General features: G+C 43.4%; 7 protein-coding genes across 40 annotated transcripts; 4 read left to right on the top strand and 3 right to left on the bottom strand.

Moving 5' to 3' along the window:
* The first annotated feature begins 26,963 nt into the window (after nt 1-26,963).
* pde5ab (phosphodiesterase 5A, cGMP-specific, b) lies at nt 26,964-156,512 on the top strand. Of its 3 annotated transcripts, none has more exons than XM_051929776.1 (21): nt 26,964-27,080; nt 89,188-89,776; nt 99,726-99,815; nt 100,584-100,655; nt 106,729-106,818; nt 109,509-109,646; nt 112,027-112,094; nt 114,824-114,932; nt 118,212-118,296; nt 129,463-129,638; nt 136,482-136,541; nt 138,813-138,959; nt 139,683-139,808; nt 140,313-140,407; nt 142,202-142,289; nt 144,417-144,517; nt 149,194-149,271; nt 149,355-149,418; nt 154,345-154,419; nt 154,503-154,586; nt 156,039-156,512. In XM_051929776.1, exons 1-21 carry the CDS (start codon nt 27,076-27,078, stop codon nt 156,159-156,161), a joined length of 2,463 nt encoding a protein of 820 aa, XP_051785736.1. In that variant the 5' UTR covers nt 26,964-27,075; the 3' UTR covers nt 156,162-156,512. The 3 variants fall into 3 exon arrangements, with proteins under 3 accessions (XP_051785736.1, XP_051785735.1, XP_028660904.1); XM_051929775.1 differs by lacking the exon at nt 26,964-27,080 and adding an exon at nt 64,255-64,674 and having other exon boundaries at nt 136,482-136,532; XM_028805071.2 differs by lacking the exon at nt 26,964-27,080 and adding an exon at nt 64,255-64,674.
* Nucleotides 156,513-160,288: 3,776 nt separating this feature from the next.
* mad2l1 (MAD2 mitotic arrest deficient-like 1 (yeast)) lies at nt 160,289-168,791 on the bottom strand. Its single transcript, XM_028805070.2, has 5 exons — nt 168,622-168,791; nt 166,379-166,525; nt 165,864-165,984; nt 161,764-161,867; nt 160,289-160,660 (listed from the first exon to the last, which is right to left on the bottom strand). The coding sequence occupies exons 1-5, from the start codon at nt 168,689-168,691 to the stop codon at nt 160,488-160,490; spliced, it is 615 nt and encodes a 204-aa protein (XP_028660903.1). The 5' UTR covers nt 168,692-168,791; the 3' UTR covers nt 160,289-160,487.
* A 61,949-nt stretch (nt 168,792-230,740) lies between these two features.
* Nucleotides 230,741-257,284, top strand: arsj (arylsulfatase family, member J). Its single transcript, XM_028805074.2, has 2 exons — nt 230,741-231,566; nt 255,499-257,284. The coding sequence occupies exons 1-2, from the start codon at nt 231,220-231,222 to the stop codon at nt 256,892-256,894; spliced, it is 1,743 nt and encodes a 580-aa protein (XP_028660907.1). The 5' UTR covers nt 230,741-231,219; the 3' UTR covers nt 256,895-257,284.
* Nucleotides 257,285-285,571: 28,287 nt separating this feature from the next.
* Nucleotides 285,572-437,140, top strand: camk2d1 (calcium/calmodulin-dependent protein kinase (CaM kinase) II delta 1). Of its 12 annotated transcripts, none has more exons than XM_028805077.2 (21): nt 285,572-285,909; nt 290,105-290,199; nt 381,044-381,103; nt 387,011-387,065; nt 388,801-388,866; nt 393,113-393,185; nt 404,579-404,681; nt 407,023-407,106; nt 409,467-409,561; nt 409,728-409,850; nt 410,007-410,090; nt 411,096-411,138; nt 416,862-416,902; nt 420,286-420,345; nt 422,775-422,819; nt 424,920-424,943; nt 428,640-428,688; nt 434,259-434,334; nt 435,435-435,529; nt 435,868-436,101; nt 436,186-437,140. In XM_028805077.2, exons 1-20 carry the CDS (start codon nt 285,845-285,847, stop codon nt 436,098-436,100), a joined length of 1,569 nt encoding a protein of 522 aa, XP_028660910.2. In that variant the 5' UTR covers nt 285,572-285,844; the 3' UTR covers nt 436,101; nt 436,186-437,140. The 12 variants fall into 12 exon arrangements, with proteins under 12 accessions (XP_028660910.2, XP_028660909.2, XP_028660921.2 ...); XM_028805076.2 differs by lacking the exon at nt 393,113-393,185 and adding an exon at nt 392,329-392,401; XM_028805079.2 differs by having other exon boundaries at nt 285,573-285,909; nt 416,865-416,902.
* Nucleotides 437,141-440,670: 3,530 nt separating this feature from the next.
* On the bottom strand, nt 440,671-953,333 carry ank2b (ankyrin 2b, neuronal). 21 transcript variants are annotated; one of them, XM_051929733.1, is made up of 53 exons: nt 754,115-754,369; nt 707,164-707,265; nt 659,603-659,701; nt 657,137-657,235; nt 639,072-639,170; nt 634,136-634,321; nt 629,666-629,689; nt 625,842-625,940; nt 617,724-617,822; nt 614,554-614,652; nt 611,226-611,423; nt 610,143-610,241; nt 608,710-608,808; nt 606,226-606,324; nt 603,717-603,918; nt 602,965-603,059; nt 599,588-599,611; nt 599,221-599,319; nt 591,300-591,497; nt 590,584-590,682; nt 587,360-587,458; nt 583,919-584,017; nt 576,646-576,744; nt 570,990-571,062; nt 569,595-569,651; nt 557,380-557,521; nt 553,576-553,587; nt 544,788-544,866; nt 543,109-543,212; nt 534,693-534,728; nt 525,749-525,973; nt 521,430-521,528; nt 519,015-519,169; nt 512,949-513,160; nt 512,460-512,664; nt 505,710-505,806; nt 504,203-504,431; nt 501,455-501,580; nt 500,248-500,370; nt 499,987-500,019; nt 498,370-498,391; nt 488,159-493,399; nt 487,129-487,203; nt 479,110-479,241; nt 474,005-474,151; nt 469,203-469,482; nt 461,697-461,799; nt 456,010-456,102; nt 455,356-455,439; nt 452,780-452,944; nt 452,405-452,590; nt 449,669-449,760; nt 440,671-442,429 (listed from the first exon to the last, which is right to left on the bottom strand). In XM_051929733.1, exons 1-53 carry the CDS (start codon nt 754,247-754,249, stop codon nt 442,246-442,248), a joined length of 11,361 nt encoding a protein of 3,786 aa, XP_051785693.1. In that variant the 5' UTR covers nt 754,250-754,369; the 3' UTR covers nt 440,671-442,245. The 21 variants fall into 21 exon arrangements, with proteins under 21 accessions (XP_051785693.1, XP_051785697.1, XP_051785701.1 ...); XM_051929737.1 differs by lacking the exons at nt 553,576-553,587; nt 754,115-754,369 and adding an exon at nt 952,473-953,333 and having other exon boundaries at nt 544,788-544,881; XM_051929741.1 differs by lacking the exons at nt 553,576-553,587; nt 754,115-754,369 and adding an exon at nt 866,351-866,396 and having other exon boundaries at nt 544,788-544,881.
* Nucleotides 953,334-982,524: 29,191 nt separating this feature from the next.
* LOC114654502 (La ribonucleoprotein 7, transcriptional regulator) lies at nt 982,525-1,050,113 on the bottom strand. Its single transcript, XM_051929847.1, is given in 14 exon segments — nt 982,525-982,950; nt 988,403-988,434; nt 988,437-988,494; nt 990,027-990,191; nt 993,958-994,073; nt 997,669-997,805; nt 1,024,054-1,024,192; nt 1,026,113-1,026,496; nt 1,028,372-1,028,477; nt 1,032,130-1,032,294; nt 1,035,283-1,035,366; nt 1,038,915-1,039,015; nt 1,043,963-1,044,176; nt 1,049,864-1,050,113. Coding segments are annotated over 13 exon segments (1,773 nt in total). The 5' UTR covers nt 1,044,171-1,044,176; nt 1,049,864-1,050,113; the 3' UTR covers nt 982,525-982,872.
* Nucleotides 1,050,114-1,050,190: 77 nt separating this feature from the next.
* Nucleotides 1,050,191-1,118,095, top strand: LOC114654503 (protein ZGRF1-like). Its single transcript, XM_028805090.2, has 29 exons — nt 1,050,191-1,050,305; nt 1,054,090-1,054,158; nt 1,054,878-1,054,958; nt 1,056,359-1,056,418; nt 1,058,216-1,058,395; nt 1,063,261-1,065,181; nt 1,065,781-1,065,842; nt 1,067,516-1,067,582; nt 1,067,670-1,067,758; nt 1,069,037-1,069,100; nt 1,072,107-1,072,765; nt 1,078,512-1,078,650; nt 1,080,606-1,080,790; nt 1,089,303-1,089,502; nt 1,090,076-1,090,209; nt 1,093,524-1,093,670; nt 1,095,555-1,095,669; nt 1,097,299-1,097,558; nt 1,101,055-1,101,214; nt 1,102,702-1,102,779; nt 1,102,884-1,103,025; nt 1,103,962-1,104,089; nt 1,104,447-1,104,570; nt 1,104,991-1,105,167; nt 1,106,861-1,106,995; nt 1,107,684-1,107,948; nt 1,111,153-1,111,304; nt 1,114,747-1,114,805; nt 1,117,806-1,118,095. The coding sequence occupies exons 2-29, from the start codon at nt 1,054,138-1,054,140 to the stop codon at nt 1,117,933-1,117,935; spliced, it is 5,934 nt and encodes a 1,977-aa protein (XP_028660923.2). The 5' UTR covers nt 1,050,191-1,050,305; nt 1,054,090-1,054,137; the 3' UTR covers nt 1,117,936-1,118,095.
* The last annotated feature ends 3,758 nt before the right edge of the window (nt 1,118,096-1,121,853 follow it).

The following is a 1,121,853-nucleotide window of genomic DNA, read 5'->3' as shown; positions in this document are numbered from 1 at the left end:
GCTCCAACACATGGTGACAGGTAGACCAATCCGAACGGAGGCAGGCACATGAGTGAGGAGGGATTTTTTATATATAGAGAGAGATTTTTATTTGACTGCTAATTAAGTAAAATGAATTGAGGGGTCTGAGTTTTCAAGAACAAGTCAATTAAAATTAATTCAAAAGAAGTTAATTAGCTGCAAAAACAGGTCACTAATGAATTAAAAGGTTAGAATGAAAACCTGCAGCCACGGTGGTCCTCCAGGACCGGAGTTTGAGACCACTGAACTACTCGGTGGCGACTGCTGCTGTCCGTTAAGTTGTTCTCTCATGAAAAGTGGGCAGACATACAGACAGACAGACAGACTTTGGATGTTATATATATAGACATATGTATTGTAAATGTAACAAATTTAATTGAGTATGCCAGCACGCAAGGTTGAAAAGATTTAGTGTGCAGTCCTGTCCTTTGGTTTACCAAGCGCCCTCTAATGGTTCCAATTCATTTTGTACCCAGTTCAACTCCCTGTGTTCAAAGTGTAACAATCTGAACAAGTCCTGTACCCAAATAAACTTTTATGGTTCTGCCTTAATATAAGAAAGTAATTAAAAGTTTTGAGAAGACAGAAGCCTTTTCAAATAAATATGGAATGTTTTCTCTCCATGCAATTCAGGTGTGATGCTGTCAGAAGACCGCAAGACTCCTACATTCAGACTGAGAATGTCTATAAATGTACTGAGGTACCCCCACAGTGCTGGTGCAGCTCCTCAGCAGAGATGGTGAGTCCCAGTGACATGGTTACTCGGCCATAAACCAGTTCCGAGGAGTGAGGTATTGGGTCAAGGACTGTTGTGACTTACTGTAAATTGATGTGGGTGGCGGAATCCAAATGGATGGTTGGGGAAGCTTCTCCAATCCCATTCATAGACCATAAATGCACTCCCAGCTCTTTCTGGAAGAATTTGTGGGCAGTGGCACAGTCATTAGTGTTGCTTTGTCTTAGATTAGAACACTGGAACAATCTGGACGAGAGCAGGCCATTCAGCCCAACAAAGCTCGCCAGTCCCATCTGCTTAATTCTTCTAAGAAACATCAAGTCTTGTTTTGAAAGTCTCTAAAGTCTTACTGTCTGCCACACTACTTGGTCATTTATTCCAAGTGTCTATGGCTCTAAACTTCCTAATGTTTATGCAAAATTTACCCTTCACAAATTTCTAACTGTGTCCCCGTGTTCTTGAGGAACTCTTTTTAAAATAACAGTCTCGATTTACTGCACTAATTCCCTTCATAATTTTAAACACTTCTTTCACGTCTCCTCTTAATCTCCATGTTCTTAAATACAAAAGGCTCAGCTCTTTTAATCTTTCCTCAGCACTCATCCCCTGTCGCCCTGGAATCAGCCTAGTTGTTCTTCTCTGGATCTTTTCTAGTGTTGCTATGTCTTTATGGAGACCAAAACTACACACAGGACTCCAGATGAGGCCTCACCAGTGTGTTATAAAGTTTCAGCAGAACCTCCTGTGACTTGTACTGCACACATCAAGGCGCTATATAACCTGACATTCTGTTAGCCTTCTTAATGGCTTCTCAACACTGCTGGGAAATCGATAGTTTAGAGTCCACTATGACTTCCAAATCCTTCTCATAAGGTGGACTCTCAATTTTCTGACCGGCCATTGTGTATTCAAACCTCACATTTTTACTTCCTATGTGTAATTTTTTACATTTATTGACATTAAATTTCTTCTACCACAAATCTGTCGAAGCCTGTCTTCTGTCCAAGTTCTTCTGTAATGATTTAATGGATTCCAGATTATCTGACAGTCTTCCTATCTTAATATCATCTGCAAACGTACCCAGCCTGTTACTTGTATTCATATCCAAATCATTTATAAATAATAAAAATAGCAGCGACCCCAGCACTGAACCCTGCTGGTCACCACTCTTAACATCGGCCAGTTCTGATGAGGTTCCTCACGCCATCACCCTCTACTTCCTGTGTCTGAGCCAATTCTGCACCCGTCTACACACCACACCCTGAACTCCCACTTCCCTTAGTTTGATGCCCAACCTTTCATGTGGCACCTTATCAGATGCTTTCTGAAAGTCAAGATAAATAATATCATGAGCTCCACTTTGATCGTATCCTTTTGTTGCCTACTCATAGAATTCCAGCCTGTTAGTAAAACACGACCTCCCTCTTCTGACTCCACACTGACTGTTTAGTAAAACTCCTGTCCTTGCCATGTGCTGCTCAATCTCATTCTTAATAATTCTTTCTATTAATTTTCCTGTGATGCATGTTAAACTTACTGGCCTATAGTTGCTTGGATCTGCCCAGTCACCCTTTTTATATAACGCGATAATATTTGCCATTTTCTATTCTGTTTGGAATTTTCCCAGTGCACAGTGACGTCCTAAAAATATGCGTCAAATGTTTATATCTGTACTCGATAACCTCCTTAAAAACTCAAGGGTAAATATTATCTGGTCCTGGTGATTTGTTTGATTTCAGCCTATTTAATCTGAGCAGTACGTCTCCCTCTACAATTTCTATATCACTCAGTACCTCCTTAGTAGTCCCTGTTACTGCTGGGAGGTTATCTACTTCCTCACATGTGAAGAGCCCAGAAAAATGCGCATTTAGAGCATCCACTGTTTCACTATCTGTATCTTTTAATTCCCCTTTACTATTCCTGATGTACTTCACCTCCTCCTTGACTGTTCTTTTACTACTAAAATACTTTTGTCTTTCACCTTATTTGCTATATTTATCTCTTACTGCCTTTTAGCCTCCCTAATATCCTTCTTAATGGTTGCCCTAATGTTCTCTTATCCACCTACAGTTCACTTTGGAGTTATTAGTCTCATACGTCTTATTTGTCTGTTTTTTCCTTTGCAGCTTCCTTTTTAACTCTTTATTGACACACTATGGAGCTTTGTTTAAATTTCAGAAGAGAAGGCCTTTATTGTCATTGTAAAAAAAATTAAAATGAAATTCCTATTAATTCCAAATGTAGGCATGTACCTTTCCTGCATTACATGTAAACCATTTTTAAACCTGTTCCGCTGTTTCACGACTGTCTCCGCACTTAACAAACGTATCCCAGTCCTTCCTCTTTAGACTTTGCTGCATCTGCTCAAAATTTTCCCTGTCGAAGTTAAACTTAACAGTTTTAGTCTTTGTATCCGCACTCTTTGGAAACACTGAGAATTGTATTACATTATGGTCACGTGACCCTAGTGGTTCAATCACATCTACACCTTCAGTTCTATCCTGATTATTACATACTGTAAGTACTAAATCTAGACAGACTTCACTCCGCGTTGGTGCTTTAACATACTGTGTTAAAAAACAGTCAATGATTACTTCTAAAAACTTCTGCTCTTGTGCCCCACCATTTGCAAGGTCAATATTCAGGTAGTTAAAGCCCCCCATGTCTATAATACCCCCCTGTAAACTTGCCTTTTTAATATTACTAAACAGATTTGCATTGAAATTACTGTCTGCATTGGGTGGTCTGTAACACTCTCCTAAAATAAGACCTCTTTCCGTAATGCTTTTCAGGCAAAGCCAGATGTCCTCACTAAGATGGGTCTCATTGTCTAACTGAAGATGACTTGTGTTTAAATTCTGTTTGATGTAAACAGCAACCCCACCTCCTTTTCTGTTCTGTCTGTCCTTCCTAAAAATGTATATCCCTCCATGTTAAACTCATCTCCATCTTTTTGCCAGGTTTCCATTATTGATATAACATCACTAGCCATGTGCGCCCAACTACGTTGCACGTGTTAAAGTTGTCTGTGAAGGGCTCCCTGTTTAAACGCGGCTGCCAGTCGTGAACTGGGCCCTTCGTCGCACAGCATTATGATTTTTTATAAGGGAAACAAAACAAAACCCTTGGACATTGATTTCGATAGGAACGGCCTACTCGGAATCACTGTCCGAATAATAATTATGTGGTGGTGGAGGAGCATTTCTGCTTCTCTCTGTTCACAGTCCGTCTCGTTTTCACGACGCTGTCGTTTCCTCTCACGATCTCTTCTCAACCTTTCTCCAGTCTCGCAGGTTGCTTTGTGGCAATCCAAAGAGTAAGGAAGAACCAATGCTTCTTTCATGAACTCCAAACGCCGACTGATGGAAAATCACCAACTTATATACTCTGACTGCCGACTCCAAGAAGCGGGTGAACATTTGATTTGGACGAAGTGCTGCCAACGACGGTCGATAGAAACAGAAAAAGCCACAGTCTCGACAACTGCCAGATCTAAACACAAAGCACGGTGTCGACGCCAGATCTAAACACAAACAGTGGTATCGACAGTGTTTGTAAAGAAAAGTAACAACCAAAGCAGTGTCAGGAGAACATGAATTCGTGGACAAACAAAGATCAAGATCCAAATGAATATTATATATAAAGATTAGTTAATTTAAAGCACAACAATTTGTTTAGTTTGAATGTCTGTGTTTTGAGGTGTGACTGGAGTACTACAGTCTTCAGTACTATAAGCCTGGAGGAGATTCTTAATGCAATGCCTATGTTTTAGCTGTCTCTCTACTGCCATCTAGTGCTTCTTCTTCTAATTCATTTGCGGACAAACAAAGATCAAGATCCAAATGAAGATTATATATAGAGATAATTATGCTGCTCTACATACAATCCCAACTTACTTTTTTTATTTTTGATACTTCTAGCATTAAGACAAATTATTTTTAACGTGTACTCATTTTACTTTTACATTTAAACTTTAGATTAGAATTTACATTACTATGCATTTTTATTTCTACACCGTTGTTTGTTCTTCCATACAGTTCTTAACTAGACCTGTCCTAAACACTCTGCCCCCCATTCCCTAGTTTGAACAATCCTCGACCAACCTACTCATATGCCTCCCCAACACACTGCGGTTCAGATGCAAATGTCTCTATCTGTTCCATAAGTAGTCTCACTGCCCCATAAACCTATACCCCTCTACCCTGCACCAAGATTTGAACCACGCATTAATCCTTCTAATCTCCTCAATTTTAATTGGACTGGCGTGTGGCACAGGCAGAACTTCAGAGAAGACCACCTTGTCAGTTCTGCTCCTCAGTCTGGCACTTAACGCTTTAAATTTGGATCTCCGAACTGACAGACTATCCTCATGTATGTCATTTGTTCCAACATGGACAATGACAACTGGATCCAACCCTGCTCTGGCCAAGAGCCTCTACACCCTTCCATGGAGGTCTCCCACCTGTGCACCCAGAAGGCAACACACCATACGAGATTCTCTTTCTCTTTAGTAAACCTGCACTGCAGCCCCCCTAAGGATTGAGTCCCCAACTATCACTACCTCTCTCTTTCTGGGAACTGGTTTTGAGGTGGCCCGCCGAGTCTCCTCATCCCTGCCTACCACCTCAGAATCATCAGAGACACCATCCAGCTCTGCAAGGACCTGAAATGGTTTGACAGTTTCAATTCTGGAGTTGATGCCATTGGACAGTGTGTACCCTTGACGCACCTATCTCTACCTGCCCTCACATTCTTAGGTGTGCACACTATCTCTCTAATTTCTCTAATCTGGAGACTCTGGTTCAATTCCCAGTCTGTCTGAAGTAGCCATGCTTTTTCTGTGTTTACAAAAACTTTCTCCAGATTTGCCACCACATTCTAAACACATGTAGGTTGGCATGATTGGTACGTCTAAATTGACCTGGTTTGAGAGACTTTCGTGAATATTCATGCCATCCAGGACTAGTTCTTGCCTTGTGCCCCATGGTTCTAGGATAGGCTTCATCTCCCTGTAGGCCTGCACTGGACGATGTGTGGCCAGGAAACGGACTGTTAGGTGAGATGAGAGAATGAATGTGTGGTGTAGTATGCGCCCCCTAGTGGTCACAATATTTGCACATTATTTCAGATTTTAAATTCCACTATCCACAGCACTTGTCCAAGATGGACAACAGAATAATTTAAAAATATTTGCTATCTCTTGCCCTACGTGTATCCTCCATGCCTCTTCCTCTGTATTTTTGTGCGTCTGAAACTCTCTTCAGTGGTATTCCCTCTCTCGAGCCCATTCTTGTAAAGCTCGCTTCGTAGACTGTCATTATTTTCATGGTGCCTTTCTCACCTCTTGTCTGGTTTTATACTTTCTGTGTTTGAAGGCGACTCTCTTAGCGTGCACCGTTACTCCTCCTCGTGCATCTCACACTTGCACTTCCTCTTTCATTGCGTCGCCAAAGTCAAACTGACCAATCAGATTGCTCAGAGGGACTGGACACCCAAACCTTATTGTTGTATTATATAGTAGATTGGTTTATTTAAGTGGTGGCACAATTGTAACAATCGCCCAATATTTGAAGGATATAATTGCATTTATATATTCGGTCCTCTGCCCCTCTTCTCCCCTATACACGCCCCCCCCCCCCCCCCCTAAAATACTTGAAAGAAATCAGATGGAAGTTGGACTGGTTAAGTAGATTGTAATCCAATGTTGATACATTTACATGCCCGGTGACTGAGTGCTCATTTAGTGATCCCTTTTTCCCCAGATACCCAGCCTCACTACCCCCAGCGGCCAAATCTTAATCCCCAGTTTGAAACACACCATAAAGAAAAAAGATCTCAAAAAGAGAAAGATTAAACATAGTCCATCAAAAATGGCGAAGAATCCTGTAGTACAGTTCTTGCTGTATAGTCATGATGGATGGGAAAAAAAAAACAGTCCTCGGGCGAAAACGGCTTCCCGGCTGGCTATCCTGAAGAACTTAGACATGAGTCCGACTCACGTCTCTGGGTGAAGTCTGATCATGAAATATTCTTTAAGCGTAGATAGCTGCGCTCCTTGCCTTCTGCTTTCACCCCCTCCTTGATCCACCATTCCCCCTTAAAAAGAAAAGTTTCCCGCCGAAATATCCTTTCCCTGCTTAGATGTCATAGCAACATGACACCAGCAACTGGCAGCTGGAATCCTTACCGGGCAGGGTCCTCCCAGAACTTGGTTGTCCTCAATCGTGCCTGAAGAGATCTTTCTTAGACACCCTCCCGGCCATATAATAATACAGTGACGGCCAGTCCAGAAAGCCAACCCGCTTGTCGTGATATGTAGCCTTGCTACACAATGAGTCCTTCTGATTCCAGTTCTCTTTAGCCTGTCCTGGCTTTTCTATCCAAACTTGCATGTTCTCCTCATGTCCTCATGGGTTTTCTACGGATACTCGACGTTTTCTCTCCTATTCCAGTGTGATAGTCAGTGACCCTAAGTTTAACTGCAGTATACTCTCCAGGTTTGGTTCCTCTATTTGCACCCAATCCTGTTGGAATGGCCTGCGGCTCTCCTGTCTGCTGTAATTCTTTATAGAAAACCAAAAAATGGACGGGTGGATGTTTTATCAAAAGCGACTTATCCCTGTTACTAAGGTGACGTCTCCTTTAATCATTCTGAGGGTGAAGACCCAAAAGTCCAAAATGAGACCGTAGAATTGCATTTGTCAGAGACGTCCGCCATACTTCAGAATTTAATATAAATCATTTTATTATATTTGCTGAAAAACACAATCAGGTTACCCAAGCAAGAGATTAAAAGAATCGTCAAAGGCACTTCATCAAAAAAAAATTCAGTCTCGGCGGGGAGGGGATAAGGTGTCTCTTTAAACTTGTCTGTTTTCTGAGGCAGCTGTCACCTTTGAAGTGGAAATGTTAATACAGGATTTACATTTTAGGTGATGAATAACGAAGAAAAGCATATTTAGCTTCCCTACCTGTCAGTTCTCGCTAATTAAGTGTAAAGCCGGCTTAGCATAAACTGAATCACAGGGAATCGCATTCTTTTAAATGGAATGAGGATGGAGATTTTTCCTTAAAAGATCAAAACCTGAGCTTTTAGTTCAGTGTGCCGGATGAAAGACGTGATAGAAAATGAAGCCGACAACCGGCTGACCTGCCACTGGCGGTCCTTTCTAAGCCAATTATAAAATCCATTCATGCAGTCACTCTTGAAAACTCATTTGGGGTATATTTGATTTAAATAGCTGAACGAAATAAACATATAACAAACTGGCAGGAGGAGGCCATTGGGCTGTTAAAGGTTCACCCCAGAGTGACTACCACTGCACCACCACAAGATGTACAAGACCAAATGTAAAAGCCATTCACGTAGTTCACTCTTGAAAACTCATTTTTTGGCATATTTGATTTGTGGGCACTTACAGGTGCTGGTCATAAAATTAGAATATCAGGACAAAGTTGATTTATTTCAGTAATTCCATTCAAAAAGTGAAACTTGTATATTAGATTCATTCATTACACACAGACTGATGTATTTCAAATGTTTATTTCTTTTAATGTTGATGATTATAACTGACAACTAATGAAAGTCCCAAATTCAGTATCTCGGAAAATTAGAATATCAATTAAGACCAATGCAAAAAAAGGATTTTTAGAAATGTTGGCCAACTGAAAGGTATGAACATGAGAAGTATGAGCAGGTACAGCACTCAATATTTAGTTGGGGCTCCTTTGGCCTGGATTACTGCAGCAATGCGGCGTGGCATGGAGTCGATCAGTCTGTGGCACTGCTCAGGTGGTATGAGAGCCCATGTTGCTCTGATAGTGGCCTTCAGCTCTTCTGAATTGTTGGGTCTGGCGTATTGCATCTTCCTCTTCACAATACCCCATAGATTTTCTATGGGGTTAAGGTCAGGCGAGTTTGCTGGCTAATCAAGAACAGGGATACCATGGTCCTTAAACCAGGTACTGGTAGCTTTGACACTGTGTGCAGGTGCCAGGTCCTGTTGGAAAATGAAATCTGTATCTCCATAAAGTTCGTCAGCAACAGGAAGCATGAAGTGCTCTAAAACTTCCTGGTAGACGGCTGCGTTGACCTTGGACCTCAGAAAACACAATGGACCAACACCAGCAGATGACATGGCACCCGAAACCATCACTGACTGTGGAAACTTTACACTGGACCTCACACAACGTGGATTCTGTGCCTCTCCTCTCTTCCTCCAGACTCTGGGACCTTGATTTCCAAAGGAAATGCAAAATTTACTTTCATCAGAGAACATAACTTTGGACCACTCAGCAGCAGTCCAGTCCTTTTTGTCTTTATCCCAGGCGAGACGCTTCTGACGCTGTCTCTTGTTACAGAGTGGCTTGACACAAGGAATGCGACAGCTGAAACCCATGTCTTGCATACATCTGTGTGTGGTGGTTCTTGAAGCACTGACTCCAGCTGCAGTCCACTCTTTGTGAATCTCCCCCACATTTTTGAATGGGTTTTGTTTCACAATCCTCTCCAGGGTGCAGTTGTCCCTATTGCTTGTCCACTTTTTTCTAGCACATCTTGTCCTTCCCTTCGCCTCTCTATTAATGTGCTTGGACACAGAGCTCTGTGAACAGCCAGCCTCTTTAGCAATGACCTTTTGTGTCTTGCCCTCCTTGTGCGAGGTGTCAATGGTCGTCTTTTGGACAACTGTCAAGTCAGCAGGTCTTCCCCATGATTGTGTAGCCTACAGAACTCGACTGAGAGACCACTTAAAGGCTTTTGCAGGTGTTTGGAGTTAATTAGCTGATTAGAGTGTGGCACCAGGTGTCTTCAATATTGAACCTTTTCACAATATTCTAATTTTCCGAGATACTGAATTTGGGACTTTCGTTAGTTGTCAGTTATAATCATCAACATTAAAAGAAATAAACATTTGAAATACATCAGTCTGTGTGTAATGAATGAATCTAATATACAAGTTTCACTTTTTGAATGGAATTACTGAAATAAATCAACTTTGTCATGATATTCTAATTTTATGACCAGCACCTGTACATTGAGTAAAAGAACCTAACACATTGGCTAGAGGAGGACATTGGACCAATAAACCTTCACCCCATACTGACTATGCAAATGTCCGTCTATCCATCCATTTTCTAAGCCCACTTTATCCTGAGCAGAGTGACGGGGAAGCTGGAGCTGTACCATAGGGTGCAAGGCAGGAACAACATCTTAACATGACATCAGTCCATCATAGGGTGAACACACACACATACATACAAACACATTACCTCCTAGCGATAACACGGAGTACTAAGGAGGTACTGAGGGATATAGAAATTGTAGAGGGAGACATACTTCTCATTTTAAATAGGCTGAAATCAAACAAATCACCAGGACCAGATAATATTGACCCTTGAGTTCTTAAGGAGGTTATAGAGTTCAGATATAAACACTTGATGCATATTTTTAGGATGTCACTGTGCATTGGGGAAATTCCAAAGGACTGGAAGATGGCAAATATTATCGCATTATATAAAACAGATGACAGGGCAAGTCCACGCATCTACAGGCCAGTAAGTTTAACGTGCATCACAGGAAAATTAATGGAAGGAATTATTAAGGAGAAGATTGAGCAACACCTGGCAAGGACAGGAGTTTTACTGAACAGTCAACGTGGGGTCAGAAGAAGTAGGTCGTGTTTTACTAACAGGCTGGAATTCTATGAGGAAGCAACAAAAGGATATGATGGAGCAGATGATATGATTTATCTGGACTTTCAGAAAGCACTTGATGAGGTGCCACTTGAGAGGGTGGGCATCAATCTAACAGAAGTGGGAGTTCAGGGTGTGGTGTGTAGGTGGGTGCAGAAATTGCTCAGCAACAGGAAGCCGAGGGTGAAGGTGCAAGGAATCTCATCAGAATTGGCTGTTAAGAGTGGTGACCAGCATGGGTCAGTGCTGGGGCTGCTGCTATTTTTAATATCTATAAATGATTTAGACAGGAATAAACGTAACAAACTGGTTAAGTTTTCTGATGATATCAAGATAGGTGGATTATCAGATAATCTGGAATCCATTATATCATCACAGAAGGACTTGGATAGCATACAGGTTTGTGGCAGATTTGTGGACAATGAAATTTAATGTCAGTAAATGTAAAGAATTACACATGAGAAGTAAAAATGTGAGGTCTGAATACACAATCGAGAGCCCACCTTATGAGAAGGATTTAGGAGTCGTAGAGGACTCTAAGCTATCGACAGTGTTCAGTGTTCTAAGCTTCCCGACAGTGTTCAGAATCCATGAAGAAGGCTAACAGAATGTCAGGTTATATAGCGCCTTGATGTATGGAGTACAAGTCACAGGAGGGTCTGCTGAACCTTTATAACACACTGGTGAGGCCTCATCTGGAATACTGTATGCAGTTTGGGTCTCCAGGCTACAAAATAGACACAACAGCACTAGAAAAGGTCCAGAGAAAAGCGACTCGGCTGATTCAGAGCTACAGGGGATGAGTTATGAGGAAAGAATTAAAGAGCTGAGCCTTTACAGTTTAAGCAAAAGAAGATTAAGAGGTGACCTGACTGAAGTGAAGGGAATTAGTCCAGTGGATCGAGACTGTTATTTTAAAATGAGTTCATCAAGAACACAGGGACACAGTTGGAAACTTGTGAAGGGTGAATTTTGCAGAAACGTTAGGAAATTTTTATTTACACAAAGAACGATAGACACCTGGAATAAGCGACCAAGTATTGTGGTAGACAGTAAGACATTGGGGACTTTAAAAACTCGACTTGATGTGTATAAGTGGATAGGACCGGTGAGCTTTGTTTGGCTGAATGGCCTGTTCTTGTCTGGATTGTTCTAATGTTCTAATATGGGCCAAAGTAGCATCACCAGTCCACCTAACCCACATGTCAATGAACTGTGAGATTAAACTGGAGAACAGCCAGACATGAGGAGAACGTGCAAACTCCACACAGAGAACAACCGTGATGTGAGCCCTCGTCTCCTTATCGCGAGGCTGTTGCGCTAACACTGAACTACCCTGGCACTCATAACCAAATGTACAGGACCAAATGTAAAAGTTGTTCATGAGATTCACTCTTGAAAACTCGTTTTTCGTTCATTGGATTTGTGATCATTTACATAACAGGCTCTTGAGCGCTATTGGGCCTAAAAAGGCGCACCCTATACTGACCAGTCTTATCCAAAAAGTACAAGCCAATTTATAAAAAAAATGTCATGTAGTCTTTTTACTGTGCCATTAATTTTGGGGGCTTTTACCCAGTGCCATGTGTTGGATAGTAGCCTGGCAGGGAGCCCCCTGTTTATCTATACTGTTAGGAATGCCATCGTTGGGGAATAATCAAAAGTTTCCCCTGAAACATCAGCCTCAGGCGGTAGGGAGTACTGGAAACACAAGAAAGATTGCAGGACTAAATCCACCACCCAGTCCTCATAATTGGGAGCAGCAGGAATCGTCACCCTGTGCAATTAAGACCCCTGTTGTGTTGCACAGGCCTCTTCTTGTGAATGGGACAGTATGCTTGTAGAGATACCTGTGGCCACCAGAGGGAACTCTGAGATGACAACTCAAGGAGTTGAGGTGGCCAAGTGCAGCCCTATCTGTTTAGCTGTTTGTGATATTTGGGAGGGCCTTTCATATCTGTCTCTTAAATAGCTTTTTATCATATTGGTTTTCATTTCCATTTTATAGTGCCTTTCATACAGTTAGGTCCATAAATATTTGGACAGAGACAACTTTTTTCTAATTTTGGTTCTGTACATTACCACAATGAATTTGAAATGAAACAACTCTGATGCAGTTGAAGTGCAGACTTTCAGCTTTAATTCAGTGGGGTGAACAAAACGATTGCATAAAAATGTGAGGCAACTAAAGCATTTTGTGAACACAATCCCTTCATTTCAGGGGCTCAAAAGTAATTGGACAAATTTAAATAACTGGAAATCAAATGTTCATTTCTAATCCTTGGATGAAAACCCTTTGCTGGCAATGACAGCCTGAAGTCTTGAACTCCTGGACATCACCAGATGTTGGGTTTCCTCCTTTTTAATGCTCTGCCAGGCCTTTACTGCAGTGGCTTTCAGTTGCTGTTTGTTTGTGGGCCTTTCTGTGTGAAGTTTAGTCTTCAACAAGTGAAATGCCTGCTGAACTGGGTTAAGATCAGGTGACTGACTTGGCCATTCAAGAATTGTCCACTTCTTTGCTTTAATAAACTCCTGGGTTGCTTTGGCTGAATGTTTTTGGTCATTGTCCATCTGTATCATGAATCAATGTGACTGCTGTATTTAATTGGATTTGAGCAGACAGTATGTCTCTGAACACCTCAGAATTCATTCGGCTGCTTCTGTTCTGTGTCACATCATCAATAAACACGAGTGTCCCAGTGCTACTGGCAGCCATCACACTGCCTCCCTCCACAGTGTTTTACAGATGATGTGCTATGCTTTGGATAATGAGCTGTTCCACGCCTTCTCCATACTTTTTTCTTGCCACCATTCTGGTAGAGGTTGATCTTGGTTTCATCTGTCCAAAGAATGTTTTTCCAGAACTGTGTTGGCTTTTTTAGATGTTCTTTAGCAAAGTCCAATCTAGCCTTTCTATTTTTGACGCTTATGAGTGGCTTGCACCTTGCAGTGCACCCTCTGGATTTACTTTCATGCAGTCTTCTCTTTATGGTAGACTTGGATATCGATACGCCCGCCTACCCCCTGGAGAGTGTTGTTCACTTGGTTGGCTGTTGTGAAGGGGTTTCTCTTCACCATGGAAATGATTCTGCGATCATCCACCACTGTTGTCTTCCATGGACGTCCAGGTCTTTTTGCGTTGCTGAGTTCACCAGTGCTTGCTTTCTTTCTCAGGATGGACCAAACTGTAGATTTTGCCACTTGTAATATTGTAGCAATTTCTCAGATGGGTTTTTTCTGTTTTCGCAACTTAAGGATGGCTTCTTTCACCTGCATGGAGAGTTCCTTTGACTGCATGTTGTCTGTTCACAGCAAAATCTTCCACATGCAAGCACCACACCTCAAATCAACTCCAGGCCTTTTATTTGCTTAATTGATAATGACATCACGACGGACTTGACCACATCTGCCCATGAAATAGCCTTTGAGTCAATTGTCCAATTACTTTTGAGCCCCTGAAATGAAGGGATTGTGTTCAAAAAATGCTTTAGTTGCCTCACATTTTTATACAATCGTTTTGTTCACCCCACTGAATTAAAGCTGAAAGTCTGCACGTCAACTGCATCGGAGTTGTTTCATTTCAAATTCATTGTGGTAATGTACAGAACCAAAATTAGAAAAAAGTTGTCTCTGTCCAGATATTTATGGACCTAACTGTAGATGTCTGTCTACCTGTCCTACAGTGCATTTCATTTATGTTATGATTAGCAGTCTTTTTTTCCTGGGCGGGTTTTCAACAATTATGTGTCTCATTAGTGGGTTCTGAACATTACATTGTTTTCTTCATTTTATGGTAAAAATATCTGCCTAACAACACCAGTTGATGAACAGATGAGGCTGCACAACAACCACCTCCTGACTGCACATCTAAACGAATAACTAAAGAAACTTAACACGACTCTCTAATTGGAAATGCAAACATGCCATGATAAAATAGCCACAGCATTTTAGCGCGTAGAGTGTAGACCACAATGCTTATCTAGAATCTGTTTGCTGTGTCACGCATGTGTGCCCTGGGGACTGCTTAAACACAGGAGCACAGGATGGCGCTGTGTTTTAACACCTTATGTGTTGCTCCCTCAGCAGACCAGAAGACTGATGGCTTTCCCACTCTTAACATCATTTCTGGTTCCTGTCCATCTGGAGTCGCCTCATCCTGGCGGAAGTTCTTGTCACCGGAGGTCCTGCCATCTTGAATCAGTCACTTTTAAGACTGACTCCTGCAAAGACATTTCTGTTTTTGGGAGTTTTTCCTTGTCTTCTTAGAGAGTCAAGGGGCTGGGGGGCTGTCAAGAGGCAGGGCCTGTTAAAGCCCATTGCGGCACTTCTTTGTGTGATTTTGGGCTATACAAAAATAAATTGTATTAATTTTTAACGTGTTTATAGCCCGCGTTTTATTTTCAGTTATATGGAGTTTGCCTACGGGTGCCCCACCTCGTTACGATTGTCTGCCGTTTCTCTTACAGCTGTTACGACATATGGTGATGCGATAATCAAAATGACAGAAAGATATGGTACCAGACAGAAGTGTGTCTCAAAATACCAAGTAGCTCTCTCGTCTGTCGCAGCACTCATTAAAATCTTTAGGCTTCCGTTACCTTGTGCTGCTGAGCGGTTGAATGGATGACAGCAATTTTAGCTTTTAATTTTCTCTCAGCGTCAAGTCTTTTGTTCAGTTTCTTTAGCTCTCTACCTGAATCTCCAATGGCAGTTTAAATTAGGGGCGGGTGTTTTAGGACGAGGCCTTGTGGGCGGTGCCTCTGCAGTGTAGGATTTTGGCGCTATCCACTACACACTTTTTAACAGGTTGTCCCCAGACGTGTCTTCTCATTCAACAATCACGTCTGTCCCTGTGAGACTCTGAGAGTCTCTAGGACTCTAGGAGACCCAAAGTATGTAATTCCCAAAGAGTCCCAGTGCCCGGGATTGGTTCCTGCCTTGCGCCCTGTGTTGGCTGGGATTGGCTCCAGCAGACCCTCATGACCCTGTGTTCGGATTCAGCGGGTTGGAAAATGGATGGATGGATGGAATTTTTATGCGTACAAAAAGACTCTTAGTGTGAAACCAATGAACCAATGGCTGGAGCTCGCACTCTGGCTCTGCACTCTGGCCATCAGGTAAATAAGAAGGGAGGAGGAGCCAGCCATGGTGATGTCAGAGTGACCCCGCCTCCTGGTGGTCCCTACCACAAAATGCATTGAATGGAGATACATTTAATGACACAGTACAGAATAAACCAAAAATAATAAAAATCATCAAAATAACAATATATGTCAAAAATAATAATAAAAAGACAGCACAAATAACAATAAAATCCATAAACACATGTTAATTCATGACACAAGCCCAGTGTCCAGGAAGTGTGGGCACCCTTATGCAACTCAAAGCAGTACTATCTGAAGCTGACAAATTATAATTATTATTGAGGTTTCTAATTTACCATTCCTTGTTAATTTACAATTTCAAACTGGACAGATCTAATAGACGTGACTGATTTTTGAGGAAATAATATTAAATTAATTGTCCAAAAATAACCACAGCTGATCTTGTGCTTGCTTGATTCATGTTTAATACGTTTGTGATGTCCAGCAATGGAATCTTATTGATTTACTGGATGCTTACTCCTTCAACATGATAGTAATTTGTATTTATTTTTGATAACTGCACATTAAGACTCGTATTCATTTGCTCTTTTGTCTGTTCATTTTGTTTTCAGGGATTTTTCTTTGTTGGAATATGCAACCTGTGGATGGTTCAACGGCAGTGGCCTTAAGATGTGAAGAAGAGGTAACTATCAAGGGTGCAGGACGTTAATTTGGACAAGTGCTAGATAACACGTGGGTGTTGTGTGAGTCTATTAAGGAAGATGTAAGCTCCATTAATCTGTCATTAGTCCAGCATCCTGGGTTTGAGCCCCTTGCCCGGTCAGTGTCTGTGTGGAGTTTGCACGTTCTTTCTGTGTCCTACCTTAGCTGTTTTTTGTGGGTGCTCCAGTTTGCCTCAGAGTTTCTTAATTGGGTGCAGTTGTGTGTGTGAGTTGCCCTGCAATGGACTAGCTTCCTGTTAATAATTAGTTTTTGCCGCCAGGATAGGCTTAATTGAATTAAGCAGATTTAAATATGTTGTAAGACCTTAATATTAACGGATCTTCTGGGGTGCTGAAGCCAAGATGCACAGCCAATATGTTACAAACTAGGACAGTTTGCTTATTTTATTTTATTTTATTTTTTTTCCTTTATGTACATTTTTCTGTTGCCCCATTTTGTCACGTTACGGCCTAGGGTGACCCTTACTCCTCTTTATACTCATTATTATTTAGAAATAATGGTCCAAACAAATAATATTAATAACAATTCTTTACATTTATATGGTTGTTTTCTCACTACTCAAAGCACTTGACATAGAAAGTGGGGAACCACGTCAACCACCACCGAAGTGTAGCACCCACCTGGATGATGTGACGGCAGCCATTTTGCTCCAGTACGCTCGCCACATCTTAGCTGTTAGGTGATAAAGGGGTGAAAGAAAATAGAAATAGACAGTCTGGGACAAGGGATGATTAGGGGGCCAGAATGAGTAGGCTGTGGTGGGCAATTCAGCCTGGACATCGGGGTAACGCCCTACTCTTTACAAACGATACTCGGGGGCCTTTAATGACGACAGAGAGTCAGGATCAGGGCCATCTTAACGTCATTTCCTTTTATATTTCTTTATGTCTGTACTCCTTTATTACTAAAAAGACAAAGCGGCATTACATTCGGGAAGGCCAAGAGAAGAGCAACCATTCTGATTCCTAGACTGAGAGATCAAGCAGAGACTGAAGGAGCTGAACATTCTCACTTTAAGCAAACGGAGGTCTAAGGGGGACGTGACTGAAGTGTTTAAAATTATGAAAGGAATTAGTAAATTGGACCCCTGCTGTTTCTTTAAAATAAATTCTTCAACTGGGACACGGGGACACGGTTGGAGACTTGTTGGGGACAGATGTTGCACAAATGTTACAAAGTTTTTGTTCATGCAAAGAACCACAGTCGCTCAAAGTGACCGAGTGAAATGGTCGACAGTAGAACTTTAGGGGCCTACAAATCTCAACTTTATATTACTTTGGACAGCTCTGTAAATAGAATGGTTAAGGTTGTTGGTCTTTTTGGCCTGCCCTTGTCACAATTGTTCTAATGTTTCTTTGGTTTCCTTCTTCTCGTTTCTTTAAGGCTTATACACTTTGAGGCCTGACTGACCAATCTGTTCATACATCAAGTGTTACATTGGAGAAGTCGGAACACGGAAGCCTGAATCAAAGCCTGCACTTCTGCCATCTGTCACTCTGCAAACACGAAGTGCACTTTCTGTCGTTACGATGGCCATCTGGACAGCCACAAGGGATGTGAGAGGGCCAGCCAGAGTAAGTAAAGCAACTCAAGACACTTTCATCCAGAATAGCACTGCACTGTGCACTATAAAATAGCTCAGAAGCGCATATAATGCTCATTGGAAGGCACACTGGCACAGTGTTTGGCACTGTTGACTCACAGGTACGACATTCTAAGTTTGAATTCTTGTCCCGGTTCCTGTCTGTGCGGGATTCTGTGTGTTTTTAACTTTATAATCACACTAATTTGCCAGTATGCTTGATGAATTCAGAGAGCTGCATCTTTTTCATCCCTTGGTTGAAATTCCAGAGATTGGCATAATTTACACGCACATAATCCAGGGTTTTTTATCCTGACTTGTGGCTAATGGTGCTTGGTTAAATTCTGGTCCCCCAAAACCCTGAAATGATTTAGCCAGGTTAGCTGTTGGATGGGATAGAATCGAATGTATACCAATGCACACTGAAGCTGCTCATGGTGTTTCCTTTATTTGGTCTTCTCCTTATTTCAATGGAGTACTTCTTCTTCTTCATCTTATTGGATTAAATCAGAGACTTTCATATAAACATATCTCAAAGTTACGCATCCTAGGTTAATGGGTGACTCTAAACTAAACTGTGCAATTCTTGGTGTGAATGTGTGAGTTGACCTACTGATGGACTGCCATGCCATCCAGGATTGGTTCCTACCTTTGAAGATGCCTCCCACCACCCTGCCTGTTATAAAATGTTGTACTAAACATCCTTAGAGATGTGTGAGTCCGGTGACTGTAAACTGATCCAAATGTATGTGTGTGTGTGTGTGTGAGTGTGTGAGTGAGTGGACCCTCTGATGAACTGGCATCCTGCCCAGGGTTGGTTCCTGCCTTGCACAAAATTCACCCCTGAACTGGAGCAAGCAGGTTTGAGAATGTTACACAGTAAAATTACTGAAAAATAATCTGCCAGTCTTGATTTAACCATAAGGACGATGCATATAACAGAAACTGTCCTTATTAAACAGAAATAATGAAATAAATGGATTAAGGAAAAAAATGGAATGTCTCAAATTGACATTAAACAGATTTCATTTTTGTATTTTTTCTACAGTCATCTTATCATTTTCAAGGTGTAAGAACCTTTAGGATACTGTTTGGTTGTGGCTTGATCTTCATTTTTTAATCTATCTATCTATCATCTAATCCTGCCAACTACGCTATCTATCTATCTATCTATATCTATCTATCTATCTATCTATATCTATCTATCTATCTATCTATCTATCTATCTATCTATCTATCTATCTATCTATCTATCTATCTATCTATCTATCTATCTATCTATCTATCTATCTATCTATCTATCTATCTATCTAGGAATCCTGACTTGGTTGCTGCCTGGGTAAAATTTGCCCCTTGCCCACATAAATTTTTCTCTCAAAATTCTGCTTTTGTGTCACATCCTAAGGACATACACATCAACTGGTGATTTTAAATTGTCCTGTTACAAGTGAGCAAGCGTGCCTGTTTGTGTGTAACCAGGCCAGAGGATGGCCTCTATCCTTTCTCTAGCCTCCTGTGGAATACGTGGGCTCAAAATCTAAATGAATATGTGGGTTAAGTCTCGTAATTTAGCACTGTAATCGCATTAGGTCTGTAAGGCACCTTGTTACAGTATGGTTAAACTATTAATGATGCATAAAATAAAGGTGAATCTTTTTATTAGTGCATGGAGGAAAGCTTCCCTTGCTTGACAATAAACAGACGTGACATTTAGCTACAAGCTGTTGGACAGCACAGTGATGCGACGTTTAATACTGTTGTTTCACAGCTCCAGGGCCGCATTACAAACAATGGAATGGACAGAGCACTCTGGGCACTGACTATTATATAGTGCCTATTGGTATATGAATATATATATATATATATATATATATATATACACATGAGGGCAATCCCAAAAGTAAGGTCTCCTATTTTTTTAGAAATACAAACAACCGTTTATTTTGTATAATGTTTACATCATTTTAAAGGTTAAACACTTATTTGTTTTTCTACATAATCGCCATTTCGGTCGATGCATTTTTGTAGACGCTGTGGTAGTTTTACAATGCCCATGTCATACCAGCTCACCGCCATGTCCTTCAGGAAGCGTTGAACCTCATCTTTCACCTCTTTGTCGGAGCAGAATCGCCTTCCGGACAAATGCTCTTTCAACTTAGGGAACAGGTGGTAGTCACTGGGTGCCAAGTCCAGACTATAGGGTGGGTGAGTGATGAAGTTCCAACCGCCGATCTTTACACATGTTTTCCTCAACCTTCGCGACTGTCTCGTTGGAAATTGACGGTCTCCTGCGCGAACTTTGCACTTGGCGGTAGAGTTCAACGGTAGCTCCATTTTCAAGGGCTGCCAAGCCAAGATTGAGCATCCCAGCGAAGCCGCACATGCTTGCTTGGGAGTGGAGGAAGCACCAATCACAACAGTGTGGCCAACAGCCATACGAATAGTTTCTCTATGTCCCCACCGCACCCGTATATATATATATATATATATATATATATATATATATATATATATATATATATATATATATATATATATATAATATATATATTGTGGTGGATTGCCGGCTTTCTACTCCGGCCCTCACCCCCAGGCCGCCAGGAGAAGCTCTCCCGACAGCATGAACGTGCCCCGAATTCCAGCAGGGCATCATGGACTCTGTAGTTTATATGCACAGCCCTGCTGGATACCATGGGGGCCTCCAGGAGTCGCTGTAGGGAGGTTGTCAGACTCTTATGTGCGCTATAACCCGGAGGTGCGTCATGATCACATGACAGGAAGAAACGACGTGCCTCCGGGGTAAAGAAGAGTTTTTATATGACCCGGAAGTGTTCCTAGTCACGTGGACAGAGAGGGCGAAACACTTCCGGATCAGGACTATAAAAGGACTATGGGAAATCCCAGATGACGAGCTGAGCTGGGTGGAAGGAGGGCAACGCGTCTGGGAGTGGAGGATTGTGTATTATTATTGTTATTGTTATTATTACTGAGTATTGTGGAGAGGAGGGTGCTTTGTGCACAATTATTATTATTATTTCTAATAATAAACCATTATTGGACTTTTACCTGGTGTCTGACGTGTAGTCTGAGGGTTCAAGGGGTCACGGAGGACCTTAATCTGTCACAATATATATATATATATATATATATACAGTTAAATACGTTTAACGCTTAAGACGAAATATCGATTAACACAAAATAATACAACGGTACCGACAAACTACTATGTATTTTCATGCATTTTTTTCTCTTAACACGAAACGAAAATCGCTTAACACGAAAAGATTTCCCTTCTGGGAATGAACAAAATACGGAAAACACCAGCCGCGCAGGCGAGATTTAAGAGGGGTGTGAAATGAAAGAGAGGTGGTTTCACATGTTTCGTAGAAAGGAGGCTAACTTGGCTTTGAAATACCCTCGGAATAGCCTGTGACACGAGCCAATTTTGTTTATCTAAGCTACTTTCACCCTCCACCCCTACAAACGCCACACAAAAACATCTCATCTCTCATCAGTTAGCTTTGGAATTCGGTGACGAGTACATCGCAGTGTGAGTAAAAATCAGTGAGTTTGGTTCGCGTTTTTTTTTCTATTTTAGAAGAATTTTTTTACGAGCACAATGGCAAAGAGCTCAGGGGGAAAGCAAACTGCTATTTCGCTTAAAATGAAGATGGAGCTTCTTAAGGCTGTTGATCAAAAACAGAAGATGAAAACGGAAATCTGTAAAGATTTTGATATTGCTAACTCTACATTATCAACAATACAGTAATTAAAAAAAGAGAGCAAATTACGGAAATGTTTGAACGGAGTAAGTTTGAGCCAGAGCGAAAATGGATGAGAACGGCCAAGCACGAGGATTTACAGACGGCTTTACTTGTTTGGTTCAAACAAGCGAGATCTCAGAATGCTCCCATTTTTATTAAATACATGCATATATACATATCTATGTAAATAAAATGTACTCTAATAAACTTAATTTTGTTGAATATACTGTATGTTTTTTTTGTAATATCCTTTAACACGAAATTCTTTTAACATGAAGTGCTGGGGGAAAGAGGAACAGGCAGACACGAAATGCTTCCGGGGAGACAGCTGGCACTTCGCCACACTGGGGCATGTTGGTGGGAGATTGCTGGGAACACACCTGGAGCACATCCGGGTGCTTATTTAAAGGGGCCGCCTTGAGTTGGACTTGAGTCGGGTGGAAGACGGACAAGGTCTCTGGAAGAGAGAAGGAGGCGGTCTGAAGAAGAGAGAGAGAGAAGGCCTATTGGCCTGGACTGTGGGGTACTGGGGGTCTGTGAGTGATATTTTGTATTATGGAGCACCAAAATAAAGGTGTGTGGGCTAATACTAACATGTCTGCCTGTCTGTGTCCGGGTCAAGTTCCACAATATATATATATATATATATATAATATATATAGGCGGCACGGTGGTGCAGTGGGTAGCGCTGCTGCCTCGCAGTTGGGAGACCTGGGGACCTGGGTTTGCTTCCCGGGTCCTCCCTGCGTGGAGTTTGCATGTTCACCCCGTGTCTGCGTGGGTTTCCTCCCACAGTCCAATGACATGCAGGTTAGGTGGATTGGTGATCCTAAATTGTCCCTAGTGTGTGCTTGGTGTGTGGGTGTGTTTGTGTGTGTCCTGCGGTGGGTTGGCACCCTGCCCGGGATTGGTTCCTGCCTTGTGCCTTGTGTTGGCTAGGATTGGCTCCAGCAGACCCCCGTGACCCTGTGTTCGGATTCAGCGGGTTGGAAAATGGATGTGTATATATATGTATATATATATATATATATATATATATATATATATATATATATATAAACTTTTCAAAAAAATTAAAGGAACACTTTGAAAACACATCAGATGTCAATGGTATAAAAACTCTTGCTGGCTATCACTACTGCTATGGACTGATATGGTGATGTGTTAGGAACGAAAGGATGGCAGCCACATCATTTGATGGAAATGAAAATGATTAACCTACAGAGGGCTGAATTCAAAGACATCCTGAAAATCAAAGGGAAAATATGATGCTGCAGGCAGGCAGGCTCATCCGTTTTGCTGATATTTTATTGCAGCAACTCCAAATCGGACTCAGTAGTTTGTATGCAGCCTGATCCAACCAACACACCCCCCACCCCCACAAACCAAGCTTGACAAGTCCTAATGCGACAACGGATGGTGTCCTAGGGATCTCCTCCCAGATCTGGACCAGGGCATCACTGAGCTCCTGGACAGGCTGAGGCGTCAGATGGACAGACATGTAATGTCCCACCAGATGTGTTCTATTGGAATGAGATCAGGCGAGTGAGTGTGGGGGGGCAGTCAATGGGATCAATTCCTTCATCCTCTCACCACATGAGGCTGGGCATTGTCGTGCACCAGGAGGAACCAGCATAGGGTCTAACAATGGGTCCAAGGATTTCATCCCAATACCTAAAGGCAGTCAAGGTGCCCTTGTCTAAGCTGTAGAGGTCTGTGCCTCTCTCCCTCCATGGATATGCCTCCCCAGACTGACTGTCACTAACCCACCACCAAACCGGGTCAGGCTGAGCGATGTTACAGGCAGCATAATGTTCTCCACAGCTTCTCCAGAACCTTTCACATCTGTCACATGTGCTCAGGATGAACCTGCTGTCATCTGTGAAAAGCACTGGGCGCCCACCAGTGGTGGACCTGCTAATTCTGGTATTCTATGGCAAATGCCATTCGAGCTCCACGGTGCCCACTTGAGGACATTGTCAGGCCCTCAGGCTCAACCTCATGAAGTCTGTTTCTGATTGTTTGGTCAGAGACATTCACACCAGTGGCCTGCCTGCCTGCTGGGGGTTATTTTGTAGGCTCTGCCAGTGCTCATCCTGTTCCTTTTTGCCCAAAGGAGCAGATACTGGTGGGTCCTGCTGATGGGCTAAGGACCTTCTACGAGGGGCCCTGTCCAGCTCTTCTAGAGGAACTGCCTGTATGTCTCCTGGAATCTCCTCCATGTCCTTGAGACTGTGCTGGGAGACACAGCAAACCTACTGGCGATGGCATTGGTATTGATGTGCCCGCCATCCTGGAGAAGTTGGACTTTTGCAGACCATTCTAGGGAAATCCCACCCGGCTCTGGGGCGGCCACTGACGTTACTTCTGGTTCCGGTTTTGATGACTTCACTTCCACTACTGGCCTTTAAAGCTGCCATCTTGCTTCCTGGAGATCAGTTCTGTTTTGGACTTTGGTTGAATGAGCATGTCTCTGTTTTTTGATCAACTTAGCAGCTGTAAACGATTAAATGGGTGGCTGCCCCAAACCTTCTCAATGTCTTTTGGTCGTTTTTTTGACAATATATATATATATATATATATATATATATATACAGTAATCCCTCCTCCATCGCGGGGGTTGCGTTCCAGAGCCACCCGCGAAATAAGAAAATCTGCAAAGTAGAAAACATATGTTTATATGGTTATTTTTATATATTTTAAGCCCTTATAAACTCTCCCACACTATTATAAACAGTAAGATTCGTTGAAATTATGTATGTAAACACAGTTTACATACAGTAAAACCTAAATATTATTTTAAAGATATCGAGCGTCTCCAATATCAATAAGTTACAGCCATTACAACAGACAGGCCACCAGCAATAAATACGTACAATACAAGAAAAATTGCATACAGTAAAATGTGTGTACAGTGACACTAAACTATGTACATGTAATAAGTACTGTACGTAGATAATTAATTATGGATACTCACCAACAATGACACGACGACTTGTCCGATAACGATGAGTTTAATTTTACTGCACAACAAAGGATAGCGTTACAGCTCTTCTAAAGCAGCCTCTTCAGGCGACTGTGTAGCACCGCCGTGGTTCTTCTTCCAGCAGTCTTCAATCCAAATCCCTAAAGCAGATTCCATCCAGACTACTGCCTTATCACGTCCACTTGCAACTCGTTTTGCGCCCTGATTAAAGGACACTGTGGCCGTAGATCTTATATGCTTTTCCTCCTTTTTAAATAAAAAGAATCGTGGACTCATTGATGCTGTAATGGTGTCCTGCAGCGGTGTAGCTGTTCCCTTCCTTCAACATATCCAAAACTTTTACCTTTTCTGCAATCCTGAAGCATTAGCAGTAACGTGCATTAATTCTGAATGAGTGAGATTAGACTTCCTGGTTACTGCAGCTCTCCATTGCTGAGCCAATCAGCAGCACACAGGAACTTAACCGCATGCTTTGATTGGGTAGCTTCTCAGCCATCCGCCAATAGCGTCCCTTGTTTGAATTCAAATGCGTCCCTTGTTTGAATTCAAATGGGCAAATCAACTGAGGAAGCACATGTACTGTAGACCGCAGACATCCGCGAAGCAGTGAAAAATCCGCGATATATATTCACATATGCTTACATTTAAAATCCGCGATGGAGTGAAGCCGCGAAAGACAAAGCGCGATATAGCGAGGGATCACTGTATATGCTATATTTCCCTTTCCATATATTTATCATTTGTGCTTTTTCTGTGCTTTGGTATTAATTAAACTTTGACCCTCTTGTTCTGGTTTTTTGAACACTTTTCCTGATAGCTGTGTGTTCACTGGATTGCCTTTGTGTTTTTTGGGCAATTCCTTTGTTTCTTGGGCTCCACAGAGCTTCATTGTATTGAAGAGCATTTTATGAAGAAAGGTTTTTTTTATTTTATGACGATTCTTTAAGGCCTGTTTATTATCTATCAGGGTTTTTTTAAAGGTTTTTCACCTCCCTCAGTGGACATTATTGAAAGTGCTTTTGAAACTTTTGGGCCTTACGTGCTTTGAACTCCTAAGTTTACAACATAAACAAATCCCAATACTTTAACCAGGAAACAAAATCCTTAAGGCAGAGCGAGAAAATTAAAAGAAAAAAAAAAGAAAAAACAAAAAAACCATAAATCCAAAGAATGGCAATAATTGCCAAACCACCAAGTGCATTCAAGTGAAGTGAATGGCAAGGGACTGCATTTCCCATGAGCCTTTGTGTGGCTGGGAGGAGTCTCTCAACTGTGATGGACAGGTAGCCTCTCCTCTTGGAGGAGCCACCCACAAAATACATGGACCAGCAGAGAATAAATCTAAGAACATACAATCTAAATACTAACCAAAACTGTCATAATGTACATAATTAGACAAATAGTAAACATAAATCATATCATTAACAGAAATGATTATAACCAAAGTACATAAAGAAGGATTTTAAACGTAAGCCATGATAGTGTTCCTATTGTCAGAACCTATTGCTGTTTCACCTGTAGGACTATGTGATTTCCAGTGGCACCCCCTGTTGGTTCTCATTTTATTTCCAGAACCTGACCTGCTGTTTTGTCACCATTGGGTAGGACTTTGCAGTTCCTTTTCCTAATATTGCTGCCTGTTGGTTGTCATTCATTTGTAAGAATCTTGTATTTTGGCATCCTAAGGACTTCCTTATTGGCCAGTGGTGGCCTCTGGTGATTGACATTTCATTGTCTGAACCTTGTGTTTTGTCATCCTAAGGACATTGTGAATCCCAGTGACACCCCCTACTGGTTGTCTCTCTTATTGTCAGAGCATTTTATTTTGTCTCCTCTAGGACTTTGTGAGACCAGGAGGCGCCCCCTGTTGGTTGTCAGGTGGGCTGTTAGTTACTTTCCAGTCACAAACAGGTATCAAATCTTACAGCCAGCAGCACCCAGCCTTGAGCACATCTGATCACCTTCTCCCACAAGTCTCATGTCCTGACCATTTTCCGGTGCCTTACGTATTCTCTGTTAGCATTCACCTCAGATTAGTGTGGAACTGAAAGACAGTGCACAGCTGGACGGGCACAAGTAAATCCTGATTTTCTTCTTATTTGTTATGTTCCTTGAGTTCTGCTGATGCATCAGTGCGCCGCTCCCCTGGGACTTGCACTTTATTTCCAGGTCTCGCCTCACAGGAATATCTGGCACAGCTGTTGGAAAAAGCCAGGACCCATATGAACAGTCAAATAGACGCAGCAACAGGGGAATTTCACTGAGCTCCTAATTAACAACAAGGGCTTGTGTGTGTGTGTGTGTGTGTGTGTGTGTGCTAGTGTGCATTTTTTTTTCCAACCCCTTCAGCTCCCAAAAAGGATTTAAAGATCCATCTTCAAGTCAGGCTTCATGTTTCACGATCAGGAATCATTCTTTAAAGCCCATTTTTGTGTCAGTGAGGAAAGCCACTCGGTCATAGGAGGATGGGGTAAGTCCGCCATTTCCGTCTGAGTCGTCCTTCTCTAGTCCAACGTGTTGTTCCCAGAGGTGACCGTCACTTCACTAGGCTGATTCTCTGGGCACTTGGCCTTCACGTCTTATGTTTGTGTGAAGAGAATTAAATCTGTTTGTGATCTTTCTCAGTTTCCGTCGATTTGGTCTCCCAAGTGAAAACTCTGCCAAGGTGTTGTTCAGAGTTCTGCTTTTCAACTTTTAAACATCATTTGAAGTGACAGATTGATATGTAAAGGAATGACTACCAAAAAACAAAGTGCTGCTGGCATTACGTAATCAGCATTTCAAACATCACTTCAGCCTCCACACACATCAAGGGAAAAAACAAGCAAATACTACGCAGAATCTGAGATGCTGGGGCGTCGTAGTGGATGTCCTGGCGCCCACTCGCTTGCCGATACATGGGACGCTGCAGCCTCTGTTCAGACAGACTTCAAAATTTAAAAAAATAAATGAAGCGTCATTAAAATGAATTAATGATTATTTTGAATCGCATAGGAGTAGCACAACAAACTTTATTTTGTATAGCGCCTTTCATACCCAGCTGTGTGACACGGAACAGGTGCGGTACACTTGCCATCATATTTTTACTGTTGGAACTCTGGAGGAATGTTCATTAATTTACTGAAGTCTGTGTGGGGAATCAGAAGCACAAGTGCCTGCAGCCTTTTAGATAGTTGGCATATAGCAGCTGGCAATTCACAATGCAAATGCTGAAGTTATTAATGTGGTTAATGCTGTAGCAGGTGAAATGACAAGTTAGGGTCACACAGAGAGTGGTGACGTGTAGCATGGTGGTCAGCCGTGTAAAGAAGAACTTCTGTGTACTCGATACACGCGATGTGACAATGCTACAAGTACTAGTGCGATCTACTTGTGTTATATAGCGCCTTTCCTGTCTGTCTGTCTATCTATCTGTCTATTAATTATAAAGTGTCTTTCATCTATCTATCTATCTATCTATCTATCTATCTATCTATCTATCTATCTATCTATCTATTATAAAGTGTCTTTCATCTATCTATCTATCTATCTATCTATCTATCTATCTATCTATCTATCTATCTATCTATCTATCTATCTATCTATCTATCTATCTATCTATCTATCTATTATAAAGTGTCTTTCATCTATCTATCTATCTATCTATCTATCTATCTATCTATCTATCTATCTATCTATTTATCATATAGTGTCTTTTATCTATCTATCTATCTATCTATCTATCTATCTATCTATCTATCTATCTATCTATCTATCTATCTATCTATTATAAAGTGTCTTTCATCTATCTATCTATCTATCTATCTATCTATCTATCTATCTATCTATCTATCTATCTATCTATCTATCTATCTATCTATCTATCATATAGTGTCTTCTATCTATCTATCTATCTATCTATCTATCTATCTATCTATCTATCTATCTATCTATCTATCTATCTATCTATCTATCTATCTATCTATCTATCTATCTATCTATCTATCTATCTGAATGGCGTTGTGTCGCTTGCTGGTCAGACTTGCTACATAAGCACTTCACTCTGCTTTTCCCACAGCACTGTATTATTACCGCGTCTTCTTTGACAACATTGATGGTTCCACTGGTGTTGCTCCCATTCAGCTGTACTCTTAACAGTGAAGGCACGTTGTGGTGTCTGAACTTGTGAGCCTCTCAGACACTGGCACTCATCCAGCTGGCTCCATGAGCTGTGGCTCTCACTCTATTTTATCACTTTGTATTGTTGGTCTTCCTCTTTTCACTCCCCTGTTCAAATACAATTGCTTCTCAATGACAATAAGTGACGTTTAATTCAAATTTAGCAGCTGCCATTAAGTCTCCTTCCTGTTTGAGGACACCTGTGGTGAGCAGTGACCCATCAGTACAGGTACCTGTGTTTGTGTCCAGCTCCGTTCTTCCTTATTTTTAATCTGCTCCAGCACTCACTCACTCACTCACATGCCATGTTCTTTGACGAGCAGAATGACATCTTTGGTCCATTTTACATTTTTGTATTTGGCTGTCTCCTTTATCCAAGGCATCTTACAACATTTAAGATACAATTAGGAACCCAGGACCTTAGGGCCTGATGCCCAAAGCCTTAACCACTATGTCACAGTCAAGCCTGGATTAAGACCACCCCACCCCCATAGACCCCTGGGTGACTTTCTCTTTACTTGTGAGTGCCATAGTAGATGGGCAGGCATCCTGACTAGAATAGGGGGCAATTGCTTTCCCAACCAGGGAAAATAGAAAATAGAAAATGGAAGGACAAGTATTCCGACCATGTTGGTTGTCAGTACCTTTCCCAGTTTGGAGACCCTAGTGAAGTGATAGATGATGTCTGCTTCCTGGGCTCATATATTCCCCCGATACTTGGTGTGGCAGCATCCCCCTGGCGGAGCTCCCTTTTGTACACCTGTAGGACATGATGGGAGTTGTAGTCCAGATGGTCATGCCTGTTGAGGTACTGGGGTGCCACCAGGGGGACCTTGAGGGGACCATAGTCCCTATTTTGGGGGGTTTCCAGTTGTCCCTGAAGTACTTTCAGCGTGCAGTGTTGTGGCACCAGAAGTGCTCCCAGGTCATGCATAGATGATACTGTATGGATGACTGACCTAAAAGCCTGTCAAGGTATTATTATTAAATAAATTAACTTTGTTTTAATGTGGAACTCTGTGTCTGGTATTTGGGAACACACTGGCGCCCCCTAGAGTCCACACCATGTAGTGCATGATCACCTGGTTGTTTAATTCTGTGCTGTGCTTGCCCACTGTTGCGTTTGGCATGCTGAGACTTAATCGTTTCATCAAGTTGCAGGTCCCCCTCTGTCATTTCAGCACATGGAGACTTTGGACAGTTGAAAAGACCCCGTGCCATCACGGGCCTCCAGGCGCACATCCATAAGGGGCTACACTGCCCACCATGTTGAGGCCTGTCGAGTAGAAACACACAGAATCAAAATGATAAAAAGGCAAAATGTTTGTTTGAATTCCCCATTTCTGGATGGTTTTCTCCCTTCATTGTACCTAAATGCCAACACTGAAAGGGTAAAGGGAAGCCATGACTTTGGTGTCACATTCACTTTGTAAAAGACGCCGTTTAACGAGCAGAGGAGTGGAAATGGCAGTGGAGTTATGGCTGCTGTGTAGCATTCAGCGTTGTTTGCGTGAAGACGGCACCTTGGCTTCCCAGGACCTGAGTCCAAGACCTTCACAGAGTCAGACCATCGGCTGCTTCTCTCTGTGAGACAGTCAGTGGGCACAGATGGGATTGGTACTTCCTCCTCTGTCTGCCCTTTTAAGTATTTTTCTGTCTAAAATTAGATTTTTTAGGTTTTAGTGTTGGTTGTATATGTGCCATGTGTTTTATTAGTACACGTGACACATGGAGTGGACGTGTTGAGAATGCCAGGCTTGAGGGAATGACAGTCTCAACAAAATAAATGTCGGGGGTGCCAACCCGGCCATCTCCGCTTACGTGAATATATATATAAGGTGACTTACCAATTCTAAATTGGCCCGGTGTGGGTGGGTGAGTCAGTTGTACTCCTAGTCTGGACTGGCATCACATCCAGTGTTGGTTGCCTATTTGTGCCCAATGCTGCAGGGATAGGCCCAAGCTCCTTGAACAGGATAAGCAAGTTGGAAGATGGCTGGATGACTGCTTTTGTAATCGGTTATAGAGGAGCTCCGTCTGTTTAGTTGTGAAGTGACGCCTCCTTCTGGACGGTCGTGCTTTTATGGGACCGGGACCGGCAAGGGTGGACTCCGCAATTTTCTCAGCACTGTGGAGGAAAAGGAAGACAACACAGTTAGCGAGAGCGCCCCCACTCGGTCTGGGGTGGAACAACATACCCTGGAGGAACTCTGCAGGGTGTGACAGTGAACATGCCACGAGTGACGACATAGGGATGTGGACTGAAGTTCCACTCTGTTGAATTAATTTTAATTAGGTGAGGCTTCTGCACTTTGAGTTAAGGGTAAGAACAATAATGCATGATTTATTGTGGACTGGGCCAGCTAGTCTATAATAAAAATATCAATAAAGCCCCTAAAGGCATATGCACTGTGTGGTGAAGTTCTTACTTGCATATCCAGCACACATGCAGCAGGTCACAAGATATGGCGATTGGCTCACTGCAAGGGGGTGACTACTCCCCCGCAACCGACTGGCCGCCCAGCTTTGGTACCCCACGCCACTTGCACCCGTTGCACCACACAATCCAGAATTGGAATAAATGGCTTCAGACACACACTACGGAGTGAGTGAGTGTGACAGTGTCAGGTGCCCGTCTGTCTGTTAGAGTCAAATGTTCATTTATCTATCAGAGCTTTCATTAATTTTGGTTTTGGAATAAGACAACAAACGATTTCCTGGCATTCAGTAAGCCATATAATCACATTGGCACTGTACAATTTCATTAATAGCTGCACGGTTCACCTTGATAAGACCACAATAAACTGCCCGTCTTCTATTTTTATCCAGCCTATTTATTACATTTCTAATAATCTTAGAAGGACAATTCATTATTTTGCTGGTGGAAGTAATTAAGACAGCTCGAGACACAGGGAGGCACATTTCATCTCCCAAAGACTAGAACCACAGAACAATAAATGGATTATGAGATTAAAGTCGCCTAATCCTATTTACCAATGTAAAATAACACCTGCCATAATACACAAATAAAACCGCCGTCACAATGCGCCATTGGTAGAGCTGATCCTGTCGGGTCTCCCTTCTTGAACATCAAAGGTGCTGCGTGAAGAGAAGCATTCACCTTCCACTGATCAGCGGTCTGCGGTGGGTTGGCACCCTGCCCAGGATTGGTTCCTGCCTTGTGCCCTGTGTTGGCTGGGACTGGCTCCAGCAGACCCCCGTGACCCTGTGTTCGGATTCACCGGGTTGGAAAATGGATGGATTGATGATCAGCGGTGGACATCATAAACCAAGAAGCATACAAAATAAATAAATCAAACAGACCTCCAGTGAAATTTTGTCTGCCGCCATAACTCCAAATACAGTAAATGCTTGGTTCCCTTCTACAGTTCATTTGTTTGTCTTTCTGTCAACCCACACATCCATCCCTTTTCTGAGCTAGTGCAGGTTTGCGACATGCTGGAATATTATAATATTGTATTGTAATAATTATTATTATTCCAGGGAATGCACATGTTGCTTGTATATCCATCTGTGTATCAATCTTTCCATATTTTAAGCCCATCTATTCCAGTGCAGGGTGATAGCAGGCTGGCACCAATCCTGATGTCACTGGGTAGGCTTTACTCATAATTAACACCATCTTTTAAAAACAAACAATGAATAGGACATGGAAAAGGTGTAATGTGCGTATTATCGTATCTTATCTTATCTTCTTCTTCTATAATACACTACCATGGCTGTCCGTTTGTCTGTCCAGGATTTTAAATCACCTGTAGCTCACAAACCGTTTGACCCATTGACCCAAAATTTGGTACACATATACTACGTGACCTATACTGTCCGCTTCCGGGGATGTTTGTTATTACTCTTTTTATTTTATTTTATTGTTGAATCAACTTTTGCCAGTGGTCAGCAGGGCGGTCGTGTGGCACATGCATATGGGCGCCGTTCTCATTCCTACCACCTATGCCATCACTTCCTCTACCTCTTCATATCTTAACTCATTCATGAGGTAGATTGAAGACTTAAGTGCCAGCTTAAGTGAAAAATTAAGAAAAAACGTACTAAGTAATTGCAACACAAACACTGACTTCATCAGTTTTAACGCGAAAAGATGCCAACAGAAGAAGAGAAGAAGCGGGCCGCTAGAGTGGAGTGTAATAAGAAAAGAATCTCCATGACTGGAAAGATTTGGGGACCGTCCCCGTATAATGTCCGTTGGACCAAAACAAAGATGCTAGATCAAAAATTTGCTGGTCAATTACATTTACGGAAAATATCAGACAGGTGTCAAGATGCCATTTTTATAGATAACAAATATGGCAGGCACAAGTGAGTTGGCAGGAGATGACGACAAAGCAGAGAGACAGACATGACGTCATCAACAGGAACCGGAAGTGATGTGGAGGAAGTAGCGTCGATTTCTGGAGACAGGAAGTATCGTCATTGAAGTGGGCCAGAAGTGATGTCAGCAGTGGAAACCAGAGGTGACATTTGGCGGCCATCTTGGGAACCCGGAAGCACAGTAGTTGCGTTATTTTAATTCTTTCGTTCTGATGAAAAAACAGAGAGGTGTTAGTACCATAAATCAACCCCTCATCTCGCGATATTTCACTCTCCTCTGGGCTCGTTGACTGCCTCCTAAACACGTGTGAAAACGAGCTGCTCACGAAGCAACAAGCGCATCATCCTCTGAGCAAACGAACAGAGAAAGAGGAGGAAAACTAGAAGTCAAGTGTATTCACCACATGTTATCGTGCAGTCTGTCATTACTGGTCTTCAACAATATCCATCCATTATCCAACCCGCTATATCCTAACCACAGGGTCATGGGGGTCTGCTGGAGCCAATCCCAGCCAATTCAAGGCAGTAAACAAACTCTGGGCAGGGCGCACACACACACACACACATACACACACACCAAGCACACACGGGACAATTTAGAATCACCAATGCACCTAACCTACATGTCTTTGGACTGTGGGACAAAACCGGAGCACCCGGAGGAAACCCACGCAGACACGGGCAGAACATGCCAACTCCACGCAGGCAGGACCCGGGAAGCAAACCCTGGTCTCCCAACTGCAAGGCAGCAGCGCTACCCCTGCGCCACTGTGCTGCCCTCTTTAACAATATTTCAATGAAAAATGCCTCTAGTCAAAGCTATTGCCAAATTTCTCCCAGAGGACAAATGAAGTTCTATCAATCTATGACTAATCACATAATTCAAATGTAAGTAGTGCATGTTGTGTAATTTATTCACATACCAATTTGAAAACAAAGGAAAATTGCATTTGCAAACATAACGAGAAAACCTAAAAAATCAAATTCTAACCCAATCCCCGTAAGCCAAAGAGAAAATCAAAGGCACTTTGTGTAGTCACAGGCCATTGGGCTGCTCTTCAAAGTCCATTTACCTGAAAAACTCCTTTGCTTGGAAGGTCACGTCATGTCATTTACTAACCCACTCAATTCAGACCAGGGGCTGCCTGGTGGGTGCTGCAGCCCATTCCAACTAGCATAGGGTAGCAAGGCAGGAACAAATCCTGAATATGGCGCCAATCCATTGCTGGGCAAAGACACACACACACACGGGCCAATTAATCGTCACCCGTTCACCTCATGTCTGGGATGGTGGGAGGAAACGAAAGCACTACGAGGAAACTCAAGCAGAGAACATGCAAACTACATGCAGGGAGAACCTGAGACACCTCATGTGGAAGGTGCCACATAATATAAACTGCTCAAAAAAATGAAAGGAACACTTTGAAAACACATCAGATCTCAATGGGAAAAAAACTCCTGCTGGCTCTCACTACTGCTATGGACTGAGATGGTGATGTGAGAGGAACGAAAGGATGGAAATGAAAATGATCAACCAACAGAGAGAGGGACACCCCGTAAAATCAAAGGGAAAAAATGATGCAGCAGACAGGCAGGCGAGTCCATTTGGCCGAAATTTTACTGCTGCAACTCCAAATCGTACTCAGTAGTTTGTATGACCACCCCATACCTGACAACGTCCTAATGAGACGACGGATGGTGTCCTGGGGGATCTCCTCCCAGATCTGGACCAGGGCATCACTGAGCACCTGGACAGGCTTAGGCGTTGGATGGACTGAAACATAATGTCCCACCTAGAGGTGTTCTGTTGGATTGATGTCAGGCGAGTGAACGTTGGGGCCAGTCAATGGTATCAGTTCCTTCTTCCTCTCGTCACATGAGGCCGGGCATTGTCGTGCACCAGGAGGAACCAGCATAGAGTCTGACAATGGGGCCAAGGATTTCATCCCAATACCTAATGGCAGTCCTGCGGTGCCGTTGTCTAGCCTGTAGAGGTCTGTGTGTCCATCCATGGATATGCCTCCCCAGACTGACCATCACTGACCCACCACCAACCCAGTCATGCTGAACGATGTTACAGGCAGCATAACGTTCTCCACAGCTTCTCCAGACTCTTTCACGTCTGTAACACATTCTCAGGGTGAACCTGCTCTCATCTGTGAAAAGCACGGGGTGCCAATTCTGGTATTCTATGGCAAATGCCAATCGAGCTCCACAGTGCCCACTAGAGGACATCGGGCCCTCAGGCCACCCTCATGAAGTCTGTTTCTGATTGTTTGGTCAGAGACATTCACACCAGTGGCCTGCCTGCCTGCTGGGGGTTATTTTGTAGGCTCTGCCAGTGCTCATCCTGTTCCTCTTTGCCTAAAGGAGCAGATACCGGTGGGTCCTGCTGGTGGGTTAAGGACCTTCTACTAGGGGCCCTATCCAGCTCTCTGCCTGTCTGTCTCCTGGAATCTCCTCCATGCCCTTGAGATTGTTCTGGGAGACACAGCAAACCTTCTGCCAATGCCACATATTGTTGTGCCTGCCATCCTGAAGAAGTTGGACTACCTGTGCCAGCTCTGGAGGGTCCAGGTATGGCCTCATGCTACCTACCAGTGTTGACACTGACCGTAGCCAAATGCAAAATGAGTGACAAAACAGATGAGGAGAGGAAAATGTCAATGGCCTCCCTCCTCCTCTTAAACTATTTATTCCTGTTTTGGGGGTCGTCTCATTGTTGCCCGTCTAGTGCACAAAGCAGCTGAAACTGATGAAGAAGCCCCTCTGCTACTTCACTGACCAGATCAATAGCCCACAAGTGTCACTGACTTGATGCTATTCTCTCATTAAAATATGTTCCTTTAATTACCGTATATACTCGCAGATAATTTCTCCCGTGGATAAGTCGGGGTTTGATTTTATCATATCATTTCTGGTATTTTATAATGTTGGTCCTATGAGTCGAATGCGGAAAACGCTGTTGGTCCAAGAGATTACGATATGCTAACGCCCACCTGAGAGAGTAACCATGGGGCACAGGGCCTTTCTTTTCTACGTATTGTGCCTTCGTTACCACACGGTAATACCTGCACTATTCCGGAGTGACGTTTGCACTGATTTGTGTTTTTCGTATCTCACACCCTCATACCCCTTTATCGTAAGAGCATCCCTTATCTACGATGGAGCGTTCGATCAGAAGAAAACATGAAGTTAGTTTTAAATTAAAAATCGTTGAAGTCGGTAACTGCGCTGCTGCAACAAAATTCGATGTGTCTGAGAAATTGATGCGAGACTGCAGGAGGAAAGAAGATGTAAAAATAAAAATTAAGTGTTGCATTTTTGAATGGCTGTATAAGTCGGGGTCTGATTTTATGATCGATTTTTTGGGTTTTAAGACCCGACTTATACATGAGTATATACGGTATTTTGAGCAGTATATTTATGTTATAATAATTTGTAGGTTTTACTTTTATAGCCAATCCAACCATTTTCTAAACACTATGGCACCAAGAGGGTCAATGTGTACCACCCAGATGTGCCACTTACCTTCATGTCACCACCATTAGCCTGCACCCACCCATGAGCTGGCTGCCATATCCTGGCACTCGTATCTGTACAGGACTGAGCAGGCCTGATGATTGTCTTTGCCCAACCACACCTTCCGGTTTTTGCCTATGTGAGTGGAAGCCAGTTGACATGTCAGCAGACATCTCTCCTTCAGCAGTGCTTTGGAAGTTGCAGGTTCAAGTCCCACTATTGACACTGTGCTAGTCACTTCACCTGCCTGTGCTCCAGTTCAAGAACTGGAACCAAGTGTATCTCAAATGTCGTAATTCGCCTTGGGTAAAGGTGTCAGACAAATAATAAAATACAGTGTATGTTGGTGACATGGAGGAATGAAACATACACTCTACTGTGTGGCGGTTTTACTGACTGTCACCAGGCTGTTACTGTCCTTTCCATGATAGGACCGGATGTCCTGTTGATAAATTCTGCTGTTCCTTTTGCACTCATGCCAGTCTTGCCCTTCTCCCACCTGCAACTGATTGGTAAGGACCTACTGTCTGTAAATGGCATTTTCTAAACTTACGACGGTGTCATTGATAGAACAGTCAACTGTGGGCATACAGGGTGCACCTGCAGTGGGCTTGGGACCTCCTTGACTGGTATATTACACAATATTATAAGCGAGCAGAGATGAAAAACTGGCGATTTGACCAGTGGGAAGAAGTAGACTTGAGCCATGAGGCCAGAGTCAGACCGGCCTGCTGCCAGCTTGTTTTGCGGGCACTGTAATTATCTCCTTCTTCTGTATTATTACAAACTGAGCTCTTGTGGTGTTTCAGTGTTTCTCCTGTCATCAATCACACATCATCATTTATGCTGTTGAACTCGGAGTGAACTTCTCCAGATATTTCATATTCTGTTCACAGCTGTGACTGAAGGAAGTGTCAACATGAAAATGCGCCAATTTGACTTAAGGCTGACAAAAAATTTGCCAGTGCGTTTAAAATGATAATAAATAACATTGTGTCGTTTTTCTCAAGTGCCATGGCAGTGGCACAAGGAGGACCTGCCTGGCTGCTTAGGGGGTACAACTTCTGTTTAAGTAGTCAGAAAGTTCTCATTTTCCGCACACTAGGCAAAAGTAATCAACTAGCCATCTTCCAACTTGCTTATCCTATTCAAGGAGCTCGTACCTGTCCCTGTAGCATTGGGTACAAGGTGGCAACCAACAGTGGATGTGGTGCCAGTCCAGACTAAGAGTACACCATACACACTCACCCACACCGAGCTAATTTACAATGGCTAATTCACCTAAAATGACATTTTTGAGAATGTGGAAGAAAATGTGGAGCAGTGAAACAGCAGCACTAACCCTACGCCATTGTGCTGCCCAACAACTTGTAGCTAAATGTCACGTCTGTTTGTTGTCAATCAAGGGAAGCTTCCTTTCTTGAATTAATAAAAAGATTCACTGTTATTTTATAAAATATTAATAGCATGAACATAATGCAACAAGGTGCTTTACAGAGCTAGTGAGATTTCTGTGGACATGGGACAAATTTCACACAGACGGCAACCAAGTTGGGATTCTTCGATAGACAGATAGACACACTGTGGTCTGAACACACACCAGAATGACTGACAAGGAAGAAAATGTAAAAAGAAAGTAAAGTTCTGACTTGGCTGTCATTGTCACAGTGAGGAATTACGCAGACGTTTTGCTGTTGGCATAAAGAATCCCCTTCTTGACACACTTCTGCTGAATAATTCATTGGTTAAGAGTCCTCAATGTTGGTGCAGCATTGTTCATAATGGCACTCAGTTTTCTTGTCATTCTCTCCTTTGCTATGACCTCCAGGGGGTCCAGAGTGTGTCTCAGAACTGAGTCTGCTCTTCTAATTAGTCTGTTGATTCAGTGGTCCTCTCTTGAAGTGATGTTGACAACCTAACACACCACATGGGCCATCACACAGTTGTTGAAGATGTGAAGGATGTCACCTCTCACAAAAAATAGGAGTACAGCCTCCTAAGACAAAAAAAGAGTCTGCTCTCCCTTTTCTTCTACAGTTCCTCTGCGTTACAAGACCAGTCCAGCTGGCCAATGACATGGACCTCCAAGCACTTGTAGTAATGTACCAGCTCTGCATCTACTACCTGAATTGGGACTGGATATAGACTCCTGACAACTGACTCCCCCTCCTATCAATACACCCCATAAGTGCAGAATCATCTGAGAATTTCTGCAAGTGCAGAGGTGTATGGAGTGAAGAGATGAGCAGACAGGCCTGTCCATGTGGTGCTCCAGTGCTGCTCACACAGTCTTTGAGACTCCTTCACCAAAGACTCTGGAGAGGTGAGGCAGCGACATTATTGGCCTCATTTTTATGTATTATATTATATTATATTATATTATATTATATTATATTATCCATCCATCCATTTTCCAACCCGCTGAATCCGAACACAGGGTCACGGGGGTCTGCTGGAGCCAATCCCAGCCAACACAGGGCACAAGGCAGGAGCCAATCCCAGGCAGGGTGCCAACCCACCGCAGGACACACACAAACACACCCACACACCAAGCACACACTAGGGCCAATTTAGAATCGCCAATCCACCTAACCAGCATGTCTTTGGACTGTGGGAGGAAACCGGAGCGCCCGGAGGAAACCCACACAGACACCGGGTGAACATACAAACTCCACATAGGGAGGACCCGGGAAGCGAACCCAGGTCCCCAGATCTCCCAACTGCGAGGCAGCAGTGCTACCCACTGCGCCACCGTGCTGCCCTATATTATCCATCCATCCATCCATTGTCCAACCCGCTGAATCCAAACAGGGTCACGGGGGTCTGCTGGAGCCAATCCCAGCCAACACAGGGCACAAGGCAGGGAACCAATCCCGGGCAGGGTGCCAACCCACCGCAGGACACAGACAAACACACCCACACACCAAGCACACACTAGGGCCAATGTAGAATCGCCAATCCACCTAACCTGCATGTCTTTGGATTGTGGGAGGAAACCGGAGCGCCCGGAGGAAACACGGGGAGAACATGCAAACTCCACGCAGGGAGGACCCGGGAATCGAACCCAGGTCTCCTAACTGCGAGGCAGCAGCGCTACCCACTGCGCCACCGTGCCGCCCGCCCTATATTATATTATATTATATTATATTATATTATATTATATTATATTATATTATATTATATTATACACTACCGTGGCTGTCCATTTGTCTGTCCAGGATTTTAAATCACCTGTAGCTCACAAACCGTTTGACCCATTGACCTGAAATTTGGGACACATACTGTATACTACGTGACCTCTACTGTCCATTTCCGGATCATGATTGTTATTACTCTTTTTACTTTATTTTATTGTTGAATCAACTCTCGGCAGTGGTCAGCAGGGTGGCCGTGAGGAGCATGCGTATGGGCGCCTTTCTTATCCCTACCACCTTCGCCGTCACTTCACCTATCTCTTCATATCTTAAATCATTCTTGAGGCAGATTGAAGACTTAAGTGCCAGCTTAAGTGAAAAATTAAGGAAACGTACTAAGTAATTGCAACACAAACACCGACTTAATCGGTTTTAACGTGAAAGATGCTGATGGAAGAAGAGAAGAAGTGGGCCGCTAAGGTGGAGAAAAGAAAAGCTGCTTAGGAAGAAGCAAGCGCATCACCCTCTGAGCAAACAAATGATAAACGTACAGAGAAAGAAAGAGGAAGAAAACTAGAAATGGTCAAGTCAAGTGTATTTGTGCAGTGCACCGTTACTTGTTATATATTATATTATATTATACTAGCTGTCCCCCACAGCTCTGCCCATGTAGTAGTGAAAGAGGACAAACTTTAAAAATCAATAAACAAACAAGTATCGCTGGCTTAATGGAGCCAAGGTACACTCCAAAACGCAGAGGTTGACCTACTCAAACGGAGGCTGGCGCATGAGTGAGGAGGACTCCGTCCCGCTCCCATCTCCTGACGTCATGCTTCCCCCGCCCTCCTCCCCTCGATCCACTGTGTCTCTCTCTCTCGGATTCACGCAAATAAATCAGTACCGCAAGCAAACTATGATACTCAGCGCGATGAGAGAAGTCGCAAAATCAACCAGAATGTTTAAGCAAATTCTTGAAAAAAACCTGATCTAAATCTGTGAAGTAGTTCTCTTGTGAAAAACAGACAGACAGACGTTGGATTTTATATACGTTATATTATCTATCCATCCATTTTCCAACCCGCTGAATCCGAACACAGGGTCACAAGGGGGTCTGCTGGAGCCAATCCCTGTCAACACAGGGCGCAAGGCAGGAACCAATCCTGGGCAGGGTGCCAACCCACCGCAAGACAATATTATATTATATTATATTATATTATATTATATTATATACATTTTGCTATGCAAACATTCCATTTTTATCTTTTTGTTTTTCGGCAGCTCATATGTAATGCTCGCTCTTCAATACTTGACCACATTTATTTGCGGAAAGCAAAAGAAAAAAATGTTTGCTTTAGTCTTCCTTTTTTGGTCACAGCGGCTTCAAATAATTCTATATTCATCTCTTTTTTCTTCCAAAATTGTCTCCTCATGGATTTTCCAAAAGCCGAGCAAAATAAATGAGTGAGAGACGCCTTCTTTATTTTCTTAAGCACACAAATAGAATAGGACCGGGCCGCCAAGAATCAGCAGAAGGCTTGTACAAGAAGGGCATTTGTTTAAAGCTGACCAGAAGACTCCGAGTGCTCTGATATGGGATGAAGTGTTTGTTTATTAGATTTGGATGGAAAAACGGATTAAACTAATTCCAAGTGGGAAAGCAGTCAAAGAAACTCGGCGGCCGCGTCGGTGAGAGCTGCTGGTCAGAAGCGCAGGACCGGCTGTGCAGAATGGAGAAGTGCATTGCTGCTCATGTGTGTCGTCCTCTTATTTGCTTTCACCAGATAAGGATCACATGTCTAATAACGCATATATTTCTTATCAATTGTCACGCACGCACACACGGGACGTGGTCTTCATTTCTGAAAAATAAAAACAGATGTGTGAGCTGAACGCCTCTAGAGAAGTGCAGTGTGAATGAGGGCTTGAAGGTCTTATCTGTCAGGTAGATGAAGCTGACATCATAAAGACACTTGTGAGGTATCAAGCCATCATGTACTGCCAGTGTCAAAGTCAAAGTGAACTTTATTGTCATCTCAACCATATACAAGTATACAGATAGACGAAATTGCGAAGCTCAGGGTCCACAGTGTAACAACATGACGTGCAAATAATAAATTAAAAATAGAATTAAAAATTTTAATTTAAACTTAAAACACAAACAAGATAAGATATTGTGCAAGGACAAGACAAAGAAGTAGCAGCAATATTGATGTGTAAGATATGTAATATAATAAATAAATAATAAATAATATACATACAGTTAGGTCCATAAATATTTGGACAGAGACAACTCTTTTCTAATTTTAGTTCTGTACATTACCACAATGAATTTTAAATGAAACAACTCAGATGCAATTGAAGTGCAGACTTTCAGCTTTAATTCAGTGGGGTGAACAAAACGATTGCTTAAAAATGTGAGGCAACTAAAGCATTTTGTGAACACAATCCCTTCATTTCAGGGGCTCAAAAGTAATTGGACAATTGACTCAAAGGCTATTTCATGGGCAGGTGTGGTCAAGTCCGTCGTTATGTCCTTATCAATTAAGCAGATAAAAGGCCTGGAGTTGATTTGAGGTATGGTGCTTGCATGTGGAAGATTTTGCTGTGAACAGACAACATGCGGTCAAAGGAGCTCTCCATGCAGGTGAAAGAAGCCATCCTTAAGCTGCGAAAACAGAAAAAACCCATCTGAGAAATTGCTCCAATATTACGAGTGGCAAAATCTACAGTTTGGTCCATCCTGAGAAAGAAAGCAAGCACTGGTGAACTCAGCAACGCAAAAAGACCTGGACGTCCACGGAAGACAACAGTGGTGGATGATCACAGAATCATTTCCATGGTGAAGAGAAACCCCTTCACAACAGCCAACCAAGTGAACAACACTCTCCAGGGGGTAGGCGGGCGTATCGATATCCAAGTCTACCATAAAGAGAAGACTGCATGTAAGTAAATACAGAGGGTGTACTGCAAGGTGCAAGCCACTCATAAGCCTCAAGAATAGAAAGGCTAGACTGGACTTTGCTAAAGAACATCTAAAAAAGCCAGCACAGTTCTGGAAAAACATTCTTTGGACAGATGAAACCAAGATCAACCTCTACCAGAATGATGGCAAGAAAAAAGTATGGAGAAGGCGTGGAACAGCTCATTATCCAAAGCATAGCACATCACCTGTAAAACACGGTGGAGAGAGGCAGTGTGATGGCTTGGGCGTGCATGGCTGCCAGTGGCACTGGGACACTCGTGTTTATTGATGATGTGACACAGGACAGAAGCAGCCGAATGAATTCTGAGGTGTTCAGAGAAATACTGTCTGCTCAAATCCAGCTAAATACAGCAGTTAAATTGATTCATGATACAGATGGACAATGACCAAAAACATACATCCAAAGCAAACCAGGAGTTTATTAAAGCAAAGAAGTGGACAATTCTTGACTGGCCAAGTCAGTCACCTGATCTTAACCCAACTGAGCAGGCATTTCACTTGTTGAAGACTAAACTTCAGACAGAAAGGCCCACAAACAAACAGCAACTGAAAGCCACTGCAGTAAAGGCCTGGCAGAGCATTAAAAAGGAGGAAACCCAACATCTGGTGATGTCCAGGAGTTCAAGACTTCAGGCTGTCATTGCCAGCAAAGGGTTTTCAACCAAGCATTAGAAATGAACATTTTATTTCCAGTTATTTAATTTGTCCATTTACTTTTGAGCCCAAATATTTATGGACCTAACTGTAGATAATACACAAATGATCAGTGTATGATGATAGTTGTTTAAGATGTGTAAACAATAAAAGGTCAGAATGTTTCACAGCAGAAGGATATCAAGAGTGTCAAATCCTTAAAGGTCAGTATGAGATTTTCAGTTCTTTTCTACATGCACACTCGTCTTCACAGGACAGTGGCTCGCATGTATAAAAGTTCTGTTTTCAGAGGTGGTTGAGGCCGTGTTGAAGATCCCAGGGGGCAGCCTGGTGTTAAAGAGTCCTAACAGCTTGGGGGTAAAAACTCTCCTGCAGCCTGGCAGATCTGTCTTTGATCCTGCAGTATCTTCTCTTGGATGCCAGAAGTGTGAAATGTCCATGTGAGGGGTGTAAGGGGGTCCTGCCCAATGCTGCAGGCCTGGACACTGCGTTTGTAAAATATGTCCTGTAGTGAAGGGAGAGGCACCCCAATAATGTTCTCTGCTGTCTTCACTATCCTTTGCGGTTGGATTTGTTGCAGTTGCCATACCAGACAGTGATACAGCTGGTCAGAACACTCTCAATGGTGCCTCTGTAGAACATGGTGAGGATGGAAGGGGGAAGACTTGCTCACTTCAGCCACCCCAGGAAGTGTAGTCTCTGCTGGGCTTTCGTGATTAGTGATGAGTTGTTATATGAAAACGTAAGTTCCTCAGTTATATGCACACTAAGGAACTTGGTGCTCCTAACAGTCTCCACATCTAAATGCTGAGTGGGATGTGATTTTCTGAAGTCCACGATTATCTCTTTTATCTTGTTGACATTGAGAGAAAGATTGTTGTCTTCACACCATGCAGCCGTTCCTCCTCATCTCTTTATGCTGTTTCATCATCCCTGCTTATCAGTCCCAGCACCGTCATATCATCCACAAACTTGATGACGTGCAGTCGTGAGTCAGCAGGATGAACAGCAGTGGACTAAGCACACAGCCCTGTGGCGCTCCAGTGCTCAATGTGATGTTGCTGGAAGTGTTGCAGCCCATCTGAACTGACTGGGGCCTCTCTGTCAAGAAGTCCAGGATCCAAATGCAGAGGGTGGTGTTCAGGCCCAACCTGCTCAGTTTTACAACCAGCTTTGAAGGGATGATTGTGTTGAAGGCAGAGCTAAAGTCTATGAATAGCATCCTGACATATGTGTCTTTTTTATCCAGATGTGTCAGGGAGAGGTGAAGGGCAGAGCATATGGCATCCTCAGTTGACCTGTTTGAGCGGTACGCAAACTGAAGATGGTCAAGGGAGTCAGGGAGATTAGTCTTTCTGTGTGACATGACTAACTTTTCGAAGCACTTCATTATGATTGGCGTGAGTGCAACTGGTCGGTAGTCAGTCAACCATGCCACTGATGACTTCTTCGGCACTGGTATGATGGTGGTCGACTTGAAGCATGCTGGGACTGACGACTGGCTCAGAGATGTGTTTAAGATGTCTGTGAGGACACCAGCCAGTTGATTGGCACATTCTTTGAGCACACGACCAGGTATGTTGTCAGGTCCTGCAGTCTTGTGTGGATTGACTCTGGATAGAGTCCTCTTCACGTCAGTTATGGAGAGACAGAGTACCTGGTCAGTGGAGGGAGGTGTTGCTTTTCTCGCAGGCTCTTTGTTCTGCGCCTCAAACCGTGCGAAGAAGTTGTTCAGCTCATCCGGAAGGAAGGCATCACCATAAAACAGTGAAGTGTTTTATACACAGTATTTAGTAAAAATGCTGTACCCTAATTTTATAAACAGTGTATCTCTGTTATGGACCGGCGCCCCATCCAGGGTTGGTTCCTGCTGTTCACCCAATTTTGATGCAACAGGCTTGGTCTCTCATGACCCTGAATTGGCCTAAGGTTGGTTTGAGGATTTCATGTTTAATATACACGCTGGGTGATGTGCAAATCATGGAGTACACATTGACATGGTGACCTTTGTGACACACCTGTCTGTAGATTTAATTGCCATGTCGACTTACAGCACCTTCAGAAAGTCCTGAGACCCCTTCATTTTTTTTACACATGTACTTATGTTGCAGCCTTTATGCTTAAATCGTTTCAATTCATTTTTTCACTCAATTTCCAAGTGAAAACAGAATTTTAGGAATTCTTTGCAAATTTTTAAAAATTAAGAAAAAAATGAAATATCCCACAGACCCTTTACTCAGTACTCAATTGAAGCCCCTTTGTCAGCCTGGAGTCTTCTTGGGTCTGACGTGACAAGCTTCACACACCTGGATACGGGAACTTTCTGTTGTTCTTCTGTGCAGGTCCTCTCAAGCTCTGTCAGGTTAGATGGAGAAAATCGGTGGACAGCTGCCCTGAGGTCTTCCCAGAGATGTTCAGTTGGGTTCAAGTCCGGGGTCTGGCTGCACCACTCATGGACATTCGTAGAGAGTTGTTCCTGTGCCACATCTGTGTTGTCTTTTCTTTGTCCTGTTGGCCCAGTCTGAGGTCCAGTGTGCTCAGGGCAGGTTTTCATTAAGTTTATCTCCGCACTTTGCTCCGTTCAGCTTTCGCTCAACCCTGCCAAGTTTCCCAGTCCCTGATGCTGCTGCCACCATACTTCACTGTTGAAATGGCATTGTGGTGGTGATGAGCAGTGCTTGGTTTCCTCAAGACATCTTGATTAAAACTGAGGCCAGACAGATCAATCTTGAATCCATCAGACCAGATGAATTTGTTTGTCACAGTCTGAGAGTCCTTGAGGTGCCCTTTTTGCAAACTCCAAGTGAGCTTTCATGTTGTTGTCTGGCCATTCTGCCATAAATCCCAGATTAGTGGAGTTGCTGCAATGCTGGATGTCCTTCTGGAAGTTTCTCCCATCGCCACACAGGTTCGCTGGACAGGGTCTTGGTCACCTCTCTTACTAAGGCTGTGCTCTCCCCAACTACTACTGAGTTTGGCCAGTTCTAGAAAGAGTCCTGGTTGTTCCAAACTCCTCCCATGTAAGAATTATGGAGGTCACTGTGTGCTTGAAGATCACCAGTGCTGCAGACATTTTGTTGTAGCCTTCCCCAGAGCTGAGCCTCCACATAATGCTGTCTGAGCTCTGCCTGCGATTCCTTGGACTGCATGGCTTGGATTTTGCTCAACTGCGGGACCTTCTTCAGACAATTGTGTGCCTTTCCTAATCAGTCCGAACTGTTGACCTGTCCACATCAATGATAAGTGAGCCTCGTGTCAATGGGATGTGTCAGTTATTTATTTTTAACACATTTGTCAAACTTCCTAAAATCCTGATTTTTCTAAGTCATTGACTGTTGCTTGAATAGGGAAACAATAAATTGAAATGATATTAGCACAAGGTTGACATGCAGAACATATGAAAGGCACTGAATACTTTAGCAGAAGATGTGAAAGACGCTATATGCTGTGTATTTAGTACATGCTGTTGTGCTGCAGCGTATAATGTCAAATTTAAGGACGCACCATTTGATGCCACTTTATTGCAGCCGTGGCTCTTGCTGTTCTTAATGAGGCCGACATCACCTGCTCTCTCTCTCTGTGTGTGTTTACAAGCGCTTCAGTAACCCCATTATTCATCAGTGTGGCCAATAGGGGGCGCCAAATGCCAGACAGAACTGCCGACAGACAGTCCTGGGTTCAGATGTTCTTCAGTTTTTTTAAAGCAAATACCTCTCCACAGGTCTCACTTATCAATCACAGAACAACACCATATAATCCTTATCTTTTCCTTCCGTCACTCGTTCTTTCACTCCTCCAAGCAGGCACAGACACTGTCCTTCACCCACCCAAATGAATGGAGGTGACCCCTTTTACGCCTGACCCAGCAGTACTTCCGGTGTCAGGGCATTACAGAGATGAAGCACCTTCAGGTTTGGTGGGAGCCTTGCAAAGCAGGAACAGCCCTACCTTGCAGCTCCCTCTGGTGGCACCCAGAGAACCCAGCATGGCTACTCCATGGGGCAGGCTGGGAGAGGCAGTCCCATGAATGGGCATACTGGCATGTCAGGGGAGCATGTGCTCTTGGGAGGCTGTCTCCCTTTGCCCATCCACTGTCTCGACTTCCATGCCAAGTAAGGGGATGGGGTTCATAATAACTGGGACACCAGCCTGTCCCCCGCTGTCCATCACAACACACTCTTATTCCTGTTACAGAAATCAGGTTATTGGCCTCTGACAAGCCTGATCATCTCAGTTAATTTCCTCTGCGAATAACCCAATAATGTGGCCATGTAAACCCTTAACCGGGTTGCTATTAAGAATTTTGTAGTCTGCGCATGTCTGTTGTATTCTGTCAGCCTGCACATGTGTTAGCTGTGAACACACTTTCAGCTGCCATGGGTAGAAGTCTCAAAAAAAGGATAGTAAAGATTGCATTAGCGCAAACAAATGGAAATTATTACTCGGTGAAATAACGGAACAGCGAAAGGAGATCGAATATATTCCCGAGGCAAATGTTTGGGCAATCATATTATTCCTTCTCCTGGCTGAAATGATCTGTTTCAGTATTTCAGAAATCACTAAATTTGTGCTGATGAGCTTGTAGCAGTGCTACCGCGGGAAGAAATCCATTTCCCAGCAGCCCCAAAGTAGATTACCGTCATTGGATGACTGAAGTGGGAGCAGGAGCTGCTGGGGGACCAGAACGGCCAGCGGGAAAGTTGAAAAAAGGAGCCCAGTGGAGCAATGGAGGGCTGTGTCATTGTGTAACCCGTCCAACGTGTCTACTGAAAAGTCAATTGTTGCCCTGTGGATTGTTTCCCATTAGGAGGAATGGACTGTCTCGCGGTGTCGTGCAAGTTCGCACCTCACAAGAACTCGCTCAAAGTTCAGTTCACACCGATTCAAATGAATACATTCACCTTCATAGTTCACCATTTCAATTTTGAACTCGTTCATGTTCGGTTCATTTTGTATTTTTTAAGGAGTGAGAATAAATAACCCATGAATTTACTTCTGTCAATTTTGCATGCCTTATATTAGACTATTACAGTGTTCTTGAGTAAAAACAATAATTATGAAGACTTTTTTTATTTAAATATGCTTTACTGAGTTATACCCTGCAACAAACATGTATAACCATATATGCTAATATCCTCCCAGTCAAAAAAGGAATTAAATAAATGCAAGTATCCATATAAATTACTGATCTATTTCCAACCGTGTGACACAAATGGCGACCGTGGAACCATCATGTAGGTGAACTAACTTATTACACTGCTGGTCAAAATTTGCGTCACATATTGCATGTCCAACGGGGAAAATATAAAGTGGCCTCACGAAGTCCAGCATTTTCCTAAAAGCGGAGCTTCACCGCGTGCTCATGTCAGGGGTGCAGCTTAAGCACAAGCAGGCAGACACAGACACGGCCTATTTGATTTGACGTTATTTTTTCCGAATACAAATAAATGGCAAAAAATTTGTACGAAATAAATCTCTCTATTATAAAAAAAAATCTTGGAAGGATACGAGACGTGATTTTCTCAGAGAGACACTTTCAAGTCCCGCGAGACAAGACTTTGTGTCAACAGATTTAACCACACCGGGGCTGGAAATAAAAGACAAAGAGTAGATGACAAAGCAGAATGTCGTAAAGAATTCAAAAACGTTGGCGCGATACACATGCAGAGCAGGTTAGAGAAAATGGAAGTACAAAAATTCAAAAGTCTCAAAAAAAGGATAGTAAAGATTGCATTAGCGCAAACAAATGGAAATTATTACTCGGTGAAATAACGGAACAGCGAAAAGAGATCGAATATATTGTTCAGATTTAAACTTTAAGTCAGAGACTTGTAGATCGTCTAATTCGTGTTGCCATCAGGGAAAAGTAGTGTTTCTTCCCAATGAAGAGGCGTATCTGTGAGAATTAAAAGATTTGTTGTTTGGTAAAAGCGAAATCCCGCGAGAGAAAATTTCATGCCCCACGAGACAAGAACTTATACAAAGTTATTTTGAAAAGTTCTGCCCACATAACCAATCACACGATTCAATCATCTCTCATTTGTGTGAATGCTATTGTCAGACACAATTTGTGTAGAGAGAAAGAAACGATATTCACTCACAGCCAGTTATACGTTGCACTGTCGTGATGTAGTTCCAAACACGGAATCAAAATTCAATGCGATACTGATGAAAGTGTAAAAGCGAAAGAGATTGAATATATGGATATAGGTGATATGACAGAAGTATGTAGATATTGTTTGACTTCAAACTTTAAGTTGGAGACTTATAGATCGTCTAATTCGTGTTGCCATCAAGGAAAAGTAGCGTTTCTTCCCAATGAAGAGGCGAATCCGTGAGAATTAAAAGTTTTGTTTGGTGAAAGTGAAATCCACATACGCGAGCGGTAGAGCTGCAAAGTTGCTGGCGCGTAGCGCAGGCGGGGGGATTAGCGAGTGAAGCAAGCAGGGGGCGAAGCCCCCTATTATTTATAAAAATCCACTATTGTGCTTATCTGAATACCGTATTTGGATTCGGCTCCACCCCTACAAAAGGCAAAACGTTCAATTGGAACCTAAACCAGATTCAGAATGCCACCTAAAACTGAACTCGCTCACGTTCACGTTCTTCACTTGCAAATACGTTACGTTAAGTTCACCGTTCTTGGCAAAATGAGCTTGTTTAGTGAACGTGCTGTTTTGAAGTAACAAACTAGAACATGCACAACACTGCTGTCTCGTGCCTGCCTGTCGTGTGTATAATGGTGGATTAGTCGTCATGTGTCTTCAGAAGGAGCACTCCTGCAAGTCTCACCCCTCGCCGCTCAGGACTACCGGTCGGACTGTTTCATTAATTTATTACGGAAGATGTTCCCGGGATTGTCATCTTCACACCAAACCATTTCGTCCGCTTTTGCTGCATTGGACTGTAGAAGGACGTTGTTGTGAGTGTTTATTGTCGTGGCCCATCGTTGTATTAAAATTGTATTGCCGTATGGGAAAGGGGAGGTTTGTCTGATTGTTGTTTGTTTGTATTGGATTTGCCATTCAATATATTAGTTACCGGCAGCACGGTGGCACAGTGGGTAGCGCTGCTGCCTCGCAGTTGGGAGATCTGGGGACCCGGGTTCACTTCCCGGGTCCTCCCTGCGTGGAGTTTGCATGTTCTCCCCGTGTCTGCGTGGGTTTCCTCCGGGCGCTCCGGTTTCCTCCCACAGTCCAAAGACATGCAGGTCAGGTGGATTGGCGATTCTCAATTGGCCCTAGTGTGTGCTTGGTGTTTGTGTGTGTCCTGCGGTGGGTTGGCACCCTGCCCGGGATTGGTTCCCTGCCTTGTGCCCTGTGTTGGCTGGGATTGGCTCCAGCAGACCCCCGTGACCCTGTGTTCGGATTCAGCGGGTTGGAAAATGGATGGATGGATGGATATATTAGTTACCGTATATACTCGGGTTTAAGTTCTCTGGCGTATAAGTCGGGACTTGATTTTATCGTATAATTTTCAGTATTTTATAATGTTGGTCATATAAGTTGAATGCGGAAAACTCGCGCTATTGGTCCAAGAGATTATAATATGCTAACGGCCACCTGAGAGAGGAACCACGGGGCGCACTGCCTTTTTTTACTTTCTATGTATTGCGCCTACGTGACCACACGGTAATACCCGAACTATTCTGAAGCGACGTTTTCACTGATTTGTGTGTTTTTTGTATCTCACACCCTCATACACCTTTTTCGTAAGAGCATCCTTTATCTACGATAGAGCGTTCGATCAGAAGGAAATATGAAGCTGGTTTTAAATTAAAAGTTGTCGAAGTGGCAAAAGAAATTAGTAACTGCGCTGCTGCAACAAAACGTGTCTGAGAAACTGATGTGAGATTGGAGGAGGCACGAAAATGTAAAAAAAAAATTTAAGTGTCGGATTTTTGAACGGGCGTATAAGTAGAGGTCTGATTTTAGGATCGATTTTTCGGTATTCAAAACCTGACTTATATGTGAATAGATACGGTACTCATTTGTTGGTTTTGTATCTGTGCCTGTGAGTGTGTGCGGGTCCGGCCAATGCAGGGTGCGTTCCTGGAATCCCCACCGAAAAAATTAATTAATCTCCGTCCTATCGACGGTGTGAATCTTAGCGGCATCGGACCACTACAAGCTGAATGTCCCGTGTTAAACTCGGCATCACAGATTTGAGAGCGGTAGGGTAACCCGTTAAAAGTGACGTGCATTGCGTCAAGTAATGAATGAGTAACCCAATGCATTGCTTACTGCATTATTATCATTATTCAAGAAGCACACGAACTGGTAGGCCGCTCCTTTATAGGGCTCAGTCACACAGCCGAGCGGAAAAGAGGAAATCCTGAAAATAAAGCGTCAAGGTAACTAAACAGGAACATGAAAGTGATCCCAGACATCCTGCTGTTTTTTACAACCATGGTGACAGATTATAACATTTAACTCTTTTATTTGTGCAATTTAATAATGTCGGAGTGATTACTTGCCTGCATAAACGCAGATTATTAAGAAACCAGGATTCACCTTAACCCGATTGTGTACGTGTGTTCATGTAGACGCGTTGTCTGTTAGCTTATAAAGCAGGGCCTTTTCCTGTCCGGCTCTTTCCCTTTTACTTCTGTCCACCATCAAAAGTGAATTCTCAGGCCACACTGGGAATTGTTTTATTTTTTAATTTCAGTAGCCTGGGATCTTTCTTTCTTTTTCCAGGGAAGCTTCATCCTGGTAGGAGGCCGCAGACCCAGGCTGGAGTGCAGGGTCCTCCTGCTGAGCTCACCAACCCAATTCTTTATGTTTCTCAAACACTGGAAATGAATGCATTTTAGGGTATGAACCAAGTCAAACCGAAGGTTAATAGGTCTGCGCATTCACAGGGACGTCTTCAACTCAGCTTCTGGGAAGAAGAATCTTTATGAAAAAAAAAGTTTACTTTCTTCTGTTTTGTTTATTTTAACTGAGCTTGCGATCCATTAAAGCTCAGCACTTCAAAACACCCATTGGTGAGACCCAGCAGTCCTCCAGTGACGTCAGGGTTACTGCAGCACACTGCATGGGACAGTCGGAAAGTTCAGAGAAATCACTCGTATGTATTCCACAATTGAATGGAGACGTCCGTGAAATAAAATAATAATATAGAGAATTTAGCATGAATTGGCCTTTCCTTCTTTGTGGAATGTAGGGTGTCCTGAATTATTCACAGTTTTGGATTTATTGTGAGAAAAAAAAACATACTGGATTGTCCCAGAAAGTGTTCTGAGCCTCACAGCTGGACAGACGAGGCGGACATCGCGGTCAAGTGAAACACGAGGGAATGTGTGGAATGTAAGAATGGAGGAGGGAGGAAGAGAGATGATGTCAAAGGCAGATACTGAGTGAGTGAAAGGCACTATATTAGATGCATATGAAAGGCACACTATGTATTTTATATATATATCTATATATATCTACTCTATATATATAAATCCTAAGCCTAAAAGTACAATGATTTTATGTGATGTTTTTTGTCATGCTTTAAATTGGGCTTATTGTAAAACCTACATACTGTATATATGTTTGGTATCATTCTTTTCAGAATTTATCAAACATTAATGTGATGTTGTTATATTTTCAGATTCTAATTCCATTTGTAAGTTATAAACTAAAAAATATCAAGAACTAACATCCAGCGAGACGAGACTTTGTGCCAAGAGATTTAACCACACCCAGGGCCGGAAATAAAAGACAAAGAGTAGGACAGCTGCTGTACAGGCTTTTAAATGTTCAAAGCGCTGCATGAGATGAAGATGACACGGCATGGCAGCAGCAGCCAACAGCTCATCGAGCAAAGAGGAGGTAAAAAAACAAAACTGTATTTGTATCCCATTGTATCACCGTTTAAGAGTGGGTTTCGGAGGAGCGACCGCATCTCCTTGGGGTGCTTTCAGCCCCCCACTTCACAACATGAGTGTCAGAGACGCGAAGTGAGTGGTGCATAGCACAGGTCAGGGGGTTTTGGTGAGCAGGGGGCAAACCCCCTAGTGTGTATATATAAATATATACTGTATATATATAGGGCCTGCGGTTGGTTGGCACCCTACCCGGGATTGGTTCCTGCCTTGTGCCCTGTGTTGGCTGGCATTGGCTCCAGCAGACCCCCGTGACCCTGTGTTCGGATTCAGTAGGTTGGAAAATGTATGGATATATATAGGGCAGCACGGTGGCGCAGTGGGTAGCTCTGCTGCCTCGCAGTTAGGAGACCCGGGTTCACTTCCTGGGTCCGCCCTGCATGGAGTTTGCATGTTCTCCCCATGTCTGCGTGGGTTTCCTCCGGGTGCTCCGGTTTCCTCCCACAGTCTAAAGACATGCAGTTTAGGTGCATTGGCGATCCTAAATTGTCCCTAGTGTGTGCTTGGTGTGTGTGTGTGTGTGTGTGTGTGTGCGCGCGCCCTGCCCAGGGTTTGTTTCCTGCCTTGTGCCCTGTGTTAGCTGGGATTGGCTCCAGCAGACCCCCATGATAGATAGATAGATAGATAGATAGATAGATAGATAGATAGATAGATAGATAGATAGATAGATAGATAGATAGATAGATATGAAAAGCACTATATAATAGATAGATAGATAGATAAGAAAGGCACTATATAACATAGATAGATAGATAGATAGATAGATAGATAGATAGATAGATAGATAGATAGATAGATAGATAGATAGATAGATAGATAGATAGATATGAAAAGCACTATATAATAGATAGATAGATAGATAAGAAAGGCACTATATAACATAGATAGATAGATAGATAGATAGATAGATAGATAGATAGATAGATAGATAGATAGATAGATAGATAGATAGATAGATAGATAGATAGATTATTATGTGCAAGTATGAACTTCACTTACTCCATTCATGGGACAATAGCACAAGTAGATTGACAGACAGATCAATATGAAAAGTGTTTTAGATATGTTTATATTAGAAACATAGGAAATTCAGTAAATGCTGTCTATTAGATAGATACTTAGAGGACAGCACAATATCAGACACATAGTCAGACCTCCAGGGTCATTTCTGGCCACATCTCCTGGTGTCAGGTAGCACCATGATGTTCCCGGTGGCACCGGCCTTCAACACCCTCTGGGGCCCTTTGGTGCCACTGCACCCCCAGAGTTTCTTATATCCTTCGTGGACCTCCTGCCAGTCTTTAAAAAGCCCACTCTTATAAATGAGCTTACTGGCCCAGCATTCCCTGCTAGTGGCTGCACGCTGCCACCTGTTTCCAGCCAGGTAGTCCTCACAGCTCCTTTATTTCTGCATGAAGCACATCATTTTTACAAACGTAAGAAACATTGGCATCAGCACAGATGGTCCGTGGTGTGGGAGGGCCACCAATGTTTTTATTTTTTTCTGTTTTTAGTTTCTTCAGATTGCTGTGATTTCTTTATCATGACTTAATAATAAGACCCACAGCTGTGTGAGAACAAAGCTTGTGTATGAATGTGCCTGTGCGCTGGTATGTCTGACATTACAACGATTTTGGCAGAAGTTGTAAGTACAGTTGGCACACGTCCAGTACAGATGGTCAAGCTGAAGTGACTGAAAGAAAATCCGCCAACACTGAACTCCTGTAATAGTGAGGGGGGGTGGAGGGGGGGTGTCACAGTGCTTAGAATTCATGAATTCATGGGGTTGAGTTTGCCATCTGGTGGAGTCTGCATGTTCTCCTTTTGTCTGTGTGGCTGCTTTCTCCTACACTTCCAGTCCCCCCCCCCCCACTCATAAATGTCATCAAACCCATCTGAGTCTTAAGGTGACAGGGATATCTAAATTGGCTCAGGGTGGGTGTTCTGTTTCAGCCTTAGTCAAACCCCCACCCCACCCCCAGCTTGGGGTTCACATCTCTGCTTTTTTAATTTGTTTATGTTAACATTGTTGTTCATCTTTATGCTAAAGTTTATTTTTCTACTTATCGTGTGTTTTACGGGTGACCCCCCCCCCCCCACCAAAAGCTGCAGCTACCTATACATGACAGTCAAGGGACTGCCCCTCAGTGTTATAAAGGATGATGAAGACCCTCAGTCCACAGCGGTTCACTGAATGTGCTCCTTGTGAACGTTTTGGATTTTGACCTTTTTCACTTTACTTTGGACCATTCTTTGGATCTGTGTATTGGGACATTGAATGTTTTATTCGGCTCATTTTGCCTTTTGTGCTCCTCTGAGCCTCACTGTTTTCAGAGCATTTTTTGGAAAGCAAATCTTTTTATTGATAAAGATTCTCTGTTCACCTTTTTTCATTTCTAGCTGCGTTTTGACAGTTCCCAGTGTGGGTATTTTGAGTCAATTCTGAAATTGAATTGTGCTGAGGAACCCCAAGTTCACAAGAGCCAGGTTTGGATCCCACCATTTGCCCAGTTTAGATAGGACTGACTCTAAAATGATTTCCAAACCTGATATATTGCACTGGGTGATGTAGCCTATCTAGGCAGCACTGGGTAGAGGAATCAACATTGGAGGGGGTGCTGGACCCTCACAGGGTACACCAGTTATCCACCAAACCTGCATGTGTTTACATGTGTATAGGTCTATAAGCCACTAGCTGTGGTACCTGTCTAAGCAATCATCATAGACCTCAGCATATTCAGCACTAATGTTTGCAGTATACCATCTGTTGGAATGTGTTTTGCAATGTACAGTGGGTATAGAAAAGAATCCCCCCCCTCGAAATATTCCCATTTTTTTTTGCTTTACAGCCTTAAATGTAAGCACACAAACTAATATTTTTTCTCAATGCAGTCTCTAACATCCAAGTGAAAGATGTCACAGCTATAGTTCATCCATCCATCCATCCATTTTCCAACCCGCTGAATCCGAACACAGGGTCACGGGGTTCTGCTGGAGCCAATCCCAGCCAACACAGGGCACAAGGCAGGAACCAATCCCGGGCAGGGTGCCAACCCACCACAGGACACACAAACACACCCACACACCAAGCACACACTAGGGCCAATTTAGAATCGCCAATCCACCTAAATTGCATGTCTTTTTATAATAAATAATAATAATTCATTACATTTATATAGCGCTTTTCTCAGTACTCAAAGTGCTATCCACACAGGGAGGAACCGGGAAGCGAACCCACAATCTTCCACAGTCTCCTTACTGCAAAGCAGCAGCACTACCCTGCGCACTGCGCTTTTTACTGTGGGAGGAAACCGGAGCGCCCGGAGGAAACACACGCAGACACGGGGAGAACAGCTACAGTTCAGCAGAATTTTAAAAAATCAACAACAAGAAATACTGAGATTAGTAAAGGACTCCCCTCCCAGACTCAATCAGGTGTAAGTGCCCACCATTTCCATTGCAGACCATGGTTACTGGCTGTGATCAATTGTAATGAGTGTGATTAGTGAAGCTGTTCCTGGTCCATTCATTCCCTTCCTTGGCAGTGCCACTGACAGCACACAACTGACTATGGGTGGCAAGCCACTTTGAAAAGATCTCAGGGATAGAGTTGTGGACGGACATAAGGCAGGAGATGGAGACCAAAAAAATCTCAAAGGCTTTATCAACCCCAAGGAGCTCAGTAAAGTCCATCATAAAGAAGTGTTTAGTACGACTAGGACCCTCCAAACTGGATGGAAGAGCAAGGAGCAAACTGGTAAGAGAGGCTACCGAGAGCCCAATGGACACTTTAAAGGAGTTACAGGATTTGATGGCAAAAAGTGGTCATTAATTGTGTGCATGTGACAACAATTTCACAAGCGCTCCACAATTGTGGCTTGTTCGGAAGGATCGCACTTCTCAAGAAAGGCCACATAAAGGCCTTGAAGATTCTGATGCCAAGCGGAAAAAGGTCTTATGGTCTGATGAGACCAAAATCAAACTATTTGGCCTCAATACCAAACGGTACACCAATGCAGCTCACCATCTACAACACACCATACCTACAGTAAAGCATGGAGGTGGCAGCATCCTGTTGTGGGAGGGGGTTCTCTGTGGAAAGATTTGAAGATAGCAGACCACCAACGCTCACCATCCAATGTGACCGAACTTGAACAGTTCTGTAAAGAGGAGTGGGGGGCAAATATTACTAAATATAGGTGTGCAAAGCTGATAGAGAAGATTCCCAACAGACTCAAGGCTGTCATTAAAGCAAAAGGTGGGTCAACAAAATGACATTAACATGGGGGGGGGGGGGGTCCTTTATTAATCTCAGTAGGTCTTGTTTTGAACTGTAGCTGTGATATCTTTCACTTGGATGTTAGAGGTTGCATTGAGTAAGTAAAGCTGGGAAGAAATATTAGTTTTTTTTCTTTTCATTTTAGATAGATAGATAGATAGATAGATAGATAGATAGATAGATAGATAGATAGATAGATAGATAGATAGATAGATAGATAGAGTGGAAGGCACTATATGATAGATAGATAGATAGATAGATAGATAGATAGATAGATAGATAGATAGATAGATAGATAGATAGATAGATAGATAGATAGATAGATAGATACTTTATTAATCCCAAGGGGAAATTCACATTCTGTAAAGGCTGTAAAGCAAAAAAAAAATGGGAATATTTCAAAGAGGGGGATTCTTTTCTATACCCACTGTATGTAGTATAGTAGTAGTAGTAGTGTAGTGGTACTATTTGTATCTGTTTGTTTTATGTGCATTGATCATGGGAAAGGCACTATATACAGTATCTCACAAAAGTGAGTACACCCCTCACATTTTTGTAAATATTTTATTCTATCTTTTCATGGGACAACACTGAAGATGACACTTCGCTACAATGTCAAGTAGTCCGTGTACAGCTTGTGTAAATTTGCTGTCCCCTCAAAATAACTCCACACACAGCCATTAATGTCTAAACCGCTGGCAACAAAAGTGAGTACACCCCTAAGTGACAAATGTCCAAATTGTGCCCAATTAGCCCTTCTCCCTGACCGGTGTCATGTGACTCGTTCGTGTTACAAGGTCTCAGGTGTGTTAAATTTGGTGTTCTCGCTCTCACACTCTCTCATACCGGTCACTGGAAGTTCAACATGGCACCTCATGGCAAAGAACTCTCTGAGGATCTGAAAACAAGAATTGTTGCTCTACATAAAGATGGCCTCGGCTATAAGAAGATTGCCAACACCCTGAAAATGAGCTGCAGCACGGCAGCTGAGACCATACAGCGGTTTAACAGGACAGGTGCCACTCAGGACATGCCTCGCCATGTCGACCACAGAAGTTGAGTACACATGCTTAGCGTCCTATCCAGAGGTGGTCTTTTGAAAATAGACGTATGAGTGCTGCCAGCATTGCTGCAGAGGTCAGCCTGTCAGTGCTCAGACCATACGCCCGCCGCACACTGCATCAAATTGGTCTGCATGGCTGTCGTCCCAGAAGGAAGCCTCTTCTAAAGATGATGCACAAGAAAGCCCGCAAACAGTTTGCTGAAGACAAGCAGACTAAGGACATGGATTACTGGAACCATGTGCTGTGGTCTTTTGAGACCAAGATCAACTTATTTGGTTCAGATGGTGTCAAGCGTGTGTGGTGGCAACCAGGTGAGGAGTACAAAGACAAGTGTGTCTTGCCTACAGTCAAGCATGGTGGTGGGAGTGTCATGGTTTGGGGCTGCATGAGTGCACTGGGGAGCTACAGTTCATTGAGGGCACCATGAATGCCAACATGTACTGTGACATACTGAAGCAGAGCATGATGCCGTCCCTTCCAAAACTGAACATGATAACGAGCCCAAACACACCTCTAAGACCACCACTGCCTTGCTAAAGAAACTGAGGGTAAAGGTGCTGGACTGGCCAAGCTTGTCTCCAGACCTAAACCCTATTGAGCATCTGTGGGGCATCCTCAAACGGAAAGTCTCTAACATCCACCAGCTCCGTCATGGAGGAGTGGAAGAAGATTTCAGTGGCAACCTGTGAAGCTCGTGTGAACTCCATGCCCAAGAAAGTTAAGGCAGTGCTGGAAAATAATGGTGGCCACCCAAAATATCGACACTTTGGGCACAATTTGGACATTTGTCACTTAGGGGTGTACTCACTTTTGTTGCCAGCGGTTTAGACATTAATGGCTGTGTGTTGAGTTATTTTGAGGGGACAGCAAATTTACATCATTATACAAGCTGTACACGGACTACTTTACATTGGATCAAAGTGTCATATCTTCAATGTTGTCCCATGAAAAGATATAATAAAATATTTACAAAAATGGGAGGGGTGTACTCACTTTGTGAGATACTGTAAATGTATTATTATTATTGTTTCAACAGATGCATAAGTACATCGCAACATTTGTACTAATATAATGCATTTCATTTTTCATTCCAACAGATGGAACATCATAAATATTTCTAGTAAACAAATTCATTACATTTTTCATTCCAACAGATGGTGCATCACAAACATTTGTAGTAATGCAATGCAATTATTCGTTCCAACAGATGGTGTGTCACAAACATTTGTAGTAATAAAGTTCATTACATTTCTCATTCCAGATGGTGCATCACAAGGCACATCACAAACATTTGTAGCAATACTATGAATTGCGTTTTTCATTCCAACAGATGGCACATCACAAATATTTGTAGTAATAAAATGCATTGCATGTTTCATTCTAACAGATGTCATGTCATTCTCTGACCTGCTTAATCCAGATCAGGGTCATGGGGGTGCTGGAGCCTATCTCAGCTAGCTTAGGGCACAAGGCAGGAATAAATCCTGCACAGGGATTCCAACAGATGGTGCATCACAAACATCTGTAGTAGTAAAATGCATTGCATCATTCCAACAGATGACGCACACACCACAATAATTTTAGTAATAAAATGTATTTCATTTGTCCTTCCAACAGATGCTTTTATAAATCCCATATCAAATGGCATACAGCAGGAACAAGTACAGCAACTTGCAGTAATGTTTGCCCCCTCAGCTGGGTGACCCCCACTTCCTTTCATATGGTGATAAGTGCAGGTTACGTGAAAACAGACAGGTCAGAGCATACATTTTTATTTAAGGAAGTGCTGGATGGAGTGACGTGTGAGCGGAGGGCTTAACGTGAGCCGTAGCCCCCATTGACTTGAACAGTTTAGGAAGGCTTTGAGCAGGTGGGTCCAAACCAGGCAGGTGTGCCTCTGTGATCAAAACAACAACACAAGAGAAAAATAGTCAAAGAAAGCGTCTGTCATGGATTAAAGAGAATAATCTTCTTATAAAGGCCTGGAGAAATTAATTCTCGGGTCGAATTAAAGCACACACCATCGACACGGCGCTTTAATCTCGGCGTATCTTCCGATGGGCCACATTTTTGAACTGCAGCATTAACCATTTCAGTTCTGCTGAGAGCATCTTTAAAGACACAAGCACAAAAATCCGGTAGGAAACTGTGAGAAGCAGTGAGATAGATAGATAGATAGATAGATAGATAGATAGATAGATAGATAGATAGATAGATAGATAGATAGATAGATAGATGAGAGGTTCTATAAGATTGATATGAAAGGAGCTATATAATAGATGAAAGGCACGATAGCTACACAGAGCTTTACTGATCGCTGAGGGAACATTTCCACGTTTGCATATTCTTGCTGAATAAATCCTTATTAGTGGTGGGGACTGAGCTGTCAACATTATCCACTAGGGCCGACACTGCACTCCGCCCGTCCCCGATCTGATGAGGAGTTATGACAGTTAATACTTTATCGCAGATGACTCTGTCTATATGTAACTGCCGTCCTCGTGGCTGTGACAGTGTAAACCGCTTATTGATCGTATTACTGTAAATGCACATACAAGTAAGAACAAAGAACATGAAAAGTTTAAGAAACGAGAGGAGACCATTCAGTCCGTTGAGGTCACTTGGTTGGTCTTTTGTCTCCGATTCCATGTGTTTAAAGACAGGTTGCCTGAATTCAATGGTGAATGCACTTCTCCCTTTCCTCCACTAGATGTCCTCATTCACAAGATTCAAGTTTACGCACATGATTGACTTCTGTGGCTGAACTTTCTCGACACCTTTAAGAATTGCGCAGAGCGCGATGAGGTCCCCACATCGTCTTCTCTTGCAGAGATTGAAGCAGTTTAATTGCTATGGCCTGTCACAGTCTTTTAGTATCGGCGAAACACAAGATGTATTCCTTTCTTTATTGTGTATAAGCACAAAAAAAGCCACGTATCCATCTTGGATGACAATACTCTTAAAAAAGGAGTCTGAGAAGGCAGTATTAAAGTTCCTGATCTCCTCCGTGCAGTACACTTCATGTTTGTTCTGCCAGTTTTCTGAGTGACGAGTGAAATAAACGCACGTGATGTTCGGTGCAGCGCTCCGCTGAATTGGTGGTACAACATGGATGCTTTGTCGAGCCCGCTTAATCCAATGTCAGTGGGCGATTGGTGGGAAACGAGGGTCAATGCAAACTCCACACAGAAAACGACAGCACTAACCACTGTGTCATCGGGCCTCCCTGCACCACACTTCTCAATGCAAAATAATCTGTGGGGTCTTTGTGTGTTTGTCTCCTTATTGTTTAGTCCTGTCCTAGAATGACTCTCACTACAAGGTCTGCATATCTGCGAAAATACAGTATGCGGTTTGTTGATGGGTTTCTTTTAGTAATTTATATTTTGGACATTTTTCTTGCATATTTTTTCTTACTCTAATACAGGACCTTTCATTTCATGTGCTAATCTTTTATTTGATATCTATTATGTAGCTTCTTTCATATCCGTCTCTCTTATAGATAACAATGACATGTACTGTGTTTAAGAGGTGGATATGAAAGGAGCTATATCATACATAAGAAAGACACTATATAGGATATATGAAGAGTTCTATGATAGATATCTATGCAAGTTACTATACAAGATAGTTAGATATTAAAGGAGCTAGATAATAGAGGTGCAAGGCACTAGATAAGATATATAAAAGGAACTGCATAATAGATGTGAAAGTCATTATGCAGAATAGATCAAATGAGCTTTAAGACTGATAAGGTAGCTAAGAAATTAACTATATAAGATATATTTAATGAGCTATATTATAGATGTACAGGACACTGCATAAGATACATGTTAAATGTGATATATAATAAATATGAAAGGCATTATATAAGATAAATATGAAATGTACTCTGAGATGGATAGCTGTGCAAGGCACTATATAACATGGATAGGTGTAAAAGGAGCTAAATAATAAAGGTGAAATGAAATTTAACTCTGTGGTGGGCTGGGGATTTGCTCCTGTGTTGGCTGGGATTGTCTCCAGCAGACCCCCGTGACCCTGTGTTAGGATATAGCGGGTTGGATAATGGATGGATGGATGAAATGGACTTTACAAAATATATAAAATGAGCTGTATAATAGTTGTGATAGGAAGTATTAAATATAAATAATAGGAGCTGTGTAACAGGTGTGAGTGGTAATCTGAAAGATAGATATGAATTGAGCTGTAAGATAGATATGAAAGGCACCATATGAAATAAATAAATATGAAAGTTGCTATATGAGATGGATATGAAAGGAGCTGTATTATAAATAAAAGGTGACACGTAATGCATACAAATGTGAATAATGTGAAAGTCACTATATAATAGACATAGTGGCTAGAAAACGCTCGTTATGTTAGATTGGTGCTTCTCCTATATTCCTAAAATAGTTGGATTGAAAGGCTATATATAAAACTGACCAGACGTGAAAGGCACGATATAATAGATACAGCAGACAAAAACCGATAGCCCTAATAAGTAGATGATCATGACCTTAGGAATGTGGCATGAGTGATTACATTAGAGAGGAGATAAGGGAGATGACCCTAGAAATTAGATGATGGCAATAACCTAGGGAATGAGATGACCACAAAGATCTCAGGAATGTGATATTGCAGTAGACCCCTATGAATGACGCATCAGTGGTGACAACAGGAATGAGAGGATGGTGATGACCCTAGAAATAAGACTTCTGTAATGACCTCAATGCATAAGATGTCAGTGATGAACCTTAAAATGAGATACCAGCGATGACCCTGAGAATAAAATGCTGGTGTTGAACTTTATGAATGAGACATAAGACAATGGTGATGACCTCAAAAAATGAGATATTAGCTAAGATCCTAGGAGTGAGACACCAGTAAGGACCCTAGGAATGATAGCATGGTGTATGACTTTATGGCGTACGTCTTGGAAAGATGTCTAAGTATCCCCAGTTTGGCATCTCTGCCAAGATATGGTCCAGTCGACCTGCTGTCCAGAATGGCACCTAAGGCACTACATTCTGTGCACTAACGCCAAGCTCATTGGATCTCTTTAAAGTCTTGCCCCAAAAGTACTTCCAGGGTCCCTTCCGGTCCATTCTAAAATTCACCCAGGGTCAGATCTGACTCTATAAAACTGATGAGATGGTCCTCTTGGAGCTCAAAAGATAGATAGATAGATAGATAGATAGATAGATAGATAGATAGATAGATAGATAGATAGATAGATAGATAGATAGATAGATAGATGAGATGCACTATAAGATATGCATGTAAGGAGCTATATTAGATACATATAACTGTATTCATCCTTGAAGCGATATTTACTAATCTAATGTATGATTTTCCTTTCTGTTCAGTTTGAATTAACTTGATCATTATATGTGATTTTATCCTTTTTGTGCAGTTCTGAATATTTGTGAAGCGTTTTGAGAACGAGAACGGCTTTATATACATAACATGCATTATTATTATTATTATTATTATTATTATTATTATTTATTCGTTTTTCTCAGAAAAGCTCGATCCTTCTCCTAAGCGCTCTGCTCCACCGCACACGTCACAACGGCACAAGTGCGCCCCCTGCCGCTGTAGCGTGCACATGCTGCATTAGAGGCGGCGCAGCTGTCGCTCCAGAAGGTTGCCGTGCCACTGCAGCCCTGACTGGACCCGCCAGAGGGGTAGGTGGCTTGTCCCCTTTATGAACGGGGCCACGCGTGTTCGTCGTCAACCGCAGCTGCACCATGGTCAGCCCAGTGACCGCACGCGGCGGCTGCAGCCTTCGTCGCTTTGTTTCGTTTCCCTAAACGAACTTTTCCCATCCCTGACGCGCCTTCCGAGGACTTTCGTGTTGTCTACAGGGAGGAGGAGGAGGAGGAGGAGGAGGAGGAGGACGTCGCCCTTACAAATTATAAGACGCCGAGTCGCATCGGTGCAGCACCATGGAGAAACTGAACGGATTTGAGGTTGAGCGGATGGAGGCTTGGCTGGACGACCACGGAGACTTCGCTCATTCTTACTTTGTGAGGAAAGCCACGAGGTAAGTGTCGCGGCTTGTGGGCACTTCAGAGGGGTGTGAGGTGAAGAGGCGCACCTGCACCTGAGCGCTTCAGGTCAGCCTAGGCGGACTGCCCCTTGTAGGCAGACGTAACAGTGCGATGTCTCCGAGCCCACAGGTCGAGTGAGCGAGACGCACTTTGGACTGTTGGTGTCCAGTGCCGCCGCTCCTCGCGTGCGTCAGGAAGCCGCCGTCGCGTGACAGCTGTGTTGTTCAATTTCAAGTGATATTTCTGTAGTGCCCAACACCTTTGTTTTAGATTCGAGTGTCCACCAAGGTCTCTATGTCCAGATGCGTGTAGGGGTCGGTTTAATTGTCCCAGAAATACCCCAGAAATAGCAGGCGCGCTTTGATGGACCAAAATCGGGAGCCTCAAACAAGCGTTAGTCCACCTCAAACCTTATTTGTTGCGTGAATGTCAGCGCTCAGCTTTACTGTATGAAGATTTTGGGGAATGTGAAATGATGGCTTGTCGTAATTTCAAGCTGTTAATGTCACCGCAGGCATAATCGGGCGCGAAGTGGGATTCCAGTGTGGAGGGTCCAGGAATGGCAAGAAAACGAAGTCGATTTAAGGCGGGCGAATTAGGAGAGCAAACTCACTCGTGTCGTTTGTGTTGTTTTCCAGTCTCATTGTCTTTATTCAGGTATTCCGAAGAGACGACCATGTCAGGTAAACCCAAACTGCCAACCTTCATCCTGGTGGACCCCCGGGTGCAGCGACCTGTAACTGGAAATTACTATTAGACGGCTTACAGCATTTCAGATACAGTTGTTTCCATTTCTTTTGTTTTCTCAATTAGAGCACAAGCAGGTGAAAGTGACTTGCTCGGGGTCACCCAGTGGCTAGTAGTGGGGTTTGAACCCGCAACCTCAGGGTTTTTCAAGGCTGTAGATGAAGTCGTGCGACATACAGGAGACTGTTAAAAAAGAAGAAAAAAAAGAAAGAAAAAAGGCGTCACTTAATGATGTGGCATTTGACATTCAGCGCCCGAGCAGGACATTAATATTTGATTGAACATGGCAGAGCCGGCGAGGCCACCTGTTAGCACTTCGATTGATTTGCGCGAGAGGCCGAGAGAGCCATCGGGCGATGAGCCGTCCGGCGGCCTGCTGCGGTGGACTCCGGCTGTGTCCGTGCCTACCAGCCCAATTAACCATCTGTCGGAATAACAGCGACCGCTGCTTTAAGCGTCGACAGCAGCCATTAGTGTGGGATTAACCGCATGCAGTCAGTGTGTGTGTGTGTGTGTGTGTGTGCGCGCAGCAGCATCCAACATACGTGTTGCTGTCCACACTCACGAGCCAACATCTGTGTCTAAACTGCTGGGACCATAGAGGTGGCCAGGGCAATTTTTATATCCATACGGCTATACAGTATAACCATCTAGCTGGCTAATATACCATATAGTGCCTTTCACATTTGTATGCCTGTTATTTACTGCCCTTCACATTGATCGACCTATAATATAGAGTCCTTCAAGTCTATCCGTCTGCCTATCCCATAACTTAATAAAGCGCCTTTCACATCTGTCTGTTGTATAGTGCTATGTATCATAAAGGGCTATTCAAATCTATCTATTGAATCTATGAATAGTGCCTTTGCGATCTTTCTATCTGTATATCTATTATATATTACCTTACCTATCCATTTACTGTATTTAATTTATAGAGCCTTTCATATTTTTTATATATTTGATTTGTACCTATTACAGTACTCAGTATGGGTCTTTGTATATAGTGCTTTTATATCTATCTTACATAAATAGGAAAGGTACTATTTATCTGTTTAATGTCTTTTTATTTGTGTAAATGTGACAATAATTACCTTATAAACCTACTGTAGCTACTATCTTATATAGTGCCTTTCATATCTATCTATCTATCTATCTATCTATCTATCTATCTATCTATCTATCTATCTATCTATCTATCTATATGTTGCTTCTTACACATGACCTATGTGGATAGCGCTTTGAGTACTGAGAAAAGCGCTATATAAATGTAATGAATTATTATTATTATTATAACTACTATACTGTGCCTTTCATATCTCTGTATCTATTTGCCGACTATACATCCCTCCGTCTTTTCATTTTCTTAAACCCGCTTATCTTGAGCTGGGCAGCAGGGAAGCTGGAGCCTATCTCAGCAAACACAGGATAAAAGGCAGTAACAACTACCTATCCATCTGTCTATCAATTATATAGTATTTTCAGATTTATCGATCAAGTATATAGTGCCTTTCACATCTATCTATCTATCTATCTATCTATCTATCTATCTATCTATCTATCTATCTATCTATCTATCTATCTATCTGTCTGTCTGTCTGTCTGTCTGTCTGTCTGTCTCTCTCTCGCTCTCTCTCTCATATAGTGCCTTTCACATCCCTCTGTTGTTCCTGTCTGTCTGTCTGTCTATTTTATATAGTGCCTTTCACACCAATCTGTTTTTCTTTTACGTGGTGCCTTTCATTTCTCCTTTGTTGTGCTCTCCTTGCACTTCTCGTCACACACCTTTCCTGTGCTCTTTCTTTGGCAGTTCTCACACTGATGGTCCCCCAAGCCCGCAGTGTCCCAGATATTTAATTTGAGGTTTGGCAAGCCACTCTCGGTACCCCAGCTCACTTTCCTGCACAGAAGGCTGTCACTGGAAGTTGCCACGGTTGGAGTGCCATGGGCTCTGACGGGTTGTTTTTTTTCTCGTTGTCGTGTCCTCTTGTTGTCTGACACTCACATGGCTGTCACAAGGCCAGACTGATCATTTATATGTCACGATGACCCACACACTGTTTGCTGCTCTCCTGTGCCGTGTCTTCTGGCTGTCTGGTCAAAGGCACCTTTCCTTGAGTTGCCCGCTCTTTGAGTGAAGCATTTCAGTCCTCACGTGACACGCGCCGTTAAACAAATGAGAGCTGTGAGTCTGGACCGTCTGGACGGTGTCTCATATGTTGTCGTGACCAGTGGGGCCCATTAACCTCCTAAAAAACTTCCTATAAAAATGAAATATTTTTTCAGTTTCTGATTACCGGAGGAAATTGAATGTCACAGCCTGGTGTTTTCGCTCAATGACTCACTTTTGCCTCTTTTTCTAAACTCCCTTTTAAAGTGTTTGACGCTCTGTTCTGTCCACGTGTTTTTATGAAGTTTATGAATTACAACTTCAAGAAAAGTGAAGTGAAACTCCGGCTTAAATTATAAAAGACAGCATCTGAGGCCCAGAGGCACATGTACTGTGCACTGTATAAATGCTCCACTTCCACAGGTTCAAATCCCAGCCTGGCCACTCCCTGGGTGCACTTTGCATGTTCTCTCCATGTCTGTCAGGGGTTTCCTCCATCCTCTCCAGCTTCCTTACACATCCCAAAAACAAGCAGTCTCAGTTAACTGGGGACACTAAAACCACCGGCGTCCTGCCCAGGGCTTCACCAGTCCTGCACCCACCAAGTGATGGCCTCTTGACCCTCAACCAGCTTGAAAATGGACATACGCAGAATGAGAGTCCATAAGGAGCTTCAGACCATTCAGACCAGAGTGGAGTCAACCCACTTGGGTGGAGCAACTCAGGTGACACGATGGAGAAGAAATTGAGAAAAAGCAAAAATAAAAAACAAAATGAACAAGAAGAGGAGGAGACCAGCAAGTGGTGTCATACAAGAGCAGAAAAACGCATGTTTCTGGAAAGTTCTTAGAGCCAAAAGTTATTAGAGTGCCTGGACCTTCATGACAGAGTGAGGCAAAGCAGACGTTACTGAGCCGCCGTGAGCAGAAGAAAAAGAAACGAAGGAGCAGCAGCAGGACAGGAGACGAGCTGCTTGGCCTTTAGGTCTCCGCTCTGTGGATACTGACGTCACTTTCTGGCTGTTGATCAATTAATTGCAAAGCTCCTTTAGTATCTGCTTATTGTATATAGTGCCTTTCAAATCAAACTGTTTCATTTCTGTCCATTATTTAGATATTTAATGTATATTATATTATGCCCTTCATCTATCTATCTATCTATCTATCTATCTATCTATCTATCTATCTATCTATCTATCTATCTATCTATCTATCTATCTATCTATCTTATAGTGCCTTTCAGATCTATTTCCAAGAGGTAGTGCCTTTTACATCTATTTGTCTCCTTGTCTGTTTATTTGTCTATTAGTTAGTACCCTTTCACATCTTTCCATATGTTATATAATGCCTTTCATTTATATGTGTCAGTTTGTCTATTATATAATACCAGTAACGGTGCACTGCTATAACGATAACATGCAGTGAATACACTTGATCATTCTTAGTTTTCAACCTCTTTCTTTCTCTGTACGTTTATCATTCGTTTGCTCAGAGGTTGATGTGATTGCTTATTCCTGAGCAGCTCTTCCTTTCTTCACCCTAGTGGCCCACTTCTTCTCATCTTCCGTCGGCAGCTTTTCGCGTTTAAACTGATTAAGTCAGTGTTTGTGTTGCAATTACTTAGTACGTTTTCTTTAATTTTTCACTTAAGCTGGCACTTAAGTGTTCAATCTGCCTCAAGAATGATTAAAGATATGAAGATGTAGGGGAAGTGATGGTGAAGATCTATTTATTATATAGTGTCTTTCATTTATTTCTATCTATCTATCTATCTATCTATCTATCTATCTATCTATCTATCTATTAGTGTCTCATTTATTTCTATCTATCTATCTATCTATCTATCTATCTATCTATCTATCTATCTATCTATCTATCTATCTATCTATCTATCTATCTATCTATCTATCTGTAATTTGGACCCAAAAGAGAAAAGCGGCCTCTTCCTGTTTTGTATATAGCGCCTTTCCAAGTGAGTGGCACCCAAGCCACTTTCCAAGTCCCGTGTATCTGTTTTTTTCATTTTTCCCAGTAGTGGATGCTGGTTGCTCGTTGTTGAGTAGGAAGTCTATAGTCAGAGGTGAGCTGACGTTGTTGATTCTCTATGGTGTCTTTTTGCAGTTTTCTGGCCTAGCGAGGCATTCAGGTGGGCTCTGTTGGCCAGGAATGTTTCTTTGACAAGCAAACAGCAAGTCTTCATTCATGCCAGTCAGGTCAATTCATTTCAGGACCCCTGTAGCTGACAGGCTGTGTGCAAGTCCACCTGTGACTCTCATTTAAAGTGTCTTGTTACCTTAACCTGCCCCAACCTGCACAGACAAGGATCAAGTCGGGGGGTTTGAACCCTGGATTCTGGATGTGTGACGTTGTAATGATAACCATTTGAGAAAGGCAAATTTATTAGAAGGCTCAGTTGAGTGCCAGGAAAGGTGGCACAGTGGTAGCACTACTACCTTACAACAAGGAGACCAGAGTTCACCTCCCTTCATGGTCTTTGCATGTTCTCCCTGTATCTGTGTGAATTCCTCTCACAGTCCAGACATGCAAGTTGGGTGGGGTGGTGATGCTAAATTGGCACCACTCTGCGATGGACTGGTGCCCTGTGCTGGTGCTTTCTGGGATTGGCTGCAGCTGCCCCATAGCCCTGTTCAGGATAAGCAAGTTTGGAAAATGAGTGAGTGAAAGCGCAGACACTGGCACACCTTCATGTGACCAGCAGTGGCCCGCCGGTGCAGTGCAGGATGGATCTGTGGCCACCGAAGTTGGTCAGGTGCTGCTCTTCTACTTTTAAGTCATCCAGTTTTTGTCATCACGCGCCCGCTGTACCCTCACAGACAGGAGCGGACCACAGCGTGGTCGTCGGCTGCTGCAGGGTCTGGCATGTGGTGGATTCACAGATTCCCTTCTGTTAGCCTGACAGAGTCTGGCCATTCATGTCTGTCCCCCTCTGTCATTAACAGACCTGCACTTCACTTGATGGTTCTCGTCTGTGGCACCATTCTATACACCATAGTGCATGAAAACCCCAGGAGGGCAGCCGAATGTATGTGTGTGTGTGTGTGTGTGTGTCCTTTAATAGCTTATGCTCCAGTGTCACTTCGAGGTCTGTGCCATTATTAAGATCTGTTAGGAACACAACTTGCCTTCCCGGTCATTAAAAGCACACTGGATGTTGACAAACAGGTGCATGTGGCAGGCCATCGACAGAGAGTGTCAGCTTAGCGCAGACGGTCTTTTATCAAAGAGAAATGTGTTGAGAAAGGAAAGACGGAAAGAGGACGGATTACAGCAAGCCAGCAGCTAGCCAGGTGATATCAGCTCGGTGGTCATTATTAGGGTAGAACTCGTTAATTAGTCTGCATCATTATAGTCCATCAAATATGGACCCAGATTACGATCAACTATTATCACATATAATATAGGAAAGGCACTACATGGAACATTACTGACGCTATAACGGGTGGAATGGCACCCCAACTGGAATGAGGAGTGATTCGTAATGTTTGGGCACGACGGAGGGTTCTCAATTGTCATCCCAGACAGGGTACAAGTTTAATAGATGGCCTGGTAGGGGGGGACAGGGGACTGTCTGTCAGGACACCTGTAGGGTCACACGGCATTCATAGTCCAGGAGGACAGCCCTGTCAGGGTCCTTTGGTTTGGGTGACACGAGAGAGCGCTGCTGGGAGAAGACCTCCCTGTTTTGTGGTGTTTCTGTATGACCCTGAATACAGTCCAGTGATGTGGCACCAGAAGTTCTGCATAAAAGAAGAGGCGGTCAGAATCAGGAAGAGGACAAACAGCACGTGGGAGGACAGGACTCTGTTTGTGTTGTGTTGTCTGGAATGAGTGCTGGCCCCTACGGGCCACAGTAGATAGGAAAGGCACTATATAATAGATCTATCTATCTATCTATCTATCTATCTATCTATCTATCTATCTATCTATCTATCTATCTATCTATCTATCTATCTAGGTAGATAGATAGAAATGAGATAGATAGATAGAAATGAAAGGCATTATATAATAGATAGATAGATATGAAAGGCACTATATAATAGATAGATAGATAGATAGATAGATAGATAGATAGATAGATAGATAGATAGATAGATAGATAGATAGATAGATAGATAGATAGATAGATAGATAGATAGATAGGAAATTCACTATATGATAGATAGATAGATAGTGTGAGGGATGGCCGGCCATTGCTAGATGGAACCCTCCCTGTAGCATGGAAGTGCCCCGAAGACCAGCAGGGAATTATGGACAATGAAGTTTTTATTCCCAACCCTGCTGGACACCGTGGGGCCCACCAGAGGATGCTGCAGGGAGGCTCAAGAACTCTTACGTGCCCTATAACCCGGAAGTGCGTCATGATCACATGACAGGAAGAAACGATGTGCTTTCGGGTTGAGGAAAAGGACTTTTACCCTGACCCGGAAGTCATAAGGACTTGTGGGATTGTTGGACAGGAACACCTCCGGGTCAGGGAATATAAAAGGATGATGGGAAATCCCAGACTTTGAGCTGAGCTGGGTGGAAGGGTGGCAACACGTCTGGGAGTGGAGGATTGTTTATTATTGATTGATTATTATTGGTGATTTATTGGAGTAGTGGTGCTTTGTGCACTTATTATTATAATAAATATTATTATTTGGACTTTTATCTGGTGTCTGACGTCTGGTCTGAGGGTTCAAGGGGTCACGGAGACCTTAAACAGTCACAACAGATAGATAGATAGATAGTTACTGTAGATAGATAGATGTGAAAGGCACTATATAACAGATAAATAACAGATAGATTGATAGATAGGCATGAAAGGCACTATATAATAGATAGATAGATAGATAGATAGATAGATAGATAGATAGATAGATAGATAGATAGATAGATAGATAGATAGATATGAAAGGAGCTATAGATAAATAGATACCTTTCTGTGACAATATAAATACACCCCATGGAAACTGCTGATTTTTTCAACATATTTGAACAGGCAAACCTACAGGTAAAGGTGGTCTACTTGAACAAATGACCCATGAGATCGACTTGGTGTATTTATTCTTATAATCTAAATGAACAAAAATGCAGATTTGTCATATGGAAAAAGTGAGTGCACCCCTCCATTGATCACAACTTCAGATTCATCTGATTCGTCTCAGGTGTTCCAGGTGAGGTTTCCGTGATTAGAACCTTGTTAGGGAGTCTGTAGGCAGACCTGACTGTCGTATTTAAACCTTAAAAATATCAAGGGTCCGGTGTTTCTTTGCTGTTGATGTGTGTTGTGTCATCATGGCAAGATCAGAAGAGCTCTCTGAGTCTCTCTCTCTCTAGTTTCTGAGGCCCCGCCCCTTTTCTGATTCTCTACCCCTTGTGACCCCTCCCTCTTTCTTTCTCTGTCTGAGGTTCCACCCCTTCTGACCCCCCCTCTCCATTTCCGTGTGGCCCCACCAGAATTTGTAGTGAAGTGGAGACACAAACACGGCAAAAAGGGTCTTGAAGCCTCCAAAATGACCATAAAGCAGGCCAGCACATCAGAGGCTGACATCAGACCAGCTCGCCCCTGACAACTACCTGCCAACCTCCAGCCTAGCAGGCCCTGAAATGAGAAGCTGCCTTAGAAAGTTCCAAAAGACCATATGAGCTTCAAAGTATACAAAAATGCCTTACAAGGGAGAGAAAATCGTGAAAACTCAGGCTTGTAATGAAAATCCCAAAGTGCAATTTTTGTTTATTTACACAAAACAGAAGTAAACACAAAAATACTTAAAATAGCAGGAAGGATGGGCCTTAAGAGCCCTAATTTGAAAACCACAAGCAGAATCCAAACATGAAAGCAGATAATATCAAAGAAAACAAAACGCCTTTATTATCTCCCAATGATCCACAAAAGTGTTTTGTTAAAAAACGGGAACTAACTGTTAGATTTCCTAATGACAACACAAAGTGCAGGACTCTGGGCTAGCCACCCACTGCGCCTCCTCACCCAGCTTGAAATGACTCTGGTAAAGATAAAAGACAGCCGTAATCATTAAGGTTCTGAAAGTTTAAACGCCGGCAATTAAAGGCTTTAGACTCATTAGTAGTAAATGAATCGACACGGCGAGATGGAGACGAGCCACATGAATTATTGATCATCCCTGGAGGGTCCCAGTAGAATGCTGAAGCAGCTTCGTTTATTGCATCCTCATATTCTGTAACTGCGTCTCCTTTTGTGTCCTCTGTGTGAGGTGATGGCTGGGCTTTTAATTATTTTGTTTTTATGTGCGTAATTGCCAGATCATTTGTGACGGGTCTGCATTTACCAAGGGATTCATTCATGCTGTGTATAAAAGTGTTAAGTCATTCATTTATTATATGTAAAAATTACACTTTTACTCTTTAGGAAATGACACAATCAAGGGAAGACTGCAGTGGACAGGCAGCCCACACAGAGTCGAGTCATTCTTAGTGCAGACTCCAGTCCACCTGTAGTGGATAAAGGGATTTTCTGGAAATTTCCCAGCATTTGAACCCGCTTCTGTGTGGCGGCCGCCTGATCTTCCATTGCCAAGTGGACTGGTGACGCCACGCTGCTCCGGGGTCATGGACTGTGGCGAGGTGCTGGCAGGAGGGTATTGGACTGGCAGGTTGTTCAGGGTGGGTCAGCTCAGAGAGGAATAAGAGAAGGTGGGTAAGTAAATCCAAATAACAGGGTGGGATTTCATTGTGAGATACGTTAGAAATGAATGAAAGGGACAATATGATAAAGGTTAGGTTAGGTTAGGTTTCTTTATTTAGTCATGTTTACACAGGAAAACATGAAATTTGCCTTCTCAGTAAAATAATAATAATAAAATGAGTGAGACAGTCAGATGTGAAAGACAATGTAAAACAGATAAATACTATGAAGACACTACAGTATATAAATGACAGACGGGATAGATAGATAGATAGATAGATAGATAGATAGATAGATAGATAGATAGATAGATAGATAGATAGATAGATGTGAAAGGCACTATATAATAGATAGATAGATAGATGTGAAAGGCACTATATAATAGATAGATGGATAAATAGATAGATAGATAGATAGATAGATAGATAGATAGATAGATAGATAGATAGATAGATAGATGTGAAAGGCACTATATAATAGATAGATAGATAGATGTGAAAGGCACTATATAATAGATAGATGGATAAATAGATAGATAGATAGATAGATAGATAGATAGATAGATAGATAGATAGATAGATAGATAGATAGATAGATAGATAGATGTGAAAGGCACTATATAATAGATAGATAGATAGATAGATGTGAAAGGCACTATATAATAGATAGATAGATAGATAGATAGATGTGAAAGGCACTATATGATAGATAGATAGATAGATAGATAGATAGATAGATGTGAAAGGCACTATATAATAGATAGATAGATAGATAGATAGATAGATAGATAGATAGATAGATAGATAGATAGATAGATAGATAGATAGATAGATAGATAGATAGATAGATAGGGAGAAATTTGGCTTTTCACAGAAGCTCGGTAATTTTTCTTATTCTTTTGGCTGCTCCCATTAGTGGTTGCAACTATATAACAGGTAGATGGATGTGAAGACACAGCAGCAGCGCCCCCTATCACACTCAGTGGTCGACACTCCTGACACAGTGGTGTTTTTTAAATGTCGTTTTTCTGTTCACGTCTGACGCTCGTCTCCTTTGCTGTCCTCGTCTTTTCTTTTTATTTTCCTCAGTATTTGATTAATGACGGCGGCTCGCTGGTTTTCCGGCTCTGCCATTTGAAGTGCAGGTGGCGTCTCTGGCAGAAAGAATGCTGATGTACGCTGGAGTGCACTTCACGGTGTGCTTCACGTGTTTTAATTTCCGAAAGCACCCGAGTTTGTTTTTAACGCACATCCTCTCAGAATTCTTGACGACAAAACATTACTTGCAAAATTCTATTGATCTTTTCAGCGTGTATAGAAAGTGAAGTCTGCAAACATGAAGAGCGTGTCATTAAAACGGGATCAGAAGCCGAAGTCACGGGCTCTCAGCTGGTGTGCGTGTGTGCGTTTGTGTCTCCTCTTTTTAGCTCTTATGGATTTGCTGGGATTTTGTCACATTTTCTGTTTTTTCAGCGTTTTTAAGATTTTTAGCGTCACGGTTTGGACACCATTTTGTCCTTTGTCCCCTCCCTAATCTCCACAGCCCTTTAGACAAAATGCAATGTGAGAGAAAGGAGAACTGAGGGGACACAGCATACATACAGCTTGTAAATCTGGACCTTCTTTATTCAAGCGACAAAGTTATCCAGCACTTCTGTCAGCCATGTGAAAAAGTCATTGCCCCCATAATTGACACCCCTTTAACACTTTGTAAAATCTCATCTCCGTCTTTCTCATTGCCCACTCGACTTGGCAGAACTGCGTTCAGTCGGACACCTCAGTAGGTTTGTGAGTGGCCGCTGCTCAACTTTGGGTCCTCTTTCTGGTTGAGGTTCAAGTCAGGACTTTGATAGACCACTCTAAAACTTTGAGCCGTTCACTTGTAGACATCCTTTTGTGTTTTGTCTCCTTGTCCTGCCGCGTAATCCAAAGACGCTACAGCTTCAGGTCATGGAGTGATAGATAGATAGATAGATAGATAGATAGATAGATAGATAGATAGATAGATAGATAGATAGATAGATATGAAAGGCACTATATAATAGATAGACATGAAAGGCACTATATAATAGATAGATAGATAGATAGATAGATAGATAGATAGATAGATAGATAGATAGATAGATAGATAGATATGAAAGGCACTATATAATAGATAGACATGAAAGGCACTATATAATAGATAGATAGATAGATAGATAGATAGATAGATAGATAGATAGATAGATAGATAGACATGAAAGGCACTATATAATAGATAGATAGATAGATAGATAGATAGATAGATAGATAGATAGATAGATAGATAGATAGACATGAAAGGCACTATATAATAGATAGATAGATAGATAGATAGATAGATAGATAGATAGATAGACATGAAAGGCACTATATAATAGATAGATAGATAGATAGACAGACATGAAAGGCACTATATAATAGATAGATAGATAGATAGATAGATAGATAGATAGATAGATAGATAGATAGATAGATAGATAGATAGATATGAAAGGCAGTATATAATAGATAGATAGATAGATAGATAGATAGATAGATAGATAGATAGATAGATAGATAGATAGATAGATAGATAGATAGATAGACATGAAAGGCACTATATAATAGATAGATAGACATGAAAGGCACTATATAATAGATAGATAGATAGATAGATAGACAGACATGAAAGGCACTATATAATAGATAGATAGATAGACATGAAAGGCACTATATAATAGATAGATAGATAGATAGATAGATAGATAGATAGATAGATAGATAGATAGATAGATAGATAGACATGAAAGGCACTATATAATAGATAGATAGATAGATAGATAGATAGATAGATAGATAGATAGATAGATAGATAGATAGATAGATAGATAGACATGAAAGGCACTATATAATAGATAGATAGATAGACAGACATGAAAGGCACTATATAATAGATAGATAGATAGATAGATAGATAGATAGATAGATAGATAGATAGACATGAAAGGCACTATATAATAGATAGATAGATAGACAGACATGAAAGGCACTATATAATAGATAGATAGATAGATAGATAGATAGATAGATAGATATGAAAGGCAGTATATAATAGATAGATAGATAGATAGATAGATAGATAGACATGAAAGGCACTATATAATAGATAGATAGACATGAAAGGCACTATATAATAGATAGATAGATAGATAGATAGACAGACATGAAAGGCACTATATAATAGATAGATAGATAGACATGAAAGGCACTATATAATAGATAGATAGATAGATAGATAGATAGATAGATAGATAGATAGATAGATAGATAGATAGATAGACATGAAAGGCACTATATAATAGATAGATAGATAGATAGATAGATAGATAGATAGATAGATAGATAGATAGATAGATAGATAGATAGATAGATAGATAGAAATTTCTTTTAATCAGCCCAGAAGTACTTGAGGGCTCCTGTTCACGTGACTTGGTAGTACTTCTGGGCTATGGATGAGGCATGGCTCCTCCGGTCCTCTCACAGCTCCTCCTGGCGGCACCCACGGTACCCAACAGGGCTGAGCAACCAAACTCCAAGTCCCAAGATGCCCTGTGGGAATTCCAGGGCACCGTTACACTCCAGGGAAGCTGCCATCTAGTGTTTTGGGGGAGGCAGTGTCCTGGAAAATCTGTGTTCCCCCATCCTTCCATCTCAGGGACGTCCCGGCGGGGTTGAGCTGCCGGCTGTCTCTTACAACACACTGTATTACAGGTATTGCAAAGAAACTTCTACCTCATATTAACTTACAGGGTTGACGGCTATACCGTAATCTATAGCTATAAAAGAAAATCATATTCTATTGAAATTAAGCAAACACTGATATGAGTTGAATTGAAAGCATTCACTATCTAAGGTTGGCTCTTACAGTGAGGCTGGGCAGGCATGCAGTTGTCTGGATGTTCATCTGGGATCCTCTGCCATGTCATGAGTGAGTTGTCGCTGTCCCCCTGGGGTCATTTGAGAAGGGTGGCCTTACCTGAGAAGTGTTCCCCGCTATTCGAAATGTTCTCCATTTGGAGTCCCAGAGCCTTAGAAATGGAAGTGGCAAGTTTCCATTATTTTTTTGTGCATCTCTTCCAGCTTTTCCTTTGATTGAGGCCTGGTGTTCTGGTAGTTTTTTTTTGTAGAGGTCGGTGTTACCATCTCATCTCTTCAGCTCAAATCAGTTCTCCTGGTGAGGCCAAGCAGGTGGGTCAAGTCTTCCCCATCCACAGCTGTAGATTCCAGCTCTTCCAGTAGAATTCTCAGGCGTTTTCAAGTCATCCGAGAACTATAATTCCTCTAGTGTGTCCTTGATCAGCCTCAGGGTCTCCACCCAGTGGGACATTCCCAGAGCAGCTCCAGAGGAGAGCCATCATGGGGTATCCTTGCCTAAACCACCTCAAGTACGTCCCCTTGATCTGGTGGTGTAGCAACTCTACACTGAGGCTTCTGTTGGCGCCGTAATCCTGCACATTGTTCTCGTGATTTCATATTTTTGGTGATTACCCATTCTTGTGGTGACATGTCCACTCTTGTGGAGCGCTTTGGATTCTACCAGGGTTGTATGTCAGTGGAATCTAATGGTCAGTGAACTTTGGTCATCTGTCTGAGTGAAGAACTAAGGGGGCAATTACTATTTCACACATGCTTTACTGGTGTTGAATAATTTTTCTCTGTGAGAACCCTAACTACAAAGAGGACTATTTCATTTATGTTAGGTAGAATGCCCAGAGGGGACTGGGTGGTCTCGTGACCTCAGAACCCCTACAGATTTTATTTTTTTCTCTAGCCGTCTGGAGTTTTTTTTTGTTCTTTCTGTCCACCCTGGCCATCGGACCTTAACTCCTTTCTGTGTTAACTAATGTTGTCTTCTTTTAATTTTGTATTTTGTCTTTTATTTTTCTTTTCTTCATTATGTAAAGCACTTTGAGCTACTTTTTGTATGAAAATGTGCTATAGAAATAAATATTGTTGTTGTTGTTTATGACTGACATACAGTGGATTGATTGATTGATTTATTAAGACCCCTTCACTTTCTGCGCACTTTATTATGTTATAAGTTTCATTTTTATTTTGGACAAATGTGCCAGTTTAGCCCATCAGTCTATACTCAATAATCCATCATGACAAAGTAAACATGTTTTCAGAAAGTTTGCAAGTATTCAAACGCCTTTGGCAGCAATTCCAGCTTCAAGTCATCTTGGTAAGTCTCTACAAGCTTTGCACACCTGGACTTGGGCAGTCGCTCCCATTCATACTGGTAGATCCTCTTAGTCTCCCATTCGACTGCTTGGTAAACTGCCTTCCTCAGGTCTCTCCACACATCTGAGCGTTGGCTTGGCCATTCAAGAACACTCAGAGACTTGTCCCAAAGCTGCTCCAACGTTGTCTTAGTTGTAAGTGTTAGGTCATTGTTATGCTGAAAGGTAAACCGTCACCCCAGCCTGAAGTGACGTGCACTCCAGAGCAGGTGTTCTTCAAGGACCTCTCTCTGTTTGGCAGCATTCTGACCCTGGTCTCCCTCTCCCCACAGTTGTGACACTGATACCACCAGGCTTCACTATAGGGATGGCGTCAGGCAGGTGGTGAGCAGTGCCTGGTCTTCATCAGTCATAGTGCTCTGAGTTTTGCCCAACTTTTTGTCTCATCATTTGTCCTCATGCTGTTAGAGTCCAAGAATGGCTTCTGTCTGTGCATTCTGTCTTATGATGGAGTGCTGATAAGATGGACCACCATCTCAGCAGTGGACTTGGAGTGACCATTGGGTTTTTGGTCACCTCCTTGACCAAGACCCTTCTTGTTGGGTTACTCATTTTGGCTGATGGGAAAGTCCTGGTAGAGTCCTATCTATCTATCTATCTATCTATCTATCTATCTATCTATCTATCTATCTATCTATCTATCTATCTATCTATCTATCTATCTATCTATCTATCTATCTATTATATAGTGCCTTTCATATCTATCTATCTATCTATCTATCTATCTATCTATCTATCTATCTATCTATCTATCTATCTATCTATCTATCTATCTATCTATCTATCTATCTATCTATCTATCTATTTTACAATTCTTCAGGCCACTGTGATCATGGAGTCACTCGAAGCTTCATAAATGGTTTTATCAGCTTTTTCTGATGTTTGCCTCATCACAATTTGATGGCAGACACCTACAGAGAGTCCTTTGCATATCATGGCTTGGCCTTTGTTCTGACATGCATTTAAATTTACATTATATTTACATATTTGGCTGACTCCTTTACCCAAGGCGACTGATGACATTTATGATACAATCGGTTTGAAGTCCAATGCCTTAATCAGTACACCACACTATGTGCAGTGTAAATTGTGGGACCTTCTGTACAAAGGTACATGTGTGCCTGTCTAAACTGTGTCCAGTGATTTCAGAGGTGGACTCCAGTCAAGTTCTGGACATATCTGAAGGAGAAATAAAGCAAACAGGAGGCATCTGAGCAAAATTATGGAGGGCCACCACAAATGGACTTTCACAAATACCTCAAGGGATGAAAGTCCTCAGTGTTGGATTTTTAATAAATTTACAGACCTTTTAAAAACACTTTTTGTCATGATGGGGTACTGAGTGGAGATTGTTGGGCAAAGTGGCAAATATATCCATTTAAAATGAAATCAACAACACAATAAAGTGGGCAGAACTTGAAAGGGTCTGAATGCACTCTGAGGCAACTGTATATTAAGGAGAAATTCTGAAATGGGCTTCTGTGTCTCCTGTGGCTCACTTGAACTGTCATGACATTCTCTCTGAAGATCTGAAGCCATTTATTGTGACAAAGATCTAAAAATAGAGGACCTCAGGAGGGGTCCTCCTCCTCCCGACTCTGACTCTCTGAGTGGTGGTGGCTGGCCTTTTTTATACCCCACCCAGAAGCATTCCAGGTGCTTCATCACCTGGTCCTAATTGCATTTCCGGGTGGGGCTGATGATTTGACCAGCCGGGCTGCAGACTCCATGCAGCTCCCCCTGGCGGCCATCCGAGCCCCCAACCAGGCTGTGGAGGACTCCATCTCCCATGGAGCCATGCGCCAGGTTGGGGAATCATCGTCTGCCAGGGAGGCTGCCACCAAGCATCCTGGGGGAGGTATTGAGCATTCCATGCTGTCCTTCACAGTCTTACATATCTATCTATCTATCTATCTATCTATCTATCTATCTATCTATCTATCTATCTATCTATCTATCTATCTATCTATCATATAGTGTGTTACATATCTATCTATCTATCTATCTATCTATCTATCTATCTATCTATCTATCTATCTATCTATCTATCTATCTATCTATCTATCTATCTATCTATCTATCTATCTTATAGTGCCTTTCATATCTATCTATCTATCTATCTATCTATCTATCTATCTATCTATCTATCTATCTATCTATATAGTGCCTTTCACATCTGTCTATCTGTCTTTCTGCTTCACATACTCAACGTGGATTTTAGAAACGGTCAGGCACTCAATTGTTGTTTGACCGCACCTTTGAATGCCCAAGACGCCTGCCCACTTTAATTGTGGTATAATTGCCAGATGTGCCAGTGTCCCTCCCTGAATTTTCCTCCACTTCACTCTTATACTTCCCAAGATTACTAGGCCAGTGTATTTGAAGTGAATTTGTAAGATCTGTTTTTTGGCCCCAGTGCGATGTGCTTCAGTCCGTGGTGTTCTGTAGTCCTTCACAGCCTCAGGGGGTAGATTGATAACAAAGGTTTCATATAATAGATACACAGTTGTGAAAGGCACTATATAATTGGCAAAGAGATTCATATATTTCTATAAAAGGCACTTTTTTTATAGACAGGGATGGAAGTGTACTACATAATAGTTACATTTGACCTTAGGGTGGTTCTCAGCTTCCTTAGAGATGAATGGGGGGGTCCCGCAGAGGGGGTGGAGTCCCCTCGAAGACAGAACAATGCACCTTAGTCCTCCCTTAACTTGGCCTGTGGCTTGAAGGGGTCCCTTGAAGGCAGCATGACAAATGTGTTAAAGGGTGCAACATAATAGTTTAAGAGGGGCTACCACCCCTTCTTAAGGTCGTCCTCCACACCTTAGAAATGGATACAGGGGTCCCCTGAAGACAGAGTAAAGTGTGTTAGTCGTCTGCTACTTGGGAGAAGTCCATCTTGGAGACAGAGTGATGCACCTTAGTCCTTCCTTACCATGGCTTGGGCAGTGGTGTTGGTTGGGGCGGGGGGGTGACAAGGGTGTTAAAGGGTACAACATAATAGTTAGAGAGGGACTATCTGTTGACATTAAGGTTGTCCCCTGCTACTGTATGGATGGATGGGGCACCTTTGAAGACAGAATGACATACTTTAGCTCTCCAGTACCTAGGAGTGTTGGAGTCTCACCTGAAGGTAAAGCAATGCACCTCAGTCCTTCCTTACCTTGGCTTGGGTGGGAAGGGGGACCCTTGAAGACAGTGTGACAAAGGTATTAAAGGGTACAACATTAGACCTTCCTTTCCATGGGCTGAGGGGAGTGAAGTCCCTTGAAGACAGAGTGATGAAGGTGTTGAAGTGTACTGTATAATAGAGGGGCTAGTATTCATCCTTAAGGTTGTCCCCCTCTACCTTAGGGACAGATGGGGGGGCCTTAAAGACAGAGCGTCATACTTCAGTCCTTTACTACCCAGGTGTTTGGAGACCCCCTTGAAGATAAAGCAATGCACTTTAGACCTTCCTCACCTTATCACAGGGAAGGGTGGGGGGTCACGTAAAGACAGAACGATGTACTTTAGTCCACCACTATACTCTCCCCCTTGTCGACAGGGTGATGCACCTTAGTCCTCCCTTACCTTACATTAGGATTTGGGGGGTGGGGGTCCCTTGATCACAGACTCTGGTGGTCACATGAGAATGAGCGAAGCACTTTAAGGGTCCCACTTTCCCCAAGGGGCCCCTTACTGTGTGCCCCTGGCCAGTATGAGTGAATCTGGGTAGGTGTGTGTTGGTGTCCTCCACCATGCAATGGTGTCCTATCCAGGGCCGTCCAGTGTTTCTATGGTAGGCCCAGGTTCCCCCTGTGGCCCTTAAGTAGCAAACTGAATTAGGAAGCGGAGGGATGAGGAGAGAAAGTGGATGGATGATAAGTTGGACACTTGGATAACTTTAAGAAACGAAGATCAAAATCTGATGTGATTTGCTTCTGCAGGTCACTTTGATCAACTGTTAGGCCTTAGATGAAGATCCTAAACTGAGACCACCTTAAAAGTCTCTTCTTCACTTCGCTGTTTAAAACTGTCAACATGCCGGCCCCTGGTGCTGGAATACGGCAGCACTTCCGCTCTTCCCTTCTCAGTTATTTGAGCTCCGTTTTCCTGCTTTCAGCAGACAGTCATGTCGTGCTGTGCTGACTTTTGCACTTTTGGCTTTGTTGCTCTGTTAAGGTCAGCACACTTCAGGCTGCCTTCGTCTGCTCGCCTCCAGCGATTGTCTTACGACATTTTTCAGATTATCTGATTTAATTGCCCTGCGTTCATCTCCTGTTACTTCAGACACGCATTCCGTGTCCCCTGGTGTCAAATTTGATTACAGAAGCTTACTGAACATTGAGGAGGGATTACTGGATTAGGATCAAATCGTATTAGCATTGAGAATTTATCTTTACAACCGTTAAGTGTGAATGAAATTCTAAAGAAAAGACAACATTTTATTGTCACTGTACTGCTTCATTTTTGTCATTGCTTCAGATTAATTGGTCTGGGAGGTAATAGAAAATGGACAGGTATATCTGAACATTTGAGGTGCATCCACCTTAATAAAATGCCTGGTTGCTGTGTCTCTGTCATTCCAACAGATGGTGCATCACAAACATTAACACTGTTTTTACAAATCCCATACCAAATGGCATATACCAGAGACATGCATTTCGTTTGTCATTCCAACAGATGGTGTGTCACAAATATAAACACTTCTTTTATTAATATCATACCAAATGGCATTTAACAGAAACATATGCATTTGATTTGTCATTCCAACAGATGGAGCATCACAAGCATTTGTAGTAATAAAATCATTTGCATTTGTCATTCCAACAGATGATACATCACAAATATAAACACTTCTTTTATTAATACCATACCAAATGGCATTTAACAGAAATATATGCATTTAATTTGTCATTCCAACGGATGGGGCATCACGAACATTTGTAGTAATAAAATCATTTGCATTTGTCATTCCAATAGATGGTACATCACAAATATAAACATATCTTTTATTAATACCATATCAAATGGCATTTAACAGAAACATATGCATTTCATTTGTCATTTCAACAGATGGGACATCACAAACATTAACACTGCTTTTACAAATCCCATACCAAACAACATATACCAGAGACATATCCATCCATCTATTTTCCAACCCACTGAATCCGAACACAGGGTCACGGGGGTCTGCTGGAGCCAATCCCAGCCAACACAGGGCACAAGGCAGGAACCAATCCTGGGCATGGTGCCAACCCACCGCAGACCAGAGACATATGCATTTCATTTTTCAATCCAACAGATGGTGCATCACAAATATAAACACTTCTTTTATGAATACCATACTAAATTACATTTAACAGAAGCATATACTTTACATTTGTCATTCTAACAGATGGTGCAACACAAATATAAACACTGCTTTTATGAATCCCGTACCAAATGGCATATAACAGAGACATATGCATCATATTTGTCATTTCAACAGGTAGTGCACTGCAAATGTTAATGCTAAAGTCGACATTGAAAGATGAGGGTGAGAAGATGCCAGACTGTTAGCATGTGACGAGACCTGCCCCAGTATTCCAGCACAGTAGGGAGTAACATTAACAGAACTGTGAAAAAGTTATGCCCCATTCCTGATTTTCTCTATTTTTACTTATTCCTAACACCTAATTGCTTTTGACCTCCAAACAAATTTAGTAGAGTGCACAAGACAACCAGAGTAAACACAATACGCATTTTTTAAATGATCATTTAATTCATTGAAGAAAAAAAAAACACCAATACCTCTGTTGCCCATGTGAAAAAGTAATTGCCCCTTCTGCTATTCTGCTACATTTATTTTAAGATCAGAAACAATCAAGTGTTATAAATACAACTAGAGGAAATCATGAAGGGGGCCAATACTTTTTCACATCACTGTAGCTGGTATGGTGACAAATAAGTGAGGAGTATTGTAACAGACAGAAGAACTTACCAGCTGCGTGGGGCCAGTGCTGGATGACGGGGCAGCACTTACACCTGCTGTATACTTGACACATCTGCCGGGTAAAAGTGACGTCAAATGAAGAGGACCCCAGACCACCCAGCAAGCTAGGTTTCCGCACTTCATTTTTGTCGATGACACAGCGATGAGGCTGGTGGTTGATGTGACATGTTAAAAAGCAGTTGATGGGGTGAGAAGAATATCCCACCTGTTGTAATTGAGTTGGGCGGGTCACCCACTTAGCCAGACCCAACTCATCTTCTGGCTGCTTCGAGCTCCATCAGCCTCAAGTGCAGCCATCTCTCGCTGAACAATCTGGTAAGGAACTCGGTTGTTACGTGTTCGGGATGGATGTCCAAGTATTACCATTTAGTTTCAGCTCAGATCAGTTCTCCTGGTGAGGCCAAGCAGGTGAGCGGAGTCTTCCTCGCTCTCGGCTGTAGATTCCAGTTCTTCCTTGCTTGAACTATAATCCCTCCAGTGTGTCCTTGGTCTGCCGCGGGGTCTCCACCCAGTGGGACATACCCAGAGCAGTCTCCAGAGAAGAGCCATTGCGACAGGCATCCTTGGTGGTTAGCCCAGCAATCCTGCACATTGTTCTAATGATTTCATTCTTTTTGTGATTACCCCCAAAATGCTCAAGGATGTCAAACGTCAGGACTGGCGGTCAGGAGAGTACACAGTGACTGACCCCGACTCGCTCAGATTATGTGGTGTGACAGAGCTTACATCTACCACAGAAGGCAAAAAGACCCCTCTGCAAAGTGCAATTTCATGGAACGTATTCAATTCCGATTCAGGGTCTGCACAGCTGGGTACAAATCTAATCCGAATTCCAATTCAAGATCCGGGAATTGAGTCAGGGTTTGCCACGCATTCTCAGTTCCATTCTGTCCCCCGGGCAAAGCAGTGCACTACCCAACCACTCAGCAAGTCACAATAACACTACACAACCCCCCAAGCAACTGCCCAGCGTGCCCATGCGTTTAGATGGTCCTGGGGGGGTCTTCATCTTTCATGGACTTAACTGGATTGTCTGCCTCTCAGTCACAAGGCAAAGAGGAAAAAAAAAAAGACCGTCGGAAAGTTCCGGAAGACATTCCTGCTGCCAGTCACACTTGGCATACTGTGGCATTTCAACTTCATAAATGGACTGGAGAGGAACAGCACATTCCACAGTGCCACGTGGTGCTCGTTTTCTCCTTCCTCATCACCCACTGTTTATTCATTTTGACTCTGGACTGTCATGTGAATCACAAAATCCCCTTTTTTGGGAAAAAAAAAATGAAAAAGTAGGCATTTATTAGGAATGAAAAGCAGGAGAGAAATTGCAGTACAAGAGCACATGCAGGAGTTCAGTGAATTGGCAGAGCCCACCGACAGCTTGGCTCCTTTTCTTGCAATTTTTTTTACTTTGGCCTCGACTGCAGTTCTACAGCAGGGAGCCCAGCGGGTACCACAGATGGCATCACTTGTCGTGCCCTCCTGACCTCCCATGTCACACTGCTGGTGGACTTTGCCTGGCAAGCTACAGCAGTTGTACACTGTAGTGTAGAAAGATGAGATGAGATAAACTTGATTAGTGCCAGGGGGACACTTAGAAGCAAATAGCAACAGAAAAATATATATATATATATCTGGGCGGCACAGTGGTGCAGTGGGTAGCGCTGCTGCCTCACAGTTGGGAGATCTGGGGACCTGGGTTCACTTCCCGGGTCCTCCCTGCATGGAGTTTGCATGTTCTCCCCGTGTCTGCGTGGGTTTCCTCCCAGAGTCCAATGACATGCAGGTTAGGTGGATTGGTGATTCTAAATTGGCCCTAGTGTGTGCTTAGTATTTGTGTGTGTCCTGTGGTGGGTTGGCACCCTGCCCGGGATTTGTTCCTGCCTTGTGCCCTGTGTTGGCTGGGATTGTCTCCAGCAGACCCCCGTGACCCTGTGTTCGGATTCAGTGGGTTGGAAAATGGATGCATGGATATATATATATATATATATATATATATATATATATATAATCAAATTGTGGACTACCAGGGGGCACACCGCCACACAAACCCAACACAGACAGAAGTGGGACACACGTTTTTATTTTTATTTTGTTCCTCATGGGAAACGCCTTCCCCCGTTTCCCACAAGCACAGCACAACACAACGCTCTTCTTCCTCTTCTCTCATTCCTCCTCCACTCCTCCGGACAAGCTTCATTGACTCCCACCCGACTCTGGCTCCCGGAGTAGTGGCTGCTGGCTCCTTTTATAAGGCCCCCCAGAAGTGCTCCAAGTGCTTGTTGTTCCACTCCCGGGTGTGGCAGAAGAGCTGCTCATAAGGTCTCCACAGCCACTGCAGCACCCCCTGGTTGTGCACCTTGTTTTCTGATAATGATTCAGTTCTAGAATCAAGTGAGTGAAAATCGTGTGCCTCGTTCCTGGGTATTGTGGACGAAAAAGGCACACTGAAAAGCAGGCAGATAATATTTCTCAATTCTCGTTTTTATTCATTCGGAGTCACAGTAAGTAGAGATTCAAAAGAGCATAACTTATTGCCGCAAAGCTCAATTGAACCCTGATCAAAAGCCAGGAGGGGTTTTTTATACTTCAGCATCTCATGATTAATAAGACAGAAAGAACATCCTTATCAAAACAGTAAAGTTAAACAATATGTCTGTTGAGCTAAGCATTATCTGTGTTCTCAAAGCTAAGCACAGGAGAGATGCCTTTGCATAAACTACATGTACTTTTCTGCAGCCTTGTGACCTTGTCCCTGAAACATTCACTCTGAGAAAGGGAAAACAAGAAACAGCTTAGATTGTATTCATGTGGACACTATTTCTCCTGAACCTTGGAATAACATATTTTTGTTAGTTCATAAGCCAAAGCGTCTCTCACTGGCAAGTTAGAAAAATAGTTATTATTGAACGAGAATTGTGTGACTCATTCTCGGGTAATGACTGATTTCATGAATCAAATGAACTCAAATGGCAGGTTTTGTTCTTGGGTAATGAGTTGTTCACGATTCAAATGACCAAGGGTCCTAATTCTGCCCCTTCTTCCAGCTTCCACCATATTACCTTCAAAGACTGACTCTTCACTTTCTTGACTATATGCCACCCCATGACAGACGCCATTGTGACGAGATAGTCCATGTTATTCACATTGCCTGTCAGTGGTCTGAATGTTGTGTCTGATTGGTGTACATTATTAGGTATATAATAACATATCAGTTGTTAAATTATATATTTTTAATGTAATCAGAAGAGACCCCCAAAGAGCACCATACCCCATCCTAACAAATTATACCAATCAAATGAATCTGAAGAGCTGAGTCACTTGAATGGTTAGTTTAAAAGAATCAAATCAATAAAGTGAATCAAAAGGCCCGTCACTAGATGACGTGTCCCAGCACACAGCTGTATATTTATCGATGCGCTGACTTGACTTTTGGGACCGCCCCCCCCCAGGCAATCAGCCATCGTATCATGGCCTATGAGAAAACAAAATGGCGGCACAGCTAATCCAAAACGAATGATAATTCATTTCTATTATTCAAAACCAGCGTAATCAATCCTCGTATTCATAACCTTAGAAAACTGACCTGGAAGTCAATAAGAAGAAGTCCTCAAATGACCAAAGTCCTGAAAATGATAACATTTGCAAACACCAAGCGTCAAAGTCCTCACTTTTCCTTTTTGTTTTTTTTTTTTTTGCAGAGAGATGATTAACGCCTGGTTTGCTGAAAGAGTCCATTCCATCGCCGGATCCAAGGAAGGCATAAAAATCCAAGCTGAGCTCAGCCCCGTACATCAAACCTCCCGGTCAGAAAGCACGTCCCCCGGAACCCCCACCAGAAAAATCTCCGCCTCGGAATTCGATAGACCCCTGCGGCCCATTATCGTCAAAGACTCCGAGGGCACCTTGACCTTTGTTAGTGACTCTGAAAAAGTGCCGATGCCCCTAAAAGCACAGAGGATCGGAACGGGGGACAGCCAAGTGACCAACCAGTGCACAAGGCTCTTGGATCTGGTGAAGGATATTTCGACCCACCTGGACGTCGCGGCGCTCTGCCACAAAATCTTCCTCCACATTAATGAGCTCATCGACGCCGACCGCTACTCCCTCTTCCTGGTCTGTGAGGACAGCTCCAACGAGAAGTACCTGGTCAGCCGGCTCTTTGACCTCGTCGAAGGCTCCACGATAGAAGAAGCGTCAAACAACTGCATCCGTCTGGAGTGGAACAAGGGCATCGTGGGCCATGTCGCGGCCACCGGGCAACCGCTAAATATCAGAAATGCTTATGAGGTACTCTGGTGGTGTTATTTCTGGGGTTAAGGTGATGTGGTGGGTCCAAACCCCAGGCCGGTCATTGTGAATTGTCAGGTTTTTCTTGCAACCCTAACCCTAATCCCAAAATGTGTCCTTCCCCTTTCCCCTATCCTAACCCTAAACGTTAGTGTTTTAGGCCCTGATGTTAATTCTTACTCGGGCCCCTAATATTAATGACACCCTTTTAATATACTGTAGCTCCCTTCCCTTCTTGGTGGAGTGGTGGCTCTGAGGCTAGGGATCTGCACTGGCAATCGGAAGGTTGCCGCTTCGAATCCCGTAAATGCCAAAAGTGACTCTGCTCCATTGGGCCCTTGAGCGAGGACCCTTAACCTACAATTGCTCCGTCCTGGGTGTGACGTTAATCTGCATCCAGCCCTGCATGTAGGCCCTCCAACCTGCAGGGAAAAACCTGGGGTTTGGTGGCAGAATTGGCACTCCAGCCACCATTAAAAACCTCCCACTGTTCTACTCCATCTGAACGAATGTGGTGCTGAGTGGCTGCACTCGGGTCCTAATCTGGGACCCTGAGTTGGTTTGTCATGTGGTGGGTGCTGCAATGCATTGTATTAGCGCCTGCTCCTAACCTCTAACCTTCCCTTCTCGCTTATGGTTTACAAAGCCTTAAATCATCTCTGCTCCATCTTATATTTCGGAATGTCTGTCACCTTACACTCCAAATCGTAACCTTAGATCTTCAAATGAGTGTCTGCTTAGAATTCCAAGAGCTAAACTTGCAAGAAGTGGTGAGGCGGCCTTCTGCTACTGTGCACCTCAAATCTGGAATAGCTATCCTAACCCTAAAAGTTTGTTTTTTTGTCCGTGATATTAATTCTTACTCGGGTCCCTAATATTAATGACACCCTTTTAATATACTGTAGCTCCCTTCCCTTCTCCCTATCCTAACCCTAAAGTTAGTATTTTTTAGTCCCTGATGTTAATAGTTGACTTTGGTCCCTAAGGTTAATGACACTTTTCCCTAATCATAATTGTTTTGTAACCCTTATGTTCCTTTACTGTCGTGACCTTTGCCCTTTCCCTGATCTTAAAGGGCCGTTTGTTTCTTTTTAGCCCTAATATGTAAATGAGTATGTTAGGGCCCAGGTCTTAATAAAATTGCTTTGGGTCTTAAGTTTTATCCCCTATTAGGATATCCAAAATATCTATCCATCATCCAACCCGTTAAATCCTAACTACAGGGTCACGGGAGTCCACTGGAGCCAATCCCAGCAAACACAGGGCGCAAGGCAGGAAACAAAACCCGGGGAGGGCGCCAGCCCACCAGAGGGTGCACACACACACACCAAGCACACACCAGGGACAAATTCACCAATCCACCTAACCTGCATGTCTTTGGACTGTGGGAGGAAACCCACGCAGACACGGGGAGAACATGCAAACTCCACGCAGGGAGGACCCGGAAAGCGAACTCAGACGGGTCTCTTAACTGCAAGGCAGCAGCGCTACCCACTATGCCATCGTGCCGCCCGATATCCAAAATAGAATAATTTTAATACTATTTATAAATAAGGTTTTATTTACTTACACTATTAAAGTGGGTGGCATGGTGGCTCAGTGGTAGCGCTGCTGCCTCGCAGTTAGGAGTCCTGGGTTCTCTTCCCGTGTCCTCCCTGCATGGAGTTTGCATGTTCTCCCCGTGTCTGCGTGGCTTTCCTCCCACAGTCCAAAGACATGCAGGTTAGGTGCATTGGTGATTCTAAATTGTCCCTAGTGTGTGTGTGCTTGGTGTGTGTGTGCCCTGCGGTGGGCTGGCACCCTGCCCGGAGTTTATTTCCTGCCTTGTGCCCTGGCTGAGATTGGCTCCAGCAGATATAGCGGGTTGGATAATGACTGACTGACTCATAATTTACTAATAAATGAAGCCGCTTAAACACCCGATGGATGGACCCCTCCCAACACAGGCCCAGTTTATGGCGCCCAATTAACCCAACAAGTGCAAATCTGGGAAGCAGCAGGAAACCCAGAGCACTCTGGGAAAAGGTGAACAGGCCAGCTTGACAGACCGCATTTGAACCCAGAGCTCTGGAGGTGCGAGGCAGCAGGCCTGAGCAGCACCCCACCATTCTGAAACAGAATTCTTTTACATTTGACCATAAAAAGCTGCACATTCAGATCCAAAGGAAGGAGGCTTTTGGACGTTCACCAAGTGTGCTCTTAACAACGAGGCAATGATGGATGTGCAGAAGGAGAAAGCATAACAACCGACGGAAACATTAGCCGTTAGCTCGCATGTGCCGTTAGCCAGAGGGATTTATTTCATCCCATCCTCGCAAATCCCACACTGACACGTCTTCCGACACTCAAGTGCAGGCGCCATGAGTTTTAAACAGACTTCTTAAAAAAGAAAAATGTCAGAAATCCACAAACGTAGAAAGTTTACACAATCCACCTGCTTGTCCATGTGTTTTCAGAAACTGCTTTTTACATATGGCCATATAGAAGTCCAAGCCTGGTCAGGCAACATTTGGTACAACATTTATTTATATAGCACATGTTCATACAAAAAAGGCAGGTGCCAGGGTTGGCAGGGTTGGCAGTACAGCTTAAAGACAACTCAAAGATCAGACAGTGGCACAAAAAAAAGCTAGCCTAATACCCGACGTGGACAATGTGACACACCGGAAAGCAGGGGGCGACATCAAGAGCGATGGACTGGGTACACACCACTGAAGACCAGGAGGGGGACCCCCTTGTAGATTAGAAAAGTGATAGAATGGGGTGAATACCAAACATTGGGGGGGGGGGGGGGTTTAGAAGGATAACAAAACATATAATGGTGCAAAGGGGCAGATGGATGAAAACTGTGCCAATAAGGTGGCAGAGTGGGTTTGAAAAATCATCCAAAATTCTTCATAATTTTTAGAAAACTAGGCAACCTGGCAACACTGGCAATAACCAACCCAGGCAGGGATGCCAGTTGATATTGGTTTATAGGGTCATTATGGACTTGTGTGCAGAGCCCAGTGAAGCTGCGCGTGCTAATTACCTGTGGCGGACCCCTTCACTTTCTGCTCACTTTATTGTGTTTTACATTTAATTTTAGACGGACACATTTGCCATTTTTGCCCATAGATCTACACTCAATAACCCTTAATGACAGAATGACACCACATTTTCAGAAGTCAGGTTGGGGAGCCTGCACTGGCACAGCGGGTTGCCACACCCACCACACGACAAAACGACTCCGGATCCTGGTTGGCAGCCCACCCACCCAGGCAGACCCTCCAGAAATGACCCTCTATCTGCCACACCCAGGCGTTACGTGGGCATCCTCTTGGCCTGGTCCAAGCCACTTGGGTTTGCAAATTTATTAAAAGTGAAATAACTTTATTTTTATTCATTTATTCATTTTTCTATTTACTTATTTTTACTAGTTTAAAGTTTTACTCTGATTGATTTGTTTCAACCCCAGTTCTGTTAAGCTTGACTTGCTTGTATGGAATGTTATTTGATTTTAATAAAATGTAAAAAAAAAAAAAATCAAATAACTATACAAGTATTGAGACTCTTAACTCTTTGAGGGCTGAATATCCATCCATCCATTATCCAACCCGCTGTATCCTAACTACAGGGTCACGGGGGTCTGCTGGAGTTTCGTTGCAGCTTACAGCTGATTACCGACCTCTACTCCTAAATTTGGACAAAAAGTTGACGTCAGCCCTGAAAGAGTTAATTCACTATTTTCTAGAAACCTCCTTTGGCAGCGACTCCATCTTTGAGTCTTCTTGGTTAAGTCTCTACAAGCTTTGCACCCCTGCATTTGGGCAGTTCACCCCGTTCTTCTTGGCAGATCCTCTCCAGCTGTGTTAGATGGGATGTCTGTAAACGGCCATCTTCAGGTTTCTCCACAGATGTTTTAAGTCTTGGCTTTGGTTGAGCCTCTAATGGGGGGGTGGGGGGGGGGGGCTCAGAGACTTCTCTCAAAGCCACTCCAGCACCATCTTGGCTGTGTTGTTCAGGTTATGGTTGTGCTGAAAGGTGAACCCATGATACACCCACTTGATAGCCTTCATTACTCCACCAACAACCGTAATCTCAGCCCCAGGCTAAGGTAGTTCTTGTTCTGCCTCCATGGGACAGAGAGATTTCAGAATGAAGGGATCAGGAGAGTGAAGCAGGGTCAGTGAGAAGCCAACGTCGTAACCAGAAATCAAACCGCACAATCGTCACATTTAGAATGATAAGCAAAATCTGACAGAAAGTTTGGTGACCAAAACGAATTTCAAAAGACAAGAAAATACACTGAGCGGCATAGTTACCCAAGTCTTGAAAGTCTGCGCCGACTATGCCACGCGCCCCCGAGGGTTTGTGGATAAACTACGTTAGAAACGGCTGACACGACTTCAGCAAAATAGGAGTCAGTCATTATCCAACCCGATATATCCCAACACAGGGTCACGGGGTCTGCTGGAGCCAATCCCAGGCAACACAGGGCGCAAGGCAGGAACAAATCCCCGGGCAGGGCGCCAGCCCACCGAAGGCAAAATAGGAGCACCGATAAGGAAAAAAAATGGCGTCACAGAAGGAGCAGGAGGAGATTGGGAGCACCCACCACATGACAGACCACCCAGACTGATACCTTGGCGCCCATTACGTCACAGGAGGGCATAAAAAATTTGCAACTGACCGCCAGACCGATACGAGTTGGAATTTCAGGTAAAAGTTGGTACAAAAGGAATGCGTCATTTTCTAGGAATTTTTTTTTTTTGCAGCAGGGGTCCGCTGTTGTATTGGGACCCCACTTCTGCTAAATTCACCTCTGTGGCAGCCCCCATTGTAAAGGGTGTAAAAAAGACACAAATAGTCGATAAAGGTTTGGGGTTTTCCGGCCCCGTATACTGTGGGAAAAGTGCAATTTGATAATACTTTTTTGTACAATTGTCATAACACCGTTCGCCATCATGGCGGACGGGGGGAACATTTATGAGGGAGGGACCGGAAATGGATGAAGCGCTGCTGGGAAGGAACCGAGATGGATGATGGGACTGCTGACATCATTGGGTTGCGACAGAGGGAAGGCGGAAGTGGCGTGTTGAGATTCCATGTTCAGACGTTCATGGCGGTGTTGTGTCTTTCTTTCTGTTGGAAATAAAGAGAGAAAGGTTAGTACTCCGCCATTCCCGTCTGGTATATGTCTTCGCGCAACAGTTTAGGTCGTTCCGCGGCTCCCTAATCGCGCGTGCGTGACATGACCCCCCCCCTCAGCCCAGACCCACCGGGTCGGGCGGACCGAACCGAGAGGTCGTGAACCCGGGAGAGGGCATCAGCATTGGCCTGAAGGGGACCCCGGCGATAAGTAACGGTAAACTTGTATGGCTGCAGGTCCAAAAACCACCTGGTGACACGAGGGTTCGACTCCTTGTGCAGGGCCATCCACTGCAGGGCGGCATGGTCCGTTACCAGAGTGAACTCACGACCCAGCAGGTAGTACCGCAGATGAGTCACCGCCCACTTAATGGCCAAGGCTTCCCTCTCAACCGCCGCGTACCGGGTCTCTCGGTCCAACAGTTTCCGGCTCAGGTAAAACACGGGGTGTTCGGCACCGTCGACACTCTGGCTCAACACTGCACCCAGGCCTGTGTCCGAAGCGTCGGTCTGGAGAAGAAAAAGTAAAGAGAAATCAGGGGTGTGTAATATAGGTGCCGACGTCAGGGCCGTTTTCAAGTCACTGAATGCCAGTTCCGCTTTCTGGTTCCATACCACATAGACAGGAGTCCCTTTCTTTGTCAGGTCAGTCAAGGGTGCTGCCTTTTCAGAGAAACGGGGAACAAACCGGCGGTAATACCCCGCCAACCCTAAGAAAGCCTGCACCTGTTTCTTGGTCATCGGACGGGGCCATTCTAAGATGTCTTTTATTTTGGAGCATTGGGGTTTCACCTGTCCCCGCCCAACTAGGTAGCCTAAATATTTGGCCTCCCTTAAGCCAAAGTAACACTTACGGGGGTTAATGCGGAGGCCGGCTTTCGCTAGTGTGGCAAGAACAGCATACACCTGCAGTATATGTTCCTCCCAGGTGCCGGAATAAATGACTACGTCATCCAAGTAGGCGGCACAATAGGATTGATGGGGTCGTAGCACTCTGTCCACCAGACGCTGGAACGTAGCAGGTGCCCCGTGCAACCCGAATGGGAGGACCTTATACTGCCAATGTCCACTAGGGGTACTGAATGCTGTTTTCTCTCTGGCGGATGCCGTTAGGGGAATTTGCCAGTACCCTTTTGTCATGTCTAAGGTAGTCAAGTATTGTGCCCTCCCTAGGCGCTCCAAGAGATCGTCCACTCGGGGCATAGGGTAGGCATCGAACTTAGAGACTTGGTTCAGACGCCTGAAGTCGTTGCAGAACCTCCAGGACCCGTCTGGCTTAGATACGAGGACGATAGGACTGGACCAGGGACTATAGCTTTCCTCAATAATATTCATGTCCAGCATCCTTTGGATTTCCAATCCCACTTCCGTCCTCTTTGCTTCCGGGAGGCGATAGGGTCTCTCCCTGACTATCACCCCCGGGTCTGTAACAATATCGTGCTCAATCAAGGAAGTACGGCCAGGTACCTCGCTAACCACTTCGGGGACGGCATGGATAGCATGTTCCAGCTCCAGCCGTTGTGATGGGGTTAAGTCTGGTCCGAGGTTAAGTGTGAGTTTACGTGCGCAAAGGGAGAGGGCGGTACCGGAGGGTGGAGCCTCGTCCCTATCTCTCCACGGCTTTAACAAGTTCACGTGGTACACTCTCTCGGCAGGTCTACGATTCGGTTGTTTCACCAAATAATCCACCAGCCCTTTCCGCTCCTTTACCTCATAGGGACCCTGCCAATGGGCCAGCAATTTAGAATGGGATGTGGGTACGAGCACCATTACGCGGTCTCCGGGGTGAAATTCCCGGAGGACAGCATTTTTATTATAGGACCGGGCTTGCGTTGCTTGAGCACGGGTCATGTGATCTTTTAGGATGGGTCAGATTTTGTTCATTCTATCGCGCATTTGCGCGATGTACTCCAAAACATTACAGCCAGGCAGAGCCTCCTCCTCCCAGCCTTCTTTTAATATATCTAAAAGCCCCCGGGGCTGACGTCCATATAAGAGTTCAAAGGGGGAGAAACCCGTGGAGGCCTGTGGGACTTCCCGGTAAGCAAAGAGCACGAAGGGCAAAAGCTCGTCCCAGTTCCGACCGTCCGCGCTGACTACCTTACGTAACATCTGTTTAAGTGTCTGATTAAACCGCTCCACTAAGCCATCGGTTTGCGGGTGATAAACCGACGTCCTCAGATGTTTGATTTTCAGTAACTTAGCAACCTCCCTGAACGTATCCGAAGTAAAGGGAGTACCTTGGTCCGTGAGGACTTCTTTAGGTATTCCCACTCGGGCAAAGAGCCTGACTAATTCCCGTGCGATATTCTTGGAAGTAGCGGACCGTAAGGGTACCGCTGCTGGGTATCGAGTTGCGTAATCTACCATGACCAATATGTATTTTTGGCCACGGGTCGAAGGTTCCAGGGGACCTACAAGATCAATACCGATCCTCTCGAAGGGAACATCAATAAGGGGAATAGGAACTAAAGGAGCGCGGTCCCTCCTAGGAATCTGACGGATCTGACACTCCGGGCAGGACTGACAGAAACGTCGGACCTCCTCATTTATTCCTGGCCAATAAAACCGCTGTTTAATTCTCTCCAGCGTTTTTTCGGTTCCCAAATGGGCGCCCAGGAGGTGGGAGTGTGCCAGTTCGCAAACCTCCCGCCGGAAGGTTCGCGGCACTAACAATAACTTCCGCGCTCCCCCTTCGTGACTCGCAACTCGATACAACAGATCATGTTCTAATACAAAGTAGGGCTCCGGTGGTAAGGAACCATCAGACAAATGGTCATTTATTGAAACAATTGCATTCCGGGCGTTTTTTAGGGAATCATCATTCCATTGCTCCCTTTTAAATGACGCGGGGGTAGACCGGAACTGATTGATCATAGAGTCTATTGGGTCCGCATATACGGGAGCTCTGCAGACTCTTTGGCTCGTGCCCTCGCCCGGATCATCTTCCGGGTCGGGGTCCGACGCTAGAGACTCTTCCCCCCGGTCACTGTTATTTACGGCGGTCGCCCGTGTGCACGGCCTGGGAGCCGCGGGGGTGGTGCTTCGCGTACCCATAACAAGACCCAACTTAGCCCTAGGAGTGGTTAATTGTTTCCCGCTGTTGCTATTGGACCAGTCGTGTCCCAAAATGACAGGAAAAGGTGGCTCGGGTAACACTGCGACCGTTAATCGAGACAAGCCACCATTCCATGACAGAAAACACTTTGCGGACTTATAAGACTTGGTCTCCCCATGTACACAAGTTACACTAACGTACTGGTATCGCCATTGTTGCGGTAAAACATAACGGCGAGCAACAATGGTAATGTTACTGCCGGAATCAAACAATGCAAGCACAGAATGACCATTTACTAAAACCACTCCCGTATTTGGAATAGCCAGAGGGTTTGACAGAGCACAGTACCTTTCGGTGGTGGCCCAAGTGCAGTCCATTGGCTCCTGGAGTGGCTGATACAACGGGCAGGCAGACAACAGGTGACCGAGGTCCCCGCACTTGAAACAGCGCGGTGGCCCGGGTCTGTCCTTGGCTTTCAGCGGTGCTTCCGCCACGCGACGTGTGGGCTCGGAGTGACTGGACCGTCCCTGTCGGGCGCCACGAGCCGGCTTTTCCGATCCCCCGGCTCGGTGAACCGCAAGTTGACGCTCCAGGACCTCCAAGAGTCCTTTCATGTCTTTATAAGGATGTCTACGGACCTGCTGGGCGAGATATCCTGGCATAGCGTTTACTAAGCCCTCACAAGCCACCTGCTCTACGACTTTACGCGCCTGGGGACCTTCTGGTCTTAACCAACGCCCCATCTTGCTCCAGAACTCGAAAGCCTGGGCTCGGGCAGGGTGGTCGGGGTTGAACTGCCAGGTTCGCCACTCACTCGCCTGCTGGTCCGTAGTGATGCCGTAGCGACTAAGGATCTCTGGTTTTAGGAGGTCGTAATCTGCGGCCTCCTCCTCGGGGAGATCATAATAGGCCCGCTGCGCAGCACCCTTCAGGTATGGAGCCAAAATGGACGCCCACTCCGCCCGCGGCCACTGGTTGCGAGAGGCGGTCCTCTCAAATATGCCGAGGTACGACTCTATATCGTCGGCATCTGACAACGGTACCATCGGAGGAGGCGGAGGTCTGGAGGGCTCCGGTCTTACCGCTTCTGCCGTTGTCAGCCTTGCCTTAGTTGCTTCAAGCTCCCTCGTTGTTTCTGCGTGTGCGATCCGAAGATTCTGAATTTGGGCAGCCATCCCAGTCAACACTTCGTTCAGGTCCTGTCCTTCTGTCATGTTCGGACAACCTTTCTCTCCTGCCGACTACGCCACTGTAAAAAAGACACAAATAGTCGATAAAGGTTTGGGGTTTTCCGGCCCCGTATACTGTGGGAAAAGTGCAATTTGATAATACTTTTTTGTACAATTGTCATAACACCGTTCGCCATCATGGCGGACGGGGGGAACATTTATGAGGGAGGGACCGGAAATGGATGAAGCGCTGCTGGGAAAGAACCGAGATGGATGATGGGACTGCTGACGTCATTGGGCTGCGACAGAGGGAAGGCGGAAGTGGCGTGTTGAGATTCCATGTTCAGACGTTCATGGCGGTGTTGTGTCTTTCTTTCTGTTTGGAAATAAATAGAGAAAGGTTAGTACTCCGCCATTCCCGTCTGGTATATGTCTTCGCGCAACAGTTTAGGTTGTTCCGCGGCTCCCTAATCGCGCGTGCGTGACAAGGGCTAGTGGTGTGTTGTAAGTCCTTATTAAGCCCAAGCAAAGCATTTTGCGATGCACCTCAGCACCCCCATTTCTCAAGTGTTACCCCCTTCTTTCTTTTCAGGACCCCAGGTTCAATGCAGGCGTTGATCAGATCACCGGCTACAAGACACAGACCATCCTCTGCATGCCCATTAAGAACCACAAAGATGAGGTAAGCTGGGGGACTCTTGACCGTTGTCTCTTTTTTCTTGCTCACATGACTGTGATGCCCCTCACCTGGCATTATGAGATGGACTCCCAACCACTCGGTCCAGTTCATTGTCTTTCCGTTGTGCAGTTTAGAGACAACAATGGGAAAGAAATCCAAAATCAGCAGGGGATCAGGGGAAAAACGGAAGAAGTACCTTGAAGATCTCAACTTCAACAGTAATTCACATCAATCAGTTAGTGAGAATGCAGACGTACAGCTGGAACCTGGCATTCTAGAGGCCGAGATGGTTTGGGCAGTGACCCAGCCGCCAACATGGAAAGCACCCTGGCACCGATGGAATTCCAACCTGAGTTACTGGCTTCAATGCCAACTAAAGTTTAGACATGTCTCCACCAAGAAATACGGAGGACCAGAGCCTGGTTTGAACACGCTGGAGAGGTGCCATCAAAAATGACCGTGGCATGAGTGTGCAGTAGCTGAGGGATGCTGCTCAAGACAGGAAGTCATGGAGGAAGCTGCCCAGAGAGTCGCCGAAAACTGGAAACGACCAAATGGAGAAAACTCACATCAAGTGTGCGGCTTGGCTCTCCTGCCACTGTGGGTCAGTTCAGCGCCACCAGTGCCTGCGTCTGCCATGACGTGCCACCTGGCTTTGCTTTTGCCATCCACTCTTTGGTCATTTTATATTCTTTGTTAATTATTTTGCCTCAGATGTTTTACACTTTCATTTTCTTCATTATCTACTGTTTTCTTTTTCTTTCATTTCAGGTGGTGGGTGTTGCTCAGGCCATCAACAAAAAAGGTGGACACACTGGCACTTTCACTGAACAGGATGAAAAGGTGGGCATCCCGACAAGAGGGCACACTGGCATATTTCTGTGCTTATGTCACATGCAATTATACGCTTTATTTAAACTCTGCTATCCTTGTATTATTTCACTTGTGTCCGTCCGTGCTCGATAGAAACAACGGCTGCCACAACTGCTGTATCCCTCCACAACAACAGCGAGGAATCCGCATTCCTGGCAGAGGTTTGCTCTTAGGCTTATCTTCAGTTCTTCAATGTCACCAATTATCGACTTGTGGTGTTTGACTGTTTATTCGGTGCACACTTTGTTACTCGCCGAAACTGCATTATGACACCACCATTTTTCTTTCACTCCAAGGTAAGCCTCTCGATAAAATGAAAAGGCACATACAGCGTAGCACAGAAGCAGAAACATCGACAATACGCCAGACCCGCCAGCACAGGCGAGATGCCTTAGAACAACAAAGACAACGGGTGACAAACCACATTAGCCATTAGCCGAAGATCAGCAGGCAGCCAGCCTCGTACCCAGACAATGAACGAAAAACGAATCACACGCACGACCCTGCTGAAGAGCAGCGGCAAACTGCCAGACAACGAGAAACAACTACAGGGATTCCATAATAGTGACGACTCAAACCAAGTCGTTCCCTTTATATTGCGGCATAGGCGATTCCCCGTTCGTTTAGCATATTGTGCGACTATCGCCAAGTCACAACGACAAACGTATTAAAACATCGGAGTTTATTTGCCAGGCCCTGTTTTTACTACACTACATTTTCCAGAGAGTTACATTGAAACCCGGGTTACATGTACAGGTACTTGCGGGTTACACACAGGGGAATATTATCGCTGACAATAACGTGTAGCAGTTGGGGGCGCTAGAGCTCCCTTGAACCCTCAGGTACCATTCCAAACACTGGGTAAAATTAGAATTATTATTTATTTTATAATAACTATGTGCACAAAGCACCCTCCACTCCACACTACACATACAAGTACACTATAATCACTAATCAATAACAATCCTCCACTCCCAGACACTTTGCCACCATACCTCCCAGCTCAGCTCAGCGTCTGGGCTTTCCCACAGTCCTTTTATATTCCCTGACCCGGAAGTGTTTCCCATCCTACAGTCCATGTGATTTCTTATCACTTCCGGGTCAGATAAAAAGTCCTTCTCCTCAACCCGGAAACACGTTGTTCCTTCTGGTCATATGATCATGACGTGCTTCCGGGTTATAGGGCACGTACAAGTCCTTGAGCCTCCCTGCAGCGTCCTCTGGTGGGCCCCACGGTGTCCAGCAGGGTTGGGAATAAAAACTCCATTGTCCATAATTCCCTGCTGGTCTTTGGGGCACTTCCATGCTACAGGGAGGGCTCCATCTAGCGGCCTGGGGGTATTGGCCGGGATGAACAGCCGACCATCTCCCACAAACGTTTATGCAACAAATTGCGTTTTCTGTCAAATCGTATAGACGTCGGTATCCAACATTACGTGACGGCCACACTTCACACATACTGACTTGCAGGTGCCCTGCGTTTCCCTTCTTTATGATCCAATATGTTCTGTTAACCTGTTCATGTGGCACTTTGTATTGCTGTAAGTGCTGTAAGTGACTGTAATTCTAATAGTCCCAAGTCGCTACTTATTAAAATAATCTCCTTTCTTACTGTAACGTGTCATGTTCTTCTCTCCCTCATCATCATTTCATTAACGCTTTTATTCTTGCAAAATTTTCGCCAGCACGATTTGCTAGTATTTGTTGAAGGTGGCTCAGTGGTCACAGCGACAGAGTCCTGGGTTCAAAGTCACACTTGGCATTCGGTTTACATGCCCACCCTGTGGTCGAGTGGGTTTTACTCCTAATTTTTAAAGTTATGTTTTTAGCAGGGTGTGAGTAAGCGTACCCTGTGATGGTCGGTCACTCTGTCGGCGTCCCGTCGAATGATCCCTACGCCTTCCTCACGTTTTGCCAATCTCTGCGTCTGCAAGCGCAGTGTATGTCCACACTTACTGTTCTGTGGCTTTTTATTTTTCAGTTTTTCTTTTGTTTTTTTTTGTTTTTTTGATAGTGGAATTTGAGGAACTCATTTTACATTTTCCCTTTGCACCTTTCTATCATAAGACCCTGGGGGTCACTGTTGCCCCTTTAACCCCAACAGATAAACGCTCAGGACACAAAATAAAAGCACTAAGAAGATATTTAATTATTTTCTTCTCAATAATTGTACCCTCAAAGCGCCACATCCACAATAACACGGGCAAGTCACCACAATACTCTCAATTCTCCCCTCCACACCTCCCGACCCCGGCTCGGCTCCTTTAAATAGTCCTTGACCCGGAAGTGCTTTTGTTCTTCCTCCCACATATCTTGCCAGCACTTCCGGGTCAGCTGGAGAATTCAAGTTCTTTAATCAGCACGAGCCCCCTGGTCCTTCCACAGCTCCCCCTGGCAGCACCCAACAGGAACTGAACTCCAAGTCCCAGGATGCCCTGCTGGAGTCCGGGGCACCGCTACACTCCAGGGGAGCTGCCACCTAGTGTTTTGGGGGAGGCAGTGTCGACAACTAACTGCCTTTCCCCATCCTTCCATTTTAGGGGCATCCCAGACGGGTTGAACTGCCAGCTGTCTCTCACACTATGTATTTTATCTTTGTAAAATCTCCATGGGGGACCCACCCCCCAACTGTATTCACCCCATTCTATCACTCTCAAATTTACAAGGATGCCCCCCCCCCCCCCACCCACCAGTCTTCAGTGGTATGTACCTAATCCAAAGCGGTATCCATGCATGTTAAACATTTTGATCGATCAGACATGTAGCATTTTGAGGTCACGTTTTTCATGACAATATAATATAATGCAATCTAACCTGGCATATGACATGACGTGACATCATTAAATAATTACATGATATGACGTAACATAGCGTTATGTGGCATAACATCCATCCAGCCATTATCCAACCTGCTATATTCTAACTACAGGGTCTGCTGGAGCCAATCCCAGCCAACACAGGGCGCAAGGCAGGAAACAAACCCCAGGCAGGGCGCCAGCCCACTGCAGGGCACACACACACACACACCAAGCACACACACCTAACCTGCATGTCTTTGGACTGTGGGAGGAAACCCACGCAGACACGGGGAGAACATGCAAACTCCACACAGGGAGGACCCGGGAAGCAAACCTGGGACTCCTAACTGCTAGGTGGCAGTGCTACCCACTGCGCCACCGTGCCGCCCGTGGCATAACATGGTATAGTATAATATGACACGATACAACAAGACATGACATACATTACTTAATGATATGACATAGCATGACAACTTAATATAACGTAAAATAACATAACATCACCTACCACCACCTTCTCAAATCAATTTGATCCAATTCAGGAATTAGAAGAAGACCTTGCCAGACAGTAAGCAGAGGGTCTTTATTCTAACCTGTTTAAACACAAGCGAGGAATTAAACATTTTAACCCGTGTGCTCGGTGTCACCCCTCCAAGGCTGGTACTCTCCACAGATTCAGCCGCCGTAAACTGAATAAGATGACAAATTTGGGACAATCTGGATTTGATTCGTTGTGAACGATGAATCCCTGGACTCGGCTTATTTTCCGACCCCAGTGGCCCGCTCCATGTTTGTGTTTGTGGATGAGGTGCTTATGTCTTATTTGCCTGTTAATGGGAGCACAGCAGCGCCTTCACTTGCTTGAAGCTGCACCATCTGGAGTGCCAGTGTGCCATGTGCTTGTGAAGAGAACAGCTTGGCTCTGATGGTAGCCTTTGGACAGAATGTTCCGGGATCTGGAGGCCCACACATCGCACTCTACAAGGCCAAGCCTGCCGCGGTCGGTTGGCATATTACAGGAAATCCTACAGTCGAAATTTAAACTCCAGGTAGGGTGACCTGGGAGGTTGATGGTGACAAGTTCAAGCTCAAATGTGATGTCATAAGTGCAGAGCGGCACCGCGGGGTGGCCCTGGCACTGCAATACTCCTTCATACGCTCCTTCATGTTGCACTAAGTGACTTGAAATCCTGTGGCCTCACAGCAGGCAGTGGACACAAGACCCTCACAGTTGATGGTCCATTAGCTTTCTACATAAAAATATCTGCAGCTGGAGATCCACAAAGGGAAAAAAGAATGAATCACGTATCATAAAGTAGTTTTTATTCCTGAGCTTTCAACCCCTGTGTTGCTATATATTGCCTTTGATTCTTGTAAGTCTAAGCATTATCCTCTGATGAAGACCCCTAGTAGGGGTTGAAAGCTCAAGAATAAAAACTACTTTATGATATGTGATTCATTCTTTTCTCCCTTTGTGGATCTCCAGCTGCAAATATGCAAACCGTATCACAGACATTCTCTTCCATTCATAAAAATATCTTTATTTATAGAAAATATACACACTAATACTGTGTAGTCACTTTGAGACCCTGTGATTGACGCGCACTCCTTCCATAGCTGCTGGCACAAGCTTCTCCAAGCAGTCCATGATAGACAGATTAGGGTTTGACCCACACTGTCCTGTTCAGGGTGACAGTGCAAGGTACAGTAGAGTGACGTCCGTTCTGCCTGCTGGGACAGCGTGAGGCTTTGTGACCCTGATCTGTATTAGATGGGTGTGACGCTAGAAAGACATGGACTCCCCTTCATTCAGTTATGCTGTGCTTTACATTTGTCATTAATTTAGACCACAATTCTGAGATCACATTAAAGAGTCTTTTTTGGTCAATGAGAAAAGCAAATGAAATCCACTGGGGATCAGTACTGAATGACAAGAACATGGGAGGACTTTTGATAGGCACTGTGTCTATGTACAGCGGGGAAAATAAGTGTTGAACACGTTAACATTTTGCTCAGTAAATGGATTTCTCATGGGGCTATTGATATGAAATTTTCACCAGAAGTCAGCAACAACCCAAGTAATCCACACATACAAAGAAATCAAAGCAAATAAGTCCATAAAATAAGTTATGTGTAATAAAGTGGAATGACACAGGGAATAAGTTTAGAGCACATGAAGAAAAGGAGGTGCAAAAAGGCCTGAAAAGCCACGAAACCAACTGACGTCTGTCAATCCTGATAGCCCCATTCTTTTGACTCCATCCATCCATCCATTATCCAGCCCGTTATATCCCAACTACAGGGTCACAGGTGTCTGTTGGAGCCTATCCCAGCCAACACAGGGCACAAGGCAGGAAACAAACCCTGGGCAGGGCACCAGCCCACCACAGGGCACACACACAAAGCACAATTTAGAATCGCCAATACACCTAACCTACATGTCTTTGGACTGTGGGAGGAAACCGGAGCACCCGGATGAAACCCACGCAGACAACATGCAAACTCTACGCAGGGAGGACCCGGGAAGCGAACCCAGGTCTCCTTACTGCGAGGCAGGAACGCTACCACTGCACCACCATGCCGCCCTCTTCTTTTGACCCCTCTGTCAGAAATCTTGTGAGGAGCCCCTGGTCTTTGGCCAGTTTGTGGTGAAATGATCTTCTTTCCACTTCCGGGTTATGGTGCCCAGTGGAACATTCAGAAGTACGTCTGTCACCAATGCCATCGATGGTAAGGTTGCGAAGGTCTTGAGAGAGCTCTTTGCTTTAACCCATCATGAGATGTTTCTTGTGTGACACTTTGGGAATGATAGGCCATCACTCAGGACTAAAGAAACGGATATTCATTTGCATTGACGGGGGGCTATCAGGATTGACAGACGTCAGTTGGTTTTGTGGCTTTCCAGGCCTTTTTGCACCTCCTTTTCTTATCGTGCTCTATACTTATTCCCTGCGTCATTCCACTTTATCACACATAACTTCATTTACGGGCGTATTTGTTTTGATTTCTTTGTATGTGTGGATGACTTGGGTTGTTACCGACATCTGGTCAATAGCCCCGTTAGAAATATATCTACTGAGAAACACGTTGACGCGTTCAGTACTTATTTTCCCTGCTGTATGTACGTATGTTTGTTCTTTGGGATTGTAATTTTTTTCTACAATTTACAGTAAATTGGTTAAATAAATGTTGTTATTGTGACTTTATCTCCTCCATTTTAACATTTTCTACTTTTCTGCCTGCAGGACTTTGCTGCCTATTTGGCCTTCTGTGGAATTGTCATTCATAACGCCCAGCTCTATGAGACGTCGCGGCTTGAAAACAGACGCAGCCAGGTAGGTCGTCATATCTGCTGAACGGCAAACCGTGGCTGAGGGGGGCCGCCACAGCCAATGAGAAGCATAGGAGGTGATGAGGATGGTGAGTTTTGAGGTGGCTTCTCCTACAGGAGACTTCTGGTAAAACTGGAGGTGCTGGGCACTAATTGCATCTTGAGCTCTGTGTTCCTCCATTTTTTGGTCTTGACGTTCCTCACCTTGTCTTTGATGATCCACCGCCCTACACGAGTCCTCTCCCATTACTTTGAGACACTTCTGTGGCCTAATGCTGCATTCTGTTTACCTCTGAAGTCGGATGCCGGAGCTGGGAATGACGTCACACTTGAGTTGACACAACAACGTGAAAAGGTTGGGGGCAGCACCCTGGTGACCCTGTTAGCACAAAACCAAAAGTAACACAAAATAAGTTGTGGAAACGTCTTCTCAGACTTGAGTTTGGAATCAAACTAAGTCCTGGATGGTCAAACTGCTGGTCATATGGTTTTCAGGCGGGAAGGGAAGGATCCATGCAGGTGGACAACAGAAGTGACGTCACAGGTGAGGAGGAGGAGGGGGGAGAGAGGAGACATTGTGGCACCACCTGGGGGCGTACCAGCCACCCAACTTGACACAGACAGACACAGAAGCACAACTCCAAAGCACACAGGGCTTTTAAATTTCTTTTCCCTTGTGGGAAACGCTTTCCCCATTCCCCACAAATATAACACAGTGCAAAGCATACATACTACAAAACACAATACTCTTCTTCTTCTCCCCCTCTTTTCTTTTTCTCCTCCCGACCCTGGCTCCCCTTATATAAGGAACCCGGACATACTCCAGGTGCTCAGTGATGGACTTCCGGCAGCACTTCGAGGTGTGGCGTCCGCTGCAGTGCCCCCTAGTGGTGCCCACGGACCCCAACAGGGCTGTGTCAAACTCCAACTCCAGAGTTCGGGGGGAGGTAATGTTCTGGCCACATCTCCTTCTCTGCTCCATCTGGCGTGGAGGTGTCCTGGCCATCCACAGCAACATTAACAAACACCACCAATGCCTGCTTCTCCGGGTCACAACCATCACCAGAGCCCTGAAGCTGTCTCCCAGACTCACACGTGTGACACCACATTCCAGTAAAACATTTGGGAAACCAATATGGACTCATCCAGGAAAAGCTTTGTTGTGCTTGCACTATCAGAATAAATAGCAGTTGACCACAACACATTATGCGATGTTCAGCATGTCCAAACACCGTAACAACATGGAGAGAAGTTGGACAGGACTGTGTGTGTATGACTGACCTAATAAGCAGCATAACACTATAGCTGTCACTGAAATTTATGGTGCATGTCGCCATTTTGGATTGATGACATAATTTGAAGTTTCCGAGTTGGAAATCCAACTTAAGCGGGCACTCCACTTGAAAGTTTTGACTAGCAGCTCAGAAATTCCGACTTCCCTCTTCAAATGGAGTGCGGCATTATATACAGTTAGACTCCGCCTCTAATTTGGCTCTTCCCTATGGATAGGGACTGTGGCTGACCTGGAAAAAAAGAACTGGTGGTGCCCCCTGTTGTTTTGGATTCATTGTTCTCCTCCTACATAAGGCCAGTATAAGACCCTCCCGCCCCCACAGACCCCTGGGTGATTTGGCTTCTTAACAGGGCATGCAGACACCGAGTCGTCACTTTTGATTTTGGCGTGAGACTCGATCGCTTCATTGTCCCATCCCTCCCTCCCCTGCCCCCTTGATCATTTTGACTAGTGGATACTCAATCGTTTTATTGAGCGATTCCCCCTTCGATTGTTAAAGTGCACGTATACTTGATCATTTCATTGGTAGGGGGGTTCCCCTTACTCATTTCATGGAACACTTTAGGCCCCCAGAATGCCTTGATGGTGGATCCAGCTCTGCTCCTACACATATAATGTTCTTGATTCAATGCTGATACTACAGTTTCTTTTGGGACACAGGAATGGGGGGGTCTTTCCCCATTGGAAGTGCAAAAGCTCTGGTAAAGGACAGATTATCTTTGTAAATATGGGTTGCTATTGGGGCGAAGTGCCTTTACGGCCCACTACAAGCACCGGACAGAGGTAAGGAGTCTATTGGGGAACCAGATTTTTGTTCTCTGTTACATAAACTGAAGTTCTGAATTGTTATCCACTCTTGTTTACGACGGCACTGGGATGTGGTGACGTGTTGCAAAACAAGGGTGGTCCCCAAAGCAGCCCCTGTGGCCTAACACTGCTGCCCCCCTAGTTCTGCGTATTCACAGCTGGCCTGTACATCTACTTGTGGTTCTCCTGTCCACCACCTTGGCCTATGCCCAGTAGCTCAGGCCTGTCTTGAGACTCAACTAAGTGGCTCCCGTGTTTTGTCGACAGGCCTCCCTGGGTAATATTTAGTATTGTAACATTATGGAGCCACTATGCCAACAGAGGAGTCCTTTCACTTCATTTATCGCTTGTTAATTGAGGTCGTAACTAAGCAGCCCCCATATCTCATCCAGACCCTTCTTAAAGGTTCTCAAGGTTTCTACTCCAACTCCATGTCCCAGTCGTATGTTCCGGATTCCCACAATTCTTTACGTAAAGAAGCGTTTCCTGGCCTGAAATGCACTCCCCCTTCATTTCCACTGCTGTCGTCCCTCTGCCGTTACAAGCCGACGGCCTTGTTGACTTTCATCTTCCCGCTGTGCTCTTTAATTTAGGTGCTCTTGGATCTCGCCAGCCTGATTTTCGAAGAGCAGCAGTCCCTGGAGGTGATCCTCAAAAAGATAGCAGCGACCATCCTGTCCTTCATGCAGGCCCAGAGCTGCACCATGTTCATTGTGGATGGAGACACAACAGTAAGGCTTGAAACATTTCTGTTTGTTGTCATTGATTCTTTTTGTCCATCACAGCTTAATCATTGTCATAAACACGACAAAAAAAAAAAAGGTTTGGGGCAGCCACCCGTATATTGTTAGGGGCAGTCTTGTACAGAACTGACTTGCTGGCACAAAGATGGCGGCTTTAAGGGCGAGCGGAGGAAGTGGCATCATCAGTAGGGCCGGAAGTGGCGTCATTGGACCTGGGACTGGGAGTGATGTCATCGGGACTAGGCGGGATTTCCTGTAACTAGTCTGCAGAGAAATGAGAGAAGGAAGTCGGTGCACTCCGCCTCCCCCTGGTCTGGTGTGGAACTACTCTCATTCAGGCCCTTTAGCTGCCTCCCATGCACACGTGTGTGAAATCGTACACAACATTTATAACAGGATCCGGACCCTGATGACTCCCCCTCAACTTCACACCCCATCCCAAGTCACGGAACAAACGAAAGAGGCTAAGAATTGAGAAAGAGCAGGAGAGCACTGAACTAATAGGGACAAGTAAAAGGGACCAAAAGGGACGGTGTGAGTGAGGAGCAGACATGCAGGGTTTAAAGGACCGGACTCTGGTGGAGCGGCCCTCTGCAGTGTGCGTGGATGCTGTGGTAATTTGAGATGCGGAGAGCTCCATATGTAACATGCTGAGAAATGAAGATACCCACACCATTATTATTAGTGACACTAATGGGGGATCACTAAACGTGAAGCAAGGAGGAGGCGACTGCAAAGGAAAACGCATCATATCTGTTTATATAGCGCCTTCCATTGCCTTTCATTATCAGTCTCTTCTAAGGGGAAATTTACTTCTAGTCAAGTAATTAAGGCCACAGCCCTGACTGAGTCGGAGCATTTGGATTTTATTATGTACCACGTTTACATCAGACACCAAAGCTCATATGTATTTAGAGAAACACCTCGACAGCACCCTACAGCAGAGTCAGGCGGTCTTCAGGGCCCTTCACTTTGTGTTGTAAATTCGATTTTAAATGAATCAGTTTGCCAGTTTTGCCCATCAGTCTACACTCGATAACCCACGGCGTTTTCAAAAAGGTTTCCAAATTTATTAAAAACTCAAATCTCTCATTTCCAGAAATAGTCGGTCAATCCATTAGGCAACATAGGTGGTCAACTAGGGCGCCATTTATGAAAGTAAAGGGGTGCGTACTCCGGACACTGAGGGGGACCAGTGGCCCATAGAAGTGCGATACGAAGGTGTGTGGTTTGTACACAAAGGCACACACACTCAGGACATCGAGGGGAAGGGCGTTAAACACTGATGATAGCCGCTGGGTGTTGTCTATGAATGTAAAAATGCGCCTGCTCCATTCACCAAAGGCCACGCGCTCCTTAAAGTCCACGGTAAATACACAATATGGCGCTGTCTGTGCTGCTGAAGGGGTGCATGCTCTGGACACTGGGCCCCCAAAAAAAGTCATCGAAGTCTAATAACACCAACAACCAGCTATGGACAACGAGGGCCGACATCCGTCAACCCCACCTAGGGCTCCAAATTGGCGAGAAGTATGCAGACCCTTTGCTGTGGTCCTCCAAACTGTGCTCAGGTGCCTCCTGGTTGCTTTAATTCTTCTCAAGATGGGTCCAGAACTTGAGTAGAATCCATCTGACATTAAAGAGTCTTTTTCTTTTGATCAGTTTCCAAAAAAAAACTAATTAGATCCCCTGCAATTCAATGTTGTATAACAAAGAAAATGTAAAAATTCCAAGGGGGTGAATGCTTATGATCGGCACATTTTTACATTTTTGAACCCAGAGCTGAACTTTAGGAATGCCAGTAACCTTGCAACCCAAGTGAACCGAATGACAGGCGTCAGTGGTGCTAATCGAATCACAAAGGTTTCTCTAATAACCAGTTAGCTTTTATAAATGAACAATTAAGGATAAGCTAAGGGAGTTGACCATTAGGAGACTGAAGGAACTCCTGCTACAGCCAGATGTGAATACTAAACTAAAAATCATTTGTTTCAAGCAGTAGTAGCCATTATAGACATCGGTAAGGCATTGCCTGTATTTTTAAATCAATTTAAAGTACCTTGATAATAAAATGTGTCAAAAAACATGAACATTTCGGAGTGAATCCACACTTGTGTACATTAGTGTATGTATTGTATGTTTGTTTTTAACGCCTGTTTTCTCTGGGTGGAGTCCTAGGAGGTGGGGCCACAGTGACATCAGCGCTGAGGGACCGCCCTCCCTCCCTCCGCCTTTACAGTTCACATTGAGGAGGACGGACCTCAGAGGTTCATTGATTGTTGTGGAGTATGAAGATGAGGCTAAAATGTCTTTTTCATTCTTCTAATAAATCACACAATGAAAATTTTGTTTATTTTTATTTTTTTAGAATTCGTTTTCCAGTGTGTTCCATATGGAGCATGAAGAGTTAATTGAGTCATCAGATTTCCCAAAGAGGTATCATTCTAAAAATCTGTTGGAAATAAATTATGAAAAGGGCTGATAATACATGAAATATAAATGTGTATAAAATTGTTCAAGTGTTTTTATGTAATGGCATAATGAATGAATGGCAGAAATGAAAAGTACAGTATATAAAATTTCCTTTTTTACATATATATATATTTTCAAATATATCATGTAGTGAAAAGTCAAGCAAAATGGCACCTTTTATTGGCTAACTAAAAAGATTACAATATGCAATCAATTCCATCTTGCCTGAAGAAGGGGCCTCAGTTGCCTCGAAAGCTTGCATATTGTAATCTTTTTAGTTAGCCAATAAAAGGTTTTCATTTTGCTTGACTTTTCACTACATTCATAATGGCTAACATGGTACAACACCCTAGAACTACAAATATGTCATAAAATATAGTTTAAATTTACAATATTACTTCTCAAATGAATGTATATTTTACAGTATGCGTCACTGTGAAAAATACAGTTCAATGACTGACAGCTATATACATTCACTGTCAAAGTTTATCCATCTTAATAAAAGGATAATGTGTCTGTCTATGTCCATCCTGTTGCTATGTCTCTGTCATTCCAACAGATGGCACATCACAAGCATTAGTAGTGATAAAATGCATTTCATTTGTCATTCCAACAGATGGCACATCACAAACATTAACACTGCTTTTACCAGTCTTACTCCAAATGGTATATAACAGAGACATAAAAAATGCTTTTGTCATTCCAACAGATGATACATCACAAAATATTATCACTGCATTTACTAATTCCATACCAAACAAATATAGCAGAGAAATATGCATTGCATTTCTCATTCCAACAGATGGCACATTACAAATGTTAACACTGCTTTTACAAATCCCATTCCAAATGACATATAACAGAGACATATCAATTGCATTGGTCATTCCAACAGATGGTGCATCACAAACATTAGCACTGTTTTTACGAATCCCATAGCAGATGGTATATAAAAGAGATATATACATTGCATTTAACATTCCAACAGATGGCGCATCACAAACATTAGCACTGTTTTTACGAATCCCATAGCAGATGGTATATAAAAGAGATGTATACATTGCATTTAACATTCCAACAGATGGCGTATCACAAACAACAACGCTGCTTTTACGACTCCTATGCAAAATGGCATAACAGAGACATATGCGTTGTATGGTGCACTGCAAACATTAATGCTGAGGTCTACGTTGATGACTTAGATTTCATTCTGCCTTAGACAGGTAGCACAGCTAGTTCATGCAGGACAAGAAGGTCCAAAATCCTGCTATACAAGAATTTAATTTGATTCCAAAGATTAAGTCAGAAATTCAACAATATACCGTAGCGCCACTGCAGTGCTCACCAGCAGCAACTCAATGAATTCTCGCTCTTTACATGGCTCTTTTATGTTGCTCATTGTCCACTTGGTGTTGCCGCACTTGTTGGAGCTCATGTGACTTTGGCAGGCATTTTTAGATTTTCTCTCCTTCGGTTGGCACTGAAGTTGCTCATTTGCATGATAAAATGCCAGTTTGTACTGTTGGTGGCTCAGTGCGTCACATAGTCCTCCCTTTGAAGTCGCTGTCCCCAGCTCCTTGCAACAGTGCACAAACTCTTTGAAATAGCGGGGTGGTCTTTGTTTCCACACCAGTTGTACAGCTGGTGGCAAAGACACATCAGCTTTTTGTGGGAGAGCAGGGATGTTGAGTGCTGCACAATCATGTGGAGTAGCAGAGGTGTTAAATGCAGTATGCTGTGTGGTGATCTGTTGATTATATGTGAGCAGGTGACCCTTCTTGTGTGGAGCTGCAGATCCATTGGTCTCTTGTCTGTCTTCCTTCACTGAATGGACGCTGCAGCTGCTGTGCCAGAACACTGCATCTCAGCTTTGACACTTTATCTCCACAGCTGCTCTGCAATGCCACCGCAATCTGCTTCGTCCTTTGCCTACACCGCCTTGTCGCTGGCGCTGCCACACACTGCTCACCTGGGGTCTGTGGCATCTCAATCTGGTGCACTTTGTCTCAGCTGCATGAGCTTGAAGCTGCACCTGTGCCAATGGACTTTAATAGACGGAGCGTGTGATGATGACGCATATTTTGTTTTGCTTTATGATTTTGTACCAGGAAGGTTTACTTCTGTAAATTTATTGGGAATGTTTTAACTGTCATTTTGTTATTGTTGGTTTTATTCTTTAATTATTTTAGACACAGTAGTTATCTTATTTTTTGGGCTTCTGTTTAACACTTTGCAATGTATTTATTAACGTGTATATTTACTGTTTGTTTTATACGCCATTTTGTGATGTTGGGAACATCTTAGCTATTAGCTAAACAAGTGAGCTTGATAAGGTGGCACAGTGGTAGAGCTGGTAAGGAGACCAGGGTTGGTCCTCCCTGCGTGGAGTTGGCATGTTCTCCCCGTGTCTGTGTGGGTCTCCTCCCACAATCCAAAGACATGCAAGTTGGGTGAATTGGCAATGCTAAACTGTGTGTGTGCACTCCTGTGCCAGCTCTGTTAGGCTCAGCCTGGCCTGGATTGAGCAGGTTAGAAAATGACATGACGAGCTTGACAGGCCGAGTGGTCCCCTCTCATTTGTCAGACTTCTTGGGGTCTTGTGTTCTCACGCCTGTTCTCCTAGCTAACCGTAGAAGTAGTTGGGTAAAGACTTGAATAATGAACTTGGATTGTCTATGTGTTGTCTCACCCAGGGAGTGCGACGCAAACAAAATCAACTACATGTTTGCTCAGTACGTGAGAAACACCATGGAGACCCTCAACATCGCTGACATCACTAAAGACAAGAGATTTCCCTGGACCGTAAGTAGAAATATTTTACACAGTAAAATAAATTACAATTTTTCAAAAATGTCACCTGTCATACTAAATGTAGCTGCGGGTGAGTAAGGCAGGATCAAGCACGAGTAAAACCTGCACCGAAGAAATCGCTTAGTCCAGAAGTTTGTTTTAAAAGATTTAGTGAAAGTTCAAAGCAAACAGTCCACCCAAGAATAAAAATAAAGATTGTTACACACGTAGAATAAAAGGTGGAAAAAATGTCTCTTCTCTAAACTTAACTTTTCTTGTTAAACCTCAGTTGTTTCTTTATTTAAAGATGCTTCACTTCATCTTCAGTGCACTCTAACGTATGGCGCCACACGTTCAATAGAGCGCGTTAACTTTCATACTATTGAGCACATAAGGCCGGGTTTAAAACCTTACACTCACCAAGGCAGGTCACTAACTGACACCAATCTATAATCAGACGGGCAAGTAGTTAGAACACACCAATTCAGTTCAGCTTGTGGGGGTTATAAGAGCCTCCCATAGACTATGCACTAATATACTGTAGATTGTAGGCAGGTATTTAATACGACTTCAATAACTAGCAAATGGTACTCACACTAAACTCATTTTGCACGTTTTTGGATGTGTGGCCTTTTTTGGGGGGCAGGTAGACGTGTGCTGGTTTCCTGTGTCCCTTATGTCTGATCTTTTATTTGCGATCTGCACAGTGGATTCAGTGCGTATTCAGACCTCTTCACCTTCTGCACACTTTACTGTGTCGTAAATATACAGTCATATGAAAAAGTTTGGGAGCCCCTCTTAATTCTTTGGATTTTTGTTTCTCATTGGCTGAGCTTTCAAAGTAGCAACTTCCTTTTAATATGTGACATGCCTTATGGACACAGTAGGATTAGCAGTGACGTTAAGTTTACTAGATTAACAGAAAATAGATAGATAGGTAGATAGATAGAGTGAAAGGCACTATATAATAGATAGATAGATAGATAGATAGATAGATAGATAGATAGATAGATAGATAGATAGATAGAGTGAAAGGCACTATATAATAGATAGATAGATAGATAGATAGATAGATAGATAGATAGATAGATAGATAGATAGATAGATAGATAGATAGATAGATAGATAGAGTGAAAGGCACTATATGATAGATAGATAGATAGATAGATAGATAGATAGATAGATAGATAGAGTGAAAGGCACTATATAATAGATAGATAGATAGATAGATAGATAGATAGATAGATAGATAGATAGATAGATAGATAGATAGATAGATAGATACTTTATTAATCCTATCTATCTATCTATCTATCTATCTATCTATCTATCTATCTATCTATCTATCTATCTATCTATCTATCTATCTATCTATCTATTATATAGTGCCTTTCACTCTATCTATCTATCTATCTATCTATCTATCTATCTATCTATCTATCTATCTATCTATCTATCTATCTATCTATCTAAGGGGAAATTCACATAATCCAGCAGCAGCATACTGATAAAAAACAATATTAAATTAAATGATAAAAATGCAGGTATAACAGACAGTAACTTTGTATAATGTTAATATTTATGCAATATGCATCATAACAAAATTAGACAGGTGCATAAATGTGGCCCCCCAACAGAGATATGACATCAATACTTAGCTGAGCCTCCTTTTGCAAATCTAACAGCCTCTAGACGCTGTCCTCCTTTAGCCATTGATGAGTGTCTGATTCTGGATGGAGGTACTGGGCCACCTTTCCTCTCCTCACATGAACTTCGTCCTGCTCCCGTTCCCGACTCTAGCTCTCTGATTGGAGTGAGGTGGCCCCTTTTATTTCCACCCGGATGTGCTCCAGGTGCCTGATGACGCTTTTCCGGCAGCACTTCCTGGTGTGGCGGAAGTGCTGCCCTTGCATCCAGAAGCACTCCGGGCGTTCCTGGAAGGTCCTTCCCAGGTGTGGTAGAAGTGTCGATCTCCCGGGCTCCACGACGCTCGAGGTGCACCCTGGCGGTGGCCACGGGCCCCAGTGGGTTTGAGCCTCCTTGCTCCTTCCCCGTGGTCCCGTCAATATCCAGGGCGGTTGCCCCCTCGTGGCCCGGGGGACGTATAAACCACCGCCTGGTCCTTCCAGGCATCCCAGCTGGGTCTGGCCCCCAGCTTCCCATGACAACAGATAGACGAAATTGCGAAGCTCAGGGCCCACAGTGTAACAACATGAAGTGCAAATAAAAAATTAAACATTAAAATTAGGATTAAAATTAAAATTTAAAATTTAAATTTAAAAATTAAAACACAAACGAGACAAGACATTGTGCAAAGACAAGACAAAGATGTAGCAGCAGCAGCGATATTGACTTGTAGAAAGCAGTATGAATATTGATGCAATGTATGGTATTATGCAATCTAGATACATAAATATAGTCAATAAATATGTAATATAATAAATAAATATAGATAACACAGCACAGTGTGAGGTAGTAATAATTCTGTACATTTATATAGCTCTTCTCTCACTACTCGAAGTGCTCTCCACACAGGGAGGACCTGGGAAGCGAACCCACAATCTCCTTACTGCAAAGCAGCAGCACTACCACTGTAATGCCACCTGTGAGGATAACGTTCAGAAATGGCAGGGTGACTCGGTGTATGATAGATAATCGTTGTTTAAGACGTGTAAACAATGACAGGTCAGAATGTTTCACAGTAGAAGGATATCAAAGAATGTCAAAGTGCAAAATCCTTAAAGGTCAGTATGAGATTTTCATTTCTTTTTCTCCCTGCACACTCGTCTTTACTGGACAGTGGCCTGCATGTATAAAAGTTCTGTTTTTAGAGGTGGTTGAGGCCGTGTGGAAGATCCCAGGGGGCAGCATGGTGTTAAGGAGTCTGACATTAAAGTATTAGAGCGTTCTCGACGAGGACAGGCCATTCAGCCCAACAAACCTCACCAGTCGTATCCACTTCATTCTTCAAAATAACATCAAGTCGAGTTTTGAACATCACTAAAGTTTTGTTATCCACCACACCACTTACTCCATGTGTCTCAGGTTTTCTGGGTGAAGAAGAACTTCCTCATGTTTGTGTGAAATTTCCCCTTCACAAGTTTCCAGCTGTGTCCCCGTGTTCTTGATGAACTCATTTTAAAGTCACCATCTCGATCCACTGCACTGATTCCCTTCATCATTTTGAACACTTCAGTCAGGTCTCCTCGTAATCTCCTTTTGCTTATTTAGATGATGAAGTCTTAGTTGATACTCCATCTTATTTTTTTTCTTTTCTCTCCCTCATAATAGAATGAAAATGTGGACAATTCAAATAAGCAAATGAAGAGTTTGCTCTGCACCCCAATTAAGAATGGAAAGAAGGACAAAGTGATCGGTATGGACCTTTTCTTATCTTCTTCACTGACATTTCTATGATGAGGAATTGTACATGGAGTTCATATTGTTTTTGTAATTGCATGTGGATATTATTACTGGCATTGCAGTGTGCCAACCTTAACCTGGAACAAAGAGTGTCAGGGAGTCAAATTTTTTTCAAAAATCAGATTAATTAAATTAAAAGCCTACAAAGGATGGCAGACCAATGGGCATAAGACAAAGCATCAGGTTAGACAGATTACTGAGGAAAATGCTGGCTGCCACCTGAGAGCTGCCAGTTGGAACATTAGAACACTCTGGGCGAGAACAGGCCATTCAGCCCACCAAAGCTCACCAGTGCTATCCACTTATTTCTTCCAAAAAAACATGAAGTGAAGTTTTGAAAGTCCCTAAAGTCTTACTGTCTACCACCCTACTTGGTAACTTATTCCAAGTGTCTATCGTTCTTTGTGTAAAGAAAAACTTCCTAATGTTTGTGCGAAATTTACCCTTCACAAGTTTCCAACTGTGTCCCCTCATTGTAAAGTCACCATCTGGATCCACTGGACTAATTCCCTTCATGATTTTAAACACTTCAGTCATGTCACCTCTTAATCTTCTTTTGTTTAAACTATAAAGGCTCAGCTCTTTTAGTCTTTCCTCATAACTTATCCCTTATATCCCTGGACTCAGCCCAGTTGCTCTTCTCTGGACCTTTTCTAGTGCTGTAATGTCCATTTTGTAGCCTGGAGACCAAAACTGCCCACATCAAGGCGCTATATAACCTGACATTCTGTTTGCCTTCTTAATGGCTTCTGTCTGGAAGTTGATAGCTTAGACTCCACTACGACTCCTAAATCTTCTCATAAGGTGGACTCTCGATTTTCCGACTGCCCATTGTGTATTCAAACCTCACATTTTTACTTCTTATGTGTAATATTTTACATTTACTGACATTAAGCTGTTAAAACTTTCAACTCCCTCAATCTTTCCTCATAACTTGTTCCCTGTAGCCCTGCAATCAGCCTAGTCGCTCTTCTCTGGACCTTTCTCTAGTGCTGCTATGTCCTTTTTGTAGCCTGGTGACCCAAACTGCCCACAATACTCCAGATGAGGCCTTACCAGTGTGTAATAAAGCTTGAGCAGAACCTCCTGTGACTTGTACTCCACACATCAAGGTGCTATATAACCTAATATCCTATTAGCATTTTTGATCACTTCTGTCCTCTGGTTACATATAGACAGTGACCAGTCCAGTATGACTCCCAGGTCCTCCTCAATGGAGACCAAAACTGCACAAAGTACTCCAGCTGAGGCCTCACCAGTGTGTTATAAAGCTAAGCAGAACCTCCTGTGACTTGTACTCAACACTTCAAGGCGCTATATAACCTGACATTCTGTTTGCCTTCTTAATGGCTTCTGAACACTGTGGCAGTTGATAGTCCACTATGATTCCTAAATCCTTCTCATAAGGTGGACTCTCGATTTTCTGACTGCCCATTGTGTATTCAAACCTCACATTTTTACTTCTTATATGTAATATTTTACATTTACTGACATTAAGCTGTTAAAACTTTCAAGTCCCTCAATCTTTCCTCATAACTCATCCCCTGTAGCCCTGGAATCAGCCTAGTTGCTCTTCTCTGGACCTTTTTCTTGTGCTGTTATTTCCATTTTGTAGCCTGGAGATCAAAACTGCACCCAGGACTCCAGATGAGGCCTCACCAGTGTGTTCTAAAGCTTCAACAGAACCTCCTTGGACTTGAACTCCACATGTCAGGGTGCTATATAACCTGACATGTTTCCTCTTAATCTTCTTTTCCATAAACTGCCAAGGCTCAGCTCTTTCAATCATTCGTCCTAATTCATCCTCCTTACCCCTGGAATCAGTCTAGTCGCTCTTCTCTGGACCTTTTCTTGTGCTGCTATGTCCTTTTTGTAGCCTGGAGACCCAAACTGCACCCAGGACTCCAGATGAGGCCTCACCAGTGTGTCATAAAGTTTGAGCAGAACCTCCGGTGACTTGTACTCCACATGTCAAGGCGCTATATAACCTATCATACTGTCAGCTTTCTTAATGTCTTCTGAACACTGCCTGGCAGTTGATCGTTTAGAGTCCACTACAACTCCTAAATCCTTCTCATAAGGTGGACTCTTGAGAACTGCCAGTGATTTTTACATATTAAATCATAATATCCTCTGTCTGGCTTTAACATTTTTTTTGACTTTGTTTGATGTGATGGATTCATTTTGCACAATAATGACTTCATTTCAGCCCTCAGACCACATCTTGTCTGTCTGTGTATACACCAACTAGGCAAAAACAACCAAAAATGTTCACAACATTAGTTAGTCCAACTTAAAGTGCAGGCCATGTGGTGTTTCAAACATTTCATCATGGAGGGGGGCATTGTAATAGGGGGAGACGCCATAAACTACACATTAGGCTGTGTTCTTATTGCTGTAGTTTCAGGTCCATAGATATGTTTATGTCTACATGCAGGTCTGTTTGGTTTTTTTTTGTTGATTTTATGATTTTATTGTTTCTATGGTGTCCTTGGGTGTTTAGAAAGGCACCTTGAAATAAAATGTATCATTAAAATCAATTAATTATTATTATTATTTTGTAATGGCCGAGTTGTTCTTATTGAAATTTAGCATGCAGAATGAAGCTGAACCAACTTAAAAGTCATGCTGCATGGTGTTTCAAAAATTTCATAGGGAAAGATGGCAGAAAAATATGTCACTCCAAAACGACTACATTGAAATATTGCGACATATTATTGTTGATTCAACGCAAAATCTCGACTTTAAAGCCTTTCGATTGTTCAAATCGAGAAAAAAGGCCGTGATGCTTTGGAGGTGGGGGACGCATAACCAAATCCACATCCTCACGCTAACACAGTTCACCCGATGGTAATACATTTGCCAACTTGTTTAGGTCTGGTCCAAAGTTGTGTACCATTTATGTCGGAGCTGGGAGTGACGTCACACCCGAGTTGACCGTGTTGCAGTAAAACATTTGGAGAACTAATATGGACGTGTCCATGAAAACGTTGTTGTCTAGTTTTGTGGTATTTTGCAGATCCAAACACCGTAGCAACATATCTACAGATAGACGTTGGACAGTACTGTGTGTGCGATTGAATATGATTTACTAGGGTGTTGTACCGTGTTAGCCATTATGAATGTAGTGAGAAGTCAAGCAGAGTGAGTTCTTTTATTGGCTAACTAAAAAGATTACAATACAATATGCAGGCTTTCAAGGCAACTCAGGCCCCTTGTTCAGGCGAGATGGAATACAGAAACTGGAGTCCCCTGTGCTTATATACACACCAGGACAAGTAACAACATTGGAAAACCTTTAAGTGAGACATCTTAAATGTAAAAAATTAATAGACCTCCTCAGGCTAAGAAGAGAGAACAACAATGTATGGTCAAGATCTTTGGATAAGATAACAACAACAACAACAACAACATTTATTTATATAGCACATTTTCATACAAAAAGTAGCTCAAAGTGATTTACATAATGAAGAAAAAAAGAATAAAAGACAAAAAAGAAATTAAAATAAGACAACCTTAGTTAACATAATAAGGAGTAAGGTCCGATGGCCAGGGTGGACAGAAAAAACAAAAAAAAAAACTCCAGAAAGCTGGAGAAAAAAATAAAATCTGTAGGGGTTCCAGGCCACGAGACCGCCCAGTCCCCTTTGGGCATTCTACCTAACATAAATGAAATAGTCCTCTTTGTAGTTAGGGTTCTCATGGAGTCACTTGATGCTGATGGTTATACAGACTTCTGGCTTTTAATCCATCCATCATTGTTGGAACATCATGGTGCTTTGGGTAGATGGTGGTGGCACAAGCCACCACCAATAGGACACCGGAAAAGAAAACAGAAGAGAGAGTAGGGGTTAGTACAAATTTTGAATGAATAGTTATTATAATGAATTGGATATACAGAGTGTCAGGATTAAATTACAGTGAAGTTATGAGAAGGCCATGTTAAAGTAATGTGTTTTCAGCAGTTTTTTAAAGTGCTCCACTGTATTAGCCTGGCGAATTCCTACTGGCAGGCTATTCCAGATTTTAGGTGCATAACAGCAGAAGGCCGCCTCACCACTTCTTTTAAGTTTTGCTCTTGGAATTCTAAGGAGACACTCAGTTGAGGATCTGAGGTTGCGATTTGGAATATAAGGTGTCAGACATTCCGATATATAAGACGGGGCGAGATTATTTAAAGCTTTATAAACCATAAGCAGAATTTTAAAGTCAATTCTGAATGACACAGGTAACCAGTGTAGTGACATCAAAACTGGAGAAATGTGTTCGGATTTTCTTTTCCTGGTAAGGATTCTAGCAGCTGCATTCTGCACTAGTTGCAAACGATTGATGTCTTTTTTGGGTAGTCCTGAGAGGAGTGCGTTACAGTAATCTAGCCGACTAAAGACAAACGCATGAACTAATTTCTCTGCATCTTTCGATGATATAAGAGGTCTAACTTTTGCTATGTTCCTTAGGTGAAAAAATGCTGTCCTAGTGATTTTATTAATATGCGATTTAAAATTCAGATTACAATCAACGGTTACCCCTAAGCTTTTTACCTCCGATTTGACTTTTAATCCTAATGCATCCAGTTTATTTCTAATAGCCTCATTGTATCCATTATTGCCAATCACTAAGATTTCGGTTTTTTCTTTATTTAATTTGAGAAAGTTACTATTCATCCATTCTGAGATACAGGTTAGACATTGTGTTAGCGAATCAAGAGATTTGGGGTCATCAGGTGCTATTGATAAATACAGCTGTGTGTCATCAGCATAGCTGTGGTAGCTCACGTTATGTCCCGAGATAATCTGACCTAATGGAAGCATGTAGATTGAGAAGAGCAGCGGACCCAGGATAGAGCCTTGTGGAACATCATATAGAATATCATGTGTCTTTGAGTTATAATTACCACAACTAACAAAGAATTTTCTCCCTGCCAGGTAGGATTCAAACCAGTTTAAGACACTGCCAGAGAGGCCCACCCATTGACTAAGGCGATTCTTAAGAATATTATGATCAATAGTGTCAAATGCGGCACTCAAATCTAAGAGGATGAGAACAGATAAATGGCCTCTGTCTGCATTTACCCGCAAGTCATTTACTACTTTAACGAGTGCAGTTTCTGTGCTGTGATTTGTTCTAAAACCTGACTGAAATTTATCAAGAATAGCAGGTTTATTGAGGTGCTCATTTAACTGCATAATGACTGCCTTCTCTAGAATTTTACTTAAGAAAGGCAGGTTAGAGATGGGTCTATAATTTTCAAGAGCAGAGGGGTCGAGATTATTTTTCTTAAGTAGGGGTTTAACTACCGCAGTCTTAAGACAGTCTGGGAAGACCCCCGTATCTAATGACGAGTTTACTATGTCAAGAACATTATCACTAAGCACACCCGATACTTCTTTGAAAAAATTTGTTGGTATTGGGTCAAGGGCACAGGTGGATGGTTTCATTTGAGAAATTATTTTATGTAAATCAGGTAAATCTATCCTAGTGAAAGACTCTAATTTATTTATTATGGAGTACTGGGGTTTCGGGGGATCCTTAGTGTTGGGGAGATATACTATGTTATTTCTAATATCATTAATTTTTTGATTGAAAAATACAGCGATAGCCTCACAGGTTTTACTGGAAGTACTTAGAAGGCATTCCTTTGAGTTACCTGGTTTAACAGATGATCAATTGTCGAAAATAAGACTCTGGGATTACTAGCATTGTTATTTATAATCTTAGAGAAATAGCAGCGCCTCTCAAGACGGACTGTGTTATTGTATTCTGTTATTTTAACTTTTAATATCTCATAGTCAATAGTTAGTTTAGTCTTCCTCCATTTACGCTCAGCTCTACGGCATGTTCTCTTTAAATCAGACACTCTTTGGGTCTTCCAAGGTATAACAATGCTAGAAGATTTTTTAACTGTCTTTTCAGGTGCAACTATGTCAACAGCAGCCCTCACTTTAGTATTAAATCTTTCCACCTTACTATTTACATTCTCCTCGCTATTATAGTTGGCACTATAAACGGACTGATTGGTTAGAATGTTTGTAAGTTTTAAAGCTGCTGATGAGTCAAAGAAGCGTTTTTTAACAATATGCTTCTCATGAGTGTTTTCTATCATTATTTCTATATTAAAAAGTAGAAGAAAATGGTCTGAAAGACCCGTATCAATGACCTGCTTTATATCAACTTTTAGTCCTTTAGTAATTACTAAGTCTAACGTATGACCTGCTTTATGTGTAGGCTGATTAACGAGCTGTCTCAAATCAAAAGAGTCCAGGAGGTTCATAAATTCTTTTACTTTTTGGTCACATTGATTATCTACATGAAAATTAAAGTCGCCGACTATTAAGAGTGCGTCATAGTTCGTAATTAACATTGACATCAAGTCAGAGAATTCCTCAAAGAAAGACGCGTTGAATTTAGGAGGTCTATACACGGATAATACTAAAACGTGAGAATCTCCCTGAATAACAATGGCGAGATACTCAAAAGACTTGAACTTACCAAAACTGATATTTTTACATTTTAACCTGCTAGAGTAAACTAGGGGGCTCCGCCCCCTGCTCGCTTCGCTCGCCAACCCCTGGTGTTGGGAAATGACAAAGAGCGTGATGTATGAATGAGATATAGAATAGTGTGAAGGTGTAGATGATGCAAATAGAAAGCAAACAATAAAGTGTGTGGCACAGTGTAAAGGTTTATTGGAAAATTTCTTTGTACACGCCGTTTAAGTGTAAAAGGTAATTCCAGCTCAGAACTTGTAAGGTCAATGAAGATGGTTATTGTTGTGATCAGAGTCAAGTTTGTCAGAGCTTAGAAAGAGTTGTGTCTTTCCAGGAAGTAATGGAATGACTTGGGTATTTATGTTTTACACATTAATATTTTTTGGACATAATATAGTGCGTTGTGTTAAAAGGGGCATTTGGTCTAATGAGATTGCTGTTCCAAATCTGTCTGTAACTAAGTCGTCGCAGATAAAGGCTTGAGGAATTGTAATAATATGTGGGTGAAGTCCATCTGTATTGGTGAGTGTACCATCTCTCAGTTGTAATAAGCAATTGTTATCATCTGGTTCTGGACATCGCATCTTTTTTACTAACTGTATCTTTTGAAAGCAATGCCAATTGTCTGCGTATTTTAAGGTGCACTGAACAATAGCTGAGTGCATGGCATCTGGAAGAATAGCTAATCACTGTCTAAAATCTCCTCCTCATAAAAGTACCTTTCCTCCAAATCGAATATTATTATTCATAAACGTTTGTAGAAGTTTATGAATGGTGTTGAGTAAGTGACTTCATGCCATTGTACATTCATCAATAAACAACATTTTTTCAAGACGGATGTCACGTGCAGTGCCACCGTTAATGTTCATAGTGGATACCGATTTGTAGGATCTAATGCAGTTGATAAAGATTTCACTTTCAGGTACATCGCTAGTTAGAAGGTTCTGTAGATATTCAGTATATGAATGTAAAGAAGGCAGTCTAATTTGACCCTTTTGACAACAACGTGTAAATGTATTACTTGTATTGCCAGTTGTTTCTTCAGGGAAGTGAACTGAATGACAATGATTGCAAATGACATTCATTAATCCGAATGAATTTTCCTGGTGTATGTTTTGCTTGTGCCGTTTGAGAGGCGCGTTGTTGCATGTGTAGTATTTGGGACGTGTTGTTTTGGAGCTGTAATCGATTTGCCTGTGCTGTGTGAGAAGCCCGTTGTAGCCTTCGCTGCCGTTAACATGTTTTGCTTGTGGTGTTTGAGTGCCGCGTTGTCGCATGTCCATTATTTGTGACGCGCTATTTTTGATTTTTAATTGATTCGACTCCGCTTTGCGCAAAGTCCGTTTCACTCTATGTCGTGCATTGTTTGTATCGTGCCTTGTCCGTTTTTGTATGTCGGTCAGTTGAGCTTTCTGCTTTTGGAGTCCTTGCTTGCTTGTTTTCTGGCCGGTCATATGCGCGTTGCTTTGCTCCCTTTTTTGTATGTCTGAGACGCGAGCTCTTTCTTTTGAAATCGTGCTTGTTTCGATGCAGCAGTTTGAGACGCGCGCTGTATGCGTCTACGTTTAATGTGTCTGTTCATTTGGGCACGTCTCTGTAACGGGGTTACTTGAGCTTTGCATTTTTTGATCCGAGACATTTTTTCTCACGTATTTTCCGAAGCGCGTTGTATGCGCCGCCGTGTATTGTTTTTGTTTCATTCGTGTTCGTGTGTTTGGTCCCGTTATCCGATCCGAATCGTTTTGTACCCGTGACCGTGTATGCATGACTTGTTTGTTCCTCAGCGTGCGAAATATGTATTAAGTATTAAGGAAGATCGCACTCACTGTTAATATGGAGCCTTTTCTCCAGTTGAACGGTTAATAGTGCTTTATTTTAATGAGATCCACCTATGCTGCCTAGTGTGAAGGTTTTGAGATGACGTATGTTTAATATGGACGTTTCCTTTAAATATGTGGCTTTGGGTGTCACTTCTTATTGATTTGGGGTGGGGGGGGGGATTGTTGTTGCGCGAGCGTCTTCTTTCTTTTTGTGTTCCTGTGTCTTGTTTGAATCCCCCTCTTTGTGTGTGTCCTGTCCCTTGCTTGTAGGGTCTGTGGGGCGGTTTTGTGTTCTTTTTTTTGTCTTCCATGGGCTTGTTGAATCCCCCTCTTGGTGTGTGTCCCGTCCCGTGCCTGTAGGGTGTGGGGGGGTGTGGTCGTGCCTTGCTGTTGTGCGCTCGTCTGTTCTTTTTTTTTGGTGTGTTTAGTTTCGTGTGCAATGTGTTTCGTGCTTTGCCTGCGTTTGACTACGTTTTTATGTGCCTTTTCCTTTTTTCGGTGCTTGTTGCGACTCATTTCTGTGACTCCTTTTTGTATGTGCTCACTCCTTTTTTCTGTGGTCTTGTCCGCCTCTCGCGGCCCCTCATCCGCCTTTGTCGCCCTCTTTTGTCCGCCTTTCTCCGACTCTCGCGGACTGTTTTTGCGCCTGCGCCTCTCGCGGCCCCTCATCCGCCTCTCTCGCCCTCTTTTGTCCGCCTTTCTCGGCTCCTCAGCCGACTCTCGCGGACTCTTTTTGCGCCTGTGCAGTACGTCTTTTTGCAGCTACGGCCCATTGCCGGATGTGCCTGCGTCCATCATCCAGTTTAGCATTCTCGGTTAGTAATATGGATGTTTGCTAGCCCTCCACCTCTCTTTCCTTGGCGATCAGCACGAGTAAAACTGTAATCCGGAGGCGCAGATTCGATTAAAACAGCTGCGCCATCTGAGCTAAGCCACGTTTCACTTAGTGCAATAAAATCTATTTTTTTTTCACTAATAATGTCGTTGATAAAAAACGTCTTGTTAGTTAAAGCTCTAATATTTAATAGTGCCATATTCAATGTTTCAGAGGAGCAGAGATGAATACTATGTGCGTTATTGATATAGGGAACAGGAATTAAGTTATTTTTATTAGCGCCGCTCTGCGTGTATTTTTTATTTAATCTATGATCTGTTTTTACAGTTTTAATACATTGTTCATCTAAAGTAGTAACTTTAATTAAATTATTGGCGTTTATGCCGTATTGCCTAGATTTTCTATGTGCATTAAGATTGGTTATTACAGTATTTATGTTGCGCACTTTTATGGAAGATTTTTTTAAACAATTATCATGACCAAACACAGGAGTGGCATTTCGGAAGGGGTTAAAAGCAGAGATAGATAGTCAAGATAAACGAATTACCTTCGATATGTTTTCGGAGAGGACCCGGGCGCCGAAGCTGTTCGGATGCAGGCCATCTCGCTTGAAGAAACGCGGTCTTTCCCAAAAGAGATCCCAGTTGTTAATGAACCCGATGTCTTGATTCTTGCAGAAGCCCTGCAGCCAGTTGTTTAAACCAAGCAGACGACTGTAATACTCATTTGATCGTCTGACGAGAGGGAGTGGACCCGAGATGAATATCTTTGCCGATAACTGTCCAACAAAGTCTTTTGGAGTTTCTGATGATACGATTTACTGTGATATAATGGGGCACAAATAGACAGAAGCGCTAATAAACACTTTAATACGGCAGCTTTCATTAAAGTTCGTGGTGTAAGGTCGCCATTTTGGATTGACGTCATGATCTGAAGTCGGACAAACTCGGACGTGACAGACCAGCCCTGAGTTTCTGAGTTGGAAATCTGACTTAAGGTGATGTTTCAGTTGAAAATTCCGACCCAAGAACTCCCAAAATTCCAACTTCCCGCTTCAGATGGAACACAGCACTACTTAGAGCTATGGTGACATTCCACTTCAGTGATTCAGTGTGGTGTGATGGGGGACCAACACAAAAATTGCACATTTACTCAAAAACAGCAAACTTTTGTGTTTACATGATTGTTCATGCCGTTTAAACTATTGTGTTCGTGAAGTTTTCACTGAGGAGTAATAATGGGTGAGCCAGCACCAATAAAATGACGTATTGCTCCATTACTACAACACAGCTGAGCAGACATTCAAAAAGTGTTGCCTGTTTTTTATAGCTAACCCAACATAACATAAAGAGTTCATGGAGTTTCAAACGTTTCATCTTGCATAGAAGGAACAACACAAAAAACGGTGGTTTTATCCAGCTTTCATGAACGATTCAGTTATTCAACAAGCCGTCCTGTTTATTAATGAGGGATTAAACATCTCTTCAGGGAATACAAAGAAGTAAAGTTCATGGTGCCAGTCCAGCCAGTGCTTGTGGCGATGACATGCTGTCCTTTTAAATGTTCATCCACCCCTCATACTTTGTGGGTGGCCACCCTGACATCACTGCTGCCGCCTCCCTGTGTCTTTGTATTCAGGTCAGAGATGAGGACCCAGCAGCGGATCATTGAGTTTGGAAGGAGCTCTTAGTTGGAATTATTGTTTTTGTTGGACTTTGATTTCGTTTTGTGGATTGCAGTATTGTTTGCTCTCGGATTTCCTTTTAGGAAGATGCTTTTGCCATATTTGCGTCTTTTTTTCTTATTTTTCAATTCTCGCTAACAAATCTTCTTTGGGCCAGTTTCTGTTCTTTGCCCCTTTTCACTCTCCCACTCTGTGCGTTTCCATCCTTTCCCTCATTTCCCGATCCTTGTCACTTCTGCAGAGTTTATTCTTTTAACATTTTATTCAAATCAGGATTTCTTTCTGTGTTCAGGTGCCTGTCAACTAGTGAACAAAATGGATGAAATCACCAGAAAGGTCAAAGCCTTCAACAGGAATGATGAGCAGTTCATGGAAGCCTTTGCCATCTTCTGCGGGCTGGGAATCCAAAACACGCAGATGTATGAAGCTGTGGAGAGAGCCATGGCCAAACAGGTGGTCACGCTTGAGGTGAGTGGGGGCCGCCGAGACGCCTCCCCAAAGGGGGGCCATTGGCCTTATATGGTGCCATACTGGTAATTAGGACATCCTCAGGGGGTCTTCTTTATTGAACTTGACACGTCTTCAGGTCCCTCAGGTTTGTCACAGCCAATTATCTGAATATAAAGAGTGATGTCTCAGCATCATTCCCTGCTAAGTGCCTAACAACTCTTCTTCCATGAAAACCTCTCTGGGCTCAGACACGCACTCCTCTAATAGGTTTCTTAAGGTCCGTCTCAAACGAATGAACAGGACCCAGCACAGAGGGGCGGATGGAAATCTCTGACGTCTGCTGGACGTGCAAACGCTCAGGTTTCAACGAGTGGAAGGAAGTGCACTTTCTAGTCGAGAGCTTCCAGTTTTGAACTGGCACGCTCTGCTGGTCGTCTCCCTGCCGGTGGTCAGCAGTGTTTCCTCCTGGGTTTTTTTCTTTAATTGAGATCCAATTTTCCATTACAGATCAACCAAAGGAAGCAAACTGTAAAAGTGCAGGTGTCAAAAAGGTAAGGTGAAGAGATAAAAAGGGAACAAAACTTGATGAATATAAACTAGAGACCCCTCAGGGTGGGGGGGTATAAGTCAGGGTATTATCGTAGTGTTTCCCTCTGCTTACCCTTTACCTGTTTTCTCAAGGGTAAGTGTACTCGTCAAGTTCGTTATCGGGTTGGTCTGCTGTTGCACTTTTAAGATTAACACACACACACACACAGAGACTCTCACCACAACAGTGTCCTGTGAATGACACAGGCAGCCGACTAACCTTTAGCACTTTAAACCGCACAAGTGCTTTAGGAATAACACAGCCTGTCACTCTCTCAGCACTTCAAGAGACTTACTTATTATCGGCACAAACAACATCCATCCATCCATTTTCCAACCCGCTGAATCCGAACACAGGGTCACGGGGGTCTGCTGGAGTCAATCCCAGCCAACACAGGACACAAGGCAGGAAACAATCCTGGCAGGGTGCCAACCCACCGCAGGACACACACAAACACACCAAGCACACATTAGGGCCAATTTAGAATCGCCAATCCACCTAACCTGCATGTCTTTGGACTGTGGGAGGAAACCCACGCAGACACGGGGAGAACATGCAAACTCCACGAAGGGAGGACCCGGGAAGCGAACCCAGGTCCCCAGATCTCCCAACTGCGAGGCAGCAGCGCTACCCACTGCGCCACCGTGCCGCCCCACAAACAACATACAATGTTTTAATGATATGTCACACCTAAATATTACTTTTGGTCTCCAAGAATACATTTAAACATACAAAAGCTCAGCATTCTTGACTATCGGCCATTTATCAGCCAAGAGTGCCTTACTTGATGTTCTGTTTCCTACTATTGGGTGGAGCTCACAGCCTCAGCCTTAATAAACCTCGCAGCACAGAGCGTATGGCAAACCTCCGGCTGCACCAGGTGCTCAAAGAAATCTACCTTATTACTTCAATCACTCTATAGACATTAAGACAAAGCATAGAAAGTTAAAAGCAGCATGGTATTTATTACAGGAATAATAATAATACCACTGAACCAAAGAATAATAGAAAATAAAGACTGATAGAAAAGTCTGGATATATATAGTCTTTAGAAAAAGCTTACAAAAAAGTACAGATGACAAGGATGAATGTCCCAGTGTGGCGCTTGATTTAGCAATTGATGTTCATGAAAATGCTGTTAACTGACGATCGGATGAAAACTGGCCATACGTGTCTTTGTTTTCTTTTCTGACGTGGCTCTTCCGTTGTCGCTGTTTCTGTTCTGACATTGCTTTCAAATGAGGCATATTTATTATAAAATTTTATGCCGTGGTTTCAAAATGATTGTTGCATGCACCTGATTGGCTGGCTGTCAATATGATGGATGAATTTTGCTCAGATTCCCAGATAATAAAGTTTTTTGATGTTGCCTAAAACTTTGGCATGTCCTCCTTTCCCAGGATGTAAACCAAATTGTTGTCCCAGATGTCCATCCATAAAGTAGTCAATAGCCTGAGGTATCGGCTCAGTTTTCCTTCCCCAGGCTGTAAAACCAATTTAGCACTAGATAGATAGATAGATAGATAGATAGATAGATAGATAGATAGATAGATAGATAGATAGATAGAGGGATTGCCGGCCATATATTCCGGCCAACACCTCCAGGCCGCCAGGTGGAGCTCTCCCAACAGCATGGAGGTTCCCCGAATTCCAGCAGGGCCTTATGGACCTCGTAGTTTGTATGCGCAGCCCTGCTGGATACCATGGGGGCCACCGGGAGCCGCTGTGGGGAGGCTCTCAGACTGCTATGTGCCCTATAACCTGGACGTACGTCCTGGCCACATGACCAGAAGGAATGACGTGCTTCCGGGTTGAAGAAAGGAGTTTTTTACCTGACCCACATGGACTGAGGGCTCAGAAGCACTTCCGGGTCGAGGACTATAAAGGACCATGGGAAATCCCAGACAGTGAGCTGAGCTGGGTGGAAGGGTGGCAACACGTCTGGGAGAGGAGGATTTGTGATTATTGATTTATTATTGTCTATTTATGAGTATAGTGGAGTGGAGAGTGCTTGGTGCACATAATTATTATAAAATAAAGTCATATTGGACTTTTATCTGGTGTCTGGCGTCTCGAACAAGGGTTCAAGGGAGTGATAGCGCCCTCTACCTGTTACAATAGATAGATAGATAGATAGATAGATAGATAGATAGATACTTTATTAATCCCAAGGGGAAACTGTTATAAAAGTGAGGTGTAAGGGAAGAGGAGATGCCTTTTTATTATAATGCCTATACAAGTGTCCTGCATCTGAAATTAATCTTGTTGGGATGGATCAAAATATAATAATAAAAATATAGAGAAACATTTGTAGATTTTATACACAATAACAGTAAGATAATATGACAGAAGGCTCACCCTGATAGAGAGATTAGGGGGCTCAGACAAACCACTTCAACTCCCATCACACCTTACAACTTACCAGTGCCGGTTGAAACCCATTAGGCACCCAGGGGGCTGGTAGATGGCACCCCTCAGTGCCTATAGTGGGCAGTCTGTACTATTAAACATGAATGACCATTGGGGGGTCCCTCTTGGTGTTTGAAGTGCAAGCCCCTTCAGCAACATAAACACCTGCCCCTATGTGTACCTCCTGATGAATTTATGGAACACCCACCCCTTCAGCAACATCAACAGCGTGCAAACAGTACTACTGGGGGGTTTCCCCTCAGCGTCTGGAGCATGCACCCCATCAGTTACATTAATGATGCTCCTCTGACCGCTGTGTACATTCTGTGCACTTTACAAAGTGTGCACCCTTTCATTTATTTTTTTGGTTTGGGCACCTCTTGATCTTGGCAGTTGCGATGCACTTGGTCACAATGTTCTGCGACTCTCCCCAACAAAATCAAACAGTTCAGGATGGGCTATGAAGCCAATGCACACAATTTAGCCACAAGGAAAGAAGGGAAACACATCTGTTGGAACAGAGCTGCCGTCCAATGTCTTCGTTTTTCGTGTCACCGCTTCTGCCCGCCTCCTTCTTTATATCCCTCACATCTCCCATCCCGTGACCTAATTAATGTTGCATAGCAACAAGCTCTGATAGGAGTGGTAAGGGGCACTTTGAAGATCAAAGGTGTGGCCAGGGGCGGAGCTACAGCCAAGTCCTTTCAGCGAGATTTAAAAACTGTATGGTGGTCCTTGAAAGCGGGTCAGACTCTGACTTGTGTGATCTCATCTTTATTCTATGGGTTGCATTTCCTAATTTCTCCATGTCTTTATTTCTTATCTGTATTTCACACTATAAAGGCCATGTCACATTCCACGACTTTCCCAGTAATATTCAGTCGCGGACTTCATTTCCATATTCTTAGCGAGTCTGGAGCGATCGCGGCGCAACCCCGTGACTGGCATGCATTCATGTCATGTGATGTACCCCGTCAGCCCCTCAAGTTCTGATTTCGTCTTAAGTCGCAGTGGCAGACTTCGTGTGTGCGAGAGCTGGAAACCAATGGGCTCCCACCAGGAAGTGTAATGCGTAGACTGCAGTTACGAGGAATAAGGAGAGCAGACGTTTTGCACCTCAGAGACAGAAGAGAGGCTCGCCTATTGGATGTCTTGTGCTTTACGTCCCACGACAGAATAGAAGAATGGAAACAAAAGGGGGGCCGAGACTGCAGCTGAACTTTCTGCACCTGTAAAGCGTCCAATACAACGCCAGCTCTGTCAGGCAGCAGGCTTATTATTATTATTACCGTATATACTCGCATTTAAGTTCTCTCGCGGATAAGTCGGCACTTGATGTTACCATTTAATTTCCAGTTTTTTATAATGTCGGTTGTATAAGTCGAATGCGGAAAGCTCACACTATTGGTCCAAGAGATTACGATATACTAATCCCCACCTGAGAGAGTAACCACGGAGCACACAGCCTTTTTCTTTTCTATGTATTGTGCCTACGTGACCACACGGTAAGACCCAAACTATTCTGAAGTGACGTTTGCACTGATTTGTGTTTTTTTGTATCTCACACCCTTATACACCTTTATCGTAACAGCATCCCTTACCTACGATGGAGCATTCAATCAGAAGAAAATATGAAGCTGGTTTTAAATTAAAAGTCATCGAAGTGACGAAAGAAATTGGTAACTGCGCTGCTGCAACAAAATTTGATTTGACTGAGAAACTGATGAGCGAGATTGGAAGAGGCAAGAAGATGTAAAAAAAAATTTTTAAGTGTCGCATTTCTGAACGGGTGTATAAGTCGGGGGTCTGATTTTAGGGTCGATTTTTTTGGGTTTCATGACCAGACTCGTACTCGAGTAGATACGGTAATTTGAATTTGTCAGTCAGGTAGGGGTGTCCTTTCATCGGATTGGCTGGCCCAGTGCTGACTCAGCTGTGGAATGCCCAATAGGAGAGGCAGCTTGATGGCCGAGGTCTCCGGGACTCTGAACAAATCCAAATCGTATTATGGGATACAGTAACAGCGCACTGCTATAACGATAACTTACAGTGAACACACTTGACTTGACCATTCCTAGTTTCCCTGCTCTTTCTCTGTACGTTTATCATTCGTTTGCTCAGATGTTGATACGCTTGCTGCTTCCTGAGCAGCTCTTCTTTTCTCCATCCTAGCAGCCCACTTCTTTTCTTCTTCCATCGGCATCTTTTCGCGTTTAAACTGAATAAGTCCGTGTTTGTGTTGCAATTACTTAGTATGTTTTCCTTAACTTCTCACTTAAGCTGGCACTTCAATCATTCAATCTGCCTCAAGAATTATTTAAGATATGAAGAGGTAGGGGAAGTGACGGTGAAGGTGGTAGGGATGAGAACGGCACCCTTACACGAGCCACATAAAAAGAGGAATAATTCCAAAACTCTTTACTTTTAATATAAAGCTGTAGTGCAGATGTTCAGCGTAGTATATGTGTACCAAATTTCAGGCTACAGGTTATGTGGTTTTTGACCCTGACCTTCCTGCATTGACCTTTGACCTTGGAGGTCACTCACCACCCCAAAAACGAACAGTAGAGGTCATGTAGTTTATGTGTATCAAATTTCAGGTCAATATGTCAAACGGTTTGTGAGCTACTGGTGATTTAAAATCCTGGACAGACAAGACAGACAGCCACGGTAGCGTATTATAGAAGAAGATCATCTCCTATTGTAATATTTCTATTGTACTATTGTATTGTATTCAGGATTACTTGTGTTCTGTTCTGTGTGTTGTGTTGTATTGTCAGTTAGTCATTGTCCAACCCGCTATATCCTAACACAGGGTCATGGGGGTCTGCTGGAGCCAATCCCAGCTGGCACAGGGCGCAAGGCAGGAAGAAATCCTGGGCAGGGCGCCAACCCACCACAGGGCGCACACACACACACAAACACAAAGCACAATTTCGGATTGCCCATGCACCTAACCTGCATGGCTTTGGACTGTGATAGGAAACCCACGCAGACACGGGGAGAACATGCAAACGCCACGGAGGGAGGACCCCCGGGAAGCGAACCCAGACGGGTCTCCTTACTGTGAGGCAGCAGCGCTACCACTGCGCCACCGTGCTGCCCTTGTGTAGTATTGACCCCCTTTGTGGCCAGTGGCGTGGCAAGGGGAAACATCTCTCCCGGGCGCAGCATCCAGGGGGTGCCATTTTCAAATTTTCTTTCTCTTCCACATTGCATTTTGGCAAACAGGAGGGGGCGCGAAATCTTCAGTTGTCCCCAGGCACTGAAAACCGTAGCTACGCCTCTGCTCCCAGCCTACCTGGAAAGGGGTCTCTCTTTGAACTGCCTTTCCTGAGGTTTCTTCCATTTTTTTTCCCTACAAGAGTTTTTGTCTTGTCTTTTTAGAGAGTCAAGGTTGTTGGGTTTCTGTCAAAAGCCCGTTGTGGCACTTCTTGTGTGATTTTGGTCTGTATAGAAATAAATTGTATTGTAAATTGTATGCCCTGCTCCCAACCTCCTCTTCCTCCTTCTCCTCCTCCTCCTCTGACATTCTCAAATGACAAGATTGGCGTTTGCAGTTGTCAAGTCTGACACCCCAACTGCCCAGACGTACCACCAGTTTAATTGTCCCCCCCCCATGCTGGGCTTGTTCCTGCCTCACACCTGACGCTGCTGGATTAGGCTTCAGCTGCCCCCCTCCCTCCATGATCCACTATCAGAGTTAACAATAGAAACTCCAAATGGAACTTGAGGTACATGGCAGCGCAGTGAGGGTTGTAGCTTCCTTATGGTAAACTGGTAATTGCTGAGGTTATGAAGGCTGGAAACAAATGGGTTTAATCAGCCTCGGTGTCTCAAGGGGCTTGTGTGCTTTCTTTCAGGTCCTCTCGTATCACGCCTCTGCTGCCGAGGAGGAGACTAAGGAGCTGCAGGTAACCGTGGTAAATTCTCTTTTATTTACTTCTTCTAATTCTAGTCTCATTGTAGGTGCTTCTTAAGTGTGTGCCTTGGCACATCTCTACTCCAGCAGTCAAGCAGTAATGGAGAACAGAGAAAATTAAACAGTCGGGCTTGTTGGGCTCTGAGGGGGTCAAAGCTGGTGGTCCTCCTTTCATGGAGCTTCTCTGCCTCCCATATAACCCCCCTGTGCTACATGTGCATGTTCTCCTGATCAGTCAGCCATTTATCGTATATAGTGCCAATCTGCGGACCCCCCTTCGCTTTTGTCACATTTTCTAATGTCGCAGCCTTCTGCTGAGTTTTTTTCACTCAGCACTCCATACAAAGCAGAAAGCGGATTTTAGGAATTTTTGCAAATTTTTCTAAGTAAATAGCCCGTTGACACAATCACACGGAGCGTTTACACGGCTCTTTGGCAGCCATCTCATCCTGGAGTCTTCTTAGGTCTGACTTGACAAGCTTTGCACTCCTGGATTTGGGGATTTTTCTGCCATTTTTCACTGCCGATCCCCTCAAGCTCTGTCAGGTGGGATGGAGACCACCGGTGGATGGTGTGATCCTCTTGCTCTCCATCTTAGATTTTTTTTTTCATTTATCTTAAGCCTTAATGACACAGTGGATCTCTGCCATCAGGATGTAAGCAGCTCTGTACCCTCAGGGCGCCACTCCATAGCTCCCAGGGGGCACTCCGGCTTTGAACACGGCTAATTATTTCCTGCATGACTCCGTCCCGTTGACTCAGTTGGCAGCGGGGTATTTGGTTTTTTTTAATTCTCTGTGCTACTCAGAGATCTCAGCTGGATTAAACCTTAAAGAGCTTGTCTTAGGACCCGATGCTGCACTTTTAGGTGGTCTTCAGATATGTCCAGCCACAGCTTCGATAGGACATTGTGGGGTCCAAGTGGGTGGGCTCAGCTGTCTTGCGTTGCCTGCCTGCCCCCCTCTGAATTCAGGATGCCGGCCCGCCACATCCAGCCTGTAAGTCCCGTCACCTGATGAATGTGTCTGTATTGCAGATGGCTATAATTGGGTCAGGAGGAGCAGAATGGAGAAGCCCCCCTTGGGATGGCGCCATGCATTAACGTGGCAGATGGCAGCTACTCTCCTCCGCCGTACAACAATGGCTCTTCTTAAGTTACTCCAGCACTTGTTTTCCCCATTGCTGAGGGTCTGTCTAAAATACTAGGAGTCCCGTAAGAGACCCTTGGATCAAAGCAGGGGGGCCTGACAGATGCACTAATGATTGGACTTGTGGTGCCAGGTCAGAACTGTCAGACAACTCCTGCAGTCCTTGAAGAGAAAAACAATGAGAAGCGTAAGAGGATGGAGCCGACTCTGCGAGAGGTGGGCAATGTGACTGGAGACCCCTGAATATGACAGTTCACCTACCTGAGCACCAAATGGATAAGATGGGCGGAGAGGATCCAGAGGCTCTTCTGGAACATTAAGCAGGTGTCAGTTGTAAGAATTGACCAACTCTGAGAAGACAAGAAAGGTTGTGGTACCACCCTGGTAGCCCTGCTTAATAACAACTGAATATCTGCCACAAATGGCTCAAATAAAAAAGCACACATACAGTAAATCCATTCATCTTTCTGGCAGTGGTTAGCAGCTGGAGATCTGTCTTCTGGAATAGTCAGTTGGGCATTTGATGCCATCTTCTGGTAATGAGCCAACTTTATATTCCATGAACAGGAAGGGGCGGGGTTTTTTGGGTGGGGCAGAGTCAGTTGGCCCTCTTGGGTGTGTTTTCTTGGCTGCAGTAGAGGAAGGAGATGATAAGGTTTGTGTTAGCGCCCCCTCTTGGACTGGGGTGGTATGCGCCAGATGGTTTCCAAACGTGCATGCGAGACGCAGTCCACTCTCTCCCCCACTGAGGTAATGCAGAGTCACCCATCCGCCTACCACATGCAATTATGGGACGAGGAAAAGGAAACAGAAGTACACGGACATGAGGAGGTCATGGAGAGATGAGGCAGAAAGTGACCGGGGAAGGATTTGAACCTGGTGGAGATATACTGGCACAGAAATGTGAGGCATGTGTGTGTGTGTGTGTGTGTGTGTGTGTTATTATATTCTGTTCATCACTCCCCCGTGGTCATCCCTGCATCCACATTTGGTCAGAGGTGTAACTGGTTGACCCTCACTGCTTATATAAAGTATAGACGCCAGATAGGTCACCCCTTTGTCCCATCTGCAGCTTTCTCTTTTTATCTCCATTGTTTTCCAGTCCCCATTCTGTTTCTCCACAGGCCGCCACGGTGCCCTCAGCACAGTCGATTAAACTTGTGGAATTCAGCTTCAGCGACTTTGAACTCTCAGACACTGAAACGGCCTTGGCCACCATTCGGATGTTCACTGACCTCGGCCTCGTGCAGAACTTCCAGATGAAGTATGAGGTACGGAGAAGGAGTTTATAGAGCCACAAGGAAAAGTTGTCGTGAAAATCCGTTAATCGGTTGTTTTGATAGATGAAAGGCACCATAAACAATAAAAACAGGCTGACAGATGGTAAGAAACACACTACTGTATATAAAAGAGACAGATGTGAAAGGCGGCACTCTAGAAAAGATCAATAGCTGGATAAAGAGAAAGACACTGTACAAGATAGATAAGAACAGCACTATATAAATAAGGAGAGATCAACAGCTAGAAAGATATGTAAGGCACTATATAATAGAATGATAGATGTGAATGGCATTATATAATAGATAAAGTAGATAGATATGAAAGGCACTATGTAACTGATAGATAGATAGATAGATAGATAGATAGATAGATAGATAGATAGATAGATAGATAGATAGATAGATAGATAGATAGATAGATAAGAAAGGCACTATATAACTGAAAGATAGATAGATAGTATTTGGTGTAGTAGGCAGGATTAGATAGATAGTGAAAGGCACTATATGATAGATAGATAGATAGATAGAATGAAAGGCACTATTAATAGATAGATAGATCGGACAGGCACTATATATAAATTTTAGATTAAAAGGCACTATATAATTAGGTAGAAAGATAAAGATGAATATAGCGCCTTTGCCCCGTACTTTTCAACAAGATTCATTTTTTTTAATCCATCCCCTGACTTTGATTTTTATTTTCTTCTTTGGCAGAGTCTGTGTCACTGGATATTAAGCGTAAAAAAGAATTACAGGAAAACGGTGGCCTACCATAACTGGAGACACGCGTTCAACACGGCACAGTGCATGTTTGCTGTGCTCAAGTCAGGAAAAATGCAGGTAGGCTGGTAGGTGGGTAGGTGAGTTGGCGGGTCTGCTGCCCGTTTTTCTTTAGTCTGGTGGGCGGCTGGCTCTGCCCCCTTTGACTACTCATGCGGGTTCCATTTTGTGAATTATTGTTTCTTACAGAGTTGGGGTGGGTACTGTGTGCTGGTTTTAATTTGGTAATTTCACAACCTCTGTTATCTTTAGATGGCACTGTGCTGCCACGGTTAGTCGTGCTGCCTTAGGGGGGGTCTTAGACTTGCTGGCTGTTGCCCATGTGGCGTTTGCTTGTTCTGTTGTGGGTTTTAAATATGTATGCTAGTCTAATTGTCATCTAAATCGAACCTGTGGGGTTTTAGCTCTGAGTGGATGTTATTGTGGAGTCCCACCCGTGACATCCAGTACTGCCAGCATGTGCCCCAGCGTGGCTTTGGTGACTTTAAAAACATTACGTTCTGTTTCAGAGCACAGCAGTGTCGACTGTTAACCGCCTTGTGACGCACGTTCTTTTCTTGACAGAGCAAACTGAGTGAATTGGAGGTTTTAGCTTTGATGATTTCCACTTTATGTCATGACTTGGACCACCGAGGAGTCAACAATTCATACATAAAAAGGTAAAAGAGAATACGTCTTCCTACTGAGGTCACCATGTGGCTCATTGCTGACTAAAAAACTGGGACCTGAATGACAATGTGTGGAGTCACGTATGACAGTTTGATATGCTGTATGGTAAACGTTTGTCTGTTTGGTAGTAGAGCAGCCTGAATTGTGTTCTTAATGACTCAGAAAGTGTTCAGTACAGTGGATTCAGAACGTCTTCAGATGCCTTCACTTTCTGCACACTTTGTTTTGCAGATTTCATTGGAATCAAATTGACATTTTGCCCATCAATCTGTAGTTAATATCCCATAATGACAAAGTGAACACACATTTTCAGAAAGGCTCGTAAATTTATCAAAAGTCAAAAATGGACATTTCTCCTTCATAAACCTATTCAGACCCTTCATTCAGATGTTTGCAGAAGCCCCTTTGGCAGCAATTCCACCTTCCAGCCTTCTTGGCTAAGTCTCTACAAGCTTTGCACACCTGGATTTGGGCAGATGACCCCATTCTACCCAGCAGATCCTCTCAGGCTCCATGAGATTGGATGGGACGTGTCTGTAAACTGCCATCTTCAGGTGTCTACACACGTGTTCTATGGGGTTGACGTCTGGGCTTTGACTGGGCTATTCAAGGACATTGTCCTGAAGCCACTCCAGCGTTGTCTTTACTGCATCTGTCACCGAACCACCAGCCCATTCTGAGATGGCAGATTCTATTCAAGGGCTTCTTCATATTTAGCATTCATCCTTCCATTAATTCGGACCAGTCTCCCAGCACCCATAGAAGGATGGCTGCCACCATCTTGTTTCACCATCAGGGTGGCATTAGGCAGCTGATGAGTATGGCCTGGTCCTCTCCATACACAGTGCCTGGAGTTGAGAACAAAGAATTCAGTTTTTGACAAATCAGCCCAGAGATTCTTTCTCCTCATTCTCACAGGGTTCATACAGGCTGTCATATTCATTTTACTCAGGAGTGGGCTTCTATCTGGCCATCCCACCATAAACGCCTGATTGATGGAGTGCTGCAGAGAAGGTTGTCCAACGGAGGACATCAGAAGCTCCGTCAGACTGAAGACCATTAGGTTTACCCTGAGCCTCACCTTCACCTTCCTGTCCGGTTACTCAGTTTGTCTGGACGGCCAATTGTAGGGAGAGGCCTGGTGGGATAAAATATGTCACGTCACGTCAATCCTTAACCTGCTTAATTCAGACCAATAATTAATATGATCTAAGAAAATGATATTTACATTTCAAATTTAGGTTTAATGTCCTTGTGCATCTGTGTGCGTGTGTCTGTGATTGTGCGTGTGAGAGTGTGTGTTTGTGTGTGTGTAAGTGTGCGTGTGGGTGTGTCTGTGTGTGTGTCTTTGTGAGTGTATGTGTGTGTGATTGTGTCTGTGTGTGTGTGTGTGTGTGTGTGTGAGTGTGTCTGTGTGTGAGAGTGTGTGTGTGTGTGTGCGTGCGTGTGTGTGTGTGTGTGCGTGCGTGTGTGTGTGTCTGTTTATGTGTGTGCGTGTGGGTGTGTGTGTGTCTGTGTGTGTGCGTGCGTGTGTGTGTGTGTGTGTTCACCCAGTGGTGGGCTGGCACCCTGTTCAGGTTTTGTTCCTGCCTTGTTCCCAGTGCTTGCTGGGTTAGGCTCCAGCTTCCCCACTGCCCTGCTCTGGGTAAGTGGGTTTGGAAGATGGATGGATGGATGTTCTCTTTGATTGAACAAATATACATTTTTTGAAGACTTTGAAGTGTTTTTTAAATCAGACTGACGGGTTTATTTTTTTCGTCTTCATTATTCCTTTACCTCCTCAGGAGTGAGCACCCCCTTGCCCAACTCTACGGCCATTCCACCATGGAGCATCACCACTTCGACCAGTGCCTTATGATACTCAACAGCCCAGTAAGTGCTGTGTGTCACCGTGTCCTCGTGTATGTCAACTGCATAGCCTGCATGATTAAAAGGTGGACATCAATTCAGCTGCCATTCCTGGCCTGGTTGTTGTTGATGTGGAGTCTGAATGTTCTCCCTGTGTGGTTGAGGGCCTTTCTCTGGGTACTTCAGTTCCCCTCCCACATCACCAGCTTACATAAAATGGAATTCTAAATTGGTCTTATGAGTGAGTGTGACAGACTGGCACCAATGCCAGGCCTGGCTAATGACACCCCCCCCCAAATATTTTTGCCAGGTTGTTGATCACTGAATTGGATTACGCAGGTTTGAGAAGGTGCAGGTGGTTAGTGCTGTTGTCTCTCAGCTCCAGACGTCTGGGATATTCAAGTCAAGTTTATTGTCACACGTAGGCAAGGCAGCCGTCCATCTGTCTTACTGACCCACTCATCCAGGGTAGCGTTGTGGGGCAGCCGGCATCTATGCCATCAATCACCTGGCACAAGGCAGTAATAACTTCTGGACAGGGTGGTGGTCTATCACAGGGTGAACACACACACACGCTCATTAGTGCCAGTTTAGCATCACCAGTCCACCTAACCTACGTGTCTCTGTGCAGTGGGAGGAAACCGGGACATCCAGAGGAAACTCGTGTGGTCACAGAAAAACTAGCAAACTCCACACAAGGGGGCATGGGGGACACAGATCCTGGTCTCCTTGTCACACAGCTTTAGCAGCGTTACTACTATTTCAACGTGCCACCCCACATGTGCTCAGTACAATGACACTCTTCCTTGCATGTCTTCTCAGAAGAGCTGACCATATTAGAAAATTAACAAAAAGACCCACACACAGTAAAGGATAAATAGCATCTGTGGTCGAGGGAAGAATTGAAAAATGTTGGGGTGCCAGCCTGGTCACCCCATTTAATATGATCTCGAAAACACAAAAGAAAACAGTTGAAAACAATACAGAAGGGTTGCCTCAAAACAAACATGGCTTGCTATGTGAGTGGGTCTGGTCTGGCGTGGCATGGCATGGCGTGGCGGACCTCTGGTCCAAGTGAGATGCCTCCTTCCGGTGACAGTTGGCTTTTATAGGCCTCTGGCCAGGAGAGGCGGAGTCAGTTGCCCTCATGGGGTGTGTTCTCGGTGCTATGGGTGAGAAAAGAGATGCCGCTGTTAGTGACAGTGCCCCCTTGTGTCCCAGAGTGGGAGTACATATCTTTGACAAGCCTGGAAGGTGATCCCCCGACGCACATGCGTGACACGTGTGACATAAATAACTGCAGGTTCACAAAAGAGAAAATATTGGGGAGCCAACCTGGTCATCCCAGTGTAATAAATGCGAGTCCAACAAAAAGTTTGCTTGAGGGCGCTAAATAAACGAGAGTGGCATCCTGTGGACCCTCATAAAGTCACAATAGACTGGAGGTCCGTCCTGCGGTGTGTTCTCACAATGAGAGGCGCCTCCTTCTGGGAACCGTGAGGTGTGTAAGCAGGGGAAACTGGAAGGGGCGGAGTCAGTTTGGGCGTCTCAGAACGTGGGGGGGCGAAGCAGAGGATAAGGTTAGTGCCAGCGCCCCCTCTCAGTCCAGGGTGGAAGTGCATACCTTAGAAGAGGCCGGAGGATGATCCACAATACTGCATTTCTACGTGTCAGGGTTTGAGAATGTCATTTGATGTTCCCCTTAACACCCGAATGTTTAGTTAATCGTTGATACTAAACTGGAACAGAACTCGTGTGGGACCCTGAGGTAGACTGGCAGCCCATCCATGGTCAACTCCTGCCTTGTGTCCAGTGCTGCTGCCACCTGAAACCCTGAATTAAGTGCAGTGGGCATGAAAATGTTGTTTATTAAAGCAGTGGGCTTCTACTGCACATCACCAGAAGCTTCTAGAAAGATTGTGACAAACGCCAGTCCACCTGTTCCTTTTCTTAAGTCGGTGCATCTCTTACAGGCTCGTTAAAAAGCCGGGCACAAATCTCTCCTGTCTCCCTATAGTGCCCCCCTACTGTAGGATGATAACGTGACAAGTTTTGATGAGCTGACATAATTAACACTCACCATTGTCTGTCATTGTTTTTCATTTTTTATTGTAAACGCTGACCGAGTCCTCATTTCCTTTTTTTTTCCAGGGAAACCAAATTCTGAGTGGCCTTTCCCTGGAGGAGTACCGGACCTCCCTGAAGATGATTGAGAGGGCCATCCTGTCCACCGACCTGGCGGTCTACATGAGGTGAGCGGCCCCTGAGGTTACACTTCAGGGGACTCGTAATGCCTGACACACACACACGTGTTTCATTTGTTTGAGTTGTCACTTTTTAAAGAAGAACTTTGGTGTTTTTCAAGTCAAAGTTATTTCTTCGCCATCAGATCATACAGTCGATGCCATTCACCGGGTGGAACTTCATTCAGACGCGGACTCATTTGTTGGTGCCCCCTCACAAAAAAGCAGAACCCACAATGGTCTCTGAAATAACTTGAGATTGGCAAAAGTCATTGACCTCTCACCCCATCATTGAGGATTTCACAAAAATCAAAACTTTGCTTTCGAGTTTTGATTCAACAGAATATTTCAAATCATAACACAAATGATGGGACCCTTCACCTCCTATTTGGTGGCCCAACCTTTAGAGTTCACAGTCCCGGCACACAAGCCATTCCTGCAGCTCCCTGTCCGCGGGTTGTTCGGCCCCCTCGTCCTGAGCAGACTGCGCCAGCTGGGTCAGGTGTGAAGGGGGGTCTCCTCCAGACTGTATGTTTCCATTGATGTTCCATAGGAGTCAAGTCAGTCCACTTCACTACAGTCTAATGTTTTGTTCTTCGCTACTCTTGGTGGGCTTTTGGCTCCTTATCCTGTTGGGGGGTCCACAACCTGCCACTGACAGAGCTTTCTAGCACTCCACGATGTCTTGATAGTCTTTGAGATTTCGTCGTTTCCCTGCACAGACTCGAGGCACCCTGTGGTGCCAGACGCAGCCAAGCAGCCCCCCAGTCATAAGCGAGCCCCCTCTATGTCTGCTGTTCTTTTCTTTAAAAGCTTCATTTATTTATCATCTCTGGACATCGAGCTGGTGTGACTTGTCACGTACCTCCAGTTTGGTCTCATCTGCCCGAAGGACAGAAGCATTGTGGCCTCTCACTGTCTGGCTTTTGGGTGATTTATTTCCTTTCCTGGGTCATGTGATCACTTCAGGGTGAAACTCCAACACGCGCCGTTCACTTCAGCGCTGCCGTTTGGGGTGGGTTTTACTCCATTGGTTTTTGTAAAATAACAACTCATAATGTAAAAGGCGAATAGTTGGTGCCATTTCTGGGCAAAAAAAATAATCCTGTGATTTGAACGCAGGGATAGGCGGCCAGGGGAGGCAGAGCTGTCATCATGAAAAATAAAAACATAAAATAAAGGTGTCCACTGCTCTGGACTATAAACTTGTTTTCTGTATGAGTCCAATAATTGTGATCATTTTTATTGTCAAAATCGTGGAATTGACGCATTTCCTGTTCAAATACAGAGGAGAAACATGAAGTGCGGCACCGACGAGTCTCACCTCATCTCGGACTGCGCCCTCCTGACACACTGACGGGGTTGATGCCTGTGATTGGAGCGTGCCTGTTGCTGTCTCTCTGTGCCAATATAAGATTTGCAGACACGTTTATTACACACCGTGACTTTCCACAGTCTGGCTAATATCTTTAATGAATGTGTGTGACATATTTAGTTTTACTGATCCGACATTAAACTGCAGTGAGAAGGCACAAGGCCTGAAGGGGGCGCATGTGAGCCCAACAGGTGCTGTTCTTCTACGCAGAGGCGCCGATAAGTTAGTGAGATCAGAAAGTCAAGTGCGCTGCGGCGGGCCGCTTATTTTTATTTGTTGTTCCAACTGACTGCCAAAATGGAAGATTAAGAGTTTTAAAAACTAAAGGAAAACAAGGAGGACTTTTACAAGAAAGTGACGGAGATTTTCGTCGAGAAGGACAGGTGCATGGACTTCATTTACAAATAAAGGTAAAGACCATAAACGGTTTTCAATTTAAAAAAAAAAAATGGGATCAGACTAAGAAAAAAAAAACAACCCAATATTTAAAAACTAAATTTTGACCTTAAATAAAATATTCTTTTGTTTTTCTCTCTCTCTCTTTTGTTGAACAGTCTGTATTAAAACTGACTAAAGCGTAAGAATTAAAAGCTTTTCAAAGCAAGTAAATATTTCATCCATCCATCCATCCATGTTCCAACCTGCTGAATCCAAACACAGGGTCACGGGGGTCTGCTGGAGCCAATCCCAGCCAACACAGGGCACAAGGCAGGAACCAATCCCGGGCAGGGTGCCAACCCACCGCAGGACACACACAAACACACCAAGCACACACTAGGGCCAATTTAGGATCGCCAGTCCACCTAACCTGCATGTCTTTGGACTGTGGGAGGAAACCCACACAGACACGGGGAGAACATGCAAACTCCACGCAGGGAGGACCTGGGAAGCGAACCTCAGGTCTCCCAACTGTGAGGCAGCAGCGCTACCCACTGCGCCACCGTGCCACCCGTAAATATTTCAATTAAGGTCAAAATTGAAATCCTTTTTCTTTGTACACCACCCTATACTTTCATTTGTATTGAATGAGTGTGAATTGTGGAATCGCAACGGCGAACTTAGAACACGTGGAGGGTGAGGAGCGAATGCGCTCTCTCCTCTCTCTCTCTCTGTCACTGATATAAACGTAACGTTCTTTATCAGCCAAATATGCGCCTTACCGATCGATGTGTGCGTAAAGAATGAGAGGAGATATGAAACATAACCAGTAGTCAATGTGCAGGCTGCCAACTGAACTGTGAATCAGCGACTCTTTGGGGTTCATAGATTTGTAAATCTCACTCTGAAGGAGTCACCAGCCATAAGCCTCACCGCACGTCGCTCTTCTCAGGGCACATCTGTCTGCCACTCCAAGCCATAGCAGAACTTAACCACCGGAGCTTGGAACATCAGGGACTGGGTGAAGGGGGGATGTCAACGCTTGACCCCCAACTCCCGGCGTGAGCGCAAAGCTCAACGTTACCTCAAGAAAACAAAACCAAGAATCTCTGATCAGATCTCTTACTTCCTCTTCACGTTCATCTCAGGCCCGTTTTGTTAAATCGAAGCCTCTGCTCCCTCGCAGTTGACGTATTCAGTAAGTTTCAAGACTTTTGTTTTTACGCTGGGACCCCCGGTACCCTTAACCTCCATTATAAACGTAAGTACAGGTTATGTGTTTTGTGGAATTTCTTTTAAAAAATGCTTCACTTTAGAATGTGCTTTGAGTGGCAGATTTGTATTTCTAGTGGCGTCTTTAGTGACCCCCTGGGTACGGCCATCAGCAGGGTGTCTGTCTGTGGAGAGAGTGGCGACCGCGTCATTGAGAGGCTTGCTGACATTGGCAGTGACAGTCATGTCCTATAAAGTCAGTAGACGGATTGGGAGGGCATGAGGGGGTCTTGAGGTCACCAGAAAGGGGTGTGTGGTGCCACCTAATATCTCTGTAAAAGGACAAAGGTTCAAGTCTTTAGAGTCCTGGTGCCCCCTGTTTGTGAGACATGGACACCATCCAGTGACCTGAGATGAAGACTGGACTCCCTTCATGTGTGTCTCTTCAGAGAATCCTTGGGTCCTGCTGGTGTGACTTTGTGTTGCTCATGGAGTCCCAAGTGAGGCACATGACCTGCACTGTGAGGGAGCGTCAGTTACGACACTACAGCCATGTGGGGCCAACACCCGAGGGTGACCCTCATTGGTGAGTGGCAGGACCAGGCCAAGGGGACACCCATGTATCACCTGGCTGGTCATTTCTGGAGGTGGAGACTGGACTGCGTGTCTGCCTGGGGGGCTGCCAACCAGGATCCTTTGCTGTTTCGCCATGTGGTGGGTGATGGCGGCGATGCGCTCCCCAGCCTGACCTGCCCCCTTATCCGTGGATTATATGTTCTAAGACCTACCACGAATACCCAGAACTGCAGATAATTGCGATCCCTGTATATGAGTTGCTTTTCGTTTACATGATAAAGTTTAATTGATAAATTACACACAATAAGATGTTACTAACATTAAATAATAATCAAACACATAGTACGTTATTATACAGGAACGCGTCAGACTCGGCGGTTCACCCCCTCAGTTTTCGCCACACGTTGCTCACGGAATGCACTGACGCCAACCCGCCGCCGTGTGCCCAAAGTGGTGAAGCAATTGAAAATTAACAATCGCTTATTTCTAGAATGTCAGTCAGTCATTATCTAACCCGCTATATCCGAACACAGGGTCACGGGGGCCCACTGGAGCCAATCCCAGCCAACACAGGGCACAAGGCAGGAACAAACTCCAGGCAGGGTGCCAGCCCACCACAGGACACACACACCAAACACAATTTAGGATCACCAATGCACCTCACCTGCATGTCTTTGGACTGTGGGAGGAAACCCACGCAGACACGGGAAGAACATGCAAACTCCAACACAGGGAGGACCTGGGAACCGAACCCAGACAGGCCTCCTAACTGTGAGGCAGCAGCGCTACCCACTGCGCCACCGTGCCACCACTGCATTTAATGCTGCACTCCACTTGAAGAGGGAAGTCAGAATTTCTGAGCGCTACCACTGCGCCACTGTGCCGCCCTTTCTAGAATGTTCCATTTATTATTTTTGCACCACAATAACTGAAACCACGGAAACCAAACTCATGTTTACGGGGGGGTTCTACCACATTATAATTTGGAGGAAATAAGTTCAACTTGAAAAATACCAAACTTATCGTTTAAATAGCGACAACGCACGGGCAGGAGTCAGGTGCCAAAGTGACAACATGTGACATCAGACTTGAACAGGCACCCTCAAAATTCATCAACTGTTTTATTTTTTAACGGAATTTGTAGGCGCCGCAGCGAGTTCTTTGATCTTGTGAAGAAGAATCAGTTCACCTGGGAGGACGACGGTCACAGACACCTGCTAAGGTAAACGCCGCCTCCTGTCTGTCACTTCGTGTCTGCACAGTCTGCTGATGTTTGCTGCTTCATTCATGTGCTTGACCTTTCAGGGCGATGATGATGACCGCCTGTGACATCTCGGCCATCACCAAGCCCTGGCCCGTCCAGCGGAGGGTGAGTACCGGCAGGGTGGCCGTGCGGCGAGCCATTTCCAGCTTGACCTTGGTATGCGTGTTTCGTATCCTTTATCCAACTAAATCGGTGAAGATTTGTAGCGATTGTAACCACTACGTTTATAGTGATAAATTAACGATGGATTGTACGTCAAGCCCAAACTGTCTTCAGACCCCTTCCCACAGCGCCAAAAAATTACATCAACTAATCAAAGTGTATTTTACACAAATGACCCAGAGAAAAAGTGTGGAGGAAAAAAGGTAATTCATGATTGATATGCAATCCCTGGATATGAGCCGATTCCAAAACCCGCCCACCCTCTCCCGACAGAGACAGAGTACAAATACCATAAAATCTTCTTCTTCTTTCGACTGCTCCCGTTAGTGGTTGCCACAGCAGGTCATCTTCTTCCAGCTCTTTCTGTCCTCGTCATCTTGTTCTGTCACCCCCGTCACCTTCATGTCCTCTCTCAGCACATCCATAACCCTTCCTCTTCTCCTCTTGCCTGGCAGCTCTATCCTTAGTACCCTTCTCCCAGTATACCCCTCATCAATCCTCTGCACATGTCCAAACCAACGCCATCTCACCTCTTAGACTTTGTCAATAAGACGTCCCACCTGAGCTGACCCTCTAATGTCCTCATTTCTAATCCTGTCCATCCTCGTCACACCCAATGCAAATCTTAGCATCTTTAACTCTGCCACCTCCAGCTCTGTCTCCTGTGCCACTGTCTCCAACCCGTGTATATATATATATATATATATATATATATATATAAATATATAAAAACTGTGGCAGGCGGCTGGTGTCCATGCCCAGCCGGGACGCCCCTACACACTATATTCAGCCCTGGACAGTGCAATACCTCCTCCTGGATGCTAGATGGCCGCGTCCCTGGGGTAGAGCGGTGCCTCGGTTTCCCACAGGGCTCCCTGGGAATTGGATTTGAGTGCAGCCCTGTTGGGTCCCGCAGGCACCGCCAGGGGGTGCTGTGTTTGGGACTTCTGAGCCCGTGTGGGCAGCAGATACATCACACCTGGAAGTGCAGCCGGAACTCGGTGATCAAACAACTGGAGCACTTCTGGGTGGGCTATAAAAGGAGCCAGCGGGCCAGAGTCGGGTGGAGGAGGACAAGGTTGTTGGGGGAGAGTGGTGGTGCCAAAGAAGAGTAAGTGCGGTGGATTAGTGGTGTGCCTTATTTGGGACTGTGTTGTGTCTGTGGGCACGAGGAAGGCGTAGCCCACAGACGAAGAAAATAAAAAGTATTTCTTTTATTTTACACGTGCCTCCCGTGTCCAGTCTGTGTTGGGACGGGCGCTATATAGCGTCTTCTTACAAAACAAATACCATAAAATCACGTACCCAAAAATATCCCACAACGTCCACTCACTTTAGTCTCTTTATACGATAATCGTATCTCCCGATACTTCAATTCTTCAGACGTGCCAATCCCAGAATAAAAGATTATTTATTGCTCACTCTGATCCCAATCCCATCCAGTGTCTTAGTCCACTTCCCTCAGTCTATGGGGATTCTTCGAGGTGGCCACCCCCAAACTCTCCTGGCCTTAGATGGGTCACGTCTTTCATAAAGCTCGGACTGTCTTTCCTCTCTCTTCCTGTCTTTTCGCGCTCCTTTTCAATAGGAGGTCCGTTTCCATGGCAATCACAATGACAGCCCCACACCTCACCAAGGTCCCTCCCTATTTACGTAATCCAAGCCACCAAACTCCTGCTATGGTTGTGCTCAGACGCAGTCACATAGAGAGACAAACCTGAACATACAGTGCATCCGGGAAGTATTCACAGCGCATCACTTTCTCCACATTTTATGTTACAGCCTTATTCCAAAATGGATTCAATTCATTTTCTTCCTCAGAATTCTACACACAACACCCCATAATGACAACGTGAAAAAAGTTTACTTGAGGTTTTTGCAAATTTATTAAAAATAAAAAAACTGAGAAATCCCATGTCCATAAGTATTCACAGCCGTTGCTCAATACTTTGTCGATGCCCCTTTGGCAGCAATTCCAGCCTCAAGTCTTTTTGAATATGATGCCACAAGCTTGGCACACCTATCCTTGGCCAGTTTGGCCCATTCCTCTTTGCAGCACCTCTCAAGCTCCATCAGGTTGGATGGGAAGCGTCGGTGCACAGCCATTTTAAGATCTCTCCAGAGATGTTCAATCAGATTCAAGTCTGGGCTCTGGCTGAGCCACTCAAGGACATTCACAGAGTTGTCCTGAAGCCACTCCTTTGATATCTTGGCTGTGTGCTTAGGGTCGTTGTCCTGCTGAAAGATGAACCGTCGCCCCAGTCTGAGGTCAAGAGCGCTCTGGAGCAGGTTTTCATCCAGAATGTCTCTGTACATTGCTGCAGTCATCTTTCTCTTTATCCTGACTAGTCTCCCAGTCCCACAGCATGATGCCACCACCATGCTTCACTGTAGGGATGGTATTGGCCTGGTGATGAGCGGTACCTGGTTTCCTCCTAACGTGACACCTGGCATTCACACCAAAGACTTCAATCTTTGTCTCATCAGACCAGAGAATTTTCTTTCTCATGGTCTGAGAGTCCTTCAGGTGCCTTTTGGCAAACTCCAGGCGGGCTGCCATGTGCCTTTTACTAAGGAGTGGCTTCCGTCTGGCCACTCTACCATACAGGCCTGATTGGTGGATTGCTCCAGATATGGTTGTCCTTCTGGAAGGTTCTCCTCTCTCCACAGAGGACCTCTGGAGCTCTGACAGAGTGACCATCGGGTTCTTGGTCACCTCCCTGACTAAGGCCCTACTCCCCCGATCGCTCAGTTTAGATGGCCGGCCAGCTCTAGGAAGAGTCCTGGTGGTTTCGAACTTCTTCCACTTATGGATGATGGAGGCCACTGTGCTCATTGGGACCTTCAAAGCAGCAGAAATTTTTCTGTAACCTTCCCCAGATTTGTGCCTCGAGACAATCCTGTCTGGGAGGTCTACAGACAATTCCTTTGACTTCATGCTTTGTTTGTGCTCTGACATGAACTGTCAACTGTGGGACCTTCTATAGACAGGTGTGTGCCTTTCCAAATCAGGTCCAGTCAACTGAATTGACCACAGGTGGACTCCAATGAAGCTGCAGAAACATCTCAAGGATGATCAGGGGAAACAGGAGGCACCTGAGCTCAATTTTGAGCTTCATGGCAAAGGCTGTGAATACTTATGGACATGGGATTTCTCAATTTTTTTATTTTTAATAAATTTGCAAAAACCCCAAGTAAACTTTTTTCATGTTGTCATTATGGGGTGTTGTGTGTAGAATTCTTAGGGAAAAAATGAATTTAATCCATTTTGGAATAAGGCTGTAAAGTAACAAAATGTGGAAAAAGTGATGAAGCGCTGGGAATACTTTCCGGATGCACTGTACTGTATATCTGTACTGTATGTATGTTCAGTGTTACAGAGCTGTCACCCACAGTGTAGCGTTTATGTAAAAGTAGCTCCGCCCACACAGTGAAACAGGACAAACATTAAAAATCAATTCAAAAATAAACAACAAAATGTAATCATTTGTATGGAGAAGAATTTATCTTGATAGCTTTCATATCTGAGGGCTGCTTGATATTCAATATTTTTGGTTTTGCGATCAGGGGCAACAATGCAGCTGTGATCTCTTTGCCAAAAATATAAAAAGTTGTCAGGGTATCTCTGGCCAAGTGGAAGGAAGGTACATTTTGACATCAAATGCTGACACTGTATCTGATCGTGTTCGTGGGGAGAACAGCATGTGGCACGTACCCTCTAAAACACATGAAGCTCTGATCTCTCTCTCAAACACGTCAAACGTTACTCCTTAACAATCTCTAGATGATAATGTCTGCTGAACAAATGGGTATCGCTAGCTCAGAGAAGGCGAGATGCGCTCCAACACGTGGCGTGAGGTACAGCGACTTGAACAGAGGCTGGCACGAGAGTGAGGAGGGCCCTGCCCACTTTCTCCCTCCCCTTGGCCCGCTGCATGTCTCTCAGATTCACGTGAATAAATCGGTGCCACAACCAAACTCTGATTCTTAGTGCAGTGAGAGAAGTCGCAAAATCGACCGGAATGTTCAAGCAAATTCTGTTGGGATGACAAATGCAATGCATTTTATTACTAAAAATATTTGTGATGCGCCACCTGTTGGAATGACAAATGCAGAACCATTTGGTATGGGGTTCATAAAGGCAGTGTTAATGTCTGTGATGTGTCATTCGTTAGTAGTTTTACGTTAAGATAATGTTCCTATCAAAAGTCTTCAGTCCTCTTGGATGTTTTCCCATTTTCTTGTCATACAACATTGAATCCCAGTGGATTTAAGCTCTTTAATGTCTTAAGTGAAAACAGATCTCTGCAACGCGGTCCAAATGAATTACAAATATAAAACGGCAAATAATGGACCCCTTTGTAATATGACACCCATATGTTGCCACATTTAGATTTAAAGGGCCCATCCTTAGTTCAGTGGAGGTCATCTGTTTGGCGTTTCAGCTGATTGCATCAGGAAGGCCCACCTTTTGGTGAAGTCAGTATGGTGGTCAGACCAACACAATGAAGACAAAAGACCCCCCGGAGAAACTCCATGAAAAGCACATGTCACCAGAATATCTCCAAGTCCCGAAGCAGAAGGAGAGGCACACAGTGCTGACTTTCTGACGGCCCCCCAATGACTCCGCGCTCTCTGCTTGCGTCAAACCCACCAGGCCAGTTAGTGACGTCTGAGGACCCTCGGCTGGAGGTTTCTTTTTGATGTTCTGAAATCAGACGCCGCTTTTTACTTTGTGTTTTTATTTTTTTTTTTTTTGTGCCAGTGCCTTGTGAGTCTCCGAGTCCTTCTCTGTCACTCAATGGCACTCGTGTCTTCCTCATAAATGGCTGCTTCTCAGTTACTTCTTTATTTCCCCTTCTTCTGCAGATAGCCGAGCTCGTTGCTACAGAATTCTTTGAACAAGGAGACAAGGAGAGAAAGGAGCTGAACATCGAGCCCATTGTAAGTGTGAAGGCGCTATAAAACCTGCTCTGCCAGCTGTGTCACCCGCCGACGTGTCACTTCTGCTGTGTCATTCCTTCTAGGACCTGATGAACAGAGAGAAGCGAGATCAAATTCCCAGCATGCAAGTGGGCTTCATCGACACCATCTGCGTTGAGCTGTATGAGGTATGTCCTTATGAGACCCCCATTCCTGTTTTAGACCACAATTCTGACCCCCTTTGCTGTTTCGCCAGATCTTTGTCTAGTCGAGTCCCCACCCACTCTCGCTCTGTCCTCAAGACCACCGGGTCTTCTCCATCAGTCAGTCCCGACTCTCGATTTCTGATGGACCCTCATCTCTGTGCTCTCTGTGTGCTCACTCGGACCCCAGTCGTTGATCCTCCCAGAAGACTAAAGCAATTTTTCCAAAAATATTTTCCAGGAAAAATCCTTTCTTAAAGACTAAAGCAATCCTCTCAGAAAACATCATTCCAAGAGAAAATCCTTCGAGAAGTAACCCAGAAAAGTCAAGCAATTCTTCCAGAAATTATAACTCAAGGAAAATCTCCTTCCTGAAAACTGAAGTGATCCTTCCAGAATAGCAAAGCGATCCTTTTGAAAAATATTTCTGGAAAAGGACTCTTCCAGAAAATATCATTCTACAAAAAGATCCTTCTAGAAGTTAAAGCAAACCTCCAGGAAGGTATCCTTCCAGGAAAAGAACCTTCCAGAAAACTAAAGCAATCTTCCCAAAAAATACCAAAGAGATCGTGTTTGAAAATATCAATGACAAGGACAAGATCCTTCCAGAAGATATCATTTCAACAGAAGATCCTCCCAAACATGAAAATTATCCTTCTGGAAAATATCATTCCAGAAAAAAAAGACCAAATCATTTTTTCCAAAAACAAACATATTCCAGTAGAGATCCTTCCAGAAGACCTCTCAAGAGAATACAATTCCAAGAAAAGATCCTTCTAGAAGTTAAAGGAATCCTCCTGGAAAATATAATGAAGAGAAAAGATCCATATGGTAAAGGTTTTGGAAAAAGACTCTCTTAGAATATTAAAGCAATCCTCTCAGAAAATATATAATTCCAAGACAAGATCTTTCTGGAAGTTAAAGCAAACTCCCTGGAAGATGCCTTTCCAGGAAAAAGAACCTTCCAGAATACCAAAGAGTTCTTTTCTGAAAAGATCCTTCCAAAAACTTCTGGGAAAATTTCTTTCCCAAAACTTAAAGGTTCCTTCTGGAAAACGTCCCTCCCTTCCTAAACGGGACCATTCAGGTGTTGCAAGTCCTCACTCTGTTGGTGTGAGTATTCGTCGTGTGCGTCCGGCAGCTTCTCGTGCCCCGAGTTGTTCTGGAGGTCCACCCCCTTAGGGTTTCGGATTGGTGCCAAGCACTATGTGACAGTTCCTGTGCCCAAACTCCTGGGTGCTCCAGTTTTCCTACAAGATGTCAGCAAAATGAGCCCCACAAGGGTGTGAACACTGAGCTGCCGTCCCATCCAGGGTGGGTTTCCTGCCAGCCCTTTGCCCTCAGGGCTGAAATGGTGGGCTGTAACCCCACCTGAGGTTGGATTTAGCAGATTTGAGCTCCGTGTTGACGGCTCTGACTTCTCTGTCTCCACCACAGACCCTGGCCCACCTGTCGGAGGGCTGCTCGCCGCTGCTCGAAGGCTGCAGGAAGAACCGACAGAGCTGGAAATTACTGGCGGACCAAGGAGAAGCAGCGACGCTCGTTAACGGGAACTCATAAGGCGGCGAGGCGTCCATCGACCAAACGAAGGCCAGGCGACTGTCTGTCCGAGTCTGGATGCTCCTCCGTGTCACGTCTAATAGCTGCGTCTGAACAGCTGCTTTAGGTTACTGTCAGCGTTGGGCATTCAAGAGGGGTTTATTTTTTATATGTTTTTATTTTTTTACAGAATACGTGTAATATGTAGAAAGCCAAATATCAGCAATTACAGAAATTAGTCTAAAGATGTCACTGTGTTTTTAGGGGTGGGAAAGCGATGTCACGTTCCTGTCACAAAGTAGCCCTGAGCTAACGCAAATGTAAGGTCCTTTGTCTTTACTAATAATGTATAAAGTTGAACGAGGTGGCACATTCATGACGTGTAGGCTGCTTTATCGTCGCCGTTTACAGACATCTGGACCTCCAGAGACCTCCTGGGTGAATTGGTGGGCGAGTGCCTGTCGAGGTGGGCCCTGCGCTGGACTGGCATCTCCCCGATTCATGAGCTGGAATTGGACAATGTGGATTTGAGGGCGGTGTTATGTCACCTGTGTGTGTGTGTGTGCGTACGCGGAGCGGTGACAGTGCCTGTGGCCCCACTCTCTCAGGCAGAGGGTCCAATACTTGTAGCACTTGCAAGGACAGCCGGCCACAAACATATGAAGCCCCTCAGAAAGAACCTTCTTGAAGCTCCTGGAATTCAAAGCAATAGAATGCCTTTTCTATTTATCTAGCGCCTTCCATTCTCCCTATTGCTGGGACATACAGGTAAGACTCTCTCTGTCCTTTGCACACATGCCAGTACTATACTGTGGTGTCTATAATATAGTGCCTTTCATAACAATCCATTTTGTCATTGCTCTATAACCGCTCTGCTCATATCTATTAGTTTATAGTGCCTTTCACTCTGTCACTTGTCCAAAGGACAGGAAAAGTCTTAAATCTTATACTATTTATTATATAGTTCCTTTCATATCTAATAGTCTTTCATAACTATTGAATTGCTGCTGTATACTATAGTGCCTTTCAATCTGAAGACTGTTTCCTCTGCATAAATGACAAAATTAAACTACAGCATCTGTCACAGAGTGCCTTTCATAACAGTATATCTGATTGCTGTTCTATATAGTGCCTTTCCTACCTAGCAATTATGTAGAGCCTTTAACTTTTCAGACTTGTCCTGTTGTCTGTACATATGCCAATATTATACTATCTTTCATAGAGTGCCTCTCATGTCTGTCTATATATTATATAGTGTGTCAAACACTTGGGGACACTGTTGCCCCGTAAAACCCAACAGATAGACGTAGACACAGTAAAAGCAATAAGGTGATCTTTTTAATTCTTTTTCCTTGGCTATGCCTCCAAAGCACCCCAGCCACAATAAACAGGCACCACAATTCTCTCTTGCTGGGTCTCCTTTATGTAGTCCTTGTCCCTGCAGTGCTCCTGCTCTTCCTCCCACGTGACTTGCCAGCACTTCCCGGTGAGACGGACTCTAATCAGCCCAGTAGTGCTGTCGGATTTCCATCCTCATGACTTCCAAGCACTTCTGGACTCCCCAAGTCCTTTCACAGCTCCCCCTGGCGGCACCCATCAGTACTGAGAAACCGGACTCCAAGTCCCAGGATGTCATGTGGGAATCCAGGGCACCGCTACACTCCAGGGGAGCTGCCACCTAGCGTTCTGGGGTGGGGGGGGGGGGGGGGGGGGTGGTTGGTTGGCAGTGTCCTGAAAAAGTTGCCTTTTCCCATCTTTTCATTTCAGGGAATCCCAGCCATCTGCCACAAGTGCCTTTTACCTCTATTATATAGTGCCTTTCCTATTTCAGTCTGAAGACATTCTGTCCTCTGCACACATGCCCATGTTATACTCTGTGTGATGCAGTGCATTTCCTATCTCATATAGCGCCTTTCATAGCAATCCATCTGATTTTTGCTCCATAACTTTCCTATCTGTTACAGTATTTGGTGTCTTTCACTCTTAAGACTTTTCCTCTCCTCTGCACACAGCCCCGTTCATATCTAATATAGCGCCTTTCATTGCTGTCTAATTGTTGCTCTACATCCTGCCTCTCCTATTATGTGGTGCCTTTAACTTTTAAGACTTTACCTGTCATCTGCACACTTCACATTATTATACTATTTAATATACAGTAGTGCCGTTCATAACCAACTGATTATCGCTACACTGGCGGTGCCCGTGGTCCTTATTGAGCGCCTTTGTTAGCATTTAGCAGTACATCACACTGAATAAGAAATGGAAATCAGTGGGCGGTGTAGCAGTTAACTCAGAGGTTTCCTTCAACTTTCTTTGAGCCCAAACCTTTTTTTTGTCCTTCCCTGGGCCTGCCAGCCCTACCTGGCCATCTGTTACCTTTTTAAATAACGCCCTCCCTGTCTTGGATTGACGTCATGACCTGAAGTCAGACAAACTTGGACTTGACAGACCAGCCCAAATCTAACTTAAGTGGGCATTCCAGTTGAAAATTCCGACTTCCCACTGCAAATGGAACGCAGCTTTGGAGCAGTGGAGAATGTTACAGAAGGTTCATTTAGTCCAGGAAATAGAAAAATTTGACAACAGTGCCATCTGCTGGTCTTCATGATATGTATCACAATACATGAAGTGGTCCCTTGGTTTAACCGTTCTTATTCTTCTTTCATGTGTGGTCTACAGGGGGTGCAGCAGCTCCCCAAAACCGACCCAGACAGACACCAGGCACAAGTTCAGCAAAGCACAAAGGTTTTATTCAGTGGGAAACACTTCTCAAATCATTTCCCACAGCACTTTTCTTCCTTTCTCTCCTTCCACATCTGGCAAGCTTTGCCTTCTTGCTCCTGACTCCTAACGAGACAGCCATGTAAGCACACTTCAGATTTAGCCTTGAGTGAGTGGCACATCAATGACACAACACTAAAACAAGAGGCCCACGTCACCGCCCTACAGGACCCCCTTCAGATAGGACATCCAGGCTGAAAAGTTCCTGGGGTGCAGCACTGGGTGCCTAAGTCTCCAAAGGGTAGAAATGCCACTCACTTCTGGTTTTAAGAACCATCCTCATGTATGGTTCCCATATAAGAATTTAGGATTAGTTCAGAGCGGACACCAAAGATGACGTGGTGGTCTCATCACTTCACACAGCAAATTATTTTTGATTTTTTTTTTTTTTTGAAAACTCCCACCCGCTGAATCCCATCTTTAAAACAACGTCAGCATCAATGATACAATTTAAGTAAAATGGTGCAGTTTCAATGTTTTCTACAGACCCCCACCCCGAGAAGCCACAACCTAGCAGATTTACATTATTAGCAGCAAGGAGGCAGCTTTCATACTTGGGAAAAGTAAATTACAAGGCTCACCATTTTAGACTTGACTCAGAATTTCAAATTAGGGACCCAAAGAAACAATCTGTTCACGTCAAGGGGGCAAAAACTGAAATCATCATATTGTGGCCCCTCATCCCCCAGGAGTGACTTCCAAATCTCGAGAAATATTTCACCCAAACTAGGGGACAGTTGGGGTCTCTTACAAGTCACACTATCTGCCCCCTGCCAAAGACCACCCTGAAAAGCAGGTCACAGCGGTTCTTGTAAATGCATAGGACTTCGTTTTGGGCCTGCGCCCCGACGGTACACGCAGACCTCGCACATCACTTCTGTTCAGATTTTTATGATTTCTTCAGGGTGAAGTAAACTCACGGGGGGTCACCATGAATGAAAAGAGAAAGCTGAACAGCCCTCAGTGCTAAGGTTAAGGGGGGGGGGGGGGGGGGGACAAAAGTTTCCACCTCCACAAATGGACTTTAAAAGGAAAAACAAACATTTTTGTGCTTAGATTAATATTATAGCTGTAAACATCAACAGCGATTACGGAGACTATAAATTACACCACTTTGAGAATGAGCTTCACAGATGGCACACGCAGCTTAAGCATCACTTTGGAAAGGCAGACCCTCAGAACACAAGCACAACAACAAAAAGATGGCTGCGTAATCCATGAACTCCTCCTACTTTATAATAATTATGTAAAGATTTCATTAACGTAGAAATATGACTCACAGGTTCAGAAATGAACTAGAAACAAAAGAAAAAAATAAATCCATAACACTTGCAGTTGGACGCTCTCAGAAGCAATTGCAACCCAAAACCTTTGCATGTTTGGTTTTTATATTGATAAAAGTCAAGTATTCCATATCATAAAAAGACAAAAACACAAAACAAGCTTTTCATACGATAGTGGCTCAAATAAAGACTTAAACAACAATCGGAGAACTCAGAGAAACAACAAACAGAGAAGGAGGAGTCGGTGAAATATGTACAGAGTCGGGATGGGGAGAACGATAAACTAAATAGTATCGATTTTTTTATAAGCCACCATGCTATTCACTTTGTGGATGGTTGTAGTGAAGGAACGAAGGCGGACTTCTTCGGAATTGTTGACCATCTGAGGGCCTGATTCTTCCCATTTTTCTGGTACCTCCAAATCTTTGTCTGTGTAAATCAGCAAATCGAATGCACCTACATAAAGGGGGAGGAAAAAAATTTAAAAAATAAATAAAAGACTGACGGATATGAAAACATTTGCCAAAAAGATGACAAAATATTCTGACATCTACTATACGTGTGTGTGTGTGTGTGTAGCTACACAGTGCACATAGACAAATTCCTGGCTATTTGCCAATAACCCCAAGGAATAATATATTAAAAAATTGTAAAAACCACTCTTGTATTAAGTTAAAAAGTGTACTAAAAAGTAATAAATAAGTCTCTCATACATCACTCGTAAAAAAAGGTGGCCGCTTTTCAATCAACATTCAAAAAACACTTCTTAAAATCTTACCAAAAGTGCCCAGATTTTATTTTACGATTGAAGTATGAAAGACTTTACTTTAGTAAACTTAACTTAATAAGCACGTGGTTTTTAAAACAGTTTTGTTCCCCCCCCCCACCTTTTTAGTCTGTTTTAGTATAATTTTGGAATCAATATTTTAACACTTCCTTTAATATTTCTATCCATTATTAGCGCCATCTATTGGTGAAATCTTGATCTATTCATATTAAAATTTCATTTCTTAATTAACATGGATTAATTGATCAGTGAAACTGATTGATTCATGTATTGTCATCAGAGGTGAGTAAGTGTGCAAAATTTCAAGTCATTTGGACAATAGGAAGTGGGTTAAATATCAATTACAAGATTTACACCAGACAACAAACAGGTGAAGTTAAAAGCAGCGTGGTAATAATAAAAAGAATGGCTCACACTGAAGGATCAGCCTTATGGCCGTACACATTAATCACTGGAGGTATTTCCATTTAGAAGGATTAACGAGAGTAAATACGGCGACAATTTAAGGGCATTTTATGTGCACACACATTTGAGGATCCTCAGCCACACCTGTGCATGTTTTAGTTTCCAGCAGGTGATTTGCATGAGCCATTTTACAAAGATTTACAAATCAGTTCTATCGGATACTCTGTGTGTGTGTGTTGGGGGGGGGGGGGGGGGGGGGTTCAGGGAGCACATCAGAATTAAAAATCTGAGAAGTTAGGATGATGTTAATACATATAGATCACCATTTCTTTATATTTCATGACATGCAGCGAGTCAAATTACTTACATGCCGTTTCAAGAAGGGGTAAAAATGTCACGCTGGCAGTGATCTGACGGATAACTGAACGGATTTCATCCTGAATTACTTTGATAGACTTCTCTCTTGGAGTACTGTGGCAGGGAAAAAAAAAATCCAATGAATTACAAAATATTGAAGAAGAAAAAAAGATGAATTTTCAAAACACAAAGACATTCACTCAAGGAAAAGATACAGGATTAGATTTATGATTTAGGTCAAAGTGCCACTAGAGAAACAGGACAGATGGAGAAGTGAAGCCGAGCCTGGGTGTGGAGACCGTGGAAAGCCAAAACAAAATATTTGTGCCTGCCTGGTTTCCATACTTACTCACAGAAGAGCAGAATGAAAATACCATTAATGACAAAGAAAATTATATTCCCCATATAACTGCTTATCTCAATAAAAATCTACCAAACTTAAGTTTGTAATTTCTACATTGACTCCTATACACAAACTGAGAAATAATGAGTTGCTTAATTAGGCTAAGAGTCCAATGAAAAACGTGAGTTGAAACAAAAACCATCAGCCACAGTGAGGGTCCCCAGGACAGAGTTTGGGAAGCACTGCCATACCCTATTCAAATTAAATCCAACATCCCCACCCCTACCGATGCAAAGAGTAAGAATTCAGAATATTGAACATGACGTAACAACTCAGTTATACTGAGGCACTCTAAAGCTGGCGTCACATTACACAACTTCCACTTGAAGGGGGCGTCAGACTTGACGCCTGCAGTTGATGATCTTGTCATCCAAGGATGTCAGATTACAAGACTAGAAATCGCAAAGACAGACAAGTAGATGTCCCCGTGGTGACTTTACTGTTTCACTTCTCTCATATATCCCTCACTCACCTCTTTCTCAGACCGCTTCCTGACAGAGCCAATGCTGCACAAATGCTTAGTGGGTTCAGCCTCAGTGTTGACTCATTTTTCTTTACACTATCATAGTACATACAGTAAAACATCACACAGAGAAGCCCCCTCTTCCTGCTTGCTCATTCCTTACTCCTCGTAGTGACATTATGCCACTTTTATTTCTGACTGTGCACCCGCTGGTTCCCACTCTCACACACGAACACTGAGCCCCTATGACGGTGCGACTTCGTCACCTTTTTTATTTCAAGGCAAAATCGGACATTCAGTTGTCAAAGAACAATTGTTTTACTTGTACTAATTTTGGCATTGTGTTATTCCGAGTGCACTATGCAAACCCACAACATTTTACCGATCTGTTTTTGCACTTCACTTCCATAATCGGTTTTTCTGTCATTTTTAATGGTTGACTATCTTCATTCAGAAAACTTACAAAACCCAGACCCCTTCACAAAAAACACATCGGCACTTTAATCTACAAGTGTACTGCGAGAAGTTTTTCTAACTGCTCCTCAGGTGGCCTAAAAGTATTTTGCATCCGATTCAGTCCCATTCACTCCAAACCGCCCATGACTGTTGTTTAATGCTATGATCTCATTAAAGCAAATTAAAAATAACTGCCATGATTCTGATTCTCCTTTAACAACAATGCTTTAAATCCCAAACTTTAAAAAGAACCTCCTCACACAATAGTGTGTCCCACAATTAGTCTATGTCTTACGTGACTGCTGGATTGACACACAAGGTCTAAAACAACAATGTGTAATTAAAAATATTCAGGTCATCTGTATTCAAATTTTTTTTTTTGCATCACTAAAGGAGAGAAGAGTACACGGATTGTGTAGACCCAGACTACATACCGCAACAAGCCACACAGGAGCCACTTCTCTGGGCAAGTCCAAGGTGTTGAATGGCTTTTTTCTCCCTTGAATGCCGCAAATTAAATGGCACCCAGTCTATGCCCAGTGGGCAACTCAAAATGCCTGCCTTCAACCTGCCTGCCTCTTGCCTTCCATATTACTACACTCGCTAGTCTCATGCTGTCGCCGTCTTACTAACTCTGCTTGTGCCCATTTGGCAGCAAGAAACATCACAGGACCCCAGCTGAAAATAACAGCGTACTGAAGCACAGTACCAGAATGTGTGGCTCATGAGGATTTCAGCTCATTCTTGTGGTTGCTTTTATGGCTTGCTATCGTGAGAACTCTCACTCCCGGCCATAAGTACTTGACTGCAGATATGGCTCTTAGATTTAAATAACAGTTGCACAAGTAATACTAGATTTTTTTTGGTGTTTGTGTTTGTTCTGTGGCTGTCAGTGCTGCTATTACCATAATATAAATATGTTAAAAGTCTGCACAAACCTATATGTAACATCCAGAATCTTTTAACGTAATACACCCTTTAATTTGAATATTCAAACCTTATTTTTGGCTAATCTGACAGCCCTAGTCACTGGGGTTATCAAACTACACAACTGGGAATAATGGGAGTGTGCCGTGACTGTCCGGCTTCACTAAGATTATGTAAATAAAGCCTGTGATTGAAAAATTGCTGGAAGTGTCATGTAATGTGACAGGAACTTTAAGTTTAGTGGAAATTCAAAACTCTTACAGTACAATATTAACAAATGTCTGTCAAATTTTTCAGAAGCTTTGAAGAGGCCCTCAGAAAGTAAAATTTGAAATAAATCTCAAGTAAATATGCCACCCTCTTCTCCACTGCATGACCATTAAATAAGATAAGGAAGAATGCTAGCCATGCAGTGCAAGATGACACAGTAGATCAGTTCATTAAGCAGATAACTTGCATCAGGTGACACTCCAAAGAAGATGCCAGACAGTAAATGATTATTGAATGAAAATCTAATACAATTAAGGAAAATTATTATTTCAATAGGTTTTGGGCAAGGCATTTCCAAAACATGTGGCCTAATGATGTAATGAGGTACACGATGACAGTCTTGAAGGAGACCATTATGCACAAAGAAATATTTTTTTTGGTAGCCAAGTTCCATTTATTATTTAAAATTCTACTGGAAAGATGGCAAACTTTTAGGGACATCATCTATATCAATTATGTTACATGGCTATAGGAGACACTGCAGGAAGGAGAGGAAAGTCTACCAGGATTCAGAAAAAGTCTCCAGCATTCATGTAGTAAAAGAAATGTGTTAAGATTATTTTAGAGATGTAGTTGTTCAAAGGATGTAAACATATTGACTATACTAAAACCTTCAAAGACCCCAATGCCAAGCACCTCTAACAGGTTTAAAAAATAATAATAATAATTCTTTGCATTTATATAGCGCTTTTCTCACTACTCAAAGCGCTCAGCAATTGCAGGTTAAGGGCCTTGCTTAAGGGCCCAACAGAGCAGAGTCTCTTTTGGCATTTACGAGATTCGATGCATAGCTTAAAGATGGAGAACAGGAGCGTAGAGGTGCATTTTAAGATTTAAATCTCTACTAAAACCCAACTTACAGGGAAAACTTGTGGGTTGGTGGCAGGATTGGCACTCCAGCCACCATTAAGAAAAAAGAAAACTGCTCCTGTGTGGTGCGGAGGTGTCACCTGCTGCACTGGGATGCCAATCCAGGTGGCTCAATATGTGATGGGTGCAGCAACGCACCATCAGCACATGCTCCTATTAAAATGCCTCCTGCACCGAGGTCACGTAGTGAGTGGGTGATGAACCATCAGACTACCAACTGCTTAGTTGACAATAATTAGTGGTGACTAGAATGCAAAGCGTAGCACAATTAGGACATGGTTTCCTCTGCATAGATGAAGCTGTGACCGTTTAATTTCTTCTCCATTCCTTGCTTATTATTCACTACTAAGCAGTGAAGTTCTAAGTTCTCAAAAGTACCAAAATATTTGTGTTGCTGCTAATCAAACACTAACGGTGTATACAGAAGGGAGCTACTGGAAGCGTACATAAAGTCCACAATAATGCATAATGTTCTATAGAGAGGGAGGCAGACCTCGATAACCATCTGGACAAAGATTTCACTCTGCAACAAAAGTGCTCAAAAAGCAGCAAATTTTGCAGTCTGAATTCAAATGATGCTTAAAAGACTTTTGAACTTTCAAACTAGAAAACAGAATTCAGTTCATCAGGGCGAGATGTTGTAATGAATCATTAAACTCTCCAAAATCCCATTTCAAGTTTGAAAAACCAATTTATTTTTAAAATTAATCCAAACACTCACCTATTTTCTGATGCAGTTTTGTCACATTCAATATCAAACTGCCATCGCTCCAAAACCTCGTTGGTTTCCAAACTGGTAATAACTACAACCAGTTTCTGTACTGTACACTGGAACAACCATTCTAAAACAGAAAGCAACATTATGAAGAGCAAACCGCTTCTCTGTACTTTTACCATATATACAGAAACATGTCCGACAGGCATGGTTGGAAAATAAATTAAAATAACATTTGATAGTAAATGAGGTTTTAGTTTATTTAAATATAGCTTGTAGAACTCAAAAGTGGACAAGCAGGAACACCTACACTCAAACTATGTTTAATATTAATAGCCAGTGTCACACTTGCAATGGTAAATATTGCCAAAAGAAAAGCATGCATGCATAGATAGAGATAGATAGATAGATAGATAGATAGATAGATACTTTATTAATCCCAAGGGGAAATTCACATGCTGAAAAGGCTGCCACTCTCGGCAGCGCCCGAGTCATCCAGCAGCAGAAAGCAGTACTATTACCTTTGAGCTGAAGTACAACGTTGTTCAGGTAACTTTTCAATTTGGGGTCTGTAGTCACAAATATGCTCAGATTGTACTGAGTAACACGGGTGAAGGTTTCAGGTGGGTAAATCCCTCGCTGATACAAAATGCTATTGATACCAAAGGCTGCAAAAGTTAAAAGCTTAATTAGTAGAAAATACACACACCCACCGGTGTATTGTTGCACTCTCCAATGTTTAAAATGAAGGTAAAAATTGTACATATTACAATTAGCTTCTCAAAAAACCTTTACCTGAAATCATGCATATTCCTCATCTGGACACATTTAAAAAAGATTTGAACTAAAATAAAAAGAATCTGAGCACAGGGTGGAATTCAGATAATGTGCTATCCAAGTGAGCTTGATGGACTGAATGATCTCCTTCTGGTCACTGAGCTGCCAGTGCTCAAAAGTCATAGCATTTCATGCTGGGATCTTCAGGCCAGAAGACCAGCCAGTTTAAAAACTACTAAAGCCTGACAAAGCAATGGAGCCTATTAGAAACATCTGCATTACAATGTGGACCTCTGTGATATTACCGGATTGTTGAGAAACTGAAAACCATAGAAAAATCAGTGATAATATCTGTTTTATTTTCAAGACACACACAACAAGATTTACAGATTACCTGCTGTTGTCTGTCCAGTAAGAAATGCACAATCACACTTGCTTAAATCCAATATTTGCTAATTATTAAATTTGCTAATATCAGATGGAATACGGTTTTTAAATGAAGCTCTTGCTGTAAATTTCTCAAATAGACATAACTAACAAGAAAAAGGAAGAATTATTTTAAGTAAAAATAAAGGGGAACACAGTATCTTTTTGAAAGGTGCAGTCTTTAATCATCACCATTAGCATTTTGAAATATCCACATTACCAGATAAAGCTTTTTGTCCCAAGATGGAAATTTAGCTTTTTACAGAAGCTAAATAAGTAAATATGATGACAAACAACAAACCCACTCTCAAATACACAGCATTGGGATTAACGAAAGATAAAGCAGTCACAGTGAGGTATTATGCAGGCATATTGCCATAGGAATAAAGGAGAGATGGCGTTTATTTGTATCAGAGGGGAAATGTAAACTTTACAGATACTGAAGAGAGAGGAAAAATATTCGATATACACCTGGATTGAAAAGTTTACATTTAATACAGCCACATGTACTAAATATGATGGCCCTGTGAACTTTCATACAAATTAATTTCACTCACCAGCTTGGGAACTCTGAGTAAGCATGGAAGTTGTGGCCTTTTCATGGACCGAAGTGCAAACTCATCACTGGCCACCTGAACTCGTGGCTTAAAACTGGACGGGTGGATCTCCACTTCATTTATTAGCAAACGTTTATGGCGTATATGACATCAAAGCTTTTAAGCCTGTCCAATTTTAAAAATTTTGCCAGTGCGGCACAGGCATGGAAAATGTAAAAGTACGTCAAATTATCTCTGGGGAAAAAAACCACAATCACCAAGATGTCTTTAATTTTAAACTTGTTGAAACAGTTTTGCGGGTTAAGTGTATTTAAGAACAAGAAGGATTTATACACCGGAGGGCAGAAGACAGGGAGGATACACAGTAAAAGCAAATAAAGCGACTTTAAAATGATAACGGACTGCATACTCTTTAACTAAAATGCAACACGGCGTTTAAGTCTCTACTGGTTGTTTTTACTTATGGTAAGTAAATTAATTGTACCACAAAGTTAAAAACATTTCCACATTAATAATTCACGTAATTACGTTGTATTTACAACTAACTTAAACTTGTAAAACTCGGGGCATCATGCAGCCAGCCTAATAATAATCAGTCAAGTTGCTCATTGTACAGATCCATAGATGCCACGACAAGGCTGAAGGATTCAAAAAGCTGAAGAGCGCCACATCCGCTGTGGGCGGGGCTTGTTCGCATGCATACCAGTGGAGTCGGGCCGGCTGGGCTTCAGGCTGCGCCGTTGTTCTAAACGGGAGCAGAGGCCCAAACGTTTTTAGCCACACGGCGAATCGGCAACGCAACATAGTTTTGAAATTTCCAACAAAAATGTCAACATTTCAGAACTTTTTTTCCGAAACACTTTGCGCTAGTTTACTACAATAACCGGAAAGATAAGTTTTTTTTTCTTTCAAACATGCTTCACACGGTATTCGTTTCGGCGGCGTTTCAGATAACCAAGTTTCCCTCTACACGCCCAAAGTAAAGGAAAATTATGATAACTTACAGAAAAACTCCGCCACGAGCTCGGCGCTTCCTTTCAGGGTAATCCCTGAGAGAGTACCTTGTTTAGCCATAACAAATGGCGTGCGGCCGCTTTACCCGCCAGTCCGTTTGAAATCTGCAGGCGAAGTCGCGGATGTAGTCGCTCAGCAGGCACTGCGCATGTGCGCTGGATGTTGTCTCGCACGAACTTAATCCTCGCGACTGAGGGGCGGGGTTAGCCATTTTCATGGCGGAAGTACATTCTCAGAACTTGTCTTGTTAAAGCGCTCTGTTATTCTGCCATAGCCTCGCCACGGATTTCATGATTTAGGCTGAATTAAACTAGCCGCATATAAAGGCGTGATCACAAAAAAATAGAAAGATTACTGGCTGAAGAGTGGTTTGATACATCATAAACTGCATTAAATATTTATATTTCAAGTCAGAGTCCTGAAGGAACGGCGTCCATACGGTTTAAGTTATTTTTCGCCTGTAAAGAATACGATGAAATTCAAATGAATGGAATGGCCAAACACCTATTGACCTCCATAAATTAAATACGGTATAAGGTAAGGATGGATGGAATATAAAATAGCGGTGCTGCAGAGAGGGTGTCTACCTGAACGTGTCTCAAAGCGAGTTGTGCACAGATTGGTGATAATTATTGATAACTGAAGCACAAAGTAGAGTATATAGGGAGGAATTCAAAGAAGACCTTCTTTCCATTATTTCTGTGCCATTTAATCCACCTTAATAAAAGGATACGTGTCAGTGTGTCCTTCTGATTTCTGCATCTCTGTCATTCCAACAGATGGTGCATCCCGAACATCAATACTGCTTTTATGAATCTTATACCAATGGCCATATAACAAAGATGTATGTGTTGCATGGCATACTGCAAATGGTTAACACTGAAGTCTAAGGTGGTTACTTTGATTTCAACCCATCTTAAATGGGTAGCACCGGTAGTTGTTTCATACAGTATACTCACAACCCAGCAGTAAAGCTAGAAGTCGGCTAATGTCTTGCGCTTCCAGTCTATCATTCAATCAGCCAGATTGGGTACACGTCACTCCTCACTTCAGATCACTACACTGGCTTTCTCTTATGCTCAAATCCTTGTCTGCTTGTCTACAAGTTGGATTTTGTGGACACAACAAGCTGGACCTGTGTTCAAATGTAAACTTGTGGAACATCTGGACAGGTCTCGCCATCCTGCTACCACCTACAACCCTTCATTATCGTCTTCATTATCCAAGCTAGAACTTCTTATGTCAGTTTGGGGTGTTGTTGTTTGTTTCTTATTAAAGGGAGACACACAGATATACACCAATCAGCCACAACATTAATACCACCCGACTAATATGTGTAGGCCCCCCTTGTGCCACCAAAACAGCTCTGACCTGTCAAGGCCTGGACTTCACAAGACCTCTGAAGGTATCCTGTGATATGTGGCACCAAGACGTAACCAGCGGATCCTGTAAGTCCTGTGCTGAGGCCTCCATGGACCAGATTTGATTTTCCGGAACATCCCAGAGATGCTCCATCAGATTGTGATCTGGGAAATTTGGAGGCCAAGTTCACAACTTCATCACTTTCTCATGTTCTTCAAACCATTCCTGAAGAATATCTGCAGTGTGGCAAGGGTGCATTATCCTTCTGAAAGAGGGTTGGATGTGCTCTGCAACAATCTTTAGATTGGATTAGATTCAGTTACATTGCATTAGATAGGACTTTGTTAATACTAATCGGAAATTCAAAATACAGTAGATATTCAATTAAAAAATGTTGGTAGGTGGTACATACCAAAGTAATATTCACATGAATGCCAGGACCAAAGGTTTCCCAGCAGGACATTGCCCAGAGCAACAGACTGTTTCTGCCAGCTTGCCTTCTTCCCATAGTGCATCCTGCCACCTTCTCTGCGCCAAGTAAATGACACACACACACCAGCCAACTGCATGATCTAAAAGAAAACGTGATGGATCACACCAGGCCACCTTCTTTCATTGCTCCATGATCCAGTTCTGACACACATGTGCCCATTGTAGGAGCTTCAGCAGTGGACAGGAGTCAGCATGGGCACTTGTACCAGTCTGAGGCTGCACATCGAGCTGTGATGCACTGTGTGGTCTGACTTGGCCATTGTTACGTTTTTCTGCTATTTGTGCTTCAGTCGCTCATCTGTGGAAATGCACCAGACAGGGCGAACCTTCACTCCTCACCAGTTCCAATGAGTCTTGGGTGGCCACAATCTCATCAGTTAGTTACCAGCTGTCCTGCCCTGGACCACGTTTGGTGGGTACTGACCACTGCATAGCAGGAACACCACACAAGACCTGCCATTTTGGAGAAGCTCTAACCCAGTCAAGTAGCCATCTATCTATCTATCTATCTATCTATCTATCTATCTATCTATCTATCTATCTATCTATCTATCTATCTATCTATCTATTATATAGTGCCTTTCACATCTATCTATCTATCTATCTATCTATCTATCTATCTATCTATCTATCTATATATATATTATATAGTGCCTTTTACATCTATCTATCTATCTATCTATCTATTATATAGTGCCTTTTACATCTATCCATCTATCTATCTATTATATAGTGCCTTTTACATCTATCTATCTATTATATAGTGCATTTTACATCTATCTATCTATCTATTATATAGTGCCTTTTACATCTATCTATCTATCTATCTATCTATCTATCTATCTATCTAGGCCTGAATTATTCACTTTTTAGAATATTTTTGAAAAATTTAAATATTTGGGAACAGAGTTAATTACCATAGAAAGTATATTAGGACAGTGTTGGCAATAAAATCTATCTAAATATACTGATTTGGATTTTTAAAAGTGTTGGACTTTTGGATACTAGTATGATGATACTGATGATGATAGTGATTCTTCTTATTCTTTTTCTATTATTATTAGTAGTAGTAGTACAGTATTATCAAGACATTGCAGTTCCGCTTTGCTGCACGAGTCTCCGCTGTAGCCTCCCGGTCAGTAGGTGGCGCTAGTGCACGTTTACCTTTACGTTGTTATGCCGACCACCACGAGATGGAGACCCGGACTGGCGTATCGGTTAACTTTGACAAAGATTATATAAAAAGACGAGGTGAGTGCCAAATACATACAAACCAATGAATGTGTACAGCCTTTAAAAAACGGTATTGCTGAACTTTCTGGAGTTTTCACATTTAGTAGATGGATTGGCCGCCGTGCCTTGCATCACACTCAGCCCTTTTTATTTTCCTTCCTTAATGTAAACATTCGTTTTTTTACCAAAAAATGAAATCCACATCAAAGATGCTACACTTTTTTAAATGTTTGCCAATGTGTCATTATTTCTTACGTGCTAGTAACATAATTTTAATTCAGATTAAGTTGTAGACGTCCGCGGACGTGCTAAGCGCTCATCTGCGTCACAGCAGCTCCCGCCTAAACTGAGCTCATTTCCAGACTGCAATACTGAGTTCAGCCAATGGCCAGCAGAGGTCGCCAGAACACTGGCATATTAAAACTCCGAAGGGGCCGGGACAGCCTTGAATTGCGTGAGCCTCTTGATTTCCATTTCCAGCTACAGCTGTTGTTTGTAATGTGGCGGTGTTGTCCCATGTTGTGTATGTTACTGTTGTTATATGCATGGCTGTAATAGCAAGGCAACTTTTTAATAACTCTCATCTCTGTCATTGTTAGTCAGTAATTCTAAACAGCACACTATTTGCTGCCCATGTTACACACCACTATATGGGGGGGGGGGGGGGTTGCAGGAGATGGAGGAATAGAATTTATTGAATAGCAAAATTACGCCACATATGGCAACATTCGCGCCCCCTTTTTTGTTACTTCAGGGGGGCGCGCCCCACAGATTGAGAACCGCTGGTATAAATAAACAGTGTGCTGGGTGCCAAGCCTGTCTGTGCCAGGGTGAGGGCAGCTGTACCCATTCACTCCCGTGAATTCCCCTTTTTTGACTTACCTCTCATGTGGTACTTTTTCCAAAGCTTTTCGAAGTTCCAGGTAAGTAACATCAGTAATATTATGAGCATTCAAAATATACAAATAGGCAGAAGTGAAAGGCCTCATGAAACCAGTCAGACAAAGCGGCCCACAGCCTCTCCCCAATTTTCGTTTCGTTTTCCTATCGCTGTGTGTTGTCGGTGTCATGTGACAGCTGGCCGGGTGTCGGCTACTGAGCCAGGTTAACAAGTCCGTCTCGTGTCCCGAGAGCCAATCAAAACGCCGGAGAGACTGACACCGCAGGCTCACTTATTCCATAGCCGCTAACTAACAAGTCCGTTTCCTTTTCACTCACCCAACACGTGTGCCGCTGGACGTCTGCGTCATGGGAAGGATTTCACCAGTGAGCCTGGCAAAGCAGCACAAAGCAGTTAGGGTGTAAAAGGGGCAGAAAAGAGAAGATGACGAGAGCGGCGGTCGCCAAGTGTGACTTCACTCGAGCGGCGAGGCCCGAACTCCCCGCAGTGCTGCGTCGGCCGTTCAACAGCAGAGGCCTTTACGGTTGGTGTGGAAATGCTGAGGGGTCTCCTACCGGCAGCACTTGGCACCAGACAGGAGGCAACCCGAGACAACCCTTAACACAAATGGGCCCACTCATCCAGGGGGCTTTTTAACTCGGCACATGCATCTTGGCAAGGTGGGAGCGATGGATTCGGAAAGTGCCTCAGACACACATAGTCGTAGCAGATGGTCGGAATACTTGTGTCAGTCTGATAGTTCGCTTTTTATTTGAAATCCATTTGTTTTCAATTTGTCATTCTGGGGCGCTGAGTGTAACTTGATGAGCGAAAAAATGAATTGATTTTAGCACACGACTCTGGTCAGGCTGGGGGGTCTGCACTGGTAGAGCACAGTGCCACACCCCCCACACCACACCGTGAAACAGCTCGGGATCCTGCTTGGCAGACACAGTCCAGTCTCTCCCCCCATTATCTACTACGTGGGCGCCCCCTTGGCCTGGTCCTCTACAATGAGCCGGATCACCCTCGGGTAATCGCACCACATGGCCGTAGTGCCGTAAATGCAGGTCATGTGCCCCGTGAGCAACACAAAGTCACACCAGTGGTACCCAAGGACCCTCTGAAGGAGTCCAGTCTTCATCTCAGGTCACTGGATAGCATCCATGTGTCACAAACAGGGAGCACCGGGACTCTAAAGACTTGGACCTCCGTCCTTTTGCAGAGATATCAGGACCACCACACACCCCTTTCCAGTGACCTCATGAACCCCCCCCCAATGCACAAGGCTGCAACACAACAAATGTGTGAAGTGAAGGGGTCTGAAGACTTGCTGAAGGCAGTGTTGAGGTTCAGGAAACCAGTCTGAGATGATCTGAGCTTCGTGACGCGGCGGGTTATGGTGCTGGAGGTGGACATCAGGAGATGGCGGTCATAAAGGGACGGACGTGATCAGCAACAAGTCTCAGGTGGGCTGTGGCATTTAAATGATGCTCAAGTTGGTACTAAGCAGCCCAAAGTGTGTCTAGAAAAGATCACAGACACCATCACACCACCAGCATCAGCAGCCTGAACCGTCGACACGAGGCAGGATGGACCCCCTGCTGTCCTGTTGTTGACCCCACCATCCAAATGTCATAGCAGAAATCGAGACTTGTCAGACCAGGCAATGTTTCTCCAATCTTCTATTGTCCAGTTTTGGTGATCCCACGTGAATTGTACCCTCAGTTGCTTGTTCTTAGCTGACAGGAGTGTCACCCGGGGTGGTCTCCTGCCCACCTGGTTCAAGTTTTGACATGTTGTGTGTTCAGAGCTGCTCTTCTGCACACCTCGCTTATTTGAGTTCCTGTTGCCTTTCTATCAGCTCACACCAGTCTGGCCATTCTGACCTCTGGCATCTACCAGACATTGGACTGACCCTCACTGATATTTTTCCCTTTTTTCGGACCACTCTCTGTAAACCCTAGAGATGGCTGTGCGTGAAAATCCCAGCAGATCAGCAGTTTGTGAAATACTCCAAGTGCCCCGTCTGACACCAACAGCCATGTCACGTTCAGAGTCACTTCAGTCCCCTTCCTTCAACGTTCTGATGATCGCTTTGAACTTCAGCAGGTGGTCTTCACAACGTCTACAGGCTGAAATGCGTCGAGTTGCTGCCCTGTGATTGGCTGATTAGGCGAGCAGTTGAGCAGGTGTACCTAATAAAGAGTGTATATGTACAGTATGTACAGTATATGTTCAGGTGCATTTAATACGTCCTTCAAAAGTTTCACTTTAGAAAAATGGATGGATGAACAAAGTTCTTACTCAAGTCATTTTCCTGCTACAAAATACTCTCTGGATCGCATTAGCACGAGCGCTGCTAACTTTGTTACAAAACCGTACTGTGCCGGCTTTGTGTTTCCACAATAATGAACATCTGGGATCATAAACAATACAATCCCATGAGTGCGGAGAAGCAGAGTATCTGATTCAAATTAGACGCCCTGCATCTGATTAGCACGCTGGGGCAAATGGCGAGGTGCCTCGTGGCTTGGCCCGCTCCTTCAGCCTCACCACCTGGAGGTTTTCTAAGGCACTGGGGTGAGATTTGCATTTTTTTGGGTCGAGTATCACAAGGTGGCACAGTGCCGCAGTGCTTAGCACAGATGTCACCCAGAGCCAGTGTCCAGTGTTCATATCCTAAATATGCTGGTAGTCTGTGTGGACTTTTCATGTTCTATGTGTGCATGCAAGTGTGTGTGTGTGTCTGCCTTTGCATTTTCCAGTTTTCTTCCCACAGATCCAGATGTGTACATGCAGGCCAATTAGCAACTTTAGAATGTGGGAGCGTGAGTGAGTGAGTGTGGACATGAGGGGCCCTACGATGAACTGTCACCGCCGTTCAGGTCCGAGTCCTGCATTATGCCCAGAGCTGATAGACAGACAGAGAGAGAGAGAGAGAAAGAGAGAGAGAGTGTAAAACAAGAAGCAGACACAGAAAGAGGTCTGGGGAACATCCATGACGCTGTATAATGGTAATAAATCAAAAAGGAAAGAACTCTTTTTACAAAGATATGAAGATGGAGGGTCTGATATTGAACTGACTCAAAGATGGCTGAACTGATGGTCACAGGGACTCCAGCCAGGAAATGACGGGTCCAGGAGAGCAGACGGAGGTGGCCTGGCCACCAGTCCTCTGTTCTACTGAGTGAGGAAGGGAGAAGGGGTTAGCACAAAGCGCCTGCCCCTGGTTGGGGGGGCTAACTACCACCCCAAGATCCCTTAAGCTATCTCCCATGTGCATGCATGTCGCAATATATATACAGTACTTAATTTGTCCCCAAGGGGAAATTAAAACTTTACAGAAGCTCAAGAAAAAACAGACCTATAATAAAGCCACCATAATAAAAGGATGAGTGTCTGTGTGTCCATCCAGATACTTTGTATTTGTCCTTCCAACAGATGACCCATCACAAACATTTTTAGAAATGCACTGCATTTGTCACTCCAGTAGAGGGCACGTCAAAATCACTAAAACTGCTTTTACAAATCCCATGCCAAATGGCATATAACAGAGACATATGCATTGCATTTGTCATTCTAAAAGATGGCACATCAAAAACATTGGTAGAAATGCATTTTGTTACTACATTCCAATAAATGGTGCACTGCAAATGCTAACACTGAGGTATAGATAGACAGATAGATAGATATGAAAGGCACTATATGATAGATAGATAGATAGATAGATAGATAGATAGATAGATAGATAGATAGATAGATAGATAGATAGATATGAAAGGCACTATATGATAGATAGATAAATATGAAAGGCACTATATGATAGATAGATAGATAGATAGATAGATAGATAGATAGATAGATAGATAGATAGATAGATAGATAGATAGATAGATAGATATGAAAGGCACTATATGATATAGATAGATAAATATGAAAGGCACTATATGATAGATAGATAGATATGAAAGGCACTATATGATATAGATAGATAAATATGACAGGCACTATATGATAGATAGATAGATAGATAGATAGATAGATAGATAGATAGATAGATAGATAGATAGATAGATAGATTGTCACACACGTGCACATGGGAGGCAGCTAAAGGGCTTGAGTAAGGACAGTTCTGAATCAGACCGGGATGTGACAGAGTGCACTGACGTTTTCTCCCTTTCCTGCAGACCATTCATGGGAGATTCCTCCTGGCCCTCTTGACGTCATTTCCGGGTCAGAGCCTATGGAAGAAGACCTTACCGGCTCCGGCCCCTGTGATGTCACGTCTGGGCTCGAGCCTATGGTTGAAGACCCTTATAAGCCCGACCCCTTTGACTTCACTTCCTGTCTTCCCCTTTAAAAGCCTCCACCTTCTCCCTATTCCCTCAGTTCTGTTTCGGACTCAGTTTTGTGCACATCAGTGCTATCATTTAAACAACGATTTGCAGCCAGGAAACCAAATATACGGGTGGCTGCCCCAAACCTATGGCTATGGCTATGGCTCTTTGTGGCTTTTGTGACAAGATATAGATATATACCTATACATATTGTAAAGAAACACAAACACAGCATAAAGGTTTGGGGTTTCCGGCCCCGTATACTGTACACAGGGCCGGATTTATATGAAAAGAGGCCCTAGGCTATTCCACTTATGAGGCCCTTTCACCTTCCATTTTTAAGTTTGTAAATTACATGAGAGATAATAAAATATGTAATACGCGTTGATCTTAACCAATACATTTTTATGTTTGGTTATTAGTCATATGCGTAGAATTTCTCCTTATTTTCAGTTCAGTGTTTTAGTGTTCACTGTTTTTAGAATAGTGTAATTTTAATTTTGCTAACAATTTGAATGTAGGCCCCTCTTGACCTTGAGGCCCTAGGCTGAAGCCTAGTTAGCCTATAGGAAAATCTGGCCCTGACTGTACAGTTTGTCAAAAACAGTCCAAAGAATTTCTACAAATATCATCAGACAACCAAGATGGCGTGGTGGGGAACATTTATAGTGAGGGACCGGAATTGACAGAGGAATGCTGGGAATGAACCGAAATGGAAGCTGGGAGTCATGACATCATCAGAGGGAAGGGAAAGAATGCGGAAGTGGCAATGCGTGGTCAGATACTCGGAGCAGATTCATGACGACGGTGATTCCTTCTTTCTGCAGGGACAATGAGAGAGAGGTTAGTAACCGGCCATTCCTTTTTGGCATGAGGTTTCACGCTACGTTTTGGGTCCTTCCGCGGCTCCCTATGGTTGCATGCGTGACAATATATATATATATATATATATGGAGATAGGGTGTCATATCGAGGGGGGTGAATACTTGTACAGTGTGGAACAGAGCAATTTGCAGAGTCCCAAAAATAATTGGGGTGCCCTTTTACTTGTGAGGCAACACAAAAAGGCACAGAAGAACACAAACCAGTGGGTCTTCTATCAGCTCTCTCCCGGCTTTCTCCGGTCGAAGGTTCAGGTGACAAGTGAGACACCTCCTCATGGAAGAGAGGGTGGAGCTTTTGGGCGCGATGGAGGCGTGGTCAGCCGGCCTCCTGGGGTGTCTGCTCTGAACTGCCGAGGAAAGAGGCGAGATAGTTAGTGACAGCGCCCCCTCTGGCCTCTTGCTGGTACTGCGGGCCTCAGAGCTGCCAAGGTGATCCTCAGAGGTCCGTGTGTGGATGACAACAGTCAGCGATTTGATGCTTTAGATTTGTAATTAATTTAGGCCACTTTGCAGAGATCTCTTGTCTTTTTCAGTTGATCCGTCTCAAGAGACATCAAATTAAATCCACTGTGACTGAATATCTTATATATAAATGTCTTCACGTGGAAGTGTGTGTGTGTCTGTCTGTCTGGCCCAGAAGTGAGAGGTGGAGTTGGGGTAAGGGCTTTGCCTCCAAGGAAACAGAAAACTCGCTTAGCCGCTAATAACACAAGCGAGGCGAGCACATCGGTAAAATGAAACCTCCTTGGAGTGAGACGCCCAGAGGAGTTCCTCTCAGTTACCTGACATCTCTACATTTCAGTTTATTTTTCTGACGATTTCAATAGTTTCTAGGACACCTGGCTTTTTACAGCACGGGCTTACACAGCTCGTTGTATAATAATAAAATGTAAAAAAGGGGATGAGTACTCTTACAGACTGGCATTGTATTTTGCCCCCTAATGCACGCTGGTGGACGCCGGTTACTTTCCATTGCCTTGAACTACTTGAGCGCATTCAGCCAAAGGCCTCAAAAGGCACAACACCCAAACATCAGAAACCCTCGAGCTGTGACTTCATCTTCCTTGACAGTTGTGGCACAGGTGCTGTTTCATGTAATTCATAGTTACGGCCCCCTTGAGACAGTGGCAGAGCGGACCCTATAGAGATGTTGGAAGGCCTTCACGTCCTCGTTTATGGCCGGACTCGCTCTTTCCACGTCTGAACGCTTCACCATATGTGAGTCAGTCTGCTAAACTCTTAAAAGCTTTGAAAATCGATGAGAAGAAAATTGTAAAACCCTTGGCTCACGGGGGGCTCGTTTAAAGAGAGCAGGCTTTACACGTGTGCAGGGTGAGGCCCCCGGTCAGAAACTCGGACCATCTCAGACCGGCACCTGAGCTTCGTCTCATCCTTTGATGTAGAAAATCTCTTTATTTTTTTTCCTAGGAGTGTTTTTATGTGGACAGTGTCACCAACTCGACCAAGAGCCATAGCAAGGTTTGGGGCAGCCACCCGTATGTTATGTCCTGGCTGCAAAATTGAAACAAGTGATAACACTGATGAGTCCAAAACAGAACTGAGGGGATAGGGGAAAGGCCAGCATAGGAAGTGATGTCAAAGGGGCCGGGACCAGAAGGGTCTTCACCCATAGGCTCAGGCCTGGAAATGACATCAGAGGGGCCGGCATTGGAAACAGTGATGTCAACAGGGTCAGGCGGAATTTCCCATGAACAGTCTGCAGAAAGCGAGAAAAAGAGTCAGTGCATTGTGTCCCATTCCAGTCAGAATTGCCCTCATTCCAGCCCTTTAGCTGCCTCCCATGCGCACGTGTGTGTGACACCAGATATTTGGTACGTCTGAGCCTCATGCTGTGTTTCCATTACTTGATCTGAATTAAAACAAAAACTGACTGTGTGTCTACGCTGTTGTCAGTTTCTGGTTGAGATCACCAACCGCTGGCTTGTGGTTGAGCACCAGTCTGTTGAGCGCTTTAGCAAATCTGCCGAGATCGGTACAACCTCACGTCTCGGTTTTTTATCTAATTGTGAATCCTCTTCAGATGACATTTCAAATGAATGACGACGTCACATTCTGTCCTGTGCATTCAGACAGGGAGACTCGGATCTTCTTCTCTTCACTCTGCACACCTCTGACTATAAATACAACAGCAGCTCAGGTCGCTTGCAGAAGTTCGCAGATGAGATACAACAACAACAACATTTATTTCTGTAGCACATTTTCATATATATTGTGTGTGTGGGGGTGTCCCTGTGAAGACATCACATTTCTGGTTTCCGGCACCCAGGAAGGCATCACTTCCCGGTCTCGGCCTTTAAAGCCGCCATCTTTACTCACTCAGATCAGTTCTGTTTTGGACTTGAACCTGAACACAGCTCCGCAAATAACCCCCATGTTGGAGCTGAGACACAATATATTTGGCTGCCCCAAACCTTTTTGATGTCTTGCATCAATCCTTGTCACAATAAATATATATGGGGGGGGGGGGGGGGGGGGGGGGGGGGGGGGGGGGGGTGCCCTTGGGATGGAAGGACTGGAGGCGAGAGGGTGCACATGGCTTGATGGCAGCCTCACTACTGGGCTGCAGCAGTGCCTCAGATTCTTGCAGTGCATCATGGGATATGGAGTTCTTTGGCGCAGCCCACCCTGTTGGTCTCCATGGGTGCTGCCAGGGGATACTGCAGGGACTACTTAATGGGGCTCCAGCCTCGCCCGGAAGTACTTCCAAGTGGGAGATAAAAGGAGCTGCCAGTCTCACAGGGACGGGCCAGAGTAGAGAGGAAGGTGGACGGTGTGTGTGAGGAGGAGTGGAGGAAGTGGAGGAAGAAGAGAGTTGTGCTGTGCAGTGCTTTATTGTACTTGTGGCTGTGGTGGTGGGAAACGCTTGTGAGGACAGCTTTCCCACGATTAACGACTCTTTGCCTTTTGTACTTTTGTGTCTGTGCCTGATTGTGTTGGGTGTCTGGGGAGTTAGAGCGCCCCCCGGTGTCCACAATATATACTGTAACCACTTCCTGGGCCGACAAGTGGAAGAACATTTAAAGGTACAACACACAAATAACAAATGACAATGAGCCTTAGCAGGGGTCCTGCCATTACCAGTGAGCCTTCTTCGATTGTCGTTGCCGTCCTTAGTGTGGCCCCTCGTCACAGAACTGACCGACTCGTTCAGTTCACAGCGCCCGGCGCCAAGCGCAGCACCATTGTGGGTTTCCTCGTGTTTAGATAGGTGGGTCTGCTCATTCCATTTTGCTTTGTAATGTGAACAGCTGTCCTTAGCACTATTTGTTGAATTTGGCCATCTCGGCGTATTGTGAACAAGTAACAATGAGACTCTTCTAATGTCTCGGCCAGGATTAGTTTGAAGAACGGCCCCCCAGGGCCACAGCATCTACAGGTTCTCATCCTCAGCCAAACTCTCGTGGAAGGAGACCTCCAGTGACATCCCTGCTGGGTGTTTTTATAGCCTCGCGTTCTCAGATTTTAGTATTTATTGTAAATTCAGTGCTACAAGTGAATAAAATAACTCAAATAAGAAAAGATCTGTAGAGTCGTGGGGCGGCCCGGTGGCGCAGGGGTGGCGCTGCTGCCTCGCAGTAAGGAGGCCAAGGATTTGCATCCCGGGACCTCCCTGTGTGTCGTTGGCATGTTCTCCCCGTGTCTGTGTGGGTTTCCTTCCACAGTCCAACGACATGGAGGTCAGGTGAGGCTTGGCGATGCTACACTAGCCCTGATGTGTGTGTGTGTGTGTGTGTGTGTTTGCCCTGGCGCCCTGCCCTGTTCACGTCTTGTTCCACCCCATGGACCCTGATGACTTTTTCAACATACAGACAGGGCCTACAGATGGAGGGTGTCACAGCTGTCATGTGCCTCTCTGTTTGTGACGTTGGGTTTCTTTCAAGAGTCGATTCATAATCTGAATGAGAAGTGCAAACCCGTGGACGACTTTGGAGGGAGGACTGAGCTGTGGAAGAAAAAAGAAAAGAAAAGCGAGGACCGCGCTAGAGAGAAAGTGAAGAAGAGGCCAGCATTCAAGGAAAGTACGCCACCTACAGGAAGCCATTAGATGAACCCCGGCTCATTCTTACTGAAGGGAAAAGTGGAAACGATTGGATTGAGGATGCCTTGTCTGTCCATGGTGGACCTGTGAGAAGTGATGACCTCACTTCCGGTTTTTTTTCTGGTGCTGCTGATGACATCACTTCCTTTTTTTTTTTTTGGAGCCTCTGATGATGTCACTGCTGTTTCCAGGCCTGCGGATGACGTCACTTCCGGCGCCTCTGATGACATCACTTCCTGTCCCCGCAAATAAAGCCGCCATCTTTGACAGCCTGCCTCAGTTCTGTTTTGGACTCAGACCTGTAAACATCTCCTAAGTGTTACCCCCTTGCAGCCGGGGAGTAATATATGGGTGGCTGCCCCAAACCTTGATGTCTTTGTGACTACTGGTAATAGAACAATTCAGAACTGTTTGTGATCTCTTGTCCTGCGTGTCCCTTCACGTGTCTGAACGTCTCTTCACTGGCGCTCCACCTCTCGAGCCTGCTTCTCAGACTGTCCTTATTTTCGAGGCGCCTTTCTTGCCTCCTGTCCGGTTTTATAATTTGCCATCTTTGAACAACAACAACATTTCTTTCTGTTGCACATTTTCATACAGATGGTGCTGCTCAAAGTGCTTTACAAGATGAAGAAAGAAAAGTTGATAAAAACCGTAACGTTAGACAATGCTAAATAAGAAAGAATAAAGTAAAGTCCGATGGCCGGGAGGACAGAAAAAACAAACAAAACCTGCAGGGGCTCCGAGGCCACGAGACCACCCAGCCCAGGCCCCACTGGGCATTCTACCTAACATACAGAAAATGATCTTAATCAGTCCTCGTGGTCTTCAGGCTTCACGTGAAAGAATTTGATGATGACGAGGGTCACATGGTCATCTGGGGTTCTGCCGTCAGTCCATCAAGTGAAGGCAGGCGACTCAATCAGTGTGCACCTTTACTGCTCTTCATGTGTCTCACACTCGTACTTCCACTTTCACCGCATCACCAGAGCCAAACTAACTAATCACACCAAAGCCAGACTGACCAATCACAGCAAAGCCAGACTGACCAATCACAAAAATGCCAAACTAACCAATCACAGCAAAGCCAGACTGACCAATCACAGCAAAGCCAGACTGACCAATCACAAAAATGCCAAACTAACCAATCACAGCAAAGCTAGACTGACCAATCACAAAAATGCCAAACTGACCAATCACACCAAAGCCAGACTGACCAATCACAGCAAAGCTAGACTGACCAATCACAAAAATGCCACACTGACCAATCAAACCAAAGCCAGACTGACCAATCACACCAAAGCCAGACTGACCAATCACAAAAATGTCAAACTGACCAATCACAGTAAAGCCGGACTGACCAATCATAGCAAAGCTAGACTGACCAATCACAAAAATGCCAAACTGACCAATCACACCAAAGCCAGACTGACCAATCATAGCACAGCCAGATTGACCAATCACAAAAATGTCAAACTGACCAATCACACCAAAGCCAGACTGACCAATCATAGCACAGCCAGATTGACCAATCACAAAAATGTCAAACTGACCAATCACAAAAATGCCAAATTGACCAATCATAGCAAAGCCAGACTGACCAATCACAAAAATGCTAAACTGACCAATCACAGCAAAGCCAGACTGACCAATCATAGCAAAGCCAGATTGACCAATCACAAAAATGCCACACTGACCAATCACACCAAAGCCAGACTGACCAATCATAGCAAAGCCAGATTGACCAATCACAAAAATGCCACACTGACCAATCAAACCAAAGCCAGACTGACCAATCACACCAAAGCCAGACTGACCAATCACAAAAATGTCAAACTGACCAATCACAGTAAAGCCGGACTGACCAATCATAGCAAAGCTAGACTGACCAATCACAAAAATGCCACACTGACCAATCACACCAAAGCCAGACTGACCAATCATAGCACAGCCAGATTGACCAATCACAAAAATGTCAAACTGACCAATCACAAAAATGCCAAATTGACCAATCATAGCAAAGCCAGACTGACCAATCACAAAAATGCTAAACTGACAAATCACAGCAAAGCCAGACTGACCAATCGCAGCAAAGCCAGCCTGGCCAATCAGATTGCTCAGAGGGACTGGACACACGGGCCTTAGTGTTTTATTGTACAGTATTTAGATGTACGTTTTTTGCTGTATTTATTAACAATTTTCTTTCCATGAGTACATTTGCGTCTGTTGCTGTGTTCTGCACTTGTTGTGTTTTTAGTGTTAAAGTCGTGTTGGCCACTCGAGTCATTTGTTCATTTTGTTTCCCTATTTTGTTGCCACTCTAGGCATCAGTAGTGCATTTTATAATTGTGCCATCTCGGAGTGGGAAAAGGTGCAAAACAAGGTGATCTACACAAGTGAAATGTGCCTCCTCAATCATTTATTCAACAAAACTATCAGTGGATGTAATGGTCTGCTGGGGAAATGTAAGCCCACCTTGGCCTCCTAAGCTGGTGTTGCCCCCTTTAGCAGAAATGACTTCTTGCAGGCGTTTTGTAGATCTGCCCGCAAGTCCCAGACATCGACTCCAGGCCCCCTGTACAGAATTCCTTCAGTTCTAAGGTGTTTGTGGTTTTTCTTGCATGTGCTGCCAGTTTATTCAACATGTCAATGAGATGTGAATCAGGGCTCTGACTCGGTCAGACCGTAACCCTCCATTGGAATGACAAACTCTGAGCAAACATTTATTACTGCTAATGCTTGTGACATGCCATCTGTTGGAATGGAACATGCAATGCATATGTCTGTGTTATATGCCATTTGGTATGGGATTCATCAAAGCAATGCAAATGCTTGTGAAGCGCCTTCTGTTGGAATGACAAATGCAGTGCATTATATCTCTACACGCATTACAAAGTGCATTCCAATAGATGGTGCACTGCAGGCATTAACTCTGAGGTCCACATCAATTATGGAGATTTTAACCCGTCTTAAATGGGTGGGTGGGCTAGTAAATAAATAAAGGAATAAATTCAACAAGAACACAGGGAACAATGGGAGACTGGTTTATGGCAGACTTCACACAAATGTAAGAAAGGTTTTGTTTACACAAAAGACAATAGACGCATGGTAAATAGTAAATGGCCAACTAATGTTTGTTGTTGTCCACTGGGGCTTGAGGGACCTTTAAATATCGGATTTTGGAGAATTTCAGGGAATGGGATTGGCAGGCTCTTGGGGTCGAATGGCCTGCTTTTCTCCAAACTGTTCAAATGTTCCCTTTGAGTAAAGCAAGAAGAAAAAAATTCAATTTCAGGCTCATTGTCCTCAGTGTCTATGCAGCTGCACCCAGGAATCGACAGATGTTTTGGTGGTCCGCCATGCCCTGCAGTCACTTCAGTTGTTCTGTCTTGAACTGATCCAGGTGCAATGGCGATACGGCTAATTGAACAAATTTGAACGAAGTCCAAGCCTTTCTACTTCATTGCGCTCATCAGAATTCCTGCTCAGCGCTTTGAAATCGTCTCGTCGATGCCTTCTGACTCACCTGTGCGAGAAAAACCACACCTGTGATACGCAGCTTGATGTGTCTGGATGACTTCTTAGGAAACGTGCAGCTTTTTGCCCCCCCCCCCACCCATTTTTGCCTCTCTTCAACCTAAAATCCCTCTTTTTTTTTTTTAGTGCACCCTTACGATGAAGAGTAGACCAATAGGGGTCTTCATCAAAAGTGATCAGGACGACTTGAACTTGTGTCTGCCACATGAAGCACCCCTTAATGGAATACGAGGGTGGGGGACACAAAAATTAAAATCATTGACTTCGGCCTGTGGAGTGTCGTCTTATGCTGTTTCGAGGTTGCTCGATGTTTTCTGACCATTCGGTACGTCTCTGTGGTTGAATTGCCTTCCCCAGGATTTTTTCTATTGGTTTCTTTTTTTTTCTTGTCTTTTTAGGGAGTCCAGGCTGGGGGGGGGGGGGGGGTGACTGTTAAAGCCCATTGCAGCACTCCTTGTGTGACTTTGGACTTTACAAAAAGTAAAACGCAGTTGCTGCTGCGGTGAGTGAAACCTTAAGAAGTGTAAGCTGGATGCTTACGGCACCTCATAGACGAGACGTTTTCTTTTTTGCGTGTTTTATCATCCTTTTTGTTTTCTTGTATGAATTGTGTGCTTTGAATTTCACTAAAATCTTTCAAATGAAGACTGTGGAGTATTTAAGTTTATTTCTTTTACTTTCTTGTATATGAAGTATAGGGAAAGTATTGCAATCATACAAAGATTTGATGTCGAGATTTTGATGAATCTCCATGTTTTAAACCTGCAAGTCCGAAAATACCATTTTTGGAATTATGTGTGTTGTAACAAAGGTGCTATATAAGAGCCTGACCCGGCACAGAAGAACACAGACACACGTAATAAATCAATGGACTTTTATTTTTCTTCAGCCGTGGGGCACGCCTTCCCCGTGTCCCACAGGCTCAACACACCCCCAAAACACTCACAAGAAATCCACAACACTCTTCTCTTCCTTTACCACCAACACTCCTCCTCCTCCCGACTCTCGCTCTCGAGTGGTGGTGGCTGGCGCTTTTTATAACCCACCCAGAAGTGTTCCAGGTGCTTGACCACCTAGTCCTATTGTACTTCCGGGTGGGGCTGTAGAATCGTCCAGCCGGGCTGTTGGAAGGAAACAGCCCCCCCCCCCCCGAGCCCCAACCAAGCTGTGGAGGACTCCATCTCCCATGGAGCCCTGCGGGAGGTTGGGGAATCAGCGTCGGCCAGGGAGGCTGCCACCAAGTGCCCCGGGGGAGGTATTGAGCTGTCCATGGCTGCACCCCCAGAACATACACAGCAGGGGCGTCCCGGCCGGGCATGGAACCCGGCCGTCCATCACAGTGTGCAAACATGATAACCTGAGTACACTTTCACTGAGGTCAACCAAATTTTGCATACAAGTATTAGGTAAAAATCGTACATTTCTATCAACTTTTGGGCTAGTTCCACTACCTGGAAGAGGCACTTTACCTTTAATTCATTCAGGCAGAGTGGTGGCTCTGAGGATAGGGATCTGCACTGACAATCGGAAGGTTGTCGGTTCGAATTCCATAAATGCCAATAGGGACTCTGCTCTGTTGGGCCCTTGAGCAAGGAAGGCCCTTAACTTGCAATTGCTGAGCGCTTTGAGTAGTGAGAAAAGCGCTATATAAATGCAAAGAATTATTTTAAAAAAATGATATAGTGCCTTTCATATCTATCTATCTATCTATCTATCTATCTATCTATCTATCTATCTATCTATCTATCTAACAAAACAGATATGCTAATGTTTGTGAAGCACCATCTGTTGGAATGAAAAATGCAATGCATTTAATTACTTAAAATACTGTGATGCACCATCTGTTGGAATTAAAAATGTATCTATCATATAGTGCCTTTCATATCTATCTATCTATCTATCTATCTATCTATCTATCTATCTATCTATCTATCTATCTATCTATCTGATATAGTGCCTTTCATATCTATCTATCTATCTATCTATCTATCTATCTATCTATCTATTATATAGTGCCTTTCATATCTATCTATCTATCTATCTATCTGATATAGTGCCTTTCATATCTATCTATCTATCTATCTATAATATAGTGCCTTTCATATCTATCTATCTATCTATCTATCTATCTATCTATCTATCTATCTATCTATCTATCTATCTATCTATCTGATATAGTGCCTTTCATATCTATCTATCTATCTATCTATCTATCTATCTATCTATCTATCTATCTATCTATCTATCTATCTATCTATCTGATATAGTGCCTTTCATATCTATCTATCTATCTATCTATCTATCTATCTATCTATCTATCTATCTATCTATCTATCTGATATAGTGCCTTTCATATCTATCTATCTATCTGATATAGTGCCTTTCATATCTATCTATCTATCTATCTATCTATCTATCTATCTATCTGATATAGTGCCTTTCATATCTATCTATCTATCTATCTATCTATCTATCTATCTATCTATCTATCTATAATACAGTGCCTTTCATATCTATCTATCTATCTATCTATCTATCTATCTATCTATCTATCTATCTATCTATCTATCTATCTATCTGATATAGTGCCTTTCATATCTATCTATCTATCTATCTATCTATCTATCTATCTATCTATCTATCTATCTATCTATCTATCTATCTGATATAGTGCCTTTCATATCTATCTATCTATCTATCTATCTATCTATCTATCTATCTATCTATCTATCTATCTGATATAGTGCCTTTCATATCTATCTATCTATCTATCTATCTATCTATCTATCTATCTATCTATCTATCTATCTATCTATCTATCTATCTGATATAGTGCCTTTCATATCTATCTATCTATCTATCTATCTATCTATCTATCTATCTATCTATCTATCTATCTATCTATCTGATATAGTGCCTTTCATATCTATCTATCTATCTATCTATCTATCTATCTATCTATCTATCTATCATTTAGTGCCTTTCATGTCTATCTATCTATCTATCTATCTATCTATCTATCTATCTATCTATCTATCTATCTATCTATCTATCTATCTTATATAGTGCCTTTCATATCTATCTATCTATCTATCTATCTATCTATCTATCTATCTATCTATCTATCTATCTATCTATCTATCATTTAGTGCCTTTCATGTCTATCTATCTATCTATCTATCTATCTATCTATCTATCTATCTATCTATCTATCTATCTATCTATCTATTATATAGTGCCTTTCATATCTATCTATCTATCTATCTATCTATCTATCTATCTATCTATCTATCTATCTATCTATCTATCTATCTGATATAGTGCCTTTCATATCTATCTATCTATCTATCTATCTATCTATCTATCTATCTATCTATCTATCTATCTATCTGATATAGTGCCTTTCATATCTATCTATCTATCTATCTATCTATCTATCTATCTATCTATCTATCTATCTATCTATCTATCTATCTATCTATCTATCTGATATAGTGCCTTTCATATCTATCTATCTATCTATCTATCTATCTATCTATCTATCTATCTATCTATCTATCTATCTATCTATCTATCTATCTATCTGATATAGTGCCTTTCATATCTATCTATCTATCTATCTATCTATCTATCTATCTATCTATCTATCTATCTATCTATCTATCTGTCTATCTATCTATCTGAGGGTTAGGGATCTCACTGGCAATCGGAAGGTTGCTGGTTCGAATCCCATAAATGGACCAATAGAGACTCTGCTCTGTTGGGCCCTTGAACAAGGCCCTTAACCTCCAATTGCTGAGTGCTTTGAGTTGTGAGAAAAGCGCTATATAAATGCAAAGAATTATTATTATTATTTAGCTGCAGAGTCTGATTTGTTCAACTTTAGTTTTATAATAATTGTTCAATATTCCCCACGGCCCTGCCTGTGCATTAGTGTAACAGGACAGTGAGGAGGCCCCGCCCAGCTCTCTACTCCTGAGGCACCACCCCCTCCCCTTGGCCCCGCCCCTGCCCTCTCAGATTAGCGTGTATGTATCGCTCCTGACAGCGAACTCTGATGCTTAGTGTGATGAGAGAAGTTGTAAAATCAACTGAAACGTTCAAGCAAATTCTAAAAAAAAGTCCCATCTAAATCCGTGAAGTAGTTCTCTTGTGAAAAGCAGACAAACGTACAGACAGATGTTGGATTTTATATTTAACTAGCCCTGCCCGGCTCCCCACTCCTGACGTCACCCTTCCCGCTCCCCACGGCCCCGTAGCCTCTGTCTCAGATTAGTGCAGCGGTTCTCAAACTGTGGGGCGCGAATGTTGCCATATGTGGCGTAATTTTGGTATTCGTAGGAAAATTTTAAACTTGTAGTGGTGTATCGGCAGCAAAAAATATAGGAATAAATTTTATTAGGGTTTCAAAAAAATGTTAAGGGGGAGCGATTAAAACTGCTATGAAAACTCGGGTTGCAAATACTTAAAAGTTGAGAAACGCTGGGTTAGCGCGAATATATCGCTCCTCACAGCGAACTATGAGAGAAGTCGCAAAATCAACCGGAACGTTCAAGCAACTTCTAGAAAAAAGCCTGATCTAAATCCGTGAAGTACAGTGGACCCTTGACTTACGAACTCAATTCGTTCGCGAGGGCTGGTTGTAACTCCAGTTGGTTGTAAGTCAGGACTATTTTTCCCATAACAAAAAATGGAAATACCAATAATGCGTTCTGAACCTCCCACAGCAACACTTACTTAACCTTTTCATAATAAAAAAGGGTTGTATAATGTGCCTGTGGTGGGTTGGCACCCTACCCGGGATTGGTTCCTGCCTTGTGCCCTGTGTTGGCTGGCATTGGCTCCAGCAGACCCCCGTGACCCTGTGTTCGGATTCAGCGGGTTGGAAAATGGATGGAAGTTTTAGAAAACCGTGGCAAACGCAGCCACAATTGCAATGGAGGCTATTTAGACTGTAAACAATTAAACCGAAGCACGTGTTTTACTATTTTGAATATCTGGTTTATTATATGCAGTTCTTCCACCTCTAATCTAAACAAATCTACACCTCCCGAAGCCGCAAAAAAGCAATAGACATTTCACAGGACTCATCACATCCTGGTCATTGCCTCTTCCAGCTTTTGCCATCGGGCAAGAGATACAGAGCTATGAAAACAGGACAAACCGCCTTAAAAACAGCTTTTATCTGAAAGCAATCATGGCCTTGAACTCAAAATAAAACTGCTCCATATTATTCTACCAATGTGCAATATAGACCTTAAGTCAACAAGTGCAATTTGTATATTTATTACTATTCGGTTTGTTATTATATTCTGTCTTTTTGTCATTTTAACTCTTATTCCTCACACTGAGTCGATTGCACCTTCAATTTCGTTGTTCCTTTGTAAAAGTGACAATGACAATAAAGATCTATCTATCTAGAAGTAAGTCATCCCGCTTCATTGGAACATCTCACATACCTCTGACTTTTTTACTTTTTTTAAATTTTTTTTTTGCAATTGTGGAAGCTGGCCCGGGCACAGACAGGTGGACCCCAAAGGTGCAACGACCAACACACGTTTATTAATAATTTACTATTTAGAAGTGGACACAACCCAGTACTCCGTACTAATCACCCACAAGTCCAGGCCTCTCGTTCCAATGCCTCTCTCTCTCTTCCTGACCGCCTTCACTCCTCTCCTCTGAGCTCCGTCCTCTTCCACCCGACTCCAGCCATCGAATGGAGGGAGGCGGCCCTCTTTTATCTTCACCCAGATGTGCTCCAGGTGCCTCCCAATGAGCTCCTGCTGGCACTCCCCGGTGTGGCACGGAAATGTCTGGTCTTCTTCTCCCCCAGCACTTTTCCGGGTGTGGTGGAAGTGCTGAGGACCAGAACTCTATAGGCATGTGGGCGCCCCCTGGTGGTGACCACAGGCCCCTATAGGGTTGTGCCTTCATGCTCATTTCTCGTGGTCCCCATAGCCACCAGGGCGGTCACCCCCTCGTGGTCCAGATGAGGCATAATCCCTCCTCCGGTCCTTCCGGGCGTCCCAGCTGGGTACCACCCCCAGCCTATCACCACACAATCAAAGATTTATTACAAATATAGATAGATAGATAGATAGATAGATAGATAGATAGATAGATAGATAGATAGATAGATAGATAGATAGATAGATAGATAGATAGGAAAGGCACTATATGATAGATAGATAGATAGATAGATAGATAGATAGATAGATAGATAGATAGATAGATAGATAGATAGATAGATAGATAGATAGATAGATAGATAGATAGATAGATAGATAGATATGAATGGCACTAAATGATAGATAGATAGATAGATAGATAGATAGATAGATAGATAGATAGATAGATAGATAGATAGATAGATAGATAGATATGAAAGGCACTAAATGATAGATAGATAGATAGATAGATAGATAGATAGATAGATAGATAGATAGATAGATAGATAGATAGATAGATAGATAGATATGAAAGGCACTATATGATAGATAGATAGATAGATAGATAGATAGATAGATAGATAGATAGATAGATAGATAGATAGATAGATAGATAGATAGATAGATAGATATGAAAGGCACTAAATGATAGATAGATAGATAGATAGATAGATAGATAGATAGATAGATAGATAGATAGATAGATAGATAGATAGATAGATAGATAGATAGATAGATAGATATGAAAGGCACTATATGATAGATAGATAGATAGATAGATAGATAGATAGATAGATAGATAGATAGATAGATAGATAGATAGATAGATAGATAGATAGATAGATAGATAGATAGATAGATATGAAAGGCACTAAATGATAGATAGATAGATAGATAGATAGATAGATAGATAGATAGATAGATAGATAGATAGATAGATAGATAGATAGATAGATAGATAGATACTTTATTACTTTATTATCTTTTATTAAAATTATTCATTTTATCCAAATGAAGTCATTATGTCAGAAGAAGCAGCAGTCTGTCTGTGCCACCATAAGGGGGTCTTTTTCATTCACTTCATGCTTTGTGGTACAGTACTGTGGCTCTATGTCTTAAGTAACTTTTCTCAGGGGGGACTCCCATTAAAGGCCTGCTTGTTCCATACCGTGTCCTCCCCTCCCTACTCCCCCCGCTGACCCCCCCCACCCCCCCGTTTCGTTATGAGCATGTGACTTGGTGACGATTTCACTTGTGTCGGGCGGGGTGACGCTCTCCCCTCTTACAGATTCATTGTGCTGTTAATCGCGAGATGATTTTTATGATGACAATTGATGTTAAGGGAGGAATTTGCAGCTTTTCATGCCAACTACAGGGTGGGGCATAAAGATCTCCCACATTTTGAAGGGGTATAAAAAAATGAACAAAGCTATCTTAAAAACAAAAATTGTATATAGTACATTAAAACACAGTTTAAAGATCAAATCAGACACATGGTGGCTGTTGTCGGCAATACATTTCTGAAGACGTTCTCCGTCACTCTCCGGACCACCTCAGGCGGAATGGCGTCGATTTCCTGTCTGATCCTTTCCTTCAGATCCTCAAGAGATCGAGAACAATGTTTGAAAACCTTTTTCTTTAGATATCCCCAAAGGAAAAAGTCACATGGGCTTAAATCTGGTGACGGTGTCGGCCACCCCACATGTCCCCTTGAAGAGAACATGTCCCTCGGAACACCTTGGCGATTGCTGAATGGAGGCTCTTACTGCTTCCACATTTTCCGGCCGTGGCACCCGGCTGGGGTTCATGCCCGGCCGGGATGCCCAGGAGGACCGGAGGAGGGCTTGTGCCTCCTCCAGAACACGAGGGGGTGTCCTCCCTGGTTGCTGTGGGAGCCACAGGTACAGAGCTTGGAAGCTCTACCCTGTAGGGCCCGTGGTCACTGCCAGGGGGCGCCCCAATGCCTTGGGAGCCCTGGACCTCAGCACTTTCGCCACACCTGGAAGTGCTGGGGGGAAGAGGATTGGGGACACCCAGAGGACTTCCGGATGCACCGCCAGAGCTTCCGCCACACAGGGATGTGGCTACAGAAGCTCCTCAGGATGCACCTGGAGTCCACCCGGGACGTATAAGAAGGGCCGCCTCCCTCCAGTCAGTGACAAGAGTCAGGAGGAGAAAGATAGAGGAGAGAAGATAGAGGAGAAACCAACATGTCTACCTGTCTGTGTCCAGGCTGTTCCCCACACGGCCCTCAGTCTGCCAGCTGATTTTCTTTTCAGTGTGCACCCAGTTGCCCGAAGGTTAGAAATCCGTAGCAAAATCGTTTTCCGTTCTGCTACAGAAGCATTTCGACCAAGCGTGGCGTGTGTACGGAACACTCTCCGCGTCGCTATCACAGAATGGTTGTTCTCATAATTCACTTGAACAACAAAGCCCTGATGGGTACTGAAAACAGTAGAGCCTAACCTACCGAATGAGACCCCCACCTCTCTACCCACACTACATTTCCCCCTCGAAATGTGGGAGATCTTTATTATGTCCCACCCTGTACAATTCACCTTCATGTGTCAGGTGAGAATTAAAACCTGGTTTTAACTCAAATGGTATCGAGTGAAATGAGAATTAGGCATCATTGTCGTCATGTCTGTTTTCCATGCTCGGGCGCGTTTAGCGGTCACACTGTTCCCAAATGCTACTGAACTGTGATCGGGCCAGGGCACGGTACCACAAGACTTTGCGGGGTTACATATGGACAAATGTGCTCGGGCACGGAATGAATTGCCAGCTTGAGTACACCGTCAGAGTTAAGAGAATCAGCAAATTCAGCCTCTCACAGACAGTTAAACTGGTGTGGCCACTAGGGGGCTTTAGTGAGCCCCGGACCCCACTAGAGTTGACATAAACTTGTTTCGTTTATTTTTGTGACAAGCTTCCGTCAAAGGCTGCCATTGGCGCGTCTTTCCTTGTGTGCCCCCGTGTCCGTGAACGTCATTCCCAGGGGTAGGTTGAACAGGGCTGTGGGCAGCACGTCACCCCGTCGTAGGCCACTGGAGATCCATGCGCTTCCTAATCCATCCATCCATTTCCTTTGCCTCCTCATTAACCTAAAAGTCTAAACCGGTGGCACCAGATACAAGGCTGGAGGTGGCACCACTTCATCAGATGGCATATAAAAAGAGAAGCCAGCCGCTCACCCACATGCCAAGCAGGAGTCTGGATTCATTTAGGGCTTCCAAACAACCTGACAGCAAGACACTGAAGTGCAGGAGAGGAAACCACAACATGCAAACTCTCCATAAGTGCAAAAATCTTGGGAATACTGGGAGAGAATCCAAGCCTGCCACAGGAGGCACCCAGACGCTAGTTAGGCTGAGCCCATCGCGCCCGTCTCTAGTGAGGCACCAGCTGTCGCAGTTCACATCTTCACGGCTTAATCACGTGTGAGGCCGGCTTTACCACCCATCAGCGTGCATGGGAACCCATTTCACGGCATCTGCCAGCCATCAACACTGAGAAAGCCCACCCATTAAAATGTGAATGATGGGTGAAAGCAGTGCCACGGCCAGCGAATTGAAGCACGTTAAGCCCGTTAAAAATTTATAGAATTAAAACAAGCTGGGTGGAAAGAAACTGACTAGGATAGAGAAAAAGGAATTTTATACAGTAATGGGAAAAATATGTACAACTTGTGGAAAAACAAGAAGCAGACTCTGCAGATTGGGCACTTAACGAGAGCACTGAACCGTTTCGCTTTCTCAGAACTTCGTTTAGTGAAGGAACCAAAAGAGAGAAAATCACACAAAACAACTTAAGGTTCTCAAACCTGCTTAACCCTATCACGTGTCGTGGAGCGCCAGAGCCCATCCTGCCCACAGTGGGCACAAAGCAAGACACACACCTGGATGGGGTGGCCAGACCACCACAGGGCCAGATTCTTTGCTAACACACTTTAGTTACAGACGCTTTGCATTTACTTCAGAGTGACAGAGATGTCTGGTTACAATATCTACCATAATAAAACGATCAGTGTCTGTGTGTCTGTCTGGTTGTCATGGTGGTCTCTGTCACTCCAACAGATGGCGATTCACAAACAGGGGTAGTAACAACATGCATTGCATTTGTCGTTCCAACAGATGGCGCATCACAGACTTTTGTAGTAATAAAATGCATTGCATTTTTCATTCCAACAAGTGGCGTATCACAAACCTTAACACTGCTTCTATAAGTCCCATACCAAGTGGCATCAATATCATCCACTAGCAGCTCCTTGGCATCGTACATCACCGAAGGCCTAGCCCAGCTGTTTTACAGCAGATGTTAAGATTAGGGGTTTGTGTGGTTAGCATGTAGTATAAATGGTAAAGAACAGGGGTAAGTTAAAGTTAAGGGTCATGGTTATCAAGGTTAGAGGTTAGTGTGGTTAGCAGTACTGTAGGTGTCTGGTGACGTCACTTCTGTCCTAGATCTGTTAGTCCAGAACTGCTGGTGTAAACTTGCAATAATTTATGGTGGTGCGGCTCTGTAGATGGATATATCTCAATGGCATACCAACAGAGACAAATGCATTACATTTGTTGTTCCAACAGACGGTGCATCAGAAATAGTAAGAAAATGCATTTGCATATTTCATTCCAACTGATGGTGCATCACAGACATTAACACTGCTTTTACGAATCCCATACCAAGTGGCACATAACAGAGAGATATGCATTGCATTTGTCATTTCAACAGATGGTGCATCACAATCATTTATAGTAATGAATTGCATTTGTCACTAAATATCATCCACTTGCAGAGCCACAGCACAATACATCATTGCAGGACTTGGCCAACAGTTTGAGACCAGCAGTCTTACGTTGTAGAACAGACCTTAAGATTAGGGGTTATTGTGGTTTAGTGTGTACTGTAGATGTCTGGTGACGTCACTTCTGTCCTGAAGATGCTGGTCTAGAACTGCTGGTGTAGACCTGTGTTAATGTATGGTGATGCGGCTCTGTAGATGGATACATCTCAATGGCATATAACGGAGACAGATGCATTGCATTTGTCATTCCAACAGATGGCACATTCACAAACATTTGTAGTATATGTTTGGAATGTCAGATGCAATGAGTTTGATTATTACACATTCATTACAAAATGCATTCCAATAGATGGTGTCCGGCAAACATTAACACCACGGTCTGTGTTGATTGCTTAGATTTCAGCCCATTTAAGATGGGTGGCACAGCTGGTAATTTAGATGGAGGTAAGGATGTTTTACTTGCTATTCATGGCAATGGGCAGTGGTGACATATTGCATGCTGATTATCACATGCAAATAAAGGTTTCTCTGTACAGTATATGTGAAAATAATGACCCTATAAACATTTTATTTAATATTGTTTCTTTATTAGTATGCTGCTGCTGGAGTATGTGAATTTCCCCTTGGGATTAATAAAGTATCTATCTATCTATCTATCTATCTATCTATCTATCTATCTATCTATCTATCTATCTATCTATCTATCTATCTATCTATCTATTATATAGTGCCTTTCACATCTATCTATCTATCTATCTATCTATCTATCTATCTATCTATCTATCTATCTATCTATCTATTATATAGTGCCTTTCACATCTATCTATCTATCTATCTATCTATCTATCTATCTATCTATCTATCTATCTATCTATCTATTATATAGTGCCTTTCACATCTATCTATCTATCTATCTATCTATCTATCTATCTATCTATCTATCTATCTATCTATCTATCTATCTATCTATCTATTATATAGTGCCTTTCACATCTATCTATCTATCTATCTATCTATCTATCTATCTATCTATCTATCTATCTATCTATCTATCTATCTATCTATTATATAGTGCCTTTCACATCTATCTATCTATCTATCTATCTATCTATCTATCTATCTATCTATCTATCTATCTATTATATAGTGCCTTTCACATCTATCTATCTATCTATCTATCTATCTATCTATCTATCTATCTATCTATCTATTATATAGTGCCTTTCACATCTATCTATCTATCTATCTATCTATCTATCTATCTATCTATCTATCTATCTATCTATCTATCTATCTATCTATCTATCTATCTATCATGGTTGCTCCCCCAGAACATATGCAGCAGGCCCGTCTCGGCCGCCCACCATAACGTATATCACAGCCATCAGGATATTCTGATTTGGTGATCTCAGGTTAGCGTGACGGTGATTGTGCAGGTCGTATGTCCAAAATAACTCGTCATAATTTAAGTCACATTTACTTTATTCTCCACGTTCCCTTTGTTTTCTTCACTGTGTCCGTATTTGTTTTTTTTCTTCTCCATGGCCCCAATACACTTCTGTAGGTTTAAGTAGTTTAATGGTGTTGGTTTTATTTTGTTTTTTTGGGTTTTGCCCTTTGGAGCCACAGTTGGGGGGTGTCACACACGTGCACATGGGACACAGCTCGTTTAACGCCAGGCCAGGGGGGGTGGCGGAGTGTACTGATTGTCTCCTTGCAGTCCCAGGATATCCCGCCTGTTGCCGGCCCCGATGATGACGTCACTTCCGGGCACGAGGATGCCACTCCCAGTTCCTGCACTGATGACATCATTTCCCCTTTAAAGCTGCCCTCTTGCCTCAGTACTGGCAGTTCTGTTTTTGGCACATCGTGCTACCATTAAAAGTGACTTTTGCAGCCGAGAAAATCTTATACGGGTGTCTGCCCCAACTCTTTATGATGTCTCTGACTCATTCTTGTGATTGCTGTCAGAAATAAATCCATCTTGCCACCTTCAAAGCACACATGTAGTCACAAAAATTAATTGTTTCTTTGTGCCTTGTGCATTCGGTGACGCATTTTTGACAGTTTGTTCACACTTGAGCATTGTACTTGTAATTTTCAGAAGCACAAGCGTGACTGACACATGTGAAATGTAAATTTGACTGAATTTACATGGAACGACTCCATAAGGTCATACCTGTGATGGGCTGGTGCCCGTTTCTTGCCCACAGTGTGCCACGGAGGGAGAGACAATCAGCGAGATGACCTGCAGAGCCGGTTTTTCTTTATTAAAATGGCCTGATCTCACAAACTGTGTGTGTAGCTAAAGTGACGTGGATGTACCGGGTTACAATATCGGTGCAATCTCAAGATGTCGAGTAATGTCCGATAACGTTCTTGCCTTGAGAAATGGACGAATGCCCTTCAGCCCCTTTGGGAACTGCAAGAACAAAAAGGTTTTCTTATTAAAAAAGACGCTTCACTTTAGAGCACATTTTAACAGGGCAGATGTACGAATACCAAGATTGTGAAGAAATGACCTCAACTTCAAAAACAAGCAAAGTGGTCTTTTCAGGGTGGAAGCTCCTGCAGCTCAAGTGAGCCGTGTTGGGGGGTTTAAGTCAATTTAAGGTGACAGAATGAGAAATCGTTTAAAGCCACGACCCAACCTTGCCCAGTGTCAGTGTCCTTGAGACCCAATCGATGATGAATGTCAGATCATTGGGGTGGGGGTCTTGGAGAATCACCACCAACAGTCCCGGGGGTCCACTAGGACGATCACACAGCAATGTCGATTAAACTGCCCGTGATGACCCATCAGCAGATGCTGAACAAACTGTTGTCACAGACCCCGGCCGGGACGCCACTTCACTGTATGGCCCAGGGGATCAAGCCTGGCCGGGACAGTAACTCCTCCAGAACGCTAGATGGCAGCCCCCTTGGGTTGCAGTAGTGCCTAGGACTCCTGCAGGGCTTCATGGGAGTTGGAGTTCAGTGCAGCCCTGTTGGGATCCGTGGGCACCACCAGGGGGTGCTGTAGCTGCTGCTGGAGGTACAGCCAGAAGTGCTGCCAGAATTAGGTCTTCAAGCACCTGCAGCACTTCTGGGGGGCTTATACAAGGAGCCAGCAGCCCCTACTCCGGGAGCCAAAGTACAAAGCTTGCCAGGGAGGAGTGGAGGAGAAAGAAAAGCAAAAGAGAAAGTCAAGTATTGGGATTGTATTTGTGTTCGGGACTGTGGGAAACGGGGAAGACAAAAAGAAAATAAAAAGGTCTTTGCTTCATCAGTGTGCCCCTAGCGTCTGTCTGTGTCAGGTTAAGCGCCAGAATAGCGTCATTGTCACACCGTATATGTGACTCCTCGCCATATAATGCAAGGACAGGTGGGTGACGACTCTGCACAACCCAAATGAAGACAACCAACCCAAAATAGTCTGAAGAAACTGCGATGAAAAGCGGTCTGCTGCTTCTTTTGTTATTAAGGTGGCACATGAAAAAGACGCCCAATTTAGTTTTTGTGACCTCTCTGGAGGCCCCTCATCGGCCCATCACTTGTCTTCAACGCACCTTTAATAGGCTTTGGCACGTTACACTCACCCCGTTTCCCAAAATAAACTCGAGCTAAGTGGCAAGAGCGGAAGGCATTAAGGCTCGTGCTCACCGAGATGATGGATGTTTAAGTTTGTCAATTAAACAAACTCTGTTGGCCCAGTGAAACGCTGCCAATCCAGCCCTCGCTCCGTCAGTGAAAAAATAAACGAGCAGAAAAGCCAAACTGATAGCCGAAGTCACTGAGAGGCACTACAGGGGGAGTAGAGGCGTTCTGTGTAACCCCAATACAGACAGAAACTCAAAGAAACATGGCAGCCCCCAGAATAAGCAGCTTGGGAAAATGGAGTGGGAAGAAATGTGGGATGGCAGAAGATGGGCACAGGTGGCATGTTTCAGCCAGGGTGCTTCCTCTGACTGGGGTCCAAATGCTTGTTTAAGGTCTGTGTCGTTCAATTTTGACTCTTCTGCTTATGTTAATGTTGTCGTTCACTTTGTGTCTGTGTATCTGTGTACAGACGTGGACAAATGTGTCGGTCCCCTCACAGCTCAATGACAAAGTCCTGTAAAAGTGACAAAATGTAGTAATAAAATGCATTGCATTTATCATTCCAAGAGATAACATCACAAACATTTGTAGTAGTAAAATGTAAGGTATTTATCATTCCAACAGGTGGCACATCACAAACATTTGTAGTAATAAAATGTAATGTATATATCATTTCAACAGGTGGTGCATCACAAACATTTGTAGAAATAAAATGTAAGGCATTTATCATTCCAACAGGTGGCGCATCACAAACATTTGTAGTAATAAAATGTAATGCATTTATCATTCCAACAGGTGGTGCATCACAAACATTTGTAGTAATAAAATGTAATGCATTTATCATTCCAACAGGTGGCACATCACAAACATTTGTAGTAATAAAATGTAATGTATATATCATTTCAACAGGTGGCACATCACCAACATTTGTAGTAATAAAATGCATTGCATTTGTCATTCCAAGAAATAACATCACAAACATTTGTAGTAATAAAATGTAAGGCATTTATCATTCCAACAGGTGGCGCATCACAAACCAAACGTTTGTAGTAATAAAATGTAATGCATTTATCATTCCAACAGGTGGTGCATCACAAACGTTTGTAGTAATAAAATGTAAGGCATTTATCATTCCAACAGGTGGCGCATCACAAACATTTGTAGTAATAAAATGTAAGGCATTTATCATTCCAACAGGTGGTGCATCACAAACATTTGTAGTAATAAAATGTAAGGCATTTATTATTCCAACAGGTGGCACATCACAAACATTTGTAGTAATAAAATAATGCATTTATCATTCCAACAGGTGGCGCATCACAAACATTTGTAGTAATAAAATAATGCATTTATCATTCCAACAGGTGGTGCATCACAAACATTTGTAGTAATAAAATAATGCATTTATCATTCCAACAGGTGGTGCATCACAAACATTTGTAGTAATAAAATGTAAGGCATTTATCATTCCAACAGGTGGCGCATCACAAACATTTGTAGTAATAAAATGTAAGGCATTTATCATTCCAACAGGTGGTGCATCACAAACATTTGTAGTAATAAAATGTAAGGCATTTATTATTCCAACAGGTGGCACATCACAAACATTTGTAGTAATAAAATAATGCATTTATCATTCCAACGGGTGGCGCATCACAAACATTTGTAGTAATAAAATAATGCATTTATCATTCCAACAGGTGGTGCATCACAAACATTTGTAGTAATAAAATAATGCATTTATCATTCCAACAGGTGGTGCATCACAAACATTTGTAGTAATAAAATAATGCATTTGTCATTCCAACAGGTGGTGCATCACAAACATTTGTAGTAATAAAATGCATTGCATTTGTCATTCCAAGAGATAACATCACAAACATTTGTAGTAATAAAATGTAATGCATTTATCATTCCAACAGGTGGCGCATCACAAACATTTGTAGTAATAAAATGCATCGCATTTGTCATTCCAAGAGATGATGCATCACAAACTGCCAATATTTGTGATGGGCCACCTGTTGGAATGACAAATGCGATGCATTTTATTATTACATGCGTTACAAAATATATTTCAGTAGATGGTGCACTGCACATGTTAACTCTGAGGTCTACTGTTGGTTGATTACTTTGATTCTGACCCAGCATAGGCAGGTAGCCCAGCCAGTAATTCCGTGAGACGCCCTGACATTAAAAACCTCATAAACAATTAAACAGACATCTGAAAAAAATGTATTCTCCTCTAATTAGTAAAATAAGTAATTCTATGAATGGGAAATTTCAGTTTTTGATTTGAACACTGGTGCAAACCTTTCTGACATGTTGTCACTTTGCCATTATGGGTTGTTAACTGTGGATTGATGGGACTTTCTCATTCCGCCGTATTTCATTTATTTTTCGCGTTTGACGTCTCCTGACGTTCGGCTGGCTCGACTTCGCCAGTACGCTGCAGGACTTTAAGTGAGGGGGCTTCTTGTTCATTTATTCTCTGAAGCTGAAGTCCTTACACAAAGTCGTTGACTGATATCCAAACGTCTCGGTTTTATTTTATAGCTGATTCTTTTATTTTTATTTTTATAGTTGCAGAGGGTCCCAGATTCTCGCCCCTCCAAGCCCATCAATGGAGGTCTTTCAGCTCCTTCTGTGTAGATTAAGCGTTTGCCTGTTTGGCGAGAACAGAAGCCATTCATTTCATGCACACGTTCTTAGGTGGGAGCTCGGATGAAGTGCACAGCAGGGGTGGGGTTCATGAATTTTCGTCAAGTGAAGTCCCAATGCGTCCCTCTCAGCGAAACGAGGAAGGCCACAGCGGTGCGAGGCGACGCCGGGGCTGCAGGACCTCTGCTGACCGCTAACAATGTGAGTATTTAAAGTGGGCCGCTGTTCATTCTCCCCTCGGGGCTCGGGGTCATCTTGCAACACACCGGCCAGTGTCTGGCAGCTCGGCGGCATAACAGCCCCACTGTTAGTTTGGCACCCGGCCGCTTTTTTCCCAGGTGAACGAAGAGTTAAGAGCCTGCATGTCGGCCTCTCCGTATGGTGGAGGACAAGGGGAGACATGTGGCTTTAATTCTGGGGAACTCGGACACCCCGAGGGGTGGGGGGGGAGAAGGCCCTCATCTGATTCCTCCATCGGGCCATCGCTGGTGTGAGCCAGCGGGCACAAAGCGCACAACGAGCACAGGAAGTGGCCGCTGTCACCCCTCGAGGAGGTCACGCCAAGTGAAGCGTTTCGAAACGCCGGCGCCTCCAAGTGGATCCAGCTGGGGGTCTGCGAAACGTGAGAACCTGAAATTAAGAACATGCTAAAGATGAGGGAGACGAGGGACAACAAGTCGAAGAGGGGCTTGTTATAAAAACTAAAAAAATAAACACGTCATGGAACATTGTCAGGGTCCGGGGGAGGGGTGGGGGGGCTGCAGCCTCTCTCAGCAGCTTCGGGGGCAAGGCAGGAGCCTACATTACGAAGGCTGCTTTAGGATACTCTGGGGCTTTTATGTTCATCAACAAGAATATTTATTTCTGTCACACGATTTCATACAAATGAAGGAACTCCAAGTGCTTTACAAGAAAGAGCTAAGGAACAAAGAATAAAGTAAAGTCCGCTGGCCAGGAGGGCAGAAAAAACAAAAACAAAATCTGCAGGGGGTCCGAGGCCACAAGACCACCCAGCCCCCCCCCCCCCCCCCCCCCCCCCCCCCCCCCCCCCCAACATTAACGATCTCAATCAGTCCTTCACGTGGAAGAATTAGAAGATGATGATGATCTGCGGTGGGTTGGCACCCTGCCCGAGATTGGTTCCTACCTTGTGCCCTGTGCTGGCTGGGATTGGCCTCAGCAGACCCCCGTGACCCTGTGTTCGGATTCAGCGGGTTGGAAAATGGATGGATGGATGATGATGATGATGGTCAGGTGGGCATCAATGGAGGGACTGCATGGCACCCTGATGAGGTGGTGGGGGGCGCAGATCACAGTCACAGACAACTGGATAAAGAACAGCAGAGAAAGTGGGGCTTAATGTGGAGTGCGGAGACAGAAACGGTAAATAAACGCAGAACACCAGGGTTACGCTAACATGAAGCTACGAGAGCGTCACGTTACAACGACGGCTTGTTAGCGCTTTTTTAAAGAGCTCCACCGAATTCACCTGGCGAATTTCTATCTGTAAACTCGTATTGAAGTGCTGCAGACCAAAGGCTCCAGAGCTGTCCAGGCCCACAGCACTGATGCAAACCAGGGGGGGCTGTCCTCTAGTGTCCTGGGGGAGGTACTGCTTTTGACATGTCAGATCAGCGTCCCCCCTGGCTGTCTTACACAATATACGGGGGGGGGGGGTCCTCGGGTTACAACATCTCGACATACGACGTTTTCAGTTTACAACGCTCTCTCCCTTAAAAAGTTGAGACGTGAGAAGGAATAAAGGTAAGGATTTGTTGTTACACTTGTTTTTTCTGTTATGTTTCTATATATTTCTGTAATATTTCTGTAATATTTCAATATTTCTGTACAGTATATTTAGGTCCTTTTCCTTTTTCTGTGGCTTAGTTGTGTTTTTATGTTCTAGATTATGATTTTGCAAATGTGTTAAGATAGGTAAGTGACTTAGGCGAGGGTGTGTTTTGACTTAACACCAAAATTCGGGTTCCATCACTGCTGTAGGAACAGAACTGTGTCGTAACCCGAGGACCCCCAGTACAGAATATCAGGGTCACATTAAAATGAAGCTATGATACAATGATGTGTTGTTATCAGTTTTTTTTAAAATGCTCCACTGTATCCACCTGACGAATTTCTATCAGTAAACTCGTATTCCAGATCTGAGGCGCCTAACAGCAGAAGACCCCCCGCCTCACCACTTCTTTTCAGTTTCGCTCTTGGGATTCCAAGCAGACCCTCATTTGAAGACCTAAGGGTCCGATTTGGAGTGTAAGGCGAGAAGCATTCTGGGATATGGGATGGAGCAGATGATTGAAGGCTTTGTGAACCATCAGCCGTATTTTAAAGTCCGTTCTAAAGGACACCGGTAACCAGTGTAGTGATGCCAGGACTGGCGTGATGTGCTCGGATTTTCTTTTCCTAGTTCAGATTCTGGCAGCTCCGTTCTGCACTCGTTGTAATCGATTGGTGTCTTTTTTTTTTTTTTAGGTGGTCCTGAGAGGAGTGCGTTACAGTAATCTAGCCGACTGAAAACAAAAAAGCGTGAACTCATTTTTTTAGCATCTTGTAAAGTTATAAGGGGTCTAACTTTTGTTATATTTCTCAAGGGAAAAAAATGCTGTCCTAGTGATCTGATTAATAATGTGATTTAAAATTCAATAATGACCCCTAAATTCTTTACCTCCATCTTGACGTTTAATCCTAATCCTAACCCTCATTTTATCCATTTTTGCCGATCACTAAGATTTCCAGTTTCTCCTTATGACTACTCAGCCGTCCATTCAGAAACACAAGTAAGACACTGGGGGTCACTGAGCCAGGAGAGTCGGGGTCTTCAGGCCCAGTTGATAAGTAACAGAGCTGTGGTGGCGCACGTTATGCCTTCAGACCTCATGGAGGAGCATGAAGACCCCGGAGAGACCCTTGTGTACCACCATATCGAATATCAGGTGTCTTTGAAGTTTAACTACCACAACTAACAAAGCATTTTCTACCTGTCAAGTGAAGACCCTGCCGGAGAAGCCCATCCACTGACTTGCATTACTGACGGGCGCCTTGTCTTGGCTATGGCCTTCTGATGTTTGTCACATGGAAAGGGGAATCGTCACCCCAGTCTGATGGTTGGGGCACGTTGTTTGGACCTGTGACGGTGAGGGTCCTGCTCCACACTCCCTCTTCTCTTTTGGGGAGACTCTCAACCCCAACACCATCAGTAAGGTAACTGAATGAGCTGACAGGTGAGGAGCGAGGGGAAGGTGTGAAGTGTGCAAGTGCTTTTATTAAAACTAAACCGTGTCCAAAGTGCAGTGTTTCAAAGATTAATAAATAAATAAATAATCCATAACAACGATGTAAATCCAAACGTTTAAAAACGAGAATGAAAAACAAACCAGCAGCAGTCATTGGGCCGCTCCTCCCGGGTCTGGCGGAGGAGACTTCAGCAGCCGCGGTCCTCTCCCTTCTCGCGCATGCAGTCGCCCCTATGATTCCAGGAGAGGACCCACCCCCCCCCCACCCCCCACTTGATCGCACCCACTCCGTCACGGGACCCCTGACTGTGCTGACCTCTCTCTTTCTCTTCAGCTCGTTCTCTCGTTCTCTCTCTTTCTCTCACTCTGCCTGCCCCTTGTTCCCTTTCATTTCTTCCCTTCCATTCCTGTGCCAGCCCGTCCTTATACGACTCTGTGGGCGCAGCGTCTCAATCGCACACCGCAGGAAGACGATGAAGCAAGTGGCGAAAGATGGCACCCTCACGTGCAGGCGCGACTCGCCCCCATGACCTCACCAACTCCCCGCAGCCCCCACGGAGGCTGACACGGCCAAACGGATTATTTATTCAAAACCCGGCCATTCCTTCTGAGCCGCGGACCCGCTATACAATATCATTTATTTTTGTAGAGCCCGAAAATCGCACAAGAAGTGCCGCAGTGGGTTTTAACAGGCCTTGCCTTTTGATAGCCCCCCAGCCTTGACTCTCTAAGAAGACGAGGAAAAAACTCCTCAGGGAAAAAAATGGAATACACCATGGGAGAGGCGGTTCAAAGAGAGAGACCCCCATTCCAGGTAGGTTGGGTGACCAGTGGGTGTCAAAAAGAAGGGGGTCAATACAACACAAGACAATACACAGAACAGAACACAAGTAACCCTGAGAACAATACAATAGTACAATAGAAATATTACAAGTATGGAGCGGAATTTAACAGCAGATGATATCCATACTCACTTCCCGGGTCCTCCCTGCGTGGAGTTTGCATGTTCTCCCCGTGTCTGTGTGGGTTTCCTCTCACAGTCCAAAGACATGCAGGTTAGGTGGATTGGTGATCCTAAATTGTCCATTGCTGTGTGCTTGGTGTGTGGGTGTGTGTGCCCTGTGGTGGGTTGGCACCCTGCCTTGCACCCTGTGTTGGCTGGGATTGGCTCCAGCAGACCCCCGTGACCCTGTGTTAGGATATAGCGGCTTGGAGAATGGATGGATAGATGGATGGATGATGTCCCATAATATGATTTGGATTTGTTTAGAGTCCTGGAGACCTCAGCCATCAATCTGCCTCCCCCTATTGGCCATCCCACAGCTGAGTCAGTGCTGGGCCAGCCAATCCCATGATAGGACCCCTCTACCTGAAGATTCCTACAATCCTCCATCAGACTTTACCTTAAGCAGGCATACAACTTGGCAGGTGGGCATTGGCACTAAGTGGCACATTTGAGTACCGAGAAGAGAAACAGAATAGGTGAGGGGTAAGTAACATTTTTTCTTAATTATCATGTTACTTCTGTTTTAGTGCCAATGACTAACAGCGGAGATGCAGTCTGCACAGTTAATCAGCAGCTCTAGTCAGGGTGTGCTAAACTGAAGTCGTGAGTCTTCAGTCTGAGAGTGAAGGGGCATCTGTCACAGCTAAACCCCTGGACCACTCTGCATTCTGCTGCATTCATCCTTCCCTCAGCTGTGACCTGTCTCCCTGTCCCAGCGCCCCCCCATAACCTGATGCTGCCACCGCCAGACTCCACCATTTAATTAGACAGGTGATGAGCAGCGACTGCTCTTCACCAGACGTGTTGCTTGACGTTCTTCCTGCTGAGTTCAATTTCTTCTCATCATAGCAAAGAATCTTCTCCCTCAGGTCCTTTAAATAAGCCTTTAAGTCAAGACCCCCCACCAGAAACATCTGATCGATGGAGTGCAGCTGAGATGGTTGTCCTTCCAACAGCTTCTCCCATCTCAGCAGAAGCTCTGCTCGAGTGACCATTGGGTTGCAGTCATCTTCTTGCCCAGTTACTCATTTTGGCATTACAGCCAACTGTATGGAAGACTCCTGCTGGTTTCAAACTTCTTCTACTTCACAATTGTGGAGGCCACTGAGCTCCTGGGACCACTCAGAGCTTTAGAGATGGCTTTACACCCCCTTGCCCTGATCACCGCCTCACCGCAGTTCTTTTGAGGAGGCTGACATTCACTTCCTTGGACTTCATGGTTTGGTTGTTGCCCTGACGTGTGGTGTGAATACTCAGGTCCACATCTGGTCAATTCAGTTCAGCACAGGGGGACTCCACTAAAGTTCTAGAAACATCTTAAGGAGAATAAAGCAAACAGGGTGCAACTAAATACAATGTAAAGGGGTCCGAATACCTTTACAAACGAGAGAGTTGAAATTTTGATGTATAATAAATCTGCATACGGTTCTGAAAACACGTCATCATTTTGTCACGATGGGTTATTGAATGTACTGTACAATGAAATCTGTGACACAATACAGTCGGCAGAAAGTGAAGGGTCTGAATTTCTGAATTGACTGTTTCAGCACCACTGTGAATGGAGATGTTCACTAAAACAGTCTGTAAGGCCACAAGGAGATGTTTGGGCAGCCAGTGATGGAGCTTAAAGGATGGGGACATAAACAAAAGAGAAGACAGAAGAACAATCAGAGCTGAAAGGGTTAAATAGTGTCACAGTGATGACATCACAGGACGAGCCTTCCAGGACACGCCCCTGACAACCAACTGTGACGGCACCCATAACAAAATAAAGTGACACTGTAATAAATAATAATAATTCATTACATTTATATGTACTCAAAGTAGTAAAGGTCACACTAAAATAAGACAAAAGGGCGCAATCCAAGGGGGAAATTAGGACTTTTACAGAAGCTCATTACATAAATAAATAAATACAAGATAGATAGATAGATAGATAGATAGATAGATAGATAGATAGATAGATAGATAGATAGATAGATAGATAGATAGATATGAAAGGCACTATATAATAGATAGATAGATAGATAGATAGATAGATAGATAGATAGATAGATAGATAGATAGATAGATAGATAGATATGAAAGGCACTATATAATAGATAGATAGATAGATAGATAGATAGATAGATAGATAGATAGATAGATAGATAGATAGATAGATATGAAAGGCACTATATAATAGATAGATAGATAGATAGATAGATAGATAGATAGATAGATAGATAGATAGATAGATAGATAGATAGATATGAAAGGCACTATATAATAGATAGATAGATAGATAGATAGATAGATAGATAGATAGATAGATAGATAGATAGATAGATATGAAAGGCACTATATAATAGATAGATAGATAGATAGATAGATAGATAGATAGATAGATAGATAGATAGATAGATAGATAGATAGATAGATATGAAAGGCACTATATAATAGATAGATAGATAGATAGATAGATAGATAGATAGATAGATAGATAGATAGATAGATAGATAGATATGAAAGGCACTATATAATAGATAGATAGATAGATAGATAGATAGATAGATAGATAGATAGATAGATAGATATGAAAGGCACTATATAATAGATAGATAGATAGATAAATAGATATGAAAGGCACTATATAATAGATAGATAGATAGATAGATAGATAGATAGATAGATAGATAGATAGATAGATAGATAGATAGATAGATAGATAGATGAAAGGCACTATATAATAGATAGATAGATATTTATATCTCTGACGCCACTTCCGGTGTCCTGCCTCTTCCTGCCGGAAGGACATATAACCGGAAGTTCGGCCATTTTCAGTTGTCACACACATGCGCATGGGAGACACCTAAAGGGCTCAAAAGAAGGTAATTCCACGCCAGGCCAGGGGGTGGCAGAGTGTAATAACCCTTTCCCTTATATTAGTCACGACCACTAAGGCCACGCCCCCAGGCAACCAGGAGTTGCATCCTGACAACAGGACTCACAAAATGGCTGCGTCTTAAAGACACCAGAAGGGTGTTGATGGCGGCGCCAAATTGTTTTCAGCACGTTATACACATTTTAAGAAGTAACACATCTCTATACAGGTATATATATAAAATCATCTCTCTGTCCGTATGTCCGCTTTTCACAAGAGAACTACTTCACGGATTTAGATTGGGTTTTTCTCTAGAATTTGCTTGAACATTCCGGTTGATTTTGCGAGTTCTCTCATTGCTCTACGTATTATAGTTCGGTTGTGGCACTGATTTATTTGCGCAAATCTGAGAGACATGCAGTGTGCCATGGGGGCGGGGCCTCAGGAATCGGGAGCTGGGCGGGGCCGTCCTCACTCACCATCAGCCTCTGTTTGAGTCGCTCTACCTCGCACCACGTGTTGGAGCGCACCTCGCCTCCACTTAGCTAGCGATACCCGTGTGCTCAGCAGACATGATCATCTAGAGATTGTTGAGGAGTAACGTTTGACGTTTTTGAGATCAGAGCTCCGTGTGTTTTTTAGGGGCCCCGCTCATTAGCAGCAAATCAATGAGCACAGAAAGTGAAATCGCTGCCATGGCTCAGCCAGGGTTCTTCCCCCAGTTGAGGTTCCAGTGCTCGTTTTGTGCCATTTTTTGATGTATTTGTATGTGTTGCTGTTTCTTCTGTTAATGATTTGCCCCCCCTGACCCGACACAGACAGGCAGGCAGGACACAAGTTTGACCACACAGCCTGCGTTTGACTCTTCTGCTGCTCCCCACTTCACAGCACAGTACATTAAACACCCACAAATATGGGGCGGCCCCTTCCCTTCCAGTCCTCCTCACAGGCTTCGCTCTTCCTCTTCCTCCGGACTCGGGGGGGGGGGGGGGGCCCTGAATGGAGTGAGGCGTCTCCTTTTTAGCTGGGAGTGTAACAGGTGGCTCATTAATCACCCCCAGATGTAGGGCCCTGCAGCTCCCCACGGAACCCAATGGGGGCGATGCCAAACTCCAACTCCCAGTGTGCCCTGCAGGAGTCCGTGGTGCCACCGCCGCCCAGGAGGTCTGCCCTCTAGCACCCCGATGCTCTCTCTCCCCAGGCCCTTCCATCCAGCTGGCGTCCCTCCCGTCACACAGCCGTCTTTATGTTTTATGTACAGTTAATCCTCGACGTTCACAGGGGTGGCAGCACAAAAGTCGAGAACACGTTGAATTTGAGTGTCATTACGTCGTCTCTTTTCATTTTTGGTTCGTTTGTATTGATGAAGTTTGTGTTCATTTGCCACTACTTGTGTTTAAGTTTCAGTGTCTCCTCCGCCGTATTCCATGTGCCAGGCAGCCAATCATCGCCATGGAACTGCCAACCTCTGGCCTATAAATAGCAGGGTCTCCCGCAGCTCCTGGCGGTTCGTTTTGAATGTGCTGTGGAGTTTTTGGCGAGTTCGTGTGTTTTGTTCTCTGGTTGTGTCTTTTTGATATCTCTGGATTTGTGACTCTGGATTTATTTATTTATTTATTTTAGACTTTGCCTTGGGATTTCTGCATTGGGATTGTGTTTACCCTCGCCTCTGTTTTTAGGCCACTCCATTTTGTCTTTGAGCTCTTTGGAACTCCGCAGTACCACATGGCATCTTTTGTGAAGACTCAAACCTTTTCTGTTTCTCTGAAGTTTCTGTGTTTGCCCGCCGGGGTTTTGCAGTATGTCCCCCTCTAGTGGGCATTACTGGAAGTGCTTTTTGGGACTTAGGCGCCTTGTAAATCCAGTCCAGGGAAGCCTTGCTGAATTGTAACACAAGCCTTAAGAGTCGGGTGACCAGTATTGTGGATGCCCGGGGCCCTTGCCCAGTCGGGACACCTCTGCCATGGAAGAACCAGGGAAGCAAGTGTGGACAGAGCACTACCTCCCCCAGAACACTAGATGGCAGCCGTACCTTGGATTCCAGCAGGGCTTCATGGGAGATGGAATCTGATACAGCCCTGTTGGGATCCGGGTGTGCCGCCAGGGGGCACTGCAGCTGTTCCTGAGCCCGCGTGGGCAATCCTTCTGCCAGGTGCCTTATATAAGGGGTCAGCAGACAGTACTCGGAGACCAAGCTTACCAAGGTGGAGTGGAGGAGTAAAAGAGAAAGAGGGACTGCGTTGTGCCTGTGGGGGGAACGGGGAAGGCGTTGCCCGCAGGCGAAGAAAAAAATAAAATTTGTGCGTTTTTTAAGTGTGCCTCCTGCGTCCATCTGCATCGTGTTGGGTGGCTGGCACACCACCTAGTGGTTCTGTCACACCAGATACCTCAGCTTGACGTTTTTAATGCCTCGTGTCCCAGCTTGTCACAGACTGAGGTGCCCAAAAACCCGAAGTGGGACGATCAGATTACAATATGAAGAAGATTGAGGGGGCCTGAGCTGTGTGGAGGTCTTCATGAGGTGTGAAGTCCATGGGGGGTCCTGGATTTCCCCTTCTTTGGCACTGGAAACTCTTCTGAGAAAGGGAGAGGGAGGACAGGCACGAAAAGAGCGACAATAAGAAAGCTGAAAAACAGTCGTCGTCACCTTTCACTTTGTCATCAAGTCACATGCAATTCACGTAAAGACGAGGCCGCGTGTGTCACACCATAGTCTTCCTCACAGAGTCGTGTAGACATGTTAGACCAGATAAAGCCCCCAGTCAGACAGTGGGCCGGAGCGCAGTCATGTTGTAGTCCTGTAACGTTACGTTACTCACAGACTTCAGGGACATGTGCCAACTGAGCAGTGCCCGCTGTGCCATCCCCCTCCTTCAAATGCAGGGTCAGGTCTGCGATTTTACTAAGTTGCTGTCTTGGAAATTCTTATCAGTCGTCCCCTCGTCCCCCCATATTGGAAGACCTTCACACTTTTAATTATTTTCTAGTCAATTAGCCAGCTGGATTCCTGTCCAAGAGGCCCACTCACTGCGAGGCTTTACAATGCTGCCCTTCTTGGATTTTCCTCCAGTCTGAAACTTAAAACTCCAGAGACAATAAAAGGCCATTGTCTGCCGTGAGCACTTCCACCGGCCGGAGACACCTAAGCAGGTAGGCAGACGAGACCTTCACAAGGCCCGCTCTCATCCGTGTTCTCTTTATTTTTACCAGTCGGCTCCACATCTTCTCGGGCGCTTCAGGATTTGCCCATGTAGCACCTTTGGCAAGACGGATTTTTTCTTTTTCCCTAAAATTTGTGCAATTAAATGCGACTTAAATACCAAAAGCAACAAGTCATTATAACCGTGAAGTGGAGTCGAGTCTAATTACCGCACGTCGTAATGCGGCTCCGAGGTCCCTAGGGCTGCGTTGGCCGTTGACCAACTTCAGAAGAATGCAATGGGAAGGTGAATGAATGGTGGGGGGGGGGGCACTAGGGTAGCACAGAGGCCGTTTTTAGGAACTCAGTTTGGGGTGGTGATACATTTTTTATTGCTACGGTGCCCAGGCGATGTCCACCCTGTCTGAGGAGCTGGCCAGGCACCCTTAAATGGGCCGAATCGCAGGGGAGACCCTCAAAATGGGATATTGGCCCAAACAGTGTGAGTCCCCTTAGCAAATGACCACAATTTAGAAATAGTGACCGTCCACTGGGCTGGGTGAGGCGACTTGGTGATCGATTCCGGGGTTATGGGACCCGCAGGCCCTTAGATGGAGAAGACCCTCAAAATGGGAAACTGGCCCCAAGTATGGGTCCCCAAACACCTTAGCATATTCAGACAGTGGAGAAATAGTAACTGGGCCGCTGTGTCGGGTGAGGCGATCAACTCAGGGGAGACCCGCAGGTCCGTAGACCCTCAAATTGGGAAAGTGGCCCTAAAGTATGGGTCCCCAAAAACCTTAGCTAATGACCTCCATTAAGAAACAGTAACCGTCCCGTGGGCCGCTGTGTCGCATGAGGTGGCGCTTTAGTTTGGGGGCATTTTCATGTAAGCTGTGTTTGTGAAAGAACAATACCAGAGCATTAGGTGTGAAAGTTCAGAATGTTACCCACATTAAGAGCTTTATTTATATAGTGCCTTGCAGTTTGCGTCATTATTCCATACGCCGGCCCTGACCGTCATCCTTTGGCTGCATATAAAGGGCAGGTGAAGAATCTTTATAAAGTAAAAGAGATTTATTCTGTCACTAGCTCTGAAACGAAGAGAACAAAAGGCATAAAGGAGGTGCCTGAAGAGCAAACAGTGGCCCAAGTCATAAATCCAAAGAGAAAGAGAGCATTAAAAAAAAAAACAACCAAAAGCAAAAAAAGGGTCAAAATCCAGAAAATCACAAATAACAATCAGAAGTCACCAACACCGCAAATCACAACTCGACTGATGTGAGCAGTCGGCCTCTCCAGGCTTTATAGGGCTGGGGGCGGGTCAAAGAGGAAGACGGACAGGTGGCCCCGCCTCCTGGGGATCCACCCACAAAGCACCAGGCACCGGACGAAACAGAATTACATCAGAATGAAACGTTAAACGCAAACCATAAAGAGATGAAATCATCATATAAAAACAGTTTAAATTCGAAAATGGAAAAGACAGAAAATACGAGACATTAGCTGGTCAGCGTATAACACTTGTGATCTCAGATGGCAAAGGGAATACGCAGCTCAGGAGTGGCTGATGTGTAGAAGAATCAGACCAAGAACTGGCAGGTTAAAAACTACTGAATACAGTAAGGCAAAAGTTCTGAGTAAACGTCGTCAAATTAAAAATCGGACCAAACTCTGGCAAGTTAAGAATTGTATGGGATACAGTCCGGCTAAAACTCTGACTAACTGCCCTTTCCAGTTCCCTACACAGTCCATGTGGTCTGGTTGACTGGCGAGTCTCCCACTGGCTTGGCATGCATGCGCCCTCCGACGGGTCCAAGTCTCAGTCCGTACAATGGTGTCTGCCAGTATCCCTGCCAGCTTCTTGAAAGGGCACCCGATGGTTTTAATTGTGAACACACGCAGATTAAGTAAAGCCAATCAGCATACAAGGAAATGGAATCACATGGAAATTAAATATTTACAGGCGTCGGCCAAATGTCAGCGTAAATAAATAAACAGAGGACTTCAGGAGGTCATGAAATGGGGGGGCTTCACAAAGGGCTGGGAGGTCCTCAAATGTGAGCTAAGGAGCAACTAACCTGTCTGGGAGAGACGGATCCTAAGCTCCGCCAGCTCGCCTGTTGGCAGTCCCACAAGAGGGAGGATAACCGTCAACCCCTGGCTTGTGAATCAAAAGGGCAACAGATATCATTACAGACATAGCAAATAAGGATAAAATGCTGAATATTGTTAAAAAAGAGAAAATGTTATTTTCCTAACGAGGCAATCCTCATCAAACAAGGCCCACTAGAGCAGGGGTGTCAAACTCCGGTCCTGGAGGGCCACAATGGCGGCAGGTTTTCATTCTAACCACCTTCTTCATTAGTGACCTGTTTTTGCTGCCTTACTTTTAATGAACTCCACTCAGACCCCTCAGTTCTTCCTATTTCCTTAATTAGCAGCCAAACAATAATGAGACACAAAACGAGCAAACAGGTGACCAGCTAACCACATTATCTGAACATAAAGAAAGGTGAGGGTCTCTGTAAAGTTGATCTCTCAGGTCAATAATCGGAAACAGAAAATCATCAATTTGGAAAATGTCTGCTGTAGCAGAAAGAGAGCAGCAGCAAGCTGAGGAGGAATTAAGGAACGGGTTTAATTAACAGCAAGAATTGGCTTCTCATTAAGGAACTGGTTGGAGTGAAATTGGTTGGAGTTTGAAGCCCCAGTTTAGCTGCTCATCTGTCGGCTCGTTTCACATCTCATTTGTGTTTGGCTGCCATTTAATGAAGAAAAGAATCAATTGAGAGGACTGAAGCCTTAAAAACAGGGCTATTAAAATGAAGGGAATAGGAGTTCATTAGCAGTGAAAACTGGTCACTGATTAGGAAAAGGGTGAGAATGAAAACCTGCAGCCACTGCGGCCCACCAGGACTGGAGTTTGACACTTGTGCACTAGAGGGTCCAGAAAAATCATCAAATAGAACAAGCCAAATATATCAGAAATTATGAATCCAAACAGAAATAGCAGTACTCACATAACACCATCATAAATGAATGATCTCAACTCCTGAGCCTTCTCCGTCGACTTCAAGAGCCAAAGGGAGAAGTCTGTCCTGGTGACATCCAGGTGGCCCCGCCTCCTGGGACTCGACCCACCAACATCAAGGAACATGAGTAAACTTAAAGAGACCGCACATAATCAGCCGTCCGTTAATACTTAACAGGTGTCACCACTCGCCGAGATGGCACACCCTATTCCTGGAGTTGGCACCTTCTCCTTGTATTATCTGCATTTCCTCTGCCCTTTCCAGTTCCCTGCACAGTCCATGCGGTCTGGGTGACTGGCGGGTCTCCCACTGGCTTGGCATGCATGTGCCCTCCGTCGGGTCCAAGTCTCAGTCCGTACAGTGGTTTCCGCCAGAGTCCCTGCCAACTTCTTCAAAGGGCACCCGATGGTTTAATTGTGAACACATGCAGATTAAGTAAAGCCAATCTGCATACAAGGAAATGGAATCACATGGAAATGAAATGTTTACTGGTGTCGGCCAGATGTCAGCGTAAATAAATAAACAGAGGACTTCAGGAGGCCGTGGAAGGGCTTGGTGACACAATCCGAGGAAAAGCCTACGAGGAGCCCATTTACTGGGAAAAATGACAAAACCACTTCAGAAATTCACCTCGATTGTCTGTCATAGTTGAAAAGGCATCCTTCACATCTTCAACAACTCTGTGACGGCCAGTGCGGTGTGCTGGGCGGATGACATCACGTCAAGTGAGGACCACCGAATCAACAGACTGATTAAAGGGGCAGACTCCAGTACAGGTGGACCCCCCCTAGAGGTAGTAGAGGAGGAGAAAATGAAGACAAAGCTGAGTGCCATTATGAACAACGCTGCACTCGGGACATCGGGACTGTCACCGTCACCGGGCTGTCTGGTCACCTTAGTAAATGATGCTGATGGTGAATCAGTGTGATCTGCACATAATGGGGGCGTCAGGCTGGTTTAGTAAAACGGAGCTAAGGTTTGTTTGTGCCTCTGGGTAGGACGCCACCCGCTACTCCGTTCATATCTACTGTACATAACACCTTGTTGTGCTTCCTTGTATTTTATACTTTTACGGTTTGGAAGGTCATTTAACTTACACATCGAGAGCAGTGAGTGTTTGCACTCAAGTCTCGGTAATACGAGGGTGTTGGGTCGTGTTCACCATCATGGGTTTAGAGAGAAGTCAAGCAGAGTCGCCCCTTTTATTGGCTAACTAAAAAGATGGCTGAGGAAGGGGCCTGAGTTGCCTCGACAACTGGCATCTCGTGAAGATTTCATGATAAAGAAACAACTTCCTGATGCGGAGATTTCCGCACACCCGGCTGAACTTGCCGACTGGAGGATTTGCATCCCATTGACAGCAACTTCCTACCTGCAAAGACTCAAAGTTCTGGGATCTCATTAACTTGTACTGGGGATCTGTTTGCTGTCAGTAGTGGTTATCATATCTGTTGTGGCGAGCGGCTGGGGGTGGTACCCAGCCGGGATGCCCAGAAGGACCAGAGGAGGGATTACGCCTCCTCCAGACCACAAGGGGGCGACCACACCCCAACCCCCCCCCCCCGGTGGCTATGGGGACCATGGGAAAAAAGCATGGCAGCTGAACCCTATAGGGGCCTGTGGTGTGCTGTGCTGGGGGGACGAAGACCAGGGACACCCGGAGTGCTTCCGGGTGCACGGCCGACACTTATGCCACATCAGGGAGTGCTGGCAGAAGTTCATTGGGAGGCACCTGGAGCACGTCGGATAGGTTTATAAGGGGCCGCCTCCCTCCATTCGATGTCAGGTGGAAGAGGACGGAGCTCAGAGGAGAGGAGTGGAGGCGGTCAGGAAGAGAGAGAGAGAGAAAGGCATTGTGAGAGGCCTGGACTGTGGGTGATTAGTATGGGAGTACTGGGTTGTGTGGCACTGTACTTTATTTAATTATGAATAAACGTGTGTTGGTGGTTGAACCTCCAGGCCAGCTTCCACACTGTTCAAAACATCCAAGCGGTTGTAACCGTTGTCAGGGTGGCAATGAAACCGAGACCTAAATCAGAGTTGAGGTGGCACCGCACGTTTCCCTTTTTTAAGTCACATGAGTCTGCGAATCCACCATTTTTAATGGGAAATTTTAAAACTGTGTGCAGCATTGAACTGTCTTGACAAATTTTCTTGAAGGATAAATGTGTCACGTCTCACCGGGGGCCGAGTTGTTTCATGCGGACAGATGGACGAACCAATAGACACAGTGAGACACGGGCTATCGCAATAGTGACGGATTTTTCGATCTTATTTCAGGCACCCAGTATGCTATTTAGTTGTGTCACTTGCCCAATACGCCCGTATCTGGCACTACTGCCCTGAAGATGGCTTATGCCAGTTTACTCTCCATAAATCGACCACTATAAGTTAATGTATTGTGGACCACCAGGGGGCGCACAGACAGGCAGAGACACAACACACGTTTATTCAGAGTTGGGGAAGCGCAGTATAAAGCACCACAAGCACATCATAGACAACACAAGGACAACTCCTCCATTTCCTTTTTCTCTCTTTCTCTTTCCTGCCTCCACTCCTCCCTCAGGCTTCCTCCTCACTCTGCCTCTCCCAGTAGTGGCCATTGGCTCCCTTTATAGGACTTCCAGGTGTGCTGCTAAATAGGCCTCAGCAAAGGTCCAGGCGCCCCCTGGTGTCGGCCTGTGGCATCAGCCGGGTTCAGCTTGCACACACCAAACCCGTAGCCCCGCTGCAAGCCAGAGGGTCTGCCTTCTAGAGTTCCGGGTGTGCAGAATAAGCTCTCTCCCCTGGTCCCTGGTTCCACGATTGAGGACCCTGGTGGTCCGCCACAGCATATATAGCAGTCAACATACAGGGTGAGCCAAAATGAAGTAGCCCGTTGCGTCAGATAGAGGCAGCCGAGTGGCTCGGGGTGACCGGGGGTCCTTTGATAGGCGACCCCTTGTAGTTTTCAGTCGGCGGGCCACATGCCTTGGTCTGGTGCACACCGTTGCTTTCACTTTCACAAAAACGACGAATCCGTCATCAGTACGCAACGCACTTCAGCATTCCTCCTGACGGCGACGTCCCAAATCGGAAGACAATTCTACATTAAGACAGACGGGTCCAACATTGAACAGGGAATGACTGTATGAACGCCTGAATGTGGACCCCCCCCCTTGGTCTTTTCAAGGTGTGGACCCCCCCTTAGTCTTTTCAAGGTGTGGACCCCCACCTTGGTCTTCTCAGTACATGGACCCCCCCTTGGTCTTTTCAAGGTGTGGACCCCCACCTTGGTCTTCTCAGTACATGGACCCCCCCTTGGACTTTTCAAGGTGTGGACCCCCACCTTGGTCTTCTCAGTACATGGACCCCCCCCTTGGTCTTTTCAGCGCATGGACCCCCCCTTAGTCTTTTCAAGGTGTGGACCCCCACCTTGGTCTTCTCAGTACATGGACCCCCCTTGGACTTTTCAAGGTGTGGACCCCCACCTTGGTCTTCTCAGTACATGGACCCCCCCCTTGGTCTTTTCAGCGCATGGACCCCCCCTTAGTCTTTTCAAGGTGTGGGCCCCCACCTTGGTCTTCTCAGTACATGGACCCCCCCTTGGACTTTTCAAGGTGTGGACCCCCACCTTGGTCTTCTCAGTACATGGACCCCCCCCTTGGTCTTTTCAGCGCATGGACCCCCCCTTAGTCTTTTCAAGGTGTGGACCCCCACCTTGGTCTTCTTAGCGCATGGACCCCCCCTTAGTCTTTTCAAGGTGTGGACCCCCACCTTGGTCTTCTCAGTACATGGACCCCCCCCTTGGACTTTTCAAGGTGTGGACCCCCACCTTGGTCTTCTCAGTACATGGACCCCCCCCCTTGGTCTTTTCAGCGCATGGACCCCCCCTTAGTCTTTTCAAGGTGTGGACCCCCACCTTGGTCTTCTCAGTACATGGACCCCCCCTTGGACTTTTCAAGGTGTGGACCCCCACCTTGGTCTTCTCAGTACATGGACCCCCCCCTTGGTCTTTTCAGCGCATGGACCCCCCCTTAGTCTTTTCAAGGTGTGGACCCCCACCTTGGTCTTCTCAGTACATGGCCCCCCCCCTTGGTCTTTTCAGCGCATGGACCCCCCCTTAGTCTTTTCAAGGTGTGGACCCCCACCTTGGTCTTCTCAGTACATGGACTCCCCCTTGGACTTTTCAAGGTGTGGACCCCCACCTTGGTCTTCTCAGTACATGGACCCCCCCCCTTGGTCTTTTCAGCGCATGGACCCCCCCTTAGTCTTTTCAAGGTGTGGACCCCCACCTTGGTCTTCTCAGTACATGGACCCCCCCTTGGACTTTTCAAGGTGTGGACCCCCACCTTGGTCTTCTCAGTACATGGACCCCCCCTTGGTCTTTTCAGCGCATGGACCCCCCCTTAGTCTTTTCAAGGTGTGGACCCCCCCCTTGGTCTTTTCAGCGCGTGGTCCCCCCCCTTAGTCTTTTCAAGGTGTGGACCCCCACCTTGGTCTTCTCAGTACATGGACCCCCCCCCCTTGGTCTTTTCAGCGCATGGACCCCCCCCTTAGTCTTTTCAAGGTGTGGACCCCCACCTTGGTCTTCTCAGTACATGGACCCCCCCTTGGACTTTTCAAGGCATGGACCCCCCCCTTGGTCTTTTCAAGGTGTAGACCCCCCCCTTGGTCTTCTCAGTACATGGACCCCCCCCTTGGTCTTCTCAGTACATGGACCCCCCCCTTAGTCTTTTCAAGATATGGACCCCCCCTTGGTCTTTTCAGCATGTGGACCCCCACCTTGGTCTTTTCAAGGTGTGGACCCCCCCCTTAGTCTTCTCAGTACATGGACCCTCCCTCGGACTGTTCAAGGCGTGGCCCCCCCTTGGTGTTTTCAGCACATGGACCAGACCCCCATTTGTTTCATGATATCGCCGGATTGCTAAAAAGGGCCACTGCTGGTAGACCTGCCCCTGAGCTCAAGAGCACAACAGAAGACCCTTGAATGTCCTCAAAGGCCCCACTGCATTCCTTCACACAGCAGCTGTCTGCTCTCAATGTTTTCAGCAGCGGACGACGTCGAGTGGGCCGAGACCCCATTTATGATCCTGAACCATCGTTTGATTTTCTTGTAACATTTTCTTCAGTTGACTCATCATCTGGCACTCATCATAACAGAGGGGTCACACATTCCAGGTGATTAGGTCCGAGTCCTCCCTGCCCTCCGAGTGTCTCCCTTCTAAAAGGTTTATGGTTTGAAGTGAAAGATGACACCTGGGGGTCTTTAGTCCTCGGGCTCCTCTTCTGTGTGGTGGTGTGGTGATTAGCAGAGGGAGTCCATCTCTTTGTTCAGAGCTCACGTTCTCCCAGCTCTGTAATTTGCTTTGACTTTAAAAGGTAAAATTGTTAGGCTGACTGGTGACTCAAACGCGCAAGTCAGGGTCTTGTGAAAGACGAGGAAGTGACTGGACAGATGGCTCCTGGGCGAGAGGCCTTCAGTCGGGTGCCTTGTGAACTCCAGCTGGGACGTGTTTGGTTAGGCTGACCTCCTAATTTAAGAGCATGTGACCCACTCAGAGTCACGGGGGGCACTGGGCACAGCCACACATGGGCACGCCAGTCCATCACAAGGCCCTTTCATTTACACACCCACAAGGGGGCACCGTAGAGTTACTGCTTAACCCTAACCTGCATGTTTGGGAAATGGAACAAAAAAGACTGGGCATGAGATCTGAACCCGGGCAGTGGGTCTGTGAGACAGCAGCCACTGTTATTCGGTGTGTTCTTTGGTTAAATATCAGACAGTTTATTGATTTCAAGTATGAAATGGACCAGAGTGTGAAAAGGAAACAGGATGTTTTAGCCAGGTTTGCTGCCCTGAATCAACTTTCATTCTTGTTTGTTTTATATCCTGGTTTTTACTTTTTATCTGCCTAGTTGTGCTACCCATCTAAGATGGGCTGAAATCTAAGTTATCAACATACTCGCATACCTCTGCATATTCAGCTTCAACATTTTGCATTGCATCATCTATTAGAATGTATTTTGTAATGCATGTAGTAATAAAGCACATTGCATTTGTCATTCCAACAGATGGCGCATTAAAAACTTTTGTAGTAATAAAGCACATTGCATTTGTCATTCCGACAGATGGTGCATTATAAACACTGGCAGTGCTTTTACAAATCCCATACCAAATGCCATATGACAGAGACATATGTGTTGCATCTGTTATTCCAACAGATGGTGCATCACAAACATTAGCATTGGTTTTACGAATCCTATACCAAATGTCGTATAACAGAGACATATGCATTGCACCTGTCATTCCAACAGATGGCACATCACAAACATTTGTAGTAATAAAATGCATTGCATCTGTCATTCCAATGGATGTGTAATTGCGGCCCACAATACCCATGAGGTCCTCCACGTAATGACCCGACATCACAAAACCCCCACAATGTCAACACTATAGTTAAGATTAGGGCTGTGTGAGGGTTATCTGAATTAAAGGGCATTTCATGACTGACTTGGACATTATGTGACCTTCATATTCCAGGCTGCAGTTAGACCCACCTTATTCTTTTTTCGAATCCCATACCAGATGGTATATAACAGAAAGATAGCAACTGGACAGACACTCAGATACACAGACAACTGTCCTTTCACTATGATGGACTTTCAGTATAGTGTTTTAAATTCTGTCTTTTGGTTTTGTTCTTTCTGTGTTATTTTCTTCTGTGTTAGTAATTGCATTAACTCCCTTACTTCCATAATATGGTGTTGATGTTCCCAACTCACTTGCAACTATATATGCTGTGACTGGGTGTACAGCCAAGAAAGTACCAGGGCAGCAACTGGATAATCCCATTTAATCTGCAGAAATACAAAAAGGCAAGAGAAATGGTGCACAGCCTTATAGGGTCCTCTCTTAAAGAAGGTTCTGTTACTGGGAGCTCTGGCCATGCAGAGAGTGGGGTCCATACTGAGATACCACCTTCCAGGGGCGTCCAAACGGAATGGGCGAGGCTAAGGGTGTCTTCTGAGAAATGTGGGTGAAAGAGAAGAGACAGTTAGTAATAGCACCCCCTCTCATCCCAGTGTGGTATCGCCAGGAAGGTGGTCCGCAGGTGCACATGCATGACAAGATATACAATATATCTATTATATAGTGCCTTTCATATCTATATATCTATCTATCTATCTATAAAGTGCCTTTCTATCTATCACTGTATATGGTGCCTTTCATCGATCTCTTTATCCACGTATCACTCTGAATTGACCTTCCTCTTGTTGCAGCCCCCCTGATCTGCCCAGACACTGAGGTTGACTTTTCTTTAACTTTTACTCTCCAGTTGTTCTCCTCTCTCAGACTGCGCTCTACTTTGTGTCACGGTACACAATGAAGTGAAGTCTCATAGTTTTAATGAATGAGTAACAATTGGAGAGGACTGGCCAATGAACAAGAAGTGGAGGCGGGGCTTCAGTTCCAAACCTCAGCCTGTGTGGGCTCCTCTTTTGTGCATCAGAGAATTTTCTGGAAGTACTTTATGAAGCCTCATTAGCGTTATGAATGAAAATTGTTGAATTTTTTTTTCAGTTTTTTTTTTTATGTATAGTAGAAAATGTCAGTGCCAAAATGTGAACTTATTAACAGTAGGGGAGGTGTGTGGCGTGTCCACTGCTGTACTGTTGCAGATTGAGTACACGTCATCATCGGGACACTAGACGTGTGTTTCTTTGCACACTTTTCTGATTTTTTTTCTTTTTTTTTTACACGTGACAGGGTTTAATGTCAGTGCCTGATCCTCATGATGAACATGTCCCTTGTGTTTTTGTGGGCTACCACAGAGCCAGGTTAGGGACCTCCATATTTCCCCTGACAGAAACATTGATGGTTGCTGCATTGTGAATGGTGCTTAGGGGGCTAATGTCTTTCTCGTCCTTGTCTCGATGACAAATATTTTGCATTGTTTTTGTCACAGCACGAACTCAGCAGGCACATCATGTCAGGTCAGTGCTGTATCATGCATCAGTTTCACTCTTCGTGTCCAAGTCTGATGAGCAGTTCTCATCGTCATCACCGTCACTCCATTGAAGAGGTGGTTCAGTGTCAGTTTATTCTAAAACGGCCCTTACCGCCTCTCATTTACACAAAGGCTCCGCCCCTGTCATGAATATTGATGAGTTACCTTAGATTAGAGTGACAAAATGTATTTAGAGAAAAGCCAAGCAAAATGACACCTTTTATTGGCTAACTAAAAAGATTACAATATGCAAGCTTTCGAGGCAACTCAGGCCCCTTCTTCAGGCAAGATGTGACAAAATGTATTGAAATTTTGCAGATTTTGGGCAGCCTGATGTTACTTGATCCACCCACCAGGTGGCAGCAGACTACTGTCGTGAGAGTCATTTGAACTTAAAGCTGTAGATAGATAGATAGATAGATAGATAGATAGATAGATAGATAGATAGATAGATAGATAATGAAAGGCACTATATAATAGATAGATAGATAGATAGATAGATAGATAGATAGATAGATAGATAGATAGATAGATAGATAGATAGATAGATAGATAGATAGATAATGAAAGGCACTATATAATAGATAGATAGATAGATAGATAGATAGATAGATAGATAGATAGATAGATAGATAGATAGATAGATAGATAGATAGATAGATAATGAAAGGCACTATATAATAGATAGATAGATAGATAGATAGATAGATAGATAGATAGATAGATAGATAGATAGATAGATAGATAATGAAAGCCACTATATAATAGATAGATAGATAGATAGATAGATAGATAGATAGATAGATAGATAGATAGATAGATAGATAGATAGATAGATAGATATGAAAGGCACTATATAACAGATAGATAGATAGATAGATAGATAGATAGATAGATAGATAGATAGATAGATAGATAGATAGATAGATAGATAATGAAAGGCACTATATAATAGATAGATAGATAGATAGATAGATAGATAGATAGATAGATAGATAGATAGATAGATAGATAGATAGATAGATAGATAGATATGAAAGGCACTATATAACAGATAGATAGATAGATAGATAGATAGATAGATAGATAGATAGATAGATAGATAGATAGATAGATAGATAGATAGATAGATAGATATGAAAGGAACTATATAACAGATAGATAGATAGATAGATAGATAGATAGATAGATAGATAGATAGATAGATAGATAGATAGATAGATAGATAGATAGATATGAAAGGCACTATATAACAGATAGATAGATAGATAGATAGATAGATAGATAGATAGATAGATAGATAGATAGATAGATAGATATGAAAGGCACTATATAACAGATAGATAGATAGATAGATAGATAGATAGATAGATAGATAGATAGATAGATAGATAGATAGATAGATAGATAGATAGATAGATATGAAAGGCACTATATGACAGATAGATAGATAGATAGATAGATAGATAGATAGATAGATAGATAGATAGATAGATAGATAGATAGATAGATAGATAGATACTTTATTAATACCCATCATACGTAGAATTCGAAGCCGGAGTCGATGTTGGATTATGTGACACAAATGATTTGACGTTTTATTTTATGGGTGCTGGTGTCAGTTGTTTCAGGGCTCTTCTTAAGTTTTGTTCTCCATGAGATTTTTCTCTGCCATCACTGCACACAACACATAGTAAGTAACTGGTCAGCGTCTACAGTGTTTATGATTTTTGGGTCCAGTGGTCCTTTAATTTTTGTTTAGCTTGATTTCACTTGTGGGATGCTGCACTAGCGCCCCCTATCTCTCCCAGGGCTCAGCTCTATGGAGTGCACATATTACTCGTTTCCAGGATTAAGCACATCTGCTCGACTGTCATCGGACTCTGAGAGCTCCACAGTTTGTTAATTGGATAGAAAATACACAAAGACACCGAATATCTCCAAGTGGAGCCCGCGAGTCTTCATCGTTCAAACAAAAAAACAAACAATCCACCAAACAGCCGAACGCCGCACAGTCAGAAGATCGACTTCATTATTTCCAGATGCTGAAATTAGAGACCCACTGCACCGCGGAGTCGAAAATATCATCTGTTTGCAGACCAACCTGTGACACACGGGACATGACTGGGACGGCTGACTGGCTAAAAGTGGTGACATCAAAGCAGGCTGCAGGGCCAGCCCTTGAACCCGAGTCTCACGTACTTCCATTTCAGGGGTCCCTTTTGCAGCCAAACACTGAAATGGTGTCCTCGCTGGGAGGCCAAGCACGTGCTGTCATCAAGGTGACATCAAAGTGTCTGAACACGAGGGGTCCGGAGGGGCTGGAGGTGACGGGCGCGTGGATTTATTGACCCCTTCCTTTGTACTTTGGGTTGACTGCAGGATTAAGGCGAGCCTGGCGTCACTCCGAGGGGCTGCCCAGAATGGACAGCTTGAACAGATGACATGCAGGCCCGTAGCTTTCTTAACAGCTCATTTCCCACTGAGATGTCGCACTTCCCACAGCTGAGTGAGGGCCGGGGGCCACAGACACCCTTATCTGGGACTCCTGCGCAGCCCACTGACCGGGAGCACCGGCGACATTCACTCTGACCAACATGGCAGGGCCTTTCCTTCCTCTTCTCTTAATGTCCTCGTCATTTTCATAATGAGCACAGAGGAAACAGCTGTCAGCTGACTTGAGACAAATGAACAAGTCCATGGATGAGACTAGGAGCCGACTTACTGACACAAACGCGGGCATTGCTTAGTCTGAGGCAGCGTGGCACAGTGGCCTTCAAACCCTGAGGCTGTGGGTTCAAATCCTGCTACAGACACCACTGGGTGACCCTGAGCAAGTCACGTGACCTCCATCTGCTCCAATCGGAAAAAGCAAAAAAAGAAACGAAACCAATCATATCATAAATGTTGTAAGTCGCCAAAGAAGTAAATGGAATGATAGCCTGGGAAGGTTAGGAGATAACGGGAGGCACAAAATAACAAAATAACATCACAGCCGCAACCCTGCTTCGTCCAATTCAATGCCACGGGGTGCTGAAGCCTACAAAGCAGCATTAGATGTTGGGCAGGAGATGACTGGGGGCAGCATGAGAAGAGACAGCTGTGCACTGCGGTCTACAAACTGCTTCTGTATACACAGACGTGAAGCCTCCGTCTAATATGGAGAGAGATAAGAAAGGTGCTATATAACAGATAGATAGATAGATAGATAGATAGATAGATAGATAGATAGATAGATAGATAGATAGATAGATAGATAGATAGATAGATATGAAAGGCACTATATAATAGATACATTTTAATTCCAACAAATGGTGCTTCACAAACATTAGCATATCTGTTTTGTTAGATAGATAGATAGATAGATAGATAGATAGATAGATAGATAGATAGATAGATAGATAGATAGATAGATAGATAGATATGTGAAAGGCACTATATAAAACTTAAAAAGTGAGTGGCACTACCCATTTGCCACCATGTGGCCCATCCAGTGTTTGCTTTGTTTAAATAAACATAAAGATATAGAAAATGAAGTCTGGAGAAGACACACTTCCTTCCCTGTCATATGTGTAAACATGTCACCTTGGATATATGGAAGTCACCTTGGATATAGGTGTCAGCCCAATTAGTGATAGTAGATACTCCTCAGTTGTTTGTTTGTTTTTTTAACCCCTCGCTGTTTTCCTTACCAGCAGACACCAGAGAGGGGCCGCCTTCAGGTCGATATGCAGACCACCCCAAGTACGTTTCTGTACAACCTGTAGCCTCCACCCTGGAGCTCCAAGCAGGTGTAGTTGACTCCAATGGGCGCTGATCGACTCCAGTTGCAGACCTCCAGAGTCAGGCCCGCAGGCCGTGAGAGGCTCATCTGACTCAAATAATTAACGGCCGTCCATGACATGAACTCCGGGTACATGGAGCTCCGGGGTGGAGGCTCCAGGCTGCTAAGACACCAGACTCGACCACCATACAGTTTATGGTCCCCATCGCCGTCATTTCTCACCAAATCACTAAAGTTTCTTTTATAGCTGACTTTAAACAATTTAAGGTCTGCTCTCATTTTCTAAATAAAGAATTGAACGCAGCATTTTCAAGCCTAAACCCCCACTCCAAGTCAGGGTCACAGGCGGGGTCTACACGTTCTCCCCATATTTGGGTGACGATTTCCTCTGCAGGTTAGGTGTGGGTGTGTGCGTGAGTGGGCCGCCTGCTGGACTGGTGCTTTACAAATAAAAATAAATCAAATGGCGGCTAAGGAGGAACTCGAAGAAACGCTTCACTGTGTACCGAAGTACGGTGGTCTATTTTTATGCCAGGCCCGTATAATTACCGCAAATCCCAGCTTCCTTTATGACTGCACAGCTCGAAAATAAAAACTTCATCCAAAAATAAAGAGCGCTTTTTATTTGACGCCTTCATTCGTTAGACTCTTCTTTTCTCCGCCAAAGCGCCACCGCTTTCTCCAGACACGAGTGGGCAGCCGTGATCGTCTCGTGAAGTTTCTCTTTGTCTGGTGGTCGAGTCCCTGAGTCCTGCTCAGCCTCGCATTGGTTCCAAGGCTTCGATAAGCTGAACACACGCGCGGTGTGCTTCGGTCCTGCAGGGCCAGTTTAACGATCTACTCCCAAAACGGCGTTATGAAGTAAAGTGGGGCGCGAGCTCCTCGAAAAAAAAATAAAATAAATCCGTTTAAGTCTACCGAGGCAGACCCCCCTGGGCTACTTACGACTTCATCTTTATTTACTCCGTTGAGGTCCTAGTGATGGTGTTTATTAGGAAAGGCGCTACATGACAGAGGCTACATAACACAACATGAAAGTTACCTTAGACATGAGAACACGATCCTCCTGGAAAAATAGACAGACAGACCATTGAAAGGCGCTATATACAGTAAATCAGATTGATAGATAGATTAGATAATAGACCTGGAAGTCACTATACACGTTTGACGAGTACATATTAACAGTCACTATATGATTAGAGCTGTAAGGTGCTATTAAGATTAGATAGATGAACTTTTGAAAGGCACTATATACATTAAATAGATTAGATAGACCAGAAAGGCACTATCTAAATTTGAAAAGTAGATATTAGAAAAGGGGCGGCGCAGTGGGTAGCGCTGCTACCTCGCAGTTAGGAGACCCGGGTTTGCTTGGAGTTTCGCGCGGAGTTTGCAGGTTTCCTCCCACAGTCCAAAGACATGCAGGTTAGGTGTATTGGCAATTCTAGAATTGTCCCTAGTGTGTGCTTGGTGTGTTTGTTTGTTTCCTACCTTGCGCCGTGTGTTGGCTGGGATTGGCTCCAGCAGACCCCGTGACCCTGTAGTTAGGATATTGGATAATGGATGGATAGATATTAGAAAGTCCCTCTAGAGATAGAGTTGAAAGGTGCTGTAAAAGTTAGATGGATGGGTTCTTGAAAGGCGCTATATAAATTAGATGGCTATTTAGAGGTAGATTAGACATACTGTAGACCTGGAAGGCCAATAGTACAATAGTAGATAAATAGTTAATAGATAAACGGACTTAAAAGGTAAAATGGGTGGATAGTAATAATACACTGTATACATTGGATGGTTAGATCGTTAAAGGCGCTATATCAGTTAGGTTTATTTGAAAGGCACCATTTAAACTGATAGATTTAAAAGGTTAAATAGGTAATAGAAATACAGTATGTTAGCTGGATGGATACATAAACTTGAAATGAACTATATTCATTAGATTGACAGAGAAACGCGACACGCACTAAATATTAAAATGATAGATAAACTTGAAATGTGCTATATGACTTAGATAGTACAAAACGGCACTATGTAAGTTAAATGGATAAATAGTTTAAATAGACTAACCTTTATATTAAATACAGTAGATGAATATATAAATAGATAGACATAGAAACTATTTAATTTAAATGGATAGACTTGAAAGACACTATATACATCAAACAGAAAGACGAAATATATAAACGTGATGGGCACATAGACCTGAAAGGCGCTATATGAATTCGGCTTACAAGGCGTTCTATCAATAAGGCCGACTTGAAAGGTTCTGTTTAAATTAGATAGACTTGAAAAACACAATAAAAGATGGCCAGAAATGCAATGTGTAAATTAGATGGTGTGACAGATAAACATGAAAGACACTATATAACTTAAATAGTACACAGGCGCTATATATGTTACATGGATTGAGAGATCAGATAAATTTCAAAAGCACTATTTAAATTTAATGGATAGACTTTAAGTACACTTTACAATTTAGATAGTAGAAATGGACCTTATAAATTATATGGTTAGATAGGTAGACTTGAAAGGCGCTATTATCAGTTAGAGGAATTTGAAAGGCACTGTTTAAATGGGATGGACGTACAAAGCGCTACATAAGATAGATAGAAATGCACTGGTGTGACAGATAAACATGAAAGGCACTATATAAATTAGATGGATGCACAGATGAGACAGACAGACTTGAAAGGCACTATATCATAGAGATAGATTTGACAGGCACTATATAAATTAGATGGACACAGAGGTTAGTTAGATATATTTGTGTTTAAACTGGATGGACTTGAACAGCACTCTGTAAGACAGATAGTAAAAAATGCACTGTCTAAATTAGATGCTTACATCAACTTGAAAGGCACTATATAAATTAGATATATTTTTAAAAAGGTAAGACTTGGACATCACTTGTTAAGGTGGTCTCCTGTTCTCAACGGCCCCGCCCCTTCCTCTCATTAATGAATGGTAGATGAGCGTCACGCAGCCACGTGTCACCTACACTGCGAAGCGCTCCATTCGCTTGATTTATTAATTAATTAATTAATTTTTTAATTTTTACTCATTCAGTCACGCGAAGTGCCCAAGCCTATGTTGGTGCCAACCCCTGATGGGACGCCCGCCCACCGCCTGGCCAGCTGCTGGTATTTTTAAAGCCGATAGGGTTAATACGACTCACGTCACGTGTGCTGCAAAACTCTCGACCTCCGCAATGAAAAGGCTCGGAGCTTCACCGGCCGCCCATCCTAAAGACCGGCGCTTCATTTGGAGGGGCAGCGGGAAGGAGGGCAGCGTGCGCTCGGCTCCAGTGCGACCTGGGAATGGGTCGGGTGGGGGTGGGAGTGGGAGTGGGTGGAGGGGGCACCAGCGCTGCGCTTTTACTCCCGAGAGAAATCCAAGGAGAAAGGCTGCGTTAGTCGCCAGAAGCGCAGATCCTGCGCGGCAGAAAGTTGCGAGCTCATCTCGGTCTCACTGGGAAAGAATGGCGATTTGCTGGACGGTGCTGAGTGTGCCGAGCAGACACTTGTAGGAGAAAAGAAAAGCAGAAGAGCTGACGGAAAACCAGGGAGGCATCTGGCGGCGTGAAAGTCCTAATGGGCACGGCTGACTGGCAGGCAGCTTCAACACTTTTCATATGCGGTAACTCACAGGTGCTCTCAATATGGCACCAACTCGAAAGAACCATCTGGCGGCTCTTCTGAGATGACTTGTCCAGCATCTGGCCGCCTCGATCGTCACTTCTTCAATGGCACTCCGTGCCGTGCTGGAACTTCTTGATATTATTAAGATGATAGCCCTGGGCGTTCTAGCTGGCATTTCCTTTGTCAGTATTCTGACCTACGGATACCTGTCGTGGGGAAACCTCGGCGCCAGGGGACAGGGCAGAGAGGACAACGACCTGGACAAGCCCACCTCGCAGCCGCATATAGTATTTATCCTGGCGGATGACCAAGGCTACCGAGACGTCGGCTACCACGGGTCTGAGATCCAAACTCCCACTCTGGACAGGCTGGCTAGCCAAGGGGTTAAACTGGAGAACTACTACGTGCAGCCCATCTGCAGCCCGTCGAGGAGCCAGTTCTTGACAGGAAGGTAAGCGGGCATTAATGTCGTTGTGTGACGGGGCTGCGGGGGTCTTTTTGGTGTTCAACTTTGTCCACTTTTGCTTAGGACTCGTTGTTACTTTTAAAATATTAAATATGGTGCGTAATGTCCGAACGCTGCCCTGGCATAGCGGAAATAAACGCACGGATGTCGCAATTCTATTAATGCGTTAAACGTGACGGCCAGTCCGGGCTTTGTTAGCCGCCTTGAACCGAGAAATTCAATAGAAATTCAAACGGATCACAACGATGGATGAATGGGAAACCGCGAACACGCTATACGAGTAAAGAGTTAACGGCGAGCGACATTTTATTAGTAGTAGTAACAGGATTATTACTTGGCTGACACCTTTCTCCAAGGCGGCTTACATTTAAGATAAAATTGGTTCAATTTCTTTGGTTTTTTTTTTTCAATTTTAGCACAGGCAGGTGAAATATTATATAGTGCCTTTCACATTCATCAATCCATCCATCCATCCATCCGTAGTGCCTTTCATATATGTAGGTATTATCTATCATATAGCGCCTTTCACAGATCTATCTATCTATCTATCTATCTATCTATCTATCTATCTATCTATCTATCTAATATAGTGCCTTTCACATTCATCAATCCATCCATCCATCTGTAGTGCCTTTCATATATATAGGTATTATCTATCATATAGCACCTTTCACAGATCTATCCATCTATCTATCTATTTACCATATAGCACCTTTCATATCTATCTATCTATTATTATATAGTGCCTTTTACATCTATGTACCATAAAGTGCTTTTCATATATGTAGGTATTATCTATCATATAGCGCCTTTCATATCCATCCATCCATCCATTTTCCAACTCGCTGAATCCGAACACAGGGTCACGGGGGTCTGCTGGAGCCAATCCCAGTCAACACAGGGCACAAGGCAGGAACCAATCCTGGGCAGGGTGCCAACCCACCGCAGGACACACACAAACACACCCACACACACCCAGCACACACTAGGGCCAATTTAGAATCGCTAATCCACCTAACCTGCATGTCTGTGGACTGTGGGAGGAAACAGGAGCGCCCGAAGGAAACCCACGCAGACACGGGGAGAACATGCAAACTCCACACAGGGAGGACCTGGGAAGCGAACCCAGGTCCCCAGGTCTCCCAACTGTGAGGCAGCAGCGCTACCCACTGCGCCACCGTGCCGCCCCCTTTCACATCTATCTATCTAATATAGTGCCTTTCACATTTGTTTGTCTGTTATATAGCGCCTTTCATATCTCTCTATTACGTAATTCCATTTATATCTATTCCTCCATCTATCTTACAGTGCCTTTCCCGCTCATTTACTTATTTGGCTGACACTCTTGTCTAAAGTGACTTCTAACATTTTAGAGATACAGTTGATTCCATTTCTTTTTTTAATCCCCCAATTTCAGCACAAGCACGTGAAGTGACTTCCTCAGGGTCACATGGTGTCAGTAGTGGGATTTAAACCCACACCCTCGGGGTTTCACGTTCTTATGCACTATGCCTGGAAAGTCTAAAATCAAGGCAGGAGCAAACCCTGTACGGCGGCGGAGTCCAATGCGGGGTGAGTTTAGGGTGGTCCCAGCAACTGAACTGTGTGACTTTGGATTGTGGACGGTCAACTGAATTCCCAACGACAGCGCAAATCGATGTTTTAGTCTTGTGTTGTATCCCACCATTAGCAAGCGTCTCATTGAAACAAGATTGAAGAGCAGCCTCAGGCTGAAAACCCGTCAGAAGAATATTCAGATTCTGAGATAAAAGCAGACAAGTGGAAGAAGGTGGTACAGATGGCACAGTGTTTAGGGTCCAGCATCATGAGTTCAAATCCAGTGCCAGGTTGTCGTCCATGTGGAGTCTGCATGTTCTCCCTGTGTTTCTGTTCACTGGCCAGCCGGCTGAACTGATGAATCCAAACTGGCACATGTATGGTAGTTGGGTGGGTGTGGACCCTCCAGTGGACTGGGGTCCTGCTCTGGGCTGCTTCCTGCCCTGGGCACAGTAGGCTGCGCCACACACTTGGCAACCCTGATTTGGGATCAGAATGTCTGCCAAGTAGAGAAAAAAAAAAAAAAAAGTTCAGAAGAATGGAAGGAAACGTCTGAGAAAACATCTGAGTGAGGAGGTCTTGGGTCCCGGTAGAAATCGAGCGTTTATACGACTTCAACAGAGCGGTTAGGTATGTGCCGCTGTTTGTTCAGTCGCCCGTGGAGACCCTTCTGACCTCCGAGGTCACATGGTCACGGTATACAGTGTCCATCAATCACAAGTCTGCTTTTTACTGATTGATTAATTGCAAGCACCAAGTAATAAGAGGACGGAGTGAAGTGGACCCTGTGTGCTATGGTCCTCTCGTCATGTTGCCCCGATCAGATGGTCAGACAGTCCCTGGCACAGCTAGGTGGCGTTTGCCTGCTCTCCTTATGTATCCGTGGGTTTCTTCCAGGGGTTCAGCCTTCCTCTCACATTTCAAGTTGAGGTGACGTCCCAAAATGTCACTTTTAGCTGTTGGGTATGTCAGACTTGCTGATCTCGATTGTCGAATTAAAATGGCAGAAAATCTCTGGACGTGTTACAGTTAGTGCCCGTGTGACGACTGTCCATATGGCTGGCACCATATGAAAGATTTAACAACTACGGTGAGTGGAGTCGCTTTTTTTTTTTTTTTTCCCCCTTCACCATTCTGTAGTGGTACATAAAATACAAGACATGAGACAGAGGGGCCTGTCCTGTGCCAATGAGGTCCAAAGCCCCCCACGCTCCTTATTCCTCGTCCTCGATCGATTGCCAGCTCTGAGCTGCCACTATGAATAAACACCAAATCAGACCTGTCTGAGGGGGCATATCGTGGACCAGCTGGAGTGGGCCACAGGGCATGGCAGACTAGGTGAGGGTCTTCATGGCATCGCGCCACCTCCTGCCTCCGACTCGCTAAGGTTATGCAAATGAGGGCTGTGACTGATGAAATGAAGGCATCGTGGGCGTGTCTGGTTTAGTGACGGCCAATGGCGTGCTGCCCGAAGGAGCAGGTGGTCTACGAAGTGTTAACGGGTGTGGCGAGTTCAGTCACTATCTTTTTTTTTTTTTATTTTTCTTTTCTCCATTTTCTTGTCAGACAGATGAGCTTCTCTTCTATTTGGGAGGTCCAAAGCCCCCCCCGGCCCCGCCCCCCGTGTTTCTTCCTTGTTACTGCATTCCACACATTGTACTTCACAACATGCGCACACACACAGCCTGGACCCGCGACTAAAGACACAAGCAGACCTGTTTGACTGGTGAGTTGCTGGGTATGTCAGACTAGACGACTGTCTTCACGGGCGTCCCACCGACTCAATAAGATTATAGAAATGAAGGCTAAGACTGAAAATAGTTGGAAAAGTTGAGTAAAGTGACCTGTCCTTCAATTAATGACACATTGATAAACTGCCCAGATACGAGCGAGTGGCGCCCCATCCAGGTGGGTTCATTCTTTGTGCACAGTGCTGCAGTCATGGGCACTGTCATGCTGTGACACTGTAATGGCAACTGTAGAGTGACAATGGGTGACATGTTTGTGTAGAGGCTGCTGGTTACATCTGTTCTGAACCTCCTGGGTGTGGACCAGCATAAGGTGTTCTGGTGTTAGAAGGACTGAAATAGCACCAATGACAACACACTAAACGAGGGGCTTCTGAGTGTAGTGGGGTCTGTCAGCAACTAACTGCTGTGTAACAAAAACTTCACAGAGGCCGTGTTCTGTCACTCACTAACAGGAACTGTCATCTTCACTATGGATGAACACTGTGAATAAAATTGAAATAAATAAATCCATCCATCCCCTATGTTTTATGAACCACAACAATCCATCTTCATAAAAGGACAAGTGTCTGTGTGCATGTCTGTGTATCTGTATCTGTGTTTTCCGTCCAGTTGCTATGTTTCTGTTATATACCATTTGGTCTGGGATTTGTAAAAGCACCATCTGTTGGAAAGAAAAGGGCAATGCATTTTATTACTACAAATGTTTGTGATGCGTCATCTGTTGGAAAGAAAAGGGCAATGCATTTTATTACTACAAATGTTTGTGATGCGCCATCTGTTGGAAAGAAAAGAGCAATGCATTTCATTACTAAATGTATTACAAAATACTTTCCCATAAGTGGCGCACTGCAAAATCTTTATGCTGAATACGCTGAGGTCTTTCTTTGCCCACTAAGATTTCAACATGTCTCAGATGGGTAGCATAGCTAGTTACATAAAAAAAAATGTTTAAACAAGCAAAAATGAAACTTGATTCAGGGCAGCAAAACTGGCTGATTAATAAATAATATAACATCATATTAATATAACACAGAAAACAAAAAAATTCAATACTAGAAAACATTTTATAACACAATACACAAAATCCACCTTAATAAGAGAACAAGTGTTAGTGTTTGTGTATCTGAGTGTCTGTCCAGTTGCTATGTCTTTATTATATGCCATTTATTAAGGGATTCGTGACAGAAGTGCTGATGTTTGTGATGCACCATCTGTTGGAATGACAGAGACATAGCATCCAGACAGACATACACAGACACGTATTTGTAGTAATAAAAGGCTTGTGATACACCGTCTCTTGGAATGACACATGCAGTGCATAGGTCTCTGTTATATGTCATTTATTATTCGCAAAATCAGTGTTAATGTCTGTGATGCACCGTCTGTTGGAATGAAAAATATAATGTTATTACTATATGCATTACCAAATACATTCCAATAGATTGTGCACTACATATGGTTGTAATGTGTCATTTAGGCATGACAGAGACATAGCAATCGGATGAACAAGCAGACAGTCAGACAGACACACACTTATTTGTGGCAATAAAATGCATTACTACAAATGTTTTTGATGTGCCATCTGTTGGAAATGACACATGCAATGCATATGTCTGTATTATATGCCATTTGGTATGGGATTTGTAAAAGCAGTGCTAATGTTTGTGATGCACCATCTGTTGGAATGACAAATATAATGATTTTATTATTGCATGCATTACAAAATACACCAATAGATTGTGCACCACAAATGTTTGTAATGAGTCATCTGTTGGAATGACAGAGACATACAGTATTGTAGCAACCGGATTAATAGACGCATACGCACATACTTATTTGTGATAATAAAATGCATTATTGCAAATGTCTGTGATGCACAATCTGTTGGAATAACAAATGTAATGATTTTATAGTAGTAAAAGTTTGTGATGCGCCATCTGTTGGAATGCCAAATACAGTTTATTTTATTACTATACGCATTACTGAATACATTCTAACAAATGATGCAGTGCAAAACGCCAGTTCTGAATATGCTAAGGTTTACGTTGATTACTTCGATTTCAACCTTTTTTAGACGGGTAGCGCAGGTGTAAAATAAAATAAAAGTACAATAATACGTGAGCATCCCTAACAAAGTGTTTTTGTTACTTATTTCTTAATGTATTTCAGGGATGGCACACAACTTGAAATAGCCGGTGAAATGAAAGCTGTCATTTTTCACCCGTCAAAGCTGAGAGGGCGGGCTCTGGTGAGTACTGCGTTTTCATTGGTGAATCGTCGGTCGTCAAGCGCCACCTTTATAGCCGACTCTCCAGCTGCAGACATCTGGAGCTTCTTGAATCCAAGCCAGCGTTTCTTGCAGTCATATTTGTCACAGACCCGCAGAGTCACAGCGTAGAGCGTGTGCTTCCCTGACGATTCACCAATGAAAATGCTCCCCTCGCTTGAGCCCGCCCCACTCCACTGTCACTAATGGGTGCATTTCGTGTCACATGTGATGTCCCTTGAATAAATACATAAGGAAATAAACAAAGGAATCACATTTTATGAACCATTTAATGATTTATGCCGACACATCATTGTGTTTTTATATATTTATCGTCACTCTTCACAGTACACGTATTTACTAGCAGACTTGTATTCCTCCACACTTAGCCAGTCAAAGTAGAGCTCCTGCCACTCAGTTGACTAAGTGGGCTTCGGTCTTTTCTTCTCAGCGGGGTCACTTCATCTGAGCCCAGCTCCAGTTTCAGCACCTTGACAAAGTCACTTTTGTGACATTTTGTGACGTCACAGCCTTGTGCTGAAATCATTTAGATTGACTTTTGTCCCCATCAAGCAACACTCAACACCCCAGAGTGACAAAATTCAAACGGCACTTAAAAAATTTGACAAATTGACTAAACATGAAAAGTGGACATATCCCAGTGACATAAGGATTCGGACCCTTTGCTTTGGCTCAGGTGCGTCTCATTCTTTTAATCATCACTGAGATGTTTGGAGACCACCTGTGTGACTAGTAAAGGCACCCCCCCCCCCCCCCCCCCCACCCCCGGGTCTATAGAAGGTCCCACAAGTGACAACAAGCAGGCCAATGAGGTCCAAGGATCAGCCATGCAGAACTTAGAGACAGGATTGTGGGGAAGGCAACCAAAAGATTCCTGCAGCATTGAAGGTTCCCAGGAGCAGAGTGGTCTTCATAATTCATAAATGGAAGAAGTCGTCTAGAAGAACTCTAACTCTCCCCATGGGTGACCACCTCGCCAAACTGAGCCATCTGGGGGGGGAGATGGGCTTTGAGAAGAGGGGTGACTAAGAACCCAGTGGTCACTCAGGCTGAGCCCCAGAGAAGTTGTGTGAAGAGGAGGGAAACTTCCAGAAGGACAACTGATCACCGCAGCCCCTCCACTGCTCTGAGCTTTATGGCAGAGGGGCCAGATGATACCTGAAGACCTGCTTGGAGTTTCCACAAAGGCACCTAAAGGACCTTCGGACTGTGGGAAACGAGACCCTCTGGTCTCATGAAATAAGATTTGAACTGTTTTGTTCTGGAGGTAGCGCTCATTACTGGTGCAATACCAGTTAGACTGCTGGAGCATAGTGGGGGCAGCAGCAGGGACTGGGAGACCAGACAGAGACGAGGGGGAGCTGAACGGAGCAAAGTCCAGAGACCTCCTCAATGAGGACCTCCAAACTGGGCTGAAGGGTCACAAAGCGAGGACAGCACACGAGTGGCCCGAAGACCCCCTGTAGTAATGTGACCCAGCCAGTCAAAGCCTGGACCTGAAAATGGCCGTCTGAGTGAGTCACCGATGGCCTCCGTCCATTTCGATGGTCAAGCAGGGTGATGGTGGCATCAGGGACTGGGAAACCAGACAGGGCTGAGGGAAAGACGAATGGAGGAAACCCACCGAGAGCACTCCGGACCTCCGACTGGGCTGAAGGGTCACACGACACAAGTGGGGCTTAGGGACAACTCTGTGAACGTCCTCGAGTGGCCCAGACTTGAACCGAATCGAACCTGACAATAACCGACGGACCACCAATGACCTCCACCCAACCTATTGAGAGCATCGGCAGAGAAGAATGACAGAAACCCCCCAAATCCAGGGGTGTAAAGCTAATGGAGTCAAACCCAAGAAGACCCCAAGCTGGAATGGCAGAGTAAAGGGTTTGAAATTTGGGTTCAATGGAATATTTCAGGTTTTTATTTTTAATACATTTGTAAAATCCCTCAAATCCTGTTTCTGCATTGACACCCCCAGGGTTTTGAGCTTTGCTTGATGAGGGGGGGAAAAATGAAATTAATATAATTTTCAGGCTGCAACACAAAAAATGTGACCAAAGTGAAGGGTCTGAAGACTTCCTGAAGGTGCTGGACACACCATAGTGACTCCTTCGTGTCACAAGAAATCCAGACGTGGACAGAAACTTTATGGGGGCACAAACTTAGTAAGACCCACTTAACCATTCGAGGACAGGCTGCTCTTCGCTCTTCAGATCACGAAAACATGAACTTGTTTTTAAGCCCTCAGTTCAGTCTCTTTGGGGGGGCTCTCGGGTTTGGGGGGGGGGGGGAGGACCAGCGTCACACCATTGTCATGTAAGCTCGCCTGTAGGTCTGCCATCACGGGGACCAGGTGGTGACACTAATCACTGAGCCACCATGCTGTTCTAGTAAATGTTACATCATCAGTGTCCAGTAAAGTGAAGATTTTTTATTATAAGACTCGGATTTCAAGTGAAACTCGATACAAATGTGTCTCATTTTTTAATTTTTAAAACATTTTTATTTTACTATCCACTTTTAAAAAGCCATCTGGAAACTGACATTTAGCTAAAGTGCTTCCTGCCGCCTCTGGCCGGCGATGTGTGACTGGCGTACTCCAAATATTTGGATTTCATGTTTACTGAGTGAGTCATCGCTTTGGGAATTTCAGATAAGGCGTGGATTTCATTTGGAATTAGTGCAAAGTTAACAGGGAGACCTCCAGGACCACTCAAATGGGGGGGGGGGGGGGGGTTACACCGGCCATGTGGGTCATTTGGTCTTCTTCACCGCGGACTGAATGTCTTTTTAGTGGCCGCATTGATCTTCCTTTCGTCAATCAGTTTAGTTTGATGGCAGCAATAAGCAGATCGGTACCCATGGCAGAAGGTAAAAGGACCCGTTCTGACTTTTATTCATGCCATGTTGTACCGTGTTGGCCGTTATGGATGGAGTGAGAAGTCAAGCAAGATGAACAGATTACAACATGAAGCTCTCAAGGCAACTCAGGCCCCTAATCTTACATCTCGCCTGAAGAAGGAGCCACAAGAGCTTCAGATTGTAATCTGGTCAGTTAGCCAACAGCTGGGGTCACTTTGCTTGACGTCTCATCACGTAATGGCGTGCTATGCTATGTCATGTGATGTTATTCCTGATGTTTCGTTTTGCCCCATCATGTCCTTCCTGGTTATGTCATGACATGTTAGGTGATGCAGCCTTATGTCTTGTGAAGTTATGTTGTCTGATGTTATGCAATTTAAGATCTATAATGTCATGGAGAAGGCCAGAAGGAGTTGCATTGCGTCTTTGTGGACCTGGAGAAAGCATACAACAGGGTGACTGAGAGGAGCTGTGGTATTGTATGTAGAAGTCAGGAGTGGCAGAGAAGTGTGTGAGAGTTGTACAGGATATGTACGAGGGGAGTGTGACAGTGGTGAGGTCTGCGATGGGAGTGATGGAGGTGGGATTACATCAGGGATCGGCTCTGAGCTCTTTCTTATTTGCAATGGTGATGGACAGACGAGATTAGACAGGAGTCCCAGTGGACTGTGATGTTTGCTGATGACACTGTGATCTGTAGTGAGAGTAGGGAGCAGGTTGAGGAGACCCTGGGAGCCGACACTCGCTCACGACACAGATGGGACCACCGTTTCATTCTGTCACGAGCCGGGGGCAAAGAGAGTCGGAGCAGAACCCCTTAAGTGCTTTGAGCCTGGCAAAGGCGCTATATCAGTTACGTGTATAGCAATAACGTTAGCCGTCTCGGACCTGATCTGTTCAATTCAGCGTCACAACACAACAGGACAGAACTAATAAAACATAAAATAATAGGAAATGACCTGACATGACATGACATGACATAACACTAACGTCACCTGAAACTGCATAGCATAATACGACACTACGTAAGATGACACACCATCACATAACTAATAGAACAAGACCAGGCAGCACTCATTACTGGTGCAATACCATTTAGACTGGTGGAGAATAGTGGGGGCAGCATCAGGGACTGGGAGACCAGACAGGGATGAGGGGAAGCTGAATGGAGCAAAGTCCACAGACCTCCTCAATGAGAACCTCCTCCAGGGGGCTCAGGACCTCCAACTTGGCCGAAGGGTCACAAAGCACACGAGTGGCCCAAAGACCCCCTTGTAGTAATGTGACCCAGCCAGCCAAAGCCTGGACTTGAATCAGTTGAACGTCTCTGGGTAAGACCTGAAAATGGCCGTCCGAGTGTGTCACCGATGGCCTCCGTCCATTTCAGTGGTGGAGCATAGTGGGGGCAGCATCAGGGACTGGGAGACCAGACAGGACGGAGGGAAAGACAAATGGAGCAAACAGAAACCCGCCGAGAGCACTCCGGACCTCCGAGTGGGCTGAAGGGGCACAAAGCAAGGACGACACAAGAGAGGGGCTTAGGGACAACAATAAGTGACATGAGAGAACGTGATAAGATGTAACATGACAGAACCTCACATCATGTGACACACGCTAACATAACGTTACAGACCCTAAAAGCTAACGTGTGATGAAGACCCGGCACATAATCTAACATGGCATAGTGGAACAAGACAGAACGTCACCTAACCCAATGATGTAGACAAGATGACATAATCAGAGGTAACATAATGTCACAAGATGTAAGGTAACATAGCCTAAGTAGTCCAGACGTAAAAAATCTTAACATAGTAAGAAAGAACGTGTCATAACATTCTTCATTCGGCTGCTCCCGTTTGGGGTCGCCATACCAGATCACCTTGTTCTATCTCTTCCTGTCCTCGTCATCTTGCTCTGTCACAGCCACCATCTTCATTCATATCCTCTCTTATTACCTTCTCTTAGGCCTTCCTCTTCTCCTCTTACCTGGCAGCTCTATCCTTAGTTCCTTCTCCCAGTATACCCCTCATCTCTCCTCTGCACATGTCCAAACCAACGCAATCTCGCCTCTCTGACTTTGTCTCCCACCCGTTCCACTTGAGCTGACCCTCTAATGTCCTCATTTCTAATCCTGTCCATCCTCGTCACAACCAATGCAAATCTTAGAGCTGGAGGTGGCAGAGTTAAAGATGCTGTCTCCTGTGCCACCGTCTCCAGCCCATATAACATCGCTGGTCTCACTACCGTCCTGTAGACCTTCCCTGTCACTCTTGCTGATACCCATCTGTCACAAGTCACTCCTGAGACTCTTCTCCACCCACTCCACCCTGCCTGCATTCTCTTCTTCACTTCTCTTCCACACTCCCCATTACTCTGTACTGTTGATCCCAAGTATTTAAACTCCTACACCTTCACCAACTCTATTCCCCTCATCCTCACCATTCTACTGACCTTCCTCTCATTCACACACATGTATTCTGTCTTGTTCCTAACCCCGCCACAGGGGATGGACAAACCAGCGTGTTTCTTCATGCCAGTCCCACACCCGGATAAATGTGAAGGTTACGTCAGGAAGGGCATCCGGTGTAAAATTTTGCCAAATCAATATGCGGACAACAATACAAATTTCCATCGGTCGAGCCCCGGGTTAACAACGACCGCCACCATATTGTTAGCCAACAGGGTGCTGGCAGAAATTGGGCTACTGTGGGCTGTAGAAGAAGAAGGAGGAGAAGAGGGGGTAGACGTGTCCGGAGGCAGGAGGAGAAGTAAAGAAAGTGGAACTGAGGGTAGGAACTCTGAATGTTGGCAGTATGACTGGTAAGGGCAGAGAGTTAGCAGATATGATGGAGAGAAGGAAGGTTGATATACTGTGAGATTAAATGGAAGGGCAGTAAGGCCAGGTGGGATCAGAGGGGGATTCAAATTGTTCTATCATGGTGTGGATGGGAGGAGAAATGGAGTAGGAGTTGTTCTGAAGGAACAGCATGTCAAGAGTGTTTGGGAGGTGAAAAGCTGGAAATTGGAGGTGTGATGATGAATGTCGTTAGTGCATATGCCCTGCAAGTTGGGTGTGCGATGGGTGAGAAAGAAGATTTTTGGAGTGAGTTGGATGAGGTGATGAACAGAAAGTGGTGATTGGAGTGGATTTCAATGGACATGTTGGTGAAGGGAACAGTGGAGATGAGGAGGTGATGGGTAGGTATGGTGTCAAGGAGAGGAATGAAGAAGGTCAGAGGATGGTGGATTTTACCCAAAGGATGGACATGGCTGTGGTGAATACGTATTTTAAGAAGAGGGAGGAACATAGGGTGACATACAAGAGTGGAGGAAGATGCAAACAGGTAGATGACATCCTATGTTGAAGAGTCAATCTGAAGCAGATTGAAGATTGCAAAGTGGTGGCAGAGGAAAGTGTAGTTAAGCAGCATAGGATGGTGGTCTGTAGGATGACGTTGGAGATCAAGAAGAGGAAGAGAGTGAGGGCAGAGCCAAGGATCAAATGGTGGAAGTTGAAAAAGGAAGACTGCAAGGTTGAGTTTAGGGAGGAGGTGAGACAGGCACTGGGTGGCAGTGAAGAGTCACCAGACAACTGGGCAACTACAGCAGATGTAGTAAGGGTGACAGCAAGAAGGGTGCTTGGCGTGACATCTGGACAGAGGAAGGAGGAAAAGGAAACCTGGTGGTGGAATGAGGAAATACAGGAGAGTATACAGAGGAAGAGGATGGAGAAGAAGAAGAGGGATAGTCAGAGAGATGCAGAAAGTAGACAAGAGTACAAGGAGATAAGGAGCAAGGTGAAGAGAGAGGTGGCAAAGGCTAAAGAAAAAGAGTATGAGAGGTTGGACACTAAGGAGGGAGAAAAGGACCTGTGGGCTACACAGAGGGGCAGAGCTGGGAAAGACGTGCAGCAGGTTAGGATGATAAAGGATAAAGATGGAAACGTACTCACAAGCGAGGAGAGTGTGTTGAGCAGATAGAAAGAGGACTTTGAGAGGCTGATGAATGAAGAGAACGAGAGAGAGAAGAGGTTGGATGATGTGGAGACAGTGAATCAGGAAGTGCAACGGATTAGCAAGGAGGTAGTAAGGACAGCGATGAAGAGGATGAAGAATGGAAAGGCCGCTGGTCCAGATGACATACCTATTGGAAACAAGGAAGTGTTTAGGAAAGATGGCAGTGGAGTTTCTATCCAGATTGTTTAATGGAATCTTGGAAAGTGAGAGGATGCCTGAGGAGTGGAGAAGAAGTGGACTGGTGGGCCGATATTTAAGAATAAGGGGGATATGCAGGACTGCGGTAAATATAGGGGGATAAAACTGATGAGCCACAACATGAAGTTATGGGAAAGAGTAGTGGAAGCTCGGTTAAGAAGTGAGGTGGTGATTAGTGAGCAGCAGGATGGTTTCATGCCATGAAAGAGCACCACAGATGAGATGTTTGCTCTGAGGATGTTGATGGAGAAGTAGAGAGAAGGCCAGAAGGAGTTGCATTGTGTTTTTTTGGACATGAGAAAGCAAATGACAGGGTGACTGAGAGGAGTTATGGTATTATATGAGGAAGTCAGGAGTGGCAGAGAAGTACATAAGAGTGGTACAGGATATATACAAGAGAAGTGTGACAGTGGTGAGGTCTGCGGTAGGAGTGACGGAGGTGGGATTACGTCAGGGATCGGCTCTGAGCTCTTTCTTATTTGCAATGCTGATGGACAGGCTGACAGACGAGATTAGACAGGAGTCCCCGTGGACTGTGATGTTTGCTGATGACATTGTGATCTGTAGCGAGAGTAGGGAGCAGGACGAGGAGACCCTGGAGAGGTGGAGATATGAGAGGAGAGGAATGAAGGTCAGTAAGACCACCACGACAGAATACATGTGTGTGAATGAGAGGAAGGTCAGTGGAATGGTGAGGATGAGGGAGTAGAGTTGGCGAAGGTGGATGAGTTTAAATACTTGGGATCAACAGTACAGAGTAATGGGGATTGTGGAAGAAAAGTGAAGAAGAGAGTGCAGGCAGGGTGCAGTGGGTGGAGAAGAGTGTCAGGAGTGATTTGTGACAGACGGGTACCAGAAAGAGTGAAAGGGAAGGTCTACAGGACGGTAGTGAGACCAGCTATGTTATATCGGCTGGAGACGGTGGCACAGGAGACAGAGCTAGCAGAGTTAAAGATGTGAAAATTTGCATTGCGTGTGACGAGGATGGACAGGATTAGAAATGAGGACATTAGAGGGTCAGCTCAGGTTGGACGGTTGGGAGACAAAGTCAGAGAGGTGAGATTGCGTTGGTTTGGACATGTGCAGAGGAGAGATGTTGGGTATATTGGGAGAAGGGTGCTAAGGATAGAGCTGCCAGGCAAGAGGAGAAGAGGAAGGCCTAAGCGAAGGTTTATGGATGCGATGAGAGAGGACATGCAGGTGATGGGGGTGACAGAAGAAGATGATGAGGACAGGAAGATATGGAAGAAGATGATCTGCTGCAGCAACCCCTAACGGGAGCAGCTGAAAGAAGAAGATTCTGTCTTGGTGGTCCTATTGACCTTCATTCCTCTCCTCTCATATCTCCACCTCTCCAGGGTCTCCTCAACCTGCTCCCTACTCTCTCTACAGATCACAATGTTATCACCAAACATCACAGTCCACGGAGACTCCTGTCTAATCTCGTCTGTCAGCCTGTTCATCACCATTGTCAATAAAAAAGGGCTCAGAGCTGATCCCTGATGTAATCCCCCCTTCGTCACTCCCACCGCAGACCTCACCACTGTCACACTCCCCTCGTACATATCCTGTACCACTCTCACGTACTTCTCTGCCACTCCCGACTTCTACATACAATACCACAGCTCCTCTCAGTCACCCTGTCGTATGCTTTCTCCAGGTCCACAAAGACACAATGCAACTCCTTCTGGCCTTCTCCATGACATTATAGATCTTAAATTGCATAACATCAGACAACATAACTTCACAAGACATAAGGCAGCATCACCTAACATGTCATGACATAACCAGGAAGGACATGATGGGGCAAAACGAAACATCAGGAATAACATCACATGACATAGCATAGCACGCCATTACGTGATAAGACGTCAAGCAAAGTGATCCCAGCTGTTGGCTAACTGACCAGATTACAATCTGACGCTCTTCTGGCTCCTTCTTCAGGCGAGATGTAAGATTAGGGGCCTGAGTTGCCTTGAGAGCTTCATGTTGTAATCTGTTCATCTTGCTTGACTTCTCACTCCATCCATAATGGCCAACACGGTACAACACCCCAGTCCTACATGTCACTTCATAATTAGACACATCAACATCACACCTGAAGTCCTCTTTATTACACATCACTTCATTTATGGACTTGTATGGACCACTTGGGTTGTCACCAACATCTGGCGAGCTTTGTTGGGCTGAATGGCCTCTTCTCGTCTACACAACACGCCAGGACGTCACACCGCTTGACGCAGTATAAGATGACAAGACATAACTTAAGGCCACATGGCATCATCCAGCATGACGACATTAGGCAGCGTAACCTGATAACAGTTCGCCTAACGTGACAGGACATTACGTGTTGTTAACAAGCTAACGTGGCATCACGTAAAATAACATAAAATGGCCGAACACGAGGTCAGGTGATTATGTAACCCGCCCAGTCCAGACCAGGGTCACGAGGTTCACCTAACCTGCATGTCTTTAGACAGTGGGAGGACACCTGAGCGGCCGGGGCTGAATATGCAAACTCCACACATATGGGGGGAACACGAAACGTTGGTCACATTACCCCGTGTGGCAGCAGCATGACCACCGTGCCACTCTGTGACTCCATCACGGCACAAAGTAACACAATAAAACTAAAGATGTGACACTGCCTGGGCTGACTGAGCTGACATAGATGTCCCAAGACGTCACCCGACTGGCACAGTTCAGGCTCTTTATATACCTGCGGCTAACCTGAACTGCGTGTTTTTGGGATGTGGGAGGCGCTGCAACGTACCTGGAAGAATCCCACAAGGACACGGGGAGAACGTGCAGACTGGGCACTGCAGTAACCGCCCATGAGATTTAAAAGACACGTGAATGCTGGCCTTGTGTGGCAGCAGCACAGCCCGCAGTGCCATCGTGCCACACCCTCGCTGTCCAATCTGCCATCTAAAGTGGGTTGGCTTCCCCTCTTATGTTGCCATCAGGATGTGGCCAAGTAGGGTCGTTGCACCCATCCCAGCACTTTTAATGCCATGCTATGATTTTCCTGCCTCGTTCGATGGCCCACCTCACCTGCAGGATCGACGAGCACAAGAAGAAATCTGTAGGCAAGTTCAGCGATGAAGGACGGAGATGCGATCAGTGGAGATGAAAGAAAAAAAGGCACCAAAAGGTGGGCACAGCGGTGGTGTCGTTCACCTGAGCCCCGCACAGGATGGTCACCCTGAAGTGCCCCCTCACTGCCATCTCATTTGCTCCAATGGCGGTTTTGCTTGGTGGCGTCGATGACTGCAGTGACAGCGAGCACGTCCAGTCACAGATGACGCCTGACGCTCCACCGGGCGGCGGACGCCGACTTCACATTTGCCTTTTAAATAAGCTGCCTCATCTGTTCCAGGAGACGCCGCCAAGTTACTGTCACTCCTCTCCAAACAAGCCGCACGCCTGATGTAACGCAGCCTGTGTGCCGCTCCGCTCAGCTGTCAAATCGCGAAGACGGCCAGGGGTACATTTTTCTTTTTTTTTTTTTCTTCTTCATGTTTTTGCAAGTCAGACTTTAATAAAATACAAGGAGGACCTCTGGGTGACTCCTCGTCAGGTTAGCTGGCTTTGCTGAGCCTGGTAAAAAGAGAAGGATCAGTGAGGAGGACAGAAGGGGGGGGACGAAAAGAAAAGAAAAATCAACGGTGGGGTGCGAGAGTGATAAGATATAAGAGAAAGAGAGAGTCGTGAAAGGGACACCTTACACTACGGCAGAAATAGGAAAGGCACTATAAGGCCGAAGTGTCACATCATGTCACTCTCTAACTCAGACCAGGGTCACAGGGGGTGCAAGGCAGGAACAAACCCAGGGAAGGATGCCAGGCCGTCGCTGCAGGGTCTCTTAACATTTCTTTCCTCTCCCTTGCAACCCAATCTTCAAGACAACCGTCATATCTGTCACACTTGGAGAATCCCCTTGATTGTTTAAATGAGCCGCGGCCACCCATCGGAAGACATGAACACGAAACGAGCCCTTCATTACGTACAACGATGAGTCACGATCCAAAATGTCGTCAGCCCTGGTGGCCCTGCTGCCTCGCAGGAAGGAGATCAGGCTTCACGTCCCGGCTGCTCCTTGTGTGGAGGTTACATGTTCTCCCTGTGTCTGGGTGGCTGTCCTCCAGGTGGTCTGGTTTTCCTTCCAGAGGTCAAAGATGCTAAAGTGGCCCCCAGTGTGAGTCTGTGGGTGTTTGTGTTTCCAGGTGTTGTTCCTGCCCTGGATAACTGGAATAAGAAAATGATGAATAGATACATCTGAAAGGCACTATATGATAGATAAGAAACTGCATGATAGATGGATAGATAGACAGTTAAGGCACTACAGTGCATCCAGAAAGTATTCCCAGCGCTTCATCACTTTTTCCACATTTTGTTATCTTACAGCCTTATTCCAAAATGGATTAAATTCATTTTTTCCCCAGAACTCAACACACAACACCCCATAATGACAACATGAAAAAAATTTACTTGAGGTTTTTGCAAATTTATTAAAAATAAAAACACTGAGAAGTCCCATGTCCATAAGTATTCACAGCCTTTGCTCAATACTTTGTCGATGCCCCTTTGGCAGCAATTCCAGCCTCAAGTCTTGTTGAATATGATGCCACAGGCTTGGCACACCTATCCTTGGCCAGTTTGGCCCATTCCTCTTTGCAGCACCTCTCAAGCTCCATCAGGTTGGATGGGAAGCGTCGGTGCACAGCCATTTTAAGATCTCTCCGGCGATGTTCAATCGGATTCAAGTCTGGGCTCTGGCTGGGCCACTCAAGGGCATTCACAGAGTTGTCCTGAAGCCACTCCTTTGATATCTTGGCTGTGTGCTTAGGGTCGTTGTCCTGCTGAAAGATGAACCGTCACCCCAGTCTGAGGTCAAGAGCGCTCTGGTGCAGGTTTTCATCCAGGATGTCTCTGTACATTGCTGCAGTCATCTTTCCCTTTATCCTGACTAGTCTCCCAGTCCCTGCCGCTGAAAAACATCCCCACAGCATGATGCTGCCACCACCATGCTTCACTGTAGGGATGGTATTGGCCTGGTGATGAGCGGTGCAGGTTTCCTCCAAACGTGACTCCTGGCATTCACACCAAAGAGTTCAATCTTTGTCTCATCAGACCAGAGAATTTTCTTTCTCATGGTCTGAGAGACCTTCAGGTGCCTTTTGGCAAACTCCAGGCGGGCTGCCATGTGCCTTTTACTAAGGAGTGGCTTCCGTCTGCCCACTCTACCATACAGGCCTGATTGGTGGATTGCTGCAGAGATGGTTGTCCTTCTGGAAGGTTCTCCTCTCTCCACTGAGGATCTCTGGAGCTCTGACAGAGTGACCATCGGGTTGTTGGTCACCTCCCTGACTAAGGCCCTTCTCCCCCGATCGCTCAGTTTAGATGGCCGGCCAGCTCTAGGAAGAGTCCTGGTGGTTTCGAACTTCTTCCACTTACGGATGATGGAGGCCACTGTGCTCATTGGGACCTTCAAAGCAGCAGACATTTTTCTGTAACCTTCCCCAGATTTGTGCCTTGAGACAATCCTGTCTCGGAGGTCTACAGACAATTCCTTTGACTTCATGCTTGGTTTGTGCTCTGACATGAACTGTCAACTGTGGGACCTTCTATAGACAGGTGTGTGCCTTTCCAAATCAGGTCCAGTCAACTGAATTTACCACAGGTGGACTCCAATGAAGCTGCAGAAACATCTCAAGGATGATCAGGGGAAACAGGAGGCACCTGAGCTCAATTTCGAGCTTCATGGCAAAGGCTGTGAATACTTATGGACATGGGATTTCTCAATTTTTTTATTTTTAATAAATTTGCAAAAAATGTGTAGAATTCTGAGGAAAAAAAATGAATTTAATCAATTTTGGAATAAGGCAGTAACATAACAAAATGTGGAGAAAGTGAAGTGCTGGGAATACTTTCTGGATGCACTGTATATGATAGATAAGCAGATCATCTGTGAGGCTCTTTGATATGAGGCACTGTATGATACATACATAGACAGATGAAACACTATATGATAAATCTGAAAGCCACTCATATATATATATATATATATATATATATATATATATATATATATATATATATATATATATATATATATATATATATATATATATACATATATATATACATATATAATATATAATATATACTGCTCAAAAAACTTAAAGGCTTAAAGGCACCCTTTTGAATCTGAGTATCACATCAAGCCAATGACACTTGTGGGCTGTTGTTCTGTCAGTGAAGTAGCAGAGGGGCTTGTTCATCAGTTTCAGCTGCTTTGGTGCACTAGAGGGGGGGGACCAGGGACGTTCTTAGGCATACATGAACTATGCATTCGCGTAGGGTCCCAACCGTGATGGGGGCCCTCGGCCCAGCCCCGACTTACAATTATTTATTTATTTATTTATTTTGTTGTCGGGCTGTGGGCCTGGGACCCCTGGCACTGCAGCAGTCTGTGCCAGTCCCAGGAAATTCAGTTCAGTGCATCTCTTAGTCTTATTAACAATGGTAATTTATTATCCAAATTGCAATCTTCACCTAAATCCCTAATAATATTGTCACGCCGTTGTAACTTTGCCAAATGCACTATAGCAAACGTTAATTTTAGAGATTCGTTTCGGGTTCATTCAGAGAGATCCCCATGAAATCATGAAATATCCCAATATTACAGGCCTTTACCAGATCCAGAACAACATCAATATTTTCCCACTCTGCATAAACACAAGTGCACATGTAGGCCTACTGGTCATCTAAGGCCTTTTCCGGATGTTTTATTAGAACACCTTACTGAGCTCCGGAGAAAACCCCCCATCAGGGGCCTGCACATTTCTAAACCACGTAGGGCCCCCAAACTGCTAAGAACGGCCCTGGGGGGACAACATTGAGACGACCCCCAAAACAGGAATGAATGGGTTAACAGCTGGACGGAGGCCACTGACATTTTTTGCTCCTCATCTGTTTTGTCACTCGTTTTGCATTTGTCTACGGTCAGTGTCACTACTGGTAGCATGAGGCCATAACCAGACCCTCCAGAGCTCGCACAGGTAATCCAGCTTCTCCAGGATGGCACATCAATACGGTCCCATCATTGGCAGAAGGTTTGCTGTGTCTCCCAGCACAGTCTCAAGGGCATGGAGGAGATTCCAGGAGACTGGCAGGCAGTTCCTCTAGAAGAGCTGGACAGGTCCCCTCATAGAAGGTCCTTAACCCATCAGCAGGACCCACCGGTATCTACTCCTTTGGGCAAAGATGAACAGGATGAGCACTGGCAGAGCCTACAAAATGACCTCCAGCAGGCAGACAGGCAGACCACTGGTGTGAATGTCTCTGACCAAACAATCAGAAACAGACTTCAGGAGGGGGGCCTGAGGGCCTGACAATGTCCTCTAGTGGGCACCGTGGAGCTCAATTGGCATTTGCCATAGAATACCAGAATTGGTGCCCTGTGCTTTACACAGATGAGAGCAGGTTCATCCAGAGCACAGGCACTACCTGTTGGAAACAGATCTGAAAGGCACTATATGATAGATAGATAGATAGATAGATAGATAGATAGATAGATAGATGTGAAAGGCACTATATAATAGATAATCTATCTATTATGATAGATGTGAAAGGCACTATATAATAGATAATCTATCTATTATATAGTGCCTTTCACATCTATCTATCTATCATATAGTGCCTTTCACAGATAGATAGATAGATAGATATCTGTGAAAACACTATAATACAGTAGATCAGCGTTTCTCAACCTTTAAGTATTTGTGACCCGAGTTTTCATAACAGTATTAATTGCGCCCCCCCCCCCCCCACTAACATTTTTTTGAAAGGAGCCCACTAATACCAATTTGTTCTTTTTTAATTAATGATATCTCGTAGATGCATATTTTATTATACCCACTCAACTTTTATCGACATTTATCTAACTCTATATTTATTTTTCTAGTATCAGAATGGAGTTTAAGTTAATTTGTTTTGGTTTCACTAGATGTGTTTTTCATGTTTTTGATTCTTGTTTTCTTTTTTTTCATATCTTCGTGCCCCCCCTTTTTGTTACTTCATGCCCCCCCTAGCAGGGTCCGCCCCACAGATTGAGAACCGCTGCAGTAGATGAATATGAAAAGCACTCTATGACAGGTAGATGGATAGGAAAGGCACTATATGATAGATAAGCAGATCATCTGTGAGGCTATTTCATATATGGAGCAAACAAAGCAGCCAATTGGTGTCCATAAAACACAAAACAATTGTAAATGAATGAAAAAGATTATGTGGATTTGACTGTTTTAATGTGTAAAATGATTTTATTCTTGCAGTGGCTTTAATGAAGACCTGTTTGCTTTTTTTTTTTTTTACTCAAATCAGTAAATGATATTCTTTAATAAGTACACTTATACTTATACAGTGGAGGGTAGCAACCAGTTGTGTGTTGATTACAGCACATGTTACTGGACTCTGTATGTGTGATAATCAGGACACTAGGATCTAGCCCCTCCCACCATGCTGCCACTTAATCCTCTGATCCCGCCCAGCTGACTGCTACTCAGATTTCCAGCCCTGTCCAGTCAGCTGCCGCTTAACCATCTAGCCCCGCCCAGCTGCTGCCAGTCAGGTCCCTAGCCCCACCCAGCCTGCTGCCACTTAATCCTCTGGTCCCGCCCAGCTGGCTGCCACTCAGGTCTCTAGCCACGCCCTCTCCGCCGTTAATCAAACCTCTAACTCTGCCTTGCTGTCCGCTCCTCTTCTCCTCCTGCTGACCTTGTTGTTTATTTTGTAGGAATTTAAAAACAAATCTCTGCTGAGATTTTGCAGGTAAGGAAGTGGGAATTTTTGAAAGTATAACTGAGACACTCGTTAGTCAGGACACTGGAGAGTGCTGACGTGTTGTATGTTGATTTGCACAATAAGGACTTTATAAATTTATATCTGTGTCATTTTGTAGTGTGGTCCCTAGTGGCCAAGATATTAAATTATATAGTTGTGACTACTGGTAACACATAACGGGGTCTTCTTGCCTAAAAGTATGACCCCTATGGGCTAAAGCATTGAACTGTAAACCACTGACTAAAAGACAAACAAGACCAAACACAATTCATTTAGGGTCTCAGGGCCAAAGCCTGTCATGACCATGTCAGCCACAAGATGAGAACCAACTCTGGACAAAGTGCCAACGCTCAAGTCACACACACACACACACACACACTGGAATGCCTCAATAATCCTGGCTGTTGCTGTTTAAACAATTCCAGGCATGTTTAACATTTGTTTCAAAAATGTCAGCGCCAGAATGACAAGTCCCCCGTTCACTTATCTTCAGAAAACTGTGTGTTTAGGGCCTCAAGGTTGTGTCTGTTAATTAATTGATGTGTTTAAAGTCAAGGCAGGACTGGAATTAATGAAGAGCGCGGCCGGCTTCATATCATGGAAGACCAGAAATGCAGGGCTGCACAACTGCTGGGAAGAAGGAGCAAGAGCTTCATATCTGTGTGGGGCATTTAACTTTTATATATCTGTGTATAATACGGTGCCTTTCAGGGCTAACTGTTACGTAAAGACCTTCACCATCTGTCTACTAGAGAGAGAGAGAGAGAGAGAAAGAAAGAAAGAAAGAAAGAAAGAAAGAAAGAAAGAAAGAAAGAAAGAAAGAAAGAAAGAAAGAAAGAAAGAAAGAAAGAACGAGCTCCGCCTCCTGACAGAGTACATGACTTTAATAAATTGAAGGGTCCGTCCAGCTCTGTGTGTCTCATACAGTACAGTGACGTCCTTACCTGTCTGGCTAATAATATACAGCACCTTTACATTTATCTATTTATTAATTAGTGCCTTTACTATCTAATTATGTAACTTGCATATAGCACCTTTCACATCTATCTATCTATCTATCTATCTATCTATCTATCTATCTATCTATCTATCTATCTATCTGTTTGTTATATAGCGCCTTTCACTCTCCATCTATCTCTCTGTTATATAGCACCTTTCACTCTATCTATTATATAGCGCCTTTCACTACCTGTCTCTCTTATATAGCACCTTTCACTCTATCTATCTATCTATCTATCTATCTATCTATCTATCTATCTATCTATCTATCTATCTATCTATCTATCTGTCTCTCTTATATAGCACCTTTCTCTATCTATCTATCTGTTATATAACGCCTTTCATATCTATCTATCTGTCTCTCTATTTAAAATAAAAATGTGAAATGTCCCACTGACTCCAGCCTTCTGCCTCACTGCTATGGCACGTGATTTCAGTTCAGTGGCCCACCCAGAGTTGTTTGCGCCCCTCGTTTGCTGTGGTCAGTTGAGCTGACCGGCCCAGTCAGTAACGCCACACACCTGCTGTATCAGCAGAAGGTCCGACAGGTGAGCAAAGCCCCAAGTCACAAGGTTGAAGAAACTGCCTGCAGAGCTCCCAGAGCAGCTGGTGCCAAGGCTCATGTCTGAGGAAGACTCCGGCATTGAAAGTCCCCAAGGGCATGGTGGCCTCCATATTTCCTAAACGTTTTCCTAAAATTTCCGACCACGACTCTGTCCAGAGATGGCTGCCCGGTCCAATTCAGCACGAAAGAAAGGCCTTCAGAGACGAGGTGACCAAGAAACCCGATGGTCACTTTGACTGACTGAGCTCCAGAGGAACTCTGTATGAAGCTCCCAGTGATACTCCCAGTTTTTAATGTTATTTTTGATACATCCGCACACATTCCTGATGTCCTGTTGTCACTTTGTCACTGTGGGGGTGTTTGAGTGTTCCTTGATGAGAGAAAAAAATGAATGGATGAGTGTGACACGATAACATGAAATAAGTGAGGGGTCCGAGGACACCCTGAAGGTGTTGTTTGACCAAAAACAGTAAGAGCTGGAGTGGTGGGTCCATCAAGTACTGAACTTTTTTTGGGGAGGGATTTTGCTACCAATGGGTGACATTTCAGTTTTGGAATTTCGGTCAAATTGATTAAAAGACAGTCGTTTATGTGCGAGCAAGCGTTCTTTTGGGGGGGGCTGAAGACTTTGTCAAGGCGCTATATACATTAAATATACAGTAGCTGCATATGACAGAATAACCCACCCGCCTAATGAATCCCGAGTTCCATTGATTGTTGAACTTTGCTCCCCATTGATTGTCCACGTTGCCCACTTACCCAAGCAGAGCCCCCGGCAGGATGTCCATGTGCCCCCCTAACTCGGTCTCTTTTTCTCCCTTCTGTCCCCATTTAGGTATCAGATCCACACGGGTCTCCAGCACTCCATCATCAGGCCCACTCAGCCCAACTGCCTGCCTTTTGACCACCCGACGCTGCCCCAGAAGCTCAAGAAGGTGGGCTACTCTACACACTTGGTTGGCAAGTGGCACCTGGGCTTCTACAGGAGGGACTGCCTGCCCACCCAGAAGGGCTTTGACACCTTCTTTGGCTCCCTGCTGGGCAGCGGTGACTACTACAGCCACTTCAAGTGTGACAGCCCCGGGCTGTGTGGCTACGACCTGCACGAGGGCGAGGGGGCCGCCTGGGAGCAGGACAACGGGGTCTACTCGACGCTGATGTACACCCAGAAGGCTGTGGACATCCTGTCCAGACACAATCCCAGGAAGCCCCTCTTTCTGTACCTCGCGTTCCAGGCTGTGCATTCGCCCTTGCAGGTGCCCCGCGTCTACCTGGAGCCCTACAGGACGATCCCCAATCTTCACAGGAGGAAGTACGCGGCGATGGTGACCTGCCTGGACGAGGCGGTCCGGAACGTGACGCTCGCCTTGAAGAGGTATGGCTACTATGACAACAGCATCATTGTGTACTCGTCGGACAACGGAGGGCAGCCCCGGGCTGGGGGCAGTAACTGGCCACTGCGGGGGACCAAGGGGACATACTGGGAAGGGGGCATCCGAGCAGTGGGATTTGTCCACAGCCCCCTCTTGAGAAACAAAGGCACCTCGTGCCGGGGGTTGGTCCACATCACGGACTGGTACCCGACCTTGGTGACCCTGGCAGAGGGCCAGCTGGAGGAGGACCTCGACTTGGACGGCTACGACGTCTGGGAGGCGATCAGCGAAGGACGGCCATCACCTCGGCTGGACATCCTGCACAACATCGACCCCATTTACACCAAGGCTAAGAACGGGTCTTACCACGCCGGCTTTGGCATTTGGAACACAGCCATCCAAGCGGCCATCCGCGCTGGGCACTGGAAACTGCTCACGGGCATCCCGGGGTACAGCGACTGGGTCCCCCCCCAGACCTTCTCCAGTCTGATGACCCACCGGTGGCATTACGAGAAGGTGTCGTGGGACCAGGGCAAGTCGGTGTGGCTCTTTAACATCACGGCCGATCCCTACGAGAGGGTGGACCTGTCCCGCCGGTACCCCCACGTTGTCAAGAAGCTGCTGCTCATGCTGGCTCAGTATAACAAAACGGCCGTGCCCGTCCGGTACCCGCCGAAGGACCTGCGCAGCAATCCCAAACTGAACGGAGGGGTCTGGGGCCCCTGGTACAAAGACGAAGAGGAGGAGGAGAACCAGAAAAAGGCGTCAGACAACATCATCAATAAGCACCCTGGCAGGAGAAAAGCAGCTGGTAAAGTAAAAAAGAGGAAACTCGTGGGCAGGCGGGCCAAAGCGTAAAGCCAGGCGGGCATCTCAGGGAAATGATGCACACGACAGAAAGCACAACGACGGAGAATGTAACCCGGTGCCACTCTGGGGAAGGGGGGGGGGGGGGGCGGCACGCCAGCCAGACGTGAGGAAGAAAAGGAGAAGCACCCGGAATATGCCGGAAGGAGAAATGGGACTGAGCCGTGTGGCAGTCGGTGAGTTCACCAATTCAAAGAGCACAAAGTATGGATGAGGTGGGCACCTAATTTAATTTATTTAAGATGGTGGTCGCTGTTCTGGCTTGACGTCGCTGTGACAGGCCCACCCGCGGCCACCTCTGCTGCCGACTCGTCACGCTGGTCTGGGACCAGTTAGTTTTCTTACGACAAATGTTAATAAATAACACCCATTGTGTCTTTACCAGTCTTGTTATTCTTTTAAGTGCTGACCGGCGGGTATTTGTTAAGGTGGTCTCGGTACCGGGGGCAACAACGGAAAGGAAGTCAAGCGATTTCTAGCTCCTTCCTAGGAAGAAGGGGGCGGGGCCGTTCGACTAACTCCGCCTATTGTTTAAGAATCCAGCTTGGCTTAGCGTAACGGAATGTGCCACCCATAATGATATTTCTTTTATATGTATTACTATAATAGGGCGGCACGGTGGCGCAGTGGGTAGCGCTGCTGCCTCGCAGTTAGGAGACCAGGGTTCACTTCCTGGGTCCTCCCTGCGTGGAGTTTGCATGTTCTCCCCGTGTCTGCGTGGGTTTCCTCCCACAGTCCAAAGACTTGCAGGTTATGTGGATTGGCGATTCTAAATTGGCACTAGTTTTTGGGTGTGTGTGTGTGTGTGTCCTGCGGTGGGTTGGCACCCTGCCCGGGATTGGTTCCTGCCTTGTGCCCTGTGTTGGCTAGGATTGGCTCCAGCAGACCCCCATGACCCTGTGTTCAGATTCAGCGGGTTGGATAATGGATGGATGGATGGATGTGTTACTATATGAAGTGCCCGCCGTTGCCCGGGTATATTTGTTCAATCGGTTAAGGAGTGAGAGAACAAAATATTTACGAGTTTCTGACTTGGTGACCCTGTTGTCACTGCCCGCCATCCCATCCATCATCTGCACTGCCTCTCTATCGAGCTCTCGGCACTCAAGAATTTATTCTTTTTTGGGGGGTCCGGTTGGACTCCAGAATTGGGCTGAGCCCCTGCTGGGTTGTAACCGTGAAGGCTGCCATGTCTGACTTGTCCTCTTAGTTCTTAGTGCTTAAATTACGATGAGAGGCCAACAATGTTGGCGGTGGGCAACAACCCTTTGATCCTCCTTTGTGTTGCGCTGCACTTCCACTTTTGACGAGCCTCACCCAGCACCCCCCCCCCCCACAATGGCGGACGATCCTTCATTGTATGTGACAGCAGCACAGGTGGTCTTGTCCAGGTAAGTCATGTTAAACTCATCTGCCTTCAGGATGTTTCACTTGGTCTGAGCCAGCAGGTGGCACTGGTGGGTGTGTCACACACTAAAAAAAACAAACCCACTGGGACCCCCAGGGTCCACATTTTAGGGTTCCAAAGTGGTCTGCCTTGTCTGTGTGGTGGAAGAAACAAAATGTAAAATTATTTGTTACGGTTCATCTATAGACACTATGATAGATAATACATACTTATAAAAAGCACTATAGATGGATGAATGGCTGTGAAAGGCACTATATAGTCAATTCAAAACGTGTTCTATACATTAGGGAAAGGGAGTGTAAGATGGACAGATGAATAAATATGAAAGGTGGGCAGTGTGGTGTACTGGTTAAGGCTTTGGGATCGAGTCCCACCACTGACACTGTGTGACCCTTAGCCTGTGCTTGTACTCTAATTGGAAAAAAAACAAAAAGAAATGTAACTGATTGTACCTCAGACATTGTGAGTTGCTTTGGATAAAAGCATTGGCCAAATAAGTAAATGTAAATGTAATAGATATGAAAGGCGCTATATACATTAGGGAAAGGGACTATCCGATAGATGAATAGATATGAATGGTGTTACATATAGAGATATGAAAGGCGCTATATGATAGGCAGATCCAGTGTGGCACAGTGCTTACGGCTTTGGACATTGGAGGCTGTGGGTTCAAATCCCACTAGTGACCCTAAACAAGAATTTATTTCTTTATTGTGGATTCGTCTATCAAGGTACAGTTTGTTATAAACTTGGGCCCCTTATTCATACTTTTATTTGTCCCCCCACTTGCCCACCCTCGGTTTACAAACAACAAGATGCCCGCCGGTGGCTGAAGCTCCAGGCAATGCAATAAGTTCAAATACTGAAATGAAGTTTATGGCTTTTTCTGCACATTACCTGCTGAGGCTGTGCCCCTCTGACCCTGACATCAAGAGGGTCCCGAAACCGAACCAGAAAGCTTAAATACGTCCAGTGATCCGAAAAAATACATCAGTGTGTCTGAGCGTATCCAGCGTATCCGTGTAGGGTTCAAATGAAGCCACGCCTTCCTTGAGTGGGGTAAGGAGACCCTCACAGTCCCAAAGCGGCCCACTTGTTCACAGGCTGACCAGATCCCTTTGTGGTTTTGCCCGACGGAGTGTCGAGCGCCTTGCTGTTCTTCCTCCTTCATTTTTTGGCTTCCTAAAAACAGAACCACATGGGACAAACGGGGCATTTTGTTCAATCCTTGGGACGCTGTTGGCATAAAACGTGACGCGGAGCCTGGAATCAGTGGAGTGTCCCGTTCAAAGCTGGACTTCCGGTCGCCCCCTGCCTCTCTTGGGCTCCACAGACGGGCCGAGCGCATGTCCAGTAGGTGGTCCGGCCAGCCCGACTAGGAGGCTTTGCATCTCTCCTTCTGTTTAGACAGGGAAGTCAGGATTTGCCCTTCAGTTGTTTTCAATCGGCCGTCACCTTGTAGGCAGACGTAACGCAAACAGATGCCAATCCACCCCACGCTCTTAAAAATCTCACTTAATGGCACTTCACTGGGTTGTGTGGGTCCGAACCAATTCTTGACAAAAGCCACTTCATTCTGGGGCGACTTCTTTTCACATGAAGCTGACGCTTTGGGCTTTTTGGGCTCCGTGGACAACATCGGCAGGCAGGACAGTGAAGTTAGTTGGACAGCAGTGCCAGTTGAAGCCCACTTGGAGTTCTAGGCAGGGTGGACAAGTCGTTGCGGCTCATTGTCAGTATTATTAGACTTCGATGACCTTTAGCGGTCCCCCTCAGAGTCCAGAGGGTGTGTCCCCTTTCTTGATACCGCAGACTTTAAGGAGTGTGTGCCCCCTGGTGTACAGAGCATGCACATTAATGGTGCCCAGTGGGTAACAGCGCCCACTCAGTATCATCAGTGTTTAGCGACCTCCACCCCCCATGTCCAAGGCGCATACCCCTTAACTTCCATAAACGGTGCTCCCCAGGTGATGCCACCGCCTATGCCACCTAATGGATTCACTGGCTTCAACCCAGCAGCATTTCACAAATCTGGTCTCAGCTGTTGCTCGGACCCTCAGAGGTCAAGTGAAAAAACAGATCCCCCTTAGGGATTAATAAAGTCTATCAAATCTCTTCAAGATTATATATGGAACCTGACACACATCTAAAGAAATGCAAGTTCTTTCTGGAACATTCTTGAGGACAACTCTTCTGGGGACCAAAAACGGCCCCCCGTGGCCTCACCTTGAAGAGCCCCTCTGGCACGTTCATTTATTTTAAGAGTGCAGGATGCCCGCACGCTCTTTTCAGTAAAGATATGCCCAGTAACTTAACAGGCTCCATCGGGGGCAGGTCAGGGTGGGACACCCGGTGAGACCAATGAGCAAACCAAGGGTGGCATAAACTGAGTGTCGGGGTACCAGCCGGGTCACCCCATTTAATATATTCATAAAATAAAAACAAAAGCATTGCCATGCACACAGCTAAAATAGAGACACCCCCCCCCCCCCCAATTTACATCTGTTATCTCATAGTCAGAACGGGTCCTTCTGCTGGTGCCCGCTTCTATGGCATTGTGGGCAGAAGGGGCGTGGCCAGTGGAGTTAAGCCTAATGAGGGTCTTTTTGTCAGGACTGGAGTGGAGGAAACCGGAGACAGCAATAGCAGCAGCCCCCAAAGGAAGTGATAAAGCTTACCGTAACGGAGCTGGTAAGGTGGTCCCAGGGCACACATGTGTGACAGGGGCTCCCACAGGACACACACACCTTAATGAACCCCAAAGACCATCAAGGGCATCAGGAGGTAGCAGGAGAAGACCCTCATGGAGATGGGTGGAGTGTGTCCAGTCTGTCCAGACACTGTGGTGACTGGCAGCTGAACCTGGGACCCTAAAGGTGTGTGGCAGCATCACCAACCACTATGCCGCTCCAAATATGTCGTCTTCTCCTTATCCGGCCGACGTATCCGTGCCTTTTTATTTTCTTTTCTTATCATAATGTAGAACTGTTCCCAAGAACTTGTCATCTTCTGTTGGTTTTGAGTGAAGGAGCGAGGACCACCATGAATACCCTCCTGTCTGACTCACTGTGAGCTCCTTAGGTCAGCTTCACCGCCGGGTTGGCAGCAAAATTCAAATCGTAATGAAATGTTACGTAACAAGAGGGCATCGGGTGGCTTACTTTGATTTTAATTGCTAACTTCCAAATTCGAGTGGTCCTTTAACACCTGAGTGACCACCATGGAGGTCAGCAGCCCAACCTGGGCTCAAACCAAGTGTTTCAAAATGAACCACAGTGGGATGAGTCATTAAAACCTACATACATGGCTACTCACGACTGGAGAATTTGAGTAACTGGGCATCTTGAATTGGCGTACAGGCAGCCGCCACATCTGCTGAATGCTCTTTCTGTTACCAAACCTAAAAACTAAATATATATATGCTATGAATATAAATATAAATCAATGATGATCATTCAGAGAAGGTTACTCTGCTGCTTATCAGCCAATACAAGTCATGGAATACGTCACGTGATGGACTGCTGCCTTATGCCCGATACTGCAGAGACACGCCCCGCCCTGGACTGGATTAAGCAGGTAAAATCGGGGAGTGGCTGAGCTCCGCCTGCAGCGCGCCCGTCCGCTGCGCTCTCATACAGTTTACAGCGTTATACTCTTCTGCCATCTAGTGGGCCTGGACGTTATTACAACTAAATTAGAAAAAGCCTTGAATTTGAAGTTTATTAGTTTAGAGAAAAGCCAAGCAAAATGACACCTTTTATTGGCTAACTAAAAAGATTACAATATGCAAGCTTTCGAGGCAACTGGTGAGGGGACGCTGGCGCACGCATGTTGTTGCCGCTCCTCCCTGTAAACAACACTTCTCACAAAATTCGCCTAATTCTACACTTTTTTACGTTTGTTTTATTTCTTTTATTGTACGTATAGTTCGTGGATACAGCTGACTCGAATTGTATGGATTTGGCTTATATTTACAGATTTTATGGACTCTACTTTGACTGGGAACAGCTGAGTCTGTGGATCACGGGACGAGAACCTTCAAGCATTTCTTTGTGCCTGGCAATCTAGGACCTCGGGATGATCTGTCTCCGTGATTATATTAAATTCGCTTTGCTGATCTGCTCCCGTTTCATCTTATAGTACTATACGACTGGGAACTGATCTGATGTTCTTATTAACCTGGCTTTTGGCTCCGGGGCGATCACGCCTGAAATTACCAAGCGTTACATTTTGTGACTGTGTATTGGAACCTCCAACTCCTGCTACCTCCTCTTGCTATGCTTCTGCTGATTGCTATGGCTGCTCACCTACTCTACCACACCCGCCTGTCCTACCGGTTCCGCTGTGCTGTGCTGCTTCTCCACTGCTATTCAGATAAGTATTGCCCAGTATCATGCTAAAATACTCTCATGACAAACTCCTTCTTATTAAACAGTTTGTCCAGAGCAAATGGTCTGACTGCGACATCCTAAAGGACGCCGGTATTTTGCAGCGCCCGAAATATATACATCGCGGGTCAGGTCGCCGCCACCGCCGGGCTGCGAATGAAAAGACCACCGGCAGCATTTGCTCAGGAATACGCCGTCCTTCTCATGACCCTGAAATAGAATTGTCAGTGTGCCAAATTTGTATTATGTGGGAATAAACCCTGATTGCGGCTCTGTGCAGAAAGAAGCCTCATTATGTAATGTTGCACTGTTTAACTCGAGGTCTCTTAATGGCAAAGCGTTGGTGTTGTCAGAACTCATCACTGACACCAAACTTGATATTCTGTGTCTAACGGAGACTTGGCAAAAACCGAACGAGTTTGCGTCTCTCACAGAGGCGACTCCAATTGGTTTCACTTTCCACTCAGAGCCTCGCAGCTCAAGACATGGCGGCGGGCTGGCAGTAATTATCAGAGAAGACTTAAACATTAAAAGAATCCCAATTGACTGCCCATTGTCTTTTGAGTGCCTGGCTCTTAAACTAACAACGGAATCAGGTCCCGTCTCACTCATTGTTCTTTATCGTCCCCCAAAATACAATGCATCCTTCTTATCCGATCTGATTGAACTTTTGACCCACCTAAGCTCTTACTCTCAGAGAATTATCCTTCTTGGTGATTTCAACATCCATACTGACACCCCCACATCTAAACTGAGAAATGAATTCCTATCCTTACTGGACTGTTTTGACTTGACACAACATGTTGATTTTCCAACCCATTCTGGCGGTCATATATTGGACCTGATCTGCACTTCTGGACTATCTGTTGCCAACATTTACAGCACTGATTTGGGACTCTCTGACCATAAAGCAGTATTTTTCACTGTCTCATTACCTCTCCCACCTCTTACCTGTAAACGACAAATTTCTTACAGAAACCTTAAAAATATCTGTCCCTCTATCCTTTCTGGATCCATTTCTGATCTTTTACTGTCTGCACCTATTCCATCAACGCTAGATAGTTTTGTTCACCACTATAACTCAGCCCTTCATTCAGCATTAGATAAAACAGCTCCTTTAAAACATAAGGAGGTTTCCTTTAAGCGCTCAGCTCCTTGGTATAACTCAGAATTGCGATCTATGAAAGCAGCTGGCCGACGCCTTGAGAGAATGTCACGTAAGACTGGCCTCACCGTGCACATCCAGGCTTTCTCTGACCACCAAAGAGCTTACAGAGAAGCACTAACTTCTGCCAAGAACACCCATTATGGCAGAATAATAGAAAGTGGCCATGATAACCCAAGGGTTTTGTTCTCTGTAGTTAATAAACTACTCGAACCCGCATCTGGTCCAACTACCTCTTCTACTGAAGTCTGTGAGGAATTCCTCCACTTTTTCCGTAACAAAATTAAAGATCTAAATAATTCAACCAACATAAATACATCATCTGTTTATATCTCTCCCTGTTTTCCCATTCCATCCAGCTCCTTCTCTAAGTTCTCACCAGTCACATCTGCGTTTGTTAATGACCTGCTTTATAAGATGAGGCCGACTACTTGTGTACTGGACCCCATCCCCACCACACTACTTAAATCCTGCCTTCATGCCATAATCCCGACTGTTACAACAATAATAAACTCATCCCTTGACACTGGCTCTGTGCTGCTCACTTTTAAAATTGCTTCTGTAACCCCAACGTTAAAAAAGTCTGGCCTTGATGCTGACAATCTTAACAATTTCTGGCCTATTTCCCACTTACCTTTCCTGTCAAAAGTTCTTGAGCGTGTTGTAGCTTCCCAACTCACCAATTACCTAACCTCTAATAATTTGATGGAACCCTTTCAGTCTGTTTCAGGGCGCGGCACAGCTGTGAAACTGCTCTGCTACGGGTAACCAATGATTTGCTTATGGCAGCAGACTCTGGACAAACTAGCATATTAATTCTGTTAGACCTCAGTGCAGCATATGACACTCAGGTCAGACATGACATCCTACTGTTCAGAATGGAGAACATGCTGGGTATCTCTGGCACTGCCCTCCAGTGGTTCAAGTCCTATCTGACTGATAGGCAAGAGTTTGTTAGTCTTGGTGACAGTAGATCCAGCTCAGCGCCAGTCACACAAGGAGTCCCTCAGGGCTCTGTCCTCGGTCCTCTGCTTTTCTGTATTTATATGCTTCCCCTTGGCCATATTATCCGTAGTTATGGACTGGGTTATCATTTTTATGCAGATGATACTCAGCTCTACTTCAATGTTAAAAGTGGAACTTCATCAGAGCTTTCTCAGCTCACAACCTGCCTTAGTGAAATTAAAACCTGGATGGAGCAGAACTCTTTAAAATTAAATTGCAATAAAACTGAACTCCTGCAAATTGGGACTAAAATGCAACTTAATAAAATGAGCTCCTTCCCAGTCCATCTTGGTGGTGATCTCATCAGACCTGCCTCTACTGTAAAAAATCTTGGTGTCATTTTTGACTCTTCCCTCACTTATTCCGCCCAAATAAATCACATTAAGAAACTGCCTGCCCGCCCACTAAGGTCCTCTGATTCTGGTAATCTTGTTGTGCCCCTCACTAATCTACACTCCATGGGTGACAGCAGGGCCTTCAGCTGTATAGCGCCCAGACTCTGGAATGACCTACCAAAATTAATCAGGTCAGCTGACTCCATGAATTCTTTTAAAAAACAACTCAAAACTCATCTGATCAGGAAGGCTTTTAGCTCCACTTGACTTTATTACCTTTCTTTCAGTTTACTTCTCTGTCAAGATGCTCATGTAACCTGTATGTGTGTGCGAGACCATCAATTATGTTGTCTGTTTTTTTTTCAGAATTTACTGTCTTAATCTTCTTTGTTTATTTATCTGGTTTGTACAATGCTATATACTGTATATTCTGCCGTTCTTTATTTATTCTGTAAGTGCCTTGAGCATGGGAAAGGCGCTATATAAATAAAATGTATTATTATTATTATTATTAACTCAGGCCCCTTCTTCTTACCTGAAGAACGGGCCTGAGTTGCCTCGAAAGCTTGCATATTGTAATCTTTCTAGTTAGCCAATAAAAGGGGTCATTTTGCTTGGCTTTTCTCTATATTCTGTCCCAAGAGAAGCAGGCCACGCCCTCTTGTCTTTAGCCCTGGCTCACAGAGTGCCGCCCTGACCCCGCCCCTGGCCCCGCCCAGTCCTCTTGTGCTGATGCCGGCTGTCCGCTGTTTGTTTTCTGATCTCCGGCTCACACACAGCCAGGTATCCTTTCCTTTTTTTTCCCCTCTTTTACCTTTCATGCCAACCAATGAGGACCTGAGTGGATCCCCAGCACTTCATGTTATTTGCTCCGCCATTGTCCACGTCACACCCACGCAGATAGGGTTAGAGCCTTTGTGGAGATTCCTGTGTCCATCCCATTGTGTGCTGCTTTTGACTTGAACTGAAAAACAAGTTTGGGAAGAAGAGAAGAGTCACAGAGAAATGGCAGGGGCGTCCTGTGTGTGACTTCTTGTGTATGTGCAGAAAAAAAAGATGAAATTGCGTTTCACATTTAACAATGTGACAGAGCGTGGAAGCACCGAGTTTTCTCAGCTGATCCCTCAGCGGGTGCTTTAAATAAAACAAAGGTTTTATTTTGCCATCTGTTAAACATTGAAATCTTTTTTCTCCAAGCTCTTTAAACTAATTCAGGGTCACTGGGGGGCTGGAGCCTATCAGGCAGCACTGGGACACAAGGCAGGAAACAAGGATGTGCGGTCAGCGGAGGGATGTGAGGCAGAGCCACACCCGTCATCATGAAAAGTAAAATAAACTAATAATGATAACATCCATCCATTATCCAACCCGCTATATCCTAACTACAGGGTCACGGGGGTCTGCTGGCGCCAATCCCAGCCAACACAGGGCGCAAGGCAGGAAACAAACCTTGGGCAGGGCGCCAGCCCACCACAGGGCACACACACCCCAAGCACACACACACTAGGGACAATTACAGATCACCTAACCTGCATGTCTTTGAACTGTGGGAGGAAACCGACGCAGATACGGGGAGAACATGCAGACTCCACGCAGGGAGGACCCTGGAAGTGAACCCGGGTCTCCTTACTGTGAGGCAGCAGTGTTTAATGATAACATCCATCCATTATCCAACCCGCTATATCCTAACTACAGGGTCACGGGGGTCTGCTGGAGCCAATCCCAGCCAACACAGGGCGCAAGGTAGGAAACAAACCCCGGGCAGGGCGCCAGCCCACCGCAGATGATAACATAAAATATAAAATAAATGTGTCCACTGGTCTATGCTATAAATTTGTTTTCTGGATGATTCCAATAATTGTGATCATTTTTATTGTCAAAAATCGCTGAATTTGCGCATTTCCTGTTCAAATACAAGAGAGAAACGCGAGGTGCGGCACCGACGAGTCTGACCTCATCTCGGACTGCGCGCTCCTCACACACTGACGGGGTTGATACCTGCGATTGGCGCGTGCCTGTTGCTGTCTCTCTGTGCCAATATAAGGTTTGCAGACACGTTTATTACACACCCTGACTTTCCACAGTCTGGCTAATACAGTATCTTTAATGAATGTGTGGGACAAATTTAGTCTTACTGAATAAAACGGCAGTGAGAAGGCACAAGGTGAGTCTGACAGTACCGTGTCGTCCTGAAGGGGGCGCATGTGAGCCCAACAGGCGCTCGTGTCTGCTGTTCTACGCAGAGGCGCCAATAAGTTAGCGATATCAGAAAGTCAAGTGCACTGCAGTGGGACGTTTAGTTTTTATTTTTTGTTCCAACTGACTGCCAAATTGGAAGATTAAGAGTTTTAAAACTAAAGGAAAATAAGGAGGAATTTTACAAGAAAGTGACGGAGATTTTCGTCGAGAAGGATAGGCGCATGGACTTCATTTACAAATAAAGGTAAAGACCATAAACGGTTTTCAATTTTATAAAAAAATGGGATTAGACTAAGAAAAAAAAATCTAATATTTAAAAACTAAATTTTGACCTTAAATAAAATATTCTTTTGTTTTTCTCTCTCTCTCTTTTGTTAAAGCATCAGAATTAAAAGCTTTTAAAAACAACTAAATATTTCAATTACGGTCAAAATTGAAATCCGTTTTCTTTAGACCCAATGAGTGTGAACTGTGGAATCGCAACAGCGAATTTAGAACGCATGGAGGGTGAGGAGCAAATGCGCTCTCTGAGCTCTCTCGTTCTCGCCGCTATAAACGTAACGTTCTTTCTTAGTATGCGCCTTAGCTATGTGTGTGTAAAGAATGAGATGAGATATGAAACATAACCAGCAGGCAATATGCACGCTGCCAACTGAATAGCGAATAAGTAACTCTTTGTGGTTCATAGATTTGTAAATCTGACTCTGAAGGAGTCACCAGCCATGAACCTCACCGCACGTCACTGGCAGGAAAGCAGCCCCGGATGGGATGCCAGTTCATCTCAGGGTTTGCTATCACCCATCCTTATTCAAACGGGGCCAATTCAGAGTGGCTGGTGTGCCCACCCCGCACGTCCGCTTTGTAAAAGTCGTATTACTGGAATGATCCTGGCATGCAAAACGCCCTGGCTGATGTTCTTGCCGTGTTTCTTTTTGCTCCATCAAGCATGCAGCATGCAAACTCGAGTAACAGCAGACCTACAGCGGAGCCCGGAGACAACTGCGAGGATTTTGGGGAATGGCACACCATCCTTTTGTGAAGCCAAACCCGACTGGCCGTTTACCATAAATGGCAGCGAGGAAGAGTCAGCTGTGGTGGAAAGCTGGATTTGGGTGAAATGGTGAAGAAGACACACACACACACACACACACACACACACAAGTAGTTAGTGTTATTTACTGTACAGTATGGAATAAGTTATAACGGACTTGAGAGGGACACATTGCTCAGGGGTCTCCGGACTATCAGAAGCTACCTGGACAAGCCGACTGTGAAAGGAGCCCAAAGCAGAGCGTGACGGGGGGGCTCACCTTACAAGGGCTTTGCTGCTAAAGTCAGTTGGCCTGGGGTCGAAGAGACCACCCAAGGGTCTCCAAGAGGACCCTGGCATTGGATTTTGGGTGAGTTGAGGTAGATGGCATTGTGGCCAACTACAAGTGGGCAGTGCGCTGAATCACTCTCTTTGGTGCCCCGGGCTATGATGCCCCCAATACCTAATCCCATTGGGGGAAGGATAAAATAATGAGATGGAAAAAGAAAAATGACAAGTAAATGATGGGGAATATCACAGAAATTGTTGAGCCAGGTGTCTGTTTTGTTCTGCAGAGGAGATGGAGAATGAAGAGGAGTAGGAGGAGGAGGAGTAGGAGGAGGAAGAGGAGGATGCTAAATCTGCATGCCCTTCTGTTCTTTCCATGTAGATCTGGAGCCCACCCTGCCAATATTGAGATACACACACACACACTGGGGGGACAAATTGGGTTTGGACACCAGAGATCTCGGGATAAAAACCCACCTGAGCACAACGCGAGCTCACCACCTCTGCCAGAATGAGGTGCCATTCACAGGTGGGCTGCCCTACTTGACAGGGTGAAACAAGACCCTCGCTCCCCCCCCCCCCCCCCTTTGCTTCAGGACTGTGTGTGACCACAGTCATGCTGGAAAAGTCTGGGATTGCTCTTCAAAATGGCTTCTTGTTGAAGAGTTAAGCAGGCTTCGGCCTACACGGGCCCAGCAAAACGACAAGAACCAGTCCTACAGTAAATGACCTTCTGGGCTAAAAGTTAACAAAGAGGAAGAAAATGAAAATGGAAAGAAATGCCCCAAACTCAACAGGCCCAAAATGGGGTTCAGACTCTTAAATAATAAAATTCTCAAAAACGTTCACAGCAATGGCGAGACATCGTGAGGGCACATCGTGAAGCTTCAGCCGGGGCCGGAATGCCAGCTGCGTTATGTGGGGGCGCCGCCTCCTTGGGCTTCACATACAGGAGGCAGAACAGAACACAAAAAACACAACATAGAAAGTGCAAAGCAAATCACACAATTAAAACTACATAAACACAAACATCAAATAAACAATAAACAACAACAACAACAGCAACAAGACAAACAAACTTACGTCAGGGCAACAACCACCAGTCACCCCGGCCAGGGCACCAGTCCATCGTTACCCTCCCTCCTTCATGCCAGGCTCATGCCGTACAGTGCCAGGGTCCCTCTGACTTGCTGCCAAGCCCCCACCCCCCACCCCCCACCCCCACCCCCAACCTTTGTTCCTCCCTCTTCTCTAATCCTCTCCTGCGTGAAAGGCGTCTGTGACACACTAAGTAGCCGAGCTGGCCCACCGGTTCCACTCCCTTCATTTTAATCCCGAAAGGCTAAAGTTTCATTCCAACCCCGCATTCATCACCTTTGTCCTAATCCTCAGCTGTGGGTTTGTCACAAAAGGCGCACAAAACACGCCCTTCAGGTGCCATCCTCTCCCGGATTTGGATTTGACTTCTGTGTCGACGCCTGTCTTCACTTTGTGAAGTAAAATACCATACTGTGCCATTCTCTGACCTGCTGGGGTTGGCACTGGGCACAAGGCAGGAAACAACCTTAGATGGGGTGCCAGTCTGCTGCAGGACCCACTCGTGCACACACCTGCACAAAGTTCAATGAAATCATCAGTCAACCCAACACATACACACACACACACACTCACACACACACACACACACACACACACACACACACACACACACACACACACACACACACACTCCTAATAGGTAAATAGGAGGAGAATATAGAAAATAAAATAAATAAATAAAATTGAAAATAGGAGGAGGAAAAGCCACACAGACACAGGGAGAACATGCCAGCTCCACACTGGACTGAGCACCGAACTCAAATCCAGGAGGGTGGAGCCGTGAGGCGACAGCACTAATCACCGTGCCACCCTAAAATAAACTGAGGAGGGCAACTGAGATGTTCCACGAGCAACAACTAGAGTGTAGAAAAGCAGTCAGAACAATGAAAAAGGAAAACACAACATGAGGGAGGGATGAGCAAAGGGTGCAACCTTCACCATAAGGAACTGCCAATCTGGTCCATCCTTTATCACGCCTGCTGTCCAGTTCAAGGCTGTGAAGGTCAGAGCTTAACTCAGCACCACTGGGCAGAAGGCACAAACCAACCTTGGAATGGATGCCCCACTTCTGGGTGATGGAGAGTTAGTGTTGCTAGCCCTGGCATAAGGAAGGAGTGAGCCTGGGATGGGATGCCGTGGCTTTGGGTCATAGGGAGCTGTGCTTGAGGCAGGAACCACCTAGGAACTGCCAAGTGATGGGGAGTTAGTGCTGGCAGCCCTGGTGTAAGGGAGGTACCAGCCTGGCATGGAAGGTTTTTGGGAGCCAAAGCACAACCTAGTAACAAACAGCATAAGGCAGGAAGCAACCCTGGCAGCAATGCCACACACCTGGGTGACAAAAGGTGGAACTATTTTCACTGGATATAAAGCAAGAACAAACCTGGAATGGGATGCCACAATCAAGGGTCATGGACAGCTGGCATTTATCCAGGTGGCACTGGGCATGAGGCAGGAAACAGCCTGAGATAGGATGCCATACTCATGGGTCATGTGGAGGCAGAGCACATCCTGGTAGCAAAAGACATAAGGCAGAAAACCATTTTGGAAGAGATGCCATGCCTGGGTCATTGGGAGCCTGGTACTAATAGCACTGGGCATAAGGCTGGGACCAACTTGGGATCGGATGCCATGCTCATGGGTTTGCTTGGAGCAGGTATTTGTTATAGCAGCCTGAGCATCAAGCATGAGCCATTCCAGGAGGTCATGCCACACTTCTGGTCATGAGTAGCTGGTGATAGACACCCTGGGCATAAAACAACAACATCTTACATGGGAAACAACACTCTTTGGTCAAGCAGTGCCAGAGCTTATTCTGAGTAAAAGGGCACAAGGAAGAAGCAGACAACGGAAGGAATGCCATTAACTGGGTCATGGGGGAGCTGGTACTAATGGCACTGGGCATAAAGCCAGCATGAGGTTGGATGCCACTCACAGGTAACGGGACGTTGGTGCTAGTAGCTCTGGCATAATGCAGGAAGCAACCTAGGATGGGGGAACATCACATGTGTGGGTCATGTGAATCTGGCATTATCATAGTAGTCCTGGGTACAGGGCAGGAACTGGAGCTAGATGGCATGCCACATAAATGGGCAATAGGGAGCCAGTACATATTCTAGCAGCACTGGGCATAAAGTAAGAACCAAATCAAAAAGGGATGGCACACTCCTAGAGCAACAGGAACATAAAGCAGGAACAAGCCTGGTAGGGGATGCCACACTTATAGATATGGCAGAGCCAGAGCTTATCCTGCTATCAAAAGGCACAAAGCAGGAACAGGCTGTGGAGGGGATACAACCCTGTTGGGTCAGAGGGAGCTGGTGCTATTAGCATTGGGCAAAAGGCGGAGACCAAACTGGGACAGGATGCCACATTCATAGGTAATTGGGAGTTGGTATTTATCCCAGGATCACTCTGCACAAATTAGAAACCAGACCTGGATGGCATGTCACATAAAAGGTCCATGGGGAGCCAGTACATATCCTAGCAACACTGGGCATTATGCAAGAACCCCTCACGAAAAGGGTGCCACACTCCTAGGGCACAAGGAGCCGGTCCTAGTAGCACTGGGCATAAAGCAGAGACCACCCTTGGATGGGATGCTACACTTCCGGGGAGCCGCAGCTTACTTAGGTTTCAAAAAGCACAGGGCAGGAAGCAAACCTGGAAGGAGTGCCATGGTGCTGGCACACTGGTACTGTTAGAACTCATGAGTTATGGTAAGTTGGTGCTAGTAACCCTGGCATATGGAAAGAACAAACCTGGGATGGGGGACTCAACACTCATGGGTCATGGGGAGCTGGTACAAGTAGCACTGGGCATAAGGCATCAACAAGCAAGGGATGGCACACTAGTGAAAATGCCAGCTCACAGGCAGGCACATTTACTTTTAAAGGGCAAATTCTGTGCTGCTAATAAACCAAATACAAAGGTCTTTGGAGGAGCACTGGAGCACCCACAGAAAACCACAGAGGCAACGTGCAGGCTGAGATGTAAACCCGGGTGGGGACTGTGAAGCGGAAGTGCCAACCACCATGCCACCGTGCTGCCATTTACCAACGTCAAATGCAGAAAGGCTGTGAAAGGAATCTTATCACCATCTGCAGCACAACCGGGGACCTTTGATGCGATTCTTCAGCTTTCTTCTACGACAGAATGGCTGCTTTGAGTCGATGCGGGCACATCAGATTTTCATGTTTAATCCTTCATTTCTTTCTGTTACTAACATTACGTTCTCACACCCGCGTGTTGCACTCCGTGAGGAATGGGCGTCTGCCGACCCAATTTAGCACAAGCCCGGACGGGGAACGAGCCCATCCGAGAAGGAAAGGGGCAGCGCCGGGTTCTTATCTGTCCATCCTGGGACGAACTCAAACCAACATCTGTGGTGACGATTAAAGGATCAGTCCCCACTCGGGCACGCAAACAAAAATCACAATAAGCGGACAGCCGCACTCGTCCTGCCGAGCAGCAGTCCAAGCACCCGCACACACACTTCTGGATTTGACCGCGCATGTGCGCTAAACGACACGCGCACGTACGAACGGGGACGCGCGTGGAGTCCAGAGCTACAGCTCTACCAGGCCGTTCGGCGCTTCGGGCTTCTTTTTGTCGATGTTATGGAGATATTAATACGAGAAATCTTTCACGGAGAGGGGCGCGGAGGAAACCGACCGCTGCGTACGCAGAGTCTGCGGGACTCGTAAACAGGGACCTAGCCAGGAATTCGTTTAAGGAGGCGGGGATGAGAAAGTCCGGTAATCAGAATTCCGCCTACGATCACTCAGCTAGAGCTGCCAGAAAATATCTTTTAATGCGTTTATTTTTATCCCTTTAGCTTGCCCCCCTCCACACCCCCCCCCCCTTTATGCTATTAAACGTGCAAGAAGCGACAGTCTCTCTCTTGGCATTTTCGGTGGGCCTGAGAACTTTATTGCCGCTGAAGTACTTGGAGCCTCAGGTTCGCCAGTATTGATAAGTTTTATTTATATAGCGCCTTTTTCAAAGCAATTGGGGGCGGGATGGGAGGGGGCTTTACCTGATCATTTTGTCCATATGATACAGCCCTTGATCCATCGTTAGTTGCGACCCACTTTGTCGCGCAGGGTCGTGTCTCACAGTTGTATTCAGTGGGGTTTGCGCAGAATCTCGTGATGGCTCGCCGCAGGCAGCGTAATCGACATGGCTACACTATGACTGCCAGCTGCTGTTCACAAGGGGGACCCCCATCCCAACATCCCCTGATCTGATGGCCGTCATGGACTGATGCTGGAAGACACAAAGAAGAGCAGGATTGGGGGATAAAAATATGAAAATATGAAAGTCTCAAGGGGCTTAACAGACACCCTGCTCTACAAACTGTTGGCACCCCACCCCCATGCCTCATCTTTGGATTCTGATTGGTCATTTGATTACATTCAGTTTTAGCCAGATTAATTAATGTAACTGTGATTGAGTAGTTGTGTCTGGGATTTGGGGTGCTACTATGTCCCCTAGTGGTCACTCTATCTATTTATCTATGTAATCCTGCCAACTATGCCATATCTATCTATCTATCTATCTATCTATCTATCTATCTATCTATCTATCTATCTGATCCTGCCAACTATGCTAAAATATCTGTCTGTTATATAGTGCCTTTCACATCTATCTATCTATCTATCTATCTATCTATCTATCTATCTATCTATCTATCTATCTATCTATCTATCTATCTATCTATCTATCTAGTATATAGTGCCTTTCATCTATCTATTTATCTGATCCTGCCAACTATGCTAAAATATCTGTCTGTTATGTAGTGCCTTTCACATCTATCTATCTATCTATCTATCTATCTATCTATCTATCTATCTATCTATCTATCTATCTATCTATCTATCTATCTATCTATCTATTATATAGTGCCTTTCACATCTATCTATCTATCTATCTATCTATCTATCTATCTATCTATCTATCTATCTATCTATCTATCTATCTATCTATCTAGTATATAGTGCCTTTCATCTATCTATTTATCTGATCCTGCCAACTATGCTAAAATATCTGTCTGTTATGTAGTGCCTTTCACATCTATCTATCTATCTATCTATCTATCTATCTATCTATCTATCTATCTATCTATCTATCTATCTATCTATCTATCTATTATATAGTGCCTTTCACATCTATCTATCTATCTATCTATCTATCTATCTATCTATCTATCTATCTATCTATCTATCTATCTATCTATCATATAGTGCCTTTCATCTATCTATCTATCTGATCCTGCCAACTATGCTAAAATATCTATCTGTTATATAGTGCCATTCATATCTATCTATTGTTTAGCTCTCAGGAGGTCTGTAAAAAATAATAATTAATGAAGTACATGTCGGGATCTGCCCTGAAACGAGTGAGGCCATTTGAAAACAGTTGGAGAGTCTCAGCCAGTTTCGTGATGGACTTCAATGAAGTCGCATTCCAGGAATGCCTCGTGTGCTGAAGTGCCATCGTGTGCTGACATGTCCTAAGGAGCTGTGTCTGTTTTTTATTTTGTTTGTGCCACTGTGACAGATGTGCTCAGAGATTTCCAGGTAAGGAAAACAGAACCTTCAATGTGGGGCTGATCTGCAGACTTGCGTGTTGTGGAGCAGCACAATGGCGGCATGTCGCATGTTGATTAGCAGGAGCAAGTAAGACTTTCACTCCACTCTGGGCATGTGACAATAATGACATTGTACTCCTGTTATATAGTGCCTTTCACATCATTCTATTATGTAGCACATTTCACTTCACTCTCTAACTGTTATATAGTGACTTTCATGTCTATCATTAGTGGTCCTGGTGTTGCATGTTCATTAGCACCTACAAATAAGAATTTCACTCCAGCTCTACACATGTGATAGTAATGACCCCCTAAACCTTCAGTGTATTGTGACACATTTAAAGAAATTGACTGTCATTAAGGCCATTAATGACACATCGATAACATATAACTGTACAATTATATCTGAATGCTCCTTATTACTTCTTACATGGTGGTACAGAGGTTAAGGCTTCTTCCTAACAATTTCCAGCATCCTGGGTGTGATTTTCTGTGGCATTTGCATGATCTGCCCGTGTCTGTGTCGGCTTTTCTACCACAGCCCCAAAGACGTACAGGCGACTGGAAATTCCCAACTGGCCCTGGCATGTATACAGGAGCGATGGCCTGGGCTCTTTTTTGTAATGATCCAAGTGTCTGTGTGTCCATCTGGTTGTTATGTCTAAGTCTTTATCATTCCAACAGATAACATATCACAAACATTTTTAGTAATAAAATACTTTGCATTTGTTATTCCATGAGATGGTGCATCACAAACTTTTGTAGTAATGCATTTTAGTACTACATGCATCAGCAAATACAGTCCAATAGATGAGCGGTTCTCAAATTGTGGGGCGCGCAAATGTTGCCATATGTGGCGTAATTTCGCTATTCGTAGGAAAATTTTAAACTTGTAGCAGTGTATCAGCAGCAAAAAATACAAGAATAAATTTTATGAGGGTTTCAAAAAAACATATGGGGGGGCGCGATTAAAACTGTTATGAAAACTTGGGTCGCAAATACTTAAAGGTTGAAAAACACTGCAATAGATAAACGCACTGCAAACGTTAAGCTGAGATCTACATTCAGTGCTTAGATTTCGACCCATCTTAGATGGGTAGCACAGCTAGTAAAAGCATAAATGTCTAAGTGTCTGAGTATCTGTGTGTCTGCAGTTATCTCTGTCATTCCAATAGATGGTGCATCATAAACATTACCCCTGCTTTTACGAATCCCATACAAAATGGCATTTAATAGAGACAAATCCAACAGATGGCGCATCAGAAACATCAACATTGCTTTTATGAATCCCATACCAAGTGGCATATACCTGGGCATTGTATTTGTGATTTGCCATCTGTTGGAATGACAAATACAGTGCCCAGGTCTCTGTTATATGCCATTTGCTATGGAATACATAGAATCAGTGTTAATGTTTGTGATGCGCCATCTTTTGGAATGTATTATATGCCATTTGGTATGGGATTCATAAAAGCCATGTTATTGTTTGTCATTCCAGCAGATGGTGCATCACAAACATTAACAGTGCCTTTACGAATCCCACACCAAATGGCAAATAACAGAAACAATTTAATATTACATTTGTTATTCCAACAGATGGTGCATCACGAACATCAACACTGTTTTTATGAATTCCATACCAAGTGGCATATACCTGGACATTGTATTTGTGATGTGCCATCTGTTGGAATGACAAATACAGTGCTCAGGTCTCTGTTCTATGCCATTTGGTATGGAATTCATAAAAGCAGTGTTAATATTTGTTATTCACAATTTGTTGGAATGACAAATGTAATGCATTTGTCTCTATTATATGCCACTTGGTATGGGATTCATAAAGGCAGTGTTGATTTACATGATGCACCAACTGTTGGAATAACAAATGTAATATGCAGTTGTTTCTGTTATATGCCATTTGGTATGGGATTCGTAAGGGCCATGTTAATGTTTGTGATGTGCCATCTGTTGGAATGACAAACATTAACATGGCTTTTACGAATCCCATACCAAATGGCATATAGGAGCATTACAAGCATTAACACTGCTTTTACAAATCCTATAGCAAATGGAATATAACAGAGACATAGGCATTGCATTTGCCATTTCAACAGACGGTGCAACAAAATCACTAGCGCTATTTTTACGAATCCCATAGCAAACGGCATGTGACGAGACAAATGCATTACATGATGCACTGCAGATGTTAACGCTGAGGTCTACGGTGATTACTTAGATTTCAAACCGTATTAGACGGGTAGCACAGCCAGTAATAAAAGTCATAATAATACAAAGTGTTGCCGTGCCTGACAGTGGTAGGAAGGCCCAGATTTTAATTGAGGCCCGGGTCCTGTTTCGTAGGTGGCCATTAGCTCTGTGTTCAAGTGTTGAGAAGAGAAGCGACATCCTGAGAGATCTTCACCTAATGAGTCCGTCAACGGTGCCCAAAACCTCAGTTCACTTTAATGTTTTAACTTCAATATTCAGTACAAGCAGCAATTGTGCCTTAAAATATGGAGAACTACGCGAAATTTAGGGCTTTGCCCTTTACGCTTAAAAATCTATTGAAATACGCCCAAAACGTTTATCCATTTGTGTGTGATTTTAAAGCATATGATGTTAGCTCTAATTATTTTATGCAATGCAAAGAGTAACACAACAATCTCCAGCCTGCTCCATCCAAGTCAGGGTCTCATTTGTGCCAGGCAGGATCCACTCGGGCACAACATTTCAGTGTCTTTGGGACACAAACCAACGCACAGACGGGGAGAGTGTGGAGACAGCGGACTCGATTTGACCCCCGACTTTGGATCTGGGAGGAAGCTGCAGTAAACGGCGCACCCCCGTGCAGTGATCGACCCCCAACACCTTCAGGAAGAGGACCCTTTCAAGACTATGGCACTGCACCGCCATGGATCATCTCAAGCCCGACTGTCAATGGCGGAGGGCCAGCACCACTGCTCCGTAAAAAAAAAAGAAAAAAGAGTTGCTTTAACCATGGAAACCAACGGAATCAGCGTGAGAGCGACGACCATTTGATGATGGCGCTGGAAGAAACCCACCAGGGAGTCAAATGTCCGAGCAGTGGACTGTCCTCACTGCCAGAACCTCCAACACACAGACAGCATAGTGGTGACGAGAAACTGGGCCAGCTAGTGCAGAAACGGAACAATTGCTCTTATCGTCTAGACATCTTGGGCATCAGTGAAATTATGCTGGACGGGCAGCGGAAAGAAGGTCACACAAGAAGAAAGGGCAAACATCAGTGTGCCAGTCAACGCCCAACGACACACACGGCCCGTTGGCTTGGTCTCGAGCAAGGGAGCAGTGAGTACGCTCATCAGCTGGAAGCAGTGGCATCGTTTGGGGGGCTCCCATGACTTTTGGCCAAGACCTCAGGCTTCCAGCCTTCTCCCACTCACCCCCCCAACCCCAACCACTACTGGTGTCCACTACTGTCAGGTGTCCATATCTTTGAGAAGCCTGTTTTCTGTATGATTCCAATAATTCTGATCATTTTTATTGTCAAAATCGCTGAATTTGTGCATTTCTTGTACTGGGGAGAAGTGCGAGGTGCAGCAGTGACGAGTCTCACCTCCCCTCGGACTGCGCTCTCCTGACACACTGACGGGGTTGATGCCTGTCGCTGTCTCTCTGTGCCAATATAAGGTTTGCAGACACTTTTATTATACACCCAGTCTGGTTAATGAATGTGTCTGACATATTTAGTCTTGCTGATTGGCCATAAAAACTCAGCGAAAAGGCACAAGGTGAGGCTGACAGTCCCGTGCCGTCCTGAAGGGGGCGCATGTGGGCCCAATAGGTGCTCGTTGCTGCTGTTCTTCTACGTCGAGGCGCCAATAAGTTAGCGACATCAGAAAGTCAAGTGCGCTGCGGCGGGCCGTTTAGTTTTATCTTTTGTTCCGACTGACTGCCAAAATGGAAGATTAAGAGTTTGAAAACTAAAGGAAAACAAGAAGGGACTTTTACAAGAAAGCGACGGAGATTTTCGTGGAGAAGGACAGGCGCATGGACTTCATTTACAAATAAAGGTAAAGACCGTAAAACGGTTTTCAATTTTATGAAAAAATGGGATCAGACTAAGAACAAATACAATCCAGTATTTAAAAACTAGATTTTGACCTTAAATGAAATGTTCATTTGTTTTTTTTTCTCTCTCTCTATTTTGTTGAACAGTCTATTAAAATTGATTAAAGCATCGGAATTAAAGGCTTTTAAAAACAACAAAATATTTCAATTGAGGTCAAAACTGAAATCCGTTTTCTTTGTACACCACTCCTTGTTAAATGGTGCGACTCAAACCACCTACACCTGAACACCACGCAAAACCAAGGAGCTGGTGGTGGATTTTAGGAGGACCAGACCCCTCATGAACCCCGTGATCATCAGAGGTGACTGTGTGCAGAAGGAGCAGACCTATAAATACCTGGGAGTGCAGCTGGATGATAAACTGGACTGGACTGCCAATACTGATGCTCTGTGCAAGAAAGGACAGATATACATCACTAGAAGGCTGGCGTCCTTCAACATCTGCAATAAGATGCTGCAGATGTTCTATCAGATGGTTGTGGCGAGCGCCCTCTTCTATGAGGTGGTGTGCTGGGGAGGCAGCATAAAGAAGAAGGGACGCCTCACGCCTGGACAAACTGGTGAGGAAGGCAGGCTCTATTGTAGGCATGGAGCTGGACAGTCTGACATCTGTGGCAGAGCGACGGGCGCTGAGCAGACTCCTATCAATTATGGAGAATCCACTGAACAGGATCATCTCCAGACAGAGGAGCAGCTTCAGCGACAGACTGCTGTCACCGTCCTGCTCCACTGACAGACTGAGGAGATTGTTCTTCCACCACACTGTGTGACTCTTCAATTCCACCCGGGGGGTAAACGTTAACATTATACAAAGTTACTGTCTGTATACCTGCATTTTTATCACTCTTTAATTTAATATTGTTTTTTATCAGTATGCTGCTGCTGGACTATGGAAATTTCCCCTTGGGGATTAATAAAGTATTAGTAATTAAGGCACACTGCATGTCTTTCAGATTTGCGCAAATAAATCTGTGCCACAACCAAACTATAATACGTAGAGCAATGGGGTAACTCGCAAAATCAACCAGAATGTTCAAGCAAATTCTAGACAAAAACCCAATCTAAATCCGTGAAGTAGTTCTCTCGTGAAAAGTGGACATATGGACGGACAGACAGACGTTGGATTTTATATATATACCTGCATAGAGATGTGTTATTTCTTAAAATGTGTATAACGTGCTGAAATTAATTTGGCGCCGCCATCAACACCCTTCTGGTGTCTTTAAGACGCATATCTATTATATAGTGCCTTTCATATCTATCTATCTATCTATCTATCTATCTATCTATCTATCTATCTATCTATCTATCTATCTATCTATCTATCTATCTATCTATCTATCTATCTATCTATCTATCTATCTATCTATCTATCCTCTCATTTGTATTGAATGAGCATGAATTGTGGAATCGTAATGGCAAATTTAGAACACATGGAGGGTGAGCAGCAAATGTGCTCTCGCTCTCTCGGCGCTAGAAATGTAACGTTCTTTCTTAGCCAAATATGAGCCTTACCTGTGTGTGTGTGTAAAGAATGAGATGAGATATGTAACATAACCAGTAGGCAATGTGCATGCTGCCAATTGAATGGTGAATAAGTAACTCTCTGGGGTTGTGCCTCACCAGCCATGAACCTCATCACACGTCACTGCTTAGAAGCATCTCATATCCATCCATTATCCAACCCGCTATAACTACAGGGTCACAGGGGTCTGCTGGAGCTAATCCCAACCAACACAGGGCACAAGGCAGGAAACAAACCCCGGGTAGGGCGCCAGCCCACCGCAGGGCACACACACACACACACACCCACACACCAAGCACACACTAGGGACAATTTAGGATCACCAATGCACCTAACCTGCATGTCTTTGGACTGTGGGAGGAAACCCACACAGACACGGGGAGAACATGCAAACTCCACGCAGGGAGGACCTGGGAAGCAAACCCGGGTCTCCTTACTGCAAGGCAACAGCGCTACCCACTGCGCCACTTTGCCGCCCATAGCATCTCATATATATATGTATGTATATATATATATATTGTGGCAGATGACCAGGGATCCAGCCCCACCGGGATGCCTGGAAGAAGGACGGACCGGGAGAGGGGCACTATCTTTCCCTGGGTGTAAGAGGGCAGCCCCCCTGGATCTGTGGCCACCACCAGGGGGCACCTGGACAGTCCTGGAGCCCTGGAGGACAGCACTTCTGCCACACCAGGAACTATGTACGCCCAGAGTGCTTCCAGGTGCAAGGGCGGCACTTCCGCCACACTATGAAGTGCTGCCGGAAGACCATTATAGAGCACCTGGAGCACATCCGGGGCGAGATGAAAGGGGCCGCCTCACTCCATTCAGGAGCCAGAGTCGGGTGGAAAAGGACGGAGCTTAAGAGAGAGGAGTGGAGGCGGCCTGAAGAAAGGAAAAAGGACTGCGTATAGTGTGGTGTTTCTGTGTGCTATGGTTGGCTTTGTGTGTTGCACAATAAACGGTGCTTGTTTTGTACATTTGGAGTCCGTGTCTGTCTGTGCCAAGGCTGGTCTTTCACTATATATATATATATGGAAGAGAATGTCTGTGATACGGTTTGCATATTTGCAGCTGGAGATCCACAAAGGTAGAAAAATGAATCACGTATCATAAAGTAGTCATGTTCATAATAAATAAACTGTACACCCAATACCCCCCCCCTCCTGATCACACTGACTTAGCCACTCCCCCCCCCACGTAATTTTTTGCTATATTTTGCCTTTGATTCTTGTAAGTCTAAGCATTATCCTCTGATGAAAACCCCTGGCAGGGGTTGAAAGCTCAGGAATAAAAACTACTTTATGATACGTGATTCATTTTCTCCCTTTGTGGATCTCAAGCTGCACATATATATATATATATCCATCCATCCATTATCCAACTCGCTATATCCTAACTACAGGGTCACGGGGGTCTGCTGGAGCCAAACCCAGCCAACACAGGGCGCAAGGCAGGAAACAAACCCCGGGCAGGGCGCCAGCCCACCACAGTATGTATATATATATATATATATATATATATATATATATATATATATATATATATATATATATATATATTCACGGCATTCGAAGTCTGTGTCACAATCTGACGCTTGTGGTTGGCCAGCAATCTGCTAACATCTGCCACGGTGCCCTCAGTTTGTGAGGAGCAGATCATAGAATGGTTGAAATAGTTTACTGTCAAATAAATGCAAAGACGTCCGAGGTTCGATTCCCGAGAGGGAGTGCAGTGGAGTGTGTACGCATAATGAGCCCAGAATGAGGGCGAAACACGTGTCGCGTACTCTTTGCATTTATTTGACATAAACTATTTCAACCATATATATCCATCCATTTTCCAACCCGCTGAATCCGAACACAGGGTCACGGGGGTCTGCTGGAGCCAATCCCAGCCAACACAGGGCACAAGGCAGGAACCAATCCTGGGCAGGGTGCCAACCCACCACAGGACACACACACACACACACCCACACACCAAGCACGCACTAGGGCCAATTTAGAATCACCAATCCACCTAACCTGCATGTCTTTGGACTGTGGGAGGAAACCGGAGCGCCCGGAGGAAACCCACGCAGACACGGGGAGAACATGCAAACTCCACGCAGGGAGGACCCGGGAATTGAACCCAGGTCCCCAGGTGTCCCAACTGCGAGGCAGCAGCGCTACCCACTGCGCCACCGTGCCGCCCAACCATATATATATATATATATATATATATATATATATATACAGTGGTGTGAAAAACTATTTGCCCCCTTCCTGATTTCTTATTCTTTTGCATGTTTGTCACACAAAATGTTTCTGATCATCAAACACATTTAACCATTAGTCAAATATAACACAAGTAAACACAAAATGCAGTTTGTAAATGGTGGTTTTTATTATTTAGGGAGAAAAAAAAATCCAAACCTACATGGCCCTGTGTGAAAAAGTAATTGCCCCCTGAACCTAATAACTGGTTGGGCCACCCTTAGCAGCAATAACTGCAATCAAGCGTTTGCGATAACTTGCAATGAGTCTTTTACAGCACTCTGGAGGAATTTTGGCCCACTCATCTTTGCAAAATTGTTGTAATTCAGCTTTATTTGAGGGTTTTCTAGCATGAACCGCCTTTTTAAGGTCATGCCATAGCATCTTAATTGGATTCAGGTCAGGACTTTGACTAGGCCACTCCAAAGTCTTCATTTTGTTTTTCTTCAGCCATTCAGAGGTGGATTTGCTGGTGTGTTTTGGGTCATTGTCCTGTTGCAGCACCCAAGATCGCTTCAGCTTGAGTTGACGAACAGATGGCCGGACATTCTCCTTCAGGATTTTTTGGTAGACAGTAGAATTCATGGTTCCATCTATCACAGCAAGCCTTCCAGGTCCTGAAGCAGCAAAACAACCCCAGACTATCACACTACCACCACCATATTTTACTGTTGGTATGATGTTCTTTTTCTGAAATGCTGTGTTCCTTTTACGCCAGATGTAACGGGACATTTGCCTTCCAAAAAGTTCAACTTTTGACTCATCAGTCCACAAGGTATTTTCCCAAAAGTCTTGGCAATCATTGAGATGTTTCTTAGCAAAATTGAGACAAGCCCTAATGTTCTTTTTGCTTAACAGTGATTTGCGTCTTGGAAATCTGCCATGCAGGCCGTTTTTGCCCAGTCTCTTTCTTATGGTGGAGTCGTGAACACTGACCTTAATTGAGGCAAGTGAGGCCTGCAGTTCTTTAGACGTTGTCCTGAGGTCTTTTGTGACCTCTCAGATGAGTCGTCTCTGCGCTCTTGGGGTAATTTTGGTCGGCCGGCCACTCCTGGGAAGGTTCACCACTGTTCCATGTTTTTGCCATTTGTGGATAATGGCTCTCACTGTGGTTCGCTGGAGTCCCAAAGCTTTAGAAATGGCTTTATAACCTTTACCAGACTGATAGATCTCAATTACTTCTGTTCTCATTTGTTCCTGAATTTCTTTGGATCTTGGCATGATGTCTAGCTTTTGAGGTGCTTTTGGTCTACTTCTCTGTGTCATGCAGCTCCTATTTAAGTGATTTCTTGATTGAAACAGGTGTGGCAGTAATCAGGCCTGGGGGTGGCTACGGAAATTGAACTCAGTTGTGATACACCACAGTTAGGTTATTTTTTAACAAGGGGGCAATTACTTTTTCACACAGGGCCATGTAGGTTTGGATTTTTTTTCTCCCTAAATAATAAAAACCATCAGTTAAAAACTGCATTTTGTGTTTACTTGTGTTATATTTGACTAATGGTTAAATGTGTTTGATGATCAGAAACATTTTGTGTGACAAACATGCAAAAGAATAAGAAATCAGGAAGGGGGCAAATAGTTTTTCACACCACTGTATATATATATATATATATATATATATATAGTGGAGAATATAACTTGACAAATCCGCTCCAACGGGACACACGGACCTCAAAAGCAGGCCCCCCTTTGGAGCGGTCGACCCATTTGCCACCCACAACCGCCGCTCTTGCATCCCAACAATGAGCAGTAGAAGGGGATGAACCTGAGTTTTAATACTTTGTGTCCATGTGATATTTTTTTATTTCTTAATAAAAAAATCCTGTTTTTTCTTTGACATTCTGGAGTACTGAATTTAGCTTGATATCAGAGGGAAAAAAATAATTTTGATGAAAGCGAAGCCTGAAGACATTTCGATTGCAATGTTTAATTAGTGCAAAAACAAAACAGATTTCTCATTTCGTTCAGTTGGTATTTGTTTAAGAGAAAACAATGAAAGGCACTACATAAACCACGTAAAGTTTAAAAGGTCATTTTGCCAGGCTCCTGAGCTCATGTCGGCGATCTTGCTCAGCGCCTCCCTGCTTTGGCCGCCAGCGGCGTAGCGAGCGGCGAAGGCGACAGGATAAGAAAAAACGAAAGTTCGCTCGTGAGTGGCAGCTAGGGGGAGGTGTGGTGCAGACTCTCAAATCAGGAAGGGCTCGAGAGAGAGAGGGAGGGGGCGAGAGAGAGAGAGAGAGAGAGAGGGCGAGCGAGCCAGCAATAGAGGGAGGGGCGGGTCTCAGCGGAGCTTTCCGTCGTCTCTGCTCGCTCGCGCCGTGGCACAGCAGCTGAAGCGCACTCGAGAGCGGAGTGGCGTGCGCCTCTCTGTCACCTTCTCAAGCACCCAACCGCGTGAAGGAGAACTAGGGCGACAAGTGGGGGGTCAAGGCGGCAGCGCAAAAAGCACAGAAAGTGCTTCCTTCCTTCCCTGCTCCCTCCTTCCCGTCTTTCACTCTCTCCAGTGCAGCGCTTCTCTTATCAGTGCGTTCAGTCGTCGGTTATCATGGCTTCAACGACAACCTGTACCAGGTTTAGCGACGAATACCAGCTGTACGAAGAGCTCGGGAAGTAAGTCTTACTCTCTGTCTGGGGGGCGTCATGGTTAAGGGGCGCGTTTTTCAATGGAGGAGGCGCGCTTGTTGAATTACATCGCTGCTGGCTCGCGTGTTCGCGGGAAATATTATAATTAAACGGCGAGTGGGCAAACTTAGCGCGCGCGCGCCTGCCTGCCTGCCTGCCTCTGTGTGTGTGTGGAGTGCGGGGGCGGAACGCAACACCTGTACCTGCGTGCAGTGCTTCTCTCCGCTCCGCATCGATACGTGGTACGACTACACATGGAGCCGCAGTTCGCTCGTATTATAATCCCGATGATGATGATAGTAATAATAATAATATTTAAACACTGGCGCCTTCCTTGACTCGAACAGAGGCGCTCCACGGGCCGTGTGTGAGGAGACCTGTCCTCGGCTTGCGCAGTCCACCAGACTCGCGTATCGCTCAGCGTGTCCAGGCTTGCGGCTTGGAATGGGAATCCTGAGCATTTACAAATGGAGAGTGCCGCCGGCTTTACTTTTACTCTATCCCCGAGTGTGTGCGTGCGTGTGCGTCAGCATTACTAGTAATAGTAACAATTGTGACTCCCGTAATCGTTTTTTTTTCTTCCTTCCAACAGCACAATGTAATCCAGCTAAAAATAATTCTAATTATCCGTCCATTTTTCTTTGCCAGTTATTTGCGGCACAGGTTTGGTGGGAACGCTGGCCTGAAAGCTTCCAGTGAAAAGCCTTATAGACCGAGAGACCGTCCACACCGTAATAATCTTATAGTAATAGAATAGTTATAGCAATACGAAGGAAAGCAATACAATAGGTGACATTCATAGTACTATGATGATAATACTGCGGTGGGTTGGCACCCTGCCCGGGATTGGTTCCTGCGTTGTGCCCTGTGTTGGCTGGGATTGGCTCCAGCAGACCCCCGTGACCCTGTGTTAGGATATAGCGGGTTGGAAAATGGATGGATGGATGATGATAATAGTAATATAAGAAAAATAATAATTGATGTGATAGCCTTATAATAATGAAGAATTTAAATAGATGTCCCAACTAGTGATGATAGTATAGTAGGTAGAGTAATAATATTAAATAGTACCAGTAATAATAATAATTAGAAGATGATACATCATTTCTTGTATAAGATCTTAGAATATAGCCAAGTGCTAGTAGTGGGCAGCATCGAGGTGCAAGGAGGCCAGGGATCCAGACTTGGATGCCCCCTGCATGGACTTTGCACGTTCTCCCTTTGTCCAGTGTGGCCTTCCCCAGGATGCTCTTGTTTCACCCCACAAGCCGCAGACATGTGGGCGTGGTGGATTGGTGACACTGAATTGACCCCTGATATGTGTGTGTGTGTTCATAATGCAGTGGCGCCTGTCCAGCGATTATTCCTGCCATGTGCCCGATGCCTGCTGGGGTAGGTGGAAGCTGCATCTCGATCCTCCTCTTGATAGGAGGCTTTAGAAAAATGGGTTGTAAAAATAATAATAAATTGGTGGTTTACCTAGTAATAAACTTACAATGGACAATACCACTACTACCGATAATAGAAATAATAATAATAGGTGGCATATTAATAATTTATATTAGACAACATTACTACAGCTAATCATAGTAATGCCATTAACAATAAGAAAAATAGGTTATTGATAGACAATGCTACTACTGATAATAATTTAAATAATTATAGTAATATGATAAATAGGTGGTTTACCTAATAATTTATAATACACAATACTATAATACACAATGGCTCTGAGGCTAGAGATCTGCACTGGCAATCGGAAGGTTGCCAGTTCGAATCCCGTAAATGCCAATAGGGACTCTGCTCTGTTGGGCCCTTAAGCAAGGCCCTTAACCTGCAATTGCTGAGCGCTTTGAGTAGTGAGAAAAGCGCTATATAAATGCAAAGAATTATTATTATTATCACTGCTAACAATAGTAATAATGATAAAAATGTGAATATTACTAATAATAAAATTATATTAGACAATCCTACTACAGTTAATAGTGTAATAAGAAGATGAAAAGGGGGTTAACTAGACAAAACTATTACTGCTAATAATAATAATAGGCATAATAGTGATATGATAAACAGGTGGTTTTACTAATAATGTACACTACTATTATTAATAAATAGTATTGATAATAATAGGTAGTTCATTGACACTACTACTGCTGCTAATAACAATAATAGGAATACAGTAAGTGGGTGGTTTACCCAATGATAAATTTATAATATTTGCTACTACTACTGTTAATAGTATTATTATTAATAATAATAAGACAGGTGTTTAATAGATAAATGCTACTACTGCTAATAATAAAAGTAATAGTAGTTATAGTAGTACTGTAACATGATAAATAGAGGCAGGGCCTGTTAAAGCCCATTGCGGCACTTCCTGTGTGATTTTGGGCTATACAAAAATAAACTGTATTGTATTGTGGTTTACCTAATAATAAACCTATAATACTTTATACTGCTACTGGTAATGATGATGATAATAATAATAGTAATAATAAGAGAAAATCAAGGGTTAATATACAATTCTACTTTTGAAGATAATAATAATGATAATAATAATAACATAAATAGGTGGCCCACCTAATAATAAACATGTAATAGACAATACCAGTTCTGGTAAAAATAATAGGAATAATAATGCGCTAAATAAAGGGTTAAAAGACAATACTACTTTTGGTAGTAATAATAATAAGAATAAGATGAATAGTTGGTTCACTTAATAGTAAATTTATATTAGACACTACTATTACAGCTAATAATGATCATAAGATAAATCGAGGGTTAATAGACATTTCTATTACTGATAACAATAATTGCAATAATAGTAATAATAATAATGATAATAGCATAAATAGATGGTTCACCTAATAATAAATGTGTATTGAACAATACTACTACTGCTAATAATAACCATAGCAATAATAAATTCAAGTTCAAAGTTTTATTGTCATGTGCACAGAAAGGAAACACGTTTCCCTGTACAATGAAATTGTTTCTTTGCTGTCCACACCAAATGCCAAAACCAACGTATAAAGATAAACGTAAATAAATAATAAGTAGCAGACAGATAATAAGTAACAGAGGCAGCATAAAGTATAAAAACAGAACAGAAGTATAAAGTGTAATGTGCAGGTAGGTGTGTGATGGACAAGTCAGATACATTTGTGTGAGGTCGAGAGAATGAGGTGAACGATGGTTATAAACTCCAGTCAGTTATTTAGGAGTGTAATGGCCTTGGGAAAGGAGGAGTTCTTTAGCCTGGACGTCCTGCATTTCATACTCTGTACCTCCGGCCTGAGGGTAGACGTGTGAACAGTTCGTAATAATGATAAGAAGTCAATACGTAGCCCACCTAGTAAGTTTTTTAAGCCTTCTCCTCATGTCATGTTCCCCCAGAGCCGACGCCTATCATGCCAGTATCAGGCACAAGGCAGGGGTCATCGCTGAACATTGGGGGGGGGTCTTTGTCGTTTGTTTGCTACTCCCTCATATGGCAGTTGTAATCCATCCATCCATCCATTTTCTCTTCCATCGTTAGTGTAATGCTAATGTCTGCTATAGCTGCACCGCACATGCCCTGGATGGAGTGCCAGTCTTTTTTTTAAGCAGGTGTCAAGATTGGGGAGACCCTCAGCCCATGTCCAAGTGGCCCAGACCCTTTGGTTTGGTTGGGTGGGCCATGAACGTGGACTGGTTGTTCTGCAGTCCTCACACTTTATCTGTAGTGCTGATGGTTCCTTTCCAGGCTGGGATGCCATGTCGGACCTTACCTACCGTTGCGTCTTATGATCACAGCTTCCCAGCCTTTATGAGGGGAAGGTGGGCAGTCATGATGTGATGGGTATTCAAAGTGAATTTTGTAGATTCGCCTTCATTATTGGGGTCATTTCAGCACAGCAGGACTCCTAGGGTGTAAGTAAGGGGCGTTTATGTCACAGGCTGCTCTGTGCTTTCTAATACTACTGTGTTCTTCTTAGGCTAATGTGGGAGTCTGTTGACCCTGTTTGTGTTTGGGGGTCCATGATGGGTTGGCACTCCTGTCCAGGGTTTATCCCTGCCTGACCCCTGAGGGGTGGGTAAGATAATTTAGTTAGAGGGTCTGGGGTTAAGCAGAAACTAGATTAGGCCAATTTATGTGACGTTAGCCCATCTTCCCAATCCTGACTTTCTGTTTTACTTTCAGAGGAGCCTTCTCAGTTGTGAGGAGATGCATGAAGAACTCGACGGGACAAGAGTACGCTGCCAAAATCATCAACACCAAAAAGCTCTCCGCCAGGGGTATGTCACCGCCGCCGTGCCGCAATCGTGTGCCCACACGCTCGAGGGGGCTACTCTTGCGTGTGCCCACACATTCCTGCCAATCTCTTTGATTACCAAAACACAGCAGCCGCCTGGTCTTTGGGTTTGAATGTTCATCGAGACTTGGGTGGCTTTTGGGCCAGATGTGTGAACAGCTTGTTGATGACCGTTTAATGTGTGGAATCATCGTGGAATTATCACTGGGTTAGGAGCTTCCAGAAACAAGCCGCGGGCCTCTCACTTGTGGTGGTCTTGATAGCAGGAAATGGGTGGACAGGAATGAGAGTGATGACCTCGGTGCAACATGGAGGACTTGTGCATTGATTTTAGTCTGTTTGTTATACTGTGCCCTTCTGTCTATCCATTTTATAGCGCCTTTAAGATAGTTCTGGTATATAGCACCTTTCCTATCGTATCTTTATTGTATAGTGCCTTTACCATCTGTATCTGTTATATAGCACCTTTAACATCTGTCTGTCCATCATAAAGTGCATTTCTGTCATATAGCACCTCTTATGTCTATAGTGCCTTTCACAGTAATCTAGACATTGTAGTCTTTCCTGTCTATCTATCTAATCCTGCCATCTACGCTAAAATGTCTATCTATCTATCTTGGTGTCTTTCATATCTAACTATCTCATCCTGCCAACTACGCAAAAATGTCTGTTTATCATATAGTGCTTTTCCTATCTACCTGTCTATCAATCTATATCTATTATATAGTGCCTTTCACTGTCTGTCTGTCTAATCTATATTTATCTGTCTGTGTCTTTTATTTTCCATTATCCGTGATGCCCACGTACAGTAAGAGTTGCCCATCAGCTCCCTGGTCTTCATGGCCTACTAGCTGCCGTCTGACGGCCACACATGAGGAGTCTCCTTATGGTGTCCCTGTATCCATGGCTGAGATGGACTTCATTTCCTGCTTGCTTCTCAGATGGCCATCTTGCGCTCCTTCATGATGCGTTTATTTTAAAAGCTGTGCAAAGCTTTGCGGTCCAAGAGCAGAATGTACTGTGACTGTGACAGTAACTCAGTTTTCAGCCCAGGGAGGTTATTCTTGTCCTACGTGGGTGTGTGTTGAGGTGTGAACAGTAGAGGGCGCTCTTGAGCCAAAGGCGCTTTCATTCCAGATCGGGCTCAGGTTGGCTCGTTTCTTGAGCTCATGCAACAGCGGCCGATGGCAGGCTCTCTGGCTGGCTGGCTGTCTGTAGAGATGCCACAGCCCTGCCATCTCCTACAGCTGATGAAGCAGAAGAGGAGAAGGGCGTCATGCTGCTTATCAGGCATAATCAGGGCACGTTGGAATTTTTATGTGCTTTCTGAGCCCAGGCAGGTGAGTTGACTCATTTAGGTCAGATGGTGGCTGAAGGGTGGGGTTTGAAGAGCAGACCTTTGTAATACCACTAATGCCCTGCTCTCCCTCAATGTTTGTGCCTTCCTTTCTTCCTTCCTCCCAGCAGATGAATCCTTGTTCCCTCCTGACTCTGGAGTTGGACAGCCCAATTGTGAAAAGGGCCCTTTTGAGCCCCATCTATGCTTCTGAGTGACCCCAGGTGATTTATTTTCATGGTTACAGAAATCATGCAGGAGTTGTAAGGCCATGTGTGTTGAGCTCCTTTTGGTGGGCTCAAAGTCCAACAATTATTAAAAGAGCCAGACCACCACCAGGCAGCAGCCTGACTACTGTGAGAAACAGGAGAGCAGGAGTAGAACACAGCAGGCACTGCAGCTTGCACACCCCATCATCACACTGTGGTCCGAGGGACAAAATAGGAATGAGTCCCAAAATAAGTTGGGGTGCCAACCAGGCCACCCCCATTTAAAGCTGGCAGGAACAGAAGAATCCAAACAAATAAACAGGTACACGATGGCACTTCAACACAAAGGGTGGGAGTCCGCCTAAATCAGACTGCTCAGGCTTTGGGTGGTCTCTTGGTTGCTCTGGTCCAAAATGTGATGCCATCTTCCAGAGACATCCGGACCTCAAGGGGCGGGGCTTCTCTCGCTCAGTTGACCTCATTGGGTGTTTTTTCAGCACTGTGAGGGGTTAGCAACAGCACCCCCTCTCTCCCCAGATTAGCGATGGCCAGTAGACAACAGAAGTGAAGTGAGGAAGACAATTAAAACATCAATGGAGAAAATACGGCCACAATCACGGAATGGAGACCTCAGTCAGCTGGCTGCATGCCCCCCCACCTGTCATTCTACAGTATAAGTTTGTGCAGGCCATCTAAAGGGGCTTCCCCACCACAGGAATCAGGGACTTTTCAGAAATTCTGGAACTCGGGCCATTTGTAGTTCCTGGTTTTTTTAGCTCCTCCTCCAGGGTTCGCACTTTTCATCCAACCAGGAAGTAATTGTGGGTGGGGCTTGGGTGATGAGTTGCGCTGATTGGTTGACCACAAGCATTGGGCCATCTAACAAATCTGGTTGTAGTTTGGGGTTTGAAGAGTTACTAGTGAAGATGGAGAACCGCACTTCACAGCGCATCACTCTTCAGAGGCGCCCCCTGCTCCTCCATGCCATGCACTGCATCAAAGTGGTAATCACCCCCCCAAAAAGTCATGATCACTTCATGTACCCCATGTAATCAAGATGGCTTCAAAGCAATAAGATGCGGTGGGTGGGGAGGGGGGGTCCTACAAGAACTCTCCTCATTTTGCACCACATCACTTATTTTAGTTGCCTTCCATTCACCACATGAAATCAATAAGGGGGGTCCCATGAAGTTAAGGTCTCTTCAAAACAATGTTGGGGGGGGGGGGGGGGGGTCAGTGGACCCCTGTGAACATTCCACATGTGCCACACTTCATGTTGGTCCCCTACCTACCATGCAGCACATCAGAGCAATCTTCACAAGGTCCGTCTTCCAAAAATTAAACTGGAGATTTTGCTTTTGTTGATAGCTACCTCTGTGGTGCGCTGCACTATGCACTGCTTCAAAACAGTAAGTTGGGGTGGGGGGGTTACCCCAAATAATTAAGATTGCTTCAAAGCAATTAGACAGGGGGGGTGAGCTCCCCTCATTTATTTTTTTTATTTTTATACTGTATTGAGGATTTGTTCTGTGTATTGTATTGTATTGACCCCCTTCTTTTTGACACCCACTGCACGCCCAACCTACCTGGAAAGGGGTCTCTCTTTGAATTGCCTTTCCGGAGGTTTCTTCCATTTTTTCCCTACAAGGGTTTTTTTGGGAGTTTTTTTCTTGTCCTCTTAGATAAGAGTCAAGCCTGGGGGGCTGTCAAGAGGCAGTGCCTGTTAAAGCCCATTGCGGCACTTCTTGTGTGATTTTGCACCACATCACTCTTTTTTAGTTGCCTCCCATACACCACATCCAATTAATAAAGGGGGTCCCGTGAAGTCAAGGTGGCTTCAGTGCAGGTCCCTTGTGAACTGTCGAGTGCTCCTCACCTCACACCATGTCACACCTCTTTGCACCTCACGTATTTTGCATGACGGCTACAGGAATGCAACACACGAAAGTGACCTGGGACCACCTGTGGCACCCAGCATACCGTACAGGGTGTTACTGGCTCCTAAAAGCAAAGTGGGACAACGGCGTGTTATGAAGACGGAATCGTTTCCTCCTTGTACATGTACATACGTGAATATCGGAGTGTGTGTGCATGCGTGTGTGTATGTGTCTCCTGAGGGGCAGATCTTCGCAGTATACGTCTGTACGTATGGTCAGACAGGCTGGTGGAAACAGAGAGGGTCCTAGGGTGTTAGGCTTAGGGTCACTTGGCACACCTACACCAGTTGAAATGTGGCCACATTAACACGTTACATGGGGACATAATAGGCCAACAGTACCCAAAGGGGGGACGTGGGGTCCTAGTCTAGGGCCATTGTCATGTCATTTTTTTTTTCCCTCCCAAGTGGTGGCTCTGAGGCTTAGGGATCAGCAATCGGAGGGTCGCGGGTTTGAATTCTGTAAACGCCAGAAGTGACTCCACTCTGTTGGGGTCCTTGAACAAGACCCTTAACCTTCAGTTGCTTCATCCTGTTTGTGACATTAATCAGCATCCAGCCCTGCAAGCAGGGAGTACTTGGGGGTTGGTGGCAGGATTGGCACTTGAGCCACTGTTAAAAAGAGGTGTGGTGCTGAGATGTCACCCGCTGCACTGGGGTCCCAATCCAGGTGGTTTGTCATGTGGTGGTGGTGGGTGCAGCAACACGCTATAAGAGCATGCTCCTCACACCCCCCTTGGGACGCCCGACCTCTTCTCTTCTCCTCTCTAGTTGGTTCACTTTGCTGGGGTCGGCCGATTCGAGTTGCGTTGTGACAGCAGCACACATTTTTGTAAGCCAACCTTTTCTTGCTTCTGCAAAGATCTGCAGATGTCATTGGGCTCCCCTCCCTCGTCGTCTTCGTGGCTCGCTATCTCTCACAAATGCCTCTGAGTTTGCTCGGTCGCTGCTTTGCATGCAAAAAAGGAAGTTCGTCGTGTCATCGCTCGCCTCGCTGAATAAACACGGCCTGCCGGAGATGATGACTGCCACTCCTATCATTTGTTACTTTCATTGTGCACTTTGCAGCTATCTAGGGCTGGAAGACAGATAGCAATTAGGCAGACACTCCGGCCCGGCGTGCGCACCTCCTGCACTCTCACTCACGCTGCACAAGTCGCTTTCTCTCAAGTGGCTTCGCCGTCGGCAGGGTGACGTCTGAAACGGGACGGGCCTCCCTTGGGGAAACGCGCTGAGCCCCGTGGCGCCTGCAGTGGTGGTTTGTTTCAAGTTTAGGAAGTAGCCACGGTCCGTAGACACAGTTCATTTACTCCAGTGAGAAACGACAGTGGGCTCTGCACGTGTGAGGTGGGCCGGCAGTGCTGTCCGCTTTTTAAAAATTCGTCGGCCTTCGTTAAATGAACATCCTGGTAGATTAATGTGACCTCCAGGGGCAGGTTAGGACCACTGGCTGGACTGATGAAACCCTGGCCAGCTGGCTGGGCTTTCAGCCCACGAGGCTGGCATGTAGGAGTTGAAAATAGAAATACGGTGGGATCCAAAAACATTCAGACGCCCTCACAGCAGCCCCCTTTGTAATCTCCTGACGGCTGTCATTCTCGGTATCCTCCTCAAGCATGGCCGATGCAGAAAGTACTCTGAGTCTTCCACTTGATTGTGCGGCAGATCTCATTTTAAATGGAGAAATCTGACATTTTAGCCCACCAATCAATCTACAGTACACCAAAACATCCCATAATAACAAAGTGAAAAGACGTCCTCAGAAAGCTTTGCAAATTGAATACAGATCCAAAACTGAAATCTTCCATTCTCAGACGTGTTCAGACCCCTCATTTAGTTCTTTGTAGAAGCTGCTTTGGCAGCTCTGAGGCTTCCTGAAGACTCTACAAACTTTGCACACCCAGACACTGAAATCTCTCATTCAGCTCCTCAAACCCTTCGCTGTGGGTGGCACTCCAAGGTGCCCCCTTGAGATGTTTCTAGAACTTGATTGAAGTCCAACTGTGGCCACCTGAAATGACTGGACACATTTAGAAAGGTACAAGTGTACCCATGGGGAGAAGGTCCCACAATTCACCCTGCATGTCAGGACATAAACTGAGCCAGGAAATCCAAGGGGGCTCTCTGTAGACCTCCGTGATCTATAGATCGGATCATGGGGATCCCAACCCTTACTAAAGCTTCGAGTGTGCCCTGGAACTTGACTGGAGTTCACAGGTTGGCAACTGAACTGACTGGATGTCATTTAGAAAGGCACATGTGTCCCTATTGTAGAGCAGGTCCCACAATTCACCCTGAACTTGAGGATATAAACCGAGCCGTGAAGTCCAAGGGGGCTGTCTGTAGACCTCTGTGATCTATAGATCGGACCATGGGGATCCAACCCTTACTAAAGCTTTGAGGACGCCCTGGAACTTTACTGGAGTCCACAGTTGGGCAACTTAACTGACTGGATTTAGAAAGGCACACGTGTCCCTGTTGTAGAGCAGGTCCCATAACTCATCCTCTATGTCAGGACATAAACCGAGCCGTGAAGTCCAAGGAACTCTCTGCAGACCTCCGTGATCAAATTACGGTGAAGCATCGATCGTGGGTCAAACCATTTGTAAAGCACAGTGGCCTCAAAAATTGTGAAATCGAAGAAGGACTCCTCCTAGAAGTGGCCATCTGGCCAAAGTGAGTAATGGGCAAGAAAGGCCTTGGGCTGGGAGGTGATAAAGAATCCAATGGTCGTTCTAAATGAGCTTCACAAAGTTCTCTGGTGAGATGAGAGAACCTGCTGGAAGTGCAACAATCTCGGCAGCACTCCGTCCATCAGGCGTTTGACACGAAATGGCCGACAGAAGCTGCTTTTGTGTAGAAAGCCTATGGAACTCTGAGAGCAGGACAAGAGAGATCCTAACAAATTGATCTCTTTGGACAGAACTTTGTGAAGACCAGGCACTGCCTGTCATCTGCCTAGGTATGGTGGTGGCTTCCTCATGCTGTGGGGACAGGGAGAGACTGGTCAGAATTGAGGGGAGGATGAATGCAGCCAAATCCTGAGCGGTACTGCTCCAGAGTAGACGCCACCTCCGACTGGGGTGATGGTGACAATAACCTGAAGCTTATAGCCATGCCAAGTCTGTGAGTGGCCCATCCAAAGAACATCTGAGGAAAGATGCTGAAGATGGCAGTTCACAGACACTTCCCTTTCCAGAGTTAAAGTGAGATCAACCGTCCAAATCCAGGTGTGCTAAGCTTGTAGAGACTTCCCTATGAAGACCTAAGGCTGGAATTGCTGCTGAAGGGGCTTCTAGAAAGTACTGAATTAAGGGTCTGGATGCTTGCATGAAGTGGAGATTTCAACTTTCACTTTGTCATTATGGGATGTTCTGTGTGGATTGATGGCCACGATTGATCCATTTAAAATGAAATGTGCTACGCCATAAAGGAGTACTTTCTGAATCTGCCGCTCTTGAGGACACTGCCGAGAGAATGACAGCCGTTTGGGAACTGGGGGGGGGGGCTTGCAGTTACTGGACATAACAGTTGGCCCCACTGTGAGAACCATACAGGAACAATCACGCTGCTTGTGGTCATAGTGAGAGGCAGAGAAAAGGGAAGTTGGCTTGTTGGTCACCTACGTATATGGGGGTCTGATGCGAGGTCACAACACATCACAGCTGGGTCTGGATATTCTGTTCAGTTTAAGTGACTCACCTGGGTTTGTTTAGACCGGGGGTCCCCAACTGCGGTCCTGGAGGACACCGGTGGAGGTTTTCATTCTAACCCTTTCCTTAATTAGGGCCCTGTTTTTGCTGCTAATGAACTCCTTTTCCTTTCATTTTAATTGACTTGTTTTTTAAGATTTGTTCCCCTGATCGTTCCTCTGAATTGCTTCATTTTTTTCCTTAATTGGCACCCAAACAGAAATGAAATATGAAGTGAGTGAGCCAACAGAAGACCACCTAAGTCAGGGCCTCACACTCCAACCAGTTGCTTAATCAGGCGCCGAGTCTTGTTGTTAATTAAATTCCATGGCTTCTTGGTGGTCTCACAGTGGAATGGCAGACATTTCCGAAATTGCTGATTTTTCTCTTTTTCTAAGAGCTCTGTTAAAATGTTTGGGGGTCCTGAGCAGATCAACATTCCTGAGACCCTCATCTTTCTTTATGTTCTGATATTGTGAGATGGTCACAGTTTGCTGCTTGTGTTTTGGCTCATTTTGTATCTCATTCTTGTTTGGCAGCTTAAGATAAAACGAAACAATTAAGGGGGTCCGAGTCGTCAAGAGCAGGTCAATTACAATGTTAATTAGCAGCAATAACAGGTCACTTATTAAGAAAAGGGTGAGAATGAAAACCTGCAGCCCTCCAGGAGCGGAGTTGGGGACCCCTGATCTAGTCAGGAATTGAACCGGACACCCGATGCGTGAAAGTCGGGCTCCTTGGCCGCCGGACCACCCTGCCTTGTAACTTCTTGAGCTCTGCCATTTCTGTCCACTCTGCCAGAAGAACCCCAGGCTGCCCTGAACCTCCATGTCGAGGTCCACGAGAATCTAGAACCATCCATCGACATCAAGGAAAATGGCGAATATCGCTAGTCGACCAAAAAGGTAGGAGGGGGGAAAGCAGATTTCTAGAAGTGACCCTTGGTCTCCTCTTGACTTCTTCGCCATACACGTGTGGACGCCCCTCCGAATGATGGAGTTCAGGTGTTTCACCCTCACATCAGATCGAGCACCCGTCTGTGAGGACTTAACAAGGACTTGACAAACCAGACTTGCTGTCTCCATTGGCAAACCTCGGGTTGTACCGAAGTGGTCGGTGACTGTAAACGTGGCATTGTTATAGGATGCCACCTTTGCCAACAAGTCAGTATGAGAAATTCCTACTCTGTGAGATCTGCCCCGGTCGACCAGAAGTGCCTTCATTGTGAGATGAGGGCAACAAGGAGCAATGACATCTCAGCCCTGAAGTGGTGGGCACCGAGTGCTAGGGTGTGTCAAAATGGCCTGCCCTCTGTGGCATCACTCACAGAACTTCCAAACTGCCCCAGTAAGTAACATTGGCACAAGAACTGTGCTTCGAGCTTCACGAAATGGGTGCCATTGTGACCCCTATTTGCAGTGCCAGGTGTTCGGTTGGAGTGGGGTGAAGTATGCTGCCCACCATTTGCCCCCCGAAGCAGTGGACGTGTGTTCTCTGGAGTGATGAATGATGTTTGACCACCTGGCACGTTGATGGCCCCAGTTAGGTTTGATAGATGCCTGGAGAACACTACCTTCTGGACTGCATGGTGCCCACTGTCAGGTTTGGTGGAGGCAGGGTAATGGCAGAGTTTGGGCTTGGCCCCTTGGTGCCATTGTAAGGGTCCTGATCATGCCATCTTAGACAATTCTGCACTTTCAGTTTGAGGAGGGTCCTGGTCTCTGGTCCATAAACACATGGAGGAACTCCAGAGCCCTGACCTACACCCTACTGAACCACCTTAGGCGAGCCAACGTCAGTACTTGACCTCACAAAGGGGCACAGATTCCCACAGTCAGATCCCGGAATCTCACGGAAAGAAGAGTAGAGGCTGTTATGTGCGGGCACAATTCCGTGGATTTTAAAATGGGATGTCCAGCAAGTTCCTGTAGGTGTCCATAAACTCGTGATGGGCTTGATGTTCATTTTGGTATTTTGACGGAGCAGCTTTGTGAATAGTACTCGGCCACGCGTCTCCAGCTCAGCCGGGCCTGTTTATTTTGTTTGGTAGTTCGCCTCATTCTGGTCAAAATGATTTAAGTTTGAAACTCTGAACCGGATGACCGTGGAACGCCTCTGTTGGGCTGGGCAGGCTGCTGTTTTAAAGAATCTGGATAATGGATCAGGCGTCATGGCGTCACTCGCGGAGAGCGCCTGGGAAACGAGAAGTCCTGGAAATCTGTTTGGCCCTCCTGAAGTCGGCATCTCGCACCACTGGGAAGATGAGCTGTGGGTTACGGTAACTGAGTCAGAGGAATGGCACTCAGTCCAGGGGTTTGGGGGGGGGGGGGGGGGCATCCCTGTGCTCGGGTGAACCACGCAGATCAGGCCATGGATGTCGAAATGTCTGTGGAGTCGCAGACAGAAACGACGAGGAAAAGGGGTGGCTGGTCCTTAAGCACATGGAGTGAGTGCCGCGTCGACAACGTGCGCAGGGAATTTGGCTTTTCTGATACCGGTCAACAGGTGAAGACCCTTCAATGTCAAAGTGACCACCACCTTCACTTGTAGAATTTGTATGTATTTTCTGAATTTAGTGCCATTTGTTGCTGTCTGTGTCTATGTAGCGCCTTTCCTATCTGTTATATAGTGCCCTACATATCTGTCTAACAGTCATTAATGTGCAGTGTTTCATTTCTATTTTCTCGATTTCATAGTTCGGGCCACCACATGCTGGCACTGTGGCCACATGATGTCTAATGCAGCTTCGTGTGTCCCTTTAAGGTGTCTTTTTGAGCTCTGTGTAGTTGGTGAGGAGAAAGCCTGGACGAAGGAGAGATGCTGGCAGGCGTGTTGGCACCCCCACTGCCCCCTTTGCCCCATATGGGCTCGCCTCTGGTTGTAGTCTCAGGATTCGTCTTATTTTTCTTTGATTATCGCCTTGTGATAGCAGATGAGTGGACCACCTCCAGCAGGTCGAGGGTATCTTTTTATCCGCCTTTCCCACGTTCGTTTGATCTCCAGCGTTGGCACACAGCTACAGTAGTTTTGGTTTGTTGTCATCGTTACCACCTGGCCGTCTCCTGAGTGATCCCTAAGGTCTACCTGCCCGTTTATCTAATGTCAATATTGAGCTCCGTCATATCAGATGGTGAGTTGGCCTATCATTCCCTACCCAGGGAGGTGCAATGAGAGTGCAGCCCACCGTGTCACCTGTGTGTTTGTTCAAACATGAGACTCGCCGAGTGCCCCCTTCATAAAGTGAGTCTCCGCCAGTCACGGCTTGGTGTGCGAGTCCTGCCTGACAACGTTTCAGACATTTTAGGGTTACACTCTGGCAGTGTGTGTGTAAGGCAGCGTTGTGATAGACTGGCACCCGGGCTGCCTTACATTGGATGCTGCCAGGGTTGGCACTGGCTCTTTTGCGATATTTTTATTGTCTTTGAATTATTATTTTACGTGTGGTTTTTTTTTTATTGTTAGGCATGCAAGTATTAATAGTCGTGTGAAAAAGTAAGTGCACCCCATAGAAATGGTTGACTTTTTCAACATATCTGAACAGGCACACATGAGCTCTTCATGCCAACAGTGCCAAAATGAATCATTACCTGAAAAAGAGGAACACAATTCTTGTTCATTTGATTCGTGAAATCAGTCGTTACCTTAAAACAGAGTCTATGATTCATGTTCATTTGATTTAATGATAAAATGTCAGTCAGTCATTGTCCAACTCGCTATATCTTAACTACAGGGTCACAGGGGTCTCCTGGAGCCAATCCAAGCGAACACGGGGCGCAAGACAGGAACAAATCCTGGGCAGGGTGCCAGCCCACCGCAGGGCACACACACACACACACCCCAAGCACACACTAAGGATAATTTAGGATTGCCAATACACCTAACCTGCATGTCTTTGGACTATGAGTGGAAACCCACGCAGACACGGGGAGAACATGCAAACTCCACGCAGGGAGGACCCAGGAAGCGAACCCAGGTCTCCTGTGAGGCAGCAGCACTACCCACTGCGCCACCGTGATAAGATGTAATATTATTATTTATGTAGCGCCTTTCCCATGTGAAACTGAAACATTACCCAAAAACGAGGTGCACGATTCTTTCTTACTTGAATTGTGAAATGAATTCTTACCCAGAAAGAGTCGCGTGGTTGTCGTTCGTTTGATTCGTGAAATGTGTCATCACCTTAGGAGAAGTTGCATGATTTTCATTTGTTTGATCTGTGAAACTATTCCTGTGTGTTTTGATTCGCAAAATGAATCATTACCCGAAAACGAGGTGCACAATTCTCGGTCATTTATTTCTTGAAATGGAACATTACCCAAGGAGGAGTTCCATGAGTCTCATGCATTTGACTTACAAAATGAATCGTCCTGTTTTACTGTTGCATTTTGTTTCACTGTGCTTTCATGAGAGACAATGGTGCATGATATGAATTATCAGCATATTTAAAATTAAATTGATATACCAAACGTCCTGTATGAATGATGTGATTTTATATTTGTGATTCTTTCAGATGAGACTATCGCCGAATGTAATGAATCAAACGAGTTGTTTCACTTAAACGGGTAGTCAGAATTGTGAATTGAGATGCAACTTCGCTAGTTGTGGCTGCACTCGGACTGTTTTTCCGTCACTGGAAAAGGGGTGTGTGCTGTGGTGGTCCCGATGTCTCTGCAAAAGGATGAAGGTCCAAGTCTTTAGCGTCCTGGTGCTCCCTGTTTGTGAGACATGGACGTGGGTCTCTTCGGTGGGCCCTTGGATACCTCTGGTGAGACTTTGTGTTGCTCATGGGGTCCCGAATGAGGCACATGACCTGCATTGTGAGGGAGCGTCAGTTACAGCACTACGGCCATGTGATACCATTACCCGAGGGTGATCCAGCTCATGGTTGGGGACCTGAGTGGCTGGACCAGGCCAAGGGGATGCCCACGTAACACCATGTGGGGTCATGAGGTCGCTGGAAAGGGGTGTGTGGCAACCCCGATATCTCTGCAAAAGGACAAAGGTCCAAGTCTTTAGAGTCCTGGTGCTCCCTGTTTGGGAGACATGGATGCTCTCCAGTGACCTGAGATGAAGACTGGACTCCTTGGGTCCTGTTGGTTTGAGTTTGTGTTGAACGATCAGGTGGTCTTAGAGTCTTAAATGAGGCACATGACCTGCATTGTGAAGGAGTATCAGTTTTAGCACCACCGCCAATTTGGCACGGCTACCCGAGGGTGATGCAGCTCATAGGATTCTCATTGTTGAGGACACGAGCAGCTGGACCAGGCCAAGGGGATGCCCACATAACACCTGGTGCAGCAGATAGTCATTTCAGAGAGTCCTTGGGTACCACTGGTTTGACTTTGTGTTACTCATGGGGTCCCGAATGAGGCACATGACCTGCATTGTGAGGGAGCGTCAGTTACAGCACTACAGCCATGTGACACCATTACCTGAGGGTGATCCGGCTCATCGTTGTGGACACGAGCGGTTGGACCAGGACAAGGGGACGCCCACGTAGCACCTGGCTGTGGCAGATGGGGGGGGGGGGGGGGGGGAATGGACTGCATGTCTGCCTGGGGCGGTTGCCAAGCAGGATCCTGAGTTGTTTCATCATGTGGTGGGCACTGGCTGTGCCAGTGTGGGGGGGGGGGGGGGGTTCGGGGGGTTGCCAACAACACACTCTCTACTGTGCAGGTCCACCTCCCCTTTTATCTTGTCTAGCCCCGCCCCCCTCCACCTGACATCCAGCATTTTATTTACATAATGAGTCCGCCCTCTGGCTGAATCCGTAATCCTGATTGGTCCATTGGGCCTTTCTAATCTTGTATATGCAGCAGCAGGCCGGCTGCCCCTCTGGTGTTCCAGTACTGTATTCCAACTGGCCCCACTGGTCCTGTAAAGATTGTATCATACATCCCAGTACTTTTAATACTGGTATCTGCCAAAGCCCTCAGAATTTTCAAGTATACCAGATAGGTTTCTGATATGCATTTTTTGGCCGTAGTGCTCACTTTTTTTTTTGGTCCCACTTATGGATGGTTTGGTTGAGTTAAATCCAAGTACATAAAGTGCAGTTAAACTCCAAAGCCCCGTGCTATTTGTTAATGGAAAAAAGAGCAGCAGCCATTGTTGGAGTGACATTTGAGCCTTCATTACTGAAACAAAAATAAACAAAGCAAATAATAGGAAAGCAAAACAGGACAGCAAGAACAATAAGAGGAAGACGGGGAGCCGTTGTGCAGACCTCCAGTATCCCGAGTGACCACCTCGTCTCGTGGAATTGTCCTGTCATTCCTGAGCAAGCTGCTGGCCTTTGGCAAGGCACTGGGGTGCATCTGCGGTCACGGCTGAGCGACTTTCTGAGTTTAATGAGGGTCTGATTTGAAAAGCCGAACTGAAAACTCCTCGACTGCGATGGCTGCTAAAGTGTTGAAACGATGGGGGCCAAAACTTTTTCAAATGGGTGACTGGTGTTGGATAACTTTGCTCCTTAAATTTGTTCATTTTGTAAGTTCATTCAGGCGCCCCTTCTCTTGAATGGCATGTCGTCCAAAGGGACTGAGGGGGCCCGTTCGATTGTGTTTAGTAGGCAGAGGGTAGTAGCAGAAGGGGGCAAATACTTTTTCACAGCACTGGTTTGGATGGCAACTTCAGACCCGACGGACCTGAAAGCCTGCAAACGCCACAGACGCATGTCAGCTTGGTATGGCTGCAGTTACAAAAATACCCGCTGGCTTGATATGCATCTCCATGTCGGTGGCCTGCAAAGTGGCAGCCATGGCTGAAATGTGATCAAAGACGATTTTGAAAAGAGGAAGGCAAATCAAAAAAATAATTAAATAAATGAAATAAAATAAAAATGAAGGCAAGTCAATAAAAAAAAATAAATTAATGAAAATCCAAGTGAGGTACATGAAGAATGTATAACTGGTGTGTTAAGAATGAGCTGGGCACACTCCAGTGGGCTCTGCGTTGTTGGCAGCCACGGGCATCTCTGAACTGACGGCAGGGCTGAAGGTCACGTGGGAGCCAAATGGAGGCATCAGCAGGACAGTGGATGCCAGGGGATCTTCCCTCCTAAAGGGCCTTTTGTTATCCCTACCCTGCACTCCTTTTGGACTGTCGTGTCTCTTGATTCCTGTTCACGCCCATGAAGATGCCAGCAACGTGGAGGGTTTGCTTAATGACTCTAAAACTTGAACCCAGGGCCCATCCCCACATGAGGATCACCACAAGTCAGTGATGCAGCTCGTTATACTCTAAAAACTAGGGGCGCCCATCCATTCATCCCTCCATCCGTTCTGTTAACCCACCCGACCTCATCCAGTTCAGGGCTGCTGGTTAACTGGTCCAGTTTGTGTACTGTGGCCTCCTGCAGGGTCAGAGGCTGCCCAAGGAGTTTAAGAGTGGCATGGGGCTTGACGAGGGGACTCGGGTTCAAAACCTGCCTGTGGGTGGACTCTCTGTGTGTTCTTCTTGTGGTTGTGTCCATTCTTCCTGAAATGTCTGGTTCAAGAATGTGCCCCCTCCCAGCCCTGTGTGTGTGTGCTGTTGTTAAAGGTAATTTGGGCTAGTCCCGGGCAGGAGGCCTTTCAGCACCTACCCCAGAAGGAATGCCAGCTAGAGAGTCCTTTTGAATTATTCAGGGGGTTTGAGGATAATGGAAGGACAGTGGGAGGGGAAAACGCAACAAAAGGTGACACACGTCTGTAACTGCTGGCAGCGGGAGGTCCTATTCAGGGTGGTCTGCCCATTTATATGACCTGTACATTCCTTGAATAAGTCAAGTGATTACTTTACCTGCACCTCCATCTGGCATCCCGTCCAGGACAGGTTACAAATGGCCTCCAGTCCAGGATGTGTTCCAGCAGGCTTGTACCCAGCTACTTTTACACTGCCTTTACAGCAGCACTACTGCAGTTGCTGGTATTCCTGTAATTAGAACAATGGGATCAGATAACAAACATGCCACGATTAAGAAAAGCCTTTTTCTCCATTCTAGGTAATGAAGTCGGGTGCGGGTGTCACTGTTGATCCCGGGTCTTTTCTGGTTCTTGACCACTGTTTCTATAATATATACTGTCTAACTGTTAAATTGCACCTTTTTAGGTGCATTTTTGTGTGTGAGTGAGTATATGTGTATATGCCCTGTCTTTAATTCATGCACACAGCATTATGGGAATATTTTTTTGCTTTACTGCTCACAACACAGCACAAAATAATTTCCATTTAATTGTTGATGTCAAATCCATGAATAGGCAGATCCACAAATTGCAAACCTGCAACTCACAAGGGTTGATTGTGTTTTGTAATGCATGTAGTACGATGGGTGTGGCAATACAAATCAGTACATGCTCCCAACCTTAGTTAGCAGTAACAATATGCATTGTATTTTTCATTCCAACAGATGGTGCATCACTAACATTTGTAGCTAAAAAAAAAAAGTACTGCATTTTGTCATTCCAACAGATGGCGCATCACAAATATTTGTAGTAAGGGTTGGCACCTGGAAAGGTATCTAGCTGTAAAAATCACACCAAGACCTCTATTGGAGAAGCTATAGCTATAGATGAAGAAAATTCATTAGTACGTATTTTTATGTTGCGCCATCTGTTGGAATGGCCAATGTAATGCATTTTATTATTACAAATTTTTGATGCACCATCTGTTGGAATGACAAAAATACACTAACTGGAATGATCCACAGACAATGAGACACTTGTCCTTTTCACTAGCTGTGCTACTCTTTTAAGATGTGTTCAAATCTAAGTAACATTTGCAGTGCAGCATCTACTGGAATGAATGTTGTAATGCATGTACTAATAAAATGCATTGCAGTTGCCATTCCAACAGATGGCACATCACAAACATTTGTAGTAATAAAATGCATTACTACAAATGTTTGTGATTGTGCCATCTTTTGGAATGACAAATCTGATGCGTTTTGTTGTTACAAATGTTTGTGATGTGCCATCTGTTGGAATGACAGATACACAGGAACTGCACAGATACTCAGATACATGGACACTGAGACACTTCTCCTGTTACTGGCTCCCCATCTAAAATGGGTTGAAATCCACATAGAGCTCCGCATTAACATTTGCAGTGCCACATCTGTTGTAGTGTATTTTGTAATGCATGTAATGATGAAATGACAAATGCAATGCATTTTAACAGATGGCACATCACAAGCATTTGTAGTAATTAAATGCATTAAAAAATGTTTGTGATGTGCCATCTGTTGGAATGATAGATGCAATGCAGTTCAAATCTGTTTTAGGTCCTTCAGCACCTTGAAGTTGACACCTATTTAACTGAGGGTGGCCAGGTGTGTTTTTCTAGCAACAGGTAGGCGCACACTCAGAGGCCAACTCAGCTTTGAGAAGACATCAGTCCCCCTGTTTTAATACGTAATCGGTGTCCTGACCTCGGAGCTGCAGGCTCCACCAGTTCAAATCGCAGCCCAGTCTCAGTGTTGCATGTTCTCATTGTGTTCCTGTGCCTTTTTCTCTTCATTCCATTGACATCAGTGTTGGGTTCATAAATTGTCCCACTGTGAGTGGTCGAGTGTCTCCAGTGGTGGACTGGCACTTCTATACTGGGTTGGTGGGTTGTTTGCTTGTTTGCCCCCAGTGCTGCCAGCCCCTGTGATTCTCTCGTTTCATTCGGTCACGGTGTAGCATGGTGGTCCAGTAGCTGCCATTTCTCAGCCCAGTCACAGTCTTGCGTGGTCTCCCTGTGTTTCTGTGTCTCTTTATTCCTTGGACATCAGTGTTAGGTTTGTAAAGTGGCACTCCGTTCGTTGTCTCCAGTAATGGACTGGCACTGTGGTACCAGGTTGCTTGCTTATTTGCCCCCAAAAGCTGCTAGCCCCTGTGACCCTGTCCTTTAGTTTTGAGGTGTTTCACTGATTGGGTAGCATGGTGGCTCAGCAGTTGGCGTCTTTTCCTCACAGCTGTAGTGTAAATCCCAGCTCATTGAGAATCTGTGTGGAGTTTTTGCATGTTCTCTGTGTCCTCCTGCCTTTTTCTCTTTAGTTCCATTGGTGCCTTGAAGTTGAGCCTCATATGACCCAGGGTGGTCCGGTGCTTCCGTTTATTTTTTTCCATAAACATCTAAGGTAGGAGCAGACGCAGAGGCTGACATCACTCTCCTCATTTAATATGTAATATGGAGGATGAGCATCGTGAGGTCAAGTGCATCTGCGTCTCTGCCACCCTTGTGAGGTGCTGTCATGGACATTCAGACGACCTTGGAAGTCTGCTCATTCAGGTGGTCTTCTCCATTTCTAGAGTTTGGACTCCCAAGGTTACCGAGGACATTGGCTGAACAGTCAAGAAGCTCGTTGGTTTCCCAAAGTTTTCCGTCTCTTTTGGTTGGTGGCTCCATCTTCTGTTGTTCCATTGCTCATGCCCAGAAAGGTGGGCATGAATTTTCCAGAAGTATTTTTGTCCTTTCTCTCTCTCTCTGGAAGCAGGCAGACTTCAGAAGATGGAGAATGGAATTCCTTCCAGTTCCTAAGATCCATTTTGTGGAGTGTGGATTTCCATAACATGGGAGGTCCGCCACGTTGTTCTGGTGGGCTGCCAGATTTGCAGGATTTGACTTTTGCCCTTAATTACTGAATAATACCACCCGTCTGTCTGCCCATTTTGTGTCCCAGGTCATAATGTTAAAAAGCAGATTTCCCTTTTCCCAGGAAAAGATTGTCTTCTCCTGAGGGATTCCCAGAGCAGCTGTGTGATAATACCCTTAATTAAAGTCCTAATTGAAGGCTCGGCCAGACGGAGCTGCAGATGCAATCACTAGTTGCTCGACTTGCATTAATGTGTGGACGTGCACCAACAGAATGGCGCCTTTAGGCAGAATTCCACGAATATTTGGTATCCTCAGTTGTGTCCTTGTATGGAGAAATGCACTGGTGGGACTACTGGCCACTGATTCTTCTGGAATATTCTAAACTTCTACTGTAGGACTAACTGATTGAAAACATGCTGTGTGATATGAGATGGGGCCGTGGCCTCCTGTTTGCCCGTTTTGTCCCGTGGACTGATTGCACTGACCACCAGCATTGGCACATTGAAGTGGGGCTGGCGTGGTGGCACAGTAATTAACACTCTTGCATCACAGCTCCAAATCGCAGCCGAGTCGCGGAGTGTGGTGCGGATGATGATCTCCTTGTGCAAGTGTGGCTTTCTGCTGCGATTTTAACTCTAAAGTGGTCCGATGTGAGTGTTTATGTGTGATTAAGTGCCATCCAGGGCTGGAGTCTGGAGCTTTCACCAGCATGAGTCCATTTACTAAAATCCACACTGAGAGGACATGCAAACCTGGCACAGACAACAGGAGGGCATGGGATCTGAACAACATAGACACACGGACAAATGTGAAAGGTGGGGGTGGGGGGCTGCGTTACACAGGCAGAGAGGTTGGCATGAAGTTATAGGGAATGGAAAATGAAGAGAACGTCAGCGACCGTCAAAATGCAAATAGTGAGTGGGCAAGTAGAAGACCCCGAGAACTGTGTACACAATATCATGATATCTATCTGTCTGTTATATAGTGCCTTTCAAATGCATATATTATATAATTAACTGCTGTCTGTCTGTTTGTCTGTCTGTCTATCTATCTAGTAGTGCCTTTCATGTCTGTGCCTCTAGTTATATCAGTGAGCTAATGTGACATTTTTGTGTGCACGTGTGTAAGTGGTGTGACAATAAAGTCACTTGATGTGATGCTGGAGGATGGCCACATGTGGTATATCAGTGAGCAAATGCCAGTACGAATATCATGGTAATCCATACTGGTGACAATAAGGACCCTTCCAGTCTATGATATAGCACCTTTCATGTCTGTTTTTTAAATGGTGCCTTATCTACATATCCATATATCTGTTATGGTGGAGATGTGGCACATGTTAATAGGCATGTGCAGGGACAATAAGGACCCTGTAAATGTATTATATAGAACCCTTCATATCTATCCATCCATCCATTTTCCAACCCGCTGAATCCGAACACAGGGTCACGGGGGTCTGCTGGAGCCAATCCCAGCCAACACAGGGCACAAGGCAGGAACCTATTCTGGGCAGGGTGCCAACCCACGGCAGCCCTTCATATCTGTTTTTTATTTAATGCCTTTTAAATCTTAGGTAATTAAATGTTATTTACATATTATTTTATATGTATATGTGTGTGTATATTTATTTATATTAATATATACTAAACAGTATCCTCTCCAGACAGAGGAGGAGCTTCAGCGACAGACTGCTGTCACCGTCCTGCTCCACTGACAGACTGAGGAGATCGTTCCTCCAACACACTATGCGAATCTTCAATACCACCGGGGGGGTAAACGTTAACATTATACAAAGTTATTGTCTGTTATACCTGCATTGTTATCACTCTTTGATTTAATATTTTCTTTATCAGTATGCTGCTGCTGGAGTATGGGAATTTCCCCTTGGGATTAATAAAGTATCCTGTCTATCTATCTATCTCTTTTAATACTATTAATATTAATAAATAATTCGCCCGACTCCTCACTCACTCACTTACTCACTCACTCACGTCCGTCAGTCGCCTTCTGCGCAGCTGCCCGAAAAACCCTATGAGACCGACATCCAACCCCAACATCGCGGCAGGCGGCGGATTTACGGCCGCAAAAATTCAAAGAGAAAGGCGACTTCGATTACAGCTCTAGAGGCCTGAAAGGTGATTTCGACTACAGCTCAAGGCCTAATTACGCATTCATTCAATACACAATTCAAAAATTCATCAACTAACAGTACAAGCCTGTACAGTAACGAGTAAAGCGGACTACAATCATTACAAAACAACTTCTTCATTACTTATCATTAGTTCTTCATACACTGCTGACACAAACTCGTGCCCGTTTCATCTTACATTGTCGAAACGGGCTCTTTGTCTAGTAATATGTATTTTATATAATATATATATAATTATCTGTTATATGGTGGAGATGAAGGTATGAGCTTCACTTTACTCTGCACACTTAACAATAAGGACCCCCGTAATCCTTGGCTGAATTATTGTTGAAGTGAGTCCTCCAGTTCCACCAAATGCTGCTTTGCAGTCGCTGCGTCTCACCAAAGTTCACACTCTGGCCGGGTGGGATGCACTCCTCAGAGTCTCCTTAGCGTATGTTTTGGTATTCGGAGGTCCTGCATTTGAAATTCTTATTTGTGAATTTGAGTCCACATGCAGCATTTCTCCACTCTCCAGTGCCAGGATTAAACTACCTTACAGAGACAGACATGAAAGGCGCTATATAAAGTAACTTGATAGTCAGCTGTGTAGCAATTTTCCCGGACATGAGGCAGGTCGCCCTCAGTCGCCAGCCCTAGCTGTGCCGTCTGAGTTCCCTCGTGTCCCATTTTGTGTCCAACCCCCCCCCCCCCCCCCCCCCTCCCCGTCAGACTCCCGCACGCGCCGTGGCAGAGCGTAACGATGAATTATTTGTGTTAATTAAAGTGACAAGTGCGGCAAACTCAACACTCAGAGACCCTCTGACATCTGGTAATCCCATCGGGCCATGTCCCCAGTCGGAACAGGACGCTGTTCCAGCAGCGGAGAATGTTTGGGTATTGAAGGAAGTTTTGGAGGAGACACCTTGTCCTTTTGGGGCTTCCAGCTCCCCTTCACTACCCACCTCATATGGTGGGCATTTCGACTTAACCATCAACCTAAAGAGAAAAAACACAAAGGATAAGGGCAGTCAGAGAACAAAAGCAGAAAACCGTAACGGAACCAAGGAGCACTTTAGCACCAGGGCACATTGGGGGCACTCTAGGCACCCACCATGTCTAGTGGTGCCACTCAGCTCTCTTTGTGCGGCACATCCAGAGAGTTTTATAAATTGAGTAGATGGTCACATTGAGGTCCTGGTGTTTCATATTTTCCGTGGCAGCCCCCCAAAGACTGAGGGCTCACACAGGACACCCCTGAATGAGCACCTCTGGGGGTTCTTCTTTAATTTTACAATTCTGTGCTTATGGACCCAAATCGGGGTCTCTGGGGGCCGCACGGAGCTCAAAGAAATGCCAGTGGAGTTTCCTGTTAGCCTGAAGCACACATTACTGGGGATGTGGGAGTGAAAGCCCGTGGACACCCTGCACATTGCGGGATTTGAACCCACTGCGTCCATATGAGGGAGCTGTGCTGGGCACTCTGCCACATTCTACTGACCCTACTCTGGTGCAGACCTCTGAGACCCTCAGGTTTATAGCCTTTTAAAGGTTTTGAATTCCAATACTTATCAGGGTGCCAGTGACATTAGGGGACCCATTAGGGGATGTTGGGCCACAGTGACAACCGGACCCCCTGTAGGCTCAAATCACAGGGCTTAGCGTGCCCCTCCTGCTAGTGCCTGTAAGTCAGAAGTGCTGGCAAATGCCGCAGCCATTCAGTTAAATAAAGACGCCGCGGCACTTGAGTGGTTTTTCTGTGCCTGTTGATTCCTGGCAGGATCGATTTGGACGTTCAGAAATACGAATTCAAATGAAACGACACCTGATCTGAGCGCCGGAAATTGGAGACCCTTTAATGGCTCTGAATAATCCTCTGGAGAAAAGGAAAGGAATGCCTCCTGGCATTTCACCACACCTGGAAACAGATTTACAAAGCAAGAGCATTGAGACCTCCAATCACAGAGCAGGGAGGGACGAGCAAAAGGAGAAACGTAGAGCGCCCACCCACCAGAGCCTGCAGTGCCCCCCCTCCAGACGCCAAGCCTCTTGTCCTCCCTGCCAGTCAGCTGGTGCCCCACCTCGCCTCCAGACGGCAAATGGATGGCATTCAGTCTCCAACCTGCTGGCACTGCTTCTGTGCCACTGTGTGTGCCCTGCTTTGCATTGAAAGGGCACAGAATTATCTTAGACTGCCTGTCCTGTTTAAAGGTCACTCAAGTTGGCACAGTGGCACAGCCTTCTGTTCCTGGGTGTGCCCCCCTGTAGGCAGTTTTTGTGTTCTCCCCCCTGTCAACTGTGGGCTTCCTCCAGGTGCTCTCACAATCCAAACACATGCAGGTTAGGTGGATTGGTGGGTGTGGGTGGCACCTGTCCAGGGACTGTCACTGCCTTGTACCCAATGCTTGCTATGGTGGGTTCCCGATTCCCTGCGGCCCTGATCAGGATTAAGCTGGTTTAGAAAGTAAGTCGGTGGATGGATGTCCCATTCATGTGCTGCCCCCTTGTGGCCTGGAGGAGCTGCATTGGCACCCCTGCCACCTTTTGTTCTACCTCTGATGCCATCTGTTTTTTTTTGACTGCCTGGTCTACAGGCTGACCGCAGTCCTCGGATGCTGGTCCTTCTCCACATTGGTGTCCAGTATGGCCTCCTGTCTCTAGCGCTAACTGTGTCATCTCTCTGATGGCACCTTTGCCAGCCGGGTAACCCTGTCTTGTGTCTTAGGCAGCGTTTCTCAACCACTGGGTCGTGACCCACTTTATCAAACTTGGGGTTATGGTGGGCCCAGAGAGTACCCTACTGGTACCGGGCACGCGAGGCATAAGAATGTGGAAGAAAAGCCCCACAGGGACAGGAATACGGTGCCCTGTGTGGCACTCAGGTGAGGCTAAACTATGAATGAAGTATAAAATCAGATGAATAACCAGTTGGCTCCCCGGGCAGGCACCGGCCCCCCGTGACTTTGAGAAATGTCAGCCTGACATGAGAGGTTTGTAAGGCGTCCGGCGCACCCCAGTTGTGTATATGGTGGAGCAGCGCTGAAAGTTGGCAGCAGCTTCGAAGTCCTGCCCTATGGTTTAGGTGCCTACCTGAACTGTCATTTGGGTCTTTAGACCCCCATTGGCGCACTTCTACTGGACATCTCTTGACTTGCCCCCCCGGTAAGGCCAGTGTGCCCTTAGCCATATGGCTGGTGCTCTTAATACCCGATTGCCGTGCCGTGTGGCACTCTGCAGTGCCTGCTGTTCAGCCGTAGCGCTGGCTCTGTGACTCGGGCTCATTAGCTCCTGCTCTCCAGTTTCACAGGCCATCTGCTTGTGCCAGCCACTTCATACTGGGGGGCACTGGATGTGGTCAGGGAGTGAAGTGCCCATTGAAGAGGATGGAGCCGCCTCCCAATGGGAAGTGTGGCATCGTGGATATATAAACCCTCAAGATGCCAGTGCGACCCTGACTTGGCGTCCGCAGGCGTCTGGCGTTTAAATAAAGTGAACCCCTCAACTCCTTAAAGACGCTTGCTGGGGGTGGGAGGCTCAATCTGAAGTGATTTGGGCCTTTGGGGGCAAACGCCAGGCGTCTGATATTAACACCAATAATAATAATATTAATAATAACGGACAGCTTACAGAAAAGGGAGCTTTAATGTTATAAATGAGGAAGCAAAGGAATGAAATTAATAACAGAAATGAAAAGTTAAACAAAAAAATTGTTATAGTCATTGAATAAGAAAAGACCTTCACAACGACGCTGACTACAGTCAGGCCTGGCAATGGAAAATGTGTTCAGCCTTTTTAAATAAATATGAAAGCAACTATAAAATAATTATTAATAATGATGATGGAACATGAATAAGGGGGTATGTGTATAATAATAATAATCCATCCATCCATTTTCCAACCCGCTGAATCCGAATACAGGGTCACGGGGGTCTGCTGGAGTCAATCCCAGCCAACACAGGGCACAAGGCAGGAAACAAACCTCGGGCAGGGCGCCAGCCCACCGCGGGGCACACACACATACACCAAGAACACACTAGGGACAATTTAGGATCGCCAATGCACCTAACCTGTATGTGTTTGGACTGTGGGAGGAAACCGGAGTACCCGGAGGAAACCCTCGCAGACATGGGGAGAACATGCAAACTCCATGCAGGGAGGACCTGGGAGGCGAACCCAGGTCTCCCAACTGCGAGGTAGCAGGGCTACCCACTGCGCCACCGTGCTGCCCAATAATAATACATTTTATTTATATAGCACCTTTATAGCAATTGTAGTCGTAAAATTCTGACAGCTTACAGAAATTAATTTTACTGCTGAATAGGTGGCACAGTTTAATAATAAAGTAATAATCAGAATTAGAATTATAATAGTTGTAATATCAATAAAGGTGTACAGAAGTTTATTTTACTAATTGAGTAAGTCAGGGCAACTACAACAATAATAATAATAGTAGTAATAATCACAATCCTAATAGTCATAATATCAATGAAAGTCTGTAGAAATGTCGTCATTTTACTTTAAGTGGCCGCCCGCGTGATATATACGACGATGATAACCCTAAGCCAAGTGATGGCTTATTGATAGTTCAACTTGTAATATCAGTACGTGTTTATAGAAATATTTTATTTTACTTGCTGAATAAGTGGACACGCGTGTGATAATAAAATAGTTATTGCCAAAACTATGATAAAGCATAATAATATTTCTAACATTAATGAAAGCCTGGAGAAACTGTGCTGTTATACTAATTGAGTGAGCGGGTCATTCATTAAATAGTAATAAGAATCATCATAATGATAAGAGTCCTAATCACATAATGTCAATGAAAGGTTACAGAAATGCAATCATTTTAGCTTTGAATAAGTGGCCACCAGTGTAATAATAATAATAATTAATAATAATAGCCCTAATCAGTCACAATTGTAAGAGTTCAGTTTCATTTTATCAAGTCAGAGGGCACACGTGTGGTCAGAGCAGTAACAGTCAGAGTCCGTCAGGGGACGTTTACACACACGGGCACATAATAGAAATGACGACAATTGTCATTGGAGTCCTGATAATATTTAGAATGTTGACGAAAGTGTACGGAAATGGAATCACTTTAGTCATTTTGTAAGTAGGCACCTGTGTAGTAGTAACCACAAGTATAATTACAGAGTATCTACTAACGTAACAATAAAGGTACAATAATAATAATCAAAATGGTCATAAGAACTGTCAGAATATCAGTGAAGGGTTATAGAAATTGAATCATTTTTACTTTTGAATAAGTGGCCACATGTAGAATATTAACATTAGTAGTAGTGGTAGTGGTGTAATTATTCATCGCAATTGTAATGGTTCAAAGAAAGTTTCTGTAATTGTTTCATTTTACACATGTGCCCACTTAGTCAGTAACAATAACAAGAATAATAAAAATACTAATTAATCATCCTCACCCTATTTATAGTTCTATCAATGACAGTTTAGAGCAATTGTTTACTGTCACTAATTGAAGAAGTGAATGTGTGTGTGTGTGTGTGTGTGTGTAGGTTGTTGGAAACTTAGGAATAAACTAGTTTAAGATACACAACTCATTTTCTCCCTTTATGGATCTCCAACTACAAAAATATTAACCAATACAAACAAAAAATACAAAATATGTGTGTGTGTGTATATACAGTATATAACATACATACACACAGGGGGTCCTCAGGTTACGACACAGTTCCGTTCCTACAGCAGTGATGTAACCCGAGTTTTGGTGCAAGTCGAAACACACCCTCGCCTAAGTCACTTACCTATCCTAATACGTTTGCAAAATCATAATCTAGAACATAAAAACACAACTAAGCCACAGAAAAAGGAAAAGGAACTAAATATACTGTACTGTAATAACAGAAAAAAATAACAAAAAATGAGTGTAACTGATCTCTTTACAATGTTAAATTTCACTTCCATCGTGATGGCTTTCCTCTTCTTTGAAGAACTGTCATCTGAAGACAGGAGCCATAAGGGCCAAAAAATTCACCAAACAAAGCAGCACAAACAGAACACTTCCTCCGCGCTCAACCAAACTACAGTAGTTCGCCAACTCTCTCACTCATACGCAGCGTTACTGCGTATTCTTCTGCTGCACGCAACCAAACTAGTTTGTCCACATAGTCTGTAAGTACGACACTAACGGCGTAAGCCGAAACACTCAAGTCTCAATTTTTTTTTATTATGTGAGCGAGTGTTGTAAACTCGAGACGTTGTAACCCAAGGACCCCCACTACATATATAGCCAAAAGTATTGGGCTGCCTGCCTTTACACACACACAAACTTTATTGACATCCCATTCTTAACACATAAGCTTTAATAATGGAGCCGGCCCCCCCTTTACAGCTTCAACAGCCTCGACTCTTCTTTGAAGGCTTTCCATGAGGTGCAGGAGTGTGTTGATGGGAATTTGTGACCAGGAGAGCATGGGTGACGTCAGGCTCAGCCATGGAGACCTCATTCATTTCCTGAAGCTCTCTCTCTACGCTGCACTGTTCTTGAGCTTTTGGAGGTCTGTAGCGATGGACTCTGCACAGCGTTGGTGACTTGTGCCCACCTCAGCATGCACTGTCCCCGCTGTGTGATTTGACATGTCCCACCACTTTATGGCTGCTGTTCCCAATTGCTTCCACTTTGTTAGGATACCACTAACCGTTGAGTGTGGAATATTTAGTACTGAGGAAATTTCACGAATGGCACCGGTGGCATCCTATTACAGTACCACGCTGGAATTCACTGAGCTCCTGAGAGCGACTCATTCTGTCACAAATGTTTGTAGAAGCCGTCTGCATGCTGAGGTGCTCGACGTTTTACATCTGTGGCCATGGAAGGGATTGGAGCACCAGAATTCAATGATTTGGGGGGGGTCCCCAATACTATCTATATATTTATCTATACTAGGGGGCTCTCCCTACTCTCTTCGCTCGCCAATCCCTGGGCAGGCACTACACGCAGGCCACTTCCCGGCTCTGCTGCTCACATATGGGGAAGCAGATGTACAATTTAAACAGTTAGGTCTATTATGCATATGTAACAATTCCTATCTGTTTCACATTTCAGCGAGTAATTAACCATATTAAAAAATAGTAAAATGTAATAAATTGTTTCATGTTGCGTTAGAGGTATTTGTTGCGTTATACGACTTTGTTCTGTTTGGCATTGAAGTTAACACTCAAATACTTTTTAAACTTTTACTGTAAAACTTCATTAAAAACATTTTTTTGAATTAACGTTTCGTCAGTTTCGCTTTGAATTTTAATCCGTGTTTGGGGTTACAGCATGACAATGCAACATATAACTGGCCGTGATTTGAATTTCGTTTCTTTCTCTCTAATAAATAAAAACTTTTTTTGTATGTTTGTCTCTGAGATTTGTTAATTGTCTTAGTAAAAGCTATTCTAATGGGAAACTGTAAACATTTTAATACGAATAGCATATCAAGATCTCCTGTGGTGTCTGTTATCCCTGAAGGTGGACTACATTACCTTTCTTGTCGCCTGTTAAACTTTTACAGGTTAGAATTGTTTGACCAATTTTGAATACGGCTAATCTTGTCCTATTGCACAGCCCATCACTCAGACATCAATTACGCAATTACATTACGATACATTCAGTAATTCGGCCGGTGGAAGACCAGATAGTGCTAACGGTTGTAGATATTCTTCATGATATTGTCAGTTGATGTTTTCATCTTCTGCACCATCACCACCAACTGTTTCAGCAGAGTCTATTGATACGCATTTAACCAATTTGCCATGTAACCGATCAACAATTTTCGCGTTAATTCGTTTGACTTCATCGTTTCTCGGTGCTAGGATTGGCCGCGTACTCATTTCTTCTGTTGATAACCCTTCGGGATGAAATTCTTCAATAAGATTTGGACGTAATAAGTCTTCTTTAATTAGGAACTTAAAGTGAGGAAAACATAAAAATTTATAAGAGCTGAGAGCGCAGGAACTGCGTCTGACAAAAGCATTCACACCAATGAGCGGTGAGAGGAGCGTGGTTTAATATGGTTGAGAGGAGGGCGGGACTTGATAAAATCTTATAGCCAAAGTTTCATCTTGCAGGAATTCAAAAAAAAAAAATATCCCTTGAAAAAGGTCTCGTCTCATCCCAGGATTTTTTTTATATAATAGAGGAGTGAGAGGACCGCGGGCGAAGGCCGTGAACCGTAAATGGGGGAGGGCGGGGCTTGAAAAAATCTCATGGCAATTGTCTCATCTCATCTCGCCTCAAGATTTTCTTCTATAATAGAGAGATATAAAATATCCAGTGTGCATGTTTGCCTAATTGTTAATGAATTGCGTCTTGACTGCCGTGTGCCCCGAGCGTAATAAGGGTCCAAGCGGAGGTCTCCCAGAACTCGTTTAATCAGACAGACAGGCGCGCTGGTCCGGTTTGTGATGACACTGATAATCGTAAGAGTGTAAAGTTCACAGAAATTATTTAATTTGACTAATTCAATAAGTGAGCGCACTCAAAAAATAATAATCATTATAACAAGGTACATAAATGCTTTAATAACTGAATCAGAAAGCACATTTACAATCACAATCCAAGTGAGCATGGAGATGACAAAGCTGTTTTTTAAATTTTAATGAATGAGAGAGCAAATGTACAATAGTAATCATAATAATACTACAGGCAGGTTTACAGATGCTGGTTTTTAATAACTGAATAAACACAAACAATTCAGTGCAATAGTAATAATAACAATAAACAACATTTGAACTTGTACATAAATAAGTGTGTTTTGAAATGTCAGGCCCATTCATAGCCCTAATTGTGGTCCTCGTCATTCCCAGATGTGATTTAATTTTGCTAATGACATGACTGAGCCTGTGTGTTATATTAATAATGTCAAGCATTGTTTAATTGATTTTTAACACTCAAGTGAGCCCACAGGTTCCATTGTGGTGTACCAAGCGACAGACCCAACAGGCACTCGGGTAAAACAGCAGTCCGTGTCTGACTGCAAAGTTCTTCACAGGGTGCTCAGTGGCGCCTCTTGTGGCCATGAAGATAACATGAGAAATGTTCACCTGGTCTCATGGGGCCTCATCAATACATGTCTGAGGACCAACTGTTAGAAAGTGCGTGGTGAATAGCTGCACTGCAAAGGCTCCGCCCACAGTGCTTCAGTTCGTGCATTTTGAGCCACTGCCGGGGTTTCCTGAACAGGAGACATGACACTGAAGGAATATCAAAAGCTAAAATGGCTGCCATCCATTGAGTAGCACAAGGCAGTGAACACTTAGTGACAAACTTGTAATGAGGGCAGTGACAGTGGAGACGGACGGACAGACGGACAGACGTAGACCACCACAGCTCCTGGGCGCCCCACGTTAGAGATGTGACTCTGCCTGCTATGAGTTCTTTCTGTCACTCAATGTCACATCACAATATGACGCAACATCAGAACAAAGAGTTTCGAGCAGCATGGTGGTCTTCAGATATACAGTGCATCCGGAAAGTATTCACAGCACATCACTTTGCCCACATTTTATGTTACAGCCTTATTCCAAAATGGATTACAATTCATTTTTTTCCTCAGAATTCTACACACAACACCCCATAATGACAATGTGAAAAAAGTTTACTTGAGATTTTTGCAAATTTATTAAAAATAAAAAAATTGAGAAATCCCATGTCCATAAGTATTCACAGCCTTTGCTCAATACTTTGTCGATGCCCCTTTGGCAGCAATTACAGCCTCAAGTCTTTGATGCCACAAGCTTGGCACACCTATCCTTGGCCAGTTTCGCCCATTCCTCTTTGCAGCACCTCTCAAGCTGTAGGAAGAGTCCTGGTGGTTTCGAACTTCTTCCACTTACGGATGATGGAGGCCACTGTGCTCATTGGGACCTTCAAAGCAACAAAAATTTTTCTGTAACCTTCCCCAGATTTGTGTCTCGAGACAATCCTGTCTTGGAGGTCTACAGACAATTCCTTTGACTTCATGCTTGGTTTGTGCTCTGACATGAACTGTCAACTGTGGGACCTTCTATAGACAGGTGTGTGCCTTTCCAAATCATGTCCAACCAACTGAATTTACCACAGGTGGACTCCAATGAAGCTGCAGAAACATCTCAAGGATGATCAGGGGAAACAGGATGCACCGGAGCTCAATTTCGAGCTTCATGACAAAGGCTGTGAATACTTATGGACATGTGCTTTCTCAATTTTATTTTTAATAAATTTGCAAAAACCTCAAGTAAACTTTTTTCACGTTGTCATTATGGGGTGTTGTGTGTAGAATTCTGAGGAAAAAAATTAATTTTAATCCATTTTGGAATAAGGCTGTAACATAACAAAATGTGGACAAAGTGATGCGCTGTGAATACTTTCCAGATGCACTGTAACAGCCTGTGGAAACACTGTGGCCATTTTGTTATTAAATTACATTTCTTGAGTTATTCGTTTAGACGGGTGGTCAGAAGGTGGATGATGTGCCTCTGCTGGTGTCGTTAGGCAGATTTGTCGATTTGGGTGTTTTGAGCACTGAAATCCTCATTGCCTGTCGCTCCTCATTTTCTGCTCTCTTGGTGGTGGTCCTTGTGACAGAGTGTGGCCTGCCGTACAGTTTTGAAGTTTGTATTTTCATGAATATGGCTGCTAGATCCGAGACTACCTCTGATCAGTGCACATCAAAATCCCCGCCCTGACTTTGAGCCCTGCCCTCTCGAGGCGTTGGATTGGTTTAGAGAGGTGACACTCCGTGATTGTTCCCACCCACTTTTAAGCACAATCCACTCTCGGTCCTGTCATCTCCAGGCATATTTATTAATACGTGTGGCTTTGGTGAGAGCAGTTGGCCCCACCAGCAGTCACCGCTTGTGGCCCCCATATCCATTCCTGCTCTTTTTACATTCACACACTCAACAGTGAAAGTGGAGGGCATGAGTTCTGATGTCGGGTAGCTTGATGTTTCGACTTTAAGGTCCTTGGCTGCCAACTCTGCCCTCATCGGTGCCCCCCGAGTGAGCGTCTTCACCCACCATCAGTGTCTGAATAATTCTCCACGTATGTATAAAATGCCATGGATTGCTGTAGAAAGGCACTATAGAAGGTGAAGCTCTGATTGTGTGTTTGGGCCTCCATGGCGGGGGCGCTCTGCTTATAAGCTGCACTTTGTTTCGTTTCTCTGCCCGCCGGTTGGCGTTGGGCGTTCATTTCCCCTAACTCACTCTCGACTTGATTTGGGTGTTTGGTGGTGCGTTACCAGCCTTTGCATACCTTTACATGGCTGCCCCTCAGGCACTTTTCTCTTTGTCTGCCCGGCCGACCATTTTACTTTGCATGGAATTTGCATTCTGCCAGCTTTCGTGAAGGGTGAGGTGGCCACAACCAATTGCACTTTTGTTTTTACTCCTTGCAAATTTTGTCCCATTTACATCTGTCACTGGTGGGTGGTGCTGGGGGGGGGTGGGCTTTCATTTTTTTTTCTTTACAAGCTCGGTTGGGCAGCTTTGCTCTTTGAATGGGAGTGCAATGCCCTGGCAGACCATAAGGTGGCAGCACTCTCCTGTGGTCTGAACTGTGTATGTAACCCCTGTGTTCATGTCCTTGAGAAGTGCCAGGGATTCACCCGCTCACCGCCCAGCAGCTTTTTTGTGTTGAGGTTGGTCACACGTGGGGACATCCACATGACGTTTAAAGGGGCGGGGATTCTGAGTGGTCCGCAGGAGGGGTTGCAGCCCCCACAGCAGAGCTCATTCTATTTATTTTTCACAGCATATCATGTCTATTAACCCCAAAAGGGGCGGGGCCCACGGTGCTGCACATGAGGGTCCGCCCCCTGCCTATATAAGACCGGAGATACCTCGGCAGCTCGTGTTGTTTGGCTCACCGTTCTCGGATTCCTTTCCTTGAAATGTTGCACGTTTATCGTTTTTGATTATCTACTTTTTTTATTTTATTTTTTCCCCTTGTTTGGTTTTGGGTTGCCCCTCAGGACAATTTTTGCTTATTTTTTAATCTTTTGTGAATAAACTTTTATAATTATTTCTCTTTGTCCTTTGAGCCAGGGGTTTTCAGTTTTCCTCTCCTCTTTGAGGTTTAGATGCCATAAATGAAGATGCAACACAAAAGAAATGAGGGTTGGTGGTCCCTTAGGATGGCCCTTTAATTCTGACATCAGAACGATGAAGATACACAATCATGCCCCCTTTTTCCTATCAGGTTTAATACATGGATGAATGCATACAAACCAAGAGTGAAGATGGCAGTTCGCCTGGTGTCATAGAAAAGCGGTGCTGTGCCTTCTGGTGGTCCACTGTTGTTCTCTTACCAGGCTGTCAGGATGGGTACGGGTACTTGGAGAGAATTTTTTGGATTGGAAAGGTTCAGTAAACGGGTGGATTGTTGTAAAGCAGGACTGATAGTGAAGAGAGTCCAGTGGTAGTGGGTGTGCCCTGCAATTCACTGATGCCCTATCCAGGGTTGGCATCACCCTTTGCCAAGATGATGCCAAGTACCTTGATACCCATTTTTCAGTACAGGTTTAATAAATGGAATAATGCATCTAAACTAACAGGTGAAGGTAGCCCAATAATAGAGTGGATGTGCCATGCAGTTCACTGATGCCCTTTCCAGGGCTGGCATCAGCCCTTTGCCATGTGGTGCCAAGTACCTTGATATCCATTTTTCAGTACAGGTTTAATTAATGGAATAATGTATCTAAACTAACAGTCAAGGGAGTCCAGTAAGAGTTGGTCTGCCCTCCAGTTGACTGATGCCCCATCCGGTGCTGCCATCCACCCATACCCAGTGATCTCAGGATGGGTTCCAGTTTGCCGAGACCCCTTTTTTGGAAGGAGTTGATTCAATAAATGGAATCAAGACCATAAAGTAATGAAGAAGGCAGATATGAACTGAACTGGTCCAGTAGGAGTAGATGTGCCCTACAGTGTGCCAGCGATGCTAAAGTATCCGCCCTTTGCCTGTTGTTGCCAGGATGGGTTCCAGCACCAGGAGATCCTTTTTACAATCAGTAAGTGCAATAAATGGAAGGATGGATAAAAATAATCGTCAAGGCAGAATTTAAGTGAACAGGCCCAGTGGAAATGAGAGTGCCCTGCAGTGGACTAGTGCCCTTTGCCCAGTGGCACCAGAATGGGTTCAAGTACCTTGATACCTTTTTTTTTTTTTTTTTTTTAAGAATTCGTAGATGGGTGGATATAAATTAACACTGAAGACCGCAATTAACTAAACTGGCTTAGTAGTAGTGGACGTGCCCTGCAAAGGAGTGATGCCCCATCCAGGGCTGGCATCAGCCCTTTGCCTATAGTTGTGCCAAGATTGGTTCAAGTACCACTTCCAAGTGCAATAAGTGGAAAACTATTAGTGAAGACAGCAGTTAATTAAAGAAGCCCAGTACAAGCAGGAGTGCCCTGCAGCAGACAGGTGCCCCATCTGGGGTTGGCAGCAGCCCTTTGCCAAGTAGTGCTGAGATGATGCTATATGTCTTGATACCTATTTTCCAAAACTGGTTGAATTAAAGGAAGAATGGATGTAAACTGAGTGAGGGTGGCACTTAACCTGGCATCCTAGCAGTGCCGCTATGCCCCTTGGGTGGTCCAGTGTTGCCCTCTGCCCAGGCTGCTGGGATGGATACAGGTATTCTGAGACCCCTTTTATTTTTTTAATTTTCATTATTTTTTTGGAATGAGTGGGTCCTGTAAATGGATGGATGTTTGCAAACTAACACTGAGAGAGCCCAGTGGTGGCAGTGGGGGTGTCCTGAGCGCACACGTGTGGACTCCATAAACTGATTCATGGACGGATAGACATTTAAAAGAGGTGGGGGTCCTGTCAGCTGCCTCACCCGTGCCATAAGACAAATGGCACCAGTAAATCTTGTTCATGGTGACTTGTGTTTAGCCCTTGTCACCCGATGGAGATGGATGTTGTCTTCATTTGGGCTGCGAGTACGAGAGAGAAGGGGGGCACCATATTTCACGTTCTCACAGCAAACACATAAAAGGAGAGGCAGAAACGGTTCTTTCACAACTGGAGCTCGACACTAAAAATCAAATGAAGTAAAATGAGGAGAAGAATTTACCGTAGGGGGCCACGTGAACTTGTCTGTTAGTGCCCGACTTTACAGCCCCCTGTGAAAGCCTTGGATTGGCCAGGATACGCACAAGACATTTGGGGATTTGAGATCAGAAGAGGAGATGAGAGTTTCAGCCTTTGCTTCCTGCTGTCGCCATCAAGACTTGTTAAACAATTTAGAAGATGGCACCCTCTTAGAGCAGACCACCCAATCTGTCAGGTGAGGGCTGAGCTCACTGGGGTCCCGGCATGCAACGACATTCACCAGAGACGACCCCAAGCTCATCGGAAAGGGTTAAAAACAGGAGGTGGAGGAGACTTTGGGAACTGGAAGGGCAAATGAGCAACAAACGGGACTGAAAGGAGCAAAAGTGACGCAAGTGAAGATGGCGAGCTCGGGGGGCGAACGACCCATCAGGGTAGCAGTCGGAATGGCCGCCGCGGACGTAACAGTGGAGATGTGGCAGGCAGGCAGGGGTCTGCTGTACTGAGAGCGGTGGGAGTGTCTGTAAGATCGCTTAAGGACATTGTTTCCCTTTTTAATCCTTATTGTCATTTTAAAGCTCCCATTATCAATTTTTATATACTGTGTGTATATATATGACATTTCTAGATGCTCGGCTCTTTATATACAGTACTTGTGACTGGCACTATCTATACACTATATATGTAAAGACACTGATTTATTTTCATCTCTTTATATACTTACATATTTGTGACTGGCATTATATTTACGCACCTGTGCCCTCCCCATACCCCCCTCCCCCTGTGTGATCTGTCATCTTTTGCCAGTGATGCCCACCATGCTGCACCAGTTGAGTTTATGTATTTGTGCCAGTCGTATAAGAGGGGCTCAGTCTGGGCAGTGAAGGAGCAGAGAGTTCAAAATGAGAGGCAGTGGTGACCACTATTAAGACATGTCAAAGTTAACTGAAAAAAGACGGCCCAGGCCTGGCATGCTATGGACATTTGTGATGGCACACACCCTTCACGTCCCCATGAAGTGTCCCACTGGGATGCCTGGTCGCGGTCTACCCTCAGTCTGTGTGTTCTCTTTGTGTCCTTGTTGGTTTTCCTCCCACATTCCAGGAGGTGCCCAGGCTAAGCCCCCCACCCCAGGAGTTGAGTGTTTGTGCCCTCTTGTCCGGGGGTTGTTGCCGGCTGGACCCCTTGGCTGCCCCGTCCATTGGCTGATTTGTGCTTTGTTTCTTCCGACTGGCGTGGAGACCCTTGCAGATCTCCTGCTTGCTGCTGGTACATTGTGTGATCAGCTTTGCCAGCCGCCTTCGTCTTTATCGTCTCGTGTTCGCCTGAGGATGATTGCAGGTGGGAGTTGAGTTTCAGAAGTAGGCTGATTAGGACGATTTCCGATGGCTAATTAGCAGCGGGCTCTCTCTTTGGGTTCCATGGCCTGCTTTTTTGAAGGAGGTTTTAATTGTGTGTGTTATGATTATTCTCCATTTTAAAAGTCACTGTGGGCCCCGGGTGGGTCTGGTGGGCTCAATTCCTGCATTACGCTTGATGCTCCTGGGATTGGCGCTGCCTCCCTGTGACCCGCTGCTGGTTTGGGAAAATGTCAAAAAAAAAAAAAAAATGCCATTGTGTGTGTCGTTCACTTGTACTCCAAAAATATGCAGGGTGTAAAACGGGGAACAAGGCAAGATAAAGAGTTGGGGCACTTTGAAGACGAACTCCACGTCCTTGGTGGAGAAAAAGGTGCAAAAGCAGTGGAGGATGCAGTGGGGTCTTTCCAGACGGTCTTCAGGATCACGACTGGCACAAAATGGTCCTTAAAAGGTGGCGCCAGGAGAAAGTGACCCGGAAGTGATGTCACTGGGGCTGCCAGTTGTCTGATCTGTAGGGTAGAAAGTCTGAGAAGTATTAGGCAACAGCGCCACCCCTCAACGTGAGGTGGAATTACAATCAGACAAGTTGTCTCCAAAACGCACATGTGTGACACTAAACTGTCATGGCTGACTCCTGCCTTGCGTGGTTTGGATTGGCAACATCTCCAGGCAGCCCTGCCATTGGCATAACGGGCTTCTGGAAATGGATAAACAGATCGTGATGTTCTGCTGTAGCGGGGCTACGTAATAATAAGGATTTGTTTTTTCTCTGTGCTGTGTGCGTTTTATTTTCATTGTCCCGTTTGCTAGACTATATGTGTGTATCAGTAAATGTTGTCCCCATAAGATTAAAGGGGAAGGATAATGAAGGGAGACCGCAACCCTTAGACGGAAATTACCTGTTGTTTTCCATCAATTAATTCCGGGACTGTCGTTATTTAAATGAGAGGAGCGTAGAGGAAAAAGAGGAGTGAGGAGAGAGAATGAGAAGGAAGGAGCGATTATTTGCAGTCATTTCCACCCATCATCCCGTTTATTGTGCCATTCCATTACTTACTTTTCTCAAGATCTGGATCAACATTTACGGCAACCTGGGCAGAGAGACCCCGGGGTTTGGATTCTCACCAACCATTGCTGAGGACACATACGGTGAGGTCCTTGTATTGTCGGGAGGAAGCCAGTCATCGATATCCGCCGGACTTTGACAGCTTTGGGACTCACTTATCATATGCATATCATCTGCTGTTTATTATCAATCTGTGGTCGTGTTTATGTGCTGGGATAATTCATTTATTGTTTAGGGGCAAGGGAGGGTCTTTGTAAACAGTATTATTGTTGAATATCTGTATGCTCGTGTATATAATATATTAGATCTATAAAAGCCAAATCCCACTGACTCACTCATCACTCAGTCTCCCGAACCATGAGGACTTGGGACTTGAAATTTGGAATGTCGGTTACCCTTGCCCCATAGGTGCTCGCTAAGAAACGGTTTTAAAAAATTTCGGGGACCAAGTGTGAAATTTCTTAGTTTTTTAGACCCGTTTGTATGTCTGTCCGCTTTCACGAGAGATCTACTTTACGGATTTAGATCGGGTTTTTTTCTAGAATTTGCTTGAACATTCCGTTGATTTTTCGACTTTCTCATCGCACTAAGAATCAGAGTTCGCTTGCAGGAGTGATATATTCACGCTAATCCGAGAGAGAGGCTACGGGCCGAGGGGAGGGGAAAGAGTGACATCAGGAGTGGGGAGCTGGGCGGGACTCTCGTCACTTCTACGCGGGCGAAACCGCTGGGCATGGCTAGTTATACAGTATATAAAATCCAACGTGTCTGTCTGTATGTCTGTCCACTTTTCACGAGAGAACTACTTCACGGATTTAGATCTTTTTTTTTTTTCTAGAATTTTCTTGAACATTCCGGTTGATTTTGCAACTTCTCACATTGCGCTAAGAGTGAGTGTTCGTTTGCAGGAGTGATATATTCACGCTAATCCGAGAGAGAGGCTGCTGGCTGAGGGGAGGGGGAAGAGTGATGTCAGGAGTGGGGAGGTGGGCGGGGCCTCCTCACTGTCCTGTTTCACTAATATGTGGGCGGAGCTGTGGGGGATGGCTAGTTATATATAAAATCCAATGTCTGTCTGTCCACTTTTCACAAGAGAACTACTTCACAGATTTAGATTTTTTTTTTCTAGAAATTTGCTTGAACATTCCAGTTGATTTTGCAGCTTCTCTCATCGCACTAAGTATCATAGTTTGCTTGCGGTACCGATTTATTTGCACAAATCTGAGAAGGACGCAGCAGGGCTGGGCCCTCCTCAGTCTCCCACCAGCCTCGGGGCGTAACCTTCACTCCGCTTAGCTAGCAAACGAGAGAACTACTTCGCGGATTTAGATCGGGGTTTTTTTCTAGAATTTTCTTGAACATTCCAGTTGATTTTGCGACTTTCTCATCGCGCCAAGTATCACAGTTCGCTTGCGGTACCAATTTATTAGTGCGAATATGAGAGTGACTCATTGGGGGGGGGGGTCTTCCTCACTCGCGCGTCTGCCACGGGGCATAACCTTAACTCCGCTTAGTTAGTGAATGAGAGAGCTACTTCATGGATTTAAATCGTTTTTTTTTCTAGAATTTTCTTGAACATTCCAGTTGATTTTGCGACTTCTCTCATTGTGCTAAGAATCAGAGTTCACTTGCAGGAGTGATATATTCACGCTAATCTGAGACAGAGGAGGCGGGGCCAAGGGGAGGGGGATGAGAGACATCAGGAGTAGAGAGCTGGGCGGGGCCTCCTCACTGTCCTGTTTCACTTCTAAGTGGGCGGAGCCACGGGGGATGGCTAGTAGATGTATAAATTGTGTACATGTGTATGTTGTGTCTCTGTGTTTGGATGTACACTGAATGATGTGCATATTTACAGTATTTGTATTCATAAGATATACTGGGCCCTATAGAAAAATGAAAATTGAAAAACAGTCTTCTATACTGCATATACTTGTATGAAATACATGCCTATAAAAGCATTGATTGATATTCAGCTCTTTATATACTTATGTACTTGTGAATAGCACTGTATATATACACAATTTATATATATGTATGTTATCATAAACAAGACAAAAAGAGCCACAAAAAAGTTAAAAAAAGGTATATTGTTCCTGCCTGCAAAAATAGATATTAGTAATGTACAGATGTGTACAGACTGGAGTCCACAACAGAACTGACTCGATAGCACAGAGAGGGTGGCTTTAGAGGAGAGCAGAGGAAGTGACGTCATCAGTTGGGCCGTAACTGGAAGTGACATCATCAGGGCCAGGCGGGATTTCCCATAACTGGTCTGCAGAGAAGTGAGAGAGTGAGTCAGTGCAGTCTACCACCCTCTGGTCTGGCATGGAATTACTGTCATTCAGGCCCTTTAGCTGCCCGTGTGTGACAATGTATATGTACAGTAATATAAATTATATTATTTATATGTATGTATATACAGTGGAACCTCGGTTCACGACCATAATTCATTCCAAAACTCTGGTTGCAACCCAATTTGGTCGTGAACTGAAGCAATTTCCCCCATAGGATTGTATGTAAATACAATTAATCCGTTCCAGACCATACGAACTGTATGTAAATATATTTTTTTTTAAGTTTTTAAGCACAAATATAGTTAATTAAACCATAGAATGCACAGCGTAATAGTAAACTAAATGTAAAAACATTGAATAACACTGAGAAAACTAACACTGCAATAGTTCGCACTATAGCGCTACCAACCGCTGGCTAAAAATAATTTTTTTTTTTTTTAATGAGTTTTAAGCACAGGGAAAAAATGAACATTTGAAAAAATCCGTAATTTAATAAACCACCAAGAAAAGTAACATTGCAACAATGCACACTACGAACTGATCGCTGTAAACAGAAGTGAAAACAAAATGAAGCCCAGTGCATTCTTTAACTGCCTTCTCTACCATATGAGTCAAGCCCCCTCTCTCACACTGCCTGTGTGTGTGTGTGTGTGTGTGTGTGTGTGTGTGTGTGTGTCGTGCTCTCTCGCTCACTGCACAGGAAATGCACAGGGAGAGACTGAACATGTATAAACCGAAAGGGAAACTGGCTTGTTTGTATACCGAGTGTGTGGTCGTGAACCGAGGCAAAAGTTTGGCAAACTTTTTGGTCATAAACCGATTTGTCCCTTGGTGTGTGTGTGCGCCCCGTGTAGTGGGGTGTTTATATACACATATAGTCACACACGTACACATGGGAGGCAGCTAAAGGGCTGGAGTAAGGGCAGTTCTGAATCAGGCCGGGATGTGACAGAGTGTACTGACTCTCTTTCTCCCTTTCCTGCAGACCATTCACGGGAGATTCCTCCTGGCCCTCTTGACGTCACTTCCGGGACCGAGCCTATGGAAGAAGACCTTGCCAGCTTCCAGCCCCTGTGATGTCACGTCTGGGCTCGAGCCTATGGTTGAAGACCCTTATAAGCCCGACCCCTTTGACCTCACTTCCTGTCTTCCCCTTTAAAAGCCTCCACCTTTTCCCTATTCCCTCAGTTCTGTTTTGGACTCAGTTTTGTGCACAGCAGTGCCATTCAATATGTCAATTTGCAGCCAGGAAACCAAATATACGGGTGGCTGCCCCAAACCTTGCTATGGCTCTTTGTGCAGTTTGTGACAAAAATACTGTATATATATGACATTAATAGATTTTCATCTCCTTATATACTTGTATAGAGGTATTTGTGAATGGCCCAATATATACATTACATATGAAGGCATTGGTAGATTTTCAGCTCTTTGTATGCTTAGGTAAGAAAGGCACTCTGTGTGTGTGTGTGTGTGTGTGTGTGTGTCTGTCTCTCTCTATTCATATTTATATGTATTTATTTATTTAGTCTGTCAGTCATTTTCCAACCCACTATATCCTAACACAGGGTCACGGGGGTCTGCTGGAGCCAATCCTAGCCAGCATAAGGCAGGGCACCAGCCCACCACAGGGGGCACACACACCAAGGGACAATTTAGAATCACCATTGCACCTAACCTGAATGTCTTTGGACTGTGGGAGGTAGTCCATGCAGACATGGAGAGAACATGCAAACTCCACACAGGGAGGACCCAGGAAGCAAACCCGGGTCTCCTAACTGTAAGGCAGCAGTGCTACCACTGCACCACCATGCTGCCCTATTTATTTATTTATTTATTTTTGTATACATGTCTGTACGTGGAGGCCCTCCTAGATATTAAGCCCTTTGTGTACTTGGGTTGGTATGAAGGACACGATTTACAAAAGCAGAGTTAACTGATTGATTGATTGATTAGAAGGCACTCACACTGAGTGTAACTCTTTGTTTAAAGATATGAATGCCTTTTTTATTTTTCTCCCTATATAATAGATAGGTGTCTTAATTGATGGATGTGAAAGGCACTATATGAAGACATTCTGTGTGCTGTATGTACAGTATTTGTAAACAGATAGGAAAGGCACTACACATACAACAGATTGACTCATATTTTGCACACATGCTATGAAGTGATGTCCGTCTCTGTACTCGTGACAGTGGTGACCCCGTAAATGACACCTCTGTAGGTGTTTAGTGTGATTGCTGAGTACGAGAGGCTCGTCCTTCTCTGTCTGTCTGTCATTCTGGATTTTCAGTGCCACACACGGCCTGTGCTTAGATGGATATGACAGAGGTGTTCAGCCCAGGACATACCTAGAGAGATGTGAAAGGCGCTATACAGAACGTCACAGATTGCGAGATGCTCTGTCCTCAGTGACGCCTCCCAGAAGGTGCTGTGCAGGCTTTTCTGTCCTTAACTGTGACATTCAGGGGCCTTCATCACCAGAGCACTCCAGTTGTCCTAAAAGAAGATGAAGATGACTGACGTTGCCAAGGGTGCTGCGTAGCGCCCCCCATTGAGAGACACGTGGCAGGCACCGTTCACTCGCTCGCGCACACACTGCCATTGCTGAGGTGACGCCGCTCAGTGTTGACAATACCCGTGTGCGTCGCCACCCCCCGCCCGTGTCTTCCCAAAGCCTGTGGATATTTTTAGCCGTGATGTCAAGTGCGCCGGCTGTGCTCAGGCGATTCGGCGGTCTGTCTTCAGGCTGCAAAAAAAAAAAAAAAAAATAGCTTTTTGTTTCATTTAATGGTGGTCTTCATTCACTGTGCCAGCCATTGAGCTCCTCTTCTTTCACGTGAATTTAATTTATTTTTTTTTCCAAGACACAAAGCCTCTTATTTTTATTGATTTATTTTTTAGGTAGGGCTGCTCATCTAAATTCCAGTGTTATTGTGTAGCTTTTGTGCTTTAAGATTATGGAGTCGAGAATCCGAGGATTAGCCGGCAGCTTCTCATTTTCTCAAATGGATTTCGAGTTTTGGGTTTTGACCGTCCTCATTGACCGGGGAGGAGGGGTGTGTTTCGGTTAAAAAAAAAAAAAGGGTCTTCATCGCCCAAGCAGCAAACGCCTGAAGGTGTTAGCTGAAAGCATGAAAGGCGCTATATAAAAAGAGGTTGAGGGACAATAGAAAGAGTCAGTCACTGTATCATCACGGACATTAATGTAAAGTGGCACCTCCTGAAGATATCGATGGGGTGGCTAAGGCGCTATATAGAAAGAAGTAGATGAACACTTTAAAAAGGCTGCTTTGGGCATGAGACAGGAAGGTGCTATATAAAAATGAATGTATTATTATTAGATTAATATTGATCTGCTAAGTGACACTGTATGTAAAGATGTAAATTGTTGTTCAGTCCTGTTTACGTATCCACAGTCATGTGACATAGTTTAATAAAAGATCACTTGTTAAACTGCATGAACATTTCCTGGGGTGCCCATACTTTTTCACATGCCCGTACACAGACTGTTCCAAATCAGACCCTAAATCGGACTAAGCGGCTACAGACGATGAATGAAGTCCTTGCTGTGTCCTCGTTGGCCCAATGTCACTTCATGTCACCTTAAGTGTCTGTCACACACTAGGTGTGGCCCAGCCTGCTGTTGGGCCTTGTCCTCCTGGTCCGGTGACCACCCCACCCCCACCTTTGCCGCTGTGTTGCGGAGTGAGTGACGGTGGACAGTGTCACACTCTGTGCAGGCTGACGTCACCGCCCCCCCTTTGCCACTCGCTCGCTAGCAGATTATCAGATTATCTCCCCCGATTCATACAAGAAGATAATTCAGCCCGATTCAGAAGTTCAATTCAAGCAAAGATCCTCCTTATTTGATGGGTTTAGACCAGTGGGCAGGGTGGGCCAAGAAGTGCCAAGTGCTCTGCTGCTTCTCCCGTTGTTATTCTTACTCCTCGCCACGTCAGAGGCATCAGCAGCAGTGGCTTCAAAAACCACCACCCTGCTTCTCCATCTGCTAGAAGGGGTAGGGAGCAGGACTATCGGCGCTAGGGACAAGGCAGGAGCAGACCCTGGGTGGGATACCCAGTCACCACAGGGCACACCTGACATTTCCATCCTGGTATGTTTGCCAGGCTCTGAGAGAACCACTCAGCCTGCAGGCCGTAAAAACAAATGGACGAGTCGGCGCTTAGGAAGCACTAAAGTCCTCAGGGAGCAAACGAGCCGGGGACCCTCTGGACACAGTGGCACAAACAGAGGCCTTCATAGCGTGTGCTGAACATGCCATCTGTGACTTGTCAAACTCGAGCACCTCGGGTCACCATGGTGTGCCAGGAGGCCCCGCTGATCCTCAACAGCCTGGAAACTGCAGAGCCTCCTCGTGGTGTGTCGGCCTTTACCTCAGCTGGTCAGAAGAGACGCGTCCTGCACCAAGGCGGCCCCTCCACCGGGACCCCAGGCATTGAACATGTACTGGGGGCAGCGGGGGGAGGGGGGGGGGGGCACATTCTGGGCCTGACACTTAGGTGTTTGGTTTACGGTTTAGGATAAGCGCATGGCAGTATCGGCGTGCCCATCATGTTCAGTTTGTTACGGCTGGAGCAGGCGGCGTTCACCTTGGGGATCACTCTGTTTATATAGTGCCTATCTATCTATCTATCTATCTATCTATCTATCTATCTATCTATCTATCTATCTATCTATCTATCTATCTATCTATCTATCTATCTATCCAAAATATATTACCTTTCATCCATCTATCATTCATTATATAGTGCCTTATATAGTGCCTTATATAGTTTTTATATGTATCTCTTTATCTCATTTATGTAACCTCTAATATAATGGTTTTTGTTATTATATAGTGCCTTTCATTTCTATGTAGGTGTTATTTAGCTCCTTTATTTAATGTAGCTGATATTGTGACTTTCAGATCTAATATCCTGCCTTTCGTATCGTATCATATAGTGCCTTTCACATCCACGTATCTGTCTGTCACATTGCCTATTGTTCTGTTTTTTATTTAGCTCCTTTATCTGATCTCATATTGTGCCTTTCACATTTCGGACTTGATAGATACAGAGATCTGTAAGAGGTCTGTACGACTTTACTGCGACGAGGACGTTGGTCTGAGTCGGGTTGGCGTCTCACTGAAGGTGAGAACATGAAGAGGCTGTGCCACTCTACAGCTGTCTAATGGAGTCACGAATGAATGAACGATCGAGTGCGGGCATGTTCGCCCATCTGTGTGACACTTGGCAGCATGGCATGTCACTCTGTATGTGTGCTGTGGCTCTGCAGGAGTTACGCTGGCGCCGCCGGTTTGTTGCTGATGTTCTGCTCTCTGCAACCTCAACTTTTTGAAGTAAAGTCCTATGTCATTGTTAACAAGCAGCTAATGTGCCCAGCAATTACGTGACTAACATGTCAGGAGAGTCACCCAGCTGCCACCAGGAGCGGGCATGGCGTAGGAACATACGAGACAATGAGCAGCACCCTGCTTGTCTGTCTCATTGTCACGGGCAGCAGCTGCTCTGTTTGGCACCTCGCAGTGCCCCCTGTCACAGTCTGAGTGGGCAGCACTTATGTTGGGGGGGGGGGGGGGGCACGATACACATGTGGGGCAAGTTTGGCTTGGCTGACACGATCGAAAGTGGAAGGGGGAGTGCGGGACCCACGAGGAGGTGGCACGCCTGCTTTCAGCACATGTATTAGACTTCAAAACCCCAAATCTGTCATTTCCTTGACACTTTCAGACCCTTCATTCACTTCTTGGTAGAATTCCCCCCGGTGCCCATTGCAGCTTTGAAACAGCACACTTTGCACCCCTGGATTTGGGGGCTTTCTGTCATTCTTCGCTGCGGACCCTCTCAAGCTCTGCCGGGTTGGATGGAGACCCCACCATTGGTTGTCCGTATTCGGGACTCCCCAGAGATGTTCGGTTGGGCTGTGTCCACTTGGGGACGTTGACGGAGTTGTCCCTGTGCCACGACGGTGTGGTCTTTGTGACCCGTTGGTCCAGTTTTTTCCTGATGGACGTCTCTGCTCTCGTCCTCCATTCAGTTGTCCCTCAACCCTGTCAAGTCTCCCGACCCCCTGATGCTGCCACCACTCTGCTTCACCGTTAGGGTGGGATTGCACAGGTGGCGAGTGGTGCCTGGTGTCCTCCAGATTCCTCCAGTTCCATCTCGGTGCCATCAGACCCCAGAGGGTCTCGCAGTCTGAGAGTCAGTTAGGTTCTTTTTTTGCAAGCTCCACGTTTCTGGGCATCGCCCACCCAGATTAGTTGGAGTACTGCAGTGGGGGCTTCTCCTTCTGGAAGTTTCTGCCATCTCTGCACAGGAGCTTGGAAGCTCAGCCAGAGTGTCCATTGTGGGATTGATTCCCCCGTCCTATCGAGGTGGTCGTCTAAGAAGTTGTGGAATTTCCAAACGTCTTCCGTTTAAACATTACGGAGCGCCCCCCACATCCACTTGGGTACCTTCAGTGCTGTGTGATGATCATGTGGCACCCCACCCAGTCCTGTCTTGAAGCTCGGCGGGCAGCTCCTTGCACCTCAGGGCTGGGTGTTTTGGGCTCACCTTTGGGGTCTTCTCTAGGCAGGTGTGTGTGTCTTCAGGCCCGGGCAGTTGAATTGACCACAAGTGGACGCTAAACAAGGTGTAGAAACATCTCCACGATATTCAAGAGGATGGGATGCACCTGAGCCAAAGCAAAGGGTCTGAATAAATCTGCAGAAATCTCGTTTTCGCTTTGTCGTTCTGGGGTGCCGAGTGTCGCTTGATGAGGAAAAAACTAATTGAAAGGATTTGAGTAGAAGCTGGCAACATCCCAAAATTTGACAAAGTGAAGGAGTCTGAAGAAGACCCCTTATATGCAGCGTGTATATACTGTAACCAGTAGAGGGCGCCACTGAAACTCCAGCCACCCCAATACACACCAACCACACAGTCCCAGGTTCAGTTTGTTCAACACAGCACCTCCACAACCACAGACCTTCTAGCACTCTTTGTCCCTCCTTCTACTCCTCCTCGCTAGGGTGGTCCTCAATAGGACCTATAATCACTTGCTCACCTGCCAGCAGTCTGGTTTTACGCCTAAGAAGTCGAACGTTGACTGCATCCTGGCACAGAGGGTCCTCATGGAGCGCGGATATCGGCCGAGTTTCTTTGTAGCCTTTGTCAATTTTTGTAAAGTGTTCGACTCGGCTGATTGAGCTGCTTGGTGTGACGTCCTGAGACTTTGTGGGATCCCCTCAAGTTTGCTGGATATCCTGGCCGGCCTGTCCACTGGTACTGGGAGTGCTGTGCAGAGTGGAGTAGGCAGATCCTCTGAGTGTTTCCCAGTTGATTCTGGAGTTCATCAGTGGTCTGTTCTGCTCCCACTCTGTTCAGTGCTTACATGGACTTGGTGGTGGGAAGGGTCTTGGGGTCCAGCGGCTGTGGGGCGTCTGTTGATGAAGAGAGATTCAGTGATCTTGACTTTGCTGAAGATGCTGTGATCTTCAATGGAGGCTCTGATCGGGGGTCTCGAGAGACTGAGTGAGGGGTCTGAGTGTCTGGGATTGCAAGGGTCCTGATAAAACCCAACAGCTAGGCCTTTAATGACCTTTTGGGCACGGCCATCAGCAGTGTGTCTGTCAGCAGAGAGAGTGTCAACCTTGTCATTGAGAGGTTTACTTACCTCAGCGGTGACATTTACGTCTCTGGTGACTCTTCCTATGAAGTCAGTAGACGGATTGGGAGAGCATAGGGGGTCATGAAGTTGCTGGAAAGGGGTGTGTGGTGGTCCCAATATCTCTGCAAAAGGGCGATGGTCCAAGTCTTTAGAGTCCTGGTGCTTCCTGTTTGTGACACATGGACGCTGTTCAGCAACCTGAGATGAAGACTGGACTCCTGTGTCTCTTCAGAGAATCCTTGGGTACCACTGGTCTGACTTTGTGTTGCTCACTGAGTCCCGAATGAGGCACATGACCTGCATTGTGAGGGAGCGCCCGTTATGGCACTACGGCCATGTGGTGTGATTATCCGAGTGTGATCTGGCTTATAGGACCCCCATTATTGAGGACCCAAGTGGCTGGACCAGGCCAAGGGGACACCAATGTAACACCTGGCTGCGGCAGATAGAGGGTCATTTCCGGGGGTGGGACTGGACCACCTGTCTGACTGGGTGAGGGCTATCGGCAACCAGGATCCCAAGCTGTTTTGTCCTATGGTGGGTGCGGCAATATGCTGGGCCAGTGCAGGCCCCCCAACCTGATTTGACTCCTCCAGGTTTTCAGTGTTGCCTTCTGCATTCCGAGTACTTCCGCCACCACCATGTTGCCTTCAGGAGACACTTTTGAGTCCGTCAGATCTTACTTAAAATAAGCACTCCTACTTTCTGTAGCACCCCCTGGTGGCTCTCAGGACACCCAGCTGGGTTGCCCACTGGAACTGCAATACTCATGCTGCCCTGCAGGTGTCCCCCTAAGGGATGCTGCCATCTAGTGTACTGAGGAAGGAATTGTTCTGGATGGTCCCCCTTGCATTCATTCATTATGGCTGCCCAGCCAGGAAAGGAGCCAGCAACCAACTTGGATGTGATGTCTGGCCATCCTCATCCTCCCATTACAGCCTCCCACCCTCACTACTGTCTAGGATGCCAGTCCAACCACCCTGGTGACCTAATATACACTATGTGTATATACTGTGTGTATATATGTATATATATATATATATATATATAATATATATATGTGTGTGTGTGTGTGTATATATATGTGTGTGTGTGTGTGTATATATATGTGTGTGTATGTGTATATATATATATATATATATATATAATAATATACAGTATATGTAAGAGAAGGTCTGTGATACGGTTTGCATATTTGCAGCTGGAGATCCACAAAGGGAGAAGATGAATCATGTATCATAAAGTAGTTTTTATTCCCCCACCTTATTACCCCCCCATCTCACACAGTGACCTAAGACCACCCCAGGGCCACCCACCACTTCCTTTTGCTATATATTGCGTTTGATTCTTGTATGTCTAAGCATTACCCTCAGGAGTAAAAGCTACTTTATGATACGTGATTCATCTTCTCCCTTTCTGGATCTCCAGCTGCAAATATATATATATATATATATATATATATATATATATATATGTGTATGTATGTATGTATGTATATATATATGTGTATGTATATATTTATAAAAGCCAGCATCAGATTTCGAATACTGAGGATTTTCCCATCATGTCGGTTTTTAATGGCGGGCTTAGTGACTTCCACATTGAGAGTCGGTTCATTGTGAGCGGAGCTAAGGGGACGAACGTCTCGCCTGATCAGGAGCTGCGGCGCCACACTGGAGCTTCACACGACAGAGTCCACTGGGCATTTCAGAGCAGTTTTGGTTGCACGGTGGCGTGTCATGTGTTACTTTGACCGTCCGACACCTGATTCATATCATCTTCACTGTTACTCGATTCAAGGGGGCGTGTCCTTATGCAAATGTCATAACTTCGGTGTTACTGAGGCAGAGCTTTACCGTTGTACTGTTGTTTCCCGTCGCTATTTAACGGTTTTACGCTGGAAAATTAAGAGCCGTTTTCTCAGTGTAGCCATAATGTGTCAGTCAACGGAATGTAACATCACTGGAGGGCAGAAAAATACGACTTTACAGGCCAAAAAAAAAATCAGGAATACTCTCCCCTGGACATTCTTGTATACTTGGATATGGGGATGGATATTTGAGGAGAAAACCATAAGACAAGGATTATATTGTTATATTATGGACATTAAAGAACCATCAACATCAAATCAAATGAATAATTAAAAATTAAACAATTATTATAAAAGTAAAGTACCACTGATGGTTAGCAGAAAAGGTTGATAGAAATCTATATTTTGTACCTGATACTTGAATGCAGAATTTGGTTGACCAAAGCAAAAGCGAACTCAAGTTATCGTGTTTACACACACATATGGACAGACGGACAGACACACAGACACAGACAGACACCCAGACAGTTACACACGCACACAGACAGACAATTTCAAAATGGTCATTTTGGACTCCGGGAGGTCTACAACATCGAGATTTATCTACATTTATCGAATTTGTGGAGGATTTCAGTACTTGGTATATGAGAAAGTAAAAATGAAATGTATTGTTTGAGATATTGCAGGTCATTTTCAGAAGACCATAAGGGAACGTTCCTTTTTTTTTTTTTTTTTTTTTTTACTTTCACCATTCTTGGTGTTTTTACTGTTAAATTTGCTGACTGTTTGTTTTTTTTTTTTTTTTTTTTTTACAGCGTGGGCCTCGCTGGCTCACTGGCTTCCATCTTCTGATTCCGTTTTCTTTTCAAAATGACCGCCATTGTTTGTGCTCAGGGCACGTTATTAATGAATGTGCACATTGGCACTGTAAACTCCGCTACGGTTACGCGACTCGATTGGCGGTAGAACCTAAGCTGGCAGAGTCAAGCTGCAGACCCCCACAGCTCTGCTGCGTCAATGAACCAATCCGCATTGCACCCACCCGATGACGTCTCAAGGCAGTGTGGCACACTGGTTTAAGGCCTTGGACTTCAAATCCCGAGGTTGTGGATTCAAATCCCACGACTGACACCAGTGTGTGACCCTGAGCAAATCACATGACCTGCCTGGCTTCCAACTGGAAAAACAAAAGAAGTGGAGCCAATTGTATCTCTGAAATGTTGGAAGTCACCCTGGCTGAGTTATTTACTATAATTTTTTACTCTTACACTATTGTGATGCTAAATTGCCCCTAGTGTGTGTGTGTGTGTGTGTGTGTGTTTGTCCTGTGAGGGACTGGCGCCCAGTCCAGGGTTTGTTCCGGCCTTGCACCCTCTGCTGGATGGGATAAGTTAAAACTCCCGTCGTGAACCATATGACTGATGACTGACTGTTACGTTTACATTTATTATGTATTTGGCCGATGCTTTCATCCAAATGTTTGAGGTACAATTGGTTCCATTTCTTTTGTTTTTTCCAGTTGGAGCCCAGGTGGGTGAAGTGACTTGCTCCAGGTCACCCAGTAGTGTCAGTGGTGGGATTTGAAGCTACCACCTCAAGGTTTTGAAGTCCAAAGCCTTAACCACTGCGCCACACTGTTAGCATGACATGTCAGTCATGTTACAGGCCACGCCCACTCATCTGCATTTTTTTTTTTTTTTTTTTTTTTTTTTAACTCGCCCATGTCACTGTCACTCTCATTCAACATCTTTACATTGGTTCAAGTTAGGGCTGTGGGAGGAGCAAGGCTGTCTATCAAGGGGGTGTGCCTTGTAGTGGGCGTGTCCACTGGTGTGAGTGGCTGCAGGCTGCCTCCAGATCCTTCTCGGACTTTGCGCTGTGTTAAATCATGTGACGTAAACATGAAATCTGATTGGAGGTCTGTGGGCGGACTCTCCTCTTTTCTTTTTGTGTCTCAGACAGAGGGGCTGGGTGGGACGCCCGGAGACTTGGGCACCTGTGTCACGATGGGCTTTCACGAGATGTGAAATGGCTCTTTTGATTTCTCTGATAGCAACCCTCCATAAAAGCCCCCAAAACAAACCTCAACCCGAAACACTGGAGGCATCAGAAAGGAGGTCAGGCTTTCAAAGTGATAGCAAAATAAAGACCTGGAAGTTGTGTGTGACAAGAGGGAGGACCGCGAAAACTCCAGGAGGAGCAGAGACAAGGCCACACACAATCTAGAATAAAGCACTTTAAACGTCAGCCTGGGCACATGTGTGCCACCTTGTGCTTTTTACCACCGCTGCCCATTCACCCGCAGACACCCAGGGCTTCAGCTCAGCCTTTCTCCGTTTTCTTTGCGCCGTGTTCTCTTGCTTCTTCTTTTCTGGGTCACGCAAAATGTTTTTTTTTTTTGTGGTTTGGTGCAAAATTTGTTCAGTTCCAGCAGAAGAAAAAAATCATTAAGACAAGCGACAGGCCTTTTATAGAACAAGGTAATCTTATGGGGCTCTGGGCAAGGGCGCGAGCCGGGAATCTGTGACCTAGTTCGTTAGCTCTGTGCCAAGATGGAGACGCATTTAAAAAGGCACCGCGGCAGGGAAGAAGAAGGTCAAATGAGATGATGGGTGCCGCTGGCGGTGGAGCCCCTGGGTCGTCTGATTATGATGATGTGGCCGGCCCTGTACGTTAGTTTGGACCTACAGACCTCTTATTGAGTCGAACGTCCGCTGAAGCGCCCCCTTCTGTTTAAGACAGGCGGAGACCGCAGTGGTGTCCCAGAGATGGGTGGGTATTCAGGGATCTGAAGGTGGTGGAGACGTCCCAGTGAAGGAAGGCGCCGCTTTGTTTAGTAATGGCCACGTTTGGCCTTCCTCACTGCTTGGCTTTGATATTTGACTAGCGCCACGGTACGTGATGCAGACGGGTCAGAGATGAATTAACTAAGACTTGCTATCCATTGCCCTACGTCCTCCTCCAGCACCTTTCCTCTGTATCCACGGGTGTATGCACGCCACTTCACCGCACGCGTTCCCATAAAGCCCCCTTGCTCAAACTCCTGTCATTATTTGTGAGATGCCTATCCTGCCGACTACACTTGCCAACTTTGAAGGTGACTCACACATTGTGGCCCGTACGCCGTTACTCCTCCATGTGTGTCTCACAATTGCACTTCCCGTTTTGTCGCATCACCAATGCCAAGCTGACCAATCACACCAATGCCAAACTGACCGATCCGTTTGCTCTGAGGGTCTGGACACACAGTGACTTTAGCATTTTATTGTATTGCAGGAGTAGATACCTGGTTGTCATGAGCCATCAAGGCCATGAAAGTGAAAGATGGACACAAGCACTCATGTTGCCAGCATTACTGGTCATTCAGTAAATAAGGAAGGAAGGGCACCACAAGGTTGGTGACCACCACAGAAGATGGACTCTAACAGAAACACCAAAGGACGAGAGGAAGAAGTGCAAGCCAAGGAGAAACAGGATAGATAGATAGAATTTGGTATAGTAGGCAGGATTAGATATAGATACAGATGGATAGATAGATAGATAGATACTTTATTAGTCCCAAGGGGAAATTCCCATACTTCAGCAGCAGCATACTGATAAAAACAATATTAAATTAAAGAGTGATAACAATGCAGGTATAACAGATAATAACTTTGTATAATGTTAACGTTTACCCCCCCGGGTGGTATTGAAGAGTCACAGTGTGTGATGGAGGAACGATCTCCTCAATCTGTCAATGGAGCAGGACGGTGACAGCAGTCGGTCGCTGAAGCTGCTCCTCTGTCTGGAGATGATCCTGTTCAGTGGCTCCAGTGGATTCTCCATGATTGACAGGAGTCTGCTCAGCGCCCGTTGCTATTGTCACAGATGTCAAACTGTCCAGCTCCGTGCCAACAATAGAGCCTGCCTTCCTCATCAGTTTGTCCAGGCGTGAGGCGTCCCTCTTCTTTATGCTGCCTCCCCAGCACACCACCGTGTAGAAGAGGGCGCTTGCCACAACCGTCTGATTGAACATCTGCAGCATCTTATTACAGATGTTGAAGGACGCCAGCCTTCTAGTGAAGTATAGTCGGCTCTGTCCTCTCTTGCACAGAGCATCAGTATTGGCAGTCCAGTCCAGTTTATCATCCAGCAGCACCCCCAGGTATTTATAGGTCTGTACCCTCTGCACACAGTCACCTCTGATGATCACGGGGTCCATGAGGGTCCTCCTAAAATCCACCACCAGCTCCTTGGTTTTGCTGGTGTTTCAGTTGTTTGAGTCGCACCATTTAACAAAGTCATGGATGAGGTTCCTATACTCCTCCTCCTGCCCACTCCTGATGCAGCCCACGATAGCAGTGTCGTCAGCGAACTTTTGCATGTAGCAGGACTTCGAGTTGTATTGGAAGTCTGATGTATTTTGGTTGAACAGGACCGGAGAAAGTACAGTCCTCTGTGGTGCTCCTGTGCTGCTGACCACAATGTCAGACCTGCATTTCCTGAGACGCACATACTGAGGTCTGTCTGTAAGATAGTCCACGATCCATGCCACCAGGTATGAATCTACTCCCATCACTATCTCTAGGACACCAGAGCAGGGTCTTCAGTCCACACAGGGCTCAGAAGTGTGGAAGGCTCCCAAAATTCTGCTGTCCACCATCGTACTTGGTCACATATTCTGTGTGTGACGACAACTTTGTACCATTTGGGCAAAATGGACCCTGAATGAGTTTCCACAGGTTAGGTGAACTGGCGTTAAGTGTGTGTGTGTGTGTTCAGGTGGTGGTCCTCCCGTGTGCCCTGTGCCTGCAGGGTTAGGCTCCCTCTTCCTCATGACCCTGCCCTGGATGGACAGGTTTTGCGAAAATGGATGTTTCCAGCAGGGGTCTCTATGCTTTTGTTAAAGAATTTGCTGTAAACGTGCAGCCGGGGTCCGTGGCACAACTTCCCCTTATAAGTTTAAGTTTTGGGGGTGGGGGGGATACTGCCAGTGCCAACACTACTGAAGCAGAGGTCCGACTCCATGTGGACCTGGGCCCCCCCCCCCCCCCACCACCAATTGGTCTTCAATTAAGGTGGACCTGTCAGTGGCCAGTCCGGGTGACGCTGCAGGGATGGTAGATTAATAAATTAGTAAAGCGCATACCCGACTGGTCACAGAATACGATTTAAACACAAAACACGAAGAGGCCCTGCAGATGCCACATGGGCTCTCCGCCCGTCTGTCCTTCACTCCTCCCGGGTCGGCTCCTTCTTCCCTCCCCGGCCGGGATGCTTATCTGCCTATTGGGAGTCTCCCGTCCGGGTAAAGAACCATCCGCTCTGCTGGCTGGGATGCCCGTCCAGCCCATGTGGCATCTGCAGCCCACTCTTGCCCCGACTGTGCCATGGCACCATCTTTTGACGTGAGCCCCTGGTAGATCAGCTTGAGCGGGGAGGCCATTCCATTCCACTGAAGTGTCACCATTCGTCTTACAGTGACTCGTATAAACAGCGATGGTGTTGATGGGCGGCTGGAAAAAATGAGGCCTCGAGGAAACCAAAAAATTAAAAAAGGAGGAGCGTCCGGCAGCTGATTCACTAAACCCTGCTGAAGATGCTTGACGGGGGTCTTCACGATTAACACCATCCACCGTAGTGGTGCTTGTACAACTCCTGTTAGGGGTTAACTGCTGTGATGGACTGGCATCCTGCCCTGGGGGCCTGTGCCCGGGGGTACCCAGGCAGGCTTTGCCACTCTGTTTGAGATGTCACTTTCAACTCGGGTGGCATGGGGGTGAGTGTTGCTGCCTCACAGTTAACTGCCATGAACTCGGGTTTGATTTCTCTGTATGAGGTTTGCACGTCACAGGGGGCACCAGTCAATATTCGGAGAATACGCCAGCTAGTTTATTAGATGGCTCAGCTCCCCCTCCAGGGTTGGCTCCTTCCTACCGTGCACTTGACGCTGCCCGAGTGGTCTTGCTCCATCTTGGTTGGTACGGCACACGGAGGTTGTGGGTCACGTGGTCTCAAATGTAATGTTCTTGTAACGTGGCATTGCCCCCATTTGGCCAGGATGTATTTTAATCCTCCATAGCCCCCATTTGTGCTCATCTTTGGCACCTGAGTGTGTCCTCCTGGGTCACAAGCCCCCCCTTTTTTCACAGGTGTACCCCTTGTCATTGTTGAGTTTTGTTCTGTCCTTGTCATAATTCTATTCAATTGTTTTGAGGATGAATCGTCTTCTATTGTCTTGACACCTTTTTGGCCTTTGACGCCCACTGCACACCCAGCCTGCCTGGAAAGGGGTCTCTCTCACTCGCTGTCTCTCTCTCTGAGATGCCATTCCCGAGGTTGCTTCCATTTTTTGTTTTTTTCTTTGTCTGCTGTTGTGCATATCGATGGCGATGAATCTGCACATGTCATGGATGTCGTGGAGTACCCTAAAGTTTGTGCAGTGTGGGCACAAGTCAGCCTCCTTCAGTGAATTTGTCTTTGTTAGCCCAAAGCTTGGCGCCTCGTATACCCTTTGGTTTGGGGGTGTGCAGTCGCAGGGCGGAGCCTCCGTGTTCATTCAAGTACCGGCAGAGACTACCCATAATGCATTGCGAGGGTGTTGTTGTGTGCCTGCTTCTTTCCGTTTCAAACTGTTTTTACTTCTTGATAGGCTGAAGGGTCGCTTGACTGACACACACACTGTGCCAGTTTATCCCAAAGGCACCTGAGACTCCAGGGGGGTCCCAGCCCTCCTTCTCTTTACTGATTTGTGGAGTGCGACAGAGCAGAGAGGCTGCTGGGAGATGGTGTGGTGAGAGGTTCCATGTGAGTGCTGGTCCAGAGTTCCAAAAGATGGTATTGACAACCCAAGTCAAACTGTGATAACTGACCTACCACCTCCACCACCACCACCGCCAGGGTGCGGCCCATCTCATGGTCTTTGTTTCTCACCCTGGCTTTCCTTCAAATAAACCTCATAAGGATACCCCTGCCCTTTAGGGGCACTCTATCTGTGCCCGCTCTTTGGCGCTCTGCCTTTCTTCCAGTTTGTTCCTGTAGACACTGCATTTATTCCTCGTGCCTTGTCCTCTGTCATCCTTTCCCGCTTGGCACCAGAGCAGGGTGGGTGAAGGAAATCAACAAAAGCGTGCCAGGCTGCTCCGGTACTCATTGCAGGCACTGCCATCTTAAAACATGTTCAGACATCTGAAGTGATGGCAACAACAGCCCATGCCAGACTGGCATCTCTGCCCAATTGCAATTTCCACTTTATTGTTATTCCAGGGAACATTTCCAACTTCCCAAACCGTGACAAAGTGTTTTCTGTTTTTAAGTGGAATTCTGCGCGCCTGTGGAATAAGGTGGGGGGGGGGGGGGGGGGGGGGGGGGGGGGGGGGGGGGGGGGGGGGGGGGGGAGTGGAAAATCTCCTTCAGTATTGTCATGTGACCGGTGGCTGTTGGCCAAAGCCTGATGGTTTTAAAGTAAAGTGTGGTGGGCACTGCCAGTCAGGGGAGCAAGAAACAACAAACAAAACAAAACTGGCAAAATGATGAGGACTTGGAAAAGAAAAAAAAAAAAGTTAGAAAAGCCTTCAGTGGGCACAGAAACGGACGCACAGCGCCTGGCAAGGGTGGAAAGGGCACTGGGTATAGTGTGCGTGGGGCACCCTGCCCTGGTTTGGCCCCTGTCTTCTGGATTAACGCAGAAAAAGAACAACACTGTCTGTACTGGGTGTGTGTGTGTGAGAAAGTGTGTGTGTGAAAGTGTGTATTTGAGTGTACACACTTTCTCTTACACACATCTCTTCCTTTCCTGTCGGGACTCCAGCTGTGAGCAGGATGGCGAGGGATAGCAGGAACTTGGACTACTTTTGATGGACCCTTGAAGGGACGGGGCGGGCATTTGAGTCACTCATTGGTCTTAGTCAGGCCCTCACCTCAGACCTTGGTGCCATGGGTGGCCCTACCAGGAGTCCCCAACTGCCAATGGCATCGCTCAGGGGATCATTGATTACACAAAACACATTTTAGGGTCTGTGTGTGTGTGTGTTTGTACTGTAAAGGTATGCATGACTCTGGATGTGTATAATATACTGTACATTTAGATGTAATAACTCCTCTTGTAAAAAATCAGTTTCCCCTCAGGGTTTAACTAATTATATCAAATATACATGTGACTGTGTGATGTATATGTGTGTATGCACTTTATGAGAGTGTACAGTATCAAATGGTATATTGTGTATGTACAGTATGTGTGATATAATACAGTGCATACATCTATAGTAGTTTTATATACGGACTGTATACAGTATGTGGCAACAGTATCGTGTTCAATTTCCTATGTACCTTTATACATGTGTATGTACAGTATGGGTGTATGTGAGATATATAGATAGATATAGTATGTTAGTGTTTTTGTATTCTGTATATGGGAGTGTTTATCTCTATATAAATATTTAGGTTCTGTGTATGTACTTTTATGTATTTGTATACTAGACAGAGATAGATACTTTATTAATCCCAAGGGGAAATTCACAAAACTACTATATATTATTATATACAGTATTATTACTCTAGTACTCTACATATATAGTAGAATATATATAAAGTGTCACCAGTGTGTGTTTGAGGGTGCAGACCCATAACTGGACGTGGCTCTATGCACACACACACCCTGCTCTGCTCTGCTCTGCTCTCACGGTGCTCAATGAGGATTTCCGTGTCCTTCCGCCTTTATCTTCAGAGCTCATCCCCGGTGGTGTCGTCATCGCTGACCTCAGGACCCCCCATTCATTCTTTCACCAACCCTGGAAGTGACTGGAGTTGTAAATCGGTTTTTAATTTCTTTTAAATGCGCAGCGTTAATGAAGCCCTCACTGGTACGGCCGAATATAAAGTGCTGTGAGGACGGAGCCTCATAAATCTCACTGAGCTGAGGGCACGGAGAGCCCGCCTGGCAGTCAGCAATGCATCTCAGTTGCTGTAAAGATGGGGGGGGGGGGGGGGGGCGAGCTTCACTTTGGGGGTCTCATTCTGTGTCTGCCTGCACCGCTGACTGTTAGGGTTCTTTGATCTTTTTTCCTTCCTCCACTTTTGTGTTTTTCATTTCGTTTCTTGTCATCGTCCATTTTGGGACTTTTATTTTGGTAAAGTTTTTTTGTTTTTGTCAATCATTGGTTGTCAGGGGCGTAGCCCCAGGAGGTGTGTCTAATGACATCACCACCCCCACACAGCACTACCTAAGGTGTCGTCAGCCGTCCATCTTTGTCCAGGATGGTGGATTTTAGGCGGCAACTCTGTTGGCTTTGGCTTTGAGCCCTCACTGGTTGGTTTTATTTCGTTTTTCTTCTCCTGCTCTTTTCTCCTTTTGTCTGCATGGCCTGCCCCCTTTTCCATCCGTTGGCATGCTGTAAAAAGGCCAAACAAACCGTGGACTTCATTGACCAGGATGGAGCATCATCAGTAAAATGAGGTGGCATTCTCAAACCTGCTCAGGCCAAACTACGGGTGGGCAGGAACCAACCTTGAACAAGATACCAGCCAACAGGTGGCCGAAACTAGATGTCCTGGCATCAGCAGGCACAAGGCCGGAAAGAACTCTGGATGTGTGGTGCCAGTCCATCATGTAACCCACATGCTCATGCCACCTCCATTTATGGTTGAAAATAGGTATCATAGTAGACAAGGCACGACCCAGCCTTAGAAAGGATGCCAGTCTCTAGCAGTGCTTGCCTTCTCACACCAAGACAGTTAAACTTGATACCCTGGCAGCTGTGGGTTTAAGGCAGAAAAGATCCCTGAATGTGGTGCCAGTCTCACTCATTCAAACCCAATTTACTCTTGGAAATAGATGTCCCGGCAGCATTGGGCACAAGCTAAGAATCAGTCCTAGATGTGGTGCCCGTCCATATGATCATGCCATCCCAATTTTTGGTTGAAGCAAATATTGCAAAGCAAGAACCAACCATGGAACAGATGCCAGTCTCTAGCAGAGCTTACTTACACACTCATATCAAGGCAATAAGGAGCTAAAATGTGATACCCTGGCAGCTGTGGGCATGTGGGCATAAGCCTCGAATCAACCCTGGATATGGTGCCAGTCCATTGTGCAGCTAACTCACTCATACCACCCCAATTTACGATCTTTTGGAAGAACTGGGCACAAAGTAGGAGCCTGGATGAGGTGCCAGCCCACCACAGGATGCATTCATACAGTGCCATTCATTTATTGCTAGAAATTGATATCCTGGCAGCATTGGGCACAAGGCAGGGGACAAGCCACAGCCTGGATGCCATACTCACTCGTATCAAATCAAGTGAGGGCTGAAATTAGATATCCTGGCAGTGCCAGGCACAAGGCATTTCTTGAAATAGTGCCCCTTCATTATACCATCTTCATTTATTCCTGAAAATAGATATCTTGCCATTAGTGGGCACACACCAGCAACCAAACCTAGATGTGGTGCCAGTCTGTTGTGCTGCCCTCATCCTCATGCCACCCCAATTTATGGTTGAAAATAAATAACAGCAGCACTGTGGGCAAGGCAAAAACTAGCCATGAAAGGTATGCCAGGCATTAGCAGAGCTGACACACTCATACCCACACAATTAAGAGCTGAGACTTGGTACACTTGCAGCTGTGGGAAAAGGCCTTGGGTATGGTGCCAGTCCACTATGGAGCCCACACACTCGTACCAGTCCAATTCATTTCTGAAGTTTGATATCCTGGTATCATTGGGTACAAGCCATGAACCAACCCTGGATGTGGTGTCAGTCCATTTTGTAGCCAATGCACTCATGCCAACTCAACTTATGACTCAAAATGGATAGTTTGGAGAATGCCATGCTAGTTTATTCACTAAATTGCATAATCCAAATTTGGGTATGGCATCGGTCGTAAGGCAGGAGGAGCCAAGCCTGGGCAGGATGCCAATCCCAAGCCGAGCTCACACACTCATTCATTCCAAACCAAGTGAGGACTGAAACTGGATATCCTGTTAGCAGTGGCTGCGAGGCATTCATGCATATGGTGCCAGTCCATTTGTGCAGCCCACACACTCGTACCCACCCAATTTTTTTTCCTGAAAACGGATCTCCTGGCAGCATCGGGCACAAGCCAGGAAACCAAAACTGGATGTGGCGTGCAGCCGGCACTCTCATGCTAATCTAATTTTAGAACACTCTGGCAGAATTGGGTGTAGGGTTAGGAGCCTGCCCATCACAGGATGTGCCCACACAGTGCCAGTTTAGATTTGCCAATTAAGGTGAAAAGCCCTAAAGGCCTCCACAGAGACAAGTGCAGGAAAATCGAACACAGGAATCCGAATCCATCTTGGATTTACTGTTAAATAAAATGCCTCACATTTCGATGCCAACATGCCACGCTGCTGGCCTTTATTGATGTGTAGTGCTAAGATGGCAGGGCCCTGCCACCCAGCAGTGCGTCTATTTTTGTCCTTAAAAGCGCTGCATTGCAGGCCAGCCTCTTCTTTACAGGGGGCACCTCCTGGCAGACCCCCTCCCCCCACCTCCAGCGTGGGTAGGTAAAGGCTGTTGTTTTCTGCAGTGGCACTCTTGTCAGCCATGGCGCTAATAGCGGGTTGTACTTCCTTAGCAGAGGAATTCTGTGCGTTTCTGGAGGAGTTTGACGTCGGAGGAGCCGCCCGTCGAGTCGCCCGTTAACTGTGTTGTCGTGTTCTCTGGAGTGCGGCGGCTTCACGTCGCTGGCATGTCTTGTGCAGTATAGCGCCTTGCATGATCTACACTGTCTTGCCAGTGAAAGAGCCCATGCTGGCCCCTCAGTTGTATTTCCAGGTGTGTTCACTGGTAATGTGAGTGGCCACCAGGGGGTATAGCAGAGTGGACTACCCAAGACAAGTCCTGGGTTCAAATGAGTGCCTTGATTGGCTTCTTTTTAAATCGGCATAACACAATCCAAATCAATCCTTCTGGGCAAGCCATGCCCACCTCCTCCCGAGTGAGGTAAGGAGGGCCTCTTTTAAACTTGACCTGGGGGGTGAAGCTCCATAGAACAATGAAGTCCTGAAGAGCCCAACAGGGCCGTGTTCCAGAATTACAAGTCCCATGCTGCCCTGTGGATGTCCAAACTGGTAGCAGCCCAGGAGAGCACTGCCACCTAGTGTACGGGGGTGACTGACTCTTTCTTTATATGCCATGTCCCCAACTCCGTTCGTTATTTCCTCACCCTGACTGAGAAGGGAGAGAAACCATCCCGGCCAGCATGTGCACCCAACCAAACTGTCCTTCTGTCATGGCCTCCCAGCCGGGTAAGGGTCCACACTCAGTCCCAGTCAGGATGCCAGTGCATCCAGTATGGCATTTACATGTGATAAGCGGCACGAAACAACTCGCCTCCCTGTGGACCAGTTGTGTTGAAATTTGGCCGACTTTAATGAGATTTGCTGGGCCACCTCCATTTCTTTTGTTGAGATTTCTCCAGTAGAGGGCGCTGTATGTGATATTTCATAATTGCCCCCCACTTATGAGACGCACGGCCGTATATTGCAAACTCATCTTTCTTAAAATATTCTGCTGTTTCAGAATCAACCTGAGGGGCTCACGTCAAGTTGAACTTTTTTTTTTTTTTCCTCTTCCTCATCCTCCTGCCAGCCAAACAGATTCCCAACACAAGTTAAGCCAAAGTCACACTCCATGACTTTTCCAGTCGTAGACTCCATTTTAAAAGAATCCAAGGGCAGTCGTGTAGCCTGACATCCCCAGTGACCCAGTACAACCAGTCTGTGACTTGCCCTGACCAAATCAGATTTGCAGAGATGGACTTTGTGTGACCGAGAGCCTGAAAGAAGCAAAAAACAAAAAAAGGGGTCGAGATTGCGGCTGAACTTGCCATCACCCCTCGTATGGCACTGGCCTGCTCAGGTGGCACTTTATTGGCTCTCAGTACAAAGGGTCAGACTCAGAGTTCCTTGGAAATGTGACATGGCGCAGGGAAAGGTGCGAAGCAGTCGTGCAATATGGCACCCCCTGTAAATGCTAGTCATGTAGCGTGACATCCATGGGGTTTGAGATCAACAGCGGCGGGCGGTCATTAAAGCTGACATCCCATATGATGTAATGTGACAATGGCCGTGGCGAGCGAGCGATACCTTGCAAATGTGAAGCTGTGGTGGAAAGTCGTTTAATGTGACACCCCCTGCTAAATTGTGTCATGTGACATGACACGCAATTGTCAGGGTTCACATTCCCCCCCCCCCCCGACTTGACATAGTTTATATAGCACCTTTTCATAATGAAGACCCTCACAACGTCCTGTTCCTGTATTGTGACTATTTAGTGACACCCCCCCCCCCCCAACACTGGTAACTCAAGGGGTACCATTTTTGGGGTTTTCCTCCAGGTCCTCTGATGTTCACCCCCATCTCAAAGACTGGTCGATCAGTGATGTCAGGTGGGCCCTCCTGTGTGTGAGTGAGTGGGCATTGTGGCACCTGCCTCCAGGTTGATTCCTGCTTAATGCCCAGTGGTGCCAGAGTGGATACACCCCGAAACCCCCCCAAAACTCCTGTGACTCCTGACTTGGATTAACAGGGTGGTCTCGTCATTGGCTTCTTCCTCCTCTGCTGTTTCTGCCAGGACTTGTCCTCCACACACACACACACACACACGGCTCTGGCGCTCACAGCGGAATCCCCCTTATAATTAACGGCGGACGCTTGTGACACGCAGAGATTAAGCTGACATTCCTAGACAGTAAGTCAGGCGGAGAGCCGCTGTGTGACACTCCTCGGGAGAAGCTCTGTAATCGATCATTTCGGGGGCTGAGCAGAGGGTCGCCCTGATGATGATGATGATGGTCATGATGCAGTGCCGTCAGTTTCACAGGTTCAGAGTCTCCTTTGTTTAAATAGTAGAGAGGGGGGCTCATTGTTAACATCGTTAGCCCAGTTCTGTTCTCCTCATCTTCCTGGTCTCCTCTGGCCGCGTTCTCAGTTTTGGCCTTGCTGAGCTGCAGTGGCCGCAGATTTTTGTTCCAACTGAGTTTAATTAAAAGCCAATTAGCGATTGTGAAGACGTGAAACCCCCGTCCCCTCCCTGTCTCTCGTTGACGTGCTGGGTGAGATTTCCAGCACGTAACCCAGTGGGCTTCACTTCAAAGACGACGACGCTCAGTAAGGGTGAAGTCAGGCTGCGGCCTGCTCTCTCTGGGAAGGTCCAAAGTTTTCAAACTCTAGAAAGGGAGAGGACGACCATTAAACCCCTGGCCCAAAATGACCAACTCTGCCTTTTATAGTAAAAAAAAAAAAAAAAAAATTACATTTTATTATCAGAGATTCAAAAGGGTCAGTGGCACAACCTGAATTCAGTGGGCCCTTGTGTAAAAATTAAAGAAGCCCACCAAACGAATGTGAAATGCAACTTTAAAAAAAAAAAAAAAAAAAAAAAAGACCACCTTTAATGAGATACGTGGAGCACAAGCCTGTGGAGTTGTGGGAATGAGAACACCAGGAATCTCTTCATTCTGATGGCAGAGGAGAACAGAACTACTTAAAAAGTATCTCGACGTGGGTGGGTGGGACTTAAAGGCTTGAGTGGCAGCCAAATGGGTGGGACTAGAGGCTTGAGTGGCAGCCAGGTGGGGGGGGGGGGGGGACTAGAGGCTTGAGTGGCAGCCAGGTGGGGGGGACTATAAGCCTGAGTGGCAGCCAGGGGGGTGGGGGACTAGAGGCCTGAGTGGCAGCCAGGTGGGGGGGGGGGGGAACTAGAGGCCTGAGTGGCAGCACCGTGGGTGGGACTAGAGGCCTGAGTGGCAGACAGGTGGGCGGGACTAGAGGCCTGAGTGGCAGCCATGTGGGTGGGACTAGAGGCCTGTGTGGTAGCCAACTGGGTGGGACTAGAGGCTGAGTGACAGCCTGTCAGCTGACTGGTTTAGGCACTTGATTGGCAGAAGGCTGGCTGTGATTGGATGGGTCTGTGGCGTCCCTTATTGTCACAAGTTCAGAGTGCAGTGAAATTCTCCTTTTCATGCACTTATCAACATGCAGAATGTCAGCCCTGTTAGTGTGGCAGTGATTAGTGAGCTGAGGAGGCTCGCCTTCAGACCTGCGTCTTTTGAAATTTCTTCCCAGGTGCTTCTCCTCCAATTCAGCCGATCACCTGCTCTGTTAAACGTGCCGTGGTCTCCATGTTGTAGTCCTGTAGATATCCAGTCGTGTGCTCCGTGTTTAAACGCCCTGCTCTCCGGTGCTGAGGTCAGACGGGTTAGTTATTTATTATCGTTATCAATCGTATCCGTTAATCCAACGTCGTAATTCTACACGAGGCCGGCCCTGCGGCTCTGTAATCGGTGAAACACAACAGATGTTTAAATGAATAATTCAAATTGCGGCAGACTGGGGAGTGCAGTTTTGCCTGCGGAGTGAACCTTTTCAGGATGCGGCTGACCTGTCACAGCTGGAGTCGAGTGTGTGTGTGTGTGTGAGAGAGAGAGATACGGAGTGACGCGTACTGCATACACGCACACACCAGCTGGCCTGACTCATCAGTGACCATTCCTGGGGTCACCAGGTGTTTTGGGTCTTTTCAGAGTGTCACACAAACCCTCCCAGGTGACCCAAACGAGGATGATGATGATGCCTCCTGCCATGTCACCACCCCACTGTTCTCCTCTCTTCAGCCAAACCCATCTGAAGGCTCTTTCTGCCGCCTCCACGGTACCCTTCACTTAATGGCTCTTGCCCTGTGTGATGCCAGGGGTTTTGTAGGCCCAACTCAGAGATTTCCCTGTGAACCTCAAGCTCTGCAGCCCACCATACTAGTGAGCACTGGGGGAGCCCCTGCCAGCTCCGGGTATTTCTCTTCTTATGTATATGTGTGTGTGTGTGTGTGTATCGTGTGCAGAACAGCATGTGTACGTATGGATGTGTGTGTGTGTGTACATTGGGGTGGTGAGGTAGACTGGCACTGAGAGAGGCTCATTTTTAAAAGGCTGCAGTGCCAGCATTTCCCTATTTTTGGCACCAGAAGTAAACTCTGCCATTCTGCCCCTCCACAGTTTGACTTGCGGTAGAGGAGGTGGGGAGAGGCGTTCTTCAGCAGGCTGGAGACTTTTCACAATGGATGGGGGTCCTTCCCCCTCCCACCCCTAGCTTTGATGCAAACAACACTTCACGGGACACCCCCAAGGCCCCCCCCCCTTTAGTCAACTAGATTGAGAATCCCTCACCTCATTGCTTTCACACGGGGGGGGCACCAAGGGTTCAGCGTGATTTGAGACTTCCTAGGGGGGGGACCCCGCTGCCTGTATTGCTTCAATGCGCACCGTGTGCTCCAAGAGGAAAGTGGCACACAATTGTTTGGGGTGCTGGGGGGGGACCGGGGGGTTTGGACTCATTGGCGTTATGCATCAATTGTTTTGTAGCTGAGGTCTGAAAGCTTGTATCGAAGCTGAGGTCAAAAAATTTAGTAGCAAACCAACACTTGTGATGTATTTATTTGTACACATTGAGTGTGTGTGTGTGTGTGTGTGTGTGTATATATATACAGTGGTGTGAAAAACTATTTGCCCCCTTCCTGATTTCTTATTCTTTTGCATGTTTGTCACACAAAATGTTTCTGATCATCAAACACATTTAACCATTAGTCAAATATAACACAAGTAAACACAAAATGCAGTTTGTAAATGATGGTTTTTATTATTTAGGGAGAAAAAAAAATCCAAACCTACATGGCCCTGTGTGAAAAAGTAATTGCCCCCTGAACCTAATAACTGGTTGGGCCACCCTTAGCAGCAATAACTGCAATCAAGCGTTTGCGATAACTTGCAATGAGTCTTTTACAGCGCTCTGGAGGAATTTTGGCCCACTCATCTTTGCAAAATTTTTGTAATTCAGCTTTATTTGAGGGTTTTCTAGCATGAACCGCCTTTTTAAGGTCATGCCATAGCATCTCAATTGGATTCAGGTCAGGACTTTGACTAGGCCACTCCAAAGTCTTCATTTTGTTTTTCTTCAGCCATTCAGAGGTGGATTTGCTGGTGTGTTTTGGGTCATTGTCCTGTTGCAGCACCCAAGATCGCTTCAGCTTGAGTTGACGAACAGATGGCCGGACATTCTCCTTCAGGATTTTTTGGTAGACAGTAGAATTCATGGTTCCATCTATCACAGCAAGCCTTCCAGGTCCTGAAGCAGCAAAACAACCCCAGACCATCACACTACCACCACCATATTTTACTGTTGGTATGATGTTCTTTTTCTGAAATGCTGTGTTCCTTTTACGCCAGATGTAACGGGACATTTGCCTTCCAAAAAGTTCAACTTTTGACTCATCAGTCCACAAGGTATTTTCCCAAAAGTCTTGGCAATCATTGAGATGTTTCTTAGCAAAATTGAGACGAGCCCTAATGTTCTTTTTGCTTAACAGTGGTTTGCGTCTTGGAAATCTGCCATGCAGGCCGTTTTTGCCCAGTCTCTTTCTTATGGTGGAGTCGTGAACACTGACCTTAATTGAGGCAAGTGAGGCCTGCAGTTCTTTAGACGTTGTCCTGGGGTCTTTTGTGACCTCTCGGATGAGTCGTCTCTGCGCTCTTGGGGTAATTTTGGTCGGCCGGCCACTCCTGGGAAGGTTCACCACTGTTCCATGTTTTTGCCATTTGTGGATAATGGCTCTCACTGTGGTTCGCTGGAGTCCCAAAGCTTTAGAAATGGCTTTATAACCTTTACCAGACTGATAGATCTCAATTACTTCTGTTCTCATTTGTTCCTGAATTTCTTTGGATTTTGGCATGATGTCTAGCTTTTGAGGTGCTTTTGGTCTACTTCTCTGTGTCAGGCAGCTCCTATTTAAGTGATTTCTTGATTGAAACAGGTGTGGCAGTAATCAGGCCTGGGGGTGGCTACGGAAATTGGACTCAGGTGTGATACACCACAGTTAGGTTATTTTTTAACAAGGGGGCAATTACTTTTTCACACAGGGCCATGTAGGTTTGGATTTTTTTTCTCCCTAAATAATAAAAACCATCATTTAAAAACTGCATTTTGTGTTTACTTGTGTTATATTTGACTAATGGTTAAATGTGTTTGATGATCAGAAACATTTTGTGTGACAAACATGCAAAAGAATAAGAAATCAGGAAGGGGGCAAATAGTTTTTCACACCACTGTATATATATATATATATATATATATATATATATATATATATATATATATATATATATACACATACACAGTGTCACGTGCGATTGGGAGACGGCTAAAGGGCCTGAATGAGGCTAGTTCCACATCAGACCAGGGGGTGGCGAGCTGCACTGACTTCCTCTCTCAGTCCTCTACAGACCCATCCACGGGAAATCCCATCTGATGCCATTGATGACATCACTTCCGGCCAGGGTTCTTGTCCCGATGATGTCACTTCCTGTCTGGGCCTTCAAAGCCGGCATCATTAACAACCAAAAGTCAGTTCTGTTTTGGACTCTGACCGGTGAAGAACTCTTAAAGAATTACCCATTTGCAGCCAGGGCATAATATACAGGTGGCTGCCCCAAACCTTTTTGATGCCTTTGGATTGATTGTTGTTATGACAATATACAGTATATGTAGTGTGTAATCAGACGAGGAACAAAGGGAAAGGTTTGGGGGTCCACCCCTTGTGCTTGGAGCAAAAGCCATCGGCAAAGCAAACAAATCCAAATGTGACTGAGAGTGATAGACGTGGGCGGAGTTTTATAGAGGGGAGACAGGAAGAGGCGTGGCTTTGGTGTTGCACCCGGAAGTGAGGTCAGTGGTGGGGTTTGGATGGTAGCTAGCAGTGAAGGTCAGGACTTTGTCAGAGGATCTGTAGAGGAAGGAGAAAAGGCGCTAGGGGGCACTGCCAGCCCTCGTTCTGGCGTATGAACACGTTTAGTCAAATCCCACCAACTGCCACGTGTGGGACAAGTGATAGATAGGTACTTATATGCAGCATATTGGAAGGCGCTATATAATAGACATATACTAGATAAACATTGACCTAGATAGACAGTTAGGGGATATCTACACATCTGTGTGTATAACATGTCTGTCAGGTGTAGTCACCTCCCGTTTGATTCAACACCTTTGGAACAGAAAGAAAAACCAAGCGTGTGTTGGCACAAAAACAGCAAGCAGTGGTCAATAAAGCACATCAGTTTAAACAGACGTAACAAATACGTGACAGAGACATGGCAGAGCAAGGAGAGCCCGAGCAGCACTTCATTCAACTGCCTCAGAAACGGGCCTCACCCCAGGCAGCCTGGCCCCAAACTCAAGAGGCAGGTTTCAAGGCCTGCACAGGCCCAACATGGGAATGAGGCTTTAAACGTTCAAAACTATTGGAAATACACAAAAAAGGGAGAGGATTACCGTCAAGATTTTTGCTTCATGGGTAAAACGGGGCTCTGTGAGGATCTGTGGGGCTCCCAAAACATAAAGGTAGGCCTGGCCCTGAAACTCCAAAAGCAGGCCTGTGGCCTGCACAGACAAAAAGGAATTCAAATGTACTGCCAGAGGATGGCAACTGGCAGGTGGATGAATTGCTAATCAGGAAAAATAAATAAGTGAGTGTCAGCAAGAGACGTGGGGTGAGATACGTGTAGAGGGTCCTTACTGTCCCGTGTATAGTGTACCAGCCACTCTCTGGCATTGAGATTAGTCAATTAGATCTTCCTTATCCTGAAACTTCTCTCTTCCTCACAATCTAATAACACACCCACCTTAATAAAAAGATAAGTGTCTGTGTGTCTGCTTGGTTGCCATGCCTCTGTCATTCCAACAGATGACACATCACAAACATTAGTACTACTATTATGAATCCCATAACAAATGACATATAACAGACATATGTATTGCAATTTCCATTCCAACAGATGGTGCATCACAATCATTGCAATTGCTTTTACAAATCCTATGCCAAATGGTATATAACAGAGAAATATGCAATGCATTTTTTCATTCCAACAGATGGTACATCACATTTTTAGTAATTAAATGCATTGCAGTTTTCATTCCAACAGATGACAAATCATGAACATTAACACCACTTTTACGAATCCCTTACCAAATGGCATATAACCGAGAGATATGCATTACATTTGGCCTTCCAACAGATGCCACATCACAATCATTAAAATTACTTTTACAAATCCTATACCACATGGTATATAACAGAGAAATATGCATTACAAGTGTCATTCCAACAGATGGTGCATCACAAACATTAACACTGCTTCCATGAAATTCATACCAAATGGCATACAACAGTGACATATGCATTGCACTTCTCGTTCCAACAGATAACGTTATCACAAACGTTAACACTGCTTTTAAGAGTCCTATACCAAATGGCATGTAACAGAGACGTGTATTGCATTTGTCATTCTAACAGATGGTGCATCAGAACCATTTGTAATAATAAAATGCATTGCATGTGTCATTTCAACAGATGGTGCATCACAAACATTAACACTGCTTTTACAAGACCTATACCAAATGGCATATAACAGAGATATATGCATTGCATTTGTCATTCCAACAGATGGTACAGCAGAAACATTTGCAGTAATGTAGGCTGGGTGAGGTTAGAGTCTTGAGTTGCAGCCTGCAGGGTGGGGCAGGATCTTTGAGTGGCAGCAGACTAGGCGGGGGTTTGAAGTCTGAGCAACAGTAGTAGATTGGGTGGGGTCAGATGGTTTTATTATTACATGTGCAGAGTCTGGTGAAGTTCTTCGAGGCATGTTCCCATTAGCATGCAGCTTATGCCCACTCTTTGTGGCGCCTTGATTAGTGAGTCCTGTTGAATATTCTGAGCAGGTCTTAAAGGCGCTATATATATATATATATATATATATATATATATATATACATATATATATATACACACACATGAAATGCATTACTGTTAGTATGGCCTCCGTCCATTTTCCGGCTCTGTGGCGCCGCTTGTCCCTGAGAGATTCCTTCTGGTCGCACGCTGTGGACAGAGGGCTTGGGAATGAAACAATTAAAGTCCATCGGATGACCCCCGCCCCCCCAATACCTAACCCCCCCCCCCCTGAGCCGAACATAACCTCCCCCCAATTACGAATGCAGCGAGGACAAGCCGATTCACAAGACAAATCATCTGCATCCACTGAAATGAAGCATGGCGTAGCAAACAGGCGAGGAGTGACGTGGAATCAATAAGGCTGACCGGGAGAGCCAGGCCAGCATGGCGCTCCGTGCACCAGTGCATTCTGGGATAGGAACTGGAGGCACAGATCACTGTGGTACCCCCTAACAGAGAGAATGATAGAGAGTGACCCAGCAGTTGAACCCAAGTCACTGAAGGTGTGAGGCCAGAGCAGCTGCCGGTGTGCCACCTGCATTTTGTGTGTTTTCTTGTAACCCATAAAGACAAAGCGAGACGTAGATATAGGGGGTAAGAATTAGGGGCTGCCAGGCTCTCCCTGCATTGGTATAATAGGGCCTGGAGGGCACAGCGAGGTCTGCTCCATCATCTCATGGTGGCCTGTTAGGACAGGAAGGATGACAGTCACTTCTGTGCTTCCATTCTTGTCATTGTAGATGCCAATGATTGAACCCGGGTCTCTGAGGGTGCCAGACCAAAGCACATACCACTGTGCCACCTTCGCTTAGACATGCAGTATCATTAAATAAATAAGTAATGTTAACACAACGAAACACCAACACCTACAGGGTATAAACTCTGGTCCTGTGCCTGACTCTGCCAGGCTGTGGGGTAAGCAGATTATGGATGAACATGGCATGGCCTCCTCAGCACCCCGGTGGTCCTCTGTGCTAGTGGCTTTCTGTGACAGGAAAGGCAGTCAGTTCTGTGATGATATTCTTGTCACAGTAAATTTTAGTTGTTAAACAGAGAATTAAAAGTGTACCAATGCTTGAATCCGGGCCTCTGAGGGTGCCAGTCCAAAGAACTTACCACTGTGCCACCTGCATTTACAGCTACAGTCTAATTAAAAAAAAAGAAAGCGCATAACAAAATGCACAAAGAAAATTCAGGGGGTCTGCCAGGCATGGAGGGCACAGCATGGCCTCCTCATTATCCCATGTGGCACTCCATCACGGTGGGCTTTTGTGACCCAAAAGACAGTCAGTTCTGTGAAGGACTTGTGGCCTCAGTTAATGTAAGTGTGTGAGAGACCAAAGGCTTGATCCCGGGTCCATGAAGGTGTTGGGGGGTGGGAGGTCAGGGGTCAACGTACAAGCCGCTGTACCACCTGCAGTTACAACTGTATTTAAAATTAAAAACAAACCACAAAGACAAGAAATATAGAGGGTAAGAATTAGGGGCTGGTGCCCGATGCTGCCAGGCTCCCAGCAAGCACACTGGGAGAGAACAACATGGCGTCCTCCTCCTCTTCCTCCTCCTCATGTCATGTGGTCCTCCATTAAGGTGGCTTTTGGGGACAGGAAAGGCAGTCAGTTCTGTGATGGTGGTATTGTCACAGTGAATGTTAGTTTTTGAACAGGGAGAATGAGAGCGAGGCAGCCAATAATTGAACCTGGGACCCTGATGGCACGAGTTCCTACCACTTACCACTGTGCCACCTCTATTTAGACACACAGTATCATAAAATGCATTAATAATACAACAATGCAACAGAAACCCCTAGAGAGCATAAACGTGGGTCCACTGCCAAACACTGCCAGGCTTCTGGCTTTGGAGTAAGCAGATTTGGAGAAGATGGCATGTGGCACTCCATGTACATAGGAGTGTGCCAATAACTGAACCCAAGTCCAAAGCACTGTGCCACCTCTGTTTAGACACACAGTATCATTAAATGCATTAATAATACAACACAATGCAACTGAAACCCCTAGAGAGCATCACCTCGAGTCTGGTGCCCGACACTGCCAGGCTCCCTGCATTGGCATAAGCAGACTTGGAGAAGATGGCATGGCCTCCTCATCACCTTACGTGGTCTTCCATGATGGTGGGCCTTCAGGAACAGAAAAGGCAGTCTCTTTTCACAGTAAACGTTACACTGTGGACAGGGTGAGTGCAAGTGGGTGAGCCGATCATTGAACCCGGGTCGCTGATGGCACGAGTTTCAAGCAATTACCACTGTGCCCCCTCTATTTTCACATACAGGATCATTGAATGAACAGGTAATAGAACACAATGCAACAAAAACCCCTAGAGTGTATAAATGTGGGTCTGGTGCCCGACTCTGCCAGGCTTCCGGCTTTGGCATAAGCAGACTTGGAGAAGATGGCATGTGGCAGTCTATCATGTAAATGGGAGTGTGCCGATAACTGAGCACTGTGCCACCTCTATTTAGACACACAGTGTCATTAAATGTATAAATAATACAAAACAATGCAACAGAAGCACCTACAGAGCATAACCTTGAGTCTGGTGTTTGACACTGCCAGGCTCCCTGCATTGGCATAAGCAGACTTGGAGAGGATGGCACGGCCTCATCATCACCTTGCATGGCACTCCATCATATTGAGCTTCTGGAACAGGAAAGGCAGTCAGTTCTGTGGTTACATTCTTGCCACAGTAAATGTTAATTTTTGAACAGGGAGAATGCAAACTGAGTGAGTGAGAGACCAAGTAATTGAACCCGAGTCCCTGAAGGCGTGCCAATGTGCCAACACTATTTACACGTGGAGTATCATTAAACATTCAAGTAAATAAATGATATTAACCCAATGCGATACAATAAACCTTCAGAACATAAACTCAAGTCTGGTGCCCGACACTTCCAAGCTCCCTGCATTGGCATAAGCAGACTTGGAGAAGATGGCATGGCCTCCTTATCACATTATGTGGTCCTCCATGATGGTGGGCTTCGGGGACAGAAAAGGCAGTCATCTCTGTGGTTGTGTTCTTTTCACGGTAAACGTTCGACTGTGGACAGGGTGAGTGCAAGTGGGTGAGCCGATCATTGAACCCGGGTCGTTGATGGCGCGAGTCCAAGGCACCTACCGGTGTGCCACCTGCATTGACAGCTACACTCTAATTAAAAGCAACTCACTTAGCATCACAAAGCACACAAACACAATGCCACACACACACACACACACACACACACAATTCGAGAGGATAAATTAAGGTCCTGTGCCCGCCGCTGCCAGGCCCCCTGCATTGCCATAAGCAGGTTTGGAATAAACGAATGAATGACAATGAGGTTCTTAGTGCATCTCAATGTGAATAATTAAATAGCCGAGCAGGAATATATTAAGATGAGACCAGCTGGCAGCAGACAAGATAAAAGAGTTGAATTCATCAGGCTTTGGACACCTGGTTGCCCAGTGCCTCCCTGGGCACTCTGGCAACACAGCATGGCGCTGGCAAAATACAATAAAGTCCCGACGCCCGGCTTGCTGCTGCCTGGCTATAAGTCATTTTGGATGAAAGCCTGAAGATGTTGCGCCCGTGCCAAGCGGGTTCTTCTAAGGTTGTGAGGACTGACGGTCAGAATGAATTATTAATCACAGCGCAGATGGGCAGTTGCTTCATCCTTCACCCTCTTTTCTTCCTCCCATTGGTTGTTCTGCTTTTTCCAATGTAGGGTCACAGGAATGCCCATTACTGGACTGGAGGCCACACGTCTAGATGCCCTCCACTCTGTGCCTCTTTTCCTGCTTTCTGCTCCTCCGTTTCTGCCAGCTGGTCAGATGCCCCCATCTTGTGGTCATTCGGTAGGAGTTAGAGATGTTTAAATGCTGGCAGATGCCTTCAGTGACAAGACAAGGGGTGGCAGACATGTGAAGGTGCGCTCACCATGCCAGGCCTCTGCTTTCATGTGTTTTGCCCAAACCTACAGCATGGCATCATGAAAAGGGCAGCCGGTGCAGGTTTAAAAAAATAAAATCACCCTCCATCCTCTACATTGCTTTAATTTTTGCAATTCAGGGTCATCCATAGGAGCTGGAGCTGGTCTCATTAACGTTGGGCACAAGGCAGGACTCATCCCTGGCTAGGATGCCAGTCTGTCAGGACACGAGTTAAAAAAAAAACAAAAAACAAAACCTCTAAACGTAACCTCTGCGACTCCCTGATTTGCCATTTTTGATACTTCAGAAATGAAGGCTGCAATTGGGGATGGGCATGCATGTCAGTCAGTGCCAGGCGGCATTTTTCTGGGTACTTTAGCACCTCTGGGCCGTTTGTAGATTCACATTTTTGTTCCTGCGGCTCAAAAAGTGGCACATGCAGGGTAGAAAAGCAGATCGCCGCCATTGCAACTTTTCAGAACGGTCCCGGAGGACTGCTACACAGATGGCGTCACCTCCTGCTGCCAGGCAGGTTGTCACTACTGCAGTGGCACCGTCTGTGAATGTGCTACATCTCCGCGTTGGGTTTTATTTCTTCGTTGACTGGTGGGGCTCACATGTCTAGGGTTGGGCAGCTGCTGCCAGTTACAATGGAGAGACACTTTAAGCACTGGAGACTTAACCTGCCTGACAGGGTACCCACTCCACAGGATGCCAACCCTTGAGACATCAATATATTGAATGTAATCATATAAGAGAGGTGCCATCAGCCTTGGCATGACGATTGAGTCACTAGTTTATTAGGTACACCCATCTACTAGAGTGTTGCACCTTGGCCATCAGAACAGCAAGGAGTCTACAAGATGCCTGCTGTGTTTCTTAGGGATGGTGTGCCATGGCAAAAGGATGGCATTGGGCTGCCCAATACAGATTGGCAGACCATTGGGTCCATTCCTGCTACAGTAAATGTTAGGCTTTGAACAGGGCAAATGTAAGTGACTGAGCCAAGGACTGAACCCGGCCAAAGCTCTTCTCACGGTGCCACCTGCACTTAGAGCCGTCGTGTAATTAGAAACAAATCACTTGGCTCAACAAAGCACACAACCACAATGCAGCACATCCACAGAGGGCGTAAGGATTAGGGTCCAGTGCTCAATGCTGCCAGGCTCCCTGCACGGGCATAAGCGGACTTGGAACGTTTGCCAAGGATTGAACCCAGCTCCCTGAAAATGTGAGGTTGAGACACTTCCCACAGTGCCAGCTTCATTCACACATGCAGTATCATGAAAAGCACAAATAAATAAACACTAAAACACGGTGTACTGCGTTGGGACTTGTAGTTATGGTGGGCTGCCTCCTTGGATTTCTTGGTTCCCACCAAGAAGAGGAATTGTCAGAAGTATCCATTATGCCAATGTGGCTACGCCTGATCTAGAAGTACTTTTCAGAGATATTTGGCACTTAAAGGTGTTTCGTTAAATAACCTGGGGCTTGTGTGGAGTGCAAGCTGCGTCTGGGGTTTGGGGTGTGAGACCCCCGCCCCCTTACAGGCCACTGTATCTACTCTAATTAAAGTGTCTGTGTGTCTTGTTTGCTTGCTATGTCTCTGTCTTTCCAACAGATGGTGCATCACAAATATATCTATAATAATAAAAGGCAAAGCCCTCACTGACTGACTGACTGACTCACTGACTCACTCATCACTAATTCTCCAACTTCCCGTGTAGGTGGAAGGCTGAAATTTGGCAGGCTCATTCCTTACAGCTTACTTACAAAAGTTAGGCAGGTTTCATTTCGAAATTCAAAGCGTAATGGTCATAACTGGAACATATTTTTTGTCCATACACTGTAATGGAGGAGGCGGAGTCACGTATCGCGTCATCACGCCTCCTACGTAATCACGTGAACTAAAAACAAGGAAGACATTTACAGCACGAGTCACACGCGGGAACGAAGGTAAATGACGTTAATTTTTGACTGTCTTTTAATACTGTGTAAGCATACATATTAACACATGTGCAATTAAACGTGTGCATTTACGGGGTGATTTCTCACGCTTAAAAGCTCGCCTTTTACTAAAAAGGTAAATGCAAAACTATTTTCAATCAGTTTATTGAAACGCTACCGTTAAGGATTGCAATAACATATTCGTGAGATAAAAGAACGAAGTAGGGGGAAATGGAGGAACAGCCGCAAACAGCGAAGAGCAAAAAATTAATTAAACAATTGAGAACGGAGCGAGTTAAGCATACAAGCATGTTCATAAGGGAAACAAAGCACGGTGTAAAACGTAAGTTTAAATTAAGTTTATAGAAACGCTCCCGCTGCAGATTGCAATAACATATTCGCGACATAAAAGTTTAATGAGAAGACACGAGGTATAAACGAAGCACACGCCGTAGCGCAACGTTAGGGGCAACAGTTTCAACCATTCTATGATCTGCTTCTCGCAACTGAAAGACGGCACACGGCGGATGTTAGCCGACTTGCTGACCGCAACGTTAGGGGCTTCAACTATGGCGCTGACGCCACATCTCAGTGCCAACACTTTGCACACTCTACTTAAAACACACGCCCTCCTCACTGGACAGTTAAAAACACCAATCAAACTAACGATGACATCAAGTATTACCCAATCAAAAGTAGGAAAGGAGGCATCTTCATAAAATGCGTGTGGGATGATTTGCATGAGACGCTGCTTTAAAAAAAAAATGATAAAAAAAATACGGGATAAATCCCGTCCAGTATTGATTCAAAACGGGACGCGCAATTTCATTCTCAAACGCGGCATGATTCCGTATTTTAAAGGACGGGTGGCAACCCTACAGTGCCAGGTAACCACCCATACAATCAGATTGTGATTCAGACTAGGAATGCAATGAATGTAATTACCCCGATCTACATACAAGGCGAAAGTCTTGCAACATTCAAAGATGATGGTTTGGGATAAGTACACCATACAACATAAAAGAGCTTATGAAGCCTTGAACCGAAAAAAGCAAGATCTCAGAGATCGTAAAAAAAAAAAAAGGAGGTAATGTCGTTTTACTCGCTGTAGATTTTAGTCAAACATTACCAGTTATTCCACGAGGGAGACCAGCAGATGAACTCAACGCGTGTTTAAAATCCATGCTTCTCCCACGCTCGGTTATATGTCGCGTGTTCTCGGGTAGGTGCACCAAAAAATGTATACATTTAAGCATGTAATGGGCAAACAAAAAATGAGGTATACCCGAAGGCACTGCAGTAGTACTTAATGTAACTTTACTTCTTAAATGTTAATGTTTTACTGTTTAATAATTTATACGCTTCTTATATGTTGTTCAAATTCTTTTATCAAAATACCACTGACAGCGCAATGCACAATAACATGGAGTGAATACACCATACCCATCCGCCCACGGCTGCCCTGCTGTGCACAGATAGGAGTTGATTCTACAATAAAATAAAATAAAGATAAAAAGAGTAAAACAATCATCACCCATAAAGCGTGTGTGTCTGTATATATGTGTATATATATATGTTATGTCGATGTGTATATGTATATATATATATATATGTAGATATGTATATATATGTGTATATGTATATATATGTTTATATGTGTGTGTGTGTATTTTATATATATATAAAACACAGCAACACTCATAACAATGACAACACAATTACATTGACAATCATGTTACGTTATTTTTAAAATGTTTCCTTTTTTTTTCATAACCTCTTTAACACACTACTTCTCCGCTGCAAAACGCGGGTATTTTGCTAGTGTAGTAATACAATGCATAGGCTTTATCATTCCAACAGATGGCGCATCACAAATATTTGTAGTAATGCACATTACTACTCATAAGTGTCTTTGTAGGTGTGTATCTGTCCAGTAAGCTATCTCTCTGTCATTTCAACTGGTGGCCCATCAGAAATGTCTGTAGTAATAAATTGCATTGGTCACGCCAGCAGTTGATGCATCACAAACATTAACACTACTTTTATGAAACCCATACCAAATGGTATATTACAGAGATGTATGCATTGCATGTGTTATTGCAACAGGTGGTGCATCACAAAACATTTGTAATAAGGCGTTTTATTACTACAAATAAGTATCTGTGTGTCTGTTCGGTTGCAATGTCTGTCATTCCATCAGATGGCGTATCACATACATTAACACTGCTTTTACGAATCCCATACCAAATGGCATATAACATAGACCTATGCATTGCATGTGTCATTCCAACAGGTGGTAGATCACAAACATTTATAGTACTACATTTTATTACTACAAATAAGTGTCTGTGTATGTGTGTGTCCGTCTGGTTGCTATGTCTGTGTTATTCCAACAGACAGAAATGTTTGTAGTAACAAAATGCATTGGTCACGCCAGCAGTTGATTCATCACAAATGTTAGCACTGCTTTTACGAATCCCATGCCAAATGGCATATAACAGAGACCTATCCATTGTGTGTGTCATTCCAATGGATGGTACATCACAAACATTTCTAGTAATGTATTTTATGATTACAGATGTAATTATGATTTGTGCTGCACCATCTCTTGGAATGACAAATGCAATGCATTTTATTACTAGGAGCGCTGATACAGTGCATTTCCACATCCACCACATGACAAACCAACTCAGGATCCCAGATTAGGACCTGAGTACAACAAATGTTTGAATTGCGCCATCTGTTGGAATGACAAATGGAATGCATTTGACTGCTACAGTTGTATGTGATGCACCATCTCTTGAAATGACAAATGCAATGCATTTGATTACTACAAATGTTTGAATTGCGCCATCTGTTGGGATGACAAACGGAATGCATTTGACTAATACAATTGTTTGTGATGTGCTATCTGTTGGAATGACAAATGCAAAGCATTTGATTACTACAGATGTTTGAATTGTGCCATCTGTTGGAATGACAATTGGAATGCTTTGAGTACTTCAGTTGTTTGTGATGCGCCATCTGTTGAAATGACAAATGCAATGCATTTGATTGCTACTAATGTTTGAATTGCGCCATCTGTTGGGATGACAAATGGAATGCATTTGACTAATACAATTGTTTGTGATGCGCTATCTGTTGAAATGACAAATGCAAAGCATTTGATTACTGCAGATGTTTGAATTGCGGCATCTGTTGGAATGACAAATGGAATGCTTTGAGTACAATTGCTTGTGATGCGCCATCTGTTGGAATGTCAAATGGAATGCTTTGAGTACACCTGTCTGTGCAGCGCCATTAGTTGGAATGACAAATGTAATGCATTTGATTACTACAAATGTTTGAATTGTGCCATCGTTTGGAATGACAAATGCAATCCCTTTTATTACTACTGTACATGCATTACAAAATACATTCCAACAGAAGGTGCAGTGCAGATGTTAACACTGAGGTCTGCGTTGATTACTTCAGTTTCAGCTGGTCTCTATTGTGTCTGAACGTGTCTATGCATATCACCAGTCCCAATCCTAGTATGATGAATTGTCTGCCTATGGGTTTATATGAACATGCATGTGATCACTAGATGGGTGGTGCTGTTCCCGTTTTTTACCACCTTGTTATTAAGGCATTGTTATTATTCCCATTCATTTTACTGTTTTTTTGTTAATTTTTTTATCCCACTGGGGTGCCGTCCTGCCTTTGACTGGTGGTGTGTCCACAGCCTGACATTTCGAGTCACTCGTTAGTTTGAGACGAAGTTCATTTGATTGTCCCTGCTGTTCACTGTTCTGCCCGGCTTGGCTCCGTCCGCACCCCGGGACTTGCTTTGGACCCCTCCGGCTCGACAGACTTTGGTTTTTATTTTTGTTTTTTCGCTGCGTTCCCGCTGATGGTGTTTCTGTAAGGGGAAGGATGCCATCATTGTAACCAAGGCGCTGTATCAGTGATGTAGACCAGTAATGTCCTTGAAATAACGCTGGAATTTATCCAAATGGTTGTGACAAAGGAAAAGTGACAGCTGCGGTTACTAAAAGTAGCAAATTCAAAAGTCCATTTGAAGCGACGTGGTGACGTGGGTATTTTTAGGGTCTCGCTCAGAGAGGTGGAAGGGAAATACGTTCATTTAAGTGGCACAAAAACTGTCTGGCAAACTGGACTCGGAGGACGCTGTGCTGCTGTCAGAATCTAGAAAGTTCTGTGTTTCAAAGCTGCAGGCTGTGAATGTAGCTGGCCTGAGACACATTGAGAAGGCTGACGCCTGCTGGTGGGCACCTAGGACCGGGCACTGTACCAGTCTGCAGCCCCCCATATTCCTGACTCTCTGTGAGTCTCTGACTGAGTCACTTTGCCTGGCAGGGCTCCAGGTAGAACTGTTGATTATGAAAGGCGCTATATAAAAGCCCCTATTGAGACCTTGAGAGAGTCACTTCCACTTTGGTGATATGCACACTCCTGACCACTCTGCCCAATACAGAATAATGAGGACACCACAGTATATGGGGGCTCTGCAGAAACACTAAAGAGGACCACCTGTCTGAGACCCAACAGGATATGGGGATGGGGGTGGGCAGGGGGGCATGAGGCACAGGCTTCAGTGATTTACAGCAGACATCCAGAAATAGGACTTGGGCTTATGTTTGGGACGATTGTTGGATTTCACCCTGCAGTTAATTAATCGCACCTTGTGCAGGTGTGTGTGGCGCCTTGACCAGTGAGTGTAACTGTGTGACATCTCAGGACATTTGTCCAATATTCACACAATATAAATTGCAGGAAAATTTATCAGAAGATGAAGATGAAGATGAAGAGGAGTGATTAGTCATACAGAGATATGAGGGGTGGGGCCAGAGGTGTGATTGGCAGCCTGCTGGGTGAGTCCAGATAAGGGAGTTGCAACCAGCTGGGTGTGGTTAGAGGCCTAAGTGGAGGCTGGTTGGGCGGAGTTAAAGGTCTGAGTGGCAGCCAGCTGGATTTGGGGTGCAGATGAATGAGTGGAAGCCGGTTGGGCGGGGTTAGAGGCCTAAGTGACCGCAGGAAGGGTGAGGTTAGAAAGGTGATACTGCTGCCACTCAGGTCTCTAACCCTGCCCAACCTGCTGCCACTCAATCATCTACAATCCTGCTGGCTGCCACTCAGACCTTTAACTCCGCCTAAGGAGCCTGCTGCCAGTCAGGCCTCTAACTCCGCCCACACCAGCTGCCAGTCAGGCCTCTAACTCCGCCCAACCAGCTGCCACTCAGATCTCTAACCCCACCCAACCAGCTGATGCTCAATCATCTGCAATCCTGCTGGCTGCCACTCAGGCCTCTAACCCCGCTCAGCCTGTCTTCTCCACTTAATTTATCTGTAATGTATGTTATGTGCATTTATGAAACATATTTTCAGGTCAAGAATTACAGAAGTTTCATGTTCATTAATCATGGTGCCAGATGTTGGTGATGTACTGCATGTTAGTTAGCACATACAGATATTAATTTCACTCTACTCTGCACATGTGAGAAAGCTTTCTAGCCCCACCCTTTCTGCTGCCACTCAAGCCCCTAACCCCGCCCATCTTGCAGCCACGCTATCATTTGGCCCCACCCTTCCTGCACCCACTCAGTGAATTTCTGTTTGGGATTAATAAAGTATCTATCTATTATATAGTGCCTTTCACGTCTATCTATCTATCTATCTATCTATCTATCTATCTATCTATCTATCTATCTATCTATCTGTCTGCCTAACCCATACCACCCCAACCCCCCACCTCCTGCTGGCTGCCACTCGGACCTTTAACTTCACCCAACCTGCCACCACATAAGAACACATAAGAACAGAGGCAGGTGGCCTGAGTACGTAAACTGCTCGACTTTGTGGTGTTTGCACTTGACCGGAGTCGACCCAGTCGGTAGTTTCTAATTGGATGAGCTGGAGGTTGGTGACAGAACACCGCACACGAGAAGGCGACCCCTGAGCTCACCTTGCCCTCTATAACTCCAACAGCTGGTGTGATCCCTCTTCCCTGCCTCCGGCGTCATAACCATTCAGTATTGTTAAGCTCAATTAAACAGGGCTGTCCACGGATCCCCCCACCCCAGGACGCTCCCATAGGTCCTATTTTAAAGAACGGTACGCGTGCCATTACGTAACGTGACTGAGTGGCTTAGCCGAATGCGAGAGGAGCTGCCGTAGACGGTGTCCTTTATTCTGTGCCAGGGAGCACTTCTGAGATTATTGCCTTCATTATCTCCTTTTCATTTAATCCGAAGAAAAGCTCCCGGTGGCCTAGATACGTACGTCTAACTAGAGGGACCCAGCTGCAGACCCCACCGGCACGGAAATGGAAAACACGCTCGGCGTCCTGTCTGCGTTTTTTACAGATCTGAGTGAACGTGGCTCACTGTGCCATACAACCGCCTGGCAGCTTCAAGGATTCGGGGTCAGCTGGCAGCCCACTGTGTTGAATTTGGCTTTTTTTTTTTTTTGTCTCCATGTACTCCCCATGCCCTGGGCAGCCATCTTTAAATGTGTATAGCGCCTTTCTATTGTGAACACCATCTCAAGACCATGAGCTACTCTATATGAGTGAAACATGGGCACCCCATCAAGGGTCGTCTCCTGGTAGGACTTCACATCTGCACTATGGATGGCCCTTCTTGTATTCTGCTGGCGGTCCGTGATTTGCACCCTGGTTTGTCGCCACACTTTTCAACTGTGTTGTTAAGGGGGCTTGATAGAGGCCGTCTGTCCTAAGACAGTTTGAGAAATTTAAATTGGAAAAGCCTGTGCCAGTCCGGTTCTACCCACGTTCTCCGCAGGTGTTTGGTTTGGACCAATCACAGGACAGACCTCGGGTGCTGGTGATACAAGACACACAGAAGAACTCGCTGCTGTGCCATGCCGGACGTCCCGACTGAGGATGGCCCCGCCCACACACGCATAAACTCTTCCTGACGGCGACACCCTACCCCCCATGCACGCAGTCTGCTGCCTTTCCATTAACTTGTACTGGGGATCTGTTTGCTCTCAGTAGGGGCTGTCACAGGTTAAAGTAAAGAGGAAGAAGATCTACAAGTTGGCGTAAGTTCAAAGCTTCTAAGCTTCTCAAAATAGACGAGCTGGCAGATTCGCCAGTGGGAGATTTTGAAATCCAGCGCAGTGCAACCCGTTTGATTTTGTCCTTGAAGAATAAGGAGGTCCACATTTCAACACGGTGAGTCTACCGGAGGCCAGCCGAGTTGCTTCAGACAGACAGACATATGTGGCTATCGCAGGTGGCGCTTCACGCATTACAAGCGAATGCCACCAAAAAAGAAACAAGTCAAGTCAAGCTGCGCACTTCGGCGATCGCCACATTCGTCTTTAAGGATCTAAAAGTAGAAAGTAAGTCAAGTCGAGAAGGGCACTAGAAAGTCACACCGCAGAAACACGACGCCTCTCCTGCATTACTGAACAGTCATAAATCTCAATCTCGCTTCATATGTGTATATATTTAGTGACCTACAGGGGGTGCCACTGAGCCCCCAAACCATCAAACACACAAGTCCCGGGTTCAAGCGAGTGGATTTTCTTGACAAGCTTCTTTCTTTCTGCCAGTCTTACGTGTCTCTCCCTCTTTTTGTTCTCCTCCTTCCACTCCTCCAGGTGAGCTTCATCCTCCCAACTCCGACTCCCCGAGGTGAGGACTCGGACCCCCTTTTATGCCAGACCCGAGAGAACTTCTGGTGTTACAGCACGATACATTGAGAGCACTTCTGGGTCCCTTAAATTAGGGACGGTCTGTCCCCATAGCTCCCCCTGGTGGCATCCGTGGAACCCAATAGGGCTGTCTAATGGGACTGCAATTCCCAGCCTGCCCTGCGGGTATCTGTAGCCCAGGGTGACTGCCACCTACTGTATTGGGGGAGCAAGTAGTCTGTGTGAGTGGTCTCCCTCAAGTCCCCCGTCCTTCTGTTAAACTCCCCTCCCAGTTTGAACCATCCTGGCGTGTGTGTGTGTATGTCTGTAAATTAGTGTTGGGTTGGTGCTAAAATTTTGATTTTGGTATCAATGCCAGTTTTCGGACCCCAGCACCGGTACCAAAATGGATTCAAGGTAAATAATGGAAAACTCCAAAACCCCACCCTGTCTTACTGCAGCCTCCCTGGTGAGCCGTGCCATGGCTCTCCATACTGCCCACCGCTTCCCTCTTGATAGCCCCGATCACGCCGAGGCAACGGGGTTCGCTGGGTCCCCTAATTAAGTTCCGATCCCGTGGTTGTGTGTAGTTTAATTTCGTGAAGTCTACTAAACTGAACATTTTTCCACCAAAATGAGGGTTGAGGGAACGGGAGTGGGATTGAGTGGAATTCTAGTTCTGAAAATCCCACACTGACGGTACCATCCGTGTTCAAATTTGGGTTTGCTTTTCCAGCACCGATAAACTGTGCAGCCCGATGTGTGTTTGTGTAGACTTGTGTCCAATTCTGGTCAGGTGGTCTTTAGTGCCCTCAACCCCTGAAATGGATTGAAAAGATTCTGGAACCCACCCACCGAACTCAGCCCATTGAAGGTCACAGTGCCTGCCTGCGCCACGCCACCCGTACCTTCTCTTAACTCGTCTTGCGTAGCCTGCATGCTTTCATCCTGTCCTGAGAAGTGCCATCGTAATGACAAAACCTGAGAAAGTCCGGCGACTGATCTGCAGGTCATCAGGTCAGGCCTTTGTGAGAAAAGAGGAAGCCGCGGCACGGCTGGGCACACAGTAATGCCAAATCAGACGTGCCATCTCTGTGACTCTGAGAACAAAAGATAAATAGGCGGTAAAAATAATAAATATATTTATCTATTAGCGCCTTTCCCATGCTCATGTATGTTGTGGCCAAACTGGGAAAACCCCTCAGCATGGAGAATGAAAAGGGGTCTTTCACACTCGTCTGTCTGATACGGCGCCCCTCCGATCAGATGGATAGGAGAGCAGCCGTCTGCCTGCCCGTCTGTCTGCCTCTCCATATAGCGCCTTTGTTGTCTGCCTGTCTCTGTCTATATAGCGCCTTTGCTGCATGTCTATATAGCGCCTTTGCTGCCTGTCTGTCTGTATATATAGCGCCTGTGCTGTCTGCCTGTTTATATAATGCTTTTGCTGTCTGTCTATATAGCAACTTTGCTGTCTGTCTATATAGCACCTTTGTTGTCTGCCTGCCTGTCTGTATATATAGCGCCTTTGCTGTCTGTCTGTCTATATAGCGCCTTTGCTTTCTGTCTATATAGCGCCTTTGCTTTCTGCCTGTCTGTATATATAGCGCCTTTGCTGTCTGTCTGTCTATATAGCGTCTTTGCTTTCTGTCTATATAGCGCCTTTGCTTTCTGCCTGTCTGTCTATATAGCGCCTTTGCTGCCTGCATGTCTATATAGCGCCTGTGCTGTCTGTCTGTCTATGTAGCACCTTTGATGTCTGTCTATATAGCGCCTGTGCTGTCTGTCTGTCTATGTAGTGCCTTTGTTGTCTGCCTGCCTGTCTATATATATATCGCCTTTGCTGTCTGCCTGTCTATATAGTGCCTTTGCTCCCTGTCTGTCTGTATAGCGCCTTTGTTGTCTGTCTCTTGCAGTGTTTCCCAACCTTTGTGGTGCCACAACCCAGTTTTTGACCTGCCAGTGTGCTCGCCACCCACCCTGCCCCCTCTGTGAATTTAGTGCCACCCATCACAGAGTGGGGTGGCAGGGGATGGGGGGAGGTTTGTTTTCCCCTCCGTGAATTGCTTTTCCTCCTTGGTGAATTGTGCAACAATCATCAGGGTGGGAGTTGTGGGGGCTCATCCAGGAGTGGTGTGGGGGGGGGGGTGCGGCCCACCTGCAATCCCACCACGGCCCACAGGTTGTTGTAGAGTTCTGTCGTGTCTGTCTGATCAAATCTGAAGATCAAAGGAGAGGACTTGATGAGTGGGTCATGGCACAGAGCCCCCTCGGCCCCCGTGTCCCCAAAGTGACGTCTGCTTTTTAATTTTCTAACTTGATTGCCTCAGAGGGTTCACCAGAGCCACACGATTGTCAGTTAAGCATCTCGTAAAGTGAGCTGGATATTCGTGTGCCGTTCTCTGCTTTAAGCCCGCCGGCAACATTCTTGTTGATGAGAATTGAGAGTTGGAGTCTGTGGTGATTGATGGAGTGGGGAGCGGTGGGTGTTTCAGTGCTGCTCATTTAGCAGTGAGTGCCCCGGAGCTGCCATGTGGCAGAGCGCCAAGCTGCCCGTGGGGATTCTCACGGCTCCGAGTGCCGCCTCGACGTGTCAGAAGTTGACGTTTACCCTGCCAGCACAACTTTTTAATGGGTGATTAGTGGCTTGAGAAAAAACAAGCAGTCAACCGGTCGGTCATTTTGTACCCTGCTTAGTCCTGAACTGGGTCACAGTGTAGGGGGTGGGGGTATGGGGGGCTGGAGCCAATCCCTGCCAGCATAGGGCATCACAGGGTAAACACACACACACACACACACACACACACACACACAGGCCAGTCCACCTAACCTGCATGTCTTTAGACTGTGGGAGGAAACCCATGCAGACCTCACGCAGGGAGGACCCTCACCTGGTCTCCTTACTGCAAGTCACTGTGCCACCGTGCCTCCTTGAGAAAAACAAACAAAAAAGAATTTGCCAGGCAAAGGCCTGCCAAGTCCGCGATGTCAGCAAATAAACCGTCGATGATTGTAACCTGGGCATAGAGAGCTGCAGTCTGACCTGTATACAGTACTGTGCAAAAGTTTTGGACCCCCTACCTTTTTTTTATATAAACTTCGTCTTAGCTGTGTGTCAGTAGATAAGAGCAAATGTCACATTTCTAAGCATTCGTTTTTCATAACCTTCATTATCACGGAGCAATGTTGGCTTCATTAAAGGAACACTGCACCGAAAGATGGTCTTGTTTTATATATTACTTAACCCCGTACAGTTTGAAAGGGTGGGCAAACAAAAATTTTAGTCTCACGTTTTTGTGGAGAACAGACATAAAGTGTCTGACAGAATGGAGCCAGTGGTGACCACCGCTGGACGAGAGCAAACAAAGTAAAACGTCCACAAGAAAAATGTCACATTACTCGTGTCGCATGATCCACATGTCAAGTCATCCAGTCGTAGGCTCACAACGTGCACAATTCTATCAAAATGAACAACTTGGAAAACGAAAGCAGTCCACAAACAGGACTCACTCCACATGGGGTCACGCGTCTGTTGGATACCTACCTCTCCCCCTCAATACGTGGGCCACATTTCAACAAGATGGTGGCCGAGTTGCTTCCTGTGGATGGTCAGGCAGACACACAGACAGACAGACATGGCTATTGCAGTAGGTGCTTCATACATTCTAAGTGAATGCGCTTTAAAAAAAGTTGAGAACAAATTGCAAGATTCTCATTTATTTGGTTTATGTGCTGAATCATTACACGGAAACGAGACTCACAATTCTCAGTCCTATAAATTCATGAGCTGTAACGTTACCCGAGAAGGAATCTCACGACGCTCGTTCATGGCTGCAGTTTCTACCACCTGCACATTCACGCTGTGAATATCCTGTTCTAGGATGTTGCATCGCAAACATTTGTAGTAATGCATTCTATTGTTTTTGTTGAAATGCATTTTATTTGAATAGATGTTGTAGTGTGCCATCTGTTGGAATGACAAGTGCAAAGCATTTTATTACTATTCAAACAGCTGGAGCATCAGAAACATTTGTAGTAATGCATTTTATTACTACAATTGTCTGTGATGCGTCATCTGTTGGAATGACAAATCCAATACATTTCATTACTATTCCAACAGATGGAGCATCACAAACATTTGTAGTAATGCATTTTGTCGTTTTTGTAGAAATGCATTTTACTTGAATAAATGTTGTAATGCGCCATCTGTTGGAGTGACAAGCGCAATGCATTTTAATACTATTTGAACAGATGGAGCATCACAAACTTTTGTAATAATGCATTTGTTTTTTTGTAGAAATGCACTGTATTTGAACAAATGTTGAAATGCACCATCTGTTGGAATGACAAATGCAATACATTTCATTACTATTCCAACAGATGGCGCATCACAGACATTTGTAATAGCGCATTTTATTACTACAATTGTCTGTGATGTGCCATCTGTTGGAATGAAAAATGCAATACATTTTATTACTATTCCAACAGATGGTGCATCACAAACATTTGTAGTAATGCATTTTGTCGTTTTTGTAGAAATGCATTTTACTGGAATAAATGTTGTAATGCGCCATCTGTTGGAGTGACAAGCGCAATGCATTTTAATACCATTCCAAGAGATGGAGCATCACAAACTATTGTAGTAATGCGTTTTATTTGAATAAATGTTTTTGATGCGCCATCTGTTGGAATGAAAAATGCAGTGAATTTTGTTACTTTGTGTATTATAAATACATTCCAATGGAATGTTAACACTTAATATGCTGAGGTCTATGTTGATTACTTGGATTTCAAGCCGCCATAGATGCGTAGCCCAGCTGGTATCCCTGTATTGATCCTTTAATGAATGTGCAGCTAATAAAGCAGAGGTGAGTTACCTGCCAGCTGCCCAAGCCTATGGAAGGTGGGCAGAGTGTGGGTTTTATTTTGTATTTTTCTGCATTCCTGACCGCACAGCCGTTTCTTTTTTGCTTTTTAGGAGGCTCCGGTCACTTCATTTCACCTAAAAGGAGCTGACAGAAACTTAGCTGTCCTCGTAGAGCAGACATGAACTAATTTAGGGATCAGGCCTGCAGCCTCCATGATCGGCTTAGCATTGGCTGCCCTTCCCTGCACCCTTTAGCTGCGGCACTCAGACGTCCTCTAACCGTGAGAGTGAAGCACAATGGCGAGGAGGACGATGGCCTGTCGTCTGCTTAGCTCTGTCAGTGGTGTACAACGAAAAGGAGATGAGGGAAGCATCAAAAGCATTGCCACGCCAGGTGTAATCTCGTTTATGAGCCAGCATAGTCAATAATGGAGAAGAATGAGCAGGCCGAGCTTTAACAGGTTAGGGTGCTGAAAAGTAGCCTGGCAGTGATGAAGGGCCTCGTGTCTCGTATGTTGTGGGTTTTCAATCAGCATGGGGAATCCACAAGTCGAATTACAACCAGAAAAGTCGGAGTTGAAGGTTTAGTGAACTGATTGCACAGACCTGTGTAGCACACAGGCTAAAAAAAATAAAACCCACAGACACCCCCCACTGTCAGTCAAAATGTTGGGTTCCAAAGTAGTCAATCTCGTCCGTATAGCCCTAGAGAGCAACTCTGCCAAATTTGGTCCAGGTCGGTCAAAGTGTGTTGGATTGTAGTACTTACACTGAGTCAGCAGGTGGCACTGATGTGCAAACTGGAAAAATAAAAAATTAAAAACCAACTGGGACCCCCAGGGTAAAGAAATTCAGTTCCAAAGTAGTCAGTCTTGTCCATATGGTCCTAGAATGCAACTGTGCCAGAGCTGGTCCAGACTGGTCAAAAGGGGGTGGGATTGTATAGAGGACGGACGGACAGACATGCATCCTGTTTTATGCTGAGAGATTTTGTGAGCTTTTATAAAAAGCCAAATTTCTGCAATTGGACAAATACAACGGTACTTATCTGTCTGTCTGTCTGTCTGTCCAGATAAAGCAGCTGTGAGGTCAGTGAACACGGAGGACTCGTCGATTTGCTCGCAGCATTCATACGCACAAAGCCTTTTGTTTTCCCAGAGTGCGTTTTCTGCTTTTGTGGTTTAATTTACCTGTTATGACTTAAAGCAACTCTGCCAATTTTGGTCCAGGTCGGTCAAAGTGTGGGTAGGGTTGTAGTACTTACTCTGAGCCAGCAGGTGGCACTGATGTGCAAACTGGAAAAAACAAGAAAGAAAAACCCAACAGGTAAAAAGTTTGGGTTTCAAAGTAAGTCAGTCGTGTCCATAAGGTCCTAGAAAGCAACTGTGCCAGAGCTGGTCCAACTTGGTCAGAGGGGGTGGGATTGTAATACCTACGCTGTGCCAGCAGGTGGCACTGTTGTGCTAACTGGAAAAAGAAAGAAAAAGCAACAGTTCCAAAGCAGTCAGTCTTGTCCATAAGGTCCTTGAAAGCAACTGTGCAAGAGGTGGTCCAGACTGGTCAAAGGGGGTGGGATTGTATAGAAGACAGACAGATGGACAGACAAATTGACAGGCAAGTCTACCTATCTGTCTGTCACATTCAGATAAAGCATTTTCTGTGAGTTTGGTGAACACGGAGGACGCGTCGATTTGCTCGCAGCACGGCGCCTTACACGCCGCAAGGCCCTTCATTCATACGCACAAAGCCTTTCATTTTCCCGGGGTGCGTTTTCTACTTTTGCGGTTTCATTTGCCCCTTATGACTTATAGCATCGAGAGGAGGGGGACGCTGATGCACTCGTTGTCTTCCGTTTCTGCACGAGCAGCCAAGAAGACTTCAGAAAGCACGTGTGGAGGCGGCTCGTGATGACCATGGCCCACCCGCGTGCGCGTGAACAGCCCCCGACGGCGACTCCCCACCCACACAGGCAGTGGGCTGGTGTGCTACGAACTCGTACTGGGGATCTGTTTGCCGTGAGTGGCGGCTGTCGGAGGTGAAGTAGAGGAGGACACATTCGAGTTGGTGTAACCGCCATAAAAGTAAAGTCCACTCGTTCTTGAAGTGTTCATCTGCTTTAATGCCAACGACTTGGCGGAGTCGCCGGTGCTTTTCGATGGCAGATTTTGACGTTTCAAAACTGTGTTAGAGCGCGATGTGCTTGTGATATCTCAACGACACCTGAACTGCCTCGACTGATCTGTTTGAACAATTAGGGTGCCACATTGTGACAAAACTGGTCCGTGGGAGGCCAAGTCATTGTGTGTGTTGATGGACAGACAGACATAATGCCAGGAGGTACCCCTGTGGTAACCACATCGATGCCAACACACTGAAAATCAAAGACTTGTAAGCGGCTGTCTTACCTCCGTTTATTTTGCTAAAACAAATATTTTGCCACACTGTGCTGGTAAAATGAGTGGCCAACACCTCCGCCCCACGGTATTTTGCACCCCAACACACAAACATTAACAAAACACAGAGGAAAAAAATGTCAAAATAAATAAGCAGCAAATACCTAGGGTGGTACCGTAGTGGCGCAGTAAGATGCCAGTGGGTGCTGCCAACGACTGAGTTTATGGAAAAACTAAAAAATCCAAAAGCTCTGCCCATCGTTCTCTTCCGGTTTTATGTGTACGGTGCCTACAGCCACACACCACAATTCCCACAAGCCCCCTCAGCATCCCTGCAATGCCATTTAAAGACAAGGACCCCGCATTTACAAACCAGATACTGTATGTAAGCCCCAAGTTTTGTTACAAACGTATACCCGTCACCAAACAGGGCATCCTGCACCCAGTGGGGCAATGCTGCTGGGCTGGTTGATGTGAGTGTGCCATGTGAGAGACAGGTGGGCAGGTGGGCACTCACTTCAGAGTGGGACTGTGGAGGTGAACATGGTGACTGGACGAGTGTGGGACAGTTAGGCCACCTGACAAGTTTGCCCATGTGGGTGTGCCCTGTGACGGGCCTGGCATGCAATTCAAGGCTGATTCCTGCTTTCTGTTGGACTTAATAAAATGGGAGGATGAATTTCACCCCATTGCTTTTACACAGCATGGCGACTCTGAATGTGCCCAGTGAGTGGGCCCCTCTGGATGGACTGGCAGCACACTTCTGGACGGGGGTCTCCTGGGCACGTGTGGTTGTGTGTGTGTGTCACTTAAGGGGTGACTCCTGCCAACCACTGGGCTGATTGAGTTAGTATGCTGAATGGGTGGATGCGTCAAGTCCAGGTGCCACCTACAGTTAGGTCAACCAGCCAGCGTGGGCACACATGTGGTTGGACTGGCACCTACTTCAGGGGTGACTTCTGTTTCCATTTGGTCTAAGTGAGGTTAATACAGTGGGTGGTTATGCCCAGTGTCCCAGCAACAACAGCACTGATGCCAGTTGCATTGTGCTCACTTGTCGATTGAAGGGCAGTTGGCATTTCTCCTGCACTGAGTGACCGTGTCTTCTGTTTCTTTTTATTATTTCTAGACCACCAGAAACTGGAAAGAGAAGCCAGAATCTGCCGCCTGCTGAAGCACCCCAACATCGGTAAGTGGGCAGACGCCTCTCCTCTTGGTTTTTTTCTTTATTTCGTGTTTCATACTTTGAGACGTGGATGTGTTTTTTTTTTCCTTGGTGTGCCATCTTCTCTATGGCAGGGCATTGGCACACCTTGCTGTACTTAACCCGACAGTCTGCGATTATCGGAGGCCATAAGTAAAATGAAATAAAGGCAATAAAAGTCAAGAAGTCAATACCTGGCAGTGCTGCAGAGGTCTTGGCACACACAACTGGTGAGGTTTTTATTCAGACGGGTCCGCTCTGTCGGAGTTCTGCCTGCAGGGTGAGGATTGTTTACCCGACAAGACAAAACTGAAAGTGGCACTGAGTTGAGCTGAAGACAGACGAGGGCAGGACACGGCACGGCAGAGGTGACGAGGAGGTTCAGAACAAAACGCCTGTCCCTCCATCCAGTTCAGGCTTGGGCATGTCGGGGGACGGGATGAGATGCCAGTCAATCGCATGGCACGTGGAGTGCCACCTGGCTATGTCCAAGTCACCAGGCAGCTCAAAGCTAACTCTGCTTTTCTGTTTATTTAACAATGTGTTAGCAAAAGGTGCCTGCGTTTTTGGGTGTTGTGAACACCTGACTCAGGGCTTTATGCTTTAGATTTTATTTATGTTGTAGTATTGCTGTGCTCTTATTCAGTTTTAGCCCCCATTAAACCATTTATAGGAGAAACTTCCTCTGTTTTGCATGAAAACATGAGATTATTTTTTTTTTCTCCTCGACATTCAATACAAACTATCTGAGGACAGTAACAGGTTAAAAAAAATATAATTTTTGGGTAGAGCATGTCTTCAACTTACAGTTACAAATTACAAGACTTTTAGTTGCAGGGTATGCCAGACTTGATAATCGCGAAAGGCCCGTCAGTTTAAACGACTGAATTCAATGCGCATGTGTCTGCGTGGCGCCTTTCCAACACAGTCGTGCACGCCCCCTTTTTTTGATAGCCAATAGCGTGCCTCCTGGCTGAGCCTGGGCGTGGACTAAAGCCACCTGAGGCAAAGTGCATTTTTGCGGCCCTTTAACCGCTGACCCCTGCATTTGGGATTGATGGTCGCATACATATATTACGTATGTATCAGTGTGCTGCTGCTGGAGAATGTGAATTTCTCCTTGGGATTAATAAAGTATCTATCTATCTGTCTATCTATCTATCTATCATATAGTGCCTTTCATATCTATCTATTTATCTATCATATAGTGCCTTTCATGTCTGTCTATCTATCTATCTATCTATCTATCTCTATACAGGTGTAACTATACAAAGCATTCTCTGAACAACAGCAAGCTTTTCCTAGATGGTCTCCCATCTAAGTACTAGCCAGGCCTGAACATGCTTAGCTTCAGGGGGATGACCTGTTCTGAAGTGCCGCTGGCTTAATTTTGGGGAGGCTGGTCTAAGTTTAGAAACTTACTGGCCCCCAGTTCAAAATCCCAGCTCAGTAACTCATAGTGGTCAGTGGCTAAGGAACTGAAGTCACTAGGCCTCCAGTTCAGTTTCTGAGTTAGTGGTGGTCTAGTGGGCACGGACGTCTGTAGGCTCCCAGTCTGAAATCCCACCTGAGCAGTTGAAACAATAGCAAATGGGCTCAGTTGTTAAGGGGACTGAGGTTAATAGGCTCCATGTTCAAATCCAGGCTCTAAAATAAATAAACATTTTACTTTTGGAATAAAACATAAAACAATAAAAAAAGATTTGGTTTAAAAGAGTAAAACGCAAAATCCATCCATCCATTTCCCAACCCGCTGAATCCAAACACAGTGTCACAGGGGTCTGCCGGAGCCAAACCCAGCCAACACAGGGCGCAAGGCAGGAAACAAACCCTGGGCAGGGCACCAACCCACCGCAGGGTGCGCGCGCACACACACACACACACACACACACGGGACAATTTAGAATCGCCAAAGCACCTAACCTGCATGTCTTTGGACTGTGGAAGGAAACCGGGGATAACATGCATACTCCACGCAGGGAGGACCCGGGAAGCGAACCCGGGTCTCCTTAAAACGCAAAATAGACATTTAAAAACAATTGAAACGTTTCAAGCGCCCTCCTGCCAGCTTAAAGGCACAGAGCAAACTTAGAAAACTCTTACCAGGCAGCGGCTCAGACGGACACCTTCAACAGCTCCTTCTTCTCCGAAATGGTGTCAACTGAACATCTACAAGGCGATCTGCGTGTGTACCGACCTGTCATAAACACTGGGACCAAAATGATCAGCTGCGACACGAATAGATAATAATCCTCGAACCGGCATCGAACAGGTGACATGGACATGGTAAAGTCAAATTAAACAGAACCGCGAATCAAGAATTTAAATGTCCCGCTAAATTCTGATTTAATTCAAAGTCTAAGCGTCTCTCAAATGGACTTTCAGTAAAACGTGTGTTAACACTCCGCAAATCCTGTCCCGTGTTGTTCAGTGCCGTCAGTGTCTTGACGATTCTTACGCTTCGTGTTCGCTCCTGCCATCCCAAAGAAAAGTTCCATGGCTAGAAAAACTGACGCCGTGCATTCATTGGATAATAACTTTGCGTTATTTGCATATATTAGTAACGCTAGGTTGAAGGGGAATCATGGGTAAATGTAAGAAATAATCGCATTTTGATTTCATTGAATTTTGATGATATTAGGCTGGATAGTTTAGTTTAGGGGTATAAATATAATTATGTAGTTGCAGTTTATAGGTCTAAACAAAAACAACAAACAAAAAAAAAAGCTGTTGTTGTAACCATCACCGTAAGCCACCTTGTGAACTGGAGGGTTAAATACTCAGCTATCAGTGGTTGCTGTAACGGATTTTCTTTCTTTTTAGCTTATTACATAAATTTTAAAGAAATACGACATATACAAACAGTTTCTACATGTTTTACTCAGTGGCCTGCCTGAAACGTTTAATTTTCTGAGAGAAGCAATTTGGCAATGGCGATTCCATTGAAAAGGCTTTTGAGGGCCGGCCGTGCAAACGTCCTGGGCTGTGAAGAATCGGAAGCTGCTAGGTTGCTACTATTCGCGTTTATAAAGTCGCACCTGTCTGATGAATTATTTATTTATTAATTAATTTTGCAGATTCTGGATAGTTATCAGTTAAATGAACTCTTAACACCATTGGAAGGGCTTATGACTTCGAAAAGCGCAGGCGCCGTTTTCATCCTCGGATACTTGTAATGTGCCGACTTGCTCTGGACTGCGTTGTGCCATCAAAAATGACGATCATTTCTCTCCATTTTTAAAGGGAGTGTGTAAATATAAACACTGAATGTGTGCATACTTGACATTTTTAAATTCTTATTTCGTAATGTTAAAAAATAAAAACAGATTCCATGAAAAAGCCGCCCTGACTTAAGTGCTGTATGATATGAGGCGATCTATCTCACGCGTCGGCCCGGTGTTCGAAGGGTTAACAGGGGCGCGGATTTTAGCCACAGTCTTGACTCTCACCCCAGCCTAACAGACCCCTTTTATTTTCGTAGTGTATAAAACAGGAAACTTCAAACAGACGAGCTGGTCTTCTGTTTGTGAGGTCCAAAAAGGCGGCGTTCGTTATTCCTCGTCGCTGCATTCTCTCCGTTGTGCTTGTGGATGAGCGCTTGAGGTGGTCGTCACCTGTCATTCACACGCGGGGCGGCCCCTAAGACTGAAGACAAAACTGCGCCTGTCTATCACCGGGGTCTGTCAGATTGTAAACGACTGGGAATCACGGAGGAGTGCCGCCGGCTGCCCGTGACTTGCTAACGTTATGTAAATGAAAGGGTACAACTAAAAATCGCTGGAAAAGTTGCCTTTCGTGACGCGGCCGTTAACTTCTCAGAGTACCCAGGGGAATACCCATAAGGACACGTGGAAAACATGAAGACTCCCAACGGGACGCAGAATCCACGAGGCAGCAGTGCTACCCACAAACCACCGGGCCACCCAAATTGAGATTTAATAAGCAAAAGGACACATTTATTTTTTTATTTTTCATCGCTTGAATATTTTAAGAATGTACTGAAGTAAACGCGGCCGTGTTTGCGAGTTGAGACGACGCCAGTGCCGGCCGCGTTCCGCTTTGATCCTATCATTCCATGTTATCTGCATTGAAATTAATGAGAAATGAGACGGCGGCCTTTTCATATTCATACCTCGACACCCCCCCCATCCGTCAGTCAAAGCCCACGGTTTGCGTCTCCATGGTAATTACTAACATTTGTTACCTGTTAATTACAGCCGACTGGGGTTCTTTATTTATTTCATTTTTTTTTTTTGGTAAGTGCTCCCCGAGCTCCGTAATTATTTGCTTCTTCCTGCGTGGGCGCCAAGCGCTGAACGGCAGCCGTAATCTCGCTTACTGGGGCTGCTTGGAGAATTCGTTATCCTGTAAGGGCAGCAAAGTGGCAGATTTACTTTAATCAAAGACAAGAAAATTGGAGCCGTGATATCATTTCAACTTTTTATGGGTGGGTAGTACTGGATGTAGACCCCCGTGTCGAGCTCCAGTGTGTCATTTAGCTGGGCTGAACCCCGGGATATATCAGGTGGAGCCAGCCCACCCTGTCAGGTATGCTGGTCCTTGACTGATTTTTGGGAATTTATCATGCCACGTGACCACCCCTGGCATTTCAATGCGTCCCCCTTACCAATTCAGTGTGGAGTTGGGTTTGCCAGAGGACTAGAGAGGGGGGGCCCCAACAAATAACTGTAGAGAGAAACAATGAAATGTTCCAAAGAACCCCTTTTTATAAAGAAGAATGGCATACTTGTGTTTAATTGAATTACAATAATGGCACACAGAGACAGTCACAGTGGTGGGGCGCCTGGTGGCAAACCCCTATAATTAAAAGTAAACGTTTTCCAAAATAAAGTGCATGAAAAGCACAAAATGCATCGCCTCAGACCAGAGTCTTGTCGTGACTGCATAAGATGGCACCCTGGCAGGAAGAGGCGGGGCCAGGTGCACGGACAATGGGAGTGACACTGGGGATGTAAGGCTGCCAGTCTTCCGTTTTGCCGTAGGAACTTAAAGGCAGAACATTATCATATAGAACCATCCCCTGGAACGGTGGAGAATTACTATCACCAAAGACCTTAAACTGTCCCCCCTGCACTCATGTGTGACAGTGCACCCCCCCCCTTTAGCGTGAACCTGTCAGGTATGGAACATGAAGTTGTGTTCACAAGAAGTGTTGGCACTGGCATAGAGAGTACCTTGGCAATGAAGGATTTTAAACTGATAAGGCTGTAGGTCCAAGAACCCCCTGGTGACACGGGGGAATTGACTCCATGTGTGGTGCCATCCAACGTCACAAGAGTAAACTTACCACCCATGAAGTAGTACCTCAGCTGGGTAATAGCCCACTTAATCACGACGGCCTCCCTCTCTACCGCCACATACCTGGTCTCCCGACCCAACAGTTTCCAGCTGAAATGTTTGCGATGCAGCATCTGTTGGAATGACAGATACATTGCATATGTATCTGTTATATGCCATTTAGTGTGGGATTTGTAAACGCAGTGTTAATATACAGTATGTGATGTACCATCTGTTGGAATGATAAATACAATGCATTTTATTACTACAAATATTTGTGATGCGCCCTCTGTTGGAATGACAAATGCAATTCATTTTATTTCTATAAATGTTTGTGAGACTCCATCTGCCGGAATGACAGAGACAGCAATTGGACAGATACACACACAGTTATCATTTTACTAGGTTACTTTACATGTGTGTGTATGTTTAAGTGTGTTATGGGATTGTGGGACCCTGGACAGCTGCTCACTTCATAATTGGTGAACCTCACTTTTCTCCATGGCAGCTTCTCTTTAGAACTCATAGAGTTGGCTGTCGACCAAACGCTGCTCATTTCTTGATGTCTTTTTTTTCCTCTGTTTTTGTCCACAGTGAGACTCCATGACAGCATTTCCGAGGAGGGCTTTCACTACCTAGTCTTTGACCTGTAAGTAGACCCCCATGCTTGCTCTGTCCTCTCATGTCACTGACTTGTTTTTGTTGATCTTTCCTGAGTGTGAATAAAGACTATGGGTGAGTGAGGCATGCTGAGCCCACCTGGGACATTCCCTCGAAGGGCTCACATTATGCCAACAAACCAGCTTGATGTTCTATGATGTGCCAGGGAGCTCCACCATGAAGTGAGGCTGATGCAGGTCTAGCAGTACCATGGCATCCTTCTGTGGTCAGGGGATAATATGGACCTGCTGGGAAAAACTTTTGGAATGTTCTGCCAGCCCATTGTGGTGAGTGAGCCGCTGAACACTTCGGTCTACTGGAGGAGTAGCAGCAGACGGCAAGACAAACTGATCAGGAAGGCCCACTGTAGTACGAGGATGACCACGGGCTGAGTGGAGGCAGTGACAGAAAAGAGAAGGACGTGACAATCAGACTCCATTGTGAGGGGTCCTTCCCATCCGCTCCTCAATGTGTTGTCCGTTATTTACCAGCTGATTATACCGCAGCATGCTGGGGGGCTCCACTGGGGCTCTACACCTGGTGCCCTGTGTTCACTCTGGCCAGTTATAATGGGTACATTGGCATGAAGTGTACACTGGAGATGTTGTGGCTGCACTTTTCTAATACTCTGCATTGTTTATCTGTTATTATTTATCTGTCTCTTCATCTGCCTCTTCTGTAGTTTCATCTCTGTGATATAGTGCCTTTCACTATCTGTATGATATTTCATTTCTTCTGTATCCTACCTACCTGTAATAGTTTTTTCACTCTCTTTGTGTTATATGGCACATTTAACATATCTGTCTGTTTATAATTATAATACGTTTTATTTATATATTGTATAGTGCCTTTCACTGTCTGCCTATCTATGGTATCCTGCCTACTATACTAAAACCAACTCTATCCATCTATAATAATAATACATTTTATTTGTATATTATATATTGTCCCATATCTATCTATCTATCTATCTATCTATCTATCTATCTATCTATCTATCTATCTATCTATCTTATATAATGCCTTTCATGTCTGTCTGTCTATCTTATATAGTGCCCTTCATATCTATCTATCTATCTATCTATCTATCTATCTATCTATCTATCTATCTATCTATCTATCTATCTATCTATCTATCTATCTATCTATCTATCTTATATAATGCCTTTCATGTCTGTCTGTCTATCTTATATAGTGCCCTTCATATCTATCTATCTATCTATCTATCTATCTATCTATCTATCTATCTATCTATCTATCTATCTATCTATCTATCTATCTATCTATCTATCTATCTAGCGCCTTTCCTGTCTATTTGTCTGCTTTATGATTGTGTCTAAGGTCCTCTTTTCTGGGATTTGGGGCACTCGTGATTTCTGTGTGATGCTGTGAGTTTTTGTCCAAGTGAGCCGATGATTTTGTCACCCGTGCGAGTCTTCATGTCACTGAGGTGCGGTTGTGGTTTTAAGGCTCTGGCTCCACGTGTCGGTGATATTGATTACGTATCGGTGTTTCTGTGTACCACTTCTCCTTTACAGTTGCGGTTCGGTCCTTTAGGCTACTGGACTCATGTAATGGAGTGCGGTAGTGAAGTTGCCGTTGCACCGCCCGCCGGCCCGGCGTCACAGCAGACATCAAGTCTGACCGCGCTTTGACTATTTGTGTCAGATTTCTTTGCTAACGTACACCAAATCAATTAAAACATTTTTTGTCTTATTTTCCAGAGTCACCGGAGGTGAATTATTTGAAGATATTGTAGCGAGAGAATATTATAGTGAAGCTGATGCCAGGTAAGTGTGCTTGGCGCCCCATGAAATGTGCAGGTCCAGTTTTTATAGAAGTTGCCTCTTTTTAGAGCCAGGATTAGGGCTGCCGTGGTGTCTCAGAGACGCACAAACACACATCAGAGCTCCAGTGAAGAAGGACCCCCATAGTTATTATGGACTCTGATCCGTGGGCACTTGACGGCTGAGCATTACAAAGCTGCCGTTACTCACCAGTCTATTTTTGGGTTCAGTTGGCAGGTAGCTGGCGGAGGCCTATTCTGACGTCTCTCCCTGCCTCTGGGGGTCGGCTGATAGAGCGGCAGCATTCCAGGGTCCTCCATGGTGTGCCCCCTCACCCACAGCTGTTCATTTTGGGGTCTCATCAGACTGAGCGTGCCAAGCCGCGCGTATTCAGTCCCATCTTGTGCTTTGTTGACTTTCAGTATCTGCTCTCGTCTTTCTGCTTGTAATTTATTTATTTATTTATTTTACCAATATGGCTTGTTTTTTACTTTCTTACTTGTCGATATTTAATTCATGTAGTTGACGTCTGTTTTCCAGTACACTCAGTGTCCACCTTATTAGGTCCACCTGTCCAGTACCACCTCGGAGCCGCCACTACCTCCGGAATTCTTCAAGGTGTGGATTCAGGAAGGGGGCGGACGTTTCCTCTGTGGCTTCCGATCCAAGCTGATCCCACAGCATCAGGGGGTGCATCTGGATTTCATAGCGCCCCCCCCCCCCCCCCCAGTTCCAGCTTATCACAAAGGCATTCTACTGGGACAAGATCTGGGAACTGGGCAGGCCATTGGAGTAGACAGAAGTCACATTCCTTAAACCAGCTTGAGGTGACATGTGAGTTGTGCAGTGGCATATTTAGTGATGGCCATTCACTGCATTTGATCCTTTGGGACCACCAATGAAGTGAATCAAGTCATTTGAGTATTTTGATTCATGATTAGAATTCGGGGCCAGTGTCGGTGAATGAATGGAGTGAACCCCAAATCGAATCTGTTTATAATCAAATGATTCATGCATAATTATGCTTACGGATTATACATCAAGCATGCTGATTATTCAAATTGTGTGACGGCGCTCCCATTAGAAAGCATAAAGTTGAACAACATCATCAAAATTTATAGTTAAAATAAGAAGATACGTTAGAAAATCATACATGAATGTGAATCGTCCGACTCACTCTCGGGTAATGAATCACTTTGAGAATCAAATGAACGACAATTAGAGGATTCGTTTCTCGGGTAATAAATCAGTTCACAAACTAAATAAATGAGAATCACGCAACTCGTTCTCGGGTAATGAATCAGTTGGAGACTCAGATGAGTGAGACTCGTGTGCCTTGTTCTTAGGTGATGATTAGTTCACAGATCAATAAAATGATAATCATGTGACTCATTCTCGGGTAATGGTTTCAGTTCCACCTTGAAAGAGTCAGTGGTTGATAAGTGCTGGGTGCAGTCAGTGAGCTGTAAAAATTGTGTGCGGTAAAGAATGCGAATTCGTGTGATGCTTTTGCCAGGAACGAGTTATTCCAAGAATCAAATCAGCAAGAATCGTGTAACTCCTTCCCTGGGTGAGCTTGAGAATCAAGTGAATGAGGGCTGTGAGACTTAACTAGTAATCAAGTGAATGAGAATTGTGCAGCTCGTTCACGGGTAATGATTCATTTCACACATCAAATGAACAGGATTCATGTGGCTCCTTTTTTGGGTAATAATTCAGTTTTGAAAATCAGGTGAATGAGACTTGTGTGCCTTGTGTTTAGGTAGTGAGTTGTTCACAAATCAATAAAACGAGGATTATGTGACTCATTCTCGGGTAAGGATTCAGTTCAGCCTTGAAAGAATCTGATTAATAAATGCTGGGTGCAGTCAGTAAGCTGTAAGAATTTGAAAGTAAAGAATGAGAATCATGTGACGCATTTGCAGGTAACATTTCACTTCAAGCATCAAACGAGAATCACGCAACTCATTCTCAGATAATGATTCACTTCAAGATTCAAATGAATGAAAATCACATAAATTATTCTCGGGTAATGATTCCGTTCACAAACTAAATGAACGAGAATCGCCTAAACTCATTCATGGGTAAGGATTCACTTCAAGACTCAAATGACTGAGAATCACCTAAACTCGTTCTCGGGTAATGATTCTGTTCACAAACCAAATGAACAAGAATTGTGTGACTCGTTCTCGGGTAATTTTTGAGTTCACAAACCGAAAGAATGAGAATTGCCTAAACTAATTCTTGGGTAATGATTCCCTTCAAGATTCAAATGACTGAGAATCACGTAACTCATTCTTGGGTAATGATTCTTTTCCCAAACCAAATGAACAGGAATTGTGAGACTCATTCTCAGGTAATGATTCACTTCACAAACCAGATGAATGAGAATCACGTAACTCATTCTCGGGTACCGATTCACTTCAAGACTTAGAAGAATAAGAATCATGTAACTCATTCTGTCTGTGCCTCACAAACCAACTCAACTAGACTCACCTAAAGTCGTTCTCGGATAATGACTGAGTTCACAAACCAAATGAACAAGAATCATGCGACTCGTTCTTGGGTAATCATTCACTTCAAGACTCAAATGACTGAGAATCACTTAACTCATTCTCGGGTAACGAGTCTGTTCACAAACCAAATGAACAAGAATTGTGCAACTCGTTCTCGGGTAATTTTTGAGTTCACAAACCGAAAGAACGAGAATTGCCTGAATTATTTCTTGGGTAATGATTCCCTTCAAGATTCAAATGACTGAGAATCATGTAACTCATTCTTGGGTAATGATTCTTTTCCCAAACCACATGAACAGGAATCGTGCGACTCATTCTCAAGTAATGATTCACTTCACAAAGCAAATGAACAAGAATCACCTAAACTCGTCCTCGGGTAATGATTGAGTTCATAAACCAAATGAACAAGAATCGTGCGACTCGTTCTTGGGTAATGATTCACTTCAAGACTCAAATGACTGAGAATCACGTAACTCATTCTCGGGTAATGAGTCTGTTCCCAAACCGAATGAACAAGAATTGTACGACTCGTTTTCAGGTAATGATTCACTTCACAACACAAATGAGAATGAGCATTGTGCGCGTTATTCTCTGTTAATAATAGTAACCTGTTTGGAGCAGCAGGCCCAGAAGCAGGGTGGCCTAATAAAGTGGACACTGAGTGTTTATGCAAATGTATGCGGCCACTTTTAAATTTTTAAATGACCTGACTGATGTTATATGTGGATAACCTTTGACAGTGTAACCCTACATCATGTTACTGTACAGTAAATGTTATGTGTGTGTTTTGTATAATGTGACAGTGGCCAGCAGTACGCTGAGCGGCTTTATGTTTATCACCGTCAACGCTGACCCTGTTTGTGACATAATGTGAAGTTTTTATGTATTTTTTGTCATGAAGTGCCTTTTAAAATGTTGTACCTTCCATTCTGCTCTTGTATCTTCACAGTCATTGTATACAGCAGATTCTAGAAAGTGTAAATCATTGTCACCTAAATGGCATAGTTCACAGGGACCTGAAGGTCAGTATATAGCGCCAATGAACCTCAGAAGTAAAACACTAAAAATAAATAAAAAAGTGAAAGCAAAAGAAATGTGACTGAAGAATGGCAGAACGCAGAGAGTCTCATGGTAGTGGGGAACGTGACAAATCCTGGAGGTTTCTCTGTCCTTAGAAAGCCAAGCCAAGCTGCATGTAGCCTCTTGTTTATCTCTTTTTGTTTTAAACCAGTATGCCAGTCTGCACAGCTGGGGCACATCACCACACACACAGAGGTGATTCTGGAAGGTCCCTGGCGGATGCCCATTGCAGAGCCTCTGTGGGTGGGTGGGATGTGCCACAGCCCTGTGGGTTTATTTCCAACACCACTTCTGTTTTGAGACCCTGGGTCAGGATTGCATTAGAACTGGCAGCAAATCAAAAAAAAAAAAAATCTGGGAAGTCCCTTGGGTGACACTAAGTTGAAAAACGGATTTGTTCTAATAAAGGGGGTGCATGGGTCAAAGGGTAATAACACCCACCTTTTGGCATTCTTGTTACGCTTCGTTATTCGATCTCAGAGATGCCACCGAGTGTAAAGAAAACAACAAAGAGCATTTCTGGTGCCACCCTGTCCTATGGGAATGCCACACGAATGCTGCCTGTCCCATCCTGAACCCGGCCTCAATGAAGTCGCACAGATAGTGAGTGGATGCTTTGGTACTAACACACGCCCCCTGGTGTTTGCATGCAGTCATTGCATTCAGCAGATCCTGGAGGCTGTGCTACATTGCCATCAGATGGGCGTGGTCCATCGGGACCTCAAGGTGAGTACGCCACCCTGGATTCGACCTGCACAGGTGTATGCTGGGTAATGCACATGTAGGTGTGGTCAAAAAAAAAGTAAAGCACAGGGCCATCTAGGGCCGTCTGAGGGAAGGCAGTAAGAGTTTCCTCCCTGCGGTTCATGGATATCTGCAATTTGCCAGTCAAATGCTTGGCATCACTTTAGCGACAGGGACGACTGCGTTGCCATCTGTGGAATCGACTCCCGTGGTACAAACAGAATGAAGCTTTTAAAAAACACAAAAGGCTTCTGTTGTCACCTCTGTAGACATAAAAAGTCGGAGCTCACGCAGCGCATGGCGACAACGGTGAAAATGAACCAAACGGGCATCGAGGGAAATGATCGACGGGGAGTGAGGCTCATCGAGAAAGTGGGCACAGCTCTGTCCATTACCGAGAAGGACCTCAGTTAAAGCATCTTGTTGAGTTCAAGAGTGAAAAATTAAAGAAACCACCGTCTGAATCAGGGGTCTCCAACTCTGGTCCTGGAGGGCCGCAGTGGCTGCAGGTTTTCATTCTAACCCTGACCTGTTTTTGCTGCTAATTAACTCCTTTCATTTTAATTGACTTCTCTTTTAAGATTTGTTCCCCTGAATTTCTTCATCGTTCCTCTGAATTGCTTCATTGCTTTCCTTAAATGGCACCCAAATAGAAATGAAATGTGACACGAGTGAGCCAATAGAACACCACCTAAGTCAGGGCTTCAAACTCCAACCAGTTGCTTAATCAGGCGCCGGGTCTTGTTGTTAATTCAATTCCATGGCTTCTTGGTGGTCTCACTGTGCAACTGTCTGTAGCAGACATTTGTGAAACTCTTTATTTTCTCTTTTCTAAGTGCTCTGTTAAAATGTTTTGGGGTCCTGAGCCAATCAGCATTTCTGAGACCCTCATTTTTCTTTATTTTCAGATATTGTGTGATGGACACCAGTTTGCTGCTCATGTTTTGGCTCATTGTGTATCTCATTCTTGTTTGGCTGCTAGTTAAGATAAAACGAAACAATTAAGGGGGTCCGAGAAGAACAAGTCAATTAAAATGTTAATTAGCAGCAATAACTGGTCGCTAATTAAGAAAAGGGTGAGAATGAAAACCTGCAGCCCTCCAAGGAAGTGGAGTTGGGGGACCCCCAATATAGAGAGTGGATTCAGACAGTCTTTAGACCCCTGTGGTCACATTTTGTTTTCTCATCAAGCAACACTTCACACCCCAGAATGACAACAGGATTTTAGGATTTTTTTTTACTAATTTATTAAAAATTAAAAAGCTGAATTATCCCGTTGACGCAAGTGTTCAGACCCTTTGCATTGGCTGAGGTGCGTCCCCCTTTTCTTGACCATCATTGAGATGTTTGGAGTCCACCTGTGGGCAGTTCCATTGGTTGGACCTGATAAGTAAAGACACAGACACACACAGCTGTCTAGAGAAGGTCCCACAGCTGACCAGAAACACAAGCCATGAGGTCCAAGGAACGTCCTGCGGAGCTTAGAGATGGGATGGCGTGATGGCACAGATCTGAGGAAGGCTGCAGCATTGAAGGTTCCCTTCTTACATGAATGAAGTTTGGAACAGCTGTCAACCAGATCAAACTGGAACAACCCGTCAAGAAGGGTCTCAGTAAGAGAGGAGACCGGCAACCTGATGGTTACTGTGGTGGAGCTCCAGGGAAATCTCACGGAGATGTGAGAAACTTCCAGAAGGCTGGCCATCACTGCAACACTCCACTCATCAGGGCTTTATGGCCGAAGCCTCTCCTGAGTAAAAGACACACAGAAGCCCACTTAGAGTTTGCAAAAAAAAAAAAAAAAACAAAGGGGCACCTTAAAGACCCTCAGGTGGTGAGATTCCCTGGTGGATGAAACCAAGATTAACGTCACGTGTAGATAAACCAGACATCGGGTGTCACCTGCACAGTGATGTCATCAAGGACTGGTAGACTAGACGGGGTTGAGGGAAAGCTGAGTGGAGCAAAATGGTGAGATATTCCTACTCAGAGTGCTAAGGACCCTCAGACTGGATTCAAGGGTCACAAAGCACAGACAACACAGGAGGGGCTCAGGGACGACTCTGTGACAGTCCTGGAGTGGCCCAGCCAGACCCCTGGAACTTGAACCCAATCAAACATCTCTGGAGAGACCTGAGGACAGCCGTCCAGCGATGGTCTCCATCCAGTCCGACAGAGCTTGAGGGGGTCTGCAGAGAAGAATGGCAGAAGACCCCCCCACCCCCACAGTCCAGGGGTGCCAAGCTTGTCACTTCAGACCCAAGAACACTCCCAGCTGGAATGTGCTGTGAATTTCCCCTTGGGATTAATAAAGTATCTATCTATTATATAGTGCCTTTCATGTCTATCTATCTATCTATCTTAAGTACTGAGTAAAGGGGTCTGCATACGTGTGTCGAAGGGACATTTTCATTGTTTTTATTTTTTTGTACATTTCCTCACATTCCTAAGTCTTCATCCTCGCTTCATCACTCCGTTGTGTTGAGTGTTGCTTGACGAGGACTAAAAAGATTTTAAACGAGTTTAGCACCAGGCTGCTGTATAAAGAGTGAAGGGTCCGGAGACTTTCTGAATCCACATGATCAGGCGGGTGAGGTGGTCCATATGCTACGTTCCTGTACCCCTTATGTGGAGCAGACCCTCAGCTGTCATGTGCACTGCCCAGCTTACATGGATGCCCGCACTTTAGTGTCCCTTCATATTGTTGACTTTACTCCATTGGACTCTTCTGCCGAGTGACAAGTCTACTGCCAGCTCCACTGTGCCACTGTGTCTCACCTGTCGCCACCTGCCTTGTGCCAGTCTCAGCAGATTCTCTTCACGTGCTATGGGGTCAGTTAGTCTTTCTGTGTATGCCACCGTTGGAATAAAATAATCAAAGATTTGAAATATGTGGAACAAATGTATGGGATCAAATGATAATCTTGTGGTCGGCACCTGGAATTGGATTGAGGTGGTCCGAGAATTGTGAAAAGGTTTATGTGCACAACGTCTGAGAAGAAACAAACTCTTGTCACCGGTCATCTTCAAATCAGGAAATGCAGCTGGCCCGTCATCACCTGCAGCCACAAATGCAAGGACACCAAATAGGAGAAGGTTTGGGACTCCAGCTCGGACCCCCCTCCCCCCATTGATTTGCCAGAACTTGCTGGCCACAAAGTTGGTCTTGTTCTCAATTATAAGGTGCAGCGTCCCGCTGTTGTAATGCTGCACAAATGAAGATCAACACAAAAACTGAAAACACACAAAAATCAGACCTGTCCTTATTGCAGGTCTGGGCCCAATGAACTGGCCTGTGCCTAAATTTAAAAGTCAGGCTTCACACCTGCACAGGCCCAAAAAGGTGCCACTCGGGCTTTTTAAATAATAAATAGCCACACTACCCGTCTAAGACAGGTTGAAATCAAAGTAATTAACGTAGACCTCAGCCTTAACGTCTGCAGTCCACCATGTAATGCACATGTCGCTGTTATATGCTATTGTGCATGGGATTTGTAAATGGTGTTAATGTTTGTAATATGCCATCTGTTGGAATGACATATGTTATGCATATGTTTCTGTTATATGGCATTCGGTATGCGATGTTAAAAGCAGTGTTAACGTTTGTGATGTGCCATCTGTTGAAATGAGAAATGTCTCTGTTCTATGCCATTTGGTATGGGATTTTAAAAGCAGTGTTAATGTTAGTGATGTGCCTTCTTTTGGTACGACAAATGCTATGCATATGTCTCTTGTATGCTATTTGGTATAAGATTTTAAAAGCAGTGCTAATTTTTGTGATGTGCCATCTGTTGGAATGAAAAGTGTATGTTATATACCATTTGGTATGGGATGTTAAAAGCAGTGTTAATGTTTGTGATGTGCCACCTGTGAAATGACAAATGCTGTGCATATGTCTCTGTTATATGCCATTTGGTATGGGATGTTAAAAGCAGTGTTAATGTTTGTGATGTGCAATCTGTTGGAATGACAAATGCTATGCATATGTCTGTTATATGCCATTTGGTATGGGATTTTAAAAGCAGTGTTAATGTTTATGATGTGCCATATGTTGGAATGACAAATGCTGTGCATATGTCTCTATTTTATGCAATAGGGTATGGAATTAGCAGAAACAGTGTTAATGTTTGTGATGTGCCATATGTTGGTATGACAAATGCTATGCATATGTCTCTGTTGTACGCCATTTGGTATAAGATTTTCAAAGCAGTGCTAATTTTTGTGATGTGCCATCTGTTGGAATGAAAAATGTATTTTATATGCCATTTGTTATGGGATGTTAAAAGCAGTGTTAATGTTTGTGATGTGCCATCTGTTGGAATGGCAAATGCTGTGCACATGTCTGTTATATGCCATTTGGTATGGGATTTTAAAAGCAGTGTTAATGTTTTTGATGTGCCATCTGTTGGAATGACAAATGCTATGCATATGTCACTGTGTTATGCCATTTGGTATGGGATTTTAAAAGCAGTGTTAATGTTTGTGATGTGCCATATGTTGGAATGACAAATGCTTTGCATATGTCACTGTTATATGCCATTTAGTGTGGGATTTTAAAAGCAGTGTTAATGTTTGTGATGTGCCATATGTTGGAATGACAAATGCTATGCATATGTCTCTATTTTATGCAATAGGGTGTGGAATTAGCAGAAACAGTGTTAATGTTTGTGATGCGCCATCTGTTGGAGCGACAAACACAATGTATGAATTTTTTGTAATTTGTCATCTTTTAGAATGCAACCGGACTGGTGCACAGGCAGACACACCAACGCTTATCCTTTTTTATTGGGGTGGATTCTTGAAAATGTCCACAAAATGAGGAGAGGAAAACCGTCAAACCTCCGAGGCCTCGTGTATAAAAGTTGATTTTGCTCAGAAACTTGCGTGAGCCATTTCATGCACAAACACTGGGATTTTTAAATCACGGACTGGCTTAACGTCATGGCAAACTTCAACCGTTCGCATGTCTTTCGTGTTGGCATTTTTGCCAATCCAGATGGCAGGACAATGAAGCTTCAGTGTGCGTTTCTCTGACGCGTTGCTCCCATTCCGATGTTCTTGAAGTATCTCCAGTGTATCAAAGTGAACTGACATATTGTCTCAATAGCGCCGTCTTGTTGGTAGTGGTGCTTAATTAATATGCTAATTGTTAGGATGTGTTGTGTGATGTAACTGGGAATGGTGGCGTTGGCTCTGTTTGGCAGGCGACACGAGGAGGGAGTTTTCAGGGATCGCGATGGTTTTTTGTCTCGTGATGACGACTGACTTATAAGCCAGTTTATATGAGGGTGCATCACAACGTAAAGGTCATTTGAAAATAACCGCCACAGACAGAAGCCGATGCAATGGAACGTCTTCACAATGGCTTATGGGTAGTTTGTACATTCACAATGAGGTGCTTTTACTTTTTCATTTACTCTCGTATTTCCCAAGGCTTGGAGTTGTGTGCTGAATTGGAGCCTATGTTACAGAGCCCATCGTGCAGAAATCACGCGACACCCCCTGATCCGTTATGGGGTTTATCCACCGTAGGGTATTTGGCGACGGCTGATTTTCAGGAATCTTGAAGTCATCCCTGATCCGTGTCACAGGTGCCTGGAATTGCAAACAGCCAGACCCCAAAATCAAGAAGCCTGCAGGCTTCACAGCTTGCACAGAATAAAATGGACCCAGCTGACAATTCAGACGGGTGGGGGGGGGGGGTTTGGGGGAACTCTCCGAAACCCCTGACACAACTCATGAAACTAAGTTCTTTAATTTCACAACAACAAATGATTCCAAATACACGCCCAGTGAATGGGTGGCCCAGTAGTTAGAGGGGATTTGAGTTTAGCTACTCCATGGTTAAGAGAAAGAGAGAGAGGGTGATGACCAGGAAGGACACGAGAGGGCAGCCATCATTAGAAGGGCACAAATGTGACAATCCAGTGTTGTGTCTGAAACATCAGGGTCCAGGAGATGTGGCTTCAGTGGCAGTGGTAGCCAAATCACTGGGCTCCAGTAGCCTGGTCCCGTCCTCAGTCGACCGCACGCTCGTCAGACTGTCATGTTGGTGTCACTTGTCTCTTGTCTTGTGGTCACAACTTATTAGACTGAGGGTCTGGTCGATTCGACTCCTGTGCTTCACTTCCTGCTCTTCTGGCTGACTAAGCCTTGACTTATCCTTTCTAAATTTATTCTGATGTCGGCTTTCATCCCCCTTTGAAGGTAGCCTGTCACATTCCGTAAATGAGACGGATGGATGGCATGGGGTCACGTTGTCCCGGGGGTTGTCATAATATCGAAAGCCTCACGTTCCCCAGAAGGGTGACTTGGGGACACTGCTGCAGTATGGGTGGCGTGACACCAAATTCCTCCACTCGTCTTTTCTTGCTCTGAGTAGGAATTCCGTTCAGGTCAGCAGTCGTCACTTTTTATATTTTAATATTTTTTTTTTATTTGATCCCAATCTTTCCTTCTGTATTCCCGTATCTTCATAGGGCTGCACGTTGACGGACTTTGTCACCGCTTTCAATCATTTGCTGTTTTTGTGGGCACGTCTGTAGATGATTTATCGTGTTGTTATTGTCCCATGTGGAGAGCTGCTGTGAAATTCTTAGTGGCGTCTCTGTGAGCCCCCCTGAGTGGCAGCAGATTAGAAGGGGGTGACAACTGGGAGAAGTCGTGGAATCGAATGCCCTTCACTTGTGGCTCACAAGAATTCCTCCTGCATGCTTTGAAATACCCTCGGCCTCCTGACTCACTGGTACGAGAAGACCCCCACATGTGACATACCGTTGATGTCTGGTTATGTAAGACGTCAATCTTTTTGGGGTTCCCCCTTAATTTTTGCCCTTCTAGACCCGAACAACCCTCATTTTTAGGCCATGTTTTGGAAACGAGCAGGTAACCATGCCGTGATGAAGAGTTAAACCAATTGGCGTCTGCAGCAGAAATGACCAGAAGGGCTTGACGTTGTGCATGCCATATCAACTGACCCCCATAATGGAATACGAGGGGTCAAAGTTACAGATTTTTACAAAGCTTACAAAAAAAAAAAACCCAGCAATATCGGCCTGTGGAGTGTCGTGTTCTACTCTTTCGAAGTTGTGGATCAGGAATGTTGGAATGACAAATGCTATGCATATGTCTCTGTTATATGCCATAGGGAATGGGATTAGCAAAAACAGTGTGAATGTTTGTGATGCGCCATCTGTTGGAGTGACAAACAATATATTTTATTACTAAAATGTTTCTAATGTGTCATCTTTTAGAATGCAACCGGATGGGCGCACAGGCAGACACACAGACGCTTATCTTTCCTATTAGGGTGGATTGTTCAAAACGTCCACAAAATGAGGAAAGCCGTCAAACCCCTGGGGGCTCGTGTATAAAAGTTGACTTTGCTTGGAAACTTTGAGTCATTTCATACACAAATGTTGGGATTTATAAAGCACGAACTGACTTAACGTCATGGCAAGCTTCAACCGTCCGCACGTCCTTCGCAGACCCTTTTGGTGTTGGCATTTTTGCTAATCCAGACGGCAGGACGATGAAGCTTCAGTGTGCGTTTCTCTGACACGTTGATATCTGGTTATGTAAGATGTCAATTTTTTTGGGGTACCCCCTTGATTTTTGGCCTTCTCGACCCGAACAACCCTCATTTTTAGGCCATTTTTTTGGGAAACGAGAAGGTAATGATGCCCTGATGAAGAGTTAAACCAATAGGTGTCTGCAGCAGGAATGACCAGAAGAGCTTGACGTTGTGTGTGCCACATCAACTGACCCCCATAATGGAATACGAGGGGTCAAAAAAAAAATAATGTTAATATCGACCTGTGGAGTGTCTTGTTATGCTCTTTTGAGGTTGTGGATCAGGAGTATCATCCTGTTTTTGATGTTTGATTCTTTACTGGTGGTCCCGGACCCCTAAGACACACTCCAGAAGGTTAAAAATGACAAATTTCAAACATAAGCATGTTGGGTATCATTTTAGACTGTTTGGGGTCAGTGATTGCGCATATGAGGTTATTTCTGATCTTATAGTTAGGGGTCTCGTCCTTTAGCCTGAGAATCACGGCTGGCCCCTGCAAGACTACTTAGAACAGACATAGTCACAGTCCCAAAGACCTCGGCCACCTGGCCACCCACCCTCGTGGTCGTTCTACACTGGCCGTCTTATCTGTCCATCTGAAGACTCCTGAGCTCCCAGTATTCCCAGGTTTCTTTTCCATGGGTAGAGAACCAGCCTGGCAGTAGAGCGGTGGCACCAAGTGGCACCGCAGAGCAGGAGGCCGAGAAGTAAAACAGAGCAGCGGGCGGCGAGCCACGGAGTCCAAATTAATGTGCCACTTGTGCTTTTGTACAAGCAACGACGCATTAAGCACAGCTAATCGCCAGCCATGGTGGGAGTATGTGGAGTCAAGTGGGGCATCTCGGATATAAGCAGGCAGATTGTGCCATAGCTTTCGGGCCCTGTAGCTAAAAGCTCAACCACTCATTTTATTAATCCTCAGAAGCTCAGGTAGGCCAGTAGTGTGTAAGCCACAAAAAGTTCAGAGAAGGAAGCAGAGCCTCGGCCACTGGCGGCTTTACGTGTAAGATGTAGGATTTTAGAAATGAGCTTTAAACTTAACTGGATGCCAGTGTAAGGACTCTGGGACGGTGGCATCGGCTTTCTAGTTCTTGTAAGGATTATGTTATCTCCGATTTCTTATTTTGTGTCCTTTTTGTTCTTTGTTGAGCTGTTTATTTAGGTTAGTGCTACTTTTGTTAATCATCTGCTGAAGTTTCTTTGCCCGTGTTCCATCTTTTTATTGGGCAGGACCTCCTGCCAATCACCACCAGGAGCTTTGTGATTTTTCTGGATTTTATTTTGACAGTTCTATTGGAATCTGTACTGGGGGGGATTTGGGGTCTTGCATGATTTGGATTGCTGTCTTGTTCACAGGCACATTCATTTGTGAACGTCCTTTTTATTGGAGGACATTATTTTCTAAAGTTTCCACAAGGCCCTTTGTGTGTCTTGCCAGGGTTTTTGACAGGATTTCCCCCACTTTCTGGGTATTTTTGGAAGTGCTTTTAGGACTTGCGTACCCTCAGACTTTGTGTTCAAAGATTCCTGCTGCAGTATTTTGCTTGAACTGCTTTTGTCATTCTTATGCAGGTTAGCTATGCTCTTAATGTGTCTGCAGCTCATATTACATTAGGTTACATAATACCTTTAACTTTCTGCACATAAACCATGTGTGTGTGTGTGCTTTATATATGTGAATGTCCACCTTAATCAAAGGACAAGTGTCAGTCTGTCTTCCTTTCCAACAGATGGTAGATCAGAAGTATTTGTAGCAATTAAATGCATTGCATTTGTCATTCCAACAGATGGTGCTTCATAAACATTAACACTGCTTTTATGAATCCCATACCAAATGGCATATGGCAGAGACATGTGTTGCAGTTGCCATTCCAACAGATGGCGCATCACAAACATTTGTAGTCATGCATTGTATTACTACAAATAAGTACATGTGTATTTGTGTGTCTGACTGGTTGCTTCTGTATGCCTCTGTCATTTGAACAGATGGCACATCATAAACATTTGTACTAATAGAATGCATTACATCAGTCATTCCAGCAGATGGTGCATCACAAACATTAACACTGCATTTTACTAAAATATACATAACATGGCATGCATACACATGGTGCATAACAGAGACCTTTGCATTGCATTTGTCATTCCAACAGATGGCGCATCACAAATATTTGTGGCATTAAAATGCATTGCATTTTTCATTCCAACAGTTGGTGCTTCTTAAACATTAACACTGCTTTTATGAATCCCATACCACATGGCATATGACAGAGACATATGCGGTGCATTTTTCATTCCAACGGACGGCACATCACAAACGTTTGTAGTCTGGCATTTTATTACTACACATAAGTACATGTGTATTTGTGTGTCTGACTGGTTGCTTCTGTATGCCTCTCTCATTTGAACAGATGGCACATCATAAACATTCTTACTAATAGAATGCAACAAATCAGTCATTCCAGCAGATGGTGCATCACAAACATTAACACTGCTTTTTACGAATATACACCTAACATGGCATACATACACATGGCGCATAACATACACTTATGCATTGCATTTGTCATTCCAACAGATGGAGTAATAAAATACATTGCATTTGTCATTCCAACAAATGGTGCTTCATTAACATTAACATTGCTTTATTGAATCCCATACCAAATGGCATATGACAGACACATGTGTTGCAGTTGCCATTCCAACAGATGGCACATCACAAACATTTGTAGTCAGGCATACATGTGTATTTTGGGTGTCTGACTAGTTGCTTCTGTATGCCTCATTTGAACAGATGGCACAACATAAACATTTGTACTAATAAAATGCATTGCATGTGTCATTCCACCAGATGGTGCTTCATAAACGTTAACACTGCTTTTTACGAATATACACATAACATGACATGCATACACATTGCGCACAACAGAGACTAATGGGTTGCATTTGCCATTCCAACAGATGGCGCATCACAAGTATTGGTAGTAATGCATTTTATTACTGCAATTAAGTTTATGAGGTAAGCTGCATAAAGAACGATTATAATGCATTGCAGCATTCAATCCTAATAGAAATAAATGCATGGATTAATTTTCATGACTATGGGAAATCAGAATGGCGGTGCCGCCAAATGTTTGATGCGGTAAAGTTGAACTTACCTAAACTTACAGCACTACTAAATTCCTCAAACTTACTGACCCTCAGTGCCATTAAGAAAAATAGAAAGGAAGATGCGTTTGAAGGGAAATAAGATTTCGAAAGTGAAAAAATGAAGAATGAGCACATTGAAGATCCGAAGAGGCCCAGCCTGCAGAGCGAGCTCAGCCTTCTTTTTCATGTTTTGCATAGTTTATCCCAATTCGTTTTAAATGTGCATAACAGGTTTGCATTCTCCTGAAGGGTGGCACGGTGGCACAGTGGTGGGTTCGGAGTCGTGGGTTTGAAACTGTGTGGCGTCTGCACGTTCTCCCTGTGTTCTCATGGGTTGTCTGTGGTTTTCCTCCCACAAATACTCAAGTTAGGTTGATTGGCAAGTCTAAATCTGTCTGCAGTGTGTGTGTGTGTGTGTGTGTGGTGGGCTGATGTCCCGTCTAGGGTGGGCTCCTACCGTGGATTAAAGGGCCTCCGAATTTGTTGCTTGAGTGGATACCCCCTTCGGTTCCCTTGCACTTGATTTGGTTGTTGACACTTCGATGTGCAGAAGCAGAATTTCCACAGACGTTTTAATGATTCTGTATAAACCTGTTTGTTTGTTTGTTTGTTTGTTTATTTGTTTTTTTTTTTTTGTTCTTTTAAAACAAAGCCAGAAAATTTGCTATTAGCTAGTAAGTTAAAGGGTGCTGCCGTGAAGCTGGCCGATTTTGGACTTGCCATCGAGGTTCAAGGAGACCAGCAGGCTTGGTTTGGTAAGTCAATGTTTTATATCGGTGGGTTTATTTGGGGGCAGAAAAGACCCTAAAAGACGCCTTAACAGAGTGTCATGTGTACGAGTAAAGGCGCAACAAAAAGGGAAATCCAGCCTGAAAGAGCCCCCCGTTTGTGCCTTTATGACAAACTTCACATCCCTGCAAGTATGGAATTCCTCCGATGTTTTACTTAGGAGAGGGTGACACGGGCAGAAGTCGTCATTACGATGTCATTAAAAATGGTAGCCCTCATGTGATTGTATGGTGGGTTTTGTGTGCAAGTCGGACCCCATCACCTTCTGCTCACTTGACAATGTTGTGGATTGAATTTTAAATGGTTACCCTTGGCATTTTTTTCCCACCCATCCATGTGTACTCAAACAACCCGTAATGACAAAGTGACATCCTGTGTTCAGAAAATGTTTATGTTGAAAGACGAGCCAGAAAGAGTTGGGGGTCCACCCTGTTTATGGTCCTGCAAAACCGAGTTGTCATTGAGGGCTGAGTCATCTACAGGGGTGAGCCAAAATGAAGAGGCAGCCAAGTGGGGTAGGGGGGTCCTTTGATAGGCGACCCCTTGTAGTTTTCAGTCGGTCGGCCACATGCCTTGGTCCGGGGCTCACCGTTGCTTTTGCTGTCAAAGCGTTCATCAAAAACGACGACTCCATCATCACTACACAATGCACCTTCCAAACGCACTTCAGCATTCCTCCTGACGGCGACGTCCCAAATCGGAACACAATTCAAAATTCAGACAGACGGGTCCAACATTGAACAGGAAATCTGCAGGCCGTCCTCGGACTGAGTGTACAAACGCCAAGCTGTAAGGGCATCCATTTTGCAGTCTGCTAGACGTTCAGCACGCGTCTGCCTCGGGCATTTCCAGCACGTCTTTGATTTTCCACGAGGGCCTTCATGTCCATCCACACAACGTGATGGCAGTGCAGGAGCTCACTGAGAGAGACATGGAGAGCCGTAGAGAGTTGTGCACCAACATTTCTGCAAACCGTTCATCGAGATGTCATCGTCATGTGACATCAGCGACGAGGCACATTTCCGTAAATAAGAAAAACTTTGGCTGAAACCCACCCTCGTGAACTTCACTAGAGAGTTGTCACTTTGTCATTATGGGATACGGAGTGTAGATACATTTAAAATAAAGACGACAACGCAATAAAGTGTGCAGAAAGTGACAGGGTCATTCTGACTTGACTTCAAGTGTCTTTCTTAACAGAAGCCAAATGTGCTGATGATTCCTGTGCCCCCACCTCTTATCAGGCTGGATGTTTGTCAGCCATAGCAGATGTTCTCCTCTCTTGAACTGATGAAAGTGCAGCTGCTTTCAGTGGGGATTCGGTCTTTGAAAAATACCAAAAAGTAAAAAAAAAGCCACAAAGGGCCAAATCCTGCCATATTTACAGGCCTGAGTGCCCAGAGTAGGCCTCACCCCAGGCAGCCTAGTCCCAAACTAAAAAGGCAGGCCTGCACAGGCCCAGAAAGGGGGTGGGGGGCAAGTCTTTTAAAGTTCAAAAGTGTAAAAGTCCACAAAAATAAGGAGAGGAAAATTATTAAAAAAGACACCTTTGGTCAAAGGACCACACAGTGTTCCCTTAATACTTAAAGAATTTATTCAGCAGGATTCCAAAGGAAGATCAAAATCAAGAAGAATAACAAGTTTGCCTAAAAGGTTCACTTAAAAGCAAACAAATCCAGAAACGCAAAATCAGTAGCTTGAAATGAGCAGGAGAGGACGCCAGAACGTCCTGCTAAGGATGAATTATAAATTAAAAAGCAGGAATCACAAACACAAGCGGCCATTAAATACTGGTAGGGGCGGAGCCTCAACTGCAGAGATAGGTGGTCCCACCCCCGCCCCCCCTTAGGGTTTAAGTTAAACTCCTCTTATCTCCCTGGTGAGGGTCGTGGTGCCAGCAGACCCTCAGACGTCCCTGTACCCAGATGTAGATTCCAGCTCTTCTTGGGGAATTCCCAGGTGTTCCCATCAGCGGGTCCTGTGGGTCGCCCCTGGAGCAGCTCAATGGGAAGGCGACATTCTCAGTTGCGATGATTGATTGTGTTCTGCCCTTTTCTACCCTTTTTACCTTGTGACTTACCACACTGGTTTTTGGACTGTGTGCCAGGCTACACTTTATTTAATTATTATCTTCCCAGTTCTGAGCCTTGCGTGAATTCTGTCTTCCCTGTGCCATCTTCTGGACCCAGTCCCTCTCACAACTGCTGTTGCCTTGTGCCAGCAGACCATATGTGTGCCTTTCTGCATGGGCATGTAATGCCCTACTCATGCCTTCTCTTCTTCACTTGACATTATGATCTCTCACAGGCTTTGCTGGGACTCCTGGTTATTTGTCACCGGAAGTGTTAAGGAAAGATCCTTATGGAAAACCCGTGGACATGTGGGCTTGTGGTAAGCTGCCGCTCATTTGTCATTCTTGTGCAGGTTAGCTGTGCTCTTACTGTGTCTGCAGCTCATATTACATTAGGTTACACAATACCTTTTAATTTCTGTAAATAAACTGTGTGTGTACTTTATATGTGTGTATATCCACCTTAATCAAAGGAGAAGTGTCTGTGTGTCTGCCATTCTAACAGGTGGTGCATCACTAATATTTGTAGTAATAAAATGCATTGCATTTGTCATTCCAACAGATGGCACTTCATAAACATTAACACTGCTTTTGTGAACCCCATACCAAATGGCATATAACAGAGACGTATGCGTTGCATTTATCTTTCCAACAGATGGTCCATTACAAACATTTGTGGTAATGTATTTTATTACCACAAATAAGTGTATGTGTGTGTCTGACTAGTTGCTACTGTACATCTCTGTCATTCCAACAGATGGCACTTCCTAAACAATTGTAATTAATGCATGTTATTACTACACATAAGTATATGTGTATTTGTGTGCCTGACTGGTTGCTTCTGTATATCTCTGTCATTCCAACGGATGGCATATCATAAACATTTGCACTAATAAAATGCATTACATTTGTCATGCCAGGAGATGGTATTTCACAATCATTAACACCACTTTTTATGAATATACGCATAACATGGCACGCAACAGAGACCTATGCATTGAATCTATCTTTCCAACAGATGGCGCATCACAAACATTTGTAGTAATAAAATGCATTGCATTTGCCATTCCAACAGATGGTGCATCCCAAACATTTGCAGTAATGTATTTTATTGCTACAAATAAGTGTATGTGTACATGTGTGTCTGCCTGGTTGCTATGTCTCCGTCATTTAAGAAAATGGCACATCCCAAACATTTGTAGTAATAAAATGCATTTTATTTGCCATTCCAACAGATGGCGCGTCACAAACATTTGTAGCAATGTATTTTACTGCTACAAATAAATGTATGTGTTCATGTGTGTCTGTCTGGTTGCCATGTCTCTGTCATTTAAACAGATGGCACATCCCAAACATTTGTAGTAATAAAATGCATTGCATTTGCCATTCCAGCAGATGGTGCATCCCAAACATTAACACTGCTTTTATGAATCCACTATTGAAACGGTATGAAGCAGAGCAGAGACATATACATTGCATTTGTCATTGCAACAGATGGTGCTTCAGAAATATTTGTAGCAATGCATTTTATTACTTCAAATAAACACGTGTATGTGTATGTGTGTGTCTGTCTGGTTGCTATGTCTCTGTCATTCCAACAGATGGCGCATTACAAACATTTGAACTGGAGGATCGTGTGTGTGTGTGTGTGTGTGTATATAATAATATATATATATATTCATTGCATTCGTAGTCTGTGTCACAATCTGATTGTATGGGTGGTTACCTACCAGGTAACGCTTGTGGTTGGTCAGCAAGTCGGCTAACATCCACCACGGTGCCCTTCTTCAGTGGTGAGAAGCAGATCATAGAATGGTTGGAATAGTTTACTGTTAAATAATGCAAAGAGTACGCGACACGTGTTTCGCCCTCATTCTGCGCTCATCAGGCGTACACACTCACTGCACTCTCTCTCGGGAATCGAACCTCGGACGTCAGCGCTAGAGGCGTAACCACCCAAATAATCAGATTGTGATTCAGACTACGAATGCCATGAATGTAATTACCCCGATCTACATGGTGTCAAATAAAGGAACCACACGCCGTGGCGCAATGTTAGGGGCTTCGCCTCTGGCGCTGACGTCCGAGGTTCGATTCCCGAGAGGGAGTGCAGTAGAGTGTGTACGCCTGATGAGCCCAGAATGAGGGCGAAAAACGTGTCGCGTACTCTTTGCATTTATTTGACAGTAAACTACTTCAACCATATATATATATCTATGTGGTATATAGTCAGATCGCGTTTCAGACTACGAATGCTGTGAATATATTTACTGTATGTATATACGAGGGATGTTCAAAAAGTTTCTGCATTTTTTTTTTTTTTTAACTATTGCGAATTTCAAAAACATTTTTCTACAGTCACCTTCCTTTGCGATGTAATTTTCTCAGTGTTGTACCAACTTTTTATTGTCCAATTACTGCTCCTCCCGCCTTCACCATTTCCAACGAAAATATAAAAATGTGTAAACTTTTTCAACGTCACTTATATATAATATGTATATACGTACACACACACACAGTACATATGTGTATATACTGCCTTTTGATTGGTCCTTGAGCTGCGGTATTGTATGTGAGCCATCGACACGGTGGTCCCAAGGTTTCTAGTCCGGTCTGAGTGGCTGTGGTCCAGGGTCACTCACCAGTGTTGTGTTTCGTTTGTTCTTTTTCATCGTTTCAGGAGTCATCCTGTATATTCTACTGGTGGGCTACCCTCCATTTTGGGATGAAGACCAGCACAGACTGTACCAGCAGATCAAGGCTGGCGCTTATGACGTGAGTGAACCGAGTTGGAATGGGCATCGATGAATGGCCTGCTATTTGGCACTGAGCGCCCGTTCCTCTTGACGTGGGGATGTGTTCCTGCTCTTCGTCGTCTTCCTCTCTACTGCTTTACGCTTTTTGTCCGGCAGCCCTAATAATTTCTGATGTGTTTCTCTAGTTTCCGTCCCCAGAGTGGGACACTGTGACCCCGGAAGCCAAAGACCTCATCAATAAAATGTTAACAATCAACCCGGTTAAGCGGATAACCGCGGCGGAGGCCCTCAAGCACCCCTGGATCTGCGTAAGTCAGCCTTTCTCCTGGTAACGTGTCTGCGTGACGTCCATTCGATTTCTCGATCACTTCAGGACCCTTATAGCTCACTGTCCTAATCTCACACTGAACTCTTCTGCATCGATGATTTTTTTAATTGATATTTTCTTTTAATTCTCTTTTTAGCAACGCTCAACTGTCGCTTCCATGATGCACAGACAGGAGACGGTGGACTGCCTGAAGAAATTCAATGCAAGACGAAAGCTGAAGGTAATAAAGTGAAAGGGCGGCTGGAGATGTAGGAAGGGAAAGGGACTGCGCCCACCTGTAATATTCATTTTGAGACCCCGGGGAGTAAACTACAATGACATCTGAAGCCGTTAATTATGGGAGAGCTGGCACCTTTATGGACGGCCATGACAGGTGGACTTGATGTTGGCGTGAAACGGGCAGCAGAAGGTCAGAAAAACATCAAATTAGAGAGGGGCCTGAGATCTTTATTGTCACAAACGCTGTGAGAGCACAGCGAGCGTCCTGTGCCACAGTTGGAGGGACGATGGGGGGCAGCAGGGGAGTATTTCCAGGCGAAAATACACAAGAAAACAATCAGACGGTGATGTTTAAATAAATCCAATGAATAAGTAAGAGCAGCAGAAAATCGATAAACACGGTAACTAGGAGTCGCCCACCGCACATACGGGACTGCGAGACAGAACTTGACAGTCAAAGGGGAACAAAAGAAGATGGCAGCACACGTGCAACAGAATTAGAAATGAACCAGCAGGTGGGCACAGCACAGGGCAGGTGAGGTCAGAGCCGATGCTTGGCATTGGGCACAGTGGTCTTAACTCTCGACGGCACATGTACAGATGTGTAGTGTTTGGTGCCACAGAGGAGAGGCCATTAGCACATGCCGTGTACTTCACGGCTCAGCTGTTGTTGCTCCTCGGCGATTCCACTTCACAATAATGGCACCTACTTTTGACCAGGGGAATCGAGCAGAGCAGCAGTTTCACATACTGACTTATGGCAAAGGTGGCATCCTGATGACATTGCCATGTCTAAAGTCACTGAGCTCTTCAGTGCGACCCACCATTTGTCTGTGAAGACGGCACAGCCATGTGCTGATTTGATGGCACCTGTTGGTGACAACCTGAGCTCAGTCCTTTGAAAAGGCAGCCACATACGTTTGGCCATCCGGTGTATTTGTGACATTTGTCTGAGTGTGTGTTTGGTTTTCATTGCTTTCCCTAACGTGTACCTCTCATGTTGCAGGGCGCCATCCTGACCACCATGCTGGCCACCAGAAACTTTTCAGGTATGATGACAAGTCTGCATTCTGTGCGTCTTTCTCTCTGTAATGATCAGCTGATTTTTAGATTATCCACCATTCCTCCCAGTTTCAGGACCAAATATGTAAATTAAAGAGAGCAGCAGCCACAGCGGTGACCCCGAGGGACACCACTTTTAATGTTGTCTAATTCTGATAATAGAGAGAGAGAGTGAAAGGCACTATATAAGAGATAGATAGATAGATGTGAAGGCACTATATAATAGATATGGTAGACACTATATAATAGATAGATTGATGTGAAATGCACTATAAGATATGATAGATAGATGAATGTGAAAGGCACTATATAATAGAGAGGAAGGAAGGAAAGGCTCTATTGGTTGTGTATGGGTGTATTGATACACCTTGTGTGAGTATATACTGTGTATAGTCAAGTGTGGACACCAGGGGGCGTGCAGCTCCCCAAACCCCTGACACAACAGACACGGACCCCACAAGTTCAGATGACAGCCAGAAGATGAAGTCCATTGTTTCCTCCCCACCCCTTCTGAGAGTCTTCTGTTATATCCAGATATCCATCCTGCTGATTACGCCACTGTGATAAATAAGTACAATGATAATAAACACAGTGGCGTAGTTGGCAGGATACCAGGGGAAGATGTCCAAACCCACTTATGGATCTAATTCGTTAAATGGAGGAACAACTGTGCCACTGTAATAAATTAGAGAGCAGTAATAATTGGGATGCCAACCAGGCAAGTCTTATTTAATGATGGCAAAATAGTTCAAAATTGAAAAGCATGTCAAAGGTGTAAAATTACGGCCTTGGCAATCCACAAGGAGAATCACAGATAAGGCACCTTGGGTTTGGAGCTCTGTCTCTAATGGCATTGAGAGTCCGAAATGATCGCCCACTTGTAGTGGCTGTCTGCGTTTTATAGGAAATTCCTGGAAGGGTTGAGAGAGGAGATGACGTCACTTGTCTTCTGGCTGTGGTCCCTCAGAACCATGGCGGGCAAAGAAGATTCGGTTAGCAATGGCACCCCCTGTCGTCTAAGTGTGGTATTGCATACCTGGTGTGAGCCCTGAAGATGCCTGCTACTTGCACATGCTTAACAATATTTATATATACTATATATATATATATATATATATACACACACATATACATGGACGAAACAATTTATTCACAAACCATACTTCATATGTGCAAGATGATTTACAGGAACGTCTCGACCTGTTCACCATCATCTTCAACATGTGGACCATACGTGGCACATAAATTGTCCGCAAAAAATTGTATAAAAGTGCAGTATATACATAGCAGTGCCATTAGTGTTAACATAATTTTGACTTACCCTATATATATATACACACACACACATGTTGGCACACATGTTGGCACATGTGTACTGTATATAAAATATATTTTAACAGAAAAATGTGTGCAAAATAAACGTGATTATACTGCTGAAAGAACGAGATTTCCAGTTCACAAGTATGGGTGACTTGATGAAATCTGATGCCCCCATGCGGCGCTCCTCGAGTGTATTTCATTTTTATGTCCTGACCACTTTACAGTCCTGCGCTTGACGTTTTTTGCACGGGTGTGGGTGGCACAGTGGTGGGCACCTGAGACTGCAGGCCCGGCCACCGTCTCTAAGTTGGTCTGCTGTGCTCCAGTGGGTGTGCCCGGGCTGCATACGGGCACCACGCCCAGAAGTGATTCCTGCCTCACGCCTGACGCCGCTCAGACTGGCCGATGCTGGCCATGACGGTTATCTGCAGTGTGTTTTTTTTGCAGACTTTGCTCCTCCTTTGTTCTCTTAACCTATTGTTGCCTTTATTGCCAGATTCTTTTCTTTCTTTTTTTTTTCACGTATCATTGTTTGCCTTTTTTTCATTTTATTTTCACTTTCTTTTTTTTTTTTTATCCATTATTTGGGATGTGTTTCCTGTGAGGTAAGACCCCCGTTTTGCACGCAGGGATATTTTTTGCATCCCTCCTGCAGTCAGTGCCTGAATAATCACCGACCTTGCTTGCTGGAGTTAACCCCTTCCTCTCACGCCTGCCTTTTAATTCCAGTCCTTTACTTCTGCGATTCTCTCTCTAACTTTGGTCTGATGGTTACAAAGTGATGCTTAACTAAAAGAAAAACAAAAAATCAATAACTAAAAGACCCCCTTTCTACGCTTTGATTTGTTCATTTATCTCAAATGTGACGCTGAGCCCCTCAAGTCGGACGGGTGTCCTTTTCTTTCTGGCTCTTTGCATGGTCTTGAACGTTCACAGAGATGGCGCCCGTCGCTCCACGGCCTGCTCCTTTACTGTAGCTGAGCTCTTTGGCGTCACCGCTATATAGCGACTTGACACTTGCCAGTCAGCTGCCCGTTTAAGAAATGGGATTGCGATTGGCTCCTTTTCACATAGTCAGAGAGGGGACAGCATTAATGTCACCCCAGATTCTTCCAAAGCTGTGGGGGTCTGCGGTGGGTCGTCGAGGACTGAATCTATCAGACTGGCCAGCTCAGCTCAAGCTAAAGGGACAGGAGTGGAGGTGGGCACCTCTTCAGTTTAATATTTGAATGCTTCCTCTCGTTATCTCTGCTGATGGCTTTTAAACCCCTCAGCTGTCTTCTCCTGGCAAGCTGGGGCTTTTGCACGTTGCATTCTTGTGACTTTAGGACGAGTCGGGCTTCTCGTCACCTCAGAACAGTTCAGAAATGTCAAAATAGCAGAAATACGTGGCATTCGACGTAACGTGCGGTACACGCAGAGCGCACACAATCAATGACCGCCATAGTAACGGGGGGTAGGACCTCCGTCAGCTCTCCAGACCACCTCATGGATTCCACAAGATCTTTGCTAACATTCCTTAGTGATTCTGCTTCTCGGTGACACACGATGGCTTCACGCGGTTTCGGCAGATTTGTCAGCTGCACATTCACGGCCACCGCCCCCCCCCATCATCCCCTCCACACCCGTTCTACTGCATCCCAGAGGTGTTCTGATGTCTTCATGGAAAAGGCCGCTGAAGACCACCGGACTCCTCGTCATGTTCATGAAGCCAGTTGGCCCTGTGACACGGTGCAAGTAGCCACGGTGCCATGCATGCACATCTGGGCTCTTCTGAGGCGGGTAATCCCCCCAGATCTAGAGGGGGCATCTCATGCTAACCTTCCCGTCTTTTGTTCCCTGCACAGCACAGAGAAGTGAGAGCCACTGACTCCACCCCTTAAGGTGGCCCCGCCTTTAAAGTCGGCAGCTGGCAGAAGTAGGCACTCAGTTTGGACCACGACTGCACCACAGGGGGGCGCTCAGAAGCAGTCGTCTGTGACGGCCTTCTTGATTTTCTTTTCTTTTGTTCTTTGTACTGGCGCGCATGGCAGCCCCTTAGTGTTTTTGGACCAAATTAATCGAGAATTAAATGAGAACGATGGGGTTTGCACCCCAACATTGACCAGCAGAACTTGTGGTACTTGATTTGAGCACAGATGGTCAGCAGCAACACATGGCATTCAAGAGAATGATTGGTATCAACGGGCCCAAAGTCTGCCCAGGAAGCATTTGCCACACCACCACTGCCACCGCCAGCCTGGATTTCCAAATTCTCACCCTACCACCTGCGTGCCTCAGCATTTTTCTGGTCTTCAGCTGCCCAGTTTTGGTGGGCTTTGTGCCCACTGCAGCCTCAGGTTTCTGTTCTTGGCTCACAGGAGTGGAACCCAACGTGGTCTTCTGCTGTCGTAGCCCACCCTCCTCCTCCTCAAGGTGCCATTGCTGTGCATTCTGAGATGCTGTCCTGCTGCTCCCCACCATTGTGCAGGGTGGTCCTTGGACTTCTGTCAGCTTGAACCAGTCTGGCTATTCCCAGCTGACCGCTCTCGTCAACGAGGCCTTTCTGTCCACACAACGGCTACTCACTGGATGGGAGATCAGCAGGAATACGCCAAGCATCCTGCCAATCACTAAGGTCCCATTTTTTCCCCCTCTTCTGGCGTCTGATGTGAACGTTACCTGAAGCTCCTGACCTGCAGGATTTGATGCCACGCGATTGGCTGATCAGATGAGTGTTTCTTAATCTTTTTATTCTCGTCCTTGAAGAATCTCCGCTGACCGTCATGGTGGAGTAACGTCAATGCCTGTGGTGATCCGTCATGAGACTCTTTGCCAGCCGTTAGTGACCCGCTGAATACAACGGTGAGTCACGACCCCGTGTGACCCATCGCCCCTGGATTAGACGATTGCACGATGAAGCAGGTGTACAGGAGTTCCTAAGAATTGGCTCAGTGAGCGTGCCTACACAATTCTATACAACATACGGTGCCATCCCAGTAAATGTTGGGGAACCCACCGGGTCACAAAAAAGAAAACATTTTAGCAGAAATGGCGCCAAGTGGCGCATAGAAACCCAAATAAAGAGTCGCCGTCTTCATGTCTGGTGCAGAATTCCATTTCTTATCGCGCTTCAGTCCACAATGAGGGGCCTCGAGTATATAGAGAAGGGGCGGAGTCAGTTGCCCTCACTGGGCGTCGTCTATGTGGGAACAGAATGAGACAACAGCGCCACCTCTCGCCCCGAGGTGGGATTGCTTACCAAGGATGAGCCACGTGACAACACACACACACACCCCCTGATTGGCTTCTTCTGCGTTAGTATTTAATTATTTGTATACATTTTTGATGTTAGTTTTCCGCCGTCGAGATGCTTTAAGGAGTTACTTGTTTCCATTTTCTTGTCACACCATTTTGTTTTTACACAGCAGACAGCCGCGGACTTCCACGTCGGTCAAACACACCCGTGACCCCCCGTCTCTCACTCTGCCACAACCCCAAAGATGCCCTGTTGGCTTCAGATCCATTGACTGGTTAGGCCAGTGAAGACCACCGAAGCCGTCGTTATATTCGTGACACCAGCGCATTACCGTGCTGGTGGAAGAAGCCATTAGAAGATGGGGGTCTCCTTGCAGTGCCAGCTAACAGGCCAACATTCTGATCTCGGGTAGGCGTCACGCGTTGGTGGATAACCTCAGTGCTGCCCGCTGTACCATCTCGGCGACAAGGATGGGATTTGCACTGTGGACGGAGGTGGGGGTATAGTGGTGCAGACAAGGTGGGTGCTGACGGTGCTATCAGCTGACGTCACCCGCTTGCCATGCTCAGAAATGGCCCACTCAAAGATTTGCAGTCTGCAAAGAGAGCCCACTTCTGAGCCTGGCTGACCACCCATGGCAGTTCACCAAGGAGCCGCCGTGTGGCATGGTTTGTTTCTTGGTTTGTCATGTGGCCGCTGGGATGCACGTCACCATCAGTGTCACCACAGGGGGTCACGTGGTCCAAGTTTCCCTCCCTGAAGTCACTTGATTTCTCAAACCCTCCCAACCACAAGTCGCTTCACCGGTCGGTCGGTCGGTCAGGTGGTCTCGCGTCTCGTTCTTCCTTCAGGTTTTGGTACCCCCCCCCATCTCCTGACTGCGATCTTCAACCCGTGGTGACACAGTGCCCCCCCAAACTCCAGATTGTTGCTGGGCGTCAGACATGAGAATGGCTAAGACCCCCAGAGAGCCCTTCACTTCCTCCTCTTCTGCATTCGCTCTTCTCTTCTCTTCAGCCTTGTCGTTTGTTTTTTCCTTCCTTCCTTTTGCTGAGTCGGACCCCCCAGCCGTGTTTGACTTTGTGATAATGCTGACTAAAGTCGCCTGCCTTTGTGTTTTTAATGGCGGACTTTTTGTTTTCTCCTTTGCAGCAGCGAAAAGTTTGCTGAACAAGAAAGCGGATGGCGTGAAGGTGAGTGGGGACCCCAGTGTTGGCACCGCTTGCCCCTTCATTTCGGCTTCTCTCTTCACGGAGTGGGGCGGCAGGTGTGGATGCGTCGGCCGTTTGAAAAGCGAAGTCCCGTGACGCCGCCACAGGATGCTGCCCGGCGGGTCCTTCGGTCTCGATTTTAAAATCCTGGAACACGAAAAAACCTGACAAAGCAAAAAGCGCGTTGTGTTTGGTCAAAAACTCGTTGAGTGCCCACGGCGAGGGTGCAGGTCGGCCGCGGCGCTGCAGAATAATGTGGTTTTTTTTTTTTCCCCCGGTGTGTTGAAAGAAAGTTGCCGAAGTCACGCGCACGACTGTAGAATAAACGAATCTCGATGAACTCGGCACGATGCCACGTGCCGGACTGATTACCCAGGCTGTGGGCACAGCAGCACACCTAGTGGCCAAGTCGATAACTGCACCCGACTCCTGTGCTGTCAGTCAATTCCACAGATTTTTGAGTCCCCCCCCCCCCCCCCCGTTTTATATTAGGTACCGTATACACTCGCGTTTATGTTCTCCTGCAGATAAGTCGGGACTTGACTTTACCGTAGAATTTCTGGTATTTTATAATGTTGGTCATATGATAGATAGATAGATAGAAAGGCACTATATAATAGATAGATAGATAGATAGATAGATAGATAGATAGATAGATAGATAGATAGAAAGGCACTATATAATAGATAGATAGATAGATAGATAGATAGATAGATAGATAGATAGATAGATAGAAAGGCACTATATAATAGATAGATAGATAGAGTCAAATGTGCAAAACTCACACTATTGGTCCAAGAGATTACGATATGCTAATGCCCACCTGAGAGAGTAACCACGGGGCACACGGCCTTTCTCTTCTCTCCATTGTGCCTACGTGACCACACAGTGATGCCCGGAGTGACGTTTGCACTGCTTTGTGTGTTTGGTATCTCACACCCTCATACACCTTCATCATAAGAGCATTCCTCATCTACGATCAGAAGAAAATATGAAGCTGGTTTTAAATTAAAAGTCGTTGAAGTGGCAAACGTAATTGGTAACTGCACTGCTGCAACAAAATACGATGTGTCTGAGAAACTGATGAGCGAGATTGGAGGAGGCACAAAGATGTAAAAAATAATAATAATAATAAGTGTGGCAAAGCTGAATGGGCGTATAAGTCGGGGGTCTGATTTTAGTATCGATTTTTCAGGTTGTAAGACCCCAACTTATACGCGAGTACATACGGTATTTATTCAGGGCTGGGCAGATACAGAAACAGAGTTTATTCTTGTATTAAGTGCCCTATGCCACTGTGCCATTCTTCCTAGTTAATAAAATGTAAGGGGATGTCTGGCATGGGCTGGCATCCCAAACTGGGACAGGGCATTCTTCATTACCCAGCCGGGGGAAGCCATTACTCCGAATACGGTGTCTCCTCCAATTCCTTACTTACCTTATTCCCCCCCGGCTGTGTAATGTATAATGAATGCCCTTTCCAGGTTTGGGATGCCAGCCCATGCCAGTCCTCCCTTACTAAAGTTAATAAAGCTTTTGTAATCATCATAAGCTGCACGACTCTCTCCATACAAACAACTGTAAACCTGCTTTTGCCCACCCCAGCATATAACAAATTTTCAAGCCCCCCCCCCCCTGCATTTTTTTTAGTGTGGTGTGATGTCACAGAGTGGTGAAGCCCCTTCCTGAAGTGTCCGAGTCCCCATAATGAGAGACAAATGAGGTTTTTCGACTTTCCTTCTGACGCACCTCGGTGTTGGGGTCTGACGAGGGGGGGCAGCTGATTCACTTCCTCAACGTTACATTTACCCCTCGGAAAGGGGGGGGGGGAGGTGGGAACAAAAGTTGCTGTTTTCCCCACAAGTTATTACGTGTAACAGAAACGTGTAAATGTAAAAAATGGCAACATAAACGCAAGAGGAAAGGTCTGTCGGGTGCCCACCATGACACTGATGCAGGTTTGGCACACGTCCTTCACGTGACGTGTTTGAGACGGTCACCAACGCACAGCCCGACGTCACAATCGCACTTTTTTTTTCTGTTACCCGATCCGCATGCCGGGCACGCCCCTTGTGTTATTGTGGGCTACTACAGTGCCAGGCTGAGTAACTGCCCTGTTATGCCCAACACGAGCCTCGACAGTCGCCACATTGTGATCGGGGGGAGCTGACGTCTCACTTGTCTTCTCTTTCGGTTCACAATTATTTTGCCTTTGTGTCTCGCAGCCACTGTGGCGCCACCACCTGACCAAATTCAGCAGGCGCATCGGGAATCAATGTCACTGCACACGTCGTCATCTCAGTCACCCGTCCTTAATGCTGCCTTTGTGATTTTCACTGGAGGCTCCGCCCCCTCATGAATATTGATGAGATTGGCAGAAAGCACAGAACTATTTATGCTTATTGGCATCATGATGTTGTTATTTCATCCACTAGATGGCAGCAGGGCACCGTCCCGTGTGTAATTCCAGCCTAACACTGCAAAGCGGATCAGCACACGTCACCTCTCCAAGTGGCACTCGGGTTTCCCCGAACTGAACCCGAGTCCTGCTAGGGGTCAACGCTGAGGCGCTTAAAGCAGCTTCTTTAACACCGAGACGCTTACTAAATGGCAGAGCCTGCTGGTTTCACTTCTGTTTCTTTCATTCATTTTTCTTTATTCTCTGCTTCTGACATGTGGCAGATCTCAAGGTTGCTTCATTTTATTTCATATACGCTCACAGCTCGATGGCGCCGCGGTAGCCCGAGACCCGGTGATTCGCTTCCTGGGTCCTCCCCGTGTCTGCGCGGCTTTCCTCCCACAGCCCAAAGACTTGCAGGTCGGGTGGACTGGCAATTTGCCCGTCTGTGTGTTGGACTGGCACCCCGTGTCCAGGGGTTGTTCCTGCCTGGGTGTGAGTGTGAGCTGCTCTTTGATTTTAGTGTGACGTTCCCACAATGCCTTTTTGTTTTTTTTCCATGGATGCCACCATTTGGGTGGCGGTTGCTAGGATGCGAGTCCCATTTGCTAGGTGACAGAGTCGCCTTGTGTGACGTCACCTGCGCTGTTTAAGCCGGACTCTTGGTCCATTGATTGCGGATGTGCTTGTGCTGTCAACAGAAAGCCCAGTTTACGACTGCCGGGTCCTCTCAGGGCACACGTGGTGCTGTGTTGGCATAAACTGGGCAGATGAGAAGTCCACCGAGGCTTGTGTGCTCAGTTTATACACTCGGGTGACAGACCGTGACTTGTCTCGCTACTATGAAGATTAAGAGTGTGTGTCTCTTCTCTGGTGGGGGGTCTTCCTGGGGGTCTCTCCTGGTCTTACAGGTACTTGAATGGCGGCGTCTGTCTGACTCTCTCTTCTCTTTTTAATCCACCTGCAGATCAACAACAAGGCCAACATAGTTACCAGCCCTAAAGAGCCCGTCGCCACGCCAGCCCTGGTACTTCTCGATTGCTCCTTCCTCTTTCCTCTTCTTTTTCATATTCATGTTTCATTTTTGGAGGACATTCTTTTCTGTGAAGCCTTATGGTGGTCTTAGGGGGCACAAAAGCCCATCCTTAGTGTTTTTTTTTGTTTGCCAGTTTTGCATGCCATGGTCAGTTGCTGTACCCCGTGGAGTTTTTGTTTTTTTTCTTTTTGTGCTTTTGCTTTTGCTCATCTAAACCGGCAGGAAGCTGAACGGGCGCCTGTGTTTGTAGAGGGTGGGCACTGTGACTGACAGAGCTGCCCACCAATAGAGAATAGACCTTCTTGAGATGGCCAAGTTTGGGCAGTTTGCTTTGGGTTTTGATTTAGGGACATTTTTTTGGTCCGTACCAGGACACCATATTGTGAGCACTAGCAGCCGGTCTGTGATTTTAATATGGCGCTTGAACAGACTCTGCCAGGGCCACTTGGGCAGCTGAAATGAGGAGTTCAGGATCACCACCCGGTGGAACTGGCAGCCTGGTGCTCCTCTTTGCTCATTTCATCCACTAGGGGGCCACGCTGGGATGGCTGTGGTCTGTCGGGTCGTCAAACCCGATCAGGGTCAGCGGGGCGAGAGCAGACAGGTAGGCAGGGCGCTATATGGTATGGCACACGGGGACCCAGACGTGAAGGGCACCAAATGAGAGACGGGGGAGAGAGAGATGGGTTGGAAGACACAGACCACAAGAGACAGCTGTGAATGGCACTAAAATAGGTAGGTGTCTGAAATAGTCTGTTAGATGTGAAAGGCGCTATATAGTAGATTAATAAATGTGAAAGGCATTGTGTAAGAGATTGATAAATATATGTGAAAGGAAGGCTACTACATACAATAGACTGATTGATAGATTATGGATGAAAGGCACTATATTATCAATAGATACGAAAAGTGCAAGATAATTGACAAATAGGAAAGGCACTATATATCAGTAAATAGAAGATGAAAGGCACTGCATTATAGACAGATAGTGTGGTTGGCAGGGACAGATATCTAGATAGATAGATACATAGATAGATAGATTGATAGATAGTATAGCTGGCAGGATTAGATAGCCAGATAGTGTAGTTGGCAGGGATAGATAGATAGATATAGTGTAGTTGGCAGGATTAGAGAGCCAGATAGTGTAGTTGGAAGGATTAGATAGATAGTGTAGTTGGCAAGATTAGTTAGTTAGTGTGGTTGGCAGGATTAGATAGCTAGCTAGATAGTGTAGTTGGCAGGATTAGATAGCCAGATAGTGTAGTTGGCAGGGATAGATAGATATATAGTGTAGTTGGCAAGATTAGTTAGATAGTGTGGTTAGCAGGATTAGATAGCTAGCTAGATAGTGTAGTTGGCAGGGATAGATAGTGTAGTTGGCAGGATTAAATAGATAGATAGATAGTGTAGTTGGCAGGATTAGATAGCCAGATAGTGTAGTTGGCAGGGATAGATAGTGTAGTTGGAAGGATTAGATAGATATATAGTGTAGTTGGCAGGATTAGTTAGATAGTGTGGTTGGCAGGATAGATAGATAGATAGATAGATAGATAGATAGATAGATAGTGTAGTTGGCAGGATTAGAGAGCCAGATAGTGTAGTTGGAAGGATTAGATAGATAGATAGACAGTGTAGTTGGCAAGATTAGTTAGTTAGTGTGGTTGGCAGGATTAGATAGCTAGCTAGATAGTGTAGTTGGCAGGATTAGATAGCCAGATAGTGTAGTTGGCAGGATTAGATAGATATATAGTGTAGTTGGCAAGATTAGTTAGATAGTGTGGTTGGTAGGATTAGATAGCTAGCTAGATAGTGTAGTTGGCAGGATTAGATAGATAGATAGATAGATAGATAGATAGATAGATAGATAGATAGATAGATAGTGTAGTTGGCAGGATTAGATAGATATGAAGGGCACTATATAACGGTAGGTAGTTATGGAAGATATGAAAAGCACAATATGATAAGATAGACAGGTAGCTATGAAAGGCACTATATTATCAATAGACAGACAGATTGGTAGATGTCTCTATTTAATTGACTATTTGATATGAAAGGCACTATATAACAGAAGGAGTGTTTTTTATTTTTTTTCCATATTATAAGTGAGACAAGGTGCAGCCTTTCAGATTTGAAATTCGAAGTTCGGTTTCCTGCTGTTTGTCGTTCCTCCCTGAAATGAATTCCTGGCTGCAGCCCTGCGTTCTGCTGAAAGGCGCTATATTCCCGGTCTCTCTCAGTTAAGGTCTGTCGCATGCTGCCTTTGTTGATGTGGCGCCTTTCACAATTTTATTTGCTTCCGGTGTGTTTTTTAGTTTTTCTTGGCTCTCTTTTCCCTGAAGCCCCCCAAGGTGGTCTCATTAAGACGATTTCTTTCTTCTTTTCTTCTGCATTTTGTTTTTCTTTGTCCTGCTTACACTCAGGAGCCCCAAACCACCGTAATCCACAATCCTGCTGATGGAAATAAGGTACACTGAACAGCCGAACGCTTTCATCCCACTGTGTCTTTTTGTCCTCCACTAACGTTGTCATCTCCTTTGGGACCCCCGTTAGCCGCCATGCTGTCGAGTCCGAATGCCTTCTGCTTTCTTTATCATTTGCACTGCATGGACCGGCGCCCACCCGGGATTGGGGGATGAGTTTCTTGCACTTAGGTAAACGACTGCCTCGCTCCTGGTGCTTTTGGTTTATTTTTTTATTTTGTGCTACGTGTGGCATGTGCCTTCGTGCTTCGGGGTCTCCAGGGGGTGCCTTTTTCTTTTTTTGTTTGGTTTGCCATTTTGAAGTGATGTGTTGACCTGTGGCATGGACCCTCTGATTTGCAGTGACCCTCGTTTGGGGTGGGGGAGCAGACGTAGCCCGGGGGTCCAGCACCCTTTCACAGAGATTGCCTACCTGAGCCCCTCACATACGTTTATAAGTCAAGTGGCTCAAGGAGGGCATTGAACTGGCAGTCTTGTGGGAAGAAGATGAGTGCCAAAGTGTACCAGAGTGACCCACCCATTTGACCACCCTGGAATATTTAATGAACGGCCTAAGGGGAGATTGCTCAGACCATTGGTATGTCCCCCTGAATGTCACTTTTCTCTTTTTGATGCCCCCTTAACCAAAAGGCCTGACATATACAGTGGCACTCCAGAATGAGGGTGAACTCCTGGTGACCCACCGTAGGCTGGTACCCCCCTCAGTATTCAATGAACAGCAGGAGGGGCGGGGCTTGGACCCCCGATGTGTCCCCGACTGCCCTACTCGTGCACGACAGTGAGAGCTCATGGTGACACTTGGGACGTGCCAGCGCCATCTGAAAGTCTAGCAGACACCAAAGGGGGCAATGGCCCGTACCCCTAATGTATCCCCGGCTTACCCCCCCCCTTTAGAGACATGGCCTCACTTAGCCAGCTGTTTTAATGGGCCCTCCAGAATGTGGGGGGCACACGGTGCCGTGGCTATATGACCAACTTTGGGGGAGGGGTTGCAGCGTCCCTTGAACATTTAGTCACCAACCAGAGGGGCTCCTGGTGTGTCCCCCTGGAGGTCACTTTTCTCTTTATTATGCCCCCCTAATGTGCCGTACTCAGTGTGACCCCCTTATGCTGCGCCCCCCGATTGCTTAATGAATTGAAAAGGGGTGTGGCTTTGACTGCTGATGTGCCCCCCCCCCCCCACCATTTTACCCATCAGGCCTTGCACATGCTGCGGTCTCCAGAATGAATGAGGACCACCTTAGGCTGTACCCCCTTGAATGTTGAGGAGCCCCCTGGTGGTCACTTTTCTCTTTATGATGTCACTTCAGAATGACAGAAAGCTCAAAGTGACATTGGCATATGATTGGCAGACAGTGTGGCATGATGTGTCCCCTGGTGGTCATTTTTCTTTATGTTAGCCCACCAACTGGCCCCCCCACACACACACCCCCCCCCGATCCCCAAGGCCACACTCCAGAAGTTGTCTTCGCTGACTCTTCCTGCTGATGAATTCACTCAGGGTGACGTCCCCCTGAAATGGCAGCAGAACCCAGGGGGGGTTGGGGGGGGGGTCATGAGTGCTATCTGGGCACAGATATGGCACCCCAGGACAGGCGGTCGCACCCTTTGGACGTCCAGTGAGCACTAAAGGCCGCTGCTGTCCGGTTTCTGCTGCCTCAGGCCGTTACCATGGTTACCAGAATGAGATGACCCACATGACATCCAGGGGGCGCAGTGGGTGGTCCGTCTTTCCCACCCACAGAGGCCACGTTGAACCTTTTGGTTTTCTACTAAATTCAGATGCCCCCCCCCCCCAATAGGGCGGTGGGCTGCTTTCTGACACTCGCTGAACTTGGCGCCCGCCTGTGTGCTGCCCCTTTGCCTCCTTGGCCCCCCCCCCCCCTCCCCCCCCCCCCCCCCCAGAGGCCCTGGCACCGGTGTGTGTGACCAGCGGTTTGACGTCCTGAGGGGCTGCTGTGAGTTTTGTCTGCGGTGCCACTGGGTTGGGTCCTCTGCTGGCCACAGGTTCAAGGACTGGTGGGCTCTGTGATGTCTGTCTGTCTGTCCTGACGTGCCACTGATGCGCTTTTTGTATTTCACTAGAAATCCTGCTGCTTCCCGACAAAAGTGAGTTGACCAGAAAACAAGTTGGTGTGCGTGGAGGAGCGTCGAGGGGGATAAACGGCTTAAAGCGAACGCGTCCAGCGCCTGACCGGGGGGCCGACTGAGGGGCTTCTTATTCCAAACCGACTATCAGAGGGTTATGACATACTGACTGTGTTATGGGGTCCGACTTCACAGCATGCACTCTTATCTGCCAGGGCCTGACTGAGGACCACAGTGTGCTGACCAGGGTCTGCCAGCTTTAACAGTAGGCATGCTGTCCGGTGTCCAGGGTCTGACTGAGGACCTTCTGATCATGCAGTGACCACCAGAGTCTGTTTAAGGGCCGTAGTGTGCTGACCAACTTTAAGACCCCTGATTAAGGCGCAGATTGTGCTGACCACCTGAAGACCACAGCATGCTGGCCAGTCTCCCTGAGGCCTGACTGAGGACCTGCTCATAGGAGGCCGAGTGACCGAGGGTGACCTGTGACTTCGTTAGGGACGTCTCTGGTGGGAGAGCAAAGCGTGGAGACCACAGTCTGATAGGCCACAGTGTGGGGCCTCGTTAGTGGCAGCCTGACCGCCGTGTGACTCCTGGCATGGTGACCTGAACGAGGGCCCCCGTGGTCACCAGCGTTAATGTGAATTCTGACTTTCAGCAATAGGAATGACAACCTTACCTGGAAACTTTGGGCGTCTTCACCTGAAAATCCCCAGGACACGTCTGTGGGCAAGGGAGCGATGGCATTGGGGGGGGGTTTGCTGGACAGGGTAGAGGCCTGAGGGACCCCAGGCTGGCGTCATTAGTGTCACATGCGGAAGATCTGGTGATGTTCTAATGGGCCTCAGCTACTCGGCATGCAGCCGGTCACCACTGCTGGCACCGTGACTAGTGACGGATGTGAAAGGCGCTGTATGCCAGATAGATAGATAGATGCAAGGCACTATATAATGATAGATATGTAGGTGTGAAAGGCACTATATGATAGATACATAGAGAGAGTTTTAGCGTAATTGGCAGGATCAGATAGATTTGAAAGGCACTATATAATATAGATGGGTGAAAGGCGCTATATAACAGGTTTATATGGTCATTATTGTCACCTACACAGAATCCAGTGATTTTCTTACTTTGCTAATCAACCTGTCAGCACCATGATTAGTGATAGATGTGAAAGGCACTATATAATATAATAGATAGATGGGTGAAAGGCGCTATATAATAGGTTTATATGGTCATTATTGTCCCATTCAGAGACGCCAGTGATGCTCCTACTTGCCTGTGCCACTCGACAGGCCACACTTGGGCACCGTGATTAGCGAGTAGAACCCCCTGACCTTAAAACTTGTGTCTTCCTCACGTGACAAATCTCCTTAAGACGGCAGTACGTGAAAGTGAATGTGTGACTCCAGAGAGAGTCGTGAAGTACGACGTGACGTTCGGGTGGGCAGGTCTCCACTGGGGTCCCATTCCTTTGGACGGCGGGGCGCTGCTCGCTTTAGGCCGTTTGTGCGGCGCTTGTGGAGTTGTGCGCCTGAGATGGCGGTGCCCGTGTTTGAGCAGCTGGTCGCAGTGTGTGTGTGTGTGTGTGCAGCATGGCTTGAGTGCACCACAGTCTCGTGCTGCTGTGATGTTTCTGTTGTCAAGTCGCCGGTCTCTGGTGTGACGTCCGGTGGTCGACTATTTTTTAAAATCTCCAGCACGAGTGGCAGGCCGAGAGGATGGAGGTAAGACACGGTGTGTGTGTGTGTGACGTGCATGTCCTCAGTGTGCTGTGTGTGTGTTTCACATGACATGTGTCGTGGTGGCTCGTCCTGCACGCTGGTCCTCGTGATGAGGAGCTCTGCTCAGATTTTCTCCACACACCGAGTGTGACGTCCTCGGCCCGGCGGCTCAGTGCTCGGCCCACAGTTCTGCTGTTGTCAGTGGAGTTTGTTTGTTCTCCCAAAGTTCATTTGGGTTTTCCTTGTGAATTCCTCAATGACGTGCAGGTTGGGCTGCCTTGGGGGGGTCGGTCTCAGATGCTGGGGGGCCGCCTCTTTCATTCTAGTCCTTGTTTGTGCTCTGATGTCCGTTTTTATTTTGGTGTTGATTGTGTTTAATTTTGTTTCTGGGTCAGCACCGTCACGATAACATTTTGTGGCCCACAGCAGGTTAACAATTCTTAGCCCCCCTCTCAGCCAGGTCTCAGTTTTATGGTGGTCTTCACCTTTGAGCACATCAGACTCCCCCTGAGTGTTTCTTTCCAGCCGAGTTTCCTTCATTTTCGTTGCGTTTAGCAGGCAGACGGCGTGATGGACGGACAGGGAGAGGCAGCCTAGCGGGACACGGGGTGGGCGTGTCCCCGCCGCAGGGCATTCTGGGAATTGTAGTCTCAACACGGAATCCTCATGTGACAAAAAAACAAAACATCCACACAGTGAAACAATGAAACTGCCCAGAGTGGTAAGAGGGGGTCAGTGGCAGTGACGCCCCAGCCGTGTTGTGGTCGGCTGGCACTGAACACAATGCCAGCGTCCTTATCCTTTCAAATTAGAATCGGCTGATAACGATGATGCCCGTTTCTTTATTCTTTAAAGTGACACCAAGTCCCCCCGTTGTCAGCTTTGAAGTCCTGCAGGCTTCTTGTTCAGTGGCCACAAAAAAACAATAAAAGAAATCAAATCCCTTTGTAAACGAGTGCCCCCCCCCACCCCCCCGGCACACAAATCGGGTCTCCAGAATAAAGGAGGGTGCGCTTCACAGTGACGAGCCGCCATTCTCTGATCCACAGAAACGTCGAGGGGTTTGGGGACGGTCACCAACACGCAGCCTGACGTCAGGACAGCAGACCCCTCTTTCTGTGTGCGCACGAGAGGGTCACGTGACAGTGCCCGATGGACCCTTGTGTTATTGGGGGTACCACAGCACTGTGTGACTTCCACACCCCCCCCCATCCCAACATCGACAGTTGCTCTCGGGGGCTGACGTCAGTCGCAGTTGTTTTTCTACTGTGGCACGTGTGTGTGTGGGGGGGCAGCTAAAGGGCCCAAAGGAGGGCAGTTCCACGCCAGACCAGGGGGTGGCAGCGTGCACTGGCCCTTTCTCTCTTTTTCTTGTGCAGGCCCAATGATGTCACTTCCTCCCTGGGGTGTCCTTTGTATCATGTCACACTGGCGTAGTCGGCAGGATAATTAGCTCCAAGGTGACCCTGGAGAAGGACCTGAGAGGTTTGGGTGGCCACCCAATAAACTTCAAGATGAGATCGGAAAAAAAATAAATAAATAATAATAATAATTTCATTTAACAGAACTGAGTCCCCAATTGAACTGTCTTGTCACAAGCAAAGGGGGGCTTTTAAAGCCGGATAGAGGAAGTGATGTCATTGGGCCCAGGCAGAATTTCCCATAGTTGATGCTCCACCCCCTGCAGTGGCATGGAATTACCTTCCTTTGAGCCCTTTAGTTGCCCCCCATGTGCATGTGTGTGACATGTGGCACCACGCTGAAGCGTCACTTGACCAGTTGGTCCGGCCACCATGCATCAGATTCACTTTCTGTGTCAACGTCGGGTGACGCGTCGCCATCCCCGTCACTCGATTCAACGGACGGGTCCTCCAACTGCCTTGGTGTGTTGTGCCGGAGGCTCCGCCCCACTCATGAATATTGATGAGCTCATTGGCCCTCCTCCTTTTATTTTTTTTTTTTTAATGGATTCGTTTTTGTTTTTCTCTTTTAGGAGTCGACAGAAAGTACAAACACCACCATTGAGGACGAAGACGTGAAAGGTAGGAGTCGAGGGGTGGCACGGCGGGGGTCTCACTGGGGGCGACGGCGCTCATTTTGGGATTTCCCTCATGAAGGTCTTGTTTGCGTTTCTTTTTGTTATGCGCTGCACACCCTGTGTACTTCGACTCCTCCCTCTGCCTTGGTTTCAGCTTTGTGGGGGTCCCGGCGGTCCGGTTGTCGGCCTTCTGAAGTACGCCATCACGTGTGGCGCCGATTATTCATTTCATAACAGTAATTGCGCTCTGTTAGTCGCCATTTTGTGTTTGCAGGTGCTGGAGCCGCCGTCATTACAATGTGACATAATGGGGGGGCTTGTTATCCTCATTCTAGTTTTATGAAGTCAAATTGTCATCGATGTAATGAGATTACAGGAGAGTAGGTAAAGTTTACTGAGCCCAGGGGGAAATTTAGACGCATTCAGCAACAGAAACGTAAAGCACCAGGATACAGACGGGGGACAAACGTGCAATCAATCAATCAATCAGTCGATCGATACGCGTATTGTGCAGAAATGACGTAATGAGACCCAAAGAACAGAAGACGTCTGACAGACAAGTGGACCACTCGGCCCACCGAGCCGACAATTAAAGGACAAGCGCCGGCGTATCTGGGAGTCGCCTGTGTCTCTGCCTTTCCAACAGGTGGCGCAGCGCAAACATTTTATAGCAGTAAAGTGCCCTGCGTTTGTAATCCCATCATCATCATCATCATCATCATCATCTCAGGGAAAAACAAATAAGAAAATATAAAAGAATAAGAAACAAAGGAATAGCCCAAATAAACCTCTACGGTCCTCACATACGACTTCAGGCTGAGAGGACGAAAGAAAACAAAATCTGCAGGGGTTTAAAGGGGGGCAAAAGACCACCACCCAGCCCCCCTCATCACAAACAGTTAAGGGCTCTAAATCTTTACATCCGTTGAAGTGAAGCCCCCAAAAGCAGCGGAGGCTTGAAGGGGACACCGAGACGCGTCACACCAGGCTCAGTGCATGTGACAGTGAGGACCCTGTGGACCCCTGACATGGCGCCTTTCACGTCTGTCCACCTATCATATAGCGCCTTTCACGTCTGTTTATCGCTGGTCACATGCCAGTTAGAGTTTCACGGGACCCTGTCTGTACATGTGGGGTCCCGAGTTGGTGACAGTAGGGACCCTGTGGACCCCTGACATGGCGCCTTTCACTAGTCACGGTGCTGTAAGACTCTCTCCGGACCCTGCACAGGTGACAGTTGGGACCCTCTAATCCTTTTTTGCAGAGATGGGGGTCCGTGCTGAGCTGTCACTCGTATTTCATCCTCTTCGGTTTTTGTTCAGGTGGCCCACTAATGCCAAGTGTTTCTGGGGCCAAGATGGTGGTCCGCCATGAAGCCCCCAGGAGGACGAGTGTTGTCTTTGTTCATTCATTTTTTTTTTCTCATTCTCTCTCTCTCTTTATTTTTTTAACTCATTAATTTCTCATTCTTTTGTGTTTTTTTTTCCCCCCCCGCCTGTCCCTTTGTCTTCTGCAAACCCCCCGCCAGGCCGCCTTCTGGCCGCTCCAGAAGCCTGTCCACCTCCCCTCTCCTCCTCCTCCTCTTCGTCCTTCTCCTCCACCACCTCGTCCTGCTGGTCCCCGTCCTCGCTGTGCCCCAGTGGGCCGTCCTGCTGCCGCTGTCTCCTCAGGGTCCTCCTGGCGCTTTACTTCCTCACCTTTGTTTGCTCCTTTGTTGTCTTCCTGTCCATCAGCCCAGCGGCCAGGTGCCCGTACGGCGCCGACGCAAAGGGTCCGGCTCACGAGGGTGGGCCCAGCTCCTCGCTTCACCGTAAGTCTAAGGTGGGATTGTGATGACGTAGATGATGACCGCTGCTGTGCCCCTGTAGCCCCCCTTTGTGTGACGCTGCCAATCCAGACAGACCTTCAGCACTCGGTGACGTGGCTCTCGTTTTAATTTATTTGATTTCCCACAATGCCGTCCTGTGGCCGTGTCTGACGTCGGGTTGTTAGGGGTGTGGCATCGAAGGTCACGTGTTTAACGTCGCTGGGGTGGCACTTTACACACCGGTGTCACAGCTGCTGTGATTGCAGGTGTGACGGGACGAGGTTGGCGTGCGAGTTTTTTGTTGAGTTTGAGTCTCCCTGGTCTGTTGGTGTCCTCCTGCCAGGAGCACTGTCACATGTCACACACGCCGAGGGAGCCCTCTGTCATGACTACGCCATTTGGTGTTTTTTGTTGAGGGTGTAGAGATTGTTGGTGTTGTCATTTTGTTTTTTTTTGTGACCCATTGTTGTGTTTTATGGCCCGCCATTTTGTTTTTCATGGGTGCCGCCATTTTGTGGAGATTTGTTTTAGGGTTCTACCTCAGTAGCTTCAATTTGATGGCCCCCAAGAGTGTGACGGGTGACGCCAGCGTCACACACAGGATTGTCCAGGATGCCGTTGATTTGTTTCGACCTTTGCGATGTCTACGAGATCTCGTCGGCATTTCACCTCCCGCCGTTTACGGCTGCTGTGGGTCATTTTGTGGTGCCATCCAAGTCCGGCGCTACATTTACACGACGTGTGACACGTCAGCCTCGGGCGTCTCCCGGATGTTTTCTAAAGCGTCTTTCGGCCTTTGAGTTTCAGTGTAGGGCTCAGGAATTCGGCGACTTTTTGTAACGTTTTTTGTTCTGCGAGTTTGCAGCGTTGTTGTCGGCGTCCGTCCTTCACTGGTTTGTGTTTCTGTCTCCGTCTCTATGATTGCACGAGCGGAAGGGAGTGACGCCCGACGTCACCTCTGTGTCCAGGTCAGTGGCGCAGGCAGGTTGTCCGAGATGGCGGATCTTCTCTAAAATGTTTGTGCGCCGTCGCTCAGGAATTCAAACCTGGGATTGCAGGACCGGACGTGTGTGATGGTCTCGAGGTCCGCACTCCGCTGCTTTTCCGTTCAGCGCTCAGGGATTCCTCAATTTCTCGTCGTTTTCATTTCCCGTCCTCCTCTGTTGCTCCGCGTCACTCACTTATTCTGCCGAGCTGTCAGCCTGAAGTTTGCGTTCTTGTGGCCGACGACGCCGTCCTGCGTGGGTCACAGCTCACCGGGTGTTTGGCGCCTCGCTGATTGTGTACCTCCTGTTGTTGTCGCGTTTTTCTTTTATCGTGATGTCCATTTTGTTGGGTGGGCTCTGCCATTTTTGCGGCTCCAGAAGTTCTGCCTGTGACGTCACCCATGTGCCACTTTAGCCATCCCGGGCCGCTGCATCCGAGGTTGTGGACACTCAAAGGGGCGTCCGTCGGGTCTTTTGTGTTTTTCTGCCCTCGACTAACGTGCGGCGCCCGTTTCGACTTCAAGTCTTCTGCTTTCACAGGTTGATTTTCGACTAACGTTTCATCTGCAGCTCCTTCCTCATTCCGTACTCTGGTGGTCTTTTCTGTCATCCCGGTGCTCTCTGTGCCTGATGACACTTCCAGCAGGGGGCACCCAACCCAAACATGCCCCCCTTAATCTGAAGGTCGTAGGTCACACACCAGCTGGGAGAGAATCATTTGAGGCCCACCCTGAGCACGTGGCCTCAATGGAGTTGGGGGTCTCTTCTGTCCAGCTGCTTCATTTAAGGACTTTGGTGGCCCCTTGTGACCACCTTTAGCAGGTGATGACGTTGTGAACGTCTGATTAGCACACGGACTCTGAAGGCCTGACGTGAAGGACCCTCAGCTCCCCCAGAGACGGTGACTCTCATTTTGAAGTGGTGGACACACAAGAGGCTTTTATTATGAAGGGAGGCGAGTGAAGGACCCGGGCAGACGTCGGGCTCTGGCAGCAGTCGACAGGAGGAGGGCACCGAGCGCAGGCATGGAGAGCAGCAACTGTAAGGAGCTTTGGGGTGGGCAGCGGGATTTGGGTCAGGGCTGCCATGGCGTGGGCCCACCTGGGGAGGGGTTACCCGCTCTCTGGGTGCCATAAGGGGGATTGTGTTGGGGGCAACAGTTGACCTTTTGAGTTTGGAGGAGATTTAAAGGTGTGGGGCGTCCTAAAGCTGCTCGGCTCACTGGAGTGGATGTGCAGCACTGGTAGAAGTGGAACGAACAACATGGCGCCACTCACTCAGGGCACAGTAATGAGAAAGTGAAGGAGAGACGGAGACAAAGCGCTGCATAGACAGACAGGAAAAGGCAACAGAGACAGAGAAATGAAAGGCGCCGTATGAGAGAACACTCTAGAAAAGACAGAGCAGCGGACAGATAGCTGTGTGTCTCCGAGGGTCCTGAACACGACAGACGTGGAGAGTTAAAAAGGACCCTGCAGGCCTACCAGTCGTTTTATCAATTAAAAAGTCCAGGAGACTGAAAAAGCCGCACATCAAGTAGACAGACAGACGTGAAAGGCGCCACGTGATCAGTCGATAGTCGACTACGGTGGGGGACCGGCTAGTGGCCAGAGGACCGAGAAAGTCGCACAGCGGGCCACCGAGGGATACATGGAACTGACACAAGAAAATAGACGTATAGGAAAGGGATAGCAGAATAGAAAGGCGCCATATAGTCGAAAACCAGGCCTGAAAGGCGCTATATAATAAGACAGATGTGAAGGGCAGTGTATAAGAGAGATATATGAAAGGCACCATATGATAGATAAATGTGAAAGGCAGTGTATAATAGGCAGATATGAAAGGCGCTATATAATAAGACATGAAGGACAGTATATAATAGAGATATGAAAGGCGCCATATGCTAGTTAGACAGATGTTGGCGTGGCATGGAGTGCAAGTTAACTAAGCTGCTGCCTCACAGTTCCCAGCCCCAAATGTGAATCTTAGGCAGCCAACATTTTTTTGGGAAGTTCTTCCTCCTCCTCCTCCATCCCCGTGAGTGCGCCCGCTGGTCTCTGCTCATCGTAACGCTTAGCTTTGCTGTGTTTCAGGTCTCCATCCCACTTTGTATTCATTTGCCCCTTAAACTCGTCTGTCAGTTGGCCTCCTGGAGGCTGCGGGGCACCAACTGTGACATAAAAGCCTGAAGTTGTCCGCTTTGAAGCCCCCTAAGTTTCATTTGCCGGCGTCTCGGGGTGTGGTCAGGAGGAGGAGTCAGGTGAATACGGGAGCCAATCATACGACGCCACTGTTCTGTGATTTGATCTTCTGCCCAAGCCCTGGAGTGCGGACGGCTGGCCTTCTTTTAAATGGCCGACTCGTATCTCTGGTGTGTTTTTTGCTTTGAGTGAGGCGTCGATGTTCTTTAACAGTCTGTGAGTAAAACACATCGATACTCGACAACAGTCTTGGCTTGAAAACGGACGTATGCGGTAAGTTTGTGGGCTTTTGTTTTGTGTTTGGTCTCCGTGCCCCATGCCCGCCATTATGTGAAGGCAGGGCGGCACTGCGGATTTCTTTATTTGCTTTAGAAGTTCAGAAGCAACTGGCACAGGACCTCCGCATATTCACCACACTGATGGCTTTAACCCAGCAGGATCTGCTCGGACTCGATGTCATGCTGGACAGAAGAGCCGAGGGGTGGGAGGGCGGCCCGCCAGGGACTGATTGGGGGGGTCTGTCACCTCGAGTGTCTGTCTGTGACGTCACTGAGCTCTCCGTCTGTCATTTCCATTTCAGGGCGCAAACAGGAGATCATTAAAGTGACAGAGCAGCTGATCGAGGCCATCAACAGTCGCGACTTTGAGGCCTACACGTAAGTGTCACCGTCACCACCGCCCCTCCATTTCTAACGTTTCTCCAAAGTCCGCTTGCATTTGCTGCGAGTGGGTCGTGTGACCCAAACACATCAGGTTGGCTCGAGACCACTAAAGCCTGCGGCTGAACGCATGAATAAGGATTTTCTGTAAATTGTCTCGATTTCTCGTCAGGCAGCCCAGGTGAAAACAGGCGCACGTCGTCCTCAGGGGGATGGCACATGGACGTGGATGTTGTTGCAAATTTTCAGCAAAGAAGATACGACTTTACCCAAATTACCGAATAACGTTTTTTTGAAGTACAGAGAAGCTAAACGTCGGATTGTTTTCTCTGTGATTTATCATTCGTTAATGTTTTGTTTTACGCGACGCCATTTTGTTTTCCACAGTCCGTGCTGTGCCATCCGAGATTATGGATACGCATTTCAAATGAATTCCCCGTACTTAGTGAATGAACTTGAGCAGAGGGCCATGAATCTCTGGCTCCACTAAACAGGCCTGGCTGCAGGAAAATGGGAGGCTGTAGACCCCACTAGGCCTCAAAATGGAGGTCAGGCTTTGTAAGTCAGAAGTGAGTAGCGTAGTCGGTGGGATCTCTCTGTCAAAAGCAGGTTTAAGAAGTTTATGAGTTGGGGCTCATGTTGAGGATTCACTTGAAGGACTGCCGAGGGCAAGTTGGCCCAACCTCATCATTCAGAAGCCCCCCTCAGCTGACAGATTCACAACATTAACTAGCGTGGCAGTGAAGATGCCATTGGTATTCATGGTGGTCTGTCAGGTGACATCATGTTGATTGATGAGTTTGTTTTTTTCAATTTTTGCACAAGTTTGGACCCCCCATACCCGTACCACACTCACAGACCAGCACTGACAGCTGGGTGCCACTTGGACCCCACTTGAGTCGACTCTGCTGTCGGCCGAGCCTTCACAAGCCAATCACGGGACTCTGCAGAAGCGTTGAGGAACTCGGTCGTAGTGCATCTGGATGTGTGCCGTGTTATCGTCGTCACCGACTTTGAACCCAATCTCTGAATTCTACGCGCCGTCAGCCATTTCCTTCTTAAACTTGTTTGATTTTATTATTTTCTTTATTACACAGGAAGATCTGTGACCCTGGACTGACTGCGTTTGAACCCGAGGCCCTGGGCAACTTGGTTGAAGGCACCGACTTTCACAGGTTCTACTTCGAAAACGGTAAGAAATGAAGGGGAGACACGGGCAGGACGGCCGACTCCCCTCTTTGGCTCCTCCGAGGGTCCTGCCTTCCCTTTTTTTTTTGTTTCGTTGACATTTTGTTTTTGTGGGGGGGGGGCATTCCTGCTCCGTGTAACGCATGCCAATCTGAGGGGCACATGCCGCAATGGGCTCAAGGCTGATGCCAGGTGCTGTTTATGCCCTACCCCTTTTCCGTGGATTGCAGCTGGCACCCCGCCCACCACTTGCCCATGTGACTTGTAGGCAGACCCTCTTTAAATGTCGTCGTGTTGCTTTTCGTTTTCGCTCAAAGGCCTTTCCTTCTTTCTCTCTGCCAGCTCTGTCCAAGGGAAACAAGCCGATCCACACCATCATCTTGAACCCCCACGTGCACCTGATTGGCGAGGACGCCGCGTGCATCGCTTACATCCGGCTGACCCAGTACATCGACGGGAACGGCATGCCCAAAACGATGCAGTCTGAGGAGACCCGGGTGTGGCATCGCCGTGACAGCAAGTGGCAGAACATTCATTTCCATCGCTCGGGCTCGCCCACGGTGCCCATTGAGTAAGGTGAGGCTCGGCAGGATGGGCTCTCGGCCTTGTGGGGGTCTCCAGGGCTGGGCACTAAAGCGCCTTTTTCTCTTTGTCTTTCAGTTGCCGTGTGCCCAGCCAGCGCTGCTCTGCCTCCTCATCTGTCACAAGTGAACCTGCGAGGCTCTCCTGTCCCCAATGTCCCCCCCATCCTGTGTCTGTCCCACCTCCGCCTGTCATATTTACAGTTATCTGAAGGAAATGTTCCACGTCAAGACCCCTGGGAGAGGAAAGATGAGGGCGAGTAACACAATTCACGAAAATCTGAAAAGGAATCACGAACAGTCAGTTAGGATTAACCAGGGTGCCACATTCGGGTGGCAACCTTTAAGTGACAAACACGGGTAGTGAAGATGAGGATCTCAAACTTCTCACAAGCCAGATGATGAGAAAGAAGGCGGTCAGCGATTTAATTTGAACGGGACGGTCAGGCAGGCAGCTGCGATTTTTATATATAAAAAAAAGAAGGAAGTTGTACCCGTGGGTCTGTCTGCCCGTCCCGTAGCTACGGGTTGTTATGTAAAAGCCAGGATTCACCTTCCTCATGGTCATCCTCACTACCCTGGTTAATTAAAAACACATCCAATAAAAGTGAGATACTGGGTGGGAAAAGAAAAAACGTGACGGGCGACGACGGCGGGTGGAGGGCACTGGGAGAGTCAGGTGGCCTACTGTCGAGGAGTGCGGCCTCGGGCTGGTGGTCTTCGAGGGTCTTGTGCCACTTGTGTCCGTTTCGTTTCCACCGTCTTGACGGACCTGGTCAGCGTTTAGCGACTTGTTCACAAACCTCAAGGCCTCCCACGTCCATCAGTCGCCCGTCGTCTTTTAGTATCCATGGCTGTTGGCATATCGATGGGATGTTTGTTTACTGGCACTCACTAATCGTCCCACCGGTGTGGCGGCCACTGCCACCATCCCAAGTCCTGACCACGTGACCTCGGTGCATTTCGTTCAGTTCTTTCCTCTGAGAGGAGGCGACGGTTGTCGGTTTTTCAGGCCTCTTTGCTTTTTCTTTTCTTTTTTAGAAGATGGCTTTGCGTTTTGTTTTTTCCGGTGACGTCTGTATTTGGTGATTGAAGTCAAACGTTGAATCAGCTTTAAGGGACACCGTTAGACATTTAGGGTTTGGAGCGGAACGACGGCGACCTCAACAACAGACACACGCAGAAGGGGAGCGCGAGTGGCGTCGGTGGGCAGGACGTCGTCGTCGTCTCGGGAGGCGGGCGCTGAAACGGCCAGTCAGGGGTTCGGATTTTATTTTTCGTTTTCTCTTTTCGGGCTCGGCTTGACGCGTCACCGTGGCGACTTTTCTCGTTTGTTACTTTAATGCTGTTTTTTTAACTCAATTTAAATGGTGGTGAATGTTTAATTGGAAGCCATTGCTGTCCGAATACTCACGGAGTCCAACCTGTTGGGTTATTTGGGGGTTTTGAAGGTTTGGTTTTTTTATCGTTGATATTGCAGTTGAGCCTTCGGTGATTAACTCGATGTGAGCGGCTAGCGTTGCTTTGGTGTGTGAAGACAAATCATCTTGTGACATTTTGACTTTTTAATTGTAGACTTTGGTGGCGGGTTACTTACTTTCTCCACAATGCCAATGTTGTCTTCCATGCAGTGTGGTGAAGACCAAGGGGTTCATCTTCACCGCGGCTCAAACTCCAACTTGTCATTGCTGTGGTTTTCAGTAAGCTGTTGGCATCCCATGGGAACAACGCTGTACAGACCGGACTTGATATATTTAAGTGACAATAAAAACGTGTGATTCCTGCTCGCCACTCTTGTGTGTGTCATGTGTTTGATGTTCTGCTCTCGAGTCCCCGCACGGTCACATTTAGGACTCGCCGTGAGGATCAGCGCTACGTGGAGACGAGTCCACCGCCGGTCCTTAACTCCAGGCTGGAGACAAAAGAGGAAGAGCAGCCAAGAGATGGAGGTGGGTGCTCTTTGGGGGTCAGATGCCCGTCCAAACAGCACGGCCTCCACAGACCACCCAGAGGAACAGTGGAGCTACTGCCGTCCTGTAAAACACCACTGGCACTGCCAGGCCGTGCTGAGAAGCAACAAGTCACGAGACAGGCGGAGATCTTTCAACTGAAATCTACAAGGTGGTCCTCCACAACACGGGCAGGCGGTCCGCACCAGGCCAGCAAGCACAGGCATGAGGCTCTAAGTCCTCCCCCACCAGGACGCCAAAAAAAGTCAAATAAAATTCTGACATCTAAAACAGTTGGGGGGTTCAAGAATGGCGGACATCATAGAGACACACAGTAATAATAATTCTTTATATTTATAGAGCGCTCTTCTCACCCCTCAAAGCCTCAGTTAAGGGCCCAACAGAGCAGAGTCCCTATTGGCATTTACGGGATTCAAAGTGCCAACCTTCTGATTACCAGTGCAGACCCCCAACCTCCAAGACACCACGCCTGACCCAACGCCACTGTCGGTGGCCTGACCCCTCCCCCCCCCCGAAAGGTTTATGGTGCATGACGGTTAATTTCGGGGTTAGGGTTACCTTCATGTGACGGCTAGCCAATTAGTGTTGCATAGCAACAGACACATAGGAGGGGCCAAAGGGTAAGCAGCTAACAAATCAAAAGGGCTTTGAATGTGGATAAGTGGGGGCGGGGATGGAGCAACAGTCACAGGTGGGAGGGGCCAAGAGTGACATAAGCAAAAGGAAAGGTGAAAGGGTGGAGCCACAATCACAGGGAGGAGGAGCTACAGATAAATGACATATGGAGGGGTTAGGAGTGATGCCAGTCCCAGATCAGATGGTATGGGCTGGAGGGGGGGGTTAGGAGTGATGCCAGTCCCAGATGGTATGGGCTGTGCTGTCACTCGAGTCCCACAGGAATTAATATAAACTATCAAATCCCAAAGCCATTGTAATACAGCACTTGAGATTTATAAATCTAGAACTTCACTTTGGCACACACCTCAGACAGTCAGATACATGAGATGTGAAAGGCACTCTATAAAGACAGACAGACAGACAATACTTTAAAGTTTTAATTTCCCCTTGAGGACAAATAGAGAAGCTCAAGAAAAAATGTAAATATTGTAATCAAACCACAATCCCCCAAACTTCTGGCTTGGCTACAAAGAGAGCTGCCACCCTCTGATGACAGATCACTTACTGGAGGTGACGGTGACAGGAGGTGACAGTGGCCCACTTCCACCACAGGCTTTAAACATTTGCACAGAACAGCAGACGTCTGTGTCTCCTGCCTGAAGTCCTCAGCACTGCTGACCAAGAGAATCTTTTCTGTCACCGAGGCGGTCAGGGTGATGTCACTTACCTTCCTAGGCAGTAACGACGACACATTTGGTTGTTGTTTCATTGTCACATTTTTAGCTTTAATTGTAATTTGCTTTTTCTGTTTCATTTGTTACTCTCAAGCCGAGGAGGCTCCTAAAAATTCTTGGAATTGTTAAAAACACAAACCGTTACTGTACAACTTACAGCAATTCCACTTTTGTCTCCTTAATGATGAGATGCCATCCACGCGTCTCATCTTTTATTTCTGTGTCTTGAGCAGCAAAGTTCCTTCGCTTCAGTCACAGCTTTACGTTTGGGAGGTCTGGCGACTACACTGGGGGTGAAGTGACTGGCACATTAGTTGTGGTGCCAAGTTCAGTTCTGTGGGCGCCTCCGCCGCTGCTCCAGACGATGCCCCAGCAGTTCCGTGTGATGTTGCTGATTAACGGGCCCGTCTGTCCGTGAAGAAACTCTTAATTACTAACGGTTTGCCTAACGTTGATTGTTGTGGCCTTGACGTCCAATGCGACCCCCTGTGCTCGAGTCACGGGTACGTCTTGTAGGACAAACGTCAGAAATGTGCGCTCCAGCGACTTGGCGCGATGCCACTTGGCACAGATTAACCAGATTTTCGGTGAACGACACCTGGTGGCCTAGTTGATAACTACACTCTACTCCTAAGCACTTGACCAATTCTGTGGCTTGTTTGGGTCACAAGTCCCGCCCCTGCTCATCGTGTCCCGCCCCCTACATTTAAATAATCCCTGAGCTACGCCGTGGGCAGCGGGTCTCCGCCGTACCCAAACTCGCCGTCACAGGTCCTCGTGTGAATTCTTTCTGTCCTCCTCATCCTCGGTGTAATGGAGCTCCCTGGACGGCGGTGAGCACATGAAAACTTTACGTACCTCAGACTGGCCATCAGACCCCCTGTGGCGTTTCTCCAGTTCAGAGCTTACCAGAGAGGCAGATGAGACGAGACGAGCCGGCACTCCGCGTCTGCGATGACAGCAGCATCTCTGCAATTTAAAAAAGGGATCGGGACGAGGAGCCAGACAGGAAATCTCAACATTAATAACATTAAACAAAGAGCGAGAGCTTCGGTGACACAAGGACCAAGATGGAGCCTCCCTCAGCCCAACACAAGCCAAGGGGTCCCCAAGATCACAATTTTTTTTTTTTGCTGTTTTCAATAAGCACCCACACTCAGAACGACATCAGACTGTCTGAGCTCACCAAGTGACAAGATGTGACAAGAGCAGAGAGACAGAAGAGGACCCCCAGAGAGTTCGTACATTTAACACTTGGATATTTTATTTCGGTAACTCAGCCATGTACACATTGCAGCTGCTATGCATCGTTAGTGTTTAATGTTCATTAATTCTTTTTTTTTTGTTAGCTAATACATGCCCTCATAGATATACGGTATATAGATAGTCGTTATCACCATGGGAACAAGATGCTGATTCATCAACTTAAAAGTTTACTTCTCTCACAGTTCTGAAATTTCTTGATTACACAAAAAGAAAACAGTAAAGTGAAAAACCATAATGTCATTACATCGATATATTCTGCACCGCAAACAACACCACGGAAACTTCCCTTCAACCCGCTCAAAGACAAAATCGTGTGGTTGCTGTCATCTCGTGCAAATCCGTACAGGCGGCTGTGGCGACTCGCAGAAAAGGCGGCTTTTCCGTAAAAATGGCAGAATGTCACACTCTTGGCTACAAGGTTACATACAAAGCTTTTCCCCTCGACTCTTACGTGTGCGCCAACCGAGGGAGATGCGGGAAGTCGTCACCGGTGCCGAGTCCAACTGCGACGGGGCCGTCATGGGATGCCGTGTGTGTGCGCACTGCTGTGAAAATGCTGCAGCAGGTCTCGGAAGGTGGACAATAAAAATAAAAAAACAAAAGTGCAAAAAAGAAGACAAAACGTGAAAGTGTACAAAGTCGCAAAAAAAAAAAAAAAAGACCGAGCGGAACTCCAAACAAAGCACACGAGGCTCCGAAGAAGCCCACTCAGTGCCATTAGGGAATACCAAGCCGTTATGTGCCAACGACAGCCTTGCACGCCACATGCAGGAATGAAAGAAAACAAGTAGCGAAACGAACGCCACCCCTCGGATGGGCTCAGGCGCCACTAGTGTGAACTGGCCAATGCCGTGCCACCTCACCCTCACCCACACGGGCGGACGCAGAGGATTCGGAAGAAGCCACGGCAGCTGATGCCACCCTGGGCTCTTTTGCCCTCCCTATTCTTAAGCATGGATACCAGCCTGTGGACACGTCCGGGGCATCGGCTGCGGTGACGATGACGTGACCTTCGCTCTCTTGGGTTCGCGGACTGGTTTCGTTTTTCTGTCCTTCCTTGACCTCTGGGCCTAAAGAGACGGCCATCCCATGAGGAACGAGGATGATCCAGTGAGCAGTGGTGCTTAGTGGAATTACGATAGGCAGTGTACTTTAGCAAGTCCAAGCGCTCTAGCTGTATATACATTTGAATGAGTCCAAATAGTTTCTCGCTCCTTCTCTCTCCATTTTGACAGTCCAGACGTGTTTTGCGAAGAGGTCTGTGGACGAAGTCGACTGTGCAGTAACCGTCATCCATCGGGCAAAGCTCCTGTTGAACGATAGCAGAGATCTTCTTGGTGATGTCACCCAACTAAAACTTGACACTCTCTTTGGTCGCAAAAATTTGCCAAATGGTTTTAACAAAACAAAAAGAAAATGGAAAAGTGGTGGAGAAGAAAGGAAACAAAGAGTGCAGGGGCCACGTGAAGGCGCAGGGAGACTCTCTGAATGCCTCCGTGTGCCAAATCGATACGTTTAGGAGAAACTAAAACAAAAGACGCTGGCCTGCGTTTACTTGGCTTCGTGTGGCTGCTTGTCCGTGCAGAAGCGGCTGAGGAGCTGTTGCAGGTCGTGCTGAAGGTCGTCTTTCTGCAAGGCCTCAGGAACGTCCTCGAGCCGCTCCAGGTGCACATGCTGTCCTTCTGCGTCCTTCACCACAGTCCTCTTCCGGGTGTTGACTTTACACAGCTTTGTCCTGCAATGCAGAAGGGGAAAAAAACAAAAATGTCAGTCATCTGGGTGGCAACCCACGTGGCATCAGGGGAAAAAGTCTGTGCCCGCTATGAGCAAAACAGAGCAAGAGAGGGAGGAGGAGGAGATGAGACAACAGCAGGTGGAGAAAGCTTACGGCCAAAGGTGGCGTTCAGGTGTTTCAAATCCGCACACAGTCATGCAATCTCCACTGACAAACACCGAGTCGCACTGAAGAGCTCAGAGTTGCCATCTTTGCCACTCGTGCACTACTAGATCTGCCCGGGTCAACTCTAAGTGCTATTATTGTGAAGTGGAAACACTGAGGAGCAACAGCAGCACAGCCACACAAACTGGCAGAGCGGGACCACCGAGTGCAGAAGTGCATCAAGTGGCCCGTCGTCTGTCATCCTCCACTATTCTGTTTCTACTTTCAGCATCCTGCTGTGGCACTTGTGCTACAATGCCAAGTTGTTATTCCTACCCAAGGGTATTGTGGGATCTCAAGGTGCTCCCAGGTCATCTGTGAGATACGAGTCAGCCCTGTGTTCTCCTGCCAGCTGGCTGTGCCCATAAAACCTCCACAGTGAGGTGTCTGGGAGGCATCAGTATCAGATGCCCAAACCACGTCAACTGGCGCCTCTCGAACTTGTGTGAACTCCAGCACACATTGGGACGGTTTGTGACCGAGTGTGACGATCAGTACCTCCAAATCTGAGGTCATAGGACGGCCCTCCCCGGGTGAGAGGCGAGTTACTGACTCAAGTGGAGGAGTTTAAATACCTCGGGGTCTTGTTCACGAGTGAAGGAAAACAATCTACGAAATTCACCATTGTGTGTCTTTACGTACCTCCCATTCTGTCTCTGAGAAATATACAGACTGTCCCGTCCATACCTTGCCAACCATCCCCGTGCCCAGTTACACCTTCTTCTTCTCTTTGCTGAAACTTTGAGGAGCTGGACGCCATGTTGTTTCTTTTGAATGCGAGATTCTAGATTGCAGAATGTCAATGTGTAGCAGTGCTACCGTAGGAAGAACTCTATTTCCCAGCAGCCCAAGGGGGAGTACCCACATAGGATGACTGGAATGGAAGTTGGGGCAGCTGGGGAGGGAAAGTTGAAAAGGGGGGCCTGACGGAGCAACAAGAGATCAGAGTTTTAGTGTCTCCTGTCCAACGTGTCGTCTGGAACGTTAATCGTGTCCCGTTAGGATGAATGGACCGTCTCGCTCGTGCCTGCCTGTCGTGTATCTAGTGGTGGGTTCACCGTGGTGTGTCTTCAAAGGCAGCGAGCGCTCCAGCAAGTCCCATCCCTCGCCGCTCAGGACTACTGGTGGGACCGTTTCACTCATTTACTACAGAAGCAGTTCTCAGGATTGTCATCATCACACCAAACCATTTTATCCGCTTTTGCTGTATTGGACTGTAGAAGGACGTTGTCGTGAGAGTTTGTTACGTTACAACTTTATCACCGTAGGGGATGGGGAGGTTTGTCTGACTGTTGTTGTTTTTCATTGGGTTTCCATTTAATAAATTCTACACTCATTCGTTGGTTTCGTGTCTCTGCTTGTGAGTGTGTGCGGGTCTGGCCAAGACTGGGTGCGTCACTGGAATCTCCACCAATAAATAAATAAATAAATCACCACTGGTGTGAATCTTAGCAGCACTGGACTGCTACCGATGGATAAAACAGCCTGCTGGGACCAAATACAACGTGTAGTCTGAGCAATCGGACCAAACACTCGTACAGATTGAGCACAAGCACAACTGCGACTCTCAGGTAGTGTGAGCACCATTTCTAAAAATGGATGTGCGGATTTGATCTTCATATCAGAGCGCACAGAACATGGACTTGTATTGCAGAATACCCTGGTGGATCAGAACTGTGGCTGCGGTCCCCTGACGTTTATTTTCGCCAGGACTCCTGCCCACTGGGGCTTCTGTTTATTCATCATCCACCGTCACCGGACATATTACAAGTTTAATGGCAACAGATTTAGGTTATCATAATGTTGTGATGTGAGATTTTGCATATAACTTGATAAATATTTTGTATGTCTTTATTTGTAATTTAGTGGTCTTGGGGGGTGGCAGGTGTTGAGATGTCGTATTTCCCCCATTGGTCTCAGGTACGGCTCTTTGGAATTGGCTTGGATCAGAAGCTTTTAAGTACCACAACGTCCTATTGGCTCTACGGGTTGGACAGAGAATCCATAAATCTGTTTGCTGAAACCACATTCTCTCTCTCTTACTAACCTCTGATGACGAAGAAGCCCATCTCTCTTACCAACAACTGATGAAGACCATCACACCATGAACTGACAACACCACCACAATGGGCAGCACAGCTCGGCAGCCATATTGAACAGGCATGTGGTGAATGCGGACTACAAATGAGGCCTTAACTAGAGACATTAAGTAACAAGTCTGTGTGCCGCCTGAACAGCACATTACCATTTAATCAGGCTGTATGGTTGCCGATATTCAAATGTACTTTGCCTATTGTTATTATTTATGAATATTATCATCAATAATACATTGTTTAAATTGTAACTTAACTCCTGCTTGTCGTTTACTACACCTAATTGTCTGAGGTTATAGATATAGAAGAGAAGGTGAGGATAAGTTATATACTGTAATACCTTAGAAACCGTGGCAAGTCTGTGGGATTTGAGGCATTCTGACAGAGACTACATATTAATAATACAAAGGGGAAAGTAGAGCAAAATATTACTCTACCAAGATAACACACAATTTTACATGAATCAGATTCAAATTTTACTGTGTGTTCAACCTAATTTGTATGTAAGTAATGTTATTACACTTGTGAGGTCCTCTGAGGCCGGACTCCATAAAGAGTGTAAAACAAATACATTTAATTAAATTGAATGCTCCCGCATACGAGATTTGGGGTTGGTTACACAAAATACAAATAGGACGCTTCATTCTAACCTGGCACCCGTCTTCCTGACAGTGATGGTCCTGTCCTGTTCCATTTCAAACAGATGATAATCAGGTGAGGCCTTTTGCCTCCTTTTATTCACTCTTGCTGAACGGAGTCCCTGGCAGTGGCTCCCCTAAATCCAGAACTCACTACGGCCCACCATGATCTGTAGGTGGAGTGGTGGCTCAGAGGCTAGGGATCTGCACTGGTAATCAGAAGGTTGCTGGTTCAAATCCCGTAAATGCCAATAGGGACTCTGCTCTGTTGGGCCCTTAACCTACAATTGCTGAGCGCTTTGAGTAGTGAGAAAAGTGCTATATAAATGCAAAGAATTATTATTATTATGAAGATGATGATGAACCTGTGCCAATTCACTCCACACTGACGTCCTTCTGTTTTTAATGAATAATCCACCTGACCTTCTTTGCCCGTTTTCTGAGCTTTGATGTTCTTTAAAGCTATAAAGTAAACTGGTAAAGATGGCTAACTCACTCTCCCTGTGCACCCATCGCTCTTCTCTTTCATGCTTCATAAACTTGAATGTCCTTCGACTTTGATCACGTTTTAATGAAGCGTTTCTCACGGTCCTACTTGGCACTTTCTCTCCCTTACTGGACCATCCTATCTTGTGTTGGTGGTGCAGGCTGGTGCTGGTAGCGTAATGGTGAAAGTTTTCTTGGCAGATATTAGGAAATTTATTACCAACTGAGCAGCATTTAAATGTCAAATCATTGTTGCTGATGGGTGGCGCAGTGGTAGCGATGCTGCCTCGCAGTTAGAAGACCCATCTGGGTTCACTTCCCAGGTCCTCCCTGTGTGGAGTTTGCATCTTCTCCCCGTGTCTGCATGGGTTTCCTCCCACAGTCCAAAGATATGCCGAGTGGGTGCATTGGCGATTCTAAATTGTCCCTAGTGTGTGCTTGGTGTGTGGGTGTGCCCTGCCCAGGGTTCTTTTCCTGTCTTGTGCCCTGTGTTGGCTCCAGCTGACCCCCACGACCCTGTAGTTAGGATATAGCAGGTTGGATAATGGATGGATTGTTGCTGACCAACCATTCATGACCATATTATAATCTTTATCATATGTTTTCACACATTTTTTTTTATGGATGATGTAAAGAAAAATTTTAAATGAGTTCATGTTCATAAGACATCTTGGTCTAGATGGAACATCAGGGTGTGTTCTGAACACCCATAGCAATTAAACAGCACACAGGATTTAGTGAGATCTTATTGAGAGAACCTGTGGTCCCTGCCCGTTTTAGAAGGACTACAGCTACCTGTGTCTACAAACATAAAAAACGACTGACAGCAAACCGGTAGGCACTCATGCCAATCCTATGGAAGTGTTTTGAGAGAATGGTGTTGGGACAAATCCAACATTCCAGAAAGTGACAAGTCACCTCCAGTGTGCAGCCATGTCACACTGTCGGACAGCACCATTCTCTGTAACGTGTGGATTTGTATTTTTTCATGGATGTTTTTGATATCGTTTGTTGGTCACTGTTGGGTCTTTTTCTATCAGAAACTTTATGTCCTTTCACACAAAAACATGACATTCAATTTTTTTCTCAACATCACTACCAACTAAAAGGGGCAAGATAGATATAAGAAAAATATAATTTTTGGGTGGAATATTCCTTTAATGTCAGCAAACCCACGTTGCTGGTCAAAGAATTCTGAGAGCAGACCACTTCTGTGGAGAAGGTGACTAGCTTTAGATTTTAAAGAGTGGCCATCACTGCTGAAATGAAGTGGGATCAAAACATGTCTCCTTTTGTTAAGAACATTGGAATAATCTAAACAAGAACAGGCCATTCCGTCCAACAAAACTCGCCTTTCCTGTCCACTTAATTCTTGTAAAATGACATTTAGTCGAGCTTTGAAGGCCCCTAAAGTTCTACTGTCTACAACACTACTTGGTCACTTATTCCATGTGTCTATGGCTCTCTGTGTGAAGAAAAAGGTCCTAAACACTTCAATCATGTCTTCTCATAATCTCTGTAAAGGCTCAGCTCTTTAAATCTTTTATTATAACTCATCTCCTGTAGCGCCCAGTCGCTCTTCTCTGGACCTTTCTCTAGTTACTGCTATGTCTTTATGGAGACCAAAACTGCACCCTGTACTCCAGATGAGGCCTCACCAGTGTGTCATAAAGCTTCAGCAGACCCTCCTGTGACTTGTACTCTACATATCATGGTGTTCTGAAGACTGTCTGGTAGTTGACAGAGTTGAGTCTGCTTCAACTCCTAAATCCTTCTCTCATGGTGTGCTTTTAAATTTTCAGACCTCCCATTGTGTATTCGAACTTCACATTTTTGTTTTCTACGTGTAATTCTTTACATTTACTTACATCTGCCACAAGTCTGCCCAAGTCCTTCCGTCACGATTCAACAGATTCGAGACTTATCTGCCAATCCACCTAAGCTTGAAATCCTCTGCAAACTTAACCAGCTTGTTATTTATATTCCTATCCAAATCATTTATATATTAGGGACGTTCAAAAAGTTCTGCACTTTCATATTTTCATTGAAAACGGTGAGGAGTAGTAATTAGTCGTGTCAGAGAGTGTCATATGACTGAGAAAACTGCATAGCAAAGGAAGGTGACTATGTAGAAAATGTGATGTCATTTGTGTTTGAAATTCTTAATAAATACAATTTTAAAATTTTTTTTTAAAAAAGCGCGGAAATGTTTGGAATGTCCCTCATATATTAAAAATAGCAGTGGGGCCCAGCACTGACCTCTGCTGGACATCAATCTTAACATCACCCAAGCCTCACCTACACCTCTGATTTCTCTGACATTTGAACAACTTGTTTGTCTCTATCTCTTCTCACGAGCTTCTACTAGTGCCCAGTGGGGTCCATCCCCATTGGCTGAATACATACTGGTACGGCTCAAGAACATAAAAGCACCACAAAGGATGGGGAAGGCGGCACAGAATTTGCCTGACACCCCTTTGTCTTCTGTTCAGGACCCACACAATACTCGCTGATGTACGGGTGGTCCAGATCTAACTATGCAATTATTGCATTAAAAGTTGCGTAGTTAGATCTGGACCACCCTATAGAAAGGCATAGAGAATGTTAAAGACTCGGCCATCCTGCACAATCGCTTTCCTCACTCACCTATTCTGGACCAGTAGATTCAGGGACAGTTTCTATCCATAGATAAGATGTAAGGTTACTGGACAACTAACTCATAACAGCAATATGACAGTAAATGTTCATACAATACACAGTACACATTTTTTCCATTGGTATTGTATTACTGTCACTATTTTGAGGAGACATGCAAGTAAGACGTCCATTGTACTGGGCACACATGACAAGAAAATCGAACTTGTAAGGGATAACACGCCATCTCAAAGCATGCATCGTCTCAGGCTGGTTGCATGAATGGCCTGCACTGACCCCATTTGGGACGGAGTAGCATAGGTGGGTCCACAGCTGAAGAATCGGCAAGCAATATGTGATTATTATTATTGAGTCAGTAGAGGACTGGGAGACAGAAGGGGGTCCCTACAGGGTACTGATCTAATAAAGTGGTTAATGTATGGTTGCAGGAGATTTCTATGGATATATTTATTTAATTAGATGATTTATAGCTGATAACTGAAATAAACAACAAGTGTGCTTTATGTATCTCCTGCAGAAAGGCCAATACTAAAACAAACTGACAAATCTTGCTAAAACCGTCTGTCTCTGTCTCTCTTGTTCTGTCACTCGCTTGCTCTGTCTACCCTGGAATTACACAGGAGATAGAGGAGTTGGTTATTTTCATTTTGTTAGAGAAAAAACACGGCAGCCTTTTAGTGAATGAATGTCTACTTTGAAGAGCAGTAGTGGGTAAGAGTCCTCGGGCAGACCGAATCTCCAGGTGCACAGAATGACTCATCCATTGTTACTCACGTCATGGTGCGAGGCTCGTCACTGGCACAACACAGGAAGCGCAGGGTTAGTGGAAGCTGGGCACATGTGTGGGCTCAAACTGTTGTTCAAATGTTATTACGATAGCTTACTAAAATGCACTGAACAAATATAAAAACTTGTGCAGAGGAGTCCTTTGATGGCTAAAATCCTGGTCTGTCCTCGGAGTCCAATTGTTTCCATTCTGATTTGTTTTGTCAAACACACACACGATCAATTGACCGAGTGACTTCATATTCTCAAGCCACACCATGCATGTTTTCCCTTTCAGGGCTGATGTAGCAGCAGCAGGTGTTAGAAGGCCGATTAGCACATTCTAACCAGTGGCTGGTTATGGAGACGTATTAAACTGTTAACATGCCAGGCCAAACCTTTTGATCACTGATCCATCGTCCTTTACAATTTCCTGTTCAACTAAGTTCGGTAGTTGGACTTTCGAAGAGCCCCCAGCATAGGTCAGGGCCTGAACATAACAAGAAAGGGACATTTTTAAAAAAAAATTCATTACCTCTTTACAGCTGCTTACAAGACGACAGAGAAACCGATCGTCCCAAGCCAACATATTTTCAAAGACTCTGGTTTGTTACACATTACTGGTTTTATGGACGGATGGATTTGTCATTTGATAGTAATGGGTGAATTTCAAACTGACACGTGGATGTCAAAGGTTGTATAATTTGTTTTACAATTCTTGGTTGGTTTTGATCTTTATGGACATCTACAGTGGGTATAGAAAAGAACCCCCCCCCCCCCCCCCTTCGTAATATTCATTTGTTTTGCTTTACAACCTTAAATGAAAATACACACAAAACATATTTCTTCCCAGCTTTACTTACTCATTGCAACCTGTAACATCCAAGTGAAAGATATCACAGCTACAGTTCAGAAAACTGATAAAAAAAATCAAAAACAAGACCTACTGAGATTAATGGTATTGAGGCCAAATAGTTTGATTTTGGTCTCCTCTGACCAGAAGACCTTTTCCCACTTGGCATCAGAATCTTCAAGGTGCATTCTGGCAAAGCTCAGACGAGCCTTAATGTGGCCTTTCTTGAGAAGTGCTACCCTCCCGAACAAGCCACAATGGTGGAGTGCTTGTGAAATTGTTATCACATGCACACAATGACCACTCTTTGCCATCAAATCCTGTAACTCCTTCAAAGTGGCCATTGGCCTCTTGGTAGCCTCTCTTACCAGTTTCCTCTTTGCTCTTCCATCCAGTTTGGAGAATCCAGGGAGGGTCCTAGTCGTACCAAACACTTTTTTATGATGGCCTTTACTGTGCTCCTTGGTAAAGCCTTTAGAGATTTTTTGGTCTCCATCTCCTGCCATATGTCTGTCCACAACTCTATCCCTGAGATCTTCTGAAAGTGTCTTGCCACCCATAGTCAGTTGTTTGCTGTCAGTTGCACTACCAAGCAAGGGAATGAACACGTCAGGAACAGCTTCACTAATCACATGGATTACAATTGATCACAGGTGGAAGGAAGCCAGTAACCATGGTCCACAATGGAAATGGAGGGCACTTGCACCTGAGTGAGGTTGGGGTGATCCTTTATTCATCTCAGTATTTCTCGTTTTTGATTTTTTAAAATTCTTCTGAACTGTAGCTGTGATATCTTTCACTTGGATGTTAGAGATTGCATTGAGTAAGTAAAGCTGGGAAAAAAATATTAGTGTGTGTGTTTACATTTATGGCTGTAAAGCAAACAAAAAGGGAATATTTCGAAGGGGGGGGGATTCTGTGTAATAAGAGACTCTACAGTGTTATGGCCAGACCGTCTCCCATAATGGTCACTTCTGATTTGTGAAACATATTGATGGTTTACCTTCAGCCCCAAGGACTATTTGAACTGTATTAAAGTATACCAGGATGGTAGGAAGAAAAGGAGCGTCCGAGAACGATACCAGGAGAAGGAGGAGGACAAGAAGGGTTTGGATCTGCAGTAATAACAGGCAAGGAGAAAATCAATCCATGGCGGTATCGGTAGGTTTGCAGAGAAGAAGTCTACAAGTTTTATATTGGAAGATTATTACTGGAAGACACTGAGCAACCTTTGGGTTGAGGACAGTAACAGTGTCCTTCAGAAGATCATTCATCATGTGTACCTGCGCCACACCAAAATCGCATCACTTCTTTAGGAAGAACCGTTGGGGTAAGCCTTTTAGTTTTTATGTTGTAAGCTCAGTGACTCTGCAGTCACTCTTCATAAAGAAAGTTTACCATAAATTATCAGTAGATGTTTGTTGTTCACTGTAACTAAATTGTGAACGTGACTATTTGTTGGCTTTTGCTGCAGTCAGGAGTTATTTGTGCTTTGTTATGCTGTGCACTACACTTATCTTTGCATTCCATTTCTAAAGGCCTTGGTCTCGTTTATTCCTCATCTACTGCTGTTGTGAGAGATCAAGAATAACCTAAAGGGACCTGTGCAGAGATCTGTAGGGTCCCCTCATAGTTGATTTTTTAGGTTGGCTCCAGGTTTATCTTGTAATGGTTACAAATTCATGCCCAATACTGCTGTGTCAGTTTCTAAGGCATGAGTAGTGCAGGTTGACAAATGCTATGGTGTCACATTGAATGTATGACATCACCGGTGACAAATGTAACCCTGTCCAGTCCAAAGAAACATTTTGACCTTGAGTTAACATAAGATATCAGAATGGATGACGGTACACCATCACTGTAACATCACCAGCACCTTTTAGACAGGTAGCCAGTGTAGCAGCATTGCACAAAGGGAGTTTAAAGGTCAGCATTTCTGTCTCCTCTCTCTTTGGTCCCTCAAGGGTTTCTTTCCACAAATCTACAGAAGCACCACAGGGTTGACTGGATGCTCTACATTTTGCCAGTGTGTGTGTGAATGTGTCCTGTAGTAGACCGTTATCAGAGATGGCTGCCATCTTGCACCTATTGCTGCTGGGAGAGGTCCTGTCCTGTAAAACTGGAATTGTGACAGCAAACAGACTGGTAGAATGACAGATGAGAAGCAAAGCACTTAAGCATTAGCTTTAACTATCCAATTAAATTTCAGTTTCAGTGAGAAATCACGTTACCAAACATCTGCAAGTATCTACTGTAGTCTCAGCAAGCTCTTCCACCGTACCTGCTCAAAGTCCTCTTTGGCTGATGGAAGATCAGTAGATAGCGTAGTGTCTCCAAGGAGCTTCTCCATCCTCTCTCCGTGCATCACTGTTGTTTTGATGACTTTGCTAACCTTGCGACCATGAACGGGTTCCATCTGAAACTCTGAAGAGCCACTTGCAATGGCATGGGGTTCTGAAAATTTCACCTGCACAAATGAGAAAGGATATTGAAGTAGAGCTTCAAATAGGGAATAATGCAGAGCTCACAAACAGTGGCCACAACAACAGTGAAATGAGGCACAAACACAATTTGTTGTTACTTTTTTACTGCAATTAAAGTCCAACAGTCACTTTAGAAACACTGATGTTTATTCACAAATCTCTGAGCACATCACCTCGGTTTGGTCACTTTCACTCTTCAAAACTGTTCTTTTTACAACTTTGGAATACGTGTCGCCCTCCTCAATGCTGACTGGTTCTTGATCGGGTCCCTGCATTAACACTTCTTCTTTTTCTGTACCATCTGGTGAAACGTAACGCCTAATTATTTTCCTGGTGACCTGGGTGGGAGAATCAGAGACACAAGTAAAACTGTGATTAGATGTACAATACAAGGCCACCGTGGTCTACATGTTCTTATAATTAGTGTACGACGTTACAGCTTCTGAACGCAAATTCTATCAGACACCTGTGATACAGGAAGCTGGGGCCTACCCTGGCAGTCGCATGCCAATCCATCATGAAATGTCAGTTAAGGCTGAGCATACTCACTCATAATGGTGACATTCTGTAATAATTAATCTGCACATTGGAAAAAGTTCTTGGAAAAATTGTGTAAGAACACGTAACAAACCAAATATAAAATCTTTGTTTGCTATCCAGTGAATAATATACAGTGCATCCAGAAAGTATTCCCAGCACTTCACTTTTTCCACATTTTGTTATGTTACAGCCTTATTCCAAAATGGATTAAATTCATTTTTTTCCTCAGAATTCTACACACAACACCCCATAATGACAACATGAAAAAAGTTTACTTGAGGTTTTTGCAAATTTATTAAAAATAAAAAAACTGAGAAAGCACATGTCCATAAGTATTCACAGCCTTTACCGTGAAGCTCAAAATTGAGCTCAGGTGCCTCCTGTTTCCCCTGATCATCCTTGAGATGTTTCTGCAGCTTCACTGGAGTCCACCTGTGGTAAATTCAGTTGACTGGACATGATTTGGAAAGGCACACACCTGTCTATAGAAGGTCCCACAGTTGACAGTTCATGTCAGAACACAAACCAAGCATGAAGTCAAAGGAATTGTCTGTAGACCTCCGAGACAGGATTGTCTCCAGGCACAAATCTGGGGAAGGTTACAGAAAAATTTCTGCTGCTTTGAAGGTCCCAATGAGCACAGTGGCCTCCATCATCCGTAAGTGGGAGAAGTTCGAAACCACCAGGACTCTTCCTAGAGCTGGCCGGCCATCTAAACTGAGCGATCGGGGGAGAAGGGCCTTAGTCAGGGAGGTGACCAAGAACCCGATGGTCACTCTGTCAGAGGTCCTCTGTGGAGAGAGGAGAACATTCCAGAAGGACAACCATCTCTGCAGCAATCCACCAATCAGGCCTGTATGGTAGAGTGGCCAGACGGAAGCCACTCCTTAGTAAAAGCACTGGCATTTTAAAGTCTACTCAAGTGAAATATTTGAATTGTTGCAAAAATAAGGCCTGGACTTTGAGTAGGGTGCTGCTCCAAGACCTGCATGCGAAAACAGACAAGGCGTCCCCCGCTGGGGTGGGAGACAAGTTTATCAGTAGCAGAGTCTGATACTGCAGCATACCATGGTTCTGGTGTACAGCACAGCCAACAAATCAGCTCTAAGCTTATTAAACATGTGAGTGTGATGCCAGAACTGTGTCACCTTATAAACTGGGATGTCCAACGCTGGTCCTGGAGTGGCCGCAGGTTTTCATTCTTACCCTTTTCCTAATCAGCAAGCAGTTTTCACCACTAATGAACTCCTTTTCCCTTCATTTTTATAGCCCTGTTCTTAAGGATTCAGTCCTCTGATTTGACCCACTAAATTGGAACGTCAAACTCCAGCCAATTTCACTCCAACCAGTTTCTTAATGAGAAGCCGATTCTTGCTGCTAATTAAAGCCGTTACTGAATATCAGCACAGGCAACGAATCAGCGCTAAGTTTATTGAACATGTGAGTGTGATGCCAGAACTGTGTCACCTTATAAACTGGGATGTGCAACGCTGGTCCTGGAGGGCTGCAGGTTTTCACCAGAATATTAGCTGATGGGCGCTGCCAAGACCTCCTTGGCTGTGGCAGTAAGTTGAAGCCCACTTTTTGTACATTGTGGTTGGTACCCAATGAGGCAGAGCCATCCAGACGTCACCACTCCTGAGACGTCCCCCTGGCTATTTAAGTTGGCTCAGGAGCCGTAGATCATTGGTTTTATTGTATTTCTAAGTATTGTTTTCGGTTTGGATTTTCTGGTTTTTATGTTTTTATTTCTTGTCGTTTTTAGGATTGGTTTGCTGTGGCCTGTCTCCTTCAGACCCATTCCTTTGCCTCATTTGCTGGGGACTGATGGTTATCCTTTCCCTTGTGGGGTTTTATAATAGATCTGCAGACATTTCAAGTTGTTTTGCCAGCTTCCCATTTCTGAGGCCTTCCCCCTGGCTGAAGGCAGCAGGTCATATTTGCAGACTGACTGAGTTGAGGTGAGCCTCCTCTAAGACAGATTAGTGAAGATCCAGGCCTGCTTTGTGGCTTATTTTTGGAGGCCTCACACCCAATTATACCTTTCTGAAAATTACGTGTCACGACAGCGTTAATCAAACGCTGTAAAGTAATACCAATTTGTAATTTAATAAATGTTTCCCTTTACGCCTTGGTTGATAACTCTTAAGCAGATTTGAAAATGGACAGAACCAAACAAAAATGAAGGCATACTAGGCCAGTACAGTACCTTCTTTACGACAATGTGGCCGTGCTCATCTGTGTACTGCTCCTCTGTGACGGATTCAGGAGGAATGTCTGGCATCTCGTCTCCCTGTAAGGGAAAGGCAGGAATAAAAATCTGCTGAGTTCAGGACAATAAGATGAGGAGCACAGAAAGTAAAGGGTAAAGCGTCAAGTCCAACCAGAAGCACCATACTACCAAAAAGCCCAACTCATAGGCCTTCTCACCCAGTTTCAACCCCACTGTCCTTTGACCCTCTAAGGTAATGTGTAGCACATTTGGGAAGCTTAACTGTGTTCTATAGGTCAGGTAGTCTTTTTGGGACTTATTCTTATATTAAGTGCCAGAACAGCAGCTAAGGTCATAATACAAACCGAGCAGGGATGGGGTTCGGGACTGCTGCCTTATCCAACAGAAAAAACACACACACATCAAATGAAAAACATGCTAATTATGAAGAACGTACAGGTTCTATAGGAATCATGCTTTATTCACGCAAAATGAAGGAGACCCATAATCTACAGAAGTATTAGTACAGCTACAAGAGGGGTGGGAGTGACAAAAGATGGATGGAGGGGCTGGTAAACCTGGCATGCCCTGCAGAGCAACAAGCAAAAAGCAAACCCATCTGCAGCTTCAGCAAAGCATGCAGTTGAATACCTGGATGATAACTCGGCGCCGGATGACCCTTGTCGTTAGCACCTCCTCTTCATCTGAGCTATCCTCCAACTCCCCTAGCTCCTCCGCTATTTCCTGAGTGACAGTATGGAAGCATGGTAGGATTCAACACGCTGCTGCATTTTGCTGTTGGACAGCTTTACCAGAGAACCAAGCTGCTGGCTTCTTCCCGCTGCACATTTATTTCATTATTTTTTTTCCTCCGACACCACCAGGTGGCACGTAGGAGTATAAACTGTGCTAAATAAAGAATCGTGCCTGCTGGCAGAGCTATAAAGAACATTTAATGAGAGCTTGGCTGAATGTACGCTCACATTGTGAGCCGTTTTCTGGATCACTTCCCACGCTCAAAGGAGCGCACGCTAACAAAATGATTTCCCCACACAATTAATTAAAGAAACTGACACTGGGTACCTTTTCATATCTTCAGTGGTCTTTCAATGAGCTCTCATTCTTTTATGTAATACCTACGAAAAAATGTTCTCAATTGCTAACGCCAGCAAATTCTGCCAGCGTTCACTTCCAGCTACTACTTCTGCAGCGGTCCCGTACTACAATAGTAAGCAGTGCTGACTTTCGCTCTCTAGATGTTTCCAAACATAACCTGCGTAAATCATGGGCATGAGAAAAAGCTGAGAAAGGTAAAAGAAAAGACAACACATGAGAAGTGAACACAGATGCTCTTCATGACATACAGCAGTTTCTGCAAAAGAAGACAGCGTGAATGTGAACATTTTAGCACTCATTCCATTGAGTGGCTGATGCAGCAGGCACAGAGAAATGATACCCAAGATGACCCAGACATGGAAATGGTTTAAAGCGCGAACCCAAAACAATGTGGAGAAATAAATGTCCCTGGTCTTTGTTTGAGCAGGCCAGGCCTACTAAAATATCCACCCATCTCCATGCTTGACTCATTTCATTCACGTTCGGTTTATTCTTTCCTGCCGTGCCAGCACAGAATTGCATTTTTAGAACACTGCACTGGCATTTTAAACACTACTCAAGTGAAATATTTGCAAATATAAAGCCTGGACTTTGAGTAGGGTGCTGCTCAAAGACCTGCATACGAAAATAGACAAGGCGTCCCCCGCTGGGGTGGGAGACAAGTTTATCGGTAGCAGAGTCTGATACTGCAGCATACCGTGGTTCTGGTGTACAGCACAGCCAACGAATCAGCTCTAAGCTTATTGAACATGTGAGTGTAATGCCAAAACTGTCACCTTATAAACAGGGATGTCCAACGCCGGTCCTGGAGTGGCCGCAGTGGCTGCAGGTTTTCATTCTTACCCTTTTCCTAATCAGTGACCAGTTTCCACCACTAATGAACTCCTTTTCCCTTCATTTTCATAGCCCTGTTCTTAAGGATTCAGTCCTCTGAATTGATTTGACCCGCTAAATTGGAACGTTAAACTCCAGCCAATTTCACTCCAACCAGTTTCTTAATGAGAAGCCGATTCTCGCTGCTAATTAAAGCCGTTACTGAATATCAGGACTTGTTGCTGCTCTCGTTCTGCCACAGCAGACTCTTGATTTTCTGTTTTTTTCTAAGACCACCATTAAGATGTTTCTGTGACCTCAGCAGACCAACATGACAGAGACTGTCACCTTTCTTTATTTTCAGGTGAGCTGGACATGTGGCGGCTTGTTTTCTGTCTCATCATTGTTTGGCTGCTCATTAAGGAAAAAGAAACTACTAAGGGGTCCGAGTCATGTCAATTAAAATGACGGCAAAACGAGTCAATCAGCAGCAAAAAACGGCTCACTAATTCATTAGAAAGAAAACCTGCAGCCACTGTGGCCCACCAGGACCGGAGTTGGACACCCTTGCCTTATAATACCTTCTAATAGAGCTCCATCTTCTTGTGCTTTTGCTGGCACCTTATAACATTGTGTTGTTTCAAGAGCTTTGACGTTCGTTGCATTTTTACAGGTTTTTAAAACTTTGGATTCCCTATTTCAAAATTTTGGAATCTGGAATTTTGGATCTTTGGTTATAGTTTTTGAGTTCCCCTTCTGAGTTATTCAATATGTTACTCCTTAAAATTTCATATGGCCAGGGTTTGGATGAAACCTCCACCACAACCCTCTGGCTAATCGTAACACTATGAACAGCCACCTCCATTGCTTTATTCCACTTAACCCACTGCATTTTTGGAAAGGTCAGCTACAGAAAGCTCTACTTTTTACCTTAGCTAGGGCCAGATGTTCAAGGACAATAAGCATACTCATGTCACATGTTTATGACAGTGTGCTGAACTTTCCAGATGCATTTATTTAGCAACATTTTAGCAAAAAATGAATGTGTTTTGCAATGCTGTGTGCAAACGACTGGATAACTGGCACATGGAAAATGAGAAATTCCTAATGGCAAGAATTGTATATGGCAAATAAAGGATTAAAAATCACTAAAACGACTGGATAACGGACATGTGGATTATGCGACAGAGTCTTCACATCATTTGCCATTGTATAGCATTGGTCACCAGTATTTTGTATTAAACGTTAGGGTTAACCCTAACCCTAACCTGTTTCTGACTTCCATACTTTTACTTGCAGTAAAAGATAATCATATTAATGTTTAAGCTATTAATCACATAAAAGCAAACATTCTAGCTTGTGCAACAGCAGTGTTTCCCAACCTTTGTGACCTATCAGGTGTGGTGATTGGGGTCCCCCTCCATGAACTGAGCCTCATTACCTAAGCAGGGGTAGTGGGGTGAGCTCTATTGTCAAATGCTCGAGCACTTGAGGGAATCCCTGTGCCATCAGCAGAGCGACAAAGAATTAGATGAATGAAACGCAATCGTCAGAGCAGGGATTAGGGACGACATCCAGGATTGGCCGTGATCCCCCTGTGTTGCTGCCACTGTGAACACAGCATGATTGTCGAAGTGGTGTTCGTGAAGTGTCGGCTGTGGCCCACCTGTAATGCTGCCATGGCCCACAGGTTGGGAAACACTGTGCTACACGATCTAACAGCATGAAACATTTGAAATAATACCAAGAAAAGAAAAACTGGATGGCTAAATTCCCTTGATCTACAGGAACTATCAGCATGAACAAAATCATTTGATTACAAAATATTGTAATTTAAATGCTGATTTAAGTGGGCGTTAAAGCTGAAAATCAAAACAAATTAGTATCTGAGATCAACTTTACATGTACAGCAGATTGATTTCACCCATTCAGAGTTTGTGTTAGTAGTCAAGCTGGCAGGCAAGGCTCCTTACCCTTTCCAGTGATTCATCATCCAGGTATCTGCTTAACTTCTCAGACTGGCCTACAGAGGACTCTATAATAGTGGGGCCACCCGGAATGGGGGATGCAGCCGTTTCCGGACTGATCTGTACATCCTCAGGTTCCTGGATGATGGGTGCTGGTTCATGTTCTTCCACCACTGAGGATGCACTTTTGGGAACGGACCATCGGTTACCAATGAACGAGCCTCTGTCACCGGAGGTAACCCAAGAAAAATCAAAAGCAGGCCTTGTGTGATCGGGAGTGAAATCTGTAAAAGTGGGGGAGTCCTTGTCATCAGGGCTTGGTGTTCTCAGATATGGAGGAGGTTCGTCTTGGTCAGAGGCTACCCCGACATGAGCAGGGCTGTGCTGTTTTTGATCGTCATAGCATGTGATATTTTCGTATTGTTGGAAATATTCTCTCTGTTGTGGAGTAATCTCTTCACGATCAAGTCCGTGCTCCTGAGAATCCGGAGACGACTGCTCAAACTCAGGAGACAGACTTCGGTAGTCAGAGGTTACCCACGTGTATCCTGGGGATGCATCTTTAAGATCTTGAAGGCTATCCCCCGAACTTAATTCCCCAGAAGCAGGCACACATGCTTTGTGTTCAATGTTCACATCCTCCTTTTCAGGAGAAGCTCCTTGGAAGTCAAGCACAACCTCCTTGTTTTGAAGGGCAGGTGCACTACTTATAAAATCAACCTTTCTGTCATCACTTGAATGTCCAAGGAAGTTAAGATCTTGTTTTTTGTAGCCAAAAGTGCTAACATCTTGCATTTCAAATGGAGATTCTTGATCACACAGCGCAAGATCTTTGTCATCAGCTTCAGGTCTCTCGTGGACAATGGAGGCCATATTGTCTTTATTATCGAGTTGCATGAGTCCAGTTTGCTCATTTTTGTCTTCTAGGGCAGTGCAAATCTTAATGTCTTCAGAGTCTTGGGAATAAAATAGATGTTCTTCTCCCTGACTTGTTTTGTACGACTCTGCTTCACTACTATCAGCTGTTTCCCGAGTTTCTGACATATACTCACAGACAGAATCTTTGTCTAAGTCAGAACTGTCAGGCACTTTAGAGTCAGTGGGAGATCCTTCAGGTTCAAACGCATGATCTTTGCATTCCTGGTTTTGCTCCTCGCTGACAACCACCATGCTACTAGAGTCAGAAGGTGCTTCTTGAATGTCAGCGCCATGCTCCGTCTCATCTAATGTCAGAATCTGATGCTTCAAGCCTACCTCTTCCTTATTAAGCTCATGGTCCTGGAGATTGAAGATTGCATCAACATTTTCACATATAAGTGGGCTGTGGGTTTGGTCTACACTAGCTTCACAGACATCTTGCCACACTTCTGTATTTTCCTTGTGGGTAGAATCGACTCCTCCATAAATCTCAACATCAGAATGATCACTTTTCTGAACACATGCAGGTACAACGCTGAAGGTCTCATCCTCTCTATAATCGAGACAAGGTTCTTCAATTTTCAGCACCACTTCTTCTGTATCAGGGGTGAATTCTTCATGACTAGAATTATCTTCATAATCAATTATAGGCTTATGGTCTAACACAAGTTCTCCACATGTTGTAGTGTGTGCCTGGAGGATGGAATCAGCATCTGTGGGATCGGGAATAGATTCTATGATGTCATGAGCATGATCACTCATGCTATCATCGGAGTTCATTCGCTCAAATTCAGGATCTCTTTTGCCAAGAGTAGGCTCCTTGTTATCAGTATCAAGATAGCTGTATCCTAGAATTGGCTCTTGAACTTCCACGCCAGGTTTGATGTTCTCCTTACTACCATCATCAGCTGCCCTATAATCTAGACTGTATTCTTGAAGATCAACAACAACAATGGCCTTGCTATCTGGGCTAGGTTTTTCTTGATCAAGGGTAGCCCCTTGGCTACATGGTGCAGACTCTTCCAGGTGAACAGCAGGATCTTCACACTCAAGTGTGGTTTCTTTGTAGATGGATTCAACCAATGTGAAGTCAGGAGTGAGTTCCAGCAGGTTAAAAATGTGATTTCCGTGCTCAGAAAATGACTCTCTTTGGACAGAAGCATCCTGATTGGAACCAGGCTTAGATGTCTGCATGTCAATTGAAGCTCCGTGGCACTCGGTGTTACTTTCACTGTGTGCACGCTCAACGTGTTCCAAGTCAAGGTCAGCTTCTTGGGAATTACGCACTGTCTTAGAGTGATCAGGGGAAACCAAACTACACTCTACGGGAAATTCTTGAAAGTCGGGCTTGAGTTCTACACAATGTGAAGAGGAATGCAAGTGCTCAGGGAAAACCAACAAATTACTTGACACAGACTCTTTGTATTCTGGGGACACCACTTTGCGATCGCACTCTTTGTCAATAGAAATGAGCCCACTCTGTTCTGGGTCAAGGGTTTTCACCTCAGACAAAACAGAACTCACTTGTTCACCATGGTCTCTCATGTACTCGGCCAGAGTCATTGATTGTGTGCCCTCTTTGACTGGCGTTGAATGGGATCTCTCTTCTGCTCCTTGGATTGAGGTGCTGTTCAATGAAGAAAGCCAGAGTTAATGTTTTAATGCAGCAGTTAAAAATAGAGAGTTTAACACAAGGCATTAAAAGGAAAACAAACAAGCAGGAAAACAATTTATAAGAAGCAACTTCAGAATCATGAAATAAAGTGCTTAATTTTCTGAACCCATTAAAATTCAATTTACGTGGTCACAGGGAGCAGAACTCTATCTTGACAGCATCAGGCACAAGAACAAGAACCAACATGTAGGATATGAGAGAAAATTGCAAGCCCTTGAAAAAGCCTACAGAAGGGAGCAGAGAATGAGGAGCACTACACCACTGTAACAAATTTACACCATTGAGTCACAAGAAGGTCAAGTAAAATATACAGAAAGACAAACGCGAGTCAAAGTCCCTGAGGGAGCAGCACTTCTCAGTGCTCCACAGTGCCAGCCTTAGGTGAGGCACGAAAAAAACAAACAGGACAGAGGTGACCAGGAGAAGAAACATTGAGGCAGCGAGCCAAAAATAACAGAAGGTCCATCTGACCCTTCATCAAACTCAATACATTAGCCAAAAATTAAAGTCTACTGCTGGAAACGTGAAGTCTTTAAACCAACCTGCACTACCCAAACGCTAACCGCAATCCCACACAGAATTTCTTGGATTTATCCTCAAACTTGGACAACCAGGAAGTGCACGATGCTGACCTTTTATCTCGTGGCAATGATGATGATGTCATCACTGGACACCGCTGGGTGGCAACTGTGGCTCAAAAAAGGCAACATGCATGAAAAACAAAATGGTGACAGTAAAAACACTAAATACTTACTACCATCCTAAAACAGAATCCTATTTAAAAAATAGGAGAGAAATGGATTCTGTGACCCAAAAAACCTAATGTAGGATATTAAATATTAAGTATCACAAAAAAGGGTTTAGGAAAATGTGCTTATGAAGACAAATTATAATATTTATTGATATTTATTAAGCGGTGAGGTGAGCGGTCTTCTGCTGTTAGGCACCTCAAATCCGGAATAGCTTGCCAATAGGAATTCGCCAGGCTAATACAGTGGAGCACTTTAAAACACTGCTGAAAACACATTACTGCAACATGGCTTTCTCACAGCTTCATCTTAATTTGATTCTGATGCTCTGTACATTTAATTATCACTCATGGTGGCTCCAAAATCCGTACTTACCCCTACTTTCTCTTCTGTTCTTTTTCTGGTTTTCTGTGGTGGCGATCTGCATCACCACCACCTAATCAAAGCGCCATGATGTCCCTATTGTAGTGTGCGGCCGGGATTCTTGCCCAGCTGGGACGCCTCCACTCTGAGAAGACCGGGGGAGCAAGTGGTGTCAGAGCGTTACCTCCCCCGGGACTCTAGATGGCATCCCCCCGGATTGCAGCGGTGCCTCGGACTCCTGCAGGGCTGCATGGGAGTTGGAGTGTGGTGCAGTCCTGTTGGGATCCACAGGCGCCGCCAGGGGGTGCTGCAGCAGGAGCTGCCGAGTCCTTATGGGCAGTTCTTCAGCCACACCTGGGAGTGCTGCCGGAAACAAGTAATCAAGCACCTGGAGCACTGATGGGTACGTTATAAAAGGAGCCAGCAGTCACTAGTCAGAGAGCCAGAGTCGGGAGGAGGAGCGACAAAGCTTGACCCGAGGAGTGAAGGTAGAGAAAGATAAAGAGAAGACACGTATTGTGCTGTGCTGTGCTTGTGCTGGGACTGTGTTATACTTGTGGGGAACGGGGAAGGTGTTTCCCACAAGGGAAAAAAGGAAAAATAAAACCTGTGTGCCATGAACTTGTGTCCCACGCGTGTCTGTGTCGGGTTAAGCTGGCGGTGCCAGCCTGGTGGTCCACACTACATTGATGGATTAAACAAGACCGTCATCATCAAATTCTTCCATGAGAATCCTGAATACCATGAGGACTGATTGAGGTCATTCATGTTAGGTAGAATGCCTAGAGGGGACTGGGTGGTCTCGTGGACTGGAACCCCTATAGATTTTTTTTTTCGCCAGCCGTCTGGAGTTTTTTTTGTTTTTTTTTGTTTTATCTGTCCTCCCTGGCCATCAGACCTTACTTTTATTCTATGTTAATTAGTGTTCTCTAATTTTAATCCTTATTTATTTTGTCTTTTTTCTCTTTCTACATCATGTAAAGCACTTTGAGCTATATTGTTTGTATGAAAATGTGCTATAGAAATAAATGTTGTTGTATTATGGAGATAAAGCAAATCTTATATGTAAAGCAGACTGTAACAGTCTTGTGGCCTTGTATGTATGTCATCATCGAGTTGACGCTTAGTAACCACAAGGGGGCGTCAGAGAGCCCCAGGCACAGCAATACGGTCCACAGCACCAGAATATAAACACAATAAAGAGTTTTTATGCCACAAAGCACCTTGCAATGAACTTCTCTCCAACAATTAGGAACAATCTTATATATAAAGCAGAGTGTCACAATCTTGCAGTCTTGTATGTCTGTTATCATCCAGTTGATGCTTGGAATGTTTCTGGTATGTTCCGTAAAAGCAACCGACAGTTTTATCATGAAAAATCCGTAGTATTATTTGTTTGTCTTTTAATGTATTCATATAGGTAAAATATTTAACCTTTAATTGATTGATTGTAAAAGAATTTCAATTGGAAGAGACTAATTGGAGATACGGTCTTGTATGTCTCTTATCATCCAGTTGATGCTCGGAACGTTTCTGGTATCTTCCGTAAAAGCAACCAACAGTTTTAGCATGAAAAATCCATAGTATTATTTGTTTGTCGTTTAATGTTTGTTTTTGTTAACTATATTTTCATCTTGCATTATTCTTATTGTAACAATGTTGTAGTGGTAATAGAATTAAACCTAATAATAATTTAACTGATGTTAATTTTTTGTTGTCAAAAATTCTGCATGTAAAAACTTACTACTACACCACAAAACAAAAATTAATCTGTCAAGTTGTGTTTTTTTAATTAGATTTTTCTCAAACAATTTAAAAAAAACACTTTATTTTCCTCCCGGGCAATGCCAGGCGTTTCAGCTCGTACGCTATATTTAGCATTGTCCAAATACAATCTGCTCATTAAAGTGACTGTGAAACGTCTTAGGGTGCTCGGCGTCGTCGTGGGTTTTGTCAAAGTTTTTGCACAATGACGCTATACAGGAAGCTTTAATAAGTAAACATTTTAATTAAACTGATACAGTAAATCTGCGGTGGGTTGGCACCCTGCCCGGGATTGTTTCCTGCCTTGTGCCCTGTGTTGCCTGGGATTGGCTCCAGCAGACCCCCGTGACCCTGTGTTCGGATTCAGCGGGTTGGACAATGGATGGATGGATGGATGATACAGTAAATGCATGGTAAAAATTATGAATAATACAAAATTAACATATACTAAAGAATCAATCTCGGATTTTTGAAGTGAATCTTATTTTTAGTTTGTGTCTGGCCCAGAAACTTCACACTTACAGCTTCTGTTTCATTTCTGGACACACTTTTAAAATGTCCTTGGGAGAATATTTGTTTTTTTTCCAAAATAAAATTACTAAATACATAATAAAGTCAGCATGTTTGTGGCAAGTGACAGCATACCAGATAACTTTAAAAAACAATTACAACTGAACTCATCCTAAAGAAATAAAGAGCCTGAAGTGTTTTGTTTATGCTACGGATTAACGTATGTTTGTGTGTTTTAGTGTTATTTTTGAATTATTATTTTTCATATTTTCTGTGATGTGTTTAGTTATGGGCTGTCTTTCTGCATGGGCCTCCATTCCATGTGTTTTGTGGGTGGAGCCCCAGGAGGCGGGGCCACCCTGACATCATCACTCTTGCGTCTTCCCTTTGACTGTTTAGGCCAGGAGACGAGGAGCTCAGATCTGGAAAGCACTGCGCCTGTTTGGAGTTATGGTGAGTGTCGTATCGTTACTCTTGGACCTTCTTGCTTCTGCTTCAGGATTACGATTCTGGTAGTATTTTGAGATTTGTTTGTTTAGGCTTGCCTCTTAGACAACTCCTTTAAGTATTTCATTTTTTTTTTTTTTTTTTTTTTTAATAAATCCCATTTTATAAAAAGATTCATTTTTTACCCTTTTGTGCACAAGCTGGGGATTTACAGTATTAATCCTTCTAATAGGGTTTTTATTTTACTTTGAGACATTATTGTGATTTTTGCCAGCTCTCCTTGTATGAAGCTTGCTAGGCCAGAAGCCTTCAGGCAGGGCAGTGGAGCTGGTAACATGAAACCTTTTGACTCCGACCCCTCCATTTATGGTAGAACCGACTCAGACTCCTCAGTTTGTAATTAAACTTACTTTTACTTTGTTGATTGAAAGCACACAACATTCAAAATACAAGGCATTTCATCACTGCCAAGTACAGCGTCTTAACACTTTTGTATGAAAACCCTGCAAGTGTCTTTTTAAATAAGATGTTCTTGTAAGCACATTCTTTTCAGAACCAGATAAAAGTACGCATTTTTGCATCACATACTTTTTCGCCATCATCTTCTACAACATGCTGACATAGATACTGTAGAACCTCTGGTCACGAACGTTTCTGAACACGTACAAATCGGGTTATGATAAAAAACTTTGCATCTTTTTACGACCACACGCTCTGGTGGGCAAACAAAAACATTGGCGGCCAGTATCCCTGTGCGCGTTCGTATGCGCCATTGATTTGCCATTCTCCGTTTCCCATTTTCTTTTGTTTGCGTATACAAGGCCTAACAAAGCAGCTGATGTTGCAAAAGGAGTTATAATGTTAACCAAGGAGAGGCCTCAAGTGTTGGAAGAGGTGGAAAAACTGTTACTAGTGTGGCTGAAGGAAAAGCAACTTGCAGGGGATTGCGTAAGCGAGGCGATCATATGTGAGAAACCCAGGAAGATTCATGGCGATTTGCTGAAAATGAGGAATTTAAAGCCAGTACAGGATGGTTTGAGAAGTTTTGCATGAGAAGTGGCATTAAATTTTTTTTCCCTGTGCTTAAAACTCATAAAAAAAAGTGTTTACAGCGAGCGGTTCATAAGGGTCTAGCGCCAACTCTTACAATGTTAGTTTTCTCTGGTGTTCAATGTTTTTACATTTAGTTTACTATTACACTGTGCATTCTATGGTATAATTAACTATTTTTGTGCTTAAAAAAAAAAATATATATTTACATACAGCTCGTATGGTCTGGAACGGATTAACTGTATTTACATACAGTCTTATGGGGAAATTATGTTCAAGTCGCATCCAGAGTTTTGGAACAAATTACGGTCGTGACCAGAGGTACCGCTGTATTTCCTATCATAATTGTCAAGTGTGTAAAAGCTGCCAACTTCGTTAAAAGTCTTTCTGCCACTGTGAATTTGTGGATGGAGCTTAAATTACGATAAATCTGTAATACTCTGAAATTAATGAAAACAAAACTAGAAATCAGTCTTCAATGTACATTAAAATGTATCGTGCAAAGAAAGAAATAGTTCTTAGTATATCTGAAACTGTAAATTTTAATTCATATTACAATTTACATTTAGTCGCAGTCGATACATTTTTACCATCCGGATCTCCAATAACCTAATAATTGCGACTCCACAGCCCTGCCTACAGGTCACAGATTAGAAAAACATCTTCTGGGCTGGCCAGTGAAGCCTCTTGCCTGCTTCCACGATCCTTTTAGGAGGCCTCGCATCCTTTGAGTCACGTCTGAGAGTCCATTTCACAACTGCCTATCATTAACTTTACCTACCGAGTGTTGTAGGTGCCATGGAGGAATGGCAGGCACTCTGACAGGGATAGGGGATGAATTCTTGCCCGATCAGGAGGCCATAATGAATGGATTGGGCGAATGTGCATGCTGGGAGCAGTTTATTCCCCCACACAACAGATGGCAGTGTTCCTCTGGGCTGAACCCATTTAGTGCACCTGCAGGGTGGCATGGAAATTGGAGTATGGGCCTCTGAGTGCCGCCACCGCTGAGGGAAGACCATCTTAGTTTCCACATAACACAGAAATGCTCTGGATGACCTGGGCATGACATCAGTAGCAGAATTTAAAAGGAAGCTTGCTGTCTCACTTTACTGAGTCCGAGTTGGTAGGCAGCGGGCAACACTCTACTGGAGGTGAAAGGAGAGAATCTGCATTTGTGTATTGTGGCTGGTGCTTGTATAAATAAGTGTCGAAGACAAATTAAAACATTTTATTTGAACTAGGAATTGTGTTGGGTGATATCGTGTCTGCTGTATGAAGCTCAGTGGTACACCCTTGTGCAAAAGATGTCACTAATTATCTTCTGCTGTACAAGAAATGTCAGAATTTCCATCCAGTACATTCCCTGCCTGTATTACCACTATTCATAGAACTGCTGACAATTACACACAATGATTTACATCACATTATAAGGATGTCCTGTGTAACTCCAGCTACATTGTCCACTCAGAATTTACACCAGTTTCACAATTGTGGTGGTACCATATGTTGCCTGCATAGACAGCTATGATAATAAATGCTTGCATTACAAATACATTTTAGGTCACTTGCCATTCATGCCCACTGTTAGGACTCTATGCTTTAAAACAAGATGGACACTAAACAGCAATAACTGACTTATGTTCTAAGAGAAGTAGTGTACACCAGGTCTGGAAATGCAGAAAAGTTTACATTTATCTGGTAAAGGAGAAGGCAAATGGGCTCAGACCAAACTACATCTGAACCGATTTCATTCCAAGATGTTCCCCATAGCTTTTCATTCTGAGTCCTGTAGGTTTTGTTTTCATCAAGGACACTGCCAAACGCAGTAGAAATCAGCCTTTAAGCTTTAATCATGCCTCCCCATTTTAGTTTAATCCTAGAGTTTCTGTGACAGTCCTGCAGTTGCCCTCCTACCCTTTTCATTGCTTCCGTGTTGATCTCAGACAAACAGAAAGGAGAAATGACATTTTGGAATCTTCCAAGACCTCCTGTAGTTGGAGTTGTCATTTTCAAAGTGCTAACTACACAGCTTAGTGGTCTCTGTTTTGCTTTCAAATTATCCCGACTGTATGTGTTTCATTGCCCCGGAAAGAGTAAAAATTGTGTGGCACGTGGTGATAAAAGGAGCAATTCATCTATAAAACTCATGATCCTAATACCGGAAATTCTCCATTTTCTAACTAATTGTTTTTAAAAATACTTCATATTCAGTTATTACAATAATAATAATTGATAGTATTACTGTGTAGCTGTGGCTTGCACCAAAGACATGCTATTATGCCAGCACTCAGATATTGGAAACTTATCAGGCCATCTTGTACATGCAGTTCACTGGAGGACTGAAATAAACTTATGAAGCAACCATTTAAATGCAGCATTTGTATTCAATTTTTTAAAAATTCAACAGTTTGAAATTGACGTCACCAACTATCAAATACCAATCCATATTCTGGCACACAGTCAACTTACTATTCATGTCTTTGAACAGAGGAGGCCTCTGAAAGAGTTTCCAGTTTTCCGTCCATCTCTGCCTGCAGTTTCTCCCTCTGTGCTTGCCTCAAGAGCTCTGCGACAGAAACCTCGGCATCCGTTCTGGGGGCCACTTCTTGAGGCATGGAGTAGCTTATGGAGACATCTTCCTCTGACACCATTGGAGGCTGATGATCTGAAGGAGGCCGCTCTGTGCCTGTGCTTCCTACATGGTGAATACTTCTTGGGCTGTATATGTCTTCATGGAGTGCAGAGAATCCTGAGGATTCAAGTGAAAGAGATGTGCCATGATGAATATCTGAGCAGAAATGAATCATAAAGGTGGAACAGATTAAGATCATCTAAAAAAGCATAATTACAGAAATCCAGAGAGGAAAAAAAAAATAAATGAACTCCCAGGATGAAACCATCTAAGATTTTATTTACTTCTGTTTGTTTCACCTAAAATCCCTCTGCTAGTTTGTTCTTAAGTTAGCTTATGATAAAATAACTTTTTTTTCCCCCCAATTGTTGATGCTGTGGTGTCATTAGTGAGTTTGGCAAGTCTCGTCCAAGCTTGTGGCTGAGGTGAGCTACATAAATTTTGTGTGTGAATTCTGCTAAAGCTGTTTTAAGTGTATTCAAATTACATCACCTGTGTAACTGACATCTTACTGTTAACTTCTTAAAAAATATATACAGTATATATATTTATATTGTCACACACATGCACATGGGTGGCAGCTAAAGGGCTTGAGTGAGGGCAATTCCGAATCTGACCAGGATGTGGCAGAGTGCACCAACTCTTTTTCTCCTTTTCCTGCAGACCATTCACGGGAGATTCCACCTGGCCCTCTTGACGTCACTTCCGGGACCAAGCCTATGGAAGAAGACCTTCATGAGCCCGACCCCTTTGACCTCACTTCCTATCTTCCCCTTTAAAAGCCTCCATCTTTTCCCTATTCCCTCAGTTCCATTTTGGACTCAGTTTTCTGCACATCAGTGCTGTATTCATTTCTCGATTTTGCAGCCAGGATACCAATTATAAGGGTGGCTGCCCCAAACCTTGCTATGACTCTGTGTGGAGTTTGTGACTATTTTATATATATATATATATATATATATATATATATATATATATATATATATATATATATATATATAAAAATATATGGCAGTTCTAATGGACAAATAAGATGATGCATTGCTTTTCAAGACATGCATTGAGCCTTTCCGTTAAAACTTGTCCTTCATTTCTTTTCTATGTCCATGACAGGGTTTGACTGGCACTCCGGCCAAGATGGATGGTTCCTTACCCGGCCAGGAAGCCATGATAAAGGCCGGACATGGATGGATAAGCATCCCGCTTGGGGTGGTTAGTGGTACCTTTCCCAGTCAGATGTAACAATTCGTCCAGCCACGCTGACACGAGATGATCACTACTGCTAGCCTGTCCTAAGTGGCAGCAGATGATAAAAGGATAGGCCAATATCACACCCCAATAAAGCCCCCATATACCCCTTATTTTAAAAGGTTCAGTCACCCCTGATGCCGGCACATTTATAGTCCACAAAAAAAAAAAAAAAACTAATGGTCAATGTCTATAACAAAGTCATTCCTGCGGGTTTTTGTTCCAACCCAGTTGCTTAATTAGAAAACAATCCTTTCCAATTATTTAATTTCGTGGCTTATTAGTGTTTAACTCTGCTATGTCAGGTCATTCTCATATCCTAGACTTTTTTTCCATTCCAAGGATATCATCCAAATACTTTGAAGTGTAAAACAGATGGGTAATTCTCAATCCTTCACTTTTTTCTCTTCTCTTTCCTTCCAAGTATTTAATTAAACCCAATAGTGCATGATAAATACACACAGGTGTAAAGGATAACAAGCAAAATGGATAACTGATGGTTTCTTTTGTCATTTAGATCCTATCCTCTTTAATAAAATCCCTGTGTGCATCCATGTGTCCGTGTGTGTGTGTCTTCTGGTGAAGTGCACATGCGCGGTGCGACGCTTCAAAGGCCACCTGACGTGTCACACAAGAGAGTGGGCGGGACCTATAAAATATCACGCGGCCAATCCAATCGGATTTCGGTAAATGAGGTAACACCTAAAACATAAGGCATGAAAAATTCAATCGAATACTGAGACGCAGATACCAGCTTCCCCAAAGAGGTAGGATTAGTGTTTGTTGTTGTGCAAGTGTTCACTCTGAGGATGTCAGATTTGCGATTAAGAAGCTTGGCCCAGTAAAGTGTAAAGTGTCAGTCGTTGAAGGGGTTTTCCTAAATATACAAATTTTCATGATATTACAATAGGACGACTTTTAAAAGTAGATTTATTTTCGTGCACATAAAATCCATTGCTGGGGAGACGCCAGACATACAATAATCAGCTGCACGCCAGCACAGATTAAAATACTTGCTGGGGAACTGCACAGCAAGCTAATATAAAGAGAGGCAGGATTGGAGATCTTCAAACGGAAACAACTTATCAATCAACAGCCACAGAGGAGAGGATAAATGTAATATTAATTATACTTACTGTATTGTCATATACGTTTCTATTTTATTATTTTATGTAAGGGTTCTTGCAAAAATATTTGACAAAAAAAAATTAACACAAGAAACAGAATGAGGTCAAGGTCCCTTGCCATTTAATATAGACTGTTCCTACTAATGTTTATGTACTACTGTTCTAGCGCCCGTTATTGTAACGGGCTTAATATCTAGTTGCTAATAAGGAGCAATTAAAAACCGACAATGCAGCTGTTTAAGACTTAAATAAGCAACAAGGGTTCAAAATCTTAATGAGGGAGATAAGTAAAATGAAGCTGAAGATGTTTCTAGAGCAATAAGTGCCTCTTATTAAGCAATTGGGTTGGAACAAAAACCCGCAGCCACTGCAGCCCTCCAGGACTGACTTTGCCCACCCCTGGTCTATAATCACATTTGTGGGGAAAAAAAAGAAAAACAATCCCTTCCATATGCCACCCCCCCAACCCTAAATAACCCTTATATGTGACGATACAAATTATAAATATATGTTCAATAAGAATATTCCTCCCTCAGTTCCCCTTCCAGAGCTTATAAATAAGTCCACAGTCCTGACCCCTGATGCCGGCAGGCAAAATGAAGAGTTCTAGCAATTGCTGACTCCTAGCAGCAATCAAATCTTTGCCATAAAAGCTATACAGTCACAGTCAGTCTTGCACCATGATACAGAAGAGTAAGTCCTTTGACAAGCTCACCTGAGTCTGTGGGAAATAGCGGAACGTTCAATCCACCGGTCAAAAAGAATTACTTCCACATAACCGACAGAACTGTAGAAGCTCCTGGAATTAGTCACATGGCCCATGCAGTACCTGATCTGCTTTTTTCGATTTCTTCTCCCCCAAATCCAACCCCCCCGTTTTCTTCTTGGCTGTCTTCTCTCCCTTTAAACGGCACGCTTTATGCAAATCGCTCCCCGAAAATTAAATAAAAAGGAAACCAGAAGTCCCACCTCTGGGGCACCGCTGTCAATCTCAGGCTGTACGAATAATCCCAACAACACCCGATCGACAGCAGAAAAACAAATTTTATTTATGTGGCAGCGCTATAAGGAGGCCACTATGAGGGAAGGACAGAGGGCAACGGTCTTCTGAGACTGTGTGTTCCCCCAATACATTGGGTGGCAGTGTCCCTCTGGTATGGCTCCCATTTGGACACCCACAGGGCTGCATGGGAGTTGTAGTTTTGCAGGGCAGCCCTGTTGGAGTGTTTAGGTGCCACTAGGGGCAGCTGCCAGGAGAAGGCTCCCATAGTAGGGAGAGGTTCCACTGGACCCGGAAGTGCTTCAAGGTGACAATCCTGTTCATCCAGCAGTCAGAGTCAGGGGGAGGTGGACAAGGCTTGCTCAGAGGAGAGCGGAGGTGGAAAAGAAAAGAAACAAAACTGAACTGTGACTCATTTATCAAGTGATAAAAACCTGTACAAGGCACTATGTTTAAATAAAAACGTCCTTCCTTGAACCCGTAACTGCGTGGTTTGGTTGTGTCTGGGTGTTTGGGGTACAGGTGAGCCTCCTACAGGTCACACCACTGATGAGATCCATCTCTTTTTAGTTGCACATTTTGTCCTCTTATTCAGTTAGGCTCTTGTATTGTTAAAAGAGATTTACTTGTACGTTAGACAATATTTTCACAGATTTTTGTGCAACGTTCACATTGTGCGAGTTTTATGACATTAAGGTGCACTATACAGTAGTTTGAGTAGCTCATCCATGCTGAGGAGAATTGATGTGAAGTGATGACAGGCTGGCTGTTATGTTTGATCAGCTTATTTAGCACTCATGGTTGCTACCTCATCTAATCAATGAACAGCTGAAAGACTCAAGTGCCTTCTGTCTCTGTCCTACAACACATTGTGATGCCGAGTGTTGGCCGTGTCAAGTGCACTGGAGGACCAGATAGATAGATATGAAAGGCACTATATAATAGATAGATAGACAGATGGCCTTGAGAGTAGTCAATCACTATATATATATTATATATATTACACACACACACACTTTTTAAACGTACTTAACCAATACCAAATACTTAACAAATTTGGAGTTGTTAGCTTAATGTCATCAATGAGCAAATAGTGGCACTTAGGTAAACCATTAATTGTGAGGTAAATATAATAGGTTCAAAATGTACCACTGTATAATTATAATAGCAAATTGCTTTTAAAAATACTAAAGTTTGAACTCTCTTGTCTCTTTTATTCAAACAGATTGTAACAACTCCAAACAAATGTCCACATTTAACGTACCTTCACTATGGTCCAGTGCTATAGTCTGCTCAATCTCCGCATAGGTCCGGGACGTCTGGTCTTGAGCAGGGTGAATATTTGATGTTTCAATAAGGTGAACTATATCCATTCTGTTAATCTTTGTAAGCGTCTGGATTAAATTATTTTCTATTACAAAAAGATTAAAAAAAAAAATCACAGTAGTTTAAAAGTCACAAAAAATATTACTTCACATAATGAAAAAGAGGTATCTGAAATACAGCCAGGCACAATTACAGGTTCTTGTGTATGTCAGCATCACATAATTCACTTGGCAATCTTTTGCTGTTTTGTTTAATGAATACAGGTTAGTTACATTTTTCTTTTACTTTTTTTCTTTTCTTGATTTTTCATGTTTTTGTTGAGCTTCTCTGAATTAAAATGGGAAGAACGGCACTCTGTCACAGTGATTAGCACTGCCAACCTTACAAAAGTCACTGAAACTAGCCTATACAGTAACAGTTTGGTTTACTGAATGGAACACATGTACAGACATACAGTACATATATAATCACTATACAGTATTCACATAGAGATATACTGGGGGGCCTGTCCAGAGGTGGCTCTGGTCTTGTGCCTACTGCTGCCTTAATAGACTTGGGCTCCACCGGAGTCTACAATGGAAAGATTAGTTTAGATAATGAAGAAATAAAATGTACTCCATACTTGAAATGTCAGGAAGGACAATGGATTGTTTTACATATTACAAAACATGGTCGACATCATATTTTAATTTTTAAAACCACCTGAATAGAAAGTCTATGCCAATCCTGAGTCTTATGCCATGCTGAACAAATGTGACATGTCTTACAGTTCTCATGTCGAAAATCACAAAACTGCTATACAGCATACATCTTCAATAAGTACACCACTGGTCAAATATTTTAGAACACCTCAGTTCTTCTAGTTTTTCTTCAGATTTAATTACTTGAAATGCAATAAATGACCTAAAATGTGAAAAGGTAAGCAATAAACTGCCAGAGGTTTAAATTTAAGTTTAGGTTGGCAAAAGATGACAAAAGGAAATTTCAGAATATTACAAATGGACCTTTTTCAGAGAATAATTAATAGGTTACAACCTACAGATGTTCAGCAGCAATTAAAGTAAATGAAGCCTTGCAAATTGAAGCAAACAATTTGCACAGTTGTCCCAACTTCTGCTGATTACTTAAAAACTCTCTGTCTTAAAGCAGAGTTGGAACAGACTGTATTGGGACGTTTGCTGAGGATTTCCTTTTAGGCAAAATCTTTATGACTGTTTTTTGTCTTTTCAGCAGTTCTGTTTTTTTTTTCTTCTATTTTTTATTAATAAATCTTCCAGTTTATAAAGATTCTTTGTGGCCTTGTCTCTACCTCTCGCCAGTTTTTATTGTCCTCTCCCTGGAGAAGCATACTTTAAGCTTTGAGGTTCTTTGCTATTCCCTTTTGAATTTAAATGACTGGTCTCCATTTTGAGGCTGTGTGAGGCCTACAGTCTCTGAAATTCATAGAGACAAGCCTATTTTTGAAGGCCTCATGCTTTGTAATTGTGTGGAGTCAGTGAATTCAAAAGCAGTTTTTAATAATCAAGGGGCCAGTGGGCTAGTATATATATATATATATATATATATATATATATATATATATATATATATATACAGTGGTGTGAAAAACTATTTGCCCCCTTCCTGATTTCTTATTCTTTTGCATGTTTGTCACACAAAATGTTTCTGATCATCAAACACATTTAACCATTAGTCAAATATAACACAAGTAAACACAAAATGCAGTTTTTAAATGATGGTTTTTATTATTTAGGGAGAAAAAAAATCCAAACCTACATGGCCCTGTGTGAAAAAGTAATTGCCCCCTTGTTAAAAAATAACCTAACTGTGGTGTATCACACCTGAGTTCAATTTCCGTAGCCACCCCCAGGCCTGATTACTGCCACATCTGTTTCAATCAAGAAATCACTTAAATAGGAGCTGCCTGACACAGAGAAGTAGACCAAAAGCACCTCAAAAGCTAGATATCAGGCCAAGATCCAAAGAAATTCAGGAACAAATGAGAACAGAAGTAATTGAGATCTATCAGTCTGGTAAAGGTTATAAAGCCATTTCTAAAGCTTTGGGACTCCAGCGAACCACAGTGAGAGCCATTATCCACAAATGGCAAAAACATGGAACAGTGGTGAACCTTCCCAGGAGTGGCCGGCCGACCAAAATTACCCCAAGAGCGCAGAGACGACTCATCCGAGAGGTCACAAAAGACCCCAGGACAACGTCTAAAGAACTGAAGGCCTCACTTGCCTCAATTAAGGTCAGTGTTCACGACTCCACCGTAAGAAAGAGACTGGGCAAAAAGGCCTGCATGGCAGATTTCCAAGACGCAAACCACTGTTAAGCAAAAAGAACATTCGGGCTCGTCTCAATTTTGCTAAGAAACATCTCAATGATTGCCAAGACTTTTGGGAAAATACCTTGTGGACTGATGAGTCAAAAGTTGAACTTTTTGGAAGGCAAATGTCCCGTTACATCTGGCGTAAAAGGAACACAGCATTTCAGAAAAAGAACATCATACCAACAGTAAAATATGGTGGTGGTAGTGTGATGGTCTGGGGTTGTTTTGCTGCTTCAGGACCTGGAAGGCTTGCTGTGATAGATGGAACCATGAATTCTACTGTCTACCAAAAAATCCTGAAGGAGAATGTCCGGCCATCTGTTCGTCAACTCAAGCTGAAGCGATCTTGGGTGCTGCAACAGGACAATGACCCAAAACACACCAGCAAATCCACCTCTGAATGGCTGAAGAAAAACAAAATGAAGACTTTGGAGTGGCCTAGTCAAAGTCCTGACCTGAATCCAATTGAGATGCTATGGCATGACCTTAAAAAGGCAGTTCATGCTAGAAAACCCTCAAATAAAGCTGAATTACAACAATTTTGCAAAGATGAGTGGGCCAAAATTCCTCCAGAGCGCTGTAAAAGACTCATTGCAAGTTATCGCAAACGCTTGATTGCAGTTATTGCTGCTAAGGGTGGCCCAACCAGTTATTAGGTTCAGGGGGCAATTACTTTTTCACACAGGGCCATGTAGGTTTGGATTTTTTTTTCTCCCTAAATAATAAAAACCACCATTTACAAACTGCATTTTGTGTTTACTTGTGTTATATTTGACTAATGGTTAAATGTGTTTGATGATCAGAAACATTTTGTGTGACAAACATGCAAAAGAATAAGAAATCAGGAAGGGGGCAAATAGTTTTTCACACCACTGTATATATATACACATTTACTAGTCATTTAGCCTGTTACAATAACGGGCACTAGAACAGTAGTGCATAAACATTAGTAGGAACAGTCTATATTAAATGGCAAGGGACTTTGACCTCATTCTTTTTGTTGGTCGTATTTTTCTTTCTTTCAGCCTTTCTTTTGTTGATGTTTACTTGCTGAGCTGACCGTTCTTTGTGGGCTGCTGCCGTGTATTGTGTGTCTTTAATTTTCTGTGACAGTAATACTGTCTTGTATGGCTCTATTCAATAAGGGCGCGCACAAAAAGGCGAGCTTCAAAAGAGCGACCTCAATTGAGCGCAGTGAATAAAGGCGTTTGTAGATAATTTAGTTTAAATGGCTCTGGAATATGTGAAGAGCAACAGGTGCAGATCTTTATTTATGCGCGCCTTTATTCGCCGCGCCCAATTGAGGTCGCCCTTTTGAGGCTCGCCTTTTTGTGCGCGCCCTTATTGAAGAATACCGTCTTGTACGTCCGTAATATACCTTTCATTTTCTCTGGCGGTAATACAGGCGTGCGCGTCGGTAATATGCCTTTAATCTCCTATGACAGTAATACTTGCTTGTATGTGGCTGTAATATGCGTCACTGTATTGTGTACCTTTAATTTCCTCCCGCAGTAATACTGGTTTGTATTTCCGTAAAACGCCTCTAACTTTCTCTGACAGTAAAATCATATCGCGCATCGCACTGTGCCCCGCGCATGCGCACTTCATCAGAAGACATCCACACACGGACACCTGGACGCACATAGGGATTTTATATATATAGATTGGACACATACATGCACTCAGGAGTCAAATTCAGGGCTCAATTAATGGTAATTCCAACCCAAGTCAGGGGTTGGTGCTGTTACATAATGCCATTTCCAGATTCTGGTCCTCTGAGCCCCCCTTTTCTGCCCTAAACATGCCTCTTAAATGGCTTCTCTGCCATCTTGACTTCAGTCTAGTTGTGGACTTGTGTCTGTGAAGACATTTCTAACATCACACATTAAACATTGTGTTTGTCATTTAGATTCAATTATAGGAGGTTTGTCTAATCTCTATCATTGTCTAAGCTTTCGTTTACTTATATATATATATATATATATATATATATATATATATATATATATATATATATAATTTTTGTCACACATGTACACATGGGAGGCAGCATGGGGGTCTAACTAACGCTGAAACGCAGATACGGAGGCTAATCAAGTGTGCTAATGCCTTTTCTCCCATTCTTACAGAAGCACTAAGTTCTAATCCTCTGCCTCCTCCAGCTTCAGACCACACCTCCTGACGACCGCACATCCGCCTTCCCTCCAGATGACCCGCCTCTTCCTTTCCCTCAACTATACAAACCCACCACCTTTGCTCTGCAAGCAGTCCTTGTTGGTGTGACAGTCTCGACAGACTACTCGGCGGAGTGTCACACAGCTCTTTTTCTACCAAACCCTACAATATACGGGGTGGAACCCCAAACCTTTTCCTCTGTGTTTGTCTCTCTTTTTACTATATATATTTGATCCCTGCGAGGGGATGCAGTGGAGTGTGTACGCCTGATGAGCCCAAATAAGGGAAAGACACGTGTCGCAAACTCTTTGCATTATTTGACAGTAAACTATGTAACATTCTATGATCTGCTTCTTGCAATCGAGAGGCTGTGGCGGATGTTTGCCGACTTGCAGACCAACCACATGCGTTACCTGGTAGGTAACCACCCATACAATCAGATCGTGATTTGTATACATACATATACACACAGACTTTTTGGATTGTTTTGGTTGTGCAGACTTACTTAATATGAGCACACTAGGCCGGCTCACCTGTTGCATGTTTGCCGTCTCGTTCCATCCAGTGTTTCAGAAGGGCGTGACTTTGGTCCAGTAATGAGTTGGGATTTTCAACTCTTATCTGATGAATCTGTTCCTCAGTAAAGTCCAGCTCTCGTGCAAGTTCTAGGAGGAAAGAAAATGAGCAAGACTGAGCATTTGTAGCATTGTTTGCTTATCGGCCTAAACCAGTAAAATACAACAATGTGTTACATTTCCTATTACGAGTTATTTACATACTGTATGTATTGATAAAATGTAGTAGAAATTGCATTTTAAACAGACAACAGATTTTCTGGAGATGGGAGGCACTGATGCTCTTGTGGCTTTGTCTACAGATCTTAGGTGGTGTTCCTACCCCACAGTTTATACAAAACAAATTGTACAACAACTTCTAAGATTGTTATTAGTCTGCTTGAAAGATCTGACAGTAGACATTTAAGGAATATCCCGGGTCCTATTTTTTTTTTCTGGGTCTTTGTGAATTTCCCCTTGGGATTAATAAAGTATATCTATCTATCTATCTAAACCAAGTCCTGGTTTACTGGAATTAGAACACACACAGTACTTAAACTGCTTTACCAGTAGAGACAGCATTTTAGTGCAGCCTTGTAATTCACAGACCATGAATCTTAACTCCATAGTGCATTGGCTCCTTATGTTCTGCTGGTAAAAATGATGTCCACTTAATGACTCTGCATGCGGTCAAAGGGGTTTACAGACACACCTACTTGTATTTGTGATTTGTTTTCAAATTCCATGAATACGCGTGTAGGGCTTTTTCCAAGAGAAGACTACTCAGAGTTTATGATACCTGAGATATATAATACAGCTCTGTTGCATCATGTCCCAAATAACCCCCCACACCCCTTAACTTTTCTTAAGATCACAGCAGCAAGGGCACTAAACATGATACAGTCAGGACCTAAAACGAGACACATAAAAAACAAACCATGAAAAATAACCAAGTTTGCCCACAATTGTGCTTGGGAGGCACAGAGAATTGTCATATTTAGCACTGATGTCTCTTTTACCTTCACTCATACATTTTGGGTCATGCATCCCTGAATCTCCATCTTCTTTTCTCAATTTTAGGGAGTGTTCTATGTCTAATTTTTACTTATCTTACAATGCCTATAAAATGTATTTACTCCCTTAGCCATTCATATTTTATTATTTAACAACACTGAATCACAGTGGATTTCATTTGGATTTTTTGACACTGATAAAAATAAATGATTCTTTAATGTCTGACTGAAGCTAGATCTCTGGTAAATGTCATCTAAACAAACTACAATTATAAAACACTAAATGATTTCTGACGTTAAGTATTCCCCCTCTTCAAGTTCACCTCTGGCAGCCATGACCGTCTATGTGCACAGGTTTCTCTTTCTGTATCAGCCCTGCCATCTTGTCTTTCTTATTTGCAAAACTGCTCAAGATCTGTCAAGCCTCTCGGGGATTGTGAGTAAAGGGCCTTTTTAAAGTCACGTCTCAAATTCTGAGTGGGACTGAGATATGCACTCTGAATTGGCCACTCCAGGACATTCACATTGCTGTTTTGAAGCCATTCCTGTGGCTTTATTCTTGGTTTTCCTAGAAGACTTCTTCCAAGGTGCAGGTTTCTTTCAGACTTCATCAGGTTTTCCTCCAGGATTTTCCCATATTTTGCTGTATTCATTTCCCCTTTTACAAAGCTTACAGGCCAACTGCAGAGAAACCTCCCCATAGCCTGATGTAGCCACCAATATGTTTCATGGTGAAGATGATGCATTTTTGATAATATATAGCACTTAAACATGAAACTTTAAACATGAAGATGGTTCCAATGTCTCATCAGAGTCTCCTATGTACTTTCTGCCAAGATGCCTTGTGTGTATTTTCTCTTTGCTACTCTTCCATTAAGCTGCAATTGGTGAAGCACCTGGGCTTTGTTACTCCAATCTCAGTGAGTGTAGCTTGCAACTCCTTCGGAGTTCTCAGAGGTCTCTTAACGGCCTCCCTCACTATTCTTTCTCTTGCATAATCATTCAGTTTTTGTGGCAGATTTACAGCTGGGCCATACCCATTCCACTTCTTTATGACTGATTTAATTGGATGTTCCATGTCTCCATGCCCTGACTTGTGATTTTAATGGAGTGGCTTGACACATTCTTTTGTCTTCGCGGTTTAGGTTAGGCCACCATTCTGACTCACCTCATGTTGGACCTTCCTCATACACTCAACTGAAATCCTATACAGGTGTGATCTCCAAAGGTTTAATGATGGGAACCCTAAAACCAACTGGCTGATTATGTAGGAGTGTCATATGTGATCAGTTATTTGGTGTTTCATATTTCTAATTCATTTAGACCACTTGGTAGAGCTCTGTTTTCACTTTGACATTAGTCTGTTTCCATGGGTCAGGGTCGAAAAAGCCAAAACAAATGCACTGTGATCAAATATTCTATAATAATAAAATGTGATAACTTCCAAGGGGATGAATACATTTTATTAGGCACTATAAGTAATATTATTTGGAAAATCTATAATTTAACATGTAGCCAGAACACTTACAAGCTCTACTTATTAACACTGACCTTTGGTTATTTATCCCCCACTTACTTAACTAATCATTACTTCCAAACCTGAGCACTCAATAACTTCAAGATGCCAGCCTGCTTCTGATTCCAAGGATTAATAAAATAACATTGAGAAGACGAACTTTTAGTTACGGGGCCCCAAAGCTGTGGTCTGGTCTACCTGCTAATATAAGAAACTCCCCTTCGGTCTCTGGCTGAAGACTCACGACTTCTGTTTTGCATACCCTGACTAGAGCTGCTGATTAGCTGAGCACACTGCATCTTTGTTGTTAGTCATTTGCACTAAAATAGAAGTAATACAATATTTATAAAATATTACTAACCCTCTTCTATGTTTCTTATCTGTGTCCTCATGTAGCACTTGGTGCCATTGCTCTACTGCCGTGTTGTTTGCCTGCCTATGGAAAACTCATCTCAGATAATGGAGCTCTGGAATTAGCATCGCCTAGAAGGTTCCTTTCATCTGATTGGCCCAGCACTGTAAAATAGCCAATAGGAGCTTGTTGGATGAGGTCTCCAGGACACACACTGACTGGCTTGTCCGTCTCCTTTTCTACAATCTGTCTTTGGTTTTACAACTAGCTGATGAAAAGATGATGATGTTAGTTTACACTTTGTTTTTGATGTATTTGAACAAATCTGTATCCTCATATGTGATGGTTCTACAGTACGTTTAGTGAGTGGTATCCTCTATTCTTGCATTTTGCTTTGAGAGTTGTCACATGGTCATGTGGTGGGAGTGCCGTGCAAAAACAACAAGGTAGTTTGTCCTGCTGTGTTGTACTTCCGAGGTGGCCATGGTAGAGCGGCCGTCAAGCTCTGTGAAGAGGATGAATTGTGTTCTGTTGATTTTGACAGCCAATGCATACCCAGCCGACCCGGAAGGGGTCTTCTCTCTGGATTGCTTTTCCCAAGATATATATATATATATATTTTTTTATTTTTGAGTTTTTCTCATCTTCCTAGAGAGTCAGGGCGGGGGGCTGTCAAAAACCAGGGCAAGTTAAAGCCCACTGGGGCATTCCTTGTGTGATTTTGGGGTATACAAGAATTAAACTGTTGTTGTTGCAGTTGTTGTTGGTTTAAATTCTTCTTTGCTGCATCTATACTTAACAAAAATGTTAGTACTTCATTTGTCATTTTTTTTTTCAACTTTAGGAAATGGCACAATGAATATTAGCTATTATTCGCACAAATGTGGCAGTGTTTGATCACTATGCTGTGTTTAATGCACAAATAAAAGCAATGTGTAGGCCTGCGTCTTTCCACCTAAACAGCCTATCACAAACATTCAAAATTTTCTGCTTCTAAAAATCTTCCTTCCAGCTTTATTCTTTCATCTACTGCAGCACCTACCATCAAAGTGATCCTTACAAAATGATCCTCACTCGTCTTTTAATAAATAATTTAATAAATGCAAGGCGCAGAAGCACTGAAATCACTCCTTTTTCAACAGTAATTCCAATACAAAATTTGATCCTTAGACTTCAATGCTTTATAGCAGGGGTCGCCAAGTCCGGTCCTGGAAGACCACCGTGGCTGCAGGTTTTCATTCTAACCCTTTTAAATTGAGTGCCCTGTTTGTGCTGTTAATTAACTTCTTGTGAATTAATTTTAATTGAATTGCTTTTTTAAGATTTGTTCCCCTGAATTTCTTCATCGTTCTTCTGAATTGCTTCAGTTCTTTCGTTAAATGGCACCCAAACAGAAATGAAATGTGAAGTGGGGGAGTCAACAGAAGACCAACTCAATCAGGGCTTCAAACTCCAATCAATTTCACTCCAACCAGCTGCTTAATGAGCTGCCAATTCCTGTCGTTAATTAAACCCGTTCTTTAATTTTGTGGCTTGTTGCTGCTCTCGTGGTGCAATAGCAGACATTTCTGAAATTATTAAATTTTCTCTTTTCTAAGAACAGTGCTGTTAAAATGCTTTGTGGTCCTGAGCAGATCAACATTCCTGAGACCATCACCTTTCTTTATTTTCAGATATTGTATGATGGTCACAGTTTGCTGGTCCTGTTTTGGCTCATTTTGTATCTCATTATTGTTTGGCTGCTAATTAAGGAAAAAGAAACAATTGAGGGGTCTGACTCTTCAAGAGCAAATCAATTAAAATTAGTTCAAAAGATGTTAATTAGCAGCAAAAACAGGTCACTCATTCAGAAAAGGGTTAGAATGAAAACCTGCAGCCACGGTGGTCTTCCAGGACTGGAGTTGGTGGCCCCTTCTTTACAATTTTCCCTCACGTTAGTCAGTTTTCCTAAATTGTTATGTACCAGACAGAGACCAGATGTCCACTCCAAACATTTTAGTAATAGATCTGCCATTTACACTACCAGTCAAAAGTTTTACAACACCTCAATTCTTTGGGAAATGCAGCAAGCAATGGCAAAAAATCAAGAAATCAAGTGTGCAAAATTTTATTCAAATTTTTGATACATCAAAATAGTCACCTATTGCAGATATAGCAGCCAAACTGTGGTAACCCTTTTGATTCAGAATGCCAGTCACTCTTCACAAGTCACCAGACCATCACACTTCCTCCTCCATGATTGACAGCTGCTGTCACACACTGAGCACCCACCCTTTCACCAACTCAATGGCATACGAATACCTTGCGTGATGAACCAAAGTTTTCAAATTTTGAATCATCGGCCCATAAGACTTTTTTCCAGTCTGCAGTAGTTCACAGCTGGTATTTCAAGGCCCTTTAAGGACTGGCTTTCTTACTGCCACTTGCCCTGTCAGACCTCACAGTCGAAACTAACACTTCTTTTGGCCGCTGTTAAGCTGTGCTTGAAGGTGTGGTGTTGGGAGGTGCCTATCATGCAAGCTGCCGACCCTCAGAAACTTGTCTTCTGATTGGTTCTTTGGATATGGCAGATCTCTTCCTGTAAGACAGGGGTGTCGAACTCCAGGCCTGGAGGGCCGCAGTGGCTGCAGGTTTTCATTCTAACCCTTTCCCTAATCAGTGACCAGTTTACAATGCTAATTAAAATCTTTTCCCCTTCATTTTAAACGCCCTGTTTTTATGGCTTCAGTTCTCTGAGTTGATTCTTTTCTTCATTAAATGACAGCCAAATAGAAATGAGACATGAAACTAGCTAATAGATGACCAGCTAAATTGAGGCTTCAAGCTCCATCCAATTTCACTCCAATCACTTCCTGAGTGAGAAGCCGATTCTTGCTGTTAATTAAACTCATTTAATTCCACAGCTTGTTGCTGCTCTCATTCTGCCACAGCAGACATTTCCAAAACTGTTGATTTTGGTTTTTTTTAACAGGACACTGTCAAAAGGTTTTGGTGACCTGAGAGATCAACCTTACTGAAACCTTCACCTTTCTTTATTTTCAGATATTGTGTGATAGGCACAGGTGAGCTGGTGATGCAGCAGCTTATATTGTGTCTCTTTATTATTTGGCTTCTAATTGATGAAAAAGATACAACAAAGGGGCCTGAGTCAAGTTAATTAAAATTAAGGCAAAAGAAATTCATTAGCAACAAAACTGGTCATCTGATTAGGAACATGGTTAGAATGAAAACCTGCAGCCACTACGGCCCTCCAGGACTGGAGTTCAACATCTTTGCTATAAGAGTTTTTTCCAGTTGCCTTTGGATTGTGTAGGACACCACTGGACTCGCTGACACTTTGATTTGTTTTGCAGTTTCTCTAAATGAAAGGCCTACACTTCTAAGGGTAATAACACTCAATCTCGTTTCCATTTGTTAATCGCGGTTTTCTTGCCATTATCACTGGAATATTGTCCAAGTCGTATTTCAGAGGGTGTAGTATAACGCTGTAATAAGTTTATATGTTTAATAAGTCACCGTGCTCTGTACACAAAAATATTTTATAAATCTGCTTCTTCTCACACGTACAGCTAACACAAGGCCAGATTTAACACACAGGGGCTCATGGACCCCGTGATCATCAGAGGTGACTGTGTGCAGAGGGTGCAGACCTATAAATACCTGGGAGTGCAGCTGGATGATAAATTAGACTGGACTGCCAATACTGATGATCTATGCAAGAGAGGACAGAGCCGACTATACTTCCTTAGAAGGTTGGCGTCCTTCAACATCTGCAATAAGATGCTGCAGATGTTCTATCAGATTGTTGTGGCGAGCGCCCTCTTCTACGCGGTGGCGTGCTGGGGAGGCAGCATTACGAAGAGGGACACCTCACGCCTGGACAAACTGGTGAGGAAGGCAGGCTCTATTGTTGGCATGGAGCTGGACAGTTTGACATCTGTGGCAGAGCAACGGGCGCTGAGCAGACTCCTGCCAATCATGGAGAATCCACTGAAGAGGATCATCTCCAGATAGAGGAGCAGCTTCAGTGACAGACTGCTGTCACCATCCTTGAGGAGATCGTTCCTCTCCCACACTATGCGACTCTTCAATACCACCCGGGGGGGTAAACGTTAACATTACACAAAGTTACTGTCTGTTATACCTGCATTTTTATTACTCTTTAATTTAATATTGTTCTTTATCAGTATGCTGCTGCTGGAGTATGTGAATTTCCCCTTGGGATTAATAAAGTGTTCATCTATCTAGAAGTGCTAGGCAAGCATTAGAAAACACAAAAGGGACAACTATGAAAATGGGCATTGTACTATTTCTGTGTGTTAGAGTCAGCATGACATTGGATCTTCTTTGCCTTATTTGGAATGGCATGATTTACCTAAGGGGAGCCTGCACATGCAGAAAGAGTATAAAACCTTGGAACATTGCCCGGTACACCTTTGAAGCCGATGGACAGATGGGAGATAACATCATCCGATACAGAAAATCCTTCTAGCGCAGCGACGAAAATGGCAGACTGTATACATTGAGATCCCACCTTGGTGATAGTCTTGTCATTGGCTTCCTTGTCTGTAATGCTGCATAAATCGTCATTACAAAAAGCTAAGTTATTTTCTCTTATGTGATTTCTTACCGCCACATGACTATGGGAGGGGTATCGCCTTTTATTATTATATCTCTATAGTTTCCGGTCACTTAAGACACCGCAATTAAAAAAGAACTTATTTCAACCAGGGAGCTAGCGCCCCCTAGAGGAAAACAAATGCAGTCTGTTCCAACTCTGCTTTAAGACAGACGAAGGGTTTTTAAGTAATCAACAGAAGTTGGGACACCTGTACAAATTGTTTGCTTCCACTTGCAAGGCTTCATTTACTTTAAGTGATAACCTAAAATTTAAATTTAAACCTCTGGCAGTTTACTGCTTACCTTTTCACTATTTTGGGCCATTCATTGCATTTCAACTCATTCAATTTTGAAGAAAAACTGGAAAAACGGAGGTGTTCTAAAACCTTTGACCAGCAATGTATATAGATAACGCAGAATGAGCTGTGACTTATCCTCCACTTCAAATCACCGTTTCAATCACCACCTCACACATAACACAAACACACGTGCCATACCTGTCCAGCTGAAGCCCAAGTGGTCAGCAATGACAGCCAACCGCTCTTTACTCCGCTCTTCGTCCTCTTGAGGACCTGTATTTTATTGAAACACAAAAGTGATCAACAAGGGAAACTTCAGCAGGCTGTCAAGTAAAAGTGAACTCATTACACTTGGCTCATTAGTCTGCACTTCTAGTCATCCAGCAAGAACTGTAAATGTTATTTCAAGGCAGTTAGAGTGGGTGGGCATTAAAAGGATGTTTTAAGAAATGCAAGTTATGCTAGCTGCATGTTAAGACAGTTATTTTGCATTGCTAGCAAGCATTAGCAGTCAAGAAGGACAAAGACCACATGAGAGCAGCGCTCCTTTTGTTTGCGACACGGCTAAAATGTCCCTAAGGGAAGGAGACGAGCCGTTAAGTGACTCCAGTGTTGCCCAAACTTGATGATGACGCGATACAGTGAGACTTTTGTGACAGATCCTCTGTGGCTGTCACAAGACAGTGAAATATGCTAAATATCACGTCTGTAAAATGACCAAATTCACGTTCAAGTGATGAATTGTACGAAATGCAAACAGGTAGCATTTAGCCAACATCTACAGCAAGCAGAAACTATGAATCTGTTCACTTGAGGGAGACCTAATTCAGAATATCTATATTCCGAATTAAAAGCAGCTACAAAAATGCTAATTTTTCATTGAACTGCTACCATATTTCATCTAAGAAGGATCTGTTGATTGTGGGAACGGCGCTCGTGTAGAATAATCAGTTACTATGCTCTTGCTGGACATAGTAAGTGATGTCACAGATTTTCGCAGAAAGGAAACTCACAACAACAGATCCAAGCAAGCCTTTTTCTTAAAGTTCTACCAGGCTTATTGGTCAATCTTGAGATTATCAGAACACAAAGGAAAAACAGACAGCCACGACACATCACTGATCACAAAACCATACAGACAACCAACAAAAACATTTACTAAAAGAGAGATGTGCAATTAAAATTTGAATGTGCAGTAGCACAGATAATCCCAGTAGCTGGGAGGTACCTTCATGTCGGTCGCGGACATTGTCATCAGGAATGCGTTGAATCTGAGTCTCAACCGACTCATCCCAGATGGGTCTCATGTCAAAGATGTCTTCAGGTAGCGGTATCTGAGATTCAAACAGTGGCTCGTTTTCAATCACAGAGCCGTCCAGAGTGCTGCTCTCGTCATCGGAAACGGCTTCTTGCTCCCGTTCCGCCTGAGTTAACCTTTCTACTAATTTTGATGCTTCATCGCTTATCTCTTCAAAGAATTCTATGGAATGTTTGTAGAGTTCAAAGAATCGCTCCTTGCTCTCTTTGCCCGACGGGGACTCCTGGGCCGTTTGGGCGGACTTTACTTTTATTGGGAGTTTTGATTGAAACGCCTTGTGCTTTAAACTGTCGCCGCATTCTGTTTCGCTCTTCACATCTTCATGAACAGCAGATGGTTCTGCTTCTGATAATCTCTTGGATTTGACAGTTTGTCTAGATTTTGCATCTCTGGCTACTGCTGTGTCCGATTCGGATTTACTCCTCTGGTCTTGCTTGACCGGCAATTTGCACTTCTTTTCAGCACCTTTAAGAGACTCGGATCGTTTAACCACAGGCTGAGCAGTGTGTTCTGCCTTGGTGATGCCAGATTTGACAGGTATTTTGGATTTGGGCTTAGTTTCTTCTTCTTCTTCAAATTCCTCTTTATGACCATCCACGTGTGAAACAGGTTGCAAAGAAAGGTCACTTGACAAAGATGCTGTGTAGGAAGGTTCAGAACAGCTTTCTTGGTCCAGAGTTTCAGGGGTTGCTTTGGAGAGGACAACGTTTTCTGAGGCCACCGTAGGGATTTCGATCACAGACCGCTGATCTTCCGGGGAAGAATCTGAAGATTCTTCTTCTTGTTCAGCATAAACAGACCTGGTGACAGTGGAAAAGTCTAACTGGACATTAGTAATGGAAGTCTCTGAAACAAGGAGACACTCATCTACAGATTCATCATCTAATATGGGATTCACCTCTGTTGTTTCAGCTGAAGAGGAGACACTTTTTATACTTTTGGTTGAAGCCGAAATTCCCATTTTAATTGGGATTCTTGATTTTGTTGTTGGAGAACTTGAACCATATTCTGAAGTGTCCTCACTGCCCTCAGATTTAGAACAGGATTCAGAAAATGAAACTTCTGATGGTAGGTAGGCACGGCTGACGTCACTGCTCATTCTCTCACTGGGTAACCCGTCTTCATCTAAAGGACAGGTCCCTTTGTTGGACATTTCCTTCTCTTCTTCTTCATCTTCTTCTTCTAGTAAGTCTTCTTCAACCGGCTGGTCGCCAATTTGGAAAAAGTGAAAGCCATCATCCGCATAGCTTCTTTTGCTCATATCAATTGCCCCACTTCTGGTCATTTCAAACAATTTGCCTTCCTGGAATAGAAATGGGTTTTGCTCACTGCTGGGCGTTCCTTCTTCCGTTGGCGTTCTAACGGGAGTTGTATCAGGACTGAGTCCTTGGGATTGCCTGTCGACCATTAAACCAAATATTTTCTGTTCTTCTTCCTTGACTCTTGCTGCAAATGCATCATCATCCTCTCGTATGGCACTCCAAGAATCTACTTCACTTTCAACTTTTGCCAATACTCCCCTGGACTGAAGTGTGCGACTCAAGCCCTCTCTGTCATCTGCTGATCTTTCACCTGAAATACAAATCTCTGGCCCACGACACAGTTCGGTGCCAAATTGTGAATTATACTCGGAGCAGTCACCATCGGTTTCTCCGGCTGGTGCTTTGGACCTTCTGATCATTTCTCCCTTAACATCATCGGTTACATTGACTCCTGCTGGGGTATCAGTGACATCATAAGTATCTTCTAGATGCTCTGGTGCAACATTATCATAGGGACTGGTCACCTCTGCCGTTTCTTGGCTCTGCTGATATTCCAATGTGTCCGTTACAAGAGAATATTCACAGCCAATATCTTGGCCACATTTTTTGGACTGAACCTCAGACTCCATTTCACAAGCAGACTTCTGATCTCGTAATATGTCAGCAGACTGAGCAGGAGTTTTTTGTTCCACTTCTGTTATCAAAGACTCCCTTTTGAACCCGTCATCTTCTTGAATTGAGCTAAAACTGCCACCTGTTTGACATGGTCCTTCACTATCTAAGCTCGGCTCTGCTGCACTGATTTCTGAAGTTTTACTGTGAGGTATGGAATGCTCCAAGTCAAACTCTTCTGGGCTGGAACTGTCACCTGCACCGGGAGGAAGAGGAGAAGGAGGCTGAACCGTAATTAGCGGTTCCCCGAGTAGATGGGAGTCAGCCGTGCTTGTAAGATGAGAAACCTCAGAGTCGCTGTCAGAGGAGCTACGATGATAAGAGATGACTCGCACTTGGATATCACAGTCATCTCCAAGACCAGAGGTGCAAATCCCCTCAGCCTGTTTGGTGTCTTTTTTGACATCTTTCTTACATTTTGCTTCTTGCTCCATTTCATCAAATGTTTTAATTTTGGCTGCCATTTTAAACATTTCTTCTTCAGGTGTAAATTTCTTTTTTGGTTCACTGCTATCTGAGGAATCATCTTCTGCTTCTTCGGCATCTTCAGGAATTGGAGATGGTTTTGATAGCACAGACAAAACTTGCACTTCTGGTGTTTTAGGGGTCACCTCATAGCTCACTTCTTCTGAGCTGGGGGTATCGGGTGACAGAGGGCTTTTTCCAGAACTCTCCATTTGCGACGTTTGTTCTAAGCTATCGTCATCAGCGCTGCCTTCAGGGTCTCGGAGGAGTCTATTTCTCACAATCTCTGAAGGGAAATCAGTTCTCAAAGGTACAGTCTGACAAGTTGGCTCCACTGGTGGAAAGACTGGTCTTGCTTTTTGATCCACTGGGCTGTTTTCTAAAGAATCTCGGCAAGGAGACTCTTTAGTGGGACTTGGCTCGATGGAATCTGGCGTTTTACGGGAGGAATTGTCCTCTTGAACGGGGCTACCTTCTAAAGAATCCTTATGACTGATTGTCAAAGAATCATCGGCAACAGGGCTGAGGCCTTCTGATTCCTGCTGGTGGAGTTGCAAATCTAAGCTTTCATGGCGATACAAATAATCACTTTCTGTTTTTAGGGAAATGGATGGCTCTGCTACACTCTTCCCTTCAGGCACTGGAGCGTCATCTTCCTCAGGGTTTAAAAGAGTGTCAACTGTGTCCGACACCCTCCGTGAATCAGATCGAGGTTTGTGCTCTTCCTGGACTATGCGTCGTTCCTTTTCCTTCTCGGTGTCAAATGTTGACTCACTTGTCCTTCGACCCTCTGAGTCATCCGTTGCCAACATCACAACAGCATCAATTGACTGACACTCGGTCACGGTCTCTTGAAGCTGGGTTTCAGACAAAGTCATGAAGGAAACTCTAGCAGAAGAGTCTCTTTCGTGAACAGCTCCAACTGGACCTATCTGCTTGGCTCTTTCTAATATTTGCTGTTCAACTTTCTTTGGAGAAAATGATAAGCTTTCTGGGCTTGTCTCTGGAGTCTCTGCCAAGCCCTCATGTTTATAACTTTCTTCTGAGCTTATCTGAGGTGTTCCATCACCTAGGCTGATACTTGGTGAATCTGCTACCCCCTCATGTTTGAGGCTTTCAGAGCTATCATCAAGGACCCCATTCTGTAATGTGATTTCAGGTAAAAATTCTTCTTTAGCGAAGTCTGCGGAAAGTGTAATATTTAAGTCAGGGGGGGTGGTACCCGTAGCCACTTTTTCCAGATATTGATCATCTCCATTGATTCTAGTGAGATTTCCATCTACTTTGTGTCCTGTTTCCACAGCTTTAATGGGCTCTTTACCCATCTGAAAGCCCCCTTCTTTTGGGTTGACAACTTTCCTTTGGGCATGCTGCATTCCCTCCTGTTTCAGATGGCTTTTAGAGTCAATGCTGTCTGACTTTGTATGAGTTAATGATGGATCATCATGAGCGTCTGTAGTACTTGTGGTTGAGAGAGACTCTAAATGTGTGCTAAATGTCTGTCTGTGGGTTACTGTCAATGGTTCTGACGTGTGTTCTTTACTCTGTGTGGCTATCATGGATGACTGGCATTGAACTTTATGGGTCACATCTGCTGACTGTGATTGCTCACCTGATAATTGAGCAGATTTGTGCTCAAAGAGCCCTGACCTTCTTTTGGAGGGATCTTGCCCTGTCTGGAAAGCTTTCATTAGTTCCCTTACAGACATGGTCTCCTCCAGCCTTTCGGACGAACTAGATTGTACTTTGTGTGTCTGTTGCTGCGATTCTCTTTTATCCTGAGAGACTGTCGTCTCTTCTCTCTTTGGAATCTTGCTGGGCATTTGCGTTCTTCCCTTTTGTTCCTCTTCCACCTTCTTCTGAAGAGCCTTTACCTTTTCTTTAATTGATCCTATGGGAGTCTCCTCGACCACAGGAGAAACCTTAATGGGAGCTGGCGTCGGAGAGGTGGCCAAAATGACGTCCTCATCCAAAGACTCTTCGGAACTAAAGCGAGAAACATCGGACTCTGATTCGTGCACGGGCGCCTCTTCGGTCGAAGCTTTTGTCCGTTCTTTCAGTTTTCTCCTAACTGGCTTTTTGATCCCTGGAGATGACTTTTGGCCCTCCTGTAAAGAAGAAAATTCATGCTTCTTTCCAGCCTCCCTTTTAATGTACACCTCTGTACATCTTTCCTGGACTATATCTTCTTGAGGTTCAACAATGGCAGGCAAGGGCTGCTGAAAGAGGTAATCGTTAAGGTCACTATCTAGGTATGACACCATACCCGACATGTCCTTGACAGAACTTTTTGGAACATGTCCTCTGTCAAGTTTAACTTCCTTGAAGGCTGGCTCATAAACTTCCTTTGGAGCCCTTGTTCGGGCTTCTTCGATTTCTCCATCGCTGAGGAGCTCCCACTCCTCTTCCTGCCTAGCTGCAATTCTGTCACCATCTTCCTTCCGTCTCTCCTTCTTACTCAGATAAGGACCACCTCGAAGAATTTCACTTACTTTCTCCAGGTCCTCTTTCACTTTTTCAACAATTTCAAATGGCTCTCCTGGTACCTCCTCAGCACCCTTTCCTAGAGTGCCCCGCTCGATTGAGCTCGCCTTCTCTGTGGCGTCACTTGTTAGAATGGCAGTCATCTTTATCAAGTCCTGCTTCATTTCAGACACTTCTGAGAGGATGTCAGGGCTCGCTAGTGCTGGGGGGTCCCGAATCAAGTGTGTTTTCAGTGCAGAGGTATCAGTGGATTCAGTGTCGTCATCATCTTGGGTGGTAATGGATAACGATTAAAAGTAAAATGGAAATCAGAAACAGAGATTGGAGAAATGTGATCAGGACTGGAACAATACAAAATCTTTGGTTCATGAGTGAAGTCAGGAAAGGGGGGGGGGGGAATCAAAAAGTTGGAGAGGAATGGCTGGTGGATCTACAGATCTGGGGGGGGGGCAAAAAAGCAAAGCAAAGCTAAGGGAAAAAATAAAATAAAGTGGGACGGTATGGGCAGGAAATAACTTGCTTATTTACATTAAATTACGAGAGCACATCCACGCATACAACACCAAAAGCAAGAAAATAATCTTTAAAAAAAAAAAAAGAAAAAAAAAAAAGAAACCAGGACACCAACAAATTAACAAAAACAGAAAACAAAGAAAAAAACGGAAAGACACAGTGGCTTTACAGAGAAAGAGGCATCTCAAGATTGTTCAGATGTAACAGATTCATGTCTAAAGAAACAAAAAAACAAAGAAAAAAAAAGAAAAAGAAAAAATCAGACACCAGAAATAATCAGAAGCCGTTCTCCTCTACAAGGCTGTCAGAACAACAGTAAAGCGCCTTCAACGTCTGCACAAAATTCAGACAGGGAAAGCAGCCAACTGTTTATAGAGCATCTGGAATAAGGATTTATCAGAATCACAGCAATGTGACATTTCGAGGGTAGCAAAACACATCACTCTTTAGAAAAGGAGGCATGCTTCTCTCCCTGGGAGCCTCCTCATTGTTCTGACAAATCAAATGAAAACACAAAACCGCAAAATAAGAAATGAAAAACACAAAAAGGAAATGTGTGTGATTGAAAGTGTATGCAAACCAACACAAGAAAAAAGTTATGGTGAGCAACAAAGCACTCACACGGGACACACGTACACTTAAGCCAAGTTATTTCCATGCAAAGCAAAGTGGGTTAGAAAAGCGAGGCATGCTGCCTTAGGTGAGGGTAGATGAGCAGCAGTTTAAAAAAAAAAAGAAAGCGTTCCTTCAATTCTAATTCGTTTATACCTTTTAAAAGCTAAATTTCTCTTATGGGACAAATAAAGTATCAACTATTTATTATATAGCACCCTTCCTAACTACCTACCACATATACCTTCGGGACAGCTGTAAGGCTCTAGTGGTGGTAATTCCACACTGATCACCTAGGTGGCACTGTTTACTAACACCTTTCCTCTTCCTCCCTCTACAGACGGGATGACTGACAGTCCTACCGCCTCCGATATCCGTCTCTCTTTAGACCCACCTATTCCTGCCTGGCCTATACTTAATCAAAAGTTTCACCATCTTGGGGCAGTCACTCTTGGGACTCATGACTGTGAAGATGTTTTTTGCTCTTCCAACTGCATTTATGCTTCATGTTTTCTTTGTTATATAGGGTTTGCCTGTGTGTGCCACAACTCTTTATGCTAGTTTGTGTTTTCTGATTATATCATCAATTAATCAAACAATCAATATTGTGCCTGTCTTATTCTATAGTGACTTTCTTATCTATCCATCAATCGATCGAGTATCAATATGTCAATAACACAGCACCTTTCCCATCTATCTATCTATCTACCGACCTACCTACTTGCTATGGTTTAGCCAGGATTTTGTTCCTCTGACTCGTGTAAATCTTTGAGTTGTTGTTATGTTTAAGCTATAGACGTTTTTTTGTTTTTGTGTGTTAAATATTGTTTTGTCAAACTATTTAGTATTTCCACATTATGCATATTTGCGTGTTGTTAGTGTTTTTGGTTATGTACCTTGTGTTTTTGAGGGTGGAGCCACCATTATAGATGTCAGCTGGAGCACCGGCCCTCTGTCAATCTGTCAATATATTCTTGCCAGAGAGGTGAGAGGCTCAGAACAGCATTAAGGATTGTTGCAGGTCTTCTTTTTCTAAGTTTATTGATTTTCTTGTTTTTAATCTTTTTTAGCACTTTTGGATTATATTCTTGATTCTCTGACTGGTGGTGTCAGGTTTTTTTTTTTTTTTTTTGCAGTTGTTAAATTTCAAAAGTTTAATCTTTCAATTATATAGGACCCTTGATATCCATATACTCAGAAAAACAGCATTAAACTCCACACCTAACACACACCTTTCCTCTTCCTCCCTCTACAGACTGGATGATTGACAGTCCTACCGCCTCTGACGTCTCTCTTTAGACCCACCTATTGCTGCCTGGCCTATACTTAATCAAATGTTTCACCATCTTGGGGCAGTCTGTATCTATCTCAATAGAGTCTGGCTGCAGACCTCCCGTGGCAGACCCTTTTCTAGCCAAAAAACCCCATGATGTCATTCAAGAGCCTGTAGCTAGAGGTGGAGGTGATGTAATAATGTCATAGGGCCTTGCAGCTGAAGGAGCCACAAAGGGGTCTGCCACTGGAAATTTGCAGCCAGACATTTCATATCTATCTATCTAATGGAAGGCACAGCATGGAGAAAACTTTAAAACTGGGGATGCATACTACACAGAACAGTTTAGTCATTTAAAAAGGAATGGGACTCAAATTGTTATTGCTAGTTATAGAAAACATGTAAGTTTCTAATTTGTTTTTTCTGCTTAGGAATCAAAGCATTCAGGGTGTGCCTTGGCTGGAACCTGCCATGGAGGAGACACCAGGACATCCTACTGTATCCAGGGCTCCATTGTTTCATTTCAGCCTGCGAATTGTTGTGCTGGCTACATCAGACAGAGATCAAGAGTGCCCATCATAGGGAGCGCTCAAACACATACCCACAATCACCCCCTATAAGCTAATTTAGAGTTACATGTTAAGCCCATGTGGACATTCAGAGAACATACAAATTGGCTTATACTGAAAAAGCTGTATAGTCCAGTGGGTCAGCACTGGTTTATATGGGGACACCCAAGAGGTCCTGTGCTTGTTCTCACCAACTCAGGTCTGCTAGTGAACAGCGCCTGGTGATGCCACCTCTGTGTGGCATCAAACCTTAGTTCAGACTCTCTTGATTTGTAGCTCCTCACCAATGGAATGAGCTGCTGACTCCCTCAGGGAGGTTAAGAAGCGTTCAAAGTCTCTCTTGTTCTGTTAATGTATCTCTAACTGATGATGGCTTTTTTGATAGTTCCTTGTAACTAATGGCTATGTCACCTCAAGTGACTTCTCCAGCGACTTTCAGTCGCATTCATTTTCACAATCTTAGCAAGTCGGAGGCGGTCACCTAATGGGACATATCCAACGACTCACTCCAACTAGTCTGTGACTCTCACACATGTCGGATTTGGTCTTTAGTCATAGGGGTGGCCTCCGTATGCATGAGAGTGGACAACCAATAAATGTTCATCTGGAAGTACAATGCATATAATGTAACAATAAGAAATAAGGCACATGGGAGTTTGGACCTCACGAATAGAAGAGGAGCATATCTGTCTGATGTCTTGGGTTGTACATGCCACAACAGAACAGAGTCTGCGGCTGAACCTGCCACCGCTGTTAACTCTTCATACAGCGCTGGTTCTGTCAGGCATCATGCCACAATAATGGACACGTGTGACTGTGCTGGAAGATCAGCAGTTGGTTGGTAAAGCAGACATGCCCAGCGATTTAAACTGAGAGGGTCCAGCGACGCGATCAGCAACTGCAGTCCATAGATCTGACATAGGCCACGACTGTTAGTCGTATAAAGTGAAATCGGATTAAGGAAAATGTTAACTAGATGTGTGTTTTTCTGTATGGTTTAGAGCAGGGGTTCTTAACCGGGGGAACCAAATGCTGGGGGTATGGGACTTGATCTCTGGATACTGGTATTTATTTTATTTAATGTATTAATTTATACTTGGGTAGTACGTGAATGGAACGCGATAGACTCTTCGAGAACATTCGCTATTTCCTGCAAATGCTTGTATTTCATTTTATACGTGTGTACTGTATTTACAACTTTAATGTTAAATTTAAATTTAATATGCTTTAATTTTAATAATTTAATAAATGTATATTTACTGAACAAGCGTGTATTTAATCGTTTATTGGCAATGTACGTATTTCGAAGACTCTAGAAGTGCATTTTGCATTGTATATAAAGGCAGTGACTGTGCGCCGCCATTCATTCCAGCAACTAATATAAGGAATGGTGAGGATTATTTCGACAGTCAAGTAAAGGGGATATGGGACCGTACTGGACAATCCATTGGGGGTCTGGAGTCATCAAAAGGTTAAGAACGCCTGGTTTAGAGCTTTTCACTTGTGATAGTCAATTTTGTAACCCTTGTCTTAAAATATTCTCCCCAGATTAAACGTTTACTCAATCATTCTGACCTCTTTGGTAAGTTGCTTTGGATAAAAGCATCAGCTAAATGAGTAAATGTAACGGCCCAAAATCAATGAGGTCTTCATGTTCACACACAGTTACTGAATGCTGAGCTCTCTTCCTTGTCCGAAGATCTCAAACGATGCTCATCAAAGAACTAAACGGCCATTTGTTTAAAGGGCTGACACAAAATATATACAGCGTCTTTACACAGTTAGCAAAAACTGCTTCTTTCTTTATTGCTCATCAGCAAAATGATGGACTCTCATACAAGTAAATGCACACAAACAGTATACTTCTTCTGCAACGTCCGTGTCACCAATGAGTGCAGGACAAGCTCCAGGAAGATACTGTCAGGTTGGTGGACATGGAACTGATGCTCATATACTGCACCACAAAGCTGGCATGACCTTTGCTCATTGAAATGACGGTGGTGACAGGACAAAGCACACAAACAAACAATAATTGACAGCAAGCAAAGCAAGCCATAGCAGGGTTGTGGGGGGGATGGAAAAGTGGGTGTGAGGGGTTGAATATCTCAGTATAGACATTTTAGGCATCAACACCATAGATTATACAGTTAGATCACTTGGCCATCGCACATTATTAGAACACAAGCTTTTAATTCCAGATGGATTTAAGGTTAGTATGTTAAGAGACATCTTACAATACGTGAATGAAGTCAAATGTGAAGGATATCTTACATTTCTCATGACTCTTGCTGGTCTGTAAGAGAGAAAAAGACAGGTTAGACATGCTAGTGTAGAACAATAGTCATTTTAGCCACATTATTTTGTACATTGTAACTTACTGTGAGAAACGAACTTGGATAAGATGAGTGTAAGACACATGTGGAAATAAAATGGCATGAAAGGTTGTTAACCGCTCCATACAACAGATTTTCGGATTTGCTTTTCCACTTGCGACTTCAACTCGACTAAGTCTGGTTCTCTATTTTATTTTCTCAATTCCCCTAACACTACCCATGAACTTTCCATCCAGAGCGCGGTTACTGGTGTGTTATGTGGAACCCACACAGTCGAAAAAACCTTCAGCAAGGCCATTGTTATGTTACGATTATGGATTTGTTTCATTCTGTTTTTATGTCGTTCTGGGTGTCCTGTTGTGCCGTCTTGCTTTCCTTAGGATTACTGCCATGTTGGAGACTTTTAGTTTGGACACAATGTCGTGATTTTTGGAGTTCACGCATCATGACGTCACCACCTAACACGTTTTAAAAGCCACCAAAACACGTGCAAAACATCTAAGAAAAAAACCTGCGTGTCATCTCGTGTTGTTAGATTTAATTTTGCTGGTTTTTCTACCCTCCAATTCCGATTGACATCTTGTGTTTTTCATGGCTCTGGCTATGTGCGCTCTTTTTGGCTCACAACTTATCAATGTTCTTTGACTACAATTCTGACTACATGTCCTGAGGTTTGTTATTTAATGACCGCTTTCTTGGTTATGAGCCCTGTGTGAGTTCTGACTTCCCCATGTCATCTTCGGATTCCATTCTCTCTCAGAACTGCCGATGCCTTACATAAGCATACAGGAGATTTACTGGAATATTCTCTGGTTTCAGCAGGACCTCTGGTACCTTGTACTATAGATACTGTAGATGTGGACACCCAAGACTACATATTGTTCTCCCTTTGGTTGCACTCTTTTTATAATACTTACCACCTGGTAATTAAGACGTTTTCCACCTATACATGTATCCATTATTCTTAACAGTCTGGTGGATGATACAGGCCAGGCCACCCTTCTCTTTCCTCAGAGCTCAGCTTGACTTCACTTGTGAACAAAACTTCAATTGCCATAAAACAGCAAATGAACAGTACCGCTTGGATGGAGATGCTGCGATTTCCTCCATTCCTTAATTAATACTAAACAAAGAAAATGGTGAACCCTCTCGCTACCAATCTACAGATGAAGAACTTTACAGTGAAGCAAAGGTGCAATTTCCCAAAAACTCGAAGTATGCAGTGGGTCTGGAATGAGCACAGAAGGAGAACGTGAACAAATGCATGTATTGTGCTCCACACAGCTGAAGCCGGGATTTGGAGGTGTAGCCACCATAACACACAGCGCAGTGGACTTCAGAGAACAGAGTGAGTTGATGAGCTCCCTGCTGCTAGAATATAAGCCTAAAATGAGTGACTAGCACTGCGTACAGAATATGGGAATAAAGCTTGTTAGTATACAGTATGTCGTGAAGCAGACAGCATGTTAAGTGACAAATGGGATACCTGCCCATCTGGAAAATGAAATACCACATTGCAACAAGCCAATGACTGCACGAGTGGCGTTGACATTACCTCATCCTCATGTTCCTGATCCGAATCAGATTCCTTTTCATTCCAAAAAGCAGCAGACAGAAAAGAGCAAGCACAGCACAAATTGGTCAGAAAGAGTTAGTGCAATAAACCCCCTATTCAGCTTTTATGGCAGTCAACGTGTTACACTTACAATAAACAAAGCTGGTCCATCTCAGACAAAAACACCACAAAAAACAACACACACACTTAAGAAAAGCAGTTCATTTGGCCTAATAGATGCCCAAGGGTATTTCATTATACCTTCACGTAAGCAGGTAACGTTATGTTCAGGTTACAAATGGCGTGCTGTGCCAAGCCTCTGTAGGATCTTGGTTCCTTCATGAATGATAGGCGCCCACAGGGCTCTTGAGTGCTGTCTCGGACCTAAAAACGGGGGGTAAAAAAAAAAAAAGTATGAGATCCTTTGTTACGTGTAGTGGGGAAGAGGAGCACTGCAATGTAAGTAATGGCCAACTAATAGGAAGAGGAAAAAGGAGAAGTACCGTATTTCCCCCAACAACAGCCCGTGGCTTATACATGAATTTTACAAACCTGCATATTGGGTGCGGCTTGCTTAAATGGGGCGGCCTATCTAAAAACATTTCAGTCACCATTCCTCGTGCCTTCATTTTTATGGCTATTGTTGACACTATCCGATTGTCCTCATGCTGTGCGAGAATCCATTCTTTAAGTTGCTTCTACAAGTTCGGCCAATTTGCTTTACTTGTACGCCTTGCACGCCTACGTGGCGGAAGCGCGTGCAAAGCTTCCTCATCTTTTCGCCAATTTCTCATTTGTTTTTCTTCTACTTCAAAGTGGCATCCAACTGAACAATTGCCGTTTTCTTTCGCGACGTTTCTGTCGCAACGACCTGGAGCTTAAATTCTGCAGCGTAGGACTTGTGTTGTGGGCATGATATCGGTAAGTGAAAAATTTTAGCAATTTAATTGCTCACGCTCAACTATAATGTCACTATAGAGTTGCAAAGGCCTACAGGGGCGTGCAAAATTAGATGTTTTTACTTCAGATTGGTAAATTCAGCAATGCCTCGGCTAATAACATGGAGTGGCTTATCTTAAGAGTTTTAAAACATATAGAGCATTTTCTCATAGTGTGGCCTATAATGTGAGGCGGCTTATCGTTGGGGAAATACAGTATACGCTCTGTGTGCAAGTCTTTAAGACAGAGCTGAGATCTTAGAGAAATGTCACTGCGAACAGTAATAACATACAGTTTGGACCAGCTCAATGTCTGCCAAATTTCATTCCAACCAATTCATCCCTGCCAGTAAAGGACTGAATTAATGATAAAAGTCTCCATCTTGTGCTGTGGAAGGGACAATGCTGGACTCCTCCTTTGCCCTTCTCTTTAAACAAAGCCCTAAACCTGTCCTTAGATTTTTTTTTGTGATGAATCATTTTGTGACTGACTTTTATTCCTTGTAAAACTGACGGATATTACAAGATACCTTGATAAAAAGTGCAAGTCTGTTTTCCTTGAAGGCGTAGAAACTGAACAGGTGATGTTGACCACTCTTTGTTAATGGAACGAGATTCCCAAAGCAGTCTGCATATATTGGTTTTCCCTCTAGCACCTAAAGAGAAAGAGGAATGAATATGGGCTATATATTATTATTTCATGACTCTGGGTTTTCTTTCAAGAAACACAAAAAAGTAATGCATATGGAAAAAAAAATGGTGGTCAACTAAATCGTACACTACTTACAGACAATGCAGGCTTGCATGGGAAAAAAAAAAACGCATGTTTGTAAGACGACAAATACTATAAGATAAGGCAAGCTGAATTTAACAGTTACAGATATCTAAAAGTGAACTACAGATATCTGAAAATATGTCTATGTCTGGAAATCCTCAATGTATTTTCAGATATCTCAAATGCTTTTCATGACATTTTAAAATTACATCCTGGTCACTCTCAGATATCTGAAAGTACATACGGTTTTGTTAAAAATCTTAAAAGCATTTTCAGATATCCTGAAATCAGTCCCGATCCCTGTCGAGTCATCTCAAATATATTTAGGGACATCATAAAATGACTCTTAGCACATTAAATGCAACTTAAGGAGACTCAAGATGACCTCCTGTAAAATTGCCTGTGTTTTAAAAAGGGGCTTCCGACATCAATTTCTGATATCTTGAATTGCACAGTTACTTTACAGTACTTCAAAATTGTCTAGATTTTAAGATAACACAATATGTCATGTTATCTCATTTTCTAAACCACTTAATCCAGACCAAGGTCACGGTCTGGGGATGCTGGAGCCTATCCCAGCTAGCACGGGACGCAAGGCTGGAGCAAAGCACAGACAAGGTGCCAGTCCATCTCAGGGTGAACACACACACACAAGGGCCAATTTAGTATTGTCAATTCACGTAACCTGCTTTTCTTTGGACAGTGGGAGGAAACCCACACACAGACACAGCAAGAACACGCAAACTCCAATCAGGGAGAACTCAGGACCTGAACCTTGTTCTCTATACTACAAGGCAGCAGTGTGCCTACTGCACCACCATGCCGCCCTATAACACAAAACGCATTTTTGATATCTTTATATTGACTCACATTAGAAATATCTTGGAATACAGTTTTAGATATCACAGATTCATTTACTGATATCATAAAATGGGTTTCTGCTCTGTGTGAGAGATCCATGAATGTATTTTGAGACATCATCTCAAGTAGATACTTTAAATAGCTTCTGGACTTTTTAAAAAATATCTTAATTTATTAGAAGACATTCTCTGAATTATCATTTTCCAATGTCTCAAATACAATTCAAGATATCTCAAAATACCTTCTTGCACATTTCAAGACATCTTAATTTCGGCTGACATCTTCACATATCCTCCTGGTCTTTACCATGTTTGTTATTTCCAGATTTCCACTTTTATCGCCCACATCTCGCTGCCATTCAGCATACTACCTCTCACACAAATTTCATTAGTGACAATTGAAAAAGGCAAGTCCGGAGTCACCTACAGTTTCACAAAAGCGGCACTTGAATTCATTATGCAGGTGATATCAAAACTCGCAAAAAAGAAATATTATGAGACTTAAGTTTTTTTGAGTGGAAAACAATGAATATTGGTCCTTAAAGCCTCACCACAGGTCCGTGTTTATCTGTGTTCTTTTCTGCAGCTGGGCAGGTAAAGCAGATAATCACCTGGTGCCTCACGTATAACGGCATGCGTAGAATTCACACTAAAACGTGGCGTACAGACACAACTGGAAATGTGCGTAGGCACAAAAAAATCCAGATGTGCAAAACTGCGTGTATGCAAGATTCCATGCACTTCCACTTTATAAATCCCTATAAACGTGAAATTTAACGCACGTGCCTGCACCTACAGCCCCACCCCAACTCCTCCTAGAATTTCGATTACATCTTTAGGATCATAATTGGCAAAGGGGGGGAATTGTATTACCTGAATAAATTAGGGCAGCTCAACAAAAAGAATGTCTGCATGTGCCAGAGAATGAGTCTAGTGATTTGATATTTTTTTTTTTGCTAAAGATCTTCATTTAAATGCTAAATGACAGGCAGACTTATATGGAATTAAAGAATATAAATCCTTCCAGGCAGAACATAAACAGCTCTCTTCTTGTGTCAATAGCACAGATTGTACTGGAAGCAAAATGCTGTTGGTTTATCCAAAGTGAAACACTGCGTTCAGTTTTTACAAATTCAGTTTTGTGTAAATTGTTTCATTCATCATTAGGTTTCAAATTTTTTTTTTCTTTAATAACAAAGAGGTTCCTTTAGAAGTCACAATGTGGGGACAGCTCCTGGAATGTCTTCCGTGATCCCTCTAAACCTGGAAATCAGGTTGCTGTGCTGGCATCTCCGTTTGCATTTGTCACGCCACCTAAGTTAGCAGGACTATGGTACGTTTTGCACAAAAGTCCTCCCAGCTGCTATCTAAGTTTACATACTACACCAGCACTCTGCACCACTCTAACACACTCACCACCACTACAGTCTCTTTTGTATCCAGTTTGGATTCAGTTTCTCCCAGCACCTCTACTGCGCCCACCTCTTCCATGCCTGCTGCCCCTTCACCTCCAAACATCACCTTGGCTGAATACAGTAAACATGTACAGTGAAAATGAAAATGTTCAGGATGCAGAACATGTAAGTCGTCCTCTAAAATAAGCCAGTAATTCACACTGAACAGGTGTAAGAAGGGCAGGTTACCTCCACATCTCTGCTTCTGGCCACCTCCGTGAAGTTCTCCTGCTGCTCCAGTGTCTTGTCTACTTTGTCATCGGTCATGCAGAAGCACCTTAACCGAGCTTCTATGGGGTCATGGGATTTGGCAAAGATTACAAATTTGGCCATATAGGGTACACATATAATCTCTCTGTACACTTGTGTGGCAAAATTTACAGACTCCTGAATCTGTCGGCAGTCTATTAGCCAAAACCTTTGGAAAAACCAAATCAAGAGGAAAAAATGATTAGAAACCTTTCATGGAATGGATACTTCAAGTCAAGTATTTTATTCAACAGAATATATAGCTAAACATAACCTATGAAGCTCACTGTTTTACTACATCATATACTGTATATTACACACTGTGTACAGTATACTCTGAACCTAAACAGAAGCAAGGAGGCAAAAACTCAAAAAGTAAAACAGGATTGTGTTTAAGTCAAGTCTAGTACAAGGAGAAACACAAAGAGTAACAGAAAAGGGTTAGAACTTCTTCCTTTAGCTGCTCCCATTAGGGGTCACCTCAGCAGATCATCTTTTTCCATCTCTTCATGTCCTCGTCTTCTTGCTCTGTTACACCCATCACCTGCATGACCTCTATCAGCACATCCATAAACCTCCTCTTCTCCTCTTGCCTGGCAGCTCTATCCTTAGCACCCTTCTCTCATTATACCCAGCATCTCTCCAAACCAACACAATCTCGCCTCTCTGACTTTGTCACCAAACTGTCCCAGCTGAGCTGACCCTCTAATGTCCGCATTTCTAATCCTGTCCAACCTCGTCACACCCAATGCAAATCTCAGCATCTTTAACTCTGCCACCTCCAGCTCTGTCTCCTGTGCCACCATCTCCAACCCATATAACATAGCTGGTCTCACTACCGTCCTGTAGACCTTCCCTGTCACTCTTGCTGATCCCCGTCTGTCACAAATCACTCCTGACACTCTTCTCCACCCATTCCACCCTGCCTGCACTCTCTTCTTCATCTCTCTTCCACAATCCCTGTTACTCTGTATTGCTGATCCCAAGTATTTAAACTCATTCACCTCCCTGCACCCTCACCTCTCCACTGACCATCCTCTCTTTCACACACATCTTGGTGGTCCTACTGACCTTCATTCCTCTCCTCTGCAGAGCAGATCTCCACCTCTCCAGGGTCTCCTCAACCTGCGCTCTACCCTCGCTACAGAGCATAATGTCAAAAGGGTCAAATAATGCCAACTTATACCACCAACTAGGGCTTACATTTTAAAGGGTAATCATCTAAATTGATGACAAATTGAATTGAGGAATATCATGTTAAATATACCATCACAAACAGCTCTGCGGTTTGTAGTTAATCGTAAAACCATAACATCTACAAGCCAACATGGATGGTTTTTTTTATTAAAATGTGTCATTCAGATGCATGGAAGAAAATGTCGTCCTCTTTACTGCAAGTGACATCTGAGCTGTCATCGTTACCATAAGAAATGCTGCTGCATATTACCTTGCCGATACATTAGTGGTGAAGGAAACACACTGATTAACAAATGTTAATGGAGTTGTTCCTGTGATGTCTTCCCATTGTGCAGGAGTTGTACCACCTAAAGGGGGGCAAAAAAAAAAAATCCAGTGAATTAATCACTGCAGTTACTGTAATCCTTCAGCATCAACCATGTATCCATGAAGCTGAAGAGACTCTAAGTGACATGCTGCATTAGTTCAAAATGTTCTGCTGCTTATTTTTGTTTGTACTCAGCATCCGATTCTTCACATTTCAGTGTCCAACAATAGTCGGCCAGCTGTAGGACAAAGTGAGCATTGCCTGTTCTGCTAGGCTTTAGTGGCAAACCAGGCCTGTTGAGGCTGCAGATTTAAGAGACATCCAGCTGCTCAAAACACCCACTTGGATTACAAAATATGTGACTGAACTGCAGCTTGTACCAGGATCTGCTTGGACTGCATCTGATAACAAAGGTGTAAATAAGAGTTCAAGTGAGATCTTTCCTCTGCAGATTTCTTGACCGAGAAGGTGCAGAAGAAAGACTTGTAACTTATGGAAAGACAACTCTGATGGAAAGAAGACCTCACCTATGAGGAGACACTGATTTTGCAACTGCAAAGGACTTTAATCCAAGCAGGAGATTACACATTCCCTTAAAACTCTTTGCATCATCCAAAAGATTCCCTTGGGGGAACACACTCAGGCTCTCACAAGGGAACTCTGAAGGAAGTCCCACAGAACTTCTGCTCTCATACTCCATAATGACTGAAACTATAAAGCTAAGAGCAGTTTTCCTTGGGGAGCCGAAGCTGACAAACTCTTCTCTGTGTGAACATCAGAGTTAAGATCCAGTTTGCCAAGCTAAACACTGAGCCAGTCAGAAGGCCGAGAAGCAGCCATCCCTTCAAGAAGGGTAATTCAGCATCTAAACTCTTCTGCCAAAAGGTATAATGCTTTTCCCTATGAAGCTGCAGATGACACAGCAAAGAGACTAACTGAGGAAAGTGCTGCACACTACAAACAAAGAATCATGCCGCAAAGAGAAAGAGCGCACTCCAACACGAGAAGAATCCTCTGCTTGAACCCGGAGCAGCAACAAAGCAACAACTTCACTCAACACTGGATATCATCTTTAAAGACCGGGTATTGTAAAACTATTCATCTGTGCCAAATAAATAAGAACTCTACATGGCAAGTAAACAGCCAGCTTCTTCTGTGTTACATGTTTGTGTGTCTAGTCTGACTGCATCCTGGTTTATGGCTCTATCTTACATACAAACACAAAGAGAGAGAGAGATACAGTACTGTGCAAAAGTTTTAGGCAGGTGTGAAAAAATGCTGTAAACAAAGAATCCTTTCACAAATGGAAGTGTTAATCATTTATTTTCATCAATCAACAAAATGCAGTAAATGAACAAAAGAGAAATCGAAATCAAATCAATATTTGGTGTGACCACCCTTTGCCTTCTAAACAGCATCAATTCTTCTAGGTACACTTACACACAGTTTTTGAAGGAACTCAGCTGGTAGGTTGTTCCAAACATCTTGGAGAACTAAGCACAGATCTTCTGTGGATGTCGGCTTCCTCACATCCTTCTGTCTCTTCATGTAATCCCAGACACACTCGATGATATTGAGATCAGGGCTCTGTGGGGGCCATACCATCACTTCCAGGACTTCTTGTTCTTCTTTACACTGAAGATAGTTCTTAATGACTTTGGCTGTATGTTTGGGGTCGTTGTCCTGCTGCAGAATAAATTTGGGGTCAATCATACGCCTCCCTGATGGTAGTGCATGATGGATAAGTATCTGCCTGTATTTCTCAGCATTGAGAACACCATTAATCCTGACCAAATCTCCAACTCCATTTGCAGAAATGCAGCCCCAAACGTTCAAGGAACCTCCACCATGCTTCACTGTTGTCTGCAGGCACTCATTATTGTACCGCTCTCCAGCCCTTCGATGAATAAACTGCCTTCTGCTACAGCCAAATATTTCAAATTTTGACTCATCAGTCCAGAGCACCTGCTGCCATTTTTCTGCACCCCAGTTCCTATGTTTTCGTGCATACTTGAGTTGCTTGGCCTTGTTTCCACGTCGGAGGTACGGCTTTTTGGCTGCAACTCTTCCATGAAGACCACTTCTGGCCAGACTTCTCCGGACAGTAGATGGGTGTACCTGGGTCCCACTGGTTTCTGCCAGTTCTGAGCTGATGGCACTGCTGGACATTTTCCGATTTCAAAGGGTAATAAGCTTGATGTGTCTTTCATCTGCTGCACTAAGTTTCCTTGGCCGACCACTGCGTCTACGATCCTCAACGTTGCCCGTTTCTTTGTGCTTCTTCAAAAGAGCTTGAACAGCACATCTTGAAACCCCAGTCTGCTTTGACATCTTTGTCTGGGAGAGACCTTGCTGATGCAGTAGAACTACCTTGTGTCTTGTTGCTGTGCTCAATCTCGCCATGACATGAAACTGTCTTCCACAACCTCACCTTGGTAGCAGAGTTTGGCTGTTCCTCACCAAGTTTGAAGTCTCCTACACAGCTGTTTCTGTTTCAGTTAATGACTGTGTTTCAACCTACGTGTGACATTGATGATCATCAGCACCTGTTTGGTACAATTGGTTGATCAGACACCTGACTAGAATCCTACAAAATCCCTGACTTTGTGCAAGTGGACCGATAAGAATTGATGCTGGTTTGAAGGCAAAAGGTAGGAACACTAAATATTGATTTGATTTAGATTTGTCTTTTCTTTGCTCACTTTGCATTTTGTAAATTGATAACAATAAACAATCATTTATATTTCTGAAAGCATTGTTTACAGCAGTTTTTCCACACCTGCCTAAAACTTTTGCACAGTACTGTATATGATAGATATATTTCTATAAACCGTGAGTTTATCAATAAATTGTATTATTCTGTTTCTTAAAACTAGTGGGCTTCAGTTACGTTGATACAAGTGTAAAAGCTGGGGACCGTCTCTTAAAACAGAGAACAGTAAAGTAAAGAAAGTAGACTTGCCGAATTATTTGATCAATTACTGGCTCTGCCAATCAACCAAGGAAAGAAAATCATCTTTTCATCATTCCTACACAACACTGATGGATTCCACTTGCCCCGATACCACATCTCCATTGTTGCAGTGTCCATCCTGGTGAAACGTTTCACAATATTCATGACTGGCTGTGCACCAGGATTAGCAGGAAAGAAGTCCAAGTGTGAATGAAGAATATGAATCTTTACAGATGTGTTGTCCTTCATGGTGGTGTGTGCTTGAAACATGCTGTCAAGCAGCAGGGAAATGTCTGGTGCTCTGTAGTTCCCATTAATTCTCCACAGCATCCTTCAATGCCTTCCATGTGATTCCATCAGCAAGACTAGCAGATCCTCAAACCGCTTGTCATTGGTGATGCGTCTAAATTTGTAGACCAACAAAAATGCCTTCCTTAATCTTGGAGTCAGTTATTCGTGGAAACACCGTCTCAAATGTTGAAATATTTCACCTTCCTTGTTCATGGCTTTCACAAATTTTTTTCTTAGGCCAACAAGTGGTTTATATGCCACACTTTTCTGCCCTGGAATGGCCACTCTTGTTAATGTAATGAGACTCATTATCATGGCTGCTCCATTTGCAAATGAAACAACAGGCTTTGGTAAATCTGAGCTCCAGTGCCACTACGTTTAGATGACAACACATGTTCCAGTTGTAGGTATTGCACTGTATACTGTATGTATACTCAGAATATGAAAGGAAACTGTAAAAATAGGGGACTCCAAAAAAAATGGTATGTGATAAGAAAATGTAAAGGTGATTTTCTTGATCAGCAAAAATCCACAGGATATCATCAAAAGTATTCAGGGGACATAATCTTCAATGTCCAGTGTAATGCACAACTTCAGCAATGTTTCCAAAACTAACTTTTTTGCATGCTAAAAGAAAATGTAATCTTGTTTCTCCTCCAAACTTTAAATTCTGTTTTGGGAAAAAAAAGGTCTTCTTATCCTTAATAATGTTGAACTTTTTCCAGTAACAATATACTAGGAATATCAAAATAAGAAAACGAGAGGAGACCATTCAGTCCATTTGTCACTCATTTATTTAGCTAATAGGTAAGCTGTCCAAATATCTAATATTTAATGTGGGAAATGACATCTTTCATATCTTCTGTGATGGCCAGTGGGATTTTCTACACTGTGGTGTGCTGGTCTGGTAACATCACTTCAAGAGAGGCCCATCGAATCAACAAGCTAATTAAAAGGGCAGGCTCACTTATAGGACACAGTCCAGACCCCCTGGAGGTTGTAGTGAGGGATAGAATTCAAACAAAACTGTCTGCCATTATGAGCAATGCTACACACCAACACCAAGGACTTTCAGCTACAAAATTATTCAGCAGAAGTGTGTCAGGAAACACTTCAGGGGCTTCTTGATATCAACAGAAATACGATTCTGCACGATGCCTCACTCTGACTTTGACAGCCAAGTCAGAGCTTTTCTTCCTTATTTGTGTTTAGACCCAAGTGGGTGTGTGTATTTATTTACTTGCTTATCTACCTGTTTATGTAAAGAGCCTCTGTAAAAGGCCAAACACATTTGTCTCTCTTTCTTTCTTATCCATTAAAGATTGTCAAGTTTTCTGTTCCACCTCCATGGCTCGGTTATTTGTTCATGCATTCAGATCCACCCAACTGGCTGCCACTCAAGCACTGAACCCGGTCCCAGTCTGCTACTATTCAAGAATTTAGCCCAACTCACTTAGCTACCACTCAAGACTCTAGCTCCACTCAGATGGCTGCCATTCAAGATTCTAGGCCTGCCCAGGCAGTTGCCACTCAAGAACATAAGAAATAAGAAAAAGTGAGGAGCCGACTCAGTCAGTTTGTCGCACGTTTGTTTGACTAATAGCCAAGTTACCCCCACGTTTAATCTTTCTTAAAGACTGGAAAGGTTTCTGCTTCAAATCCATGACTCAACGATTTGTCCCAGATTCCTACAACTCCTTGCATTGCGAAGTTCTTTCTGGCTTCAGTCCTAAATGAAAATCCCCAACCAAAATTATGAGAAGAAAACGGAATGAAAAATGTATCAAAACTCCTCGGTGGTACAAAAGGCCTTCAGTATGCTTTCTCAGATGTGAAAGGGTTGTGGGTCATCAATTGCAAATAAGTAATCAATATTTACTGTGGATTTTGTACTAATCAATAAAATAAAAATAAGCCAACTATTTATAGCACACATTAACTCTTTGAGGGCTGAATATTTTTTTCCAAAATACACAGTTTTCTGAAAGCAGACAAAGCAATGGTTTCACACAGAAATCAACATAAAATTTCTGTTGCTGCACGCTGTGGCTACAAGTTTGCCAGAAATGTGCGGCAGGCTGGCTGCCAGGTTGACTTTGCGTGGCAGGGGCAGCAGCAGCAGGCGCAGTACATCGCAATATGGTTTGTACTTCTTGTCATTATAAGTGGTGGTACTCCCAAGTGAACGCTGCCATTGGTGCATCAGCTGCACAAACCTGTTCAGGACTATGATCCGCTGATGCTGGTACCTCATATTTGTTTTCGATCACTTATATCAGAGTCCAATTCAGTAGTAATATGCAAACGTCCTCCACAGCGTATTTTTGATTTATGCATTCGCTTCAATCTCTCCCCAGATTGTCAATGCCATTTCTGCCATTGTTTACCTCTCGCTGCTCACTTGAGCGCAGGGAATGTCAGTCAAATCGATGAAATTAACTTTCCTTATAGCAAAGAGAGTCCACCAAAAACATAATGGCAGGTTTTGTCACCGCTTACTGTTGATTACCATCGTCAAACCCTCCTTTTGATAAAAGTCGACACCGGCCCTGAAAGAGTTAAGTGGCGATTTTCACAGCTCATAGTAGTGTGCTCAGTTCACAGTGGCAATGAAAAGACAGTGAGAGCATCATAAATAAATACATACATACATGTACTTATTAGTAAGGATATTAAACATATGCACAGCTGCACTATACAAGCGTAGATAAATGGTAAATCTGCCAGGCTACTATATGATGCCGTGTCACCAGAAGCACATATTAAACCAAATTACAACCCATATGTATGAGGGTTGAGTGCAATTATGACTTTAAACTATTGGGCTAACACAGCAAAGAGAAAAGTATTGACACTTCAGTCTTTTCTTTTTAATCTCAAAAGACAAAAACAACATCAAAGTTATGGTTAGAGTTATTTCATCTTGATTTATTATTTCATCTAGATTATTTAATCTGTGGCAGAAACCGATCAGTTTTATGAAACCACAGATGACATGTATTGTGTATTTCTTACTTTACGACTTCCTATCTGTGTAATTGATTGTGCATGTCTGCATTTCTCTCTTGCACAATAAAGTGCAGTCATAATAAAATAAAAATAAAGGACCGTTTATTCCCCAACTAGCCATCTATCTTTGAAACGTAACAATCAAACAAGGTCATTGTGTGTTAGCTTGGTGTGCATTTTTAATATCCCAGCAGTGACTATGCACTTTACAAACACCTGTCTTTATTTCCTCAATTAATAATAATTCATTACATTTATATAGCGCTTTTCTCAGTACTCAAAGTGCTATCCACACAGGGAGGAACCGGGAAGCGAACCCACAATCTTCCACAGTCTCTCACTGCAAAGCAGCAGCACTACCACTGCACCACCTGTGAGGACTTCAGAACATCAGACAGTCAGCAGTGACTACATGACTCGTCACACTGAGCTGAATGTACCTGTAATACTGCATAGTAGTCGGAGTGTTGGAGTATCTCCTCCGTATCCATTCATCATTCCGTCGGTGGAAGATTTAGGAACTGGAATTGTCATAGTGATTGGCTTGTGGAATTTCCTTCTCCTGGGTTCCAAGGTGACAATCGGGCTAAATGTTGCTTTGTTGCCCAAAATCTTTCTCACAACCTCACTACTCATTGGCTGGGCCTAAAGACAGACAGAAAAAAATAAGCAATTCAATTATTTCCATGGCAAACTAATATACAGTAACCATGCTACTATTCAGTAATATTGTGCTTGTGCCAATGTTTGAAAAAACCTTTTGCATGTATTTTTAATAAATAAATGATCATTTGAACCCGGAACTTGCGTCTGTGTATCAGTGTTGGGGGTTATGGGTGCTGCAACGCCACCTACAGGACACACTAGTTGCACCCCAGTTAATATCTGTTAACTAAGTAGGCTGACAGAAATAATCAAAGCACCTTTACCTGTAGGCCAACTCTGATCCGTTTAGTTAAGGCCCCTTCAGGAAAGACGGCTTGGACCTGTGACACCACAGTACTGCTTAGGACGCCACCTTCTGGTCCAATCAGATTGTTGTCCTGTTTGACTCTAGAAACCACTGCAAAGTACTGTGGGAAATCTCTGGTGATGATGCGGCAAATTCGCTTTTTCTCCAGTTCTTCAGGTGTGTCGAGTTCTACAGCAATAAAAACACATGAATGTAAAAATCAGTCAGTGGACTGCACAAGACAATTATTTCTCAAGTCCAAGTGGTTTTGTCTTCTTGCACTTTGGGCTAATCGAGTGCAGACAAGTCAACACTCAGCCTCCCATGCTGCCACTACAGACGGAGCTGCTTCGGGTGTCATCTTTGACACAGTAAGCGTTATGATGAGGTTTTTTCTTCATTTTTCTAGCCTCCTCTTAATGTTCTGTTCTTTAATCGTTCCTTATCTGGATTTGGATTATGAGGATTCCAAATATTTCGTTCTTGCATTAAAAATGTATTTAATATTGAAAATATTTTGTGGGATTCTGACATTTAGTTTAGTTATGGTCGCTGCCAGTGTGTGAGACCGTTGTCAGGACATGGCTTCCCAGTTGCCAGGGATGTGGTCTTAGCGGTCACAACACTTCATCATTTGCTGACAGGTTAAGAGGTTGAAACATTTTAACAAACAACATGAAATGGTGGCCATTTAAAAATATTTTCCTAAAAGACTAATGTGATTCCTTCTTTTCTCTCTCTCTCAGACATAGGACTTTTTGACAATGTTTTTGGACTCAATTTTTTTTATTCTTTTCATTTTACTTGCAATTTTTTTTTTTTTAACTCATTGGCATCTTCTAAAGAACTTTGAGCAACATGATTTGTATGAAAACATGCTATAGAAATAAATGTGATTGTTGTTGCTATTGACTAATTACGGCACCAGAGACTGGTGACGTGTTGTATGTTGATGAGCCATACAAGTAGGACTTTCACTGTGAACTCTGCACATGTGACAATAAGGATCCTGTAAACCTACAGTGAATTTCAATGCTGTCTGTACAATGAAACTTTGTGTACACAATATTCATTTATTTTTGCTCTTAGATTACATTAGATAAAACTTTAATTAATCCCATGGGGAAATTAAAAAAAAAATGAGAGTGTAGAATGAAGACAAAGTCCCCCAGGACACAAACCCAGCGCTCTTTAACGGTCATTCAATGATTCCTGCTTAGCATGTTGACAGCTAAATACGAGTTAACTCATGGTAGACGGTCTCATAGGCCGACTTCTGGACTGTGGCACCAGATACAGTGTGAGCCAAAAAGTACCACCACATTTCAAACATTTATTCTACAAAAATGCCACAAGATAAAATAAATTTCATTACGACACAAGAAAGGGAACACAAAATAGATTTTTGTCACTGTTTTTAAAAATGATGTCTTCAATGCTCACATGACTCTTTTGGGAGCAGTTAGTAGTGTCAATGAGGGCTTCAAGGTTTTGTGTGTATACCTTCGACTTGAGAGCCCCACAAGAAGAAAATCACACGGAGCGAGATCAGGCGAACACGAAGGCCACCCAACATCGCCGTACAGGGAGATCAGCTTCCCCGGAAAAATCTCCCACAAAACTTGCATGGATCTCTGTGCCGTATGAGCTGTTGCTCCATCCTGTTGAAACCAGGCATCCACCACATCCATTTCTTCCAGTTGGGGCTTCAAAACGTTCTCTAGAGCTTCAATGTGACATTCTGAAGTGACTGTGACCATTACTACCCTCCTGCTCAAAAACATAAGGCCTTATAATACCAAATTCTGCAATGGCACACCATCTCTGATGAAGTTTACAAGGGTTGGTTTCAGCCCAACAGGGGAATTTTTGCTTATTTACACAACCAGTCAAATGGAACTGTGCCCCGTCACTGATGTCACAGGACGATGGCATCTCGATGAACGGTTTGCAGAAATGTTGGCGCACAACTCTCTACGGTTATCCCAGTCTCTCTCAGCGAGTTCCTGTGCTACCATCATTTTGTAAGAATGTAAATTAAGGTCCTCATGCAAAATCAAAGACATGTTGGAAACGCCTGAGGCAGAAGCGCACTGAACGTTTAGGAGACTGCAAAACTGATGTCCTTAGAAGCTCAGATGTTTTCAGGTGTTCATACAGTCCGAGGACAGCCTGGAGATTTTCTGTTCAATGTTTCCAAATTTAGCCACCCACTGAAGAATTGGTTTCTGATTTGGGACGTCACCATTAGGAGGAATGTTGAAGTGCATTCAGAAGGTGCGTTGCGTAGCGATGATTAATTTGTTGCTACTGAAGAAAACTGACAGCGAAAACATGGTGCACACCAGACAAAGGCATGTGGCCGACTGAAAACTACATGGGATCACCTATCAAAGGACCCCCCCACCGCAACCCTACCTCGCACAATGACCTTGAGAAATGTGGTACTTCATTTTGGCTCACCCTGTACAAGCAAATTTGGGGGTAACATATGTAAATAAGAGGATAATGGGTATGTGAGGGTATGTGAAATTAGTGAGGTGTCACAAAACACAATACAGTGGAACCTCGGTTTGCGAGTGACTTGGTTTACGAGTGTTTTGCGAGACGAGCTAAAATTTTTAATAAATTTTGACTTGATAAACGAGCGAGATCTTGCAGTACGAGTAGCATGTATAAACTTTGTCTGCTGAGCGTCATGTGATCACAACTGAGCTGATGGTTCTTCTCTTTCTCACTCGCTGCGGGATTGTGGGCAATCATCTCCTATTCTCCGTCTGAGTCAGCGTGCCTCACTCATATAGTCAACAACCGTATGAGCGTATACTGTTTACTACAGCATTGTGACTGTGACTGTGTGCTGTGACGTGCAAGTCCCTGTCATGAGCCCCAAAACACAAGGCCGAGTCTCAGTACTTTAGCGACACCAACTTTATTCAGCTTGAAACAGTAACAGCGCAGTTATTTATTGTAGCGAGATCTGACACTCTCCTATACACAGACACAGCAGTCAGGCAGGGTCGTGGCCAAGTAGTACTGTGCCCTGTGCATTTATAATGTTCCTTGTTCCTTGTATCACCCATCGACGGCAGGCGCTTATAGCATGTCCGCAATCTTTTCGGATTCGCTTTTACGGCGAACTGCTACAGCGCTGGGAGACTGCGATTACTTTGGGACGCTCTTCCGCGTGTCGTCCCGTTAGGTGGAATCCCACAAGAGTGTAGAAACTCACTCACACCAGCCATGATTCTTTTCAAAGGTAAAGTGCAGGTTAATTTGTTTTATGTATTTTTACTTTATATTTTGTATTAATCATTTTTATATGAATAGTTTAGGGTTGTGGAACAAATCATCTGAGTTTCCATTATTTCTTATGGGGAAATTCACTTTTATATACGAGTGCTTTGGACTGCGAGCACGTCTCTGGAATGAATTATGCTTGCAAACTGAGGTTCCAATGTATTTCATTATTTTTTTTACTTCTTAGACATATTTTGGATATTTATTTTTTACTGAAATCATTTACATATATAGAACTACATGCAATCTCAATATCTCTGTCCCTGAATGACTGGTTTCAGTTCTTCTGCAGGGTACTCAGTGACTTCATCGATGATGGGAGCTCTTCTGTGAGAGAGGACGCTTCTACAAACAGAACCTCCAATCTGCAAACACTACAAAGGTAATAAAACATTCCTGACTACCTTCCAATAGTCATATTAACGGTCATGACCTTCTAGAAAAAGGAAATAAATATGCAAGAAGTCAAAGCTAAAGAGGTGCATTATACTGAGCCGAAAATTATGACCTATAGATTCTCTAAAGAGCACAGACACAGACAGTTTGGTGTTCATGTCAGTAACCTTCTAAGTATCTCTAGTTGGACTACAGTGTCCGCGCTGTCGCCTTTTCCAAAACCCTGGTTATGGCGTTATTTAATATTAGAGCACTAACTAGAAAACTATTTTATGTTAATGGTCTTATTACTGATAGGAGAATACACTTTTTAATTTTATGTGCAATGTGGTTCATTAGTGATGGATCTGTAAGTACTTACTGAAGCAGCCCCATCAAACTTTAATTTTACTCAGTCAGAGTGTGAAGGAAAGAAGGCCGGCGGCTTAGCACATATTTTCTCAAGCAAAGTTAATTGTAAGGGTGCAGGTTTATTTTCTCCAATATCCTGCCAACTTCAGTTTTTATTTTGCTGTCCTCCCTGGCCATCTGACTATAGTTTGTAATTAAGCTGGACATCAAGGTTCTCTACTGCTATAAATAATCTTTCATTAGTTTTGACTTTCTTTATGTAACTATGTTTAGCTATTATTATTGTAAAGCACTGAAGCTACTTTCCTGTATGAAAGTGTGTTATATAAATACATGTTGTTCTTGATTGGTGTCTCCCTACTACATAGAAGCTGTGACATTTGAGTGCAACACATTGTGCAAGATCGGACTTGTTAGACTCCGAGGAGTTATCACGCAAACAATTTAGTTTAGATACTGCATCTGTTATTCATTCACTATTATGTAACAAGATCTTGGCAAACACTTCTTTGGTCTTCATAACATACAGTATACAATGCATCAGTGGAGTGCAATGTGAGCGACTAACAAAACTTCACTTTGGAGAGACCTGAGGTGGCTTAACGGAGACACACATGCCTCTTGATATTCCATGTTTAGTGTAAGACCTGGGAATCCTTCATATTCAAACAGTCAGTCATTATCCAACCCGCTATATCCTAACACAGGGTCACGGGGGTCTGCTGGAGCCAATCCCAGCCAGCACAGGGCGCAAGGCAGGAACAAATCCCCGGGCAGGGTGCCAGCCCACCGCAGGGCACACACACACACCAAGCACACACTTGGGATAATTTAGGATCGCCAATGCATCTAACCTGCATGTCTTTGGACTGTGGGAGGAAACCCATGCAGACATGGGGAGAACATGCAAACTCCACTTAGAGAGGACCCGGGAAATGAACCCAGGACTCCTAACTGCGAGGCAGCAGCGCTACCCACTATGCCACCATGCTACCCATCCTTCTCCTATTAACAAGTCATTTAACCATCATGTCAATATGCACAGAGATGAATAACTGACTACTGATGTTTTAGAAGTGTTATGAAGACCAAAAGAAGCCTCCATTCTTATTACAGAAGAGTACATGATGTATTTTTGAAGTGCCTACACTAAAGTGTTACTGAATTTTCTGTTCCAATGTGTCAACTACGAGGTAACTCAAAAAGTTTTTACGAGACACTACTTTTTGTTGTGTGTTTTGCTCAATAATAAAATTGATCTAATTAGCAGATTAACATAATAGCCTGGTGTTAGGAACTAATTCACCATTTTTTTCTCATAGTGAGAATCAACGTGTTAAACCAGTTCAGGCTCGTGGGGTTCCTGGAGCGGACCCTGCAAGCACTGAATACAAAAAAAAAAAAAAGTCAAAGGCTGAGAGGGGGTAATTAGTTTTGTACCTTGTATACTCCCTCCAGTTTATCCCACCCTTGTATTTATTTATCCATTAACACTAGAATTCCTAAAACCTAAAAGCCTTTTTTTGAAGGCTTCAAGAATTCTGGTGTTAAAAATAATTCTTTCCTGTTGCCTATTCTGACTTTCCTGATATCATTCAGAGTACTGGTGTCACTAAGACCAAATATCTGTGAATTGATGGTGTATATATACTGTAGGTATAAGACACTGCATGACATTGTATGTTTATCTAATCCTTGTTATTTATTTATCCATGTAATAAAATCTTTACTGTTGCCTATTTTGGCCTGGAGAGGCCACCAGTCCATTGTAGGGTTACATTCACACACATCTACACTTTCACTCACACTGGGGGCCAACAACAATCCAAGTAGACAAGGCGATACAAACTTCACACACACACACACACAACAAGCCGGTACAGGATTTAAAACCAGGACATTGGATCCCTGACATAGTGGTGTTAACCTGTGCACCACCATGCCATGTAAAACAGCAAAATGCTCAGTAAAATAAGGAACATTCCAATTTATGTACCTTCATCCATGCCATTGAGGATCTCGTTAAGCTCCTCTTCTGTGAATTCACATTGGTGCTCCTTCCAGCTTTCTCCGGTTTCACTCCGTAAGATTACTAATTCCCTCTCCTTCCCTCTCAGTGCTGCGAAGTGCGGAATCTCCACGATCACTGGTCTGAGCCAATAAAGAAACAGAAGTAAGCCAATCTGACAAGGGGAACATTTCATGGCAAAAACGAGTTGGTAAAGCCTGTAGCAAAGTAACTAAAATCTGCTGAATTTGAAAAAGCACTCAAAGTCTTTTAAACTATAAAACAAATATTTCTAATTTATTGTTGAATATAGAAAGTCCTTGATTTACATAGCAGCTACATTTGATACACCTGATATCTCAACTTCAATGAAAATGATATTTGTATACATAAGCAATATTTCTATCTCCATAACAAGAGTTGGGATAGGAGACCTGAGTAATCAACAGCATGTTAGGGATATGTACTGCATATATATACTGTAAAATGTGGAAGTGGAGAAACAAATAAGAGGGTTATAAAAAAAAGGGACAGAAGAGAGAAACAGAAACAGAGTGTGTGAGACATTCTGTGGTCAGGCCAACTAATCTTACACTTTTGACACTTCATACCAGGCTGGGTCATGGTAAACCTACTCCACAGATTTAGCAACATCCCTGCGGATCTTATTATGGACAAGTCAAAAAAAAAAAATTAAATAAACTAATAATCATAATACACATTAAAGGCAGGAACCAGCCCTGGGGAGGGTGTCAGTCGTAAATGGTTCAATAACCCAATGAGCCATTTTTGGGACCCACTTATTTCCATTACAGAATCACAGGAAGCTAAAGCTTCTCTCCTTCTCCAGAGCTGGATGGAAGTTAGGAAACCAACTCTTTACAAAACTTCATTCTGTCCTGGTCTATAGTGGTGAATTAACCTGACGGACATTTTAGATAGAAGCAACTTTATTTGGCTTTTTGCAAGAAAGAAAGGATAGATAGAGAGATAGATAGATAGAGAGATAGATAGATAGAGAGATAGATAGAGAGATAGATAGATAGAGAGAGAGATAGATAGAGAGATAGAGAGATAGAGAGACAGATAGATAGATAGATAGATAGATAGATAGATAGATAGATAGATAGATAGATAGATAGATAGATAGATAGATAGATAGATAGATAGATAGATAGATAGATAGATAGATAGATAGATAGATAGATAGATAGATAGAGTCTTTGGTAAAATTTGGGGAGTGTTCTACTCAGAGGGACAAGTTGATTTTGAAACTTAAATTTGTATTAAAGTGTAGTGGGGGTAAAGAACACATTAGGTGGTTCACTTACTCCTTATATGTGAAAAATAGTGATGATTTTTAATCATGAACTGAGTTTATTTATGAATTTTTCAAGCAACTATTTGAATGTATGTGCAGAATAGGAGGCATGTACTGGAATACTGGTGGTGAGGTAACCAGCACACATCAAATATTCATCTGAATGGAAGCAGAAACTGGGGGAGTAATAGTGCTGATGTATTAAACTTTGTATTTAATAATGTGTGTGAGAATAAGAGCATCTTTCCAGTCTCTGTCTGTCTGTCTGTCCAACCAATAAAGAGAATTACCCAGCAGCGATGGCCTCTGCCATGGGATGCTACAAACAGTCCACCATTAACATTTATTACTCAATGGCATTACAAACTGCAGAGTTGTTGTGCATTTGTTAATCGTGGCACACAAACAATTCTTCGGAATGCACAGACTTGCAGCATGAAGATGTTATTTACTGAGCAGCTATAACAGTTAGTGCAATGTAAATCAAGGACCATCTGAATGCTGGTGCACTACAACAACATAAATTGAGATTTTAATAGACTTCTAGATGAGCATATTACCTGCTCCTAGTTTTGATTAAATTCTGCAGTCGCAAATATCTGATGTGGAAAAAAAAATGATTAAACATAAATCTGCAGTGCCACAATATCCAGATCTTCCAAAATGAAACTGATTTAAAAGATTTGCCTTTCTTTTAGAAACAAAATTGATTTTGATTTTCATGACCAACAGTTTGCTCTACTAGAAATTTGCTTCAGGCTTCCCAATGCCTCACTATACGGGATGCGACACAAATGAAGGGCCTATGAGAAGACCATGCTAAAACTAAAAAGCAAAAATGGATTTACAATTGAGAAGGGAGCACAGCATCATTTGAATTGAAACATAAAAGAAGCACCGTCACAACACACAGGTTTGTGAAAATGAAAATATAAATAAATAAAACACATCAACAGCCACCACAACAAAGGTAGAAGTAAAATGTGGGGGTACAAAAACCAAAAAAAAAAAAGTCACAAAGGTAACAGAAAACAGAAGGCCAACATCTGGACCCTCTTTCTTTTTTGGTGGATCTCTCCTACCCCAGAAATTTTGTTCCAGGAGGCCCGAGCTGCAGAATTCGGCTAACCAAACTTTCTCCCTCATTAAGAGGGGGAGGAGCAGTTGGAAGGTGAAGTTTACTGAATGAATCCAAAGCAGCATTAAAAAAGAGAGAGCACAGGTAGTGACACAGGTCGTCCATTGATTTACTACAAGCACACGATCCCCCCCCCCCCCCCCCCCCCCCCAAAGCAACTGTCAAGATATGGGGAGCAAAAAGTAACACTTTACTAAGAATATGACACTTAAAACAATAAAACAAACAGCTACAGAATCTTTGCTTTCTTTACTAAGAGAAGTTGCATGGTATCCAAAATTAAAGTGAAGTGATAGAACTACGTAATAAGCAGGGCACTATAGGCTATAACACAGAGTAATGAAGCAGAGTGTGCTACTTAATAAAAAACTTTCAATTGAAATTGCATTAGTTTAAGATGTTGGGGTAAAGAATCTTAAATTACTAATTCCAAGTGTTTACTTATGTACACTGAAATGTCTGCTGGCATATTGTACAGTCCGTGTAGTTAAAATAAGCAGCGTTACTGAATACAAAACTACAGAAGGCACAGACTTGTGGATGTAGGCCGAGCGAGGCAGATTCATTTTGTACCTTATGCACTCCCTCTGTTCATCCCACCCTTGTATTTACTGATCAATTTAATTACATTACATCCTGCCTGAAGAAGGGGCCTGAGTTGCCTTGAATGCTTGCATATTGTAATCTTTTTTAGTTTGCCAAAAAAAGGTGTCATTTTACTTGACTACTCACTACATTCATAATGGCTAACACGGTACAACACCCCAGCACTACTTGATCAATGTAATAAATTCTTTAGTGTTGCCCAATCTGACTTCCCCGATTGTCACTATCAGCACATATCCTGGTATTAACCGTGCATATTTACTGTAGCTATTACACACTCATTACACTGTCCAGTTTTGAAATAATGTTTATGAGTAAGACTTTTAAGAATTGCATTATTCAATAATAAAATGAGTTTCATTGACTAGCTAGATTGAGTCCCATGAGGTTGTGCAGCCAGCACAGCACTATACTAAAATCTGTGATCATTATCACTGTCATCACCACTTCAGTAGTGTAGCACTACTGACATGGGCTGACCAGGCCGCTCTCCTCTCTTTAAATCTTTTCCAAAACTCTTGGGGTTTATGCAGAGATGCTCCAAGGCCACCACAAGGATACCATACTATGCGTATCCCTGTGGTCTGCAATTCAATCCTGTGCCTCGTAAATATAAAGATGCCTTCATTTCCAGAGAACATTCTAACTACAAACCCAAATCATTTCAATGGGCTCCTCTAGATCTGCAGAAGCAGTGGTTCACCGTCAAGGTGTTCCTGTATTGCAGAATGAGCCCAGAAACCATTATGTCACAGATGAGGATGTAGACTGACTGGTAAATGAAAAGCTTCACATTCGATGACTGTTGTCGTCGTATGGGTTTGTTGAAATTCTCAATCACCTGAGACAGCTGCCAACTCTTTACATTAAGAGAATAAGGAGAAGACTATGACCCTAAGATCCAGAGGTGCTCTCACTATGACCTCATCACACTTAACTGGGAATCATTCAAGCGGGTGTCAGATATCACACCCTGAGGAGGCCAATAAAACAACTACAGTAATCCCTCGCTATATCGCGCTTTGACTTTCGTGGCTTCCCTCTATTGTGGATTTTATATGTAAACATATCTAAATATATAATCGCAGATTTTTCACTGGTTCACAGATTTCTGCGGACAATGGATCTTTTAATTTCTGGTACATGCTTCCTCAGTTGGTTTGCCCAGCTGATTTCATACAAAGGACACTATTGGCGGATGGCTGAGAAGCTACCCAATCAGAGCATGTATTACGTATTAAATAAAACTCAAATATATTGTGAGCAGGGGGGCTGTTCGCACCCTTAGAGGATACGGACGCTCCTTTAAAAAATGCTGAAAGACTACCTTCACATTGCTCCCTTCCCTGCTGGGCTTACTTGCGGCTGCTTTGTCGTGCAATATACTTCCCACGCAGTGCTTCGCATGCTTAAAAGCCCAAACAGCACCTATTGATTTTTGATTGTCTGCTTTTCTCTCTCTCTTGGACATTCTCTGCTCCTGACGTGCACTCCTTTGAAGAGGAAGATATGTTTGCATTCTTTTAATTGGGATACGGAACTGTCATCTCTGTCTTGTCATGGAGCACAGTTTAAACTTTTGAAAAAGAGACAAATGTTTGTTTGCAGTGTTTGAATAACGTTCCTGTCTCTACAACCTCCTGTATATATTGAAAACATGTTTAGGTCATATGCTGAACTTAAAGCACAAAAGCAGCTGATCATTACTAAACAGTGAAAATACAGCAACAAAGTGAGTTAGTGATTAGCAAAACGACTTACATGAATTCAATTTGCAGCAAAATTCCATATTTTGCCTCAGAAAAAATTTTGCAAAATAAATTTCCGTTTACACTAGAAAAAAGCTGTTTAGTTTCCGTCTTGAAGCGTGCTTATATATTATTACTGCATGCGTCTACCTTTCATTTAGCTTTTAAGTAAAAAGCTCTAGTGGTACGGCAGATGCTAGATAATGGTGCTGGAAAGTGTGTCCAGCAGGGGGCGCATGCTCCCTGGGAACTGGTGTTCTTTTTAGAAATGCAGCTCACAGCTTGAACCTGTATACATACACCCCTTCAGTAAGCATGGTGGACATATCTATCAAGAAATATGGTTCACAAGAAAGGATATATATTTAACTTACTTTAAAATGCAGCAGTACATTGCAGCATAATCATTTATAAATACAAATGCAGCCAAAAAGGAGCCATTAGAACAGCGCAATCATCATTCATTAGGGGTCTGCGGACAATTGCATTTTCGTTTTAGTGGAATGTGTTCTAGTTGCAGACGGGCTCATGGCTTGGCCTTAAATACCCCCACATTTATCATATTCCGTGAGCTACCTGTAATAAATATCAGGTATAGGTAACTGCCAACTGAGCTACATGAATATGCTATATATTGACCGTGTTCTTATAAAACCCCAACACTGTGAAGGGTGCATTTATGACATGCTTTAGTGGCATGAATTGATGCTATTCTCTCACAGTTATTCTCCTAAATCCCAATATCATATAACTATTTTTTAATTTTGGTCAGAGCAGGGGAGGAGATTTTAGAAACAGTGACTTTCTTTCTATGGAGTTTTCCTATGGAGACACTTTAGTAGGCCTACATGAGCACCATGGTTTGTTTTATTGTGTCTTCATATTGAAAATATGCAGCATGTCACATTTTTAAAAATGTACTACTGCACTCCTCCAAAGGGATATAAATGAGTGGAAAAAATAGGATTAATTTTACTAGTGTTGTAAAGGATTTGAGATTTTATGCAGCTACACAGAAAAACAGGTAAACACTGGAGTCTGGACGAGACTTTTGCAAGCAATATTCCTTATTTTCAAACCAAACTTTTAAACCCCAAAAAACTATTTATAATGAGTTCCACATTTGCAAAATTCCCTACAAAATGAAATTTTTTTTGAGAAACTGTGTGCAAATCGAAACTTGCCTGTTTCGCTCATCACTAGACACAGTTGAACTTTTGGCTGTAAGCAGGATGACTCGTCTGGTAAGTACCACGCTAGGCCGTATTTAACCGTAAGTAAACTTGATGAAGCACATCTAGTGTATACACTGCCGAGAGTGTCCTGCTCCTCAACAAATATTTTACATAAGAGTGATAAGAATGACTACTGAGGAAAGACAGCACACCTCGCCTTGTATACGTGGGGAGCTTTCTCTGCTTTAAACAGCTACAGCAGCCTTGACATTATTTATCCCTCTTACCATTTTAAATTTTCTTTTCAACATTCAGAAGTCAATATGGAATCATTACCGTGTGTTCAGTTTTTTCAATATGCATTCTTTGCAGATTAAGATGATATTTAACAAAATTCTGCAATCTTCACAATTCACCTAATCCACAGAGAATGTTAAAATCTTATCCAGTTAAAATATGCCCACACCAAACAAGTAAAAAGACAGAATTAAATGTTCTTTAAATATTATATATATATGTATATATATATATATATATATATATATATAATATATATATATATGTATATATAATATATATATATATATATATATATATATATTATATATATATATATATATATATATATATTATATATATATATATATATATATATATATAAAATATTCAAATATAACAGAATTGAGTCTAACCCTAAATCTGCCTCAAGCAGCTCAATCTACTTTAACACTTACCCGAGAAACTGCGCTCCAGATGGGCCAACTTCTATCAGCCTACTGGCCAGGCCTTCCCCTTCCACCATGGGAGGCATGGTGGCCAAGCGGTGTCGTTTCACTAACCGGCAAGTGACTCGTGTTGGAGCAGTGCACTTTCGAGGAGGAATGATGATCCGCAATCCATTGTGGCGGCAACCTCGCATGGCTCCACCACGGGCGTCCACCATGAAACTAACCAGAAAGCTGCAAACACAAACAAATGTTACCCACCCAACACACAGTGATGAGTTCTTATTAACCTTTTGGCTATTTAAGACTATCGCTTTTAGTGTTATTATAAACTTCACGCACTCTTGCCAAGCACTTAATGTACTGCACGTGCCTTGTGTAAAAAAAACAAACACTCATCTTATATAAAGCCATTTCCTAAATGAAGACAACAATACAGGCCATGCTTGCTGAAGGGAAACTGCTTGCCTGATTTTGGGTCCCCCCCCCCCCCCATCCCCCAAATCTAGCATAAGCATCCTTATGCTGGACTAGATGTGAAAAACAGCAATTCAAGCACTGTTTTCAATCTTTTTCTGAAGAGCGCCTACCCAGAATGCCTCACTGGCCTCCGGAAATCACCTGCTTCTATGGGGTGGAAAAAGCTCGAATAAAAAATAAAGTACGCTTTTACAGCATCAATAGGGATCACAACTTCTAACTAAATTTAACTTTTTAGAAAAGTGAAGAACATTCACCCATCCAATCATTTTGAATATTTTCTTTTTTTCTAGGTAAAGATTTGAGTTTTGTCTCAGCAACAACTGGCAGCCACTTGGACATAATGGGGTGATTTATATACAGACGTGAACAAATCAACATAAAATAATGAAAAAATCAAAGCAGGATTGTAAGTTTCTGATGTCAGTTTAATTTGGACATCAGCACCTCTGACTAAATATTCATGAGATTTAGAAACAAGCTGCTTAGTGTGACCAGTGAGGCAAACCTTCTGGTTAAGGGCTCTGCAGAATCAAACTTCATTTCAATGCTTAAGGATCCCACATGCGTCAAACCAGTCTTCCACCGTGTCAGCTCAGGTAGTCCGCTGGGTCTGTAGCGTCTCTGCTGCATCCTCTCTTAATCAGAGCCATCCCCAGAAACCCAGCTTTTTGGTTTGTGGGCTCAAAAATAGCCCCTCCATATGGATTTTCAACCAAAAGCTGCAAATGTTCTCAGTAATATGAGCACAGAAGACGCAGGCTCTCCCCTTCCACATGAATGTATCAAGATGCAAAAAAAGTCATAAAAATTTGTCCCAATTTTTGTAAATGGGGGGAGGCAGATCATACAGAATATAACGAAAAAGCAAGAGCTCTACCCCTGATTAAGAGATGTACTAAAATAAAAATTACAGACACTACAGCCCATACAAAATGAGGTTTGAAGGGCTTAAGCCCAAATTAGTCAGAAAACATGGAGTCCACACACATATACAGAAAACCGGGCGGGAAGGTCTGTCCCTCCTATACCAAAAAAAAAACCGACTTGGAGTTACACTCTTACAAGGTGTTTCAGTTAGCAATTTACTTCATGCTAAGTCTGATGGAGCTCACTTAGGAGACACTGGCACATACAGACAAACTCTCCTGCACTAAACTCCATACAAATTCATTCACCTTTGTGGTGTCTCCTCTCTCGAAGTTCCTTTCTGGTTTGTTAACGATTTCAGAATTGTTTAGTGGTGGACACTTTACTATGATTTGCACTACGTCCATATTGCAAGCCTTACTGCTCAGTTCTGATTTTTTGCTCGGATCGGATTTGCCCATCTTGATGGCTCACATTCATTACGTACAAGTGACCGGCTGTGCCTAACTGTAATGTCAACATATCTGTCCTCTGAAATGGCACACCTGCATGTGCACATTGATATGTTTGTGCACGAGTCGTCATCTGTGTCACCAACAACGACAAAAATAGTCATATTTGTGAGATGACTGACGGTATTACGCTACATCCCATTTACCGTATATACTCGCATTTAAGTTCTCCCGCGGGGAAGTCGGGGCTTGACTTTACCGCAGCGTTTCTCAACCTTTAAGTATTTGTGACCCGAGTTTTCATAACAGTTTTAATCGCACCCCCCTAACATTTTTTTTTGAAAGGACCCCACTAATACCGATTTGTTCTTTTTTAATTAATGATATATCATAGATGCATATTTTATTATACCAACTTTTATCGACATTTATCTATGTATTTTTCTAGTATCAGAATGTAGTTTGAGTTAATTTGTTTCAATAGATGTATTTTTCATATTTTTGATTCTTGTTTTTTTTTTTTCACATCTTTGCGCCCCCCTTTTTGTTACTTCATGCCCCCCTAGGGGGGCCCGCCCCACAGATTGAGAACCACTGCTTTACCATATAATTTCTGGCATTTTATAATGTTGTCGTAAAAGTCGAATGCGAAAAACACCCGCTATCGGACCAAGAGATTATGATATGCTAACGCCCACCTGAGAGAGTAACTACGGGGCACATGGCCTTTATTTCTTTGTATTGTGCCTACATGTCCACACGGTAATACCCAAACTAATCCGGAGTGACGTTTGCACTGATTTGTGTTTTTTGTATCTCACCCCCTATTGTAAAAGCATCCCTTACCTACGATGCAGCGTTCGATCAGAAGAAAATATGAAGCCGGCTTTAAATTTAAAGTCATTGGAGTGGCAAAAGTAATTGGTAACTGCGCTGCTGCAGCAAAATTCGATGCGTCTGAGAAACTGATGAGCGAGATCGGAGACGGCAAGAAGATGGTTAAAAAAAAAATAAATGAAGTGTCGTATTTTTGAACAGGCGTATAAGTCAGGGTCTGATTTTAGGATCGACTGTTCGGGTTTCAAGACCTGACTTGTACACGAGTAGATACGATACCTCAAAAGTCGGATGTCGGTGCTGGGAATGATGTCACACCCGAGTTGCCTGCGTTCCAGTAAAACATTCGGCAAGCCAATATGGACACATCCAGGAAAACTTTTGCTGTGCTTGCTCGATCACAATAAATATCAGTTGATAAGAACGTCATATGTGGCATTTTGCGTTTAGCAACATGTCCATAGACTGAAACTGGACAGTGCTGTGTGTACAATGGATTTAATGAGACACAAGTACTAATAAACAGTAGAATATGACAGCTTTCACTAAAATTCATGGTGTATGTCGCCATATTGGATTAACGTCAAGATCTGAAGTCGCACAAACTCGGACTTCACAGACCAGGGCAGAGTTTCCGAGATGGAAATCCAACTTAAGGGAGCATTCCAGTTTAAAATCCCGACTAGGAACTTGGAAATTCTTCCCATTTCAAATGGAATTCAACATTGACATTATAACAACAATAATTCATTACATTTATATAGCGCTTTTCTCAGTACTCAAAGCGCTATCCACACAGGGAGGAACCAGGAATGACAAAATGGACATTCTAGTCACTAGTGTATGCATCAACATTTTGCTCTGAAGGACAGCAAACAGTCCGCCAGCTGAACATGATTAGGTCGAGAAGGCAAAAAGAAGCCACACGGCTCACTTTTGCTGTTTTCGCAGCTATTGGTGGCACCGCTGCAGATGTGTGGGTATGAGAAAGCAGCCAGCAATGGTCGGACAGAGACTGTTGTCACAGCTGTAGCACTCCTCCAATGTTGTTTTGCTACAACGTCAGTGCTGGCTGATGACGGCAGTGCTCAGCCCATGAGTAAAGGTAACAAACCACATGGATTCTGATCTGACCATTCTCATTCATGTCGCAAGGCCACAAATCGGATGGGTACCTGATATAGGACCACATATGAAAGCGACTCCAATCTGATTTGAAAAGATTGGATTTGTGTTTCCACGCAGCCCTGAAAACATCAGATTTGTGTCACATTAAGTCAGCTCAGCCTAGTAATGTGAACATTGTCTTATAGTATAAAGGTGTAGGTCTCCAGTTCTGTCCCGGGAGCCCCCCTGTGGCTGCAGTGTTTTGTTCCTCAGTATCACAATCACAGAGCCCTTGCAGCCCATATTCATTTATTTAAGTAGCTTGTCTCTTTATCCCTCCTCTCGCTGTGAACGTGGCATCACCGCTTGACATCAGTGCCATAACCTTTGCTGTCCTCTGCATCACCGCAGGGTCCTCCTCTGACCTCAGGACTTTGATAACAAAGTCGTCTGCCGTCTATCGAGACCATGTGGTATTACAGGATTCCAAAGCGGACTCTTTGACTTTTTAATAGCTGTAAGATTTGTTCTTTTTTACTGTGAGGTGCACAGAGCAGTTTCTGATTGTAATTTAGCATGGGTGCACTTCAAAATGGATTTGAATGTAAAAGTGTACAATATGCAACGTCAGTATGGAGCACATAAATAGTCAGTAAGGCCTTCCTTACAAAAGATAAATTTAGCAGAGACTATTTGTTTGAGTGCAGCGCCAACGCATTTTTGTATATAAGGCACAGTATGTGATTTTAATATAAAGTGACTCAATTTCAGTTTACGGTGTAAGCACTAAACAACATCTCATGGCACTCTGAACAGCCATTTTCTATGCTGTACAAATTACCTTTCATCACGTATCCTATCCTTGTCTCTCTGAATTGATTGTATAGTTTAGAAAATACAATCATTGAAGGACACTTTGTGAACATGTTACCTTCGTCCCAAAGTCCAAATATTAGTTTCATTAACTTTGAATCTTATACTATTTTGCTCAAAACATTCAAAATATAATCCACAACGGCCATTCAGTATGCACATTTTGCACTTGTTGCTGCTGGACCTCAGTCCAGTGGAGTTAAAAAAAAAAAAAAAAAAAGAAAACTGTCTTGACCGAGATATTTCAATTTTTGCTGTGTAATGTTAACCCTAATCCTTCTCATACAAACATATGAAAGCACACAAACTACACTCATTTCATGTTCACAATAGGATTACGCAAAACAAAAGCTAATGAAGCATGGAAGGGCTGTGCTTTAAAAGCATTACGTGTCTGCTCAAGGAAAGGAGACAATTCCTGCTTCATTAGCAGCCTACTCACACCTCAACAAGCCACTTGAAAGGACAGAAACAGATTTAAAGGTTAAACAAATGGCCACTTTTACAACAAGAAAAGAGTTCTCCCAAATGTCACAAAGAAGTGTAAGGGGCAGACATAGCATATTGTTCTCCAGAACACAAAAACAGATGTTCTTATGAAGATCCACAAAGATATTAAACACTGAGCATTATGGGAAACAACACCAATACATTGGGCACAAGTGAATACAAACCACATTCTTTATTATTGCACCTTCTCCTGCTGATTGCCAAGGCTTATGCTGCATCTTGAAAACAAATAAAGTGCATCTGCTCTAAGACTCACTAATTGTTGCTTTTTAATAGCAAGCCATCATTAAAATAAAGAAAAAAAAAAAAAAGGTCAGACTCTTAAACTGAGCCATTTTCTGTAACTTGGCCTGAAAGTAAAATGAAGAGCTGTTTCCAGCTCCAACAACTAATAATCAGCCAGCACCCAGCCAAACGGCAGGTTGGTGTGCAACACATTTTGTTTAAGTGAAATGGGTACATGTAGGTGGAGCTAGAAGGAGGAAAAGAAATAAAGTGAGACACATGTAGGCATTCCATAGTCAATCATGATTGGCAAGCCACAAAGCTGCATTGCTCATCCAGTAATGCTTTAGTGCATCTAAAAGGACAATACTAAGAGCTGTCAAATTTAATCTTGTGTCAATTTTGCAGACCAATAGCATGGCATTTACTAACAGTCAGTGTTAAACTAAGAAAATCAATGCTCAAAGTTTATCCACAATAAGTCTCTGCATTTAGTTTCCTATATACTGTATATATTACATATAAGCATTTAGCAAACCTAACTACTGGGGCCTGGTCAGGTTTGTACGCTATTTACCATGATGGACATCAATATATCATAAAAGACTAGCTAGCCGTTAAGAAATAGTGGTTAATTATAAATCAGCAACACCAAATGTTACAAAGGGCACTGGGGCCAATTAATATGAAAAATATACTGCATTCACTAAGCTCCATACATAATATGAATATTGACTATAGTGAGAAACCAAAAATTAAGGCACAATACACAATGTAGGCATCAAAATAGATAAAAAAAAAAAAAATACTGTATGAAAGGCACTGTAGATCTAAAATGGCTTTCGTATCTGTCTATTAGATAGACAGATAAGATGGGTCCGGCTACAGACCTCCAGTGGCTGACCCCTGAGACATCATTACATCAATTTCACCTTTAGACACAGGCTTCTGAATGACATCACGGGGTCCTGTGGCTAGAACAGCCACAAAGGGGTCTGCAGCGAGACATTTATTGAGATAGATACGATAGATAATGTGGCAAGCGGCTGGGGGTGGCACCCAGCCGGGACGCCCAGAAGGACCGGAGGAGGGATAATGCCTCCTCCAGACCACAAGGGGGTGACCGCCCTTGTGGCTTTGGGGACCCCGGGAACAGTGCTTAGAAGCTCAACCTTATAGGGGCCTGTGGTCACCACCAGGGGGTGCCCCAATGCCCGAGGCACCCTGGCCCTCAGCACTTCCGCCACACCTGTAAGTGTTGGGGGGAGAAGACGACCAGGGACACCCGGAAGCACTCCAGGTGTGCAGCCGGTACTTCTGCCACACTTCCGCTGGCGGAAGCTAATCAGGAGGCACCTGGAGCACGTCCGGGTGTGTATAAAAGGGGCCACCTCCCTCCATTCGATGGCTTGAGTCGGGAGGAAGATAGACGGAGCTCGGGAGGAGAGGAAAGGAGGCGACCTGAAGAGAGAGGCATTGTGAGGCCTGAACTTTGGGGGAGTTTTGGGGTTGTGTGGCACTTGTAAATATGGTGAATAAACGTGTGTTGGGTGAACTATCAGTGTCCACCTGTCTGTGTCCGGGTCAGCTTCCACAATAGATAGAATACACACCAGAGTGACTAAAAAGGAGGAAATTGAAAAAGAAAGAAAAACTTTTGACTTGGCAATCACAGTCGCATTGAGGCCTTGTGCATTATTTTGGGATGTAAGAGTAGAATGACGTATGCACTGAATGTGTATATACTCCACATACACCACTACTGTGCCAGCAGTAAGGGTCCTAGCAGCTGTGAGGCAGCAGATATAAGCAATGTGCCCAGTACAAGGTACATTGAATCAAGATAATGATTCTCTTAATGACATCACGGGGTCCTGTGGCTAGAGCAGCTACAAAGGGGTCTGCCACTTGAGGTCTGCAGTCAGAAAGACAGACAGAAGAGTCTGAGCCCTGCTGTAGACTTCAGCTACATCCACACTACTACTTTTTGTGTCTCTGTTTCCGCCTTTCATCCACACCACCCCAGCATGTCTAACCCCTAAAACTTTTGAAACAGCTCCCCAGAGCGATATATTTTTAAAACCTCCACATGGATGATGCAGCGTGGATATGTGAAAATGGACAGTTTTGAAAACTAATCATGTTCTGATTGGTTCATGCTTATTATGTTGTTGTTAAATGATTGGTTTATGCACAATTACAACGTCTCATTCCGTGACTGGTCACCCTTCACACACACACACACACACACACACACACACACACACACACACACACACAAAAAACACCCCAAAAGCCACTAGTGGACAGGAGGAGTTTCTTTCCATCTCACCTGTTGTATACTGTCCATGCACAAATGGCAAATCATTTACTGGTTGCAACAGTTTGGTAATAAATCCTGTGGCGAGTGGCATACAAGTATTTTGTAAAGAGGGCATTTCTTTCTATTTCCACTGATGCAAACAGGCCCAATGTAGCTGAATGGCTACCTCATATGCATTTTCAGCCATTTTAGTGTGGTCAGACATACTTTTGGAATTGATGTGGATAGAGATCGTTTTTTTTTTTTTAACAAAAAACAAAACAGCAGAAGTGTGGCTGTGGCCTTAATGAGGTTACCCTCTTGTCAGGATTGCACCAAAGGCAAACTTTTACAGACATTCAGTGAAGCTGCAGCCCAAACTGACTTTACTTGAGGCTTCCTGTTAGAAGGTCAGGTTTATATGGGACCCAAGGGGCACAGGGGTATAGGAGAAGTCAGAAAAAAAGTGGACAAAGAACAACGAGGGACCTGAACATCTAGCTAGGTGGGTACTGTAGGATTTACGGAGCCTACTTGTGTCACTCCTTGTTCTGTCACCCCGTTTGTCTGAATGAGGTAAAGTCTTAAGTTTTTTTTTTAAAAAAAAAAGAGAGAACATTCAAGTTTTTGGTCAGTGGGAGTGTGACAGATTGTTGTGTAGGCCGGCGATGCACAACACAGACAGTACTGTATCTAATACTAATTAGTGTACACTGTTATTACAATAGTGTTAGATGAGAAATGCAGCAAAATGAGCCCTTTTATTGGCTAACTGGACAGATTACAATATGCGAGCTTCTAAGGCCGCTCAGGCCCCTTCTTCTTGCCTGCCTCGAAAGTCTGCATATTGTAATCTGTTCACTTAACCAATAAAAGGGCTCATTGTGCTCGACTTCTCACTGTATCCATAATGACTAACATGGTATAACACCCTAATACTACATACAACAGTATTAATAATACTAAATGTACTGTAAACTGCTGTGCATGATATACTATTCATATACCTTTAGAGCACACTCAGTTATTATTACATATACATACTACTACTATTATTTTTAAAATCTGGTGGTATTTCTATTTTCTAAACTTTAGTCACTTTATTTCTCTGGAAAACGTAACTCAGAAATTCATAAGAACACAAGTCCAGGTTTTATTCTCTCCAGGAGCAGATTGTCCTTTCAGAAAAGCAATAAAGCATCTCAAGCAGCAAGGTTAATAAAGACTCAAATTAGACAAAGAATAACAAAAGCAAAAAGTATACAACATTAAGAAAGGCCATGGTGCAGAGGTTCACCTGCTATTGTCATGATCAAGGCATGGAGAGGAGCGGCTGGAAATAGAACAGAAGGTTTAGCACAAAAAGAAGCAGAAAGACTAGGAAAGTACAGACAAGAAATATTTCAAGTTTCATTGTATTCTGTAAAATAAAATGGCTGAAGAATGTCCGATGAGTGATGATGAGGGTATCATTTTAGTACCCACCCCATTATCTGAACATTAACATTAGTCCACCAGAGAGGCCTCACAGAGGAGCTTAGGAGTGGATGGAAACTATTACTCTGGTCGAAGTCTGCCAAAATGATGTGCTGGGATGACCAGGAACTCCAAGTCAAATTACCTTCATCTTAATGGCAAGCAAAATGAGGATGTTACTGCTTAGGTGAAATAGTAAAACTTGCATTAGAAAGTCTTTTTTTTCCCATCTTAACCATCATAAGTAAATGCAAGATGTAAACATCAAGTAGCGTTTAGTGAACCTGAATATTTTTTAACTGACAGCTTTCAAATTCTGTACGTTTTTGTGGCACTTGCACCTCTATTAGCAGGTACCTGTGGCTCTGGAGTGGCACTTTATGATCTTATGCATCTGTCTCCTTATGTGGAGTGGAAAAAGCGAGTGTGTCTTATGAGTTAAAGCAGCACGGCCACAGCCGTGCAGGCTCTGGTGTCTCCGGTGTGTGACATGGTGATGTCAAAACACGCTCACTTTCCACTTCAATTAATGTGACGCTGTACGGAGACCCACCGTTGAGATTCACTTTTCAGGTTGTTTTGATGTAAAGGATGAACACTCAGGACAAATCACACCAGGCCTTTAGTAAAACCTTGTAATCAACAATATTTAAAAGAAAACTAAATTGCATGTTGAAAGATTTGTTTTATTACTTAAATAAAGTTAGCCTGGAATTCATACTGAAGATGAACAGTGCTGTGAAATGACTTACCTTGATTTCAGCCTCTACATCAACACTAAGGACGGGTGGACTTTGATATCCAATCTATAGCCTATGAAATTGTAATACGTTTATTATGTCACTGTGCTCTGTACAAAAAATATTTTATAAATCATCTTCTTCTTCTCACATGTACAGCTAACACAAGGCCAGATATAGCACACAGGGGCTCAGCATTTAGAACTGCTAGGCAAGCATCTTAAGACAAGACAAGTTAAGAACAACTGCAAATGGGCAACGTGCACTATGTCTGTGTGTTAGAGTCAGCCTGAAATTATATCCTCTCTCTGCCTTGTTTGGAATGGCATGATTTACCTAAGTGAGGGCCTGCACATGGTGAAAAGAGTATGAAGCCTTGGAACATTGCCCAGCACACCTTTGAAGCTGACTGACGGATGGGAGATAACTTCATCCGATCCTGAAAATCCTTTCAGCGCAGACTATATACATCGAGGTCCCACTTTGGTGAAAAGTCTTGTCATGGCTTCCTCGTCTGTTATGCCACGTAAATCGTCATTAAAGACAGCTAAGTTATTTCTCCTATGTGATATCTTACCGCCGTATCACTGAGGGGTATCACCTTTTAATATTATATCTATATAGTTTTGGGTTATGTAACATGCCACAATTACAAAAGAACTTATTCCAACCAGGGAGCTAGCGCCCCCTGCTGGATAGAGAAATGAAAGAAATAAAAATCACATGATGAGTACTCGCGTATGTCTCAGGCTAACTAGGCCTGCAGCCACAATGTGAAGGCCAAGTTTCTAATGCCACTATGCTGTGATGTTCTTTAGCGTCCTTATAAGTAATTGCATAAAATGTAACATTTTGAGAAGTGGGCCAACATGAAGATTTGCTTTAAAGATAATAACAGCCCACTGAAACTCAATTCTTTTGTGATTTAAATGTCCTATGTAACAATTTTGTCTCATCTAACCGGAATCTCTGTAAATAAATCTCAACAGTTCACTCACGACACCACATTAACACTAAAAAAAACTTTTAGAAAGAGTGACGTGAATGTTACTAACTACAAATGTAAGGGGGCTTGGGGTCTACTGAAGGAAAACAATGGGCCTTCTGCATTGTTTAACAAAATGTGTTTTTCTGCTGCAGTATTTAATGTTTCATAATACGGTGAATGCTTATACAGGAGAAGACTGAAGAGGGAATGTGTTTGGATAAATGTTGGGGAGGATCATTGCATGTTTCAGAGAATGAATCCTTTGACTATCACAGATACTGACAAATTTAGAAACTCCATTCATCCATCCATTGTTGAATTCTGGACCATCTTCAGAAAACCACAGAACTTAAAATATACAGTAGTATACTGTACACAGATACAGGGAGAAAATAAATGTGAGCTCTAAAACCGGGTTTCCTAGAACTATGAGGCAGCAGCCCTAACCATCATGCTACCCTTTTGCCATTCAATAAGTTAATGACATAAATGATACATTTCAGAACTGACAATATGCTGCGCATGCCTTCACAAAATTATGCCACCTGTCTTGCAGTACAGGAAGAGGGCAAGACTCTATCTGGCAGAAGGGATCCACGGTCAATTCAGTCAGGCCAAGGAGACGAGGATTTCTTCCTTTTGTTTGATATTAAGTGTTATTATCCCTTCTGTGTATTGACTTCATGAGTATTTTATTTAATAACTGCATCATTTTTTTCTTTTTGCCTCCACATTATCCGTGAGGGTATACTGTAGATACATGAAGGCCTATATGTGAGTGCAGTATACCCATACAAATACTTAACTAAACATGGGAAAAGTTGGCATCAGGAATGGCATCTGGCTGTGAAGATAATGAGGAAACCTCTCCTGGAGTAGTCTAGTTAATAAAAATGTGAATAGCTACGGAAGAATAAGGAGAATACACACACACACACACACACACACACACACACACACACACAGAGTAAAGCTCATCTGTCTCCACTCCCAACTATTACTACTTCCTTTTCATTGATCAAGCTGGCCCCAGGAGAACTTCCGCATGTCAGCGCAGAAGCCAGGAAGAACTTCCAGCTCAGGCAGAGACTCCAGAAGGCATGGGAGCCTCGTCCAAGAAGCTCACTCCAACAAAGCCCAGAAACACCAGCAGGGCTGCTCATCATTTGAACTACAACACCCATGTAGCCCTGTGGGTGTGCAAATGGAAGTTACACGAGAAGGTGGTAGCCACCAAGCATACCAAGGTAAATATGGCTCTCCTATTGTCCTTCTCTCATATTGGCTTCCTGACCAGGAAAGGAAACACAAACCATTCCAGGCCAGATGCCCTTTCATCTATGATGTCCAACCATTATGTTGGACTCTGAGCTGGGTATAAGCACATCAGCCATTCCTGCCAGAATACCAGCCCAATCATGTCTTCTCTCACTATAGATATACATGTGTGTGCTTGTGTATTGTTGTATTTGGGCACAGTATATATTTTGTTGATCTTTAAGCTGAAGACTTGCAGCAGCTACTAAACTAGTGTTTTAAAAAAGTTGAATAGTCTTAAGAATATCAGAAGGACTGGTATAACTGTAAATGTTTATTGCTAGCTGTCACGTTGCCTTTGTGAACTTCACTCTAACTACGGCGTCCACCGCCATGGACCCCCTCAATGGACCATTATCAACTAAACTATCAGCTAAAGGCCTACAATGAAATTTGCAGTAGTTGATTTTGAGCTCAATGTTGTTTCAGACTTGTAGCTCGTATTACGGAATCTGATGTATTTGTTTTCTGCTATGTACATATTCTGCGATCTGCGCCACCACCACCTAATCAAAGCTCCATGATGTCCCTACATTGATAGATTAAAGGCCAGAAGTCCACATGACCGTCATCATCAAGTCCTTTCATGAGAACCCTGAATACAATGAGGACTGACTGAGGTCACGGATGTTAGGTAGAATGCCTAGAGGGGGCTGGGTGGTCTCGTGGCCTGGACCCCCTGCACAGTTTATTTTTTTCTCCAGCCATCTGGAGTTTTTGTTTGTTTTTTCTGTCCTCCCTGGCTATCAGACCTTACTTTTATTCTATGTTAATTAGTGTTCCTCTTTCTTCATCATGTAAAGCACTTTGAGCTACATCATTTGTATGAAAATGTGCTATAGAAATAAAAGTTGTCGTTGCCATTTTTGTTAGGCAGAATGACCTGTGGTGGTTGGGTGGTCTTTTTTAATTTTTTGTGTTTACCCCGACCTTATCATTGGACTGTCATTTATAAATTTAAAAAAAGGAGTCTGTTTCTCTTAATTTATATATCTTTCTTATGTAAATGAGCATTATCTATCTTTTGTACGAGGTGTGATCAAAAAATATGGTGTTTAAAAAAAGAAACGTTTATTGCAGTAAAAGATTTACAATTACTCGTCCCCCTCCACTTGGAATGCACTTCTCCCAACACTCCTGCCACTTTGCGAAGCAGTTCCGGAAGTTTTCTGTCGAGAGTGTCTTTAGTTGGACTGTTGTGGCTGCCTGGATGTCCTCAACGGATTGAAATCGTTTGCCTTTCATGGTCATTTTCAATTTAGGGAACAGCCAGAAGTCGCACGGTGCCAGATCCGGCGAATAAGGTGGATGCGGACAAAGCATAATGTTTTTATTCAACAGAAATTGTCGTACTAGAAGGGATGTGCAACAAGGAGAGTTGTCATGATGAAGAATGAAACCGTTTCAACATTTTCTTCAGTTATTGATGTTGAAGGACATCCTGATCTTTTCTCATCTTCAACCGAGTCAGATCCATTACGAAATCAATCAAACCACTCATAAACAGTCTTATTTGTCGGTGCAGTTTCGCCATAAACCCATTTTAACTTCCATTGAGAGTGTTCTGACCAGCTGTATCACTGTCTGGTATGGCAACTGCAACATATCCGACCGCAAGCGCCTGCAAAGGATAGTGAAGACAGCAGAGAACATTATTGGGGTGCTTCTCCCTTCACTACAGGACATATTTTACAAACGCAGTGTCCACCAGGCCTGCAGCATTGTGCAGGACCCCTTACACCCCTCACATGGACTTTTCATATTTCTGCCATCCAAGAGAAGATACTGCAGCATCAAAGCCAGATCTGCCAGGTTGCAGGAGAGTTTTTACCCCCAAGCTGTTAGACTCCTTAACACCAGGCGGACCCCTGGGACCTTCCACACGGCCTCAACCACCTCGAAAAACAGAACTTTTATACATGCGAGCCACTGTCCTGCAAAGATGAGTGTGCATGTAGAGAAGAACTGAAAATCTCATACTGACCTTAAAGGATTTGACACTCTTGATATCCTTCTGCCGTGAAACATTCTGACCTGTCATTGTTTACACTTCTTAAACAACTATTACCATACACTGATAAATAATAAATATAGATAATACAGAAGTTATTATTTATTTATTATATTACATATCTTACACATCAATATTGCTGCTACTTCTTTGTCTTGTCTTTGCACAATGTCTTGTCTTGTTTGTGTTTTAATTTTAAATTTAAATTTTTAATTCTACTTAAATTTTTAATTATATTTTTAATTTATTATTTGCACGTCATGTTGTTACACTGTGGACCCTGAGCTTCGCAATTTCGTCTATCTGCATACTTATATGATTATATCATACGTATATGATTGAGATGACAATAAAGTTCACTTTGACTTTGACATCTGATGGGTTTCCTGAGCTTTTTCCAATTTGAAAAACAAAATTTCATGTTAATGCGTTGCTCGATATCCATTATTAACGACAAACTCCACGGCGGCTCACAAACGACTGACAGTATCAAATGAGTTCAACGTTGTCACAAACTTGGCTCTAGGATGGACCTGTCAGAACCGGTACTGAATTGTTCTGCATTGCTCTTGGATGGTGCTCTCCACCAACATTCACCGTACTTTTTGATCCCACCTCGTATACTAGTTATTCATTATTATGAATATCAAAATGTAATGCGTTTTTCTGTGCATGTAACTAATTCTTTGACATGTTGTACAGCACTTTGAGCTACAGCCTTTGTATGTAAATGTGCTATAGAATTAAATGCGGTTGTTGCTTTTGACATTTGTCCATGCTGATGAGGTCCGTTCTTCCTTTGGTCTCCTACTGTATGACATCACCACTCCTTTCAGACATCAGAAAACCAAAATGTCTTCACTGTAAAATCATTAAAGCTTCAGTCAAAACACACCCAAAAAAAAAATAAAAGTCCTCTTCCAAGGTCAGTCACTAAGGGTTTATCTTCAGGTCAGCCTTTACATGCCCTTGTGCATGATGGGAAGTGCATCATGTTGGGTGGCACACTTTATCTGTGAGAAAGTTCCAAATACTTTGTGCATCTCTTTTAGCAGAGTGTTTGTTTCCTCAGAGATTACACAGGATTATCTTTCTGTACCATGTTAAATCAGATGATGCTTTTTTCAATGCTACTAAAGAGAGATGCAGTTCTTCAACCAGACCTGCAAAGCCAACAACATGCAAACTTTTTAAAGAGTGATGCTTGCAAAAATGTAGTATTAGTAGTAGTATTAGTGTTTTACGTGCACAGAGTACAGTGAAATTGTTACTTGCACGTTCATCCAAAATGCAACCCGCCACCCCTCTCTGCTGCCATAACAGGAGAAAAATGACCACCTGTTGCCCCAAGAGTGTGTCTTGAAGGGGCTGAGGCTTTGGCCAATCAAAACCAGCTGAATTTAAAGGTTTGTAATGATGTGCCGTGATGAAGAAGAAATACTCTCTGAAGAAATGTAAAGGAGATGTCTATGCTAATAAACACGTGACCGAGTTCTCACATTACACACTTCACACAGAAGAGATGGAGGATCCACAGGTATGAGATAATGTTATGGATGTGGTGTTTTAAAAAAAAAAATACAGTATTTGCAGTCCTGAAAATATGAAAAACATGTTCAAATGTAAACTCATTACTCACTGTCACTTTCTTAAATCTTATTTTTTAGATAATATATTTGGACCATCATAGTTAAAGTAAAACTCTGCCAAAACATCAACTGACTTTGTTAAATCATAGCAATACAGAACAAGATTAAATGGCTAAGACTCACCTCTACCTGGACTAATAAGTTGGCATTATCAGTAGTGAAAGGGAATGTGCTCGTCCAGGCAATGGGTACAAACGTACCTCAACTGTGGAGAACAGTGTGGGCCCATCAGCTAATTTAGCACACCTTTCAATTCCCTTACTGAATTGGATTTTCGTAGCCACAGTGATCCCAAGCCTCCTCCTGCGGCTGACACCAGTGCAACTGTGTCATCATTATCTGTGTGCTTTGCTTCTCTCAGAAATCACTCAGAAACTATCTGTTAAGAATTTTTTTACTGCTAAACACCTACACCTGAACACCAGCAAAACCAAAGAGCTGGTGGTGGATTTTAGGAGGCCCAGACCCCTCATAGACCCCGTGATCATCAAAGGTGACTGTGTGCAGATGGTGCAGACCTATAAATATCTGGGAGTGCAGCTGGATGATAAATTAGACTGGACTGCCAATACTGATGCTCTGTGCAAGAAAGGACAGAGCCGGTTATACTACCTTAGAAGGCTGGCGTCCTTCAACATCTGCAATAAGATGCTGCAGATGTTCTATCAGACGGTTGTGGCGAGCGCCCTCTTCTACGCAGTGGTGTGCTGGGGAGGCAGCATTAAGAGGAAAGACGCCTCACGTCTGGACAAACTGGTGAGGAAGGCAAGCTCTATTGTTGGCATGGAGCTGGACAGTTTAACATCTGTGGCAGAGCGAAGGGCGCTCAGCAGGCTCCTCTCAATTATGGAGAATCCACTGCATCCACTTAATAGGATCATCTCCAGACAGAGGAGCAGCTTCAGCGACAGACTGCTGTCACTGTCCTGCTCCACTGACAGACTGAGGAGATCGCTCCTCCCCCAAACTATGCGACTCTTTAATTCCATCCGGGGGGGGTAAACGTTAACATTTAACATTATACATAGTTATTGTCTGTTTTTCACCTGCATTATTATCATTCTTTAATTTAATATTATTTATTGTATCAGTATGCTGCTGCTGAAGAATGTGAATTTCCCATTGTGATTAATAAAGAATCCATCTATCTATCTATCTAAACAGCAACAACTTGACTTGGGCAGGTGACACAGTGAATCAAAGCACAGATTCAGTGGTGTTCAAAGCTGCTACTCCCTCTACTCTGTACATCCAGCTCATCAGCTCAAAGGGCTAAAGAACCATTCGGTCCACCAAAGAAATGAGTGATGAGGTCAGTCGTATAGGTGACGACTGCATTAAAAGGTCTCACCTTACTCACGGCAGAGCGTGAGCCTTTGGCTGTATCTCGGGTCTTTGTTTATCAGAGTTTAAAGTAAGATACCAGTGCTGATGGTCACATATAACCTGCTGTAATACCGCCGGCAAATCTCAAGACATCACTAAAGTTGTTAGCAGCAGAAAACACTACAGGCAAGATACGGTTTACCTACCCTGAATGAATTGGACTAGAAGAAACGGCTATATTGTCCAAATGATCGGTGCCCCAGCTCAAGCGGTAAGAGTCTTTTTCTGCTTCCCTGGCAAGAGCGCACACCTAACAAAAATGAAGAAATGAAGAAATTATAAGAGGGTTGGCATCAGGAAAGGCATCAGGCTATAAAGGTCATGCTGAAACATCTATTGGTGAAGTCTAATCAAAAAAGAGCAACTCCATATAAAGATGGGAATAGCTACAGAAAAAGAAGAAGAAACAGAAGATGACGACGATGATATAAAAGGCTTATGGGCAAAGCCTTAGTAAATCTTAAATACAGGGAAGTGCTTAGTGTCAGAAGGACCCATTTACATACCTGATGTTGCCAGGACAGACTCTGCCCCCCGCCCCTCAAACCTACAATGAAAGTTATAAGTCTTTGCAGCCGCACAGTAGGGGTTGAAATGTTGACAGATGATGGAACAGGTCAAATCATTTTCATCCCAAGAACACCTCCAATTCTCAGTCATTTTATGTTTTCTTTTAAAAGTCTGGAATTTCCTATTTCTGTCTGCTTTGTTATGCCCATAAATAAATCACCAGGTCAGGCACTGATTTAAGAGTAAATTGCTTCTCTGCTGTGCAGATTTACGTTGCTTGCTCAGGGGTGACGTCAAACAGGCCTTTGCTTAGATACGCTCCACAAAATACAACAAAAAATGTTTAGAAAGAAGCAACTGCATGACATCCGAAATGTACAGCATTCACTTCGCTCGACTTTTGTATAAATAACAGTATATTTATTATCTCCATTTAATTGTAACATTTCTGTAAATATTAATATACATTACGAAGTGGAATAAGTATTTATTTACTTAAGAACTTAAATCAAATGCTGTTTATTCTTCTACACTTTTGGAGCAGTAATCTACCTGTCACTGACGGCTAACTAAGCCAGTAATTAATAAGCAAATATGAAAAATCTTTTCAAACAATACAAAGAAATACTGTAGTTACGTAAATAGAGATCATGTACAATTATTAAACAAGACTGCAGGTAATTTACATTATTCATTATATTACATTAAACTGACATCTGTTGAAATGGAGCCAGCTAACGTTAAATATCAAAACCAGGGTAGCTGAACCTGCCACCATACTGATGTAATTATAAAAGAGTCTCTGAAAACCGTGCAGCCTTTGTCCAGTTTTGATGCTTTTGTCCTGTAGAGCTTTTCAAAAATACTTTTTTCATTGCAAAAATTGATTTTAGGAAGTTAAAGGACAGAAGTAGAATAAATGTGATCTGTTGCTGGCTAACTAACAGGAAGTGAGTTTACCCACCATGCATCAGTTCCGAATTCTGTGAAAGGAGCCAATTACCTAGTGCAAACATAATAAAATTATTTCTGGAGGTGAATAAAAGGAAGTGCAACAAAATCAACTCAATGTATTAATCTAAACTCTGCCAAAATCCATGAATTACAACACAGGAACTCAAAAGGAATGTGAAGTGTGTTGCGACGGTAAAAAAGTTGGTTTCCTTCCAGGAGACGGCATTTCTTTCTAGGATTGATCATGTGATTTCAGTTCATTGTCAAATCCATAGTGCAACATTTGTAGAGGGAGTGGAAGTATCACAAAATATATTTAGATATAAAGCAATAAATAAAAGAAAAAGGAGCTTGAACGTACCTGTTGGTTGGAGATCATATCTTCAATCAGGACGTTGTTTCTTAGGTAGGATCCATGGCTCATGTGGGACCTGTCAGAACTGAAGGACCGAAGGCTGTTGGGTTGGTAGGTTCCGGTGGAAACACGGCAAACAGGCATTAGGGAGTTGGGAGAAAAAGCATGGCATTAGCACACACTGCAGCATCCAGAGGGTGGCAAACGTAAAGAAAAGAAATCGAGTAAGCTCACCTCACCTTATAACGCAGATCTCCACTGAGTTAAAAGCACAAATTTGTAAAAGAAAACTCGGCTTTACAGAATATTTCTAACATACACTACTCTCCAAGAAATTGAGATTTAATCCAGTTAACACTTACAGTAGGTCTGCTTACTCAGACATTAGATGTTGGCCAACTGAAAAAGCTTTGTCTCATTTATGTAGAGTCAAATGAAAAGTAAGTACACCCTATGAAATGTTTTTGGTTTTTAGAACTTGTGAACACATCTAGATCCGATTTTCATTTAAAAGACCCTTTAGATAAAGTTGATATAATAAAATAAAAAAAAAAATGTGGTAAAAGTAAGTCCACCCTTTGCACTAACAGCTGGTATTGCTATTGCAGACCAGGACTTTGACTTCTAGAACCCTCCATTGCTTTGTTTTTTTTTTTTATCTTTTCAGTCATTCCTTGGTGGATTCACTGGTATGTTTAAGGCCAAGATCCACTGTTGGGTGGGCTTCAGTCTTCTGACAGATGGTCTCATATAATCATCATGCATCCTCTGGATCAATGACGTGTTTCTAGAGGATCGATTCTATGATGTTGAGCTGCTCATGCCCAGATGCAGCAAAGCAGGCCCACACCACATTTTCACCATCATGCTTTACAGCTGGTGTCAGGTTCTGATGGTCAAATGCCGTCTTAGCTTTTCTTCTGGTACTGTGGCCAGATAATTATTTTTGCCTGGTCTGCCCAGAAATTCCAAGAGTCTATTCCAGAAGTTCTACTATTAGGCTAAGTGTTCATGGACAAACTTTAGTCTTGACCTGATGTTCTTTATGTCGCCCCGTGACACACCTCCCCGCACATCTAAATTTGTGTAGCCCCTATCAAATGGAAGACTCATTTACTTGGACACTGATCGTGGCAAGAGCTACTGTACCTAGAGATCCCATAATGAAATTCTCTGCCTCTTTGGTAATTCTTTCAGCATCTTGCTGGGGTGGCCTGGTCTGGCCAAGTCATCAGTTGTTCAAAATCTTCTTCACTTGTAGATGTTCTTCCAGACAAGTGTTATGGTTGATTTCCAATTGGTTTTGAGATCTTTAGAAATCAACTCCCAGACTCGGAGGCATCTATAAACCTTCTTTCTGAAGGCATCTGACAGCTGTTTCGATGCTGGAATGGTGATAACTAACACTTCAGCAGCAAAGAGCAAACCAAACTAAATGTTGAAGGTATAAATATGAGGACTGATTCTGACATGACCTCTTCTAATGATGTTCTAATCATTCACACCTGACTCTAATTAGAGGTATATGAGGTAGTGATAAATGTAGAGGTGGACTTTACACGTGTGAAATTTGTATTTAATGTTTATTAGATTTATATATTGGACTACCAAATGTAGATGTGGCATGATGTTTGTTGCATTATATCACCTTTATCTACAGATTCCGTTTAAATAATAATCAAATCTTGATATGTGCCATTTGTTAAAAAAGAGAAAAACATTTCCTAGTACTTACTTTTTCACAAGACTGTAAAATCCAGGATTTCTACATCTTCCGTTACATTTCTATTTCAATGATACTCAAATATATTTCGATACAACTCCCCTGGAAGCTGCATAAGACTGGGCATGCACAGAAGTGACATGGCACTCAATTGATAAAGCACAAGCAACAACTGTACCCCAAAGTAGAAAAGTCTTGGCAGAATGTTCTGGGCAAAAAAGTGTTAAAGGTCAACGAGCAACCCCAAAGAACCAGAACTATCATAATCATGGTAGAATATTAAAATATTAGAAAGATTTAGATGAGAACAGGCCATGCAGCCACATAAAGCTCTCCAGTCCTATCCACTTAATTCCTCCAAGATAACATCAAGTTGAGCTTTTCAGGTCCCCAAAGTCTTACTGTCTACCACACAACTTGGTCTCTTCATTTTTCCATGTGACTACGGTTCACCCTCCACAAGTTTCCGGCTGTCCCACCCGTGTTCTTGATGATCTCATTTTAAAGTCACCGTCTTGATCCACTGGACTACTTCCCTACATAATTTTTAAACACTTCAGTCAGCTCTCCTCTTCATCTTCTAAAGGCTCGGCTCTTTTAATCTTTCCTCATAACTCACCCTCTGTCGCCCTGAAGCAGCCTAGTCGCTCTTCTCTGGACTTTTTCTAGCGTGTCTACGTCTTTTTTGTAGCCTGAAGAAGCCTGTAGTTACAAATAGTTATGTGGTTTCCAAGCATGAAAAATGTATGAAATACACACATTGTGTAATTTGCAGTTCTGTCTGGAGACTTAGTTAACGGATTTGGAAACTGGAGTATTTTATATTTGTTTAGATGCCTCAAACAGTCAGCTCTTTCTTTCCCGCCTCCAAATGAAATTTCTTTTACTGCGCACCGTAGCAGTCAAACTCCTTATACAGCGAAGATGCAAACATTGCTCAACTTGTCAGTTGTCATCAGTGTATAACATCTTTCTATAAACTTATTCATCGGGAATTATCTGCATCTAAAATTAATAAAGATGCAGTCAAATCCATATCCATCTGGAAGAAGGCGACAGCTTTGTTTGAATTACTAATAAGACAGTTGCCCTCATTTCACCCTTTTATCACTTAAACTTCAGCCTGGCCTGCTTTTCTGTTCTTGACAGATGTCATGTTTCTGTCTCGCTGCTCATCCTCCTGCATTGCCAAAGGAGCGAGTTGGATTATGGGTACTGTGGTCTAAACTCCTCACATCCCTGCATTGTCAACTTTAAAACTATAAGGGAGCAGACTGGGTGTTCGTTTGTAGTTTTAATGTTAGATCACAAGTTACCTTTTGTACTTTTGGCTCTTGAGTTTACCGATACAAATAAAAGCAGTGACGTGGTTATCAAAACTCAGATCATTCGCTGCCTGGTGAACTTGTGTTTTCTCTTCTTATTAATGGAGGTTTTCCACCTGCAAACTCTGCCTTCCTTGCACACCCCAAAGACATGCAGATAAACTGAAGTGAAGTGTGGACTGTGCATGTGTGAGTGTGACCATCTGTACAAGTATGTGTGCCACTGAATTTAACAACCATTTGGGCTCAAATGAGGTGAGCTTTTTACAAGAAGGGAAGTCCAAGTGAAACACTGCGTGGTCTTCTGGTGTTTCCTTTGTCTTCCCTGTTAAGTGCAGAGGCACTAGGCATTAGCATTAGAGGGTATAATCTGAATGAAACTGCCGCCATGATTCAAGAGTAGGCACTGTAAGCAAACCCACATAAAGTAAATGTGAATGGCTTGAACACTTACTGAAAAGGCTTTCCATCTTCCTCATAAGAAATCTGAAGTGATTAGGCCTTCCAATTTCATTCTGTATATTAAGTCTTTGGAGACTTCATATTTTGTTTCGTTAAACTCCTTTTTATTACCCAGACTGTGAAAAAAACAGCTTTTAACAAGCACTCTCAATGTCACTTTCCTACGATAGCTCAAAATCCTCATCTGACAGTGCAGAATCCGAGTCACTGACAATACATAACACATCTCTGGCAGAGGATTCTTCTCACAGAGTGGCTGCCAGCATTTGACGCCATGCTGTACTGTAATAAAAATGAATGGCGATTCTTCTTAATCTCATGGTCTTTGCTGCCATCTATTGGATAAAAGTATGTAACAGATTCAAGGTGACTTTTCCTGCTGGTAAAGCCTTTAATTTTTTTTATGTGTCGACTGTTGTCAACACCTGCCTTAAAAATACTGTAGCAACACTGACACTGGTTTGGACATGGAAGGAAAAGCTCAACAAAATCAGAAAAGGACAGGAAAGGTTTAATTGTAAAAACAAAACGACTGCAACTTTACTGGTTGAACCAACATTTTATTATAGTTGATAAAGAGTATGTAAGGGGGTCGGCTCAGGTTGGACGGTTGGGAGACAAAGTCAGAGAGGTGAGATTGTGTTGGTTTGGACATGTGCAGAGGAGAGATGATGAGTATATTGGGAGGAGGATGCTAAGGATAGAGCTGCCAGGGAAGAGGAAGGCCTAAGAGAAGGTTTATGGATGTGCTGAGAGAGGACATGCAGGTGATGGGTGTGACAGAACAAGATGAAGAGGACAGGAAGAGATGGAATAAGAGGATCTGCTGTGGTGACCCCTAATAGGAGCAGCCGAAAGAAGAAGTACTAGAAGTTATGGCTTTGCTTTACTGCTGAAGCTGAGTTTAATTAGCATATGTTATTTATCAATAAATTTGTGTATTTTAATTGTTGTCATGTGTAATATATTAATATATTTTCTATTATGTCTATTGCTAGGTTCTCTCCTTTGAGATGTGCCTCCATTCCTTGTATATTGTGGGTGGAGCCCTAGGAGGCGGGGCCACACTGACATTCCCACTTCAGAGTCCTCTCTTTGTCTATTCAAAGCCAGAGTAGAGTCAGCTCAGATCAGGAGAGCAGTGCATTGTTGGAGTTTTGTGAATATTGCATTTTTTATTTGGATTTTTGTGCTTTTTCTGGCTTTCGTGTTTCTGGATTAACAATTATGGTTATGGATTGTCTTTTGGGCCTATTTTACAGAAGGACTTTCTTTTAGACAACTCATTTGGCATATTTTTGCTCTTTTGAACTTTTCCTTGTATTTTTTGTGAATAAATGCAAAATTTATAAAAAAAAAAAAAAAAATCTTTGTTTTACAGGGTTTACAGTCATCCTCCTCTTGTGGGACTTTTGATACTTAAGATTTTGGCACATCTCTTATTAATTTTTTTTTGGGGGGGTTCCTGTCCTACAGGCCATCTGACTTTATCACCAGACTCATTTTACAGACTTGCAATATGATATCGTATATAATGATGCTACTTCTTCTACTAATTATATATGTATTATAATATTGTACAGATTTATTTAATTTTACTTATTTTTTTGTTATTATTCTTACCTAATCTTACTTTTTTATTGCAACATTCTCTTTGACATCTTGTAAATCACTTTGAGCTACATTCTTTTTATGAAAATGTGCTACAGAAATAAATATTATTTTATTAGCTCCCCATATTTGAAGCCTCCTAGGCCAGAAGCCTGCAGCTAGAAGTTGGATTTGCGATGAGCATCCACAGGCAAGCTGGTTAGGTTGTTGTCCTGCCTTTTTTGTCCTTTTAGGAGGCCGCACGCTGATTTTGCTGTAATGTTTGAGACTTCATAAAGCTGCAAATATGTTGTGATTCTGACTGTTGACTAATCTTAGTTGCAATTTAGTGTAATGGAAAGTAAGAGTCTCATCTAAAAATAAATCTCATTCAAAATTTTGTTCTGTAACATTAGTTGCATAAAAGTGTTCCTGGTTTCAACATGGCTTCAGCTAGAATGGTGAAGTTAATGACAACAACTCCATTAACATGGACAAATTCAACACTTGAACTGAAATGTCGGTCTTTGAAGGTGCTGTGATGAAATTCTATTCTGCTGATATAAGGTTGTACTGTATATTTGATTTAGGGGTAACTATTGACTCTGACCTGAATTTTAAATCACATATTAATCAGATTACTAGGACAACATTTTTTCACTTAAATATAGCAAAAAAGTTAGACCTCTTATAACATTGCAAGATGCTGAGAAATTAGATCATGCATTTGTTTTCAGTCGACTAGATTACTGTAACGCACTCCTCTCAGGACCACCCAAAAAAAGACATCAATCGATTACGACGAGTGCAGAATGGAGCTGCTAGAATCTTAACTAGGAAAAGAAAATCCAAACACATCACACCGGTCCTAGCGTCACTACACTGGTTACCTGTGTCACTTAGAATTGACAGCGGCACGGTGACACAGTGGTAGTGCTGCTGCCTCACAGTTAGGAGACCCGGATTCACTTCCCGGGTCCTCCCTGTGTGGACAGTGCTTTGAGTAGTAAGAAAAGCGCTATATAAATGTAAAGAATTATTAAAAGAATTATTATTATTACTTTAAAATACTGTTTATAGTTTACAAAGCCTGCAATAATCTGATCCATCCTGTATCTCTGAATGTCTTTCACTTTACACTCCAAATCGTAACCTTAGATCTTCAAATGAGTGTCTGCGTATTATTCCGAGAGCTAAACTTAAAAGAAGTGGTGAAGCGGCCTTCTGCTGTTATGCACCTCAAATCTGCAATACGAATTTACAGTAATCCCTCACTTATCGCGGGAGATAGGTTCCAAGGCCGACCGCAATAACTGAATTTCCGCGAAGTAGGGACACCATATTTATTTAATTATTTAACGTGTATCTGGACGTTTTTAAACCCTCCCTGTATTGTTTACAACCCACCCTTTACTCTATTAACAGGGACAACTGCTAAGCAATATGAAATCGGTAGATAAGTTTACACTTACTGTATAGCGAAGTACACGTAGCTATATATGACATGATGATGGTGATGAATATGCTGCACAGTAAAAATGATGACGATGAAGGTGATGATCCCCTGAATGCAGTAGCAAGAGCACGTTAATGCTGAATGAGTGAGATGAGACTTCCTGGTTAATGCAACACTCCGTCGCTGAGCCAATCAGCAGCACACAGGAACTTAACTGCGTGCTCTGATTGGGTAGCTTCTCAGCCATCCGCCAATAGCATCTCTTATATGAAATCAACTGGGCAAACCAACTGAGGAAGCAAGTAAAAAGACCCATTGTCCGCAGAAACCTGCGAAGCAGCAAAAAATTTGCGTTATATATTTAGATATGCTTACATATAAAATCTGCGAAGTCGTGAATCCGCAAAAAGTGAACCGCGAAGTAGCGAGGGATTACTGTACTGCTAGAAATTTGCCAGCCTAATACAGTGGAGCAAAACTGCTAAAAACTCATTTTAACATGTCTTTCTCATAGCTTCATTATAGTTTAATCCTGATATTCTGTATATGCATTTAATTATCATTCATGGTGGTTTCGAAATCCGTACTAACCCCTACATTCTCTGCTGATGTTTTTCCGGTTTTCTGTGGTGGCGATCTGCGCCACCACCACCTGATCAAAGCACCGTGATGTCCCTACACTGATGGATTAAAGGCCAGAAGTCCACATGACCGTCATCATCAAGTTCTTCCATGTGAAGCCTGAAAAATCATGAGGATTGATTGTGAGGTCATTGATGTTAGGTAGAATGCCTAGAGGGGGCTGGGTGGTCTCGTGGCCTGGAACCCCTGTAGATTTTTTTTTTTTCTCTCCAGTCGTCTGGAGTTTTTATTACCTGGCCATCGGACCTTACTTTTATTCTATGTTAATTAGTATTGTCTAATTTTACTTTTTATATTTTGTCATTTTTCTCTTTCTTCATCCTGCAAAGCATTTGGAGCTACATGATTTGTATGAAAATGTGCTATAGAAATAAATATTGTTGTTGTTGTCCATTCATCCATCCATTTTCCAACCCGCTGAATCTGAACACAGGGTCACGGGGGGTCTGCTGGAGCCAATCCCAGCCAACAAAGGGCACCAACCCACCGCAGAACACACAGAAACACATCCACACACCAAGCACACACTAGGGCAAATTTAGAATCGCCAATCCACCTAACTTACATGTCTTTGGACTGTGGGAGGAAACCGGAGCGCCCGGATGAAAACCACGCAGACATGGAGAGAACATGCAAACTCCACGCAGGGAGGACCCGGGAAGCGAACCCAGGTCCCCAGGTCTCCCAACTGCGAGGCAGCAGCGCTACCCACTGTGCCACCGTGCCGCCCCGTTGTTGTTGTCCAATAATCTAAATAGATTCAAAGATCACCAGGCAGTATATTTACAAAGGTGAATGGAAAATGTGCTGTATGCTAAATATCTATTATTCTGATTAAGAAGCTTAATTCATCAGCCAAAGAAAAATTCAAACTCAAAATGAAACTAAAATGGGAAGTAATAAAATTTACCAGATGGCTGACAGACAAACACAAAACAATTCACACAAAAGAAGAAAACAAGGCCTGCTGTTTTTATTCACGATTGTAACGTTTCAGTAGCATGGTGGAGTAAGGGCTTACACTGTCATTAATAATTTCTTTTATTTTTAGTTATTATAATATTATAAATGACCTACAGACACGTCCCTAGTATAAGGAGCTAATGAACTAATCACTGAACTGCCATCCTAACCAAGGTAAGAAAATGTTCACCCAGTACCTCACTAGGGGAAAGAGACACTGGGGGGGGAAAAAAAAAAGTTTTGTATTTCTTCAGGTGCACCAGATGATCACCACTCCATGACAGAATGACGTATCTGAAGACATTTAAACAAGTGCAGGAAGGCAGGATGATCTACCAGTCTCCAAATGAGGACACGTTAAATCCTCTAGAAACATGTTGTAGGGGTGTGTAAGAAATCAGTGTGTGGAGCTGCTCCATTCTCAAACATTAACAGGGCTAAAAGTAAATTTAAAAGTCTCAGACTTCCAAAATGAGGAAAAGCACAAGAGAATAACCCGGGCACCCAAGCCAATCTACTGTGGGGTAAATCATAACAAGGCCACATTGAAGCTAACGCTGCGCACTTGACAATTGCACAGATGCAATGGAGGACGGCCACTGATTGGGCACTGATCTGGTAAAGTTGACTTACCTTGGCACGTGACTTTGGGAGCATTAAAAGAAAACAGAAAATGAGGCAGGAGAAAGCAGGGGCCTGACTGTGTTTACACACAAGTACTTCTATCTACTCAATTAGCTAGCTAGGCAATCCTATGTCTTTATATTTACAATTAAACCAAAATTAGTCTTGTATAATTCAATTCTCATTAGAAAAACTGAAAACACCTTCAACATTTACAAATAATAAATTTAAACTAAAACACAGAAACAGTATAGATAATACACAAAAATATGTAAATACTGTCATGAAAATATATACAGTAGTTAAAGGATTACGTTTGCTATTTGTTTCCAAGTCAAAGCAATTTTTTCACAATCAAAAGTACACATTCATTTTCTACTGGAAATTCTTTTTGTGTAGTATTTTTATATATGTATAAATTTTAAAAATATTGTGTCTGCTCTTGTGGTTTTACAGTGTCATTTGTGAGGTTCAAGTCCTAATGTGAAAAGGGAAGCCCTAAAACTCACAAGATGTGTCAATCTTCAATCCATGAAAGTTCTTGAGATTGCACACGTATTGTTCCAGCTGGCACGTCTCACCGCACACAACCATAAAACTCCCCCATACATCCGAAACGGTTTACAACCACAACTTTGAACTTTGAGGAGGAAACTCTTTCACTGGGCAAAATTATTTTAAGATTTGATCGCATCTTTGGACCTTGAATAGGACCATTCCCTCAATTGTTGAAGAAGTCGATGTGAAGCTGAGAGGACTGGTAACGATTAAGTGATCCCATACAAACACAGATGACAATGATAATAAGTAATGGAGCCCGAAGCGTTAAGCAAAAACTGCACATGCTTAGATCACCAAGGAAAATAAAGCAGCACAGATTCTTAAAAAAAAAAAATAGAAAACTTCAAATATGAAAAAAGTTATAAGGAGAAAAAATGAAGCATTATTTTTACACCCTGGTGAAATGCTGTACGTTTTCAAAGTTAGTAGGCAATGGAACAGGAGACATTTACTCTCATACAAATAAAGACTTTTCTTTATTAATATCTCTTTTTAAAAAATGGTTCATCAACATTAATTTCTGTTAAAAAGGGATTTGAAAAATCAGTACGACAAAGGTCTTTCGTAGGTTCTAATGAAGGGTTCGGTCTGAGGTGTCTGCTGAAGTTACCTTAAGCATTTTAGTATTGAACATCGACATCATAGGGAGTGTATTTAAACAGATATCTGTGTGTAAAAATATGTCAGTGATCAAATTTGGGACTATAAGCTCCCATTATTTTCCAGTCTTGAGGTCTTGCACACTGATGCCGCTGACTGCCTACACATCTCTCTGTCTGCCGGGCACAAGTGTAACTTATTAAGTTATAAAGCCTGACATGCATGCTAAAAATAAAGAAAAAACATTTCTTCATTTTTAACTATTTTTGTGCATAACCTCACCCTGGGCATCTGTGCCATTATGTTAACAAAAGTAACCAGCTGACGACTAATGAGAGGAAAAACTTGAACTTAAATTGCTTGTGTAACATGTTCTGTCCAAATTACAAAACCAGGGATTGACTTTATGCTTTTGTCCTTTAAGCATTTCAGCTCTCAGAAAAGGCGAATGTGACGTGTTTCCAATTTATAATTTGCAATTCACACTTCTGTAGTATTATCTGTAGTGGCAGGTGATTGTGGCCAACCAGTTTTGAGTAAATACATTTGATTGGCTCCCATGCCATAAGTCAAAAAGCAGCACCATTGGTTATTTTAACTCCTAGTGAAGGTCCACTGGACTGGTGTTTTGTGTTTTTTTTTAAGCATTAGAAGAACACACATATTCATACAGGTCATGTTTTCAGGGGTTGTGGGTCAAACACCATAAATAAAACTGCTATAAATATCTGACAAGCACACGTCTGATTGTGCACTGTTAGACTCATGAGAAAGAAAAAACATTAGCGGAAATGTAAGCTATAATAAGAATGTGCTGTGCATTAACCGACAGTATAACATTTAATCCTTTAATAAGCTGAGAAAAGATTCTTAAATTGTAACTGCCACATAGCCGTTGAAGTGTTGTAACCCTGATGGTGCAGAAGAATACAGAAGAAGTATATGTTTCACAAAGTGCCGTCTCTGTAAAACTAGCCATAGCTGAATTGCATAGCCTAATTTGGATGGGGAACCTGGGACTTAGTGCAGAATTACATGCTAGTCAGCATGCCCATTCTGATTTAATGTGTCATCTGAAGCTACTTGTAAACTCTGCGTGACCTCAAATTAAACTGACATACTTCCTCTTTTTGTTTAGTAAACAAACTGGTATAAAACTGAGCTAACTTCCTTTTTTGTACGGGCTGACGGTTTGTAGTACAATGGAGCTGACAGGCTGCCTGTAACAAACTGAGCTGTGAGGGTCTGCAGCCTGCCTCCTCTCACCAAGAATAAAAGAAATTGCTTTTTATTTTAAACTAGACATTAAACCCGTTACAATAACGGGCGCTAGAACAGTAGTCCATAAACATTAGTAGGAACAGTCTATATTAAATGGCAAGGGACCTTTTACCTCACTAAATTTTTTCTGTAAAATGCCAGTAATTTTCTCTGACAGTAATACTGGCTTTGCTGTCCGTAATATGCATTTAATTTTCTGTCGCAACAGTGGGCAATCAGCAGATTCTCCCCAGCAACTGATTTAAATGTAATTAATTATTATTATTATTAATGTGCACGAAAATAAATCACTTTTAAAAGTCATTGTATTGTAATATCATGAAAATTTGTATACTGTATTTAGGAAAACCCCTTCAACGACTTTCACTTTACCAGGCCAAGCTTCTTAATCGCAAATCTGACATCCTCAGAGTGAACACTTGCACAACAATGGGGAAGCTGGTCTCCGCGTCTCTGTACCCGATTGGATTTTTCGTGTTTTATGTTTTAGGTCTTACCTCATTTACCGAAATCCGATTGGATCGTCTGCGTGCTATTTTATAGGACCCGCCCTCTCTGTCTTGTGCGACGCGTCAGGCGGCCTTTGAAGCATGTGCTTCGCGCTTCGCACATCGCACCGTGCCCCGCGCATGCGCACTTCACCAGAAGACACACACACACGGACACTGGACGCACACAGGGGTTTTATTAAAGAGGATTGGTGTTTGTCTCTTGTCATTTCCGACTTCAGCGTCCACACTCGCACACGTTGTAAGTGGATCACTCGCTGCAGTCCTATGCTGCTCAGAAAGTCACACAACACCAGAGCTTGTACTTTATGTATTATACTGCAAAGAACATGCGTCGCAGTTTTCTCTGCCTTTTCAAACAATAGCAGCACAGGGTCGAGAGAGCCAGGTACTTCGGAGTCACTCAGTGGAGTTATCCCACCTCAGGGGAGTTGCAGAAAAGTCCTGCTCTGCAGGCTGCTTTTATTTTTAAATGACTCCAAGCCTTTAAAAGATTCGTAAAAGCAAAGACATATTTCTGTAATTAATATGGAGTTATAACTAGGGTAGTTTCCTGCTTTGGGTCTGTTGTGGTCAGCTAGTATTTGGTTCCTAGCACCTGTGAAAATGGAGAATATTGAAAGGATCTTTATTGAGGTGTTACATACATTGTGCTCTGCAGTAGAACTGCTTTGGCACACCATCATGGGCAAATATTCCAGTTCTACTGGCCCTAGAGCAAACGGTCTTTTTTTTTGTGGTTTTATAATGATGGACAAATCTTCTTTGAACAATTCAGCTTACTGTTTATAGGTGTGTGACAAATCGGTTAATATAATAATTATTTTTTTCTGGATTTCAATAAAAAATAAGAAATAAATACCTGTCTGAGCGGCCTCCATCTAAAGTGAATCTTAAATAATTCATTCCATCCAAATACTGGCCAGGCAGAGAGTCGTCGCCCAATTCCCGGAGGTCCTCCGCCCTTAAATATTCTCCTGCATCTCCTGTCATGGTGTCATCACCTTGGAGAAAAAAGGGTAAAAGAGAGAGTGAGTGGAAGACTGGGCAGCTTGGCACTACTGGGCGTTTTTTTTTTTTAGCAAGCAAAAGACACAGCATTGGCAGAGCCGTGTGCAGGAGTCTAAGGAATCAAAAAAGGAAACACACAGAAACACATTCCTAGTGTATGGCTGCAGGGTACAGTAACGCTGGAAGGTCTGTTCCGGGGCCTCCTTGAACAGTACGTCTATTCTTTAAATTCAGAAAACCCAAAACACTCTCATAAACAGCAGACTCTCTATTTTTAGTTAAGAACAAGCATGGCCTGTAGTGTTAAACTACTGTCAGAGTCAGATGTCTGTTATATGGTGGCTCGCCCTACTTAAGTCAATGTCTGCTCTGAGTGGACTGATGAAAGCCAGAACAATAAACAGCGATCAGAAGACGAAGAGCTTTCCTCCAATATGCTTGGCCTAATCTTGTACACCTGGGGCTCGTGTTTGAGTTTCTCCGAGAAAGTAAGCAACTGGTCAACAGGCAACTGCATACTGTGGATGTGTTCATATGCTCATATACAGCGGTGTGCAAAAGTATTGAATCCCCTTGAAAGTTGTCATCAGTTTCTGCATGACAAAAGATTTGTCCCCGCATTTATCCATTCAGTAATTTAATGTGAACTACTATGCTTAACAATACATTTCCAAAGTCCAAATAAAGCATTTTCTGAAGATATTTACCCAAAGAAGAAAGACTCCAAAGTTAGTGTGTGCATTAAGTGTTTAAACTTCTGTGCTTTGGAAGTTCCAGGTTTACAAAAATGAATCACAAACGACACAAAAGGTGAAACAAACACAATGAAGTACGATTTGTGAGTCCTTCCTATCTCTCTGGAAATATAAAAAGCCCCCTTTGGAAGGGCCACAGTCTTTGTCTTCTTGGACAATCCCTGGACAAATGAAGACCAAGGAGCATTCTGCTGATGTGAGACACAAAGTCACTGAAATGCACAAGGCAGGAAAAGGATACAAAAAAAAATATTGAAGTGTCTGAATGTCCCGCTAAGCACTGCTGGATCCGTCATCAGAAAGTGGAGGGTTCATCACAGCACCCCGACTCTCACTAGAACAGGCCGTCCCTCAAAACTAAACTTCAGAACGAGACGTCGACTGGTGAGAGAGGCTGCTGAAAGTCCAACTGTCACTCTCAGAAGTCTGAAATGCTCTGTGGCTGAAACTGGAGTGAAGGTGCAGGGGTCCACAATTTCAAGAGTTCTCCATAAAACAGGCCACTATGGGAGGGGTGCAAGAAAGAAGCCATTCCTTAAGAAGGTCCACATAAAGGCATGTGTGTGGCATTTGCTACAAAGCAATGAAAGACCCAGCTAAGATGTGGGAGAAGGTTTTATGGTCCGATGAGACCAAAACAGAACTTTAAAGAGGAATGTGTGGCATAAACCTAACACTGCCCAAGTCTCATGAAACACTACGCCTACAGTGGCCCGAAGTCCACATGACCATCATCATCAAGTTCTTCCATGTGAACCTTGAATACAATGAGGACTGATTGAGGTCATTTATGTTAGGTAGAATGCCTAGAGGGGGCTGGGCGGGAAGTCTTGTGGCCTCGGACCCCCTGCAGATTTTTTGTTTTTTCTGTCCTCCCTGGCCATCAGACCTTACTTTTATTCTATTTTATTTTATTATTTAATTTGCATTTTTTCTCTTTCTTCATCATGTAAAGCACTTTGAGCTACATCATTAGTATGAAAATGCTCTCTAGAAATAAATGTTGTTGTTGTACAGTGAAATATGGTGGTGCTGGCAGCATCATGCTATGTGGATGCCTTTTCATGTACTGGGAATCTTGTCGAGTTGAAGGGACAATGGACAGACACAAATACCACAAAGCATTGCAGGAGAACTTGTTTCAGTCTACTATGAACATACAGCTTAGGAGAAGATTCATGTGACAATGACCCTAAGCTTGAGGCCAAAGTGTCACTGGAATGGCTCAAAAACTGAAAGGAGAATGTTTTGGAATGGCTGAGTCAAAGTCCTGATCTTAACCCAATTGAGAATCTATGGCACTATTTGAAAACTGCTGTCCAGAGGCGCCCTACCACCACCTTCCTCGGGGGTCACCATGAATTCTGCTAAGAAGAATGGAGAAGAATCCCTCCTGTACAAATGTGCAAAAGTGGGACTATACTTACCCTAAAAGAATGAAGGCTGTCATTGCAGCAAAAGGGTTCTTGACAAAGTATGAATGTGGAGGGCTTGAATACTTAGGCAAACATCAACTTTGGAGTTCATCTTCGTCAGTTAAATATCTACGAGAATGATTGATTTGGACTTTGGAAATGTATTGTTACAGTGTAAGAGTTCACATTCAAATATGGGGACAAATCTTAATCATGAAGAAAATGATGACGACTTTCAAGGGGGACTGAATACTTTTGCAAGCCACTGTGTTTTAAATTAACGATTTCAATATTTGATGAAATACTCTAAAACTTAAATTTCTTTAATGAGCTTAAGCAAAGAAAATGAGAGCCTGTTCAAGAGGTGAATATATTAAAAATTTACAAATTCTTCACTTCTCAGAGGTCGGTTTAGATGATCCTTATCTTATCATCTTGAAATTCTCACTTGCATGGGCTAATCAATCTGCAAAACGTTGGCACTGATGTGTGAATTATTTAAATGGTAATAGGGAATAATTTATTTATCACAGTATTACTTGAGAAGAATGAGGAAATGCTGAGCCACATAAACAGTAAACATTCGACTGAGCCACTGACTCTTTTTACACATTCTAATTGATCTATTGATCTGGAGATGGATGGCACCATAGGCTCTCTGTGTGACCTCCGGTGAGCCCCTTTGTCACCTGCACTAAAACGTATTATCCTCATTCTCAAGCTCACTTAATCCAATTCAGGATCACAGGAGCCGAAGCCTATCCTGGCAGCATTGGGTGCAAGACATGAAACAAGTCCAACTTGGAGGCCAGTTCATTGACATTTTTTGTGTCACTTGGCACTCCCTAGAAGACATTAACCATTAACTACAAAAGTTGAAATACTTGAATAAAATGGTATACGTCACTTCAAGCACAGTAGATGTCAAACCAGAGGGCAAAAGTGTCACTTCAGGCTAATCTAGGAAGGCAATGGAAGCAACACTGCACACAAGGGAAGACTGGAGAAAGCAGCAACATGAAGCCGAGCACATCACGAGCTACTGTATGACACACAGCTGCTCAGTCCAAAACATCCTACAAGGAGAAGGCACACACGCCACTGCTGGGCTGAGGGACTTCAATCAAAGCAACACAAGGAGGGTCCGGGATTATCAAGCCTTTGGTCTTCTGGCAGATCGTTGTTTTAAACCAATACTGGCACCAAGCACTACAGTATTGTTTCAGCTACTGCATGTCTATCCTGGCAAAAAGCAGAGAGCAAAAAAGCAAATCCAACATACTGTACATAGACATTGGAGTTCTGCGCTCAGCGCCATACTGGCTTCCTGAAATGGCAAAGGACACACATTAAAACAAGCAGCCGGATGGTGTTTATGCTATTGAGAAAGGAGTAAGACACACACTTGAGATGCCAAGTAAGGCAAACACAAAATGGCAGCTCCTTCTCCTCCTTCTTTCTCACCACTGGATTCTATGGCCTGACTCTTGTGTCCTCCCCACGCTTCAAGAGCACACTGCCAAGCTATAGTCTCTTGCATTTAAATATTTGAATGTTCTTTTAGAGCTTGTGTGACTTTGGTGAATTTCACACAGACAGGTCCTAGGACGGACTAACCCTTGGCACATTTATACACTCTTCAAGGTGCTCCTGGAGGGTGGCAGTGGCTGCAGGTTGTTTTTCTGCTACTTTCTAAAGCCATTGCCAGTTACTGTTCCTAGTGGAACATTCTTGCTTGCTTTAATTTTAACTAACTTGCCTTTTAAGATGAAGAACCCTTACTGGTTTCTTTTTCCTTAACGAGATGGTAAACAATAATGAGACATAGTGGGTCAATAGTGGACCAGTGAACTCAGGGTTCTCAACCTCAAGTTCAGGACAGCGACCATTTTGTCTCCACACAGTGTATTAGGCTACATTTACATTGGCAGGCTGAAGTTACCCAAATCTGTTTTTCTGCCTTAATGCGACACAAATCTGATATTTTCAGGGCTGTTTGGACACAGAAAAACGATCTTTCCATACGTGGTGTGAGTTCAGATACGTATCCAATTCATGGCCATGCGACATGAATGAGAGCGGTCACATTGGAATTCACGTGATTCTTCTGCCTACACACACGGGCGGAGTGCTGCTATCATCAGCCACCACCAGCAGCAACAATGGAGGAGTGCTACAGTCGTGACAACAGTCCCAGTCCCACCATTCCTGGCTCCTTTCTCATATCCACACATCTCTTGGTGCAGCAGTACAAGCAATTGCTGTGAAAAAACACCAAAAGCTGGTCACTTGGCTTAATACCAACTTCTCAACCTAATCATGTGCAGCTGACAGACTGTTCTTGGTCACTTCTCAATCATTTTTCTTCTCTCCTACAATTCCTCAGTTTGGCTGGGTCACGCTACTTCTGTTTAAGACTCTATGAACAGACGTCTGCCTCTCCTAATCAGTCCAATCAATTGAATTGGACTCCAAACAAGCTGTGGAAACATCTCAGTGATAAATCGCTAGAATGGGATGCACCTGAGCCAAATTTCAAGTTTCATAGCAAAGAGTCTGAACACTTGTACGAATGTGATACTTTTTATTTGTAACAAATTGCACAAATTCCTACAACCTATCTTCACTTTGTCATTCTGGGATATCTAGTGTTGCTTGATGTGGGGAAAAAAAGAAAGTTATTAGAATGATTTTAGCACAAGGCCGCAATAGAACAACATGAGAAAAAAGTGTAGGAGTCTGAAGACTTTCTGGAGGCTCTATAGATGCAAATGGGATCAAGTTAGCAGGTCCTCAGCTGGCTTGCGTTGCATTTTATTATTATTACTAGTCATTAAGCCCGTTACAATAACGGGCGCTAGAACAGTAGTGCATAAACATTAGTAGGAACAGTCTGTATTAAATGGCAAGGGACCTTGACCTCATTCTTTTTGTTGGTCGTATTTTTCTTTCTTTCAGCTTTTCTTTTGTTGATGTTTACTTGCTGTGCTGACCGTTCTTCGTGGGCTGCCGCCGTGTATTGTGTGTCTTTAATTTTCTGTAACAGTAATACCGTCTTGTACGTCCTTAATATATCTTTAATTTTCTCAGGCAGTAATACAGGCGTGCGCGTCGGTAATATGCCTTTAATTTTCTCTGATAGTAATACTGGCTTGTATGTGGCTGTAATATGCGTCACTGTATTGTGTACCTTTAATTTCCTCTCGCAGTAATACTGGTTTGTATTTCCGTAAAACGCCTCTAACTTTCTCCGACAGTAATATTGCGCATCGCACCGTGCCCCGCGCATGCGCACTTCACCAGAAGACACACACACACACGGACACCTGGACGCACATAGGGATTTTATTAAAAAGGATTATTGCCTGCTGGTTATGGGGGGGGGGGGGAAGAAACGAAGGGTTGTGAAAACAAGTTAATTAAAATTAAGGGAAAAGAAGTCTGTTGCATTACCAGCAGTAACTGGGTACTAATTAAGAAAACGACTGAAACGAAAACCTGCAGCTACTGTCATCCTCCATGATCGGACTTTGAAACAATCATTAAAAAATGATACAAATGTCATAAAGCCCTCAGTGCTTTAAAATGTAAAAAAGTACAACTCAAATTCTGTTGTTCACCATGCATTGACAATACAATATAAAGTAAGTGAGCTGAGCCAGTCGTCTTTTCAATTCAGTTCATGTTTACACATCACTCTTCATGGACTGCAGGTACAGAGTGCGGTGACAGATTCACACAAACTTTACTAATTACTAATCACTAATACACATTAATTTCTGCAGTGAACTGAAGCACCAGTTTTACATAATCATTCCTTGCGTAGCTCATTGCAGGATCCCAGTGAGCCTCGGCCTACTCGGGCACATCAGCTGCAAGGCAAAAAACAAAAAGGTACACAGCAGAGCAGTAAGCCACGAGTGACCCTCATGCTCAGGCACAGCCACACTCTGAAGAGTGCCCTTTTGAGCTGTTCTGGGAAGTCCGAGTCAGAGAGAACATGCGAATGTCACACAGAATGCACATCAACAGAGAATGAAACCAAACCCCACATGATACTTACTGTGTACACCTTATAGAGACCCTTTGATGACTGTGTACTTTAGACACTGAATTCTTTTAGACCAGTTTATAGTGATGAAGGATGTAACAACAAAGCAATCCCATGGAAAACCTCTACTAGCTTGAATAAGCTTGGTGTTAATGATGGCAGAATACCACGGATAAGCAGAAAGCGCTGCTGATAAACACAGTTACTGACGCAAGTGTCAAGATTAGCTGGATGTTTCTCAGAAAGAATGACCTAAAGACAGATGAGTCAAAAATGCCACGTGTAATCTATATTGATCTTTTAAATTTTGGAGAAAATGAAAAGTAACTTTGCCCCATTAAGCATGATGCTGGTGACAGAGTTATGATTAAGAAAGTCTTTACTTCTTTGAACACTGGAATCTTTTGCTGCTCTTAATGTAAAAACACTTCACTTGAGGAAGGTTGTCTGTCTGAGAATTTGGGCCATAAAGACAGACATTAAGTCCAAAGATTATGAAAACCTAAGAGAAGTACAGCAGAAAAAAAGAAACTCCGTGTCCTGAAATGGCTCACCAAAGTCCTAAGCTTGAGTTCATTAAAGCAATGGGACAGGGGAGACAAGTCCATGGATGACAACCATGAAAGGCGACAAAGCACTCTAATTAGGAGGAGTGTTTTGATCAGCAATTCTAGGAAGGACTTTTGATGCACTTACTGTGGTGTCGCCATCAGTTGTTTAATCCAGTGAAGGAACAGTGAACTTTTAAATGGGATACTTGGGGGAACACTGTAGATATGAGCCTGTAGCCCAAGTCAGTCAGATTTAAGGCAAAATGAAGCTTTCCCTTGAGCTGCTCCAGCATGCTGTTTCTGACAGGACTCGTTTTTGGCCATGAAGATACCACTCACTAGGTAGCTATGACAATACATTCTGTTACTTGAGCTTTTCATTACAGGGAGACCACAATTCCAAGATACAGCACAGTTATTAAATAACACTGACACACATCCAAAAAAACAGCCGCTGAGACAGGACAAAAACATTTAAGATGATCACCATGTCTTAAAAGCCAAGGAACAACAAGCAAGTGACACACAATTGTGTGACAGCAAAATTCTCTCTGCTTCTTGCAATGCAGTTCACCTTCATGGTCACATAATGCTCCTCAATTTGTGAATGTTCATCCAGCTGGTCAGCCTTCAGCTTGTATATTTAATGTTGAATTTCTGGTTATGATAAGGTGCTACATAACTTCAGTTTGATTGATTATACAATTATTGAATTAAACAAAGAAATGCAATTTAATGTGCAGCGGGCACTTACTGTCTACCAGGTACTACAAGGTGGCAATGCTGACTGCTATGCCACTGTGCTGTCCATATGGCCTCAAATTGTACTTTAATACTATTTGCAAGAGTGAGTGCTACAGAAGATGCTCTACACTACAAAACAGGATTGCTTCTTAATTTGATTGGTTTTACACAAATGTGGAATGTAAAGTGCTTAGCGCTACTAAGACCTACAAAAAGCACTCGCTGTATAGCTGGGAAAATATTGGATGTCTTTCATTGTTAACCACATTTGCATAAATTTGTTTTCTGAATGTGTTTCTTGAGGTACAGAGCTAATCTAAAACGCCAGTCCTGGCAGCACATGAAACATGGATGGCGCCAAGATGAATGGGGCACTGGTCCATCACAGGCTCACTCATGGAATCTCCCAAAATCACTCCTATTTTAACAATTTACCATCAGCAGTCAAGCAGGTAATATCTCTCCTGATAACTGGATCCATGCACAGTACCTGGCAGAAACTAATGTCAACCCTGTCTTACTGAGCGTGGCAATGCCAGCCTGCCCACTGTGTTCACCACACCCTTATTATTATTGCAAATCAGTTCACTGTTTCAAGACAGCTCAATTCTCACAACAAAAATATGCTAACTGTGGTTTCCAACGACATGCCACACTGGTGTATGCATCGTGACACCACAGAGACATCTTTTTTATAAAGTATAGCCCCAATCTCCCAGGCAGTATATGTTTTCATAGATCCATACATTTAATTTGGCTTTATTTATTATGCTGTAGATTAGTTATTGGTTTTAAAATGTTTCTATCTCCCTGTGAAAATGGTGAATCTGCCATTTTCAAAAACATAATTGTCTGTCAAAAATTAGTCACTGTCCCTACTTGTTAGGCAAAACATTATCAGCTTGCTTTATTGTACTGTATATATCAGTGCGACATATAGATATGATTCAATTTTTATGTATATTCTGAGCTTTTGAATGATTTGTGTGTTAGTTTAGCATAGGGTCCCCAACTCTGGCCCTGGAGGGCCACAGTGGCTTTAACTTTTCATTCTAACCCCTTTTCTTAATCAGTGACTGGTTTAGCAGATACCTGCATCAACAGCACATTATCGTTGTGTTTTCCTCTCCTCCATGTCAGCTGCTCAAACAATCACATTCTGAAATCAAGAACTTCATCTACATTCGAAATCAATGGTAACCGCTATGGACGGTTTTATTTGCTTTATCTTTTCATTAACTTTAATAACATCAAACGATTTCTACTCAATGGGATACCATGTACATATGGCTAGTTAAAATGTAGATGTATACTGTATATATTTATTTTTATATATATCAATTAGATCTGGTTGTTCTATTGTCTGCCTTAACGTATAAATATCTTAATTAAAAATACTTTTTGGTTTGATGGTCTGTTTTGCACCTTGTAGCAGCACTACTGGGGAATGAAAACTTCAACTCCCAGCAGTGGCCCTGATTGGTCATCTGTTGAGGGTGCAGGGGCTGCTGGGGACAAGGAGGCCAGCTCAAGATTTAAAAGGAGCCCACTTATACAGAGGAAAGAGTTTTGTGTTGTTTTGTGTCAGAGTTGCGTGTCTGTTTGCCTTCCCATTCAATACCTGTGGATTTTTGTTTTGTCCTGGACCATCTCCTGTTTCGGTGTATGGACTGTCTGGTGTCCTCCTGCTGCATTAGGACTGTATTGGGATTCGTTGTTGACCTGCAAAGAAAGGAGCCCTCCTGATCTCATTCACATATCATCATTTCATCAGGAAATACAGGTAGGACTGACCCTTTTCATTCACATACAGCGAGCTGATCTCTGGACCATCCGTCTCCATCATTTCATTACATCAGTTGCCGTTTTCTATGGACTTCATTGTGTGTAGTTTTTGTTAGATTGTTATTGTTGAAATTCTGTTTATTGTGTAATCGCCGGGAAGGGAACTGGGGTGGGATCGTTTTAGTTTGTATAGTTATATTTTGTTTATTATTGTTTAATACAGTTTTCAATCTCTGTATTATTACTGTTTGCTTTGTGTCTCTGTGAGGGAGTGTGTGAGAGTCGGGCCAAGGCTGGGTGGGTTACTGGGATCCCCACTGAAAAAATACTGTAAATAAATCACCGTTAAAGGCGGTGAGAATCTTAGCTGGGTTTTTTACATTTTTTTTTAAATTTTGCTTAACAATACCTGGTTGATTTTTCATTTAGTATACTTACAATTATTATAAATTATCATAGTATTAATTAATGCTAATAATCCAAGTAAATGGATGTCTGTTTTTGTTGATTAATCTGTGGAAAGAAAGCACCTTGGGTTGCATGTAAATGTATGATAATAATAACTTTATTTATATAGCACCTTATTATTATTAAGGCTTTCACACATATATGGATTAATGGCTTTTGTGACCCTTTTTTAGGCAATCAAGTGATGGAACGCTCAGTTATTCAGCCATCCAGATGTGAGTAATACATGAGAACCTTCTAGAGGTGGAGCACACCTGATGCATCAGTGCCATGTTTTTCCTATATGAGGTATGATACGGGGTGGTGATTGTGTTCCATTTTAATACAAAATCACTTCAAGAAATCTTTCACAGTAGCAGACCTGGAAATGCTTTTGCCAGGCAAGGAAGTATATAAGGGATGTTCAATAATTTATCTAACTGACGACAGTAGTAGGGTGTTGTACCGTGTTAGCCATCATGGATGCAATAGGAAGTCAAGCAAAATGACCCCTTTTATTGGCTAACTGAACAGATTACAATATGAAAGCTTTCAAAGCAAGTTAGGCCCCTTTACAAACTTTACTTAAACATTACAAAGGGCCTGAAGTATGAAATATGCGAGTTTATCACCTTTGCCTATTTACTTGCAGTTTTCATGCATCTTTCATTTTATTTCTGTGCGTACAGCTGTGCTACGTGGCTTTGCCGTTCACGGGTGCCGGGTTTGGTATTGAGTTCTGCCTGGTGAGTTAGCACTGTTTGGGGAGATGGAGTGGGCAGCTACTGTGATGTACAGCGATATTAAGCATGCATATGATCTGCTATCTATGTGCTCCAATCTATCAGCCGGGGCCTGTGCTGCAGGAAGTCAGCATATACTCATAAATAATGACAGTGCAGACTCACAGTAACTCCTTACAGTTCTTAAAGGGGTGGTTTTATTTCTGCTTTCATTCTGTCCATCTATATTGTATATACATTGATTTATTTTCATTGTTGTATTTGTTGTCCCTTTGCATACCATTTTCCTTTTCATATTTTATAGTAACGCCAATGCAACCTAATGTTATTTTACATAAAGCCTGACATGAATGGAAAGATCAATTCTTGAGTCAAAGGACATAAACTACTTGATGATAGTGCAATCAATCACTGCTTTACAGTTGAAAAGAAGGATATGTGCTGGGGTCAAAAAAATAAAAACATCAATGGGGTCTCAAAGAGTAGGCATACTCTTATAAATAATATGGCAAACACAGAAACTTGCATCAGTTCAGACACAATCTATTATCTTACACTAAAATTTGTTTGGAGCCACTCTGCCACCACTGCTGACCAAGAAAGGCACTATATAATGGAAAATACTGTTTGACTGATAGGTCTCCTTACTGCAATTCTGAAGAACTGCTTTTTAAACCTACTAGTAATTGCTACAAAAGGAACTATCTCTCTATGATAAAAAGAAATCCTGTCCTCTGTCCTGATAGTCTAAAATGTCTTTCGAGATTATCACGTATCGTAAAGACCCGCAAGACCAAGGAGACTTGCCACGGTGCATCTCGCAGGGGTTGGCGAGCGAAGCGAACAGGGGGCAAAGCCCTCTAGTACTATAGACGATAATGGTTTACTCTAAGAACTAAAGTGCTTTATGATAGTAATGGCTGTATTAGGATCTATAAAAGAAAGAAAATAATGTAAGGCGCTATAAAAAAAAATAATGAAAAAACATACTGTATTGGGACAGCTTAGCTATTAGCTAAACAAATGAGTCTGATGGACTGAGTGGTCTCTTCTCATTTGTCAATTTTCTTACACTCCATTTCTTATGTCTAAATGACCATGCAAATGCCACCTATGCCATCAAACTGTCTCCCTATGTACATTTCTTACAAGCATGCAAGGCTTAAAGGAGCTTGATCTGCACTCAATAAGAGCAATGGAACTGAACATTGTATTGCCACCAGCACAGGAATAAAATGTTAAGGTTCTCTCTTTTGAACTATTTTGAAACCACTTTCATATCATTGAAGTGCACTTCTTTTGGTAGAAGAAAAAGTATTACACTGTTGCTGAACAGTCAATTTCAAATCTCCTCAAGCACAAATTTAAGGCATGTTGGATTTTAACCTGCGATTTTGCTTTAATAAAAATCTCCAGTATAAAACGGGTTAAGCATTCATTTAAAGAACACAGGGGCATTCCTCCACTCTGCACAGAAAGAAAACCATGCGTTAGGTTAGTCAAAGGGAAACAGAAAGGATTTGATTTTTTAATCAATGAAAATTCTTAATCACAGCAACTGCATAACTGTTGTACCTTCCAAGTCGATTGACTCTCCGTCTGTAAAGTGCTCGTCCTCACACTGCCTAAGGGCTGTATAATACACAACGTACATTTGATGAGTTGACGGACAGGCCTACACAACACACACACAACTACTCTGCATTCCGCCAGGAAAGCTTTCAAGGGTATTAAAATGTAAATTTCAAAAATAAATATTAATCAATCAGTGCAGGGGATCAAAAAGATTAAACTGATCTGATGGAATAATAAATGCCAGCTTTCCAACAGTGAGATACAGTCATAGCTCACTAGACAGCAGGCCTTACCTTGTATTGCACTCTTTTCCTTTGTGATGATGCTCTATTTGGGACAGGTGCCACATGAGACAATGACTGATTGATTATCAATTAGTATACAACAAATTTTTGGGATGCAAGGGGAAACTGGAATATTGGACAAAGAAGCACATAACCTTAAGGTAATATATGAACACTTCAGAGAATGGCAGGACCAGGAATTAACACTGGGGCTCTGTAGCTGCGAGGCAGCATCACAAACTACTTAGCCATCTTTTTGAATGTTGTATTAGACAAAACAGAAAGAGGAGTACAATTTTGATTCGCTTTGAGGAATCAAATCAGCATTATCTTAACAAAACTACTGCAAGTAAAAAATAATGTACAACTGATGCCCTATGGCACTGATCCTGACCTCTTACTTGTTGTTACAGTCTGTGGCTCCTAGTGACCATGAACTGAATAAGCTAGTTGAGATTCTACAATTGTTTTGTAAGTATTACTTTATCTAAATATTTACTAATCCTGTTCTATCCATTACAAGGTTATGAGTGGCCAGACTTTAACCCAGTGGCAACAGTTGCAAAGTATGAACCAGGCTAAAGTGAGTGCCAGTCCTCCACAAGACACACGTGAACTCATTCCCTATATGCTTACTGCAGTTGCCAAGTAAGCTGGCACCACGTCTTTGGCATATGAAAGGAAAGTGGAGTTTCCATAGAAAACAGAGAGAACTGGCACACATACTACACAGAGGGCACCACAGCCAGAAACTAAACCAGGGCCCAAGAGCTTTCAGGCAACACAGTAGCTATAAAACTTGGCTAAAAAAGAAATGACATCTAACATATTTGCTTCTTATGGTGAAGAACAAAGCCTGTAATTTAAATTAATAAAATTGTCAGATTTGTGGCATCAAATTGAAAATGTGGGCAGCCCAAACTACTGTAGGTCAAGAATTCAAGAGACATAAACTGAGAAACTTCAAAAAACATAATCTGTGAAAACCAGTGTAGTCATTATTTACACTCACATTACGGAAAAGCAAAATGTTAGAAAGTAGGGTAAAACAACAACAGAGCTGGCGCTTAAGTTCACAGAGACCTTCCCAGGTATTTGGCAGACAGCTTACCTTCCTCATCAGAAACCTCAAGCACCTCAGTCATAGTCTCAGGAACATTCAGTTTATGTTTCTCAGTCACTGTCTAGAATAGAAAAGAAAACGACAGATCAGAAGCAGAATGAATTGCAAACATTATTTGTGTAACTCTTACAGTTGTACTTGAAAGTTTGTGAACCCTTTAGAATTTTCTGTATTCCTGCATAAATGTGACCTAAAACATCATCAGATTTTCACTCAAGTCCTAAAAGTAGATAAAGAGAAACCAGTTAAACAAATGAGACAAAATTATTATACTTGGTCATTTATTTATTAAGGAAAATGATCGAATATTACATATTTGTGAGTGGCAAAAGTATGTGAACCTTTGCTTTCAGTATCTGTTGTGACCCCCCTTTGCAGTAATAACTGCAACTAAACGTTTCCGATAACTGTTGATCAGTCCTGCACACCAGCTTGGAGGAATTTTCACCCATTCCTCCGTACAGAACAGCTTCAACTCTGGGATGTTGGTGGTTTTCCTCACATTAGCTGCTCGCTTCAGGTCCTTCCACAACATTTCGATTGGATTAAGGTCAGGACTTTGACTTGGCCATTGCAAAACATTAACTTTATTCTTCTTTAACCATTCTTTGGTAGAACGACTTGTGTGCTTAGGGTTGTTGTCTTGCTGCATGACCCACTTTCTCTTGAGATTCAGTTCATGGACAGATGTCCTGACATTTTCCTTTAGAATTCTCTGATATAATTCAGAATTCATTGTTCCATCAATGAAGGCAAGCCGTCCTGGCCCAGATGCAGCAAAACAGGCCCAAACCGTGAGACTACCACCACCATGTCTCACAGATGGGATAAGGTTCTTATACTGGACTGCAGTGTTTTCCTTTCTCCAAACATAACGCTTTTCATTTAAACCAAAAAGTTCTAGTTTGGTCTCATCCGACCACAAAACATTCTTCCAATAGCCTTCTGGTTTGTCCACGTGATCTTTAGCAAACTGCAGACGAGCAGCAATGTTTTTTTGGAGAGCAGTGGCTTTCTCCTTGCAACCCTGCCATGCACACCATTGCTGTTCAGTGTTCTCCTGATGGTGGACTCATGAACATGAACATTAGCCAATGTGAGAGAGGCCTTCAGTTGTTTAGAATTCACCCTGGGGTCCTTTGTGACCTCACCGACTATTACACGCCTTGCTCTTGGAGTGATCTTTGTTGGTAGACCACTCCTGGGGAGGGTAACAATGGTCTTGAATTTCCTCCATTTGTACACAATCTGTCTGACTGTGGATTGGTGGAGTCCAAACTCTTTAGAGATGGTTTTCTAACCTTTTCCAGCCTGATGAGCATCAACAACTCTTTATCTGAGGTCCTCAGAAATCTCCTTTGTTTGTGCCATGATACACTTCCACAAACGTGTGTTGTGAAGAGCAGACTTTGATAGATCTCTCTTCTTTAAATAACACAGGGTGCACACTCACACCTGATTGTCATCCCATTGATTGAAAACACCGGACTCGAATTTCACCTTCAAACTAACTGCTAATCCTAGAGCTTCACATACGTTTGCCACTCACAAATATGTAATATTCAATCATTTTCCTCAATAAATAAATGACCAAGTATAATATTTTTGTCTCATTTGTTTAACTGGTTTCTCTTTATCTACTTTTAGGACTTGAGTGAAAATCTGATGATGTTTTAGGTCATATTTATGCAGAAATATAGAAAATTCTAAAGGGTTCACAAACTTTCAAGCACAACTGTATATCAAATCTGCTGGCCATTTTTAAGACCTGATGTCCTCCTGTATTTCGAGTGAAAATTAGTACCACTCACCCGCTACATTGGGGCCTAGAAGAGTAGCTTCTTAACATTTTCAGATGTTAAAAATTTAACAGAGTGATTCCTGTTTGACGGGACCATCTTGTTCACATTTCAACATTTTAATTACAGTGCCTTCAGAAAGTATTAAGACCCCTTCACTTTTTACATATCGTGTTATGCTGCAGCCTTACGTCAAAATCATTCAAATTCATTTTTTCCAACAAAAAAACGCTCAATACTCCAAAATGACAAAGTGAAAACAAGATTCTTAGGAATTATTAAAAATATTAAAACTAGGGGGCTTCCCCCCCCCCCCCCGCTCGCTTCGCTCGCCATCCCCTGCCCTTCCCTGATGTCAACACAAATTAGACGATCAACAAGTCTCCGACTTAAAGTTTAAAGCCAAAAAATATCAACTTACTTCTATCATATCAACAATGTCCATATATTCGATCTCTTTTCACTTTTACCTTTTCGTCAATATCGCATTAAATTTTGATTCCGTGCTTGGAATTACATCGTGACAACACAACGTACAACTGCCCGCGAATGAATATCGTTTCTTTTTCTCTACACGAACTGTGTCTGACAATAGCATTCACACAAATGAGAAATGACTGATCTGTGTGCGTGGCTGTAAATGTTTTAGATGCGAGCAGGACTTTTCCAAATCTCTTTGCATAAAGTCTTATCTTGCGGGGCTTGAAATTTTCTCTTGCGGGATTTCACTTTCATCAAACAACAAATCTTTTAATTCTCACGGATACGCCTCCTCATTGGGAAGAAACACCACTTTTTCCTGATGGCAACATGAAATAGACGATCTACAAGTCTCAGACTTTAACTTTGAAGACGAACAATATCTACATACTTCTGTCAAATCACCTGTCCACATATTCAATCTCTTTTTGCTGTTCCGTTATTTCACCAAGTAATAATTTCCGTTTGTTAGTGCTAATGTGATCTTTACTATAATTTTTTTGAGACTATTGAATTTTCGTACTTCCATTATCTCTGACCTGCTCTGTATGTGTACCGCATCAACGTTTTTGAATTCTTTACAACGTTCTACTTTGTCATCTACTCTTTTGTCTTTTATTTCCGGCCCCGGGCGTGGTTAAATCTCTTGGCACAAAGACTCTCTGAGAAAGTCGCATCTCATCTCCTTCCAATTTTTTTTTCTTTTTTAATAATAGACTAAAAACTGAAACATCTCATTGACACAAGAATTCAAACCCTTTGCTATGACATTTGGAATTTGACTCAGGTGTATGCCATTATATTGATCACCACTGAGATGGTTCTCCACCTTGTTTGGAGACAACTTGTGGTCAGTTCAACTGATTGCCCTTGATTAGGAAAGGCACACACCGGTCTATAGAAAGGCCTGCAGCTGAGCAAAAACCAAGTCATAAAGTTGAAGGAATTGTCTGAGGAGCTTAGAATGCGGATTGTGCCAAGGCAGAGATCTTGGGAAGCCCAAAAAAACATGTATGCAGCACTGAAGGTCCCCAAGAGTACAATGGCCTCCATAACTCTTCAATGGAATAACTTTGGAACAACCATAACTTTTCCTTTAGCTTGCGGCCAACTAAATTGAGCAATTTGTGGAGGAGGGCCTTAGTTTAAAAAAAAAAAGGGGGAGAAGAACCCAAACCGGTGTGGCGATGAGAGAAACCTCCAGAAAGACCATCACCACTGCAACACTCCACTAATCTGGGCTTTATGGCAGACTGGCCAGACAACACATGAAAAAGGCACATAAAGGACTCTGAGAAACACGATTCTCTGGTCCGATGAAACCGAGACGGAACGATTTAACATCAATAATAAGCATCACATCTGGTGGAGACCAGGCACCACTCATCACCTGAATAATGCTATTCCACTGGTGAAGCATGGTCATGGCAGCATCACACTGTGCAGGAGCAGGGAGGCTAGTCAGAGCTGAAGTGAAAGCTGTTTTGTTTGATTTTGTTCATTTTGTTAAAGAAACTGTATTTGGTAATTAACATTTTTAAGTACTTGCAAGGAAGAATTTCATTGTACTCTGCACATGCGACAACAATGAACATACAGTACATAGACCTTAAACTATTCTCAGTTATTTTGTAAATTCTTACTTTGTTTTTCTCCTTTTCATGTTGAGCCCAGGGAGGTGGGGCCTCCCAGCACTGCAGGTGTTCCCCTAACTGGGCTGTTCCTAGAGGTCAATTTAAGAGCTTACCAGGCCCCAAGGCATTAGCTCTTCCATGATCTTTTTCGTTTGGCTACCCTGGTGGTCCCTCTTTTTTTCTAGTTTTGTGTTCCAAATTAGTTTGGATTTTTTTGTTTTTTTGTCTTTTTCCTACGATATAACAACTTTGTATTTTAGGAGACTTGTTGCTATAGTTTCTCTTTTCATAATGAGTTCTTTGGGATTCATTGTTTGACTTTTTTTGAAAACTTAGGACATTTTTGAACTGTGGACCTCTTCATTTAATTTAATAAATTAAATTAAAATATATAATTTCTTCTTTATTTTTAGGCAAGGGTGTTTGTTGGTGGTTCCCCTCTCTCTTTTGGTTATTATTAGCCCTCAGTCCACCACAGACATTTCCTTCACCTCTAAAAAAAAAATAATGGAAGTTAGCATTTTGGAGGTTTTAGACTAGTCAAAATGAACTGCTTTTTTATATTCTACATTTTATGTTTTATCTCGAGTGATTGAAATAATAGAAGAGTACCAAGTGTACGTTTGATTGCTACTTTCATATTCACCGGGCTTATCAAAACAACTGTGTTAAAAAGCAAGATATTGTTTGGTTAGTAAATGGTGTTAAACCAAAAGAGTTACGCTTTTATGTGTGTCACAACGGCACTTGCATGTTGGTCAGTGCTGCTGACAGCAATCCCCTCAGTAGAGAATCTTGTGCAGAATATTGTGGAGTGACTGGCAATTGGCACCACTCGAGACCTTGTCTTTTAAGGATCACTATGTTTATGTGTTGGGGGAAAGAAGTTAATTAGCAGCAAAGACAGGTCACTAATTAAGAAAAGGGCGAGAATGAAAACCTGCAGCCACTGCGGCCCTCCAGGACTGGAGCTTGAGACCACTGATTTAGATAAAGACCTCCCATGCAGCTGAATGATCTCACCTCAGTGCAGACTCCTAAATTACAGCACCTTCTTCAAACTACTACACTCTGCACAGATGCAGTAAGTTTAACTAAAATAAAAAACTAATATGGTGCTACTTCTTCACTACATACTCTGAAATTGTACAGAAGGAGAAACGTGCAGCAGCTAATATTTCATATGGCAGCTTTAGGGACTTGTTAACTCGTGCTAGGAGTACATCACATTCACTCACATTATTACTAATTCATGCCCCAATCTATTTATAAACACTCATCGAGTCAGAACAGAGGAGCATTTCAAATGCATGGCTCCTTTTATTTTTTTCAGCTCTTTGCTCATAGCAGTTTTCACGTATTTTAACCACCGTCTCAGATTTCCATGCGGAGAAGTGTGTTCACTGCGGCACAGTAAGGACCGTAAGACCACAGGCTCAGTTTTTGTTATCTCCGGCTCAGTCTTCAGAAATTGCTTAAGCTGTGACAGCATCTAACATGGTAAGTGGAAGGGTGGGTCAGTTTGGAAATGTGCTCCTTTGTCCTCTAGAATGAACCTTTATCTTATTCTCCTGCAAGTCCCATTTTACGAAGCATGCACACATGAACACCTTTGAGCACTACAGTGCCTTTTCTGCTTTCTACCCATTGTGGACCCACAGACACACTTTTTCAAACGATGTTATAAAAGAGGACCCACCCAAAGAAGAGCAAGGCAGGTGTGGTACTTACCGTTGTGGTAGTGGTGACCTCCTCAGTTACAACCTTGAGAGTATCGACCACTGAGATGTAACCCAGGCGCTTGGCGATTGCAAGAGCAGTATTGCCATTCTGTAACGAAAAAGAAAGAGAGAGTGAGAGAAGGGGCGGAGGTAGGCTGCGTTAAATTAGCGAGCCGTACTGCTTTAGCTGCCTTTTCACTGACATAACATCCAAAGGAGATCCTGGCCGGAGAGATGCTTCCATTTGTAGTTGCTTAAAGCAAAACACAGATAAAGTCCACATTTCATTTAAATCATCAACTCTGCATTCACAAACAGACCAATGGCAGAGGGGATCTCATTGCACTTCACAAAGTAACAAAAGGCTTCAGTTTTATAAGAGGAGCTTATTAGTTCGATCCAATTAAGACCAAAGGCATATTATTCATGTTAAATGATAAACAATAAAGGGTCAAAGTGGGAATAAGAGTTTTAGTTTCTAAAAATAATGAATTTAGTTTGTAATGGGAGAATCTCCACCCAGTCCCATGGCGACCTCAAGGTGTGGCAAACACACTCCAGTAGGACCACCGATTAAACTCCTTATTTCTTTCTTTTTTTCCAGCCATACTTTTTAATTAGGGCAGCATGGTGGGCAGTGTAGTGCTGCTGCCTCACAGTACAGAGACCAGTGTTTGCATGCCAGCTCCTCCCTGTGTGGGTTTCTACTGGATGCTCTGGTTTCCTCCCACAGTCCAAGGACAAGCAGGTTAGGTGGATTAGCAATGCTAAAATTGGCACTAGTGTGTGGTCATGTTTGTGTGTGTGTGCGTGTTTGCCCTGTCTGGGGTTTGTTCCTGCCTTATGCTGGCTGGGATAGGCTCCAGCACCCCCTGCGAACTTGATCGGGACAAATCAGTTTAGAAAATGACTTTTTAAATGAACTCTTTGCCTAATGTGGCTCCCCATTTTTCACTTAAGTTTGTGATATCAAGTTGATACACTACAGTATATATGACTCCATTTATTAGAAATGGCCGAAGTCAAGAAATTCTGGAATAGCAGAGACACAGGACATCCCGCTAACTTCTGGTAATCAGGTGTTCACATAAAAAAGCAGCTACTGCTGGATTTTGGAGCAATAGCATTAAAACAGAAATGAACAAATAGCTCTATTAGGAAGGTCCTTGAAAAGAAAAAGGAAACGTGTCAAAGAAACTTAATAAATAACCAAAAAGACTCTGCTATAGTATATGGCCAAGAATGAAGAGGGAAATCAAAAACTGAAGGGAGGCAAAGTAAACAAAAAAACTGAAATCATGAATTATGAAACCTTCATAATTCAAAGGTTACACAGTATACACGCGGGGGGGTATGGGGGGGGGATTCTCTATTTTTTTTGTGAAACTCAAGCAGTTCCCTTTTAGTCACCTTCAAAATCCTCTCCTTGAGATGCTAAGCACTTCTCCCATTCCTGTACTGATCTTTTCTTACCACACTTAGGGCCTACTGTCTTTTTTCCTGAATTTCTTCCATGGTAGCAAATTTTCTTTCCTTCAGTCTCAATGTTAATACTGGGAACAAAAGAAAATGATAGTAAGTGAGATCTGGCAAATACTTGAGGGAGGCGAGGGGATGTGTGTTTTATAAAGCAACAATCCAATTGTCTTGGGTCAAAAACTCTTCAACCAACCGCATGGTAGGTGCAGGTGTGCTGTCATGGTTCCAAAAGTTTGCGCGTGTCACTTCTCTGGACATTTTTTCCTGATCCTAAATTGTGCTTTGTGTGTGTGTGTGTCCTGCCCGGGGTTTGTTCTTGCCTTTTGCCCTGTGCTGGCTGGGATTGGCTCCAGTGGACCCCTGTGACCCTGTGTTAGGATATAGCGGGTTCAAAAATGACTGACTGGCTTTTCCATAGATGCCTCAGCAGGTGAATGTAATGTCATTGATTAACAGCATGTCTGTCCATGGACAGCCAACTCATTATGAACGAGTCAGACAATGTTGAAAAATGCAATCCTCATTGTCTCTTGAAAACCATCCATCCATCCATCCATTGTCTCCCGCTTATCCGAGGTCAGGTCGCGGGGGCAGCAGCTTGAGCAGAGATGCCCAGACTTCCCTCTCCCCGGCCACTTCTTCTAGCTCTTCCGGGAGAATCCCAAGGCGTTCCCAGGCCAGCCGAGAGACATAGTCCCTCCAACGTGTCTTGGGTCTTCCCCGGGGCCTCATCCCGGTTGGACGTGCCCGGAACACCTCACCAGGGAGGCGTCCAGGAGGCATCCTGATCAGATGCCCGAGCCACCTCATCTGACTCCTTTCGATGCGGAGGAGCAGCGGCTCTACTCTGAGCCCCTCCCGGATGACTGAGCTTCTCACCCTATCTTTAAGGGAGAGCCCAGACACCCTGCGGAGAAAACTCATTTCAGCCGCTTGTATTCGCGATCTCGTTCTTTCGGTCACTACCCATAGCTCATGACCATAGGTGAGGGTAGGAACATAGATCGACTGGTAAATTGAGAGCTTCGCCTTGCGGCTCAGCTCCTTTTTTACCACGACAGACCGATGCAGCGCCCGCATTACTGCGGATGCCGCACCGATCCGCCTGTCGATCTCACGCTCCATTATTCCCTCACTCGTGAACAAGACCCCGAGATACTTGAACTCCTCCACTTGGGGCAGGATCTCGCTACCAACCCTGAGAGGGCACTCCACCCTTTTCCGGCTGAGGACCATGGTCTCGGATTTGGAGGTGCTGATTCTCATCCCAGCCGCTTCACACTTGGCTGCGAACCGATCCAGAGAGAGCTGAAGATCACGGCCTGATGAAGCAAACAGGACAACATCATCTGCAAAAAGCAGTGACCCAATCCTGAGCCCACCAAACCGGACCCTCTCAACGCCCTGGCTGCGCCTAGAAATTCTGTCCATAAAAGTTATGAACAGAATCGGTGACAAAGGGCAGCCCTGGCGGAGTCCAACTCTCACTGGAAACGGGTTCGACTTACTGCCGGCAATGCGGACCAGGCTCTGGCAACGATCGTACAGGGACCGAACAGCCCTTATCAAGGGGGCCGGTACCCCATACTCTCGGAGTACCCCCCACAGGATTCCCCGAGGGACACGGTCGAATGCCTTTTCCAAGTCCACAAAACACATGTAGACTGGTTGGGCAAACTCCCATGCACCCTCCAGGACCCTGCTAAGGGTATAGAGCTGGTCCACTGTTCCGCGACCAGGACAAAAACCACACTGTTCCTCCTGAATCCGAGGCTCGACTATCCGACGGACCCTCCTCTCCAGGACCCCTGAATAGACTTTTCCAGGGAGGCTGAGGAGTGTGATCCCTCTGTAGTTGGAACACACCCTCCGATCCCCCTTCTTAAAGAGGGGGACCACCACCCCGGTCTGCCAATCCAGAGGTACTGTCCCTGATGTCCATGCGATGTTGCAGAGACGTGTCAACCAAGACAGCCCTACAACATCCAGTGCCTTGAGGAACTCCGGGCGTATCTCATCCACCCCCAGGGCCCTGCCACCAAGGAGTTTTTTGACCACCTCGGTGACCTCAGTCCCAGAGATGGGGGAGCCCACCTCTGAGTCCCCAGGCTCTGCTTCCTCATTGGAAGGCATGTTAATGGGATTGAGGAGGTCTTCGAAGTACTCCCCCCACCGACCCACAATGTCCCGAGTTGAGGTCAGCAGCGCACCATCCCCACCATATACAGTGTTGACACTGCACTGCTTCCCCTTCCTGAGACGCCGGATGGTGGACCAGAATCTCCTCGATGCCGTCCGAAAGTCGTTCTCCATGGCCTCCCCAAACTCTTCCCACGCCCAAGTTTTTGCCTCAGCAACCACCAAAGCCGCATTCTGCTTGGCCTGCCGGTACCTATCAGCTGCCTCCAGGGTCCCACAGGACAAAAAGGACCGGTAGGTCTCCCTCTTCAGCTTGACGGCATCCTTCAATGCCGGTGTCCACCAACGGGTTGCCACCTTACGGCCACAGCTCCGGTCAGCTGCCTCAACAATAGAGGCACGGAACATGGCCCATTCGGACCCAATGTCCCCCACCTCCCTCGGGATGTGGTCGAAGTTCTGACGGAGGTGGGAGTTGAAGCTACTTCTGACAGGGGGCTCTGCCAGACGTTCCCAGCAGACCCTCACAACACGTTTGGGCCTACCACGCCTGACCGGCATCCTCCCCCACCATCGAAGCCAACTCACCACCAGGTGGTGATCAGTTGACAGCTCCGCCCCTCTCTTCACCCGAGTGTCCAAGACATGTGGCCGCAAGTCCGACGACACGACCACAAAGTCGATCATCGAACTGAGGCCTAGGGTGTCCTGGTGCCAAGTGCACATATGAACACCCCTATGCTTGAACATGGTGTTCGTTATGGACAATCCGTGACGAGCACAGAAGTCCAATAACAAAACACCACTTGGGTTCAGATCGGGGGGGGGGGCCATTCCTCCCAATCACACCCTTCCAGGTCTCACTGTCATTGCCCACGTGAGCATTGAAGTCTCCCAGCAGAACGAGGGAGTCCCCAGAAGGTATGCCCTCTAGCACCCCCTCCAGGGACTCCAAAAAGGGTGGGTACTCCGAACTGCTGTTCGGTGCATACGCACAAACAACAGTTAGGACCCGTCCCCCCACCCGAAGGCGAAGGGAGGCTACCCTCTCGTCCACTGGGGTAAACCCCAATGTACAGGCTCCAAGTTGGGGGGCAATAAGTATACCCACACCTGCTCGGCGCCTCTCACCGGGGGCAACTCCAGAGTGGTACAGAGTCCAGCCCCTCTCAAGGAGATTGGTTCCAGAGTCCAAGCTGTGCGTCGAGGTGAGTCCGACTATATCTAGCCGGAACCTCTCAACCTCATGCACAAGCTCAGGCTCCTTCCCCTTCAGAGAGGTGACATTCCACGTCCCAAGAGCCAGTTTCTGTAGCCGAGGATCGGACTGCCAAGGTCCCCGCCTTCGGCCACCACCCAACTCACACTGCACCCGACCTCCTTGGCCCCTCCCATAGGTGGTGAGCCCATGGGAAGGGGGACCCACGTTGCCTCTTCGGGCTGTGCCCGGCCGAGCCCCATGGGTGCAGGCCCGGCCACCAGGCGCTCGCCATCGAGCCCCACCTCCAGGCCTGGCTCCAGAGTGGGGCCCCGGTGACCCGCGTCCGGGGGAGGGAAAACGCCGTCCAAAATTGTTTTCCATCATAGGAGGTTTGTTTTAACCATTTGTTGTTGAAAACCTCTCATGATAATTTTGAGAAAACAAAATCTCAAAAGTCACCTGTACAACTGTAGAATAAACGTCAGAAATACGCACGCAGCATGATGCTACTCGGCGGACTGATTAATGAGACTGTTGGCTTACGATACCTAGCAGCTTACTTGATAACTACACTCTACTCCCATGCTATTGACCAATTCCAGAAATTTTTTGCCCCCCCCCCCCTCTTATTTTAATAGTTTCATGAGAAAAATTAAACCAGGTGTAGGGAGGAAAAAAAGAAAATAGCTCCCCAGATAATCTGTATGACAGTCAGGGGAACTTTAAGCTCAAAAACCAAGAAAAAAGAAAAGCCTACTTAATAATCTTGACTGGATTAAAAGCCAGCATTTATTATGGTGGTCTAGAAGTGGAGCTTAAGACCACTGAAACAGAAAGGTCATCCACGCATGCATGTCAACTGTATCCTCTTCAGGGTAACGAGGAGCTGTGGCTGTGACAGACCAGTCCTGTCGGAGCACCAGTCCATACCATAACTTTGGCCATCCACCCATTCACTATCTCAGTGTATTAAAGGAAACCAAAGGCATAAGACTTGCAAACAGTGTCCTGCAACAGGACAACCACACAGTTCACAGGTACGATTTTGGGTCTCCAGCTAACTAGATTCCTTAGTAGTACTAGGAACATACAAACTACACACAGAGGGCGCCTCAGCCAGGACTTAAAAAAAAAAAAAGCTCATTTGTTGTGGAGCTGCAGAGCTAACCACTGAGTCACTATAATGTTTAATAGTTATAAAGTTGGTATCTTTTTATTTGTAATATTCCATGTCCAATGTGCACTCATATGTTTTATAGTCACAGGATGGGTTGCAAAACTAAACTCTGTACAATTATGGACAATTATGGACATTTCAGGAACATCTCCCAATAATGTCCTATACTGGGTTCCATTTTCATAAGAATTCTGTACATTTATATCACACTTTACTCTAAAGTGAGTGGGGGGCCACTTCAGCCATCACCAATGTGTAGCACCAACCTGGATGATGTGATGGCAGCCATTATTGCGCACCAGTAGGCTCAACACACATTAGCTACTACATGGTGGATAATGGATGGATGGAGAGAGGGGGGGGTGATTAGAGGAACAGAATGACTAGGCCATGAAGGGCAATTTAGCCAGGACATCGGGTTACACCCTACTCTTTTTGCAAGATTCCCAGAGAAATCTTAAATGATCACAGAGATTCAGGCCCACGGTTTTAAGTCTCATCTGAAGGATGGCACTATATTTACAGCAAAGTGTCCCTGTCACAGCACTGGGACATTGGGGTCCACATTTAGATTACGGAGTAAACGCCCCCTGTAGAACCTTTAAAATATCTTTGGTCAGTGCTTTGCAGGACCCTAGGCTGGGAACCCTTTTAAAACAGCTGTAATCCTGTGGGCTGCCTCCCTCGGGTGGTTGTGAATCCATTGTTAGACCACTATAGGGGGTGCGCTTCAGTATACACATAATTGTATACAGGGAGTCCTCGAGTAACAACGTCTCGACATACGACGTTTCGAGTTTACAACGCTCATTCCCATAAAAACTTTAAAAAAAATTGAGACGTGAGAAGGAATAAAAGGTAAGGATTATTTTTTTACACTAATTTTTTCTGTTACTACAGTACAGTGTACAGTATAGTATATTCATTTCCTTTTCCTGTGGCTCAGTTGTGTTTTTATGTTCTAGATTACGATTTTGCAAATGTGTTAGGATAGGTAAGTGACTTAGGCTAGGGTGTGTTTCAACTTACACCAAAATTCGGTTTACATCACTGCTGTAGGAACGGAACTGTGTCGTAACCCGAGGACCCCCTGTATAAGGTAAAACCTTTAAAAGAATCATATGAGTATAAAGAAATTAGAATCAAGTGAGCGTCTTGAATGTGATGCAGTTATAGCACAATATGAGCTCCAAATATGCACATACAAGATGCTGTCCCAGCTAGCACTGCAGCGACTCCAGCCAGTAATACGCAGTAGTAGTAAACAGAGAGCAGAAGCAAACTTACCATTGTGACAGCATTGGGCTTGGCTCCATGTTGCAGCAGGACGTTGATTATGTGAGTGTGACCTTGTTGTGCTGCTTGGTGCAAGGGAGTATAACCATTCTACAAAAAAAAATGCAAGAAGGATGACAACCATTAATCCAACATGACATGACATTTATATGGACAGGTTATTTTTAGATTCACTTACTTCCACTTTCTCACAGGTTTATGTAAAGCAGGGGAAAAGTATGATGTGACACTTTATAAGGCCGCCAGTTACGAAAGGAGCGTCCTTAGAATTTAAATCTACTCTGTAAGTGAATCCTTAAACATGACAGCTGATAACAGGGACATTCTAATGGTGACTGTCAGTGTCTCTGCAGCAGAACACATTGTTTTTCTCCAATAGACTCGTACAATAAAACCTCAAGATGCTTTCTCTAAATGAACTGTACATTTTAAGACTCTTTTTAAATTTGGAATATATTAAAATGCTTTTCATATAATATTGAAAACATTTTAAGAAAGCTCAAATATTTTTTTAGAGTAACACAAATCTCTGAAATTCCCAGGCTGAAAGTGCTTATTGTTTTTTAAGCTGCTTGTCCTGTTGGTATACGTCTCTAGCCCGTGGTGTTGCCATTTATTTTCCCTTTGTTTGTTTGTACCAAGTAGCTGAAGTTCACTAATAGTGTAAGGGAGCTGTCATGGAGTAACCCTCACAGAGTTCAGGGTACGATCCTGAAAAGGGTATGGAGCGCATGTAGAGGAAAGTCTCACACCAGACATGTAGGAATCTAGTAGGCATGCAAAGCGTCTCTGAAAAGTAGAAAAATGTCCTGAAAGAGGACACACACCTCAGGGTAGTCAAAACTGCAGGGGCAAAACATGACAAGGATGAGTCAATAGGAACTCACCCAGGAGGAAACAGCAGTTCATCTATTTGCAGGACACACTCTGAGGTGATGGGTATTCTATTTATATTCCCACATCCTCAAAGAAATGAAAGGTTAAATCGGGTGATTCCAAATTACCTCCCTGTCTGAGTTAGTGTGTGAATGTGAGTGGGCCTTGTTCCAGGTTGTTTTCTGCCTTGCACGCATTATTTCAGGCATAGGTCCCAGTTCTCAGTGATCCTAAACTGGATTATGTGGGTCTGAGTCCAGGTTTATAGTCTGGAACAGTACTGCCAGGTTTGTTTTCCTCATACCTTTCCTAACTTGCTGTTTACTTCAGCTGCCTGATGTACAGTCATATGAAAAAGATTGGGACCCCCTCTCAGCCTGCATAATAATCTCCTTTCAACAAAAAAGAACGCAGTGGTATGTCTTTCATTTCCTAGGAACATCTGAGTACTGCTGTGTTTTCCGAACAAAGATTTTTAGTGAAGCAGTATTTAGTTGTATGAAATTAAATCAAATGTCAAAAACTGGCTGTGCACAAATGTGGGTCCCCTTGTCATTGTGCTGATTTGAATGCCTGTCACTGCTCAATGCTGACTACTTGGTTGATGAGCTCGTTAAGCCTTGAACTTCATAGACAGGTGTGTCCATCATGAGATATAAAGGGATTTAAGGTGGTCAATTACAAGTTGTGCTTCCTTCCCTTTGACTCTCCTCTGAAGAGTGACAGCATGGGATCCTCAAAGCAACTCTCCAAAGATCTGAAAAAAAAGATTGTTGAGTCTCCTGGTTTAGGGGAAGGCTACAAAAAGCCATCTCAGAGGTTTAAACTGTCAGTTTCTGTAACTGTAAGGAATGGCATCAGGAAATGGAAGGCCACAGGCACAGTGGCTGTTAAATCCAGCAAGTCTGGCAGGCCAAGAAAAATACAGGAGCAGCATATGAGCAAGATTGTGAGAATGGTGACAGACAACCACAGATCACCTGCAAAGACCTGCAAGAACATCTGGCTGCAGATGGTGTATCTGTACATCGTTCTACAATTCAGTGCGATTTGCACCAAGGACATCTGTATGGCAGGGTGATGAGAAAGAAGCCCTTTCTGCACTCACACCACAAACAGAGTCGCTTGTTGTATGCAGATCCTCATTTAGACAAGCCAGATTCATTTTGGAACAAAGTGCTTTGGACTGATGAAGCAAAATGGAGTTATTTGGTCAGAACAAAAAGCGCTTTGCATGGCAGAAGAACACCGTATTCCAAGAAAAACACCTGCCACCTACTGTCAAATTTGGTGGAAGTTCCATCATGTTGTGGGGCTGTGTGGCTAGTTCAGGGACTGGGGCCCTTGTTAAAGTCAAGGGTCTGATGAATTCAACCCAATATCAACAAACTCTTCAGGATAATGTTCAAGCATCAGTCACAAAGTTGAAGTTACGCAGGGGTTGGATATTCCAACAAGACAATGACCCAAAACACAGTTGGAAATCTACAAAGGCATTCGTGCAGAGGGAGAAGTAGAATGTTCTGGAATGGCCGTCACAGTCCCCTGACTTGAATATCATTGAAAATCTATGGGATGATTTGAAGCAGGCTGTCCATCAAATTGAACTGAACTGGAGAGATTTTGTATGAAGAATGGTGAACAATACCTCCATCCAGAATCAGACACTCGTCAAAGGCTATAGGAGGACAGCGTCTAGAGGTGTTAGATTTACAAAAGGAGGCTCAAGTAAGTATTGATGTCATATCTCTGTTGAGGTGCCCACATTTATGCACCTGTCTAATTCTGTTATGATGCATATTTTCTGTTAATCCAATAAACTTAATGCCACTGCTGAAATCCTACTGTCTCCATAAGGCATGTCAGATATTAAAAGGAAGTTGCTACTTTGAAAGCTCAGCCAATGAGAAACAAAAATCCAAAGAATTAAGAGGGGGTCCCAAACTTTTTCATATGACTGTAAATAATTGTCAGGTTTTATGTAAGTGGAGCTTTGAAGCAAGAGATAAGAGAACATCAGCTAAGCCGATCTTTTTCTTTTCCTGTTAATCAAAATGAAGTAATTTAGAACATTCTTGTTCATCGTGGCTCTAGAGAGAGTGGTGATGTGTTGCATATTGGCCAAGTATACATTCTGTTCTGTACAATAACAGCATTTATTTATATAGCACATTTTCATTCAAACAATGTAGCTCAAAGTGCTTTACATGATGAAGAGAAAAAAGACAAAATAATTAAAATTAGGGAACACTAACATAGAATAAAAGTAAGTAAGACACGCCCACTCTTACTAGTACCAGCACACATATTGATACCGAGACCATTCAGAGATTTACAGATAATTGGAAAAAAAAGACCAAGTCTAAACTAGCAAATTCTGAAAAATGATACAGAAGTGAAAATGACACAAAACAACACAACAATTCACAGCTGGACCACAATATCAGTGACAAATATGAAAGAATAAAGTAGAGATTTAACTGGCTGTAACGATTTACCTTAAAGAAGAGCCACTATACGCTGGCCACTTTACGTGCACATGGGGAAATGGCCTACCTTTGTTTTAGCACCGACGTTGGCGCCCTGCTGAAGAAGGTAGTTCACCATCTTGATGTTCCCATAGTGACAAGCTACAATGAGAGGAGTGTAGCCCAGCTGCAAGAAATCGAGTGGTAACATTAGAATTTCTAATATATCATGGCCTTCAAGGACAGGCTTAAAGAGGGCCATGCAAGAACAGCATGCTACAGAATCATTAGCCATTGAAACCACAGCTTTTATGAATTTTTATTAACTTGGAATATGACAGACACTGTTTAATGAGGAAAGACACAAGGAGCTCCAGAATTACTGAAAGCAGCTGCAAACCTATAAAAAAAATGAGTAGCTTTGCAGTTGATATTTTATAAATTCAAATTGATTGTAGCAATATTCATGGCAATACTAAATTCATTAAGTATTTGCTTAGCAATTAGTTTGACAGAGGCAATGGAAGGTTCTGTTTTCCCCGCTATAAGCTCACATGTTAATGGAACATTCCTAACACTCCACTATAACTCTTGACGTATCAGTAAAATAAGCTCAGCAAGAAGGACAGGGTGTTAGCAAATGCAAGGCACACAGTTTTCTGACCATACGTCCAAATTTATGCAAAAATGTATTTATTAATGTAATTAGTAATGAAAACAGTAACTTGAAGAAACATGGGGTCGACTTATGTGGCCTGCACAACATCTTATCATTTTTGCGGCACACACCTATTGGTTTATTGTTCATCATAAGGGTGTCATTTCCTGCATAAAATATGGCCCAAAAATGGCCTAAAAATGAGGGATTTGTGGCTTAAGAGGGCCAACATCACATGTAACGAGACATCAAAACAAGTTGAACCGTATATCATACATTCTCAAACCGGAATCGTCTTGATTTCAAAGTGTTCATAGGTAATTCTTATGAACACAAAAGTTGTGAAAGTTTTGAAAGAGTTCAGGCCACCTGTTTGCACAATCATCGAGAGAGAAAGGTCATCACTAGCATCAGTGCCTTTTTACTGCTACTTCATCTGAAATCTTCAATCCTATTTATTGTTGTTCAGAACATACTGTAAGAAATTTGTCAAACGAGAGGGGTCCATTCAGTCCATTTGCCGCTCGTTTGATTAGCTAATAGCTAAGCAGACCCAAGAGCTCACCCAGATCCTTCTGAAAAGTTGTCAGGATTTCGACTTCAACTGCATGTCTCGGTTAGTTTGCTCCAGACTCCCACAACTCTGAGTAAAGAAGAGCTTACTGTTGTCAGTCTTTTAATGCAGTTCCCCTTCATTTTGAACAGTTGTACTGAGCAACCACTGGGTCGTGAGTTGCTATTGTTTGTAACAGTAGTGGGTTATGGTGGGTCGCCACTCCGATGATCGTGCTCGATCCTCCTTGCTCTGATGGCTGTGCTCAATTCACCAAGGGGGTATGGTGAGTTGTGAGGATGCATACATGAGAATAAGTGGGAAGGTTAAGAAACACTCGCCTATAGTGTATGCGATTCTTTTTTTCCCCTCATCGACCTTAAGTGGCACTAGGAGTTCCTTGGAATGGATGTGCCTTTGTCAACAGTTGTCAAACAATCCTATTATTCTCCTATATTTGTCACTATTTGCTGTTGTGCCATGAGGAACCGCCGAGTGGCCACAGTGGGCTTTTGAGGATAATTCACCTGGGACACTTAGAATCTGTAATTAGATATTTTTGAGTTGTGTCTTTTGATTTTTTTTAATTTAGTTATAAATGTTTGTAATTAGCAAATAGTGATTGGCGTTATACAGTGGACTATGCTTTATAAGAACAAACTGAACTGAAAAGTTCCAATGTACTCCCCTTCCTGCTTGCACAACTCTACTTATGTTGGATATACAACAAAAAAAAATTAACAATATTTTCATGAGAATCAGAAATGGTAAAAAAATAAATAAAAAGGAGTGATTTCTGTCTATTGGCTTAATGCACAATTTCTACAAAATAGCTGCTATAAAAATATTTTGATAAGCAGGGAATCCAATTCCTAAGTTGACAGTTTCCAGTACCCAAAGAATATTAAAACTTTTTGAGTGTTTACTCTACTGACAGTAATAAACTTTAATAACCTTTCAAAAACAATAAAGCAGCCTCACTGTCTGTGTTTCTTTACCATTAAGTCCAAGACTAATAACTTCAGAGAATGAAAAGTTTTAGTGTTGAGTAATGTCAGAATTAAGCTACATTACACTATGCTGCAGTGTACTGCTGCAGTTTCCCATATGAGCACTAGATGGCACATGTGTTGTGATACAGGCCAACACTGTAGAGCCAGAAAAAATGTGATGTAGAGTGACACAAGTGTCACAGTCTATTGCATTATCATCACAACAGTCCATCTTCACATGTGAAAAATAAAAGTCATGCACAGAAATGTATAAAGGGGAATGCCTGAAAAAAATACTGTACTGCTAAGGTCTTCGAGGACCAAAAGAAATCTAAGAAACTGAGGGAATGCAACTCACCGATTGATCACGATCATGCTTTATTATTTTAATTCAAGAAAGTAATTTCAACCTCGCTATGGTAAAGCACAGAGAAACTGTTGTGTGTGTTTATTTAGTGCTCTTCAGATCTCCCAGTTTACTGACTTTAGACTGTCTGTTTAAAAACAACGATTTTGTGTGATTTTTCAGGTACTGACAAAACATAGGACTGACTCTTGATTACGTAATTTCTGGGGAGTTTTGAGGTTTCTCCTCCTGGTCACCTCCATTACTCTTTGCTTCTCCAGTGTAGAGCAAAACGCTTACAGCTTCTGAATATCACAGATTCTCACTGCATGATTATTTTTATAACATTTGGTTTCTGGATTAATGTGGAATTGTATTATTGATGTGTTTTTCTTTGGTCACATCTTCATTTTACTTTTCATGGTCCTGTTGTGGTTTCTGGGGGTGTGGTTTCCAGCGACTTCAACATAAAGGATTTATAAGCCTGTGCTTCATGCTTGGCAATGTCCGAAATTGTGGATTCATCCCGATAAGCTAGTGTGTGATTTTGGTGTGGTTTACTGTAGGTTCAGAAATAAAGCCATCATCCTTTTGACTATGAGTTTGCTTTAGTACTTTGGTCTTTTCCACTTTAGACCCCCTTGTTACATATTAGGCTTGATGATTCACTACCTTGTCCATTCTATTCTTGGCCGCTCAGTACCATCTCAGTGACAAGTGCAATGACAAATTGAAAATAACAGCTCTAGGGAGATATACACACCTTTGTCTGTGCATCAAGATTTGCATCATTTTTTGCCAAAATCTCTGCCACATTAATTTTGTCTTCTTGAGCAGCCAGATGGAGTGATGTCAATCCATTCTGTAGAGATCACATTAAGACAATGTCAACTTCCATTTAAAGCAAGTAATCAATCATAACATAACATTCTTAAAACCACTTCATCTAATTCAAGGCCATGGGTATCAAATCCTAACCTAGCAACATCAAGCAGGTAACAATTTTGAAAAGTGGTGCCTGTCCAACGCAGGGCTCACTCGTGCACCCTGGGCCAAATTAAAATTAGGGAACGAGGAAGAAAGACTCACACTGACACAGAGAGGAGATGCGCACTTCACATGAACAATAATCAGGTATGGCGTTTGAACTCAGAACACAGGTGCTACCACTATGCCACCATGACACCCTAGTAATCAATCAGACTTAACGACCAAACAAGACAGATCACATATTGGTAAATGAAGAACTCCATGGGTTCAAGTTGTACTGCATTTTAAATTGGGACATTCTTGCATTTAATTGTTTTCCTTTTTGTTGTTTACAACAGACAAGGCCTTTGTAAAATACCATTCACTTAATGCACTCTTAAGCAGCATAGGCCCCAGAGTCAAGCAAAAATCTCTTTACTTAATTATTATTGTTATACTTATCATTGGCACACCACGTACAGTAATTCATAAAATCATTTAATTATTCACCTTGGTTGTCACATTGATGTTGGCACCTTTCTGCAAAAGCAGTGAAACCATGTCTCGGTGACCTTCTTGAGATGCCAAGTGTAGTGGTGTCACACCCTGCTTGGTCAGAATGTTTGTTTCTGCTCCATATTCCAGGAGGGTCCTGGCGATGTCCATTTGGTTTTTCTTAGCAGCAATATGGAGTGGAGTGTAACCATTCTGTAGAGACACAACAGAAATGAGCCGGAGAAGTGACACTCCTTTGAGGGTTATCCTTTAAAAAAGGAACAAACACTGTTTTAGTAGTAAAGAAAAAATAAAATCTGGATAGATACTTAAAATAAGCACTTCTGCTGCAAGGCAAAATCTATCTGCTTATTCTTATTAAACAGTTTATTCAACCACAGCACCATCCTGACAGCACTGGACTCAGGAGCTGGAAGATAGTCGCAAAAATCCACCGAGCTGCTCAAATCTTGTTATTAATTATCACAAAAGCATAATGAAATGCAAAGTACAAAAAAGACTCAAGTAGAATAAAGATTCAAGTATATATATATATATATATATATATATATATATATATATATATATATAAAATAAATGATGAATAAAGCATTCATTTGAAATTGATTTATCACTAGGGATGTCACCAGAACTGATACTTCAGTACCAAGTCAATACCAATATTTCAAAATCAGAGCGGACCACCTTTTTTATATAAACAGTATCAGTAGTTTCAGCTAGAACTCCATATTGCACCTGCACCAGACTGCTAACTAAATAAATTCATTCCCAAGACACCAAAATAGTGAGAAAAACCAGAGATTCTCCAGTCAACTGGCCACCAATCTAAACTGCCTGATTTTTACTACAAAAGACTTAAATCGGTGATCAGTAAATTGGCTGATCACAAAAAAAATGATTTTTTCAGCCCCTGCTACTCTAGGCTTTACAATAACTTAGTTGCAGTGATCCTTTACACGAGGTATTACTGTAATTGAGCCAGTGTGAAAACTAGATTTTTTTTTTGTTACAGAAATGGTGAAAACTACTTCTTTAATATGCCTAATTTCAGATAGGTACATTACAAAAAACAAAAATAAAATATATACAGCTTGTAATTACAACAAGCATTTTATTTTCTTTTATGCTATAGGAATTATGGATAAAAAATTTTGTACATATTTTATTAGTATGTATTTCAAGGAAATTTTATTTGAGTACTTTTGGGTCATCTAACAATAAGCCTATAGGATTTCATTTTATTAATAAAAAATGAACAGTTAACACCAGTGGGTCTATAGTTTAACTATAAAAATACACTTTAAGGGTGGAACGGTGGTGCAGTTGTAGCGCTGCTGCCTCGCAGTTAGGAGACCGGGGTTTGTATGTTCTCCCCGTGTCTGCGTGGGTTTCCTCCCACAGTCCAAAGACATGCAGGTTAGGTGCATTGGCGATCCTAAATTGTCCCTAGTGTGTGCTTGGTGTGTGGGTGTGTATGTGCCCTGCGGTGGGCTGGCGCCCTGCCCGGGATTTGTTCTTGCCTTGCGCCCTGTGCTGGCTGGGATTGGCTCCAGCAGACCCCCGTGACCCTGTGTTAGTCATTATCCAACCGGCTATATCCTGACTGAATACACTTTAATATAGGACATAAGGCTTCTATGCCACTGGTTATGTATGAGATTAGTGCAATAAGAAAAACATAAGAAAAAAAAAATTCCACATGAAAATATTCTACAGTGGTGATGCTATAGCACTGCATTAACACGTGTCAAAAAAATAAAAAAATAAAAATAAGAAAAACACACCAAAGACCTGTCTGGAAGAGGTTTGCATTCAAGGTTGGAAAATTTCAGTCCGTGATTGTGAGAACTGTGATTACAATTGTTCAAAAACAGCCAAAACACACATACAGGTTTTTGTTTATACCCCATTATGGAGTTTGTTTAGAAATAGATTTGTGTGCTTCAAGAGTGCACTGCTGTGACCAATCAGATGTGAGCTGTGATCGATTACTTAGCAGTGTCACAAAGGGAGATGAAGTGATGGCAGTGCTCTATACAGTCTGAGTAAAGGAGTGGAGGCTTTGCATTCATTATAACTGTAATGAGCACTGGTGACTGTCCAAGGATCCTTCCATTTTCTAACCGGCATATACACTTTTGGGTTGCGGGGGAGATCTTGTACACATCCACAGTAACACGTATAGGACTGTGGAATATGGGAGCTAACTGCCCTCTGGCAGCGCCAACAACAGTTGCAAGTAAAATCAAAGCAATTTTCAAACAAAATGGTTATTTGGTTTGTCTACACCGGTAATTGAATGAGTAGCGTGGCTCGTTAATACCAAAATAAAATGTAGTGTTTCAAAACTTCAAAGCACAGCTCACTATTAAAAAACACATGTGGTAATAAACACGAAATCACAGAGAAGCAGATACCAGGACTGCCAAAACTTCATGGCCAAATATGCAAACACAAAACATGTGTCATTGTTTGTTTTTTGTAGGCATACTAATGTTCATGAATATAACCCACAAAATTGATTTACATTGTTTATTTATATTTACTTATTTGGCTGACACCTTTATCCAAGGTGACTTACATCATTTATTATACAATTGGTTCCATTACTTTTGGTTTTCCACTTGGGGTACAGGGAGGTCAAGCAACTTGCTCAGGGTCAGACCGACTCTGTTGCTTCACTAACACAATGTCTTACTTGTGTTTCTAAATGGATGAATAGTAATTTTCTCAAGCTACATAGAGAGAAAACAGAAATTTTAATGATTGGCAATAATGGATATAATGAGGTAATTAGAAACAAACTTGATGCATTAGGATTAAAAGTCAAGACGGAGGTAAAGGATTTAGGGGTAAGTTGACTGTAATCTGAATTTTAAATCACATATTAATCAGATCACTAGGTCAGCATTTTTCACTTAATAAACATAGCAAAAGTTAGACCTCTTATATCATTGAAAGATGCGGAGAAATTAGTTCACGCTTTTGTTTTCAGTGGACTAGATTACTGTAACGCACTCCTCCCAGAACTACCCAAAAACGACATCAATCGTTTGCAACGAGTGCAGAAAGCAGCTGCTAGAATCCTAACTAGGAAAAGAAAATCCGAGCACATTTCTCCAGTTTTGATGTCACTACACTGGTTACCTGTGTCATTCAGAATTGACTTTAAAATCCTGCTTATTGTTTACAAAGCCTTAAATAATCTTTCTCCATCTTATAAATTGGAATGTCTGACACCTTATATTCCAAATCATAGCGTTAGATCACAGGTGTCGAACTCCAGGCCTGGAGGGCCGCAGTGGCTGCAGGTTTTCATCCTCACCCTTTTCCTAATCAGTGACCAGTTTTCACTGCTAATTAACTCCTTTTCCCTTCATTTTAATAGCCCTGTTTTTAAGGATTCAGTCCTCTGAATTGATTTGTTTCTTCATTAAATGGCAGCCAAACAGAAATGAGACATGAAACGAGCCAACAGATGACCAGCTAAACTGGGGCTTCAAACTCCAACCAATTTCACTCTAACCAGTTTCTTAATGAGAAGCCAGTTCTTGCTGTTAATTAAACCCGTTAATTCCATGGCTTGCTGCTGCTCTTATTTTGCTACAGCAGACATTTCCCAAACTGTTGATTTTCTGTTTCTGATTATTGTCCTGAGAGATCAACCTTACCGAGACCCTCACCTTTCTTTATGCTCAGATAATGTGGTTAGCTGGTCACCTGTTTGCTCGTTTTGTGTCTCATTATTGTTTGGCTGCTAATTAAGGAAATAGGAAGAACTAAGGGGTCTGAGTCGAGTTAATTAAAACTAAGGCAAAAGAAGCTAATTAGCAAAAACAGGTCACTAATTAAGAATGTGATTAGAATGAAAACCTGCAGCCACTGCGGCTCTCCAGGACTGGAGTTCGACACCCCTGCCTTAGATCCTCAAATGAGTGTCTGCTTAGAATTCTAAGAGCTAAACTTAAAAGAAGTGGTGAGGCAGACGGCCTTCTGCTGTTATGCACCTAAAATCTGGAATAGCCTGCCAATAGGAATTCGCCAGGCTAATACATTTACATTTACATCATTTAGCAGATGCTCTTATCCAGAGCGACTTACAACAGTGTTTGTTAGTTTTTCGCATACCCCTTGGGGTCAGAGCGCAGGGTCAGCCAATGTACAGCGCCCCTGGAGCAATTACAGGTTAAGGGCCTTGCTCAAGGGCCCAGCAGAGTAGGATCTCTTTTGGCAGTGACGGGGATTCGAACCGGCAACCTTCGGGATACCAGCGCAGATCCTTAGCCTCAGAGCCACCAATGGAGCACTTTAAAAAAACTGCTGAAAACACATTACTTTAACATGGCTTTCTCATAACTTTAATTTAGTTTAATCCTGATGCTCTGTATATTCAATTAATTATCATAACTATTCATGGTAGCTTTAAAATCCATACTAATCCCTACTCTCTCTTCTGTTTCATTTCCCGGTTTTCTGTGGTGGCGACCTGCGCCACCACCACCTAATCAAAACACCATGATGTTCCTACATCGATGGATTAAAAACCAGAAGTCTACATGACCATCATCATCAAGTTCTTCCATGAGAACCCTAAATACAAAGAGGACTGATCATTTATGTTAGGTAGAATGCCCAGAGGGGGCTGGGTGGTCTCACGGTTTGGTACCCCTGCAGATTTTGTTTTTTCTTTCCAGCCGTCAATTTTTTTTTGTTTTTTCTGTCCTCCCTGGCCATCAAACCTTCTCCTATTCTATGTTAATTAGTGTTGTCTTATTTTAATTCTTACTTTGTCTTTTAGTTCTCTTTTTTTCATTATGTAAAGAACTTTGAGCTACATTATTTGTATGAAAATGTGCTATAGAAATGTTGCTGTTGACAGTAACAGCAGTGGGATTTGAACCCACAACCTCAGGGTATGAAGTCCAAAGCCTAAACCACTACACTACACCGTGTGACAAACGTGGTGATAGTACATACAGCATATCATATGTGAACGGTATGTCGGCGAACATAATGCAGCCTCTCAGTTATGATTATTACACTACACATACTATAGCATAACTCCAGCTAATTGTCTAATTGTACACAAGCAAAGTGTGCACGCTCATTCAACACAGCACAACAAAAGCCACTTAACAAAAGTTCTGAAATAACAGAGTAAAGTAAAGCAGACAAGAAGCCTTAAAATTTGGGACAAATTTATAAAATGGAGGGAGAGATTTGGAAAATTAAGCACCAGGGGCTTGTGATATATGAAGTTTGAATCAATTTGGCTTGTCCATTAAATATGACTAATCAGTAAAGTATTTCCAGCAGCTAATGATGCAAATATACAGCAAGTCATACAATAACTGATACTACAAACCTGACAGATTCTCTGACAAACCAGACTTTATAAGCATTTGGTTACAAAAACAGCTTTAAAATCTTTAAATTTAATAAATACTTTATTAATTACCTTGGGATTAATAAAGTATCTATCTATCTATTTATCTCTCTTAAAGACTTTGTTTAAATGAAACCTTCCTGAATCCTCTTGGAATTTACTAATTCAGCACTACAGATATAATAATTGAATCTCATCGACCCATCCTCCATTTATTACTGTGAAGGTCACAGAATAATGTTTGCATTTTAATTTAGCAACTAGACGCAGTACCTTTTGAAGACAGGCGTTTAAATCAGTTTAATGTATTTATTATCTCTTGCCCTATGTGTACCTTCAGAGCCTTTGCTCTGTATTTGTGTATGTCCAAATGTCTCCTTCAAGCACGTTCCCGTAAAGCCTGCTTATTTTCGAGGCACCCTGCTCCCCCCTCCCATCTGGGTAACATTTCCCATCTTTGAAGACGACTCTCTCAGCGTGCCTCCTACTCCTTTCCTCCTCCGCGTGTGGCTCACACTCACATTTCCTTTTTTGATCGCGTCACCAATGACAAACTAACCAATCAGATTGCTCTGAGGGACTGGACACACAGACCTTAGTGTTTTATCATACAGTAGATGACGAAGAGTAGTATTTTTCAGTTACCAGAGAAAAAGCATCAGAGAATGGTGTGAGACTTAATAAATATGCTGATATCCCCCCATTTGTTGTTGCATTGGGGGAATCCACATGTTTAATTGAAACCCTGTATTGTATTTTGATATTTATAAATGATTATACCAGTTTACTTAATTGATTCTTGACGTATATACCACTATTTTAAAGCTGCCCTTTTTATTATCATTTATATATTTTACTAGTAAAATACCCACGCTTCGCAGCGGAGAAGTAGTGTGTTAAAGAGGTTATGTAAACATATATATACATATACACATCCACATATATATACATATATCAACATATATATATATATATATATATATATATATATATATATATATATATATATATATATATATATATATATATATATATATATATATACACACATACATATACACACATATATATATATATATTATATATATATCTCTATCTATATCTATATCTATATATATATATATATATATATATATATATACACACACACACACACACACACACACATACACACATCCCCGTGCTTCTACTACTTTTAAATTTTTATTAAGAACAAAACCTTTTTAAATTGAGGGAAAATATACCAATAACAATTTGTTAAGGATCTGTTTTTTGTGAAGCTGACTTCACACAGCCTCTCCGCTGTTTTATAAACGAACGCCATATAAGGTCTTCCTTTTTCGTTGCTTCGCCAACGGAAGCAGCCTTTTTATTTAATCCACGGGTTGTCCTCTGTTTTTTTGTTCGTTTATTACGATTGTTATAGTTCTGTTTGTATACCACGTTGTCAGTTCAGCACTCCGGTTGTAATATGACCAAGCCGTGCAAGCACACTCTTGAGAATGCAACGTATAGTTGTACAGGAGAAAAGCAATCTTGCCTCAAAGTTCAGTCAGTTCACGTGAGCCGCTCTCTTGTGTGATGTTGCGATGTCCACGGCTTTATTTAATGTTAGCTAAGACCCGGCACTTAAAAGTTTCTCGCTACAGCAATTTTAACTCCGTTACAAAGTGATTCAAAGTCTCGTTTATACCTCGTGTCTTCTCATTAAACTTGTATCTCACGAATATGGTATTGCAAACGACAGGGGGAGCGTTTCTATAAACTTAATTTAAACTTACGGTTTACACCGTGCTTTCTCAATTATGTAATGAATGTTTTCTTCAACGCTCTTTGGGGCTGTTCCTTGTTTTCAGTTCACGTGATTACGTAGGAGGCGTGATGACGCAACACGCAACTCCGCCTCTCACGGCCATCGAGCTGCATTCCATTCCAGTACATGGACAAAAAAGAGGTTCCAGTTATGACCATTACGCGTAGAATTTCGAAATGAAACCTGCCTAACTTTTGTAAGTAAGCTGTAAGGAATGAGCCTGCCAAATTTCAGCCTTCTACCTACACGGGAAGTTGGAGAATTAGTGATGAGTGAGTGAGTGAGTGAGTGAGTGAGTGAGTGAGTGAGTGAGTGAGTGAGTGAGTCAGTCAGTCAGTCAGGGCTTTGCCTTTTATTAGTATAGATACACCATCACTAGAATATTGGAGGTACTTTTAACAAAAATGCATTGAATTGAATTTTTTGTTGCTGTGGTATTGAATAGGTATCAAGTATCTCGTGAAATTTCACTGGTATTGGTATTGAGTACAAAAATTCAGGTATTGTGACATCCCTGCTTACCACACAATGCATAAAATGCTTTTTGATAAAAATGCTACAGAGCCTTTTTTCCTGTACCCATTTATTACCTGTCACGGTCATGTAGAGCAAGTTGGGGCCTGTCCCAGTAAAGTGACCCTCCCTGTCGGTGACTCTAGCCCGGTACAAGGTACAATCGTGCACATGCTCAAACTGATTTCAATCGGATTGCTCACCTTAGCTGTGGCGTGGGGTGAAGACCCCTTGTCCAGCAGCAACAGTGCCACCTTCTGGTTATCATAGTGTGCAGCAACATGGAGTGGGGTGAGGCCGTTCTGTAGAGATGGTTTACATGTTAAAGCATTAATCAGCGTTAGTTGGCTCAGGCTGATAGCACAAAAAGAGCAGTTTTGTTACAAGACAGACGTGTTTATTCGAAGAGTGTTAGAGTTTATACAGAGACTCGAACTGCAGCCTTTGGTTTAAAAATGACTCAGGAAAAAGAGCAGTTATCGATGATGTTATTGACATTAATTGCAAAGATAAGACAAAAATACAGAAAAAGAAAGCTTACTTCAATGGAAAATAAAAAATAATGCTTACCACCATTTTTGCTTCCAACATAACCTCAATGGAAAAGAATAATGACCCTTTAACTGCATGTAGGAATTTATGAATAATTCACATACACATTTACTACAATGATTTATATAATCCAGCAACAATACTAAACAAATTCAGAGACAACATAAATAATAATTCTTTACATTTATATAGCGCTTTCTCACTACCCAAAGTGCTTCAGTGAGTGGGGAGCCATTAATGTGTAGCATCCACCTGGATGATGAGATGGCAGCCATTTTTGCACCAGAATGCTCACCACACATGAGGTGTTAGGTGGTGAAGTGGTAAGAGAGATAGCCAATTAGAGTCAGGGGATGATTTGGGGGGGGCATTGGGATATACCCTACTCTTTACGAATGGATGCCCAGAGATCTAATATGACAAAAGGAAGTCAGGAACTCTCTTTTACATCTCATCTGAAAGATGGTGCCATTTTAATTGCAATGTGTACCCGTCACTGCACTAGGGCAATGGAATCCACATTCAGACCACAGGGCACATAACTCCTGCTAGCCTCACCAACATCTCTTCCAGCAGCAACCCAAGCTTTTCCTGGATGGTCCCCCATCCAAGTACTGGCCGGGCAGAGCACACTTACGTTTATAGAGGGATATATTTATTTTACTATTGATTAATATGTATTCAAAACGAATCTAGAGCACGTAAAGAAATATTATATTTTATTAAGCATGAGCACTCTAAGGGTTAAAACTGGAAAGGCATGGGCCTGTATCTTTTTATGTATCTGAATAAGCTAAAAGTCACCAATATTTTATAAGCTAAAGGGCAAGTGGGCACTGAAGGGTGGGGAGAGTGAATTCCTCTCTTCCAGACAAGAAATGTGAACTTGAGGTTGTAAATATTGGTGGCAACCACCGGACCAGTACTAGGCAGGATTAGGCCCTGTCAAGCATATGTGATGTATGAGAAAGATGCTACGCCCTGTGAACTGGGAAATACTGTATTGGTGGTACCATGTGGAGGCAGAAAAGCTGGGAATGGAATGTTGGGGAGTCAGATGACAGAGACAAAATGTGTTGGGAGATAAGAATTGTAATGAAAGTATGGTTTGCCCATCATTGGGTGCTCATTTCACTTGATTTGAGTCCATGTATGAATCACACAATTAAGCCTGATTCTGCTGCATTCCTGAGACTCCGTGTGCCTTCTTGAGAAGTCTGGATGAGCTGACGTGAGCTCTGCCATGACAGCTTCAGGTAGATGACCTGTTCTGAAGTATCTTACTAAGTAGTAAAGACCTGCCATAAAGTAATACTGTTCTTATGTTCCTGTTAATACATTATTAGATACAGTGCTTAGAAAATGTATTCGTGTTGTTTTATTTTCTAAAGAAGTTTTCACATTTTATTATATCAAATTGAATCCCAGAGGATTTATTTTTTTCCTTATTTGACACTGATAGACAAACAAAACCTTTTTAATGTTAAAGTGACAGCAGACCTTTATAAAGTGGTCTAAACTAATTACAATTTAAAATACAAAGTAACTGATCGTGCAATTCAACTCTGTATGTAGTAGATGGCAGCCATGACAGCGTGCACAGGTCTCTCTATCAGCTCCGATAATTTTTCACATTTCTTCTTTTTCTTTGCAAAACTACTCCGACTCTGTCAGGTATCATGAACAGGAATAGACTTTTTCATGCTGAGCCACAAATTCTCTACTGGACTGAGATTTGGTCTCTGAAATCTGCCACTCCGGGACACTCACATTGTTGTTTTGAGGCCATTCCTGTGTAGCTTTGGCTTTATGCTCGGACTTGTTGTCTTGCTAGAAAACCAATCTTCACCCAAGGCGTAGGTTTCTTGCAGACTTCATCAAGATTTTCTTTAGGTTTTCCTCATATTTTGCACTATTCATTTTATGCTCACAAGCCTTCCTGGGCCTGCTGCAGTGAAGCACTCACACAGCACGATGTTGGATGTTGCGTTTTTGTTAACGTGCAGCAAAACCACAGAGTTTAGTCTGATGGTCAGAAGGCTCAATTCTGGTCTCGTCAGAACCCAGAACCTTCTTCCAAGTGACTTCAGAGTCTCCCATGTACCTCTTGGTAAACTCAAGTCAAGATGTCACGTGATATATATATATTTTTTTTAAACGATTATTTTTCCCTGTCACTCGCCTATAAATCTATGACTGGTGAAGCACCCTGGGACAACTACTGTCTGCACAGTCTCTTCAATCTTACCCACTGTAACTGCTTCAGTCCTCAGAGGTCTCTCGGTGTCCTCCCTCACTTGTCTACTTCATTTTTGTAGACAATCTTCTCTAGCAACTCCATACGATTCCAATTCCTTAATAACTAATTTAACTGGCCATTCTGTGGCTTAAATATTTTCTTCCATCCATCCCCTGACTTGTGCTTTTTATGGAGTTGCCCGAGTGTTCTTTCGTCTTCATGGTGTAGGTCAGGCCACCTTACTGAGTCGCCACAAGTAGGCCCCTCCACATACAGTCAGGTGCATTTATACTACAATCAGCTGAAACCCCAGACAGGTGGTCTCCATTGAACTAATTATGTGACTTCTAAAACCAGTTGGCTACACCAATGAAAATGTAGTTGTGTTACATCAAACTGGGCAAATACTTAAATTGTTTTATATGTGTAATTAATTTAGAGCACATTGCAGAGATCTCTTTACACACAGACATCAAAAAGTGTATTTATTTAAATCAGAAAGGCCAAATTAAATCCACTATGATTCAATGATGTTTAGCAAGAAAATGTCAAAACTTCCAAGAAGGTGAATACGGTTTTTATAGGAGTGGTAAGTATTTTATCACAAATGGTATAATATACTGTAAATAGTGCTAGTTTAAACTCAAACAGCTCGGTGGCTCTTTATCAGAATTTCTCTGGCAAATGGGCCTGCTCCACACATTTCGTGCAACCTATATGTCTATAGTTGTGTTAATACTGTGTAGGAATGTAAGGTGACATAATGGAGATTGTTTGATCTTTAAAATGTCCACAAAATAAACGGGACAATTTGTGATAGATGCTCCCATCTAGAGGTGGAAGAGAAGACATCAAGACAAAGTCAAAGAGTTTGTGCATGGAGTGGTGGCACCTGACATAAAGAAGGCTGAACCTCAAACTCCCAAGGGCAGAATCTCAATACTTCAGATATGCAGCATTGAATAAGGAAAAGAGATTTTTTTGGACAACTAGGTAGTGGTTATTAAAGCACCACACAGAGAGATCTGCATGGACATCAGTTAAGACTTAACTGCCTTTAAAATTGTAGCATTTTAACAGACATCCACTGGGAAATACGTAAAGGTGACTTACAAAGACTAGGAAGAGAAAAAATAAAGTTGCTTGTTTTGCTTACCTTGCCTGAAGAGTCAGGAGGAGCTCGGCGTTGCAGGAGAAGTTTGGCCACGTCAAGACTTCCATACTTAGCAGCAACATGCAGAGGAGTGAATCCTTTCTGTTAACATTTTAAAATTGTTATATAATACTTTTCCTTCATTGGGTATCTGAGAAAAATCACATTTCTTATTGCTTACGTGGGGCTTCTTATCCTTGCTTTATCAATTCATTCATTTTCTAAAATTGCTTAGCTCATTACAGGGTCCTGTGGGGCTGGAACCAATCCACGCACAAGACAGAAATGAACTCTGGAAAGGACTCCGGTTCATCACAGGGCATCTTCTTATATGCCACCATAGCCAATAATAATACTACAGGGAGTCAACAGTCAGGTTAATCTGCATCTATTTGGGATATGACAGAAACACAAATCCCAAAGAGAAGCCCCTCAGGCATAGAAGAAGCATGTACACCTCACAAATGTTGACACAGTGATCGAACTGGAGTCTGAACCCAGGACTTTGAGGGTGTAAGATAACAACACTAACCACTACATCACAGTGCTATCTTGTTACTACTTGAATTACACTTTAGTGGGATGTCTATTGAGTAAAGAACTGCTGAGGAAAGTCAGCCACCAAGAATGCCTGATGCAAGGGATGGGTCTGATAAGAACCATGCATACTGGAGGTATTACAAACCCTCATTGGTCAGGGGCAATGTACTGATTTAGATGGAGTGAAGTTGAGAACCACTTTAAGAAAAACAGACTTGCCTTAGTTGCCAAGGAGTGTGAAGCCCCAGCCTCTAGCAGAACAGAGGCTACGTCCACCTGTCCCTCTCTGGCAGAGATGTGTAATGGAGTATATCCGTTTGTGGTAGCTGCGTCAGGGTGTGCCATGTGCTGCAACAGCAACTGAACAATTTCAGTTTTGCCAAGTCGTGAAGCAATGTGGAGAGGTGTCTGATCCTCCTGAAATAAAATCAAAACGATGGAAATGTAATCTCTTTGGTTTTAGTGTGACTGATCCATGAAGGTATCTATTCAAAGCCTTCCTTACTTAAGACTTAAAAAGGTGAACACATACTGGACAGTTTTTAAGAATGATTTCCAATGCGTTTGATCCACCCTAAGGTGGCTATTTTAGGAATACAAGAGGAAAACGGTCCCTGGAAAAAAATCACGATGGATAAGAGAAGAATATGCAAACTCTACACTGACAGCAATCCAAGGGAGAATCAACCTCCAGTCATACAGACTGTAAAGCAATCAGTCAACCATCATTCCTTTATCTGAAACCAAGTTTTCCACTACAAGCCTGTGTAACCAGAAAAATGAGACAGCACACTCAGAAGAATGCTTCTTAATTATCTATTATTTACATCCGTATATCACTGTATAATGAAAGGTAAATCCATATTACATAACCCTCAACTTTACAGTTATAACACATGATTCTATTTCCAAACTGGTCCCTGGTGGACATTTAGCAAAGGACAGAATGAAAACAACACTGAGTGCCATTATGAACAAAGCTGCACATCCTCTCTGTGACACACCAACACTGAGGACCTTTAGCCAACTAATTATTTAACAGAAGTGTGTCAAGAAACACAACAGAGGGGCTCCTTTATATCAATGGCAATATGCCTGTAGAGTGCCTCCCTGAGACAGGGAATGCAAAGTTTTTCTTTCTTTTTAATTTTCTTCCTTTTAAGTTACTCTGCTGTGTGTTCAGACCATAGTCTGTGTATATAAATATTTATTTATTTATGTATTTACAGAACTTCTGTAAAAAGCCATATTTCCCCCTTGGCACAAAATGGTTGATAATATACTGCTTTTCATATATATCTATCTATCTATTGATAATATAGTGCCTTTCATATATATTGATCTACTCGTAATAGATCAACCCTTTCATCTATCTGTCTATCAATAATATAGTGGCTTTTATCTCTCCGTCTATTAACCAAACATTTGACAACACATCTTAAAAGCATTAAGAAGAGCATAAAGAAAAAGGACAACCTCACGCCTGGACAAACTGGTGAGGAAGGCAGGCTCTATTGTAGGCACAGAGCTGGACAGTTTGACGGGCGCTGAGCAGACTCCTGTCAATCATGGAGAATCCACTGCATTCACTGAACAGGATCATCTCCAGACAGAGGAGCAGCTTCAGCGACAGACTGCTGTCACCGTCCTGCTCCACTGACAGACTGAGGAGATCGTTCCTCCACCACACTATGCGACTCTTCAATTCCACCCGGGGGGATAAATGTTAACATTACACAAAGTTATTGTCTGTCTATATACCTGCATTGTGATCACTCTTTAATATTGTTTTTTATCAGTATGCTGCTGCTGGAGTATGAATTTCCCCTTGGGATTAATAAAGTATCTATCTATCTATCTATCTGTCTATCTATCTGTCTATCTATCTTAAAGGACGTAGTAAACTATTTCAGTAGCATCAGATGAAAGGCAGGAATGTGCCCCTTGGAAATGAAGTGGCCAGGGAGCTCTTCTTTATAAAAAGTGTTATGTGAATCTAAAACAAACTCCTAGAACATGTAGTTAAAGCAGAAACTTGGACAATCTTTAAGGAGGACCTGGATGAGATATTGGTACAGCTCAGCTATCAGCTAAACAAATGAGCCTGATGAACTGAATGGCCTCCTCTTATCTGTCTGTCAGTTTTCTTATGTTTTGTATGGAACTCCAGCATAGCACAGGGCATATCCATGATCACTCACTGCATTTAACCTAAAATATGCATCTCTGGAACAAGAGAGAAAGCCAGAGTCCCTGGGAAAAATAAAAAATAAAAACTAACACATGAAGTACATTGAGAAACTGTAAATTTCACACAGACAGTGGCTTAGCTGGAAATCAAAACCAGTTCAAATGAGGTGTGAGGCAGTACCACCATATAATCATCACCTTTCTATTAATTTTCAGAACTTGCCTCTTCCATAATTTCTAGATGAGGTGTCCGTTCACTGCAGGCCACACACTGACTGGAGGACATTTGAAAGGCTCCTAGTAACCTGTGTGACGTTGAGATGTCATAGAAACTCGGAACACTGACGTAGGGCGAACATGCCACCTGTGTTTGTATGAATGTATTATCTGCAGGATGGGCTTAATCAAAAGAAATTCCATGCAACTGATATTGCTCAGGCAATAAAGTATTTACAAAGACTACTTGGGAGGCCACCCCTTTACCCTTCTGTGTATCAAATATTTATTTTCTTAAGGACAGTAAAGGTAACTCACCCGAGCTCTGGCATCTACAAGGGCTCCATTTCTTAAGAGGCAGCGAACAACTTCCACTTGACCAGCACGTGCAGCCATGTGTAGGGCAGTCTCGCCACGCTGTGGGTACAAGAAAAACTGTCAGACTGAAATGTGCAAAATGTTCATATTATTACAAAGTCAGACAAAAACAAATTCTGGTGACACTTCTTAAGCCAAATAAGAAGAAATGATATACAACTATGAAGAGTCCTCATGATGACCAGAAGCTGTGTAGTTAAGCGTGACAAACTGAATAAACAGTAATATCCAATGTGCACCTTGTGATCAGTGGTCCATAGCATAGAACAGGTTTGTAAATAAATAATTGAGTCCCAAAACCATGCAGGCTCAGAACGGGTGCAGGTGGGCACATGACGGCACTACTCTGGGGTTGACTGCAGCGCTTGGCTGACTGCGCACTCATGTGCAAATGTGGGTGAATCAGTCAGGTGATGCATTCACACCTCAAAGTGGGCGGTGGGTCTCATTTGCACCTGACTAGGTGGTATAAAGGAGCCTGCATGGCAGAGAAAAAAGAGGGATGTACAAACACACACAAGACAGAAAGAGATGGAGGTTTAAGAGGATGGAAAGAAGGAAGGAAGGAATGACGGAGACAGCAGAATAATGAAAAGTAAGGGTGCTGTAGAGTGGAGGCAGGCAGCCGTGTAAAGAGCCTGAGGAGGAGAATATGGCAGGTGCTCAAAGGGACTGAAGAGGGTCACTCCGGCTGAGCCTCTTCAGGTAACTTCAGTGACCCGTTGCTCAAGTGGGCTCCTGCATAATGCAGATGGGTGGCAGCAGGAGTTGGAAAAGAGAGGTTCAGAGCGGCTCCCTGCCGTGTGCCTCAGACATCAGCAGGGGCACAAGCTCGGATTTTGAAGGTTGGCTGTATCTGTTGATAGGACATCTTCTCATGCTGCTGGATCCAAAGAGGGTAAGCCAGGGAGACATTGGCTTTTAGAAGGAGGCACCGGGGCTTGTGCGCTTTTAAAGAACAGTTTCCTGATATTTAAACCCCAATTTTTATAGATTTATTGCATTTTAACCTCCACATGGACACTTTTTTTTATGGATTATTATTATAATAATTCATTACATTTATATAGCGCTTTTCTCAGTACTCAAAGCGCTATCCACACAGGGAGGAACCGGGAAGCAAACCCACAATCTTCCAGTGTCTTATGGACGATGCACTGCACTATTTGCAATTTGATGTTTTGTTTGAATTTTAATAAAAGCACTCAACTCTTCTGCATTTACCCCTTGCCCTACGAGTGTCCTCATTTGCCTGGCTCATCTCCGTCTATGACTATCAACAATTTCAGGCTGAGGCGGCTCCAGGAAGCAACAAGGGAGTGTGGAGCCAACCTGGACCATCACACACCTCTGAGGTGTTATCTTGATTTGATGCAAGTCAGCAAATATCAGTATTTAATGAACTATAAGCCTCAATTAAATGATATTTCATAATCAAAATGACAAAGGAAACCTTCATTCAATATTGTCTAAACAAGCAGCAGTATACTTGGAGTCACCAAAATGTTAAGTGACAGCCTTATGGAGAGATTTCTATTCCATGTCAGCCGAGATTTGGTTTGGAAAAATCTTAATGCAGCAAAAATGGAATTAAAAGAACAGAATCTTTAAAGTCATTGAAAAGTCCCCAAAGTCATAGAAAATTGAAATGGTTTTAGTTCACTGGCTTTTGAGACAGTACAATGAAAGGTATTTGTTGCTAATCCCACTGGTTCAAAAGTAACACAGAATACTTGGGTTAAATAGGCAGAACAGACACAAATCATTATACAAAGTATGGTTTAAAAAAAGGACAATAAATATGTCATCAAATTTTTAATAAATGAATATCACATATATACCTGCAACACGTTATACCAAACAAATAGCAATCAGACAGTACATCTAAATGAACCATGGTCAGACAGTAATACTGAATTGGCAGTGCTGCTGGTTGCATAATGGAGTCTGGGTCAAAGGCCAAGCTTTGCTAAAAGGAACCTTAAACATTCTAAATATACTAAATAGCATAAGTTCCTGTAGTCAAATGAGACCAAAAGTGAACCTTCTTGGCAAAATGCAGAATGGCACACCCATCAAAGCACCACAAACTACCCTCCCTTACATGAGCCGGACTATAATCCATCCTCTCCTCTCCATGCTTACTTGCACTCCTGAATTTTGCCTTAGGGTTTGTATACCAATTGACCTTCCAACCATTAAGTTCTCTCTTGTACTGCTCGGACTTTCCTTTTTAAACTGTCAGTGGGCACAGGTGCGTAATCATGTGCCCCAGAGTTACAGCTTAAAGGCTCTAAAATGGCAAATGTCTTCCAGAAAATGAAAATAAAGTTTAGACCCCCTTGAAGAGATATCCATGTAAATGTATTGTGTAGCCATTAAAATGGTACAAAATGTCGATTGCTTAAATAATGCAATACTCACAATGTTGGTGACATCTGGAGATGCCCCATTCTGCAACAGCAGCAGGACAATGTTCAGGTGGCCCATAAAGGCAGCCACATGTATTGGTGTTAGGCCAGACTGGAAAACAAAGGGTCACCATGTTATTCCATCAAACTCAGTTTCCTTACAGGTTAGTTAATGACTTAATTATATAATTGGTAATATAAAACCTTCTCTCTCTTTCATGACCCCTTTCATTATTATCTATCAAACAGAGCGACTTTCATATTTATCAAGTCTAATTTAATGCATTTCATCTCTGCCAATCCTTTCATCTGATATTCACTAAATGGACAAAAGTATGTGGACACCCCTTCAAATGACTGAGTTCAGGCGTTTCATCATTAACAGGTGTGTCAGTTTAACATGGCAGAATGGGTCGTACTGAAGAGCTAAGCGACTTAAAAGGTGGCACTGTCATAGGATGTCACCTTTGCCACATGTCAGTACTTGAAATTTCTGCTCTGCTGGATCTCTCCTGTAAGTGAGTGCCTTTGCTGTGAAGTAAAAGCATCAAGAAGCAACAACATCTCAGCCAAGAAGTGGCAGACTGCAAAGCTGCACAGGGCAGGGCCGCCAAGTCTTGAAGTTCATAAAAATGACCTATTGCTTTATGGCATCCCTCACAATAGAGACTCGAAATGCCTCTGGAAGCAACATCAGCACAAGAATCGTACGTTGGGTGCTCTGTGAAATGGGTTTCCATGGCTGAGCAGCAAAAGGGCCAAGCATTTGCTGGAGTGGTGAAAAACACACAACCTACCGGACTCTGAAGCAGCTGACACATTTTCTCTGGAGTGACAAATCACGCTTCATTATCTGGCAGTCTGATGGACCAACTAGGGGGCGGTGGATGCCAACAGAGTGCTTCCTTCCAAAATGCACAGTGCCTACTGAAGTTTGGTAGGGGAGGGATAATAGCAGTGTTTGGGATAAGTCTCTTGCTTCCAGTGAAGGGTACTGTTCATGCTACAGCATACAAAGACATTTTAGAAAAAGATTTTGAAAGCCCTTTTCTGTTCTAGCATGACTCTGCTGCTGTGCAAAGATCGAGGACCATAATGACAGATGTACCCTAGTGGCCTGCACAGAGCCATTACCTCAACATGAACACCTTTGGGATGAATTGGAACATTGAATTCAAGTCATATCTTCTCATCCAACATCAGTACCTGACCTCACAAATGCTCTTTGGGCTAAATAGGCACAAATTCCAAGATGCCCTCCAAAATCTTGTAGAAAGAAGAGTGGAGGTTGTTATAATTGCACATCTGGGCAACTTCATAGTATTGCCCATAGTTTTAAAATGGGATGCCCAACAAGCTGAGGTAGGTGTTGGGTATCCACCAACTTTTCTCCATTTAGTAAAGCACATCATACCACTAGATATCATATTTAGTTATGCATGTTACCTCTGTGATGGCTTGGATGGACGCACCATACTTCACCAGTAGCTCCATGACCTTGACCCTGTTTTTCTTACAGGCAATGTGCAAAGGCGTAAAACCATTCTAGGGTACAAGAAAAAGTCACTTGGATGACAAATAAACACACTCTAAAATGTAGAAACAAAACACCTTTCTACAGTCACAGGAGTGATCCAATAAAGCTGTTGCTTAAGGATATCCAAGGTCTGTCCTATTTCTTTTCAGCTCTGGCCCAAAACAGGAGAAAGGTTAGACGCACTGAATCAGAGCTTACACTCACAAGAAAAATATATAAAAATGTGTTCAGAGTACATGTAACCCATTAAGAACTAAACTTATCACTATACATGGCGGTTGTTCTCTTCACTCATCTTGCTTGGCTATGGTGGATGCTGGAAATGTTGTGGGATTTTAATCTGTTTAATTACATTCACTTATGCTGGTGCAGGAATTGCTTGACCAATCACAGATTATCTTTAATTTGGAGTACAAAGTGATTCCCTAATTCAGATTTCCAAAAGTATAAGTGTCTCTCCCCAAAACCAATGTCTTTAATTTTTCTGGTATTTGAGAAATGTAATCATAGCTCTCATATACATCAAAGCCATCCTCGAATAGCACTGAGAGTTTAATAAAAGGTTCACAAGTACAACACTACGATTATATTCAGTGCCTTTAAACACTTTCGGACCCTTTCAATTTTTTGCACTTTGTTACGTTCAGGCTGACTTTTCAATTTCGCTGTTCCGAGAGCTGCATCCCAATTTTGTTTTTATAAGCCATTCCATTTCAAGTCTGTTTAACCTTCAAAAATGCACCCTACTGACTACACACTTACAATAATATATTATGCACACGACTAAAATCAAGTGCAGGTTAAGAACTTTGCTATCCAGAGGTTCTGTTCACTACGTATTTTATATTCTTGCTCTCGCTTTATTTCAATGGTAAATGTAAAGAGTTTGGCTGGCACATGTGTACATTTTAGACCTAAACCAATAACGTTTACACCTTAAGAAACACCAAAGGTCGGGTGAATCTTTTGTGCAATGTTAATGAGAGACAAACCAGAGCTCGAGCGTTGGGATTGGCTCTCTTATCCAGAAGCAGCTTGGTAACTCTGTAGTGGCCACAGTGAGCAGCAACATGAAGGGCAGTCAGGTAGTCCAATGTGACATCATCAACTGGAGCTTTGTGCTGGAGCAGGTGCTTGACGCATTCAACGTGGTCTCCCTGAGCTGCCATGTGAAGGGGTGAAAGGCCATTCTGCAAAGACCAAAGACAAGAATTAATTCTTCACACACAAACACTGTATTCCGTTTCTAGTTCTGAAGCATGTCCCGAAGTATTCTTTCATTTCTGCCTCCCTAGACTAAAAGGTACACTTGGTGTCTTGCTGATGCCAGGAAGTACAGATTTGAGCAGACACTGTAGGGTATAATGAAAAAATCAAGACATTGTAATACATCACCACTGTTTGTTTCATCAATTGTTTTCATTTCATAAACCTTTCATCAATGAAACTGCAGGTGGATTCTGCCAAGACATTAAGTTGAATCGAAACTTCCAGAAGTTAATCCCATGTCTAACTTAACTAGAACTGTAACCCTCGCTATGCCACTTTTGAGGAAATCCGCCTCTAAAAGAGGAGCCCAAAGTACAGTAAAGCCTTGGGTGAGGAAGCAGTTTCAGTTGTTTCACCGTCTTCCTGATTTTGAGTTTGGCGTAGCCAACCATTGGAACACCATGTGTGAAGACAGTAGGTGGTGTCAGGTCACCTTTTCAACAATATGTGCACTTGTTTGGACTGCAGTCACCTCTGACCCTCACCTTGAGAACATATGAAAGTCTCAATGAGACTGTAATGGAGTGCCACTTAAGACTGTACATGTACATCTCAATATGATAAGCAGCCTCTTTGATGTATCGGAGTGTTAGAATCCAAGAGCAAACAGCAGCTACATATTTGGGCTTGCAGTAGGGTTCTTCCCCTTCCTTTACTGTGTGAGTTTAGTATATTACAAATTTGAACAATCGCCCGTTTTGAAGGAGTCCGCTTTTTTGGGTGTTTTTTTTTTTTTTTTTCTCATTTTTTTTTTTTTTCTCATTGCCCAAAAGTGCTACACATATTCAATTTCATAACCCATGTTGTCCATTACAGAGTGGAGTCAGAATTTAACTTTGCAGGATTGAGGACGCAGCACATAAACCACAAGCTCACTTCGGGCCAGTTTGAAGCTGCTAATCGGTTAAAAATGCAGCAACAGATTCTGTCCCACAATATCCTATAAATTCAACATTCTATTCTAGTCTAGTCTAGAGGAAAAGAATCCTGGCAGGCAGCAGCCATTTTCACCTCCGTTTATAATCCTTTTCAGGTTCAGAAACTCCAAGGGCCCATTCACTCCAAACGTTTTTCTGCTCTTCTTAACGCCAGACCAGAATGCTCCTCATCCACTTGTAAAGTTCATCATCATTATTTTTAGTGATGCTCCGAGGCTAGGGATCTGCGCTAGCAATTGGAAGGTTGCCGGTTTGAATCCAGTAAAATGCCAAAAGTGACTCTAGTCTGTTAGGCCCTTGAGCAAGGCCCTTAACCTACAATTGCTCCCTCCTGGGTATGACGTTAATCTGCATCCAGCCCTGCATGTAGACCCTCCAACCTGCAGGGAAAAACCTAGGGGTTGGTGGCAGAATTGGCACTCTTGGCACCATAGGGGCGGAGTGGTGGCTCTGAGGCTAGGGATCTGCACTGGCAATCTGAAGGTTGCCAGTTCGAATCCTGTAAAATGCCAAAAGGGACTCTGCTCTGTTGGGCCCTTCAGCAAGGCCCTTAACCTGCAATTGCTGAGCGCTTTGAGTAGTGAGAAAAGCGCTATATAAATGCAAAGAATTTATTATTATTATAAAAAACCTCACACTGGTTCCATTCCATCTGAACTAGTGTGGTGCGGAGGTGTCACCCATTGCATGGCTGCACTTGGGTCCTAATCTGGGATCCCGAGTTGATTTGTCATGTGGTGGCTGCGGCAATGCGCTGTATCAGCGCCTACTCCTAACCTCCTTCTCCTCCTATTCACATCTAGGAGTGTTAGCAGTGAGCAGTTTAGAAAATGCCTGTCAGCAGCAGGTTTTGGTCAGTTTCAGCCAAAACTCCTGTTCTATTGTAATGAATGGTAACACTTGTAAAAAGATGGAGTTTCTGGAGTGTTTTTACAGGAAGTCACTGCTTCTTCCTGTGAGATGATCCACAAGTGAAGCAGGAGACTTCTAAATTCTGTAAATAAAAAATGAAGTTTTCACTGACCTGGTCAAGCAGCCCCCCCGAGCTGTATCACCTCTAGTACCCTGAACTAAAAGAAATCGAGCCAAGGACCTTAATGCCACAGCCATCATAGAGAAATGACAGGCTCTGTCTGCATCAGAAAAACAGCAAAAAGGTAATTGTGTGCCAGTTATGTGTGATTATTTTAATAACATATATTTACTTTTTATTATGAAAGCACTAACTTTGATGTTAGCCGTCACTCATGGCCATTTGTAAATGGATGTTTGCGGTCAACTGTGTATTTACGGTCATGCACAGTCACTTTGTTTGTCATCTTTGAAAATGCTGGTGAAACGTCAGATAAACAGCCTGAAAATGCCAAACAGATACTGGCCATTTACAATGCTCAAGTGTGTACTGAGGGTGGCAGGCAGTGTGGTGCAGTGGACTTCAAAACCCTGAGGTTGTGGGTTCAAATCCCGCCACTGACACTGTGTCACCCTGAGCAAGTCAATTGAGCTGCCTGTGCTCCGATTGAGAAAAAAAAGAAATTATATCTCAAATGTTGTATGTGGCTTTGAAGGTGTTGGCAAAATATATAAATGCAAATGAATGAGTGCTGAGGCTTTCATAGGACCACCAGACACACAGTCCTCTCTTGATCCCTGCTCCTAAATTTTCACAGCTTACCATTCCTTCATTGTACTGGGTGTCTATTTTGGGCACCTCTGCTGGACAGTAAAGGGTAACCAATATAAGTCGGAGTCTTTGTAGCACTAAACCTCGATGTAATACAAATCACCTCATCAACTGTTTCTGCATGGTACATTGAATGCCCTTCTGTCATATTTTATATATACAGGCCACTAAACTTGAGTAAAGAAACCAGAAAGTGAAGGACCACTCAGGTTGCTATGTTCTTAGTGACTGAAACAAATGAAGATTCGATTAAATCTCCTATCTTATTTAAACTTTGTTAACTTAAATGTGTTTCACAAACATATCAGCAGGCTAATTCACAATCCTGAGAACAGAGAAATTGATTTTTTGAATAACACATCACAGTGCAGTTTATTTGTGTGACAGGATGTACTTTCATGCTACTATATTGTCAAGGTTGGCACTGACCTTGGTCCTGGCTAGCATTGGTGCTCCCCTTTCTAGAAGCAGCTCTACAGCTGGGTCGTGTCCACTTCGTGCCGCACAGTGCAGAGGTGTGAGCCCATCCTGCAAGACAGAAAGACCAGCACATGGATTCCTTTAGTTTTGCATCTTCATGGATATGGCCTGATTTTACTGTGTTTTTATTTTACTGAGCCAACACTGTAATTAACTCTTTAAGGGCTGAACATTTTTTCCAAAAAAACAGTTTTCTGAAAAGCACACAAAGTAATGGCTTCACACAGAAATCAACATAAAATGTCTGTCGCCGCATGCTGTTTCCGCCAGTTCACCAGGAATGTGCAGCATTGCAGGCTGCCAGGCTGTGTTTGTGTGGCAGAGGGAGAGGACGACAGTGATGATCACAGCAATCAGGTTTGTACCGCTTGTCACTGTAGTGGCTGTCCTCCCAGGAAAACATTGTCATAGGCGCATCAGCTACACGAACCTGTTCAGCACCACAATCACCCGAGGACCAATCAGCCGACGCTGGTACCTCACATTCATTTTCAATCACTTGTATCAAAATCGGAGTCTGACAAGGCAGAGCCCAATTCAGTGATAGTATGCAAAACATCACCCAGGGAATATTCCGCTTTACACATTCGCTTCAATCTCTCACCAGATGCCGTTGTTCGCTACTCATGCGAATGCAGAGACTCTCTGTGAAACCAATGACGCTAACTTTCCTTCTAGCAAAGACAGTCCAACTAAAATATAACGGCGGGTTTTATCATTGTTTACAGTTCCTTTTGACAAAAGTCGACATCCGCCCTGAAAGAGTTAAAGAACAAAACTGGCCAAAGCTATTTGTGTTGGTTTACTTTAACTTCCTTGGCATTACTAGGACAACTCAAGAGTGCTCTCTCTATCATCCACTGAAGAAACAATTAAAAATTACGGTTTATTAAAACTGTTCCTTTAAAGACTATTAAAAGCATGAAGTTGTAACCAAAAAACACAGAAATGAAGGCTTACCCTTTAGTCCATCTACCTTCTGAACCTGCTTATTTCCTCTACATGTGCCATACGCACAGGAATAAAAATGAGAGGCGGTCAAAATTTTAATTTCAACTTTACCTTGGATATATGTGATTTAGGAATCCATGAACACGATACGACCACTCTGTATGCTGCCTATGGACAAGACTCGAAAACAAATCACACACTCCGATTGAAACTTGCCACTGTTATTAACACACTAAAATGCTGGAAGCCTACTGATTTTGATTTGGATTTTGCTCTACAGAGATAATGATTTTGTGTTTCTTGAATTTATTTGTGTCTCACGTCTAGCTCAATAAGGGAAGGAGAATACAGTTGATTCAGTAAGTCTTCAGATCTTGTGACATTCTGCACATTTAATTGTGTTGTATATTTCATTTTAAATAGATTAGGGGGCTTTGCCCCCTGCTCGCACTACATGCCTACAACTTCGCGTCTCTGTCGCTATCGTATGTGGATTTCACTTTCACCAAACGACAAAACTTTTAATTCTCGCAGATAGGCTTCTTCATTGGGAAAAACACTACTTTTCCCTGATGGCAACACAAATTAGACGATCTACAAGTCTCCGACTTAAAGTTTAAAGCCAAACAATATCTCCATACTTCTGTCATATCCCCTATGTCCATATATTCGCTTTTACCTTTTTGTCTGTCGCATTGAATTTTGATTTTGTGTTTGGAATTACATCATGACAACACAACGTATACCTGCCCATGAGTGAATATCGTTTCTTTCTCTCTACATGAACTGTGTCTGACAATAGCAGTCATACAAATGAGAAATGATTGATCCGTGTGCGTGGTTGTAAATGTTTTAGATGTAAGCGGGACTTTCCCAAATCTCTGCATAAAGTCTTGTCTTGCGGGGCTTGAAATTTTCTCTCACGGGATTTCACTTTCACCAAACAACAGAACTTTTAATTCTCGCAGATAGTGTTTCTAGTAGAGGCCTACTTTTCCCTGATGGCAACATGAATTAGACGATCTACAAGTCTCCGACTTAAAGTTTAAATCCGAACAAAATATTCAACCTCTAATAATTTCCGTTTGTTTGCGCGAATGTGATCTTTCCTATCATTTTTTTTGAGCCTTTTGAATTTTCATACTTCCATTATCTCTGACCTGCTCTGTATGTGTACCGCACCAACGTTTATGAATTCTTTACGACGTTCTACTTTGTCATCTACTCTTTGTCTTTTATTTCCGGTCCCGGGCGTGGTTAAATCTCTTGGCACAAAGTCTCGTCTCATGGGACGTGAAAGTGTCTCTCTGAGAAAGTGACGTCTCATCTCTCTTCTCAAGATTTTTTTATTATAATAGAGAGATACGTTTGTCATTTTTGTCCGTCAATCTTCACTCAATAACCCATAATAACAAAGTGAAAGCATGTTTTCAGAGAAGTTTGCAAACTTATTCAAAAATAAAAAAATCAAATCTCTCACTACATTCTACTCTCTGTAGAAAGTGATGGGGTCTGCATACTTTCTGAATCCACTGTAACTTTCCAAAATAATTCTTCCGTTTCATTGCATAATATAAAAACTGGCCTGTGGTATTTTAATGCTAAATTGACAGTCAGGGTTGTGTGAATATCTCAGCAGCATCATGTGCAAGGCAGGAATCCTCAGGCGATACTTGTCAGACATATAAGTTGAAAATATTGGTAAGAGGAAACCAAAGCATCCAGGAAATAAAGAGAATAAAGAAAGAGGGAAAGAATGCGTAAACCTCTCACATAAGTAACCACACTTCGAAGTCCAAGCTCATCTCCCTGGAAAAGTGCTGTACCAATTTCATACTGGTAAATATATTTTAAAAATCACGCTTAAAAAGAATATCTTTTTAAAAATACAATGAAACCCTACTGTAAAAGCAAAGAGAAATCAAAGAGCCTCTGTGAGTGATCACTGCTCAGGGAGTAAATGTGGTGCAGTGCACTGCTACACGCACTCGTGGGGGGTCCACAGGCTGGATTGGTTTACAAAGGAAGAAAGGGCAGAGCAGACCTTATTTTCTTAGAAGACTGCCCCCTCCTGTATGTGAGCAGGAACAGCCATTACATGGTCTACAAGTTTGTGACAACAGCTAGCGACAGTAAGAGGTGGGGGACAGTTCCCATGTAATACACACCCTAGTCTTGGCATCAATCTGTCCTCCACGGTCCAGAAGGAGGCGCACCATATTAGTATTTCCTCGTTTAGACGCAACGTGTAAAGGAGTGATTCCATTCTGCAAAGTGAAGAAAAAAAAATATTGTAGAAACACACAAAGGAGAGGACAGACTGTTGTGAATCACTGTACACATGATCAATATACACACAATAACAAAGCACATTTTTGGTGCTAAAGAGTCTTAGTACATGCTCAACCCCTGTATTTGTATATGGGAGACACCAGCTAAGAGCAAAACTGATAAAGCAGATCCATCCACTTGTTATCAAACTCCCTCAATCCAAGCCAGGGCAATAGCGCCAAGAGCTCGTCACAGCAGCACCCATCATTGGGCTGGCTGGCACTCTGTGTCACGTTATACTTACATATACTCCTCATTTACTCATACAGGGCCAATCAAGAGTCACCAGCTGATCTAACCTGTACATCTTTAGGATGTAGGAAAAAAAAAAATCACACGGACACAGGGAGACAGATAGGGCCTGGACTGGGATTCAAACCAAGATAGATAGGTTGACAAACAGATAGACAGACCGATCGATCGATACAGTGTACTTTATTTATCCTAAGAAAAAAATTAGCTTTCATAGAAGCTCAACAAATACAGAAAGAAAACTGAGCTTTTGTAAAATGCTGCTGCCTGCACAGCGCCCGTAGCGCCAAGGACTCAGGTGCTATAAGGCAGCAGTAATAGCAAATGAAGCCCAGTGCCATCACCTAAAAGGCATATTTGAATTTAAATGTCAATAACTTATTTCTCATTCTATGACTGTAACACTGCGGAGGAGCTTATGTGCTCCAGTGACCCTTAAAGCTATATTGTCACGAGCAGACTGATAAATCAGCCCAAGAAGTGGAAACAGAAGAAGAGCGACTAAAAGTTAGACTTCCTCGATAGTTCTAATTGAAACTTGCCCAGGGAGTGGGGTCTGTTTCTGATGACTGCCATCTAGTCACTGGGCAACCCATATATAGTCTGGTCAGCCCTACATGATACATGGAGTCACCATATGGACACAATCAAGAGCCATGTGGCATATGTCATATAAAAAATAGACACAGATTTGATACGTCTTGGTAGATGACTCTTCCTCTTGGAGTATGAACTGTAGTTTTCCTTGCAGAAAAAGAAGGAGCCACTGAGAAGGGATAAAACATACAGACTAACTACAGTTGGACACACTAAGGCCGGGTTTATACTTCACGCGACGCATGCTGCAGCAAACGCTCCTGCTACGCAAGCGTTGTACTGTTTATATTTGCGCGCGTACTTTTTGTAAATCTGGAGGAATCCACCAGGTGGCAGTGCGAGATCATTACGGTGAGAACAGGTTCGGCTTCGCTGGGTTGTCAATTGCCTGGAACACCCATTAAATTCCGATGACACCTTACCGCAATATCTCTGAAAAGGATGTTTAATGATTAAATCCATCAATCCAGGGATGTGTCCATTCCAGCTAGCATTGGGCATGAGGCAGAAACAATCCATAGACGGGGCCTCCGCTCATCACAAGGTGAGCACTCACATACACTAGCTTCATTTTAGTGTAACCAAATCTGCATATCTTTGGAAGGAAACCAGAGCACACTGAGGAAACCCAGCAGGAAACATACAAACTCCAAGCAGGGAATACCAGTGACGTGACTCCCTTCAAGACAGCAGCGCTAATGCGCCGCCACTGTGTAACCCCCATGTGTGTAATTATTAACATTATTCATTAGTTAAATGAAATTACTGATTTATCTGTAACATGTAACATACACACTTTAATGCATTTCATCATGAAAGTGATATCAAGTATAAATCTGAGGATTCTAAATGTGCAGAGAGTTCGCATATCATACATTTAATGTGCGCAGTGTGGTGATCTATAATTGGCGATCCGCTGCTGTCAGGACCGGATAGAAGTCCTAGAAAATAAGACGGCACAGAAGACGGTATGTGAGACTTTTAAAATGTATCGTGTCATCACGATTGGGAATATGCGACGCTTGAATATAAAAGCACCACGAATACATCTGTATATCTGCATTTTGCTTCACCACATCGAATCATTCATCAAACATCGAAGCGCACACACCGATCTCGTAGGATCCACAAAGCTTTCTGTCACATGTAGATAGTAAACAGAGACTCTGACGTCACATTCCAACTTTTAGCACACTGTGCCCCCCGACTTTTTGCTGGTACTGCAACTCGTGCACGCGTCGCGTTAATTTCTGAGGACCTGCTCAGAGGACGCATCAAATGAATGCTGAGAACGCATGGCAGCCATGATGCAGGCGCGTACGTGTCCTGAGCATGAAGTTTAAACGAGCCCTTAAAGTGAAGTTACCTCAAGGCAGATGCCCCAGTGTGGTACATGAATAACAATGAGCCCCTGACTAGGTGCTGCAGAGATGAAATTTATACTGGTGGACCACAGGATCAGATCAATATGATTTCAGAGAGGAACACTCTTACTGCAGCTTTCACACAAGCACCTTCAACAACAACAACCCTGCAACTCAAAAGAGTTCTGTCCACTGACTTGGTGGGGCTACTAGGAGATTTCAATAACTTTATGGGGAAATGATGAAAATACATGGAAGGTAGTGAATGGGAGAAGCTGAATCTGGAGTGGTGAATTCTGATAAAGTGTCTGTGCTAGTCAAAGACTGTCCATAAGGAGCACTACGTTTGAAGATAATGCTACTAACTAATAGTACCTTGGGGCAAAACACAATGATACGATTATGAAGCAATATGTCAGGAGGCACTAAGCTGTCACAGAAATCACCATTTGAGTAGTCAAGTCAATTATAAAGAGTGTCCTTTGGACTCATCCAAGTGATGCAAGTTGAAGAAAACAGGACCTCCATGTGGCACAAACAACAGTGTGGCCAAACCTGACAAAGTGTACGGCAGTTAAAGAAGGGAGCTTGCTGCACCAGTTGCTGTGGTCACAGCCCAAATGTGGAAACATTTTATTTTTTTGTTGAAGTTCTGGAGTGTGAGGGGGTCCTACAAACCATCTGAGGCTGAGGATGGCTAGATTGTCACCTAGGCTATTCTCAAGCAGGCAGCAAAAACACTGTCTCTGAAAGGGCCTATCAATGGAAAATCCCTGATTACACGTTCCACAGACAAGGGTTTCAAAATGGACCTGGAAACATTTGTGAGGCTCATATCACAGTGGTGTTTGAAAAGCTCAGAAAAGGCGAGGATGAGACCCGATCACACCTGCTGAAAGCCCCGGATATGTGGAGACGCTCTAATAAACACAATATTACCTGGTACCAGAGTACCCTGGGGCAAAATCCAGGGATGCGATTATTACACCATAGATCTGGATTGCTAAAATGCCACAGTAATCACCATTTGGGGAGTCAAGTTAAATATAAAGAGTTGCATCCATGTGACATGATAAAAACTGATCAGAGTGATAACACTCAGGATATGCAGTCCCATAAACATGACAAAAACAGGAACATGCCCTACAGCACAAACAGAACTCAGAAGTTATGGATTAAATTAAGTGGCCATATTGATTATTTACAAAGATGAGATGGGGGATAATAACTGACATAAGTTAAGAAAATGTGAAAATTCTGACAAATGAAAGTGTGTTAGGCAAGACAGAAAAAAATTACACTAATTGGAAATCAAAAGGCTATAAATGACACAGTCCTTATATATTCTTCTTTTACTCCCCAATCCTTCATTTCAGGGTTCTTGAATTCTAAATATTGACAAACAAAATACTCAGATGAGCAGACCCCAAGACAAGCAAAAGATGAAAGGAGGACTAGCAGCTGACAACTACGGTTACTAATTTCTCTATGCCGCTATAAAACACATTAAACACAAAAATAAAAAAAAAAATGGTAGTTAGTACGTTCATGTCTAGAAGGACCACTGTTCTGAAATACAGCCCAGCAATCAGCCAGGTGTTTTGAAGTAACAATAATGTGAAACTGGGACCAGTGAAAAGTTTTAATAGCCTTCCATATATTTTAAGTGCTTGTACATTTTCATGCTAATTATACCTCAGGCATGGCTGGATAAAACCTGAATGGCACCATTTACTTGGGCTTACTTTAAAAACTCATCAGATTGTTTCTTTTCTTCCATAAAGTCTTGCCTGGTTGCTCATAGAATAACACAAGAAGCTTTATACAAATTCAAAACTGAAGCTTCAAAGAGGCACTAATCATGCTTAAAGGAATATATCCCACCCAAATTTTATTTATTTATTTATTTAACATGTTAATTACCCCAAGTATTTTGTAGCAATGGAAACGGAAAAATTTTAATCTCATGTTTTCATGCAGAACAAAGTTTATGATATAACAGAACCCAATGGTGACCAAATATTGGGTGGGACTCATGTTCCATGTCTCACATAATCCACAAGTCAGTTATGTAGCCATATTTAAAATGTGTAAAACACACTTGTTTTTTGCTTGGGTTCCTGTAAGTCTAATCATCTATATAATCTATATCTATAGATTGGACAGAGTGATCCTTTAATATATGCAACACCCTGAAAACAGCTGCCATGACAAAACTGGTGATCTGCAATGTGAAGATAGATAGATTGAAATCTATCTATCACAAGCACACAAACCCAAAATACCAAAATACTCAAGTATATACTCTTCCTCCACTCCTCTCATGCAGCTTCATCCTCCTCCCGACTCTGGAGCCTTGATTAGTGGCTGCAAGCTTCTTTTATAGCCCACCCAGAAGTTCTCCAGGTGGTAATTGGCCTAATTAGGCTGCACTTCTGGGTGTGGCTGCACTTTCACCCACACAGACTCAGAAAGCCTATTAGCTCCCCCTGGCGGTGGCCACGGAGCCCAACAGAGATGAGCCCCAGTGTAACACAACTGTGGCCCCGATGCAACCCAGGGGGGCTGCCACCAAGTGTTCCGGATGGATGGATGGATGGATAGGAAAGGCACTATAACTGATAAGACAGACAGACAGAGACAGACATGAAAGACACTATATAACAGACATACACTATATAATAGATAGATATGGGTAGCATGTAACGACTGGCACCCAAGCTCAGACTAAACAAGAACCCTTACCCAGCCAGGAGGCCAGTACAATGGAAGGACCAGGGGAGATAAGCACTGATAAATGTTTTCTCCAAGTACACTAGGTGGCAGCCTCCCTGGATTAGCATTCCCACACGCACGCCCACAAGGCATGCTGGGACCTGTAGTCCCGTAAGGTAGCCCTGTTGGGTTCTGTGGGGTCTGCAAGGGGGAGTTGGATGGGATTCACAATTCCAACTTTTTGGGACTTCTGATTGACCTGGAAGTACTTCCATCAAGCTATGATATACTTCCAGGTTCAAGATTAAAGAGACTGCTCAGCCTCATCCAAATAAGTCAGTGTCAGGTGGAAGAGGGTGAAATTTGCCTAGCGGAGTGGGAGAAGAAAAAAAGAGAAAAAAGAATCATATTTGGTTTATGTCACTTTTGAAACCTTTGTATAAGGTGTTCTTCCAAACCTTTTATTTATATCGGGACTTGAGTCTGTGAGGTTGTGTCTGGGGTGCTGCAGTGCCCCCTGGTGGTCACAACGTAGAATACAGTATATATACATACATACATACATACATACATACACACAAACAGTATATATATACATATATATGTGTCACACATTGTGACAACAGGGGCACTGTCGACCTCTTGAACCCTCAGACCACATGCCAGACACCAGATAAAAGTCCAATTGTTATTTATTCTATAATAATAATGTGCACCAAGCACCCTCCACTCCACTATACTCATATACAATAAATCACTAATCAATACAATAATCATAATCCTCCACTCCCAGACGCGTTGCCACCCTTCCACCCAGCTCAGCTCACTCGTCTGGGGTTTCTCCTAGTCTTTTATAGTCCATGACCCGGAAGTGCTCCCGAACCCCTGTCCATGTGATTTCTTAGCACTTCTGGGTCAAATAAAAACCACTCTTTCTTCATCCCGGAAGCACATCGTTACTTTTGTCCATGTGACCAGGATGCACTTCCGGGTTATAGAACACGTAGTATTCCCTGAGCCTCCCTACAGAATCTCCAGGTGATCTCCATGGTATCCAGCAGGGCTGGTTGTACAAACTACAAGGTCCATGAGGCCCTGCTGGAATTCGGGGAACTTCCATGCTGCCGGTAGGGCTCCATCTGGCGGCTTGGAAGTGTTGGCCGGAATATATGGCCGGCCATCCCTCATAACATACATATAATATAACATAATATAACATAATATAATATATACACACACATACAAATACATATATATACACACACACATACACATATATACAGTACTGTGCAAACGTTTTAGGCAGGTGTGAAAAAATGCTGTAAACAAAGAATGCTTTCCAGAATGGAAGTGTTAATCATTTATTTTCATCAATCAACAAAATGCAGTGAATGAACAAAAGAGAAATCTAAATCAAATCAATATTTGGTGTGACCACCCTTTGCCTTCAAAACAGCATCAATTCTTCTAGGTACACTTGCACACAGTTTTTGAAGGAACTCGGCTGGTAGGTTGTTCCAAACATCTTGGAGAACTAACCCCAGATCTTCTGTGGATGTCGGCCTTCCTCACATCCTTCTGTCTCTTCATGTAATCCCAGACAAACTCGATGATGTTGAGATCAGGGCTCTGTGGGGGCCATACCATCACTTCATACCAGGACTTCTTGTTCTTCTTTACGCTGAAGATAGTTCTTAATAACTTTGGCTGTATGTTTGGGGTCGTTGTCCTGCTGCAGAATAAATTTGTGGCCAATCATACGCCTCCCTGATGGTACTGCATGATGGATAAGTATCTGCCTGTATTTCTCAGCATTGAGAACACTATTAATCCTGACCAAATCTCCAACTCCATTTGCAGAAGCCCCAAACGTTCAAGGAACCTCCACCATGCTTCACTGTTGCCTGCAGACACTCATTATTGTACCGCTCGCCAGCCCTTCGACAAACAAACTGCCTTCTGCTACAGCTAAATATTTCAAATTTTGACTCATCAGTCCAGAGCACCGCTGCCATTTTTCTGCACCCCAGTTCCTATGTTTTCGTGCATACTTGAGTCGCTTGGCCTTGTTTCCACGTCGGAGGTATGGCTTTTTGGCTACAACTCTTCCATGAAGACCACTTCTGGCCAGACTTCTCCGGACAGTAGATGGGTGTACCTGGGTCCCACTGGTTTCTGCCAGTTCTGAGCTGATGGCACTGCTGGACATCTTCTGATTTTGAAGGGTAATAAGCTTGATGTGTCTTTCATCTGCTGCACTAAGTTTCCTTGGCCGACCACTGCGTCTACGATCCTCAACGTTACCCGTTTCTTTGTGCTTCTTCAAAAGAGCTTGAACAGCACATCTTGAAACCCCAGTCTGCTTTGAAATCTTTGTCTGGGAGAGACCTTGCTGATGCAGTAGAACTACCTTGTGTCTTGTTGCTGTGTTCAATCTTGCCATGACATGAAACTGTCTTCCACAACCTCACCTTGGTAGCAGAGTTTGGCTGTCCCTCACCCAGTTTGAAGTTGTTTCTGTTTCAGTTAATGACTGTGTTTTAACCTACGTGTGACATTGATGATCATTAGCACCTGTTTGGTACAATTGGTTGATCAGACACCTGACTAGAATCCTACAAAATCCCTGACTTTGTGCAAGTGGACCGATAAGAATTGATGCTGGTTTGAAGGCAAAAGGTAGGAACACAAAATATTGATTTGATTTAGATAATTCTTTTGTTCGCTCACTTTGCATTTTTGATAACAATAAACAATCATTATTTATATTTCTGAAAGCATTCTTTGTTTACAGCATTTTTTCACACCTGCCTAAAACTTTTGCACAGCACTGTATATATACATATATATATATATATAAAAAATATAAAACACTTTGGTCTGAACAAAGAAGATAATTAAAAAGAAAAAACTTCTGAATTGGCTATGACAGTCACATACATTATGCAGAAAGAAAGAAAGAAGAAGGAGAGATGAGTGATTATTTATTTAAGAAAATCAGACTGAAATTAAACATGGGGAACATACCCGGGCTGTGAAGTCCACTGCTGCACCGCGGTTTAGGAGGAGTGTGGCCACATTGACATTCCCATAGTGGGCAGCAATGTGCAGGGGGGTAAAGCCACTCTGGAAAACAGAACAAGACACGGCTTAGCTGTGGGTCAGTGACACCTGGCGTTGAATTCATTCTTGCCCCATGCAGCAGTCACATTAGATCATCACTGTGAAATATAAAACGGCAAATAAATAAAGATACCCAAAACCAAAAAAAGAAAACCACAGACACAGTCCATAGAATAGATCCATGCAACAGGTTTCATCCTACAAAGCATATCCAGATTTGTAAGTTTCAAAAAGAAAATAAACCAAACAAAATATTCTGAATGAAGACATACATCATACAGTACAGTCATCGATACACTAAAGACACACAAGGATTTGTTAATAAAACACAGGGGAAAGGGATAAAGAAATCAAGTCAGCCAAATAACCAAAACACAAGTGCACTATGCCACCATATGTTAGAGTAAGAATCACATCAGGGTTATGAAAACTGATATTGCAGAGCAGTTGAGTGAAATGCTTCCCTTACCTTTCCATTCTGTTAGACATGTTCCGAATTAATGTGAAAACATTATTTACAAAAAATGAAGAATATTGCCACTGCGAAATGATTACATCTATACATTCAATGCTGGCAATGATGCAACATGAATTTCAAAATGATACATGAAAGCAAATTATTTTTTCTTTTTTATTTTCTCCCTTCCCACTTCATCCCAGGGAGAAACATTCCCATTTTCAACAAACTTTGAAGCGTCCAATTTTTGCATCTGCTTGTAATTTCATATAAATATTCAAACTAAAGTCAGTACAAATTCTCTTTATTACACACATAAAAGGCAGACATGGATATATTTAATACACTGCAATTATCAAGCACCACATTTCCAGATTAGGGGTCAGCAACCTGAGACATGCTGTGTGAGGTCCATACAGGAGAACAACTGTGGCACTGAGGGGGCTTCATATGTAAAACTGCACCGACTCAGCACAGTGTGGCATTGTAATAAAGCAAAAGAAATCAAATACTTTTGGTTTTGTAGCAATGGTTTAAACTAACAGATTAACGTTTGACTATTTGTATTTTCTGAACGTGTATTTATGTAGAACAATCCAATCGGCCTTATGTTGTATCATTTTTTTCCCTTATGGTCACCACCAGGAAGTTAGTGTTCCCCCCAAAAAAAGGGTCATTATTTGCTGACTGCCACCAATAGAGGAAGAAACACAATTTTATAAATCGGTTTTGTAGACAGCAACAAGTAATCAGTTTTAAAAGATACAGAATGTGTTGCAGGTTAAAAAGAAAATGATATCAGAGTCATGGAGTCCAGAATGAGGCACATGACCTGCATTGTGAGGGAGCGTCAGTTACGGCCGATCCGAGGGTGATCCAGCTCGTAAGATCCTCATTGTTTGGGACCCGAATGGGTGGACCAGGCCAAGGGGTCGCCCACATAACACCTGGCTGTGGCAGACGGGGGGGGGGGGGACTGGATGGCATGTCTGCCTGGGGGGTTGCAAACCAGGATCCCGAGTTGTTTCATCATGTAGTGGGTGCGGCAACGCGCTGTACCAGTGCATGCTCCCCAACCTGACTAGTGTCAGAAATGCCGTCACCTGAATTTTCCTACGAGGGTAAGTCAGTATTTATCTACACTTTTCAGATGTTGTTTGGGTTGGCTGTACAGCTTTCCCTGCACACAGGTAGAGACGTGATGAGCCTGTGCTCACAGTGGTAATGTTTCAGCCTTGACTGGTCACTTTCTCTTGTTGTTTTCTAGGATTAAACATGGCTGCTCGGCTCTCTGTTTGTACCAAGGAAGACCTCCAAGCAGTGAACTTGTTTTTAAGGACTGAAGGTGCACGAGGGACCGAAATCCATAGCAGGCTTCCTGTACAGTACGGAGACAGTGTTTAATCACAGCAGAGTGCTTATGAATTGATTGAGAGGCTGAAAAATGGCTGCACATCCAGTATCGAGGACAACACTGAGGAAATCCGTATCATGGCTCTGATGAATGGACTATCAATGCACTGGCAACTAGTATAGAAATTAGCCATGGTCCTGATGTGGCACATACTGTACCTATCTGACAGACCAACCAAAAACTTTTTTTTCTTCTGATGGCAGAGACAAACGTGTGGAATGTTGGACCACAAGCAAGGGCATTAGGTTTGAAAGTGGGGTGTCTGTATGTTCTCCACTGCGGTTCTAACACATTTTATAAACAGAATGCAGATAATGACTGACTTACCATCATATATGAACAGAATTAAATGAAGGCAGGCCTTCTTAGGATTTGCTTAAGTCGGGAAACTGCATAACTCAAAGGTGGCTAACCCTTCTCACCGACTTTTATGGACCTTAGACCTAAAACTGCTGCCTAGTGATCTTAGAAAGAAAACAAAAAGAAAGTGGCCCTTGTATAATGGCAGTATACCTTGGGTGTTGCTCAATTCAGCTCCCAAAAGCCTTTTCTGAGCCTTACAAGTCTTCCATCAATGCTGGACATGACTCAGTAGGATACCATTTTAAGAAAACAAGACAGCAGATCATGGGTCTGACTATAGTTTATGTGTATGGATCGAATTGAATTACGGATTTTGGTTTGGAGGTTTGGAAGGCCGACTGACAAACAGTGTAGAGATATTGAAAAGTTGATAACCCCCAGTCTTGATAAATGGTGTAAGTCATATTTTGTATTTCAGCCAATTGTTCAAGCAGCTTGCAACCACACTTGTAGTAATACAACTCCCTCCTCCTATGCTTTATTAATAAATTATAAATATGCACATATTGGTAAAAGCCTGACAAGCCCCCACATATTTTTAACATGACCACCTCTTCCCCATTCACTTTGAACAAACAAGATACAGTAACTGGTTTGGATTTGGCTTGAACTGGACATACACAGAAAGACACACTCAAGTTGTAAAATATTCACATTGGGACAATATAAAGCAGGAGTAATGGTTAAGGGATGTAGCAAACAAAATGAAAAAAGTAAAGACTCGTTATACAGTACAACAAATAAACATCTGGCATTCCAGTCATCTTGAAAGACTACTGGAGGAGTTCAAATGAAATATGACATGGAGAACAATCACTTATGAATTTGACTTTGTATATGTTTAACTTTACAGGTAACTGGATACATCCTTTAACAGGCCTGTCACAAATAAGCATGCACAGAGAAAGTGACACGCAATGCACTCCTCAAATCCATCATTTGGTGTTTTTTCAGTGCACTTCAGTGGCAACACTTCTGAAATTGGTGGATTTGTTCAAAACAGAACTAGGCAGATATATCTGAGCAAAGCACCCAGGGGCAATACAATTTCAGAAATCCAACCAAAGTCGGGCACTTTTCAAATCACTCGGACATTTCAGTACAAAGTGACAGCAGACTACCAGCATGGAATTTTGCACTGAAATCTCTCTTTGGATGAATACATCGGTTGTTTCTTTTATTTTTAATCCTTCAAAAACATGGACTCGGTGAGGCACACACAAGTTGTTTCTCATGGACGGTTTGTCCAGAACACGCACAAACATCCCAGTTACAATTACAATTCTCTCTATGGACAGAGGGATTCCCGAGGCAGGAGCCATGCATGCGGAAACACTGAACACAAGCAGACTGCTTTATAGCCAATGAAGTCCAAAGTGGTTTGCATGTAGGACAGTGCCATGCACAAAAAATAAAAACAAAAAAAGGTGACTGGAGCAAAATTAGCAAAAAAGGTAACACAAAGACAAGGAGATAAATGATTAGAATAGATACCTCTGTAGTCCTATTAACCATCATCTGAAGATGCGGCATTGAAGAAGGAAAGATTTTGTTAAACACAAAACCCAAAAGAAAAGAAATCACGTTGCCCTTCATATCGGGGTATCTTGCTGCCACCATCATCACACTGCTTCTTCAGTAACACACCTGAACAGAAATCCTATTGACTGCCATTTTAACAACATATATATATATATATTGTTTTTTTTAACTTGTATCAATACTTTTGTGTTTCATGTATGTGTGAGCAGACGGTGCTAAACACCGGTTTTACATTTTAAATTGCTTTATCTAAAATGTCTTGCAATAATAAACACAATAGCAATACATGTGGTTAAGCAGCTTTTCATCCCGAGGCCACCAAGTTGTTGTCACAGCATTTACATCATGGGAATCATTGACCATCCACTATAAAATAATCGAGTACAAGATGTCCCTGTTTATTAATACACAATCTAAGGTTAGTGCCCTACTCGACATCAGTGGCGTGCCACACCTAAAGCCTTACATATGCTGCACGAGACTGTGTGTTAGGATATGGTTTCTATTTCTGTTTTTTATTTGTTTATGCCTTCCTTTTCAGAGACCCAACTCTCCTTTTGTGAGATTTTTGAGTCTCCGAATTTGAACTGGACTTTTAGTTCTGGATTTGCCATTCACTTTGTCAGACACGACTATAGCCAGTTGCAGCATTCAATGAATATACATCACCGAATATACTCAGCTACGGCGTGCTGGCAAATTGCACTGAGAAACAACTTTAGCCAGTTGCAGAGTTCAATGAATGTACATCACTGAATGCATATACTCGGCTTCGGCATGCTTCCAAATTGCACTGGAAACCGACTCTAGCCGGTTGCGCTGTTCAATGAATGTACTTTCCCCGAATATACTCGGCTCTGGCGTGCTGGCAAATTGCATTGGGAACCGACTATAGCCGGTTCTGGCAGTTTAAGGGTTAACGTGCTGTGTAGTTGATATATTATTTTTGTATTTCAGACAATGTTTTCTTTGAAACCCAAAATATAATATGAAACTTAAATGCACTGAATGGGTTTAGTTTTGACAAATTTTATTGTATGCAATTTAAACAATAAGAATGTGTTTTTTTTCTAAAAAAGAAATCAATTAAATTGTTAATTTTAAGAGAGAGATCTTATTTTCTTTTTTGCATATTTACAATTTCTCTTAAATAAAGCAAAAGCATTTCCTATCCGATTACTCGATTAATTGATGGAATAGATAGACTACTCGATCACTTAAATAAGCGATTGCTGCAACCCTATTTATTTGTTTGATTTTTTTTTACTTCTGTACATGGAGCTGTGCTGCAACTTTCGCTGGTTTTAAACACTTGTAGCTCACAGACGATTGACAGAAAAATGAGTGTGAACACTGCAGCTCTCAGGTGAAAGTGGCGAGAGACGATGCTGCTTGCCGGACCCCCTTGAAATGTTGACACCTGCCCTAACTGTATGAATCGTCCAACAGCTATAGCGGTCAAAACAAAAAGTATACATATCAGCTATTCTTAAAAAGTGATGATTAAATATGAGATTTGAAATGAAGTAACAAGAACAAGAATTTTGAAAGGTTCGGTGCTCATTCCACTGTAGTTCATATTCAAATGTATTTGAAATTCAGATACGAATGCGGCAGCCTCAGCCATTTCAGGTGACTTTTATTGTGTGTGTGTGTTCATCAGGACGACTTCTGAAGGCTTTGAAATCATTTCAGTTTTTTTGTCCTCCACCTCCTGACTCACCGGAACAAGAAAAAAAAAAAAAACCCACATGACATACAATTCAAGTCATCTTGATGTCTAGTTATGAAAGACGTCAAGCATTTTGGCGTACCCCTCTATTTTAGGCCTTGTAGACCCTAAAAAAACAATTTTTAGGCCACTTTTACACCAGAAAAGTACATCCACATGATAAGGGAGTAAACCAATGTGTGACTTGAGCACAAATGATCTGAAGGATATGAAGTTCATTACAGCTCTAATTACTGAGACCACTCCCCAAGATTTATTATATTAAACAGTTCAGAGGTTTTGTGGTTTTGTTGTCAGCAATGTGTTAAGCTGGGGGCCTACTTTTCCTTGCTTTAGAAACACCCCGCTCACCATCATTGGGGACTAAAAGTGTTGATTTCAAGAAGGCTCCTCATGTTAGTTATTCATATGTCTATTATTTCAGTCAAAGGGTAGGGAGGTCTTAGCAGCCCAGACACAAAGCCATGCACTTGAAGCAGACATTCTTCTATTTCTGCTTGCCACACTTTGAGAACAGCACATCCATTAGAAGCTGTCTAGGAAAGAAGTTGGAGAGCGTCCCTGGTGTCAAAGGTCACAGTCTGACAGAAAACTCACTATCTTCAAACTTGAGGTGCCAAGGTACTATAGCTATGTGCTTTTAAACAGCATAGACAATCTACATTCTTTCATACACAGTGGATTCAGAAAGTTTGTAGACCACTTTCTGCACACTTTATTGTATTGTACATTTGAAACAGATAAATGACATTTTTGCCTATCAATCTACACTCAAAAAACTTATGACAAAGTGAAAACATTTCAGAAAGGTTTGCAAATTTGATAGAAGTCAAAAACTGAAATCTCTTAATCCTAGAAGTATTCAAGCTCTTTGCTGTGCCACTTCAAATTCTGCTCAGGTGCCCCTTTTTTGCTTTATTTCTCATTGAGGTGTGTCTAGAACGTGATTGGAGGACATCTGTGGCAAGAGGAATTGATTGGACATCACTTAGAAAGGCACACATATACCTGTGTATATACAGTAAGCATCCACAATTCACACTGCATGTCAGGACAAAAACCAAACCATGAAGTCCAATGAACTCTCTGTAGAGCTCTGCAATCAAGTTGTACCAAGGTATATGGCGAGGAGATGATAAAATCATTTCTAAAGCTTTGTGTGTTTGCAGGAGTGCAGTGGCCTCTGTACTTGTGAAATGGAAGAAGTCTGGAACCACCACAACTCTTGCTGGAGTTGACCGTCCAGCCAAAATGCATAATGGGGCATTAAGAGCCTTGGTCAAGGAGGTAACCAAGAAACCAGTGGTCACTTTAACAGAGTTTCAGAAGGCCTCTGCTGAGATGAGAGAAACTTTCAGAAGAACATCCACCTCAAAAGCATTCTATCAACTATTGGCACATTCAGCTTGGAGTTTGCAAATGGCATTTAAAGGACTCTGAGCGCATTCTCTGGTCTGATGCAAGAGAAATTGAACTCTTTGGGCAGAACTCCAAGCAATATGTCAGGCAAAAGCCAGGCACTGCTCCTTACTTGCCTCATATCATCCTTACAGTGAAGTATGGTAGAGGAAGCACCAAGCTATGGTGTGCTTTTCAGTGGTAGGAACAGGGAGACTTTTAGAGTTGAGGGGAAGGATGAAAGCAGACAAATACAGAAAGGTCCTTGAAGAAAACCTACTAGAGAGTGCATGCATGTTCACCTTTTAACTCCTTTTAACATTGACCTGAAGCATACAGCATACAAGACAATGCTAATGTGGCTTCAAGGCAAGCCTCCAATAGTCTGAGTGGTCCAGACTTAAAACCCACAGAACATGCATGGAGAGACCTGAAGATGGCAGTTTAGGTTTAGCTTGACAGGTCCTGCCAGGAAAAACGGTGTAAACTGCATGAATCCAGATGTGCAAAGCTTGTAGAAACTTACCAAAGAAGACTTAATGCAGGAACTGTTGGCAAAGGGGCTTCTACAAAGCACTGAATTAAGGGTCTGAGAGATTTCTGTCTTTGATGGTTAATATATATGCAAACCTTTCTGGAAATACATTTTCGATTTGTCATTATGTGCTGCAGAAAATAAATTGATGGTCAAAAATGACAAATGTGTCCATTAAAAATTAAATCTACAACACAATAAAATGTGCACAAAATGAAGGAGTTTGGGATATTTCCTGAAGTCACTATAAAAAGTGAAAGGCATACTCTGTGAATCAATGGAAAATTAGAAAAGGGTTCATTTAAAACAGATATGAAGAAGCATTTCATAAAGTTGTGAACTGAGGTCTGTTCAGGGGGGAGATTGAAGTGAATAAACAGTGACGAGATTAGATGACCAGGGAATTAACTTTCTTCTAATTAAAAAAGGTTTAAAATGATTGGAAAAAAAAGAACAATCTTTCCTATGAAGTTGTATATTGTATTATGAGCCACAAAAAAGGCAACTTATCACTTAGTATATTAGGGCTGTGTTAGTTTAACTCATCAAAGTCAAACAAAACAGATTTTTAAGTTCAGATACCATTATTTTTTGTAATTTTAGCTGCAAAAGGAAACATCATGCCTCTTTCACTGCACACACTATTCTGAACACCAGAGTGAGCTCCACGTTTACAATCATTACAGCCACTCCAATTCTGGAAGAGTCCAGATACGGGTCACCAAACTGCACATGTGCTCTCGAGATTGAAGCTTACCTTGGACTGGACATCGGCGTTGTGGTCATTCTGAAGTAAGAGTGCTGCAGACTTGGTGTCATCTTTGCGTGCAGCAATATGAAGGGCAGGCAGACGCACTTTCCCTTTGGTGTCATTTTCTAGGAGGATGGCAACCACTTGATTGTGACCCTGTTGCAGTGCAACAGCCAGTGGAGTGAAGCCATCCTGTGGACATAAAAAAAAAGCAATCATTCTGTGCACCACCCAGGCTCACATCCACTGAAGACAAAGAAGAAGATCAAAAAAGCTGTTGATCACTCACAAGGTCAGTAAACTTTCATATTTGTAAAATCGGCTTCCTTCAACCCATTACTCTTGAAGGCATCGTGAGTATTTTTATCATAACGCTTTGTAAGTGTCGTCAGGGATCATCTGGCATCCCAACCGGGTCAAGAACAGATCCCTTGACTTTCAGGATGACGGGATCGGAGGAGTTGGCCTTTCTTGAGCCAATACTCCCCCAACACTCTAGAGGGCAACACTCTTGTGTTGCTGCCCCTGATTTTCAACCCACAGTCATGTTGGGAAGTGTATTCCCATGCTTACTGCCATGGGGAGCTGCAGTGAGGAACCAACTCCTCTTTCTAGAGACTTCCACCAGATTCCAGGAGAACTGCCAGTACCTCCAGAGCATATTACACATATGACACATTAACATCTTATGTTATCTTATTATTAACAATAGTAATAATAAAAAACTAACATATGACACATTATGCTCACATTTCATGCTACTTTATTTACTGTCACATTTCATAGTATTTTTATTTTTTGGTGTATGTATTTATTTCATTTTGTCTATGAATTGCCTCCATAGATGACAGCCTGTTATACATAGCATGCTTCGTTAAGAAAGCCGGCAAACATGGACAAGGACCTCAAATGCCCCGTAGGATCACCTTCTCTAAACTCTTCCAATTCTGTATCAACCTAAACAAGACTGATCCCAAAAACCTGAACCAAACCAGATGATCTAGAAGATATGACCCTGATTTTCTGAGGTATAAGTTTACCGTTGTGTGTTATGTGTAGTGTGGTGATATCAAACAAAATTGTGAAGCCTTCAGCTATAAAGACATCTGCAAACAAAGCAAGCTACTAGACTTGCAGACGGAAATTGTTTGACTTTTTTGAATGAAAAAAAGAAAATCCTGAGGCTTCACAAAAAAAAATATTCTAGCGCGTTTGTACAACAAGCCAGACGACAGCCAGGGTATCATCTTGCTGCACATCAAAATGCCAAAAATAAGAAAGCTCACCCTGTTGCAGAACAGTTTGTCTTGCCTTGTACAATAGATATATGCACCAGAATTCTGGATGAGAGTCAGCCAGCAGCAAGCTAAACCATACTCCTCTCTGCACTCCCCACTTCACTTACCCACTGATTTCAACAAACTTGTGGGAAAAATCAGACAGGCCCAGGTAACCTATTAAAAAGATAAACAGTTGGCTCTTTGATAAATGGATGGATATATGGTAGAGTTGGTCTGAGCACAGATGCACCCTGGTCCTGGCTGCAACCCTAACCATTAGCTCCTCTTCTCCTTGATTGGGACAATGCTGTGCTGTTCTCTCGGTTGCTGGTCCTTCTTTTCTTGTTGCTTTTTTAACAATTTTAACAATGCTCACACCGAGCATTGGGTTTTATTTTCATTTTAATTCACGTTAGAATTGCTTATGTTCCCTTTTAACAGGTTTTGTTTTGTGCGTCAATAAAAATTTGATCACAAACAAAAAAGACAAATGGACACTAAATCTGATTTTGTATCCAACACCCATGTGTCAAGTTATTTTCGGATGAGCATGACGCATATTTCTTATATTATGTACACTGTACTTAAATGTTGACTACATATTTGTTGTTATTTGATAATGTGTGCCATTCATGGGAAAATGTTGGCTAGTTTACATAAAAATGACGACTTATAAAGGTCCATCACTGAACAAAAAATAAATAAAATTGGGTCCCACAGCCATAAAGGTTTAGAGCCACTGCTCCAGAGTGTCCCGTTTCGTCTCACAGTCCAACAATGCAAATTTAGGCAAGTAAGCATCTACTGCCCAGAGTATAGAAAGAAATCACTTGAGATAGTAAGCGAAATTTTACAAAGTTTAACTCAAAACATAACCATTAATAATAATAATAATAACATTTATTTGTATGGCACATTTTCATACACAAAAGTAGCTCAAAGTGCTTACTACTATTAGCTACGGCTACTGCTGTACACGTGGCTGACTGACATAAAGACGGCCCTTTTTCTCTTCCACCGCACTTAATGAATTGTCTCCTTGATTTCCTAGCTGACACTGCTCTTCTACTGCTGAACCGCAGAGAGTCTTATTTATGTCACATGTAGGACATTATACGGATACACAACTGGTAAACTGTTCCCATAATGCTTTTCAACATCCCACTGTTATTAACATTCTGTGTCAACTTGCTAAAATGCCTGGTTAATTTTTGAACACACCTTGTAAATACATTGATAACATTGAGTGTGCAGACTGTAAAGGAAATTTTAATATATTTTTCTATATTTGTAAATATTCTTATATCTATTTTATACACAAATCTTTCAGAAAAGATGGGTAAAAATGTCAAATTATCCATTCAGAATTAAACCTACCACACAATAAAGTGTGCACAAGTAAAAAGGTGTGAACACTTTCTAAATCCACTGTATACATGTACTGTATCGCTATAAGAACAAAGAAAGAATCTCCATCAGCCGCTCCCAGAACATGGCGCAGGCTTGACCACGTGTTAAGTTGTTTTCCTCATCCTTCCAGCTTTTTCAGTCTGTACAATGATTTACTGCTTCACTTATCTAGGGACTATAAAACCTAACAGAACGCCTTTATCAGCCAGAGAGCCTTCAGTTGAATGTAGAGTTCCTCCAATGGATCCACTGAACAAATAAATACACTCCGTCAATAATTATTCATTTACCTATACATTTCCTCAACCCACCTGCTTCAGCATAAGAAAGCTGCTGCCAATTGTTGTAGAAATGGCTATAAGGCCATAAACAACACTGGAATACATTCAGTCAATGAACTAACCTGTCCGGAGATCTCTGGACTGTGAGAGGAAACTCAGACCAATACAAAAAAAACGGTAGGAACTGAACCTGGGTTCAAGGACAATAAGGCACCAACAGATCACCACAATCATTAGATCAGGGGTCTCCAACACGTCGGCACATGAGCTACCGGTAGCTCGCAGCCCCATTCCAAGTAGCTCGCCAAAGGGTTAATGAATCGTACATAAATTTGAAAACTTGACTAGTCACATTAGGGGTGGGCGATCTCTCCAAAAAATCATATCACGATCCACAATCTGAACTGCAATCTATCTTTTCAATGTGGCATACACTTAAGAGAATATCCAGACTCAAACTCGTCAAGACTGAAGTGACACTGTATTTTAAATATCAAACGAAGTTGAATTCAATTGATCTTTCGTTCGCTAGCTAAGCGGAGTTAAGGTACACGCCCTGAAGCTGGTGAGTGAGTGAGGAAGGACCATCCCCTCGGCCCACTGCCTTTTTCTCTGATTCACGCAAATTAAATCGGTACCATAAGTGAACTATGATACATAGAAAAATGAGAGAAGTTGCAAAATCAACCAGAATTTCCCCCAAACCATGCGACTCTTCAATTCCACCCGGGGGGTAAACGTTAACATTATACAAAGTTATTGTCCATTTTTCACCTGCATTATTATCAATCTTTATTATTATTTATTGTATCAGTATGCTGCTGCTGGAGAATGTGAATTTCCCATTGGGATTAATAAAGTATCTATCTATCAGATGTTCAAACAAATTATAGAAAAAAACCAATCTAAATCCGTTAAGTAGTTCTCTCGTGAAAAGTGGACTGACAGACAGACAGACATTTGGATTTTATATATTATATATTAGTAAACCTTCAAAATAATGTGCAGTTCAAGTCTCAACAGCATTCTCAGCATTTCTGGAGCTTAGTAGAGGCAGATAACTAGAAGAATCTTCACCAAGCAGCTCTGAAAATGTCTGCTTTGTTTGGGTCTCCATACCTCTGTGAGTCTGACATGAATGTCAAGAAATCAAAGTTCAGAACAAGACAGACAGACGAACATTTAAATGAGTCCAGAAGAGTGAACCTGAGTGGCTACACTCCACCATACACCTCAGTGCCAGTCATCTGACTAACTAAAAAACACATCACACGTGCAACTGGACATGTGAATAAAGTGACACAGTGACATGTACCAAAATGATAAATGAAGTCATATCTGTGTACACTCAGTACAAACAATGTATTTGGAATTGCATTGTTTTGTTTTGACAGCATTCATGTTTTAATTCAATAGTGTGACAGATACACTAGAAAATGCATACAGACATAAAATGCACTTGCAGGTGAATTCATATTTTTTTGTGATGTTATAATGCAAAATGTGAGTTGTGGACACCAACATGTCGTAAATGTTCAGGCAAAACAAGCTTATTTCAGTTTGTTTGGGTTGAAATAAGCTATGAGAATAAATGTTAGAAAACATAAGGCGCTCTCGGCCATTTTCATTTTGTAAAAGTACCTCTCAGGGGAAAAAAGGATGGAGACCCCTGCATTAGATAGTGAACGAAACAAGTTACTGGATTAATTAATTGTTTCCATAACCCATTGCTTCCCTAGGCGAGTGACCAGTTAAACACTTTTTCACATGACTGTAGAAAATTATTAAAAAAAAGAAGGAAAATTTGGACAGAACAATTAGAGAAACGGACATCTTACTGACAGGATCGACACCAGCTGGAGGTAGAAATAAATATGAAAAAATCCACACTGACAGTGGCAAAACTAATTGAGCAGTGATAAAACAAGTGGTCTGTAGCACAATGTCTGTTCTGTACTGTAAAGGCCTCACCTCTGTGGCAGTGCTCTGGTTGGCTCCATTCTCCAGCAGGTACCGCACAACATCCAAATGGTTTTCCTGGGATGCCATATACAAGGGTGTGAAACCATTCTGTAAAAAAAAAAGCAGACATCATAAATTGAACACATTTATCTTTTCTGAAGGTGCTGGATTTTCAAAGAATGGGAGTAAAATTTTACTCTGAAGCATCCTAAACCCAGCCATTAGTTTTATACCATACTACAGAGCTAACAGGGGAATACATTTTTGCAGTAAATAAATGAAAGAATGGAGTTCAAGGACAGCACTGCTGCAGAACTGAAAAGAAAAGAAAATGAATCTTCTGTTCGCCAAAAATCCTTCTAAAACATCTGATACATAAAATAGAAATGAAGCAAAACAAATAATTTTGGCATCTCCATTTATAGCGTCACTACTATACAGGGTGAAAGGCAGGCGCATCTGAAGCTTTTGGGAGCCCCCTTAACTAGACTCCTGGCTCTCCACGTCATCAGGTATCCTTTTTTCATGTTTGAACTCAAAACACTGACGAATTTGAATCTGCTCAGTTTCAGAGACATGACAGAAGTGAATAGACAGTAGGAAAGCCAAACAATTTAAATACAGGCCTTCAACAAGAGCTTCAGGAAATGTAAACGTCTCATGAATGTTATATAATATCTCTGTAGCCCCCCCCCCCCCCCCCTTTTTCTTTCAGTATGAGGGATGATTTTTATCAGCACAAATCACCCCAAAACATTTTCAAAATAACTGCAACCAAAAAAAAAATTGAAATTAGACAGTGTTAGATAATCCAGGGGTGGGCAGATTCAGTCCTGGAGGGCTGCAGTGGCTGAAGGTTTTTGCTCCAACACAATTGCTTAATAAGAAGCACTTATTGCTCAAGTAACACTTCTGCTTCACTTTAGTTGTCTCGCTCATTAAGATTTTGAACCCTTATTGCTTATTTTAGTCTTAAATAGCTGTAGTCTTGGTTTTTAATTGCTCCTTATTAGCAATAAGATGCAAATGACAAAAGAAATCAGCATTATTCCATTTAGCTTGTTTCCATTAACACCTGTGTGTATATATCATGCACTATTGGGTTTAATTAAATACTTGGAAGGAAAGTGAAGAGAAAAAAGTGAAGGACTGAGAATAACTTGTCTGTTTTAGACTTCCAAATCATTTGGATGATATCCTTAGAAAGGAAAAAAAAATCTAGGATATGGGAATGACCTGACATGGCAGAGTTAAAGTACTAACAGGCCATGAAATTAAATAATTGACAAAGATTGGTTTTTAATTAAGCAACTGGGTTGGAACAAAAACCTGCAACCACTGCGGCCCTCCAGGACTGAATCTGCCCACCCGTGTATTAGGCCAATAAGCTTAAGGCACATTACAAGTAAATTAATGGAAGCAACAATCTGGAGAAAAGATCCAGCCACACATGTCCAACACAGCAATATTAGCAAATACTCAACATGCATTCGGAGAGGAAGGTCTTGTTTCACTACCGTGCTGTAATTTAATGAGGAAGCAACAAGAGCAGATGATCAGAGAGGAGCACAGGACATTATCTTGTTTTTCAGAGGGCTTTTGATAAGATACCGCATGACAGGTTAGTGAACAAATATAAAAAGTGAGCATTTAGAGCTTGGTGTGTTTTGGTATGTACTGAATTGGCTCAAATATAGGAAGCAAAGGGTAATGGGGAGGGGAATGTTTTCAAAATTGGGTGATGTTGAAAAAAATGTCCCACTGGAATCAGTCCTGGAGCTGCTGTTCTTTTAACCCTTAAACCTCCACATACTTGAGGGTTAATGCACCCCGGACACAAAATACTTTTTTGCTGCACTTTTTAAGTAAACGTCACAGTTCACCAAGAAAAAGTGAAAATTTAATGGAACACTTTTTTTTCATGCAAAGAGCATCACAATTAGTGCAACACTGATCATTTTACACACTGCCAATGAACTATAAAAACTATTAAAAAAGCTACTGGGACAATACGCAAAAACTATTAAAACAATATGTACAAGGTACAACAGACGCCATTGATGACATTCAGTAAATCACCGAGCCAACTGCTCTTGAACTGGCTGCACGTGAGCACACAGAGGTAAACGCCGACGCTTGCAGGCTAGTCTAGTGCAATGGCTGAATCCCAGGGACAGTGATGCTGCAGTGCTGCAGGGGGCACCAGTGCTCATGAGCTGGCACTCAACAAATGTACGGCACTGACTGATCAGCTTCTGCGTGCTGGCAAACTGCACTGGGAAGCAACTATAGCCGGTTGTGGCGTTCAACGAATGTACGTTGCCGAATATACTCGGCTCTGGTGTGCTGGCAAATTGCATTGGGAACCGACTATACATTTATTTTCTTTACATTTATTTGCTTATAAAAAACGCTTTTATCCAAAGCGACTTACAAAAGATATCAACATAACCAAGTAAACATCAGTCTGGGGGACTGTTTGGGACCAAGTGTTACAGGCCAAGTTTAGCCAGTTCCGGCGGTTTAAGAGTTAATATACATAAACAGACTGAACAAGAATATAATCAATAAGCTGATTAAGTTGGCAGATGATTCAAAACTAGGTGAAAGGGCACATAATGAAGAATCTGCTAAATTGTTATAGCTGGACTTGGAGAACAAGCAGGCTTGGGCAGATGAAATTTATCTTAAGTAAATGTAACATACTACACGCAGGAAGAAAAACTTCCTAGATTTAAATACACAATAGTAGCTCTTAAACTTGAAAGTTGCCCTTATGAGCAGGGCCTGGGAGTCACACTGCACCCATCACTCACTACTTACATCTAGACAGTATACAGAAGTGATCAAGAAAGCTACTAGGGTTAGGGTACATATCAGGGGTGTGGAGGTTCTGTGTAATTTATATCGCACACTAATGAGGCCTCACCAGGAGTAGTGTGTTCATTTTTGGACTCCATCCATTTTACTAAAAAGACATAGCAGCGTTAGAGAAAGCCCAGAGAACAGCAGCTAACATGACCCCAGGACTAAGAGGTACGAGCTATAAGGAGTTGAACCTTTTCAAATAAAGCAAATGGACATTAAGAGGTGTTGTGGCCACATTGTTTAAAATTACGAAAAGGAATTAATACAGTGGATCCCCATTGTTACTTTAAATTCTGCAACAAGAACATTGGAACATGGTTAGAAACTTGTTAAGGGCTCAAATATTAGTTTGTAAAGTTTCTCTTCACACAAACAGCCATAGACACATGGAACCATTTCCTGATGTGAGAAACCGTAGATTGAAAGTTTGCATGTCTTGTGATGGATGGACAAGAGAGGTGTGAGGCAGCTTAACAGAGTCCATGAGTCCAGGTGAGTCCCCACAACAGAGCTGTAAAAACATTTTGGCATCTCGTGTCCTCATGTTACAGCCCAAGCATGACACCTCCTAAAAGAAAACACCACTGTAATAGGCCTGGACCTCGTCAGGAACACTGCATGCACAGTCACACTCAGAATTTTTATTTGAAATTTCCTGCACTCAGTTGTCAGCAGGAATTAGCTTACTACTGTATGTTCATACATTGTCATTATTTATTATAGTACTATAACTACTAGAAGGATCCATTTGTCTACCCATTTTCTGAAACTGAATCCTGAGCAGGGTCTCTGGGAAGCCTGAGCCTATCCCAGCAGGCATTGGGCACAAGGCAGGAACAACACCTGGACAGAGTGGCAGCCCATCACAGGGACTACTAGAAACATTAAGCCATATACTGTATAATGTTTTCCTGTATATTGCATTATGTTTTTGTGTTTTATTATATTTTAATGAAGTTACATTTACAAATCTACATAGTTCGCTAAGCTTGTAAATAAGGAAGACAAATGGAACTGGGCTGAATCAATGAACTCCATTAGGCACATTAGGAAGCAGATGGATGTATGAACCAGTAAAGAAGTTAGCTGGGGTTGCGGTAATAATATATTGGCAGGAAGCAGTATTAATAGTTTCAGTATGTTACTTTCCTTTTAGCAATTAACAATAAAATAAAAATAAAAACCACTAAGGAACATAAAATAAAATGTTGACTCAAACCACCATAGAAATATAACTGATATTCATATTGTTGTTCCTGATCATTATCAGAAGTCTTTTAAATGTGCAATCGTAAAAGATGACAGTCCAATGCAAGGCAAGAAGACACCCCAATGCCCACCCACACTAAGACCTTTAAAGCTCACCAAGTAGCCTACTACAAAACATCAGACTTTTCTTGCATGATTCACTGTTAGACTCCCAACAATTCCCTAGCAAAGATGGGCTTCTCAAGAGGGACTCTGTAGGTGGGAATATAGTGAGGCCCAATAATGACAGACAGTGACTGGTGGGCAGTGAAAGCAGAATTGGCTGCAGTAAGGACAGCAGATGGTCAGCCTTTTTCCATTAAGTTACATTTTATCAAAGTTGGACTTGGAAAGAGAACTAATTTATCTGAAAATGCATGTGCATGCCATGTGAGAGAAACTCAAGAATCAGACTCTTTCACTACCATACAGTATATGGCATGGGAAAGTCGCAAGCGTGTAATGCCATTAGAAAGGTGTGCTTTTACAGTGTGCTAAATATAATTCGTAATATTTAGTTTGTGTGCTTTATTTTAGTGTGTGTTGTATTTTAGAATTATTTAGATTCTTCTTTTAGCTGATCCCGATAGGAGTTGCCATAGCAGATCATCTTTTTCCATCTTTTCGTGTCCTCATCACCTTGCTCTGCCACAACCACCACCTGCATGTCCTCTCTCACCACATCCATAAACCTTCTCTTAGGCCTTCCTCTTCTCCTCTTGCCTAGCAGCTCTATCCTTAGCACCCTTTTTCCAATATACCCAGCATCTCTCCTCTGCACACGTCCAAACCAACAGAATCTCACCTCTTGGACTTTGTCAATAAGACGTCCAACCTGAGACGACTCTCTAATGTCCTTAATTATAATCCTGTCCATCCGCATCACAACCAATGAAAATCTTAGCATCTAACTCTGCCACCTCCAGCTTTGTCTCCTGTTTTTTGGTCAGTGCCACCATCTCCAACCCATATAATGGCTCTTAAAACGGTTTGGCAGAGAGTATAACTGTGTCTTAAAGTTCATAAACTTACATTCTCAATGTTCAGTAACTGGAATAGTAAACAGGTACAAATGACCTCATTAGATCATTAATATTCAGGAGGTTGTTTTCCTGGAGTGTTGAATTGTGGGAGTACAAAAAATATTCTGGGGTGTATGCTAAATACAAATAAGCAGGAATTCTGGGTAAATAATAAAAAAAATTGTTAATATATATGTTTAAGATTAAACAAAGTGACCAGTGTGTGTTTGCTTCTAAGAATATAAGAAATAGAGGCATGGGACATTAGGATGAACATGTTGAGTCTAGCCAAAACTAACTTAATCAACAATCAATTAGACCACGGGAACCTATCAGTTGTCCCAAATCGTTGACTGATGCAATATCTTATATAAAATACTGTTTTATTGTGAAAAGGGCCAGTCAGGACAACAGTATACGTTCAAAAGACTTTAAAAGGCACTACCAGAGACACATCATAACTGCCAGAAGGACAGAGAGAGAAACAACTACTGAAGAGACCACCATTGGGTCAGACTTTGTCACCTACAGACTGCACCCTCCTGTCTCAAGCATCACAAATGGTTTAAGAAAACAAAGACTGCAGCCACCTGAAGCAAAGCTTGCGGGGTGACCCTGATTTGAATCATTCAGGTTGTACATTTTCATATCCAACCTGTACACCTGTTGTCTCCTTCAAATCTTCTTCTTCTTTTGGCTGCTCCCATTAGGGGTCACCACAGTGGATCATCATCTTCCATACATTCCTGTCCTCGTCATCTTGCTCTGTCACACCCATCACCTGCATGTCCTCTCTCACCACATACATAAACCTTCTCTTAGGCCTTCCTCTTCTCCTCTTGCCTGGCAGCTCTATCCTTAGCACCCTTCTCCCAATATACCCCTCACCTCTCCTCTGCACATGTCCAAACCAACACAATCTCGCCTCTCAGACTTTGTTTCCCAACCGTCCAACCTAAGCCAACCCTCTAATGACCATCCTCGTCAAAGCCAATATAAATCTTAGCATCTTTAAGTACACACAATTAATGATTGAACTAGTTTTGAGTATTGCTTTGCTGAAGTCATCCTGTTGTTTACTGACATTTAGCAATGGCCAGTGATTTGTTAATGAAACGAACTGTGTCCAGTTGGGTTACGTATTATCAGGGTAGTGATTAGCCCTTGACTTCTGTGAGATGGTGTGGAACTTTCAAAAGGTAGCCATCAGGATACAAAAGCCCAACAGGAGTAGAGGTTCCTGGCTTTTGCTGGGGTAGCCCTTTCAGAGGAAGCAATCTGAAGACGGATCGACACAAAAGCAGTGTTGCGTCACATGCGGAGTGGCTTCAAGCCCCTGGTAAGGTATTGAAGAGGAGGTAGCTAGCCTTGTCCAGTGTTGAGATGCTCTTGCTCGGAATTTGAGCTTATCAATGCTGAGTGAATGCTGAATATGTAATGTTTACAGGACAAATCAAGGCTAACAGTTCAGGCATTGCCAGTATTAACTTGTCCACCAATACGAAAAAGAACCTCCGAAGTTAAACGTGCCTTTCGTAGACACTTCTACACCACAAAATAAAGCGTCCTTTTACAGTTCTTGTGACGATATCCGGTACAGCCCAGAAATTCCCAGATTACATTTTAGCTCAAACAAAACCACAGAATGCTAAGGAAACATCTATCTTATGGATATAAAAATGGACAACATGATTCCAAAGTGTCCCACAATGTCTAACGTTTTGGAATGTAACAGAAACAGCTGTCAGTTTGATGACCATCAACATTCCAGCTATGTGAATTTTGGGGTCCTGCATCGTCTGCTATACTATCCAGTATAGAAATACATAAAAAGTGGTGCCTTGCTTGCAAGAGTGGTGGTAGCAGCAGTATCGTGAGTGGTATCGGACGCCATGATAAACATTGTATTAGGCACTAAATATTGTAACACTGGTTCCTAAAAATATTATATTGTCTTGAAATACTTAAGATTTATCAATTTCTATTTAGTTGAGTAAATTGAGATGATTAGAACACTATAGAAACATCTGCTATACAGTATAATAAAACACTAAAGTCTGTATATTCAGGCCCTCTGATCAGCTTGGCTTTGGTAATGCGATGAAAGTGGCTTTGAAAATGTGAGACACACAAGGAGGAGAAATTACATTTATGTGGAAGGTCTCCTTTAAAGGCAGCAAGTATAAAAGTGGACAAGAGGCGAGTAAGGCACCATAAAAAATAATGACAGTCTGAGAAGCAGGCTTTATGGAAACGCACTCTAGAGAGGAGACATTCAGACACACACACGAATACCGAGGAAAGACGCTGATGGTACACATTGGGCAAAAGATTGCAAATAGTTTTAAACTGTTCTATTACTTGTCTTAGACAGGTAGCGTGAGTAGTAGTATATAAAATGACAAAGATCAATTTCTATTAAACAATCCTTGTGAGGTCTTCAAAGGATCACATTAGATGCCAAGGCTACTACTGTAAAAACAAAAACTACCACACTGTACTCAAACATGAGGTGATAATTACCATGCAAAGACAATACCTAACAAAACAAAGGTTAATCACTTCTATTCATTTTCTTTGTGACAAGGAGTGTGCCTCTTCACATGACACTGCTCACACTTTCGAGATGTGGAAGTTATTTCTGTATGCATAACGCATCTAGACTAGAGCATTGTGAGATGATGGTTTACAAATAAAAAGGCACCCTAAATTCTCACCCTTGGCCATGACATACAGCATAGAAGGAATTGTTATTAACCTGAAAAATTCTTTTGAACAATATTCATTATGCACCACTGAATTGCTGCTAGCAAGCCATGTCACCTACCAGGGCTTATGTTGTAGAGTATGAGTATGTAAAAAGAGAATTCTAGATACTGAGCACCTGTGACCATGTCCACTATGAAAAGCCCCATACGATACAAAGATCAGTATTACTAAGGTGTGTCCAGTGTCCATGACAAGACTGCAGGCTAACCAGTAAATCTGTATACAAACCAAAAAAGCCTCGTCACTTCCTAGGCTGATAAGGCATAAATACATACGTCTGTAAAGCTACACAGACATTGAAGACAATTTATCTACAAAGCTGCTATAAAAAATCCATTTGCTTGATGCTTGCATTTTTGCTTGTATTTTGAAGAAATGGTTAAAATAAACCTGTCAGCATGTCACTCTTTCAACAGGCCCCAGGGCTGTGCAGTGGGAATAGGTTTTCATTAAGAGTTACATAGCAGAGCATCCAGAGAAAGGAAAGTCTTCTAACCTCACCACTAAAGAAGAGCATTCACAAGAGGTTTCATAAGCAAGCAGAAAACGTTTAGTCATTCCAGCTAATTTGGTTAACAGCTGATCTGACCCAAGATCTTATCTGTAGAAGCTGTCAGGACCTCCTCTGCTCTCAGTTACATGGCTTAGTATTTAGTCTCAGGGTCCCCTTAATCTCTAATGCAAAGAAGTGCTTCCTGGATTCTGTCTCAAATGCAAATCAGACGCTGGGGAATTCAGTGTCCCCGAGTTCATGATTCACAATTTCTCCTGTATCAGCTGTATCAACGACTTTGACAGTTTAGAAGACCAGAAGGTGCCCCCATGTGGCCTTTTGCATTCAGGCGGTTGCATTCTTTTAGCCTATCACAGCCCCTTTGGATTGGGTTGCAGTTTAGTACTTTGAACACGAGGTACGAGTTAAGTCGTATGTCATGGAGCCTGTCAAGACGCAACACAGGGGAGAAGAACCCTTATCTCTGTATACAACCACAGTAGACACAGCCAGCTTGCTGGAGATCCTTGCTTCCATGTCTCAGTTACCATCTAGTAGACAACCACAGAATATTTTTTTGGGCAGGCACCAGCTTTTGGAAAATCTACTCTCCACATATAAAATCCTAAGCCTAAAAGTGCAACGCTTTTATGTGACTTTTTTATTGGGCTTATTTTAAAACCTACATACAGTATATATGTTTGGTATCATTCTTTTCAGAATTTATCAAACTTTAATGTGATGTTAGATTTTCATATTCTTATTCCATTTTTAAATTATACACTAAAAAATATCAAGAACTCAAGTCCCATGAGACAAGACTGTGCCAAGAGATTTAATCATGCCAGGGGCCGGTAATAAAAGACAGAGTAGAACAGCTGCTGTACAGGCTTTTAAATGTTCGAAGCGCCATGCAAGATGCAGATCACGCGGCACAGCAGCAATCCAGCAGCTGATCGAGCAAACAGGAGGTTTAAAAAAAAAAAAAAAATTGTCCATAGTTATGTTGTCGCAAAACAGGTATCAAGTAGCTGATGTTAGATTTGTTGGAAGATGAATAATCTGATGATAGGGACAGTGATTGTGAAAGTGTCAATCAATTACAAATTGTGGAACCTGTAGGCTCTAGCTTACTCCAAAGGTGTTTCATCACAAGGTGCCCAAACTGTCATGGTGGACAGAACAGCACTCAATGGACAATCTGCCGCACACCGAGTGCAAACAATTACCAACTATCAAATGTGTTCTGTGCAACAAGAGTGGTGAGCACAAAGAAATGCCTTAGATTTGCATCACATGTGCTTCTATGCCTGCACTCTGTGTGGTCATGCTAAAAGGACTCTCCTTCAAATGGAGATCTTTAGTTGTGATGCTGGTGCAAATGAAGTAATTAACAGCCTTTTAACATTTTGAAGAGAGGTACTGTTGATAATAAAACCACTGATTTCTAATTCATTCCTGTACGTTTTTATGAATTTTGGTAAGAGTTCACTATCATATAGATATGGACCCATACTGCAACATCCTGGTAATGAATGGTCCAGCAGTCAACGTGCTATTCCTGCAAAACTGTAGAAATCTGTCTTTTTACAACATGGTAACCCAAACTGTACACACACCCCACATATGCTCACAAGGCAACATGTGTTAAGATGTGTCCAGGACAGAAGGAAGGCGTGTGCAGGTGGGCTGAGCAGGTGCTGTACCAGGATGATGCTATGCAGCCAGTGAGTACAGACTCCTATCAGAGTTCGTGAAAACAGATGGCAATGTCTGGGCTTTCCTCACATGGTGGAGGAAATAAAAACAAACAATGGTGAGCCTTCTGGATAACAGTCTGGATATGCCAGGCCCAAACCAGGTTGTCAGAGATGGTGAAATTTAAAGCAGCTATGTCAGATGGCCTCCCATTTTTTTTTATGCTGACATTATGGGAGCAGATTGTTCTCCTTGCATAATCGAGGCTAAAGTAGCTGCAATACTCATTTTAATAATTATTATTATTTTTGTTTACATTTATATAGCACTTTTCTCACTACTCAAAGTGCTTTGCAAATCCATCTTACTAACTGAAGGTTGTAAACCGGATATGGATGCAGGGCGCTGGGCACATCGAGGCGCACGCGCACTGCCGCCCGCCACAGAGCAAAAAAAGAAACGAGAGGATTCAAAGGTTGTATTACAGTACGGAAACCCCAGAGGTTTACTAACCAAAGCTGTGACAACGCGCTTGTGAAAGGAGTCACGGCTCAAACCAACTGTGACAACGCGCTTGCGAAAGGAGTCGCGGCTCAAACCAAAGAAAACACAGAGACGAGACTATGACCTGTGGACTGCACCTGGGGTAAAGCGTGCACGCCAGGTTGTACAGCCACCCGGACGCGACCGCTCACACCACTGCATATACCTTCCATGATATGTCTTCACGCAGCGGCTTCCCACCGAGGCGCATATTGCGCTGTGGCGCTCGCCCCACCGTCAGACGCAGCGGCTTCCCAGAGTCAGTAGGCGGCCCCCAAACAACACAACCTGTTCAAGCAGTCGGTGTCAACGAAGGCAACAGACTCGCGTCTCCACAAAACGAAACCGCTTTAGTACAGATATGCTTATTGGATTAAATGACATATCCCCAGACGCACCCGCCCTCCATGATATGTCATCCATCCACATATCGGACGGAACAGAAACCGATTGCCATTCTAGGATTTCCGATTCGCTAGCGAATCACGGGGTTACTTGTTCCATGTAGAGAGGACCTGGCGTACAAAACCATGTTCTCTAATGTGCCCCAGCACCAGTCTCACAAAGCATTTCATCACAGGTTTACTGAATGTCACCAATCCTTTTCTTTGGTACAGAGATAACCATTAAGTCTTCCCTCGATTTGTTTCTTTTCTTTGCATTTTGTAGTGCTGCTTGGTGTGCCCTTGGTGTCAGGTATGCTTCTAGAACTTCTGCACTGTTATCATTGCATGTGCTGAAGTAGGACAGTGGAATCCAGCACTAAAGGAGTAAAGAGGCATTCTGAGCAGCATTATTTACTGTGTAATGGGCTTGAGACGAACAGAGTGAAGCAGGCGTTTGCCATCTGCACCATTTCAGCTTCCACTTTTGTTCTTAAAAAGGTTTTCATTAGTGTTTGTAAAACTGATTACTACACTTTGTTTGTTGGATGTTGATTAAATAACAAGTTATTATATACATTCTCTGGGACATCAGTGGAAATTAAGGGGAAGTGCACATAGAACTGAAGTCAGGAAGCACTTCTTTATTCAAGATTCCCACACCTCTTTGCATCAACTACCAAGACATGGAGTTGAAACAGAAACCTTGAGAACCTTTAAGAAGAATCTGAATAAGATATGGGGGCCACTTAACTACGGTATTAGCTAAAAAAAAACGAGCACCAAATGGACTCAACGGTCTCCTCGCATTTGTCAAATTTCTTATTTAAATTAAGAATTTATTATCCTGTAGCCAACTCCAATTCCAAAATTAGTGGAATAACTTCTTAACAGCTTTAAACTACAGTTCCTCACATAAGTTCCCTACTTCATCGCCTCTGGAATCTGAATATTTACAGGCATACTGCTCAAAGCTGCCTCTTTTCCTATTCTTGTTATTCTTCCCATTGTTGTTATAATTCTCTCCATCTTTATCATTATGGCTTGCTATCATAACCCCACGTTTAATATGTTTGCTTCTTGCAAAGGGTGATTATTATTTTCAAATTATGAAAAAAATGAAAGTTAACTTTAGAAAAATGAAAACTGAACTCGAATTAAAACCACTAACACAAAACAAATCTAAAATAAAATACTAATAAAACCAATGTCATTTTTGATTGTATTATCTTTAAGTATGAGCTTATTTGACAGTTTATTGTCTTTTTTGGCTTTGCCCTGTGGCTGCCGATGTTTAGTCCTTTCACAAAATGTGGGAAGAGCAGCTGCAAAAGCATCTGTGAGCTGAACAGACACAAGCAGGCTTTGTGATCAGAGATGCTGAAGAAAATATGTGCAAAATAACGTTTAGAGCTTAGACTTCACATGTGTAGTTTAGAGCTCTTAAGAATCTTTGGAATCCTAACCAGTAAAAAAAGAAAATTTGAGGACATCTCACCAGTCTTAGCATCATTACACTGGTTACCCGTGTCCTTTAGAATTGACTTTAGAACACTGCAAAAGATATAGAAAGCTTTAAATAATCTTTGTTTCCTCATCTATTTTTGAATGCCTGTCCCCCTATATTCCAAGTTGTAGCCTTAGATCTCCTAATTGTGGACTACTTGTTATTCCAAGAGCTAAGCATAAAAGTGGTGAGGCAGCCTTTTGTATTATGCACCAAAATCTGGAATATTTTACTGATAAAGATTCTCCAGACTAACATTTAAAAGACCCGTATAAACCCATTTTAATTATGCTTTTCCATGGCTACATTTTACTTGTTTTCATGTTGACATTAAAAAAAAAAAAAAAGAGTCCTTGTCTGTTGATCGGCATCAAAAATGACAAATTAAATCCACATTGATTGGATAAAAATAAAATGTAAAAATTTCTCATGAGGATGATTACTCTTTATAGGCTCTGTAAAGTGCATTAAAAGTGTGTACGGCATGAACAGTTGTACCTTAAAATACATAAATAAATAATCCATGTAGACACATAGATTTCACACATGTACAGTATGTATGCTTGCATATAGGACCTGTGATGTTGCATTGCTAACCACACATCGCCATCCCATTCCATCCAAGGCATTTTAGCAGAACCTTTTTAAAATTATTTCCCTTTTTTTTTTTTTAAACATTTCTTTTTGTAGGTTTTATTTTTTCCCCCCACGTGTGCCTTCTTTCTGCCCTCATACCCCAGAATTTTATCCAAGCATTTTGATTTGAAGTCATTTTTCAATTTGTAGCTTTTCCCTGATATCGGAAGAATCTCAAAAAAAATACCTGATTTGGTTTTAGCCTCAGCTGCCTTTTCTCTGCAAATAATCAAATTTATCTTTGAAAATTTAAATACGACCCTTTATTACCAAATGAAAATGAAAAAAAAATGAAATGTGCAAAATAATGGATTGCGGACACGGCTTGTCCTTCTGATCTCTTGTTCAAAGTAAATGCACATCTCTGAGGAGAAGGTGGTGGCCAAAGAGGCAGTCACATTTTTATACCCAGAGTCAAGTCGCCATAGCCTGTAATAAGAAAAAGAAAAAAAAGGCCACCACAGCTGACATCTGCATTCATCTGCAGTTATTTTTGAGTTCCTGCATTTGACAGTTGAACAAATCCCTTCCTGTGAAAAAGATTCAAAGCCTTTGAACAGCATGGCCTTATTTCAGCAATCTCGCCAAGCATAGGCAGTCATGCATGTACAATTCGTAGCCTCATAAGAAAATGCAAACTGCCATTTGGCTTAGAAGCTACTTATTTGCACGTGCCGCGCATTAGGAAACAATCCAGAAATCAATGTGTGTCAATTAGCATCCAAGAATAAAACAGTAAGCCAAATGCAAACTTCTTCAATCATTATTCATGTTAAGGACCACTTTTAATAGTGTAATGAAAATGGATTTGCAAATAGATGTGTACAGATGTGTGCTATTCATAGAAAACAGGAAAGCTGCCATACATCAAATTTAGCATGGGACTGATCAATCAATATTTATTTTGGTTAGCATCCGTCACAGAAGGCAAGATCATGAGATGAGCTATAAAGCCAACACAAATACAATATCATCCTGTATTTTGTATTGACGGCCATCTCCTCCATCACTAATAACAGACAGCAAATCAAGTCGAAAATTAACAATACATTTTTAAAACGTATTTCTTACATGTCCAGTGTTACAGGATTAAACAAATGATTTCCCCTAATACATGACACGTAGTGGGCGACTATTGCTTTGGTTCAGTCCTACATTGTGAAAGTTCCTCGGCGTGCCTCTGCTGATCACAATCACATTCTCACAACAGAACTTTTGAGACACGTCAATCAGGCCACAATCCTAAAAGGAATGGGTGAAAGTCACTGGTGTCTATGCACATATACAGTGCAGTTTACAGTGCTGTTGGTGAAGACCTTGGCCCACTCCAACATACTTTAGCAGGGTCGGCTAAAAGGCCAAATAATAAAATTATATAAAAATGTAGGTATACATATCTGGCTACAGAACAAGTGGAGGAAAGGCAGTGCATTTCTGTTTTTTTGCATTTTGGCTCATATACTGTAGTAGAAACAGTCCTTGAGGCAAATGAGAAAGATCAAACATAGAAGGGTCCAGACCCCTCCTTGGAAACTCCTTTAAATGAAATACCTACATTTACTCTTTGTTTCAGAAATACTGAATAAGTTAATATTTTTGTTATTAACGTTGTGCACTATATGACCAAAAGTTTCCTGGACACCTGACCAACACATCGATTTAAGCTTGTTGGACTTCTTTCGGCTGCTCCCGTTAGGGGTCGCCATAGCAGATCATCTTCTTCCATATCTTCCTGTCCTCGTCATCTTGTTCTGTCACACCCATCACCTGCATGTCCTCTCTCACCACATCCATAAACCTCCTCTTAGGCCTTCCTCTTCTCCGACAGCTCTATCCTTAGCATCCTTCTCCCAATATACCCAGCATTTCTCTCTGCACATGTCCAAACCAAAGCAGTCTCGCCTTCTCCGACTGTGTCTCCCAACCATCCAACTTGAGCTGACCCTCTAATGTATTCGTTCCTAATCCTAGCCCTATTCCAAAATCATTAATATGGGGTTGGCCCACCTACAACAACCACCATTCTTCTTTCCAAAAGATTTTGAAGTGTATCTATGGAAATGTGCGTCCATTCAGCCAAAAGAGCATCTGTGATGTCAGGACAAGATGACCTGGCTCTCACCTGGCGATCCAATTCATCCCAAGGGTTTTTAAAAGGGTTAGGGTTCTGTGTAGGCCACTCAAGTTCTTCCAGGTCTTTATGGACCAGGGGCACAGTCTTGCTGGAACAGAAAAGAGAGAGTCTTCCCCAAACTGTAGCACACAATGATCTAAAACAGTGTTTCCCAACCTTGGTCCTGTGATTCCCCCCCCACCCACCCCACCGTCGCTGCAGGTTTTTGTTCTCACCAGCTTCTGTTTGTAATTGGACTCCTGGGCTAATTAAGTGATGTCTTATTTCCCAAGTTCTGTGTTTTGGGAACAACATAGAAATTAGAAAACTAAGTTTGGTTAAAAAAAAAATTATATTTTATTATATATATATATATATATATATATATATATTAAAATATACCAAGCAGTTATATGGGAATAATGTATTTTTTTCTGTTTAACAATATTTTCATCTTGATTTTTATTCTACTTTTCTAGGTGTTCTAATTGTTTAATTAATCCATTATTTACCAATTAGTGGGTCTGATGCAAAAGTACTTGCAGCCTTTGATTATTCTGTGTTGTTTGCCAGCATGTCTGCTCTTCTCATTTTTAATTGTCATTAATAAGATACAACAAAGGGGAAAACTGCACAGAGAAAGTGCAAAATAGAATGAAATCAACAAAAGAGAGTTAAGTCAAGCATTTAAATCTATAGCAAAACCAGAAATATTTCTAAATGTCTTATAAATGTAAAAATCATGCTGCTGTGCTTTTATGAATGTAGAATAAAAGAAAAATAATACCAGCTAATTAAATGAGATCAATGCTATCAGGTGCTGTCACTGATTAGGAATCCGGTTGGAACAAAAACCTGCAGTCACAGGTGGGCCACAGGGCCGAGGTTGGGAAACACTGGTCTAAAATGTCTTTGTATGCTGTAGTACTGACAGTACTCTTCACAGGAACCAAAGGGCCTAGCCCAAACCCTGCCATAATCCCTCCACCACCACACTTTACAGTAGAAATTATGCAGTCCGGTAGTATTCTCCTGGCACCAGTGCTAAGTCAAAGCCAAGTCAGTCCATTAGACTGCAAGGTTAGAGTATAATTCATCACTCCAAAGAACATGCTTTCACTGCTCTAGAATCCAATGGCGGGCAGCAACTTTACACAACTCCAGCCACCGCTTAGCACTGCATATTGCGATCTTTCAGCTTAAGGGTGAATCACATACTCCAGGACATCAATGGAAATTAAAGGAAGTGTATTTTAAGACGGAAGTCAGACAAGCACTTCTTTACACAAACAGTTGTGGGACTCAGGAACAAACTACCGAGACACATAGTTGAAACAAACTCTTGACAACATTTAAGAAGGATCTGGATGAGATATTGGGACAACTTAGCTATTAGCTAAACAAACAGGCTTGCTGGACTGAATGGTCTCCTATCATCTGTCAAATTTCTTATGTATCGTCTTAGGCTCAGCCATAGGCAGCTATTTCATGAAGCTCCAGATGCACAGTTCTTGTGCTAATGTTGTTTTCAGGTGCAGTCCAAGATTCTGTTGAGAGTGATGCCATTGAGGACAGACCATTTTTATGTGCATCAGCACTTGGTGGCCCCACTCTGAGTTTGTGTGGTCTTCTACTTCATGGTTGAGCTATTGTTGCTCCTTGATACTTCCACCTTCTAATAATAGCACTTACAATTTACCAGGGCAGATCAAGCAAAGCAGAAATTTCAAATCGCAACTTGGGGCAAAGTTGGCATCTTATATGACAGTGCCACGTTAAAAGTCACTAAGCTCTTCAGCAGGACACAATGTTTGTTAATGGAGAGAGCATGGCTATCAGCTTGATTTGATGGCACTTGGTAACAATGAAACACCTGAACTCAATTATTTGGAGGGTTGTCCACGTACTTTTGACCATATAATGTACATGGAACTGACTTCAGAAAATTAAAGAGAAGGTACTTGAGACGGAGAGAAAAAGCTATCAACTCCGTGCAGCTGAAGTCCTACTCTAACAGACTAAAGAGATGTTGAAACAAATGTCACACCTCTGTAAAGTACCCAGGGTGATGTTTATTGTTGAAAGTTGCAATTTAGAGTAGAATTTTTTTTTTTTTAAAATGAAGTTTCAGGGGCAGTGTCACTAATGACTCACTCCTTCAATTAAATGACACCTAGGGGGCCAGCTATGTGAATATTGCTCTGGTCCAGTGCTGTACTATATAAATCTTCCCATGTGAGTCGGCTGTGTGATCCTTAGCACGTCTCCTGTTAAAGAGTGCTAATTATAAAAAAAAAAAGGAAACGCAAATTTATGCAGTTCTCTTTCTAAAGAGAGATGTTAAAGCATTCCAATCATTCGCTATCAATGGACTCCTTTGGCAACTCTTTTGCGACTCTGTTTACCTGCTGCTGCTCTTACTGCAGAAATACAAAACCAAGTATGGCATACCAACTCTGCACATTGCTTAGGGGCAGTGAGTGTTCAGTGTGGAAGGTCACTAGAAGAAAAACAAAGTCTACATGCAAAAAGATCTACTTTGATGACATTATAAATGACATGCAGGCAGTATGAGCCCCAAGTGATAATAAACTCCAAGATTACTGGTTCAGTCTTCATCACTGGCTTAATATGTGTGACCTGAGTAAGTCACGTCGCCCATAAAGAATCATATTTTTTAGAATAATAAAAGGTAATTGTACTTTCTGCTTAAAGATATTTTTATTGAAAAGAAAATAAAAGGCAACAATGATGAGGATGGGAGGAAGCTATTGTATATGTGTATGAGACCAACCTGAGACTGCGCATTAACATCAGCTCCGCGTTTCACAAGAATCTTCACCACTTCAGCCTGTCCTGCCAACGATGCAATGTGCAAAGCTGTGTTTCCTTTCTGTCAGAAAAAAAAGTTTTTTTTTGATTATTGTACAGTAAACAGGTAAAGATAATTCAAGTGACAGTTAAATCAGTCTACAACAATTACACAATAGTGAAATATGACTATCTGGAAAGTAGGGAAACCCTTTTATTGCTGACAAATGAATAAAGCCATGTAACGTTAATAAACACTGTCACAGTCATGCACATAGGGGACAGCTTAAGCGCTCTACTGATTGTAATTCATCGCTGCTCTAGGATATTGACAGCTATACCGCCACTGACATTACTTCTGGGGTCCTTGGACCCACCTATTCCTGCTAGAAGAACCCAAGTCTGGAAAATCCGCCATCTTGAATCAGTTCAATTGTGAAAGTGCATCTCAGAAGACCTCTCTGCAATAATTGCATGTTTTTCTTTGTTTTTTAAAACTTCAGTTATATGGGGTCACATTGTTTATCATGGTCTGTCCTGTTTATTACAGTACATTCAATAAATTACAACTACAACAGGCTGTCGGGATTAGAAAGGTAAGCAAGACGGACATTGCTGGTGCTTAAGCCATTTCGAATGTCAGGTGATGGCGCAGTAACAGAGGTCAGGAATGTTGCTGCACTGCTCTGGGGGCCTGGCTTGAGCTCACATACTATCCTCATATTTGTGTACAGTTTTCTTCAGATTCTCTGATTTGCCTCTAAAGTAGAAAAGTTGAGCATTTTAGGTTAACCGGAAATGGCAAATCACCTTCATATGACAGTGTACATAAAGTGAGTTCAGAAAGCTCTCAGACCCCTTCACTTTATGCTTACTGTATCATGTTGTAGATTTAATTTTTGCCAAATCAATCATCTCAATAACCCAGAATTTCATTATGAAAATATATTTTCAGAAAGGTTTGCACATTTTTTTGGCCAGCCCTTGGAAGATTCGTGGTGGTTCCAAACTTCTTCCATTTAAGAATTATGAAGGCAACTGTGCTCTTAATTGCTGCAGGAATGTTTTTGTAGCCGTCCCCAGATCTGTCCCTCGACACAATCCCAGTCTCTTAAGTTCTGCAGGACGTTACTTTGACCACATGGCTTGATTTTTACTCACCTGTATGACCTTCTATAGATAGGCTTGTGCCTTTACTAGCCACGTCTAATCAACTGAGTGGATCACAGGTGGACTCCAAACAAGGTGAAGAAACATTTCAATGATGATCAATAGAATGGGATGCACCTGAGCTGAATATCACGTCATTGCAAAGGGTCCAAGTACTTCTATCAATGCCATATTTCAGTTTTTAAATTTGAATAAATTTACAAAACCTGCTAAAGTCTTGTAGTCATTCTGTGGGGGGAAAAAGTAATTTAAATGATTTTAGCACTAGGATGCAACATAAAATGTGAAGAAGTGGAGGGGGTCTGAATACTTTTTGAAGGCACAGTATACTTATTAGTTATCTAGTTTTAATACCCAACTACAGAGTTCTAAGTATTCTTTGAAATGATGGCATTAAAGAGACAACAGCTCAACCCTCTCTAACATGTTGATTTGAAATGAGAGGAGCAGCAGAACTTTCCAGAAGCATTTCAATCATATGGCTGCTTGGACAGTATGGTCATTTCAGCACAGTACTGTTAGAAAATTACATACATTTTCATAATAAAAATAGAAAAACCAAACCAAAACAAGGCACCTTCTTGGTTTAAAACAGAAAAAACAGTACAAGGTATTGTGATAATAAATGTTCTTCATTTTAAAGACAAAGCACAAGAGTCTCCAATTACACAATTTGTGGTAAGTCAATGTGACATTAACCCATCCCTCCATTTTATGACCCGTCTTTATCCTACACAGTGGCAGGGAACCGAAGCCTACCTTGGCAAAGCGGCAAGTAGGAACTTCCCCGTAGTTACTGGACATTTACAATCTCGTGTCTGCAAACCTCCATGCAGTTTTTATCTAATTGCTGATAAAGTCATAAGAACTGTGATCTAGAATGGGTCCTTTAAAATGTACTCTCCCGTGTGGGGCACCATGTATGATAGCCGTAGCTCAAACACAATTTACTTACCACAAATGATGCCATTACACCATTACCGGAGGAATTATCTTTCAGCTCATTAAGCTAGTGGCTCAAACACAAACCACTGTGAGTACAAAAGGCTTGTATTTCATTGTGGACACCAACAAGAACCCCTTGCTACATAAAGTAGAGTGGAGCAACACGTCAATAAAGGGCTAATGTCAGAGTCCCCACTTCGGATTATTACAGGCAGAATGACAAAATGTCTCGTTTGCCTCACCCACACACTTTCTGGAAGGGTTGGAGGGTATAAGACGACACCCTTCATGTTACTAACATCCTTTGTCAGTAAGATGCATTGTAAAGTGTTACCTTAGTGGCAGAATCCACCGCAGAGCCTCTGTCCAGCAACTCCTGGACAAGGTCAACATGGCCTTCTTTGGCAGCCAAATGTAGAGCATTGAGTCCATTCTGAAAGAGAAAAGGCAATACAACAGACAGAGGCCATTACTATCAGTTCATATTATACATAAAACTAAATGTTCTTTAGAAAGCTAGCATCTCAAAAACAATGCTGCCCCATTCAGGTGACTAACCACTCAAAAATAAACACAGTGAAGAACTTCCCAAGAAAGGTAAAACTAGAGGGATAGATAATTAAAACAAGGCATCTTAATTGCTAATTAATTTAATCACTTCATATGAACTTCAAAGTTAAAGACAGACCTGGTATCCAGACCTGGTACAAAGCAGAGCATGTGAACACAATGGAAGAGCGCTAAAAATAACTCAAGTGGCAGTGGCGAAAGGGTCACACAGCCTGGACCCGCTTCAGTGCCTACACAGCATGTGCTTTCTTCATGTTAAAAAAGCTGTCATTTGCTACGCTGAGTGAGCAATGAACTGCTTCTCCCTACAGGACTGGTTCCCAAAATGCACCTGTGTATTTGTTATCAATACTCTGTGACAGCAATAAAGCAAAGGGGACCAGGCAAAAACAAAAAAAAAAAAAAAAAAAATCAACTGCCCCGACTTCAAATGTTGTACATTTGCCCCAGCAGGAGTGTGTGTTGTGTCCATGAATGTGCCTTGTGGTAGGCTGATACTGTGTCCATGTTGGAGAGAGTGCCAGGGACAGCTTTTTTAGTGATTTTAGATAAGCAGTTTAGAAAATGGATGGATTACAATGACAATGTCTGGAAACTACATACCAGACATATGTCGCAATAGGTAGAAAAACGCGTTTGGATTTAATACAAATACTTGTAAATCACATTGTCACAGGTTAACTCACCTGAGAGGCCTGGCATTATGAGTGTATGTTCCTAGATGGACAGGGGGGCAGAATTAACCACATAACGAGAGCCCCAGGTCCAGCGGGGATGACTCATAGAGCCTTGACATTGCCATTGCATGGCATTAAGGGCAGACCTGACCAGTTGCTCTTATTTCATACATTGTGGGGCCAGTCCTAAAACAGCTCCAACCCCAGGTACAAGAACACCTTGACCCTCTGCACTTATCCTCAACACCTGTATGTGTACGAGAGGTAGTGTTGACCCCCATGCTCCACAGAGCCTACCCACTCCTTGGACAAAGCTGGCACCACAGTCAGGATAATGCGCTTTAATTCTTCCAGTACCTTTAACACCATTATTCCTCATCATCAATGCTGAGCATCTCTGGTACCCCTAAAATCTCTTATATCATGGACATTCTGACCCACAGACAGCAGTTTGCAAGGCTCAGGAACGGTGTGTCAAAAATGGTGGTGTGTAACATTGGGGCACCTCAAGGAACTGTGGCACTGAAAACATATGACGACATCTACGAGACCAATCCACACTTCACCTTCATGACACTGAGCAAGTTGTTTTACCCTCAAAATTACTTACACCTTTGGCCAGTGGCGACATTGAGATGCCAAGTGAAGTATTCCAAGGCCAACAAGTGGCTACTCTGATTTCCTGGAGGGTATTCCACATCTGTTCCTGCACATTGTGTAAGCCATGCAACATGGCAGTCGTCAAGGGTGCCTAGCTCCTTTAATTATGAACCTGATGTGTTAATATAAATAATCGATGTGGGCTTCAACGTGTTGTATGCCATTTGGTATAAAAAGCCAGTGTTAATATTTGCAATATGCCATCTGTCGTAATGACAAATGCAATACATTACTAAATATTTTTGAGATGCACCATCTTTTCGAATGACAGAGACATAGCAATGGGATGGGCACAAGGCCAGACTTTTAAATGTACAGTACTTTTATTAAGGTGGACTTGGGCTTAGCGGTGTAAGGGCTCGTTTATACTTCACGCTCAGAACGCGTACACATCATGGCTGCCACGTGTTCCCAGCATTCATTTGACGCGTCCTCTCAGCAGGTCCTCAGAAATTAACGCCACGCGTGTGCGAGTTGCAGTACCAGCAAAAAGTCAGGGGTGCAGTGTGATAAAAGTAGTAATGGGACGTCACTGTCTCCGTTTACTATCTACATGTGACAGAAAGTCGCTGTGCAGATCCTCTGGGATCGATGAATGCACTTCAATGTAGTGAAGCAAAATGCCGACATACAGATGCATTCGTGGTACTTTTATATTCATGCGTTGCATATTCCCAATCGTAATGATAGGACACATTTTAAAAGTCTCACATACCGTCTTTTGTGTCGTCTTTTTTTTTTTCTGGGGCTTCCTCCGGACCTGACAGCAGCAATCGCCACACAGAACACATCACATTTCTGATATTCCAACTCTCTGCACATTTAGAATCCTTAGATTTATACTTGATATCACTTTCATGATGAAATGCATTAAAATCTGTATGTTACATTTTACAGATAAGTCGTTAACTTCATTTAACCCTATAACGCCGAGCGCGCCGTTTTCGTAACATTTAATTAAAACGTATCTGGTACAGAAATTCTAAAGCTTTTGGAGCCGACGACGATGTCAACGAAATCGGCGCACTTTACTATTACAAATGCATACCGTTAGTCAGGCATTTTAGCGGCCAAATGCTTGAATAGTGGCACATGTTTCGACCGATTGTGCGTGTGTGGTTAGGTGCTCGTTGGCGTTCAGTGCATTTCACGATAATTTTCAATCTAGTGAAGTTTTAGTGTTGATATTTTTTGTATATGTTCATAAAACTGTAGTTTTTATGTCAAAGGTGTAATACTCATAAAAAACATTATATTTATTATATATTTCCGCTTTTTCAAAACGTAACGAATTCGTTACGTTCGTCTTTTGATTCGACGGTGACAAAAATTACCACAGCATGGATTGTGGTTTGTTTTATGGAAAACGGCGAATTTATGACCTAGATGGAAGCGGTACAGACTCAGACAAGGAACCAGATGCTAATACGGATGACACTGGTAAATAAAATGTGTATTATATTTAAAAATTTTCATTTTACAATATACAATTTGGGCAGCACGGTGGCACAGTGGGTAGCGCTGCTGCCTTGCAGTTGGGAGACCTGGGGACCTGGGTTTGCTTCTCAGGTCCTCCCTGCGTGGAGTTTGCATGTTCTCCTCATGTCTGCTTGGGTTTCCTCCCACAGTCCAAAGACATGCAGGTTAGATGCATTGGCAATTCTAAATGCCCTGCGGTGGGCTGGCACCCTGCCCGGGGTTTGTTTCCTGCCTTGTGCCCTGTGTTGACTGGGATTGGCTCCAGCAGACCCCCGTGATCCTGTGTTCAGATTCAGCGGGTTGGAAAATGGATGGATGGATATAAAATTTTAATTATATTGCTATTCAAACTATTTTGATAACTATTTATTTTTTCCCATGATAGGAAGTGAATATGCGCCCGATTATTTTGATTTGGATGAATTAGAAGACCTCGTAGTTAGTAATGATAATACTAGTGAAGATGAGTTAGAAACTTCAGTTGTTGAAGTTGAAGAATCAATTCCAATAACTACAAGTTCAAAGCCATCTACATCAAGAAATTTCCAATCAAAAAGAATTCCTCTTTGGCGGCACATTTCTGGAGACGGTACAGCTAGACCTATGCCTGAATGGTTAGGACAAATAGATTCTTCTGGGGTAATAAAACGTCCTGTTGAATATTTTAGACATTTTTTCTCGAAGGATATCATTACTCATATTGTCGACCAATCAAATCTTTATGCAATCCAGCAAAATCCTAATAAACCTCTTGCACTGAGTAGGCAGGAACTTGAGCAATTTTTGGGTACACTGCTTGCTATGTCTATGGTGAAGCTCTCAAATTCACGTTTATATTGGAAGAGCAAACTAAACTGTCCTATTGTATCGGAAGTGATAAGTAGAGATAGATGGGAAGAAATAAAGTCCAAGATTCACTTCAATGATAATTCACAAATTCCCTTACCTAATGAGAAAACAGATAAATTATTCAAGATCCGGCCTTTGATAGACCATTTACAAAAAAAGTTTCGGGAAATACCAATGCCCCAAATGCTATGCGTGGATGAACAGATAGTTCCATTCAAAGGTAGATCAAGCATGAAACAATATATACCCAGCAAACCACACAAGTGGGGATACAAATTATTTGTTCTTTGCGATGACAAAGGCATCATGTATGATTTTTTCATATATTCAGAGAAAACTGAACCGGTATTAGGAGAACCCGACTTGGGAGCTAGTTCAAATGTAGTACTGAAATTGGCCCAATCAATTCCTGTTGGATTGAACCATTTATTATATTTTGATAACTGGTTTACGTCACTTCCTTTGATGACAACTTTAGCAAAGAAAAAAATATTTAGCTTGGGAACTGTTAGAATCAATCGTTTGCCTGGCATCAAACTAATCAAGGACAAAGATTTGATGAAAAGAGGCAAAGGGTCCCATCAAGAAGTGACTGCTCTAGTTGAAGATACTGAAGTACGTGTAGTGAAATGGGCAGATAATAGAGTTGTAAACCTTATGTCAACTTTTGCCTCGGCAGAACCAAAGGCCAACTGTAAGCGATATGACAAAAAGACAAAACAAACCATCACAATCGATTGCCCCGCTATTGTGAAAACCTACAATCAGTTTATGGGAGGTGTTGATTTGATGGACTCGCTAATTGCACTGTACAGAATTCACATCAGATCGAAAAAATATTATCACAAATTATTTTTTCATTTTATAGATGTGACTGTTGTGAACTCTTGGCTACTTTATCGTAGAGACTGTGAGAGCCTTCAGTTACCAAAAAAAAAGATCCAAAGTCTGCAAGAGTTCAAAATGAGCATCACCGAAGCTCTTCTTCTTGAAGAAAAAAGTAATAGACCAACAAAAAGAGGCAGACCTTCAACTAGTTCTACTGATGTTGAGTTTGCTAACAAAAAGAGAAGAGGTCCTGCCACCAAAAGTATCCCTGGAAGTGATATCCGTTTGGATGGTCTTCACCATTACCCTGAGGTCACAAACAGAGGAAGATGCAAAAATGTAAATTGCAAGAGTGCACCAGTATTTTTCTGCAGCAAATGCAAAGTTCATCTTTGTATCACAAAAGAAAAAAATTGTTTTGTTCAATTTCACACTAACTAAAATTATAAACAAATACATTTTGTATTATACTTTATAAATAAAATAAGCTTTCAGTTTGTTTTTTTTATTTAATAATAAAATAAGATGAAAAACAATATAGAAATGAAGGTGCATTTTTTATTCTTGTATTATAGATCCATGGACGAATGTGACAATTTGGTTACATTTAAAAAACATTGCAAATTTTATATTTTTTTAATATATTTTGGTTGTTTTATATATTGATAACTATGAAAGTAAAGAATAAAAACAAAAAAAATTTTTTTTCCTGAAATTAAAAATTCAGGCGTTATAGGGTTAAATAATGAACACTTAATAATTACACACATGGGGGTGACATGGTGGCAGAGCAGTAGCACTGCCGTCTCACTGGGAGTCATGTCGCTGGTATTCCCTGCCTGGAGTTTCCATGTTCTCCTGCTGGGTTTCCACCGTGTGCTCCTGTTTCCTTCCAAAGATATGCAGATTTGTTTACACTAAAATGACGCCAGCGTGTGTGTGAGTGCTTGTGTTCACCTTGCGGAGCCGATGCCTCATCCAGGGAGTGTTTCTGCCTCGTGCCCAATGCTTGCTGGATTGGACACACCCCTGGATTGACGGATTTAATCATTAAAATATCCTTTTCAGAGATATGGTGGTAAGGTGTCATCAGAATTTAATGGGTGTTCCAGGCAATTCACAACACAGTGAAGCTGAACCTGTTCTCACCGTGATAATATCTCGCACTGCCACCTGGTGGATTCTTCCAGATTTACGTGAAGTACGTGCGCAGTATAAACAGTAAAACGCTTGTGTAGCAGGAGCGTCTGCTGGAGCATGCGTCGCGTGAAGTATAAACCCGGCCTTAGGCTACCATGGGCCATGAGAAAGCTCTACACCAGAAGCCACAGGACCTAATGTATGGCAAGCATTACCCAGGAACGTCCTAGAAAATGAGGTTCAAATGTCACTCTCTGTGAATGGCCCACAAATTACAATTAGGAGGGGAGTGAGGATGAACACTGGTGAACTGGTGGCAGGGACAGAAGCCAGGATTTGAGAAAGAAAGAGCATGTCAGAGGGAGTGCTTCAGTGTGGTACCGAGGAGTTTAAGTGGGAAATCCAAACGTAATAAATAGACAGGGGTGCATGACCTGAACAAGAAGGCCATAGAGTCGGAGGGGCTTCAAGTGTACTTTATTTAATATGCACTTTGGCTTTCTTAATTTGATTTTTCCTATTATAAGACACTAGCACTTGGATGTGAGATCAACCAGGAAAAGCTTGGGTTTCTGCTGGAAGAGGTGTGCAACGCAAGGCCAGCAAGGAGCGCTTACCCTGTGGTCTGAATGTGGATCCCAATGTACCAGTTCAGAGACAGGCAAAAAATGGCACTATCATTCAGATGAGATATAAAACCGAGGTCCTGACTCTCTGTGGCCATCAAGAGTAGGGTGTAAAGCATTGGGTGTACCCCGATGTCCTGGCTAATGCCCTAGTCATTCTGGCCCCCTAATCATCCCCGGTCTCTAATTGGCTCTCTTTCTCACCCCATCCATCCATCCTCTTCCACATATCCGAGATCGGGTCACGGGGGCAGCAGCTTGAGCAGAGATGCCCAGACTTCCCTCTCCCCGGCCACTTCTACTAGCTTTTCTGGTGGAATCCCGAGGCATTCCCAGGCCAGCCGAGAGACATGGTCCCTCCAGTGTGTCCTGGGTCATCCCCGAGGGGCCTCCTCCTGGTTAGACGTGACCAGAACACCTCACCAGGGAGGCGTCCAGGAGGCATCCTGATCAGATGCCTGAGCCACCTCATCTGACTCCTCTCGATGTGGAGGAGCAGCGGCTCTACTCTGAGCTCCTCCCGGATGACAGAGCTTCTCACCCTATCTTTAGGGAAAGCCCAGACACCCTGTGGAGGAAACTCACTTCAGCCGCTTGTATTCTTTCTCTCCCCTTCACTACCTAATAGCTAACGTGCAGTGGAGAAATGGCTGCCGTTGCATCATCCAGGTGGGTGCTACACATTAATGATGACTTCCCACTCTCTATGTAAATTAGTGAAAAAAGTGCTATATAAATTTAAGGAATTATTATTATTAAGTCAAGGTAGTCAGTGAAAAATGACAAGCGAGCAGACCACCTGAATTACAAATTTCTGGGCCTGTAGTGCAGTGTGCCCACATGTGTCCCGTGCATAATGAGCAGCACTGGCGGTTTGCTATTCATCCGATGTCCTCTGCAGAGAAGCCTAAGATGTCTCCGATGTCTCCTGCCGTCAAGCAGCGAAGAGCTCTTACCTCTCTCAAGTGCTCTCCGTTAATGAGACTATTTATTGAACACTTACAGCAAGCTACATGAGGTCAGGCATCGCAATCTCTTGTGGTGCCCTAAGGCCTTCACAGAATGACCTGGAATTCCAAATGGCTGTTCAGCTCACCAAGTAAAAAGAAAAAGAAAAAAAAAAAAAAAACAGTGCTTTTCTTAGCGTTGTTTATCTCCATGATAAAAAGCTTGGCAGCAGCTCATCGGCTACTCATCCTCACAGAGCCAAACAAGCATTTCAAACCCGCAGGTGATCCTGAAGTTATAAAACACCTCGAAAACATCAAATGGCAGCTACACATTACTGATAGCCTAATGGTGAATTACTGCACACTGTATGCCGTGGGGCCAACACCACACCGTCACACACCAGCATGTCCTTAAAACAGAGGAAAGCAGCCAGTTACACGTTTAAGGTATCGAGAAAGGTCAGCTGAGATGTAATCGCATAACACCTCTAATTACAAGAAAGACAAACACGCTCATTTCTGGCTGAACGGTACAGCAAACACTCAAGGTAATCTCTAAAGACGAAGGGTACATGTGTTCTAGGCTAAGCACTTGAATGCTTCTCTTTCTAGTATACAATAACATGACGACAGACCAGACTTCACCAAGCAAGAAGAAAACAAGACACCCACGGAGGGAAAAAGTCTAAAACTTCCAGTAATGCACTGCATGCTCCTAGTTGTTGGCCTCCATATCAAAAGGCACATATTATAGGACTGGAGGGAGTCCACAACAGGGCCATCAAATTCACTTCTGGCTTCAAGGGTAGGACATATTTATCAAAAAAGATAACAGGAAGCACAAAGATTAACGTTCCATCCATCCATCCATTCTCCAGCCACTCTTTTCTCGATCTAACCTGGCATCAGGAGGAAGAAGTGGACAGCCATTGACAGGGCATCAGGGCACAACTAGTCGTACTTCTTCAAACTGGACCAAAGGAGTGATGCCAGTCCAGCTAATCTGGACATCTTTGGGAGGCGGATGTAAAACTGCAATATTTGAACAATTGTAATAATAAATGAGGTCTGCTGAGAAAATAATTGGCAGTGGCCTTCCATCTGTTGCAGACCTATATACGAGGGGGGTACCCAAAAATAACCAGAATTGAAAAAAATAAATAATTACTCCTTACTGAAACTTTAGTCTCCTTGAAAGTACTCTCCATATGAATGAATGCACTTGTCCCAATGGTTTTCCCACTGGTGGAAACATTTTTGGAATTGCTGAAGAGGGCCTGTAGCGATTTTTCTTTGACTTCCTCCACAGTACAAAAACGCTTTCCTTCGAGTTCTTTTTCATATGCAGGAACAAGAAAAAGTCACACGGAGCAAAATCAGGTGAGTAGGGTAAGGTGGCAAGAACTCCCAAGACACACAACCTTGGCCCAAGGTTTCTCACCCAGCCAGGATGCCAGTTTAATCGAAGTACACTAATCACATGGACTATTTGTTCCCCTGTTTCAATAGGTGGCAGTCTTTCTGGACTACTGGTGCCTGCATGGAAGCCACCAGTGAAAGCTGTGAATTGCAGTCCTGTAAGATAGCCCTGTTGTGGTCCATGGGTGCCACCAGGGGGAGCTGCAAGAACAGACCGTCCCCACTGTAAAGAACTTTTGCCTGACCCTGAAGCACTTCCTGGATGTGATGTCACCGGAAGTACTCCCAGGTCCAGCATAAAAGAAGCAGAGTTTCCTGTATGGATAGTCGGAGTCAGCAGGAGAGTGGATGAGACTATGTGGGAGATGTGGGAGGAGACATGAAGATTTTTTATTGTTCTATTGTGAAAAGGATTTGGAGGTACAGTAAAATAAATTATCTTCTGTTCCAATCCCAGACTGACTTGTGTTTGGGGTGCTGCTACTGGTCACACCAGATTTGACAAACAGAAAAAAAAAAGTTGTGCCAAGCCACAGTATATTTTATTGCTAAAATGACCACCAGAGGTGTTATACATTAAAGTACAGAGGAACAGAATACGATAAATCAGTATACATAACCGCAGAGGGCAGCACAGTGGCTGCCAGTAAGGACACCTGGGTTCGCTTCCTGGGTCCTCCCTGCATGGAGTTTGCATGTTCTCCCCGTGTCTGTGTGGGTTTCCTCTCACAGTCCAAAGACATGCAGGTTAGGTGCATTGGCGATCCTAAATTGTCCCTGGTGTGTGCGCCCTGAGGTGGGCTGGCGCCCTGCCCGGGATTTGTACCTGCCTTGTGCCCTGGGATTGGCTCCAGCAGACCCCCGTGACCCTGAACGATGACTGACTGACTGACATAGCTGCAGATCTCAAAATGTCCTGTATGTAGCTTTCTGTAGATTTCAATGACTTACCTTAATAGTTAACTAATTAAAGGTTGTGAAACCAGTTGGAGCAAGAAACAAGTAAGGTCACAGTGAGTGGAGTGCAATTAATGGCGACTGTAGCTGTAGAAGAAATTAGAAATGTACTGACATGCGTAGAGTCAGGCTTTTTTTTTTTTAGTCATCCTCTCTCTGAACCAACCTCAGCCAGTTTCAAGGGTGCAAAACATTCATATCCACTGTAATTCAGTTTAGTCAAACATCTGGATGGTTACTTTGCTCTGCCTTGATGAATAAAAGCACTGCAGCTGCCAGCTTTGAGCAGATGTCAATGTTCCCTATACGTATGGAGGAGAGGAGCGCTGTGCTGCAGTGCAGTTCAGACCCTTCAGCGTGACGGCACCACCAAAAATCAATCAGCTTTTTAGCCTCCCACCGTCTTTTACTGATGACAAACTATGCCATGGCATGGAGCTCTTAAAAATCTTTTTGAAGACTTTTGTACATCTGAACAGTACTTCACTGCGTTATGTAGGCTGTCACACATGGAAAGTAGCAACACAAACCTTTTACTTTCCTATGCCATCCTGATCATCTATTATAGCAGTGTTTCTTACACTATGGAGGCGTCTCTAATGGGATTGTAGATGAGTTGTTAATTTTAACTGAAGTGAATGAGAAAGGGTCGCAGACGGTTTGAGGAAAGCCTAGCGATGGATGGGCTTGCACAGCAGTAACAGCCCCCCAAACCAGACGCCATTTGTCAGTGAATCTTCAACGGGATGGATGGCATTCAGTGACAATCCTCCAAGGGGAATCCCCCCTGCCCCGGACAACAGCAATTAAAACCCTTAAGAGATGTTCAGGGAAACAGCGTGATGATCAGCCTCTGTTCAACAGTGATTATGTGTCACAAAGACACAGAACAGGCCAAATTGGGTCACAAGGAAATTATGCTTAAGAATCACTGCCTTACAGAATTTTGTTTTTATGTACCAAAACCTGGAATACATCATCGTTACCGAGATACACCTGGCCTGTACAGCCAAACAACTCAAGATACCGCTAAAAACACATTTTTTAAATTGCTAACCTCTCTACCATTCTTTCATACTGGGGAAGTTGAAAATTGGTTCTTTTCACAAAATGCAATTTTATTTGTTGTTTATTTTATATAACTGATCGAAGAATTCATAGTGTTGGAAAAGGTGGTTCGCTATGTTCAACAATTTAAATAAGAAGCTCAATGAACTCGCTACATATGAACATATATATACATACATACATACATATAAAGCTGGGGCTTAGCTCTTCACTGTGCAACTGGGTACTGGACCTTCCTCACCGGCAGACCTCAACAAGTGCGTATTGGTGGAAAAACCTCCTCCATCATCACCATCAACACTGGCACCCTGCAGGGCAGTCTGCTGAGCCTGCTTTACTCTCTCTACACCCATGACTGCGTAGCTAAGTTCAGCTCTAACACCATCCTCAAGTTTGACGATGATACCACTGTAGTAGGTCTGATCAGCAAGGACGATGAGACGGCCTACAGGGAGGAGGTCAGACTCCTGGAAGAATGGTGTCAGATCAACAACTTCACCCTCAATGTTAGCAAAACCAAGGAGATGATTGTGGATTTCCTCAAACAGGCAGCAGAGCACAGCCCTATCTACATCGGAGGTGAGGCTGTGGAGCAGGTCAGCAGCTTTCGGTTCCTCAGAGTCACCCTCACTGATGACCTTAAATGGTCAAGTCACACTGCAGCAGTAGTCAAGAAAGCGCAACGACGCCTCTACTTCCTCAGGAGACTGAGTAAGGCCCAGATGTCCCCCACAACCCTGTGCAGATCCTACAGGTGTACTGTGGAATCCATCCTGACAGGACGCATCACATCCTGGTACAGCAACTGTTCAGAGCTCTGTAGCATGTGGTGAACACAGCACAGCACATCATGGGCACACAGCTCCCTGCGATCCATGACATCCACACTACACGCTGTCTCAGGAAAGTGAACCGTATCAGGCGGGACCCCAGCCACCCTGCACTGTCACTTTTCACCCTCCTCCCATCTGGGAAGCGACTAAAGTCCATTCAGACACGCACCACCAGGTTCAGGAACAGTTGCTACCCAACTGCAGTCAGACTCATGAACAATCAGTAATCTTGCGTCACACATCTACTGCTACCTGCACGTATACTTCTGCCACTGTTTCTGTTTATTCCTAGGATTCAGTTTTTATTTAATTTACTTATTTATATTCATTTATTTATTGTGTGTTTTTTTGTCTGTGTTTACTGTCTGCGGGGGCACATGCAAGCAAGCATCTCATTATACATGGTATTTGTATACATGATAATAAAGAATTGAATTGAACATGTGACAGTGTTGAATACACAGTATTACATTCTTTTGTCAAGTGAAAGCCTCTCCTGTTTCCACAGTGGCACAGACACAGACTAGAGGCCTGCATTTCCTTCAAAACCCCGTACTGACTGACTCAAGGTCTTGTAGCACAGAACTAAATTTAAGTGTGGAGTGCAGACGCAGGCGGTCAGACTTTACTCAAATGGCTGGGAGCAGGTGGTCAGAATATACTTGAACCTCTATGGGAAGAACTGCTTCTTAAAAAGCAAATGAGCACACCGTCACCAATATTCTAATACTGTTCTACTGTAAAGTCGAATGAGCATGGGAAAGGTGCTATATAAATAAAAATTATTATTATAAGCACAAACATTCAAAAATGAAGATAGCATGCAAACACAACTGAGACATGGTGACATCATGGTTGTTTTTAAAATGGTGTTTTCAAATGAATTATTGAAGGCATAGTAGTGCATATGCAGAGCAGCTTGAAAAGGCAGATACTCCAAAGTCAGGACTAGTCATTTTCTTTTTACGTGTGTTAACATATACAGGTACAAGAAGCATCTATTGCGATAGTCATGTCTGTCTGTATGATTGATAGTGATATTGTACTTTATTTGTCCCATGGGAGTAATTTAGCCATTTACAGATGTTATTGTGGCTTGTCCTTTTTCACTTGAAAGCTGTTTGATCCTAAAGTTGACGTGCTGCTGTTTCAGTTTAGGCAGTTCATAGCCAGTAGGTGGCTGCTTGGATCTCAGTTTGTGTTTAAATGCGTATGGCTGTATGTATTCAGACAATGATGTTGTTACAGGATATCACAATGTTCTAATGCAAATCAAGAAAGCCCAAGCACTGGCATCCCAATATTTAACTGATTTTTTTTTTTTGTGACACAAACTGGCATGTCTCTCTAGTCATTAGCAAAAGTGGGTCAAACATTATAAAGTTAAGGAAACCAATGGCAGCGTTCTAGTGTAAGTCTGCACACATATAGGAAAATATTATACGAGGGCCCCACATCAAAACTACCACACTGCATGTGACCATGAAGACGTTAACTAGCTTTGAAAGAAGCAGGGAGGCACTTGTACTATTTACCCAGAAGGAGTATGTCAGGCAGCTATGAATAATTTAACGCTAGAAGCGTGCTAGGATCACAGCAGGCTGTGATGCATTAACCAGAATTCTCACTGAGGTTCATATAAATAATAAAGGAACTGGTTAGCAGTAGCAGGGTGTGTGCTGGAACAAACTGGGCTTGAGGACACAAGGACACAAAGGGAGACTTTTCAAAGTGTTCCTCTAATTTGGAGCATTCAGAGCACCGTAAACATGGCATCACTACAGATGATCAACCAGTCACAGGGCAGGCCTGGCAGGTACTTATTTTTTTCTGATATCTAGCTGTTTATCTTCTGTAGAGGAGACGTGGCATACAGTAACAGCCTTTGCCAGTATTATCTCGTGGTGCTGTTATGGAAACTCATCTATTATCGTTGTTCTGTAGCACTGTTACATGAAACAAATACTCAGACATTCAGTATGCCACCTAAACTCTGGCTCATCAGCTATTACGTTGACATGAAATCAATACAGACTCCATCTTCCGAAAATAAAGGGGGCTTATTTTATTTCAGTGATCACTCTTGTATGTTAAAAAATGCAAAAGTTAATCTAGAAGACTGCATAAGTTTAAAAAAAAAAAAAAAAAAAGAACCATCACCATGAGGAAGCCGTAACCACTCAGAAAGGAATGATCAGGGGTCAAAGAGCTAATGATAGTAACTGTGGTAATCATGATGGTGCCAGTTACTACATACCACCAAGGTGGAAAGCCAGTTTAACATAAACATCACAGGTACTTATGGTGGCATCTAGGAAGAGAACACATTCTCCAGTCACTAGACAGCACCTGGAAGTCTTGTAAGGATGTGATTAGACTGGAATGGTGGAGGGCAGGGAGATCTGGGACAGTTCTGAGCAGTAAAAATAAAAGGTCAGGACACCACAGTGAAGTCCGACTGAGGCCCAGCTACAGTATTGTGCTAAGACCACCTCAGGACTTTTCTCCAAAATTTTCAGGTCTCTCCACAGATGGTGTTTAATTCTGGACTTTGGCTGGGCCACTCAGGTAAGGTCAGAGACTCGTACCGAAGCCACTCCAGCACTGCCTTGGCTGTATGCTTCGGCTAATTATCAAGCTGAATTGTCATCCCAGTCTGAGGTAGTGTGCACTCTGGAGCAGGTTTTCTTCAAGGACCTCTCTGTATTTGGCTGCATTCATCCTCCTCTCAATTCTGACCAGTCTCCTCCCATCACTGCCAGTGAGAAGCACTCCCATAGCATGAAGCAGCCTTCATCAATAGAGATGGCTATAGGCAGGAGATGAGCAGTGCCTGGTCTTCACCATACATACTGCTTGGAATTGTGTCCATAGAGATCCACTTTTGTCTCATCAGATGAGAGGATCTTTATCCTCATGCTCTCAGAGTCCTTTAAATGCCCTATAACTCAAAACCTTCCAGCTGGCCATTCTACCATAATAACGAAGTGCTGCTGAGATCGTCATCCTCCCAACAGGTTCTCCCATCTCAGCACATGACTTCTGAAGCTCTGTTAGAGTGACTATCGGTTTCTTGATTACCTTTCTCATAATCCATTTGGCTGGACAGCCAACTCTAGGAGGAGTCATGGTGGTCTCAAATATCTTTCATTTCTTAATTATTGAGGCCAACGTGAGATGACAGAGATGACTCAAAGCTTTAGAAATGGTTTTATCACGTTGCCCTGATCTATGCTTCACCATAGTTTGATCACGGAAGTCTACAGAAAGTTCTTTGGGCTTCATGGTGTGCTGTGTGTCCTGACATGCAGAGTGTACTGTTGGATCTTCTATGCATAGACTAGGGGGCTTCGCTCGCCAACCCCTGGTGTTGGGTAACCCGCAATAGATTTGAAAGAGATTATTGTCTGTCTTGGTAATTGTTACATATGTATCATGTTCACCGTCACGACATCTGTAGGTCTATGTAATATATGTAAATGACAATAGCAGTTTAATTGTTATGTTATGTAAGTATAGAATGTCTGAGTTTGAGCAGATCTATGTATGAGATATATTGGAGTGTAAAGGTATAGATGACGCACAAAGGATATCTTCATACACCACGTTTGTAGTAAAGATGGCGTGTTGTCCTTGAATGAGTTTTCCTTGGTATGGAGTTATTATAATGTTGACGTTAACGTCACATGCATGCCGAACTCTTGAGAAGGCTACACAAAGTTGTCCATGTCTAAATACAGGTTCAGAGAGGTAAAGGCCGACTCTGTCCATGGTCTGTCCTTGGGATTTGTTGATTAGGTATACATTGTTTACTGTTAGTAATATGGATAATTGCACTTACTGTTAAAATTACCTATTTCCGTTAGTTGAACTCTTTCGTTTCTGAGCCGTTGCTCCTTCGCTTACAGTGCATAGGCGCATACGCCTTCCGTACCATCTCGTGTTTGACTATGCTGTGTTTTGTGGACGTTTGGGGTCTCCGTACTTTCTCTGGTTTGACTGTGGGGCGGGACGCGGAAGCCTCTTCTGTTTGTGTTTTCTGTGAGTACTTATAGTGTTGTATTACCGTAATGTGATTTACATATGCTGTGGAGTCTGGATCTTCGGGGCTTCTGTACTATCTCGGGTTTTTGCTTGCGGTGCTTTAGAAGCGTGTTGTAGGCGCCTGCACCTTCCACACTATGTCGGGTTTGACTATGCTGTGTAGTGTGGACGTGTAGGGTTTTGTACTCTCTTCAGAGGGCTACATAAAGTTGGTTAAGACTGTGTTGTGGTAATCCGGCCGGGTTAATGGTGTTTCTCGTTTTGGAGCCGTGACCGTGACTCCATTAGTTATACGTTGTTTACTGTTAGTAATATGGATAATTGCACGTACTGTTAAAATTACTTATTTCCGTTAGTTGAGCTCTTTCGTTTCTGAGCCGTGGCTCCTTCGCTTGCGGTGTATAGGGGCATGCGCCCTCCGTACTGTGTCGGGTTTGACTATGCTGTGTAGTGTGGACGTGTGTCAGTCGAGCTCTTTCTTTTTGGAGCCGTATCTGCTTTGCTTGCGGCATTTCAGATTCGCGTTGTAGGCGCCTCGTGCGCATCCCAGCGGCTCGTGGTTTACCATTCTCGGTTATCCTGTGTTTTCTGTGGTTGTACTGTCAATATTGTATTACTGTAATATGCTTAATATTGTATTACTGTAATGTGATTCACATATGTTGTGGAGTCCGGATCTGTGGGGTTTCTGTACTATCTTGTTTATGCTTGCGGTGTGTTAGAAGTGCGTGGACCATGCTTTGTAGTGTGGACGTTTAGTTCAGAAGCGCGTTGTAGGCACCTGTGACTTTCGTACTTTCCCGCGCCTTCCGTACTATCTTTGTGGACCTGTGGGGCCTCCGTAGCCTCTTCCGTTTGACTCTGGGGTGCAGCGCAGAATCCTCTTTTTTGTGTGGCTGTGTCGTTAGTCGTTAGCTATGGGCGCATTGTTGCTTCATTTCTTATTTACGTTAGTTGAGCTCTTTCGTTTTTGAGCCGTGACTGATTCTTTCGTGGTGGATCAGACGTCGCTTGCGGTTTATGAGACGTGTGCTGTAGGTGCCTGCGCACTATGTCTCCTGCGTCCATCGCCGTGTACTTCCGGTTTACCATTCTCGGTTAGTAATATGGATACACATGTGCCATTCTAAACAATGCTCAGGCAATTCAGTTGGCCACTGGTGGACTCCGATCAAGTTCTAGACCCATCACAAGGAGAATTACGGCAAACAGGATGGACCAGAGCACAATTTGGAGTACAGGGGGCTGCATGCTTTTGGAATATAAGAGATTTCAATTTTTGATTTTTAATAAATTTGCAAACCTTTCTGAAAGTATACATTTAGTTTGTGATTATGGCTTATTGGGTGCAGATTAATGAGCAAAAATAGCAAATAATATCCATTTAAAATGAAATGAACAACACAGTAAAAATGTGCAGAAAGTGGTGAAGGACTCTGAAAATGCACGGATTACACTTTAAATGTGCTCAACGGTCTCCTCAAATGTTTTCTTTGCATACTCTTCTTGTTATATTAGGAAAGAGCTACAATTTTACTGCCATATTTCCAAATATGTGAATGTGGGCTGTTGCCACCAATTGAAATTCATGCCCTGGAAGTACCTGCCAGGATTTGCATTCCCTTCACGGTGTCTCTGCTGTTCACAGGCCCAGACTTAATAAAGTTGGCAGCCTTCAGGAGCCCAGCATATTATTAAAACTCATTATGTTGGCATTGAGTAATACCAAAAAAATAAAGAATGTTATGCGTGTTCCTAAACAGTCCCCCAGACCAATGTTCACTCTCTTTTTGTAAGTCCCTTTGGATAAAAGCATCTGCTAAGCAAATAAAATGTATATGTAAATGTGCGGTTTTTTTTTTTTAATTTAACGATAGTGCTGTCGGCACCAGACACATTTTGAAAAGTGTCCTTTGACATTGGCTACATCCATGCCCTTGTTAAAATATGAAGGTCAAGCTTCTTTAATTCCAGCCAGCTGGAAGAGATAAACTGACTAACCGAGGATAAGAAGGTGGTGGGGGGTCATCAAGCACCCGCTCTCTGTTGAAACGCTGTCATGATGCCAAAAAAGTGTGGGCGCCACTTCAGCCTCCTACTGATTCAGCAGAGATGTCCCATGAGTGATGTCCCTGCTGCAGATTACTGCAGTGCTGGATCGCTCTCAAGAGAGGGGAGGGTGGGGAGATGGGGGGGGTAGGGAGCCGACGTGGAAACACCTTCCAGAAGAGGCAGAGCCTGGCAGATAAACAGGGAGCTGAAGACGACTACATGCATCTTTCACTTGCGGGTTGCTATGGACACCAGTGTTCACTCATTGAGAAAGAAAAAAAAAAAAGAGGCAATGTGTACTTCACGATCGCAATGAAATATAGAAAAACAAAACCACAACAGCCGCTTAGAAGGACAACAGTGAGCAGCATTGTAAGCAATGGTGACAGTTATCAAGGAAACAGAAGCAAATACGTGTTGGCTGTGCATCCAGCCAATCAATCATTGATTTTCTAGATTAGCTTGCCCATTATGTGACCGATTAATCAAAGATGAAGACTATCCCTGCAGAAACAAAGCCTGAATCGGATGACAGTCCTTCACTTCTACTGAAGGACACACACATACACCTACATTAGACAAAAAGTTAACCATTCAGCTGAACCTGCTCATCTTTGGGAGGAAATTGGAGTACCCAGAAAACACTGTCATAATTATATATATATATATATATATATATATATATATATATATATATATATATACATATACACATACAGTACATACATACATATACACACTGTATATAGAACTCCACTTAGACAATGAGCCCTGGAGCTACCAAGCCTCAGTGCTAACCACTAAACCACCATATACATACATACAGTGTCCAGTAGGGATACACCTGAGCAGATCCCCGAACCTAAAGTAAATGCCAAGGAAACCAAAGAGACAGAAAAGAGCGTCTCACTAACAATAATATCAGCATGAGGATAATACAAAAACCATACAAAACAAAACGAGCAAACAAAAAGAAATAAAAATCCTAGCTACCCATCTGAGGGTGACGAATACAGGTTTCAACATATATCCACCCTATAGTGACAGTAGCCCACCTGAAACCCCCAGTAAGGCCTCCTTTACTGACTCTCCTGTAACTTTTCAGTGGTGTCTCTTCCTGTTTGGAAGAAACAGACTCTAGGCTTGCAGAGTTATATTGGTAATCGAAAAGTACAGAAAAACATAAATTTTAGAACTGTACGGTACCAGCATTTTGGGATTTACAGTACCAGAAGTAAACATCAGCTACTACACTTACTATTGTAGATGTGGAAAAACATCCAATCTGCAGTCTTCATGAAACAAAACCATAGGCTTTTATGAGATCAGGACTTCATTGGAAACACCTACCCCCCCCCATTATTTCTTCAATGTGATCGTGGCAGAGCACCACAGGAGGCACATAAGTCTGCAGGAAATAATGGAGTAAGACAGAGAAGCTTTGGAGTTGTCTACTAATTGCTTCTAAACAATTCTGATGATGCTACTGAAGTCCAAAAGTGTTATTAATACCAAAGTCAAAGTTAGTACCGCTCCAACACTAACAGCTTATGGAACCAGGTCAACCCAAAGAAACTCCTCGAGGCAACCTTCTGGAACTTTCTCTAGCAGCCACAGATATCCCTGCCATCCTGAATGCTACTCTTCCCATTATTACCTACATACCCTTTAGCATTCATTCCAAGGGGGAAAGTACAACATATAATAATGAGCTTCCAAGTAGGCCCTCCAACCTTCAGGGAAAAACCTGGGGGTTGGTGACAGAATTGGCACTCCATCCACCATAAAAAAAACACCTCACACTATTCCACTCCATCTGCACTCGGGTCCTAATCTGGGATCCTGAGGTGGTTTGTCATGTGGTGGGTGCGACAATGCACTGTATTAGTGCGGGCTCCTAAGCACTCCCTCTCTCTACTGTACTCTGGTGAAATGGGGAGGGAGGGGAACACCATACTACCCTCCTGGTCATAGCTTATATAGTCATGGACCATTGTACCACTTCCTGGCATTGGTAGGTCAATTCCACTGCCACAGTCACATGTGCTGCAAAAGTCTGAGCTTTCTGCCAGGGCATGTTGGGGTCTGGCTTCTGTTCAAATGAAAGGGCAGATTTCAAAAAATCTCAAACAAACTGTACAGGTGCTGGTCATAAAATTAGAATATCATGACAAAGTTGATTTATTTCAGTAATTCCATTCAAAAAGTGAAACTTGTATATTAGATTCATTCATTACACACAGACTGATGTTTAATCAAATGTTTATTTCTTTTAATGTTGATGATTATAACTGACAACTAATGAAAGTCCCAAATTCAGTATCTCGGAAAATTAGAATATTGTGAAAAGGTTCAATATTGAAGACACCTGGTGCCACACTCTAATCAGCTAATTAACTCAAAAGCCTTTAAATGGTCTCTCCGTCTAGTTCTGTAGGCTACACAATCATGGGGAAGACTGCTGACTTGACAGTTGTCCAAAAGACGACCATTGACACCTCGCACAAGGAGGGCAAGACACAAAAGGTCATTGCTGAAGAGGCTGGCTGTTCACAGAGCTCTGTGTCCAAGCACATTAATAGAGAGGCGAAGGGAAGGACAAGATGTGCTAGAAAAAAGTGGACAAGCAATAGGGATAACCGCACCCTGGAGAGGATTGTGAAACAAAACCCATTCAAAAATGTGGGGGAGATTCACAAAGAGTGGACTGCAGCTGGAGTCAGTGCTTCAAGAACCACCAGGCACAGACGTATGCAAGACATGGGTTTCAGCTGTCGCATTCCTTGTGTCAAGCCACTCTTGAACAAGAGACAGCGTCAGAAGCATCTCGCCTTTGGACTGCTGCTGAGTGGTTCAAAGTTATGTTCTCTAATGAAAGTAAATATTGCATTTCCTTTGGAAATCAAGGTCCCAGAGTCTGGAGGAAGAGAGGAGAGGCACAGAATCCATGTTGCATTAGGTCCAGTGTAACGTTTCCACAGTCAGTGATGGTTTAGGGTGCCATGTCATCTGCTGGTGTTGGTCCATTATGTTTTCTGAGGTCCAAGGTCAACGCAGCCGTCTACCAGGAAGTTTTAGAGCACTTCATGCTTCCTGCTGCTGATGAACTTTATGGAGATGCAGATTTCATTTTCCAACAGGACCTGGCACCTGCACACAGTGCCAAAGCTACCAGTACCTGGTTTAAGGACCATGGTATCCCTGTTCTTGATTGGCCAGCAAACTCGCCTGACCTTAACCCCATAGAAAATCCATGGGGTATTGTGAAGAGGAAGATGCAATACGCCAGACCCAACAATTCAGAAGAGCTGAAGGCCACTATCAGAGCAACATGGGCTCTCATAACACCTGAGCAGTGCCACAGACTGATCGACTCCATGCCACACCGCATTGCTGCAGTAATCCAGGCCAAAGGAGCCCCAACTAAATATTGAGTGCTGTACATGCTCATACTTTTCATGTTCATACCTTTCAGTTGGCTAACATTTCTAAAAATCCCCTTTTTGCATTGGTCTTAACTGATATTCTAATTTTCCGAGATACTGAATTTGGGACTTTCATTTCTTGTCAGTTATAATCATCAACATTAAAAGAAATAAACATTTGAAATACATCAGTCTGTGTGTAATGAATGAATCTAATATACAAGTTTCACTTTTTGAATGGAATTACTGAAATAAATCAACTTTGTCATGATATTCTAATTTTATGACCAGCACCTGTATAAGACAAACACATTTTGCACATCACTGGATAGAGGAAAGTTCAAAGTTTGGTCCTATGGTCCTTGAGGTTGTATGCACTCAACATTAGCACCATGTGTAGCACAACAAACATCAAAACGGTAGACCATTTCTTGCCACACACACACGAGTCAACTGGTTCCTAGTTACTGATTCACAGCTTCCTCAATCTGATGTCGCAAATCTTGAAGATTAGCGGGCACAGGTGGAACAAACACTTTTTCTTTAATGTACCCCCATGGATACAAATCACAGGGGGTAAAGGTCTGGAGACCTGGGAGGCCATAGACAATGAGCAAGATCTTGTTGTCCACCTCTTCCAATGCATTGGTACAGTGAGTTGCCACACCCACTACACGACGAAACAACTCGGGATCCTGGTTGGCAACCCCCCAGGCAGACACACGCTCCAGTCCCACCCTCCGGAAATGACCCTCTATATGCCGCAGCCAGGTGTTACGTGGGCGACCCCTTGGCCTGGTCCAGCCACTCGGGTCCCCAACAATGAGGATCTTACGAGCCGAATCACCCTCGGGGAAAATGCGCCACATGGCTGTAGTGCTGTAACTGACGCTCCCTCACAATGCAGGTAATGTGCATCATTTGGGACTCTGTGAGCAACACAAAGTCTAACCAATGGTACCCAAGGATTTTCCGGAGAGACACAGTACCAAAGGAGTCCAGTCTTCATCTCAGGTCACTGGATAGCGTCCATGTCTCACAACCATATATATATATATATATAGATATAGATATAGATAGATAGATAGATAGATAGATAGATAGATAGATAGATAGATAGATAGATAGATAGATAGATAGATAGATAGATAGATAGATAGATAGATAGATAGATAGATAGATAGATAGATAGATAGATAGATACTTTATTAATCCCAAAGGGAAATTCACATTCTTCAGCAGCAGCATACTGATACAATAAATAATATTAAATTAAAAAATGATAACAATGCAGGTGAAAAACAGAAAAACAGACAATAACTATGTATAATGTTGAATGTTAACGTTTACCCCTCTGGGTGGAATTAAAGAGTCGCATAGTTTGGGGGAGAAACGATCTCCTCAATCTGTCAGTGGAGCAGGACAGTGACAGCAGTCTGTCGCTGAAGCTGCTCTTCTGTCTGGAGATGATACTATTAAGTGGATGCAGTGGATTCTCCATAATTGATAGGAGCCTGCTGAGCGCCCTTCGCTCTGCCACAGATGTTAAACTGTCCAGCTCCATGCCAACAATAGAGCTTGCCTTCCTCACCAGTTTGTCCAGGCGTGAGGCATCTTTCCTCTTAATGCTGCCTCCCCAGCACACCACTGCGTAGAAGAGGGCGCTCGCCACAACTGTCTGATAGAACATCTGCAGCATCTTATTGCAGATGTTGAAGGACGCCAGCCTTCTAAGGTAGTATAACCGGCTCTGTCCTTTCTTGCACAGCGCATCAGTATTGGCAGTCCAGTCTAATTTATCATCCAGCTGCACTCCCAGATATTTATAGGTCTGCACCATCTGCATACAGTCATATATATATAGGAAGAACCAGGACTCTAAAGACTTGGACCTTCGTCCTTTTGCATAGATATCGGGAGCGCCACACACCCCTTTCCAGCAACCTCATGACCCCCGCCCAAAGCTCTACCAATCCATCTACGGACTTCATAGGAAGAATCAGAGACATGAATGTCACTGCTGAGGTAAGTAAACCTCTCAACAAGGTCAACACTCTCTCTGAAGACAGACACACTGCTGATGGCCGGGCCCAAGAGGTCATTAATGGCCTGGCTCTTTGGTTTTTATAAGGACACTCACAAGCCCAGACACTCAGACCCCTCAAGCGCACCGATCAGAGCCTCCATTGACTCAGCAAACATCACAGCATCGTCAGCTAAGTCAAGATCCATGAATCTTTCTTCACCAACAGATGCCCCGGTCTTATACGGTTTGTTTGAAATAAATTTTTGAAATGCCCTGTATATTTTTTATTTATCTCTCTCTCTCTCTTATATTATATATATATATACACACACACACACACACACACACACACACACAGTAGTGGAAGGGAAGAATGGACTGGTATCTGGAGAAGATGATGACCCCCTTACCTGGCTGGGAGGCCAGAATGATAAAATGACAGTGGAAAACTGCCTCCCCATAAACACTACACTAGGTGGTAGCATTGCTTTGGCATTGCTACTATTTGTACACTCACTGGGCTGCATGGGAGATGTAGCTTGATAGAAACCTCTGCTGCAGTCCTTTAGAACTGACAGAGGGATCTACTGGAAAGACACTCCTCTGTTACCCTGGAGCTCAGTCTGACATGGAAGAGCTTCTGTGCCACATCTCTGTTGGGCCGGAAGTACTACCATGTTTGCCTTTCAAAGAAGTCTTCCCACCTCAGCCAGACGAGTCAAAGTCAAGCTGTGCTCCCTAAAAGTTGTGCTGCAGTATAAGGAAGCTAAATTGATTCTACGTTTATTTAAATTAAGTGACAACTCTGAGCAAGGACCCTTTGAAGCAGAGCTTTATATGGATGGCAGGCATCGAGTTACTTTTTAGTGAGTAAAATGTCATGAGTGTTGCTTCAATCTTTATTGTTTATGTAGCAAACAAACACTTTATTTTATAACACAGAGTATTGTCACAAGGCACTATACAAGTACATAAAAAATTACAAAAATATGCTTAAGGCATGTATAGGGAATTAATTCAGCTAGATTGTGAGATTCAAGCTTACAATTAGTTTAAATTGCATTGTGCTGGTACTAATTATAAAAGGCGCTATATAAAAAGAAATAGTCACACTACAGAAACACATAAAATGGTGCAGGGACCACCTCCTTGGGTTCAAGTCCTGCCTCTGGTTGTTTTCAATGTGGACCCTCATGGTGACTGCGAGTGTTCCACCAGATATTCCAGTTTTCCTCCCACATGCCAAAGGTGTGCATATCGGAGTAATTGGCAAGACCTAGGCTGGCACTGGTGGGGGTGGGCTGGCTATGTGATGGGCCTGGCACAACCTCTCCTACTGGTGTCCCATCCCCACCCCCCCATTGTTGTCTGGATACACTCCAACCTCCATCTAAACACTCATTTGGATTAAGAGGTTTATAAAATGTAATATTATAAAAAGGCAATATAAGAGTATGCTGTAAAGAGTGTAGCCACCACAGATGTTAAGGTGCTCTACAACGCATACTGATGCGGATTAAACTGAACTTGTAAGTCATTTAGAGTTAAAAGATGGAAAAGAAAGCAATTCAATTGTGAAATGTGCTCCGATAGTGACCCCAAAAATTATACTGTGGAGGATAAAGTGCAAAAAATAAATGATTTAAATTAAATAAAAAACAGAGGGGGGGGATCAACAAGGCAGAAAATGTACAAATGATTTTTCATTATCATCATCACTGGTTAAACGGGTACTTTCCTGGGTTACCCTGGTTGACCAACTACCTCAAATCATTCACTCCAAACAGGCAAAGATTATACAAACACTACCTAAAGCAGGTGTCTATCTAGCCGTTGGAATGCCCTGTCCATTTGCACACCTCAGTGTATCCATTTACCTCCCATTTATTTCACTAAACACTCCAGTACATAAGCAATACCTCAATCCACCTTCAGCCCAGTCTCAACAGCACTTTTGCAGTGTCCCAAAATTCCTTATGGGTCCAAGAGCAGGCTTTTTATTTGCAAATGTGATGAGAAAACTCTTGGCACCCAAGTTCTCTTGAGAGGACTGTCCACATTAAAGGGCCTGCACCATTTAAGCCACAGCACAGTCTCATATATTCCTCTTGGGGGACTATGTTCCCTCAAATTACCAGCTCTGGGATCCCCAGGTACTGTCCCGCCCAAGGTTCCTCACTGAATGAGTGAAATTTATAGTCTGTCTACTGAAAGGAAGGCCTAATAAGCATGTATGTTTAAACTGAGCTACACCCTTTGTTCACTACTCTGCCCAACATTAGACACAGCACACACACTGAAGTGGACTGAAGTGTCACTCGCAGACATGACCATTTGAACTCGAGGGGACAAGGTTACCATCGGCATTCACATCCCCAGACTGTCTGCTGTCATAAAAGTAGCTGACAGAGAAACAGGACTTTGTATAATTTAGTTTTACTGCACAGACTAGACATGATCACTCAGACACGAGTTCAGACTGCAGGAACTATTGGATTCTTTACAGTCTAAAACCATGTCAACAGAAAAATATTTGTGCCCGAGACTTCCTGACTGCCAGATGTATACTGAAGGTGCTAATTTCTCAATTGCATATGCAGATATTCTTTCCTTGCTTCATCTTTTCCTTCTACATTTCTCTCATCCAAGTCTTTCCTTGCATTCTCATTAATTGGTGTACTGATTTCACTGTACTGCCTCTTGTCACGCCTTTGTGTTTCTCTTAATAAGAATTACCTTTGAACTAAAAAAAAGTGTATATTCATGCAAGGTGCCTCTTCTTACAACAAGGAACTATATAAAAAGGTACACAGTGTTTGGTAAAGCAACTTTGTAATATGGCAAAAATATGCTCTTCTTCTGTTTGAAGTGTACATCTGTATGTTTTAGGTGTCAAGGCACTATATAAAAAATGGTCTCCGAAGGAAAGCTGGTGTTGTAATTCAAGTGAAAGACACACTCTTATCCAGTCTGACATATTAAAGAATAAATTAGATTTAAATAGTATTTACATTACATAACCTCTTCAACAGCAAACACTAACAGGCTGATAGAAAAGCTGGTTATGAAACTAAAAATCAAGCCTGGATTATTACATTTGAAGAGATTCTGATTTTGTTTGCAGTATAAAAGCATTTACTAATTTTTGATGCTACTCCCCAATATACTGTGATTAATATAGATATTAATTTAATATTTTATCTCTATCCATCTATATATCTATATCTATAAATAAATAATTAGTTCAAAGGTATGGCTAGTTATGCAACTGTAAAACCAGGCCATGATCCATATTAATGTGTACATTTTATTTTAAACTACCATTAAAAGAGCAATATAAAAACACCTGCTCATAAACACACTCTTAACTGTTCAATCCATTTCAGGGTCACAAGATACCAGAATCAATCTCAGCAACAGCAGGAATCTACCCTGGCCTGGATACTAGTCCATTACAGGACACACTCACAAACACATGCACACACACACACACACTCATACTGAGACATTTTGTATAAGCAAATAGTCCAAATTACATGTATGTGGGTGGAAGCCAGAATTACTGCAGTGTCAACAACACAAAGAGGTCATACGAGGCATCAGCACTGAACATTGTGTAACAGACGCTTACAAAACAAATCTGAGATGCTACAAGCAAACGCTGCTCGACTGACAGAAAAATTCAAAACCTCCAGAACTCTGCTCTGTTGATGAGCCAGTCAAATTACACACCCCCAATGACATTTTGCCATCTTTGTATTATAATTATACCTAGAAAAGTAATATTCTATAAAAGGATTTATGCACTAAAATCATGAAACAAGGCTTTGTACAGACCTTTAACCTTTTTTCTTTTTTTTCTGCCATCACATGTACAGTACTTTTACTAATTTCAAATCACATGACAAACACACACCACCTCCAGGTTCCAGGAAGAGTGACATGATATGACATAAATCCCATTGGCTGTTCAGCAGAGGTCTGAAGGTCTGCAGCTGGACCCTTCTACAGAATGTGGTCACTCAAATAGAAAAGATGTTCTATCTGACGTTATCAGATGAAAGTTAACATCAGTTTCAGAAGCCACATCCCATTAAAGGTGATGTATAACAAACATCCAGAAACATGTACCAATTCAACTACCAATGAAAATTTGAAAGACTCCTCATGTCATTTCTACAATAACGTTATGTTAACCTTTCATCTACTCACAGTTTAAGCTCACCTGAAATACTTCAGTCAACCAATTTCACCCTGGGAACAAATAAAGTTATATCTATCTACCAATCAATTAGTTTGAGCAGTTCCCCTATACATTCCGGCGCAAAGCTTCCTTAGGTATGCTCTGTTTCTTCAGCATTGGACTCTCTTAACAAATACCTGAAGTGTACAGAATTCACAAATACCTGAAGTGTACAGAATTCACAAATCTAAAACTTTACGGTTTGCACATTATACTTGCCAACTGTGATAACACGGAGACATTTTAACAATTTATTTTCATGGGTTTGTATGCTCTTTTCTGGTATTTGGGTTTACTGGCACCAAATGATCTCAGCTTATCAGGCAAAATAATCCCTGCGACATACTATCATTTCATTAAATTCACTAATTGCTCATTTTTTCTGCTATAGCACAGATCACACGTTTTCTTAGTCTTTAAAGGCAGGTGTCTATAAGTAACAGTTCATTATAGGACTCCATGCAATATAGACCAGTAATAGTGTTTTTGAGTGAAGCCATTTTATTGTCAAGCTAGATAACCTTTGGAAAAGGAACCCGAAATCTACAGTTGTGGCCAAATGGATGGATGGATGGACACAAATATGAATTTTCACAAAGTTTGCTGCCTCAGTTTTTATGATGGCAATGTGCATCTCCACCAGAATGTTATGAAGAGGGGGCAGATGAATTGCAAAGTCCCTCTTTGACATGAAAATGAACTTAATCCCAAAAAAAAATAAAATAAAATAAAAAAAAACACATTTCCACTACATGTCAGCCCTGCCACAAAAGGACCTGCTGACATCATTTCAGTGATCTTCTTGTTAACACAGGTGAGAGTGTCAAAGAGGACAAGGCTGGAGATCTCTCTGTCATACTGACTGACTTAGAATAGAGAGGTTCAATTGTTGTGAAGGCAGCTTCAGGGCGCCCAAGAAAGTCCAGCAAGTGCCACGACAGCCTCCTAAAGGTGATTCAGCTGCAGGCACCACCAGGGCAGAGCTTACTCAGAAATGGCAGCAGGCAGGCGTGAGTGAGGCGAAGACTTTTGGAGGATGGCCTGGTGGGTGTCAAGAAGGGCAGCAAAGCCGCCAAGAAAAACATCAGGGACAGACTGATATTCTGGGATTGGACTGCCGAGGACTGCTGGGGGGACAGTCATTTTCTCTGATGAATCCCTTTTCCGATTGTTTCGGGCATCAGGAAAAAAAGAGCAGAAAAGGTGAGCGGCTCTACCATTAGTCGTGCGTCATGCCAACTGTAAAGCATCCCGAGACCATTCATGTCACATGGGGTTCCTTCTCAGCCAAGGGAGTGCAGGGCTCACTCACAATTTGGCCTAAGAACACAGCCATGAATGAAGAATGGGACAAAAACATCCTCCGAGAGCAACTTCTCCCCACCATCTAAGAACAGTTTGGTGACCAACATGATGGAGCACCAGACTATAAGGCAAAAGTGAGAACTAAGTGGCTTGGGGGAAAAAAAAACATTGAAATTTTAAGTCCGTGGCCAGGAAACTCCCCAGACCTTAATCTCATTAAGAACTTGTGATCAATCCTCAAGAGACGGATGGACAAACAAAAACCCACAAATTCTGACCAACTCCAAGCATTGATTATGCAAGAATGGACTGTCATCAGTTACGAATGGGCCCAGAAGTTGATTGACAGACAGCATGCCAGGGCAAATTCCAGAAGTCTTGAAAAAGAAAGAAGGGCCAACACTGCAAATATTGACTCTGCGCATAAACTTAATGGAATTGCCCCTAAAAGCCAACCAACACTTGTGTTATGCACAAAACTTTTGGCCTCGACTACACACATGCAACTTTAAGTATGTGGACACCATTTACCATCAATGCTTCATTTTTTTATTGCACATATCAGTATCATTGGCCAATAATTCACAATACTGTAAAATGGATTGTGACATCTGATCTTTGGGTTCCACTATAAAGATAAAAACAGTTGTGCATCTCCTTTCCTGGCTTCTTTATTGTATGTGGTGTCTTGCAAAAACACCACCACTACAAGCTTTCAAATAATAAAAAAAAAAAACTTAAAATATCTATCTATATATATATATATATATATATATATATATATATATATATATAAAATCCCTATGTGCGTCCAGGTGTCCGTGTGTGGGTGTCTTCTGGTGAAGTGCACATGCACGGGGAACGGTGCTATGCGCGATATTACTGTCAGAGAAAGTTAGAGGCGTTTTACGGAAATACAAACCAGTATTACTGCGAGAGGAAGTTAAAGGTACACAATACAGTGACGCATATTACAGACACATACAAGCCAGTATTACTGTCAGAGGAGATTAAAGGCATATTACCGACACGCACGCCTGTATTACCACCAGAGAAAATTCAAGGTATATTACAGACGTACGGACGTATATTACAGACGTACAAGACGGTATCCTTCAATAAGGGCACGCACAAAAAGGTGAGCCTCAAAAGGACGACCTCAATTGGACGCAGCGAATAAAGGCGCGCGTAAATAAAGATCTGCACCTGTTGCTCTTCACATATTCCAGAGCCATTTGAACTAAATTATCTACGCGCCCTTATTGAATAGAGTCATACAAGATAGTATTACTGTCACAGAAAATTAAAGACACACAATACACGGCGGCAGCCCACGAAGAACGGTCAGCTCAGCAAGTAAACATCAACAAAAGAAAGGCTGAAAGAAAGAAAAATACGACCAACAAAAAGAATGAGGTCAAAGTCCCTTGCCATTTAATATAGACTGTTCCTGCTAATGTTTATGCACTACTGTTCTAGCGCCCGTTATTGTAACGGGCTAAATGACTAGTCTTCATATAAATACACATTAAGAGTTCAGTATGACGGCTAATGTTTGATACTTGCTTAATTCCTCATGCAAGTAATATACTTGACATCATGGTGTGATATGTGTACCCGGTTTGACCAAAATAAAATGAAACCGAAATTTTTATTGTATTCTAGAAAAAGAAGTGTTTTTTTCAGCTCTGTAAATATTCCTCCCCACAAGTTTTTAATGTTTTAAAAACAGGTATGTGCATTAAACTCCGGGTTGCTATTTTGGAAAAATTAGTCAAGTAGAACTGACAAGCTTGGCTGGGCTAAATGGCCAGTTGTCACTAAAACAGTTCTAACATTCTAGTTGTAGTCATTTTAATAGAAGCCTTTTTAAATTCTTCTGTAGGTTTTTAGGATCCCATTATCATAACTTGAACAGCACAGTCGCAAGTTGTTTAGCACTGCCAGCTCACTGTCCATGTGGAATTCGCTAGTTCTTTCCATGGCTGCTCTCAGGGTCTTCTCCACATCCCTAAGACTAGAACAGCAGGTTCATTGGCCTTGGCACACTGACCTGGTATGAGCGAGTGCGAATATGCCCAACAATGGAATGGTGCCTTGCCAAATTCTTTACTTGAAACAGACTCTGGACGCAGGAGGCAACACCGCTAACCCCTATGTCTCACTTGATTGCAGATTTTAAAGAAGATTTAATTGTTGTTATGATGAATCTTGAATGCAACAAACAAACTGTGCAAATGATTTATGATAGTAAACATGAGTGGGTGTGCCACTGTGCCATATTTCAATGAAAATATTCTAATGAGGCAGCATGCTTGTGGTTTCTGAGTATTAAAAACTGACATAACAGAAAAGCTTAAGACATTTGCCAATTATATTTCTGCCAAGGTTGTGAATGTTTCCATGTCAAGGATTCCCAAACTCAGTCCCAAGGACTCACTATGGTTGCAGGTTTTTATTCCAGCCAAATTCACAATTAGTGATGATAGTTGATCTCATTTATTTAGATGCCCCTTCTCTTATTCTGCCTTTAGGAAAGCACAGCAGTATGATTTTTACATGTATAAGACATGTAGAAATATTTCTACTTTTGCTTTAAACGCTTACCTCTCTTTTGTTGCTGTCCTATTGTTTTGTTATTTTTGTGCAGTTTGCACCCTTCATTGTATCCTAATAATGATAATTAAAACAAACAGAACTGACAGCCAGGTAAACAACACTGAATGATGAAAGGCTGCGATAACTTTAGCATCAGGCCCCACTAATTAGTAGATAATAAATTAAACAATTGGAACACCTGGAAAAGCAGATTGAAAATCAGGCTGAACATTGTTAAAAAGTTTTAAAAAAATACCCCTATAAGTTCTTAGCACATTTTGATAAAATTTAACCAAAAGTAGTTTTACTTCTCCATTGACTCCAAAACACAGAAACTGGGAAATAACAGCTCACTCAATTGGGCTAGGAGTCCAATTAAAAACACAAGTTGGTTGGAACAAAAACCTGCAGCCACAGCAGGTCCCCAGGACCGAGTTTGGAAAGCATTGGTCTATGTGATTTAGTTCAGGGGTTCTCAAAGTCGGTCCTGGGGGCCCACTGTGGCTTCAGGTTTTTGCTCCAACCAGATTCATAAATCAGTGACAACTGCTAACGCTGATCTCAATTACTTAGCTGGTATTTTTTACTCCTCTCTTATTCTATATTAAGAAAGCACAGCAAAATGATTTTTACATTTAGCAGATATTTAGAAATAGTTCTGGTTTTGTATAGATCTAAATACTTAACTCTCTTTTGTTGACTTCATTATATTTTACCCTTTTTCTGTGTAGTTTGCTCCCTTCATTGTATATTATTGATGACAATTATAAACGAGCAGAGCAGACATCCAGGCAGACAACACTGAATCGTGAAAGGCCGCAACTACTTTAGCGTTAGACCCACTAATTGTAAACAATGGATTAATTAAACAATTAGAACACCCAGAAAAATAATGAACATCAAGATGAAAGTATTGTTAAAAGAAAAGAAAATACAATAATGTACATTATTCCCATAACTGTTTAGTACATTTATTTATTTTTTTTTTTTTAACCAAACCTAGTTTTCTAATTTCTATATTGTTCCCAAAACACAGAATCTGGGCAATAACAGTTCACTTAATTAGCCCAGGATTCCAATTAAAAACAGAAGCTGTCTGGAACAAAAAACCTGCAGCAACAGGGGGTCCCCAGGACCAACGCTGAGAACCCCTTATTTAGTTGACCCCTACAGATTAAATTTAACATTAATCACTAATAACAAGGTAGCAGACCACTCAACGTGTATAATGGGTGTAAAACAAGCAAGGTAGTCATTCTCTTTATTGTCCAATAAAGGAGTAATTTTATTATTTTTCTTTAGATATCAAAAAATTGTTTGAGAACAATTACTCTGTATAGTGCATTACTTTGTTAATAGATGTTTTACTCAACCAATTAAAAGAAGCTGTACTACTGGCAAGACTGAAGTTAGCTATTTATTCTCAGCCTGGCACAGTAAAACAATTATCAGGGAATACACAGTATTTTAAGCGAGTCTATTTTAATTTGTTTTGTAAACCTGTTTCAAAATGATCATCATAATCTTTCTAAATAAAATCAATAATCAACATTAACAACTTCAAACCTCTTCATATCAATTTACAGTATTATACACGCAACATGATGCTTTTTAAATTCCTCATCGTATACTTGATGTCACGGTGTGATGTGTCCCTCTTTTATGCGCACCCGTTATTTCATTTGAAAAAGAGCAATTGTACATTTTCATTCCTGCTGAAGTTTGCCCATTGCAACGTGAGCACACTGGTCGACCATGTGGAACACTTGGCTCTCTCTCCCCGACCTTCAACATAGCACGACGGGAACAGTTTAAATTTCAAGGCGCATTTACGGTGGTAACGTCCCGTTGGCACCTTTTCTTTATAAATTTTTGCAACATGATGATTATTTATTTATTTTATATATATATATATATATATATATATATATATATATATATATATACACACACACACATAAGCCAAAAAGCACTGAGTCATTCATCACGAAATCTCCCGAACCATGCGGACTTGGGACTTGAAATTTGGAATGTAGGTTACCCTTGGCCCATAGGTGCTCGCTAAGAAACGGTTTTAAAAAATTCGTGGTCCAAGCACGTTCTGTCTGTATGTGTTTCCGCTTTTCACGAGAGAATCACTTAACGGATTTATATCTGTTTTCTAGACTTTGCCTGAACTTTCCGGTTGGTTTTGCGACTTCTCTCATCGCGCTAAGTACCTACCATAGTTCGCTAGCGGTACCGATTTATTTATGCAAATCCAACAGAGGCTCTGGGCCGAGAGCAGGGGGGCGGGGCCTTCCTCATTCACTCGCCAGCCTCTGTTCGAGTTGGTCTACGCCTCGCCAAGTATTGGAGTGCACATCGCCTCCGCTTAGCTAGCGATACCTGTTTGCTCAACAGACATTATCATCTAGAGATTGTTAAGGTGTAACGTTTGACGTTTTTGAGAGAGAAATCAGATCTCCATGTATTTTAGAGGGTAGCTGCTGATTGCCAGAGATATCACGGCCATGTGCTTTGCTCTCCCGTCAGGGCTGAACACGATCAGATATACTGTAGTGCCAACGTCTATTGATTTTTAAAGTTTGTCCTGTTTCATCACTAGGGCGCAGCCACGAGGTACAGCTATCTGTATATATAAAAGTCCAGGTATGTATGTGTGTGTATGTTCCAGCATCACTTCCGAACGGCTGGACCGATTTTCACTGTAGGTTGAAATCAACCCTAACCCACCTCGTTCTGGGTAGGGTGTAGGTGATCTTGCGGTCTTGTATGCATGTTATTATCCAGTTGACAATCGGTACGACCACCAGAGGGGAACTGGAGGTGACTGCCAGCATTCTTTATGTTTGAGCACCATCGCGCCCCTGTTGCTTGTGAAATTAAACAGAGCTGGCCAGTTCCGAGCGTCAAATGGATAACTTACATACAAGACCGCAAGACAAGCACATTAAGTATTTGTTAATTTATTCATATTTTTAAAGTTATATTTTTCTCAATTAAAAAAACACTTCATTTTCCTCCCAGGAAACGCTGGGTATTTCAGCTAGTCGCAGATTAAGCTGCAGGTGAGATCTCTCCAACACAGTGATATTCATCCGCACCTGCAAGATATCCCCAGAAACAAAAAAGTAAGTGTCCCAAAGTGATTTTTCCGTTTCAAAAACAAACATTAGGACAAAACAGTAACTGCCTGTTAAACACCACAGCTCGCCGCGTGCATTAAAGCACACAGGTGCCTGCCGCATTTTCCAACCAGTTTGTCTCGCATACGCGCCATGGGCGTAACAAATCTTATTTAAAAAGAGATTTTTTTTTTCTTCCCCCCCACGTACGTTCACCTTTTTTTCCCCAATCAAGTCCTGCTACTCAACCACTGTTTCCTATTGTCGAATTGTTTACTTTTTTTTTTTTTTTTTTTACTTTTTTATTGTTTGTTTCAAAGTGCCAAAACTTTACGCGCCAATTTGCATTGCCATCAAACAACCAAACTAGTACGCAATGATCCTCATTGTAGCCATTTAATACAAAATCTGCCAGTCATTTAACTGTAACAACAAGTCATACTACGTACTCAAAAACACAGCTGGTCTAACGCACAAAAAAACAAAACACCAAACTATATACATTTATAGCAGCGCTTACCTTTGTTTTAAAATGTACAGGAAGTTGAAAGTTTTAATGCTCTTTATTAAATTCAAAGTTGCAACAACCAACACTCGCACATGGCAGGCATCGAATGAAAAGAGCGGGACAGAACAGAGAACGCGCACTTGGGGAAAGGGGCGGGGCTCACAAGTCACGTGGACACCGATGTCGAGCTGATTGGCTGTTTAGCATTCGGGCTTTCAACTCAATGCTGTTTCTTCTTTTGGGAATAGCTCGCTTCACGGAGTACGGCGTAACGTTTGACGCGTTTGCGGGTAAAGTGCAGATTACACATTTTACAAATTAGATCATGAACACACGGAAAATGTTGATCGTGTTACGCGACTCTCTTTGTATTTTCTACGCTTTAGGTCATAATCAGACAATATTACACATTAATATGTAATGTACAAAATATAAAGCCTTCAGCGGATTCAAACATACCAATAACCATTAAATTCGTTTTCAAATGTGTACTAGAGGTAATGCAAGTTAATGCGAGTCTTAGTGGGAAAGTGGTGTTGTAAATTGTACTCCAAGATTTTCCAATTAAGAAAGACAAGTGTCGAGGTATGGCAGTTGTGCTCACTAATGATAGATAGATAGATACTTTATTAATCCCAAGGGGAAATTCACATACTCCAGCAGCAGCATACTGATACAAAAAAACAATATTAAAGAGTAATAAAAATGTAGGTAAAAACGGACAACAACTTTGTATAATGTTAACGTTTACCCCCTTGGAATTGAAGAGTCTCACAGTGTGGTGGAGGAACGATCTCCTCAGTCTGTCAGTGGAGCAGGACGGTGACAGCAGTCTGTCGCTGAAGCTGCTCCTCTGTCTGGAGATGATCCTGTTCAGTGGATTCTCCATGATTGACAGGAGTCTGCTCAGTGCCTGTCGCTCTGCCACAGATGTCAAACTGTCCAGCTCCATGCCTACAATAGAGCCTGCCATCCTCACCAGTTTGTCCAGGCGTGAGGCGTCCCTCTTCTTTATGCTGCCTCCCCAGCACACCACCGCGTAGAAGAGGGCCCTCATCACAACCATCTGATAGAACATCTGCAGCATCTTATTGCAGATGTTGAAGGACGCCAGTCTTCTAAGGAAGTATAGTCGGCTCTGTCCTTTCTTGCACAGAGAATCAGTATTGGCAGTCCAGTCCAGTTTATCATCCAGCTGCACTCCCAGGTATTTATAGGTCTGTACCCTCTGCACACAGTCACCTCTGATGATCACGGGGTCTATGAGGGGTCTGGGCCTCCTAAAATCCACCACCAGCTCCTTGGTTTTGCTGGTGTTCAGGTGTAGGTGGTTTGAGTCGCACCATATAACAAAGTCCTTGATGAGGTTCCTATACTCCTCCTCCTGCCCACTCCTGATGCAGCCCACGATAGCAGTGTCGTCAGCGAACCTTTGCACATGGCAGGACTCTGAGTTGTATTGGAAGTCCAATGTATATAAGCTAAACAGGACCAGAGAAAGTACAGTCCCCCTGCGGCGCTCCTGTGTTGCTGACCACAATATCAGACCTGCAGTTCCCGAGACGCACATACTGAGGTCTGTTTGTAAGATAGTCCACGATCCATGCCACCAGGTATGAATCTACTCCCATCTCTGTCAGCTTGTCCCTAAGGAGCAGAGGTTGGATGGTGTTGAAGGTGCTAGAGAAGTCCAGAAACATAATTCTTACAGCACCACTGCCTCTGTTCAAGTGGGAGAGGGATCGGTGTAGCATGTAGATGATGGCATCCTCCGCACCCACCTTCTCCTGGTATGCAATCTGCAGAGGGTCGAGGGCGTGGCGTACCTGTGGCCTCAGGTGGTGAAGCAGCAGCCTCTCCATGGTCTTCATCACATGTGACGTCAGAGCGACAGGCCGGAAGTCGTTCAGCTCACTAGGACGTGATACCTTTGGGACTGGGGTGATACAAGATGTTTTCCAAAGCCTTGGGCCTCTCCCCTGTTCCAGGCTCAGGTTGAAGATGCGCTGTAGAGGACTGCCCAGCTCCAGCGCACAGACCTTCAGCAGTCGTGGTGATACTCCTTCTGGACCCGCTGTTTTGCTGGCACAAAGTCTCCTCAGCTCTCTGCTCACTTGCGCTGTTGTAATTGTGGGTGGGGATGTCTCTCCTATGCTGGTATCAGCAGAAGGATGGGTGGAGGGTGTATTACTCCGAGGTGAGAGTGGGTTAGGGTGGTCAAACCTGTTAAAGAAGTTGTTCATTTGGTTTGCTATCTTCACGTCTCTCTCGATGGTGGCACCCCGCTTCGACCTGCAGCCAGTGATGATCTTCATCCCATCCCACACTTCCTTCATGCTGTTATTCTGCAACTTCTGCTCCAGCTTTCTCCTGTACTGCTCCTTCGCTGCCCTGAGCTGGACTCGGAGTTCCTTCTGCACGCACTTGAGCTCATGCTGATCACCGCCTTTAAAAGCCCTTTTTCTCTGGTTCAAAAGGCCCTTGTTGTCACTTGTAATCCATGGCTTGTTGTTAGCATTACAGCGTACTGTTCTTACTGGAACTACAATGTCCATACAGAAGTTGATGTAGTCAGTAGTGCAGTCAACAACCTCCTCAATGTTCTCACTATGTGATCCCTGCAGGATATCCTAGTCTGTAGTTCCAAAGCAGTCTCTCAGTGCCTGCTCTGCCTCAGGGGACCACTTCCTGAATGAGCGTGTGGTTGTAGGTAGCTCCCTGATGATGGCGCCGGAGCAGGGCCCTCTTAACGCATGGGCATGCTGGGCATTTGCCCAGAGGCCCCACGAGCATAGGAACCCCATGCTAATCTATGTATGTTGTGACTTACTGAGAGGTTGTGTAGGTTGGGGCCCCAGTGCACTGCTTTGCCAGGGGGCCTGTAATGCTGTTAAGTCAGCTGTGCGCCACAGTGTGGTGACATCTTACATGTTCATCAGCACACGCAAGGACTTGGGGCTGCCAACTCTCTTTCTCTGGAAATGAAGACATTTGGGTCGAAAAAGGAAGACTTTTGAGAACTATGATACCATAATGCACCTTTATACTGTCTTATGGGTTTTTAATTAAATGATATAAACCTTTAGTAGCAGTTTATCACTATAATTATGATATGACGGCCACAATCACAGTCACTGGCAGACTAATTACCCATTAAATGTTTTGAATATGTCAAGCCTCTTAAATTAACAGACTTCATTCCTTCCTTTCTTATTGGTATAGCTTAACCGTCGTAAACCTGTAAAAAATGATGCACATGGTAAATTCACTATTCTCGTCAATATCTGCGTTGTTTACTACCAGAACAGAAGTGAAGCTTCTGGGGAAAAATAAAAGCGTGCGGACTACTTCTGCAAATGCTGATTGGTGTACAGCTTTCAAATTTTCCAATGACAATAATAAGAGGATTTCCAAGTTTTAGGAGCCAAAATTCTGGACATTTTCAAAATTTTATAAATTCCTCCCGGACAGTCCACTGCGCATTAAAAATGAGGACGAGTCCGGGAAAATGAAGGCAATGCAAGGAAGGCTTACATGTCGTCAGTACATATGACAGTAATAACCTATAAGTAAGGGTTCTTCACTCTCTGACCTGGAGGGCTGCAGGTTTTCATTCCAGCCAGTTTCAGTCCTTGCTGACAATAAAAATCGGTGTTTAACTGTATGACGTATTAGTGCTTTCATTCAACCAACACAAATTGTAATTAAATTATAAAGCAGGATCCTCAATTACAGTCCTGGAGGGCCACAGTGGCTGCAGGTTTTGGTGTGACTCAAACCACCTACACCTGAACACCAGCAAAACCAAAGAGCTGGTGGTGGATTTTAGGAGGACCAGGCCCCTCATGGACCCCGTGATCATCAGCGGTGACTGTGTGCAGAGGGTGCAGACCTATAAATACATGGGAGTGCAGCTGGATGATAAATTAGACTGGACTGCCAATACTGATGCGCTGTGCAAGAGAGGACAGCCGACTATACTTAGAAGGCTGGCATCCTTCAACATCTGCAATAAGATGCTACAGATGTTCTATCAGACAGTTGTGACGAGCGCCCTCTTCTACGCGGTGGTGTGCTGGGGAGGCAGCATAAAGAAGAAAGATGCCTCACGCCTGGACAAACTGGTGAGGAAGGCAGGCTCTATTGTAGGCATGGAGCTGGACAGTTTGACATCTGTGGCAGAGCGACGGGCACTAAGCAGACTCCTGTCAATCATGGAGAATCCACTGCATCCACTGAACAGGATCATCTCCAGACAGAGGAGCAGCTTCAGCCACAGACTGCTGTCACCGTCCTGCTCCACTGATAGACTGAGGAGATCGTTCCTCCACCACACTATGTGACTCTTCAATTCCACCCGGGGGGGGGGGTAAACGTTAACATTATACAAAGTTATTGTCTGTCTGTTATACCTGCATTGTTGTCACTCTTTAATTTAATATTGTTTTTTATCAGTATGCTGCTGCCGGAGTATGTGAATTACCCTTTGGGATTAATAAATATCTATCTAATAATATCTATCTATCTATCTATCTATCTATCTATCTATCTATCTATCTATCTATCTATCTATCTATCTATCTATCTACTAGCTACATACTGTAAGAAGTTGTATTTTTGCGATAGTAGTAGATGGCACCCAGAAGTGGGTGCCACAGAAGTTTGCCTGGAGGAACTGCACACTGACACTCTTATTTTGTATGATGCATGTTTATAACAAGGTGCTTCACAAGCCCATAGTTATTGTACGTCTATATTTACTTATAAATGTTTTACACTTGTAGCATAGGCAAGTGAAGCGACTATTTCAATTTGGCACAGAAGCTGACATTAAAATGGCAATGCTGTGGTTTAAATTCCAGTACCTTGGCCAACACTAGACCATGCCTATTTATTTATTAATTTTTTTTATTTTTGCATATGCAAAGAGTACGCGACACGTGTTTTGCCCTAATTCTGGGCTCATCAGGCGTACACACTCACTGCACCCACCTCTCGGGGATCCGAACCTCGGACGTCAGCGGCGAAGCCTCTAACATTGTGCCACGGCGTATGGTTCATTCATTTGACAGCATGTAGATCGGGGTAATCACATTCATGACTTGCTGACCAACCACAAGCATTACCTGGTAGGTAACCACCCATACAATCAGATTGTGATTCAGACTACGAATGCTGTGAATGTAATTACCCAGATCTACATGGTGTCAAATGAACAAACCACATGCCGTGGCACAACGTTAGGGGCTTCGCCTCTAGCACTGACGTCCAAGGTTCGATTCCCGTAAGGGAGTGCAGTGAGTGTGTATGCCTGATGAGCCCAGAATTAGGGCGAAACACGTGTCACGTACTCTTTGCATTATTTGACAGTAAACTATTTCAACCATATATATATATATATATATATATATATATATATATATATATATATATAAATATATAAATCCAATGCCTGTCTGTATGTCTGTCCGCTTTTCACAAGAGAACTACTTAACGGATTTAGATCGGGTTTTTTCTATAATTTGCTGGAACATTCTGGTTGATTTTCCAACTTCTCTCATCACACTAAGTATCATAGCTCGCTTGTGATACCGATTTATTTGTGCAAATCCGAGAGACATGCAGCAGACTGAGAGGAGGGGGTCGGGGCCCCCACACTTACACACCAGTCTCGGGGCCTGTACCTTACCTCCACCTTACCTCCACTTAGCTAGCGAGTGAGAGAATTACTTAACATATTTAAATCTGTATTTTTTTTTCTTTCTATAATTTTGTTTGAACATTCCGTTTAATTTTGCGATTTCTCTCATCACGCTAAGTATCACTGTTTCCTTGTAGGAGTGATATATTTGCACTAATCCAAGACAGAGGCTGTGGGTCGAGGGGAGGGGGAAGTGTGACGTCAGGAGTAGGGAGCCGTCCTGTTTCACTACTACGCGGTCGGAGCTGCAGGAGACGGCTAGTTTTAGTATAAATAAAAGTTCTTTGTTTTGATATACTGGCACCGCGTTTAGGGTTTGTTCCAGCCCTGCACCTGACGCTACTAAGACAGGCTTCAGCTCCCTTACCCTGACCTAGACAATAGTGAATATGTGAACAGTGATCTAATGAGGCAATAAATAAAGGCCTTTTTCTTTCTTTTAATGTTTGTCCTAAATGCTTTAGCTTACTGGTCTTAAAGATTGAAATCTCTTACATCCTGACAAATCCTTAAAGGATTCCAGTTTTATTTTTCTTTCTTATAGAATTGCATTCTGTTTCATTCCAGTTTCATCAGAGGCCGGTAAATGAGATCTTCCAAAGGAACGCCAGTGAGCAGGTCGTGAGTGTCTGAGCCCCTCCAGCCAATCACTAAGGCTCACATCAGGCCCTCTACGGTTACCGCAGCTGTTACAAATGAAGTGGGGGATTTAAATAGAATCGGTAACCCACCCTCCGCCACTAGCTGCTAATTTTAACTGTAAAAGCGCCAACAATCCAAAGACGCCCAGGACATGGAAAACGCTGGCAAGGGAGTGTTTCTTAAAGAATTCTTGGAATGAGACGTCTCAAGGAAATGCCAGTTCAAGGCTGAGCTGAGTGGATGTGATTACCGCATACAACAAGAAGGCATGTGGTAAAAGAACGAGTGATTTGCTTGCCATCGGCTTTTTCACTAATTTTAAATCCCTGCTCTCTTTACGTCTTTATTGATAAATTATAACGTCTCCATGGATTTTCCTTCAGAGGTGAGGAACACATAACAGTGAAGCTTAGTGTCAAATTTGTGGTCTGATGCACTCTAACTCAAGTACTTAACATGTGTGTATAAAAGAAGTGACATTTAATTTCAGCTACTGAGGTGGCAAAGGAAGAATCTGGAATTGAGTCGAACGTAAAGCAAGGAAAAGCCCACAGTCCAGCAAAGTTTGTTTGGAAGCATTTGTGAAAGTTCAGAGGAAAACAAACCACAACAAGTCCGCCAATCCCAATGTTACTGAATATTTCAGCCAGGGTTTCTCCCCGGCGGCACGGTGGCGCAGTGGTTAGTGCTGCTGCCTCGCAGTTAGGAGACCAGGGTTCGCTTCCCGGGTCCTCCCTGCGTGGAGATTGCATGTTCTCTCCGTGTCTGTGTGGGTTTCCTCCCACAGTCCAAAGACATGCAGGTTAGGTGTATTGTCAATTCTAAATTGTGCTTGGTGTGTGTGTGTGTGTGCCCTGTAGTGAGCTGGTGCCCTGCCAGGGGTTTGTTTCCTGCCTTGGACCCTGTGTTGGTTGGGATTGGCTCCAGCAGATCCCCGTGACCTTGTAGTTAGGATATAGCGGGTTGGATGATGGATGGATGGATGGTTTCTCCCCTGGCTGTGGTTTGACACCTTGTTTTATGTCCTTTTTGTTAATTTGTGTGTCATTCCTTTGTGTTAATGTCACTTGTGTTAATTTCTGTCTTGTGTGTGACTCCAGGGACTTCCCTCAGTGCTCTTAAAGCAGAGGTCCCAAACTCCAGTCCTGGAGGGCTGCAGTGGCTGCAGGTTTTCATTCTAACCCTTTTCTTATTTAGTGACCTGTTTTAGCTGCTAATTAACTTCTTTTAAATTAATTTTAATTGACTTGCTCTTGAAGACTCAGACCCCTCAATTATTTCTTTTGCCTTAATTAGCAGTCAAACAATAATGAGATACAAAATGAGCCAAAACACGACCAGCAAACTGTCACCATCACAAAATACCTGATAATAAAGAAACGTGAGGGTCTCAGGAATGCTGATCTGCTCAGGTCTAAAAAAACATTTGAGCAGAGCTCTTAGAAAAGAGAAAAATCAACAGTTTCAGAAATGTCTGCTATTGCACAATGAAAGCAGCAAGAAGCCATGGAGTTAAAGAGCAGATTTAATTAACGACAAGAATCAGAGCCTAATTAAGTAACTGGTTGGAGTGAAATTGGTTACAGTTTGAGGCCCTGACTTAGGTGGTCTTCTGTTGGCCCACTCACCTCACATTTCATTTCTGTTTGGGTGCCATTTAAGGAAAGAAATGAAGAAAATCAGGGGAACAAATCTTAAAAAAAAAACAAGTCAATTAAAATGAAAGGAAAAGGATTTAATTAGCAGCAAAAACAGGTCAAAAATTAAGAAGATGGTTAGAATGAAAACCTGCAGCCACTGCAGCCCTCCAGGACTGGAGTTTGAGACCCCTGGTCTACAGCTTTTGGTTTCACCAAATGTCCCTTCAAGAAGTCTGTTTTCTCCCTCTGCCCACCTGCTGACCGTCCCACCAACATGGGCTGATGCTTCTCCATTCTTGTTCCACAACCCTGGAATGATCTTGCTTTGGCTATTCGGACTGCACCCGATTTCCTCAAGTTTGGGTGTCATTTGAAAATGCACTTTTCCATGAAATATTTTTGAAAACTGCTTAGATGCCCATCAACTGTCCTGACAAAAAGTTCAAGATGCCAATGTCCATCTTAGTCTAGCAGCTGGTATAATTTTATAATAGCAGTACGACTCCCTCTTGCTCTGTTTTTATCGTATTCTCAGTTGGATTTTGAGGCTGGCACCTTCTTACCATCCTAATATGTAGTATAACTTGATTTGTAAGTCACCTTGGATAAAGGCACCTGCTAAATAAAAAATCAGGAGTGGTCTCTCCTCGACCTTCTCGTATACTCAGATATGGGGATGGATATCTAAGGAGTAAACCACAGGACAATGATTGCATTTTTATATTATGTACATTAAAGAACCATCAACAACAAATCAAATCAAATTAATAATTTAAAAATCAAACAGTCATTACCCAACCTGCTATATCCTAACACAAGGCCACGGGGGTCTGCTGGAGCCAATCCCAGCCAACACAGGGCGCAAGGCAGGAACAAATCCCCGGGCAGGGTGCCAGCCCACCACAGGGCACACACCCACACACCAAGCACAAGTTAGGATTGCCAATGCACCTAACCTGCACCCGGAGGAAACCCACACAGACACGGGGAGAACATGCAAACTCTACGCAGGGAGGACCCGGGAAGCGAACCCAGGTCTCCTAACTGCGAGGCACCAGCGCGACCACTGTGCCACCCAAAAACGAAAACATTATTATAAAAGTAAAGTTGAATAAATCAGACTCTGCTGCTGCGTGAATAAAAGGTAAAGTACCACTCCCGGTTAGCAGAAATAGCCCAAAAGTTCATAGAAATCTTCGTTTTGTACCTGATACTTGTGTGCAAAATTTGTTTGACCTCAGTGAAAGCAAACATGTTATCGTGTTTACACACAGACGTAATTCCAAAAATGGTATTTTCAGACTCGGGGAGGTCTAAAACATCGAGATTCATCAAAATTTCGAAATGGAATTTTTGGACAATTGCAGTACTTTCACTGTACTTCATATAAGAGAAAGTAAAAAAAAAAAAATAGAAAAACAACAATAGCTTGGGTTAATCCACAATCTCGTGCAACCAGGAAATGCAGCACACATTGACCTCTAAGTCATCCCGCTGGAGATGCCTCATGTGGTGCTCGCTTTCGGGTGTCCCTGCCTAGCAACCATCAGCAATAACTCCCCCAAATGGTGGCACCTTTACTGCTTCAGAGGGAGACAGAATTCATTTAATTATAAGGACCGGAGAGAAACACAGTCAGTAATGAGCCAAGGTCAAAGTTGAAAGTGAAACCGATTTGTCATCAAACAGAAATCGCTAACCAGAACTCGAAGACTTATAACGGAAGTGAATATTCAGTATACCCATAAGACGATAATCGGAGGTAGAAGATCACACACCAGTCAGACTACAGACCAGTGGCACTTGCATCTCACGTCATAAAGACCTTTGAGAGAGGCTGGTCCTGGACTATATGCGTCCTCTTGTGGTAGACCCCCTGGACCCACTGCTGTTTGCCTATTTAGACAAAGATTGAAGTGGAGGCTGCAATGACCTGTCTGCTCCACAAAGCTTATTCTCACCGACATAAAGCTGTCAGCACTGTGAGGATTTTGATTTTTGATTTCTCCAGTGCCTTCAGTACCAGCAAGCCATCCCCGTTAAGAGGTAAGCACAGGAATATGCAGGTGGATGAGCTGGTGGTGTCCTGGATGATGGAGGCCACATTTTGTGAGGCTCAAGGACTGTGTCTCTGATATGGATGTGAGTAACACTGGAGCCCCACAAGGAACAGGCCGGCCTGCTTTTCTTTTCACTCTGTACACCTCAGACGATAAATACAACAGCAGGTCAGGTCACTTGATGAAATTTTTTAGATGATTCTGCACTTATGGGGTCCATTGATAAAGGGGAATGTGACAGAAGAGAGGAGTCAGGGGGAGAACTTTGAGAATTGTGTGCAACTCAGCATCCGCAAAACCAAAGGAACTGGTGATTGATTTTCACAGCACCAGAGGACAACCTCAACACCCAGTCAGTATTCAGGGAGTGAATATAGAGGTGGTCCACTCCTACAAGTATTTGGGGGTCCCATGTCAATGATGGGTTGGAAAGGTTACATTACATAAAGGAACTACAGTACAGAAGAAAGGGCAGTGCAGGCTATTCTTCCTTAGGAGACTGCGCTCCTTTAAGGTGGGTAATGACATCCTCCACTTACTCTCTGATGGCCAGTGGGGTGTGCTGGACTGGGAATATCACTTCAGGAGAGGACCACCGAAGCAACAAACTAATTAAAGGGCAGGCTCAGTTATAGGACGCAATCTGGACCCCCTTGAGGTAGAGGTAGAGGAGGAGGAGAGAATGAAGACAAAACTGAGTGCCATTATGAACAACGCTGAACATCCGCTCTGTGACACACTCAGCAGAAGTGTGTCAAGAAACACAACTGGGGCTCCTTTATACCAACAGAAATATGCCTGTATAGCGTCTCACGTCTATTATTATCTAGTATATAGTGCCTTTTCTATCTATCTATTATATAGTACCCTTCCTACTATCTATTATATATTGCCTTTCCAATCTATCTACCTATTATATAGTGCCTTTCACATCCTATCTCTCTATTATATAGTGTCTTTTCTATCTATCTATTATATATTACCCTTCCTACTAAGGCGGAGTGGTGGCTCTGAGGCTAGGGAGCTGCACTGGCAATCGGAAGGTTGCCGGTTCAAATCCCATTAATGCCAATAGGGACTCTGCTCTGTTGGGCCCTTGAGCAAGGCCCTTAACCTGCAATTGCTGAGCGCTTTGAGTAGTTAGAAAAGTGCTATACAAATAATTATTACTATAATATATCGCCTTTCCTATCTATCATATAGTGTCTTTCACATCCTATATATCTATCTCTCTATTATATAGTACCCTTCTTACTATTATATATTAGATAGATAGATAGATACTTTATTAATCCCAATGGGAAATTCACATTCTTCAGCAGCAGCATACTGATACAATAAATAATATTATTGTCTTTCCTATCTATTATATAGTGGCTTTCACAAATTATCTGTCTATTGTATAGTGCCTTTTCTATCTATCTATTATATAGTACCCTTCCTACTATCTATTATATATCACCTTTCCTATCTATCTATCTATCTATCTATCTATCTATCTATCTATCTATCTATCTATCTATCTATCTATCTATCTATCTATCTATCTATTATATAGTGCCTTTTCTGTCTATTATATAGTACCCTTCCTACTATCTATTATATATTGCCTTTCCTATCTATCTATTATATAGTGCCTTTCACATCCAATTTAGCTATCTCTCTATTATATAGTGCCTTTTCTGTCTATTATATAGTACCTTTCCTATCTATCTATCTATCTATTATATAGTACCTTTCACATCCTATCTATCTCTCTATTATATAGTGCCTTTTCTGTCTATTATATAGTACCCTTCCTACTATCTATTATATATTGCCTTTCCTATCTATATATCTATTATATAGTGCCTTTCACATCCAATCTAGCTATCTCTCTATTATATAGTGCCTTTTCTCTCTGTCTAGCTATGTTTCACTTTTTCAAATTGCCATAAAATGACCCAATTACTGTAACATTTGGGACTCCCTGAGATTCTAAACAGACGTATACTTTTTCAAGGGAACCTACAAATAATTAACCAAAAGCAGCATCTTAACAGTATCCATATGAAACAAAATGGCATTGCGGACAGACTTATTTATTTTTCAGCATCGTTAATGTTAACACAAAACAAATGTTAGAAATAGACTCCTTGTTCTCCCAAAGCAAGGTTTACACATATAGTATTCATTAAAAGCCCAAGGAAAACCCCAAAAAATTTGTGACCATTCCACACTAGTTGATGGCCACATTCTCTTGCTATTTCCGCACAGATGTTGTGTTTACTTTCCTCCGTCGGTTCGGCTGAGCACAAGTGGGGCCGGCGATGTACGTGAGTGTGTCTTGAGATGGACGGCCATCTTGTGTGTCTACGTCTCCTTACAGTCTGATGTTTCGTGATTGCTTGGACAACGGGGGAAAAAAATAATGTAACAAAAAAACGAAGCCGACACCACATGCAGCATAAAGTCTCCTGGCCCTTACCTGATTACAGGTGCTTATGTCAATGCCACTCTTGAGATATTCCAGCACCTTGTCGATGTTGCCCGCCCTGGCAGCTCGTAGGAAGCTTGTGTTGCTGTCAGACTGCAAGAGAAGGAAACACGCAGAATTAATGGGGCGCTCGGTGAGAACTGATCCCGTAGAAAGGAACGACGTGTGTCTGCCAACAATCGATCCGCACAGAGCAGTGCTGCACAGCCATGTGTTTCATCTTCAGCCAAGTAGGCCAGACACAACGGCACTGCGCCATCATAGGAAAGGCAAGTCAGTGTTACCTGTTGGCAGGCCATTACCTGATGAATATTTTATAATCGGGCCAGATGAGGAACAGAACTACAGTCTGTGTTTGGCCCTCCAGGACCAGAAGCAGACAATTAGACCCCCCGACAGGCAATACGGTGTGACAGAAGAGCAAAATAATGGAAGTGATCGTGGAGGTAGATATTCCAGGGCGATACAAGTAATGGCTCATCTCTCCAGAGCCGCAGGTCTTCTTTTACCTCCAAATACCTGCAAAATATTTTAGAGTGTTTGCTACTGCGGACCGGTGGTTAAAAGAAAACGTTCTGAATCAACGGAGTAAACCTTTTGTCTTTCCATAGTTTCCTTTAGAAACCCGTTTATCTCAGATGACACACTGGTGTAAGGTGAACTGGGAGCTCTAATGGACTGGCATCCCATTCACTGCTGGTTTCTGCCTTGCATCCAATGCTGCCAACTTTTATGATTCTTATGAGTTGCCCCCCCCGCCCCGGGTGTGTCCTCATTGAAGAGCGCAAAGCAAAAATAAATATAGTTAAATTAAACTGGGAGTTGTACGGTGGGTCACACACGCGTGTATAGGAGGCTTCACTGAGGGTACGATGTCAGCTCGAGAGTTGATGAAGGGCACCAAGCTCTCTTCTCCCTCTTCTACAGATCAACAGAAGGGAAACCCAGTAAAACCGACACCAACTTCCTCCTTCCTGTCCAGACCACGCCCCCAACTGACATCACTTCCGCCACTCCCCACCAACTGTAAAAGCCCGCATCTCTCGTCCCCATTTGTCCTGCTGGCACTCAGTCTTTTGTGAGTACTCAGTTTATTGCTTGACTGTGCCTGACAATCTACGGGGTGGACCCCCAAACCTTTTCCTTTCTCTTGTCTTGTTGTTACAGGTGGTGCTGCTCCCTAATGGATCCTCCGTTTGAGACCCCCCCCACCCCCATTCCCAGGCATTGCCTTTGTGGAGTTTTGGTGTCCTCCCCATTTCTCTGCGTGTTTCTCTGTGATTATTCTCCTTCTCCTCCGACATCCCCAAAGACTTGCGTGTCAAGTAGATTGGAGACTGAGAATTGGCCCCATGTGGGTGTGGTGGGCTCTGTGATGGACTGGCACCCAGTTTTGAAACTGTCCCCTCCCCAAATTGAGTTGATTCAAAGAGCCAAGTCAGAAATAAAATGACTAAACTCTAAATCGTACTCTACGTACATCACAAATCAAATCCAAAAAAACAAGAACAGAATCCATAAACCAAGATATAAACATAATCGAAAATCAAAACCCAAGATTGCAAGCTGAACAACAGAAGCGGGAGCCGTGCTCTCCCGGGTTTAATAAAGAGCTGAGAGCGGTCCCTTAGCTACACCGTCAGGGGGCCCCGTCCCCTTAGGTTCAACATGTCGTGCAGAAGTTGTGCATCAGAGGTAAACTAATGGAAAGAATTAGAAGATCAAGCAGCAGCACACAGAAAGATCTGGAATTTACCTGAACAGTCTGCCCGGGTTCAGATTTGGAAGGTCGTGTTTTACTAATACCCTGCAATTCTATGAGGGGGCAACAAAAGAATACGATCAAAGTGGGGCTTAGGAGAGTATTGATCTTCAGAAAGCATTTGATAAGGTGGGAGTTCAGGGTGTGGTGTGTAGACGAGTGCAGACCCTCGAGGCAGAGGATGATGGGTGCGAGGAGCCTTTATCAAAATTGGCAGACGTTAAGAGTGCCGTCCAGCAGGGGTCAGTGCTGAGGCCGCTGCTCTTTTTATAATAGTTCAGCGATCTGGTTAGGAATATAAATAACAAGCTGGTCAAGTTTGCAGATGATACCAAGATAGGTGGATTGGCAGATCATCGAGAGTCTGTTGAATCACCACAGAGGGATCTGGACAGCAGACAGGCTTGGGTAGATTTGTGGAAGAGGAAAATGTAAAATATTACACATCCATCCATTATCTTAACTACAGGGTCACAGCCAACACAGGGTGCAAGGCAGGAAACAAACCCCCGGGCAGGGCACCAGCCCACTGCAGGGCACACAAACACACACCAAGGACAATGTAGAATCGTCTGTGCACCTAACCTGCATGTCTTTGGACTGTTGGGGGAAACCAGAGCACCCAGAGGAGAACATGCAAACTCCACACAGGGAGGACCCGGGAAGCGAACCCAAGTCTCCTAACTGTGAGGCAGCAGTGCTACCCACTGCGCCACCGTGCCGCCCAAGTATTACACATAATAAGTTAAAATATGAGGTTTGATTACACAATTGGCGGTCAGAAAATCGAAAGTCCACCTCTTGAGAAGGACTTAGGAGTCGTAGTGGACACGATGCTATCAACTGCCAGACAGTGTTCAGAAGCCATTAAAGGAGTCTCACATCATATCAGGTTATATAGCGCCTTGACATGTGGAGTACAAGACCAAGGAGGGTCTGCTGAAGCTTTATAACATACCAGTGTTAGTGGTACTCGGACCACTGTGTCCACTCTTGGTGTTAACCATCTTGTTATTTATATTCCTATCCAAATGATTCATAAATATTAAAAATAGCACAGACCCCAACAGTGACCCCTGCTGGACACCACCATTAATTAACATCACCCAATTCTGTTAGGGTCCCTCACACCGTCACCCCCTGCTTCCTGTGTCTGTGCCAATTTCAAATCCACCCGCACACTGCACCTCCATATGTATCCCGGGGTGGCACTCTGCCCCAACTGCCACTTGGCCAAAGCCCCCTGCAGCCACCTTTGATTTAGGGAAGGCTACGGCCGCTGCAGTATGTGATGAGAGCATCAAACCTTCTAGGACGATACATCATTTATGTGCTAATAAATGTACATTACTGTTGGTGGTCTTGGAACTCCATGATGTTCTTATGTTCTTCATCATCCGATAAACTGGGATTTCTGGTTTTGTCTCCTTCCTCACTGCCCATCTCACCACAGTGTGTGTTACCAGCATGGACAGTCGACCTCAGCCATTATTAACTCCTGCAGTCTAACACACTGTAATGGATGCTTTATTTCTTTATAGACTCTTCCAATTTTGATTCAATTCTTTTTCTTTCTTTCTTTCTTTCTCTTTCTTTCTTTCTTTCTTTCTTTCTTTCTTTCTTTCTTTCTTTCTTTCTTTCTTTCTTTCTTTCTTTCTTTCTTTTTTTTTTTTTTTTTTCTTTCTTTCTTTCTTTCTTTCTTTCTTTCTTTCTTTCTCTGAAATCTTAATGATATTCTTTTCCTTCCCCTCTTGTAAAGCACTTTGTACTATACTTGGTTACAATATGGAAAGCCCGGTGCCCGGACCTCAGAGGGTCACACTCCAAAGGTGGGCCGCAGACTGTCTGAGGGGGCAGAGAATATCTGGAGAAGCCATCTATAATGTACCCCATGAGCAGCAGGGAAAGGGATGGTTGGGTTTGGGGGGTTTGCAGCTCCGTCATTTAAATGAGAACTTCAATTGGATGTTTCTCCAGGCTGCTGAAGTCCATCAGTTTGGTTGCTTGGCTGTCAGCAAGCCTTGGATTTGGATCAAGAGCTGGGGGCATACAGGTAGCCTCTGATACCCCCTGCATGAAGGGAGAGCTTGGGAGCGCGTGTGTGTCGACATTGAACATCCAAGCAGTGGATGGAAACAACGCCGAAGAAGCCAAGTGGTCCTTTTAATCTAAGAGGCAGAGTCCATTCTTCTATCTCCTGCAGCCCCCCTAAGAGGTTGTCAAATTAACAACAACTACATTTATTTCTGTAGCACATTTTGATTCATTGGATGTAGCAACTCAAAGTGCTTTACAATCTACACTACTGATGTTGTATCGAGTTTTGGTTTGTCCACAGCGTTTATGGAGTTTCTGCAACTATTCTGGCCCACACAGACAAATAGTGATTGTGTGTGTGAGTGGGACTTGTGATGGACTGGCGCCTCACCCAGGTTTGGTTTCTACCTTGCGCCTGACCCTTTAATACCCTGAATTGGATTACATCAGGTTTGAGAATGTCGTTTTATTTCCAGATGCACTCCTCCTGGACCTTCGTCCAAGTCTTTAGAGTCCTGGTGCTCCCTGTTTGTGACACATGGACACTATCCAGTGACCTGAGATGAAGACTTGGACTCCTGTGTGTCTTCAGGGAATCCCTGGGTGCCGCTGGTTTGACTTTGTGCTGCTCATGGAGTCCCAAATGAGGCACATGACCTACATTGTGAGGGAGCGTCAGTTACGGCATCCCGCCATGTGGTGCGATTACCCGAGGGTGATCAAACTCACTGTTGAGGACCCGAGTGGCTGGACTAGACCAAAGGGACATCCACGTAACACCACGTGAAGTCATGAGGTCGCTGGAAAGGGGTGTGTGGTGATCCTGATATCTCTGCAAAAGGATGAAGGTCCAAGTCTTTAGAGTCCTGGTGATCCCTGTTTGTGAGACATGGACACTATCCAGCAACCTGAGAAGACTGGACTCCTTCATGTGTGTCTCTTCAGAGAATCCTTGGGTGCCGCTGGTTTGACTTTGTGCTGCTCATGGAGTCCCAAATGAGGCACATGACCTGCATTGTGAGGGAGCGTCAGTTACGGCACTTCGGCCATGTGGTGCGATTACCCGAGGGTGATCCGGCTCGCAGGACCCTTATTGCTGAGGACCCGAGTGCTTGGATCAGGCCAGGGGGATGCCCACGTAACACTTGGCTGCGGCAGATAAAGGGTCATTTCCGGAGTCTGGGAGTGGGGTGTATATCTGCCTGGGGGGGGTTGCCAACCGGGATCCCGAGCTATTTAGTTGTGTGGCGGATGCAGCAACATGCTGTACCAGTGCCTGCCCCCCAGACCTGACCTGACCTGACTCCTCCTGCCATCACTGGGGTGTTAGGGTTGGCTGGTTCACTGCCATCTGTGTGTGAGTATTGCTGTTCTGTTTCACGTGAGCCTGGACAAATAAACGGACATTGCAATGGTATTAAATTACACGCAGGTCCCCACGCAGGTTAATGCCAATTGCCTGCTGCTCCAATCAAGTCACAGTGCACAGAATTCATCATGGAGACCTGGTCAGGGGGTTTGGTTGTTGTTAGACGGCATGAAACGAATCGACCGTACTAATGACAAAGCTTGGGGTCATCAGGATTTGAATGTCACCTAACGGTTGATGGTGTTGTAAAGTGTGTTCTGATGACGTTCAGGTAGAGAAGACAGAAGTGTCACATTAAGGATGCGACACACACCCCAAACGCAGCAGCAGAGGGCGGTGAAGCTTTGCGTGTTTTATTAGCACATGCGAGTCACAATCTTCTTGTATTCTGTATACGTGACAATATTACCCCCCCCCCCCCCCCCCCCCCCATAAGCCTCCATTAAATACATAAGATTTATCCAAAACCCTCAGTAAGACAGAGAACGGCAATCATCCGCCAATGCCTCTCATTAGCGTTCGGCGCATCATGTGACTTCACATCTTCAAGGGGAATCCCCTCATCTCTGACCCCGGCTTCCAAATGCAGCATCACCGCCAGACAGGAGCTGCTGCAGTCAGGAGTGACGTCGGCCCGCAAGACCCTTCTCTCTGCAGCTATTATCACGAAGACTCGACCAATCGCATTCATAGCACTTGTGGTCTCCATGGCACCCCCGAGAAGAAGGTGTGGTCAGTAGGAGTGGAGTGCGCAGGTCGGAGCACTGCAGCAAAAAAAAAAAAAAAAAATGTCACGAATCTCCCCGGCTGCCCGCACAGCTCCGTCTCAGACTGGGGTCTCGTTAGATTCTTTACACTGGATGGCAGGTTGTTTATTAGCCGTGAAAAATGTCGGAGACGTATGTAAATAAACATGGCGCACGCGTTTAAATGCTAGTAACGCGCTTGGTAAAACATTCAGGTGTGCAGCGATTATTTCATTATGGTGAAGACACAAATTACTGAGCACTCAACAGCAAAATTAAAGACACTCCTGCTGGTATTTACTGTCTAAGTGAAAGACGGCACCCATGGGCATCACACCGGGCACCTCACACCACAACGGTGGCCATTGACGGCTTACACCCTTCTGAGAGCTGAGGGTGTGCTGCTGGGGGACGGCGCACTTGGAGCTCGTGGCTCGACTTGATGATTAAAATATATACAGTACTTGGTCCGAATGTATTAGAACATTCATTAGAACAATGTAGATGATTCAGCCCAGCATTATCCTTCGTAACTCTCCAAAATAACATCAAGATAATAAACATTTTAAAACGGAGGAGTAGTTTCACGTCGAGATGAGTTACTGCAACAAGAACAGTAGCTAACGGATAAAGGAAAGGAAACTCGTCAAGAAGAAGCGTCAATGGCCTGATAATGAAAGTTATTATAGTCCGTTACTTCTTTAAATGAACTCAGTGAGGGGATGGAAAAGTCTGAATTAACACCAGTCGAGGCGCTCGGTCGGCATCAAAGTGTGCACGAAACGGCGGGCACCGCAACCACCAGCAATCTGCCACGTAATGTGGGTGTCAAAATACCGGGGAACGTCAAATAAACGGGACAGGAAAATAGCATCGACAAAATGACGATAAATTAATTCAAAATGCGCAGACACAAACAATATGTACACAAGAAACGGATTGCGATAATTACGTATCGTCGATACCGTACAACGTCCAGATGGCCACCTTGTTAGTGCCGTGTAGTGACCTGTGAAATACAGCAGGAAAATAAGGAGTTCTGTCAGCTTTGTACTCCTGCATAGATAGATAGATAGATAGATAGATAGATAGATAGATAGATAGATAGATAGAATGAAAAACACTTTATAATAGATAGATAGATAGATAGATAGATAGATAGATAGATAGATAGATAGATATGAAAGGCACTAGATAGATAGATAGATAGATAGATAGATAGATAGATAGATAGATAGATAGATAGATAGATAGATAGATAGAGTTATGAAAGGCACTATATGATAGATAGATAGATAGATAGATAGATAGATAGATAGATAGATAGATAGATAGATAGATAGATAGATAGATAGATATGAAAGGCACTATATAATAGATAGATAGATAGATAGATAGATAGATAGATAGATAGATAGATAGATAGATATGAAAGGCACTATATGATAGATAGATAGATAGATAGATAGATAGATAGATAGATAGATAGATAGATAGATAGATAGATAGATAGATATAGTTATGAAAGGCACTATATGATAGATAGATAGATAGATAGATAGATAGACAGATAGATAGATATAGTTATGAAAGGCACTATATAATAGATAGATAGATAGATAGATAGATAGATAGATAGATAGATAGATAGATAGATAGAATGAAAAACACTTTATAATAGATAGATAGATAGATAGATAGATAGATAGATAGATAGATAGATAGATAGATAGATAGATAGATATGAAAGGCACTAGATAGATAGATAGATAGATAGATAGATAGATAGATAGATAGAGTTATGAAAGGCACTATATGATAGATAGATAGATAGATAGATAGATAGATAGATAGATAGATATGAAAGGCACTATATAATAGATAGATAGATAGATAGATAGATAGATAGATAGATAGATAGATAGATAGATAGATAGATAGATAGATATGAAAGGCACTATATGATAGATAGATAGATAGATAGATAGATAGATAGATAGATATAGTTATGAAAGGCACTATTAGATAGATAGATAGATAGATAGATAGATAGATAGATAGATAGATAGATAGATAGATAGATAGATATAGTTATGAAAGGCACTATATAATAGATAGATAGATAGATAGATAGATAGATAGATAGATAGATAGATATAGTTATGAAAGGCACTATTAGATAGATAGATAGATAGATAGATAGATAGATAGATAGATAGATAGATAGATAGATAGATATAGTTATGAAAGGCACTATATAATAGATAGATAGATAGATAGATAGATAGATAGATAGATAGATAGATAGATAGATAGATAGATATGAAAGGCACTATTAGATAGATAGATAGATAGATAGATAGATAGATAGATAGATAGATAGATAGATAGATATAGTTATGAAAGGCACTATATAATAGATAGATAGATAGATGTGAAAGGCACTATATAATAGATAGATAGATAGATAGATAGATAGATAGATAGATAGATAGATAGATAGATAGATAGATAGATAGATAGATAGATAGATATGAAAGGCACTATATTATTGGTATCATCTGGGTGAATTAAAGGGCTCCTTTTTTAAGTCATGGTCAGATGGGAGCTCTTCAGGACAGGGGATTCCACTCCCAGCAGTTCCCTTCAGTGGCACCCAAGGACCCCAACAGGACGGTCCATCAGAAATACTCCCATGCAGCCTTGTGGGTGTCCAAATGGGGAGAATGCCAGAGGGATGCTGCCACTCAGTGTGCTGGGTGAGCACAAGGGTGAAAGTGGTAGCTATTTCTCAATCTTTCTATGATACTGGCCTCCTGACCTGGAACAGCTGCCACCCTGGCCAGGATGCCCATCCATCCACACTGACTGTCCATTATGATGGGTTTCTAGTCCGGTGAGACAACACCCTTCATCCTTTGTTCTTGCTGATACTCAATAGTCCCTATCTTCCATTTCTATATAAAAATGTATATAGTAAAGCACTGTAAGCCCACTGTACATACAGTATATCTATATATATTGTCAAATGCACACTCATAAGGAGTGCCTACAAAGCTCTGATAAGGTGAGACCACCAACACAAGTGCCTCAGGTTACTGGTTGTTCACACGTTGTGCTCTGTCACCCACAGATCAGAGGATAATCCTTGGGTTGAGCTGTGATGTAAATTATATATATATATATATATATATATATATATATATGTGTGTGTGTGTGTGTGTGTGTGTGTGTGTAAAACAATTCTTTACATTTAGTGCTTTTCTCTCCACTCACAGTGCTTTACATAGACAGAGGGGGAGTCACTTCAACCACCACTAATGTGTAGCATCCACCTGGATGATTGATGGCAGTCATTATCATGTCAGTACACTCAGCACATATGAAGGGATGAGGGACAATTAGCCAGTTTGAGACATGGTTGGTTAGGGGATGGTTAGAGGGCCAGCATGACCAGGCCATGGTGGGCAATTTAGTCAGAACGTCTGGATACCCCCTGCTCTTTAATGACCACAGAGAGTCAGGACCAGGGGTTTTTACGTCTCAACTGAAGGATGGTACTATTTTAATGGTACAGCGTCCCTGTCACTGCACTGGGACCATTGGGATTACATTCAGACCACAGGGTAAGCGCCCCCTGCTGGACGCACCAACACCTCTTCGGGTAGCAACCCAAGTTTTTCCTGGCTGGTCTCCCATCCAAGTGCTGGGCAGGCGCAAATGTACTTAGATTCAGGTGGATCAGATTCACGTCTTCTAAAAGGCAGGTGGGATGGCTGCACACACACACACACTCACACACACACATATATATATACATATATGGCAGCAAGATAAGCACTATAATAAATCATTATACGTATTATATATATAGATATAAACACATCTTACATCTTTGCTGTGAAATGAATCGTCTACCCTGCTTTCCTATTCAGAGTTACAGAGAGCTGCTGCTGCCAATCCCAGGAGGAGAGGGTATGAGTCGGGCACCAAACCTGGGCAGGGTGAGCACCTACTCCGGGGCACAGCTATTCACACACCTCATTCTGTGCCAACTTAGAGCCGCCATAAACGCATGTTTGGCACAGGAAAACCACAGCAGCAGGAGAAGAGGCCATTCTGAGCACACAGGCCTGAGGCTTGAACCCGGGTCTGGAGCTCTAAACTCTGTCCATTGATGCTGCACAGAAAAGAAATAAACAAGAGGACTTGAATTTGAAGTCATCTGATATTTCCATTAATGTAGCGGTACCCTTCTAAATTCCCCTCTACTGCGAGGCGCTATATGACAGAGATCATGAAGCGACAGCTGTCTCTCTTCAAGGTCACTCATTTAGAAGTTGCTTTCTCCCCTCCTACGATTGCAGGGGGCTCATTGCTATTCCGGAGATGGCTGGATGTGCCCTGGAGTGTTCTGAGCGAGGAAAATCAAAGAGTAAAGCAGTGGGCAGCAAGGTAATACGCTGGGAGGTCGGGCATTACGGCCAATCAGTATGAAAGCCTCACTTGTTGTTAAACGATGCGCCAGATTCAGCGTATAAATAATGCAGGTTCTTGTCTGATCAACTGGCATCTGTGCCCGCTCTGGGCTGCTGCAGATTGGCAGATTAAAGAAAACAAAACTGCACATACCACGCTGTTCACCAGGCTTTGGGATGTACTTGTCACTTGTCCTTGTCCCCCCCCCCCCCCCCAAGTCCCCTGCCTCCTGTTTGTGGGGTCCTGAGTCAGCTACGCCAAAGCCCTGCTGCCATTTCACACTGCCACCCTGTCCTTGACAGGTAGACTTGCAAACAGCGGACGGTAACGACAAACCGGCTGGCATTTCACGTGTGCTCATCTGTCTGTCCATTTATGAAATTCCATTTGAGTTGAATTTCGACATTTTGATGTTCGCTTTGTGCCGTAGCTGTGAAGCTCTGCACTGCACTGCAGGCCTGGCGCTAACGTGAAAAAATGTGCTGCAATCATTTACCCTGTGGGCATAGGGGGGTTACCATTGGGTACATGGACCATTTAGACGAGCACAATGGACTGAATGGCCTCCTCGCTCGCTCGTTTGTCAGAATTCTTATGTTGGCGCAGGATACGGGCATCGAACCGACAGGAAAGCCCAGACCGCTAGTGGTGATAGTTCTTGTTGTGCCAAGGCAGGAAAAACTAAGCCCTGTAAGGGAAGTGGGGGCACCACAGGGGCAACAAGCAAGAGAGAAAGAGACAGAACTGGAACCTCCGCCTAAACATTTGGGGGTCCCCTACAGGGCAGGGTTAATAAAACTTCCTCCTGGACAGCAAGGCCACAAACAAGTGGCAGGAGATCAAGACACCTGTCTGGGCTCGTTGTCTTTTTGTAAGTTTACAGGACAATCATCATCATCGTCATCATCATCCCGTGGAATTCTCACTTGTATGTGCTAATTACCAGAGGAGCCAAGGAACTGTGGGATTGTACCCACTTATGAGAAGAAGGGCAACATTCAAGATTGTGGAAACTACAGAAAGATAAAGCTGATATCACACACCATGAACACATGGGAAAGGCTTACAGAAAGAGGGCTTAGGGAAGAGACCACCATAGGGGAGGAGCAGCCGGAAGAGGAACAAATGATGCTGTCTTTGCATTGAGACGACTCGTAGAGAAACATCAAGGTGGTCACTGATTTGGAGAAGACTTATGATGGAGTGCCACCTCAAGAGGTCTGCAGGTGCATGAGAAAGAGAGAGAGGAGGACCAGAGGAGTGTGTGAGGACTGTGCAGGATATGTAAGACCAAGTGAGGACTCAGGTTGGGGTAAGAGACAAGACCCCACTTAGAGGACCTGTGGAGTGTGTGAGGATTGTCCAGGATATGTATGATGGAATGAGGACTTGGATTGGGGTAACAGACAAGACCCCACATAGAGGACCTGCGGAGTGTGTGAGGATTGTCCAGGATATGTATGATGGAGTGAGGACTTAGGTTGGGGTAAAAGACAAGACCCTACTTAGAGGACCTGCGGAGTGTGTAAGGATTGTCCAGGACATGTATGACTGAGTGAGGACTCAGGTTGGGGGTAACAGACAAGACCCCAGAGGATCAGAGAAGTGTGTAAGGATTGTCCAAGAAATGTATGATGGAGTGAGGAATCGGGTTGGGGTAGCAGACAAGACCCCAGAGGATCAGAGAAGTGTGTAAGGATTGTTCAAGAAATGTATGATGGAGTGAGGAATCGGGTTGGGGTAGCAGACAAGACTCCACTTAGAGGAGGTCTGCACCAGGGTCTTCATGAAGTCCTGATCTTTTTGATCTGGTGATGGAGGGGTTGAGTCATGGGATGAAAGACCAGTCCCCAAATGCAGACTCTGTGCTGAGGTGTAACACCAGAAAGAAGGAAGTGAAGAGGAAGTTGGGAGAATGGAGAGGGGCTTTGGGAGATGGTGCATTAAAGATAAGTAAGAAGAAGAAAAAGACAGAATAAATACTGTACCTGAGGTTTAATGATGCTCAGGATACAGAAGTGAGCCAGCAGGGTAAGCCACTGAAAAGAGCGGAGAAGTTTAAATATGGAGGGTCAGTGGTAGCCCAAAATGGACAACTATGGGATATCGTAGATAACCCATGGAGAGCAGTGGGGATGGAACAACTTGAGGACATTAACAGGAACTAAGGTGAAGGTTAGGGTTTAGTGGTCAGACCAGCAATGATATGAAGAGCTGAGACATCAGCACTAAGGGGAGCACAGGAGAAGAAGATGGAGGTGACAGAAACAAGGATGTGGGGATGGATGTGTGGAGTTACAAAGAAGGACAGAATAAGAAATCATTGAGACCATCAAGAGAAGTGGGAGAGATAAGAAAGTACAGGAGAGTGGGCTGAAGTGGTATGGACACATGATGGGGAGAGACAAAAAAATATGGGGGCAAAAGAGTGATGGGAGTGGAGGTCTAGGAGAACAGAAAGCCAGAGAGGCTCAAGTGGAGGTGAATGGATAAAATAAGAGAAGATCTGAAGGAAAAGGGTCCGACTGACGAGGGGGTACAGGACTGACCTTTATAGGGCAACTTGATCAACAACATAGAAGTTGGCAAAGATGAAAAGCGAAGAATAAGAAGGTGTACTAATTAACATGCCACACGTTGCCAATCTTCAGCACCGTGAATTGGCGAGTAGAACTACCTGACGTCAAAACTTCTCAGAACGCGGTTTGCCACACAATCTACCACTAGGTGACGTATTTAGTGGCATCCGAATGCTGGTGACGCCAAGCTGTGCTATCAGTAGGACTCACTGAAGGCAGATCTCCATACTGAATATATGGAGTCACAGCCATGTGGTGGTACAAAGCAGGCTGGCAACCTGAACAAGCAGGTGGGCCCCACAAAGTCGCTATAAGCAGGTACACCCCAGGGTTGCTCTCGCAAAGCATTCTGGGATGGCATATGTGACTCTGTGGGGACTTACAGCACTGGCAGTGAGTGTGTTCTTCACTACTGTATAAGCGCTTTGGGTACATGACGTGTCCTATAGAAGTACAAAGTGTTTGATTTGGATTTGAGATCAACTTTCACAATCTGAAGGGGAAATTTAGATGAATAGAACAGCAGAAAGATAAAACAACAAAAACACAAACTGACAGGACAAATACAACGGCCAATCGATCAATAATGTGCCGGCACTGCAAAAAGAACTGAAAGTGTACCGGGGGGCATCGGGAGGAAGCTGTGAACTGTCTGATAGCAGCGGGCAGAAAAGACCCCCGGGGGGCGCTTCATAGCTCAAAGTGTTCCAAGTGAGCGCCCCCGGAGGGCATTTTTCATGATGGCATCCAGTTTTGCCATCGTCCTCATTTCCACAATTGTGTCCAGGATGGGCCCTGTGATGGAGGAGACTTTCATGATAAGGTCTTTTGAGGAGACCACAGTGTGGAACAGCCCACCAGCTACCATGGACAGGTAGACCACCTCCAGCAGCTTGATGCATACATCAAAAGGCTCCATTATTATTAATTATAATAATTCTTGGCCAGAATTACATTTTTTTTTAAAATTTTTTATTGATTTTTAAAGTGCCACTACTACGTGGGCGGAGCCGCGTGGGGTCACAGCTAGTCTAACATAAAAGAACACATCTGATTGGCTACAAAGCATAAGGCACCTTGATGGCACAGCGTGACACTTCACTGCACACTTTGTCTCCTTTACTCTGATTGGTTGAAGTCCTTTCCCCACACAGGGCCCTCGAACCTTCGCAGTTTCCTTTACATGTTTAGCGTGGCACTCGGGGCACACACGGCGTCTCGCTTTGTCCGGTCAGCCTGAGGCCTGTGTGTGTGTGTGTGTGCGGGGTCTCGCTTTGTCTGCCCAGACCCACCAGCTCTTGGTCTCAGAAGTTTGAAGTGGGGGTCTCTAGTCTCTCTGCTTTTAGCACAGCCAAAATGTTACAGCACTCAAAGTTTATCTTTTCTTTCACACACTCCACCCGGGTGGTCCCACGTTGTGCGGTGTTGCTGTGCACCGCGGTTCGGTCCCACTACAATGGTAGCTTTTTCCATTAGTAGGGGGTTTGTCTCCGGCGGTCCTAACCCTTGAGTAATGGTGACGACAGGTTTAAAAAGTCACCCGCTTTGACCTGAGCTGCAGATCACAAAACTTTTTAACAAAGCCCACCTGGCGTGGACTCTTTCTGTAGAGGGGAGTTTTGAGGGGGCGAAGAGGAGAATTGTGGGAAGGCGGCAGAGTCGAGCCCACCACACGTGCAGCTGCACCCTGCAACACCCACCGACACTCCTGCACTTTGTTCGTGAGGTCAGGGACGCTCCCTTCTTAACTCTGCTATTATTGTGTCCGTTTGGCCATTCATCAAAAATCAATGGAGTGACAGGTCGTTTCAAAGCCCCCCCTACCTCCGGGCATCCATAACGCCATTGTAGTCACCACAAGGAAATGCCCATCTTTTGTTTACAAACAGCAAATCACATTTTAATCTGCCGATCTTAACGCTGGCATTAACTGGGATTTGCGCCGCGCCTTCTGTTGGGCCACAGATGTTGGGGGGGGGGGGGGTTGGGGGGGTGTGGGTGGAGCTGCACTTACTTTGTCAGTCCGAGGGTCCGTAAACTCGGCACTCATTCCGTCCACCATAAGCACCTGCCAATTGAAATGCAGCCGTGCTTGAAGCTGAGTGAACCCCTTTGTAGCATCTGAGCCTGTTCTCATCGGTTTGAACTGTGGAGCGTGAAGCAAATCAGAAATCAGAAACAGCAATCGACTCCCCCAAATCGCAGTGAAGGGGCTGTGAGTCATTCACAAATATAAAAGAAAATGTCCGGGCAGCAAAATGACAAGTTTATAGGGTCATTAATGTCACATACCCTGAGCCCAGTGTAGTTCTCATTTACTTACGTGTGCTAATGTCACCATGACGAGTGACAGACATGAAGGGCACTACATCACAGTCAGATACTAAAGGTGACATAAATTAGGTGTCACCCATGCCTGTTTAGGGCTCTCCAAAAGGTGACACTGCCACCCTGACCACATACAGTAAGTGATACGGACATGAACAAACCGGTTAAGTGTGACAATGACGCAGAACTAGGGGGAATCATACAAGTCATACAGAATCAGCTGAATTATTACAGGGGGTCTTGGGCAGATTTGTAGAAGATGAAATGTGATGTAAATAAATCAATCCCTCCATCACGCCTCCTATCCCACAAGTCCAGGGCAGGTCCGCAAGGGCAGCTGGAGCCCATCCCAGCAACCACAAGGCAGGAACACCACCGGGACAGGACTACCGACCACTGCAGGCGCAAGTCAGTTTAAAGTAAAACCCACACAACGGGTGGTCCGAAACTTGAAAGTTACCCCTTATGAGAAGTGGAAGGACTCGTAGTGGAATGGCTGACTGTTTACACCCAGAGAGAGGACAGCAGGCAGCCATTAAGAGAGCTAATCGGGTGTTAGCTGAAGTTAGCTGATCGCATGGCGGTTATGCTAAAGTTTTATAACACACTGGCGAGGCCTCACCTGGGGGGTCAAAATGACGGACAGTTCAGGGGGGACACTGGGCTGATTCTGATATCCTGACAAGGTGGCTGACAAGGTGAGGTGTTAATTAATGAACATAGATAGATAGATAGATGAAAGGCACTATATAATAGATAGATAGATAGATAGATAGATAGATAGATAGATAGATAGATAGATAGATAGATAGATAGATAGATAGATAGATAGATAGATAGATAGATAACATAATAGTATCGGTGGCCGCATAGTCACATCTACTGAGTTTGGTTCATTTCCTGTTTGCACATCTGGCTAATGTACAATTGTTATGGTGTAGGGAGGGTTTCAATGTCATTTCTTTTCTTTTATTCTGTTTTTTGTCTTGTAAATATTACTCCATGAGATCTGTTTGGGTTTCCTTTCTGTTTGTATATTATTACTCCTTACTGTTGTTTTGTTTTGGTATTTAATTATGTTGTATTATTGTATTAAGTTAATTATGCATTCTGTCTTCTGTTGTCTTTATGTTGAGCCTCAGGGGGCGGGGCCACAGCTGCAGGACTTTATAAGTCTGCCAGCACAGATGTGCTTTGCTTTGGCTTTGTTAAAAATGACTTTTGGCTTTTATGGATTACTATTGCAAGTAGTTCTTCTTTTTTTTCTGCCTTTTAAATCACATTCTGTTTCTGTTTTTTAATTACACTTGTAGTTTTGTTTTGTTTGATTTGCCTTTTTTCTCTGTTCTTGTGTTGTGTATTCCTTTTTGCAAGTAAATATTTTCAAAGATATTGTTAAATATGTGACTGTGGGCCAGAGGTTTTCACAATTCATCTCTCTCATTTCTTTATTCTTCATACTAAAGCCTTTCATCCCTTTGTGAACATACTGCAAAATCTGCTTTCTGAGTTTATAAGTTTATGGGGTCCTTACTGTCACATGAACAGAGGAGAGAGCAAATCAGTATTACTTACATGTGACTCACTGGCACCTCAACACTCTCTGACTCTGTGGCTTGTGATAGATGTGAAAGGCACTATATGATAGATAGATAGATAGATAGATAGATAGATAGATAGATAGATAGATAGATAGATAGATAGATAGATAGATAGATAGATAGATAGATAGATAGAGATGAAAGGCACTATATAAGAGGGAGACTTACAGGCACTGATAAGTGGCTCTTTATGGGGTCTTTACTATCACATGCACAGAGTACCCTTTAATTCTTACTTGCATGTGCTAATCATCATACAACACATTACCACCTTGCAGCACCAGGATCAGTAAGCAGGACTACCTTACAAGGACAGTCAGACTAGTGGCTATGAAAGGCGCTATATCAGAGAGATTGACAGGCTCACTTCATCCTCAGGCCTATTTTCTTAGTAATCAGGTCTCAGGAGGGGACTTCGTTTTGGAAGATTGGCCTCATTTTGCACTTGAGGGTCCTGCAGACCTCAACAGCGTCACGTCACCGTGTCACAGTCCAGTGCCGTGATAAACAGGGATGCCTGTAAGACACGGAGCTTCATTTTAATTAAGGGCCGATGGCAGTGTGCCCCAGTGGCCGTCCCTTCCCTTACTTTGTTTTCTTTCTTCCCCTTTGGATGTGGGACGACATTTCAACTATTTATAGAGAGCAGCTGAGAAACTTGTCATTTATGGCTTTCACAGACCACCTTCAGAGAAAGGTCACCGAGTCACCTGTTCGGAGATGTTTTCCCGGGGATGTCAATGCCAATCCCAAGATGTCCTCAACTCACAAAACTCACAAACACAAACTTTGTCCCACAATGCTACTAAATGTAACAAGTCCCTTTACTCTTAGCACTGAGCTGGCAGACGTCACCGACACAACAAGATGCAGGTGGCTATGTGGGAGCACAGAGTGGACAGTCAGCCTCATTTAAAAAACAAAGTACTGACCTCAGCTCAGGCTTAAGACAATGATGTCCACCGCAGTCACTGGAGCACTCCAATGGTCAGCCACCCAAAAGTGTGACCAGCTGGATTTCCACTGTGATGTGGCAGCCATCAGACAACTTCAGAGCAAGTGCTCAGCTATGCCGAGGGACATTCTCATTTAATCCTCCATGACAGCGGAGAATAAAGTTGGAACGCACGCGGACATGTCGGGTTAGGAGCTGCCATCGCGTAAAGGAGGATTTTTTAGGACACACACACATGGAGGGGCCAGTTTATTAGGTACACCCCTGAACTGGCGCCTTGTCCACTGCAGCGTGTCACACGTCACATCACAGCAGTGTGTGCTATGAATCGGGCAGACCAGAACTTCTAGCAACAGTTAGCGCAGGTGACCTTAGTGACTCTGAATGTGCCATGATAGTTGGCATGAGGCCTTGTTGGCTTAATGACGTTTTACGCCCGACACAAAAAAAATTGCCCAAAAATGATGTTGTAAAAGTAGAGAGCGACCAGCAATGGCGGATCATGTGGACGAAATTTGTGGGTCAAAAGAGAACGGCAAGGACTGCACAAGCAAAGCCGACGGGTCACAAGCAGGCATCCAGTTTTAACATGGGCGGGCAGAATGCCATCCCAGAATGCACAGCTTTATCAGACTTTGTCTCAAACAGGCTACAACAGCTAAAGACCAAGCTGGGTGCCAATGCTGCCAGTGGAAAACAAGAAAGTGTGTGTGTGTGTGTGTGTGTGTGTGTGTGTGTGTGTGTGTGTGTGTATGTGTGTGTGTGTGGCGCAGTCTGCTCTGCTCACACTCAGCCACAGCCACTAGATGGCGCTCACATACTCCTCACTTCTCACTACGAAAGACCTGTGTGTGTGTGTGTGTGTGTGTGTGTATCAGAAGAGGACCAACGAGGACTGGAGGAGTTGCTTAGTTGGACTAATCCGTGGTCCTTTATCATCAGGCTGACTTTGGTGTAAGCAACAAAACTCCACAGAGCCATCCTGTTTGGTGCCAACCGTATAGTTGGGGTACAGTGGGATGCAAAACTGAATTGAATAACGGGGTTAGAAAATGGCCGGATGGACACAATACGTCACAAACTGCCTAGACAGAGAGACCACACTCCACAGTAATTAATTATAGGATTACACATTTACCCATAATGCAAGAGCGTAAACAACATGTCAATGCCAGCTGCTACAGTAAGAAATACTTTGTCGTTCAGTTGGTTGCCACCTGTTAAGAGCGTCTGGACACAAAATTGGAGTTTTTTCGTTCTGCAAGCCATCGTATCTGAAAACCTTTTAGGGGGGGTCTGCACTGAAGTTTTGTTTCTTTCTTGAACGAGGCATTACAGTGGTGATGGACTGGCACCCTCTCCAGGGTCAGTTCCAGTCTTGCACCCTATGCTAGCTGGGATAGGCCCCCACCCCCTCCACCACAACACAATACCCCTCTGCCCCCCAACTGACTGACCATCCCTATTAAACGCCATCAAGCCCCCCCACAGCACAACATTCTACCGGCCCCCCCAACTGACAGACCATCCCCATTAAATGACACCAAGCCCCCCCAGAATACAACATTCTTCCGGCCCCCCCCAACTGACAGACCATCTCCATTAAATATCCTCAAAAATCCACCTGACCAACCCTAACCAACTGGCTGGCAGACAAAGCACGGATGGCGTCCATTATAAGGTGTGTGTGTGAACCGAGGGGGGCAGCTCTCCACTGAATGTCCCGCGGATCCAACAGGAGGGTGGAAATGTAAGAATCAGGGCTGGGGGGGGGGGGAGTGGGATTTGTGGGGTGGGTGGTCTCGTTTATAAAGCCCGGGTACGCACAAAAAAACAGAAGCTTGAAATGTGTGGACGCAACTTCTGATGCAAACGTCGTGATTTATAAACGAAAACTTGAGGACGTGTGAATGGTGAGGGCGACCCTGAGCTGCGTGTATGCAACGTCTCGGGGGGGGGAGTGGGAATTGACGACACCCCCGATCAAGTAGCGAAATGAAGGCAAAACCAGCTGAGTGGCGACTCACGTGTATAATAATACATACTGCTATGCCGTCAGCGACGTGACAAACACACAAAACGATGAATGTGACGCCCCGACTTGATGTTAGTGCCATCTTAAGAGGGCCAGCGCTGCGGATTTGGCACTGGAGAACTTTTTTGTTTTACTTGTTAGTTTATATCGACTTCCTGTTGTCACGTCATGCACTGGCTGATCTGTCCATCCCCATTAAATGCCCACCAAGCCCAACCTGAGCAACCCTGACCGGCTGAGCCAAGCTCCAGTCCGACATTCCAGCTGTACTGGAAGCCATTAACTGACTGGTGAGGCGCTTCTCGTATGGTGTGTCTGCCCATACATCAAACAGAACAGGATTTTTGCCAACATTAAAAGGCGATTTGCAGCCGTGTCTGGTTCTTCTGACGTAATCAGAGCAATGAACGTCACTCATGCTGTAATCAGGGCACCTACTGATGACGCTCACTCTGTTAACAGTAAGCAGCGACCTTCCATTAACGCAGACGTGCCGAGCGTCTGGAGAGCACGAGCCACCACGGGCCAAACGCACATTTAGAAAGGAGGAAGAACTTCCTTTCAGTGGTTCCTTTATCCACCTGCCTGTCCTCGGTGGTTAACATGGCTGCCCCCAAAGTGCCAGCAATCCCAGTTCAGTTCAATTCCATTCTGTGGAGTTTGCATGCTCTCCCAGTGCCGGTGCGGGTTTCCCAGGTACTCCTAAAGAGGTGTGCGTTTGATGCTGTAAAACTCACTCGCTGGACATCATACGCAGAATCTGCCAGGAGGTCAGTGCCTGTCTAAGCCCATATGGACCCCTAATAGGAATGGGGGGATCCCGTGGGTTGCCAGAAGAGTGTAGCTTGGCATCCATAGTGGGCATCCATAGTGGGGATGAGTGGCTGCCACTTGAGATTCATAAATGGTGCCCCTTAGTGTTCAAAGTAAACATTCAGTATTACTAAACTTTGAGGACCTCCTACCCTATCCCACCTCGGTATTCACAGCATGCACCCCTTGAGTTACCAGAATGGCCTCCCTTGGTGTCCATAGTGCACATTCAATATCATTAGACTCCAAGGACCACTAGCCCACCCTGGTGTTTGGCGCACACACCCGTTCAGTTCCCAAAACAGGGCACCGTGGTGTTCATAAAACACGCCCTCCAGACATCATACCCACAATCCGCCAGGAGGTCAGTGCCAGTCAAAGCCCATACGGACCCCTATTAGGAGTGGGGGGATCCCATGGAGTTGCCAGAAGAGTGTAGTTTGGCATCCATAGTGGGGACGAGGGGCTGCCACTTGAGATTCATAAATGGTGCCCCTTAGTGTTCATAATGCACATTCAGTATTACTAAACTTTGAGGACCCCCCTACCCTACCCCACCTCGGTATTCACAGCATGCACCCCTTGAGTTACCAGAATGGAGCCCCTTGGTGTCCGTAGCGCACATTCAATGGACCACTAGCCCACCATCGTGTTCAGAGCACACATTGCTTCAATTCCCAAAAACGGTGCACCTTGGTGTCCATAATGCAGATTAGGGGATGCCACCTGAGTTACATAAATGGTGCCCCTTGGGGTCCAAAGCATGCATTCAGTATTACTAAACTTTGAGGACCCCTACACCACCTTGGTGCTGGCATCATGCACCCCTTGAGTTACCAATGATGCCCCTTGGTGGCAATATTATTAGCCTCCAAGGATCACTAGCCCACCCTGATGTTCAGAGCACACACACCTTCAGTTCCCAAAATGATGCACCTTGGTGTTCATGAAACTCGCTCTCTGGACATCATACCCAGAATCTGCCAGGAGGTCAGTGCCAGTCAAAGCCAATATGGAGCCCTGGGAAAGGTGGGGGGATCCCATGGAGTTACCAAAACAATGTAGCTTGGTGTCCATAGTGCAGACGAGGGGCTGCCACTTGAGTTACATAAATGGCGCCCCTTAGTGTTCATAGCGCACATTCAGTATTATTAAACCCTGAGGACCGCTACCAATTTACCAAAGTGATTCCCCTTGGTATCCATTCAATGTTACTACACACCAAGGACCACCAGCCCACCCTGATGTTCAGAGCACGCACCCCTTCAGTTCCCAAAACAGGGCACCTTGGTGTTCATAAAACTCGTCCTCCAGACATCATTCCCACAATCCGCCAGGAGGTCAGTGCCAGTCAAAGCCAATATGGAGCCCCATGGCAAGGGGAGGAACCCTTGAGTTACCAGGATTGTTCCCCCTTGGTGTCCATAGAGCATATTCAGTGTTATTAGACTTCGAGGACCCCCACCCCACCTCAGTATTCAGAGCATGCACCTCTTGAGTTACCAACACCTTGGTGTCCATAGTGCAGATGAGGGGGTACCATCTGAGTTACATAAATGGCACCCCTGGGTGTCCACTGCATGCATTAAGCATTATTAGACTTTAAGGAACCCCTACCTCCACCTCATATTCGCAGTGTGCACCCCTTGAGTTACCAAAATGGCACCCCTATTGGCAATAGCATGCATGGGTAAGGGGAGAACAGAAAGTTTTCGGAGTGAGAATCACAAGAGTTACAAAAACGGCTCCTCAGAGTGCGCACCCCTCATCTTTAATAAATGTCACCCTATGTGGCTGTCTATGTCACCTTATGGACTAACCGGCTCTGCATAAGGCCACTACAAAACCCCTGGTGCCAGCAGAACCAACACCGAGACCAGAACGCATCAAATGCTGCTCTATGGCCTATCAACATGGACCACGCTGGCCCCTGCCATCTTTCCACATGCAATGCCAGCGTCACATACTCAGGTTTACTTGGCGTGACTCCGCACAGACCTCTGAAGTCACCTCCCTCTCTGTCATCGCCCATTGTCGGCTATCACTTTTCAGCCACATTGCATACCTGGATGCCACCATTCGAGTCCACGGCGCCACTGCAATTGCTGTCATTCGGAAAACTGAAAGGCACCCACCCTGAGCCTGGATAAGACCTCCAGGTTGCCCTCATCAGGCTTGGATACAGCAAAGTGGCAATGGGACACCATCCAGCTTAGTCCTGCATCGGAACTGTGCCATCAGCCATTGCCATCCTACACGATTGGCACTACGGACCCCTGTTGTCCATGTGTGACAATGAAATGAAACTCACCCGGGGGGAGTGATGGTGACACTGCAGTGTGCTGGGCAGGCTTGGCTCCTGCCAGTGTGACAAGTGCTACTGGAATGGGCTCAGACTGCCACTCAGTCCTATAACAGAGTAAGGGGGCTGCACGACGGAAGAACTGGTGACTCCTTGGTGACCACTGTGTGTGTGTGTGTGTGTGTGTGAGAGCTTGGGGTGGCCAGGCAGATCAGCCTCAGCTTCATAGAATGGCATAAGTGGCTTTGGGAGGAGAACTGATATGAAATGGTGCTGTCTGAACCCCCTTCTTGAGCTGGACATGAAGTCACATCCGCATAAGACCACCACACAGTGAGACAAGAAAGAGAAAGTCACAAGTGACTCACCAAATCCTCCGGGTCCTGGCTCAGGTCACTGCCATAATAATCCGAGAGTTTGTCCAAATTCTGCAAGCTGCCATTTCCTTGCACGCCCTTCTTGGAGTGGCATGACTGACAAAGTGCGGCATTGCCCATGGCCGTCGGCTCTCAAAGGGTCTCCTCTTGATGTCCCAACACACCTGACACTTTACATATACTATGGCACAAGTAGATGGTAACCCCCCGCCCCCCGCACACTGAAGTGCCAACTCCACTGTTGCCCACCCTGACCCAGCTCCTGTCGTGCTGCCCTGTGCTCTCCTTCTGACTAACTGACTGACTGACTGACAAGAGCCTGCTACTCCTAGCAACTGTCCAAGCGGCAAACAGACCCCGTTTCCAATTCAGACCCGCCCCCTCCGGCTATTTATACACCCACAGAGCAACTGTGTATGTAAATTGAGGGCCTCATCCTGTCCTAGGAGTGCAGCGCCCATCGGCACACAAGTGTAAAATGCCATGTGGCCAGGAATGCCCGGCAATGGCTGTGCTTTACTCAGTTTCTGAGGCATCAGCTCGGCCAGGACATCGGCCACAGTGACCTCCCCGGAGAGGCCAAGTGACGCGACTCATTTAGTAAAACTCGAACATCCAAAAATGAGTGGCGGCTGAGGATTTCAAACTGAGCAGGATACTTCGCATTGATGGAATGTTTGCTGAACACATGGCACGGGCACACCACGACATCGTCACTTAATACACATCTGATATCACAGGGTCATTATTGTCACGTGTGCAGAGTGAGTGCAATGAAAGGCAAAGCCCAAGACGTGGCTGCCAAAGCCACTGGATCACGTCACTGCCATAATAATCTGCACCTTTGTCCAAAGACAGACATGAAAGGCGCTATATAACAGACAGACAGATGTGAAAGGCGCTGCAAAATAGTTTTATAGAGTCATTACTGTCACATGTGCAGACTAGAGTGAAATGTGAACTTGCATATGCTAACTAATCAACATGCAAAACAGTGGAAATCTCCAGCGCCATAATGGGGGGGAGAAAGACATGAAAGGTGCTATATAATAGAGAGTGAGAGATGTGAAAGGCGCTATATAATGGGAGTAAGGCCTCATTACTGTCACGTGTACAGAGCGTAGTCAATTCCTTATTTAATATGAGATAATGATCACTGATCACTAATGATTATGATAGATAGATAGATAGATAGATAGATAGATAGATAGATAGATAGATAGATAGATAGATAATGAAAGGCACTATATAATGACAGACAAACAGACAGACAGACAGACAGACAGACAGACAGACAGACAGACAGATAGATAGATAGATAGATAGATAGATAGATAGATAGATAGATAGATAGATAGATAATTTAATTGTAGTGTAGTAGGCAGGATTAGATAGATAGATAGATAATTTAATTGTAGTGTAGTAGGCAGGATTAGATAGATAGATAGATAGATAGATAGATAGATAGATAGATAGATAGATAGATAGATAGATAGATAGATGTGAAAGGCACTATATAATAGATAGATAGATAGATAGATAGATAGATAGATAGATAGATAGATAATGAAAGGCACTATATAAGGACAGACAAACAGACAGACAGACAGACAGACAGACAGACAGACAGATAGATAGATAGATAGATAGATAGATATGAAAGGCACTATATAAGATAGATAGATAGATAGATAGATAGATAGATAGATAGATAGATAGATAGATAGATAGATAGATAGATAGATATGAAAGGCACTATATAGATAGATAGATAGATAGATAGATAGATAGATAGATAGATAGATATGGAAGGCACTATATAGATAGATAGATAGATAGATAGATAGATAGATAGATAGATAGATAGATAGATAGATAGATAGATAGATAGATAGATGTGAAAGGCACTATATAATGACAGACAGACAGACAGACAGACAGACAGATAGATAGATAGATAGATAGATAGATAGATAGATAGATAGATAGATAGATAGATAGATAGAGTGAAAGGCACTATATGATAGATAGATAGATAGATAGATAGATAGATAGATAGATAGATAGATAGATAGATAGATAGATAGATAGAGTGAAAGGCACTATATGATAGATAGAGTGAAAGGCACTATATGATAGATAGATAGATAGATAGATAGATAGATAGATAGATAGATAGATAGATAGATAGATAGATAGATAGATTACTCGGTGGGTCGTGAGCCGTAGCTAACATAGAAGACCCCCCCACCCTTGACCACCACGGGGTGTCTGTGCATTCCAAACAGCGGACTGTACGTTTATACGTTTATCATATTAGTTGTGCAGCTCACTCATTACATCTCGATGATCCCCCCCCCCCATTTACTCTAACATGGCCCCCACACCCTCTTCCCCCTTACCTCCTCCATATTATCTTTTATATTTTAACATTGTGCTTATTTCACCAAAGTGCTCTCTCCTCTTCGTTTTCATGCTCAAGACTCCGAGGGGGGATCGATTGCTCGATTTCCGTATTGCTGTATTTTACACGGTAATTGGTGCCCGGGGTTGTCACTGACCAAAGCCAGATAAAACTGGGTACTGAGCCTAAAAAGGAGAAGATGGTGCCAAGGTCAGCCTGCCCAGCACTGCAGGTCATTCTTAGGAGACGCGCCGCTCACTCTTATCTTTATCGAGGACTACGAGTTTCTGGTGTGATGATTGCGGTTTTGACTTCGTTTAATCTCGGGGTCTCTTATTTGATATTTTCTGTGTCTTTCAGCACACCAAGCAGAGTAAATAACAAGAGGACAACATTAAAACTACAATGAACGCACGGCACTCAGATTCTCCGTATAAAACTACTGTCATGACTGGGAGTCCCACAAATGTCCCTCAGAGGGGCAAATCCCTGGCTAGATACCAAGAAGGGCCTCATGAAAACTTGCTAAAGTAAAAGATTTCTTATCAGAGAAAGACTCTGTAAGTACATGAAGCTCCATGGAGCACACAAGACAAAACAAGGAGTTGCAGGCTAAGACCACCCAAAGTAAACAAATTCCCAAAACACAAATAAAAACAAAAAAACAACAACAAAAGGATCAGAAATCCAAGAGAAGTGCAGAAGAACACAAGAAAACTCACCAACTGCCAAGCGCATCTGAGATGAACGAGCAGGAAGTGTGAAAGTCCATCCAGATTTATAAGGCGGGTGGGGGGGGAGGATTGAGTGGCAGGTGGCCCCGCCTCCTGGGAGTAAGGGACCACCCACAGAACACACAGAACAAAACACAGCATAGAAAACAAAGCAGTCGATAACCAAAAGTAACGTTACGACTCAAAGGTGAGCAAACGAGACATGAAACGAGACTCCTGAACCCGAGCTGAGATACAAGAAGTCCGAGTCAGCGCACTGGCGAGATCAGGCCACACGGTGGCGGCGCTGCGTCTGCTGCCATCGCCGTTATAACTGCAGGATTTCTGATCCACAACAAGCGGCTGCTTAAATCCAATCTTCTTACTGGGAAACAATCAGCCAGAAGGAAATTTCAGAATTTCTACCATCAATGAGACGCACCTTGGCTAGGTCCATACAGTATTTCCCTAATTATTACCTTTGATCATCTGTTTTACTAGCAAAGGCAATTTACAGAGCAGAAAGTACACAGCAAAAAAATAATCAATTTTTCTAATGATGCAAAGCGCAGAGCATTGAAATTCAGGCGGCCTGTGACAGGAAATTAATGACGGCGGGCACACGCCACACCACGCTGGCAGGTGACTTATGTGCCCACAGGCGCGCATCCTGAACAAGCAGCAGCTGCGTAATGGCGGCCCTGCAGCTCTACAGCCCCAGATGTTTGAATCCAAGAAGGACGGCCTCCTGTTCAAACTGTGTGTGTTACGGGGGCTATAAGTGGGAGGGCGGGGGTCCGCTGTGAAGTGAACTAGAAAAGTAAAGTGCAAGTCATCCCTCTTTATGCGAGTTTTCAGTGGTCTGCTGCTCAGACTGGTATGGCACCAACATTCCCATTTCATCCAATGTGCCTCCTGAAAAAATTGACAAAAGTCACAACGTTCAAGTGTCCTGCTGGTGGAACCCACCACACACTCAGAGCCACGTCCTGCCCGGCTTGTATGTAACAACACTGAGAAATGTGACACTGCCGCTCAGGCATCAAACCCCACCCAGTGCAGCCTGCTGCTACACAAGAAGAGAAGAAATCTGACAAACCACAGGAGACCACCGAGTCCATCAAGCTTGTTTGTTTAGCTCACAGCTAAGCTGTCCTCGTATCTCATCCAGAACCTGCTGGAAGCTTCTCAAGGCTCCTGCTTCAACTCCATGTCTTGATAGTTTGTTCAAGGTTCTAGCCCCGCCCAAATGTCTGCCATGCAATCTGTTAGCCACGCCCAGCCTACTGCCACTCAAGCATCTAGCCCCGCCCAGTCACCTGACATTCAAGTGTCCAGCCCAGTCTAGCCTGCTGCTAATCAATAAAAAAAAAAAAAAATTTGGCACACGTGAGGAGACCACTTAGTCCATTTGTCACCCAGTAGTTTAGCTCATAGCTAAGCCGTCCCAAACATCTCATCCAGATCCTTCTTAAAGGTTCTCAAGGTTTCAGCTTCACCTCCATATCTCAGTAGATTGTTTCAGAGTCTCAGAAATCTTTATGGAAACAAGTGCTTCCTGGCTTCAGTCCTAAATGCATGTCCCCTTAAATTCCAGTGGTGCCCTCGAGTACGAGATTCACCCATTTACATCTACAAATATGGCTGACACCTTCACCCGAGGAGCCCAACACCATTCAAGGTACAGTTGGCTCCATTGCTTTTGTTCTTCCAATTGGAGCGCAGGCAGGTGAAGCAACTTACTTAGGGTCACATGATGTCAGATAGATAGATAGATAGATAGATAGATAGATAGATAGATAGATAGATAGATAGATAGATAGATAGGAAAGGCACTATATGATAGATAGATAGATAGATAGATAGATAGATAGATAGATAGATAGATAGATAGATAGATAGATAGATAGATAGATAGGAAAGGCACTATATGATAGATAGATAGATAGATAGATAGATAGATAGATAGATAGATAGATAGATAGATAGATAGATAGATAGGAAAGGCACTATATGATAGATAGATAGATAGATAGATAGATAGATAGATAGATAGATAGATAGATAGATAGATAGATAGATAGATAGGAAAGGCACTATATGATAGATAGATAGATAGATAGATAGATAGATAGATAGATAGATAGATAGATAGATAGATAGATAGATAGATAGGAAAGGCACTATATGATAGATAGATAGATAGATAGATAGATAGATAGATAGATGTGAAAGGCACTATATAACTGATAGATAGATAGATAGATAGATAGATAGATAGATAGATAGATAGATAGATAGATAGATAGATAGATAGATGTCACGCACTATTAAGGGGCCTCACTGAGGGTCTTGTGCTGCGTTTCTGTATTTTTATTCCCACACTTTGTGTCGTTGATTTTTTTTTGTTTTTCGTTTTATGTAAATGTTGTTTTTTTTTCATCTCCATTGTTGATTGTTTGCTTTTTTTTTTTTTTGTTCTTTTATATTCCGTGTAATTTTGCCGCGGTGGCCCATTTCCGTGTAGTTCCGTGTTTAGGGTCTTCAGTCATAGGCCGAGCAGGCCCTTTGTGTCCAGTGTGATTGTATGACAGGTCATGCTGGCCCCCTACTCATCCCCGGTCTCTTATTGGCTGACTCTCTCTCACCCCTTCACCCCGCCCCTAACAGCTCATGTGTGGTGGACACGCTGGGACAAAATGGCCGCTGTTGCATCATCCAGACAGAAGCAGAGCATTACTGGGGGTCGAAGTGCTTCCCCACCTTCTATGTAAGATGCTTTGAGTAGGGAGTAAGGCGCTATATAAAAATTATTAATTCATATTTCTTAATCTTATCCATCTACATTCAATGATCCAAAATGACAAAGTGAAAATGAAGACTCAAATCTAGCAGTCTCTGCTCGTGTAGGTCCATTGCTGTGTCACTGGTGACCCTGTCATGCCGCATGCTGGTGTCCATTCATATTGTGCCGGCCCTTGCTGGTGGTCTTGTATTTCTTTACTCCTTGTTTACATTGGCACATTGAGTTGTCAGTTGTTGTGTTGTTATGAGCTCCGCGTGTTTTCTTATAATTTATCAATTGTGTTTAATTTCTTTACTTTTTTTGCAGGAATCTTACTGGATGTTCAAACACAAACCATAATTCCAGTTTCAGTTACATATGGTGAATAAAACATGAACACTGAGGCCTGGGCAGATTAATCTTTGGCTTGGGGGCTCCAGCCTCTGATGATAAACTCAGAAAATTTAATTTTATTGCTTCTCAAAGGGGATTAACTTGGATTTATTGGAAGCCTGGTGACACATGAACAGAATTAGCAGAGCTACTGTATCTGCCAGCATCTGCAAAACAAAGAGCCATCGTGTGGAGCGGCCATAGGGGTTTGTAGGTGCCGGACACAGCCTGCCTGCTTGCTGGGCACTTTCTGATATTCGCCGCTAACACCAAATCAGGACCCGAGCAAAAGTCTCAAGCCTAAGGATACTGCTTCTGAGATTTTTTTTATAATTTTATAATTTATACAACACTAGCTATGCTGCCCATCTCAGACAGGCTGAAATCTAAATAATAAAAGTAGACCTCAGCATTCATGTTATTAGAGTAATAAAATAAATTGTGTTTCCATCCTAATAGATAGCGCATCACAAACATTTGTAGACCTAAAATGCACTTCTACAAATGTTTATGATGCGCCATTTGTTGGAATGACAAAGGCAAAGCATAGGTCTGTGTTATATGCCATTTGGTATGGGATTCATAAAAGCAGTGTTAAAGTTGGTGATGCATCATCTGCTTGAATGACAAATGCAATGCATTTTATTACTACAAATGTTTCTGATCTGCCACCTGTTGGAATGCAGAGACAGAGCAACTGGGTGAGGACACAGATAGACAGGCACACATCCATTTATTGAGGTAGATTACTTTTCTAAAATTCTGATTTTTGAATTGCTAAACTTATAATTGGGCTAATATTACTGTATCCAATGTCAACATTATGTTTAAAAAATAAAGGTTTAATGTTCGTGATAAGATAGGTAGACATGAAAGGCACTATAAAATAGATAGATAGATAGATAGATAGATAGATAGATAGATAGATAGATAGATAGATAGATAGATAGATAGATAGATAGATAGATAGATAGATAGATAGATAGATAGTGTCACAGATGACTGCGATCAGTACCTGGCCGGGATGCCTAGAGGGACCGGAAAGAGACATTAATAGCTTCCGGGGCACAAGGGGGCAGCCGCCCTGGATAAAAAGAGGACCACGGGAAAGGGACAAAGATGATTTGACCTACTGGGAACCGTGGCCACTGCCAGGGGGCGCTTTAAGCATCAGGAGACCCGGATGTGATCACTTGGCAAGATGGCGGAGGGATCTGTCAGGGACGCCCGGAGTGCTTCCGGTTCAAAGGGCAGCACTTCCGCCACACCAGGAAGTGCTGCCGGATGGACATCATCAGCCACCTGGTGCACATCCGGGCGGGAATAAAAGGGGCAGCCTCCTCGCAGTCAGTGAGCCAGAGTCGGGAGTGGGAGAAGGACAAAGCTCCCTGGAGGAGGAGGAGGAGGAGGAGGAGGAGGATAGAGGCGGCCAAGGACTGAGAAAGACTTGAATTGTGGTGATTATTGCTGAGTGCATTGTGTGTTGTGGTGGAATTGTGTTTATTAATGGCTAATAAACATGCATGTTTTATAAAGATGTGGTCTCCGACTGGTGGTGTCCGGGCAACTATCACAATAGATAGATAGATAGATATGAAAGGCACTATATATTAGATATGAAAGGCACTATATGATAGAGAGATAGATAGATAGATAGATCTATCTTATATAGTGCCTTACATGTATCTGAGTGTGTGTGTGGTCAGAGCCACACACACCCAAACACACACACAGAGGTTGTACCCCATCAGATGTCCCATGATGTGTCTCATTCCTGGCCTCACCTTATTATTTTACATCCCTACTACTCGTTTTCCTTCATTATTTTTAATTCTCTTTGGAGTGAAGTACGTCATGGTGTTCAGGTGGTCTATGGCCATCAGCTGTTACAGCTAAAGAGACCTGCAGCCACCTGTGGGAAATGAAAAGAGCCCTCAATGCCTCCACTCTTGGCATTACCTCCAGCCCTCATCGCTCTCAGTATCGGCCACGTGTAACTCATCGATAGGTCGTCTGCCCTGAAGTCACGTCGGCGTTTCTCCCACCCTAGAAGACGAGCGTTTACACGTTGGGCAATTTACACATGTATTGCATCAGAGGTCACCCAGAGAATCGCCCACTGTGGACATCATGCCCTGGCCCTGGCACTGGCCCACATTTGAACTTCATACATTTCAAGCGTAACCACAGAATATGACTATATGACAGAATCTGAGAACACCTGAGCAGCTTTACCGGGTGAATCTGGCCGGGGTTTGGGTTTGTTTTAGCGCCGTGTTGTTCCTGACCTCCTATACGTTAATCCGGACCCCTGGTCTGTTTTTCTTCCCCTCATTTATTTATTTGTACACTTCCTTAGCCACAGCTCTAGTGTTGTCGTGTCTCACCCAGGGTCTTTCTCCTGGTGTTCAAATCCACATCTTGCGTCTCTTTTGTTCCTTTTTCATTTTTTGATTTATGTCGACTGTGTGACTTCTGCTGATCCCGTGCATTAATCCTTATTTCTGATTTTATGTATGTGCGGAAGCCGCCCGTGTTATGTTCCCTGTGTTTCATGGGCGGTCACCCAAGAGGCGGGGCCAACCTGCCAATCACCGTCCACCGCCCTATAAATCCGGAGAGCCTCCCACAGTTCCTGGTGGTCCATTGCGAGTGCCCTCGGGAGTCGGTGAGACCCCTGGTGGACGTTTGACCTTCTGCTATGCGCTTTGGGACGTGTTTGACTTGAATTGTCGTCATGTTTCAGGCAACTCCATTTTGCCTTTGTGTTTCACGGAGCTTCACTGTGATTGGGATACTTTTAATTGTGTAGAATCCACTTTTTTTTGTATTTTTTAAAGATTTGGTGCTTGCCTTTAAATCAGCAGTTATCCCACCTGGACATCCGAAGAGGTCATCATGTTCAGGCCCAGCCAGGACTTGGATGGGAGACCAACCAGAAAATGCTTGTGATGCTTGCAATGTGTTGGTGAGGCCAGCAGAGGGCGCTTACCCTGTGGTCTGAATGTGGATCCCAATGTCCCAGTGCAGTGATGGGGACACTGTGCTGTCAAAATGGCACCGTCCTTCAGAGGAGTCCTGACTATCTGCGGTCATAAAAGATCCCTGGGCGTCTTTCATAAAGGCCGATGTCCTGACTAAAATGTCCTCCATGTCCTGGCCCTTCTGGACACCTAGTCATCTCCTGTCTCTGATTGCTTATCTCTCCCACCCCTTCACCATCTAACAGCTCATGTGTGCTTAAAATGGCCACCGTCACATCATTCAGGTGGATGCTGCACATTAGTGGTGACTGAAGTAACCCCCCCACTACGTCAAGCGCTTTAAGTAGTAAGAAATGCTCTATAAATATAAAGAAGTATTATTATCTCCACTAACTGGGGTTTGATGAGGATATCCCCCTCTAGTGGACATGTTTGGAAGTATTTTTGGGACTCCTAGTTGTTGCATTTCACCCTTGGCTGGGGTTCAGATGCTTTTTAATGTCTCTCCTGTTTAATTAATAATTAGTTTGCTTATGTTGAGGGTGTTTTATAGCGTGCCATGTGTTTTGTGGGTGGTCCCAGTTCATTCCAAATGTACTCATGGTGGGGAGTTTTATTTAGTTTTTATTGGGATTCTGTTGCTCCTGATTTCCTTGATTCTTTTGACTTCTGTGCTCCTGCTTTTGGAGTTCATTTTCTTCAATGCAGCCCCCCCCCCCCCCCCCACCCAAGTGTGCCTTTGTGCTCCTCAGAGCTTATTTTTGCTCAACCGAGTTTTTGAAAAATCAATTCTTTTTCTTTATAAGGGCATCAACGCTGCCCTTTTGTAACTTGCCGGGTTTTGGATGGTACTTCCCCCTCCACTCAAAGGAAGCAGTATTTCATCGAGACTTTGGCTCTTGTGAACTATCAAGGTTACAACATCGGTGGCTGCTCGATGACAAACCCAGAGTACATTTAGATAAATGACAAACGAGAAGAAGGCCGTCCAAGACTCTGGGATTTCTGTGGACTTTGAGGGCATCGAACAGTGAAACGTTTGCGACGTGCACCCTTAGCAGGAGAAAGGAGGAGGCAGGAAGACAAAGCGGCGGGCCGAATTTCACAAATGTCAGACTGAAATGTAAGCCGCTCAGTCATAAATGTGTCAACTGCCAGGCCTCCGGAGCGTTGTGAGCGCTGAAGACAGAATTTGAAGGATTCTTTGTTTGCCGTGTCTGCTTGGGTGATTTCTGCTCTTTTGTTTGCCCCCATTTGTGGCACAGCATTCATGCCCTCGGCTGTGTCACTGGTGTCATTTTGTTGTGACGTCTGAGCTCAGAGAACTACAACAATGGAATGGAAAAAAACACACGTAGGCCTTCACAAGCACAGTACACTCAAAAGAAGACAAAGCTGATCAAATACCACAATGGGAGAGGAGAACCGTAAACCCCTGGCCTAACAATTATTAGCAAAGAGAAAAAAGGTCAAATATAGAAACTGTCTCAAAAAGAGATTCAGTCACATAGAACCAAAAACGAACCAACAATCCACAGGCAAAAAAAAAACATTCAAGAGCAGAGAATCCAAAACCAGGAAATCAACAAAGAACTTCAAAGACCAAAAAGATGAGAGCTGAGGGACACACAAGAGCAAATACCTGAGCGCAGAAATGGAAGCCTTTCAATACGCCACACCTGAAAGACCACTTAGGCTGACGTCAGGGAGAAGGGGACGGGGGTCGAATCCCAAAACACCCAAACGTCACGAACTTGGAGGTCCAAAGCACACAAGTCCCCAAAAAAGCACATCCAATGATGCCCACTAGAGGGGGAAATACAGTGAGGAGCACTCTGCTTACTCTGAGGAGACAAAGCCCCTCCCTTGCACAACCTGGATCAGTAAGCTCCGCCCTGTCTCCGCCCACTGGCTCTCCACGTCCTCACGGTAGCTGCTTGAACTGCACCCACTGACGTGACCCACCTGCTCAGAACTCGAGGGCCAAGAAAACAAGAAGCCACCCCAAAAAAAAAAAATGTCTCGTCACTTTAAGATGAACGCTGGCTTCCCTTCCAGTGCAGTTTCTGACACCCCATGAAGCTCTGGCTCTAAGGAGGGACGTGAGATACGACCGCTGATGGCACCCCCCCCCCCCCCCCATGATGTCGTGTTCTGCTTTCATATCTGAGATGACACAAATAAAAGGAAAAGTGCAGTAAAACGGAAACGCTGCCCTGAGCATTACGAGCACTTAGGCTTTAGCAGGAGTCTGTGAGGGTCCATCTTGGAATCTGGCAAACAGCACTTTGGGCGAAAATGCAGACCACCATCTGTGCAGCTCATAGGTGGGACGAGTCCATCAGGGAGTTCAGGTCTTCAGATCGACGACTCATCAGTAGTTGTGTTGTGTTTCTGTCGGGGCTCCCCCTGTGGCTGGGGTGCAGACTCTCATTTCACGGCTTTTATCATTTGGTGCCATTTAGTTATGTTAGAGTTGCTCTTATTGATTATGTGAATTATTCTTTGCATTTGATTTCTATGAACTGCCTGTGTTATGTTCCATGTGCTTTGTGGGTGGTCCCCCCAAGAGGCGGAGCCACCTGCCAATCACCACCAGGAACTGCCCTCCACCCTATAAGTCCACAGGGTCTCCCACAATTCCTGGCCGTTCATTTGAATGTCCTCCAGAGTTGTGCTGGTTTTGCTTTTTTGGATATTTTTGGATTTCTGAACTTTTACCTTTTTATTTTTAAAAATGTATGTAATTGCCCTTGTTACATTTTTCTGAATTGCTTTTTGGGACTTTCATGCCTTGGGACTCCTCAGTCCACTGCAAGGCCAGTGCAGTGCTTTTTGAGGCCTGGAGAGGGCGCTCTCACAAGTTGAGTGTTTGGATACCCTTTAGATAGATAGATAGATAGATAGATAGATAGATAGATAGATATGAAAGGCATTATATGATAGATAGATAGATAGATAGATAGATAGATAGATAGATAGATAGATAGATAGATAGATATGAAAGGCACTATATGATAGATAGATATTTAATTTAATTATAGTATAGTAGGCAGGATTAAATAGATAGATAGATAGATAGATAGATAGATAGATAGATAGATAGATAGATAGATAGATATGAAAGGCACTATATGATAGATATTTAATTTAATTATAGTATAGTAGGCAGGATTAGATAGATAGATAGATAGATAGATAGATAGATAGATAGATAGATAGATAGATAGATATGAAAGGCACTATATGATAGATAGATATTTAATTTAATTATAGTATAGTAGGCAGGATTAAATAGATAGATAGATAGATAGATAGATAGATAGATAGATAGATAGATAGATAGATAGATAGATAGATAGATAGATAGATAGATATGAAAGGCACTATATGATAGATATTTAATTATAGTATAGTAGGCAAGATTAGATAGATAGATAGATAGATAGATAGATAGATAGATAGATAGATAGATAGATAGATAGATATGAAAGGCACTATATGATAGATAGATATTTAATTTAATTATAGTATAGTAGGCAGGATTAAATAGATAGATAGATAGATAGATAGATAGATAGATAGATAGATAGATAGATAGATAGATAGATAGATATGAAAGGCACTATATAATAATAGACATTTAATTTAATTAGAGTATAGTAGGCAGGATTAAATAAATAAGATAGATAGATAGATAGATAGATAGATAGATAGATAGATAGATAGATAGATAGATAGATAGATAGATAGATAGATAGATAGATATGAAAGGCACTATATAATAATAGACATATAATTTAATTAGAGTATAGTAGGCAGGATTAAATAAATAAGATAGATAGATAGATAGATAGATAGATAGATAGATAGATAGATAGATAGATAGATAGATAGATAGATAGATAGATAGATGTCAAAGGCACTATATAGTACCTGCCAATGGGAAGCAATGATTAGTCAATGCCATCTTGCCCATAATGAAGGACGTCACTTGCAGATAGTGACTGGACAGCAGTGCCAGCAGAGTGGTGGCACAGTGGGTGCCAACTGCTCAGCCAGCAGCACTCAGACCTGCCCACACAGACTGGTGCTTCATGAGGCTTTTTCACGTTTGTTTGATTGCCTTTTGTTCAACTTTGTGTCTTTGTCACCCCAGCCAGGGGTGTCTTGGTGGCACATTCATTTCACAAGCTGTGGAGGCACAGGACCCATTTAAAGTGACACAATCACAAGGATTCTCTTCAGCAAAGTGTTGTGTTTGCATCGATGGCGGAGAGACGCACCCGAACGCAGTGAAGTTTCCAGGCAACAGAACAAACAGCTAAACCCGGAGCGGCGTTTAACTCTACGCTTACAGATGTTATTAAAAGGACCGAGTCGGACACCCTGGACTTGCACACCACGTTAGTCACCTTAAAGAATCTTCTGTCCCCCCATCATCGAGTCCACTTAATCCCATTCAGGGGATTCGCTGTTCTGATGGCCCTACGAGATCACTTTGAGGTTTCAAGTGTGACTAGGACCAGTAGACCGACTTGTTTGTAGGAATGGAGACCCCAGGCTGACCCGCCCATCAGTGCTGCCTTAACAAGGGTCCACAAACTGAACTGTCACCAGAGCCATAAAGGCAGTGCAGAGTCCAGTGGTCTCTAATGCAAACCGCTCATCCGATTCCCCATTAAACACTTTAGGGCTTTACAAGGCAATCCTGAACAGAGTTACCTGGAGGTCTACTGGGGGACTCCATTTTGTAGACCACATCGTCGATGTTACTGAATACAGACATCTAGAGCTAATCTGAGCAACAGAAGAATGCGAGAAGGAACGCGAGTGCATCATACGACACCCACAATTCCAGAAAAGGACCACAAATATAGAAATTCTCAGATCAACAACTCTCTGTCACTCATATAGTGCCTTTCGCCATCTCTTTAATTGAAGCATTTCCTACAAACAGCAGCCTCTGGGTAGTAATGTTAATTTTATATTCAGGTAGGGCAGTTGTGACTACAAAAGGGTTAAAGGGGTACTGCAAAAAATCAGGGAAATGCAGGGCACCCCCCCACCCAAAAAATAAAAGCAGCAGCAATTTGAAGTGTGTGAGTGACAATAAAAAAAAAAAAGGCAAATACTAACAGAGACGCAACTCAGCGCCCCCAAATAAAAGACACCCGAGCAGGACTGGTGTCTCCAGTAAGGACTTGACCAGTAAACCCCATAAATCAAACCAGCGAGCGTCAAATTTAGCAACCCAGCATCTCACCGGATGTGCTGCACAGAACTGCGTATGAAACAGAGGGGTCTCCGTCTGTCCATCTGTCTGTCCGCCCGTTCGTCTGTCTGTCCATCTCTCAGTTATATAGTGCCATTCATTCCATTACATACACTTTATGAATCTCCAAGGGAAATTCAGATACATACCGCAGTAAAAACATAAAGTACAAAGATACTGACTAAAGTACAACATAAGACAACAGAATAAAACATACAGGAATACAATAAAATATTATAAATAACTGTATTGTAGTATATTGACATCTGCGCTGTACTCCTGTGGCGTCTGCCTTTTAAAGAGCACCTCTCATAACCACTACAGCATCTATTAAATGGTCCATCTATTTTATAGCGCCTTTTCTACCTATATATCTATACATCGATCATATAGCACCTTTGCTATCTAGTCATCTTTATATTGTGCCTTTCTGTTTATTTATTATATAGTGCCTTTCATTACCTCTCTCAATTTAAGGGTCATTTTCTATTATACAGTAACATCCCTATCCATATACAGTATTTGTCTTTTTATTATATAGTGACTGTCTCTCGTATCTATCATTTCATAACTATAACACATTTATTAAATAGTCATCCTTCTCTCCATCATATAGTGCCTTTCATATCTATCATTTTTATATTGCAAATTTCAAAGCTATGAGGCCAAGTCACTGATTATCCGTGCAGTTGTGATTACGTTGTTTGGGTTGGCCGCCCAGCTTTGCCTGCACTCGTGTGGACACGCCGTCTGTCGGTGGTCACAGTGATCAACTTTTGACCTCCATCACTCTGTTTCTCTTGGTGATTTCTAGGAGTAAACATGGCCGCTCTGCTCACCTGTTTGTACCAAAGAAGAGCAGCAAGCAGTGATATACTTTTTATAGGCTGAAGGCGCGCCAGGGCCAAAACCCACAGCAGGCTGTCTACACCAAATACTGTGAATACAAATGGATTGAGGAGTTCAGAAATGGTTGGACAAATGTTAAGCACAAAGAAGGAGCCCATCAACGTCCACTACTGACAACAACACTGAGGAAGTCCGTGCCATGATTTCATAGTTGATGTCACACAGAATTCTTCGCCGACTTAAGACAGATTAGCTGTGCGACCCACCTAAGATGGGCTGAAATCTAAGTAGTCAACAAAGACCCTGGCATTAACAACATCTATTGCAATGAATTTTGCAATGCATGTAGGAATAAAATGCATTGCTTTGTCATTCCAACAGATGGTGCATTACAAACGGTTAGTAATAAAATGCATTGCTTTGTCATTTTAACAGATGACACATTACAAACAGTTAGTAATAAAATGTCCTGCATTTTTCATTCGAACAGATGGTGCTTCACAAAACATGCGTAGTAATAAAATGCATTGCTTTTGTCATTCCAACAGGTGGTGCATTACAAAGGGTTAGTAATTACATACATTGTTTTTGTCATTCCAACAGATGGTGCATTACAAATGGTTAGTAATAAAGTGTCCTGCATTTTTCATACCAACAGATGGTGCATCACAAACGTGTAGTAATAAAATGCATTGCTTTGTCATTCCAACAGATGACGCATTACAAACAGTAATAAAATGTCCTGCATTTGTTCTTCGAACAGATGATGCATCACAAAACATGTGTAGTAATAAAATGCATTGCTTTTGTCATTCCAACAGATAGTGCATCACAAACAAGTGCAGTAATAAAATGCATTGCTTTGTCATTCCAACAGATGCTGCATTACAAACGGTTAGCAATAAAGTGTCCTGCATTTGTCATTCCAACAGATGGTGCATTACAAATGGTTAGTAATAAAGTGTCCTACAGTTTTCATACCAACAGATGGTGCATCACAAACAAGTGCAATAATAAAATGCATTGCTTTGTCATTCCAACAGATGCAGCATTACAAATGGTTAGTAATAAAATGTCCTACACTTGTTATTCCAACATATTGTGCATCCAACCCGTGTAGTAATAAAACATGCTGCATTTTCCATTCCAACAGATGGTGCATCACAAACATGTGTAGCAATAAAATGCATTGCTTTGTCATTCCAACAGATGGCACATTACAGTTAGTAATAAAATGTTCTGCATTTCTCATTCCCAACAGATGGTGCATCAAAAACATTTATTGTAATAAAATGCATTGCTAGAAATGTTTGTGATGTGCCATCTGTTGGAATGACAAATGCAATGCATATGCCTCTGTTATTTCCCATTTGCTACAGGATTTGTAAAGGTGAATTTAATATTTGAGATGCAATATCTGTTGGAAGGAGAAATGCAATGCATTTTATTACTACACATGTTTGTGATGCACCATCTGTTGGAATGACAAACACATAGGAACCAGAAGGACACACAGACACTTTTCCTCTGATTATGGTGGTTGAGCTTGCAGTCCGCCAGTGCTTTTCAATGGGAGGTTTTGAAATTTCTAAACTTTGCAATGCCCCCCCCCCCCCCCCCCCGAGCCCCCAATTTGTGATGTCTGACAGATCTCTTTGAATAATAAATCTGCTGGGACTTGAGGTGTCCCCTGTGGACGCGCTTGGCTGCTGTGTGAAACGCTGCCACTGCTCTCCACTTTTCATGACAAACGGAGTCACCTGATCAGGAATGAATGCTGTGATCAATGCAGTGCCACACCAGCCGCGTGTTTAATGTCTGCTTAAAACAAAACTGCCTGTGGTTTCCCACGTGTGTGCCCATCGTCCCTCGGGGTACTCAAGAACAAGGGAATATAAAACCGTCCAGAAAGGCTTCCCCTGCACTTGATGCCCGACAGCAGTGTGCTGTTTAAACATCCAGAAAGCTGATCTGCTGCTGTCCAGACAGGCTGCACTTGGCATTGATTTTTAGAAGCTGCAAATAATTTAGTGATGTTCCTGCACTGTCAAGAGATTGGCAATTTGTGTTTTCTTTCTACAAACACAAGCATTGTGACTGAATATCAGTGCCACTAGGAGGGTGGCATCTTGGCCATGGCACCTTCATGGGCGACTACTGGGTGCTCCTTCACATTGAGGCTGATAAAAAGATAAATGGGCAAGTTGAGTCATACTGGACCTGTCAGCGTGGCACAATGTGACAAAAGGAAGACACAGTTGGCCTGTGCCCATCGCGAGTAAAATGGGAAGTTACCCACATCACTGCACCTACCAATGCAAGGCATAAAAATGGAAAAAGCAACAGGCGGCATTTCACTCACAGATGAGGCAAACTTGTAATGGATGGGCCAACTTGTTCAACTAATGGGCAACATGGTGGCACAGTAAATAGCAATGGGTCCAGCTTTCTGGTCTTCCCGATTCTATTTGAGATCTTTATCCAGTGTCCCAAGTGTGTGTGTGTATGTGTGTGTGTGTTAGCCCCGGAGTGGACACCTCATTTACTAAATGTTTTCTGACTTCTGCCCAGTACTGCCAGGATATGCTCTGGGTGTGAGAACGGCATGCCATGCAATGCCAATGTCCAATGTATGTACAGCACAGTGGAGTCCTAGCATGTGAGCACAATAAAAGTCTGTGGCCTGGGCAGACACGACCTCATTATTATTATTATTATTATTAATGTTATTCTTCACAATCACATATTCAGTCCTGGCTTAGTGAGGCTGGAGCCACCCCAGCAGCATTGACGGTGAGGCTGGAGCCAAAGAGCTCCTCAGCTGTATCCTCTCAAGATGGCGGCTCTGAAATGGCCCTTTACGGTGTGTGTGTTGGGGGGGGGGGGGGGGGGGGGGGGGGTTCTTCTGAGAGCCAGTTGGTCCTTGGAGCTTTGTGGTGGGCGCACTAGCAGCATATAACAGATCAAGAAGACGTGAACTTGGCCTGTGGAATTGTGTGCAGCGAGGGTCCTGCTAGTTTAGAAATCTGCTTCCTGATCTGAATAAGTTAAGGATCTTTCTGGAACCTTCATGTGGAGGGTTCTTTAAGGAACAGGAAATGGTTGTCATGTGGAATCGTTTCCTGCTGCCGCCTTTATGGGTCATGGAGAGTTGTGACCCACCGCTGTAATTAATGGGATGGGGGGGGGGTCACATGCGGTTTGTGAAGTGCCGAGTGATGGATTGCTGTGGGCAGTGTAAGCAATTGATGTTGTGCCGCTGTGACCGTCAGGGGTGATTCTCCGAATGGGACCCCCCCCCCTCCAATTTACTGTTGGCAGCAATTCTCCTATATATACTGTACATCTGTACACACTTCAGGTCCTCATGTGGGATTCTGAGGTGGTTCATTGTGTGGTGGGTGCAGCAATGGGTTGCATCAGGGCAAGCTCCCAATCTCTCTCTTTATAGACACACACACTATACATATACTGTCTAGATATGCACTTTAATAAGAGGATAAGTGTGTGTGTGTGTGTGTGTGAGTGTGGTTGCTATGTCTCTGTCATGCCACAAAAATATACACTGCTTTAACAAATGAAATACCAAATAGCATATAACAGAGACATCTGTATCACATGTCTCATTCCAACAGATGGTGGATCAGAAACATTTGTAGTAATGCATTTTATTACTACAAATGTTTGAAGCACCATCTGTTGAAATGACAAATGCAATGCATTTTATTAGTACATGCATTACAAAATACATTCCATTTCATTGTAAACATTAAAGTTGATGTCCCATTAGTTACTTAGATGTCACACTGTCTTAGATGGGCAGCATGCATAGACACACACACACATATTATATATACACACACACAGTAGATGCTACCCTTCTAAATAACCGATGTAGACCCCAGCATTAGATGTTGTCAGTTCACCATGCAATACCTAAGTCTCTGTTATATGCCATTGGTATGGGATTTGTAAAAGCAGTGTTAATGTTTGTGATGCACCATCTGTTGGAATGACAGAGACATAGCCACTGGATGAACAACAGGCAGACACACATACATTATTAAGGTGGATATATATCTGTATATACAGTACACTATATATCTTTGTAGATGCAGCTGGAAAACTGGAGGAAAACTAACTCAGAGTCACAGAAAACACTAAGAGTCCACACAGACAATGACACAGTGTCGGATTTTATCGGCGGACACTGAATCCATGAGCCAGCAGCACTACTCACTCCACGAAACAGACAAGAAATGTTTCAGCCAAATGAGCCCAATGCTTAAAGGAAATAAAAGTCACAATAATAAAGGGCACCTAACAGACCTGCGTCACGACTAGTGATGTAACATCGATATGGGAAACGAAGACAATGAAAAGCTCATCCTGGGAAGACACAAGTCTGATATCCTGCAGACCAAAGTGCTTCAAGATATTCACAGTCAGGCCAGTTAACACAAATCCTGGGTAGATGATTGGAGCCAAACAAATGCCCAGTTGAGCCAAGGAGTAAACACACAAAAGCCAACGGGCACAGCGACCTTCACCTAAGCAAACACAAAGCAGCGAGACAGCAGAGCTCAGCTTTACCAAAGACATTCACTTTCTGTAGTGGATGAGCGCACACCGACATCAGGTCTGATGTTATGGAAGTTCACGGAGAAAAACTTTAGCAGAAGCTGTCCACGCCAAAAACACGCATGTAGTGACCATTTATATTATATTACTGTATATTACTGTATATTATATTATATTCAAAGTAAAACAACTAAAAAGGAAATAAATACATTAAAGAAGATAGATAGATAGATAGATAGATAGATAGATAGATAGATAGATAGATAGATAAAAGGCACTATATAATAGATAGATAGATAGATAGATAGATAGATAGATAGATAGATAGATAGATAGATAGATAGATAGATAGATAGATAGATAATATAGCGTAGTTGGCAGGATTGGATAGATAGAGGCACTATTTATGTTTGTACTTTTCCTGTGAATGTGATGTTTGTTTGCACATCTAAGAGGGACAGTGCTGTCATTGTAGGACCCTAACCAGAGCCATGCCACCCTGGCTAACAGTCACGGCCTCAGAGGAATTTCCATGTCTCAGTGCCAGGGCTGTGTGCCTCCGAGTGGCATGGCTACCCGCTGTGAGGACACTGAGAATGTGAGAGAATCGCAGCTTCACACTGAAGGCTGTCCACTAACACTTCCGAGAATCCCTCTTGCTTGACCTCACCAAGTATTGTGAGCTAAATGATAATAATGATAAATCTGCAGTTAGCTACCCTCAACTGAAGACACTCTGGTTTCTGTTATGGGAGCATTCTCCCTTTCTCCCTTTCTCCGTTTCTCCCTTTCTCCCTTTCTCCCATTCTTCCTCCCTCCCTCCTTGTATTTCTTAGGGACGCCGGACCAACACAGAGGCCGGAGACCATCCAAGTTCTTGTACATTCGGGTGTCGTCTCATTCCTTTCTATTAAAATCCAAGCAGCAGAGACCTGAAGTGTCGACTCCAACTCCTCTTAATGACTGGCGTCTGCTCACAACATCAAAGCTGGCACATCTCTCTGACCCACGAGGACATCTGTTGTCCATTGACAGTGCTCATCTCACCAAAGCAGTGCAGGGCTCTTTGTACAGCTTTCCAGACTTATCCAGAATGGCAAATGTTTTAAAAAGGCGACGATTCGGCAGATGCCAGGGCCGCCAAAGCGCGGAGGTTTAACGTAATGTTGTAGAGTTGATGGGGCAGCTCCCTCGGGTCACAGACACCCAGAGCAGGTGCTGATGAGTTCCTCTCGTCCATCATAGCACAACGGGCTACACTCTTAGAAATGAAAGTGCCGAAGCAGATCTTCAGAGCAATGTCATAAAGGTTCCCAGATGAGCCGTCCATCGACATGAAGGTTCTGGAAAGGACCTTTGATTTATTTAGATCCATAACTAACAGGTGCCATAAACAGCCATGAATAGACGATAACAGATTTGTAAAATCCCAGGGGGTTCTGATTTTCTTGTTGCATACGAGAACACGGGATATGTTCAGGTCTTCCTCATCTTCACGTATCCTGGTGCAAATTAAACATCAGCGCTTTCTCCTTCTGTTAGAATTATTCATATGCAGAGAAGCCTTCGTGAAATTAAAGGGGTCAGCCATCTCACCTGGGTCCAGCCCAGCCCCTATTTGGATGAGAGACCACCTAAGAAAAGCTTGGCTTGCTGCTAGAAGAGGAGGAGATGTTGGTGAGGCCAGCAGGAGGCACTCACACGGTGATGTGACAGGGACACTGTCCTGAAAAAACAAAAATCTCTCTGTGCCCCTCAGATGAGATGTGAAATTGAGGTCCTGACTCTCTGGGGTCATAAAAGATCCCTGGGCATCTTTTGAAAAGATCAGGCTGTTCCCGATGTCCTGGTTAAATTGGCCACCATGATCTTCTCAGTTCTGTCCCCCATGTCTCTCGCCCCTTCACTACCTAACAGTTAACCTGTGGTGAACATACGGGTGCCAGAATGGCTGCCATCACATCACCCAGGTGGACTCTGCACATTGGTGGTGGCTGAAGTGGCTCCTCCACTGTCCACATAAAGCGCTTTGAGTAGCTAGAAAGGTGCTATATAAATATGAATACACTCATTTGTCAAGCAATGGAGCCACGAGGAAGCACACAACCCAGTAAAGTGCCATTACAGAACCAGGACTTTTAAGAGCGTACCCTGCCATGTCACAAGGTGGCAAACTATGGCTTCTCTGCAGATGTCGGGGTCACCTCCAGCATTTCTGCTACCCCAGGTGAAGCTGTGTCCTTTAACATATATAGTGATATATAGCGCCATGGAGTTTTAAAGGCATTGCTATATGTATACTACATTGAAGGGTGGGGTATGAGGCCCCCCATGGTCTTTTGAATAGATGTTAGTGTTGTGCCAGTCAGAGTGATTGTATGCCTGGCTCTGGTTAAAAAAAAATACCCCCACCCCCAAGATTTTGCTGCCCAAGGCAACTGCTTAATTGGCCTAAATGGTAGTGCCACCCCTGATCATGAAGACAGTAGTAGTGATTGGGTGGGCATCCACAGAAGGGATGCCAGCCCAGGGCCATCTTAAAATATGGGCACTGGCCGGGGGCCCCAGAAGCATAGGGGTCCATGATTTTTTTTACTACTTTTCCCAGGGGTCTATGATGCTGGTAAGACGGCTCTGGGTCGAACTCAGAAACCAGGGAACATTTTTTATCCATCTGGCTTTCCGGTGCTAAACTACAGAAAGGGTCCCTGGATGACATTCAGGTGAACAATTATGAGACAATGCGGGCACCAGAGACCACCTGCCACTCTACATAACGACACACTTTCCTGAATGCCACTTTCGGAGTAAGGACTGCGCACTAAGGGCACACTAAAGGTGGAGGAAAAGGTGCAGTCGATGCCACCGAAACGACCCCCCTTTCGGTCCACCTAACACGGCTTCTGCAGCCTTGCTCCCTTACCCGGGTGGGAGTTCCGAATTCGAAGTTACGCCCCGGTCGGGACACAATCATTTTCAATCCAAAGTCCCACGAGCGGGGTCGGGGAGCGGCGCGTGATCAGCCGGCTGAAGGCTGGACAGCTCCTCGGCGGGCACCGGCGTCAGGCACGGGGGACACTGAGCGCGGACTGAAGTCGAATCCAGCGTGTGGCGCGACTGTCGTCCCCCTTACGGATCTGGGGGGCTGCGGACTTCCTGAACGAATCCCCGACGTGTGCGCTGCATCTCGATGGGAAAACAGCGAAGCAGAAATGAGAGCGCGAGGGGGGCCACTTTACCGGGAAATGCAGTGCGGAGGAAACCGGGAGAGCTTCTTTTCAAAGATGAGGGGTGGAGGGTCCCTAAGATGACACGGACCCCGAGCGACTCCACTGCAGGGTGGCTGCACCCCCGCTCCGGTATGTTGGGCAAACAGGTGAATGGAGGGGCAAACTACTCGGGTTAAGAATGAGGAGCACACGAGGATGCGCGACGGGAGCGGAATGAAAAGCAGGCGAATGGAGACGACGTGCTCTCTGCGGTGCTGCTGGTCGTGAAGAAGATGAGGGGTTTCAAGGTGGGGGAGACGACGGCAGGCAGGCAGGCAGGGTGGTGGTGGTGGTGGGTTCTCATACCTTGCGTTTACGTTCGGCTCGCTCCCTGGAGCGCCTTCGCCGTTCTCGCACTTTTTCGTTCTCCTTCTCGTTTTTCAAGTCGAGGGCTGCCTCCAGCTCCCTCGCTTTTTTAATGTGTGAAGCGGCGTGAGCCATGGTCTTGCAGCAGTGAAGGACGAAGAGCAAAAACCTTCACGGATTTTGAGGAACGGGACCACGAGATTCCAGGTGACTTCTGGCCAAGGGCACTCACTGGCTCACAGCCAAAGAATCACAGGAGCAGCAGCCGCCCCCGCCGCCGCACGCCGACTCCCCGCAAAAACTCAGAAGACTAAAGATCTGGCCGGAGATCCCATCGCCGGAGTCGAGGAGGGCGGGGCGGTGAGGCGGAGGGCGGGGCCTGAGCCCGCTGAGGCAGGTAAGCAGAAGCACTGCGGAGATAGCAGAGGTGCAAGGCAAAGCCTGAGATTTGGAAAGTAGGGGCCGTTAAAGAAAGAAAAAATAAAAGAAGAACCCAAAAAAGCAAACATTCCTAAGTCGGAATCATCAATAATAAAGAAAAAAATAGATCAAATAATACGGGGGGGTTGGGTGTACACGCGAAAGGGGGTGCCTTTGGGAGTCGTACGTCTACAACGAGGAAGATGCCACACACAGAAAAAAATAGGGGGAGCAGTGGAGGGAGGAGGAAGAGGAGGAGAAGATGAAGAAGACATGAGAGACGAGAAGACAGCAGCGAGAGGGAGGGATGGTGCAGTCTGACTTAATGACTCGCTGCTGCTGCTGCTCACGCCTGCCTGCCTGCCTGCTTGTACCACAACACAGCAACTACGGAGAGACAAACGACACCTGCGAGCAGCGATGGCGCAAATCACTCAGAGAGCAGCGCCTCTGGGGAGACCACCCGTCGCCCCCTCTCGTTTCAGTTTTATCGAAACCTCCCACGTGATTTTACACGAGCAAGTTTCCACATTCATGTCTGGCTACTGGTAAACTGGAGCCTGAGGCGGCGGAGCGGCGATTACCAGCAGGCTGAGCCCGGTGCTGACCGGACTGGCGGAGAGCTCAACCTTCACGAGGGACACTCGAGAAATCGCGCAGGAGGCGACAACATGAATGAAGAGCACTGGCGACCACTACCGGCTGGAATGTCGCGGTGCGGGATTACAAATTCAGAAGAAAAAAAAAAGCAAATGTATATACAGGTACAGTAGTAGTACAGGAGGAAATTGTCACATACACGACTGGTCAACACACAACTTGTCACCACACGCGTGAGGCACGACAAAGATGTGCCCGTTTGGAGATCTGCTTTGTTTTATAGTCATAGCACTAAACTCTTAATAAAACTTCCTTTATTCTCACAGAACAGGTGTACAGTTTGGGTCGATTGGTTTTCAACTGATAGATAGATAGATAGATAGATAGATAGATAGATAGATAGATAGATAGATAGATAGATAGATATTAGTATAATTGGCAGGATCAGATCGATAGATAGATATTTTAGCGTAGTTGGCAGGATCAGATAGATTAAATATTGACCAATATGAAAAGCACTATATAAGAGATCGATCTATATAAAGACACTAGATAAAAGGTAATGTGACCCCCAGCAAGCCCACTTGTTGTGTTAGCATGTACCTTATTCTTTATATAGACGTGCCATGAAGATGGCAGGGCTGACAGGAGTCAGCGCCTCATGGAGTGTTCAGATCTTTTTGTGTAACCTCTTGACCTGCTGTCACATGCTGTCCACATTACTTGGGGGGGGGGGGGGGGCATGGAGTCCAAATATTATATAGCACCTTTCATAGGGAGCACTATTACAAAGCAAAGCTTGCACTTCACTAATGTAAAACATACAACTTTATATTATATAGCGCCTTTCAATCTGAGCACTATTACAAAGCATTGCTGCATGTTAAGCTCAGAATTACTTAATCCAAGTCAGGCTGGCAGGTGCTCTTGATACAACTGAGAGGTCACCCCCAGGTGGGAAGCCAGTCCATTTCAGCACACTGCCATATATAATGACATTTTAGCCTAAAACGAGTTCCATGTAAGAACCCCACAGAGAAACAAGGAGAACATGCAAGCACCACTCAGACAAGAGACACGCAGGGGATTTGACTCAAAGAAGCGGTATCCACATCCATGAGCCGGTGCCAGTAACGCTGTGCAACCCATTCTGCAAGCAGCTCGTTGTCATCTACATAGTGTGCAAAAGTAATTGCCCCCCTGCCTATCCTACTTTTGTCCATTTCACACAATGACTGGCCTCCAACCTTCAGGCTAAATGTACTATTAGGTGACAAAGGGCAGCTCTGGTCACCTGCTTATAATTTCTATGGACAGAATTTCTAGCCACAGTGAAGAGGTGAAAGAGGTCCAGTTTGGTAACCTCAGGATAGCAGCTCCATTTTTTGCAGGTGATGGTCTGAGGTCATATGCTTCTCAGCTGGAAACGGGTGGAGTGTCCTCTCCAGATTGGGCAGGAGTTGCGCCACAGGCTGGGGACTTCAAGCATCTTGGGGTCTAATTCTCAACTGAAGGAGGAAGGGACCGAGAGATCGACAGGTGGTTTGCAGTGGTGTCCACTAGTTATGTAGGCATTGTACTGGTCAGTCAGGGTGGGCCAAAAGGCAAAGTCCAATGATTTCACCAGTCGATTTATACTTAAATGGCCACAAGCTTTGTGTAGTGACTGGAAGAACTTAGCTGTAGATACAAGTGGCAGAAGTGGGCTTCCTTCACAAACTGTCTGGGCTCAGCCTTAGAGAGAAGGTGAAAGGCACTGAGTAGAGCTGCTGCTCCTCCACATTGAAACAAGCCAATCGAGGAGGAGGAGGAGGCTCGGGCATCTGAGTTAGGTGCCATCTGGACATGGAGCTGTTTCGGGCACATCTGGAGACCTCTAGGCAGACGCTGGACATACTGGATTGATTCTGTCTCTCAGATGGCCTGGGAACATCTCAGGATCTCCCTGGCAGGGAAAAGGGACATCTGGCCACATTTGCTAAGACAGCTGAAACTGGATAAGCGGCAGAAAATGGATGGACGGAATGTTAATATTAGATATCAGGCAGAGGGTCGACAGATGACACAAGACAAATGGCAGCAGAGGGCGGAGCGATTCACCTTCTTGAACCTGTGCTCGGTCACCAAATCTCTAATGGGTCCATCAAGACATCTGCGCCCACCCGGTCATGTCTGACTCCATCTTATCATCCAGGGAACCCTACCAAGCCAAAGCCACCTGGCTTAAAGAGCAAAGCTGGAATGATTCAAAAAGCAAAGGACAAAAATAACACCAGACACGCATCACGTCACCCGCGGGAAAATCAATGAGCCAATCGATGAAGACGACGGATGGCCTTGCGAATTCCATCAAGCGTCCTCGGCAGAGCAGGAAAAGTCCAACTAATGCTGGCCAATCACCCCCCCCCACCCCACCAAAAAAAAAAAATGCACTTAAGTGGAGACCGCCGCCAGGATGTGGAGGGAGACAGCGAGCCGAAGAGCTTAACGAAAAACTGGGGGTTTGCAAACCCCATCAACCATATCAGAGTGCAGCAGGGCTGATGCCACCCGCCCAGCGATTTATGAAAACTGTGGAAGTGCATATAATCATCATCATCATCATTTACGTTTCTATAGCGCCGCTCTCACTGCTCAGATCACTACACATAAGAGTGAGGGGGTCACTTCATACATCACTAATATTCAGTGCCCACCTGGATGATGTGATGGCAGCCATTTTGCGCCAGTATGCCCACCACACATTAGCTATTAGGAAGTCAATGGATGAGCGAGACGGTTAGTCAATCAGAAACATGGGATGACTAGGGGGAGCAGAGTGACCAGGCCATGGTGGGCAGTTTAGCTCGGACATCAGGATACACCCTGCTCTTCATTATCTTTAATGACCACAGGGAGTCAGGACGTTGATTTGACATCTCATCTCACAGGTGCCACCAACTCTTACAGCCCAGTGTCCCTGTCACTGCCTTGTGGCATTGGGATCCACCCAGAGACCACAGGGTAAGTGCCCCCCCGTTGGCTTCTCCAGCGTCCTCTTCCAGCAGCAACCCAAGCTTTTTCCTAGATGGTCTCCCATCCAAGTCGTGGCTGGGCCTGAACCTGCTTATCTGCAGGTGGGTGGCCTGCTCTGAAGTGTGGGTGGGATGGCTACTGGTCTGTACCTTGTGTCCCACCACAGTAAGGAGTTGCCAGTGTGCTTCGTTGGGTTGTCCTTTCTGTTGTCATCATGTCAATGGGCACACTCTAAGGGGACACCTGTAGTGGTCCACCAACAAACCCAGTCCTTTGGATTGGTTTATGACGCAAAGCCTAATTGAGCTGCAGATGAAGACATTATGGCTACACCTGGACCACTTTGCCACAATATACCCCTCTATTTCCTGGCTGGTCTGGAAACACCTCAGTATCCCCCTGAAAGAGTTGTGAGGAGGTGGTGGAGGAAAAGCACATCTGGGTCAGGGCCACCTTAATAATAATAGATGTATTTATATAGCGCCTTTGTCATGCCCATTACCAGCCTCATAGGCTGCCAGGCAAAGTTGTGTGCTGGGATCCCAGTTTTAATAGCAAAACAGAAACACTGTGGACCCCAGTGCTGCTGGAGACCCCAGCCATGCCCATTGTGCCCATACGTTAAGATGGTCCTGAATTTTCTGGATACGTTTGCTTAAACTGTTGCCACTGTGACTCTGACTTGGACCACTGGTAGAACATCGATGGATGGATGGATGCAATGGTAATATCAGATGTCAGGAGGGGGGTGAACACTTTTTCACAGCACAACTACCTTAACGTCAATGGCAGATGACAGCAGGGGGCAGTGCAGTTCACCATCTTGGACCTGTGCTACCTTAAAAAGCCCCCCGTATGTTCAGTGTAGACAGACCTTTATGGAAGGTGTGATTGGGCATCAAGGGGGTGGGAGTAGATGAGGGAACCGTCAACAGCCCATGGAGTTCCAGGGGGTCTTCAGAATGCATTTAGGGGTCTGTGGTTGTACCGTCTTTACTTTGATGGAGACACGTTGGTAATGAAGAAGAAGAAGGACAGGATGGCTACGGTGAAGAACGCCCACCAAATTCTGAGCAGCAGCTCCTGAGGCCACCACTCATACAGTGCCTTCAGAAGTTCTTCGGACCCCTCACATTGGTCACGTTCTGTGATGCTACAGTCTTGTGTTAAAATCCTTTCAATTTAACACCCCAGAATGATGAAGCGGAGATAGGAGTTTAGACATTTTTGTAAATATATAAAAAAAAAATTAATAAATAAAAATGTATTTAAAATAAAAAAAATTAATAAAATATTAAAAATATATACATATATATAAAAAAAATATGCCACTGGCACAAGGGTTCAGACCCTCGGCCATCGACACTTGAAGTTTGGCTCAAGTCTATTGGTCAGAATTCCGATGCTTCCACAATTTCTTTGGCGCCTACCTGTGGTCAATTCCATGGTTTTGGCTGATTAGGAAAGGCGCACAGCGGATTATTGAGGGTCCTGCAGGGGAAGAAAAACCAAACCATGAGGTTCAAGGAGCTGCCAGCGGAGCTCAGAGACTAGATTGTGTGGAGGCAAAGATCTGGAGGAGGTTGCAGCATTGAAGGTTTTCAAGAACTCAGTGGTCTTCTCAAATGGAAGACGTTCAGAACAAGCACAACTAGCCACCCAACCAGACTGGGCGGGCAATGGAGGGAGAGGGGCTATGGGTTAGAGAGGCGGCCAAAGAATCTTGATGGTCAGTCTGCCTGAGCTCCGGAGAACTTGTGTGGTGATGGCAGAAACTTCCAGAAGGACTTCCATCATCATTGCCACATTCCACCGACTTGCGCTTTATGACAAAAGTGGCCAAACTGAAGCCTCTGCTCAGTACAAGGCACACACAGGCCAACTTGGCACCTAAAGGACCTGTGACTGTCTGGTCTGGTGAAAGTGAGATTGGCATCACATCTGGAGGGCACCGGGCACCACTCGTCACCTGCGCACACTAATGCCATTCCAGTGGTGTAGTGTGGTGGCATCAGCATACTGGGAGACTCAGGGAAAGCCGGATGGAGCAAAGTCCAGAGACGTCTCTTGTGAAGACCACCTTAGAGCGTTCAGGACCTCTGGTCACAAAGACAGCGCAGGAGTGGCTTTGGGACAACTCAGCAAAATGTCCTTGAGTGGCCCAGATTTGAACCCAACTGAACGTCTTTGGAGAGACCCTCAAGAAAGACACCCACCAGTGGTCTCCATCCCAGCTGGCAGAGGTTGAGGGGACCTGTAGACAAAAATGGCAGAAAACCCCCCAAATCCAGGAGGGTCAAGTTTGTGGCGCCAAACCCAAGAAGCCTCCAATCTGTAATGGCCACCACCATGAAGAACCGAGGGACGGGTCTCAATCCTTGTCTCAGTGGGGATATTTCAGTTTTTGATTTCTGATAAATCTGGAAAATTCCCAAACTCCTGTTTTCGTCATTCTGGGGGTCTTGAGTGTTGGTTGACGATGGAAAAAAAGTAAATTGAAACGACTTTAGCACAAAATGTGACCAAAGCGAGGGGTCTCAAGACCCTGTGAAGGCCCGTAAGTCACGTGTGAGCGTTGGCCTCGGGAGCTGCTGGTCGGATTTTGGTGGATGTTCTCCTCGTTGCTGCCGTCCCGTCCTTCCAGTTTTCTTTCTTTATGTAACCAACTGCAACACAGAAAGCGTCTCCATTAAGACATCCAAAGACCGCGAGAAGATCATCGGCTCATGCGTCTGTCATTATTAACAGTAAGAAGACCTGAAAGTAACGACATGTCAGTACGACACAATGACGGGGTTCAACCTGAAAATCCTGTGATGTGTGCGGCAGGCTGCTGGAGATGTTCTGCCGGTCCATAGTAGCCTGTGTGGCGCTCGACGCTGCGGCCTCCTGGGGAAGAGACTTGAGCTCAAAAGACGCACGACGCTGGAAGAAACTTCTGCAACATCACGGGGTCTCACCTGGACACGCTGGGAGCTCTTGTGGAGAAGAAGACGGTGGCAACATGAAAACTTGAAAAATGTCCTCCAGGTGGCGCTCTCTCTCTCTCTTGGAGCACAGACAGTGAGGTAAGAGGCGCCTCTGGGGCTCCCAATTCTCAATTCAGTATGTCCTCCTGATGTACAACTTAAGTCCATTTTGAAATTTCTGGCCAATGGACATGATTGATTGATCGAATGATTGATTGATTGATTGGCCGTATTATTTGTCCTGTGACTCTGCAGCCTTGTTTTTTATGTTTCTGTCACTGTATTCATTTACGTTTCTCCTCAGGGTTAATAAAAGTTTATCGTCGTAGTTTTCTAGAAGTTCAGAGCACTGTCCCGATGTGCCATTAACGTGCTCTGCCCGGCGCTACTCTTAGTGCACGAGGGACCCTTTGTGTTTACCAAGAGGGTCAGATACAGGACTTCATAAGCCGCTTCACCTTCGTGACCCTTGTCACGCACGCGCGTCTAGGGGGCCGCGGAAAGACCCGATGAGCAGCGTACAACAGTCTGCCAGGGGATGGAGACGGGGCACTAACCTTTCTTTTTCTTATTCCCGCAGAAAGCCAGACGCAGCACTGCCTTAAACGCTCTCAAGATGCCGTTTAATCCACCCGTAACCACTTCCGCATTTCCATCCCTTCCTCTGACCTGACCTGATGACATCACCTACCCATAAAACACCTCGGTTCCTCCCAGCATTCCAGTCACCAGTTTCCAGTCCCACCTTATTTAAGTTCCCCTCTGCGAAGGGATGATGTTCTTGGTTGGACGCACGTTTGCGAGAATAATTAATTTGATTTATAGTTTTGACAGTATACGGGGCTGGAAACCCCAACCCTTTATGCGTGTCTTGACTTTTATTTACACTGGCGTAGTCGAGACTGGGTATCCGCCAGCTCCTGCTCGGTGGCGGCTTGTTTCTGCTGCAGGGCATGCAGCTGGTTCGCCAGGTTGGTCAATACACTATTAAGGTCCTGTCCTTTGCTCATTTTCCGGACTTCTGTATCCTGCCGACTACGCCAGTGTAAATAAAAGTCAAGACACGCATAAAGGGTTGGGGTTTCCGGCCCCGTATACTGTCAAAACTATAAATCAAATTAATTATTCTCGCAAACGTGCGTCCAACCAAGAACATCATCCCTTCGCAGAGGGGAACTTAAATAAGGTGGGACTGGAAACTGGTGACTGGAATGCTGGGAGGAACCGAGGTGTTTTATGGGTAGGTGATGTCATCAGGTCAGGTCAGAGGAAGGGATGGAAGTGCAGAAGTGGTTACGGGTGGATTAAACGGCATCTTGAGAGCGTTTAAGGCGGTACTGCATCTGGCTTTCTGCGGGAATAAGAAAAAGAAAGGTTAGTGCCCCGTCTCCATCCCCTGGCAGACTGTTGTACGCTGCTCATCGGGTCTTACCGCGGCCCCCTAGACGCGCGTGCGTGACACCCTCGTAAAACAAACCGTTCAGCTTAAGATCGATGATCTTAGCGTTTGGGCAAACTCAACTATCGTCAGTCAGGAATTCTTAGCCAAGAAAGAGAAGCCAGCAGCTGCTGGGGACGCCCGCAGGAGAAGCCGCCCAGTGGAGGAATGTAGCCCACTGGCAAAGTGAACACGTCCACCGGTGACACGCCAGCAATGTCGGGCACTTGAGGGGTGTGTTGGTCTGAATAGGATGAGCTCAACGTCTCTGTGGTGCTGAGTAGCCAAGAAAACGGAGGAAAATATGGAAAACGTGAATTGGGAGAGTTGGGTGGGAGTAACAAGAGGGACAATGAAAGGTGAAATAGACACAGCAATCTGTCTCGTATATAGTGCCTTTCACATCCAGCCAGCTATTTAATCTATCTGTTTTTATAGTGCCCTTCAAATCTTTCGATTGCATATAGTGCCTTTCATACTCATCTATCTATAATAAAAATTATAATAATAATTCATTACATTTAATTTATAAGGCACCTTTCACAGTTGTTGGTTACATTTAGCTCTGTTAACCTATCACTACCTATTAAATAGTGCCTTCCAAATCTGTTTCATAGTATCTTCCACATCTAGTACCTTTCAAACAGATCTATTATATATAGCGCCTTTCACATCACTCCTCCCATTATATAGTGCCTTTCAAATATGTCTGCTTCATAGTGCATTCAATATCTGTCTATTGCCTATAGTGCATTTCCCATATATCTATATATTATATAGTGCCTTTACATCTGTCCACCTATTATATAGTACCTTTCTAATCTGCCCATTGCATATAGTGCCTTTCATAGAGATTTATTTTATAGAGAGTTCCACATCTGGTAGATAGAGATCCTTTAACATCTAGCTACCTATCATATTGTGCCTTTCAAATCTATATATTTTTCTTTCTGTGTCATAGTAGCTTCATACCTGTTATATATAGTGCCTTTCATATGGATCTATGTATTATATAGTGCCTTTCAAACTTATCCACCCTTTATATAGTACCTTTCAAAGCTATCTGTTTCCTAGTGCTTTCCACACGTGACTATTGTATATAATGCATTTTTCTTATCAGTTTATTATAGAGCGTCTTTCATGTCGAGCTACATATTATATGGCACAGTGGCCCTCGTCTGTGTGGAGTCCATACGTTCTGTTCATGGAAACGCGTATTTTCTTCCATATCACCAAAATGGAGTGTGTTCGGCGATTATTATTATTATTATTATTATTATTATTATTAACGATTCCGTGGGCGCCTGTGGCTGCCCTGCTGCACGTAAGGCTGCGCATATAAACGCTGAGATGAACGACTGCTGGGACATGGCGCTTCTGCGGCGATCTACAGGCGCCATCTAGTGGCAAAATGCGGAAATGCCACATAAATCAGAATTACTGTAAAACAGGTCAAGTCAAGTTGGGGAGCCTGCACTGGTACAGCGCGTTGCTGCACCCACTACACGTCGGAACAGCTCGGGATCCCGGTTGGCAACCACCCAGGCAGACACGCAGTCCAGTCCCACCCTCCGGAAATGACCCTCTATCTGCCGCAGCCAGGTGTTACATGGGTAATCCCTTGGCCTGGGTCAGCCACTCGGGTCCCCAACAATTAGGATCTTATGAGCTGGATCACCCTGCCACATGGCTGTAGTGCCGTAACTGACGCTCCCTCACAATGCAGGTCATGTGCCTCATTCGGGACTCCATGAGCAACACAAAGTCAAACCAACGGGACCCAAGGATTTTCCGGAGAGACACACATGAAGGAGTCCAGTCTTCATCTCAGGTCACCGGATAGCATCCATGTCTCACAATATATATATATATATATATATATATAGCAAGACAGGAAGCGCCAGGACTCTAAAGACTTGAACCTTCGTCCTTTTGCTGAGATATTGGGAGTGCCACACACCCCTTTCCAGCGACCTCATAACCCCCATGCTCTCCCAATCCATCTACTGACTTCATAGGAGGAGTCACCAGAGACATGAATGTCACTGCCCAGGTAAGTAAACCTCTCAATGACGAGGTTGACACTCTCTCCGTAGACAGACACACTGCTGATGGCCGTGCCCAGGAGGTCATTAAAGGCCTGGCTCTTTGGTTTTTATCAGGACCCTTGCAAGCCCAGACACTCAGACCCCTCACTCAGTCTCTCGAGACCCCCAATCAGAGCCTCCATTGACTCTGCGAAGATCACAGCATCATCAGCAAAGTCAAGATCTGTGAACCTTTCTTCACCAACAGATGCCCCACAGCCACTGGACCCCACGACCTTGCCCAACATCCAGTCCATGCCAGCACTGAACAGAGTAGGAGCAGAACACACCGCTGATGGACCCCAGAATCAACTGGGAAAAACGCAGAGGTCCTGCCTCCACTCTGCACAGCACTCCCAGTACCAGTGGACAGGCCGGCCATGATATCCAGCAACCTCGAGGGATCCCGCGAATCCTCAGGATGTCCCACAGGGCAACTCGATCAACTGAGTCGAAATCAACAAAGGCTGCAAAGAAACTCTGCCGATATTTACATTTGCGCTCCATGAGAACCCTCAGTGCCAGGATGCGGTCGATGGTCAACTTCTTAGGCATAAAACCAGACCGCTCCGGTCACTGGTAGGTGAGCAAGTGATCACGGATCCTGTTGAGGACGACCCTAGTGAGGACCTTACCCGGTACCGAGAGCAGTGTTATCCCCCTGTAGTTGTCCCAGCCCACGTGATCAACCTTTCCTTTCCAGATAGGGACGACAAGTCCCGTTTTCCAGTCAGTTGGGATGATGCCAGTCTCCCAAATGGAAGGAGAACAGCCTGACCACCAGCCTGGAGAAGTTCACCCCAGGATACCACAGATCCCTACAGCCTTCCCCAGAGCTGGTTCACCACCTGTGCCATCTCAGTGAGATTGGGGGGGTCACAGCTAATTGGAGGATCAGCCTCAAGAACTGCAGACCCAGAGATATCCAACGTCTGACCCGGAGGTTCAGCTTTGACCAGCCAGCCCAGCGGGGTCATCCGTAAGGACCGTTATATCAGCTGCCCTGACTGCGACTCTCCGAATTAAAACAAGTCACGGAAATAAATCATCTGCAGCGGGCGGTGCCACTCGGACCCCGGTTTGGTGGGTGGGCTCGATGGCAGACACGCAGAGAGTGCTTCAGGACCCCCTACTACAGCAAGCATTACATCGGTGAAGTTGTAAAGATCTCCTCAAATCATTCAGAGTTGACTTAAAACTCTAAACGGACATCGAAGCCTAAAAGCAAAACCCGCCTCCTCGTGTTCAGAATCTGACAAGAAGCAGTCCAAGTTACTCATAACCGGCACTCACTCCGACCTTCTGGTCCGAGGGCTGCTCCTGCCTTGCGCCCGATGTTGCTGGGATCGGCCCCAGCTGTACTCTGCTGAGGAGAACAGGTTTGGAAACCGAATCGAGGGATGTTGTCACATCATTAACGTCATCTCTGGCCGCAGGACTGCCTGACACGTCTGCCTTTCTGGGTAAGCTCGGCGAGATCGGCTCACCGGGCCCTTTTCAAAAATCGGTAATCGCGTCTCGCAGATTCTGCAGGTTTTGTTTCTTTCCTTGTTGCGCGGACATCCGCCACGTGACAGAAAGCGTGAAATGTTCAGAGTTGAATAGAATTGCAAGTCAGTGACCACATGCAGGCGGCCAAGGACCCCCCAGCTCTTTCAGAAGTCCATGTAGGACCCTGGCGCTGCTCCTATACCTTGCGCACGAGGATTGGCTGCAGCTGCCCCACGACCTCGTCCCGGTTATTCCTGGATGGATTTCTCTTTATAGGTTGCCATGGTGATACACAGTCCGGCGCTACACTGCCCCACAGTCCCAGGGGAATCGGACTCTTGTCGCTGTGTAGGTCACACGTCCACGTTCTCTCCTCTGTCACTGTCGCCGGTACTGGACGTCCGAGACTCTGGGAGGAAGTACTGTGGTCAAAAGTTTATTTTATCGAAAAACAGTTTGGGCCCTGATGTGTGTGTGTGTGTGTGTGTGTGTGTGTGTGTGTTCACACAGCGATGGGCCGGCGTTCATAACAGGTGTAAGCGGGTGTTAAGAGTCCGCTACTCTCCTTACTAGAATTCGGCGTCGGTTCTTCTTGGCTTGCGGGCGACCTCGGTAGCGCAGCCGACTGAGTCTTCGATGTGTGGAAAGGCACAAAGAGATGGCCACCCCAGGTTTGTGGACTATTTGCCAGTTATATTTATTTCTTTAATAATATAACAGTGGAAATACCGCATTAAGTACACCACAACACTTCTCTTTTCTTTCTCTCAATCTCTCAACCCCACCCACCAAATTTCTCCTCCCTTAAACAATCTCTCAATTAACTTTATTGGAATTTCCTGACCGGGCGGCACGGTGGCGCAGCAGTAGTGCTGCTGCTTCGCAATTAGGAGACCTGGGTTGGCACCCTGCCCGGGATTAGTTCCTGTGTTGGCTGTGATTGGCTCCAGCAGACCCCCGTGACCCTGTGTTTGGATTCAGCGGGTCGGGAAATGGATGGATGGAATTTCCTGACATGAACCCCGCTGCTTACACGGGGACTGTTCCTGCCTCGCTCCCGATGAGCCTCCTGCTCAGGAAAGGCGCGTTTAGAAAATGGACGGATTGATGGAAAGTTGAAGCACTTTGAATATTTTGATTTTCTTCATCAACCCGACAATTTTTAAAATTACGGTCACGGTGGTTTACAGAGACCGCCGCGCCGCTCTTTGCACAGATGGCACATTCAGCCTTAAGACGCGGACACGCGCGTGCGACTTTGCAGTCATTTCAATGGCTGTTTGGGGGTCTGTTTGGGGGGGTGACTATGTGATGTGTAAAAGAAGAGAATACAGATTTCAAAATCTACAAGTTGAACTGACGTCTCTCAAGATGAATTTGAAACACTAAACTGGAATTTATGTATTTGAGAGCGCTGATCGGTTTGGCGACATGCAAGCAAAATTGCCTTAGGTAGGAAGGACTGAATTATTCTATTTATCGATTATCAACATATTTATATCAGCTGCGGCCAAAAAAATAAAAATAAAAAAATAAAAATCCATCCATCCATCCATCCATTTTCCAACCCGCTGAATCCGAACACAGGGTCACGGGGGTCTGCTGGAGCCAATCCCAGCCAACACAGGGCACAAGGCAGGGAACCAATCCTGGGCAGGGTGCCAACCCACCGCAGAAAAATAAAAATAAATTCTTTAATAGAGATTTATTTTAGTAACTTTGTACATTCAAAATGACCCGCCCCCCTCTTCCAGACCACGCCCCTTTTACAGAACTCCGCCCATGATTTTTAGTTTCCCCAACAAATCAAATGATGTGCAGGGTGGGTGATTTGGTGACTTCAAGTGGCCCCTCCTGTGTGTGTCACTGTGTGCCTTACTCCCGTTGCCCCTTGGAATGGGGTCACCCACCCTCCTCCACCCCACGCAGGGTCCTCTTCATATATGGTGGCTCCGAGGCTCGGGATCTGCACTGGCAATCGGAAGGTTGCCGGTGTTCTAATGAAACATTCTACCCATCGAAATGATCTACTTAGTGATACTACGCATGCGCACACCAAAATTACGCAACTTTTCTCGAAGCTTACCAACTGCTTGTCGATCTGTCCTACCTAGTGTTGAAGTTTGAGGTGAGTGTTACTGTATTTCAGTAATATGTATGCTTTTCTTAGCCTTACTACATTAATGCATTTATTACAGTTTACTGCACAGGTATTTTTAACTGATGACATGGTATAACGTTATAAGTTTAATGCTACGACTTACAATAAACGGATGGGTGTAACATATACGGTGTATATACCATTCATGCCAAGTAATCTGTTGCTTTTGTTGACATAGTGTGTAATAAATAAACTGTTAACGCCACACTTTTTTCATTGAGGTCCAAAATTCACACTACAACAAAGCACTCGCCATTTCTACTCATGTATGGGAGAGAAGCAGTGTTCCCCTCAGAGGTTCCAGTTGACTTGCCGGTGAGTGTTTACTTACAGCTCTGTGTGTAAATTTATATTATTATATATTATGAATAATGAATTATTTTGTCAGAAGACGCAAATATTAGCATACTAGCAATACAATAATTGAAAGGAAATTAAATATTGAGTGAAGATTATTTTCTTATTTTGAATAACAGCAGTATGTTACACCTAACACTACTATTGCTTTTTCAAAATACTGAAAATTAATCAAATGACTGATGTTAAAGCTTGTATACTAATGAGAACAACTGTGATTATAGACAATGCAGAAGATTATTACTTGGTTTGTTCCAAGGTGGAAGATGATCCCAACAAAAGCACAATTGAAATGGTAACAATATCTCAACATGTACCATCCGCAATAATATAATATCCTACTATGCTCATTTTCACTCTTCATCATTTTGTTCTTGGGGTCTAGTAATATAACTTAACAAGTAAAATATTAACTGCTTCTACACCTGCTTGGCCGCATCGGAAGAAATAGTTCATTGAATCAGTCACTATTATTACTGTTTCCATGTTCAGACTAATCGTTATGTTTTATTTTTCAGGTGCAGGGTGATATGTGCAGTCGCTGGGCACATTCTGAATGTGCAAAATACAATGAAAAAATTGAAATAGCATATGTTTGTAAAAAAATGTATAGATAAATAAGTATTGTTCTTTGGTCTTTGTTGTTGGAGTGTTTTATTGTTCACAAATGTATGTAAATTAAAGCCTTTCTATTCTTCCTATGATGTGCTATTGTTTTATTTGAAATGCCCTCAAATAAGGTGCTTTATGGACCTTAAAAGTTTCACTTAATATATTCAATAGAAAATATTACACATATTTTATAATGTTGCATGTAATCCATCCATCCATTTTCCAACCCGCTGAATCCAAACACAGGGTCACGGGGGTCTGCTGGAGCCAATCCCAGGAAACACAGGGCACAAGGCAGGAAACAATCCTGGGCAGGGCGCCAACCCACCGCAGGACACACACAAACACACACAAACACCAAGCACACACCAGGGCCAATTTAGAAGCACCAATCCACCTAACCTGCATGTCTTTGGACTGTGGGAGGAAACCCACGCAGACACGGGGAGAACATGCAAACTCCACGCAGGGAGGACCCGGGAAGCGAACCACAGGACCCCAGGTCTCCCAACTGCGAGGCAGCAGCGCTACCCACTGCGCCACCCGCATGTAATACAGTTGTTGTTTATGTTGTTATACTATGCTGTATATAATGTGTCAGCTTTGCAGTATATTTTAGTCCTTGGAAATGTGTTACTGATGTACCCATATGCATTATGAAGGTAGGATGTTTCGATAAGGTAGCACCAATCGATAGATACATCTGTCGAAATAAACTACGGTAGGATACTTCGACAAAGTAGGACAAATTGTCAGAACACCGGTTCGAATCCCGTAAATGCCGATAGGGACTCTGCTCTGTTGGGAATGCCCTTAACCTGCAGTTGCTAAGCACTTTGAGTTGTGAGAAAAGCGCTATATAAATGTAAAGAATTATTATGGGCACAATGGGCACCGGCCTGGCAGCGTAGGGGCCCACGAAATTTCTGATGCCTACGTACGTTTCTGTTGTGCTGTATTACTTTGCCCGGGGGGCTATGATGCTGGTAAGACGGCACTGCGACCCCTGAATATGATTAAGCAGATTTTAAAAATGTTATGTGGTCCGAATGGAAGACGCTGTAAACTGCCGAGAAGAAATTCTTTCCTTTTCATTGATGCGTCGCTACCGAACACAACCACTAGGTGGCAGCAATCTACCGCACTTAAAGTCTTCACGTCTCGAGTTTTTTTAATAAATCTTTATTGACAAGATTATTAGTGTAAAATGTCTGAAAAAATCTAAGAAAATGGATTACAAGCTTTGTACACATGTTGTTTGGGGGATTTTGTAAATTGTATACACAAATAATGTGAAAAGGTTAAAATCAATTAAAATAAATAGAGATTTAAGGCTTTGAAGTTGAGTTTTTTGCATTAGTATTTTTTATTCCTTCCAATGTATTAACATTCATTCATTCATTAACTCATTCACTGCACTACTTATCCGAGACAAGCTAGCGGGGCAGCAGTCTTATCAATGAGGGCCACACTTGCCCACCCATACTGCGGGATCCCAAGGCGTCCAGTACACATAATCCTACCAGCAGGACCCGGGTCCTCCTCGGGGGGTCTTCCCGCTCGTGTCCATAAAACCTCCGCTTGGGGGCATTCGTATCAGATGCATGAAACCCCTCAAGTGGCGTCTGTAATTGCGGAGGGTCAGTGGGTCCACTGCGAGACCCCCTCTTTGCCTCCCACCCAGTCTCTACGGCTGTATGTGCTCATGTGAAATGGTGTCGAGTTAATGACTCTCTTGGACCGGAGAGTCGCCAGTCCAACGTAGAGCTCAGCCTCGTGACCCCAACTGAAAGTGTCCGGCCACTGCTCTCCGGCCTTCCGTTTATTTGGCTTCTCCATGACGGCCATTTAAAGACACAGGAGTGTCAGACGGAGTGCTGCAGCCCACCGTCTCTGTGATGCTGAACGATTCAGTTAACCTGCCTGTGCTCACCGTAAGGTGCTTTATAAGGAGAACAACATCATCCAGATGATCCCACGTTTTTTATTTTTTAATGCTCAGATATGGAGCTCAAACCTGCAGCCTGAGCCTTACATTTCTACCACCTTAGCTAGCAGACCAGACTCCTGACAGGGCGCTATATACAACCACAAGGGGCTCCACCCCTTGGGGCGGAGTGGTGGCTCTGAGGCTAAGGATCTGCACTGGTATCTCGAAGGTTGCCGGTTCGAATCCCCGTCAGTGCCAAAAGAGATCCTACTCTGCTGGGCCCTTGAGCAAGGCCCTTAACCTGTAATTGCTCCAGGGGGCGCTGTGCAATGGGTGAACCTGCGCTCTGACCCCAAGGGGTATGCGAAAAAACTAACAAACACTGTTGTAAGTCGCTCTGGATACGAGCGTCCGCTAAATGATGTAAATGTAAACCACAAGATGATCACTTAAATCCCCGGATGAGCCTGACTGAGTCAGTTTGCTCCAAACAGAGAGAGAGAAGTAAAAAGCTGTATTGTAATGAGCCTGAAAGGCGCTATATAAAATTAAAGGCCCACACATCCAGTGTCTCTATCAATGGATGAACTCAGGTGTACTGAACTGGTATTTCCACTTGAAGGAGTTAAACGGATCGCCGTGTCGTGAGAATTAGAGGAAGCACATTTGAGAATAGCGGAGTGTGCATTCCCGGCTTTGGCCAGCAGATGGCAGCGCAGGGCTACCGTCCTCAGCTCGGTTGATCCACTAAACGTACAAATCCCGGGAGGCGCTCACATTTCACGGTAAACACTTTTACGAGTAAACTGAGCTTCTAAACCCGAGATAGACTTGCATGTGACGTACACGTGAGAAGGACGTAAAAGAACAAAACGCGACATTACAAGACTGTCATTTTCATTGTCCTCAATGACAGGAAGCCGGGCTTTTTCAGTTTGTTTATGGATCATAAAATAAAAGAAACGAAGAACGTCAGCCAAGCGGCCTTAAAGCTCTGCACTCAGTGACATCGCTACACACAAGGAGGAGAAGCGGTCTGAACAATTTAATCCAAAAAAAAAATCCATATAAGGCAGTCATCCCGAGGGCTTTTCATTTTACATGGAATTCAAATCAGCCCTTCGTGCCCCCCCAAGTAAAAGTGGGCAAGCTGTCTGACACTGAGAAGATACCAAGAGCATTGAATCCCACAGCTCTTTAAGGAGGCACTCAACGGTAAGGACCGGACATGGCGACCGTGAAGATCTGACATCTGATCGCCAGCCCAGCTCTCATATTTGACTGCTTGTGTTCCTTCTCCAGACTCCGTGCTGCACTTCTGATGGCAAATGGCGTATTCTAACATTTATACAGCAAAAGAAAGAAAGAAAGAAAGAAAGAAAGAAAGAAAGAAAGGTTCCAGTTCAAATCGATTGCCACCACGTTCCTCGTGTGTACGGAGCACCGTGAAATTCTTACTTTCCAGAATGACCGTAATGACTTCAGGATGGCCACTGAAAATATGAACAAAATGGAAAAAAAATAAGGAAAAAATAAACGGAGTTGGAATTTGTCCTCATATTTTACATACTGGTAACTGTGAGGAGTGGAAGAATTGGGTGACTCAGGAACAGACCTGATGAATGGAAGGCGCTGAAGTGGAAAAGATGAAAAAACAAAATACGGGGGACCCACCCCCTTGGGTCTCATCAGCCAGACGAGCTGCACGGACTAAATGACCTGCACCCGTTTGTCAAACGTCTTAAGCGAAAACCTCCGGATGTCTATCAGCCAGGATGGATGTTACTGGGCATCTGAAGGAAGATAATTTAATATCAGATAAACAACATCAATGCAGTCTACTATATAGCGCCTTTCATGGTGAACAACCTGTTGAGCACTTGATTTGCATTTAAAACAAAGCACACATTTCAGCCGTACAGTACGCTTACTCTCCCGTTTTTAAAGAGAATGGTGGTGTTCGGACTAAGGACCTGCACCCTAAACCTAATCTCCACCACTGACTCACTGTGACTGTGCGACCTTCCTCAAATCCCTTAAGCCTACCTGTGCATCACCTCAAACATTTTCCAACTGATCCACAATCACATTTGGAGCCTCATGATAAAGCGAGAAGACGCGTGAGTAACACGTGAACAAACGCTTGAGCACACCACCTGCTGGTCCATTTTTGAAAATGACTTAAGATTGGTGGTGGCACGGTGGCGCAGTGGGTAGCGCTGCTGCCTCACAGTTAGGAGACCCGGGTTCGCTTCCCATGTCCTCCCTGCTTGAATGTTCTCCCCGTGTCTGCCTGAGTTTCCTCTGGGTGGTCAGGTTTCCTCCCACAGTCCAAAGACATGCTGGTGTGTGCTTGGTGTGTGTGTGTGTGCGCCCTGCGGTGGGCTGGCACCCTGCCCAGGGTTTGTTTCCTGCCTTGCGCCCTGTGCTGGCTGGGATTGGCTCTGGCAGACCCCTGTGACCCTGTAGTTAAGATATAGCAGGTTGGATGCTGGATGGATGGACTTAAGATTGGCACCACTTTACCAACACCCAGCCCCGCCCCAAACATCAAGCCCTGCCCTAAATACATGGCTCCGCCCCAACCCCATTCTCCAGGCAGCAGCAAGGCTTACTTTGAAAGACTGACAATTGGAGCAGGTGTTAATTGGTGGTGTTAGCGGGGGTCGGGGGGGGGGGGGGCACTTAACAATTATATCAGACTCGGCCTTCATTTATGTGGAAATTTGCTGTCATTGTGGATTCAGAGGATAAAAAATGGCAGTAAGAGACTTTCTTCTTATGTGCAAATTGTAGTAACTTTTTGATTTTTCTTGTAAATCGGGGCTTATTAATACAATTCCTTTATTTTGCCAGTAGGGGGTCTGATGAGCTCCGTGTCACCCAATCACATTATCACTCAGACAGGTGGTCCACAAACTTTGGAGCACAAGTTTGAAAGCACCTTCTTGTTCCCTTTATCTCAGTGGGTGAGCCGTCGCTTTTCTGACCCACAGATGGCATCTGTTGGCATGCTAGGACTTTGGGGAGGGGGGGGGGGGGATAAGACTCTTGTAAAATAAATGTCATCTTCTTGCTTTTTATAAAGTGCTCTGTGTATACATTGATGCTCACTTTGATGCAAGTCAACCCATATTTTATATATGGAAATGTTGTGATGCCAACAGGGCATCACCTAGAGCGGCATTTAGTAAGAACACGTGCATCAAAAGCTTAGTCTCAGTTATGCAAACAATGCATGCAAATTAGTAGACGTCAAAGAATCGTGACAGAGCGCCGACTGCACTCCAGGAAAGTCTTGTGGAAAAAAATAAGAAACGAATGGAATGAAAAGGGAAATGCCAGCAGTGAGTCATTTAATGCCATGCCTGGCAAGTGTGCTCCAATGCAGGGCATCATGTTTTCGTTAATACATTGAGATCTTGTGCAAGAAAGGAACAGCGTCCTTCGGATGGCGGTGACGGTTTCAAAATTCTCAATGGTCACATCCATTACCGCATATGCTGATGATGATGATGATGATGATGTAAGGCACTATACACACTGGGAACACATTAGAGTGACATTGGGGGAAGGGTATTATTGTGTGATCCAAGTGACCAAAATCCTGGCCAACCCAGTAAAGGTGCCCACTTGGACTCACTGATGTGGTGTTGAGAATTTAAGGACTCGTGCCATGTGTGCCAAAGAGGGTTCATGTGACTGCATGCCATCCGTCTGTGGCCACGTCCCATTGTTTTATTGTGATTTTTTTTTTGATTGGTGGATACAGTTAGTCATTGAAATGATGAGTTTACTAATCCCATTTCCCATGTGAACCCCACAATATTTAACCTTTGGGGGTCCATAGCAAGGGACGCTACATGCTGCTGAGACCAACATTGTACCCCTGGAAGGATTTAACTCTGAACCTCTGAGTACCCTAACAGTGCCCGAGACCACCCTTACACTCAATGGCTGAACTGTTCCTAACAGGCACTGTCTACCATCAATGGCTGGAGAGTTAAATGAGACTCAATCTGAGTGACCATTAGGATTATTCAGATGCCACTTTAGAGTGACTAAATGGTGCCCGAGACCACCCTTACTCTAAATGCTCCCCACGGCATGGGCTGAACCATTCCTACGAAAGACTGGCTACCTTTCTAAACTGATACACCGAACTGGGACTGGCGACCCTCAAAGGGTGGAGTGTATGGGAGTGAAAACTTTGGGCTTTCTAGAGTTTGTTCATTGAGATTTTCCATCCATCCATCCATTTTCCAACCCGCTGAATCCAAACAGGGTCACGGGGGTCTGCTGGAGCCAATCCCAGCCAACACAGGGCACAAGGCAGGGAACCAATCCCGGGCAGGGTGCCAACCCACCGCAGTCATTGAGATTTTAATTTCTTTTAATTACTCTAACAGATGCTAACAGTGGGACGTTGTGACAAAGTAGAGTCAAGCGACTTAGCACCAGCATTCAAAGCCTTGAAGACAACGGCCGTCTTCCTTCCCTGATCTGAAGTAAAGCACAAGCAGAGTGGCCACTGTGCCTCTCCACATCTGTCACATAAATGTCACCAATCGAGACCCACCACTTGGTGACATGTCTCTGCTAGTCCTGTGTGTCACCAGAGGTTGCCAGCTGGAGTGCGAGATGTTGGGCTGCAGGTTCTCATCATAACATTGCATTCTTAAAGCTGCTGAATTGAATTCATGGGGCGAGGGGGGCTGGAAGCATGGGGCAGAATGGTGGGAAGCAGTCCTGGATGGGGACATCAGCCCATCAGAAGACCCCCACACAGAGCTACGTTGACATGACCAATCAGCCCCTCACACACCTCTTTGGAGATGTAGGATGAAAAATCAGAGCATCTGGAGAAGACCCTCCTGCTAACCCGGGATGACCGCGTTAAAGCCTCATAGGACCAAGTGTGAGATCTGAGCCTGAAGTAGCACCGATACCCACCATGCCATCACGGTGCCAGGCCGTAGTTCTGTTTGCCTTGTGATTGTGCTCGCTGTGAAGGTTTATACGGCGGATTGAGACCCCTTCACTTTCTGCACACTCTATGGTGTTGTGACATCCCGTCAGTTTACACTCAGTAACCCGTCATGTCCAAGTGACATCATATTCTACAGAAAGGTCTGCAAATGTCATAAAAATCAAAACCTGAAATCCTTCCTTCCTAGAAGTATTCAGACCCTTAAGTCAGCACTTTGCAGAAGCCCCTTTGGCTAGCAAGTCTTCTTCGGTTTAGTCTCTACAAGCTTGGTACACCTGGATTTGGGCAATCGATCCCATTCTTGAGATTGGATGGGACGTATCTGTGAAACGTCATCTTCAGGTCTCCCCACACGTGTCCTATGGAGTTTAAGTCTGGGGCTACTTAAGGACAGTCAGGTTTGTCTCAAGGCCACCCCAGCACTCTCTTAGCTGCATGGTTTGGGTCACTGAATCGTCAGTGTGCACCCCTGGAGTAGATGTTCTTCAAGGACTTCCCTGGATATGGCTGCATTCATCCTTCCCTCAATTCTGACCAGCCGCATTGTCCCCATAGCGTGATGCTGCCGCCACCACCGTTCTTCACCGTGGATATGGCATGAGGCAGGTGGTGAGCAGTGCCAGGTCTTCACTAGACACAGTGCTTGGAGGTTTGCCCACCGAGCTCAATTTATTTGTCTGATCAGACCAGAGAAGCTTTTTCCTCATCCAGTTGATTCAGGGGTCCATCGGGGTCTCGTCTGCTCCTATTCTATTCAGTACTTGCATGGACCGGGTGTTTGGGGGGTTGTGGGGTCCAGCGGCTGTGGGGCATCTGTTGGTGATGAGAGATTCACTGTCCTTGACTGGTCAATGGGGGCTCTGATCAGGGGTCTTGAGAGACTGAGTGAGGAGTCTGAGGGTCTGGGCTTACGAGGGTCCTGAAAAAAAACAAAGAGCCAGGCCTTTAATGACCTCCTGGGCACGGCCTTCAGCAGTGTGTGTGTCTGTGGAGAGAGCATAGACCTGGTTGAGAGGTTTACTTACCTTGGCAGTGACATTCATGTCTTTCTATGAAGTCAGTAGACAGATTGGGAGGGCACGGGGGGGGGGGGGGGGGGGGGGGGTCATGAGATCACTGGAAAGGGGTGTGTGGTGGTCCCAATATCTACACAAAAGGATGAAGGTCCAAGTCTTTAGAGTCCTGGTGCTCCCTGTTTGTGAGACATGGACGCTATCCAGTGACCTGAGATGAAGACTGGACTCCTTCAGTACTGTGTCTCTTTGGAGGGTCCTTGGGTCCCACTGGTCTGATGTTGTGTCACTCACGGAGTCCCTGAACAGTGAGGGAGCATCAGTTACAGCACTACGGCCATGTGGTGTGATTACCCGAGGGTGATCCAGCTCATTGCTGAGGACCCAAGTGGCTGGACCAATTCAAGGTGACACCCACGTAACACCTGGCTGTGGCAAGTAGAGGGTGGGATTGGAACGCGTGTCTGCCTGGGGGGTTGCCAACAGGGATCCCGAGCTGTTTAGGGTGCAGCAACATGCTGTACTAGTGCAGGCCCTCCAACCTGACCTGACCTGACCTGACAGTTCTTTAAATGCCTAAAATGGCATCCATCTAGCCACCCTGGCATTAACACCAGATTGATGGAGTGCTGCTGAGATGGCCGTCCTTCTGACAGGCTTTCCCATCTCAGTAGAGGACTACTGGTGGTCTGTTAGAGCGACCATTGGGTTCTTGGTCACTTTCCTGAAGCAGCATCTTCTTGCCTGGTTAATCTGTTTGGCCAGATGACCAACTCCAGGAAGAGTCCTGGTGGTCCCAAACTTCTTCCGTGTCACAGTTCTTAAGGACGCTGGGAACACTCAAAGCTTTACAAATGGTTTGCTCCCCTGGCCCTGATCTGTGCCTCACCAGAATTTGATCACAGAGGTCTACAGAGAATCCCTTAGACTTCAGGAGTTGGTTTTTGTCCTGACGTGCTATGTGACTTGTGGGACCTTCTCTACTGATGTATACATCTGCCTGTCTAAATGACGTCTGGTCAATTCAGTTGGCCACAGGTGGACTTCAGTCAAGTTCTAGAAACATCTCAAGGAGGATTCAAGCAAACAGGGGGCACCTGAGTGCAATGTGGAGTGCCAAAGCAAAGGGGCTGACTACTTCAATGAAGGAGAGACTTCAGGTTCTGACTCTGAGCAAACCTTTCTGAGCACACGTTGTCACTTTGTCATTATGAGTCACTGAGTGTAGATTGATGGGCAACAATGGGTAACTCATCCATTTCAAGTGAAATCTACAACTCAATAAAGTGTGCAGAAAGTGAAGACATCTGAAGACTTCCTGAATTCCCAATATGAAGAGGAATGACCTCCTTAGACTTACTCAGACAAGGTGCTGCTGTGCCCATTGGCACGTGGGGCCAACTAATGCATGCCATCGAATTCGATGTGACGCCGCTTCTTCTCTGTCTTCAAGATTGGAGCTCTTCTCAGAAAGTGGCATAGAGTAGACAGTGACAGATTTATTAAGAGACTGCAAAGCAACAAAGAATGAATTATGGAAAGGTGCCACATAAATGGGATGGGCGGGAAGGAAGACGGAAGTCTCAGTTTGGAAGTTTCAGGTCTCTAATTATGGTGCTGGAGAGCAGTGCTGTGCTGCATGTTGGTCAGACACGAGAGGAAGAATTTCATTAGACTTTGTACATGTGACAATTAGGACATTGGATGACTAATGCATGCCACCAAATTCAAAGAAATTTGATATTGACGGGATCCCGGGTCCTCCCTGCCTGGAGTTTGCATGTTCTCCCCGTGTCTGCGTGGGTGTCCACCAACAGTCTAAAGACATGCAAGTTAGGTGGATTGGTGATCCTAAATTGTCCCTAGTGTGTGCTTGGTGTGTGGGTGTGTTTGTGTGTGTCCTGCGGTGGGTTGGCACCCTGCCCGGGATTGGTTCCTGCCTTGTACCCTGTGTTGGCTGGGATTGGCTCCAGCAGACCCCCGTGACCCTGCGTTCAGATTCAGCGGGTTGGAAAATGGATAGATGGATGGATGGTGTGCTTGGTGTGTGTGTATGCCATGTGGTGGGCTGGCGCCCTGCCCGGGGTTTGTTTCCTGTCTTGCACCCTGTGTTGGCTGGGATTGGCTCCAGCAGACCCCTGTGACCCTGTAGTTAGGATATAGCAGGTTGGAAAATGGATAGATGGGATTGGAGATCTTCTTGGAATGTCACACATAGAAATGAGTGACAAAGGAATTGATTTATTCAAGAGACTGTGAAACAACATAAAGAATGAATTGTGGAAAGGTGGTCTATAAAAACAAGGTGGGCAGTACGGAGGGGGAAAGTCTCAGCTGTCTAACTATGGTGCTGGAGAGCCGTGTTGTGTTGCATGTTGGTCAGACATGCAAGTAAGGAGGCCACTGCACTCTGGACATGTGACAATAAGGACCTTATAAACGTATCTAACCCCACCCAACCGGCAGCCACTCAGGTATCTAAGTCCACTCATTTTGGATACAAATCAAACAGATTAACCCACCCACTCAACCAGCTTTCATGCAAATATCTTGCCCCGCCCATTGATCTGTCCCTCAAATGGCCCCACCCACTCAATATGGTCTCTCTCTCTCTCTCTCTTTCTCTCGAATGGCACCACCCACTCAGAAGGCTGTCCCACAAATGGTTCCACCACTTTAACCAACTTTCATGCAAATATACAGTATTGCCCTGCCCAGTGGGCTGTCCCTCAAATGTCCCCACCCACTCAGAAGGCTGTCCCTCAAATGGTTCCACAGATTCAGCCAGCTTTCATGCAAATATCTTGCCCCGCCCATTGATCTGTCCCTCAAATGGCCCCACCCACTCAATATGGGCTCTATCTCTCTCACTCGAATGGCCCCACCCACTCAGAGGGTTGTCCCTCAGGTGGTTCCACCACTTTAACCAACTTTCATGCAAATATATTGCCCTGCCCAGTGGGCTGTCCCTTAAATGTCCCCACCCACTCAGAAGGCTGTCCCTCAAATGGTTCCACCACTTTAACCAACTTTCATGCAAATATCTTGCCCCGTCCATCGATCTGTCCCTCAAATGGCCCTACCCACTCAATATGGGCTCTCTGTCTCTCTCTCTCTCTCGCTCGCTCGAATGGCCCCACCCACTCAGGGTTGTCCCTCAGATGGTTCCACCCACTCAGCCAACTTTCACTCGAATATCTTGCCCCTGCCCAGAAAGCTGTTGTTCAAATTGTCCCACCCACTCAGTGGGCTGTCCCTCAGATGGCCCAACCCATTCAGTGGGCTGTGCTGACTATCTTGCCACACCCAGTAGCCTGTCTGTCCTGCATGACTAACAGCCCTTCTTCTTCTCCTCCTCCTCCTCATAATCTGCCTGTAATCTATGTGGTGCACATTTGTGATGAAGAGGCGAGACGTTTCGAGGTGCGGTCATGGCGCTGGGGAGTGATGACATGTTGGACGTTGATTAGCAAGCAAGAATGTCAGCGTCCTTTGTAGGTTTGACAGTAAGGACCCTCTAAACCCCCACAAAAGGGGCCGCCACTTCCCAGAGCTCACCTGCACAAACTGACGCAACCAACAGACACCAATTCATGGAAACTGTAAGTCCATTGAAGGAAACTGGGAAACGTTCCTAAAATCAGGAATGAGGCAAAACGCCGAACCTGCCGCCTGCACACAGACAGCGACCCGAAGCCTCTGAGCCGCTAATGCGATTTATTTCTCCTGATTTGTATGTGTTTGAGGGGGCTCAGCCGGGCTCTCTGCACAAAGGTGGGATGGCACAGCTCTTTGTCATGCAGGCGGGTGATAAGCTCGCTGGCGGAGTGTTACACCTGCTCCACCGCCACCAAGACAAAGGCCCCTCTTAACAAAAGGGAAACCTCGGCGCCGGAGAAGCTGTCTGCCGGCTCATCGTGACAAGGCGCTTTGTGAGAGGAGATCCCCTCGGGTTCAATTAAGCAGCCGCTGGAGCGTAACTGCAAGGAGTCGGCTGTGTCTTTTGAGAGGCCCTGTCTGCCATCCTGGGCGTGGCAGCAGGCTCGCCAATCAAAGGCTGGCGCTCAACCCTTCTGGCAGATCGACGCGTATTATCAGCTGATTTTAGGTTTGCTTACACGAGCGGCAGTTTAGCAAATTAAAAGCAATTCAGTCTAAAAAGAGCAACTTAGCAGCTGACATCCCTGTAATGATCCGTTAATAATGGAATTCATGGGAGGCCAGCCCACCTTCGCCAGTTTGTGTGGTCTCTGAGCTCCGACCTGCAGTGGGCATGTGGCAGAGAGATGGGCAACGTGGCATCGTGAAATTGTACTGACTGCTTAAGGAAGGCAGCAGCCATAATGGAAACTGGAACTGGGCAGTGAGTTGTAGTTGAAACGGCAGGACAAAGGTCACAACCTGGAAGTAAAAAGCAAGCAGAGGGCCCTCCATACAGGACTATGCCATGTGCAGAGTGCCAGACGGAGGTGAGACTGGCATGAATACTGCAGGGGATACAAAGCCCCTTGGGGCGTTAACACAGACGAGGTGGCAGGTGTCACGAGCAGCTGTTAATACCCGTCTCCCACTTTCTTGTAGGATTAAAAAAAAAAGAGGAAAATACAATAACATAAGGGGGGCACAGGGGGGCACCAGGGGGGCAAAAGGAAGAACAGAAAACAAAAATGGACACCAAAACATAAATCCTGTTTGTTGGTCAGATGAGTCCAAATTTCAGATTTCTGGGTTTGAGTCTTTATGAGAACTCTGGGCATGTGTGGGGGTGTCAGTTGGCACAGGGGACAACTAATGCATGCCACCAAATTCAATACATTTGCCATTGACGGGATTGGAGATCTTCTCGGAATGTCACACAGAGAAATAAGTGACAGGTGAATTGATTTATTCAAGAAACTGTGAAGCACCATAAAGAATGAATTATGGAAAGGTGGTCTATAAAAACAAGATGGGTGGTCTCAGGTGTCTAATTAGGGTACTGGAGCACCGTGATGTGTTGCATGTTGGTCAGACATGCAAGTAAGGAGGTCACTGGACTCGGTGCATGTGACAATAAGGACCCTATAAACCTATCTAAGCCCACCCAACCAGCTGCCAATCAGGCATCTAACTCCACCCATTTTGGTTGCAAGTCAAAACAGTTCGTCCCACCCACTCAGCCAGCTTTCAGTCAAACATTTTGCCCTGCCTATGGTCCCACCCACTCAGCAGGTTGTCCCTCAAAGGTCTCCACCCACTCAGTGGCCTGTGCTTCCAACGGTCCCACCTACTCAGTGGGCTGTCCTGCAATTGGTCCCACCGACTTAGTGGCCTGTCCCTCAAGTGATCCCACCCACTCTGTGGCCTGTCCCTCAAATGGTCCCACCCACTCAGTGGCCTGTCCCTCAAATGATCCCACCCACTCTGTGGCCTGTCCCTCAAATGGTCCCACCCACTCAGTGGCCTGTCCTTCAAGTGATCCCACCCCCTCAGTGGTCTGTCCTTCGATTGGTCCCACCCACCCAAAGTCAGAGAGACTTATTCAGAACTGAAGGCACCCTTAACCAGCATGGCTACTGCAGCGTCATACACCGGCAGGCTACCCCCATCGGGTCTGCGCTCATTTGGGCCTTCATTTGCTTTCTAACAAGATGGAGCCCCTAAGCCCACCTCTGAGCTACAGAAAAGCTGCTTATCAAAGAATTGGGTTAATTAACCGTCTTCTACTGTCTTGTAGGATTAAGAGAGGAATATAATAACATAACATTCAGAAACCCAAAGGGGCCCCCAGGAGAGCAAAGGCAATAAAAGAAAATAAAAGCAGAGAACAATACGTGGATCTGCATGAGAGTCACAACCACCAACCAGTGGTTCAATCTGCCTGAAGGCCATCATGCTGCTCAGTGATCCACGTGAGCTTTAGCTGCCTGTTAGACTCCTAATCACCACTAGAGGGCAGTGCTTTGGGCTTACCCTAAATGTTAAAGTTCATGTGGCCTTTGGAGTCACAAATACCAAAAGGGACTCCCGGATGTACTCCATGGTTGTGTGAATACCTGAGTCAGTGTGACAGGGAAACATATGAAAACATACGGAAACACATGCCGGCCATACAGATGAGCTGCATTGGGATGGATATGGGCAACATACAAGAACAACATGATGGAAGGTCTAGCAAAGCAGCTTTCTACCATTACTGACTGCATCTGAACATAAGACCTCTGAACTACCATGGACTGGCATCAGGCTATCTTCAGGTAGTCCTGCTTATTCTGTAGAGCTAGAGGTGACGTTAATGGTGCAATGACATCCACCCATCCATTTTCTAAACCCAATTCACCCTGAAGCAGGGTTATGGGGCAGATGGAGCCAATGTCAGTAAGCATCAGGTGCAAAGGAGGAACAATCCCTGGACAGGATGTCAGAACACACAGACACACACACAATGGGGGGGGGGGGGGGGGCATTTAGTATTGACAATCCACCCAACCTGCATGTCTTTGGACTGTGGGAGGAAATGCAGAGAGGACTGAAGATGTGAACCCTAATCTACTTGTTGTGAGGTGGCAGTGCTGCCACTGTGCCACCATCAGTGCCACAACAGAAGCGCTCGTTGCTTCTGCTGAATAATTCAGCTGGCAGTTTTACCAATTGAGGACTCATCATGGAGGGCCTGTCACCCATCATATTGAATTTTGTGGTAGGCAATCCATGCAGTGACCCCGAGACTTGAATGTCCTTCCCTTGGCTTGACTTGTTTCTGTATTCACCACTGATAACAATAAAGGGGTGTGTGTGTAGGGGGTGGACGTTGTGGGGGGGCAGCAGCTACAGGCCACACCACACCATTTGTGAACCGTTGCCTCCTAAAGACAGCTCGGAAAAAAGCACCAGAGACCATCTGTCACCTGCGTGTCTTCATGCAATGAAAAGCGGCAATCGTGGTGTCGAACAGTGCGGTTTAACGTGAGACGAAAGATGAACCTGCTCTGGACGTGCACGCAGTTTGCTCTCATTGTAGAATCATTCAAGTTATGTTGTGTTCTTTTATGCAGACTCGATTATTTCCATTGAATAAAATTAATTCTTTCCATAAGTGTCTAAATAAATAAATAAAGCCGCGCCACCTTTACAAAGGAAGTTCATTGAGAACGAGCCCGACAATCAACCTTATGGCGCTGCTGCTGCTGCTGTCCGTGGTGCTGAAGTGAGCGACGCAGCCGCTTGTGGTTCTTCACTGTGGACTGCAAGGAGACGACTTGACATTCTGGAGCTCGCGAAGAGTTAATGAGGAGCGAAATCAGGTGACAGAAAAGAAACACATAAAATACAGAAAAAGATAAAAAGAAAAGAAAAGAAAAGAAACTGGAATTCAACGCTCGTTCTGGAATGACGGACGCATCTGCGACAAGTCAGTGCTGAGCAGCAGGACTTCAGCTGGGATCACTTCAGTTTGGTTTCGCTCCACGCATACAACGTCACACCCACCATGTCACAAAATGTCACACAATGTCAGCTTGCACTGCTATTACATTTTGACGTGTCAGTGACTCGCGTTTTGTTTACTATTTTTCCACACGTGTAGTTTCCTTATAACACAACACTTAAGAAATCTTTTATAGTGCCTTTCAACTGGCTGTCTTTCACATGTTATCTTCCATATCCATCTACTTTTTATTGCTGATATTTAGTGTCTTTCATATTTATATTTCCTAGGGTTTCTTTTACATCCGTCTCCGTCTTTCATGTCTCTCCAGCTCTTTTAAATGTTCAGTATTATCGTTCAGCTCCAGCACTGAATTCTCCACATCACTGGCGGCATTGATTTAACGTCAGAACGATTCGAGAAGCGTCATCACCACCGGAGCAAAATGCCAGCTGTCGTATCCTTAATTGAAAAATGAATTTCCCAGTTAGGGTGTTTAACAAAAAAGAGTTAAAATGTCACCGTTAGTTTGACAACTTTTTTTTTTTAGACTTTAGAGCTCAGGATTCCCCTCAGAATCACAGAGGACTAAAAGAAACACCGCAGACGGCAATGTGAGGACAGTGTGGAAGTTAAAACAGTCAGGGAGACAAAACAAAAAGAACAAATAACTAAAGACAAGTGTGGCTGGTCGCTTCCTGGGGATTCTCAATTTTAGGTGCGATTAGCAGACCCTCAGTGTTCATTTATTGCTAGTGGTCTCTGAACTGCTCTGCTAGGAAGCTCCACTCTCTCAGTCATTCATTCCTGCTGACATTTGGACCTTAGAACTGAAACCTTCATGTTAGACTGTCCTGTCTGAGCATCTCAGCTGGGGGACATCAGTGTCACAGCACAAGGGACATGGCATCTGTCAGTGGTCTTGAGTGTGGAGCAATGAAATAGACAGACAGACAGACAAAAGGGCATGATAGATAGAATAGATAGATAGATAGATAGATAGATAGATAGATAGATAGATAGATAGATAGATAGATAGATATGAAAGGCACTATATAATAGATAGATAGATAGATAGATAGATAGATAGATAGATAGATAGATAGATAGATAGATAGATAGAATAAAAGGCACTATATAATAGACAGGACAGACAGGACAGATAGATAGATAGATAGATAGATAGATAGATAGATAGATAGATAGATAGATAGATATGAAAGGCACTATATAATAGATAGATAGATAGATAGATAGATAGATAGATAGATAGATAGATAGATAGAATAAAAGGCACTATATAATAGACAGACAGACAGACAGACAGACAGACAGACAGATAGATAGATAGATAGATAGATAGATAGATAGATAGATAGAATAAAAGGCACTATATAATAGACAGACAGACAGACAGACAGACAGACAGACAGATAGAATAAAAGGTACTATATAATAGACAGACAGACAGATATGAAAGGCACTATATAATAGATAGATAGATAGATAGATAGATAGATAGATAGATAGATAGATAGATAGATAGATAGATAGATAGGCACTAAAGGCACTATATATATTAGATAGATAGACATACTGATAATAAGATAATAGAAAGGCACTATAATAGATACCTAGATTGGTAGGAAAGGCGCTATATAATAGGTAGATAGCTATGAAGGCTACTAGTGATACAATGGCAACAGCTCATTGCCCCAATTCATTTACAATTTCTTTGTCATGTGGTCTCTTTGTCCCATCTGGTTGTGTGGCAGTGCAGGGGGTACATGTGTGCCAGCTGAAAGCTCCAGGTGGTGTGTGGCTTGCTGCAGGTATTTTGCCAGACTGTGCCTTTGACTGCTGTGTGCCAAAGCATATGCCTTAAAGATGCCCCCCATCAGGGGTAGAGCCAGAGACAGGTAGAGATTAACAGACACATAGTGTTTGGGAGAGAAAGAGTCTGAGAAAGAGAGAGAGAGAGGACACACACACACACACACACATATATATATTGTCTCTCTCTCTCTCTCTCTCTCTCTCTCTCCCACCTTCATGTCAACAAGGCGGAGCTTGGTGAAGACACACGGTCAGAAGGGGTGGAGCCTGAGTTAGACAGAATGCAGGGGAGAGCGAGACATACACATACGCTATTGGAAGAGGTGGAGCCTGAAAGAGTGAGACTGGCATCAGAAGGGGTGGAGCCTATTTCTTTATTGGTATTCTTTAAAAGCCGCTGTACTTCATCGCTTGTCCTCACATTTGTTTCATTTTGCCGTTTTGATTCACTTCGGGTTTTCTCCAAAACCAAACAGCAGTCATGAGATAAGAAAGATTTCCAATTTTTTTTTTTTTTTGCATTTCAGCATGGAATTATAAACTTCTAGAAAATGAGATGAACACACGTCGATGGAAAACTTTTAAACACAAAAATGGCGTTTTTCAAATGTGTTTGTGTTTTGTGTGCACTCAGCGTATTGGCAGTGCAGGCCACTCCTGAGGTTCTAAAGTTAGATGTGATCATTAGATTTGTCATTTAACATTTTGCTTTATTCGAGGTCTGAGCTTCATTCTGTGCTGTCCTGCCACTAACTGATGGCGTTGCCACTCTCTCCTCCAATCCTTTCAATTTTTTGGCTCCTCCAAATTCAGATTTATTTTAATTTCTCTTTATTAATTTGTCTTAGGCCACTTGAAAGAAATGGTGCCACAGGACTATGAACATCAAAGAGCTGCACTGTAGTGAAATATCACAAATGTGGAACACACGGCCTAAAGGGAAGGGTCCCAGCTGCCAGCGGGAGCAGCTGCCAACTATGACTGGCGGAGCTGGCGCTAATGAGGCTGGCGTATTGGGCATTAGCAAGTCAAGTCCGTGACTGGGAGGATCCGTAGCAGGTGATCATTATGAAGTCGGCCCTTGGGGGACATCTGCTGCTCTGAGAAGGATAAACACCCAGACGGAGTGGGCACACGGTGTCTCAGGCCAACCAAGAAAATACGGACACTAAGTGCCACCGTGAAAACACAACCTGGCATTAGAAGATGCACACGGAGACAAAGAGCACAGATAAGAGGAGAATGGAATGAGGTCATCAGTGGGGGTCTCTCAGGGGTCTGTTATATTAATGACAATAACTTGAGAAATTCACAGGTGACATCAGAATTGGAGGAATGGGAGACACCGTAGATGGCAAAGACAATTTGGAAAGACCTGGAGAAGCTTTTAGAACTGGGCAAATACTGGGCAAGAGGACCAGACGGGAGACCCTGAGCTGCAGGAAGCGACCCCTGAGAAGGACGGAGGGGTTTAAGTGAACACAACGTTCACATCATGTGCACAAGCGATTAGAAAGAGATGGTAAATGAGAGCACAGGTGGGACCACCTGCCGGGCATTTCTGCTTGACGCACCTCAGGCAGTGCACCTTACTGGCTGCAAGGTCGCCCAGCCGAGTGCCCCCCACCCACTTCATGGATGTTTTGCTCTTTTAATCCTGGAACATCTCGAGGTGGGGGAGCAGCAGTGGGGACGTCTCCCTAGCACCCCTGCAGCCAACTCTTAGGGGTCCTTGTTTTCTGCACGCTTCATCCTTTTCTGCCTCCTCCTTCGCCAGACTTTGAGGGTTCCGTAATCCCGAGGGAGAACATTCCAGCGAAGCCTCTGCAGCCTCCTTCGCTCTACTGGGAAGATGAAAGCCCTCCAGCCTGCGCACTTTTCCCTCTTTCTCTCCAAGGTGGCCTCCATCCCGTCTTCTCATGGATCAGCCATTTCAGCTCTGGTGACTGTCCTAGTGATGAGGACAATGTCCAGCTGTAAAGAGGTTGGGGCTGAATCTCCTGTGGGAACTTCAGCGGATGGTCAAGGTCTGCCCTCATGGTCCGGTCTCCTCCAGGTGACAGCAGAGACCACGTCCTTGTGCTGCTGTTCTGAGCCTTCAGACGCTGTGAAGCCCTCTTTGCTCTGACCCGTGTAACTGCAGGATCTCAGCTGACTTAGCGCAGTACCTGGTGGTGACGCCATCCATGCCGCGATAATGCTGCCGTACAGCAGAGGGGATATGTGGCAAACTCGGGGAAAGACCTGGAGACGTTACGCTTAGAACTACATAACACACCAGTGAGGTCCCCTCTGGAGTCCCGTGTAGCAGTTGTGGTCACCACACTACAAGAAACAGACATAACAGCACATGATGCTGTGCAGAGGAGGCCAAGCAGGAGCATCATGGGACTTCAGGAATTGTTCCTGCTGTGACTGACTCTGAGATGTGATCCTGTTCAGTCTCGAGCTGAGGGGGGGGACAGCGTGGAGACGTCACCCAGGTCTTTAAAATCTTCAAAGGCATTGGGCACCTTGCCTGTTGTTGGAATAGTTTTTTCCGGTGACCAGGGATTTTTCTAGAAATTCAATGAACTTTTGCAGCAATCAGGCCAGTTGTAGTCCCTGGTATTACTTGAAGCTCCCACTCCAGTTTGTGTTCAACCAGGAACTCACTGTGGGTGGGGCTTGGGTGATGGAGTGTGCTGATTGGTTGGCCATAAGCACTGGTGCCATCTTACAAATCGGACTTCAGAGAGTTCTCAGTGAAAATGAGGCACAGCACTTCAGCTCTCATTACTGCTCAGAGCCCCCCCACCCCTCAACATGAGTACTCTGTCGACGGAGTAATTTGGGGGACAGGGTCCCAAATGCGACTCACTTCGTGCCACCTCACTCTGGTCTGCACCTCACATTTTTTGTATTAAAATGCATACTGTTTCTGTTGTTGTGGTGGGAACTCAACTCATGAAAGTGGTCAGGGACCAGAAGTGACCTGGGGGTCTTCATCAATGAGGAACTCATCGGTCCCTGAAACACAGAGTTTCTGCCGTGGGAAAAGCACCCATTGATTAAGGAAATTAAATAGTGAATCACATACTCGAGGGACACCAGTGCAAATTGTGGGGAAGAACATTTAGGACTGAATCTGGGAAGCACTTCTTAATGAAAACAGTTAGGGAATTGGGAAGAAACTTCGGAGTTCATGGAGTTGATGCAGAACCCTGGGACTGATGTGATTTTTATGACAGCTTAGCCATTAGTTATTAAACAAATGAGGGACAAATGGGACTGGATGGTCTCTCTCATCTGTCAAATGTCTTGTGTTCTTATGTTGTCGTGTAGCAGCCGGAATGGGCGGGGCCAGACACTTGACTCTCAGCTGACTGGGAGGGGCTAGAAGCTTGCATGGTGGCAGGCTGGGCGTGCTAAATGCTTGAGTGGCAACCAATTGGTGTCAAATTTCTTATCTACGAGACTAGCAGGATGCGGCTCAGATACTTGACTGGCAGCAGGTCGGGAGGGGCTAGACATGTAAACCTCAGCTCACTGGGTGGGGCAGATGCTTGAGTGGCAGCAGGCTGGGCGTGGCTAAAGGCTTGAGTGGCAGCCAATTGAATGGAGCTTGGTGCATGAACACGACTACCCAGACATGGTACTGGAAACCTGACCAGCTTCAAGAAGGATCGGGGTGAGGTAAGGGGGCAGCTTATCTATTAGCTAAACCAACGAGTGACAAACGGATTTCTCAAATGTTTATGTTGCTCTGTTCTGTGAGATGGCTACAAGAACAGGGTCTGCACCCACAATTATCTCCCCAAGGCACTTCACCAATCCCACTAAAGGTGCCCCCTCACTCCAGTCAATGTCCTGCCAGAGTCAGAGGAATGGCAAAAATCTGAAAGTTATCTCACAGAACAGCCAAAGTGATGGGAGGGCACTTCAGAATCAACCAGAGCAGCAGGCCTGAATGCCCACCAGCCTGCCCTGACGAGATGCACCAGAAGGCAGCCTAGCTTTAACTTGAGTGGCTGGCTCCGGCCTACACCAGGCCAAAACACTCTTCAAAACCAAAAATTAGAAAAATACACAAAGAAATATCCCCCCCAAAAAAACGACTCAAAATAGAGAGAGGGGATCACCGTCAACCCTCTGGCTTGTGCAGAGCAAAGACATGAAAAAATGTTATCAAAGCAGGACTCACTGACATCATAAACAGAAATATACAGCAAAAAGAACAAAGGAGCGAATGAAATTAAAAATCTTAAAGGCCTTCCCCGGAAACGCAATCCAAGGCAAACGAGATGCAAATGGAAATCCTCAGGAATGATCCAAGAAAAACTTCAAAGAAAATCACAACCAGCAGAGATCACTTGAAATGAGCCGCCCTGGACATCAACTCCCAGCAGCCTTTGCAGGGCTGGGGGTCCCTTAACAGTGATGGACAGGTGGCCCCTCCTCTTGGGGATCCACCCACAAAATACAAGACACACACAGATACTACAGAATAACTGAATAGAATAAAAAGAACAGATAATCCATAATGAGAGACAATAAATTAATAAAAAAAAAAGAACAATACAGAACAGAGCATAAAGAAGCCCTTTAAACATGGGACAGGTGACATGGGACCCCCAGTGTCACCATAACAACCAGGTGATGAGACGCAGGCAGACCTCACAAGCAGAAAGTCACATGACCAGTCATTCCTGGTCAAGAAGATTCAAAACCTTTAGTCGAAATTACCAGAAGGTCCTCACTTACAAATCAGCCTTGGGGTCTGGAGGGTCTTGACTTTGCAGACCTCATGACTTCCCCATATGGGCCCTCCTTGAAGCTGTGACCCGTCAGCCCTCAGCTGGCCCCACTGCACCTGCGCCCTGTTGGCATTCACTTCAGGACTTGTTCAGCCCAAGGTGCCATCTCACTTGAACTCGTCCTTTGAGGACATCGTCACAGTTTCACAGACTCGACTTGTTCAGGCTTGCTGCTCTCCCCCTTGGTCTGATCATGAAGCTCAGCCGGTGGCCACTCTCGTATAACGCTGTCTCATCTTATGGACCTGTGATGTGAATTGTCTAAGTGGCTCGTCTTCCTCACCTGTGCTGGTCTTCATTCTGCTCTGCCATCCACACACTGATCAGGTGTTAAAGGACCACGTGCCCTCTGATGGAGTGGCACACATAAGTTTGGCTCCTGTTTTACACCCCGTCATACAAAGACCCTGCTTTGAGGTGGAAGTGGCACTCAGGCTACACTGCCAGGTCACTGCACAAGGACACTGGACTGGCGTCATGTCACCTTTGGGCTTTGCATGGCCGCTCTCTGCTCAAGTGGGTGTTCTCCAAACACTGCGAATGTGTCCCCATGAGTGTGTCCATGTGCCTCCCTGTGTGTGTGTGTGTGTGTCTGCTTACTTCAGATGGCTTAGTTTCTGCCTTCCATGATGTTCAGTGTAAGTTTGAAAAGTTTCAAATGTAAACACTTCATTTTATTGTATTAGGGGGCTTCAGTCGCCAACCCCTCCAGCCAGCGCTACGCACCTGCCACGTCACGTCTCTGCCGCTCACGTACAGTATGTGGATTTCACTTTCACCAAACAACAAATCGTTTAATTCTCGCGGATACGCCTCTTCATTGGGAAGAAACACGACTTTTCCCTGATGGCAACACGAATCTGCAACTCTCCGACTTAAAATCCGAACAATATATTCAATCTCTTTTTGATGTTCCGTTATTTCACTGAGTAAATATTCCCATTTGTTTGTGATAATGTGATCTTTACTATCATTTTCTTGAGACTTTCAAATTTTAATACTTTCATTATCTCTAACCTGCCCTGCATGTGTATCACACCAACGTGTTTGAAGTCTTTACGACGTTCTACTTTGTCTTCTACTCTTTGTCTTTTATTTATGGCCCCGGGCCTGGTTAGCTCTCTTGGCACAAAGACTCGTCTTACAGGGCATGAAAGTGTCTCTCTGAGAAAGTCACATCGTCTCTCTTCTCAAGATTGTTTTTATAGTAGAGAGATAAAAGGGACTTAGAAAGATGGACATGAAAGGCACTATATAATAAATAGCTAGGAACTCCAAATAAGACAGATAGCAATGGCTCTATACAGAATCACAGATGGATAACTGTGAAAGGCACTATATAATAAATAGCTATGAGAGGCAAATTACATAGAAGTACAAAGGCACTGTATAACAGATGTGAAGGGCAGTATATGACAAATAAATGGATACACGTGACAGGCACTATATAATATTGAGATGCAAACAGCTATTAAAGGCATATTACAAAGATGTCAAAAGGCACTATATAACAGTTGTGAAATGTGATGAGTAAAAGATAGCAATAAAAGGCATTGTATAAGATAGAAAAGGCAATATATAATAATGAAATATATAGTGAAACGCAACAAAACAAATACTGAAGACGGAGGGGAAAGGCACTATATAATAGATAGATAGATAGATAGATAGATAGATAGATAGATAGATAGATATGAAAGGCACTATATAATACAAGTAGTGATAGATAGATAGATAATTTTTTTTTGCATGTTTGCAAAAAAAATATCTATCTATCTATCTATCTATCTATCTATCTATCTATCACTACTTGTATTATATAGTGCCTTTCATATCTATCTATCTATCTATCATATAGTGCCTTTCATATCTATCTATCATATAGTGCCTTTCATATCTATCTATCTATCTGATATGAAAGGCACTACACTATATGATAGATAGATAGATAGATAGATAGATAGATAGATAGATAGATAGATATGAAAGGCACTATATGATAGATAGATAGATAGATAGATAGTAAAGGCACGATAGATAGATAGATAGATAGATAGATAGATAGATAGATAGATAGATAGATAGATAGAAATGAAAGGCACTATATAATAGATAGATAAACTGCTAAATATGAAAGGCACTATATATCAGATTATAAAGGCACTATATAATCGAAATATATTGAAATTTACCAAAGTGGACACTGTAGATAGAGAGATATGAAATATCTCTATATAATAAGGCACTATGTAATTAATAGAGATAGACATGAAAGGCGCTATAAAAATGAAAAGATCCACAGTTTGCTAAGTGGGCGCAGAGCAGGATAATAACAAGAAGGCTGAGAACTCGGGATGCACGTCTTCTTTCCTTTATGTGAAAGCACCTGAAGTGTGAATGCCAGGATTTGCCCAGGAAGGGGGCAGGGGGTCCTTTACACCCACCAAGAAGAATGAAAGGGGAAAGGTAAGTATTGGTTGTGCTCATCTATAAGAGTATTAAAGAGGCTGAATGACTGTCAAGTGCGCTCATCTCTTCAGAAGATAAAATAAAACCAAAGACATCGGCACACATGGAATGCAACACAACGTGCAACACTGCATAGGTGGATGGAAAAGGCGCTATATAATAGAGAGATTCCTGTAAAAGGTACCATTTGGTTGATAAGCAGGAAAGATGCCTTATTTTGAAAATGTGCAACCTTAAACATAGTAAGGTTGGCCTACAAGGTGCTATATAACAGAGAATGAAACACCGAGGCAGATCAGTTACGCGTTTACACAGTTGGCACGACTTCCCTGATTTCTTGTTGAGTTCGTTTCGCCTTAAGACATATTTGAACATATCCAGCTGCGCTCTTCTTCACCTTTTGTTTTCCGACGCCTCCAATCAATTCCACTGGCACCACACTCATATTTTTCTTTTTGTACATCTGTGCCCACTTGATTTGATTTGCAAACTATGAAGGAAAAGTCAGAGCCGCCCTCCGTGTAGAGAAGCAGGACCAGCGCAATGCTGGGCACACAACAATGGAGTCGAGACATCTTCTTCACAGCCGCTCTGGCTTTGCAGTCATCTAACTGTGTATGAGAAAAAAAAGGGGGCAGCAGCAGATGGCCCAGCCCTGGCACATATTGCCAGTTGTCACCCAGTACCTTCTGTGAGTATGGCCAGTGTGAGACGAGCAGCAGCTGTGCCAATGGAGGGAGACAAAGTGAAACGTCAAACTATAAAACAAGCAAAGCCTTGGTAGGAGAGCCAAGTGTGTGGCGTGGCGATGCCAGTTCAAGTTCTGCTCACGTCTGTGCTTTCTAATTCCTCCATTTTTTTGGTGGGGGGGGGGGGGTCTGTAATGTGCCTTCTCCTCTATTTGCTTATCTTGATCAGGTTAACTTTGATTGTCATTAAAGGGGCTCCTCAATGGTCTCCCCACCTTGGCACTAAAAAAAAAAACAAACTGAGGAGGCAAACTGTTAACCAGGGGTGGGGGTTCAACACTGGCACCTCGTGTTGGAGTCGAACCCCGACGTTCAAAACACCAGCCAGCCAACTAAGCCACCGCACTCTGCAGCTGCTTTACCAACACACAGCGCCTGGCGAAGGCGGGCAGGTCAAGTCAGCCATGATGCCGTGGGAGTCAAGCCTGCCAACTTGTGGTTAACTCGTCACCAGATGACAGCCACCTGTGTGTGACGCCGGCACAGCTCTGAGCGTCCAGCCGTGACACGCATTGTGCAAGAAGCAGACGTGATGGAAAGTTAAAGCCATGCAGGAGAATTGAAAGGAGCCTCAGTGGGTCTGGGATTCAAGCAACACGACTCTGTGACCGTGAAAGGAACGGCATGGTGTGTGGCAATATAAAGAGGCGCAAACATCAAAGTCCGGATGGTAACATGAGAGGGCACAGTGTGACGTCAGTGCCACCCTCCAGCACCACCACGACTGTGCCCTGTGTGCCCAGGACTGCCCACAGTGCCAAGTGACCCTGAGCTGGACAAGCAGGTCAGACAATGGATGGAATGACAGAAAACACCAACTCTTTAATATTAGCTTTAATTGTCATTTAACCCAATTGTAATGTTTTGTTATATTCCTTAATGCAGTGAGCAACAAATTATTATTATAAACATAAATCCCAGAGTGCCAGGACAGGCAGAGACATAAAGCGGACAGGTCAGGCTTGTATGCTGAAGTCCTGTCACTTGTCATCAGTTTCTAACTCTTAGACTTTCACTCACTTTCTCAAAAGAAATTAAAAATCCTTAAACACACACAGCAGCTACGGAGGGCATCATTAGAGTCAGAGCTCAGAAATGATCTGCCATAAATCACCATAAACTACAAGTAAGGGACCTCAGCTCTCTGAATGGTCAGCAGGGCACAGATGGCACAGCAAAACTGGCCTTAGCACAACTATGAGCACAATATGAAGACTTACAGAAGATAGATAGACAGAAATGAAAGGCACTATATGATAGAGATAGATAGATAGATAGATAGATAGATAGATAGATAGATGTGAAAGGCACTATATAATAGATAGATAGATAGATAGATAGATAGATAGATAGATAGATAGATGTGAAAGGCACTATATATAATAGATAGATAGATAGATAGATAGATAGATAGATAGTGAAAGGCAATATATAATAGATAGATAGATAGATAGATAGATAGATAGATAGATAGATAGATAGATAGATAGATGTGAAAGGCACTATATAATAGATAGATAGATAGATAGATAGATAGATAGATAGATAGATAGATAGATGTGAAAGGCACTATAATAATAGATAGATAGATAGATAGATAGATATAGATAGATAGATAGATGTGAAAGGCACTATATAATAGATAGATAGATAGATAGATAGATAGATAGATAGATAGATAGATAGATAGATAGATAGATATGTGAAAGGCACTATATAATAAACAGATTTCATGAAATGCACTGCTGATGATTGTTGTTTTGCTCCATGATTGCTCTCATGATTCCCTTCTGATTTCCTCATCTTGTGTTTTATTTATTGATTAGATTTGATATTTTTATATTATACATTTCGTACTCAGATGTTCTTCTATATAGCGCCTTTCTCCTCGGACCTACACATGTAGTGCCTCACTGTCCAGTGTAGCCCCCTGCTGGTGACTCAGAGCTCAATTCCCTCCACATAGCAGGCGCTGTTGTTTACCAAACACGGAATTCTGGGATATGACTAAGCCGAGCAGTCAGTCCATAATGGAGCCTCGGTGTACTTCAGCACTCCCAACCCTCCCTGTGTTTGCGTTTTTAAATCTCGCCAGGTTGACTATCTTTAATAATTCATTTCTTTGCGCCTTCTGTTCAATTCAGCAGTTTTACAAATTATGCAAATGTGTATTTTCAGCCAGCCAGGCACTCAGAGGACACACAGTTTCTGCTTGAATGGAAATCCCCTTTAAATTCTGGAAGAGGTCGGGTGGAAGCTGATTTGACCCCGTGGGATTTATTACTAGGAGTATAACAGCCAGAATGGGGGCAAGGGTCTTGAGGGGACATGAGAAGACCAAAGGGTGATGATGAGGTGAGGTGCTACGACAGTCATAACAAAAGTACCTGAGGTCCATCTGCTTCTTCTGCTGTTCTTTTTGTCTGCTGATGCTCACATTGTATCCACACATTTGTTTGTGGGTCCAAATCACAGAAGAACTTGTGAGCCAAGTTTCTAAATATTCATCCATAATGCAAAGCGCCAGCCTCCAGCTGGACGGGGTGGCATCTATTGAATGGTCTCTTCTCATTGCTCTCTGTCCAAAGGCCTGAACTGGGTCATCCTCAGGAGCTCTCCATGGTCCTGAATCAGCCCAGTTGCTCTTACTTGATCTTTCTCTAGTGCTGTTATGTCTGTTTTAAATATGGAGACCAAACTGAGCTCAGTAACAGAGTCCCGGAGAGGACGTACTGTAGGTATGAAAAACATTAATTATGGTAACAATTTACAATTTGTGCATGCAATTAAAACATTCCCAGCACTCTGCATGGCTCCATGGCACTTATTGTTATATCTGGGCAGCCTAACAGGTGGAGACATCATGATAAGGCCATTTTTTGATTGAGTTATGACAGCGTTGTGGCGTCTCACTCTGAACAAGACGCAGCCGTGAAGGACTCTCTGGGCTAATGGACTCTGCCAAAGACAGTAATCTACCATAGTAGACGTTATTCCCTTTATTGCTGGTCAGCAGCGAACTGCTGGTGGACTGCATGGCTATTACTGGATGTACACAAAGTATATGGACTCTCCTCATGACCTTCTTTGTTTTACGACACTTCAGCCACTAAAGCCCTGGTCAGCTTAGCCTTGTGCGTTTATCATGTTCAAAATTTCAAAGCCTTTCTCTCTAAAGTCGTTCCCTGTGTTTCTTGGATAACTGCAGCTAGACAACTAGACAATGGATTACTACAAACATTTGTGATGCACCATTCGTTGGAATGACAAATGCAATGCATAAGTCTCTATTATACAAGTACATATTTCTTCAGCCTAGAGCCTCCACCATTGGTGGAATTGACTCCATTGGGCACCAATAGAGCCTAACTGCAGACCCTCAAAGCTCCGCCCAGTTGCACTGTGGTTAAGATTGGGGTTGTGGGAGGCTCAAATAAAATAATGAAGTGTCCATTAAGTCAGCTCCACCTACTTGGAGTTCCAGGGTGGAGGCTCCAGGTAGGGATTCATAAAAGCAGTGTTAATGTTTGTGATGCACCATCTGATGGAATAACAAATGCAATACATTTTAACACCACGTGCATTGCAAAATTCATTCCAACAGATGGTACACTACAAACTTAGATTTCAACACGTTGTTGACGGGTAGCACAGCTAGCAATAATAATAACCTGCAAACTGTAGCTTAGAGGACACGTGCACGGCCAAGTAAAACTAAATGATCAAAATGGCAACAGGACTGCAGCTCTTGAACACATCGCTAAAAGCCACTTTGCATTTAAGGTATAATCATCTGCCAAGTGGGCATCCATTAAAACGTGTCTTCAGACTTGGCAAATATCGCTCTCTGTTGGTCACCACCATCTAGGACTTTTCCTAAAGCAGTTCTCCAAAGTTCCCCTCGCAGTGGAAAAAAAACCCCTCTGAGTCTGTGCATTGATTGGATTGTTAGACTGCTGCATTTGCATAAATAGGAATCATGGGTAAATGTTTAATAATAATCACTATAGTGTAACATTATTGCATTTAGTGATTAAATCAAGTCTGTCAACTTATTTTATTAAGTTTTAGAACACATGTGTGTTGCAGAGTTACTTTAGTAAAAATTATAGCTAGACTGTCACCGTCACTGTAAGGCACACACTAAGATCAAGGTTTAAATAGAGACCTGCAGACTGAGTCACCAGTTTAAAGCAATGGTTCTTACACTTTTTATTTTTTTCTTGTGACCCAATTTTTTCCATTTGTGTGTCTTCATGAGCCGCAATCACCATGAGCCTCATCCGGGAGAGCCATCACCCCTGTGGAAGTGCCGCCACTCGGGGTCCGGGAGGAGAGAATCACCACCGATTACCATGTCGGGGGGATTGTCCTCCACTTGCAAGCACCGACCCATCGCAAGGCTCTCCGTAAACAGTTTGAGGCGCTTTGTCATTCAGTAATTTGTGACTCAGCGGGACCCCAGTTCAGATCTCACGTGACCCCTTTTAGTTTAAGACTCGCTGGTTTGACTGATAATATGAAAACATGCCATAAGTGTGATTTTTTTTCTTCTTTTGAGAAACAGTCAATGCAATAAATAAATAAATAAAACCGTCAAACACCGCTCAGTTTCTACGTGAGTTCTGAAATGGCGCCCATCGAGAGTGTAGTGTTCTGACACAGCCCTGTTGTTATAAGTAATCAAACATCCCCCTCGACACCCCTGAATTGTCAATCCACTCTTTTATTATCCAAGACCCCCGTTTTTTTTTTTTTGCTCTCCCAGCCCTGACTCCTCTCTCTCTTGTGTCTCCAGGTTTCTGTGCACAGCTGACGATTCCACTCGAAGCAAAGGGGTGTCGGGGTACCACTTACAACTTCACCTAAGGTGGCAACAATACCCACACAACCCCGAAAAATGTTAGAAGACATCCGTGTGCCGCACGCACTTATTATTGTCAATTTGATGCTCTAAACGGCCGTCGCCATCTCGTAACCTCACGGTCTTGTCTGTATCGTTCCCGCCTCTCTCCGCCTTTCTATTGGATGGCTTTGCTGTCAGTCATATTTCAGTTTGATTGTTTCTGAGAGTCATAGTGGTGTTGTGGAGGATGTGATATTTCCAATAGAGTTTAGCTGCGGACCTCCAGGGCTCCACCCCATTGAGGAGGTGGTCGCTTATTATCATACGTCAGTGGTAAATAACGTCTGGTTACACTGCGGCTAAGATTAGGGTTGGGGGAGGAGTTGTCAGACTGAAGTAAATCAGGTGATAAAAACCTGCGATTCAATTGGCTGTCCTGAATGGCGGAGCTCTGCAGCCGGACCCTTCTCGATATTTTATTTCGTACCATAGAAGCGACAGCTCTCTGTGATGCATCGACGGTGTGGCTTAAAGGCGAATGCTGCAGGCGTCTAAAACTCGAAACTCGCATGACCTCCAACTCGGAAAATGCAAAGGGAACGTGATTCCCCAAATCTCGGAATTCCTACTCGCAAACTCAGGTCTGGACTCTCAAGTCAGGATTTTTCCGACTTCAGATTTTTACGTCAATCCAAAATGGCGACAAAATTGCTTGTAATGGTGACCATGGGCAGCAAGTGCTGTTAATACTTTATAGGGTTAAGTTGTTTATTGAAAGATGAATTTACTTTAAATGAATCGCATTAATCCATCCATCCTGAATCCGAACACAGGGGTCTGCTGGAGCCAATCCCAGCCAACAGAGGGCACAAGGCAGGAACCAATACCGGGCAGGGTGCCAACCCACCCACCATGCATACACTAGGGCCAATTTAGAATCGCCTAACCAGCATGTCTTTGGACTGTGGGAGGAAACCGGAGCGCCCGGAGGGAACCCACGCAGACACGGGGAGAACACCCGGGAGGCGAACCCAGGTCCCCCAACTGCGAGGCAGCAACGCTACCCACTGCGCCACCGTGCCGCCCCGCATGAATCCGTAATACTGAATATTAGAAAGGTAAGCGTCAACATTAGCAGAACGAACAGTAACAGACTAACTGATGTTAGCGTGATACGCATTATTGTTCGTACATTCTGTATTTTTTAACGGTATTCTTTATCGTAGTCAAGAGAATACAAATCTTTTTAGACATGGCAGCATACTTTTTACGCCTTTCTCGCTCATCGGTTTCTTCATCGATCGGGACTATAGAACTGTTTAGTTAGCGCTTGTTGCTAAAATTTCAGCTTTCATGAGGTCATCCACGTTTACTTTGCCGCTGGGGTAGCGCAAACGTGCGGAGGTCGCAAATGACGCAATTGCGACTTCCCAGCTCCGCTGTAGGCAGCAGTCAAGTCACAGATCGCATACAAGCCAAATACAAATATAGAGTGTGCCCAGTAGAGGGCGCTATGACACTCGCCACACCATTGGCGCTCGCACAAAAATATTAGGCGACACGTCACAAATACCTAAAGTCTGACAAACACTGAAGTAGCGCGTTTTTTTTCGTACTCAGAATGGTGCCTTATTAAACCGACCCAATGATCACTTGGCTGAGGTGCAAGGCAGCCCTGAGGTTATCAATTATCATAACTGTTAATACACTAATATATCATAATATTTCAAATACGCAGGTGAAAAGTCGCGAGCTCAGTGAAAGTGGTGACCCCGGGCCACCCGGCCCCTCGCTTCATATTTAATCTCATTATTAAGATCAATTTCTCCTCGCATTTTACTTCACCAGGCAGCCCTGAGATCCGTCAACAGCAATTTGCTAAAAGCTGCAATTTGACGGCGCAGCCTGGGAGGACTTCACGGCGCTCGCCTACTCTGATTCCAGTTTATATTTTTTGAAGGCTGACACCTGCTGTAGAAGATGCCGTACCTGCACTTTCAAGTCTGCAGAACAGAAACGCTGGAAACGCAGCAGCTTTCCAGAAGCATTTCAGTTGGCATAATGCCGCGCAATCAATGCGAAGACTCAACTCCTGCTAGGGACGCTAATGGACTGCTGCATTAATAATTCATGGACACATCACTCTGTCTGATGTCGGCCTGGAAGACAAGGCCCGGGGCGCGGCTTCGGCAAGGAGGATCGTCATCTTCACTCGATCTCAGGCCAGGCCAGGCGTACCATTCTGAAGTGAAATCCAAATAATCACTCAAAACACATCGTGTTTAAATATGGCGCCTTTTGCCGCAAGGCGTATTTACATAACGGTCCACATGGAAACAAAATTAAAGACAAGAGCAGGTCAGCTGCGCATTTATACACACAATTAACTTCTCATCTGCGCCACACCGACTTGCACCTGCTCCGTAAAAAGGCGCTCTCGTATTCTGCCGTCTGCCCGCTTTAATGGGGGCTCTCATTTCTCTTGGTGCCTCAAATCAATGAGGCACATCGGGCCACGGCACAAACCCAAATAACGTCTGGACACATCGCACCCGGAAGTCGAAAGGAAAGGCGTCACACCCGGGAGATTCTGTCCGTCCGTAGTGCGCCCCATCCCCGCAGACCTCGGCGGGTCTTGTGGTTCGTGTGCGCGCTTCACAGCCCCGCCAAACAACAAGAAAAAAAACACACACGGGGTCTGATTGGCTGCAATATTAAAGCCATCAGCTGGCGCCACTTGTCTAAGGGTCACAGTCACCGTCTCGGACACACACACACACACGCTGTAATTATGTCACATGTCGGATGTGCATATCAGATGACCTGACCGACCATTCGGAACGTGTGAGTGCGAACACGCATGCGTGGAGTGTAAGGGAGAGTAACACCTGATCCTGAGCCCCCCAATCAACATCCCATCTCCAGTGGTGCTGGGATAGACCGCCATTCTGAGTTCATTTCTTTGTTAAATTTTAACAATTGAGAGTTGACTAGTTAGTCCATTACATAGTGCCCTTGATACTTATGTTTTATATGACGCTATCTATCTATCTATCTATCTATCTATCTATCTATCTATCTATCTATCTATCTATCTATCTATCTATCTATCTATCTATCTGTCATTATATAGTGCCTTTCCTATCTATCTATCTATCTATCTATCTATCTATCTATCTATCTATCTATCTATCTATCTATCTATCTGTTATAATGTCCTTCCTATCTGTCTGTCTACTATATAGTGCCTGTCACCTCTACCTATCATTATTATACTGTAGATGCCCTACCTAAATGTGAATTTCCCCTTGGGATTAATAAAGTATCTATCTATCTATCTATCTATCTATCTATCTATCTATCTATCTATCTATCTATCTATCTATCTATCTAAAGTGCATATCGAGTTATTATTGTTCTGTACGTAATTTCTGTGAGATGTTCCTGCCACATGGTGACCAGCCTGACAGTTCACACACTTGAACTCCCTCGTGTTCTCAGCTCCATTTTATTTCCGTCTTAGAATTTCAGTTTCCTGGGGTGCCACGTTCCCCACAATGACTAACAGCTTCTTTCCAGTCTCTCTCTATTGAGTAGTCCCAGTATTCCCAGTTGCCAGGGTGGGCCGCCTCAGCTGGATTTGGTGCTCAGGTTTGCATTTCCTTTCCCCTGATATGATAGCACAAAGACACCTGCCAAGCTCTGACTCTGCATGCCATGCCAGGGTCTGTCTGCCATATGTTAGATGTCATATTTTCATATTTCACGCTCTCATGTACATCACCAGGCCCTTGCTGTGTAACTTGACCAATTCCTTTTTACCTGCACACAGTGGCTGACAAGGCACTATTTGGTGGCCATGTGTTTGCCATGTGTGTGTTCTCTCCAGCTGGCATCACTCACAGCAGGACTGCAACAGAACTGACTAACAGGTACAAGAGAGGAGCAGGATGGAAGGCTCTGCCATGCTGTACATTTTGGTTTTGGTGACTACCCAGTATGGTGGTCACAGCCCAACTCTGTAGTGCATTTCCAGGCTAAATTGACCCCCCCCCCCCCATACTCTAGTCATTCTGGCCCCCTAATCATCACTTGTCTCTAATTGTCCCCAACTGTCTCTCTCACCCCTACACCATTTGCTTCTGGTACTGAAATTAATCAACTGGTCTACTGCAGCGTAGGTTTCTTCACTTCTTTAGTACTTGTATGCTGTGTGTCACCATTGCACTGTGAAAGGCACTATAAAAACGCAGACTCATTGTATTTGAAGGTGCTTAAATCATTTATGGTGTCATAAGTTTCATATTTATTGTTTTTACAACCCCCACCCCCCTGCCCACAAGCTGCAGCACAGGCAAGTGAAGTGACTCGCTTAGGGACAAATGGTGTCAGCAGTGGGATCTGAACCCACAACCTTGACATCTAGAGCTTTAACTGCTACACCACCGTGAAGACACATTGATGAACTGAAATTAACACAACATTCTCAAACTGAGGAGCCTGCACTTTCAATCAGGATACAAGAAGGAACGGGCAACCAGTGACAGCCCTGGATCAGAAAAGTCAAACTAATAATCCTTCAGGTGTATTTTACTGAATAAGGAAAGTTCAAAGATATATGCATAGACATAAAAAGTCACAAGAATCCAAATAATTGTAATAATAATCATTATCATCATCATCATTAATTTTATAATAATAGTAATAATAATAATGATGATAATTAATTATGATATAATGAATAATAAATAATATATTAATGTTAATAATATAATTCATCATCATCATCATCATCACTAATGTTATTATTCATTATATCATAATTATTACTATTATTATAAAATTAATGATGATGATGATGATGATGAATTATATTATTAATGTTAATATTTATTATTCATTATATTATAATTGATGATGATGAATTATATTATTAATATTAATATCCATCCATCCATTTTCCAACCCGCTACAGGATCACGGGGTTCTGCTGGAGCCAAACCCAGCCAACACAGGGCGCAAGGCAGGAACCAAACCCTGGGCAGGGCGCCAGCCCACCACAGATCATCATCATTATTATTAATTTTATAATAATAGTATAATGTTAATGATGATAATTATGATATCATGAATAATAAATAATATCCATCCATCCATCCATCCATTTTCCAACCCACTGAATCCGAACACAGGGTCACGGGGGTTTGCAGGAGCCAATCCCAGCCAACACAGAGCGCATAATAAATAATATATTAACATTAAAAAAAATAATAATAATAGTAATAATAATAATAATAATAATAATCCAGTTAGGGCGGCACAGTGGCGCAGTGGGTAGTACTGCTGCCTCACAGTTAGGAGACCTGGGTTCGCTTCCCAGGTCCTCCCTGCGTGGAGTCTGCATGTTCTCCCCGTGTCTGCGTGGGTTTCCTCCCACAGTCCAAAGACATGCAGGTTAGGTGGATTGGCGATTCTAAATTGTCCCTAGTGTGTGCTTGGTGTGTGGGTGTGTTTGTGTGTGTCCTGCAGTGGGTTGGCACCCTGCCCGGGATTGGTTCCTGCCTTGTGCCCTGTGTTGGCTGGGATTGGTTCCAGCAGACCCCCGTGACCCTGTGTTCGGATTCAGCGGGTTGGAAAATGGATGGATGGATGGATAATCCAGTTATTATTATAATTATTATTATAATACAAATAATTGTAATAATAATAATAGTTGAAATAATCCAAATAACTCTTGAAAATGAAATGTTACCTTCAGCTGAGGTAAACTCAATGACCGAAGCCCAAATGCCACGACCGCAATGCAGAAGACCAAAACCAAAGGTAATTAACCTAGAAAGCAGTCCATCCAAACCAACAGGCAAATCATTTGCAAAGCAATAAGATAAAGTTAATAATAATAATAATAATAATAATGATACATTTAATGATACAACTTTCCCAGCACTTTCTTCTGAACTGAAAGAAGAGGCGGACACCACAAGCACCAGTCTGAGGTCCCTCTGGCCATCAAATAGGCCCCAGTATCAGGTGGCCCCATCCCCCTTTGGCTCAATATGCCAAGGACAGGAAATAAAACAGAAATGAAGATTCAAAATTAAAGTACAAAGTGAGCAAGACACCAAAGGGTCCTCAATAGAAATAACACAACGAGAAAGAAACGGTCAAGAAACTTATTAAAGGGAACAAAACAATACAATAATTAAACAAATTCAAAGAAGAGAAAATAAAGTCACCACAACAGCATAGCACTCTGTTTAAGGGGTGAGGCATGGGGGGGGGCAGGGGGGGGGGGGGGGTCTGGAGCCAACCCTGTCAGTACTGGAAGCAGAGCAGGACACATCCCTGGACAGGGCGTCAGTCCACCTTAGGGTGGGCTCAGTCAGTTATTCACCAGGCCACTTTAGAGTCCCCAATTAGCCAAATGCTTTGGGCTGAGGACTAAAATCAGAGGACTGCCTCAGAGACACTAAGGGCACAGAGCCTCCAGACAGAAAGTGATCAACCCAGGATGTGTGTGTGTGTGTGTGTGTGTCTGTGTGTGTGCACTCTAAAAACAGAAAGCGTGCAAGGCCACCAAAAGACCCTCAAGTCAGGCCCATATCTTCACTGGCCACCCCAGAAAGCCTGGCACTAAGCTCTACAGGCAGGCTTTGGCCTACCTGGGCCCAAAAGGGAACTCTGACACCCTGACTGATAACTAATTTCTTGATAAAACTAGGAGAGGTGAACAAAAGGCAAAATAAACTGATGTGACTGAAACCCAGACGAGAAGCAAAATTCAAAGTCAAATAACAGGCAATGAGTCGAAAACCAGGCAAGACAAGAACAGCAGTCACACGAGACGATAAAATGAAAGTTAGGATTTTATCCGCAGATCAGATGAGGCTCGGAGGGAGAGGCTGACCTTTAATGCCAGTTGCTGATGAAGTCAAGGTCATGACCCCAGAGACCCCGCCCCTAGAAATGTGGGAGGTGACCCTGACAACGGTACACAACATGGCTTCCCTTAAAGAAAAGGCAACAAAACCGTCCATTTTCAGGCTAAATCGTGACATCTGACTCCCAAAGCTCCAATTTCCTTCTTTAATTGTCCGTTACATCAATAAACTGACAAAGTTTTGAGAAGGAAACAGGTGATGGACGAATGGACAGTAAAAAGGTCAAAACAGGGAGATATATGTTTGCAGAACAAGAAGAACCAAACAAATAAAGATTTCAGCAAATGGGGTTTGAAACCACAATTTGGGCGAGGAAATGAATTTTCAGCCAGCCCTTTAACCCACAGGTCATGACCTCTGAGGACACACCCCTGACAACAGGTGTCCAAAATGGCGGCCAAAACGACTCATGAAATAGATGGAGAAATAAAAATGAACGTCAGAATTAAGTTCTCTGACCCCCAAAACCCCCCAAAAATTAGTGCCACATTGCTCTAAATGTGGAAAACTAAAAATATTAAGAGATTCAAAGCCACGACAGTCCCAAAATATACAAACACACACATAAGCTGCCCATGAAGGGAGAGGAACTGCAAAAACCTCTGGCTTGATAACACAAATCCCACACAAAATCTTTAAAACTGAAGGACTTTGTTTGGCAATGGCAATAAGAGGCAAAAAAAGAAGGCAAAATAATCATCGAAAATCGAAATACTTGAGCAATAAATTCAAAAAACAGAAGCTCAATTCTCTCAATTACAAATACAGTTCAAGTGACAGTGAAAACCTGAAGGATTCACTCCTGTAATATGTACACTGTGGGCGGTCCTTCAGCCGTGATGTCACTGTGACCCCACCTCTCAGGTGTTCCGCCCACAATGTACAAGCAACACAGAAGAACACAATGTATACAGATAACAAATAATGAATAAACAGGACAATATTCATGAAATTTACATAAGTAGCTAAAGAAATAATACATCAGAATTAAGGAAAATAATGAAAATAAATACAAGCAAGGGAGCCCCCCAGGGCTGAAACATAACAATTTGAACTCAAAATCCTGGATGGGTGAAGCAGCAGTGATACGCAACGTGCCATCTTAATGCAAACAAAATCAACTGAGCAGATTCCATAAAATAAAAAAAACAAAACATGAAGACCTAATGGGCAGCGCGCCCTCATAGCTATGGTACTTGAACATAAAGCACATGTGCCCACCGCCGACTTGTGGCGCTTTGAGGACACGCTTGGTCTTTTACCAAGAAATATATCTTTTGTAATCAAATTTGTTTATTAGAAATACAGACAGTGAAATAACAAATAACAGAACAATGCTTGGGCTACCAGCCCACAAGGAGATGGCACTAATTTGGAAAAGGGCAGTTGACCAGAGGAAAGGAGCCTCAGAGAGAGCAAAACCCACAGTAGACAAAGGCAGAAAGGTGGGCAGCAGGGGGTAAGCAATACGCCAGAAGTGGCATATGTGACAGCACCAGGGAGTGAGTGGGGCCTCGAAGGACTGGCATGGGAGAGACAGGAGACGATGTGGGCACTGCCATTGAGACTTGGCACCCAGAGGTCAGCCCTGACTTTAGTCATGACCATGGCACAGGGCTCAAAGCTGCCATGGGCCAGTGAGATGGAGAAAGAGGAGGAAGGCCTGAGAGGAGGACGAGCAGCCTGAGCAGACAGGGGGGATACACATGGACTGTGTATGGAAAAAGGGGGGTCAGGAGGGCAAAGGTCAAAAGTAGCCTTGAAACAAACATGGCTTTAGAGTCTGAGCCGGCAATGTACAGTATGTGCATACTGAATACAAAATGACTGGCTTAGAATTGTGTGTGACATAGAAATGACACGGAGCAGCTTAACACTCAAGCTAAAAACTTGTGTAACAAAACACGATGAAGAGCATGGCATGGCAATGGGCAGTGACGCCACCTCACAACACTTGGAACTCCAGTTTAGTTTCTGCATGCATGAGCTCCTCCAACATGTTCTGCATGTGTTCTCCTGGTCTCCTGAATATCTGCACTTACACTGATTGTTGGCTTAAAACTGGGCTGACATAAAAGTGTGTGTGTGTGTGTGTGTGTGTGTGTATCAGAGCATACCCAGGTGGGCTGACACCATGTCTAGAGAACATCTACAGCCTTGCCAAGCAGTACTGCCTGGAGGGGTGCCAGCTCACTGAGATCCTGATCTGGACAAAGAGATGAAGACGGAGGGATAATAAAATATATTATAATGGAAAAAAATACCAAAAAACAGTGGGTGACATAAAAGACATCTTACCATTGTTACATCCCACAAAATCTAATGGAAGGTCAAGAAACCAAAACTGGAGGGACGCTGGACAAATGAATACACCTTACTGCAGTCAATTTAGAGCAATGTAGGAGAAAACCACAAAACCCAGGCAATATAATATAATATAATATAATATAATATAATATAATATAATATAATATAATATAATATAATATAATATAATATAATTCTGGACTAGTGTCATGCTCAGAGTTGGTTAGTGCTTTTCAAGAAGGGCTGTCTGGATGCAGCTATGGACCCCTACAACCCTGAACAAGACAAAGTTGAGTAATATGTGATTATATTATATTATATTATATTATATTATATTATATTATATTATATTATATTATATTATATTATCCATCCATCCATCCATTTTCCAACCCGCTGAATCCGAACACAAGGTCACGGGGGTCTGCCGGAGCCAATCCCAGCCAACACAGGGCACAAGGCAGGAAACAATCCCAGGCAGGGTGCCAACCCACCGCAGTATATTATATTATATTATATTATATTCCATCCATCCATTATCCATCCCACTATATCCTAACTGCAGAGTCACGGGGGTCTGCTATATATAAGCCAAATTGCCCACTAGGAACAAATAAAGTACTTTCTATAATATAATATAATATAATATAATATAATATAATATAATATAATATAATATAATAATATAATATAATATAATATAATATAATATAATATAATATAAAGGGCATCACAGTGGCGCAGTGGGTAGTGCTGCTGACTTGCAGTTAGAAGACCCAGGTCTCCTATATAATATAATATAATTTGGGTAGCATGGTGGCATGATGGTAGTGTTATCACTGGCTAGCCTGTAACATTGGAGGTTGGGGTTCGTGTCCCAAGTCCTCTCTGTCTGGAGTTTGTATGTTCTCCCCGTGTCTGTATTGGTTACCCCAGGTGCTCTGGTTTCCTCCCAAAGCCCAAAAACATGCTAGTTAAGTGGATCAGTGAAGCCAAATTGGACCGTGTGTGTGTGTGTGTGTGTGTGTTTGCCCTGTGATGGATGGAGTGGTGCCTAGTTGAGGTTGTTCCTACCTTGTGCTTGTTGGGGTTGTTTGTTACATGACAAGAATTTCTCTGTACTGTGTTCATGTCTATATTATATTATATTATATTATATTATATTATATTATATTATATTATATTATAATGTTGGTTTAGTGACCTGCTCAGAATTGGATAGTGCTTTACTTGAAGGGTTGAGAGTCAGCTATGGCTCCTCATCTCCTTGAACTGGATAGAAATGATGAACATATAATATAATATAATATAATATAATATAATATAATATAATATAATATAATATCCATCCATCCATTTTCCAACCCACTGAACACAGGGTCACGGGGGTCTGCTGGAGCCAATCCCAGCCAACACAGGGCACAAGGCAGGAACCAATCCTGCCAACCCACCGCAGGACTAATATAATATAATATAATATAATATAATATAATATAATATAATATAATATAATATACCCTCTGACGGACTGGCACTCTGTCAATGGCTGCTTCCTGTCTTGTACCCAGTGATGCCAGGACATACTCCACTCATGCAAACCTGAACTGGATCAGGTGGCCTCCCCTGAGCGTGTCATAAAATAAGATGATATAATGTCACATATGACGTCGCAGTTGGCACTGCTGTGTCTCACGCCCAGGAGAATGGCTTCCATTTGTCACCCAGTCCCTGTTATTATGGGAGTCCACGTGAGTTTTTCTGATTCTCTAAACTAATCAGATATCAGTCAGACTGAGTGTCTGTGTGCTTTTTCACTTTTTGTAGACGTTGCTGGAATAACTGGACAGATAGTTAAATAAATGGATATGTAATACAATACATGCAGTACTTCTGATCTAATATTAAAGAATGTCACCGGTGATGTACCTTGTTCAAAGGCACTTGCACATTGGCTGTTACTGCCACACCTGAGCTTTGACGTTTGTTTTCATGTGCTGATTTTTTTTTTATTCTAAGGTAATTTGGCCAAAAGCGCCTTATTGATACATTAATATACAGCGAGCCTGATCGTCGACCACATTAAACGCTGTACCATCACGTCCTAAATTGCTCCTCAAATGTCCCTCGTAGAGCTCAGTCCTACTAATGTGAGAATTAGCAGTCGCGTACACGAATGAAACCTGACGTCTACAGGCACACACGGACCCCCTCGTGCCGTGGACGTGCGCTAACACAGGTGGAAGCAGACAAGCCCACCTCGATGCCCCCCAGACGGAGCGCCGTGCAGGTCGGAGCCGCGCCCTTTCTCCCTCGCCAGTGTAAACAGCCCACCTTCGTTCTGGAAGCAGGCGCGTCACTTAAAGGCGCAGCACGCTCTGCCATCCCTGCCCGCCCGTCTCACCTCCGCCAGCTTGTGCCAACTGGCTCGGGCTCAATTGGAGCGACAGTAAGGCTGCAGCTCCTTCCAAAGCGCACAGCAGGTCCGCTCCGAGCGCCAGAGAAGGAGAGGGACAGAAGAGGGCAGGGAATGGAGAGGGTTAGAGGAGCCCCCATGGCGACGGAGCCGACTGTTGGCAGAGAACTAACATCCGTAGGGAAGATCGCGTTTAGCTGAAAGAGGCAGAATGGCAGGATTTGCGGGAGCAGCAGAGGATGCTCTCGGTGATAAGCATGAATAATTAAACTTCAAATGTTAATCTTGCCACCACTGCTCGAGGCGAGCCGAGTTCAGTGCGCGTGTGTCTGTGTTGATTGTGGGGTTGGGGGCGGGGGGTGGGGGGGAGTGGTGGTCGGAGGTCTTCATCACAGTTTACAGAACACAATAGGACCGGGGGCTTCAAGGTGCACGTGACTGTGCTCTTCATTCTAAAGGCTCCTTTCATTATTTGGCACCCCGGTGGGGTGGCTGCTGCTCCATAAGCACACTGGGTGTGGACCCCATTGACACATCGTCTTCCAAATTTGATTTCCACGATTGAAAATGATATTCGCGTGACAAGCACATTGAGACCGAGAACAGGGCACTGATGCCACCACAGCTTGACAGCCCGATCAAAACAAGCGAGTCGCCCTGGTCGGCGAGGTCACGATGCCAAGCCCCTGGAAGCGAGTGCGCGCGCACACAAACACACGCACATAATGATACAAATCTCAGTTTCCTCAAGTGACAGCCGCCCTGTGGTGCCATTCACTGACAACAATACTTGTGCCCGGCGGCCGCCCACACGATGTTTCTCCAGCCTGAGCAGTGAGCGCTCAAGCCCCCCAACGCCACACGGCGAGCTCTCTCCGCTCTCATCCGATTTCTCTTCACTGTTTTGCTGGCAAGTTTGTTGCCATATTCTTCCCGGTTGCTTCGGCGGCGGCAGCAGTCCCCCCCTCATCCAAGCGACGTACCGCCCCTCGGCCCCCTCGGCCCCCCACCTGCACCCAAAAGGAGGGAAAGTGCAACGGCTTTTACCTTTCGGGGCCGCTTCCTGCGCTGGCCGATGCCATTCTGTTTTTCCCCACTGTCACTCTTGTGAGTGGTCTCTTCATTCATGTTTTAGGACTCTGAAGGCGGATTTTCGGCACAGAGCTCTGCCATGAAACCCTCTTGCATGCACAGTCCAAATTGTGTGTGTGTGGCACTAAGTGGGAGCGGGTGAGCGAGTGAGAGTGAGAAGGGGGGGGGGGGGGGGGGGTCAGGGGATGGGAGGGGGGAGGAGGGAAGGAGGGAGGGAGGGACGGAGGGGGTGGAAGCGCAGAGATGTTGCCATGACAGCGACTGCCACAACTGTTTATCTCAATGCGCTTCGAAATTTGATGTAAGAAAGTGCCGCGCTAACGGAGAGCAGGCAGCCGCACGGAGCTTTGGTTAAAGTGCGCTCAGATACATTAAAACCGCCGGTCTATTATTGTTTTTTCCCGACCAAACAATGGCTTCCTTGCGGTTTTACTGAGACTTTTAACGGCGAGATCCTCAGACATGGCACTCCACAGGACCAATGGAGTTCGGCGCGCTTCCTCCGCTAAGCTGGGGCTTGAAACAGGAACGCGTCTGTGACGGCGACCCACACCCGGACTGCTCGGTGAACCGCGTGAGTTTCATACTCTGTTTTAATAAGGCATGGAAAGCCGCTTTAAATATCCCAAGGTTTGGTAATCGGATGATTATTTGTAAAAAAAAAAATAAAAAATCCCAAAGCCCGAATTATTATTATTATTATAGGAAAAGCTTTAATTTTATAAGGGATTCAATACAACGTGTTGATAGCCGGTGGAATCGCTTTCGGAGACACATTGTGAGACAATCAGAACAAACCAAACAAACAAAATACAGCGTCTGCTCCGCCGCCATTTATTTGGGTTTTCAAAGTCCAAGCATGTGTTTTACAGGCATGTCGAGTGGGCGTCTGTGATTCGCACACACCAACCCCGCTTGTGGCTTTAGCTGTGAAGTGCTACAGCATAATGAGGGGACGAGACAGCCGGCCGACCTACCCCCCTTCCAGCCCACCCCAGGTCTCCCCCCATAAAAACTTCCAATTAATAACCCCAAGCGCTGTCACTGCAGCCATCTGGGTGACATAAGCGTTGGCACTTCTTGCCAGGGATGAGGGGCAGCGAAACTACTGCTGCACACGATGTGGTCTGGACTTTCGTTGTGAATTCAGATTTTTAACCTCATAAACAACTTGTTAGATGATAGAAGGTAAAACACTTTATTCACAGAGTTACAGCAATGGCCTGAGAAAGGCACTATATAAAATAAAATCTGAATCTGCTATTTTGTGGACTCTTCATTTTAACGTGTCAAAAGTATTCGATGGGAGAGCGAACAGGAAAATAAGAGGAAATTTGATTGGAGCTCCAACTGTCTGATTGACTGGCTGATATGGAGGATCAATATTGTCACGGGGGCAGAGTCCAGGGAAATGACTACTTGTATGTGCCAATCAACATGCCACACGTCACCATGAGTATATGGTGCATCTTACATCTGACAGACAGACAGACAGACATGGGAAAGGCACCATATAATAGATAGATAGATAGATAGATAGATAGATAGATAGATAGATAGATAGATAGATAGATAGATAGATAGATAGATTTTTGAAAGGCACTATAAGATAGATAGATAGATAGATAGATTTTTGAAAGGCACTATAAGATAGATAGATAGATAGATAGATAGATAGATAGATAGATAGATAGATAGATAGATAGATAGATAGATAGATAGATTTTTGAAAGGCACTATAAGATAGATAGATATATAGATAGATATGCATCACTATACTATAGACAGATTTAAATAGGCACTATATTACACATGAAAGACACTATATAACAGATAATTAGATACATATACTGTACATAGACATGAATGGCAGTATCTGACAGACAGACAGAGAGACAGGACAGGAACTATAGAGAACTCACATACATTTATACATAGATAGGAAATGCACTATATGAGAGATAGAGAGACATGAAAGGCACTGTATAGCAGATAATTAGATATATGTTAAGATATGAAATGCAGTACATAACAGATTAAAAAGACAGGTAGATACACACAGTTCATGCATGTGAGTGGCACTATTTAACAGACGAAGAGAGAGACAGATATGGAAGGCACTATATAGCAGATAGATAATAGCTAACACTTTTTTTTCTAATGGTCACCCCCCAAACTGCATGCCCGGTGGGCTGACTGAGCAAATCTCCTGACCTGCCAGCCATGCCATGCACACATTTGGGTGGTGTTGTGCCCTGTGTTTGTGAAGTGCTCTGCACAGGAGTTTCCTATTGAGTGGCGCTTTATAAAGTAAAGATTCTTAGGTAAGCTTAGGTGAAGCCTTTAAGAGTAAAAGAGGCTAAGAGGTCAAACAGAGCAGAGGGAGGTAGCAGGTTGAGCAGGAAGGACCACAGAGGGGGCTTGGCCATCTTTAAACAGCTGTAGATTGATTATTTGATTGATCAATATCATTCCACTTAGACGTCCATCATAAATTTGCCATTAATGGATTATCACTTTGCAAAGCTCAGCTTTAATGTCTTCATGTTCATAGCAGCGACCTCCTCTTACCTTGCATTTAATCGAGTAAGTGACATACATCTCTCCATGTCCTGACCCAGCTATCTTCATTCAGACGTCTCAGACAACTCCACCCTGCCCTAGCAGCCGAGACCCCCGACATCACAAACATTTGTAGTAATGCATTTTATTCCTGCAAATGTGTGAGATGCGCCATCGGTTGGAATGACAAATGCAATGCATATGTCTCTGTTATCTGCCATTTGGTTTGGGATTTGTAAAAGCAGTGTTAATGTCTGTGAATGGCTTCATTCTGTGGAGGGCTCCTTGCATATGATGTTGGATCTTGTAAACTATGGACAACACGTAAATGTTTAATGTCAAGTAGGCTGCCTAGTAGGAAACGGACAGATCAAGAAACCCAAACTTAGCCTGTGTAATTGCATGTTGAAATAAATCTGTTAACCACACTTTTAAGGAGACTATCAGTGTGCCCCATACGCCTTTACTAAGGTCTGTTGACCAGTGGTCCGTCTCTCGGGCGTGTTTATGTTAAGCCTGCTTCTCAGACTCTGTTGTTATGCTTGAGACACCTTTCTCGCCTCCTGTCTGATTTTACACTTCTCATCTGTGGAGACGACTCCCAGTGTGCCTGTTGCATGTTTACTGCTCTTCCTGTGTCTGACGCTCACACTTCTCCTTTTGATTGCGTCACCAAAGCCAAACTGACCAATCACACCAGAGCCCGACGGACCAATCACAATTGCATGAGAGCCAAACTAACGAATCATGATTGCACCAGAGCCAAACTAATCAATCACAATTATACCAGAGCCAGACGGACCAATCACAATTGCACCAGAGCCAAAATGACCAATCATAATTATAGCAGAGCTCGGCTGACCAAACACAATCACACCAGAGCTCAACTGACCAATCACAATTGCACCAGAGCCAAACTGACCAATCTTATTGCTTGTAGGGACTGGAGACACACACACACACACACACACACACACACACACACACACAAATCTTAGTGTTTTATAATTTAGTCAATTCAAAGTGATTAATGGAACCTGATATGCATCTAAATAAACAAACATTCTTTGTGGACCCTTCATGTGGATGGTCATTTTGGGAACCTTAGAGAGCCCCCCTATGGCATTGCTCTGGGGAACCACTCTGGCACCTTCATTTTTAAGGGTGTACAAGCAAAATGGCTTTTACTTTTAGAATGTGCCTCACCAACAAACCAATTCTGCAAATCCTGAGTTAAACAATTCAAGAACTGAGCACACATAGCAGGGGGGGTCCTCTACTTGCGCACAGGACTGCCCCCTAGTGGTAACCCTTTACATTCCTCCTTCATAAAAGTACGTCTTCCTTGCTATCATCAGCTTAGTAATTCTCAGCTGTCCTGCATTGGACGCCGGTCTAACATACATCATGTGTTCAGTTGCGTGTGTCGGACATGACTGTTTGTGTATGAGGGGCACATTCAGGACAGATGTCTGTACTCACGTCAGAATGTATCTGAGCAGAAATAAAAAATAAAAGAGATAATACGAGCGAAAATCAGGGCCCAGTCGTATTATAAGTAGAGGGAGCCGAGCCTTAGAAGACTTGTGCTTCTCCAAGCAATAGTTTGGCGATGTTCAGCAGCAGCCTTCAATAAAAACAAAAACGTCTCAATTAGAGTAAGCCCCCCTAATTCGGGGAGTTACGTTATGAGGAGGAAGTCCATAATAAACAAGATGAGTCACCTCAAACATTTGAAGCATTCAAAGGTGTGCATCAATTTTAATGTTTCAAGTCTGAATAGTCTCGATTTTAATAGACATTTGTCATTTGTCACCCTCTGATGGTGGTCCATAGAGGGCTAGTAAAGGTTCCAAACTCAAAAATAACATCATATTCATAACCACTGACCTTGAAACAATCTGAAACGATACCCCACATGCTTATATTTGAAATTTGTTACTTTTAACTTTCCGGGAGTGGCTCTCAGGGGTCTAGTACCACCAGTAAATAATCGATATTAAACATATGACCATATTCATAGTCACCCAGCCTGAAAATGCCATTAAATAACACTCCACATGCCTCTATTACAGATCTTTTTTTGATAAGGGAGTAACTTTGACCCCTCGTAACCCACTGGGGGGGGGGGGGGGGGGGGGGGGGGGGGTGTCTGTGGATGTAGCAGGTGCAACTTCAGGTCCTTCTAATTAATTTTGATGAAGACAATAATTGGCTCTTTATCAAGAGGCTGTCATTTCCTGCACCAAATATGGTCCACAAGTGGCCTAAAAGTGAGGTTTGTTCAGGCCAAAAATAACAGGGGACCCCAAGAAGCTCAACAAGTCCCATAAACGAACAGAGTGGTATGTCACTAATGGGGGAGCCCAACGACAAAAACCCCTCCAGTGATTATAAAAGTGTGAAAAGCCTAAATGTGAGAACGTTAAATGGGGGGGGGGGGGGGGGGGGGTTCACTGTACATGTATTTTTGAGAGAGGGGTCCTCAGCTCTACTTGGGGGAGGCAGGAATTTTGTGATACGGAGCTCAGTGGGGGTCTTCTTGCTGTCTTAAGGTCCTGCTCAGCTGCCTAGCGGACATTAATGATTTCTGTTTTGTCCACATGTTTGGAAGCTCCAATCCTAAATGCCTACACTAATGATCTGAAAAGGGGAAACTTTGACCCCCTCAAATCCCGTTAGGGGAACTCATTTCATATACAAAGACCCCCGCTACCCAGAATTAAAAAAAAAGATTAACAAGAACCCCTGCAACCCAGTAAAGTGCCACTTTAGATCTCGTATGCCACCAATGTGCACCCAGACCCAAGAATGTCACCCTCTTCTCCCGTGTGTGTCCCATGCTTTTCTGCCGGTGGGTTCAGCACAGAAAGCGGAGCGGATTCTGGACAAGGACGACAATGGATGGAGGATGCGAGCGGGGAACGTGGAAATAACGCAGGCTGAAGGATTAGAGAATAATGAGTCTGACCCACAGGACGCAGCACAAAAGGCGGAGAGGGAGGACCGGCCATGTTAATTAAGAGAGCCCACTCAATTCCCTGCCGTAAGGACATTAAACACACGATTGCATTTTCAACGCCACTGACTGAGTTTGTCGGACCCCGTCAGGCCTTACGTTTCACATGGTGATGTGTACAAAAGAAAAGCTCTGAGGGAGGGGAAAAATAAAAAGTGCTTCTTATTCCTGGCCACTTTGTACTGTGGACTCAGGGGGGTCTCCAGAAGCCTTCACGTTCTGCACACTTCATGTTGTAAATTTCATCCTAAATTCTATATACTGTATATATATATTGTAATTTGCCACATGGGTTGGATGAGCATCCCGACCAGAAGAGGGGATGGGTCCTTACCCGGACAGGAGGCTCCTAGCAGGCACACAAGCATCCTGGCCAGGGGTGAGAAAGGTTCCAGACTCAGAAGTGATGGCCAGAAGGGATGGACGGACAGCCCACCGAAGGACAAAGATGTCGCTGGGGACTCTTCATTACCTGAGGACGCTAGATGGCAGCAGCCTTGGATATCAGTGCCCAGTATGGAACCAGCAGGGCATGCTGGGAGTTGTAGTCCGGCAGCGCAAGTCCTGCTGAGATCCGTGGGTGCCAAAAGGGGGTGCTGCTGAGAGATGTGCTCCCCAATTCATGGGACTTCTGTATGACCAGGATGTACAGTACTTCAATTGGGCAGTGGAGGGAAGTCCATAACAGGGACCCCACTCCCTTATCCAGAGGAGTTGGAGCTGGGAGGACGGAGAGCAACACTCGACTGGAGGAAGGCAGTGCAGTGGTGAGAGAAGAGGAACTGTGGAAAAGAGAGAGAGGACTTTTGGCTTGGTAACTTTTGGAGGTTTTTTGGGTAATAAGCCATCCTTTATTTGAACCCGGGACTGCCTTTGTGTTGGGGTTTGGGGCTTGCAGGTGCCTCTTGGTTCCAACACAATATATCTATATGGTGATAGAAAAATAGTGTGAGGCAGAAAAAGTTTTGGCGATGGCCACCCCATATACCGAAAAATCAGGTGGCAAAACGAAAAACACGTCTTCCATCCATCCATCCATTTTCCAACCCGTTGAATCCGAACACAGGGTCACGGGGGTCTGCTGGAGCCAATCCCAGCCAACACAGGGCACAAGGCAGGAACCAATCCCGGGCAGGGTGCCAACCCACCACAGGACACACACAAACACACCCACACACCAAGCACACACTAGGGCCAATTTAGAATCACCAATCCACCTAACCTGCATGTCTTTGGACTGTGGGAGGAAACCGGAGCACCCGGAGGAAACCCACGCAGACACGGGGAGAACATGCAAACTCCACGCAGGGAGGACTCGGGAAGCGAACCCAGGTCCCCAGGTCTCCCAACTGCGAGGCAGCAGCGCTACCCACTGCGCCACCGTGCCGCCGAAAAACACGTCTTTACAAATGGAATTTAAAATGAAACTGGCCAACAGGACGTTCTCTGGTTTGCACAAACAGGAAGAGGTGGAGTCAGGGAGCCTGGAAAAGGAAGTGATGTCTGTCTGTGACGATGGGTTCTGGAGACTGGATAGAGGGTGCCGGGAGTGATGTCACCAGTGGGTGGGTCAGAGGGGGTGCTACTGGGAGATGCAGTCTTCACTCGGTCTGCAGAGGGACAAAAGGAGAGGGCATTGGAAGGCAGCGCCAACCCCTGGTCAGGCTGGGAAGTGACACTATTTGCACCTGTAAGCTGTCTTCTATGTTTCCATGTGCACATGTGTGATAATTATATATATATATATATATATATTGTGGCATACCGCCGGGGTCCTACTACTCTGAGAGCCAGAGTCGGGTGGGAGTAGACGAAGTTTGTCTGGAGGAGTGGAGGAGGAAAAGAGGGAGAGAGAGAAAGAAAGAAGAGATTTGTATTGTGCTTGGTGACTGTGTTGTGCTTGTGGGAAACGGGAGAAGGTGTTTCCCATGAGAGAAGAAAGAAAAATAAAAATGTGTGTCGTGAACTTGTGTCCCACACCTGTCTGTGTTGGGTTAGGGTGGTGGTGCACCCCCTAGTGGGCTACAATATATATATATATATACTTAATAACCCATAATGACAAAGTGAACACTTTTTTGCAGATTTATTACAAATCCATCCATCCATCCATTTTCCAACACGCTGAATCCGAACACAGGGTCACGGGGGTCTGCTGGAGCCAATCCCAGCCAACACAGGGCACAAGGCAGGAACCAATCCCGGGCAGGGTGCCAACCCACTGCAGTTTATTACAAATCCAAAACTGAAATCTCTTATTCCTAGAAGTCTTCAGACCCCCTGCTGTGGCCCCCCACATGCTGCTCAGGTGCCTCCCGTTTGCTTTATGTCTCCCTGAGATGTTTCTAGAACTGAACTGACTGGCCATCGCTTAGCAAGGCCCACGCGGACCTGGGTAGTGAAGGCCCCACAATTCACACTGCATGTCAGCCATGAACTCTCTGTGGACCTCCATGTTCAAACTGTGGTGAGGCTTAGGTGAGGGCAAGGGGCTCCAACTATTTGAAAAGCTTTGAGAGCTCCCAGAAGCTCAGTGGCCTCAGAAATTGTGAAATGGAGGACGTTTGGGACCACCAGGACTCTTCCTAGAGTGAGTAACTGGGCAAGAAGGGTCATCAGGGAGGTGACCAAGAAACCAATGGTCACTCCTACAGTTCTGTACTAAGCTGGGGGGACCTGTTGGAAGGACGGCCATCTCAATGGCATTCCATCAGTCTTGCATTTATGGTAAGGGGGCCAGAGGGAAGCTATTTTTTTAGCAGCCCACGTGGACTCTGAGAGGATGAGGAAAGCAGATTCTCTGGTCTGATGACTTGTGAGGACTTGTGTGGAGATTGGAGAACCTGTCACTTGGATGATCGTCTGAGCAGAACTCAATCAATCCAGCATTTAAGGCAGAGTGGCTGATACCCTCGGAGTTTGTCACGACTCTCTGACAACGAGGACAAAGATTTTGTGGTCAAATGACACAGAAATGGCAGGCATAACTCCAAGCACTGTGTCTGTAGAAGACCGGGCACTGCCCATCCTCTGCCTAATACCATCCCTAGGGTGAAACATGGTGGTGGCAGCGTCATGATATGGGGACATAGGGAGTTTTAGAATTGACAGAAAGATGAATGCTGCCAAATATGGAGAAGTTCTTGAAGAAAACCTCTGCTCCACCTCAGACTGTGCTTTCGGTTTAATGACCTAAAGCATACGATGCCAGAGGGGCTTCAGGACAGGTCACTGAGTGTCCTGGGGTGGCCCAGACTTACACCCTTTAGAACATGTGAGGTGACACCTGAACATGGCAGGTCACAGATGCTTCCCATCCAACCTAAAGGAACTTGGGAGGATCTACCAGGAAGAAAGGGAGAAAATGCCCAAAATCTAGGAGCGCCAAGCTTGGAGAGACTTACCAGGAAGACTCCAATCTGCCAAAGGGGCTTCTACTGAGTACTGAATGAAGGGGCTGAAAACGCCTATGAGTGGGACATTTCAATTTTTTCATTTTTAATAAACCTGCAAACCTTGAACTTTGTCCTTATGGGTGATTGAGTGTAAATTGATGGGCAAAAGTGGTAAAGTTCTCCATTTGAAATTAAATCTCTAACATAATAAAATGTGCAGAGAATGAAGGGACCTGAAGACTTTCAGAGTCCTCTGTATACACGTACATAAAGAAATAAATAATCCATCCATCCATTATTCAACCCACTATATCCTAACTACAGGGTCACAGGGGTCTGCTGGAGCCAATCCCAGCCAACACAGGGTGCAAGGCAGGAAACAAACCCCGGGCAGGGCGCCAGGCAACCGCAGGTCACACACACTCCAAGCACACACTAGGGACAATTTAGAATTGCCAATGCACCTAACCTGCATGTGTTTGGACTGTGGGAGGAAACCCACGCAGACACGGGGAGAACAAGCAAACTCCACGCAGGGAGGACCTGGGAAGTGAACCCAGGTCTCCTAACTGCGAGGCAGCAGCACTACCCACTGCGCCACCGTGCCGCCCTAATTAAAGAATCCATTTTGAAATAAAAACTAAGAACACTACCCTCAAGGTGACATGTCCTCGTCTTGCAGTCTCCTTCTAACACTCCACCTCAGGACGGGAGGGCAAATCCGTCATGTCTTCAGTGTTTAAATGGGTGGTAAAACCCCAATCTGCTCGCATAGCTCTGTTTGATGTCATCAGTCCATCAGTTCACTTTTTGCATCTGCTTTGGAGTGATGGGGCACAGGTCAGGACACACTCGCCCACCTGTCCACCCTCACTCAGTTTAGTGTCTCCAGTTACTTAACTGGCGACCAGGAAACAGGAACCTTAAATATATACAACTATTTACATTTTATATAGCACCTTTCACCGAAATAACCACTGAAAGACACTTTATAAAGCGTTACAAAGCCAACCCATAATTATATAATACTGGCTATGCTACCCGTCCAAGACAGGTTGAGATCTTCAGCAATTAACATTAACCTCAGCATTAATGTCTGTATTGTGCCATCTATTAGAATGTATTTTGTAATACATCTAGTAAAAAAAATGCATGAAATTTGTCATTCCAACAGATGGTGCATCATAAACAATAACACTGCTTTTATGAATGCGATTCCAGTTGGCAGATAACAGAGACATATGCATTACATGGTGCAATGCCAACATTAATGCTGAGGTCTACATTGGTTTTATATACAGTACATGCGACCAACCACAAGCGTTACCTGGTAGGTAACCACCTAAATAATCAGATTGTGATTGAGAACTGAGAATTTAATGGTGTACTCCAGTCTTCACCTTGTGAAATAAGCAAACCAGCCACCATGGCGCCATATCTGAGGCTTTGCTTTGAGTGCTGACATCCAAGGTTCGGTGCCTGTAAGGAGATGCAAAAGTGCGTACACTCGACGAGCCCCAAGTAGGGCGAAATGTGTCGTGTGCTCTTTGTATTATTTGTCAGGTTTAGTATCATATATATATATATATATATATATATATATAGTGATGGATGGCCAGCAGCTCAACCCGGCTGAGACACCCCTGGAATAGAAGGATGGGGGATGGCAGTAATTTCCCCCAAGACACTAGATGGCAGCTTCCCTGGAGTGCAGTTGTACCCCGGATTCCCGCAGGGCACTATGGGACATGGAGTTTGGATACACAGCCCTGCTGGGTGCTGTGGGTGCCACCAGGTGGAGCTTTCAAAGGACCTGGAGACATATTCTTTCAGTATAACCCGGATGTACGAGGTAATCACAAGGACAGAAGCCCCAAAGTACTTCTGGGCTGAAGAAAATCCCTGTTCTGCATTAGACCCGGAAGTGCCAGCCAGTCAGTCATGTGGTCGGAAGGACAAAAGCACTTCCGGGTCAAGGACTATATAAAGGACTAGTGGAGACCCAGCAGGGGAGCCAGAGTTGGGAAGGAGTGTGACAGAGCTGCTGGGAGGAAAGGAGGAGAATTATTGTGTTATTATTGTCTTTGTATGGTGGCGGAGGTGCTTCAAGGCACCATTATTAGAAGAGAAGGAATATAAGATCCTTTTGGTGCTTTTACCTGGTGTCTTGGTCTTTGGTCTATCGGGTTTGATGAGCAACAGCGCCCTCTAGTGTCACTATATATATATTCACGGTATTCGTAGTCTGTGTCACAATCTGATTGTATGGGTGGTTACCTACCAGGTAACGCTTGTGGTTGGCCAGCAATCTGCTAACATCCGCCACGGTGCCCTCAGTTTGTGAGGAGCAGATCATAGAATGGTTGAAATAGTTTACTGTCAAATAAATGCAAAGAGTACACGACACGTGTTTCGCCCTCATTCTGGGCTCATCAGGTGTACACACTCCACTGCACTCCCTCTCGGGAATCGAACCTCGGACGTCAGCGGTGATGCCCCTAACGTTGCGCCACGGCGTGTGGTTCGTTTATTTGACAGCATGTAGATCGGGGTAATTACATTCACGGCATTCATATATATATATATATATATATATATATATATATATATATATATATATATATATATATATATATATATATATGCTGCCAGTCCAGAACAGGTTAAAATATAAGTAACTAAAGTATGCATTTCAAAATGCATATTGTATTAAAATATAGTGTTAAAATTTGTCATTTCAACAGACTGGAGCATCATAAACATTTGTATTAATAAAATGCATTCCTACAAATGTTTCTGATGCGCCATCTATTGGAATGACAAATGCAATGCTCATGACTCTATTTATACCATTTGGTATGGGAGTCCAAAAAGAAGTGCTGTTTGTGATGCACCATCTGTGGGAATGACAAATGCTACATGTCTCTGTTATGTACAATTTGGTATGGGAGTTGTAAAAGCAGTGGTAATATTTGTGATGCGCCATCTGTTGGAATGACAAATACAATGCATATATCTCTTATATACAATTTGGTATGGGAGTCGTAAAAGCAGTGGTAATGTTTGTGATGCGCCATCTGTTGAAATGACAAATGTAATGCATATATCTTTGTTATATACAATTTGGTATGGGAGTCGTAAAAGCAGTGGTAATGTTTGTGATGCATCATTTGTTGGAATGACAAACTGCAATGCAGTTTATTACTACAAATGTTTCTGATGCGCCATCTATTAAAAGGACAAATGCAATGCATTTTACTACTAAAAATGTTTGTGATGTGCCATCTGTTGGAATGCCAGCGACACAGCAACAGGATGGACACACAGGAGAGATGGGTCTAACTGCAGCCTGTAATATCTATGATGAAGGTCAGGTAATACCCACAACATCAGTCTCAAAACTGAGTCGGAGAACCCTCACCAAACCCTAATCCTAGCCATAGTGTTGGCATGGGGATGGGATGAACGTTTAATGACTGACGTTGTGGGTGTTTCGTGATGTTGGGGTGTTATGTGACTGACCTCATTGGTACTGTGGGCTGCAGTTACACCCTGTGGACACAGACAGACACTTATCGTTTTATTAAGGTGGATAAAATTCCTCACACACCTGTTTAATCCAATTCAGGTTCACTGGACTGGGCACCAGTCTATTTCAGGGCACACCCACAAAATGCTAATTTGGTACTACCATGTACCCTAATGTCTTTGGGGAAGTGGGAGGAAAGCTGCAGTGGCACACAGGCAAAGGGAGAACTTGCAAACTACATAAAGACAATGACAGGGCATGGAATTCAAAGCCAGGATCTTTAATATGGCAGTGGTAATTGCTGTGCCGCCTTACCACCCTAAAGAAATTAAAAAAAGAGAAAGCCAAGGTCAGTAAACAAATGAAGGCAGACTTTGAGACCATTCTGAAAATATAAAACTGGAATGTGAATGGAGTTAAGAAGATCAGAAAATTCATGTTATGAAACATTAAAACTACAACAAATCCAGAAGCTGCTTCTGTGGGTGAGGCATGCGTCTCGATTCCACTTGGCACCAGTCGGCTATTAATCTTCTGACGCATAACCAGAAGCCAAGTGCCATGGTTGCCCTCAACAGGGAATCTCATCCTGCCCGGCATTTTGTTGGCCTTTTAATAACATTATATCCATCAGACAAAATAAACGATGGAGGCTCGAGCCTGCTTGAAGCTTTGAGCACTAGAGACACATCCCACCTGGCCCGAAGTGGCACAACTGATAGCTGCTGTTCTTCACAATGCCCACGGCCCCCTACTCACGCTCACTGTCACCAGGGGATTTATTAACGGTGACACATCCCCCCCCCCTTCCAGCTCGGAGGTGTACAAGTCAGCTGAGGCTCAGTGCTCATCTTTAATGAGGGGTTTCCGCCGTCTACCCGAGGTCCTCCCCCGCTGCCGCAGCTGTCGCTTGCTCGATGAACTCAAAACAAAACCAACGTTGGCATCGGAGAGACAATGGAGATGTTGCAGATTGCAGATGACTTCCCCAAAAAGACTCGGGTGGTGAGTCACTTTACTGGCATTTCAAAATAAGAAGGATGATCCAATGCCCCATCTGCATGGATCCCCGGAAATGAAAGTGGGGTGGGGTGGAGGGGGTGGGGGTGGGGGTGCAAGCCTGTTGTGAGTCACTGAACTGTGCCAATTTATATAGCGCCTTTCTGCAGTCGACACACTCCAATGTGCCTCAGAAGCCAAGCACAGTGAGGTGACTAGTGCTGTGCTGGTGGAGGGGACCGAACAGACAGTCACATGGCCGGTGCCAGGTTTGATTTAGCGCCTTTCATATAGCGCCTTTGCTTAGCAGACACTTTAATCCAAAGCAACTTACAAAAGCACATGGTTTTTTGAGTTACATATTTAGTAAGCGTGCTTCCCAATGTCTTCAATATGAGCACTTCCAGGAGTGGGGAGTAACTCAGGGTCACATGGGGTGCAGTGGGGGGGGTAGAGTCTTGTGCTTTTATATAGTGCCTTTCACAGTGAACACTTTTCTGGGAAACACAGTTGTTTTCTATCCATTTACTACATTCGCTGATCCGAAGCAGAGTCGGGGGAAACTGGAGCCTCTCCCAGCAAGCAATGGGCACAAGGTAGGAGCAATACCTGAACAGGATGCCAACCAATCACCAGGTGAACGCACAGACACAGACATACAAAGGGGGCAGTTGCCAATAACCTGCATGCATGTCTTTGGACTGTGGGAGGAAACTCAAGTGGACACGGGGAGAACATAAAAACTCCACACAAGCAGGACCCAAGACTTGAACCCCAGTCTCTCATGAACGCAAGGCAGCAGTGATGCCATTGTGCCACAGTGCCACCCGCAATTGTTTTATTATTTCTAAAATGTGACATCTGACAGGTAAGGTGGCAAACCTGAAGGTCACCCTGGGAGTTAGTGATGGGAGTTAAGCACAGTGATTTTATATAGTGCCTTTTTTACCTTAGGTGGCATCTCGTTGTGCTTTACAGGTCAAATGCATTAGTGGGAACGCAAAGAGGAGAGGCGGCCAGTCCAGGGTCACTCAGAGAGTGAAAGGTGAAGACTGAGCCTAGCCATTTTATAAATTTCTTTTCCAAGGAGACTGCCATCCTCCAGTCCTCCCTGTAATGCCATCTCTCTATAATGAGCATCAAGCAATTTATCCATCTTAATAAAAGGACAAGTGTCTGTGTGTGGCGGCACGGTGGCGCAGTGGTTAGCGCTGCTGCCTCGCAGTTGGGAGATCTGGGGACCTGGGTTCGATTCCCGGGTCCTCCCTGCGTGGAGTCTGCATGTTCTCCCCGTGTCTGCGTGGGTTTCCTCCGGGCGCTCCGGTTTCCTCCCACAGTCCAAAGACATGCTGGTTAGGTGGATTGGTGATTCTAAATTGGCCCTAGTGTGTGCTTGGTGTGTGGGTGTGTTTGTGTGTGTCCTGCGGTGGGTTGGCACCCTGCCCAGGATTGTTTCCTGCCTTGTGCCCTGTGTTGGCTGGGATTGGCTCCAGCAGACCCCCGTGACCCTGTGTTCGGATTCAGCGGGTTGGAAACTGGATGGATGGATGGATGTCTGTGTGTGTTTGTGTCTATGTGCCCAACCAGGGCAATGCCTCTGTTACAGTATATGCCATTTGGTATGGGATTTGTTAAAGCCGTGCTAATGTTTTGTGATGTGCCATCTATTGGAATGAAAAATGTATGCATGTGTCTCTGCTATATGCCATTTGGTATGGGATTTGTTAAAGCAGTACTAATCTTTGTGGTGTGCCATGTGATGGAATGAAAAATCCAGTGCATTTTTATTACTATGGGCATTACAAAATACATTCCAACAGATGGTGCACTGCAAAGATTAATGCTAAATACACTGAAGTCTACATTGATTATTTAGATTTCGACCTGTCTTAGAGGTTAGCAAAGCTATAATACTGTATGTTGACAAGATTTTATTTTTCTTAATGGAACTGCCTGTATCACTGTGTGCTTTCCTTTTTTGTTTTGGTCAATAATGCTGATGAGTCACTCATGATAAACTGTGTGACAATGAAGCTTGTTGGCTTCTCCAATTGGGTTCAGTCCCCATCTGCCACACTTCCCTACACTTTCTCTCCACTTTTTTAAGCTTTACACTTCTTCTTCTTCTTTCTTACCACTCCCATTAGTAGTGATAAAATGCACTGCATGTTTCATTCCAACAGATGGCGCACCACAAACATTACAACTGCTTTAGCATATGATTACTGGACCAATTTTCCATTGATCTCACAACCCTCATATTTAATGTCCTAAGTGGGCTGGGTATTAATCTTGGATGAGGTGCCACTCTGTTGCTGGAGCCATGAGATCAGAGTGGACTAAAGTCTGACCCTGCAGCACTGGATACAAGGCAGGAGACAGTTCTAGAGACAGTGTCAGTCCACTGCAGGGCCAATGTTTCCACTGATTCTTTCACTCCTCGACTAACTCATCTATCCAGTGCCCTGAGTGCCAGCCAGGAATTAGCCTTAGACATGGAGCCACTCCATTGCAGGGCACATTCACATTCAAACCATTTAACCTGCCCTGGGGACAGTCTTTGGGGACATAACAGGAGAGCCCACAGTGACACAGGGAGAGCATGCAAGCTCCACAAAGACAATGCCTGGACACGGGACTCAAACCCCGGAAGTGGGACAAAAGTGGCAGGGTGCTGCCCACTACACCAACATGGACGCCGTCTCCCATCCTAACATCACAGCCCCAAGCGCTCGGCACGCCCAGCGTGGCTCAGATGGCAGCGCCACTGGCTCTTCTTCCTCTGAAGGTCTTTGTCAGGTAGACGGCAATCACAATGCAAGTCAGATGCTGTGTGGCTATCGCCATGGAAACCAAGCTCAAGGCCTGGAGACAATCAGACGGGGAGGAGTCCCCGGGGTCAATTGGTATTAAACAAGAAAGTCGCAGATAGGTGCCACCATCAGACAAAAGAGCCATTTCACGGATTTCACTTTAAACGAAGGAAAAGTGTCAGCGGAGGTTAATGAAATGAAAGCATGCGAATCAGGAGAGAGGAAAAAAAAATAACAGGAGCGGAAATCCACTTCCATTCACAAGCCCCTCGGCGTCTTGTTAAACTTCACATCAGAGACCCCCCGTCCTGTGCCATGGTCTGGAAAGCAGCAAGTCCTGCAGAAGTACAGAAGACACAAGGAGCAAGAAACTCAGACGATTCGACGACCCGAGACGAGGAGTCCATTAAAAGAAAAAGGAGACCCCAGCAGCAGAATCTCCATGAAGAGAGCACATCACTATGGTGGGACAGGCCTCGGGTCCCCCTCTGCTAGCATCTGACTGTCTGGGGTTCGAAATGGGGATGGGGTGCAAATCACATGGTGGCCTGTTTGAACCCCACCAATGGGCGAGTCACTATAAAAGACGGAATATACCATCACAATGTCACTAGCTCAGTTTGTCCCACTGACTCCCTCCATAAAGAAATCATTTCATCTGCCAGGTCTGCAAAAAATTCAACCAACTAAAGTATCATGAAAGGTGCTATATATGTCACAAGGTTCCTGTTCAAACCCCCCGTTGTAAGTATGAGTGAGTGATTTCCTCACCTGGCACTCAGATGCAGAAACATGGAAGAAAAAATACAAACGTGAGCCACTGAGCTCATAATGAAAGGCGCTATATACCATCAGAAGATGACCCATTTAATCCCCCTTTAGCCCCCAATTGTGACTCTGAGTGAGTAATCCCCCCTGCTAGAAGTTTTTAAACCATTTTCTGTTTGTCACGTTCTTGTGACATGCACTTCTACTTCCAGTGCACCTTATAAAGGATCAGTCCTGCAATCCAGTCATCAATCGAGCAGCCAAGTTTAATTTCATTGATATAGCAAGTAAGACCACGTAATCCACTTCAGAATCACGCGAGACTGGAATTTATCTCAGCAGCATCGGGCACAGCGCAGAGCATCAAGTCCCTCTTAGGGCACACATTTTAGAACTGGCATTTAGTCAAACAAGCATGTGATTGGCTCAGTCGGGATTTGCCAGTTGATGTTTTTGAGATGTGGGTGGGGCACTGGAGTGCTGAGAGAACGGGCACTGGGAGAACATGCCTACTGCACACAGACTGTGACTGGACTGGGATGTTGGAATCATGAGGCAGGAGGGCAAACCCCTGTGCCACCCATCAGATCAACATGAAAAACCTGAATTTGAAAGACAGCATCACTCATGCATGCCAAAGGATAGCCCTCCAGGCTCACTTAAGGTATGTGGTACCACCCTGGGACGATAGGGGGCGCCCTCATTAACAGCCTTGCTAAGGAAGCCCCACCCCTTCCAGTCTACTCTGTAGAAAAGAGAGGCATTCCTTGAAGGTGGCATCTCATTTTGGGCCTGATGTCACTGGAGAGAGAAAGGCTCACTAGACTGGGCAACTGTCCCAGCTATATAGCGCCGTCAAGTGCGTGTTTTGTTTATTTGTTTTGTTGGAATTAAATGGGGGTTTGCCAGGTTGGCACCCCAATCATTCAATTTTGCCCTGCCTCATCATTTTCCCTGCTGTAGCAGATAGATAGTTACATTTATATAGCGCCTCTCTAGCTATTCCCAGCATTTTATGTAGACAGTGGAGAACCACTTTGACCACCACCAACCTGCAGCATCCACCTGGGTGATGTGACGGCAGCCACTCTCGCACCAGTATGCTCACCACGCATTAGGCATTAGGTGGTGATGGGGCGACAGATATACAGTAGTTAGCCATTTAGAGACAGGGGACGATTAGGGGGCCAGAGTGAGGTGACATCAGAGCAGGGCCATTTCTGGGCCTGAGATTCTTGGAGTGACAGAAATAGCAACTGGGTGGATACACAGATAGACACACACACACACACACACTTATTCTTTTATTAAGGTGGAGATTTTATATAAATATCCATCCATCCATCCATCCATTGTCTCCCGCTTATCCGAGGTCGGGTCACGGGGGCAGCAGCTTGAGCAGAGATGCCCAGACTTCCCTCTCCCCGGCCACTTCTTCTAGCTCTTCCGGGAGAATCCAGAGGCGTTAACAGGCCAGCCGAGAGACATAGTCCCTCCAACGTGTCCTGGGTCTTCCCTGGGGCCTCCTCCCGGTTAGATGTGCCCGGAACACCTCACCAGGGAGGCGTCCAGGAGGCATCCTGATCAGATGCCCGAGCCACCTCATCTGACTCCTCTCGATGCGGAGGAGCAGCGGCTCTACTCTGAGCTCCTCCCGGATGACTGAGCTTCTCACCCTATCTTTAAGGGAAAGCCCAGACACCCTGCGGAGGAAACTCATTTCAGCCGCTTGTATTCGCGATCTCGTTCTTTCGGTCACTACCCATAGCTCATGACCATAGGTGAGGGTAGGAACATAGATCGACTGGTAAATTGAGAGCTTCGCCTTGTGGCTCAGCTCCTTTTTCACCACGACAGACCGATGCAGCGCCCGCATTACTGCGGATGTCACACTGATCCGCCTGTCGATCTCACGCTCCATTCTTCCCTCACTCGTGAACAAGACCCCGAGATACTTGAACTCCTCCACTTGGGGCAGGATCTCGCTACCAACCCTGAGAGGGCACTCCACCCTTTTCCGGCTGAGGACCATGGTCTCGGATTTGGAGGTGCTGATTCCCATCCCAGCCGCTTCACACTCAGCTGCGAACCGATCAAGAGAGAGCTGAAGATCACGGCCTGATGAAGCAAACAGGACAACATCATCTGCAAAAAGCAGTGACCCAATCCTGAGCCCACCAAACCGGACCCCCTCAACGCCCTGGCTGCGCCTAGAAATTCTGTCCATAAAAGTTATGAACAGAATCGGTGACAAAGGGCAGCCCTGGCGGAGTCCAACTCTCACTGGAAACGGGTTCGACTTACTGCCGGCAATGCGGACCAAGCTCTGGCACCGATCGTACAGGGACTGAACAGCCCTTATCAGGGGGTCCGGTACCCCATACTCTCGGAGTACCCCCCACAGGATTCCCCGAGGGACACGGTCGAACGCCTTTTCCAAGTCCACAAAACACATGTAGACTGGTTGGGCAAACTCCCATGCACCCTCCAGGACCCTGCTAAGGGTATAGAGCTGGTCCACTGTTCCGCGACCAGGACGAAAACCACACTGTTCCTCCTGAATCCGAGGTTCGACTATCTGATGGACCCTCCTCTCCAGGACCCCTGAATAGACTTTTCCAGGGAGGCTGAGGAGTGTGATCCCTCTGTAGTTGGAACACACCCTCCGATCCCCCTTCTTAAAAAGGGGGACCACCACCCCGGTCTGCCAATCCAGAGGCACTGTCCCTGATGTCCATGCGATGTTGCAGAGGCGTGTCAACCTACATTTATATATAAATATGTATATATACACACATACATACATACATGTATATATACTTATACATATACACATACCTATATATACAGTATATCTATCTATCAGTATATACACACATGCACATACACATATACATATATATATATATACTGTATATACATAATCTTGTATAATACTAGTTGTGATGCTGTCCAGGATAAGATGAAATCTAAATAACCAACATAGACCTCCGCATTAATGTTTGCAGGGAACCATCTACAGAATATATTTTGTAATACTTATAGCACTAAAATGCATTGCATATGTCATTTCCACAAATGGCATAAAGTGATAAAATGCACTACTACAAATTTTTTGTGATGCACCATCTGTTGGAATGACACATATCTCTCTGTTTTATGCCATTTGGCATGGGATTTTTAAAAGCAGTGTTAATGTCTGTGATGCACCATTTGTTGGAATGACAAATGCCATGCATGTTACTGCTAACATATAGAGACATATCAACTGGACAGACACAAATGCACACACACACACACACACACACACACTGTTTTCTGAAGTGGAAAAAAGAACCGACAATACTCCATTTCATTTTGCCTTCTTCATCTTTCTCCTCCATATATAATATTCTAGACATCTACATCAGCTCCTAATGGTAGAGCGGAGAAGCACCAGTACAGAATACAAGTGAGGACTGGCCCTCCTAAGGCACTGTTTTAATATTACGTTTTGTTTAAAGATCGGAAGCCATTCATTGTGAGACATACTGACACAGAGGATAAGAGGAAAGGGGGCAAATACTTTTTCACAGCTCTGCACTTGTTTTGGGGTCAACAGAGGAAACAGCTCTTCAAATTAAAATCCATTCATCCTTTGTCTGATCTGCTTGTCCACTTGAGTGGATCCTCATGTGAGAGGCGGCCTTTGACCGCTCACAGCTGCTGGCCACCCTGACTTGCAGGTTTTTGGGATGTGGGAGAAGAAGCCCATGTGGATACAAAGAGGGCACACAAAAGCCACCGAGGGTGCCCCCAGGAATCTGAGGAGGTGAGGCATTAACCGCTGCCCCTGGTCTCCCCCCACTAATCGGCGCCCCTCTTTGCAGGTTTTCCTTCACCTGACGTTGTGCAGTTTGCGCTCACACACTCAATAACCCAAATGGATTCTTTGGCAGCATGCAAATCATCAGACGCAGTCGCTGGTTGTTTTTCATTTTTGGCAGTGCGGCTTAATCAGAGGGCTCTGCTTTGTTCCCTTTTAAAAAGTGTTGTTAATTTCCTTAATGCTTTAATTACGTGGAAAACGGCGTCCGCAGAAGTGAGCCACTGAAGTGACCGACCCGCCTTCACCGTGCATGGAAAGGCTGCACTGCAGCCATAAAAAAATAACATGACGATGGAGGGCAAAAACACCATAAACACCCGAGTTTGGTCAGTAGAGGTCCTCTCATGCGCAGTGCAGCCCTGAATGAGTCACTCGATGAAAAAACAAAAAGATATGTCAACAACTGAATTCTAGCGCCTTGAGATCGGGCCATCATAGAAAGGAGCAACATGAAGTCAGACTTGGGTGGATGGATATATCAGAATCTGAACTGTAGACAATGGGGATGGGGCACTGTGGCCGGGGCAATTACTGGCAAAGCAAGCTAAACTGTGCGGGCACCTCCATATAGAGACACATGTGAAAGGCACTATATAATAGATATATACACAGAGATGAAAGGCACTATATTAGAAGTAGATAAATGTGTAAGGAAATACATAACAGATAGCTATGAAGGGTTCTATATGTTAGATGTGAAAGGCAGTATATGATAGATAGATAGATAGATAGATAGATAGATAGATAGATAGATAGATAGATAGATAGATAGATAGATAGATAGATAGATAGATAGATAGATAGATAGATAGATAGATAGATAGATAGATAGATAGTGTGAAAGGCACTACAGTATATAATAGATAGAAACATTTGAAGGACTCTATATTAAACAAACAGGTGTGTGTGGCACTATATAATAGATACAAAAATATGATAGGTCATATATAACAGATATCAAAGGCATTATAAAACAGGTAGAGAAATTGGAAAGGCACTATATAATAGATGTGAGTGCTACTATATAATAACACAGCTATATATGAAACGCACTTCATAATTAACAGATGTGTAAGGCACTACATATATTTATATATATATATATAAATGTGAATGGCAAACATAGATAGATAAAGCACATTATAATAGGTAGATTTAAATATATTTAGAGATTAGAATGGCACTATTTAATATAGAAACAAGGACATGTAAGGTGCTATATAATATATATTAATAAATATACATATATACACAGTACATATATATATATATATATATATATATATATATATATATATATATATATATATCCATCCATCCATTTTCCAACCCGCTGAATCCAAACACAGGGTCAAGGGGGTCTGCTGGAGCCAATCCCAGCCAACACAGGGCACAAGGCAGGAACCAAACCTGGGCAGGGTGCCAACCCACTGCAGATATATATATATATATATATATATATATATATATATATATATATATATATATAAATATAAATGTGAATGGCATTAAATAATACATAGATTCACAGATACTATACTGTAGTTAAAAATGAAAAGGCACTATATAATACAATGGCAATACAAATACAATGAAAGGCAGTATGAAACAGATATAAATATAAACACATATATATATATTACATATATGCAGAGAGAGAGAAATGCGAACACTACAAAGACATTAAAGTCATTATTTCAAAGGTAGAATAATATGAAAGGCACTATATAAGAGGTAGATGGCTGTAAAAGCAGTAGCAGTGCTCTCCCGGAATGTCCTTACAGTGCCACTCAATGCATGAGCAGAGGTGCCATACTGCTGGCATGTCAAGTGATTTTCAAATGGCAGTACATGAATAAGCTTTATCATCAATCATAAGAGACCACCTAGCCGGTGGGCCCGAGCAGAGCCGCGCCGATGCCTGTTTGTGTTTGTGCCACACAGCAGGCAGGTGAGAAGTTTGGTTTCCTTGACAACCTTTAAAAATGCCACCATTTTGTTTGACTTCATAAGATCTAATTTGGCTCCTCTTTACCCGCTGGTGCCAGTCCTATCCTCACTAAATTCCACTTCATATGGATTTTCATTCCAAATTAATTCTTACTTTTAATAAAAAAAAATATAAAATCCTTAATTGAATCAGAAAATAGCTCAAAATAAAACTACCATGAGCCAGAATGCTGATCAGAGGACGATCAGGGCACAAAGATGGACGCTTAGCATGTGCTGCAGGCCTGGCGCTGTCATGTCCTGAAATGTGACATGACACAGATATACTGAGGTTGTAGCAGTATGCCATTTCATGGTTCAACCACAAGGTGGCACCTCACATTAGATTATCCAGCATTTATTTATTCATTTCTAGCAATGGGTGATTTTTATACCCAGAGGAAGTCAGTTTAGCCCACTTGGGCTCCAGCTGTTAAACATGAAGTGCTTTGTGCTTGAGAAAGGCGCTGTGTAAATAATCTGCATTATTATTATTATTATTATAGATTTGCATTGCGTATCCCTTCAGTTAATATCTATTGAACAGCACTTCAAAGACCATAAACACATGAACTAAGAGTGCGACCCCATGTGGCCCATACTGGAATCTCACTTTAATTACTTGCGACACATCAGTCTAGAATGAGCGGTAAATGTTGTTGCTTTAGTCGGCGCATGTCATCAGAATCTCACTTTTGAAAACCAGGGACCTGAAGTGTGCCCCCTGGTGATGCTCTACTGGGCAGATTCCGACTCACCAACAAACACAACTGACCAGGTGCACGCAGGCGGACAGAGAAAGAAAATGAGCAGAACAGGCAAACTCCACACCGTGCCCTAGTCAGGGTCTCTTGAAGCTGTGAGACAACAGCCGTCACCCACTGTGCCACCCTCGGGCATTGATTGTTACCTCTACACTTCACAAGCATTAAAGGGACTCGTCTGGGGAAAACACAGGAAACTGGTGAACAAGCAACTGAAGAAGGTGAAGAAAATGGAGACTAAGAGGGGACGTGGCTGAAGGGTCTTAACTTATGAAAGGAATTAGTCCAGTGGACCGAGACGGTGACTTTAACATGAGGTCATCAAGAACATGGGGACACAGTGGAGACTTGTGAAGAGTGAACTTCACACAAACATTAGGAAGAGAAACAGAGACACTTGGAATAAGCGACCAGGTAGTGTGGTGGGCAGGAGGATTTTAGGGACCTCAATGTTGGGGTGAAGACGGAGGATGAGAGTGTTAGGCTGAATGGCCCGTTTCATGTCACAGTTGTTCTAATGTTGTAATGTCACCTCATATAGCGCCTTTCCAAAGTGAATTCGTTAGCATGTGAACCGTGTCAAGCTAAGTGACTCCCTCAGAGTCACACTGGGGGGTCAGTACTGGGAATGACCTGAGAGTCCCCATTCAGAAGGGCGTCCCCTGTGGACACACCAGCTCCTGCTACTTCTTATTTTTCTAAGCGTTTTAAGTATGGAGGAAGCTGCTCTATAAATGAAATGTGTTATTAATGTTATTTTCTAATTTTAGATAACGTGCCCTGAGCAGGCTGTCTGGTTTGGAAGGATGATGGTGTGTGTGATGGTATGCTACCATTCTTATGGTTGTCTTTTTTAATTTTAAAATGATATCCAGAAATGTTTGGAGCAATATTTAAATATATACATATACACATATATAGTATATACATATATACAAACATACGGTATATATATATATATATATGTACACAAAAAAGAACTGTGGAATGTGACAGTAAATAAATAACATAAAATGTGAGTATAAATAATTAAACGTCTCACAAATTTTTTGTTGCTTATTTCTTTACGTATTTATTTCATTGTCGTACTGTATTTCCTCATTTATTTATTTCAGTGACCCCGTGAAATGCCGTGAAATGAAAACTGTCACCTTCAGCTGTCAGACTTAATCTTCGGCGATCACATTTCCACTTCAGTTGCGGACCCCTGATGACGGATTTGGAGCTTCTTGAATGAAAGCCGCAGCCGCCTCGACCAGAAATTCTGCACTACGTTTTCTTGCCCTCGTCACCGCTACGGAGGTGCACAGTCACCATTTCAGCAGGCTTAAAAAAAGGATAAGTTTAGTATTCGTCAGGTCGAGGTTACTTCTTCAACATCACGGTATGTGAAGGAGGCCCCACAAATTCCAGGGAATGGAACCCGGGAGGACGCCGTTGTTCCCGACTATGCCGCTAGGTGTCGCATGCCGGCTATCTGGTTCAATAATATCGCGCTAAGTTGATCACGTGCGTGTTTCTGACTTTAACTCAACAATCGTGCGCGATTTTTTTTTTCTACAAGCTGGAGACAACACGTCAGGTCATAAGGAACTTCAATACAATGCTGATCGCGTTTTTCGACATGGACGTCCTTGTTCACCAAGAGTTTGTTCCCCGTAAACAGGCTGCAAATCAAAAACCTCCTGAGCAGTGGCGTACACAAAACTCACCTCTGCACCGTGACGGTCAGAGCCGGTCAATCCATCAGACGACATAGGCGGCCGCTTAGGGCCCACCCAACACCCGAGGGGCGCCGTTTATGAAAGTTAAGGAGTGCGCGCTATGGACCACGAATCGGACCCCCTTCCCCGGTCCTCAAAGACTAATAATACTGAAAATGCGCCATGGACACCAAGGGGCGCTGTGTATGTAACTCAAAGGCAGGCGCACAAACACGTCACCACATGGGCAGTGGGCAGCGCTGCCTTTCCTTGAGATGACACACCCGCCCGTCCCAGGGCTTCTTACATTCCCGTCCTGTTAATATTTATTCGGATCCTCTTTTGTTCCCGTGTCTTTAGCCTCCTGGGGTTTGTTTCTTGCAAAGTAGCAAATCTTCTTGCCTTTAGTTTCAATTTTAATTTCAGATACACGAGAATGCGATATGCGCAGGTGAGCCGACATTAGCGCCGGGCGAAGCCCCCATGGAGCCCAAGGCATTTTGGCGGAGATTACGGTGTCCGTGACGCACATCCAGTGTGATTAGACGTTTTCAAGTTGCGTGTTGGCGGAGGGTCACAGTAAGAAAGACCTTTGTGACACATTGAATTCTTTATCTTCAAATTTAGTACTGCATTGTTCATTTTTTTTTTGTCATATTTCACAGTACTTTTATCCATCCATCCATCATCCAACCCGCTATGGGGGTCTGCTGGAGGTAATCCCAACCAACACAGGGCGCCAACACACACACACACACACACCACTAGGGCCAATTTAGAATCGCCAATCCACCTAACCTGCATGTCTTTGGACTGTGGGAGGAAACCCACGCAGACACGGGGAGAACATGCAAACTCCACGCAGGGAGGACCCGGGAAGCGAACCCGCAGCGCTGCCCACTGCGCCACCGTGCCGCCCACAGTACTTTTATCTATTTGCATATTTATTTATTTACTTTTTTCCAAAATATTCCTCCATACATGTTGCATGCAGTGTCACGGAAAAAATAACTGGGAGAAATATTTGAATAAATACATAAAGAATTAAGTACCAAAATATATAATTCGTGACACATATAAGTATTTATACTCACATTTCATGTTTTTATTGTCACATTTCACGGTGCTTTTATTGTTTTTTTATTTTACTTATTTATTTAATTTTGTTTCTTTAATAAAGTACTGAAAAAAATAATAAATTACTAAATTGTGAATGTCCCATTGGGATTAATAAAGTATGAATCTATCTATCTAAATACAAAAATGCATGCAATGACATAGGCTGACATATTTATTTATTTGCATATTTATTTATTAATTTTACTAATTGTGCTACCCATCTAAGAAAATTTCAAATCCAAGCAATCATCATAGACCTCAGCATTAACGTTTGCAGTGCCACATCTATTGGAAGGTGTTTTGTAATGCATGAAGTAATAAAGTGCATGTCATTTGCTATTCTAACAGATGGTGCATCACAAACATTTGTAGTCATAAAATGCATTACTACAATAGTTTGTCATGCACCATCTGTTTGAATGACAAATTAATCAATTATGTCTCTGCTATATACCACTGAGATGCAGCCATCTGTAGACCCAAACCACCATATATGCTGCAAGACTAGGCCAGCAGTTCTAAATCAACAGTTTCAGGGTAGACACAATGTCACTGGAAGTCTATAATATATGCTAACCCTATCCGGAACCCTAACCCCTAGCCTTAACATCCATGTTTGAACTACTAGCCAAGATTTGCGATGATGGGCAAGGCCATGGCTCTGCAGGTGTTTATGTTAATGTTTGTAATGCGCCATCTGTTGGAATGCAGTGCATATGTCTCTGTTATGTGCTATTTGGTATGGGATTTGTAAAAGCAGTGTTAATGTGTGTGATTTGTGTGTTTGGGGGGTTTGTTGTTTGTTATATTATTTATGTGTGTGTGTGTATATGCTTCTGTAAAGTTTTAATTTTCTTCTATCTATCAGATATTTAGTGCCTTTCATATTTATCTATCTATCTATTATATAGTGCCTTTCATGTCTATCTATCTGCTATATAGTGCCTTTCATATCTATCTATATATCTATCTATTATATAGTGCCTTTCATGTCTGTCTATTTATCTATCTATCTGTTATATAGTGCCTTTAATATCTATCTAGCAAGGCCCTTAACCTGCAATTGCTTCATCCTGGGTATGACATTAACCTGCATCCACCTCCGACTTGGAAGGGAAATTTTGAAGGGTTGGTGGCAGGATTGGCACTCCGGCCACTGTGATAAAACCTCACACTGTTCCAGTGTGGTGCCGATGCATCACCCGTTTCACGGCTGCACTCAGGCTCCAAACTGGATTGTTTGTTGGGTAGTGGTGGGTAAGGCAATGCGCTGTAATCAGTGTATTCTCCCAATCTCCTCCTCCTCCTCCTCCTCTATGGTAATCCTGCACACTACGCTATCTGTCTATTATACAGTGTCTTTCACATCTATCTGTCTATGCCATTTAATGTGGATTCATAAATGCAGTTTTAATGTTTGTGATGTGCCATCTGTTGGAATGATAAAGACATACACAAAGATACACAGACACGTATTCTTTTATTAAGGTGGATTCTTTTTCTGAAGTATTCCTTTGAATATAAATACCTTTATATGTTAATTTGTTTGCTTTTGTCCTTTGTATTCCTCCACAGAACTGTATTAAACAACTTATTCACGACCCCAAAACACAAACTCCTGCCGTCTGCCGCCGCCTTTTGTCTGTACTGTCGTTGCTCCGTTTAAACCCCTGACTGCACGCATGCATTACTGACGACTGTTTTCTGGACGGTGGATGTCCCTCTCTGTTTTAATGTCGTTCACATCACATTCACGTCCTTCAACTTTCTATTAAAATCCCCGACCACGCACTCTCCAGGCGCTTCACATGCCGTGGCATTTCTGCACATACGAATTAATGGTGTCAGTTAGCGAGCGCACGTTCTTTAAGCAGGCGGCACTTGTCGTTGTGCCGTTTAATAATTTACGCGTCCTTTCGCTAACTCGCTGTGCTCTCCTGTCACCGAATGCCCCACATATTGCAGTGTCGTTCAGCTTTGAGTGACGAAGAGGAAAGCGAACGACTCCACAGGCTCACCGTTGCCAACTGCTGCCCCCTACAGGTTGATGGGGCGTCTGAGAAAGACTCGCAAAACAGGACGGAGAAATTAGGCCGGTCCGCTGAATTTTTAACGTTATTACAAAACATACACTATGATAACTCTCAGTGCCATTACCTCATAAACTATTAACATTAAAAGGAACAACGAAACCCACCCAACCACTCGCTCGCTCCCGCATGGGCTCCAACACTTGTGGTTACCGGTTTTTCCTTGGCATTTTTAGAGCAAAGCCCCACTTTTTTGTCTCCGTTTATGTCCTCCTGCCTGATGTCCCCTTCGTCACCCAAAACTGTCCCCAATTTGTTTGCTTTATCACAGGTCCTGATTTCCTCCATTGTGTGTTTGTCCCAATGGCTTCAGATCTTTTGACAAAATCTAAAATTAGATAATGAGAACCTTTTTGAACTGTTACTTACTATATTTAAACAATAAAGCTACCAAATACCCGTATTGCCCCCCTGAAAAAGTAATTGCCCCCTTAGTTCCCCAATCAAACAATGCATCAATTAGACTCAGCTGACCAAGCACAGCCAGCCCTGTTGGCTCAGCCCTCCCACATAACGACCCTCACCACGACAGTGACATGTGTTGGAATGCAGTGCATATGTCTCTGTTATGTGCTATTTGGTATGTGATTTGTAAAAGCAGTGTTAATGTGTGTGCTGTGTGTGTTTGGGGGGTTTGTTGTTTGTTATATTATTTACGTGTGTGTGTATATATATATATATATATATGTATATATGGAGATGTCACCTCCAGAACCCTTAGCGGATCTAAAGTGGATTCACAAAGTCTTCAGAGCCCCTCACTTTCTGCATACTTTATTGTATTGTTGATTTCAATTTAAAATGGATTTTTGCCCATGAATTTTCTCTCAATAACCCATCACAACAGAGTGAAGGTTTGTCAGTTTTTTAAATTCTTAGAAGTATTCAGGGCTTTGAATTTCATAATGTGTAGTGTAGAAGCCCTGTTGGTAGCAGTCAGAGCTTTGAGTCTTCTTAGTGCGTCTCTACAAGCTTTGCACACCTGGATTTGGAGAGTCGATCCCATTCTTCCTGGCAGATCCCCTTCAAACTCCATTAGACTAGATGGGGTCTTCAGGTTTCTCCACACATGTTCATGACTCGGCTTTAGCTGGGACACCCAAGGACACTCAATGGCTTGTCTCTAAAGCCACTCCACCATTGCCTTGGCTGTATGCTTCAGGTCATCAAATTGTCACCCCTGTCAGAGGTGGAGCAGCTTTTCTTCCAGGACCCCTCTCTGTATGTGAGTGTATTCATCCTTCTTGTCCCCATAGACTGATGCTGCAAATACACACACCACAGGGATGGTATTATGCAGCTGATGAGCAGTGGTCTTCACCAGATGTAGTGCTTGGAGTTCTTACCAAAGACTTCCATCATTGTCTCACTGGACCAGAGGGTCTTTCTCCTGGTGCTCTCAGAGTCCTTGAAATTCCTGTCACTCAGAGGTGGCTGGCACCTCTGCCATAAACACCTGCTCAGGTGGTGGTCCTTCTGACAGGCTCTCCCACCTCAGCAGAGGACCCCTTGTTTGGTTACTCAGTTTGACCAGACAGTCGTCTCCAGGAAGAGAGTCGGTGGTCCCAGACTTCTTCCATCTCACAATTCTTGAGCTCTTAGGAACACTCAAGGCTTTGATCTCCGTGCCCTGATCTGCTGTAGACCCCCCCACCCCACCCAACAGTTTCAGGTTTGTGGACCTGACATGTGGATTGTGAGACCTTCTCTACAAAGGACCAGGTGTGTCTTTTTAAATGATGTCTGGTCAGTTCAGTTAGCCACAGGTCACTCCAGTCAATTTCTAGAAACATCTCAAGGGGGGGCACCTCGGAACCCCACAGTAAAGGGTCAGAATATTTCTAGAAAGGAGGGAGTTCAGCTTTTGATTTTGAGCAAACTCGCTGACGTTTCACACGTTTTCACATCGTCATGATGGCTCACGGAGTGCAGATTGATGGCTAACATGGCAAACTGACCCATAGTATATGAAAAGTACAACTCAGTAAAGCCTGCCGGACACGAGGAGGTCCGAACGCACTGAATCCTCTTTAAGCGGAACAGCGAGGCTCATGGGTGCTGCTCTTTTAAGTACTTCATCATCTCCTACCTTCTCTTTTTTCACATCTTCACTTTAACGTTTGTCGTTAAGTTGGCACGTCATTCACAAATGAGCGTCGTCGTATTGTTAATAACGGCAGAAACAGGGGCGCCTCGCTTCTTTCCACTGCATGCCTATGTAGGTAGGTCTGGGGTTTGATTATCTCTGTGAGGTCCTTTAAATGACTCTTTGTTTTTTAAAGATTCATTACAGCCACAACACTTCCTACTGAGACATCTGAAGAGCAGAATGCCGGGTTGCTATGGCGAAGCCGTCTGACAGGATATCCATAGCAACCAGGCGCAAGACCCCGAAACACCTCTGTCGGAATGTGGCAGCTTCGCTCTGCTAAAGCGTCTGCTTAACATGAGATGAACGACTGAGCGCCGCCGTTACGCGGGTCACTTCCTTGTCAGAGGAGACAGCGGACTGCGAGCTGAAGGGTCTGCCGGGGCTTTCCGTTTCAATTCCCTAAGGGAACGCCACCCTGAGGGTGAAGAACGTCGTGAAACTGAGCCTGTCATCCTTGCCCATCCACCCCGAGAGGGCGGGCTCTAGTGAGTGGTGCGTTTTGATTGGAGTTGTGACTGTATGTGCGTCTGTGGCGGATACAAGCGCAAGAAAACATTACACAGAATTACTGAATGACAAAGTTCTCAAATTCAACAAAACGTTAGCTGCACTACCAGTCTAAGACGCTGGACCTCCACTTTGCAGTGCCCCCTCCACTGGAATGTATCTGGTAATGCACTACATGTGCCATTCCAACAGATGGTGCATCACAAACATTTGTAGTAATAGAATGCACTACTACAAATGTCCCTGTTATATGCCAATTGGTATGGGATTTGTAAAAACAATACACCGTCTATCAACAGCGTTTCATTGCAGCCTGCAATTCTTATAAGGTTAGTCACGTAACACCCCAAACAATATGAAATTCCAACAAATATTTCCAATCCAATGTGTGCTGTGGGTCAGCCTAATGAATGATGCTGCCGACATTGCGGACTGGGAGTTTTGCTGTTATCATAGGCTGGGGGTTGGGGTGTGGTTTACAGGTTCAAGGGTTTGGGCGACTGCACATATCCTTTGAAAGTTGTGCAAAAAAAAAAAGAATGCACACATCAAAAATTTCCCTACACAACACTTTCAAAATATCCCAATTTGGCATAAAAACCACACATCAGGCAACCCTGTCCACAACATTAGTGGCAAAATGGCCATCGAATGACCAGCTACAATATTGTTAAGAGTATGGTTGTGAAGGGGTTTTCTGGCTCAGAGGGTCTTTTGTGAATGATGTTGTGGGTCATCCGTGATGTTGTGGCAATTACCTGGCATTAATCATACCTATTGTGGACTGCAGTTACACCTATCTTCCATCTATTGGAATGAGTTTTGCAAAATGAAAATGAGTTTTGTATTGCATTTGTCATTCCAACAGATGGTGCATAACAAGCATTTGTAGAGATAAAATGTACTGCATTTGTCATTCCAACAGGAGGCACATCACAATTGTTTGTAGTAATAAAGTGCATTGAATTTGTCATTTTGGGCGGCACAATGGTGCAGTGGTAGTGCTGCTGCCTCATAGTTAGGAGACCTGGGTTCACTTCCTGGGTCATCCCTGCATGGAGTTTGCATGTTCTCCCTGTGTCTGCATGGGTTTCCTACGGGTACTCCGGTTTACACCCAGAGTCCAAAGACATGTAGGTTAGGTGCATTGGCAATTCTAAATTGTGCTTGGTGTGTGTGTGTGTGCCCTGCGGGGGCTGGCACCCTGCCCGGGGTTTGTTTCCTGCCTTCTGCCCTGTGTTGGCTGGGATTGGCTCCAGCAGACCCCCGTGACCCTGCAGTTAGATTATATCGGGTTGGATAATGGATGGATGGATTTGTCATTCTGACAGATGGCACATCACCAACATTTGTAGGAATAAAGTGCATTGCATTTGTCATTCCAACAGATGGTACATCAAAAATATTGGAAGTAAATACATGCATTGTATTTTGTCATTCTAATAGAGGGTGCATCACAAGAATTTATAGGAATACAATGCACTGCATGTGTCATTCCAACAGATGGCATATCACAAATATAAGTAGGAAAAAAATGCACTTCATTTGTCATTCCAACAGGTGGCACATGCAAAACATTTGCAGTAAATACATACATTGAATTTTGTCATTAAAACAGAGGATGCATCACAAGTATTTATAGGAATAAAATGCACTGCATGTGTCATTCCAACAGATATCACATCACAAATATAAGTAGGAATAAAATGCACTGCATTTGTCATTCCAACAGATGGTGCATCACAAGTATTTATAGAAATTAAATGCGCTGCATGTGTCATTCCAACAGATGTCACATCACAAATATAAGTAGGAATAAAATGCATTGTATTTGTCATTCCAACAGATGGTGCATCACAAGTATTTAAAGGAATAAAATGCACTGCATGTGTCATTCCAACAGGTGACACATGAAAAACATTTGCAGTAAATGCATACATTTTATTTTGTCATTCCAACGGAGAATGCATTACAAGCATTTATAAGAATAAAATGCACTGCATTTGTCATTCTAACAGATGGCACATCACAAACATTTGCAGTAAATGCATGCATTGTATTTTGTCATTTCAACAGAGGGTGCATCGCAAGCATTTATAGGAATAAAATGCACTGCATGTGTCATTCCAACAGATGGCACATCACAAACATAAGTAGGAATAAAACATTAATTAAAGGAACTGTATAAATGTTCAGTCTCCACCAGTGATTCACTAGCCAGTCCTCAGCAAGTCACTTCACCTGGGAGAGCTCATTTTGTGGTGATAAGGAAACAGTTGTATTAATTCTATAAAGCAACTTGGCATAGTGGCACCATTTAAAATGAAAAAGTATCATATTCAGTCCCCACCAGTGGCTAACTATCCAGCCCCCAGGTACTCAGTTCACCCTTCAGTGTTCATAGTATAGTAACACTAAAACAATTGTGCCAAATCTGCAAAATAATTTTTGGTATAGTGGAATAATTAAAGGCGCTATATAAAATCAAAAATTCTCACATTCCATCCCACCAGTGATTCACTATCCAGTCTACAGAAAGTAATTTCACTTGTTAGGGGTCTTATTTTAGTAATGTAAAAACAACTGTTTTTTTCCCCCCTTGCAAGATGGCACAATTAAAGGCGCTATATAAAATGAAAAAGTCTCAAGTTCAGGCCCCATCCGTGTCTCAACATCCAGTCCTCAGAAAGTCACTTCACCTGGCATTGCTCACATGCTAGTAATGCAAAAGCAACTGTGCCCAGTCTATTAAAGCACCTTGGCATGCTACTGCAGTGAAAGGCGCTATATAGAATCTCAGAATCGCATGTTCAAGCAACACCAGTGACTGCCAGCGACCAGAAAGAGTTCCTTGTCCTGACAGTCCTCAGGATGGAGTAGGAAATTAATAACAAGATGCCACCTGTGCAAAGAGCTCCTCAAGGTGGTATGTACTTGAGAAAGGCGCTATATAACACCTTGAATTGTAATATGAACAATTACAAGGTGGGGGAGGTTTGTAGTTGTAATGAAGTAAAATTAACTATCAAGGGGCTTGACACGCCCTCCGCTGCCAGCCTGGTATTTTTCTGCGGCCCAGTGCCCCTCTAAGGGGGTCTTTGATGCCCATCCAACTAAGATTGGTGGTGCCAAGCGTGCTAATAGGCTTATTATACACTGCGGGGCTTTTCTTTTCTTTTTTGCTTTACTGCTGAATCGCTTTGAAGTCTTTGACATTTCGACTGTCACATGCTGGGATGAGAACTCAGCACGGGAGCCTTCAAGATGAATGTCTCCTCTCCGGCACTCGGCCAGCCGCGTGGGCTTTTAAAACAGAAGCAGAACCAAATCCAATAAAAAAGGCAGCCGCCCTCCGCTGGGAGATTGGGCCGAGCAAAGGTTCAAGTCACCACGAGGCGTTTGGCTCTCGAACAACGACGCCATTCAATCGCAATTGAATTCACAAAGGATAATCAGAGGGATTCATTACTGAAGGGGATTAAGGAGCAGACGCCCCCTACTGGTGAAAGGGGGCTCACCAACCCTGCGCCTTCCAGAACCTTCCTCATATACGACGATGTAAAGTCAACCACCGACTGACTCATTGTGCGACCCCAACTGACTCACGTCACTTACCAGCCCTCACATCTGTAAATAATATTGAAACAATGGCCAGCTGTGTCAATAATGGAAAGGCACCATATAACACCGCAGGTTTAAAGGCTGAATGAGTCGCTGAGCCTGCCACATCAACGCGGACAAAACAAAACAACTCTTTTAAAATTGTCAAGTGCCTCATAGTGGTCACTGGGTAAAGGCGCAATATAAAATGACAAAAATCAGTCTCCACCATTTCATCCCTGTGTGGCCCTGAGTGGGTCACTTAGCTGGCCAGTGGTCTCATTCTGGACAGAACAAAAAAAATTATTTTGAAATCGTAACGTCCCTGGCAGTGCTTACTGTGTAAAGGCGCTATATACAAAATGACAAAACTTAGTCTCCACTCCACCACTGGCTTACCGTGTGACCGTGAGTGGGCCAGTCTGTCTGCCAGTGGTCACATCAGCTGGGATGTCACAAAGCAATGTCGTTAAATAGTGTTCACTGTGCAAAGACGCTATAAAAAATGACTGATCAGCCTCCGCCTTTGACTCACTGTGTGTCCCAGAAGAGGTCACTACACCTGGCAGTGGTCAATGTATAAAACAACAAGAGTCTTTCTTCGCCATTAACTCCCAGTATGACCCTTTCCCAGCCAGTGGTCCCATCATCGATATATAAAACCAATCTCGTTGATCCTGTCCTGCACCTGCTGGTGTTCATTGTGTAAAAGCGCTATATAAAATGACAGCTCAGTCTCCACCACTGACTCCCTGTGTGGCCCCGAGTCGGTCACTATACCAGCCAGTGGTCACATCACAGCAGTTCTTTTGACATCGTGAAGTGCCTGGCAGAATTTGCCATGTAAAAAGGCGCTATATATAAAATGACAAAACTTAGTCTCCACTCCACCACTGGCTTCCTGTGTGACCCTGAGTGGGTCACTACACCTGCCAGTGGTCACATCAGCTGGGATGTCACAAAGCAGCTCAAGTGCCTGGCAGTGGTCATTGTATAAAATGACAAGTCTTTCTTTACCATTCACTCCCAGTATGGCCCTGAGCGAGTCACTCTTCCAGCCAGTGGTCCCATCATCGATATATAAAACCAATCTCATTGATCCTGTCCTGCACCTGCTGGTGTTCATTGTGTAAAGGCGCTATATAAAATGACAGCTCAGTCCTGTGTGGCCCCGAGTCGGTCACTATACCAGCCAGTGGTCACATCACAGCAGTTCTTTTGACATCGTAAAGTGCCTGGCAGTATTAGCTGTGTAAAAAGGCGCTATATATGAAATGACAAAACTTAGTCTCCACTCCACCACTGGCTTCCTGTGTGACCCTGAAGGGGTCACTACACCTGCCAGTGGTCACATCAACTGTGATGTCACAAAGCAGTGTCATTAAATAGTGTTCACTGTGCAAAGACGCTATAAAAAATGACAGATCGGCCTCCACCTTTGACTCACTGTGTGTCCCAGAAGAGGTCACCACACCTGGCAGTGGTCACATCAACAGAGATGATTACAAACAACTCCTCTCACATTCTCAGATGCCTCTAAATGGTGTTCACTATGCAAAGGCACTTTATAAAATGAATGACACCCTCCACTCCACCACTGACTTACCGTGTGACCCTGAGGGGGTCAGTCTGTCTGCCAGTGGTCACATCAGCTGGGATGTCACAAAGCTGCTCAAGTGCCTGGCAGTGGTCATTGTATAAAACAACAAGAGTCTTTCTTCACCATTCACTCCCAGTGTGGCCCTGAGTGAGTCACTTTCCCAGCCAGTGGTCCCATCATCGATATATAAAACCAATCTCGTTGATCCTGTTCTGCACCTGCTGGTGTTCATTGTGTAAAGGCGCTATATAAAATGACAGCTCAGTCTCCACCACTGACTCGCTGTGTGGCCCTGAGTCGGTCACTATACCAGCCAGTGGCCACTTCAATGGAGTTCTTTTGACATCATGAAGTGCCTGACAGTGTTTGCTGTGTAAAGGCGCTATATATAAAATGACAAAAGTCAGTTTCCACCATTGACTCCCAGGATGTCCCAGAAGTCGTCACTTTCCCTGCCAGTGGTCATGTCTTGGACATAAAAATACAATTCTTTTGAACATGCCCTGTGACTGGTGGTGCTCACGGTGTAAAGGCACTATATAAAATGACAGCTCAAACCCCACCGCTGACTCCCAGTGTGACCCTGAGTAAGCCATTGAATAAGCTGGGGGGGGGGGGGGGGGTCATGTCATAGATATAATAAAGCAATTGAACTGAACCTTTCGATGCCTTGCGATAGCATTTAAAGGTGCTATATCAAATGACAAAGGTCCGTCTCCACCATTCAGTCACAGTGTTGTCACTTCATTTGTAAATGGTGACATCACAGACACACACACACAAAAATCAGTGAACTTGTCAAGTGCCTCAGGATAGTGTTCACTTTGTAAAGGCGCTATATAAAATGACAATAGTCAGCCACCACCTGAGTGAGTCACCTCTGAGCCCACCTGCCATCCGACCGCTTTGGAAAAAATGCAAGCACTTCAAATCAAACTTTTTTATTTTTGGAAAGACTGAGGTTTGTGCCCGTGAGTATTACAAGGATCCTCTCCCGACCCCCAACGATACACACCTCCGACGCCCCACATCACACACCCGTCCCAAATAATATTTGGTACCTTCAAACCTGGAAGAGTCGACTCGATCGCAGTAAGTGCTTCATGCTTACTCAGGCCACTCGTGCTCTGAAGTGGTCCACTTGCACCATTTTCCAAATGCACATGGAGACCACCCGCTTGCTTTTGCTTTGCCACGTGACACCATGAGAAACACAAATGACAGCAGTGGCGCATTTCCTGTCCTTTAATCCCATCCCAATGCGTCCACTTAAGGGTCATGGGAAGCCAGAATAGGGTGCAATGCAGGAAGCGAGCCTGTAGGGGGCGGGACACGCGCTCCCCGCTGGGTCCATTTAGAGTCGAAACAGCTGGTTTCGAACTGTGGAAGGAAAGCGGCATCCCAAGAGAAAAGCTACAGATCTTCGTGTATTTATTTATTCGTCTGAAAATAAAGTTAAAGGGGTGGCAGTCGCGTTTTATTGTTTAAAGAGTTAAAACTACTCGATCGTGTGGGAGGTTTGAAAAAAACCGCGACATGAAACGATTGGGCCAAACCGCCGGACAGAAGCGGAGCAGAGGCGCCACGGGTGTGGTATTAGAAAAACTCACAATCCCAAGAATCAACAGGGCAGTTAGGGGGCGTGGCTGTCCCCGTGCGTCGCTGCATTGACTCTTGGGATTTCGAGTTCTTCCATCACATCAGTGCTCGATCAGTGTCGGCATCGGTCCGCGCTTCTCTAGCAATTTATATGAAAATGGCATCATCGTCCCACGTGCGGTGTTTCAACTATGCCACATTCGTTATTAGACATAGAAAAACCTGACTATTGACCTTGTACATTTTCCCTTGGGGACAAATAAAATCTCTCTATAGATCTATTATATAGTGCCTTTCATGTTTATTAGTTGTATAGTGCCTTTCGCATCTATGATATAGCGCCTTTCAATCTGCCTATCTGTTATATAGCGCCTTTCATATCCAACTTTTATATAGTGCCTTTCAGATCTATCATATACTTCCTTTCCTATCCACGTATTATATAGCACCTTTTGTATGTACTGTATCTATTAGATAGCACGTTTTATATCTATCTGTTTTATAGCACTTTTTATATTTGTCTATCATATAGTGCCTTACTTATCTACTATTATAAAGCGCCTTTCATATCTGTGTCTCTATCTATATTATGCACTGCCTACAATGTAAACAGAGACCCCATTGAATATGGGAGAGCATGTGAGGTTCCACCTCGAGGTCAACAGGGATCCAAGTAAAGTGTCAGATGGATTGAGTACTCTTTGTGACACTTTGCCATCACCCTGCCATCGGCAATAAATTCACAATTGCTTATTAATTGGCTATAAAAAGGTGCCCTTCAATAAATGGTCGAAAGTCTGGCATGCCACCTAGTGGCAGAAGTAAACATCTGCTTAAAAAGGGACAGACCAGTTTTGGTCTTTACATGAATTTGGCGTGCTCCTGAATTTATCCAGCAATTGATTACAGCGCCTTTCACCAGGTACACCTAATATAGTTAAAATAAGCTCCATCACCCCATAACCCAGAAACTGGACAAAAGTGGATTTAAGAAGTGAGTAGACGAAGGGCTGTGACAATCCTACCATCTGTGATAATGCCCCAATAATTTTCTTTTATTATTTAGCAATGACAAAGAGTCTCTAAATAGATCGTCAAAGCAATGGTCTGCCCCCTAGTGGCAGAAATAAACCACTGCTTTAAACGGCCCAGAGCTGATTTGGCAATTGTATGCACTTGGTGTGCTTCTAAATTCATCCAGCATTTGAATATAGCGCCTTTCATCAGAAGAACTGTTTCACACATATTATATATAATTACATAGAACGTATGGCTATATATATATATATATATATATATCATTCGTTGTCCGAAACACAGTCTGATTGTATGGGTGGTTACCTACCCTACCAGGTAACGCATGTGGTTGGGCTACAAATCGGCAAACATCCACCACACCCCTCTCAGTTGTAAGAAGCAGATCATAGAATGTTACATACTTTACTGTCAAATAATGCAAAGAGTACGCGAGACGTATTTCGCCCTTATTTGAGCTCATCAGGCATACAGAGGCAAAGCCCCTTTACGTTGCACCATCGTTTATTTGACAGCCTGGAGATCGTATATTATATATATTTATCAGCCCAAAACCCTGAAACTGGACAGAGTGGGTTCAAGAGTGGGTAGACCAGTAAGAATTTCCCAATAATTTATTATTTTGCTAGAGCAAACTGCCATCGGTGGCACAGTGGCACAGTGGGTAGCACTGCTGCCTCGCAGTTCGGAGACCCGGGTTCGCTTCTCAGGTTCTCCTCGTGTCTGAGTGGGTTTCCTCCCACAGTCCAAAGACATGCAGGTTAGGTGCATTGGCGATCCTAAATTGTCCCTAGTATGTGCTTGGTGTGTGTGTGTGCCCTGCGGTGGGCTGGCGCCCTGCCCAGGGTTTGTTTCCTGCCTTGCGCCCTGTGCTGGCTGGGATTGGCTCCAGCAGACCCCCGTGACCCTGTAGTTAGGATATAGTGGGTTGGAAAATGGATGGATGGAAACTGCCCTCCCCACACGCACAATTAAATGGTCAAAGCACTGGCCTGCCCTCTAGTGGCAGAAGTGAACATCTGCTTATAAAGGCACAGATCTGTTTTGATCATTGCATGCATCTGGTGTGCTCCTGAATTCAACCAGCAACTGAATATAGTGCCTTTCACCAGAAGCGCTGTACAACTGCAGAGCACATACACTGCAGGTAGCCCCCAGCTCCACCAAGATCCAATAAGTTCTACCACCAAAGAGAGGCTCTTGGGATGACTTAACAAGAGAAATGAGAAAGGAAATGCCTTTGTTAACTTCACATGTTTAACGGTTTCGTCCACACCACTGACGGTGTGCGTAGCCCTGAGTGAGTCACTTCACCTGTCACACCAACATGGTCATCACAGTTCTTCTGAAACTGTCCAGCTCCTGCTAATGGGCACTGTTTAAAGGTGCCATGTAAGATGACCTTGAAACTGTTCTAAGTGGGTTCAATAAATGGGTGAATGGTGGGAGTACCCACTTGTCATAATTTCACAGTCGGTTGACATGCTGCAGACATTGGCACTGCTGCCTCACAGCTCCAGACTCCTGGGTTTGGACCCCATGTTTGTGTGGAGTCTGCCTGCTCTCACCATGTCGGTGGTCCTCTGCTTCTCTCCTCACTTTTCCGAAGGTGTGCAGGTTTGGTTAACTGGTGATTCACATTTGGCTGTGCACACGAGTGTGTGTGTGTGTTTGTGAGTGATTCTATAATGGACTGGCACCATGCCTGGGGGCATCCACTACCTTGAATTGGATTACATTGGTCAGAGACCATTACATTATGTTATATTACCAAAATGGGCGGGGGGGGGGGTTTTGGGGGTTTCAAGCATGCCCCCTACTGGCAGAAATTCTAACCAGCACATGAACCCCAGAGGTGTGCACCTTTGATTTTATAGGACACCTTTCAACATGGGCACCATGTGTCCCAGTCAGTAACAGTATTGTACTAAACATAAAATTGTGCCAAGTGCTGCCAGGATACTCACTGGCACCTGTGAACCTACTGTTGTATGAAGTGGTTTTGAAAATGGGTGGCATGGCAAACAGGAAGGAGGTACTGGGGCACCACAAGTGTGAGCCGACATGAGCCGTGGCATCTGAATGTAAAGAAGGCACACAATTAGACATAACGGGTTTGGCACAAGGGCATGCCACCTAGTATTAGCAGGCACCCCCTGCACACCTTGGCAACCAGACTAGAGCTCAATGTGTGAAAAGGGGCTTCTTGAATTTAAATATAGGGTGGACCCTTAGGGCTTAATTCAGTGCCACCTAAGCACAGATGCCAGCTGAGGGGGCACCCCTTGAACCCTGGCAACTGCCTCCTTTTCACCTCCCCACCTATTATCATGTCTTCTCTCCCACCGACCAGTCCAAAGCCTGTGATACACTAGTGCCCGCTACAGTTTGGATAGTCAGGAAAAACTGCATGCAGAATGAAACTTCAAACTCTTTTCCTTATCAAGCGCCTTTTGAGGATGTGATGATATTTACACTCTGATGCCACCTGCTGGCATCTGTTTCTAATCAGCTGTTCCCAGTTTGTCTCCAGAATGATGCCACCTTAAATGAATGGAAGGCCGAAGTGACCTGTTGGAAGGGTGGGATCCACGGGACCCCCTCCCCCCTCAAAACTAGAATATGTATCAACAAAGTGACCCCCATTCATGACACACAGATGGCAACCCCAGATTTAGCCCACTCATTGCATCCCCTGCTGCCCCAGGAACACAATCCAAGTCGAGCGCCCCCTAGTGGCACCATGTTTCTGTTTAATTTGCTTGGCGGAGCTCTTCTTCTTCTCTGTGAATGCCATGCAGGCGCCAACTCTGCCTTTTTCCGCGTTGCCAGGATACTTTGGCACATTTGAAAAGGGACTGCCAGCGCCTATCGTAGAACACGCAGCCGTTGCTATTTTTACTCTCGCACATTTCCGTTTCTAAACACGCTCCTGTGTTTTCACAGCTAAATTGTATACACAAATAAACAAAATGGGGTCTCTGGGTGGGGGTGGTTGGGCAATGCACAGAAATGGAATCAAGGGACCTGATGGGCACTTTGAATTCACTGAAACTGTCACTTTATTTATTTATTTTTTTTAACTCTATTTTTCCACAGATTTTGGTGTTTCTGCAGATTTTGATGCCAACTGGGATTTATCTGCGTCTGTTTCACTATTTTTAGCCTGCTGTGACCAACATATGAGAACAAGTCAAAGATGGCACAGCGGGTTTCATTTTCCTTTGCTGCGGACCTTCTTTCAATCTGAGAGACTTCCCTTCAGAACTCAACTATCCAAAACTATGCCATCGGGCAGACTGGCATCTTAAAAATAGGAGGTTTCGGATGCCTTGACCAGAGTGGCATGGTGAGGGCTCAGCAGTGTGGCGAGATCCACAGACTGAGAATAAAGTAGTGAGCCGTGCAAAGGGACAGCGCCACAAGGGGGCAGCCAAGAGTGATTTCTGGTTAAGAACACATCTCAGCCTCTAGGGGGCAGCACTTTGCTTTGTACAATGGTGTGCAGAGCCGGTCCTCACATGTAGGGGCAGCAGTGTGCCAAAAGTTATCATTTAAGGCCACATTCACATTTTTGTGTATAAAGAAACGTTTCAATGCACCTGTCATTCATTAACATGCATAACTTTTTGTTCTTTTAAGACAGTGTTTCTCAAACTTTAAGTATTTGCGACCCGAGTTTTCATAACAGTTTTAATTGTGCACCCTAACGTTTTTTTGAAACCCTAATAAAATGTATTCCTATATTTTTTGCTGCCGATACACCACTACAAGTTTAAAATTTCCCTACGAATAGCAAAATTACGCCACATATGGCAACATTCGCCGGGTGCACTCCACAGATTGAGAACCGTTGTTTTAAGATATGCTTGCCTGTCATTTTGTGCTTAGATAAAGTTGTCAAATGGGGAAGAAAAAAAAATCACTGGCACCATTTGCTGTCACTTTGAAATAGTTTGGTAAGCAGGGTGACATCTGGTGCAACAGCCAAAAGGGACGGGGCCTGTGCAAGGGATACCTTGAGAAGACGTGAACCCTGGGATAGCAATGCTACCAGAAAGGGAGGGGCCTTGGACTGAACTGCGAGATGGGGCGTGGCCTAAGAGGAAGTCACTGTGCTATATTTTGTTGAGACATGAGGTGTGTTGTGGTTTTCTTGTGTCACCAGTGGCAGTTTTGCAATAAAAATCCTGGTGGAGCCCCACAGACCTGAGAGAGAGAAAGAGGGAGATGCAGTCAGGAGGGGTGGAGCCTGGGAAAGTCACTAACAGAAGGGGTGGAGCTTGGGAAAGTCACTGTCCGATTGGGCAAATACTAATGGAGAGATCCTGTGAGAACAGGTGGAGCCTATGAAGAGACATGCAGTCAGGAGGGGTGGAGCCTGGGAGAGTCACAGTCAGAAAGGGTGGAGCTAGAGAGAGTCACAGTCAGAAGGGGCAAAGCCTATTGGAAAGGCATTGTGAGAAGGGGCGGAGTCTATGGGAGAGTGATGCAGTCAGGAGGGGTGGAGCCTGGGAAAGTCACAGTCAGAAGGGGCAAAGCCTATTGGAAAGGCATTGTGAGAAGGGGCGGAGTCTATGGGAGAGTGATGCAGTCAGGAGGGGTGGAGCCTGGGAAAGTCACAGTCAGAAGGGGCAAAGCCTATTGGAAAGACATTGTGAAAAGGGGCGGAGTCTATGGGAGAGTGATGCAGTCAGGAGGGGTGGAGCCTGGGAAAGTTTTGATGGACTCCATTATCACGATGCGGGCCCTGGTTGCTAGGAGTGGGACCTGTGGAGTCACAACATCAGGGCTCAATTGGTTAAGAGATAAAAAGTTGTTGAATTTTGAAGTAGTAATCGGATTTGTGGTTATTTTGATTTGTGATTACTGGTTCGAAAACAGGCTCTGCTTTTTTGACTTTGATTTTTGGTTTGCAATTTCGTTTTAAACTCCATTCCTTCTCCTAATCCTCACTCCTTTAGATTGTTTACCTTTTTTTGCAGTCAGAAGGGGTGGAGCCTAGGAAAAGAGAGAGATATAGTCAGAAGAGGCGGGGTCAGGGACAGTCACAATCAGAAGGGGCTGGGCCATATTGTGTCACAGTCACAAGGGGTGGGGCCACAAAGAGTCACAGTCAGAAGGGGCACAGCCAGTGGCCCTGTTAGAAGCTGTTATGAGAGAGATGCTGTTAGAAGGAGTGGAGCCAAAGGGAGAGCAAAGATGTTAGGAGCTGTGAAGCCAGAGGGAATCCCAGTCAAAAGGGGTGGAGCCTATTAGAGAGACAGTTGTGAAGGGGAGGAGCCCAAGAGAGAGTGATTCAGTCAAGAGGGAGGGCAGGGACAGTCACAGTCAGAAGGGGTGGAGTCAGAGGAAGTCACAGTCATAAGGGGCGGAGCTTGAGAGGGTCACAGTCGTAAGGGGCAGGGCCAGAGAGAGTCACAGTCAGAAAGGCCAGCAACTATGGAAGAGATCTTGTTAGCAGGGGCAGAGAGTGAGAGAGTGATGATGTCATGAGGGTTGGACCCTGAAGGAGAGAAGGGGCGGGGACATCCTGAAATGCTCACCATAAAGGGTACCCATGCAGTAGGTAGATAGATAGATAGATAGATAGATAGATAGATAGATAGATAGATAGATAGATAGATAGAGTGTAAGGCACTAGATAGATAGATAGATAGATAGATAGATAGATAGATAGATAGATAGATAGATAGATAGATAGATAGATAGATAGAGTGAAAGGTGCTATATGATAGATAGATAGATAGATAGATAGATAGTTTAAAAGGCATTATAGATAGATAGATAGATAGATAGATAGATAGATAGATAGATAGATAGATAGAGTGAAAGGCACTAGATAGATAGATAGATAGATAGATAGATAGATAGATAGATAGATAGATAGATAGATAGATAGATAGATAGATAGATAGATAGATAGATAGATAGATAGAGTGAAAGGTGCTATATGATAGATAGATAGATAGATAGTTTAAAAGGCATTATAGATAGATAGATAGATAGATAGATAGATAGATAGATAGATAGATAGATAGATAGATAGATAGATAGATAGATAGAGTGAAAGGCACTAGATAGATAGATAGATAGATAGATAGATAGATAGATAGATAGATAGATAGATAGATAGATAGATAGATAGATAGAGTGAAAGGTGCTATATGATAGATAGATAGATAGATAGTTTAAAAGGCATTATAGATAGATACTTTATTAATCCCAATGGGAAATTTGTGTGTGTTTGTGTGTGAAAGAGAGTTTAAACAATCACAGAGATGCAATTATGAGATCTGCTATACTCCCTAAACCCATCAGCCTGGGTAAGTGAGTAGCGGTCAGTCATGGGAATGGCTGGGATTGGCTCTTGGAGTTTGGGGAAGGTGAGTGTAGTGCAGACGGTGCTGCCTCTGACCACAAGAGGGTGCTGTGAAGATAACCCCAACAGCGTGACTGTGCAGGCAGTGGATAAGGCATAGAAAAGATCACTGGAGCTGCATGGACGAAGCCGGACGAGGTTAGAGATTCTGATGGCGTCCAGTAAACCGCACAGGAGGGAGAATTTGAAAAAGTTTTAGGTGACCAGCAAAAGCGATGACAAAATAATGGCATAAAAACAAAATCACACAAAGTGGAGTTCTATCAACATACTGTCACATATGAGAAGATTAAAGGAGATCGACATCCAATAGTTAAATGTGAATGCAGAAATGCAAAGAATTATTCATAAACATCCAGCTTGTACTCAGTGACCAAAGTGCTAAATCGTATTGCAGAAAAGCAATCAACGTGATTCACGAGTGACCTCCAGAATAGCCAGGTGTCCAAATTCAGGCCTCCCTCAGATCAGCAAAGGGGCCATTTAAGGGCAGAGACCACCAAGATCCATGGTGGGTCTGTAAAGTCAGGGGGGTAAGTAGAGAACATGGGGGGGGGGGGGGGGGACAAAGGGACGGTCACAGGCCAGCAGTGCCGGCTCACGCTCCAGGAAGGAGAAATTGTACTGAGCATGTCATGGAAGATTAGGAACTCTTGGTGATGACGACTAATTTGAGTTTGCTATTAACATTTCAACAATCCGCTTAATTACTGAGGCGGTCTTACTATTAATTTAATGTCTGCACAGCAGCGCCCTCTGATGGCAGATGATGGAGCAGGCCCTGCTTGCCCTTACTGTAGAGACGCCACTGGGTACTGTGATGCTTACCTTACCAGCTATGATGACAAGCATGGCACTTGCACAACTAACAATGTGTCAGAGACAGACACACAGACAGACCTGATACTGGGTACCTACGTGACCAAATTTTGGGGGGCCAAAAAATTGAATGGAACTTACGGGTGTGGTGCAATTCAAAGAAATAATGCCAAGAAATACAGAAAATTACCCTTAAGGATGACCACCAACACCCCAAGATGGAATATTATACTTCACATATAAGGTGCCACAAGGTGGCAGCCAAGAGTGGTTCCTGATATTAAGAATATGTGGACCAGTAGGGGGCAGCAGTCCTGTCACACCCAGTTAAATTGTTGACAAAAATTGGTGCCTTTATTAATAAAATGATCTACAGGGATGGAACCCAGCAAACAGGGCAGAGAGTCCTACCTTAGGAGATTTGAACCCATGTCTGTCACCCAAGTTTTAACCCTGTTATTATTAAACTCATATGGTGGATGTTATGAAGACCCCTTGAAACTCTTCCCAGGGCCACCTAAGGCCACTTCCAAAGTCCAGAACAGACATTTAGTTTTCAGGGAGACCAGGCTGTAGCTCCTTCTGGTGGCTGCACATTTCCCTGCACCTTCCAGGTCTCAGTGCCCAGACTCTCTGAGGGTTGGCACAGCCCCACATTTTCAGTTCTGCCATCCCCTCCACTTCTGGCCTTACTGTTTCTCTCCAAGGCCAGGGTCAGACATCTCTACCAGTAACAGGGCCACCTGCCCTCTAATGGCTCGAGACAGCATTACATCCTTCCTTCTTGACTGATTCTTTCCCTTGTTTGTGCTGGTACCCCACCTACTGCCCGCCATGGGCACACACACTGTAATATGACATTTTCCGCTCCTGGCTACTATCTTGTGCAGCTCAAGACAAAAGAAATCCCAGGATAGGGTGCCAGGGCCCACTCATGCCCACACCTACACTGGGGCCAAATTAAAGATGTTAACAACATGACTTTGGTGTCGGGGTAGATAAAGAGGAGGACCCCTGAGGTTTGTTGGATGGTGGGCCGGCAATGAGTTATCAGCGCATGCTCCCAAGGGGCACGGGGGGAATGTCCAAACTCTGCTGAGATTAAGATCCCAGAATGCTGTATCCATATGGCGGCAGCACTAAATCCTGTGCCAACATGCCACCCTACAGCTCTTCACATCAGAATTCAGTACAAAGAAACCTGAGATAACAGGCTGGCAGACGATTTGGTTCATTCTTATTTGCAGTTGTGTCTGCCACACTTCACCTGCTTAAACTATAAAAGCAGCAAATCTTGTCCAGTTACAAAGTGGGCCACAGCTAGTTTTGTGCCATTTGCATAGTCTAGAAGCCGTGCAAGAACTCGGCGTACTTCTTAAAAATATTTACCTGACCACCGACCCACCAACAAGCAGGCGCAGGCTGGTCCTGACCACCTGCTTCTCGGTTAGTTTGGCTCTACGTGAATGAGGTGTTTGATGATTGATGGCCACTAGGTGGCAGTGTTGCTTTGAGAATTACACATCAAAAGACACTGAGGGGGCATCGCTAAGGGAGAAGGCCTGAACCCACCCACCCATCCATCCATTTTCTAAACGTACTTTAACCTGAGCAGAGATCACAGGGAAGCTGAAGGCAGAGAGCTCAGTTCAGGAACAATCACTGGGCAAGGTGCCCGTCCAAAACTGGGTGCACACTGTGCTATGAAGCACAGTGACCCCTTGTGGGGACCCTCAGGTAATATGAAGGACTGAACCTCACGTGGGTACACACAGGTGAGATGAAGCAATGAGACCCCTTGTGCGGACCCCCAGTTGCTATGCACAGTGACCCCTTGTGGTTAAGCTGTGTCTGCAGTGTAGTGTTGTACTGTTGGTAAAACATCAAGCAACAGAAAGCAAAACACAATTCAATATAAAGATGGATTACTGTAAGCAATGGAAATGGAACAATGTGCAAGGCGTTATATAAAATAAATATCAATCTAGTGACTGAATGAATGACTGTAGTGAATATGCAATTCATTATAAAGACTGGTCATTGAGTAGAAGACAATGGAAATCTAAGAATTATTCACTGCAGACTGTGAAAGGCACTATAGAAATATTAATATGGCTTATTAAATGACTGAATGACCGGAGTGAAAATGCTACTTATTGTAAAAATTGATCAAAACCTAAAATTGATTGACCACTGCAATGGGCGCCATAAAAGAGATGCATTGAATAACTGAGTACTTGTAGAGAGAGTGCCATCTTAGAGAGACATTGTGAAAGGCGCTATACAGCATCATTAACTAACTGAATGATGCAGGTGGACATTGGTTGCTGCTTAAGGCCCTTCGGGGTGATGCCAGCATTTTCATACTTTAATACCCATCTGGATTGACCCCATGCCAGCCACCAGGACGCCATCAGTTCCAATCCCAACTCCAGCGAGTGTCAGGCTGTGCCCAGCAGTCAGGTGGGTCTCATTTTTGCTGAGCCATCACTGCTATCGAGGACGGGACGAGTTTCAAACGACTCACTTTCTGTCTGAGTGCTTTATTTGTTTTTTGCTGCCCATTAAACCATTAAAGGCCATGAATCATTTATGATTTGTTTTTTCTTCTTCTTTTTTTCTTTCTTTCTTTAGATGCTCTTTACTGAGAATGGATTTGTAAGAGTCAAATCGATTCATCACCTGCTTCCTAAAATTCCTCCGGAAGTTTCTGTGTCCGCCTCTGATTTAGTGCAGAATGGCTGCCGTCAGCAAAATTAGGATCCACCTGACTAATGGAGAGTGGCGGCTGGGCTTTGAGGAGCTCAGGAGCAAACGAGAAAATGCAAGGGGTGCCAGCTGGCAGCCCTACGGCTCTCAGTTCAGTTGCTGGACTTGAAATGAACACGAAATCGATAGACATGAAAGGCATTATAAACTGATAACAGATAGATAGACATGAAAGGCATTATAAACTGATAACAGATAGACATGAAAGGCACTATATAATAGATAGACTTGACAGGCATTATAAACTGATAACAAATAGATATGAAAGGCACTATATAATAGGTATATAGACATGACAGGCATTATAAACTGATAACAGATAGATATAAAAGGCACTATATAATAGGTATATAGACATGACAGTCATTATAAACTGATAACAGATAGATATGAAAGGAACTATATAATAGGTATATAGACTTGACAGGCATTATAAACTGATAACAGATAGATATGAAAGGCACTATATAATAGATAGACTTGGCAGGCATTATAAACTGATAACAGATAGATAGATAGATAGATAGATAGATAGATAGATAGATAGATAGATAGATAGATAGATAGATAGATAGATAGATAGATAGGCATGTCTGAAAGGTGCTGTTTAACAGTAAAACAAATCATTTGCCCAAGTGCCCCTTCTTTGTAGATGGGAGCTGTTATCAATGCCAGCAGCACCTCAGGATGGGGTTTCCAGTTCACCACGAGACACATGGGCACTTGCAACATGCTGCCAGTTCAGAGCTGCCAATCAAGCCATCCTGTTAGTCTTTACTAATATCTTGAGAAAAAGCTATGAAGACACATGGAGGTCACTCTGTACAAACACTGATGATCCGAGATGACAGGGCGAACCACCAGAACATGGCCACCCAGTCACCACAAAAGCAACTTAAGAAGTAAACACACAGAAATAGCACAAAGGATCATGACCCCGCCCCTTACAGCTTATAGTTAATGACCACACCCCTTATTGAATGACCACGCCTATTCTTCTCTCCAGCCCAACTTGAACCTTTGATTTATAAAAGATGGAGGCAGAGCCAGCTGTGCATTTATTAAAAATCGCTGTTGGACATCTAGTGGTGGCAGTTACCAAAAATAACCATTTGGGGCTTATGTGCATAAATATATTTTCAAAAAAATCATTAAATAATTTTCATAAACGAAAGATTTTAAACTTCAAAATTTGACAGAGATGCGAGACGGAGGAGGTGTGTGGCATCCAAGTCAGTTTCTATACACTAGTGGAGTGATGACCACACCCTGGACCACTGATAGATCTAGTTGCCTATCTATTTATTATATAGTGCCTTTAACATATATCTGTCAAACTGTTATAAGTTTATAGTGCAGTTTATTTCTCTCTGTTGGATATATTGTGTCTCTTATATCTATCTGTTAAAGGTTTAAAGTGCCGTTCATATCTATCTATTACATGGTGCCTTTCATATCTATTATATAGTGCCTTCCTATCTTTCTATTATGTAGTGCCTTCATATCTACCCATCAATCTGTTTTATATTGCCTTTCCTATCTATCTATTATGTAGTGCCTTTCATATCTATCTATCTGTTATATAGTGCTTTATTAATCTGTTCTACAATACAGTGTTTTCCATATCTATTATATATTGCCTTTCATATTTATCAGTATATTATATAGTGCCTTTCATATCTATCAGTCAATTGTATTGTGCCTTTCCTATGTATCTGTTATATATTGCCTTTCATATTTATTAATCTATTATACAGAGCATTTCATATCTATCTATTTATTATATACTGCCTTTCATATTTATCAATCTATTATGTAGTGCCTTCCCTATCTATCTGTTATATAGTGCTTTTTATATCTATTAAACAGTACAGTGTTTTCCTTTCTATCTATTATATTGTGCCTTTCACATCTACTGTATCTATCTATCTATCTATCTATCTATCTATCTATCTATCTATCTATCTATCTATCTATCATATAGTGCCTTTCACATCTACTGTATCTATCTATTTCCTGCCCATGTGGAGGGCTTCTGATTAGAGGTGGTCTCATATCTGAGGTGTCTGCAAACCTCAAAAAACTGAAGAAAAACGTCATCCAGATTTATTAAAATGTTAGAAGCTCCATTAGTGCTGCGTCTGTCTTTATTAGACAGGCTTAACAAAAATCAGATCAGGCTGCTTATGGATAATTCCATTGGAAGAAGAAAAAAAAAACCCAAACCAAATCCAATCAAATCCAATAAAGCGCCCAGCACAGCACAGCACAGGAGCACAATCTAATTTTTCAATTTGTGCATAACAGAAATGTCAATATTTCGCTGAAGGAGGCTACATGGCCACACTGCTGCTTTGTTCCAATGTCCACCTTGTGCAGTTTAAAGTGACGTGTCAATGACAACAGCTGGGCCACCTGTCCTGTCACTTGTCTCATGTCCACAAAGAGCTGAAATGCCACACCTGTACCTGTCCTGCCAGTCCTCACCTTCCAGGGGGGGCCCTGAGCAAACTTCTCTTTCAAGATTCTGCAGGTCTTTTCTGTTGCGCTCCCTTCTCTAATCCTGCTGTGCCGTGCAGAAGAACACAAAGCTCGAGGTGGAATTAAAACACGTTTTTGTACTTCCAAGGGGAACATTGACACAAATACAAATAAACTAAAAGAATAGGAGCATTTAGAATGGGACAGACAAAATCAAAACTCAAATGACTAATTAAGCAGTGTAGTAGTCAGCAGATTACCCTGAAGATGGGCGGGGCTGGACATTTGAATGACAGCGACGTGTCACACAGGTACACTGAACTTCTTTACATAAACAGTGAGAATATTCACAACATACCCTACAGGCCCCAGAAAGTTCTAGAAGGGCAGACGGAGATTCTCAGCACATTAGATAGTGGATTGTAGGGAGAGCGACAGAGTCCTGCTGCAGATGTCTGCTGAGGAGACCATCAAATGGCACACATTGGATGACGTTTGCCAGCCTTTGCATTACATGCCAGTGATGGGGTGAAACACGGCCATTTTAAGAGTACCTCTAAAACATCTTCACACTGTGGATGAGCGTAGGGTGGTGGGAAGAGTTACCTGACTCATGAATAACAATGACTATTCAGCAGGCGTGTCCTTGTAGTGGGCGGGTCTCGTGAACCAATCTCTTGTCAGTGTTTCAAAATCAGGTGGCATAACCGTGCGATCCAATTGGCTGCTCAGAGGAGCCCCGGAGTCACAGAGCTCTGGAGGAGCCCACTTTATACCAACATGGAGGTACGCTGGGTTCTTGATGCCCACCGTCAAGTCTCAGCCAGGGTCCACATTCAAAGTACGGATCGCCTCCACTCGGCCCGCCGTACATCAGTGTGTGACTGGACAACATCGACTGACATCTCCTTCTGTCTCTCATTCTCAGGTCACTTTGTCCGCTAACTGACTTTGGGACATTCAGCTGTCTGGCTCTGTATATTGAGGTCCAAACAGATGACAAAAACAACGGGACCATCAGAACTCGGACTGAGGAGGAGGAGGAGGGAGACTACACCCTATTATGATCTTTGGAAGTTTATGAAGCCGACCACAAATGATTTCCTCCCAAAATTATTTACATGAGGGTCCGACACAACGTGACCAGCACTGGTGACAACCCATCTCCTCATGGGGTCTGCCTTCAGGGTCCACTCAGGAGTTTATGCTGCCCAAGGTGAAGCTTTAAGTGGCACCCGCAGGCATAAGACTTTCATAAATGTAGGAATGTGTTACCAAAAAACAAAAAAAGAAATGGGCCTCAGTGATAGATAGATAGATAGATAGATAGATAGATAGATAGATAGATAGATAGATAGATAGATAGATAGATAGATAGAAAGGCACTATATAATAGATAGATAGATAGATAGATAGATAGATAGATAGATAGATAGATAGATAGATAGATAGATAGATAGATAGAAAGGCACTATATAATAGATAGATAGATAGATAGATAGATAGATAGATAGATAGATAGATAGATAGATAGAAAGGCACTATATAATAGATAGATAGATAGATAGATAGATAGATAGATAGATAGATAGATAGATAGATAGATAGATAGAAAGGCACTATATAATAGATAGATAGATAGATAGATAGATAGATAGATAGATAGATAGATAGATAGATAGATAGAAAGGCACTATATAATAGATAGATAGATAGATAGATAGATAGATAGATAGAAAGGCACTATATAATAGATAGATAGATAGATAGATAGATAGATAGATAGATAGATAGATAGATAGATAGATAGATAGATAGATAGATAGAAAGGGCACTATATAATAGATAGATAGATAGATAGATAGATAGATAGATAGATAGATAGATAGATAGATAGATAGATGTGTAAGGCACTATATAATAGATAGATAGATAGATAGATAGATAGATAGATAGATAGATAGATAGATAGATAGATAGATGTTTGAGCGTAGTTGGCAGGATCACATAGATTGATGGATCGATCTTTAGTTTTCATAGAAGTTTTCATTTTATTTGCACCTGGGACTGTGGTGGTGCAGTTGAGTCTGGGGATCTGAAGCGCCCCCTACAGGCTACAAATGTCTAGCCCTTCTAATGTACAGAGTATAAAAACCATACAAGTAACTGCCAGATTGCGCGACAGGGTTTTCTGTAATGTTTACCAATTTCACAAATCATTCATATTAGTAATAATGTAGAATAATAAGAATAGAAGTAATATAAGCCATTCACAATGTACACAGCATTAAATTTGCAATTCAAGAAACGGCAAGGCTGAAATGCGTCAGCTGAGCAGTGCCGCCATTGCTACTCGTATTCCGGCTCCTTCTAAAGCAGCTCACGCCAACAACACACCGCTAGCAAAATAACAGAAGGAACAGGAAGACATGTCTCTGCACTCATCCAAAATCCAAATCAAGCCAATGTTGAAGAAAGGATGGACAACAAGATAAAAATCAAACTTTGCTGAAAGGGACGCAGCGCTAAAACAAAAGTCAAACTCCGAACGTCCAGCAGTGCAAGCCGCCATGTAGAGAGTGGCAGGCTGCCCCCCACCGTGATTGGGACTCACGCCTGCCGAAAGGAGGGGGCACAGGATGCCACGCCATTTTCCAGGTGAGTACACAGTGACCCTCCACGCTAACGTGGGTTTCCCAAGCAGCAGCCCGTGAGCGGTAAGTCAGAGACGGGGTACCTTGTGTAACATGGCGCTCATTAGTCAGCGTCAAATCTTCATTTCTTTGGAGGGTTCAACTTACCTAAAAAGGGAAAAAGAGAAAAAGACAACGTGAGAAGAGAAGAGGCGCTGACGCCGTCACAGTTCCACCACGGGACGTTTCTTCTCAGGACTCAGTGTTCACACTGGTGGGTCGTGTAGCCTCTGTGTAAAGTCCGTGATGTGCAGACATCTGTAAGTTAAACTGCTGACGTCACTTCGATATGCAGCAGCACAGCTGAAACGATGGAGGACGAGGTGTCGCAATTTCGCCGATCTGTAGGTGACACGATTATAAATAATAAGGTGAATGGGCGACCAGCGCTACTCCTGTAATGACGTCACGCCGCACACACTGCACGTTCAAAAGAAATGGTTGCTGTATATTTGAGCAGCAGGAATGAAAATAACACACAGTAGTACAACAAACACCTCCGAGCGACGCCCTCCCCAGTACTTAACACATATGGAAAGACCCCCATGAGTACAGAACACCACAAAAACATCAAGCATGTGCTATGACGGAAGGGTAATAGGAAAAAGTGTGATAATCCACAGATAAACAAAATGATTCAAAATGCGTTGCGTGCAATAACTCAGAAGTCTCGGCGGTGTGACGGGGTCCTTCCACATAGTAAAGAATTAAAAACAGTTAACCCTACGGGTGGGGAGCTCACCGGTGTGCTCCCCACCAAGAAATCCAAAAAAATATGCTACAACACTGCGCCTTAGCCGTCGTCTTTTCTTCTTCTACGTCCGTCCTGCTTTAAGCCTCCTCTTCCTCCCCTTAGACTCCTCCCCTTTCCTTACTGGCAATGCCTGATCCAACTGGTCCGATTCACTCAGACGATCAGACGCCCAACGTGACAGAAGAAAACAACGGGGTGAGGACAAACATGGACACTCATCATCATTATCTTCACGGCCGCACCTACGAGCTCTTGTGGCGTATTGAAATTCCAGAGTATCGAGTTCAGGAATTTGAGGAAAGCTGGAGCGCAAAAGAGACAACTTTTACCTGGGATTCTAGAGATTCAAGATTACGGGGCAGAAATTTGACATAAAGGGGAAAAAAAAAGGGTAACGTTAACGTTATCTTTTAACCTCCTCGGCATTAACCCCGAGCGGAACCCTTTAACCGCAACTCCAGTTAACCACCAGTCAGATTCGGGGTGACGCGTGATGATCCGTTTTACGGTGTTAAGCCCACATAACTATCGGCACAGTAGCCTGCTGCCATCTAGTGGATGAAACAACATCATGCTGCAAAAAAAAACCCAAAAAAAACACGAAGATTAATATACATTTCGGACACGCTAAGGTAATAACTCATCAATATTCATGAGTGGGGCGGAGCCTCAACTTAAAACACAATAGCAAATGGAAAGCTGTAAAGGCAGTTGTAGAACAAACTGAAACTGAACCATTGTTTAAATCGAGTGATAGTGATGACGGCAGGAAGTGACACAGAAAAGTGAAACTGATGCATGGCACGGCACTGGATGATCAAACCGTTGGGATGTGCCCACTGAATTCAGTCACATGAAACATCACCATGGTGTGACAGTAGGAGCTGTAACCACAAGGGGGCACCACTGAGCCCCAAACCGCAGGCACAGTAATGCCCAACACAACTCCAGGTTTAAATAAAAGGTTTTCATTTACTCCCAACACCCTCTTTACAAGACCACCAATTCACAATCCTGTCCTTCCACCTCCAAGAGTGTTGCCCGCCGCCTCCTGACTCCGACTCGCTTAAGTCAGGCAGTGAGCTCACTTTTAAAATTCCACCTAGGAATGACTTCCTCTCTCAAACCCAAGTCCTCCGGAGCATTTCCAGGTCATGTGGAAATCAGGGCAGTCCTCCCCTCTGGCAGCACTCTCTGGTGGCACCCAAAGACCCCAACTGCCATCTGTCTTAATCAGATTTAGCCCTGAGAAACACTGCCACCTATCGTTTGGAGGAATGAACTGCTTCTACCATCCCTGATCATTTGTTTGCTTGGTCCTTTCATTATGAATCCATCCTTTATCCTGGCCCAGATGCTCATCTTTCCTCCCTGGCACCTACACTGCATAACAAAACGGTGAGATAATTATAGTCAAGTGCAAGGACGGGCAAAATGTTAGCCCCCTAAGCACAATGTGGCAACTGTCAGTGTCCTTGTCACAGAAAAGGAGGAAGAAATGAAGCCTGGTGCTTTGGTAGCTGGCGATAACACAAGGGGTATGTTGATCAAGCAGGTCAGGCACTCTCTTGTGCCAATAGCAGAAAAAAATAAAAGTAAGCACACAACAAATGGGCGTCCCGATTGTGACGTCAGGCTGTGTGTCTCAAAACATGTCACACACAGCGGCCGTGCTGAATATGAATGCTGACCACTTCCTGCTGTGTTTATTTGCCACTTTGGTACAGTATTTGCACATTTCTGTTACACATAATGGGCAGCAGGGTGGCACAGTGATGCCTTGCAGTAAGGAGACCAGAGTTCTCAACTCCCTGTGTGGAGTTTGCATGTCCTCTGGTGCCCTGCGTAGGGTCTGCTCCTGCCTTGTGCCCTATGCTAACTGGGAACAGCTCCAGCAACCAAGTGCCCCCCCACCCCAAGTGACCCAATACAGGACTTAGGGGTTTAGAAAATGACTGACTGACAGTTACATGTAATAATAATTTTTGTTTGGCTCGTTTTTCTAAGGCGGTTAAACGTAAGTTAATTAATTGATTCCAGAATCAGTGCTTGTGGTCAACCAATCAGCACAGTTCATCACCCAAGCCCCGCCCACAATAGTTTCTGGCTCAACAAAAAATTCCAAACCTGGGGAAGAAGCTAAAAAAAAAAAAAGTACCAGGAACTACAAACGGCCCGACTTCCAAAGCCCCCGGTTCCTGAAAAACGGTTCTTGCGGTGGGACGGCGCCTTTTGTTATTCCTGCCATGGTGTCTCTAATGACATGAGCTCAACAGACATGAGATGGACCATCAAGCGCGGATCGACCTTCGGGCCTGACAGAAGACATACTGGCACCAATGTCTTCAAAAGTCCACCCTGATGGCAGCTCCAAGTAGTAACAGACTTTAATCCAAAGTGACCTACAAATGACTTGTCCATTGTTCTACAGTGCTGGGAGTTGTCAGCTAAACTGATTTGTCACACAAGGAGACATGAGCCACAGCTGATCCTTGATATTTTATAGAGTGCCTTTCAGGGCCATCTTAACACATCAGCACACTGGGCAGTTGCCCGGGGGCCCCATGCCAACCTGTGTATGTTGTGATTTGCTGACTGGTTGTGTAGGTAGGGGACCCTAGTGCACTGCCTTGCCTCAGGGGCCTATAATGCTGTTAAGATGGCCCTGGTGCCTTTCAAATCCAATCATTGTCCTAAGGCACTTGACAAGAACAGTGTGACTGCTCCCATATTTGTGAAGAGCTGGGCAGAAAAATGGCGGATGAAAGCGAATGTAAATAAATGAAAGCTTTATACACACGAGAGACAACTTTGTTGGAAACTCGACTGCTTAGCTTACGGCAAAGATCTTGGAGCCATCAGGGACTCATCCCAGTCCTCAAGCAGAAAGAAGTCAGTCAGTCGGCCAATAAGACTTTGACGTGCTATGGTGCCGATGACATCACGATACGTAACTTGTGGGGAGACACCCCCTAGCAACCAATCACTGCATGGCAACAACTGAGACAGAAAACGGAAACATTAAACGTATCGTTAGCCAGAAGTGAAGGCGTTTTTGGGGACCAAACACAAAGAAATCACCAGAAATGGCTCCCTGAGGAGCCCTGAAGTCCCCAAGAGACCACCCATAAATGATGTAAAAGATTCAATACCAGGAAAAGAAAAATGCATTAAGTGATTAAGAACACAACAGAAGTTCTCATTGCAAATATCGTCTGCTGCGTTGGTCTCCATATGACAGAAAGACACGAAGGAAAGTGCAGAGGAGAACCAAACGGAGTTCAGGACCACGGAGAGCAATCAAAGGAAATGGAGATTTGAGGTTAAACAGTCAAAGAAGAGCACGAGGTGACAGGACGGGACAAAGGGAAACCAAAGGGGCCGTTTAAGGAGTAAACTTCACTCAGATGTTCTTAAACATTTCTTCCTGCAGAAAATATCTACCAGACAATAAAATGTTAAGGTCTGTGCCCGTGTGTCTGGTCCCTAAAAGCAATTGGAATGATCAGCTGGGCTTTGGTGACACAATGGAGAGAGGAAGCGCAAGTGGAGCGTGCCAGCACATCCCACAGATGCTCCACTGGATTGAGAATCTGGGAATCTGGAAGCCAAGTCCACACCTCTTTGTCCCATTCCTCAAGCCATTCCTGAGCAATTTGTGCAGTGTGGCAGGGCACCTTGATTCTGCTGGAAGAGGCAACTGGCATCAGGGAATGCCATTGTCATGAAATGGTGGATGTGGTCTGCAATACTCTATAGGTAGGTGGGACGTGTCAGAGTAACATCCACCAGAATGGCAGGACTAAAGGTTTCCCAGCAGAAAGTTGTCCAGAGTATCCCACCAGTTTTGACTTCTTCCCACAGTGCCAACTCTTCCTCAGCTAAATGGCACACACACACACACACGCGTGCCCGGCCGTCCACATGATCTCAAAGAAAGCACAATTGATCAGACAAGACCACCTTCTTGCATTGCTTCATGGTCCAGATCTGACGCTCAACGCGGTCATTGTAGGTGCTTTCTGGGGTGGACACGGGGTCAGCATGGGCACACTTACCAGTCTGTGATGCCAGCATGGCATGGCCAGCCAGCATCACGTTTTTCAGTAAGCTTACTGATTGGCACAGGCCAATGTCCTTTGATGAACTTCAGCAGGTTTCACTCCTTCTCATTATGGTGCCCTGATCCACAACAGTGCGGAGCGTCCATGTCCACTTGACCTCAGCTTCAACCAGGCTAATAGCAGAGAGCCACACTGGGTGTTTAAAGTGCCCATAAGTCATTGTGAACATGTTGTATTGCGTCAGCTTCTCTTATCTTTACTTTTTGATCTACCTTCATATTTTGTCTTTTCCTGGGATTTCGTATGTGGACTGTTGGTAGGACACGATTGACTTATTGGTTTGGGCAAATCCTATTGCCCTTCTGCTCCTTCTTTTGTATTTTATAAAGATTTAAAGAGGCCCCTTTTTGTGTCCAGCCAGGGTTTTGGATGGGATTTCGCCCTCTAGTGGGCACGTTGGTAAATGCTATTGGGAATGTGCTTTGGGACTCCTAGTTCATGACACTAATTTGCGTTTAGCTTCATAACGTTTTTTTAAGATATGAAATAAAATTAGTACAAAAAAACAGTAAAAAAAAAAAGAACTTAAATGCTTGCCCAAAGCTCTAAATCTAATAGTCACGTATGCCGTACACTCAGTTTAACCACCAAATTCTTGTCACAGAGTCATCTGGGAGGACAGAACAGTCCCAGGACCTCCAAGTTGAGTCGGTGGGTCACTCGGTCAGATACAATGAGCTGCATTGTGCCAACAAGGCTGGAGAAAGAAATAAGAAACAAAACACTGCACAGAGCGAGTGCCATACAGCTGGTGATGGGGGGGGGGAGAAGTCACCCAGTGGGACAGGACATCCGGCACTTGGTGTTCAGCTTTGTAACCCTAAACCAGATTAATTACACAGCACATCCACCCTAAAGGCGACACTCTGATCTAAAGTAACTTTCACAAAACGAGCGACTGAAAAGAGCAAATTTGTGAGTCGCAGTACAGCATGTTGGCCATCGGGGGGCGCACTGCCTGCCACCGCAGATCAGGACAATGGCCGTGCTTGACATTCATTTCTTTAATCTGTTTTTTCTTTTCTTTTTTGGAATATTAGGTCAACGAGATGCAGAGCGTATCCTGGCAGCATCAGGCACAAGGCAGGAGCCACTTCAGTACGGGATGCCAGGCAAGAGTGAAGGCCAGTTCATCTAATGTGCATCATCTAATGGGGATGTGGGAGCAGAATTCATTCTCAAAGTCATAAAAGAAATAAACGATTTAAGTAGAGGTTAAGGCTGTGGAGCTCAGACCCTGAGGTTGTGGGTTCAAATGCCACTACTGAAACTGGGTGACCCTGAGCCAGTCATTTCACCTGCCTGAGGTCAAAAGAAATGTACCACAAATGTAGAATATCACCTTTGATAAAGGCAGTACTCACATCATAATGAAGTAGAAAAAGAAGAAGAAGAAGAAGATTGTAGTGTTGCATAACATTAGCATGGTGGAACGGTGGCGCAGTGGGTAGTGCATAACAAGCATTTGTAAAGATGAAATGTACTACATTTGTCATTCCAACAGGAGGCACATCACAATTGTTTGTAGTAATAAAGTGCATTGAATTTGTCATTTTGGGTGGCGCGGTGGCACAGTGGTAGCGCTGCTGCCTCACAGTTAGGAGACCCGTCTGGGTTTGCTTCCCGGGTCCTCCTTGCGTGGAGTTTGCATGTTCTCCCCGTGTCTGCATGGGTTTCCTCCCACAGTCCAAAGACATGCAAGTTAGGTGCATTGGCAATCCTAAATTGTCCCTAGTGTGCGTGTGTGTGCCCTGTGGTGGGCTGGCGCCCTGCCTGGGGTTTGTTTCCTGCCTTGCACCCTGTGTTGGCTGGGATTGGCTCCAGCAGACCCCTGTGACCCTGTAGTTAGGATATAGTGGGTTGGATAATGGATGGATGGATGGATAACATTAGCATTTAGAACATTCCATAAAACACATAACTAATTGAATTTTAACCCATTTGTATGTCAGTTTAAATGGCACTCGAACACAGGACCAAGGCGAGGGTGCCCAGCAGAGCTCTGGCATCCCACCCAGGACTGGTTCCTGCCTTACACTCAGTGCCACTGGGACGGGCACCCCCTTTCTCGGATTACGTAGTTCTGAGAGGGTCACATGACTATGAGATCTGAGTGGCCCAGTGGTTAGTGACACTGCCACACAGGTCCAGGGACCCGGGTTCAACGGCTGGTGTGGTGTTTGCTCTGCCTTTGCTTCTCCGGTATTCACATTTCACTGATATCATTTTCACTCAGACTTCCGTGTTATGTTTAAGTCCATGAAACTCAAACACTGGACCAGTATGAGCGAGGGTACCCAGACTTGCTTCCTGCCTCATATCGGATGCTGCTGAGATTGGCTCCGGCTTTTGGGGTGACTCTAACTTGGGCTAAGCAGACCTGAGAATGTCAGCACATGAAAAGTTGAGATCTGCCACACAGCTATAGGGCCCCACAGAGACTTTTTTGTGGCACTTTATTACATTTTGCTTGAAGGTTGGAGGCCAATCATTGTGTGAAATGAGCAAAAGCAGGAGAGGCAGGGGGCAATTACTTTTGCACATACTGGGGATGAGAAGGAGCTCTTTGCAAAATGGGTGGCACAACGATAGTGGCACCGCCTGCCAGCTGGGTGTATGCCCTTCCTTTGTTTCTTTAATAATTTCGATTTTTATTCAAAGTTTAGTTCTTTGTTTTTTACCCAAGAGGTTCAAGAGAACTCAAACAGGGGCCCAGTGTGAATGAGGGTGGGTGGAAAGGCATCGGTGGGCTGGTTCCTGTGTTGTGTCAGATGCTGCTGGGACTGGTACCAGCTCTGGAGTGGCACTAAACTGGATTATCAAAACACTCAGTTATTTAATTTTGACCTAAGCTGTTTAAGTCAGAGCAGATGAAAGTCAAACTCTGGACCAATACGAGTGATGGTGTCCAGAAGACCACTGGCGTCTCACATCCTGGGTGGGCTCCTGCCATACACAAGTTTACCCCAACTCTGATTTACGAGTAGGTCTGAAAATGTTACCAAATGTAAGTAGGAGATCTGGATGGCACACTGGTCAGTGATCCTGACACGCAGGGCAAGAGACTGCGGTTCAAATCGCTCGTCTCTTTACTGCCTGTGTGACGTTCGCCCTGCTTGTGTTTCTTCCGTTATTGGATTTTTTTAACCCAAAGTTTCGTTCTCTCGTTTAAGTCACGTTAAGGAAAACTCCAACACTGGACCAGTATGAGTCACGGAGGACCGAAGTGCATTGGCACCCCACCCACGGTCGGGTCCTGCCCGGCGCCCGATCCGACACTGCGCGACTCTGCAGCGACCTACGGCGGACTGGACGGACGACACCGCGGAAATCTGTGAGCGATGACAACACGTGAGAATGAAGCCCTCAAAGTAACCTGAAAACAAAACAAACAGCGGAGAAGGTCACACCGGGCGAGGACACCGGCGGGGACATTCGGCGGCTCACCGATTCGCTCCTCGCGTGACGACTCAAAATTATGAAGTGACGTGCGAGTCTGGAGAAGGCGACATGCCCGTCACAGTCAGCCTGGCATGGGCAACATCGGCGAGGAAAGTCATGTGAGTTCTAAAAGCTCGAGGCTTCATTTTTATTTATGGAAAAAAAAAAATAACATTAGGAACCTCATCCCAAAGTCGGCTTTCTCGTGCAGCAGGAAGTGCTTAAAAGCAGGCGGCAATTTAGATGGCAGACATCCGCTAATGGAGTCGTCAAAGAAAAAGAAGATTTACAGGATCGGGAAAAAAACGTCCGGGGTGGGGGGAGCGGCTTCTGTTTATTAATTAGGAGAGCTGAGGGGGCGAAGGCTGGCAGAAGAAAATAGCGCGCTTTTAGTCTGTGTGTGTGCCTGTGTGTGTGTGTGTGTGTGTGTGTGTGTGTGTGTGTGTGTGTGAGGTCACCCCGACACGGGCCGGCGTCCTGCCCAGGGATTGCTCCTGCCTTGCGCCCAAAACTTGAAGGCACAGGAACCCCGAAACTTGCTCAGGACAAGCGGGTTTAGGAGACGAATGGCATTGAAAAATAAATTAATGATAGATAGATAGATAGATAGATAGATGATAGATAGATAGATAGATAGATAGATAGATAGATAGATAGATAGATAGATAGAAGAAGCACTATATAATAGATAGATAGATAGATAGATAGATAGATAGATAGATAGATAGATAGATAGATAGATAGATAGATAGATAGAAGGCACTATATAATAGATAGATAGATAGATAGATAGATAGATAGATAGATAGATAGATAGATAGCACTATATAATAGATAGATAGATAGATAGAGGCGGCACAGTGGCGCAGTGGGTAGTGCTGCTGCCTTGCAGTTGGGAGACCTGGGGACCCGGGTTCGCTTCCCGGGTCCTCCCTGCGTGGAGTCTGCATGTTCTCCCCGTGTCTGCGTGGGTTTCCTCCGGGCGCTCCGGTTTCCTTCCACAGTCCAAAGACATGCAGGTTAGGTGTATTGGCCATTCCAAATTGGCCCTGGTGTGTGGGTGTGTTTGTGTGTGTCCTGCAGTGGGTTGGCACCCTGCCCGGGATTGGTTCCTGCCTTGTGCCCTGTGTTGGCTGGGATTGGCTCCAGCAGACCCCCGTGACCCTGTGTTCGGATTCAGTGGGTTGGAAAGTGGATGGATGGATAGATAGATAGAAGGCACTATATAATAGATAGATAGATAGATAGATAGATAGATAGATAGGAAAGGCATCTGTATAATAAACACCTAAATGTGAAAGGCGCTATATAACTGATAGACACATTCAACTTTATTGTCCTTGGAGGAAGTTTGGGGTGATCAGAGTCCCACTGAAGGAGTACGGGATGGACCCTGCAAGTGAACGGGGGGTATGTCAGTTGTACAGTGTGGCACTCAGACACGTCTACCGCACTCCCGCACACACAGTACCCGACTCATTGAGCTAACAGACGGACTGACGTCAGCTTTTATGTTTTTATCTCTTAAGACTGCGACACTTCAGCATTTGGATTTCCTGAGATGGCGTCTTCAGGTCGTATTTATTCTTCATTTGCGGCTGCACGTCCCGTGAATGACCCCGTCATGAGAGGGTCCCGCTCGTGTAACAGATATCAGTCCAGGAGGTCCATCACGATGCATCAGACCCGCTCTCTTCAGTCTCGGTGGAATACGTCAGCATTAGCAGTCTATTGGAAATAATTTATGCTGCTTCAGCACCATAACCAACAAAATCAATAGCATAATAAATCTTTTACACATACAGCCAGTTCTTTGGCTCACTTAGTTACATTTGTTTTTTTTTTTTTTAATTACGGTCTCCTCTTCCACACAATAACTGGAATAAAGACACCAACTCCCTGGCTCCCAGTGCTTTCTTTGAAATTATGTGGGACCTAAACAAGCCTGTCAGGCCTCTGCCCACCCTTTATAAATGTTTAATAAAATCGGCCAGTTGGTCAACAAGATCATTCAGCCCACCCCGGCCTGCCCACCCTTCAGAAAGCCAGCAGGCCAAGTGGCAGGACTCGTGCTGGATTGGCACTAAAACGTTGACTATGGGACCTCAACATCGGTAACCAGAACAGTTCAGAGGTAAATAACGAGATTAGCGTCCCATATGGAGGAGGTCAGGCAGTGCTCGTCACCTGGTGAGACAGGGAGGTGGCAGGACCAGGGATTGGAAGACAAGTCGAGGGGGTCAAGGGAAAGCTAAGTGGAGCAAAGTCCAAAGATGTCCTTCATGAAAAGCTGCACTGGACCTCAGGCTGGACTGATGGGTCACAGAGCAAAAGGTGACACTGAAGGAGCTTTGGGACAACAACTTTGTGGAGGTCCTCGAGGCAGGACTTGAACCCAACTGAACATCTTTGGAGAGACCCGAGGACAGCTGTCCACTTGGGGGTCTCTGTTCCACCTGACAGAACTTGAGAGGATCTGCAGAGGAGAACGGCAGAAAAAAATCCTCAAATCCAGGAGTGCAAAGCTTGTGGAGTCAAACCCCAAGAAGACTCCAAGCTGGAAGGGTCTGAGCACTTGTGTCAGTGGGGTACTTCAGTGTTTCAATTCGAATAAATTTGCAGAAATGTCTAAAATCCACTTCACACTGAGTGCTGCTTGATGAACTGAAATGATTTTAGCGACAAGGCTGCAAAGTACCAAAATGTGAAAAACTGAAGGGTCTGAAGACTTTCTAAGACCACTGCAGTATGTACACCGGTAAGGCATTAAAAAATTAAAAACACGTCATTTGATCAGTTAATACGTCAGAAATTAACAAACATATTGTGAGACCACCAAAATCCGAGATCACACCCCACAGCACAGTGGGCTTCTATAGGCGGCCTAAACCAGATGGTACAGCATTCTGGTGGTCCTCAGGCTACAAAATTGTCCCATGGGGCAGACAATTGAAGAAAACAAGATAACCCCCCCCCGCCCCATCTTGTCCCGTGTTTGTTTTCTTACTGTAATTTCGTCCTGCTTGTTTTACCAAGCGCTGCTTGCTTTCCTTGAAACGCACAATAAAATATTTATGGCTGCCCACCTGCCCGATTGTTTAAGCCGATTTGTTTTGGCCTCAAACTAAATGTTGGCTTCCTGTGGCCCAAGGTGAGCTGCCCTTGTGATAAAAAAATGCATCGGCACGTTGCCACTTCAGAGAATCCAGGCAGCCATTAACATAATGCATCGACAAGGTCACTGGGATTTAATCATAGAGCTGCCCTGCCCAGAGACGCACACAACACGTCCGAGACGGTGGCATCTGACGCATTCAAACTCCTATCATCATAGTAATAATAATAATGCATGTTATTTATATAGTGCCTTTCCCATGACACAATTTTGTCAGTGATCACAAAGTGCAGACTTTATTCCATATAGCGCCTTTCTATCTGAACTAATGTCCCAATATGCCAAGTGTTTCCACATATCTGTTGATACGTTTCATCCCGGGTTCCTCCTCTGGCTGGGGTTTAAGTCCTTGTTCCACGTCTTTTGTGTTCATTTTTACGCAGGTTCCTTATTTGCATTGTTCCTCGTTTTCCACTTTGCTTTGTTGTGTCCCATGTGTTTGGCGGGCGGTCCTCCAAGAGGCGGGGTCACCTGACAATTAGCATCTGGAACCGCCCTCGGCTCTATAAATCCACTTGTATCTCCCATAATTCCCAGCGGTTCATGTCAAATGTGCTTAAGAGAGGCAAGTTGTTTTTCAAAATTCTTTATGCCTTTTTTCACCCTTTTTATGGGGATGTGTTTGATTTGGATCGCCTTCTTGTGACAAGCAATTCCATTCTGCTTTTGTGCTCCCCGGCACCTCATTGTGATTGGAACTTTTGTTTGTGAAAAAACAATCCTTTATTTTATAAAGATTTGTGGCTTGCCCTTATTAATAGCTGGGGTTTGGCGGTGATATCCCCCTCTAGTGGGCATTAATTGAAGTATTTGGGAATGTTGTGGTTGGTCCCCCATAGGTGGGGCTACTGCCCTCTGCCATATGTTGTATATATGCAGAGGGTCTCCCACAGATCCAGGTGGCTCCTTTTCGGGGTGTTGAATTCTTGGGCTTTTTGTAAATTCTCTGCACCTTTCTCCCTTCTGCTCTGTTTTGACTTTCCTCCTGGATTCTGTTTTGGGATGTGTTTAATTTGGTTTGCCTTCTCTTTACAGGCAATTCCATTTTTCCTTTGTGCTCCCCGGTGCTTCATTGTGATTGGAATATCTGTTTGTGAAGAATAAATCCTTTATTTTATAAAGATTTGTGGCTTGCCCTCATCACTTGCCGGGGTTTGATGGTGATATCCCCCTCTAGTTGGTATTAATTGAAGCATGTGAGAATTTTGTGAGTAGTCCCACCTGCCAATCACAACCAGGAACTGCCCTCCGGCATATGCTGTATATATCCAGAGGGTCTCCCACAGTTCCTGGTGGCTCCTTTTCGGGGTGTTGAGTTCTTGGGCTTTTTGTAAATTCTCTGCACCTTTCTGCCTTCTGCTCTGTTTTGACTTTGCTCCTAGATTCTGTTTTGGGACGTGTTTAATTTGGTTTGTCTTCTCTTTACAGGCAATTCCATTTTGCTTTTGTGCGCCCTGGTGCTTCATTGTGACTGGAATATCTGTTTGTGAAGAATAAATCTTTTATTTTATAAAGATGTGTTGCTTGCCCTTATTACTTGCCGGGGTTTGCCAGTGACATCCCCCTCTAGTGGGCCTTACTGGAAGTGCAGTGGACTATTCGCTTTGGAAGTCTTTAGTGATTGAGACTCCTAACTCACAACATCCAGAAGTGAACTCTGAAGATGTTATTAACTGGTTGAAGGTTTAAGGACGGCAATATTTATCCAGGGGTCCTGCCTGGTGAATTTTTCAATTTCTTTATCTTGTCTTTGTTAGTCTGCTCATTTGTTTTGGTCATTTCTGCTAGTGTTGTTCGGTCCCATTATAATATATTATCATTTTGTTGATGTACTTTCCTTTAAAAATGTCTTTATGTTCCCTTCTGTTTTAGGGGCGGGGCAACCCCATCAATCACTGCTAAGGTACCACCCCCCCGCCTCCCCCCCTGCCCCCCCCCAGGCCAATAACAGAAGGCTGGCCAGCAAGTCCTGTGCAGTTCATTTGAATGCCCACTGGTGAGGTTTGCTGGTCTTACTGGGTTTTCTTTGATTTTGATTACTGGCTTTTGACTCCTTTATGTTCTCGTTATTGGATTCTTTGTTTTTTTTTATTTTATGGATGGTATTTGAGCAACTCCTTTTGTTCTTTTGAGCCTTTTCTTGTATTCTCCTTTTAGTTTATAAAGTTCGTGTTGGACTTGTCTCCTTACCAGCCAGAGTTTCCACACCTCTCCCGCTGGTGGGACACATTTCAAGATACTGAGGCTCTCTTGTAATTTTTGGTCTCCATTTTGAGGCCTTGACAGACCCCATGCCTTCCATTTTGCCTGAGAGTGAGTCTTTTTTAGGCAGCCTAGTTGGAAGTCTGGTCTGCTTTGGGCTCCGTTTTTTGTTAGGAACTTGAGAGTTCTTAAGGATTTAAATCCCAAAACGCCCACTAGATGGAGGGAGCTGTCACACCCCAGCAAGATATGAAGGGCAAACACAGAATCTTAATTAAAAAATATTGATTATACAAAAAGTTCTGTAATGATCAAAGTTCCAAAGAGCACAAAAGGTAAAAGGAGTTGCCTGAAGCAACAAGGCGATCCAGAACAAACAAGTCCAAATACACAAGCATTGTCAAAAAACAAAGTAAAGGTTCAAAATATCCAGAAAATTCTCAGAACCACAAAGTGAAACAGAATCCAACCAAACTTATCAAGGCCAGCACATTTACAATGAACCGCAAGGGACTGTGGGCTGTCCCTGCCTTTTCTAGGATTGTGGGCGGTCCCTTGTGGAGATGGCCAGGTGGCCCTGCCTCTTGGAGGACCTACCCACGAAACACATGGCACATTGCAGAAGAGATTTTGACACACAGAAACTAAACAATCGACAAAGTGCACATAAAGGAGACGTTTGAACCCAGCCGGGAGAACCCTGACTGAAAAATAACCGTTTTGGGGGCCTCCCACCCCTTTTGTCATTCTGGAGTGTGTGGGAATCACAACATCAGCTTACCTTGGTGCTCTGTAATTCAAGATCTTTTATCACAACCCTATAATGAGTCACGGGCTGTCACCAGTGGGGTGCGACTTGCTATTATTTATAATGGTGGTGGGGGGGGGGGGGGGTCACAAGTGGGACTGGCAGTGGGATGCGAGTGCATTGCCACTCAGTCGATTGCACTCATTTTCCCATTTATTTTTTTTAGGATTGTGAATGATTAAACCCCCCCTTTCCGACATCCACACTTAATTGACAAAAGGGGGACCTCCCCGCGCTCTGCTGACTGCGCATTGACTCACCAAGAGGGGCCACACGGCTCGGACAATTGTGTTCAATTCAACAAGGGGGACTGAAAATCAAAGAAACACTGCAATGCATCATTCACTGGCTGTTCAATTTCTGTTTTGTCTGCAGGTTTCAGTTCATTAACAGCATGGATCATTACGAGAACGAGGGGGTCAGAGCTGTCATGGCTGTAATGCTCCTTTCATGAGGACGGAACAGCAAACATGTGGTGGGTGCCACACAGCCGCTTATCCGTTCTCCTCCTCCTCCTAACCAATGACTCCGCATCTAGCCCCGCCTCTCTCAGTCAGATGGCATAGAAACCCACCAGAGTCTTTGTGAAGTGCATTTGTGTGGCCTGACTATTGCCTTATTTTTAAAGCCTAAGCCAACCATCAATCAAGAGGGCACTTACTGGCACCTCAAAGCATTTTACACCTTTCTGACTTTTCTTCTTACAGAACACATAACTCCTGTGCTTGTGTCATTACACCGGCTTCCCATAAAATTTAAGAGTGACCTCAAACGCCATTTTAGTTGGAGAATAACCAAAGTTTCCTCCCTGACTCAAGCGTTTTTTGTTTTTATTTAATCTACGTAATTAAAATGCTGAGGTCTGCCACAGTGATTATTCTGGAGTTGGAACCTTGATTGAAAACTTATGACCAGATATGTACCGGAATCGCCAAAAATCTGAGGAGGAATCAACCTCCAAAACTGCCCTGAACTTGGGAGTTATTATTTGGCCAAAGTGAACACAAACGAAGTGGAATAGCAGGCAAATAATAAAAGACCAGCGACATCTGCTGGGTGTCAAGCAAACTGCAGAGGCTGATGATGTGACAGAGAACAGCGTAAAAGGAAGAAGATAAAAAGTGGCGGCATCTGCTGAGCGTCAAGTGCAGGATACAAAGTGCAAGAATGACATCCGCCCCAAGACATGACACATGCGTGATCAGAACTCACTCACAAGTAACATGTGTTTATTGACCAACAAACCTCAACCTTCATTAAATCTTCATAAAGAAGTGCAAAGTGACCACAAAAGGAAGTAACAGAACCACAGCTTGAAGTGGGCTGGCTGAGTACTGACAGTTTAAGGTTGTGTAAATGATGGTGACCACCTCCCCACTTGAAACTCTAACAGTGAACCCCCCACTCTTCAATAATATAATAATAAATATATATATAGCGCATTTGAAACATCAGAGGACGTATTATGCAAGATGCGTATATCAATGTGCTTGAAACTAGAAGAAGAAGAAGACGACCATCTGTTGAGTGTGTGGCAAAATGTAGAAGGAAGTTCAGCAGCAGAGAAACACAATGGCTCCTAATAATAATAATAATAATACATTTTATTTATATAGCGCCTTTCCCATGCTCAAGGCACATGCTCACACAATGGAGGAACACCATAAACACCAAGGAAAAACAGAAAGAAAAGCAACAACGTCTGCTGAACATCTGGCAAACTGCAGTAGGCAAACATGATGGCGAATTGACATGCAAGACAAAGTCCAGGATACACAATGGAGGAACACCCAAGAAGAAGAAGAAGAAGAAGAGCACCATCTACTGAGTGTCTGGCAAATTGTAGAAGGGAATTCAGCAGCAAGCAAACACAATGGCTCATAGTCATCTAAGATAAAGTCCAGTAAACACAACGGAGGAACACCATAGACACCAAGGAAAAACATAAAGAAAAGTAACAACGTCTGCTGAGCATCTGGCAAACTGCAGTAGGCAATTCAACAGTAGGCAAACATGATGGCGAATTGACATGCAAGACAAAGTCTAGGATACACAATGGAGGAACACCCAAGAAGAAGAAGAAGAAGAGCACCATCTGCTGAGTGTATGGCAAATTGTAGAAGGCCATTCAGCAGCAGAGAAACACAGTGGCTCATAGTCATCACACAATGGAGGAACACCATAGACACCAAAGAAAAACAGAAAGAAAAGCAACAACGTCTGCTGAACATCTGGCAAACTGCAGTAGGCAATTCAGCAGCAGATAAACATGACAGTGAATGGATATGCAAGACAAAGTCCAGGATACATAATGGAGGAACACCCAAGACACAGAAGAAGAAGAAGAGCACCATCTGCTGAGTGTCTGGCAAATTGTAGAAGGGAATTCAGCAGCAAGCAAACACAATGGCTCATAGTCATCTAAGATAAAGTCCAGTAAACACAACGGAGGAACACCATAGACACCAAAGAACAACATAAAGAAAAGTAACAACGTCTGCTGAGCATCTGGCAAACTGCAGTAGGCAAACATGATGGCGAATTGACACGCAAGACAAAGTCCAGGATACACAATGGAGGAACACCCAAGAAGAAGAAGAAGAAGAAGAAGAGCACCATCTGCTGAGTGTCTGGCAAATTGTAGAAGGGAATTCAGCAGCAAGCAAACACAATGGCTCATAGTCATCTAAGATAAAGTCCAGTAAACACAACGGAGGAACACCATAAACACCAAAGAACAGCATAAAGAAAAGTAACAACATCTGCTGAGCATCTGGCAAACTGCAGTAGGCAATCCAGCAGCAGGTAAACATGATGGTGAATTGACACGCAAGACAAAGTCCAGGATACACAATGGAGGAACACCCAAGACACAGAAGAAGAACCGAAAAAAGAAGAAGAAAAAGAACAGAAAGAAGAGCAGCTCTATCTGCTGAGTGTCAAGTGTGGGATACGGAATGCAAGACAAAGGCGAAAAAACGCATGTGACTGGAGGTCTGCATGTTTTGCTAATAATTGATCATTTTTGTTATTTTCTAAATATTATTTTGTGAATTTTATTACCGATTATGTTTTTCTTTCTTTCTTTGTTTATATTTCCTACTGAACACTTTGTACATTTGAATTGGCTGCTGTTAATATTCTTTGTTTTTTATATTTTCATCCTTGTTCCTTGCATGTTGAGCCTAAGGGGCGAGGCCACCTGATGTCGCAGCTGGGCAGTTGGATGGCAGACTGGACTTTTAGGCACAACCTCTTTTTGCTACTTCCTGAGCTTTTGATTGGTTGATTTTTTTAGAAATAAATAAAAAAAAAACTTTAATAAGAAAGAGTATTCAAATCTGATGAAAAAGAGGCTCTGAAGAATGGCAGCAGAGTGAAGGAAATGAAAGCTAAAACAGAAACCAAACTCTCTCAGAATAACCTGACAGGTGTCTGGAACGGACCGGGCGTCATTACTGGACTCCAGCCATTCTGGGCTCGGCTCTTCACTTTGGGTCATTGCTTCAACACTATTGACACTTCACAGGGGTCCCCCCCCCCATTGTTTCAACACCCTTGGGACTTCATGGGGGTCCCCTGATTGCTCCAATGACTGCACACTTTGTATTATTAAGAAGGAAGTGGTGAGCAGTGTGGCGTGATTGTGCCAAGCATCAGGGACACTGGAGTGAGATGGAGATTTTTGCTTCAAAACTGTTTTGGCACCGGTACTGAGGTCTGAAAGCTGGTATCGATACCAGCATCAAGATTTTAGTGCCCATCCGATACTTGCACCATAACGCCTCTGCTGTTAATAAAGTTGCTCTTTTGCACTTTGCAGCTTGAAGTCGTTGTTGTGTCCACACTTGAGCTGCTCCATCCTCGGTTACAAATTACAAAATACTTTGGAAAACAGATGGTGCCCGTGGACTGTGGGCACAGAGCATCACAGCCCTTTCTACAAATAGTCTCACCACTTGGACTGTCCTCCTCTAGACTAACACTAACAGCTTGGTGGTCTGACTTACTCCTGTCCCTGCACTCCTCCATTTCAGCCAAAGGAGCTCAGATGTGCGAGAGGTCAAATCGTGAAAGCCACGTTAGGGGTGCCAACTTGGAAACGGATCAGCCACAAGCTCAAAGGAGATGAGTCGAGTACCAGCCATTCAGATGAGGGTGCAGATGCCCGCCTTACTGTTGATTTAATAGCAGGTCTGATGTGCGGCTGATCGAGTGCTAAGTGGTGTGTGCGCGACATGTGAACACGGGAGGCTCAAAAACATCAATATAATCAATACATCAAAATAGCAATAAAGCTACACACCCTCCAAAAACGTTAGACGTAAAAAACATGTTGAATTTAACCTCAGTATCCATTTTATTGCACAGCCTAACAATTATGGCTTCTTAAAGCTCAAAAATCCTGGAAGAGCCCTTAAGGGGAGTGGATTACCGTAAACCTCCGGAGCACATGTCACAGTGTAAGTGTAACTGCTCCTGTTTTTGATTTTCTGGTTATGGAATTTACTTTTGTTATTCAGATTTTGAAATTGGATCTTGGCCAAGCAATTTTATCTCCTTTTATTTTGTTTTGCCTTTTTATTTTTATAAAATATTATGGAACGTTTTTGTTTGTTTGTTTGTTTGTTTGTTTTTGGAGACAGGGGTTTTCAGGGTTCCCCTCGCCCTTCATCTCCAAAACCTGGCATTACCTGGCCAGTTTAAAGTGACTCTGCATGAAGAAGAGTGGATGTTTTGCAGGTTTTGAAACAGACGGGCATCCCATCCAGGCCTGGTTCCCATCTTGGCATGTACTTTTCTTTCTGTTTTCCAGTCCCCAAATCACGTAAAGGTACAAGGGGGGGTTGCTGGAGACTGTAAACTGACGCTGCTTGACGGACTTTTCGATGTCTGTGTGTTTTCTTTCTTGTTGCCCAGGATTGGTGCCCACCTTCTGTGCAGTGTGGCATGCTGGCCCTGCATGACTGAGGGCGGAGGTGTAGGGTTTAAAACGGACTGGCATCCCACCCCGGGTTAGCTCCTACCTGGTTCTCAGTGGTCCCGGGATAGGCAGTATCTCCCAGTTTTGGATAAGTCAACTAGAAAAGAGATGGACGGACATTTTAATGAATGACTCCATCAGCCTTTACTTTATATAGCACCATTCACAGCTGGCACTCTCAGCTCTACAAGCTTCTTTACCAAGCGGGCATTAACAGCAGCGTGAGATCAGCCGAGAAGGATGAGTCTGACTGATGAAGCAAACGCCTCCCCGGAGACGGCCGCCAGCTACATCATCGGCACAGCTGGCGAGACGCTCCATCACGCCTCACTCCTCGTTTGTCGGACTAATGGACAGGCAGCTCCACAGAGGATGCCTCGCCCATGTGAGTAGCTGTTAACTGCCCGGCTTTGGCCCAAGGGGCGATCACGTTACAAATGTAAATTACATACAAAATGGCAACGGGCATAAAAAGAAAAAAAAAAAAAAAGAATAAAGCGGCCCAAAGAGACAGAGGAAGACTCAGCACACTCGAATTGTGTTACGCTACAGAGAGAGAGACCTGAAAAATTAAAGTAGTGTGAAAAAGTAAGTACACCCCACAGAAATCCACATATCTGAAGAGGTGAGCAGTAGGGCCGAAGATGATCAGGTTGAATGAAAACACGGGGACAATGGAGTCACCAAAAATATCAAGACATGTGACGGTCCCCTGGGGAAAAAGGAAATCCAACCTTAGGGACCTAGAAACAGGTGTTGCCCCCCTTTAGCGGAAATGATTTCTTGTTTTCTGTGTTTGTCTCCGGTGTCAACTCCACTCCTTCATGCAAAATTCTGATGTTTCTGGGTTTTCTTGCATGCGCTGCCCGTTTCAATGTTTCAGTGGGCTTCAAACCAGAGCTCGGACTTGTTTTTGAGTTGGCGTGCCTCCCCTCATTAGTGTGTTGAAAGGTCCGTTTCCAGTTTGGACAGATGGCTTCATGTTCTCTGTAGGCCCTCCCTGATGTCATGCAGAGTCAAGTCCATGAGTGCAAGTTATTTAAAACAGGAACAGCCAACACCAGCATTCACAGTTGGCATGAGGGTCTTCTTCTGAAATGGTGCCAGACAACTCCATCTCTGATTCATCTGTGCGGGGCACTCAGCTGCAGAAGGTCTGCTCTTGGTCCAGATGTTCCTTGGCCAGCTGCAGTTCTTTTTTCCCAGCGCACCTCCCATGCTTGTCACATGTGTGTCATCTCTTTCTGGTCGTAGATGCAGGGGCTTTGTCAGCAGCTGTTAAAGGGTTACTGGGTGACCCTGATCAAGTCATGTCACCTGCCCTGTGCTCCAGATGGAAGAAAACAAAAGAAAAAACAGACAGACTTGTACCCAGTTGTGCCTCTTAGACGCTGTAAGTCCCCTTGGATAAAGGCGTCAGATAAATAAGTAGATGTGAAGGGGAAAGGAACTAAAAAGTACTTGGATAAGAGAGGCACTACATACATTAGGTCAAAGGTTAACGAAGATAAATAAATGACAAAAGAAATATGAAAGGCACGGCACCATATGATTGATAGATAGATAGATAGATAGATAGATAGATAGATAGATAGATAGATAGATAGATAGATAGATAGATAGATAGTAGATAGATAGATAGATAGATAGATAGATAGAGATAATAGATAGATAGATAGATAGATAGATAGATAGATTTTTGAGTTCAAACCCTAAGGTTGCAGATTCAGATCCCACTACTGACACCACTGTGTGTTCCTAACAAGTCATTTCACCTGCCTGTATAAATCAAATGTTTTAAGTCATCTTTAATAAGTTAATGTGAGTGTGAAAGGTGCTATATGAATGAGGTAGAAAGTTCAATTGAAAAGGCACAATTTGGCACATAGGGCATGTACTATGAAATAGATAGAGGAACAGATGGATATGAAAGGCACTATATGATAGATAAGACATACATATGAAGGGTATACATAATAGATAGGTTGGTGAGTTAGTAAGGCACTATATAATATATCAATAAATAGATAGTGTGACTTAGAGGTTAAGGCTTTGGAGTTCAGATCCCACTACTGACACCACTGTGTGACCCTGAGCAGGTCACTTCACCTGCCTGGGCTCCAACTGAAACAACATAAAGAGATGAAGCCGATTGTTTCTCCAGCGTTTGCAAGTTTCCCTGAGTAAAGGCATCAGCCAAATAAGTAAATGTGAAGTAAACGAGAACACCGGCGGGAATAAAGAAACCTCACAAATGGAGTCAACAACTCAGGCGCTGCCTTCTGATTTACAGTCCTCACCGCCAAGGCACACTGTCTCGTCAAGTCATCACCGCCGGGGCACACTGTCTCATCACTGCCAACTGCCCAAGGTGAGTGACAATACAAAGACACACCACGTGCTGTTCGCCAAGTCACTTGATAAAATTAAATTCAAGGATTTCTAGCCAGGCAAGTAAAACATTTCAGCTCACAATAAAGAACACGCTCAGATTACAGGGACGCTGCTGCTCGGTGTTCGGTTTTCTTTGAAAGGCGTCTTATGTGACAGTCTCAATGCCTCCCTTCTCTCAGGGACATCTTGTTTTATGCCTTTTGTAGTTCAGACTACTGGAACAAAATTGAAAGGAAAAGGAAAAGTGGATTAGTACAGACCGACTCGCACTAACAGACCGAGAAGCTGTCATTTCCTATGCTGCATTGAATACCCAGTGTGAAAAATGACCGGATGCATTTACTGTTTGGGTAAAACGGCTGCCAGTGCCGATGCCACTTCTGTCCTAGCCTACTTACTTACAAGTCACAGGGGCACAGAACAACCGTCTCCGCATTTCAAATCTGTAAGCACGTCATGTTTAAGGGACTCGCAAGCAGTGAGCAGCGAGAAGGGAACCTGGAATCGGAAAAATATACAGTGCTGTGAGAAAGTATTTGCCCCCTCCATTTCTTTTTTATATTTTACTCAATGAATGGTCTCAGAACTTTAGATAGATAGATAGATAGATAGATAGATAGATAGATAGATAGATAGATAGATAGATAGATAGATAGATAGATAGATAGATAGATAGATAGATAGATAGATAGATAGATAGATAGATAGATAGGAAAGGCATCTGTATAATAAACACCTAAATGTGAAAGGTGCTATATAACTATATATTCAACTTTATTGTCCTTGGAGGAAGTTTGGGTGATCAGAGTCCCACTGAAGGAGTACGGGACGGACCCTGTAAGTGAACGGGGGGTATGTCAGTTGTACAGTGTGGCATTCATACATGTCTACCACACTCCCACACACACACAGTACCCGACTCATTGAGCTGACGGACTGACGTCAGCTTTTATGTTTTTATCTCTTAAGACTGCGACACTTCCAGGTGGTTCATTGGGAATGGACTGAGGAGTCAGGGAGTTTTCTCATCTTTATTGTTCCTCTTTGATTTATTGGATTTTCAACCTTCTGCTCTGTTGTTGTTCATTTTATGGACGTTTCTTTTTTTGATTCTGCGTTGGTGTCTTACTTGCAACTTGTTTAAAAAGGAGAACCTTTTTATTGTATGAAGATCCTTCATTTATCCTTATATTTAGCTGGGGTTTGATGGGAAATCCCGCACCCTGCCCCCGATCCCCTAATGGCCATTTTTGGAAGTAGCTTTGAAACTTATGTGCTTTGGGACTCCTACTATCATGACAGATGCATGGACTAAGTGACCAAGTAAGAGACTGATGGGGAGAAGGACCTTCATATCACAAGTTGATGCTGTTTTGGACGACTTGTGAGTTTTGTTGGCAATGAATGGCCTGTTCTCGTCAAAATGGTTCTAATCCAGCATTTCTCAACCAGTGGGTCCCCACCAATTATTGAGTCATAAGTGGCTGTCTTGGGGTCACAGGTAGTTGTTTCATCTACAGACTTTCTCAAAACACAACACTACCACCCCCCCACCACACTCTTCACTTTTATCTAACATTTGTAATCACACTCGTTCCACCTATTGGGACCACCCCAGCCATGCTCTACTAATCCTACTCATCCCACCTAGTGGGACCCCCCCAGCCCCACTCTTCTAATCACACTCATTCCACCTAGTGGGACCCCCCAGCCATGCTCTACTAATCCTACTCATCCCACCTAGTGGGACCCCCCAGCCCCACTCTTCTAATCACGCTCGTCCGCCTAGTGGGACCCCCCAGCCATGTTCTTCTAATCCGACTTGTTTCACCGAGGGGGGCCCCGCTCCCTTTGATTTATGCCTGTGGGTCGTCAGTGAACTTCACGACGTTAAAGTGGGTCCTGAGGCCATGGAGGTTGACCACCACTCTTCTAATCTTCATGTGTACATATGGAGTTCGTGTAGCGTTGCCTCAGCAAAGGAAAAAAGGCTTAAATGTTGTTTCTGCACCTGAAGAAGACATGATGTTACGTCCATGTTGTCTTCGTGACACAAGTCTGCCCACCTGGTGAAGTCCACATGCCGTCTTTAACCCTTCAGTGTGGTGATGACCTTTAACCTTTTTTTCTCTCTCTCCATATGTACACCAATCTGCCTGAACATTCAAATTCCTGCCAAGTGAAGTGAAGACCACGGGCGGGGTCATCTTGCCACAATGGCACCAGTCAAGAGGTGGGACACATTAGGCAGCCCGTGAACAGCCAGTTCCTGAAGCTGATGTGTTGGAAGAATGAAAAATGGGAACAACTTTAACAAGGGCCATAATGGGATAGCTGGACAGCGGGACACAGTACATGTCCACAATGGCAGGTCCTGAGTGGTGGACTCAGTTTTCCTAACAAACGATGAACCGGTCGAATCTTTAGGATCCCATTGAGGTGGTCTGGGGTGGAGACCCTGGATATGCTGGAGGGGTTTACACCTCTCAACTGGCTTGGGAACACCTGGGAAGTCCCCAAGAAGAGCAGGAAACTGAACCTGGTGACAGGGAAGTCTGTGATGACCACCGGGACCCTTACTAGGAAATGACATGAGATATTAGAATATTTATGTATGACCACTTCAAAAGAGAACCTGAATAGTGGCACCGGTGGCAGCACACCCATGGTAGCTTTACCTTACTGAGCATGACATCGATGACAATGCAGAGCCAACCTGTTTCCTGCACTGGTGATGGAGGCTCGACTAAGAGCTTCATCCACCCTGCATCATTACCCACAATGCACCTGCCTAAGCCGATTGCTGGCTCACTAATGTAATAAGGCAGCCCGGCCATTAGTGATATTTCCTGTAAGTCACATGGATCAGCAACTGCTCCTTCGGGATTGTACAGGAAGCACACACACACTCATACACTCACACACACACACACACGCATACACACACATGCACACACACACACACACGCACCCCTCAGGACGGCCGATGCAGATATTTCTGCCGACTTCTAAATCAGCCGTAATCTTGAAGAACGCGTTAAGGCGGTGGCAGCCATGGGATGAGAAGCACGCAGCACAAGAGCAGATGGATGTTCGTTCTCTTCCAGCCTCGGAGTTAATGCTCTGTGATCTTTTAAATCATTTAAATCTTGTTAATCCACCCAGAGAATGTGCTGGGAAGACGCTCATAAATGCTACTTAGTTGAGGTCCATTCATTAAAGACATTTATTACACCGTCCCACTCACTTAATTCAATTGGAGTTCGAGGAGCGGGAGTCAACCCTCTAGAGGGCGCCAGTCCATCCCAAGGGCCCACTTATGTGGACAGTAGACGTGTGCGGTGTGCCTGTACTGGAAAAGCACCGAAAAACCCAAACTTGAACACCGTATGGAATTATCAGTATCAGACGTCTCGGTAAACGACAGCATCTTCTCAATCCCTCAACCTCAAACCAAACCCCCTCAGCACTCAGTAGACTTCATGAAACTAAACCACAGGCGTTCACATGCCATCGACGCTCCATCACTTCACTGTTGTGACACAGTGAGCCCCCTTAATCCTTCAACACGATGGAGACTTGACAAAGCAAAGCCACGGCCTTCAAAGTGATTGAGACCCCCACCCACTTACTGCTTCAACATGGTAGATACTTCACGGGGAACCCCACCCCTTTATTACTTCAACGTAATGAAGACTTCACACAACGAAACCATGGGCTTCAACACAATCAAGACCCCCCTACCCCCAATTCCTTTAATATTATTGAGGCTTTATGAGGGACCCCACCCACTTATTCCTTCAACATGACTGAAACTTCACAAGGGACCCCCACCCCTTTATGTCTTCAATGTAATGAAGACTTCACAAAACGAGACCACTGTCTTCAATGCGATTAAGACTCCCCCCCCCCCCATTCCTTTAATGTTATCCGAGATTTCACGGGGGACTCCACCCCAACAATCGCTTCAAACGCAATGAGACTTCACAAAACAAAGACCACAGGCTTCAATGTGACTTGAGACCCCACCCCCTTATTGGTTCTACATGATTGAGACTTCATGGGGGACCCCACCCCTTTATTACTTCTATGTAATGGACGGACTTCACAAAATGAAACCACTGGCTTCAATGCAATCAAGACCAACCCCCCCCCAATTCCTTTAATGTTAATGAGACCCACTTATCTGCTTCAACATGATTGAGACTTCACAAGAGACCCCCACCCCTTTATTACTTCAATGCAATACAGACCCCACCCCCTAATTTCTTTAATGCAATTATGACTTCATGGGGGACCCCACCTCCAATTTGCTTTGACATAATTGGAGACTTTGTGGGGGCCCCCACCCCTTTTATTTCTTCAACATAATCAAGACTTCACAAAATGAGACCACCGGTTTCAACGTAATTTAGACCCCCCCCTCCACAATTCCTTTAATGTTATCGAGACTACATGGGGGATTCCTCCCAACAATCACTTCAATGTGATGGAGTCTTCACAAAACAAGACCATGGGCTTCAAGGCAATCAAGACCCCCCCCCCCCCCCAATTCTTTTAATGGTAATAAGACTTCACAGGGGACCTACCCACTTATTGCTTCAACATGATTGAGACTTCACAAGAGACCCCACCCCTTTATGACTTCAATGCAATACAGACCCCACCCCCTAATTTCTTTAATGCAATTAAGAACTTCATGGGGACCCCACCTCCTATTTGCTTTGACATAATTGAGACTTTGTGGGGGCCCCCACCCCCTTTATTTCCTTCAACGTAATCAAGACTTCACAAAATGAGAACCACCGGTTTCAACATAATTAAGACCCCCCCCCCCTCCACAATTCCTTTAATGTTATCAAGACTTCATGGGGACTCCACACAACAATCACTTCAATGTGATTGAGACCCCACCCCCTTATTGGTTCAACATGATTGAGGACTTCATGGGGGACCCCACCCCTTTAATTACTTCTATGTAATGGAGAACTTCACAAAACGAGACCACTGGCTTCAATGCGATTAAGACTCCCCCCCCCCCACCCCCCCCCATTCCTTTAATGTTATTGAGATTTCACGGGGGGACTCCACCCAACAATCGCTTCAACGCAATGGAGACTTCACAAAACAAGATCATGGCTTCAATGTGATTGAGACCCCACCCCCTTATTGGTTCTACATGATTGAGACTTCATGGGGGACCCCACCCCTTTATTACTTCTATGTAATGGAGACTTCACAAAATGAAACCATGGGCTTCAATGCAATCAAGACACACCCCCCCCCCCCAATTCCTTTAATGTTAATGAGACCCACTTATTGCTTCAACATGATTGAGACTTCACAAGAGACCCCACCCCTTTATTACTTCAATGCAATACAGACCCCACCCCCTAATTTCTTTAATGCAATTATGACTTCATGGGGGGACCCCACCTCCAATTTGCTTTGACATAATTGAGACTTTGTGGGGGCCCCCACCCCTTTATTTCTTCAACATAATCAAGACTTCACAAAATGAGACCACCGGTTTCAACGTAATTAAGACCCCCCCCCTCCACAATTCCTTTAATGTTATCGAGACTTCATGGGGACTCCTCCCAACAATCACTTCAATGTGATGGAGACTTCACAAAACAAGACCATGGCCTTCAATGTGATTGAGACCCCACCCCCTTATTGGTTCAACATGATTCAGACTTCATGGGGGGACCCCACCTCCTAATTACCTAAATGTGATTGAGAATTGACGAGGGGGGACCCCCCCCCCAATTAGCCTTGAACGTGATGGAGACTTCATAAAACAAAAACCACAGTGTTTGATGTAATCAAGACCCCATGCCCTAATGACTTCGACATGATTCAGGACTCCAGGGGGGACCCCAAATTTTATTGCTTTAAACCCAATCAACCCCTTCTTAGTTTGAGATGATCGAGGACTTCATGAAACAAAACCACAGGCTTCAAACAGATCAGGGCTCCATCCCCCTACTGAGACTTCTTGGAGACCCCCACCCATTGATACCACGGATCGCACAATTCATGTCTTCCTACTGTTAACTGGAAAGCCGTGTGAAGTGTGGAGCGATGACGCGACACCTCAGGGAGCCTGGGGGTTCTGTTCTCTTTGTCAATGTTGTCATTTAATTCACTTCTGAATGTAGCCTTTCTTATGCTCCTTGTGTTTTGTGAGCGGTTCCCCAAGAGGCGGGGCCACCTGCCTTATCACCGCCAGGGACTGCCCTCAGCTCTATAAAGGCGGAGCGTTTCCCACAGTTCCCTGCAGCTCATTTGAATGCGCTGCAGAGTTGGTGAGTTTGCTTCTGCTTTTGTGTCATTTCTCAATTTTTTTTGACCTTCTGCTCCGATTCCTGGAATTTGGACTTTATTTGTTTCGGATTGCCTTATTGCTTCAGGAAATTCATTTTGCCTTTTGTGCTTTATGGTTTTTGTGAAATAATTGTTTTTAATTTTATTAGAATCTGTTCTTGCTATTGTATCTAGCCCTGGTTTGAAAGTAATAAACCCCTCTAGTGGGCATTTGGAGAACTGCAGGACTCCTTTTCTGCTTTGAACTCGAAGTTCATAACAGTATCAACACCAAAATAAACATTTTAGCACCAATACAACGCCAGTGGAGACCCACTGAAACCAGTTTAGAGATGCCAGTTAGTGTAAGTGGCATGTCTTTGGGAATGTGGAGAAGAAACTGGAGTACCAGATGGGGAAAAAAAAACCTCACAGAAACATATTCATGTTGCTGCTGACTTGCTAGGTGGCTTCTCAGGGGCCGCAAACCTTCAAGTCAACCACACAAACTCCAGGTATGTGAAGTTTTTACTTTCAATACTTCAGTCACAAATGCTTCCTTCCTTCTTCTCCTAAACCTCATCCATCAAATGTGTTGCCCACCCCCACCAACTCTAACACCCCCACCCCCAAATAAAAATTGAGATGAGGAAGCCCCCCCTATTATGCCAGACTCAGGAGTGTATCTGGTGCAACAACATTGCATGAAGAAAGCTCTTCAAAGTTAGGACAAGCCATTTCCCTGCAGCTCTCCCTGGTGGCACCCAGAAGATTCAGCAGGGCTTCCCAACAGGACTACAACTCCCAGTGTGCCCTTCAGGAGTTTTGCATACACACACATACATATTTTTAATGGGACACATGGTGCCAGGGGACTGCCCGAATAGGCAACCCTGGATGGTGTGCGTCACACATTCACATGGGGTGAAATGAGTGTCACCATATAGCAGAAGTCACACATTTTAGGACTGTAGGGGGACAATTGGGACAACCAATCAATCAGCAATCAATCAAAATGCATATCTCATATACAATATATTACATATACACACACACACCATACACTATATATTATATATATTTACAGTATACACACACACACACACACAGTGCATATTGTTTGTGTAGTGCTTAGTTACAGAAGCTCACAACAACCACCAGCCCCTCAAAAACCACCTGGCTTGATTGACAAGTGGGCTGCTGCTGCCATTAATAAGTGACTTATAAATGGCAGTGAGAGGGTCAGACTTGCCCAGCTTGTGCCAGCGGTTTACATTTAAAGGCATTGGCATTTGAACAGAGCAGAGCAAAGCCCCCGTAATGATCCTGAGCCCACAGATAACATTCAAACGCAGGTCTCCTGCGAGGCTGTACATCCACTAGGGGGTGCAGTTGGCCTAATCTATGGTAATGCAGTGGACCCCCAATTCATTTGTTACATATTACAGATGAAAGGGCACCGCAACAGACTGGCGCCATGCCCAGAGATTTGGTTCATGCATTCCTGCCATAAGTGAGCAAATGGCCACACCACTCACACAGAAAAAAAAGGGTGAACACTGATGAGTGGTCCCCAAAGTAGGTAGGCTTCCTCAGGTCCCCAAATACAACAGAGGTGGTCCCTGATTCTGCCCACTCCAAAGACCGGAAATGGCAATGCAGATTAGGAAATTCTTGGAAAACAAGATGTTTTATGTTCTCCTGGACTGCTAACCAGCGGTGTCACCTGGTGAGAACGGACTCTGGAAAAGGAGTATAAATGGACACGTCCATTCTTGAGAAAAGCAACCTAAAAGTGTGAGACCACCCAAAAGAACTAGAAGTGGCCCTGATTCTGTCCAGACTACCAGCAGGGGGTCCACCACCCCAAAGCCCTAAAAAATGGATACGTGCACTGAATCGCTTCCTGCCCGAAACAGAAAACCTAAAAGTGTGAGACCTGAGTGACAGCCCAAGAGTGACAGAGAGCAGGCCTGGTGGCCGTGTGACGCCCCTGCATGCACATTGATGACTTTGCATTGTCATCCTTGGCAGTGTTGTTACTTGGCAAAGCCCCCTTCTTTGTAGTTATGGGCCTTCATCATCCTCACCAGTCCAGGATAGGACTTCAGATAAATGGCACGAGGCTGACCCCTCAACTCATACCACTACAGCAGACCCCCCCTTTTAAAGCAATAGCCGGGCACAAATTAGCTGGTCTGGGGTCCTCCGTTAGTCCCATGGTGATCATCCGAAACGGGGGGCTCTCAATTTGTTTGCTATTTATTCATTCTAAATTGTTCTACCTACTGAGTTGGTGGGGGGGGGGGGGGTGTACAGGGGTGGTCACTGGGGGTTGTCATATTTCACTTAAACCTAAAGTCTGGTGGGCAAGCTGCCCTTACGAATTTGTACAAGCATTGGGTGTCTCTGTCTACGCCAAGCAGGTGACGATACACAGATCTCACTTATTTAGCCTTATAACATTCACACATGCACAAAAAAATAGAACCCCTTTATCAAGTCCCCCCCCCCCCCCCAACTCTCTCCAGCCAGCAGAAAGATCTGACCGGCCCACCCAGCCCCACCCTTTCATTTCCTCAAACGAAAACAAGGATTGTCCACTCAGAGTGACAGTCAGCCTCTTCAGTACAGAGAAAGCCAGTGGCTTGCATACAACAAAAACTTGGTGACATCTTCGTGACATTCTCAGAAGCATAACGTAAATAGAATGACACACAAGGCGGGTCACACGGGTAGCGGCTCCCGATGGCCGCACAAAAGTGAAGCGGAAGCAAATGGCAGCAGCCCTCGAGCAAGCATTACAAAATAACACGGAAGAGTACGTGGACATGTTGGCACGTGTGATGGGACACACCAAAGCCCCGCACTCCCACCCTGACTCCATACCACACAGCCCCTCCAGATACTCACAGCGGGTAAGTGGGACGCCCCGAGATGGCTCCTTGATGTGCTGCGTTAGGCCCCCCTTAGCCAAGTCGAATGAATGGCAATCCCTCAGCACACGCAGCCCACCTCTCCAGTCGTCCTGGCCCAGCTTATGACATCAGCAGCGAGGCCACCACTCAGAGTCCACCCTGCTGCACGGCCCATCTTAATAATTGATTGTCTGTCTCACGCCTGCACTCAGCCTGCCGCCTCTCCCCAGGGAGGGTCTCTGACTATTTACAAATGGATCGTTTCAACCGACGTGGGCTCATTTTTTGTATTTTTATTTCTTTCGTGTTATTTGTTAATGTCAAGCACTTTGGGGGGCTTTCATGGGTGGACACGTGTGACAGAAATAAAAGTCACCTGTTGTTACTAATGTCTCTTTATTTTGCATAGCAACTGTGTTAGGAGACCCCCTCATAGGGGAGTTGGGTTTAATTTCTGAATGACTACCAAGCAAATGCTATTCTGGTGCTGTGAAAAAGTATTTGCCCCCCTCATGACTTCCTCTATTTTGGGTATTTGTCACAGTACATGGCTTCAGATCTTAGATAAAATGTAATATTAGATAAAGGGTAACCACACTAAACACATTACACCCTTTTTAAAACAAGGACCTTGTTTATTTTTGCTCATATTTTTCTTCATGTGATGCCTTTTTGAAAACATCATGTGACTACGGTCATCACACTCATGACGTCATGGCAACAATGACAAATACACAAGTCTGTCACCATGTGCACTGTCCCTCAATGGTTACAGTTACTGGCAAAGTCTTCTTTAGTGTACTTCACTCTCCCTTTTTATTATTTCTGAACTCACATGTTTGACTTTACGCTTTGCCTGACTGCATCTCGCCTTGGTTGCCCGTCTTCTTGTTAGTAGCGACCCATAATCATCCTCAAGAGACGCCTTGTGTTCTGACTTGTGTTCCACCCGGGGGGGGGGTAAACGTTAACATTATTCAAAGTTATTGTCTGTTTTTACCTACATTTTTATTACTCTTTAATTTAATATTGCTTTTTTTTGTATCTGCTGGAGTATTTTCCCTTGGGATTAATAAAGTATCTATCTATCTATTATATGGTGCCTTTCCCATGTCTGTCTGTCTGTCAGATGTAAGATGCACCATATACTCATGGTGACGTGTGGCATGTTGATTGGCACATACAAGTAGTCATTTCCCTGGACTCTGCCCCCGTGACAATATTGATCCTCCATATCAGCCAGTCAATCAGACAGTTGGAGCTCCAATCAAATTTCCTCTACTGCCATTATGTTAAAGGCTGCTTCAGTTCACGAATTGCACACTAGGTGGAGCTATCTTATTATTTTTCTCTATTTAAGAGGAGTTTAAAAGAGTTGCACTGTGTTGGGGGCCGGGTGGGGTGGTGGGGGGGGGGGGGGGGGGGGGGGGCTGGGGGTATATTATAGGCTGCCACTATTTTATTGGATGCTTCCATTTGTTAAGTACACACAAAGTGGAGCTACAGTGTATTTTGGGCTGGTACTGTTTAAAAGATGCTTAATTTTTCTAACTGCACACCAGATGGCGCTATGTGCAGAAAGGCCACTATTTGAAGTGTTTTTTCAGTTCACTTGTAGCACACTAGGTGGTGCTATATCCTGGACTAGCACTATTTAAGGGATATTTCCATTCTCTAACTGCCCACCAGGTGATGCTATGTGCTGATCTGCCACTTTCTTAAGGGACATTTCAATTCTCCAGTTGAACGATAGGTGACACTTTACAGTGGGCTATAGCTTTTTAAGGTAGGACTCTACAGGTTATATTAGCACCTTGTCATACTTATGCTTTTGCATGTATTATGATATTTCTTTTTTTATGAGGATTCCGTTTCTGTGGTTTATATATTTTTAACACTATTTGACAGTTTCTTTTTGTATTTTGTGTTGTTTTTATAGTTTACACTGCGACATCTGGGGGCATTATGTGACCACAGTCATCACGCTGATGATGTCACAAAGGTGTGTCTCTATAAAAGCTGCTGTCATCTTGGTGGATATAATTATATTATATTGTACAATTCATTGACCCCCATAGTGTCTTTGGTTGTCATGAAAGGAGCTCATAAATACAATATATTATGATTATTATAATAAAGTAGCACACAAGTCTGATGGAACTGAATACTGTAACTTTGTAATTTCATATAGCGCCTTTGTAAAGCAATTGATAACCATTCAGCCATCTTTTTCCCAAACCCGATCATTCAGAGTGAGGACAATGCATACATAAAAACGCAAATTCGATTAAACACAAAGTTACACTTTGGTCTACCTATTATATAGTACCTTTCACATCTATCATTAATTATGGCACCGGAGTGGTGACGTGTTACATGCCCATTAGCACACACAGTAAGAGTTTCACTGGGCTTTGTGTACTGGACATTAGTGACCTTAACTTATCTATTTTATAGCACCTTTCACATCTCTCTGATAATCTATAATATAGTGCCTTTCAGAGTTAGCCATAGTGAAGCACTTTTTTCTATTTACTTTAACATAGCACTTTTTACATCCGTCTGTCTGTCAGTTATTTAGCACCTTTTTGGAGTTACCTATGATAGGAAGTTTTTCCAATTTAAATATTACATGGCACCTTTCACCTGTGTCTGTCTATCTGTCAGTCATATAGCGCCTTTCAGGTCCTATTAAAATATTATATAGCACCTTTCACCTGTGTCTGTCTATCTGTCAGTCATATAGCGCCTTTCAGGTCCTATTAAAATATTTTATAGCACCTTTCTAAATATTATATAGCACCTTTCACCTGTGTCTGTCTATCTGTCAGTCATATAGCGCCTTTACCACCTGTTTCTCTATCTTTCTTATTGCTCCAGCACTGCAGGCAGGTGAGATGCTGCATGTTGATTTATAACTGAATCCGAATGTCACTGAGCCCTGTGGTATTGATTATATAGCGCCTTTCATGTCTACCCAATTGTCTCTAATATAACCCCTTTCCCACATGTCTCTTTCAGAGCTTCTTTCACATATATCTTCCTAGCGGTCTACTGGTTATATAGCGCCTTTCCTACCTGTGTATTTATCTCTGATTTATTTAGTATTCTCTTACTTATTGTGCTCTGTAGACTGATGAGGTGCTACACATGCAGGTAAGGATGTCACTGCACACGTGACAATAATGACCCTATGAACCTGTTATGCAGTGCCCTTAATGTCTAGTATATAGCACCTTTCATATCGATCACTGAGGGTGCTGGCGTGTTGCATGTCGATTAGCGCGCACACACACACACGACTTTGGGCCGCTGAGCTCATGGTTTCTCCTAGCGCCATCCTCACTTGCCCAGGTGTGCTGCCACCTGCCTCACAATCGTGACTGAAGACGGAGTGGAGGAGCGACGAGGAGACTGCGAGGTGCCCGTCCACGCGCTTCACTCTGCTGCACTTTGTCTCTTTAAAATGCACTGCAAATTAAAAACGCCACTTTCTATTTTTACGCTTTCAGCTGTCAAGTTGTGCAGACGCTCGTTCAAATTAGAGACCTGCTGCTGTTGCTAAGCAGCCCGTGGGGATGTTCAGGACGTTTGTCTTCTCCGGTGACACCCGTACTTCGCTTATTGGCACGATAAACCCTGATGGCAGACCAGACGGTGGTCCACCTGTCTTGCGAATGGGAGAGGCAATGAAAGGCGCTATAAATGAGGGGCTGGTGGAGCCATTTCAGGTCACCAACCAGGTGCATTTCTAGTGAGCATTTGGGGATTCTCTCCTCACTGAGCGCATGCAGACACACAGGCTGGCACACCGAGACTTGCTGTAACCTGAAGTGGGCAGCCTGTCCAGAAATAGATCATGCGACATATAACAGGCCATGACAGGACACCACGTGACATGACATGACCCAATGTCACATGATCTGACACGATAGAGCTTGGCAGAAAATGACATGACAACGTGTTAATATGACAAGCTATGGCATGACGCAATATGGCACAGCGTAACAACACAAGGCATTCTGTGATGTGATATGATGCGGGGTTTAATAAAACAGAACTTAACGGGCCAGGACACGTGACACGACGTGACAATGCATGACATGCTGTGACAGAACACTTAAAACATGTCATGACACAACAACATAACATGACATGATGTGATGTGATAAAATGTAATATGACGTGACACAAAATGGCACAATACAATATGACACAACATGACATGATGTGATAAAACATAATATAACAAAGCATGCCATGACGTGACACCAAATGGCACATAATGACATGACACAGTAGGACACAAATTTGTTTGCATTTCATGACATGTGACATTAAGTGATGTGACATGACATTGTGTAATAAAACATAATATAACATAACATGCCGTGACTTCTTACAGCATGGAACAAAGTGACACAACACAACATGACACAGTGTGATGTGATTACACAACATATTGTTACAGATACAACATGACGTGACACAACATGATGGGACATCATGTGTGAAATATAACATGCAATGACATGATTCAGCGTGATCCAACATGACAGATAATGTCACACAATGACAACATGACATGTTATAATCAAACACACCATAATATGCCATAACTTGCCATGACACGTCACAGTATGACATTCTGTAGTATAACATGACATGACATCACTTATCTTTCCATGACATGGTATAACAGGGCACAGACTGAGAAGACACAACATGATGTGCTAAATATAACATACCGTGACATAATACATAATGCCACACAATGACAACATGCTGTGACATTATGTGACACATCATAATATGCCATGACACGTCACAATATGACATTGTGTAGTATAACATGACACGACATGATGTCACTTATCTTGCCATGTAACAAACTGAGAAGACAGGACATGATGTGGTCAAACAGAACATGACATGCTATGACACGACTTGACAGGACACCACATGGCAGGCCACGCGGGTGGAGATTAGGGGACCAGGAGATGAAAATGGCGTCACAGGGTGGAGGGGAGCCTGAAGCAGGAGGTCATCTGCTCTGAAGCTAAAGTTCTAAACAAAAGTCGCACTCCAAGTTGGCAGAGCCGACCGTCGAGATGCAGTAACTGATCACAAGAACACATGGAAAGGTTTGTGGAGGATAACCAGGCAGTGCCCAGTGCTGACATTTATATCGCTGTGACAATGACATCATATGTCACACGCCACCAGCTGTCATTGGGTAGCAATCAATAGCGGTGCCCAGAGAAAACCAAATGGCATTGTGGGATATCAAAACGATGATTCAGTCAGTTACGGGGAAAATCAAAAGTTAAAAACGTAGGAGAAAGTGGAATTCTGCTGTACAGGAAAACAGAGCAGGACATGGCATAAAAATGACATGCCACATCGTGAGATACTCAGACCCGGGTAACCCACTTCAGAGTCACAGGTGCCATAGCCCAAACCTGGCAGCACCAGGCACAATGCAGGAACCGAACTTGGATGGCATGCCTGTCCATCACAGTGCCTGCCTGCACAAACACCCATACTCACATAGCATCAGTTAAGAACTGCCAGTTATCCCGACTGGCACATCTATGGGAATGTGAGAGGAAAAGAGGAGTACCAGGAAGAAAAGCCCACGCAGACCTAAGGAGAACACGCAAACGTCACCCAGCAGTCCTCAAAGGCCACGTGTAATACAAGAGTCCTGTGCCAACTGGGCATGTTCTTCCTGTGCCTACATGGCTTTTGGTTATAAAGACAATGAGCCCAGTATGTGAGTGTGCCACATGAAGACTGGCATTCCACCTGAGGCTGGGGCCCACTTGAGCTCAATGGATGAGTGGGTTTTAAACCTGATCAATTATCAATGTGACGCCACTTTGGAAAAACCAAATTTTAAAAATAAATCAATCAATAAAATCCAATGTAGCCGTTAGTGAGGGTGGTTGACCTCGGAGGGGCAGAAGCGACAGCCTGCCTCAGGGTCACCCGCAGAAAATCGATGGCTCCTGCAGGACTGGAGTGGGGGGGGGGGGGGGGGGGGGGGGGTTAGCTGTGGCTTTTCCTGATGTCCTTGGGCCACACCAGAGTAGTGACGCCAGGGGTGTGGCACGTCCCCTCAGGCTGTCTCTGGTCAAATTGATGTCAGAAAGGCAGAGATGTGGCGCCACCACTCCCAATCCATAGCACTTGTTGGGATTGCGTGTCATGGAGCAGTGAAGCACATAAAATGACTTAAATGGCACCATCCGGTAGAACTGCCTGGCACGTCTGTGATGGTACACATGCCCTGATCTGGTGGCACGGCTCCACAACTCATACTGTCCACAACACAAACTGCTCCATCCAGGTCAGGGCTGCCAAAGATGGAGCCAACTCCAGCAGCATGGGGACCAAGGCAGGAGCCAACCCCATCACAGAGCTCTGCAACCTTAATGGCAAAATTCAAAATGCCAGCTTACTGCTCTGCCACTGTGGGTCAACAGCGATGCCAGCCACTACCTACTCCCTCGGCACAACCTCCTGCACGTCCATCTCAGCACAGGTACAAATGTCTGACACAGATGCGTGGGTGAATGGGCAGAGCAGCCAAGAAGGGCAGGCAGAGTGTGGTATAGCGGGTCCGCGGCTTCAAAAGAATGGCTAGTTTTACATGATCCAAATAGCCGTGTCAGTCTCTGTGGGCACGATCGTGGGCAGTTAATGAGGTAATTGGGGCTGATTGAGACACTGCGCCCACTGTATGGGCTGGCACAGGGGGGGGCGGAAAAAAAGGTAAAAGAAACGAAAGATGGAAAAAGAAAAAGAGAGGAAGGCTTTGAGAGCGAGAGCGAGGCATTGGGGCAGTGAAAGTGAACGGACGAGCCAGCCAGCTGAAAGGGGGGAGGTCAGCGCAGTCAGGGGTCCCGTGAGGAGCAAAGGATCGGCACGTGAGGGACAGATTGTGCCCACTGACAAGGCGGAAAGGGTGGGCTCCATCAAGGTGGAGGGACGACTGTGTGCGCGAGAAGGAAGACGGGAGGACAACTGACCCCAAGTGGTCTGGCAGACGCTGGCAGTGGCAGCCAAGATGGGGGTCAGTAGTGTGTGCTCTTCCGCTGAGAGGGGGAGCTGGAGAGACTGGGAAGGAGCCGTGCTTGGCTGGTGTGACTCCAGTGTCTGCTGCAGGATTTCAATCATTAAAGGGAGAATAAGAAGGGTTCAAGTGCAAGAAAATGGTGATTTGATCACTGCTGTGTGCCCGCTTGAATACCAGAGCGACTAGAAATAACAGACTGGCGGGACAGCGGCCAGGAATTGGCATCCGAGCAGAAGGGCGGGCAGCACGACCACCACAGTGTCCCTGACACCTCAAAAAATGCCTAATGCCCAACCCCGACTGTTCCTTATGTGCCAATTGTGCCACGTGTTCTAGTTTTGGATTGATTGCACCAAGGGATACTCCACGTTAAAGCGATTCTGGCTGGGATTGGCTCCAGCAGCCCCCCCGTGACCCTGTGTTAGGATATAGCGGGTTGGATAATGGATGGATGGATGGATGATATTTCTAAATCAGTCCTCACAAGAGTCACAAACTTCACAAATGCACAAAACATCCCGTTTTAAAACGAGAACAGGTGATGGAGCAGGTAACCCTGGCAACGAGTCAACTGCTAAACACAACAACGGAGGACCTGGTAGGGCTCATGTGTGCCATCTGCTGGACTGAAATACTGGGAAGCAAGTATGAAAAGTGCTCTGAGGCGCCATCTGTTGGATTTAAAAGCTAAACTCAGTCAGCCATTTTCTAACCTGCTTAGTCCTGAACAGGGTGCCGGGGGGCCTACTGGAGCCTATCCCAGCTAGCATAGGGGGCAAGGCAGCAACAAACCCTGAACAGGATACCAGCAGTGAAGACAGCCAAAGGGCACATGTGTGCCATCTACTAGATTTAACTGTTAAAAAGTTGTTGTGCCCAAATGTACCTCACAGCAGCTTCCACAATGGGGTGTGGCTAAAGTGTGTGTGTGGGGGGGTCAAATTACACATGAAACTCCGCCCACATCCCACAGGTGCCACACCCCACTCCACCCACTGGTAGTGACAGTTGTCAGGCTACAGCGACTGTAATGGCAACATGCCCAGTCACACTCTGGGCAAGGTTAGGGCAGTGGGAGGGTTACCCGACTCAAATAATGATGAGTGACGAGTAAACCAAGTGACATAAACATGCAATTGTCATCATTTGCATACAGGTCACATCTAGGGTGGAGTTCAGGTATATGACATCTACAAATTACAGGCGGAGTTACATATTTAACCCCACCCATGTTCAGGCACGCTGCAGAGAGGACTTCCTCAATCTGTCAAATTTCTGCAGCCTGGAGCCTCCAAGATGGTGGAGATGACTCCATTGGGTGCCAACAGAGTCCAGAGCTCCACACAGTTACACTTTGGTTATCGGACTCAAACAATGAAGACTGTTCATTATGTTAATTCCAGGTCCTTGGAGCTCCAGTGTGGAGCCCCCAACCTGCAGAGATGCAGTTGTGTGAGAAGCAACAGTTACAAATACAAAATGTGCTCATGGGCACCATCTACTGGGTATTCCAGCTAAATACAGATAGCTACACAGAAAGCAGGTAGAAATACAAAAACTGCTCACAAGCACCATCTACTTGATTTAATAGCTAAACACTGGGAGGTATATGGCCAGCAGCAAAAACACCAAAAGCGCACACATGTGCCAAATGCTGGACTTAACTGGCAAATGCTGGCAACTATATGGGAAGAAGTTAGAAGTACAAAAATTGACCACATGCGCCACCTAATGGATTGAAGTACTAAACACTGGTAGCTGCATCTGAAACAGTTAAAAATACAAAAAGTGCTAACATGCACCACCTGTTGGATTTACCTGTGACACACTGGGAACTCCCTTACCAGCAGTGAAGACACCAAAAGTGCACACATGCGCCATCTGTGGGACTTAACTACTAAAAACAAGCAGCTGTGTGGGAAGCCGGTAAAAATAGAAAAAGTGTTCATGTGCACCCCCTGCTGGATTTAGGCAGGAAGTGCGGCAGAGCGGTTAAGACTTTGGACTTCAATCTCTGAATGTGTGGGTTCAAATCCCACTAATGACACTGTGTGACCACCAGCAAGTCACTTCACTTGTGTAATCTCCAACTGGAAACAGAAAAGAAGTGTGACCAAGTGTGCACTTTCAATAAAGATGTCAGTCAAATAATAATTAATAATAAGTCATTTATTATTAGAAACAATTAAAAAAAAAGCGCCATCTGCTGGATTTAAGTGCTAATACTGGGAACTACAGGGTATGGCTACCAATGAAGACACCAAAAGGCTCACTTGGGCCATCTGCTGGACTTAGCTGGTAAACACCGTCAGCTACTTGGAAACAGTTTAAAAAAGCCAAAAGGGCTCACATCTGCCATCTGCTGGATTTAACTGTTAAACACTGGTGGCAATATGGGACAAGTAGGCCTCGCTGCAGACTGTGAAAAGGGGCGGGTCTAGACAGGGTCGAGTGTAACATCTAACTCCACCCATAATAGACAGGTTAGTGACAGTTGCCAGGCTACAGTGACTGCAAGTGTGATACACCCGGTCACACTCTGGTTAAGAGCGGGGGTGTGGGTGGGTTTATCTGACTCAAATAATGACGAGTGATGAGTAAATCAAGTGACGGTGATGCACAGTTTTGATCATTTGGTTGCACCATGCAGGTCGCACCTCTCCTGTCTTGATTGCTGGGGCTCTGCAGGACCCAAATGGGGGACGTCTATGAATTGGAGGCGGAGTTCAGATTTTAACCCTGCCCACATTTAGGCATAGACCTTCTCAAATGGGAAGCCATTAAAAATACAAAAAGTGCTCACTTGTGCCATCTACTGGATTTAAGTATTTAGCCAAAAGTAAAAAACACCAAATCCCAAATACGAGCCATGTGTCATCTGCTGGGCAGTAATATGGAAGGACAAGAACAGAGTGGCATCCCAACCAGGTCAGAAAGTGATCCCTAGCCAGGAGTGGAGGCCAGAATAATGGAAGGACCAGGAGAGTTCGCCTTTTCAGAGTATATGGTCCCCCAACACGCTAGAGGGCAGCACTTCTCTGATGCTGCCCCCATTTATCTACTGGCAGGGCATGCTGGGAAACGTAGTCATCAGTGCTTAAACACGAAGTACTTCTGGGGACCCGCTTAAAAAGCAGTCCTCTGCCTCACCTCAAGGAGTTGGAGTCGGGACATAGAGGACAACACTTGTGTGGAGGAAAAGGAGCAGGGAGGAAGAAGAACGAGAAGAAGCAGCAGAAGAAGAGACAGAGGAAGGATTCACCGTCCCAAGGTATATAGTACTGTGGGGAAACTTTATTAAAGCTTCCATGAATGTACTTGTGAGAAATAAAAAAAACATTATACTTGAACCCGTGACTGTGTTTGTGTCAGTGGTGTCCAGGGTTTGGGACTCAGTGGTGCCCTCTATCATCCACTAACACTGTGGAAATAGTTAAACACGTGAGATCAGGTTGTGTTCACCCCTGACCCAGGAAGGAATTTCATGGTGACACCACTAACTCGAGTTCCACTTTCCCTGGAGTGGAGGAGGACCAGTCTTGAGGACCACCAATGTCACTTCAGCTCAGTGCCACAGTCTGACCTCACCTGCCTCTTCTGCTCAAAAGAAGCTGACGATTACTTGAAGACCCCGTCATTCCCAACCCAATCACAATCATGTCTGGATCACAGAGAAACGATCTCACAATCCTAACATATGTGAGCCATTGATAACAGCAGGACTGTCTTAACAGCATTATAGGCCCCCGGGCAAAGTAAGGCACTGGTTTGATAGCAAAACAGAAACACTGTGGGCCCCTATGCTCCTGGGGCCCCCAGCCAGTGCCCATTGTGCCCATACGTTAAGACAGCCACGGGCATATTTACTTCCTTGCTTTATCTTAAAAAAATATGATCAGAACATTATACAGTATGAGGACACCCGGTGGTACCCCAACAATTCATCTTGTACTTTTTGATTTACACACTACAGTATATATTATCACGCATGTGGCCCTGGGGACCACCTTCTAGACTCGGAAGAGGTAAGCAGTACCACCCTGGGATGAAAGAGGGCGCTAACTCTAATGGTATCTTCTCCTTTCCCTACAGCATCGAACAGCCATCCAAGGGGGATGCCTAGCCACGCCCACAAAGCCCCGACAAGGCTCCGCCCCTCCCACTCCCAATGGTATAAATGGAGCTGCTCCCAGAAGGTGGCACCGCATTCTGACCTGACGATCACAAAGGACAGATCTCTAACCTTATAGAAGTCTCACGCCGGCAAGGCCATTATTTACACACACATATTATATATATATATACACGCACACACACACACCCCCACCCACATTATATATATTATATATATATATATTATATTATATATATATATATATATATATATATATACACACACACATTATATGTTATATACACACACACACGCACTATATTATATATACACACACAAGTCAAGTCAAGTTGCAGGTCACGTGACTCATTCAGGACTCCATGAGCAACACAAAGTTAAGCCAGCGGGACCGAAGGACTTTCCGGAGAGACACAGTACCAAAGGAGTCCAGTCTTCATCTCAGGTCACTGGATAGCGTCAAAGTCTCGCAACCATATAGCAAGACAGGAAGCACACACACACATACACACACACACACACACACACACACACTCACATATATATAGCTAGTTGTAAAAAACACTGCAGTGAAAAGCTGTGCGCCATCTGTTGGATTGAACATTATAACTGCAAAAATGTAGCTCACCAGCTGTTTGAGATGTCCATTAGTCTTCATATCGGCCATTTTCTGGACTTAACTGCTCTACACCAGGACTTACATGATCAGCTGTGAAAAGCCACAAGTGCTCCCATGGGCCTGAACATGAAGCCTTATACTTTTTTATAGTGCCTTTCTCTAGCCATTCTGCTGGTAGACCTATCGTCTTGTTCCTACATTATGAGTGGATTCCTGAGGGTACCCGTCCAGCAGCACACATAGAAGATGAGGGACTGCGAGTTGAGGCCAGCCTGACATTCACGGGCTGTGCCATCCTTCTTTTGTGGAGTGAGACGACAGCAGCTGGCACGGGTGTCTTTACTACCCAAAGGCTCATGGCTGACAAATGACGATGACACCACAGAGTGAATACTTGGACAGAGACAGTCAGCGATACGTACCAATGCCACACCTTACTGTAGGACAGTCTGAAACCCTGGCCACTAGAGGGCCACACTGGGCACAGGGTCCTAGCAGGCCCAGGTCCGTATTCTTCATCGTGAGCCGTTAACACGTCTCATCCACACAGTGCGCAGCTTCTTCCCCTGACTGGATTTTCTTTGGTCAGCTCGTCTGCTGAGCCGTAAACCGCGCTGGCCTCACTAGGCATGAATGGAAGATTAATCTGCTGTCCGGCTGACTGACACCTCTGGACTTTTGAACTGCGTCCTGAACGGCTTGTTGCAATGGAGATGGTCGCTCTGCAGGAAGAAATGCCATCTCCTGGCACCGAGTACGGTGAGAAAGGAAAGGCCCCTGACAGCCATTTTAATGGCGCTGTGTGTCTGCGCAGGAGGGGTAACAGGGCTTTGGGGGGGGGTGACAAGTCGTAAGCTTAAATCACTTGTGTGCCAGCGCCATTTAAATGAAGCTGTCAAAGAAAGCGAATGGAGACGTCCCTCCCATGATTTGTTCCGGATTCTTCCAGCCGTTTTTGTAGCTCTGCAGCTTCCGGCTGAGAAGGTCAGGCCTGGCTGTCTTTACTGTGCACGTCCAAGAAGACAAACCACCCTTGGCAAAGTGGGAGCCTGCGTTGCAAATGCACAATTGTCATTGGCGGTGCCATCTTAGAGAAGAGCTTATTTGAATGAAAAGGGGGAAAAAAATGTATAGCAATGTCACGGGGTCACCAGGTCACTTGAGTACCCCAAACAGTGACGCCTGTCCTGGGTGCAATTTATAGCGAGGCAGACATTAGCATTACAATGTAGGCAAGGGGGCACGGCGGGCGGCTGGGTTCAAAGGAGAGGATTGTGGTACCCTGAGCCGGCCGCCACGCACTCCTGATGGGCCTCAGAAACCAAAATCATCTGTCCTGTCACAACATTCAGTGACTTAGGATTTGATGAAGGCTGGTTGTGGGGACATGGAGGCTCACGGGGTGACGCTGGTACAGTGCAAGACCCCCCTCCCCCAAAAATAACATGCCAAGTGTGGGCAATATGCTATATTATCACATCGTATTTATCTGAGCACATGGCAGAAGTACAAATGAAATGCCCAAGAAAGGGACAACGTGGCAGGCATTAAGTGTGTGCCCGCTACCCACACTGCCTGCTGGCCTTGGCTCAGTTGGGGTCCTAGAAAATGTCCTCAGAAGTGCCCTGTTTCTTTTAATTAACTATCCATACACCTGGTTTACAAAGACACAGCCTCAAGTTCAGGGTCATACTGCAAAGCAGACGGGACTAAACCAGAAAGCTTATACATTTATATAGCGCCTTTCCAAAGTGCTCAACATGTCAGTGCTCTTTACCGATACATCAAGTCTGAATTAGTGCAAGCCATCCAAATTCAGGGTGATAATAAGGAACGGAATGAGTTACATGAGGTAAAAAGGTCAGATATTTCAAATACTAAAATGTATGCTGCAACTTATAATGCCAGTATTTCTCAATTGCAATAGAAATGTGTCATTTGTCACCCTCTGATAGAAGTCCATCCTGGGCAAGAGAAGGATCAGACATCAAAAATGACTTAATATTTGTAATCGCTGACCTTGAAATAGTCTAAAACGACACCCCACAGGCTTAGGTTTGAAATTTGTCATTTTTAGCCTTCTGGGACTGACTCTTTGGGGGGCTAGGACCACCGGTAAAGAATCATAAATCAAATATATGATTATAGTTGTGATCAGGAACCTTGAAACTGGCACAATTAACTGCTGCACACTGTTTGCCAACATCGGTGTCCCTGTCCAGATTAAGACCCCCATAAGCCCCTGGGTGTCTCAGCGCAGCTGCATTCATTCGGTGTGGAGAAACTTGATCATTTCATTGAGCTGGACCCCCTTGGTCATTTCGGCATACGGAGACCCAACTGAAAAGACCCCTTGCCATCACAGACTCCAGGGCAGACATCCCGAAGGCCCTGCCGTGGCAGATCTGACCCTGTTGGTGGTCCACAAGGCTGCTGCCTCAGCCCACTGCTATGCGTTATCACGTGCTTCTACCTCGTGAAGTAAATCGTGTCACACATACGTGTCGGAGGGTCTCGACTGTGGAATGTGATAACCCGCCAGGGTGAGAGGTGGCGCCGTCACCAACATTCCGTACTCCTCGTCTCCCTGCAGCACAGACAAACCGCCCAATGAGGGCACTTAGCTCCGCCCCTTCTGGTCTGGGCATACAAAAAGGACAGCTGCCCAGAAGGAGGCGCCATTTTCCACTAAGCGCAGCCCGCCAGACTGAGCTCCAGTGAATGTCCCTTATTTCAATGGCTGAGAGCAGGTCACTTTGGAGTTGAGGTGACTTTGTTTTTGACTGTAGTATTAAACGGGATGACCCAGTTGGTGCTACGACACCCGACCACAATCATTATGTATCTGCTGAGCATTCCGAACTTATTCTTAATTTAATACACCACAATGCATCATGGCATCCTCAAGCCTGTCAAATCCAGTTCTGGGCACAAGGCAGAAAAGAGCCCTGCACAGGATGCCAGGTCATTTGAGGGCACATTTCATGTCATTTTGCTGCTGCCAGAAGACTATTTGTCGCCCCCCCCCCAGACACCACCTGCCCACTGCCCCCCCCCAAGCTCAAATCTCAGTCTTCTGTGCTCATGTAGGTTGACTTTTTTCCAAGTTCTTTTTTTTTCTTATTTTCCCCTCATTAGGACTAATTGTTGGAATTCCCTCTGCCACCCCAGCCAAGTTTCCAGTTGTCTAAAATTCAGAAGTCGCTGGGCTATCTGGCAAACCCCAGACTGCCTAAATATGAAATTCAGCTGTCTGGTAACAGAAAATAAAAAAAAGTACAGTTTCGAATTCTTTTTTTTTTTAACAAAATGACAAAGGGGTCTTGGGGTGAGTCGTCTCATACAGACGTGGCTGGGGTTGGGTTTAGTTGACAGTTTTTCTTGGAACTGTCCCCACTCAATGTCACCAAATGTTTTGTTTGACCGTGCATCCAATTTTGGTAGGAAAGAAGTCTGGTGCTGATCCCAGCAAGCATCATTGGGTGCCAGGCGAGGGGCACAGAGTCATCACACATATCAGGGGTCCAATTTAGCATCGCCAAGCCACCAAACCAATCATTTCCATCGACTGAGTCAAGCTGTGACTCTCAAATGGACCAGTATGGGTGAGTGGGACAGCTGGGCTATTGGTTAACCGAGCCTGATGGACTAAGTGGCCTCCCCTCGTTTGTCACACTTTGTGTGCTTCAGCCTGCCAAGTGAGGGAACTGTCATCCTGTCCAGGGTTGATTGCCATCTTGCACCCGATTGCCAGGATGGACTCTGCTTCCATGTGAACCAGAACTGGAAATGCAGGTTGATAGATAGATAGATAGATAGATAGATAGATAGATAGATAGATAGATAGATAGATAGATAGATAGATAGATAGATAGATAGATAGATAGATAGATAGAAGGCACTATATAATAGATAGATAGATATGAAAGGCACTATATGATAGATAGATAGATAGATAGAAGGCACTATATAATAGATAGATAGATAGATAGATAGATAGATAGATAGATAGATAGAAGGCACTATATAATAGATAGATAGATATGAAAGGCACTATATAATAGATAGATAGAAGGCACTATATAATAGATAGATAGATAGATAGATAGATAGATAGATAGATAGATAGAAGGCACTATATAATAGATAGATAGATATGAAAGGCACTATATAATATATAGATAGAAGGCACTATATAATAGATAGATAGATAGATAGATAGATAGATAGATAGATAGATAGATAGATAGATAGATAGATAGATAGATAGATAGAAGGCACTATATAATAGATAGATAGATATGAAAGGCACTATATAATAGATAGATAGAAGGCACTATATAATAGATAGATAGATAGATAGATAGATAGATAGATAGATAGATAGATAGATAGATAGATAGATAGATAGATAGATAGATACTTTATTAATCCCAAGGGGAAATTCACAATGGATGGATGGTTGACTCCGATTTAAATCTCCAACGTATGCACCCATGACTTGGAAGTGGCCTCTGATGAAGAGCTTCGTCAGTAAATCCAATCAGTCACTCATATCATAAAGCCCCCTGCTCCAGTTTGAGGGTGGGTTAATCCAAACTACACTGGAACACGTATACAGTGGATTGAGAAAGCATTGAGACCCCTTCACTATATTGTAGATTTCATTTTAAATTCTTGCCCATTAATCTGCACAAAAACAGCCATAATGACCACCCGCAGACGCGTTCTCAGAGAGAGTGACACATTTCTTAAACATCAAAGTCATGTAAACACTCAGACCCTTAATTCAGTACTTTGTAGAAGCCCCTTCAGTAGCCACTCCTGCTTGGAGTCTCCTTGGGAAGTCTCTACAAGCTTGGCACACTTGGATTTGAACCGTTTCTCCCAGTGTTCCCGGAAGACCCCCTAGTCTCCGCTACATTGGATGAGAAGAGTTTGTGAGCTGCCATCTTCAGGTCTCTCTGTGGGGTTTAAGTGTGACCTTTGGCTGGACCACTTGAGGACACTCCTAGATTTGTCCCAAAGCCGCTCCAGTGTTGTCTTGGTTGTATGCTCTGGGGCACTGAACTGTCACCCCAGTCTGAGGTGACTTTCTTCAAGGACCCCTCTCTGTATTTGAGTACATTCATTCCCCCCCACCTCCCACCCCCTCAAATACTGAGCAGCCCCTCTGTGTCCCCGTAGCATCTTGCTGTCACTACCATGCTTGGGGATGGCATTAGGCAGGTGATGACCAGTGGCTGGTCTCCAAAAGACGTAGTTTTACGAGTTCTGCCCAAAGAGTTTGATTCTTGTCTCCTCACGCTCTCAGGGTCCTTAAAACTGTCACAGACTTTTCAGTCAGGGGTGGCCGCTCCACCATAAATGGCCAGTTGATGGAGTGCTGCTGAGATGGTCGTCCATCTGAAGCTCTGTTTCAGTGAGCATTGGCTTGGTCACCTCCCTTCTTGCCTGGTGTGGCCTATAGGGGGCACTCCAGCTCTGCAGCCCCCAACACACACAGTCACAGGCACACGTTCAACAGCACAACACAGGGTTACTCCTTCACAGCCAATACAGCACACTAAGCACAGACAACAAAGCCTTTACTTCTTCTTCTCTCCATCTTGCTCTTCATCTCTGCCTCCTCCTTCCTCCAGCAAGCTTTGTCCCTCTTCCTCCCGACTCCAGTTCCTGGAGCTGCAGCAGCCAACTTCCTCTATGCTGCACCCTGGAGTACCTCTGGTGTCCCATAAGCTCTTCCAAGTGAGCCAACAAAGTAGTGCTCAGCAATGTCTGCAGCACCCCCTGGTGGCACCCCTTGAATCCAACAGGGCTGAGACACCAAACTCCAACTCCCAGCATGCCCTGGGTGAACCCCGTGGTACTGTAACAACTCGGGATTGGGGGTTTGCTATCTAGCAATCCAGGGGAGTTAATACCCTGAGCACACTTTCTCCCTCAGTACTTCCATTAAGAAGACTGGGCAAGGGTGCCAGCTGCCCACCCCACTGGTTACTCAGTCTGGCTACATGACCTTGGTGGTTCCAAACTTCTTTTATTTCACAATTACTGAGGCCTCTGGGCCTCTGGGAGGACTCAAAATTTCAGAAATGGTTTGTTCTCTATGCCCTGATGGGTGCTTTAGGGGGTCTGCAGAGAATTCATGCCTTGGTTTTTATCCTGACAAGCATCAAGAATTGTGAGACCTTCTATGCCAAGGTACACGTGTGCCTTTCTCAATGGTGCCCAGTTGATTCAGTGCGCCACAAGAGGGCCCCGGTCAAGTTCTAGAAACATCTCAAGGAGGGTTAAAACAAACTGGAGACACCTGAGCACATTTGGCAGCGCCATAGCAAAGGGGCCAAATACTCAGAGGAGAGATTTCAGTGTTCAGGTGTGCAAAGCTTGTAGAGACATACCAAGACGGCTCAAAGCTGCCAAAGGAGCTTCTACTGAATGAGGGGTCTGAATATTATGATGAAGGGGAAATTTCACTTTTGATTTTTTTTTAAATAAATGTACAGATCTTTCTGAGGACAAGCGTTCATTTTGTCATTATGGGCTACTGAGTGCAGAGTGAGAGGCTAAAATGGCAAAGGTATGCGTTTCAAATTCAATCTACAGCACAATCAAGTGAGCAGGCAGTGAAGGGGTCCGAGTACTTTGTCAATCTGCTGTACCTACACTTAGGGCAATGTGGGGTCACCACTCAACTCGTCTTTGGAACAGTTTGGTGGGGGGGGGGGGATGGGGGGGGGCAAAACCTGCCCAGATAGGGTCCATAGTAAGACTTGAACCCAGGTCATGCCAGCTAGCAGGGCTCCCCCTTCAGACCACCCTTGTGAAATGTAACCTCAGTCAGATCTGAGTGTCCAAAGCCTGACTTTCTGGACCACCAGGCACAATGTTCATCATTCTTTCTGGAAAGTCCCATCTGTAGCACTATAAATATCCACAGTTTTGATCCAAAGCTAACGTCACATTTGTCACGGGCTGAAGGCCAGCCTGAGGAGCACTTGACGGCTAAATAGCTGGCATTCCTTCTCCGGCTCTGCTGCATATTAAAGACACGACGTGTTTACATCCAGCGGTTTGGCTCCTCGTCTACGTCTTTTAGCTGCTGAAAAGGCACTCATGGTGACAATGGCTGTAATGGAAAATCACTGTGGGGACAGTAAACAGTGACAAACGCGTGATCGGCCAGATTGGCAAAGGCTTCACAACAGCCACATGAGTGCTGTTAACTCTAGTCCTGCGAGGCCATCCATTCACTTTCTATACCTGCTGCTTCTGAGCAGAGTCACGGGGAAGCCAGAGACCATCCCAGCATGCATTGGGTGTAACACTCCCGGGACAGGGGCCTTATATCGATATTCACTTCATATAGTGCCTTTCACCTTCAAATCAGAAGATGTGTCCAACATGGCAGACAAAAGCAGCCTGAGGGGGCGGAGTCAAGAGTTACCGTGGCATCAAAGAGGCGGAGACAAAGGCGGAGACAAATGCTCAAGAGGTCATGGCACGTCAGCCCAAGGCGGTGGATCTGCTGCTCCTCTTAGACCCCCCAAGCTTAACCTGCACATGGAGTGCCCAGCGTGACCACAGCACCACCCCCTGAGCTCAGATGGCTTTTTGTTTTCTCTTTGTTTATATTGTGGTATTATTTAGTGAATATTGTTGGAGGGTTGGGCGGCACGGTGGCGCAGTGGGTAGCGCTGCTGCCTCACAGTTAGGTCTTCCCTGCGTGGAGTTTGCATGTTCTCCCCGTGTCTGTGTGGGTTTCCTCCAGGTACTCCAGTTTCCTCCCACAGTCCAAAGACATGCGGGTTAGGTGCATTGGCGATCCTAAATTGTCCCAAGTGTGTGTGTGCGCACCCTGCGGTGGGCTGGCACCCTGCCTGGGGATCTGTTCCTGCCTTGTGCCCTGTGTTGGCTGGGATTGGCTCCAGCAGACCCCCATGACCCTGTAGTTAGGATATAGCGGGTTGGATAATGGATGGATGGATGTTTGAGGGTATCAAAAGCAAAAGAGTTGCAGTGTTGTGAATAAGTATTTGCCCCCCTCTCTGATGCCATAATGAACACGCTTTGTATAAAGAGTAACCTTAGATAAAGGGAACGACATATAAAAATATATTGAGCCACCCACCTGAAGTCTGTTTCTGATTGTTTGCTCAGAGACATTCACACCAGTGGCCTGCCAGCCTGCTGGAGGTCATTTTGTAGGCTCTGCCAGTGCTCATCTTTGCCTAAAGGAGCAGATACCAGTGGGTCCTGCTGACGGGTTAAGGACCTTCTATGAGGGGTCCTGTCCAGCTCCCCTAGAGGAACTGCCAGTCTCCTGGAATCTCCTCCATGCCCTTGAGACTGTGCTGGCAGACACAGCAAACCTTCTGGCAATGATGGGCATGTATTGATGTGCCATCCTGGAGAAGTCGGACTACCTGTGCCAGCTTTGTAGGGTCCGGGTATTGCCTCATGCTATCAGTAGTGACACTGACCGTAGACAAATGCAAAACGAGTGACAAAACAGATGAGGAGGGGAAAATGTCAGTGGCCTCCCTCCACCAGTTAACCCATTCATTCCTGTTTTGGGGGTCATCTCATTGTTGCCCCCCCTCTAGTGCACCAAAGCAGCTGAAACTGATGAACAAGCCCTTCTGCTACTTAACTGACCAGATGAACAGCCCACAAGTGTCACTGACTTGATGTGATACTCGGATTCAAAAGGGTGCCTTTCATTTTTTTGAGCAGTATGTATTTATTATATAGTGCCTTTCACATCTGTGTATTTAATGTAAAGCACTTTCACATCTATCTGCTATATATTATAGACATATGTAAATCAAAGATCTGTGTGTGTGTGGATGTGTGTGTGTGTGTGTGTGTGTGTGTGGAGCAGTCTGCTCTGCTCACGCTCAACCACAGCCACTAGATGGCGCTTGCCTGCACCTCACTTCTCACTATGAAAGACCAGCGAGCAGCAAACGTCGCCGCACAACAACAACAATGACGACGTGCTAATGACACCGATGAAGAGACACAACATTGAAACAAATCAAACGTGGCGGCTTAACGACGTACAAGTGAAACACCTCAGCATCGGAGGGCGAGGCTTGAAGCAGATGGTCTATCTGGAGGTATGTTCTCAAGACAAAGATTAATAAGACTTGCATGCCAAGCGATACGGCTAAGATGTGGCATCGCCAGGGTCTTCTTACGAATGCCAGTGGGGCAGCAAGGACAGGTGGGTCCACGTTCTCCACACTCGGTCATTCTTAAGAGTCAGCTGATGCCTCTCCAAGTTCACAAACACAGTATCGTAAAACTGCTAGGGGGTCTCTGTGTTGTTTTGTGTCCTGAAGACCACATGCAGCTAATTTATTATATAGTGCCTTTCAAATCTCCCTACTTATTATGAAGTGCCTCTCCTGTCTGTCTCCCTATGTATCAATCTAATTTAGAATTGAAGTTATCATAGAACATAAGAAATCTGACAAACGAGAGGAGCCCATCTAGTCTATACACCTGTACTGGCTGTGTGAAAAGGTATTTGCCCCCTTAGTTACTGACTCACTTACTCAAGCAGCTCACCACAGTTCACTGAGAGCTGGACCTTCTTGACTGGACACAGACAGTGCCGATGAATCTATGGTTCCCCAAATATTGAACCTCACCACAACAGTGAAGTTGTGACCACAAGGTTTCTAGAAGAACATGAGGCCTCAATCAAAGGACATTTCAGAAGAGATGAGGAAAAACAAAAAAAAATATTGAAACGCATCAATGAGGAAAGGGCGACGCAGCCATCTCTAAAGTTCTGGGACTCCATTGCAGCAGAGACCACCCCGCTTCCACTCCGGTCTGTGACTTTATCAGGGGTGTGTGTGTGTGTGTGATCACCCAAGCTGGACAAACTGGATTTCATAAAATGGCTCCTGGTCTGCCAAACTTGCAAAATGGTTGGATCACGACTTGATGTTGTCACACGGGAGTTTGGCGAGTCTCTGACGGGGACATCTTTAAAGGTGCCCAGGACTCGTAGCCAGCTGTTCACACGAGTTCAGTTTCAGGAGGAAGGCCAATAGGAACAAATCTAGTGGCACTCTGCTCCGCCCCTTCCAGACAGGAAGAATAAAGCTCCGCCTCCATCCGCGAGACATTGTCATTTGACCACCAGATCTGTTAGTGAGAGGACAAAACTCCTGACTCTCTGTACTTTCAGTTTCAATGCAGCAACACAAGAGGGCACTGCTGTGCCACTGTTATCCATCTCACCATCACACTTTAGGGACCACTAATTGAAATGGGCTCTCCTGGTAGGACCCCCCAACTCTCCTTCACATCTCCTATCTTTTTTTTTCTCCAAAGTATAAACAGCGTGAACCTATGGACCCACCCTGCTTAGTGGTGCCAGACTGGTGCAGGTGGTGTAATGGTGTGGGGAATGGCACACATTTGGCCTTTTAAACACCCACGGTGGGTTGCTTGAATGCCACCTCCGGACTTCATGCCATCCTGTTATGTATTCAGTGTACAGTTTTTACAAATGGAGGATGTGCCAGGTCACAAAGCACACATTGTCACAAACATGACAGTCACACGAGGTTTACTCCAAGAGCCAGCACAGTCTCAATCTAATATAGTGCCTTTAGGATGGTTTCGAGGAACCACTGACTCAGTTGGGAAAAAAAATATGTTGTTAGGAATTTTTCCTGCACTTTGTTGAATTCATGATGATGAAGATGATGAAGATGATGATGAAGATGATGAAGAATAATTCTGGATGTGCCTATCAAGGTGGCCACTCAATGTACACAGAGAGCCGCTTTGTACACAAACCCAGAAATTTACTACGGTGGCCTTCCAAATCACCCCACTTTTAATGAGATGGGATAAATCTCAAATTAGGAGTCTTGTGAGGTCCCCATGCTGTGAAATTAGCCCACAAGACTGAGTCTGGCTGGGGGGTCTGGCTTACATGCAGTCACAGAGGGGCTCATGACAGACTCCATCATAAGGAGACTGACAGCAGCAGACTTGGATTTGGGACTCAGAGGGTCTGCAGAGGGAAGTCAAACTCAAAGAGACGTCCAAGCAGCAGGGGGCGCAACGATTGCTCCAGGAAGCTGAGCTCATTCAGAAAGTGACGGCCTGTGCGGTTAGGACATCAGCTGTTGGAGACCACCGCCAGGAGTGTCACCCAAACCACAGGGGCTTTGGAGGAGAAAGTGAGACAAGCTGGCTGAGCGGAGTAAACACCACAGACGCTGCCGCAAACAGCCCCCATGAGGCACCATGTTGCCAAGACACCTCGCTTGTGCAAGACCAGACAGGCAAAAACCACAGAACAAAGGCCAACATGCCACCGGGTAGCCATTGGCACTGCAAACTGTCACACAGCCAAATGTCATCAGCATTGAAAGCCTGTAAGGAGAGCACACTGCAAGTGCTTCAGCCTCAGAGCTCTGGCAGCCAACTGTATGGAGCTTCCACGTTCTCTGGGTGTCCCTAACAGTTCCTTTCCACTTCCGATGGATGCAGAAGTTGATCTAATTTAGGAATAAATAAATGGGCCTGGCGTGAAACAAATCAAACCCCAAACCCCACTTTACTGTTAATGAAATTCTGGTAAGAAGGATGGGAGTGACATCGTGACGTATGCTAGCCTTGTATGTCCATTACACTTATGACCGCCACTAGAGGGCAGAACATCAGGTGCCCAATAAAAAGTGACAACCAAATGTGGAGTCCTCATGGGGGGCTTGTACTGCCACTATGGGCAACCCGGCAATGCATCTGCCCATCTTGTGAACTAAACGTTCTCTCTTATAAGGCACGTGTTAGTCATATGGATGGGACAATGGGGCTGACAGAGGGACGGCAAACCTAAAAGCCACAAGGAAGAACCGGAGACCTCCAAAGGAGCAACACCACCACTGAGGACCAGGAGCCAGACCACCTACAGGGCACCAACAACTGCACTTCCACTATCGACCAAGATGTGGCGCTCTCAAAGGATCTCCATTGGATGACTTGGACTGCGGGCCAATGACTTAAAAAACACCGACAAGATGTACTGATAATGTCACAGACAGGCAGATGTGAAAGGCACTATATAATAGATAGATAGATAAGAAAGGCACTATATGACAGATAGATAGATAGGAAAGGCACTATATATCTATCAATCTATCTAATAGATAGATGAAAGGCACTATATAATAGATAAGAAAGGCACTATATGACTATTATATAGTGCCTTTCATCTATCTATTAGATAGATAGATAGAGATAGATAGATAGATAGATAGATAGATAGATAGATAGATAGATAGATAGATAGATAGAAGGCACTATACTGTATAATAGATAGATAGATAAGAAAGGCACTATATGACAGATATATAGTGTCTTTCTATTCTATTTATTATATATTGCCTTTCATCTATCTATCTATCTAAGAAAGGCATTATATGACAGATAGATAGATATAGATATGAAAAGCACTATATACATAGATAAGTATAGTGCTTTTTCTATCTATCTACCTGTCTCTATGTATTATATAGTGCCTTTTGTATCTAACTAACATATACTGTCCTATCTATCTATCTATTATATAGTGCCTTTTCTATCTACCTAATAGATAGATGGATGAAAGGCACTATATAATAGGTAGATGGATATCATAATCAGATGTTTGACTAACTGCGGTGGGCTGGCACCCTGCCCGGGGTTTGTTCCTGCCTTGTGCCCTGTGTTGGCTGGGATTGGCTCCAGCAGACCCCCGTGACCCTGTGTTCGGATTCAGTGGGTTGGAAAATGGATGGATGGATGGATAGATAGATAAGAAAGGCACTATATGACAGATAGATAGGAAAGGCACTATATATCTATCAAATCTATCTATCTAATAGATAGATAGATAGAAGGCACTATACTGTATAATAGATAGATAAGAAAGGCACTATATGACTATCTATTATATAGTGCCTTTCATCTATCTATTAGATAGATATATATAGTGCCTTTCCTATCTATCTATTTCTCTGTCATATAGTGCTTTTCTTATTTATCTAAGAAAGGCACTATATGACAGATAGATAGATATAGATATGAAAGGCACTATATAATACATAGATAAGTATAGTGCCTTTTCTATCTATCTACCTGTCTCTATGTATTATATAGTGCCTTTTGTATCTATCTAACATATACTGTCCTATCTATTATATAGTGCCTTTTCTATCTACCTAATAGATAGATGGATGAAAGGCACTATATAATACATAGATAAGTATAGTGCCTTTTCTATCTATCTACCTGTCTCTATGTATTATATAGTGCCTTTCGTATCTATCTAACATATACTGTCCTATCTATTATATAGTGCCTTTTCTATCTACCTAATAGATAGATGGATGAAAGGCACTATATAATAGGTAGATGGATATCATAATCAGATGTTTGACTAACTGCGATGGGCTGGCACCCTGCCCGGGGTTTGTTCCTGCCTTGCGCCCTGTGTTGGCTGGGATTGGCTCCAGCAGACCCCCGTGACCCTGTGTCAGGATATAGAATTTTGGATAATGGATTGATGGATGAATGTTTTACTAAACCTGAGATATCCCCCCCCATACCCCCCCCCCCCCCCCCCACTTACAGCTCACTTTAAGAGTCAATTCAACTATCGCCTAACTCAAGGGGCATTCATAGGAGGTGATTTTCTTGTACCGCACCAGCAAAGTGCCTTACAATGGTTTTCACGGAACAACGATGCTATATACAGAACACTTCTACTCTTCCGACTAAACGTGCAGCTTCAAACAAGTCATTTAACATGTGTTGCGATTAGGGGTCAGATCCTGAACACAAAAGCCTTCAAATAAACCTCCAGAGCAGCCCAGGACCTCCACTGTCTGGCCCAAAAGAGCCCCATGGCAAGCCAGCCAGCCCCCTGAACTGCTACCTGTAGGCTGCAGCTTACCCAGGCCTAAAATTCAGTGTATTGGTTTAGATGTTTTGAAACCTTCCAAACATCTTAGATGCCCCTCAAGGGAAAGGAAACTGTAAAATAAGTTCAGCTTGAAGAGACCATCCAAACCAAAGAGTCTTTATGGATAAGAATGTATTCAAAAACAGAGCGGAATATAGCAAACTGCTCAGAAGAGTGAAAAAGGAGTTGCCTGAAGGACAATCCACAGAGATCAGGTCCCAAAAAACAGAAAATCCAAACAAGAAACAACACCCAGAATGCCCCCCGCAGGTGCTATGGACCCCTCCTGAGTTCTTGTGCCAACTCACCTTACAGTCAATGGGAGTTCTCAGCGCTGGTGACGTCAGGAGGCCCGACCCCATTGAGGTACCACCCACATGACACAAGGGACATAAGAGAACAACATCTTACACAGAAAATAAATCACCATTCCTAATCTTTACATGCAGGCACCCAATTCCGCCCCTGGCAAGATGCCCATGTCGCCCATACTTAAATCTGCCATTTTATTTTGCCACATCTGTGTGTTGTAAGCTAAGCCAGTTTGAGTTTTATTATTGGGGTAACTTAGGACTTACAGATGTGGAAAAACAAAATTAAACAATCACAGCAACAACAGCACTGCAGCTCCTGAATGATTCAAAGTATAATCATCTCTGAAATGGACTGACGTTAAAACTTAAGATAACGTGTCTTTATTGCCATCAATGAGTTTGGCTCTCGGTGCGCTAAAAAAGTTCCCTATAGTACGTCACTCACTGGAGTAAAAAAAAACTCTGAAGTCGTGCATTGATTGGATAGTTTCATTGCTTTATTTGCATATGTTAGCGAGGATGGGTTAAAAAAATGAATCATGGGCAAATTTTTATGCATAATCATTGTTTCTTTTTCTTTGAATTCTGCCATTATATTATTTATGAATTTATTGAAGTGATCTAAATGAAATGCATTTGTTTATACTAGATAATTATGTTTTTAATGAATACCGTTATCATAAAATACCTCAGATTCTGGTGGTTTAAATACTTAATTACAAGGTTAAACTTTCGTAAGAGTTATGCACTTCTGTTATGTGACACGTCTAATAGTATTTTTAAATGCAAATAAATAACTAAAGCTTGCTGATACGCTTAACACCGACGTGCTTTTTTAAATGGCGCCCCTTTTCAAGCGCATATTTTTCGGGAACCGTCTTGTAAACAGACGTCCCCCTCGCCTTTCTCAAATTGGAAGTTCACAGTTTGGGTATCCCGCTCCTCCACAACTCTTTGCTCTCCTTTGTCGCGGCTCCTCTTTGGGGTCTCCAGTTTTCTGTGTTCCGTTCTGGCGGTTGAGCAAAAAGTGGGTGGCGGAACACCATTTACAGCGTCGCCCAGGGCAGCAAAAATGATAAAGACGATATGGCGCTTTTGCACCGGTCATTACCTTGTGTGTTTTTAGGTGATATACTACAATTACAAAAGAAAAAAAAAAACGGTGTAAACGCACTTACTGTTCAATCGGATCGCTTCTAATCGGTACAGATCGGAAGCGGATTGACCACAAATACGTTTTCTATCAGCACATAAACAGCCACCCAGGTAAGCTGAGGCTGAGCGGAGCTTTGTCGGGTGCCCTGGCACCTCATGTTTGGTGAACTCGATGCCGTCGGGTTTCCGTTTCAGGTGTAAATACAGATCTGGTTAAATAACTCCGGCCAGATATAACCCCCCTGTTAATGGCAGGTGTAAATGCGGCGTTAAGAGTGCAGCCTGGTCCTTCCACCGACTACAGCCGCGGGCTGTCTGACGTCTTGTAATTTGGAAGCGGGACGGGTCACGATATTCAGGACAATGACGCGCCTTTGTGCGCCACACTCTAACATGAATGAATCTTTGTGAGCCAAAACAAGAATCCAGGAATTGATGGCCAAGAGGCCGCGTTCTGACTTCATTTGATTGTTTTCTGCCAGAATTCTTCCCAAAGCAGGCGAATAACTTGACGCCCACGCCTAGCAGGCCAAGTGGGACTGGAGGGGGCAGACGGCTGCTGGTCTCTCTGGGTGCGCCCAGCGTGTTTGGACGACGAGGGTCCTCGTGTGCTGTGATGGTGGTGCAGGGGCGGAAGGATCCCAGCGAGAAGAAAACACGGTGAGCGCAAACAAAATAATTGGGAGCAGCTGTGGACTTTAAAGCAGAATTAAATACCTCAGTAGGAATGGCGGGCGATTCCGGAACGGAAAAAGGAGGCAAAGCGCACTTTTATTAGGTGGGCACCATGTGAAGTCCTCTCCTTCTGACCCGCTCCCCATTGACCGAGATGGACGACTGGACTGGACGCTGTCCCTTTCACGGACTCCTGCACATGCCACATGGCTTTGATTGACAGAACTGAGCTGGTGTGGTCTGTCACTCCAGCTACCATTGCATTGCACTCTGTACATGTGATAATAATGACACTAGAAACCCAATATATAGCGCCTTTCACATCTCTCTCTCAATTTTAGAGCGCCCTTCATATCTATTGTTAATGATGGTGCTGGAATCTGGCAAAGCGTTGCAGACTGAGGAACACATGCAAGTGAGAAGGTCGCCATGCTCTGTTCATGTGACAATACTACCACTGTACACTTATCATATAGTGCCTTTCACATCTATCACTAATCATGCCTCTAGAGGGTAGCAACGTGTTGCATGGTGACATACAAGCAGGAATTTCACTGTATTCTGTTCATGTGACAATAATCACCCAATACACCTATTGTATAGCACTTTTCATATCTCTCCATTATATTGTTGTTTTTGGTGGCGCAGTGGGTAGCGCTGCTGCCTCACAGTTGGGAGACCTGGGGACCTCGGTTCTCTTCCTGGGTCCTCCCTGCATGGAGTTTGCATGTTCTCCCCGTGTCTGCGTGGGTTTCCTCCGGGCGCTCCGGTTTCCTCCCACATACCAAAGACATGCAGGTTAGGTGGATTGGCAATTCTAAATTGGCTCTAGTGTGTGCTTGGTGTGTTTGTGTGTGTCCTGCGGTGGGTTGGCACCCTGCCCAGGATTGGTTCCTGCCTTGTGCCCTGTGTTGGCTGGGATTGGCTCCAGTAGACCCCTGTGACCCTTTGTTCAGATTCAGCGGGTTGGAAAATGGATGGATATTGTTCTTTTTACATCTATTTATTATATAGCACCTTTCACACTAATCTTGGCACTGCTGGGTGGCAACATGTTGCATGTTGATTAGCACAGCAAGAGTTTCACCGTATTCTGTTTATGTGACAATAATAACCTTATAGGCCTATCATAATTACATTATAACTATAAAGGTCCTTTCACATCTCTCCCTCTCTCTCCATTATATAGCGCCCGGCATGTTTCTCTATCACTAATTATGGTGCTGGAATCCTGCAATGTGGTGCATGTAGAGGGTCACATACAAGTTACAATGTCACTGTACTCTGTTCATGTGACAATAATGACCCTATAAACCTATTATGTAGCACCTTCCCCATCTATCAATGTATTATATAGTGCCTTTCATAATTATCCCACCCCTCAGGTAAAAATAAAGTTCTGTCTGTCTATCTGTCATTAATCATGACACTGGAGGGTGGCATGCTGCATGGTGATTAGCACATGCAAGTCAGAATTTCATTGTACTGTTCATGGGACAATAACACTGTATAATACCTACAGTATTATATAGCACCTTTCACAACTATCTACTACTGTATATAGTGCCTTTTATATGTGTCTCAGTTTTATATAGCACCTTTTATAAAATTTCACTGCAGTGTGTGCCTGTGATAAAAAATGACCCTAAAAACATATTATATAGCACCTATATAGAATTATATAGTGCCTTTCATAATTATTCCCCCCTGGGTACAACTTCTATCTATCTATCATTAATCATGACACTGGAGGGTGGCGTGTTGCATGGTGATTAGCACATGCAAGTCAGAATGTCACTGTACTCTGTTCATGTGACAATAAAGACCCTATAAACCTATTATGTGGCACCTTCCCCATCTATCAATGTATTATATAGTGCCTTTCATAATTATTCCCCCCCCCCGGTTACAAATAAAGTTCTGTCTATCCATCTGTCATTAATCATGACACTGGAGGGTGGCATGTTGCATGGTGATTAGCACATGCAATGCAGAATGTCACTGTACTCTGTTCATGGGACAATAATATATGATAATAATCCCTATTATATAATGCCTTTCACAACTATCTACTATATAGTGCCTTTTATCTGTATCTCTCTTTTATAGAATTTTACTGCACTGTGACCCTGTAACTCTATTATGTAGCACCTTTCATATGCGTGTCACTTATCGTGGTGCTAGATGGTGACATCGTGTTGCATGTTGGTTAGCGCATCTAAATAATAATTGCACTCTACAATATGGACCCTATACACCATATTCCGCCAGCCAGTGGGTAATTGAGACTTGACTCCGCAGTCAGCCATTTTCCATCCCCGCTGTTGCCCACAATACGACAGCGGACAGGCGCAGTTTATTTCGGAATCCCCATTCCCACCAGAACTGTCTCTCTGACCCCAAACACTTGACTGTCACACACAGTCACAAAATGTACATACTGTAAACATAACACCCTCTTATCCAATGAGCAGTCAGAGACCTCCAGTGCCTGTCTTGAAAGCATGGAGCCAACAGTGGCCAGGATGCCAAGTGACACTCACTCCTGTCCTCTCCTACTCTTTCTTGCTTCTCCCAAAGATGTTTAGCACAAAGTCCAGAGCCCATTAAAAAAAAAAGGCAGCAAACAAAGCCTGGGTGGGATATGAGTCACCCCCTGAGACAGACACACACACACACACACACATTTGGTCACCTGAGCCATTCCTGATCAATAAGGAGCTACAGCTTTGTGTTCAAGGAAGAAACTGATCACGGGACATCGTGTCACAGGTCATACTTAGACATCCATTACATGTGTAGGCACAGTGGCGCCTCTCCATGGACAGACTGACAGACAGATAGAGGTGGGCACCAAGTAGCTGGTGGGACAGACAGGGGGAAGAAAGAATCAGCAGATATAGTGACAGAATAATAGGCAAAGGGGTCAGCAGATAAAGCAATGGATGGATGGATGGATCAGTAGAGAGATAAGGATCAACGGAGTAACAGACAAACTGATGAACGCACTAAATGGCAGATGGAGAGAGGAACTGATGGATTAGAACATTAGAACACTCTGGACGAGAACAGGCCATTCAGCCCAACAAAGCCCACCAGTCCTGTCCACTTATTTCTTTCAAAAAAAACATCAAGTCGAGTTTTGAAAGTCCCACAACATCTTACTGTCTACCACACAACTTGGTTGTTTACTCCAAATGTGTCTATTGTTCTTTGTGTAAAGAAAAACTTCCTAAAGTTTGTGTGAAATTTCCCCTTCACAAGTTTCCAATTGTGTTCTCGTGTTCTTGATGAACTCATTTTAAAATAACCATCTCGATCCACTGGACTAATTCCCTTCATCATTTTAAACACTTCAATCATGGATTAGTAGAAAAATGGAAGGATCAGAGGAGAAATGTACTGATGCATAGATCAATGGGTGAGTACACAGATGGTTAGATGGATCAATAGATGGATAGTTGATCAGTAGATTAATGGTTGAGAAGGTGGACAAATGCCTGGAGGGATAAACTGAAAAACATGAGGAAGGATTAATCAGTGGATCAATAGATGGATGTAGAGATTAAAAGATGGAAAAAATGGGTGGATGCATTAATCAGTAGATGAATGAGTGAATGGGTGGCTGAATGGATGCATACATGGAGGAGTCTATGGATGGATGGAAGGAGGAATGGTGGATAGATGGATGAAAGGATCAATTGACAAAAGGGTGGATGCATTAATCAATAGATGGATGGATGAATGGATGGATCAACTGAAATTAGGTGGATGCATCAATCAGTAGATGAACAGGTGGATCAACAGATGGATGGATGAGACAAAGAAGGGATGGGCCAATTGAAAAATGGGTGGACTCATTAACCAGTAGATGAACGGCTGGATGAAGAGATGGATCAATAAACAGATGGATGGGTGTGTGGTTGGAAGAATGGATCAATTGACAAATGGGTGGGCCCATTAATCAGTAGATGGAGTGGATGGATGGATAAATGGATGAGTAGGTGGATAGATGGATGAAAGGATCAATAGAAAAATGGGCAGGTTAATCAATAGATGGCTGGATGGATGGATATATCGATAGAAAGTTAGATGGATGAATGGATGAATCACTTGACAAACAGGTGGGTTCATAAAGCAGGAAATGGAATGGGTGGATGAGTAGGTGGATAGATGGATGGATGGATAGATAAATCAGTTGACAAAAGAGTGGATGGACACAATAATCAGTAGATAAATGAGTAGATGGGTGGCTGAATGGATGCATACACAGATAAGTCTATGGATGGATGGATGGTGAATGAGTAAGGATCCATTGAAAATGGGCATGTTTATTAATCACTAGATGGATGGATGGATGGATGGATGGATGGATATATTGATAGAAAGCTGGATTGATGAATGGATGAATCACTTGACAAACAGGTGGGTTCATTAAAAAGGAAATGGAATGGGTGGATGAGTAGGCAGATAGATGGATGGAAGGAGCCATTGAAAAATGGGCAGGTATATTAATCAGTAGATGGATGCATACATGGATGGATCAATAGTTGGATGGATGGATGGATGGATGGATGAATGGATCAATTGAAATTGGGTGGATGCATTATTCAGTAGATGAACAGGGGGATCAACAGATGGATGGATGAGACAAAGAAGGGATGGAACAATTGAAAAATGGGTGGACTCATTAACCAGTAGACAAATGAGTGGAAGAACAGATGGATCAATAAACAGACAGATGATTGTGTGGATGGAAGAATGGATCAATTGACAAACGGGTGGGCGCATTAATTAGTAGATGGAGTGGATGGATGGATGGATGGATAAGAAGATGGATGAATAAATGGATGAGTAGGTGGAGAGATGGATGAAAGGATCAATTGGGAAATTATGTATTAATTAATAGATGAATGGATAGATATATCAATAAAAAGTTGGATGGATGAATGGATGGATCACATGACAAACAGGTGGGTGCATTAAGCAAGAAATGTAACGGGTGGATGAGTAGGTGGATAGATGGATGGATGGATGGATGGATGGATCAAATGATAAAAGGGTGGGCGCATCAATCAGTAGATGAGTGGATGGATGATGGATGGATGGATAAACCAGCTGAAAAATGGGTGAATGCACCACCTGTAGAAGAATGGATGAATGTATGGAAGGATCAACTGAAAATGTGTGGATGTAATAAACAGTGGACGGGTGGATGAGTGGAGTGCTGGCCATCTTGGGCAGCTGATGCTTTTTGAGCTCACATGTTGGCTTCAGCCTGAAACAGTTGGTGGCTTTTAGAGGGTCCACCAGACATAAACTTCAACCTGTAGGAGAATCCAAACGGACCTCAGATTTTCGCCTCAGAATAAACTGCAAACACACCTGGACGTGACGTCAGAGAGGTAAAGAAACGCAAATGGGAACCGCAGAGAGAACTGAAACCACGAGGGGTCAGAAGGCCGGGAGATGCGACGTCCCGTTCTGAGCTCGGACAGACAACCCAATATTACTGTCCCCGAGGTGCTCGTGGCTGTCACTTCGCAGGGCACGCACATCCCCGTGGGCTCTCTAACCCACACCCTTCACGGACATCGGGGGTCTCCGGATTGAGCGCGATTCAAGCTGTTTGTCGCTGGCTGCCATACAGGCCACTTGTCTCGATGTGAAAGTGACCCGCTGCCCTTCAGTGGAAGGCAAAGCCAGTCGGTGAACAACACGAGCTTTGTCCCGTACGCCATGGGGTTTCGATTGCGCAATGTGAAGACGTGCCGGAGCGTGGAAATCGCAAAACAGGGGATAAAGAACGGCAGACAGACTGGAATGGGATCAGCTGCTCAAAAAAGAAAAACAAAACCGTAGTCATGTGATGTTTTAACGACATTATTCGCATATCACTTTGGACGTCACGGCTCGGTAATATAAGTCCTGTGCAATCGAGAGTGCCGGGGGTCGGCGTCTATACTGCCAAATGAACGTTTCAAGGCAGGAATCCACATCGTGCTGGCAGGGCACCCATTTATCAAAAGAATCCCTCTTTACAGTTTGTGGGCTTTAAGCACTTCATTACTCGTCCAAAAATAAATAAATAAAATGTATAAATAAATAAATAAATCCCAGTCTAGGGTGGAAGCGGAGAGGCAGTGAGCTGTTCACGGGTTTCACAAGAGGCTGCAATCCCAGCGCGATCCTCTAGGCGGCGGCTGTCGAGTAAGGTCAGTCACACTTGAGGTTATTTTGCGCCTTGTTCGGTAGCTGACCCGTGCGGCTGCGCCCCCATTATGATCTCCTCCCTAGGCGACTGGCTACTTTGCCTTAATGCTGGCGCAGGCCCTGGGTTTCCATGATAGTTTTATTAAAATAAAAAATAATAAAATAAAATGTGGCCGTGTAGAGGTATTAATAGATGTGGCTAGTACACGAAGTTCTTTCAATAGAAAAGAAATGGCAGATATGCAGACGACAAACATACCCAGAGCACAACGATCTTACCTTTTACAGGAATGTCGACATATAAACCACTGTTTGCTTTGGTTTATATAGCGCCTTTCATGGCGAGTAGAAGGTGCGTTACAAAGCATTCAGGGATACAATAAAAAAAAATAGCCGGTGGCTTAACAGAACCGATAAGGGTGCAACTTTACGAGCTCTTTGGGCAAAAAATAAATAAATATATGAAATAAAATGTCATTATTAAACGACTACTGCAAGGAAACCTGCTAGCCGTTCGACTGAAAGCAGAGAGGCGGATTGTCCCTCCGTGTCAGCCCACTGCAGCCATTCGCGGCATTCCTGTTATTTCCTAATCATCCGCACATCTGGCAGCAATCGCTCTTTTCTGAAAAAGTATGCGAGCCTTTACCTCATATTGATTTTTAGCATTTTAAATTGGCTGTGATGGAACACAATATGCGGCGGCATTTCCAAGAAAACGTTCATCTAACCAGGACGAGGGAATGAGAGCCAGGCGGCGGAAATGGGAAAGAAAGAAAGAAAGAAAGAAAGAAAGAAAGAAAGAAAGAAAGAAGCAATAAGTACTCCAAGTGTTGTTATATTGATACAATAAAAAATGTAAAATAAGCAGGTGGTTTTAATGTATCCTTGGCTCATATAGCACCTTTAATTGCAACAAGAAAGAAAGAAAGAAACACAAAGTTAAATTTCATATCTTAGATTAAAAAAACACGTTTCCCTTCATTGTGGAGATTGCCTCATTGATGCACCACCATTCTACCAAAAGTATTGAAATTACAGGCCAATTTATAAAAATTGTAATCCAGTTAAATTCTGGCTTTCACCCGGCAAGCAGAAAGCTTATTAAAATTACAGATCTCATTGATTTGAAGGGAAGGAGTAAAGGGAAAGAGAATAGAAAGAAGGGGATAAAAGATAAGGATACATTGAAAGAAAGAAAGATTCATATTACTGGCAGCTGTAAAAGGCACTATATAGAAGTTTCAAATACTACAAAAGCAAAAGCTTAATTATACTATAAATGGCTTAATCTAAGACTTGATTAAAGAAAGAAAGCGGAATGAGTACGCAACATGTTATATTGACACAAAAACATTTCAAATAAGTAGTTTCAACGTTTCCATAGCTCATATAGCACTTTTAATTAGCGCAAAAAGAAAGAAAGAAAGAAAGAAAGAAAGACTCCTTCCCAGGGTCACGTGTTCAATCCAATACGCTGGGTGACAGAGCTCCCGTTTGGACGTCTCCAATGCTACGTCAGAGTTGTGGTTCTGGTGGTAGCCCTGTTGGGCTCGTTACAGGCTCCTCCATCAGGGAGAGGCTCCACCTGACCCAGATGTGCCTCCAGGTGGCAGCCTTGTTACACCAGAGGTACTCACAGGTTTGGGTTGGGCAAAGCTCTCCTGGGATGGATGAACAAGTAAAAAGATTCAGAGCTGGACAGATGGACAGACAGATAGATGGAGAAACAATTGGACAGACGGAAGATACACACTCTATAAACTCTAACGCAGTAAGAAGGTTCAGCAAACTGAAGGATAGACAAACAGATGGGCAGACGGCTGTCAGGAGCTATAGACGGACAGATGACCTCAATGACAGACAAGACAGCTGAACTTTATATAGACAAACGTAATGCAGTGGTCTTAATAAGTGGGCTCAGACAAAGGATGTGTGGACAGATGGACATCAAACACGTCACCACACTCTTGAACTCATGATTAGTAATAAATAGACATGAAAGGCGCTAGATAGACAGGTGGGTAGATAACAAAGATGTTCAGTTGGCTCTTTAGGCACAATTATGTTTTTCAAGGTACAGATTTCAAATTTGTTTAATAAAACAGAGTTTGGACAAAATTCTGCTAATTCATCTGCTGTTCAGTAAGAAACGAATAAAAACCTTACTGTACAAAGGGGGTAAACTCATTTATGTCGAGCACTGCACAATTACACAGGCTATGTTCAGGTATTCGTGATGCTAGTATTCTGCAAGGTAGTCCCTTAACAACATCCCACCTCAATAAAAACAAACTGTTTGTGTGTCTGTCTGGTTCTTGTATCTGTCATTCCAACAGATGGTGCATCACAAACCTTGACACTGCGTTTACAAATCCCATACCAAAAGTCATATAACAAAGACATATAAATTGCATTTTTCATTCCAACAGATGGTGCATCACAAACCTGTACAGTAATAAAATGCATTCCATTTGTCATTCCAACAGATAAAGCATCAAACACATTAACACTATTTTTACAAGTCCCCCACCAAATAGCATATAACACTAACATTTGCATTTCATTTGTCATTCCAACAAATGGCACATCACAAACATGTGCAGTAACAAAATGCATTTCATTTTTCATTCCAACAGATGGCGCATCACAAACATTAACACTGCTTTCATGAATCCCATACCAAATGGTAAATAATAGATAGCATATAACAGAGACCTATGAATTGCATTTTTCTTTCCAACAGATGGTGCATCACAAATATTTGCAGTAATAAAATGCATTCCGTTTGTCATTCCAACAGATAGAACATCAGACACATTAACACTGCTTTTATGAATCCCACACCAAATGGCATATAACAGTAACATCTGCATTTCATTTGTCATTCCAACAGATGGCGTATCGCAAATGTTAACACTGCTTTTATGAATCCTATATCAAATGGCCTATAACAGACATATGCATTGCATTTGTGATTCCAACAGATGGTGCATCACAAACATATACAGTAATAAAATGCATTCCATTTGTCATTCCAACAGATAGAACATCAGACACATTAACACTGCTTTTATGAATCCCACACCAAATGGCATATAACAGTAACATCTGCATTTCATTTGTCATTCCAACATATCTGCATATTTGGAACTTTTTTTCCCCCAAAAACCGAAGAAGCAGCTTCACATTCAAGGAACCCTTCAAGCAATTAAGTGATTCTTTGTCGAGTAAGGGTTAAATGAAAAGCCATACAAACCGATAAAGTGCCAATTTAGAACCAGTATTTTTAAGAGCATAAGCCAGGTTGCTAATCACTGTGCCATTCACGATAAAAATAAAATAAAAATGAAAAAAAAAATCAAATTCAAAGTGAATGAAGAGGAGTGCAAATGAATTATTATTTATAAGGAAGTACAGCACATGAAGAAGAAAAGGAAAGAAAGAGAATTCAGGACTTGGCAGCGTTCCTTTGGGTAGCAGCTGTTCTGCCCCTTAATGCTCCACCAGGAGCCGCACTGACATTTGGATGATGTGACGGAATAACGTTCGATTTTATTTTTTCCTCATAGACACTTTTATTTTGTTTGCTTTTCATCACGTTCTGTCTCTATTCAGGTCCACCATGTCAGGACTTTTATCTCCATTCTCCCTGAAACAGGATAATCTTGCCAAGCACACACGATACTCCATTTAACACCACAGTAGACAGAAGCAGCACAGGTGGTCTCGTCCAGGTAAGTCATGTCACGCTCTGGTCATTCTGTCTGCTCTTCTACCTTCAGTCTCTTCGGATGTTTTATTTGCTCGGTGCCAGCAGGTGGCACTGGTGTGCAAAGTGTAACACACTAAAAAAACAAACCCACTGGGACCCCCAGGGTCAAAATGTTGGGTTCCAAAGTAGTCCACCTTGTCCATATGGTCCTAGAGAGCAACAGTCCAAAATTTGGTAAAGATCAGTTAAAAGGTGTATAGGGGACAGACAGGCAGACATTCAGTTTTATATATTGTCACACACGTGTGCCTGGGGATCACCTGCCTGGCTCAGCGGAGGGTAAGCAGTACCACGATGGGACGAGAGGGGGCGCTCATGCGAATTGGGAATTTTGGGCAGAAAGGGAGAAACCAAAGCCACCAGGAGAATGTAACTGTACCGACCAGCCCTGCCTTTCTGGACGGAGCTCAATGAAAACCCAAAGAGGAGGTCATCTGCTTTTGGACCTGAACTTGGCCTCCAGTGAGCTTCTGAATCTCTACAAGAGGAGCCCTTTTCAGTTGAGCTGGCCAGCATGACGCAGTTTTCTGTTTTTGGTGCCATCAAGTCCAGCTTGTCTTTGTGCCAGTTAAATGGGGACACCCAGTTGGCCACCCACCATTTCAAAGTGGCTCCTGAAATGCTGGGGGTCACAATATTGAAACAGTGCCTTTAACGGCGAGCTCCATCACACAGCAAACAAGAAGGTGGCACAAAACGTGTCTGATGCCAGTGTCCAATTTGTTTTCACTCCTATGGTATCAGTTTCACTCTATGGCACTTCCTAAACCTCACGATGAATCTCCTCAGCAAGGAGAGGTGTGGATCTGAATGGACATCGATATCGAATCTCAGGGGATTCATAACTCAGCCAGCCATTGTGTGTTTTCTTACAAAGATCTGATTACACTGATTCAGGGTGGAAGGGAGCACAGGGTGAAAGACAGAAACCAACCCTGGATGGGATGCCAGCACTGGTCATAATGCATATCAGCAGCAAGACCACCACGTGAAGTGGGCAGGAAATCCTGCAGGCCAAAGGTAACACCGAGGTCTACATTGATTACTGCAACTTCAACCAGTCTGAGACGGGTAGCACAACCTGTCAATCTGAATAAAAGCATCAGTGTCTGTGTGTCCATCCAGTTGCTATGTCTCTGTCATTCCAACAGATGGGACATCTCAAACATTTGTAGCCCTAAAATGCATTGCATGTGTCATTCCAACGGGTGGGACATCACCAACATTAACACTGATTTTAGGAATCCCACACCAAATAGCAAATAACATAGAAATCTGCATTGCATTTGTCATTCCAACAGATGGTACAAAACAGCCATTCTTAGTAATGCATTTTATTACTAATGTTTCTGTCAGTCCCACAGATGGTTCATTACAAACATTTGTAGTAATAAAATGCATTGCATGTGTCATTCCAACAAATGGCACATCACAAACATTAAATCCCATACCAAATGACACATAACAGATAATATACATTGCATTTGTCATTCCAACAGATGGCACATCACAAACATTAACCCTGCTTTTAGGAGTCCTATACAAAATTGCATATAACACAGACATATGCATTGCATTTGTCATTCCAACAAATGGCGAACCACAAGCATTAAATCCCATACCAAAAGGCATATAGCAGAGAATTATGCACTGCATCTGTCATTCCAACAGATGGCACATCACAAAAATTAACCGTGCTTTTAGGAATCCTGTACCAAATTGCATTTAAAGAGACATATACATTTCATTTGTCGTTCCAACAGATGGCACATCACAGGCATTCATAGTAATGCATTTTATTACAACAAAAGTTTGTGATGTGCCACCTGTTGGAATGACAAATGTAGTGAATTTTATTACTGCTTGAATTACAAAATACATTGCAATAGATGGTGCACTGCAAACATTAACATTGGGGTCAGCGTTGATTATTTTGATTTCGCTCAGTTTTTGACAGGTACCACAGCTAGCAGCTTATAACACAATAAAGCATCCACTTCTCTATTTTTTACAATTTTTCAATTAAAAAAATGCATGGAGCGTACTCTTAAATTTCCTTGTATTAAATGACCATTGAATTAAATAGATAAGTACCTCACAAATATTTGACCCAGGATTTTAATATTCAGTGGGCTTATTCATGTTTCTGAAATAAATGTATTTACAGTGTCATCCTCTTATACAAAATTAAACTGTACACATTAAATATGCTTACATTTTATTAAACATTTTCCTTTAACCTATCCATCCATTTTCCAACCCGCTGAATCCGAACACAGGGTCACGGGGGTCTGCAGGAACCAATCCCAGCCAACACAAGGCAGGAACCAATCCAGTGCAGGGTGCCAACACACACAAACACACCCAGCACACACTAGGGCCAATTTAGAATCGCCAATCCACCTAACCTGCATATCTTTGGACTGTGGGAGGAAACCGGAGCGCCCGGAGGACCCACATGCAGACACGGGGAGAACATGCAAACTCCATGCAGGGAGGACCTGGGAAGCGAACCCAGGTCTTCTAACTGCGAGGCAGCAGCGCTACCACTGCGCCACCGTGCATATAATATACAGTATAATCATAAAATGTTAAGATCACTAATTGTTACACGTTTATACGGATAAAATAATTATTATGCATTCATACGGATAGAAACAGCAAGGCCCCAACAAGTACCTTTGCCTAAGGCCCCCAAAAACCTAAGAACGGCCCTGCACAATTGTACAGGAATTTGTGGACTTATGACGGACGATGGCTTAGCCTGTGATTGCACCGTGCGTTTTTATTCAGGATTACAGTGAATTCCTGTGAGATGCTGGAAATTTGATTTATACAACCTGGGGTCTCTCTCTTTCTTATAGTCCGAAAACAAGGTCCTTACAAACTTAAAACAATTCAAGCTACCTTCTTTTTGAGTCTGAGCCCCGTAATTGCGACATGAAGCGGTGACATTCAGCGCCAGCGGTCATCGCAATGCTAGAATCCCACTATAAGACGGCGAATAAACCATCTAATTACAACTCATGTCAGAGGAAAACATTTTTAAGTGTTCTCTGACCTTACCAATGACTCCATCTTTATTCACATAACACCGAACAACATTAAAATGATCAGAATTAGTTAAATAGTAACATTACTCATCAAAATACACCCTGATATGGAGTAGCCCGTATGTATTGAACTGCGCTATTCGACTTTCCGAAGTCAGCGGGCCTCAGATATCATGCAATCGGTTAATCGGATGTATCAAAAGTCCTGTCCAACTAACTAAGCGATTTATGTATACAATATGCTAATACCAGATGATATTATTAGATAGATAGATACTTTATTAATCCCAAGGGGAAATTCACATATTATTCGTGAACAAGCCACATACAGTCCTTGGTTACGCTGGTTTGAAGCAGATCGCCGTATTAAAGCGTATTTGAATATTCAAAAGTTGATTCATTGAAAGCTAAAAAGTGACAGACATCCCGACTCAACGCTTAAAATTAGCTGTACTTCAGCATACAGCAGATTTGAATGAATGTTCTCCAACAAAAGAAAGTTACTTTTACTCACTCAAAAGCCCCGTCCTGTCCTCTTCTTATCACGTTCTGAAAAGCGACATCTTGGCCAGAGAGCGAATCCCGCTTTAGTTCTCTTCAGTCTCCTGTTGGCTTCATCGGTTCACGGTCTTTTTTTAAATTATGAAAAGCCCTTAACGGCGATCGCTGATTAGTTTTGTGAACTTAATGATGATATGCAATTGGACAAAACTGGCTTTTTCTTAAAAAACACACGCTGATATATTATGTCATGTAATCAGTTTACTGCGGTGGGATGGCGCCCTGCCCAGGATTTGTTCCTGCCTCGCGCCCTATGCTGGCTGGGATTGGCTCCAGCAGACCCCCGTGACCATGTGCTGGGATATCGCGGGTTGGATAATGACTGACTGACTGACTAGCTGACTGTAATCAGTTTACCTCAGATTTCTTGTCGCATGTGTCACCCCTCCATTCTACTCAAACGATCCACAACGTTGCTGGTTTTTATTTATTCATTTATTTATTTTTCCCGTTTCTAACTGCTCTCGTTCCACAAGCTCCAGTCTTCAAATGGTGTCTGTGCGTCGTCAAAAACTTAAAAAGGTAAACCTGCTCCCAAGGCCATACAAGTTGAGAAACACTGCACAAAGATAAACGCTGTATTCCAGTTAGACAATGACGTTTTTATTCAAAAGTGGTTGATTTTGAGTTTTGGTTGGGGGGATTCTCGGGGGGCGGGGTTTAAAAGGGGGTGCAGGGGTTGCTACCTTTGCTGACACTGCGCGTTTATTGATGTTCTCATTTAAACTTTATGAGCGCTGATGAAAGCACTAAGAGCAGCGCACTGGCTGATGGGAATTGTAGTCCCCACACCGGTATTTGCACAAGGTTGCAGATAAGATGGGGTGGGCGTGGGCAATAAATATTAAATGCCTTTCCTAGTGGATCAGCTGCGCGAAATGTACTTCGCTCACAGCAGCAGCACTTGCTAAACGCGTCTTCTTTGAGTATCGCCGAACTTTCTTCCTTTCACTTCGCATCTTCAGACGGACTTCATTTGCATAAACCGTCACACCCCATTTCTCCGTGAGATCGCTGTCAGGTGGTCTTAAGGGTTTCATTATAATTGCTGTGTGAAGTCTGTGCGCAGACAGCAAGCCAAAGCGCAGATCAGCGATCGAAATGCGTTCATACCTGTGGCGGTCCATTCGATCAGCCTGTTGATTTTCTCCTAGTCAGTAAGTGGCCGTTTTTGGTCAATGGGGCATACCTAACAATGTCAATAATGTCACAACAGGGAAAGTGAGTACATACTGTAGATCACCTCAAATCAATTTATGTTATATAGTGCCTCTCTTATCTATTTCAAATAGTGCCTTTGCATTCCTCTCTTATGTAGGGCCTTTCAAGTCAAGCTGTTCATATCTATTTACCTGTTATAGAGTGGTGTCAGTAGTGGGATCTGAACCCCCAACCTTAGGGTTTGAAGTCCAAGGCCTAAACCACTAAGTCACACTATCTATTTATCTATGTATTATAAAGTGCCTTACAAATGCACCAACCTATCTATTATATATCGCCCTGTATGCATTGCCTATCATATAGTGACATTTATATCGCTGTATTTAGAAAGATGGATAGATAGATAGATAGATAGATAGATAGATAGATAGATAGATAGATAGGTAATGCCTTTCATATCGGTCTGTTCCTCTATCTATTTCATACTGCCTACTACGTGTCAAATTGTGCCTTTCCAATTTAACTTTCAACCTCATGTATATGGTGGGTGCCTTTCATATCTATCTATTATATAGTGCCTTTCACACTCACATTTACTTATTTGGCTGCCATCTTTATCAATGGCAACTCATAACATTTGATTTACACTCGGTCACAGGTCTGTCATTTTCCATTTAGAGCATAGGCAGGTGAAATGACTTGGTAAGGGACACACAAATTCGCAACCTTAGGGTTTGAACTCAAAAGTATCTATCTATCTATCTATTATATAGTTAATTAATTCTATCTATCTATCTATCTATCTATCTATCTATCTATCTATCTATCTATCTATCTATCTATCTATCTATTATATAGTGACATTCATATCTATCTATCTATCTATATATTATATAGTTAATTCATTCTATCTATCTATCTATTATATAGTTAATTCATTCTATCTATCTATCTATCTATCTATCTATCTATCTATCTATCTATCTATCTATCTATCTATCTGTTTACAGTATCTATTATATAGTTAATTCTATCTATCTATCTATCTATCTATCTATCTATCTATCTATCTATCTATCTATCTATCTATCTATTATATAGTGACATTCATATCTATCTATCTATCTATTATATACTTAATTCTATCTATCTATCTATCTATCTATCTATCTATCTATCTATCTATCTATCTATCTATCTGTTTACAGTATCTATTATATAGTTAATTCATTCTATCTATCTATCTATTATATAGTTAATTCATTCTATCTATCTATCTATTATATAGTTAATTCATTCTATCTATCTATCTATCTATCTATCTATCTATCTATCTATCTATCTATCTATCTATCTATCTATCTATCTATTATATAGTTAATTCTATCTATCTATCTATCTATCTATCTATCTATCTATCTATCTATCTATCTATCTATCTATCTTTTATTACCTGTTGATCAGCACACACAAGTAAGAATTTCACAGCCCTCTGTATATGTGACAGTAAGAACCCTATAATCCTTCAGTATAATAGGCCTTTAGGCCACCACATGCCACCAGAAGAGCCCATGAGTAGCGCAGCTTGGCATATGCCAGTCTCTGGAGAGACAGATTTCCAATTCCTCGTTTGTTTACAGAACCTACAGAATTGACCTGACTTACCAGGAAATGCATTGCCCATGTCAGCTGTTTTGTAACCTCTAGGTCCACATGATGTGAATTGAATTTTTGTTCTTTTTCCGGTCCAGACTTGGCATACACTTGCACCATAACATCTAAATGAATAAATATATAAGAATTTATTTTTTGTGTATAGTATTTAGTGTTTGGCAGATTAGTTAGAAAGAAACTACACACCTATATCATTTTTGACGTCAAGAACTGATGCAGAATAATAAACTGTGTAGCCTAATGCCACTGTAGGTGCCAATGTGATGAGTATCACCAGTCAAGTCAGTGACAGCCGTAAACAATAGAGTATACAATTTGCAGAGTTCTAACACAAGTTTTAACGTAAGCCTATCTGAGAGATGCTCAGACTGTGAATTAAATGGGCCTTTAGCAGTGCAGTCAAATCCAGGAGGCTTAGTCCTGTGGACATGTTGAACCTTTAAGTTTATTTTGTCGCACTGGTATTTCCAATGCTACCTCAATTTGGAGATTATTATTATTATTATTATTTTACATATTATTATTACTATTATTAATATGATTACTATTACTATTATTATTATTATTATCTAAATATTTAAAATGCTAAGGGTTGTGCTCATCTGTCACAAACCGCTCACATTAGAACTTTGATTTCAGTCTTTACCAAAGTCTTATGACGTGATATACGCTGGTGAAGCTCAAAATCTGCTTAGCAGCAACTTCCACAAAGCTATTTGGGTTTGAGTCTTTCATAATGGCAAACTGCTTGAGAGGGTGACATGGCAGAATGGAAAAGAACAGCAGCGACATCTGCTGAGTGTGAAGCACATTGCTTTGTCAGCTCTTACAAAAGAAGAGGAAGGAGAAGAAGAGCAGCACCACCTGCTGAGCGTCAAGTATGGGATACAGATTTCCTTTTCTTTTATGTCGTTCCATCGTGCCTTTACTTTTGTTTGCCAGAAACTTAAACGCGGTCCGATGGGCTTCCCGGCTATTTCTTGGGATCCCTCTGACTTATTCAAACTACAACAATAGATCGAAAGACACAATGTAAAATAATCTCAGCTGATTCACATCAAATGCACTTCAACTTCATGAGCTGAGCACACAATCCAGTCTTTAAGACTGGGTAGCACCCTTGAGGGTCTCTTTGACCTCAGAATCTGTTCAGTAGTAGAAATATAAAATAAAGACACTTTGATATATCAAATCAAATGGAACAAAAATGTTTTTTATTTGCCATAACAGCACAGATTGAGGATGCCTGCCCATGTGTGTGTTCACCTTGTCATGGACTTGCGTTGTTCCTGCCGTGTGCCCAGTCTTTGCTGGGATAGGCGCCAGACCCCCCCACGACCCTGCTCAGGATACAGCGGGTGTAGAAGATGGATGGATCGTACAAAGTAACCTTCTCATATCCATGTCAGGGTCGCAGTCAGCCATTGCCTGTCATTCTATTGTAGGACCCACCCACACAGGCACACAGCCAATTAAAAATCATCAATTAACCTAATTTAGACGTTTCTGGAATGTGGGATTAACACCACACACCACCCGGAGATAAATTCACCCAAGCGTAATGAGAAAATGCAATGCTCACACAGACAGCGATCAGCCCAGGATTGTGAGGCAGCAGTGCTAATCACCACGTCATCCACCATGAGAATGTACTTCAGTGGAGAGGCGCTATATAAGAGGCTGAGCTCAGCACTCTACTCTCTAACACTGGCCGGCTGTGTAAACCTGAACAAGTCCCTTTACCTTTGAAGGCAGGAATAGGCAAAAAAGAAAACTGGTATTGTGCTAGTAAAGTGCTGAGAGAAGATAAGAGGATAATATGTGAGTGGAAGAGGATTCCTGAGGTGAACTTCACTACAGAAAGGTGCCAAACTAAGAAATGGGCTCTTTAGTAAAATGTAGCGCCCTAACCGCTAGGGTACTTTAATTATGAGGCTAAACGATCCCATTGCATCCTAGTGTGACCCTGAGTGAGTTACTTTACCTGTCAGAGCTCACAAGGCAGTAAAGTGGATCTGGTGGTCCTCAGGACTAGGGTTGTATGGTGTGTTGGTACTGGAAGAAGAACCAACAACAGAATTGAAATTTAAAGCGGTATGCTACTAGCATTCCAGGATTTTCAGTACTGGAAGTGAACGTCGGTTTTCCTCTCCATTCAACCTGCGTTTGACACTCACTAGGAACTTTTAACGCAATCAGAACTTCACTGGACCCCCTCGCCCACACTGCGTTAATGGGACTTCATGGGACCCCCTCACCCCCATTGTTCCAACACAATCAGGACTTCACAGGACCCCCTTGTCCTCATTGTTTCAACAGAACTGAGATGCCACGGAATCCCCTCACTCTTATTGCTCCAACAAGATCAGGACTTCACGGGACCCCCTCACCCACATTGCTTCAATGGGACTTCACGGGACCCCCCTCGCCCCTCAGGACTTGATGGCTATGAGGTGGGAAGCCATATTTAGTGTGTAACGTTGGTGCTGTACATTAGGAGGGCTGGACAGAGATGGCGGGGTGACAGATGTGTTGTCACTTTCCGTTATTTACTTCTGAACCCTCCTGGCATTGAAATGGATGTCCGAAAGCTGGTAAGGATACCAAAGACAACCCGACTCTGGATTTGTTTCTTCTGATAAGTGTGTCCCATCCATAACTTATGCCAGTGGTTCTTAAACTGTGGGGCGGGCCCCCATAGGGGGGCACAAAGTAACAAAAAGGGGGGCGCGAAGATGTGCAAAAATGAAAACAAGAATCAAAAATATGAAAAATACATCTATTGAAACCACAAGAAATTAACTTAAACTACATTCTGATACTAGAAAAATAAATACAGAGTTAGATAAATGTCGATAAAAGTTAAGTAGGTAGAATAAAATATGCATCTATGATATATCATTAATTAAAAAAGAACAAATTGGTATTAGTGGGCTCCTTTCAAAAAATATGTTAGGGGGCGCTATTAAAACTGCTATGAAAACTCGGGTCGCAAATACTTAAAGGTTGAGAAATGCTGTGTTATATAGTGCCTTTCATCTATCTATCTATCTATCTATCTATCTATCTATCTATCTATCTATCTATCTATCTATCTATCTATCTATCTATCTATCATATAGTGCCTTTCACTCTATCTATCATATAGTGCCTTTCACTCTATCTATCTATCTATCTATCTATCTATCTATCTATCTATCTATCTATCTATCTATCTATCTATCATATAGTGCCTTTCACTCTATCTATCATATAGTGCCTTTCAGTCTATCTATCATATAGTGCCTTTCACTCTATCTATCTATCTATCTATCTATCTATCTATCTATCTATCTATCTATCTATCTATCTATCTATCTATCTTTTCTCTTTTTTTTGCTGACTTATGCCCACCTTGTTCAAGTTCCAATCACAAGTCTGGAGTAAAACTTGAATGTGCTGGGCATTTGACCTTTGCCAGCCTGGCACATCCATCTGTGCCCGGCCATTAAACACTAAGATGTGCTTCTGAGATGTGGAAACAAAAAGTGGGAGATATGAAGAAAACCCACCACGATGGGGCAGAGTATGCAAAGAGAGACCACTGGATCACAAACTCTGAGGGGCTGTGGGTTCAACTGTGGCTACTGATGATGTGTGACCCTGAGAGTGTCACTTCAGCTACCTGGGCACTGAGTGGAAATTCACAAGAAATGGAGCCCACTGCATCTCTTTGGATAAAAGATTCAGCCAGACAACAAGTAACGGCAGGCCGAGCTGAAGCCCCTCCAGAGCCGCACCGTCGCTTGATGCGGATTTGCCTGAGAGACGACGATGGCCTCCTCATCCAGACTGGCAGAGCGGCAGCCGCATGGAGCCCATCAGGTCACAGGGAGTCCCAGCAGGCAGCAGCATCTGAGGAAGCTGAGCAGCTAAACGGACACATTAGTGCCACTGCTGCCGCCGCCGCCTTCACTCAGTTACTTTTAGTGGTTACAGAGGTGGAGGGACGCCACTTTGAAATGCTTTTGTTTAAAGCTTCTCAGCCATAATGGCCTTAATGGTATGTCTGACGTCGGTGGGCACTTTTACTTGGGGTTTACTTTCAGATCCTGCCATTTGCTGGCATTTGCTGCTATTGCTTACAGCTTTAATGAGTTTTTAAATATTTTATTGATATCTCTCATGTAGGAGTGGCCACTGATTAGTAACATCCATCATTATTTCATATAGCTCCTTTTATAAAGCAGCATAATTAATAAAGTATCTATCTATCTATCTATCTAATAATCAAATCCTTTTCTTATGACATAATAACAGTCTACTATCTGTTTAATGCCAGCTCAAGATTACTGGGGTGCCGGAGTCTGTCTTGACAAATCTGAGGAGAGGAGAAGGGCACCTCAGCAGCCTACAGCCCCAGCAACGGAGTCACAGGTTCACTTGACCCTTGGCGAGGTCCTGCCCATTAGACTGGACGCCTGTGTCATGTGGTTTACTGGACAGACGTCATTGTTGGAGTCACAGTACCCCCCTACAACCCACCACTAACTGGCCGTAGACTCTACTGGCAAAGATTTGAGCCGCTGCCCCCTACTTGAGGCTCTGGGCTACAGACAGTCATACTTGAACCTGAGCGAAATGTACAAAAAAATCATCAGCCACTTATACAGCACTGCTTATATATCACAACATACGAAACAAAATAATAATAATAATAATAAGCAGAGAAAAACACCCAAAATATACTCCTAAAATCTTAAACTGTCCACCTCAGTAAAAGGATGAGTGTCTGTGTGTCTGTCTGTGTATTCGTCCAGCTGATATGTCTCTGTCATTTCAACAGATGGTGCATCACAAACATTTTTAGTCATAAAATGGATTTTGTTTGTCATTCCAACAAATAGCACATCATAAATATTAGCACTGGTTTACAAATCCCATACCAAGCTGCATATAAAAGAAACATATGTATCACATTTGGTATTCCCACAGATGGAGCATCACAAATATTTTTAATAATAAAATGTATTGCAGTTTGTCATTCCAACACATGGTGCATTACCTACTTATTAACACTACTTTATGAATACCATACCAAGCTGCATATAACAGAGCGGTATGTATTGCATTTGGTATTTCCACAGATGGTGCATTATAAACATTTTTAATAATAAAATGCATTGCAGTTTGTCATTCCAACAGACTGCACATTTCAAATATTAACACTGCTGTATGTATGTATTTCATGTATCATTCCAACATGTGGCACATCACAAACCTTTCTAGTAATGGATGTTATTACTACAAGTAAATGTCTGCATATGTGTATGTCCGTTTAGTTGCTATGTCTCTGTTGTTCCAACAAATGGCGCATCACAAATATTTTTAGTAATAAAATGTATTTTGTTTGTTGTTGCGTCAGATGGCACATTACAAATATTATGTATCCTGTACCATTGCCATATAACAGAGACATATGTATTGCATGTGTCTTTCCAACAGGTGGCACATTACAAACATTTCTAGTAATTGATTTTACTACAAATGTGTGTCTTTATATGTGTATGTCCAATCAATTGCTATGTCTCTGTTGTTCCAACAGATGGTGCATCACAAACATTTGCAGCAATAAAATACATTGCACTTGCTATTCCAACAGATAGCACATTGCAAATATTAATACTGCTTTATGAATCCCACACCAAATGGAAAATAACAAAGACATAAGTTTGCAATTTTCAATCCAACACATGGCACATTACAAACATTTGTACTAATGGATTTTATTACAATAAATAAGTGTCTGTGTATTTTCTATGTCCGTCCACTTGCTGTGTCTCTGTAATTCCAAGCGATTGCACATTTGTAGTAATAAAATGCATTTCCTTTGACATTCCAACATATGGTGCATCACAAACATTAATACAGCTTTTACAAATTCCATACCAAATGACATATAACAAAGACATATGCACTGCACAATGCACTGTAAACATTAATGCCAAAGTCTGGGTTTAATGTTTAGATTTCAATGTATAACAGATGGGTAGCACAGCCAGGTGAAATATGTGGCTAAGCCTTAGGAAAAACTATAAACATATTATGTTGAATCCTTAAAACATGGAATAAAAATAATTTGAAAAATCAGAAAAACAGTAAGAGAGAATTAAATTAGCAAACATTGAACGCAGAAAAAAAGATGTATATACTCTGTGTGTGTGTGTGTGTGTATATATATATATACTGTATATATCTGTACTAGTATATAAGAAAATGTGTGTGGCACATTGTGAGAAAATACTGTATAAAGAAGAATATCAAAATAAGAAAACCCATAAACTGTCGTCCACTGGGACAGGTGTTTGACCAACCAACCAAAATCAAGGAAAACACGTGTAAATGAAAAGAAATCAAAAAAACGAATTGCCACCAATTCTACAATGAAATAAAATAAAGAAGAATATAATACTGTTATATTACATAGATGTACAGTTCAGTTATAAAGGAAAAATGTTATAAAACGAACGGAATAATAAGTCAAAATAGTAAAAAAATAAAAATAAATAAATAAATAAGCATAAGTGTAAACAATGAAACTCCCTGGACAAGAATCACGTAGAACCCCTCAATCACAGGGGGACAATCGGCAGTAAACCTATGTACATATATCTGGGGACTTCAGATTATTATTACTATTATTGTTATTATTATTATTATCCTTCCACCCTTCTGGCTCCTTTCTTTAGTTCATTCCTAAGCTCTCCCTGCTGCACCTCAGGTTGATTTCTTTTTCTTTCTTTTTAAATTGTCAGGATTTGCGCTTCAACTCCACGATTGTCTCGGACTCTCGCGAGCGGTTGTGTGACGCGGGGCTTCCTTATTTTTTTTTAATTTTTTTTTTGCCAGGTGCGCTTCCAGTTCATTTCCAGTCCACCAGGTGTGCTTGAGCCTGCGCTTCTCAGCTCTTTCATCTTTAAGGATCCATCGACCCTCCTGACTTGCTTATCCATGGCAGGCTGAAGTGCAACTGGCGCCCATCCCAACAATCGCTGGGCTAATTTTGACACACCAGTCCACTTAAAGTGCACATCTTGGACTGTGGTCGGATGCTGCACGTCCTTGAGAACTTTGAAGACCTGCTTATGTGGCCCTACGTGGTGTTCTCTGTCATTTGGACGAATTCACAAATGTATTTCTTTCCTTCTTTACAGGGGATAAGATAGGGAGGTGGCCATGGGGAACTAACAATTCTCTCGGACCTGGATATGGCATCTCTCTGGCATTTTTGACTGCGGACAGGAGAAAAGATAGATAGATAGATAGATAGATAGATAGATAGATAGATAGATAGATAGATAGATAGATAATCCAACTTTTCTCACCCTTTAAGTATTTGCTACCCGAGTTTTCATAACAGTTTTAATAGCGCCCCCTAACGTTTTTTTTGAAAGGAGCCCACTAATAACAATTTGCTCTTTTTAAATTAATGATATATCATATATGCATATTTTATTGTACCTACTTAACTTTTATCGACATTTATCTAACTCTATATTTATTTTTCTAGTATCAGAATGTAGTTTAAGTTAATTTGTTTTGGTTTCAATAGATGGATTTTTCATATTTTCGATTCTTGTTTTCTTTTTTTCACATCTTCGCGCCCCCCTTTTTGTTTACTTCACGCCCCCCTAGGGGGGCCCGCCCCACAGTTTGAGAACCTAATAGATAGATAGATAGATAGATAGATAGATAGATAGATAGATAGATAGATAGATAGATAGATAGACACTATATAATAATAGATGGATAGACACACTTTATAACAGATCGATAATATTTCCAAACAGGATTTTGCGCCTTCTATGCTGATGGCTAAAATCGAATGGTATGCCGCTCGAGTTTTCCGCTGTGCTGATTATAAATGTCGTTGTTTGGCCCACTTGCCAGATCGCAGTGTAAACCGTTGACGTTCAAACGGGACTCGCCTGTCCTTTCCAATACGCTCCACACACGCCGCATGACTGCGCCCGTCTTTCAGTCGACACTTGATGCACATTTTTGGATTCGTATTAACGGAGCTGATGCTATTCAGGCGGATCTTCTGGTGAGACTCCGTTTAGTGAAGGTGAGGTGTGCCCGCCACATTCTGATCCACTGTCGTCTATTCACACGCCCCCAAAACATTAAGCACCCGCGATTTATTATGCCCAACATGCCAGGGTGGTGTTTTTGCCAAAGTTTTAAATATAAAAAACAAATTCAAGAGCAGATGGGAACAGCTACTGACAGAGTGAAGAAAAAAAAATCTTGGACAGCACGTAAGCTTTAGCAGTTAACAGGAAGCTTAAGGAACAACTGGTGCGCTGATCCTGGGCGCGGGATTAAGAAGAAGACCTAAAGAAAAAAACGGAATGAACAGAATGTCTTAGTGCAGGTATTTACTGGAGAAGGCGTCGGGGAAAGAGGAAAAACCGCCTGGGAGGGCATCGGACCACCACACGTCTCCTCTCCCACATCCCGACCATCGGCGCACTCATCGCGGAGAGCAGCTGTCCTTTTAAAGAAGAAAAGGAAAAAAAAAGCAAAGAGCGCAAAAAGGCGACGGCTGATCAGCGCAGATTAGTGCCGAGGAGTTCAGCTCGTCAGTGGGAAGGCAAGGAAAGGAGAGAAAACCCCGCATGGTCCGAATTTAAAATTAACTTGGCCGATCAATTTTAAAGTGATACAAGCATTGCTGTCACTCAGCATGGACTATAAGTAAGAAAAATAAAATTAAATAATCAGTTTTGAAAAAAAAAAGGCAATTTTATATGTTGAGTGAATTGGGTTGGCATTTTAACATCCATATAAAAGGTACCTTACAAAGATAGTTTGGGATCACTGAATTAAAAAAATAATTAAAAAAATAATGCATAGGGTTGCGGGAATACGGAATATATTTCGGCAACTTTAAGATTCCGGGCAGGAACCAACGCTTTAGGGGATTTCTTTATTTCGCAAGAGTACATTCACAGAAACTGTTTAAAGTGTTGGTAGAAACGAAATAAAGCTGACACACGTGGAGAACTCGATAATTCCACACAGGTGGACATCAGGCCGGGTATGAACACTTACGTAATAATAATAATAATAATAATAAATTAAATGTAGGGAGCACGCGCGCGCAGACAAAACACCGCGTCACTCGACGGTACCGTGAACGCGTAGGGTGTGCCGCACGGGACTGGCGGGTCTCTTGTGCGCGTTGGGTGTGCTGCCCGGGTGCTCGTTGCAGAGTCTCCGTACCCTCGAAATGTATTATTTTCATTTTATTTAATTATATGTTTTGATAAATAATGGCTAACTAAAGTATTTAAGAATGTACTTTTCACGTTTGACATGATTGTTATTTTCTAATGAGTTTAAATATTTAAACATATTTAAATATTCATCATATCTTAATGAGGGCATACCCGATGCGCAAAAACATAACGAAGCTGATTCCTTCATTTAAAACAACCAGAGATATCACGTTAGTTAGTTAGATGGAGCACATGATCATGCAGACGTTGAACGACTTCCGATTCTAGCCGGCAAGACTTCATATAATCAGAGCAACACGACTAGCTATTTAAAATAAACAGAAATATCTCACGTTTCTAGAAAGCTATATTGTGCACGTTAGAAAATTAATCACTTAGTTAGTTAGTTTGCACAAAGACATTGATCACATGCAGACGCTAAAAGACGTCAGATTTCAGTCAGTAAGACCTCAGATAATCAGCACAGCATATAAAATGTCCAAATATTTAAGATAACCAGAAATATCTGACATTTCTAGAAAGTTATTGTGTAAGTTAGTTAGGTAGTAGAAACACGTGATAATGCAGACTCTAAAAATACGTCAGTCTAATCAGAACAACATGCAAACTGTCAAAGTATTAAAAACAACCACAAGTTCTAAAGGGCGTTATGCGCCTAAATTAGTTAGTTAGTTAGTTAGTTAGAACACATGGAATGCAGACATCAGAAGACCTTCCGTTGTATCCGGTAACACCCCATCTAAAGAGAACAGGACCGAACTGTCCAATCAGCACTTTACAATCTCAGTAAAGCGTGAAACTCTTCAAAACATTACGGCGCTCGCCCTGCGACTCACAGAATCGCCACGACAGCCTTCTTGTTTTATTATCATTTCTCTTCTTCTTCTTCTTATTGTTATTATATTTATTATTATTATGAGTGAGGAGCTACCGTATGACGCATACCCAATGTTTGACAGCAGGTAGTCCACTAAGACCGGCCGACTGTCCCCGAGTCGCGCCCGCCGCAGCTTTTTGCGCATGCAGACCCAGCCAGGCTGTCAGCGGCTGACATGATAAAGTTTCTGTACCGCTTAGCGGTTTTCTTGAACATTCCCGGCCCACCAGCCGCGCCCGCACCTCTCCCGCGGCTCTGTCGCAGCGCAGTACGGCGGAACCCCCACCGGTGCACCTGAACGCTTCGGTAACCAAGGGCAACGTTTGGGGGGCTCCTCCTTCCTGGCGCCCGCAGCCCATCTGAAGGGCGCACTTACTCGCTAGCGCATCAACTGCTTGACAGTAAACAGCGAAGTGCGGCTCTTTTTCGTTTTTTCAGACGCTGTATTTCTGCTTATTTTTACTATTATGACAAAAATATTTACGGAGCGGTGACCCACCTGGCGAATGCGCTCCTGATTTGTCGGAGAGGTCCCGCCTCCTGGCGAAGAGGAGGAGGTGGGGGAAGCCATGTTCCTGAATCAGGCGCTGCCGCTCCTTGTGTCACTTTCTTCGGATTTCCGTTACATGCAGACTCGGTGAAGGAGAGAGAGAGAGAGCAAAAGAGGTGATCGGTGCCCCCGCTATACAGTCCTGCTCTGGGGCCTCCTACGTGGAGCTGTGGCTGCAGCCCAGAGGAGTGGGAAGACGGAATGACCTTTGCTGAAGTGAATTAGCTCAGCTAGTGAAGGAGGGAGGGAGGCTGGGAGGAGGGAGAGAGAGAGAGCGCGCGGCGGTGATGGAGAGGACGATCCAGCTCAGTGTTTCGCTGCAGCCCAGCCGCGCATTGTGACGAGCGAGTGAGAGAGAGAGAGAGAGAGAGAGGAGCGCAACAGAGCGCGGATTATTCTAACGGCAGGACTGCTGATGAGATCATGGACGAGCTCTCCCAAACAGGGACGGATCAGAGAGCGCAGGGTGGGACCACTGGAGTTTTTCCCCCCTCAGCTGCGGCGCCCGGTGGGCCTGTCCGGCACCAGCATCCACTCTTTTTCTCTTTCTCTCTCTCTTTCTCTCTATTACACATCCGTACACTTCTTCTGTCATACTTACTAACAGCACATTGAGCTGAGGTTTAAAAACAAGGAAGTGAATTTTGGGAGTGGTTTGTGTACGTAAACAAGTCAGGTCTCTTTTTACAGTATATGGCGCCTTTCACTGCAGGTGCCAACACGCAGAAGTAACAAGACAGGCGGTGTGGTGAAGGCTTTGGACTTCAAATCCTGCGGTGGTGGGTTTCTAATTCAGCTGCAGACCCCGTGTGACCCTGTGTGACCCTGTGTGACCCTGGGCAAGTCACTTCACCAGCCTGTGCTCGAGTTCGAAAGAAAAAGAAAAGAAATGTAATTAATTGTATCTCAAATGTTGTAAGTCGACAAGTTAGCAAATAACGTCACAACTCCAGTGACCACAAATGAACAAACTCACGTTAAATTAGACCCAGCAGATCTTTAATCGAGTCACCTTTATACCTGACACCATCGTCCAAGGCGATTTAGAACATCAGAGATACAGCTGGTTGTATTGGTTTAGTTTGTCCAATTGAAGAGCAGGCAGGTGAAGTGACATAGTCAGGGTGACACAGTGACACCTGAACCCACAACCTCAGGGTTTGTAGTCCAAGACCTTAACACTAGGCCACACTAGCTATCTATTATATAGTGCCTGTCACTCTATCTATCTATCTATCTATCTATCTATCTATCTATCTATCTATCTATTATATAGTGCCTTCTATCTATCTATTATATAGTGCTTTCTATCTATCTATCTATCTATCATATAGTGCCTTTCATATCTATCTATCTATTATATAGTGCCTTCTATCTATCTATCTATCTATCTATCTATCTATCTATCTATCTATCTATCTATCTATCTATCTATCTATCTATCTATCTATCTAGTGCCTTACACATCTATCTATCTATCTATCTATCTATCTATCTATCTATCTATCTATCTATCTATCTATCTATCTAGTGCCTTTCACTCTATCTATCTATCTATCTATCTATCTATCTATCTATCTATCTATCTATCTATCTATCTATCTATCTATCTATCTATCTAGTGCCTTACACATCTATCTATCTATCATACAGTGCTTTTCACATGTCTCTGTTATGCAATTTCTTTCATTTGGACATCAAACCTCTGTGGCTGTGGGTTCAAATCCCACTACTGACACCACTGTGTTTTATGGCCGAGTGGTCAGATGACTCATGGAAGCCTACTTGGATTTTTGAAGAACTCTCAGACTATTAGTTTCTCTGGTCCAATGACACCACCATTAAACTGTGTGGTCTCAGTCCTAAGTGTCACGTTAGGATGACAGCAGGCGCGGCTCATCATCTGTGGTGGTGGCAGCATTAGAGACTGGGAGACTTGACCAGGTTGACAGAAAGATGAACTGAGCAAAGTGCAGAGACGTCCACAGTGCAGACCTGCTCAGAGCGCTCTGGACGTCAGACTGGGTCAGAGGTTCGCCTTCCATCAGGACAAAGCAGAGACAACACAGGAGTGACTTAGGGGCGACTCTGTGAATGTCCTTGAGGGGCTCAGACTTGAACACAATCCAACATCTCTGGAGAGACCTGATACTAGCAGGCTACCGATGGTCTCCATCTGGGCTGAGAGAGCTTGAGAGGGTCTGCAGAGGAGTCCCCAAATGCAGGTGTGTGAAGTTGGTCACGTCAGACCCAAGAAGAACCAAAGCTGGAATCTCTGCCAGGGGGTCTTCAGCTAAGTACAAAGTAAAGATTTGAACACTTGTGTCTGTGTGGTATTTCAGTTTTTTATTTCTAATAGAATTGTAAATATTTCTTAAATGCTGTTTCCACTTTGTCATTCTGGGGTATTTGCATGTTGGTTGATGACAGAAAAAAAATTTGATGCTGCAAGAAAAGAAAATGTGCAAAAAGTGAGGGGTCTGAAGGCGCTCTGATCCTTAAAAGGCTTGGTGTATCTCACACACACACACACACACACACACACACACACATCAATTTATAAAGACGTAAAGCTTTTAAAGCCTCACAGGTTCTCCCAATGGCCATCATATAAGCTAATGGAATGCACTGCAGAGCTGGCAGGGGAGGAGCCACCCTGAGGTTTATCACTTGGCAGGTTGTCACTGTGTCCCCTCCAAGGCCAGGACTGGTGACATTTTGTTCACAGCTGAATTATGATGTCCATGTGTGTCAAACTGGGAGCCAATCACAGTTCAAGTTATTCAAGACCCACACCCGCCCCCCCGCTGGCATGGGAGATGCCCACCTCCAGACACTACGCCCCCCCCCCCCCACTAGACTCTCACAAGTCCAGTCACAAAACAGAAATAAAACATTTTGTATATTTTAGGCTAATCAAGACTGTGAGAAAGTGACGCATCACACTGAGTGGCATCATAAATTACTCGGCGCCCATTACTGAGTTGGTGAGAAAATGCTGAGGCAGCCTGCAGATGACCCTGAAGGTGGGCGGGGCTGGATGCATGATTGACAAACGGGTAAGAATGAAATCCCTGCTCCAGTTAGATTCGTAGAAAGCCATTAGTGCTGATGTACTGAGTTGTTCAGCCTGGTATTGAGACGAGCCTGTGCCAGTGCAACTGAGGGGATGGTGTCAGGGTGGGGGGGCACACGGGACCGGTGGGAGATTGGCACGCACTTTAAAGTGGTCTTTGACAGATAACGATGATGATCGTGCCAGGGTTGTGTACGGTAGGGTCTTACTGGGGGGCAGTATCCAGGGGTCACTAACCCACGGGGGGGGGGGGGGGGGTCTCACAAAAGTAATTTTCACAGTGAATTTGCTCACTGACTTTTGACTGCTGAATTATTTCCTGAAAATTCGTCTGGCAGCCACCTTAGGCATATCTTTTTTTTTCCTCAGTGCCCCTTGATGCTGTGCGAGACTGGGGGGTGGAGGGGGGGGGGGGGTCCTGGGGATTCCAAAGGCCAGTGAAGGAAGAGCTACGACACGGCAGACCCCAACAGTGACACAAGTCCCTTATGTGACATCAGGAGACTCAGATTGGGGTCTGCTATTGGGATTTGGGTTATTGCACTTATTCAGAGTTACTGTCTAATATATAAATATAATAAACCACTGCTGTCTGTGTGGGGGGGGGGGCAGTCCCTCCGAGGAATCTGATTGGTCAGTTTGACTTTGATGACACAACATTAGAGGAAGTGCAAGTGTGAGATGCACAAGGAGGGGTAAAGGCGAGGCACAGGGACAGTGTCACCTCCAGAAATGGGGCGTGTGACACGGGACAGGAGGCGAGAAGGGCGCCCTGAAAATAACGACAGAGTCGGAACTGTCTGTGTGTGTGTGTCTGTGTGAGTGTGTGTGTGTGTGAGTGTGAGAGAGTGTGTGTGCGTGAGTGTGTGTGTTTGGGTGTGTGTGTGCGTGTGTGTCCGTGAGTGTGTGTGTGTGTGTGTGTGTGTGTGCGCATATGTGTGTGTGTGTGTGCATGCGCGTGTGAGTGTGTGTCTGTGAGTGTGTGTGTGTGTGCATGCGCGTGTGAGTGTGTGTGTGTGTGTGTGTGTGTGCGCATATGTGTGTGTGTGTGTGCATGCGCGTGTGAGTGTTTGTCTGTGAGTGTGTGTGTGTGTGTCCCTCTGAAGAGTCTGACTGGTCAGTTTGGCTTTGGTGATGTGATTGCCAGTCAGAGTGCAGAGAAGGAGAGGTTGAGATACACAAGGAGCAGTAAAGGCGGAGGAGGCCTCCTGAGAGTCGTCTTCAAAGATGAGAAGCGTTCACAAAAGTATGAAGGATGTTTTTTCAAGCAGATAGCAGGTAGACAAAAAGCAGACAAGAGGCAAGCAGTGCCCCTCGAGGTGACAGAGTCTGGGAAGTGGGCTTTACGGGTCTCACTCGAGAGGAAGAGTGCCAGGCAGGAGAGGCTCAGACACACGAGGACACCAGGGAAGGGCACTGCAGGTACCCATAGGGCAAGACGCAGCACTCATTCATAGATGTATTTTATTATCTGTCTTGGGCAGGTCACGTGGCTAGTATATAGTTCTAGGAAGGAAATTCTAAATATATAAAATCCAAATCGGAATATTTAACGTGTAAAAGTAATAACAGGACAAGGGTTGGGCTTTTGGGGCACTTTGCGGCCCACCCCATGTAACTCTCAACAATACATAAAAACAAAGAACACGCCAAATCAAGTCGTCCCGACTTCGGCCGAATGTACACCAATGAGGACGGCGACTCCTCCGTGTTTAAGGCATTCTGGGAGGAAGAGGCGGGTCCAGGTAGACAAACCGCGCAGGTGTCATAGGGAGGGGTGGGGGGGGAGTGCACAGCGCCACCTGCTGTCTCAGTGGAGAATCACCGTCAGCCAAGCTGTTTGCCATGAGCACACCTGTGACAAATGTCAAGCCCGCACTTTTATTATCTATTTAATCTTTCTTTGGCTATATCTGTTCAGACACTGACTTTATATATTCAGGAATGACTGTAAATATTTTAAACTTGTGACTTTATATATTGGGATGCTGCCTTTAAATATTCAGAGAATCAATATATCAGTTTGTTTGACATCCCATTTTATATTGAAGTGTGAATATATATATATCTGCGGTGGGTTGGCGCCCTGCCCAGGATTGGTTCCTGCCTTGTGCCCTGTGTTGGCTGGGATTGGCTCCAGCAGACCCCCCCGTGATCCTGTGTTCGGATTCAGCAGGTTGGAAAATGGATGGATGGATGGATATATATATATAGATATATAAACATGGGCAGCACGGTGGTGCAGTGGTAGTGCTGCTGCCTCACAGTTAGGAGACCCAGCTGGGTTCACTTCCCAGGTCCTCCCTGCGTGGAGTTTGCATGTTCTCCCCGTGTCTGTGTGGGTTTCCTCCGGGCGCTCCGGTTTCCTCCCACAGTTCAAAGACATGCACATTAGGTGGATTGGTGATCCTAAATTGTCCCTAGTGTGTGCTTGGTGTGTGTGTGTGTGTGCCCTGCGGTGGGTTGGCACCCTGCCCAGGGTTTGTTTCCTGCCTTGCACCCTGTGTTGGCTGGGATTGGCTCCAGCAGACCCCCGTGACCCTGTAGTTAGGATATAGCGGGTTGGATAATGGATGGATATATAAACATGTCATTTAAACTAATAACGTGGGAGGTGACCACCAGCAGGCCCCTGTTTAATGCCAGCAGCTGGCACAACAGCAAAAACATCAAAGCTAAACGTCACTCATGGCTGCTGTAAACAGAAACGAATGCGGAGCTCCTGAATACTCCGACTCACATGCTGACGAGTCCACGACTGACCACCTCCTTCCAGTGCAATTGGGGGGGTTTAAAACACTAGGTCCCAGAAGGGGCGGGGCTTGGTGACAGCAAACCAGAAGTGATGTCATTCATCCTCCAGCTGACATCCCTTTGAACTGTGGACCAAAAAGAGATGCTGCACCAACAAGAGAGCCCCCCTCTGGTCCTGGTGGTGGTCCAGGGTCCTGAGGACATCTCCTATTTGCACGTCGTCTGTCTGATGTCTCATATTTGTACATAAAAATGTTAAAAACAACAAAAACCAAACAGGCCTGAAGTCACCTTACCTGTAAACCCTTTGCAGAGGCCCCGCCTCCCTCAGGCAGCACGCTATTGGCTGTCAGATCAAAGGGTGACGATGCGATGTTTAGCAGACAAATAAACTGTGCCGGGACAGACATCATACAGTCGTGTAATCTGACATCCCCAGAGGTTTCTGGTCGTGTAATCTGACGATGAGCTCAGCAGCGGTAGGCTTCAAGTCTGACACCCCCTCAAACCGGAAGTCGTGTGATGTGACAACGGCGGCTCTGGAGTTACTCATCGGCCAAAAAAAATAAATTAATTAAACTGTTCACAAGAAAAGAAAACCCAAATGATAGCCTGTCTAGGTACTGGAATCGGATCAAAGCTAAATCAATTAATCAATCAATTAACTAAACCACACTTTATATAGTGACTTTCGCAGCAAGCTCCGCCCTCCTATTTAACAAAGAAAGCAAACCAAATAAAATGTTCATCATAAAGTTCCAAAACAAGAAGGTAATTAAACCTGACAAACATCTTGCTATCAGCTTCTAATCCAACTTTATTTTATATAGTGCCTTTCACAGCTAGCGCCACCCCCTCCCAAATTTAACACAGAAGGCAAACCAAATAAAAAGTTCAACAGAAAATAATTCAAAGGATTAAAGCTTATAAACGTCTCAACATCAAATCTAAATCCAGTTTTATTTTATATAGTGGCTTTCACAGGTAGCATCCTAAAAAGTAGTATAAAAAACTGTTAAAAAGAAAGAAATCGTTCAGACTCAAAGTGGTGGCACATTTAGGTCTTGGGGTCAAATCCAAATGAATGAGTCAATCAGTCTTTATATTGTCCTGCATGCGCCTCAGTGGGTCTCTGCTCAGGTATGCAGTACCACTCTAGAGCAAGCGGGGGCGCAGTTGCTAACCTTGTCACCCGTTTGTGTCTCCAAAGAGAGAGAGAGAGAGAGTGAGTTTGGGAGATACAGCACGTGACTGCTCCACAGCTCCGAGAAAACGCCCACTGTGGGCAACTGACTCCGCCCCTTTCGGGCCAGTTGCTATAAATCCGCGCATCTCCCGGAGGGAGGAGTCTCACTTTGAGTCGCGCAAATCTGGAAGGCGGAGCTTCACGAAACGCGAGGACACGCCCAGCAAGGACAACTTTAGAAAGCCAGCAACCGCCTGTGTTTTCTGTCTTGCAGCGCCATCGTGCGTTTATTTTATTTTCTATTTTAAGAATTAAACGGGACAACCCGGTTGGTGTCGCAATATTTCATCCTTGAACCCAGGTTTCACTACCATAGTTTAATATAGCGCCTTTTTCAGCATGCACGTTTAAAATATAACCCAAAAAGCTAACGTGATAAAACGGTGTCCATTATATTATACAAGGGCAAGTCTCTGAAGCCTGTAAATGAGATTACATCGAATTTAAATCAATCTTTACTTTTTATAGCGTCTTTCACAGCAAGTACCATCAAAGGATGCATTATAAGGTAAATGAGATAAAGAGCATGAGTAAAGAGTAAGTCAAAGGTGGGACTGCAAAGAGAGAGAGAGTGTAAATCAATGCATTTTTCGCTAATATAGCGCCTTTCACATCCCGTCTTAGATGCTCATATTGACATCAGGTGTTCAGGTGGGCCGACTTGCTCTTAGTCACCCCCAAAATCTGACCGCATGGCTTGGAGACCCAACTGCCTCATTGCTGTGCCACGTCCGGTTAAAGGGAGGGCATCCGCCTTCAAGCTGGCACAGTGCATAGTGATGGTCTGCTGCGTGTCCTGGCAGCAACGGGTGGACAGCAGGAAATACCCCAGATCTGCCTCAAGTGAGTTTCAGTGGCCATTGGCACCCTGGTTCTGTCCGGCCTTGCGCCTGCACTGTTGGGATCGGCTTCGGTCCCATGCGACCCTCAAGTTGATTCGGCGAGTTAGAGAAGGCCCAGCCCAGCAGTCCAAGGGGTCTCGTAAACATCTGTCCACCAACGCAGCACGGCATTGCCAGCGAAACTTGAGCCGAGTGTCCGTCAGAGCAGAGCAGATGGCCCGCCGTGTCACCTCGGAGCACTGCAGCCCCGCCGGAAATTGAGGAAGTGACGACCCCGGCGCTCTGGGGGGCTCATCCTTCTCAAGGATTTAGGTGTCCGCTGTCCGGCTGCCTGTGCTCGGCCGGTGGATTCGAACTCTCTGTACAGAATGGGAGCGCAGACTGCGAGAGAGCAGAAAGGCGCGAACCGCGGAGAAATTAAAACAAAATCATGAATATCGCAGATTTAGGATTCGATGTTATATAGCGCCTTTAATAGCGGAATCACTTGTCACAGAGCGCTCATGGCGCAGAACAATCAGGGTGGGCTCTTCCATGCATCCTTCTGAATTCTGCAGATTGTGATAAGTTGTTATATAGCGCCTTTCGTAGGAACACTACTTAATATGATGCACTGGGGGGGGGTCATCTTTAAATTCAGCATATCGCTTGCTTGTGATAAGTTGTTATATAGCGCCTTTCACAGTAAAGTCACTCATCACAAAGCACTCAAGGGTAACTTCATCCTTTTGTAATCCTGACGAGTGTAACATCTTAGTTCTTATATAGCGCCATTTAGAGTAAAATCCCTCAAATGTGTTTAGTTATTATATAGCGCCTTTTGCTGGAAATTTTCTTCTCGCAAAGCACTCGGGGGTTGGTCATCTATGTGTTTTCTAATCTTCCCAGTATAACTGAAGGTATTGAGCAAGCTGGAGGGGAACCGGAAGAAGAAGAAGAAGAAGAAGAAGAAGAAGAGGATAGTCTGTTATCATAAACCTGGAATGGGAATCTGCCGAGACCTGAGGAGCGCTGGACTTGGGCGAGGTTCAAGAAAGGCGAACAAGACAACAGCGTCCATAGCGCCGTTCCAGATTACGGTCTGATGAATGATTGAGTCTTAGAGGGAAAATCGTTTAAGAGAAAACTGAGCATTTCATATTAGCTAAGAAGTATTAAAATATAGCGCCTTTCACATTGTGACTTACATTACCAGTCTTCTTCGGTTTAGAATTGTAATCTCAACGCCGAATTTGGCTGTTCAAGACACTTGAATATGCAAAAAATAAATCAGAATCTGAATTGCATTCCTAGTATTGATAAATAAATTAACAAACTAAAAATACGCCAACGGAACTATTTTGACATCAGCGCTCCATCTAGCGGTGACTTTGAAAAATTGCACGACGTCTTTAACGATAATGAAGCGGGTCGGCGTCAGGACAAATTCAGCCAGGTTAATGTGTGGTGGATGGGGATGGAGAGGGGGCGCTGTATTTAAATGTGTGTGTGTGTGTTTGTGTGTGTATGTGTAGGGGGGTTGATTAAAATGCAAATAAATTCCACGTGACTTTCGATTCCCAGCAAACATGCCTGAGAGCGCGGAAGCAACAGATTACAACTAACAGAACTTTATCCTGCACCAAGCCGCAGGGTGGCGCTCTAACAAAGGTGGTACCGGCGGGTTTTGCTTTTCGTTCGTTTGTCATTTCTATCGAATGACGTTCTGTCTGGCTGGCACTGTCAGAACCACAGCGTTGCATTCTGAGTTGCCATCTCTCATTGTATTTTTGACGTAAGTGGGTGTAACCCGACCGCAGGTTTAATAAAACTCTCGTCTCAGTCACACTAGTAGGGCTTTAATCTAAATATGGAGGATGGTGGTCTTCACTGGCAGTTGGTATTTGTGGCCATGCCCCTCAGTGCCCGTTAAGTGCTTTCAAAAACAGAAGGCTAAGTTTTGAGTTCGCCGGTATGTAGAAACCACCATTTATGCCAAAGAAAAGGGGCTGCAAAGCAGTGCCAAGAGCCCAGGGGCACACCGTGATATAGCGCCTTGACAGAGCAGAATCCGGGGGGTGCCAAGAAGCCGGGATCTTCACTGACAGATGCAGAGATGAGGAGCGACAGCCATGAGACCCCCGCAGGCTCTGCCGCTGTGCCCTCTGGTGGCCAAAGAGCTGAAGTGTAAGAAACAGGAATCTCATCCGAGGGGCGACAATCAGAATGGAGGAAGACGGAAGGAGGTCACGTGAGTCTGGTGTACACTGTGGAAAGGCGCCATTTAAAGCTGTGACAGTGACAGGGGCTCACTATGGGACTCTGAATCAGACACCTTAACTGCAAAGGTGCTATATAAATAAAAAATATTATTATTATTATAAACAGGGCTGATGTGCCGGTAAATGACATGGGATGGCGTCCAGTGTGGTAAGATGCTATATAAATATATTATACATACACTGCTCAAAAAATGAGGGGGACACTTAAATCACACATCAGACCTCGAAGAACAAAAGATTGAAGTGGAAAATCTTTACTAAGTCGTTGAGAACAAAACGACGTAACAACAAAACCAAAATCGCCCACCCATTGAGCGCTGACTCAACATCACGTCGACAAACTGAAATCCCAGGCTGGTCCAACTTGTGTGAATTTCATCCTGGCAACTCCTAATGTGACTCAGTAGTGTGTATGGACCCCATGTGCCAGGACCCCTGATGACGTCTGGGCCTGCTCCTGATGAGATGGAGGATGGTGTCCTGGGGGGTCTCCTCCCAGACCTGATCGGGGCACCAGTGAGCTTCAGGACAGTTACTGTGGCACTACTTGGTGGCATCAGATATACTGATATGTAACGGCCCAGAGGTTCTCAGTTGGACTCGTGTCTGGGGAATGTGCGGGGCACTCAATGGCATCAATGCCTTCATCACCCAGGAACTGCCTACACACTTTGGCCACGTGAGTGCTGGCATAGCCCTGCACCAGGAGGAACCCAGGGCCCACTGCACCAGCATGAGGTCTGACGATGGCTTTGAGGATTTCATCTGTCACCTGGCATGTGGAGGTCTGTATGCCCCTCCAAGGATTTGCCTCCCCAGACCATCACTTGCAGGCTGTATAACATTCACCACGGTGTCCCCAGAATCTGTCACACGTGCTCTCATCTGTGAGGAGAACGGAGCGCCAATGGCAGAGCGGCCAATTGTGGTCTTCTCTTGTGAATGTCAATCGAGCCACACAGTGATTGGCCGTTACCACAGGACCCACTAGAGGACGTCGGGCCCTCATGCCACCTTCATGGAGTCTGTTTGTGACAGTTTGGTCTCAGACATGCACACCAGAAGCCAGTTGGGGGTTATTGTTTAGGCTCTGGCAGTGCCCCTCCTGTGATTCTTCACACAGAGGAGCAGATACCAGTCCTGCTGATGGGCTGACGCCCTTTGTATGGCCGTGTCCAGCTCTTCTCGTGTAACTGCCCGTCTCCTGGTACATACTGAGACTGTGCAAGGAGACATGGCAAACCTTATGATGGCACATACGGGTATGCCATCCTGGAGGAGCTGGACTACCTGAATCAGTTGCAGGTGCCACTTCACGATTCCAGTGGTGACAAGGACACCTTTTTGGGGGTTGTCTTGCTGTGTCCTCTCCAGGTCACCTGTTGTCACTTTTGTTTGCACCAAAGCAGGTGACTCTGATTCCGAATTGCTTGTGTCCCCCAACTGGACACACTGATACCCCTGAAGCTTCACTGTGGTGAGTGGGGTACACTCTGTGTATATATAAATATTTAAATAGAAAATCCTGAGGTTACTGGTTTGGCCCCCATGATGCCTCACTTTCCAGAACAGGCCTTACTGGGTATAAATATAAATACAGTGGTGTGAAAAACTATTTGCCCCCTTCCTGATTTCTTATTCTTTTGCATGTTTGTCACACAAAATGTTTCTGATCAACAAACATATTTAACCATTAGTCAAATATAACACAAGTAAACACAAAATGCAGTTTTTAAATGATGGTTTTTATTATTTAGGGAGAAAAAAAATCCAAACCTACATGGCCCTGTGTGAAAAAGTAATTGCCCCCTTGTTAAAAAATAACCTAACTGTGGTGTATCACACCTGAGGTCAATTTCCGTAGCCACCCCCAGGCCTGATTACTGCCACACCTGTTTCAATCAAGAAATCACTTAAATAGGAGCTGCCTGACACAGAGAAGTAGACCAAAAGCACCTCAAAAGCTAGACATCATGCCCAGATCCAAAGAAATTCAGGAACAAATGAGAACAGAAGTAATTGAGATCTATCAGTCTGGTAAAGGTTATAAAGCCATTTCTAAAGCCTTGGGACTCCAGCGAACCACAGTGAGAGCCATTATCCACAAATGGCAAAAACATGGAACAGTGGTGAACCTTCCCAGGAGTGGCCGGCCGACCAAAATTACCCCAAGAGCGCAGAGACGACTCATCCGAGAGGTCACAAAAGACCCCAGGAAAACGTCTAAAGAACTGCAGGCCTCACTTGCCTCAATTAAGGTCAGTGTTCACGACTCCACCATAAGAAAGAGACTGGGCAAAAACGGCCTGCATGGCAGATTTCCAAGACGCAAACCACTGTTAAGCAAAAAGAACATTAGGGCTCGTCTCAATTTTGCTAAGAAACATCTCAATGATTGCCAAGACTTTTGGGAAAATACCTTGTGGACTGATGAGACAAAAGTTGAACTTTTTGGAAGGCAAATGTCCCGTTACATCTGGCGTAAAAGGAACACAGCATTTCAGAAAAAGAACATCATACCAACAGTAAAATATGGTGGTGGTAGTGTGATGGTCTGGGGTTGTTTTGCTGCTTCAGGACCTGGAAGGCTTGCTGTGATAGATGGAACCATGAATTCTACTGTCTACCAAAAAATCCTGAAGGAGAATGTCCGGCCATCTGTTCGTCAACTCAAGCTGAAGCGATCTTGGGTGCTGCAACAGGACAATGACCCAAAACACACCAGCAAATATACCTCTGAATGGCTGAAGAAAAACAAAATGAAGACTTTGGAGTGGCCTAGTCAAAGTCCTGACGTGAATCCAATTGAGATGCTATGGCATGACCTTAAAAAGGCGGTTCATGCTAGAAAACCCTCAAATAAAGCTGAATTACAACAATTTTGCAAAGATGAGTGGGCCAAAATTCCTCCAGAGCGCTGTAAAAGACTCATTGCAAGTTATCGCAAACGCTTGATTGCAGTTATTGCTGCTAAGGGTGGCCCAACCAGTTATTAGGTTCAGGGGGCAATTACTTTTTCACACAGGGCCATGTAGGTTTGGATTTTTTTTTCTCCCTAAATAATAAAAACCACCATTTACAAACCGCATTTTGTGTTTGCTTGTGTTATATTTGACTAATGGTTAAATGTGTTTGATGATAAGAAACATTTTGTGTGACAAACATGCAAGAGAATAAGAAATCAGGAAGGGGGCAAATAGTTTTTCACACCACTGTAGATAGATAGATAGATAGATAGATAGATAGATATGAAAGGCACTATGTGATTGATAGATAGATAGATATAGATAAATACTTTATTAATCCCAAGGGGAAATTCACAATATGGAATATTAAAATAAAATAAAATATGGAAGCAGTTGTGCTGCACCTGTAAGTGACGTGGGATTGTGCTGCATGTCGAAAGGCGCCATATCAAATCAGAGGGCTGCTCTTTTAATCATAGCTGGCTGGCGCCTCACTTTGTGTTCCTAGGACAGGACAACTCACTTTCTGGGGCTCACATTCTGTGATGTTGGGCATTTTTGTCACTTGGGTCATTTGTCACTTTTGTCTTCAGTTTGGAAAGGCACTATATAAGAGTGACAAGTGAATGACAGTGAGTCTGAATCAAGCGAATCACCTGCCAAATGTCACCAAGTGCCTCAGTATGGAATCAGCGGCATCACACCCACTAATGGTGGGCAGCATGGCGAGGGCACATTTGAACAATCTGGACGAGAAGCGGCCACTCACCGGTCCTCTCCACTTCATTCTTCTGAAATAACATCAAGTCAGGTTTTGTAGGTCCCTAAACAATAATAATAAATTATAATAATTCTTTACATTCATATTTCGTTTTCTTGCTACTCAAAGCTCTTTACACAGTGGGTGAGCGACTTGAACCACCACTAATACGTGGCATCCAGCAGCCATGTTTGTGCCAGTCCACTCACCACACGTGAGTTGTTTGGGTGATGAGAGAGAGGGCCAGTTAGAGACAGTGGGTGATTAGGGGGCCATGGTGGGCAGTTTAGTCAGGGCATCAGGATACCCCCCCCCCCCCCCCTTTATGAGAGATGCCCAGGGAGACCTCAGCTTTACATCCCATCTAAAGGACTGTGCTATTTTTACAGCACGCATTGTATTGGGATCCACACACAGACCACAGGGTTAGCGCCCCCTGCTGGCCTCGCCAACACCTCTTACAGCCGCAGCCCAAACTTGTCCTCTATTTTCTCCCATGCAAGTGCTGGCCGGGCCTGAGTGGGCTGAGCTCTGAAGTGCAGGTGGGATGGCTGCTGCCCACCACACCCTACTTGGTTGCTTATTCCAAGTGTCTGTGCTTCTCCGTGGAAAGAAAACCTTCCTAATGTTTGTGTGAAAGTTACGCTTAACAAGTTTCCAGTGGTTTCCCCGTGTTCTTGATGACCTCGTTTTAATGTCACCATCTTGATTAATTTGTGATACGATCAGTGGGGGACCCCACTCCTACAAGTCCACCTCCACCACCACCCTGAATTTTACATAGGCGTCTAACCCTAAACATGAAGGAAACAAATGAAAGGAATCGATTCACTTAAATGGGCGAATCACTGCTGTGCTGGGACACCTAAACTGAACCGTTGAATTTTTCCATCCTTTGATTTTAAGGCCCCCGGGCTCTCTGGTGTCTTTCTCATGGGTTGGCAAATCTATGAGTAATAAATAAATAATAAATGAGCAAGTAGCCAAGAGTGTGTGACAGGGGGCGGGGTTACGCACTGCTTCAAACAAATGTGTGGGCGTGGTCAGTTTGAAACAAGATGGGGCGTGGTCAGCATGCAACAAACCCTTGTAATGAGGTCAGACTCCACCCACCACACAGCTCTGAAGTTGACCCCGCCCACACGGAGCTGCCCAGTCCTCCTGTGGGATGCATGAAGATCATCAGATCACCAGCACAGCTACACAAATGGCGTGACGCCCCTCTAAGTCACCCAAGGCTCCTCTTTGACCACAGAGATGTCTGCTCTCAGGGGAGCTCAAAACCAAACTAATGGAATGCAGGGGTCCTCAAGTACCAGCCTAGAATGAAGCCCCCCCCCCCCCAATTAGGACTGTAAACCACGGGGCTCACATGGGACAAACTCCACAAATCACGTGCTCAGAAATCAAAGAGGAGCAGGTCGACCTCTGGAATGAAAACACTTCTCTGAAGCCCAAGCGCCTTTGTTCCTCCACATGTCTGCGCCAAATGTGAAGTGGAAAGTTGTTGAAATGCCAGAGCGGTGCGCGGAGTTCAAAGAAGTAAACAAATTCCACTTGTGTCCCGAGACCTTGAGAGCCTGGACCCTTATTTGGGGATTGTTTGGCTCTTTGGATGGGTTGCAGATGGGAAAACACTGAGCAGCACACATTTCAAATTAGGAAGATCACACGGCCCCTCTTACCGTGCACCTCGTGAAGGTAAAAAGGAAGGGAAAAGCACAGAAGGATGTGTCACCAAGAAAGGGCCGTGACCAAGGTGACAATAGACACAGGATGGAAGAAACGTCCTCCGCTTCCTGTTTAGTTTGAGAGCGATGTGGGCAATGCAGGCTCTCAGGACCACCCTGAAGGAGCCCAGCATCTCACCTCCAGTACAGACAGAGAGGGGAATAAGAAAGGAAACACATGATACATAAAGAGAACGCGTCACATATCTACAGTATCTAAGTACTCTTAGCAGAGTCATTTTTACATGGACCCCGAGGGTGGACCCTGCACTGCAGATCCTGCTCTTTTTATTACTGATGTGTAAAACTCAAAGTGACAGTAAAATAAAAGTAAATCCTCACAGTCTCTGAAACAAGTCCTTACAGTGTCCTGAAGAGGGCGCTATTCAAAAAGAGGCCTGGCACCTGTCCCACTTAGGGTGCCCCTTAAGCATAACTTGGGTAAAAGGCTGTGAACCCCCCTCTACAACACACCACATACGCCAAGCTAGAAGGAAACGTATTGAGGGCACCAATTTAACAAGCTGTTTAAATGAGGGGTAAGGCTTGGGGGGGTAGCATTTATGTTTATATCTGTCCATAGTGCATCCAGCATACAGCCTGTTCAAATATATATGTAGTACGTAGATAGATAGATGGATGAAAGGCACTATATGATAGATAGACAGATGAAGGGCACTATATAATAGATAGATAGATAGATGAAAGGCACTATATGACAGATAGATAGATAGATGAAAGGCACTATATGACAGATAGATAGATAGATAGATGAAAGGCACTATATGACAGATAGATAGATAGATAGATAGATAGATAGATAGATAGATAGATAGATAGATAGAAGGCACTATATGACAGATAGATAGATAGATAGATAGAAGGCACTATATGACAGATAGATAGATAGATAGATAGATAGATAGATAGATAGATAGATAGATAGATAGATAGATAGATAGATAGATAGATAGATATTTTTCCCTAGGGGGATATGTGGCTCTTTACAGAAGCTCTTTAAACAAATAATTACATCAATATGGTAGATAAATAAACTCATCATTTATATCTGCCCATACCACATGTTGTATCTTCCATATAGAGCTTTTTATATATATATATATATATATATATATATATATATATATATATATATATATATACACACACACACACACATACAGTACTGTGTAAAAGTTTTAGGCAGGTGTGATAAAATGCTGTAAGCAAAGAATGCTTTCAGAAATATAAATAATGATTGTTTATTGTTATCAATTTACAAAATGCAAAGTGAGCGAACAAAAGACAAATCTAAATCAAATCAATATTTGGTGTTCCTACCTTTTGCCTTCAAACCAGCATCAATTCTTATCGGTCCACTTGCACAAAGTTAGGGATTTTGTAGGATTCTAGTCAGGTGTCTGATCAACCAATTGTACCAAACAGGTGCTGATGATCATCAATGTCACACGTAGGTTGAAACACAGTCATTAACTGAAACAGAAACAGCTGTGTAGGAGACTTCAAACTGGGTGAGGAACAGCCAAACTCTGCTACCAAGGTGAGGTTGTGAAGACAGTTTCATGTCATGGCAAGATTGAGCACAGCAACAAGACCCAAGGTAGTTCTACTGCATCAGCAAGGTCTCTCCCAGACAAAGATGTCAAAGCAGACTGGGGTTTCAAGATGTGCTGTTCAAGCTCTTTTGAAGAAGCACAAAGAAACGGGCGACGTTGAGGATCGTAGACACAGTGGTCGGCCAAGGAAACTTAGTGCAGCAGATGAAAGACACATCAAGCTTATTACCCTTTGAAATTGGAAAATGTCCAGCAGTGCCATCAGCTCAGAACTGGCAGAAACCAGTGGGACCCAGGTACACCCATCTACTGTCCGGAGAAGTCTGGCCAGAAGTGGTCTTCATGGAAGAGTTGCAGCCAACATCCATACCTCCGACGTGGAAACAAGGCCAAGCGACTCAAGTATGCACAGAAACATAGGAACTGGGGTGCAGAAAAATGGCAGCAGGTGCTCTGGACTGATGAGTCAAAATTTGAAATATCTGGTTGTAGCAGAAGGCAGTTTGTTCGTTGAAGGGCTGGAGAGCGGTACAATAATGAGTGTCTGCAGGCAACAGTGAAGCATGGTGGAGGTTCCTTGAACGTTTGGGGCTGCATTTCTGCAAATGGAGTTGGAGATTTGGTCAGGATTAATGGTGTTCTCAATGCTGAGAAATACAGGCAGATACTTATCCATCATGCAATACCATCAGGGAGGCGTATGATTGACCCCAAATTTATTCTGCAGCAGGACAACGACCCCAAACATACAGCCAAAGTCATTAAGAACTATCTTCAGTGTAAAGAAGAACAAGAAGTCCTGGAAGTGATGGTGTGACCCCCACAGAGCCCTGATCTCAATATCATCGAGTGTGTCTGGGATTACATGAAGAGACAGAAGGATGTGAGGAAGCCGACATCCACAGAAGATCTGGGGTTAGTTCTCCAAGATGTTTGGAACAACCTACCAGCCGAGTTCCTTCAAAAACTGTGTGCAAGTGTACCTAGAAGAATTGATGCTGTTTAGAAGGTAAAGGGTGGTCACACCAAATATTGATTTGTTTTAGATTTCTCTTTTGTTCATTTACTGCATTTTGTTGATTGGTGACAATAAATGATTAAGACTTCCATTTTGGAAAGCATTCTTTGTTTACAGCATTTTTTTCACACCTGCCTAAAACTTTTGCACAGTACTGTATGTGTGTGTGTGTATTATATATTATATATAAAATTTTTTATTTTATATATATATATATTTTAAATCTATCTACCTGAGGAGGTACATGTGTACACACCACCTTTCATATGCATCACTAACTGCTTTCATAACCCTTATCCCTTACCTTCTGTCTGTCTATCAATATTGCATATATTGTATATAGTGCCTTTCACATCTCTACCTAGATACCCATCATCTCAATTTGCCCTTTTTAACAGATAACTGAAACACTGTGCCCACTTCACCTACGTGGACACTTCTGTCTTTTCCTTCTGTTTATTCCCCTTGTCCAGGTCCTCATGGTCGTCCCGTCTGTCACAGATGTTGGTTGACGGTCTTTTAGCATTTTATTTTTTTCAGGTTATTTCTCCTTCATGTGGTTGCCGATGATTTGCTGTTAAGTTTCTGTCCAGTGCTATTGACTGACATTTTGTCTTCTGTCCCTATTGTCACCTTTTGAGTATTTGTGAAGTACTGTGAACATGGGACAGGTGCTATAGAGACCCAGTGTGTCCTTATTATTATTATCCCTTTTCTTTGTCTTTTTCTCAGTTAGTGCTGGTTGCATTTTACTGGAAGCCAACCGGGTTCCTTAGGTGTTACTGTCCAGTGGCCCGGACGGCATGGAGTATGTGGGCAGATGTGAGAAGGGCAATCGTCTACAAGTGGGCAGCACTCACTGGACCTGGCACTTCTTTGAGGTATTTTTGGAGAGTTGGTGGAGCAGATCCAAGTGCTCTGATTATTATTTCACATTTCTATCTGCCTGCTGTACGTGTCGTGTAGCACTTTTCACATTTTCTGTTTTCCGTAGTGCCTTTCACATACAACAGGTGAGTCTCATCTGTATGGTGCCATTCCTATCAGTCTGTACTTCTCTCTGTCGACTATGAGGTTTCTTTCCAGTCTCTCTACTCCTCTTCTCTTTCTATTTGTTTCATGGGGTCTTTGCTTTCTAATATTTTCCTATTATGTAGTGCCTCTCACACTGGTCTATGACACAGCACTTTTCACCATATCTATTTTACACTTTCTTTCATATCTACTCATCTGCATGACTACCCTAAGACACCTTTAATGTTACCTATCTATTATATATAGTGCCTTTCACATCTATTTAATAGAAAAACAGATAAGAATGTCTATATATCTATTAGGCAAAAAGTTCTATATATCTAATTTGTACAGTTCAACTTACATCTCTCTTTCCATCTATCATATTGTGCTTTTCTTGCCCATTTATCCAATTAAAAAGTGCCAATCCTATCAAATTTAAACTCTCTATTGATTATATAGCATCTTTCCTATCCATCTATAATATAGTGCCTTTCCTGTCAGCCTATCTAATTATACACTGGTATTCCCATCTATCTTTCTCTCTATGATATAGTGCCTTTCCCATCTATCTAATTTACATAGCGCAAGTCCCATTTCTCTTTCTATTATATAGCGCCTTTCCTGTCTACTCATGTAATTCCGTTTTCTTTTACATTGTTCCTTTCACATCTGTCTAGATATTCTGTAGCACCTTTCAACTTAACTGTTTATTTTCTGTCTAGTTATCTGCATATCCTTCACAGGGCACCTTTCACATTACCTACATATTACATATAGCGCCTTCACATCTATCTAATTTATATAATGCCATTCCCATCTAGCATTCTCTCTATTATATAGCGCCTTCACATCTATCTAATTTATATAATGCCATTCCCATCTAGCATTCTCTCTATTATATAGCGCCTTCACATCTATCTAATTTATATAACGCCATTCCCATCTAGCATTCTCTCTATTATATAGCGCCTTCACATCTATCTAATGTAGAATGCCGTTCACATTTCTCCATACACCTATGGAGTATGGAGGACCTACAGTATCTATTCTCTATGGTGCCTCTCTGCCTCAGGTGTCTACTGGCCGCTCCTCTGGTGGTCCTTTCTTATTTTTTGGCCTTGCCGGGCAGCCATCAGCTCCAGATGTTGTGCTGTAAAAGCTCAGGAGTCTCATAATAAGACATCCAGCACTTGTGCAGGGGGTTGGCAGTCGTGGGCCGGGTACCCCAACCTCAACCTATATATATGAGGAATGACGGGACCCCAATGGACATTCAGAGAGAACTGGGAGGAGGAGGAGGGGGACAAAGGACTTTCCAAAATGAGCTCCCACCAGGTGATTCAGAGGAAGGGGGCCCAAAGGTCAGCATGTCATCTGCCCAGCCACAGATCTCAAAAGGACATTGCCATGCAAAAGAGACCCCCCACCCCACCCCCATTGTCCCCACAAAACAGTGGAAGCCATCTAAAAGCAACTGACCTTCGCCTGGGGTCATCAGGGGGGCCTTGTGTGTATTGTAATGCTGAGAAGGGTCCAGAAATTTAAAGGATTAAAGTAACAAAGGTGCCATAATTACCGGGGGAAGGAGCAAAGATGGCCTCAAGTCAAGGATCCCGAGAAGGAAAACCAAACTGGACGTTGCTGGTTTTTGACTCTGAATTTAAGAATAGCACACAGCTCTCATTAATGAAAAAGCTCACAGCACCGCAAAATAAAATCAAAGGGGCAGACGTTTAGAAATGGCATCAAAGTGGCATCTCTAGCAAGAAACAGCAAAGCTGAGCAATTAAAGATGTGCACTGGGGCTATAAATAAAGGACTGCATTACGACTGACAGTCTGTCGATGTGCTCAGCTCATCTAATTCAGGGTCTCAAGGGATGTGGGGGGGGGGCAACAAGGATGAAGCCTGCCCTGTAGTGGGAGCCACTAAAAAATAAAAACAGAGGTGCAAATGCACAGCCTGCCCTGGACAGGAAGCAACTGCAAAACTGACTCAATGCTGGAAGCTGTCCAGTAGAGGGCGCCACTTGCTAATGATAAGCACGCGATGCTGGAAGCCGTCCTACACAGCGATGGTTCTGAACCTTTGTGATGTCCCGGCCCAATGTTTCAACCCACGGAGTGCGTATTCAATCCCTTGCTGGTTTGAAGACAGTAATAAGCACAGGAGGTATGGGGGTTCCCCCCTGTGGTGATTTGAACTTCAGAGTGGGAAGCAAAAACTTATCATGCGTTAATCCAAATCGATTTGGCAACCCGCCGTGACCCACTACCATTATAAAGAATAGCAACTCCCAGACCTATTTTTGGGTCCATTATTAGTTGGGAAGTGTTGCTATAGGGGGTGACACTTACTGTATAAATAACACGGACACGATGCTGGAAGCTGCCCCATAGAGGGCGCCACTTACAAATAATGCTATTGTGCTATGGCCAGGGTTTTATCTCTGACTCATAATTGATATTAATTAATCTATTATTGTTATAATGAGCATTCACACCACTTAAAAATAATGCAGACACAATGCTGGAACCTGTCCTGTAGAGGGCGCCACTTGAAAAATAATGAGGATTATAGAAAATAGGGATCTGCACTGGCAATCAGAAGGTTACCGGTTCGAATCCCGTAAATGCCAATAGAGACTCTGCTCTGTTGGGCCCTTGAGCAAGGCCCTTAACATGCAATTGCTGAGCACCTTGAGTAGTGAGAAAAGGGCTATATAAATGCAAAGAATTATTAAAATAATAATTTAAAAAATATTTTTTTCTATTTGTTCCTTACCCTGCGTTGTCTGTTGTGATGTTTGAGAAAATGTTTTAAATCTCATGTTTTCATGGAGAAAGGAGATACAAAAATTCTGGAACAAGGGGCTTCAAAAATGATCCGCATTGAATAGTGGCAAACAATATGAAAATATCTGCAAAAAACAAAAAACAATGTCTCACATAATCCAAATGTCAGCAGTCCAGTTGTATGCCAAGAACGTCCCACACACATGCATTTTGGCTAAAACTTTGACACTTCTAGGAAGTTCTCTCATGAACAACAGTGGAGTTCACTTAAACAGGAGTGAGCTTTTGAAATCGACTCGGTGGGCATAGTGGGCTGTCAGCTACCAGGCTTGGCATTTGTGGAGGAGACACAGACCAGAATTTTATGTGCTCCGAGTACTCTAACTACCCACCTTAATAAAAGGCTACATTTATGTGTATCTGCGTGTCCATCTGATTGCTAGGCCTCTATCACTCCAGCAGATGGCACACCACACACATCTTATATATAAACCTCTACACGTGGGAGTGTGTGTCTGTCTGTCTGGCCCGGAAATGAGAGGTGGAGTCGGGGTAAGGGCTCCGCCTCCGAGGAAACAGAAACTCGCTTAGCCGCTAATAACACAAGCGAGGCCAGCAGGTCAGCAAAACGAAACTTCCTAGGAGTGAGATGCCCAGAGGAGTTCCTTTCAATTACCTGACGTCTCTACATTTATTAATTTTTTTCTGACAATTTCAATAGTTTCTAGGACCCCAGGCTTTTTACAGCACGGGCTTACACATCTAGTTTGCAATAATAAAATGCACTGCATTAGTCACTCAACAGATGGAGCATCACAAACATGTGTAGTACTGCATTATATTACTACAAATACGTGTCTCTGTATCTGTGTGTCTGTAGGGTAGCTGTGTCTCTTTCATTCCAACAAATGGCGCATCATAAATGTTTATACCAATAAAATGCATCGCTTTTGTCATTCCAACCGATGGCACAACCCATACATTGGTTGTAATTTATTTTATTTCTATAAATAAGTGTCTGTGTTTCGAGGTGGGTCTAACTGCAGCCTGCTATACCCATGACATAGGTCAGGTAATGCCCAAATCACAAAACACCCTCTGAGTGAAATAAAACTCCCACAACTCTAATCTTAACCATAATGTAATGGAGCCCGCATTGGGCGCTTTGTGACTCAATTGCTTAATAAGAAGCCCTTATTGCTCAAGTTACACTTCTGCTTCACTTTAGTGGTTTCGCTCGTTAAGATTTTGAACCCTTATTGCTTATTTTAGTCTTTAACAGCTGTATTTTTCGTTTTTAATTGCTCCTAATTAGCAACAACATGCAAATGACAAAAGAGACCAGCATTTCTTCATTGAGCTTGTTACCATTTACACCTGTGTGTATTTATCATGCACTAATGGGTTTAATTAAATACTTGGAAGGAAAGTGAAGACTAAGAATTACTCATCCATTTTAGCCTTCAAACCTTAGAAAGGGGAAGAAAATCTAGGATATGAGAATTACCTGGCATGACAGAGTTAAAGCACTAACAGGCCATGAAATTAAATTATTGGCAAGGACTGCTGTCTAATTAAGCAACCGGGTTAGAACAAAAACCTGCAGCCACCGCGGCCCTCCAGGGCTGTGATTGAGGACCCCTGCTGTAAGTCCTTCCGGTTGCTATGTCTCTGTCATTCCAACAGGTGGCGTATCACAAATGTTAGCACTGATTTTGTGAATCCCATACCAAATGGCACATAACAGAGACATGTATTGATTACTAGTAATGTTTTCGATGCACCATCTGTTGGAATGACAAATGCAATGCATTTTATTACTTCATGCTTTACAAAACACATTCCAATAGAGGGTGCACTGCAAACGTTACTATTACATATGCTTTATGGTTGCGAGATGTGTGTCTCTTTGGAGAATCCTTGTGTACAGCTGGTTTGACTTTGTGTTGCTCACGGGGTCCCAAATGGGGCACATGACCTGCATTGTGAGGGAGCGTCAGTTACGGCACCACGGCCATGTGGCGGGATTACCCAAGGGTGACCTGGCTGGCAGGACCCTCATTTCTGAGGTCCTGAGCGGCTGGACCAGGCCAAGGGGATGCCCACACAACACCTGGCAGCGGCAGATTAGGTATTCATTAAAAAAAAAAAGGGTGGCATGGTGGCGCAGTGGGTAGCGCTGCTGCCTCGCAGTTAGGAGGTCCTCCCTGCGTGGAGCTTGCATGTTCTCCCCGTGTCTGTGTGGGTTTCCTCCGGGCGCTCCAGTTTCCTCCCACAGTCCAAAGACATGCAGGTTAGGTGCACTGGCGATTCTAAATTGTCCCTAGTTTTTTTTTTTTTTTTTTTTTTTTTTTTACAAAAGATTAGGTGGTCATTTCCAGAGGATGGGACTGGGCCGCACCTGTCTGCCCTGAGGTCTACGTCAATTACTACCATTTCAACCCTGTCTTGGGCAGGCAGCACAATAATATTTTAGCAAAAAACAAACAAAAAAATAAAATAAAATGTTTTGCGTGTATAGAATAGACGGTTGGATAATGGAGATGTGGATTATGTGAAACAGGAAACGTGTTACTTATTTTTTTATGGATGTTTTTCCCATTGTTTGTCGTCGTAGTGCATTGTTCACCAATGGCTTAAATTCTACCAAAAACTTTTCTGTCCTCCATCCTGCTTGAAAACAGGAGATTAAAATTTTTCCCAGCCATCACTACAAAGTACCTGTGGTACGTAACATATACCTTTCATATTCCTTTAAGGCGTGGCACGGTGGCACAGTGGAAGCACTACAGCCTCTCGGTAAGGACCAGGGTGTGTGTGTGTGTGTGTATGTGTGTCTTGGGTCCACACGGCCTGTAGGTGGGCCCTAGTGAGTGTGTGGTGTGTGCAAGTGTGTTCCTGAGTGCTCGGGGATCTGCTCCTGCCTTGTGTCCCACGCTGGTTAGGATAGGCTCCAGCCCCCCACCGCCCTGCTCAGAATTAATTGCCCTTACATAATGGGCTGTTATGGTTTTATAGGTTAGGTGGATTGGCGATTCTAAATTGGCCCTAGTGTGTGCTTGGTGTGTTTGTGTGTGTCCTGTGGTGGGTTGGCACCCTGCCCAGGATTGGTTCCTGCCTTGTGCCCTGTGTTGGCTGGGATTGGCTCCAGCAGACCCCCGTGACCCTGTGTTCGGATTCAGCGGGTTGGAAAATGGATGGATGGGCAACAAATGGATGTTTCAATTAGTGCCAGAAACGGGCTACTATTGAAGAGGTATCTGGAATGAAAACCTGCAGCCACTGTGGCCCTCCAGGGTCTGAACTTTACAGCCTTGCTTGAGACTACCAGTGCGGCCCTCCAGGATGAACGCCTCCTCCACACCACAGCACTCTGACTAACCTGGACTGAGGCTGCCCTCTGCTGGTAAAATAAGGAAAAGTTGCTTGCAGTCCACTTGTACATAAGTGGCTGATCTCTTGATTTAAATCAATGCAGATATTATTTTGCGTAGCTCCTTTCTAAAGTCTACACAAACTCAAGACACTTCACAAGTACACAAACAGATTCTTTTAATTTAGGACTATCTGGGGCACAGGAGGTGTAACTGACTACACAGCAAGTAAGGACTGAAGCAGCAGCTAAAAACTGAACTGGGTGGAAATGAAGCAACCAGAAGAGCATCACGATGTGAGCATTTCTTGTTGGTCCAACTAGTTGTACTCTTGTTAAGGTTCAAGAAAAAAATGTAAAAAGCACTTCTGCCATTGCAGCCTCTTCATAAATAAGAGCACTTTATCAATGGACTGACAGACTAATGCCTTGGTCACCATCACTCCTCCTAGGAATAAAAAAATCATTTTACACAATACAATACAATACAGTACAACTCAATCACTGGTGTAGCAGAAAATTCATGGAACCAATTGAGAAGGTTGGTGAGGCCCGTTCTTAAAAAAAAAAAAATCTTTCTATTATAACAGGAAATCCTGCGACAAGACATTCTTGGAGAAAATGTAAACTTCTGCACAGGGCTGTGGAGTTGGTAGATAAATCCTTCGACTCCGACTCCTCTGTATTTAATATGCTAGTGTGTTTTCCATGTTGATTAAAGGAAGACAACATACACGTCATCACTTAACCACAGAACTACTGGCTAGGAAGCTGGACTCTCTACCGTATTTGACAAGAACCCCTGAACACACCTCAGGCCATAGCACACACCTCCACCTACATCATTACACTTGTTTACACTCAAATGAACTTGTTAAACACATTATATCTGAAATAAAATGAAAATGCTTTTTGTAATGTACCATAAATTGTGTGTGTTTGTGTGTCCTGCGGTGGTCTTACGCCCTGCCCAGGATTTGTTCCTGCCCTGTGCTGGCTGGGTTTGGCTCCAGCAGACACCCGTGACCCTGTGTTAGGAAATAGCGGGTTGGAAAATGACTGACCATAATCCAGATTACAATATGTGAAGGTCAGGTTGTATAATAGCTCATCTGAACTTCACACTAGTAGTAACACAACTATGCACTGGGCTTTATTCTTACATCAGAGAAGGACTTCATTAGGACTATTGTTTGTGAAATGGGACATTTGAATTTGCTGTATTTTTTTTTTTCATTACAATTTAAATTTATTAGGAGTCCAGGTACCTAAAATTGTCTCCGACTCCACAGCCCTGGTTCTGCGAGACAAGAGATTTTGAAAGGTCCTGCCCTCCTCTCAAACATTTACAACCACGCATACGGTCCTCTCACCTCTCATTCGTGTGAAGGCTTTTCGTCAGACACAGATCATGTGCTCTCAGCTCCTATCAAGTTTTACATTTTACACATTTAAATTTGTTTATGAAAAGTCCTCAGTTTCATCCTTTAAAGAAGCTTTTGTGGAAAGTATTTTTCATTTTTTTGTTTCCTTTGATGTGGACCTTTTATGGACAATAATTTTATATGTTCAAGATGAAACGTCAAAGACTAAGCGAAGAAAAAACGGCAGCATCGGAGAGAAAAGAATTAAAAAAAAGAACAATAATAATCTAAGTGCAAATTGGGAAAATAAGGAAAGTAATAATCAGCCTGGAACAAGTGGAATTGAAACCCTAGCAGGTCCAAGCAGGGTCGGAAATAAAAGACAAAGAGTAGAACGTAAAAAGTATAACGTCGTAAAGAGGTTCAAAAATGTTGGCGCGATACACATGCAGAGCAGGTTAGAGATTACGAAAGTACTAAAATTCAAAAGTCTCAAAAAACTGATAGTAAAGATCACATTAGCGCTAACAAACGGAAATTATTACTTGGTGAAATAATGGAACAGCGAAAAGAGATCGAATATATGGACAGAGGTGATATGACAGAAGTATGGAGATATTGTTTGACTTTAAACTTTAGCTCAGAGACTTGTAGATCGGCTAATTGGTGTTGCCTTCAGGGAAGAGTAGTGTTTCTAACTAATGAAGAGGGGTATCCACGAGAATTAAAAGATTTGTTGTTTGGTGAAAGTGAAATCCACAAACACGATTGTCAAAATATCCAAATCTACAATAATCTGTTCGCATTTGCAACATTCAATGCTCAAAACATAGATTCACATGATTCAGGACTATACGCTATGAGAATCTGTGGTCCCGAAACAATTAAAGCAACGGCAAGTTTAATTTCAAAGAAACCACAGTTCGGTCAGGTTTATATTTATGATCATGGAGAAGCGATGCAAAATAGAATCGAAAAAGGGAAACGATTGGACATATTAGAAATTCTACAGCCAATAATGGATACAAATCCATACGTCCAAAAATATTGCACTTTACGCAAAATTTATCTGCAAAACACGGACAAAGACGTTTGGATATGTTGTTTGGTGAAAGTGAAATCCACATAAGTGAGCGGCAGAGATTTAAAGTAGCTGGTACGCAGCGCAGGCAGGGGGGTTGGCGAGCGAAGACAGCAGGGGGTGAAGCCCCCTAGTAGTAGTAATAATAATCTTCCCATATTTAGCATTTTTACAAATTGAACATTTTTCTGATGTTGTTATTGAACATAAAACAGCCGAAGTGCGAGTGTTTAAAGGTTGTATTCATACTGCAGCCAGAAGTTGCTATAACTGGATTTTGGCTCAGATTCATTTTGCAGCTGATGCATGTCATGAACTGAGAGTTCAAAGCAGCAGAGAGTCCTAAAAGGTTCCAAAAATGCCCACTAGAGGGGGAAATCTGTCAAAAACCCCGACAAGATATAAAAAGGGCCTTGGAGAAACTTTTAAAGCTCCTACCCCACACACAGAGACACAAAAGAAAGCTTTGCAGAGTACAAAAGGCAAAATGGAATTGCCTATAATCATCCCAAAGCAAACAAGTCCCAACAGAGAAACTGTAGAGGCCCAGTCAAAAAACAGAGCAAAATGATCAAAATACTGAAAATTCATAAAATGCATAGAAAAAGGCACAGGCGCTCACCAACTCCAAAGAGCACTCAAAATGAACCGTCAGGAACTGTGGGAGGGCCGCCAGATTTATAGGCCAGAGGGCTGTTCCTGGTGGTCACTGGCCTTTGAAGGAACACCTACAAGCCACATGGAACATACGGTGGGGGAAATAAGGATTTGATCCTCTGCTGAATTTGGAAGTTTCCTCACTTACAGAGAAATGAACAGAATCTGATGTTTATGGTAGTTTCATTTTAATGGAGACAGAATATCAACCAAAAATCCAGAAAAAAAAAACCACGACATAAAAAGTTATAAATTGATTTGAATGTTATTGAGAGAAATAAGGATTTGATCTCATACAACCCAGCCAGAATTCGGGAAGAAATATAAGGAGGAAACCTGGATGAGATATAAGAATCCAAATCTGAAGTGAGCGCAGGTGACTATACAGGACATTCCCCACATGCACAAAATAAGTAGAACAATGTGGTCAGGTAGACGCTGGTCGCTGCTCTGCTTTATGTTGTTTCAGTGCAGAACTGTGAATCAGGAAACAACCCCAGAACAGCTGGAGCATTTAATTGTGCACATTCACCACCAGTGTGAATCACCTTGTGGTCATTGTGCCAACCTTCACCAGGCATTACCCTTGCTCTGTACATCTGGAGTGTCTGAAGGTGAGGAGTTGGGGAATTCTTGTACCTCTGTGCACATTTACTACTGCCAGTGTTCTGTTCATAGAAATAAGTGGCTCAAAGGATTATGGAGAGCACTATGGGACAAGTTTGGATGCAAGAGAAGAGTAAATCTTTTCCTGATTATTATTTATTTATTTATATATACACATATACATACATACATACATACATACATACATACATACATACACACACACACACACAGACAGACAGAGAGAAATTTTGCAGTTTTTCTGTATTGCAGAGAAAAGAAAGATAATATAGTTAGTGTGGGCGCCCCCTCTCACCAGGAGTGGTATTGCAAGCATCAACAGATTCTGATGGGGAATCTTTATGCGCCCATGTGTGACAATCAATATGTATACAGTATATATATATATATATATATATATATATATATATATATATATATATATATATATATATATATATATATATTTATTTGTGGGTGGCTTTGTGGAGGTGTGATGAGGGGCCCCCTGCCTCACAGGCGCTGTTATGCCAATGAATACAATACCCGGAGCTCATGCGAAAAGACAATTTTCAGGCCAGGGATTAACAAAGTATTTTAAATTAAAAAAAAAAAAAAAAAATCAAACTATATCATACAACACCACACCATATAAAGTAATAAAAATGTAATACTTACGTCAAACGTTGATCTTAACCCTATAATGTAAATTGCAGGCTGGCGCCTCTGTATTCATTTCAGAACTGTACCCATGTTTAAAACTGGAGTAAAGAACGGTATGGGAATGGAATCCGAACCCTAACTGGAAAAAAAACTGGCACACTCAAAAAAAATACCACAAGATGAACACAAGAGCAAAAAGGACAGTACAGAGACAATACAGAACTGATCTTTTTTATTCAGTATTTGAACAAAATAAAAAAAAATGTGCATCCATTTGTAAATTCATGTCACACACCACATACACAGGCAGTTATTGCATTACAAACCCAGAACATTTCCTTTTCTTATTCGTCACAGTCAAGTTTCTCATGATAATGATGATGAAGGGTAGGCTCTTGATGCAATCATGTCAAATGAAATTCAAGTCCTGCTTTGGATGGCTGCACACACATAGTATAAAAAAGCTCTATACAGTCTAGGGGGGGGAAAAATATGTTCACAGAACTTGCAGGTATTAAAAATAAAGGATACTTTTTTCCATTTTTGATAAAAGAGTCCTCAATTCAGTCTTCATCAAATCGAATGTGTTTGCTTGCTTCTTTTGTTTTGGCCACAATGATCTTTTCTGCTTTGGCTATGAGCTGGAAAACAAATATGTATGGAAATTATTTTTGAGCTACAGTTTAAGTACATAAAAAGTGTAAGACTGTGCAATGAATCAAACAAAATGAATCAAAATTAATCTGAATTTTGTGTTGAATGTTGGGGCATTTTGGGCAGCACTGAGCTGCTTTACAGGTCCTGCATTCGGATTTTCTGACTTCATTACCTCCATAATTTTGCCTAGGACTTACTTTCATGAAGTTCCCTATTAAAAGATTTCCAAACTTTCAGTCAGTCATTTTGCAACCCGCTATATCCTAAAACAGGGTCACGGGGGTCTGCTGGAGCCAATCCCAGCCAGCACAGGGCGCAAGGCAGGAAACAAGCCCCGGGCAGGGGCGCCAGCCCACCACAGGACTTTCATTCATGTTTACAATAATTTGAATCAGCTTAATATAAAACTGTATTAACAGCTTTATACATTTGTGTCTTTATTGTCACCTGCACAGAGTACAGAGAAGGTCTTACTTGGTTGTGCTTAGTGCTAATGAACGTGTGACATGCCACCATTCTCTGGTGCCATCGTTAGCGAGTGAAACTACATTAACTCAGAACATCTGCTTCCTTAACAGAAAAAAATCTTAGAAAATATTTTTTTATACATGCACACAACACAAATTAGAGACAAACTATGAGAACAAGAGAGGCTATCGGTAGAGTAGATTGACAGTATATGTGAAACAGGGTGAGCAAGAGATTTAAGTGGCAGCCTCCTGGGCAAGGTATGATGTTTGAGTGGTACCTGGCAGGACGTGGCTTATTGATAGGGGCCGTTATTGTCATGTGTATAGAGTACTGTGAAGTTCTTACTAATCAATATGTGACATTCTCACACCCTGATGTTCGTATTGTTGAACTTTACACATAGCAGGATCAGTGTTGTCCAAGAAGTTGTTTAACTTCTGTACTCATCTGTCATTGCTCCAATCCAGTGAGCGTGTGGCGAGGTTGATGGATGGTGAGGGCACTGAATCCTTCGGGGCCAGATTTACAAATATATGAACCCCAAAGAGTAGATTATTCACTATTCAACTGACAACTGGTTATGTTTTCATATCTCATCAGCATTCTTTACACACACAGGTAAGGCGCATATTTCGGATAAGAAAGAACGGCGAGCGAGAGCGAAAGAAAGAAAGAAAGAAAAGAAAGAAAGAAAGAAAAGAAAGAAAAATTTGCTCCTCACCCTCCATGTGTTCTATATTTGCTGTTGCAATTCCCACAATTTACACTCAATTCAATACAAATGAAAGAATAGGATGGGTGTACAAAAAAAAAGAACAGATTTCAATTTTGACCTCCAATTGAAATATTTACTTGTTTTTAAAAAATTTAATTCTGATGCTTTCATCAATTTTAATACAGACTGTTCAACAAAAGGATAACAAGAAAAAACAAAGAATATTTTATTTAAGGGTCAAATTTAGTTTTTAAATATTGGACTGTTTTTTTCGTTCTTAGCCTGATCCATTTTTTTTTTATAAAATTGAAACCTGTTTACGGGTCTTACCTTTATTTGTAAATGAAGTCAATGTGCCTATCCTTCTCCACGAAAAACTCTGTCACTTTCTTGTAAAAGTCCGTCCTTATTTTCTTTAGTTTTTAAAAGTCTTAATGTTCCATTTTGGCAGTCAGTTGGAACAAAAAAATAAAAATAAACGGCCCGCTGCAGGTGCACTTGACTTTCTGATGTCACTAACTTATTGGCGCCTCTGCGGAGGAAAGAACAGCAGCAACGAGCACCTGTTGGGCTCACATGCGCCCCCTTCAGGACGACCTCGGTACTGTCCGCTCTTGTGCCCTGCTCACTGCAGGTTTTATGTCCAATTCAGCTAGACTAAATATGGTCACACACATTCATTAAAGCCAGAGTTGTGGAAAGTCAGGGGTTGGTGATAATAAATGTGCTGCACACATTAGATTGGTGACATACAAGAGAGCAGCAACAGGGCACGTGCCAACTGCAGGCATCAACCCAGCGTGTGGAGGGAGAGCGCAGTCCGAGTGGGTGGTGAAGCTCGTCTCTGCTGCCGCTCGCGTTTCTCCCTTTTTTGAACAGGAAATGCACCAATTCAGCGATTTTGACTATAAAAATGATCAAAATTATTGGAATCATAATGAAAAACAAATGTATAGCACAGACCAGTGGACACATTTATTTTATGTTATCATTATTAGTTTTTTTTTTTTTTTTTTACTTTTTCATGATGACCCTCCTCCTGCCTCCTCTGACCACATGTTCCTGCTCCAAATGGCTGGGAGATCATCCTGGTGTTTCTTTGCACTGATGTTACTCTGGACAGACTTGCGACCCTGCAATGAATCCCTTTTTCCTCAATCTGCTTCTAATGGTGGATTCCCTGAACAATGGCCATAAGCTGACCACAGATGAGGCTACAGGGGCCTGCAGATCTTCTTGTCCTCTGTGTGCTCTAAAATGACTCGTTGCTGCGCCCTTGGGCTCATATGACATTAAAGCCTCTTGATTTGACATGATTTTTGGCAGGCCGGATTCTCCTTATTCTAAATATTCTCCTTTTAGAGATACTTGCTCTCACCGTTGTAAGTAGTATAAGTAAATGTAAATGAAATGCATCTATCTACAGACTATCCAAGTTCCCGAGTCTTCTTTCTCTTTCTACATTGGTAAAATTTTCAAAACTTTTTTCTAATCTCTTCTGGAATTTCCTTTGATCAGCACTGATTAAAGCAGATCCAGCAGAATTCTTTCAACTTAAAGATGAATCACATACTTGAGGACATCAGTGGACACTAAGGGGAAAGGCATTTAGGACTGAAGCTGGGGAGCAATTCCTTACAAAAAGAATTGTGGGAATATAGAAACAAACTACGGAGTCATGGCGGTTGAAGCAGAAACCTGTGAGAAGCTGCTAAGCAGGACCTGGATATGGGGACAGCTTAGCTATCAGCTAAAGAAACGAATGACAAATGGACTGCCTTGGTCTCCTGAATGTCAGATTTCCTATGTCCTTATTCTATTGGGATGTAAGTTGCCTTCTAGAAAACCTGTGCTAACGTTGAGTGTCAATATGTGGTGGGGTTTGGATTGATAGGGCAGGCTGTGTTCAGTCATCCGAGGTCTAATCATCAATTAAATTTGGTCAGCCGCGATGAGCAAGTAACTAAGGGACAATTACCCTTTCACACTGATAATACAATGTGCTTATAATTTAAATATATGAAATTTCAATTTAGAAATGGTGTTATACATTTACGTTTGGTTCCCTTTATCTGGTGGTTACATTTTGTCTAAATTCAGGCAGTTGTGACGTTGTAAGGGTAAGGGGCTTTGGACTTCAAACCCTGAGGTTGTGGGTTTAAAATCTCGTTACTGACACCAGTGTGTGACCCTGAGCAAGTCACTTCACCTACCTCTGCACCAACTGAAAAACAAAAGAAAATGCAAACAGTCATGGCTCTCAAATGATGTTATGTCACAATGGATTAAAGGCGTCGGCCGAATAAGAAAACGTAAATTAAATGTAAATATCTGAAGCCTTTCATTGTGACAAATATGCAAAAATAGAGGAAGTCAAGAAGGAGACAAATGAAGTTTCATGGCTCTGTATGTGCTACAGTATATATAACTCCATTTTCATACTTTGTTGTGTTCAAAGAATGTAACTTAATTCTACAATGGCTACTCTCGGGTTTCAAAAATAAAGTATGTGTTACATTGCGGCAATGCTCCTTTACTTGTACTTATTCTGTGGCTGTGTGGCAGGTGACTTCTCCAAGTACATTTAATGAGCTAAAAGATGACCAACAAATGGTTGTGTCACATACATTTGACCTAAATAAAATATCTTAATGTACCTGTCCTCTAAAATAACAACAACACAGCTAATTCTTAGGAACGTTTGTACTTCAATATGATACGATTGTCCAAATCAGTGGCAATCATCTGCTATATCCAGGCAAGTATAACAGACTGAATTCATTCGCATTTCAGATGGAGTATCGCCACGACTGCTGAAGGCCTGTGCGTTGGAGCTGGGGAGTCCTCTACAGCGCATCATCAACCTGAGCCTGAATAGGGGAGAGTCCCGAGGCTTTAGAAAACATCTTGCATCACCCCGAGTCCCAAAGGTATCACGTCCTAGTGAGCTGAATGACTTCCGGCCTGACGTCACATGTGAAGACGACCATGGAGCAGCTGCTGCTTCACCACCTGAAGCCACAGGTCCGCCACGCCCTCGACCCTCTGCAGTTCGCATACCAGGAGACGGTGGCAGCGGAGGATCCCATCATCTATATGTTACACCGATCCCTCTCCCACTTGGACAGAGGCAGTGGTGCTGTAATAATAATAGTTTCTGGACTTCTCTAGTGCCTTTCAACACCATCCAACCTCTGCTCCTTAGGACAAGCTGACAGAGATGGGAGTAGATTCATACCTGGTGGCATGGATCGTGGACTATCTTAAAGACAGACCTCAGTATGTGCGTCTTGGGAACCTGCAGGTCTGACATTGTGGTCAGCAGCACAGGAGCGCCACAGGAGACTTTACTTTCTCCAATCCTGTTCAGCCTATATACATCGGGACTTCCAATACAACTCGGAGTCCTGCCACATGCAAAAGTTCACCGACGACACTGCTATCGTGGGCTGTATCAGGAGTGGGCAGGAGGAGGAGTATAGGAACCTCATCAATGACTTTGTTTAAATGGTGCGACTCAAACCACCTACACCTGAAACACCAGCAAAACCAAGGAGCTGGTGGTGGATTTTAGGAGGACCAGGCCCCTCATGGGACCCCATGATCATCAGAGGTGACTGTGTGCAGAGGGTGCAGTCCTATAAATACCTGGGAGTGCAGCTGGATGATAAACTGGACTGGACTGCCAATACTGAGGTGCTCTGTGCAAGAGAGGACAGAGCCGACTATACTTCCTTAGAAGGGCTGGCGTCCTTCAACACCTGCAATAAGATGCTGCAGATGTTCTATCAGACGGTTGTGGGAGAGCGCCCACTTCTACGCAGTGGTGTGCTGGGTAGGCAGCATAAAGAAGAGGGATGCCTCACGCCTGGACAAACTGGTGAGGAAGGCAGGCTCTATTTGTAGGCACGGAGCTGGACAGTTTGACATCTGTGGGCAGAGTGACGGGCGCTGAGCAGACTCCTGTCAATGATGGAGAATCCACTGCATCCACTGAACAGGATCATCTCCAGACAGAGGAGCAGCTTCAGCGACAGACTGAGGAGATCGTTCCTCCCCAAACTATGCGACTCTTCAATTCCACCCAGGGGGTAAAACGTTAACATTATTCAAAGTTATTGTCTGTTATACCTGCGATTGTTATCAGTCTTTAATTTAATATTGTTTTTATCAGTATGCTGCTGCTGGGAGTATGTGAATTTCCCCTTGGGATTAATAAAGTATCTATCTTTACTCATTGCAGTACTTACTTTTTCCATGCCTCGTTTTTTGTCTCTTGGCGGTTTAACTTTGCTTGCCTATCCACTAATATCTTCTGCCAGTATCGCTGTTCATTTATCGCCTGAAAACAAAACAAAAAATATATACAGAATATAAGAGACATTCAAAAATGTCCACTGATCAGGCCACAACATTCAAAGCACTGACAGGTGAAGTGAATAACACGGATTACCTTGTTCCAATGGCACCTGTCAAGAGGGTGGCATATATTAGGCAGCAAGTGAACAGGCATTTGTTGAAGGTGACGTGTTGGAAACAGGAATAAATGGGCAAGTGTAAGGATCAGAGCAATTTTGACAAGAGTCAAGTTGTGATGGCTAGACAACTTGGTCAGACCATCTGCAAAATGGCAGGTCTTGTGGGGATGTTTCTGGCATGTAGCAGTTAGTGGCTACTAAAAGTGGTTCCAAGGAAGGACACCAGAGAATGGCAACAGGGGTCATGTGCACCCAAGGATCATGGATGTGCATTTCAAGTGAAACTTTTGAGGCTGCTGCTGTATTTTTTTTTAATCATAAAATTAATGAATATTAGAAATAATACAGAACATCTCCCCAATACTGATCCTCTTAAAACCCGGTACTCCTTTTTAAACAAATTAAATTCTTTCACCAGAATAGGTTTACCTGATTTATATAAAATCATTTCTCAACTGAGACCCTCCACCTGCGTCCTTGACCCAATACCAATACGGTTTTTTCAAAGAAGTATCCGGCGTGCTAACTGATAGTTTTCTGACATAGTAAACTCGTCATTAGATACGGGGGGTCCTTCCCAGCTGGTCTTAAGGCTGCTGTAGTTAAACCCCTGCTCAAGAAATATAATCTCGACTACTCTGCTTTTGAAAATTTTAGAGCTATTTCTAAGCTGCCTTTCTTAAGTAAAATCCTAAGAAAGGGCCGTCATTATGTAGCTAAATGACCACCTCATAAACCTGCCATTCTTGATAAGTTTCATAACAAATCACAGTACAGAAACTGCCTCGTTAAAGTAGTAAATGACTTGCGGGGTCAATGCAGACAGAGGCCATCTATGTGCTCTCATCCTCTTAGATCAGACTGCCATTTTTGATACCATTGACCACAATATTCTTAGAATCGCCTTAGTCAGTGGGTGGCCCTCTCTGGCAGGGTCTTAAATTGGTTTGAGTCCTACCTGGCAGGTAGAAAATTCTTTGTTAGTTGTGGTAATTACAACTCAAAGACACATGATATCCTATATGGTGTTCCACAAGGGTCTATCCTAGTCCATTGCTCTTTTCGATCTACATGCTTCCACTAAGTCAGGTTATCTCGTAGCGGAGACTGCTGCTGAATTCACCAACTCTGTCAAGCAGTCTGTTTACTGGTTATCAAAAAGAGAGCCGAGCCCAGGTGTGCTAGTTAGTAAACATGACGTGGAGAGAGATTTTCAGTTCTTTAAATTGACAAGGTTTGGTGAAGAGATAAAGAGACTGTGATTGGCAAATCTGACAAACCACACCAACTAGAAGTCGTGTAATGTGACATCGGCTTTTAACAAACTAGTTATTATCCAATTGAATGCATTACACAAATTATATCCGATATTAACATATTACAATTTTTATTACACTATACCTGTAAGAACTTTCATTTTCCAGTGATGTTTTTTTTTAATCTCAGATTCTGCCTCCATCAACACTCTGACATCATCTGGTGATGTTAAACGTATGTGGCACTCAGCATCTCCTTCTAACCTGTCTACATATTCTACAGAAGACACTTCAGAGAGAATATCCTGTCAAAACAAACAAACAAACACAAATAAAAATCAGCTGCTAAAATATATAGCAAGACTTAATTTTAACAAAGGACATTGTGTTCAGCAATAACAGTGCCATACTTTTTGATGCAATGATACATTTTTTAAAAATTTTGTCTACATATACTGAATCTTAGTTTTATAAGGAAAATATTGTGACATGGTCAGAATTGTGACCTTTCAATGTCTTTGTTTTTAATTTTTTTTTAAGCATCCCTCAATGCAATGTGACCGTTTTGCAGTGATATCCATCTGCGGTTTCAAGATGGCAGCACGTGGGCACGGTGATACAAAAACTAACCAATTACAAAATAACAGAAGCCGGTTAGTTTTGAGCAAAATCACTCCAGCAGATTTTGTTCTGTACAGATAACACATACTGGATACTGCAAGTATTATATTTAAAATTTCACAATCACAGCATGGACCCAGACTTTCTCTCTATTATAAAAAAAAAAAATCTTGGTGGAAGGGACCAGGGAGACGAGACGTGATCTTCATTGAAGACACTTAAAAGACCAGCGAGATTAAAGTGATTGGCCACGGAGCGTCTTGTGGGGACCTTAAACATGAGACTTGGTTGCCAAGAGATTGCAATTTGACGTCCCGTGATAGACACTGTAATGTCACGCGAGACAACATTTAAAACAAGTTCACGGACATCTAACTAAGCAGTTGTTGGAATGCTTCTGGTAGTCAGACATCATGTGCTCCCAGCTTTTAAAACAACGACATGCAGAACACGCAGCTCACCAGTAGCGGCAGTTGGAATCCAGCAGATGATCCGACTGCAACTCCTTAGCGTGCGTTCAGCCCCCCCCACCCCCCCTTCACAACGCAAAGCGGCAGAGACACGAAGTGGCAAAGGACAGCTGCTGTACAGGCTTAGAAGATGATCGATGCGCAGCGCGACAAACATAACAGGCAGCTTGCCAGCAGCAAGACAACATGATCCAACTGCATCTCCTTAGCGTGCGTTCAGCCACAACCCTTTCACAATGTGAACAGCATTATATGTCCCCGCGAGAGAGAGATTTAAACCACGCCCGGGGACGTAAAATAAAATTATTTAAAAAAAAAAGTTTTAAAGTAAAAGTGAAAATAATGCGTATGTAACAATTCCCATTGTTTATCTGGTAAACCAGACCCGGGGGTGTGCGAGCAAAGCCCCCTTGTAATATCTAATGACAAAGATGAATTTGTTTTATCCATTAGGTCAGGCTACTTCTGTTATTAAACCAGGTACCTTTCTGTCACTTCCAAGTCACTGGGTATGTTATACCATGAAGTGTAGTCAAAAGTTCGCTGATGACACTGCTATGGTGGGCTGCATCAGGAATGGGCTGGAGGAGGAGTATAGGGACCTAATCAATGACTTTGTTAAATGGTGCGACTCAAACCACCTACACCTGAACACCAGCAAAACCAAAGAGCTGGAGGTGGATTTTAGGAGGACCAGACCCCTCATAGACCCAGTGATCATAAAAGGTGACTGTGGGCAGATGGTGCAGACCTATAAATATCTGGGAGTGCAGCTGGATGATAAATTAGACTGGACTGCCAATACTGATGCTCTGTGCAAGAAAGGACAGAGCCGGTTATACTAACTTAGAAGGCTGGCGTCCTTCAAACATCTGCAATAAGATGCTGCAGATGTTCTATCAGACAGTTGTGGCGAGCGCCCTCTTCTACGCAGTGGTGTGCTGGGGAGGCAGCATTAAGATGAAAGACGCCTCACGTCTGGACAAACTGGTGAGGAAGGCAAGCTCTATTGTTGGCATGGAGCTGGACAGTTTAACATCTGTGGCAGAGCGAAGGGCGCTCAGCAGACTCCTATCAATTATGGAGAATCCACTGCATCCACTAAAATAGTATCATCTCCAGACAGAAGAGCAGCTTTCAGCGACAGACTGCTGTCACTGTCCTGCTCCTCCCCCAAACTTATGCGACCTCTTTAATTCCATCCAGGGGTGGATAAACGTTAACATTATACATTATTATCATTCTTTAATTTAATATTATTTATTGTATCAGTATGCTGCTGCTGAAGAATGTGAATTTCCCATTGGGATTAATAAAGTATCTCTCTCTCTCTCTCTCTCTCTCTCTCTCTCTCTCTCTCTCTCTCTCTCTCTCTCTCTCTCTCTCTCTCTCTCTCTCCTCTCTCTCTCTCTCTCTCTCTCTCTCTCTCTCGCTCTCTCTCTCTCTCTCTCTCCTCTCTCTCTCTCTCTCTCTCTCTCTCTCTCTCTCTCTCTCTCTCTCTCTCTCTCTCTCTCTCTCTATCTATCTAAACACTTTACCATATATACTTGCATATAAGTCGGGTCTTGAAACCCTAAAATCAATCATAAAATCAGACCCCGACTTATACGGCCATTCAAAAATGCGACAGTTAATTTTTTTTTTTGTTTTTTATATCTTCTTGCCTCCTCTGATCTCGCTCATCAGTTTCTCAGACACATCGAATTTTGTTGCAGCAGCGCAGTTACCAATTTCTTTCGCCACTTCAACGACATTTAATTTAAAACCAGCTTCATATTTTCTTCTGATTGAACACTCCATCGTAGATAAGGGATGCTCTTACGATAAAGGTGTACGAGGGTGTGAGATACAAAAAAACACAAATCAGTGCAAACGTCACTTCGGAATAGTTCGGGTATCACCATGTGGTCACATAGGCACAATACATAGAAAAGAAAGAAGCAGTGTGCCCATGGTTACTCTCTCAGGAGGGCATCAGCATATCATTAAAGTCCCTCTCACCATGTCCATGAGGTTGCCAGGCTTAATGTAGAACTACATCCATAATGGCTAACACAGTACAACACACCACACTTAGCTTTGTAATTTCTACATGAATCTCAAAATGACAGAAACTGCCAGCTTGAATTAGGCCAGTTGTCCAACTAAAACCAAACGTTTGCTGGAAACAAAAAACTGTAGCCACAGGGGGTCCCCAGGACTGAGTTGGAGACCACTGGCCTAGAGATGAATGAAATACACAAGGTATGAAAAATCAGCAGACTGGATCTCTAGCACAAACTTGTATTTAGAAACCCCAAGGAGTCAACAATAACAACAACATTTATTTATTGTACATAGCAAGGAATACGCCTAGCATTTGTGCTTTGAAAGCATACAGCAAAACCAGATCTTTGAACAGGTTATGTATAAAATACCACATGAAAGGCATATTGACATGGACGGTGCTAAATAAAATGGACTGCTTGTCGCTAATATTCCTGAGAAAGACTACTATACATGTTTAGGCCTCCCATGGTATTCACTTGCATATTAAGTGACAAATCCCAACCACCATTTCTTGGCACTTTTGAACACTTGACCCTTTTTTCTTCAAACCATATTTGTAAAAATGCCAACTTTTAAAAGAATAAATAATTTAAACAGATTGCTCATGTAAGAGGTGGCATTACAATACATCTGTAAAGATCATTTACACCAACTCATTAATCTTGTACTTTTAGAGAAAACAGTCTGGACAAAAAGAGCCCCTCAGGCAATTCACGGTGTTAGAAATCTGCCGGAGTTACTTAACTTTTATTCTGAGCACAATGCATTCACATGTATGTGGCACTTTGACAAAGTGTGTGCTCATTTTCCCCCTGATGGGTTCACCTGGGTGAGCTCACTGATCAAGATGTTATTTTGAATTTCTCTAAAAAAGAAAAAAAAAAAAAAGAATAAAGAAGACTGTAGCCTGAGGGCCCAAGCCCATCATTACCTTGATGCATTTCCTTCCTGGTAATGGCTCACTGTGGGTGATTTTGACAATGACTCCGCTTACAAACTGGGGACCCAGGGGGGTGGGTTTTTCAGACGGTTGGGCTCCATGGGTCTCTAGGTGTATGGAAGAAAGAAAAAAAAAAAAGACCAAAGAAAGAAAAAATAAATAAAACATAAAAAAGAAAGCTCTAAGGGCTTCTTTTTACAACATAACTATCATGTAAAATTACAATTTATTTCACACATCTATTTCTAGTTAATACAAGATTTCATAAACTACATTCACAGTTAATGACTAAGCAAACATAATGGATTAGTCTGTCTGAGCTTCACAACTCTCAGCTATCTTACATTAGATTTTACTATTTCTATCTTGAAAAAATGACAAAAAACAGAGAGAGAAGCATAAACCTCAAAAAATAAACAAAAAAAACAGGTTTTTGTAGAAGAATAAGACTAAAAAATTAGGTTTCAATAAACAGTTAAAAAGCAGAAAATAAACAAGATCCATATCAGAAAACACAACATCAAAAGATGGCAACCAGTTTTCATTCATACAGAATACGGCTTCACTTGCTTCCTGCTGAATTACTTACAGTTACCATCACATCAGCAGCCCCCTTTCATATTATGTATTGTATATTAGAATGATGTAAAATGGATAATGGCAACAAATTATTCTGCAGAAGTATGTAAAGAAACGCCACTGGGGCTCCCTTATACGCCTTTATAATGTTTCACTGTGACTGTTAATGCTCTTCTTATCTTCAACCAAGTCAGACATTTTCTTTCTTTTTAGACAGACATTCTGGTTTGTATTTTTTGTTTGCTTTGTAGAAAATCGAATTCCCCACATTCCCTACGGAGAGAGTGACTCAGTCAGGGACGATGGACATACACTTTCTGTTTTTTGCTGCTTACTCCAATATTTATAGTGTCTTTCACATTATGTAATATTGCAATTGTCTTTCTTTCTTTCTCTGCTTACTCCAATATATAAAATGTCTTTCATATTACATAATATGGCAATTTTCTTTCTCTTTTTCTTTCCTTCTTTTGCTGCATACTCCAATATTTATAGTGTCTTTCATATTACGTAATATTGCAATTTTCTTTTTCTTTCGCTGCTTACTCCAATATTTATAGTCTTTCACATTATGTAATATTGCAATTTTCTTTCTCTCTCTCTCTCTCTTTCTTTCTTTCACTGCTTACTCCAATATTTAAAGTGTCTTTCATATTACATAATATGGCAATTGTCTTTCTTTCTCTTTCTTTCCTTCTTTTGCTGCTTACTCCAATATTTACAGTGTCTTTCATATTATATAATATTGCAATTTTCTTTCTTTCTTTCTTTATCTACTCCATATTCTGTGTCCAAACATACTGAAGAATACGCTATAAAGAACTATTGTGACCAGGGTGCCCTAATAAAATCGCACTAACTTTCCGAAAGGTGTAAAGCAGACATTTCAACTTCCTCACCCACCTGCAAGAGGCAAAAGGTCATCAGCATTCACCACAACCGCATCTTTAAAGAATTACTACACTCTTGAATTTGGGAGTCAGCAGACAAACAGAAGGCCGTATCCGCCAATTCTGAGCTTCTGGTGCCGACTGCAGACAAGTGTTCAAGGCTGCTAAACTAAATAATAAACTAAACAGTGTCACCTTCAGACAGAAGAGCAGCTTCAGCGACAGACTGCTGTCACCGTCCTGCTCCACTGACAGACTGAGGAGATCGCTCCTCCATCACACTATGCGGACTCTTCAATTCCACCCGGGGGGGTAAAACGTTAACATTATTCAAAGTTATTGTCTGTTTTTACCTGCATTTTTATTACTCTTTAATTTAATACTGTTTTTTGTATCAGTACGCTGCTGCTGGAGTATGTGAAATTTCCCCTTGGGATTCATAAAGTATCTATATATCTATCTATCTAAACTCTGACCACATTTTGCTCCTCTCCAACACCATTTTAGCCAATCCACCTACAATCACAGACAGGTACAGAGAAGATCGAGCGAGACACCCTACATGGCAGAAAAAGAGTCACACTCTGCTTTTTACTAAAGGCTGAACAGCCCCACAGAGCAAACTATAATAAGACCTATCACTTTGGTAGTCCACAAGAATAAACCCTGAATGTACACCTTTGATGATCTGTGGCTTTTAAGAATTTAAATTTCATTACATTGAATATGAACACTCACCGGCAACAGATATGGAACCAATTGTATCTCTCAAAAGTTGTGGAGGTTGCACTGAATAAAGGCCTCAGCCTAAATAGAGCCTTAAAAATGGTTCTCTCTCTCTTTCCAAATTGGTAACTTTCAACAGCTTTTTCCCTCATTATTTTTCTGGAATTTCCTTTGATCAGCACTGATAAAGTGTACCTAGCAGAACTCTTTCAAGTTAAGGGTGAATCACTCACTCAAAGTCACTGGCGGCGAGTTTTAGATTCACCAGGGCTGGATGCGTTTAGTCAGCCGAGTTTAATTATCAATTAATTATGTTTGGTCAGCTGCATTCCTGAGTGAGTAACTAGGGGACAATTTCCTTTCTTCCACTAACAATACAAGTCTTGGATAATGTATTACTTACATTTATTAAACAGCAATTTAGAAATGGTATTATATGATTACTGTGGTTCCCTTTGTCTAAATTCAGGTAGTGTGGTGTAGTGGTTAAGGCTTTGGACTTCTAGTCCTGTGGTTGTGGGTTTAAATCCTGCAGCTGACACTGTGTGACCCTAAGCAAGTCCCTTCACCTCCCTGTGTGCCAACTGGAAAAACAAAAGTAATGGATATTAGACAGGAGTCCCCGTGGACTATGACATTTGCGGATGACCATTGTGATCCGTAGCAACAGTAGGGAGAAGGTTGAGGAGACCCTGGAGAGGTGGAGATCTGCTCTAGAGAGGAGAGGAATGAAGGTCAGTAGGACCACCGCAACAGAATGTGTGTGTGAATGAGAGGAAGGTCAGTGGAATGGTGAGGATGCTGGGAGTAGAGTTGGTGAAGGTGGATGAGTTTAAATACCTGGGATCAACAGTACAGAGTAACAGGAATTGTGGAAGAGAAGTGAAGAAAAGAGTGCAGGCAGGATGGAGTGGGTGGAGAAGAGTGTCAGGAGTGATTTGTGACAGACGGGTATCAGCAAGAGTTAAAGGGATGGTCTACAGGACGGTAGTGAGACCAGCTGTGTTATATGGGCTGGAGACGGTGGCACAGGAGACAGAGCTGGAGGTGGCAGAGTTAAAGATGTTACGATTTGCATTGGGTGTGACGAGGTTGGAGAGGATTAGAAATGAGGACATTAGAGGGTTAGCTCAGGTGGGACAGTTAGGAGACAAAGTCAGAGAGGTAAGATTACGTTGGTTTGGACAGATGCTGGGTATACTGGGAGAAGGGTGCTAAGGATAGAGCTGCCAGGCAAGAGGAAAAGAGGAAGGCCTATGAGAAGGTTTATGGATGTGCTGAGAGAGGACATGCAGGTGATGGGTGTGACAGAGCAAGATGATGAGGACAGAAAGATATGGAAAAAGATGATCTGCTGTGACGACCCCTAACGGGAGCAGCCGAAAGAAGCAGCAGCAGCATCACACATTGGATAAAGGTATCAGACAAATAATAAGTAATAATAATAATAAAAAAAAGTGCAAATGTAAAGATATATCAATTTGAAAGAACATAATTTATGTGTTACCTTTGAGTGGTTGGCAAACATCAGTCTCCATGTCGCCATCAGACCCCTGTCTTAACACTGACAGGGCTTTCTTCAAAGACGACATGCTTTGCTTCTGAAGCGTCAAATATTCTTGTTTCAGAACGGACCACTCTTTCCTACAAAAAGGGGAATCAATCACATTTAACACTTGAAAGGAACGCAGAACCTTGGCAAATAAACACACAGACTGATGACTCTTTAATCTAATAGTAAATTTATATAGTTCTTTATAATACCTCAATAAAACTAACATTTTATGACTACAGGTATCCCTTGTTTAACGTGGTTTTATTAAGCGCAGGTTTTGAATAACGCTTTTATTTTGAATGCGAAAACCCCTTGAATACTGCAGCTATAAATTTGATTAGCACGTTTTTTTTAAATTGCGTGAAAGTGGAAACGAGAGGTTGCGACTGAACGTGCAGGTGTCACCGTCCCCCCTACGCCCAGGTCAGAGGCCATCATGGGCATTCGAACTCTCACAGAGTCATGACTCACCAATTCAGTTGCCAACAGTCACCATAGAGTGGATGTTTTCGTTGCATATTTTTTCGCCAGTTGTTCACTTTTTTTAATCCTTTCTTTTAAGCGCTTGCCCTTTCCAAACATGAACAAGCAAAAGTGTGGAGTCCTCGTTGGAAAGTGAAAAGAAGAGAAGAAAGCTTATTACTTTAGATGTGAAGCTGGAGATAAATAAAAGATACGATTGTGGCGAAACAAAGGCAAACATTGGCAGGGAACTCAGCTTTCTATGAATCGACTATCAGGACAACTTTAGCAAAGACAGATACCTACCACGACCAAGGAAAATTGACATCAAAGACTCTAAGCATGCAATCATTGCGTAATAGTAAACTCCGATTATGATTGAAATGGAAGGTCTCTTAACATTGAAACAATTTGATGCAATGTTCTCTACGTTTGAAACCCTTAAACATCAAATTACCGAAATGGATCCTGATCTTGGCAGAAGTGCGCTCATCTGCCGCAACTTAGAAAGTCAAATGGCTTGTTACAGACGGATCTACGAGAGTCAGAAGAAAGAACGAACGACCCTCCATAAATTCTTTTCTAAAACATGATGTTAGTTTTAATTAATAAAGATTTTGTTTGCATTTTGACTTTTATTTTATACACACAAATACGAGTACTTTTTCCATGTAGATTTGTAGATGGATCAATTATATTTTTTCCCCAATTAGTTTTTATATTTAATTAGCGTGGTTTTGCATAACCTGGCAATATCAAAAATTAATCGCATTAATCAAGGGATACCTGTACTCAATAAAAAAAAAAAAAAAATAATTTGTGAAAAATGTACTTTTGCAAACTTAGATAAAAATGTTCAACTGAATTAAAAAAAAAATCTGACGTGTTAGGCACATTACTTACCTTATATATACGTATGCTTTTTAAATGCTTACTCTGTCACAAACAATACTCTCCACAGATATACAGAGCAACCTACGCTTCAATCTGAATTCAGGTTTTTGAAGATATGTAGCAATTATTATTAACTAACCATCCCCTTCGGCTCTGTCCACTTAGTAGTGAAACAGGACAGCGAGGAGGACCCTACCCGGCTCCCCACTCCTGATGTCACGCTTACGCTTCCCCTTCCCCTCGGCCTTCAACTTCCGTCTCAGATTAGTGCGAATAGATCACTCCCGCAAGCGAACTTTGATTCTTAGTGTGATGACAGAAGTCGCAAAATCAACCAGAATGTTCAAGCTAATTTATACAAAAAAACCTGATCTAAATTGGTTAAGTAGTTCTCTCGTTCGCTAGCTAAGTGGAGGTAAGATACACGCCCAGAGGCTGACGTGCGAGTGATGAGGGCCCCCTCGGCTCGCAGCGTGTCTCTCAGATTTGTGCCAATAAATTGGTTCTGCAAGCGAACCACACAATAAGAGAAGTCGCAAAATTAACCGGAATGTTCAAGCAAATTATAGAAAAAAACCCAATCTAAATCCGTTAAGAAGTTCTCTCATGAAAAGCGGACAGACAGACAGACAGACAGACATTGGAATTACTTCCATCTACGTAATATTAATCGCATCTGCCCCTCCCTCACCCCCCATATGTAACATAAGTTTAATATGTCACTGTCCTCTGTACAAAGATATTTTATAAATCTACTTTTCTTTCTACTCACATGCACAGTGGACATGAACTGCTAGGCAAGCATTAGCAGAAAAGACAGGGACAACTGCGAAGTGGGCATTGTATACTATTTTTGTGTGTCAAACTCAACACGAAACTGTTTCCCCTTTTCCGTTGTTTGGAATGGCATGATTCACCAAAGTGGGGGCCTGCACATGAAGAAATTGCCCGGCACACCTTTGAAGCCAACCGATGTATGGGAGATACTGTCATCCAATCCAGAAAATCTTTCCAACGCAGCGACGAAAATGGCCCCCACTCCCGAAGGTCTTCTCATGGCTTCGTTCATCTATTATGCCGTGTAAACCGTCATTAAACAAAGCGAAGTTATTTCTCCTATGTGATTTCTTACCGCTGTATCACTAAGGGAGGGGTACCACCTTTTTATAATATATCTATATGGTTTTGGGTTATGTAACACGCCGCAATTACAAAAACAACTTATTACAACAAGGCAGCTAGCGCCCCCTGCTGGATACACCATACCACTGCCATTCTTGTTGACAGTCTTGGAACTTCTCGTTTGGACTATTGCAATTCGCTCCTCTTTGGTCACTCTAATAAATCTCTGCATAAGCTTCAGCTAGTCCAGAATTCTGCTGCCCACATCATTACTCAAACCCCGTCTATTCACCATATTACTCCGGTCTTGCAGCAGCTTCATTGGCTCCCGATTAAGTTTCAAATTGATTTTAAAATTCTGCTGTTAACATTTAAGGCTATTCATAACCTCGCCCCTCCATATCTGTCTGACCTTTTTCATGTTGCCATTTTCTCCCATAACTTTAGATCCTCTTCCTCCATCCACCTGACCGTCCCTCTCACCCGTCTAACCACCATGGGGAGCGGAGCATTCAGCCATTCTGCTCCCAAGCTCTGGAACTCACTACCTACTGAGCTTAGAAATACTGAATCATTCTCAACGTTCAAATGTAAACTTAAAACCCATCTGTTTAAGATGGCTTTTACTTTAGGATTACAGTGGCTTTGTTTGGTTTTAATTTTTATATTTTCTGTATTTTCTGATGTTTTAAGTTTTGTTTATGTGCTTTTTGAATTTATTATTTGTTCGGTGTCCTCGAGTGCTCAGAAAGGCACCTTGTATAAATAAAATGTATTATTATTTTATATAATATTACATCCATGGCATTCGTAGTCTGAATTACAATCTGATTGTATGGGTGGTTACCTACCAGGTAACGCTTGTGGTTGGTCAGCAAGTCGGCTAACATCCACCACGGTGCCCTCTTTCAGTTGCGAGAATCAGATCATAGAATGGTTGCGTTACCTGGTAGGTAACCACCCATACAATCAGATTGTGATTCAGACTACGAATGCCATGAATGTAATTGCCCCGATCTACATGCTGTGAAATGAATGAACCACACGCTGTAGTGCAACGTTAAGGGCTTTGCCTCTGGCACTGACGTTCGATTCCCGAGAGGGGATGCAGTGAGTGTGTACGCCTGATGAGCCCAGAATTAGGGTGAAACACGTGTCGCGTACTCTTTGCATTATCTGACAGTAAAACTATTTTTAACCATTCTATGATCTGCTTATATATATATATATATATATATATATATATATATATATATATATATATACACACACACAGAGAGCGAGAGAGAGAAAGAGAGAGAGAGAGAGAGAGAGAGAGAGAGAGAGAGAGAGAGAGAGAGAGAGAGAGAGAGAGAGAGAGAGAGAGATGTATATTCAGAACAAATTTTAGCAAAAAGTAAGTTATAAATTCACTACACGAATACACCATGCTGGGCTTACAGCAAGAAACTGCACCTGTGAATGTGAATTTCCCCTTGGGATTAATAAAGTACCTATCTATCTATTATATAGTGCCTTTCACATCTATCAATCTATCTATCTAATAGTGCCTTTCATTGCTATCTATCTATTTATCTATCTATCTAATAAAAGACTTGGAAAGTCCTAGAACTAGGGTAACAGAGTCAGATCCTGGAGGTCTGTATTTACATTTTAGCCATTTTCTTAATTGGTAACCAATGACTGCTGCTAAAATAATGTTTTGTTTTTTCTCAACTTTAATTGGCTTGATTCTTAAGATTCACTACCTTCAGTTGGTTCATTTTTCCTGAACTCTTTGAGGGAGGAATATTTGTTTCGGAAAACACAAATAAAGCTAAGGTTTCCCACAGAAAATCAACATAAAATGTCTGTTGCTGCCTGCTGTGGCCGCCAGTTCACCAGGAATGTCCGGCAGGCTGGCTGCCAGGCTGTCTTCACAGTGTATCACAATCTGGTTTGTACCTTTTGTCATTGTAAGTGGTAAACATCACCATAGGCATGTTAACTACATGAACCTGTTCAGCAGCGCGATCAGCTGGGGACTGATCAACTGATGCTGGTACCTCACACTTGTATCAAAATCGGAGTCTAACAATTCAGACACTAATTCAGCGATAATATGCAAAACGTCATCCATGGAGTATTTTGCTTTACGCATTCACTTCGATCTCTCGCCAGATGTCAATGCCATTTTTGTTGTTGTTTGCTACTCGTAGGGAATCTCGGTCAAACTAATGAAACTAACTCTCCTTTTAGCGCCTCATTAAACAGCTGGTTGGAGTGAAATTGGATGGAGTTGGAGGCCCTGACTTAGCTGGTCTTCTGTTGGCTCCCTCACTTCACATTTCATTTCTGTTTGGGTGCCATTTAAGGAAAGAAATGAAGCAATTCAGAGGAAACGATGAAGAAATTCAGGGGAACAAATCTTAAGAAAGCAATTCAATTAAAATGAATTCACAAGAAGTTAATTAGCAGCACAAACAGGACACTCATTAAAAAAACGGGTTCGAATGAAAACCTGCAGCCACGGTGGTCCTTCAGGACCGGACCTGGCAACCCCTGCCATAGCCGGTTCCGGTGGTTAAAGGGTTAACAGTTTTGAAAATGTCTGTTATGGCAGAATGAGAATACTACTAAATCACAAAAGGAAGTACATTTTTTGATTAAGAGCAAGAATTGGATGCTAATGAAGAACTGGTTTGGACTAAAAACAGTGGTTCATGAGGAACTTAATTTGAGCAGACTGAGATAGCTGATTACCAAGATGATCCACTGTGGCAACCCCTAACGGGAAGAAGAAGAAGAAAAGAAGTGTTGGATCATTACTAGAATTTTGACTTCTGTATCGATATTAACTTTAGGACCTCAGAACCAGTACCAAAACAGTTCTGGAGCAAATAATTGGTAACTCCAAAACCTGCTGTCTTACTTTAGTTTGCCTGGTGCACCACACAATTGTTCACCAAGAAGCCTTGATCACAATTTGGTGGTTTCCCAAGAAGTTGTTCCGATTGCGTACAATTATGCAGTTTTTGAGTATCTGGAATATTGTGGGTAATTTTTGTCTTGTCATCTTTGTTTTCAGAGGCTGGAACCTATCCCACCTAGGATAGGGCGTAAAATAGGACAAAACCCTGGACAGGGCACCAGTCCATCATAGGGCACACACACAAGGGCCAATTTAACATCATCAATTCACCTAACATGCGTGTCTCTGCACATGGGAGGAAACCAGAGCACCAGGAGCAACACCCACGCAGACACGGGAAGAACATGCAAACTCCACACAGAGAGGAACTGCGATGCAAAACAGCAGCCCTACCACTGTGCCACCCTCTATAAGATAAAAGTCCACACAATGAATCAACCGTATTACTGACCTACAGAATGATGACAAAAGGAAGGAAGCAAAGTTTCATGTCTGAGCGGAGCAATGTAAACCATAGGCTGCAAACAGAACAGTAGTTGTAGAATATCCATCTTTTAGATACCTACTACAGGGTGATTCTAATGGCTGGAGCCCCAAGTTATGATGTATTACTGTCTTAATAATGAAGCAATCCAAATGAAATAAAGATCACAGTATTCCTGGATGAACGTACAAACGAACAAGTGAGGCATGGCGCTCTTTTTGACTTATTTGTAAATGAACTGGATGACCGCGAGATCAGTGAAGGTTATTTCCAGCAAGATGGGGAAACCTGTCACATGTCAGCTTGCAGCACGCCACAAATTGAATCGTTTTTTGGCAATCAGGTCATTTCTAAGGGACTATGGCCAGCTCACTCCTCAGACCAGCTCACTCCTCAGACCTGTCACTTTTGAATTTCTTCCTTTGGGGAGCGCTGAAAGCAAAAGTGTACAAGAACAAGCCTCGCAACACTGGAACAATTACAGCGAAACACTGAACAGGAAATTGCTGCCATCACCCCTACAATACTTGTGGATACCCCTTTGCCAATATGGAGCGACGTGTCGATCTGTGTTTGCAAGAAGAAGAAGAAGAAGATGGTGACCATTTTCAGCGCTGAATGTGATTGGATCATTTACACATCAGTCATTTTCACGTGAGTTAACACATCATAACTTGGGGCTCTGCTCATTAGAATCTCCCTGTAGTGTTCTTCAAGAAATTCTGCTAAGAGCTAACAAGTGCCATGTGCTCCCAATATTCCCTTCCAGTTTTCTCCCATCATGCTCTGGGGGCACGTACCACTGCTAGCCTTTGGAAGAGGTGGACCTGGCTTGTACTGTGTTAGGGATGAACTGGTCTACCCATTTATTCAAAATGTCTTTTTACACAGTCCATTCTTCACCACTATCAGCATGTCTTTGGCTTCTGGTAAAGTCCCAGTTTCCCATACTGGGAAACTTGCTGCTATAAAACCAATCTTGAAAAAAAAAAGCTAACTGTTGATCCTGGGGAGTTGTTTAATTGTCATCTTCTTTCTAACACTCCTTTTATCAGCAAGGTGCTGAAGACGCCTGCAGCTTTGCAGCTACAGTTCTTTTCAGATTCAAATGAGTTGTAACGTCTTTCAGTCTGACTTTTGAGCCTCCCACTGTACATACCAAAACATCAGAACATTAGGACAGTCTGGACGAGAACAGGCCATTCTGCCTAACAAAGCTCATCAGTCTTGTCCACTTAATTCTTCCAAAAAAACATCAAGTCGAGCTTTGAAAGTCCCCAACGTCTTACTGTCTACCACATGACTGGGTTGCTTATTCCAAGTGTCTATCGTTATTTGTGTAAAGAAAAGCTTCCTAATGTTTGTGTGGAATTTCCCCTTCACAAGTTTCCAGCTGTGTCCCCGTGTTCTTGATGAACTCATTTTAAAGTCACAGTCCCCATCCACTGGACTAATTCCCTTCACAATTTTAAACACTTAAATCCTGTCTGCTCTTAATGTTCTTTTGCTTAAACTGTAAAGACTCAGTCCTCTACCCCTAAATTTTAACAAAAGTCAAAAAAGAAAGAGTTCACTTTACCTCATAACTCGTCCCCTGTAGCCCCCCCAATAATCAGCCCAGTCGCTCTTCTCTGGACCTTCTCTTGTGCTGCTATGTCCTTTTTGTAGCGTGGAGGTCCAAACTGCACCCAGGACTCCAGATGAGGCCTCACCAGTGTGTTATAAAGTTTGAGCAGACCCTCCTGTGACTTGTACTCCACACCTCAAGGCGCTATATAACCTGACAGGTCTCCTCTTAATCTCCTTTTGCTTAAACTGTAAAGGCTCAGCTCTTTTAATCTTTCCTCCTAACTCATCCCCTGTAGCCCTGAGTCGGCCTGCTCGCTCTTCTCTGGACCTTTTCTAGCACTGCTTTGTCTTTATGGAGACCCAAACTGCACTCAGGACTCCAGATGAGGCCTCACCAGTGTGTATAAAGTTTGAGCAGACCCTCCTGTGACTTGTACTCCACACCTCAAGGCGCTATATAACCTGACATTCTGTTAGCCTCCTTAATGGCCTCTCAACACTGTCTGACAGTTGATAGCGTCGAGTCCACTATGACCCCTAAATGTTCTCATGAGGCGGACTCTCAATTTTATGACCGCCCATTGTGTACTGAAAAACTGCCCTGTCAGGATGATTAATGATCTCCGCGAGGCAGCAAATTCAGGGTCATGTGGTCTTCCTTCTCTGCTTGACCATGATGTTATACTGCATCTCTCAAGAGACAATGGGATCTCTCGTATTGTACTAGTGATTAGCCGGCTGTATTGCTGGGAGGAATCCTTCTATTATTTCACTTGTGTCCGTCTGTGCTCGATATAAACAACGGCTGCCACAACTGCTATATCCCTCCACAACAACAGCGAGGAATCCGTGTTCCTTGCAGAGTTTTTCTCTTAGGCTTATCTTCAATGTGACCGATTATTGACTGTGGTATTTGCCGGTTTATTCCGTGCATACTTTGCATTATGACACCACCATTTTACACCTCCTTTTTTCCTTCACTTCAACGTAAGCCTCCCGATAAAATGAAAAGGCACATACAGCATAGCTGTGACCAACTCAAATGTTCTCGCCGGCCTACATACTCAGACCAACACACAGAAGCAGAAACATCAACATCACGCCAGACCAACTATCACAGGCGAGACAGGCCTTAGAACAATAAAGACAACGTGGTATGACAAACCACAAAGTGATATCATCCGAAGATCAGCGGCAGCAAGTCTCGCACCTTGACGGTGAACTAAAAATGAATTACACACACAACCTTACTGAAGAGCTACAGCAAACTGTCAGACAACAAGAAAAATTACGATGGAAAAACTACAGGGATTTCATAACACTGACGACTCAAAACAAGATATTCCCTTTATATTATGGCGTAGGGGATTCCACGTTCGTTTAGCATATTGTGCGACTATCACCAAGTCACAAGTTCACCCTGACAACTTGAGATTTTGTTGGGGTGAGTATCAGAGCATGATGGCGGAGTCTGTGGGTATGTCACACTACACGACTGCTTCAATAGAAACTTCATGTGATGTGACATAGCCTTTAATCAAAATTGACCCCACATTTACATTTAAAAAATCCCAGCGTATGAAGCTTCATTTTTACAACCTTAGGAATTTAGAAAAACTTAAAGCTGCTGCCATATAAGCACGATAAAGAGAAATTAGTGCACAAACTTCAATCACCTTGCCTTGGCAACCACAACTCTCTCTTTGCTGGTCCTCCACTGGATTGCAGTGTAACCAACAGCACAGCATCTGTATCAACAACAGAAATATTCTCACGTTACCGCACTCTTGAATGTTTAGTCTTTTTTTTTCATTCTTGTTTCTCCACCTCTCCCTCTCATTCATTGGTCAAGAGTCGTATCTTCCACTCAAAAAGGCAAGCCCATGTGACTTGTGTTTCCTGTTTATGATGTGTGACAAATTTTCCCGGAAGTATTCAATTTAACAAATTTTAGCAAAAAACGAACACTTTTGCATAGTGTTGTGTGGATTATGCAACAAAGAGTAATGGGAGTTTAGAAAGACTAACATGATTAGTTAAGTTGATGTATAGAAGGAGGAGAACTAAGTAAAATCTCCTTTAATAAGTTTAGCTGAAGGAAGTTGTGTTGAATCCATAACTTCATTTCTTGGAGGAAACTGTTTAAGAGAGCGCAACTAAGTGGATAGAACTTTATTTGTCACCAGTGGGAAATTTGTCTTCAGAAGCTCAGTGCTGGGGCTGCTGCTATTTTTAATATACTGTATGTATACCAGTAACGGCGGACTGCATGATAACGTGCAGTGAATACACTTGACCTGAGCATTCCTAGTTTTCAGACTTTTTCTCTGTACATTTACCATTCGTTTGCTCAGAGGTTGATGTGCTTACTGCTTCCTGAGCAGTTCTTCTTTTCTCCAACCTAGCGGCCCATTTCTTCTCTTCTTCTGTCGGCATCTTTTCACGTTAAAACTGATTAAGTCCGTGTTTGTGCTGCAATTATGTTTTTCTTAATTTTTCACTTAAATCATTCTTGAGGCAGATTGAATACTTAAGATAGGTAGAGGTAGAGGAAGAGACGGCGAAGGTGGTAGGGATGAGAACGGCGCCCGTACGCATGCGCTGCATGGCCGCACTGCTCCCCGCTGTCAAGAGTTGATTCTACAATAAAAATAATAGTAATAAAAATCGTCACCCCAAAAGTGGACAGTAGAGGTCACGTACTATATGTGTACCAATAGGTCAAATGGATTGCGAGCTACAGGTGATTTAAAATCCTGGACAAACAAACGGACAGCCACGGTAGCATATTATTGAACATCATATATTTTATATATTATATACACACATATATATAGACATATATATATATATATATATATAGACATATATATATATATATATATATAGACATATATATATATATATATATATATATATAGACATATATATATATATATATATATATATAGACATATATATATATATATATATATATAGACATATATATATATATATATATATATAGACATATATATATATATATATATATAGACATATATATATATATATATATAGACATATATATATATATATATATAGACATATATATATATATATATAGACATATATATATATATATATAGACATATATATATATATATATAGACATATATATATATATATATATATATAGACATATATATATATATATATATAGACATATATATATATATATATATATATAGACATATATATATATATATATATAGACATATATATATATATATATATAGACATATATATATATATATATATAGACATATATATATATATATATATAGACATATATATATATATATATATATATATAGACATATATATATATATATATATAGACATATATATATATATATATATATAGACATATATATATATATATATATATAGACATATATATATATATATATATATATACATATATATATATATATATATAGACATATATATATATATATATATAGACATATATATATATATATATATATATAGACATATATATATATATATATATATATATAGACATATATATATATATATATATATATAGACATATATATATATATATATATATAGACATATATATATATATATATATATATATATAGACATATATATATATATATATATATATATATATAGACATATATATATATATATATATATATATAGACATATATATATAGACATATATATAGACATATATATATATATATATATATATATATAGACATATATATATATATATATATATATATAGACATATATATATATATATATATATATATAGACATATATATATATATATATATATATATGTCTATATATATATATATATAGACATATATATATATATATATAGACATATATATATATATATATAGACATATATATATATATATATAGACATATATATATATATATATATAGATATATATATATATATATATATATAGACATATATATATATATATATATATAGACATATATATATATATATATATATAGACATATATATATATATATATATATATATATAGACATATATATATATATATATAGACATATATAGACATATATATATATATAGACATATATATATATATATATAGACATATATAGACATATATATATATATAGACATATATATATATATAGACATATATATATATATATAGACATATATATATATATATATAGACATATATATATATATATATAGACATATATATATATATATAGACATATATATATATATAGACATATATATATATATAGACATATATATATATATAGACATATATATATATACACACACACACACATATTATATATTATAATATATAAAATATGGAATAGAAGGTCTGTGATACGGTTTGCATATTTGCAGCTGGAGATCCACAAAGGGAGAAAATGAATCACATATTATAAAGTTTTTTATATTCCTGAGCTTTTCAGCCCCATCAGCCTTCATCAGAGGATAATGCTTAGACTTACAATCAGAGAGAAAGAATTAAAGGCAATATATAGCAAAAATTAAGTGGGGGGGCTAAGTCAGTGTGTTCGGGGGGGGGGGGGGGTATTGATGGTAAAGTCTTGTTTATTATGAATATGTTCTTCTTAAGTTTGCATATGCTGGGTTTATGTCCAAATGTCTGTTAATGGCGTTCTCGTTTGATAGCCAAGATTCAGCCAGCTCCCTGGCACTTTTAGTGCTGGCCTTAAATCTTACTTGTAAATTGTCCCAGTTAAATATATGTCCTGTTGATTTTGTATGCGTATAGATATATATTGCATAGTTTACTGTCAAAGCAAAGAGTACGCAACACGTGTTTTGCCTTCATTTGAGCTCATCAGGCGTACACACTCTACTGCTCCCGTCTCAGGGAATTGAACCTCGGACATCAGCGTCAGAGACGAAGCCCCTTTACACTGTGCCACGGCGTGTAGTTCGTTTATTTGACAGCCTGTAGGTCCGGGGTAATTACATTCATTGCATTCGTAGACTGAGTCTCGATGGCCTGAATTGTGTGGGTGGTTACCTACCAGGTAACGCTTGTGATTGGTTTGCCATTCGGCAAACATCTGCCACGGTGCCCTCTTTCGTCTCTGACACTGACGTCCGAGGTTCAATTCCCCGAGAGGGGAGCAGTAGAGTGTGTACGCCTGATAAGCCCAATTGAGGGTCGAAACATGCTATATTATCTATATCTACTGTAGATAGATATCTCTATCTTATCTCTTATATAATATATATTATGCAATATAAATATATATATATATATAAATATATATATATATATATATATAAATATATATATATATATATATATATATATATAGCAGACAGGCTTGGGCAGATTTCTGGCAGATGAAATGTAATGTCTGTAAAAGGTAAAGAATTACACATATTCACATAAATGTGAGGTTTGAATAAACAATGGGCGGTCAGAAAATTGAGAGTCCACCTTATGAGAAGGATTTAGCAGTCATAGTGGACTCTAAGCTATCAACTGCCAGACAGTGTTCAGAAGCCATTAAGAAGGCTAACAGAATGTCACATTATATAGCGCCTTGATATGCGGAGTACAAGTCACAGGAGGTTCTGCTCAAGTTTAATGACACACTGGTGAGGCCTCATCTGGAGTCCTGTGTGCAGTTTTGGTCTCCATAAAGACATAGCAGCACTAGAAAAGGTCCAGGAAAGAGCAACTAGGCTGATTCCAGGGCTACAGGGGATGAGTTATAAGTAAAGAGTAAAAGAGCTGAGCCTTTACAGTTTAAGAAAAAGAAGATGAAGAGGAGACCTGATTGAAGTGTTTAAAATTATGAAGGGAATTAGGGCAGTGGATCGAGAATGTTATTTTAAAATGAGTTCATCAAGAACACGGGGACACAGTTGGAAACTTGTTAAGGGGAAATGTCACACAAACATTAGGAAGTTTTTCTTTACACAAAGAACGATAGACACTTGGAATAACAGACCGAGTAGTGTGGTAGACAGTAAGACTTCAGGGAATTTCAAAACTCGACTTGATGTTTTTTGGAAAAAATAAGTGTATACGACTGGTGAGCTTTGTTGGGCTGAATGGCTTGTTGTCGTCCAGAGTGTTCTAATGTTCGAATGGAAGCCAACCTCTCCCTCACACTCACATACATAAACTGAAACATAAAACTGCTGGAGGCTACGCAGCCAAAGCAATGCACTTGTAACAGAACAGAACAGATAGAACTTTATTTGTCCCCAGAAGGAAATTTCTAACTACTTTTCATTTAATTTCATTGTGGAAATAACCTTAATGTTACATCATATTATACGTTTATAACATTAGTAGAGATGCTTGATATCCTCTACTATAAAAATTGAGACAATAAACCGGTGTACCACCTCGCTCCCCCACCCCATTCTTCCTTCTCAAATTCCTCACATTCTTGTAGTGAGAGTACAAAGCAGGGTCCCTGAATTGTCAGGCTCTTCCTAATTAGCACTTGAGAAATCAATGAGTTAAAAAGCCCATTGTTTACCAAATAAGAGGCTTTAGCCCTGTAAAACATTTACAGGAACTCCACACTCAAGGGTGAGCCGATTAGGTCATGTCACACAGAGGTATTTGCTAGAACACTTGCAAAATAAACGGAGAGTACAGGACAGCTTTCCGAAGGCACGTTTAAAGAGATGCACGCTGCCATAATCTCACCCATCAGTTCTTTCGTGATCCCTACTGTGTAGTTTAAACAGGAGAAGGAACAGAAACAAAGCCTGTAGTGAAGGCGCTACTCATAGTTAATGTTACAGACCTGGCACAGAAGGAAATGAAATATTTTAAGGAAATGTGATTTATTTCAGATGTATTTAGAAATTGTCTACTAAGGGAAAAAAAAATAAAGATCACTAACGTCAACTAATATATTAAAGACCTATGTTTAAGGCTTTGCTTATGACACCGAGATTTCTTTTAACGGAGGCCTTAAAGGGCCTCAATAGCTGCTGGCTCTCATTGTAACGTCTCTTTTGATCACAGGGTAAGCCCTGCTTCTAAGTGAATTTAGTTAATTGAGAATTTTGGTTTTCTTGTTTAAACAGCCACTTGGAAAAATCAAAATGAAATGAGTAAAAAAAGAAAGAAAAAGAAAAAAGGAGTGGCTTCACTTTCAGTGCGCGGTTTGTATCAACGGCTTCTTAAGTCAAATTAAACAAAGCATTTAGGCTTTCCATCAACAAATACATTTCTACATTTTTCTAGGAAAACAAAGTGCATTGAGGAGCAGAAACTCATAAATCTGTCAAATAGAACAAGGAGTTCAATAATTCAATTAGCTGCAGACACTCAGTGCTAACCAACGGACAGCTCAAAATAAAAAATGAAGGGAACACCTAATCACCCCAGTGAAGCTTCAGGGATATCCATGTGTCCAGCTGGGAAGCACAAGTGAATGGGAATCAACGTCACCTACTTTGGTGCAAACAAAAGGGACAACAGGTGACCTGGAGAGGACACACAAAGACAACCGCCAAAAAGGGAATGGGGGGCACTGACAGTTGCTGATCTTTCCTGATACTACCTGAGTGATTCTTCTCTAGTTTTGTATTTTGCTGGTGTCCTTGTCACTGGTAGCATGAGGCGGTACCTGCAACTGATTCAGGCTACACAAGTAGTCCTGTTCCTCCAGGATGGCAAACCCGTATGTGCCATCATAAGGTTTGCCGCATCTCCCAGCACTGTCTCGGGCTACCAGGAGACGGGCCGTTACGTGAGGAGAGCTGGACATGGCCATACAAAGGGCATCAGCCCATCAGCAGGACTGGTATCTGCGCCTCTGTGTGAGGAGTAACAGGAGGGACACTGACAGAGTCTACAAAATGACCCTCAGCTGACTTCTGGTGTGCATGTCTGAGATCAAACTGTCACAAACAGACTCCATGAAGGTGGCATGAGGGCCCAACGTCCTCTAGTGGGAATGGTGCTCACAGCCCATCACTGCGCAGTTCGACTGGCATTCACCAGAGACCACAATTGGAAGCTCTGTCATTGGTGCTCCGTTCTACTCACAGATGACAGAGTCTGGAGACACCGTGGTGAATGTTATGCAGCCTGCAACATCATCCAGCATGACTGGTTTGGCGGTGGATCAGTGATGGTCTGGGAAGGCATATCCTTGGAGGGGCACACAGACCTCCACATGCCAGGTGACAGTACTCGGACTGCTGTTAGGTACCGGAATGAAATCCTCAGAGACCTTGTCAGACCTTATGCTGGTGCAGTGGGCCCTGGGTTACTCCTGGTGCAGGGCAATGCCAGGCCTCACGTGGCCAAAGTGTGTAGGCAGTTCCTGGGTGATGAAGGCATTGATGCCATTGACTGTCCCACACATACCCCAGACACGAGTCCAACTGAGAACCTCTCTGGGCTGTTACATATCAGTACATCTGATGCCACCACGTAGTGCCACAGACTGTCCAGAAGCTCACTGGTGCCCTGATCAGGTCTGGGAGGAGACCCCCCCCCCCCCCCCCCTGTGAGAAGACACCATCCTCCATCTCATCAGGAGCAGGCCCAGACATTGTCAGGGGTCCTGGCACGTGGGGTCCATACACACTACTGAGTCACATTAGGAGTTGCCAGGATGAAATTCACACAAGTTGGATCAGCCTGGGATTTCAATTTTTGATTTTGATATATAAAAATGTGTACACACAGACACACAAACACTATAAGTGAAAGGGATTCAGGGCCAGTGTTCACATGGGTAAAGAACAGTTTTACGCACAAAAAATAACAAGTGAACATGAGAGAATATTTTTTTCTGATTAGGACGAGGTCAAAAGTGGAGTACTGTGGGGATGAGTACCAGGGCTGCTGATTTTGTATTATTTCTAATTATTTGACTGATCATTATTTGAACTGATGATATTTGAGAAATACAATTGCTTACATTTCTTTTGTTTTTTTCAGTTGAAGCACAGGCAGACTTGCTCATTGTCACAAGGTCAGTAAGTAGGATTTGAACCCACAACCTTAGGGTTTGAAATCCAATGCCTTACCTTAGTCTCCATAAAGTCCCTACAGGTGAAGATGAACAGAATTCATATTTGAAAAGATGCAGGGCAAATTAGGTTACATAAATGTACAGTCCCTATTATAATGAGAAGTCAGGGATATTATAAAAATGTATTATAATTAGAAAAAATGCTACGATAAAAATAACACAGCGGGTTATGGAATTTGCAAACATGACCAGAAAGAAATATTTGGGAATGACAGAACACCAATGTCCATCTACAACTAGAAAGTGAACAGAGGCTATTAGGACAGCCAATAGGAGGCTGGGTTTAACATTTATATATAGAGACCATGTTGACTGAAGCAAAGGTCAGGAGAGGTTATGATGCAAGATGGCCACAAAGGAAAACCAGTAGGAAGGCACAAATATAAAGTGTTTATGCCAGCAGTTGCTTAAAAAATATGCTCTTTATTAAGGACACAGGCAGAAAAAATGTAAACTTGTTAAAGACAAAATTTAGATAGATAGGATAGATTAGATAGGATAGATAGATAGATAGGATAGATAGAGATAGATAGAGAGATAGATAGAGAGATAAAGAAAGGCACTATATAACAGATAGAGATAGATAGAGAGATAGATAGAGACATTGTCCAACCGTCCTACGGAAACCCAGAACAAATTACCGAGTGTTTTAGTGAAAGACACAACTTAGGTGGGAAAACAAGATCCTTGTATTATTCACCAATATAAAAATGCATTTTTCTTTTACTGAAAATTGTACTTAAACACATAGGGAGGCCGAATGTCGCACAAACTCCTGCATTTTAATAATGGAGAAAATTTCTAAGGCGCTTAAACGTTTCCATGTTTTTCTTGTATTTAAGAAGGAAATCACCCAGCCCATCTTCTCATAAATGGTTATGGATGGATGGGTCTTTTTATATATTCAAAGGGGAATATCAATGAATCTTAATCAACAAAACTAGCAATAACAATATTGATACAGATACTCTGACAAGTTCAAATTGGGAATTTCAGTGGTGGGGTGAGCATAAATCTTGACTAAGTCTCATGTTAAGTGGTACATACAATTGCATGTGAACATTACAAATTTTTCCGATACAGCTCAAATGACAAAGGGGTGAACCCCAAGCTCCTTGCCATAAAAATGGAAAACTTAGGCCGCATTCTGAGGCAGTGTGGTGGTGCCGTAGGGCCCAGGGTTGGATTCCCAGCCCAATCACTGCCTGTGTGGAGTAAGCAAACTCCCCTCGTCTCTGTGTGGGTTACTTCACATTCAAAAAGAGTGTGGATTAATCAGTGACTTTAAGTAAAAGTAAGTGTGTGTCTGTGTCCAGGTGTACACTAACATTAAGTTTAATGATAAAATAAAAATATATGTAGAATACTGTAAAGCTGCAGTAGGCTGGCGCCCTGTCTGGGGTTTGTTTCCTGCCTTGCGCCCTGTGTTGGCTGGGATTGGCTCCGGCAGACCCCTGTGACCCTGTTGTTAGGATATAGCGGGTTGGATACTGGATGGACGGATACTGTAAAGCTTTAACATAACTACTCTTTATATAAATTATTTAACCAGAACAATTTTATATTAAACTAGTCATTTAGCCCGTTACAATAACGGGCGCTAGAACAGTAGTGCATAAACATTAGTAGGAACAGTCTATATTAAATGGCAAGGGACTTTGACCTCATTCTTTTAGTTGGTCGTATTTTTCTTTCTTTCAGCCTTTCTTTTGTTGATGTTTATTTGCTGAGCTGACCGTTCTTCGTGGGCTGCCGCCGTGTATTGTGTGTCTTTAACTTCTGTGACAGTAATACTGTCTTGTACGTCCGTAATATACCTTTAATTTGCTCTGGCGGTAATACAGGCGTGCGCGTCGGTAATATGCCTTTAATCTCCTCTGACAGTAATACTGGCTTGTATGTGGCTGTAATATGAGTCACTGTATTGTGTACATTTAATTTCCTCTCGCAGTAATACTGGTTTGCATTTCCGTAAAACGCCTGTAACTTTCTCCGACAGTAATATCGCGTATCGCACCGTGCCCCGCGCTTGCGCACTTCACCAGAAGACACACACACACACACACACAAAGACACCTGGACGCACACTGGGATTTTATTAAAGAGGATTATACTTTATCAAGCAAAGCGTTTTAAAAAAATGCAAAAAGGTATTTGAAAAGTGCAGCTTGGTTACAGAGAAAATACAAACTCAGAGGAAATTAACAAGGCCCCTAAAAAACAGACATCTATAAAGTCAAAATGCTTTGCTGTTAATCTTTTAATTTATTTTTGTTTTTCAGGGTTTACTTTGGTTTTTCTTTTGCAGATTGAAGATGACACAGACGTTCACAAACCCTTTTTTTTTGGCAACAGGGCTGACACGTCTCATTTTGTGCAGAGGACATTACAAGTTAACCAAATGATGCCACCTTAAGCTTTACCCTTAATTGACAAATATGTAAATTTTTCAGTCAATTAACATTTATATCTGACTGTATTAGTGAAACAAAGCATTCCCAACCCAAATGTGAGTCAACGGCTGAATGCCAGTTTTCTTTGCAATGCAATGCAGAGCACTTAAGGCTGAAGCACTTCCCTTCTCAGCAGAGATATCATTGTTTTATTTTACACCCTAAGCACATCTTTGTTCAACGGTCAATGGTCTTAGGTGACAGTTTAAAATGCTGGCCATTAACAGGCCTCTTCTGTCTTTCACACTGTGCCTTAAGAAAGGACAGCCACCAGGGTTGAAACAATTTAAGTAAAACTGCATACATTTAAATAACAACATATATTCAAATGACCACCCTGGGTGAAGAAGGGGGCTTCCTGAGACAGTCCTGCTCAAGCCACTAGGATAAATTGAGGTTAAGTCAAGACGTATCGGCAATTCACTCACGAGAGGCATACGGGAAGGAAGGCTGCACAGGACTGCAAGGCTGGTAAGCTGAAGGAAAACTGTAAATATGTGGCATGTTTTGAATATTTGGAAATTTTGAATTTGTTCACAATTCATATTTAAAGAATAAACTGTAAATGTGTAAGAATAGATATAAATTTAGCATATGTAAAAGGACTTTAAAAAGTCATACATAAAGAATATAAATTAGCTGATGAGAGAACTTGTAAAACTTTACTTTGCTTAGAGTTTTGATTCATCCCTAAATCTTTTATCATCTTCTTTTTCTCCTATCACATGTGACCGCCACAACTTCCACTACCAATGCAATTGTGCAACTCTTATGTGCAAAGTTAGAATTGCACTTTAGCAAGGGTTGTGGACTGAAGCAATAACGTCGCATCAGTGCAGAAAACTGGCCATTTGCTTAAAAAAAAAAAAAAAAGGACAGTAAAAGTTTTGCCGAATTTCTCACTATTACCGGGTGTCTTAAGACTCGAACACTAAGCACTTGCTGTATAATATTTAAAGTAAGTGCTTGTTTGTTGGGTCTTCCGCCACATGGGGATGTCTGCGGAGGAGTGAAACTGCCATCGGTGAAGAGCCCACACTGCCAGTGCCAGGAGTTTGTTTTTCACTTAAACAGTAAAGCATTACTGTTGGTCACAATTCAGTAAGTGCTTTTCTGTTTGAGCGAGAGACAAATTCTCCTGTCTGCTAATAGTGGTATGAACCCGGCCTACCTGGCCGACTGAATTTTCCTCCACGAAGTTGCCCAACTTGGAATCCCTCTCGGTGTCACGTGAGTTTGGAGTTAAACGGGTTGCTCGAATGAAGGAAATGATGCTGTTCAGCTATCTTAATATAAAAAAATGACAAACTTGTTTTTGAATGATTTTCATGTATTTCTGGTCACTGTATTTTAAGATTAAATATATCCGACATTCTGAATGTTGAATTTGAAAAACAAGAAAGAGTGTCAAGAACACTACATAAGTGAACTTGAGGATTCTAATACAAGTGTGCATGTCTATGTTCATGTTTATTATATTTATATACAGTATTGGTAAGAAATGTAATTTACAAAAATCATTAAAATGGAATTGTTGTCAGGCACACAATGCTTATATCATCTGTAAATTCTTTCCAGTATTTAAATAATGTGCAATAGTTATTCTTTCCATATGTATATAGCGTCGCAGAACTTTTTTTGCTACTTTTTGCAACTTTTTGTTTATTTACTTGTTGTGTTCTACATACATGTCTGCACTGAAGGAGCTGCTTTTAATCTCATTTTACATGTGTATAGTGATAATAAAAGGCATTCTATTCTAAATGTGTAAATACTCTTGTTCCATTTTGTCATAGGTATATGCAAGTATACTACATTTTCATTTTAAATCATTTATCTCAGTAGACTAGAATTCCCATGCTTACCTGATGGGTGCCCTTTATACTTCTTTTAAAATTAAAAAAGAAATGGCTGGGTACGTCTTGTTTAAATTATATTTTTCTTTTTTTTTTTTTTTTTTAATTTTGACAATTTTCTAAACACAATTATAGTGAATGGTGTACATTTCACGTTAAAAAAAAAAAAAAAAAAAAAAAAAAGGTGCAATATATGCTTTTATATGAATTGGCTGGCATGGTGGTGCAGTGGTCAGCACAACTAGCAGCAGGTTGGAATCCTGGCAGTGACGTCATCTGCGTGGAGTCCGTATGTTATTCCTGTGGCCCTGCGGGTTTTCTTCAGGTAATTCAGGATTCCATACACATCTCAGAGAAGTGTGGGTCAGGTTAACTGGCAACTACTGAGGAGTATGGACCTTACTCTTACTCTATGTTAATTAGTGTTGTCTTATTTTATTTTAATTCTTATTTTGTCTTTTATTTTTCTTTTCTTCATCATGTAAAGCACTTTGAGCTACATTATATGTATGAAAATGTGCTATATAAATAAATGGTGTTATTGTTGTTGGTGTATGTGAGTATGTCCTGTGATGGACTGGTGTTACCTGCATGGTTACTGTGTGTCGAGTGTCCATTGTGTGCGATACACACTCCGGGTCTCTACCACCCTGAACTGGATTAAACAGGTTTGACAATGTTAACATTATGTCCATCCTTTAAAGAAAATCCTGCATTGCTTAAATGGTTAGGTAGCAAAAGACAAGATGATTGTCAGCAGGCCAATTTATAATTTGTACCAACATCTGCTTATTATAAATATAAACAATTACAGGGTGGGGATTTAAAAAATAAATAAATAAAAATAAATAAATAAATAAAAACACACACACACACGAGACTTTAGAAAGAATAAAAACTAATCCTAAATTAGCAAAAAAATGTCCATGAGAAATATATGACAAAATGTATTTCTAGCTTTATGAAATGTGGGCTTAAATTAAGCCACCATAAACGGTACACATCCTAGAAATGACGTGACTGGTGTTTAAAAATCAGAATTTCAATAATAAGGGAGCCACAGGAGTTTCCCAGGAAAAAATAAAACTTTCGTAAAAAATCGTCAATACAATCTCTTCATGGCAGAACCTGAGTTTAATGTCCCCATAAGAGGAATGGCCTGCATTCCAACACCCACTCGAACCGAAAACTCACTTTAACTTAGTGCATTGGCACTTTATACTTTTTACTGTTTTTAACGTTTTAGATTTCCAGATTTTAATCTAGTTTAAGTTAATTTCAATTAATGTATTTAATTTTAGTTCATGTTGTTAAATTTTATTATCTTTGTCTTGCTTTTATTATTTATTCTATTGTATACTTGCTTTTGTTTAGCACAATCCTGGAGCAGGCTAGCTTTTTCAATTCATGCGTGTTACCAAATTGATAACGGATTGTTAATTGTGTGCTAATTAACATTGCTATTCTGTGCAATCTTGTCTGTGCAAACTGCTGGACAGCTTGAAGCTCTTGTCCTGTGAGGCGCCCATCACGCAAGCTGTGGACTCTCATAAACACGTCTCCTAGTTATGTGGTGGCTTAGGGTCTGCCAGGCCTGTTCCTCCAGTTTCTAAGCTCCTTTTGATGTCGTAGGAAACTGTGCTTCACAGGCACCTTGGCTTTCTTTGCCGTTTCTCTGATGGGAAGATCTGCACGTTTAAAGGTTATAACTGGATATCCCATCATCCTTTGTTAATTGCCTTTTCCTCACCAGCATGGTGGCTCTGTGGCTAAGGATCTGCGCGGTTGTCTGGATGGTTGAATATTCAGTTCCAGTTACTGCCAGGTCCTTTACCTGAAAATTGCTGTACAATGGCTGACCCTGTGCTCTGACCCCCCAAAAAGGTCATATGAAAAGACAATTTCCCCTCTGGGATTAAGTATATCATCCATCCATCCATTTTCCAACCTGCTGAATCCGAACACAGGGTCACGGGGGTCTGCTGGAGCCAATCCCAGCCAACACAGGGCACAAGGCAGGAACCAATCCTGGGCAGGGTGCCAACCCACCGCAGGACACACACAAACACACCCACACCCAAGCACACACTAGGGCCAATTTAGAATCACCAATCTACCTAACCTGCATGTCTTTGGACTATGGGAGGAAACCGGAGCGCCCGGAGGAAACCCACGCAGACACGGGGAGAACATGCAAACTCCACGCAGGGAGGACCCGGGAAGCGAACCCAGGTCTCCCAACTGCGAGGCAGCAGCGCTACCCACTGCGCCGCCCTAAGTATATCATACTGCATCAAAATATATCAAATCATAACAATAAAATACAGTGCATTAAAATCCAAAAACTGCTTAAGAGGGTATAGCAGCACAGTTTTGTTTCAACACTTGTTACAAACCTTCTGTCTGTGTATGTCAATGTAATGGGACATGAACTTCTGAGGCTTAATTAGCATCCATTGCTTCAGAAAAACTATTAAGTTGTTAACCCATTACTTGTTCCACAAAGAAACCCTTTTCATATAACTCTGAAACTTATTACTTTTTTATTTTTCAATTTTCAATATAAAACTGGAATAGGTGCATTCTAAAACCAGTCATGTATGCATGTTGCGTTTTGCCAGGACTTCACGCAACTGCACACTTTTTAGGAAATTGCTATAGTGCATTTCAGCCCTTTAACAATTTGAGAAGGAACAACCTTACCAAAGACACTGGTGACATCTCCATATCCAGGGCGTCTGATAGGACAGAGACTGGAAAAAATGGCCGGATAATCATCTTTGATGTCAGTGCTCACATTTAAAAATGTAATTCTGCATGTAATTATTTTGCATGGTTTCTATAAGGCAATGCTTGTAAACTGTAACACCAGAAACAACTCAATGTGTGTTCACTTTGATATAACATATATATGTTTGATTGGAATGGGAGGTACTTTCTACAAAAATCAAAATGAAAATTAAAATCATAAAATGAAAATGCAGTCTCTCTTTTGCAACTTCATTTTCAAACTCAGCACGTAAGAATGCTCCCAAAATTAAAAAATGAAATAACCCCACTTGCAATTTAATTTTCCAAGTCTGTGCAGAAGAATGCTGAAAAAATTAAAATGAAACTTAAATAACCCGATTAGCAGTTTCTTTTTCAGCCTGAACTGCAATGAAGCTGCAAGAATGAAAAGTAAAATGCAAATAAGCACAGGTGCCACACAGTCAAAGTGAGAAGAATTCTGTCAATCAAAGGGGCTCTACAGCTACAAAGGACAAAGAATTTTGGGACACTGAAGTGCAATGTTAGATATGCAAGTTTTTTTTTAATTTTATATTATATTATATATATATATATATATATAAGAAGGTCAGCTCAAGTTGGACGGTTGGAGGACAAAGTCAGAGAGGCGAGATTGTGTTGGTTTGGACAAGAGCAGAGGAGAGATGCTGGATATATTGGGAGAAGGATGCTAAGGATAGAGCTGCCAGGCAAGAGGAGAAGAGGAAGGCCTAAGAGAAGGTTTATGGATGTGGTGAGAAAGGACATGCAGGTGACGGGTGTAACAGAACAAGATGACGAGGACAGAAAGGTATGGAAGAAGATGATCCGCTGTGGCAACCCCTAACAGGAGCAGCCAAAAGAAGAAGGATATATATATATATATATATATATTTATATATATTATATATATATGGAGTGTAAAGCTGGCTGGAGCACCGAACAAGTAGCGACATCACGTCTACGTGTACAAGCCATAAATTATTCCCACTCCTGCAACACAGATCAGGCATCGCTGTAAAGTCTGACGTGGTGTACACTTACAGTATGAAGAAGAAAAAAAAAATCTGCACATGCTCAGCACAAATGTGGCAGGTAGAGCTGATTAGGTAGTGACATGCCCATTCAATATGGCCGCCACAGCTTTGTGATGCCATATTGGCCTTGATAAACATTATTATACTCTCGCGTTGTATGGGGTTGGGTTTAAATGTTTGTTGAAGCCGGCCACATCGCACATTTTCAGTAAAAAAACAAAAATGCTTTAAACACTTCCTGGTAATGTACAAGAACATTATGGGACAGTTTTCACATAACTGTAAAATAAATATTTACACACAAAGTGTAGGTGATAGCTTTTCTGTCACATTTACCCTTACCTTTATTTTTTTGTGCTATTAAGCAGTTTCTCTTCTTAATTATTAATGGTTATTTCTCAGTTATGAGCTGTGACAATCGTTTCCATTCCTGATATAAATGCACGATTTAGGTCAATTAAAAGTAAAATTAATAGACCAGATCAGTCGAAAATGAGTACATTAGAAATGAGGACATTAGAGGGTCAGCTCAAGTTGGAGGGATGGGAGACAAAGTTAGAAAGGTAAGATTACGTTGGTTTGGACATGTGCAGAGGAGAGGTGCATGCTGGGTACATTGAGAGAATGGTACTACGGATGGAGCTGCCAGGCAAGAGGAGAAGAGGAAGGCCTAAGCGAAGGTTTATGGATGTGGTGAGAGAAGACAAGCAGGTGATGGGGGTGACAGAGCAAAATGACGAGGACAGAAAGATATGGAAGAAGATGATCCGCTGTGGCAACCCCTAATGGGAGCAGCCGAAAGAAGAAAAGTAAAATGAAGAGACACCTAAACAGTTTCTTTCCCAGAGCCATAGTCCTCACAAAGCAGACATTGAGCCCGTCTTCCTCACTTAGCGGTTTGTTCTTTCATATATTGTATGAAGGGGTGTGTGTGTTTACAGTACATGCATGTGTGTGCATGCACACTATACCCTCACTCCTGCACTTACACATCAATATTTGCACTATAATGTAACTGTTTATTATCCAAGTTATTTAACTTCTCTTATTTGTGTGTATTGTTGTGTTCTGTTATAAGCAGCTCCAAAGCTACCAAGTTAAATTCCTGTACATTATGTACTGGGGAATAAAAGTGAGTCTGAATCTGATTTAGAGACTCCATGAAAATCTTTGGAATGTGTGTCTATTTTCTTTTAAAAATATTATGAAAAAACATAATTCTAAAACTTTTACTTTAGAAAAATGAACAGGGCACTCAGAGATACTTTGGAGGATGAACTGTAACTGGATGCACATCAGCCTAAAAAACTCAATAAACTGAAATCAATCAATCAATCGCTCAAATCTAATTGCAATATTGTACAGTAAGTAAAACTTCAGAATATTTAACCTACGCAAAAGTAAAATGAAAATGTCCGCAATAAAAATACAAAGTTCGGCACTGTTAGAGAACAGCCAAAGACCAAAACTATACAGTGACAGGCAAGCTGAAAACTGTGGGGTAGGATTTATTTTGCACTGCAATTGCATGAAATGTGCCCTAAGGAAGAGTATTTGAAGCTTCTTTTGGACTAAGATAGCATAAAAGCAACTAATGCTGCAACACTGGACTGCGATTTACCTTTGAGGTATGAGAATTAAACTAACTACGTTGCTAATTTGAAAATGATCATAAACAAATGATAGATCTTACTTTGAAATTACCCGAAGAGGAATAACATCTTCTCCCATTTTGTGCCTTTCCTTGTGCTTCTTTTTCCGTTTTCGCTTTGATTTTAGCAAAGACTCTTCCTTCTTTTCCTCTGACCCTTTATCTTCCTCAGCAGACATCTCTGTTAAAAATAACATTGTCCTATTTAAATTAATTATTTTATGGTTCATTTAATTTTAATAAAGTCTGCCTAAAAAAAAAATGAAACAACAACTATGATAGTAAGACTGAACAAGCACTACTTCAAATTTAGAATAATGAAATACACCAATAAGAATCTAAATCAAAACATTTAAGAAATGTCCTCTAGTAAACCTACACAGCATCTATCAACAGGATTAAAAAAAGATGAGCTGACGCTAACAACAAATACATTTATGGCACATTTTCATGCTGTATATATGAGTGCAGCTCAAAGTGCTTTACAAGTACAGTAGTAAAAGAAAAATGATAAAAATAGTTACATTTAAAGAATGGACAGTTTGAAAGTCTCTACGTCAATGTCTGATTTGAATACTAGCAATACGAAGTCCTTTCCCACTCTCCGCATCACTTCACATTTGGAAGACAAAGATTCATTTCCAATTGTTACAACAATGGCCACAGGTGGCGCAGTGGGAGTGCGGCTGCTTTGCAGTAAGGAGATTGTGGTTTCGCTTCTCGGGTCCTCTCTGTGTGGAGAGCGCTTTGAGTAGTGACAAAAGTGTTATATAAACAAAGAATTATTATTATTGTTAAATGTATTGTTTTATTATTTGAACTGCGACACAAAAATGGTGATATCATGTCTAAGAAAAGCGTTCATCTTGGTTCTGAGCTTCCTACAGTTGCAAAGCTGTCTTTGAAGCCCAACTTTAAAACGGCAGGCACTTTTCACACAAAGACAACCTGTATGGATGAAGATGAACAGTGAAAAGAAAACAACACTTAGCTGGAGGGAGGTTTGTCTTGCAGGTTGTGTGCATTTCCAATGGAAGACAGCGAAAGATGAATATGGTATGTCTTTACCGTATACACTCGCGTTTAAGTACTCCTGCGGATAAGTCGGGGTTTGACTTTACCGTATAATTTCTGGTATTTTATAATGTTGGTCGTATAAGTCGAATGCGGAAAACTCACGCTATTGATCCAAGAGATTATGATATGCTAACACTCACCTGAGAGAGTAACCACAGAGCACATGGCCTTTTTTTCCCCTCTATGTATTGTGCCTGTGTGACCACACGGTGATACCCAATACCCTGGGAGTGCAGCTGGAACTTCTCCCACTTACGGATGATGGAGGCCACTATGCTCATTGGGACCTTCAAAGCAGCAGAAATTTTTCTGTAACCTTCCCCAGATTTGTGCCTCGAGACAATCCTGTCTCAGAGGTCTACAGACAATTCCTTTGACTTCATGCTTGGTTTGTGCTCTGACATGAACCGTCAACTGTGGGACGTTATATAGACAGGTGTGTGCCTTTCCAAATCAGGTCCAGTCAACTGAATTTACCACAGGTGGACTCCAATGAAGCTGCAGAAACATCTCAAGGATGATCAGGGGAAACAGGATGCACCTGAGCTCAATTTTGAGCTTGATGGCAAAGGCTGTGAATACTTATGTACATGTGTTTTCTCAATTTTTTTTATTTTTCATAAATTTGCAAAAACCTCAAGTAAACTTTTTTCACGTTGTCATTATGGGGTGTTGTGTGTAGAATTCTGAGGAAAAAAATGAATTTAATCCATTTTGGAATAAGGCTGTAACATAACAAAATGTGGACAAAGTGATGCGCTGGGAATACTTTCCGGATGCACTGTATTTCTAATGTGGCTATTCACATGAAATTTTCAATAAATGTCGATAACAACCCAAATAATTCACACATCCACTCATGCTTTGACCCGTGTGCATCTTCAAGGGCTTTGCAAATCCAAATAAAAGAATATGCACTGTCTCTATGTACAATTCAGTTTTCTGAAGGCGATTGTAAAAATGTAACAAAAACAGTTTTAAATACAATATATACAGCTTTGTGGGAGACTGGACACCATTTTACCTTTCAGATCATTCATGTGTTTCTTCCCACTCATCGACATGTGCAGTCCCTCGTAATCTTCAGTTTCAGACAGCTTTCTGACTCTGACCGGCAGGTCGCTGTTGCTGTCAGAGCTGCTGCGCTTCCTTTTCACGGGCCGCTGTTCGTCTGTCAGGTCTGAACTTTTGGACCTGGACCTTTTCTTCTTGTCTTTTTTATTCATAGTCCTCTGAGCATCTGACCCATCCGTTTCCGAGCATTCCGAGGTGTCTCTGTGACGCTTTTTTCTCTCCCTTGGCTCTGTGCTCATTTCGTCATGCTTGTCTTTGTTCTCTTGTAATATCTGCTCCACGCTTTCTTTCTTGCTACTTCGAGACTTTTTCCGCTTTTTCTTCTTTTTTTCCTCTGCAGAGAAAATGTTTTTTTTTTTAAATTACAATATGTTTTTTCTTCTAGAATTCTGACTAATAATAAAGTTTCTTAGCTGCCTAACAAGTGCATCTTATTTAAACAAAATTCTGTACTTTAGGGTTCACAATATTTTACATGTTAAAATACTGAAAAATTAATTTTGGGATAAATTCTAAAGAATCTCTCATTTGGAGAGAAAAACATATCTGATAATTTGTGCTATAATTTGAAAAATGTTAAGCACTTTGTTACATTTTACAATAATAAGCACTGTTGTGCAGTCAGCAAATAGCAAAGAACTGGAACCTGGGACTCTGCATCAGTGGAGCAGCTGCACTAACCACTGCACTACCATGCCTCCCCAGTTACTTCTAAAGAAAAACATTAAAGTATTCAGTATAACCACAACATGGCAGCGTTTCTGAAAAGTGAACACACAATAATGTGTCGTGAAGAGAATGTGTTAATCATCAACTGATTTAACTTCATTTTAATTTTGATTTTGTTGTGCATTCTGAACCATCTCTGCTTTTTTGTTTTTATTTATGTTTACTTTCAGCTTGCTGCGGTGGGCTGGTGCCCTGCCCGGGGTTTGTTTCCTGCCTTGCGCCATGTGTTGCCTGGGACTGGCTCCAGCAGACCCCCGTGACCCTGTACTTAGGATATAGCGGGTTGGATAATGGATGGACTTTCAGCCTGTTCTAAGCAAGTACCTATGGGTGAAAGCCTTTGTAGGCATTAGAGGGGAAAAAAAGTGACCAGAAAGCAGGAGACAGAGCTGGAGGTGGCAGAGTTAAAGAAGTTAAGATTTGTAATGAGTGTGACGAGGATGGACAGGATTAGAAATGAGAACATTAGAGGGTCACCTCAGGTGGGATGGTTGGGAGACAAAGTCAGAGAGGCGAGATTGCGTTGGTTTGGGCATGTGCAGAGGAGAGATGATGAATATATTGGGAGGAGGATGCTAAGGATAGAGTTGCCAGGTAAGAGGAGAAGAAGAAGGCCTAAGAGAAGGTTTATGGATGTGGTGAGAGAGGACATGAAGGTGATGGGGGTGACAGAACATGATGACGAGGAAAAGAAGAGATGGAAGAAGATGATCTGCTGTGGAAACCCCTAACGGGAACAGCCGAAAGAAGAAGAAGAAGTGTGTATTCCCTACTATTAGCTTGCGCTTTTCAAATTTTAAATAATATATAATAAATAAGCAGTGGGTAGAGGACTCTGTAAAGCAACAAATAGTAATGATTCTTGACCGATGGTTGTTCAAATGAAATTAGCTATATTAAAAATAAAAATGAATAAAAATAAGCTTTATCTGTAAGCTGCAGGGCAGCACGGTGGCGCATTGGTAGCACTGCTGCCTCGCAGTAAGGAGACCCGGGTTGCATGTTCTCCCCGTATCTGCATAGGTTTCCTCCCACAGTCCAAAGACATGCAGGTTAGGTGCATTGGCGATCTGTGTGTCGGTGTGTGCCCTGCCCAGGATTTGTTCCTGCCTTGTGCTCTGTGCTGGTTGGGATTGGCTCCAGCAGACCCCACTGACCCTGTGTTAGGATATAGCAGGTTGGATAATGACGGACTTACTATAAGCCGCAAAACAGCGATACTTGTGAGTAAAAATTTCTTTGTATGAATAACAGTTAGAACAAAATATGCACATTGCTAACTTTAAATGTAAATATTAAAAATAAGAAGGGAGACATAAATTAAAGAAGCATGAATTCTAATAAAGCACAGCTATGGGAAGTAATTGCCCTCTGAATGTGAAATAGGGTGCAACCAAACAGCAGCAGTCAATGAAAACAAGAGACCCTCAACAGCATCGACTTGAACTTTATATGTGTAAAGAAAAAACCTTCAGCTCACCAATCACGTTGTTGTCAGCAGCACTGAGAAGAACGGGTTTGCTTTTCACAGTTTTGGGAAACATGCCAGGCTTTCTTGGTGCATCTTCAGGGGGATTATTTAACATCTTAATATATGGGGGGAAAAAAAAATGTATTCTAATTAGAATTATTTGATCCACAAAAACCTCCGAGTGCTTTGCAACGCAGATTTGTCCTCCGTGAGCTTATAAAAGTAACATTAGTTGAATTAAAGGGAACTTTTAATACACTTCAAATAATATTAAAGGGAAAAAATAAAGCATAGGAGTTAATTATAGGGTCTGTAGCTGTGTCACCCAGCTTCACCGAGGGCATGTCCTAGGACAACGGCAACATACCGGCTCTTGTATTGTACTTTAAAATTTGGCAGGAAATGGCCTTTGATAATTCATTTTACACCAAATGATGTCATTTAAAATGCACTATTATATTTTCTTATAGCACAGAGAAAAAGGTCTTGCCAGTAAACCAAATACTATAATAGGCTCTAGTAAGTCTTCAAATGGCAATAATTTGATTTTTCCACTTTTTCAACAAATCAAATGTGCTTCATCAATCCACTTTAATGCACAACATTCATGGACCCTGTAAGAGTTTCTTCTTGAGATTCATATCCAATGTGTGAATTATAATTAAACCCATCATTGTAATTTTTGAGCAAGGCAAATATCACTTGATTTGCATGTCTACCAGAAGGTTCTCTGTTAATATCAATAATTTTTGAATTATGTTTATTAACAGCAACTCTATGAATTTCTGGATGTTTATGTATGTAATTAGTAACAGCAAATCTGTGCACTTTGGGATTTTTGTTGTGCATATTTAGTGACCACAAGACTATTCACTTTGGGAGTTTTTGTGTATTATATATAACTGCAACTCTTTCACTCTAAGGATTGTCATGTCTTTATATAATATAGAGATATATATATGTATATACACAGTGCATCCAGAAAGTATTCACAGTGTGTCACTTTTTCCACATTTTGTTATGTTACAGCCTTATTCCAAAATGGATTAAATTCATTTTTTTCCTCAGAATTCTGCACACAACACCCCATAATGACAACGTGAAAAAAGTTTACTTGAGGTTTTTGCAAATTTATTAAAAATAAATTTTTTTTTAAAAAAAGCACATGTACATAAGTATTCACAGCCTTTGCCATGAAGCTCAAAATTGAGCTCAGGTGCATCCTGTTTCCCCTGATCATTGGAGTCCACCTGTGGTAAATTCAGTTGATTAGACATGATTTGGAAAACCACACACCTGTCTATATAATTCTGAGGAAAAAAAATGAATTTAATCAATTTTGGAATAAGGCCATAACATAACAAAATGTAGAAAAAGTGATGCGCTGTGAATACTTTCTGGATGCACTGTATATATAGAATCCAACGTCTCTTGGTCTTGTATGTCTGTCCGCTTTTCACAAGAGAATTACTTAACAGATTTAGATCGTTTTTTTTTTTTTTCTTTATAATTTGCTTGAACATTCCTGTTGATTTTGATACTTCAAAGTATCATAGTTCGATTGCGCCACCCATTTATTTGCGCAAATCTAAGAGACACGCAGCAGGCCGAGGGGAGAGGGATGCAGGACCTCAGGATTATGGAGCGGGCTGGGGCCCTCCTCACTCACTCGCCAGCCTCTATTCAAGTCGCTCTACCTGTCGCCATGTGTTGGAGCGTACCTTGCCTCTGCTTAGCTGGTGATACCGGTTTGTTCAGCAGACATTATCATCCATAGCAGGGGTGCCTAACTCCAGTCTTGGAGGGCGCAGTGGCTGCAGGTTTTCATTCTAACCCTTTTCTTAATTAGTGACCTGTTTTTGCTCCTAATTAACTTCTTTTGAATTAATTTTATTTGACTTGCTCTTGAAGACTCAGACCCCTGAATTGTTTCTTTTTCCTTAATTAGCAGCCAAACAATAATGAGATACAATGAGCCAAAACAGGACCAGCAAACTGTGACCGTCATACAATATTAGAAAATAAAGAAAGGTGAAGGTCTGAGGAATGCTGATCTGCTCTTAGAAGAGAGAAAATCCACAATTTCGAAAATGTCTGCTTTCGCACAATGGGAGCAGCAACAAGCCATGGAATTAAAGAACAGGTTTAATTAACGACAAGACTCTGCGCCTCATTAAGCAAATGGTTGGAGTGAAATTAGTTGGAGTTTGAGGCCCTGACTTGGTCTTCTGTTGGCTCACTCACCTCACATTTCACTTCTGTTTGGGTGCCATTTGTGGAAAGAAATGAAGCAATTCAGAGGAACGATGAAGAAATTCAGGGAAACATTTCTTAAAAACCAAGTCAATTAAAATTAATTAAAAGAAGTTAATTAGCAGCAAAAACAGATCACTAATTAAGAAAAGGGTTAGAATGAAAACCTGCAGCCACTGCGGCCATCCAGGACTGGAGTTGGGCACCCCCAATCTACAGATTGTTAAGGAGTAACGTTTGACGTTTTTGAGACAGAGATCAGAGCAACATGTGATTTAAAGCAGGAGTGTCAAACTCCAGGCCTGGAGGGCCACAGTGGCTGCAGGTTTTCATTCTGACCCTTTTCCTAATCAGTGACCAGTTTTCACTGCCTAATTAACTCTTTTCCATTCATTTTAACAGCCCTGTTTTTAAGGATTCAGTCCTCTGAATTGATTTGCTTCTTCATGAAATGGTAGCCAAACAGAAACGAGACGTGAAACGAGCCAACAGATGAGCAGCTAAACTGGGATTTCAAACTCCAACCAATCTATTAATGGGAAGCTGATTCTTGCTGTTAATTAAGCCGTTATTTAATTTTGTGGCCTGTTGCTACTCTCATTCTTCCACAGAAGACATTTCCAAAACTGTTGATTTTCTGTTCGTCAAAATGTTTTGGTGACCTGAGAGAGAGATCAACCTTACCGAGACCATCACCTTTCTTTAATTTTCAGATATTGTGTGATGGCCACAGGTGAGCTGGTCATGTGGCGGCTTGTTTTGTGTCTCATTATTGTTTGGCTGCTAATTAAAAAAAGAGACAACTAAAGGGGCCCGAGTCAAGTTAATTAAAACTAAAGCAAAAGACGTTAATTAGCAGCAAAAACTGGGCACTAATGAAGAAGATGGTTAGAATGAACACCTGCAGCCACTGCGGCCCTCCAGGCCTGGAGTTCGACACCCGTGTTTTAGAGGGTAGCTGCTGATTGGCAGAGATATCACGGCCATGTGCTCTTCTCCCCACGTGGCAGAAGCTCTCTCGTCAGAGCTGAACACAATCAGATACAGTGGCAACGTTTGACATCAGAGTGCACCTACCTTCCGCTTGGCCAGAGATACCTTGTCAACTTTTTACATTTAAATTTTACAGTCTCGCCCCTGATAGCAAAACCAAAAGTTTTGTACATCAAGAGGTCTTTGGAAATGAAAGCTATCAATTTAAATTCTTCTCAATACAAATTTTTTTTTCCCCCCAAATTATTTAATTGACTTTTAAAGTTTGCCCTGTTTCACTACTACGCGGGCGGATCCGTGGGGAACAGCTAGAATATATAAGAAACACAACCCCAAGAAGCCCCCTGCTGGAGACATAAGGTATAAACAAACTGTACCCTTTCATTCTGTTTCATCTATTTACTGTATAATATTCACTTTTTACAAATCACTCATATAAAATGGTATCAATTGTCTCTTAATCCAAGTATAATGCAAACAGTAAAAATTGTAAACTACTTACAAACATTTCCATTTCTTACCTCTACAGCTTTAGTTGCTTGTTCTACTGTTTCAAACTCAACAAAAGCAAAACCTTTAGGATCTCCAGTTGACTTATACCGTGGAATACTGATGTAGACTACATTCCCACATATGTTAAACACCCGTTCTATCCAGCTGTGGGAAACATTTTTTGGAAGAAGTTCCTGAAGAGAAATAAGTAAGTGTTAATGAAAGCATAAGACAGTGATGCCCAGGAATGAAAGAGGAAGAATCAAACAGGTCAAAAAGCAAAAATTACACTCAGGACAAGATTTAAACACATACTCTCATTAGGAATTAAGACTTTTATTAAAAATATTAGTTTTGTCAGCAAAAGCTGCCAACGTCAAAATGAAAGCTGAACTGTGAAGTTTGCAAAGCCTGGTTTTACGCTTATTACGATGTAAAGCACCTAATGCAGTGATCAATCATCACTCTTTACAAGAATAGCACAGCTTATACATTGACAGAATTTCTCATTTCCTACTGTACTTTTAAGTTATATCAGTTTCATGTTTTTACAATGTTTTATTAAAAAAAAACACATAAAATACACTGCTGTGAAAAGGTTTATGCCCCCTATGTTCTATGTTTTGTATTTGTTACAATTAATAGCTTTAGACAAAAACATGAGACGTTGTTTCTATATTGCTACTTAGTAAAAATATTTTTTAAAAATAAAAAGTTACCCAGCACAGGTACTGCACGTATGAAAAGGTAATGGCCCCCTTGAGTCCAAAGTTCAGTGATAGACTCAGCTGACCAAACACAACCAGCCTTTCTGAACCTAAACCTCACCATATACTGGCCATGAAGTTGTCATCATAAGGTTTCCAGCAGAACACCAGGCCTCAAGCAAAAAACATTCCAGAACAGATGAGCCAAGAAGTTTTTAACCAATCAAATCGGTTACAGATCCATTTCTAAGGTTCTGAGACTCCACCATTATCTCCACATGGAGAACATTTACAGTAGTGGTGGATCTGCCCAGGAATGACCAGCCTGCCAAAATGACCCCCAAGGGCACCGTGTTGACTTATTCCAAGAAATCAAAGAGGGTCTCGAGAAGGAAATCCAGAGAACTGCAGGCCTCTCTAGCTTCAGCTAAGGCCAATGTTCATGAGCCTAGGACAGGGGGTCCTCGGTCACAGTCCTGGAAGTCCGCAGAGGATACAGGTTTTCATTCCAACCAGTTTTGAGAGAACAAGTCACGGGCAACAGGTAATGAAACCTGGCATTTAGTTATATGACTTGTTAGTACTTTCATTGTTCAAAGACAAAGTTGTATATTTTTTGTTGCTTAGCGCCTTCCCCGACCATAACCTATCATCTATGGCTGAGGAGCGAAAGTTTTAGGTTCGATCTCCAGTTTTTGATGGTTTCACCCCATAGGATCTGAAAATGCATTTTGTAAGTTACTGGGGTGAATTAACCACAAGGGTTCCTGCCTTTGATAAATGGATGGATGGCTGCATTCATCAGACCTTAAGGTGCACACGAAATGTAAAAAGTGTAGATTTGTGGTGATGCGTGCAGCCTGACTGTGGATAACGTAATTTAATATCACTGACCTGGTGGTTCCCAATGTTTTGCTAATTTTGCTTTGCGCCCTCCCAACCATAACCTATCATCTATGGGTGAGGAGCAAAAGCTTAAGTATTGTCAAAAATGTTGATCTCCGGTTTTCGATGGATCTCGGCGTTTTAGTGTGCCACTATACTGAAAACATCGACATCTCAATGATGGGTCTGTGTCGGCCTGTGTGTCACAGTTTCTTGAGGACAGTCTTGAGCTAAAATGACTGGACGGAAAGAATGTCAAACTCAATACTTAAGCCTGTTATGAGATAACGATGTGCCAAATAGTTTTTGAGCCAAATCGTGTAAGAGAAAAGAGGCACTAGAGAGGAACCCTCAAATACCGTAATTCTGCAATTAATTATGAATTCTTCTCGTCAGTTGCTATTGTAATGACCTATTTTATGATCAGAAAGATTAACGTCAGAGCGGTAAATAATTGCTGAAATGGTAATGAATAGTTCGAGTAACTTGGTTCCTGGGGCGCATCCAAATTTGTTTCTGATAACTGTATCCATGTTTTGTGCTTCTTCCCTTCTTTCTCATTTATTTCAAAACATTTTATTAACACAGGTACTTTGTGATGTATGTACACAGATTTAAATGGAAGCACGTTAGCTGGAGAGCTACTGGTTCCTTTGTTATTTGCATCTCATTATGAAATGATGGCTGGTTAAGAAAATGGCAACAATACAATACAGCTGTTTAAAACTAAAATAGGAAAGTAAGTGTTCTGAATTATAATAAACAAGTTATCAAACCCCCAAAAAGCATTGTTTTATTAGTAAATAAATGGGTTCTAATTAAGAAACGGTTTAAAGTGAAAACCTACAGCCACTGTGGACCTCCAGGATGCAATGGAGTGTCCCAACTCTAGAGAGAGAGAGGTTAGGGGCACCCGCTGATACACCACACGACACCCCAACTCAGGATCCCAGATTAGGACCCGAGTGCAGCCACGCAACGGGTGACATCTCAGCACCATACTAGTTCAGATGGAGTGGAACAGTGGCAGGTTTTTATATGGTGGCTGGAGTGCCAATTCTGCCACCAACCCCCAGGTTTTTCCCACTTTAGGATAACAAAAATTCATGGGAGAGTAGGAAGGCAAAAATCTTTGCAATCCAAGAGTAATATCATCTCAAAAGAACTCCTGGATGATCCCCAAGAGTTATGGAATAATGTGCTCCTTGGATGACGGAGGTTCCCCCGACAGCAAGAACCATCAGGCCTACAATAAAACCTGGAAGTGCTACAGTGATGGTGGGGTGCTTTGCTCCCTCAGGATCCTGGACGACTTGGCATCATTAAAAGAAACCATGAAATCTGTGCTTTACCACAACAGTCTAAAGGAGATTGTCAGTCTAACATTTGTTGACCTGAAGCTAACAGAATTTTTCAGAAGAAACAAAGTGAACGCTTTGAAGTGATATTGTTAAAGTCTCGACTTGAACCCAACAGAGATGCTGTGGCAGGTCCTGAAGTGAGCAGTTCATGCACACAAACCTTGACACCCAAAAATAACAGAAAATCTCTCATTAAATTAAAGAAGAAAGTAAAAGCAGAACTACTCACCACATACACTGTGCGTTCATCTACATTTACAGGACATTCACCAAGTGGGTATCTTCTCCGGAGTTTTGTCCCATCTAGATTTAACTACATACAGAACAAAAAAAAAAAAAAAAAAGCAAGAAATCATTATTTGATACTCAATTACTTGCTCAGATGCAACTTACATTTTTCTTCATACATTACATATAGTTTTTTTTTATATATGTTATGTTAGGTTTTTACATTTTGGAAATGTAATTAGTGGAGAGTGTTGCAACCTAAATGTCCAGCACCCTGGGTTCAATTCCCACATCCCCAAAGACATACAAGTTGTGGTTAACTGGCAATGTCAAATTTCCCCTGTGCAAGCGTCACGGTACGCGAGTGGGCCTTACGGTGAACTGGCATCCTGCTTTTTGTGTTGCTGCCAGGATGGGCTCCACAGCATGACGATAAACGGGATTGTGAGGGTGTGAGAATGTTATGCTGTGTTATAGGAAACACTAAATACAAATGATCCAGCCAATTCTGGGGCAGCCCAAAGGCAGGACAGGAAGGGTAGGATGTCCCATGTGGCTTTTATCTTGTTCACTTTAGCTGTACTGTACACCAGCAAACGGGGACAGTCTAGACTTCTGCTAATTTTCACATTGGTGCTTTTGAGAATGCTATAGGTTTATCAGGTCACTGATGCCATGTGTAGAGCCTATAGTGAGGTTCTTAACATGCAACACATTATGTTATGATACAGTGTGACATTATTGTCCCTTTACATCAAACATACATTAATATTTACTAAGCTGCAACAAATAAATAGTCTGATAATCAATTATTCAGTTTGGCTGAAAATGATGGCTTGTAAATGAAAAATAATGTTTGGCCTTGTCCAATGCAATACACCTTTATATAATGAAATAATAAGAACTGCAACTATAAAAAAGTTTTAGCTTAAATGTATTAATAGCTTCTCACTGCATTACCTTCAACTCTTAAATTTCAGGAAAACTCTTTCCCTATTCATCGTACAAAACTAAAACTCAAAATAAGGAAAAGCCAGTTATTGTTGTATGAATGCTTTTCCTAATAGGACATATCAGATAAAGTCTCACCTTGTCTTCAGACATCTTTTGTTGGTAACAAGATGAGAAAACTTTGACGTGTCACACTAATCCACCGCTAAGAAGAGCGAAACTTACATTAACACCATTACACAAAGTGCTGCGGTAATAAAGAGCTTGGCCATGTGTCACAAATGGTTAGCAGACAGAAATGACATAGAGGTAGGCAGCAACGTGAAGACACTCCACACACCACTTTGCTCCAAGTGTAAAATGACCAGACGGCACAGTTTTTACTTTGTCATAAACGAAGTGTAGGTAAAGCATTGTGATCGTCCAAAAATTCGATTTCTAGATTTTAATGAATCTCTGTGTTTTTAGACCTCCCACAGTCCAATTTATTTTCTTGTTGGGAAAGCATTGCAATCATCCAAAACTCCAATTTCGAGAATTTGATGAATCTTGACGTTTTTAGACTTCCCCGAGTCCGATTTACTTTCTCGTGGGAAAATATTGTCTTCTTCTTTTGGCCGCTCCTGTTAAGTGTTACCACAGAGGATCATCTTGTTCCATATCTTCCTGTCCTCTACATCTTGCTCTGTCATCGTAGGGAAAGTATTTTAATCGTCCAAAAATTTTTATTTCGGGATATTGATTAATCTCGATGTTTGCGACCTCCCTGAGGTCGAAAATACTATTTTTGTAATCACGTCTGTGTGTGTGTGTGTGTGTGTGTATATATATATATATATATATAAACGCGATAACTTGAGTATGCTTTCACTTAGGTCAAGCAAATTTTGCATACAGGCTTTAGGTACAAAACATAGATTTCTATTAGCATTTGAGCTATTTCCGCTAACTTTTTTTATTCATAGAGCTGCAGAGTTCAATTTATTTAACTTTAGATTTATAATAATTATTCAATATATTATTAATTTGATGTGATGGTTCTTTAATGTACATAATATAAAAATATAACCATTGTCTTGTGGTTTATTCCTCAAATATCCATCCCTATATCGGAGTATATGAGAAAGTCCAGGTGAGACCACTCACAATTTTTAATTTTCTGATCATCTTTGATGTCATACTGAATAATAATAAATAATAATTCATTACATTTATACAGCGCTTTTCTCAGTACTCAAAGCGCTATCCACACAGGGAGGAACCGGGAAGCGAACCCACAATCTTCCACAGTCTCCTTACTGCAAAGCAGCAGCACTACCACTGTGCCACCTGCGAGGACAATAGCTCAATGAATAGCTCAATGACTTTAAACATGGCACTGTCATGGGATGCCACCCTTGCCACAAGTCAGTATGAGAAACTTCTCCTCTGCTAGATCAGCCCCGGAGCAAAAACATTTCAGTCTTGAAGAGGAAGACCACACAAACTCCCAGAGCTGGGTTGCCAATTGCTGAAGTAATTAGCACTTAAAAATGGCCTATCCTCTGTGGCATTGCTTGTAACATGGCTGCAAACCGTCTCTTGAAGCAACATCCGTACAACTCAGAGATTCGTTAAACTGGAGCTTAAGGTCACTATGATCTATGCCAAACATCGGCTCAAGCAGTGTAAAGTACGCCATCATTGGGCTCTGCAGCAGTGGAAATGTGTTGTCTGAAGTGATGAATCACACTACACTATCTAACAGTCTGATAGAAGACTCTGGGCTTGGTGGATGCTGGGAGAATTCTACCTTCAGGACTACATTGTGCCTACTGTGAAGTTTGGTATATGAAGGATAACGGCAGGATTTGGGCTAGACCCCTTTGTTCCAGTGAAGGGTATGGTTTATGTTATAGCACACAATTACATTTTAGACAATTGTGCACTTCTAGCTTTGTGGCCACAGTTTGGGGAAGGTCATTTTTTGTTTCCAGCATGACTGAGCCCCCTGTGGTCAAAGCTAGGCCCATAAAGACATTGAGGAACTCAAGTGGCCCACATACAGCCCCAACCTTAACTGTACTGAAGATCTCTGATGAACTTGGGCGCTGGTAGCGAGCAAGTTCTTCTCATCTGGACTTCACAGATGCTCATTTGGCAAAATGGGCATGGATTCCCATGGACACACTCCAAAAGCTCGTGGAAAGACTGGCTAGAAGAGTAGAAACTGCTATAGCCACAAAAGGTGGTGGGGGTTTTGAAATGGGATGTCCAACTAGATCATAAAAGGTGTAAGGGTCAAATGTTTCACTATATAATGCATCACCTTTGAGACTCTCACATATGACAAGCTAGCAAATCCCATAGCCTTTGATTAATCTCTGAAAATTCCACAAAGTTACCAAGGTCTCATCAAGTAGCCAGCACGGTGTTAGAATAATAATCTCGATTTACCAACCTTTTTGTAAATGCAGGGCAATTGTTAGTAAGAGACGTGTATATTTTACCATGTATTAAACGCATGCCTTACAGCACACCATCTGCAAAAACACCATGGATCTTTCACTTTTTTGTGGGTTTGTTAAACATTCTAGGTATAGGAGATGACTGCAGACAAATGTACTGAGCCAAATACGGACACTCTGCTTTATTTTAAAGGAATTAAAAAGAAATGTTACATTATTTTAAAGGAAACATTACCTCAATGACTGTGGAATTTCTCACAGCTCGTGAAATTAGCTTTACATCTGTGGTCAACTTTTTCATTCTGTTAAACGTTGTTAGCAAGGAAATGTCAACATCTGGAAAAACAAACACAAGGAAGAATTACTCTCTTTGTACAGTAAATGAAATTCTCCTTCAGATACTACTAAACTCCAAAAATAAGGTTATCATTTGGAGGTAACAAGTGACAATATGTACATACAGATTAAAACCCAACTGAATGTACCTGAAACTTAGGAAATTTCAAGATAATTTTTGTGCTATCACCCTTCTCCATATAGGAAAAGAGATACTTAATTAAAAAGCGTTTGATTGATGAATGTAGTTAAGAGTTGCAAAGAAAAAAAGTTATATGCATGCTGTAAAGAAGGTGACCGACACAATGATTTGGCTACGTAGTCTTCAAAAGAACAGATTGGTGAGCCAGTCTGCCAAGTAATCAGCAGGTACTCAGACTTTAACTCGTTGTACTTGCGGAAGAAACAACCACTTTACCAATTTAAAATTATTGAAAATTTGCTGCTTCAAAACATATATTTGTTACTTTTTTGGAATACAAGTAGTGCTACTGCTGAAAAAGTAGATTTTTTCCACAAATGCACTACGCACTTCAGGCCACACTAATCCAACAGGATATAAAATATGGCTGTCATCTGGGCTAACTAGAATTACTTAATAAAAGGAGACGTGTCCATTGTTTGTATGTCCATCCGGTTGCTATTTCGGTGTCATTCCAGTAAATGGAGCATCACAAACCTGTGTAGTAATAAAATGTATTGTATTCGTCATTCCAACAGATGGCGCATCACAAGCATTAACACTGCTTTTATGACCCCCCAAACCAAATGGCATATAACAGACACTTTGCAGGCACTGCTTTGGATTAAAGCTGCTTTACTGATAACCAACCGTTTCTACATTGTATAGCAGTCTACTTTTCTTCCAAGAAAAACTGGCATCCTAACTTAACCTTTTGTTTTACAAGGAAATCGTTTTTTATGATCAATGAGTGGAAAAGTGATTATAATAGGTCGTTCTTTTTGACATCTATTAATGTTAATGACAGATTTTGTTGCAAATCTTCTTTATTTTTATCTTTTCAAACTTTTGTATGGGGTCCATGTGTTTGGCCAACCGACTCCATACAGTTTGGGTCCACACCTTCTCCCCAGTCAGACCCTTATCCACCTCTGCTTTGGCCTTTCTCATTTTCTCCTCCCCTGGACTTCCATTCCCATCACTCTTTTGCCCACTTATTTATCGTCTAGCTCTCATCATGTCTATACCACTTCAGTCTACTTTCCTACACATCTCTCCCAGGTTTGTTGCACTTCTCATTGTCTCATTTCTTCTTCTGTCCTTTTTTGTAATTCCACATATCCATCTCAACATTCTCATTTCTGCCACATCTAACTTTGCCTGCGCTGCCTTGACTGCCTATGTCTCAGCTCCATAAATTATTGCTGGTCTTAAACACGGTCTTAATTATCTTATCTTTAATCTTCATCTTAAATTCTTCTATCACACAATACTGCTGGTACCTTTTTCCACTTGTCCCATCCACACTGCACCCTGTGCATTACCACTCCATCTAAATTTTCCATCTTGGGCAACCACCAATCCTGGTTATTTAAACTTATCAACCGCAGGCTAACTTCTGAATCCTGTTCATAATTAAAGGGCCACTCCATCCCAAAAATTATTACTTTTTTATGTGTTACTTAGTCTGATTTGATTTGTAGCAATGAGTGAGAAAACTTCACTGATCTCATGTCCAATGCTGCTCAATACCAAACAATGTGAAAAATGTGGTGGTAGTGAGGGAATCTCACATTACTTGTGTCACATATTCCATAGGTCACTTATCCAGTCATTTGCTCACAATATACAAAACACATGCATTTTTTTTGGGTGAAATATTGTTAAATAAATTATTTTAGAAAAATCAGTGCTCATCATAAATAGGAAATGCAAGTCACAAGACCAAGTTATTCAAGGGTCCACTCTTCAATTGGATAACTCTGTTCCATGCGATTTGTGTTTCCCCATTTATGATCAGCACCAGAATATATTTAACAAAATTTCAGCCAAAAAAATTGGACATGACCATCAGTAGGCTTTGCGGCCTAGGAACCATGTTACCCGAACTATTCTGTAACATTTCAATAATTATTTACCACTCTGATGCTGACCTTTCTGATCATGAAATAGGTCTTTATGATAGCAATTGACAAGAAGAATTGCAGAATTACATTATTTGAGGGATCCTCTAGAGGGCCTCTTTCGCTTGCATGATTTGCCTCAAAAACTAATCAGCACTTCGTCATCTCAGAACAGGCTTAAGTTTCGAGTTTGGTGTTTTTCCGTCTGGCCGTTTTAGCTCTAGACCGTCCTGTGACACACTGTGACACACACACACATCCATCATCGAGATATTGTGTTTTCGGTATCAGGGGACCCTAAAACATCGCACTCTGTCGAAAACTGGAGATCGAATATTTGGACAAGTCTAAAGCTAGGTTAGAGTGTGGGAGGGCGCAAAACGAAAAAAATGCATGCGTTTTGCAAGTTGTGAGCAAACGACTGGATAAGCGGCATGTGGATTAAGTGGCACGAGTAACAGGAGATTCTCTCCCCAGTGGATGTTCGTACGTCGTTTGCCATTGTACTGCATTAGTCACTATGAAATCAAGAAAATTTTTTAATGTCATGTTCATCAGTACAAAATAAATGGGGAAAGTAACATATACAGTACAATAATATCAATTTTGGGTAGAATTTTCCTCTAAACCTCAAATATTCCGCCTTCTTCCGCTTTTTCTTCAATCCTCTATCTACCAAAACCCTTCTCAATTCTTCTAAATTACCACTCCACTTTCTCCTCTCTGGTTGCAAATAATAACTGTAATATTTAACACACTGCTAAAAAAAAAAAAAAAAAAAAAAAAAAAAAAACTAAATTAATATATTTTAACAAAACGTAGGCCACTTTAACTTTTCTTCCTCTAAAATACTCTTTTTATAAGGGTGTCGACACAAGATCTGATGAATGCTATAAACAACCCCTATGGTACAGTGAATATTCTCATTTAAGATCATTAACTAAATTAATATTTTTATTTGCCTTTATATCATCTTCTGCACATGCATGATAAATGATTCAAAGTAATAAAGAGCCGAGTATAAACACTGGCAGGTAAAGAATAGAACACAAAACTAAATTATTATGACAATCTTTCTGCTACTGATTATCTATATCTATCTATGCAACATTCTATGATCTGCTTCTCGCAACTGAAGAGGGCACCGTGGCGGATGTTAACCGACTTGCAGACCAACCACAAGCGTCACCTGGTAGGTAACCTACCATATAATCAGATTGTGATTCAGACTACGAATGCCATAAATGTAATTACCCTGATCTACATGCTGTCAAATAAACGAACCACACGCTGTGGCGCAACATAAAGAGGCTTCGCCTATGACGCTTACGTCCAAGGTTCAATTCCCCGAGAGGGGGTGCAGTGAATGTGTATGCCTGATGAGCCCAGAATTAGGGCGAAACACGTGTCGCGTACTCTTTGCATTATTTGACAGTAAACTATGCAATCTCTCTCTCTATTATATTATATAAAATATTATATTATATAGATCAAATCCCACCGACTCACTCATCACAAAATCTCCCAAACAATGAGGACTTGGGACTTGAAATTTGGAATGTAGGTTACCCTTGGACAATAGTTGCTCACTAAGAAACAGTTTTAAAAATTTTGTGGTCCAAGCGCAAAATTTCATATAGGTTTTTACACCCGTTTGTACATCTGTCCACTTTTCACGAGAGATCTACTTAACGGATTTAGATCTATTTTTTTTTTTGCATAATTTGCTTGAACATTCCATTGATTTTGTGACTTTCTCATTGCGCTAAATATCAGAGTTCGCTTGCATTAACCAATTTATTAGCGCAAATCCGAACGAGACTCATCAGGCTGTGGGGAAGAGGCGGGGCCCTCCTCACTCACGAGTCTGCCTCAGGGTGTAACCTTAACTCCATTTAGCTAGAGAACGAGCGAACAACTTCACGGATTTAGATTTTTTTTCTATAATTTGCTTGAACATTCCAGTTGATTTTGCGACTTCTCTCATTGCACTAAGAATCAGAGTTCACTTGCAGGAGCGATATATTCGCACTAATCCGTGAGAGGGGCTGCGGGCCAAGGGGAGGGGGAAGAGTGATATCAGGAGTAGAGAGCTGGGCGGGGCCTCCTCACTGTCCTGTTTCACTAATATGCAAGTGAAGCCACAGGGGGATGGCTAGTACAGTATATGTGGTGAGCTTCCTGAAGTTTTATATTCTTTATTACTTCCTCGTATATGAAGTGTAGGGAAAGCATCGTAAACGTCCAAAATTTCCATTTCAAGATTTTGATGAATCTCAACGTTTTAGACATCCCCGAGTCAGAAAATACTATGTGTGTGTGTGTGTGTGTGTGTAAACACGATAACTTGAGTTCGCTTTCAGTTAGCTCATACAAGTAAGAGGTACAAAAAATAGATTTCTATCAACTTTTGGATTATTTCCGTTAACCGGAAGTGGTACTTTACCTTTTGTTCAAGCAGCTGCACAGTCCGATTTATTCAACTTTACTTTTATAATAATTGTTCAGTATATTACTAAATTTGATTTGTTGTTGATGTTTCTTTAATGTACACCATATAAAAATATAATCCTTGTCTTGTGGTTTACTCCTTAAATATCTATCCCCATAGCCGAGAAAGTTGAGGGGGAGACCACTCCCGATTTTTTTTTTTTTTTAAAAAACAGATGTAGCTACTTGTACACCACACAAATGTTGGTTAACCAAACTAAAATATGATCTCACTTTTGCCCCTCTGTTCTTAAAATAAAAAGTACACACTGTAGCTATAAAAATGCTGTCAAGTTAAGCTGTTATGTTTATTTTTTTTTTTTCAGTTGCAAAAATGTTCACAATTAAAAACAAGCAAAATAAAGTACTAACATCCATCTCTGGACTTTTCGAGTTGTTCCTTGAGAAATTTGTCTTTATGAAGGTTGACATCTCCAAACCAGAATTCCACCTGCTTTTTAACATCCGTGAGGACTTGTTTCACTCGGGACCTTTTCTTTTTCTCCTTTTCTTTTTTCTGATCACAGTGGTCTGTCTGCATCCCGTCCTTTCTTGGGGGATCCGTCTGCATGCCTGCCATCTCAGCCTAGGAAAGAAGGACAAAAACACAACAATAAGGACATGAGCGTCAGTAGGCTTTGTGCCCTCGGAACCAAGTTATCTGAACTATAACATTTCAGTCATTATTTACCGCTCTGATGCCGACTTTTTGGATCATAAAATAGGTCATTATGATAGCAACTGACAAAAAGAATTCAGCTTTCTCTAGAGGGCCTCTTTCTCTAGTACAACTTGATTCTAAAACTAATCAGCACATCGTCATCTCATAGCAGGCTTAAGTTTCGAGTTTGGGATTTTTTCCATCCAGCTGTTTCAGCTCTGGACCGTCCTCAAGAAACTGTGACACACAGACACAGATCATCATATCTTATCATGCCACTGCTGTATCCAGGTAAGAGCAATGTCATTAGCATCCTTAAGATCTTCATCTGTGCATGTAGGGCCTCGGGAACATTCACAAAGAATGTGGTCCATTGTTTGGGTGGGCTCACCACAGGGACATTCAGTGCTTGTTGTGAGGCCCCATTTAAATAGGCTGCCCCTTGTTTTGCCCACCTTTGACCCAGTCTTTCCTAGAGAGGGATATTCCATTGTTTAGATGCTCTTAAGGTGGAGGAAGAGCTTCACTGGGAGGGCGGGTGGTCAGTCTCTCGCCACCTCTCGAGTCGATGTGTTATGGACCGCTTTGGACTGAGTGGTTCCACTGTGGCGAAGCTCCAATGAGGAGGTAGTCAGCGATTTACTTCCAGGTGGTAGTGGAATGGGAGTCTAGAGTGCATCAGTTGTTTGAACCTTTCTACTCTTGAACTGGTTTCTCGTTGTATATGGGGAGGTGCAATCCCGGCCAACCTATATAAAACAGGAAGGCACGTAATGTTCACAATGTGCCGGAGATGATTCAGCATGCAATATTTAGCTCAGGGTCAACAGACTGACACACACACACAGAGAGACACACACCCATCATCAAGATATCGATGTTTATGGTATCAGGGGGACCCTAAAACGTCAAGATCCATTGAAAACTGGAGATCGAAATTTTTGATAAATCTAAAGGTTTCGCTCCCTCATAGATGATACTAAATTAGTTTATCCACAGTTAGGCTGCACATTTCACCCCAAATCTACGCTTTATAAGCTCTTATGAACGCAGCAATCCATCCATTTACCAAGCACCGGAAACCTTGTGGTTAATTCACTCTGGTAGCTGACAAAATGCGTTCTCAGATCCTATGGGACGAAACCATTGAAATTTTTGACGAATCTAAAGCTTTTGCTCCCCCCAAAGATGATAGGTTATGGTCACAGAGGGCACAAAGCAAAAAATTAGAAAAATCTTGGGAGCCACCAGGTCAGCGTTATTAAATTACTTTATCCAGAGTTAGGCTGCACATTTCACCACAAATCTGCTCTTTTTACATTTCGTGTGTGTCTTTAGGTCTGATGAATGCAGCCATCCATCCATTTACCAAAGGCAGGAACCCTTGTTGTTAATTCAGCCCAGTAGCTGACAAAATGCTTTCTCAATATGGGGTGAAGCCATACTGTCCTTTTAAACAAAGTGGCCCAGAGACTGGCTAAGTGGCCTAGCAGGGATCAGTCTGTCACCGGCCACTCACATGAGACTAACTGAGAATCAAAAATTAACCCCAATATGCAGCGTTTTAGGAAGAAGGGATGAAAAGGAGCATACCTAGAGAAATAAAAGACACAAGAAGATGTGCAGATTCTACAGAGACAGTTCAGGATATAAACCCAGGACGCTGGTGCCACGAAGCAGCAACACAAACCACCGCACACTTCCTTATTTGCTAACTTAATTAAACACATTCTGCATTCCACTAATAATAATAATAATAATAATTCTTTGCATTTATATAGCGCTTTTCTCACTACTCAAAAGCGCTCAGCAATTGCAGGTCAAGGGGCCAACAGAGCAGAGTCCCTTATTGGCATTTATGGGATTCGAACCGACAACCTTCCGATTGCCAGTGCAGATCCCTAGCCACAGAGCCACCATTCCGCCTATAATACTCTATGAACTCATCTTTAAGTTTAAGTCAAGTCAAAGTGTCAAAGTGAACTTTATTGTCATCTCAACCATATACAAATATACAGATAGATGAAATTGTGAAGCTCAGAGTCCACAGTGTAACAACATGACGTGCAAATAATAAATTAAAAATAGAATTAAAATTTAAATTTAAAATTAAAACACAAACAAGACATTGTGCACATGTGCATTCTATGTTAATTAATGTCTTATTTTAATTTCTTACTTTGTCTTTTATTTTTCTTTTCTTCATTATGTAAACCACTTTGAGCTTCATTTTTTGTATGAAAATGTGCTATATAAATAAATGTTGTTGTTGTTGCAAAGACAAGACAAAGAAGTAGCAGCAATATTGATGTGTAAGATATGTAATATAATAAATTATAAAGAATAGATATAGATAATACAGAAATGATCAGTGTATGATAATAGTTGTTTAAGATGTGTAAACAATGACAGGTCAGAATGTTTCACAGCAGATGGATATCAAGAATGTCAAAATACTTAAAGGTCAGTATGAGATTTTCAGTTCTTTTCTCCCTGCACACTCGTCTTTACAGGACAGTGGCTCGCATGTATAAAAGTTCTGTTTTTCGAGGTGGTTGAGGCCGTGTGGAAGATCCCAGGGGGCAGCCTGGTGTTAAGGAGTCTAACAGCTTGGGGGTAAAAACTCTCCTGCCACCTGGCAGATCTGGCTTTGATGCTGCAGTATCTTCTCTTGGATGGCAGAAATGTGAAAAGTCCATGTGAGGGGTGTAAGTGGTCCTGCTCAATGCTGCAGGCCTGGTGGACACTGCGTTTGTAAAATATGTCCTGTAGTGAAGGGAGAGGCACCCCAATAATGTTCTCTGCTGTCTTCACTATCCTTTGCAGGGGCTTGCGGTCGGATATGTTGCAGCTGCCATACCAGACAGTGATACAGCTGGTCAGAACACTCTCTCAATGGTGCCTCTGTAGAACATGGTGAGGATGTAATTGATCAAGTTGTCACCACTGAACCTCTCAGGACACACTGCTTGTGTCCATGCTGGTAATAACAGGGGTACAGGAAAGGTCCCATTTGAAAGCACCTGGCAGTTAATGACAGTCCACACTCACCCTGAACCAATGCAGATTATCAGGGATCACATGTCTGAAAACGTTTGTGCTCACGAGAAAAGGCTCAAAATGTGCATATGGCACTTCCCATGCAGGCGTTGGTATTTGACAGGAGAATCTGCGCATATTTATGGCAACTCTGACCAATCTGTGCTCAACGTTTGGGAAAAATCAAATAGGGAGCCGAGCTCAGACCTGCTAAATGACAAATTGCGCACATCGTAAATCAGATCACCAAGCCCTCATTATAATGTGCAGTGACATGATGAGACATGATGAGTTATGAATGTGATGTCCAGACACAGGTGTCACTCCCTGTAAAGAGAGCCAATGTCGAGTATTTACACCAAAAAGGAGTGGCTCTCCATGTAGACTGTGTTTTTACTTAATATTTTTATGTACTTTTAACTGTCTTTCATGCCCATACAACAATATGTTTAGTAGTTTATGACAGAGTAATGCTTCGGGACATTGGTAAACAAGAGTCACACTCACGACATGTTCTACTTGAATAACTGTATATCTGACAAATAAAGAACCTCAATCTTGAAAAAACATTTTTGTGTTGGCTCCCTGTTGTCACGTCTAAGGATAAGAAACCAAAGCACAACAAAAACACTGATGTGATTCCCTCCCTGTGCACAGAAAGCTCTAAAACTCATATCCTACAGCCTACTTATAGTCTAATGGATTGACAAAACACGGCTAGTTCAGTAATATTTGAAGACTATGCTAATGGTCCAAAATAAAGGAAATGAGCTTTTAAGAACAAGTGAGATTTTTTTTACTCATGATGATGATGATGATGATGAAGAAAACTGGCTTATAAACTGATTAAGACTAACAAGAGACCTTCACTTGGAACTGTGTGCCGAGTTGGTCCCTGTATTAGAAAGAGAGACTGCCCGAAATCAGACTACAACCAGGCTACAAATCAGGCTAATTTCTGGTTGCATCCAAACTTCTGATTGGTTGAGTGTGTATATGCATGTGTATAAAAAAAGCTGTGCTACCCATCTAGGACAGGTTAAAATCTAAAATATTCAACAGAGATCACAGCATATTCTGCAGTGCACCATCTATTCGAATGTATTTTGTAATGCCTGTAGCCATAAAATGCATTGCATTTTTCATTCCAACAAATGGCACATCACAAGAATTAGCACGGCTTTTACTAATACCATACCACATGGAATAGAACAGGTATAGAAACTGATGGACACAAATGTTAAGATTTGAATTAGGTGTGACAAGGATTAGAAATGAGGACATTAGAGGGTCAGCTCAGGTTGGACGGTTGGGAGACAGAGAGGCGAGATTGCGTTGGTTTGGACATGTGCAGAGGAGAGATGCTGGGTATATTGGGAGAAGGATGGCAAGGATAGAGCTGCCAGGCAAGAGGAGAAGAGGAAGGCCTAAGAGGAGGTTTATGGTTGTGCTTAGAGAGGACATGCAGGTGATGGGTGTGGCAGAACAAGACGACAAGGACAGGAAGAGATAGAATTAGATGATCCGCAGTGGCAACCCCTAAAGGGAGCAGCCAAAAGATGAAGAAACTGGATGTACACAGATACATGTCCTTTTATTAAGGTGGATATATGTATAGACATTATGTAGATAGATACAGATACACACACACACACACACACAAGCTGTGCTACCAATTGAAATCTATGTAATTAATGTAGACATCAGTGTTAACATTTGCATCTGTTAGAATAGATTTTGTAATGCATTTGTCATTCCAACAGATGGCACAACACATACGTTAACAATGCATTTACATATCCCATGCCAAATGGCATATAACAGAGATATATGCATTACATTTGTCATTCCAACAGATGGCGCATCACCAACCATTTGTAGTAATAAAATGCATGGCATTTGTCATTCCAACAGATGGCACATTGAAAACCTTTTGTAGTAATACAATGCATGACATTTGTCATTCCAACAGATAAAACGTCACCAACCATTTGTAATAATAAAGGCACATCACCAACATTAGCACTGCTATCATGAAACTCATACCCAATGTGATATAACCGAGAAACAGCAACTGAATGGACACACTGATATAGTGGTGTTTGTAATTTGCAGCCACATAATGATGGCAAAAACAAGCTCTGCTAAAATGACATCTTCATTTAACAGCAGCAATGGGGCCGATTTTAAAAATGTGGTAAAATTGTGCACCCCATTTAAAAAAAAAAAAAAAAAAAAAACCATACTAAACGATCAGGGGGTCTTCTCGTCAGGATTAAATCTTGAGGAATAAACACAGTTGGAGCTTCACTGCTGCTTAATAGGCGAAATAAACAATCTGACAAGTTATGAATGAATATTCTTGATAAGTTACAAAAACATGCACGACAGACAGAGAAACGCCAAATCGGTTGCCAAATCTCGCTCCTCTGTTGTTAATGTGGAGTACACTTTAACACGTATGTGATACAAAAGAGTTGTCATCCTCAACGAAAAGCATAAATTAGCAATAACAAGACGCAGACCTTAAATGACATTTATACAGAATCGTCTGCAGGTTAGTATTTACTTACATAACAGTGTTCGGGTAAGCTGCTCTAGCGCTCCACCAAATCACACCACGCAACTTTAAGGACCCCGTCAGCCTGTCTATTAGAGCGCCGGGATGGTCGATAAGTCAAAAATGCATAACGAGTGATCGTTCGTTTTATTTCATTCTTTCAGCATGATCATTTGTTCATGTTCTGATCCGCGACTTTAACTGTCGTAACGTTATCGCAGAAATCGCTACATAGATATTTGTAAATAGGGTTCGTACCAGGCAAGAGTTGACCACCTGTTGCGCTTCGTCGCAGTTTTATGACGTCAAAAACCGCGGGAACTGTAAAACAATAAACAGTGGTTAGAAGCAGCACCCCGCCCGCCTGCCTTCGCTTGAACGATGACATTCTCTCGGTTATGGAACTAAACGGATAGCATGAACTGGTTTGTTGCCCTTGTCATTTCTGCAGTTCAGTAAGTGCGAGTAATTTTATAAGCCCCATTAATTAATTTTCAAGAACGGCAGAGCGCGGGTGAAAATCTTGTACTGGTTTTACAATTGAGGATCTTGATGTGGTTCGTCGTGTGGTGGGTGTAGCAAGGCGCTGTATCAGTACATGTTCCCAACCTTACAATTTGTCTCCCTAATTGGACAGCATCATCCAACGGCTCTAGCGATCTAGCTTGATAAAGCTAGCACGTATGAAGTTTTGGTACGCTGAATTTCGTATCGTACAATGTGCTAATGTGGAGTTAGTGTAGGGCTGTGTCAGCGTGCTTCGGCAAAGGAAGGAGGTTAAATAATTCTTAACGTTTTTTGTTAGTGATAATATTCTTTGGACTTGCAGTACAACTGTTTATTTTTCAGTATGATTTCTTGTAGGGCACTTCCCTAAGTCAGGTTTTCACGTAAATATGGTGTTGGGGACTTCCAAGGCATCAATGTTTTTATACTGTATTTGTTAGTTTGTGCATACGAACTGAACTGAGGAGGTGTGAGCAGGTAACTGTGTAACCTAAATACTAATAGACTTACATTGGTGTCAATCATTGTGAACTTCCTAAAATTCAAGGCACATTTAATTAGCCACCCAGCAATGGACTGGTACCACATGCAGGGATTGTTCCTGCTTTGTGCACCGCTCTTGGTGTGGTTGGCTCCAGCTTCCCTGTGACCCTCCTCAGCAAAAGAGGGCTTGGAAGATGAATGGATGTTAATAAAACCAAATAATTAGATCGACTGTAAGTGAGGTGCAACAAACCCCTCAATGTTATATTTCAATGTCCAAGTTTTACAGCTTGTTAAGGACCACAAGTTCTTGGTGCTACCAGTTCTTGCCGTATCACATCAGTGTGGTGGAAGGCTAGAGCATATCCCAGCAGCACAGCACAGGAAAGGAAAGAGCCCTGAATGGGACACCAATCCAATCACTGGACTCCCCAACATTTATATCACTGAAAAATAGTCAAAGCTCATCAGAGATTGTTCTCTGTTCGTATTTAAAAATAAAAATCACAAGTGTCTCACCTCTTGAACCCAGCACATGTTCTGTTCATTCTCCTTGTGATTAGTAAACTCTAGGCCTAGCATGACTAGTGTAGCTGCGTCTTTTCTAGGTTCCCAAAATCAAGCAGCTACCGAGTTGGCAAGGTAGGATCCAGCATGAGTCAAACGTGCAACAAAAGAAATTTCTCAATCCAATAAAGTTTGTTTTAAAAAGTTTTAGTGAAAATTTTAAAAAGGAACAAATCGCAAAAAATCAGAAAAAAAGCTATTACACATACAAGTTTACTTTCTGTACTAAAAAGTTGTGCTTTTTCTGTATGGCAAACTTACATAGACCTAGATAGATAGATAGATTCTTTATTAATCCCAAGGGATAACATCTTGCCTGAAGAAGGGGCCTGAGTTGCCTTGAAAGCTTGCATATTGTAATCTTTTTAGTTAGTCAATAAAAGGTGTCATTTTGCTTGGCTTTTCTTTTTTAACTTTATATAATGTTAATGTTTACGTGGTATTGAAGAGTCGCATAGTGTGTTGGAGGAACGATCTCCTCAGTCTGTCACTGAAGCTGCTCCTCTCTCTGGAGATGATCCTGTTCAGTGGATGCAGTGGATTCTCCATCCCCACTCATAACTACAACAGCGCAAGTGAGCAGAGAGCTGAGGAGACTTCGTGCCAGCAAAGCAGCGGGTCCAGATGGAGTATCACCACGACTGCTGAAGGTCTGTGCATTGGAGCTGGGGAGTCCTCTACAGCACATCTTCAACCTGAGCCTGGAACAGGGGAGAGTCCCGAGGCTTTGAAAAACATCTTGCATCACCCCAGTCCCAAAGGTATCACGTCCTAGTGAGCTGAATGACTTCCGGCCTGTTGCTCTGACATCACATGTGATGAAGACCATGGAGAGGCTGCTGCTTCACCACCTGAGGCCACAGGTTCAACACGCCCTTGACCCTCTGCAGTTTGCATATCAGGAGAAGGTGGGAGCGGAGGATGCCATCATCTACATACTACACCGATCCCTCTCCCACTTGGACAGAGGCAGTGGCGCTGTAAGAATTATGTTTCTAGACTTCTCTAGCACCTTCAACACAATCCAACCTCTGCTCCTTAGGGACAAGCTGACAGAGATGGGAGTAGATTCATACCTGGTGGCATGGATCGTGGACTATCTTAAAGACGGACCTCAGTATGTGCGTCTTGGGAACTGCAGGTCTGACATTGTGGTCAGCAGCACAGGAGCGCCACAAGGGACTGTACTTTCTCCAGCCCTGTTCAGCCTATATACATCGGACTTCCAACACAACTCGGAGTCCTGCCACGTGCAAAAGTTCGCTGATGACACTGCTATCGTGGGCTGCATCAGGAGTGGGCAGGAGGAGGAGTATAGGGACCTAATCAATGACTTTGTTAGATGGTGCGTCTCAAACCACCTACACCTGAACACCAACAAAACCAAGGAGCTGGTGGTGGATTTTAGGAGGCCCAGAACCCTCATGGACCCCATGATCATCAGAGGTGACTGTGTGCAGATGGTGCAGACCTATAAATACCTGGGAGTGCAGCTGGATGATAAATTAGACTGGACTGCCAATACTGATGGTCTCTGCAAGAAAGGACAGAGCCGGTTATACTTCCTTAGAAGGCTGGCATCCTTCAACATCTGCAATAAGATGCTGCAGATGTTCTATCAGACGGTTGTGGCGAGCGCCCTCTTCTACGCGGTGGTGTGCTGGGGAGGCAGCATAAAGAAGAAAGACGCCTCACGCCTGGACAAACTGGTGAGGAAGGCAGGCTCTATTGTAGGCACGGAGCTGGATAGTTTGACATCTGTGGCAGAGCGACTGGCGCTGAGCAGACAGAGCATCAGTATTGGCAGTCCAGTCCAACCTCTGTTTGAAGCGGTTTGTCCTCCATGCCTTACAAACTGCAAGGCATATCATAAACTAAACTAGCCTGTAGTCAGAATGCCAAGCAATAATCAGAATATTTTATTTACAGTTCAGCTTGTAAGGTTCCATTGACAATGCAGTGATATCTAGGCAACAATTTTAACATAACTAAGAAAATACTTCTATCAATTTAACTTACCCTAACTAACAAATGGCACTTACAACTAGGATAGTCAGTTTTCATTACATTGCACATACACACACACACACACGGTGCTGCACACCAGGAAGGTGGAAATGAAGTGCAGTGCTGCAGCTTCACCGATAACTCTGCAAAGTCCAAACTACTAACAGATTTGTAAGACGACACCAGTGCTTCTGGTTAACCAATCAGCACAATTCGCTGGCTGAGCCCCAACCTCAATAGTCCCTAGTTGATTGAAAAGTCCATGCCCTGGTGTTGGAACTAAAATAAGTAACCAGAGCTACCTACCTGTAACTAAAAACAGCCTGAGTTCCTGTGGTGACAATACTATAAAAGTTGGGAGGATGTGCCTGTTTATAAGACCGTTGTACTGTCCTATAGGCTTCCTCAGTTGTTTTATCTGTAGGAGTAAATGCAGCGTTTAATTGCAAGTTACACTAAATGTATTTCCTCTTTTGCACCATAATTTCTTTGTCTTAATATCCGTGCTGATTTTACTGGGAGGTGTCTTGGGTTGGAGGACAATCTTAAAAGAACACATTCCCAGGGAGCATGTGTTCCCCAGCAGGATACTCCAGTATACAGTACTCAAATTCTTCACATTTCATCATTGAAGCCTGCTATTATAACGTATATTTTCATTGTTTTTCTCTCTAGAAAACATTACTGGGAAAATAATAGCATCAATCATGAGTGATTAAGATAATGGATTTCTTGGAGTTTATTGTAAGTATGCTATGGTTTATCCTTTATAATGTTTAGTGTTTAAGTGAATTGACTGTACAATTTAGTAATTTCTTTGTAGCATTACATTCACCTCTTAAATACTAGAATGTTCTTGTCCAGCATGTGGTGTTTTCTAAAATGTGTAGGCCAGGTTTTAACTGGAAATATTTAAATTTAATCTTCATGAAAATACTTTTTAATATCTGTTTCAAATACTTCCATATCCTTGTTGCAGGGATACCTGTTACTAACTCACCCTGAAGGTGAATGTCTATTATCAAAAATAGTGTTTTTTTAATTGTATAAAGAAGTAAAAAAGATCCTAGAAGAACCATTGACATCCCAAACTGGAATCCTCTCCTGTGTGTGCGCCTTAAAAAAAAAAATATTGTTTAATTTCTAGTTAGTGACGTGGGACACTGATGACATAATAATTCCACACTATGATATACATACTGTATGTGTACTTCTTGTTGTCATTCACTCAAATGAACGTGCTGGTCTCCCAGATGAATGTTGCTGTATGTTGTTGGTCCTCCTGGCTGCTGTACAGCTTCCATGTCACTGGTGTCTCCTGCATTCAGATCTGCGTCTCATACCCTCGTGCGGTGAACAGTTTTTCAGTATATAGCCCTCCACTCCCAGTGTCTGGCTCATTTAACCCGTGTCCTGATATTCATGCAAGTAAAATGTTTTTGTGCTAAATGTTTTTGTAATAGGCACTGTACACACATCAGAAAACTAAGAAGAAGAAAATATGGAAAGATGGAGTCTTAAAGATAGACACAAACCAAAATAAGGTACCATATCTTGGCTGTTTGTGTTTTATTTTCTTTCTTGAATTGGTGTTACGGTGTAAATTTTTACATTGGTTCAAAGGAGTACTGTATTCATTGAACAATAACACAAATAAAGAAGGTAGATTTTTTTTTTTTTTGTACTACAACAACATTTATTTCTATAGCACATTTTCATACAAGTGATGGAGCTCAAAGTGCTTTACAGGATGAAGAAAGAGAAAAAAGATAAAATATATAAGAAACTAAAATTAGACTATTAATTAATATAGAATAAAAGTAAGGTCCGATGGCCTGGGAGGACAGAAAAAAAAAACTCCAGACAGCTGGAGAAAAAAAAACAAAATCTGCAGGGGGTCCGAAGCCATGAGACCACCCAGTCCTCATTGTATTCAGGGTTCACATGGAATAACTTGATGGAAACGGTCATGTGGACCTCTGGCCTTTAATCCACCAATGTAGGGACATCACAGTGCTTGGATTGTGTGGTGGTGGTGGTGGTGCAGATTGCCACCACAGAAAACTGGAAAAAGAACAGAAGAGAAAGTAGGGGTTAGTACGGATTTTGGAGCCACCATGAATAATAATGATAGTTAATTGAATATACTGAGTATCAGGATTAAACTAAAATGAAGCTATGAGAAAGCCATGGTAAAATAATGTGTTTTCAGCAGTATTTTAAAGTGCTCCACCGCATTAGCCTGACGAATTCCTATTGGTAAGCTATTCCAGATTTGAGGTATAACATAACAGCAGAAGGCCATCCGTCTCACCACTTCTTTTAAGTTTAGCTCTTGGAATTCTAAGCAGACACTCATTTGAAGATCTAAGGTTACGATTTGGAGTGTAAGGTGAAAGACAATCTGAAATACAGGATGGAGCGAGAGTGTTTAAGGCTTTGTAAACCATAAGCAGTATTTTAAAGTCAATTCTAAATGACACAGGTAACCAATGTAGTGACATCAAAACTGGAGAAATGTGCTTGGATTTTCTTTTCCTAGTTAAGATTCTAGCAGCTCCATTCTGCACTAGTTGCAATCAATTGACTGATGTCTACTAGATTTTCACGTCCTGACACTTTAAGTACTTTAATAAATAAACTTAGTTGTCGCAGTATTACTGTATTGCCAGTGTTATTACTGTATTGACTGCTCTCAGAATTAAAGCAGTTGAAAAGCTGGGCATCATTTTTATTAACCCACATTCAAAAAATAAGTGCCAATTAGTGTAACTTTCTTACTTTCTATTCCCAAATAGGCCCCCAGCAGTGGACTGGCTCCCTCTCCCGAGGTGTTTCCTGCCATGTCCCCAGTGCGGCCTGAATAGATTCTGGCCCTTTACTGTAGTTGTGTAATACACATTTCAGCTTTGATCATTGTTTGTTGAAATTGGTTTTCATTTAGGCAACACTCATTGATGACCATGGACAGGTACTGGATGCCTTGTATCTCAAAGGTCGAAAGGTATGTTTTCACTTCAGAATATATATAATTTTTTACATTGTAAGCATTGTATGTATGTATGTTATCCACCTATTTTCTGAAGTTACTTTATGTAGCTAAGATTTCACAGGGCTACAGCCTTTTCTGGTAGCATCACTTGACAATACTCAAGCAAGCGGAGACCATGAGGTTGTGGGGTTTTATCTTTATAGATAAAGGCAGGCAAAAAACACACCGACTCATTCAGGGGAATAAAGAACAGGCAAGGCTGGTAAAGGCTTTTAGTAAACTTCAGCCAGTCCTTGTGTCACTCTTGACTCTTCACACTGTTAAAAATTGATTGGTTGCAATTAGCCACAGACCCTCAAAAACCAACAGCCAACAACAGGATATCAATCAATGCCATTTTGTTTCCCATCACTTTAGTTGGAGTCTGCTGTCTATGAAATCAGTTTGAGTTACCATATGCTTATTTTGGTTCTTTCTTTGTCTACATGTTGTGTTAAATTGGTATCAAAGAACATATTTTAATTTACTTTGTTAATACATATGATTACATTCCATTACCACTGTTATTTTTTTAATCTGACTTAATATTATAAAATTGTTATTTATAAAATTTGACAAAGTGACTGGAGATTTTTAAAAATCTCCAACTATGAAAACCATTAACTAATTCTCTGAATGCACCTAAATCTTACACCATGAATTCATTTTTTTACTTGTTTTATTTTGAACCTGGCATATTTATTTATCTTATAAATATGAATGGCACTAGAGAACTGACCAGCACTGCTCCTGGGTTTAAATTCCATGTCTAGGCACTGTTTGTGGGACCTTTTGCACTTTATTCTTGCATCTGGTGTTTTTTTTTTTAATCTATACTTGGGTATAGGTTTAACTTTTTTATTGTGTAAGTGCTGATTTGTAAAGGAGACTACATTGCTGTGGACTGTTGCCATGTTCAGGGCTGGTTTTTGCCTTGTATCCATCAATTCTGAAATAGGCTCTATCAACCCAGTCTCTAGTAAAGTGCCTCCATAAAGTGGCTTTAATATTTAATGGTAATTTCTTTATAGGTGGATAATAAATGTCAGTAAATTTCAGTTACTGAGCCACTTATTTTAAGGAGCTTATCCCTTTTTGTATACATCACACTACTTTCAGGCTTATGGAAAAGTTCTGTTTTTACTTTTATTTTTTCTTTCTAGGTGACAAAGCAGTTGGTATCTGAACCTGGCATATTCCCACATCTGGCACCATAAATGCATAACCATTTGTGTTGAAAATTGCAGAGAGGTTATTAATCGGACATGAAACCCAAATTCTATTTTATTTATTTTTTTAGCTGACATTTTGCCTATGTCCAATTTGACTAACAAAATAGTCATTAAACTTATACATTTTTTGTATTATGGAGCCCATCCCTTAAGCTTCTAGCATAAAAGAGCAGGTTCAATCAAATCGGAGGTACCTATTTCTATGTATACAAATGTAATTGCCAAATGAGTAGCATGGAGCTGTGGAAATGCAGTTGATGCCGTCAGGAAGGTTCCAATTCTTATGATTCTGTTTTCTATTAAGTAAGCCTGGAGAAATACGTTAATTAATTCTTTTCTGTATTTTCTTATCTAGTGCATTTTTTATATATGCAAAGTGGCAGAAATCAGGTATGATTATGTGGGCAGAACATCACGATGATATTAGCTCACTTAGGAAAAATGTGCAAATTTGAAAAATAACGTTTTAAAAATTTTTTTGACCTATCATGAATTTAAAGTAACCGTGAGTGATTAAATTTCTTTTTCTTATATTCAGGTTAATGTAGGTGATGACTTAGAAAGTGACAGATATTTAATCACGGTGGAAGAGGCAAAAGCCACTGGTAACCAAGTTCCTTGTCCAAGTCTTAAAGCATCTCGGCAAAATGGCAGTCACTTGAACCCCCCACTATCTGCCAGGCAATATTTACCAGTTGGGTTAAAAAGAAAGCATTCAGTAAGTGCTTATTTGATTTTTTTTTCAGGTTTGTTTTACCAGTTACCTAGTGAAGTGAATTATTAGTTTTATTTATTTACTGTATATCTCTCTATTATAAAAGGAAATCCTGGAAAGCAAAGCAAAAGCAATGCTATGATACGTGATCCTCTCGGAAGACAATTTTAAGGACCCGCGAGACCAAAGACACTTGCCACGGTGCAAGACACGCCCTACTTACAAGATAAGACCACGGGCAGAAAAAATAATCAGTAGTGCAAAGGCAGTCACGCAGCACACACAGCTCATGGCTCTCGGTGCATATAAAGTGTATAAGGTCAATACGGTAGAAATGAAATGAATAGGGTAGAAATGAAACATCGACGACTAAATGAAGACGAAAGAAAAGCGCGGAGAGAAAAAAATACTAAAAAGAAAAACAATAATCTAGGTGCAAATTTAGAAAATAAAGGAAAGTGATAATCAGCCCAGAACAAGTGGAATTGAAAGCAAAGCACGTCCAATAGGGCTCAGAATTAAAAGATTAGAACTTCATAAACGGGAGCAGCGTTATATATCCTGCAAGAAAGAGATTTAACCATGCCCGGGCCGGAAATAAAGGACAATTATTGTTTTTACAACGTCAAGCGAGATAAGTCAGTGAGCCATCATTTAAAACAAGTCCACAGACCTCTAACTCAGCAGTTGTTGGATTGCTTTTGGCAAACACGCATAATGTGCTCCCAGGTCTTAAAACAACGACATGCGACAAGCAGAACAGGCAGCTCACCAGCAGGTTGAAGCCTTTTTTGTTTTAAGTGACTGATAGGTCCGATTGAGGGGGGTGGAGTACAGCACAGAAGACTGATAGAGGGGTACTGATTGATGTGGTAAGGGGAAGGCGAGACCCGGGGGAGGAGGAGTCGGAGAGGGTGCTAGACAGTTGTGTTTGGGGTTACGAAGTCAGCGATTGTTCAAGTAAAACTTTTGTGACACTTTATTACGTCAGTCACTACAGTATCAAAAAAAAAAACATAGTAAAGATCTCATTAGCGCAAACAAAAGGTGATTAATTATCAGAGCCAGGTGTAATCGGGGGAAAAATAGCAGGACAAAGCAAGGTCATACCACAACAGTTAAAAAAAACAAGTAGAATTTCACAGAATACACAATTCGGTCAGGTGTATATTTATGATGATGGAGAAGCGATGCAAATTTTAACAGGCGACAAGTAAGGTGATGTATATATTCCGCGAATAACATTAGACACCAAAGGAGATCGTGATATGCCATTCATATTAAATGTTTACAGTTTACCGTGAGAATAGCTTTTGCTATGACAATTAACAAATCAAAGGGACAACCATTAGAAAACGTCAGATTAATTATTAGAGAAACAGAAACAATATTCACTCACGGGCGATTATACGTTGCGTTGTCACAATGTATCTCCAAAAAAGGTTTTAAAAACTAAATGTGATCCTGAAGAAAAGGTAATTCCATATATTTTTTTTAATAAACCTTTAAAGTGAAAAGTGCAACTAATGAAACTGAAACAATTCCAAAGAAAAAAAAAGCTTTTAAAATTGTATATCCGATTAACCAAACAGCGGCACGGTGGTGCAGTGGGTAGCGCTGCTGCATCGCAGTTAGGAGACCTGGGTTCGCTTCCCTGCGTCGAGTGTGCATGTTCTCCCCGTGTCTGCGTGGTTTTCCTCCGGGTGCTTCTTCCCACAGTCCAAAAACATGCAGGTTGGGTGGATTGACGATTCTAAATTGTCCCTAGTGTGTGCTTGGTGTGTGTGTGCGAGCCCTGCGATTGGCTAGCGCCCTGCCCCGTGTTTGTTTCCTGCGTTGCACCCTGTGTTGGCTGGGATTGGCTCAAGTAGACCCCAGTGACCCTGTAGTTAGGATATAGCAGGTTGGATGATGGATGGATGGATTAACCAAACACAGAGGTTGGCGAGCTAAGCGAGCAGGGTGCGGAGCCCCCTAGTATTTTTTATTATAAAGCTCGTAACTACATTGATATTGTGATGGACTGATAGATCTGAAAATTCGGCAGGTACAATGAGAGGCCTTGAGTAACAACATAATCAGAGCATTCTGGTATATCTTTGTGGGGAATCTTAGTGGGTGGATTTTTCTTGAGGCATTGATAACATGTCTTTTGTTATTGTCAACTCGGTGATTACCAATAGAGAATTAGTTGATTCCTGCAAACCATTTTTTGGAGTAAACACTGGAAAGTTTAGCTTGGCAACAGGCCTTTGTTCGGTGTTGTCATGAGTTTTAATGATAGCTGAGGCTACCATATGTTAACCTTAGTCAGTTTTCTTTTTTACATGAAAAACTAGACTTCCAGACTGCTTTGCTTCCACACATTTGCAGCTACTAGACCCGATGAGATTGTAGAACAATTTAAAACAAAACAAAACTGGCATGGAGTACCAGTCATTTAGAAAAAATCTGCTTACAAGGGAGCCCTTGGTGGGTAAGAAAAAATGAATGATATTTCTAGTATAGAATGTTCAGCATTTTCTGTAATAACAGTTAGTAATACTAATGGATCAGGGATTTAAAAACCAAACAAATTTGAGAAACAAAAGCACCAGAACGTCTGTTTGTGAATTATCCATCCATACTGCAGTATGTTTATAAAGGTCAGATTCTCAGACCCACTTAAGGCTCATGTGGGACTGCAGGATATGCCATCGGCATTTGGTGCAAGACAGGCGACAACCATAGACATGATGGTAGTTCTCTGTAGAATGACATTTATATATACAGTACATGCAAGGTCACACTTACATGGATCTAATTAGGATAAACCTCTACAAATACAAGGAGAATGTGCAAATTCCACAGAGAAGCAATTAATCATAAGATTCAAATCCATCCATCCATTATCCAACCCGCTATATCCTAACTACAGGGTCACCGGGGGTCTGCTGGAGCCATTCTTAGCCAACACAGGGTTCAAGGCAGGAAACAAACCCCTGGCAGGGCACCAGCCCACCGCAGGACACACACACACACACACACCAACCACACACTTGGGACAATTTAGGATCGCCAATGCACCTAAACTGCATGTCTTTGGACTGTGGGAGGAAACCGGAGCACCTGGAGGAAACCCACGCAGACACGGGGAGAACATGCAAACAGATTCAAATCCAGTATATCAAAATTAATGAGGCTGCAGTGTCCTTTGCTAACCACCCTATAAGTAAATTGTAAAGTTTAAAATATTAAACTGAGGCCAGGTACGGAGAAGAAAACAAAATTCCAATCTACAAACAATTGGCAATTATAAAAGGCAAAGTGTAACTGTTAATCACTATGTTTGGTATAATTATTTAAAAAGAAAAGCAACTCTGATAGGAATGTGCTACATTCAAATAAAAGATATTCTGCCTTGATTTGAATACTGATTTGCTGATCTTTTCAAAATTGTATCTGATACCCACAAATGTTATTTTTTTTCTTCTTAAATCAGATGATGTTCCTTTCACCTGTTTGACATCACACATTACTTTTAAGTAAGACACATTTGTTTTAGTGTACACACTTACATGGTACTGTGACAGTTAACCTATCAGTTGTTGAACAGCTGCTTTGTCGTTTGTGGACTACTGGGTTTGTTCTGTTGTTTGATTCAGGTCTGTATTTTCAGAAAGTATCTCAATAGGTAGCCGATATTCTGGATTTGCCTTTTTTGACATGATCAAAAGTTATTTTGTGTTACCCATTTAGCAAAGGTATTTATTAGGGATGCACCGATACCACTTTTTTGGAAAACGAGTACGAGTACTTGCATTTCAGTACTCGCCGATACCGAGTACTTGCCGATACCGAGTACTTAATAAAAACATGATTTAAATTTACAGGTAACAGCTTTAGTCATATAATTTAACAAAAAAAACAAGAAACTCTCTTCTATCCACTGGGAGGTTAGGCTAATTAGCGACACAGGGCTAAAACTGCTTGTCCAAATATCCGTGGTGAAACTAAACGCAGAGGAGGCTTGCAGTAGGCTGTGGATATGTTTTTTCACGGAGTCGTGTAGTTTAGGCAGCTCCGTATCAGTCATGTAGCGGCGGCTTGGGATATCATATCTGGGCTCCAGAACATGGAGGAGACGCAGGAATCCCACATTTTCTACCTCCAAGAGTGGCTGGTCACTCAATGCAATGTACTCGATAATTGCCTGTGTTATTTTCACAGCACGTGGGTTGTCTCTGGACATTTTCTCTCGTCTTGCAAGATTTTGCTGCAGCGTGGGTTGTGTTGGTTTAGAAGCATGGGTAAACTCTTTGTACTCGTTGTCGTGTTGGGATTTTAGGTGCTTGATTAAATTACTTGTGTTAAATGCGCTACCTTTTGAGCCTCCTCTGGACAATTTCGCTGAGCACAATTTGCAGTCCGCCTTTGTTTTGTCGTCTTCATTCACTTTGAAATAGTTCCACATGGCTGACATGTCTCGCCTCACCTTGCCTTCTCCCCGCTCTGAGCTGCAGCCGGGGCCTGGGGGTGGGCACTCGGCGCCTGTGATTAACCCCTTACACGCCGCTCAAACATAGACATTTCTCAGACCGTGGTATCGGTCCCCGGTATCGGGGGACTTTTAACGAGTACGAGTACTTTAGAAAATGTGGTATCGAGGCCGATACCAGATACCCGTTTCGGTATCGGTGCATCCCTAGTATTTATTTGAATTCTATTTAGCTTTGATATTTTAGTACCAGATGAATGGTTTGCTTTTATATAATTGAGAACATAAATCTAAACACAAGGTGCACATGGCATTTTCAGTTTGCTTGTGCTTCTATTTTTTCCTTGTTAGAATATTTATATGTTTAATATGTTACCATTTTATTTTACAGGGATACCGAGTACCACAACAGATTCAGAAGAAAGCAACCACAGAAGAAAATAAACTATCAAGTGCTCAGTTACACCAATGCATCTCAAACAGCAGTCACTCCCCAAAATTGTATAACCAATCTCTTCTGTTTGCCACTATTACCAATAAACAAACCACCACAATAACCCGTGGTGTGGATCAAACCATAGGCACCCATTTGGATGTTCCTTTAACAGACCAAATTGTTCAAGCGTCTTCTTCATCCGCATCCTCTGATTTGCCAACACCCACTTCTTGTGTAGAACCTTCTTTTCACCCTGGATCACAGGAGAGCACTGAATATGTGACAGACAAGGAGCAGAATTTAAAACTTCCTCAGGATCTTCCTACCTTTGGTCACTTTAATTCTGTCAGTAGTGCATCCAAAAACATAAGAAACACAGCGGAAATTTTAGCATTACTTGGATCTGATAAATCCCAAAAGGATGCTTTACCAAAATGTGATACAACTTCAGTCATTAAGTCTTTTAAAGCAAACCCTTTTATAGACCAAAAGAGCAGCCACCTTTTTCAAAACTCAAAAAGTGTTCAACCAAAAGAATTGTCCTTCAGTTTATCACATTCTTCAAGTGCAATTTCTCCTAAAGATAACTTGAGTAATAATATCTCCTTCGATTACAGTGTACAACGTGAAGCGGATATGCAGTTAGATTGTAAAAGTATAAAGAATGATGATTTGCTGTGTGCACAGGATCCTTTAAGCACTGCTTGTAAACTGAACAGTATTTATCAACGCAAGTTAAGCCAGGCAAAAAGGAGTAAATGGGAAGCATTTTTGCCAGAGAAGAAAATGGAGGCTGTTGAGTGTAATGATTCTTTAGTAAACTTGGATGACTCCACAGTCTCACATTCTCACACACCTAATGTCCCTTTCACGTCAGTGATGAGTAGCCAGGGTGACTGTGACTTTCCAAGTGTAAATTTCAGTTTGCTAGAAGACTTTAGCCTGGATGAAATGGAAAGCACGTCTGCAGTAAGTAGTGATCTCAAATCTGAAGAAGATCTGTCAAACCCTACCGATAAATGTGCACTTCATGGCATCACTGGTACATCTGAACAGCACAATCTGGAAGGCATGGATAACCTGACTCTGCCCTGTGCTGATGTTCATCTGGCAGGGAAAGATATAAGTGCACAGTTGTCTTCAGAGAGACGGGTGAACAATCAGAGTACTGGTAACTCAGACCAGACATTTCAAACATCTGCCATGGACCAAGAATTAATGGTAAATGAATTGACTTTCGCACATATTAAGACATCGAAGTATGGGTTAAAGCAAGCACTTTGTGGTTCTCCCGCTTACTCTGGTAGTCAACAATTAGGTGATTATAAACTTTCAGAGACCCCTTATGAGGAGAAGTCACATTTAGAATTTGGAAAATGTCTGATAAACTATGAGGTGGTGAAGGAAAATTCACCCAGATTGCCACTTCAGGAAAGATCACAGTGTGAGAAGCTTGAGCAAAACCTTGAAAGAGCAGTTGGCAGAAAATGTAACATGCAGAATTCTGAAGACCCAGTTAACGAAACTGTAAATCAGATAACGGTCACCCAAGCCCAAGGTGAAAACACACCTGACTTAAAGACAGATGACAATTTTCATAGTTTCCCTGAAGTAAATCAGGATAAGAACAGTGGCTTGAAGGTGCCAGTCATAGCCCAGGGGTTTTCCACGGCCTCTGAATATAATTTGTCAGGCAGCACAGGAAGAGAATGCTGTGGGAATGAATCGGCACAACTACCATTTGAAAATGAGGAGCATCTTTTACTATTAAAAAAGCTTTCTCAACATAGCAGTGCCCTGGAGAGCCTGGAGGAAATGACGTCTTCTTGTGGCCAGCTTGATAGTTGGACCCGCAGTAGTGTCATGGACAAGACAGGTAAAGCTCATGTGGCTACATGGATAATAAATTGAGGATGTTGTTATGTAGAACACATAGTGTAAATCAAAACTAAGCTTGAATTTTTCTAAGAAATTTCGAGTATCTGGTATTGTGGAGCCTCTACAACTTAACCAAGCTAAACTTTTGGGTGCTCCACGTCTTGTGAATGCAGTGTCAACAGTTTATCTGAACCTGCCTATTCCTTTAAGGCCGAGTTACGCAGGCTTGATCCCAAAGTGCCGCTGCAGCTTCAGGATTTCTTTCAAATCTGTTTTATCATTTGAGGTCACGTCCACTGTTAACAAGTAAAACAAGTCCAGAATAGGTTTTTCTACATTGATGCATTAAATTTAGAAACTAATTAACATGAAGTTTTATGCCAAGACTCCAATTACAAGTAGGAGCTCATTGATAAACTGCTGCAACCTTTAAGTGTTGGTCCATTCATACTTAAGATGTGGTGGTGTAAATGAAGTCATGGGCTTCATTTCTTATTGTACCTGAACATTTAAGCTAACTTTAGCTGGGCTACACTGATACACTGCAGAGTCAAAATGTGTAATAAGTTTACATTTTGTTTTTCTTCTTTTCTTTAGGGGTTACAACGGAAGCCATAGATTTGAAAACTGCACACATTTGTAAGGAGACCATCCATGAGGTAGATACAAGCATGCTTTCACAGAAAAAATAACTTGCGTTTAGTTAGTTCAATCACACTGTTCATTTAATTGATAAAAAGGATGCAATACAGTGAACATTTATGCAGGTGAAATTAAGTGTAAGGAGAATTGCATGTATCTGGAATGATATGCTTAATTCTAGTCCTACTATTATGACTGTAGTCTTCATTGCTCTCTTTTGTCAGCTTTCAGACAAACCAGAATTCAATTCAATTAATGCTCATTAAGCACATTTCCACTTATGCGCCATGCAATAATTACAAATATACATATTGTGAAAGATAAACACAAAACATATTATTGAACCATCATGCAGTATGTACAAAATTGCATATATACATGTGTGCAGTCTGGTTTAAAGTTCATATTTCAATTGTTCTCAGTCAGCTTCATTCTGAAAAGAATTTTGGGTGGACAAACAACGTCAGTGTCGTTTGGAAGGAAATCCATTACTGGTGATGTAACATCCACATCATGGCACACTACACACTGCAGCTACTATAAAAGTGACTCCTTTTGGTTTTTGGTTTCTGTCCGATTTCTTTTGTTTGACTGTCCAAATTAAATTTTTGTAAGTGATTCGATATGAGTAAGAGTAAATATTCTTACTGAATGTGCCTCATATGTGAAAATTTAATAAAAACAAATAATCCGAGAAGTATAACCTAATAAAATAGCCAAGAATACCAACAGCACTCTGGTTGTTCCACTGACTTACATGGTGTTCAGGGCAGGACATAAATGAATTTGTCAGCTGGTGATGACAAGAAAAAGAAATTCGGGGGGAATCCTAACCCTTGATTTTCATGTAATTGTCACTTTAATACTTGTATGCAGTAACCTTTAGAGCCAAGACTGGAGGGAGTGAAATGTTGATGGATTGGATGCAAACCAATAATAATAATAATTCTTTGCATTTATATAGCGCTTTTCTCTGTACTCAAAGGGCTTAGCAATTGCAGGTTAAGGGCCTTGCTCAAGGGCCCAACAGAGCAGAATCCCTTTTGGCATTTTACAGGATTCGAACTGGCAACCTCCCGATTGCCAGTGCAGATCCCTAGCCTCAGAGCCACCAGTGCATTGACAGTTTCAGAATGTCAAGGAGACATTTGGTTGCCTCTGACAAGATCAAAATTTTGGGTGCCAAAATAGTCTGTTGTCCCTCCCTGACCAAATACGATACACGTACAAAATGTTGTTGAGATTAGCCCAAGGGTGTGGAATTGGACTTTATATATAAGATAGGGGCAGCATGGTGGCTCGGTGGATGGATATAAAATAGGGCCTTCAGTCAAGCTGCAGTGAGGGAAAATGAAAAAAGGTTCTACAAATACTGGGGTAATATACAGACCTGAATGTGCCTTTTAATGCTGTAGCCTAACACAACTATGGTAAAACATCCATCCATCCATTATCCAACCCGCTATATCCTAACTACAGGTTCACGGGGGTCTGCTGGAGCCATTCCCAGCCAACATAGGGCACAAGGCAGGAAACAAACCCTGGGCAGGGCACCAGCCCACCACAGGGCTGTGGTAAAACATTTTGCACAAAATGCCTTATAATCAAAAGAAGGTCAATAACCAATGTAAGATTTAATATAATGATTTCATATGATTAAATAATTTTAAATTTTGTTTATTTATTTTAGTTCCCTGCCTCCCAAACAAGTTTTAAGATGAGTGATACTTTAGAAGAACCCGTCAATTCTGCCTCAGGTACAAATACATAGTGTGCTTTAATGATTTTTAAGACTCCTACTTGACAGTTCTGTTAAATGTTTTCTTGTTTTTATGTACATTTAGCTCCTTTCCAGTGGTTGTCGCCTACTTCAGATGCTGACGTGGATTTTGAAAGCAGCCAGTGGTCATTCTGGGAACCAAAACATCCATTGGTACGCGTGTTTCTTACCTTGTGGCAATCAAAAAACTAAAATCTACCAAAAAGTAAATCGATTAAAAACCACAGCTCACAACTTTAGCATTTTAATCCTCCAGCTTTCAAAGTTAAACTCCATAAACAGTTATTCATTGACCAAACTTATATGTTTGTGATTCACGTTAAAAGGCCTTTGCAGTTTTCCATTTGTCCTTCTTCATCTAAAAGTATAGAAAGTTAAATTAGAGAATATTTTTTATTATGAATATCCTAGTGAAGTACAAAATTTGTGGTTTGAAGAAAATGACAACAGTGGTAAAAATTTACATTTAATTTTAAAGGAACTGGTGCTTGAATTTCCATTACCAGATGCATTAATTGGGGGTATTAAACTGGGCTACTGCGGTGGGTTGGCACTCTGCCCGGGATTGGTTCCTGCCTTGTGCCCTGTGTTGGCTGGGATTGGCTCCAGCAGACCCCCGTAACCCTGTGTTCGGATTCAACGGGTTGGAAAATGAATGGATGGATGGAAACTGGGCTATTGGATTCTTCAGTAAAGCATTTCTTACATATTGTTCTGGTATGTAAGAATATACATACTATACTGGTTATTTATGCGTCACCGGATATGCAAAGTTTCACATGTAGGTCATTCTCTAAATTTTTAAAATGAATTCTGTATAATTTATTATATCCAAGTATAAACTTTTAACCAGTAGCCAAGCAATAATGAAGTGCAAAGCCAGCCAATAGATAACTAGTTAACTCATGGGTCTCAAACATGGTTTCTAGAAAGTCACATTTTTTCCTCAAACCAATTTTTTAAATATATGAAATTTATATAATTTATTACAATTTTGAAATGTTTATTTCTTAGCTACTGGTGCTGATCTTCTCATTCACTGTGCGAAGGCTATACTTTGCTTGAATTGATGTTTTGCATGGTGCAAGCTTGACCTAGGTGCAGTCGTGGGACAATTAATTGGTCAAATATTGGTAGTTTTAATTGGCACCAGTGTGACTGGTCATTTACTACAGTGCATTATTTATTGCAGTGGGGAATTAGCAACATCTAAAATACAGGGCAGAAAAGGATTTTTGAGGAATTAGTTGGGACATGTAAATTGGGGTGAAACATCTGATTGCCTCAAGAAATACTGGCTGTCTGGTCATGTTAAGCTGGGCTCACAATTTTCTTCATTTTATCATTTCTTTTCTTCACTAAATATGGTAACAATACAGGTTGATATTTTTTTCATTTGTTTATTATTTTTATTTTCTTTTTGTGTTCTAGGCAACGTCACCAGCACAACAGGTGCCTTTACAGTCAGCATTTTTATTAAGAAGCTATAACAAAGGTATGGTTACTAAAATTATATAACAGAAGTGATCAGAATTTGAGATTGTTCAAGCGGTTTAGAGGAGGGTTTGTATACTTTTTATACAAATGACTAACACACAGAGCTTTGATAGACCGGGTATGCTGAGAACCAAGGGGCATCTTCTTGTATAAGCAGGCAGATAATGCCTCATCTTTAGTCCTTTAACTATATACTCAACCTTCTGCTTTTTTTTAATTTTTTTTTATCAATCTTCAGTAGACTGGATCCTAATGCTTGCTCTAATTTGTAAGTGATGATAAATTCAGACAAGTAAGCAGGGCCTCGGCCATTTAGGGCTTTATATGTAAGAAGAAGGATTTTGAAATAAACCCTAGTTTAACTGGAAGCCAGTGTAACATATTAACTACAGGAGTTATGTGGTTGTACTTTGTAGTTCTTGTAATGATTCTTGCAGCAGTGTTTTGAATGAACTGAAAGCTGCATATAGATTGGTTTGAATTGCCGTCGACTCATGTATTGCAGTAGGCAATACTACTAGAAATGCATGAATGAATCTCTTACAAATATCTCAATTTTCCATTTTTTTTTAATGTGTACTTATTATTCGTATGCTGCATACTATTCTGACTTCAGTTTATAATGTTGCTCACGTTGTTATGAAACAAGCTTTACTTAAGAGAACAAATGCTAACTACAGTCCTTGGAAGCAGTGCCAAGTGGATCATGGAGACAACACATTCTGCAGAGAAAGATCCCATGTTATAAAACAGGTTCTCACTTCACTTACATTTAGACGGTCTGTTCTCAAGTTCAAATGCACAAAACATTTTAACCAGCATCAAGGTCTAGTTTAGTTTAATCCTGTGTTTTAACTTGGCATCGAGGCCTAAAAGCTCACCTAAGTGTTTTTGTGAATCAGGAACAAGGTCATGTTCTACCTGGAGAACAGAAATAAAGAAACTGTGCTCCACTTGCTCCTAACAACTTTAAGTTTACATTTCTTCCATACTGACATAATATGCATTTTTTTTTATAAACTGACATTTTTAAGAAAACAGTTTAAAAGTGTTAAGTGCAATAAAAAATGTTCTTTCCATAGTTTTATAGAGTGAGCACTGGCTGGGCAAGTGACTTGTTCTGGCTAACTTGGTGATGGGAACTGAAATGGCAACTATGGGCTTTACAGTCTGGTACGTTGGCCTCAAAGGTACCACATCTTCTAACTGGATACCTCAATAAAGATGTCTAAAAATTACTTAACATGCCTTAAAAGAACTTTGTTTCTTGGTCCTTAACATCAGCAAAACCAAGGAACTGGTTATTGTCCTTCGCCACAACAAAGCACCTCTACACCTGATTAAGGGAGTTGCTGTATAAGTGCTCTCCTACAAGTAATTGGGGGTCCACATTAATGACAGGCTAGACTGGTCTTGTAACCCAGAAGCACTAAACAAGATTGGGCAGAGCAGGCTTTTTTTTATGGAGACTGCATTCCTTTAAGGTGGATAGTGGCATCCTTCACATCTTCTACAACTCTGTGATGGTCAGTCTGGGCTGGTAACATCATTTCAAGAGAGGCCCACCGAATCAACAAGCCAATTAAAAGGACAGGCTCAGTTATGGGGCACACTCTGAAACCCCTGGAGGTAGTAGTAAAGGAGAGAGAAGTAAAACAAAACTCAACGTCATTATGAACAACACACCTCTCCATGATGTACTGACACTGAGGACTTCAGCCAACAAATTATTCAGCAGAAGTGTGTCAAGAAATGGTACAGGACTCCTTTATACTATCGACAAAAACTAAGCCACCATATTTAATTTAACAAAAGGAGCTCTTTATTAGCATTAATGCTGATCCAGAACTTTAAAGTCCTGAATACCCAGTTAACACAGTGTTCACTCTATAAAGTTTGAAAATCACTCCCCCCTTTCTCTTATCCGTGTTATAAATCAATCCCAAACTGCACAGTCTATATAAAACAAGAGTTATGTCATGTCTGGTGACTTCTAGGTTGGCATAGTTAGTAAACACATTATCAGCTTTATTGCTTTCAGGGCTCATTAATTGTTTTATCAGTAAGAGCCTATCTTTAAACTCCATTACACTCCTTTAACAAAACAGAACGTAAGTCACATCACCTTTATATAACACTAATGCCTGCTAAAGTCCTGTGGAAATATTTTATGGCTATGATGTACTTATTAAGTACATATAAAGATTCAGATTTGGTTAAAATATAAAGAAAATGACTAGTATGGAACTATTTAACATTCCTGAAACCCAGTTCATTATTTATTATTAAACAACAAAATGTATTTTGCTAGAGATAGGATTTAAGGTTAAACAATCAGAAAGGAAACCCTGAATAGAGACACACATATACATACTGTAAATACAATACAAAGGGAGCATATAATCTTCCACAATACCAACAGCAATATTCCTGGAATAGCGCCTTAGAGTGACTAGGACAGCCAAGCCAGCCATTTTCTTTCTTTTTAATTTTCTTGCTTTTTAGTCATTCTGGTGTGTGTTCAGACCATAATGTGAGTGAGTGTTATGTGTATATACGGATAAGCAAAATTTATAGGCTCTCTTTTAGAGGGGTTGTCTAGTATTATGCATTCTTTTAAAGTGTCAATGCCTGCAAAATCTACTAATGGTACTTACTGGGAAGTTAAGCAAAATGACACCTTTTGTTGGCTAACTAGAAAGATTACATATGCAAGTTTTTGCGGCAACTTGGGCCCCTTCTTCCAGCAAGATTATAAGGCAAGATTCCATCTTGCCTGAAAAAGGGGCCCCACGTTGCCTCTAAAACTTGCATATTGTAATCTTTCTAGTTAGGCAATATAAGGTGTCATTTTGCTTAACTTCTCACTACATCCATAATGGCTAACACGGTACAACACCTTAGTACTAATGGTACTTATAAATTTGTTTTCAAAGTTGGCTACTATAACTGTGAACATAAACTGCAAATACACTTTATAATTTTTAATGTTATTTTGCCTTAGATGGAGAATCTGCCTCAGATTTGGGAGCGACCAGGGAAACTGCATTTGGTCACACCTCCTCAGTGAGAGTTCCAGCCTTCACCCCACAGACGGCATGTAATCATCCTGAAGTACCTCCAGACACTAAGTCCTTTTCAGATGCAAATAAGTGCAACGAGGTTGAACAGTGCTTGGCAGTTTCCTCCTTGAACTGTTTCCACAAGCACTCACCTAGCCTTTCTTTCTGCAGAGTCAGGCCTGGGGACATAAAGGGTGAAAGAGCCTTGTGCAAAGAGGGCACTGAAGCAGGCACACAGGAACCTAGACTGTCAACAATACAGCATGTGACTTCCCAAGAAAGACAAAGTAAATGGCTGAAGTATCAAAACACTTCCACCTCTGATAGAATAGCTCGAAATAGCGGTGAATGGAGTGGAACGACACAGGATGAGAAGAGTGGGAGAAAGGAGGCTGTGATGCAGAAAGATGTTCCTGAAGACCCTCTCAATATCCATCTGATAAAAGAAACACTGGTTAAACAGTACCAACCTGTTTGCGAACAAGGTATAATGGCAGGGAAGTGGGTGCATTCTTTGAATTCAGGCAGAGCTCATCCCGGCTACAATCACTGGAGCAAACGCAGTGCTTCTAGTCTCTCGGGAGCTTCATCAACTTTGCAGGTTTGAATTATTTTCATCAAATAAAAACTGATAATACATTCTGTATTAGGATTTGATTTAATCCTCTGTATCATCAGCTGTTTCTATCACAAAAGTAAATTTGCTCATTATTATTTAACTCCTAAATGGCCGTGTTAAAGCACACACCCACGCCCTTTAACTATTTTTCATTTTTTTCATGTTTATTTTGAAGGAGCCCTACAATGATGACATTAAACCCTATTGTGATGAAAACTAATACATTATAAGGCTTGTTTTTATATTGTTAGTATTCTACTATAGTGATGGCTCTGTGGCTAAAGGATCTGGGCTGGTAAGTTGAGGGTCCCAGCATTGACATTAAGAATGCTACTCCGTTGGGTCCTTGAGCAAGACCCTTAACCTGCAGTTGCTTGAGGGGCGCTGTACAAATAGCTAACCCTGCACCCTGACACCCCCCCCCCCCCAAAAAAAACTCTGAAAAGTAAGTTGGGGTATTTAAAAACTGACAAATTCCTAATACAAGAAATTGTATATGACAATTAAAAGATTAAGAAAATCACAAAAAAACACTACTTTTATATAATATCATGTAGTACTGTGGTGTTATACCGTGTTAGACATTATGAGTGTAGTGAGAAGTCAAGCAAAATGACCCCTTGTATTGGCTAAATAGAAAGATTACAATATGAGAGTTTTCGAGTCAACTCGGGGGCCCCTTTTTCAGGCAAGATGGAATCATTGATTGCATATAATAATAATGTAATAATTGATTACGTCTTGCCTGAGTTGCCTCGAAAGCTTGCATTTTGTAATCTTTCTAGTTAGCCAGTAAAAGGGGTCATTCTGCTTGACGTCTCACTACATATAACATCATGGTAATGGTACACATCCTTGATAGATCTAGAAAAATCTTTTAGTCCCTCCTTAAAAATGTTTTCAGTCTTCTAAGGCCCTAAATAGAATCCCAGGATGTTTGCTTTAATGTGCTGCTCACATCAAACACAATGTATGGGTGCTAGATAACACAAAGAGTTGATATAAAATAAAACAGATTGTGGTGGCCAGTGCTTACAATTAGGGACCGTTGGCTTGCTGTCCCCTCACCCATCTTTTAATAATTCTTTACATTTATATAGCGCTTTTCTCACTACTCAAAGCGCTCTCCACACAGGGAGGACCCGGGAAGCGAACCCACAATCTCCTTACTGCAAAGCAGCAGCACTACCACTGTAATGCCACCTGTGAGGATAACCTCTGTTATCTGTTGAAACCTCTATCCCCCCAGCCCATTCTTCCCCTTTTCCTATGGTGTTACTTATACCCACTAGCAAACTGCTTTTCTGTTCTTCCAGTGTTTAATACTTTTGAGAGGTCTTATTGTATGGTAGGTTTTCTCTTTGACAGAGAGTATTCAGACCCTGCACTTTTTTCACATTTTGTTGTGCTGCTATCTTATGCTAACGTCATTTAAATGTATTGTTCTCACGTCAAGGAGCACTCCAGAATGACAATGTGAAAACAGCAGATTAAATATTCTTGCAAATTTTATTAAAAACTAGTCATTTAGCCCGTTACAATAACGAGTGCTAGAACAGTAGTGCACAAACATTAGTAGGAACAGTCTATATTAAATGGCAAGGGACTTTGAGCTCATTCTTTTTGTTGGTCGTATTTTTCATTCTTTCAGCCTTTCTTTTGTTGATGTTTACTTGCTGAGCTGACCGTTCTTCGTGGGCTGCTGCCATCTATTGTGTGTCTTTAATTTTCTGTGACAGTAATACTGTCTTGTACGTCCGTAATATACCTTTAATTTTCTCAGGCGGTAATACAAGCGTGTGCATCGGTAATATGCCTTTAATCTCCTCTGACAGTAATACTGGCTTGTATGTGACTGTAGTATGCGTCACTGTATTATGTACCTTTAATTTCCTCTCGCAGTAATACTGGTTTGTATTTCCATAAAACGCCTGTAACTTTCTCTGACAGTAATATCGCGCATCGCACCGTGCCCCGCGCATGCGCACTTCACCAGAAGACACACACACACGGACACCTGGACGCACACAGGGATTTTATTAAAGAGGATAAAACAGAACTGAAATATCCATTCAGACTTTTTATTCTGCACTTAGTGGAATCTCCCTTTGGCTGTCATTCGAGCCTGGAGTCGTCTTGGGTTTGACACAACAAGCTTCACACCCCTGGATTTGGGGAATTTCCTGCTATTCTTCTCTGCAGATCCTCTCAAGCTCTGTCAGGTGGGATGAAGACACTCGGTGGACAGCTGTTTTCAGGTCTCTACAGAGATGTTTAGTTTCTCCAAAATAACATCAAGTCAAGTTTTTGAAGGATACTAAAGTCCTACGCTTTATCACACTACTTGGTCATTTTATTTAATATACATAAGAAAGTTGTGAAATTTACTCTCAAATAGTTTCCTTCTGTGTCCCCATGTTCTTGTTGGAGAACTAAAGTAACAGCCATGATCCGCTGTATGAATTCCTTTCAGAATTTTTAAAAAGTTGAATCATGTCTCCTCTTAGTCTCTGTATAAGCAAGCTGAAAATGTTAAAATTCTAAATATTTCATATGAAAAAGACATTGGAAATTTTGGGGCATCTTAATTTCCCCCAGTTACGAAAAATAGTGCTTTTGGATTTTCCCATAAATTTGGGTATTCCTTCCTTTTCCATCCATCCATTATCCAACCCGCTATATCCTAACTACAGGGTCACGGGGGGTCTGCTGGAGCCAATCCCAGCCAACACCGGAGACAAACCCCAGGCAGGGCACCAGCCCACCGCAGAGCACACACACACACACACACCAAGCACACACTAGGGACAATTTAGTATTGCCAATACACCTAACCCGCATGTCTTTGAACTGTGGAAGGAAACCGGAGTACCTGGGGGAAACCTACGCAGACACAGGGAGAACATGCAAACTGCACGCAGGGAGGACCCGAGAAGCGAACCCGGGTCTCCTAACTGCGAGGCAGCAGTGCTACCCACTGCGCCACCATCCTTCCTTTTCTTTCTTTTTAATTTTCTTGCTTTATTGTGACTCTGGTAGGGCTGTGCATTGGCTAGAATCTTGTGATATGATACGTATCATAATACAGGGATTACGATTCAGTATATTGCGATACTGTAAGCAGGACGATATATTGCAATTTTTTAATCTAGTTTTAGGCAAGCTGTCCTAGCATAAAGAACACACCACCATATACATAAAATCTGAGGAAAAACAAAAAAAGTGTATTTTTTTATACAATTAGAACAAGTGGATTCTGCAACTGCATTTATCACAGTCACTGTAACTTCAAACATCATAGCGCTATTTTTGTGCAGGCTGAGCAAAGGAATTAAGATGTGCCTATATCAGTGAAAAAATAAAATAAACTGCTTGTAGTTTTAGATCCTGCTTTAGAGGTTCACAGTATGCCACAGTATTTCTCAAATATATACCTCTGGATTCAGCCATCCGTGGTAACGTCACTAGTCAGCTAGGTTTGCTAATGCCAATGTTAGCGATGTCCCTTTACACAACTCCCAGTCTTGGTTTGTGTTGTTACATGCAGTCGGGGGTTTAAACACAACACAAAATGAACCTCTGTATGTAAACTAGTAATTAAAAATCATACAATGTTTTGGAGAATCAATACAGTATCACAAAACATAATGTTGCAACACTCAACTATATTGATATTTTTTTACACCCCTACATTTTGTTGTGTGTTCAGACCACATGTGTTTGTATACTTACTTATGTATTTACTTACTTACTTACCTGTTTGTGTGTGTATGTATGTATGTATTTATTTATAGAGCTTGTAAAAAAGCCAAAGTTCCCCTGGGAACAGTTCTGTTATCTATCAATTATATAGTGCCTTTCACATTATCTATCCTTTCTATCTATCATTTATATAGTGCTTTTCACATCTATCTATCTTAATACATAATTCACCTGCCTCCTCACTCACGTCTGTCCAAAGCCGAATGCGCAGTCGCCTTCTGCGCAGCTGCCCAAAAAACCTTACGAGACCGACATTCAACCCCAACATCGCAGCAGGCGGCGGATTTACGGCCGCAAAAATTCAAAGAGAAAGGCGACTTCGATTAAAGCTCTAGAGGCCTGAAAGGCGATTTCGACTACAGCTCAAGGCTTAATTATGCATTCTGATTCAATTACGCATTCATTCAATACACCTATATCAGGTTTGTGGTGCTTATACTTATTACTATTCCATATTGTACTGGAACATTCATCATTCAATATTATACTATAGGCCTGGAAAATTCATCAGCTAACAGTACAAGCCTGTACAGTAATGAGTAAAGCGGACTACAATCATTACAAAACAACTTCTTCGTTACTTATCATTTGTTCTTCATACACTGCTGACACAAACTCGTGCCCGTTTCATCTTACATTGTCGAAACAGGCACTTTTTCTAGTCTATCTTATAGTGCATTTCACATTTATCTATCATATAGTGCCTTTCACATCTATCTGTCTCTATCTATCAATTATATAGTGCCTTTCACATCTATCGATCTGTTATATAGTGCCTTTCACATCTATACATCTGCCTGTCTCATACATAATCTTTCTTACTCATTAGGAAGCACACATTTCCGCAGTGAACAGATAGATCCATACAGTACACTATACAGTAAGTTGGGTAATGTTTTTTTCCTATGAATCTTCTCATTCTTTTTGCTTTTTTGTTTTCAATGTTATTTTCTAAATTTGATCTGATTTTTATTTATATCAGCAAAATGTTGGATTGAAGTACTTGTCAAACCTTGTTTTATGTTTAATATGATTTGTTTTTGATTTTAACTCTTTTCATCTATCCATCTATGTACCTATCCTGCTTCTCCAGGGCAGAGGTATGATGAAGCTAGAGCCTATCCCAGCAGTTATTGTGCGCAAGGCAGGAGTAACCTCTGGACAGGACATCAGTCCTTCACAGTGTGGGCACACAGACACACACTAGGGCCAATTTAGCAATGACAATTCATCTATCTTGAATGTCTTTGGACTGTGAAAGTAAACTGGAGCACCCTCCCAAAGGAAACCCACATGGAAATGGAGAGAACGTGCAAGCTTCAACCAAGGGAGCACCAAGAATGCAAGTCCCAGTCTACTTGTTGCAAGGCAGCAGCACTACATTGCTACCATGCCCCACTCCCCTTTGCATCAATAAAAGGTGAAATATCTAGAAGAGTGTGTAAACTTTTAATACTGACTATGTAGTACTAGGGTGTTGTACCATGTTAGCCATTATGAATGTAGAGAAAAGCCAAGCAAAATGACACCTTTTAGTTAGCCAATACTAACTATGTAAAGGCATACAAGTTAGGTTGGTTGGCGTCGCTACATTGGCCCCAGTGGGTGTGTGGATATGAGTGTGTTTCCCTGCGATAGACTGGCACACTGCCCAGGATATTGCTCCTGCCTGGTGCCCTATGCTTGCTGGGGTAGACTCCGGCCCTGCTGCGACCCTGGTCAGAATTGAACATGCATAAAAGAAAAAAAAAATGGCATATCTATTCATATACTGTATTTTTATCTCTCTATATTTATCAATGTCCATATCGATGGCTATGAAGACATACTGTTTATACATAGTGTGCGTGTGTATAAATGTTTGGTATTTCATCATGCTAGTATGAATATTTAACTTTTTTGTACTCTTCATGTTTTATGTATAGCACATGACTCAGATGTACCTTTGATTGTATTTTCTGTATAGAAAACCGTTTTAGAAGACCTGGCATTTCCCAGTGGGGCTATGGTGTCTGATGTTGATCTTCCCAAGAGGCAGATTCATATTCCTACCAGTTTCCAGTCTTGCACGCATTATAAACATGTATTTGCTGCAGCACTGACAGGTATTATAGCTTTGTGGACACATTTTCATTTTTCTGGTAGATTTTTGTTAAACTTCTCAAATGAATTGTTACAGGTGTTAAATGCAACTCCAGTTTACTCATCCACTCACTTACTGCTTGCCCTGTGTAAGGTTGCATTGAACAACACCCTATTAAGGCGGAATCCAGCACTAGACTGGGTGCCAGACCATCATAGTGCATACTTGCACCAGGCTCATTTAAAATTGGCAGTTAACCTGACCTGCATGTGTTTGAAATCTGAGAGGAGAGGAAAGCACAGACAAAGCCAGGCAGATTGTATATTAACTCCACATAGAAAGTGCTTCTGCTGAAATTTTAAATCTAGGACTGTGAGGTTGTAATGTTCCTATGCTGCTTAACTACACTTTCCGCTGCCACCACTTTGCAGTCTTCAATCTCCTTCACATCAACTCTACTGCATAGGATGTCATCTACCTGTGGGCATCTTCCTCCACTCTTGTACGTCACCCCATGTTCCTCCATCTTCATAAAATATGAATTCACCACCGCCATGTCCATCCTTTTGCCAAAATCCACTATCCTCTGACCTTCTTCATTCCTCTCTTTGACACCATACCTACCCATCACCTCCTCGTCGCCACTGTTCCCTTCACCAACATGTCCATTGAAATCCGTTCCAATCACCACTCTCTGTTCATCACTTCATCCAACTCACTCCAAAAATCTTCTTTCTCACCCATCGCACACCCAACTTGCGGTGCATATGCACTAACAACATTCATCATCACACCTCCAATTTCCACCTTCATCATCCTCACTCTGCCTGACACTTGACATGCTGTTCCTTCAGAATAACTCCTACCCCATTTCTCCTCCCATCCACACCATGATAGAACAATTTGAATCCACCTCTGATCCAACTGGCCTTATTCCCCTTCCATTTAGTCTCTTCACACACAATATATCAACCTTCCTTCTCTCCATTATATCTGCTAACACTCTCCCCTTACCAGTCATATTTCCAACATTCAAAGTTCCTACCCTCACTCTCTTTACTTTCCTCCTCTCCTCCTGCCTCCGGACACGTCTCCCCCCTCTTCTTCTCCTTCTTCTTCTTCGGCCAACAGTAGCCCAATTTCCGCCAGCACCCTGTTGGCTAACAGTACTGGTGACGGTCGTTGTTAACTCGGGGCTCGACTGATCTGCTATGGAAATTTGTATTGTTGTCCGCATATTGATCTGGCAAAATTTTACACCGGATGCCCTTCCTGACGTAACCCTCCCCATTTATCCGGGTTTGGAACCGGCATGAAGAAACACACTGGTTTGTGCATCCCCTGTGGCGAGGTTGTTTCTATGCTGCCTGTTGTTGCATATATTGTTAATAAATAAAATGTGAATACTCTAGAATAGGATGAAATACTGCAAGTTATATGTTTTGGTTTAACAACACAATGGCTCAAAGTTAACATTGCTACCTCTCGACACCTGCACACCAGGGTCAGATTTCAGCCTGCTTATTGTGTTTCTTCAATGAAAGTTCATTAGTGTTTGTGGTGTTAAGTGCGCACCCCACATGTTATTGTTATCTGTGAGTATTCCAGTTTACCATTCGTTTTTTTTAAGACATTGCAGGTAAGGTTAACAGATGGTAAATAAATTTGCCCCACAGTAGCCTGGCACCCTATCTAAGGGTACTTCCTGCCTTGACCCCCATGATCTTCTCGTGGCTGTGTATTTGAGCAAGATTAAGTAAATGGATTTCGGGAACAAAAAAAAGTGAAAATATGCATAGGCGGAATGGTGGCTCAGAGGCTAGGGATCTGCACTGGCAATCGGAAGGTTGCCGGTTCAAATCCCGTAAATGCCAATTGGTTAGCGCTTTGAGTAGTGAGAAAAGCGCTATATAAGTGCAAAGAATTATTATTATTAAAAAAGGTAACATTAAATGCCAATTTGCTTATGTTTTTCAGAGCATCTAAATATCCTGCTGTTTGATCTAGCTCAGAAGCTTCACAAAGCTTTGTCAAAAGTAGACATATCTCCCTATACAGCAGAGAAAACATCTGATAGTAACAAGAAGGGCCCTGTTGTTCCATTGTGTCATCATAAAGAACCAGCCCAGTTGGCCATTGTGAAGAAATGTGGTCAGAACCAGGTAAGTACAGCTTCACCTGCCTATCTCCATCATCAATGATGATGTTGGAATACTTGCATATTGTATATACCAGGGGTCCCCAACTCCGGTCCTGGAGGACCACTGTGGCTGCAGGTTTTCATTGTAACCCTTTTCTTAATTAGTGACCTGTTTTTGCTCCTAATTAACTTCTTTTGAATTCATTTTATTTGACTTGCTCTTGAAGACTCAGACCCCTTAATTGTTTCTTTTTCCCTAATTAGCAGCCAAACAATAGTGAGCTACAAAATTAACCAATAAACTATGACCATCACACAATATCTGAAAATAAAGAAAGGTGAAGGTCTCAGGAATGTTGATCTGCTCAGGTCCTCAAAACATTTTAACAGAGCTCTTAGAAAAGAGAAAATGAACAATTTCACAAATGTCTGCTATTGTACAATGAGAGCAGCAACACCAAACCATGGAATTAAAGAGTGGGTTTCATTAACAACAAGAATCAGAGCCTAATTAAGAAAGTGGTTGGAATCTGAGGCCCTGACTTAGCTGGTCTTCTGTCAGCTCACTCACTTCACATTTCATTTTTGTATGGGTGGCCATTTATGGAAAGAAATGAAGCAATTCAGATCAATGATGAAGAAATTGAGGGGAAAAAAATCTTAAAGCAATTCAATTAAAATGAATTCACAAGAAATTAATTAGCAGCACAAGCAGGGCACTAATTAATAAAAGGGTTAGAATGAAAAGCTGCTGCCACTGGGGCCCTCCAGGACTGGAGTTTGGGACCCCTGGTCTATAAAGTACAGTGTGTTCAAATGTATTGTCATAGGCAGGGGTTGCCAACTCCAGTCCTGGAGGGCCACAGTGGCTGCAGGTTTTCATTCTAACCCTTTTCTTAATGAGTGACCTATTTTTCTGCTAATTAACTTCTTTTGAATTAATTTTAATTGACTTGCTCTTGAAGACTCAGACCCCTTAATTGTTTCTTTTTCCTTAATTAGCAGCCAAACAATAACGAGATACAAAATGAACCAAAACAACTGGTGTCCATCATACAATATCTGGAAATAAAGAAAGGTGAAAGTCTCAGGAATTCTGATCTCCTCAGGTCCCCAAACATTTTAAGAGAGCTCTTAGAAAGAGAAAACCAAGCCATGGAATTAAAGAATGGGTTTAATTAACAACAAGAATCAGCACCTCATTAAGCAGCTGGTTGGAGTGAAATTGGTTGAAATTTGAAGCCTTGACTTAGTTGGTCTTCTGTTGACTCCCTCACTTCTCATTTCATTTCTGTTTGGGTGCCATTTAAGGAAAGAAATGAAGCAATTCAGGGGAATAAGTCTTAAGAAAGCAATTCAATTAAAATGAATTCACAAGAAGTTAATTAGCAGCACAAGCAGGGCACTCAATGGCGGAGTGGTGGCGGCTCTAAGGCTAAGGCTCTGCACTGGCAATCGGAAGGTTGCCGGTTCTAATCCCGTAAATGCCAAAAGAGACTCTGCTCTATTGGGCCCTTGAGCAAGGCCCTTAACCTGCAATTGCTGAGCGCTTTGAGTAGTGAGAAAAGCACTATATAAATGCAAAGAATTACTCATTAAAAAAAGGGTTAGAATGAAAACCTGCAGCCACGGTGGTCCTCCAGGACTGGAGTTGGCGAACCCTGGTCATAGGGAAATCCTGGTTCACATATTCCATAGTCAGCTTGTACTTCTGCTTACAAAGCAGTAAAGAATGCATATCTGAATTCCTTATCAAGGATACAGCGGTTTGTCAACATGGGTTTAAAACGGTGAAATGTATTTGAAATGGGAACGCACGCATCTGCTATTTAAAAATGTTACTGACTGTACTAATTTAAAAAATGAGGTGTCAATAAAGGGACCTTTATGTGTTAGAATTTCTCACAACAACTGAGTGTGCAAATTACTACAGAGAGCATAACAATCTGTATGTTTTAACATTAATGTAAAAATGGCTTTAAACATTGTGGAACTACTGTACACATCATTTTTATATTCTGTTTCAGTAGGGTAAAAATTTAAGGTGAGGGTCTTTTTAAAATGAAAAAATAGAAAAGCATGTAAAAAGTACGGTGTGAACATGTCTCCAGCAAATATTTGTTTATGTCTGTTGTCCATATTTGTCATTTTTGTATGTAATGAACCAAACTGCAGTGTCACTGAGCTGTAATACGAGGACCTAAGTGAAAGTGTCATCGTTGTGTATGTAGCGATATTTACCTCATATGAGGTGTGACAGGTTAATTCCCAAAATGGCCGTGTAGTGTCACCTGTGTGGCTTGAATCTTGACAGATGAACTGAAACAGCAGTGGCTTGAAGCTATGACTGATCATTCTGCAAATTTCACAATGACTGAAAAAAGTAGGCATGTCACACTCGCTTTTCAAGACAATGCTTGTGTGTGTGTGGTGTCCATCCATCTATCCATTTTCCAACCCGCTGAATCCGAACACAGGGTCACGGGGGTCTGCTGGAGCCAATCCCAGCCAACACAGGGCACAAGGCAGGAACCAATCCCGGGCAGTGTGCCAACCCACCGCAGGTGTGTGTGTGTGTGGTGTGTTTTTTTTAAATGCCCTTAATGAAATCAGCCCCTCTTTGACACACTAACTCTGCATACTTTCACCCAAATACTTACTCAGCAGGGTTCTCTTATACCAATGTCGATACTCCTGAATAATGCTTCACTGTGATGCAACTGTCAAGTTGGATTTTTTTTTTTTTTTTTTAGTCATTCTGTCACCTTATCGTGGTGGAGGGGTTTGCGTGTCCCAATGATCCTAGGAGCTCTGTTGTCCGGGGCTTTATGCCCCTGGTAGGGCCACCCAAGGCAAACTGGTCCTAGGTGAGGGATGAGACAAAGAGCGGTTAAACAAACCTCCTATGAAGAAAAACCATTTTGGACGGCGTTTTCCCTTGCCCGGACGTGGGTCACCGGGGCCCCACTCTGGAGCCAGGCCTGGAGGTGGGGCTCGATGGCGAGCGCCTCGTGGCCGGGCCTGCACCCATGGGGCTCGGCCGGGCACAGCCCGAAGAGGCAACGTGGGTCCCCCTTCCCATGGGCTCACCACCTATGGGAGGGGCCAAGGAGGTCGGGTGCAGTGTGAGTTGGGTGGTGGCCGAAGGCGGGGACCTTGGCGGTCCGATCCTCGGCTACAGAAACTGGCTCTTGGGACGTGGAATGTCACCTCTCTGAAGGGGAAGGAGCCTGAGCTAGTGCGCGAAGTTGAGAGGTTCCGGCTAGATATAGTCGGGCTCACCTCGACGCACAGCTTGGACTCTGGAACCAATCTCCTTGAGAGGGGCTGGACTCTCTACCACTCTGGAGTTGCCCCCGGTGAGAGGCGCCGAGCAGGTGTGGGTATACTTATTGCCCCCCAACTTGGAGCCTGTACATTGGGGTTTACCCCGGTGGACGAGAGGGTAGCCTCCCTTCGCCTTCGGATGGGGGGACGGGTCCTAACTGTTGTTTGTGCGTATGCACCGAACAGCAGTTCGGAGTACCCACCCTTTTTGGAGTCCCAGGGTGTCTGGGCTTTCCCTTAAAGATAGGGTGAGAAGCTCAGTCATCCGGGAGGGGCTCAGAGTAGAGCCGCTGCTCCTCCGCATCGAGAGGAGTCAGAGGAGGTGGCTCGGGCATCTGATCAGGATGCCTCCTGGACGCCTCCCTGGTGAGGTGTTCCAGGCACGTCCAACCGGGAGGAGGCCCCGGGGAAGACCCAGGACACGCTGGAGGGACTATGTCTCTCGACTGGCCTGGGAACGCCTTGGGATTCTCCCGGAAGAGCTAGAAGAAGTGGCCGGGGAGAGGGAAGTCTGGGCATCTCTGCATCTCTGCTCAAGCTGCTGCCCCCGCGACCCGACCTCGGATAAGCGGGAGACAATGGATGGATGGATGGTGTATATTTCAGAGGAGTCTGTGGTTTGTCATATTATAATATTTATTTTTTGAGCATCTAGGGACAAATAATAATAATACATTTTATTTCAGGGTGCCTTTCTGAACACCCAAGGACACCGTACAGATAATAAAATCATAAAACCAACAAAAACATGCAGGTACACATACACATACGGTATACATATATCTATATCTATGGAACTGAAAATACAGCAATAAGATTACAGCCTAAGGTCATGTAGTGTAAGCTAATCGAAATAGTTAAGTCTTAAGATGAGATTTGAAAAAATGTAGGGAATCTGCATCCCGAATGATTTCTGGTAGTGAGTTCCAGAGACGAGGGGCACTACGACTAACTGCCCTGAAGCCCACGGTGATCAGGCGCGCAGGTGGGGTGATGAGAAGACCAAAAGTAGAGGACCTAAGAGTGCGGTTAGGTGTACAGACATGTATGAGGTCAGAGAGGTATAATGGAGCCAAGGTTATGAAGGGCTTTGAAGGTAAGTAGAAGGATTTTTAAATCAATCTGAAATTTTACAGGAAGCCAATGAAGCTGTTTAAGAGATGGGGTTCATGTGTTGCACGGAAGAGGTATGAGTTGTAATACAGGCAGACGAATTCTGAACAAGCTGGAGTTTATGGAGAAGCTCCTGTGGGAGACCAAAGAGAAGAGAATTACAATAATCCATGCGAGACGTGACCAGTGCATGAGTAAGGATGGCGGTGCTATTTATTGAGAGGGAGAGCCACAGGCATGCAATGTTACGGAGACGAAAAAAAGATGACCGTGTATCATTATTGATATGGGATATCAAAGATAAGCCCCAAAATCTTAACAGGAGGTGAGGGATAGACTGATGTACCATCATTATTAAGTGAAAAATTATTAGATTTTGATAAAGCAGACTTGGAGCCAGTGAGGAGAACCTCTGTCTTATGGGTATTGAGTTGGAGGAAATTAGAAGAAAACTGAGATTTTACTTCAAGTAGACAGTCATTGAGGCAGGAAAGAGGAAGGACAGAGTGGGCTTTGTAGATGTATAGAGCGGAGTATCGTCTACATAACCATGAAAATCAATTCCAAATTTCTTAAAAATTCTACCTACAAGGAGTAGATATATTAAAAACAGTAATGGCCGAGCACCCATCTCTGGGGAACACCACTAATAACGGGGAAATCGTGATCGAGAGTTTTTTTTAGATGAACAAACAGAATACAGATAGATAAATAAATAGAACTTTATCTGTCTATCAAACTAATAGTCCCAAAGTGCAACGCTCTATAAATTTCCATTAGTTCATTAATACAATACTCAAGGAGAAGAAGCTTTTGAAAGGCAATTTCCTGGTTGAAAAAAAAATAAACATAATATATTTAAAATGCGATAATTTGGCTATGAACTCTTAATAGTTTGATTTAAATGTTAGCAACAAAATTCCAGATACAGTCTATTGTAGGAGTACATTTAAACAGAATAAACAATTACACCTCTGTGTGAAGATTAAATGAATTACTGCCTTTTATACAAAGTTGAAAATCTTTTATTTGTTAGACATGTGCAGAGTCATTTTTGACATGGTACAAACAATACAAAATCACTTTTGGTACGTTTTTGATTTTGTAAAAGTTTGGATGATTATTTTCAACATTTTCCAAGATAAAAGGACAAGGTGGAGGCTTAACTGAGCAAATCAGTTAAAAGGCTACAAGAAACACAGAAATCTCAGCATTTTCAAGTGATTCCTATGGAAAGATTGGGTTGGTGGTAAATACTGTAGTACTGTGTGTGTGTGTGTGTGTGTGGCACAGTCAAGGAAGCGGTGACTTACTGCTCATTTAGCGACCTGAAGACAACATGAACATTTGGTTTAAATACCTTACTAGCGGAGTGAAATACATGTCTGCGTAAATCTAATGGAATTATGTGAAGTTAATACCATGTGATATATTGGTCTGTACTATCTTGAAATATATTTATTAATTCCTAAGCTTGCTTATTTCAGATTACATTTGCAAGGGGCTGTAACCTATTGTGGCAGCACAAAGTAAGAAATGCTTCAGCTAAGAAGTGAGTCAATCGCAGGGCACACACACGTTTACACGCCCATACTGGGGCTTTTTTATAGTTGCAAGTCTATCTGTTCATTGGAAGGCTTTAATATCTGGAGGAAAACCCATGCTGTCAAGGGAAGAACATGCAGATATGTCTGATCAACGAGATCACTGCTCTTTCTGGGCCACTGTTCCCACCCTTTCTAGAAATATATGATACACCAGAATTAATATATACAGTGGGTATAGAAAATAATCCCCCCCCCTTTGAAATATACCCATTTTTTTTTTGCTTTACAGCCTTAAATGAAAACACATAAACCATTTTTTTCCAGCTTTACTTACTAAATGCAATCTATAACATCCAAGTGAAAGAAATCACAGTTACAGTTGAGAAGAATTAAAAAAAAAAAAAAAAAAACAAGAAATACTAAGATTAATAAAGGATCCCCCCCCCCCCAACCAAATCTGTAAACTCAATCAGGTGCAAGTGCCCACCATTTCCATTGCAGACCATGATTACTGGCTTCCTTCCACCTGTGATCAATTGTAATGAGTGTGATTAGTGAAGATGTTCCTGGAGCATTCATTCCCTTGCTTGGTAGTGCAACTGACAGCAAACAACTGAATATGGGGGGGCAGGCCACTTTCAAAAGATCTCAGGGACAAAGTTGTGGACAGACATAAGGCAGGAGACGGACACAAAAACATCTCAAAGGCTTTATCAAGCCCAAGGAGCACAGTAAAGTCCATCATAAAGAAGTGGCAAGTATTTGGTACTACTAGGCCCCTCCCTGGATCCTCCAAACTTAATGGAAGAGCAAGGAGGAGACTTTAAGAGAGGCTACCAAGAGGCCAATGGTCACTTTGAAGGAGTTACAGGATTTGATGGCAAAGAGTGGTCATTGTGTGCATGTGACAACAATTTCACAAGCGCTCCACAATTGTAGCTTATTCAGGAGGGTTGCAAGAAAAAAGCGACTTCTCAAAAAAGGCCACATTAAGGCTCATTTGATTATGATGCCAAGTGGAAAAGGGGCTTATGGTCAGATGAGACCAAAATAAAACTATATGGTCTCTATACCAAATGGTACACCAATGGAGCTCACCATCCACAACGCACTATACCTACAGTAAAGCATGGAGGTGGCAACATCCTGTTGTGGGGGATGTTTCTCTGCCGCAGGGCCTGGGGCTCTTGTTAGGGTAGAAGGAAAAATGGATGGGGAAAAATACTGTTAAATTCTAGAGGAAAACCTGCTACCCTTTGCCAGAAAGTTGAAGATGGGCAGAATGTTCGCCTTTCAACACAACAACCCGAAGCACACAGCAAAATTGACCACACACTGGCCGAAGGAGGAAAACCAAGGAGCTGTTGGTGGATTTTAGGAGGCCCAGACCCCTCATGGACCCCGTGATCGTCAGAGGTGACTGTGTGCAGAGGGTACAGACCTATACATACCTGGGAGTGCAGCTGAATGATAAATTGGACTGGACTGCCAATACTGATTCTCTGTGCAAGAGAGGACAGAGACAACTATACTTCCTTAGAAGACTGGCGTCCTTCAACATGTGCAATAAGATGCTGCAGATGTTCTATCAGACGGTTGTGGCGAGTGCCCTCTTCTACACAGTGGTGTGCTGGGGAGGCAGCATAAAGAAGAGGGATGCCTCATGCCTGGACAAACTGGTGAGGAAGGCAGGCTCTATTGTAGGCACGGAGCTGGACAGTTTGACATCCGTGGCAGAGCGACGGGCGCTGAGCAGACTCCTGTCAATTATGGAGAATCCACTGCATCCACCCAACAGGATCATCTCCAGACAGGAGCAGCTTCAGTGACAGACTGCTGTCACCGTCCTGCTCCACTGACAGACTGAGGAGATCATTCCTTCACCACACTATGTGACTCTTCAATTCCACCCGGGTTTGGCATGGGGAGGGGGGGTAAACATTAACATTACACAAAGTTACTGTCTGTTTTTACCTGCATTTTTATTACTCTTTAATTTAATATTGTTTTTTGTATCAGTATGCTGCTGCTGGAGAATGTGAATTTCCCCTTGGGATTAATAAAGTATCTATCTTATCTATCTATCTGAATGTCCTCGTGTGGCCCAGACCTAAATCCTATTGAAAATCTGTGGAAACATTTGATGATAGCAGCCCACCAACGCTCACCATCCAATGTGACTCAACTTCTACAGTTCTGTAAAGAAGAGGGGGCAAATATTACTCAGTCTAGGTGTGCAAATCTGATAGAGAAGTATCCCAACAGACTCAAGGCTGTCATTAAAGCAAAAGGTAGTTCAACAAAAATATTGACATTGTGGGGGTGTTCCTTTATTAATCTCAGTATGTCTTATTTTTGATTTTTTTATCATTTTTCTGAACTGTAGCTGTGATTATCTTTCACTTGGATTTTAGAGATTGCATTGAGTAAGTAAAGCTGGGAAGGAATATTTCGAAGGGGAGGATTCTTTTCTATACCCGCTGTATCACCCTTTGGGTACACTGCAGGTGGATAATTAACTATGACAGAATTTCATTTTTGTTTTAGGGTAGATTTTATTATACCTGCAATGCTTCAAATCTGGAGAAATGTAATTTTTTTAAATGGCTTGATGATGTGAACGCATTCAGTATGCAAGAATGTAATGCTTCTTCAGCAAAAATGGTTATGTCAGATGTGCCCAGTATATCCACCTATATCAGAAGCCAACACATCCCTTTGTACAGTCAGTGCCATCTGCTTATCAGGTACGTGTTTTCTTTTTTAATACATGATTTTTCAATATAAAATGGTATTTATTAAGTAAATAGTTTTATAGCCCATTTGCAGTGTCATTATGGTCATTTATCTGTTGGTTTATCAATTGGTCTTGTTTGACTGTCTGTTGTTGTTACTGTATATATTTATTTGTATAACTTTATAATAATAATATGTTAAAGAACTGTGTCGTGAGTGTGTTTGTGTACCTGCCCTACTGTAGGTCGATGCTCCATATAACAAGGCCACATAGCTTTAAATCCTTATTAGAAGAAACATCGTTGTCTTTAGGCTCCTTATTTTTACAGTTCAAAACTTGTTCCTCCAGAAAGTTGTTTATGAGTTTGAATTTATAGCTCTGTGACATTTAGCAGTTTGTCGTGTGCTGTATTTTAGGGAACATTTGTTTAACATACAGTATAAAATGTGGTGTTGTCCTTGGTTGTGGAAACTGAAATGTAATTTAAATGCAAAGGATGAAAGACAAATGCATGTTCAACCACTAGGAGATTTCATTCTATGTGCTTAGTGATGCAGTATCACAGTTTCTCTTATTTTTCTAGAAAATCCTTTGATTTTCAAAGAAAGAGGTTTCATATGGGCAAATCAAATTATAATAATGAATCTCTGGAGGATGCCAAACCCAAACTGTATCTTAAGTTAAGCAGAAAGGAGAGCTCTTCAAGCTACAGCAAAGGTAATGTTTAAAGAAAAATGGATGACATCATGATAGATTCTGTAATAAATCATCCAAATTCTGCATTAAGTTGAAGATGTAAATAAAAATGTAACTTTAAAATGTACCCTTATGTCATGTTGGATAAAGGTGCACAGCATGCAATCCCAGCAGCTATTCAAATAACAATGAGCCCCAAAGGTCACCTTTTCATTTAAATGTCATTCATAACCTGCTGACTGACTGATTCAGTTGTGTTGGACCAAAAAAGGACTCAAATATGTTTAATACTGATGTACATTTCTCTTGATAGCAAAGAAAAAAACCCACAAAAAGAACACACTGCGCTACTTGAACTTTTTTTCCCCCCCAGAGCTTTCTGATAATTGTGTCTATCATCTACCATTATTAAGGTAACCAGGTAGCAAGATACCACGTTAGCCGAGTGCACAGTCTTGTAAGATTAGTGGCCGCACTTCTATACAGCACAATTGGAAGCCACAATAACTAGTCTGCTAAACATCTACACCCACTCATTATAAACTATGGAGAGGTGTTAGACAGTCACTGGACTGTTTCTGCTCGGTAGTGGACACTGAATAGTCTGACCAACACACACCGTATTATTTAACTTTTGTCTTCCTAGTGAGTAGAATTTCAAATTTACTTGTGGAAGGAGAACTAAAAATGCAGACAGTAAGTTTGTAAAAAGTGTTTACTTTTGTTCCTCTAACACTCTGGGATGTGATTGGTTTGCTTTGTGCTAGTTTTAAAAAGTACCGCACACATTTGTCAATTCATTTCTAATTTGGTCTTTTTATTTCTCTATACTCTTCCTTATTGAACTGTCATTAGTTAATGGTTCTAGTTTAATATAAAGGCTATTATTGAGTACCAAAAGTATTGTGGGTGGCACAATGGTGCAGTGGGTAGCACTGCTGCCTCGCAGTTAGGAGACCCAGGTTTGCTTCCCAGGTCCTCCCTGCATGGAGTTTGCATGTTCTCTCCGTGTCTGTGTGGGTTTCCTCCCACAGTCCAAAGACATGCAGGTTAGGTGCATTGGTGATCCTAAATTGTCCCTGGTGTGTGTGCTTGGTGTGTGTGTGTGCCCTGCAGTGGGCTGGCACTCTGCCTGGGGTTTGTTTCCTGCTTTGCGCCCTGTGTTGGCTGGGATTGGCTCCAGCAGACCCCGGTGACCCTATAGTTAGGATATAGCAGGTTGGATAATGGATGGATGGAAAAGTATTGTGCAGAGCAGTTTTATACTGCATGGCACAAAAATGGTGTTAGTCTGTTTGTCCGAGGCTGCAAGATTTCCTATATTAGTATTTCTGGCAGCATTAATAGTCAGATGACGTACTATTTTTCACTGTAACAACCTTGGGGTGAACATTAGCTGTAAAAACTGTGATGCTATCCTTTGTTTGGGCCCTTTATGTAATTTACCATAAAGCTGCAGATCAAATGGATAGCTAGAACAAAGATAAAACTTTGCAGAACCCAAGATAAAACTTTTATTCTGTGCCGAGCTATGTAATGCAAGTCTCTTAACGTTGAACTAGTAGGCTGGCTCCTTTCATTTTGGAACTGTTTTTAATGCATCTCATGCTGATGCCAGGTCCTCTCTCTTCTTGTTATGCTTGCAGGATGCCTTGTATGCTCTTAAGTGCTCCTGTTATGTAGTTACTTCCATTATAACAAGGTGAACTCCCATGCCTTGATCTTTAAAGAAGTTTGCACTGTGGCCATAGAGTTGGCTATAGTGTTTTTGGGAGATGGATTTGTTTTTTGTTCGTTCAGATTGTAGTATGACAAGAAACGCTACAAGTAATTAAGCAATGAGTGGCTGAACGGTGTTTAAGTGTGCTGTTGCAATTCACTTTTTTTCCTCTTAAAGGCCGATGGTCATGTAGATTTTTATAATTGTGTTTAGTTTAAACCAATAAACTAAATGGGCATTGGCAGCAGCTATCTCTGTTAGTGGCAGCAGGTTAGCTTGTAAACTATGTCCCTTAAATGTCTTAATTTGACACTGTGCTTGTTGGAAGGAACTGCAGGGCTACAAGTTAAAATGTTGGGGCGCTAACCTGGTTGTCTCCTTTTTAAATGAAACAAATAAACAAAACGTGAGCTTGACGGTGCCAAAGAAACACAAAAGCAGTGTCTTTGCTTCAGAAGCCCTTCATGTCTGATTAAAGCCTTTCAAAGTCATGGTGGGAAGGAGCTCCTCGCTGTGGTGCATTCTCTTCATGAGTGAATCATGGGTTATGTAGCGGCAGAACCTGAAGGGGCAGAGTCTGTAGCTGCAAAGGCTAAGGATAGCAACAGAGCCCCTTCTTCGATTGAGGGTGACAGTACATATCTCAGAAGACCCCGGAGGTGGATCCACTGACGTGCATGCACAACAACACTTAAGTATCTTAAACATTATTTGAGATATCTACAGCTCAGTATTGACTAGTCAGAGATACCTATAAAGCAGCTGATGTGTACAACGGAAGGACTTTTCCTGTGGACTTCTAAGGAGCTTTCAGTTCAAGGTGTAGTGCCTATAAAAATTATTCACCCTTTTAAACTTGTTCACATCCATCCATTATCCAACCCGCTATATCCTAACTACAGGGTCACAGGGGTCTGCTGGAGCCAATCCGAGCCAACACAGGGCGCAAGGCAGGAAAAAAAAACCCCGGGCAGGGTGCCAGCCCACCACAGGACTTGTTCACATTTTATTGTTATACATCCTTAAATCACAGTGGATTTAATTTGGCTTTTTTGACACTGACCAACAAGACTCTTTAATGTCAAAGTGAAAGCAAGGTGGTGAAAATTAATTACAAACGTAAAATACAACATGAATAATCACCTTGTTCATTCAGGTTTTGTTTTTCACATTTATAAAATGGCCACTTTGTGATGGGCCTAAACAGGCACTGCTCACATTAAATCAGGTATTCTGCAGTGGAGGAACTGTAATCCGTAGGTTTGTCCCCTTTGTAATTAAAATTCATATTTTATGAATCTTATTTTTCTAAATCAGTGCTAACAGCACACGCGTATCTGCGTTTGCTAAAGAAGTAAAACACAAAGCTGAAGAAGCCTTCTGATCAAACAATTATTTCAAACACTGTTAGCAGAATGTCTCTGATTGCTATTTGCCAAGAATTAAAGCAAGCATTTTTTGGTTTTCCAGGGCTAAGTTAAAAGCCCCTTCATAGCATCAAGTGATGAATGAAACGGTTATTTATTACTGTACGCTAAAACTCTCAATGAAAACTAGTCTTACACTTTTGGGCAGGTTTTGGAGCTGACCTATACAATTTGCTCTTGCATTGCAGATGATCTGTGGGTGGTATCGAAAACCCTTCTCTTTGATCCCCATGACACCTTCATAGCCTGTAGTGCATTCTTTGGACCTTCTTCAACAAATGAACTAGAAATTGTGCCTATCAAAGGATATCATCCTTCAAATTGGCTTTCAGATGGTGAGCATATGGAACTTCTTTTAAATGTTACAGTAGCATTAACAATGCAATGATCCATGTTAATGGGCTTAAATTGAAAACTACACTGTACAACCATTTTTGCATTTATTGTCTCTCTTACTTGAATAACATAATAGTATTAGTCCCAGTTAAATCGATTAATTGCAATGAGAGCATCTGATCCTATCCTTGCAGCATTATGCAAAAGGCAGGAACCCATCCTGAACAGAGTCTACTTAAGCCAAACAAACCCTCACTCGTACAGGGCCAATTTAAAATCTCGCAGTTAGGTTACATAGCTTCATAGTTCGGGAGGGAAAAACTGTCCGAATGCACACCACATATAGACAATGACCAGGAATGGTGTTCCAACCCAGAATGATGGATCTACTATGGTAATGTGCCACCCTGCTTGCAGTATTGACCTCAAATTCCCTTCACTAAGCTTTTGGGACTCTGGTCATCTTTTTAAGTGAGGCCCATTTTTGAAATATCATCCATTATCACTTCGATCCACATCATGCTGTCTTGGTATTAATCTACAGTAACATCCTCCATAGCGCTTCACTTTTTCAACCATTAGAAAAAGGTCACAATTCTTCTGCCAGTCAGAAAAGATGTCTGAAGGATAGGGATGCACCGATACCACTTTTTTGGAAAACGAGTACGAGTACTTGCATTTCAGTACTCGCCGATACCGAGTACTTGCCGATACCGAGTACTTAATAAAAACATGATTTAAATTTACAGGTAACAGCTTTAGTCATATAATTTAACAAAAAAAACAAGAAACTCTCGTCTATCCACTGGGAGGTTAGGCTAATTAGCGACACAGGGCTAACACTGCTTGTCCAAATATCCGTGGTGAAACTAAACGCAGAAGAGGCTTGCAGTAGGCTGTGGATATGATTTTTCACGGAGTCGTGTAGTTTAGGCAGCTCCGTGTCAGTCATGTAGCGGCAGCTTGGGATATCATATCTGGGCTCCAGAACATGGAGGAGACGCAGGAATCCCACATTTTCTACCTCCGAGTGTGGCTGGTCACTCAATGCAATGTACTCGATAATTGCCTGTGTTATTTTCACAGCACGTGGATTGTCTCTGGACATTTTCTCTCGTCTTGCAAGAGTTTGGCTGCAGCGTGGGTTGTGTTGGTTTAGAAGCGTGGGTAAACTCTTTGTACTTGTTGTCGTGTTGGGATTTTAGGTGCTTGATTAAATTACTTGTGTTAAATGCGCTACCTTTTGAGCCTCCTCTGGACAATTTCGCTGAACACAATTTGCAGTCCGCCTTTGTTTTGTCGTCTTCATTCACTTTGAAATAGTTCCACACGGCTGACATGTCTCGCCTCACCTTGCCTTCTCCCCGCTCTGAGCTGCAGCCGGGGCCTGGGGGCGGGCACTCGGCGCCTGTGATTAACCCCTTACACGCCGCTCAAACATAGACATTTCTCAGACCGTGGTATCGGTCCCCGGTATCGGGGGACTTTTAACGAGTACGAGTACTTTAGAAAATGTGGTATCGAGGCCGATACCAGATACCCGTTTCGGTATCGGTGCATCCCTACTGAAGGATGAAGGAAGGCCTACTGACCTTCAATTATGGGTATCGGTGCATTCCTACCTTAAATTTTATTATCAGGTTGACAGGTAATGGGTGAGTCAATCATTCTCTCTCTTTTTTCCCCTTTCCTTTAAGGTTTTTTGTCTTTTAATTAGCTCTTTTTGTGTCTTCAATAAATGCCCAAAATTAAAGAATTACTGTATACACTTGGGACAAATAATCCTAAAATAAGTTTAAACCTGAAAATGTGTTTTCTGCTTAAAAATCATTTTTAAACTTCCTTTTCCTGTTCTTTCTATTGACTTTTTTTTACTTTAACAGCAATTGTGCATGCATTGCTTGTCTGTAATGCCAGCACTGAGCTAACGACACTGAGAAACCTTCAAGAAAACTTTCTGCCTGCTTCAATGCCACTTCTGCCTTATTTGCTGAAAATGTAAGTACTTAATTTATTAATTATGTTTTTACAAACTAAAAATCATAATATTTCACTTTTCAAACACACTTTATCTATTGCTGGTACTATTGGTGTAAGTCAGGAACCAACCATGGATGGGGAGGAAGACCCCAACAGGGTCTCTCTTCTATAGGGGCATTCATAATAGACAGTAAGACACGTCTTGGGGATGTAAGATAAGAATGGGAATATATGGAAAGAAAAACATGCAGACATATGGATAACTGCAGACAGTGACCACGCCTGGAATTCATACCCAGGACTCCGGATTTATGATGCAGAAATGCTAATCTCTACACTACTGTGCTGTTCTTGAAATACAAATCTAAATGGTAAACTGCAATGGGGAGTCTGTAAAGCCTACATGAAGACATAAATGAAAACTCAAAATACAAGTTTTAGAAAAAATAATCCACTGGACTGTGGTGGGTTGGCACCCTGCCTGGGATTGGTTCCTGCCTTGTGCCCTATGTTGGCTGGGATTGGCTCCAGCAGACCCTCGTGACCCTGTGTTCAGATTCAGCGGGTTGGAAAATGGATGGATGGATAATCTACTGGAAGTGCAAATTTCCTATAATAAATATGACCAACTACGAAATCCACCATGATAAAGTCATACATTTTTCAGAGGGTTAATCATTGATTATGTCTTACCAGATTTGTTTTATATATTCTCAAATAATTTACATGTATACTGTATATTCAGAAAAGGTTGCACAATGGAGCATGCCTGTGTTTATTCTTTTTATTTTCCTTTCACCCATTCATTGTGTATGTGGAACTTTCATGTTCTTCTCATGTCTGCATCAGTTTTCTTTTAGATACTCTGGTTGTCCTCCACCATCCACACAAGATGTTTGTTTCAGATTGATTGATGATTCTAAATTGATCCCTTGTGTGTGTGTGAGCAAGCTATGCGATGGACTGATGCTTTATGACCCAGGTGCTGTTTAATGCCTTACACCTGATGCAGCCAAAACAGGCCACGTCCCCCAATTTTCCTGAACTGGACTAAGCCATTTTAAGAATGTTGTATTATGCTATAATTGGGGGATGTACAAAAATTGTTGTGCTGCTAATATGTGGCCTTTGATGTGGTCTCCACTAATAGAAACAATAGCGACTTCATGTCCTTAGATACTTTTCTCTTCTGTAATTTCAACCATTTTAAAAACTCTGTAGGCTTGGTGTTTGCTAAGGAATGGAGAGAGAAATGTGTTGTGTAGAGTTCATTATGGACGAAACTCTTAACCAGATGTACTGTAACTTTTGTAGAGCAGCTTTCAGCTCAATTAAATATCACCTCTACAGAAATGGGAAAGTCCTAAACAGCTGCTGATGCTCCAACATTTATGCATTTATGTTTCATTGACTTTTGATTTGCATAGAACCCCAGAATAGCTCTGAAATCATGTCTTTGCCCCTCTTTTGTTCCTTACTGGGATGGCTGAAGCACAATTATTATTTTGTTAGCCATCTACTTATTTGCCTTTTAAGAACTCCATGCTGTACTGTATACTTCTGTTGATAATATTTCTATTTTGAGAATAAAAGTGTTTGTTCTCAAAAATAAATGATTGATAATTGTGGAGTATTGTTGTTATTTAGGCCAGACCCCATCACCCAGATTGACATACCTAACCAGAAGAAGAGGGGAGGATTCATCCCCCCAGCTGCTAGAATGTTGCGGGAACCTAAGCTTCAATACACAGGCAGAACAGTAGAAATGGCCTCACAAATGATCGACTTCTACCATCTAAATGGAGACCAAGCAGCTGCCCTTTTTAGAGTTGCAAAGATGATGGGAAGCAATGAAAAATCGGAGAGTGCTAGTATCCAAGATCAGCTGCCGATAACAATTATACATGGTAAGGGTTTTTTTTTGTTTTTTTTTTAAAGCAAGCACTGATCAAATATTCATTTACATTTATTTATTTGTCCGATGCCTTAAGCCAAAGCGACTGACAACATTTGAGATTCAATTGGTTACATTTCTTTTGTTTTTCCAATTGGAGCACAGGTGGGTGAAGTGACTTGCTCAGGGTCACACAGTGCCAGTGGTGGGATTTAACCCCACAACCTCATGGTTTGAAGTTCAAAGCCTTAACCACTGCGCCACTGCCTGGTACAGTAAATTCTATAGTAATGATCACAATCATTAATATACTGTAAAGTGTTTCTACTGTTATTAGGCTTAGAGATAATTTTGCGAGATTGATAAATTGAATGGTCTCATCATGTTTGTCAGATTTCTTATGTTCTAACTTCTGCTTTCTTTATTATCTTGTATTCACTTCATTTGGAATATTTATGAAATTTAATACAAGTTGATTCATTGAAGTAGGAAAGGTTTCTTATATTATGGATTATGACATAAGATTCATGGAGATTATTTTAATTATTTAGTTACGCTAGGTGTGCATACTCCTTATTTAGGTATTTTGAAATGTGTCTGCTTGGAGTGGAAATGAAAATTGCGAGCTCCTTGAAACCAAGTCACTGTGGTTGAGGAAGATGGCAGAAAGTAAACCCTAACAGGAGTCGGGCATTTGGATGATTGATCTGGAGGGTGTTAAGCAGGGTGGGGTTCATGGGCTGGAGCTAAGATGGGACACCCTTGTGACATAGCTGCTTTATCTGTTAGATTATATATGCATATTCCTGTTGTTATTTTGTCCATTTTAATCATGCGTTATGAATAAGTTGACTTTGGTGGTTAGTATTTTGGGGTGTATTGACAGTAAGGTTAGAGTGGAGCCCTTTGGTCTTATTCAGTATAGTGCCTACCGTAGATAAATTGATAAAGAGATTGATTTGCTGTATATGACTAGAGTAGTAAAGATGCATAGCTTTATAAATGGTTTGCCTTGAGGATGTAATTTCATGTTTTTATTATATCCATTGTAATAATGCCTTATACATAAAGTGACTGTTGCCAGGCTGGGCTTTAAAGAGTAATGACTTGCACTGTTATAACAGAGTCAGTTGGTCTTTTATTTGCTGCATTTACTGTCATACAGTCATGGCTGAAATTATTGGCACCCCTGGAATTTTCCCAGAAAATGCACCATTTCTCCCGGAAAATTGTTGCAACTACAAATGTTTTGGTATACACATGTTTATTTCCTTTATGTGCATTGGAACAACACAAAAAAACAGAGAAAAAAAGCCAAATCTGACATCATGTCACACAGAACTCCAAAACCGGGCTGGACAAAATTATTGGCACCCTCAACTTAATATTTGGTTGCACGCCCTTTGGAAAAAATAACTGAAATCAAGCGCTTTCTATAACCATCAACAAGCTTGTTACACCTCTCAACCGGAATTTCCGACCACTCTTCTTTTGCAAACTGCTCAAGGTCTCTTAGATTTGAAGGGCACCTTCTCTCAACAGCAATTTTGAGATCTCTCCATAAGTGTTCAATCGGATTTAGATCCGGACTCATTGCTGGCTACTTCAGAACTCTCCAGCGCTTTGTCTTCAACCATTTCTGAGTGCTTTTAGAGGTATGTTTGGGGTCATTGTCCTGCTGGAACACACATGACCTCTGACGCAGACCCAGCTTTCTGACACTGGGCCCTACATTGCACCCCAATATCTTTTGGTAGTCTTCAGATTTCATGATGCCTTGCACACAGTCAAGGCATCCAGTGCCAGAGGCAGCAAAACATCCCCAAAACATCTTAGAACCTCCACCATGTTTGACTGTAGGTACTGTGTTCTTTTCTTCGTAGGCCTCATTCCGTTTTCTGTATACAGTAGAATGATGAGCTTTACCAAACAGCTCTACCTTGGTCTCCTCTGTCCACAAGACGTTCGCCCAGAAGGATTTTGGCTTCCTCAAGTACATTTTGGCAAACTCCAGTCTGGCTTTTTTATGTTTCTGTGTCAGCAGTGGGGTCCTCCTGGCTCTCCTGCCATAGCGTTTCATTTTGTTCAAATGTCGACGGATAGTTCGAGCTGACAATGTTGCACCCTGAGTCTGCAGAACAGCTTGAATATGTTTTGAAGTTGATTGGGGCTGTTTATCCACCATTTGGACTATCCTTTGTTGCATTCTTTTATCAGTTTTTCTCTTCCGTCCACGTCCAGGGAGATTAGCTACAGTGCCATGTGTTGTGAACTTCTTGATTATGTTGCACTTAGTGGACAAAGGAACATGAAGATCTCTGGAGATGGACTTGTAGCCTTGAGATTGTTGATATTTTTCCACAATTTTTGTTCTCAAGTCCTCAGACAATTCTCTGCTCTTCTTTCTGTTCTCCATGCTTAGTATGGCACACTCAGACACACAACAGAAAGGTTGAGTCAATGTTTCTCCATTTTAACTGGCTTCAGGTGTGATTGCTGTATTGCCAGCACCTGTTTCTTGCCACAGGTGAGTTCAAATGAGCATCATATGCTTGAAATAAAACGATTTTCCTACAATTTTGAAAAGGTGCCAATAATTTTGGAGTTCTGTGTGACATGATGTCAGATTTGGCTTTTTTTTCTCTGTTTTTTTGTGTTGTTCCAATGCACATAAAGGAAATAAACATGTATATACAAAAACATTTGTAATTGCAATAATTTTGTGGGAGAAATGGTGCATTTTCTGGTAAAATTCCAGGGGTGCCGATAATTTCGGCCATGACTGTAGTTTAATAAATAGATACCTGAAATATGTGAAATCCATGCTTTCTTATATATAAACATCTACATGTGGAAGTGTGTGTGTGTGTGTCTGTCCGGCCCTCGGGGTAAGGGCTCCACCTCCGAGGAAACAGAGAACTCACTTAGCCGCTAATAACACAAGCAAGACGAGCACGTCAGCAAAACAAAACCTCAGAAGAAGACAAGGTCACTTAGTTGCTAACATTGGTAAAATGGTATCCCTTTTACTGTTCCTCCCTCAGCTAATTCACAAGCGATTCGAGCACATCGGCAAAAACGAATCCTCCTCGGAGAGAGAGAGAGATGCCCAGAGTAGTTCCTTTCAATTACCTAACATCTCTATGTTTCAGTTTTTTTTCTGACGATTTCAATAGTTTCTAGGACCCCAGGCTTTTTACAGCACGGCTTACACAGCTAGTCTTAAATAATTACCTTTTTTGAGGAAATAGAGAGTGGTAAGCTATTAGGAGAAGAAATGATAAGACACTCCAATACAGACCCGTTTCATCTCTAATGAATAAAAAGTGACGGATTGTCCATTTAATTGTTTGAATTCCCAGCCCTTTATAAGGTGCTGCAGAGTTTGGTGAGGTAGTGTATCTAAGGAATCAACTATTATATTCAGAATAAATTTTTAAAATGCACTAACAGGTCTCATAAAGAGCATTTCATTGTATTCATGTTTACATATTTTCTTCCTATCTTAGGTGTCTTTGGTGCTGGAAAGAGTTTTTTACTGGCTGTTATTGTATTGTTTCTTGTTCACCTTTTTGCTGAAACTGAACAAGCTGGTTGTCCAAACTCAACACGATGGAAGCTATTGATCTCCTCCTCTACCAATGTATCCGTGGACAGGGTCCTCCTCAGGTTAGCTGCTCTAAATAATGTAAATGCAGTCACAGTACCTTAGTTGTAAATGTCTTTTCTTAGCGTCTCATATTTTAGTAATCCCATTTGTGTTATTTATGGGTAACCTTTCTTCAGGTTATCCAAAACATAGGTGGAATCGCAAAACAAGAGCTTCAGTTGTGTCCTTCTGTGTTCAAGTTCAAAACAAAAAGAACCTTACCTGATTTTCGCAGCTTTCCAACTGATGAAGCATACAGTAGTGGGGGAAAATGGATTGAAACAGATAAGAGGCAGAGGACCAGATTGTATTGTATGCTATAGAATTATATATTTTTTGTAGCCAGTGCTCCATATCTGATGAGTGCATAAAATTTATCCACTGTCTTAAGGCAGATGCTGTCCTGAGACTTGTTAGCTGGAACACCTTGGTGTCCTATTGGTGTAGCAGTCATCCCTTTAAAGGGCAGAGGCTCATCTTGGACTTAATATGTGAGAGAGTTTACGCTGATGGAAAATTACACACTGGGTGCTTTCTCCATGGAATATGACTGTGCAATGGCACCTGCTCCTGGTTGGTGTACACAACTAAACGAAACTGCAATAAGATTACATTTATTTTTTATAACAATATGAACTGTTAGTTTAAAATCACATCTAATATTGTATGTTTGTGTGTTTCATGGAATGGGTCTGCTAACATACATAACAAATATGAAAAAAGAAAGGTGAAATAAATGTGATCCATTGCTAGCTAACTAGCAAGAAGTGGGATTTACCAGTCAGTGTGTCGCTTCTGAATTTTGTGGAAATTGTTACGCCGGTCTGAATGGTGTGTTAAGTACATAGTGTCACTCTGTTAGGAGTACAGCCACTTTCACTTCATATACGATTAATCCATCTGTGGGCCGCTTTGTTACAAGACCAAACTCTCCTGTTTCTTCCTTGTGCTCCTTTTAAGTCAAGGTGACTTCAAAGAGTAAACGTCTGGAGCTTCTGAGTGCGTCTGCCCCTTCAAAAGCCGACAACAGATCCAGCTCGCTCTAATTTCCACTTCGAATCCCTGAAAACACCTGCACACGGGGTTCAGTCAGCCTGTAGCTAAAATGTTTTTGTCACATTATTAGTAAAGAAAACTCTTTGGAGACCTTGGGGGGGGTTGTTGGTAGAGAAGGAAAGGAGATAAGAAGGGTGCATACTAGTAGAGAAAAGACTGTAGTGCAGTTGGAAAGGAAGTCCGTGATTAATACACTGAACTGCCAATCCACTTTTTTTTGAACGCCATCTTAAGCCAGTTTTAAGGTTTATGGGTAGCTGGATCCTTGCCTGGTTTAGGGGAGTGGGGGTCTTGCTTATTAGTTATAAATTATAAATATTTTTTTATTCTACTCCATCCTATTTATTACTTTACCTTTAGTATTGAAAAGTTTTATTTTTTTTATTTGGTTATTTGATAAGCTGTACTGTATGTGTATTGTAAGTAAAGTCATGGTTCTTATTATTTTTAGTCTTTTAGATCTTGGATTTGATAAGTTCATCAGAGTTGGAAGTGTAAGAAAAATTGCCAAGCGTGTTCTCCCACACAGGTATTATAATTTACAGTTTATCGTTCTTCACCTGTTGAAGGTGAATATATAGAATGACATGCCCTCCTTTGCCTGTTCATAGAAATTCTTAACTTTTTTACTAGCCTGCATGCTGGAAGTGAAAGTGAGCAACTGAGAGAACTGCAGTCACTCTTGAAAATGAACCTGAGCTCCGTGGAGAAGATTTATGTCCGAAAGAGCATTGAGCAGCACAAGCTGGGCCGAAACAAGGCTCTGCTGAGGGAGGTAAGCAGTGCATGCTAAATTTTAGATTGCAATTTATTGCAGTACTAGTAGTCTCATCACATGTACAGAGTACAGTAAAATTTTTTATATTCATATCCTGCCAAATACAGGGCCATGATAAACATAAAAAGCATTAAAATGCAGACATTTTCTGGTCCTTGTACAATGCACATTTGACTGAATGCCATTTGTTTGTTCCTAATCTCTAAGTTCCTAAATTCAAAATAATTTTTTTTGTGATGAAATGTTTTGTTTTGCCTTGTCTTACCATACTAAGTTGTCTTATTTTATTATTAAGAACTTTTTTTTCCTTAAAGCCAGCATAGTGTGTGTCACAAGTGAGAGAGTGCAAGATTCTTTCCAACAGCTCTTGCCTAAAGTTTTGTAAACTGAGCATGGGGAGAGCAATACTGGAATGATAGTGGAATAAGAAATTACAAGAATCTCCATGTGCACTTAATTAAGAAACCATATTTTACGTCAGGTTTTGGAAAAGTGAAGCAAATGTCAGCCATATCATGAATTTTTACAGTGCCTCTGATAGGGACTTTGTGAGTCTGGATCCTTTGTATTCTGAAAATGGCTAAATGAACAAAGAACTTTACGGCATGAACAGTACCGTTTGAACAACTCCTAGGTGTTCTGGGCAGATGTAAAATGCAAAGATAGGTTATGAAATATATACCCTGCATGTATGTGTATATAACATATAAATATTTTTTTCAAGTTTCTCTGTTTATGTTTTGGCATTTTATTTTGCTCTTTCCTTGCACTTTTTTCATACTTTATTTGTAATTATAAAGTGAGGCTAATAAATTGAAGTGAGATTTATAAGAATAAATGTAATTGAATAAGTGCAAAACAACAAGTGAAACTATCCTACTAAAGTGAGTGAACTGCTTGGAATTTTCTACCTGTATACCTCTGCCATTGCAGGTGCAAGTAGTAGGAGCCACTTGTGCTGCTTGTCCATTCCCTTGTATGAATAACCTTCTCTTCCCTGTTGTCCTGCTGGATGAATGCAGTCAGATTACAGAACCTGCTTCTATGCTGCCAATTGCAAGGTAACTTTAGCACAAATTATCACAATTTTCTGAAGGACCCACTGACCGTTAAGCCCCCAGGCGTGGTCCAGACAAGCGCATTAGGGGTCCATGTACTATGTATGACATAATCAAATCCACTTGAAGCATTTCAGCATAAGTTATATTCTGTTTAATTCAGCTTGTTGTAGCATGAGCAGTCTTTACCTAAAACTCTTGCCCTCAAAAAAAGCAAATTAAGAAAGCAAACTTTTATTCCAGTGATTTAATGTATAATTGTCATTAGAGTTATTTTCGTTGCCTTTGAATTTGCTGCGTCTTTCTTGATTCTGTTGTTTGTGAGTTGGTTTGTATTGATGAATGTATTTTTATCTTCAGGTTTGGATGTGAAAAACTGGTTCTTGTGGGTGATCCAAAGCAGCTTCCTCCCACTATCCAGGGCTCCGAAGCCACCCATTCATTTGGCATCGAACAGACCCTCTTTGATCGGATGTGTTTGATGGTAATAGGCTATTCAACCAAATTCTTTTTTTATTTTAGTTAAACATATACCTCTTCACTCTGTGAAGCTAATTCTTGTTTCTCTCCATTGTTTTAGTTTTGTTTTCTTTTGTTGCTACCACTTGATGCACGTTGCTTAGTCTGTTTATTATAATCTTTCCGTATTCTATTTACAGTCGTGTTGAATATTAAAATGTGACTTGCAGTCCAACCTTCCTGTTGTGATACACTTCAGCTCCCTGAGTTAGATTATGTGGCTACTTACTGTAGTAAAACGTAATTTAGCTTATATTAAATTAATTTATAATTAAAAATATATCTCTATCTATCTGTCTGTCTGTCTATTTTATAGTGCCTTTCACATCTATCTGTCTATCTACCATAGTTGTCAAGAATATGCTGCCCTGTTTTCTCTGTGCAGGGTCATGAACCCGTTCTGCTAAGAAGTCAGTACCGCTGCCATCCTGCTATCAGCAAGCTAGCCAATGAGCTTTTCTATTCTGGAGCCCTCGTTGATGGCATTGCAGAGTCGGACCGAAGACCCCTGGTTGATTGGCTTCCCACTCTGTGTTTTTGCAGTGTCGCTGGTACAGAGCAGGTGCATTAAAAACTGATTTTATTCTTTCTGTTCAAATGCTAACTTCATGCCAAGTTGTACTGTTAATATGGTTGCACAATGTTTCACTAGGTGGTAGTTTTTAAATTTGTATTCTGTAATTACAAAGTTAACAAACTTGACCTCCCATGATCACAGTGTCTGCCAGCTTTTATTACAGGCATTTTTATGACTAGATGTGCAATTACACTTTTAACCCAGATTCTCATTTAACCAGACATCTTGTGTAATACAATTTGATTTTTCCTTGTAATGTTGCATGTTGATTAGCTCATATTACCCTTAACAAGTTTTCAGCTGTGTCCCCGCATTCTAGTTGAATTCATTATAATGATACACTTTTGCTTCCAGAAAATTTGAGTTAGATTATGTGGTAATGTTAAAAATTTAATGTAGCTCATAGGTATTTTTTATAAATATATTATCTTATACAGTATATAAACGTCTGTGCATCGAAGTGTGTCTGTTTGTCTGGCCCGGAACTGAGAGGTGGAGTCGGGGTAAGGGTTTTTTACAGCACGGGCCTACACAGCTTGTAGTAACATAATATATAGTAGGAGTAACATGAAATGTCACCCTATTGTCTATGTGTATAGATAGGAACCAATTCTACTAAGACGTCAGTACCGCTGACGCAACTGGTGAATGTAAAATGCTTTAACACGTAAAGGAGGCATTCATTCCATTGCATGATTACATAACACTGAAACCTACTTAATCTGATTATGTTTGTGGGTGCCTCACCTGGCAGTATCAGACGCATTTAAAAACCATTTGTTCAGGAAGGCTTTTGGAGTCGATAGACATTCTTATCTTCTCTATCCAGCTTCTTATGACCTATGTAAATTACTACATACTGTATTTCTTTTTGTGTTTAAGATCATTTCTTTATATTTAGTCTTGTTCAAAGTTCTGACGAGTAGGCAGAAGCATAAAGTATGAATTAGGACTTGTAATTCACACCAGTGTCTGTTCATCCAAAGTGACTGGCCTGTCCTAAAAGGAGTCAGTAATGCAATCTCTCAGATTATAAATGTGTATTGATATTTTGGAAAATTCACCCTGCTAAATTTAAATAGATAACAAAGAGCAAGTATAGGAAGGAGGGTCTGTCACAGACTCGGAGCTGCAGCCCACTCTGACCAAGGCAGTGTCCAGCTTTTACTTATGGGATTTATCATTTTTCCCATCAAGGAGCAGTTACAATATGTACTCTAGCCATGGACTGCTAAAACCGACATCAGTATGCAGCTAACAAATGTAGTTTCATTGTCCCAGCTTTGTAACCATTATGTTAGATCATAGATGTCTATATAAAAAGTTATGTTGCACTTTGTCTTACTCATGCTAACCATATTCATTAAAGCCAAAATGCTAATATGTTTTTAATGGTCTTACGATAGTAATGTTTCTGCTCTGTTATGGATGTACTGTATATTGCTTTATGTGTAAATATTTAGCATAATTCTTATGTAAATAATAATCACCCTCCAATGAATGAAGATCTTCTATTTAACAAATTTTCTTTCCATGAAAAAATTGTGTTTGTTTTTGCAAAAACTGAGCTGCCTATTACGTATGCCTTGAATTAAAGAAAATTATAAATCATGTAAAGTGTATTTGTTATGTAATACTGTATAACAGTTATTTATTTACAGTACTTTTTTTCTTCCAGATAGAAAAAGACGGAAGTTTTCATAACATTAAAGAAGCCCTGTTTACACTTAAACTTATTCAGACTCTGATTGCTGCTGGAATCGAGGGGACTCTGATTGGAGTGATTACACTGTATAAGTCGCAAATGAATAAGGTTTGATATTTTAGTGCTGATTTAATATAAATGCATGTGAGCAAAAAAACTAAATCACATTAAAAAATTTTGGGTCCAAAGAGGTACACACAACTCTAATGAGAATGCACATTTTACTGTTTACATGCCTTTGATGCTGTTGTAGGTTGTCATTCTGCCCCATGTTTTTATGTATCAATGTATGTTTGTGTTTGACTGTTGTTTTTGAATTATTATTCTTTGTATTTTTATGTATTTTTTGTGAAGTTTATCATTATGTACCGTTCTTTAAAATGTCATGATGTTCCTTGTGCTTTATGGGTGAGGGCCCCAAGAGGTGGGGCCATCCTGACATCACTCCTTCTGAGCCCTCCCTCTGGCTATATAAGGCCACAGCAGAGTAAGCTCGGATCAGGAGATCATTGCGCTTGTTTTGTAAGTGTTTGTTATTTTCTTTGCATTTTCTCATTCTTGTGACTTTCCTGTTTATAAGGAAACAGGACTTTGTGGGGTGAAATACAGTCAGGGGCTGTGTTAATCAGGAAAACTCTCTACCTGTTTAGGTGTTTCCACTAGACTCTTCCCAATAAATAAGATTTTTTGGGCACATCCATGACACTTTGTGAAATATCAAACCATTGGGGTTGTTCAGATTCCACAACACAGATGTTGCTGTAGATTGATGTTTTTTTTCCTTTTCATTTTACAGATTTGTAGCCTAATATACAGTAATACATGCTGCAACCACAGAGAGGTGAAACTCGTCCAGGTCTCCACAGTGGATGCTTTTCAGGGAGCAGAGAAGGAAATCATCATTTTGTCTTCTGTCAGAACACGCCATGTTGGTTTTACAGACTCTGAGAGGAGAATGAATGTAGCATTGACGAGAGGAAAGAGACACCTCCTCATTTTGGGCAACTTGGCCTGCCTGCAGAAAAATGTCCTTTGGAGAAGGGTTATCAGTCACTGCCAAGGTACAGTAGATCTAAATATGTCTGTTCAGGACAAACCGACCTGCAGCTATTCTTATTATTATACATATAATATATATATTATTATACAAAGTTATTGTCTGTTTTTCACCTGCATTATTATTATTATCAATCTTTAATATTATTTATTGTATCAGTATGCTGCTGCTGGATAATGTGAATTTCCCATTGGGATTAATAAAGTATCTATCAATCAATCAGTCAATCAACCAACCAACCACTCTGCTCTGGCATTTATGGATTTTTCCATTGTGAACTCTTTTCCAATGATTAGTAACTGATCTGGAGGATTTTAAAGCTCATAACAGTGTATGTTAAGCGGGCTTCAGGTGGAATTTTCTCCCCTATCTTTATAGTTTAAGTACTTCTTAGATGTTGTCTAGTTTCAGTTTGTCATTTTGAAATAAGTCCTAAAAACAGGCCTCCGTACCACAAAATCATAACGGCATCAGACAAAAAGTGGAGTATTAGAATTGATGTTGAAAGGAAAAAACCCAACGAGTGGAGTCTTCTCATGTTAAGCAAATAGGCATGCAATGAAGGAAATGGGGCACAAGGCAGCGTAACACAAAAATGACAAGGTAATTCTTGTAGGCCCCAGCAAAGATGAGACAGGATATTAGATTTAAAAGATTAGGCAAAGCAAGGGCTGAGTGTGAAAAGAAAAAAACCCAGCATCAGCTGTCTTTTCTTTCTAGTTTTCTGTTTATTTTTTCTGTTTTTTATCTGTGCTTTTTCTCTTACGTTGTGAGGATGATCTCAAACAGTAAACACTTGATGGCTGTCAATGTTGTAACATGGAATCAAAAAGCATTACAAGAGAGGTATGAGGCCTCAAAAGACCCAGAAAGCTGGCCAGAAATGTCACTAGCCTGCCTAGAAGAGATTTACCTCAAGACAGCCAGCCCCCAACTACCACCTGCAGGCTTTGGCCAAGGGAGTCCAGAAAAAAGGGGGGTCTCAAAAGAAACATCAAAAATGACTTACAAGGGGAGAGAAACTGTAAAACCTCTGGCTTGTAACCAAAAGGACAACAAGGAATCTTTCTTAACGGAAATATTTATTGAAAAAAAGACGCAAAGTAGGAAAAATAACAAAAATGCTTTAAATTAGCAGAAAGGAGTTGCCTAACAGGCAATCCAAAGCTAACAAGTCCCGATATACTAATCTGAAGGAAACAGTCCAGGGACAGAAACAGAATAATACAGAAAATCCAGATGAAAAGCAATACTTGCAGTAACTCCAGACCAGCTCAATAAACCACTACCGGGTCATTCTCTCTGGCCAATTAAAAGGCAGAGTTGGCCCACCTTTCCTGCAAAGTGTTGGAGTAGCCATGTCATTAATGAGACAGCGCATCGTTAAAACAATAATAATTAATAAACAAAATCAACAGAAATTCCAAAAAGAACAGACAACAGCAATAAATCGGTGGATAAATACAAGCCGGGGAACAAAAAATACCCTACCTGAAAGGTAACAGTCAGCCCAACATTCATGGAGACCAGCAATTATGAGGCAGATGATTACTGCCAATCAATGACATGTGACAATCAAATTCTGACAATATTTCAATAATTGCATTCTATAAAGATTGAACCTGCAAAGATGCTATTTAATAATAAATACTCTACATTGGTGCTGCAACAAAAGAAATATTATGTTTATTACTTGAGTGAATCTTAAAATGATTAATTGGCTTAGCAGAAGTTTTAAAATGTTGTAAATTCACTGGGAACTCTACCAGTAATTAATTGGGAAAGTGTGTGATAACTCAAATTCTTAGTGTACCGAGGACCATGCCATTTAAAATGGATAGGATCACCATCTTCAGTTCAACCTGACAAAGATGGACCTCCTTGTTTTCACAGCTCATCCCCACAATCCAAAGCACATGTGCAGTCTGTGACCAAAACAAATTCTAACTTGTTGAGGCCCGTTTGATTAGTATGTTGACTGTCTCCTAATCGGTTTCAACCATTTTTGGTCAATGTCACATACCTAACAATGTCATGCAGTTGAAGTGAGACTCTATTGATAAAAGAAGAATTGTGCTTGTTGTTATTAGCTTTAATAAGGAAAAAAGGAGTAGATGGAAGGACAATTATAATCTAAAGAATGGGTGATCTACATGATGAACAGATGCATTTCAGGTATTTTTGCACTTCTCTCATGCACTTTGATATCATATTCAGCCTTTCATTCATCACTATGGCACCCACGTGACCAGCCTGTCCCCAAAATTCACCACTTTGGATACACTGTTCCGCATCTATATCACCTCATAGCTGGAAAAAAAATTCTGTGTGCAACTCACAGCAAAAACCCAGCACATGCGTCTCCAGGCCTGATATCATTTTTGCCATGCATCCCCTTATGCCCGGTGTGAATGTGTAAAGTATAAAGCAGCCTTTAGAGTGGATGTTATGGGCCTTGTCCACAACAGGAGATGGGAATCCTTCATCAGTGAAGACACTCCTCATTCTGAGTGTTTCATTACAGAAGTCCCCCTCATCTCTGCAAAAGTGGCAGAGTAAGAGGTCCGGTGTTTTTAGAGTGCCAGGGATGGAAGGAGCTGTAGAGAGGGTAACCTGTGCAAGTCACTTGGCTTGTAATGGTAGACTTGTGGTAGACACATCGACTGTAAGCCTGAGAAATGCATGGAGACTTGTAAAATTACCAATGAGTTTGTTTAGTTGGCTTCTGCAGCAAAAGGCAGCACTAACACAATCAACTTGTAAAGGATACTGCCAGTGGGTCGTGAGTTGCTGTTGTTTATGATGGTAGTGGGTCACCACTCTGATTGTGCTTGATTCACCACGGGGAACCCCTTCTCTCCCAGCTTGTGCTCAGCTCTTTAACGGGATAACCGCCCCCCTCCCCTAAGGGCAGATTGTGTTCAATTCACCTTGGTGGGGCACAAAGACACATATGAGAAAAGGTTCATCACACCACCAAAAAGGCTGATAAACACTGGTCTGTATCTTATGTAGGGGTCTGGTACAAAGCCTAGGGAGGAAGAAAAGAAATGCTGTTCCACCCAACTGCAAAAGATGTTGGCACGGACAGGTCCCATTCTAATGCCCGTTTAAATGCCACTGACCTTGTGGAATTAAAAAAAAGTCTTATCAAAATAGGAGAGACTGAGGCTTATTATTATTTATTTATTTTTTTTACAACTTTTAGGACAGGAAAATGGCTTAAAGCATGCTCAGCAGTTTGAAGGCCAGCTTGAAAGCATCCTGCAAGAATGCAATAACAAGAGGAATGAACAAAATGCAAAATTAAAAGATAGAAATGTTTCCCAATCCAAAGTGATCAATCGGATGGAAAATGAGGTAAGAAATATTTCAATGTAAATGAATCAACCCATAGCATCCATACATTTATAATATGCAGAGGCCTCCCAATTCCTTAATGGCCAGCCTTCTGCTTGCTGTAATCCCAAAATGAGCTACCTGTCTCCTGTCATGTCAGCCTGCACTTTCCACTTCCTTGCACTGTTTCATAGCTGTCTGTCACTCAGCATGGAGATGTGTTGCATGGTGGTTAGTACATGCTAATAAAAATTTTGTTGTATTCATTACAGCAGTGTTTCCCAACCTTTTTTCTGAGGTGGCACACTTTTTGTAACCAAAAACATACCAAGGCACACTACTGTTCTATTAACACAAACGCATTCCATCTCATAAACGTGCTGAACTGTCTGAAGGGACAGGACTACCAGAGAAGCTGGTTTATATTAAAAAAAAAAAAGAAAAGCCGCTCAGAGATCAGTGTTCGCCAACATGGCACTTATTCAGCACTTTGATAGCATCTTCCAGCTGCTTTGTCCCTTTGCCCGCCCTTCTCTGCCTCAAAGGCAACTTGTATGCCCACTATCCACCGGCCCTGTGAGACTCACTGATGACCATACATCCAGGCAGATGGACTCTAGCAGCTGGGAGACATGTCTGAAGTGCTCCAAGTGCTGTGCCTGCAACACAGAGATTGCAGAGCTGCTTTTATGCCAGCTTCTCCAGGTAGTCCTGTCCTCCTCAGAACTTTCTCGACAATGTGAGGAGCTTGTCCTTCTCAGGTTCAGATCCAGGTGCACTGCACTCTTTATTTCCACAGTATACCTGGGTATCTCTCACAGCACACCACTGTGCCATGACACACTGGTTGAAAAATGCTGCATTACAGTAATCTACTTTATAATGAAACACTCAAGTCTATGTGTCCTGTCCATCTGAGCAAACTGATTGGTCAGTTTGGCTTTGGTGATGCAACAAAAGAGGAAGTGCAAAAGTGTGAGATGCACAAGGAGGAGTAAAGGTGTATGAGCCACACTGACAGAGTCTTCTTCAGTATAAAACCAGACAGGAGGCAAGAAAGGCACCTCGAAAATAATGACAGAGTCTGGGAATGCTCATGAGAGAAGGAGCACTAGTGAGGAGACGTCCACACACACACAGATATACCGAGGAAAATAGCTGAAACTGCACGTAGGCAAGCGATAGCTGATGTTTTTAAATTATTCTATTATTGCTCTTCAACATCTAGCATGGCTAGTGACCCTAGAAACCTACAGAATATAACAGACAGGTAGTTGTTATAATGACCCCATAAACTTATATAATAGGTAGACGGTGGTAGATAGATTTATATGTCATTATTGTCACCTACATGTTAATCAGCACATGCAAGTAAGGATTTGACAATATTCTGTACATGGGGCAATTCTCCACCTTAATTTAAGGGAAAGTGTCTGTATGTGTTTCTCCATTTGGTTGCTATGTCTCTGTCATTCCAACAGATGGCGCATCAAAACATTAACACTTCTTTTACAAATCCAATTCCCAAATGGTACATAACAGAGACATGTGCATTGCATTTGTCATTCCAATAGATGATGCATCACAAACATTTGTATTAATGCATTTAATTGTTAGAATTTTATTATTCATGCATTATAAAATACATTGCTATAGATGGTGCACTGCAAATGTTAACACGGATGTCTCTGTTGATTACTTAGATTTTAACCCATCTTAGACAAGTAACACACCTAGTGACCCTATAAACCTGTAATGCTGTGCTGCCTCCAGTAAAGGTTGATCATCTGGGACTAAAGCCAGTTTTGTCTGGAGGTGGTAAAAAGCAACTAGTTCAGACACTCAAGGCCCAGACGTAATTTTTAAATGTCACTTTTTCAGTCCTTGTGTAACATTTGTGACTTGAGAATTGTACATGTGCAAGGCGACCAAATGTCCAAAAAAGTCAGCCAGCCATTCATTTTCAGGCTTAACTCAACACAGGGCCACAAGTGCCAGAGCCTATCCTGGCAGTGCTGGGTATTAAGGCAGGAAACGGCCCTGAGCATGCAGACCCCCACTCTCACATTATAGCACCTTGCCACTGGTTGTTGATCCCTGCAGTGGAAGAAGCGGCAGTGATTTCAAAGTATGGGCTTAAAAGATCTTAAAAGAAAAGTCAAAAATGGAAAAACTTTGTAACTAGATATTCTAACCCTGCTGATCAGCTGCGCAATTACCATTCCATTGTGAAGCATGGTGGTCCCAGTATCATTCTGTAGGGTTGTTTTTCAGCAGCAGAATGGGGAGACATGTCAGAGTTGACAAAGCTGAACGGAGCGAAGTATGAAGATGACCCCAAATGAAAACCTGCACTAGAGTGCCATGGACTTCAAACTGGGACAGAGGTTCACCTTCCTGCAGGACAAAGCCAAGACAACCCAGGAGTAGCTTAGAGACAACTCTGCGAGTGTCCTTGAGTGGCCCAGACTTTAACCCAATCAAACAGCTCTGGAGAGACCTGACAATAGCAGCCCACCAATGGTGTCCGTTCAACCTGACAGAGCGGGAGAGAATCTGCAGAGGAGAATGGCAGAAAAATGACCAAATTCAGGGGTGCAAAGCTTGTTGTGTCAGCCCCAAGAAGTCTCCAGACTGAAATGGCTGCTAAAGGGGCTTCAACGAAGTACTGAGTAAAGGGTCTGAATACTTGTGTCAATGGTATATTTCATTTTGTTATGTTAATAAATCTGCAAAATATCCTAAAATCTTGTTTTCTGTTTGTCATTCTGAGGTATTGAATGTTGCTTGATGAGGGGAAAAAATAATTGAAATGATTGTAGCACAAGGCTGCAAGAGAACAAAATGTGCAAAAAGTCAGTCAGTCAGTTTCCATCCTAACACAGGGTCACGGGGGTCTGCTGGAGACAATCCCAGCTAGCACAGGGCGCAAGGCAGGAACAATCCCCAGGCAGGACGCCAGCCCACCGCAGTGTGCAAAAAGTGAAGCCACCATATCAATGGGAGTTCTCAGGTAGCTCCACAAGGCTGATGTGCAATCCCAAAAGCTCAGTATTTGAGTCCTGCAACTTGCAGCTCATGGAGGATGAGCTGCTGAGAGAGGGGTTCTTTACTCTGGGTGAATTCCTCGGCAGAGACATGTCAGGAGGATGCAGTGTGCTCTAGGATACAGGGTCTGGTTTCATGTGATTATAAGCTATGTGACCCCCCTGGTCACACTTGCTTGCAGGTTTCTAGTTTATATTTGTTTTTGACAATACCATTCTGTTACTGTATTTTATTAAAATTTGGGGAAATCCTTATGTTGATCAAATGTTTATTTAATTCTTTCAATAGGAGGCTGCTCCAAATTTTGTTCATTGATTTAATAATAATAATCAGTATTCATGCAGTTTGCATTATCATGGAATGAAGTGTTATTTAAATTCTTACTTGTAATTCTCTCAATCTCTTTCCATCCTAGGTAGAGGTCAGCAATCTATCAGTGGACCACCAAAGCTGCCAGACAGAATATGTCAAAAGGTATGTGGATAATGATGATCTATCTGGCATTGGTCATATTTATGGTCTCCTGGCTTTACCTCTTTGTTACATTAAAGGGGTAGCAAGCTGCTGACACCCTAACATGCAGTCCTGCTCTAATAACTCAACAGATGACTATTCACCTCAACATTTGCCAGCTTGAAGTTGAATTTCTTTTGCTGTTACAGACGTAAATGCAGTTAACAGCTGTTTTGTTGTGGTGGGTTCCTAGAGTGACTCTCTATTTCCCCAATTATATTGGTTATTATGTGGACCTCGAAAGATGGCCTCAAGTTCTATAATCTTACCACGCTGCCAGGTGTGACTGCTGCTGCAGTGCAACACTTCCACCAGGTAATTAGACAGAAGAATACTAGATGAGGCAGGGGAAGAGCAGAGACATGCCAGGGGGAGGCAGTGTGCTCTAGGATACAGGGTCTGGTTTCATTTGACTTTTAAGCTATGTGACCCTCTGGTCATGTATTCATGGATTATAGTAATATGCCTATATAAGTATAAGCAAGCCAAGTACAAATGTTGGCAAAATAATCCAACCTGACAATAGGCTACCAGGTGACTTTTTTTCTTATGATGTTGATTAGTGTCTGGTCCAGCTTGCTCTTTTCTCCTGCATGGCCTTTGAATGGAGTGGCAGAAACAGGCAGCCTGACCGGTCCTCCTCTTCTCAGGATGGAAAATGGCGGAGAGAAAGGGACTGCAACATGCAGACCTCCTCTTATTGTGGCTTTGTAGCCCCTGATGACCTTCACCAATGACCGGACACAGCCCCCAAGAACCCCTTCAGCTGCTTTGTTCATGTAAGCACCGCCTCCAATTTCAGACCAATAAGAAAGAGAGGATCTACAGGTAATTTAAGTTCTGGCCAGTTCTCCCTCTTGCCTGTCATAGATGGCCAGAGCAAGAAATTACAGTGGATTACTTTCAGAAAGCTGCTTCTTTCCTTAGAATACCTTAAATGGTGATTCACAAACAATGATCAAAATATTAAATAGGATTATCGTGTTATTGTACTGCTGAATCTATAGCAGTGGTTCTTAAGCTTTTTTTTCCTCATGATCCAATTTTGCCTTTTTTGTGTCTTTTGTGACCCCCCAATCACCGCAGAGCATCATCCCAGGTTCACTCTTGGAGAATTGCAGACATGGGTTGTAGCGGAGCAATGACATCTCTTAAGCTGCCCACGGTGACCCTTCACAGGGCATTCGGCAAACCGTTTGTGACCCATTCCAATATTATTGTGATTCACAACTCTGCAGAACCCAAATTCAAACAACATGTGACCCATAGTTTAAGAAACCCTCACCTCTATTACAACAGCAGAAAATAAAATACATGATACGATGACATTACATATGGCGCTAGTGATCACATATTGCGCAAAAATGCAAATGTAACACCAGTGTAGGACTACAAGAGACAGGAAGATGAATCAGAGGCGTTGTATCCACATAGATCGCCGTAGAAATGGAGGTCTTCATGTGGCAGATCATTCTTATCTTTAGTGACTGGTGACATTACTGTGACAGCAGTAAGTGAAAGCCACATTTACTCAGGTGAATGTGCTCTTTATTTCAGTTTCCTGACCTAGGGTGTCCTGGATAAGGGACTATCTGTGTGGCAGGCTGCAGTTTGTGAAGCTCAAGGACTGTGTCTCTGATATGGATTTGGATATGAGATTTATGGAGCACTGCAGGGAATAGGCCTGTCACATCTTGACACCTCCAACTATAAACAGAGTAGCAGGTCAGGTCACAGAAATTCTTAGATGACTCTGCACTTATGGGGTGTAATGATAATGGGGTGAGACAGAAGCAAAAGGTCAGGGGGAGAACTTTAAGAAATGTCCGCAGCTGAACATCAACATAACCAAAGGACTGCTTGTTGACTTTTACCATACCAAAGTAAATACTGGGGGTAGTACTTGTGCACTCTCTCTCACTATTTTGCTCTCGCTCACTCTTTCTCGCTCACTCTTTCTCGCTCTCTCTCTCCCGTGTTTGCTTTGTATCACTCTTGTTCTCTCTCATTCTCATTTGTTGTCACTCTCTCACTTGTTGTTTTGCACACTCTGGTTCTCTCTCTCTCTCGCCCATTTGTTCTCTCCTCTCTCTCTCTCTCTTGCACTCATTCTCTTTCTTTCTTGCTCTTTTCTTGCACTCTCACACTCAGTTTGTGTTGCTGTCTTTCTCACTTGCTCTTTTGTGAGTTCTTTCTCTGTCGCTCACTTTTTCTCATTTTCTCTTACATTTGCTCTTTTGTTCACTTGTCTCTCTCCCTCATTTTCTCTTTCTTGGTTGTTCTTTTGTGCTTTCTCTGTCTTGCTTACTTTCTCTCATTCACTCTCTCCCTTCCACTTTGCTTGCTTGCTCATTTTCACTCTCTCACTCACTCATTTTTCTCTCTCTTGCTCTCTCTTTTCTCCCTCACTCACTTTTTCATCTCACTCTCACACTCACTCTTTTTCAATCACTCTCTTGTCTTTCTGTCACCTCTGGTCTTCTCGGTGCTCAGCCTCTTTTCTTGGCCCGGTTTTTCAGCAGTGCTGGTGTGTGATCCGCTTTTTATAGCTTTGTTATGATGTATATTTTATAGCTTTGTTTCACTCCCATTTAGTAGAAATTTCAAAGAACTACCTCAGAGTTTCTGCCAACAGAACCTAAGAAATATTTTCCATGCCAACTGATGCAGTGTAATAATGGAAGGAAAAAGCAAGAATGCAAAATAAAAATAAAGCAATGAAACAACAACAATATTAATAATAATCAGCAGAAGCAGGAGACGCCATTCAGGACAGGATAACATTTCTTACAGATGTGCCAATCTTGCCAAATACTCGGACTGGCATTGACTGTCTTTGCTGCTCCCTTTGTGACACAGCAGGGCTCTCCAACTTCAATTTATGAACACAGCCATTGATCGGACATTGCATTGGCGTCTTTTCAATTACAATTCTGATAACAAGTTTGGGTTTCTTTTCAGTTTTTTCTCAGATGCTGCTGATGATAATGAACTGAATGAGGAGACGAGCAACTGGGAACTCGGCAGTCGTCAGGGTGAGTGGGGCGTGACCTGTGATGATGACCTTTGGGACTCCAAGGATGACTTTTAGGTTCTCTTCTTATAAATATTTTTAGTCCATAAACACACTGAAATTCATTAAATGTCCTGTAAAAATCTCCACTGCACAGATTTCTGTCTTACGGTTTTGTTTATTTCATGTATTTATTGTACATAGTGACAGAGTCATGTAAATAAACACTGTTGGTTCACAATTCACATGTGTATTTAAACCGTTATGCTACTGTTAATTACTGTTATTAATACACACTGGAGCTGACAGGGATCCTCTGAAGCAGCACCTGCAATTAAACAGTCCACTCTATATTTGATTGTTAGTATTATTATTGTTTGCCTTACAATATTTGACATACAACTGGCTGTGTTGTTTTTGTTTTTCCAGTTGGATCACAGGCAGGTGCAGCGACTTGCTCAGGGTCACATGGTGTCAGTAATGGGATTTGAACTCACAGCCTCAGGGCTCGAAGTCCAAAGCCTTCACCACTGTGCCAGACTGCCTGCCAATGTCACATGTAAACACACACACAGAGCTGGGAGGAGACGAGACAAAAGTGATCTGTCAGGAGGACAAGACCAGCAATGAAACACAGAAAGAAGTACAAACATAGCACTTTCTGTAACCCTTGCATACACACATGAGCCACAGCATTAACATCACCTGCCTTATTTTGTGTAGGAACCCCTCATGTCACCAAAACAGCTCTGACCCATCAAGGCCCTTGAAGGTGTCCTGTGGTATCTGGCAGTAAGTCCTGTAAGTTGTGAGGTGAAGCCTCCATGGACCGAACTTGTTTTACCAGCACATCCCACAGATGCTCAATCGCATTAAAATCTGGGGAGTTTGGAGGCCAAGTCAACACCTTCAACTCCCATTTCTGATTTTTTTTTCAACATGGCAGGGCACATCATCCTGCTGAAAGAGCCCATTGTCATGAAGGGGTGGACATGGTCCACAACAATCTTCAGGTAGGTGGTATGCATCAAAGAAACATCCTCATGAATGCTAGGACTTAAGGTTTCCCAAGAGAGCATTGCCAAAGCATCCTACTTCCCACAGTGCATCCTGCTACCATCTCTTCCAAGAGTACACAAACCACACGCACCCAGCCATTCGTATGGTCTAAATAAAAATGTGATTCATCAGGCCAGGCCACCTTCTTCTGTTGCTCCATGATCCATTTCTGACGCTCCTGTACCCACTGTAGGTGGTGGACCTGGGCATGGGCTGCAGTGCGCTGTGTGTTCTGACATCTTTCTCTCATTTCAGCAGCTGGTTTGTGCTACAGTCACTCTTCTGTGGGATCAGACCAGATGGGTTTGCCTTCGCTCCCTACACACATCAATGAGCGTTGGGCACCCATGACCCTGTTGCCATTTTCTTCCTTGGACCAATTTTGGTAGGTACTAACCACTACATACTAGGAACACCCCACAAGACCTGCCATTGTCGAGCCATCCCAATGTGGTCCTTGTGCGGTCACTCTGATCCTTTCGCTTGCGTCAAAAGCCAACTGTTCACCTGATGCCTAAGCCATCCCGCCCCTTAACAGGTGCCACTAGAATGAGATGACCCGTGTTACTCACTCTACCTGTCAGCAGTTTGAATGTTGTGGCTGATTGGTGTACAGTCTACTTGATTAGGACCACCTATTCAGTAATGGGTTGGACCCCTTGGTTGTTTTTTTTTTTTTTCCCCACCACCTCCTTCAAGCTTTAAACTTTCTCTAGGGATTTTTTGGCCCATGTTCATCTCAACAGCATCACGCAGTTTCTACAGATTTCCTGTTGCCTGTGAGCCTTCATTAGTCCTCATATCAGGACCCTGCTTTGGGTTGAGCTTTGTGGGATTTGTGGTCCATTGCAGTAAAGTGAAGCTACCAGCAGCTACAGTGCATCCGGAAAGTATTCACAGCACATCACTTTTTCCACATTTTGTTGTTACAGCCTTATTCCAAAGTGGATTAAATTCATTTTTTCCTCAGAATTCTACGCACAACACCCCATAATGACAACGTGAAAAAAGTTTACTTGAGGTTTTTGCAAATTTATTAAAAATAAAAAAACTGAGAAATCCCATGTCCATAAGTATTCACAGCCTTTGCTCAATACTTTGTCGATGCCCCTTTGGCAGCAATTCCAGCCTCAAGTCTTTTTGAATATGATGCCACAAGCTTGGCACACCTATCCTTGGCCAGTTTGGCCCATTCCTCTTTGCAGCACCTCTCAAGCTCCATCAGGTTGGATGGGAAGTGTCGGTGCACAGCCATTTTAAGATCTCTCCAGAGATGTTCAATCGGATTCAAGTCTGGGCTCTGGCTGGGCCACTCAAGGACATTCACAGAGTTGTCCTGAAGCCACTCCTTTGATATCTTGGCTGTGTGCTTAGGGTCGTTGTCCTGCTGAAAGATGAACCGTCGCCCCAGTCTGAGGTCAAGAGCGCTCTGGAGCAGGTTTTCATCCAGGATGTCTCTGTACATTGCTGCAGTCATCTTTCCCTTTATCCTGACTAGTCTCCCAGTTCCTGCCGCTGAAAAACATCCCCACAGCATGATGCTGCCACCACCATGCTTCACTGTAGGGATGGTATTGGCCGGGTAATGAACGGTGCCTGGTTTCCTCCAAACATGATGCCTGGCATTCACACCAAAGAGTTCAATCTTTGTGTCATCAGACCAGAGAATTTTCTTTCTCATGGTCTGAGAGTCCTTCAGGTCCATTTTGGGGAAACTCCAGGTGGGCTGCCATGTGCCTTTTACTAAGGAGTGGCTTCCGTCTGGCCACTCTACCATACAGGCCTGATTGGTGGATTGCTGCAGAGATGGTTGTCCTTCTGGAAGGTTCTCCTCTCTCCACAGAGGACCTCTGGAGCTCTGACAGAGTGACCATCGGGTTCTTGGCCACCTCCCTGACTAAAGCCCTTCTCCCCCGATTGCTCAGTTTAGATGGCCGGCCAGCTCTAGGAAGAGTCCTTGTGGTTTCGAACTTCTTCCACTTATGGATGATGGAGGCCACTGTGCTCATTGGGACCTTCAAAGCAGCAGACATTTTTCTGTAACCTTCTCCAGATTTGTGCCTCAAGACAATCCTGTCTCTGAGGTCTACAGACAATTCCTTTGAATTCATGCTTGGTTTGTGCTCTGACATGAACTGTCAACTGTGGGACCTTCTATAGACAGGTGTGTGCCTTTCCAAATCATGTCCAACCAACTGAATTGACCACAGGTGGACTCCAATGAAGCTGCAGAAACATCTCAAGGATGATCAGGAGAAACAGGATGCACCTGAGCTCAATTTTGAGCTTCATGGCAAAGGCTGTAAATACTTATGTACATGGGATTTCTCAGTTTTTTTATTTTTAATAAATTTGCAAAAACCTCAAGTAAACTTTTTCACGTTGTCATTATGGGGTGTTGTGTGTAGAATTCTGAGGACAAAAATGAATTTAATCCATTTTGGAATAAGGCTGTAACATAACAAAATGTGGAAAAAGTGATGCGCTGGGAATACTTTTCGGATGCACTGTACCTTACCTAAAAAGAAAAAATAATCTCAGCAGGTATTTGTCAAAAATAGCACACAGCATAAATTGTGAGGAGGAAAAGGGCTATTAGTAATGAAGGAGGTTGTGCATGGTGAGGTGTTTGGGTTGGGTTAAACACTTGAGTGGCATTCGTCTGAGCGGAGTTAGATAGGCTCATATGGTCCTTACTGAGTCCTGTGAAATTCTTACTTGCCCGTGCTAATCAACAGTCCCCATGTCGGCCCCCTCCAATGCCATGATTAGTAGTGAATTTAACATCATCTCAAAACTTCTGTCATTTCTTATATGAACAATTTCAGAACATATTTCTTAATTAGGGCGGCACGGTGGCACAGTGGGTAGCGCTGCTGCCTCGCAGTTAGGAGACCTGGGGACCTGGGTTCGCTTCCCGGGTCCTCCCTGCGTGGA

The sequence above is a fragment of the Erpetoichthys calabaricus genome, chromosome 7 (assembly GCF_900747795.2).
Source record: "Erpetoichthys calabaricus chromosome 7, fErpCal1.3, whole genome shotgun sequence".
NCBI classification, from domain to species: Eukaryota; Metazoa; Chordata; class Cladistia; order Polypteriformes; family Polypteridae; genus Erpetoichthys; species Erpetoichthys calabaricus.
Note: the sequence above shows the minus strand (reverse complement) of the source record. Positions and strands in the feature narration are given on the sequence as shown.

Bases quoted from the DNA above. Each gene is read 5' to 3' on its own strand.
- pde5ab (XM_028805071.2), top strand. From the start codon at position 64,577: ATGGAGAAACTGAACGGATTTGAGGTTGAGCGGATGGAGGCTTGGCTG. The intron at 112,095-114,823 runs GTATCATTCTAA...TGTCTCACCCAG, and splicing joins TCATCAGATTTCCCAAAGAG to GGAGTGCGACGCAAACAAAA. The intron at 118,297-129,462 runs GTATGGACCTTT...TTCTGTGTTCAG, and splicing joins AAAGAAGGACAAAGTGATCG to GTGCCTGTCAACTAGTGAAC.
- LOC114654503 (XM_028805090.2), top strand. From the start codon at position 1,054,138: ATGGATTTCTTGGAGTTTATT. The intron at 1,093,671-1,095,554 runs GTGAGCATATGG...TTACTTTAACAG, and splicing joins TTCAAATTGGCTTTCAGATG to CAATTGTGCATGCATTGCTT. The intron at 1,105,168-1,106,860 runs GTGCATTAAAAA...TTTTTCTTCCAG, and splicing joins GTGTCGCTGGTACAGAGCAG to ATAGAAAAAGACGGAAGTTT.
- mad2l1 (XM_028805070.2), bottom strand. From the start codon at position 168,691: ATGGCTAAACAAGGTACTCTCTCAGGGATTACCCTGAAAGGAAGCGCC. The intron at 166,526-168,621 runs GTAAGTTATCAT...TAACTTTTGCAG, and splicing joins GCTCGTGGCGGAGTTTTTCT to CCTTTGGTATCAATAGCATT. The intron at 161,868-165,863 runs GTGAGTGTTTGG...TCCCTGCCACAG, and splicing joins AAAACTGCATCAGAAAATAG to TACTCCAAGAGAGAAGTCTA.
- camk2d1 (XM_028805077.2), top strand. From the start codon at position 285,845: ATGGCTTCAACGACAACCTGTACCAGGTTTAGCGACGAATACCAGCTG. The intron at 409,851-410,006 runs GTAAGTCAGCCT...TTCTCTTTTTAG, and splicing joins TCAAGCACCCCTGGATCTGC to CAACGCTCAACTGTCGCTTC. The intron at 435,530-435,867 runs GTAAGAAATGAA...TCTCTCTGCCAG, and splicing joins CAGGTTCTACTTCGAAAACG to CTCTGTCCAAGGGAAACAAG.
- arsj (XM_028805074.2), top strand. From the start codon at position 231,220: ATGGCACTCCGTGCCGTGCTGGAACTTCTTGATATTATTAAGATGATA. The intron at 231,567-255,498 runs GTAAGCGGGCAT...GTCCCCATTTAG, and splicing joins AGCCAGTTCTTGACAGGAAG to GTATCAGATCCACACGGGTC.
- ank2b (XM_051929733.1), bottom strand. From the start codon at position 754,249: ATGGCTCACGCCGCTTCACACATTAAAAAAGCGAGGGAGCTGGAGGCA. The intron at 505,807-512,459 runs GTACATTCAGCT...GCCCCCCTTTAG, and splicing joins ACTACTATGCAGTATTACAG to GTGGTACAACTCCTGCACAA. The intron at 455,440-456,009 runs GTATTCAACTGC...TTTCCCTTACAG, and splicing joins GGCGCCGAGTTATCATCCAG to GGAGACGAGATGCCAGACAT.